The 1,153,433-nt window shown below is 39.2% G+C and overlaps 8 protein-coding genes, 2 long non-coding RNA genes and 3 pseudogenes across 50 annotated transcripts in view; 6 read left to right on the plus strand and 7 right to left on the minus strand.

The window, feature by feature from the left end:
* Nucleotides 1–1,053: 1,053 nt before the first annotated feature.
* On the minus strand, nucleotides 1,054–305,463 carry ZRANB3 (zinc finger RANBP2-type containing 3). Of its 6 annotated transcripts, XM_045479592.1 has the most exons (22): nucleotides 305,183–305,463; nucleotides 287,484–287,565; nucleotides 282,963–283,130; nucleotides 175,287–175,305; nucleotides 126,370–126,548; nucleotides 117,856–118,087; nucleotides 113,900–113,985; nucleotides 87,676–87,847; nucleotides 85,743–85,859; nucleotides 64,039–64,158; nucleotides 61,284–61,403; nucleotides 58,284–58,463; nucleotides 57,344–57,496; nucleotides 27,877–28,264; nucleotides 24,967–25,164; nucleotides 20,924–21,015; nucleotides 17,652–17,753; nucleotides 16,328–16,470; nucleotides 8,288–8,398; nucleotides 6,805–7,207; nucleotides 3,136–3,267; nucleotides 1,054–1,369 (listed from the first exon to the last, which is right to left on the minus strand). In XM_045479592.1, the coding sequence occupies exons 3-22, from the start codon at nucleotides 283,124–283,126 to the stop codon at nucleotides 1,271–1,273; spliced, it is 3,210 nt and encodes a 1,069-aa protein (XP_045335548.1). In that variant the 5' UTR covers nucleotides 283,127–283,130; nucleotides 287,484–287,565; nucleotides 305,183–305,463; the 3' UTR covers nucleotides 1,054–1,270. The 6 variants fall into 6 exon arrangements, with proteins under 6 accessions (XP_045335548.1, XP_045335547.1, XP_045335549.1 ...); XM_045479591.1 differs by lacking the exon at nucleotides 287,484–287,565 and having other exon boundaries at nucleotides 305,183–305,427; XM_045479593.1 differs by lacking the exons at nucleotides 287,484–287,565; nucleotides 305,183–305,463 and adding an exon at nucleotides 260,124–260,236 and having other exon boundaries at nucleotides 282,963–283,066.
* On the plus strand, nucleotides 7,201–9,864 carry LOC123598856. The gene is made up of 2 exons (XR_006712830.1): nucleotides 7,201–8,098; nucleotides 8,295–9,864. It is a non-coding gene; the product is annotated as an uncharacterized LOC123598856 (long non-coding RNA).
* On the minus strand, nucleotides 123,307–123,729 carry LOC123598854 (annotated as a pseudogene).
* LOC123600143 lies at nucleotides 298,444–298,556 on the plus strand (annotated as a pseudogene).
* A 658-nt stretch (nucleotides 305,464–306,121) lies between the features above and the next one.
* On the plus strand, nucleotides 306,122–512,557 carry R3HDM1 (R3H domain containing 1). 33 transcript variants are annotated; one of them, XM_045479626.1, is made up of 28 exons: nucleotides 306,125–306,304; nucleotides 382,389–382,597; nucleotides 383,602–383,632; nucleotides 384,195–384,408; nucleotides 396,054–396,095; nucleotides 396,559–396,648; nucleotides 400,787–400,901; nucleotides 401,958–402,036; nucleotides 409,259–409,318; nucleotides 409,402–409,542; nucleotides 415,145–415,253; nucleotides 415,344–415,439; nucleotides 417,594–417,631; nucleotides 417,714–417,764; nucleotides 417,872–418,098; nucleotides 420,153–420,407; nucleotides 423,596–423,747; nucleotides 427,561–427,662; nucleotides 429,906–430,196; nucleotides 437,648–437,771; nucleotides 458,641–458,795; nucleotides 463,837–463,988; nucleotides 494,920–495,023; nucleotides 497,284–497,456; nucleotides 506,100–506,244; nucleotides 509,869–509,951; nucleotides 510,410–510,494; nucleotides 511,209–512,557. In XM_045479626.1, the coding sequence occupies exons 4-28, from the start codon at nucleotides 384,238–384,240 to the stop codon at nucleotides 511,568–511,570; spliced, it is 3,402 nt and encodes a 1,133-aa protein (XP_045335582.1). In that variant the 5' UTR covers nucleotides 306,125–306,304; nucleotides 382,389–382,597; nucleotides 383,602–383,632; nucleotides 384,195–384,237; the 3' UTR covers nucleotides 511,571–512,557. The 33 variants fall into 33 exon arrangements, with proteins under 33 accessions (XP_045335591.1, XP_045335607.1, XP_045335608.1 ...); XM_045479627.1 differs by lacking the exon at nucleotides 306,125–306,304 and adding an exon at nucleotides 339,346–339,368; XM_045479630.1 differs by lacking the exon at nucleotides 306,125–306,304 and adding an exon at nucleotides 360,892–361,064 and having other exon boundaries at nucleotides 429,909–430,196.
* Nucleotides 321,587–322,930, plus strand: LOC123598859 (annotated as a pseudogene).
* Nucleotides 512,558–526,563: 14,006 nt separating the features above from the next.
* UBXN4 (UBX domain protein 4) lies at nucleotides 526,564–570,715 on the plus strand. Its single transcript, XM_045479664.1, has 13 exons — nucleotides 526,564–526,937; nucleotides 535,638–535,740; nucleotides 539,223–539,251; nucleotides 539,991–540,109; nucleotides 540,709–540,883; nucleotides 549,336–549,429; nucleotides 555,658–555,712; nucleotides 556,481–556,645; nucleotides 558,683–558,810; nucleotides 563,243–563,345; nucleotides 566,301–566,432; nucleotides 567,761–567,960; nucleotides 570,055–570,715. Exons 1-13 carry the CDS (start codon nucleotides 526,856–526,858, stop codon nucleotides 570,191–570,193), a joined length of 1,524 nt encoding a protein of 507 aa, XP_045335620.1. The 5' UTR covers nucleotides 526,564–526,855; the 3' UTR covers nucleotides 570,194–570,715.
* Nucleotides 570,716–575,584: 4,869 nt separating this feature from the next.
* Nucleotides 575,585–626,717, minus strand: LCT (lactase). 2 transcript variants are annotated; one of them, XM_045479663.1, is made up of 17 exons: nucleotides 626,054–626,717; nucleotides 618,278–618,357; nucleotides 614,961–615,044; nucleotides 610,407–610,509; nucleotides 609,063–609,138; nucleotides 604,274–605,003; nucleotides 599,983–600,628; nucleotides 594,260–595,810; nucleotides 593,319–593,587; nucleotides 589,120–589,410; nucleotides 585,876–586,074; nucleotides 584,372–584,574; nucleotides 582,185–582,294; nucleotides 579,447–579,581; nucleotides 577,617–577,840; nucleotides 576,581–576,808; nucleotides 575,585–575,973 (listed from the first exon to the last, which is right to left on the minus strand). In XM_045479663.1, exons 1-17 carry the CDS (start codon nucleotides 626,691–626,693, stop codon nucleotides 575,753–575,755), a joined length of 5,790 nt encoding a protein of 1,929 aa, XP_045335619.1. In that variant the 5' UTR covers nucleotides 626,694–626,717; the 3' UTR covers nucleotides 575,585–575,752. The 2 variants fall into 2 exon arrangements, with proteins under 2 accessions (XP_045335619.1, XP_045335618.1); XM_045479662.1 differs by having other exon boundaries at nucleotides 576,581–576,811.
* Nucleotides 626,718–633,065: 6,348 nt separating this feature from the next.
* Nucleotides 633,066–673,159, minus strand: MCM6 (minichromosome maintenance complex component 6). Its single transcript, XM_045479665.1, has 17 exons — nucleotides 672,936–673,159; nucleotides 669,053–669,199; nucleotides 664,470–664,580; nucleotides 663,067–663,316; nucleotides 659,529–659,694; nucleotides 659,101–659,246; nucleotides 658,044–658,194; nucleotides 654,770–654,911; nucleotides 650,401–650,542; nucleotides 648,927–649,034; nucleotides 647,731–647,886; nucleotides 645,661–645,789; nucleotides 643,327–643,488; nucleotides 641,539–641,674; nucleotides 640,027–640,182; nucleotides 638,062–638,201; nucleotides 633,066–633,562 (listed from the first exon to the last, which is right to left on the minus strand). Exons 1-17 carry the CDS (start codon nucleotides 673,040–673,042, stop codon nucleotides 633,446–633,448), a joined length of 2,466 nt encoding a protein of 821 aa, XP_045335621.1. The 5' UTR covers nucleotides 673,043–673,159; the 3' UTR covers nucleotides 633,066–633,445.
* Nucleotides 673,160–697,539: 24,380 nt separating this feature from the next.
* On the minus strand, nucleotides 697,540–761,473 carry DARS1 (aspartyl-tRNA synthetase 1). Of its 3 annotated transcripts, XM_045479671.1 has the most exons (18): nucleotides 761,173–761,275; nucleotides 760,739–760,953; nucleotides 758,926–758,983; nucleotides 755,819–755,911; nucleotides 745,284–745,386; nucleotides 719,594–719,651; nucleotides 719,308–719,352; nucleotides 715,449–715,529; nucleotides 714,401–714,460; nucleotides 712,806–712,917; nucleotides 711,810–711,944; nucleotides 709,137–709,284; nucleotides 705,683–705,829; nucleotides 704,138–704,180; nucleotides 702,739–702,819; nucleotides 701,539–701,650; nucleotides 701,266–701,337; nucleotides 697,540–698,208 (listed from the first exon to the last, which is right to left on the minus strand). In XM_045479671.1, exons 2-18 carry the CDS (start codon nucleotides 760,793–760,795, stop codon nucleotides 698,117–698,119), a joined length of 1,497 nt encoding a protein of 498 aa, XP_045335627.1. In that variant the 5' UTR covers nucleotides 760,796–760,953; nucleotides 761,173–761,275; the 3' UTR covers nucleotides 697,540–698,116. The 3 variants fall into 3 exon arrangements, with proteins under 3 accessions (XP_045335627.1, XP_045335625.1, XP_045335626.1); XM_045479669.1 differs by lacking the exon at nucleotides 760,739–760,953 and having other exon boundaries at nucleotides 761,102–761,473; XM_045479670.1 differs by lacking the exon at nucleotides 760,739–760,953 and having other exon boundaries at nucleotides 761,173–761,352.
* Nucleotides 761,474–761,485: 12 nt separating this feature from the next.
* THSD7B (thrombospondin type 1 domain containing 7B) overlaps nucleotides 761,486–1,153,433 on the plus strand; it is a 1,583,569-nt gene continuing 1,191,621 nt past the window's right edge. Inside the window, exons 1-8 of the mRNA XM_045479666.1 lie at nucleotides 761,486–761,845; nucleotides 776,469–776,648; nucleotides 800,382–800,495; nucleotides 931,830–931,970; nucleotides 1,019,396–1,019,502; nucleotides 1,030,135–1,030,174; nucleotides 1,031,514–1,031,565; nucleotides 1,152,865–1,152,973. The gene's annotated coding sequence lies outside the window, so the exon portion shown is untranslated. The remainder of the gene's footprint in view (nucleotides 761,846–776,468; nucleotides 776,649–800,381; nucleotides 800,496–931,829; nucleotides 931,971–1,019,395; nucleotides 1,019,503–1,030,134; nucleotides 1,030,175–1,031,513; nucleotides 1,031,566–1,152,864; nucleotides 1,152,974–1,153,433) is intronic.
* Nucleotides 853,120–855,952, minus strand: LOC123598866. The gene is made up of 2 exons (XR_006712832.1): nucleotides 855,842–855,952; nucleotides 853,120–853,333 (listed from the first exon to the last, which is right to left on the minus strand). It is a non-coding gene; the product is annotated as an uncharacterized LOC123598866 (long non-coding RNA).
* On the minus strand, nucleotides 883,145–886,987 carry CXCR4 (C-X-C motif chemokine receptor 4). Its single transcript, XM_045479672.1, has 2 exons — nucleotides 886,861–886,987; nucleotides 883,145–884,733 (listed from the first exon to the last, which is right to left on the minus strand). Exons 1-2 carry the CDS (start codon nucleotides 886,873–886,875, stop codon nucleotides 883,687–883,689), a joined length of 1,062 nt encoding a protein of 353 aa, XP_045335628.1. The 5' UTR covers nucleotides 886,876–886,987; the 3' UTR covers nucleotides 883,145–883,686.

A 1,153,433-nucleotide genomic window follows, 5' to 3' on the forward strand; every position in this document is an offset into this window, starting at 1 on the left:
ATGTTTATTTTTGAGAGAGAGCGCATGAGCGGGGAAGGGGCAGAGAGAGAGGGAGACACAGAATCTGAAGCAGACTCCAGGCTCTGAGCTGTCAGCACAGAGCCCGACGCGGGGCTCGAACCTGAGAACTGTGAGATCGTGACCATGAGCTGGTCATTTAACTGAGTCACCTAGGTGCCCCACCATAGTATTTTTTTAAAGTTCATTTATTTGAGAGAGAGAGAGAGATGAAGCATGTGAGTGGGGGAGGGGCAGACAGGGAGAGAGAAAGAATCCCAAGCAGGCTCTGCACTGCCAGCGAGGAGCCTGACATGGAGCTTGAACCCACAAAACCTGAGATCATGACCTGAGCCACAGTCAAGAGCCCGATGCTTTACCGACTGAGCCACCCACTGTATTTTTGAAACTTATATCTCCATCTGATCATGCTTTCGAATGAAGTGTTTTATCCTCATTCCTTTTAAAAGAGGTACCATGAATATACTTTTAATAAGATAGGATTTTAAAAACAAAATGATAACCAGGAGACAAAGGGTGCTTTGGTAGCCTAGTTTTATGCATTAATTTAAACTTCATGTTTCGGTTTAAGTGGAATTTTACATTTTATGTTTTCAAGTTTTTAAATGTTTTTAAAAATTACCTGATTTGTCTACCAACACCATAGGTCCAATTAACTTTTTCTCAGAAGCATCTTTTCAAAAAAGACAATTAGCTAAGAAATACAACAAACAGGGCAACACTCCAAATGTGTACCCCAAGCCCATTTTGGAGGCAGTTAGTGAACAAGGGTCTCTCTTGCATGCTAACCAGGATGCTCATGCTTGACCCAGAATTCCTGAATGATCTGCCTCCGAAATTTCCCTTACAGTTTCCCAATGTTCCATTTATACACACAGCAGTTCGGAGCCAACACTAATCCAGCAGCATTTTTCAAGTAATTGAGAGTATATTTTTCAAATACAATCTAGACATAATACCATGATTAAAGTACTGTAGGGGGAAATGAAAGCTTAACAAAACCTTCCTGAAACATAATTGAGAGTCTGCATGAAATCAAGGCCACAGAAATATTTATTATTGTATCTCAGTTTGTGTTAAGTACTTTCAGAAGGTAGTGAACACTAAAAGCATATAATATGAAAAGGAAAGTTGAATTCTTGAGTTTTGCTCTGAAAATTTTCACTCTTTAAATGAGAAACATGACAAAACTTTTCGTGTTAAATTCCTCCACATGCAAACCATTTGTCATTCATTGAAAAATTTTTCTACTTCATTTCTTTACCAAAAATCTTGTGATATCTGATCCATGCTTTGATGCTAGAGATTGTCTTCTTCCCTGGCTTCTTTCCTTAGCTTGTCTGGCAGTTCTCTAAAAGTTAAAAAATATACAAGTGTACACTTGTTAGGAAAAAAGTACTGGCCTCAGAAACTCAAAAATTCTTCGCATTTCGTTATTCTGGAAGAATCTACATTATCAACACACGCACTAGCAGAGGACCGCAGTAGCTCTGGTACGTGCCCCGAGGTCCTGGGTTCACTTAGGATCAGATGCTTTACTCCCCATTGAGACTGTGAATACCTCATTTGGGGACTACAGGAAGCCCTGTTTCTCCTCACCCAAGGGAGACCATCTAGAAGGCATCCTATAGTTTCTCACGGTGCAGTCATTCAAGGCCTGTTTCCTATTCTATGGGCTCAGAAGCCACTCCCAACCCCAAGCCAGTGCAGAAAAACAAAATGACGTAGATCAGAACTAGATTCTCCTGCTATCTCCACAAATAAAATTTTTCACGAGAATCTAAAAAAAGTGATCGCATAACTCTTGAATGAGCTAATAATTTTCACAGCTGAGAAGTAAATCCGATGACTTTTCCCCCAGTTGAAGCTCACGTATGTGTGAAGTTATCCAGGTGGAAGGGGTGCGGAGAGAAGAAAGGGTTAAGAGATGAAAATAAAACAACCCTACTTACAAGATCCTATTTATGTAAAAATTATATTTGTGAAGGAATGGAAGAATCTAAAATATTAAAAGAAAGCTAAGAAAGTGCTTATACATTATGAACACTGGCAAAGGATCTGAACAGTTTTCAGGAGTGTAAATACAATTGATCAGCATTTTTAAAAACATCAGTGTCTTTGGTCCACAAGACCATTCTTTTCCCACCACGTACGCCCCGATGAGTGCAGTTATGTGAGCACTGCCTCCACTGACAGGGCGGGAGGAGCATAACGGAGCACTGTCCTTTGGAAAACAGCTTGGAAATAAACTCCTACTGTCTCAGAAATATCCAAACACTGGACTCAGTGATTTTACATTTCAGAATCTACATTTTGAGGTTGTTCCTTCAGATAAAGAACAGTGTGTAAACAGAAGAATGAACTTCCAAGTTCACCAATATGGGCAGAGCTAAATCAAGTTCAGTAGACATGTACCCAACAGAGTGATGTTAGCCTTTTTGGAGGACAGACATTATGAATGCTCATCATGGATGTGGGCAAATGCTTAAATCTTGCCATAACTAGAAAAAAAGTTGGATACAAAGTTGCATGTGGAATGTATGCTTCCAAGAAAATTTTAATCAGATCCTTTTGCTAGACTGCCTGTTAAAAATTCATCCTAGTTATTAAATACAACTGTTATATTTTTCCCTCCTGTTTTAAGCAACAGGTAATTGCTCAGAGAGGTGCCAAGGTGAACAGGTTTTACACTTGGGCCAGGAGTATAATGTTTGCATGTTGAGCTGGGTTGGCCCTAGAGATAATTTATTAATGTTCTCTGACATTTCGGGACATCCTTAGCTGCGAATGCAAATATATGTTGCTGCCCCAATTCACCAAACTTTTGGTTGATGGTCTGGGTCTCTTCGAGACTGTGTTAAGTTATATTTATTTTCTTCTAGGCAGTGGTGACAATTTTCTGTTCTAGAATGAATTACAAGGGAAGAAGCTTCTATCTGTGACAGAGAACCTACATAGGTCTCAAGAGGAAACTCAGGTGATGAAAGGGATAAGTGCATCTCGGGTCCCAGATAAGGGATACAGATTCCTCCATATGACCTTCCACAGGACTGTATACCCAATTCTCCATTTGATGTTCCAGGATGAAGTCAAACAGGTGTGCAGAGCTTCACCTACCTCTTTGTGACAGACTGTGCAGAGGGTCTGCAGGTTGTCCAGGGAGCACTGTCCTCCGCCACTGGACACAGGCTTGATGTGGTCCACCTGCCAGAAATGCCCTTCTTCTGGGTTTCTTATCATTTCATTAAGCTACAATGAGAACAGAAGATCAGCACTTTTCAACATACACTGTGGGAACGGTTGGTTTTGCCTTGTGCAATCATGTTTACACAGCAAAATCACAGCAAAAAATACATTAGGATGGCTTTTTATAGCTTTTATTGTGAATAGGAAAAAGCCTCTAGGTTAGCAATTTGAAAGCAATAAAATACATTTCTGAAAAAGTTCTTTTTCCCTTACCTAACCCATTTTGAAAAAATTACAAACAAGTATAAAATACCACAACTCCTGACAGATTGGGAAAAATTACTTGCTTCTGCACCTTTGAGCTAGTTTATATAGTCAATAAAACAAATTGTGAAAAGAATAAGAACACATTGGAAATCAAAAACTTCTGAATATTATTGAGTCACATAATCTTTAATCACTGACCCAAGTTCATTTGTTCCTGTCATAGTGAGAGTTTAATATTAATGGCTATCACTTGGAACCTTTTTTGCCATTCATCTGGGAACCTCTAAAAATTAACATGGACTGGGACAAAGTTTCTACAACAGACCTCTATCACTTGCATATATGTCCACTTAAAGCAGCAGTATTTAGGCCAACTTAGACATACACACTTTATATATTATTGGTGATGACCTACATTAAGATGTATTTTAACATTCTACCTGAGGTAGGAAAACCAGCTCACAGAATTGTAGTTTTTTAAATATGATAAAGATGAATGCAAAGATTGTTTTTATTTCCATGGTTTTGGACAAGGACAACATTAAAATCAGCTTCATGCTGCCGGCCCTGGGAACCTATGTCTCAAGTACTTTTAAGGAAGCTTGTCTGACATGTGGAGGCAGAGGAACCCTGACCCCCAGTGCCCAGCCCAAAAGGAGCCCCAAGAGGCAGCAAGCAGGAGTAACCTCCGTCTAGCAGAGGCCAGCACTGTTAGAAGGAGTTAGACATGGCCATCTTGTGCATCAAGCAAATGACTCATTCTTAGGAAAAAAAATCCATTTTGTCTGCTCTTTGTAACCAATTCTTTTACTCTGAATAGTCTCTCTTCTGACAGACTCTTTAATCCAGATGTGGTTCTGTATTCCTCCTAGTAATGCCCTGGCAAACAAATCACTTGCAGTCAGTCTTCAACATCCTAGACTGAACTCTTAAAACAATCACTCCCTCTCTGACTGGCCCTCCCCAGTATGAACCCTATGGTGCTGCTGCGCGTGGGAGCACTTTTGTTTTAGAAGTAGACTATGTTACTTCCACAGTCCCGGACAGGCTGTTTTCAAGATGTCCTGAGTCTTCTCATTGTGTGTCTTCTGGAAGCCTCCACTCTGAGGCAGCAGACAGTGACTGCAGTCTGGCTGACACCCCTGGGGTGGGTGCAGTGTGTGCCTCACCAATTAGACAAAAGGATATTTCAGGAACTCTGGGTATCATGAAGGAAGTAATTCCCTAGCTCTCAAAGTCATGGTAATTCATTTTTGCAGAAATGCTTACTTAATTAATTCTGTCATAATTTGGTGATACAAAATAAATAAAAATGTGTGATTTGACCAACTGGCAGAAATTTATCCAATATTTTTGTGGGCACAGAATGGCTCAGGAGTGATTTTTTAAAATTAAGCACACTACAAAATTACACATTTTGCTCTAGTTTGAAACTTAGGGCTGATTAGATCAAATTAGAAACCAGCTGAGATTTGGAAATAAAAGTGAATATTGATGATTGTTTTCTAAGAATATTTTTTTCATAAACTGTTCTGCTAAAATTACATTTTACGGTGGAATGAACATAAATGTTTTCTTCTCATTGTAATGAACTATATTTTGGGGGCTATCTGTTTGCCCCTGGTCATTCAATACTAACATCATGAAAAGGGACAACCAGACCATAGGTACTTCTCCATGGAATGTATCCTCTGTTAAGATCTCTCCCCAGTATAATTTAATCAGAATCTAATTAAGCTGCTATATCTTATAACTATAATTCTGGAATCAGGGGGATAGAGAAACATGTCAAATAATACCATGAGGATACAGGAAGACAAACCCATAATGTAGGAAATCCTACAGGCAAATGATCCAGTTTCTTGAATAATCAATGGTGTAAAAATGAGATGGGGTGATATAGATTAAATGGAGCATAAGAGGCATAATGAACAAATACAATGTGTGGGTCATATTTTGATCCTAATTTGAACAAAGCAACTGCAAAAAGACATTTTTGAGACAATCTGGGAAACCAAGCCTGGACTTAAAATGAAGGAATCATAACTGTTGGTATAATAATGAGTACTGGGGTATGGGAATTTTTAAAATTTATGTATGAATTTATTGAGAGTATGAGCAGGGAAGAGGCAGGAGGGGGCAGTGGGGGGGGGGTGGTGGTGGAGAGAGACAGAGACAGAGAGAGAGAGAGAAAGAGAATGAATGAATGAATCCCAAGCAGGCTCCATGCTCAGCACAAAACCCGATGTGGGGCTTGGTCCCACAACCCTGGGACCATAACCTGAGCTGAAATCAAGAGTCAGACACTCAACTGACTGAGCACCCAGGTACCCAGGTATGGGATTATATTTAAGACAGACAGAAAGAAAGAAGGAGGGAGGGAGAAAGTCTTTGTGGGAGATACATAATGAAAGGATTTAAAGAGGAAATGAGGGGCACCTGGCTAGCTCAGTCAGTAGAGCATGTGACTTGATCTCAGGGTCATGAGTTCAAGCCTCACGATGGACACAGAGATCACCTAAAAAAAAAAAATAAAAGAGGAAATGAAATGTTGTCTGGAATTTGCTTTAAAATAATTCCAGGAGACTCTCTCTGCCCCTCCCCTGCTCATACTTTCTCTGTCTCAAAAATAAATATAAACATTAAAAAAAAATTTAAGGGGCGCCTGGGTGGCGCAGTCGGTTAAGCGTCTGACTTCAGCCAGGTCACGATCTCGTGGTCCGTGAGTTCGAGCCCCGCGTCAGGCTCTGGGCTGATGGCTCGGAGCCTGGAGCCTGTTTCCGATTCTGTGTCTCCCTCTCTCTCTGCCCCTCCCCCATTCATGCTCTGTCTCTCTCTGTCCCAAAAATAAATAAACATTGAAAAAAAAAATTAAAAAAAAAAAATTTAAAAGGGGGGAGCGCCTGGGTGGCTCAGTTGGTTGAGCGTCAGACTTTGGCTCAGGTCATGATCTCGCAGTTTGTGGGTTTGAGCCCCACGTCAGGCTCTGTGCTGACAGTTCAAAGCCTGGAGCCTGCTTCAGATTCTGTGTCTCTCTCTCTGCCCCTCCCCTGCTCATGCTCTGTCTCTGTCTCAAAAATAAATACAAAAATTAAAAAAAAATTTTTTTTAATAATTCCAGGAGAAAAAAAGAACTGAGGTGAGGGACAGATGAAGGCAAAATGTTGATAACTGTTCAAGGTGGGTAATGGGTATACAAGTTGATTATTCTCTCTACTTTTGCTTAAGTATTTTCAAAAGCTGCTGTATTATAAAGTTGAAAAAAAGAAAATGAATCAATATTCATCACTCAATACAATGCTGCCTTCTCTCTGCCAAAGGATTATAATTTACCTGTTCTAATGGGAGCTTTGAGATCCAGGTAATATCCAGTAGAGTCTTCCTCTGACTTTTGGGAGCATCTCTCAGACGTAGAAAGAGTTCTTGTGCATTTAGGTTACATAGCTGACACACACCGTGTTCAATTTCAAATACTTTGGCTCGCAGGTAATTGTTATTAGATCGAATCCAAAACTCTTCCTGACATTTCAGAGAGCAAAACCGTGACTCCCAAGCGTTCACTTTGCACTCTTGCTTAGTTTGGCAGGTGGGTTGCTGACAGCGAAGGCAAAGCGGATTTCCTGCATTATCCACAGCTTGCAGATAGCCTTTGGATATAGAAGGCTTCACAGCGAGATCAGCTTGGGCTATGCAGGGATTTAGAAATGGGACAGAGACTCCATCATCAAGGAACTTTCTGGAAGTGAACAAAACATTGACTAAGTAATGAACACGTACACTAGTCTAAATAGTCACTACTTCATGTAACAGCCTTTAAAGTTTCAATACTGATAACCAGTAAATGTAGGACTCATGGATTCTGTGACTGAGTGTGGAAATGAAACAGCCATAGTCAGCACTCGATGCTCCATGCCAAATGAAGGAAAGAATGATGTGTTAAAAAAATTCATTTGAATATAAATATGCTGCCTCTCTTGGGAGTTTATATATCTTCAAGTTAAACAACCAGACTTTGAAACATCTGGAGAAGTTGGAAAATGAGAAGTTAAAAAATGCTTCTTCAATCTGGGAAAGGACGGGCTAATGTAAAACCCCACTTGGAGTTGGGGCTACTGTACTCTACATGTGTTGGGCCACACACCTCACTAGGACACAGAGACCATTATGAAGGCTTCCACGACACTCTCGGGGAGCCTCTGTGGGCCTACCGGCAACAGTCACATCTGTAAAGTGACAGAGCCAAGAAGCTAATGGTGTTGACAGGAACTATCAACATTAGACTTACTAAATATGTGCCTCCTCCAGGTAAACTCTTATTTGATTTGATTCAAAGTTAGAAATGACACAGGACATGCACTCTATTTATTAATTATAATTAAAAATTTGTTAAGATAAAAGGAAAAGGAACATTACTCAATTATGCTGAAAAGTCCTACATGGAATTACAACAGCTGCTTGCCTTTTTTTCAGGACTGTTTGTTAGAAATGTTAAAAGAAAAACTCTTTGTGATAGAAAAAGCTCATGACTGGGAAGCAGAGCCCAGATTAGACCTCGGGTCTCCTAGCATCTAATGGCTTTGGGCAGGTCACTTGGTCCACCTGGTCTCAGGATCCTTCTAATTTCAAGGTGAGGACATCCTATCCCTCATAGGGTTGTTACGAGGGTGGAGGAGCTACCTGTTGTGAAATATTGGGAAAGCTTTTTCTAACCGGTAAGGTGGCCACATCAGGGTAAAGTATTATTACAAATATGCATACACAAATTTAAAGGAGTACACACGGTACTATTATGTCCTATTAGTCAATGAAACCTTACTTTGTAGAAGGGTCCTGCGGCCTGGACTCCTTTGTGATCAGACGAACATGGCCCCCATTATTCTTGACCTTGTCCAGTGAGGCTACAGCAACATCTTCTTTGGTGATGTATCTAAAACAATTACATGGTGAGTAGATTTCCTCTCTCTTCTGAGTTTCTCTATTTCATGATCACATTACTCTTTGTAAAAGCAATAGGAGAAAAAGCAAGATGGGGTCTTTATTGTGCTAATACTAAAATTAGGGCATAGCATTTTCTATCCTAACATTGGTCTCCACGTGTGGGAAAGACACCTCTGTTCCAAATTAGTTTCTTAAGATTTATTCTTCTAAGACATTCAGAGTCACTCAATATCCTTTGGACCAATTTTCACTTAGGGGATAAGAGGAGTGGGTGTAGGAATAAAAAGTGATCAAATACATGCACAACTGACATCCTTGCGTAAATACCTTGTTGAGCTGTGCGGATAATCTCTCACTGCATTTTTACCTCCCTTTTGGCCTTTTCTTCAAGGTCCCTCAAATCATCTCAATCATTTATAATGGTGTATCAGCATACTCGGGTAAAGAGATTCTCTTTTTAGTTAACCAGGTTCAATAACAACTTCTATAATCCCAAGGTTGTTTCCATTATTGTCAGCCATACAGAGTTTATGGAATCTTCCACTGAAATAAAGCCACTCTTGATGTGGGATTCAGAACCTTATTACACAACACTATCAATACCACACAATGGTTTAGGGACTGGAAGTAAAGAGGAAAGTTATTCCAATTAAAGGTGACGGGGGAATTTAAGTAGGTAAAATGCAATTACCCAATTAATTCCTTCTAATTAGCATGGCCCACTTTCTCCGGTAGTTTACACTTTTGTAGTTTTTTTTTCCTTTTTAATTAGTTTGAACATGAATTTCTTCATATTTCCAAGTACTTCCTAGTTTGCTAACTTGACAATAAAAGTTAAATCACAATGGAATGGCGCAATATTAGGTAAAATCTTAGAAATTTGCTTTTATGTTAAAGTAGATTTAAAAATCAACAGATTTTCTTGTTTTTATAAGCTATTAATGTTTTGACTAGATGATACCTGCACATATATCAAAACTCAAAAGGCATGCAATGGTGCTTATGGTGAAGAGTAAGTTTACCTTCCAGTCCCATCTCCTCCCCGAAAGCTATCTCTGTGACCAATTTCTTTTGGAGAGATTTTTTTTTTCTGCGCATAGGTTATACCTTTTATGATCTCTGTATTTTTATTGACATATAACTCACATACCATAAAAGTTACCATTTTAAAGTGTACAATTCAGTTCATTTTAGTATACTTACAAAGTTGTCCAACCAGCACCACTAATTCCAGAAATTTCATCACCCCCAGAAGAAACCTGTACTCATTAGCAGTCCTCATTATGCTTTTTACTTTTAAAAACAAATGGTAGCACACTAACCTTTACCTTGCTTTTTTTGCCTACACATATATCTCCAAGCTCTTTCCATATCAGTACACAAGGGTTGCCCTATTTCTTTGATGACTGCATGTTACTGCATTATTTGAATAAACAATATAATATGTCTAACCAACTTCTGATTAATGGCATTTAGGTTGTTCTAGTCTCTGTTATCACAATGTTATAATATCCCTACACATTACATACATGTAGAATAAGTTGTCAGAAGCAGAATTGCTGGGTCAAAGGTCTTGGGTGCTTTAAATGTGGACAGGTTTTGACACATTGCTCTCTCCTTTGGGTTTGTACCAATCAATATACAAGTCCACTGTCAATGCAGGAAAGTGCCTGTTTCCTCACACTTATACTAGCACAATGGTGAGGGAGTGTGGGGCAAGCTGAGGGCAAAGTACAGACTAACAGCAATGCCCCACCCCCCGCCTGGTGGGATATGTGTGATGTTCCTCGGACACTGCTGGCTGCCCAAGAATAGGGGAAAGGAAAGAGCAAATGGTTGACAGACAGAGGTCACAGTCATGCAGGACAGGAGTCTCCTTCAGTTTACAGATAACTTAGTAAACTGCAAGAAAAGCTCTAATATCACCCTCCTCAAGATATTAGGGGTGATATTAGATTAAGGGGTTTATGTGCTTGCCATGGCAATGTGGGAAACAAAGCCAAATGAAAAATTAAATTCCCTTACTGCCTACAAGTCCTTGAAATAGGCAGAGTCCCTCTAGGGGCTCAGCTGCCTCAGTGATGACACTTTGCTAGGGGCAAAAGGGAGCCTAGGCCTAACATTATCCTGCCCCCAAGATCCTGTAAGTCTACTTTAACACATAAAAATCCCTTTGGAAACTTCCTTTATCTCAACTCCCCCAAGATATACGCTGGCAATCATACTCCAAGCTTATGGCCCCTGATATACATCTGAAGGGTCTCATGACTGAGGTTTTACTAAACAGTAATAAATGGCATTTTCATAATTGCAGTTCGCCCCTAAAGGTCCTGGAAACCTTGCCTCCAAAATTCCTTGGAGTCTTACATTGTCTATAACCCCCTCCCAACCTGGGGGTATATAATGAGTTGCCCGTCACAACCCCAGTGCAGCTCTTTGTGCCCACAGGCCCTGTCACCTTTTTGCACCAAAAGTCTTTTTTTTTTTTTAATTTTTGTTTATGTTTATTCATTTTTGAAAGACAGAGAGAGACAGAGCATAAGCAGGGGTGGGATGGAGAGAGAGGGGGACAAAGATTCTGAAACAGGCTCCAGGCTCTGAGCTGTCAGCACAGGGTTCGATGCGGGGCTCGAACCCACAAACTGCGAGATCATGACCTGAGCCGAAGTCGGACGCTCAACTGACTGACCCACCCAGGAGCCCCACCAAAAGTCTTTTTTTGCATCAAAGACATCTTCAAGAATTCTTGGCCATCAGCTCCAAACCCCACCATCAACCCAAAACCCCACCAACAAATATGTCCATTAAAAACATCTCTGCTAATGGTGATACTTATCTCATTTTGGCTTTAAATTTACATTTCTCCTATTAAAAGTAAGAGTGACTCTCTTTTCATATATTTCCATTTCTACTGGTGTGTTGTTTTTAAAGCAAAAGAAAAAAGAACCAAAGTGAATTCTTTTAGAATTCTCTAACTTGCCCTTTTGGTTTTGAAACTTCCCAGGTTCCTCCATCCCCCAATTCTTCAACCATTTTATCTCCTTGACAAAAGCACTTTCACTAAAGTATTTCAGTGGATTCTAATGAACTCAAACACTTCCTAGCTTTGAGGGGCAAGGGGATATTAAGCCTTGCCTCAGGTATTATTCAATGTTTAAAAGCTTAGAATCCTAATTCAGTAAATTTAAAAGATGCTGAGAAATCTATTCAGAGATTTAAGAACTAAAAATAACCTTTCCTACAAGAGATTTAAGCACAAAATTCTGGAAACCACAAGAAATAGATCAATCAACCCCAAAGCAGGAAGTTGGCAGCTTTTCAAACATGGTTGTGAGTTACCAACATTTAATTTTCCACTGAGGTTTGCTAGGAAGTTGATGTAAGTATACCACCTCTCAAAAGGATTATGGTAAATCTCAGTTTTGAAAAACAGGGAAAGGCGAATGTTGTCTACTAATTAGTAATTCCCAGACGGGGATGGCAGTGGCGGATGGCAAGTTTTGCAATAGAAGTATGTTGGGAAGTGGCCCTCAACAGTGAAAACGGTGCTGGGTTCTGGGTTGCTGACCTGCTTTGGGGGTCAAAATAAATAGGTGGCATCCTAAACCTAACAGGGCTCCCAGAAAGGCAGGCCTACCTCTGACAAATGGGAACTCACAAGCAGTGGCTGGTGGTCCTGGCTTCATTCACAATTAAGACTGAGCTATTCAAAAGCTAAGTGTAAACTCTGAGCTTGGACGGGTCCTGTGCACTGGTGGAAGTCAATGCAGGATAATCTGGCTGGAGATATGGCCACTGCTTAAAATCAGTATCTATTTGTCTTTATTCTAAGGCCATTCCATTTTTTCATAGAAGAATCATCTAATTTTCCGCTAGGAAGTAAAATATGCCTCCTAGAATTCTAGAAGTGAAGAATGGGGTCTGGGGAGTGCCGGTTTTCAATATAATGCCTCTCCCTTTATCTCCACTAAGCTTGGTGTTTCCAAGGCTGGTGTGTCTCTGGTTCAGTTTCTCTAGAAAGTAAACTGGTAGGACAGGGGGAGGTCAAGGCATCCAGTGTCTACCTGCTCCTCATACAGATTTCCAATCAGTGCTGCTGTGCAGCCCCATCTTTGACACTTGCTTTCAGAGAGAGACAGTTCCTCCAAGTCACTGGGACTTGCCGGGGTTCTCCACAAGAACCGGCAAGCTTGCCCAAAGTGCACTCCTCTGCAGGTGCACAGGCTTCATTTTCATGGCTCTGCGAAGTCCATTTCCCTGAAGTCTTCCCTCTCTTCCTCTCTCTGATCAGTGACCAAAGTGTCTAGATCTACCTCTTAACACCTCTCTTCATCTTCCTTCCTCCATTCCCATTGTTCCTGCCTTACTTAATAAAAGTGTTCAGGGGTACCAGGCTGGCTCAGTCAGTAGAGAATGCAACTCTTGGGACTGTAAGTTTGAGCCCCATGTTGGGTGTAGAGATTACTTAAAAATAAAATCTTAAAAAAAAAGCCTTCATCTTTCCCCCTAGCTCTACCATAGTAGTCTTTTAACTTGTGTAGAAGGCAGTATCTTTAACAACCTTTCTCTAGGATTCTTGTCTCTGGTATTCAGTCCATCACTCATCTAGGTAATGTTGTAAAGGGACTTTGCAGATATAATTAAGGTTACTCATCAGCTGACCTTAAGAAAGGAAGCAATTCCAAGCATGAGAAGGATTTGACATACCACTGCTGGCCTTGAGATGTAGAACCCATGTGTTACAACTAGAAAGAAGCCTCTAGAAGCTAAGGATGCCCCCCCCCCACCCTTCCAGCTAGCAAGAAAATCCAAGTCCTATAATCACAAGGAACTAAATTCTGTCAACAACCCAAATGAACATGGAAATGGAGTCTTCCCAGACTATCAGTTAAGAGTCCATCCAGGCGACACCTTGAATTCAGTCTTACAAATTCCAGAGCAGAGAAACCAGTAGAGCCATCTCAGATTTCTGACTTACAGGACTGTGAGACAATACATGTCTGTTGCTTTCAGCTGCTAAGTTTGTGGTAATTTGTTAAGGCAACAATAGAAAAATAATGCACCTTGTCTCCCCACTTCAAGCCTGCTCTTTAAAAGAAAAAAAAGTTTATTTTTGAGAGACAGAGAGAGAGAGAGAGAGAGAGAGAAGACAGGATCTGAACCAGGCTCTGTGCTGCCATTAGAGAGCCCAATGCAGGGCTCAAACTCACGAATCATGGGATCAAGACCTGAGCTGAAGTCAGATGCTTAACTGACTGAGCCACCTAGGTGCTCCTCAGGTCTGCTTTTTTTTTTTTTTTTTTTTAAACGTTTATTCATTTTTGAGAGGCAGAGAGAGGCAGAGTGCAAGTGGGGGAGGGGCAGAGAGAAAGGGAGACACAGAATCTGAAGAGGCTCCAGGTTCTGAGCTGTCAGCACAGAACCGATGTGGGGCTCAAACCACCAACCATGAGATCATGACCTAAGCCGAAGTCGGACGCTCAACTGACTGAGCCACTCAGAAGCTTGCAGGTCTGCTCTTCTGATCTCATCTCTCAAATGCTGCCAGAGCAAGCTCTTAAAAACACAAATCCGATTACTGACCATGCTGCTTAACACAAGTTTTAACTTCACTGTATCATCTACATAAAATGTTATAGATAATACCATGTGTCTGACTTTGGTTTGTATTGATTTCATGACTTTTGCTTTTATACCTGATTGGCTTTCTCAGGTAGTTCTTTAAGTGGCCATCCATGTCTGATGGGGAGGAAACAATGCGACATGTCTAGAAATGGCTGGAGTGGGTTGTAAATTCAGTTAAGAAGGAAACTATGGTAATGTAAAGAGAAGACCAATACTTCAACTAAGATGGTGGCTATGACAATGAGAATATGGAGAGGACCACAAGAAGTTCTGAGAAAAGTAACAGGCATCATGCTTTTTGTTACATACTGAGTGGGTATCTGTATGAGGGGTGTGTGCATGTGTGTGTATATATATATTATCAATGCACACATGTATTTTAAATGTATTTTTTATATAAAGTAATACACATTTGTGGGAACAATTTAAGCAGTACAGAAGAGTTTAGGTGAGTCTGAAACTGGCAGCTCATGGACAAATCGAACTAGTCAAAGGACCTTAATCGACTAATACAGCATTTTATTTTATTTTATTTTATTTTATTTCATTTTATTTTATTTCATTTCTTTTCTTTTTTTTCTTTTCTTGTATTATTTTTTTAACGTTTATTTATTTTTGAGACAGAGAGAGACAGAGCATGAATGGGGGAGGGCCAGAGACAGAGAGAGGGAGACACAGAATCTGAAGCAGGCTCCAGGCTCTGAGCTGTCAGCACAGAGCCCGACAACGCGGGGCTCGAACTCACCAAACGTGAGATCATGACCTGAGCCAAAGTCGGACACTTAACCGACTGAGCCCCCCCAGGTGCCCCTGCAGCATTTTATTTTTTAATCTGAATTTGAATGACTTTAAATGGGTTATGCACTTTCCAATTTGCTATACTTCGACATCCTACCTCAACCTTTTCTGGTTTTACGCTTGATCCCATTTGTTCATATATGGTTCCTGCTTAGCTTTTAGTCATAGTAGTTTGTGATCCAGGCATAAAGTATAAAGTCCCTATCATCTCCACAAATCCCCTATCATATGGTCTAGAGCAAGATCCCTCAACAAGGGCACTAATGACATTTGAAACAGATAATTGTTTAAGTGCAGTTCTGTTCACTGTAGGTTACTTTGCAGTGTCCCAGGCCTCCAGCCTCTAGATTCTCCCCATTTGTATCCCCTAATCCTAACAAACTAAAATGCTTCCTAACACTGCCACCCTGGGGGGTAAAACTGCTCCCAGCTAAGAACTACTGTCTTAGAGAAAACTCTGGTAAGGGTTTCTATGATACCCTTGCAGACACTTTCTATGTCCGAACAGCAATTACATATAACTGTGTCTCCATTCTTTGTTATACTTATTTTTCCCCTTCATAATTTATCACAAGTACCACTCCTTATTCTCACCTATGAATATACCATAGGCCACATTTGGAAACAGCTGAAGAGAGTTTTCACTGTATAGAGTTACAAGTTGTTTGACTAACTGCACCCTCTCACATATCATGGATGGATGTTTTTCACCTGTGTGCATGGAAAAGGCTATAGACGGTAACTGACGGGATGTGAGGATGAAGGCAGATTATAGGTGTATGGAGATGGCAAGAGCTACAGGGGCTTCTGCCATGTGGCTGCTTGGTGAGGGGCTCTGAGATCTCTTCCCACGCGGGAGCTGGGCAACAGAACCCTTGACCGAGAATCATTCCTCCACACCGAGGGAAGAGTCTACAGGTGGTGGGGACTGAGCTCACACAAGAGGATACCTGAGTGGGGCAGAGAGGATTCTGATGCCAAGAAAGTAAGTGTACAGAGATTAGAAAGAAACCTGTAATGATAAAGGGCAAAATAATTACACAGACATGAGACACTAAACCTTTCCTTTTACTTTGCCCCCCCACTGTAATCATCACCTCCCAGCCTTTGGGCGGGAGTGCGTCAACCAGAAGCAGCTTCCCTGCCGCACGGCACCCAGACCGGTGCCCTCTTCTACCAGGGGATGTCTTTCTGTTGTTCAATAGTGTCCCAGGCTTAATGGGCCACAGGACACACTGGCCTGTGACTCTGGCCTCTCTCCTGATGAGTGGGACTCATGGTGACCAATATCCTACAAACCTGATCTTTTTGAGCAGATTTGATCAGATTCACAAAACATCTAATTCTATTCCTATAAAATAAGCTACTGTTTTATGTATAATTTTCTCTTAACTCATCAGGATTTCATGAGTGGTTATATAAAATGTGTCAGACCCCCCTGTAGAAGTAACCGTGACAAAATAATATAATACAAAATAAAAAAGACAACGCATACCTTTTAGTACTGTTTTGTTTGGTTTGTTGCTTTGTGATCTCCTCCAAAGCAAGAATTGGGCTACAGAATAGCTGCCCACTTTTCCTGATTATCTTTTGCTTCATGGCAGTCAGACTACTCCATTCTCGAACAAACCTCAAAATCTGGCAGAAAATGAGATAATGAAAAGCTCTAATGGCTCACCAGGCATCTTCCTTTGAAAGTAAAGCCACTTATAACATTAGAAAACTGAGGTTTTATTATATCCTCCAAATAGGCTTCTGAATGTCACAATTTAAGGCTTTCTTCAGATTGATGCCGTCTTCCTATCTTTATTGTAAAATACTGATGGCCAGTTCTCTTTCAACCCAAAGGCTCCCTAAAGACACATTTCAGGATGCCCCAGCGTATGTCCTTAATGCACATAGGGACCAACAGCAATAATGTGCCCAGTGCGACCGAAAGGGGCCCGGCTGTCAGAAGCACAAACCCAGCAGTGCCCGAGGCAGAGCTGGTCGTGCGAGCGGGGGTCTTACAGCGGTGGCAGGTTTCAGTGCAACATCTGAGAACTGCCTTGTTACCCAACTACCTAAGTTATTACAGGAAAACAGCCACCAATAAATCTGGAACATTTTTTACCAGGGTCACTATTAATCTTACTTATTAGTCATTTATATGTAACCGGCCACTTTTTGTGAATCTGAGAACCAGGATGAAATGATACCAAAGAAAATAACTCACTGCTACCTTTTCCTTTAAGCCAAGTGCAGTGGACCCACAGGGAATGTTTGATTTCCACTCAAAGGGCAAACACAGAATCACTATTTTCTCCTAAAAAGTGGCACACTGCATGCTGTCAGCCCCTGCACGTGCTGATCCTTCCAAGCACTGAAGATAAATCGGCCACAGATCAGAATTAAGGCCTCCTGAGCAGGTGCTTGACTTACAGCTGTATGCTGGTGCTTCTGACGAAGCAGGAGTCACCCACCACGGCACCATCCCTGCTCTCAGAATTTGTCATTGTTAGAACTGTCAGAGATAAACGGAGACTCTGTCAGATATAGATATATAACGGTTGCTAATCCTGTGAAGGAGAAATCCAACAATGTGAGGATGACTCTATCCACAGAAACAGCAAGCCTAGGTGTGATCGCTCACTCAGGAAACCAATTTCACATTTCTTCTTAGCACCAAGGTAATTCAGAGGCAGTGCCTGGACCGATGACAACGTGCCCAGTGTGATCTGGCTCTGCGACAGGCCACAAGGTGCTTTCGTGAAACTCAGAATGGTCTTACAGTACTCAATACATTTTAACTGAAAACAAATGCAGAGGACTATTCTTACCAGGGAGCGATTGTGTTTCAGCTGAAAGCTTGCTGGTAAATCTTCCCAAAGGTCTAATTTTATATCCAAAGGAATGAAGTTACAGTTCATCTGGTTTCCATCCTGATTATAGATTAGGAAGGCATGATTAGTCCATTTTGTCTGTAGGCACTGCTGATTATTTTAAAAGTAAAGAATTATATGATGGCACAATATTCCCTGTCTCCTAAAAGATAAACTGGGGGGAGGGGGGCGCGTTCTGACAAGATTCCACCCACACACAGCTCCCCGCAAGCATGCTGAGTGGAGAGAAGGGCCGGGCTCTCCAGTGCCCTCTGAATGCCTCCACTGCTTTCTCTCTAAGGGTAAAAAATACCATGGAGAGGGCTTAGTCAGTTAAACATGAGGTTTAAACATGAGTATTTCTTTTAAAAAGGGGAAGAAAAACCCCTGCATATGAAAATCTATTGTATCAACAACAGCTCGACTCCTATTCCAATTCTCTCAGCTAAAAAGAAAGTTATAGTTTCCACAATCACTTTGGAAAAAACACACAAAAAGTACTTAACACACTGATTCAAAGTTTAGACATGTAATGGTTACTCTGAACTCTGAATTAGACTTGGGGTTCTGGCCAAAACCCACAGCTCTGTAGAGGGATGCTGTTACTACAACATAGGATGCTAAACATCCGTTACTGATCTTCCTTTTAAGAGGTGTGCTTTTAGGCAGTGCGCTAGGGTTTTAATCCAGATTCCTACCTCCAGATTCACCTCAGCTCACCTTATAGCTGTGAAAAGACCTGTTAATGTTCCCTCTGCTTAGTGTCTCATGTTTAGAAGATTACTTGAATAATATTTTATGGTAAAGGGACATATAGGCATGTAGCACAGTCATAAACATGCACTCGAGACTATTAGAGATGTCAAAAGGTGAGGTGGCCCATGTGATACAGGGTGGGTGCTGGAGACAGAAGGTCAGCGAGGCTGTCACTGCAGGACTTTGCAGTTTCTCTCCTGTCTCCACCCAAAGAGGGGAAAAACATTGATCAGGTGATCCATGATGCAGAGTTTCCACTGTATAGAACAGAAAGTTTAAGGAGTTTAAGGGCTTCTGAATTCCAGTGTTTTATTCTGCCTGGTGTCTGCCTTTTGGTTTCTTGACCTTCCATCCCTTCTGGGGACCAGTTCTGTGTTATCCTCGTGTGATGGTCTGAGAAGCATGGCCAGGAGCTCTCCTCACACCGGGGCGAAGGGTGCCTCAGTCACTGGGACTTGCCTCCAGAGGAGCAGGGGGTGCTTAGGTGCTCCCTCCACGCTCAGAAGTTCCACATGGTGGGCAGGGGTCCAAGCCTTAAAGAGGAGCCCTATTCACTCCCTGGCTTCATTCCTGGTGTCTCTCTCTTGGCTGTGGTCCCACGACAGAGGTTGCATGAGGCTTCTGGCATTCATGATCCTACTCATCTCCTAATATTCTAGCAATCCCTTCTAATTATTACTTAGCTCTGGAGATTGTGACACGGCCTGCCATCTCTGTATATCTATTGGGTTTAGTATAAAACCTGTAACCTAAGTAATCTTGAAAAAGGCATTCTTTTGATAGGCTGGCCCATGAATTGAGAAAGGTACAACTATTATTTTATTATACTTAAATGGTTAGAAATTTGATACTGTAGACCAAACGGAAGTATTCATAATCTCAGCAAGTATTTCCTCAAATACTCACACTAGTTTACCTAAGCCAAAGATTCTCACAGGGACCCTGAGATCACTTCAGGGTATCCACAAAGGCAAACTGTCTTCATAAGAACAGTAAAACAATATTTGCCCTTTTCACCCCCATTCTGTCACAAATGTATGGTGAAGTTTCCCCGGGATAGGCAGAGATGAGAATCCCAATGTCTTCTATTAAGACCCTAGAGAAACTGCTAAAAATGTAAAACAATGCCAACTCTCCTCACTAAATGTTATCTTTGTCTCAGAAAATATAATGATGTTTCATAAAAATAAGCTATTGACATGAATATCAATAATGGGTTTATTATTACTACCCTTAATTAATAAATATTTTAAGTGTTTCCACTCTAATTTCAAGTGTAGTAAATGTCAATGGATATAACCCACATAAACAAAAGCTCCTTGGGGTTCTCGACAACTTTTAAAAGTACAAAGAGGTCCTGAGACTGAAAAGCTTGAGTACCACTAACCTAGGGCATGGCATGAATCAGAGCAATCATATTTTTAAAGCATCCTAGAATCTACTCAACATAGATGGGCAGAGCCCGGCTTCTGCAAAGATGCTGCTGCTGCTACAAATGATTTGTGAAGGACAGAACTTTGTCTCTTTTGAAGTATAGTTGACACACGATGTTACATCAATTTCAGGTGTGCAACATGGTGATTTGACAAGTCTATACATCATGCTGTGCTCACCAATCCCTTCCTGCCCTTTTGGCTAAGATCTAGTATGCTGTGTTCACCACAAGTGCAGCTAGTGTCTGTCACCACACAGCACTATCACTACAGTCATAGTGACTATATTCCATGTGCTGTACCTTCCATCCCTGTGACTTATTCATTCCATAGCTGGAAGCCTGTACCTCCCAGTCCCCTTCACCCGCTTTGCCTATCCCCCATCCCTCTCCCCTCAGGCAACCACCAGTTTGTTCTCTGATTTGTGGGTCTGTTTTTGCTTTGTTTTTTCCTTTGTTTTGTTTAAGATTCCACATGTAAGTGAAATCATGCGGTATCTCTTTCTCTGACTTATTTCACTTAGCATTACATGCTCTAGGTCCATCCATGTTGTTGCAAATGGCAAGATCTCATTCTTTTTTATGGCTGCATAGTATGCCCTTGTGTAGATGTGGTGTGCGTGCGTGCGTGTGTGTGTGTGCCAAACCTAGCAGCTAACTCTTACTGAGAGTTCCTTATGGCTAGGCACAGCGCTAAGTGATTTATAGGAATTAGCTTATGTTACCCTTGTAACAACTCCTTTCCATGTTTTCCAGTTGCAAAAACTGAGGCACAGAGTAGTTAAGTAATGTGTTCAAGAGCCCATACTCAGTAACAGATGTGATTTGAGGCAATTCAGCCCTGAAGTCTGTGCTTTTAACTACTATGCTGTTTTGCCTTTCACTGTCTTTAGATTTAACAAAGAAATTTTCGAATTAGCTTTAAGGAGGAAAAGAACTCGATGCCTATCTCATTGTTAATAACAGTAAATATATCCACTGAAAAATGAAAAAAAGGAAGGCTTCTGTACATTTTAAGCTGTAGAATCCCCATGATGCTTACCTTAGTATAGAGGTGAATCCGGTCAGTATTCTTACTTGCACAGAACATTAAGGTATCGTACACTGGCAAACTGTCTGGGATCTTCAACTGTTCTAATAAAGAAGATAAAAAAGAACCTGAAGGCTTACCTCCTCTCTATCCAAAATAGCTTATTTTAATCTTCTGTGGGTTAGAATGGAAGAGCTATATAAAATATATCATCGTATTTCACAAAGGACACATGTCTGGGCTTGAAATAAAAATACCATGATAGGCCATCTAAGACCATACTGGCCTATATGGGAACCAGTTGCTTTGCACTTTTGCTAATGACCCCACAAGAGAGAAACAAATCCACAATTAGCTGAGAAGACAGGAGTTAGGTATGAGGGAGAATTTCCTGCCACCGAGAGTTGTTATTAGTCTTAAGAAGTCTAGAATCTAGACATTTTGCTAGAGCGGTTTTGAGACAGAAGGAGCACCATTTTGGTTTGACAGCAATTCAGCTTTGTGAGAGGCCACCTGCATGCCAGATTCTCTACGGCCCGGTGCTTCACATTCACAAAAGAAGATGAATGTGCATGAGCTCTTTTTCTGATAATCTCCTTTTATTTATCACTTCTGGGTCTCACTGACCAATATATTCTGTAGAACAGGGTTATCAAAATGGATCTAAATAATTATAGTTAACACTTATCAAGTCCTTACAATGTGCCAGGCATTGTTCTAACTATATATCTTAACACCTCTCAGAAATAAGTAGTGCATTTTACAGAGGAGAAAACTGAGGCACATTAACTTGCCCAAGGTCATACTGCCAGTAAGAGGACTTACGGCCAGTCATGTGGCTAGGGAGCCTGTGCCCTTAACCTCTGCCACAGTTCCTAAATGACTTTTATTATTATTATTATTATTATTATTATTATTATTATTATCATTATCATTAATTTTATTTTATTTTTCCCTCAGTGACCTTTTAAAGTGTTTCCCCAGATCTGGAAGTCTATGCTTTGTCATTCTGCTTGGCAATGTCATCATATTTTAATTTTTCTACTCAAGGCACTGGTTACTTTACAAACTTGGAGTATTCCTGTATTTCATGAATTCAAAAATGTCCATTCTTCCCACACATTAACATCTCTGAAACTGGCACATCTTACAGGCCAATAAGTGTGGCATTTTACAATCATTGCTGGCCAGGTGGCAGATGTGAAGTAGCTGGCAAGGCCCAAGCACGCATGGGCTTAGTCGTGACTACTGTGGTGTTGTTACTTCAACACCACGCTCAAGTCAAGTGCCTTGTTGTTACTACATGAGTTGAGTTTAATTACTTCTAAAAGGTTTTCAAAATGCTTCTCTCTGATTTGGTATTGAAATGAGAAGCTATCATGTATATGAAAAAAATTTTAGATATAAAGCAGGAGAGCATAAATTTGATATTTAAGGAAGTAAATATGTATCACTGGAGGAACAGCCAACATTTTTTATATTCTTGCAAATGAGTAAGCCAGTGCTTTATGGGACTTCAGAAAAGGAGATCCCTGCAGATAGCGGGCACTCTCTCACATCTGGATACTGCGATGTGCAAAAGGGCTGCCTATCACCTGCCAAGCACAGCAAATGAAGGCAGGAGAAACCGCCACATCCCTCAGGGCAAATGAAAGAAATAGCAAAGCAATGGAGGGAGCTATGACCTGGTCTGGGCTATCATTAAGATATTAAGTCATAGTTAATTAGATTTTCTTTCTTAACGTACATAAAACAAGTGCAATGTATAATCACTGCCTTCAGATCTTTTGAAGAACCATGGCTAATGCATTCATGTTTAAAGATCAGAAGTCATTCTTTGATAAAAAGTATTAGAGGATTGATTCTGAATCAGCTGATATTCTTGGTAACCAGAGGCTACATGGGGGAACGTCTTTCTCTTTTCATTGTTTCCCTGAAATGTAATTTAATGGCTTGGGACTACCGAGGACACATCTTGTAAAGACCCAGCCATCCTTCCAGATCCCTGGAGTTCCAGTTAGAACAAAACCTCAGTCCCCGCAAAGCACATACCACTCCAGTTCTAAGAGCTTATGTGGATTGAATGAACACTTCAACATAGTGTGCCTCCTTTTTCTTCTGTTTGTTTTTCATGGAAATCCATGTTAGCAGGGAGATGTGAAGCTTATTGCTTGTATGAAATTCTCAGCCCAGTGATCTGATAAGTCAAAAAAAAACCCAAAACAAAACAAAAGGAAGGGGGCAGGTATGGGGAAAAAGCTGGCATTGTCTGGAGTAGATGAGGTCAGTGGAATTTTCACTGGCAGACTTTCAAAAGGTCTAGCTAGTGATTTCTGAAAGGTATGTGTAAGTAGAGCTAACATATGCCTTCATCAAGGGACCAATTTACAACTAACAAGCCAGAATATCCCTGCCACAGACGAAGAGACTCATGGCCCAGGAGGTGATAACAATTGCCAGTTGTTTGTTCTGGGTCTGATGTTTAGTCCAGTGAGCCACATGCTGTCCTACAACAAGAACATCATCAGCACTTGAGGCAAGACGTGCTGGAAGGAAAGAAGGAAACCAGAGTTATGAAAGAAATACCCTGCCTCAGACCACACCTAAAGACTGTTAAAATTAACACACCTAAACCAGGGGCCATCCCAAGATATTCTCTGAGAAGACCCTGAGGAATCAGAGGGAAGGAAGGCTGAGGGAAGAAGACAGGAGGATGCCCTGAGCTCAGAAATTCTTAAATGAACTTTTCATTTTAAAGCTATGAATCTGATTCTGAATTGTATCTGTGTTTAACAGGAACTGATTTAGAAAAAAAAGTTCAACTGTCCATTCCCAGTCGCTTTGGGGTTGTTATAATGAGAACCTCAATCTGTGGGTTACTATGGTCACTAACCGATTAGCAACCCCAGGGGCACCTGGGTGTCTCGGTTGGTTAAGCATCTGACTCTTGATTTGGGCTCAGGTCCTGATCTCACATTTCATGAGACTGAGCCCTGTGTCAGGCTTGCACTGGGTATGGGGCCTGCTTGGGATTCTCTCTCTCTCCCTCCCTCTCTGCTCCTCCCCCGCTTAGGTTTTCTCTTTCTCTCTCAAAGTAAATAAATAAGCAAGCAAACAAACAAAAACAACAAAATGTTCCTACTAAAGAAAAGAAAAGGAAAGAACCCCAAAGTACCCACAAACTCTGGCCAGCCGGCCCGTAAAGATAGTGATGTCTGACATACGGGCTGGTAGGTGCCAACCATCATAGCTCTACGTAATGAGTGGAAGCAACCAAAAAGTAAATAAATCCAAACACTACATGGCTGGCTCCAAGTGTAGTCATGAGTCATACTGTCTTGACATTATGTGCCTTAAAAACATTTTCTTAAAAAAAAAACCAAAACCCTACATTTAAAAAATACCAATGAATTGTAGACATTTAAAAGAAATTTCATGTGCAAACGATCATTATCTGTCAAGTGGCTGTTAATAATCTGTCAATCTTGGGGCGCCTGGGTGGCGCAGTCGGTTGGGCGTCCGACTTCAGCCAGGTCACGATCTCATGGTCCGTGAGTTTGAGCCCCGCGTCGGGCTCTGGGCTGATGGCTCAGAGCCTGGAGCCTGTTTCCGATTCTGTGTCTCCCTCTCTCTCTGCCCCTCCCCCGTTCATGCTCTGTCTCTCTCTGTCCCAAAAATAAATAAACGTTGGAAAAAAAATTAAAAAAAATAAATAAATAAATAAAAAAAAAATAATCTGTCAATCTTTACTGTTTTGTCCAAAGAACCTCCTAAATACCAGAACGACTGCCTCTTGCGTGGACGGGCCTGGCTCGGATGAGGCTGGGCCACGGGCTGGGGGCAGCATGTGAAGCGACAGGTCGGCTTTGCTTTCTGTGTCGTATGTGAGTGCCCATAGCTCTGTTCCTCCAGCCATCTGCTGTTTAAGGATTGGTTCCAAATGGCTGTATTTTTAATATAAATGGGAATACAAAGACTCTGCAACATGGTAGTAGTCACAAATCTACTCACAGTATTCTCTAAGTGAGAACACTGGAAATGGAAATGAGACTTACCATCACCTGGCTGCGGTGTGAGTCCGTCCTTTTTCTCAATTTTTGCTATTTCTTCTTTGCTCTCAGCCAACGGTTTAGGTTCTGAGGGTGTAAGGCCTTGTTTTTCACAGTCAGAACTAGTCCCAGCTTTGTTGTATGTGTCTTTCTGAGGATCACCTTTCCCATTTTCATCTGTATCCTGGGTATCGCCAAGGCTATCTATTTGTAGAATTATGAAAATCAAACAACTTACACATAAATTTAGATACAATCGTTATTTACTCTAAGACCAGTTTTTAAAAAGTCATAGCTAGGTCTTATAAAAAGAAAGAAAGTGAACAATGTTTGTTCATTCTCTGGAGACATTTATTGGGACTCACTAAATGCCAAGTACAACTCTACATGCTGGACAGACAGTGAGGAATGAGATAGACAGGTCCTTGCTTCCTAGAGATTCCATTTGAAGTGTCAGATAGAAATGAAGCCAGTAAGGGTTTTAGGCAAAGGAATATAACCATCTGGGTTTTTAAAGGATCACTCTGGCTGCTGTGTACTGAAGGGCCACGGGGAATCTAGCAGGGATGCCACTGAGGTCTGGGAGAGAAAATGGTGGCTTCCAGTAGGATGGTAGCAATAAAGAAAAAGTGGCCAGAATCAAGATACACTTTAGAAGTTATGCCAGCAAAACCTGACAAATCGAGTGTGGGAGGAGAGAGAGGAATCAAGGATGCTGCATCATGTAAGGATGATGAGGGAAGAGAAGATTTAGGTGTTAGGTGTGGTGGTGGTGAATCAAGAATTCCACCTTGGAAATATTAACCTTGAAGAACCTGTAAGACACCCAGGGTGGAGATGTTACATAGGCATGTGTACAAGCTACAGTTCAAGTGAGAGAAAGAAGTATGGGCCTATGAGCTGTAAGATGTCAAGTGTAAGCTATGGATGTTAAGAACAAAGCACAAGAGGGGCACCTGGCTGGCTCAGTACAGCATGCGATTCTAGATCTTAGGGTTGTGAGTTCAAGCCCCACGTTGGGCATAGGGATTACTTTAAAAAAAAAAAAGCAGAAGAAAAGTGTTACTTACTGACAAATATTAGTGTTCAATATATACTATTGCCAAAATTTACCAAATGTAATGGAGATTGAATTAGCAACCTTTATAGGACTGTAATTCCCTAATATTGCTCCTTTAGTTTTTTAGATTCCACCATTTCCTCAAAGCGTTGTATGGCAAACGCTGATTAAAAAATGTAGATGAATTCGGGGCACCTGAGTGGTGCAGCTGGTTAAGCATCCAACTTAGCTCAGGTCATAATCTCACATTTCATGAGCTCAAGCCCCACTTCAGATTCCACACTCTTTCCCTTTCTCTCTCTCTCCCTCTTTCTGTGCCCCTTGGGGGATTCTCTCTCCTTCCCTTTCTCTCTGCACCTCGCTCACTCACGCTCATTCTCTCAAAACAAAAAAATTTACATCAATTAGAATTCTGCCTTTCAGTACTTTTGGGGGTCCTTCCACATCAAGGTTAGAAATCATTATGCCAAGTATAGTAATACTAATCTAATAATTACAACTTTTATATACAGTAGTATCACTGTTACTTAGAATATGTACTTCTGTACTTCAGACTTTAACAGTCACAAAAGGAGTTTCTTTAGGTTCCTTTAGAGTTATCTTATTAAACCATGGGTCTTGAAACTTTCACTGTTGATCTTGGTATCACAAAGAAAAATCAGAATATAAAATCACTCAACTTATACTTAATGTGAACTGACATTATTCTGTAGTCATGAGATACTTTATTTTTATGGCCTAGAGTAGTTGGAAATTGAATGAGATAATGCAGATTGTGAGAGAGATTATATGGAATAAGCTTGTGGTTCCAATTTAGTTCATAGACAACAGGTGTTGACGTTACAAATATAACCACCCAGATGGCAGACTTGTCATTTTTGTAGGAACACCCAGAATTGAAAGAGGAGAGACTCAGCTACTGATTACATTTTCTTTCAGATTAAAACTAAGATGCAGAAAAAGCAAGAAAGGCAGGCGGGATCTGCAGTACTGCCTGTGTCTCAGCTAACTCTTGGTTCATGTCACTTCTCTAAAGAATTCACCTATGATGGAAAAGGAGATGTGTACAATGATCACTGCTGATAAAACAACTCCTTGCAGTTTCCAAAACTGTCAACTTGGCATTTTGAGTTACCATGAACATGGTCTCTAACACTGGAAACCAAAGAAATACTAATGATCTTTTTTCTTAAGACAGCCTCAGTATTAATAATCATTTCAAAAACAAAACATCAGAAAAAGGCATATCATGCTATAAAAACATATTCTGAGGTATGTTTATAATTTCTACTTTTAAAATAGCAGGACTTGGAAAAGAATAAACTCATAAAACCTACAAATTGGTTCTTAAAAGAAGATCTGTAGAGGAATTTTTATGATTTGTCATGCATGAAACAGGACACCATATATATCATAGTAGGCAAAGAAGCTACACCGGATTATTTTGCTATTTAAACAAAAACAATCTGTAATTTCTTTTAAAACAAGTATTATCTACAGGAGAAAGAAAACAGCAGGTCTATGACTATAAGGCATATTTGCTGCCATAGCAACCGAGCTTCTATTCCTGCCCATTGAATTCACATCCTGCTGGCATTAATGAGAAATGTCCATTTGTGCCAAATTAATGCCATGTCACAGACGCTCCGGGATATACATTCTTGACAGACCTGGAAGTTTTGCATGTTCCACAAGGGGATAAATTCAGTCTTCATTGTATAAAGTTCTTACTCCAGCTTAAAAGCTGAAGTCAGTGCCGAGTCACACTAAACCGATACAGCAGTTGCCTCTAAAAACACTGGCTAGGTGAAGACAACACCACCAGCCCCCTCCAGGGCCACACTCCATCTACTCACCAGCACCGCCTCGAGGATTCTCACACATTTCACAATACGGTAACGTGGAGTTATTGATATAGGTGCAGAGGCCACACGGCCAGCCCTTTCCAGGAAGAGGTGGGGTGGTTGCCTGGGCAGGAGCCGTGGTTTGCCTGAGCCAGGATGGCTTCTCCTCTGGGGCACTGTGGTGGTCATTGGCGGTAACCAACTTTAATCTTTTACCTTCAGGCTCAAAATTGCTTTCATAATCCATGATATGTCTCGTGGCTATTTTTCCAGGGTTTGCCGAAACGACAGTATTTTTCTCCTGGAATATCCCCGATTCATCGCAGGAGGTCACCAACTGCCTTTTCTTAGGTTTTGGTGAAAAGAATGATCGAATATCATGCTGTTTTTCTTTTTCAAACTGGGAAAAACAAACAGCAAATTAAGAAGCAATCTAATATGTTTTTCCTAAATAAAGCAGTTGAACCAACTATTTTCAGTAACCATATTCCTTTCTCTTTTGAACACCTTGTTGGAAATGAATTCAATTATGCTGACTCTTCATATATACATATATGTAGAATAACATGAACAAATCTATAGACTTTCTGTGTCTAACTTTTTTTTAGCACTTACAATGTGCCTAGCACTTAACATATATTAACTCATGTGATCCTCATGCCAGCTCTGTGAGACAGGTATTAATATTCTTCCTACATTTTAGATGAGGACACTAAAGGTTTAGAGATGTTAGGTAACGTGGCTATGGAATTTATGTAATAAAATTATACTTCATAAACTATCTGCTCTAGAGGTATGTCAGGGACCAGAGAACTATGTATTAAAATACTTCAAGTTGGGAAAGGAGAATTGTATATTTAAGTATTTCAAGTCAATCAAGAACCTACAAAAATGTTTTCTTAACCAAACTATAAATACAATGTTCATAAACAATGTTTTTCATATTAAAGTGGTTTTTTTTTTTTTTGATTAGGGAGCATTTTTTTTCAAATAGAATTAAAGCTACTAATTAGAACTGCTTCTTTAATAGACACATCTTAATAATTATCTTGTTTTCAAGAAATATATTTCTCTTTTCTAAGAAAAGCTCCATCATTATCTTGTTTTTCATCTTCTTTTCTATGTGTAAATCTTAACCTCCTCATTAGAGAAAGTAGAATGCATATCACCACAATTGATTAGCTAGCAGTAAAGGAAAATTAGAGTCCGTTTTAGAGAATTCCCGCTGGAGGTACTATAGTAGACACACAATACATTTCCAAAGACGGCCACACCCATTCTTATTCTATTTGACATGTTCTTCTCACAGTGTGACAATGACACACCTACATTTAGAGGTGGGGTCTGTGTTTTTCTCCCTTGAACCTGGGTGGGACTTTGTAACTGTCTTGATCAACAGAATACAGTGAAAGTGACAGCATGTGTGACTTCTATGGCTTCCACTTGGTTGCTGAATCCATTTTATGTCTTGGGTTGCTTGTGTTTGGAGTGTAGCCACCATGTTGTGGGGAAGCCCAGGCCACATGGAGAAACCATGTGTGGATGTTCAAGTTGACAACTCCAAGCAGGCCCCTAGGTTACAGACATCGTCAATTGCCAGACGTGAGTGCATGAGCCTTGAGATGTTTCCAGATCTCAGACTTGGGGTCCTCCATTAAAGGCCCTAGTCATCATGGAGCAGAGGCACATACATCATCTCCATAAGCCTAGGTTGAATTCCTCACCCACAGAAACCATAATAAATAATATATGACTATTTGAAGAATAGTTTGAAGACAAACTGTTGTTTGAAGACATTGGGTTTTGAGGTAATTCGTTATGCAGCAATAAATTAACATTGACAGACACTACAGATAATGATAGCAAAATACCATATATTGTAAAGATATTTTACAGAATAAAACTTACCTGCACTTCTTAGCAGTGCTGTATAAGAAAGCAAGATATAGTAAATACATAGAAAGAAGGATTAGTGGTTAAGAGGGAAAAGGACATGGGGAGTTATGGTAAATGGTTAGAGTCTCTGAGGTGATGAAAACTTTTGAAAATAGTGATGACAACTGCACAGCATTGCCAATGTAATATTACGTAGCATTACCATTCAACTGTACACTTAGAAGTGGTTAAAATGACAAGATTTGGGATTATATAGTTACAAATATAATCACACATTTTTGTCATTTTTCTGGTTCTCCAGGAGGGAGTCCTCTAATCACCTTCCTGAAGGATACAATGCTGGCTACCAGTAATCTGGGGGCAGATTAGGAGAACGGTGCTAAGGATTCCATCATTACTTAAGGAGTCTTTCACTTAATACATTTAGAGTTACATCTTTTTAAAGATTTTATTTTTAAGTAATCTCTACACCCAACGTGGGGCTCGAACTCACAACCTGGAGATCCAGAGCTCCATGCTCCACATACTGAACCAGCTAGGCACCCTTGAAATATATTTGTTAAGAAGAGCAAATAAATAAATAAACAAATAAATAAAATATACAGTAACAGGCCACTGTCACTTACATGGAATAATGTTTAGATAATATTAGAATCTTTTGTCCCATTCTACCTTGTAAGGAATTTGTTTAAAAACATTTTAATCTCTCCATCTTCCCACAAAGAACCAAACCAAAATTGTTTTAGATTTGCTTATAAAAAAAGCAACCCTCCCAATAATACAAAACAAAAACCTAAGAAATCTTAAAAAAAAAAAAAAAAGAATTCTCAGGGCCTTAAAATAATCAGCTTTTATAGTTGATCTCTTTAATTAAGATAGTTAATTAAGCTGTTTTTTAAAGAACCTCTTTTACTATTTAAGTAATGACTAATTTTAGAATTAACATTTGAGAAATTCTCATTATGTGCCAGAGGCAAGTCACAGTAAAGATTAGCGGTGACTGACAGTAATCAGAAACTGATGGCTGCATCTGCCACTTACAAGGGCCGGTACACAGGAGTAATCAGTATTGGTGTTATTTGGAAAGCTCAGGTGCTCGGGTAATCATAAATTGAGACTTGAGTGCATAAAACCCAGAAAAGGGTATAATGGGAATCATTTTACAGTTTTGGGAACTGAAGGATCCACTAAGAGCATAATTTTAGAAAAAGGAGAGGGCAAGATTAATCAGTGGCAATGACTTTAGTTAATGTTATGACGGCTACATTGGACAATGGTGAACATGGTTATAGGCAGTGAACTTGCAAATTAGTGCCATGGCCATGGGGCTGCCAGAAGCTGTAAGGCCTAACAGAAATAAAGGCTTCCTCTGAGGTAATCAATTACAAGCCTGATCTATATCATCAGTTATGTTTTCTGAGGGCAACCTCTGAGCAATCGGCAGGAGGGAGGTTGATAAGGTTTCTTTGACACTTAGCAGCTGGGAGTGACAGAAACACGGGCGAGAAAATCTCTCTGACACATCCTTAACGATAATCATACATGTTGGATGGAAACAGAGAAGGGCTGCAGGTTTACTGAACAGGTGTTCTTGGGACCCATGGGCCTTTCACAAGACCTTGGATAGCCTCATGTGAGCCTAAGAAACCCTTGAAATTGTCTATAAAATGTTTTGTGTTGTATGTACATTTTAAAAAAAATGTTTATTTTTGAGACAGAGAGAGAGAGACAGAGCATGAATGGGGGAAGGTCAGAGAGGGAGGGAGACACAGAATCCGAAGCAGGCTCCAGGCTCTGAGCTGTCAGCACAGGGCCCGACGTGGGGCTCAAACTCGAACAGACCACAAGATCGTGACCTGAGCTGAAGTCAGACGCTTAACCGACTGAGCCACCCAGGTGCCCCGTATGTACAGTTTTGGAGCATACTTCTTTACTTTCTCCATGGTTTCAGAGGGATGGATTCAGGACCCAACAAAGATTAAGAGCCACTGGACTAGAATAAAATATCTGAACATGCACCTGTGGTTTGAGCAGCTCCATTTCTTTCCTTAATTGTCCAGAAGTAAAGACAGATTGAAAGTTCATATGTGAGTGTACAAATGAGTGGTGAATTAACTCTTTTCAAGGAGAAACAAAGAAATACATTCTCCTAAATACTGAGAATCCCTCTAGCTTCTCTCAAATAATAATTTTTCCATACTGAGTAGTACCAACACAGAGTAACTTGGGTGCAGGCATGAAACATTCTCCTTTGGTTCATCTGTCATGGTAACTGGATTCTGAGCAGCTTCTTACAGGAGAGCAAATGACACGGGAGTGCCCACATGGCCAGAGAGAGGGAAACGCTGATGAGGTGAGCAGAGGACAGGGCAGGAACCGTGACGGCTGGAGTTGTAGGAGACACTGCTGTGTGGGCAGGACTCACAAGTCTAAGGTCAGGTAGGTCAGCTCAAAGCAAAATACACTTTCCTTAATGTTTTGAGACAGGGACATATCACCATTAGCTCTGCAAGGAGACTCTAGCAGGTTCTTGGGACATGTCGAGATTAATCAAAGAAGTGAACATTAGTGCTTTTTAAATTAATTTTTTATAAAGTGAATGTGGATCCACCAATGAAAGCATCTGAGAAAAAGGCAGTAAGAAAAAATTATAAACAAAATGTTTCCCAAATGAACATGTTTTCTAAAAATATTAGATTTATTAATAACAAGATTCCCTGCAGGAGCAAGCTTTACTGGTCTTACCAGAACAGACCAGAATCTTTAAATTATAAGAGCCACACTGATAGTTAAATACTCAGTAGCCATACTGTTTTGGCAAGTCTGTATTTGAAAAATGACTGATCTTATTAATGTTATCAGCATTTCTCAGTGGTAATGGTAAGCAAAAATACAGGAAGACAAAACATTTTTTATGGCTTAGGAAAGCTTTTTTACTTAAATAGCACAATTAAGCTAAAACTTTTTTTTAAATTTATTTTGAGAGAGAGAAAAAGCATGTGCATGAGTGGGGGAGGTGCAGACAGAGAGAGTGAGAGAGGGAGAGGGAGAGGGAGAGGGAGAGGGAGGGAGGGAGGGAGAGAGGGAGAGGGAGAGAGAGAGAGAGAGAGAGAGAGAGAGAGAGAGAGAGAGAGAGAGAGAATCCCAACCAGGCTCCATATTCAGCTCAGAGCCCAACGTGGGGCTCAATCGCATGACTGTGAGATCATGACCTGAGCCAAAATCAAGAGCCAGATACTTAACTGACTGAGCCAGCCAGGTGCTCCAAGCTGAAAAATTTTGTCTTTTCTGACTACATTCTTGCATTTAGAAAAGACATTATACTAGCAAATTATTGACAAATATCCTAACTCATCATGACTGTTTGTCCTTGTAAAGAAATAACTACGTTAAGTGACCCTTTTAGTATATGATAAATAAAGAACTGAAATGTAGGTGTTTGTAAGTAGGAGGAGTGATCTAAACTTATAGTAATTTTTATCACAAGGCTTTGGGAAAAAATAGAGTTAAGCCAACATGCCCCTGTCATAAGATGTGGAAAACAGAAGAACACATTACTCTCTTCGGTTATATAGCAGACACTCGTTACTGTGTTCCTGTCTTTTGTTCAATCTTGCCTTTGAAAAACATAAAAAAAAATATTGCTTTTGGTGAGAAGCGCTGGGAATAAAAACTACAAAATGCTTAAGGTGGCAAAATGTGTGTTTTTATCTGAAAGGTTCAGGGACTTAATATATTTGCTCTGTTTTGCTGCATGGTAAACTAATGCTCTTTAGAGACAAATTTCTTGGCCATGATGATAGGATTAAAAGCCAGTTATTAGAAATGAAGCAGAGGAAAAGGAAATCTCATAAAACTCATAAAAAAACAATAAAGCACTTCAAAGTCTGGTGCTATCCCAGAGCAGCACACACCACCAACAAAAAGCACCAGTGTCGGGTCTCAAAGACTTTGATCAAAGGGCAGCTCTTGTAGGAATCATTACTGTCTCATGTCATTCGTCTCCTGTTCTTCAAAGAATTAATAAAACCGCTGTGACACAAATGGGTGATGGCCCTGAACGGCCCACGACTGGTGAGCAGAGCTGGAACTAAGGCGTCTGCCCTAACATTTGCAAACAAGCCAGAGGATACACAATGACAAGAGTGAGGGTTTAATCATCTAACTAAAAAAAAATAAATTTCAGTTCTCCTAAAAGTAGACGTTTTCTGGTTTTGTAAAATGTCCACTCTCATGTAGTTAAATAAAATGTTGACAGGGATCCACTCTTAGGCACAATGTTTTTCTCTGTGGGCATAAAGAAAACAAATCAAACAAAATAAAATAACACTGGTTTTAAAGGAACATAGTAAAAAAGAAAACATTATTTTTATCAAAAGCAGTGCAGGGGTGCCTGGGTGGCTCAGTTGGTTAAGTGTCCAACTTCGGCTCAGGTCATGATCTCATGGTTAGTGACTTTGAACCCTGCAGTGGGCTCTGTGCTGACAGCTCAGAGCTTGCTTCGGATCGTCTGTCTCCCCCATCCCTGCTCCTCCCCTGCTGGTTCTCTCTCTCTAAATAAATAAATAAACTTAAAAAACAATTATAGGGGCGCCTGGGTGGCGCAGTCGGTTAAGCGTCCGACTTCAGCTAGGTCACGATCTCGCGGTCCGTGAAGTTCGAGCCCCGCGTCGGGCTCTGGGCTGATGGCTCAGAGCCTGGAGCCTGTTTCCGATTCTGTGTCTCCCTCTCTCTCTGCCCCTCCCCCGTTCATGCTCTGTCTCTCTCTGTCCCAAAAATAAATAAACGTTGAAAAAAAAAAATTAAAAAAAAAAAAAAAAAAAAACAATTATATAGCAAAACACTGTATAATGCACAGATCTCTAGAATGGGAGTTAAATGTCACCTACTCGCACGCCTCTGGTGATGGCATCTCCCCCTCCTCCTGCACAAGCTGCTATTAGGCAGAATTCCTCCCGGGCCCTACTAGGTTGACCCTACCTCTGAAATGTCAGGAATTTTTCTCTTCCTATTACCACTACTACTGTTAAGAGTTCAGTGTGGTGTTTAGTGCTCCAAATTCCATCTGGGAATCTCTGACAAAGCAGCCTTTAAAAAAAAAAGTTCATTATTACTATTATTATTGTTATTATTATTTTAACTGAGAGAGAGACAGAGAGAGTATAAGCAGAGTAGGGGGAGAGAGAGAGAGAGAGAGAGAGAGAGAGAGAGAGAGAGAGAATCCCAACTAGGCTCCATACTGTCAGAACAGAGCCCACAACCTGGGCCTTGAACTCACCAACTGTGAGATCATGACCTGAGCTGAAATCAACAGCCAGCCACTTAACCAAATGAGCCACTCAAGCACCCCCAAAGCAGCCTTTTATATAGTAATAGCCCTAAGAATAAAAAGGAACTGGCTTTATTAATAGGCCTATACATATCTATTAATAAAAGTAAAGTTTTGGTAAAAGGTATATTAAAGAACCCAGCTAAAACCCAAGGCTATCATGGGACTTCGTATCTCTCAGCCAAAATCAAGACTTTAGGGCCTGCCAGGGCAAGGTGCTTTCTTTCACTCTGCTTATGGTGCAGACACAAGTGCAGGAGAGGCAGGCCTCTGGGGAGAAAGGCAACTCGTGGCCCAGCCAACATCTTAGGCTCTGAAAAATTCTCTCAGGGATAGGGGGAGAAAGCCCTGAGACAGAGTAGAGACAGAAAAATCTCTTTACCACAGGTTCAAATGGGATGGCAGACATAATCCCTTCTCCAGCTACCACTGTCTCCAAGAACTTCTGACCCTTCCCCCTCCCATTCATTTCCCACATTGCTACTAGGGTCATCTTCAGAAAACAGAAATCTCATCAGGTCATTCATGTCCTTAAAAGCCTCGGATGACATTACACTCTTTCCAGGATAAATCCAACTTCTTGGCATTACACGTGTGGGCTCCTCTCCATCTGGCTGAGGCCAGAGTTTTGGGGTTCTTCACATTTGAATCACGTCTTGTGTGCCCTATGCTCACACATTCACATGGAATACCCATTCCCAGAACATGTGGAGACTGTTCCTTCTTCTCACTGTGCTTTGTGGCATGCTTTGGGTGTTCCCTAGGGCTGGCTGAACTAGGATCCAACCCCTGTGAACTCATCCTTCACAATCCAGCTCAGGTGCTTCCAAAGGTAAACTTTCCCACATGCCTACAGTAGTTATTTATTCTGTCCTGTGATCCCAGAGCCTGGTTTACATATCTCTATTTTGACATATATTATATCTCATTAAAATGATTTGATTACAGTCATCTCTCCCAATTAAAGAGTAAGCTCCAAAGGAATGCTAGCTGTTTTCCTTATCTTTGCACCTAGCATGTAGTATTTTAAAACTAACTGCTTTATTGAGCTATAATCTATTTGTATACCATAAAATTCACTCTTTTCAAGTGTCCAATTAAGTGATTTTTGGAGTATTTCAGAATTCTACAACCATCACCACTGCTTAATTGTAAAACATTTTCCTCACCTTCAAAAAGAAATCCTTTACCAATTAAGCAGTCACTTCCTATCTCTCCCCCCTCCAAAGCCCTGGCAACCACTAATCTACTTTATTTTTCTATGGATTTGCCTATTTTGGCCAATTCATACAAATGGAACCAGACAATATGTGGCCTCTTGTGTCTGGCTTCTTTCATTTAGCATTAGGTTTTCAGGATTCCTCTATGTTGTACATGTATTGGAACTTCACTCCTGTTTATGAGTAAATACTATTCTGTTGTATGAATTATTCATCAATTGATCGATATTTGGACTATGACATTCATGCACAAGTTTTTGTGTGGACATATGTTTTGAATTTCTTTGAAAGTGAACCTGCTGGACCATATGGTGATTCTACGTTTAACATTGTAAGGAACCGCGAGAACTATTTCGCAAAATGGCTGTACCATTTTACATTCCTACCAGCAATGTATGAGTGTTCCAGTTTCTCTACATCTTTGGCCATACATGTTGTCTGTCTTTTTAATTTTAGACATCCTAGTGGGTGTGAAGTGGTATCTAATTGTGGTTTTAATCTAACCTTAATAAATATTTATACAATGGTCTTTAAATGCCCTGTACATAGTACATATCACATAAACACTGACTAAACCAAATTGAAGTGTTTCAATGCTCTATTCACTCCATAAATAACTGAGTGTCCACAGTGTGCTAACTCTAATGCATCTGGTATAGCCTGGCAAGGTCATGAAGGTAGACTGTGGAAAAGAAAGGTCTGGGTTCAAATCCCTGCTCTGTCACTCATTGGCTGTATATACTTAGGCGGATTATTTAACCTTTCTGAGCTTTAGTGGGGCATGGTAGTAGTATCTGCCTTGTGATATAGCTATGAAGGTTAAATAAAATTATGTGTTTAAGGGCTTTGCACAGGGGCTGCATGGAATAGCCACTCAATACATGTTAATTATTACTACTGAGTGAATTGTTATCACTGAGTAGATTGAAGTAATAAAGACAAAGGCCGATGCCTAATAATAGCACTATGTGATATAGGCCATGATGAAGATATTTATATGTCTCTGTCCATAACAACGAGGTCGCCCTCTTGTCCTTATTATTAGGCTATTATACAGACTAATTATATAATGTTTATAGAGTTTACAGAGTGGTTTGAGTGGTTTACAGAGTGGTTTGAGTTCTAAAATATATATAAATGAATAGTCTAATTTAAGATGTGTTAAATTCAAGAAACCAGTACATTTGCATATTCAGAAACAAGACATTTTGGATAAGAAAAACTTAGACTTCACAAATGCGACAGCTCCTACGGTCAACGTTATTTTGCTGTTACCCTTTTCTCAACAGACAATATGTGGGAAACAAGGTTATTTTTCATTTGTATGAGACAATTCCTTATTGCACTGCTTAGCCCACAACAAAAAACCATTTCATACAATGTTAGCATTTAATAAAAAACGCAAGGTTTGTTTTTGAATTTTGAGGGCATATTTTTAAATTTCATAGTTGTGCTAAAGAGCTTTTCTTCCCAACTACACAATTTTTTTTTTTTTCAGACCAGCAACCATCCTACATATTTTTAATGCAAGTGTAGGTGTTTGAAATAGAAATCTGCTTTGAGTTAAGAGTGTTCCAGAAGGACTTGAGGACAGCAGACCAGGGGGCTTGAGGATGGTTTTGATAGAAAAAAGGCAGTGGTGTGAGCCAGGTGAAAGATTGAAGTACTAAAGAGGGGTAAGAAAGGTAGGCAACCAGGAAGAGTCTAATGAGGAGAAAGTTAAACTGTGAGCTGTTGAACTATGAACTCATAAAATGAAAACAACTGGTAAGGTTAAACACAGACCTCAAAATCAGAGACTGAATTTGGGATGTGGAGATCTGTTCCAAAATGGAAAGAGATCTACTGTGTGAAATTAGAAAATGGAAGCAACTCTAGCTTACTGAGGCTTGAAGAAGAGAAACCAAGCAGAAAGAAGACCTGCCCTAGGCAGAAGTTGCACTTGTTACCCACACTAAATTAGAATCCTTTCTTTTGCTCACGAATGAATCACTTACTGAATATTTTAACAACCAGTACTCATATATCCATATATACTGGTAAAGTACCAGCCTTGGTGCCATATATTTTTTTTATCCCAAGTTTCTCTTTGGATACTTTACAGTATATATAATATGGATGAAGGGGACCTCAGTCATCTAGTGATCTAGGGACTCAAATGGCTGGAAAATGATGTTACTGTTTATTTATTAAGAGCCAAAAGAAAGAAAGGGCTCTGTAGGCATTAAGGGAAGGGCCCAATTCCTACAGCTAATGCTAAAGAAAGGGATACCCCTCAGATGATAGAGCATAAATGAAAATCAGAGAGAGGGGGAGGCTTCCTATTGAAATACTCCACTGAGTGTATTTTATTCAGAAACAGCCTTTAATCACTAGGAAATGACATTATAGAATAATTAACTCCATACCATTCTCTCTTTCCATCGGTAAGTGACCAACTTCATCACTCAGTGTAAGCCATTGTGGGAAAATCAAAACACCTCAAAACCAAAACAGCAGTTAGATGTCATATACTTTCAGAGGCAGAAAAAAAGGAAGAAGCCTGAGAAATAGGATTGCATCTGAGGCAGTGACCTTGGTGACGGACTCCTGGACAACACTTGTTACTTAAGGGACAGTCAACTGGGCTGTGCAGAACTATCTTTCCTCATGGTGGTAGGATGTTTTCATTGAGTTGGACTTCCATTTGAGTTACATTTGGATTAATGTTTTCCTTTAAAAAATGTAAATATATTTAGGAGGGGTAAAGAACTGTGACTCATTCAATTGTGTGGATTAATTCCATGCAGGGTATTATGCACATACTTAATAACAGCTACAGCAGCAGCATTAACCAGTATTGTGCTGAAGCAAAGTCCTAGAATCCCATGCTATGCCAGATCACAGGAATGTCCAGAAGGCCCTATTGGTGGGGTGAGGGAGTACAATGAGGAGACTGAAGAAGAGGCTATTTACCAAACATTACCCAAAGAAATTGACTATTTTAACAACCAGTACTCTTATATCCATATATACTGGTAAAGTACCCACCCTGGTACCATATATTTTTTTATCCCAATAATTAGCTGAATTATGTGACAGAAGAGAATTCTGATTAAGAGAGGAAGGAGATAAAGATAATGCCAATGCCATGCCCTCATTTTATCCTCTCTTTGCCCTTTGAGCTCACTCTCTGCTCCTTGGTCTCCTCCTCTCTGAGCCTCTCAGTTCCCTGTTCACTACGGCTGATGGGCTGCACTGAGACATGTGATAACACATACTATCTGTTCTTCCTGCAAGGGAACGTCCCTCTTCTTGGCCTTAGCTCAAAGTTCCAGCTGCAGCCACAGGGCACAGGGACAGATAGAAAATGAACATCTCTTAAAATGCTGACACTACAGAAATGTTCACAAGCTGTGAAAAACCATCCAATTAGAACCATTATAAACTTTTTAGTTAAACAAGTTTTTGATGACAATGGGCAAATCTGGTTAATTTGGCAAAGATTAATTGACAAAACGGGAAATATCTGAAAAATGTTAAATGTAGGAAATTTTAAAAAAAGACTTTAAAAAAGGATCAGAAAGAAATTAGTATAAATAGAAAGATTTCCATAGGAAATGCTCAAAGTTTGGCAACATTCAGAAGAAAAATATTTTATCAGTAGATTAAATTTGCTTAGGACTTGTCAAAAAATTGAATATTTCTTAAAATGCATGAAACTGGAGGGTATAAACTTAGGTGAGTAGCATGTGCACCTAAAGTTCACATTTCACGTCCTGGCCCCAAACCACCAAATAAAAACAAAGCAAAAACACATCAAAACAATGGTCTCCACATTACAGAACTCCAACTTATAGAAAACCATGTGTGTATAACAACACGTAGTCAGGCCAGGATGGTTCAAGATGGTGGAAAAGAAAGATCCTTAACTTATCTCTTCCCATGTATACAAAAATATACAGCTATATATAGATTAATACCCTCTTAAGAAGACTGGAAAACTAGCTGAAGAGTTTATCCACAATAGTCGACATAAAGGCCACAGTGAGATGGGAGAAGCAGAGACATGGTTTTGCCAAAATCTGTCCTTGGCATGGGGAGGGATCTTAGCAGTTCAGTGCTTCTCCTAAAGAAGCAAGGTGCTGGTGCCCCACATGAGACACTCCAGTCCTTGCGATTTACACTGGGAAGATAAATCCCCTAAAAGTCTGGCTCTAAAAACCAACGGGCTTATGTCTAGGAGACCCAAGAGGCTACAGGTAATTAAAAGTCTGTTCTTAAAGGGCTCCTGCACAGATTCACTCATCGTGGGATGGAGGGCAAAAGCAGAAATTTGAAAAGTGCGTAGGCCATATGCAAAGGAGATTCATTAGTTATTCTTTAAGCATCTGCTGGAGATAAGCATCCACTGGCAGGACTTTCTCTGGGGAAGGAGGTATTGGTGCCATTTTTGAGTTCTTCACTCTACCTTGTCATGCTGGCAGTCACCACTTTTGTATTCCCCCAGCCTTGGTAGCACCAATAGGCTTCCCCTGCTCCAATGTTCTCTCATGATCATGCTGAAAGCTGGCAGGCCTGCCCTGGACGCAGGCTCCCATGCAGGTTTCTGAAGCCAGTGGGCTTCGCCTGGTCCCAAAAGCTCCTACAATGCTACTGTACCCAGTGGTATAGTCCAGTCTATATACCTGCCTGTGGCCCTGCTATAGCCAACAAGATTCCTGCAGCTCTGCTAAAGCTGGCAGACATGTGCAGTCAACATAGAAGACATTCCCCGAACAGCTGGCTTTGGTGACCAGGGTGGCCTGTGTTGCTGGGCCCCATGAGACTAAAACATCAGAAAGAGTTCCTGGCAGGTGATAAACACCAGGGCACAGCACAAAAAGCACATTGAAACAAATCCTAGTCTTCCTACAAAAAAGACCTTGTTATGTGTCCTGTGGGACAGACTACAGGTTTACCACACAACCAGAGGCAACCAAGGAACTCTCAGGGAATGTAGGGTAAGGGACACTAGCTTTACTCTCCCTTGGCCTCACTACAACTTGCTGGCCTCTCCCAGCAAGGAGCTTATCCACTTGTCTGGAGCCCTAGGGGGTAAATGGCACCAGGGCACACCTCCAAATCACCTGGCTAGGAGGCCAGCAGGGGTTATTAGTGCAGTCCCAAAAGACCATATATATTTGTATACTTTAGAAGCAGCTGCCTGAGGGCCTGGCTTCCACTCAGCTTGAAATTAGGTGCTGACTGAGTTCTCTCCCTTTCACACACTGACAGGACTTGGCAAACCCTCAACATACTCAAGTGGGACCCATCAAGAATAACTCAGGCTGCTTAGACAATCACAAAGGTGCAAGAGAAAAGCAAAATTTAGTGTAAGACTGAACAATAAGGTTCATCAGTCTATACAAGGCCACTCCTTCAAGACTGGGAGAGGAGGCTGTTATACCTAATATACACAGAAACAAAGAAATAAAATCACAATGAGGAAATGGAGGAATATGTGCTAAATCAAAGAACAAGATAAAGCTCCAGAAAAAAATCTTAATGAAACAAATAGTAGTGATTTATCAGATAAAGAGTTCAAACTGATGGTCATAAAGATGCTCATCAAACTCAGGAGAAGAACGGATGAGCAAAATGAGATTTTTAACAAAGAGAGAGAAAACACAAGAAAGGATCAAACAGAAGTCACAGAAAGAAGAATACAGTAACTGAACTGAAAATACAAGAAGGGGTTCAATAGCTGACTAGATGATGCAGAAGAACAGAACAGCAACCTAAACCAAGGAAGTGGAGCTCAACCAAAGAAAGGAGCAAAAATAAGAAAGTATTTTAAAAAAGTGAAGATAGCCTAAGGGATTCATGGTACAACACCAGGGGAATAATGTTTTTATTACAGGAGTCAAGAAGAAAGAAAGGGGGAGAAAACTTTTTTGAAGAAATAATAGCTGGAAACTTCCCTAATGTAAGAGAAGGGACAGACATCAAGGTACAGAGAGTTCTAAGTAAGGTGAACCCAAAGAGACACACTCTAAGACACATTATAATTAAAATGTCAAAAGTTAAAGATGAAGAGAGAATCTTAAAAAGCAGCAAGAGATCACTTGTTACATACAAGGGAACCCCCATCAGAGTATCAGCTGATTTTTCAGCTGAAGCTTTGCAGGCCAGAAGGGAGTGGCACACATATTCAAAGTGCAGAAAGGAAAAAACTTCCGACCAAAAATACTCTACCCAACAAGGCTATTATTTAGATATGAAGGAGAAAGAAAGAGTTTTTCAGAATAGCTAAAGGGGTTCATCACCACTAAATGAGTTACAAGAAATGTTAAAGGGACTTCTTTAAGCTGAAAAGAAAAGGCATGAATTAGTAACAAAAAAAAATGACCTAGAAATCTCAACAGTAAGGCAAATATATAGTAAAGCTGGTGAATTAACCCCTTATAAAGCTAGTATGAAGGTTAAAAGACAACAATAGTAAAATCAACTGTAACTATGATAATTAGAGGATACACAAAAGAAAAAGATGTAAACGTGACATCAAAAACATAAAACACTGGGTGAGGGTGATGTGGAGAGGACACCAAGAATGCAGAATTTTTAGAATGCATTCAAGTTTAAATTGCTATCAACTTAAATTATATATACATATATATATGTATGTATATATGTGTGTGTGTGTGTGTATATATATATATATATATATATATATCAGCTGTTGTATATAAACTACATGCTAACCACAAAGCAAAAACCTATAGTAGATACACCAAAGATAATGAGAAAGGAACCTAAACATAAATTAAAGAAAGTTATCAAACCACCAGGAAAAAGCAAGAGAACAAAGGAAGAGAGGAACTATGATACAAGTCAGAAAAGAATTAACAGAATGGAAAGAAGTACATACATATCAATAATTACTATAAATAAATGGACTAAATTCTCCAAAAGACTCATACACACACACACACACACACACACACACACACACACACACACAAGATATAGAGTGGCTGAATGGATGAAAAACCAAGACCCATCTATATGTTGTCTACAGGAGACTCATTAAAGATCTAGGGACACGCACGACTGGAAGTAAAAGAATAGAAAAATATATTCCACAAACACGGAAACTAAAAGAATGCTGGTTTAGCTACCCTCATATCAGACAAAATAGACTTAGTTTTTAAAAGTTTACTTATTCATTTTGAGACAGAAAGACAGATACAGAGAGAGCACGCAAGTGGGGGAGTGGCAGAGAGAGAGAATCCCAAGCAGGCTCCGTGATGTCAGCACAGAGCCTGACATGGGGCTCAATCTCACAAACTGTGAAATTATGACCTGAGCTGAAATCAAGAGTCAGGTGCTCGATCAATTGAGCCACCCAGGTGCCGTGTAAAATAGGCTTTAAAAACAAAGACTATAATAAAAGAAAAAGAAGGCATTACACAATGATAAATTAGTCAATTCTACAAGAAGATATTAACATTTCTGGGTATTTATGCATCCAACAGAGGAGGACCAATATATATAAAGCTGTTATTAACAAACCAAAAGGAAGAAATTGACAGCAATACAATAATAGTAGGAGACTTTATACCACACTTATACCAATGGATAGATCATCCAGACAGGAAATCAATAAGGGAACATTGGTCTTAAGTGACACACTAGATCAGCTGGTCTTTAAAGATGTATACAGAACATTTCATCCAAAAGCAGCAAAATACATTCTTCTCAAATACACATGGAACATTCTTTGATAAAGATCACATGTTAGGACACAAAACAAGTCTCAATAAATTTAAGAAGACTGAAATTATACCAAATATCTTTTCCAACCAAAATGGTATGAAACTAGCCATCAATTACAAAAAGAAAACTTGAAAAAATCACAAATGGGTGGAGATTAAACACATGCTACTAAACAACCAAAGGCCAATGAAGAAATCAAAGAGTAAAAAGAAAAAAAAAGCAAACACATAAGACAAATGAAAACAGAAATACGATATATCTATATGTCAATACATCTATATATACAACAAAATCTATTGAATGAAGCATAGGAGGTGCTAAGAGGGAAGAGTATAGCAATAGAGGCCTACCTCAGGAAACAAGAAAAATCTCAAACAATCTAAAGAAGCACTTAAAGGAACTAGAAAAAGAAAAACAATCAAAGCCCAAAAGAAGGAAGAAAATAATATCAGAAGGAAGGAAATAAGAGAGATCAGAATGAAATAATAAATGAAATACAGACTTTAAAAAAACCAATAGGAAAGATCAGTGAAACAAAGAGCGGCTTTCTTAAAAAGGTATACAAAACTGACAAACTTCTAGCTAGACTCAAGAAAAAAAGAGGATTCAAATAAAATCAGAAATGAAAGAGGAGAAGTTACAATTATTACCAGAGAAAGACAAATGATCATAAGAGACTCGTATGAACAATTACAGGCCAACATATTGTACAACCTAAAAAAAGTGGATAAATTCCTAGAAATATAAAATTTTGCAAGACTGAATTATGAAGAAATAGAAAATCTGAATACATCAATTACTAATAATGAGGAGATTGAATCAGAAATCACAAAATTTCCAACACACAAAAGTCTACAAGAGATGGCTTCACTTGTTAATTATACCAAACATTCAAGAAGATTTAATAACACACTTCACAAAATCTTTAAAAAAACAGAAGAGAAAGAAATGCTCCCAAACTGATTTTATGAGGCCTGCATCACCTTGATACTAAAATCAGACAAGTACACCACAGAAAAAGAAAATTACACACCAATATCCCTGAGAAACACAGATGAAAAATCCTCATTAAAATATTAGCAAACAGAATTCAACAATACATTAGAAGGATCATACATGATGATCAAGTGGGATTTATTCCAGGGAAGCAGGAGTGATTCAACATGTACAAATCAGTTAATGTGTTACATTACATTAAGAAAAAGGAATGATAAAGATAATCTCAAAAGATGTAGAAAAAAGCATTTGACGCTATCCAATATTCATTTATGATAAAATCTCTCAACAAAGAAGATAAGGAGGGAAAGTTCCTCAATATAATCAAGGCCATGTATGACAAACCCACAGCTAACATCATACTCAATGGGGAAGAGCTGAAAGTTCTTCTTCAGAATAGGAACAAGACAAGAATGCTGACTTTCACTTTTATTTAACATAGTATTATAATGCCTAGCTGCAGCCATCAGACAAGAAAAAGAAGTCATCTAAACGACAAAGGAAAAATAAAACTCTCACTATTTGTAGATGACATACTATACACAAAAAACCCTAGACTCCATCAAAAAGGGTTAAAACTAATAAATGAATTCAGTAAAGTAGAAGAATACAAAACTAATATACATAAACTTATTGCAATTCTTTCCATTACTAATGAACTATCAGAAAGAAAAAATAAGAAAAAATCCCATTACAATTACAATAAAATAGAATAAAATGCTAAAGAATAAATTTATCCATGGAGAGGAAAGACCTACACACTGAAAACTATAAGAAAGAAACTAAGAAAACACAAATAAATTAAAAGATATTCTGTGCTCATGGGTTGAAAGATTAATATTGTTAAAAAGTCCATACTATGAAAAACAATTTAGAGGTTTAATGCATCTGTATCAGATCCCAATGGGATTTTTCACAGAACTAGAACAAATAATCCTAAAATTTGTATAGAATCACAAAAGACTTTAAATAGCTAAAGCAATCTTGAGACAGAAGAACTAAGTTGGATGTATCAGGCACCTTGATTTCAAACTATACTGTGAAACTACTGTAATCAAGACAGTATGGTATTGGCATAAATGAAGACACATAGATCAATAGAATAGAACAGAGCACAGAAATAAATCCACAAATCTATGGCCAACTGATTTGACAATGAAGCTAAGAAGGTACTATGGGGAGAGTACAGTATCCCCAATAAATGCTGTTAGGAAAACTGCACAACCAAATGTAAAAGAATGCAAGTGGACTACTATCTTACGCCATACATTAAAATTAACTCAAAATTGATTAAGACTTGGATGTAAGAACTGAAACCATAAAACTATAAGAAAATATAAGGAGTAAGCTCTTTGACACTAGTCTTGGAGTTGAATTTTTAGATCTGACTCCAAAGCAAAGGTAACAAAAGCAAAAATAAGTAAGTGAGGCTACATCAAACTGAAAAGCTTATGCACAGTGAAGAAAATTGTCAACAAAATGAAAAGGTAACCTACGGAATAGGAGACTATATTTGTAAACCATATACCTGAGAAGGGGTTAATATCCAAAATATATAAAGAACTCAAACATTAATAGCAGAGAAACAAACAATACAATTAAAAAATGGGCAGAAAATTTAGAAGCATTTTTCCAAAGAAAACATACAGACAGCCAAGAGGCACAGAACAAGATGTTCAGTACCACTAATTATCAGAGAAATACAAATCAAAATCACAATGAGGTATCACCTCACACTAGTTAGAAAGGCTATAATCATTCTGGGAAGATGGTGGCATAGGAAGACGCTGAGCTCACCGCCTCCCGCGGATCACGTAGATTCCATCCACACCTGCCTAAATAACCCAGAAAATCACCAGAAGACTAGCAGAACAAATTCTCCGGAGCCAAGCGTAGAAGAGAGGTCCACGGAAGAGGGTAGGAAGGGCAGAGAGGCAGTGTGTGCTACACGGACTGGCAGGAGGGAGCCGGGGTGGAGGGGCAGCCCGCCAGCAAAGCAGAGCCCCCGAGTCTGGCTTGCAAAAGCGGAGGGGCCGGGCGGAGTGTGTTCGGACAGCGAGTGGGTGTTCGGACAGCGAGCGGGACTTAACATCTGGAAGGTTATAAGTTAACAGCTCTGCTCAGAGAGCGGGAGGGCTGGAGGACAACGGGAGGGAGAGTTGTTGAGTCCCTGACGAGGAGTGCAGCTTGGCAGGGAACAAAGGTGCTCACCAGCGCCATCTCCCTCGCCCATCCCCCAGCCAAAATCCCAAAGGGAACCAGTTCCTGCCAGGGAACTTGCTTGCACCACGCAAAAACCCAACGCTGTGCTTCTGCGGATCCATCCCTCCGGTGGGTCTGACTCCCTCCTGGTGCTGCAGGGCCCCTCCCGAAGCAGACCTCCGAAGGAAAAGAGCTGAGCCTGCCCCTCCCACCCTTGTGCACCTTGCCGATCCACCTCAGCTAATATGCCAGATCCCCAGCACCACAAGTCTGGCAATGTGCAAGTAGCCCAGACGGGCCACACCACCCCACAGTGAATCCCGCCCCAGGAGAGGGGAAGAGAAAGCACACACCAGTCTGACTGTGGCCCCAGAGGTGGGCTGGGGGCAGACATCAGGTCTCACTGCGGCCCTGCCCACCAACGCAAGTTATTCAAGACAGCACAGGGGAAGTGCCCTGCAGTTCCACACGACTGCAGGGACTATCCAAAATGATGAAACGGAAGAATTCCCCTCAAAATAACCTCCAGGAAATAACTACAGGTAACGAACTGATCAAAAACGATTTAAACAATATAACAGAAAGTGAATTTAGAATAATAGTCATAAAATTAATCGCTGGGCTTGAAAACTTATAAAGGACAGCAGAGAATCTATTGCTACAGAGATCAAGGGACTAAGGAACAGCCAGGACGAGCTAAAAAATGTTATTAACGAGCTGCAAAATAAAATGGAGACGACCACAGCTCGGATTGAAGAGGCAGAGAAGAGAATAGGTGAACTAGAAGATAAAATTATGGAAAAAGAAGAAGCTGAGAAAAAGATTAAAAAATTCAAGAGTATGAGGGGAAAATTAGAGAACTAAGTGATGCACTAAAGAGAAATAATCTACGCATAATTGGTATTCCAGAGGAGGAAGAGAGAGGGAAAGGTGCTGAAGGTGTACTTGAAGAAATAATAGCTGAGAACTTCCCTGATTTGGGGAAGGAAAAAGGCATTGAAATCCAAGAGGCACAGAGAACTCCCTTCAGACGTAACTTGAATCGATCTTCTGCACGACATATCATAGTGAAACTGGCAAAATACAAGGATAAAGAGAAAATTCTGAAAGCAGCTAGGGATAAACGTGCTCTAACATATAAAGGGAGACCTATAAGACTCGTGATCGATCTCTCTACTGAAATTTGTCAGGCCAGAAAGGAATGGCAGGAAATCTTCAATGTGATAAACAGAAAAAATATGCAGCCGAGAATCCTTTATCCAGCAAGTCTGTCATTTAGAATAGAAGGAGAGATAAAGGTCTTCCCAAACAAAAACTGAAGGAATTCGTCACCACTAAACCAGCCCTACAAGAGATCCTAAGGGGGATCCTGTGAGACAAAGTACCAGAGACATCGCTACAAGCATGAAACCTACAGACATCACAATGACTCTAAACCCATATCGTTCTATAATAACACTGAATGTAAATGGACTACATGTGCCAACCAAAAGACATAGGGTATCAGAATGGATAAAAAACCAAGACCTATCTATTTGCTGTCTACAAGAGACTCATTTTAGACCTGAGGACACCTTCAGATTGAAAGTGAGGGGATGGAGAATTATTTATCATGCTACTGGAAGTCAAAAGAAAGCTGGAGTAGCCATACTTATATCAGACAAACTAGACTTTAAATTAAAGGCTGTAACAAGAGATGAAGAAGGGCATTATATAATAATTACAGGGTCTATCCATCAAGAAGAACTAACAATTTTAAATGTCTATGCGCCAAATATATAAAACAATTACTCATAAACCTAAGCAACTTTATTGATAAGAATGTGGTAATTGTAGGGGATGTTAATACCCCACTTACAACAATGGATAGATCATCTAGACACATGGTCAGTAAAGAAACAAGGGCCCTGAATGATACATTGGATCAGATGGACTTGACAGATATATTTAGAACTCTGCATCCCAAAAAACAGAATATACTTTCTTCTCGAGTGCACATGGAACATTCTCCAAGATAGATCACATACTTGGTCACAAAACAGCCCTTCATAACTATACAAGAATTGAGATCATACCATGCATACTTTCGGACCACAATGCTATGAAGCTTGAAATCAACCACAGGAAAAAGTCTGGAAAACCTCCAAAAGCAGGAGGATAAAGAACACCCTACTAAAGAATGAATGGGTCAACCAGGCAATTAGAGAAGACATTAAAAAATATATGGAAACAAACGAAAATGAAAATACAACATTCCAAATACTTTGGGATGCAACGAAGGAAGTCCTGAGAGGAAAATACATTGCAATCCATGCCTATCTCAAGAAACAAGAAAATCCCAAATACAGAATCTAACAGCACACCTAAAGGAAATACAAGCAGAGCAGCAAAGACACCCCAAACCCAGCAGAAGAGAAATAATGAAGATCAGAGCAGAAATAAACAATATAGAATCTAAAAAAACTGTAGAGCAGATCCATGAAACCAAGAGTTGGTTTTTTGAAAAAATAAACAAAATTGATAAACCTCTAGCCAGGCTTCTCAAAAAGAAAAGGGAGAGGACCCAGAGAGATAAAATCATGAATGAAAATGGAATTATTACAACCAATCCCTCAGAAATACAAGCAATTATCAGGGAATACTATGAAAATTATATGCCAACAAACTGGACAACGTGGAAGAAATGGACAAATTCCTAAACACCCACACACTTCCAAAACTCAAACAGGAGGAAATAGAAAGCTTGAACAGACCCATAACCAGCGAAGAATTTGAATCAGTTATCAAAAATCTCCCAACAAATAAGAATCCAGGACCAGATGGCTTCCCTGGGGAATTCTACCAGACATTTAAAGCAGAGATAATACCTATCCTTCTCAAGCTATTCCAAAAAATAGAAAGGGAAGGAAAACTTCCAGACTCATTCTATGAAGCCAGTATTACTTTGATTCCTAAACCAGACAGAGACCCAGTAAAAAAAGAGAACTACAGGCCAATATCCCTGATGAATATGGATGCAAAAATTCTCAATAAGATACTAGCAAATCAAATTCAACAGCATATAAAAAGAATTATATACCATGATCAAGTGGGATTCATTCCTGGGATGCAGGGCTGGTTCAACATTTGCAAATCAATCAACGTGATACATCACATTAATAAAAGAAAAGATAAGAACCATATGATCCTGTCAATCGAGGCAGAAAAGGTCTTTGACAAAATTCAGCACCATTTCTTAATAAAAACCCTCGAGAAAGTCGGGGTAGAAGGAACATACTTAAACCTCATAAAAGCCATTTATGAAAAGCCCAAAGCGAATATCATCCTCAATGGGGAAAAACTGAGAGCTTTCCCCTGAGATCAGGAACACGACAGGGATGTCCACTCTCACGGCTGTTGTTTAACATAGTGTTGGAAGTGCTAGCATCGGCAATCAGACAACAAAAGGAAATCAAAGGCATCAAAATTGGCAAAGATGAAGTCAAGCTTTCACTTTTTGCAGATGACATGATATTATACATGGAAAATCCGATAGACTCCACCAAAAGTCTGCTACAACTGATACATGAATTCAGCAAAGTCACAGGATACAAAATCAATGTACAGAAATCAGTTGCATTCTTATACACTAATAATGAAGCAACAGAAAGACAAATAAAGAAACTGATCCCATTCACAATTGCCCCCAAAATCATAAAATACCTAGGAATAAATCTAACCAAAGATGTAAAAGATCTGTATGCTGTAAACTATAGAAAGCTTATGAAGGAAATTGAGGACGATATAAAGAAATGGAAAAACATTCCATGCTCATGGGTTGGGAGAATAAATATTGTTAAAATGTCAATACTACCCAAATCAATCTACACATTCAATGCAATCCCAATCAAAATTGCACCAGCATTCTTCTCGAAGCTAGAACAAGCAATCCTAAAATTCATATGGAACCACAAAAGGCCCCGAATAGCCAAAGCAATTTTGAAGAAGAAGACCAAAGCAGGAGGCATCACAATCCCAGACTTTAGCCTCTACTACAAAGCTGTCATCATCAAGACAGCATGGTATTGGCACAAAAGCAGACACATAGACCAATGGAATAGAATAGAAACCCCAGAACTAGACCCACAAAAGTATGGCCAACTAGTCTTTGAAAAAGCAGAAAAGAATATCCAATGGAAAAAAGACAGTCTCTTTAACAAATGGTGCTGGGAGAAGTAGACAGCAACATGCAGAAGGTTGAAACTACACCACTTTCTTACACAATTCACAAAAATTAACTCAAAATGGATAAAGGACTTGAATGTGAGACAGCAAACCATCAAAACCCTAGAGGAGAAAGCAGGAAAAGACCTCTGTGACCTCAGCCACAGCAATTTTTTACTTGACACATCCCCAAAGGCAAGGGAATTAAAAGCAAAAATGAACTATTGGGACCTCATGAAGATAAAAAGCTTCTGCACTGCAAAGGAAACAGTCAACAAAACTAAAAGGCAACCAACGGAATGGGAAAAGATATTTGCAAATGACATATCGGACAAAGGGCTAGTATCCAAAATCTATAAGGAGCTCACCAAACTCCACACCCGAAAAACAAATAATCCAGTGAAGAAATGGGCAGAAAACATGAATAAACACTTCTCTAAAGAAGACATCCAGATGGCCAACAGGCACATGAAAAGATGCTCAATGTCGCTCCTCATCTGAGAAATACAAATCAAAACCACACTCAGATACCACCTCACGCCAGAGTGGCCAAAATGAACAAATAGGGAGACTATAGATGCTGGAGAGGATGTGCAGAAACGGGAACCCTCTTGCACTGTTGGTGGGAATGCAAATTGGTGCAGCCACTCTGGAAAACAGTGTGGAGGTTCCTCAAAAAATTAAAAATAGACCTACCCTATGACCCAGCAGTAGCACTGCTAGGAATTTACCCAAGGGATACAGGAGTACTGATGCATAGGGGCACTTGTACCCCAATGTTTATAGTAGCACTCTCAACAATAGCCAACTTGTGGAAAGAGCCTCAATGTCCATCAACTGATGAATGGATAAAGAAACTGTGGTTTATATACACAATGGAGTACTACATGGCAATGAGAAAGAATGAAATATGGCCCTCTGTAGCAACGTGGATGGAACTGGAGAGTGTGATGCTAAGTGAAATAAGCCATACCGAGAAAGACAGATACCATATGTTTTCCTCTTATGTGGATCCTGAGAAACTTAACAGAAACCCATGGGGGAGGGGATGGAGATAAAAGAAAAAAAAGAGGTTAGAGTGGGAGAGAGAGCCAAATCATAAGAGACTCTTAAAAACTGAGAACAAACTGAGGGTTGATGGGGGATGGGAGGGAGGGGAGGGCAGGTGACGGGCACTGAAGAGGGCATCTTTTGGGATGAGCACTGGGTGTTGTATGGAAACCAATTTGACAATAAATTTCATATAATAAAAAAAGGAAAAGAAAGGTTATTATCAAAAGCATAAGAAACAGTAAGTGTTGGTAAGGATGTGGAAAAAAAAGGGAACAATGTGTGGGAATGTAAATTGGTGGAGCCACTATGGAAGACAGTATGGAGGGTCCTCAAAAAATTAAAAACAGAACTACCACATGATCCAAATATTCCATCTCTGGGCATTTATCCAAAGAAACAAAAACAGTAATTTGAGAAGATATATGCACCTCTTAATTCATTGCAGCATTATTTACAATAGCCAAGATATGGAAGCAACCTAATGAATGAATGTATAAGGAAAATGTGGGGTGTGTGTGTGTGTGTGTGTGTGTGTGTACTACTCAGCTATAAGGAACTCCTCCCGTTTTCAACATGAATGGACCTTGAGGGTATTATGCTAGGTGAAATAATTCAGAGAAAGACATATACCATATGATTTCACTTATGTATGGAATCTAAAAAGACCAAACCAACCAAACTAAGCCAAACTCGTAAATATAGAGAACACATTGGTGGTTATCAGGCAGAGAAGGGAGTTGAGGCATGACTGAAATGGAGAAAGGAGGCTAAGAGTTTACAAAAATTGAATTATGATGCTGTACACCTGAAACTAAAATGTTATATACCATTTTTACCTCAGTAAAAAATAAAAAAATAAATAAATATATGCTATTAAAAAAAATGACATACGCTGAAAAATCTGTGTGAGGTAACACTAAACTGTAAAAGAAAAACACCTGGCTCAGGGGAGTAAGATTTGGTAAAGGTGACTGGGTGATTTTTTAAAAACTTAATACGTAGATGTATATTTTTCTTCAAATACAGTTAAAAACAATAAGCATGTATATACATGGGAAAATGCATTTTAAATTCTTAATTCTTATCTTAAAAATGAACACTTAGGGGCGCCTGGGTGGCGCAGTCAGTTAAGCGTCCGACTTCAGCCAGGTCACGATCTTGCGGTCCGTGAGTTCGAGCCCCGCGTCGGGCTCTGGGCTGATGGCTCAGAGCCTGGAGCCTTCCGATTCTGTGTCTCCCTCTCTCTCTGCCCCTCCCCCGTTCATGCTCTGTCTCTCTCTGTCCCCAAAATAAATAAACGTTGAAAAATTAAAAAAAAAAAAAATGAACACTTAAACATAATTCAATAGTTAGGAAATCTTAGAGAACAAACAGCTACAAATCATAATTTTAGTTACATGTTTTTAAAATACCTAGGATTTTAAGTATTTATTGATTTTTTATAGACCAAAATATATAAACACTACCAAAAGGAAAGTCGTTTTTTAAGCAAAAGAAAAATGTCTTAGAAGTGATCCTTTGATTTTTTTTAAGCTATATTTGATAGAATGGCATTCTATATCCTAAGAAAAAAAAAAAAAAGTACCAGCCCTATAAATAAAATGCATACAAAATTTAATAAGATTCCACATAAAAAACATTGTTTCTTCCTATGGAACTAAACTTTACAGACTTTAATTTTATTCCTATAATATCTTTCAAAAATTAAAATTCATTCTTTCAAAACACTATTTTGCACACCTGAAACTAGTGTAACATTGTGTGTCAACTGTACTCAAATAAAAAATGTTAAGCTCCCAAATTTCACACCACATGGCACCAAAGGGGCTAGGAAGAAGCAGACAGTTTGAATGATTATAAGCTTCTCTAATGTTCTCTGATAGTATTTATTATTATACAGAAACGTACCTGCCATCCAAAATTTACAAATAGTAATACTGTACTGTTTAATTCCTATTTTTTTTTTAAGTTTTTTTTTTATTTTGAGAGAGAGAGAGAAAGTGCACGTGAGGAGAGGAAGGGCAGAGAGAGAGAGGGAGAGAGAGAGAATCTCAAGCGAGGCTTGAACCCACGAACCATGGGATCATGACCTGAGCTGAAACCAAGAGGTGGACGCTGAACTGACTGAGCCACCCAGGTCTCCAAATTCCTATTCTTCTTTAAAATTAAATATTTCTGTTAAACTTGCTATTACATTTTTTACTCTTTCCCAGACTCATTCTCCTCCTTCCAGATAAAATCAATATTACAAGTTTAATATGGGTTATTCCAATGTCTGTATATTTCATTATGTATACATATGTATTCATAAATACACAATATCATTTGTGTGTATGGGCTATGCAGTTTAAAAATAACATGTTTTCAAAATCTGGTCACGTTAAGACATAAATGTAATTCATTCATGTTAATTTCTAAATACCCATCAGGGCATTTTGGTTATTTCTAATCTTTAACAATGCAAAAACTGATTCAATAAACATTCTTCTACATGTATCCTTCTACCCACGGGTGAGAAGACATTCCTAATGGAATGGTTTGGTTTAAGGGCATTTCCAACTTTACCAGATATTACCTAAATGCTCTCCCAAGGGGTTACAACAATTTGTACTCCTACCCAGCAGTATATGAAGCGTTTGGTATATAACATGTTCCTGACATTTTTGGTATGTTAAGTATTTCCATTGTTGCCAATCTAATAGGTGTAAAGTATGGTATTAGTGTAGTAGTTATTTTAAAAGTGTGTTGCATGTATGGAAGGACAGAGCCACAGAGCACATACACTGATGATATCAAGAAACAGAGATCTTCCTGCTGGATAAGGGAAAAACATAAATGCTTATGTCTGCACAGATGGGAGGAGAAAAAGAACCCGGTGGTGCTGGATTTGAACTGGAGTCTCAGAGTGAACTTATGAACTAAATATGCACATATACATACATACATACATATTAACCTATCTCTGACAAAATGTATGTATGTGCATGTAAATCGCTGTATACACTGAAAAGAGCCTAGAAATAATGACATCCCAGAGCAATACAAACAAAACAAAACAAAACAAAAAACAACACCCTGATTTCTAAATATCACTTCCCAGCAAAGGGAATCAAGGCTCCTTAAAGAAATGTCCAGTTCCAGGTCTGGGGCAAAGATAATAAAAGGTCAATCTTAAACTGTTTGTCAAAAAGCAAGGAAGCAATCAAAGAAATGCAGGGACTTGTTTAAAAAATGAAAGAAAAGAGAGAAAGGAGCTTCCATAAACCTTATCTTAAGAAAAACAAAGAAAAAAAGTAAAGGATTATAACACATTAATAGTAACAGAATTCCCAAGCTCACAGTGATATTTTTTAAATGAGGAAAAATAGTTTGTCTTTACAGAAAAATGCCAGCTAATAAATACAGAAGCAAAGACAGAATTAGAAAAACCACTATTTAGGGGCACCTGGGTGGCTCAGTCAGTTAAGCATCTGACTTCGGCTCGGGTCATGATCTCACAGCTTGTGAGTTCGAGCCCCGCATTGGGCTCTGTGCTGACAGCTCGGAGCCTGGAGCCTGCTTCAGATTCTGGGTCTCCCTCTCTCTCTCTCTGCCCCTCCCCCACTCACACTCTGTCTCTCTCTCTCTCTCTCTCTCAAAAAATAAACATTAAAGGGGCGCCTGGGTGGCGCAGTCGGTTAAGCGTCCGACTTCAGCCAGGTCACGATCTTGCGGTCCGTGAGTTCGAGCCCCGCGTCGGGCTCTGGGCTGATGGCTCAGAGCCTGGAGCCTGTTTCCGATTCTGTGTCTCCCTCTCTCTCTGCCCCTCCCCCGTTCATGCTCTGTCTCTCTCTGTCCCAAAAATAAATAAACGTTGACAAAAAAAATTAAAAAAAAAAAAAAAACATTAAAAAGATAATAAAAAAAAGAAAAAAAAAAAAGAAAAACCACTATTTAAAAACTGATTCAGACAAAGATCATAGTGAATGCTAAGACTACCAGATGAAAGGTTCTGGAAACAGGACAGTCATATAATCTCAAAGAGCCACACCACAGATTACTTATTAACTGTAAAGGGAAAATGCGCCTGTACAATTTGCCTTATCTTGGTGAGGCAGAGTTTCTTTCCACGTTTACTGGCTACTCAAGGGTCCTCGTAATGCTCACATTCTTCACCTGTTTTTCTGTTGGCTCATTTGTGTTTTACTAATTAACTTGTATAAATTGTTAGATACTTTGGACACTGTAATGCAAATATCTCTACTGAGTCTGTGACCTGTTTGTGTTACACTCTGTGGAAAAATTAATACATCTTTCCATATCCTCAGGATCATAAATACAGCCACCGATATTTTCTTGTGAACACTGGATTCTACTGAGCATGTATTTCTAAGGGGCTAAACAGAGAGCACTGGTATGTAACTGCTAGAAGATACGAGCCACTGGTGCAGCCTCCTTGCAATGTCATCTTGTGGTTCTAAGAGGTTTTCCAGCTTTTATGGGGAAGCTCCTTTCAACAGCATAAACAATGAATCGTGGCTACTTAAGAAATAAATGACAGGGGCGCCTGGGTGGCGCAGTCGGTTAAGCGTCCGACTTCAGCCAGGTCACGATCTCGCGGTCCGGGAGTTCGAGCCCCGTGTCAGGCTCTGGGCTGATGGCTCAGAGCCTGGAGCCTGTTTCCAATTCTGTGTCTCCCTCTCTCTCTGCCCCTCCCCCGTTCATGCTCTGTCTCTCTCTGTCCCAAAAATAAATAAACGTTGAAAAAAAAATTAGAAATAATAAGAAATAAATGACAAAGTTATAGTTTCAGTATATTAAAAAATTAAAAAAATAGAGAAAAGAATTTGTTATATGCTCTTACATGAGTGAACAAAATTTCATTCCTGAGCTCTTCACAACTTTCATTTGGAGTCCAAGCTTCAGCAAACTGCAGGAAATCCCATTTTTCCTTATCACCTTCCTCAGCCTGAAGTTGTTCCTTCCGACCATTCAGTGTGCTCCCTGTAACTTGTGTCTGTAAGAGGAAAAGGCATGTGAATTTTACAAAAGTTCTCTCATAGCAGACCCTTGCTAAGCCGTAATGTGATTTTGCATTTAAACCACAAGTAATCCATAAGAATAAATTCTTATCGTTTCAACCTATCATTGGATTTTAGTAACATAATATTTCAAAATTACAACAGTCAATGATTCCTATGCTTAATGAGGAAAATGTCCAACTACAGAAGTTTTTCTCAAAAAAAATTTTATTATGATATTTATAAACTTTGAAATTGAACCTACATATGATTGGCCATTTTGAATATCTAGTCAGTGCTTGAAAAACATGCTCTAATAACTAGTCAAATCCTTTCTGTACAATACCCCTGCAAGCTGGGGAGGAAAAAGACAGGTGAGTGGAAAGAGCAAGCAACATCCCTCCTACCCTTTCTGGAGTCCAGGTACAGGCTGTCTTCTGTCCAAAATTAGCTGGGAACTCAATCCTTGAGTAACGGTTTATTCTTAGCTTACAAAAAGGACTTGAGGTTTGAAAATGTTATGCTTCCTTGCTAGCTCTTCCTCTTCTGGCCTCCAAAACGGTAGATGAAGGCCTTGGAAGGCAGTAGGAAAACTTCATGTCTCTTCCTTATCACAGAGGAGAGGTAAGGTACTACCAATTGAAGCCTTTCTAAACTTGGTCCTTATCACTACCTTAGTGTACCTGGATATCCTTTGCCTGAAAACACTACAACTCAGCCTCTTAACTTACGTAGGCTCTGCATAATAATGAGTACAATGGTAACCCTGAATTCAAGCTTTACCTTTCGATTCAACATTCCCCACATAAGGGTGTCTAGGGTCCCATTTGCAACAAGGTAGTGAATATTCACAGAACTGCACTGTCCAATTCGGTGAGCACGGTCTTCTGCTTGTTTTATATGACCAGGGTCCCAATACAACTCAGCAAATACAACATGAGTTGCAGCAGTAAATGTCAAACCCTAAGCAAAATAAAGAAATTGAGATGCAAATAAACTGAGAATGTAACATAGAGCCGTATATAATGAAGTCTTTCTGAACACGTTAAATGAACAAGAAGAGAAAGCTGAAGGACTTAAAAATAAATCAGTCTTTCATTTTAAGCCAAATTAAGAAAATTTAATTCATGAAAGGCAAATGAAGACTGCTTATTGCAAATGGCCAGGTAAACTACAAAAAACACATTTAAAAGGTATTTCAGTAATTTCAAAAGTCAGTTTGATGGATATATATATAAACAAAATCATTTTATCCTCTGATGAGGACTGGATTCACATTACCACTGGAAAATCTAATAAAATGAATTATAAACGAGAATATAATTTCTAACACATGGTATCCATAGCAACTAGGCAGACAGCAATGACTTCCTCTATTCATTTAGTTCAGTGTTGTTCTATAAAGCAAGAAAATCATGTCTCCAGTCACAATGTTCTCTTCCTATGAAATTTCTCCCACATCTCAAAACCCTCGTTTACTGGTTTGTATCTCAGTATGTAACACAACTGAATTTTTTGTGCAATTGCATGTTACATCAGTCTGAAACAGTGTGACATGAATAAGTATTAAGTCTTGTTTTATAATCAATATATGAGAAATAATACAAATATCCTCAAAGAATGTGTCCAAAAATACATGATCTTAAAGTTGAAAGGCTGAGTGAAATGTGAACGGTGCTTAAGTTGTTGCCACACAGTAGTAAAGGATGTTATGAGGTTGACAGAAATACCTACCATCCGTTGACAGAATCATCTAATCCACACTGTTGTTCACATGCACTGGAACTTCCATTGGAGAATGACTTTGGCAACTGCTGTGCTGCTATTTTTTGTTACCTTCAAATATTTTTATATCACATAACAATGTCAAACTAGCATTCATTAGATGGGGGCATGAGTTCTCACTAAAGATGTATCACTTTGGAACAGAAGTTAGAAGTGATAAAAACATGGTGAACCAAATAGCCATCAAGCTAAACTGTGCTGCTATTTAGGACAGGAAACACCACAAAATGTTAGAGATGATGCTGAAGAATAAGAAGGAGTATTTAAAGAGGGATGGACACTTTTAAGCATCATATGACCATACAAGAATAAATGGGAAATACGCTGGCAAGACCCACGTCCCTCTGAGATACTACTAAACTATAATGGAAGATTCACATGCCCTAAGAACACAGCCCTTTCTACTTTCCTTTATGCCTATGGACATACAAGGATTCAGGTATACAAATTTTGAATTACAGCAGGTGTTCAGGAATAAAGCCTTGAATAAAATACTGGTGCCCTATACAATCTTAATTTCAAAAAGTCTTTTTATCAAGCAGATCCTTCTGTGTGGCTTCCTCCAACCTTTCTTCTCCCATGCTACGAGCACTCCATTTTTAAAGATCTTTGTGAGGATACTCTCTCTGGCTAGAATATTTTTTTTTTTTTCAACGTTTATTTATCTTTGGGACAGAGAGAGACAGAGCATGAACGGGGGAGGGGCAGAGAGAGAGGGAGACACAGAATCGGTAACAGGCTCCAGGCTCTGAGCCATCAGCCCAGAGCCCGACGCGGGGCTCGAACTCACGGACCGCGAGATCGTGACCTGGCTGAAGTCGGACGCTTAACCGACTGCGCCACCCAGGCGCCCCTCTCTGGCTAGAATATTTTAACAGACATAAAACTCAGATGACCAGAAGTTTCATCCAACACGGGGGAAATGCTGAGACACTCCTCCTTTTGGTTAGAACTCCTAGTGAGTTCTGGAACTTCTTCATCGTCATGGAGTTTCTCTGTACAATTTTATAGATGTCAATTAGCTTGCTAAAAGCAGGTCTCTGGCCCTGGTTTAGATTCCACAGTCTAGAGAAGATGCCAGATATGCTCTTTACCAGGTTGGACGCACCTCAATATGCTCAACTCCTTTTCCCTATGTTACGTTTCCTGGCTTAGACATTTACATCAAGATATTGTGGAATGTTAGTAGAAAAAAAGTCCAGAAGGATCTCCCTTACATGGCGTGGTGTGGTCTTCCACAAGAGCCATTTGGTTTTATTTCTTTGTAACAGAACACCTGATTTTTAGTGTGACTAGACAAAACAAAGGCTACTTTCTCCTGCTTTCCTTGAAATTAGTTGTAACCATGGGGCTAACTGCAGGTGAATGGGCTGCAGCGTGCCTTTCTCCAGTCAGCTGCCTGGATCACAGGTATGTGGAAGAACTCCAGCTGCTCTCTTAAGTAAGAGATAACCTGCTAGGAGTGGTAGAGCAGAAAGACAGGAGAAGCTTAAGACCTAAGGACTTTGTGGAACCACCATGCAAACCTTGGACTGTCTACGTAAGAGAATAAACTGTGTATTTGAGTCATTCTTAATTTGGGTTCTCATTTACTTCTAGCCAAACCCAATCTTAAGGGTCAAACCAGGGACACTCCATAAAAAGTTCTCAGACAGAAGAGTTCTTTTCCCTCAGGCCACCTTGCCTCAGAAGCTCTGGTAAAACCAACTAAGATGTGTGCTATAGGAAATGAAAGGATATTCTATGCAAATTAAAAGTAAGAAAAAAAAAAGGTCATGGAAAAGCATTACAATCAAATTAGCTATACTCATCTAGGCAATTCTTTCCTTGAAAATTTAGGAAGCTTTGAGTCAAAAGTGTTGAGGTCTCTCTCAAATATTCTCCAAAGTAGAATATTTATTACACTTTTATCTTGATATAAAGCTATAATTATGGTTAATGACCTTTTTATTATCTTAATGACATTTCATTATCAAATTAACACCTGAAATTTCTTACCTGGCCAGCAGCCTGAATGCTTAGGATAGCCACACGAGTATCAGGATCTTTTTGAAACTGATTAACTAGATGTATTCTTTCTGAAGACGGAACACTTCCATCTATCCTAATGTAGCGTGTCTAGTATCAACAAGGGAGATGGCAACATTAGCACAAACCCCGATGCACCTATCTCATTTTATATAGTTTATACCTGATTTTTATGCTCACATAACAAAACAGAAATGGGTTAAGATGAAAGGTTAGTAAATGTTATATAAGAAGAATCTTAACCAAATTTCTTAATGCTTCTTATAACAATTCAATATTTTTAAATCTTTTAATCTACTTGAGGGTAGGATCTGTGTCTAATTCATCTTCATACCATCAATGCCAAGTGAATGCCGTGTATAAAACAGGGCTCCATAAATCATCACTGAACCAATGTCTTCAGTAAAATTCTATGAAAATTCACATGCAAACTTTAAATGACAGATCAGGCTAACTTCAAAGTTACAGGTTCACTAATTCTAAAATAAATATAAAGCCAGACAGGGGAGAAGGGAGAAAGAGGATTTTACCCCCATTATTAAGGATTCATGAAGAATAGTGCATTTATTTCTGAAGTATTTCAATATTAATTGGGAAAACAGCTTTTTTAGAGTACCATTTGAATTCATTTTTTTCACATTTCTAAATTTAAAAGAAATATGTGATAAGGTCCCATTGAGTTGGGGAACCAAGACACTCACACACATTTTTTAAAAGTAGGGAAACATTAAGTGCTAAATTGAACAGTGCTGCCTTTTAGGGATGATTTGGGCTGGGTAAAGGGGAGCAATCAGTGTGTGTGAGAGTAGTTAAAAATGACTCATTACTCAACTTTCTAAAATTCAGTAGAAGTCCTGAATTTCAAATAGTAGTCTCATTTTATAAGCACTTTTATGGAAAACACAGCCTTAAATAGTCAAGACATATAAATATTCACTTTCAAAAGGAAATGTTTAAGTTAATCATTAAATAGAATGTATCATATTAACTTTGTATGTCTTCACAAACATATAAATTCATCAGTGATCAATTTAAAATCCAATGAGAGAGATTATAAGATCTTCTGACAGTCTTTCTAAAGAAAATACACACAGTCAGGCTAGACAGAGTTTGGGAGAAATTCACCTCCAACCCATGACTACCTATCATTTTTAAATGTTAGTGATGTTAAATGGGATTCTAAACACATCAGTAAAGCAGAAGTGGGGAGAAGAGACAGACTGCCATACTTAGAATAGATCCCAGTAATTTTAAGGATTTAAGTTTAATGGAATCAGAATAAGAAAATATTATGAATTTAATTTTATTCCCCAATCATTTAAAAATATTTCTAAGATTAATTAACTCTTTCTCAAAAGGTGTTTTAAAAATACTGTACGATAATTAGGGGCACCTGGGTGGCTCAGTCAGTTAAGTGTCTGACTTAAGCTCAGGCCATGATCTCATGGTTACTGAGTTTGAGCCCCATATCAGGCTCTGATGTCAGGGTGAGCCCACTTCAGATCCTCTCTCTCTCTGCCCCTTCCCCATTTGCACACTCTCTCAAAAATAAATAAACATTTAAAAAAATACTATATGAGGGGCGCCTGAGTGGCTCAGTTGTTTAAGCGTCTGACTTTGGCTCAGGTCATGATCTTGGTTGGTGAGTTTGACCCCCATGTGGGGCTCAGTGCTGACAGCTCAGAGCCTGGAGGCTGCTTCAGATTCTGCGTCTCCCTCCCTCCCTCCCTCTCTCTCTCTCTCTCAAAAATAATTATTAAAAAAATTTTTTTTAAAAAGGAATCAATATTTAAAAAAATACTACGATAATCAATGTGAGAACACCTTTTCACAGATAGCACTTTATTATGTTATCATAAATCTGTCTGTGAAAGAAACATGAGAATTACTTCTTTGGTAATGTTAATAAACAGACTGCCAAATGCTCATAATATGTATACAAAGTTTTAAAAAACATGGCTTAATTCCTCCATGTAAAAAATCTACCTACACAGGCAAGTGGTTCTGCCACTCCATGTATATTAAGCTCACACAATTTGTCAGGAAATTTCTTCGCAGTTTCTGAGCATCTCCAAAAGCCCTCAGCACATAAAGAGAGATGACAGATTTAAACTCTGAAAGAAAAAATGGCAGATGCTGTCTCTGATAAGACTGTTGGGGAATTAGGTGAACCTAAGAAAATGCAGTTAAGGCCAGCAGATTTGGAGAGCTTACCTGATACTGTACCTGGGCCCTATGTTTCACATTCCCCTGTACTAAATCTTCCAGGCAACATACTCTGTTTAAAGTTTAAAAGGTATGACTGCAGTTGGGCACTAAAATTGGTTGAATTCATTCTCTGTTTCCCCTCAACATCACCCATGTCCTAAGGCTGCCTTGAGGGTAAATAAGAATTTTAATTTTAACTGTCTACATCAGTCTCAAATGGTGTATCCAGTAACAATACTGAAATTCACAATATAGGCTATCGAGTCAGCATATTTTAGTCAACACAGATAATTAGATTAGTGGAAAATTATAAGCCTGGAAGAAAAGAAAAAATTTAATAGTGTATCATCAACATAATAGTAATATATAATATTAGTGTAATTTGCAAGAAGAAAATCTAATAATAATATACCATCATTTAAACAAGGCCAAAAAACCTCAATTACAAGACTACAATTGATGTTTATTATATTAAAAATCTGCATCCTAAAAAGTATTTCATAGAAAAATAACATACCTTGTTTTCTATGACTGCTTCTGTGCAAGCTTGGAGCATGCTTAAATGATGAGCAAACACCAGAAATTTAAGTGAATCGTTCTGAAGCATCATCTTAATATAGTCCTTTACAGCACCTGCCTAGATATTAAAAGTTAAACCTCCATTAATGTCATATAAATCTTTATTTGAAAAATCATGTCACTTACGTCACTTTCTTTTCATAAAGCATGAAAAACTTTTCAGAAGTCAGTAAGTTCCTATGAACTAAGTGCTTTGCTCTCGAGGTAGCCTAAGGAAATAGAGGCCCACATTTAAGGGGAAAAGGGAAAAAGAGACACAAAGGAAGGAATAAAAACAAACGAACAAACAAAAACACCTTGAGAAGTAAAACAAGAACAAGTCAAGAATGAGAAGAAAAAGTTCCAATGGAAAAGAGGTAGTCAATTAGGCTATGGCCAAAAAGGGGTTGGTGGTTTTGTTTAGAAGCTCATTTTCAAAAAAGCTCATATAAAAGACTACGTGGAATAGTGTTAAGGAGGAAATGAATGAACAGCACTTTTTTTTTTTTTTTTTTTTTTTAAGAGAAGACTATAAATTAAGAAAGCTGGGACTGGAGCATAAGGGTTAAGGAAAGTTGATTCATTTGTTTTTTTAACTAAGAAGCTTAGGTAGGTTAAGAAATAGGGCATTTAAAGTGTAGATAGGCTAATGGAAATGGACAATGAGGGGATCTAAGCTTGTCTCCAAGAAGCAGAAGGTTATAGAAGAGGCTGAAGTGACAGGATGAAGGAAACAGGAGGGAGGTCAAGAGCACAGAAGGACATATGGAGAAACTGTGAAGGAGAAAGGAGAAAATCAAGATAGCTCAGATTAAAAAGACTTTTCTCTCTCTCTTTTTTTAAAAGTTTATTCATTTATTTTGAGAGAGAAGACAGTGAGTGAAAGCATGCCAGCAGGAGGGAAGGTGAAGTGTGCAGAGAGAGAGCAGATGAGAGAAAATCCCAAGTAGGCTCCATACTATCAGCAAGGAGCCCGATGTTGGGGCTCAAACATATGAACAGTGAGATCATGACCTGAGCCAAGATCAAGAGATGAGTAACAGACTGAGCCACCCAGGTGCCCCTAAAAATGCTTTTCTTAGTTAACTTGAGGACAAGTTATCTATTAAGAATGAGTAATCAATGTGAGATGAATTAAATAGGAATCAAATTTAAAGCATCAATTTAATCTAAAACACAAAAGTAGTCTCTTAACTATTAAAAGCTAGTTAGATCACTCAGTCGGTTGGGTGAACAACTCTTGACTTTGGCCCAGGGCATGATCTCACAATTTGTGAGTTCAATCAAGCCTTTCGTCTGGCTCTGTGCTGACAAGGCGGAGTCTGCTTGGGATTCTCTCTCTCTCTCTTTGCCCCTCCCCTACTCAAGCATGTACTCTCACTCTCTCTCTCCCTCAAAATAAATAAACTTAAAAAAACTAGTTAGAAATTTTGGGAAAAGAGAGCAGGCTGAACACGTTTAACCTAGACTCCCTCTAAATGCTGTATGTATGTATGTATGTATGTATGTATTATATATTTACTGTTTATTTATTTAGAGAGAGACAGAATGTGAGCAGGAGAGGGGCAGAGAGAGAGGGAGTGAGAGAATCCCAAACAGGCCCTGAGCTATCAGTGCAGAGCCTGGACATGGGGCTCGATCTCATGAAGTGCAATATCATAACCTGAAGTGAAATCAAGAGTCTGACGCTCAATCAACTAAGCCACCCAGGCACCCCTCAATGTTGTATTTAAAAGACAGCAAAGCATACAGAGAACTCAAGAGGAATTAATAGTGACAAAACTTTGGAAATTAGAAAGTAGACAGATGGTTAGTAACTAATTAGCCAACCTGACAGCTCCTAAGGTGGAAGTATGGAAAGTTGACAAGCAAGAGGTTTAGAATAGAGGTAATGTAAAAAAGGCTTAGGAAATGGTGCTAAGGGAAGTGAGGTTGGGGGTGTGGCTACAACAGGAGGATTGGTCAAAATAATATTTGAGGAGTTGATCATGTACCAACACTGATCTAGATATTCTCCTATTCCTATTCCACACAATAGAGTACTTCTCCAACCTACTCTGGCAGAAAGCAAGAGATTTATTTTCTAGAGAGCATAAAACAGAAGGTATATGGATAAAGGAATCCTACAATGATGGTAGGCTATTCTACAAAAATCACAGGGATTAAATAAAAGTTACATAATAAATGTGGAGATCTGCCCTTCTCTCTCAGCCTTCTTATCCTTCCACGTCTCCAAAAAGACAAAGAGGCCCATGCCTTGTACACAGGAGAGGAGAATCATATAAATTGATTATATTCTAGGGAAAGTGACAAGCCAAAAAGAAAAGACTAAAGAGTCTAATATTGAGGGTTCCTCAACAAGACATCCAGTCAGATCATCCTTTATTGAAGGCCAAAGTCTGTAAGTCATAACCATGTACAGTTTCCAGTCAGTGTAACTAGAAGAGATTACATTTGTAAGACAACAGGATGCTCTAAAAAAGGAGTGACTAAGAGGGAAAGGGGCGGAAATACTCTTGGAAGTTAAAAATCTAACAGTAGAAATTAAAAATTCACTGGTTATGAAGCCAAGAAAATCTTCTAGGAAGTAGATGAAAAATTATAATAGAGTAAATATAAAAGTATAAGAAAATTAGAGAACCAAACCAAGACGGCAATACATGAATAATAAAATTTCTAGATACAACAGAGAAAACAGAGGAAAGAAAATAATCAGAGAAATTAAAAAAAAAGTTTTATAAAACTTAAGGGCAGGAGTTTTCAAAATGGAAAATGGAATAGGTCCTCTGAGGATCCATGGATGAAAATGGACCTAGAGTGTGGTCCATCATCATGAAACTTTAGAACACTGGGAACAAAGAAATAATTCTTTAAGCATCCAGGGAAGGGAGGAAAATAATTAAAACAAAAGACTTGAAGTGCATTGGATTTCTCAATATCTGTAGTAATTCTGAGAAAATGATTCCTTCCTTCCTTCCTATCTTTCTTTTCTTCCTTCCTTTCTTTTTCTTTCTTTCTCTTTTCTTTTCTTTTCTTTTCTTTTCTTTTCTTTTCTTTTCTTTTCTTTCAAGAGGGCATGAGTGGGAGAGGGGCATAGGAAGAGGGAAAGAGAGAATCCGAAGTTTCTCTCAAGATGTGGGGCTTGATCTCATGACCATGAGGTCATGATCTGAACCAAAATCAAGCGGCTCAGTCAGTTAAGCGTCCGACTTCGGATCAGGTCATGATCTCACAGTTTGTGGGTTTGAGCCCTGTGTCGGGCTCTGTGCTGACAGAGCCTGGAGCCTGCTTCAGATTCTGTGTTTCCCTCTCTGCCCCTACCCTGCTCACACTCTGTCTCTCTTTCTCAAGAATAAATAAAACATTAAAAAAAAAACGTTAGATGCTTAACTGACTGAACCACCCAGGCACCCTGAGAAAATGATTTATAATTAAGAATTATACCCAGCTAAAGTAAAAATCAGGAATAAAAGTAGAATAAAGCTATTTTCAAGTACACAGAAACTCAAATAATTGATGACAGCTAAAGACACAAAGCAAGCAGTAATACAAACCAAGAAGCAATATAAACATGTTGCTGAGGGATTTGAAGTAAATATTAAAAGAAAACCAAAAAACAGCTAAAAGAACAGAAAGTGGTTGCCTCTGGGGAATAAGTTCAGAAGACATATTTTTTGAAATAGCTGTTTTTCTTCATTAAACTAGGATCGTATGTAGCTTTGGCAATAATAAAAAAAATTTTTAGGGGCGCCTGGGTGGCGCAGTCGGTTAAACGTCCGACTTCAGCCAGGTCACGATCTCGCGGTCTGTGAGTTCGAGCCCCGCATCAGGCTCTGGGCTGATGGCTCAGAGCCTGGAGCCTGTTTCTGATTCTGTGTCTCCCTCTCTCTCTGCCCCTCCCCCGTTCATGCTCTGTCTCTCTCTGTCCCAAAAAAATAAATAAAAGTTGAAAAAAAAAAAAAATTAAAAAAAAAAAAAATTTTTAACAGGGACATTTCCAAATTGAAAAGTACCTATTTAAAATTAATGCACACAACTATAAACTCATAGGACTGATTTTGCACGCTACATTTTGTGTGTATACATTTTCCAAACAATAGAAATTCATCATACAATGAGACTTAATGGAGGCCATTAAGAACTTTAGCCTTGGATTTCAGTGCCTCAGAGAGTGAAATGAAGTACTCTCAAACTAAAGAGCTATAAATTCCAGATACGTTGCCATGGTAACTGAACCACTTTAATAAACCGCTTGTTTGGCTAAAGAGCTGTATTTACTGTGATAAGTCTTTCAAAAAAAAACACGTCAAGTTGGAGTATTTTTTAGGTACATTCATTTACCATCCATTGCAGACTTAGAAATTATACAACCACTGTATCCCCAGTTTCAGATGCATTCCCTGCCTGAGCAAGCTATTTCTGCCAGAGTCCCCTCCACTGATATCACCCCTTCCTCATTACAATCAGAAACTGCTGATGCCAAAGCCCAAGTGTCCTGTTTCCCACTCCTTCTAATCACTGGTTTAGAAAGGCTTATGGTTAATATTAATATTGCAAGTTCAATTCTATAATGGGCTAAACAGTCTATTGGGACTAGCCTAGTAACTTAAAAATCATTGTGACCTTGCTTCCTAGAGAAAGAGAACCAAAATATCTATGTAACAACCTTTAGGATTTCCATTAGGTTCTTACAAGGGGACTGCAAATGACTGCATTTTAAAATGTACCATACAAGCATGTTAACTGTTCTGATTTTATTCTAATTAAAACTGTCACTGCATTGTCATATTTTACATTATCTGGGCAGGAAGTTGCTTTCAACCTATCTTAAGTGTGAATTATGTAGAATGGCAGGTCCCAATCAGTATTTTGGTTATGGAAGTTCAGGTTTTGCAGAAGTTGCAAAAAATTTATGTATTCACAATCTTACTTTGCTGAAACTGTCTGTTAGTCCAAGCTCTAGTTTAAATAATGAAGACCATACATCTCATTTAAAGAAATTCAGAAATGAAGAGAATATAATATATGCTAATATTTGTTTCTTAAATTGTTTTTAGTGAATAGGTAGGTGTACATCATAATTTTTGAAGTAAAAGTAGTTAAAGAAAAGCCTCAAGCACATTAAAGACCTGATGAAATTTACTTGATTTTAAATTGTCAGCTTTTAATCAAATGATAAAAGGGAGAAACAAAGAATGAAAAAAACCATCAAATCTGCATTATGACAGAGACTCTGTCCATGACCAAATAGTTTGGCTTCCCTCGTCCCTCTTCTTGACTAGGCCTCAGCCTGTCCTGGCCAGGTCTACACAGAAGGCTCAGCAAGAATCCTGCTGAGTCAGTTTATCAAGAAAGCCCCTACCCTTGCTACCTGATCAACCCTTGATATCTGATTAAGTTCCTCATCCCCCACTTATGATGTTTAAGCCCTTGGCCTTCTTGAGCAAGAATCTCCCTAGCCTTAATGTCTCTTTTAGTAATTTTGCATCCACTGACCCCCTTCATGTTGCAGGGTGGCTAAATCCCCACTGGTTCCTTGTTGAATTCAGAGTTGAGCAGTCTCTCTCCACAACTGTAAGAGGGTTGACTCCTTTGTAATGATCTTGAATGAAGTCTTCCTTACCATTTTAATAAGTATCAGAATGATTTTTTTATTTAGCTGCTACAAATTCCAGCTAAAGGAGTATGAGCATAAAAGAAGCTCCTCCTTAAATTCTTAAGTCCTTAGGCCCCAGAGCAAATGCAGTTTTATTTAGATATAGGGTGGCCATGTGCTTTAAGGAAAGTTCTTCGAGCTCTTTTAAATCAACACAGGGTGAATTGTGATTGGTCTACGCAAGCCTAGCACTTCCATTCTCTCTGCAAGTGACTCTAATAAGAAATGGGAGAAGTCTGCATGGGCCTTCCAAAAAAATCCTCACTGACAAAGGGACTCTTAGGAAGGCTTTTTCTTGCTTTGGGCATTATGGTCTGTACATGGTATAAGGAAGTGCAGCAGCCATCTTGGGGCCTAAGGAAGCCATTAAGAACAAGCAGCAACCTAGCATAAACAAAGCAGAAAGAAGAAGCTGGGTTCTTTCAACAAACAAATAAACAAAAACACAAAAACCCACAATACCTTTATTGGGATATAATTCACATACCATTAACTTCATCCATTTGAAGTGTGTAGTTCAATGGCTTTTAGTTTTATCCACAGAGATGTGCATCCATCACCATAGTCAGTTTTAGAATATTTTCATTATCCTACAAAGAAACCCTTCATCTCTTAGCCATGAAATCCCCACCATGGTCTCTGCCTCACCCCCTAGCTCTAGACAAACACTAATCTACTTTCTGTCTCTATGAATTGGACTATTTTGGACATTTCACATAAAATAAATAATACAATGCAATCTTTTATGACTGGCATCTTTATTAGCATAAGGTTTTCAATCCATGTTGCACCACATGTTGGTATTTAATTTCATTTTATTGCCATATAACATTCCATTGTATGGATATATCACATTTTATTTGCCCATTCACCAGTTGATATCCTCTCTGCTTCTTTTGTTTTTATACATTTGTCTTGTTTACTTCATAGTATTTATTAATTTATCTGTGATAGTTGATTTAACCTTTACTCTTTAAAATTATCTTATAAGAGGAAAGTATGAAAGTAAAAGCGAATATGCATTGCTTATTCACCCCGAACCCACCCTGTCCCGCCCCACAGACCACCACAAAAGAAAGGCTAGAAATGTGTCTTCTGCTATCCCTTCCATTGGCCCATGACTCTTAATTTAGAAACAACTTTATCAGCCTGAAAAGATATTTTCAAATCTGTAGTAAATATTTTCAAATCCAGTAGAAGACAGCCTTCAGGAGAAGAATGGTAGTTCCATATTATGATATCAGTATTTTGGACATTTCACTGAGCCCCATGCCAAAAAAAAATAATAGTTTCACTTCCAAAGAAGGTTTGAGTGAACTACTGTTAAGTGTTTTCTTATTTCTAGCCATGTTTCTTTCTTTTTTATCATTTAATTTTTTTCATCATAAGTGTAGTCTTTAATCCCTATTCCAAATGTCTCCCATCCCTCCACCCACCTCCCCTCTACTAACCATCAGTTTTGTTCACTATAGTTGAGAGTCTGTTTCTTGGTTTGTCTTTTTTTCTTCTTCTATTTATTTTAAAAAAATTATTTATTTATCTATTTATTTATTTAATGTTTTCATTTCTTTTTGAAGGAGAGAGAGACAGAGCATGAGTGGGGGAGGAGCAGAGAGAGAGGGAGACATAGAATCTGAAGTAGGCTCCAGGCTCTAAGCTGTCACCACAAAGCCCGATGAGGGGCTCAAACTCATGAACTGTGAGATCATGACCTGAGCCGAAGTCTGATGTTTAACTGACTGAGCCACCCAGGCACCCCTAAATTTATTTTTTTAATTTACATCCAAGTTAGCATATAGTGCAACAATGATTTTGAGTAGACTCCTTAATACCCCTTACCCATTTAGCCCATCCCCCCTCCTACAACTCCTCCAGTAACCCTCTGTTTATTCTCCATATTTAAGAGTCTCTTATGTTTTGTCCCTCTCCCTGCTTTTATATTATTTTTGCTTCCCAGCCCTTATGTTCAACTGTTTTGTCTTAAATTCCTCATATGAGTGAGGTCATCTGATTTTGTCTTTCTCTAATTTCACTTAGGATAACCCTCTAGTTCCATTCACGTCATTGCAAATGGCAAGATTTCATTCTTTTTGATTGCAGAGTAATACTCCATTGTATATATATACACGACATCTTCTTTATCTATTCATCCATCGATGGACATTTGGGCTCTTTCCATACTTGGGCTATTGTTGACAGTGCTGCTATAAACATTGGGGTGCATGTGTCCCTTCAAAACAGAATACCTGTATCCCTTGGATAAATACCTAGTAGTGCAACTGCTGGGTCATAGGTAGTTCTATTTTTAATTTTCTGAGGAACCTCAATACTATTTTCCAGAGTGGCTCCACCAGTTTGCATTCCCATCAGCAGTGCAAAAGAGATTCTCTTTCTCTGCATCTTTGCCAACATCTTTTGTTGCCTGAGTTGTTAATGTTAGCCATTCTGACAGGTTTAAAGTGATATCTCATTGTGGTTTTGATTTGTATTTCCCTGATGATGAGTGAAGTTGAGCATTTTTTCATATGTCAGTTGGCCATCGGGATGTCTTCTTTGGAGAAGTGTCTATTCATGTCTTTTGCCCATTTCTTCACTGGATTATTTGTTTTTTGGGTGTTGAGTTCAATAAACTCTTGGTTTGTCTCTCCTTTTATTCCTTTGCTTGTTTGTTTTGTTTCTTCAATTCCACATATGAATGAGATCATATGGTAATTTTCTTTCTCTGAATGACTTATATCACTTAGCATTATATTCTCTAACTCTATCCATGTCATTGCAAATGGCAAGGTTTCATTTTTTTATGGTTGAATCATATTCTGTGTGTATGCGTGTGTGTGTATGTGTGTGTGTGTATGTGTACCACATCTTCTTTATCCATTCATCTATTGATGGACACTTGGGCTGCTTCCATAATTTCGCTATTGTAAATAATGCTGCAAGAAACATAGGGGTGTTTGAGTTAGTGTTTTTGTATTTTGGGGGTAAATACCCAGTAATGTGATTATTGGATCACAGGATAATTCTATTCTTAACTTTTTAAGAGAAACCTCCTTACTGTTTTCCAGAGAGGCTGTACCAGTTTGTATTCCTGCCGACAGTGCAAGAAGTTTCCTTTTACTTTACATCCTCACTGACACTTGTTTCTTGTGTTTTTTATTTCAGCCATTTTTTTTTTAATTTTTTTTTTTCAACGTTTATTTATTTTTGGGACAGAGAGAGACAGAGCATGAACGGGGGAGGGGCAGAGAGAGAGGGAGACACAGAATCGGAAACAGGCTCCAGGCTCTGAGCCATCAGCCCAGAGCCCGACGCGGGGCTCGAACTCACGGACCGCGAGATCGTGACCTGGCTGAAGTCGGACGCTTAACCAACTGCGCCACCCAGGCGCCCCTCAGCCATTTTAATAGGTACATTTCCCTGATGATGAGTGATGTTGAGCATCTTTTCATGTGTCTTTTGGCCATCTGTAGGTCTTCTTTGCAGAAATGCCTGTTTATGTCTTCTGCCCATTTTTAATTGGATTAGTTTTTTGGGTATTGAGTTGTATCCGTTCCTTATATATTTTGGATAGTAACCCTTTATTGGATATGTCATTTACAAATATCTTCTCCCATTCAGTAGATTGCCTTTGAGTTTTGTTTATGGTTCCATTTTCTTTCCCTTGCCTCAGGAGACATCTAGAAAAATGCTGCTAAGACTAATGTCAAAGAAATTACTGCTTGTGCTCTCTAAGGATTTTTATGGTTACAGGTCTCACATTTAGGTCCATTTTGAGTTTATTTTTGTGTATGGGGTAAGAAACTAGTCCAGTTTCATTCTTTTACATGTAGCTGTTCAGTTTTCCAACACCATTTGTTGAAGACATTGTCTTTTCCTGTTGTATATTCATCCCTTCTTTGCAGAAGATTAACTGACCATATAATTGTGGGTTTATTTCTGGGTTTTCTGTTCCATTCCATTGATCTATGTGTCTATTTTTATCAAGTACCATATTATTTTAATTACTACTGCTTCGTAATATAACTTGAAGTCTGGAACTGTGATACCCCCACTTTTGTTTTTCTTTCTCAAGCTTGCTTTGGCTATTTGAGGTCTTTTGTGGTTCCATACAAATTTTAGGAGTTTGTTACAGTTCTATGAAAAATGTTATTGGTATTTTGAAAGGAACTGCATTAAATATGTAGTGGCTTTGGGCAGTATAGACGTTTTAACAATATTTGTTCTTCTAACCCATGAGCATGTAATGTTTGTTTCTTGGAGTGGTCTTGAATCTCTTTCATTAGTGTTTTACAGTTTTCAGAATACAAGTCTTTCACCTCTTTGGTTAAGTTTATTCTCGGATATTTTATTGTTTTTGGTGTAACTGTAAATGAGATTGTTTTCTTAATTTCACTTTCTGCTGCTTCATTATTAGTGTATAGGAATGCAACAGATTTCTGTACATTGATTTTATATCCTGCAACTTTTATCCTTTATGAATATACCTGTAGATAGAAATCTAGTACTTCTAATACATCTAATCTTTTAACACTGAGTTCTATAAGCAGTCCATTTCACAGTGAAGCAGATGGGCTACAATACCAGGAAAAGAGGGCAACTTCAATTTAATACTTTAGCCAATACAATTTTACAAAAGAACCTGGGATCCTAAGCCTTTCCATACAACTTTTTGGAACAAGATATAATAAAGCAATCATTTTATCCAACCATTCTTTCTTTTCTGCCTTTCTTCCCTTTCCTTCCTCCCTTCTCCCTCCTCTCCTCTCCTCTCCTCTCCTCTCCTCTCCTCTCCTCTCCTCCCTATGATAGGTGAGAGCTGACATTCCCTTAAATGACATATTCTGTAACTGAACTAACATTACTTTACTTGTTAGTGAGTCACAGATAGAAACTACACCAGGTGGAGCTGATGCACAAAGGTAACTTTATTTGTAGCAAATAAGGAGATCACAGGGAATAACTTCCAAAGCCATGAGTCCCTGAGCAAGGGTGAGTGGGTTCCTTTTATTTAGGGTTAGGATGAATATTTAAAAGGGGAGACTTGTTATTGTATGGAGAGGCAAGCATAAAGTCATGCATGTGCCTTAAGGAAACATAAGTATACATACATTGTACGTTATGTAAATGAGGTTTGTGTTCCTCCTAGGGAAGAGATTTTAGAATGATAATGACGTAAAGGTAGTAACTGTCCACCACTCCATGAGTCACTCCATGGTCCATCTGTGCAAGTTTCAGTTGGAGGTTAAGCTCAAACTGGTCTAAGTGGTCTGGACCAGTGGGAGCTCTCTGTCTGGGCAGGCGTTATTGCTTGAGGGGAGTTTCAGTTCCCACCACCAGATACCCATTGGGTTTTTTGTCTAAGTTAAGAGATAGCTGGAAAAAAGAGTTCAATTAAAAACTTGTTCTCATGAAAGTTGATCTCAGGGAAGTTTGATCATAAAAATACTGATCAAAACAGCTCATCTAATTCTTTTAAAATTAAACTCAATTTTCGGGGCGCCTGGGTGGCGCAGTCGGTTAAGCGTCTGACTTCAGCCAGGTCACAATCTCGCGGTCCGTGAGTTCGAGCCCCGCGTCGGGCTCTGGGCTGATGGCTCAGAGCCTGGAGCCTGTTTCCGATTCTGTGTCTCCCTCTCTCTCTGCCCCTCCCCCGTTCATGCTCTGTCTCTCTCTGTCCCAAAAATAAACGTTGAAAAAAAAAAAATTAAAAAAAAAAAATAAAATTAAATTAAACTCAATTTTCAAAAATATTTCTAAACTCTAAACTCTATCTACTGTTTCTAAACTGTATCTACCAGTCATGTCAGTAAAGTCATCAAATTTGTACTACTATAGCATAAGCATGAATAAACCTTATTTGTGTGTTAAAAATTTCTATACATAGAATGTACAGAAATTTCAATTCTGAATTTTCTCCATGTTTGCACAGGGATGCTTAACAATCATGAATAGGAAAACAGACACCATTTTAAATCCATGGTCACTAACAAATATTAAATTTTTCAGCTATCCTACTGCACTGATGGCCAAGTGCATGTACTCTGGAACCAGACTGTCCAGGTTCAAATCCTGTCTCTCTATCATTTACAATCTGAGTCCTTGAGCAAGTCACTTAAACTCTGTGCTTTAGTTTCTCCATCTATAGAAGGGATAAAAGTACCTACTCCTCATGGAGCGGTGGTGGAAGTTAAAGACTTAGTGCATAAAATATGTAGGGAGTAGTGCTTGGCCCATGATGCCCATGGTACTCAAGGTAGAAGTGCTAGCTCTTATTGCTGTATTTCCCCAGCAAACTGTAAAAACAACTTCAACCTTTACTATTTTCTTCGAAATCACAGCCCATGCCTTTTGGCTTTCAAATACCCCACCACAAAGGGAAAAAAGAATTCATCATCTGAACATTTTTACCTTTTGTTGCTTTCATTCATCCTCATTTCCTTTCTTTTTGTCATGAGAGGTATTTCTTCTTTTCTCTAAGGCAAATCTCTCCATCTGTGATTCCAAACTTAACCATTCCTGCCACCTCAAAATTCCTGCATGACTCCTCCCTCTCAAATGGAAATGTCTCCACCATTTTTAAAGCCTTCCTCCAGACCACATGGCCATAGAGCTAATATACTATCTCTCTCTTCCTCTACAAGGATAACATTATTGTTTTATTTGCACTTTATTATTACCAACCATATCCTTACTAAAGAACAAGAGGCCAAATGTGCCTGGTTTAGAGCCAGAGTTCCTTTCTTACACAAAAGAACTGGCACAGGACAAGGTTCTCTTCAGTCTCACAACGCCCTGATCCCTATGCAGCAGGGAATACTGCAGTGGCCTCATTATACCTCGCTGCATATTATAAATAGGATCCTACCTGTGTGAAGCTGCTGAGGCAAGACAGCAAAGAGGAAATGCACTCTGCGCATAATGGACAAGTGTTTAGAGCAGTTTGCCTTCTAAAAAGTTTTTAAGGCACTAAGGAATGCTCTCATCCCCAAAGTGACAAGAAATTTTAAATTATGAGTTGGTTTAATCATTTTTATAGAAAAGGTACTGGCATTTCTCTTAAAAGGTTTTCGGTAAAATGAGGTATTGCAATATACCAGAAAAACACTGAGAGTTGGCCAAACCATACCACTTACATCTGTCCTTTTTTCCTAGGAAAGTACTATGCTGATCCTAAATCTAAAGAATTTGTTCATTTTAACCCATTGTATTCTCAACAAATATTACAAAGCAATAAAAGTAATGATACAGAAGAAGAAAAGTAATTGTCATGATTTGGGATCATTCACTAATTGACTTTTTACCAGTAACATTATTTTACCTTCATTTCCTTTGTTTAGTGTCACTGCTGTTAGCCTGGACTACCAGTGTGACATCCCAACTGAATTCCCTGCTTACAGGCTTGTTCCTTCCAGTGCATTCTCCACATAGCTATGGTTCTTTTCCCAAGGCACAAATCCAATCATTTTACTCTATTTTACTCTCTACCTCATTGCTCAGAACCCTTAGGACAAACTATAAACTATGATCTTTATGATAGGGTTACTGCTCTCTCTGATCTTCAACTAGTCTCAGAATTCCTCCCTGACACTTCATGTTTTGGCTATGATGACCTACTTTTGATTCCCTAAATATGCCTTTTCTGGCCAATCTTTGTGAGTTTGCACAAACTATTCATCTGTCTTGACATACACTCTATCAACCCCAACCGATTCCCATTTCACTTCCCCTCTACTCTAGTTGGCTAAATCACACTTGATTCCTTGGGATATCTTTTCTGAACTCTCAAGACTGGGATACACGTCTTATCTAAAGTGCTCCCAACATATCTTGTTTTTAATTTAAACATTAAATATACTGCGCTGTAGTTGAACATTTATTTTACTGTCTTCTCCAACAGACTGCAAATTCCTTCAAAGATAGACAATGTATCTAGTTCAACATTCCTTCCTTCCTATCACCAAGCATGATCCTTGCTAGATAGCAAGCACTCAATAAATATTTGTTGAATAAGTCATGAAAACACATAACCAAAAAAAGGAAGTCTCAACACTAGTATGTATATAACATAGTAGCCAATTTATAATCTGTGGTATTCCAAAAGTCCATTTGTAAATTGGTTTGGTAGCACTCTGAAACACATTTTTTCATAGAAACATTATTACATGTAGTCTAAAACTAGCTACTTCCTCCAAAGTCTATTTCATCTATAATGTAGACAAACTGTATTATTTACAGTTACTACAGACCCTGACTGTTGGATATCACTAATGCTGGGGAAAATGTATTAAGAATTCCAACTCAACAATGCCATGAATTATTTCTGGCTGCTGTCCAGAAATAGAAATACAGAGTTCCAGTTTACATAGGTAGTTGAGGACAAAGGTCCTAACAGGAAGGAATGAAAAAGGACTAAACACCGGGAATTAGGGTAGCAAGGACTGGTCTTCTGCTGCCATTAATCTTTGGGAACATTTCCAGTCTGGGGAAAACTGACTTTTCCTCGCCTTTCTCTCCTTTCAAGGATCCTAGGAATCAGGTGCCAATTTTCTACTGATTGCTGATACTTGTCTGACATCCAACTAGGATTTTTCACCACAGATTTTAAATTATCTAAAAGGTTCTCATATATACTCTTTCTACAGAAGCAAGCATTCTGTACTCAATATCAAGTACTTAGAAAGCTAAGCAAGCAAGCAAACAAGAAAAAAAACAGCTATTAAATCTTGGAAAAACAACAGTTGTCAAACAAAAGAAATGTAATTATAGCTCAACTGTGAAATGTTTAACAAAGTCATTATATTGTAAACAATGAACACTGATCAAACCAAAAATTTTAACATGGCAAAATGGAGCAGGGGAAATGTATTGCAAATATTTTCTTCCCATCTGTATTTTACATTTTCATTTTCCTAACAAAACAGGTAGAGGAAGAATCCCAAGCAGGCTCTCGCTGTCAGTGCAAAGCCCGATGCAGAGCTCAATCTCACAAACCCCAAGATCATGACCTGAGCTGAAATCAGAGTCCCGTGCTTAACCGACTCAGCCATTCAAGCGCCCCTCAGGTAACTTTTTATCTATGGTGCAAAATAATGGTCCAAGGCTCATTTTCCCCCTATGGATATTCAATTGTCTCAACAGTATTCTTTGAAAAGACTATCATTTCCCTATTGAGTTATCTTATCTCATTCCCTAACATCAATTGACAATCTATATGAAGGTCTATTTCTGGACTCTCTTTTTTGGTTCACTAATCTAAATGGCTATCCTTATGCCAATTATCACAAAGTCTTAATTACTGTAACTTTATTCTAAGTATTTATATCATGCAGTATGCATCTTTCAACTTTGTTCAGGATTAATTTGGCTAAAGTTAAGTCCTTTGTGCTGCCTCATAAATTTTACATGCAGCTTGTTAATTTCTACAAAAGACTACAGGGATTTTGATTAGCATTGCAGTGAAAATATAAGTTAATTTACAGAGAAACGGGATCTTAACAATATTGAATCCTCTAATTCATGAACATGATCTACCTTGCCATTTATTTAAGCTTGCTTTGTATTCTCTAGACCATGTTTTGTAGTTTTCAGTTATATTTTGTTGAATTTATCTCAAAGTAGGTCATGTTCATTGATGTTATTGCAAATTGTATTTTTTAAATTTGAACTTGCAATTTTTTATTGCTAGTATATAACACTACAAATGATTTTTGTATTTGAACATGAATCCTGCAACCTTGATAAATTCACTCAGTTCTAGTGGCTTCAAGTGTTCTTGGATTTTCCATGCAGACAATCATGTTGTCTGCATACTTCTTCCTTTTCAATCTGTGTACCTTTTATTTGTTTTTCTAGCCTTATTACACAGTTATAAGAACAATGTTAAACCAAACAATGTTGGACAGAAGTGGTGAGAACAGATTCTCTTGTAATGTTCTAGATTTTAAGGGAATAGCATTCTGTCTTTGAGCATGAAGTATGATGTTAATTGTAAGTTTTTCACAAATGCCTTTTATTCAGATGATAAAGTCCTTTTCTATTCCTTGTTTGCTGAGAGATTTTATTATAAATGAATGTGGCAAGGCAACTGTTTGAGCTCTGAGGCTGAGGCTAAGGAGATATGCTACTGGCTGAGAAGGGTTGGATAGGACTGCTGGCTTGGTTCTGTACCCAAGTGAGGCTGGAGAATGGGCTCCACATTTGCCTGGATTTTCTGGTCAGGCTTACTAGATGATCAGGTCTGGGTGCTATGTTTGGTTATAGATGGAGTAATGAATTCGATTCCCTGCCCTGGCAGGGCAGCAAGACAGGACCCAGAGACTGTAAGGCTCATGGTTTGGGGACCCAAATCAGGCAAGACTATATACTGGCCAGGTGAAGCCACCAGTTTTGCTGTACAGATGAGGGAAGCCATAGGCCATATTCTCTGTTCAAAAGTCACTATGCATGGGCTGTTAGATGGGCTATGCAGATACCATATGCTCTGGTAAGGTTTTCTGATCGGGTAGACTGGAGGCTGTATTCACTAATGAGTGGGGCCATAAATTGTTTCCCTGCCCGAGTGCAGTGGGAGAAGCAGCTACGATGCTAGTAAAGCTCTTTGTTGTCTTAAACTCAAGCTGACCTGTACCCCAAATTCCCTAGCTGAACAGGTGTCTGGCTTTGCTCTGCAAACTATCAACTCTGCCTGCCCTTCTACTGGCTCAGGTGCTTCTGGGCTACATAGCTTTCAGGTATTCTCACTAGCCCCTCTGGTCAGATGAGGCCAGGAATCAGAGTGGGTAGGTACAGTTATGTCTCACCCTTGCCTCAGCTGGAAAGAGGACTGCTCTAGGTTACTCTCAATTTCCCGAATAGGCTCTCTGTTTGGGAGCTACTGTCAGCCTTGGATATGAATTAAGGCCTGTGCTTAGCACAGGAATCCTCATTCCTGGAACTGGCTTTGCTCTGGGGGCAATCAGCTTGGCCCACTTGCCCCTTGGCTTGAGTGTTACTATGCTGCACAACTTCCGGATGTTTTCACTAGCCCCTCTGATCAAATGTAGCCAGGAGACATTCTCTGTAGCAGGTGGGGCTATGACTAACCTCGCTACCTGGGCATGGGCAAACTGGCCTCTACGGTGGGTGAAAATCCTCATATGATATGAATTAAGCAGATATGCACCCTGCTGTGCTCGTTGGTCAGAGTGTGTCACTGATGTGGTTCTGCACATGAGCAAAGTCACCCGTTGGGATAATAACAATGATGTTGCAGGTATTGTGCCAAGGTTTAGTTGCTGGTTATTGCAAGCTCCTCCCTGCTTCTCCGTCACTGTCAAATTCCCACTGATTGAGCCTCACAAGCTTCCCTGCAATCCCCATGGATAAAGATCAAAGTAATGGCTCTGGCAGGGCAACCCATAATACTGGGGTGGGGGGTAGGGTGGTGCTGCTGGTGCTGGTTTTTGCCATGGATTTTCTTTTTCTGCTGGAGGAGCCAGAGGCTCAGGGGGAATATCCTCGAATTGTGCTGCACTGACTTCGGGGTACGGCTATGCAGTCAACATGTAGCCACTTCTCTTACCCTTATAATGTGGTCTGTCTTGGTCTTTAGGGTGTGGGGGAGAGGGGGGAGGGAAGGGATGTTTCAGCCTTACCCCTGTGTGCTAAGATTCTCTTAGGGGTATCTTCTTCCTGAATACTTGTTATTGTTCTTGTGAGGAGTAGCAAATTCAGGAACAACCTATGTTGTCAACTTAGTGACCTATCAATTTCTTCTTTAATCCTGGACATAATCTTTGTTCTGAAGTCTCTATTATCTGATATTACAGTATTTACACATCAGCTTTCCTTTGATTATGTTTGCATGATATAACTTTTTTCATCCATTTATTTTTAACGTTTAGCCTTCATACACAAAAATAACTTTTTTGCAGATATCATGATTTATGCGATGTGACACTTCCTACCATTTAACTTGGTGGGTTTAGATCATTTACATTCTATGTAATTATTGATAAAACTAGATTAAACCCCAACATCTTATTAGTTATGTTCTGATTGAGCCAGTTGTTCTTTTTCCTTTCTTTTCTGCCTTTTTTTGGATTAATTTAGATTTCTTTTTTGTCATTAGATTATTGTGTCCATTATATGTACATTTTAAAACATTTTATCTTGAAATAATTTTAGACACACCAGAGGTTGCAAAAAAAAATAATAGTTTCTGTGTAACCTTAATCTAGCTTCCCTAATGATAATTTCTTATATAATCATAGTACCATAGGACCAGGAAAATGGCATTGGTATAATAACACTTTCTACAATCATAATTCCATTGTTTTGAAAATGTTATAAAAAATGGTGTCACATATGTAAACTTTTGAGACTGGCTTCTTTCCATCAGTATGAGACCTCTGGATTCATCCAGTTTGTTGTGTTTATCAATAGTTCATTCCTTCTTTTTTTTTTTTAAGTTTATTTATTTTTGAGAGAGAGAGAATGAGAGATAGCAGGGGAGGGGCAGAGAGAGAAGGAGAGAGAGAGAATCCCAAGCAGGCTCCACACCATCAGTGCAGAGGCTGATGCAGGGCTCGAACTCACAAATCTTGAGATCATGACCTGAGCCAAAATCAAGGGTCGGACACTTAACTGACTCAGTGACCCAGGCACCCCAATAGTTCAATTCCTTTTAACTGAGTATTCCATTGTATGGATATACTACAATTTGTTTGAAGGACATTTGGACTCATAAAGGGGTCTGTGTAAACCAAAGTTTTCATTGCTCTAGGATAAACATCCAGGACATTTAAGATTTTTTTATGATTATATTTTATCTCCTGTATTGGTTTATAAACTGAAAAACTTTTCTTTTTCTTCAATTCTGTTTTTTATTTCTAGCACTTCCATTTTACTGTTGTTAAATTGTTCATATTGCTGTGGCACCTGGGGACTCAGTTGGTTGAGGGTCCAACTCTTGATCTTGGCTCAGGTCATAATCTTATGGTCATGAGATTGAGCCCAACATGGGGCTCCGTGCTGAGCATGGAGATGGCTTAAGATTTTCTCTCGCCTCCCCTGCTCACACATGCATGCTGTCTCTTTCTCAAAAAAACTAAAAATATATAAAATATTCATATTTATTCTGAAATTCTCCACCTTTTCATGTATACTGTTTACCTTTGCCACTAGATCATTTAACATATTATTCGTAGCTTTCTACAAGACATTGTCTAATAGTTCTACAGTCTAAGTCATTTATCAATTTGACTTTATTATTTGCTTTATCTCTTGAGAATGGATTATTTTTTTAAAAAATTACTTTTGTTTATTTCATAATTTCTATTATGTGTGAGAACTTATATGTAGAAGAATAGAACAGTCTGAGATAATTGATACTTATACCCAGAAATGGGCATGCTTTTTTTTTTTTTTTGAGGGGGGGTGGTCAGGATGATAGTGTGGGAAGGAGTGAGACAATCTCGTCAGTAATGAGTTTTATTTAGGTTCCCTTATATTTAGGTTCTTTTTTTGTTACATTTGCCTTCAATACACAACAAACTTTGAACTCCCCCAGCAATAGGATGCTTCTACCTTGTGCTAGTATGTGCCAAGGTTTTTTGTTTTGTTTTTTTTTTTTTAGGTATTCCAGCTGCATACTCCAGTTGTCCCTACATGCCTGCACTGAAGACTCATGTCTCTCTCCTTTGACAGACTGATCTTCATGGTTTCTCAGTGTTAAGTTCCTGGTAGGGGGCAGGGGACCTCTTAAGTCTCCTAGTACCAACTCAATGTAAGGCAGGCCCCTTGATCCAGCTGAGCCTTACAGGTGGGACTTCCCTGGAGTTTCTGCCTCTCCCCCAGCTATAATGGATCTCTGTCTCATAACAGTGCAAGTTCCTGATTTCGATAGGGTTTTCTGCCTAGCCTGCATGGGTAAATAGCTTTTGTTACGAACCAGCACCCAGAAGCAATTTTGCTTAATATAAGGTTCTGGAAGTAGGTACTGGACTTAGTAGTCCACTAATGGGGGTGCTCTATGATCTTCTAGTCAGCACCTGGTAGAGGCCAATGGAAATAAAGCTTCTGAGTGAGTGTGGACTTGCTGTGTCAAGACACCCTTATTCTGAATAGTCAGGATAGCCCATGCCGAGTCTTTATAATTTTCTTAAAATTTTAGCCATTTTCTTTTTATCCACTTTTATGGTAACTACCCTCATGCTAACCTTGCTCTGTCAGGTAATAAATTTTCATGTTTCATCTTTCCTCTCAACAAACTCAATAAAAGAAGAAAGTTTTCTGAACCTAAGAAAGCATATCTATGAAAAACTTAAAGATAACATCATAATTAATGGTGAAAGGCTGAATGCTTTCCCCCTATGGATGACAGCAAGGCAAAGTTGTTCAATCGTATTGCTTCTACTCAAAACTATATTTGCATTCCTTCAATGTAATAGTCAAGAAAAATAAAAGATTACACCCATGTCTTTATGTGCAGACAAAATGATGTTCTATACAGAAAATCCCACAGAATTTACCAAAAATCCATAAGCATTAATAAGTGAGCTCAGCAAAATCAAAGGACAAAAGTTCAATAAATAAAAAGAGACAATAATTCTGCATTTAGCAATAAAAAGTAGAAATTTAAATTTAAAAATACTATTTACAAGTGCCTAAAAAGACGTGAAATCACTAGAATAAATCTAGCAAAATGTATTCACTGAGACTAGAAAACAAGGCTAGGAAAAATTAAAGAAGACACTCTTTCCATAGATCAGGAAATTCAGTAGTATTATGAAGTCAGTTCTTCCAAATGAATTTATAATTCAAAATAATCCCAATCAAAATTGTATATACTTAACAAACTATTTGTAAAACTCATCAGTCTTTTTATAAAATTTAACCTGTGTCTTCCATATGACCCAACAGTTCTATTCCTGGTTATTTACTCAAGGGAAATGAAAATCTGTCCATATAAAGATCTGTACATGAATGATCACAGCAATTTTACTCACAGTGGCCCAAACTCATAAGACACACCAAATGGTCATTAGCTGGTGAAGGAATAAATCCATACACTAGAATATTATTCAGAAATAAAAATGGAAAAAACGAAATGACATAGGCAAAAACATGGATCAGTATTCAGAAGCTTTATGCTAAGTGAAAGAAGCCAGACACAAGACTATATACTATATGATTCTATTTTTGTAACATTCAGGAAAACACAAACCTACAGTGATAGAAAGCAGATGTGTGAATGCTGAGGTGCAGAGGGCGGGTGTGAGGCAAAGGACTACAAAGGTGCATGAAAGAACTTTTTGTGGTAATGGAAATATTCTTTATCTTGATGGTGCTGGTGATTGACTCTATGTATTGGACAAGTCTCATCAGGCTATACATTTTAAAAGGATGAATTTCACTGAATGTAAATTATACCTTAATATACCTTACTTAAAAAATTATCTTATAAAAAAATCTCAGAATTGGAAAGGAATGACACTCATTAGCATGTCTAAGTTATCCATGCTAGTAAAAACAACAATGTGTGATGAATCTACTTTATATTCATACTGAGATTTAAAACTCTAACACCTCTAATTTGCACTTTTAGACAAATAGAATATGAGCACATCTATCTCTGTAGGGAACAAGAAACATAATACCAATTAAAAATGATTGACTTAAATAAAAAAAACATTATTTGTAGCACTTATGTAGCAAAAGCCACAGAAAAATCTGATGACAAAGATGAATATATTTATGTCCTTTAAATGAAAAAGTATAAAGCGTATTATACTCCCTCATCAAAGTGTACCCATATATTGGAAAGGATCAGTATATGGACCAATATAACGGTGTTTATTATACCATTGTTTATGTTGAATATGTCTGAATTTTTCCATAAAAGAGAGTTAAAAAATTAAATGGCAAAGACATGCTGTAGTATGCAAATAAGCTGTTGAAATATAAGCATTAAAATACATTAAATAATTTGTATCAAGACAAATATATGATGTCCCAGCAATGAGTACCTTGGCAATAGCAGTTTGTTTAAATATGCAAGTAATCAACCCCATGACAGTCTCGGTGGCACCTGAATTTGGAGCTCTCATTAATTTTTCCCACTCCTCAAAACTGGTATTCAATTCCTGTGTGGGAGAAAATAATAATGTTTAGAAATACAACATAAAGAACAGAAAAGCAACTAATGCAATAATGAATTATGTCCTACTCTTTTTTCTTTTTTCTTTGGAAAGATATAAAAAGAAAGTCTCAAAGATACCAATGTGTTCATTTAAAAACATCAATATGGGGCGCCTGGGTGGCTCAGTCGGTTGAGTGTCCAACTTCGGCTCAGATCATGATCTCATGGTTTGTGGGTTGGAGCCCACCGTGTTGGGCTCTGTGTTGACAGCTCACAGCCTGGAGCCTGCTTCAGATTCTGTGTCTCCCTCTCTCTGTCCCTCCCCTGCTCGTGCTCTGTCTCTCAAAAATAAATAAACGTTAAAAAAAAAACCTTTTTTTAAAACATCAATATGGAGACAGGTCAGTCACATGTTTACACCAATGATAAAAACCAATGAAAAGCTGTGGGTGAAAGCCAAGCCCTTTGCTAATACCGTAAATCAAACAATGGGAGCTTCCCCATATGGAAAAACATTTTGTAAAGTAAAAATAAAAGTCTGCATACATAAGAAAGGAAAATAGTGAAAATATACAGCAGCAGGTATTTTGATAAAGAAATCGGATTTCATTTAAGTAAGCATAAAGACTTGAGGAATATTAGCAAAATAAAAATGTAACATAGTCACATATTGACTCTTATTTTTCTTTCTTTTTTTTAATGTCTATTTATTTATTTTGAGAGAGAGAGAGAGAGTGTGTGCGTGTGAGGAGGGGAGGGGCAGAGAGAGGGAGAGAGACAGAATCCCTAGCAGGCTCCATGTTGACAGCATACAGCCCAATACATGACTGTATCCCATGAACCGTGAGATCATTACCTGAGCTAAAATCAAGAGTGTGATGCCTAACTGACTGAGTCAAGCAGGTACCCCTGTTTTTCTTTCTAATGCTAACATAATGGGTAAAGAAAATCAGATCATTTTATTTTACCAATAACATATTGCTCAGTGTTTACAAAATGTCTACCTTAAGCTTTCAAGATAAAACAACGTAATGAATAGTCTTTGTCGACAAAGTCTTGTCCAGATTTAAAGCAATTTCAGATAATATATAAGCATTGCACTCCCTAAAAGTAAATGTAGGTCAGGATTTCTAAGGACCTTCACATCTTCCATCATGATCACAGTTTTAAGATCTCAAGAAGCCTACCTCCAATTTACTCTAGAAGATAGCTCAAACTTGAAAAAAATCCTAGAGCAAGAAACACAACTCCCTTCCTAATTATTGGGCTTCACACCCTACAGATCCTTAGAATTCTTAATACTAAATTTTTGTTGCAATTGAAGTGCTTTTTTTCTATAGTGAGCAGAAATTTTTTTCAATCAGTAGGATACTGAATCTTTTCACATTGATGACTGAAGTTAATTACTTCCTGTTCTTGTCTTAAAATGATACAAAGTCAGTTCATATGTTCTATTAATTAAACCTATTTTAAGAAAGCAGACTTTTCCTTCTATGAAATATAAATATGCACAATCTTTCATAGTATAATTTAAAATGACTTAAAGTAAGACTTCCAATTGGGGCACTTGAGTTGGTCAGTTGGTTAAGTGTCCGACTCTTAGGTTTCAGCTCAGGTCATGATCTCATGGATCATGAGTTCAAGACCCGCATCAGGCTCTGCACTGACAGTGCAGAACCTGCTTGGGATTCTCTCTCTTTCCCTCTCTCTCTGCCCCTCCCCTGCTCACACACACACACTCTCTCTCTCTCTCAAAATAAATAAACTTTAAAAAAAAATTAAAAAAGAAAAAAGACTTCCAATCAAACACATGTTCTTACCTTGGCAGCTGCTGATGGAAGATCAAAGGGAATCCGCTGCCTGACTTTAGGGGGCAGCTGGGTTAAAACATCAGTCTTCAATCTTCGAATCATTATGTCACTTAGTAGATGATGAAGTTCATTCAGATTTGATGCCCCTCTACAATCCCACTGAGGCCTTTTACCAAAAAATCTGTTAACATGCAGAAAAATTATGTTGCAAAGCTGACTATTAGAGCATGAAAACAATTTTTCCAGGTTTTTTTTTTTCCTTTTAATGATAAGGAGCCATGACACTGTTTTTACTGTTATTTCTGAATGCAAATTAGTTTCTAAAAGCTCAGCTTGAGAAATAGTAATGAGTAAGATTACATATTACTCTCAGCCACAGAAAATGTTAATTGTCTAACATACTGCTTATGCTGAGTTAATGCAAGACTAGAATGAACTGATAACTTTAACTACCACTGGCATTTTGGGTGGGCTCACAAATGGCAGTGTGCCAAATAGATCTAGCCCCATGTAGGCACTACTTGCCAGTGTTCCAGCTAGTCTACATAACAATCAAACCACCTAGAACACTGCCATAATCTTTAAGAGAAGGTATCTCCCACTCTGCTGTTAAGCATAACAGATTCATCACTTGGTGATCTCTTCTTCCTTTGAAACCACTGGACAGACAGTAAAGGAAATTAAAAAAAAAAAAAAAAAAGACACAAACCCACTATGAAGAGAGGAGGGGAGAGAAAAAATCATAGGATAAAAAAAATCTCAACATATATTTGTAAGTCAATGCTGACAGACCAATGGTAGCTAATTTGACAAAAGCAAAGAAACCACAACTTAAAGTGCTTGCAAAAGTGAACACATCCTCTAGACCTTTGAGAAGATCAGAAGTTAGAAGAACCAAGCATTGAGGATGTAAAGAAAAGAGTTGGAATCTACTGGATCTACTGAACCTAGGGATCAAGAGAGCTGGCCTAATAATATCCCCCTATCATGACAACCTAAAAACTACCCACAAAATTCCCAATCATCTTCTAGGGCCCATACTATTGAAGATAGCTGGTAGAGAATAATTAACAACAGGAAAACTCTTGTTAGGTTGTATCATGATTACTGACATTAATATTTAAATGATTATTCATTTTAATGGCATTGTGGTGGTATTTTAGGACAACAGTGTCAATTTGAGAAACTTGAAACTTGTTAACTTTATTTTTTTAATTAAATGTATTTTGATAACAAACATACAAGATTAGTATAGACAACATTAAAAACATGCATTTGCATGTAGAATCAACTAGAAAAGTAGAGTGAATGGATGCAACTACTGTATGATAAAATGAGAGATATTATTTGGTTGTGATCAATAGGAAATTCACTTCTTGTTTATTATTTTTTAATTTTTATTTTGAGGCAGGGGAAGGGCAGAGGGAGAGGGAGATGGAGAATCTTAAGCAGGCTCCCTTGATCTAATGACCTGTGAAATCATGACCTGAATCAAAATCAAGAGTTGGAGGCTTAATCAACTAAGCAACCCAGAAACCCCTCAAATTCACTTGTTATTTAAAAGAAAAACTAAGTACTGGCATTGTAAAAGAAGAAAAAAAAAGCTTTACTAGATTTATTTATAATTGCTATAAATTATATTATTGAAGTTGACTTCCTTTAATGTCTTATGTCCCCCAAATTTATATTAAAAATTTATATACTAATGAAATTGGAAGAATAACTTGCCAATACCCAATTATGTCACCATTTTTTCCATTCACAATCATATAATTAGGTACATTTTGACCTCCTGGTAAAAAAAATATATGTATATATATACACATATATATATTTAATTATTAAAATATTTTTAAATTTTTAAAAATAATTTAAATTAATATTTTAATTATTAAAATAATAATTAAAATAAAATATACCTATATATCTATATCCAATGTTCAGATATATATATATCCAATGTTCAGAACTACCAATGATAGGAAAAACAGGTTGAATCTTTTGTTTTTTGAGAATGAAATGTTTACAATTAAAATGAATTCTGCACACTCTCCATCTATGCAATACAGTGTGCAGGTATACAACATGCTAGGTGGAGGTCTTCTGGCACAAGTGTTCCACAATGGCAGGGACAGCACACAGATGTCTTCACACAGGCCAACCACATGGGCCTCACTTGCCTCATCCAGAGCACCAATATTTGTGCTCTGAAAGGGCAAGTCTATTTAGAAGTCAGAGCAATCTAATTTCAGATGGAACTGTATCATAACAGGCAAAGGTTTCCTCACTCCTCCAGGAAAGGATGCACTATGGAGAGAAGCTTTTATAGCCAGTTGCCTCTGGGGTGCTTTATCACTGATTGATTGCAAGCCCTGTGCCTGGTATGAGCTGTGGTTTAGAGAAATCCTTTCTCCCAACACCCTTTCTCTTTAGGCTGGAGTCAGACTGCTAGAGGTGGCCCTCTTTAGAGTGTTGGCAGGCCACATGCTGCAGAACACCCTGCCTCAAGTTTGGGGTATAAAGGGGAAATGAGATGGGGACGGGAGGCTAAAAGATATGTCACCTATAAATGTCTGGTCTCTTCCTGCTAAATTTGATGGTAAATACATATACTTTTATTTTATTTTATTTATTTATTTATTTATTTTTTTAATATATGAAATTTATTGTCAAATTGGTTTCCATACAACACCCAGTGCTCATCCCAAAAGGTGCCCTCCTCAATACCCATCACCCACCCTCTCCTCCCTCCCACCCCCCATCAACCCTCAGTTTGTTCTCAGTTTTTAACAGTCTCTTATGCTTTGGCTCTCTCCCACTCTAACCTCTTTACATATACTTTTAGAATAGCCTGTTCTTTTCTTGAAGCAGCTTTACTGAGATGTAATTCATAATGCCATATAATTCACCCACTTAAAGTACACAATTCAATGATTTCTCATGTCCTCTCAGTTATGACCAACCATCACCACAGTAAATGTTAGAACGTTTTCAACATCTCAAGAAGGAACCCCATAATCTTTAGCTATCAATCCCTTAACCACTGTCCTGCCCCCAAAACCTAAGCAACCGTTAATCCATTTTCTATCTCAAAGGATTTCCCTAAACTTTCATAGACAGAGAATTAATAGTGTATAGTCTCTTGTGACTGTACCCCTCACTTTACTAATTTTGTAATGTTTTCAAGGTTCACCCATGCTGTAGCATATATTCATTTTTTAGGGCTAAATAATATTCCATTATATGGATATACCATCCCATTTATCTGTTGACAGACATTTCGGTTGTTTCCAACTTTTGGCTTTTATAAATAATGTTCCTGAAAGCATTCACGTACAAGTATTTGTTTGGACGTATATTTTTCATTACTCTTGGGTATATACCTAGGTGTTGAAAAGCTGAGTCATATGGTACTACATTTAACCATTTGAGAAAGCGCCAGATAGTTTTCCAAAGCAGCTATATCAGATTACATTACCACTAACAGTGTTCAAGGGATCCAATTTTTCCAAAACCTTACCAATACTTGTAATCTGACTTTTTTTTTAATGTTTATTTTTGAGAGAGAGAGAGAGAGAGACAGAGAGAGAGAGACAGAGAGAGAGAGCACAAGTGAGGGAGCAGCAGACAGAGAAGGAGACACAGAATCTGAAGCAGGCTCCAGGCTCTGAGCTGTCAGCACAGAGCCTGACACAGGGTTTGAACTCATGAACCATGAGATCATGACCTGAGCCAAAGTTGGACCCTCAATCAACAGAAACACCCAGGCAACCCTAACAAAATGGTCATTTGACTTTTTGATTCCAGCCATCCTAGTGGGAATGAAATGGTAGCTCACTGAGGTTTTGATTTGCATTTTCTGACGATTAATGATGCCATTTTTTTTTTTCATGTGCTTTTGGCCATTTGCAGGTCTTTTGTGGAGAAATGTCTATGCAAACCCTTTGCCATTAAAAAAAATTTTTTTTAAATGTTTATTTTTGAGAGAGAGAGAGAGAGAGAGAGAGAGAGAGAGAGAGAGAGAAAGCGAGCGGAGAGGGGCAGAGAGAGATGGAGAGAATACCAAGCAGACTCTGCCCTAACAGTACAAAGCCACATGTGGGGCTCGAATGCATGAACTGTGAGATCATAACCTAAGCCAAAATTGGGTGCTCAACCAATGAAGCCTGTATTCAAGAAACAGTATTTTACCAGAGAATAATCTGTTAGGATTTTATCAGAGCCTACTGCTCTAGAAGAGAAATAGCCACCTCCATTCTCCTGTAGCCATACTTTCTTGCCTAAGTGGGGAAAAGCGACTGAGAAGCACTGGTTTATTTCACAGTCTAGGCATATGAGTTCAACAAAAGATTGAGACCTATGGACTATAGAAAGCTTCCCCTCCCTCCACAACTTATACCACTACATTACCAGAAGTCACTTACTAAAGTTCTTTTCACTTGGTTAACCATGTCCACCTTTCAATAAAAAAAACTATTATAAGGCATATTGAAAGGTAAAAAAACAGTCTGAAGAGACGGAGCAAGCATCAGAATCAGAGTTATATATGTCAGGAATGCTGTAATTTTCTTAAAAATATGATAAATATGATAAGGCTATTAATGGGAAAGGTAAACAAGCAAGAATAAATGGATAATATATGCAGAGATAAGGAAATGCTAAGAAAGAATAAAAATGAAATGCAGGGGCACCTGGGTGGCTCAGTCAGTTGAGCTTTTGACTTCAGCTCAGGTCATGATCTCATGGTCCGTGAGTTTGAGCCCCGCGTTGGGCTCTGTGCTGACAGCTCGGAGCCTGGAGCCTGCTTCGGATTCTGTGTCTCCCTCTCTCTCTGCCCCTCTCCTGTTCATGTGCAGTATGAAGAATGCCTTTAATGGTCCCATTAATAGACTGGACATGGCTGAGAAGAGACTCTCTAAGCTTCAGGATATAATAGAAAATCCCCAAACTGAAAAGCTTAAGGAAAAAAGACTTGGAGCACTGGGGTGGTTCAGTTGGTCAAGTGACTGAGTCCTGATTTCAGCTCAGGTCATAATCTCACAGTTCATGAGATTGAGCCCCGTGTCGGGCTCCATGCTGACAGCACAGTGCCTGCTTGATACTCTCTCTCTCTCTCTCTCTCTACTCCTCCCCTGCTCTCTCTCTCTCTCTCTCTCTCTCTCAAAATAAATAAATTTTAAAAAGACTGAAAGCAACATAATACAGCATCCAAAAACTATGGGAAAAACTATAAAAAGTGTAACATACAAATAATGGGAACACCAGAAGAAGAAGAAAGAGAGAATGTAAGAGAAGAAATATTTGAAATAATAATGACAGAACTATTCTATTTAATGTCAAGACACCAAAACACTGAACCAGAAAGTTCAAGGAACACCTAGCAGGATAAATACCCCAAACACTGTACCTACGCACATCATATTCAAAGTTCAGAAGATCAAAGATAAAATCTTGAGAGAAAGTCAAAATTTTAGGAAAAAACATAGTGCCTATATAGGAGCAAAAGTAAGAATTACATACAACTTCACCTCTTTAACACAACAAGAGAGCGAAGAGAAATATTTCAAGTGGTGAAAGAAAAAATTCACCAACCTAGAATTCTGTATTCTATGAAATTATTTTTGAAAAGTCAAGGAGAAATGAAGACTTTGCCAAACAAAAATTAATAAAATTTGTTGCTAGAAGACTGGCTTTGCAAGAAATACTAAAAGAAGTTCTTCAGAGAGAAGGAAAATGATAAAGGTCCGAAAATCAGATCTATATAAAGAAGGGAAGAGTGTTAGGGAATGAATAAGTGAAGATAAAATAAAAACTTTTATTTTTCTTATTCTTAATTCTCTAACAACAGTATGATCAAAACAATAATAGCAAAAATGCATTCTTTTTATCTGTTGAACTATGCTTTACACATTAAGTGACATGATTGACAGCAATCTATCTATCTATGCTTATTCATAAGTGAAATGAAGGACAGTGAGGATACAAGGGACTACAGGGAGGAATCGGGATTATTTAAAATTTTTTTTTTTCAACGTTTATTTATTTTTGGGACAGAGAGAGACAGAGCATGAACGAGGGAGGGGAGAGAGAGAGGGAGACACAGAATCGGAAAGGATTATTTTAATATTATAAGGTACTTGCAATGACCATGGTATGGCAATGACATTTTAGATACAATACCAAAGGCACAATCTAATCAAGAAATAATTGATGAGTGGGACTTCATTAACATAAAAACATTCTGCTCTATGAAGGACAATGTCAAGAGAATGAAACAATAGTCAGATTGGGGGAAACAGTTGCAAAAGATAGATCTATGAAAGACTATTTTCCAAAATATAAAAAGAACTCTTAATAAGAAAAATGAACAACCTGATTAAAAAATGGCAAAAGATGTAAAAACAGGCATCTCACCAAAGACACACAGATTCCAAGAAAGCATAGGAAATGATGTACAACATTGTAAGTCATTAGGAAATTGCAATGTAAAACAACAAGAAACTCATATATACTTATTAGAATGGCTAAAGTCTCCAATACTAACAATACCAAATGCTGACAAGGATGTGGAACAACAAGAAATCTCAGTCACTGCTCTGGGAATGCAAAATGGTAAAGACACTTTGGAAGAGTATTTGACAGTCTTACCATACGATACAGAAATCACGCTTCTTGATATTTATCCAGAGGATTTGAGAACTAATGTCTAAACAAAAATCTGCACATGAATGCTTACAGCCAAACTGCCACAACTTGGAAGCAACCAAGATATTCTGGAACAGGTGAATGGATAAGCAGTGGTACATGCCAGCAGTGGAATACCACTAGGCACTAAACAAGAATGAGCTATCAAGCCATGAAAAGACATAGAGGCACCTTAAATGTATATTAATAAATCAAAGAAGCTTATCTTAAAAAGTTACCTACTATGTGATTCCAACTATTAAATAGTCTCAAAAAGGCAAAACTATGGAAACAGTAAGATGGTTCCCAGAAGTTACAGAGAAAGGAGCGATGAAGAAGCAAAGCACAGAAAAATTTTAAGGCAGTAAAACTATTCCACATGATACTACAATGGTAATGAACCAAAATGTAAACTATGGACATAAGGTAATAGTGATGTGTCAATGTAGGTTCATTGATTATAACATACGTGCCATTATGGTGCAGAATTTCAGAGTCAGGGAGGTTTTACTTTTGTAAGTGCAGGGGGTATATGGAAGCTCCCTGTACTTTCCACTCAATTTTGCTGTGACATGTGCTCTTAGAAAATCGCTTATTAATTAGTTAAGCACCTGACTCTTGATTTTGGCTCAGGTCCTGAACTCATGGTTTGTGAGACTGAGCCCCACATCTGACAGCACAGAGCCTTCCTCGGATTCTCTCTCTGCCTCTCCCCTGCTTGCATGTCTCAAAATAAATGAATAAACTTAAAAAAAAGTTGTTTATTTATTAAAAAAGAAGTGGTGAGGGAAGGTTGCTTATACCAATCTCTGCCCTCCATATTCCCCAAATTCCCCTAATAAAGCCCACCAAGTCTATAAATCTTTTTTTTTTTTAAGTTTATTTATTTTTTTGAGGGGGGGTGTGGAGGCAGAGAGAGAGAGAAAATCCCAAGTGGGCTCCACACTGTCAGTGCAGAGCCTAACGCAGGGCTCAAACTGGCAAACCCTGAGATCATGATGTGAGCCAAACCAAAAGTTGAACACTTAACTGACTGAGCCACCTAGGCGCCTGAAGTCTATGGATCTTCTTAGCTAAGAGTACCTGTGCTGATGTCATATTGCTTAGGATCTTGAGCTGGAGGCCTTTTAAGTGCCCAGGGCCTAAGAATTTTCAAAGTTCTATGAGGATTTTTAAAAACAGGAGAAATAAAGTAAAACACAAAACAAAACGACCCCCCAAAACAAATTACTAGCTCCAAATGTCAATAATATCAATTCCAATGATAATAGTATAATCAAGTATTCTCTATGAAGTAATTCATTACATCCTCACAACTCTCTGTGATAGGTAAAGTACCAGTATCATCCTGTCTTGTGAACAAGGAAACAAAAGCATAGAAAGGTTGATGAATTTGTCCAAGGTCTCAAAGGTGGTTAACAGTAGTACTAGGATTCAAACTCGGCAGTTAGACTCCAAAGTCCTGCTTGACTAAAACCCATATTTGACATAAGGTAAAAATTATATTTAATGTGGAACTTGGGATTCTTTTGCTATGTCTGAGTTCATGTGTGTGTGTATGTGTGTGTGTGTGTCTGTGTGTTGGAGGTGAAGGTGTACAAAACGAGATTCTGAGACCTAAGAAGCATTCTTAACTTCAGGTCTTGCCCCTTTCTTTCCCGACTCTCAGTTTCCACAGTGTGAAACAGGAAGGGCCACTATTTCAGACAAATGATTGAATAAAATGTAGGTTGTACCAAATACGGACTATTAAGCAACTACTCATAAGAACCAAGCAACCAACTGAGGGAGATTTTTGCAAATCCTATCTCTGATAAGGAATTAATATCCAAAGAATTCATACAACTTAGTAACAACAAAACAACCTGATTAAAAAAAAATGGGCAAAGGATCTAAGTAGACATTTTTCCAAAGAATACATACAAATGGCCAATAGGCATATGAAATGATGTTCAACATAACTAATTATTAGGGAAATGCAAATCAAAACCACAATGAGATAGCATCTGATACCTGTTGGAATGGCTATTATCATAAAGACAAGAAGTAGTAAATGTTAAAGAAGATGTGGGGAAAAGAGAACCCTTGTACTCTGCTGGTGGCAATGTACACTGAGTGTAGCTGCTATGGGATACACTATGGAGATTCCTCAAAAGATTAAGAAAAGAACCACCATACGATCAAGCTATTCTATTTCTGGGTATTTATGCCAACCAAAAATGCTGATTTGAAAATATATATACATTTCTGTGTTCACTGCAGCATTATTTACAACAGTCAAGACATGGATATGTCCACTGACGGAAGAATGGATAAAAATGTGGTATGCACGCGCACACACACACACACACACACACACACACACACACACAGTGGAATACTACTCAGCCACAAAAAAATAATGAAATCTTGCCATTTGCAACAACATGGATTGATCTCCAAGGTATTATGCTAAGTGAAATAAGTCATTCAAGGAAGGGCCATGGCGGGGTGGGGAAAATAGTTGAAGGGGATCAACTATAAGGTGATGGATGGTAACTAGACTTTTAGTGGTGATCCCTGCATAAAGATGTCTAATAATAATGTACACTTGAAACTATATAATGTTATATACCAATTTTATCTCAATTTAAAAAAATTTGTAAATAATTCCATGTGTCTCCAAAACCAGGAAAATAATACATTTTCATTAATTAACCACTGGATACACATCTATAATGCCTTTTCTACATTTTCTACTGCTTATACTTTGTCTCTTCACATGACCCCTTTGTATTATTTTCTACAAAGAAATAGGGTGATTCAGATTTGAACCAAGCATGGATGAGCAAACTTTGTTTTTTATAATTGTTATTTTTTCAAAGTTTCTTTCAGGCTTGCAACTTATCAGCACGTTGGGCAAAATTATTTCCGAATTATCCAATTTGAAAAATCTTTTATCAAGTTTCTACCACATATGAGCTCTAAGAATTCAAACAACTATTCACAGATTAATCCTTTGGCTGCATACGTTTCAACCTTGCTTCTCCTCCACTATTCATATCCTTCCAGCACCAGGTACCAAGGACAAGTTCACAAAGCAATGCATCTGCCATTCCTGCCCTAGGAGTGTTCCTGGAAGTCATTCCCACAGTGAGTTGACTATAACTTAACTATACATGGAAATTACTGAGTACTATATAAATACAGATCACTAAACTCATGCTCAAATATAATGTGGTAACCTTATAAGTCAGACTCTCCCCCTCCTCCATGTTTTACTGGTTTTTGTTGTTGTTGTTATTCTTTTTGATCATTTATTCATTTATTTTTTAACTTTTGTAAGCTGTCTGTGTGCTAAGGATAAGCCTGAGGTATAAACCTGAGGTCTTCTCAGTTCTCTTCTGAGCCTGTGTCTTTTCCTGGGCATGCAGTCACTTTAAAATTTATGCACTTGTGTCTGGATATCTTAGTCCTAAATGTCTGGTTCCTAAATGGAGAAAAAAAAAATGAAATATTAGGGGTATGGCATCAGTCCCTTAAATCCTAGAAGTTGCTTCAGTCAAAAGGTGGGGGAGGAGAATGCAACGGGGAATAGGTGCAACAACAATGGATGCCCCCACTTCATCTGTACCTCTATGATGAAAAGTACCTATCAGTTATCAGAGATTTTTTTTTTAAGTGTATTTTGAGAGAGCAAGAATGGGGGAGGTGCCAAGAGAGGGGAAGAGAGAGAATCCCAAGCAGGCTCTATACTGTCATCACAGAACCAGATGCAGGGCCTAAATCTGTGAACTGTGAGATCATGACCTGAGACGAAATCAAGTGCTGGATGCATAACCGACTGAGACATCCAGGTGCCCCCAGAGAAGAGGTCTTTGATATGTGGAGAAAAGAGTTCTTTTTGCTTATCCCCAAGTCATGTACAACTTGCTCCAGGAGCATGTATGAAGCTGTCTGCCATGGGGCTGGAGGCAGAAGATGGTAGTTGTTACTTTGGTAACAGTTGCAACTGACTGAAATTAACCAAAATTTACTGTCCAGTAAATTTTCACCAAAATTTTTACCACAATTTACTGTCCAACTTCCTGTGGAAGTTGCAAGTCTTCAATATAATTCAGTTACAAAATTATGACATTGGACAGATTCTGTGAGTGCCAATTAATGTCTCGGTGGAAAGACAGATTCCTGATGATTCCTACTCGGCCATTTTCCCAGAATCCTCTACAATCCATTTTTAGTTAAGTTTTACACACAGTGAGAGATATGAATTGAGCTGCTGTTTTTGCTTTTCCTCTCTCTCTCTCTTTCCCTCTCCCTCTGTCTGTTTTTGCATAAGGATATCTAATTGTTCCAGGAACATTTGGTGAAAAGACACCTTTGTACATAGAAGTGCTTTGCATCTTTCTAAAAAATCAGTTGACTACACAGATCCCTGACTGGTGAACATATGGGACATTTGGGGGAGAGTGGAGTGATTAGAGAGGGCATGGAAACTCCCTTTCCCCATACCTTGCCCTACACATTTCTTTGATGTGGCTATTCCTGAGCACTGAGGACAAAACTGGAATTTCTGGCAAGGCTAAGAAGCACCAGGAAAGAAAATTAATGACAAAGGGTTAAGGGCCCAGAGAGGAGTCTGATCCTTGAGACTCCATGCATCCTGACCAGACCCTGACATCTGCCCCGAAGTAGATGTTAAGGTTAACCTCACAATATAAATCCTAACATGGATGACCAATCCTAGAAAAAATTTTAAAAGGCCTAGAAGGAAACAATTAGAGGAAAGAAACAAATTTAACAAAATCTGGCAGTAGAATTTAAGGACTACCAGAAAGTAAGATTTAATGTGCAACCTTCAGTTCACCATCTCTTTTTTCACAAGTTCCAAAAAGATGCTACATAAAGAAAACATTGTATGTCTCCCAAGAAAAAGCTTATGAGGTATTGAAGAGAAAATCTCTTCTCCTTAGAGCTTACTCTTAAGACAACTTAATTCCAATAAATCGGACCATAAATGCAAACTGGGACCCAGGTAACCACACAAAGGACAATTTGAGACAACGTGGATGACTCTCATGAGGCAGTTGGTGGTTTTCAATATCTAGAAAAAATATTCTGTCTTTGCAAACAGGGCTCAACAGACATAGTATAGAAGAGTTCAAATTATCAGTCAACTAAGGGAAAGGTTAAGGCTGTAAAAAGGAGTGACAGTGGGGAAAAAAAGGAGAAAATGAAAAACAGCAGGAAAAAGGAGATGAAGTAGAGGCACCAAAACTGGAATCACAGTCCTGGTTGGAGGTAGGATGCATCGTATAGTAAAAAGATCCTGGGATAGAAGTCAGATGACCAACGTTTGAATTCTGAGTTCTGCACCTTTTAGTTACATAATGTTGGACCCATTGCTTAATATTTTAATCCTTATTATTCCCATCTGTAAAATGGGAAAATTACACCTTTTACAAAGGATTATGTAAAGAATGAAATATGAACATATGTGAATCAAACATACAAAGAAATTATTCAAATACATTTGCCATATATGTGAGGCTCTACTTCTAGATTTTCTGTCCTATTCCACTGACCTACATGCCTCCACTTTGTTGATGACTATACACAAAACTAGTGTGAATTTCCCAACTTCTTTCTTTTTCAAAGATGTGTTAGCTATCTTTTGCCTTTGCATATGGATTTTACACTTAAAATGCAAATTTCTAGAAAAATCCTTCTGGAAATTGTATTATTTGCATTGAATCAATACAACAATTTGAGAAGAATGGTCATTTCAAAAATGTGGCTCTTCTAGTCCATGAACATGGTATTCTACTTCACTTATTTGGATCTTTCTTTTATTCCTTCTTTAACATTTTGTAGTTTTTATATGTTTAACTTTATTTAAAAAATAGCCAAACTGTTTTTATAAAGATGGTTATAGCATTTTGCTTTTCCACTACAATATATGAGCACTTAACAACAAACAACTTTGACAAATGATAGAAATGGGCAAAATTTAGAAAACTCCATTCTTATATTAAATAATGATACACAATAAGCATAATCCAATGTGTAGTTCTGGCTGTGTCAACTAACAAGAATATACAGGCTACAAAGGGGAACCAATCTAATGTAAACACACCAGAAAAAGAAAGTACAGTGGGGAAGATCTATTATAGGAATACAGACTGAAAAAACTGGAAATATTCAGAGTATAAAGAGATAATGACTATGAGAGATTACAGAAATGGTAAAGAATAACAGACCAGGTAAACAGAACATAAACTTGTTCCACAAATCCTGCAATATTATGTTGCTCTGAGACTCAAGTAAGGTATCATCACAAAAAGAGCAGAATGTATATTACAAAGTAAGTAATCAAGCTGCAGATAAAAGGAATCATCAAACTGTAATTTTTTCCCACCCTAACCATAGTCAGTTGATGGGATGAAAGATATGGAAAATCCTTCAGGAAGATATGGAGAATTTATTTCTTCAATCCAGTCAGACAGTTGGGTATGGGGATGTTTCCCATTCAATGAACTGACTTTTGAGATAAAAAAACTTTGGGAACCCAGTGTTCTGAGACATAATATCCTGCTCAGAAGACCATACATGCTCATCAGTGTAACTGGATACCTGAGTGCTCTAAACTTCAAACTGTAGGAAAAAGTAAGAAGTTGCTGTTTCATTTAAGGGAATATAAGAATTCAGATGCAGTGAGCCATGTGCATGGGACAGATGGCTTCTCAGGAGTATACTCATCTCCTGTTAGTAGAGTTCTTTGAGCTCTGTAAAATAGCAGATTCTGAAGCACTAGGAACCAGTTCAGTGAAAAGAAGCCCAAATGTGCATAAGAAAATCACAGAGATGGAAATAATGTCTCATGTTTCTATAGCAGAGCAAATATTAAGATGTATTTGAATTATCAAATAGTGGTCAGGACCAAAAGAAGCCGAATTAACTGAGGCAAACTATTCACCTAAACAAGGTACACCTATAACTCAGTTATAGAGATAAGCCAACATATGAATCCAAGAACTATTTTTCTTGCTATTTAGATACATTTGAGAGCAAATTAAAAATCTATCCAGATCTATGAAAATGTATTACTTCATGAAATATCTCAAAGTTGTAATATGACTTCACAGCTCTTATGTAACCCTGAGTTAGAATTGTGAATATCCTAAGTGTAAGCTTCTTTTTAATTTTAATTTTATTTTTGAGAGAGAGAGAGAGAGAGAGAGAGAGACAGAGACAGAGTGTGAGCAGGGGAAGGGCAGAGAGAGGGGGAGATACAGAATCCAAAGCAGGCTCCAGGCTCCAAATTGTCAGCACAGAGCCCGATGCAGGGCTTGAACTCACAAACCGCGAGATCATGACCTGAGCTGAAGTCAGACGCTTAACCGACTGAGCCACCCAGGGGCACCATCCTAAGTGTAAGCTTCTTGATGGCAAGGACAATGTGTTTGTATTCCTGTCACCTAGTATAATGTCTGACATACAACAAGTAGTTTATAAATTAATGAAGAAGTGAATAATGAATATCCCACGGTTTTTTTTTTCCATACCTTTTTTAAAAAATTCAAAGTTGATTTATCTATTTTTGAGGGGAAGGAGGGGCAGAGAGGGAGAGAGATAGAAAATCCCAAGCAGGGTCCACACTGTCAGCACTGAGCCCAATGTGGGGACTCAAACTCACAAAACCTGAGGTCATTCCTGAGCTGAAATCAACAGTTGGTTGCTTCACCGACTTAGCCACACAGGCGCCCCCCACTCCCCAAGTCTTGAGAATAAATATGCATGAGCAAGCAAAAACTAAAGCAATAACTGGAGCTTGTGGAGGGACACATAATTAAGCTTGGCAAATTAATTATATTTATCAATTCTTTCTACGGAAAACCTTCTAACACGAGAAGAAAGGAATTTAAGCTATTAAACAACACGACCAAAGAGAATGAGAGAAAAGAAAGTAATGGGTAAGGAATTTCAAACAATTTTTGGAAAAGAGAAAGTATGTAGAGGGTACATTCTCGTTAAAAGATGGTGAGTGAACATCTACATTTATCCTCAATCAAAATGAGTACAAAACAATATGAATATGCTAACTCATCAGGGCAAAGATAATGCCAACAAAACAAAATAAAACAAAAAACAAAAAACGAAAAAACCCAAACCACAACAGTCAACAATGTGAACATATTCTAGAAGTAGAAAAATAGATGAAGATGCTAACAAGACTGAGAAAACAAAATATTAACAACTTAAAAAAGGCTGTCCACAATTAAAAGCATCAGATACCTTAGGAGTGGAAGTATGAGATAGTAGCTAAAACCAGAACAATGGTTGAAAGTCTGTATAAGGAATGCTTAAATGTCCAGATCCTCTAGTCATTCTCATCCCAACCCACAAGACCATAGTTTTATTGTATAAAGAAACTGAATCAGGGTTCAAACCTAAAAAAAAAAAAAAACAATAATAGAAGGTGGGGAGAGGTGCCATATGAAAACAAGACAGGCTGAGATAAAGTCTACATACTGAGGATTAAGAATATTATTCTGCTTCCCTTGTTTATGACACAAAGATGGTAGCTAAGTTTAAACCTCCACAGACAGCAGAAGAGTGGAGGATACCTTTTTCCCTTAAAAAGTTTAAAAGGTCATGGGGTGCCTGGGTGGCTCAGTTGGTTAAGCATCTGACTTCAGCTCAGGTCATGATCTCGCGGTCTATGGGTTTGAGCCCCACATCAGCCTCTGTGCTGACAGCTCAGAGCCTGGAGCCTGCTTCAGATTCTGTGTCTTCTTCTCTCTCTGCCCCTCCCACACTCACATCCTGTTTCGCTCTGTCTTTCAAAAATAAATAAACGTTAAAAAAATTTTTTTTTAAAAAGTTTAAAAGGTCACAGAAAGACACATATCAACATATTAATGTCCACATATTAACATTTGGGGATTTCCCAGTGAAAAGCTCATACTTTTCTAGTCAAAAAGCTCTTCTAATCAACTAGTCAACTTTTTACATTTTCTTTTTTTTTTTAATTTATTTTGAGAGAGGGAGCATGTGTGTGCACATGTGTATGAGTGGGGGAGGGGCAGAAAGACGGAAAGAGAAAATCCCAAGCAGCCTCTGTGCTGTCAGTGCAGATCCCAACGTGGGGTTCAAACTCACAAACCCTGAGATCAAGACCTGACTTGAAATCAAGAGTCGACTGAATCTTAACTGACTGAGCCCCCAGGGTGCCCTAACTTTTTACATTTTCAATCTTAAATATGAATGGACTTTCAAATATCGACAGACACTGAAGAAAGCATCCAATATGAACAACAGAGAGGAAAACAAAATGAAAAAGAAATTCAGAGTAAACATACAATGCAGCAAACAGAATAAAAGTTAAAAACAAAAAATAAAATAAAACCAAAAAACCTCAGCAGCAACAAGCACCCTAAAACAGTAAATTCCTTTCACATGAACATTTAGAGGCCATGGTAGGGTTGATATTTTCCTTGTTTCAATGTTGTTGTGTTTCAGGAAATAGAGGCCCAAGGAGATAGAGAAAGGTGGGGGGGACAGCGGGTTGGTGGAATAGTCAGAACACACAGAGTATTTATCAATTAAGTTTGTCATCTTCTATGATGTGGTTTGTGGCACCCCCAAACAATGACAACAGTAACATCAAGGATCTCTGATCAAAGATCACCATAATCAAATATGATTATAATGAAACATTTTGAAATATTGTAGGAATTACCAAAATGTGACACAGAGACATGAAGTGAGCAAGTGCTGGTAAAAAATGGCACTGATACATTTACATGACATAGGTTGCCCAAAATCTTCAATTTGTAAAAAATATACTGTGAAGCACAAAAAAGCAAAGCACAATAAAATGAGGCTAGAACAATAGTGGCTATGAGTTGGTAAATACTGAAGCTGATAAAAGAGTACATGGGGATTCATTATACTATTGTCTACTTTTGTACATATTGAATTTTTTCCATAATAAAATATTAAAAAGAAGACCAGAAAATAAGGAAAAAACAAAAGCTGGGGAATCAGGAACTTGAGAATGCAATAGAGCAGAATGGATGACAGGTGTGCACCATATCCAAAGAAAAAGCAGTTGAAATTAAAGTAAAACAGAGGTCTGTGGAAAGGGGACCTCCAGGAATATGAAAAAAATACATACATATATATTTTATGTGCTTGTATGACATTTTGGAAGTTGACAGATCTGTTGGAATCTTTGAATACAAATTATGATGGTTTTATTGAAAAACAAAAGATTGAAAAAAGGAAATAATTATAATATAAAAAGTTGACCAAGAAAGAAGCAGTCTACTACTTAATCTTTTAGAGAACAATATTTAATTTATTTAGCCCATGGTGAATCCTAGAGACACAGATAGTGAATTACCAGATAATTCAAACACTGGAAAGAGAGTGGAAGAAAAATGGTGACAAGAGGTGTTTAAATTACTGCTCTTTTACTTTTTAGTTTTGTGATTTGGACAAGGGACTTCTTCCAAATCTGTTTACTCATCTATGAAATGGAATCATTTTAGTATCATCATTCTTAAGAGAACTGTTGAAAGATTTAAAGCTAATATATCTAAAATATATGCCTTATATATAAAATGTAATATGCAGCTAATAAAAATGACATATTTTAGTTACTGATTGGAGAGATATTCTAACAATAATGTTCAATAAAAAATCATAGTACAGAAGACTATATATAATATGGCCCTAATTAAATAAAATTGCCTACCTATTCATCTCCATTTCTCACTCTTTCTCCTTCTGTCTCGACCTCTGACCTCTTATTGACCTAAGTAAAGAAGTTATCTAAAGAGAAAGTTATCAAAACACACTTAGTAATGGTTATTTCTACATAGTGAGAATTTAGTTAATTTTTACTTATTTAAAAATTTTTTCTGGGGCGCCTGGGTGGCGCAGTCGGTTAGGCTTCCGACTTCAGCCAGGTCACGATCTCGCGGTCCGTGAGTTCGAGCCCCGCATCAGGCTCTGGGCTGATGGCTCAGAGCCTGGAGCCTGTTTCCGATTCTGTGTCTCCCTCTCTCTGCCCCTCCCCCGTTCGTGCTCTGTCTCTCTCTGTCCCAAAAATAAATAAACGTTGAAAAAAAAAAATTAAAAAAAAAAAAAATTTTTTTTCTTGTTTGATTTGTTACAATGATCATTTTTCCAAAGCAATACAAGATCTTTAAATTAGTAAAAGCAAAGGAAAATAAAACAACTTAAAAAGACAAGATTAAAGCATGGGGTAAAGTGATGCTGATTGAAATTAGCAGATGACAGCATTACATGTAGGCTATAGAGAAAAATGAAAACAATTTACTTGTTAGTATACTTGGATTATAGCATTTTTCTTTCTGGTTTTATTTTATAGTATTATACTTTTTTTCATATATATGTATGTCTATTTTATAAGTTCTTACTCATATTAAGCCAAAATCTACCTCCCTTTTAAGTTTCATTTCTTGATAATAGTTTTGCCCCCTGAGGCCACAAAGACAAAAGTCTAATTCCTTTCAAACATGACAGATCTTTAAATATTTAAAGACTTGTTCCCCCTAAGCCTTCTCTTTTTCAAATTCCTATAGGCTTCATAAGATCAAGCACTATGTCTTATTCATCTTTGTATTGCCGGCAGGTCTGAAATAATGTCTTAAATATAGTAGGCAATCAATAACACAGGCATTTGTAGAGATGAATATGAAATACTCTCACTATTCTGGTCACCCTTTCCCAGCTATGTTTTCATTTGTTAACATACTTCCTATAATATAACTTTTAGTCCCCTCTCAGTTCCTCATGCTCCTTATCTCCAATGACCTTTCTAAAACTCTACTCCAACCATTCCAGTTCTACCTGGTAAATTCAGACATTCCACTCTGTAATGCCCCACTTTCTGGTCCAGTTGTTCACTTATACCCACTGTATCTTCACTATCACATCAGGACCTTTCCGACAATTGACCACACTACTTTCACTATATCCACAACATCCTTCCTGTCTTCATGCCTTTCCTCACCTTGCATGGATTTCCCAGTCCATACATCAACTTTGCTCTTATTAACATCACATAATTTCCTTGTCCCACAGTCCACCTGTCACAAGCTGGTTAAAAAAAAAAAAAAAAATCTTGGATAGATCCAACCAAAAGACTTTTCTAAGACTGTACCCACACTACTAGGTGTTGCTGGGGAAATTGTACCTTTGCCAGAATACCAGTTCCACAACAAATCTAAAATTGCTGTTCTCAAATGGATACTCAGTGTGCTGCAGTCAATTATGCCACACTAATCTCATTATCTCACTCCCCTTTCAGCAATATTTCACACTGTGTAGACATCCATCAACATTCGCCCCTCTATTTTTCCATTTCTCTAAGCACATAACTGTCTTTCCCGTTTCCAAAAAAACTAAACTCATCATCTTCTTGCCACCCTAAAAAACATAGATATTCTCAATAATACCATGTAGCCATAAAAAAGGACGAAGTTATTTACACATACGAAGAAAAAGAACAAATAAGTGAACCTCTGCTTAGGTCCATAAGGACAAAATAAAAAACAATGCAGATGTTTATACTGTGTAGCATCTGTGTAAAAAATACGTATCTGTTGGATGCCTGGGTGGTTCAGTCGGTTGAGCATTTGACTTCAGCTCAGGTTATAATCTTGAGGTTTGTGGGTTCAAGCCCCACATCAGGCTCTGTGCTGACAGTGCAGAGCCTGCTTGGAGCTCTCTCTCTCTCTGCTCCTCCCCCCCTCAAAATAAATAAACTTAAAAAATATGAATTTGCTTGAAAATGCACACAAGTTCTATGAAAAAATTAAAAACAACGTATAGTTTCCAGAAAAAAGTGAGTGAAAATATTTTTCAAAATACATACTCTTATATAGATTTAGAAGTTTGAACAATGTGAAAGTGTGGTCTTAAAGTGATGTCCAAACCAGACTTGTACATCTTGTCATGTATGTGCCTTTCATGCTTTAAAACCCCACACTGAGGAGGCTAGCAGGCAGAGGGAATGGGGAGTTATTGTTTAATGTTTGGGATGATGAGTGAGTTCTGGAGATAGATGGTGGTGATGTACGCACAACATGAATGTACTTAATATAACTGAACTATAAACTTAAAAATGGTTAAAATGGTAAATTTTCTCATGTATATTTCACTGTAATAAAAAAAAACTCTTGCAATACTAACAAATAAAAAACATAAAACACCTTCCAGTGCCTTCTTACTGCTATTCTGATGAAGAAGACCCCATATAATACACCCGTAACTAACTCCATTCTGTCTTGAGACTCTATTTTATTAGCTTAAAAATATTCATATGACCTGGCCTACTTTTAGTTCCTCAAAGGCTTAGTAGTCTCTTTTGCTCTCAGACTTAGCACATAAAATTTCTCTTCCTGGAATGCAAATAATATCACTTACTCACAGGATGCCCTTTCTGTCCTTTGTGACGTGAATGTTCACTCTGTTAAACTTTGCCATAATATCCTTTACTTCCCTTTTATGACACTCACCACAACTGTTATTATCTGGTTAGTGTTTGTTTGACTTGAGACCTCAGTGAAGGTTGGAACCATGTAGGTGTTGTTCTGTAATGCATATCTGATGCCTAACACATAGCATTGCAAATAACAGATACCCTATAAATATTTTTTGAATGAATGGGTTAATTCAAAATTAAACCCACTCCAGATATAGTCTAATCAATGAGTGGAGTAGAACCATCCCTTACCCGGAATGTTAATCTGAATAGTATGTCTCAGTATTACCTTATTTTTACCAGTTATGACAGACCGGTGGCTTCAGCTTAGCCTATGTTTATTCAAAACCAGAAGTCTTTTTGAACTAAACTAGTGATAACAGGTGAGGATTTCTCAAATCCTTTCCACACAAAGCAGACTTTCTAAGCATAAGTGCAAAATTTGTCCTATTAATTTTTATCTAATTATTTTTCAAACTTATCTCTGCCATCCAGTATATTCACCATTTCTCTCAGATTTTAGCCATTTGCAAATGGAATAAACCTGACCTCTATTTAGCTCATAGATAAGAACATTAAATGTGACAGTGCTGAGGACAAAATACAGTGCAATTCCATATGAGACATTTCTTGAAGCTGGCAAGACCTATTAATTAACACTTGTGGAAAATGGCTACAAATACCTTTAATATGTATTGACATCCAGCATTTTCTCTCTCATAAAAATTTAGGCAACTATTTCTCCTAAGAGGTAGAAATGGCACAAAATATCAGCAGTAATGAAAGTTTAGAAAATTTGATAGATTTTCATAAAAATATGCTGAGATATTCTTAACCTTTAAGCATGACATCAGGGAGGACAAATTTGTCTTCCCATAGTGTGCCTTTTGAAGGTGGCTGCAGATAACAGAATGCTTCGCTGGATTATATATGTGTCCCCTTTTTCTGTGTAAAAGAACATTTATTAAAGTTGCCATTTCTGAGGTCTTTCTTACTGCCAGGAAAAGTGAAAAAAAAAAAAGCAAGATGAAGTCAGATACAGCGCAAGCCATTTAATGTTGCCAGGTGCCTAGAAAGTGACAGAGTGTGACTGGGTGATCTGTTAAAGTCTTTCCTAGCTCTAATGTGCTAATGGTTGATGACTGAATGTGCCGCCTATCCAAATCATATTTGTATTTATAGCTTCCCTTAACTATAATGCAGTACAGTGAATGATGTAAGAGATTGTGCATATGGGATGTTCTGGTTGAGTAATACTTTCTCTGTGCCTCTCAAGTCAAACCAGGTAGCTAGACTTCTCATCTCCAAACCACATTTGCATTAGTATACTTCTGTTTGTGATCTCATATGTATCTAATAAACTTTATCAAGATTAAGTTGTATTTTTGCTCAAGCTTCATTTAACTTAATTTGAATACAGCCATGATATTTCAAATATAAAATATGGGTCTAGAACTGAATATCTAACCATAATGTGCTTTCTGCACAATTATAGTGTGAAAATGACATCTTTATGAAATCGAAACATTATGGACAAAATTTAACATTCCAAACTAACTTAAAATGCCAGGAAATGCCTTGATCTGAATCATAGTTTATGATACCATACTGGTTTCAAGGTAAAGAAGTAAAGGAATAACATAAAATTTTTGAAATGGAATCTGGAAGAAAATGTCTTTTGAGAAGCAGAGTAATAATCTTGAAGTGGCTTTCTCTAGTAAATAGGAAATAGAACAAAATCTCCCCAATCATAAAGCATTTCCAAAATGTCATTTTTTCTTTGCAACATCATATATATTAATAATCAAGAAAGGGCCAGTTATACACTTCTGTTCTCATATGACAAATCCTAATCAGAAAAGATGAAATTCTCTGACTCTAGGATTTCTTGGTCCCCTAAAGATAAATCCAATTAATATGTTTGTTTTATGTAAGCAAACTTTTGGCATTTATAGTCTGCAATAATTGTGACTAATAGCTTCCTAACAATATGTAGCATCATGTCTATTTGGCATTATATCTTAAAATTATTTATTATTATTTATGTATAGAAAGACATGATGACATGTTCTAGTCACAGGACTAGAATAATCTTGAAATTCATATGGAACCACAAAGGACCTCGAATAGCCAAAGGAGTCTGGAGAAAAAAGAACCAAATTTCAAGATACAGTACAAAGATATAGTATTCAAAGAGTATGGCAGTGGCACAAAAATAGACACTTAGATTAACGGAACAGAGTAGAGAGCTCAGAAATAAACCCACACTTATACAGTCAATTAGTTTACAACAAAGGGGGCAAGAATATATGAGAGGGCTAAAGACAGTCTTTTCAATAAATGGTATTGTGAAAACTGGACAGCTACAAGCCAAAAAAAAAAAAAAAAAAAAAAAGAAACTGGACCACTTCCTTATACAATATACAAAAATAAAATCAAAATGGATTAAAGACCTAAATGTGAGACCTGAAACCATACAACTCCTAGAAGAAACATAAACAGTAATCTCTGAGACATCACCCTTAGCAATGTATTCATGGATGTGACTCCTAAGGGCAAGGGGAAAAAAAGCAAAAATGAACTATTCAGACTACACCAAAATAAAAACCTTTTGGAAAGCAAAGGAAACCATTAACAAAACAAAAAAGCAACCTATGAACAGAGAAAGATATTTGCAAATGATATATCTGATAAGGAGTTAATATACAAGACATAGAAAGGACTTAAAAAACTCAACACTGGAAAAGCAAACAATCTGATTAAAAAATGGGTGGAGGATCTGAATAGACATTTTCCCAAAGAAGACATACAGATGGCCAATAGACAGATGAAAAGATGCTCAATTAACACTGCTAATCATCAGGGAAATGCAATTCTCCAAATCATATTTGTATGATTCTCCAAATGATTTGATTCTCCAAATCCTATTTGTATTTACAGCTTCCTCTAAATATAACCCAATCAGAATGGCTAGTAGCAAAAGATAAGTGTTGGCGAGGATGTGGATAAAAGGAATCCCTTGTGCACTGTGACTGGGAATGTAAAATAGTGTAATCACTATGGAAAATAATATGGAGCCTCCTAAAAAAATTAACAAGAGAAATACCATATGATCCAGTAATTCCACTACTGGGTATTTACCCAAAGAAAACAAAAACACTAATTCAGAAGATATATGTATCCCTATGTTTATAGTAGCATTATTTACAATAGCCAAATTGGAAGCAACCCAAGTGTCCACTGATAGATGAAAGGATAAAGAAGATATGGTATATAAACACAAAAAAATAATCATCAGTCATAAAAAGGAATGCTATTTTGGCATTTATGGCAACATGGATGAACCTAAAGGGTATTATGCTTAGTGAAATAAGTCAGACAGACAAAGACAAATGCCATATGGTTTAACTTATATGTGGAATCTAAAAAACAAAACAAATGAACAAACAAACAGACAAAGCAAGTTCTTAAATACAGGGAATAGACCAGTAGTTGCCAGAGGGGGAGTGGGTGGGGATCTGGGTGAAATAAGTGAAGGGGATTAAGAAGTACAATATTCCAGTTACAGAATAAAACATGGAGATGAAAAGTACAGTACAGGGAATATAGTCAATAACATAATAATATTGTATGGTGACAGATGGTGACTACACCTCTTGTGGTGAACACTGTACAGAATTGTTAAATTACTATGCTGTACAACTAAAATTAATATATCACTGTATGTCAACTATACTTCAATAATTAAAAATTAATTATCATAATCAATGATTTATGCTGAATTTTATCAAGTTACATCTCAGCATAAATGGAGATGATATAATGAAGTTTTTCCTTTTCATTATTAACATGACTATATTAATACATTTTCTAAAATTAAACTATATTTGCTGATATGAATCCCATTTGCATATGGCTAACATACTAGGTATTTTAAGAAATTTCTGGTTTATACTAATATTGAAGATTCCTACATTTACAATCTTAAGTAAAAATAGGTGTGTGTGTGTGTGTGTGTATGATACTGTGTGACAGTATCAGTGTTCATCTGACTTCATACAGTTTGGAAGGGCTCTTTCTATCTCTGTTCTCTACAGTCCTTTAAAAAGCACCAGAACACCATGACTACATAGGGTTATTTAAAAAACTTGTAGAAGGATAAAGGAAAACACACACACACACACACACACACACACACACAGAAAAAATGTACAGGACTAAGGGACTTGTATCACAAAGAGCTGATTTCTATAACATATAAGATTTCCAGTATATCAGTAAAAAAAAAAAAAAACCCAGCCAGTAAGTTTAGTAGAATAAAAGGTAAAAAACATAAACACAACAAAAAGGAAAAAAGTACAAATGACTCTTACGTGTATGAAAAAATGCTCAATTGCATTTAGTAACATGAGAAGACAAATGTGTATAACAACTACCATCACATTTCATCAGCAATATGAAATAATTTCTATTTGAACATGGTGGCAAGGTGTGGGGAAACAGACAATCTTACTGCTGGTGGGAATATAAATTGGTATAACTATGGTGGAGCATAGTTTGAAAAAATGTAAAAAATATACAAATACATTGTACCAGCAACTCCTCCTCTATAAATTTATCTTGCAGACTTACTGCTATGTGTGTGACATGAAATATTAAAATAGCTTATAATTATTGAGTACTCACTACATGCCACTCACTGTTCAAGCCTTATAAATATTAGCTAATGTAAGTCTCCTAATAACTCTTTGAGCCAGGAATAATTATTTTCTCTTTTTAGAGCTAAAGATGCTAAGGTATGGGGAGGTAAAGTTACTTTTGTAAAATGAAACATGGTAAGTACTGGATAGGAATATAAAAGACAGGTGGCCCAGTTCTAGTTTTGCATGCTCTTTGCCAATACAAAGAGAGGCTCTTTGCCTCTCAAAATGTGCAAGGGTATTCACTGCTGTATTGGACCCAACAGCTATTTACCACAAAGGACTATTAATGGTAGACTAAATAAATTATAGTGCATTTAACAAAAAGAGGGGCACCTGGGTGGCTCAGTTGCTTAAGTGTCAGACTTCAGCTCAGGTCATGATCTCATGTCACGTGGGTTCAGGCTCTGCAACGGCCTCTGTGCTGACACCTCAGAGCCTGGAGCCTGCTTTGGATTTTGTGTCGCCCTCTCTGCCCCTCCCCAACTCGTGTTCTGTCTCTCTCTCTCAAAAATAAATAAACTAAAAAAATAAACTAAAAACAAAAGAGAGCAAAAAGAATGTCAAAGCCCTTTTAAGAACTCATATAGAAAGCTCTCTAACACATACTAGGTGAAAACAGCAAACAGCACACAATGTGTACATTATACTACTATATATTTATATATATACTTATATATTTATATATATGCATATAAATGACATGAAATGATATTATACATACAGAATCATAAGTACTTTTTTTTTTTTAATGTTTATTTATTTTTGAGACAGAGAGAGACAGAGCATGAGTGGGGGGAGGGTCAGAGAGAGAAGGAGACACAGAATCGGAAGCAGGCTCCAGGCTCCGAGCTGTCAGCACAGAGCCTGATGCAGGGCTTGAACTTGTGAACCACAAGATCATGACATGAGCCGAAGTCGGACACTTAACCGACTGAGCCACCCAGGTGCCCCAATCATATGTACTTTTTAATGCATGGAGTATTTCCAGAAGGATACACAATAAATCGCCAACAGTGGTTACCTGGGAACGGAAATGGTTGGCTGGGGCATGAGTGGAATGGGAACTTACTTTTCACTTTTGTAGACTGTATACACTTATCCAGTCAATACAAATAAATAATTTCAAAAATAAAATAAATGGGAGGTAAATTAGAATAAAGAAAAACTGTCATTACCTACTTCTTTTATTTATTTTATACATAGGTCTTCCACAAAAGATTTTACTTGAAGAAATTATTCCATAACCACAAAAGTTCGAAAAACACTGGAATAAAGAATGACTAATGAAACCTTAATGTTCACAGTAAGTATATGAGGATTAAAATTAATAGGAAGTAGTTTTTCATACCTCATATGGGCATTACAGTATCTTTTGGCATACTCGGTCCATGTTCCAAATTTTTGTGGAAAGAGAGCTTCAATCTGCATGAAAAGCTGTAACAACACAAGTGCTCTCAATATGTTGCAACATTTTGAAGTAAATATTATTACTATGATAAATCCAGTTAACAAAATAATAAAAAAAAGAGAAGAGAAAATCTACCTCTTCTTTCTCAAGCCTCCTCCTCCCCCTTCACCCACCCATCTCTGCCATCCTATTCTTCAGGGATAAAACTGCTATCCTTTTCTCTAACGTACATTTATATATTTTGTATGCCTACATAAGGATATGTATACAATAAAACCTTGATTGTGAGTAACTTGTGCTGCGAATGTTCTGCAAGATGAGCAAATATTTCTAATAAATTTTAACTTGATAAATGAGCAATTTCTTGCAATACCAATAGTATATGATGCTGAACGTCACATGATCACAACTGAGCCAATGGTTCTTCTCTCTCTCCCTGAGAGATTGTGGGTGATCGTCTCCCATGCTAGGATGCTTGGTCTCAGGCCATGGTGTTTGGCAGAAATCAACGATTTTTCAGAACACTGGAAGGCGCTAGTATATTTTTGTCACTTCAAAGCACCTATGGACAGTCCTTTGCTTTTCCATACAAGAGTAAGCTTAGGAATCCTTTGCTTCATTCTAGGTCATACTGCCTGCAGATACAGACCCTTTTCTCTGCTGCCTTCTTGCCAGTTATATTAAATACAGTATATGACAAGAGTTTACTAACACTGTACTGTAGTCAACATCCATCAGTAATAGTGAAAGTCATCCTACACAATAACCCTCATCTCTTGTCTCCCTCACACCAGCCACGAAGGTTTTCAAAGGTAAACGCAAGTTCATTTGTTTATTTTTCTTTATATTTTGCATTTTAAAATTATTCTGTTATATTACATTATTGTAATAATTTTTATATGAATATTCTTATGTCTTGGAATGTATCATCTGAATTTCCATTATTTCTTATAGGGAAACTCACTTTGAAATACAAGTGCTTTGGATTACAAACATGTTTCTGGAATGAATTATGCTGGCAAACCAAGGTTTTACTGTATATTCTCTTTTATTCACACGAAGCTCATCATATTATACATACACAACTAGAATTTTGTCCCCTAAAACATGTCTTAGACTTTATCAAAGTACATATACATCTATTTGTGCTTAGTTTTAAAAATTAACTAAACAAAGTATTACCATAATAAAGCATTGTTTAAAGGCCCATGGCACTCATTCCTACGTAGAAGTACTGTAAAATATTTAAACAGTCTCCTGATCATGGACATATAGGCTGTTTCTAGCTTTTATACAGTTATAAAAGTTAATAACATCATGTAAGTCTATGTATGTGTATGTGTGCATATATAAACATATGCAGGTGTAGGTATACGTATCTACAACATCTATCAATAATTTATCTATTCACTTACCTATCTATCTATCCATCCATCTACCCAACCATCCACTATCCACCAATCTGCATCTCCATTAGATGAGACTGTAGAATATATTTTTAGAAATGCAATAGGTGGGTTTAAGGTATGTGCTTTTTAAAGTTTGACGGATGTTACTGTGTTACACTGTAAAATGCAGGTCCCAATTTATATTCTCATCAATAATATGACATCTTTCATTTTTATAACTTTGATAGGCTACACATAGTAATGTCTTTTATTTTAGTATGTTTTTTAAAATTAGCAGCTTCATTGAGAAATAATTCATATATCACTTTTATTGTTCATACTTTTACAGTGTATAATTCACTGGCTCTTCATATATTCACAAAATGCCTCAATGACCACTATCTAATTCTGTAATATTTTTATCACTATAGAAAGGAAGCCCATACCCATTACTAGTCATTTTCTATTCTCCCTCTCCCTAATCCTGGCAATCACCAATCTGATTCCTATTTCCATTAATTCGCCTTTCTTGATATTTCACATAAATAGAATCATACAGTATGTAGCCTCTGTGTCTGACTTCGTTCACTTAGCATAGTGCTTTCAAGGCTCACCCATGTTGTAGAATGTATCAGTACTTCATCCTCTTTATGGCTGCATTTTCATTATCCATTCATCAGTTATGGACACTGGCTTCTTACTACTTTCTGGATATTACAAATAATGCTACTATGAACATCTGTATCTATATAATTTTTTGTGAATATATGTTTTCAGTTTTCTTGTGTATATACTTAAAAATGGAATTGCTAGGTCTCATGGTAACTCTGGTTTTAACTTTCTAAGTAATTGACAACAAGTTTCCCAAGGAGTAAAATTTATAGCAGTATATGTCTACGTTAAAAAAGAAGAACAATCTCAAATCAATAACCTAATTTTCTACCTTAAGACATTGGGAAAGAAAGAGTAAACTAAACAGAAAACAGCAGGAATATATAATAAAGACTAGAATGCAAATAAACAAGATAGAGAATGGAAAAACAACAGAAAAAAAAAATCAATGAAACCAAATACTGGTTTTTGGAAAGACTGAGATATTGAGAAAATTTTAGCTAGACTACCCAAATTAAAAAAAGAGAGAGAAGACTCAAGTTACTAAAATCCAAAATAAAAGAGGGGACATTACTACCAACCTCATAAGGAAGAAAGGGAATACTACGAACAAATGTACACTAATAAGTTAGATTACTCAGATAAAATGCAAAAATGCCTAGAAAGACAAAGAGTATCAAACTGACTCAAGAAGAAATACACAATCTAAACAGACATATATTCAGTGAAGAGAATGAATCATTAATTTAAGAAATACCCACAAAGGAAAACTCAAGCTCAGATGGCTTCACTGCTAAACTCTACCAAATATTTAAAAACAAATACCAATGGTTCATAAACAACTCTAAAAAACAGAAAAGGAGAGAATACTTCCCAACTCATTCAATGAAACCAGTATTGCTTTGATAACAAAACTAAAGATATAACAGGAAAACTATAGATCAATATCTCTTCTGAATAAACACACAAAAATCATTAACAAAATAAAGCAAACTGAATCCAGCAACAAATAAAAGGATGATAACACAGTCAAGTGAGATTTATCATGGAATGCAAGGTTGGTTTAACATCTGAAATCAATTAACATAATACACCTTACCAATAGCTATCTCCCAGTCTTGGCTTACTAATCAGATCACAATTGCTACTTATGTTAAGTGCTTACCATGTGCCAGGACACACAGCAAGATACTTTCAAACTAGTATTTCCTTTAATTCTTACAACTACAAGACAAAAAGCACATTGTTTTCTATGACTCAGTGTTCATTAATAGAAAGGACTTCTCTAGGTTACAGTGACCCTTACAGACTCATAAGAATTTCATCCATCATTTCTTTTTTAATTACTCCATGCTCTACTTGGCTCTAAGAATAGTAAGGCTAAATGGGGTATCAAACAAATACCTTATTCCTCCATTCTAAGTAATTACCCTATCTAATCTGAACATAAGTACTAGTTTCTCTCTATCTTTCCAACCATGGATTTTGAAGTAAAAGAGAAATAGAAAGAAGTTCTGTAATGCAATACAAAAGATATAAAATAGATTAAAATCCAATCCCAAGGAGCTTAAAATGTAAAACAACAAACTGGATAAGTAAAGATTAAAACCATATCAGAACCACAATAAATGTGGTGACTATTACAACTTTACACTAAATATGAAAACCTTATGCCAAAAGTAAAAACTATTTTTTTATATACATGTGCAAGCACAGGAAAGGTTCACATATAAATAGAGAAGACAGTCATAGTAAAAGATGTATTTAATCATTAATAGCCATCTAGAAGTTCCCAAAGTATTCTTCTAGCATTTGAAGCAACTAATTTAAAATTAAACACTGCAAAATAGGTGAATGATACATATTTTTAAAGCCAAAGTATAAGGATTCTAATACCTCTTCAGGCCTTCCCAAGGCTGGAGTTCCTGTAAGAAGAATGGCTCGTTTGGCTGTCTGTACTATTGGCAGTAAAATCTTGCTGCGGGTTGCATTCCTGGACTTCATGTAGTGTGATTCATCCACTATAACAACTTTGAAATTCTGATTATTCAATGCACATATCAAAGTCTCTGCATCTGTGGTTAAAAGACCATAACCTAGAATTGTCACTTTGCTTGTAGATATTCTCCTAGGGAAAAAAAAATCCATATATTTAAAAATATTTCAGTAACCAATTTATCATAAACAATACAACTCTTTGGGAAGAAATTCAGAGGAAATAAAGAAAAATACTGCTGAAACTCAATTTCTCTTAAGATTTTAGAGTTTTCAGATATGACAAGCGAGAATGCAAAATTTAAAATTTTGGTTAACCAAAACCAAATTTTTGGGTAAATTGTCTTTGGAAGATTTTGACATCTACCAAGCCACATGTTACTAGGATTAGGACATTACTTCTGAGAATATTTGCTTCCAGACATCTAGAATCGTGGATAAAGTGGATACTCAAATATTAGTTGAATCTTTATTGAAGCCTTCCCACAGAGAAGACAGCAAGCAGCATTTTTCAGCCCAGGTGGTAGTGGGATTTTGAAGACACTACTTAGTATTGAAGGGCTGTCCAGTGCACAGCAGGGCATTTCATATTCCTAGACTGTCCCACTAAGACCAGCAGAGTCCTTGAAACCATGACAACAAAAATTCCCAGCCATGGGGTGATGAAGTATGGGAAAGGAGAGAGGGTACCACTTTATACAGAGTAACACGGGGCTCAAGAGATCTCTAACTTTTGGACTATGTAATTATTCATACATCTATATTATTATTCACCACACTATAACGAAATTTTTCATTTACATATTTATCTCCTTTGCTAATTAATGAGGACAAAGAAATATGTCTTATTCATCTTTGTATATGCAGTGTTATGCTCCTAGTGAGTTTGGAGAATTAAATAGTTAGACAAATAAATGAAAAAACAATAAAATACATTACTTTAGCATTTTCTATAACATCAGTGAAAAAATACAGGACAGTCAGTCTTCTGCAGTTCTCTACCCTCTAAGAGAAAAGGCAGAGCTCCTAAATATTACAATAAAACAATACAACAATTGCATTTAAAAAATGTTTTATTTTTAAAATTTTAATTCCAGTGTAGTTAACATATAGTGTTATATTAGTTGTATTCAGTTGTGTACAATATAGTGATTCAACAATTCCTAGTGAGTACTCACCTAGTGAGTATCAAGATAAGTTCTACTCTTCTTTTTAATTTTTTTTTTTTACATTTATTTTTGAGAGACAGCGCGAGCAGGAGAGGGGCAGAGAGAGAGGGAGGCACAGAATCAGAAGCAGGCTCCAGGCTCTGAGCTGTGAGCACAGAGCCCGACGTGGGGCTCGAACCCACGAACCGTGAGATCATGACCTGAGCCGAAGTCGGATGCTCAACCAACTGAGCCACCCAGGCGCCCCGATAAGTTCTACTCTTAATCCCCTTCACCTATTTTACCCACCCACCCTATCTACCTCCCCTCTGGTAACCATCTGTTCATTGTCTATAGTTAAGAGTCAGTTTCTTGGTTTGTCTCTCTTTTTTTTTTTTTATTCCTTTGTTCATCTGTTTCCACATATGAGTGAGATGGTATGTTTTTTGTGTTCTGACTGGCTTATATCACTTAATATTATACTAACTATATACAGGTTGGTGCAAATGCCAAGATTTCATTCTTTTTTAAGTTTTTTAAAATTTATTTTGAGAGAGAGACAGAGAGAGAGAGAGAGAGAGAGAGACAGAGAGAGAGAGAGAGAAAGTACAAGTAGGGGAGTAACAGAGAGAGGGAGAGAGAATCCGAAGAAGACGGATGCATAGCTCAATCTCACAACCATGAGATCATAATCTGAGCCCACATAAAGAGTCAGATGCTTAACTGAGCCACTCAAGCACCCCTTCATTCTTTTGTTATGGCTGAATAGTATCCCATTCATCAATGGGATATCCATCCATCAATGGACAATAGGCTGATTCCATAATTTGGCTATTGTAAAAAAATGCTGCAATAAACATAGATACATATATCCTTTTGAATCAGTGTTTTCATATTCTTACAGTAAATACCCAGTAGTGTGATTACCAGATCATATGGTAGTTTTATTTTTAATTTTGGTGGAACATCCATACCGGTTTCCTCAGTGGCTACACCAGTTTCCATTCCCTCCAACAGGGCATGAGTGTTCCTTTCTCCCCACATCCTCGCCAACACTTGTTTCTTGAGTTTTTGATTTTAGCCATTCTAACAGGTATGAAGTGACATTGTGATTTTGATTTGTATTTCTCTGATGATGGATGATGCTGAGAATCTTCTTATGTGACTGGTGGATATCTGTTTGTCTTATTTGGAGAAATGTCTGTTTATGTCTTATTCCCCTTTTGTAGTTGGGTTGTTTGCTTTTTTGGATGTTGTGTTAAGTTCTTCTTATATTTTGGATTCTAACCCTTGATCACATATGTTGTTTGCAAATATCTTCTCCCATTCAGTAGGTTGCCTTTTAGTTTTGTTGATGGTTTCCTTCACTGTGCAGAAGCTTTTTTTTTTTGCAATATAGTCCCAATAGTTGATTTTTGCTTTCATCTCCCTTGCCTTAGGAGACATATGTAGAAAAAAGTTGCTACAACCAATGTTAGAGAAATTACTGACTGTGCGCTCTTCTAGAATTTTTATGATTTCAGGTCTCACATTTAGGTCCTCAATCCATTTTGAGTAAATTTTTTTGTATGATGTAAGAAAGTAGTCCATTAACATGCTGCTGTCCAGTTTTCCCAATTTGTCTATGATTTGTTGAACAGATTGTATGTTCTTGCATCCTTTGTCAAAGATTAATTGACATATAATTGTGGGTTTATTTCTGGATTTTCTATTCTGTTACATTGATCTATGTTTTCTATTTTTGTGCCAGTACCACACTATTTTTATTACTACAGCTTTGTATTGTAACTTGGAGTATGAAATTTTGATCCCTCCAGTTTTGTTTTTCCTTTTCAAGACTGTTTTGGCTATTCAGGATCTTTTGTGGTTCCACAGAAATTTTAGGATTGTTTGTTCCTGTTCTGTGAAAAATACTGTTGGTATTTTGATAGGGACAGCATTAAATGTGTAGACTGCTTTGGGTAGTACAGACATTTTAACAATATTTGTTCTTCCAATCCATGAGCACGGAATGTCTATTTCTTTGTGTTGTCCTTGATTTCTTTCATCATTGTTTTATAATTTTCAGAGTACAGGTCTTTCACCTCTTTGGTTAAGTTTATTCCTAAGTGTCATACTATTTTTGGTGCAATTGTAAATGAGATTATTTTTTTTTAATTTTTTTTAACGTTTATTTATTTTTGAGACACAGAGAGACAGAGCATGAACAAGGGAGGGGCAGAGAGAGAGGGAGACACAGAATCTGAAACGGGCTCCAGGCTCTGAGCTGTCAGCACAGAGCCCGATGCGGGGCTCGAACCCACGGACCATGAGATCATGACCTGAGCTGAAGTCGGAGGCTTAACCGACTGAGCCACCCAGGCGCCCCTGGGATCATTTTCTTAATTTCTCTTTCTGCTGCTTCATTATTAGTGTGTAGAAGTGCATTTTCTATCTTGTGATGTTACTGAATTCATTTATCAGATTGGTGGAATCTTTAATGGTTTTCTATATAGCATATCATGTCATCTGCAAACAGTGAAAGTTTTACCTCTTATCAATTTGGATGCCTTTTCTTTTTCTTGTCTGACTGCTGTGGCTAAGATTTCCAGTACTATATTGAACAAAAATGGTGAGAGTAGACATCCCTGTCTTGTTCCTGACCTTTAGGGAAAACCTCTCAGTTTTTTCCTCATTAAGGATGATGTTAGCTGTGAGTTTTTCATATAAGGTCTTTATTATGGTGAGATATGTTCCCTCTAAACCTTCTTTGTTGAGGATTTTTATCATGAATGTATCTTGTAGTTTGTCAAATGCTTTTTTTTTTTTCATCTATTGAAATGATAATATGGTTCTTATCCTTTTATTTATTTATTTTTAAAGATTATTTGAGAGAGAGAACATGAGTGGAGGGAGGGAGGGAGGGAGGGAGGGAGAGAGAGAAAGAGAAGGAGGGAGAGAGAATCCCAAGCAGGATTCGTGCTGTCAGCACAGAGCCCCATGTGGGGTTTGAACTCACGAACTGTGAGATCATGACCTGAGCCAAAGTCAGACGCTCAACCAACTGAACCACCCAGGTGCCCCAATCCTTTATTGATGTAATGTAACAAGTTGATTGATTTGTGAATACTGAACTACCCTTGGCTCCTGGAAATGAATTCTGATGGATCCTGGTGAACGATTTTTTAACATACATTGTTGGGTTTGGTTTGCTAGTATTTTGTTGAGGATTTTTGCAACTATGCGCATAAGGAATCTTGGCCTGTAGTTCTCTTTTTTGGTGGTGTCGTTGTCTGGTTTGGTATCAAGGTAATGGTGGCCTCATAGAATGATCTGGAAATTTTCCTTCCTTTTTTATTCTTTGGAATAGTTTGAGAGGAATAGGTATTAACTCTTTAAATGTTTGGTAGAATTCTCCTGTGAAGCTATGTGGTCCTGGACTTTTGTTTCACTTTTTTGAATATTGATTTGATTACACTGCTGGTAATCAGTCATTTCAAATTTTCTATTTCTTCCTGACTCAGTGTTGGGAGATTATATGTTTCTAGGAATTAGTCCATTTCTTCTAGGTTGTTCAATTTGTGGGCATACAATTTTTCATAATAATCTCCCATAATCTTTTGTATTTCTGTGGTGTTGGTTATTATTTCTCCTTTCCCATTTCTTTTTTTTTTTTTTAAGTCTGGCTAGAGGGTTATCATCAATATTGTTCATTTTTTCAAAGAACAAGCTGCTGGTTTCACAGACTTGTTCTATTGTGTTGTTGTTATTATTTAGTTTCTATTTCTTTTATTTTTGTTCTAATATTTATTATTATCTTTCTGCTGGCTATGGATTTTGTTCTTTTTAGCTCGTTTAGGTGTAAAGTTAGATTGTTTATTGGAGTTTTTTTTGTTTTTTTTTTTTGTGTTTTTTTTTTGCTTCTTGAGGTAGAATTGTATTGCTGTAAGCTTCCCTCTTAGGACTGGTTTTGCCGCATCCCAAAGGTTTTGGATGATTGTGTTTTCTTTTCTTTTTAAATATAATCTCCATTTTATTTTTTTCCAGAAAACAGTTTTCACAAATTTTTAATATTTATTTATTATCAAGAGACAGAGAGACACAGAGCGTGAGCAGAAGAGGGGTGGACACAGAATCTGAAGCAGGCTCCAGGCTCTGAGCTGTCAGCACAGCGCCCGACATGGGGCTCGAATGCACAAACCACAAGATCATGACCTGAGCCAAAGTCATATGCTTAACTGACTGAGCCACCCAGGTGCCCCTCTAGAAAACAGTTTTTCTTCACTCCTTAAGGACCTGGCCCCTCACATGGGCTTTGGTAGTGGTTGCGAGGTAGCACCTGCAGGTCTAAATCAGGGTGAGGGTGTTCATTCCATCTATGCATCACCAGAGCAATTCCTGACCACCTTGCTGTGTATGGCACAGCTCACACAGTAATGTAGTTTCATGTATAGCTTGGGAAGCACACAGTCATTGAAGATACTCACTTTGGAAACGTCCTCAACAGTGGTGGCCTCTACTATGTGCTGAATAATGAACTTCTTGATGGCCTTGTCCTTGGGAACGCAACAGGCACAGGTGATGCAACAAACAGGCTGCATGCGGCTGTGGCCCCTTTTGGCCTATTATTCCTTCTTTCCTTGGTCATCTTGGAAGTGAGGACCTGAGACAGGATGAACCACTGTGTTTTCATTTTTTCTCTCCAAGTAAATTTTGATTTCTTCTTTGATTTGGTTACCGCATTCATTATTTAGTAGCATGTTATTTAACCACCATGTATTTGTGTTGTTGCCAGACTGCTGTGGTGGATTTCTAGTTTTATAACATGGTGGTCAGAAAAGATACAAGATATAATTTGGATCTTTTTCAATTTGTTGAGATTTGTTTTGTGGCCTAATATGTGATCTATTTTGAGAATTTTCCAAATACACTTGAAAACAAATGTGTATTAAGCTGTTTTAGGATGGAATGTTCTGAATGTATCTGTTAAATCCATCTAGTCCAGTGTGTCATTCAAAGCCACTGTTTTCTTGTTGATTTTCTGTTTGGATGATCTATTCACTGATGTAAGTGAGGTGTTAAACTCCTCTACTATAGTCATATTACTATCGAGTACTTCCTTTAAATTTGTTAATAATTGCTTTATATATTTGGGTATTCTCATGTTGGATGCATAAATATTTACAACACTTACATTTTTTTCTTAATGTAAACTACGTTTTAAGCCCTGGGTAAATCTAGTTAATATAGAGACTTAGGATTTTCTTGTTATAATCAAACACCAGAAAAGCTGACAGAAGAAAAGCATAGGGTTAATATTACTAACTAACTTAGGCAGACTGAGAACCATATACAAAAAACAAGAGCTTGAAAGTCCACTGCAGAACATTTCAGGCATAATTGGCATATGCCCAAAGGAGTTACATGTATTTGTGGTAAATGCATGTTGCCAGATGTTCGTATACATTTAAAGCTATTTCTTTAAGTACTTGGAAGACAATGGTAAGTTTTTCTTTTCCTAAACTGAGATCCTCCAGAAAAGTTATACTCTGGGTTGTAATACATTCTAACAGATACCAAATGTTATCCAAATAAAAATATTGGCCTCTATTTAATAGCTAAACAGTATTTCCTAAATAATAAGCAAAACTAGATGACCTAAATATTATAAAAGATGAGAGAAGATATATATTTTAAGAATATTAAATGTAAACTTTTAAATAAACTATAGCTAACAAAATGTGCATACAAAGGCCTACATTCTCTAAATCCTTAAGTTGTAAATTTTATGCAGTTTTATTGGACAAGAGGAAATTTAAAATTATTACCAAAATTTTACTTTCACCATGAAAATACTGTCCAAATTTCCTTAGGTCCATAAAGACATATTTTATAGACTTAATAGTTCAAAGGTCAAAAGAGAAAAAGCCTCCAACTATTTTGTTAGGACATTCACAAAGGCCAACTTCATTGTTACAAATAGTCTTTATATTAACAATCCTAGAGAAAACAACACAGTACAATAATACCATAATTTTAAAAAATCTAAGTATTAACAGACATTTATTTCTTTTTTTTTTTTTTAACATTTATTTATTTTTGAGACAGAGAGAGACAGAGCATGAACGGGGGAGGGTCAGAGAGAGAGGGAGACACAGAATCGGAAACAGGCTCCAGGCTCTGAGCAGTCAGCACAGAGCCTGACGCGGGGCTCGAACTCACGGATCGTGAGATGGTGACCTGAGCCGAAGTCGGACGCTTAACCGACTGAGCCACCCAGGCGCCCCAACAGACATTTATTTCAAATATGTATACTACCTGTTATTTGAGGGTCAGAAATTGGTTATTTTGAACTTTTAGAAACGTGATAATTTGTGTAATTCACTTATAAATACAATGTAATAAATCATCAATATACAAATAGATTGGTTTATCCCCATGGCTAGAAAACAAATGAAAAAAAAAAAAAGAAAAAACCTAAGTAGTTACATTATGATTTATTTTCGAGGAGAAACTTGAAATAATCTCAAAACAAATATTTTCAATTAGAAAGTATTAAAATTATAAATTAATGTAATAAAGAAAATAAAACTGGTAAATACTCATTTTGAGTGACATATAAAACTTGCATATCAACCAAGAATTTGGAAAGCAAAATCTACCATTGCTGCAGACAATAAAAGCTCATAAACTTCAAATTAATCATTGAAAAGTTGTGAAATGTATTTTTGAACCCCAAAATAGTGAGTTTTAAGTATATTTAAAGTATATATAAAGTAGATATATTACATAAATCTTTCAAAGTACACCTATTTACATTTACTTTAAAAATACACCAAAAAGGAATTTATTTATTTATTTAAAAAAAATTTTTTTTTTTAATGTTTATTTATTTTTGAGACAGAGAGAGACAGAGCATGAACGGGGGAGGGGCAGAGAAAGAGGGAGACACAGAATCTGAAACAGGCTCCAGGCTCTGAGCTGTCAGCACAGAGCCCGACGCGGGGCTCGAACTCACGGACCGTGAGATCATGACCTGAGCCGAAGTCAGACGCTCAACCGACTGAGCCACCCAGGCGCCCCCCAAAAAGGAATTTAAAGCATTAAGTATACTGCTGGGTTTTAGATAAATAATACAGATTTTAAAATGTAAAGTAAAATTCTCCACTCTACTCTCTTAGTTCTAAATTATGGCTAATAGGTTATACATCATTCTAAACATTAGCATTTACTAATTACATGTGAGAAGGCTTTTTTTCCCCCTTAAAGATTAAAAAGTTGTTCTTACCCAATATCAGTTTTATTCTGAATAACATTGATATCCTCTGGACTTAGCTCTGGGATCCATTTCTCCATTTCTTCTGTCCAAGGGTATCTCAGAGATGAAGGGACCACTATTAAAAGCGGCCATTCCTCCTTATAGAAGTAAGCAATTGCAATTGCCTGGATTGTCTTTCCTAGACCCATCTACATTAAAAATAAATAAAAAATACATAAACACATAAGTACATAAATAAATGCTGACATATTTTAAATGAAAATACTTATCAAATATTTACTTAAGAGTCATCAAAATAATTTTCTGGTGTAAAATCAATTGGATTACATGGTTAAAAGCTCATGATTATGATGACCTTTAAAATTCATTAAGCAAACTATTATTTTCCAGTCATTTGTGACTGGACTTACAGGCAAAATAACCTGTAATTTAAAATATTAGTTATACTTAATTCATATAACTTAATTTTAGAAATATTTATGTGAGCATTTATAAGTTCTCTTGGCACAAGAGTAAATGCCTTACTATACATCACAATACCATGCTATTTTAAAGCTAGAAGAAGGCATAAAATATGCACATTTTACAAAAAAAGTAAGAACAGAGAGGTTAAATTATCTATCTGTTCAACTTAACAGGTAGTTAACTGGATGCAAAATAGTATGAGAACCCAGGTCTCCGGTGTCTTTGCACTTGTGTTTTCACACTTACATTATAATGTCCCGTTTTTAAGCAGTAGTCATTTAAAAAGAAGTTACTAAATGAATGTTTTTAGTGGTTTTGTTCATAATACCCAGAATATGAAGACAACCCAAATGTACTTAAATGGGTGCATGGATGAAAATCATGGTATATCCATGTAATAGAATACCATTTATCAACAAAAAAGGAGCAAACTATTGCTATACACAACAACATGAGTGAAACCCAAACACATTTTGCTAAATGAAAGAAGCCAAGCCCAAAAGCCACAAACCGTGTGATTCCATGTTTAGGTCATCCAGAGAAACACAAAACAATAGAGACAGAAAACACATCAGAGTCTAGGGATGGAAGGAGGAGGGCAGCATGAAGGAATCTTGGGGGATGATGTTCTGTGTTTTTTTTTAATTTTTTTTTTTTAATCTTTATTTTTGAGAGAGAGACAGAGCAGGGGAGGAACAAAGAGAGAGGGAGACGCAGAATCCAAAGCAGGCTCCAGGCTCTGAGCTGTCAGCACAGAGCCCGATGCGGGGCTCGAACCCATGAACCGTGAGATCAAGACCTCAGCCGAAGTCGGACGCTTAACCCACTGAGCCACCCAGGCGCCCCAATGTTCTGTACTGGTTGTGGGAGCACTTATATGTCTGTATGCACTTGTCAACTTAAAGAATTATACGTGTAAAAAGGATGAATTTACCTAACAGTGTGAATTATACCACAACAACACTGCCTTTTTAGAAAAAGTAGTTATTATTGTGAACCATAAGAGAAGGACAAAAAGGCCTAAGTCCTTCTGACGTGACTATTCAAAGAGAAAAAAGACACAAATACCTAAAACAGTTAACTTATACTACTAAGTTTTAAATGCTGAGCAAAATTAAAGAGGAAAAGATAAAAAGGAAGTTTGGACTTTTATCAAGTCTCCACTAAGAAAATCTTGTTTTGTTTATGTATTTTTCGCTTAACTACTGCTATTAACAACAACAAAAAAGAAATCCTAGAATATTCAAGCAAGTTTATATTTATATCAATCACACTCGAAAAGAAAACTAGTGTGAATTACTTAGGAAAATGTTCTTGTGACTGGAATAAAGACTGTCAAAGGGAGGGGCGCCTGGGTGGCGCAGTCGGTTAAGCGTCCGACTTCAGCCAGGTCACGATCTCGCGGTCCGTGAGTTCGAGCCCCGCATCAGGCTCTGGGCTGATGGCTCAGAGCCTAGAGCCTGTTTCCGATTCTGTGTCTCCCTCTCTCTCTGCCCCTCCCCCGTTCATGCTCTCTCTCTGTCCCAAAAATAAATAAACGTTGAAAAAAAAAAAAATTAAAAAAAAAAAAAAAAAGACTGTCAAAGGGAGACAAGGTAAATGAAACATAGGAAGTGACTTTGTTTCTGTCCTGGTGTTCAGATATTTGAACGTAAAAGCAAATTAATGAAAAATAAATATCAAGATTGTTCAATTCTGTGGGACAAGCAAAACCCAGGTAGAGAAAAATTAGGAAAGAAGGTTAATGAAAAGATTTTAGTGCAAGAGCAATAATATTAGCTAACATTTCAAAGTTCTGAGGCAAATAACATTCAAGAATAGATCCAAAGCTAAGTCTAAAAGCTTTTAATGTACACAAATAACCTAAGTGTCCATCAGTGGTTGAACTGAAAAGTTGTGGTATTTATATACAATGGAATATTATTCAGTCTTGAGAAAGAAGAAAACTCTGCCATTTGACACAACCTGGGTGGAATGCAAGGACATTATGCTAACTGAAATAATCCAGACAGAGAACGATAAATAAAGCATGGTAACACTTATACATAGAATCTTTGGGGGGAAAAAAAAGAAAAGAAAAAAAAAAGAAAGCACCAAACTCATAGTAACAGAGTAAAAAAAGTGGTTGCGAGGGCTAAGGGACAGGGAAGATAGGGAGAGGCTGGCAAAAGGGTACAAACTTTCAGCTAGAAGATGAATAAGTTCTGAGAACCTGAGGTAAAGCACTGTGACAACGGTTGATAATACAGTGTTTGTGACTGAGGGTTGGTGGGACGGTGGAACTCAGATGTTGTCACAAAACAAAACAAAACAAAACAAAACAAAACACCAGAAAAGTGTAGATATGTAAGATGCTGATGTGTTAAATATATGCGGGGGAATCCTTTTACAATGTATACATCTGTCAGGTTACCATAATGTAATTTACATGTCTTGAAACTTGTTTTTCTGTTATACTTCAATAAATCTAAAATTTTTAAAGAATACTGGATATATAAGCTTTTAATATTGAAACAAAATCCAGTTGCAGATAAAAATTCTTTCTTATCTACTGTTTGAAGAATAAAATTCATGTTAAGGTAGGCAGGGTTTGGTAACAGGTTAAAATAACGTAGGAATGTAGACACACTCACAAAGATATATATTACAAAATTAGGGGTGACGGGGTGACTGGGTGGCTCAGTTCGTTAAGCGTTTGACTTCAGCTCAGGTCATGATCTTGTGGTTGGTGAGTTCAAGCCCTGCATAGGGCTCTGTGCTGCTAGCTCAGAGCCTGCAGCCTGCTTTGGATTCTGTGTCTTCCTTTCTCTCTACCCCTCCCCTGCTTGTTCTGTCTCTCAAAAAATGAATAAACATCAAGAAAAAAATTTTTTAACAAAATTAAAGCATTTTACAAGCTAATATTCTATATCTCTTTCTAAGGAATAGCATACAATCCCAACCTTTAGGCCTACATAGACAAATTTAAGATTTATCCGACGGTAGCAGACCTAATCCTAAGAGAAATAAATAACTTTTATATTACTTAGTTTTATAAACCCAAACCAAAGAGCAATTATGCACCAACATCTGGTATAATGACTGGTATGTTTTCTTGTTCTCAAAGGCCCTCCAATACTCATAGCTGAACCAACTTAAACATCCCTGGATTCTGAGATCAGTATGGCTTCAAGGCTGCAGTAATTTACAAATTACTGATGTTTCCTGGCTTGGGGTCATTGGTATTGCTGCTTATACCTAACGATGACAAAGGCATACATTTCCAGGAAATGAGCCATGGCCAATTCTGTGTGTATGGACCATACCACTAGGTAACTCTATGCTACAGCTATGGTTACCTGGTTTTGCTTTCTACAGTGGGTTCACGGACCATTTTCTTAATTTAAACTTCTTTGGAAGTAAGGCTCTGTTTGCTACAGTAACTTTCTGGGAAGTAGGATTCTTTGGGACTCCAGATTTTATACTGGATCTTTACCTTCTACTTGCTGATTAATTTCCTTGGTGCCTTTCTACGTGGACCTTTTCACACTTCATGTAGTGTGACTTTGCCTATGTTAGCCTTCAAGGCACCTATTAATGAGTCACTTAACTAAATTTCCTAATATTGTCTGCTACTAACATAGGGACATAGATCTTCAATAGGGATATGTGGGGAAAAAATTGAAACAATAGATAGAAAAAAACACAGTTGGGGAGAGAGAAGTTATGAACTGAGAAAGGGGAAGAGAGAGGAAACTAGCATAAATACAGGAAAGGGTAAGAATACTTCTGATGTATGGAAAAGCTAATCTAATTAGAAGTATGAATTTTTTTTAATCTCCTGGTTCCCTAATCTTGCTTTCTTGTATATTTGCTATTATATTACACCAACTGAATAAATTCTTAATTCCAGATATGTCATTTTTCAGCTCTAAAGTGGTCAGCAGACTCTTTTAAAATTTAGTATTTTTAGATTCTTTTTAATAGATTAAATTCTCCATTGAAAATTGTCATCTTTTCATTTCTGTTGTCCACCACTTCCTTGATTTTCTTGAATAAAATAGTCAATGCTATTTTAAAATCTCCTTCTGATAACATCAACATATGATCACCTGTGGATTGTATTCCTAATTTTTTTTTGGTACTGTTTTCTCAGCACTCCTTTTATTTTTTGTTGGATTCCAGAAATTAATTGTGAAGAAGCTATAGAAGCTTTAGATGATAACTTCACACAGGTGGAAATTAGGTTAAGTTTTCTTTAGCCAAGGCACATTGAGTACCAGCAGATACCTCATTCCCTTTAAGTCTTGGTTTTAGGTTTTGTAAGAACAAGTTTATTTCGGTTTTGTTCTTATTACTAGGGTATGGTCTTTACTACTAGGGGGTGTACTTCTGGAGGTCACCATAAGCCCAGGCAGTGTATTTACCAAGATTCTTCCACCTTGACAAGGCACAACTCTGATCTGTCTCCTGAGTACCACAATAATGCTGAAATTTCTGCCTTATTCTTTCTCCTCCAACTACAAATTTCTGCTGGGTATTCTGGAGTGGCATCCTGTGGAAGTACACTTTAGGGGATGGCTAGTGTGTGAGGGTAGCATGTATGCAGATTTCTCGGGTCTTTCTCTCAAGTTACCTCCTCTCTGGGATTTTTCTCTTCATGTCCCAATGGTTCAATGCATACTGAGACCTAGAAAGAGCTAGACCGAGTAGTCTCTGATAGAAAACAGGTGTAAGCAGCCTGTTTCAACTATGTGGCATCTGGCTTTAAGAAGAGAAAGAACTGAACATACCTCTAGTGATAGATCTAGGCAGCTGAAGAATAGAAAACCAGTTTGGGGAGCTATGAGTGTACTATTTCATCAAGTTTAGGAAATTCTAAATATTTTCTTACTGTTCCCAGCTATCTTATCACATGATTTCTTAATAAAGAATTATGACTGCCTTTTAAGAACTATTAAATTTTAAGAAAGTATCAATTAAGAAATAAGGAGCCATTTTAAAAAGAAAGGCTCCCAAACCAACGAGTCTTAAGTATAAGAAATGATGGGGCACATGGGTGTCTCAGTCAGTTAAGCATCCCACTCTTGATTTCACTCAGGTCATGATCTCATAGTTCGTGGAATCGAGCCCTGCATCAGACTCTGCACTGACAACATGGAACATGCTTGGGATTCTCTATCCCTCCCCATTCATGATCTCTCTCTCTCTCTCTCTCTCTCTCAAAATAAACAAATAAACATTAAAAAAAAAAATGGAAGGATTAATTTAGCTAAGGAGATAATGTGCTGAATACAAAAATAAACAATGGGAGCAAAGTAAGGTGTATAATAAAGAGTCTGATTCCATTTTTAATGTTTGAATGCTGGCATCATCATTCTTAATATCCAAAACAAATTTTGAATAGAAGAGTCCATCCTGCCTCCTTAGGGTGACCACAAGAACAGGAAAGCGATTTCTCAATACATATTAATAAACTGACATTTTAATTTACAGGAAAAATTTTCCTTGAGCTTTATTGCCTTGAGTAAAATATCTTAGGTTCTGATCAACTTGGAATCACTGAAAAGAATGTATTTCTGAATCTGCATAGTTAGAGATGGCATACCTATGCCATTAGATGATTTACCTAAAAAATGAGGCTCTAAATAGTTTTTATCTGGTTACTTTTCTAGGTTAAAATCTCAAATCTTCTACTGAGCATCTCTTTACTTTAAAGAGAGTGTAGTTGGGGTGCCTGGATGGCTCAGTTGGTTGAGCGTCCGACTTCATCTCAGGTCATGATCTCACAGTTTGTGAGTTCAAGCCCTGCGTTGGGTTCTGTGCTGACAGCTTGGAGCCAGGAGTCTTCTTTGGATTCTGTGTTTCTCTCCCTCTCTGTCCCTCTTCTGCTCACATTCTTTCTTTCTCTCAAAATAAATAAACATAAAAACAAATAAAGATCATATAGTTAAATAACTAAAGGTGATTTCTGGAAATTGGGATATTTATCAACATGGATGAAATTAGATAGTTGCTAATGTTATTCCATAGGTTTTTGCTATTGGTTGTTCCTCTTATAGACACAATCCAGTAGAAAATAAAATTTGATGGCACGTCCTCAAATAAAACACAATTCAAACTAAAAAGTATAAGTATATTACCATAATCTCATGCTCCCATTAAGAAAAGAGTGGATCTCATAGTCTAGGAAAACAGCTCTAGATAAAATTTGTACATAGGAAAATAATTGTTGGAACAATTTTTTGCTATATATATATATATATATAAATTTTTTTAATGTACTTACATTTCAAGCATTTTCCAAAGAATGTATAGTAGTGTAACATTCCATTATAAAACCAATAACACACTCAAAGAATTTGGATATACAGAAGTAACTATACTCAGTAAGTGGTTCAAACCCTTTGGCTCTCACTACAAAAGAATCTGTTAGGGTGAATGGTCCAATGTTTCAAGAAAATTAAGTCTAAATCATCTATTAAGAATCAAAGCCATAACTCAATAATGGTATAACTGTCTAGGTACTACCTAAGAAGAATTAAATTGAATATTTTAACTTCAAAAGTACATTTTATCATTGTATTCAAAATAATAAAACAATATTTTATTTAGGAGAATAATTCTAGATTTTCTAAATGTAATATGCCACAAAATTATTAAGAGCAATTAAATAATTATGATCCTGTCACAAAGAATTTCATTTTCAATTTTTTGTGATTGCATTTATATAGCAATTGCATACAGAGGATGTCTCTTGATTGAGAATTTGTGTGACTAAAAGTTTTCAGTTAAAAAAAATTTTTTTTGGAAGTTTCCAGTTTTAAAGTTAAAAGCAGTTTGTATATTTAGAGTAAGGATGTAGGTTTATCTTTAGAGTAGGTAACCAATTTGTTCTAGAACAGACTCCTTTAAAGAACACTTTTAGATACATAGACTTTAAATCTTAATGAGAAACTAAATTCAGTAAAGAAACCCACATATACAAATGTCAGACTGAAATCCTATGTTCAATTATTTATTTCTTTTAAAGAGATGTGTGTTTTAGCAGAACTATTTCCTTATCCTTGTAGATTAAGTTATACAGGCATACCTCATTGTATTGCTCTTCATTTATGTGGTTTGCTAAGTGTTTTTTTTTTTTTAATTAAAGGTTTGTGGAAACTCTGTAACAAGCAAGTCTATTGATGCCATTTTTCTAATAGCATTTGCTCACTTTATGTCTCTGTGCCACATTTTGATAATTCCTGCAATATTTCAAACTTTTTCATTATAATTATATTTGATTATGGTGATCAATGATGAGGCATCTTTTGATGTTACTATCATTAACTGTGTTGGGGTACCACAAACCATGCCCATAGAAGATGTAAAACTTAATTGACAAATATTGTGTGTTCTGACTATTCCACCAACCAGCTGTCCACCCATCCTTCTCTCTCTCCCTCCTTGGGCCTCTCTATTCCCTGAGTCACAACAATATTGAAATTACGCCAGTTAACAATCCTACCATGGCCTCTAATGGTTCCTGTGAAAGGAAGAGTCTCACATCTCTCACTTCAAATCAAAAGCTAGCTAAAAATGATTAAGCTTAGTGAGGAAGGAAGGTTGAAGGCCGAGAAAGGTCGAAAGCTGGGCCTCTTGCACAAAACAGTTAGCCAAGTTGTGAATGCAAAGGAAACGTTCTTGAAAGAAATTAGAAGTGCTACTCCAGGAAACACATGAATGATAAAGAAAGCAAAACAGCCTTATTACTGATATGGAGACAGTTTTAGTCATCTGGTTATGAGATCTGCTTCAGATTCTATGTCTCCCTCTCTCTCTCTGCCCCTTTGCAGTTCATGCTCTTTCTCAAAAATAAACAAACATTTAAAAAATTAAAAAAAAAAAAAAAAGCTTCAAAGGATAAGCTCTGGTAGGGGCTAACCCAATTGTTGACTTGAAGTTGAAGTCAATGCTCACTTATATTCCAAAAATCCTAGGGGCTTTAAGAATTATACTCAATCTACTCTGCCTATATTCTACAAATGGAACAACAAAGGCTGGATGACAGCACATCTGATCACCACATGGTTTAGACTGTTTTAAGTCCACTGCTGAGACCTACTGCTTGGAGAAAAAGATGCCTCTCAAACTATTACTGCTAATTGACAATGAACCTGGTCCCTCAAGAGCTCTGGTGGAAAGAAATGTAAAATGAGATGTAAGGCATGTTGTTTTCTTGCCTAATATAATATGTTGTTTTCTTGCCTAATATAACATCCATTCTGCAGCCCTTGGATCATGGAGTAATTCTGACGTTCAAATCTTATTATTTAAGAAATACATTTCATGAGGTTACAGCTGTCATGATGACTCCTTTGATGAATCTGAGCAGTCAACTGAAAACATTCTGGAGAGGATTCACCATTCTAGATGCCATTAAGAACATTCATTGTGATTCCTGGTAAGTGGTAAAAGTATCAACATGAACAGGAGTTTGGAAAAAGTTGATACAACCCTCCTTGATGACTTTGAAAGATTCAAGATGTTACTGGAGGCAGTAACTGCAGATGTGGTGAAAATAGCAAGAGAACTAGAATTAGAAGTACAGTCTGAAGACGTGATGAATTGCTATAATCTCATAACACTTTAACAGATGAGGACTTTCTTCTTATGGATATGGAAAGAAAGTGGTTTTTTGAGATGGAATCTACTTCTAGTGAAGATGCTGTGAAGGTTGTTGAAATGAGAGAAAGAGAAAGGCAGAGAAAGAAAGACAGAGACAGAGAGAGACTGTGTGTGTTGCGGGGGGCGGGGGGCAGAGAGACAGCGGGAGATGGAGAATCCCAAGCAGGCTCCGAAATGTCAGCACAGACACAGAGCTTGATTCCATAACTGCAAGAACATGACCCAAGTCAAAATCAAGAGTCGGATGCCTAAATGACCAAGCCACTCAGGTGCCTCTGAGGTGATTATTTTTGACAATCAGCAGACACAGAAAAGGTTGTGAAAATGGAGTACAAGTTATAATTCTTTTGGGAAAATTTACATGTATAAAGGAAATTTCTTTGTGTGTCTCCGCTCTGTACCTACAAGGGAGGGATGACTGAAAAACACAACTTGTATGAATAGAGAAGACAATGACCTAAATTTGCATTAACCACCTATTCTTGTTTACAATGCTTTTCCTGATAACTTCCTATTACTGTTCCAACCTCTCTTTCTTTCTTTCTTTTGTTTAGCTGAAGATAGTATTTAAGATGGTGGATTAGGCCATTTCAAGGAGTTTAATCATTTTTCTTGGGTATCTCCACTCTGTACATGAAGTATTCATTTTAATAAGCTTCTATTTATATTTCTCTTCTCTTTTATACAGAATGTCTCAGCCAAGAACTCAGAAGTATAGAGAGAAAATTTTATCTCCTCCCTTACATTCATAATTAGGTTTAAAGAGTCATAAGGCATGGTAAAAAATGAGATACTTAACTGTAATGTGAAATGATATGTATTATTCATTCAAACAGTACCACTCCTAAGGTAAAATAAATATCAGGATAGAATAACATAGATTAGGAGTTGCTTTTCCATATATTTTTCATATCTTTTTAAAAATCTGTTTTGTAAAGTTAAAATCAGATGAACAAGCTGTAGTAAGATTCTATTCTCCATATGTATTATGGGATTAGTGCCTAGAGGATTTCTTGAAAATGAACACCCAACACAAAAAGAACATAATTATACATGCTGAGTAAATAAAGAAAGAAAAGGAAAGAAAAAAAGTAGTCCAAACTTTGGTTTTGACCTCGGTTCTTAAAATCTAACATACTTATGAGTGTTTGCTAGATGAAAATTCAGGCTTCCAGGCACCAACTTGACAAATTGTAATTTAAAGAAACTGGGCTTTCAAAAGAACGTCTACACATTTTTCTTTCTTTCTTTCTTTCTTTCTTTCTTTCTTTCTTTCTTTCTTTCTTTTCTCTCTGGAGCAAGAAAGAGAGGGGGAGAGCATGAGTAGGGGAGAGGGGCAGAGAGACAGCAAGAGAGAATCTTAAGCAGAGTCCCACACAGGGCTCTATTCCACAACCCTTGGGATCATGACCTGAGCTGAAATCAAGAGTCAGATGCTCAACAGACTAAGCCACCGAGGTGCCCTATTTTTTTAAAATATTTATGTATTTTTTTTGAAACTAGACTTTTAAAATAATGGCTCCTAAAGTGATTCTCAGGTGGATGTCTCTCAGGCTGCATTTTGGGAATAACTACTTTAAAGACTACATTTTATGGGGAAAAAATCTTAAGAGTATTTTGCCCCAAATTTGGACATTTATTATCAAGATTTTTTTTTAACAGTGAAACCAGAATTGATACTTTCAGCGTTTTGTTTTTGAACTATTAAATTCTATGTAACTTTGTTACTTAAATGATCTTCAATTAAAATTCCAAGGCAGTACCATAAACAGTGCTTCCTACTATTAGAAAGACAACAATAAGCCCAAAATGATGTCACTTAGAATAAGACACCAAGCCAGTGAAACAAAGCTTAATACCTAATCTAATAGCAGTTTCAATTCCCCCCATAAGTCTTAACAGGTCAGGAAGGAATCTTCTGATGGACACACTGATGAGTCTCCACAAAGGCACTCTCCATTCCCCAAAGGAAGATGAGGTAGTCTGCAAGATAAAATCCACAGTTCTTCCCCCTAAGGAAAAGAGACTCTACTTGGAACAATCTATTCTTTTCTTTTGTTTATAATTTTTGAGCACCCACCTTTTCTATAAAAACTTTCCATTTTATACAACTCTTGGCGTTCCCCTCTACTTGCTAAATGGCATATTGTCCGATTCATGAATTGTTAAATAAAGCCAATTAGATCTTCAAGTTAACTCTGTTGAATTATGTTTTTCTAACACTACTTTGCTATATAGTATATAGAATAACTTCAACAAAAACAGAATTTTGCTTCTAACTTCACAATCTGTTTAGATGAACTAACAATTTAATATAAAAAGACATTTCAGAAATTTAATAAAGATTCTAAAAGGGAATCTAATTTGTACAATGCTTTATCTGTTATTTCATACTGTCAATTAAAGAGCTTGATTAAAGGGGCTATGATAAAAAATTAAGTAAATCCCTTCTTTTTATTTTTTATTTTTTAAGTAGGGATCATGCTCAGTGTGGAGCCCAATGCAGGGCTTGAACTCACAATCCTGAGACCAAGAACTGAACTGAGATTAAGAGTTGGATGCCTACCTGATTGAGCCACTCTGGTGGATCAAGTATTTAAAAATTGGAAGAATAAATAACTCACATCACTAAAATATCTAGTTATGATACAAAGAAACAAAACATAATGGAAGCAAAATGTGTGGAAAAATACAAAATTACCCATGTTGTATAGTAGCGTTGTAAATACGCTGTTCACAAACGTAAATAAAAGAGTCTCTCAAAAGCAAATGAAAACAAGGACTAAGAAACAAAGGGCGGGAGCTTGGGACAATAGTGGAGTAGGAGGATCCTAAGATCACCTCTTCCCATGTTTACAACTAGATTATCATCCACTTTCAAGTCAATAAATCCAAGAGTAATTCAAAGACTGGCAGAACAAACTCCACACCTAAATATGGAGAAGAAGCTACATCTGAAAGGTTTGGAAGGTCGCAACGGCGGAGGGAGGCTGCCCACAGGAGGGAAGGAATTATGTGTGGAGAGAGGGCAGAAAAAAGATCCCTCTCACTAGGGAGCTCACACGGGGAAGACTAATCCCCATAACATTTGGCTTCAAAAACTAGAGGGGTTGAAATCCATGACTCTGTAAAACCAATGTGACTTGGAGCCTGGTACTAAAAAAGTTACCTGACTCACTATTGGACAAGTTGGGAGGGTGACATATCTGTCACCTGGTCAGTGCCCTTAAAGAGACAACAGCCTACACTGAGAGACAACATAAAAACAGTTTACACAACACGAGGGAGCCAAAGGGAGATAGACCTGTTCATAGTGACCTCAGAGCATGTGGGAGACTTCTCTGAAAACAAGGGAGCTGGCAGGAGCTATTTTTCATCTCCCACCACCCCCCCAGCATAAACACAGAGCCACCTGCAAAAAGTGGCGTTGCACAGACCCTTGCTACCTAACCTGATATCATATCCTGAACTCATATCCATGAGTTCTCCATGAGGATTCACCTGCCTCAAACTTGCTAGCCTCAGCCCTGGGATGAGGGAAATTTTTGTTAATGTCATGTATTTGACCCACTCACCCATCAGGTGCACAGCACCTCCCTTGCTCCACACTCATCTGCTGCACTGTGTGCCCCAGCCACCATAACACAGGACCCAGCCATGCCCAAATTCATACCTTGGCCATCCTGGTGCACATTCCCCAGCATCCCCATTGTTTAGGGGATTCAGCACAGGACTATTGACCCAATGCAATTTTGCTAACACTGCCACTCCACTATCAAGTTATCAGGTGGGCACACCCCCATAAGCTGAGTCCCACTAACACCACAGAGACCAAACACAGCTCCAAACAGGCAGAGAGTCAGTGCAGTTATCTGCACTGCAAGGAAAAATAACTCAGACACAGTAATAGGGTGTAAGCAACACAGATAGGATACTCTTCTGACCTGCCATGTTACGCTGAACAGGGAACACTGCATTGAAGGACAATCCAGGAGCTTTTCTTCATAAAGTCACTAGTCTCAAGAGCAGAAGACGCAGAAACAGACACAGATAGACAGACAAAACAAGGAGACAGAGACGTTTATCCCAAATGAAAGAACAGGAAAAGGCCACAGCTAGAGATCTAAGCAAAACAGATATAAATAACATGGCTGATAGAGAATTTAAAGCAATGGTCGTAAGGATACCCATTGGACTTGAGAAAAGAGTGGAAGACATGAGTCAGACTTGTAACACAGATAAGAAATAATATAGCAGAGATAAAGGACACAATAAACTAAATGAGAAACATACCTGATGGAATGAACAGCAGCATGGAAGAAGCAGAGAAATGAATTAGCAACCTAGAAGACAGAGTAATGGAAAGTAACCAAGTTGAGGGGCATTGTGTGGTTCAGTTGGGTAAACACCTGACTCTTGATTTTGGCTCAGGTCATGATCTCACTGTTCATGGGATCCAGCACTGTGTCGGGCTCTGTGATGACAGTGTGGAGCCTGCTTAGGATTTTCTCCCTCTCTTTGCCCTGACCCTGCTTGAACTCATTCCCTTTCTCAAAAATAAATTAAAAAACTTAAAAAAAAAAAAAAGTAAGCAAGCTGAACAAAACAGAGAAAAGAATTATGCAAAACAAGAATAAACGTAGAGAACTCAGTGAGTCGATCAAATGTTATAACATTTGTATTCTAGGAGAGCTACAAAAAGAAGAGAGAAAAGGGGATAGAGAATGTATTTGAAGAAAAATAATAGCTGAAAAATTTCCTAATATGGGAAGGAAACATATATTTAGGTCCAGAAGGCACAACTCTCATCAAAATCAACAAATGCAGGATGGCTCAGTTGGTTAAGCGTCCAACGTCAGCTCAGGTCATGATCTCAGACATTCCATGCTCATTGACTGGAGGAACAAAGATTCTTAAAATGTCTATACTACCCAAAGCAATCTATATATTTAATGCAATGTCTATCAAAATACCAATAGCATTCTTCATACAAGTAGAATAAACAATCCTAAAATTTGTATGGAATTACAGAAGACCATGAATAGCCAAAGCAATCTTGAAAAAGAAAAGCAAAACTGGAGTCATCACAATTATGGATCTCAAGTTATATTACAAAACTGTAGTAATCAAGAATGTGGTACTGGCACAAAAATAGACACACAGATCAACAGAATAATAGAAAATCCAGAAATAAATTCAGCATCATAAGGTCAATTAATCTTTGACAAAGCAGGGAAGAATATCCAATGGGAAAAAGACAGCCTCCTCAAAAATGGAGCTGGGAAAACTGGACAGCAACATGCAAAGGAATGAAAGCAAACCACTCTCTTACACCATATACAAAAATAAATTCAAAATAGATTAAAATACCTAAATGTGAGACCTGAAACCATAAAAATCCTAGAAAAGAACACAGGCAGTTAACTTTCTTTGACAACAGCATAGTAATTTCTTTCATGCTATTTCTCCTGAGGTAAAGGAAACAAAAGCAAAAACACACTACCAGGACCACATCAAAATAAAAAGCTTTTGCACAGCAAAGGAAACAGTCAACAAAACTAAAATGCAACCTTGTGGAATGGGAGAAGTTATTTACAAATGATACATCAGATAATGGGTTAGTATCCAAAGTATATAAAAATCTTACACAATTCAACACCGATAAAACAAATAATCCAATTAAAAATTGGGCAGAAGTCATGAATAGACAGTTTTCTAAAGAAGACATCCAGATGGCCAAGAGACACATGAATAGATGCTCAATATCACTCATCATCAGGGAAATGTAAATCAAAATTACAGGGAGATATCACTTCACACCTGTCAGAAGGGCTAAATCAAAAAGACAAAAGGGGCACCTGGTGGCTCTCAGTTGGTTGAACGTCTGACTTCGGCTCAGGTCATGATCTCACGATTCATGAGTTCAAGCCCCACATCGGGCTCCGTGCTGACAGCTCAGAGCATGGAGCCTGCTTGGGATTCTGTGTCTCACTCTCTCTCTGCCCCTCCCCTGCTCACACTCTTTCTCTCTCTCTCCAATAAATAACCATTAAAAAATTTTTTTTAAAAAGACAAAAAACAAGTGTTGGCAAGGATGGAGAGAAAAAGGCACCTTCTTACACTGTTCTTGGGAATGAAAACTGGTGCAGTCACTGTGGAAAATGGTATGGAGGTTCCTCAAAAAGTTCAAAATAGAATTACTTCATTATCTAGCAATTGCACACTATGTTTTTACACCCAAAATACAAAAACACTAATTCAGTGGGATGCATGTACCCCTATGTATATTGCAGCATTATTTATAATAGCCAAACTATGAAAGCAGTCCAAGTGTTCATACACACACACATACACAATGGAATATTATTCAGCCAAAAAAAGAATGAAATCTTCCCATTTGCAACAATATGGATGGAGCTAGACAGTATAATGTTAAGCAAAATAAGTCAATCAGAGAAAGACAAATACCTTATGATTTCACTCATATGTGGAATTTAAGAAACAGAACAAACAAGCAAAGGGAAAAAATAAGAGACAAAGAGACCAATCAAGAAGAAACAGACTCTTTTTTTTATGACTTTTTTAAGTTTATTTTTTTATTATTTCAGAGAGAGAGAGAGAGAGCGCGCACAAGCAAGGGAAAGGCAGAGAGAAAGAGGGAGACACAGAATCCAAAGCAGGCTCCAGGCTCTGAGCTATGAGCACAGAGCCCAATGTGGGACTCGAACTCACAAACAGTGAGATTATGACCTGAGCCAAAGTCGGAGGACCAACCCATTCAGCCACCCAGGAGCCCAGTCTCTTAATTATAGAGAACAAACTGATGGTTAACAGAGAGGAGGGGATGGAGGGATAGGTTAAATAGGTGATGGGGATTCAGGAGTGCACTTGTGATGAGCACTGGATATGGAAGTGCTTAATTACTACATTGTATACCTGTAACCAATATAACACTGTATGTTATCTAACTGGAATTAAAATAAAAACTTAAAAAAAAAAGAAAAGAAGGACAGTAAACATTTGTACTTGGCAAGTCTGATTATTGACATTGATGATCATAGATCAAATCACATAAGATTTTATAAGAGATAAGATGAATAAATCCCTTGCTTAGCACTGTGAATAATTACAGTGGGGTGCTCTATATCCTTTTTTATGTGGCAACACTATAATTAATCTTAAGACAACATCAGAATTAAGAATGAATAATTTCATCTTGAAACTTAGATCAGAATAATAAAATAATATTTTCTTCAGTTATATGATGACACATAAAAATTGTGGTAGAAGTAAACAGTGACTCCATTTATTTGTGACATGAAGAAAACTCTTTCAAAATAAGGAATCAAGTGTAAGTCAATAAAAAGCAAATCAATCATAGCTTCAGAAAGAAATTTTTCACAAGGTTATTACAACACTGTTTAAAAAGTACTTGCATGAATCTGTCAATTCATGTGTCGACATGTAGCAATCACTTTAGAATCATAAGAAAGAACTTGAAATCTCAATCCAGTAATTTTTGAAGATGTTAATTAAGCAATGTCAGAGATTGAGTACTCAGATTCTGAACTAAGAACCTTTCAAGATAAGTTTTATATATGTAACAAAGGAAGTAAAAAGGAAGCCTTCCTAAGAAAAGTTTTTTTAAAAGAAAAGTAAGAACTCACTAAAATGGCCATATAAAATGAAAAGGAAACAAGCAAAAAGAAACAAAATGCTAATCACATCTTCTACCAGTTGCCAAAATGCCACTATTGACTAAAAATGGAACCTTAATGAGTTGGGTAGATAGCTTTCAACAGTTACAAAGTAAAAGATGGCCAACAAAGACTCAGATTACCCTGGAGAATTGTAGCTGAGATGGAACCAAGAATGTGAATAAAATGAGGCTGCAAAATGAATTTGACATCTTACCAAAAATTAAAATTGCTGTTTAAATTTGCTTAAGTTGTAAAGAAAAATCCAGGGCTACTAAGGAATAAAAAAGAGAAAATCATCAATACTTTATTACTTAAAAATAATTATTTATATGTTTAGAGAATATTTAGAGAGGGTTGTTTTGTGTGTGTGTGTGTGTGTGTGTGTGTGTGTGTGTCCCCAACCACCCCATATCACAGTAGAGTTCCCTGAGTCCACACTATAGAATTTTCTTGCTTAAAGCATAATCTGTACAGACTGCTTCTGTATTAGACAAAGTTACAGACCATTTCTCCTACAGTGCAATGTCACGTGAACCCCAGGGAAGTATTATAGCAAGGTGAAATATATTTAGTTTCTGACATGTTTATTGCATAGGGATGCCCTTTGCTTTCCCAATATAAGTAAATATGTTATTGAATATCTTCTCTTTTCTTTCTCTTTGTCCTCTACTAGAACTAATAATGGCTCCAAATTTCTTAAAGGAATGTATGTACAAAAAAGGCTCAAAAGTGCACAGTCCGTCAATTATTACTTAAGGAATTCAATTTTAATCCATGAAAAGAAATGAGATATGTCAAAATTATGATAATGGCATCATATGCTAGGCAAAAGTCCTCATTTATTAAATATTATCCATGTCAAAATAAAAAATTGACTCTTCTTTTGTAGGACCAGTGAGTAGAGAAAATGTAATATATCTTCCTAAAAAATAAATTCAAATTGGGTTTAGAATCGAAATAAATGTTACCTGCAAAATATTAATGACTAAAACAATAAACACAAATAATAAAAGTCAATTTATATGAGGAAGAAGCATATGTTAAGTCCTAACTGAGGTTGATTTTAAATTACTGATATTAAAAATAAAGTAGTTCATTGAATTCATCATTAACATGCAATAAATTTTTAAGTTAAAGAAAATAACAAAATATGAAAATGTTGGGATAAAAAAGTAGTAAGTTTTAGGAATTAACATTAGAATTAAAATAAGATAACCAACCCTATAAGTAAATTAATGATATATTTTGAAATAAACTAAAATACAGATTTTACGTAAAAATGTATTGAAAGGTGACAAAATATTAAGCTAATGGTATTCATTTATTTATGCTTTTTAGTATAATTTACCATTAATAACCTCAGTACTAATATATTATTTTAGTATAATTTACCATTAATAACCTCAGTACTAATATTAATGAAAAAAGGAAAGTCATTTCGTTTTATGTGGGTAACTACAAACCCCACATAGCTTCATTTAGGTTAAGGTCCCAAGTCAATAAACTAACATTTACTACCTAAACAAAGATTTAAAACCTAAAGTTTCATCTCACCATTAAAAGTCACTTTTAACCAGTCAACATGGGAATTTCCTGGTCAGCACTAGGAAATTTATTGAAAGACCCCTCTTATTCCACGTAGGAGGTTGACTACTACTAAATAATAGATTCTTCTTCTCTTTTTAATGTTTATTTGTTTTTGAGAGAGAGAGAGCATGAGAGGGAGACACAAAATCCAAAGCAGGTTCCCAACTCTGAGCTGTGAGCACAGAGCCTGATGCAGAGCTCGAACTCACGAACCATGAGATCATGACCTGAGTGAAGTTGGACACTTAACTCACTAAGCCAACCAGGCACCCCAATAATAGATTCTTTACTAACAATTTTCTTCTTTCCACTCCCTTTTTACCTTTAAACACTGTTTCTTTTCTGTAGTCCTTTGGAGCCCCCCTCTACTTGCTAGATGGGATGCTGCTGGATTCATCAATCAATTAATAAAGACAAAATTTACTCAGTTGAATTTTCATTATTTAACAGATTTGGGGGCAGCAATGGGATCTGAAGTGAAGTACAGGGCATTTGGAGACAATGAGAAACACAGACATTGTAACCTGCAAACCCTCTGAGTATACTGTCTTTGAGAGCATGGTCTTTGCTGTCATTTGCAAGGGCTGTGGGTAAGCTCTCTTGGCTGGGAGCTCTGCTTTTTGTTTTTGTTTATTTTGCATTCAGTCAAGTCACCTGATCTAATTGGATTTCCTTGGAGGGACAGGTCTGCTTGAGCTGGCAGATCAGGTTGCCTGGAGCCCAAATAAACTGGCATATTTGCCAACAGCCCAGCTGAGCTGGCATATTTGCCCAGATCCAAGCCTCTACCTTTTTAGACCACAGCCCTTGAGGTAGAAAACCCTTGCAAAGTTTCACATGATTTTTTTCGTGTGCATAAGGTTCTTGTGGCCAGGATAGAGTAACTTCTCTTGGTTACTACCAATACACTAAGGTGTGCAAGTTTGTTGGTCTTGCTTTGTGTAGATAAAGGTTATTGCTAACAGGGATCTCAAAGGCCAACAAGCTGAAAAAATTGGTGAGCACAGGTCAAGCCTTTAAAGACTGTTAGACTGCATGAGATCTCAAGATTCCCATGATTAAATAAGTTGGTTATAGAAAAGATTAAATTAACACTAGTTCACCCACCAACCCCAAGAAAACTGTGCAACGAGGTACACTGTAAAACATGCACAATTCCCAACCCAGCAGCACATCCCTTTTAGGTTTTAGTTAGACTGTGAGAAACCCAAAGTCTTAGGGAATGGGATCCTTACATTCTAAACAGTCAAGCATGCCACCTTCCAGCACATGTACTTATTCTATGTCTAAGAACTTTCATCCTGGAAGTTGTAGATATCTAACAGAAACAGCAAACTTTTACTAAGCTGGTCTTCTGCCCTGAGGAACTTGGGTTGGTAACTGTCAGGTTGGGGGCCCCAATTAAAGCCAGACAGAAATGTGAGCTGTGCCCCATTTGCAACTAGATATGGCTGGACAGAAATGTGGGTTAACCCCATTTGCAGCCAGGGTCCTACCAAATTGATGCCAGCCTATGGGAGAATTACAAGTTAGAAAATCAATGACCATAATGTATTTGAAGTGTATTTGAAACTGAGGGTCCCCAAATTAAGCAGAATGGGATACCTGTTTTAATTGGCAAGGAGAAGCCTCCAAAATGTTCCAAAATTCCAAAGTAGTTTCATTTATAGATTCATTGCAAAAGGCTAAAAGTAAGAGGTACCTAAAAGACTGATATAAACTCCTATTGCTCTCCTCTTTCCTCCTTTGAGTATTCATTCTACTAATCCTGTCTCAATTGTTTTTCCACTCTGCAAAGACCATACAACTATAAACAAAATGTGGAAAGTTAATGCAATTACAGACAACCTTACAACCACCTTAAAATTGGGGACCCTATATGGCCCCTCCCAGAGTTGATGAAACTGAGGAATTTTCTGGTTAACTGCTGTATTTTTACCTTAAACAACCAATGGGAAACTCTGGTAGGTACCTGAGCCTGCAGAGGGGATCCTGGAAAAACTGGCAAAAGCCAGCAAATGGTGGAAATTCTTAACAGTATCACCTCTTTCCCAATCTCTGTAGTTTCCAGTTGAGAAAGGAAAAGAAAATTTCAAATTGCCCCATCCTTTCCAAGTTCAAACCCACTGATCACTGATCCTTTCTCTTCCAAAGACAGAAAGCTATTGCCTCCTCCTTGTTTCGATTTGTGTCACTGGGTTTGACTTTCTGTCTTCCTGGCACATTTAGGTTGTTTGTTCGTTCTTTGGCTATCACTGGGAGTAACTCTGGATCAAGTGAAGCTAATAACATCCTTTCAATCGCTTTGAGGACCCCTCTGACACTAAAGGAGCAGTTACTAAATACTGCCAGAAATATTTAAAATTAGAACTATGCATCCAGAAGGAAAGAAGTAAATTTGAGGATAAAGTGGTCAGAAAGGTGGATCAACCCATGGTGTCACTTAAGTTACCACCCAATTCTTTGAGAGATTGAAAGTAACTGTTCTTATCTTACAAAGCTTTACACAACTAGACATGTAGCTTTAGAGGCAATTCAAAGTTCACTTATTCCTTTACCAATCCTAAAACTTCTCCTATTTATCTTAAAGTGCTAATAAATTATTGGTTTTAGGAAAACAAAGTCTTTCTTGGAGGAACTTGCATTCTTTCCTTGTTACTTAAAGTTATACATCTTATCATATTTTTAAAATGTAAACATAGCCCACAAACACCTAAGAATGAGGAAACAAAAAAAAAAAGAGGCCTTTTAAAAATACAAACTGCTAAAAGGCCTTTGTGACCAAACTCTAGCACAGCCTCCTTAAGATTAATTCCAGGGACAAATTTAAATTTTAAAAATCTTCTCCACAAATATCAGTAACTGTAGGGTCCTTACATCGGTCTGTGTGTGTGACCAAATATATAGGTTGCAAATGTGAGATATTATCTCCATCTGCAGATAATATTGCCAAATAATCTGCAAAAAGCTGTAGTTTGTTGGTTTGAAGACAAGCACTTGTAGGCATGGGCATTCTAAAACTCTCAGAAACTAACTAAAATGTTTTTCTTTTTTTTTTTAATGTTTATTTATTTTTAAAAGACAGAGAATGAGCAGGGGAGGGGCAGAGAGAGAGGGAAACACAGAATCTGAAGCAGTCTCCAAGCTCTGAGCTGTCAGCACAGAGCTTGACATGGGGCTCAAATCCATGAACTGTTGAGATCATGACCTGAGCCGAAGTTGGACGCTTAACTGACTGAGCCACCCAGGCACCCTCAAATGTTTTTGAAGTTCATGTGATCTTGGAAAATACTCAGTTGTTGGTTTAATTTTAGAATAGACATATCTTTATAGTAATCAGCATTAAAAGTAAAATTTTTATTCTGCCTGGGTTTACTTGAAGTTCAATAAGTTGATGTGATCTCTGTTACAAACTTAAAAAGAAAAAAATATTCAGAGAATGACTTTGTTGTCTCATAAGGTTTTTATGGGTAATCCGAACATAATTAAGTAGAGGTAAACTGAATATGCGTAAATAAAATTTAAAATTTCGGGTAAACTTTTAAGTAGTCTCACAAATCTTTTGTTTTAATTGAATTAAATTAAATTAACTAAAACCTTGAAACTTTGTTGAGTTAGGCTAAGTGATGAGTAAAGTTAAAATTAAATATTTAGATTATTTTCAAATAAAATACTAAAACATTAATTACTGAACATAGGTTTATCTAATTTTGGCTTCCTTATTGCAGAGACATTAAAGATAGATTTGGGTCTGTTAGTAAATATGCTTTTTTTTTTTTAATGTTTATCTATTTTTGAGAGAGAGAGACAGAGAGAGAGACAGAGTGTGAGTGAGGAAGGGACAGAGAGAGAGGGAGACACAGAATCCGAAGCAGGTTCCAGGTTCTGAGCTGTCAGCACAGAGCCTGATGTGGGGCTTGAACTCACCAGCCATGAGATCATGACCTGAGCAGAAGTCGGAAGTTTAACCAACTGAGCCACCCAGGCAACCTAATGTGTTTATGCTTTATTCAAAGACTGTATTTATTTACTGAAGAAGCACATGTTTATACAAATTATGATATGTATTCATAAATTTGCAAATCCAAACAATGTTAGTTTAATAGTTGACAATTGTTTACTTATTAGTGTTAACTAGAAATTAAAATTTCTAAGAGTTCAGAAATCCAATAAATGTAAATAAGCACTGGAAATAATAAGGGAAACAACTCTGTACACAATGAAAGTAGGATGTGTGTTTTTGATAAAAAAAAAAAAAAGTATGAGGAGTACAGATGAATTTTTTTGTTATAGTTGTTGAGGGAAAGGAAAGTAATTTTGTCCTAAAGTGGTCCTGGTTGTTTAAGAAGCAAAATATAGGGCAAAATCTAAATGTAAAAAAGAAAGTTGCAGGTTTGTGGAAAAGGAATCTTTGAAAAGGAATTTTAATGTGTGGTCAGGCTAGCTAAGACTGGAATAAATTTAATTAAAAATAAGTTTTAAAGTAAGTTGGTCCAAAATTAGAATTTGGTTTTCTCTCTGTTATAAAGACAAAGTTTTCTTGGATTACTGGTCTGCTCTTTATAAGAAATTATAAAAGGGCTTTTTTTTTTCCTTAACCTTTTAACTAATCTGTCTAGAAAATAAGATTTTGGGTTTTGTCAAAATAATTTTCTATATCTTCATCAGGTCTTTGATTGCGTAAGAAAGCTAAACTCTCTACTAAGAAAGGCTAATTTTTGTTTGTTTTATTTTACATCTGTTTAACTTTCTGTACTTGCCTATGGTCTTTCACTGTCACCATGGGTAAGTGGATAATTAAGTATTGTTTTATAGTGACCTGGTCATATTTGACCAAGTTCTGTGTTGTTTTTTGTTTGTTTGTTTAGTTTTGTTTTTGTTTTGTTTTTTTTTGAGAGAGAGAGAGAGAGAGAGACAGCGTGAGTGAGCATGAGTGGGCGAGAGGGGCAGAGGAACTGAGAGAGACAATCTTAAGCAGGCTCCACACTCAGCACAGAGCCTGACATGGGGCTCAATCCCAGAACCCTGGGATCATGACCTGAGCTGAAATGAAGAATCAGAGGCTCAACTTACTGAGCCACCCAGGTGCCCTTAAAACCCTTTCATTTTTTGATAAACTACCCAAATCAAATTCTAAGTGATGTCTTTCTGACCTGAAAGAAACTTTGGGATTTTTTTCCAGAGGGCCTCTGGGGCATTCTAAAGGATATATTAAATTGATTAGGCTTATTTGCTAGGTTAAATTACATGGGAAGCACTGTCAAATCAGAAGTAATACTAAGTTTATGTTGTATTTGTAAAACTGTGGCACCCATGGAAAAAGCCCATTCTGCATCTGCAAAAAACCTGCCCTTCATTGCCAGACTTGTGACATGGCAGCAGTCTGTTCTAATCAGAGAAATTAAAGGGGGGTAAACAATGGCTGTAAAATAATAAACAGGGCTATAGGAAAACCAATTCAACTACTTGGTTCTTCTTGGCTCCCTGGCAAGCCCCACTTTTTGGTTTTTGTATTCCTTCACCCACCACAGTGCATTTAAGAGGACTCAAATTATTGGGGCACCTGGGTGGCTCGCTCAGTTGGTTGAACGTCCGACCTTGGCTCAGGTCATGATCTCACAGTTTGTGGGTATGAGCCCTGCATCAGGCTCTGTGCTGACAGCTCAGAGCCTGGAGTCTGCTTTGGATTCTGTGTCTCATTCTCTCCCTGCCCCTCCCCCACTTGTGCTCTGTCTCTCCCTGTCTCTCAAAAAAATGTAAAAAAAAAAAATTTGTAAGAGGACTCAAATTATAAACAGACATTGATGGGAAAACTTCTACAATAATGCAAAAACAGTCTACTAGCAATATCTGGCTTATCAGGGCCACCATTATAGAAAAACTATTTTTGTTTCCAAAGGCTTCAGATCTATTCCTCTGTAGCCTTTAAGCACCTGTAGCTGGACTTCATTCTGCTGCCACTTAGTATGGTTATCAATATGTTCTTGTTATTATATATATATATGTGTGTATATATATATATATATATATATATATATATGTTTTCTAGACGGGTTGAAGCCTTCGCCTACAGCAAGGCTAATGCCCTCACATTGGCAAAGAAACGACTAGAAAATGTATTTTCCACTGGGGTATAACTTTATATAATCTCCAGTGACTGAGGCACCTACTTCACGAAGGGCAAATCATAAGACCTTTAATGAAAACCTTACAAACTTCATGGAATTTATCAGTACACAACCTTCTGATGATCCCTTGTTATCTCATGATAGTAGTATGACAACCTACTGTTAAGTCTCTAATGTCTTATATTTAAGCCTGTCAGCAACAGCTTTAAAAAAGCCCTCCTGGGGGTGACTGGGCGGCTCAGTTGGTTAAGTGTCTAACTTTGGCTCATATCATGATTTCATGTTTTTGAGTTTGGATCCACATCGGGCTCTGTGCTGACAGCTAAGAGCCTGAAGCCTGCTTCAGATTCTGAGTCTCCCCCTCTCTCTGCCCCTCCCGCTCACTCTCTCTTTCTCTCAAAAATAAACATTAAAAAATAAATAAATAAATAAATCTCTCCTGGATCCCAATTCAAAGCAATGTGTTTGTTAGCCACAGTCTAGAGACTGGTGACTGGGTATTCTAGAAACATCATAAGAGGAAGACAGTGCTCACACCCTATTGGAAGCAACCTTACCAAGTGCTTCTGACCATTAATAATGTTCTAAAACTAAAAGGTATTAAGCCTAGGATACACAGCTAAAGAAGGCTCCACCTGACACCTGCTCCTATACAGATGTTAGAAATCTCTGAATAAAACTGATGTAGAAGAGAAGTAGCTGACATCAAGGTAGACTGCTTTTGCCCAAGATGACAGATCAAGACTTCATACTTTAACTAAACATGAAATTATTTCTCCTTCTTTTCCTTTCCTTTACTCTGGCATTGGCCTAGAAAGATAACATCCTCAACTGTATCTCCCAGGCCACTGCTAAGGGGGCAACCTCTGGAATTTACAGCAAACTTTTATTTCAGGGTGGGAAAAAGGAAAAATGATTAATGTCATTGGCTGACTCCCCTAAATTTTCATCATGAGTCAAACAGGACCTGCCAGGAGGGTTTCATGATTCAAGATTCACTCCTTTTGGCAGGTCCCGGCTTCCCTGGTGAGTGATAAATGTAAATGAGACTTTGATCAGGAATTTTCCGTTAATTCTTGAAATCATTGCACAATCTACTGCTAAAATAGTAGCTGCCAATAAAGAACCCTAGATCCACTAGCCAAAAGAGTTCTTGATTAATAGGATAGCTCTTAATTATTTTTTAGCTGAGCGAGGAGATGTGTGCTGTAGCCAACACCACATGCTATACCTGGATTAACACTTCCATGGAAGTTCAAACTTGATTACATAAAACCACTAAGCAAGTTACTTTAAAGAAAGACTCCTTCAGGAGGGTCTTATATGCTTATATGACTTGTGTGATTTTGATTTGGGTCTTAGGGACCATGGCTTCGAAGTACACGCTGAACATTGGGAATCTTCCTGTTTATAGTAATCATAATAATGTCCCTGCTTTACATGCTTTCAAAAGCTTTACATGCATGTGCACAGCCACTAACCACCAATTAGATGATCTCCCTAAAACCGAAATGGCAAAAGAACTAAGAAACGACCAACTTAAAAATTGTGAATCCGAGAATATCAGAGGTTAAGAAAAAGTCATGACCTATGAATACCACACAAAGGAACAATGGTGAGAGCTTCAGAGCAGTAGCTAAAAGTGGCACTAATGACTTAAATTTTGGTCACATCTTAGTTAAGTTCAGAGTCTGATCAAAAGGGGATAATTGTTCAAAAAAGCCCCACAGGCCCCCAAATGTCATCATGTAATATAAGGCCTGAACTCAGTAAACCAAGACTCAATACCTAACAGAACTACAGTTTCAACCCGCCATTAAATGTAACCTTTAATCAGTCAACAAGGGAATTTCCCAGACAGCATTAGGAAATTTACTGATAGACCCTTTTTGATCCTTTTACGGGGGTGACCTTGCCTGAAATAATAAGTTCTTTACCAATAATTTCCTTCTTTCTCACCTTTCTTTTTCTGTAGCTCTTTGGAGCTCCCCTCTACTTGCTGGATGGAATGCTGGGTGATTCATGAACCAATTAATAAAGCCAATTAGATTTTTAACATTTACTCAGTTAAATATTTCTTAACAGTTGAAACTTAAGACAAGGAAGCAAAAGGCCTTGGAGTAGCAAAAATGAGGAGTTGGAAGCAGACACATAACTTAAAATAGTCTAAGATTTAAGTAAAGGGCCTAACTCATCTCAGTAGTTGATGACCTTGAGTAATTGAAAAAAGGTTAAATTATCCTTAGTATACAATGTTTGAAGACACAGAAATATATAGCAAGCATTTGAAACAAAAATCTTCCTTTCAAAATTGCTATGATAAAAAAAAATTGGATGCTTGGCTGTCCTACAAACTTTGACTCTTAAGAAACATCTCCTTTCCTACAGACTTAAACACATAAAATTTTAAAACAACATGAAAATATTATCATTAAAAAGTATATTCTACTTTAACTTTATAAATTAGCATTAGCGCTTGAGAGAAGGAGAATGAGAATGAGATTAGAACTTGGGGGAAAAAATGCCAAAGACTGAATCATTCTGAAAACTTTTTGGATCACTTATGAGTAAAATTAGGTTAAGGTTAAGAAAGATAACATACTTCACATGACTATAATATACAAGAAGAGGACACTAAGAATCTACAAAACATTTTTTAAACTTTTTAAAAGCAATATAAGCCTTTTTGAATAAATATCACACAGAAACTCTACATTTGCAAAGCACAAAAGTGAGACAGCCATGGCGGAGGTAAAGGAAGGAACTTAGAGCCCCACACTATGGATCTCAACCTCAACCACTAAACATATATCAGTGAAATAAACTATATTTTCCTTTTTCAATGCTGTTTTTCTACTTACTTCTACAAGGCTTACTTCAAATCTGTTTCCTCCAGAAAGCCTTTGAACTTAATCAAGCTAAAATGGTTCCATCCACAAAAGTGCTGTAGAATTTATATTTGTAGAGGCACCTGGGTGGCTCAGTTGGTTAAGTGTCTGACTCTTGATTTCAGCTCAGGTCATGATCTCATGATTCATGGGTTCGAGCCCTGCATCGGGCTCTGTGCTGACAGCTCACAGCCTTGAGCTTGCTTCAGATTCTGTGTCTCCTGCTCTCTCTCTGTCCCCCACTCCCCCGGCTCCAGGCCCTTGCTCTGTTTCTGTCTCAAAAATAAATAAACATAAAAAATGTTTTAAAAATAAATGAATAAAAATGTTTTTTGCTCCAGCAGCCAGGAACACAGCAGTCAGTGTGCACCACACCCAACCACAGCACTGGGCCCAGCAGCCACACTGTGGCCAACTGCATCCCACCAGTCACACTTGTGCACCTGGAGCCCTTGCAGTGCTTCAGAGAATCCAGCACAGGACTAGAGGCTCAGCGCAAATTGTGCTAACACTGCAGCCCTGCTTCCAAGTCCCCAGCAGGCATGCACCCTCAGAGCTGGCCTGCCTGGGTCCCACCCGCACCGCAGAGACCAAGCACAGCCCACGACAGACAGAGTCAAAGCAGATTATTAAAGGAAAAGTGACACACACAAAACAGCAGGGCATAAGAAATACACATAGGACGCTCTCCTGGGGTGCCAGGTTCTGGTGAAAAGGGGAACACTGCACTGCAGGGCACTCAAGGACTTTTCTTCAGTCACTACTAATCAACAGCAGAAGACAGAAACAGACACAATGAGGCAGGCAGACAAAATGAGGAGACAGAGAAATTTATCCCAAATGAAAGAACAGGACAAAGCCACAGTCAGAGATCGAAGCAAAACAGATCTAAGTAATAGTGACTAACAGAGAACTTAAAGCAAATGATCAGAAGGATATTCACTGGATCAACTGGGAATTATTCCCTGGGTTGCAAAGGTGGTCCAAAATTTATAAATCAATTAACATGATTCATCATATCAATGCAGAAAAAGCATTTGACAAAGTACAGCATCCGTTCATGATAAAAGAAAGAACAAAAAACCCTTCACAGGGTGTCTGGGTGGCTCAGTTGCTGATGAGCCCGACTTTGGTTAAGGTTATGATCTTGCAGTTCATGGGTTCGAGCCCCCATCAGGCTCTGAGCTTGGAGCTTGCTTCAGATTCTGTGTCTCCGTCTCTCTCTGCCCCACCCCACCCCCTTCCTCTAGCTCTCAAAAATAAAACATTAAAAAAATTTTTTAAAAACCTTCACAAATAAAGTTTAGAGGGAACATACCTCAACATAATAAAAGCCACATATGAAAAACCCACAGCTAACATCATCCTCAATGGGGAAGAACTAAGAGGTTTTGCCTAAGGTCAGTAACAAGACTGATATCCACTCTCCCTACTATTCAACATAGTAGCAGAAGTCTTACTCACAGCAATTGGATAACAGAAAGAAACACAAGGCATCCAAATTGGTAAGAAAGAAGTAAAACCTTCACTATTTCACAGATGACATGATTTGCAGATGGCATGACATGATGAAGAAAACCCAGAACACTCCACTAAAAAAATGCTAAAATTAATAAACAAATTCAGTAAAGTCACAGGATACAAAGTTACCACACAGAAATCTCTTGCATTTCTGTATACTAATGATGAAGCAGCAGAATGATAAATTGAGACAAAAAATTTCCATTTACAACTGCACCAAAAATAATAAGATACTTAGGAATAAACCTAACTAAACAGGTTAAAGACCTGTACTCTGAAAACTATAAATCCCTGATGAAAAAAATTAAAGACTATGCAAAGAAATGGAAAGAAATTCCATGCTCATGGAATGGATGAACAAAGATTCTTAAAATGCGTACACTACCCAAAGCAATGCATACATTTATTTAATGGAATGCCTATCAAAATACCAATAGCATTATTCACATAACTAAAATAAAGAATTCTAAAATTTGTATGGAACCACAAAAGATCCCAAATAGCCAAAGCAATCTTGAAAATGAAAAGCAAAGCTGAAGGCATCATAATTCTGAACTTCAACTTATGTTATAAAGCTATAGTAATCACGAGTATGATACTGGCACAAAAATAGGCACACAGATCAACAGAATAGCAAATCCAGAAATAAACCCACAATCATATGGTCAATTAATCTTCAACAAAGCAGGAAAGAATATCCACTGGTTAAAGAAAGTTACTTCAACAAATGGTGTCGGGAGAACTAAATAGCAACATGCAAAATAATGAAAGTAAACTACTTTCTTACACCATACACAAAAATAAACTCAAGGGCACCTGGGTGGCTCAGTTGGTTAAGCTCCCGACTTTGGCTCAGGTATGATCTCAGAGCTCGTGAGTTTGAGCCCTGCATCAGGCTCTGTGCTGACAGCTCAGAGCCTGGAACCTGCTTCAAATTCTCTGTCTCCCTCTCTCTGTCCCTCTCCTGCTTGCACTCTGTCCCTCTCTCTCTCTCTCTCTCTCAAAAATAAACATTAAAAAAAAAAACCTCAAAATGGATTAAAGATCTGAATGTGAGACCTGAAACCATAAAAATCATAGAGGAGAGCACAGGCAGTAATTTTTTTGACCCTGACCATAGCAACTTTTTTCTAGGTATGTCTCTTGAGGCAAGGGAAACAAAAGCAAAAATACGTTATTGGGACAACATGAAAATAAAAAGCTTTTACACAGGGAAGAAAACAATCAACAAAACTAAAATGCAACCTACAGAATGGGAGAAGATATGTGCAAATGATATACTGGATAAGGAGTTAGTATCCAAAGTATATAAACTTAACACCCCGAAAACAATCCAATTAAAAACTGGGCACAAGACACAAAAAGACATTTCTCCAAAGAAGACACAGAGATGGCCAACAGACACATGAAAAGATGCTCATCATCTCTTATCATCAGGGAAACCCAAATCGAAACTACAATGAGGTATCATCTCACTCACATGTGTCAGAATGGCCAAAATCAACAACACAAGAAACAGGAGGTGTTGGCAACAATGTGGAGAAAAAGCACCCTCTTGTACTGCTGTTGGGAATGAAAGCTGGTGCAGTCACTGTGGAAATCAGTATGGAGGTTCCTCAAAAAGTTAAAAATAGAACTACCTTATGATCCAGCAATTGCACTACTAAGTATTTACTCAAAGAATAGAAGAACACTAATTCAAAGGGATGCATGCACCCCTATGTACATGCATTATTTACAACAGCCAAATTATGCAAGCAGCTTGAGCATCTATTAATTGATGAATGGATAAAGAAGATGTAGTATATGTGTATGCATATATGTATGTAAAAATAATTATATATAAATGTAACAGAGTATTACTCAGCCATAAATATGAATGAAATCTTCCCATTTGCAACAACATGGATAGAGCTATAGAACATAATGCTAAGTGAAAGCAGTCAGAGAAAGGCAAATACCATATAATTTCACTCATAAGTGGAATTTAAGAAATCAAGCAAACAAGTAAAGGGATAAAAATAAGAGAAAGAGAAATCAAGAAACAGACTCTTAAGTATAGAGAACAAACTGATAGTTATAAGAGGGGAGGGGTTATTAGGTGATGGGGATTTAGGAGTGCACTTGTGATGAGCATAGGGTAACGTCTGGAAGTGTTGAAGTATTACATCATATACCTGAAACAATATAATACTCCATATTAACTAAAAAGAATTAAACTAAAAACTTAAAAACATTTTTTAAATAAAAAATAAATAATTTTGGAGCTTTTATGTATATTCAGAATTATTGTTCAATTCCCCATGCAGCTGTAGCCCCTTTGGGCTCTAAAAATCTGTGGAACTTAACCCATTATTAGAAAAGGAAAAGCAGATTATGGTGTGATAATTTTAACCACTTGTCCTGATTTTAAATATTTTCTATTCATTAAGAACATTCCATTTAGTAAAAAATGGTGAGGCAGAAATGTTTGCAACGTGTTCTTTGCAATGAATACAGTTGGAAGTGTTGATGTACAATAATGATGCCTTAAGGTTAGATAATGGAAGCAGTGCCTTTCAAATGCTTATGTTAATTGTAAACATTAAATTCCGAAAGAGAATTTGTGTATGATTCTATTTCACCATTGCTGTCACCTCTGCTTTTCAATTTGAATTTTTACAAGATGATTGAGAGAACATTGTAATAACCCAGCTGTATGAAACAGCAAGAGGCCTGAACAAAATTACATCAGGTTCCAAAGAAATCAGGGTAAACTTCTTTAAAACTAAAAATGCAACCAATTGCATTCATACTTTGCTAGTGTTCTAGACAAAAAATTTCAGACTAACGGATGACTTAAAGGAAAGCAAAAAGACTGTATGCTAGATATTTTAATAAAGTGTTTTAAAAGACCTCCAAACCCAAAACCCACTCTAAGTTACTAAGTTACCTCCGTGCCTAGAATAAGGGAAAGTGGATAGCAGTAGGCTGTGGACCTGATTTCAAGTAGTGGTGACTGGTAGACAAGATATCTCTCTTGTCCAAATGAAAAGCTATTTCTTGATGAGTTCTAATGGTTTTAAGTCAATGACAACAAAAACATTAATAAGACAAAAGAAGTTATCTTTCTCATTCATTCATTCATTCATTCAGCATTAATAAGAAATCTATTCCTCAGATACTATTAGGTAAACATGGCTTGAATACTAGGAGTTCCCATCTACGGGCAAGAAATAGACAAGTACAGAACATAATTCAAACCACAGTAGAAGTGGGGCACCTGGGTGGCTTGGTTAAGTGTAGGACTTCAGCTCATGTCATGATCTCAGGTTCGGGGGTTTGAGCCCCATGTGAGGCTTTGTGCTAACAGGTCAGAGCTTGGATCCTGCTTTAGATTCTGTGTTTCCTTCTCTCTCTATCCCCCCTACTTGGCCTCTGTCTCTCAAAAATAAAAAAAATGATAAAAATTTCAAACCACAGAAGTAAAAGCAAAGATGAAACAAGAGGCAACAAGGATGGATACAAAAGAAAAGATATCTGAATAGTGCTTTGAATAGTGATTTTATTAGATGATGTTGGGGAGAGAGTGGAATACAGAAGGAAAGGCATTCATCCGAAAAATAACAACATAGGGGCACCTGGGTGGCTCAGTCGGTTGAGCATCTGATTTCAAATGAGGTCATGATCTTCCAGTTCATGAGATCAAGCCCTGCATGGGGTTTGCTGCTGTCAGTGCAGAGCCCACATCAGATCTTCTGTCCCCCTCTCTGTCTGCCCCTCCCCCATTCTCTCTCTCTCTCAAAAATAAACAAACATTGAAAAACTAAATAAAAAGAACAACATATATAGAGATATCACAGCATAAAAAGTTATAGTGTTTAGGAATAGGAGAAAACGATAAAGGAATATCTGAGAGATATTCTTCTGTTTCTTACATAAGTAAGATTACATAAATAATCTCATGGGAAAAGTATTATTCCCTACTTTATATAAGAAAACTGAGACTCAGAGAGATCATCCTGTCCAATATGATATATATATATGAATATATATATTCATCAAATGAATATATATAAAGATATATATATGTATATATATATGTATCTTATATGTATGACTTCTTTATATATATATATATATATATATATATAAAGAAGTCATACAACATAATAGCAAATAAACAAACCACTTAAAATCTAGGCAGAGGATCTGAACATTTTCCCAGAGAAGACATATAGATGGGCAAGAGGTACATGAAAAGGCACACATCACTAATCATCAGGAAAATGCAAATCAAACCTACAATGAGATATCACCTCACACCTGTAATAATGGCTATTATCAAAAAGATAAGAAATAGTACTGGTGAAGACATAGGAAAAAAGAGAACGCTGTGCCCTGCTGGTGGGAATGTATACTGATGCAGCCTCCATGGAAAACAGCATGAAGCTTCTTCCTCAAAAGACTAAAAACTGAACTACTACAGGATCTAGCAATTCAACTTCTGTTTATTTATGCAAAGGGAACATAAACACTAACTCTAAAAGATATATGCACTTCCTTGTTCACTGGAGCATTAATTACAATAGTCAAGACATGAAAGCAAAGTATACATCAATGAATAAAGAAAATATGGTATACACACACACGCACACGTGCGCGCGCACACACACACACACACACACACACACACACACACACACACAGTGGAACATTATTCAGCCATAAAAAAGAAGGAAAACTTGCATTACCAATATGGACAGATCTGGAGGGAATTATGCAAAGTGAAATAAGTTAGGCAGAGGAAAGCAAAAACCATATGATCTCACTTAATATGTGGATTCTAAATAAAACAAAACAAAACAAAAAAAACCCAACTAAGGTCATACATACAAAGAAGAGATTAGTGGATGCCAGAGGTGAGGGTGTTGGGGGTTGACAAATGGGTAAAGGGAATCAAAAGTACAAAATTCCAGTTATCAAATACATAAGTAATGGGGATATAATTTATAGCATGGTGACTATAGTTAATAATACTATATTACATTTTAGAAAGTTGCCAAGAGAGTAGATCTTAAAAGTTCTCATCACAAGAAAAAAAAATTTTAATTATGTATGGTGATAGATGTTAACGTATTGTGGTGATGTTTTTCAATATAGCTAAATAACGAATATTATGTTATATGCCTGGAACTAATATAATGTTATATATCAATTATATATCAATTAAAAAAACAGTGACAAAATCAAAAACATTCTAAATTAATGGAGAGATATTCTGTGTTCAGAGACTGAAGACTCAACATTGTTAAGGTTTTTTCCAAATTTGATCTATAGATCTATAGTTTCTTGAAACTGGATCTATAAATTTATGCAATTCTAATCAAAATCCTAATAAGCTATTTCATAGAGAATGACAAACTGATTCAAAAGTTTATTGGAAAGGCAAAGGACCCAGAAGAGCCAACAGAGTACTCAAAATGATAGATAAAATTTGGGGATTCATATTACCTGATTTCAAGAATTATTATAAGGTTACAGTAATCAAGACGCCGTGGTGTGGTTTAAGAACAGACACTTATCAGTGGAACAAGAGAGAGCCCAGAAATAGACCCATACAAATAAAGTCAACTGATCTTTGGCAAAGAAGCAAAGGCAATCCAATGGAGAAAGGATAGTCTTCTTTTCAAGAAATGGTGCTGGGGGGCGCCTGGGTGGCGCAGTCGGTTAAGTGTCCGACTTCAGCCAGGTCACGATCTCGCGGTCTGTGAGTTCGAGCCCCGCGTCAGGCTCTGGGCTGATGGCTCAGAGCCTGGAGCCTGTTTCCGATTCTGTGTCTCCCTCTCTCTCTGCCCCTCGCCCGTTCATACTCTGTCTCTCTCTGTCCCAAAAATAAATAAACGTTCAAAAAAAAAAAAAAAAAAGAAATGGTGCTGGAACACTGGACACCCATAGTCAAATGAACAACAACAAAAAAGAATCTAAGACTCAGACCTTAAACCCTTCACAAATATTAACTCAAAATGAATCACAGACCTAAGTGTGATTCTCAAGTATTAAACCCCTAGAAGGTAAAATAGGAGAACATCTAGGGGATGTTGGATTTGGCAATGAGATAAAAAACCAAAAGGACAATCAATGAGAAAAAATTGACAAGTTAGACTTAAAGTTACAAGCTTATGCTCAGTGAAAGACATTTTTAAGAGAATGAAAAGACAAGTCACAAATTGGGGGAAAATATTTGCAAAACACAAATCTGATAAGGGATTTGGACTTAAAATAGACAAAGAAATTTTAAAACTCAGTAACAGAAAAGAAACAATCCAGTTTTTAAAAAAATGAGGAGGGGCGCCCGGGGGGCTCAGTCGGTTAGGCATCTGACTTCAGCTCAGGTCATAATCTCACAGTTGTGAGTTTGAGCCCCACGTTGGGCTATGTGCTGACAGCTCAGAGAATGGAGCCTGCTTCAGATGCTGTGCCTCTCTCTGCCCCTCCCCTGCTTGTGCTCTGTCTCTCTCTCAAAAATAAAATAAACATTAAAAACAGTTTTTTAATTGGGAAAAGAACTGAACGGAGATTGCACAAAAAATATAGAGATGGCATGTAGATATATGAAAGGATGCTTAACATCATGTCATTAGAGAATCACAAGTTAAAACAAAAAGGAGACACTACTACACCCAACAGAATGGCTAAAATTAAAAAAAAAATTTTTTTTTAACTTGACAATACTTTTAGAATGCTCTTGTTAGGCATTCTACTGCTAGCATTCTACTAGCATTCATTCCTAGTAGAAATACAAAATGGGGGGCGCTTGGGTGGCTCACCTGATTAAGTGTTTGACTCTTGATATTGACTCAGGATGTGATCTTGTGATCATCAGACTGAGCCCCATGTCAGCCTCTGCCCTGAGAATGAAGCCTGCTTGGGATTCATTCTCTCTCTCTCTCTCTCTCTCTCTCTCCTTTTCTGTGTTTCCCACAAAAGATACATTGAAGTCCTAACACCCCAGTACATCTGGATGTGACATTTGAATATAGGGTCATTGGACATGCAATCAGATAAGATGATGTCATATTGGAGTATGGTGAGCCTTTAATCCAATCCAATCTGACCAGTATCCTTATAAAAGGAAAAGAGACACAAACAGGAAGAACAGCATAGGTAGGAATTGAAGTGATGGATCTATAGGCCCAGAAACACCAAGGATTGTGGACCATCATCTGAAGCTAGAAAAGAGGCACCACACATATTCTCCCTCACAGCCCTCAGAAAGAACCAAGCCCCCTGACATATTGATTTCAGAACTGTGAGAAGAATAAATTTCTGTTGTATTAAGCCAATGAGCTTGTGATACTTCCTTATGGCAGCTCTAGGAAACTAACATACTATATAATCCAACACGTGCACCCCTAGATAACTACCTAACTGATTTAAAAACTTATCTAAACAAAAACCTGTATGTTAACAGTAACAGCAGCTTTATTCATCATTGTCAAAGACTGGAGGCAGCTAAGATATCTCTTTATCTTGGTGATAAAACTGTGTACATCCATATAATGAAATATTACTATCATAAAAAGAAAAACCTATCAAGCCACAAAAAGACATGGATGAATCTTAAATGCATATGGCTAAGTGAGAAAGGCAGTCTGAAAAAGCAGAACTGTGTCCTTCCAATTATATGACATTCTTAAAGGCAAAACAATAGTCGTTAAACATATACGTGGTTGTCTGAGGTATTGGCTTGGGGGGATTAAGTAAATGAAGTGCAGGGTACTAAGGCAGTACAACTATTCTGTATGGTACTGTAATGGTGAATACAAGCCATCAAACATTTGTGAAAAACCACAGAACTTTATATTACAAAGGGTAAACTTCAATGTCCACAAATAATTAAAATATAAGTTAGGTGGTCACGAGATACCATGATGGAATGTAGAATGTGATCAAAGAATTTAAAATGTATTATAAATATATGAAACAATCCTCCCTGAAGAAAGAGGAATAAGATGTTAAGTAATATTAGAAGTGAGTGGAATCTGTAAGAATAAATGCAAAATGAACTGTACATAAGCATTGTACTCTAGTTGACAATTTTCTTTCTCACAGTGTACAGGTTAATGATACTGAAATCACCATACCTATGTACTGGAATTGAACGATTAAGTAAATGGATGACACATGGGAGGAGCCAAGATACTCACTGATGGAGTTGGGCGTTACACAAGGTCAAGGGGCAGAGGTTAGAATGATCCATGTGGTCATCAGTTAGAGGTGGAGACGTAAGTGTGACCTGGTGTTTAGCTTAATTACAGGTACGGATGGTTACATATACATATATTTATAAATATGTGTATGTATGTATGTATACACATACATACACACACTTCTCCTTGCTCTATCAGCTAAGAGGATCCAGAAGAAATGACACCCTGTAGATATGAATACACCAGTCCCTAGATCCTGGATATAACATCAATAACAAGAAACCAGGATTTCTTGGAGAAATGGCTGATATGGGGACTAGGGCAAGAAATATATGAGATGAGCCTGGAGTATCTTGTAGTACTAGAAAGTAAGAAAATATTCAAAATATAAAAGAAAACCCTCCAAGAATATGCAACCCCAAACAAAACATCCCACAACGAAGGAGGTTTGTCAAAAGGACATAGGAGTGAATTAAAGAGCTCCCTCTGACCAAAAAACAAATTGAGCAACAAGAAAAACATAAAATAGTATTGGGTAATAACCCAAAACAAAAATGAATATCTAGGAGTCCATACTGATGTAAAAAATGATAAAATGAAGGCATGAATGAATGAATTCCAAATTTACTCTGCCTTTAAGGAAATTAAGTATAACTCCCTATTCCTTAATCATGGGCTGCATATCATTACTTTCTTTGAAAAAATATAGTATGGAAAGGGAGGAAAAAAATCATAACTTTACAGTGGAGAAATATGACAAACTGTATGAAGACAGGTGATCTATAGTGAAAATTCATATTGAAGGTATGTACCCTTGAGCTAACATGATGACAATAGCCCTATCTCTGTGGTCGTTCTCCCCAAAACACATTACCCTAGTGTGATCATGAGGAAAATAGCAGACAAATGCCAATTACGGGTCATTCCATAAAATACTGCACCATTAATTCTAAAACTGCAAAGGACTTCAAAAACAAGAAAAGTCTGAGTAACTGACACAAACAACAGATGCCTAAAGAGACATGACTACTAAATGCAATGTGTATCTGGATGAAATCCGGGAACAGAAAAAGAACATTAGAGAAAAACTGAAGAAACCTAAGTATGGTCTTTTTTTTTTTTTATAAATACAAAATTTATTGTCAAATTGGTTTCCATACAACACCCAGTGCTCATCCCAACAGGTACCCCCCTCAAAACCCATCACCCACCCTCACCTTCCTGCCACCCCCCATCAACCCTTAGTTTGTTCTCAGATATTAAGAGTCCCTTATGTTTTGGCTCCCTCCCTCTCTAAACTCTTTTTTTTTTTTTCCCTTCCCCTCCCCCATGGTCTTCTGTTAAGTTTCTCAGGATCCACCTAACAGTAAAAACATATGCTATCTCTCTTTGTACGACTTATTTCACTTAGCATAACACTCTCCAGTTCCAACCACGTTGCTTCAAAAGGCCATATTTCATTCTTTCTCATTGCTACATAGTATTCCATTGTGTATATAAACACAATTTCTTTATCCATTCAACAGTTGATGGACATTTAGGCTCTTTCCATAATTTGGCTATTGTTGAAAGTGCTGCTATAAACATTGGGATACAAGTGCCCCTACGCATCAGCACTCCTATATCCCTTGGGTAAATTCCTAGCAGTGCTATTGCTGGGTCGTAGGGTAGATCTATTTTTAATTTTGTGAGGAACCTCACCACTGTTTTCCAGAGCGGCTGCACCAGTTTGCATTCCCACCAACAGTGAAACAGGGTTCCCATTTCTCCACATCCTTGCCAGCATCTATAGTCTCCTGATTGATCATTTTGGCCACTCTGACTGGTGTGAGGTGATATCTGAGTGTGGTTTTGATTTGTATTTCCCTGATGAGGAGTGACGTTGAGCATCTTTTCGTGTGCCTGTTGGCCACCTGGATGTCTTCTTTAGAGAAGTGTCTACGCATGTTTTCTGCCCATTTCTTCACTGGATTATTTGTTTTTCGGGTGTGGAGTTTGGTGCATTCTTTACAGATTTTGGAGACTAGCCCTTTGTCTGATATGTCTTTTGCAAATATCTTTTCCCATTCTGTTGGTTGCTTTTAGTTTTGTTGATTGTTTCCTTTGCAGTGCAGAAGCTTTTTATCTTCATGAGGTCCCAATAGTTCATTTTTGCTTTTAATTCCCTTGCCTTTGGGGATGTGTCAAGTAAGAAATTGCTGCGGATGAGGTCAGAGAGGTCTTTCCCTGCTTTCTCCTCTAGGGTTTTGATGGTTTCCTGTCTCACATTCAGGTCCTTTATTCATTTTGAGTTTATTTTTGTGAATGGTGTAAGAAAGTGGTCTAGTTTCATTCTTCTGCCTGTTGCTGTCCAGTTCTGCCAGCACCATTTGTTAAAGAGACTGTCTTTTTTCCATTGGATGTTCTTTCCTGCTTTGTCAAAGATTAGTTGGCCATACGTTTGTGGGTCTAGTCCTGGGGTTTCTATTCTATTCCATTGGTCTATGTGTCTGTTTTTGTGCCAATACCATGCTGTCTTGATGATGACAACTTTGTAGTAGAGGCTAAAGTCTGGGATTGTGATGCCTCCTGCTTTGGTCTTCTTCTTCAAAATTACTTTGGCTATTCGGGGCCTTTTGTGGTTCCATGTGAATTTTAGGATTGCTTGTTCTAGCTTCGAGAAGAATGCTGGCGCAATTTTGATTGGGATTGCATTGAATGTGTAGATTGCTTTGGGTAGTATTGACATTTTATCAATATTACTCTTCCAATCCATGAGCACGGAATGTTTTTCCATTTCTTTATATCTTCTTCAATTTCCTTCATAAGCTTTCTAGAGTTTTCAGCATACAGATCTCTTACATCTTTGGTTAGGTTTATTCCTTGGTATTTCATGCTTCTTGGTGCAATTGTGAATGGGATCAGTTTCTTTATTTGTCTTTCTGTTGCTTCATTATTAGTGTATGAGAATGCAACTGATTTCTGTACATTGATTTTGTATCCTGCGACTTTGCTGAATTCATGTATCAGTTGTAGCAGACTTTTGGTGGAGTCTATCGGGTTTTCCAGGTATAATATCACGTCATCTGCAAAAAGTGAAAACTTGACTTCATCATTGCCAATTTTGATGCCTTTGATTTCCTTTTGTTGTCTGATTGCTGATGCTGGCACTTCCAACACTATGTTAAACAACAGCCGTGAGAGTGGACATCCCTGTCATGTTCCTGATCTCAGGGGGAAAGCTCTCAGTTTTTCCCCATTGAGGATGATATTCACTGTGGGCTTTTCATAAATGGCTTTTATGATGTTTAAGTATATTCCTTCTATCCTGACTTTCCCGGGGGTTTTTTATTAAGAAAGTATGCTGAATTTTATCAAATGCTGTTTCTGCCTCGGTTGACAGGATCATATGGTTCTTATCTTTTCTTTTATTAATGTGATGTATCACATTGATTGATTTGTGAATGTTGAACCAGCCCTGCAGCCCAGGAATGAATCCCACTTGATCATGGTATATAATTCTTTTTATATGCTGTTGAATTCCATTTGGTAGTATCTTATTGAGAATTTTTGCATCCATATTCATCAGGGATATTGGCCTGTAGTTCTCTTGTTTTTACTGGGTCTCTGTCTGGTTTAGGAATCAAAGTAATGCTGGCTTCATAGAATGAGTCTGGAAGTTTTCCTTCCCTTTCTATTTTTTGGAATAGCTTGAGAAGGATAGGTATTATCTCTGCTTTAAATGTCTGCTAGAATTCCCCTGGGAAGCCATCTGGTCCTGGACTCATTTGTTGGGAGATTTTTGATAACTGATTCAATTTCTTCACTGGTTATGGGTCTGTTCAAGCTTTCTATTTCTTCCTGTTTGAGTTTTGGAAGGGTGTGGGTGCTTAGGAATTTGTCCATTTCTTCCACGTTGTCCAGTTTGTTGGCATATAATTTTTCATATATTCCCTGATAATTGCTTGTATTTCTGAGGGACTGGTTGTAATAATTCCATTTTCATTCATGATTTTGTCTATTTGGGTCCTCTCCCTTTTCTTTTCGAGAAGCCTGGCTAGAGGTTTATCAATTTTGTTTATTTTTTCAAAAAACCAACTCTTGGTTTCATGGATCTGCTCTACAGTTTTTTTAGATTCTATATTGTTTTTTTCTGCTCTCATCTTTATTATTTGTCTTCTTCTGCTGGGTTTGGGGTGTCTTTGCTGTTCTGCTTCTATTTCCTTTAGGTGTGCTGTTAGATTCTGTATTTGGGATTTTCTTGTTTCTTGAGATAGGCCTGGATTGCAATGTATTTTCCTCTCAGGACTTCCTTCGTTGCATCCCAAAGTATTTGGAATGTTGTATTTTCATTTTCGTTTGTTTCCATATATTTTTTAATGTCTTCTCTAATTGCCTGGTTGACCCATTCATTCTTTAGTAGGGTGTTCTTTATCCTCCTGCTTTTGGAGGTTTTCCAGACTTTTTCCTGTGGTTGTTTTCAAGTTTCATAGCATTGTGGTCTCAGTGTGCATGGTATGATCTCAATTCTTTTATACCTATGAAGGGCTGTTTTGTGACCCAGTATGTGATCTATCTTGGAGAATGTTCCATGTGCACTCGAGAAGAAAGTATATTCTGTTGCTTTGGGATGCAGAGTTCTAAATATATCTGTCAAGTCCATCTGATCCAATGTATAATTCAGGGCCCTTGTTTCTTTCTTGATCATGTGTCTAGATGATCTATCCATTGTTGTAAGTGGGTATTAACGTCCCCTGCAATTACCACATTCTTATTAATAAGGTTGCTTACATTTGTGATTGTTTTATATATTTGGGGGCTCCTGTATTTGGCACATAGACATTTAGAATTGTTAGCTCTTCCTGATGGATAGTCCCTGTAATTATTATATAATGCCCTTCTTCATCTCTGGTTACAGCCTTTAATTTAAAAGTCTAGTTTGTCTGATATAAGTATGGCTACTCCAGCTTTCTTTTGACTTCCAGTAGCATGATAGATAGTTCTCCATCCCTTCACTCTCAATCTGAAGGTGTCCTCAGGTCTAAAATGAATCTCTTGTAGACAGCAAATAGATGGGTCTTGTTTTGTTTTGTTTTGTTTCCATTCTGATTCCCTATGTCTTTTGGTTGGAGCATTTAGTCCATTTACATTCAGTGTTATCATAGAAAGATATGGGTTTAGAGTCACTGTAATGTCTGTAGGTTTCAGGCTTGTAGTGATGTCTCTTGTACTTTGTGGTCCTTGCAACATTTCACTCACAGAATCCCCCTTAAGATCTCTTGTAGGGTTGGTTTAGCGGTGATGAATTCTTTCAGTTTTTGTTTGTTTCGAAAGACCTTTATCTCTCCTTCTCTTCTGAATGACAGATTTGCTGGATAAAGGATTCTTGACTGCATATTTTTTCTGTTCATCACACTGAAGATTTCCTGCCATTCCGTTCTGGCTTGCCAAGTTTCAGTAGATAGATCTGCCACTAGTCTTATTGGTCTCCCTCTATATGTTAGAGCGTGTTTATCCCTACCTGCCTTCAGAATTTTCTCTTTATCCTTGTATTTTGCCAGTTTCACTATGAGATGTCGTGCAGAAGGTCGATTCAAGTTACGTCTGAAGGGAGTTCTCTGTGCCTCTTGGATTTCAATGCCTTTTTCCTTCCCCAGATCAGGGAAGGTCTCAGCTATCATTTCTTCAAGTACACCTTCAGCCCCTTTCTCTCTTCCTCTTCTGGAATTCCTATGATATGGATATTGTTACGTTTCATTGCATCACTTAGTTCTCTAATTCTCCCCTCATACTTCTGATTTTTTTTATCTCTTTTTCTCAGCTTCCTCTTTTTCCATAATTTTATCTTCTAATTCACCTATTCTCTCCTCTGCCTCTTGAATCCAATCTGTGGTCATCTCCATTTGACTTTGCACCTCATTTATAGCATTTTTTAGCTCCTCTTGACTGTTTCTTAGTCCCCTCATCTCTGTAGCAATAGATTCTCTGCTGCTGTCCTCTATACTTTTTTCAAGCCCAGCGATTAATTTTATGACTATTATTCTAAATTCTTGTTCCGTTATATTGCTTAAATCGTTTTTGATCAATTTGTTAGCTGTCGCTACTTCCTGGAGTTTCTTTTGAGGAGAATTCTTCTGTTTCGTCATTTTGGATAGTCACTGGAGTGGCGCCGAACTGCAGGGCACTTCCCCTGTGCTGTCTGGAATAACTTGTTTTGGTGGGTGGGGCTGCACTCAGACCTGATGTCTGCCCCCAGCCCACCGCTGGGGCCACAGTCAGACTGGTGTGTACCTTATCTTCCCCTCTCCCAGGGGCAGGACTCACTGTGGAGTGGTGTGGCCCCTGTCTGGGCTACTTGCACACTCTCAGGCTTGTGGTGCTGCTTTGATGGGATCTGGCGTATTAGTGAGGGTGCAGGGGTGGATCCACAAGGTGCACAGGGGCGGGAAGGGAAGGCTTACCTCACTTTGCCGTCAGTGGTCCCCTGAGGGAGGGGCCCTGCAGCACCGGGAGGGAGGCAGGCAGACCCTTCGGAGGGATGGATCCACAGAAGCACAGCGTTGGGTGTTTGTGTGGTGCAAGCAAGTTTGGTGACGGGAACTGGTTTCTTTTGGGATTTTGGCTGAGGGATAGGAGAGGGTTATGGTGCTTGAGAGGGTTATGGTGCTTGCCAACACCTTTGTTCCCCTGCTGAGCTCTGTCTTCCAGGTCTCAGCAATTCTCCCTCCTGGTTTCCTCTTGCCCTCTCCTCTCTACAAGAGCAGAACTGTTGACTTGTAACATTCCAGATGTTAAGTCCTGCTGACTGCCAGAACTCACACAGTCCAGCCCCTCCACTTTTGCAAGCCAGACTCGGGGGCTCTTCATTGCCAGGCAGGGTACCCCTCCACTGCCTGGCTCCCTCCCTCCAGTCCGTGTAGCACGCACAGCCTCTCCGCCCTTCCTACCCTCTTCCGTGGGCCTCTCGTCTACACTTGGCTCCAGAGACTCTGTTCTGCTAGTCTTTGGTGGTTTTCTGGGTTATTTAGGCAGATGTGGGTGGATTCTAAGTGATCAGCAGGACGAGGTGAGCCCAGCATCCTCTGACGCCACCATATTCTCTCCAAACTTACTTTTTAAAGAGAAGTATAGTCTTTAGTTAATCATAACACATGAATATCGGTTCATTAACTAAGATACATATACCACACTAATCTAAGACAATAATAGGGGATTGGATATGGGGTATAGAAGAACTCTCTGTACTATCTTTATAATAATTCTGTATTTAAAACCTAAACAATTCTAAAAATCTAAAATAAAAAATTATTTTCAAAAAAGGACATAAAAAAATAATAAGGTAGCCTTAGAAATAAGGAAGCAAACAGGCAAATAATACCTTTTTAAAGGAATACATACAGTCTCACCAGCACAAAATTTTTAGGCTATCACCATCATTCTAATATTCAATTTCATTCACTTGAGCCCTTGTATTCTGAAGATTCTTCTGACCTCAAGAATCCTGTTTCTAAATATACAAAGTCTGGCACCTAGACATTCTGTACAGAATAGTAATTGATAGACTTGGTGGCTGGATTACTTAAGGTCAAATATTTCAGGTCCTAGCACATACTGGCTGCAAATTCTTGGGCAATTTGCTTAACTTCTCTGTGCCTCAGCTTTCTCATCTATATAAGGAGAATAATAATAGTAATAGTAATAATACTAATACCATTACCCCACCCCATAGGGTTGTTGTGAGGATGAACTAAATTAATATACGTAAAGCACTAGAACACAACCTGGTACATAGAGTTAGTTAAGTGCTAACTCTTTAACCAGTTCATTCATTCAACAAAAATGCATCAACAATACAGGAAGAGCTCAAGGAGACAGTGTAATTCAGCTTGGAACTGGTAAATGAAAACTAAGATTTATAGATACCAATGGAATCAAAACTGCCATCTCAGCTTACTTCGTCAAATGTAGGTAGGCTTATAGAAAAGGAAAACTAAAATTCTTCATGTCTATTTTGATTTCTTAGTCCTCAAACCTATAAAGTTAATATTGGCAGAGTGCATATCATAACACCAATTTTAAGGTCTTCTGAGCTAAAATAACCTTCCAAAGGGGTCCTTCACTGTTTCCACACACCAACACATTTCTGCCTGAAGAGAAACAGACAAGGGTTTTCAAACTTCAGCCAGCAGAAATACTTCTACCTTTGGAACAACAGGTCCCAAAGCCTCTCCCCACTCCTCTTGCAGAGAAGCACCTTGGCCAAAAGAAAAGCATTGATAATGATGATTACAGGGCCCTTGTTCCAAGTATTTATTTATTAATATGCTCCAGAGTAGCCACAAAGTAAGGTAAAACAAGTAGTTCAGCCTTAACAAATGGTTTCCTTTTCTTTTGAAAAGGAAGAAAATGATACTTTATTTGGTATACATCCTCCCAAATGTTTTCTGAAGTAACAGGAAGAAGGAAATCTTTAAAAAGCATGTGTGTGTGTGTGTGTGTGTGTGTGTGTGTACGTGCACTCTGGGGATGCGGGACTGAAATAGAGTTCCAACAACAAAAAAATATTACCAAAATAAGTAGGAATTTTCTGGCTTTGATAATAGATACTGTAGACAAGTAAAGACAGAATCTATGTACTGAAACTTTTGCCCATTATGAAACACTTTTAGGCTATTCTATAAATCCAGGATATTAATCCCATCTTAAGTGAAATGAACGTTGTAAAAATTTCGAGTTACTAAATTTCTATAGAGAACAGTCTTTAAATACTTGACAAATAGGGTAGGAAATGTGTAGGTTGAATATTTTTCTGCATGTATATCCTATTTTTTAAAAATTATTATTTTTTTTAATGTTTTATTTATTCCTGAGAGAGAGAGAGAGAGAGAGAGAGAGAGAGAGAGAGATGGCATGGGTGAGGGAGGGACAGAGTAAGAGAGGGACACAGAATCTAAAGCAGACTTCAGGCTCTGAGCTGTCAGCACAGAGTCCAACACGGGGCTCAAACTCACAAGCCATGAGATCATGACCTGAGCCGAAGTCAGACGCTCAACTGACTGAGCCACCCAGGTGCCCCTGCATGTACATCCTATTAAGTTACCTGCTTTGTGTTAATGTGCAACTATTTTTCACATTTACAATTTTTTCATAAATGAAGACTTTCAATAATTTTCAACTTAAGAATAAGGACAAAGTGGTTCACAAGAAATTATTTAAAAAAAGATAGATAACAGTGCACCAGCCTGATTGTAGACTATGGCCTGAGTTCCATTATTTATGGAATACAAATTCACAAGAGTTTCTGTATATTCACTACATAGTTCTTGAAACAATATTTAATTGCATTAAACTAAGAGGTGGGGAAATGGGAAGTAATTAAAATACCTTAAGCTAGATTTGTAAAGTTAATTTTATCAAATAGTGCAGCTGTGTTATCTAAAATATATTCTTATAATTGAAATACACAATGATCACTTAGTATTAAACAGAACTTATCATTCCAATTTGAAGTTAATGATTACCTTATATACAGTAGATAGATTATACAAGTCCACAAGAAATGAATACATTAGAAAAAAGATAATAGTGGAAAAATACTAGAAGGGGGAGTAATGCCAGTTGAAGAAAGTCATTTGTTTCTAAAGCTAGGAAGGAAAGATCACAGTAGACAGCTAAATTACACAATACTCCAAGTGGGTATTCAAGTATCTAAACAAAAGTAGGTTCGATAACAGAGATGTAAAATTGCCTTCCTAAAGCTTTTAGCTATTTGAGGAGTCAAATATTCATCATTTCAAAACATACTTTTTAATTTAAAAGTCAGAAAAGGTGGTTGACCTCCAAATTATAAACTATATTTCCTTCTGTGACTTCACTACCATTTTGTGATAAGAGCAAGAAAAGGAGAACAGCATTAGGAAATAGAATGAAGGTCAAAGCAGAGTTCATGTAATTTACATATATACAAGTTCTTTCTACTTCAACACTTTTAACTTACTAAGTTTCATCCACACTAGCTTAGTAAGATCCCATAAAAATGGCATTTCAACTCTACTGCTAACACAGGATATTAGAGGTTGTGAGCTGTGATCTTACACATGCACATCACACTGAGGATTCTTTTTTTATAATCAACTTCATTGATAGGATTTAACATAATAACCTTGTAAAGTCAAATAGGTGTAAAAGAAGAGAAGTAATTATGACGGACACAAAAGTGGAGTCCTTTTTTAAGCGTTGAGGAAATATTAAATACTTCTTTTAAATGCATTAAATTAAGAAATAAGAATGCTGCTGCAAAAGTGTCGAAGTCACTCAACATGTGACAAGAGCTATGGAACTATAAATAGTAAGAGATGAGGAAAAGCAGATGGCGTAATGAAAAATTCTTGCTGGCTGAAGGTTCACCAAGAACTCGATCAAGTGTTTATATCAATCCATGAACAATTTCATACATTTAAGGCCCATTCAAACATCTCTATGATGTCTCTATGACATCAAAATGAAGAAGGTAGCAATGACAACATAAAGGCTGAGATTTTCCCTCTGAATCACTGGTGGAGATTATCAAGACGGTGTTACCTGATATAATATAATCTCTACGGACATAAAACTGGTTTATTTAAAAAGTGAGAGACACACATACACATACATACATATATCGTACATATATTTTATACATATTGTGCAAAATGGTTATGGCTAGTTTTCAGGTTTTCAAGTTTATATTCTTGTTTGATGAAAACATACTCAGGGACTAAAAACATGAGCCTCTGTCAGTCATTTTGGATGCTCAAATTTATTAATTTATGAAGACGCTTTTGGAATTCATCTTATTCCAAAATAGAAATTTCTGTTGTTTCCCAAATGTCTATGTACTGTCCCTTCATTTACATTGTTGAAATTCTTCACAGGCAATGACTATGCTTCTAACTATAACATCTAATCTAAACAAATGCCCAAAGAATAAAGAGTTCAAACTAAAAACTTAGGTAGTTATAAATCGGCATATACCATGAAACCTGTATCATAGTATTCATGTTCACGTTACACTGTAATTCATTTTTTACTAAAGAAGACAATGTGGAGATAAGCCATTGGTGAGTCTATATGTAACTAAAGCTAAGACAGTTAATTGGCAGAATCTTTTATATTTCCACTTATATTTTTTAAAAATTCAGTATGTTTTCTTCATTATTATCTTTAAAATGTTTACGTTTTGCTATTACTCTTAAGGGCATCATGAAAACAGCAACACATTTTTCAAATTGAATAAAAATTAGAATTTTAATGATAATAAAATACTACTTTAATATTTTTTAGGTTTTTGCTTATTTATTTTGAGAGAGAGAGAGAGAAAGAGAAAGCAAGCAGGGAATGGGCAGAGAGAGAGAGTGAGAATCCCAAGCAGGCTCCATGCTGTCAGCCCAGAATCTGATGAGGAACCTGAACTCACAAACGGTGAGACCATGACATAAGCTGAAATCAAGAGTTGGACGCTTAACAGACTAAGCCACCCAGGTGCTCCTTGGGGCTGAATTTTATAGCACACTCATGGTTTCTCTGCCAACAACATAAAATTTTGGATCACTGATTTTAATACTAATGTTTCAAGCATGCACCTAACATGCTTCAAGTGTGTGCACACACACACATACACAACACATTCATTCTCATTACTTCTGTATCTGTTCCCTCTCCTCTCTACAGATAAGACATAGAATCATAAGGAAAGACAGAGAGCACATTGTAAATAGTAGACACTAAAAATAGGTTGTGGAATTTTACAAAAGACATAAAAATCATGAAAACACTTACTTCATCAGCCACCATACACCTGGAAAAAAATCAAAATAAAACCAAGTTAATATCTTCATTAACAAAGCCAACCATTTAAAAAGTTTTGATAAAGTAGCTTGCCACAGAACAGTTTTAAAGAGTTACAAATTTTAAAGTACTAAGCCAGAGAGAGGTGTTTATAAGACTCTCCAGCTGCCAATGGCATATGGTTATGTGGGAGGATCAGAGATTCAGAAATGTTGTTCCCCACTGCCCACCCAGGGAAACAGCTATAATGACCCTTCAAAAATGAGAACAAAATGGCAAGTGATTGTACCAACGACTTCCCTTCTTACCAATAAATCTCTAGAGATTAGAAGAATGCTGTATTAAAGTACAAGAAAATAAATTTCAACCACATATTAGCATGTTATACCTATGATTCTATATGCTATATTATATAGGCTCAGCCTATTTTCAAGCTGAATTTTGGTTTCTACTATCATTTGGTTAAAGTTTTTCTATTCTTTTTTATTCATCTATAGAAGTAAATTCTATACACTGAAAATTAAGGATAGGGGGCATAAGCTGAGATCTTAAGCAGAAGAAAAAGCAGAGCAAAAAGCAGGCATGGTCAGGATCATGAGGGGCCCTTAGAAACAGAGAGTATACCGTATGGGGAAAAGCCAATCTCTTAACTGAGAGGATTTACAGGCAACCTAAAAACACTGGAGTATTCTAATTAGAAAGGAATAAAGTCCCTATTTCTATTCTTTCCTTTCTTTATTCCCAGTGGTCTTAACATTATGCAATTTTATAAGATTTCTTTTAACTTAAAAAAAACAAATTAGGAATTTGTTAATGAATATACTATCAAAAAATAAGTCACAGGCAAAATAGAATTTTGATCATAGAAAAAAAGTCAGGTTACATAATAAGTATTTTTAGAGAAAGATTAAATACAAATACTTGAACTGAAATTTAAAACATACTTAAAAGTAAAGTTTATTACATGTTTCGCAAATAAGTCTAAAAAGTAAAGAACTAAAAAACAATAACTTGAAAAACATGATTTATTTCCAGAAAGATTCACATGTATGCCTACTTTTTCATTTTAAAATGAAACTGGGGGTACCTGGGTAGCTCAATCAGTAAGGTGTCTGACTTCGGCTTAGGTCATGATCTTGCCTTTCCTGAGTTTAAGCCCTGTGTCAGGCTGTATGCTGACAGCTCAGAGCCTGGAGACTGCTTCGGATTCTGTGTCTCCCTCTCTCTTTGCCCCTCCCCCCATTCACACTCTGTCTCTCTCTCTCTCTCAAAAATAAACATTAAAAAAATTTAGAAAAAATTAAATGAAACTCAAATTTGGTAAAGATGTCACTTGAAGTATGTATTATTTATGAAGTATCTACTACCTACCTAGTAAGTGCTAGGGATAGGTAGTGAATTATAAAGTCATTTCTTCATAGATGGTGACTGGAAGAAGACAATGAAATACACATATGGCTCAAGTGGTGAGAGGTGCTAGGAAAAAAAAAAAAACTGAAACAGGGTAAGAAGGAACAGGCATGTAGGAAAGGATCTATTCTATAGAATGGTAGGGAACAGTCTCTATAATAAGACAGTATGAAGACAGATTTAAGTAAGACAAATTTAACAAGTAAGGGAATCATGAGAAAATCTGTTTGAGAAACAATGTGATCAGCAAGTACAAAGTGAGCAGCAAGTACAAGGGCCTTGAGATAAGATGGTTATGATGTAATTAAAGAACATGGAAGGTAATCTGCCTAATGTGCGCTAAATTAGGAAAATGGTGAAGATAAGGTTGGAAGGCAGTTGGGGGAGCCTTCTGGCATGCAGAGCCACCTAAGCAATTACATGGCATTTGGATTTTCTTAGAATCCTTTAGACGGAAGCACTGTTTTACCTTTTTAAAAGATTACTCTGGCTTATAGAGAATAAACTGTAGAGGGCACGAGCGGAAGAATGGAGAGCAGTCAGGAGGCAACAGCAAAAGACCAGGAGAGACACAACAATGTATAGATGAGTGGTAGAGGTGGAAGTGGTGAGAAGTTTGGTTCATTTTGAAAGTACAGCCAATACAATTTGTGGATTAATGGGATGGGGATGTAAAAATAAGAGAGAAAAGTCAAGAATGAATCTTAAGATACTGACTTGAGAATTAACTGTAAAAAATGGTGGCAATGCTATTCACCGAGGTAAGAAAGACTTGGAAAAATTAGGTTTCACAATGACAGTCGTGTGATCAATTTGGACATGCAACCTTTGTGATATACATTAGACTGCCAAGTCAAACAGCTGAGTAGGCAACTGGACATGTGCATCAGGAGAACAGTAGGGGAGTGGAAATACAATAAATTTGAGAATCATCAGAATGTAAATGGCACTGGAATGAGTGAGGATACAAAGTATTCTGAAACATGACAACTTGACTGTGGCCTGTACTTCCCTATGTCCAACACCAAGTTCCTGAACTTTCTAAAGTTAAGCATCTTGCTGAGACGTCTTAAGGCCCTAGTGGAGTAACATCAGCTTAAACTGGTTTGCAGTTACATTGTTCCGTTGGGGGCTAACTGAAAAGGAACATCACTGAAATAACTTTGCATGTAGGTATCTGAAGACCCCAATGCTAAGATTACTTCCAATCTCTTGGAATATGCTATATTTTCCTATCATGAGACAGAAGAGTATTTCCTACTTTGGAACTAGGGCAGTTGAGTACATTAGAGAACATCAGGCTTCCTTTAGGTATCTCTAGAAGGCTAACCATCCTTAAACTTTAGGCACTATATCTACTCTGACTGCTGGGATTCCTGCTGTTAAGAACAGTTCAGCAAGCAAACATGATTTCCAGACATGATTTCTATGATTTTCCATCATATAAAAACAACTGATAACATGAGAGGCCCAAACATTTGAAAGAGCAGAGTAAGGCTGAATAATTAGAACATGTATCTACTGAAAGAAGAAGTGCCAGAAAAGATAAACACCTGTACAACAACTGTTACTGCACTTAAGTAAATTCTACTGTATCACACACACACACACCATAAAACTTAAGGTCACAATTTTCAAATTAAAATGAGCACATGCATAAAAAAAGAAAAATCATTACTGACACCTATTTAAGTAGACTGGGAGATGAAGTGCAAAGATTATCTCAAAACACAGAGCAAAGAACTAAGTAAATGTACAGGCACAGAAAAGAGAAAATACTTGAAGGATAAATCCAGAAAAATGTGAAAATATGTGAAAAATAGGTGTTCAAAAGTAAAAAAGACACCATGCGAAGTAGAGGCAACTATCAAGTAAATAATAAAAGAAACTTTATTCAGGTTGACAAAACACCTCTGGTGGATAACTGGAAAGGGTAACTAAGTTTCACATTGGATAGAAAAGACAAATATCTACTGATCATACCCTTATAAAATGCAGTAATCTAAAAAATAAGAAAAAAAAAAAACCCTTGTAAGTGTTCAGACAGAAAGAACAATTATTCATAAATGGAAAAGCCAGGACCAGCAATGGACTTATCATCATCAACACCAGAAGCTAAAAAACCATGGAGGAGAATCCAGGCTATTTGAACAGAAAGGAGAATTAATGCATCTTATATCTAGTCAAGATACCCATTATTTGTAAGAGATGGCAAAGAGATATTTGAAGCCAGCCAATCTCTCCAAGATAACAAAACACAAGTAAACCCTAGGAGGAAAAATACTTAAGAAAATAATCAAACAATAAACACACCTCAACATAAATTGAAGACACAAGAAGATGAAAAGATGAAAAGACAGAAAAGACAGAAAAGATCTGGTAAGCAATGATGCCTGATATGCATGAATTTAATGGGTGATGTGTATCCTATATGGCAACTCCAGTGAAAAATTAGAGAGGTAACAAGGCAGAAGAGCACTAGAAAGTATTCTAAAGCAGAATACCAAACAGATGACGTTTAAAAATCAGGAGATTAAATGAAATCACCTAGGGAGTAAAAATATAGGGAGGAGAGAACTAAGGGTGACCCCTGGAGCATTCCAACATATAGGGGTACAAAGAGGAGAAGGATCCAGAAAAAGGACTGAGAAGGAGTGTCTAGTAATGTAAAAAGATACAAGAGGAATATGGTACCCTAGAAGGCAGATAAAGAAATTGTCTCACGAAGGAAGGAATGAACAACTATAGTAAATCTACTAAAAAGGTCTAATAAAACGAAATCTGAGAATTGACCATTTGATTTGGCAAGAGATCACTGATTTCACAAGAGCAACTCTGATAAAATGGTAGGAGACCAAAGCCTCCCTTAAGTGGGTTCAAGAGAGAACAGAAGGAGAGGAAGCAAAGAGAGTAAATAGAGACTACAATCTCAAGTAATTACCCTGTAGAGGGGAACAGAGAAACATGGTAGTAGTTGCCAAGAAAACTAAGGTCCACAAAAGTTGTTTTGTTTTGTTTTAAGATAAAATAGTACAAATAACTCATTAAATATCTTACTGATCCTATGAGTAATATCTAGCAGGCAGGTAGAAGTATGGATGAGGAACTTGAGAATCAAGTCAAGAGAATAAATAAAAATGAGTACGGGGGCGCCTGGGTGGCTCAGTCAGTTAAACATATGACCCTTGATTTCAGCTAAGGTCATGATGTCACAGTTCATGAGATGGAACCCCACGCGGGGCTCTGTTCTCACAGTGTGGAGCCTGTTTGGGATTCTCTCTCTCCTTCTACTTCTGTTCCTCCCCTCCTTGTGTGCACCCTCCCCTTTCAAAATAAATAAATAAACATTTAAAAAATGAGAAAGTAGTACATGAAGATGATCATAAAGCAAAAAGAAGTGAATTGGGTTCTCATGTGTAAATTGTAAAAATATGGAGATGAGTTTTTCATGGCTAGAATCTTGGGAAACATTCTCATTTAGAAAAAAATAAATAAATAAAGTGAAGTAAGAGAAGTACTCAAAGAGTTGGAGAATAAGGATCAGGGTCTAAGAAGCCCAGGAAAACATTCAGAAGAGTAAATGGTTAACAGTGTCCAAATGTCACAGAGATGTTGCAAAGGATAAGGGCTAAAAGGCCATCATTAAAAGTTACCAGGAGCTCACTTGTAAGCATTATGTAAAAGTGGTAAAGAAGATGGTGGGCAGTAAACAATGGACGCAACAGATACAGAGTAATCAAAAACTCTGGTATCAAAAATAACAATAAAAATAAAAATAGGGTAGTACCTACAGAACATGTTGGAAACCTGAACAGTGGGCAAAAAGTCAATAGTGCAAAAGAAAACAAGAAAGCTGACTAATGGAACTTCAATGTGCTACCATAATTTAAAAAGGGAAAATATGGCTAATAAAATTTCTCACTTTGTAGAAATTTTACACATTTGATTGAAACGAAAGTCTACCTTGTAATCGAAAGGCTACCCATCACCACAGTTACCCATTGAAATAAAAATAGCTCTTTCTCCCAATGGGAAATGTCAAACACAATCCAAGTAACAGGGACTTTAACCTACAACTAAAAAGAAAATTTCCTTCTTTAAAGAATATCTATTGTATTCGCCAAGATTGGTTTGATGTGCCAACAGCTATATAATTCTAACTGAATTTTATAAACAGTTCAGTTTGCCAATGTTACAAAAAAATAAATAATATTTTGTTCCAAATTCATGTTAATTGCTTGAATTATAATTTATTAAGCTTGGCTACAGACATCAAAAAGCAACTTTTCATTTCACTGAGTTGTTTCCAAAACCTTCAGGCTCCTTACATTAATCATCCACTTACAGTATCAAGACATATATATTCCAGTGTTTGCAGCAACTATATCTTTGGATGCACATGCTCAGTGTTTGCTATTTTTAACCCAAATTTTTATACAGCTAGAAAAGAGAAAGCTGAACAGCTTTATACTTTTCTGAGGATCATTTTACGCACCAGCTAAATTTCTAATCTAAGACTCACAGAACTGAACAATTTGTGTTTAAGCGTTTCTCCAACTTCTTTATATTAAAAAAATCCACCTTTCTTTTTGTAACACCCATATTTCTTGAATATATCATGTCTGTAAAAAGAAAACAGCAAAAGAATATTTTGGTAACACTGCAGCAAGAGAACAGTAAGAGAATATTTTGATAACACTGACAATTCAGTGAGGTGAACATATGTAAGATGAACATATGTAAGATGTTTGGAATTATAAGTACAGAATTCAAGACTTCGTACCTGAACACAAGAGCTGCTTAGTCAACTACCATGCATACTTCAACCTCAGAAGTGGGCTATTTCCTCTGGGAAAATATTGACCTTCCGGATATTTATATGCAATCTGTCCTTTAACAGGTATCAACCATTTACATACTAAACCATATTATATATACCATATAATGCTTTAGTATGTATACTTGACCAGTGTTAACTTAATGTAACTTGAACCCAAACTCCACCCACTCTCCCCAGAGACAAAGCTACAGGGACAACGGATTCAGATCAAGTCATAATACTTTATCTAGCCACAGCAATGTCTTAAAATACTTTTCCCGTAACTGTAAAAGTTCAACATAATAAAATGGCCTTTATTTTGTTTAGCTTTAATATTATTTATTTTTTGAACAGGGGATACATTCATATGTACATGATTCAAGAGGTATAGAAGTGGAAAGTCTCTCTCCAATACCTATTCCTCAAGGATGTCCCAGGTATTAGCTGCTCTGAAGGAAACAAAGTTATCAATTTATTGTGAGCCTTTTAGAAATATTCTGTTTACGTATGGGTATATATGTATGTATGTGTGTGTGTGTGTGTGTGTGTGTGTGTGTGTGTGTCACAAATAATAACATAAGATTTAACCTATCTTAACCTCATGTAAAATCCCAAAAGTGCACAATATACCACTATAACATGATGAAAAAGAAAAGGAAAAATTTAGGTTGAATTTTTTTTTTTTTTAAATCCTGGTTTTCCATTGCTTTGGCAAATGACAAGTGTGTATAGTCAGAAAATCTTCCAGTTCAGCTCTCATCTAGCTTGGCCTCTTTATACATGTCTGGAATAAACAACCACTGACTGAAAAAACTCTCCTGGGCTTCCCAGCTGCTCCTGACTCTCCTCCCAGCTCTCATGTCGCTTTTCTCTGTGCCTCCACCTCTCTCACCCTGTTCAGTGTTCAACCTTTATAGTCATTTTCTCTTTATGCTCTACTTCTATTCCAAAGCTATCATCCATTCTCCTAGTTGTAGGTGCCACCCATATGAGTCTTAAATCTGTACCTATGGCTTTTAGCATACATTCCAGATTCACATTTAAAATCTCTATTTGGACATTTTTTCCCCCTGGATATCGTGAAGTTATTACGACATACTATGCATGTTGATATCTGAAACTAAAGCTAAGTAAGCTCTAAATATAATAAAATAAAGTAAACTAAGATAAAATAAAATAAAATAAAATTTCTAAAGGAGTTATTTAAACAATTGATCTGAGTCTGTGATTCTTATCCTTGGGTCAGATTTTTCTGTTTAAAATTATAACTATAAAACAACAGAATTTATTTTGGTTGCATGTCACATCAGTCTGCCGAATTTCTGTAAAAGCTTAAAGCAGTGCTTTTATTTGCAAGTACATGATTAAATATATCCTAGATCTCTATATCCAGCTTCTTAGTCTCATCTGTTTTAGGAAATGACTAAGGCATGTAAGCTGAGCTGTGATCAAATGAGGTAAGAGAGTACAAAAATTTTATTACTGTTTTGCTGGTGATAAGTTCAACAAATAACTACATTCAACAAATAACTATGTTTATTGTCAGTAACTAAATACTGACAATGGATACAGGGTGTGGGGAATAAGCTGAGAAATTCCCTGGGCTTATACCAATGCATTAGTTACCAAGGCATAAAGAATTACAAAGCCATAGAGCGACAGTGCAGAGCCTACCTACTTGGGGTTCTGTCTCCCAAGCTTGGGTAAACAGGATAAGACCCCCAAAATAAAGTAGGGAGGGGCAAAATCCCCTAGGATAGAGAGGGAGGGGAAAAGGCCCTCAATACAATATATGAGGTAAGCAAGATTAGGTATTCAAGGCAAAAACACCCCCTAATTTAGTACTAGAGCAGAAAGCTGCTGCTTTCACAGGAAGAAGGTCCAAATTAGGTGAACAAGTATTTGGGGCTATAGACTGCACTGCAGGTGAAGCTGTCCAGAACTGATTAGCAAAAGAAAAGGTGCCTTGTTAACCCTGAGGTTATTTGCCCTATCTGTTTTATCCCCTAGGCTAGCTAGCTAAGATAAACAAACACAGCGCCTCCTGTCTGCCATTAACAACCATCGGCCCATCTACCCAGCTCCAGGATTTTGTTTTATACTGACCCAAACCCCAAACACTGTGTATCTTCAAAGCCCCCTTTCCCTCATGCCATGAATTAATGTTCACAGATACATTGTCTCTTTGTGCACACCTGTCATGTTTGTAAGTCTTCTGACCTTAATAAATATGGGGCAAGAACGCTTATTCAAGGCTCTTGTCTTTTCCCAGACATTAGCCATCTCTCCCATTTTAATCCTGCGTCCCACTTTCTTGCTGGCCAAGAAAGAACTTTAGACTTAGAGTCTATGGCAATAGGGGAGTTACAGAGGACAATAGCTTCAAATTTCACCATTAAAAATGGAAGAAAATGTGATTGACTTTAAAAACTGGTTTCATAAATAGTTTCCTTTAGGATGCAATGCAAGAACAGAAACTGAACTCAAAATGGCTTAATCACTAAAAATAATTAAAAGATCACATAATACATAACACGAAATCCAGGAATGGGATGGTTCCAGGGTACTTAATTCCATAGCCCACTCATGTCATCTCTCTATTCTGTTATCCTATATAAATAGCTCCAATTTGTCCTTACCCACTGATGTTCAGAAGCACGTGGAAAGTTGGCAGTCTGGGTGGCTCAGTCAGGTAAGCCTCCAACTCCTGATTTCAGCTCAGTTCATGACCTCATGGTTTAGGAGTTCAAGCCCAGCATTGGGCTCTGAGCTGACAGTGTAGAGCCTACCTACTTGGGTTCTCTCTCCCCATCCCCCTCTTCTGTTTGTGCCCTTTCCTTGTCACAAAATAAATAAAAACTTAAAAAAAAAAAAAAGAATATGGAAACTATACTTAAAGAATTCTACAGCCTTGGGGTGCCTGCATGGCTCACTCGGTTAAGCCCCTGACTTTGGCTCAGGACATGATCTCACAATTCATGAGTTCAAGCCCTGGGTCAGGCTCTGTGCTGACAGCTTGGAGCCTGCTTCAGATTCTGTGTCTCCCTCTTTCTCTGCCCCTCAGCTGCTGGCTCTCTGTCACTTTTTCTCTCAAAACTAAATAAACATTTAAAAAAATTTAAAAAGAAAAAGAATTCTAGAGTCTGCTGGTAGGGAAGGAAGAGGAGAAAAAGTTCAGGTGAAGCAACCCACATCTGCTGCATATGTTATGACTTTGAAAACCAAGGTAAAATGACATTCAGTGTCTTGTTTTCTTATAGTTCTTTTTACCCATTATGAAATACCAGTCATACAGAAAGGGTATAAAAGATACCTAAAAGATGTGGGGTAATATGAACAAATCCTTTGTGTATACCAAAAGCCAAGTGTGTTTTTAAAAAGAAATGCTTTTTCTGTTCATGAACATTAAAAAGAAAAATTAAACTAGTCCCTAATGCTTGATAATATCTTGAAAATATTATGCTTCATTAGTCTGACTTCATTAGCATAAAATAGTCCCATAACTTTTACTAATAAGAGCAAAACTGGAAAAATTTTCTGCATCCTCTTAGGTGGTTTAAAAAAGAAAAGGTGTGTATCAGCTGTTTTGAGAGAATTATTTTTGTTTCAGGATGTATAATAACTCCCACTGGGCCATTATGTCACATATTAGCTTTTACAAATTATTTTATTTTTATTTATAAAATTTCAGGTCAAAAAAGTTCATTATTCCTAAGCAATTAGTGAAAAAATTTTAGGGCTTAATTAGACATTCATTAGAATATATTAGAGTTATAAACAAAAATATACAAAGGAGCTAAGGAGTAAGTCAGTTCTGCTTGATCTAGTCTAAAGTGATTTTATAAGTAGTAAAAATGATTCATAGTACCAAAATTGCTTTGTTAGTAAAGACATGTGCATCAGTGATATTTAAATGTTGACAGGAAGATAGAGAAATAAGTTAAACACTTTATTACAAATTGAGAGCCTCTCTCACAGTATAATAGAACATTAACCTTTATTTATGAATTCATTTTTTTTTGCCTGGTTTTGGATTTATTGAATTTTATGCTAATAAAACCTGAAAATATTTCATAGACGAGAACATATTTACCAAAACTAAGAATAGATCACAAAATAGAAAGAACCCATTATCTATTATATTGTTTCAATTTACTTTTTTAAGGATAGAGAATTGAGTCCACATATGTGAATCTTGAGAAACTTAACAGAAGACCATGGGGGAAGGGAAGGGGGAAATACAGTTACAAACAGAGAGGGAGAGAGGCAAACTGCAAGACTCTTAAATACAGAGAACAAACTGGGGTTGATGGGGGGAGGGGGAGAGGGGAAAATGGGTGATGAGCATTGAGGAGGGCACCTATTGGGATGAGCACTGGGTGTTGTACGTAAGCCAATTTGACAATAAATTATATTAAGAAAGAAAGAAAGAAAGAAAGAAAGAAAGAAAGAAAGAAAGAAAGAGACAGAATTGAGTCCAGCTGAACATAGTAAAAAACCAAATACTAATAGCTAAAATAGGACTATTTTCCTTCTCACCCACCACCACACCCCTTCCTGAACAGGAAGGTTAGAGTTAGGTGAGTCCACACTGAAGCAAGAGCCAAGATGAAAGTGTCCCACCTCTACAATCTTCTTGTCTTTTCCTTTAGGGTAGGTCAAAAGATAGCTGGTACAGTTCCAGATTGGGGAGCAATGTTTAAGGCAGAAAGAAAGGAAGAGGACAAAAGGGCACTTACCAAATGAATTGACAGTATTTTAACAAGCTTTCCCAAAATCACCACCCAGTGACTTCTAAATGGAGTTTGGAAAAGAGTGCTTTAGCTGGTCACATAGACCACTCCACACACCCTCCCTCTTATATGAGGGAAAAGGGAAAAAGAGACTGGGGAAAGCAACATCAGGCTTTGTCACAAAATCGAAGGTCAATTTTAAGTAAGAGTGATTTCGAAACACTGTAGGCTCTATTGCATAAAGATCAAGTCAGCTCTGAGGTTTTATTGACATCTGTATTAAATAGCTATATGACTGTGGCTATGATTAAGAAGAAAAGAAATTCTTTACTTCATATTGACTATCATAATTACTAATTACACTTTTCTCTATTCCAACTATTGTAAAAAGCTTTTACTCATTCACCATTTCACAATAACAAGTATTTGTCGTGTGTGCAGAGGAAAGATGCCCATTCAATCCTAAATGCAAAACACAACACCAAATATACACATAACTGATGTAAAGTAGTTATTCAGATAATCCAGAAATTCTTTGAGTACTATTTTCTGGATTATAATCCACATGAAAACTCAGTTCTTCACCATTAAAATGAGAATTTTCTTTTTTTAATGCTTATTTATTTTTGAGAGAAATAGAGAGCGTGAGTAGAGGAGGGGCAGAGAGAGAGGGAGACACAGTATCTGAAACAGGCTCCAGGCTCTGAGCTGTCAGCATAGAGTCGGACGCAGGGCTCGAAATCACCGACCCTTCGATCAAGACCTGAGCCGAAGACGCACGCTTAAGTGACTGAGCCACTCAGACGTCCCTTGAATTTTTTTTAAACTTTATTTATTTTTGAGAGAGAGGCAGAGTTCTAGTGTGGAAGGGGCAGAAAGAGAGGGAGACACAGAAGCTGAAGCAGGCTCCAGGCTCCAAGCTGTCAGCAGAGAGTCCAATGCGGAACTTGAACTCACGAATCCCAAGATGATAACCTGGGTCAAAGACGCTTAACTGACTGGGCCACCCAGACATCCCTAAAATGAGAATTGTGACTTCTTTAAAACTAGAGTTTGTCCATTGGCCATATTTGGCTTATCAATGATTTCCATAAAAGAAGTTTTACTGGAATACAGTCCAGCTCATTCATTTGCATATTATTAATGGCTACTTTTGTGTGACGAAGACTGAGTTAAGTAGTAGAAAAAGAGACTGTATGGCATGGAAAGTCTAAAATATTTACAATCTGGCCCTTAATAGAAAAAGTTGGCCAACTCTATCTTTTTTCTTTTAAATATGAAATTTATTTTCAAATTGGTTTCCATACAACACCCAGTGCTCATCCCAACAGGTGCCCTCCTCAATACCCATCACCCACCCTCCCCTCCCTCCCAACCCCCATCAACCCTCAGTTTGTTCTCAGTTTTAAAGAATCTCTTATGTTTTGGCTCCCCCCCTCTCCAACCTCTTTTTTTTTTTTTTCTCCTTCCCTTCCCCATGGTCTTCTGGTAAGTTTCTCAGGATCCACCTAACAGTGAAAACATATGCTATCTCTCTTTCTCCGTATGACTTAACTTCACTAAGCATAACAATCTCCAGTTCCATCCACGTTGCTACAAAAGGCCAGATTTCATTCGCTCTCATTGCCACATACTATTCCATTGTGTATATAAACCACAATTTCTTTATCCATTCAACAGTTGATGGACATTTAGGCTCTTTCCATAATTTGGCTATTGTTGAAAGTGCTGCTATAAACAAACATTGGGATACAAGTGCCACTATGCATCAGCACTCCTGTATCCCTTGGGTAAATTCCTAGCAGTGCTATTGCTGGGTCGTAGGGTAGATCTATTTTTAATTTTGTGAGGAACCTCACCACTATTTTCCAGGGTGGCTGCACCAGTTTGCACTCCCACCAACAGTGCAAGAGGGTTCCCGTTTATCCACATCCTTGCCAGCATCTATAGTCTCCTGATTTGTTCATTTTGGCCACTCTGATTGGCATGAGGTGGTAGATATCTGAGTGTGGTTTTGATTTGTATTTCCCTGATGAGGAGAGACGTTGAGCATCTTTTCGTGTGCCTGTTGGTCATCTGGATGTCTTCTTTAGAGAAGTGTCTACGCATGTTTTCTGCCCATTTCTTCACTGGATTATTTGTTTTTCGGGTGTGGAGTTTGGTGCATTCTTTACAGATTTTGGAGACTAGCCCTTTGTCTGATATGTCTTTTGCAAATATCTTTTCCCATTCTGTTGGTTGCTTTTAGTTTTGTTGATTGTTTCCTTTGCAGTGCAGAAGCTTTTTATCTTCATGAGGTCCCAATAGTTCATTTTTGCTTTTAATTCCCTTGCCTTTGGGGATGTGTCAAGTAAGAAATTGCTGCGGATGAGGTCAGAGAGGTCTTTCCCTGCTTTCTCCTCTAGGGTTTTGATGGTTTCCTGTCTCACATTCAGGTCCTTTATTCATTTTGAGTTTATTTTTGTGAATGGTGTAAGAAAGTGGTCTAGTTTCATTCTTCTGCCTGTTGCTGTCCAGTTCTGCCAGCACCATTTGTTAAAGAGACTGTCTTTTTTCCATTGGATGTTCTTTCCTGCTTTGTCAAAGATTAGTTGGCCATACGTTTGTGGGTCTAGTCCTGGGGTCTCTATTCTATTCCATTGGTCTATGTGTCTGTTTTTGTGTCAATACCATGCTGTCTTGGTGATGACAACTTTGTAGTAGAGGCTAAAGTCTGGGATTGTGATGCCTCCTGCTTTGGTCTTCTTCTTCAAAATTACTTTGGCTATTTGGGGCCTTTTGTGGTTCCATGTGAATTTTAGGATTGCTTGTTCTAGCTTCGAGAAGAATGCTGGCGCAATTTTGATTGGGATTGCATTGAATGTGTAGATTGCTTTGGGTAGTATTGACATTTTATCAATATTACTCTTCCAATCCATGAGCACGGAATGTTTTTCCATTTCTTTATATCTTCTTCAATTTCCTTCATAAGCTTTCTAGAGTTTTCAGCATACAGATCTCTTACATCTTTGGTTAGGTTTATTCCTTGGTATTTCATGCTTCTTGGTGCAATTGTGAATGGGATCAGTTTCTTTATTTGTCTTTCTGTTGCTTCATTATTAGTGTATGAGAATGCAACTGATTTCTGTACATTGATTTTGTATCCTGCGACTTTGCTGAATTCATGTATCAGTTGTAGCAGACTTTTGGTGGAGTCTATCGGGTTTTCCAGGTATAATATCACGTCATCTGCAAAAAGTGAAAACTTGACTTCATCATTGCCAATTTTGATGCCTTTGATTTCCTTTTGTTGTCTGATTGCTGATGCTGGCACTTCCAACACTATGTTAAACAACAGCCGTGAGAGTGGACATCCCTGTCATGTTCCTGATCTCAGGGGGAAAGCTCTCAGTTTTTCCCCATTGAGGATGATATTCACTGTGGGCTTTTCATAAATGGCTTTTATGATGTTTAAGTATATTCCTTCTATCCTGACTTTCCCGGGGGTTTTTTATTAAGAAAGTATGCTGAATTTTATCAAATGCTGTTTCTGCCTCGGTTGACAGGATCATATGGTTCTTATCTTTTCTTTTATTAATGTGATGTATCACATTGATTGATTTGTGAATGTTGAACCAGCCCTGCAGCCCAGGAATGAATCCCACTTGATCATGGTATATAATTCTTTTTATATGCTGTTGAATTCCATTTGGTAGTATCTTATTGAGAATTTTTGCATCCATATTCATCAGGGATATTGGCCTGTAGTTCTCTTGTTTTTACTGGGTCTCTGTCTGGTTTAGGAATCAAAGTAATGCTGGCTTCATAGAATGAGTCTGGAAGTTTTCCTTCCCTTTCTATTTTTTGGAATAGCTTGAGAAGGATAGGTATTATCTCTGCTTTAAATGTCTGCTAGAATTCCCCTGGGAAGCCATCTGGTCCTGGACTCATTTGTTGGGAGATTTTTGATAACTGATTCAATTTCTTCACTGGTTATGGGTCTGTTCAAGCTTTCTATTTCTTCCTGTTTGAATTTTGGAAGGGTGTGGGTGCTTAGGAATTCGTCCATTTCTTCCACGTTGTCCAGTTTGTTGGCATATAATTTTTCATATATTCCCTGATAATTGCTTGTATTTCTGAGGGACTGGTTGTAATAATTCCATTTTCATTCATGATTTTGTCTATTTGGGTCCTCTCCCTTTTCTTTTCGAGAAGCCTGGCTAGAGGTTTATCAATTTTGTTTATTTTTTCACAAAACCAACTCTTGGTTTCATGGATCTGCTCTACAGTTTTTTTAGATTCTATATTGTTTTTTTCTGCTCTCATCTTTATTATTTGTCTTCTTCTGCTAGGTTTGGGGTGTCTTTGCTGTTCTGCTTCTATTTCCTTTAGGTGTGCTGTTAGATTCTGTATTTGGGATTTTCTTGTTTCTTGAGATAGGCCTGGATTGCAATGTATTTTCCTCTCAGGACTGCCTTTGCTGCATCCCAAACCGTTTGGATTGTTGTTATTTTCATTTTCGTTTGTTTCCATATATTTTTTAATGTCTTCTCTAATTGCCTGGTTGACCCATTCATTCTTTACTAGGGTGTTCTTTAACCTCCATGCTTTTGGAGGTTTTCCAGACATTTTCCTGTGGTTGATTTCAAGTTTCATAGCATTGTGGTCTCAAAGTGTGCATGGTATGATCTCAATTCTTTTATACCTATGAAGGGCTGTTTTGTGACCCAGTATGTGATCTATCTTGGAGAATGTTCCATGTGCACTCGAGAAGAAAGTATATTCTGTTGCTTTGGGATGCAGAGTTCTAAATATATCTGTCAACTCCATCTGATCCAATGTATAATTCAGGGCCCTTGTTTCTTTCTTGATCATGTGTCTAGATGATCTATCCATGCTTTAGTGGGGTATTAAAGTCCCCTGCAATTACCACATTCTTATTAATAAGGTTGCTTACATTTGTGATTGTTTTATATATTTGGGGCTCCCGTATTTGGTACATAGACATTTATAATTGTTAGCTCTTCCTGATGGATAGTCCCTGTAATTATTATATAATGCCCTTCTTCATCTCTGGTTACAGCCTTTAATTTAAAAGTCTTGTTTGTCTGATATAAGTATGGCTACTCCAGCTTTCTTTTGACTTCCAGTAGCATGATAGATAGTTCTCCATCCCTTCACTCTCAATCTGAAGGTGTCCTCAGGTCTAAAATGAATCTCTTGTAGACAGCAAATAGATGGGTCTTGTTTTGTTTTGTTTCCATTCTGATTCCCTATGTCTTTTGGTTGGAGCATTTAGTCCATTTACATTCAATGTTATCATAGAAAGATATGGGTTTAGAGTCACTGTAATGTCTGTAGGTTTCAGGCTTGTAGTGATGTCTCTTGTACTTTGTGGTCCTTGCAACATTTCACTCACAGAATCCCCCTTAAGATCTCTTGTAGGGCTGGTTTAGCGGTGATGAATTCTTTCAGTTTTTGTTTGTTTCGAAAGACCTTTCTCTCTCCTTCTCTTCTGAATGACAGACTTGTTGGATAAAGGATTCTCGGCTGCATATTTTTTTCTGTTCATCACACTGAAGATTTCCTGCCATTCCGTTCTGGCTTGCCAAGTTTCAGTAGATAGATCTGCCACTAGTCTTATTGGTCTCCCTCTATATGTTAGAGCGTGTTTATCCCTAGCTGCCTTCAGAATTTTCTCTTTATCCTTGTATTTTGCCAGTTTCACTATGAGATGTCGTGCAGAAGGTCGATTCAAGTTACGTCTGAAGGGAGTTCTCTGTGCCTCTTGGATTTCAATGCCTTTTTCCTTCCCCAGATCAGGGAAGGTCTCAGCTATCATTTCTTCAAGTACACCTTCAACCCCTTTCTCTCTTCCTCTTCTGGAATTCCTATGATACGGATATTGTTACGTTTCATTGCATCACTTAGTTCTCTAATTCTCCCCTCATACTTCTGATTTTTTTTATCTCTTTTTCTCAGCTTCCTCTTTTTCCATAATTTTATCTTCTAATTCACCTATTCTCTCCTCTGCCTCTTGAATCCAAGCGGTGGTCGCCTCCATTTGACTTTGCACCTCATTTATAGCATTTTTTAGCTCCTCATTACTGTTTCTTAGCCCCTTCATCTCTGTAGCAATAGATCTCTGCTGCTGTCCTCTATACTATTTTCAAGCCCAGGGATTAATTTTATGACTATTATTCTAAATTCTTGTTCCATTATATTGCTTAAATCGTTTTTGATCAATTCGTTTGCTGTCGCTACTTCCTGGAGTTTCTTTTGAGGAGAATTCTTCCATTTCGTCATTTTGGATAGCCCCTGGAGTGACGCCGAACTGCAGGGCACTTCCCCTGTGCTGTCTGGAATAACTTGTGTTGGTGGGTGGGGCCGCACTCAGACCTGATGTCTGCCCCCAGCCCACCGCTGGGGCCACAGTCAGACTGGTGCCTACCTTACTTTCCCCTCTCCCAGGAGCAGGACTACTGTGGAGTGGTGTGGCCCCCGTCTGGGCTACTTGCACACTGTCAGGCTTGTGGTGCTGCTTTGATGGGATCTGGTGTATTAGCGAGGGTGCAGGGGTGGATCTGCAAGGTACACAGGGGCAGGAGGGGCCCTGCAGCACTGGGAGGGAGGCAGGCAGACCCTTTGGAGGGATGGATCCACAGAAGCACAGCATTGGGTGTTTGCGTGGTGCAAGCAAGTTTGGTGACCAGAACTGGTTCCTCTTGGGATTCTGGCTGGGAGGATGGGCGAGGGAGATGGCGCTGGCGAGTGCCCTTGTTCCCCTGCTGAGCTGAGCTCTGTCTTCCAGGGCTCAACAACTCTCCCTCCTGGTATCCTCTTGCCCTCCCTGCTCTCTGAGAGCAAAGCTGTTGACTTATTACATTCCAGATGTTAAGTCCCGCTGACTGCCAGAACTCACACAGTCCGGCCCCTCTGCTCTTGCAAGCCAGACTCGAGGGTTCTGCCTTGCTGGGCGGGCAGCCCCTCCACCGCCCCGCCTCCCTCCCACCAGTCCATGTAGTGTGCACTGCCTCTCCACCTTTCCTACCCTCTTCCATGGGCCTCTTGTTTACACTTGGCAGTTCTCTGGGTTATTTAGGCAGATGTGAGTGGAATCTAAGTGATCAGCACGACAAGTTGAGCCCAGCATTCTCCTACACCGCCATCTTCTCTCAATCTCCGGCCAATCTCTATCTTAGAATATATTCATGAACTAGATAGACATCCACATGCAAAAGAAGGAAATTAGATCCTTGTCTTACTTCACACATAGAAATCAACCCAAAATGGATTAAAGACTCAAATATAAGATCTGAAACTACAAAACCTCTAGAAGAAAATATAGGACATAAGCTCCTGGACATTAGTCATGGTGATGATTTTTTTTTGTATTTGGCAACAAAAATAACTGAATGGGACTATATCAAACTAATTTATTTCTGCACAGCAAAGGAAATAAAATGAAAAGATAGCCTATGGAATGGGAGAAAATATTTGCAAACTGTATACCTATTAAAGGAAAGAAGATATGAAGAATTTTAAGGATTTATGACCTAGGAGTGCCTACGTGGCTCAGCTTACTCGGTTAAGCATCTGACTCTTAATTTTGGCTCAGGTCATGACATCAGGGTTGTAAGATTGAGCCCTACGAGTGCTGGGCATGGTGCCTGCTTACGATTCTCTCTCTCCCTCTGCCCCTCCCTCCTTCTCTCTCTCTCTCTGATAAATAAACAAATGAATGAATAAATAAATAATAAAAAGAATTAATTACCTAAAGGAAGCTTCTGCTACAGTGCCAAAGGATTATGAATTTAGCTTGATAAATAAAACCTTTCTGTTAACATTGGATGAAGAATCAAAATGTGGATTTATGAGAAGACTGAATAAAGCCTGTACCAATAGATGTAATTTTATAGGCCTAAGTTCAAAGAACTCTGCTTGAGTATAAAAACAGAACTGTTATAAATTCAGAAATGAGAAAACACAAAATAATAGGTGGAGAAGAATTCACATCCCATAGATATAAGAGCTATAATGTCACAGAGGCAGCCAATTAAAGAAAAAATAGGCTCAAATTGAAAAAAATTTGTGCTTCAATTCCTCTGGCCAAATACTGAGATCTTTCTCTTTCAAAAGCCTATTATCAGCATTCTTTACAAATAGCACTCAAAGCACAACTCAATTATAAGTGAACAACATAGAATATTAAGCAATATAACATTTCTTACAACATTTTGACATCATTATCTTGTGACTTCATGTGCCTAGAAAAAGATTTGCTGCCTTATCTTGTATGCTTTTCTTCTAAGAATATAAATTGAATGTCTATGAAATACCAATTTAGAAATTGAGGTGAGGTATAGTTTATATGTCCTCATCCCTATTAATCTTCCTGGATGCCAACTTAGTAAGTGCTACTCTAACCCTTGAGTCTATGGTCTTATTTGCCCCAACACGGTACGTATTTTTAAAATTTGTGAATCTTAGTTGATAGCTTATGTAATATGTTACCTGTTGAATGCACCCTTAAAAATCTAATATTATCTGAGGTTGTAGTTTAAAAATGCTATATTTCTTGGGGTGCCTGGGTGGCTCAACTGGTTAAGCATCTGACTTCGGCTCAGGTCATGATCTCACGGTCCTGAGTTCGAGCCTTGCATCAGGCTCTGGTCTGACAGCTCAGAGTGTGGAGACTGCTTTGTATTCTGTATCTCACCTTCTCTCTTACTCTCCCCCACTTATGCCCTTTCTCTCTCTCAAAAATGAATAAACATTAAAAAAAAAACACTATATTTTTTCTAGCCTTACTAAGGTATGATTTACAAAAATTACTCATATTTAAGGTATATAATGGGATGTTTTGATATATATACACTGGGAATGATTACCATAAATGAAGTTAATTAACATATCCATCATTTTGTACAATTATCATTTTTGTGTATGTGGTGAGAACACTTGAAATCCACTCTCTTAACGTTTCAAGCATACAAGATCTTATTAACTATAGTCACCATGCTGCATTTTAGGTCTTCAGAACTCATTCATTCATTTTATAACTGAAAGTTTCTACCCTGACAAACATCTCATCTTTTCTGCCACCATTCTACTGTTACTCTGAGTTTGACATTTTCTTAGATTTCACACAAATTTGAGATAAAGCAGTATTTCTCTTTTCATGTCTAGCTTATTTCACTTGGCATAATATCCTCCTTCCATCTGTGTTGTCACAAATGGCAGGACTAACTTCTTTTTTAAGGTTGAATAATACTCCAGTGTGTGTGTGTGTGTGTGTGTGCGCGCGCGGGTATAAACTACCAACGTTCTCTCTTTTCAGTCATCCATTGACAATGGCTATCTCATCTTTGTTACTATAAATAGTGTTGCAACGAAGATGGGAGTGCAAATATCTCTTCCAAATAGTAATTTCATTTCCTTTGGATATATAATCAGAACTGTGATTCCTGAGTTACATTTTTGGTAGTTCTCTTTTTAATATTTTAATAATTTCCATAATGGCTACACCAGTTTACAATGCTATCAACAGTACACAAAGGTTCCCTTTTCTCACGCTGTCACAAATACTTATTAAATCTTTTAACTTTTTAATAATAACTTTCCCAGCAGGTATGAGGCGATATCTCATTATGATTTTGATTTGTATTTCCCTGAAGATTAATGATGTTGAGAATGTGTTCATGTACCTATTGGCTATTTGTATATCTTTTTTAAAAATGTCTATTCAAGTTCTTAGCTCGTTTTTTCCCAGTTAAAGCATTTTTAATTTAAATTTTGATTGGTTAATATACAGGGCAATACTGCTTTCATAAATAGAATTCAGTGATTCATCACTTACATACAACACTCAGTGCTCATCACAAGTGCCCTCCTTATTACTCATCACCCATCTAACCCATCTCCCACCTACCTCCCTCTATCAACCCTCAGTGTATTCTCTATCATTAAGAATTTCTTGTGGTTACTTTCCCTTTCTTCTCTTCCCCCCGCCTTCCCATAAGTTCATCTGTTTTGTTTCTCAAATTTCACCTATCAGTGAAATCATAGGATATTTGTCTTTGTCTGACTACTTATTTCATGTAATGTAATACATTCTAGCTGCATCCAAGTCATTGCAAATGGCAACATTTCATTCTTTTAATGGCTGATTAATATTCCATTGTGTATATATATACCACATCTTCTGATTAGGCTGTATGTTTGTTTGTTTGTTTGTTTGCTATTCAGTTGTAGGTCTCGATTATATACTGTGGCTATAACCCCTTTATATCTTCTTTTCTTTAATAGATATACAGTTTGAAAATATTTTCTCCCATTCCATAGGCTGTCTTTTCATTTTGTTTCCTTTGCCTTGCAGAAATAGTTTAGTTTAATATAGTACCATTCATTTATTTTTGTTGCAAAATACAAAAAACAAACAAAAACTCATCACCATGACCAATGTCTAGGAGCTTACCTCCTGTATTTTCTTCTAGGAGTTTTATAGTTTTAGATCTTATATTTGAGTGTTTAATCTATTTTCGGTTGATTTCTATGTATGAAGTAAGACAAGGATCCAATTTCATTCTTTTGCATGTGGATTTCCAGTTTTCCCAATGCCATTTATTAAAGACATTATTTTTCATCTATTGTGTATTTTTGGTGATCTTGACGAGTATTAGTTGTCTGGATATGCAGTATATTTCTGGGCTCTCTATTCTGTTACTCTATTACATTGGTCTATTCTGTTTTTATGTCTGTTTTGATAAAAATAGCTTTAAGGTTTTAATTTTTACTTTTGAGAGAGTGAGAGTACACGTGCAGAGGAAGGGGAAACAGACAGAGAAAATTCTAAGCATTTTGGGCAAGGAGCCCAACAAGAGGCTCAAACTCACAACCATGAGATCATGACCTGAGTTGAAATCAAGAGTCAGGCACTTAACCAACTGAGCCCCCCAGGCTCCCCAATAACAATAGCTTTGTAGTATAATTTAAAATAAAGAAGTGTGAATTAGTTCCCCCAGCTTTGTTCTACTTTCTCAAGGCTGCTTTGGCTTCTCAAAGGCTTCTGAATTTTAGGATTTTTTTTTTTTCATTTCTGTGAAAAATGTCATTGGAATTTTGAGAGGTTGCACTGAATCTGTAGATTGCTTTGGATAGTATGGGCATTTTAACAATGTTAATTCTTCCAATCCATGAACAGAAGATATATTGTCATTTATTTGTGTCTTCTTCAATTTCTTTCATCAATGTATCTTATAGTTCTGTGTATATATCTTTCATGTCCTTAAATTTATTCCTAAGTATCTTACCCTTTTTGATACTATTATATAAATGGGATTATTTCCTTACTTTCTCTTTCTAATCGTTCATTGTTAGTTGTATATAAATGCAACTGATTTTTGTATACTGATTTTGTATGCTACATCTTTACTGATTTTGTTTTTCAGTTCTAATAGTTTTACTGTGGAGTCTTTCAGGGCTTTAAAAAAATTTTTTTTTTAATTTTTTTGAAATATTTTGTTGAAATAACCAACCAATGCAACAATGACAACTACAGATTCAATAAGTACACCCAATGCATTAAACTGTTTCTCACCACTGTAGGGGAAATACTTTAATTGGTTGGTTAGATCCATGACAATCAGCCATTATACATTAAAAAAGAAATCCAAGGAAAAATGATCAATAAAGGAAGCAACAAATTAAGAGAGAATTTCTTTTTAAAAGGAAGAGAGAAGAATACAGGTAAAAGAAAGCAGTAAGATGTGTACCACAGAACTTGATACCCTTAGCAGCAGAAAACAAGAATCCGAAACCAAGAGATGAAAATTAAGAATAAGCATGGCCATGATGCTTAATATAGTGCAGTTCTCAAAGGAAACCAAAGGTATGTATGTGCAAGATACAAGCAAAAAGCCACTTCTGCTCAGATGAAAACAATGACTGTAAGTGTGCATGTATGTCTTCTCTATACAATATTTGGGTGGGGGTGGCAGGAGGAGGTAGGGAAAAAGGTTAAATAGTAACTTCAGCCTCACTCTTTTTCTAGATCTTTATGGCAGCAGAATATCATATTGAAAGTATAGCCACCAGCACATTACAAGAATGCAGCGGCAGACAGGCAAGAGAAGCCCATTGTATTCCACATATATAATCAAAGTTACTAATGAAAACAAAGATTTACAGCATAAAAAAAACAACAAAAAACACCCATCTCATATCAGAGTTAGGTTTTTGGCTGAAGACATCAAGAAAGATTTCTGATTATAGAGAAATTTTAAGAAGGAGCAAAGCTACATAAGTATGTTCAAATGCTGTATTTAACTAGAAAGTTTTCTTATTTGTTCATCACAACGAATCCATCTTAACATGACAATAAATGGATTTTCTTTAAAAAACATAAACTGATAGAACAGAAGGAGAAAACAGCAAGCAAATTCATATATAAGCTCAGGGCACCATGTCATCTGGTGAAACCAGATGAACAATTGAAAAGTACCTTAGCAGACCTAAGAGTTGAAATCCTACTTCAGCAGAAAATAAAGCTAAGAAGCAATTTGAATGGCTTTGAAGAACTCCCAAAGAGCTCAGAAAGTGGCATAATCAGGTCCTTTTACAAGTAGGGTAAAAATAGGAAAGAATACAGGATGATTAGATAAAAGTTTATGGAACAGTTAAACTCCCAGATCCCCTACTTGATACAATATCCACCCACACCCTATCAAAAGTTTAAGTTTATCCTCTGGAGAGAGTGAAGCAGAGTGTATCACTAGACAGAGAAACATCACTGGACCTTTAAGAACAACCAATAATATCATAGGCAGATAATACTTAAAACTTTACTGAAAGAAAGCAAGTTGAAGGAAGTAGTAACTATTTAAAGAAAAAATAATACAGGAAAAGTCACCATTAACATCTTCAGAGAGGAGATATCACATATGAAGCAAAAATGGAAGGCTAGTAAGAAGAAATACTCAGAGAACAAAAAATAGCTCTTGAAAATTAAAAAAAATATGGGGCGCCTGGGTGGCGCAGTCGGTTAAAGCGTCCGACTTCAGCCAGGTCACGATCTCGCGGTCCGTGAGTTCGAGCCCCGCGTCAGGCTCTGGGCTGATGGCTCAGAGCCTGGAGCCTGTTTCCGATTCTGTGTCTCCCTCTCTCTCTGCCCCTCCCCCGTTCATGCTCTGTCTCTCTCTGTCCCAAAAATAAATAAACGTTGAAAAAAAAAATTAAAAAAAAATAATAATAATAATACCAGAAGCCAAAAGGTTAACAGAAGAGGAAGAGAGAGTTGAGGAAAATCCTCACAAAGAAGGGCAAAAAGATGATGAGTCCAAAACAGAAAGAAAAAAAAAAAAAAGAAAAAATATTAGAGGAGCAACTCAAGACATCCAATTCCTGAATAATGTATAAAGAATGAAAAGAGAAAACAGGGAGGAAATACATAATATAAATGTTAACAATCCTTTTTAAGTCCCCTAACTAAAGGAAGCTGAGCTTTCATATTGAATTGGTCCAACCAATGTCAAGCACAAAATATGAAAATGACCTAATAGACAATGTCTAAAACTGAAAAATAAAAATGTTGCAAAACCAGTTACAATGCAATTGTCCAGAAAGATTTATTTCTTGATTAAGAGAACCAGTTTTCTAATGAAATTAACGTCACAATAACTATGCTTTTTTGACTATGTTGATTTCAAGTAACCTGCTTTAAAGACACTAATGAACAATTATTTAAGAGAGAGTTCAATGCAATTCAACAATTATTTACTGAGCTCCTCATTTGTGGTAAGCTCTTTTGATAAAAAGACCAAGTGTCCTAATTTTAAAAGATCTCGAGCCCATGGAGGCTTAGTCCAAATTACAATGTGTGAACATTTATTTATTCAAATAGATAAAGGACTGTCATATAAAATAGGAGGTAATCTTATTCTAGAGGACATCTAGAATAAAAGGACCAACAGGCTCACAGGACCAACGGGAAGAAACTATAGATGGAAAAGTTTTCCCATGGTAAGAATAAACCAACTTCAAGACTTATATAGAGCTACAATAATCAAAACAGTGTGATATTTGTCTAAAGATAGATATATGACTCAATAGTACAGAATAGAGTCGAGAAATACACCCACATATACATGGTCAATTGTTTTTCAACAGAGGTACCAGAGTAATTCGGTGGAGAAAGAGTCTTCTCAACAAATGGTGCTAAAATAACTGGACATGGAAAACACAACAAAACAAAACCCTCAACCTCTATCTTATGCCATATACAGAGATACACAAAATTTAAGTTGAAATGTATTATAGAACTATATGTAAGAGATAAAACTATAAATCTGTGGAAGAAAACAAAAAAAATCTTTGTGATGTTCAATTAGTCTTTTTCTTAGATAAGACACAGAAAGCACAAACTATTGAAAAATTGATAAATTGGACTTCATCAAAATTAACATCTGTTCTTCAAAAGACACTGCTAAGGTAAGTCACAGGCTAGAAGAATATGTACTAGCTAGCAAAAGACTTGTATCCAGAACACATAAATAACACAATTTAATAAGAAGATAATACAATTATTAAAATGGGCAAAAGACCTGAATAGATACTTCATCAAAAAGATGTACAGATGGCCAATAGGCACACAAAAATGTGCTCAACCTCATTAGTCATCTGAGAACTATAAATTAAAACCACTATAAGATACCATTATACAACTATAGAATGGCTAAAATTAAAAAGATTCAAAAGGCCAAATCTTGGCAAGGATGCAGAGTGATTGGAGCCCTCGTATATTTGTTGGTGAAAATAAAAAATATACACCCACGTTAAAAAACAGCACAGTCTCCTATGAAGTTAAAGATAAATCTGCCATATGTTGTACCAATTCCACCTACTCCTAAGTATTTACAGAAGACAAATAAAAATATACCCACACAAAAATCTGTATGTGAACATTTATAGTAGCTTTACTCAAAGCCATGAAAAAGTGTAAACAATCCAAAGTATCCATCAACAGGCAAATGGCTAGATAAATTTTGGTACACCCATATAATGGAATACTACTCACTAATAAAAGGGAAAGGCATATTCAACAAATGGATCAATCTCAAAAGTACTGTTAGTGAAAGAAGCCAGCTACAAAATTCTACATACTGTATGATTCCATCTATATGGCAATCTATAATAAACAAAATTATAGCGATATAAATCAGTTGTTGTGAAAGTTTAGATTTGCAGGAAATCAATGTTCACAAAGTGGCACAAAGGAACTTCCTGGAATAATGGACGTCTTCTCTATCTTGACTTTGGTAGTGGCCACAGAATTGTATACATTTATCTAAACACACTGAACTGCATACTTTACAAGGTGAATTTCACTATATGTAAATTATAGTTCAGTAAACTTGTCCTTAAATTTTTTTTAATAAATAAACCATTTCTGTACTAGAAATAAAGATGTCAACATGATTCAAATTACTGAGATTAGTTATAAAGCTATGAAAAGACAACAGTCAAGTAATTTTGAAGATCAGAGAGTTTTCTTCCTTGAAATTAAAAAAGTAACAGGAGAATATTAGAATAAGAATATGAAGGTAGCAGGAAATTGAAGATACAAAAATACTACCTATAAACATCTCTCAGTTACACCACTGGGATCTTAACTGTCAAAATAATCCCCAATAGGCCATAAATAAAAAATAAGAATTCAAGCATTTCTAAAGGAATTTAAAAAATAAACAGTAATTCAAATATATGAAATAATATACAAAATGGGGACTTTTAATGTTCTTAAAAGGTTGTAAAAATTAAAATGCTTTTTTGTACTCTAAAATTTCAAGTCAAATGGTCAGGAACCAAACCCCCTTCACAGTGACCCAGAAGCAGGAAAGATATCATAAGCACAGAGGTCCTCCCTGAGGAGCAAGGGCTTCAAGCACCCTCTCAGGCACTGTCCCTTCTGGGCCTGGAAATCTGCACCAGGAAGAGGAGCCCCCACAACATCTGGCCATGAAAATCAGCAGGGCTTACAGGAGAGCCAGAAGGCTACTGGGAATTAACATCACTTTTAAAGGACCACGACACAATACTACTCATTCTGAGACACAGCATAGAAGGAGTTATTTGAAAAGTGCCTGGGCTACAACTGAGAGAGATTTATTAACTAATTTTAGGGAGTATTCCAGAGGGGCAGGGATTTGTAGGGATGGCTAGCAAGTGCCACTTTTCTTCCCTCATTCAGCCTACCTAGCCCAATGCAGAAGCTACCTATCTTGCTAATACCACTGGCCCCATGCTGAACTTCCCCTGTGAACCCACCCAGCTTATGAACCTGCCCTTGCAGGCGCCCTCCTGAAGAACTCCTGCCTCATCAAACCTGGTGGGGGCACCCTCAGTGGGGATCACGAAACCCCCAAAACCACAATGCTCAAAATGGCTACCACCCTGCCCCTGGCAAAGCAACTCCTGGGGAGGTGGGGGGGGGGGGCACATCCACTAACACAACAATAATAGCTGCAGCAAGGCCTCTCAGCCAGCTGTATGGGGGGGACCAAACCCACACAATACCCAGCCTTCGGCAGCTACAGCAAGCCGCTGCAGCTAGCCCCAACCATCAGTGCAACTGCAGCAGTCAGCAGCCCACACAGGGGACAACCCTGGAGTGCTTGGTTCTGGTGACCAGGGGAGATTGAGCTTCTGGGCCCTGTGGGATGCCTCCTACATAAGGCCACTAACTTCAAGATAGGGAGATGAAGCTGACCTATGTCATAAACAGAGAGTTAGACAAAAAAGAAAAGACAGAGTATCATGTTGCAGTGAAAGAATAATACTAAACCTCAGAAACCAACTAAATAAAATGGAGATAAGCAATCTATTTGATAAAGAATTCAAATGATCATGAAGATGCTCCCTGGACTTGAGAGAAGAGGGGCTGACCTCACCAAGGACATCAACAAAGAAAGTGAAAATATGGGAAAGACCCACTTAGAGCTGAAGAACTCCATAACTGAAATAAAAAATATACTAGAGAGCTCAAAAAGAGATTAAATGATGTAGAACAGATCAGCAAATGGAAGATACATTAGTGGAGATCATCCAAGCTAAACAACAAAAAGAAAAAAAAAAACACATTGAAAATGCTAATAAGGATAGGTTAAAGGACCACTGAAACAACAGCAAGCATACTAACATTTACGTTAAAGGGTTCCCAGAAGAGGAAGAAAGAGAAAGAGGCAGAAAAGTTGTTTGAAAAAATAATGGCTGAGTATTTCCCTAATCTGAAGAAGGAACCAGGCAGCAAACAAGATGAACCCAAAGAGATCCACACCAAGATACATAACAATTAAAATGTGAAAAAGTTATGGGGCGTCTGGGTGGCCCAGTTGGTTAAGCCTCTGACTCTTCATTTCAGTTCAGGTCATGATCTCACAGGCATGAAATCAAGCCCTGTTTGGGGCTCTGCATTGGGCGTGGAGCCTGCTTAAGATTCTCCCTCTCCTCTCCCCAGCTCATGCTTGTGCCCTTTTTCTATTAAAAAAATAAATAAAATTTGAAAATATGAAAAACTAAAATAAAGAGAGGATCTTTAAGAGCAGCAAGAGAAAAGCAACTAATTTTGTACAGAAGACTCTCTGTCCCATTAGGCTATAACTTGATTTTTCACAGAAATTTTGCAGGCTACAAGGGAATGGTATGACATATTCAAAGTGCTGATGGGCAAAAACATATAACCAAGAATCATCTACCCAGTAAGGCTATCATTGAGAAGTAAAGAAAAGATAAAAAGTCTTCCAGAGAAAGGAAGGTTAAAGGGATTCATCACACTAATCCAACCTTAAAATAAATGTTAAAAGGACTTCTTTAAGCAGAAAAGAAAAAAAACAACACATGAGTAGAAGTATATGAAACTTATGCAAGAAACATACACTAAAGATAATAGATTGATTATTTAAAAAGATAGTATGAAGGTAAAAAGACAAAAGTAGTAAGTTCAATTATATCAATATTACTAGCTTTACCTACAATAATTAGTTAAAGAGACAGGCAAATAAAAAAGCCATAAATTATAACATTAAATACATATACCAAGGAAGGGGGAGGTAAAAATGTAGTACTTTCAGAATGTGGTCAAACTTAAGCATACATAAACTGATAACAGATAGCTATATATATGTATAAGGTGGTTACATTGAACATTAAGCTAATCACAAATCAAAATCTACAACAGATACACTTGCAAAAAAGAAAAAGTATTCCAAATATAACACTAAAGAAAGTCATCAAATCGCAAAAGAAGCGTACAAGAAGAAAGTTACAGAGAACTACAAAAAAGAGTCAGGAAGCAATTAACAAAATAGCAGTAAGTATATACCTATTAATTGAAATGTAAATGAACTGAATGATTCAATCAAAAGACACACGAATGAATGGACAAAAAGAAAAAAAAAAAAAAACCCAAAAAACCTAAGACCCATGTACATGCTCCTACAAGAGACTCACTGCAGACCTAAACATGCATAAAGACTGAAAGTGAAAGGATGGAAAATGATATTCTATGTAAAGGACAATAAAAGAAAACCTGGATAGCAATACTTGTATCAGACAAAATAGACTTTAAAACAAAGACTGTAGTAAGAGACAAAGAAGGGCATTACATAATGATAAAGGGATAAATCCAACAAGGGGATATAACAATTGTAAATATCCCTGCACCCAACGTAACAGCATCTAAATATATAATGCATAAATTAACAGAAAGGGAGAAACTGACAGTAATACAACAGTACTAGCAAAGTTATATCCTTACATCAATGGATAGATTATCCAGACAGAAAATATGAAAACAGTGGCTTTGAATGTCATGTGACATCAGATGAACTTAACAGACTTATACAGAACATCCTATCAAAAACAGCAGAATACACATTCTTTTCAAGTGAGCATGTAACATTCTCCAGGACAGATCACAGGTTAGGCAACAAAACAAGTCTCAATAAATTTAAGAAGATTGGAATCATATGAAGCATCTTTTCTGACCACAATGGTATGAAAGTAATAATCAGTTAACTATATCAGAATTTAACTAAAAAGAAAACAAACAAAAACCAGAAACACATAGAAGCTGAACAACATGCTACTAAACAATGAGTCAACAAAGAAATCAAAGAGTAAATAATAGGATAATTGGAGACAAATGAACATGGAAATAAAATTTTCTGAAATTGTTGGGATGCAGAAAAAGCAGTTCTCAGAGGTAAGTTTATACTGATGCAGGCTTACCTTAAGAAACAACTAAAATCTCAAATAAACAATCTAATCTACACCTCAAGGAAGGAAAAACAAACAAACAAATAAAAAACAAAGCCCACAGTTAGTAAAAGGAATGAAATCGTCAAGATCAGAGTGAAAACAAATGAAATAGACTCTGAAAAAAAAAAAAAAGAACTAGAAAAGAAAAGATGAATACAACAAAGAGCTTGTTATTTGAAAACATAAAACTGATAAACTTTTAGCCAGATCTTAAGGGAAAAGCTTTTAGCTTTTCATCACTGAGTATGATATTAGCTCTGGCTAGGACTTCCAATATTATGTTGAATAAAAGTGGCAAGAGTGGGAAATCTTGTTTCCTTCCTAATCTTAGAGGAAAGGCTTTCAGCTTGTCACCACTGAGTGTAAGGTTTGCTGTGGGCCTGTCATATATGGCCTTTATGTTGTGGTATGTTCCTCTATACCCACTTTTTTGAGTTTCTGTTATGACTCAATATTGAATTTTGTTAAGTGCTCTTTCTCCATACACTGAGACAATCACTTAACTTTCAGTTTCATTTTACTAATGTGGTTTATCTTGTTGATTGATTGATGGATATTGAACTGTCTTACATGCTTGAATACATCCCACTGAATTGTGATGCATGATCTTTTTAAGGTATTGTTGAATTCAGTTTGATAGTATTTTGTTTTGGAATTTCCTGTCCATGCTCATTAGGGATATTGACCTGTAATTTACTTTTCTTTCTTTGTTCTTTTTTTTTTTTTTTGTATTATCTTTTCTGATATTTGCAACAGAGTAATGCTGGCCTTGTAGAATTAATTTGGAAGAATCCCTTCCACTTCTTAAAGGTTTTTTTAAGCTTTAATTTATTTATTTTGAGAGAGAGAGAGAGAGAGAGAGAGAAGGGCAGAGAGAGGGAGAGAGAATCCCAAACAGGCTCTGCAGTGACAAAGCATGGTATATATTTTCATTTATATGTCATCTTCAATTTCTTTTATCAGTGTTTTACAATTTTCAGAGTAAAAGGCTTTGACCTTCTTGGTTAAATTCATTTTTAGGGTTTTTTCTTTTTTTGTTTTTAATGTAGTTGTAACTGGGATTAACTTCTTTCTGCTGGTTTGTTATCAGTTATAGAAATGCAACATATTTCTGTATATTAATTTTGTATCCTGGAACTTTACTGAATGTATTTATTAAGTCTAATAGTTTTTTGGTGATTCTTTAGGGTTTCTTATATGTAGTATCATGTCACCTGCCAAGAAGGACAGTTTTACTTCTCCCTTATCAATTTGGATGTCTTTTATTTCTTTTTGTTGTGTGATTTCTGTGCCTAGGACTTCCAGTACTATATTGCATGTAAGTGGTAAGATTCAGGGCGCCTGGGTGGCTCAGTTGGCTGAGCATCTGACTCTTGATATTGGCTCAGATCATGATCCCAGGGTCTTGGGATTGAGCCCCATGCTGTGCTCCACTGCATGTGGAGCCTGCTTAAGATTCTATCTCTTTCTCCCCCCTCCCCTCCCTATTCTCCCTCTTCAAAAAAAAAACTAAAAAATATATATATACAATGGGGAAAAAGAGAGACCCTTCAATAAATGATGTTGGGAAAAGTGGACAGCTATATTAAAAAAAAAAATGAAACTGGATCACTTTCTTATACCATACACAAAAATAAACTCAAAACGGATTTAAAATTTAAATGTAAGAGCTGAAACCATAAAACTCCTAAAAGTAAACATAGGCAGTAAAATCTTAGACATGGGTCTTAATATTTTTTGGATCTGTCTCCTTAGGTAAGGACAAAAAACCCAAAAATGAACAAACGGGGCTACATTAAACTAAAAAGTTTCTGCACAGCAAAGGAAATCATCAACAAAAATGAAAATCTACTGACAAGGAGAAAATATTTGCAAATCATATATCTGATACAAGGTTAATATCCAAAATATATTTTTAAAAAAACACATACAACTCCACACCTAAAATAAAAGAATCCAATTAAAAAGTTGGCAGACGTTTTTCCATATAAATAGACATTTTTCCAAAAAGACATACAGATGGTCAACAGACACACAGAAAGATGCTCAACATCACTACTCATCAAGGAAATACAAACCAAAACTGCAATGAAATGTTACCTCAGAGCAGTCAGAATTGGTAGTCTCAATACTTCAAGAAAAAACAAGATGTGGAGAAAAGGGAACCTTCATGTACTGCTGGTGAGTATATAAATTGGCACAGTCATTAGGGAAAACTGTATGGAAGATAACTTAAAAAATTAAAAACAAAAATACCATATGAACTAGTAATTCCACCACAGGGTATTTACCTAATGTAAACAAAAACACTAATTTGTAAACATATATACACCCCTATTTTTATGACAGCATTATGTACCATGGCCAAGGTATGGAAGCACCTTGTGTCCATCAATAGATGAATGGATAAAGAAGTTATGGCACAGCAGAATACTACTCAGCCATAAAAAAGAATGAGATCTTGTCATTTGCAACAATATATATAGGCCTAAAGACCATTATGCTAAGTGAAATAAGTTAATAAATAAGGAAAGAAAAGTACAGCATTGGGAATATAATCAATAATACCATAATGTTACATGATGACAAATGATAACCACACTTATGGTGAGCACAGTGTGCAGAATTATTGAATCACTATGTTGTATACCTAAAACTACTATAACATTGTATGTCAATGATACTTTGAGCAAAATAAAAAAACTAAGTAAATAAATAAAGATAATAAAGTATTCTGTGATATAATCAGTAAAAAAAAGAAAAAAGAATGAAATCTTGCCACTTGCAACAAAATGGGTGTACCTAGAGGGTATCATGCTAAGTGAAATAAGTCAGAAAAATACAAATACCATATAATTTCACAAATATGTGGAATGTAAAAAACAAAATAAATATAACAAAGAAAATAGAAACCAGAATCATAAATACAAGGAACAAACTGGTGGCTGCCAAAAGGGAGTGGTTGGGGGAATGTGCAAAATAAGGAAAGGAGTTTGGGGGAGATCGTATCAAGTGTCAGGGTTCGTGATCTAACCTGTATACCATGGGCTGGGACTCTGGCAGGTCTAGGTAAACTGAGACAAATCACTGGGTATTCTATGTGGCTAAGGAAGAATGAATCCTCTGAGATAAAGGACCTTGACATAAATCAGAGTTAAATGAGCAGATGATCAAAAATGGGACACAAAGTCTTTCTCCTATTAGCACACAAGACAGGCTCACACTGCGGTGGAAGTTTGAAATTGTTAAGTTTAAATTTTAAAAACGATATGAATTTGTCAAGCACAGACAATTTGGGATGGAAACTGATCCAGGGTAACTTCAGTCAAAGGTGACCATAAAAAATCGTATATTGGATGCCTCAAATATTGACAGGCAGATGGGAGTCCTTTGCCTGTTTATTTATCTGTGTGGATAGTTTGGCAAGGGGAACAGCATCGACTAGCTACCTGTAAGATGAAATAGGAAAGTTATGAATAAACAAAGATAGATTAAATGATGCAAAGGCTGAAGAGATGAATTAGAACTAGGAATAAAGGGTAAAGCCAGACAAAGATGGCATGTCCGGAGATACTGGCTTGTGGACAAGTGGACAGATAGGGAGTGGAGGAGCTAACCGGGGCGATACAGTCAGTCCATCAGCAAAAATGGGGGCAGGACACATCTCAGAAAACAGGGTTAGATGTGAATATTTAAAGGAATAGAGTACGCCTTAACAGCTCAGGTATCAGAATCAAAACCTGTTACTCTTTACCCTTTGATTATTAGGTCCCAGGCTATTCACAAATCGGAGGAGACACAGGTCAATGTATGCATCCCCGGAACTATACTATCTGCAATCCTGCTTTACCATTTCACATCAAGTGTACTTCACAGACCAAACTATGTATTTGTTGAAAAGGTAAAATACGAACTAGTCCAAGCCTCACTACCCATAAAGAAATTGAACAGAGGATGAATATGCATTCTTAAAACCACACACAAGTCTAGGGGTGCCTGGCTGGCTCAGACAGTGGAGTGTGCGACTCTTGATTCCGGGGCTTTGAGTTCAAGCCATATGCTGCGTTTAGAGATTACTTAAAAAACTAATGTCTTAGGGGTGCCTGGGTGGCTCAGTTGGTTAAGCCTCTGACTCTTGATTTTGGCTCAGGTCATGATCTTTCAGTTTGTGAGGATGAGCCCCGAGTATGGCTCTGCACTGGCAGAACGGAGCCTGCCTTGAATTCTGTCTCAAAATAAATAAATAAACTTAAAAAAAATAATAACATCCTAAAAAGAAGCTACACATTAAGTCTTTTGTGAAGAAAAGCTAATTGTATGCTTATTTTCAAAATCATTTATTATCTCATTGCAATTTCCTTGGCAATAGCTCCTAAAATTAAGTTTGATGAAAATCTACTAAGAGAAAAACTATACAAAAGAATATTCACAGTAGTACTCTTCATATACTAAAACTGGAAACATAAATATTGAGCAACAGTACAATGGATAAATAAATTGTAGCATATCCTTAAGACAGAATTCTATACAGCAATGAGAAGGAACAAACTACAACTACCCAATATGACAAAATAAATTTCACAAATATACTGTTAAATGAATTAAGACAGAGACAAATGAGTGCATAGTATATTATTCCATAATGCAGAAAGAAAAAACTATCCAGTGGTGTTCAAAGATAGAATTTCGGTTGGAGGGAACAGTGGAGGAAGGAACAGTGACTGGAACATAGCACACTCTGGAGTTCTTGGGTTCAGGAAATATACAATTCTCTCTCTCTCTGTCTCTCTCTCTCTTTTTTTTTTTTAACATTTATTTATTTTTGAGAGAGAGAGACAGAGCACAAGCAGGGGAGGGACAGAGAGAGAGGGAAACACAGAATCCGAAGCAGGCTCCAGGCCCAGGGCTGTCAGCACAGCCTGATGCAGGGCTCAAACTCACAGACCATGAGATCATAAACTGGATCCAAGTCAGACATTCAACCGACTGAGCCACCCAGGCATCCAGGGAATATATAATTCTTGACCTGAATGCTGGTTATATAGGAGTGTTCTCTGTGAAAAACAGCTGTTCACTTATGGTGAGGGCACTTATCAAACATACCATATACTTGAGTAAAAAGTTTACTTTAAAAAATAAATTCAGGGCACCTGGCTGGTTCAGTCAGTAGAGCATCTGACTCTTGATCTCAGGGTCATGAGTTCAAGCCCCACATTGGGCATGGAGTCTACTTAAAAAAAAAAAAAAAAAAAATTAGAAACTTCTTAAAAGCTATTTTTAAATTTCAAATTATTTTTAATTTTTTTTTTCAACGTTTATTTATTTTTGGGACAGAGAGAGACAGAGCATGAACGGGGGAGGGGCAGAGAGAGAGGGAGACACAGAATCGGAAACAGGCCCCAGGCTCTGAGCCATCAGGCCAGAGCCTGATGCGGGGCTCGAACTCACAGACCGTGAGATCGTGACCTGGCTGAAGTCGGACGCTTAACCGACTGCGCCACCCAGGCGCCCCTCAAATTATTTTTAATACAAACTAATGGCATCTTAACTTACTGATTTTATATATTTTGGTTCACATAAAGAACATTTTATTATTTTAAATTATGAAGGAATAATACTTTTACAACCATTAATTTCTTAAATTAATGTAGGTTATATGCATAGTTTTTATTTTTAAAAAGCATAGTACAAAAGAACTTATACTGAAAAGCAACTGTCCCCACTTTTATCTGTCCTCACCCCCAGCCCTAATTCTATTACTGAAAGGCAACCTTGATAATATTAATATGATTATTTGCAGTCTCATCATTCATCAGCTTCAGATATTAATCTGTTGACTTCTGCAAAACCTGAAAATCATAAACTCAAAATCTTTAATTCTAGTCTAGACTAGAAAAATATCTCTGAAGTCCAAGCACTAGGTTCCAGTTGACAATTTTAATGAATAACTTTTAAAAACAGGAGACTTTTTTTTTTTTTCTTTAACTCCTCAGGGGATTCCAGTGCATGTCCAAGGTTGATGCAATGCTGAGGTAATTAGAGAAGAAAAAGCCTGTACTATATTTACATTCCTATTACTAGAAAAGTTAAAAGCCATAATCATTTGGTGCCTTCCATTAAAAGAGTTGAGTTTCTGCCCATGGTGTTTGCTAAGAAAGATAAATGACTTCAATAATTTGAGGTATTAACATGTAAATTTGTTTCTACAATGTTTGTCAGAGGAAACTATGTTTGTTAAAGTGTCTTTTATACAAAATTGTATCTATTCACTAAAAAATGTATCTGAGGTTGATTTAAACATCCAGGTAATAATTTCTTCATAATGACTTCACTGATCTAGCTCTAATTCACAGAAAAAGATGGTACAGATATTCATAAAATTAGGAACATGACTAAAGGGGCATTTCCTTTTTGAAAGTAAAATAAAATGCCTAACAGATGAACTTAAAGATTAACAAAATATAGACTCTTGGTTGGTCACCATATCTCACTATGAAAGAAGATGTGGCCTCCCACTAAGGAAAATTTGGCTCACTTCTAACTTCCTACCTCACCAACTCCTTTTACCAATGATGGCAATTATTAGAATGATTCTACTAATACTCACATTTGTAACTTTTGAGCATATCTTTCAGATTCTAGTTCTTCCAGTTCATGAACTAAGACCATAGCTCTCAATTTGACTAAGGCAACAACTGGCAAATGTAAAACAAAAAAACAAACAAATTGATGCCTAAGTTCTACACTCAAAAATTTTAATTGTTAAGATGTGGTTTGATACAGTTTGGGCATCAAGATTTTGAAAGCTCCCAGGTGATTTTAAAATGTAACAAAATTTGAAAGCTGCTATACAGAATACACATTTTAGTAGTAGCATTCACACCTGTCCTTCCCAACTTGTCACATCTACTTTTTAAAAATATTTTTTTAGATTAGTAAAATTTAGGCTATTTTCTATAATCATAACTAAGACTTACATACTTTAGAAATAAAGCTAATTCTTTTTTAAAAAAATTAAACACACAATGTTCAATATCGGAGTTTATATGAATAACATTCAGAACAGAACCAAGAAGTGTACTCAGGTTGTATTTCCTTCTCTATAAGCTACTTCAGGAGTCTCTTTTCTTATATCCTATTAATTTATCAAAATCATATTATTTAAGGACACTAATTTTCCTATCTACTTTGTATTTCCTAAACTTTTCTGACCATCTTTGTTGTCTTAATAAGAAAAATATATATTTAATATATTAAATATTAAATATATATTAAATATAATATAAATATATTATAATATATATTATATATTATTTATTATATATATTATATGTTATAATATATTTATATATTATAAATATAATATAATTATATTAAATATATATTAAATATATTAAATATATATTTAACCACAGTCTGCCTGTTATTATTTCTCATTTATCAATTTCTATTCCAATTTTCTTGGACATAACTGAATTCTTACTGTAATATGATATCATTGTTTCTATTGCCTGCTGTACAAATGTCATCTGGAGTTTGTACGCATTGGACTTTTGGGTAAGTTGCACTAGTTGTATCCTCTCTTGGCTTTCATGCTTTTTTTGACAAAAAACATCCTCAATATCTGAGAGATAAATGTCATTGATCTCTTCATTTCCCTTCACACATGAAAATGACTTTATTTTGACCTCACATTGTTTAGTTTGCTGGGATACAGAATTTTAAGTTAAAATTCATTTTTCTTCAAACCTTTGATCAAATTGTTCCCATGTCTTATAGTATCCATGTTCTACTGCCTTATGGCATCCATATTTCCTAATTTGTAGACTTTTGTTTCTTTCTTCTAGAAATTTTTTACCCCTTTATTTATAATCTTGATATTCTGAAATTTCACAAGATTGTAATTCCTTCATTTTACTTGCTACTTAGGGAGACTACCTAATCTGAAAATAGATGCCTTTTTTTTTTTTCTTTTTACCTTTCACTATAAACATCCTACCTTTATGGTAAACATCTAAGTGCCAGTCACTGTTCTAGATTCTAGGGTAGTGGTATAATACAAAAAGAACAAAAATTCTGCCTTATGGGGTGAAACTTTTAGTGAAGGAAACCGTAAACAGAATAAGTTAAATGTATATTAAATGCCAGGCTTAGTTTAAAAATAAAGCAAGAAAGTGGAATTGAAATATTGGGGAAGAAGGCATGAAAATTTGGATGGGATGGCCGAAGAAGACCTCACACAGAAAGTGATTTCTAGATAAAGATCTGAAGCAAGTAAGGAAGTCAAAACATGAAGATGAATGTGGCTGGGGCAAGAGACATTCCAGGCAAAGGGAAAATAATTGAAAAGGTTCTGAGACAAATCCATGTTTAGAGTTCTGGAGAAGCAAAGTGAGCTGAGTGAGGGAGAATAGGAGGTTAGGAGGTTAGGGAAGTAATGGGAAGCAAGATTCTGTAGGATCTAGGGAGTCTTGGTAAGGATGTCAACTTTTATTAGGAGTGCAGGGAGAAGTTGTCCATTGGGAGAATCTGAGCAAAGGAGTGACAGGATCCCACTAATGTTAAACAGGATCATTCTGACTGCTTTACCGAGAATATATTGAATGAGAAAAGGACAGTAAGAACAAGAAAGTTGGAAGCCTACTTAATCAGGTACAGATGGTGGTGGCTTGAAGATGGTGGCAGTAGTGAGGATACTGAAAACAGGATAGAATTCCATGTATATTTTTAAGGTAAAATTGACAGGATATTCTGATGTGATGGAATTATGGTATGAATGAAAAGAGTCAAGAATTACTCGCCTGCAAAAGTGGAAGAATGAAGACATCATTAACTGGGATGAAATAGGCTGAGAAAAAAAAAATCCATTTTCTGGCAGCATATATCAGGAGTTTGACTTTAGCCTTATTAAATTTGATATCTATTAAACATTTAAATATGAGGTCAAACAGGCAGATAGATGCAAGGATTTGGAGGGTAGGGAAGAAGTCTGGCCTACACTTGTAAGTTGGGAGGCATCAGCATACACATAATATTTTAAATGTTGAGATTTGATGAAATCTCCTAGGGAAGACATAGAAGGAAAAGAAATAGTTCAAGGACTACACTCTAGGACATTCTATAATTTACAAGAAGGAATCATGAGTAAGAACCTGCAGAAAACACTAAGAGGGAGTAGCCACGAAAGCGACAGACAGTAATGAATGATAGTATGAAGAAGTCAGTGATTCTCTTCCATAAAAACCAAACATTAAACTATACAGAATTTTTAAAAACACCATATTAGGGCATTAGATTGATGAAGAAAATGAACTGATAACATTTATTCTTAAAATCACACTAAAGTTTCAGGTAAGAACAGCAGAAATCTGCAGACTATTTGTCTGTGGTTACTGTCATCCACACTACCTTCCACTCCCCGAGTTCTGCTGCCAAGAACTGTAGTTTCTTTCTCTTTAATTTTTTAAAAATTTTTCCTAAAAAAAATTTTTTTTAACACTTATTCATTTTTGAGATACAGAGAGAGACAGAGCATGAGTGGGGAGGAGCAGAGAGAGAGGGAGACACAGAATCCAAAGGCTCTAGGCTCTGAGCTGTCAGTACAGAGCCTGATGCGGGGATCGAACTCACTGACTTCAAGATTGTGACCTGAGCTGAAGTCAGACGCTTAACTGACTGAGCCACCAAGGCACCCTTCTCTTTAATATTTTAATGTGGTAAAATACACGTAAGATTTGTCAACAAAAGTATACATACCACTTTGTTTACAGCTCAGTAGTGTAAAGTATATTCTTACTGCAGTGCAAACAACTTCTAGAACTCTTCATCTTGCAAAACTGAAACTCTACACCCATTAAACAATAATTCTCCATTACTTCTTTCTCCCCTACAGTCCCTGGCAACCACCATTTTCTGTTGCTATGAATTTGACTACTCTGAGAACATTAGTTTTACCATCACAGAGCTGGCAGTGAAAACCAGCAGCAATGCTGCCAGGAGACTGGACTCAAAAGAGAGGTGGAGGACAAAAAATTAGGGCTTACAGAAATTTTAAAGTTTGACAAGTAAGAACCATAACATACCAGAATAACATTTTAAAACTTTTCACTGTATAACAAATATATTGGAATTACCATTAAATGGAAGCCTTGGTAATACTTATATAAGAACATGCTGGCATTCTGCCTTAAAAATGTATTAATCCAGTAATAAAATAAAAGTTAAAGAAAATGGTAAGCTTAGATAAAAATGAACAGAGGAACTCCATAGCCCTACTTATCCCAGGTTGTGGTCCCAAATTAAACAAGCAGTGGACAAATCAGAAATTTAATGGGGAATCCTAAAAATGAGACAGTCATAAAAGCACTGAGAGAAGTTCTCCAGCTAGTTTTTGCTCACTAGGAAATAAAGACATGCACTGGGGAGACTTGAGAGAGCCGGGTAAGAAGTGAAAGCTAAGGAAGTCTTGAGAAATGACTGCAATTTTTAATGAGTACCTCAAACCACATACAAATTCATAGGTAGAAGGTGGAAGACTTATGGGCTCAAGATATTTAAACAAAATTTCTATCCTAATCATTGGCTGACAACTATGCTGTTTAGAGACAATGCTTAGGAATTAGGAATCTAGACTAAAAACAAAAATAGTAAAAATAAAAATATTGAACAGAGACATTACTGGCAGCACACTATGGAAAACAAAGAACAAAAACAAAATCCGTATCTTCTATATTACCTAAAATGTACAGTTTTCAACCAGAAATTACTAGACATACAAATAAACAGGGAGAAAAAAATCAGTTCATAAAAACTAAGTGAGCCCAGATACTGAATTTAGCAGACTAAGAAACTGATGTAGCTTTTATAAGTATGTTCAAAGAACTGAAGGAAAACATGAGTATTATTCCATTAGGAAGTCTTCATAAACATATACACAATAACCAAAAAAAAATTCTAGAATTGAAAAGTACCATAATTTAAGTGAATAAAATGAAGGAACTTGTGGCAGGCACAATTCTAAGATGGTCCCACAAGACCCACTCTCTCTCATGTATACACCCTTGCAAACACAGAGGAATAAACAAAGCGTTCATAAAGAATAGCAGTGAAAAGGAATTAATGGCGATAGCCACAAAAGATGGAGTTTGCATTCCAAAAAAAGAGCTAATGATGTATATATCTCAACTGGAAACGAGAATGCTAACAATACTTTTTGGCCATAAGCTACTTTATATGTGGACAAAAAAGCATTCAGGTTGGAGCGGAAGATGGTGGCAAAGCAGAAAGTCCCTAAGCTCATCTAGTTCTACTAGTACAAATAGGTAACTATCAAATCATTGTATATACCACAGAAATTAACCTGAAGACAGGCAGAACAAACTCCATAACTATAGGTGTGGAGACAAAGTTTGTGAGGGAAACAGATCACAGTCACTGAGGTGGTGAGGAAGCCATGGTTGCAGAAAAGGGTGAGAGACACTCTAGCACACAGAGGAGCACACAGGGAGCATACGAATCCCAATAGCAAATGGCTTGGAAAGCAAGACGGGTGACCAGCGGGACTTAAAGCCTGGAGTTTTAAAGGTCAGCAGGCTTGGCTCAAAGGCCATGGGGCTGCTCTTGAAGAAAAGGCAGGACAAACAGTCCACAGACATGGAGTGGAAACAGCAATCTGAAGAGCACCTGGGCACACAGTAGGGAGGTTATTTACTCATCTTGGAGTATGTCCCAGAGAGAGGCATTATTCACGGAGAGACTACTCCAGCAACAGAGGAACTGGCAGGCGCCATTTTCCTCCCCTTGCCCTCAACATACGCACAATTCCACAGCTGCAGGAAACAGTGCAATCAATGCCCACACTCACTACCTAATTTGCTTACACCAGGCCCACAACCCACACTTCAGTGAAACTGTCCTTCCCAGTCACGCTTGCCTCAGTCACAGAGTGGCAGGCCCCATTTCCAAAAGATGAGCCCAAACACCTGCCAACACTATGTCTCACCACCTAGGAGTTGTGCAGGGCCTCGGTTCTGGCGGCAGTGGTGAAAGGTCTCATTTCACAAGCAGACTAGAAGCACACCTAGTTAAAACTCACCACATTCAGGCCAGGGACCAAACACTGCTGACAACAGGCAAAGAGAATGTCTGCAGATGAGTGACCTACAGTACAAAGGAGCCAGGACACAACAGAAGAGTGTAAACAGCACACACTGGAGACGCTCCCATAAGTGCCAGGCTTTGCAGATCAGGTAACACTACACTACAAGGCACTGTAAGACCTCTTCTTCTTCATGAGGCCATTGCCCTCAACAACAGGAGAAGTAACTGGTGTTCCTAACCCACAGAGGCAGACAAAGAGACTTAGACAAAATGAGAAAACAGAGGAAATTTTCCCAAATGAAAGAAAAGGACATGGCCATGGCCAGATATTTAAGTGAGACAAATATAAGTAACATGACTAAAAGAGAATTTAAAGTAAAGTGTCATGAAGATACTCACTAGACTTGAGAAAAGAGTAGCAGACTTGAGTGAGACCCTTAACACAGAGCTAAGGAATAACATAGCAAAGATAAAGGGTTTAATAAACAAAATAAGGCACACAATTGATGGAATGAACAACAGGCTGGAAGAAGAAAAGGAATAAATTAATGACCTAGAAAAGAAAGGAAAGGAAAGTAATCAAACTGAACAAAAGACAGAAAAAATAATTATGCAAAATAAGAATAAACTTAGGGAACTCAGTGACTCCATCAAATGTAAAAACTTCTGTATTATAAGAATCTCAGAAGAGAAAGAGAAAAAGGGGCAGTAAATTTATTTGAAGTAATAATAGCTGAAAACTTCCCTACTCTGGGGAAGGAAACATATTTCTGGATTCAGGGGGCACAGAGAACTTCAAACAAAATCAACAAAAGCAAACCCACAACAAGACACATTGTAATTAAATTGGCAACATTTAGTTACAGTCAAAAAATTTTAGAAGCAGCAAGACAAAAGAAGTCAGTAACATACAAGAGAAACCCCATAAGATTATTAGAAGCATTTTAAGCACAAACTTCCCAAGCTAGAAGGGAGTGGCATGATGTATTCAAAGTGATTAGTGGGAAAAATCTGCAGCAAGAATGTTATATTCAGCAAGACTATCATTCAGCATAGAAAAAGAGAGAAAGAGTTTCCCAGGCAAACAAAAGTAAAAGTGTTCATGACCACTAAACCAACTCCGCAGGGAATATTAAAGGGGACTCTGAGTGGGAAGGAAAGACCAAAAGTGACAACATTAAGAAAACAGGAAACACAAAAGCAATAAAAATTACTATTTCAATAAAAAAAAATCAGTCAAGAAACTCACAAAATAAAAGGCTGTAAATTATGACACTATACCTAAAATGCAGTAGGAATGGAGAAAAGAATGGGTTCAAAATTAAATGACCATCAACTTAATATAGATTACTATTTACAGAAGGTTTATATACAAACCTAATGGTAACCACAAATCAAAAACCTGTAAGAGATATGCAAAGAATAAAGAGAAACAAATCTAACTATGTCATTAAGGAAAACAAGCAAAGCATGAAAGAAGGAAAGCAAACAAAGGATCAGAGAAAATCTTCAAAAATGACCACAAAATTAGTAATAAAATGGTAATAAACACATATCTATCAATAATTACTTTGAATGTAAATGGACTAAACACTCCAGTGAAAAGACATTGGATCATAAGGGGCATGTGGGTGGCTTAGTCAGGTGAGTGTCCGACTCTTGATTTCAGCTCAGGTCATTATCCCTGGATTAGGGGATTGAGCCCTGCATCAGACTCCACACTAAGAGTCTAGCCTGCCTAAGATATTCTCTCTCTTCCTCTACCCCTCTCCACTGCTCATGCACTCTCTAAAATAAAATATATATATTTGCATATATATATATATATATGTAAAAGACATAGGGTAACAAAACGGATGACAAAACAAGATGCATATATATGCTTCCTACAAGGGATTCATTTTAGACCTAAAGCCACCTGCAGGTTGAAAGTAGAGATAGATGGAGAAACATCTATCATATAAATGGATGTCAAAAGAAAGCTGGAATAGCAATTCTTATCTCGAACAAAACAGACTTTAAAAGAAAATGGAAGTGAGAGACAAAGAAAGATGCTATAATAATAAAAAGTCCAACAAGAGGTTGTGACAACTGTAAATATGTATGCACCCAACAAGTGAAAATCCGAATACATAAAATAGTTCATAACAAACATAAAGGAACTAATCAATAATAATACGAAAACAGTAGGGGACTTTAAAACCCCACTTGCATCAACAGACACATCATCTAAACAGAAATCAATAAGGAAACAATTGTTTTGAATGATACACTAGACCTGATGGATTTAACAAATATATTCAGGACATTCTATCCTAAAATAGCATAATATACATTCTTTTCAAGTGCACATGGAACATTCTCCAGAAAAGATCACTTTTTAGACTACAAAACAAGACTCAATAAATTCAAGAAGACTGAAGTCATAACATATATCTTTTCCAACCACAATGCTATGAAACTGGACGTCAACCACAGGAAAAACTTTGGAAAGAACGAAAATACATGGAAGTTAAATAACATGCTGCGAAACAATAAACAGGTCAACCAGGAAATCAAAGAAGAAATTAAAAAGTACATGGAAACAAATGAAAATAAAAACACAATGGACAAAAAATCTTTGGGATTCAGCAAAAATGGTTCTAAGAGGGAAGTTTGTAGCAATAAAGGCCTGCCTCAAACACCCAGAAAAATCTCAAATAACTACCTAACCTAACACCTAAAGGAGGTAGAAAAAGAAGTCTTCTGCCACTCTTGGTGGTGCTTGTATGCTCATTCAGTGTGGAACTGGTACCTCTTTTGTGAAACGGCAGCTGAGGAGACTCCAGGACTCACCATGGGGGACGAAAAGCCCATGGAAGGAATCAAGACTGAGAGCAATGATTATAGTAATTTGAAGATGGTAGGGCAGAATGCTTCTGTGGGGCAGTTTAGTATTAAGACGCATATATCACTTAGTAAGATAATGGAAGCTTATTGTGAACAATAAGATTTGTCAATGAGGCAGATCAGATTCCAATCTGATGGACAGCCAATCAATGAAACAGATACACCTGCACAACTGGACATGGAGGATGAAGATACAATAATGGGTTCCAGAATCTGATAGGAGGTGCCTACTAAAAAGGGAATCTGCTACTTTACTCCAGAACTCTGCTCCTCCAGACCAAGAAGACATTCTCAGTTAGAAAACCACAGTTTGGTTCCACCATATCCTGACTACAATAGTATAATTTTCTCTATTTCTTCATTTCTCCTTTCCCCATTCCTTTATTGTATATAAAGTAACTGTGTATATGCACAAGCATTTTGCATTGTTTTAAACTAAATGGCCAATGGTATGTTGTGACCGGCATCAAATGGAGATGGGATGGGCAAAAATACTGGTTCCGTAAAAATACCCCCATCCTCCATTAGTGGCATGCTCATTCATCTCTATATTCCAGTAAGTTATTTTGCTCTCACTGTTTAACAAACAACAACAACAACAACAAAAAAAAACATAAAAATCCTTGCATACTTGTTTGATTGAAGAATTTTAATGTTTTTCATTTATCACTGTGAAACCAAGAACAGTTTTATAACTTTCTTATATATAGCTGTTGCATGTAGGGCAATCTGTCTTTAAATAGGGATAAATTACTCTAAAAGAAATGAATTGTAGCTAGTTTTCCTTTCAAATCAAGTGTCTTTTTGTTAAGTAAACTTCTTGTAAAAAAAAAAAACATAAAACCAGCAAAAGGAGGGAAATAATAAAGATTACAGCAGAAATAAATGAAATAGAAACAAAACAATACAACAGATCAATGAAACCAAGAGCTGGTTCTCTGAATAGGTCAACAAAACTGATAAACCATTACCCAGATTGATCTACAAAAGAGAGAGACAGAAAGGACTTAAATAAGTAAAATCAGAAATTATGGAGAAGAAATAACCAACACCACAAAAATACAAACAATCATAAGAGACTACTAGGAAAAACTATATGCCCAAAAATTGGACAACCTAGATAAAATGGATAAATTCTTAGCAACATATAAAATAGTAAAACTGAAACACACACAAAAAATAGAAAATTTGAACAAACCAATAACTAGCAAAGATATTGAATCAGTAATCAAAAAACTCCCAATAAACAAAAGCCCTGGACCTGATAGCTTCAAAGGAAATTCTACCAAATGTTTATAGAAGACATAATACTTATTCTCCTCGAACTATTTCAAAAAATATAAGAGGAAGGAAAACTTCCATTCTATGAGGTCAGCATTACCCTGATACCAAAACCACACAGAGACATCACTAAAAAAGAGAACTATAGACCAATATCCCTGAGGCATATAGATGAAAAAATCCTCAACAAAATACAGAATTCAACAATACTTTAAAAAAATCATTCATGAGTGCTGGCTTGAAGATGGCGGCAAAGGAGGACGCTGGGCTCACCGCGTCCTGCGGATGACTTAGAGTCCACCCACACCTGCCTAAATAACCCAGAAAACCACCAGAAGACTATCAGAACGGATTCTCTGGAGACAAGAGTAGACGAAAGGCCCACGGAAGAGGGTAGGAAGAGTGGAGAGGCGGTGCGGGCTACACGGACTGGCAGGAGGGAGCCCAGGCGGAGGGGCAGCCCGCCGGCCAAGCAGAGCCCCCAAGTCTGGCTTGCAAAAGTGGAGGGGCCAGACGGAGTGTGTTCTGACAGCAAGCAGGACTTAATATCTGGAAGGTTACAAGTTAACAGCTCTGCTCAGAGAGCGGGAAGGCTGGAGGACAATGGGAGGGAGAGTTGTTGAGCCCTGGACAACAGAGTGCAGCTTGGCAGGGAACAAAGGTGCTCGCCAGCGCCATCTCCCTCGCCCGTCCCCCAGTTGAAACCCAAAGGGAACCGGTTCCTGTCAGGGAACTTGCTTGCACCTTGCAAACAACCAACGCTGTGCTTCTGCGGATCCAGCCCTCCAGTGGCAGGTCTGAATCCCTCCGGGTGCCACAGGGCCCCTCTTGAAGCGGATCACTGAAGGAAAAGCGAGCTGAGCGTGCCCTCCCACCCCCATGGACCTTGCCAATCCACCCCAGCTAATACGCCAGATCTCCAGCACCACAAGCTTGGCAATGTGCAAGTAGCCGAGAAGGGCGACACCACCCCACAGTGAATCCCACCCCTAGGAGAGGGGAAGAGAAGGCACACACCAGTCTGACTGTGGCCCCAGCGGTGGGCTGGGGGCAGACATCAGGTCTCACTGCGGCCCTGCCCACCCACGCAAGTTATTCAAGACAGCACAGGGGAAGTGTCTGACAGTTCCACACCATTCCAGGGACTATCCAGAATGACGAAACGGAAGAATTCCCCTCAAAAAACCTCCAGGAAATAAAAACAGCTAACGAACTGATCAAAAACGATTTAAACAATATAACAGAAAGTGAATTTAGAATAATAGTCATAAAATTAATCGCTGGGGTTGAAAACAGTATAAAGGACAGCAGAGAATCTGTTGCTACAGAGATCAAGGGACTAAGGAACAGCCAGGACAAGCTAAAAAATGCTATTAATGAGCTGCAAAATAAAATGGAGACGACCACAGCTCGGATTGAAGAGACAGAGGAGAAAATAGGTGACCTAGAAGATAAAATTATGGAAAAAGAAGAAGCTGAGAAAAAGAGAGATAAAAAAATCCAGGAGTATGAGGGGAAAATTAGAGAACTAAGTGATGCACTAAAGAGAAATAATCTACGCATAATTGGTATTCCAGAGGAGGAAGCGAGAGGGAAAGGTGTTGAAGGTGTACTTGAAGAAATAATAGCTGAGAACTTCCCTGATCTGGGAAAGGAAAAAGGCACTGCAATCCAAGAGGCACAGAGAACTCCCTTCAGACGTAACTTGAATCGATCTTCTGCACGACATATCATAGTAAAACTGGCAAAATACAAGGATAAAGAGAAAATTCTGAAAGCAGCTAGGGATAAACGTGCTCTAACATATAAAGGGAGACCAGTAAGACTCGTGACAGATCTCTCCACTGAAACTTGGAAGGCCAGAAAGGAATGGCAGGAAATCTTCAGTGAGATGAACAGAAAAAAAATATGCAGACGAGAATCCTTTATCCAGCAAATCTGTCATTTAGAATAGAAGGAGAGATAAAGGTCTTCCCCCCCAAAAAACTGAAGGAATTCATCACCACTAAACCAGCCCTACAAGAGATCCTAAGGGGGATCCTGTGAGACAAAGTACCAGAGACATCGCTACAAGCATGAAACCTACAGACATCACAATGACTCTAAACCCATATCTTTCTATGATAACACTGAATGTTAATGGACTAAATGCGCCAACCAAAAGACAAAGGGTATCAGAATGGATAAAAAACCAAGACCCATCTATTTGCTGTCTACAAGAGACTCATTTTAGACCTGAGGACACCTTCAGATTGAAAGTGAGGGGATGGGGAACTATTTATCATGCTACTGGAAGTCAAAAGAAAGCTGGAGTAGCCATACTTAAATCAGACAAACTAGACTTTTAAATTAAAGGCTGTAACCAGAGATGAAGAAGGGCATTATATAATAATTACAGGGTCTATCCATCAAGAAGAACTAACAATTTTAAATGTCTATGCACGGAATATGGGAGCCCCCAAATATATAAAACAATTACTCACAAACATAAGCAACCTTATTGACAAGAATGTGGTAATTGCAGGGGACTTTAATATCCCACTTACAGCAATGGATAGATCATCTAGACACATGATCAATAAAGAAACAAGGGCCCTGAATGATACACTGGATCAGATGGACTTGACAGATATATTTAGAACTCTGCATCCCAAAGCAACAGAATATACTTTCTTCTCGAGTGCACATGGAACATTTTCCAAGATAGATCACATACTGGGTAACAAAACAGCCCTTCATAGGTATAAAAGAATTGAGATCATACCATGCATACTTTGAGACCACAATGCTATGACACTTGAAATCAACCACAGGAAAAAGTCTGGAAAACCTCCAAAAGCATGGAGGTTAAAGAACACCTTAGTAAAGAATGAATGGGTCAACCAGGCAATTAGAGAAGACATTAAAAAATATATGGAAACAAACGAAAATGAAAATACAACACTCCAAATGCTTTGTGATGCAGTGAAGGCAGTCCTGAGAGGAAAATACGTTGCCATCCAGGCCTATCTCAAAAAACAAGAAAATCCCAAATACAGAATCTAACAGCACACCTAAAGGAAATAGAAGCAGAGCAGCAAAGACACCCCAAACCCAGCAGAAGAGAAATAATAAACATCAGAGCAGAAAAAAACAATATAGAATCTAAAAAAACTGTAGAGCAGATCCATGAAACCATGGATGAAATCATGAATGAAAATGGAATTATTACAACCAATCCCCCAGAAATACAAGCAATTATCAGGGAATACTATGAAAAATTATATGCCAACAAACTGGACAACCTGCAATAAATGGACAAATTCCTAAACACCCACACCCTTCCAAAACTCAAACAGAGGAAATAGAAAGCTTGAACAGACCCATAACCAGCGAAGAATTTGAATCAGTTATCAAAAATCTCCCAACAAATAAGAGTCCAGGACCAGATGGCTTCCCAGGGGAATTCTAGTAGACATTTAAAGCAGAGATAATACCTATCCTTCTCAACCTATTCTGAAAAATAGAAAGGGAAAGAAAACTTCCAGACTCATTCTATGAACCCAGCATTACTTTGATTCCTAAACCAGACAGAGACCCAGTAAAAAACAAAAGAGAACTACAGGCCAATATCTCTGATGAATATGGATTTAAAAATTCTCAATAAGATACTACCAAATGGAATTCAACAGCATATAAAAAGAATTATTCACCATGATCAAGTGGGATTCATTCCTGGGATGCAGGGCTGGTTCAACATTCGCAAATCAATCAACGTGATACATCACATTAATAAAAGAAAAGATAAGAACCATATGATCCTGTCAATCGAGAAAGAAACAGCATTTGACAAAATTCGCATCGTTTCTTAATAAAAACCCTCGGGAAAGTCGGGATAGAAGGAACATACTTAAACATCATAAAAGCCATTTATGAAAAGCCCACAGCGAATATCATCCTCAACAGGGAAAAACTGAGAGCTTTCTCCCTGAGATCAGGAACACGACAGGGATGTCCACTCTCACTGTTGTTGTTTAACATAATGTTGGAAGTGCTAACATCGGCAATCAGACAACAAAAGGAAATCAAAGGCATCAAAATTGGCAAAGATGAAGTTAAGCTTTCACTCTTTGCAGATGACATGATACTATACATGGAAAATCCAACAGACTGCACCAAAAGTCTGCTACAATGGATACGTGAATTCAGCAACGTTGCAGGATACAAAATCAATGTACAGAAATCTGTTGCATTCTCATACACTAATAATGAAGCAACAGAAAGACAAATAAAGAAACTGATCCCATTCACAATTGCACCAAGAAGCATAAAATACCTAGGAATAAATCTAACCAAAGATGTAAAAGATCTGTATGCTGTAAACTATAGGAAGCTTATGAAGGAAATTGAAGAAGATATAAAGAAATGGAAAAACATTCCGTGCTCATGGGTTGGAAGAATACATATTGTTATAATGTCAATACTACCCAAAGATACTTACACATTCAATGCAATCCCAATCAAAATTGCACCAGCATACTTCTCAAAGCTAGAACAAGCAATCCCAAAATTCATATGGAACCACAAAAGGCCCCGAATAGCCAAAGTAATTTTGAAGAAGACCACCAAAGCAGGAGGCATCACAATCCCAGACTTATTCTCTACTACCAAGCTGTCATCATCAAGACAGCATGGTATTGGCACAAAAACAGACACATAGACCAATGGAATAGAATAGAAACCCCAGAATTAGACCCACAAAAGTATGGCCAACTAATCTTTGACAAAGCAGGAAAGAATATCCAATGGAATAAAGACAGTCTCTTTAACAAATGGTGCTGGCAGAACTGGACAGCAACAGGCAGAAGAATGAAACTAGACCACTTTCTTACACCATTCACAAAAATAAACTCAAAATGGATAAAGGACCTGAATGTGAGACAGGAAACCATCAAAACCCTAGAGGAGAAAGCAGGAAAAGACCTCTCTGACCTCAGCTGCAGAAATTTCTTACTTGACACATCCCCAAAGGCAAGGGAATTGAAAGCAAAAATGAACTATTGGGACCTCTTGAAGATAAAAAGCTTTTGCACTGCAAAGGAAACAATCAACAAAACTAAAAGGCAACCAACGGAATGGGAAAAGATATTTGCAAATGACATATCAGACAAAGGGCTAGTATCCAAAATCCATATAAAAAGCTCACCAAACTCCACACCCAAAAAACAAATAATCCAGTGAAGAAATGGGCAGAAAACATGAATAGACACTTCTCTAAAGAAGACATCCAGATGGCCAACAGGCACATGAAAAGATGCTCAACATCACTCCTCATCAGGGAAATACAAATCAAAACCACACTCAGATAACACCTCACGCCAGTCAGAGTGGCCAAAATGAACAAATCAGGAGACTATAGATGCTGGAGAGGATGTGGAGAATCGGGAACCCTCTTACACTGTTGGTGGGAATGAAACTGGTGTGGCTGCTCTGGAAAACAGTGTGGAAGTTCCTCAAAAAATTAAAAATAGATCTACCCTATGATCCAGCAGTAGCACTGCTAGGAATTTACCCAAGGGATACAGGAGTACTGATGCATAGGGGCACTTGTACCCCAATGTACAGCAGCATTCTCAACAATAGCCAAATTGTGGAAAGAGCCTCAATGTCCATCAACTGATGAATGGATAAAGAAACTGTGGTTTATATACACAATGGAGTACTACGTGGCAATGAGAAAGAATGAAATATGGCCCTTTGTAGCAACGTGGATGGAAGTGGAGAGTGTGATGCTAAGTGAAATAAGCCATACAGAGAAAGACAGATACCACATGTTTTCACTCTTATGTGGATCCTGAGAAACTTAATAGAAACCCATGGGGGAGGGGAAGGAAAAAAGAAAAAAAGAGATGAGAGTGGGAGAGAGCCAAAGTATAAGAGACTCTTAAAAATGGAGATCAAACTGAGGGTTGATGGGGGGGTGGTTGGGAGGGGAGGATGGGTGATGAGCACTGAGTGTTGTATGGAAACCAATTTGACAATAAATTTCATATTAATAAAAAAAAGATCAAGACAAGAATGCCCAATCTCACCACTTTTATTCAATCTAGTACTAGAAGTCCTAGCCACAGCAATCAGACAACAAAAAGAAATCAAATGCATGCAAATCAGTAAAGTAAACCCAAGAGACTCCACCAAAAAACTGCTAGAATAAATGAATTCTATAAAGTCGTAGGATACAAAACCAATGTACAGAAATCTATTGCATTTCTACATACCAATAATTAAGCAGCAGAAAAGAAATTAAAACACAATCCCATTTACAATTGCACCAAAGATAATAAGATACCTGGATATAAACTTACCCAAAGAAATGAAAGACTAGTACTCTGAAACTATACAACACTGATTAAAGAAATTGAAGATAACAAATAAATGTAAAGACATGCCATGCCCATGGACTGGAAGAACAAATCATTAAAATATCTATACTACTCAAAGGAATCTTCACATTTAATGCAACCCCTATCAAAATACCAACAGCATTTTTTACAGACCTAGAACAAACAATCCCAAAATTTGTAAAGAACCACAAAAAATCCAAAATACACAAAGCAATCTTTGAAAAGAAAGCAAAGATGGAGGCATCACAACTCTGGACTTCAAGTTATATTACAAATCTGTAGTAACCAAAACAATATGGTACTGGCACAAAACAGACATATAGATCAATGTAACAGAATAATCCAGAAATAAACCTCCCACAATTTTATGGTCACTTAATCTTTGACAAAGAAGGCAAGAATATCCAATGAGACAAAGACAGTTTCTTCAACAAATGGTGTTGGGAAAACCGGACAGCAACATGAAAAAAATGAAAGTAAATCACTTTCTTACACTATATACAAATTTAGGTCTTTTGGATTAAATACCTAAATGTGAGACCTGACACTATAAAAATCTCAGAGGAGAACACAGGCAGTAACTTTTCTGACATTGGCCATAGCAACTTTGTCTAGATATGTCTCCTGAGACAAGGGAAAACAAAAGCAAAAGTAAACTTTAGGACTACATCAAAATAAAAAGCTTCTGTACAGCAAAGGAAAACAAAACAATCAATAAAACTTAAAGGCAATATATGGAATGAGAGAAGATATTTGCAAAAACGCATCTGATGAAGTGTTAGTATCCAAAATATATAAAGAACTTTTAAAACTCAAAACCCAAAAAACAAATAATCCAATTAAAAAATGGTAAGAAGACATGAATGGATATTTCTCCCAAGAAGACCTACAGATGGCCAACAGACACATGAAAAGATGCTCAACATCAATGATCATCAGGGAAATGTAAATCAAAACTACAATGAGATATCACCTCACACTTGTCTGAATGGCTAAAATCAACAATACAAGAAACAACAGGTGCTCGTGAGGATATGGAGAAAAAGGTACACCTATCATCTATCTTGTCTTGTTGGTGGGAATGTAAACTGGTACAGCCACTGTGGAAAACAGTATGGAGGTTCCTCAAAATTTTCAAAATAGAATTAAACCTATAATTCAGCAATTGCACTACAGGGTATTTACCAAAAGAACACTAATTCAAACCCTGATGTTTATAGCAGCGTAATTTACAATATCCAAGATATGGAAGTAGCCCATGTGTCCATCGACTGTTAAATGGATAAAGAAGATGTGATATTTATCTACAATAGAATACTAGTCATAAGAAAGAATAAAATCTTGTCATATGCAACAACATGGATTGATCTAGACAGTAAACAAAATAAGTCTGTGAGATAAAGACAAATACCATATGATTTCACTCATATGTGGGATTTAAGAAACAAAACAAATGAGCAAAGGGGACAAAAAGACAAACCAAGAAACAGACAGACTTTTACCTATAGAGAACAGACTAAGAGTTACCAGAGGGGAGGTGGGGGAGATGGAGGATGGGTTAAACTGGTGATGGGGATTAAGTTGTACACTTGTTGTGATGAGTACCTGGTGTTGTATGGAATTGTTGAAACACTATATTGTACACCTGAAATTAACATAACACTGTATGTTAAATACTGGAACTACAAGAAAAACGTTTTAAAAAAGCTTTAAAAAGTACATGGAAATTTTTATAAAGTGTGGTGTGGGTGGGCAAACTAAAATTTTACGTAAAATGTTTTCATATTTGTAAACATGGACATGAAAACCATAGCTAACCGTGGCAGATTGTATTATCTAAAAACGACTGCACCAATATTTCCCATTACACATATGGTCTTCTTGCAAGGTGATGTTGACTCTCCTCCTGAAGTTAGGTAGGCTTATAACTACAGCCAAAATAACACTAGGTGACTTTTGAGGCTATTATAAAAGGGGATACAGCTTCTGCCTATTCCTGTAGGAGTGCTTATTCTTACAATTCAGTCACCATGCTGTGAAGGTTTGAAGAAATCCTATCCAAGAGCCTGAATCAAGTGCAAGATATGTGACTAAGAAGTCCTCAAGATGACAACAGGCCAGGCACTGTCTGACTGCAACTATAGGAGAGACCTTGAATGGGAACTGCTTAGCTGAGCCTAGCCACACCTCTGAACCATTAGAGATAATAAAATAATAACTGCTGTTGTAAACCACTAAGCTTTGTGGCAATTTATCATGTAGCAATAGATAATCCAAATAATAAACAATCAGTTAGTACCTAATCTGTGCCCAGCAACTGTGCCAAGTGCTGTACTATTATCATTTTATTTCACCCACACAACTATTTAATGAGTAGGTGTTATCATTATTCATTTTGTAATGAGCAAAATGAGATTAAAAGAGGCTAAATAAGGCCACAGTAAATAGTAGAGCTGATACTGAAACAAAGGACTCCCTCACTCCAAAGTTTTTTTGCATTAGAAATTTTCTATGATTGGGGCGCCTGGGTGGCACAGTCAGTTAAGCGTCCGACTTCAGCCAGGTCACGATCTCGCGGTCTGTGAGTTCGAGCCCCGCGTCGGGCTCTGGGCTGATGGCTCAGAGCCTGGAGCCTGTTTGTGATTCTGTGTCTCCCTCTCTCTCTGACCCTCCCCCGTTCATGCTATGTCTCTCTCTGTCCCAAAAATAAAAATAAAACGTTGAAAAAAAAATTAAAAAAAAAAAGAAATTTTCTATGATTATAATAGTAATAGCAACTCATTTACTGAGAGCTTATATGCCCATCACTTTTTGTAGCACTTCACATGCACTATTTTCATTCTCACAAACATCCTATAGAATGTATTATTACTATTTTCCTTTTATAGATTAGCAAGTTGAAACAGAGAACTTAAGTAACTTGCCCAAAATTAAACAGCTGCTGAGTCTAAGGGCCACCGTTTAAAATGAAGCAATAAAGCTTCAGAGACTCTTCCTATTGCTTTTTATATTACTCTTACAATTATACAAAGAGTTGCAGCTAAAATGGAATAACAGAGACTAGATTTATCCCCCTCCTAAAACAATTAAAAACACACACAAAATAAATTAAAACAATGGTTTTTAAGATATTGCCTAGGGGCCAACACAGGGTAGTGATTTCTGAAACACCGATCAAAGGACATGAGCCATACAAGTGCCAAAGGCTACTGCCTGGAGAGTTTCCAAGAGGAACCCAGGTAGAGGCTGGTAGTCTACAAAGTCTCCTCGACCTGAGGAGAGGATACTGGGATTCCGGAGAGACCAAGATTAAATTTCACAGGGCTGAGGGGTACCTGGATGGCTCAGTCTGTTAAACAGCCAGCTCTTGATTTCGGCTCAGGTGGTGATCTCACAGCTCATGAGTTCAAGCCCTGCATCCAGCTTGGGATTCTCTGTCTCCCTCTCTCTCTGACCTTCGCACATGCACTCTCTCCCTCTCTCTCTCAAAAATAAATAAAGTTAAAAAAAAAATTCATACAGGTGAGTAAAGACAAAAGAGCTGCCCTGAGACTTCCAGGAATCTACAGAGGGTCCCCTCTTTGTCCAACTCCTGATCAGGCAATGCCTAAATCCAAGGAAACACTCACTTCAAATATCTGAGAGAAAAATCTCCAGACCAGGAATTCATGGAATACTGGGTACTCGGAAGGGTCTTGCTTTATAGTAAGGCAAAAATTAGCCCTAGGTTCATCACTCCTTTGGTCCTACTTGACTAAACTTTTTTAAAAGACCTAAAAAGATCAAATGATTTCTAAATAAACTTGCTATGTCCTAGAACAAGTTTCAAAAATATTCATAAGAATATAAAAATATCTAGTACCAATATGCTTCTATCTGTCAAAATACTTACTTTGGAGATTTTTCTTCTGTTTTGCCATTATTTTTTGTTAGAACTGCAGTCACCCATGTGTTAATTATGGTGAGCTTGGCTGTAGCAGCAAATAGACCCCAAAGTGTGTAAGTATTCAACCAAAAAGGAATTTATTTTCTAATCATACAGTAATACAGCAGGGGTGTTTCTAGTTGGTAAGCACCTCTTTTCCATGTGGTAACTCAGGGACACAGGCCCTTGGAGAATTTGCCATTACCTAGTCTTTCCATTTGACTGCCAGAAAGGGAAAGTGAAGGAGCACATTCGGAAAGTCTGTTTTGCTAGTATTTCATTGCCTAGAATTTAGTCACATGGTCTTACTTTTACCTATAACAAAGGTGAGGAAATGTATCCAGGTGTATACCCAAGAAGAAAAGGAAATGTATTTGGGGTGAAGAGCTATTGGTCTTGTCACAGCCATTGTGTTCAAACACTTTTTATAACAATCAATTTTTAGAGGAAAGATGGGAGGTGCTTTGTGGCAGATTTTGTCAATCTACTTAATTTTGTGGGTGAGGGAGTTCTCATTCATCCTGAACTGTTCCAGCCACCCAAAACTTTGTGACTTTTCCAAGGAATCTAGAAAGCCACACTTACTGATCTGAAATTAGACCACTTCATTATATGATTCGTGGCAAAGATTTTTGGGTAGGTTGGAAGTACAAAAGGGAGGTAAACAGTCAATTCCTGGAGAACTTCACACTTCTATTGTCTCTGAGTCTCTCCCTCCCTTTTTTAAAGGCGTAGGTTTTTTAGTTTTTTATGTTCATTTATTTATTTTTGAAAGAGACAGAGTGCAAGCAGGGGTAGGGCAGACAGAGGAAACATAGAATTCCAACCAGGCTCCACACTGTTAACAGAGAGCCTGACAAGGGGCTTGATCCCACCAAATGTGAGGTTACAACCTGAGCTGATATCAGAAGTCAGACGCTCAACCAGTTGAGCCACCCAGGCGCACCTCTCCCTGAGTCTCTTTCCAATTCAATAATTTGCCACCTCTAATATTAGAACACCTTTCAAACGGTCCATAGCTTTTGAAACAGAAGACCAGAAGGGGCAGGTTTAGTGGGAAAAATCACTAAATCCAGTATTTTTAAATTGAGATACAATTCACATACCACAAAATTCAGTATTTTAAACTGTAAAATTCAGTGATTTTTAGTATATTCACAAAGTAGTGCAACTATCACCACTATGCAATTCCGGGAAATTTTATATAAATACAATCATTTAATATGTTACCTTTCATCTAGATTCATTAACTCAGTTATGTTTCCAAGATTCATCCATGTTGTATCCGTACTTCATTCCATTCTGCAGATGAATGATATTCCATTGTATGGATACATAACTTCCATTCATGAATTCATCAGTTGATGGGTATTTGGCTTGTTGCAATAAACAGGGCAGCACATGTATCTTTTCAAATTCGTGTTTTCATTTCCTTTGAATAAATACTCACAAGTGGAATTGCTTGAATATATGGTAGTTCTATTTTTAATTTTTTGAGGAACTTCCATACTGTTTTTCATACTGGTGGTACCAATTTACATTCCCACCAACAGTGCACATGGTTCTCTTTCTCCACATCCTCATCAATACTAGTTATTTCTTACCATTTTGATTACAGATTCCAAATGTGAGGTAGTATCTCATTGTAGTTTTGATTTGCATTACTGTGATGATCAGTGATTTTCATGTGTCTGTTGGCCATGTGTCTGTCTTCTTTGAAAAAAAATGTCTATTTAGCTATTCCACCCATTTTTTAATCAGACTGTTTATTTTTGATATTGAGTTTTATGAATTCATTATATGTTTTGGATATTAACCCCTTATCAGGTACATAATGTGAAAATATTTTCTCCCATTTGGTAGGTTACCTTTTCATTTAGTTGATGGTTTCCTTTGTTGTGCAGAAGGTTTTTTTTTTTTTTTTTTTTTTTTTAATGTTTATTATGTTGTGTGACAGAGAGAGAGAGAGACAGAGTGTAAGCAAGCGGGGAAGGGGCAGAGAGACAGGGAGACACAGAATCTGAAGCAGGCTCCAGGCTTCAAGCTGTTAGCACAGAGCCCAACATGGGGCTTGAACCCACAAACTGTGAGATTGTGACCTGAGCTGAAGTTGGACACTTAACCAATTGAGCCACCCAGGCACACCTTAGAGTTTAAATTTTATATAGTCCCAATTATTTACTTTTGCTTTTGTCGCCTATGTTTTTGGTGTCAGATCCAAAAAAATCAATGTCAAGACCAAGGTCATGGAGTTTACTGCCTGAGTTTTCTTCTAGGAGTTTTATGTCTTGTGTTCAAATATTTTATTTTTTACATTTCTTTATTTTTGATAGAGAGACAGAACACAAGTGGGGGAGGGGCAGAGAGAGAAGGAGACACAGAATCCGAAGCAGGCTCCAGGCTTTCAGCACAGAGCCTGACGTGGGGCTCGAACTCACAAACCACGAGATCATGAACTGAGCTGAAGTCGGACGCTTAACCAACTGAGCCACCCAGGTGCCCCTTATGTTCAAATATTTAATCCATTTTAAGATGATTTTTTCATGTGGTATAATATATTGATCCAGTTTTCCCAATACCAATAAAGACTCTCATTTTCCCAATGTATATACTTGGTTCTTTTATAGTAGATTAATTGACCATATATGTTTGTAGGTTTATTTCTGGTCTCTGTTCTGTTCCATTGGTCTATGTGGCTGTTTCTTATGCAAGTATTATACTGGTTTGATTACTATAGCTTTGAAATACAGTTTGAAATCAAGGAGTGTGATGCCTCCAGCTTTGTTCTTCTTTCTCAAGATTGCTTTGGCTATTCAGAATCTTTTGTAGTTTCATATGAATTTTAGATTTGTTTTATTTCCATGAAAAATTCCATTGTAATTTTGATAGGAACTGCACTGAATCTATAGATTGCTTTGGGGAGTATGGACATTTTAACAATATTGATTCTTCTAATACATGAGCATGAAATATCTTTCTATTGGTTTGCATCTTCAATTTCTTTCATTAATGTCTTATAAGTTTTCAGCATAAAGGTCCTTCACCTCCTTGGTTAAAGTTATTCCTAGGTATTTTATTCTTTTTGATGCAATTGTAAATAGAATTGTTTTTGTAATTTATCTCAGATTTCACTTTTAATATATAGAAAGGCAACAGATTTTTGTATACTGATTTTGTATCCTGTTATTTTACTGAATTCATTGATTGGTTCTAACACTGTCTTGTAGGCTTTAGAGTTTTCTATATACAATATCATGTCACCTGTAAATAGCAACAATTTTATTTCTTCCTCATTAATTTGCAGGCCTTTTATTTCTTCTTATCTAATTGTTGTAGCTAAGACTTCCAATACTATGTTGAATAAAATGGCAAGAATAGGCATCCTTCTAATGTTCCTGATATTACAGAGAAAGGTTTCACCTTTTCATCAATGAGAAAGATATTAGCTCTTGACTTGTCATATATGGCCTTTATTATGTTCATGCATGTTCCCTTTATACGCACTTTATTGGCTTTTTTTTCCTTTTCAAATTTTTATTTAAATTCTAATTAGTTAATATAAAGTACAATATTGGTTTCAGGAGTAGAATTCAGTGATTCATCACTTACATAAAACACCCAGTGCTCATCATAACAAGTGCCCTCCTTAATACCCATCACTTATCTGGCCCATACCCCACCCACCTGCCTCCATCAACCCTCTGTTTTGTTCTCTTTTATTTTTATTTTTTTAATGTTGATTTATTTTTTAGAGACACAGAGACAGAGCATGAGTAGGGGAGGAGCAGAGAGAGAGGGAGACACAGCATCTGAAGCAGGCTCCAGGCCCTGAGCTGTCAGCACAGAGCCCAACCGGGGCTTGAACTCACAAACCATGAGATCATGACCTGAGCCAAAACCAAGAGTTGGATGTTCAACCAACTGAGCAACCCAGGCACCCTGAATTAGTTTTGAAATAGGGAAATGTGAGCTTTTCTTTTTCAAAATTGTTTCGGCTCTTCTGGGTACTTTGCATTTCCACATAAATTTTATGATCAGCTTGTCGATTCTACAAAAATAAAAAGGTTGCTAGAATCTTGATTGGGATTGCACTGAATCTGTAATATAGAGTGGTTTTAGAAGTATTGTTTTGACATATCTATTAGACATGCAAATGGAGATGTTAAGTCTAGAGTTCAAAGAATAATCACTTTTATTATATACTAAATTAATCGCTCAATAACTTATGAGATTGATACTACAGGGATACTGAGCTCTATTGATGATAAAAAAAAAGTGATGCAAATTTAAATAAATATTACTTAAATCAGAAAAGTTTATGACAAAAAATAGAAATCTATCGTAATACTTTAATATTTCAAAAATTAAAAAACACCCTGAATTAAATTCAGTAGTATCACTTGATGTGATGTTGGAGTCCAGGAGTGAATGGTCAAGAAAGAATTCTTAAAGACGTTTTCAGTGCAAACATGTGGGTTTATTAAAGCACAGGGACAGAACCTGTGTGCAGACAGGGCTGCACTGGGATAGTGAGAAGTGATATACTTTTTAGTCAGTCTGGGTTAAGGATAGCTTAACTCTCTAAGGAATTTGGAAGCAAGACTTCTAGGACCTTAAGGGGCTAGCTGCTGTTAAGATAATGTTATTTACTGGGGTGGCTGGGTGCTCAATCAGTTGAACATCTGACTTCAGCTCAGGTCATGATCTCGCAGTCCGTGAGTTTGAGCCCCGCGTCGGGCTCTGTGCTGACAGCTCAGAGCCTGGAGTCTGTTTCAGATTCTGTGTGTCCTTCTGTCTCTGACCCTCCCCCGTTCATGCTCTGTCTCTGTCTCAAAAATAAATGTTAAAAAAAAATTGTTTTTAAAGATAAAGTTATTTACTACTATCTAGTAAAACATGAGTCATGAGACCCTTCAGATGTATATCAGTGGGCCATAAGTTTAAAGGATGATTCCTAACATATATTTTGGGGACGGCAGAGATAAAGGAAGCTTCCAAAGTAATTTTCATATGTTAAAAAAGACAGGATCCTGGAGGTCTGGCTATTGTCAAGCTAAGGTTGCTTTTTGCCTGTAGCAAAGTATTAACATTAAGGCAGCTGTTAAGTTCCTTGAGGAAGGTCACTCCTGGGGCCTCAAGTACTTGTCAAATGGATGCAAGTTGTAAGGAGATTTAATTTTATCTACATTTCTTTTGCCTTTGTTCTCCACATTATCACTAATGTTCTATTTTTTAAGTTGGGCTGTAGGTTGACAATACTAATTTTATTACTTTGCTTTATTAGGAACAATACCTCATACGTAATATTTTGAATATACTAAAGTATTTCCTAGCCTTCAAAGAGCAGGGAGGGGGAGGGCAACATTATGATGGTTAACTTATGGCTCAATTTAACTGAGTCTTGGGTTACCTAGACATTTGGGCAAACATTCAGGATATGTCTGGGAGGGTGTTTCTGAATGAGATTAACATTTGAATCAGAAGACAAAGTAAAGCATATTGTCCTCCCTAACCAGAGTAAATCCTATTCACTCAGTTAAAAACCTGAATAAAGCAAAAAGGCTAACCCTTCTATAAGTAAAGGGGAACTTCTACTGCCCCTGCTATCTTCAAGCAGAGACAACAGTTTTTTCCTGTCTTGGACTGAAACATCAGCTCTTCTTAAGTCTCAAGCCTATATCTTCTGGACTAGAACTTATGTCTGGCTCTCCTGGTTCTATGGTCTTCACATGTAGCCTGGAACTACACGAACGACTCTCCTGCATCTCTAGCTTCCCAACTGCAGATCTTAGAACTTTTCAGCCCCCACAATCATGTGAGCCAATTCCTCATAATAATTCTTGAAACACACACACACACACATGCATAGACATGTGTGTGTTATACATGTATATATGTATGTACATATGTATATGCATGTATATATGTGTATATATATGTGTATGTATGTATGTATGTATGTATGTACATATATGTATGTGGTTGGTTTTGTTTCTCTGGAAAACCCTAATAAAGATTTGAAGGGAAAAATAAAACACTAACCAAGGGAAGTTAAGTACGTTGATCAAGGTCAGAAACATAATTAACATTAGGATAAAACTAGAACTCAGGGCTCTTAGCAGCTAGTCCAGCAGACAAACATTGTGGGTGCGAAATTCTAATCTAGGTTTATTGAACTTCTTTTACCCAACCATGTTACTCCTGAATAACTGAATATGGGAAAAAAAGAGTGATTATGACATTTCTCACATGTATGACAGATTGCCAGATTCTCATAATTCACAGCATCATAATAATCTAATGATCAAATTGATAATTATGCATAAATATAATCATTCCACTCTGTTAACCCCTGCCCCATTCTTCTCTCAATTAAAACATAAGATTATTCTCATACACATGAGAATCTTAATTTCTCATACACATGAGATATTTTGGGATGCAGTGCCATCAATATGCTAATAGAACTCATCTCATCTCAATACATTTTCAGCTTATTCTGACAGTGTTAGTGCCCCAATCTGTCCATTGTAATGTCTGAAGTTCAAATCAAAGGAAAAAGAGAAGGATGCCCTGCCCAGAGAAGAATGGATATTACTACAAATTCCTATTATAAATGTCCTATTATTATTCTGTTGAAGAAAGGCCCTGAGAGAAGAAACCAGAGTCCTTTGCTCCACTGAAAACTTATGATGCTTTGATTAAAAAAAAAAAAAAAAGTTACTTAAATTTCTACCTATCTTTGAAAATTAAAAAAAAAAATTAAGATTTGAAAAAGAAGTGAATAAAGAAAAGAAGTTTCATCCATTAATTTAGAAATTTTCCTTATGAAGAAAACTTTAACAATGTAGTCATCTTTAGCGGAATCTATTCAGAATTACAACAAAATCTTCTGGAATACTAACAATGAAAAGAAAGGAGAAAAAGAATTTGGCCACCTGATTTAATTACACTAATTTGACAGTGGTATTAATAAAACTTTTTGAATTAAAAACAGGAAGAATTTAAAGTAACAAATCTTTAGTTGATTTATCCCAAACGATAAAGTTTAAAACTTGGGCTGTGAAGTCTTCCCCCCCCTCCACCCCCCATTATCTTCATCATGTTCATAGGCATGTATACCACCACCACTGACATTTCTCACTACACAAAATCAGTTGAAACAGAAAGGGAAAAATATCAGAATATTCACAGGGTGGGAAGGTGCTCACTATGGGGTGGGAGAGGCAGTGTATTTTAAAACATCTCTTCCTGATCTGGCTGAGATTTGCTATTTCAAAGTTTTGTTTGTTTGTTTTTGTTTGTGTTATTTAAATAAATGCAGCCACAAGAATTCCCTGCTGCAACTATAATTTTTATTTTCCTGTCTACTGCTTAAATAGAAAATTGACCAAATGGCTCTCAACTTTTGATCTTAAAATTTTCCACCGATTCAAAAACGTTATCAATTAGCTAATATTTTCAACTTCCTATTTAATAATTTTTGCATAAAATAAACTGAAGTAAATTTAGTTCATAAGGTCTCCGCTATCTGAGTAAAGCAATTTCTTATTTCCTGTATAAGTATTAAGTGTTCAATTTAATAAACTATACTCCTTGCTCCAATAAGATTTCTTAAGGCAAAATTCATTTAAGTACTTTATTTTTGCCTTAAAATAAACATATAACATGTATAATTCATACCTAACATCAACTCTAATCCTATGGAATTATTATAGTGCTGTGCTATCCATTATGGTAGCTACTAGACAAATTAAATCTAAATTAATTAAAATAAAATAAAATAAGCCCCTCACCAATGTGATATCAATACTTGTTACCTAAATTGCTAACAGCACACCGACATGCGCCCTCCAGCCAAGCCTTAGTTCCACATCTCCTCCTACAGAAGACCTGGGCAAACCGTGCTAACACTACACTCTCCCACACGTGTTTCTGTGAATCCACCACCTCCAACTGCCTGCAAGATCATGGCAGCTGCAGGTCCCCTAATGTAGCAAACTGGTGCAAACCTTGCCGGCACTGGGTACTTCAACCCTGCATTCTCCTGCAGATCTGCCCCTTCCACAGGCCTTGGCCAGAGCCCATTCTAAGTGGTATTACAAACCTGGAAGAATGCAAGCAGTCCTGACAAGGGCTAGCACCACTCCAAACCTACTCCTGCCCCAGGTAGAGGGGAATATAACCACAGTAGGCCTGAGGCCCCAGCAGTAGATTAGGGGGTAGACATGTGGCCTGATTGCAGGCCTGCCCACCAACGAAAGCTTTTCAGGGGACAACACAGGGAAAGTGCCCTGTAGTTCAGTGCTACTGCATCTCTGGCAAATGCCTGTTATGACCCAACATAAGCCCAAGAAGGACCCAGACTGGCCCATTATCAACACAGAGACCAAACCCTATCCACAACAGGCAAAGAGAGCCATAGCAGACAACTGCTCTGAAGGCAAAAGCAACTCAGCCACAACAGCAGGGTGTACAAATAGAGATATCCCTGAAATGTCCCTTGGTGAACAAGGGACCCTGGCACAGCAGGGGACTACAGGACTCCATCTTCATAAGGCCACTGCTTTCAAGACCAGGAAACATAGATGACTTTCCTAATACATAGAAAAGGACACAGAGGCTAAAATTAACAACTCAGGAAACAACAGATGCTGGCGAGGATGTGGACAAACGGGAACCCTCTTGCACTGTTGGTGGGAATGCAAACTGGTGCAGCCACTCTGAAAAAACAGTGTAAAGGTTCCTCAAAAAATTAAAACTAGAACTACCCTACGAGCCAGCAATAGCACTACTAAGAATTTATCCAAAGGATACAGGAGCTCTGATTCACAGGGGCACATGTACCCCAATGTTTATAGCAGCACTTTCAACAATAACCAAATAATGGAAAGAGACTAAATGTCCATCAACTGATGAATGGATAAATGAGATGTGGTTTATATATACAATGGAATACTACTTGGCAATGAGAAAGAATGAAATCATGCCATTTGCAGCAATGTGGATGGAACTGGAAGGTACTATGCTGGGTGAAATGAGTCAGTCAGAGAAAGACAGATATATGTTTTCACTCATATGTGAATCTTGAAAAACTTAACAGAAGACCATGGGGGAAGGAAGGGGAAAAAAATAGTTACAGAAAAGAAGGGAGGCAAACCATAAGAGACTCTTAAATACAGAGAACAAACTGAGGGTGGATGGGGAGGTGGGGGAGAGGGGAAAATGGGTGATGGACTTGTTGGGATGAGCACTGGGTGTTACATGGAAGCGATGAATCATGGGAACCTACCCCAAAAACCGAGATCACACTTTACACACTGTATGTTAGCCAATTTGACAATAAATTACATTAAAGAGAAAAAAAAAAAAAGGACACAGAAAGGTAGATAAAATTGAGGAGACAGAGAAATATGTCCCAAAAGAAAGAACAAGACAAAAATCACAGAAGAGACCTAAACAAAATAGAGATAGTAATATGATTGATAGAGAAGTTAAAGTAATGGATATAAAAATACTCACTGGACTTGAGAAAAGAGTGGAAAACCTCAGTGAGACCCTTAACAAAGAGATAGGAAATATAAAAAAGAACGAATCAGAGATGAAGAACTCAATAAATAAAATTAAAAATAAACTAAATGGAAAACATAATATAGTAGAGGAAGCAGAAGAATGGATTAGTGACCTGGAGGATAGAATAATGGAAAGCAATCAAGATGAACAGGATAAAAATAATAATAATAATAATAATAATAATAATAATAATAAATGAAAATAAGGAAGGTGGTGACAGCATCAACCATAATTATATTCACATTATAAGGATCTCAGAAGGAGAACAGAGAGAAAAGGGGTCCGAAAATTTATCTGAAAAACAGCTGAAAACTTCTGGAATCTGGAGAAGGAAACAAATCAAGATCTAGACAGAGAACTCCAATAAAATCAACCCAAGAAGTTCTACACCAATACACATAGTAATTAAAATGTTAAAAAGTAGTGATAATGATGGGGCACCTGGGTGGCGCAGTCGGTTAAGCGTCCGACTTCAGCCAGGTCACGATCTCGCGGTCTGTGAGTTCGAGCCCCACGTCAGGCTCTGGGCTGATGGCTCAGAGCCTGGCGCCTGTTTCTGATTCTGTGTCTCCCTCCCTCTCTGCCCGTCCCCCGTTCATGCTCTGTCTCTCTCTGTCCCAAAGATAAATAAACGTTGAAAAAAAAAAAAAAAAAAGTAGTGATAATGAGTTAATTATAAAACAGCAAAGAAAGAAAACAGTTACATACACGGAAAACCCCCTAAGACTATGAGCTGACTTTTCAGCAGAAGCTTTGTAGGCCAGAAGGGAGTGGCATGATACATTCAGGGTGCTGAAAGAGACAAACCTGCAGCCAAGAATACCCTATTCAGCAAGGCTATTATTCAGAATAGAAGAGATAGAGTTTCCCAGACAAATAAGTTAAAAGAATTCATGACCACTAAACCAGCCTTACAAGAAATATTCAAGGGGCTCTTTGAGTGGAAAGGAAAGACCATAAGTAGGAGTAAAAACTGTAAAAATAAGTGTATTTATGAAAATCAGTCAAGGGATGCACAAAATACAAAAATGTAAAGTATGATACCATATACCTAAAATGTTGGAAGAAAAGGGTAAAGAATGGCTTAAAACTAAATCAACCATCAACTTAATATAGACTACTATATGCAAAAGATGTTATACACAAGCCAAATAGTAACCACATACCAAAAAACACTACAAGGTATGTAAAAAGAGAAAAAAAGAGAAGAGTCCAAGAATATCACTAAATAAAGTCTGCAAATCATGAGACAATAGAGTAAGAGAAGAAAGGAACAGAAAAAAAGTACAAAAACAACAATCCAAAAAGTAATACAACATCAACAAGTACATACTATTAATAATGACTGTAAATGTAATTGAACTAAATGCTCCAATCAAAAGACAAAGGGTGAATAAATGGATAAAAAAGCAAGACCCATCTACATGCTGTCTAGAGGACACTTATTTCAGACCTAAAGACACATGCAAATTGAAGGTGAAGGGATAGGAAAGCATTTTTCATACAAATGGAAGTGAAAAGCCAGAGAAGCAATACTTACATGGGACAAAGTAGACTTTAAAACAAAGACTGTACAAAAGACAAAAAAGTATACTATATAATCATAAAGGGAACAATCCAAGAAGAAAATATAACAATTGTAAATATTTATGCACCCAACATGGAAACACTCAAATACATAAAACAGTTAATAACAAACATAAAGGAGCTAATCAACAGTAATACAATAATAGTGGAGTACTTTAACACCACACTTTAAAGAACAGATCATTCACAGACTTCAAGCTGTATTACAAAGCTGTAATCATCAAGACAGTATGGTACTGGCACAAAAACAGACACTCAGATCAATGAAACAGAATAGAGAACCCAGAAATGGACCTATAAGCATATGGCCAACTAATCTTTGACAAAGCAGAAAAGAACTACGTGGATGGAATTAGAGGGTATTATGCTAAGCGAAATTAGTCAGAGAAAGACAAATATCATATGACTTAACTCATATGAGAAATTTAAGACACAAAACAGGGAAGGGAAGCAAAAATAATATAAAAACAGGGAGGGGGACAAAACATGAGAGACTCTTAAATATGGAGAACAAACAGAGGGTTACTGGAGGGGTTGTGGGAAGGGGGATGGGCTAAATGGGTAAAGGGCATTAAGGAACCTACTCCTGAAATCATTGTTGCACTATATGCTAACTAACTTGGATGTAAATTTAAAAAAATAATTAAAAAAAAAAAATAAAGGACAGATCATTCAAACAGAAAATCAACAAGGAAATAGAGGCTTTGAATGACACACTGGACTCAAGGGATTTAGCAAATATATCCAGGACATTCCATCCATGAACAGTAGAATATACATTCCTTTCAAGTGCACATGGAACATTCTCTAGATCACATATTATGCCACAAAACAAGTCTCAACAAACTCAAAAAGATTGAAATCATAAGACATAACTTTTCTGACTACATGCTATAAAACTAGAAATCAACCAAAAGAAAAAATATGGAAAGAGCACAAATACATGGAGGTTAAATAGCATGCTACTAAATAATTAATGGGTCAACCAAGAAAACAAAGAAATAAAAAAAAAACACAGGGAGACAAATGAAAATGAAAACACAATGTTCCAAAATCTGTGGGATGCCACAAAAACTGTTCTAAGAGAGAAGTTTATTACAATACAGGCCTACCTCAAGAAGCCAGAAAGATCTGAAAAAAACCAATCTCATCTTATGCCTAAAGGAGCTAAAATAAGAAGTACAAACAAAACCCAAAACTAGAAGAAGGAAGGAATAATAAAGATAAGAACGGGGCGCCTGGGTGGTGCAGTCTGTTGAGCGTCCGACTTCGGCTCAGGTCATGATCTCCCACTCCATGAGTTCGAGCCCCGCATCAGGCTCTGTGCTGACAGCTCAGAGCCTGGAGCCTGTTTCAGATTCTGTGTCTCTTTCTCTCTCTGACCCTCCCCCATTCATGCTCTGTCTCTCTCTGTCTCAAAAATAAAATAAAAACAAAAAATTAGAGATTAGAGCAAAAATAAAAGGAATAGAAACTAAAAACCACTAGAAAAGATCAAGAAAACCAGGAGCTGGTTTTTGAAAAGATCAACAGCATTGAAAAACCTTTAACCAAATACAAAAAAAAAAAAAAAAGAAAAAGAAAAAGAAAGGAAAAAAAGAAAGAGGACTCAAGTAAACAAAATCAAAGCAAAAATAAGAAACAAAATAAAAGAAATAACAACCAATAGCACAGAAATACAAATTTTAAGAGACTACTATAAAAAAAGTATATGCTAATAGACAACCGAAAATAAGTGGATAAATTCCTAGAAACATATGACCTCCTAAAACTGAATCAAGAAGAAACAGAAAATTTGAATATACTGATTACCAGAAATGAAATTGAATCAGTATTCAAAAAACTCCCAACAAACAAAAGTCTAGGACCAGATGGCTTCACAGGTGAATTCAAGCAAACATTTAAAGAAGAGTTAATACATATTCTTATCAAACTATTCCAAAATGTAGAAGATGAAGGAAAGCTTCATAGAATGAATTTGGTATCAGCATTACTCTGATACCAAAACCAGGTAAGACACTACAAAAAAAACAGAGAACTATAGGCCAATACCTCCCATAAACATAGATGCAATAAACTGCAACAAAATGCTGGCAATCTGTATCCAACAATACATTTAAAAAAAATCATTCACCATGATCAAGTGGCATTTATTCCTGAAACACAAGTGTGGTTCAATATTTGCCAAGCAATTGATGTGATATACCATATCAAGAAAAAGAAAAGATAAAAACCATATGATCATTTCAGTAGATGCAGAAAAAATATTTGACAAAGTACAACATCCATTCATGGTAAAAAAAAACTTTCAACAAAGCCGATCAGAAGGAAACATACCACAACATAATAAGGTCATATATGAAAACCCCATAGTTAACATCATGCTCAATGGGGGAAAACTGAGAGCTTTTCCACTAAGATCAGGAACAAGAAAAGGATGTTTATTCTACTTTTATTCAAGATACTACTGGAAGTCCTAACCACAGCAATCAAACAAGAAAAAGGAATAAAAGACATTCAAATTGATAAGGAAGAAGTGAAACTTTAATTATTTGTGGATGACATAATATTACAAATAGAAAACCCTAAAGACTGCACCAAAAAACTACTGGAATTGGTAAATAAATTGAGTAAGGTCACAGGGTACAAAACCAACATATAGAAATCTGTTACACTTCTATACACTAATAATAAAGCAGTAGAAAGTGAAATTAAGAAAACAATCCCATTTATAATTGCACCAAGAATAATAAGACAAGGAAGAATTAACTTAAACAAGGAGGTGAAAGAGCTGCCCTGTGAAAACTATAAAATACTGATTAAAGAACTGAAGATTACACAAATGGAAAGACATCCCATGCTCATGGACTGGAAGAACAAACACTGTTAAAATGCTATATATCCCAAAGCAATCTACACATTTAATGCAGTCCCTATCAAAATACCAACAGCATTTTTCACAGACCTGGAATAAACAATCCTAAAATCTGTATGGAACGACAAAAGACCCAAACAGCCAAAGCAATCTTGAAAAAGAAAAACAAAATAGGAAGTATCACGATCCCAGATTTCAAGATATACTACAAAGCTATAGTGATTAAAACAGTATGGTACTAGCACAAAAAAAACCCACAAAGATCAAAGGAACAGAAGAGAGTCCAGAAATAAATCCACAACTAATTAATTAATCTTTGACAAAGAAGGAAAGACTATACAACAGAAAAAAAGATAGTCTCTTCAACAAATGAACCTGGGAAAACTAGACAGCTACATGGAAAAGAATGAAACTGGGCCACTTTCTTACACCATACACAAAAATAACTTCAAAATGGTTGGAGGACCTTGGGGTACCTGGGTGGCTATGTTGGTTGAGTGTCCCACTTCAGCTCAGGTCATGATCTCACATTTTGTGAGTTCAAGCCCTGCATCCTGATCCTTTGTCTCTCTCTGCCCCTCCCTGGCTCATGCATACATGTGTTCGCTCGTTCTCTCTCTCTCTCTCTCTCTTTCTCTCTCTCTCAGAAATTTAAAAAAAAAAAATGGTTTAAGGACCTAAATGTGAGACCTAAAACCATAAAAATCCTGGAAGGTAGCATATAGGCAGTAATTTCTCTGACACTGGCAGTAGCAACATTTTCCTAGATGTGTCTCCACAGACAAAGGAAACAGAAGGAAAAATAAACTACTGGGACTACATCAAAACAAAAACTTCTACATAGTGAAAGAAACAATCAACAAAAGTAAAAGACAACCTACTGAATGGGGGAAGATATTTGCAAAGGACATACCCGATAAAGGATAAGTATCCAAAATATATTAAGAAGTTACAGAATGCAACACACACACAAAAAAACAAATAACCCAATTGAAAAATGGGCAGAAGACATGAATAGACAATTTCCCACACAAAACATACGGATGGCCAACAGACACATGAAAAGTTGGTCAACATCACTATCATAGGGAAATGCATATCGAAATCACAATGAGGTATCACCTCACACCATGAGAAGGGCTAAAATCAACAATACAAGAAACAAATGTTGGAGAGGATGTAGAGAAAAAGGAACCCTTGTGCACTGCTGCTGCGAATGAAAACTGGTGCAGCCACTGTGGAAAACAGTATAGACATTCGTCAAGAAATTAAAAACAGAATTACCATATGATCCAGTAATTCCACTACTGGGTAGGTACCCAAAGAATGTGAAAACACTAATTCAAAAAGATATATATGGACCCCTATATTTACTGCAGCATAATGTATAATAGCCAGTTATGGAAGCAGCCCAAGTGTCCATCAACAGATAAATGGATAAAGATGACACACACACACACACACAATGAAATATTACTCAGCCATTAAAAAGAATGAAATCTTGCCATTTGCAGCGACATGAATGGATCTAGAGAATATAATGCTAAGTGAAATAAGTCAATCAGAGGAAGAGAAATACCATATGATTTCACCCATATGTGGAATTTAAGAAACAACACAAATGAACAATGAAAAAGAGACAAACCAAGAAACAAACACATAGCTGTAGAGAATTAACAGATAGTTACCAGAGGGGAAGTGAGCAGGGGGATGGGTGAAACAGATAAAGGGGTTTAAGAGTACACTTATCATGGTAAGCACTGAGTAATGTATAGAACTGTTGTATCACTATATTATGTATCTGAAACTGACACTGTATGTTAACTATACTGGAATTAAAATTAAAACAAAAATAAAACAAAAAAGCAACCAAAAAACCTTTTAACTTCTCAATTCATGATAAGTCATATACATTTCTAGGAATGTTGCCTAATTTAGGAAAACTTCAATGAAGTTTCTTTCATATAAAATTAATACATCACTGTGTTGTACACCTGAAACTAACGTAACACTGTGTGTCACCTATACTTCAATAAAAATGTAATGAAACAAAAGAAACAAAATTCAGCCCCTCAATCACACTAGCTAGCCACATTTAAGTTCTCAATAGCCATAGGAGCTGGTAGGTATTAGAGTCACAGCCATAGAGTTGGTAGCCATAGGAGCTGGTTAGAGTGTTAGGCTGAGATTTCCACTGAGGATAAGTGTAAAAAATTTATATGCTCACCTTCATCACTCCTGGATAGTTGATGCATACATTATTCATAAATTACACTATGAATAAGAATGGCAGGTTTGACCTTCACAGCCAAGTAAGTGGTAAACAAAATGCCTGCAAATTAGGTCTAGTGACAGGTTCATGAAGCAGGTTTTTGCTATAGATAAATATAATCAACATTAATATTATAGTAGATTATGGTATTATAGTTTAATACTATAGGTAGGAGAGTGAATCTGTGAGCTTATAAACTGAACATACTGCACTTATACTGACCAGATGGCTCTGAATAGGCTCTTTAGCATTAAGGTCTGATGTTAAAACAGTAGTTCAATAATCAAACTATTCAAATAAGGATTCTGCCATTTTCTGCCCAAGAAACATTAAATGCATTGAGCCTGGTTCATTCATTAGCAAAACCTAGACAATAGTATATGCCTCAAAAGACTGCTACAAGGATTAAATGATTTAAAACATATAAATCATTTAGCAGAGTCTCTAGGCAAGTTAAGAATTCAATAAACATTCTTAGCTTGAAAGAGACTAAATTGGATGTGAATTCAAATTAAAAGACAAATGTAACTTAAACTAGGATAAAAACATTAATTACCTTAGTTTATTCAATCTTCAGATAGACAACACTTACACATACATATGAATAAACTGCTGCCCCACTAATAAACACTTTATGGACTAGATAATGACATAATGGCACCGACAGACACTTCCCCTGACAAATCTACCAGCATTGGAGTCTTCTTTACTTTGGTTGATCACAAGTACTACAAAGCTCCTACTTCCTTACAACTAAGACCCCAAGAGTCACTTTAAAACTTATTCCCAATGGCTGCATCCAGTTATAGAAAAAAACCTATGGTGACAATTCCATATAACCAAGAGGAGTACACACAAAGAAGCATAATATTTACAAGTCTGCGAACTGCTTTAACAAAAAAATCCAGCAGGGGTATGAAGCTTAGAGGATCTATGTGGGTTGGTAACTTGTTGAAGCTGATGGGTACACGAAAGTTCATTATATTATTATTATTCTGTTACATATACATCTGAAATGATCTACATTAAACATTTAAAAAATGTTATGGGAGGATGACATAAAATTTTTATTGGGTCACTTGTAATATTCCCTTTCCAGTAAATGTATTTGGTCTTGCTTACAAAGGCCAATTGCACCTGCTTTTCCACAAAAGTGTATCAGAAACTTTCTCCTGACTGACATAAACATTGGCCACAGAAGTTGGTTTCAGAGTTCAAGTTTGGGAACTGTTTAATTCAGAGAAAGATCAAGTACTTTGACCAAGTGCCAAACCCAAATTCATTAATCTCTAAAACCATAAGCTTGTATCTGTTCATGTTTGCTGCAAATATCCACAATTCTCATAATTTTAGGAAGCAAAAAGGACAAGAAAAGGCTGAATTATAAAATCCCAAAGATGTACTGTAGTCAATTTCAACAGCTAGGGAAGGTCAATTCTTGAGGTGAAATTCAATGGCTGTCATTTTGACATAAAATTACCCAAAACAGTTTCTCAGAGGAAAACAGGTTAATGCTTTAATGCTTCATGCTTTTTAAATGCTTTTCCTCTTCAAAAATTTTAAGAGATTAAGTAAGGCAACTAGGCCAAATAAGTTCTCACTTGCTTTTGTTATTCTTCTACCTCTTCACCAGTCTCAGAGCCAGGATAAAAACGGCAGTGGTAGCAAGTGGGGGTAATGGAGAAAGGTCCATGGTTCTGTGTCACCCTGCTCTCCTTGGAGTAGAGGCTGCAAACTGACAATCAGACTCACAGGAGGCTTTGTTTTGGCCCCAGGTAGCTTTTTGGAAATCGTATTTGTTGCTAACATTTAAAAATCAGAATATTTCATTTAAAAATCCCTGAAAAACTGAGAAATCTGGCAATGTTGGAATGGTCCTCTGGCATGAAAATAATTGGCTCAACCCAAGCAGCAGTTATCCCCTGAGACAGGAAGTATGTGCTACTTTGCAATCAGCCTGCCACACTGGTATGCATTACCTACCTGACCCCTGCAAGTTAGTTTCAAGAAGAGTTGAGCGGTGGTTCTGAAGAGGATCTACCATAAAAAAGTTAACTAGTACATATGCTTATTTCACAGCATGCACAAGCCAGTTATCTAACTCGTAAGGCATAAGGATCTATCACTTACTGTTGTAATAGGCGCCAAATGGGAGTCTATTTAGAGGTATTAGGACACTGACTCTGCCTCAAAAGTACACTATATTGACTACTCCAGTACCGTTTAGTTAAAAGGTTTTGTTAATTAGGGCAGGCAGAATGAATTCAGAAACAGTCTCAGCTTGACTGCACACTAACATGAAAAGGAACTAAAAACTGGGTGGAAGAAGGCATTTCGGTCCACAGGAAAGCTGAAGGAGAACAGAAGGTTAGAATTAGAATGGTATCCCTCAGTTCCTGGTGCATAGTAGGTATGATGTAAATTATTCCTGCATGCATGGAGAAAGCCTCTTCCTTCTACTGATGAAGAATATAAATCCTGAGCAGACATATCAAAGGACACTCATGCAAAATATCGTAGATTCAGAAATTCTTAGCTCTTGTTGTATTTTAAAGTTCAGGGAAACAATTCCCCCTTAACTGGTAGTTACCTAATTCTGTCATCACCCTACCCAATGGTCCCTATAAAAACTTAATGAAATATATATCCACGAGTCCAAGGCTGAGTTATTAAACATTTATTTTCAACTTCGCATACATATTCAGTTTCATGTTCTGCAAATTAATTTAATCCACCAAAAGGAAAAAAAAAAAGGATTTCAGAAAAATATGAAATGTCATTGCTGTGTTTGTTCACCAAACTCCCTCTGGAATAGCCAGTCTGATTACATCCTGAGAATGATAATGAACTGTAACTTGACCTGAATTTTTAAACTTTCAAAGATTTACCTGAAAAAATTAGGTAACTGCCAATTAAGGAGAAGAAGAAATTAAAGACAAAATTAAAATTTAAAAAGGATGCTCTGGTATAATTTTTAAATAAAATAATTAAAATGTAAATTAATAAGAAAATAGCATATTCACTGAGAGTATTTATTCTACCACACCACAAATATTTAATGAGTAGCAAAATAAAGTTGATGGTTTCATCTAACATATTATGCAGACCAAGTAGCTGACAATCTAAATTAGATACTTGAAAAGAAAAATCAATTAAATGCTAACAACTCAGAGGAGAGTCACCAGGAGAGTGAAGAATCTAAAAAACACAACATACAAAGAATGAATGAATAAATTATTATAAGAGGAAAAAAGTCTGGAGAGGTGAGGATGAGGCATTATGGAATCTTCAAATACATAGAAGGGCCTTGCTAAAACAATTTTAGTTAAGTTGCTGAAATGGGAGGCAGCACTGTGTGATGGCAAGAACAGTAAACTACGAGTTAAAAACCTGCAGTTTGAGTTTGGACCTTGCTACCACAGCTGTATTTCAGATCTTTGATGAATCACTTCACCTCTACAGGTCTCAGTTCTCTCTTCCATTATATGGACAGTAATAGTACATAAGTATCCTTCAGTTTTAGAATTCTATGATTCATTGATCTGAAAAGTTATTGCATGTTTTCATTTCCTTTAAGGTAGAGTTGTAGGAGGTATTTCTCTCTCAGCCCAGCACCTCTTCCTATGAATTAGTTCTATTTCTTGCTATACCCAAGCTTAATTCAGACTGTGCTAAGTGTCTTCCATTCAAACTGAGCAGAGTATTACCTCATTTCCCCCCTTGTGCTATGCAGTCACTGCTTTCTCCCTCAAGACCCCCAAATACCAAGACTCCTGTTCTATCCTTTTCAGTTACTACACACCCAAATGAATTCCACAAGCATTTCTAAACTGAATGTGGTTATTCTTGCAGGCATACCACAGAGATCAGTTACAGATCATGTACACAAACGAAGCAGCCCAATAGGCTGGTACACGTGATATATTAACAACCCCTAACTTCCCAACACCAACGCTAACCCACCTGCCTCAGTACCATACTCCCCTCCTTCCTCTTGGGAGGTGTCCCACCCCATATCACATTCTCAGACGTTTCAGGAGTGATTATCACTTCTGTCACCTGTATCATCTGATTGTCCATCCTTGCTGGGTCATTTTTTTAGCATTTACATAGGCTGAGCATTACTTACCGTAAAAACAAACTAGAATGCCTCCCTTGTCCTTACTTTGCCTCTCTAGCTTCTTTCTCTCTCCCACCTCAGCCCAGCCAAGCTTCCAGCCTCATTTTGTGTGCCCTGTCTGAAACACACCACTCCAGACATACTGACCTTTTTAAAATTTCCTTAAGCACTGTCTCTGGAATCAAATTGTATGTTGGCTCCTATATTTATACCAGTACACATAGGAAAACTTCTTACCGCTGTACCTTAGTTTTCTGGCTTGTAAAGTGGGGATACAAGCTTAATATATGTATGTTGAATAAATAAATCCAGCATAGAATTTATACTTTAAACAACATATAAAATTTTCACTCTACTATAATACAGTTGTATATAAAAAGTTAGCAGATAATCCAGGCATCTTATCCATTTCCCTCTATTACCTGCTGTTAAAGGCCACCATTAATATCTAGCAATGATCAGAGATGGTTGAAAACTTAGGTCAATGCAAGTGTTCTTGATAAATGCTCTAGTTACTGCAATATTTTACCTAAAAAGCAAGTAGAAACTTGTTTAAAATAATCTTTTGGAATAAAGATGAATGCTTTATATGATATTTCCCTAAACTCTGTATTCATTTTATCTGAAAAGACCCCATGAAAACTCCCTAACTATATTCCAGCCTATTAGTAAGTGCATATTTACCCTTCAAAACCAGCTTAGATTTAGTCCCCTGAGAAGCATTCTCATACTACCTTTGTTCTATGTTTCTATCTTCAATCAGTATGCATTCTTCTGTACCTTGAACATCCTTCCAACAGTAACATCCATCACACCATAATAAAATTTCTTTATATATGTTCTATTAGGCAGTGTATTTCTTGAAGACAAGACATTGTCTTAGTCACTTCTGCACTCCAAGGGCCTCTGTGTCTAACATATAGCCATTCCGTGGATATTTATTTGAAATGACTTCAGAAAACAAACAAGGTATTTGGACCCCGATGTGAGGAACACTGGTTTAAAAACAAAGCTCAGGGGTCCTGGGGTGGCTCAGTTGGTTAAGTGTCTGGCTCTTGATTTCAGCTCAGGTCATGGTATTCCGGTTCATGGGATCGAGCCCTGTGTCAGGCTCTGCACTGACAGTGGGGAGCCTGCTTGGGATTTTCTGTCTCCCTCACTCTGTGTCCCTCCCCAAGCATATGTGCTCGCTGGCTCGCTCTCTCTCTCTCTCTCACTCTCTCAAAATAAACCAATAAATTTTTTTTTTTTTTTTTAAGTCCAACTCGAGGTGCTTGGGTGGCTCAGTCAGTTAAGCATCTGACTTCATCTCAGGTCATGATCTCACGGGTCTGTGAGTTCGAGCCCTGCGTCGGGTTCTGTGCTGACAGCTCGGAGCCTGGAGCCTGCTTCAGATTCTGTGTCTCCCTCTCTCTCTGCCCCTCCCCTGCTCATGCTCTGTCTTTCTCTGTGTCAAAAGTAAATAAACATTAAAAAAAAAAATCCAACTCTATGAAAATGTTATTACAAGTTATCACAAGTTATGTTATTACAAGTGGGAGTTATTTTTGGAAACTAGTTTTTAACCTATAGAGCTTTTATCACTAAGATAAAGAGACAAAATTAAAAATTCCCATAGATCTAACAGACATATTTGAAAACAATGATTTAGTGACTAGAACTAAGAATCAATTGCCATAAACAGCTTAAATTCTCCTTCTACCTGACACTGTACAACACTGAGAAAATCGTCAAGAATTATTTACTCAACACATCTATCGGTATACAGTAGGAGGAACATCTAAGATGAATCATAGAAATTAGAGTGTAAATGATAAAAAATTAACTTTTCATTAACTAAGAAAAGGCTCAAGGAAAATGGCAAATCAATAGTTTTCTACATGGGCAACACACCTTATTTAAAATTTTATGATACACACATATGCAAATACTCAAAGATAAAAACACACATACATACATATGTTTGTGTGTGTGTGTATATACACACACAAATATCACAGAAATTAGGATTTACCTAATATGCTTTCATGCTTCCACTTCACTAAAGCAAATAAGCAATTCATAAAAATAATACTGGTAATTTGATCACAGCTCTAGTTACATGATGAGGTATGAAAATTATAACAAAAATAACTATTGGGTCACAGTGGAGTTATTTTAATGATCATATTGAACTAATTTTTAAAAATATAACCATAATAATAATAGAAATCAGTATGAATAGAATATCATTTGATGAAGGGGACAAATTGCTCATTAGATTTTTTTTTTTTAACGTTTATTTATTTTTGAGACAGAGAGAGGCAGAGCATGAACGGGGGAGGGTCAGAGAGAGAGGGAGACACAGAATCTGAAGCAGGCTCCAGGCTCTGAGTTGTCAGTACAGAGCTCGATGCAGGGCTCGAACCCACGAACCGCGAGATCATGACATGAGCCAAAATCAGACACTTAACCGACTGAGCTACCCAGGCGCCCCAGATTCTTTTTTAAATTTTTTTTTTTTTCAACGTTTATTTATTTTTGGGACAGAGAGAGACAGAGCATGAACGGGGGAGGGGCAGAGAGAGAGGGAGACACAGAATCAGAAACAGGCTCCAGGCTCTGAGGCATCAGCCCAGAGCCTGACGCGGGGCTCGAACTCACAGACCGCGAGATCGTGACCTGGCTGAAGTCGGACGCTTAACCGACTGCGCCACCCAGGCGCCCCCCCAGATTCTTTTTTAAACAAGACTTCAACACAGGGGCACCTGGGTGGCTCAGTCGGTTGAGCATCCAACTTTGGCTCAGGTCATGATCTCGCATTCCATGGGACACAGCCCTCATCGGGCTCTGTGCTGACAGCTCAGAGTTTAGAGCCTGCTTAGGATTCTGTGTCTCCCTCTTTGTCTGCCCCTCCCCGACTTGTGCTCTGTCTCTCTCTCTCTCTCTCAAAAATAAAAACATAAAAAAAAATATTTAAAAAAAAAACACAAGAGTTCAAGACAGGCATGCAATGCAACAGAAAATATATATATGCTGTGTCTGTAAACAGCAGCAAAATCCTCAAAAGAAGATTTATGTACAAATGCAGATATACTTTGGTTATACCACAATAAAAATAAAAGATTAGAGGTTTTGTCTAGGTTCAAATCTCAACTATGCTATTAAATAAGCAAGTTATTTTACCTCTCAAAGCTACAGCTTTCTCATCAAAAAAGTTGGGATAACACCACTACTGTCAGAGAGATCTTATAATAATTAAATAACATAAATGAAAGGGTTTATTGGAGGGCCTGTTTCACAGCAAGAGCTGTCCTTTTTACTATTTTCAAATGAAGTTTACATTCTTCTCAATCACTAGGAACTTTTCTTTTTTGGTACAATTGAGATTCTTAGTTTGCACAAAGAACATTGGTAAAAAGAGGAACGAGAATTCCAATAAAACAATATAGCTTAGATACTGGAACAATGTGGTGAAAGAACCAAGGAATCATTCTTTAAACATCAAACAAGGGATGCCTGGGTGGCTCAGTTGATTAGGCATCTGACCAGCTCAGGTCACTACCTCATGGTCTGTGAGTTCGAGACCTGTGTTGGGCTCTGTGCTGACAGCTCAGAGCCTGGAGCCTGCCTCGTATTCTGTGTCTCCCTCTCTCTCTGTTCCTCCCCACTCACGCTCTGTCTCTGTCTCTGGAAAATGAGTAAACCTTAAAAAAAAAAAAAAAAAATTTAAAAAAGCAAACTAAAAAATCTCCATAGAAAATCTAATTTGTGAAATCCAACCGAAACATTTTAGATAATATAACAAATATATAATGCATAATGCTACTATGCAAAGGAATACCTTGATTAAAGTTTAATCAGACTGAATATGAGATAACATTCCCATACAATATACTATTTTCATTCAGTTAAACAGTATGAGGTGTTTATCAAGACCTGGAATACAACTTGCTAAAAGAGAATTTAATTGTATTTATAGGACTTAAAAATATTCTACAATACTCCAAAATTAGGCATGTCTGATTCTCTCGATTTAACTAATATAAAAAAAAAAAAACTGCAGCATAGAGATGTGAATTACTTCAAATGCTGAATCAAACTTTTTGTCCTATGAACAATGATTTTTTTAAATAACAAAAAATGTTACTTCACTTTTTTTAACAGGAGGATATTCATGAAGGCAATGAAAGGAATTATAAAGCCTTCTTTAATGAATGCAGCTCCATTAATAAGCCTGCTGGAACATGGTGTAAAGAGAAATGACACATATTGGCTTTTTCAAGTGTGGGTGTCTGGTATTCTTGGGATTTTTCACCCACTCATATGAGTCAGTTTTATATAACACTATAATATATAATTTGCCTCCCACTCACAAGCCAACACTTCAGAGATAACATCTCACCCCAAGTTATTTAAAGACTATGAAAACTCAGAACATTTTAATATTTTAAAGAAATGTGCAAACAACCAAATTATTACTATGTCAGCAGCTAACTCCTTGGCTCCAAAGAGGCATTCTAGTTATGTTCCAGTACTATAAGAGTTTGGGGAACATGTTAACAAAATATGTGAATTGTTTTACTGTAATCAAATATCATAACTTTATTTAAAAACCTAGCTGTTTTACAAATATTATTTTTGTACATAGAGAAAATCAAGTAATTAGGCAGTGATTTAGCAACTACATTCTTACTGAGGAATTATTCCCAGGAATACTAACGATGGTCAAACCAATTCCAAGGCTAATTGAACAGCTATATATGTAAGATCAAATAACCACAAATATAAAGGGAATATCCAGATCTTTTTTGTTGTTTATGCCTAAATTCCTTTGCTTGGAGCATCACTGGAAGACAGTGGTTTCATGACTAGAGTTTAAAAATCATTACACTGAGACTTCTTTATTAAATTATTTATCATGAGATAACTTTAGTTTTCTCACACTGGAAGGAAGGAGTCTCCCAAAGGAGGCAAGAGAAGCATATAGGAATGAAGAATGCAATTTAAAATAGCACATCCAAGAATGAACCTCTTCCCTTAGAGACTCGTACTATTATGAAAAGAAGCACCAACCTTATGTCTGATGGAAAACTAATTTAAATTAAAAAAAAATACTATATTAGATGACCTCTTGGTGCATGAGTCATATCCACCATATATAGTCTATTCAAATTACACATGACCTGTTTAAAGCTCACAGATGTTACACACAGCTTGGGGTTATTTCAGGATGCTCACTTTGCTCTTGCAGACTGTTTTCTAGTCTTGAACCATGACATGTCAGAATCTACAGTACAACAGAATGCCATGTCAGCATTTCCCTGTAAGGCAAACCTGCAATACTTCCATGGAGGGTAGAAAGAATAGAATATAAAGAGCACATGATGTAGAGTCGAGCAGAAATAGGTCCAAATCCCAGCTACATTTCTTCTCTGCCTACAGATCAGATACTCCTGACAAATTAACCTGAGAGCTGGGCAAACAGTTAAGCTGTTGGTAAATCTGTTATAAAAGACCCTCTTTGACCTTTAGCTTCTTAAGGGGTTAAAGAAAGCTAATAAGTATATTCCACATAGGGTTATAGCCTTATTTATACATATGAAGCTTCTAGCACCTCATATGTGCTTTTTAAAATTAAATTCAGCTGCCTACTCATTCCTAGACCTTAAGAAAGTATACCACTCAGTAATACTAGTAAAGTAATACATTTTTTAATGTGGTAAAATATATTTAACAGAAAACTTACCATTTTACCATGTTTAAGTGTACACTTCAGAGGTATTAAGTACATTCACATTGCTGTGTAACTATCACCACTGCCCATCTCCTGAACTTTTTTATCATTCCAAACTGAAACTCCACACCCATTAAACAATAAATCCCCATTACCTCCCTCCTATCTCTAGCCTTTGGCCATTACTATTCTACTTTCTGTGAATTTGACTGTTGTAGGTACCTCATATAAGTGGAAACACAATTTTTGTCCTTCAGTTATACATTTTAAAGTGTCAAAGAATACATAGTAACAAAAATCATCTTTCATTAAAAATTTTTTTTAATGTTTATTTATTTTTGAGAGAGAAGAGACAGAGTATGAGCCGGGGAGGAGCAGAGAAAGGGAGACACAGATCCGACGGAGGCTCCAGGCTCTGAGCTGTCAGCACAGAGCCCGATGTGGAGCTCAAACTCACGAACTGTGAGATCATGACCTGAGCTGAAGTCGGAAACTTAACCGACTGAGCACCCAGGCGCCCCTAAAAAAAGTAAAGAGAGGGGCGCCTGGGTGGCGCAGTCGGTTAAGCGTCCGACTTCAGCCAGGTCACGATCTCGCGGTCCGGGAGTTCGAGCCCCGCGTCAGGCTCTGGGCTGATGGCTCAGAGCCTGGAGCCTGTTTCCGATTCTGTGTCTCCCTCTCTCTCTGCCCCTACCCCGTTCATGCTCTGTCTCTCTCTGTCCCAAAAATAAATAAACATTGAAAAAAAAAATTTAAAAAAAAAAAAAGTAAAGAGATACATATCAATAGTACAAAAATGTTTATATATGTTCAAAATATTTCTCCTAGGAGAAAGACATTCATTAATCAATTTTATGGTATAAATAAGAAACCATTAGCAGTACTCACATAATACTCTATGTAAGTACTAAGCTGCAGGATACACAAAAAAGGACTTACAAAACATACATTAGCTTTGTCTCAAGAGAGCTGGTAACACCCTATAATATAGGGGAAAAGTGAAAGACAGAAAAAGAATATGGGAGTATGACATTAACTTTTTTTTTAAGTTTATGTATTTATTTTGAGAGAAACAGCGAGAATCCGAAGCAGGCTCTACATGCTGTCAGTAGACCCTGACACAGGGCTCAAACCCATGAAACCATGAGATTCTGACCTGAGCCGAAACCAAGAGCCACTCAACCAACTAACTGAGCCACGTAGGCACCCCCACATTAAATTTTTAAATATGTTTTTATAACATTGTATCAGACCACACCACTAGGTAAACCAACTGCATTATTTTGGTACCTACTAATACATAATGGTGTCTTGGTATCTGTCTTAATAAAATCAAGGTCAATGTCAAAGATTTCTGGTACTGGCTAGGACAATACCATGAGATCTTTCCTCTTGGCCCCCAGGTGGCAGTGTGGCCCAGAGGAGTAGAAATGATTCTCAGGTCCAGAATTCCCCGCCAAAATTTCTTTATAAAAAATCCCCCTCTTATAAGAAAAACGTACTTTGCCTGATAGACAAATGTACTTACTGAAATCTATGACACTAAAATCAAGAATTAGTTATGTGCCAGTTGGAATAACGAATATGAATTCACTGGAATCTGCCACGTTTGACCCCAATTCTTGCCCTGAATCTCCTTGTACAAAAGAATGGATGTTGAAATATTTTTAACAATACCTGTGGTTTGATTTCTACACAGTTCAGTGATCATGACAGGATGAAGGTTAAATATTCTTAAAGGGGGAAAGTGTATATAAATACCAGAGAGGCATCACAGACTCAGAACTAAGAGGAAACTCAAAAGGTTGTGACCCCAACAGAGACCACCCACACCATTCACATACAGAACTTACTGCAAGGTATTGGCCATCTGCCTCTGCCTTCTGGAGCAGGCAGGAATGGTCGCATTTTTCTTCTGCAGACCAAAAGGCTGTTTCACTTTGTGTTCCATTTGGTTCCTCTCTTTCTAATGACAGAAACAACCATTCACTCTCCCAGTGACTACTTTTAACTGATGTCAGAAACAGTAACTACTGATCAGTAACATGCTCCTTATTTTTGTCACTATTCCCATAAGTCTAGTTTCTGAATAAAAAAGCAGACTTGTTACTGATGAAAGTCTGACCTTCCATATGCAATAGTCTAATCAGGTCTAGTCACTAAGTCTACACTTACACATGAATTAATCACTTAACATTGGGGTCTCAGTTACTGTGTCTTTACTGCTAAACAGTATGTTCTTTCTGTCCTCCATCTACTTCTCTGACTGAAGTCATTCTGAAACCCTGGATGTTCCTAGATATATTTCATCTACCGATAAATACTTAAATTACTAATCCACAATAATTAAATCTGATATTTTGGGGGTATCGCTCTTGAACTGAGCATCATGTTATCATTCCCCACTTCTCAAGGTTCTGAGAATATGCCCATAATTGTAATGGTAGAATAAATGGAACAGACAGACATAAGGCCAGCTATAGCCAAAACACAACCTCCTTTTTTGTTTCACGTCAGTGTTATCAAGTGCAGGGCACCAGAGTAGGCACTATGCAGAGACTTTCTGGAAAGACCAGTCATTAAACTATTAATTTATTCCTTTAGATTATTTTGAGGATTCATGAAAAATGCAAAGCGCTACTGGATATTTAAATTCATCACAGAGGGGTGCCTGGGTGGCTTGGTCGGTTAAGCGTCCGACTTCGGCTCAGGTCATGATCTCACGGTCCGTGAGTTCGAGCCCCGCGTCTGGCTCTGTGCTGACAGCTCGGAGCCTGGAGCCTGTTTCAGATTCTGTGTCTCCCTCTCTCTCTGCCCCTCCTCTGTTCATGCTCTGTCTCTCTCTGTCTCAAAAATAAATAAACATCGGGGCGCCTGGGTGGCGCAGTCGGTTAAGCGTCCGACTTCAGCCAGGTCACGATCTCGCGGTCCGTGAGTTCGAGCCCCGCGTCAGGCTCTGGGCTGATGGCTCAGAGCCTGGAGCCTGTTTCCGATTCTGTGTCTCCCTCTCTCTCTGCCCCTTCCCCGTTCATGCTCTGTCTCTCTCTGTCCCAAAAAAATAAATAAATAAATAAATAAATAAACATTAAAAAAAATTAAAAAAATAAATTCATCACAGAATGTTCCCTTATATTAAAAACAATGCAGTTGAAACAAGGAAAAATTTTAAAATAAGGCCAATTTGTTTTGTTTTATTCTGAGAGAAAGAGAGAGAGCGAGCATGTGAGCAGTGAAGAGTGGCAGAGGGAGAGAGAGAATCTTAAGCAGGTTCCACGCTCAGAGAGAAGTGTGATGCAGAGCTTGATCTCACAACTGTGAGATCCTGACCTGAGCCAAAATCAAGAGTCGGACACTTAATAGAATGAGCCACGCAGGTAAACCAAAATAAGGCAAATATGTAAGCAAAAATATAATATTCCTAAAAAATTGCTGATATGTAAGTTAAAGAGCTAACCAAATGCAATGTGTGGACTTTGTTTTGATCTGATATGAAAAAAACCAACAGTACAAAGACACTTTGAGATAAGTGGGGAAATTTTAATATGGACCACATAATATATGTAATGAATTAATTACCTTGAATTTATTAGCTGTGATAATTACATTGTAATTATTTTTTAAATCTCTGTTTTTTGAGATTAATGCTAAAGTGCTCATGGTTAAGATATAATTTCTTTAATTTACTTTAAAACATGCCAGCTAAAGAAAAGTATGTTTGTATGGGGGAAATACAGAATAGAACAAAAAATGACTTGAAATACTCACAATTATTAAAGTTGGGTAATAACTACATGACTTCTCCATATACTCTTCTAGTTTTGAATACACTTAAAAATTTCCATGATATAAATTCTTTTACATAAAACAAAGGCCAGTATTGCACTTAAAAAAAAAATTTTCTTTCTAGTATAAAACTTTGGGTAATTGTATTGCAAAACTCTGTTGAGGGATAACCTGTAAATCCAACAAGTATTCAGCTCTCCACGTTTCTAATGACTTAAATTTCCTTTATTATTTTAAACTCTTATACCATCATATTTGTTTATAACCCATCAGTGTTTTCAGTGATTTTAAATTTAGTCTTAATTTTAATTTTACTTGTGAAGTGTGTGTGTGTACACACATACATATACATAACATACATACATGTGTCTACATATAAAGAGAACTCCTACTTTTACTGCAACATTATTTATAATAACCAAGATATGGAAGCAACCAAAAAGCGTCCATTGAAAGATGAATGGATAAAGAAGATGTGGCATATATATATACGATGGAACATTACTCAGCCATGAAAGAGAATGAGACCTTACCATTTGCAAAACATGGATGGACCTAGAGCATATTATGTCAAATAAATTAAGTCAGAAAAAGACAAGTATCATATGACTTCATTTATATGTGGAATCTAAAAGAGAAAAGAACAAGCAGGCAAGAAGAAACATATCCACAAATACAGAGAACAAACCAATAGTTGGCAAAGGGGAAGGGGGTGGGGGCAAAATGGGTGAAGTGGAATGGGAGATGTAGGCTGCCAGTAATGGACTGAATAACTGAGGGGGATGAAAGGTACAGCATAGGGAATATAGTCAGTGGTATTGTAATAGGGTTGTATGGTGACAGATGATAGCTACACCTCTGGTGAGCACAGCATAACAGCTGTCAAATCACTATGCTGTACACCTGAAATGAATATAACAAGGGTCAACTACTTCAATACAAATGAGAGAGAAATGGGTGGATAGCTAGGTACATGTAACATGAAAATCACCCAAAATGGACGATGATGACTACTATTTACTGCTGGTTTCTTAGTGCTCAAACTAAATGCTGGCTCTTCTCACCCACCCATACCTCCTAATAGTCTCTCATTAAAAACATCATAAATTGAACCATCTGAATATAATTCTAATCCTTATCAAAACTGACTGATAAGGTAGTATAAGAAAACAGGATTTTTCTTAAGTTTATTTATTTATTTTGAGAGAGAGAGAGAGAGAAAGAGAGAGAGAGAGCAGGAGAGGGGCAGAGAAAGAGGGAAACAAAGAGAGAGAATCCCAAGCAGGCCTGGCCCTGCTAGTGAGAAGCTTAACACAGGGCTCAAACTCACAAACTCAAGAGTTGGACACTCACCTAACTTAGCCACCCAGGGACTTGAAGAGAGAGAAGGGGACAGAGGATCCAAAGTGGGCTCTGTGCTGACAGGCCAACAGCAGCAAGCCCAATATGGGACTTGAACTCACAAACTCTGAGATCAGGACCTGAGCTAGAGTTGGATATTCAACTGACTGAGCCACCCAGGTGCCTCCAGAAAACAGAGTATTAACAAGTTTAGGTTACATATATAAAAACCATATGTGTGTGTATTATTAAGAATCTGTTAAGAAATATTAACAAATATTATTAAGAATCCTTACAACATAGGAATATAAAGAAGTTGAAAGTAAAAGAAAAGATATGGCTGGAAATTACTAACAGAAAGAATGCTGGTGTTACTATAGCAATATTAAAACAGACTTTCAGTCAGAAAACATTACTAGGTATCATAACGAAAAAGTAACAGGAAATATTCTCTAAGAAGATGCAGCAATTATAAAGTTGCTTACAATGAATAACATAACCTCAGAATATGGAAAGCAAAAAGCAACAGAAGTACAAGAGTTAAACTGGCAAACACAGAAGAGCATTTTAACAAATGCCTCTCTCTAAGTGGTGGATTAAGAGAGCATAAAATTCAAGAGTATAAAATAACAAAATTAACAAATTTTATATAATATAAATAAATGATATATATCCAACAATTAGAGGGTACATTTGTCTTAGTGCTCAGAGCACTTACAAAAAGTTTTGAACTAGACTACAAATCATTAACCTATCTGATTGTCTCTAGAGATTAATTTGCATTTTCCAGAGTTTTATACAAATGGAATCATATGGTACATACTCTTTATGGGAGGGGAGAGCTGGCTTCCTTCACTCAAGTTTAATTATTTTTGTATTTTTCCATATTGATGCATGTATTAATAGTTGATATCTTTTACTGAACAGTAGTGTGTCATAACTTATCAATTCAACAGTTAGTGGACATTGAATTTTTCCAGTTTTTGCCTATTATCAATCAAGCTATTATGAACGACCATGTCCAAAAAAAATTTTTTTTGCATACGTTTTGATAAAGTAGAGAAACACAAATATTTCTGTAGTGCTCTAGGCTTAAAATACATATGTACATATATGTGTGTATATATATATGTATATATGTATTTAAAAGCAAAGTGCATTTAATATTTTTGGTAAATTTGTTATTAAAGTGTAAAAAATATAGGCATGCCTAGGTGGCTCAGTCAATTAAGCATCCCACTTCGGGTCAGGTCATGATCTCATAGCTTGTGACTTCGAGCCCCGTGTCAGGCTCTGCACTGACAGCTCAGAGCCTGGAGCCTGCTTCAGATTGTGTCTCCCCCTCTCTGTCCCTCCCTTGCTTGTACTCTGTTTCTCTCTCTCAAAAATGCATAAACATTAAAAAAAATTAAAAAATAATAATATAGAAAATTACACAAATCTTAAGAGCTTGATGAATTTTCATAAAATGAAGATACCCATATAACAGCACCAAGAGCAAGGAACAGAATACTATCAACACCCCCAGAAGGCCCACCCCCCTTGTGATTGATCCTCTTCCTTTCACAATGCTCTCCCATTTAAGGGTGACCATTGCCTGAGTTCTAATACCATAAATTAGTACGTTATATTTATTTTACATAAGTTATCATAAAAAAATTAGTATCTTACATATATAATTTATATAAATGGACATATACAGTTAATGTATGTACTCTTTTATGTGTAGCTTCTTTCACTCAACACCATGTCTGTAAGACTCATCTAGTTGTTATAGTAGCCATAATTTGTTTGTTCTCATTGTTTTAAGTTTTCCATTGTATGAATATACTACAATTACTTCCCATTCTGCTGTTGAGGGACAATTGAGTGTTAGCTATTACGGATAATGCTATCAAGAGCATTCCTATAGTGAACATATATATATGAACATATATCCCTATCCTAGGGATAGGATTACTAGGTCTCAGAATATGCATATGCGCATCCATAGAAGGTAATGCCAAATAGTTTTCCAAAGTAGCTATGCCAATTTTCTTTGCTAACAATAGTATAAGATAATTACAGATGTTTCACATCTCTGATTTTTTTTTTTTTAATCACGCCATTCTGGTGGGTGAGTAGTGGTACTACAGTTTTGCTTTTAAATATATCTTCATCAGGAATTAGTATATATGCTGATCAAAGCACACAACTTTATTCCTCAAACGAAAGGATACCTTCAAATAAAAAAGTTTGATTTTAAGTGGGTTTACCTAAAATGAGAGCAGCAGTTAAGCTCATCTATTAAAATGTATACCTACTTTTTCCAGCTTTATTGAGAAAGAATCAGCTTATAATGTTGCTTAAGTTTAATGTGTACAATGTGATGATTTGATATATGTGTATGTTTTGAAATGACTCCACAATAAAGTTACCTAGCATATCCATCAGCATATATAGTTAGTTATCAATTTTTGTTGCAGTGAGAACAATTAAGATCTACTCTCTTAGTAACCTTCAAGTAAAAAGTATATAGTCAAGTATACTATAGTCATCACACTATACATTAGATTTTCATAACTTATTTATCTTACAACTGAAAATTTGTACTCTTTAACCACCATGTCCCAAATTCCCCCATACCCCAGCCCCTGGCAACCACTAATCTACTCTTCGTTTCTATGAATTCAGTGTTTTTACACTCCATGTAGGAGTGAGATCATACAGCATTCGTCTTTCTCTGACACATCATTTAGCATAATGCTGACAAGGTACATCCATATTGTCACAAAGGATAGAATTTCCTTCTTTTTATGGCTGAATAATATTCCACTGTTAAAAAAAAAAACATATTTATATAGACAACATACACACATATATGCACATACCACATTTTCTTTACTCATTCACCCATAAATGAACACTTAGGTTGTTTCTATGTCTTGGCTACTGTGACTAACACTAAAATGAACATGGTGTTACGGATCTCTCTTCAAGATACTGATTTTATTTCCTTCAGATATATACCCAGAAATAGGGTTGTTGGACCACATGGTACATCTACTTTTTATTTGCTGAGAAAACTCTATACTGTTTTCCGTAACGGCTTTACCAATTTACATTCCCACCAACAGTGCATAAGGGTTCCCATTTCTACACATCCTCACCAGAATTTGTTATCTCTTGTCTTTTTGATAATAGCCTTTCTAAAAGGTATGAGCTAGTATCTCATTATGATTTTAATTTGCAACTCCCTGATGATTAGTAATGTTGGACACCTTTTCATGTACCTGTAGACTATTTATATGTCTTCTTTGGAAAAATGTCTATTCAGGTCCTTTGCTCATTTTTAAAATTGCATTACTTGAGGTATTTTGCTATGGAGTTACACATTTTGGATATTAAACCCTTAATAGATATAACGGATATATGGTTTGCAAATATTTTCTCCCATTCAATAGGCTGCTTTTTCATTTTGTTGACATAATCTTTGGCTGTGCAGAAGCTTTTTATTTTAATGTACTCCCACTTATTATTTTTGCTTTTCTTCTAGCTTGTGCAAAATGTATATGTGTTGATGTATGTATGCATCAACAACTCTTTTCGACACAGCCAAGTCTCTCTCTAGACACCATAGGCTCCTAGCTGCCTGGGAAGGGGGCAAAATAATGACGTTACTCTAAAACTCAAATTAATACTACTAACGGGCGCCTGGGTGGCTCAGCCTGTTGAGCATCCGACTTTGGCTCAGGTCATAATCTCTCATTCATGGGTTTGAGCCCTGCATCAGGCTCTGTGCTGACAGCTCAGAGCTTGGTACCTGCTTTGGAATTTGTGTCTCCCTGTCTCTCTGCCCCTTCCTGGCTCATGCTCTGTCTCTCAAAAAATAAAATAAAACATGTAAAAAAATGTTTTTTCATTAATACTACTTAGAATAGCAAGATTTTGTGTTTCATAAATCAGATTACTCAGACTGTATAAAATTATTAAGTAATATTGTGTAACTTATTTCTTCTGGTTTTTTTACATCCATACTTCAAGGTTCATTCATACTTTCACCTAATTAACCTCATCTTAAGTTGGGATGATAAGCATGGTGATTTACACCCTAATATTAAAATAGTTTAACAAAGAAATTTCCAATGGCAAAACCATCAGGTGTTTCAATATATTTGTTCACTGATGCAAAAATTCAATCTACATTCAGCCAAACAAGAAGGACTGTAATACTACAAAAGCAGTATATCTAAATGGGTAATAGAACAGAAAACTATTCAATTTTAGGAGAGAAAAGAAAACAATGGAAGCAATTAGGCTGTCATCAAGTGATACCTTTAAAGAATACAAATTACTACAAAATCATCTCTTATACTTTTTTCCAAAAGCTTTAAATACCACAAAGTCTTTTCCTCCATGCAGTCACATAATTAAAACAAACTGTTCTGCCAGGATTTTCAGAAGAAATGAAATACAGTTTATTTCAGAATACTACCCATACAAAGAGTATTAACTAATGATAAAGGTAACAGTGACAAGCCTAATAATTCATTCAATAACAGGCTTCTTCCACCTTATCAGATGTGAATAAGCAAATGCCATACAGCAAACCTTCTTCTAGTTCAACTATATACTGAAAATTTCATATATTATTATGTATGTCCATTATTTCTAACTATGTAAATCCACGGGTACACATAACAAGACATAAATACATGTATTTAAATAATCATTTAATAAATACCTAAGTAAAGGATCCAATACTCCGTGGAGCATAGATTCAAAAATTTAATGCATGGTTACTTATCATGTTTGAAAACTAGACAAAAAAGAGAATGGGTTACTAAAAATATGAAATATTAAAAACAACAACAATAACAATTGAAGTGGTCTATCTAGAAAGAACACGTGGCCACACATCTCAGGGAAACAAAACAAAACAGCAAGGCATACTTCCAAAGTGAGGGGGATACTTGTATTACAATCAAGAATCCTTTCTTTGTATCAGCACGAGAGGATAAATAGACTGGTGACCAGAGTATCCCCGGGTCCAGCCTGGCTATAAGGAGAAGCAGACAAGGCAAGGCCTTCAGTGAAAAATCCCAGATAGGGGAAAGCAGTGTAAGGGCAGGAGTGACAGACTTTGCACCATTAGCTACTCTGCTGTGTTGATTTCTTTTAGCTCAGGAAATATAATAAAAGAAATAAGTACATATAAAAATAGTGTCGTAAAGAGAATAGTTGTGTTAGTCTAAAACATTATTCTAGCCCTCTCTCAAGTGATCTTTTGCAAACAGGGTCAGGAAAAAAATGTTCCTCAATGAATAAAGAGCAATAACTAAAAAAAAAAAAAAAAAAAAAAGGAAAAGAAAGAAAGAAAAAAATCAATTCTATGAATATAAAATGGGGAAAAAAGGAAAATCAAATGGAAAAACACATAAGAAAAAAGTACCTATGAAGCAGATGAAAATCATAGTCACATTTTGCCACAAATTTAAACTTAAAGAAGCAAGCACTTTAAAACACAAGAAACACAGGGTCATCTGGGTGGCTCAGTCGGTTAAGCGTCCGACTTCAGCTCAGGTCATGATCTCAGGGTTCGTGAATTTGAGCCCCACATCAGGCTCTGTGCTGACAGCTCAGAGTCTGGAGCCTGCTTCGGATTCTGTGTCTCCCTGTGTCTCTGCCCCTCCCCAGCTTGCTCTCTCTCTCTCTCTCTCTCTCAAAAATAAATAAACATTACAAAATTAAAAATAAAAATATAAAATACAAGAAACACAAAGCAGAGGTACAGGATTTGGGGAAGCTGTGGCAAGAAATATGAAGAACTTAAATGTGACCTGAAAGAGAAGTAAAATAAAAATAAACACCACTGAAATGGAAACGGGAGAGAGAATAGGTACTGCTAAATAAATAAATAAATATGTATATAAATACATATGAAAGTACACATAAGACAAGAATGAAAGGACATTTTCAAAGGAAATAAAGAAAGCAAAGGGATTTTAGAGAAAAAATAAATTAAAAAAGAAAAGGACAAAAATACAAATGACAGGGATGACAGGTAAAGACAAATCAATATGGGCATACCTGGTGTCTTCAAAGAAGAAAATCTTCTTCAAAGAAGAAAAATAAAAGAACTGAAAAACAGTTTTCAATATAATTCAAGAAAAGTTTCCAGAAATTAAAAAATATATATAAAATACGGATAAAATAATATAGCACAAATGTAAGTGTCAACACCAAGATACACCCTAGTACTAGACTGCCAAAATAAGTAGTAAGAAAAACAAAAAAAATCAACCATCTGTAAGAAGAAAAAAACCAGGCAGCTCTCAGGCTTGACTACAACAAATAGTACAGCAATAACTACATAAGCCAGCAATGAAACTGAGACTGAGAAATTTCTTACTCAATTTGTCATTTGGTAGAAACGCGGTGAAAAGACATTTTTTAAATGCAAGAACCTGGGTAATTGACTTCGTATTAGCCCTGCTACAAGAACTTTGAGAAGATTATCCCAACCAAAGAACACTGCAGAAACAAAAAGGACTGGAGGGAAGCAATTGAACCACTTGGCTGTTTAAATAATCTGGGTACAAAAAAAGAATTTAACAGTTACAGACAATGACAACACAGAAATTACATACCTAACAAGAACTAAACAGAAGAAAAAGGCAAAGATCATTTAAAGTTGACAAAAATATGTAAGTATTTATAGGAAAAAATTGTAAGTACTTTTAAAAATACAAAGGTGAATAACAAGAAACATGATTTAACCAATTAATATGATGTGCTAGGAAAGAGGGACATAAAGGTTTAAAAGAAGGGTAAAACACCAAAATGTCACTATACACAATTGGAAATAAGAAAATACCAGCTAATAAAATAGAGAATCAACTATATTATGCAAAGCTGTAGTTATAAAGATTATCAACGGATTCACGCTCCAAACTTTCAAATTACTAAAAGTGCATACTAAACATGAAGAAAACTTTGATGCTACTATAGTAATATATTTAGTGGATCATATAGTGATTATATAGTAACATTTTTAGGAACAGAAATAATAACAAATGCTATGATGATAGAATTAAGACCAAATACAGCTCTAATGTCAAAGAACAAAAGTGAACTTAATACTATTTAAAAGAAAAGACAAACTGAATCACTAAGTGAAATCCTGGAACATAAAAACTCATCTGAAAAAAGTGTCTCAAAAATGTTGAAAAATAGAAAGATGGTTAAAGGTATGCAAGGAAAATAAGGTCAGAAAGAAATCGTGGGAAATGAATTACACAAAATTAAATTCAGAATACAACAGAAAAGAACTAAGTAATTTTATAATAAGGGTACTTTTCCAATGATAACAAGTATAATCTCTAATGAATGAAGACGTAACAGTAAGATTTCTGTTCCCAGTGCTATGATGGTTTAGAAAGTCTCAGATCCTTCCCTTTGCAAACACCTAGAAACGCTAAATTAGATAAATTACTGTCTTTCAAAACGCAGAGCTTACCTGAAGAAAAGTTAAAAAAATCTATAATGTTCAGAAATAAAAAAGAAAATCAAAACCAGAGTGATAGGTTAGTGGTAAAGCTACAGGGAACAAGGAAGGTGTCTGAAAACACCAACAGGGAATCTTTTTTTTTTTTTTTTATATGAAATTTATTGTCAAATTAGTTTCCATACAACACCGAGTGCTCATCCCAAAAAATGCCCTCTTCAATGCCCATCACTTACCCTACCTTCCTTCCCACCCCCCATCAACCCTCAGTTTGTTCTCAGTTTTTAAGAGTCTCTTATGCTTTGGCTCTCTCTCCCACTCTCACCTCTTTTTTTCTTTTTTTTTCCTTCCCCTCCCCCATGGGTTTCTGTTAAGTTTCTCAGGATCCACATAAGAGTGAAAACATATGGTATCTGTCTTTCTCTGTATGGCTTATTTCACTTAGCATCACACTCTCCAGTTCCATCCATGTTGCTACAGAGGGCCGTATTTCATTCTTTCTCATTGCCACGTAGTACTCCATTGTGTATATAAACAACAATTTCTTTATCCATTCATCAGTTGATGGACATTTAGGCTCTTTCCACAATTTGGCTATTGTTGAGAGTGCTGCTATAAATATTGGGGTACAAGTGCCCCTATGCATCAGTACTCCTGTATCCCTTGGGTAAATTCCTAGCAGTGCTACTGCTGGGTCATAGGGTAGGTCTATTTTTAATTTTTTGAGGAACCTCCACACTGGTTTCCATAGTGGCTGCACCAGTTCACCAACAGGGAATCTTAAAACTTAACAGCTAAGCACAGCAATGGTAATAGTGCCTTAGATCTATACAAAGTACACAGTGGAAATGAGTCTTCTAAACAAAACCTGAGCCAAACAAAGCTACAGCTGAAGTAAAAATGGAAAAGAAGTGACAATTTAAAAAAAAAAAAACCACACACACACACACACACACACACACACACGGCAAAAAACAACAACAAAAAAACCCTGAGGATAGATTTTTACATATATGTGGTAAAGTGCCTTTTCACAAGGGCATCAAGGTAATATATGGGAGAAAAGGGTCTTTTCTAAAAATGGTGCCAAAATAAATGAATATAAATATGAAAGAAAACTGAACCTAGAACTATTATTTCACTCCACAGACAAAAATTAAGAAAGAGGAGTCATATCAAAACATAAAAGCTAAAACTAGAAAGCTTCCAATTCACAACATAAGAACCGTATTTGTGATCCTAGGGTAGGAAAAGACTTATTTGTGACAATATAAAAAGCACTAACTGTATAAGAAAAACTTGATAAATTAGATACTACTAAAATTAAAAATTTCTGTTCATAAAGAATACTATAAAGAAAATTAAAAAGCAAACCATACACTGGGAGCAAATATTACAATACATCTGTCTGGTAAAGGTCCACTATGCAGAATAAAAGAACTCCTTCAAAACAGTAATAAAAAGACAAACAGTAACTAAAATATATGCAAAACATTAATATATGTTGAACTATGCCAACATTATTAGTCATTTGGAAAATACAAATTAAAAAACAATGAGCTACCACCTGAAGATTCATTCACTCATTTTGAATGGCTAAACTGAAAAAGACTGACAACACCAAATGCAAAGACATGGAGCACCTAGAATTCTTATATTGCTAATGAAATGAATAAAAGGTGAGTTTTTTTGACAAAGTAAAACAGACACCTACCCTAAAAAATAGAAAGAAAATTCAAAATATGTCCACAAAAGGACTTGTCCATGAATGTTAATACCATCTTCTTCGTAAAGACTCCCAAACTGGAACCAACCCAAATGTCCATCAGTAAGTGAACAAACAAAATAGCTGTCTAATATTCAGAGATCAAAACAATATATATGAATCTAAAAAACATGTTGAGCAAGAGAAGTCAGACAGAGGCCCATATAACCTGCATGATTCTATGTGTAACAAGTTCCAAAACAGACAAAAGTAAGCTAAAGTACATTAAGGGATTATAACCCACTGAATACTACAGGAATCCATGAGTCCATCCTGAGAATGGATGAATGAGTAGATGGATGGATAGGCAGAGATAGAAAGAGAAGGAGAGAGAGATTGTTGAAACAGAAAGGAGGGCTCTTCCTTACAGTAGAATCCTAATTAATACATCACCATTTCACAACTATCAGGGCAAAAATTATTTGGAGCAAGAATATGTAATGAAGCTAAATCCAAGAGAGAAAATTGGGTAAGAGAAGCATATTTACATAGTCTGAACATCTCACGTTAGTTGTTTGTTAAATAGACAACAATTTTGAGAGGGAAAAATAGTAACTAGATGGGAGAGAGTGATAGACTATTGTAGTTACAACACTGAGTAGCAGTCAAAATTAATACTGCCAGGGAGACGCTGACAGATAGTGCATGCCTTCAAAAGCAATAACCTGAGAAGGACAGGACTTGTATCTCCCTTATGTACTAATCTAGAATGGGCTGCACAGTCCAAATCCTATCATGAGAAAATGTTTTAAAAATTGAGATATACTCTATAAAATAAGCTGGCCTATATTCTTAAAAAAAAATAAGCGAGTTTCATGAAAATCTGGGAAACTGTTCTACATTAGAGGAAAGAAAGAGATATCACAAAATGCAATAAGTGATCCTAGACTAGATCTTGTACCAAAAAAAAAAAAAATTGTTATAAAGGATTGATAATTGACAACATATACGGAGATTAAAGATTACATACCTTGAATTCGATGACTATACAGTGGCTATGTTAGAGAATATTTTTGTTCTTAAAATACAAATTATTCTTTTTTAAAAATTTTTATTATTTTTTTAAATGTTTATTTATTCTTGAGAGAGAGCACGAGCAGAGGAGGGGCACAGAAGAGGGAGACACAGAATTTGAGGCAGGCTGAAGGCTGCAAGCTGTCAGCACAGGGCCCAATGTGGGGCTTGAACTCATGAACTGTGAGATCATGACCTGAGCCAAAATCAGACACTTAACCAACTGAGCCACCCTATTCTTTTTTTTTTTTTTTTTAAGTTTATTTATTTATTTTGAGATAGAGAGTGTGAGCAGGGGTGGGGCAGAGAGAGAGGCAGAGAAGGAGAATCCCAAGCAGGCTCTGCACTGTCAGCACAGAGCCCAACACAGGGCTTGAAATCACAATCCATGAGATGATGACCTGAGCTGAAATCAAGTCAGACGCTTAACCAACTAAGCCACCTGGGAACACCAAAATATTTATTTATTCTCAAATACCATAGGTTAAAGGAGCAAGATGTATGCAGCCTAATCTCAAATGGCTTTGAAAAAAATAAATACGAATGTGTGCGCACATGCTGTGCATGTGTATGTGTGTGTGGGCTTGTGTGTATGTGCATATGTGTAGGAAGAAGAGAAAGAATGAAATAGTAAAGGAAAATTGGTAAAATGTTAGAAATTAGTGAGTCTAGGTAAAAGGTATATAAAAGTTATTTCTATACTTTTTTCTCCAAATTTAAATTATTTCAAAATAAAAAGTTAAAAAATAGAGCATCAAGTAACCATAAAAAAATATTCTGGTAACAAAAGTCAGATAACTGATTGCCTAATTCATGAGGATGAGGTTGATAAAGAAAATAAAGAGGCCTATTCTGGGTGATAGAAGTGTTCTATATCTTGACAGAGGTATTCAAAAACACAGGGGTAGACATCTATCAGAATCCACTCAAATGTACACCTAAAACCTGTGCATTTTATTAAATTTAACTACATCTCAATTTTCTAAAGCCAATAAAGAAACTTAATGTTTGGCACGAGACAATAATTAACCACAAATTCATAATCACAAGCCTACCTGAAGATGACATTGAGGTTTTGAATTTATACTGCCTCTGAAATGTGGGAAACCCTAAACCAAGAACTTAATTTTGTAAATCCTCCCTAAAAATCTTTATCCATTATTTAGGTCTCTCAAGATTCACAGAGATTAAGATTATCTAATTATAAAAACAAAAAATTTAAAAATTAAATACATTGGGAAACAGACAGTCATGAATAACAAGAACAAAAGCAAAATTAGCCTCCAAAGATATCAGATATATAAAATAAGTATGTTCTCAATATCTACAGAAAGAAGCGATGGAATTAAAACATGGGAAGAAACAAGATACTATCAACATAACCAGCAGATAGGAATTGGATATTCTAGAGCTTAAAAATACACTACTGACCTCAAGAACAGAAAACAAAATGTTCCTATTCTCCAATTTCAAGATAGGAAAGGACTGAATGTTCTTTGACGTTTGTCAGCTAAAGCTTAAAGTATATTCTGCTATTGAACAAACACTTAAACACTCCTGCTTTTTAAAGACTCCAAACTTCCCCAAAGTCTGATTCAATATCAACTCTTTGCTATGTTTGCCGTCTTTAAGGAGCACAGTTCTCCCTTGCTTACCAAGTAGTAAATTCAACGTTTTTGTTTCAGCCATATTGAATGAGTTTTGGTTTCAAGTATTTTGAGCGATGGTCTTTTCTTTTAGAAAATCCAATAAATTAATTTAATAGCAAGAGATGGGATTAGTAAACAACAGTATGGGTAAACAACAAATATCCAAATAAAGCACAGAAATTTTTAAAAAATAAGTAAATACAAAAGATAAGCACTATATAGGACACAGAGAAAAGGTCTAATATAACTGGAGACCAAGAAAGGAAAAGAATGGGGCAAAAATAAAATTTGAAGAGATTTGAAGAGACTGAGAATATTCCTAGTGCAAATAAATGACATCAACCCAAAAATGAAGAAGTTTAAATGGAAACTTAGACATATCACACATAGCAAAACTTTTGAGTGACCAAAGAGAAAATCTTCAAAACAGCCAGAGGGGGGAAATAACATTTGATAGCAACATCAAAAATACTACAGATCTAGGAATAAGTATAATGATACATGAGAAAGAATTATATATTAAAAATATAAAATCTTATTGAAAAAAATTAAATAAGGGAAACAATAATTGAGATGAAAATAAATGAAGGGCAATTAAATAAACAGAAGAATAATGCATAATAATGGATTAAAATACCCCATCCTATAAAGATATCAACTCTCCCCCAAACTGATATACAGATGCAAAATATTCCCATTTACAACCCCAACATTTTTTGGTGAAAAGTGATAAATGATTTTTTTAAAGTTTATTTATTTATTTTGAGAGAGAGCATGTGAGCATGGGAGGGTAGGGGCAAAGAGAGAGAGAGAGGGAGAGCGAGAAAATCCCAAGCAGGGTCTGTGCTGAGAGCCCTGATGTAGGGCTTGATTTCATAAACCATGAGATCATAACCTGGGCCAGAAACCAAGAGTCTGACACTTAACCAACTGAGACACCCAGATGTCCCTGATTTCTACAACTTAAAGGCAATACAAAGAATCAACAACAGCTGCGGCAACTTGGAAAAAATAATAAAGCTGTAAGACTTATACTATCTTAGATCAGATGTCTATTATTAAATTACAATAATTAAGATTGGCAATCAGATAAATAAAGAATCTATACCTGTACTGTCCTATCCAGTAGCCACCAGATATATGGCTGTTTAAATTTAAATTAATTGAAATTAGTTAAAATATGAAATTCCATCCTTAGTTACACTAGCCATATTTCAAGAGCTCAGTAATCACATGTGGCTAATAACTACTGAATTAAATAGCACACATATGAACACTTGCATAATGGGAGAAAGTCCCATTAGACAGCACTTACCTAGAAAGATCCACATAAAGTTATGTAATTTATGACAAAATTCTAATATAGCAGGAGAAAGTTAAGTCTTTCCAATAAATTGTAATGGATCAATCAGACATTTAAATACAAAATTAAATAATAAATAAATAATCAACCCAGATCCCTACCTGATACCACATACAAAAATCAACTCTAAGTGTAATGGAGAACTGAATGTAAAAAATAAAACAATGAACTTTTTAGAAGACAGAAAATTAACTTCACAACCTTGTAGCAAAGGTTTGCAAAACAAGATGCAAAAAGTGTCAGGTGTAAAATACAATACTGATAATGAGTATTTAAGATGACATTAAAATTGAGAACTTGTGGTTATTAAAAGATATCAGTAAGAGAGGGTTGATGGGGGGGTGGGAGGGAGAGGAGGGTGGGTGATGGGTATTGAGGGGGGCACCTTTTGGGATGAGCACTGGGTGTTGTATGGAAACCAATTTGACAATAAATTTCATATTTACAACAACAAAAAAAGATATCAGTAAGAAAGAGAAAAGGCAAAACATAGCCTGAGAACATTTATTTGCAACATATATATCTGACAAAAGACTCCTAGAAAATGCTAAGAAATAGGCAAACAGCCCAGAAGAAAAATAGGTAACACATGAACAGGCACTTAATAAAAGGACAACCAAATGGCTAATAAGCATATGAAAAAGTGTTAAATTTCATTTGTTATCAGAAAAGTATAAATGAAAACCTAAATGGATATCACTATGCACTTGCCAGGATACCTAAGGTGCAATTAAAGACACGCAGTAAGAACCGTTGGTGAGGATGTAATACAACTGGGACTCTTACACACTAATAAGTAAACGTTGGTACACTTTGAAAAATGTTTGGCTGAGATATGGATTGAATTATGCCCCCCACAAAATTCGCATGTTAAAGTTCTAACATCCAGTGCCTCAATATGTGACCTGATTTGGAAATAGAGTCAGTGCAGATGTAATTAGTTAAAATTAGATCATTAGCATGGGCCTTAATCCAATATGACTTGTGTCCTTAAAGAAAGGGAAGAGGGGCACCTGGGTGGCTCTGTAGGTTGAGCGTTCAACTTCAGCTCAGGTCATGATCTTGTGGTTTGTGAGTTCGAGCCCCACGTTGGGCTCTGTGCTGATAGCTCAGAGCCTGTAGCCTGCTTCAGATTCTGTGTCTCCTCCTCTCTCTGCCCCTCCCCTGCTCATGCACTCTCTGTCTCTCAATAATAAACATTAAAAAAAAAAAAGTTAAAAAAAAAAAAAGAAAGGGAATAGATACAAACAGGGAGAGGATGACATGAAAAGAAGACAGCCATCTTTCCCTCAGAACCCTAAAATGGAATCAACTCTTTTAACACCTTGATTCTGTTGTTTAAGTCGCCCAGTTGTGGTATTTCATTATGACAGCCCTGGCAAACTGATATGGACAGTTTTTTACTTGTAATATACACAAATGTTATAACCCAACAATTATACTTCTTGGTATACACATGACAGAAATGTGTGTGTATGTATGTATTTACCAAGAGATTTCTATACAAATGTTCATAGCATTATTATTTGTAAGAGCCTCAAACTAGTAACAACTCAAATATTCATCGACAGTGAATGAATAAATGAATTATGGTTTATTTACATATGGCAATGAGAATGAACCAACTACAACCATATGCAACAATAAGGAACATTATCACAATGATGTTGATTGAAAGAAGTCAGATACAAAAGAGTATATACAGATGATTACAATGATAAGTCGAACATATTAATGTAATCTGTGGTTTGAGTAGTCAGGATAAATGGTTGGTTACCTTTGGAGAGGAGGGAGGCAATAGTGATTGGGAAGGGGCAAGAGAAAGGTTTCTGGGATACAGGTAATGTACTATTTTTTTATCTTTCTGATGGCAATACTGTGAAAATTCTTCAAGTCGTATACTTATAATCTGTACACTTTGCCCCATGTATTTTCTACATCATGTCAAAAAATTCATTAAAAACTGAAAAGGTGATGGGTGGCTCCATCGGTTAAGCATCTGACTTCAGCTCAGGTCATAATCTCACGTCTCATGAGTTCGAGCTCCACATTGGGCTCTGTGCTGACAGCTCAGAGCCTGGAGCCTGCTTTGGATCCTGTGTCTCCCTCTCTATCTAATATTCTCTCTCTCTCTCTCTCTCTCTCTCTCAAAAATAGATAAACATTAAAAAAAGTTAAAAACTGAATAGGAGATAGAGGAGAACACAGACAACAACCTCTTTGACCTCGGACAGAGCAACTTCTTGCTACACACGTCACCAAAGGCAAGGGAAACAGAAGCAAACATGAACTATTGGGACTTCATCAAAATAAAAAGCTTCTGCACAGTGAAGGAAACAATGAACAAAACTAACAGGCAGGCTACAGAATGGGAGAAGATATTTGCAAATGACGTCTGATAAAGGGTTAGTATCCAAAATATAGACTTTGAAACTTATCAACCTCAACACCCAAAAAACAAATAACCCAAGTAAGAAATGGGCAGAAGACATGAATAGACCCTTTTCCAAAGACATCCAGATGGCTAACGGACACATGAAAAAATGCTCAACATCATCACTCATCATCAGGGAAATACAAATCAAACCACGATGAGACACAACTTCACACCTGTCAAAATGGCTAAAATTAACAACACAAGAAAGAACAGGCATTGGCAAGGATGTGGAGAAAAGGGAACCCTCTGGTACTGTTCATGGGAATGCAAACTGGCACAATCGCTCTGGAGAACAGTTTGGAGGTTCCTCAGAAAACTAAAAATAGAACTAAGCTATGATCCAGCAATTACATTATTAGGTATTTACACAAAGAATACAAAACTACAGTCTCATAGGGGTACATGCACCCCAATGTTTACAGCAGCATTATCAACAATATACAAACTATGGAGAGAGCCCAAATGTCCATCAACTAATCAATGGACAAAAAAAAATGTGGCATGTATATATGTGTGTGTGTGTGTGTGTGTGTGTGTGTGTGTTTGCATACACACACACACACACACACACACACACACACACACACACACAGGAATATTACTTAGTCATCAAAAAGAATGAAATCTTGCCATTTGCAATGACATGGATGGAGCTAGGACATATCAACCTAAGCGAAATGAGTCAGTCAGAGAAAGACAAATACGATATGATTTCACTCATGTGGAATTTAAGAAACAGATAGATAAATGGGAAAGGGGAAAGAGGAGACAGGGGAACAAACCATAAGAGATTCTTAAAAAAAATTTTTTTTAATATTTGTTTATTTTTGAGAGAGACAGACAGAGCATGAAGGGGGGAGGGGCAGAGAGAGAGAGAGAGGGAGAAACAGAATCCGAAGCAGGCTCCAGGCTCTGAGCTGTCAGCACAGAGCCCAACAAGAGGCTCGAACTCACGAACTGTGTGATCATGACCTGAGCTGAAGTCGGATGCTTAACTGACTAAGCCACCCAGATGCTTAGCAATAGAGAATTCTTAACAATAGAGATTCTTAACAATAGAGAATAAACAGAAGGTTGATGGAGGGAGGGGGGTGGGAGATGGGCTACAAGAGTGATGGGTATTAAACAAGACACTTGTGAGGAGTACTGGATGTTATATGTAAGTGATGAATCACTGAATTCTATCCTGAAACTAATATTGCACTGTATGTTAAATAACTAAAATTTAAATACTGAAAAATAAGATAAAAATAAAAAATTAAAATTAAAAATAACAACTGAGTAGGTAAGTTAAACAGACTAGAAAAACTGAATCATGATCTCTTATTAATAAAAAGACCTTTAAAAGTAGCCATCATGTCACACAGATAGACACAAAAAATATGAGACATTAATGGAAGAGAAAAAGGTTAAGTCTAATAGACACTGCAGAAAAAGAAAAGAAACAGATTGGGTGAGAATCAATATTTAAAGAAGTAACAGCTGAGAATTTTCCAGAATCAACATGACACAAATCCCAGATTAAAAATGCACAATAATCTCAGGGAGAATATATAAAAAGAAAACCAGAATGAATAAATTATAATGAAACTGCAGAACTCTGAAGACCAAGAGAGAATCCTAATAACAGATACAGATAGCTCGGATCTAATCAGAAAAGATAGTTGACCTACAAAGGAATGAAAATTAGACTGATTTTTTTTTTTCCTTTTCTTTTTTTTTTTTAATTTTCAAACTGACAGAAAAGCCAAAAAGAATACTACAGTGAACACTCTTGTACCACTCACCAGATTCAGTGTTAACATTTTGGCTGACTCAAAGTCTCTGTAAACATATATATGTCCTTTCCTTTTGGGAAAATGTAGAAAGTAGGCTGTTCTCAAGATTCTACATCCCAAATTCTTTATCATGCATTTTCCAAGAACAAGAACATTCTTTCAACTACAACATCATTACCTCATCCATGATAATTGACATTATTCATCACTCTTAATACAGTACAGATGAAATTTTCCTATTTATCTTAAATATGTGCTCTAAAACTTTTCTTTTTACTTATCCAGGATCTAATCAAGATTTATATATTGCTGGGGCACCTGGGTGGCTCGGTCAGTTAAGTGTCTGACCTCAGCTCAGGTCATGATCTCACAGTTCATGGGTTCGAACCCCCACCCCCACCCCCCGCATCGGGCTCTGTGCTGACAGCTCAGAGTGTGGAGTCTGCTTCAGATTCTGTGTCTCCCTCTTTCTCTGCCTCTTCCCTGCTCATGCTCTCTCTCTCTCAAAAATGAATAAATGTTAAAAAAAAATTTTTTTTAAAGATTTATGTATTACTTTCAGATATTTTAACTCTTAGGTCTCTCTCAACTTAGGACATTCTCATCACTTCCCTTGGTTGTTTCATGCCATTGTATCACTTGAAGAGTTCAGGTCAATTTTCCAACAAAAATCCCACATTCTGAACAGGTTACACTGTTTCCTCATGATTAAAGGACAGGTAATTTGCAGGAAGAACACCAGTTAGGAATGTTGTATAATTCCTGTGCAGCACATTATGTCTGTAGCTACACCACTATAGGCTATACTAAAGGACCTTTTTGTAGTTTTTCTCCTTGTAATCAATAAGTCACCTGTAAAGTAAATTTTTCAGACTCGAGCATACTTTTTAATGGTAACTATGAAAGACATAAGTCAATAGAATACAACCTTCAAAGTGCTAAGAAAAAAAAAGGCTATTAAAGTAGAGCTGTAGGGGAGCCTGGGTGGCTTAGTCAGTCAAGCGTCCGACTTTTGATTTTAGCTCAGATCATGATCTCAGGGTTGGTGAGATCAAGCCCCACAGTGGGCTCTGCACTGACAGTGCAGTGCCTGCTTGGGATTCTCTCTCTCCCTCTTTCTGCTCCTCATCCGTGCATGCACACATGCTCTCTCTCTCTCTCAAAATAAATAAATAAACTTTAAAAAATAGTAGAGCTGGAAGAAAAAAAACTAGTAGAGCTATATTGTCAATCGAAGTATCACTCAAGAATGAAGGCATGGGAATGCAAGCTGATGCAGCCACTCTGGAAAACAGTATGGAGGTTCCTCAAAAAACTAAAAATAGAATTACCTTACAACCCAGCAATTGCACTACTAAGCATTTATCCAAGGGATACAGGTGTGCTGTTTCGAAGGGAGACATGCACCCCATGTTTATAGCAGCACTATCAACAGTAGCCAAAGTATGGAAAGAACCCAAATGTCCATCGATGGGATGAATGGATAAAGAAGATGTGGTATATATATACAATGGGGTATTACTCGGCAATCAAAAAGAATGAAATCTTGCCATTCACAACTACATGGATGGAACTGGAGGGTATTATGCTAAGTGAAATTAGTCAGAGAAAAGACAAAAATCATATAACTTCATTCACATGAGTGCTTTAAGAGACAAAACAGATGAACATACAGGAAGGGAAACAAAAATAATATAAAAACAGGGAGGGGGACAAAACATAAGAGACTCTTAAATACGGAGAACAAATTGAGGGTTACTGGAGGGTTTGTGGGAGGGGGGATGGGCTAAATGGGTAAGGGGCACTAAGGAATCTACTCCTGAAATCATTGTTGCACGATATGCTAACTAATTTGGATGTAAATTTAAAAAAATAAAAAATAAAACAAGTTAAAAAAAAAAAAGAATGAAGGCAAAATACGATATATACTAAAATTATTATTTTAAGATATAATAAAAAAATAAATGGGAATACTAGGTATATAGAAAAAGAATGGTTTGCACAGACCTTTGCTTTTATATATATATACTTGCCAGAACTTAACATTTTTAGTATGTCTTGAAAAAAGTACTTTACCTGCCATCTCTTCTGAGGGCAAAAGCAATGCCATCTTTCTGGAAAGGAAGCAGCTTTGCTCTTAGTTTGTCAGGCAAAAAATCCAACTGTTTATAAGATTCATTTGTCAAACAAGAATTCTGAGGTGGAAGAGACTTTTTTATCTTATGAACTCTAGGCATCATGCTCCTAAAAAAAAAAAAGAAAAGAAAAGAAAAAGAAATCACCAAAGAGGAGGGATGGGGAAAATGGTTATTACTACATGTATTAGAGAATTAAACATAAATAATAATATTAAAGTACTTATATCAGTAGCCTTGATATACTATCTACATAAATTGGTTAAATAACTTTCACAAAATGAGCTCTTAAGACAATTCAAAGCACTGAGTCCAAAAGCAATTACTCAATGCACAATCTAGGAACCAGCATCCTTTATTTCATTTGTATTTCAAACTGAACCATAATATAACCATAACCCTGTGTTAAGCAATAAATGTTTTACTGAAAAGTTATAAATCAACCGGATTTTTAAAAACTAAATAATTTTTTTTTGAGAGAGAGAGAGAGAGGGCACAAGTGAGCAGAGGCCAGAGAGAGAGAGCGAGAGAGAGCGAGAGAGAGAGAGAGAGAGAGAAGCGGGGTTCACCCAAAGCGGGCTCGTGTTTTACCCAAAGCAGGGCTCAAGTTCACCCCAAGCAGGGCCCAGAGCTCATCCCAAGTGGGGCTCGAGCTCACCCTATAAGGGACTGGAACTCATGAACCGTGCTTAATGATGACCCCTTTGGCACCTAAAAACTAAATAATTTTTAAAATAAGAAATGATTTCCTATAGAAAGTGGAAGTCTTTTAAAATTAATCCTTTTATAGATATACATTTTCATATCACACCAAATTTTCTAAGAATGGGGTAAAACTGCATTTTAAAAATTATAAAATACAAAGACATCAACTCCAAATTTATAATTATATTAACTCAACATTATTAAATGAGATTCGTTTTTAAACATTAAAATGAATTCTTTTAAATCAAATGAATCCACAGAATCAATCACTGCCTGATTGGCACTTTCCTCACCACTGGGTTTCCACAAATGTCATTTTAATTTTTTTATATAAAAATTTCATATATCTGTAAATTCTCAGATCTATGCAAGAAAAAGTCTTACTAAGTCACTAAACTAGAAAACTTCTCTAATAATATTTTGTATTTAGATTGCTTACATGGTTATATATTTTGTATTTTTAAAATAAGTTTTTTTAAAATTTTTTATTTATTTTTGGGAGACAGAGAGAGAACGTGAGCGGAGGAGGGGCAGAGAGAGAAGGAGACGAAGAATCCAAAGCAGGCTCCAGGTTCCGAACTGTCAACACACAGCTCAACACAGGGCTGGAACTCACAGACCGTGAGATCATGACCTGAGCCACAGTCGGACGCCTAACTGACTGAGCCACCCAGGCGTCCCAATTGTTATGTTTATACAGAATGTCACTCCATCTTCAAAGTAAATTTGCTTTTCTCTCAATTACTTGCAGATTTATAAAACTTTACACCCCACCCAAAAGAAGTCATCAACCTCTGTATCCAATGTTTAAGAATCTCAAGACTTCAACAAATATTTACTAATAACAAATAGTTATAACCTGTCAGAATCCAGAGAAGCAAAGACCACTTTCACAAAGCTTACATTTTTGAGGGGGAGACTAAAAATAAATAAATAATTACAAATAAATAATTACAAATAATATGAAGGAACTTAAGAGAGTAATGACCGCTTTAGGTAGGCTGACCAGGTAAGGACTCTCCTAGGATGAGCTTAGTCTATAGTGTGAAGGGGGTAAAAGAGCCAACCAAGTTCAAAATTGAGAGAAGAGCACTTCACACAGACAGGATCAATGGAAAGCCTCCACGCTGAGAAAGGGCTGAGTGATTTTAGAAACAGAAAGGAGGCTGATGTGGCTGAACCAAAGTAGAGAATGGTAGAAGATAAAGCTATTGAGATAATCAACCTCAAAATATCCATAAGCCTTAAATGACCAATGGGCTACTTACACCCAGGCACAGTTACCAAAAAAAGGGAAAATTCCATATGTTCCCATACCTCTTCACCTTCTACCATTAAAAACTGCCTCATTGGGGGCGCCTGGGTGGCGCAGTCGGTTAAGCGTCCGACTTCAGCCAGGTCACGATCTAGCGGTCCGTGAGTTCGAGCCCCGCGTCAGGCTCTGGGCTGATGGCTCAGAGCCTGGAGCCTGATTCCGATTCTGTGTCTCCCTCTCTCTTTGCCCCTCCCCCGTTCATGCTCTGTCTCTCTCTGTCCCAAAAATAAATAAACGTTGAAAAAAAAAAAAAAAAAACTGCCTCATTGCAGACAATCTCTCTTCTGCCATCCTGCCCACTGCTCCCTTGCAGTGTATTCAATAAACTTCTATCTACTTTGTTCAGCCTCAGGTGAATTCTTTCACTGCCCATGCCACCAGCCTCTCCCCTACTGTCACCTCACATATAAGAAGAGCCCCCATTCAATCGGGAGAGACACCACGTTGATCTGACAAACACAATACAAAAAAATATGTATATAAGACATTTTCCCTTATTCATGGGTAAACAACATATTAGCAAACCAAGACAGCAATAAATTAAAAGCCTAAAATATTAAGACATTTAAAATGGGCTTATTTTAGGCACCTGGGTGGCTCAGTCAGTTGAACATCAGACTGGATTTTGGCTCAGGTCATGATCTTACTGTTCATGTGATTGAGTCCTGGATCTGGTTCCATGCTGACTGAGCTTGGAGCCTGCCAGTATTCTCTCTCCCTATCCCTCTGTCCCCCGACTCAAAATAAACAAACTTTTAAAAAATAAACAAAATGGGCTTATTTTAGGAATTCAGTGCTAAACTTTTAAAACTCAATCAAACGCCAAATAATCTTGAAAAAGAATGAAGTTAGCTTATACTTCCTGCTTGTAAAACATACCACAAAGCTACCAAAGACAGTGTAGTACTAGATTGATGACAGACAGATCAGTGGAACAGATTTGAGATTCCGAAATAAACTCTTACATTCAGGGTTAGTTGATTTTTCACGGGGTGCCAAAATACTTCAACAGGAAAAGAACAGTCAAAAGGGACCAAAAACTAAAATGTAGTAGCCAGAATGGTAAAACTCTTAAAAAAAAAAAAAAAAAAAAAAAAAAAGCAGAAGAGTAAATCTTCATGCCCTTGGGTTATGTGATGATTTCTTAAATACAAAGCCAAAAATAAAAGCAACAACAGCAAAAAATAAACTGGACTTCACCAAAATTAAAACCTTTACAGCTGCAAATAACACCATCAAGGAAGTGAAGACAACCCAAAGAAGGGTAGAAAATATTTTCAAATTATATCTGACAAAAATGGATACCCAGAATATATAAGGAAGATAACCCTATCTAAAAATGGGCAAATATCTGAATAGACATTTCTCCAAATAATGTATATAAATGGCCAATAAGCACACACAAAAAAATGTTCAACATCATTAGTAATAAGGAAACTGCAAATCAAAACCAAAATGAGATGCTTCACACTCATTAGGATGGCAAAAAAGAAAAAGATAAGACCTGGAAATTCTACTTCTAGGTATACACCCAAAACAAATGTAAAACATACAAGCACACAAAAACTTGCATAAAAATGTTCATAGTAGAATTATTCATAGTAGTTAAAAAGAGAAACAAACAAAATGTCCATAAACTGATGACATGATAAAGAAAGTGTAGTATATCCATACAATGGAGTACAAAATCAATGAAATCATTGAGAATAAAATCAATGAAATCCTGATACATGCTATAACATGAATGAACCCTGAAAATATTAAACTCAGGGACAGAAGTCAAGGTCCAGAGTAGGCAAATACCTTCAGATAGAAAGTAAATGAGTAGCTGCCTAAGTCTAGAGTCTGGACAGTGGGTGGGAAGAGTATGGTGGCAGAGAACAGAGAGCAACCGCTAACAAGCACTGGGTTTCTTTTTAGAGTGATGAAACTGTTCTAAAATTAGATTGTGATGATGGTTCCCAAACTCTATGAATATATCAAAACTCACAGAATTGCAAAACGAGTGAATTTTACGGTATGAGAATTATATCTCAATTAAGCTGTTAAAAAATGCACTGTAAAAAAAGCTCAATCACTGTAATTCTCAAAAATTACAAAGAAGTTGCACAGTCATCTCAACAGTAGGGAAAAAAGCATCTGATAAAATTCAAAATTCATTTAGAACAAAAGCTACCTAACATAGGAAAAATAGGAGAACTTACTTCATATGATACAAGTTTTTACCAAAAACCTTCAGCAAACATCAGACTTAAGGTAAAATGTTGAAACCTTTCCCTGCAAGATCAGAAAAGACACAAATAGATCTATTATTGCCATTTTTTTTTAACAGTGTAAATCACCTCACTTGAATTAAAAAAAAAAAAAAGGGAAAGGAGAAATAAAAAAAATCAAAATTTGGTTCCAGTCCAAGACAGCAACATGGGAAAACCCTAAACTCACCTTCTCCATGAACACACCAATTCTATGCCTATGTACAGAATAATTCCTCCTGAAGAAGAACTGAGGGCTGGCCGAACAACTTCTACAAAACAAAAGATAAGCCACTTAGAGAAAGGTAATAGAGATGAAGACATGCTAACAAAGGAAACCCCACCTCTGATGCTGCCAACTGCATAAGGGATGGACTGACCTCGAGCAGATTCATCTACCCTAGGGCACGGAGAAAAAAAAAAAAAGCCACGGTTTAAAAGGGCAACTAGAATATACAGGAACCAGCCGAACAGAATCCTGCTGAATGGCAGTGAGCTACTGCAACTACCTTCAAGTGGGAGAGTCTGGCAAGCCCAACATTTATGCACATCCCCCACCTTGAGAGTGCAATAGAAGCAGGGTTCAGGTGCCAGAGCCGGCCTACCACATCAGCAAGCACCGCGTCCCTGGCCCATACCAGCCTGGGATGCCCTGGGTCACAGAAGAAAATATCAGGGTTTGAAAGAGAAGCTAGTATATAAAATATCCAGCCATAGAACTCCATCAAACAGCAAGGGAGCTGCTGGAACTCTCCAGGTCGGAGAGGTTGGACAGCACCAGTTTACATTCAGTTTCCACCCTGATGGTGCGGATGGGAGTAGGGTGTGGGCACCTTAGGTGGCCTATTCCTTCAGTGAGCTATGGGCCCCTAGCCCACACCAGCCCCAGCCATCCCACCAAAACAGCCTCAGAGCAGCATACACAAGGACAATCCGTGTCACCACTTGTTTACAACTCCATCCATACTGCCAAGGTGATACACGCATAAAGCACCCCAGAGCATTCCGGGCCTGCACCACTTTGGCTCCAGGAAGCTTGCTAGGGCACCCCAGGGCACAGTGCTCTAAGACCTCCTGGCTCACACCTACTTAAGGCTCCAGCCACCCATCCAAGGTGCCCCCCTCCATAGAGTGTCCCAGGAATCCCCAGCCCATGCCCATATCAGCCACCTTGCCAGGGCAGCCCCTGCATGAGCACACCAGGACACTCTAGCCTCTACAAGCCTCAGCTCCTGTCAACCCTACCTGGGAATCCTCGGTGCTGAGCATCCCGAGACATCCTGATTTGCATCCACTCCAGCTTCAACCACCTCCCTCCTACGTGGAGACCCCTGGGAAATGCCCCAGCCTGTGTGCACTTCAGCTACAGCTATCATGCCAGGGTACCCCTGCATGCAGCACAATGGGACACCGTGGCCTGGACCCTGCCTTAGCTCTGGCTGCCCCAGCGGGGTGCACTCTATGCAGCAAGTCCTGAGACACTGTGGTGGTTTCCACCCACTTCAGCTTCAGCTATCCTGCCAGAGTGCCCTCTGTGCAGAGAACCCAGGGACTGTACTGACCCACATCCACTTCAGCTTTAGCTCTCCTACCAAGGCATCCTCTACACAGAGTCCCAGGACACTCTGGCTAACATACACTTCACCTTTAGCTGTCCTGCCAGGGTGCCTTGAGACAAAGAGTCCTGAGACCACCCCGACATATGCCCACTTCAGCTGAGGCCATCATATCATGTTGGCCCCAATACAGAGTGCCCCAGACACAGCTCCAGCCATCCAACCAAAGTCACTAGGCACACACAGTCTACACAGGGGATGATTATATACAAGACCATTGCTTAAAATTTAGGAGAATCAGCTGTTCCACCTAATTCATACAAACAAGTGAAGAAAATGAGGAGACAGAGGAACATCCTTCAAATGAAAGAACAAAACAAAACCTCAGAAAAAGAACTAAATGAAACAGACAAGCAATATGCTTGATAAAGGATTCAAGTAACGATCATAAAAATGCTTGTTGGACAGAAAAGAAGAATGGAAAAACTTAGTGAGAATTTTGACAAACAAAATATAAAAGAATAATCAGAGTTGAGAAATACAGTAAGTGAAATGGAAATTACACTAGAGGGAATCAACAATACATTAGAAGATGTAGAAGAACAGATTTGTGATCTGTGTAATGAAAGAACCTGTGCTAAACAAAAAATATAATAATAATTTTAATAAATAAGGATAGGTTAGGGGATCTCTTATACAAAACCAAACGAACATTCACATTATACAGGTACTAGAAGGAAAAGAGAGAAAAAGGCATAGAACTTATTTAAAAAAGAACAGATGAAAAATTCCCTAGCCTATGGAAGAACAGACATCCAGGTTCATGAAGCATAGAGAATTCCAAAAAAGATGGCCCAAGAAGGTGCACACCATAACACATAATAATTAATATGCCAAAGGTTAAAGATAAAGGAAACATTTTTAAATCAGTAAGAAAGAAGTAAAAAGTTACATATAGGGGAAACACCATAAGGCCGTCAGCCAATTTCTCAGCAGAACCTTTGTGGGTCAGAAATGAGTGGTATGATACATTCAAAGTGCTGAAAGGAAAAAAAACAAAAACAAAAATAGGCTACCTGTCATAATTTTCATTCAGAATTGATGGAAAGATAGAGTTCCCAGAATAACAAATGTTAAAGAAAGGTATTACCACTAAAGCAGCCTTACAAGAAATCTTAAAGGGAATTCTTTAAGTGGAAAAGAGAGGCTCATAATTAGAAGTACGAAAATTACAAATAAAAATAGGTAATAAATGACATCATATAAATAAAGTATGGAAGGCATGAGTAAAAAAAGTTCTTTCAGAACTTCCAATGTGTTCAAACTTAAGTGACCATCAACTTAATACAGCCTGATATATAATTAGGACACCATATATGAACCTCATGGTAACCAGAAACACAACACCTATAATACACAAACAATAAAAAGAAAGCCAAGCATAATACTACAGAAAGTAATTAATAACTAGGAAAGAAAGCAAAAGAAAAAAAAAAAAAGACTAACAAAAACAACTAGACACAATTAACAAAATGGCAAGACACACATCTATCAATAATTAACTTTAAATGTGAATGGACTAAATGATCCAATCAAAAAGATATGGGGAACAGAAAAAGTTACACACACACACACACACACACACACACATCTACATATTGCCTATAAGAGACTCCTTTCAGACTTAAAAAGACACAAAAACTGAAAACTAAAGGAAGGAAAAAGATATTCCATGAAAATGGAAGGGAGAAAAAAGCCAAGGTAGCAATACCTATATCAGACAAAACAGAGTTTAAAACTAACAATGTAATGAAAGACAAAGACACTACATAACGATAAAGAAGATAATTCAACAAGGGGATACAACAATTGTAAATATCTATGTACCCAATGGTGAATCACCAAAACACGTAACACAAATGTTAATAGAAACAAAGGGAGAAATTGCAGTAATACAATAATAGTAGGAGACTTTAACACCTCAGTTATATCAAAGGATATTCATCCAGGCAGAACCAATAAAGAAAACACCACCTTTTTTCTAAATTTTTTTTAAGGTTTATTTATTTTTGAGAGAGAGAAAGAGACACAGAGCACAAGCAGGATAGGGGCAGAGAGAGACACAAAATCTGAAGCAGGCTCCAGGCTCCGAGCTATCAGCAAAGAGCCCAATGCAGGGCTCGAACCCACGAATTGTGAGATCATGAACTGAGCCAAAGTTGGCCACTTAACCGACTGAGCCACCCAGGCACCCAGGAAACACCACCTTTGAATGACACATTAGACAAGAAGGACCTAACATATATATAGAACATCTGGTCACAAGACAGCAAAATACACATTCTTTTCAAGTGCACAAGGAGCATTCTCCAGGATAGATCACATCTTAGGCCACAAAGTAAGCCTCAATAAATTTCAGAAGACTGAAATCATATCATGCATTTTTTATGACCACAATATTATGAAACTAGAAATCAATCACAAGAAAAAGCTGGAAAAAACACAAATATGTGGAAGCTAAGACATGCCAACGGGTCAACAAAGAAATCAAAGAGGAAACTGAAAAACACATGAAGGGGCGCCTGGGTGGCTCAGTCAGTTGAGCATCCAACTATTGATTTCAGCTCAGGTCATGACCCCAGGGTCATGGGATGGAGCCTTGCGTTGGGCACTGTGTGGAGCCTGCTTAAGATTCTCTCTCTGCCCCTCTCCCCAGTTCACTCTATATCAAAAATAATAAAAATAAAATAAACTTTAGAAAAACACATGGAAACAAATGAAAATGAAAAAGAGGAAAAGTTTTAGTGATACAGACCTATCTCAAGAATCAAGATAAATCTTAACTAAGCAATCTAACTTTACAACTAAAGGAACTAGAAAAAGAAGAACAAAGCCCACAGCAGAAGAAAGGAAATAATAAAGATCAGGACAGAAATTAATGAAATAGAGACTAAAAGCAAAGCAAAACAAAAAGAATAGGAAAGATCAATGAAACAAGGAGCTGGCTTGTAGGAAAGATTAACAAAATTGATAAAACTTTTAGCCAGACTCCTCAAAAAACGAAAACAAAACTCAAACCGGAGAAAAATAAAATTAGAAATGAAAGAGAAGTAACATTCAACACCACAGAACCATAAAGAATCGTAAGACAATACGACAAAAAATTATATGCCAACAAAGGGGACAGCCTACAAGAAATGGATAAACTCCTAGAAACACAATCTTCCAAAACTGAATCAGGAAGAAATAGAAAAATCTGAACAGACTAATTACTAATAAGAAAATTAAATTGGTGAGGCACCTGGGTGGCTCAGTCAGTTAAGCATCTGACTTCAGTCATGATCTCATGGTTTGTGGGTTTGAGCCCTGCATCAGGCTTTGTGCTGACAGCTCAGAGCCTGGATTCTGCCACAGATTCTGTGTCTCCCTCTTTCTGTCTCTCCCCTGCTTGCATTCTGTCTCTCAATAAATAAAATACATAAGTGCTAAAAATAAATTAGTTAAAATTAAAAAAAAAAAGAAAATTAAATTGGTAATCAAAAAACTCCTGACAAACCAAAGTCCAGCACCAAATGGCTTCACAGGCAAATTCTACCAAACATTTAAAGAAGAATTAATACCTATTGTTAGGGCACCTTGGTGACTCAATTGGTTGAGCGTCCAACTCTTGGTTTCAGCTCAGGTCATGATCTCACAGTTTGTGAGTTTGAGCCCTATGTCAGACATTGAGCTGGCAGTGAGGAGCCTACTTGGGATTCTCTCTCTCTCCCTGTCTCGCTGCCCCTCTTGTGTGCTGTCTTTCTCAAAATAAATAAACTTTTAAAAAATAATTTAAAAAAGTGTAAATACCTATTATCCTCAAGCTAGTCCAAAAAATAGAAGAGGGAAAAAAACCTTACATTCTGTTAGGCCAGGATTACTCTGATACCAAAGAAACTACCAAAAAAAGAAACCCACAGGCCAACATCTCTGAACATAGGATCTTCAAGAAAATATCAGTAAACTACATTCAACAATACATTAAAAATCTTCAAGAAAATATCATCAAACTATATTCAACAATACATTAAAAAGATCATTCACCATGATCAAGTAGGATTTATTCCAAGGACACAATGGCTCAATATTAGAAAATCAATCAACATGATATGCCACAAGCAACAAAATTAAGGATAAAAATCATATGATCATCTCAATAGATGCAAAAAAAGGATTTGGCAAAATTCAACATCTGTTCATGATATATTTTGAAAAAAACCTCTCAAACTAGGTTTATAGGGAACATACCTAAACATAATAAATGCTATTTATGAAAAACCCAGAGCTGATACCATACTCAATGGTGAAACTATTGAGTTTGAGACAAGAATGTCCACTCTTGCCACTTTTAATCAACCCAGTATTGGAAATCCTAGCCATAGCAATCAGACAAGAAAAAGAAATAAAAGGTATCCAAATTGCTAATATAGTAGTTTTGACTTTTTGCAGATGGTGTGATACTATACACAGAAAACTCTAAAGATTTGACATAAAACTACTAAAAGTAATACATGAAATCAGTAAAGTTGAAGGATACAAAATTAGTAAACATACACCAGCTGCATTTCTATATACTAATAACAAAGTAGCAAAAAGAGAAAATAAATTCATTTATAGCTGCAGCATAAAGAATACCTAGAAATAAACTTAACACAGAGGTGAAAGACTTACTCTGAAAACTATAAAATATTGATGAAGAAACTGAAGATGACAGAAACAAACGGGAAGATATTCCACAATTATGCACTGGAAGAATACTGTTAAATGTCCCCCCTGCCCAAAGCAGTCTACAGATGCAATGCAATCCCTATGAAAATATCAATAGCATTTTTCACAGAATTCCAACAAATAATCCTAAAAATTATATGGACCCACAAAAGACCCTGAACAACCAAAGCAATCTTAAGAAAGAACAAAGCTGGAGGTATCATGGTCATATATTTCAAGATATACTACAAAGCTATAGAAATCAAAACAGTGTGGCACTGGCAGAAAGACCCACAGATCAACACAACATAATAGAGAGCCCAGAAATAAACCCATGCTTACCTCGTCAACTAATCTATGACAAAGGAGGGAAGAATATACAATAAGGAAAAAACAGTCTCTTCAAGGAATGGTGCTGGGAATTCTGGACAGCTACATGCAAAAAAAAAATGAAACCCTTTCTCACATCATCCAAAAAACAATCAAAAACCTCAAAATGGTTTAAAGACCTAAATGTGAGACACGAAACCATAAAACCCCCAGAGGAGTTTATGCCTCCTAGAGGCAGTAATTTGACTTTGGCCTTTGTAACATTTTTCTAGATACGTCTCCTCAGGCAAGGGGAAAAAAAGCAAAAATAAACTATTGGGACTACACCAAAATCAAAAGCTTTTGCACATGGGGCGCCTGGGTGGCGCAGTCAGTTAAGCGTCCGACTTCAGCCAGGTCACGATCTCGCGGTCCGGGAGTTCGAGCCCCGCGTCGGGCTCTGGGCTGATGGCTCAGAGCCTGGAGCCTGTTTCCGATTCTGTGTCTCCCTCTCTCTCTGCCCCTCCCCCGTTCATGCTCTGTCTCTCTCTGTCCCAAAAATAAATAAACATTGAAAAAAAAATTAAAAAAAAAAAAAAAAAAAGCTTTTGCACAGGGAAGGAAATCATCCACAAAACAAAAAGGCAATCTAGTGGGGAGCCTGGGTGGCTCAGTTGGTTAAGCATCTGACTTTGGAGGTCATGATCTCGCAGTTCATGAGTTCAAGCCCTGCATGGGCTCTGTGCTGACAGCTTAGAGCCTGAAGCCTACTTTGTATTCTGTGCCTTCCTCTCTTTCTCTGCCCCTCCCTGACTTGCACTCTGTCTCTCTCTCTCTCTCTTAAAAATAAAAAACATTAAAAATATATATTAAATAAAAAATAAAAATCTAACAGATGACAGAGCAGGATTATGTGCATAGAATTAAAATAATTTATACATAATTAGATTTGTAAGCAAATTTAGTAAGGTTGATGAATACATAATCAATATACACAGTCATTTTCCTCTACACAGGCAAAAAGAAAATAAAATTTTAAACTGATACCATTCTCAAGAGTATCAAAAACTACACATTTTAGAAACGAATCTAATAAAAATAAGTGTAAGACCTGTGAGCAGAAAAACTGTAAGAGATTTTTTAGTAAAATGAAACAACACATAAAACAAAGAAGTGATAACCCTGTTAATAGATTGGAACTGATTATAATATAAACTCTTTTGAGATGATATGACAGGTCACTGAAACAACATGAACATCAGCAAAAACAGGCCCAGTTATTAGTTCCAAAGGTGGGGGACGAACTGATGTTTTTTGGGGATGCCTATCATATAATAGTGTCTTCTTTGTGTCAAGAACTTGAACATATACTGGCTAATTTAATCCTGAGAACTGTATGACAAGTACTATATTCTTCTTCACTAATGAGGAAACTATGACATTGGATAAGAAAGCCAGGATTCAAATGCAAGCTTGTATGGCTACAAAGCCTAAACAGAAGTAAATCTTCATCCAAAGAATTTACACACATTAAAAAATCATGGGGATTTTGGGTGGCTCAGTCGGTTAAGTGTCCAATTCCTGATTTTGGCCCAGGTCATGTTCTTATGGTTCATGAGATCAAGCCACGTGTTGGGCTCTGCAATGATGGTCCGGAGTCTGCTTAGTATTGTCTTTCTCTCTCTCTCTCTCAAAATAAATAAACATTAAAAATAAATAAATAAAACACAATCAGAAACCAAACAAATAAACCAAAAAGAACTTCAAATCCTATCTTGATGTATGCTTTTAGGAAGATGGGGTATACAATCACTGGGAAACACATTTTGACAATTTCTTAAATAACTAAATATCCAACTGCCATCTGACTCAGCAATGGTACTCCTGGGCATTTATCCTAGAGAAATCAAAACTTCTGTCTAAAAAAAATTAAAAAATTAAAAAAAAACACTATTCATGAATATTTACAGTTTTATTCACAACAGCCAAAAACTAATAAGAACTCAGACATACTTCAGTGGGTGAATGGTCAAACTGTGGTACATCCAAATCATGAAACACTACTCAGCAATAAAGAGGCGCAACTGATATACACAACAATCTGGATGAATCTCCAGAGAATTATGCTGAGGTTAAAAAAAAAAAAAAAAAAAAAAAAAAAAAAAAAAAAAGCCAAACTTCAAAGGTTACACAGTTGTTGATTCCATTTCTATAACATCACTGCAACATCAAAATTATAAAAATAGAGAACAGATTAGTAGTTGCCAGGGGTGAAGGTGGAAAGTGATGGATGCTATAAGGCAACATGAGGTATCCCTGTGGGATGCAATTGTTCTTTTTCTTGATATGGCAATAGCCTGGTTGTGATACATACTGTAGTTTTGTAAGCTGCTACCATTGAGGAAAACTGAGTAAGCATATGCAGGATCTTTTTGCATTATTTCTCACAACAGTAAACAAATTTACAATGATTTCAAAATATAAAGTTTAACTTTAAAAAATGGGGGAAACACTCTGGCTTAACACATACCAATGGATCTCAAAGTTTTAGATAATGAGGTCCATAAAGATAAAACTCCAAGATCATGTAGCTTGTGACAGAGGTAAAACATATCTGGGTCATTGCTTTCTTTTCAACACAGGAGTGTACCTCCTTAGCTTCAGAACTAAACCACAGTGAAAATATATATTTTAAACTGTCAAAACAATTACAGTTAAAAAATAAGTAATCATCTAATAAATTTTATTCCTGAATTTCATTCCTTCATGCATTCAACAAAAATATATTTGGATGTTTACATGGAGCAGACACTGCACAAGGTTCTGGATACACAGTAACAAATAGCTGTAGTTTTGAAGAAGTACTATAGGGAAAGTACAAGGTGTTAAGGGAGCATATAACAAAAACTCAGGAGGTTTGGAAGGCTTTCTAAAAGATACATACATCAAAGCTGAGACATAAAGAATACACAATAACCACACAAGAAACACACCCAAAGGCCCTGATTTGGAAACAAAAGGAAGAGGGCAGGTAGGAATTCTCAGACTTCATCTTACTGGACCTATCCATAAATCATTCCCTCCTCATTAAATCATGTTTTTCACTTAGACTCTAGAATACCACACCTCTTGGTTTCTATCTTATCTCAGTTTTCACTCTTGCTCAGCCTAAATCATACTGGTTCTTTCTCATTTCCCTGCCCATATAAGGTTTGAAAGTACAGGGCTCATTTCTTTTCTTTTTTTTTTAATTTTTTTTTTAATGTTTATTTATTTTTGAGACCGAGAGAGACAGAGCATGAACGGGGGAGGGTCAGAGAGAGAGAGGGAGACACAGAATCTGAAACAGGCTCCAGGCTCTGAGCTGCCAGCACAGAGCCCGAAGCGGGGCTCGAACTCACGGACCGTGAGATCATGACCTGAGCCGAAGTCGGACGCTTAACCGACTGAGCCACCCAGGCGCCCCAGGGCTCATTTCTTAGTAATGCTTGCTCTATCGTTTAGAGATACCATTAGTATATCAGTTTTAAATATTACCTCTATTCCAATGACTCCCACATTTATACATATATTTTTTAATATTTATTTATTTTGGAGAGAGAGACAGAGAGAGACAGAGTGCAAGCAGGGGAGGGGCAGAGAGAGAGAGGGAAACAAAATCTGAAGCAGGCTCAAGGCTCTGAGCTGTCAGCAGAGCAGGGTCTGGGGCTGTAACTCCCGAACTTCAAGATCATGATCTGAGTTGAAGTCAGAAGTTTAGTGAACTGAGCCACCCAGGTGTCCCTGACTCCCACATTTATACACAGAGATCAGACCTCTCCTGAACTTCAGACTCCTGTTACCTAACCAAACATCTCTACATAGCAAGTCTAATGGGTATCTCAAACTTAACACAACTAAAGCTGAACTCTAGATCTTTTTCTCAAACCCTATTCCATCCTCCATCTTCCCCATCCAATCTTTCCATTTGTTCATACCAATTCCTTGACTCCTCTCAGTGTCTCATCCTGCATATCCAATCAATCCATCAACAACCCGTTAGATTCAAAATATACCCAGAATCCCACCATTCATTTCCTACCACCTCCAAATCTGCTCACGTGATCTGAGCCACTTTATTTCTAGCCTGAATTCCTGCAAGAATCTGATATCCCAACTTCCACCTCCTCCCCTACATTCTCCTCGCAATGGAGCAGTCAGTAAGATACTTTGAAAAATTAAGTCTGATCATAACATTCCTCAGAATTGCTCAGTGGTTCCCAGTTTTACTCAGATAAAAGTTCTATTAATGCAGAAATAGCCCTTCTACGATATGCTCCTACTCCTATTACCATTCCACCTTACTTTCTCTTCTCTGTCACAGTGATATCTTTACATGTTTCTGCTTTGGACTCTGCACTAGCTGGTCCATCTGCTTATACCACTCTCCATCAATTACATACATGGCTACTTTTCTTGATTCCTTCAAGGGTCTTTTCTGAAATGTCAATTTTTCAATGTAAACTTGACTTGCCTACCTTATGTAAAATTTCAACTTCCATGCTAGCTTCAGCAGCACATATACTAAAATTGGAATGATACAGAGAAGATTAGCATGGCCTCTGCATCTGCACAAGGACGACATGCAAATTCAAGAAGTGTTAACATATTTTTGAAAGAAGGAATTTTAGGGGCGCCTGGGTGGCTCAGTCGGTTAAGCGTCTGGCTTCTGCTCAGGTCATGATCTCACGGTCCGTGAGTTCGAGCCCCGCTTCGGGCTCTGTGCTGACAGCTTGGAGCCTGGAGACTGCTCTGGATTCTGTGTCTCCCTCTCTCTCTGACCCTCCCCCGTTCATGCTCTGTCTCCCTCTGTCTCAAAAATAAGTAAACATTAAAAAAAAAAGAAAAAAGAAAAAGAAAGAAGGAATTTTTTAATTGTGGCAAAATGTTAATATGTGATTCTGGGTCTTGGCACTATTCTTGTGACTTTTAGTATGTCTTACATTATTTCAGAATACAAATTTAAATTTTTAAAAACAAGAAACAAACAAGAATTACAACTCCCTATTATCTCTTCTGTACCTTACATTTTCTTTCTTGACAGCACTTAACACCTTGTAAAACACTGTATGATTTAGTTACCTGCTAAAGTTTTTGCTTATTGTCTGTCTTTCTACACTAGGTTATAAGCTCCATAACAACAGAGATTCGTATCTGTTTTGTTTCCTGGTGTATTCCATGCACCTTGAGCAGTTAGTACCTGGCACTAAGCACTCATCATTTGTTCTATTAAAGTTTCAAAGGAAGGGGGGCCATGATTAGAGAGACTAAGAGGTTGAATAGTTCCTAGAGATGAGAAAGTATAAAGTGGGTCTGTAGGAGTGCATGGCTGAACTAGTGTGGAAATAAAATTCACAGAAGACACAGCATTCCAGGAACTAGAAACTAGCATGTTGTATCAGTTGGGCTATAGATTTAAACATAGAAGTCACCCTGTGGTGCGTGGGTGGCTCAGTCAGTTAAGCCTCCCACTTCAGCTCAGGTAATGATCTCGTGGTTCGTGGGTTCGAGTCCTGCGTCAGGTTCTGAGCTGACAACTGAGCCTGGAGCCTGTTTCAGATTCTGTGTCTCCCTCTATCTGCCCCTTCCCCTGCTCAAGACCTGTCTCTCTCTCTCTCTCTCAAAAATAAATAAATATTAAAAAATTTTAAACAATTAAATAAAGATAGAAGTCACTCAAAGAAGAAAGACAGTAAGCCAAATTCAAGTCACAGTAGGGAAACGGGGGACATAGTTTGCAGAGTGATTAAGATTAGAGGGGAGTTGTTTAATGAGTATAGATTAGGGCTCCCTGTTAGGATATTAGGGTATTAGAACACCTGAGAAAGTTCTTAGATAGAAAGGATGCCTACATACGGAAAATTCTGCCTCATACAAAGAATCAATCAAACCTTCTGTTCAATTTAATATCAAATTCAGTTAAAGTAGGTAACTAAATTTCAAAAATTCATCCTAGACAAAAATTATCAGTGGAAATGGTTCCAAGAACTACAGCAATTTGGCTACATACAGTGTAGCTAAAAAATAAGATGATTGGGGGGCACCTGGGTGGCTCAGTTGGTTAAGCGGCCGACTTAGGCTCAGGTCATGATCTCACGGTCCATGAGGTCCAGCCCCGCGTCGGGCTCTGTGCTGACAGCTCAGAGCCTGGAGCCTGTTTCAGACTCTGTGTCTCCCTCTCTCTGACCCTCCCCCATTCATGCTCTGTCTCTCTCTGTCTCAAAAATAAATAAACGTTAAAAAAAAAAAAAAAAGATGATTGGGAAAAGTGGCAAAGAAATAATAACAGGCCAGATCAGGGAGGTTCTCAAATGCCATGCTAAAAAAAAGTCTGGATTTTATTCTGTAAGAAACTGAGGGCCTTTCCTAGAGTTGAATCAGGCAATTAGTTTACAAAGATTACCTTGTCAAATTTGGAAGACTAGATGTGGGGGCAGGGAAAACCTTTAGAAGCCTACCACAAATAGCCCAGGTAATAAAATTTATAATTTCTTGGCTTCAGACTCCTGTATTTAATTACTTACCTGACATTTTGGACATCTGATAGACATTTCTAACCTAACTGTCCAAAACCAAAGTCTTATTTCTCTTGTGTGTTCCCTACCTAATCTCTCAGTAGTAGTACAACTGTGCAAGTTAACTCAAATCAGCAACTTGGGTTCACTCTTGATTTCTCCCTCTCCTTTAGCCAAATTAAATCCATTTATAATTAATTATTCCTAAGGCATATCTCAAATGCATCCAATTCTTTCCAGTTGCAATGCCATCCCAAACTATCACTGCTCCACTGGAATACTGCACTAGCTCCCAAATGGACTCTCCCACATTTTCCTTAATATCAGTTGGTTTCCTTAAAGCACTTGCTATAATTAGCAACTCTTTTTACCTGTTTACTTGAATTTTGTCTTTCTCTCTTACTGAAATGCCTTCATAAAGTCAAGAACTATAAACTGTCTTATTTATCATTTTACTTCAGCACTCTAGTATCAGCCAGGTCAATAAACAACAATATTTATAAAACTAACACATATTTACTATAAGCCAGGCACTATTTTATATACTTTACATTTATTAAGTCATTTAAACCTCACAATAATCTGTGGTGTAGGTATTGTATTATCTCAATTTTATAGATTAAAAAAAAAAAAAAATTAAGGCACAGATTATCAACTAATCTGCACAAGGTCATCCAACAAGTACCTGGCCAAACCCAGAATCAAACCAAGGGAGCCTGGAGCCCATCCTCTTGACTATTCACCAGCACTTCTCTTATCAGATGTTCAATAGATATTTCTTGACCAAATAAACAAATGAGAGGACAATGAGAAGAACAGGTTTAGGGCACATGTTGAATTCGAAGGACTTGGAAAAGGCTATGAGGTACAGTGGGATGTTGTAATTACCATACAGAAGTCATCAGATTCTACTGGAAACCACCTATAAAATGCAAGCCTCTTAAAAAAAAAAAAAAAAAGTGATTACAGGGGCACCTGGGTGGCACAGTCAGTAAAACATTAGACTTCAGCTCAGGTCATGATCTCACAGTTCATGAGTTCCAGCCCCACACCAGGCTCTCTGCTGTCAGTGCAGAGTCTGCTTCAGATACTGTATCCCTCTCTCTCTGCCCCTCCCCCACTTGTCTCTCTCAAAATAAATAAGCTTAATTATATATTTTTTAAAAATTGGACATGCTTTTAAACTGTAAGCTTTTATACCCAAATCCGTAATAAAAACATGTTCTGACAAAGCACCGAGAGACCCATTAAGCCTTGACTGTATCTATAAAAATTTCTGTATTAATATAAAATGAAATATTTATCTTTAAGTAGCAATCAGTATCTATATGAATGTCACACATGTATTTTACTCAAATATAAAATTGCAGAGATGGACTTTAAATTTGACAAAATGATACCAAAATCTATCTTAAAAAAAAAATAAACAGGGGGCACCTGGGTGGTTCAGTCAGTTAAGCAACTGACTCTTGATTTCATCTCAGGTCATGATCTCACAGGTTTTAAGTTCGAGCCCCACGTCAGGCTCTATGCTGACAGCACAGAGCCTGCTTGGGTTCTCTCTCTCTGTCTCTCTCTCTCTCTCTCTCTGTCTCTCTCAGAGAGACAGAAATGTGAGAATAGAACAGAAAATGTGAGAATAGAACAGAAAATGTGAGAATAGCAAGAAAATATCTAAAGGAGAAGAATGGAAGCACACTTTACCTACTTGATAACAAAACATATTATAAAGTTACAGAAATTAAGATAATGGGTATGGTACAGGTCAAAGACAGAACAATGAAAAAGAACAGGGTCCAAACAAAATCAAGTATATATAAATTGCAAAATTAAATGTAAGAACAAATTTAAAATTATGTATACATATTATTTTTTATTACCTAATTTCTAAGCATCACAAATGCTTTCCTATGCATCACTAACTAGAAACTATAATGGAAAAAAGATATTTTTCAAGAGTAAAATAATTAAAACTATGTCATGGAAAAACAGCATTAGAAGTTAAAAAGACAAATCTAAAAATGGGAGTCAAGGGTTTGCAAAATATATGACAAAGAGTTAAAAACCTAAGTAGTAATTTCTTTAAAATTAAGAGACTAAGGGTGCCTGGGTGGTTCAATTGGTTAAATGTCCAATTCTTGGTTTCAGTTCAGGTCACAATCTCAGGGTTCGTAGGTTCAAGCCCCAAGTCAGGCTCTGCACTGACAGCATGGAGCCTGCTTGGAATATTCTCTCTCTCGGGTAGAGCATTTGACTGGAATATTCTCTCTCTCTCTGCCCTCTCCCCTGCTCACGGGTACTCTCTCTCTCTCTCTCTCAAAACAAACAAAAAAACTATTAAGAGACTATGATAACAACAGGCTATTCATGAGATTAAACAATGGACAATAAAAGATGCTCAATATCAACTGAATTCAATTACAAACAAAGCAATGAAGAACCACTTTTTGAAATCAGATGGGATAGACTACAAGATGGCAACTGGGTGCTTTCAAACACAGTAAGAAAGATAATGGGCACATTTCTGAAGAGCAATTTAGGAATTATGGAGTATTTGTGGTTAAATAATCTACTTCTAAAAAGTTAGATTTACAGGATAATCAGGCAAGCATATAAAGATGTTGCTCACCACAGGATTCCTTTTAAAAGTTAATAATTGAGGGGCGCCTGGGTGGCGCAGTCGGTTAAGCGTCCGACTTCAGCCAGGTCACGATCTCGCGGTCCGTGAGTTCGAGCCCCGCGTCGGGCTCTGGGCTGATGGCTCAGAGCCTGGAGCCTGTTTCCGATTCTGTGTCTCCCTCTCTCTCTGCCCCTCCCCCGTTCATGCTCTGTCTCTCTCTGTCCCAAAAATAAAAAATAAAAAAAAATAAAAAAATAAAAAAAAGTTAATAATTGACCCAGCAATCCCACTTCTGGGCATATATCCAAAAGAAATGAAAACAGTATCTCGAAGAGATATGTGCACACCCACGTCAAAAGGCAGAAGCAACCTAAATGTTTATTGGCAGATGAATAGATAAACAAAATGCAGTATATACATACATATGGGAATATTATTCGACCACGAAAAAGGAAATCCTGTCCTATGCTACAACATGGATGAACCTTGAGGACGCGATGTATAAGTCAAATAAGGCAAAGGACACCATACTGTGTGATTTCACTTTTAAGAGGTATCTAAAGTAGCCAAATGCTTAGAAACAAAGTAGAATGGTGAGTGCCAAGGGCTGTGGGAGGAGGAAAAGAGAGTTGTTGGTACAAAAAGTACAGTTTCAGTTTTGCAAGATGAAAAAGTTCCAGGTATCTATTAAATAACAAGGTGCATATACTTAACACTACTTAAAAACAGTTAAGGTGGTAAGTTTTAGGTTTTTTACCACAATCAAAGTTAATAAAAAATAATGTAAATATCCATCAGGTAGGACTTGGTTATGTTAGAGACACACAATTTAATACTAGATAGCAATAAAAAATGATAATATTAATATATATCTAGTCATCCACAGCCTACTGTTGAACTAAAAAAAAAAAAGTTTACAAGAAAGCAAGGTAGTGTGAGAACATGCAAGCAAATGTCTGTACTTACAATAGAGAGATATGTAAAGATAGTCACCAAAATTTTACGGTGGTATCTCTGGATAATAGTATCACAGATGACCTTCTTTTCAATATTTGCCTGTCTTTTTAAATACAATAAGCACATATTACGTACTTAACAAAGGATACTTGAAAAAAAAGAAGTGATTGCCACCACTGGTTTCAGAATTCTAGAATGGAATTCTACATTTCTCACCCCCTATGTGTCTATAGCACATCTTGGGGAATCAATAAATACTTGAGAAACAGGATTAGTGATTAAGAGATCAGGAATGAGACAGACTTGGATACAAATCTCAGCTCCAAAGTTAACTGATCAAGGCCTTAAAGTCTTAAAGAATGTCATTCGACACCAATTTCTTCAAATATAAACGTCATATAACAATACCTGCAGGAAAAACTTAAAGCACTTAATATCATTCCTGGCTGAGGAAACACCCAATAAAATGGCCATAATTACTAGGTCTTAACTTGATTTATACTGGAAAAACTCATCACAAAACGAAAAAACGAAACTAAGCATCTATAGAAGCCTATACTGAAAATCTCAACTGTATTAAAAAACAAGAGCTCTATATTATGCACCTGAAAGTAATACTGTGTGTTAACTCAAATTAAGATTAAAAACTCAACCAAAAAAACAAGAGATCACGCTCTGTTGGACCCACAACACTGATGCTTAACTCAAAAAAAAAAAAAAAAAAAAAAAAGAATGTAATGTACCATTTTTGAGTATCAATCCTGTGCCCTTCTGTAGTTTATCTCCTTCCAACCAGCGTTTAGAAGTGTGTTTGTAAAAGTGGGAGTTGTTAGCTCAGAACTTCTGAGCCCGTCTTCAGTCAAAAGGAAGACCTGAAGCCATGCTTCATGCATGCAAAGCGGCTAAAAACCTTAGAGGCACCCTCCACAAACACATGTGTGCAATCTAATAGTGAGCAATCAAAAGATAAGCAAATTGGGACTCTGGGATTGAAGATTAGGGGAGCATTATGGCATTATGAACCTCGGAACTACCGCCATCCCATATTACCCACTCTTTCCTAAAATACAATTACATGTCGTTCAACTTCCTATCTCCCTAGCAAAAAACTACCGACTTGCCCGCCACGCCACTCCGAAAGCCACACCTGGTGTATTCGCTGCAGAATCTCCAACTCCCGCCACAGGTTTGGCTCGCGTCCGCCCCAAAGCGGAAGTGACTTCAAAGGGCCAAACTGAAACTAAGAAAGTTAAAATACTAGGAATCTAAAAGCCCTACGGCATTCTGAGAAAACTCTTCTCTCACTACCGTTTTCTGCCTTCCCTCTTCTGTTAGGGTGGCGAAAAGGATTCGCCACAGACTTGAAACTGGTTCCCCGCCCCAAACTCCAAACCTTTTACATTTTATTCCCTCTCATTGGCCAACAAGATGCCATTCGTACCTCCCAGGAACTACAATTCCCGTCAGGCCCCAGGAGAAGTAAAAGTAGGAGAGGACAGAGGTGGGGGCAAAGCGCATTGGGAAGTGTAGTCGCCTGCAGACCGAACACAGCAGTAACCCCGCCTTCTCCCACTGAAGCTGGAGAAACCAGGTGTTCAACTTAAAACCCGTTACCGCTAAAGGGAGGAGCCAAGCCCTTAAACAGCTTTCCTCACTTCCCTCCACATGGAAGATGATAATGTTTATTTATTCCTACAAAGCTCTATAAATATTCCTTGAAGAAATACGGTTGTCCTTCCAATATCTTCAGGTCAGTAAAACTCCCAGAACTCCTCCACCTCAGGCTCCCAACTCGTGGGAAAAGGTGGCTTTTTTTACAAGTGGGCAAAATGGCTGTCCTCTTAGTTTTACCATTGGTTGTCCTTCGCGTCCTTCAAGGGCGGTTACTTACCACTGATTGGTTCTTTTTCCCTTGAGGGTGGAGGAAGACTTGGCACGGCTCTCCCGCGGCCCGGGAGGAGATAAAGGGGCGGAGAGAAGGCAGTTTTTTCAGGCCTGATTGGATGATCCTCATGTCACTCGGAGGATGTATAACCTATGATTTGTCGGCTGCTCCTCAAAGAGAACGAAGAGGCGGGGCTAGTGCGTGGTGGGAAGGGGCGGGATTCTGCCAGCCGCGGCTGCCGCTGGAGCCGGTGTCCGGGCTGGTGATGGGGTTAATTCCCTTTCGTAAGACTCTTACTTGCACCCACCCAGCCCCGCCGTCGCCCCGCCGCGCCGCGCTCCAACCGCCTCCTCCTCCTCCTCCTCCTCCTCCTCAGTAACGCGGGTAAGAGATGCCCTCCCCTCCCCCCTCCAGCTCCCCGGGAATAACGCGCCTCGCTCCCCTCCCCCGCCCGCCAACCGGTAGCGCTAACGGAGAAGGAGGCAGGCAGGGGAGAGATGTGTGTGAGAAGGTGGCCTTCCCCGCCGAGCCATCGCTTTTCCAGCCAGGGCCCCGCCGAGGTGCTGCTGCTGCCAGCCCGCCGGGAGGTCGGGTTCCGAGGGAGCTCGGCTCGCCTGGCCCGCCGCTGCGGCTGCAGCTGCATCCACTACCTTGTGCCCACCGCCCCCACCCGGGGGCCATGTGAAAAGCAAACCCCTCGAGGCCTAGCGGAGGAGGCAGGGGGAAGGTTCCTGAGTCCCTGCCATGGCTGCTGCTTGCTGCCCTTGCAGCCCCAGGGACTCAGGAACCAGCCACAGCAGGCCTGCCAGGAGCGGGTGCCGTGCGTGGTTCTGCTCTCTCGGGTGACTGGCGCCGGTGCCTCCGGCTCCCCGGCCCACACCACGCCTCGGCCCCCGGCCTGGCACTGGGAGAATTTTTAGAAAGAAAATCAGGCGTTCCGACCAGTTGGTGAAAAATGTAGGCACATCTTGCCTGTGGTACCAGAAAAAGCACAATGGGAATATTGAAAAGAAAGTTGAATGACTGTCAGTGTCACGGACCCCGGGGGTCGGATTTACACACATTATGGTTGAGCCCAAGGCTCAAACCTGTGTTTTTGAAGTTTTTTGTTCTCTTTTTTTGTTACTAGGTGCAGAGGAGAGTGCCTCTGCTTTTTAAGCTTGCTTTTATGTGGGAGCAAATTGTTGAGGCTGTCTTGTCCCGTGTGTAATTGTCCTGGGATAGCAAGAAAGTTAAGTGAAAGGTGAAGAGGTGCTTGCTCAAGTAGTCTTAGTAAACAGCAGGTGATTTTTCTGGTAAGATTTTCCAGGAAATATGTGCATGTAGATTTAAACCTCCATGGTTTTAGTTTACCTAGTTGTAATTCTGAAGAAACCATTTGCTTTTGGCTTAGATGTCATTGATAACAAAAACTTTTGAGTAATGAAAAGGTGGTTAAAGTCTAACTGGAAGCTAACCTGTTTGTAATATTGGAAAGAGTAAGATCTATGTAATATTTAATATGGTTGAATACCAGTGTAACTGGAGTAATTGAACACATTGTAATAAAATTTGGTATATTGGGCTATTTTTGAGAGCAAATGTTTCTTCCTCACATACTGATTAGGTGCTCATCTTTTCACACCTTTTTTGTTGTTGTTGTTGGGTGGTTTTTTTTTTGTTGTTGTTGTTGTTGTTTTTTGGCTTGGGTGAATATGTCCTTAAATAACGGATTCTGTAATTTGTAGCAGACCTGCCTGTGTCAAGGATAACATTTTAGGCACACTTATGAGGCTCAACTTGTTACCAGAGTAAACTTGGTTCTGAAGAATAATCAGAGTTTTGACAGACCATTTCTTTGGGGTGTAGGGACACCCTACTGGCTTAACGATCTTACCTGTTCCATAACTAAATCGCTTGCATACAGAATTACATAGATCCATAGATTCAGGATATGCTAAAAAAATATGTATATATATGAGAACACGTAACCCTGAAAGGTAAGTTCCCTCCGTTCCCCCACATAGTACCCATTGCTTAACTTAGTCTTTTCTAAAACTTGGTTAATTGATAAATTATAGAATTGATGCTTTCGGGTTTCATATACTTCATATACAGAAAGAACTGATGAAAATATAGGAGGCTTGTGCATTCTCTGATTAGCTGTGGGATCCTTTTGTGAGTTTCAGTTCAATCTCCTCATCTATATAATTGGGATGATAGCACTTAACTCTTGGAGTTGCCAGGATTAGAGATGAGTATATAAAGGCCCTACCATCGATTGTGTTTAACACATAGTATGTATTATTAAATATTAACATATTTTCATGCTTAAAAGAATGAGTTTGTTATTTACACGCACAAGATGTTGCAGCCTGAAAACTTGCTCTGTGAGGCAGAGGAGCACGATGGGAGTTTTCATTTATGTAGGGGCTTAAATCGGTAAAGTTTGCAGCTAGCCATTTTTAAATTAAAAGGTATGTGGGAAATTGGTTACCAGATACCGAAGAGTTGTTTATTTTATAGAAGGTTTTTACTTATGCATTAAAGTCCACATGTTTGTGGAATATATTTCAAGTGAATTATTTTGGGGAGAAAGTATGTGGTAAATTGTTGTAGTGATAAATTCTCCTAGTATCTTTTAAATTTTAGTTAGTTGATACATGTTTCAAGGTCTGGTTTATATACCTGATATCCATATTCAGTGTGCTATCAGGCTGCTGACAAGCAACTCTTGCAGAGTTAAGATTAGGTAAGTCATTTGAATTCATTCAGCCACAGGCGGACTGCAGTTTTGTTGTTGTTTTTAATTCTCAATATTTATCCATACTTGGGTTTTTCTTTTCTGTGAAATAATATACCAGACACATTGTTCTTTAGCTTTTCAGGCACTTTTGAAAATGTATTGGTCTTCATACATACTAGTGTCTTTGCAGTTTGTACCTGTAGACAGATTTGAGTTTAGCATGAAAAGTTGTATTATGAAGTCCTCGGACACTAATGCCTGGCCAGGGTTCAAGGCAGCCATACCTTATGCTGAATAGTGAACGAACACAGTATGATTGGATGCTCCTTTGGGGAGTCTTATATGGCAGCAGCAGAATATTTTACAAAATTGAAAAAACTTTTCCTTAAATTGTGCAGAAGAAATGCACTTCCATGCCTTGCCAAGTAATAAAAGATTTTCTGGTACTGGCACTTTAGAATACCCAATTATACCCATTTGAGTTAATGTTAAGTTTTAATTCTTCAGAAATAGAGAAGCGCTGAGAGTTGATAATACTTTTATTTTCTCCATTCTTGAAAATGTTACAATAATGAGTTGATGAGTTTGTAATGTATCATTGCTGTTTGAATCAGAAAATTTCACTGTTAACACTTGATGATCTATTGCAAATACTCTTTGACAGTTCCTGTGTCTAAAAGGTATGGTTACAAAAGGCAATGAACTTTTCAAATGGCTATTGTAGTTCCAAACCACAGAATCAGTACTCTGTCTTTGTATTCACACACGTATACAATGATGATAAGTTATTATTTGTAACTGAACTAAACTGGGATAAAGAAGCATGTCAGTTTTTCTCAGTATAATAGTCATTTTTTCCAAAGTAAAATAATCTTGCATTTAATCCTTGTGAAATCTCATGTTTACTAGTAATACAGACATGCAAAGAATCAAATCATAAAATCAAACAAAATTTTATTAAGTTAACTTTGCTTCTCAAGTAAGTATATGTTATATAATTAAGCAAATTTGTTTATACCTGATAAGATGTAAGAATGGAAGCATAATTCAATTCAGTTAGTTGTTGGGTGATGGTTGAAATAAGAGATGAGTTATTCAATCCTAACTGAAAGCTAGTTCTTTACCTTATTTTCCAACAGTTTGGTTTTTTTCCCAGATTTTATCCTTGAATATTTTGCCTATACTTACCATCTTAGTCTCTACACATGCCTATTAATTTTTTATTCCCATGAGTTTTGAAAGCCTGTACTTTATGAACTTTTCTGTTTGTTTGCCTTCTTAAAGATTTCTTTTGTAAGCTCACTTCTCTAAGCAAATCATGAAGTTTTTGTGCCTTATTTCATAAGTATTAAAGTTTATGTTTAAATGATTGTTTTTATACCCTACTTGACTAGTGTTTTCATCTACAGCTCCCTGAAAGTACATTCTCTACAAAAGAAATTAAGTATGCAAAATAAATTACATTACATTTGTTTTTATTCTTTTTTTTTTTTTTTTAAGTTTATTTTGAGAGAGAGAGCATGCACGCTCACACAAGGGAGCATGAGTGGGGGATGGACAGGGAGAGGGGGAGAGAAACCCAAGCAGGCTCCTCCCTGTCGGCCTGGAGCCCTCGAGGGGCTTCATCTCACAAACCGTGAAATCATGACCTGAACTGAAACCAAGAGTTAAACACTTGACTGACTGAGCCACTCAGGCGCTGCTATTTGTTTTTATTCTCGACCTTTCTTCTTGAAAGGCAATAATTTGATATTGCCTTGCCTTAGAGTTTAAAGTACTATAAATTGACTTCTCCCAGCTTTAGTTTGATCAATGACAGATAAAAATTAATTTTGTGGGCTAGTTGTGTAATTAGCTTCACTAACAGGTCTTCTGTGCGAAAGAAATTCCATAACTGGTATAAGATACCACCTTATAGTCTGAGTTAGAGGTTTAACTGTAGATTTACCTTGATGCTTTGTTTCTTAATAGAGAAGCTATGGAATTTAATTAAAAAAAAAAAGGTTTGGGGCGCCTGGGTGGCTCAGTCGGTTGGGCGTCCAACTTCAACTCAGGTCATGATCTCGCAGTTTGTGAGTTCAAGCCCCACATCGGGCTCTGTGCTGACAGCTCAGAGCCTGGACCATGCTTCGGATTCTGTGTCTCCTCCTCTCTCTGCCCCTCCCCTGCTCATGCTCTGTCTCTCTCTGTCTCAATAATAAATAAACGTTAAAAAAAAAAAAAAAAAGGTTTAATGTGGGGAAAAAACTGTAAATGTTTGCAAAGCAATGACTTAAATGAACAAAAGGCCCTCATTTTTAAGGTGCTTTTGGGGAAATTGCTTATTACAGAATTGCTATGTTTAAAAATACGTTAGTATCTTTTTACTGGAACCAACCCAAATGCCCTTCATTGAGTGAATGGTTAAACAAACTGCTGCGTGCATACCATAGAATACTACACAGCAGTAAAAAGAAAGAAACATTGATAAAGCAACCTAGGTGGATCTAGGTGAATGAAACAATGAATAAAACAATGTTTTTAATAATTAATTTTATTTATTTTGGAGAGAGAGCACAGACAGGGGAGGAGCAGAGAGAGACAGGGACAGAGAGGATCAGAAGCGGGCTCTGCGCTGACATCCATGAACCCAACGTGGGTCTCAAACTCACCAAATATGAGATCATGACCTAAGCCAAAGTCCGATGTTCAAATGACAAAGCCACCCAGGCACCCCATGAATAAAAGTTTTAAAATAGAGCAACCATGTGGTCCCATTTACATACTCAAAATGGCAGATTATAGAGATGGAGCACAGATTAGTGGTTGCCAGGCATTAAGAGATGGGGTTTGAGGGAGCAGAATGGTTGTGATTATAAAGGGGTAGCATGAAGAATCTTTGAAGTAATGGAACAGTTCTGTATGTTGATTGTATGGTGGTTACCTAAATCTACATGTGATAAAATTGCATAGAAACACAGAACAAATGAGTGCATGCAAAACTGGCAAAATCTGAATAAGGTTGTATATCAATATCTATCTCTGGTTTTGATGTTGAACTGTACTTATATAACATTATCATCGAGGGAAACTGAAGAGTACATGGGAGCTTTCTGTACTATTTTTTGCAACTCCCTGTGAATGTACTATTATTTAAAAAATACAAAGTCAAGCACAAAAAAAAAACCCATTCTTTATGTATATGTTCCTGTATAATATTGAAGAAAGTATATTTTTAAGCAAATACCCTCTGCAAAATGCCATTCATACATTTTATATTGTTGATTTGTGTTGGTTTTACTAAGTCATGTTCACATGCATTGGAGCACAATAGAATTACTGATAGTCAAATATCTCCAAGATGCAGTTTCTGTTTTCATTATATTTGCCTTGTTTTCCCTAAATGCCAGTTCTTTCTTCATCATCCTTTTATAAAGGCTTGCTGCCCTTTCACTTTCCAAGTCTTCATAGAAATTAAAGAATCTGACATTAGTTATCTATATTGTTCATTTCCAGTTGCTAAAAGGATTTTGTCAAGAGGCTATATATTCATTATTTAACCAGATACTTACATTTTAAGCATATTGAATATCTGTAAGACAAAATAAAAGAATTTATCTTGTAAAGATATATAGAACCAGCAAATGAGGAATCACTTGGGGAAAGAAAGTGATGTAAGTGCTTGTTAAGTAACACTGTAGTTACTGTATGACCCTCCACTTTTTAATGCAAAAGTACTAAATGTTTTAATGCAAAAGTACTAAATGTTTTGAAGCAGTGTGAGGAGGTCAGAAGTAAAAGTGTAGACCACCAACTTGGGGAGGATACACTTTTTGTGATATGGATGATGACCTTGATCCATTTGGAGTTATTTTTTGGTTATGGTGTGAGATAGGGGGTTCAAATTCATTTTATCTGTGGATATCATTTTTATCTCCACACCATTTGTTGAAAATACTGTTCTTTCCCAGTTAAATTGTCTTGGCTCCTTTCTTGACTATAAATGTGCAAGGTTATTTCTCAATTCTAAATTCTACCACATTGATTTTGTGTCTATCACTAGGCCAGTGGTACCACTGGCTACACTGTTTGATTATGAAACTTTGTAACAAGTTTTGAAATTAGGACTTTTTTTTTTTTGAAATTAGGGTTTGCCTCCAACTTTGCTGTTTTTCAATATTATTTTGGCTATTTATCTGTTTTCATATGTAGTTTAAGATCAGCTTGCCAATTTCTGCAGAGAAGTCAGCTTGGATTTTTGATATGAATTCTGTCAAACAGGTCAATTGGGCAATTTGGAGAATATTACCATTTTAACAGTACTAAATGAAAATGTCTTTAACGTGTAGTGATTCACTTAAAAAGAATAATAAACTCATTGCATGTTAATATAAATAATCACTCCTATGAAAAATAACATTTCAAAATAAAAAAATAGCAAGAAGAATGGGATTGTTTTACAGTTTTACAAATCTTCTTAACATTTGGCTTATCAGGAGAAGTTGGGTTGTTATATCTATTTTACTATTCACTCTCATTGGACATGTGATTTTGGCTGAAATCTAAGAAGATAATTTGGCCACACACAGATAGAAGAAAAGTGAGGGACCTCATGGACCCTTTGACAGGATCTTGATCCACAGTGGTCCTTGGACCACATTGTGAAAACAGCTTGTCCAGTGCTTGGAAGAAATAAATGTTTGGAAACTCAAAGACTTGGTTAAAAATCACAAGTCGCCACTGAACAGTTTATGTGATTTTGAGCAAGTAATTTAGCCTCTCAGGTTTCTTCATCTGTAAACTGGAGGTAATGACACTATACTTTGAAAGGAGGAAACAAGATCATGCCTGTGAAGTTTGGGGTATATAGAAACCACCAAAGAACTGATTCTTGTCTTTAATTTAGACTTGTCAACCCTTCTCTATTGTATGGGATTAGCTAATTTCCACCCCCCCCCCAAAAGTTTACATATCACAGCATGGTAACCTTCATGTAAACTTGGTTTATTGTGGTGGTGTTTACTTAAGAGTTGAGTTTTATTCATTTAGCCTTTTATTATCAGCCCTTATAGCTACAAATCATGATAGTGAAGAAGGGAAGGGAAGAAGGGTCAACAAAGAAGGTAGAAATTTATCAGAAATGAGGGAGTAAAAGGGGGCCTGTGTGGCTCAATTGGTGGAGTGTGGGACTCTTGATCTCGGGATTGTGAGTTCAAGCCCCACGTTGGGTTTAAAGGTTACTGAGAAATGAAATCTTTTTAAAAAAAAAAGGGGGGGGGGTGGAAGAAATGAAGTAAAATTGATGCCTCCTTTAGATCATTTGTTATCTTACTCATCCTGCTATTAATGTTGAAGAATGAAGGAAACCAAAAAAAACTCTGCCTTAAATTAGAGAATGGTTCCTTTAGCATTTTCCCCCCTGTTAAAATTAATAAAATTAAATCATAAATGACTCCAATTTTTTAATGATTCTATAAATACTGGACCAAGTCATGTATAAAGTTCTAAAAAAAATAATTCTTGCCACTAGAACTCTATGTCATTACAGTAGTAACTTTAACTTGGCATTTGTATGCAAAGCTAAAGTGATACGATTATTACTATGCAAAATAATGAAAAGTGTGAATTCACTCATTCAGCAGGTATTTATTGAAAACTTACTTTGTATTGGTTTTGTAAAACAGAGAATGCCCTTGCCCTCCTGGATCTCATTTTCTTATGGGTGAGACAAAGAAATGGAATATATATAAAATATAATGTCAGATAGAAATACAGAAATTATTGTAATGAATACAAAAGGTTGAGAGCTTAAAGATTGACAGAATGAGGTATACAGTCTATTTGAGACAGGGTGATCAGGGAAGACCTCTTGACATTTGAAAATGCAAACACTTGAATGAAGAGAACAAGCCATGAGATATATGAGTGAAGAACATTCTGGGTAGAAGGAACAAAGTACAAAGGCCATGAAATGGAGGAGATGGAAATGGAAATTATACTTGTTTACTGATGTTCAGTGTCCTCCCGAAGACAGCATTTAAAGGAATAAGTACATTAAGAACACTTTGAGGTGTGGCTCTGGGACTGTCGGCTATGCATATTTTTAGCCAAATGAATCCTTTCCACTGTAGAGCCTGTTAATTCCAAATGTACTGGATTTTAAAGGACATTAGCAAAGTCTAAACCTAAATCTTTAATCTTCACTTGTCTTTTTAATGCTAAACCAAAAGGATTTCTTGTTTTTTCAATACTAAACCAAAAGATGCATTTATATAGAGTGGTAGGTAAATCTTTGTGTTGAAATGTGAGAATTTCTGGTCCAACCTCAGTAGTTCTCAAGATCAGTCCAGTGGCAGCTTGTCCTAAAGTTATCTACTTTTCATTTCTTCTTCCAGTGAGTTGAAATGAGGACAAGGGGAGATACCTGGCTTGGGCCTTTCCAGCCAGCTATTATAAGGATCTGACAGGACAGCAATCAAGCAAAAGTCATTTAGCCTTTGCTTGAACTACTCTGGTGACAGGAGTGCATTCCTAAGGGACTTCTTGTCTCTTATTTCTTTGTTTCCAGGTTTTCAGGTATATAGCTATAAATGTGAATATGTATAGATATGTACATATCTGTATAGCTGTGTATGTTTATGTTTGTGTATATATACGTGTATGTATGTGTGTGTATGTGTATATACGTATATAGTATTTGATGTAGAGGAGGGTATAGTCAAAGGAGAGAAGATCCAGTTGGAGGAGGAGAGCATAATTGAAATGTTATCATAAATGTACATCAATATCAGTGTCATCTATAGGCTCTCCTTCTCCCTCCTTGCCCCAGAGAGTAGAAAATAAGGTATGGGCAGAGATGGGAGACTTTACCTGCGCAGGCCTAAGACCCACTTGCTTGGCCCAGTTGTCCTAAAAAGAGGGAAAAGGGATAGGAAGAGTAACCCTGTAGATGCCCTCAGTAGGTATGTGTCTCCCAATTTTACTCCCCCTGGCTGTTTAGCACCACCTTAGGCTTACCAGGTTGTATTCCATATTATTGCTGGTGAGAAACTCGATCTAATCCTCAAAGCAAATTAGATCTTGTCACAGAACCAGGCAGCTAGACCATAATGGTATCTTTGTGGTTTTAGGTTTTTATCTTTTATAAGGTGGTACAATCATAGGAAAGAAATGTCTTGAAGGATAGTTTTATAAAAGCTATTTTTAGATCATTTTGATAAGCTGATTTCAGAAATGTGCTCAGGTTGTTTTTTTTTTTTTAATTTGGATAATTTTGCCACCTTGTGTGTCTTTTGAAATCAAAAATATTTATTATTCAATACATCAACGGATGGTAAACTTTTCTTTTTGACTGAGATGAAAACTGAACCAGTGTAAAACTTACTACATTTCGGGGCGCCTGGGTGGCGCAGTCGGTTAAGCGTCCGACTTCAGCCAGGTCACGATCTCGCGGTCCGTGAGTTCGAGCCCCGCGTCAGGCTCTGGGCTGATGGCTCAGAGCCTGGAGCCTGTTTCCGATTCTGTGTCTCCCTCTCTCTCTGCCCCTCCCCCGTTCATGCTCTGTCTCTCTCTGTCCCAAAAATAAAAATAAAAACGCTGAAAAAAAAAAATTAAAAAAAAAAAAAAAACTTACTACATTTCTAAAATGAACTTTTTGGTTTGCACTTTTAAAAGCTTTTTTAAAACAGTGCATTACATATAAAAATCAAACAGTACAGTGGATCAGTAGTTGATTATCATTCCCTTATCTGCTGTCTTATTATCAGGATTCATGAGTCTCTTGAGCTAGAATGTTCTTAGCACCAAATGTCAAATGGATTCTTTTTCATGCTTCCATCAATTTATCAATATCATGTCAAATTGTTTTGTTACACATTAGAAGCATGGGTTTTCTGTAACTTTTTAATTCTGGAGTTTCTAACAGCCTTTTTTTCTGATTGGCAAGCAATAGTGTACCATCACCATACCCTCAAAGTTATTCAGTCTCTATTTCATGGATACTTCTTTCTTTTTTTTTTTTTTAATTTAATTTTTTATTTTTTTAAATTTACATCCAAATTAGTTAGCATATAGTGCAACAGTGATTTCAGGAGTAGATTCCTTAGTGCCCCTTACCCATTTAGCCCATCCCCCCCTCCCAGAACCCCTCCAGTAAACCCTCAGTTTGTTCTCCATATTTATGAGTCTTTAGCTATTGTTAATAGTGCTGCTATAAACGTGGGGGTGTATGTGTCCCTTCGAAACAGCACACCTGTATCCCTTGGATAAATGCCTAGTAGTGCAATTGCTGGGTTGTAAGGTAGTTCTATTTTTAGTTTTTTGAGGAACCTCCATACTGTTTTCCAGAGTGGCTGTACCAGCTTGCATTCCCATCATGGATACTTCTTTACCTCAGAGATTTTCTCTTTGATTCTTGTGTCCTGCCCTCATCCTGGGACTTCCCTTCTGCCCTCCAAGGTTGAATCAACTGTTTGCTGGATTCTATGGATCCTTCCTCTTTCTTGGTTTTTAAAATACTCATTTTGCTAGATAATAGCCTGAGGTATTTTCCTTAAAAAGTTTGCTTGAGAAGTAAACCTTTTCAGACTTTACATGCCTGAAGTCTTTATTCTGCCATCATACCTGAATGATGTTTTAGAATGCTAAATTCAAAATCATTTTAACCTTGTACTTAAATTTGTCTTCTAGTATCTGGGTTGCTTTTAGAGATCTACTGCTGAAATTTTCCAAACATAAAGTTTGATAGAGAACTCATTTCAGCAGTTACTAACATTTTGTACTGTTTGTTTGATCATATATCTGTCAATCCATCTCATTTTTTTCAGTTTATTTTTGAGAGAGACAGAAAGCAGAAGCTGGAGGGGGCAGAGACGGAGTGAGGGAGAGAGAATACCAAGCAAGCTCCACACTGTTAGCACAGATCCAGTACAGGGCTCGAACCCACGAACTGAGAGATTGTGACCTGAGCCAAAACCAAGAGTGAGCCACTTAGGCCCCCCTCATCTCATTTTTTTAAATGTTTATTTATTTATTTTTGAGGGAGAGAGAGAGAATTCCAAGCAGACTCTGTGCTGTGAGCCTGGAGCCCAGCACAGGACTCGATCTCACAAACTGTAAGATCATGACCTGAGCCTAAATCAAGAGCCAGACACTTAACCGACTGAGCCACCCAGGTACCCCAATCCATCTCATTTTTTTTTTGACACATTTCAAAATAAATTTCAGGGATCACTTCACTCCTGAACACTTTGGCATTCATGTAATTAACTAGAGTTCAGTCAGTATTTGATTTTTTTTTTATGGGTAAATATACACATAGAAATGCATAAATCAAGAACTTAACCATTTAGTGAAATTTCAATAAATTGTATACATAGACCCAGGTGCCTGTCAAGGTATAGAACATTACCATCATGCCAATAAACAACAACCAAAAGTTTTGATTCTTTTTCATCATATGTTTTCTAGTGCTGGGCCTTATATAAATGAATTCATACAATATGTACACTTTTGTGTAAGTCTTCTTTAACTCAACATGTTTTTCACATTTATCTACGTTGTTACATGTGTGAATGTTTCCGTTTTTACTATAGAATAGAATTTTATTGCATAAATATACAATTCGTTTTTCTCTTCTACTGATTGCCACCCCTGTGCTGTTCCTGGTTTTTAGCTTTTATAAATAAAGCTCTTTGACTCATGAGAGTATTTGAGAATAAGTTTTGTTTTGCTTTGTTTTTTGTTTTAAAGTTTATTTATTTATTTAGAGAGAGAGTGAGAGCAAGCAAGGGATGAAGAGAGAGAATCCCAAGCAGGCTCTGCACTATCAACATGGAGCCTGACTCAGGGCTCAGTCTCACAAACCATGAGATCATGACCAGAGCCAAGATCACGACTCAGATGCTTGACTGACTGAACCACCCAGGCACCCCAAGAAGTTTTAAATCTTCAAATTAGAAACACCTACTAACATGGAATATTATAGCACAAAAATCCATTCATTTATTTCTTTATTCCATTTTTTCCTAGTTCTTGAATTTTTGTCAATATAATATTAAGTCACAATTTAGCTGAGAATACTGTCAAACTTTTTCATTTCTTGCTATTCTTAGTAATACAAAGAGCAGGTAGGAAGATTATTTAAAATCATCTCCGTTTTGTAAAAAATAATCTCTGTACCCAACATGGGGCTTAAACTCACAACCCTGAGATCAAGAGTCACATGCTGTGCTGACCCAACCATAAAATCATTCCCCTTTTTTAAAGTTTTGAATATTCTTATTGAAATTTTAAGATTAACCTGTGTTTCCTAGTCCATTGACTGACTTTAGGTAATTGGGTATTTATGTTAATTAGATGTAATTAAGTGTAGGTTTTTCCTAGAAGTTAGCATTTCAGCATATGCACTGATTTTAGAGGTAGTCATTTTTTTTTTTTTTTTTCAACGTTTATTTATTTTTGGGACAGAGAGAGACAGAGCATGAACGGGGGAGGGGCAGAGAGAGGGAGACACAGAATCGGAAACAGGCTCCAGGCTCTGAGCCATCAGCCCAGAGCCTGACGCGGGGCTCGAACTCATGGACCGCGAGATCGTGACCTGGCTGAAGTCGGACGCTTAACCGACTGCGCCACCCAGGCGCCCCAGAGGTAGTCATTTTTAAAGAATATATTAGTTTGACATTAACTTTCATATGAATCATTCTTTAATCCAGAGAGACATGATGTTTTGTGTTGTGTTTTGTGTCTATTATGCAAGAGTACTGTGTGTTTTGTTTATTTTTAAACAAAGAATGTTGCTTCTACTTGTAATTGTTTTGGAATTTTAAAGACCCAAGTTTAAACTCTTAAATTCATGATCTAGAAGGCCTTTTCCAACTCTAAAGTTTTATTAAAATTTTAAGGTAAATAAAGAATGAAATTTTCTGGTTGCCATATTACATTACCAGAAAGGGTTAACCTGGTATAAGGTCCAGTGTATACATTCCATGGCTTTTTGTGAGTGTTAATTTTATACCTAATGAATGCTGATTCTGAAATTTAAAATTTAAAAAGTGTAAAGTGTCTTTTGTAGTCTAGTTTTTAAGCTGTGTTTGTGGCACATGAAAATTGCTTGATGGCTTTTCTGAAAGCTACCTGCAGCTGCTACACAACTTTTCAGTTGAGTCTACCTAACTACTGAAATGGAAAGTCCAGTAATAAGATAGGCGACAGTTTAAGAGGATTGATTTAAATGTTAAATACAGTTCATATCCACTTGGACTCTATTAGCATCTAACACCTGTACTTTAATTTTAGAAAGGAAATTATTCATCTTTTCTCATGTTGTTCTCTCTTGGTTTATGTGGCATTTGTGAAAATGCTTACAGAAATGCTGGTACTAAGATAAGGGATAATTGATGTTCTTGTTTGTAAAACAAACAAGTTCCACTAAGATCACAGAAATGGCTACTAATTAAATTGCTTCTGTCCTTAAAGACATACCTCTGCCTTCAAGAAGCTCATGACTTAGTAGAAATCCATTTGAGTCAAAATTTCCATATTCTAAATGGCTGCAGCTTCCATTTCCTTTTCTTGCTTTCTCTACTTCCTACTTGCTCTCTCCTTTCCTCTCATCATTGAACAAATTAGCTTAAAGGTAGGGCAGCTTAAAGAATGAGCTATGAAAAAGGAGTCAGGGATGCCCAGCTGGCTCAGTCAGTAGAGCATGCCACTCTTCATCTTGGGGTTTTAAGTTCAAGCCCCACATTCGATGTAGAAATTACTTAAAAATAAAATTTTTTGAAAAGAAAAAGAAGAGTCTCACTTGGTGGTTTTTAATGAAATATATCAATATATGCATTTCCAAGGATAACGTGGGGTTTACACTTTCTAAATGCAAAATACAGAACCAAGTGAAAGTTGGTGGTCAGGTAACATTAACTGAATTGCTTTTACATATCCTATCATAAAGTCTTGTTATAAAGAATACAAGCATTCTTGTCTTGATCTCATTTCTCTCACAGCTTTTCATCTGACATCCTGTGCTTCAAAGATACTAAGTTAATGGCCTGGCCAGGACTTCAAGAATCATCTCTAAACTACAAGTCCAACTTTGTACTATACCAAGTATAAAGGAATTAATCAGATCAATTAATGTACCCCTTTTTTTTTTGGCCCCAGAACTTAATGGAGGCAAGTTTATTGGGGAATATTTCAAGATAGATTGCTTATCATGCTTACTACAGACTCAGTACTTTATTCTTCTAGACATTCTAATGTTACTTGCTCGAAACTACTTATGTACTTAGAAGACCTTCCTTCCTTCCTGATTCAAATGCTAGTGTTTATGACCAAGTTATAAATGAGCCTACACCACTCAGTGAGCTAATTAAGAAATTGAAAAGTCAGCATACATTGCCTATGATATAACTGAAAAATAATTTCAGTTTATTTAGTAAAGAGTTTGTTTTATGTCTACTGTGCAAGAGTTTGTGTGTGTCTACTGGTGAGAAAATGTGCATTGTGATAGTATGGAAAACATAGTACATTCTTTTTAACTCACTGACTTGATCTAATCCAAAATTTAAATTCCGCGTAAAGTCACTGAGAAGCTATAGAATGACATTTGCTTGTTGGTCTGGTGTTTTTTTCATGACAAAGATACTGTGTTTATTTAGGTTGTGTATTAAGAGTGGCTTTTAGGGAGGATGCCTGGGTGGCTAAGTCAGTTAAGCTTCCGACTCCTGATTTGGGCTCAGGTCATGATCTCAGGGTTCCTGAGTTGAGTTTGAGCCCTGTGTCAGGCTCTACACTGACAGGGCAGAGCCTGCTTGGGATTCTCTCTCTTTCCCTCTCTCTCTGCCTCTCCCCTGCTTACTCTCTCTCTCCCAAAATAATAATAATAATAATAATAATAATAATAATAATAATAAACTTTTTAAAAAAGTGGCTTTTAGGGAAGTTGTTACAGAAAAAAACATAATGTCTTATTTTGTAAACCAGGATGTATTTTTTTAATGTAGTACATTTTGTGAAGTAGAACATTTTAAAATTAATTGCTAGTTTGTTGTTAAAAGTGCTTGACAGAGGCTTGTATGGCATCCAGGCCCAAGTGGCATGCCTTGGGTAGTGGGGCTCCACAGGTTCCAGGTGTTCTGGTCCCATGAGATGAGGAAGAAGAGGAAGATGAAGTGGAGGATGAGGATGAAGACGATAAAGACAGTGACGAAGAAGAGGATGAAGACAAGAGCGTCGATGAGGAAGTGAATGTTGAATTTGAAGCATATTCCATCTCAGATAATGATTATGACAGAATTAAGAAGTTAACTGCAGCAGCTTTTCCTGAAGGCTCCTGTGAACATTGCAGAACTAACTGATTTCTTAATTCAACAAAAACCACATCGGGAGTGTGATTAAGGAAACAGATGTTTCAGAAGACAGTGATGACGATGTGGATGAAGATGAGATTTTTGGATTCATAAGTCTTTTAAATTTAACTGAAAGAAAGGGTACGCAGTGTGCTGAACAAATTAAAGAGTTGATCCTGAGCTCCTGTGAGAAGAGCTGTGGAAAGATCTCGGTTGAACAGCTGGACGCACTTTTCAATGACGCCTCCTAGCCTGTGGGCTTTCTCCTCAGCGAGAGGTTCATTAACTTAGTTCCTCCTCAGATCGCGCTGCCCATGCACCAGCAGCTCCAGAAAGAACTGGCAGAGGCACACGGAACGAACAAGCTGTGTGGAGAGTGTTCCTTCTACCTTCTGATTAGCAAGACGTTTGTGGAAGCTGGAAAAAACAATCCCAAAAAGAAATGGAGCAGCCAAGAAAAAGATGAGTTAATGTTCACAAGTGCAGAGGAAGAAATTTTCTATGAGAAGGCAATCTTGAAGTTCAACTACTCGGTGCAGGAAGAGAGCGACACCTGTCTGGGAGGCAGGTGGTCCTTTGACGACGTCCCAATGAAGCCCTTGCAAACTGTGATGTTGATTCCAGGTGACAAGATGGATGAAATCATGGGTAAACTGAAAGAGCATCTCTCTCTCTGACCCATTTCCCATGGGCAGCAGGGGGCTGGTTTTCATTTTTGTAAAATTACCAGAAAACAGCTCAGATTTACTGAAAAACTCATCACTTTATTCAGATTAAGGCCCTCTACAAAAAAGTAGGGTTGTCACCTGTGTCTGTGACACATTTACAAAATAGCTTTTAAAAAAAAAAAATTTGGTCAAATTATGAATGGTTGATGAAGAGCTTTTCCAGTAAGAAGGAAAACGTGGAGTAGTAATTTAGAACTCAATAAAAACTTCCATTTTTTATTTTTAAATAATGGGAAAAAAAGTGCTTGACATCTATTACATGAATAGTTTTCCTGGTTATCTGGAATATTTTTCTTTATATCTGGAATGGTCTTTCTGACTAAAGTTTATCCAACCTGGAGGAAATTCAGTATATTTCACACTGAAATGAATTACAGAATTTGATTACTTTTTTTTTGGAAGGTAAGATTTATCCAATTCAAGATCTCAATAAATGTGTTCTGGCGAAAGCAAACAGCAGTGATTTACATAAGTTTTCAACAATACAGGTTCACAAGAATGTTTATAAATTATTGCCATGAAAGAAGGGAGTAGGCAGAAATTGAGATGTGCAGTGTTGCAGAAATTGGGGATTGAGGAGCACCAGAATACAACTCAGGTGTATTAAGATCCTAAAGGTACTAAGGAGTTGGACTTGGTTTTCATGAATATGCATTTGAGTATGAGTAGGTCAGATGCTCTCAATCAAGCACTGTTAAAAATTTCCATAAGATTTCAAGGTGTGGCATGGGTGTTTTTGTTTGTTTCTATATAATCTGACATATAAACCGTGTTGAAATTTATTGGCCAGTCTTGGGTTTTTTCCTACCGATATTTTTATACAGCCTAATTGAGATATAACAGACATACCATAAAATTCACCCATGTAAAGTTTACAGTTCATTGGGTTTTAGTATATTCACAGAATTATGCAGTCACCACCATAATCTTATTGTAGAACATGAACATCGCTTCAAAAAGAGGGGCACCTGAGTGTCTTAGTCGGTTAAGTGTTCAACACTTGATCCAGCTCAGGTCTTGCTCTCAGGGTCATGAGTTCAAGCCCCATATTGGGCTCCATGCTGGACATGAAGCCTATTTAGTGAATATGGGGGTTTTTTGTTTTTGTTTTTGTTTTTTTAACAGTCATGCTCCGTGGTCCTTTCTTCCTCCCCCAGACCTAGAGAACCATTAACCTACATTCAGTCTTTGTAGATTTGCATCATACAGTATGTCACTTTTTGTGACTTTCTTTTAAGCATAGTTTTTAAAGGATCATCCACGTTGTAGCATGAATCAGTTCTTCATTCCTTTTTTGTGGCTGAATAATATGCCACTGTATGGACGACATTTTTTTTATCCCTCAACTGAGGGGCATTGGAGTTATTTCTACTTCTTGGCAATTGTGAATAACGCTGCTGTAATTATAAGCAAACAAGTTTTTGTGTGGATGTATGTTTTCGTTTCTCTTGGGTATATACCCAGGAATGGAATTGCTGGGTCATATCATGACTCTGTGTTTAATCATTTGAGGAACTGATAAACTGTTTTCTGGGGTAGCTGCACCATTTTGCATTCCTGGTAGCAATATGAGGGGGGTTAGTCTCTCCACATACTCCCCAGTGCTTGTCATTGTCTGTCTTTGATTATAACCATTTTAGTGGTTGTGTAGTAATATCTTGTGGTTTTGATCTGCATGTCTCTAATGATTAAAGATGGTGAACATCTTTTCATGTATTTATTATTGGCTCCTGTTGATTTTATGTAGACCTTGATATCTAGATGTTGTTTGTATACCTTTTATGAACTCTATAATTACTCAGTATTTAGGCTCTGTTTGTCACATAAAATGCCATTGTATGTTTGAACACATTATGTATGTTATATTGGAGAATTGGAGAGAGACTAATTCATCAGTGTTTTCCAAACTTACCTGATAAATAGGATAGTCACCAGTTTGCCTAGGACAGTCCCTGTTGATGCCTGTTGTTTTGGCATACTTATAAAAGTAGCCTCTTTCACTCTGAAGTGCCCTGCTTTGGACAATAAATTACATGGCTATGCTACTGACAATTAACTTAGAGTATTTAAATACACACTTGCTATCTGCTAGATCAGAATCTCCAAGAAAAAGGCCTGGAAATACGCTTTTAACAATTTCAAGGTCAAGCACATTTATGTTATCCTAGCAGAATGCTGGTGTTTCTCTGTAACCCAGAACCCATTATCATTGTTTTAATGGGACAGTGAGTTGCAAGTTAAAATAGGAGAGGAATAATTTCTTTTGATAGGCTAACACCATCCTTCTCCTTAAAGTAATGATAGAGGAGTATTTTATGACATGCATGTTAGGTTCTTAGGAGCAAGGGAGTATGGGATAGCAAAGTGAAATAAGTTTCTGGAAGTTGGGTGGTCTCAGGATGGAGGGCAGTGAGCAAAACTGAGCTTCCCTTTGAGTTTGATGACAGGAGAGGAGAAACTCTTGAACATGTTCTTCATACTTGAGAACTAGGAGCAAGAACTAATGGCAGAGTAGGGGGTGGGGGTGGAAGAAGTACTTTCAAATTCCAAGGCTATGTTACAGAAGAAGGATAGAATGTGATACCATTAGTTCTTATTTATTTGGGGTCAGGGGGATTTGAGAATATTTTTAAGTCAGGCATTTGTAAGAATTCTGTATTTAAAAAATTTTTTTTAATGTTTGTTTATTTTTGAGAGAGAGACAGAGTGCAAGCCAGGGAGGGGCAGAGGGAGAGGGGGACAGAATCCAAAGCAGGCTTCAGGCTCTGAGCTGTCACCACAGAGCCCGATGCAGGGCTCAAACCCGCGAACTGTAATGTCATGACCTGAGCCCAGCCCAAGTCGGATGCATAACCTACTGAGCCACCCCAGGCATCCTGAGAAATGTACTTTTATACCAGTATCAGAGATGCCCATTCAAGTTTTAGAATTTTTTAATTTGCTAATTATGTGACTGCCTTTAAGATGAAAGCAACATATCTGACTCAGTATAAAGTAAAGAATGTGCACTAATTATTTGTAGAGGGTGATTTGATCACCTTTTACCACCAATGGTACATAATTAAGAAATTAGTTAAGAAATGGCTGGAAAGTTAGCAATTTATGTGTATCCCAACATAACTGTAGCCTCATGGTATTTCCATTAGCCAGAAACTCAAGCCAACTCTTGTATACTATCAAGCAATACAGTCTTCAGTATAATTATCCACACCATAATATTTCATCCAAAAATTCTTTGGATGGAGAGCAAAGTCCTTACTATTTTTTTTTTTTTTTTTTAGCTTTATTGAGGTATAATGCATGTACGGTAAACTGCATGTATTCAAAATATATATTTGGAAGAGATGCTGGATATTTTTTTAATTGATACTGTGGCAAGTCTGCCATTATAATTTGTCTTCTAAGCATACAATAACAGTGGAGAAATAAAACAGCTTGTTAATTTAACTTGGGGAAACTCATGAATTATTCATAGTAAGATGTTTTACAAGGGATTATTAAGACTTGTCCATAGTTATGGAGTAACTACTCTTGTCTCCAAAACTAGTTACTTTTTATCTGTACATATTTATCTGAGGGAATGAGAGCAAATAATAATGTGCCAAATGAAGGACTGAATAATAAATGCTTGAGAAGTTCAAAAGAATAAGAAATGGCTGGACTGAAGAAGTTAGGAAAAGTTGTGAGGAAGAAAGTAGATCATGTAACAGATAAAGACAACATAAGAAAGGGTCCATTGGAGTTTGAGCTAGACCTTAGAGAACAGATTTGATTCATTAGGCAGACATGGATGAAAGAGCATTCTAAAGAAAGAGAACCATGGGGCACCTGGATGGCTCAGTCAATTAAGTGTCAGACTTTGGCTCAGGTCATGATCTCACGGTCCATGAGTTCAAGCCCTACATTGGGCTCTGTGCTGACGGCTCAGAGCCTGGATCTGCTTCGGATTCTTTGTCTCCCTCTCTCTACCCTTCCCCTGCTCGCACTCTGTCTCTCTCTCAAAAATGAATAAACATTAAAAAAATAATAAAATAAAAGAGAACCAGTGAGTATAGGTAATGAAAGGTGAGTGTTCTGGCTTGGCTGCAGTTGAGGATGACTGAGGAGAAATAAAAATGGAAAGTTAAGTTTGGGCAAAGATCTGAAACTAAAGGATTTTAAGTTGTGTCCTCTTAAGGCAAACTACTGAACATTTTTTTGGGCAAGATAGTTGATTTCAGATTTCATTGTCTTACTGTTTTTTGATGCATTTAATACTTCACTTGTGGTTATCAGGAAGTTGATTTTTAATTTGTCTTCTATAGTCAACTTGTCACTTTTTTTTGGTACTATCAAATATCTTATAAAGTAATAATATCTGGAAGAGAGGGAGAGAAAAATTATAATTACTCATGTAGTATTAGGTTATGGCTTAATTCAGAAAATAGGAATTTTTAAGAATTGAGAATTCAAGAATGTGAATTTTAGGCAACATACGGAGTCCTGAAAGATTCAAAGATATTGGGCCCTTCTTGTATGTGAAGATTTAAGAGTATATTGTCTCATTCTTTTCTTTTTTAATGTTTATTTATTTTGAGAGAGGGAGAGCAAGTACAGGAGAGGGGCACAGAGAGAGGGGGAGAGAGAATCCCTGGCAGGCTCTGCACTGTCAGCACACAGCCCAACACAGGGATGGATCCCGCGAACCATGGGATCATGACCTAAGCCAGAATCAAGAGTCAAATGCTCAACTGACTGAGCCACCCAGGCACCTCATGTCTTGTTATTTTCTTGACCTCTCTTTTAAAATATATATTTAGAGAAGCAAAGCAAGTTCAGCTTAAGAAAATTATCTTTTTTTTTTTTTTTCTGGAATGTCATAAAGGATCCCCAGAGGTTATGAATGTAGACTTGAGGGGGAAATGAGAAGGTCCCGAGAATACTTTTCATGTTGTCATTTGTTAATTTCTTAACTTCAAATATACAGATGAAAACTGTTTAAAATATGAAGAAGTACACAAAGCAGTTCAGCTGTTTATATCTTAAAGCCAAATTCATAACCTTAAGTGGTAGAAATACCCTACTTTTAATAGGTTGTGAGAATTTAATAATACAATTTCATTCAGCCCATGTTGGATTATGTATACTTTTAACACTTTTAGGGCTTTTAGATTAGTTTTTTGTTTTAATTTTCTAATTAATTTTGTTTAATTTTTTTATTTCCTAGGAATTAACTGTCCCTTAAATGTGACATTGCATAAATTATTTTCATTTAATCTCCTACTGAATAAAATGATAAGCATTTAAGACTCTCTGATCTCGTCCTACTATACTGTTCATTCATTTGTTCAGTCAGCAATTACTTGAAAAAAAAAAAAACATTTAGTGAATACCTGGCATGTGCCAAGCCTTGGCTTTGAGAATACAAAAATCAGTGATTTGGACTCTTGCCCTGGAGGAGCTCATCCTCGTAAGAGAGGCACTCTATATAAGTAATTACAAATCCACTTGATAATTTGTTTTTTGTTTTTTGTTTTTTTAAAAGGTGTGTTAAGGTACATACAGGGTACAGTGGAACAACATTCTGCCTTAATTCTTACCTCACCATTTGCTTTTTGTTTTTCACTGATGTAACTTTATTCATAATACATTCTAAAGCAAAAAAAATATTACTGGATATAAAAACCAAGACTTGATGAAGGTAGAAAGCTCAGTTCAAAAGGAAAACATAGCAATTTCAAATTATATATGTACTTAATAATTGATAGAACGATAAGAAAATAGATAAGCAACAATAACAGGGGATGCCACAAACACTGATGAGCACAGGAATAATAAAATTTCATTTAATCTCCTACATGTTTAATCCCCTGTGTGTGCCAAAAAGAACCTTTAAAGATGAAATGGATAAAGCTTTTCCTATTTTACCTCACCATTTCTTAACACACAGGATTAACCCTACTCAAACAACTGAGTGTTCCCTAAAATTTTCATCAAGTTTCTCACTTCCAAGTCTTTGCTTATAATATTTCTTCGAACAGGAATAACCATTTACTATTCCTTTCTCCCTTATTACGTATGACACATGTTTCAAGAACCTGTTGTTAAATTCAAGTTTCATTTTGAAACATAAACCAGAAGTGTTCTCTCCCATATGTTCTTTTGAGGCACTATGTATGTGTTATTTTTAACTTTTATTACTCTGAATCTTGTGTTATATGTAGTTCAACATGCACATAGCTTCCTCTCCATTACTACCTGCCTTCCACCTACACCCAGTCAAAGAAGCACTGCTCCGTTTAAAAATTACCTGAGGTGAAGGGCTTTGTCAGCTTGATAATTATACCTTGTATACCACCATATTTAATTGATGTGTATTTAAATATAGTTAGATATCTGGTATTGATTTCAGGGAAAAGTAGAGCTCAGCCTCACTGCTGTAGGAGATTTTAGGAACAGATTTAGAAAAAGAAACTTCTTTTTCCTAAATTCAGACAGATTGTACTTCAGGGTAAAATTTTGTCAAAACCTTGACTTGAGTAAAATTTCTCTCCCTTGGTTTAAGTGCAACTTTGATAAGAAATGATTACAATCTGATAGCTGGTAGATACCCTTTGTTAAATGAACTGATGACTCATGTCCTATAAATTAGCCTAATACCTATACTCCAGTTAATGCCATATTCTAGTCCTAATACTGTGTTAGGTTGATTTGGCCATGAACACAGAACTGTGCTTATCCTTCCTGATATTCTCATGTTTCCTTCCTCTCTAGGCCAAAGCATGTCTTCATGGCTGATTGAGGAACTTCTATTTCTGTCTAGTTCAGAGAATTGATTTTCAAAACCACTAATTAATAGTGTCTTATTTTGAACACTGCCATATAAGAAACTGGTAGTATAATTGCTGAGGATAAGTACTAACCTGAAAAAAAATGCTTTGTAGTATGCCATATTAAGCCATATTAAAATTACCTTTTGTAGAAACCATTTCAGAGAGATAGCTAGCCACGTGTTCACCCATTTTGTGTCACAGTAAACTCTCATTTTTCTGTCTGTCTTCACTGAGGCTAGGGTCCTGACCTTCATTTCTAGATTACCCATGTGGTCTCCTTTCTATGCTTTTTCCGATATGTGGGTGATGGTAAAAAAAGATACAGAAATAAGCAGATTTGCCCTTTTCTTTAATCAATGTCTGCTTGGACTTGGATTGTAATACTTTTAATTATCTCTTTTGTAATATGATCTCCATTTACAGTTTTCTTCTGTATCTTTAAACCCCCTTGCCTCCTCTACTCTTATTTTCATAAATGAATTTCTTTCCTATTTTACTCAAGACATTGAGGCTATTTATTATAATATAGGATCACTGAATTAGCTATGGATACTTTAAAAGTATCTGTCTAAAGGTGCCTGGGTGACTCAGTCAGTTGAGCGTCCCCCTCTTGATTTCAGCTCAGGTCATGATCCCAGAATTGTGCAATTGAGCTCTGGGTCAGGCTCAACACAGAGCCATCTTGGGATTCTCTTTCTCTCCTCTCTCTCTGACCCTACCCTTCTCATGCTCTCCATCTCTCAAAATAAACAAAAAAGATTCTCTCTCTCTCCCTCTGCCCCTCCCTGCTTACACACTCTCCAAAATAAAAAAAATAAAAGTTTTCTCTCTCAATACCCATACTCTTTTTTTCTTCTGTGACTGTCAAGTGAAGAAATGGCCTCTCCTTCAGGCCTACTCTTCTTTCTTTACAATGCGTTGATCCTTAACTATGTGCCAGGGAGTGTAATAGGGTTTCTAGGAAACACAGTAATGAGTAAAATAAAATTCTTAAAAGAAGCTTACTGGCTTATGTTTGTACTGTTTGCAGTATTCTCATCCTTGTCATTTGTTCATTTTGTTTACATTCTAGGAATTAGAGAATTTTTAAATAGGAAGGAGAAAGGTTGTTTTCCCTCAAAGAGATATGAGGAGGGAGCCTCTTTTATATTAAACCTTCTCCTCCCCATTTGAGATTTCTGAAAGGAGTATATTATATCTCTAAAGTGTGTGGTAGCAGAAAAAAAAAAAGCTGAAATCTCTGCTGTGGTAAAGATTACCATATCTATTAATCGCAACCTTTCAAAAAGTTTAAATCAAGTAATTTATTTCATATGTATGATTTTTCCATATGAAATATGTAAGATATATATATGAAATTATGTATCCAGTTAACCCTTAAGCAATATGGATTTGAACTGCGTGGGTTTACTTATATGTAGTTTGCTTTTTCTTTTTTTTTTTTTTTTTTACAATAAATACGTTATAGTACTGTAAATGTATTTTCTCATGATTTTCTTTCTTTTTTTTTAATATAAATTTTAGTTAACATACAGTGCAATATTGGTTTCAGGAGTAGAATTCAGTGATTCATCACTTAAATACAGTAATACCCAGTGCTCATCACAAGTGCCCTCTTAGTACCCATCCCCTACCTAGCCCTTCTGTCACCCACCTCCCTCCACCAACCCACAGTTTGTTCTCTGTCATTAAGAGTCTCTTATGGTTTGTTTCCCCTCTTTTTTTTTCTCTCCCTTCCCATATTTCATCTGTTTTCTTTTATTTCACTTAATACATTCTAGTTCCATCCATGTCATTGCAAATGGCAATATTTCATTCTTCTTGTTGACTAATATTCCATTGCATTTATAAATCACATCTTCTTTATCCATTCATCAATCAGTGGACATTTGGGCTCCATGGTTTGGCTGTTGTTGATAATGCTGCTATAAACATCAGGGTGTGTGTGCGCCCCTTTGAATCTGTATTTTTGTATCCTTTGGGTAAATACCTGGTAGTGCAATTGCTGGATCATAGGGCAGTTCTAGTTTTAGTTTTTTGAGGAAACTTGATACTTTTCTCCAGAGTGGCTGTACCAGTTTGCATTCCCAGCAACAGTGCAAGAGAGTTCCCTTTGCGTCCTCACCAACACCTGTTGTTGTGTTATTTTAGCCACTCTGACAGGTGTGAGGTGGTTTTGGTTTGTATTTCCCTGATGATGCGTAATGTTTAGCATCTTTTCATGTGTCCATTAGCATTCTGGATGTCTTTGGAAAAGTTTCTATTCATGTCTTCTGCCCATTTCTTACCTGTGTTACTTGTTTTTTGGGTGTTGAGGTTGATAAGTTCCAAAATCTATATTATGAATACTAACCCTTTATCAGATAGGTCGTTTGCAAATATCTTCTCCCATTCCATAGGCATCCTTTTAGTTTTGGTTTTTTCCTTTGCTGTGCAGAAGCTTTTTATCTTGATGAAGTCCCAGTATTTCATGTTTGCTTTTGTTTCCCTTGCCTTCGGCGACATGTCTAGTAAGAAGTTGGTCCAGCCAAGGTCAAAGAGGTTGCTGCCTGTGTTCTTTAGGATTTTGATCGTTTCCTGTCTCATATTAGGTCTTTCAACCATTTTGAATTTGTTTTTGTGTATGGGGTAAGAAAGTGGTCCAGTCTTGTGCAGTTTTGTGCATGTCTGTGTCCAGTTTTCCCAACACCATTTGTTGAAGAGACTATCGTTTTTCCAGGGGATAATCTTTCCTGCTTTGTCAAAGATGTGTTGACCATATAGTTTTTCTGATCCATTTCTGGGTTTTCTGTTCTGTTCTGTTCATCTGTGTGTCTCTTTTTGTGACAGTACCATATTGTCTTGATGACTACAGCTTTGTATATACCTTAAAATTTGGAATTGTGATGCCTCCAGTTTTGTTTTTTCTTTTCAAGATTGCTTTGGCTATTCAGGGTCTTTTGTGGTTCCATACAAATTTTAGGATTGTTCTAGCTCTGTGAAAAATGCTGGTGGTATTTTGATAGGGATTGTATTAAATATCTAGATTGTTTTGGCTAGTGTAGACATTTTAACAATGTTTGCTCTTCAGTTCCATGAACATGGAATGCTTTTCCGTTTCTTTGTATCCTCTTCAGTTTCCTTCATAAGTGTTCTATGGTTTTCAGAGTACAGATGTTTTATTTCTTCAGTTAGGTTTATTCCTAGGTATCTTAATTGTTTTTTATGCATTTACAAATAGGATGGATACCTTGATTTCCTTTTCTGATGCTTTGTTATTGGTGCATAGAAATGCAACAGATTTCTGCACATTGAGTTTATATCCTTTGACTTTGCTCAGTCCATTTATTAGCTCTCACAGTTTTTTGGTGGTCTTTTGGATTTTCTACATAGAGTATCATGTCATCGGCAAATAGTGAAAGTTTGACCTCTTTCTTGATCATTTGGATGCCTTTCATTTCTTTTTATTGTCTGATTGCTGAGGCTAAGACTTCAGTACTGTGTTGAATAGTATGGTAGGACTGGACATCCTTGCCTTGCTCCTGACTGTAGGGGAAAGGCTCTCAGTTTTTCCCCATTAAAGGTGAGCTGCAGGTCGTCTGTATATGGCCTTTGTGATGTTGAGGTGTGTTCCATCTATCCCTACTTTGTTGAGTGTTTTTATCAAGAATGGATGCTGTATTTTGTCAAATGCGTTTTCTTCATCTATTGACGGGATCATATGGTTCTTATACTTTATTTTATTAATGTGGTGTATCACATTGATTGATTTGCGAATATTGAACCAGTCCTGCAGCCCAGGAATAAATCCTATTTGATTATGGTAAGTAATTCTTTTGATGTATTGTTGGATTTGATTTGCTAGTATCTTGTTGACAATTTTTGCATCCGTGTTCATCAGGGATATTGGCCCATAATTCTCATTTTTGGTGGGATCTTTGTCTCGTTTTGGAATCAAGGTAATGCTGGCTTTGTCAAATGAGTTAGGAAATTTTCCTTCTGGTTCTGTTTTTTGGAACAGTTTGAGAAAAATAGGCTTTAACTCATGTTTAAATGCCTGGTAGAATTCCCCTGGGAAGCCTTCTGGCCCAGGACTCTTGTTGGGAGATGTTTGATTACTGATTCCATTTATTTGCTGGTTATAGGTGTCTCACAATTAAGAACATTTTTCTCTAGTTTACTTTATTATTATAAGAATACAGTATATAATACATATAATGTACAAAATATGTGTTAATGGACTGTTTATGTCATTGGTAATGCTTTCAGTCAGCAGTAGGTTATTAGTAGTTCAGTTTTGAGGGAGTTAAAAGTTAATGTGTGGATTTTCAATTGTGCAAGGGTCAGTATCCCTAACCTGTGTTGTTCAAGGTTCAGTGTGTGTGTGTAAAATTACACTCTCTAGTCATACACCAATACAGTATCTCATTGGAATATGGCGTGTGTGTATGTTTGTGTGTAATGTATGTGTGTATTTAATGTGTGCTCTCTTCATGAGTTTGTATGCAATCCTAAACCTGCAACAGAAATATCTTGAAACTGTGAGTGGTTGGCAGGTTTTTGGTTTTGTTTTTTATTGTAGTAAAATACATGTAACATAAAATTTCCATCTTATCTAATTTTAAGTGTATAGTTCAGTAATGTTCAGTAACGTGTATTCATGTAGTGCAGCCAACACAAGAACTGTTCATCTTGCAGAATTGAAACTCATACCCGTTATACAATAATTCCCCATTCCCCAACTCCTGGCAGCCAGCCTTCTACTTTCTATGTCTATGAATTTGACTGCTGTAGGTACCTTGAGTGAAATCATAACAGTATTTGTCTTTTTGTGACTGGCTTATTTCATTTAGCCTAATATCCTCAAGGTTTATCCACATGTCAGAATTTCCTTTTTTTTTTTAAGTTTTTATTTTAATTTGAGTATAGTTAACATACATTGTTCTATGGGTTGTAGGTATACAATATTGTGATTCAGCAATTCTATATGTTACTCAAGGCTCATCATGATAAGTGTACTCTTTAATCCCCACCTATTTCACCCATCCCCCACCTCCCCTCTGGTAACCAACAGTTTGTTCTCTCTAGAGAAGAGTCTTTTCTTTCTTTCTTTCTTTCTTTCTTTCTTTCTTTCTTTCTTTCTTTCTTTTCTTTCTTTCTCTCTCTCTTTCTTTCTTTCTTTCTTTTGTTTGTTTCTTTCTTTCTTTCTTTCTTTCTTTTTTAAAGATACTATTTTTAAGTAATCTCTACACCCAACATGAGGCTCGAACTCACAATGCCAAGATCAAGAGTCGCATGAAGAGTCTTTTTCTTGGTTTGTCTATCTTCTCTTTTTTTAAACTTTATTTGTTTCTTAAGTTCCACGTATGAGTGAAATCATATGGTATTTTTCTTTCTCTGATTTATTTTGCTTAGCATTATACTAGCTCCATCCATGTTACTGCAAATGGCACAATTTCATTGTTTTAATTTTTTTTAATTTTTTAATGTTTTTTATTTATTCTTGAAAGAGAGACAAAGCATGAGCCGGGGGGGGGGGGGGGGGGACAGAGAGAGAGAGTGAGACACACAATCCAAAACAGGCTCCAAGCTCTCAGCTGTCAGCACAGAGCCCGACATGGGGCTTGAACTCACAAACCATGAAATCATGACCTGAATCGAAGTCAGAGGCTCAACCCGCTGAGCCATCCAGGCATCCCCAACAGTTTTATTTTTGCTTTTGTCTCCCTTGCCTCAGGATACATATCTGGAAAATTGTTGCTGTGGCCAATGTCAGAGAAATTACCACCTGGGCTTGTCTTGGACTTTAATTGTTTCAGCTCATATTTAGGTCTTTAACCCTTTGCATTTATTTTTGTATGTGGTATAAGAAAGTCGTCCAGTTTCATTCTTCTGCATGTAGTTCTCCTGTTTCCCCAACACCATTTGTTGAAGAGACTGTCTTTTTCCCATTGCTTATTCTTTCCTCCTTTGTCACAGACTAACTGACCATATAAATGTGGGCTTATTGCTGAATTTTCCATTCTTTTCTATTGATTTATATGTCTGGTTTTGTACCAATACCATACTGTTTTGATTACTACAGGTTTATAATACAACATGAACTCTGGAATTGATGAAATAAATTGAAGATGATGCAAAGAAGTGGATAGATATTCTGTGCTCATGGATCAGGAGAACAAATATTGTTAAAATCTATACTACCTAAAGTAATCTGCTGATTTAATGTAATCCCTATCAAAATACCAACAGCATTTTTCACAGAACTCAAATAATCCTAAATTTTGTATCGAACCACAAAAGACACTGAATAGCCAAAGTAGTCTTGAAAAAGAAAAACAAAATTGTAGGTAATTTCCTTCTTTAAGTCTGAGTAATACTCTGTTGATGTATATATTACATTTTGTGTGTTTGTTCATCTGTTGCTGGACATTTGGGTTGTTTCCAGCTTTTGGCTACTACAAATGGTGCTGCAGTGAACATGAGTATATAGATACCTCTTTTAGAACCCACTTTCAAGTTTTTTTAGGTATATACTCAGAAGTGGAATTACAAGATCATATAATAATTCTGTTTTTATGTTTTTGTGGATTCACCTTGCTGTTTTTCACAGTGCCTGCACCGTCTTACGTTTCTACTAACAATTCGCAGGAGTTCTAGTTTCCCCACATTCTCACAAAACTTGTTATTTTCTGATCTTTCAATAGTAGATACCCTAATAGGTGTGAAGTGGTATCTCTTTGTGACTTTTCTTTGCATTTCCCTAGTTTGTGATGGTGAGCATCTTTTCACGGCTTATCTTTTGTATACCTTCTTTGGAGAAATTTCTATTTAAGTCCTTTGACCATTTTTTAGTGGCATTTTCTTGTTGAGTTGGAGGTGTTTTTTGTTTATATCATGGATTTGTTGGGCTTTGTTTTAAGCACTGCTTTTAAAAAATCAGATGCCGTTATTATTTAATGATACTTAACTGTGTTAAAATGTGCTGTACATGTACCTGGAAGCCTAAATATAGATGCTTCACAAAGTAATAATATAATGAGGAGTACTGGTATTTTTTTCCTCAGCAACAATTGAAGCTGTATATCAGAAATATAATTAGATACTATTCCGTTTCACATTTTCAGAGGACTGAGTTAGACATTGGAAAATATATGTTGTATGTGTTTTTTAAGATATTAACTTTACTCTTCAGTCAATAAACCAATCTAAGAGTATATTATAATTACACATTTTTAGTCTAAATTAGTATTCTGTCTTAATTGGTAAAGTTGTTTTTAAGATGCATTATAAACTTTTAGGATTTCCCAAGTTTACAGTTAAATCATATTAAGGTTGAAAGTATCGGTCATCTAAGGAGTACTGATACTACAATTCTGATGTCCTTATCAGTCGACTATTTCATAAATATTTTAAGCTTCACATCTGGAAGAAGTTCAATATTTGTTTAAAAACGTTTTCATTTTTGTTTCTAGTCTTCAAAACTTAACAGTGTTGTATGAAAGACATTTGTATTTCAGATGAAATTAACATTCACCAAGGTACAAATGAAAATAAAACAATAGATGAAAAAGTTGAAAGCCAATGTACTGCCAGAAACTTCTGAAATGTAGAGGTTCCTGGGCGTGCCTGGGTGGCTCAGTTGGTTATGCCTCTGACTCTCCATTTTGGCTCAGGTCATGATACCAGGATCATGGGATCAAGACCCATGTCTGGTTGTGTGCTGAGTGTAGAGCCTGCTTAAGATTCTTTCTCTCTTCCTCCGGCCCTCTCCCCCACTTGCGCTCTCTCTCTCTCTCTCTCTCTCTCAAATAAACAAAAAATAAATAAATTGGAATATATCCTTTTTTAAGAATAACATTTCTTTAAGAAAACCTCCACTTATATTAGCTTCTTTACAATTCCATGAAGAGGAACAGTTTATGAGCCAAGCCATCTGATAACAGTAAAGATCTGAGGCTTTTGTTTTACTGGAAAATGTTCCTAGCTGTATCAGTAGGAATCGTGGTCCATGGAAAAGGCATTTTGACAGAGCAAAATCTAATTTTAAAGGGAAAGCTAAGACACAGCTATGTCCTTTCCTTCCATATCACCTTTTGTAAATCATAATTTTTTTTTAACATTATTATGGGTAGAATCGTAACCCCACACACAATGTAAAACTCCTATGTTGACGTGCTAACCCCCAGTACATCAGAACATAACCTTGCTTGGAATTAGAGTCATTGCAGAAATAGTTAAGATGAAGTCCTACTGGAGTATGATGAGCTTCTAATCCAATATAACTGATATCCTTACAAAAGGTAAAATTTGGAGATAGAGGTTATACAGGGAGACCACCATGTAAACAGGAAGACTGCCATCAAAAGTCAAGGAGAGACTCCTGGAATAGACCCCTCATAAGGAACCAACCTGCCAGCAACCTTGAATTTGGACTTCTAGCCTCTAGAACTATGAGACAATATATTTCTGTTGTTTAAGCTACCCAGTTACAGTAGTTTGTTGCAGCAGCCTTAGCAAATTAATGCAAATGTGAAATGATCCATATCCTCCTTTGTGCTGATGACATAACCCTGCTGTTGCATTCAGGAGTGAATTTGAAAAGCAAATAGACAACCTCAGCCATCAAGGAAATGCAAATCAAAACCACAGTGAGGTACCACTTCATACTTAACTGTCTATAATCAAAACATCAGATAATAACAAGTGTTATTGAGGATGTGGAGAAACTAGAATCTTCTACCACCGTAGTTATCGAAATGGCCCAGCCGCTTTGAAAAACTTCCAGTTCCTCAAATGGGTAAACATTTAAATGATTGAACATGAGTTACCATAGACCCAGGAATTCTACTGTTAGGTATATAACCAAAAGGAAAAAATGTAAGTTCACGGAAAACTTATACATGAGTGTTCACAACATTATTATTTGAAATAGTGAAAAAGTGGAAACAACATGTCTATCAACTGATGAATGAACAAAATGTGGTGTATCCATACAGTGGAGGATTATATGATAGCAAAAATGAAATTCTTGCTACAACATAAATTAATCTTGAAAACATTCTAAGTAAAAGAAAACAGCCACAAAAAAACACATATTAATGTGATTCCATGTATATGAAATGTATAGGTAAACTCTGGAGACATAGAGTAAATTAGTAGTTCCTAATTAGGGAATGATGGCTAAGGAAAATGGAGTTGCTTTTTCAGGTAATGAAAATGTTCTGAAATTGATTGTGGTAAAGGTGGTACAACTCTTTAAATATACTAAGAGCCTTGAATTAGACACTTTAAATGAGTAAACTGTATGGTATGTGAATTATATCTCAATAAAGCAGTTTTTTAAAAGATAGGACACATAAATCATAGTAATTTGTGGTCAGGAGGAACAGTTGAATAATCATTTATTATACATACTGTATTTCAGGTTCTTTGTAAAACACTAGGTATGAAAAAACAAGAAACTTAAGTTCCTTCTTAGTTGCAGAGACAGAATCATTAACAACTTCTTTAATAAAACAAAAATCAAAATTGTCATGTTGGAGCAACTCACTAGATTTCAGAGGGAAAAAACTATTAAAATTCCTCTACTTAGGTTCTCTGGATCTTATGATTTTATCAGTTACCTATATAACTAGATCATATTGCTGTAGCTTTATATAGAAATGTATTTTACCATTGTAGAAAAGGTGCCACAGTTTAAAGATTGAGTAACATAAAACACAGACTAAAACCTAGGCTTATTCCGCCTTTTTTCTTTCCTAATCAGGGATTTAAACCCAACTTGGCTCTAGCTCAAAGACCCAGAACTCGGAGTCTAAGAAAAGTGTCTTGTCCCACTTGTTCTGCAATGTCAATGAGCAACATAGTTACCCTAAGGTAGTATTTTTTTGTTGGTTTACTTCTGGGTTTTTTTTTTGGTTGGGGGGGGGGGGTGCCTTTTATTTTACTTTTGCTTTATTAATTTGGAACTTAGTTTATTTATTTTAGTAGTTACCCTTTTTTAATATGCATATTTACTTTTTTAAGCGAGACTGTGTGAGCAGGGTAGGGGCAAAGGAAGTGGGAGTAAGAGAATTCCCAGTAGACTCCATGCCCAGCATGGAGCCCAACCTGGGGCTTGATCCCATGACCATGAGATCACATGACTGTGAGATCATGAACTGAGCTGAAATCAAGATTTGGTCACTTAACTGACTAAATTACCCAGGCACGCAACTGTGCATATTTAACATAAATATATCATTTTGTCTAATTCTACTTCCCAAACAATACCAAGGGTCTTTGAACTCTATCTCTGATTAGTCTTCTGCTTCTTTAATTTTAAGCTTTAGAAATCCAAAGCATACCAGCTCAACAAAAAGAGAGTTCTGTGGGGTTTCTTTTATAATAGCACTAATCCCATTCATGAAACCTCCATGAATTATGACTTCATGACCTAAGCTCTTCCCAAAGACCCTACCTCTTAATACCATCACACTGGGCATTAGGATTTTCAAACCAGAGTCCATGAACATACTTTATGGTGATTTGGTCAGTATTTTCTATTTTTAAGGTGGCTAAATGTATTTTAAAAGCCTTTAAAATGATAGTCACATTTTTAAAAATATTTTGAATTCTTTTTATGTACTATGACCTTCTTAATTGACATCTTTAGCAGAGCTTTTCGTTACAGATTTATTTCTCTGAAAGTCAAAATACAGCTAAACAAAACTTAAGAGATCACTACATTTTAATCTCCTTCCATTTTCAAAGTGTTTGCCTAATGTAATCTTAAAACTAAGATCCCTTTATCACTGCTGTTCAAGATTTCACAAAATATGTTACTTGTCATTCTTTTTTTCATTCCTTAATATATTTGATATTTTTTTCCTTGAAATGTTTTTGAAATGTTAGAAAAATCACCGGGTTCCTCTTGTATTTCTTCTGAATTCTTTGATTTCTGTATTTTTTTCCATAAGATTTTGACTACACGTATATTTATTATCTTAATTGCTACCTTGTTAGATACTTAAGTAGTGCTGAGTCCTTTTGACCTTTCCATTTCCCTACCTTTGAAAACTACAATCTGCCTGTTTACTATCTGCAATTTAATATTTTAGACAGTTGTGTAGTAGTTGATTGTCTCTTATCACTAGTTGGTTGCAAGATCTGTCCCAATGAATGTTTGAAGTATTCCTGACAGCATTTTATCTTTTTGAAATGTGGAACTAAAATTTATTTCAAGATTTTAGCTTTCTCATAATAATGTTAGTGAGCTTTGTTTAGAAGTTTATATGTTTTAGTTCGTCTTATTTAATTTCTCTACCTTATTCCTCATTATGTATATTGATAATTGATTATTAATATCTTATAAAAAGGCAGTCTTAGTTGTTTTAATTTCCTTGTGAGATATAGACTGTTAGAATTATTTTTCAGTCTTCCTAATGTGGTAACATATTCTGATATAATTAATTTTCTTTCTTTTCCTGTCATTTGATCTTTAATGTAAGCTTTAAAATTTTTTCAACGTATTTATATAGTTTGCTATAATGCAGGTATGCTGACTTATCTGGATTTTTTTAAAACCTATTTTGAACTATGAGCTAAGTTTTTAAAGCTTGATATGTTTGTGTAAATGAGTCTTCATACCAAGTAATGAAATACTCACTTGCTAAATGAAAGGAAAAAAAAAAGATACTGCAATTTACATCGTTTAATATGCCCAGTAGATATGGCTGAACAATCTATAAAATATTTTGCTATCATCATGTGTAATTCAGCTTGCAGCTGTTCCATAACTTATTAAATCAATTCAGTGGAAAGTGTTGAGATTTTGAAATGACCAAATTACCACGTTTTCCCTGCAGTGATGGCATAGGACTTACTTTATTTTTATTTACAAAGTCAGTACATGTACATATTTTTCTGCAAGACCTATCAATTCTTCTGCTCCAAGTAATTTAATGTTTAAAATTTCAAGTTTTTGTGAATCATTGGTAACATTGTGGGCATACTAAAAATTGAAGGCTGTGTAAACTAAAGAATTTAATCCAGACATGCTGCAGAAGTTATTTAGGTTTCTTTGTCTTAGTTCTAACTCACACAGAAAGCATTTTTACTTTACCACCAGCTGTGATATTATGATACATTTCTTTCTAAATCAATTTTAAAACCATTTCATTAAGATTTATACTAGAAATGAAAATTATAGTTGAAATATTTAGAACCATGGAATCTTTGAGTTAGAATAAAATAAGTGAGTTGTGGTGGAGATGTGTGGTGCTTTCCCATACCAATATTATTCTACTTCCTTGGATGTCAGGAACAGAACACTTCCCAGCCCCGTTGTAGTTAAGTGGTGCCACATGAATCATTTAGGAGGGTGGGCAGAAGAGACTGTCACGGAGGGTAGGTGTTGAGATGGCCGAGACACTTGGGGAAGGAAGCAAGCCACAAGGTGGAAGTAGCATGAATCTCTTGAGTCACTACATGGAGGGCAGATAGTGTGTATTTTAGGATTTGCAGGCTACATACCATTGCTGTCACGCATTCTTTTTGGTTGTTTTATGTAGTTTTCATAAATCTTGAAAAATGAAGAAGCCACATTGGGTCAAAGGACATACAAAATGGGCAGCGGGCCCTAACATCTGTTCTAGAGAGTCACCTAACTGATATGAAATGGGTACTGCAAGTGAAACAGAAGTTTTTGTGTTAATCCTGTGAGTTATAGGTGTTGTTACAGCATAGCCTGACTAATACACAAGTGATCTCCTCAGGTGATCACCCCCCACCAGATTATTGAAGAATGCTTCTGATATCAGGAATCTCCGTACTTTATACACTGTGAAGTGGCCTGTTCCATTACAGGGCAACTCTAGATGTAAGAAATTTTTCTCTTTTGTAAGCCAAATCCTTGATTCCATTTATCTTTTGGTTCTACTTCTGCCTCTAGATAAAGTTTGCTTTAAAGTTGTTTGGGGTGCCTGGGTGGCTCAGTCCGTTAAGCATCCAACTCTTGGTTTCAGCTCAGGTCGTGATCTCACGGTTTCATGAATTCGAGCCCTGCGTTGGGCTCAGCACTGACAACAGGAGCCTGCTTGGAATTCTCTCTCCCTCACTGCCCTTCCCCTACTCATGCTGTCTCTGTCTCTGTCAAAAATAAGTAAATAAACTTTAAAAAAAAAAAAAAGGAAAAAATCAGTTGCTTAAGTGGTAAGATGATTAGATTCAGTTCATGAGAAAAAACTGTCAACTTAGTATAAAACAGTAAAGTGATAATTGATAAATTAACCCAGTTATAGCCATTGCTTTTGTTTAGTGCAGGTATCTTTCTAGTATTGACAACCATTGTGGACGCATCTATTCAGTTAAAGGTAACCAAGTTCTAAAAGAAAAATTGACAAAGTTAGCTTAGAAGAATGGTCACCAGGATGGCTAGACCAAAAGTCTAGAAACCATATCAGAGAAAATGATTAAAGAAATTGAGGATATTTCATTTTAAAGAGGAATGGGCCATCAGACATCATATGGTAAAGTGTTTATAATGAAATTCGTCTTTTATCGATTTTCTTTCTTTATCTTCACAGAGGATGCCTAGTAGCTGTTTGTGGGAATAAGGCATCCAGGGTTTGGGAGAGTCTGAAATAACAGATTTTTAAGGTTTGTGGACTTTAAACAATTCGTCCAAAAGTGAATATTAGCTTTTATATTTGATCTTTCTAGCTATCTTGGACCATCATCCCCAAAGCGTCCATAGCATATTTGGTCATTAACTTATTTGAAATCCTAAAGCATATAGTCTACTATAGTATTCTAGCAAAAAACGTGGTTATTATTATATGATTTACTCTGTCCTTGCCAGTTCTTAGTAATTAGAGATCGTGTGGTATTTTCTTCTTCTGTTTTTTTTTTAGTTGATTTTCTTCTAATAATTCAGTTTATAATTTTGCTGGAGATTGACCTCACATTTACCAGTTTTTATACGATTTGTTGAAAATTGGGAGACCACTTAGAATATCTAGACTTTTGAAAAAATTCATCTCCTTAGTTTCATAAAACTTTCTATTTAAGGTTTATTTACACCTTCAGGTTCCTGAAGATGACCTGAACAGTTGAACAGTTGAGATTCTAAGTGGCTAGGTGTTTTGACCTTTTTGTCTCAACCTTAGTGCTGTATTTTAGCGTCTATCTTTTCAAAGCCAAGAATGTTTAATAAACTAACCTTGTATGGCTGGGGCAAATTCAGCTTAAGAAAAGTAAACTTCCTATTTCAACTGCAGTAAGTGTTCACTATTCATTTTATTTAATTTCTTGTGGAAATGAGCTCTTCCTTCCTTTTACCTCTTCTCTTACCGCTTGCTGTTAGGTTGGTAACTAGGGTGACCATATGTACCAGTTTACATATTGCCTTATTAAAAAAATAATATGCCCCCTTTCACTCTTTCTAGTTTGGACAGAAAATTATATGGTCATCTTCTCTGTCATTCTCTTATGGCAGTGATTGGTAGAAATATCTTGTATTCAATTGTTTTGGCTGTTTTGGCTGATAACAACCTGATTCCTTCATTTATCCCTTACAACAGCAAGTAGTCTACAGGACGATACTTGGCTACCCTGAATCCTTAGCAAGGAGAATAATTCGTGAATGTGTCATAGTTGTGTAGGGGTCATGTAATCTAATTTTTCTTTATGCTCTGCCAAAGGAAGTATTCGAATTGCCTTTTAATTTAAAGAAAGAAAACTTCGGTCTGTTCTGAAGGATTTGGTACATTTTCTCATTTTCTGAGAATGAGAACTACATGTCTGTCTTGTTCTCCTTTTGCCCCCGCTGCTTTAACACTCAGACTCAATCCTCAATGAGGTATCTGTATTAGCTGTTTTGATAGTTAACATATGTCTTCCTTTCCATGAGAGCGATTTTATGGTACACTCTTTGGCACTTTGTTAGCTATCTTAAATTGGGGGCAAGGTAATTGATATAAAATCATAACAGTTACTTTTTCAGCACTCAATAAATATTAGCCATAACTATCTTTTTTTTTTTTTTTCAACGTTTATTTATTTTTGGGACAGAGAGAGACAGAGCATGAATGGGGGAGGGGCAGAGAGAGAGGGAGACACAGAATCGGAAACAGGCTCCAGGCTCTGAGCCATCAGCCCAGAGCCTGACGCGGGGCTCGAACTCACAGACCACGAGATCGTGACCTGGCTGAAGTCGGATGCTCAACCGACTGCGCCACCCAGGCGCCCCATCCATAACTATCTTTAAAATAAACTGAGGCTGGGTGGAGAAAGTACCCATAGCCAAGTGGAATACTTTTATAACTCTGGTACAGAGAACAAAGACCAATCACTAAAAATAAGCTAGCTACGTAGTACTGGTGTTAAAATAATTGTTAATGCTTACCATTTGGCTCTTTAGTGTGTGTTTCCCTTTATATTTTGTATTTCTACCTCAGCAGTAAGGTAGTTGTGGACAGTTGCTTACTAACTATGTGCAGTGTATTTTTTTTTTTTTTTTAATTTTTTTTCAACGTTTTTATTTATTTTTGGGACAGAGAGAGACAGAGCATGAACGGGGGAGGGGCAGAGAGAGAGGGAGACACAGAATCGGAAACAGGCTCCAGGCTCTGAGCCATCAGCCCAGAGCCTGACGCGGGGCTCGAACTCACGGACCGCGAGATCGTGACCTGGCTGAAGTCGGACGCTTAACCGACTGCGCCACCCAGGCGCCCCTGTGCAGTGTATTTTTGAGGGGACAATAAGGTGAGTCTGAAAGAGTCACATTTCCCACAAGTATAGATAATAGCATATAGGTTTTTATTAATATTTTTTATAAACAAATATCTAATATACATTTTAGAAGACCAGTAGGGAAATACAAATAAGAAGAATGAAAACTAGCCACTAAAAACTATTATAATCCAGAGAAAACCATTGTTAACATTTGGTATGTATCCTTCCCGGCTTTAGAAAATGTATTTTTTGCAATTCTTGGCCAAATGGTTATCACTAAATTAATAACTAATTCCTTGTTTTATTTTAACAAAGAATCAGATCATTTTGTACATACTGTTTTTTGGTCTGGTTTTTTATATCACCGTCATCAAGGCTGCCAGTAAAGGAATTTCTGCAGCTTATTGAGTGTATTTACATTTGCCCAGCCAGTCCTGCAGTGTGCACAGTTTTTCACTTTTTTAAATTGTACTATGATATATGTTGTAGTTTTTTCTTTAGGATAAAATTCCTCTAAGTAGTCTTCCTGGATCAAACAATATGTTCATGTACGGTTTTTGATATATACTGCTGAATTTGACCTCCAAAGCTTTTGGACCATTTTTCACTCACACCAACAGTGTATGAAAGTCCCCATTTTTCTGGGCCCTCCCTGCACTTGGCAGAGTTCTTTTCTGTCCTTGCCAGTGAAAGTGCTGCTATTTTCTGAAACTGGTTTTCTTTAATCAAAAATCTTTAATTTCTTTGCTGTGAAATACCTATTTATTTCCTTGCTTATTTTTCATGGGTATGACCATTTTTTTCTTTGTTTTTTTGCAAAATTAAAAATATCCTTTAATAGTATTTAACTTATGTTATCACAAATTATCACACAGGACTAACTGAAGATTCTTTGCAGGTTCAACAATAAGAATAAATTAGTTTCTTGGCCCATGAAATTTAATTGCAAATATACAAATAGTGAAATTGAACACTTTCTTAAATAATTTATGATTCAGGTATCACTCTTGAATTTCATTTTATCTGAAAGGTTCTCCTCAACATCCACTCTCCCTGAGCTGGAAACACTATTTAAGGAAGTAGAATACTAGATTTCTTTTTTCTGTTGTTGTAAACTGGGCAGTTGTTTTTGAATACTGTCCTAGGATATGTGTAAAGCTCTTGATAATATTTTGCCTGTTGCCTCTATAGAAAGAGCAGAAGTCAGGAGTATGAGTGGTACTCCCCAGACCTCACAAGATGCCAGTGCTAGTGTTGGGACCTCAACTTTGGAAACTCATCAATTTGTTTTTGCTTTTGCTTTACTCACTTAAAGTAAAGCAAGTACTCAGGTCATATATGTTAATAAAGTATACAGAGAATGAATAAATCCAGGTGTCAGATTATTAATTGATTAAAGTTGAGTTCTGCTTCAGTCAGCATTACCCACACATTCTCTCCAGGCTAACCTGAATGAACTAGCCAAATTCTAATTAGAAGGTTGTTTGGTAAGCAGGGTGGTTGGTTGGATGGTCTCATAGGAATATACCTGTTGTAGGGAAGGAAACAATCAAATATGTAAGCCTGAGCAAAATGGTTTCTCCCTTGTTGGTATTGGCACTCCTGGCTCTAGTACTTACTTTTAAGATGATGTTCTCAACTTTTGCAAGTATAAAAGAATCTATTTTTAATTTCAGAAAAGTCAGTAGTGACATGCTTGGGATATAGATCTTGCTGTAACTCAGCAGTGTCTCAGTGATCTGCAGCCCATTGTCTGGTAATCCCTGCTATAGTTTAGCAATCCTGCTTCTCTTTACAGACTTGGTCCAGCTATGGCCCAGTATACTCACTCATAGACTTTGGGTGCTGTTAAACTCTGGAGTCATATTTACAGTGGCTTGATTTATTCCCAGAGATAGATAATTATATTGTGTGTAGGCATGCACATACACAAGCTTTTCTCGTGACCCATACAATGTAATCTTTCTATTACTGCAGGCAGGGGTTAGGGGCTCACTGTCGCCTGAAGTACTGCCAAGAATGGTAAACCTGATGACACCAGCAGGGCAATGTCCCTGAGTATATCAGGATGCAGCTATTATATCTTCCCTTTAAAAAAATAAAAATTTTTTTTAATTAAATGTCTAAACTGATATGGTATTCATAACAGCTCCTTCTCATTGAAAGGCTAAACCATGCCTAAGAATCATTTACTGGTCTCAATTCAGAGTTTATTTCTGGGTATAGTTTTTTTGTCTCTCTTTTTTTTTTTTTCACTCTCTTTTTAAATTTATATTTTCACTGTTTAAAAGAGCCCCCTATTCAACGGGAATATTGGTGACCTGTTAGAAGAAAGAGATGAGGGAATAAGGAGTTACCTACCTCCTTGTTGCTAAGAGAACAGTTTCCACATAGGGAACCAGCTCAGGTAGGTAAGAGGTCTGACAGTTCAGTTCTGGGATTTCCCTGCCATGAAAGCCAAAGAATGTGCAAAGGGACAGCAAATCATGATCATAACAAACCTCAACTCTATAAAACCAGGGAATCATGATCATAACAAACCTCAACTTTATAAAACCAGTTGCTTAAGCCAGAAACTTGAACATCACATTTATTTTCTCTGTCTCCCCCAATCTAGTCACTTACCAAGTTCTGCAGATTTTACCATGGATGCTGTGTTGTGGGGTTTTGTTTGTTTGTTTGTTTGTTTGTTTGAATTTTTACTGGCTTTATATTCTAGAGTATATGAACCAGACTTGACCTACTCTGTTCGACAAGAAAGAAATAAGAATAGATGGTAATGTTTGCCAGTTAAACCAATTATGAATGTAGAAGACTATTTAAAAATTACACTATCACAGAGAAATAGGTGATCTACCAAAGTGATTAAGCACATAGACTGTACAGCCAGACTACTCATTTAAAATCCTTGCTTTACCACTCACTAGTTGTGTGTCCTTGGGCAAACCTAAACCTACTTACCTAAACTTTTCTCAACTCTAAAATAAGGATACTTCTATTACTTGCCTCATAGGGAATGCTTAGAACCTACCTGTTACATAGTAAACCCTTTTTAAGCCTTAATTCATGGTCCTTTTCTTGTTTTTGTCCAAGAATTAGAAGAATCTGTTCTTCAGCTGATAAATTTGAATCTATTGATTATCAATAGCTCTTCCATTTAGTAGGGTATTTGAGATGAGTCATTTTAAAATGTAAGCAACTAAATTATCCTTATTCTCTGCCACTTAAGTTTGTGCTCCACCAATTGATCTCTGGATTAATTCTTTGTTATTTGGTATACAAGTTAAGTGATCTGAATGGTGAATGTGGTGTCCAGTCATAAAGCATTTTCTAAAGTGTCTCTATAATTTAGGAATACATAAGCAAATAGTACTAGGGCCCATATGCTTGGCAAAAAAAAATGATCTTTTATTTGTTTGTGGTTAAGTGATTAGATGGCTGCATTTTAACCAGCCTCTCGGAAATTTATTGTGTTTAACTTAATTTTGTTAGTTAAGAAGGGGATGATAAACACTAGGAAAACTGGTTCATATACCCAAATGGACAGAAAACTTCTTTGCAGAATAAAACTTTTATTGATTATAGTGTATATCCCACACCCAGGGCAAGAATCATTTTCCCCTTACAGCTGTCTGGCTCTCCCAAAGTTGCAGAAATGAGCATGAGAAAATGAGAAAAAGAAGTAATTCTCAGACATTGCTGTTGAGATCAACAATAAAGCTTTTCACTAGTATTACCAGAAGTCTTGTTGCTCTTGCATGACATCAGATGTACATTTTCATTATCCTAGGTCCTTTGGTCTTTGATTAGGCTTTGCTGTCTCATTTTCAAAACTGTTTTTGATGTGTGTGTCTTTTGGGGCCAAATTTACTTCTGGAAGACTCGTTTACGCAATGAGTTTATCAAAAACTGCCTTTCTACCCCTCAGAAAAGTCAATATAACCTTATTAGCCTTCTTTGACTTATTTCTCTTGAGCCCAAAGATGACCATACATTGTTCCTTAACACATGTCCATACTACCAGAATTGCTAGAATTAACACATATTTTTAGTTAATGAGGAGTGTAAAATGTTTGTTGATAATTGTTTTTCAAATGTGTCAAATACAGATAAATTGGATTTTGTCAGAAAGTTTTGTATTTTATAGGACACCATTAAGAAAGTGAAAAGAAAACCCATAGAAAAGGATAAAATATTTGAAAATATTTACCTAATAAGGGACTTATATGTGGAAAATGCATATAAAGAATTCTTACAACTCAGTATTAGACACATAACCTGATTTTTAAATGGGCAAATGATCTGAATAGACATTTTTCCAAAGGGGATATACCTGTGGCCAATAAATACATGGCAAAGTACCCAACGTCATTAGCCATGAAGGGAAATTCACATTAAAACCACAGTGAGATAGCGCTTTATACCCACTGAGATGGCTCTAATCAAAAAGATGATAAATGTTGGCTAGGACAGAAACAAATTGGAACCCTCCTACACTGCTAGTGGGAATGTAAAACTGTACAGCCATTTGGGAAAGTAGAGTTGCCGTTTGACCCAACAATTAGACTCCTAGGTATATAGCCGATAGAAATGAAAACCTGTGTCTACACAAAAAAACTTGTACGTGACTGTTCATTAGCAGCATGTTCGTGATAGCCAAAAGATGGAAACAACCAAAATGTCTATCAACTACAAATAACAATTCATATGAAATGTGCAGAATAGGGAAATCTATGGACAGTAGATTAGTGATTATTTAGTCTGGGTGGGGGTTGCATGGATTAGGAGATAATAGTTAAACTGTACAGGATTTCTTTATGAAGTGATGAAAATGTTCTAAAATTGACTGTGGTGGTAGTTACACAATTCTGTGACTATACTAAAAATTATTGAAATGTACACTTTAAATGGGCAAATAATATGGTATGTGAATTCTGTCTCAGTAAAGTTTTTAGAAAAAATAAAGGTCAGGAGGGCTTCCCCTGAAGACATTGGTGGCCATCTAACTACTGTCTCCCAATTTTCCTTGGAAAAAATATAAGGAGAAAAATATACAAAACTTGAAACATAGCATAATTTGAGAGATTTAAGCCTGAAAATAACTTTAAGTAAAAAGAAAAAATACCAAATCAAGCATATGAACTCTCCTACTCACTCCTTTTCTGCCTGCTACACAACTTTTGTGGCAAGCAAAGGCCGAAAAAAAGGATGAGGGGCAAAATGGAGAGAGACCTAACTTGATCTAAACAGTCAGCCAGAAAGAAGACTAAGTGCACTCTAAAAATTCTAAAAGAAAAAAAAAGGATTCACATTGGAGTAGAGAAGGATTTAAAAATACATACAATTTGGAGTGGCAGCTTTCAAAATGTCTACCTTCAGTGGAGGAAAAAGGCACATAAGGAAGGGAGATGTCTTCTTTGGCATTTTGGTGGTGAAGAAATGATAGAAGCACAAGTAGGAAGTTCAGAATCCAGCAAGAACAGAGAACCACAGAACTTCAGGATTCATGATAACTTCTCCCCCCAGAACAACAACAAAAAAAAAAAAACAGTTGGCTGAAATATCTGGAATTTGCAATATTGACAGAAGAGAGCATCATTAAAATAGGTATCTGTAAATAATCCTAATAAAATAGTGTTCAGATGAAAATTCATAGCAGTAGACAGATTCATCTGTAAAAATAGGAGTAAGTAAATTCACTTTCCGCCTCAAAACAGAATCTGAAAAAACAATAGCAGAGTAAACCTGAAGAGAGCACAGGAAGGAAATGACAAAGATAAAAGAAATTAATGAGGTAGAGAATAGAAAAACAGTGGACCTAATTAATCTATATTGTGAATTTTTTAATTGCTAAAATAGACATTACTAGCTAACTTGATTGTGTAGAAGAATAAAGCAAAAATATGCAAAATAAGGGTGAAAATAACCATTGAAAACCATTTTTTTTAAATTTTGAAATTCATAAGAGACTACTTAAACCTCATATCAATTAATTTGAAAGCCTAAATGAATAATATTCTGGGGAAATACAAATTACCAAAATTAAGTGAGAAATTTTAAACAGACTAGTTTCCACAGAAGAAATAAAGAATGTTATTAAGAAATTATCCCAAAAAAGCATCAGCCAAGTTTCATAGAGAAATTCTACTGAACCTTCAAACCTTTATATACTGCTGTATAAATTGTTCCGGAGCACTGAAAATTATAGATAACTTCCTAATTCCTTTTATGGAGCAAATGGATTGGTTCTTAACCTGATGAGAACAGTAAAAAATAAAAAGAAAAGTACTACAAATCAATACCCCTTATGAATATTGAAACAAAAGTACTAAATAATATCATTGTTATTATTAGGTAATATGTCATGATCCTATGAGATTTATTTCAGGAATGCAGAGATGGTTCAGTATTAGGATCTATCAATATGATACTCCATTTTAATAATTTGAGGAGAAAAATCTTGTATCTTCATTGATACTGAAAAAGCTTCCAAAAAAAAGTTCACAGAGTGCTTGGGTGGCTCAGTCGGTTAAGCCTCTGACTCTTGGTTTTAGCTCAGTTTATGATCCCAGGGTCATGGGATTGAGCCCCATGTCGGGCTCAGTGCTGAGCATGGAGCCTGCTGAAGATTCTAAAAAAATGAAAATAAGCAAAAATTGTTTTAAAAAATTCACCTATTCATGATAAAAATAAAACAAACATACCCACTCAAAGAAATACAAATTACAGGACTCTTTTCTAAATAATAAAAAAATCCTTAGTCCTAAAGCCGGAAAGTTTAATGCGAAATACTAGTGGTATTTCCACAATACATGAAAACAAGGTGAGTGCCTACTATCTCCAGTAATATTCAACATTGTGATGGAAATATTAACAAATATAATTAGTTAAGAAATTTATCAGAGGCATGAGAATGAGTAAAGAAGCAAAATTCTATTTGCATTTTAAATGGTAGTAATAGCTAGAAAACCCTTGGGGATCACAGGTAAAACTAAAACAGTAAACAATTCAGTAAGATAGCAGTATATAAAATTAACTTGGCCTCGTATACACAAACAATAACCAATTAATGTTCTTTTTCAATAACAACAAAGAAGATTACATACTTAGGAATAAACTTTTTAAAAATTGTGCAAAACCTATATGAGAATAATTTCCTAACATTTTTGAAGGTTACAGTGGTAGACTTGAATAGGACAACTCTACATTATAAAGATGTCAATTCTTCTTACTTAGTTTCTAAATTCAATGCAGCCCCAGGGAAAGTACCAAGAAATTATTTTAAAATGAAGATAGACAATTGCTACTCAGTTATATGGAAAAACAAAGAATAGCCAGGAAGAGACTGAAAAAAGGAGGAAAAAAAAAAACTGCTAGGAGGGACTTCCCCTATCAGTCATTAAAACATGTACTATTATAAAACTTCTATAATTAAAAAGTGTCCTACTGCCACATGAATAAAACGGAGCAATCGAATAGGAAGCCCAGAAACAAACCAAGATACAAGTGGAAATAATAAAGGGGACATTTCATATCACTCGGGTAGAAAAGGACTTCTTAATAAGTGGTATTAGGATACCTGGGTAGCTGTTTGGAAAGAGATAAAATTAAATCATTTTGCACAAGAATAAATTCAATGTAAAAGTGTTTATACAGATGAACATAGCATTATTCATAATATCCAAAAAGTACAAACAACACAAATGTCTCGGTTGATAAATGGGTAAACAAAATGTGATCTATTCCATACAATGAAATGTTATGGCAATAGAAAGTGTTGATACTTACATGGTATCACATGGAAGAATCTTGAAAACATTCCAAGTGAAAGAAGGCAGTTAGAAAAGGCCACAGATTGTATTATTAGTCTATTTATGTGAAATGTCCATAACAGAGTGAGTGGTTGCCAGAGGTTGAGAGAATTTGGGGTAAAGGGGAGTGCCTGTTAAAAGGTACGGTGTTTGTCTTTAAGGTGATGAAAATGTTATAAAGCTGGTAATGGTGGTGGTTGTACAACTCTGAATATACTGAAAACCATATGAATTGGATACTTTAAATGGATGAACTGTATGGTATATGATTTATATATCATTAAAGCTGTTACCAAAATAATAATAAAATTCAAATTGATAACTTTTCAAAAGAGAGAAAGACCAAGACAGATTATACAAGTACTAGAAGAAACATGGGATTTTCTTGTTTAACTATGGTGTATGGAAAGACTTGCTTGCTATGACTCAAAAGTCCAGAAGCAGTAAAATTTGACTTCATAAAAATAAGAAAATTTTGCATGTCAAAAACCACTATGAGAAAACTTGAAAAACAGCTGAAAAACTAGTAGGAGAAAATACTGTCAACATATACCACAGGCAAAAGGCTAGAAAAGAACTCTTAATAATTAAAGGAAAAAATATATATATCTGCATATGTTGAGAGACACAGGATCAAACACATGATAGAAAAATGGGGAAAAGACTTGAAAGACAGCTTACAAACAATATAAATCTGATCCTTAAATTAAAAAAAAAAGTTTGGGGCGCCTGGGTGGCTCAGTTGGTTGAGTGTCTGGCTTCAGCTCAGGTCATGATCTCACAGTTTGTGGGCTCGAGCCCCGCATTGGGCTTTGTGCTGACGGCTCGGAGCCTGGAGCCTGCTTCAAATTCTGTGTGTCTGTCTCTCTGCTCCTCCCCCGCTCATGCTCTCTCTCTTTCCTTCAAAAATAAATAAAAACATTAAAAAAATAAATTTAAAAAAGTTTAATCTCACTAAAATTAGAAAAATACAAATGAAAACAGCATTGAGATAACATTTCTTATTGATCAGATTGATGAAAATTTAAAAGAATGACAGCACATTCTCTTGCAAGACTGTTGGGAAATGGGCACCCTTATTATAGACTCCTGGCGGAAATGCAGACTGGCATAGCGCTTCTCCTGGAAGGCGACTGACAATCCCTAATAAATACATATACACTTTTAAACCAACAATCCCACATGTAGGAATCTCTGAAAATAACTCCTCCATATGCACAAATTTACTCATTTTAGGAGTGTTTATAGTTGCAAAATATTGAAATGTCCATACAGGAGAATGACTGCATCATTTATGGTACACAATAGAGTACTGTGCAGCTGTAAGAAAGAATGAGGAGTATCTGTGAACTGTTATGCTGCAATTAAGTGGGGAAAAAAAAGAAAGTACAAAAGTATCTGTAAACTGTGCTACTCTCTGTGTAAGGAGAGAGATGTATATACATGTATCTGCTTATTTGTGCAAAGAGAAATACAAGAATGATAAATCAAAAACTAACGAAATTGGTTTCCTATAGGGAATGTGTGGGAATGAGGTAGAAAGATTTTTATAACTCTGACTCTTAGGACTCTGTTAATTTTTCACATGCACTCCAAAAAATAAATAAATAATCAACTCAGTGTGTGTTTTTGGGCAGCTAGGGAAGTAGGTATTCCAGAATGGAATACAAATCCTAGCAATGAACCTTACTGTATTAGAAATGAATAAAACAAGTACATTGACATGAGTAGGGAAGAAACGAACTAAGTAACTTGGAAAAGAGTACTTTGATTATGTACTCTAAAGACAAAAAGAACAAAGTGCTGTTTAGTAAATGTGTTTCTTACAGAGGTATTGGTTAGGAGTTCTGAAACTATCTTTTGTGTATACTGAGTTTCAACAACTAAGTGAATATATCATAGATAATGAAAAGTATGATTTCTGACTGTTGGATAAAGCACTTAGAAATAGTGCAAGGAATAGTGTAGAATGAACCTTGGTTTTCACTGGAGTTGGACGTATCCGTGTGAACCCATGATATAATATATATACAGATGCAGAAATACAGAAGTAAACATAGATGTATGAATCTGTATGTCCTAGCTCTCTCTTGAGAGGGACAAAGAGCCCTGAGACACTAGTCACAGTGAGCAAATGAGTGCCCAGACCTTCTCTAAATACCATTTCCAGAAAAAGGAAAACATGGATCCTTGGAGAAATGGTTTTGTCTGAGGCTGGGACCCAGGAAATAAAAGATGAACCTGGAACATCATGTGGTACCAGAAAGTAATTTTTAAAATGCAGGTATTGGATTATAACCCACAGAATAAAATAATATTCAGATATTCATACATAAAAATAAATATATAAGTAAAGGCGGAGAAGGGACAGTGCTTTCTTACCATGGAATTCCAGTAAGCCTTAGAAGAGGGAAATGAAAATCACACTTAGGTAAACAGCATTGTAATAATTATTGCATGCAAGAAGTATCAATGGATGTTAAAATTAGCAAAATTATGATGAGAAACAAGATGTTTTCAAAGTCAGAATGCCTCCCCATAGGATACTTATTAATTACAAAGGGGAAAATAGTAACTGTATAGGAAAAACATGACAGACACGACCTTAATCAAGTATTCAAAATAAAAATCACTGGTTATAAAACATAGCAATATTATGTGTACCCTGATAGGATGCACTGAAAAGGGTATAATTTCACTACAGAGGTATTCTTGCAAAAAAAAAAATGCATAATCTTAATCTAATTTCTAATGAGAAAACACGGCAAACCTAAATTGGCATTCTATAAAAGAACTGACTAGGGTGCTTCAAAGTAGTTCAAGGTCATGAAAGACAATGCCCTTTACCATGCCCTTTACTTTCTGGTATCCAGACTTGTGTAAGAAGCAAAAATCAAGTTCTAGCCTGAGTATTCCAAAACAAATATCCAAGTTCCTGACTTTGCCATAAATGGTTACTGCTTTTATCAAAGGATACAAATGATTTTTTCTCAGATAAAATCTTTGTTACTTATGAGAAACATAGATTCGAGGCAGCTTTTCTTAAAAACTGTAATAAAGGCTCTTGTTATGAAACAGATGGACAAACTAAAATGCAGAATAATGAAGGAACCCACTTTAACTGTGGCTAAAAAATTAAAATGAGTATTTCTACTAGTCAGAAAGATAGGGATAAATCCATTTGTAAACATGGATGATAATGTTTCACATGATTCTATTTGTCTTTGAGCTTGGAAAATTTTAGGACATAAATTCAAGTAATTCTGAATTAGTGAAAAATCATAATTAAAAATATTTTAAACTGTATAGTTTAAAAAAAAAAAATGTATGTTTATTTATGTTGAAAGAGAGAGAGAGAGAGCACACACAAGCGGAGGAGGGGTGGAGAGGAGAGAAAGAATCCCAAGCAGGCTCTGCACCATCTGCGCAGAGCCTGACACAGGGCTCAAACTCACAAACTGTGAGATCATGGCCTGAGCTGAGATCAAGAGTAGGATGCTTAAATGACTGCACCACCCAGGCACCACTAAACTATATAGTTTTATTACCATTAAGTAGGTTCTGAAGGGAAAAAACATACACAGAAAATGAACCTTTCATTTAGGAACAAACTACAACTAGCTAATTAGACACAGAACCTTCAATATTTCTTTTGGATACTACACCATTAATTGCCATTAATGATACTATTATCATTAATTAGTAAGTCAGCTTTGTATCCTGTAAGTGTTCAACACAAATAAATAGTGAAACAGATTTAGAAAGGTTTCTTACAATGTCTTGAAAATGTGCTTAAAATAGGCCAACAAGGTCAGGTAACAAAGGAAACTTTCAAGAATAAATCCTCAGTAAAAGAAATGAATTAATGAATTTAATTTTTTGCTTGCAACTCAAGTTTCATACTGTACTTCTTAGAATGCTCGACATCCTCTGCAAAGACTGAAGCACAGTGACTCTACTAACATCTTGTTTAACTGTAGTTAGAAGGTAAAAACCTAATTCCCAACTGAATTATAGGAACTAGGGCAACTATGGGACTAATAACAGAAATTTAATTGTCTAGATCTAATCACTGACATTCCTGATAAACTTTAACTTTTTGTTGCCTTAGCTCTTACATGCCTTTTTAAATACTTGACCTTTAAAGGTGAAAACATTTGAGCCTAATTCTCTTACATACTTCCTAAAACATTCTAAAGAAGAAGAGCAAATGATTACCATAAACAAGAGACATCTTAGGGGTAACTAATCTTTTATAAAGTTAACATTTTCTTGAAAGTATAAAATCAGTATTTGCAACCAGTAATGTAATAACAGATTCTTCTAAAGATCAAGAATACATGACAAAATCCTATTGGATAAAGGCTGCTACTGAGCAAGTTATTCTTCAATTTCTGATAATCTTTAATTATAAAGAGGAAAGGTATGTTTACAACCTGCAGACTCTACCTTAACTAAGTGACCAAATTTAACATCACCAGTAACAGGACAAGCTAACATTATATTCCTCCTGATGTATTGTAATAGGGGACAAGACAAACAAACCAAAAAACCAGAAAAACAAAAAACACCTATGCAATATTCCTCTGAAAATATTTCATCTGAATCTAATCGTGAGGAAACAATCAGACAAATTTACACTGTGAATCACTCTACAAGACAGCCAACTTGAACCCTTCATATATCAGTATTAGGAAAAAAAATTGGCAAAATTATGTAAGACTAGAGGGATGTGATAACAAATATAAGTGTTATATTTGATTAGATTCTGGATTTTCTTTTTAAGATTAAAAAAAAATTTTTTTTTAATTTAGAGAGAGAGCATGGGGGAGAGGGACAGAGAATCTCAAGCAGGTTCCATGCTCAGTGCTGAGCCCAGTGTGGGGTTCGATCCCACGACCCTGGGTGGGTCATGACCTGAGCCGAAATCAAGAGTCAGACACTCAACCGCCTAAGCCACCCAGGCACTGATGAATTCTGGACTTTCCAAAAAACTATGGAGGATATTCACAAACAACAGGGCGGGGTGGGGGGAGTCAACTGTACGGTTAGTACATGAGATAAAATTTTATCAACATTATAATTTGGGGGTATGATAAAAATACATTAGCCAGAGAGATAGGAGCAAGAAAATGTGGCAAAATATTAAGAACCAGTAAAGCCAGAAATCTATTTGGACATTCATCATACTATCTTTAAATTTTTTGGTGTAACCTTTTCCAGCAGTCTTCCTCCCTTTTTCCTTTTTGAGGTAAAGTCTTAATCTACTGTTAATTTCTTTTTTTATATGGAATTTGACACATCTTCTAAACTGTGAAAGTACATTTATTAGGATTATATATATTTTCACAATGTTACAAAAGGGAGGCAGGGAGACTATCATAAGGCTATAGCCTATTAACAAATATAGCACAGTTTCCTTTTGAAAACTCTGTAATTTGAAGTAAAAATACCTCACTTTGAAGTATTAAAAAAATAAGATGCAGAAGACATTATCCTACTAAGGGAGGGTTCTTTCCACGATTCCATGCTAAAGAATGTGGGTTTCTACACCTCTCCACTCTCCAACACACTCCTTGTGCTGAGTAAGCTAGCCTTTCCAAGTCGTATTCTGTGATAGCCCAGGTGACCACAAGATGACCTAGATATTTGAACCCTGGAAATTTCCTCATTTTCTTAAGATTCTGCTACTTTTACTGAAAATGAAACCACAGCAACATGAAAAGAAATTCATTTCCTGTGATCTATTTTTCTTTTTTAGCCAGAAGAGCCCCTGTAGTAAAAACACTTATTTCCAATAATTGTCAGTAAACAACAAAAGTACAAAATTCCTGAATCTTGGCTTGGTTAAGACACTTCTATTTATATTACACATCTTTAGTAAAATGTTTCTTTGATTTATGAAATAATTAATAGAATTTTACAATTGGAACAGACCTCAGGAGCACTCTTACCTAGTCCACACCTCATGTTATAGTTCAGGAAACTAAAGCTCAGAAATGAAGTGACATTATGACTGCCTGTCTTACTGTTAACTGGACAGTAGTCAGCATAAACTAATTAGTTAGATGCTATAATAAGTTTCTATCATATATTACTTACAAATGGCCCAACATTAATGTGGCCTAACTTGGTGCCTTGTTTGCTCTCAGTGGTCCTGATAAACTGCAAAGGTGGATAATATAAACACAAAGGGATTATGTCCCTCATGGGATGGATTCCTTTCATTTTGTGAACCATGAAGTTCACTCCTTGAATACTTTTCTGTGTCTTGTCTTAACGAGGCTTCAGTTGTCTTATTACTTACATTTAGATGCCATGTAGCATTTTTAACAATGCTAAACCTGAGATTTCCTCCCCCAAAGTGAAACTACTTTATGACTTAAGTGTTTCCTGTTCAATTAATACATATATGCAGTTACATTATAAAAATATGTAATATATAACATATATTGAGTGTTTCAGTAATGATCACCTAAGATTAAAGTTAATACACTTTTATTTGCTACCATTATCAGAAAAATATGGGAAATGTAGTATGCCAGGTAGTAAGCAGTGTGTAAATATTAATTTAATTAAACCTTATGACAATAACCCTAAAGGAGGATGTTATCCCTATTTTCAAGTTGAAAAGTCATGGTAAGAATTGTGCACTGGGGAAATAGGTATTTTGAGAAACTTTTAGTAAATTAACATGAAACTTCTCAGTCAAGAATCACTGATAAATTAGCTGCTTTTATCACCTTTGTCATTTGAATAGTCAGGGAAGGTTTTGTGGACTTAAATCTATTATTAAGTCTATTTATAGGGCTGAAATAGAGCCTATTTTTGAAAAAGCAATAACATTTTCAAGTTAAAAAGTCAGTGACTTTTGTTTTGCTGTTTGCTAAGCTGATAAATAGTGCAACTGCTGATCTCTTAGGCTGTAGGGCATATCAACTCTTGAAGACTTTTAACCTTTTGGTATGCAGTTTTTCTTCCGATAGTAAAGGTAATAAGCCTTGTCTCATAGGATCTGTACAACATTCCTGTATATTGCATAGGATGGAAAACAGCCATGTGCTTCATACTGGGTATGAATCATAGAAATAAGTGGTTAGAATTTTAAAAACACACTTGTCTACTTATTTGATGTTTTAACCAGCAGACACAATTGCTTTTATGTTTTCTTCATTTTATTTTGTGTGTCTGCTCCTAGTTATTGACTGTTAAGATTTTTTTTTTTTATTTGGTTTCAGTTGATTCCTTTTCTTGTAAGTCTGCCACTTGAGCTCATCTAGACAGCAAGCATCTGACACAAGGCAGGATTGTTCTCTGATCTCTGTTCTTTGCTGTCTCCATCTGTTGGTGTGAAGAAGTAATGCTCTTGCCAGAATAAGCAAGCTCATTTCAATTTTAGCAAAAACAAATGAACAAATAAGGAATTATGCTCTTAATGCATTTTCTTTGTGACAATTAAGTCAGCTTGAAGATGTAAAACTATCATGGCATGTCAGCTTTTGTAGGCAGATTGTATTTTATACACTTGGTGTTAGTGATACTAAAAGTGTCAAAGAGAGTTATTAAAAAGCTGATATATTAACTATGCATAGATTCTTTACATTTTGTTTTTAGGGAAACAAATACGGTTATCTAAACTTGTTTCATCTGTGAGGTCAGGAATCTGCAAAAAATTTTCAGAGCGAGAAATCTCAAAAATCCTGACAGTCTTTGCACATTCACAGTTTCATGGGCTTTTGCATCATTGCTTCTGAATTGCTAATGAAGAGCTCAATATAGCTTCTGATGCATTTCAGATACTCTGGGTGGTGACTGGCTAGAGTGTTACTGACATCACAACATACAGCTGTTGACTTTCTATTGTCTCTGAGTCCTCGGCAAGTGCTTTAGACTGCACTAGCAGCGCTCTCCCAATGCCTGGCTAATCAGCTGGCTGTGTGTGCGGTGAGCTCTGTAGAGGAGCAATGCAGAGCGTCAGTTTACAGATACTATGGAAAGTATATCTTCATTCACTCTGTATGATGAAGCAAACACCAGTACAATGAAGGTATGTATGTGACTCTTCATTTATTTGCTAAATGTGTACAAAAGGTAATCAAATATATGAAGAATTTTTCATGTTCACTTAGTACCATAATTTTGCTAGAGGCATGTGTGATAAAATCCTTATTACCATGTCCAAAATGAGAGCATGTCTTAAAATGATTTTTGCTTATTTTTGCAAAGATAGATTTGTGTAGGTTGATAGAGTGAGTTATAGGAATCATTTACTTCTTAGCTGTCGTACAAGTTTCTCCTCCCCTACCCCTAAAATTTGTGATAACTCTTTGTACTGTATTGATTGAACACTTTACCTGTGTGCTTCTTGTTATTAGTGTATAGCAGAACAAATTGTCAGTTGGAGAAATGATTTCTCTTTCAGGTTCATCTTAAATAGACATGCTGTGTGGCTTGTTGAATCTTAAAAATTTCATTGTGGAACAAATGCAGTGTAGATGAGACTCTTTTGGAAATTAAGAAACTAAGAACCTTAACTTTCAGAGCTGATGTTAATTATTTGTACCCTTTTTGGAGGGAAGAGGTAGAATAATTTTTAAAGTACTAAGAGCAAAATCTAGATCTGGTCATTGCTGTGATTAGCATAATCGTATCATTGCAAAAGCAAATGCTAATAAAACTAATTTTTAAGAGTGATCTTATTTTTCATCATACTGTCTAAAAGATTTTGACATTTACCTTGGTATTTTATGATTCTTTGAAACAAGATCTCATCACATAGGTGATACTGAATTACTAAAATATGTCTATTAGTGTGTAAAACTGGAACGTTTGAAAGGTTTTTCAGAGTTTGGCTTGCTTTCAACCTGAAATTAGCCACATTTTACCAGTATATGGATGGAATTGCTGTGATATTTTCAGCACCCCCATAGTATGAAAATTATTTTGATCTTGAGAAACAATTCTTCTCTTTTAAGAGGAAACAGAAGGAAAATCACTAAATAGCTTATTATCCAGTGCTGAATATCATTACTTTCTTTCTTTGGTTTCTTTCTCATTCCCAACTGTCAGTAATTAGTATGTTGAAAATATTAATAGCTGTTATTAAAATTAGGGTCTTTTATCAGATACATTATTTCAACCTAATGTCAGGAGAATTTCATCATTTTCTCTTTTAAGCTTCAGGTTTTCTTTTAAGTTTTATGTTGAAAAATAGAAAAAAAATTAAATAGCACTTACTCTGAATTCTTGCCTACAACTGCTTTTATCCATCTTTTGTTACATTCCACTTTTCTTTCATATCTTACCTCTTTATTATTTTTTTTTTCTTTAGGTTTCTGGTTGCATCTCTCTGTCTCCCCCTGCCACCCCACCCGTGTGTGTGTGTGTGTGTGTGTGTGTGTGTGTGTGTGTGTGTGTGACTTTCTGAATGTTTGTCTCTTCTTTTCTTCCTCTTTCCTTCCCCCAGCCTGTTGGTCTCTTCCACTTTGTCTCTGTCTCTTACCATTTCTGTCCATCTCTGTCTGGTGTCTCCGGGTCTCTCTCCCTCTGACTCAGTCAGTCTCTCTGCCTCTCTCTTTCCTTTTCCATTCATCTGACTCTCCCTTTCCCTGGTGTCTCGCTCTCTGTTTTTGTCTCCTTCTCCCTGTCTGTGTATCTCCCTCTCTGTCTTTCTCTGTCTATCCCTTCTCCCTTTCTGTTGGTCTCTCTGTCCGTCTTTTCCTCTCCCTTTGTCTCAGGTTCTCAACGTGCCCCTTCCAGTATCTTCCTATCTATCCTGTCCTCTACCCCTTCCTTCTTCCTCTCTTACCTTCCTTTTACTCTTCTGTGCCTTGCCTTCTCCCTGCCTCTCTGACCCTATTTGTGTTTCTCCTGGTCTCCCTGACTGCCCTGCTCTCTTGTCTTTTTGCCTCCCTCCCCTTTCTCTCTCCACATTTTGCTCATTTTTCCATCCTATCCTCAGGTCTTTCTGTGTTTCCTGTCCAAGCTTTATTCACACACATACACTCCAAATTTTCATTGTCAAACAGTTTTTCAGTTTTCAGTGGAACCAGATCTGCACTTGACTTTATTTTTTATTTTTTGGTTAATTCATGGCAGTTACTAGTTGGAATTTAATTAGTTGAATTAAACTCTTTGCTTTCTCAAAGATATTAATGGGTAAATAATTAAATGTATTTTAAGTAAACAGATTTTACCATTTGCTCAATTTGTTTTAATTTTTAGAAACTTATGTTTTAGGCCTTATACGTAGATTGAAATGATCACATGTTGAAATTATCATTTAAAATGTTTTGTCTTCCAAAGATACACATTTACACTGTCAAAGGGAATTCTTTTTTTCTTAAGTGGTTTTTCTTTTAATTTTTCAAGATTTTTGGAAAGCAGATTTAAAATTTTTACTTTTTAAAATAAGATAATATTTCACTTCATAGCTGTGTTTCAGGTTATGATAAACTTGTATTTTTTTTATACCTGTATGGCTTTTGATACCATTCTGCATTTTCCAAATGTGTTAAATTGGACATATGTTGGGATTTCTTTTTCATTTTTTTAACTTTTTACTTTGAAATAATTATAGATTTATAGGAAGCAGCAAAAATAGTACAGAGAGGTCCCATGTGTGTTTTAAAGATTTGATGTTTTCCTCAATTTTTTTATATCTCATGTCTCAGTTATTTAAAATAATCTGGGTGGTGGGGTGCCTAGTTGTCTCAGTTGGTTAAGCATCTGACTTCAGCCTCAGTCATGATCTCAGTGTTCCTGAGTTGAAGCCCCATGTTGGGCTCTGTGCCGACACCTCAGAGCCTGGAGCCTGTTTCATATTCTGTGTCTCCCTCTCTTTCTCTGCCCCTCCCCCACTCATGCTTTGTCTCTCTCTCTCTCTCTCTCTCTCTCTCTCTCTCTCTCTCTCTCTCAAAAATAAATAAACATTTTAAAAATTTTTAAATATTCGGGGGGCACCTCGGTGACTCATTTAAGCATCAGACTTCAGCTCAGTTCATGATCTCACAGATTGTGGATTCGGGCCCCATCTTGGGCTGTGCTGACAGCTCAGAGCCTGCTTTGGATTCTGTGTCTCCCTCTGTCTCTCCCCCTCCCCCTCCCCCACTCATGCTCGGTCTCTTTCTCTCTCTCTCTGTCTCTCTCTCTCAAATAAAACATTAAAAAAAAATTTTTTTAATATTCTGAAGAACAGAAATTCACTTAACGTTTACCTAAGTTTACATAGTCACAAACCTAGCAACTGTCATCATATTGTGTTTACTTTGTTTTGTAAAGCAAATTAAAAAAGCAATTTGATGAAGGCATTATGTATCTTAAAACAGCACTGTAGTTTTGTGATAACTAGCATAGAACTATCAGGGAAGAAAATGAAATTCACAGTTAACAAGTTATATATGTTTAAGAAGCCAAGAAAGATACGTAAGATGAAAATCTTTTCAGAGCAGAGTTAAATGTCATTTTCACATATATCCCTCCTATGAAATTACGTTGCACTTGTTGTTTATACATTCTTTGATTCCTGCCCTACTGTATAATTGTCTCTGCTGTATAATCAGACTCCTGGTCCCGTGGGCCATGGGGTGGTGGTGAAATAGGACCAAAAAGTCATTGTCTCTGTAAACCTTCTCATCACACCTTTCTGGCTGACCAACTTTTTTTCTGCCTGATACAGATTATCTTTAATGGAATTAATACAGTGGTTTTTAATTTTTCAGACTAAGTTCCTCTAAGCCATAGAATTCCACACATGAGCTTTAGTAACTAGGGGAAAGCATGAAGCCCAGTTGATGTATCTTGATGTAACCTCACCTCACTTGACCAAAGCAGGTTTGGGGGGGAGGGGAAGTGTGTGTGTGTGCGTGAGCACATGCGCGCGCGCGCACACACACACACACACACACACATATATATATATACATATTTCATACTTTATGTACAACATGCATATAAAAATGTTACATTTAAAATACAAAACAAGAGTTGCTAACTAGGATTCACGTATATGCTTCTGAGAACCAAGAAATCCTGAAAACCACAAGCAAAAATGTCTGTGAACATACACATGTATGAGTGCTGCATTTCTGCTGAAAAGATCCTTAGATTTAATGGGATTTTCAAGAGGATCCTTTCATGGTTAAAAATAATTAAGAATTGCTGCTTTATGGTGTCTATAAATTTACTCAGTCTATTCTGTGGATTTAACATTTTCTCTTTTTCCCTTTATTTTCAAATGCTTAGGAGGGTGTATGTTTTCCTCCTTTAACATCAGGTACTTCCATAAAAACATAGTAGTTTTATAAAGTAGTTTGAACATATGCAGTGACTGATTACCAAGCACACCTGATGCCAGACTGTTACATGGGATCACCAGAGAGAGAGCTTCTTTTCATAGGTAGAAAATGAACACCAAAATAATTGAGGACTGCATGCCCCCACTGAGCTTCCAATGAGATAGTTGTAAAGAAAGCGAGAGATGTATTAAGAATTAATAACTACTAAAACAATTCAGCGTGGTAGACATAGCTAGGAAATAATGAAAGTCATTAAAAAATCAGATCTGAAATTTTATTAGACTCAAAATTTCTTCACTTTGTGCAAAGCCATAGGCATTTGAACCAATTAAATTGGACAGAACCTTAGGTGTTTTAAAGAGAAGTTTTGTCTGCTCATTCTCCTAGTTCAGTGTATAGTGTTGGATTCTGGAGACCATGAAGGTCTCAGCGGTGTTCACTCATGCCTCATAGCATCCTCAAGCTGTAAAAGTGTTTGCACTTTGTTGTACACATCCTTTTGTAGAGTATGAAGGTGGATGAGGGCAACTGAAAGACAACACCTGTTCTACCTCCAGCTGTTTTTAAGCTATTTTTACTTAGCATGAAATGCTCTTTGACCAAAAGAAATAAAAGATTTTTGAGCTTCCTTCTGCCACCCCCTCCCCAACATAATCCCTAGGTGCTTTCTTGAAAGAGGCTTGTGATCCTTTGTTAGAAAGAATGTGGTTGGCAATTCAAGAAGTGAAGGGTGGCACATTAGTGGTTATAAAGCAGAATGTCTGCCAATTGTAACCTAAATTAAAATCCTATAAAGGAAATATTTTTGTCATTAAGAAAGAAATGGGTTATGTTAGACCTACTGATTCAAATGCTAGAAACAATATGAAGTTTCACATGTGGACAAAATACATTACACCATCGAAGAACCTTTGGGTGGATTAGAAAAATGTGCCAGAAGCCCAGCATGTGTTTTACTAAGACTCTTTGATGACAGAGTTTAATGCTTTAAAGGCCTTCAAAGAAGTTTCACTGTGATCCTATGATAACAAATGCTAGTCAGGGGTAAAAAGTACATGGAGGTAAATTAGTTATATTAGTGATACAGAGAAAAAAAAAAATCAAGTAAAATAGCATTTTGAAGGAGTAAAGGGAACACCACATCAGAGTTTAGCTACAATACCACAAAGACTAAAGGTTTCTTACAGTATACCCTAGCACTTGCCATAGTCTATGTAAAGTATATACCTTCTCAGTGATGGCATTAAGAATGATTGAATAAAGATAAACTGGGCTTGTGCTCAAGATGATGTTCACTTTTATTCATGAACTATAAACTACAAATATGCTATGAACCCAGCACAAAATACATTAGTAAGGAATGTAGTAAATGGGACTAGACATTGCAAAAGGTTGGTAATGGCAGTGACTTCTAATACCAGCTAACCCAGAGTTAGGCCTAACTTCACCGATTAAGGGCACAATCCCCCACAAATCTACTCTCACTTCAGACACGAGGCCACCCTCACTTCTGACCAGCTGGCTACAAATTTGAAGGTTCCTGTTACCCCCTCGGGATTAATAATTGACTATAACATTTTACAGAACTCAGGAAAGTGCTGTACTTAAAATTAGTTTTATTATAAAGGATACAGTCTGTGCCAAACAAAGGAAAGACACATAACACAAGATCTAGGAGGGTCCCAGATGCAAAGCTTCCCTTGCCCTCTCTCTGTGGAGTTAGGATGTGTTATCCTCCCGTACAGTGATATGTGACAATATGCAGAAGCTCACGCAAGCTTCAGCATTCAGAGTTTTCATTGCAGTTGGCGTTACATAGGCATGACAGATTGAACCATTGGTCATGCAGTTAAACTCAAACTCCAACCCCATTCTTCCCTTCTAAGAGGTCATATGATATCACATAGCTCAAAATCCCAACTTGCTAATAACCTGGTTGGCTAGTCTTTCTGTTGTGACCTGTCCTCATCCTGGGTCATTCATTAGCATAAACTACTTAGGGGCCTACCAGGAGTCACCTCATTAGCATAAACTATCAGAACTATCTCATCCTCATTATCTATGCCCAGTTTTCAGGAATCTAAACCTTTAAATGTTGTTTATTTCCCAAAGTATGATCAGATGGTAAGACCAGTCTTTTTTTCTCTGTAGTCTTTAGAAGAGATTTTATGTGCCAAGAGGAGAGGTTATTACAACCTGATCTATTTCGATCCTACATTTAACAAAACACATAAGTAGGGAGCTCCCAGTTTAATCCTGGACTGTGTGATAGGTTTAGAATTCAGGCAAAATACATTTTATCCTTGCTAGTAAGTTAATAAAGCCTTCAGGTATAGAGTTACATTAATGGCCCTCACTTTATTGCATTGTCTCTTGCCTTTCTCTCCTAATGTCTAAATGCCTTTAGAATCTCACCTGGTTACCCCATGATTCTCCAGGGTAGCTTCTGGGAGCTCATGAACAGCCCTTTTACACTCTTCAAATTTTGCCCTCCTCTGGCCCACTGCCACTTTTGCTGGTGCTTGCTGTAAACTTGCTCATGTCCCTGCCCAAGATTCCATCTCTTAGAGCATCCAACATTAGTCTTCAAGGTACCATATTCCCTAGAATCTTCTGTGCTGGGCTTCATCACCGGGGCACTGTAAGCTGTTTGTCTCCCACTTCTCTGCTGCTTTGGTTCACTAATGAAAACGTTCTCTTCAGCTTCTGTTTTGGCTCAAACTAGGACCCCTGCTATGTAAAGATATGTGTAGAGTTCTTTTAGTATGCCAGCTTTCCTAATTTCTAACTTTCTATGTTTTGATTTGGCATTATTAGGCTTCTTAAGCACTGTGCCACACAGTGATGCAAAGTTAGAGCTGGAATGGCTGAGAAAGGACATTTAGCCTGGACTGTAGCCAGGGTGCACCTGAGCTATCTCGTTTAAATCACAGGACACCTGGGTGGCTCAGTTGGTTAAGCATCTGACTTCAGGTCAGATCACAATCTCACTGTTCGTGAGTTTGAGCCCCCGAAGGGCTCTGGGCACGTAGCTCAGAGCCTGGAGCCTGCTTCAGATTCTGTGTCTCTTTCTCTCTGCCCAACCCCCATGCTCTCTCACTCGCTCGCTCGCTCTCGCTCTCTCTCTCTCTCTCTCTTTCTTTCTCTCAAAAATAAGTAAACATTAAAACAAAATTTTTTTAATTTTTTAAAAATCACTCCCTTTACACTGACCTCAGTTACAGAATTATAGAAACCCTCCAGTCTTGTAGTCTCCCCAAGAACTGTGCCCAAACAGTTCTGGATATTGGTGTTAGCCTTAAAATGAGCCTCCAGTTAGGGACTCACTCCAGTATTTGTCCTCACCCACTCTTCTGCCCAGCTCCCACAGCCATCCCAACTTCCTGACTTCTAGCAAGTAATGTTCTTTGAATTAGAAAAAGGGTTTATTAGATATGAATTCCCTCAGTTTCCTGTCCCATTCCATTCTGGTTCTGAGGACAGTGAATACTTTCAGGGTTTATCCCTCTACTTGTGCTTCTGACTCCATGTCTTCATTTCTTTCCACTTTAGATTTTCCTTCTCATTCTTAACCTTTATTTTCCTCTTAAACCTCCAGCTTCTCCCCCTCCCTTCTTTCCTAGCTACTCTTTGGCCTATGCACTCTCCATCCTGACAGTGTTGTACTAACTTTGTGTCTTTTGCTAACTTTCTTGCCAAATCTGGTAGAATTTTTTTTTTTTTAGTTTATTTATTCTGACAGTTTATTTATTTATCCTGTGGGAGGAGAGGCAGAGAGAGAGAGAGAGAGAGAAAGAGAGAGAGAGAGAGAGAGAGAGAGAATCTTAAGCAGGCTCATGCCATCAGCACAGAGCCTGATGCAGGACTCAATCCCACAAATCGTGAGATCATGACCTGAGCTGAAGTTGGACGCTTAACCAAATGAGCCACCCAGGTGCCCCCAAATCTGGTAGACTTTTTGTTACTCTGCCTCCCTGCTCCTCTCTCTAGGGTTTGTTGTTCCCTAGGGATTCTTTCCCAAGCCCACTTCTTACCCTGCTTGATGGATTCTTAGCATCTTCATCTATAATGATAATTCAAAGCCTCCATCTATACAGTGATTCTACTTAAATAGCATCAGCCCTGCCTCCTCTCCTTAGCTCCAGGTCAGCCAACTTCCTGTTAGATTTTTCCACCTAAATGTCCCAAAGGCACCCTAAACTTACTGCATGCATAACTGAAATTGTTCTGCACCAAATCCTTTTTTCCCCCTTATTTTTTGCCTGTGTTTGGGTAGCGAGCACCACCTACATCTTCATTGTGTCATGACTATTCCAGCTATCACAGCCCTAATCTTTTTTCTGACCATCTCTGTATCTAGTTTACTTCCCCCAAGTAGTTACTTTCTGTTATAGTAATTTCTTCATTTCTAGAGGTAGTATATATAGGTAATGTCTAATAGCAAGGTCTCTGGAACCAGACTATCTGATTTGAAATTCTAACTCTGCCACTTACAAGTCTTATAACCTTGGACAAGCTGATTATTCTTTCTCGGCTTCAGTTTCCTCACTTGTAAAATTGGGATAATAAGAGCACCAATCTGATAGGGTTATGAGAGTTAAATTAATTAATACATTGAAAGCTTTGGGAATAGTGCTTTGTAAATAATAATAGGTATTTAAGAGTTTGCTGTTAATACTGATTTTAAAGTATATATCACAATCAGTAATGATCTTATTGACTTTGTCCCTGCAGTAGCACATAAGCATGTCTGCCAAGTTCACTGCTATATCCTTATCAATCAGAGCGCTTTGCATATAGTGTCTAATCAAAAGATGAGAATCAATGGATGAAATCTTTTTCTCATTTTCAGCCTTCATCTCTCAATCTTTTGTCTATGCTCTAGTCACTTCCCACCACAATTTATACAACATTTTACATGCTAGAACAGAGTCCATCTACAATTGTAACTGAAATAGTTCTCTGTGGCTTCTCTTAAAATGAGTTCCTCTATTATTCAGGCTTTCTTTCCCTCATGAGATGAAGAGTAAACTTCTAATCTTGACTTCAAATATATCCATCCTTTGATGGTATTCTCCTGTTTGTTTTTACAACATGTTTTAATGAAAAATGTCAAGACCAAAAAAAGGAGCATTATAGCAAACATTGAGGACTTCTCAAAATTAGCAATGCTAACCTTTTGTTGTATTTTCTACAGATTTTTTTTTAAGAACTAGAATCATAAAGACACGATTGAAGGGGCGCCTGGGTGGCGCAGTCGGTTAAGCGTCCGACTTCAGCCAGGTCACGATCTCGCGGTCCGTGAGTTCGAGCCCCGCGTCGGGCTCTGGGCTGATGGCTCAGAGCCTGGAGCCTGTTTCCGATTCTGTGTCTCCCTCTCTCTCTGCCCCTCCCCCATTCATGCTCTGTCTCTCTCTGTCCCAAAAATAAATAAACGTTGAAAAAAAAAAAATTTAAAAAAAAAAAAAAAGACACGATTGAAGTCCTTTTTCTGTCTCACCTAAAACCTTTTTTCCTTTCCCTCCCCAGAGAAAATTACTAACTTGAAATAAATGAGTACCTTTGCCATCAATGCTTGTGTGATTTTTAAATTTTTACATAAGTTGCATTGTATTGTAGAGATCATCCTGCTTTTTCACTAAACGTTCTAACATTCATTCTTAGAGACTTATGTTGATAGAGCTTTATTTACTTCATTTTAATTGTTGATCATATTGTGCAGTAGGGGTGTACTACAGTTCGTATGCTTTTAAAAGTCAGTTTGTCTGTTGGCACACATTTGGTTTTTCCCATTCTTTGCTTTTAAAATTTTTAAAAATTTTTTTGTTTATTTATTTTGGACACGGAGAGAGAGACAGAGAGCATGAGTGGGGGAGGGGCAGAGAGAGACTGAGAGAGAGAGAGAGAGAGACAGAATCTGAAGCAGGCTCTAGGCTCTGAACTGTTAGCACAGAGCCTGACGTGGGGCTTGAACTCAAAGACCGCGAGATCATGACCTGAGCCCAAGTTGGACGCTCAACTGGCTGAGCCACCCAGGCGCCCCTGTTCTTTGCTTTTAAATGAAACAATTCAGTGGGTGTTTTTGTACATGGCTACTTACATAAGTGTATGCATTTCCTTAGTGTGTAGATCTAGAAGTGTTAGGCTGTAAGATATGAAGAATTTAAACTTCATTTAAGATCACACATTGTGTCATGCCCTTACCACCTCTACATATATTTTTTTGTTTTCTTCAACCTCAGTTTATGTACTCTGTTGTCATTAAATGGGCTTCTTTTTCCTGTCTTCTCCATTTCTCCGCTCAGAATGCAACATGTTCATGTAACACCTTAATTCTCTGTATCACATCTTCTCTAAAAGTAAGTTGTCGAAATAGAGATTGGAAGATGGCGACGTAGGAGGACACTGGGATCACGGCGTCCTGCTGATCGCTTAGATTCCACCCACATCTGCCTAAATAACCCAGAAAACAGCCAGAAGATGAGCAGAACGGACTCTCCAGAGCCAAGCGTAGACAAGAGGCCCACGGAGGAGGGTAGGAAGGGCAGAAAGGCAGTGTGCGCTACACAGACTGGCAGGAAGGAGCCGGGGCGGTGGAGGGGCAGCCCGTCCAGCAAGGCAGAGCCCCCGACCCCGAGTCTCGCTTGCAAAAGCAGAGGAGCCGGACTACGTGAGCTCCGACAGCCAACGGGACTTAACATCTAGAATGTTATAAGTAAACAGCTCTGCTCAGAGAGCGGGAGGGCGAGAGGACACTGGGAGGGAGAGGTGTTGAGCCCCAGAAGACAGAGCTCAGCTCAGCGTGGAACAAAGGCACTGGCCAGCGCCATCTCCCTCTCCCATCCCCCAGCCGAAATCCCAAAGGGAACCAGTTCCCATCACTGAACTTGCTTGCACCGTGCAAACACCCAGTGCTGTGCTTCTGTGGATCCATCCCTCCAACGGACTACCTGCCTCCCTCCCGGTGCTGCAGGACTCCTTCCACAGGGAACCACCAATGGCAAAGCGAGCTAAGCCTGCCCCTCCCGCCCCTGTGCACCTTGCAGATCCACCCCAGCTAATTCGCCCTTGGCCGCATCCCATCAAAGCAGCACCACAAGCCTGGCAGTGTGCAAGTAGCCCAGACAGGGACCACACCACTCCACAGTGAGTCCTGCCCCTAGGAGAGGGGACGATAAGGTACACACCAGTCTGACCGTGGCCCCAGCGGTGAGCTGGGGACAGACATCAGCTCTGAGTGCAGCCCCATCCACCAACACAAGTTACTCTGGACAGCACAAGGGAAGTGCCCTGCAGTTTGGAGCCACCCCAGGGACTACCCTAAATGACAAAACGGAAGAATTCTCCTCAAAAGAAACTCCAGGAAGTAGCGACAGCTAACAAATTGATCAAAAACGATTTAGGCAGTATAATGGAACAAGAATTTAGAATAATAGTCATAAAATTAATCACTGGGCTTAAAAAAGTATAGAGGACAGCAGAGAATCTATTTCTACAGATATCAAGGGACCAAGAAACAGTCAAGAGGAGCTAAAAATGCTATAAATGAGGTGCAAAATAAAATGGAGGCAACCACAGCACGGATTGAAGAGGCAGAGGAGAGAATAGGTGAATTAGAAGATGAAATTATGGAAAAAGAGGAAGCTGAGAAAAAAACAAAATCCAGGAGTATGAGGGGAGAATTAGAGAACTAAGTGATGCAATCAAACGTAACAATATTTGTATCATAGGAATTCCAGAAGAGGAAGAGAGAGACAAAGGGGCTGAAGGTGTACTTGAAGAAATAATAGCTGAGACCTTCCCTGATCTGGGGAAGGAAAAAGGCACTGAAATCCAAGAGGCACAGAAACTCCCTTCAGACGGAAGTTGAATCGATCTTCTGCACGAAATATCATAGTGAAACTGGCAAAATACAAGGATAAAGAGAAAATTCTGAAGGCAGCTAGGGATAAACAGGCTCTAACCTACAAAGGGAGACCTGTAAGACTAGTGGCAGACCTATCTGCTGAAACTTGACAGGCTCGAAAGGAATGGCAGGAAATCTTCAATGTGATAAACAGAAAAAATATGCAGCCGAGAATTCTTTATCCAGCAAGTCTGTCATTCAGAATAGAAGGAGAGATAAAGGTCTTCCCAAACAAAAACTGAAAGAATTCATCACCACTAAACCAGCCCTGCAAGAGATCCTAAGGGGAATCCTGTGAGACAAAGTACCAGAGACACCACTGCAAGCATGAAACCTACAGACATCCAATGACTCTAAACCCATATCTTTCAATAATAACACTGAATGTAAATGGACTCAATGCTCCAACCAAAAGACATAGGGTATCAGAATGGATAAAAAAAACAAGACCCATCTATTTGCTGTCTACAAGAGATTCATTTTAGACCTGAGAACACCTTCAGATTGAAAATGAGGGGATGGAGAACTATCTATCATGCTACTGGAAGTCAAAAGAAAGCTGGAGTAGCCATACTAATATCAAACAAACTAGACTTTAAAGGCTGTAACAACAGATGAAGAAGGGCATCATATAATAATTACAGGGTCTATCCATCAGGAAGAGCTAACAATTATGTGCTGAATATGGGAGTCCCCAAATATATAAAACAGTCACAAACATAAGCAACCTTATTGATAAGAATGTGGTAATTGCAGGGGACTTTAACACCCCACTCACAGCAATGGATAGATCATCTAGACACACGGTCAATAAAGAAACAAGGGCCCTGAATGATACATTGGATCAGATGGACTTGACAGATATATTTAGAACTCTGCATCCCAAAGCAACAGAATATACTTTCTTCTCGAGTGCACATGGAACATTCTCCAAGATAGATCACATACTGGGTCACAAAACAGCCCTTCATAAGTATACAAGAATTGAGATCATACCATGCATCCTTTGAGACCACAATGCTATGAAACTTGAAATCGACCACAGGAAAAAGTCTGGAAAACCTCCAAAAGCACGGGGGTTAAAGAACACCCTACTAAGGAAACAATGGGTCAACCAGGCAATTAGAAAAGACATTTAAAAATATATGGAAACAAACGAAAATGAAAATACAACAATCCAAACACTCTGGGATGCAGTGAAGGCAGTCCTGAGAGGAAAATACGTTGCCATCCAGGCCTATCTCAATAAACAAGAAAAATCCCAAATACAGAATCTATCAGCACACCTAAAGGAAATAGAAGCAGAGCAGCAAAGACACCCCAAACCCAGCAGAAGAAGAGAAATAATAAAGATCAGAGCAGAAATAAACAATATAGAATCTAAAAAAACTGTAAAGCAGATCCATGAAACCAAGAGTTGGTTTTTTGAAAAGATAAACAAAATTGATAAACCTCTAGCCAGGCTTCTCAAAAAGAAAAGGAAGAGGACCCAAATAGATAAAATCATGAATGAAAATGGAACTATTGCAACCAATCCCTCAGAAATACAAGCAATTATCAGCAATTATAAAAAACTATATGCCAACAAACTGGACAACCTGGAAGAAATGGACAAATTCCTAAGCACCCACACCCTTCCAAAACTCAAACAGGAAGAAATAGAAAACTTGAACAGACTCATAACCGGTGAAGAAATTGTTCCACAAATAAAAGTCCAGGACTAGATGGCTTCCCTGGGGAATTCTAGCAGACATTTAAAGCAGAGATAATACCTATCCTTCTCAAGCTGTTCCAAGAAATAGAAAGGGAAGGAAAACTTCCAGACTCATTACTTTGATTCCTAAACCAGACAGAGACCCAGCAAAAAAAGAGAACTACAGGCCAATATCCCTGATGTATATGGATGCAAAAATTCTCAATAAGATACTAGCAAATCGACTTCAACAGCATATAAAAAGAATTATTCACCATGATCAAGTGAGATTCATTCCTGGGCTGCAGGGCTGTTTCAACATTTGCAAATCAATCAACATGATACATCACATTAATAAAAGAAAAGATAAGAACCATATGATCCTGTTAATCGATGCAGAAAAAGCATTTGACAAAATTCAGTATCCTTTCTTAATAAAAACCCTCAAGAAAGTCAGGATAGAAGGAACATACTTAAACATCATAAAAGCCATTTATGAAAAGCCCATAGTGAAATGGATGAGGAAAAACTGAGAGCTTTCTCCCTGAGATCAGGAACACAACAGGGATGTCCACTCTCACCGCTGTTGTTTAACATAGTGTTGGAAGTGCTAGCATCAGCAATCAGACAACAAAAGGAAATCAAAGACATCAAAATTGGCAAAGATGAAATCAAGCTTTCATTTTTTGCAGATGACATGATATTATACCTGGAAAACCCAAGAGACTCCACCAAAAGTCTGCTACAACTGATACATGAATTCAGCAAAGTCGCAGGATGCAAAATCAATGTACAGAAATCAGTTGCATTCTTATACACTAATAATGAAGCAACAGAAAGACAAATAAAGAAACTGATCCCATTCACAATTGCCCCCAAAATCATAAAATACCTAGGAATAAACCTAACCAAAGATGTAAAAGATCTGTATGCTGAAAACTATAGAAAGCTTATGAAGAAAATTGAAGAAGATATAAAGAAATGGAAAAACATTCCGTGCTCATGGATTGGAAGAATAAATATTGTTAAAATGTCACTACTACCCAAAGCTACCTACACATTCAATGCAATCCCAATCAAAATTGCACCAGCATTCTTCTCGAAGCTAGAACAAGCAATCCTAAAATTTGTATGGAACCACAAAAGACCCTGCATAGCCAAAGTAATATTGAAGAAGACCAAAGCAGGAGGCATTACAACCCCAGACTTTAATCTCTCCTACAAAGCTGTATTCATGAAGACAGCATGCTGTTGGCACAAAAACAGACACATAGACCTTTGGGATAGAATAGAAACTCCAGAATTGGACCCACAAAAGTATGGCCAACTAATCTTTGACAAGGAGGAAAGAATATCCAATGGAAAAAGACAGTCTCTTTAACAAATGGTGCTGGCAGAACTAGACAGCAACATGCAGAAGAATGAAACTAGACCACTTTCTTACACCATTCACAAAAATAAACTCAAAATGGATAAAGGACCTGAATGTGAGACAGGAAACCATCAAAACCCTAGAGGAGAAAGCAGGAAAAAAAACTCTCTGACCTCAGCCGCAGCAGTTTCTTACTTGACCCATCTCCAAAGGCAAGGGAATTAAAAGCGAAAATGAACTCTTGGGACCTCATGAAGATAAAAAGCTTCTGCACTGCAAAGGAAACAATCAACAAAACTAAAAGCAACCAATAGAATGGGAAAAGATATTTGTAAATGACATATCGGACAAAGGGCTAGTATCCAAAATGTATAAAGAACTCACCAAACTCCACACCTGAAAAACAAATAATCCAGTGAAGAAACGGGCAGAAAACATGAGTAGACACTTCTCTAAAGAAGACATCCAGATGGCCAACAGGCACATGAAAAGATGCTCGACGTCACTTCTCATCAGGGAAATACAAATCAAAACCACACTCAGATACCACCTCATGCCAGTCAGAGTGGCTAAAATGAGCAAATCAAGAGACTGTAAAATGCTGGCAAGGATGTGGAGAAATGGGAACCCTCTTGCACTGTTGGTGGGAATGCACACTGGTGCGGCCACCCTGGAAAACAGTGTGGAGTTTCCTCAAAAAATTAAAAATAAATCTACCATATGACCCAGCAATAGCACTGTTAGGAATTTACTCAAGGGGTACAAGAGTGCTGATGCATAGGGGCACTTGTACCCAAATGTTTACAGCAGCACTTTCAACAATAGCCAAATTATGGAAAGAGCCTAAATGTCCATCAACTGATGAATGGATAAAGAAGTTGTGGTTTATATATACGATAGAATACTACTTGACAATGAGAAAGAATGAAATATGGCCTTCTGTAGCAATGTGGATGGACCTGGAGAGTGTTATGCTAAGCGAAAGAAGTCATACAGAGAAAGACAAATACCATGTTTTCACTGTTATGTGGATCCTGAGAAACTAAGCAGAAGACCATGGGGGAGGGGAAGGAAAAAAAAAGAGAGGGAGGGAGCCCAACCATGGGAGACTCTTAAAAAACTGAGAACAATCAGGGTTGATGGGGGGTGGGAGGGAGGGAAGGTGGGTGGTGGGTATTGAGGAAGGCACCTGTTGGGATGAGCGCTGGGTGTTGTATGGATATCAATTTCACAATAAATTTCATATTAAAAAATAAAAGTAATTTGTCTCATAGTCTTGTAGCACTCAACTGATAAGTTATTTGTGCCCATTCTTCCACTTACCAAAAGTCTCTTCCCCTCCTAAATACCATCTTAAAATCATTTTATGTATTTGTTGATAAATGTCATTGCTAACCACCTCTCTTGGGTTTCACAGACTCCTTTAGGTCAAGGTAGTTCTTCTCCTTTGTTCTTTTAAAACGTAGCTAATACTTACTGCAGCTTTGTTGCCTTTTGTGGTTCCTCACTAAATTTTTGTATGCTAGTAACTGTTTATAAATCACTTAGACATTTAGCATTTTGAAATGTTGGTGCTTATATTCTTGTTCAAGTGACTATGAGAATGTGAATTTACATTCTTTCCAAGTACAGCATAAACTGTTTTCCTTGTCTTTCTCACTAGAGGCCTTTAAGCAATTGGTTGTGTTGATTGCTAACCTTAGGAGAAGCTGATGTGTATTGGTCTTGTTTTCATAAATGTGCCTCCCTGGTTACATGTTTTACCCTACAGGAAGAAATACAGCATTGTGTTCATCTAATGAAATGACAATTAATAACCAGGTAGTCATAACGGAGGGAAGATGCAGTGTACTTTGCCAAATTCTATTTCAGATAACTTCAGTAATGTTATTCTTTTTTTCCCTCAGTATTCAAGGGGAGAGTACTTAATTTTTACCTGTAGGAGCCAGATTTCTTCAACACAAAAACAATTGATTTTTTGATATTTTGTTAACCTAGAATAAACTGATTTTCGTTGCGTAAAAGTAAAGTTTTTTGGGTTTTTTTTTTATGCCTAACTTTTCAGTTCTTTTGTGCTGTCAAACCAAACGTTAGGGCCTAGGCATAATAAAGTATGCTTTGAATTAACAGTATCAGTTTTGCATTTTGTTGCTGAAAATTCTATCTGAAATTTTCACTAGAGAAACTCCACTTTCATGGATTGCATAGTCTGTATTTACGAATGTTGATCCTAATTCCGCCCTGCATTGTCTCCTTGGAGAAGAAGACAAACATAACTGTGCTTATTTATCATTTGGAAACTACTAGGCTTCACATTGTTCCTTAACCACAAACTGAATCCTTATTGCCAACCAGGTTTGCATGGCTTGATACTTAAGTTTACAAGAGATAGAGAAATGAAGAAAAACTGGATGAATACTTGGCAGTTATGATAATTCAGTCTTGATTAGCTTTACTGACCATTAATATGAAGTTAATAGTGCTGTCTTCCTGTGCACCAAAGGACAATACATATCCTATCCATGTGAAAAGAATTTTTACTTTTTGCATTGAACACAATATTGAGGAGTTAGTACATAAGTATTCTTGAAATATAGGTGCTCTAAAAACGCAAATTGTCATTCCTCTTGGTACATATGTATGATAATAGAGCATTGTGGGTAAGAGCCTGGAGTGGTGCACCTGTCTGATTCATATCCTTGTCCCCATGCTTACTAGCTGGGTGACCTTGGACAAATCCCTTAATCCTCTCTGTGCCTTAGTTTTCTAACCTGTAAAACAGAGATAATAATAGGACCTACTTGGAATTGTTGTGAGCTCAAAATTTACTAAAAATGAGAGGTAGTAGAATAGTACCTGGCATATAGTAAGCTATATATTAGTGTTTGTTATGGGTGGTAATTATTTGTGTTTCTTTTGTAGATTGCCTGTTCCCCATTTCTCTTTTTTTCCTTTTGATTTATAAAAACATCTTTACTTTGTAGACTTTGATCCTTTTGTGTTAGAAATAGTTATTTTATCATTTGTCTTTTAGTCTTTGTTATACTTTGTCATACCAAAATATTAAAACTTTATTGTAAGTTTGTTAATATTTCTTTGATAGCTTCTAGATTTTTTATGTCGTGCTTGGTAAGCGCTTCCCTTCCCAATAATTATAAAAATAGTTCTTATTTTTCCTTGTACTTTATGGTTTATTTTATTAGGTTACAATCTTTAATTTTACCTTTGATTCCCTTTTGCTTATGGTGCCAGGTAGGTGCCAACCTTTGTATATGCTTCTGAAGATTTTATATATACAGACATTTATCTTTTTTGGCTACCTGGGAGCACAGAAATTGTATAGAATCAGATCTCTGACTTGGTTCTAATAACGTGTTAGCAATTGCTGTAATGTTTATTCAAAGTTGAATATGAATTTAGAGTACATATATCCATCTCTTAGATTGAAACAGATTCTTGAGACATTCAATTTGCAAATATCAGTAACAGTAGATACTCAGATGTATGTGCTTAATAAATACCAACATTTTGCTAACTTTCTGTAAGTTGCCTTTCAGTTGGAGAAACTTAACAAATTCATGTATGTTTTTAAGTCACTTTCACTTACTGTATAACAATGTATTACATTAAGGTGGTACATTTAATTGACTGCTAATTGCATTGGCAGAGATACCATATCCCTATCTTGTAGGTCCTATACTTGACCTTCCCACATGCCCATACAGACTCCAGAAGCCATACAGCCCTGCAGAAGTGTAGGTATTGTGCCAAGATAAAACAGTTTTGGTTTTAGTGAATACCAGAAAGCTGGAATATCTCTTTTATCTGAAGATTTGGAGAAGAAAAACATTTTATTTAAAACAAAAGCATTAGTATTCAGAGAAGAATGGAGAATTTTATAATTTTTTTTTAATGTTTATTTATTTTAGAGAGAGAGACAGAGTACAAGCGGGGGAGGGGCAGAGAGAAAGGGAAACACAGAATCCAAAGCAGGCTCCAGGCTCTGAGCTGTCACCACAGAGCCTGACACAGGGCTCGAACCCACGAGCTGTTAGCTCACGACCTGAGCTGAAGTCTGAAGCTTAACCAACAGCACCCGAAGAATTTTGTGAGTTTTTAATGTTAAATTAGAAGGCTAAGAATGAGAGCCCCTTGAGGCTATGTATCCAGGCAAGCACTTCCTTTCTCAGGTATACCCACATCCACACAAACTAGTGTTCTCCTCTTTTGACCTTTGTAGGGTATATTCATAGGAAAACTTGAGGTATACAAAGCCACTAATGGGCCTCCTTTCAATCTGCTATCATGCAGGGTACAGCCAGCACACAGCAAACTCAGCCTCAGCCAACTGCTGACTTAGAATGATTCTAACCATGGAAAAGAGCTGATATTTTTGAGTGCCCACCTGTTGGAGAGGGTGTAGTAGATGCTTTACGTTTACATTTATTCTTCCCAATAAGTTTATGAGCTAAATACACTGTTTCCTACTTTATAGCTCAGAAAATTATGGCTCACAAAGATTAGTAATTTACCAAAGTCATAACTGGCAGATCTGGGATTTAAACTCTGGTGTAATGCTACTGCACTTGATAATTATCTCTTTCCCAGGAAATAGTAACTGGTCATTTTGGTTCAGAATCATTTATGTAATTTATCAAGGGGTGTGGAATATTGACAATTATTGGTCACACACATTTGTTGTGTGACTTTGGACAAGTCACTTCACCTCTAAGTGCTAATAGCTTGTGTGGTAAATTAGATTGGACTGGGTGTCTTTAAGGTTCATTGGGGTTCTTCAGAACTAAGTATTTGCCTCTTCACATTGTGCCTCTTCTTCATTAGCCCTTGCACTGTTGCTTTTTTTTTAATTTCTTATATGGATTACAGCCTTTGCTTTTTTAGAATTTCAAATTTCAAGGCTTCATGATTGAATCACGAATCACTTTGCAAAAAAACGTAGTAATTTAGCTGTTTAGTGAGTGCTGCCATCTTGTGTCTACCATTTTATGAGAGAAAAAGTTAGAACTTAGAAAAATCATACTGAAGTATTTTTTGTTGTGTTTGTTTTTTGCAGGGGGAAAAAAACACATTTCATTTGATTTAGTGGGCCAAAAACCTCAGTCAAATAGAGAGGACAATGTCATTTAGCAAACAACTTTGACATTTGCTTATGTTGCCTCCTTTTTGTTATCCCTTAGTCAGACAGTGAAATTGAGATGTGAAAACTAATGTGAATTTATATATCAGGGTTCTAAATTATTCTATTTCAAGATAGTTTTTGAAGAGCTAGTATAAGATGTTAATGGTTCTATGATGCATGGTTGGTAATACTAGCATCCTTTCTCTTGGTGCTTACACCTTACTTGTTCTGTTGTTTCACCTTAAAATTGTACTTTTCAGTTTATTAATAGACAACAAAACTATCAAAGGAAAATGGAAGAGCAATATAGGATTTTTAGAGCGATTTGTTTAGTATGATGTATTCATTTATAGCATAAATACATAAAATGAAACTGACTTTAAAAACAGATGACACTTAAAGAATTTTGGCATTTCAGATGTCTTTAAAAATAATCTTTCTACCCTTTAGACATTTACTTTTAACAGACCATGTGGGTTTCTTTGAAAATGTTAAATGGCTTATTATAGCCTTTTGTTCTTTTGTGCTCTTAAAAATCTAGAGTGTGATCATTATTCAAAATTATAGTCTTCCATTAAATCCATAGAGTTGGAGCTCTGGAAGAAAACTCTTTGGAGTTAAACATTCTTGGTTGCAATCTTAGACAAACTTTTTTTCCTTTATAAAATAAATAAATATCTCTCTTACAACACTGACCACATACTAAATTCTTGTTATGAATTAGTTCCCTAGCTTTCTTCTCCCCTCTGCTTTTACTGCTAAACTCTGTAGGTGGCCTCAGTGACTTATTTAGGCTCACAAACTAATACATGTCAAAATTAGTTGTAAGTATGCATTCTGACTTTTGTTTAAGACAAGAAACTAGTAAATTCACCAACAGTAACATTTTTAATTTCCAAATTACTATGTAGTGTTCCTCCCCTTGGCTCTTTTGTTAAAATGTTTTTTCTTATTTTAATTTTAGGCCACTGAAAGGTATGATATATTTGATTCACGACAGTCCATTTCAGGCCAGGAATCTACAGTGGTGACAAGGACATGGGACTCCTCCTGCCAGATTCCAGATGGTTCAATACACTTGACATCCTGGCTGACAACTGTGAAAAAGAACCTTGGATTACTTTATTTTATTTTTGTGGGACACCACAATCCCAATTCCATAGGACACATCAGGTAAACTGTCTTATCACTCAAGAAAAACATACCCCTTTTTCTTTTAAAATCTTACATATGAAAAGCAGGGAGCCAGAGTATTTTAAGAAATGCCCTACCCTTTAATAACCTTGTTGTTTTGAAAATAAGTCAGTTAACTCTGGTATGGAATATAATTAAGGAAGACTTTTTTTTTTTTTTTTTTTTTTTTTTTTTTTTTTTTTTTTGAGAGAGAATCCCAGGTGCTGTAAGCCCGACCTAGGTCTCAATCTCAGGAGGAACTGTGAAATCATGACCTTAACTAAAATCAAGAGTTGGACGCTTAATCAACTGAGCTATCTAGGTGCCCTAAGGAAAACTTTTTAAAATCAGTTTAGTCTACCTGTGACTTTAGAATCTATTTCTCCCTCTTTTTTTTGTTTGTTTTTTTTTGTGTGGGTTTTTTTTTTAACCTTTTCAGATGTGTTTATGGATTTCTGAAATTTGTTTAGGTATTTGTTTATGATTATGTGAGGTGATACATTGTGGTAACCATTTCACAATATATACGTATCATATCATCATGTCATGCACCTTAAACTTACACATTGTTTTATGTCAATAATATCTCGATAAAGCTAGAAAAAAAATAGAAGTTGTTTACATCAAGTTTTGTTCTATAAGGCCACATTTCTCACAGGTTCAAAAATGACAGCTGTCCCTGATGCACTGCTATTTGGTATCAGCATAAAGTGTTTTCTTAAACTCACTAAAGGTATGAAATATATTGGCATCTTACGCATTTGATTTTCTGAGGAATCTGTATACTAAAATGTCTGATAATAGGTGTTGTTTGTCACTGAATCACATGTCAGGAGAGTTTTCAATGCTTGATTCATAATGCAGATTATTAATGCAGATTACCAACTGTGTTTTGTATAGAATGTTGCTGGTTTTTTTTTTTTTTTTTTAATTATTTCCTTTTAAAAATTTGGAACTTTAGGCATCTAAATGAAGGCTATAATAGAAATATATTTTTCTTACAGGAAGATACTCCTGAAATCCTTTTTAGAAAAAGGTAAATCTCTATTTACCTTTATAACTACAACCATTACTTTAATATGGATCACTCCTTAATGTTTCTTAAGACCCTTTAAAAGTTGTGTGTGTGGGGCCCCTGGGTGGCTCAGTCGGTTAAGCATCTGACTTTGGCTCAGGTCATGATCTCGCGGTGAGTTCGAGCGCCACGTCCTGATCTGTGCTGACAGCTCAGAGCCTGGAGCCTGCTTCACATTCTGTGTCTGTCTCTCTCTCAGGCCCTCCCCACTCATGCTCTGCCTCCCTCTCTCTCTCTCTGCCCACCCCCAAAAATAAGTGAACTTTAGAAAAATAATTTTTAAAAGTGGCATGTATTTCAGAATCACCTCATACCCTTACTGTAGCTCTTATCTCATTGTATACCTTTTTTAGTGTATATGTCTGCCACTAAATTCTATAGTTTTTGAAAGTAGGAATGTTGCTTCTATCTTGTTTAAAGCCAACATTATTCCTGGACCATAGAAGGCATCAGTCAATATTGTATAGTAACTGAATTTAAGAGATGTTTCAAACTGAATTTAAATTTTTTTTCTTTCTTGCTAAGGCTTCAAGTTCCCTGTAGAATTCTAAAATAACCTTTGCTGATGAGGATGTCTGATACTGTTACTGTAAAAAATGAAACTGAAACAATGAAGGATTTGGAGGCAGAAGTGAAAGATAAAACCAGAGTTGAAAATCTTATCAAATCAGAAAACTATGGGAAGATTTTGGCAGAGAAGAATGAACGTTGTATTGACAACAATATTGATTTGCAGGTAAACAGGATTTTCTCTCTGACTACAAATACTAATTCTCAAGATACAATTATACTCTTTATACCAATCTCACGCTCAAAATTCTAAAAGGGTAAGTTGACCCTTTGGGATGTGTTTACTAACTGTTTTTTGAGCTATCTGGATCAGATTGTTGAGTGTAGCTCTTTGAATTGCTTGTATCTTTGATTTGCTTTGTATTTACTTATAATTGCTTTCATTTGTATGTGTCCAATTCATTTTTTATTGGGTTTCTACTTTTTTGTACTCCTCTGCACCTATTAGCATCATGAGAGTTCAGGATCTAACCTAAGAACCCTTAAAGGAGAGAAGAATAAGTAAGATTGCAAACTGTAGAAGTTTTCTTGGCAAAAACAACCCTTAAGGGAAGCAGTCACCCATGACTGAGAACAGAGGTCGCTGGGAAAAACGAATTCATGTGAGGCTTTTGCTGCTACACATATATGATTTAGAATTAACTACTGAGAAGGCTTTTAATTCCAGGCATAGATGGAAATTGATGAATTGGTCAACAGATTCAAGATAGGTAAAAATTATTTCAGGTAGTACTTACAGTATTCACTTCTGAATGTTCTAGTAATGTCCCATGATTTGTGAGTCAGGAAGATGGCATAAGGGCTTGGTTTACTGAATTTTTAGTGAATTTGTTGCCTAAGGCAACAAAAGTGGTTTTTTGCCAGTATTTAACTGATAGATGGACTGGCCTGGAAAGTCCAAAACTATTTCGCTCACATATCTGACACCATGGTGGGAACGGCTGAGATGTCTTCTCACCTGGAACTGGGAGCATCTCCCTGCGGCCCCTCCAGCATGGCTGACCAGGGTAGTAGTCACACTTACTATGTGATGACTCAGGGGTCACAGAAAGAATGTTCCAGGAACCAACCACAGCTGCAAGCATTCTTTTGACTAGGCTTAGAAGTCCCAGAATGTCTCTTCTGTCATCTTTTGATGACATATGTGAATAAAGTTAGCCCAGATTCAAGGGAGGAGCAATTAGAGTCTCCATCTCAGTAGGAAAGAAAGACCTTTAATCTACCACAAAACTTTAAAATATTATTTCTAACTCATTTGTTTTAGTTTAGCCCTATGAATAAAGAATTCTAGGTTGGAGAAAATATTTTACCGTTATTCTGTCATTCTTATTACATCCTGAAGATCTCGAGGGCTACTTTTTTATAAGCATAAAGGGCTATTTTTTTAATATACTTTTCTTATAAGTAAAGAAGTTTCTTTTAAGGGTTATTTCATTCATTCAGTCAGAAACTTTGTTTATTCCCCATTATATGCCAGAAATGTGTTAGAAAATGAAAGCAACTCACATAGCTATAAAAAGGCATTTAGGCCCCACTGATTAAGTATAGTCAAGTGGTAATTACCTAAGAAATTGGCAGAAATACTTTTCCTAGTGATTTTTAGTAATAGCACTTTTTAAAACAAATTGCCAAGCTTGCCGTCACTACACTGTGATGGCAGCATGCCAGTATCCTGATTGAATCAGAGAAAATCTGCTAAAATTCTACTGCACTTATTATTGAAATAGTAGAAGATTTCCTTTTAGTCCCTTTTTTATACCTAATACTCCCTTTTCCAGGTCATGCTTATAAACAAGCGATCAGTTTGGATTATTGCATTTCTTACTGTGTGTGTTGTGTTGCCCTTGGCAGTAAGCACTGTTGAATCATGGCACAGTTCATACTATAGGAATATAGGAAAATTGCATGCATTCCCCAAACACTTATTGAAAGCCTATTCTATGCAAAGGAAATACTATAGTAAGCAAAAATGAACATGGTCTCTGACATACTGCATTCAGCATCATGACTATAAAGATTGGGAAGAGAAACAAAGAGAACATGAGAATTCATCTTATATTAATCTGTTGAATGCTATATTCACAGTTTGTTCAGATGTGTGTTAAGAGTTTACTGTATGTGAGAATATTTACTCTGCTTGGAACTTTTTGAGATCCAACATGCCTCCATGCAAGGTGTCTGGCAAGAGGCTTACAGTCAAAACAACTTACATGGAAGAGATTTAAGTAGTGGAAATTAGAAATGGAAGTAGATTAATAAATATAAAAGTTTTTTCCTATATTTTTACCTATTATAATGTAAAAAAAAGTCAACTGTGTTAAGCATCAGTAGAATAGTCTTGTTACGAAAAATCTGGCTAATAAAAAATTATCTTTTAACTTACTATGGAGTTACCTTGTGACATACTAGTAGACATTTCATCTTTCTTGGGTACCTTTAAGATGCTGGCTAAAGGTTTAATTTTAATAGCCACTGTATTTACTTAAATTTAGATGTGTATATCAACTTATATATGTTTCCTATTAAGAATTTTGAATAAACCAATATATTGCCTATTTCCTTGTCTATCATTCTGAATAAACTTATATCTGTTGTCTTGCTTCAACCCAGTAATACTTGAAGTGACTTAGAAAAATGAAAATGTTTCCTCAAGAAGCATATATTTCATCCATTCCCAAGTCTTAATTTCCTGACCACCCCCTTAGTGCTTTATTTAGAAAAAGTCATTTTTGAACGAAGGGATGTAGTAGCTTCTATAATACTGTGAAGACATCTTACAGTTTTCTACTATGTTAAAGTGTTAAAGATAGCATTTATATAAAAAATTTTATCAAACTGGAGAGAGGACAGCAGACATTGGACATTACCTTCGATGATTACAAGTGGACTATCTCATAGAGCTCCTTAACCATTGCATTTATATGTAATTCTGCTGGCGTGACTCTCTTTTTTAAAAATGTTAGTTGTGTTCTTCATTCAGAGTTATATTTCGGGTTATAATCTTTTATAGAAGTTTTAGAATTACTTCCTTAAGAATACTTCAGTGCTAATTTGAGCGATCTGTGTACATTAATGTCAAGAAGTTAACTTACCTACATAATTACTGTGGGGTTGGTTCTGAACTGTTGATTATGGTCCCAGATAATTGTGCAAAGAGTTTTTGCTGAGTAATTTTTCTACTGCCACACGCTATTCCTATTACAGATATTAAGTTGTATATTGGACTTTTTATGATTGTATAATAATTAGAAGATTGGAGTGATGAGGAGTCAAGCTTCTAAATCCAGAAAAATGTTCGACTACAACTAATCTTTAATGAATGGTGGGGGAAGGGGAGAAGTGTTTGCTTTGGTTTTCTTTGTATAACTGATTAATATGCCCTCTGGTGTTCGATTTTTCTCAGGGATAGAATTTTCAGATTAAATTTAGGGTGAATTACTTGTCTTGATTTTTTGTAGTCATTTATTTCAAATGTAGAATTAGAAATCTTGTGCTCTGCTTACTATATATTCAACTTCCCCATTCTTTTTTAATTGTATTGTTGTACAGGACAAATGCTTTGTGTAGGGGTACTCATCTGTGTACATGTGTATATAAACACAATCCAAACCTATTTTAGAGCAGATTAAACAATGATCCCTCTCCCAACAAACTATTTATTGAACAATAGGATGGCCAGTCCAGATTGTGTTGGTAACCTTTGTTGTGGAGGAAATGAGAACTGATTTTTGTTTACAACTAGACCTTTATGTGCCAAAGAGCATGAACAGCTTCTGATCTATATGAGTGAATTTACCAGACAAAATCAGTTGAAGTAGGTGCTTAGTATACTCTGTTTCTGTAGCAGGCCTTTTGATAGTCAAGACAAAATACCTACATCTTGTATCCCCAGGTGAGCTCCAATGCCTTTCTTTAAAAAAAGGGAAGATGGGCCATGCAAGAGACAAGAAAACAATGGCAATCTAATAGGGTTATCAGAAAAACTCAAGGTACAGACCACATTGACCAACAGGAGGTTAACAGGCATTAAATTATTTAATTGATGAAACATGTAAAGAAGTTTTTGTTTAAATTTTTTTCTTTTTTTTTTTTCTCAACGTTTTTATTTATTTTGGGGACAGAGAGAGACAGAGCATGAACGGGGGAGGGGCAGAGAGAGAGGGAGACACAGAATCGGAAACAGGCTCCAGGCTCTGAGCCACCAGCCCAGAGCCCGATGCGGGGCTCGAACCCACGGACCGCGAGATCGTGACCTGGCTGAAGTCGGACGCTTAACCGACTGCGCCACCCAGGCGCCCCAAGAAGTTTTTGTTTAAAGGATTGAATGAGGGGTGCCTGGGTGGCGCAGTCGGTTGAGCGTCCGACTTCAGCTCAGGTCACGATCTCGCGGTCCGTGAGTTCAAGCCCCGTGTTGGGCTCTGTGCTTACAGCTCAGAGCCTGGAGCCTGTTTTGGATTCTGTGTCTCCCTCTCTCTCTGACCTTCCCCCATTCATGCTCTGTCTGTCGCTGTCTGTATAAAATCATACAGATCTTAACTGTTTTCCTTTTTCTCCAACAAAGATATAAAGGATGTATCTAACATACCCGGTATATAGTGAGAGCCTAGCTAGTGGTAGGTATAGAATCTAGGTAGATTCTCTATCTATAGAATAAATATTCTATAATAGTTATTATCATCAGCACGTTACTAATTATTTATTACTAATAGCACAACAACATGGCTTGTTAGAATAGTCCCTTTATTCTCACACAGCATTCTTTTTTTTAGTAGTAAAACACAAAATAAAACTTATTTCTTGACATAAGCTCCCCAGAATTGCAGTGAAGTACTCTGTTTCTTTGCATTAAGTTCCAGATTTGTGTATTATACTTTTATTGTCTTTTATTAATATTTAATGAATTCAACTTTTTTTTTTTAATGTTTATTTTTGAGAGAGGCAGAGAGAGCGTGAGCAGGGGAGGGGCAGAGAGAGAGGGAGACACAGAATCCGAAGCAGGCTTCAGGCTCTGAGCTGTAAGCAGAGCCTGATGCGGGGTCAGACTCACAAACCATGAGATCATGACCTGAGCCGAAGTCGGACGCCTAACCAACTGAGCCACCCAGTTGCTCCAGTCAAATGATTTTTGAAAAGGGTGCCAATACCGTGGAGAATGATAGTCTTTTCAACAAATGGTGTTGGAACAGCTGGATATCCACATGCAAAAGAAGGAAGTTGGAGCTTTACTTAATGCCATATATAAAAATTAACACAAAATCTATGAAAGACTTAAATGCAAGAGCTAAAACTATGAAGCTCTTAAAAGAATACAGGGAGGAAACATCATGACATTGGATTTGCACTGATTTCTTAGGACACCAAGGGGATTTTTTCAGTCCCCAGCCCCACCACCTCCAAGACATCTCCAGTTCCCAGGGATACCTGCTGCGATCTGCACACCCAAGACAGAAAGGGCCATGGAGCTGGAGCTGCCAGACCTATTAAAAGTTGACGACTTTAAGGAAGTCAGAGGGTGAACACTGCATAGCCACAAAACAGACTGAAGGAGGTGTGGGGTAATACCCCCAAGATTCTGAATCTCAACACCCTCCCAGCTGGTACCAGTATTGGACTATACTTTGAACAGTGAGGATGTTGGATACCTAAGACAAAAGCAACAATGCTAATAAAGGAAAACAACCATTAACCTGTGGAAGCTACCCCAACCAAATGATTAGTGAAGCCAGACTCCCTGAACATTGGGTATTTCCAGCAGAAACACACATAGCCCAGAGCAGCAATACACTGATGATGGCCCCACAGACAATGGGAGGAAAGCCACTGGCCTGGTTCAGTATTACCAGAGAGAATGTGACATTTTCAAGAAAGGAGTTGATGCTGAGATCCGAGACAAGACTATATTAGTCTTCTGGTGCCAGACCCAGACAATGTGTGTTTGGGTTCAGGCTGGATGCGTTTCCATTTGAATATCATGGACATCAGTGGAGGTATTCATCACCACCATCACCCTTTAAGAACCTGAGGAAGAAATGCCTTGGAAGAGACGTGCCCTCTGTTAATCCCATTGACATTTCTTCCAAAGAAGATCCTGAGTCCGCAAGAGATGCTCAAGGTAGTAACTTACCATTTTGTAGTTAAATTCATAAAACTCAAACAGTCACAGCTAAAGTTCCCAGAGTTTATCTGAGCACCCCTTCCGTTTTCCAGATATCCATGCCCAGGTCACTTGGAGAGCCAGTGGATAACCAAGAGTCACCTCCAGCCTTCTACCTCCATGTGGTTTTTCCAGAGCAGTGATAGTCATCTTTCCCAAGCTTATTTTTGCCCAACTACCCTAAAAGCAGCATCTGTGTTTCTGTGCATTTTATAGTGAACCCAAGCTCTTTTTGTTGAGTCTTGTAAATGCTACAACATTTGCAAAACTGAGGACACTCCAAGAGGCATCCCTGACCACAGCTGGAGTTTGCTTCCTAATTAGTGAGACTTGGCTAATGAGAGTCAGATAAGATAGCCAAAGTGTTCTCAAGATGGATGGGTTTTGGAAGGGGAAAATAAAATGCTAAGCTCATATGCATACATACTACCAATTGGCTCAGGAAGATATTCAGCATCTCTATCAAGCAGGTGAGAGGAGACTAGGGACAGATGAATCTTGCTTTAATATGACTCTTGCCATTAGTATCTTCTCTCAGCTAAAAACTACCATGGAGGGGTATTCCAGGATGGCTAATCAAGATTTGTTAAGCTGTGTTGGCCGTGAATTAAAAGTGGTCTGAAGACCCATCTTCCACTATACCCTGAACCGCCTTGCTTTTTTTACTGAGAGGCTCTGCTATTCCATGAAATGTGCCAACACATGTCTCCACCCTGATCAGGATCATGGTCACTGGAGAGATCGATCTTTTATAGATAAAACAGGTGTTCAGTCAGGTGTATCAGAAGATTGTAGGCACAGTGATTGCAAGTGACACCGGTGGAGATTAGCAGAGGCTTCCTTTGGCCATGGTGGGCCAGTAGGAGGTACTTTTTTAAATGAATGAAGCCATTCAAAGCTTATCCTTCAACTCAGTGACTGACCTGCTTGCAGCAATATCAGTTATCACTTAATCAAAAGAGCTTTTTACTAAGGGCTGTGTCAGAGTAATGTGCTTGGTTTGCATATGTAGTTATTGCCTTAATTCCAGTGTTATTTTTTTCTCGTATACAATCCATTTAAAGCCATATCACGATATTGCAATAATGCAGTGTTTGTAAAGCATAATTCTCACTGCTTTTACTCTAATCAGGATACCAAATGGAATGTGAATCAAAATCTCAAACGGGGGGAGGGTGATTACTTTTATGACATTAGATTTGGCAATCATTTCTTGGCTATGACACCAAAGGCACAGGTAACAAAAGAAGAAAAGACAAGTTAGATTTCATGAAAAAAACTTCTTAATTGTGCATTACAAGACACTGTCAACAGAGTAGACAGACAACCCATAGAATAGGAGAAAATATTGTAAATCATGTATCTGATAAGTGATTAATAACCAGAATATATAGAGAATTCCTAAAAACACAAGTACAAAACAACCCTATTCAAAAATGGGCAAAGGACTTAAATAGACATTTCTCCAAATATCTATGAATGGCCAGTAAGTGCATGAAAAGATACACATCATCATTAAACATTAGGGAAAAGCAAATCAAAACCACAATGAGATACTACCTCATACCCATTTGGATGGATATCAAAAACCAGAAAGCACGTTTTGGCAAGATGTAGGGGAATTAAAACCTTGTACAATCTTGGTGGGAACTTAAAATGGGACAGCCACTAGTGGAAAGCGGCATAACAGTTAATAAAAAACTTAAAAATAGAACTACTATGTGATCCAGCAATTCCACTTTTAAGTCCCCTCCCCCCCCAAAAAAAATTAAAAGGATTTTGAAGAGATATTTGTACACCCACGTTCATAGCAACATTATTCACAATAACTGAAACATTGAATCACCTCAAATGGATCCATCAACAGATGAATGAATGGGTAAGCGTGTTTTGGTATATACATAAAATTGAATATTACTCAGCCTTAGGAAGGAAATTCTGCAACATGCTACAACCTTGAGGTCATTATGCTAAGTGAAATAATCCAGTCACAAAAGGCAAATACTATGTGCTTTCACCTTTATGAGGTACTTAAAGTAGTCAGAATCATTAAGACAAAGTAGAATGGTTGTTGCCAGGGGCTGGGGAAAGGAGAATGAGGAGTTAAATTTAATAGAGTAACTTTCAGTTTTACAAGATGAAGAGTTATGGATGTGGATGGTAGTGATGGTTGCACAACATTATGAATGCATTTAATACTACTGATCTGTACACCTAACCGCTAATATGGTAAATTTTATGTGTATTTTTCACTAATTTAAAAAAAAAATGAGGAAAAAGTAAAAATTATTCCTTAAAAAGATACATTTTTAAAATAATTTTATTCCTATTTAAAGTCAAATCTGGCTGCCAAAATGATACCAAAATGTAAAACAAAGGCTGTTTGTTTTAATACACACAACATGTTTTCTCTGCTTTGTTGTTATGTATATATTATGTAATTTCAGTTCTTTGCTATTTGAAGTGAAGTTATAACTGATTTTTATTGAATAATGGCCCTTTGGCATTTTATAATCTATTTAATGTAGTAGTGTATTAGTTTTCTATTGCAGCATAGCGTATTACTGTAAACTTAGATGCTTAAAAGTAGCATCCACTTGCCAACTCAGAGTTCTGTTGAAGCTAAGTTGGGTTCAGCTGAGTTCTTTGTTTAGGGTTTCACAAAGCCAAACTCAAAGGTGTTGGCCAGCCTAGGCCCTTATCTGGAGACTCAGGGAAGAATTTGCTTCCAAGCTCATTCCAGTTGCTAGTGTAATTTAGTTCCTTGCAGCTAGCTTTAAGTTTGAGGTCCACGTTTCCTTGCTGACTTCTCAGCCACGGGCTGCTTACTCTCTGCTCCTTAGAGCCTGCCTGCAATCCTCCCATGGCCTCTCCATCTTCGAAGCCAACACTGGTGTGTCATGTCCTTCTCACCCGTTGTTTTCTGACTTGCCCTTCTCCCAACCAAAGAAAACTTTCAGCTTTAAAAGAGCTCTCATGAATGTGTCAAACCCTGCTGGATTATCTGTATCTTATGATGGACTGAATTGGGACTTTAATTACGTCTCCAAAACCCCCTCACAGCTTTACTTAGGTTAGAGTTTGATTAAATTATCAGGGGATTGGAATATGGGGAGACCATCTTTAGTATTCTGTCACAGGTAGTAGTCTGAAGGTTTTGGGTTCTGGTGGACTGTTTAGTAATCCTGAACTTGGACTCTAAGGTTCCTGAGACCAGAAATAGTCTTATTCATCTGTGTAGCCCAGTGTGTGGCAGTGTCATGTATACAAGCAGGAATTCAGAACATGTTAAATGAAATCACATTGAGATTTTACCTCTTTTTTTATCTTTATTGTTATCAAAAGTTCCTTATGAATTAAAACTGAGATGGTGAATGCATGTATGAGTCTATAAAAACTCTAAACAATTACTGTAGGGGTAATATACAGTATCCCCACTTAATTTTTTTTTAAGTTAAATCTTAGGTCTAGTGATTAGAAATAGGACATAGGTTTTCTGACATGCTAGGTTCCTAACTTTTAATAATCTATTATATATAGTGCTTTAGGTTTTATAGAGCACCTTTTTTACTCTGCTGTTTAATTGAAGCTATTCAGGAGCCTTGAAAATTAGTACAAATCATATGAACTTTTATACAGATGAGAATAAACCGAAAAAAATTTGACCAGGATCACCTACTAATAAGCAAAGCTAGAAATTTAAAGTCAACCCTTCTACTTGGGAAATACAGTTTGTACTTGCCATTTAATCATCTCTTTTAAAATTTTTCAATAGACTGGGGTGCCTGGGTGGCTCAGTCAGCTAAGCTGACTTCGGCTCAGGTCATGATCTCATGGTTTGTGAGTTTAAGCCCTGCGCCGGGCTCTGTGCTGACAGCTCAGAGTGTGGAGCCTGGTTCGGATTCTGTTGTCTCCCTCTCTCTCTTCCCCTCCTCTGCTCATGCTCTGTCTCTCTCTGTCTCAAAAATAAGTAAAACATTAAAAAAAAATTTTTTTTTAATTTTTCAATAGAAAGTTTTGTACTCTTGATGCTTAAAATTGTAAGGGTTTAAGAGAAGGGGAGTAAGTCACAAATTCTTTTCCCTTCTAGTGCCTTGGACCTCATTTAGTTATGTGGATTTTCTGGTGTTCATCTATTGATTTTCTCCCACTTTTTGGCCTGTAAGTCCTTACTGCATTATGTAGCATAACTTTTTTAATTCTGCTTTTAGATATCAGTACAGACTTAGAAATCCTCTTGAACAAATTAAAGAGGAAAGTAAATAGAAACAGAAGACAGTACCGACATGCAGAAGGTCTCATAGGCAGGAAGCACTGACATATGCATCTGTGTGCACTTCCATGCCGTTTTCTTCTTTATTTTTTCTACTTTTCTTTTGTTATTGCTAAATGACTCTGGTAATCCAGAGTCAAAACTCCCCAAAATATAGTGCCTCTTATATTTCAAGAACTTTGGATACAAAATGGGTACCAGGACACACTCGTACTGCAGATTCTCATTTTTTCTTCTTCTTCCTCTTCGAGAGAGAGAAAGACAGAAAGTGAGAGTGAGTGAGTAGGACAGAATCTTAAGCAGGCTCTTTGCCCGGCATGGGGCCCGATGCGGGGTTCAGTCTCACCACAGTGAGATCATGACGTGAGCCGAAATCAAGAGTCAGATGCTCAACCAACTGAGCCACCCAGGAATCCCCAGATTCCCATTTCTGTTGGTTTTACATAAGGCTTTTTTGGGTGGAAGAATGAAATAGTGGCTTTTTTTTTTCATATGCAAAGCATACTAATCTAGGTATTAAGAAGGACTTTTTCACCTGTTTTATGTTTGGTACCAAACTAGCTTCCTGGTTTTAATGTGTATGAATGATAGATACCTATTGGGGATTGGGGTTGAGAGGTAGATTGAAAGGAGGTGGGAAGAAGTAAAGTGTTTAAAACCTGTCTGGCTTCATTTCATAGGCACTTCAGCTGCTTTCCCAAACCAGAGCCTGGTATCACAAACTAGAGCTGGTTGTCCCAGCGGGTGTCCAGGTCGTGTGATCTTCCAGTCATGCTGAATGAAATGCATATTGTAACTGCCCTCTTTTCTTTCTGCTTCTTTGCCTTACCCTAGACCAGGCAAATAGGATTCCATCATTAATAAACTGGTGGTGTACCTCTTTATAGTGTTAAAAAGACTCAGTAGATATGTGATGGTACTCTGACTCAGTGTGCATTTAAAGCATTCTTAGTAAGTTTGGAAACTTTTCTAAGCATAGCTACTTAAAATCACTCAGGTGTGTGTGCATGTGTATGTGTGTGTGTGTGTATGTTTTCCTCACCTTAGCTAAAATGTAATATGTTATAAAATTCTTAAGAAGTATATTTTATTTTAGTGTATCTAATTAGTTACTTTATAAGTTCCATTTAACTCAGTTAACATGGAAATTTTGGCCATTTGCTGACTTAAAGAAAATACCAAAATACCCACAGAAGGATTTTAGAGAATCTTCTATAAGTGTGATTCTGGGAGGAATCAATACTTTTTTACTTAAAACCAACTTTGATTTCCTCATTTCCAGTACTTTGTGCAGGTAGTTTCTCTGTGGTTTAGGATTATGAATTAAGCAACAAACATTTTGTTTCAGTGTGAAATTTAATACGAATCTTTCTTGTGTGTTCAGCGGCCATTGCAATCCTTTGGACAGACAGGAAAAAGGTCTAAGGTATAGTAAATATATTTTGTGCTGGCATGCCAAGGGCCTTCCTTCATGCTTGATGAATCCTTGTTTTCATACAGCGCTGCATTCAGTTTAGTTTTGTCATATTTTGTTTGGGGCAGAAAGCTTATTTTGTTTTATTTGGGGTTTTTGTCTTGCCTAGTCGCTTTTGTGCATTGCTTTTATATCTTTAATGGTTCTCTATCTTTAGAGAAAATGGCTTTCTCACCATTCTTTGGTTTTTGAAATTGGAATTAGTCCCATTCTTGCTATTGCTGTAGTTTTCAAAACTATATTTGTTTTCCCTCTTAACAAAGGGTTTTAGTGGTATTTAATGATATATTTAACTTGCGCATTTCACCTACTTTTATACATGGCAGAAGCTATAAAGAAACTTTAACTCTAGGGGGCTTTTGGATATGCCCTAGATTTGTGAAATGTAGTGTTAATTTTAAATACTTCTCTTTAGTCGAGCTCAAAGTTAAAGCTAGTTCGGAGCCTTGCAGTGTGTGAAGAATCTCCACCACCCCCTACAGCAGAGATATCACAGGAGAACCAGGTAAAAAAAAAAAAAAAAAAAAAAGAAAAGAAAAAAGAAAAACAAAAGCAAAAAATTGTTATTTAAAGGCATGGTACAATAACCTGCTTCCTGGAGAGTATTTTTTCATAAGGTTAAATAAAAGTTGTATATGCATGTGTGTGCATTATGTATGTGTTTTCATTTGTTTGCTTTATTTTAAATGAGTGAAGCTAATTTCATAATACCACCAAAGATACAGATAAAAGTCGGGAAAACCTCATTGCTTCAATCTGAGGCTTGGTGCAGTGGTTTCTCTCTGGAGAAATTTAGGGATTATATAATTAACTGGGAAGATGACTTTAAGGGATTATAAATAATTATTGAAAAGTTATAAAATATTAAGTAGTACTTCTGAGCATAACTGTGATGAAATTTGCCCTTTTTATTTTGGCTTTTATAAATTTGTTAAACACTGCTTGTGTGTGAAGAGGAGACTACCCAAGACTTTGGCTTGATATATTATTTTACTTATTAACCTGAATGCATGCTGAAGCCAGTTTTCTAGTTAGGTTGGCCATAATAGTTTAATACTTCTCATTTCTCTTCTGCCTGTGCCTGTAAAATATTAAACAACTGAGGTTCAAGCAAATGGTTCAGTTTGCCTTTTATATATTCTTTTTAATGCTATGACTTTACTTTTCTGATAATCTTAGCCATGCATTGATCTTTGTCTCATGTTACCTTTGGACATTTATCCCTAAATAATTTAGGATGCTTTACCAATGTTTTTATCAGTGTGATAACTTTGCCTGTTGGTGATTTGTTCTACTTCTTAAGAGTTTGAGCAGCCTGATATCCCGTTCTGCATCAATAATAATTTTCAAAGAATTGAAGCAACTTTGGTTATTTAAGAAACTGTGACTAAAACAAGGGAAGGGGGGAAAAAGGCCATGATAGGTTGTACAACCTTTTTTTTTTTTTTAAATAAATGCCAGTTGTACATTAATTCAAAAGAAAAAAAAAAGATTGTTATACTTTGCCTTGATTTAGAAGCTGATGCCCTCAAAAGCCTATTATAGATGTGAAAGATAGTTGTCACATATTTAGAACATGTTGGGTTTTTTAAAACCACTTCACTTCTTTGTTTCCAAAATAAAAGAAAAGGAAGGTTTTGAAAATAAATTCTTTATTGTCAACGAAGAATGTATAAAAATTAGTTTCCTTTGAAATTTGTTCAAGTGTCAGGAACATAGTGTTCAAATTGTATGATTTTTATTGAATATTTAACTACATAGATAAAAGATAGCTCTATGTATTCTGTAACATAGATATGCTTTAGTAATAATGAACTTTCTAGCAAGAAGCAGAAACACAATGAAATGTTTTCTTAAGAACTATTGCCTAGACAACATGTTTTAAATGTTAACCTTTGGCTTTTACATGGTTGTTAATAAGGCTAGAGAGTTATGGTATACTTTGGAAGAAATCAATGAAATTGTTTTTGAAATAGCAATTTTAAAAGTTATTTTGTACAAGTAAGAGTGAAGAATACACCTGTACAAGGTGGAGCGGTGGATATTGTAATTTTTTTGAAAATTCATTTTTTCATTCTGTTGGCCAAAATGTTACACCATCTTAGCCTCCTGGAATTAGTCCAAGGATATTGAGGAAATGAAAAGGGTCATTCATAATTAGACTGTTAATACAGAAAAAGTGCATACTTGATGAGAAAAAGGATAAGGTGATCTTTGTACGTTTTAACCTGATCTGAAAAATAGTGAAGGGAAAATTCTCATAGTGCTACATAAATATATCTAGTGAAAATTCATCTGAAAAAATTAATATCAAGAGTGTACATTATATATTAATGTATACATTTTTTATCACAATTTTTCTGTTTATATAAAGTTCAGAAACTAAGTTATAGCATATGAATGATGAATAAAGTATTTATGCCAGAGTTCAGTATTCCACTTACTAGATTCTTTCTCAGTTTCTCTTGGATACAATAAATTCTTTATTTTCAGGTAATAACCCATTATTGTTCTCTCAGAGCAAAAGATATTCCTTTTAGTAGAAAGTCATCTTTTTCCAAGCCTTGACTTAACAATTGCACCTGAACGAGAATTAGAAAATAAACTATTTCCCATGAAATGTGCTGGTATCCAATTCTTGGTAGTAGAGACACTTTCCAACTAATAATGCCTGCTTCAGAATGTGATTTTTGAGGAATTAATCTGGAATAAAACTCATTAGTCAAAAGGTTGAGAGGCAATTAAAAAAGAGATGTCACTTGTGTCTGATGAGAGCTTATGAGAGGGAAGTGACCTCAATAACAGATGTCAATGACAGAATGAAGAGTAAAGGCATTACAGCTTCCTGTGGAGATGTTGCTATCCTTCCAATTATTTATAGTCAGAAGAGTTCGTTTAAAAGGACTACTGGGTTTTTGAATATGTCTCGTTGATTTGCTACTAAAAACAAGGCCTTGGTACCAACTGAAAGCAAGGCCTTGGTGTATGAAGCCTACCATATTTTTAAATACAGTTCATCGTGACAAAATAGTTTAATATCTGTAATTAAAATGTAGGGCTTTGGGAAGGGAATTTAGAAATGAAATCTGATACTCAGTGGAAGCTGCTTTTAGTGAAGGCCTAAATGTGAAATCTTCCAACTGGATTCTATAGGTTATTCTTGAGTTAGGAGTAAAATCTATAAGTCAGGAAAACTTCTGTAATATTCTACTTCTGAAACATAGCTCTGGGATTCATTTTTAAATATCTGTTTTACATTTAGGAATAGAATAAGGAAAGTGGATAAGAAAATGAATCATAGTGAGAGGAATGACTTTTACCAATTGATGAATGTATGAAGTTGATTAATACATGAAGTTTGGTAAGCAAGACAAAGGAGGGCATAAAGCAGATGTTCATCATTCTACTAAAAATTGCTAGTCCAGAGCTTGTGCCCTATATTCTAAGCCCAAATTTGAAGTGAGATGAAATAGGAAGCAGAAGAACAAAGATAAAAATAACAGTCAGCAGCCCTATAGGAAAAAGTACATATATATATTTGACCAGAAATTCTGTCAAATATTCTTTCCAAAAAAAATTACATGGGTAAAAAAAGGTTAATAAAATTCTTGTGACTGCAAATTCAACTCCTGAAATTTATATCCTTTTTGATGTTGATTTATTACACCTATTTCCATGGCAACCATCACCCAGAAAAGTGAAGTAATTGATCAGTGTTTTTCATCAATAAATAATAGTATCATTTAGTCTACAAAAAGGTCATACCTCTGTCTTTAGTAGAAATGGTCTGGAAATTATTCTACCTTTATGACTTGGCTTGAATAAACAGAGATTTGTGACTTTTTTTTTTTTTTTTTTTTTTTTTTTTGCCTTTTTAGGCTATGTGAATTAATTTCCAGTAATTTCTTTGGGCTCTGAAATTACATTTAATGTTATTATTTTTGAAGTGGAATGTAGAATTCCTTTTTCTATTTTATAGAATATGATTACTTCACAGGGTTAAATATTACATATCCAGAAGGAAAACAATCTTGTTTGAAACCTTTCTAAAACATGGTGGTGATTGAAAGAGGAACAGTAATATGTCAGTCAAAAATAGAAAATAATCAGATGTGTGGATTTGGTTTTGGAAAATCTGTACTTACATTTTTATATGGCAAGAGAATGGAAGAGTGTGAGATTATAAAGGATACTCAAAAAACTATTTTTTTGTTAAGTGTTGGCTTGATGCTCACTTGTTCTTATTGTCATGATTGATGATCATTATTCTTTTGTTTGGCAGTGGCGTCTCCAGTACAAAAATAGGCTAAGAAGACCTTGCTTCTGACCCTCCAAGGGTTTTACAAGTAGATATATTCAGAGTAACATAGAAAATATCTTATGTTCTGTAAAGTAATTTTGAGGACATGTTTAAATTGATACATTCAACTCAAAACATTAATTTTAACATTTTCTATCAAGACTTTGATATAAGTGGTAAAATATTAAGTTGTATTCCAGTATGAAGAATCTAATTAGTTAACATAAAAATCTTTATCCTTTTTCTCCTCCATACAGTTTTGTGTTACTCAAAAAATATAAATGTGTGGTATTAGCTGAATTGCTTTATATTTTCATTTATAACTGATTTTGCCTTCCAACAGGAGAAAATTCAGATCCAGTTAACGCAATCATTTGAAAAAGAGGAGAAGCCCTCAAAAGATGAAGCAGAAAAAGAAAAAGCCAGTGATAAGTTACCCAGAAAAATGTTATCAAGAGGTTTGCAATTTATTTGTTTTCAAACAAAATTTTAATTTTATTGTCAATAATTCCATCCTTTATCCCTTGAAACTTTATGTATAATATATCTCTAGTAAAAATGATAACAGACTTAAGGGATGTTAAAATAATTTGCTCATCTGGGCAAAATGGCATAACACAAATCTGAACATCAGTAAGATGCTTCAGCCAAAGAAACTGCAACATATGCCAAAATCACTGAGGCAGATAACTATCTTGACCTCTTATTGGTCTCTCTTAATGAAATACTGGAATCACTATGATTTGAATACTTGAGTCTGTTAAAAATAATATTACTCTTTAATTCTATATGATACAACAAGCTGATGCCAAAATATGCAGTATCCGGTAAGAATATTCTTGGAAACCCAGAATGTTTATCTTTCATAACAAATTTCAAGGAACTTCATCATCTAGCATTACAAGTCAATGACCATACTTCTTTAATTTATAAAACCAGTTACATTGGCCAGTATTATAAACAGTGTAAGTATATTATATTTAAGGGGAAGAATGTAAACATGAATATCTGAAAAACTATTTTGAAAGCAAGCCTTTGGTGATAGACCTGATCAAATCTAAATACTTTTTCAGAACTAGAATTCCTACCTACTTCCAAACTATTGCCTCTACTTATGTTCTTAACTGAACTAAACTGTCTTAATTTGCGCTAAATATGGATAACTATTTAATTCATTCAAATTTTTCACTTGAGGCATTTTTGATCATGAGAATTGTGGTGAGTATATAAAAGGATCTTTAAAGACTTTAGAGTAAATTAAACAGGCATGTGTGAGAGAAAAAAAATTAAGAATATGCATGTACATGCAGTTATATAAATCTTTGTCATGCTCATTATTTGGGAGTAGAAAGCTTGTGGTCATTTGAGTTCATCGTAAATTCCCTTTTCCTTCCTTGTTAGTTTTTTCCCATGTGGGGCATCTCATTTTGTTTAAAATATGCATCATGTGTAAAAGGGAAAGGGATTTGTTTTCAGACAACTTTATACTGGGTTTTTGTGTTGTTGTTTTTTAGATTCCAGTCAAGAATACACTGATTCAACTGGCATAGATCTACATGAATTTTTAGTAAATACATTAAAAAACAATCCCAGGTAAAAATTAAATTTATAAGGTTTACATTGCTTGGAGTGCCATAATTTTGCTATGTTTGTTTTCATTACTGAGTTAGAATATTAGAATAAGATTGCAGTGTTTGAAGTACACCAGAAACATTTTAGTTTCCTAGGGCTAAGATGTTGTTGGTCTACTGTATGCACATGTATAAATATTTTTTTTGCATTTTTCATGTCCCATGATATAAAAATAATTCATTCTTTTTGTAGGAATTTTTGGAAATACAGAATCACCAAGATATTTTGACTCTTAATTGAGGTAGAGAGGTAATCATGAATCGTGGAAAAGAAAAAAAAAAATCCCTTACAATAATACACTCACCCAAATAAGAACTTAGTGTATTCATTTTGAGTTTTTGAACTTGATTAAATGCAGAATTTTTGTTCACTCTTGTGTATTAACCTTCAACCTAAAGATTTTTAAGGTCCTTTTGTGGGTCACTGTGAAACCCTTTGTGTTGCCAGGGTACTAATGAATACACTCTAACTTTCTGGCAGATCATTGACCCCTTTGTGGCCTTCTCCCCACAAAAAGCCTTATCTACAAAATATCTGTCTAACACTTTCATGGGGTAGAAGACTCCAAGGCTAAGAATCCCTCCTCTAGATATTAGCTTTACATGGTGGTAGTTCTTTAACGTCCATTAAAATGAAAGTAAAACACTTTCTCTGGGTATATGCATATGGAAGATAATAGGAATAACTCTCTCTAGTCTCTTTGAGGCTTATCTCGTGTCATGCTTCAAGATAATCTTTATTTTCATTCAGGATTTATTGTATTCAATATCATCTTGGTTTTCTGTTGTATATTTAACATAAACCCCAAAAAGAGAACCACCAAAATGAAAAGTGGTCTCCTTGTAAATGGGGTTGAAGGAGTATAGTATGGAGTGAGGAAGAAAATAAGACAAGTCTGCATGACTTTTTTTTTTCTTCAGTTTAGGTTTATTCCTCACTGGTCACAACAGAATGATTAATCCATTAGTTCATTGAACAGGCATTTACTGAACATCGGTCATATTCCAAGCTTTGTGCTAAAAACACTGTAAATAGAAAGATAGAGATATAATCCCTACCCTAAAGTATTCACCATGTCTGAGCTAGGAAAAAACATAGGATATATAATTAAAATTAAATTTTGATGTTGTAAAAGAAGTTTTTGGATGTGCTATAAAAACACAGGGAGGGGGCCCCAACCTCTTTTTGAAAGGATATCGGAAGACTTCACTGAAAAAATAAGCCTGGGCTGAGCCATGAATTCATAGTGTTTTAAGTGGAAGCCAGCTGGCCATATAGAGAAGCATGAGAAAGGCATTCTAGGATAGATATAAGTGCACTGACAAGGCACAGTAGTGTGAGAGAGGAAGTGGTATATCCAAGGAAAGTCTAGCAGGGAGGCATGTGGTAAGTGATTCCAGAAAGTGATGGGGAAGATGTTGGTGAGGTATGAAGACAGACCATATCCAGTTGTTCTCGACCTAGGATTGTACCAACACTGTGGGGTGGTGAGCCCATTGAGTGTGCAGTGCTGCTGGGATGCCAGGGATCCTAAAGAGATCTTTAAGACAGTAATGAACAATGAAAAATAGTGAGTAGTGCATCATTTAAGAAGTACTGAGTATGGCATGCTAAGTTGAGGAGTAACTAAAGAATTTTGAATAGGGTAATGCCATAATAGGTATAGGTATTTTAGAAAGATTACTTTGGCACTGAGGGGCCAACAAAGAATGTGGATAGGACACCGTAGAGAGGAATAGAGAGGAAAGGACATGTTTGAAAGATACTTAGGAAGCATCAAGGCAGGACATAGTGATGATTTGGATATAGAATGGTTATGATGTAGAATAGCTACTAGGTTTCTGGCTAGCCCCATTAACTGAGTCCCATTAACAGTCCCATTAACTGAGAAAGTGGGTAAGGGGCAAGCCTGAGTGGAATAGGGCATGTTCTGTTTTAAGTATAGTTTGAGGTGCTAGATGAAAAAGCAGGAGATGTGATCTCTCAGCAGTTAAAATGCTCTGGTTTTCAAGTATATGAAACTTGAGTAATAGGTTTGGGAGTCACTAGTAGAGATGAAGCTTGAGAAGGATTAAAATGACAAGGACAAAATTCTGTGGGAAGACAGGATAGAAAAGGTAGATGAGAAAGGAAGAGACCAAGTCCTAAAAACGGAAGAATCATGAGAACATTTATCTTAGAAGTTTGACAGGGAGTTGAATGGGGGGAGCTGTTTCATGGAAGATAAAATAACACAGGGACATGAAAATAGAAGTACCAAAACCAGTCCATTAGATTAAGAAATTAGGAAATTCTTGGCTATTTTAATAAATTGTTTCATTTGGGGTGGGATGGTGGAAACCAGAACTCATTGGGTTGGGGAATGAGGAGGAAGGTAGAAAACACATAGCTAATTTCTTTAAAACAAGATAGGGTGCTAAACAGGCAGAATTTTTCTTTCCTCTGAACCCGTAGGAGAGACCTCAGTAAGAATGACAATAAGGAATCTATTTTTATACATCCTCAAATATTTTTCTGTTGTACAGTTCTCTGCTTTCTTCTACAAATGTAAAAGTTTTAAATATATCTACACATGTATTTTTATGTACCATTTAATGGTTTTTAATATATTCACAGATACGTAGAGCCACCACTACAGGCAATTTTACAACTTTTTCATCACCCCAAAAAGAAACTGCATATTTTTAGCTATCACCTTTCTGTTCTCTGAGCTCTAATCTACTTTATATCTCTACAGATTTTCCTGTTTTGGACATCTCCTATGAATGAAATCATGTATATGTCTTTTATGGACTGGCTTCATTCACTTAGCATAATATTTTCAAGTTTCATTCATGTTGTAGCATGTATCAGTACTTCTATTTTTTTTCCTATGTATGCATTTGTATTTGAATAAACATAAGTAAATAATTCATGTAATGGCCAACATATAAGTAATTACTAATGTCGATATGGTTTAGAAAGTTGTAGCTAATGTTAAATTTTGTGAGAAGATTTTTGTTAGGAATAACTAATGACTTTGTGTTCTCTCAGTGAAACACACAATCAGTTGCCAGATCTACATGGTACAAAAGTAGTATAAGTATGGCAAGTTTCCACTAAAACTGTGAAGATTGGATATTGTTCAGAGAAATCTTCTAGATTTTAAACAGATTTATTTTTAGTGTTAGAAAAATTTAGTCAACCTTTCATTTCAAGATTTTTCTTGGGGCGCCTGGGTGGCTCAGTCGGTTAAGTGTCCTACTTCAGCTCAGGTCATGATCTCACAGTCCGTGAGTTCAAGCCCCGCGTGGGGCTCTGTGCTGACCGCTCAGAGCCTGGAGCCTGCTTTGGATTCTGTGTCTCCCTCTCTCTCTCTGCCCCTCCCCTGCTCATGCTCTGTCTCTCTCTATCTCAAAAATAAATTTAAAAAAAAAAAAGGATTTTTCTTATGATCATTAAATCTTTATCTTATTCTCAGCCAAATAAATAAACTCCAGATGTTAAGTAATAATTTATCTGGAATTCCTATTTGCAAGAAATATTTGCAGAGGCTATACTTACTAGTCATTATCTGTTACAGATATTTGACCAAGCTCATATGGAATATTGGGAAGGAGGGGTGGTCAAATGGAAGCATTATTGTTTTCTGCTTTTTTATTTGCCACTGGTCTGCTAGCTGCATACAGTTTCTCAAGTTATTTCTGGTATAATGACTGGAACACTAAAAGATTGTTGCCTCTTCATTTTAGATAGTAGCTGATTGATCAGTGTGATTGAGATCCCTGTTCTTATTATTTTTTAAATAATAGCATACATTGGTTCCCTTTAAAAGATTATATAATAATTTCAGTAAGTATGCCCACTTTTAGGTTCATGTGCTAAACCTTATGCCTTAAGAAATTTGTGGATTTGTTAGTTTGAGTGCTATATGCAGTGCTTCTATAAAGGATTATTATCTTTTAAGTTAATGATCATCACCAAATATCTAACCTTGAATACAGATTTTAGGAAGCTTGGACTAAACTATAGTAGATAAAGGGCAGGAAGTGTAAATCTTGAGAATTTAAGGAAATGACCTGTCTTATTTTTCTAACAAGTTATATTTCTTAGTAACTGAAAATATAGTAAACCAGGCAGAAGCGTTTATTTTATTTTGTAAGTGGTCCAGATAATGATAAAAGTCCTCTGCAATCCGTAGATCTGCATGTGAAAGGGGAAAAAAGACTGAATTTATATCAATGGCTAGTAAAAGTGTTAGATTTTTCTCTCATGGAGATAACAAATTTATTTTTAGTGGCAATACATTTGCTGAAACACATTTCACAGATCTTTTGCCTACTGTTCAAAAACAGAAAATAAATTTTTTTTTCCTATCTTTTCTGATATAAGTACTCCTACCCTGGCTTTTTTTTTTAAATATTTTCCCCTGTTTCCATTTGCATGGTAAATGTTTTTCCACCCCTTCACTTTCAGTATACATGTGTCTTTAGGTCTGAAATTAGACAGTAGATAGATGGATCCTGTTTTTTAGTACAGCCACCCACCCTGTGTGTTTTATTTGAAGTATTTAGTCTACTTACATTAAAAGTAATTATTGATAGGGATATATTTAAAGGCTTTTTTTTTCTGTTACTTGTTTTGTTGTGGTTGTTTTTGTAGTTCAGCGTTCCTTTCTTTTTCTCTTGCTCTCTTCCCTTGTGGTTTGATGACTTTCATTAGTGGAATGCTTGGATTCCTTTCTCTTTTTTGTGTGTGCATTTATTGTAGGTTTTTGATTTGCGGTTACTGTTATGCCTATATATAACATTCATATAGCAATGTATATGAAGTTGATGGTCACTTAAGTTTGAACACATTCTAAAAGCACTAAATTTTTACTACCCCCCCCCATGTTTTTGTATGTGATATCACATTTTACATCCTTCTATTTTGTGTATCCCTTGATTGATTTTTGTAGATATAATTGCTTTTACTACTTGTGTGTTTTAACCTCTATACTGGCTTTAAAAGCAACTGATCTACTACCTTTATTACATGTTTGCATTTACCTATGAAACAGACCAACTTAAAAGTACTGTTTCATGGATGCTTAATAAATTGTCTGCCTCGGATTCCTTTTTTTTAAAACAATAAGTGTATAAAATATGTAAGGAAAGTTACTGAGAATTAGATCATCTCAAGACAAATTGCATTCAAAAGGTTAGATGAAAAGAGGGTCTTGGAGTTATGTAAATAAGTCCTTTTCAGGGAGAAGTAAAAATATCCCAACCTCCCAAAAAACTTTCAGGGGAAAAAAAATTAAAAGACTTTATGGGTAAAATAATTTGATTAATTGATTCCGTGCAGATACATTTGTTGAGCTCTTCTATATAGTCCAAATAACTATACAAAGATAATTGTAGCTTTTAAAGAAAAGTATGAAAGAAACAAGTTCTAAGAAATAGGAAGTTGTTCAAGGCAAAGGAAACATCATGTTCAAGTAACCTGAAACAGGAAGGAGCTTGGCAAGTACAAAGATAAGCCAAAATGATAAGAGTTTGTGATTGAGGAGTCTGAAGAGGTAAAGACCAAATCATGACTACCTTGTAGGCCCCGTTATAGATGTTTGTTTCTTAAATCAGAGCAGTGGGAATCCTGTGATAAATATTTAACCAAGGCAATAACATGTGGTCACACATGTGTTTTTAAAAAGTCATTAGGGCTGTTCCAGGTAGAATAGATAAGGAGGAAATGAGGGAAGACACAAAGACACGATAGACTACTGCTACAGTAGTCAAGCCAGAGATCCTGCTTGCTTGGATCCAGGGTAGCAGCAGTGGAAATAAAAGAAAAGTAGATAGAAGGTAGGTAAAACTTGCAGTAGTAATTAACTGCATGGGAGAATTAGAAAATGGATTGTAGCAAGCCAGAATTCTTCTATAGTATGCTGGGTAAGAGATAGTGCCACTTACTGAATTCAGGAATTTTAAAGGAGAACCAGGTTTGGGGGCAGAATTGAATATTGCTAGAATTTGTGTGAAAATGTAATCCCATTTTCACCTTTGGGTTCGCAGTCGCCAGGTAGGCAAAAAAAAATGTATGGTCAGATATCACTTGGTTTTATGAGACTTCTTTGCAATGAAAGAGGAAGGGTCAAACTCAGGGCTGATGTATAGTTAGACTTTCAGACAGTTTAAGCAAAGGCACTACATTCTCTGCTCTGTTAGAGTCTAAGAGGGATCTACTATGTATTACTTATTTGAGAGGGAAATATTAACCTTCGGCCTAGTTTTCTTGATCAGGGATAGAACTGAATGATCTGTGAAGCTACTTCTGGTTTTAAGGTTCTCTGGGTGTGTTTGTTTATTTCACAAGCACATGAAATTTCCAGTGAGCACAAGAATACTCTTTTGAGCCATGTTCTTGGTATGTGAGCAAGGAGGTCCTTTGGGTAGTGATACCATTTATTGTTATAGCATATGTGCGTTAAATAGGACCCTAGTGGTCTAAAGGAGCACATGCAGGTACTCCCTAGAGCCCTTATTTATTTTTCAAGTTGAAGGCCTTGGGTTCATTTTTATTTTTATGGCAAAAGTTTCCAAAGTCTTAAAAATACATAATACAAGTTTACAGAATGATTTCAAAAGACTTCTTTTTCTGAGTCAGAATTAATGATGTAATTCATACTTCTGTGCTATAGTTCCATCTGTATACTAGCATTAGATTCCCTTAGGAGTATTCCTGTTGTTACTGGCATTGCATGTTCTTTAGAGTACTGTTTCTATGGAGCTCAACATAACAGTCATGAACCTAACTAAAATTGTCTGTTTTCTTGCTATTTCTCAGCTTTATTAAGGAAGTAAAAGATTAATATGCTCTTATTATGTATATATCTACAGAACAGACTCCCATATACATATACCTAGCAGATCAAAATACCTGTTTTAAGAATGGCCATGTGTTAATAATTGTTAAAATTGAATAAAGGCTACGTTGAGATTCATTACACAGCTCTCTTAACATTTGTATGTGTCTGAAATTTTCCATAATAAAAAATTAAACTAAAAAAAGTCATCTTTAATTTTTTTTAAACATTACTTTTTTTAGAAATCATCTACATATTCTAGCATCATGCTTATGATATACAGTTTTTAGGAGAAAAATGAGCCATAATAATTCAGTGTTAAGTTTTATATATAAGAGTCTTCATATTTTGTTTCAGGGACAGAATGATGCTGTTGAAATTGGAACAAGAAATTTTAGATTTCATTGGTAATAATGAGTAAGTCCTGACATTTAACAAGAAAACAAATTGTCATCATAGTTCTCCTTGACTTACTAAATTAGTTTTTCTTCTACTTCTAGGTCTCCACGTAAAAAATTTCCCCCAATGACATCTTACCATAGGATGCTATTACACAGAGTAGCTGCTTACTTTGGATTAGACCACAATGTTGATCAGAGCGGGAAGTCTGTCATAGTAAACAAAACTAGCAATACAAGAATGTAAGTATCAACAAATGTAGGCATTTGTTAAGTATGTGTGTGATTATAGTTTATCTTTCTACAGCACTTTTCATCTGAGGTTTTCCATAGGTTTTAGCAGCAGCTTTATGACAACCTTATGTAACAGGGCCAAAAATACCTTTAGCATACCAGATACAAAATGCACCAGTCTAGACTAAAATAAGGCAGATGAATGAGGACTGGTTTAAAAAAGCAAAACCAAAAAAACTTCAGAAATCATAGTAACAGTGCTGTTTCAAAACTATTCACTTGGATTTTTTTTTAATTTATGTAATTTAGATAGCTGTGGCCAACCTTAGGCAAATTTGTTTTGTTTTGTTTTGTTTTGTTTTGTTTTGTTTTGTTTTGTTTTGTTTTGTTTTAAGGCAGATTTTGACACCCTCACATTTAATTTATCTTCCATCACTTTACAATCCTTTCAATCTCTGGTTTTGCTTCTTTCTCCCACAAATCTCGAGAAGGTGGGACTGTTGGTTAATAATATAGTATTATCCATAATGTTGTATTCCCCCTTCTGAGCTATGTACAATTGATCAAGGAAAAGATTTAAAGGAGTTAAGAGGAGCCATTTGCTTAAAAAGTGATAGCTTTATAGTGTTAGTGAATTGCAGCATCAGTACTGGTATTTGGGACCAAAAGGCCCAGTGCAGAGGCACCTAAAATTTTAACATGTACCACAGTATCTCCCCTGCTTCTCTCTCTCTCTCTTTCTTTCTTTTTCTTTCTTTCTTTCTTTCTTCCTTTCTTCCTTTCTTCCTTCCTTCCTTCTTCCTTCCTTCTTCCTTCTTCCTTCTTCCTTCTTCCTTTCCTTTCCTTTCCTTTCCTTTCCCTTCCCTTCCCTTCCCTTCCCTCCCCTCCCCTCCCCTCCCCTTCCTTTCCTTTCCTTTCTTCAGCGTGAGGCGGGGGGCGGAGGGGGGGTGGGGAGAATCCTAAGCAGATTCCATGCTAAATGCAGAGCCAGACACAGGCCTGGATCTCATGACCCTGGAATCATGACCTGAGCCAAAACTCAAGAGTTGGATGCTCAGCCAACTGAGCCACCCAGACACCCCTCTTCTGCCTATTTCTAAAACTAGTCCTAAAGCAACTTAAGTTGCTTGTTAAGTTCAGCTGAAATTTATACTTTGATGGTTAATCTGCCTATTGGAATTTTCTGTATCAATTTCATATGTGGCAGCAGTGGGTCTGTGGTAATGAGCGTCAGCTTCAGATGATATAGATAATGCTGAAATTAATTATTTTTCTGCTTTTCTTAAAGCTATACTTCTCTTAGGGTCTATTTTTATTTAAATCCAAGTTATTTAACGTAAAATTTAGTAATAATTTCAGAAATAGAAATTAGTGATTCATCACTTACATGTAATACCCAGTGCTCATCCCAAGTGTCTTCCTTATTGCCCCTCGCCCCTTTAGCCCATCCAACACCCTGCCAGAAACCCTCAGTTTGTTCTCTGTATTTATGTCTTTTATGGTTTGTCTCCCTCTCTATTTTTATATTATTTTTGCTTCCCTTGCCTTATAATCATCTGTTTTGTATCTTAAATTACACATGACTGAAATCAATATATTTGTCTTTCTCTGACTTATTTTGCTTAGCATAATACACTCTATTTCCATCCACATTGTTGCAAATGGCAAGATTTCATTTTTTTTTTTTTTTGATCTGTGAGAAATATTCCATTGTGTATATATATATACCACATATTCTTTATCCATTTATAAGTCCATGGACATTTGGGCTATTTCTATGCTTTAGCTATTGCCGATAGTGCTGCTATAAACATCAGGGTACATGTGCCCCTTCAAATCAGCACTCCTGTATCTTTTGGATAAATACCTAGTATTGGAATTGCTGGGTCATAGGGTAGTTCTATTTTTAATTTTTTGAGGAACACCCATACTGTTTTCCAAGGCGGCTGCACCGCCACCAGCATTCCCACCAGCAGAACAAAAGAGTTCATCTTTCTCTACATCCACACCAACACCTGAGTTGTTAATTTTAGCCATTCTGACAGTTGTGAGGTGGTATCTCATTGTGGTTTTGATCTGTATTTCCTTGATGAGTGATGTTGAACATCTTTTCATGTGTTGGTTAGCTATCTGGATGTCTTCTTTGGAAAAGTGTTCATGTCTTTTGTCCATTTCTTCACTGAATGATTTGGTTTTTGGGTGTTGAATGTGATAAATTCTTTGTAGATTTTGGATAACCCTTTATCTGTTATGTCATTTGTAAATATCTTCTCCCATTCTATCGGTTGCCTTTTAGTTTTGCCGATTGTTTACTTCACTGTGCAGAAGCTTTCTATCTTGATGAGGTCCCAATAGTTCATTTTTGCTTTTGTTTCCCTTGTCTCTGGAGACATGTCAAGTAAGAAGTTGCTGTAGCCGAGGTCAAAGAGGTTGTTGCCTGTTTTCTCCTCTAGGATTTTGATGGCTTCCTGTCTTATGTTGAAGTCTTTCATCCATTTTGAGTTTATTTTTGTGTATGGTGTAAGAAAGTGGTCCAGGTTCATTCTTTGGCATGTCGCTGTCCAGTTTTCCCAGCACCACTTGCTGAAGAGACTGTCTTTGTGCCATTGGAGATTCTTTCCTGCTTTGTCAAAGATTAGTTGACCATACATTTGTGGGTCCATTTCTGTGTTCTCTATTCTGGTCCATTGATCTGAGTGTCTGTTTTTGTGCCAGTACCATACTGTCTTGATGATTACAGCTTTGTAATACAGCTTCAAATCTGGATTTGTGATGCCTCCAGCTTTGGTTTTCTTTTTCAGGATTGCTTTGGCTGTTCAAGGTCTTTTCTGGGTCCATACAAATACAGGATTGTTGTTCTAGCTTTGAAGAATTCTGGTGTTATTTTGATAGGGATTGCTCTTAGGAGCTCATCTATGAACTATTCATTTTTCATGGTTGTATTTATTCACTTATGTCCCTTGTATTACAATGGCCTTTACTCTGATAGCTGCCATATTGTTTACTGAAATAAAGTTGATTTTCATCCATTTCTTACAGTATTTTGTCAACTAAATACATTGGTGGAACCTAGTATTTTTAAATGTTTGTTCCTACAATTAAATTAATGACAATAGATACCTTTAAAAAGGACCTTATCTTCCTTTAGGGATTATTTTACCCACAAATGTGAATGGTACTTAATTTTTTTCTGCTTGTTCCTTACTCTTTTAATAATATCCTCATCAGTTAGTTGTTTCCCAAGGACAGTAACCGTAAGATAGGAACTGAACTGAAGGTGAATAGAACTCAAAATCATTTAACCAGTACCTTTCAACATTACTCAGAGCTGCTGGATACCCAAGCACATGTACATTAGCAGGCATTTTGTCTAACATTTCGACTGGTGACTCTCTAAGGTTTTCAATACAGTGTAACCTCAGTTATTTGAATGCTATGAATGATGTCAGAAAGCTTTAGGGTTCTCTTTATCAATATAATCAAAAGTTTGGCTAAATATAATGTTTATGATGTACTTAAAGAAGAATGGATTGATAACATAATTACAACTAGACATTCAGATCATTGAAGTTACACTGTATTCTTATTTTATATCTTCTGGAATATGAAGAAGGTTGTAAATCAGAAAACCTTAGAGATCTGCTCCACATTGAATAAATGCAAACTTACCTTTTCCTCATAGGCAAATTACCCGCTCCAGCCTTGAACCAGTGGTGTTGTGGATGTCAACAACCCGGTGTCCACTGGGGTGTCTCAATGGAGCGGGAAGTTGGCGATTGCAGGGCAGTAAATTCAGGCATCTATAAAAGAAAGAGGTAAGACAGTCTTAAGGTTAGCTGAAATGCCTGCCAATGCTATTTGGTGTGGGAATCCAGCTGCTCTTAGAAAAGTTGCCAGGCCCTTGGTTAAACCTTAGAGTTGACCTTGGAATAACTCTTGCGCCCAAGTACAGACACCTTCAATAAAGAAAAATGACTTTGAACAGCTACAAAAAAAGTTGATATAAGTAAACGGTAATCCTGTGACAGAAATAACATACTACCATCTTCAGAACTAAATAGACAACCTTGCAAATTCCTACTAAAGAAAGCATTTTTTTTCTCATCAGTTTGGTCATGATGTTGTTTTTACTCTCGTTTTTGTTCTTCTTAGTTCTGTATACATATAGCTCTGTGTGGAGATCTGCCCTTCGTTTCACCTAAGTACGTTGTAAAATAAAGATTTCTTCAACTTACTTAGATAAGTTTTATTTTTAAATCTTGTTTTGCATAATTTGACAGGATATAGAAACAGTACTTTATTAAAAATTCACTAGGTTAAAACAAATATTCAGAAGCATTCCTTAAATATTCTACATAATGATATATATGGTCATGTTTGCTGAAGATGTTATTACTTAGGTTTATTTGGTTCAGAAATGTACTTGGTATTCACAGTATATTACATCACTATATAATACATATTTAAGCTATATTTAAAAACTACTCAGGGCTTCAGTTAACCTTTCTTTGTACCTCTAAATATATTTTTATGTACCATGTATTTCAAAAGAGTAATTCCAGTTTTATAACAGGATGTTATTAAGTCACAAGAGTATTAAATAAATTAATTTGTTGAAGCTGACAATATATTTTAGAAAGGGAAGTTTTACGTAATTTTGATTTTCCACGGACTACAACCTCATATATGTCTTCAGGATGTCATTAGAACTTGGCAACACTTCAGTAGAGGAAAGACCAATCAGCCATAAAATGTATTGTTATAATTTTATAATTATTACTTTAGGTTACAACTTTAACCTCCAAAAAAGAATTATTTCTTTTTTAACCTGTTTCAATTAATATAAATCAAAGATGTACCCTGTTATAATTAAAAATTCTTGGTTGCATTTGAAATTAACCTCTTAAGTTTTAGTTAAAGCAGCCACAAAAAATTTTATTACTTTCAGTTATATCACACCAAATGTAAGAATGTAATATAAGATACAACACTATACTTTATTCTTTTTCCCAGAATTTTTCCTTAGATTTAGAGGAGGCAATGCAAAGAGGATAAATAGGCTTTGAGTCTGCCATACCAATGCGCCAGCTGTGGCTCAGTCATCCACTTGCCCTTGACCTTGGACAGTTGCCTAAGCCATTTGAACCTCAGCTTTTTTCAGTAATATTTATAGTAATAACAAACTTCTACTGAGTGTTTACTTTTTAAGTGCTATTCATTTATTAATTCACTTCATTTTCAGAACAACCCTGTGAAGTAGGTATCCTGTAATTCAATTTACAAATGAGGAAACTAGGGAACAGAAAGGTTAAGTAACTTGCACAAGTCCTGAAGCAACTAAAGTGGTAAAGCTGAATATTTGAACCCAAGCAGTCTGATTCCAGAGCCCACAGTGTATTTTTCATATGGCCTTTCAGTCATAACATAGAGCAGTTAATACCTTCTCATAAGATTATTATGAAGAGTAAATGAGATAACATAAATATTAATTATTAGTGGCACTAATGAGTGGTAATTTGCATTGCTTTGATTACTTTTCATAACATGTTGTATTTAACTTTTCTGTAAATATTGTGTACTATCTTTCCTGTTCCCTTTGTGGTTTTTTTAGACCTGATCAGAAATTCAATGAACATATTAAGGATGATAAAGGTGAAGACTTTCAGAAACGATATATCCTCAAGAGAGACAACTCCAGCTTTGACAAAGATGATAACCAGGTAATCTGTCACAACTGCAGCTTTTTTCTAGGTGCAGGACTTATCCCAACTGATCATTTTCCCAAGAATTAATTGTTTTCGTTCCTTTAGATGAGAATACGTTTGAAAGATGACAGAAGGAGCAAATCTATAGAAGAAAGAGAAGAGGAGTACCAGAGAGCCAGAGACCGAATATTTTCCCAAGATGTATGTACTGATTTATATTTAGATCTCACTGTTAAAATATATGCTAATTGCATTAGAGGGGGGGGTCACTCCTTTTATAATCTATTGATCATTTATTTGTAACCGTATCTGTTATATTTAAAGTCACTTGTTAGAAATACTGAGATCCATCTTGTTCATGTTAATAATTTAATAGTTTATAAAATGCTACATTGCAGCAGTTATATAAATATTTCAAAAACTGCATGCTTATAGACTACAGAGTGGCAGTGTTGAACTGAATATATAGTTAGTATAATTTTTTTTCCTTCCAAACTTCTCACAGATTTGAGATTTTTAGAACATTCATCATAGTCTACAAAATCATGGACTCTAAGTTCTACTTGGTAGTAGATTTTTCTCAATAAATAACTTGTTTCTTTTAAAGTAAAACTAATTTTTAGATTAATATTGTCTACTTTTTTAAGTGATTATGTGAAAGAAATCTTTAAAGTGGGTAATTATTTTATACATATATTTGAGAAGAGATTTAGTTTGGTCTGACCAGTGTCTGTTAAGCACCCATTCTGTTTAGTACTAGGTTTTATTCATGGATATATGAATGTATGTAATTTGTGTTAACATTGCCAGAGATGGAAATTTCAATGGTAAAAAAACAAAGAGTAACACTAAAATCCAAACTATCAGTTAATATTCGTACAAATCTTATTGACCACCTATAGTAGGTGCTGTGCTGGGCACTGGAGGACACATCCGTTTACACTTAAAATAAGTTATCCCCCAAACAGTGCTATATATACATATGGTAGATATTATCATTGTTTTTATCTTACGGATAAGGAAACTGAGGTTCGAGGAGGCTAAGTAAAGTAGCAAAAGATCATATAGCTAGAAAATGACAGAGATTGGGATTTCAGCCCAGGTCTGCTGTCCTCAGAGCCTGATAAACTAGATGTAATTCTCTCTGTAGCTTCTAAGATTGATGAGGCCTCTACCCCGATGAATAGCCAGGTAATGACAATACGATATGTGATGTAGGTGGAGACATGAAGGTAAAATAAGGGACATGGCAGAAAAGCATCACAAAACAGAACTCAGGAGTGAGAGGAAGAGTTAGCTTCCAAACAGAGACTCCAAGGGAGTGAAATGTTCCAAGTAGAGGGTCAGTATTTGCAGAGGCCCAGAGTTAAAGGAGAAGTTGACACATGAAGACTAAAAAATTCAGAGGAGCTGGACTATAGCCTACGTGACACAGAAAGTGAGGAAAGTTTAGATTAGAGAAATAAGCAGGAAGATGACTTGACCCAGGAAGCAGATGACCTGTCCCTGAAAGCTGGTTAAGGTGGTTGGGCCTTTAGTTAGAGCAGGAGGCAGCAAACTTTTTCTGTAAAGAGCCAGATAATTAATATTTTAGGCTTTTAGAGTCATGTGGTATTTTATTGCAACAACTCAAATCTACCTTTTTAATGTGAAAGCAGATGTAGAAAATACATAAATAAATGGGCACGGCTGTGTTCGAATAAAACTTTATTTCCAAAAACAGGTGGCTGACCATAGTTTGCTGACCTCTATGCAAACAGCGGAGAGCTGTTAAAGGAGGGAAGAGATGTGATAAGATTGACATTTTAGAAAGACTTTTGTGGCTTCTATTGTTTAAATTGGATTAAAAGGGCAAAACTAGTAGCTGGAAAACCAGTTAGAAGACTGTTATAATAATACAAGCAAAAATGGTGGTTGCCCGAGCTAAGTTCATAGCATTAGAACAGTTTGGTTCTGAGCTGCATTGAGGTATAGCTGCTTGCTTGTTCACTGCTACAGTCACAACCAAAGCACAGGTGATCAAAATGTTGAGTGAATGAGGTGGAATCTATAGATTGGTGTACACCTTCAGTATATAATAGTGAAAAGGGGTTCACTTTTTGGAAGAGATTATTTGAATTTCAGATTAATTTGTGCCCCAGAAATGAATGGCTTCTGTTAAAAGTAAGCATAGTGTGTCCAAGCCAAAAATAATTTCATTGTTATTTATTTATGTCCCCCTATCACTATTTTGGATTTTTTTCGCAGGGCTAAATGATAACTTATTAAATATTACTGCATGTGTTTTTTTGTTGTCATCACCAGTTTATGTATTTGACAAAAGCTCAACTTCTTATATCTCTTCTTTCTTTCTAGTCCCTGTGTTCCCAAGAGAATTATATTATTGACAAAAGGTGAGGGAATTTTTAACATTCATTTGTTAACTCTCTGATTGATGCTAATAAAAATAAAAATGTCTCATTAAAATGCCAACAGAATCCAAGACGAGGATGCTAGTAGTACCCAGCAGAGGCGTCAGATATTTAGGTATTGAAAGCATGTTTTCATGCAGTATTAAAAACTCAAAGCATTTTTTCTCTATTCTTTCCCCTTTTGTCCTATTAGCTTTTCAAAGTTTTCTTTCTAAATTACAGAGTTAATAAAGATGCTTCAGGGAGATCAACAAATAGCCATCAAAGCAGCACTGAGAATGAACTGAAGTATTCTGAACCACGACCCTGGAGCAGTACAGATTCAGACAGTTCCCTCCGAAACTTCAAGCCTGCTGTTACCAAAGCCAGCAGCTTCAGTGGAATCTCGGTCCTGACAAGAGGTGATAGTTCTGGGAGCAGCAAAAGCATAGGCAGGCTTTCAAAAACAGGTATAAATATTTGTCTAGAACTGTGCAGTCATAACATTCGTTTCCCTATTGCTGCCTTAGCTCTTTATTTATCAGATGGCTTCTGCAGTTATCCTAACATCTAAAATTCCTACCAGCAGTGCATTGAGCAGCTCCACAGTACTTCAGAGGTAATGGGTGTATTGACATTAGGATTCATTCTCTGCTCAAGAGAGATTTACAAACATCAGTTAAAGTAAAAATCCTCTCTTGTGACATAAACTGAATCAAGTTAGTTCAGTGAAATGTCATCTGTTGTTTGAGTCCCCAGAGGTGGTTGGAAATTCTCCATTGCTTATTTATAATTAGAAGGCCTGGTTTCTTACCTAGGATTATTTAACATTGGTTGCATTTTCAGCTAATACTATCAGTTATTGATTGTATTTTTCATGATAAAGTCCTTCATTTGCCATTCAAAGAATCAGTAAAATTGCTGAGAAGTTTCTGAGGATATTTCAAGAAAAACAATGTGATATAATTATTCTGAATGAGTGAAAATTTTAGTAACATCCTCATTGTCTTAGTTTCTTTGCTTTTAGGGTACCTTACATTTAGGCTCATAGATTTTCTCTTCACCTTTACTAACTGGGTTTAATACTAAAGACCCTCACATCTCTCTTAGGATCCTTGCAGATCTTTATTTGTATTCCAAAATTAGCTTTAAAAGTTAGCAGAAATGGCTATCTTTAGCCTATCTGGGTTATTGTAGACATAATGGTATTGTACAGGTAACATGGGAGAGATTTAGAGGTGGCCAAGTATTTTTTTATTAATCCTTTAAATTAAGGCTTATGAATTGCACTCATCACCCTTTCTTATTATAATGTGCATATTAAAAATATCTTAGTGTATATCATAGAATATTGCTAAAGATAGGTAAATTTTGTTAATATAAGAAATATGTATATGCACAAGATATGCATTTATTTGGGAAACAAGTCATCATAACAATAACTATGAGAAGATCATTTAGGAACACTGCTGAATTAAAACATTTTAAGATCGTGTCCTATTTATAATCTATATTCTCTTCAGAGATGAACCATTATTTAACTCTTAATAGGGAAAAATTATTTTTGGTAGAGTTTTTATCAGGGGTCATTTGGCACAACTTAAAATAGAAGAAGGCAGTCTGTATAAGTGTATCATATTTGTTTATTTCATTCATTAAAGAGTAATTCTCCATCCCAGAGTCAACTCTTACTTAAAACCTAGTTAACCATATACAGTTTAAAAATCTTTTTCTTTCTTTGATTGTCTTATTATCCAGTTTTAGCCATTTTACTGAAAGTCAGTAACATTTTCAGTCTCTGGGTGATAGAAAACGAAATAGATTGCAGGGATAAAAACAGCTAAAAATAAATTATCACATTTATTAAGTTTAGCAAGAAATAAATTTTAAAACTAATGCTAATATGAATACTCGGAATATTTTTCATGCTGTCTTTGTCCCTTGATATGATAAACAATTAAATGTTGACTCTATAGGAAGATGCTATGATTCTGAGCTTAAAATGGAATTCTGCAATGAAACTTCCCAATTGTGTCTCTTGATAGAGAATTTATCATTTTTGTTATCTCCTATACTACTCTTAATCTTTCTGTGTTCTTATAGATAAGGGGTTTCTGGTATAAGAGATTTGGGGCATTTGGCTGTGCTATGTTCTTTTTCCTGGGGAAAATTATAATCTGTGTATTCCTAAGTGTTAATCTAAAAGGTAAAATGTACATAAGTTTGTGCTTTGGGGAATGTGGGTAATGTGCTTTTTGTGGCTGTCTGTGGCTGTTGTTATTATAATCTTGCTTAAGTTGCATGCTTTGGCTATGACTTCTCTGACAACTTATGTGATCAGTTTGCTGTATTAAACTTGTTGATGATGGGGAGGGGAAGCAAAATTATATAGTAAATCAAAAATAGCCATTGCTTTTATGTGGTAACTGCATGTTATGTAATGTGGATTTTATTGTTACATATTTAAAGCCTTCGTTTTTATATGAGGTTTAAAAAATCCATATTTTTCATTACTCCTCCCTAGGTTCTGAGTCTTCTGGTAGTGTAGGGTCATCTACGGGCTCTCTTTCTCACATCCAGCAGCCTCTTCCAGGTACAGCTCTCAGCCAGTCTTCTCATGGCGCACCTGTCGTCTATCCAACTGTCAGCACTCATAGCTCTCTTTCCTTTGATGGTGGCCTAAATGGGCAAGTCGCATCTCCTAGCACTAGCTTCTTTTTGCTTCCCTTGGAAGCGGCAGGCATACCACCTGGCAGTATTCTGATCAACCCACAAACAGGTTGGTATCGAGAAAAAGGTGTTTATTTCAGTTGAGATATCAGGAGTTACTGAAAAATAAAAACTGTGTATTAAATGTATTATTTGTATATGTGTTAATTTTTTATTTTTCATGAGTAATTAGCATTTTCCCTAGAACTTTAATAAAACATTTCTGCTAGAAAATGTTACAAGATATATTTATATCAGGAAGTATTTTCCTCTTTGTGACATCCAGACATCACCTTTAAGGCTAACCATAATTGAAAAATGGTTCATTTCTTAGAAATGAGACAATGACCATTGAAAGAGCTTTATTTGATTTAAAAAAGTAAAAATTATCCTGGGGAAAATAGTATGCATTTCATGAGGAAGGAGAAAGTAAGCAGCTCTTATTCATTATAGAATGAAGGAGAAAGAACATATAAGTTATTGTCCTTCTGAATATAGTAATTGTTTTCTCCTAAGGAAAAGGTAAGGCACATTTTATTATTAGAAAAAGGAAATAGGTAGTCCTTATGAATTAATATTGAAGACACATATTCTTTGCAGTTAGGTAATAATTCTCATCTTTTCAGCATGTATTATGTATCATGTACTGTGTTAGGTGCTTGAAACACATTACTTATCATCATTACAATCTTGGTAGGTGAAGTCCCCATTTACGTGTAAGGAAACTAAACTTCAGAGAGATTAAGAAACTGCAGTCATGGGGCGCCTGGGTGGCGCAGTCGGTTAAGCGTCCGACTTCAGCCAGGTCACGATCTCGCGGTCCGTGAGTTCGAGCCCCGCGTCGGGCTCTGGGCTGATGGCTCAGAGCCTGGAGCCTGTTTCCAATTCTGTGTCTCCCGCTCTCTCTGCCCCTCCCCCATTCATGCTCTGTCTCTCTCTGTCCCAAAAATAAATAAAAAACGTTGAAAAAAAAAAAATTAAAAAAAAAAAAAAAAGAAACTGCAGTCATAATACATTTCATTATGCATGTTGTATGGGCAAATATAGAAAACATCTTTTAAAAGATCACATGAAGTCTGGTCTCTATTCAAAATGTTATGGCGCAGTAATTTTGTGAGAATGAGAACAACCTTATAAATCATTTGATAACCTTTCTTAGAAATTCGTACACTTAACTCATGTGGTCACATCAGCACGGCAGTAGTTGGGCAAGATAGGTACAGGCGAGAGTGTCTCTGTGTGCTCCTGAACCTTTTCTTTTGTTTGTTGTAGAGAAGACCATGGCTTGGAACTCATTACCTTCAGATTTCTTTGCATCTGTTTTTTAAGATAAAGTATTGGAACATTTGTTTCTATTAGAAGAAATGAATAACTGACTATTCAGAAATTCCGTTTTTGCTTAATAACCATTATCTTCTTCTCCTTGAGATTTATTATATTACTAAACTTCTTGTTTTTCTGGAGCAGGATATAAGATGACTTAATATACTATTTACTATTACTTTTCATTCAAAACATTTTAATGATTTTTCAATGATATGAAAGATTCTACTGAATAGGAAATTATAGAATGAGCAACAGATCAACCTGTAATTGAATTGTATTCTTAATTTTAAATGAGTCCAAAAGTGATCTCTCTGCTTTTTGAGGACAGCATTACAACACATCCAACGTTTTCAAACGGACCTTAAGTTACTTTTAAGCATGCTTCCAATCATATCTTCTCTACCATTTTTGTCCAAAATTACATAACAATCAACAAATACCCAGCATTACTTGTTTTCATATAACTAAATTATCAAGAAACTTAATGAAAATTATTTGAATTTGAAGGACTTTTCCCACTTGATATCAGTGGAACAATGTATTCTTCTCTCCCCACAATTATTTTATTATGTCATAAGTTTCAGAAAGCAAATAGGGGGTTTTACCATGGAAGAAAGGATATTATTAAGACAATTTTTAACAATTGTTCAGTCAGATTTCTCTTAACTTCTCTATTCTTCCCATTCTAAATGGGTATCATAGTATATTTCACATAGTCCCTTTTTTTCTGTTCTTTTTTTTTTAAATAATGTAGTGTATAGTGTAAGGAAAAATACTAATCTGTGTATCTGTTTACCTCTGCTTTGAAAAAAAAAAAATTCTGGAAGAAGGGTATCCAAATTGTTAACTACAGGATTATGGGGGGATTTATTTTCTTTCGATCCCTATTTATTGGTTATTTTCCCACAATAAAAATATTTTCATAATAAGAAAAAGTTGTTCAGAATGTATGTGTAGAAAAGAGTAAAATTCATTTACTTAGGCACTCCAGATATCCCCCCAGTAATTAGTAAGCAATAACAATAAGCCTCTAAATCAATATTAAAGGTTTTTTTCATACCTGTGAATCAAGCTCACTAGAATTAAAAAATTATTTTACAAAATTCTTCAGAGTTCACAACTTACAACTTTAGAAGTTATAAAATAAGGACTCTGCCATCAAGTCCATGATTTGAAATTTGAAGCTGGCAAGCATTTTTAATTTTCATCCAGTGTTAATTTCACTAATTAAGCATATGCATTGTGGTCTATAAATTAGCTCTTTCTCACTACGTAATAGAGACTAATTAATAACGTTCCAGTATCCCAAAGTCAAGAATTTTTTCTTAAAACTGAAACCATTAAAGCACTACAGGACCACAGTCCTATAACTGAATCCCAGAGTTTTTCGAAAAATGCTGTGTATTACAAAATAACTCCAGGAGGTTTTAGAGCAGCACCTACATAGTAAAACACTGCAGCAGAATTTTCAAATATTTACTCTGTGAGAAACTTAACAGAAGACCATGGGGGAAGGGAAGGGGAAATAATAGTTACAAACAGGGAGGGAGGTAAACTACAAGAAACTTAAATACAGAGAACAAACTGGCAGGGGAGGGGGTGGCGGGGAGGGAAAATAGGTGATAGACATCGAGGAGGGCACTTGTTGGGATGAGCACTGGGTGTTGTATGTAAGCCAGTTTGACAATAAATTATATTTTTAAAAAATGAAAAAAAAATTTACTCTAAGTGAGAAAAATAAAGACTATTAAAATAGGCTCAGGTAAGGTCACACTTTGTTTCCTCTGCTAAGAAAATCTTTTGGTCTTCAGAAACTTGGCTTTGGGATTTTGAGTAAGGATTATAGACCTGTGTTACAGATTGTTCATAGAAATGACCTGTGTTCGGTCTCAATTGTAAATGGTTTTTTTCCCTCCTCTTATAATTTTTCAGGTCAGCCCTTCATAAACCCAGATGGAAGTCCAGTTGTGTATAATCCTCCTATGACTCAACAACCTGTTAGAACCCAAGTGCCTGGACCTCCACAGCCACCTCTGCCACCCCCACCACCTCAACAACAAGCAGCTAATCACATTTTCTCACAGGTGCACATATCCATGATTACATAATGCTAAGTTCACCTCCCTTTATATATTTGGGTTTAAACTCACTAATTATAATTATAATTGGGCTAGCCCAAGTATCTCTTAGAACTTTAATATTCTGCACCAGTGATGTCCCGCTCCGTTTGTAGGAAGAGAGGTTAACTTCACAGGATTTTCAGCTAATAAATACAGAATATATATTGGAAAGAAGGAAATTTCGTATCTCATGAGCCTATGTGGTGAGTATGTTCTCCGTATTCTACAACAGCAAGAGATGGACAAAAGGAATAAAAAGAAAACTAAGATTATCCCAGTGAGCTAATACGTAAGTTGTTCTAAGGTTCAACAGATCAAGAAGATAGAAGAAACTTAAGTTGCTCAAGTTCGGCAAGGTACTTTGCATCCCACCTATTCTACGAAAGAGGGAGGCAAAAACATTCTGAATTAGAATTCACAGAAGCACTCTTAATAGTATCTTGAATTTGTAGAAATGTTTAAAGTTTGCACATACACTTTCACATTCTGGCTATTCCCATATAGATGTATTATTCATCCTTGGGGAACTTGATTATCCCAGTGTAAACTCATTTACTTTTGTTCTTTTAAAGGTTGTATAACATATCAAAGACAGCTTGTACAGTTAGTTACACCTCTTTTTCTCCATAAGACTATCTAAATATTCCATTGGTGAGAACTTGTAGAATACTTTCTTATGAAAGAAGTATGGAGATGAACTAGGGAAATTTCGTTAATTTTATTGGCAAGTTATATTGTTGGTGTAGTGCAAGGGTAAAGAATATATGAGCAGTGGTAATGTCATCAAATACTTTCAAAGTTTTGCAAATAATTGTGCCTCTGGCAATTAAGACTCCTAATATTGGGCAAGGTAGTTGATATAAAGTAGGATTTCTAGGTTTTTGATGTGCTTTTAAGACATACAAATCTGTGGGGGCGCCTGGGTGGCTCAGTCGGTTGGGCGACCGACTTCGGCTCAGGTCATGATCTCACAGTCCGTGAGTTCGAGCCCCGCATCGGGCTCTATGCTGACAGCTCAGAGCCTGGAGCCTGTTTCAGATTCTGTGTCTCCCTCTCTCTCTCACCCTCCCCCGTTCATGCTCTCTCGCTGTCTCAAAAATAAATAAACGTATAAAAGAATTTTTTTTAAAAACCAAACATACAAATGTGTGAAGAGGAAGTTGCCTAAAAACTGTTTCCAAAGACTCCCATATCCACTTCCCAACCCCATTTGATTAAAAATGCACAGGTCCACATTGGAGTACATAAAACGCCCTCCCTGGCCTTCTCTGCCTTGCCTTCATTCAGTTAGGTCCTGAAGTATTTCTCTTTCATCTTGTTGTCAGTTGCCTATGCCTTGCTACGTATTTCACCAGGAGCTTTATAAGACTGATTTTCATTTCATTCAGTGGAAATAGTATTTGTCTGGTGGCTTCAAAAAAGTCTAAGGATTCATCTATGATTATAAATTTCAGATTATTATCTCTTAGAAATAATTTTGTATGATTTAGATATGAGACTATCCTAAATAAAGGTGTAGATAGCTTAGTTTAGAAATAGAGCCTAGGGGTACCTGGGTGGCTCAGCTGGTTGAGGGTCTGACTTTGGCTCATGTCAGTGATCTCATGGTTTGTGAGTTCGAGCCCGACATCGGGCTCTCTGCTGTCAGCAAGGAACCCGCTACAGATCCTGTCCCCCTCTCCCTGTCCTCCCACCTCATTTGCTCTCTTTCTCTCAAAAAAAATAAACATTTTAAAAAAGGAATAGAGCTTTAATGGACTATAATTTGAAATCTCAGGATATGCATCAAACTTTGTGGTTGATTGTCCTGGTGTTGCTTCAGGTGTTTCAGGTAATTCATCATCAGATACCAAAATAGAGAATTGATGAACAAATGATACTCAGTAACTACTTTCTTTCTGCACTGAGATAATCCATCCATGAAGTTTCAAATAACCAAACAAAATAATAGTATGATTTCCAAAGCCTTCAGATGGGCTGCATTTCTCAAAACCAGTCACTTTTAAGTGGATATTGTTTTGCCACCATTTGCAATTTAAGTAGGAAAAGGAAGAGCTAAGGCTTTTCCTTTTCTAAGTGGTGTCAGAATTTCACTTTGAACGAGTCTTCCTGCCCACATTTGTCTCATTACCACTTGACACTCTCGGAGACATTAATTCATACCACTGATGCTCATCGGACTCCTCTTTCTTTTATCTTACAGCCGACTAAAGCTTTTGTTTCATCTGACACTTACATAGTAGGTCAAGATGTCTGGAAGAAAGTTATGTCTTAATGGTTGTCTGACTTAATAACACATTGAATAGCCTGTGCTTGGAAGTTCTAAAACCACTGCACCTCATTTAGTGTGATATGTGCTGTCATCTGCTAGGAAGCTTGCTAATTTCTAGTCAAGAGGTTAGTGAGGAACCAGTGGCTCTATAGATCCTTCAGTGTTTACCTTGTTTAGTACTTTTGCTTTAGTTCTAGATTTTTTGTGAGATTCTATTTTTTTCATTTTTTAGAAACTATTGTGTTGATTTTGTGGGGTAAGTGTAACTCACCATACACATCTGAGTTGTCATAAGACTTTCCCCTTATTTAGATTATTTCCTTGGGAAGCTTATTCAGTTCGCTTATTTTGCATTTTCAAAGTATTCTTTTAGGAAATACTGTCCAGACAGAGATTCGTGTGTATACATTTTAAGCAAAAGTGAGAGTTTTCGTTAGATAAAATGACCTGGGTTCCTCCAGTGCTTGCTTACATGGCTGTCTACAGGTCACTTATCTTAGTCTGACTGTCACCCATATAACATGGATTATGAGAGTCTTTAAGCCAGTATGTGTATTACCCTTTTGTAATAAACTATCTAATATAATATAAGACTGGGAAACTAAGTCAGATGCCACTATTAGCCTACAGATGGCCAGCTGTACTCCTTAAGCTTCAAAATGATTAAAACATTGTTCATTTTCTATAATGTCTGTTTTTGAGTGTCCCTGGGAAACATAAAACTTATCCTTTTTTTTCTGAAATGCAGAGTATATCATTAGTGAAAAAATTTCAGGTCACTAGTTTTTCAGCTCCACATGGCATCTACTCTCTCAACCAAAATTTGTAGTTTCAAGACAAATGTGTTTATCTTCCTTGTGTAAAAGAGATAAGTTTATGTGTGTACATGTGCCTGTATGTATGTGTGTGCTGTTCTTTAGGCTGTTACTCTTAGTGGCACCCACAACATATTGTACTTTAAAAACTGCTAAAATTAAAAAAGTAAATAAATTTTTTAAAGTGAAAATTGTTAGAATTCAGGCCCTATGGTCCCAAAAGAGTATTTAATCATGCCTTATCAGATAGTAAGTGGCATAGATACTATGTTAAGTTTTCATTGTCTGATAATGAATGAAGTTTTTCTTTTATTTAGTTTTATAATGCTAAATAAAACAGCCCCTCCATCAAACCAGGAAGTAAGAATGAGTGGTTTTGTTTTTACTGACTTAACCTAGGGGTTTTGGTTAGATAATAGGATTTGAAATGTCTAAATTACCTGTTTCTATGAATCTAATATTTTTATGAAAAAAATTATATATTAAAACATAGGTATGTTTTTTTAAATTTTTACTGTGTAGAGTTTCTTCATTTAGCATTGTTTTTGTTGTTTCCTATTATCGTTGTTTAAGATCACTTTATAAATATAGTTTAAGCTGTTGCCAAAAAAGTGTAACTTTCCATTTTATGCAATTCTTGTAACATTTTATTCTGACATTAACATTGTTTGCCAACCTGTTATTCCTTAGCCTGTTCGTCCTCTGCAGTCCTCTTCACAGCCTGTTCAGTACTCTACAGCCCCTTACCCATCCCCGCTCCTGCCAGTCTCACCCACCCAGCAATACTCCGTGGTACTATATCTCTATTCACCTCCTGCATTGTTTCTGTGGGTGGATGTGTGATGGATGCTCATGAATGTGATTAATGTGATATGATCTTTTGTGACTATTTAAAGTCCTAGACACATATACTGAAAAAGTGTTTCTAACTTGTATTAGAAATAATTTACTGTCTACTGTAGAATATTTGTTATATTGACTTATTACAGTGATTATAATAAATCCCAATTTTTTCCTGCTTTTCCACAATGAAATGATTTTCAGGTTGACAATTCTAGTCCTAAGATGGTTTAGCTACTTTTCTCCTTGAGATCAGTGCGATCTGTGCAATCTTGGAGTGGCACCCTTCATCTGGGTTTAAGGCTTTCTGTTCTTTCCCCAGTACATAGGTCCCGTAGACTTATCCCAGTTATTAGGGTGAATTGGAGCTTATGATTACATAAGACATTCTTCTAAGTATATTCCCAAGAAGATCTCTAGATATTTAATCTGTGACTGTAATGAATGGTACCTTCTTCAATCCAAAGTATGCCCTAAGTTCTACCTCTCAGAGTTTACAAGCACCAGGGCCATGTGTTCTCTCTGTGACCTTCTATAGTTACTAAGTATATGAGACAACAATGTAAAAGTTGGAATGGAATTCCTGCCTAGGGCCTAACATGAAATGAGTATTCAATAAATGTTACTTCCCTTCCCTTAAAATGAGTCTCCCTAAACAGCCTAATAGACTTTTCCCAGTGGTGCTGTTATTTTTTTTAATATATGGCATCATATTTTGACACTACTTTTTAGGTTAAATTACAAGCTATGTCTTAAAATCACTTGACATTTTGTAGAAACGTTTTCTTATATTGAGAGTGTTTTTGCGTTGAGCTGGGGGCAACCTTATTTACCAGCATTGGCTGTGAATGATTTTCAAAAATAACTTCCAATCTGAAAAAATAAAATTTTGCCAACATTGAGAAGATCAAAAGTATCAATGAACATAACAAAAGCCTCAAAAATGTTTTGAAAAATGGCAGATTGTTGGAATAAGAAAATGACTTTTTTTCAAGACAACTCTGATGGTAGTGTATAGTTAAAATATTTGGCCAGATTACTGTGTAATTACAACTAATAGGTATATTTTAGTACATTTTTCCCTTTTGAAAGTATTCATTGAATTAGGCTAATAATGCTAGAGTGTGTCAGAGCAAGCATAAAACCAGGTATTTACAGTCATTAAATCAGGTACCCCTTTTCAGTTCCCTGTCTTTTCCATAGCTGTAATGTACTTTGCAAAAACCAGCAGACTAGAAATTGCAGATGTGCGACTTTGATCTGACAACTCAGTTGCCACAATTTTTTTTAAGTAACTTTTTCCAAAATTCTCCTCTTAACAAAATGTGGTATATATTGTTGCCAATCTCTGGCTCTTTGGGAGCAAGGGGATGCCATTTTAACCCCATTTTTGTCATTTCAATGATATTATCTAGACTAGTCAGAACTGGTCCTTAGGCTGTTGAGTGAGAGAAAACATTTGTCAGATGGCATGTACATTATAAACCTCTCTTGGCTGGACACGATTGCCTGCTCACCAAGTAGCAAAAGCAATAGGAAACTCATCTCGATTACATTTGTCAACATCTGACTTTAGGAAGAGACTGAAAAACCCTAGAGAAGAATAGAATTTATGGCCAAATTATTTTTGAGAGATTAGAAGACTGGGGTGGATTTTATGCATTTTTTTTTTTTCATTTGTGCTAGTATATTCAACAGGTGTGATAAGATAAACAGAAGTGCCTAGAACCAGAATCTTGCCTTTTAGGAAAAGGGGTAGAATAATTAGTACTGTGCCTTGTTAGTTACCCGGTCCTTGAAGTCCTTTGAGAAGATGTTAATTATATAATATAAGTATGTCCAGTTTTCACTTCACACATCCTTATGTGTCTTTAATCATCATTTAAATAAGTGTCTTTTCATTTTTTTGTGTGAAATGTTTTTATACCCTACTCTTCTGCATGCTTTGCAATCCATTAGATCTACTTTAAAAGTAATTTATTAATGACAGCATTATAATACTCCTACTTTCCTGCCTTAGAGTTCTAATTTTATTGAAGCTGTTCTATTAAATCAAATCTGTTATAGATACATGATACCCATACTAGTGCAGTTCATCTTCAAATACATGAAGTTTTTTTTTTTTTTTTAGAAGTTTGGTTTACGTGTGTATGGAAGGCTTACTGATTTCTGACTTTTCCCTTTTTTTTTTTTAGCAGGACAACCTTGGGTCTCAGTTTAGCCACATGAGTCTTGCCCGCCAGCCATCTGCAGATGGTTCTGACCCTCATGCCACCATGTTCCAGTCCACTGTTGTTCTTCAGTCCCCACAGCAGTCTGGTTATATCATGACGGCAGCCCCTCCACCACAACCGCCGCCACCACCTCCTCCCCCTCCTCTGCCACCTGGGCAGCCAGTCCCTTCTGCTGGCTATGCTGCCTCTGGCCATCCTGTCAGCCAGCCTGTGCTTCAGCAGCAGGGATATATTCAGCAGCCCTCACCACAGGTACGTCGCTTTCTCACCTTTTAACCTTAGAGAGCTTACTTTTTATTTCACATGGAGAGAATCTGTGAGAATGTGTATATAAACAAAGCTGGCCATCATCTTCCCTTCTCAACCACATAACTAGTAGATACTTCAGTTGGATAAAGTATGTCACTTCTGAGTTTCCTTTTGACTGATAGATTTGTTTTAATTAGCTTACAAGAAACACAATAAGGTAGGTACACCATAAAAATAAACTGATGTGTTCAGGTCGGTTTAGGGAGAATTAACATCATAATACTATCAAAGCTTTCAATGCAGGAACATGTTATCTGTCTACATTTACATGAATATTCCTTAATTTTTCCCAACAGTATTTTGTAGTTTTAATTATACAAGTACTGCATATATTTTATTAAATATATCTCTAAGTATGTAATGTTTTTTAATGATATTTTAAAGGAGATTATTTTAAGATTTCATTTTCTGTTCATCATGCTAGTATGTAGAAATAAAGTTGATTTTTGTGCATTTATCTTAAATCCTATGGACTTTCTAAATTTAATTATTCTAGTACTTTTTTACAGACTGCTTAGGATTTTCTATATTGAAGACCATTTCTACATATATTATCCTTTCCAATATATATGCCTTTTATTCCTCTTTCTTGCCTTATTGTATTGTCTATGAGCTCTGATGTTGAATATACACACAACATAACAGGGGGAAGTAAATTCCCTAGAATTCATTTATTAACTTAGGGCTAAGTTTTGAAAGTATATATTCTTCCTTGTTCCCAGTCTTAGGGGAAAGCATTCTGTCTTTCATCATTAATAACTGTGATATTATCTGTGGGGTTTTTGCCCTCTATGAGGTTGAGGAAATTCTCTTAGTTTGTTGAGAGTTTTTACCCTGAATTGAGTATTAAGTCTTATAAAATGTCTTTTTCTTTGTTGAAATGATCATGTGATTTTTTTTTCTCCACTTCACTCTCTTATTACAGTGAATTATTCTGACTGACTTCTGAATGTTAAGTTAACCTTTTATTTCAGGAACATACTCCCACTTGGTCATGATATAACATCTTTTTATATATCACTGGATTCATTCGACTTTTCTTATGGATTTTTGCATGAATGTTCATAATGGATATGGGTCTATGGTTTGCTTATAATGTCTTTTTCAGGTTGTAGTATCAGGGTGGCACTGATACTGGCCTCAAAATGAATTAGATATTATTGCCTCCTTAATTTCCTAAAGCACTTTGTGTAGGACTCTTCTCTTCTTAAATGTTTGCTAGAATTCACTGATGCATCCCATCTGGATCTGGAGTTATTTTGTGGAGAAGATTCTAAAATTACAAATTCAGTTTTTTAGTAGATACAGAGCTAATCCAATTTTCTATTTCTTTTTGGATCAGATTTCATAGTTTGTATAATTTAATTATATTGTCAAATTTATTGGCAAACAGTTGCTCATAATATCCACCTTATAATTTTAGTATCTTGAAGATCTTTAATGGTATCACCTATGTAATTCTTAATGTTGGTAATTTCATTCTTCTCTCTTCTTTGTGTCTTATTTACTTAAGAGATTTATCAGTTCCATCAATGTTTTTAGAAAACCAATTTAGAGTTTCAGGGCACCTGGGTGGCTCAGTCAGTTAAGCGTTCTCTTGATTTCAGTTCAGGTCATGATCTCTCTCCAGCTCAGGCATGCATATTCATATTCTCTCTCTCTCTCTCTCTCTCTCTCTCTCTCTCTCTCTCTCTCTTTCTTTCTCTTTCTTTCTCTCTCCCCCTCTCCCCCTCCTCCTCTCCCTCTCTCCCTCTCCCTCTCCCTCCCTCCCCACCTTCCTTAAATAATTAAAAAAATTAAAAAACCAATTTAGGGTTTCATTAATTTTATTATCCATTTTCTGTTTGAGCTACTTCTGCCTTTACCATTATTTTCTTCCTTCCACTTATTTTGGGTTTATTTGCTCTTTTGTTTCTGGCTTTTTAAGGTGGAAGCATAGATCACTGACTATTGATTGTTCTTCCTTTCTAAGTTTTATAATGTTATAAATTTCCCTCTAAAGCACCATTTTAGCTGCAATTCATAAAACTGGATATGTTGTGTTTTTGTTATTTCATTCAAAATCTCTCTCTCTTTTTTGTATGTGACTTTTTTGACCCATGATTTGTCTAGAAGTGTGTTATTTAATGTCCAAATATTTGGGGCTTTCTAAATAACTTACTGTTTTGATTTCTGTTTTAATTTCATGTGGTCAGAGAACCTACTCTAAGATTTGTTTTGGAATCTCTTGAGTCTTTTTTTATTTCCCAGTATGTAGTCTTTTGGGGGCAAGATCCATGTGCACTTGAAAGCATTTGTATTCTATCATTTTAGTGTTTATGATTTTTTTGGTTTGTTTTGAGGTAAAGTTCACATAATATAAAATTAACTATTTTAAAGTGAACACTTCACTGACATTTAGTGCATATACAGTGTTTTGCAACTATCACCTCTCTCTAGTTCCAAAACATTTTTATTTTCATCACCCCAAAAGAAAACTCTGTATTCATTAAGCAGTTATTACCCATTTGCCCTATCCCCCAGCCCTTGGAACCACCAATCTGCATTCTGTCTCTAAGGATTTACCTATTCTGGATACTTCATATTAATGGAATCATGCCATATTGTTACCTTTTGTGTCTGGCTTTTTTTTTTTTTATTTTTTTTTTTATTTTTTTTTTTCAACGTTTATTTATTTTTGGGACAGAGAGAGACAGAGCATAAACGGGGGAGGGGCAGAGAGAGAGGGAGACACAGAATCGGAAACAGGCTCCAGCCTCTGAGCCATCAGCCCAGAGCCTGACGTGGGGCTCGAACTCACGGACCGCGAGATCGTGACCTGGCTGAAGTCGGACGCTTAACCGACTGCGCCACCCAGGCGCCCCTGTGTCTGGCTTTTTTAACTTAACACAGTGTTTGAGGGTTAATCCATGTTGTAGCATATATCAGTACCTCATTCCTTCTTAGGTCTGGATAATATGCCATTGTTTGTATATACCACCGTTTGTTCATTTTTCAACCATTAATGGGTTTGGGATGTTTCTACCCTGTGCACATTGTGAATAGTGCTGTTATGAACATGGAGGTACATGTATTTGTTCAAGTATCTGTTCTCATTTATTTGGGTATATACCTAGGAATAAAATTGCTGAATTATATGGTAATTCTGTGTTTAATTTTTTGAGGAATCACCAGGCTTTCTATGGTGTCATTTTATATTCCTATCTGCAGTGTATTGAGGTTCCAGTTTTTCCACATTTTGGCAGTAACACTTATTATTTACCTTTTTAAAAATTATTATTATCCTAGCCATCCTTTGGGTGTGAAATAGGTATCTCATTGTGGTTTTGACTTGTATTTCCCTAATGATTGGTTAATCATTTGTTCATATGCTTGTTGGCCATTATCTGTCTCCTTTGGAGAAATGTCTGTTGTAAGTCCTTTGCCATTTTTTTCAGGAGATTGTCTTTTTGTTGAGTTGTGAGAGTTCCTTATATATTCTGTATACTAGACCCTTATCAGGTGTGTGATTTGCAAAGATGTTCACCATTCTATAGTTGTCCTTTGACTTTTTGATAACGTCCTTAATTAGTCATCAAAACTTTAATTTTAATGAAATCCACTTGATCCTTTTTTTTTTTTTTTTTTTTTTTTTCCATTTTACTGCTGATACTTTTAGTATCATATCTAAGAATCCATTGCCAAATCCAAGGTCATGAAGATTTTATCCCTGTTTTCTTTTAAGAGTTTCATGGTCTTGGGCACCTGAGTGGCTCAGTGGGTTTAGTGTCCGAGTTCAGCTCAGGCCATGATCTCACACTTTGTGAGTTTGAGTCCTGTGTCAGGCTTTCTGCTGTCGCTGTCAGAGCCTGCCTTGGATCCTCTGTCCCCATCTCTGCCTCTCCCCTGCTCACACACACACTCTTTCTCTCTCTCTGTCTCTCAAAAATAAACATTAAAAAAAAAAAAAAGTTTTATGGTCTTTAGCTCCAATAGGTAGATCTTTTATCCATTAGAGTTAATTTTTGCATATGATAATGAGGTGTAAGAGTCCCAACGTCATTCTTTTGTGTGTATTTATTTGTTCTGGTATCATTTATTGAAGACCCTATTCTTTTCCCATTGAATGGTGTTGGTACTCTGGTTTATTGTTATCAAATAAACTCTTACTTTTGCTATTCTGTGTTTCTACCTTTATGCCAGTACTGCACTATTTTATTACTATACCTTTGTGGTAAGTTTTAAAATCAGGAAATGTGAGTCCTCCATCTTTCTTTCTTTCTTTCTTTCTTTCTTTCTTTCTTTCTTTCTTTCTTTCTTTCTTTCAAAGAGACAGAAAGAGCAAGCGGGAGAGAGGCAGAGAGGGAGAGAAAGAACCCCAAGCAGGCTTCCTGCTGTCAACGCGAAGCCGGATGCAGGGCCTGAATTCACAAACCGCTAGATCATGACCTGAGCCAAAACCGAGAGTTGGACATTTAACCAACTGAGCCACCCAGGCACCCCAACTTTGTCCTTTTTTAAGATTGCTTTGGCTACTGAGCTATGTGGCTTATGGTTCCATATAAATATGATGTTTGGCTTTTTCACTTCTGCAAAAGACACCATTGGAATTTTGATAGAGATTGCATTGAATCTGTGGATTGCTTTGGATATTGTTGTAGCTTAATACTAAATCTTCCGATCTTAATGAACATGGGGTAACTTTCCATTAATTTAGCTTGTCTTAATCTCTTTCATTTTTTACTTTTTTTTTTTTTTTGCATTTATTATTCTCTAAGTATCAGTTGAGTCAGTGTTGTTGGTTAGATTCTTTTAGATCTTTTGTCCAGTTCTGTCAATAAGTGATAGTGGTTGGGGTACCTGGGCGGCTCAGTCAGTTAAGTATCTGACTTTGGCGCCCTGCATGGGGCTCTGTGCTGACAGCTCAGAGCCTGGAGCCTGCTTTAGATTCTGTGTGTCTCTCTTTCTCTGCCCTCCCCCACTCACACTCTGTCTGTGTCTCTGTCTCTCAAAAACAAATGAACATTAAAAAAAAAAATTTTTTTAATTAAGTGATAGTGGATTGGTCTATGTCTCCCTTAAATTCTGCCAGTTTTGTATAGTTTTGGAACCTATAGTAAGCAATGAAATGTTTTTCTCTCTTAAAACCTATTTTATCTGACAAATCTAGTGACTTCAGCATTCTTTTGTTGAGCATTTAAATGGTATCTTTTTTTATCTTATTTGCACACTCGATATTTTTTTTTAATTTTTTTAATGTTTATTTATTTTTGAGAGGCAGAGAGACTGAGCACAAGCAGGGGAGGAACAGAGAGAGATGGAGACACAGAATCCAAAGCAGGCTCCAGGCTCTGAGCTGTCAGCCCAGAGCCCAATCTGGGGCTCGAATTCATGAACTGTGAGATCATGACCTGAGCCAAAATGGGACGCTCAACTGACTGAGCCACCTAGGCACCCTTGAATGATCAGTATTTAAAGTCTATCTTTTGCATATAGTGTATAGTTCATCTTTTCTGTCCTATCCAGTCTCATTGGAGTGTCTGGTCCTTTTATCTTTAGTATGTCTATTGACATGGCTAAATGCAGGGATACCACAATGCTATTTGTTTTCCATTTGTTTTATCTCTGTTTTATTCCTATATCCTTCCTTTCCTGCCTTTCGTATTATTTGAATTCTTTTAGTATTACATTTGATTTTTCCTTTGTCCTTTTTTTTCTTTTGCCTTAAACAATGTCTTTTTTTTTAAGTTTATATACTTATTTTGAGAGAGAGAGAGAGCACGCGCGTATGCATGCACGTTCACTCATACAAGCAGGGTAGGGGCAGAAAGAGAGGGAGAATCCCAAGCAGGATCCACTCTCTTAGTACAGAGCCTGACACGGGCTCACACTCACAAAACCATGAGATCGTGACCTGAGCTGAAATCAAGAGTCAGGTGCTTAACCAACTGAGTCACCCAGGCACCCCAATGACATCCTTTTTAATTAAGGGGGAGAAAAGAATATAGTGTTATTTATATACATACATATACTGAAAAGTATAATAATGGATTAAGATCTGAAATCAGGAAAACCTATTGTTTGCTGATAACCTCCAGGAACAGTTAAGGGACCACATGTGTATTGTATCTAATGTTTCAGAATCAGAAGAATGTTACAGTAAATTTAGGAGATTCTTGGCTTATAACTGATATAGAAATTATGTACTCCAGCTGGTTTCCAGATGAAATGGGCATTCTTTAAGATGTCTACAGGTGTCTCTTTGAGAAGTAATCCAATTGGAAGAGCAGAATCTGAAAGAGCTTATGAAGCTCCTAAAGTTAATTTACCACATATTTCTATATCACTGAATTAATTGTTTATTCCTTATTCCAAACTAGGTCAGATCAAGGGAAATGCACAACTAGTATAAAAAGCTCCAGAAGGAGGTGCACCTAGTTGGCTCAGTTGGTTAAGTGTCCACCTTTGGCTCAGGTCGTGATCTTATGGTTCATGGGTTCGAGCCGCCCATCAGGCTCTGTGCTGACAGCTCAGAGCCTGGAGCCTGCTTTGGATTCTGTGTCTCCCTCTCTCTCTCTGCCCCTTCCCTGTCTGCATGCACATGCTCTCTCTCTTTCTCTCTCTCCCAAAAATAAATAAAGATTAAAAAAAAATTTTTAAATAGCACCAGAAGTAAATATAATCAAGCTAGTCTTACTGTTTTTACCCCCAGCTTTATTAAGGTATAATTGACAAATAGGATTTGTATTGGCATTTTAATTTACATTAGAAATATGATAAAAATTAAAAAATGGAACCAGCGCAACTGTGTATTAGTGTGGGAATAAACTGACTAATTTATACAATGATTGCAGTTCATATATCAAATTGGATGAGCTAGCAGTATATATGTTTCAACCAAGAGAAGTCTCAAAAAAGAATGTTAATTGCAAAATAATTTGCATGGAGTTGTATATAGTACAGTACTATAATGTAAATTTTTTAGATCCTCAACAATTTTCTGTATGGATAACAGATATACATATATAGTAGAGATTCCAAAACATTTATAACAAAGATACACACCAACTATGGGATAATGGTTTTTCTGTTGAATATAGGACAAAAGAATGCTAGAGTAAGCCTTTAGCTATTTTAATAGTGTTTGGTTTTATAAAAGAGAGAGAGAAATCGGAAACAAATATGACCAAAAAATTTAAACCTACTAAATGTAATTGCCAGGTATATTGGTAGGTGTCTTTTGTTATGTATCCTGTATGCTTGAAATTTTTAAAAATTTTTTCACATAAATGTAAAGCTAAGAAAATGTATTTTTGGGTAGTAATAGAATTATTACTCATTACATTCTGTTGTTCCTCAGAGAAAACATTTCTTTGCAAGTGAAACTGATTTTTCTTCCTCAACACTTATCCTAGATGCCAGCCTGTTATTGTGCTCCAGGCCACTATCACTCTGGTCAACCTCAGTATCGCCCAGTCCCTTCTGTCCATTACAATTCACATCTAAACCAACCACTGCCACAGCCTGCACAGCAGACAGGTGAGTAATATTTCTGAGGCCATGATTTCTTAGCTATGGATGTTGCTTTTTTCATTCTGCTTTATTTCAGTGTTACTATTATGATGTTAACCACACTCCATCTATCAAGGGTCTCAGACATGGGCATATGAATATGCAAACCAGTGAGATTAAGAGTGGGTCACGTCAGGTTTATATGCTGTACATGTCAGGTTTATATGCTGACGTGTACAGAACCACAAACCATAATGTGAAGACTGTACCATGCCAAGCAAAGTGGTGAGCTGCTTCCTGTTACTCACTGCCATTGTAGTGAAGCCTCCTTTGCAGCCTGATAATCCACCTCTGTTAACAACAAAAGACAGACAGGGCAAGCTAAGATACCTCCTGAACAGCTAACTAGAAGCAAGAATCAAAGTGACTTAACTGTGAGAATCTAGCCTGGTGAAAATATTTTGATGTCTTGGACTCACTGTGCCTTTAAAAGGAATGATGTTCTAAAACATCTTTTTTGTGTTTTGTTTTTCAGTATGCCGGTTGTATAGTGAAAGGTATTTTTAAACCAAATGCAATCTAATACTAAGAATATCAAATATATTAAAACTGAAAAGATCCTTTTCCTTTTGCCCCTCTCAAATTTTCTTTAAGCTTTCTGTGAAAACAACTGTGACTTCAGTATAAAAAACTATCTTTACTGAATTCATTTCTTACTGAATTCATTTCTTTCTGTGCTTCCCACCTAGATTTGTGATTCTGCCCCAGATGTGTAATAAGGTAGTTTTTAGCCTTTTATCACTCTAGTGTAGAAGTGGTATGTTTCTTGGCATCTTTGAGACTGTATTAGCTGGTTGTCACTGTTGGAGGCTCTCAGGCTACATCAGCGTGACTCACTGAGGCCACATAACCCTCCGCTTAGGCAGTTTCTTGCTCTTGATATTATGTGCCACTCTTAAGGGGAGCCGCAGTTTTAGGAGAAGGACGCCTACACAGGGTAATCTGATGAGAAGTGTCTGTGCTTCTCCTTATTCATGCACTCTTCAGTGATCATTGTGACTCACCAACTTCCTTAACCAGATAGGATTGTTACTTATCATTCCTGTGGGGGAGCTGCCAGGTTTTTAATCGTTTGCTCCTAGGAGTTGTCTTAGACTTAGTGTTAGGTCTTTCCTTTTTTGTTTTACTAGCCCTGTATTGTATGTGTGACAAATGTTCTTCCGAAGGATGTTGAATGCAAGCATTGGTCATTTTAGCCAACTTCTGTCTTAATTATGACTCCGTTTAATTCAAGTTTTCCTGAAGTTTATAGTACAATCCACTTCAAATAATATAAACTAATACATGCCCTAATTTTGAAAGTCATCAAAAGTTATTCTTTATAGATGGGAGCACTCATCGTGACACCATTCATTCGTTAGTTTTAAATACATTGTTGTTCTAATGGAAATTATTTTGTGAGTTTTCCTGGGCTACAGTGACTAACTTTTTATATTGTTTCTCTTTTGATTCTTTTCTTCCAAAATTATAATACAGATTACAGCTAATGTCATAACAAAAAAGAAATTTACCTTCAGTCTCCGCATTCCAATATCTTGTGTGTGACTAATTCGTTTCATACAGCCTATTAATGAGGCATGCAAAGATTCTTTACTCCATGTTTATATGAATTTACAAGTTTCGTTCTTTTCCATGGCTAAATTTTTATTCCTCTCCATTGTCAAACTGCCTACAGAATTGAAACTTTTAATCACAGGTTGGACCAATGTGCTTTTACAAATGCATCTCAGGAAAAATATTCCCACTAAATGGAGAACAGCTGAATATGCCACTCCTCGCAATTGAGGGCCAAAATATCTATGTGACAGACAGTACGTGTTTTATAATCAGTGATATTTTCATTGTGGATTTTTCCTAATGCTAGTTAAGGTGAGAAGGAGGGAAACAGAGTACATCTGTATAGTACAGGCACAGAAAAACAGTTTTTGTGAACAGTTTTTAAATGCTGTGTTTGACTCTTAAAGTTACCATAATGTAACATGTTATAGAATCTGTTCTTCCAATTATTTTATGTACTGTCATCTCAGTTTATACCTTAAGTTAGTTGAATATCATTCAGTTTGAAGAAAAAAAGAGAAATCCTCAAATCATCCTTATCTGAAAGGGAAGGAAATTTGTTATGCTAATCAGTACAAGAACAAATCCCTCTTTAAAGAAAAGTTCAGTAGTGCCAGTGGCAAGTATTGTATTGGTAATTATAACCTTTTTGTGGAATTAGTAGGATTTGAACTACTAAAAAACTCAAAATCGAAAGATTTTTTTTGTGGTTAATTAATGGTTATTTTTTGTTAAAGCTTACAGAAAAGTGTGCATGTATGTTTGTGTGTGTCCCAATAGAAAAGTAAAATGCATTGGGAAATGAACAAGGCAATTTTTTCTGTGTTTTTTTAACAAATTTACAGCAATTTATGTCTCAGTAATTAACATTTTTTTATATACACATTATACTTTCTGGATTTCATTCTTTTATTCTTTTCCTTATATTTCCCTATGTACATTCCACCATCCCAATCTGATTAAAATTAGAAATAATTTATTACATCTCTTACCTTTTTGTTTCTTGCCAAACAACATTTAGTCAAGCAGCATATTATTTTCTTGTATTACATAAAAGGGTAAAACTATTCAACCAAATAATGAAAACATTAATAAATTAGTAACAGTTTTTCTTCACTGGAGCACAATAAATAAGTAATTTTTAAATTAAATATTCATAAACCAGGGGATATGGCAAGAAAAAATGTAAAACTTTCTGCTCTTTTCCCTTTTGGGGGCAGGAAGGTGGTTGGGGAGATATCTCAAGGATAAAATGCTTTGGTCTTCCATCCATGGGAGTGCCAGAGGTCCACAATAGTTGTTAATCTCCTTAACAACAAACCTCCCATCTATTATGAGACTTGAATTGAAAATAGTACTATCATTATTGTTGGGGAATGAATAAATATATATTTTGTGTTATGAATCTGAAACTGTCACGGTCATTCAAAACAAGGTTAAGTCAACCCCAATCAGCAGAAGCAGAAGAAATTCTGGCTACATAAGGCATTTCAGACAGTGCATTGTATAGTATGAAAGAAAACAAAATAGGAATAAAATCCTGTTAGCCTCATTCATTTTTAACTGGTATTAGGTCTATCACTTAAAGCTTCTGGGTTTCATTTTACTTACTGGCAAAGTAAGGGAGTTTTGCTGTATTGTCTGTTGAAGCCTCTGTGAACTCTAAAATTCCATGATACTGTGTTTCTAGCTTATGTGAGTCATTTCTAGTTGAGGAAGGTGAAATATTGGAGGATTGGTTTGTAGTAGCTTAGTGACTTACTGTCAAAAACTGGAGTCACATAAGCAACTATTTCAAAAGAAATGGTTACTTGCCAGTTGTAATAATAAAGATTCATTATCTTAACTCTTTATCTAAAGTTTACAGTTCGAGTACTATAAAGTATACTGCATATAAGGAACTTGATATAAAGAAACTGTTCCTGCACATAGTAGTTATAGCAAAGATTTTGGGTTTATGGATCCCTGGCTGTTTTCTGTGTAGCTGCTTTCATTCTTATGACTCATTTGAAAAGTTTGCAGCTTTACCATATATGTTTAATATTTTGCAATAATTGGCCTTGTTCCTGAGCTGTTGGATTCGGGGCCGTAGCACTGTCTGAGAGGTTTACATTTCTCACAGTGAACCGGTCTCTTTTTCAGCTGCTTCCTGGCTTCTTTTTACTCAGGTTTCCACTGCTCTTTTCTTTTTTCTTTTTTTAATGCTGTATTAAGGTATTAATATTTGCTTATATTTTCCATTATGCCTTTTAATCATGCATCATACTTAGAAATAGGGATTTAAATTTAAATGACAACCTTGACTTAATGTAATTTACTTTTTAAAAATTTGTGAAAGCTATTGCTTTAATTTCTTTTCCAAAGCAGATTTGAATGGCAGATTCAGTTTGCTTTATAGCTTTTCTTAAAAGGCTAATGTCTTGAGCATGCCAAACTCTTTAGCAATAGTCGAGTACATCTCTTTCTCTACTGCTACATAACTTTTAAGGAATATTAGTGTGCATTAATGCATGCCATCTAATGGACCTAAGACACCTAAAAGCATCTAAAACTACATGTGGGTGCTGACCAGGGATATAATTCAATTTTTTTCCAAACTGTGATATCGCATGCATGTGGAAAACAGAATAACTCTGTAAAATGAAATGTCATTTTAGTTTTGTAGCCAGTTGATAAATTCAAAGAATATCAATGCATTATATTGTCAGTGTTAGCTTTTCAAGTAACGCAGAACCATGTGGTTTCAATTAAGCTTCATTACCAGTAGACTATGGTAGGGTCCTGATGAACCACACCGTAGAAGGAACATTTTAGGATAAACAGTCTGTAACATGCAGAGAATATTGGCAGCATTGCAGAGTACAGATTTAAAAGTAACTTGGTGTAAAAAGCAGGCAAGGAAGAAATGGACATATTGGATAAGCACAGGAGGGCTGATATTAACAAGGGATTTCTCTGTGTAAAATAGGGACTTTGGTACAAAGTTAGTTTCTTTTTTGGCATCTTTTGACTCACATAATAGGAATTTTATATATTGTTGCTTTTTGATGGCCCTGGTTATCCTTGTTTTTTCATTGATTCTATGAGCATTTCTTAGTATTGTGTGACCAACACAGATTCAGACAATTGTATAATACCTACAAATCCACCTATTTCCCTTTTCCCTTCTCCATTAACCTGCCGCCACTGAAATCTGGAGCCAAAAGTATCTGGTAAGTACCCATAGATTTCCTTGAGTTGTACAGACTCTTTCATAGGATCGTCATTTAAATAGCCATGAGCTATAACCTATGGGGCTGTTTTTATTAGATTCTTTTTTGTGTGTTCGTATTTGTGTTTATTTAATCACAGAAATAGTGGAGCAGAAGGTGGTAGAGGAAAAAGAATAGTGAAGGTGTGCTGGCAATTGTGTCTTCTTCTAAATTCACCTAAGAGGCTTTCAGTTGAAGACCCACCAACCAAGCGTAAGACAGACCAAGATCACAAACTTGAGGTTTTGATGATTTGGAAACAGTTCATCTAAATTATATTGTGGATATCTAGTTACAGATTAGAGTTGGCAAAATGGCTTATCAAAAAAAAAAAAAAAAACCTAAATCTACTCTCTCAGTGCTTCTGCCGTATGGGGTTATTAGTCTTGAAAAACTTAAGTGAAATGACCTTAGATTTAGGGCTATTGTGAATAACCAGTTCTTCGGTTCTTTTTATTATCTTTCCCATTATGTCTGATTCATATTACTAAGAATGCTTTCCTTTAATGCAAATACTGTTCACGTCACCTGCACAAAATAAAACTAGCCTGTTAAAGCCTGTGCAATACTTTTCTGCTGAGCACTGTGTTTCCTTCTTGCTCTCTTCTCTGTTGAAGTGAAAGAGAGTTAAAAATAGAATATTCTTTGGAGCCCTCCAGGGAAGTGCCTAAGCCATCAATTTATATTGTCCTAGTTCTCTTTGCTTGCAAAATTGATTGTGCTTTCCTCTGAAAGTGCTAGAAGAAATGGGATAATATTGCAGCAGTGCAGTCCTTTAACAAAGGAGAATGACAGTGTTAAATAACACCTATGTTGAGATCTGGTTGTTTATTCTGTTGTTGGTTATCACTTATATTGGCATTGCTTGCTTTACAAAATACATGCTTTCCCACAATATTGACACAAATTTCTATAGATGATATATAGATCCTGTTTTCCTCTGACTTCCACGTTAAACATAGAAAAATCACAGGAAAAATTTTTTTTTAATTTTTGATACATTGAAACACTTCATTAAAGAATAATTTAGGTGTAGCCAAGTTGGTGATATATTGAGTGTTAGAATACTAGAAACACTCTTCTCTTAGACTTTTTTTTTTCTTCCAAGGTTTTAAGTTACAGCTAATTAATATACAGTGCAATATTAGTTTCAGGTGTAGATTTTAGTGATTCACCACTTACATCCAACACTCAGTGCTCATCACAACCAGTGCCCTCCTTAATACCCATCACCTATTTTTTTTTTTAAGTTTATTTATTTATCTCTACATCTAATGTGGGACTTGAACTCATGATGCCAAGATCAAGAATCTCGTGTTCTTCCTACTGAGCCAGCTGTGTGCCCCTACCCATCATCTGTTTAACCCATCTCCCCTACCACCTCCCCTCCAGTAACCTAATGGTACTTTTCATTCTCAAAGAAGCTACTTCCTCTTTCCCAGTCTTCAATTTTCTCCCTCTTTTCAAGATCATTGCATTTTTTTCCTCATACTTGACAGTCTTCAAACTATATACTATTGAAACTATCAGAACTATGTCCTTTCCCTTCCTTTTGTCTGAATAATTAGATGATGAACCTAAACCACAGTGCCACTTCTCTACTAAGTGCCACCCTGTAACTGTTGATGCTCAGCAGCCTGAGATTCCTTTGTTTAAACACAAGTTCAGAGGAATTTGTGAGCAACTTGAACAGTTCTTTTAGATGTAAATTTTATTTACCAAGTGTGCATAAAGTGAGGCATACCTGTGATTAGATGATTCTTTATGTTATATTGCTAATAAAATAGTAATGATTTTGTCTTGCATAGACAATGGTAACATTCTTTAATTTGATTAGTAGAATGATGTGGATTTTTGTTTATTTGTTTTCTGTGCTTTCCAACTGACTATGTCTAGTTTTCCTTGTGGTTGTAGTAACTTCATCCATCATAGATTCCATGGTCTTTGGCCATCCATAAAGTCAAGTCATCTTTTTGCAACTTCTGATTTCCTCGTCTTTAGAGAGTATACTCAAGGATTTTATACAACCAGCTGCCAGGTTGTGGTTTGTGGTTTGTCATTACTGGAATGAATGGTCAAACATCTCACTGTGACTTCTAGAAAAACCTTCAGGGGCCTGTCCAGATTACCAGTACAATTCCCCTCCTTTTAACATGAAATGTTAAATGATGCCCTCCCCCCCCCCCCCTTTTTTTTAAGTGATGCTAGACTTCAATTCCTCAGGTCCTGGCAACTTCCTATCCAGTGTGGTTCACACCTGCTAGCTTTTCCTACCTCAAATATAAAAATGAATGTAAAGCTACTGAGTGTATAGAAGAGAATCATTGCTTCACAATAACTTAAGACTTCACCCATGATACAGCACATGCCTCTTTGTACACAGGTGTCCGAAGTTAGAGCTCCCTTTGCCCCACTGGGTGTAAAGTCTGACTTCTTGGCAAAGCAACTCAACTTTGCAGAGAAGAGCCAGATTATGAAATTTCTACTAAAAAAATCTTAAGTGGCTTCATCTGGGATATGGGAACAGAGTAGTACATTTTGAGCAAAGTCAGCCTTTGAAGCAAAATAGCAAAGCTAAACCCCAACAAGGAATATTGAAGACTGGCCTGAAAAATACTCAGGTTGAGAGACACAAACCAAGGGACATGAGCCTGAAATATTTGAGCCTCCTTTTCCTCTTCTCAGCTGTTTCTTATATGTGTGGGATCTAATTATAATAAGGCAAGGAAGTGTTATCTTGAAATATAAGAGGTCACAAACCACACCCCTTGAAAGTAATGGGCAAAACAAGTGAAGGAGACCCCCTCCCAGGGGAGAGGCCATTATGGGCTAATTGTATAAACTCTTTAAGATACGGTCTTTTTTAACCCCAAGTTCCTATAACTGCCATCTGGACTAACTGTTCAACAACTTTTCACTCTGATTCCTGTTTTGGATAACCACATTTATACTTAAAAATAATCTTCAATTCAAATGAAAAAGTCCTAGTTAATTGACTATTTGCAATCATTCTTTTTTTTCCTATAATTAAATTTATCTTGAGACTTAAGTATCTTAACCTATAGTAAAAGTCTTCATTAACCAAAATTCTCAGAAAATGGAAGGAGCCTAGGTGTTCAGTGTTCTGCTTATTGTAATACTCTTTCTATCTCAGCGTTTGTCCCTGAGAAAAGGAAAGTTTAGAATCAGAATAGTATGTGCAAACCCCGTTTGGCAAGGTGTGAACCTCTCTGTGCTTTTGTTTCTTCATCTAAAAAAATAAGGGTAATAATTATACCTATTCATGAGATTGTGAGCACTAAATGAGTTAGCAAGTATAAAGTATTTAGAACAGTGCCCAAAACCTAATAAATGTCATGTCAGTGTTAGCTACTGATGTTACTTTGTGGTGTCATCCAAAAAAATGACAATTATGCAGTATTCTAAATGAGGAGGCATAGGAATTTTGGGCTAAATTTGTGTTTGGTCTGAATTTCAGAATGGCCATGGGAAACTAACATAGTTTGTTCTGACATATTGAGGTCTTTTTGTTTTGTTGACTTAACACATGCCTTTTCCTTAAAGTATGATAGAGAGTTCAGATCAGTTGATTTCTTTTCTAATCCTCTGATTGTTAACTTGAGGTCTAAGTGTCTTGTAAGAACATTTACTTAGATACTTCCTTCCCATAGTTTTTTAGAAATTTCTGTTGACCTTATCCATAGCTATGGAAAAGCTTTTGAAACAGTATGTGCCATTTCTATATCTAATGTAAGTGGATATGTGTATTTATATCTGTGCACAGAAATAAGGCTACCTTTACATACAAGTAAATGGTAATTATCTATGAGTAATTGTTTTATGAAAATGATGTTTTTCCATAGTGGCTTTTTCCTTTTTCGTATTTTCCAAATATTCTACCATGAAAACCTATTGCATAATCAAATAAGGCTTTTTTTAGATATGTTTTAAGTGTGCAGATTTATTCAGAAATATTCAAATGAAACCTTCATTTCAAGCTTTACATATTAAATATAAACTAAAACATTTCTGTGTTCTTCCTTATCAAGTAAGCACCTTGAGGTTAATGACATGAAATCTGCATTTCAGCTGCAGTACAGTTTCTAAGGAGAGGATTAATGAGTGACCCATGAATTCGTGAATCCGCTGAGGTGATTTGTAATCACAGAGTCCAATTTCATTTTAATGAAATGGCAGTTAAATACGTTTAACCTTATTTTAAACGCATTACCTTAAAATTTAAGTTCAGCTTTTGCTTTCAGAGCCATTTGATAGATGTGGACAGTGAAAAACGCTATTCTCAGTCAGCCTGTCAGCACACACAGTAAGCCTCTGGTTTCATGTAGAAGCATATATTTTGATTCTATTATGTTAAGAATATGTTTTCCTCTGTTGTCTATTCAGTAAGTATAAATATTGAGTGCCCATTTACTGGCTTAGCTGTGTGATAGCTGATATGGGTTTTCTTTGTTTTTAAATTTTTTTTTTTTCAACGTTTATTTATTTTTTTGGGGACAGAGAGAGACAGAGCATGAATGGGGGAGGGGCAGAGAGAGAGGGAGACACAGAATCGGAAACAGGCTCCAGGCTCTGAGCCATCAGCCCAGAGCCCGACGCGGGGCTCGAACTCACGGACCGCGAGATCGTGACCTGGCTGAAGTCGGACGCTTAACCGACTGCGCCACCCAGGCGCCCCTCTTTGTTTTTAATACGGAAGAGTGTTAAAGTTTCTAACCTTATAAAAAAGTACACCATTTTATTGTTTTTTAAGGCATGCACAAACAATGAGAGAACAATTAAAAAGAACAATTTTAGATACCACCTGTGGATTTTTTTTTTTAAGTATAATTAGCATTCAATGTTACTGGTGTTGGGTATGTAATATAATTCAACAATTCTGTTCATCAAAATACCTATACTCCTAATCCCCTACACTTATTTCATCCATCCCAGCAGCCACCTCCCTCTCATAACCATGTATTTATTCTATTTAAGTCTGTTTTTTTGTATTAATCTTTTTTCCTGTGTGTTCCTTTGTTTTGTTTCCTAAGTTCCATTAGGAAAATCATAATAGTATCTGTCTTTCTCTCACTGACTTATTTCACTTAGCATTATACCCTCTAGGTATATCCATGTTATAGCAAATAGCAAGATTTCATTATTTTTGTATGGCTGAGTAATATTCCATTGTGTATATATATGATCCCACATTTTCTTTATCCATTTATCAGTCATTGGACACTTGAATTGTGTCCATATCTTGGCTATTGTAAATAATTCAGCTGTAAACCTAGGGGTGCATATATCTTTTTGAATTAGTGTTTTCCTTTTCTTTGGGTAAGTAGTATAATTGCTGGATCATACGATAGTTCTGTTTTTAATTTTTTGAAGAACCTCCATACCGTTTTCCACAGTGGCTGCACCAGTTAGCATTCCTCCCAACAGTGCACAAGGGTTCCTTTCTCTCTACATTCTCATCAACGCTTATTATTTCCTGTGTTTTTGATTTTAGCCATTCTGACAGGTGTAAGGTGATATCTCATTGTGGTTTTGATTTGCATTTCCCCGATGATAAGTGATGATGAGCATCTTTTCATGTGTCTGTTGGCCGTCTGGATATCTTCTTTGGAGAAATGTCTGTTCACATCCTCTGCCATTTTTTAATTGGATTATTTGAGGGGGTTTGTTGTTGACTTGTATAAGTTCTTTATATATTTTGGGTATTAACTCCTTATCAGATATATCATTTGCAAAATATCTTCTCCCACTCAGTAAGTTGCCTTGTTTCATTGATGGTTTCCTTTACTCTGCAGATTTTTATTTTGGTGTAGTCCCGGTAGTTTAATTTTGCTATTGTTTGTCTTGCCCAAAGAGACATATCTAAAAAAATGTTTCTTTTTTTTTTTTTCAATTATTTTATTTTATTTTATTTTAGAGAGGGAGTGCAAGCACGAACAGGAGAGTGGCAGAAGGGGAGAGAGAAACCCAATCGAGCTCCATACTCAGCATAGAACCTGACATAGGGCTCAATCCCACAACCATGAGACCATGACCTGACCAGAATCAAGAATCAGACACTAAATCCACTTAACCACCCAGACACCCCTAAAAAAATGTTTCTAAGATCTGTATCAGAGAAATTACTGCTTGTGGGAGTGATTGGCTGGCTCAGTAGAGCATGTGACTCTTGATCTTGGGATTATGAATTTGAGCCCCACGTTGAGGGTAATTTACTTTTTTAAAATAAATTTATTTTTTAAATAAATAATTTAAAAAATTATTTAATTTTTTTAATTTAATATTTAAAATTAATAGTTAAATATTAAATTTAAAAATATTTAATATTTAAAATTTTAATATTTAAAAATAATTTAAAATAAATTTATTTAAAAAAATAAATTACTGCATACATATTTATTTTCCTAGGATTCTTATTTCAGGTCACACATTTAGGTCTCTAATTCATTTGCAGTTTATTTTTATATGTGGTGTAAGAAAATGGTCCTGTTTCATTCTTTTGCATGTAGTTGCCCTGTTTTCCCAGGACCATTTGTTGAAGAGACTGTCTTTTTCTTATTGTATGTTCTTGTCTCTGTCATACATTAACTGACCATATAAATATGGGTTTATTTCTGGGCTTTCTATTGTGCTATTGATCCATGTGTCTGTTTTTGTGCCAGTACCATTCTGTTTTGATTACTACAAGTTTGTACTGTAGTTTGAAATCTAGGAATGTTCTGTTTCAAGATTGCTTTGGCTGTTTGGGGACTTTTGTGGTTCTATACACATTTTAGGATTTTTTTTGTTCTAGTTCTGTAAAGTATATTGGTATTTTGATAGAGATTGCATTAAAGCTATAGATTGCTTTAGGTAATATGGACATTTTAGCAATATTGGTTCTTCCAATCCATGAACATGGAATATCTTTTCATTTGTTTATGTCATCTTTGATTTCTTTCATTAATAGTAGTTTCATAGTACAAGACTTTCACCTTATTGATTAAGTTTACTCCTAGGTATTTTACCTTTTTGGTTGTAATTGTAAATGAGATTGTTTTCTCAGTTTCTCTTTCTGCTACTTCAGTATTGGTGGATAGTAATTAACAGATCTCTGTATATTTATTTTGTATCCTGTGACCTTACTAAATTCATTTATCAGTTCTAGTAGCTTTTTGGTGGAATTTCTAGGAGTTTCTATTTATAGTATCATGTCATCTGCAATAGTGATAATTTTACTTCATCCTTTCCAATTTGGATGCCTTTTATTTATTTTTCTTGTCTGACTGCTGGAGCTAGGTCTTCCAGTACTTTGTTGAATAAGACTGTTGAGAGTGGACATCCTTGTCTTGTGCCTGATCTTACAGGTAAAGCTATGTTCTTCACCATAGAGAATGATGTTATCTGTGGGTTTTTCATATATTGGCTTTATTGTGTCAGGGTATGTTCCCTCTAAACCTACTTTGTTGACAGTTTTTATCACGAATGGATGTTGTCTTTTGTCACATGTTTTTTCTGCATCTGTTGAGCTGATGATGTGGTTTTTATTCTTTCTCTTATTAATGTGATGTATCATATTGATTGATTTGCAAATACTGAACCACCCTTGCATCCCTGGAATAAATTTCTCTCTACACTGGTGAATGATTTTCTTTTTATAGTATATTATTGGATTTGGTTTGCTGACATTTTGTTGAGAATTTTTGCATCTGTGTTCATCAGATATAATGGCCCGTAGTTTTCTTTTTGTGTGTGGTGTATCTGGTTTTGGTATCAGAGTAGTTCGAGCTCATACAATGAACTTGGAAGCTTTCCTTCCTTTTCTGTTTTTTGGAATTGTTTGAGAAGAATAGGTATTAAATTTTCATTAAATGTTTGAAAGAATTCCCCTTTGAAGCTATCTGGTCCTGGACTTGTATTTGGGGGGAGTTTTTTGATTACTGGTTCAATTTCATTGCTGGTAATCGGTATGTTCAAATTTTCTGTTTCTTCCTGATTCCATTTTAGAAGATTATATATTTCTAAGAATGTATCTATTTCTTCTAGATTGTCCAGTTTGTCGCATATAGTTTTTATAATATAATCCTTTTAATTTCCATGGTTGTCAGTTATTATTTCTCCTCCTTCGTTTCTGATTTTCTTTTAAATTTTTTTTAATGTTTATTTATTTTTGAGAGAGAGACAAAGCACAAGCAGGGGAGAGGCAGAGAGAGAGACGGAGACACAGAATCCGAAGCAGGCTCCAGGCTCTGAGCTGTCAGTACAGGGACTGACCTGGGACTGCGAGATCATGACCTGAACCAAAGTCAACCACGGCCACTTAACCGACTGAGCCACCCAGGCGCCCACTTCATTTCTGATTTTGTTTATTTAAGTCCTCTCACTCTCTTTCTTTCTCTCTCTCTCTCTCTCTCTCTCTCTCTCTCTTTTTAGTGAGTCTGGGTAATGGTTTATCACTTGTGTTGATCTGTTCAGAGAATCAGCTCCTGGTTTCATTGATCTATTCTTTTGTGTTTTTAGTATCTGTTTCATTATTTCTGCTTTGATCTTTATTATTTCCTTCCTTCTACTGACTTTGTGCCTTGTTCTTTTCCTAGCTCCTTTAGATGTAAAGTTAGATTGATAATTTGAAGTTTTTCTTGCTTTTGAGATAGACCTGTATTGCTGTAAATTTCCCTGTTAGAACAGCTTTGCTGCATCCCAAATATTTTGGCCCATTGTGTTTTCATTTTCATCTGTCTCCATGTATTTTTTTAATTCCTCTTTGATTTCTTGGTTGAGCCATTTTAGTAGCATGTTATTTAGCCCCCATGTATTCATGTTTTCAAATCTTTTCTTGTGGTTGATTTCTAGTTTCATACCATTGTGGTCAGAAAAAATACTGTTTTTTTTTTTAATTTATTGAAATTTGTTTTGTGGTATAACACATGATCTGTTCTGAAGGCTGTCTCGTGCACTTGAATGTGTAAGCTCCTGGTTTTGGATAGAATGTCCTGAATATATCCGATCGGTCCGTCTGATCCAGTGTGTCATTCAGAGCTCCTGCTTCCTTGTTTTCTATCTGGAGGATGTATCCATTGATGTAAATGGGGTATTACCATCCCCTACTGTTACTGTATTACTATCATTTCTTCTTTGATGTCTTTTAATAGTTACTTTATATATGTAGGAATTTCAAAGTTAGGTACATAAGTACTTATTATTGTTACAACCTCTTGTTGGATTGTTCCCTTTAGGATTACGCAGTGTCCTTCTTTGTTTCTTGTTACAATCTTCGTTTTAAAGACTGTTTTGTGCAATACGAGTTTCGCTACCCTAGCTTGCTTTTCACTTCTGTTTTCACAGTGCATTTATTTGTATTCCTTAACTTTCAGTCTGCATGTGTATTTAGGTCTGAAGTGAGTCACTTGTAGGCAGCATATTGATGGGTCTTGCTTTCTTATCCATGCATTCACCCTGTGTCTTTTGATTGGTGCCTTTAGTCTATTTACATTCAGAGTAGTTATTGATGGGTATATATTTACAGCCATTTTGTTATTTGTTTTATGGTTGTTTTTGTAAGTTCTTCTCTGCTCTCTGTTCCTTTCTTCTTTTGCTCTCCTCTTTTGTGGTTTGATGGCTTTCTTCAGTGAAATACTTAGATTCCTTTCTCTTTATTTTTTGTGTATCTATTACAGGTTTTTGTTTTGTGGTTACCATTAGTCTCACATATAATATACATATAGAAGTCTATATTACATTGATAGTTGATTTAAGTTTGAACCTATTGTAAAAGCAATAAATTTTTACTCCCCTCCACGTCACATTCTATGTATATGATGTCATATTTACATCCTTTTTTAACTTTTTTTTAAAGTTTATCTATTTTGAGAGAGAGCAGGAGAGGGGCAGAGAGAGGGAGAGAGAGAATCCCAGGCAGGCTCCATGCTTAGTGAGGAGGTCAACTCAGGGCTTGATCCCATGACCATGAGTTCATGAGCTGAGGCTAAATCAAGATCTGGCCGCTTAACCAGCTGAGCCACCCAGGCACCCCTACTTCACATCCTTTTATTTTGTGGATCCCTTAACTGATTTTCATAGATATATTTATTTTACTGGTTTTGTGCTTTACCCTCAGTGATTAATCTACCACTTTGATTGTGTTTGTATTTACATATGAATTTTTTTTCTTTCATAATTTTGTTACTCCTGATTATGGCCTTTTCTTTCCACTCAAAGAATGTCCTTTAGGGGTGCCTGGATGGTTTAGTCAGTTAAGCATCTGACTCTTGATCTCACCTCAGGTCTTGATCTCAGGGTCATGAGTTCAGGTCCTGCATTGGACTCCACACTGGGGGTGGAGCCTCCTTAAAAAAATAAAATGGATTTCTCTCTTCTTGACACTACTTTCAATTACTAAGGTGTGAACCTCGTTGGGTTTAATTTATTGGGGGCCTTCTGTGTCTTCTGAATCTGAATGTCTTGTTTCCTTCCTCAAATTCAAGAAGTTATCAGCTATTATTTCTTCAAATAAATTTTCTGCCTCCTTTTCTCTCTCATCTCTTTCTAGCATCCCAATACTGCAAATGTTACTACACCTGATGATGTCACTGAACAACCTTAACCTATTCTCATTTTCTTTTTGCTGTTCAGTTTGTTGCCTTTTCATTACCTGCCTTCCAAATCACTGATCTGTTCGTCTGTATCCTCTAATCTGCTAATTCTCTCTAGTATATTATTCATTTCGGTTATTGAATTCTTCATCTGTTTCTTTTTTATATTTTCTCTTTGTTGAAATTCTCATTGAGTTTGTCCATTTTTTCTTTCTCAAGTCCAGTTAGTATCATTATGACCATTGCTTTGAGTTCTTTATCCTGACATATCGCTGATCTCAGGTTCATTTTGCCCTTTTGCTGCAGTTTTGTCCTTTCATTTGGAATATATTCTTGTCTCCTCATTTTGTCTAACTCTCCACGTTTGTTCCTGTGTATTAAGAAGATCAACTCTGTCTACTGATCTTGAAAGTAGTGGCCTTAAGAAAAAGAGGTCCAGTGGTGCTCAGTAGCACAGTATCCCCTTTTTACCAGAACCAGGTGCTTCGTGGTGGCTCCTCTGGGTTGCTTGTGCTCTGCTTTTGTGGCGGAGCCACTTTTGCCTTCAGTCCTCTTGGCCGTAGTGGCCCACTTTGCATGTTGTAGGTAGGATTTGGTCTCTGTGCCATTTAGGGCCCAGACTGGCCCAGGATCACTGTGGGCTTGTAGTTAGGCAGTATCAGCTGTCAGACCACAGGCCTGCCCTCGGCAGATCACCATACAGACCTGCATGTTGCATTCCCTGCCTTGTCCCCTGAGAGTCTTGTGTTGGTAGGCAGGACCAGTAGCAGACCAGATGCCTGCCCCCACTTTGTCTGCCATGGCTGCAGCGCTCCCAAAATGGCGGGCTCTCTTCCTGTCCTGCCCCCTGAGAGCTTTTTATTGGTGCGTGTGGCTGGCAGTGAGATCAGATGTCTGCTCCTAGGCCATCTGCTGGGGCTGCAGTGGAACTCGTTGTGGCTCTCATCCTTGTCCAGGCTGCTTGTAAAATGTGACACAGCAGGAGCCACTTAGGATTGTTATCTGTAGCATTTAAAACATCTGGAATAAGGCAAAGAACAAAATTAGAAGAAGATTAATGTGGGCTTCTTAGGAAAGATACTTTCTTTTAAAGTGTTTGATGGGGCGCCTGGGTGGCTCAGTCGGTTAAGCGTCTGACTTCGGCTCAGGTCATGATCTCGCAGTCCGTGGGTTCGAGCCCCATGTCGGGCTCTGTGCTGACAGCTCAGAGCCTGGAGCCTGTTTCAGATCCTGCATCTCCCTCTTTCTCTGACCCTCCCCTGTTCATGCTCTCTCTCTCTCTCTCTCTGTCTCAAAAATAAATGTTAAAAAATTTTTTTTTTTTTTTTAAATAAAGTGTTTTGACGTTCTGGGGCGCCTGGGTGGCTCAGTCGGTTAAGCATCCGACTTCAGCTCAGGTCATGATCTCACAGTTCATGGGTTCAAGCCCCGTGTCAGGCTCTGTGCTGATAGCTCAGAGCCTGGAGCCTGATTCAGATTCTGTGTCTCCCTCTCTCTCTACCCCTCCCCTGCTCACGCTCTGTCTCTCAAAAATAAATAAATGTAAAAAAAATTTTTTTTAAGTGTTTGACGTGTTGTTTTTTGTTTTTTGGGGGGTTTTTTGGTGAGAGAGGGAAAGACAGGGAGGGCAAGCTCCAGGCTCAGCACAAAGCCTGGCACAGGGCTCTGTCCCATGACCCTGGGATCATGACCTGAGCCAAAATCAAGAGTCAGATACTCAACTGACTGAGCCACCTAGGCACCCCTACATTCTTATTTTTAATAGCTCTATTCTTATTTAAGAATATGTTCCCAGTTTGTTTATGCTACTTTTTTTTTTTTAATTTGTTTTTAATGTTTATTTTTGAGAGAGACACGGGCAGGGGAGGGGCAGAGAGAGAGAGGGACACAGAATCTGAAGTGGGCTGCAGGCTCCGAGCTGTCAGCACAGAACCCGATGCAGGGCTCGAACTCATAAGCCACAAGATCATGACCTGAGCCGAACTTGGACGCTCAAACAACTGAGCCACCCAGGTGCCCCTATACTTTTTCCTGACATTTTTCTTTTTCCTTAAGTCCAAGCTCAAATGGTATTACTTCTTTCAGGATTAATTTCACCCTCCTATTTTTGTAAGTGTTTTTTATACTGTTATTCTAATATAGTATCAGGGCTAAGAATACCTAATTCAAAGAAACGGGACTATGTCTTATTTTCTTTATATCCCCACCAGTAACATCCTGGGTTCACAGCTTAATACCCTATGTAACAAATGATGAGGTGATGGAGTCGGATGTTTTAGACTTCATATTATGTTGTCACATTGTCAAAACGTGCATGACGTTTGTGTGGAGATACACTGTGGCATGGATATTGATGGGGATTAGGTTGCATTAGGGAATCTAAAATAGCATTAGAAATTTACTGATGCACATTCCATGATGTAGTGTCCTATGACATGGAATCTATAGCTATTTATTGAAAGTGTTCTCTGTCAGATGTTTTTTTCATAAAATTTTAGGCTGGGGGCGCCTGGGTGGCTCAGTCGATTGAGCATCCGGCTTCGGCTCAGGTCATGAGCTCACGGTTGGTGAGTTCGAGCCCCACGTCGAGCTCCACGTCGGGCCCTGTGCTGACAGCTCAGAGCCTGGAGCCTGCTGTGGATTCTGTGTCTCTCTCTCTCTGCCCCTCCCCTGCTCATGCTCTTCCCTATCTCTCAAAAGTAAATAAACATTAAAAAAAAATTTTTTTTTAATGAAAATTTTAGGCTGGAAGGCTCCAGTGTGAATCTCCAGAAATTAGTAAATTTAAATAAATAAAGGAAATCAGAACACTTGCACATAAATTGGCTTTTCTTTTTCAAAGTTTTATTTCAAGGTAACCTATAACTTCAAATGTATTTTGAATAAACTATAAAAGTAGTATGAGAAACAGTTGTGAAGTTCCCTGGGAGGATGTGACTGTTTTAAGTCGAGGTATTTTAAGTCAGATTACATTACAGTGAATTCTGCCAGGTATCTACATTTTTCTTTTCAGTTGTATAGGACTGTAGGTCTGACAAGTCTGTCGTAAGTTACTTTCCCAGTCTGTAAAGAGCTGAGCCCAAATTCTGACACTGCAGTATATGCTTGTGTATGTGTATGTTCTGAGATGGTATTTCCAACACAAGAAAAGATCATATCTTCACATCCCATTTCCATTCCTGCCCTTTACGTTCCTAGGTGTGGAAATGTGTCAGCGTATGGTTTGATGGTGTCCGGCATTTAGAGCATGAATTTGAAATACATATGATTTGATAAACTGTAAAGAGGGTTGAATGTTAACTGTTAGACTAAAGAACAAGAAGTAAGTTTCTTCTCCCCTTTTCCTTTTTCTGCCTGTGAGTTTAAGTATTATAGAAAATTCACTCACAGAAAGTTTTAGGAAATAGCATATTATCCATCACTTCATTACTGTCTAGGATTAGAATATAAATTTTCTGTACAAAGTTAGAATAGTCAAGTCATTTATAACGTGGCCATAAAGCATTATTGCCATAGACCTAGCATAATTTTACAAAACCGTTCACTGTTAAACAGTTCACTGTAATTGGATTTTTACTTTGTTGTTGTTAATATGTTTTTTAGTTAACAAATAATGCTTTGCATTTCTTTCTTTGTAAAAGGTTGATGTCAGATTGTATTTAGCTATTTAATCATTGAGCAGAATCATAGAGGCTCCCAGACAACTACATTGATAGTGTTCTCTACAGTCGGTACCTGAGATGGGATCTTTGCCATGTCTGTTGCTTAAGAGATTAATAAGCATAGAAATGAAAACTGGTATTTATAATATAGCAAAATATATTTATAGTATTACCAGAGGGGCGCCTGGATGGCGCAGTCGGTTGAGCGTCCGACTTCAGCCAGGTCACGATCTCGCGGTCCGGGAGTTCGAGCCCCGCGTCGGGCTCTGGGCTGATGGCTCAGAGCCTGGAGCCTGTTTGTGATTCTGTGTCTCCCTCTCTCTCTGCCCCTCCCCCGTTCATGCTCTGTCTCTCTCTGTACCAAAAATAAATAAAAACGTTGAAAAAAAAAAAAATTTTATAGTATTACCAGAGAAATCATTTCACTGACCTTTAGTTGTAGAAATTTGCATGGGCAGTACTATAGTTTGGTTCATCTTTGTAGAAACTTTTCAAATACCCTGAAGCTGGATGGTTATTTTTATCTGGTTTCTTAAAAAAGAAAGAGAGAGGGGCGCCTGGGTGGCTCAGTCGGTTGAGCGTCCGACTTCGGCTGAGGTCATGATCTTGCGGTCCGTGAGTTTGAGCCCCGCGTCAGGCTCTGGGCTGATGGCTCAGAGCCTGGAGCCTGCTTCAGATTCTGTGTCTCCCTCTCTCTCTGCCCCTCCCCCGTTCATGCTCTGTCTTTCTCTGTCTCAAATATAAATAAACATTAAAAAAAAATTAAAAAAGAAAGAGAGAGAGAAAGAAAGAAAGAAAGAAAGAAAGAAAGAAAGATTGATTTATGGTAGCTTCTAGTAATTTACTTAACTTTGAGATAATGGGTTTACCTAAAGGAATGGTGTCAAGAGACAAAAGATGATTCTTTTTTTTTTTTAATGCATTTCTTACTACTCAGAGATTATCATTGTGGAGATCCTTGTTTAAATAACTCATGAATTCACTTGATAAAAATAAACTTATACTTTTAATTTACTACTTAAGTTACTAATAGTGCCTTCAATTCAGAGAAGAGTTGTCCCTTAGGTGTTTCATGTGTGACTTCAGGTAAATTACTTAATCTCTTTAAGGACCTGTTTCTCTGTCAAGTGGCCTTAATAATACATTAAGGAAATGATCTAAAAACTTGCTAAATAACTCCATTTTTCTTGTGCCCTTTACATATTCCTAATATAAGGATGCCTGTCTTAGTGTGACAACCATTCTATAAAAGTGGTTCTCTTTCCTACTTTTGGTTTTCAGAAGAGCCAGATTCATGGGCATGCAACCTCTGATGTTACACAGGGCCCTGTGTTTGATTTGATGTTCTGCTGTTACCAACTAAAATTCTTAATAATTTTTCAACAAGCAGCCCTACATTTTCCTCTTGCACAGGGACCAGAAATTATATAGCCAGTACTGGTCCTCAGAAATCAGTTGTTATATATAGTTGTCATAATATACATTGGATAGTAATTTTCTATGTAAACCATATAAATTTCCTTAACTACAAAGGAAATCTTTGTACACAAATTTTATCTGAATGTATTTTAAGTGGGGAAAAATACAGCTGGGAGTTACCTATACAGTAAATCCTTTAAATGTTAATTCTCATAATGAGGGTTTTTTAAATTTGCTATTTTAACAGTTATGTTGTTTTATTTTTATTTATCTTTTTGTCATCTTAAAACACAAAAACATTATGTTAGATGAAAAAAATTAAATTCAAAGCAAGGTTTAACTCCTTATGCCATTACAGGTTATCAAGTTATACCCAACCACCAGCAAAACTACCAAGGACTAGTTGGAGTTCAGCAACCCCAGAGTCAGAGTCTAGTTGGTGGCCAGCCCAACAGCATTGGAAATCAGATCCAAGGAGTAGTCATCCCATATCCTTCAGTGCCATCATACCAGGTATGTTGTCACTATTAGCATCTTTGGGTAGAGGTAAATACATAAAATATATAGCTACAGTGCATCTTCTTTCTTTTCTTATTATAGGGGAAATGATTCTGTGATACATAATTTATAGTCATAAGAGTTGTATTAGTTATAGCAATTTTGTTTTACCTCATTGTATTGCTTTATTCATTCAGTTCTTTAATTTTTATAAATAATTAAATGTGTACTACCACGTGAACCACATTGGTATTGGCAAGAAAATTTTCTTTGGCGTTGTCTATGTTTCCAATGATAGAAACATATAACAACCTAGTATCTGATTCTTCTTCAGCTCCTTAGAAAGTCTTGTTGAGAGGGGGATGACAGGGAAAATAGAGGGAGAGGTAGGTATTTAAAAGAGTGAGGCAGAATACAAACTATAAATCAGTGTTGATAGAATAGAAAAGAATGTCAAGTTTTCCATGGAACTGATCTTTTTCCCTACCACCAGTCCTGGAAAGGAATGGCATATCATGTATTAAAAATGTTGTGGACTTTTGGTCACTACATAAAATGAGTTATGAAGTGTATCTTGTCTTTATATTCCCCAGAACAATTTACACAAGCACAGAATAACTGTTGTACAGAATACTGAATATAGTTTAACAGAGAACTACTACACTTTAAAAATTTTTTTATTATTGGGGCGCCTGGGTGGCGCAGTCGGTTAAGCGTCCAACTTCAGCCAGGTCACGGTCTCGCGGTCCAGGAGTTCGAGCCCCACGTCAGGCTCTGGGCTGATGGCTCAGAGCCTGGAGCCTGTTTCCGATTCTGTGTCTCCCTCTCTCTCTGCCCCTCCCCCGTTCATGCTCTGTCTCTCTCTGTCCAAAAAATAAATAAACGTTGAAAAAAAAATTAAAAAAAAAAAAAATTTTTTTTTATTATTGGTTCTATTTATTTAAAAGTCATAAAACTGGGGCACCTGGTGGCTAAGTTGGTTCACTGTCTGACTTTGGCTCAGGTCATGATCTCCCAGATCATGAGTCCAAGCCCTGCATTGGGTGCTCTACTGACATTGCAGAGCCCACTTCAGACCCTCTGTCTCCTCTCTGCCCCTTCTGCACCCGCTCCGGAAAGTAAACTTTAAAAAAGTAAATAAATAAAAGTCATGAAACTATTTGAGTTTTCTATGTAAAAAGTGCGTTGGGGGGCGCCTTGTGACTCATTCGGTTGAGCGTCCAACTTCGGCTCAGGTCATGGTCTCATGGTTTGTGAGTTCAAGCCCTGCATCAGGCTCTGTGCTGACAGCTCAGAGTCTTGAGGCTCCTTCAGATTCTGTGTCTCCCTCTCTCTCTGCCTCTGAGACAGTGCTCTGTCTCACTCTCTCTCAAAAAAATAAGTAAACATTTTTTTTTAAAAAGTATTGTGGATTTTAATTTATAGTTGTAAAGTAGAAATACCTATTGTTTCATGTATAGGTCAGGTATATTTAGTGTAATATGACACATTCTCAGAAATTTGTTTTACCTTTCCTTCATCCTTCTGGAATAACTTGCAAGTGAGTTTGTTTTATTAGCCTAATGGCTTTCCATACCTGAGTCTATTGTTAAGAAATCCAAAGACCATTTCATTCATCTCAATGAGGTAAAGGTAAGACTACTTAGTAAGATACATGTACATGTAAACAAGTTGGTGATGTATACAGTCCCATAACAGGATTATGAAATAAAACCATGAACCGATTAGGAACTTAAATACAGAAGTTCTCTGGAAAGATAAAAACCTTTAACTAGCTCTTAAAAGAAAATTATGGGCATAAGTTCGTTATGAAGAAATCCTGGGGGTGGGGAAGGATATGAGCAAAGGTGCTAGCATATTCCATATAATTCCAGAAATTTTAAATTGAAATTAAATGTAAACTACAGAATTGTCAAGGAAGGGCTAGTGAGCACTAACAGTATGTCTAGTTTTCTAGCTTCCTGATAATAGAAAGCAACTAAGGAAGAAAGAAAACTAGGTTTTACATTTTTGTTTTCTTTCCAATCTCTCATGCTTTTTACTCCTTATCCTCTGTACTTGAGCCCAGGCACATGAGACTGCCCATCCCCTACTTCTCCATAGACATTAGACAGGATCAGTACCAGAGCAGGAACTCTCCCTTGTCAAGGACCTTGATCATGCTTCCTAACCCAGTACCCAGGCACTGTGAAAATAAGATCTGCCCTTCACCTTTAGGGGGTTCACAGTCTGGTGTGACTAATACAATTTTTAAATAAATTACAGACTTGTTAGTATAGTTCTTTAAAAAGAGCTAGATATTGAAAATGTTTCAGTGCTAAGACAGTAATTATAATTTCTATAGCATGCTTGTTTTTACAAGTTATAAATCATTTCTCAAGGTATTTTATATAATTTTCAAACTGGGTAAAAGACTATGAGAAGGATGGCTCTATAGAGCATTAAGAACTTGCCTTATAATTCCTACTACCTCTCATAGACAGGCTAGGTGGTGATAAAATGCCATCTAAAAAATAAGCCAGAAAAATCATCTGTCCTTAGTAGATTGTATTTGGTGGCCATAGGTCTCAAGTACTGTTCCCTCTCTCTTTTTTGGTACTTCAGTTTTTTCTTTACCACTAGTTGTAGATTATTCTATAGCTTAAATCATCTAGATTGAGCTGTGTCATTTTCCCTGGATCTGTCTTCCATATATATTAACTTAGATACTATCATAAATAATAATTTTAGAATATTGCGCTCCCTCAGTAGACAAAAAGGGTTATTCAGGATTGGATAAATCAAACCAGTAACTTTCTCTTTGCAATAATTGAGCCAAATTGAAAGTAATAAAGGATTACTGTGTTTTTTAAAAAGACTGGTTTGCATTTCAGTAACATGTTATATAGGCAAGACTTAGAAGTTAATCAATTTCCAGTGGTGCTTGGGTGGCTCAGTCGGCTAAGTGTCTGACTCTTGATTTCAGCTCAGGTCATGATCTCAGGGTTTGTGAGTTCAAGTCCTGAATCAGACTTTGGGATGCTGACGATGGATCCTCTCTGGTGCCCTCTTTCTCTGCCCCTCCCCCACTTGCACACTCTCTCTTTCTCTGTGAAAATAAATTAATTAAGTTAAAAAAAAGTTAATCAACTTCTAAATCACAGAGGCCAGATAGAATAGTGAGATGATTGGGGCGCCTGGGTGGCACAGTCGGTTAAGCGTCCGACTTCAGCCAGGTCACGATCTCGCGGTCCGGGAGTTCGAGCCCCGCGTCGGGCTCTGGGCTGATGGCTCAGAGCCTGGAGCCTGTTTCCGATTCTGTGTCTCCCTCTCTCTCTGCCCCTCCCTCGTTCATGCTCTGTCTCTCTCTGTCCCAAAAATAAATAAACATTGAAAAAAAAATTAAAAAAAAAAAAAAAAAGAATAGTGAGATGATTAAGGAGCTGACACTGTGGAGCCAGAGGGCATAGGTTCAAATCTTTTTTTTTTTTTTTTTAATTTTTTGTTTTTAATGTTTATCTTTATTTTTGAGACAGAGAGAGACAGAGCATGCATGGGGGAGAGGCAGAGAGAAGGAGACACAGAATTGAAAGCAGGCTCCAGGCTCCGAGCTGTCAGCACAGAGCCAGACGCGGGGCTCGAACTCGTCAACTGTGAGATCATGACTCGAGCCAAAGTTGGATGCTCAACTGACTGAGCCACCCAGGCGCCCCCATAGGTTCAAATCTTAACTTCCCTGCTTGCTAGCTGTACAACCTTGGGCAAGTTACTTAACCTCAGTTTTCCCATCTATAAAACGGATAATAAAAGTACCTTTTTCAGGTTATTAGGAAGACTTAATATTATAACACACATAAAGTTCTTAGAATGGAACCTGATGTGTGATGGTAACTAGTCAGTAATATTAACTTCCATTGTCATCACTATCCTACTATTACTACTATTGATACTACCATTGCTAACATCATCATCATCATCATCATAACCTTCAGAAGCTTTTACATTGGCCCTGTTTACCAAAATCACTATAATCCACCCGTAATGTTGTGGCACATTTATGAATTAAAAACCCATTAGAACAACAACATCAGAAGAGCCAATTGTGTCCGTGGTTTCTATTTTAGAAAGAGAAACCAGTGTACTGAAAAACCCATTCTGATCATGTGGTTTCTATGTAGATAATATAGAAAACAGAACTGAAAGATCTGCTATTCACCAGATGCCTACTGTGCTAGATCCTGTAAATAGAGACTACAGTGGAGATAATGCCTCCCATGAGATGGAGGTAGTATCCCATTTTTTCAGATACGAAGCTGATGATCCTCAGAATAGTTAAGTCATTTGCCCAAAGTCTCATAGATAGCCAAGGAATGGAGTCTATACCATGTCTGTTTATCTTAAGCTCCCAAACTCACACTCTATGATGCAGTGTATCTCCCTGGTGCCCTACCTGAGTTTTACTTAGCTCTGCCTGAGACAAACTGTATTGTATTACTTTTTCCACATCAAATCATCATCCATATTTGGAAATGTCATCAGTGTTTGGAAACCGTTTCTTTTTTTTTTTTTTTTTTTTTTTAGTTTATTTATTTTGAGAGAGAGAGAGAGAGTGCATGTGAGTGGGAAAGAAGCAGAGAAAAAGGGAGAGAGAGAATCCCAAGCAGGCTCCGCACTGTCAGAACAGAGCCCGACCCGAGGCTTGTACCCACAAACTGAGATAATGACCTAAGCTGAAATCAAGAGTCAGACACTTACCTGACTGCAACACTCAGGTGCCTCTGGAAACCATTTCTTTTTTAAAACAAGTTTTGCTTAAGGACATAAGTCACATTTTATGTTTATAACCTAATACATCTAGCCTACTATACAACTGATAACGGCTAGCCAAAAATAATAGCTGGCTGAAAAGAACAGAAATAAAGTTGTGGTACTGTATCTAATTTATCATGGCAGCCGATTGGCAGTTTTAGCTTATTCCTAAATGTTGATACTGGAAAAGTTTATGGAGGCTGGAGACATTAACATTTGCCAGATTTTGAAGAACCTTTTTCCCTTTAAATTGTCTTTCAAATTTTAGGTTTCACTGCCTCAAAGTTCTCAAGGAATTGCCCATCAGACTTATCAGCAGCCTGTTATGTTCCCTAATCAGTCTAATCAAGGATCTATGCCCACAACAGGAATGCCAGTTTATTATAGTGTCATTCCTCCTGGTCAACAAAGTAATTTAAGGTGAGTATGACCAAGAAACCTAATCCTATAGCTTTCATTGTTTATCATGATTATGGTCTGTTGCTAATTTTAAAATTGAGTAAAGAGCATGACCTGAAGTGATTGTCTAATATAGAATAGAAAAACTATGATACAGTCTACTTTTCTAATAGTTCTTTTAACAGAATCAGTATATGCAAAACATTTCATATGTAAACTGAACAAGAGTCAAATCGTCTCTCATGTGCCTAAAAGTAGGCAATTCTCCTCTTAACCAGTAGTTGGCCATAGACCTTGGAGTTTGGAGCATTTAATATTTAAGGTTTTTGTAAGGAGTCGGGAGAATATTTCTTGTGTATAACCTTAGCAGCAAAATTTCTTAACTGAAATTTTTCAGGCTACAGGGAACTCATTTTTCATCAGTAAGAGGAGACAGGCATAGAGAAGAAGCAAATGATAATAGCTCTGTGTAAAAGCAAGTTATGAAACTACTTCTTTAGCTGCTTCAACTTGGAAGAACAGAAGCTTCTCTGATAAGCCTAATGTGATATAAATAGTAATCTTCCTTTGAATTGGGTAACTTTAGTCCATTATTCAGAAAGTACTACAGTCTTTGATTTATTCTCATGACATCCCTGTAAGGTTGCCAGAGGGACTGCATTGCTCTTTTCAAGAAGGAAGACCTAAGTTTTCATTGCTGGTAAGAGGTTGGCACCGGTTATGGTTACTGGTGATGATATTTAGGGGTGAGAAAAGGATTGACAGACTTGTTTCATTGAATCTACTTGGGAGAATGGAGACTTGGCTCTCGTATTTGTTACCAGACACAACACACACACATAGGACACGCACACACACACACAGAGGATTCGCTTATTTCCTTGCCCTTTCCAGCTCTGTGACTGTCACAGATTGAAGAGGCCCAGGATTTTTAATCAGCAAGTTGGTTGTGTCTTTGAGGTAGAGCAGCTACACACTGAAAATAGAAATGTGTACTGTGTTTGGGGTGCCTGGGTGGCTCAGTTGGTTGAGCATCCAGCTTCGGCTCAGGTCACGATCTTGCTGTCCCTGCATGTTCAAGCCCCACACCGGGCTCTGTGCTGACAGCTCGAAGCTTGGAGCCTGTTTCGGATTCTGTGTCTCCCTCTCTCTCTGCCCCTCCCCCACTCATGCTCTGTCTCTCTCTCTCTCTCTGTCAAAAATAAAATAAACGTTAAAAAATTAAAAAAAGAAATGTATACTGTGTTAAATTTCCCATTTGTTGTGTAAGTTTAAATTCTGTAAATAAGGAGAAATGCTCCCAATCTGAACTTCTTTTTCTGATGTATGTAAATTTGGGGTCTGTAATGCCAGTTCAGGATTTCAGTTGTCAGAAGCAGAATTTTGTGCTAACACAAGTGAAATGGATGGTGTGAGAATGGCTGTGAATTATCTGCTTTTTGAACCAAAGTGTAACGTTTTGTTGACCTGAGAGAAAATTACCAAAGAAATCATTCCAATGTAGAGCAGAAGCTGAGAGAAGGCGATATTACTTAATACAGTGACTTATTTGAGATCAAAAGACCCCTGCTTTTGTAAGTTTTATAGGCTTGCATGCTGGGTAGAGGGGCTTTCTTGAAAGAAGATCAAGTCTAAAAGGACCTATAAAGATGGCTTAGACTTTATAAAAACTTTCCCATGTTTGTTATATTTATCATTCCTTTGAAACAAAAGCAATCTTGTCTCTACTTCCAAGGGAGCTGGCCCTGGGAGTGTCTATAGGTGGGAAAGAGCACAGCTCTGTACTACCCACCCCTAAATTCAACCTTATTTTAAGAATGATGGCAGGATGGGGCGCCTGGGTGGCTCAATCGGTTGAGCGTCTGACTTTGGCTCAGGTCATGATCTTGCGTTTTGTGAGTTTGAGTCCCGCATCGGGCTCTGTGCTGACAGCTCAGAGTCTGGAGCCTGCTTCGGATTCTGTGTCTCCCTCTCTCTCTGCTCCTCTCCCACTCATACTCTCGCGCGCTCTCTCTCTCTGTCAAAAATAAAAATAAACTTTAAAAAAAAATGGTGGCAGGATCTAAAAACCGTCAAGTAGAATGCTAATAACTACACTTTGGAAAGAACCATACGAACTTTTAGTTCCTGGTCCTGCTTCCACAAGAAAATAAAAATATGGGGAGCTGGCCTTGGCCTGAGGAATAGTTTGGAAGCCCAGCAATTAAAAGAGAAGTGAGATTCCCCTCCAACTTTAATCTTGAGAAAAACTTTTGGGAATTACTCAGTTTAGTGCGTAGACCTAGAAGAGAAGAGTAAGATAAGTTTGAAATAAGCTAGCTGTAAATTGACAGTAGTGATTGGTTACTATGTAACAAACTACATTGATCTCTTCCAACTACAGATTACCAATGTGAGAAATGGAATAGATGGCACATAAAGCAAGAATGTGTATCCTGTCACACTTTTATCCTGATACCTTTTATGCTAGTTATTAGGTAGGAGTATAAGTTGTACACAGAATTGATTAAGGATACCTTTGAGTGGAAAACATCTGTAACTAATGTTATTTTTTTTTTAATTTTTAAATTAAAAAATTTAACTATAACAGCATTTTAAAAAATGTAACAGCGTTCTTTACTGAAATTTTATTGGTGATTCTGGGCAATATTTAATAAGCAAATTGCTGTAATATTTCAGATTTCCAATGTAAAGATCAACTGTTGGCATTTATTAATTAGATCATTGTATTACAATCCAAGGGCTAATATTATAGAGACCATTCCTTCATAAATCTAGATTTGTTCTATAAATTATATTTTATTTACATATTCCAGTGTGTTTACATGCAGAGCAGAGGTTTATCTGAATATTTCAGCACCTAGAGCAGGGCCTAGCCCAGGGTAGAAGCTCGGTAAATGCATAGTGAATTGAATACACTTCTTTAATGACAGAGGCCAACTTACACATATGTATTGGTACATATATATTATTCTCAATTATGTACAGTTATTGGCCTTAATGTTACTATTTTGTGTCTGCAACCTCTATATGCTCTTAAATTTTTCGTTAATATTTTTACTACAAAATAAATTATGCTTGCTGACACAAGTTAAACGATCAATACAAAGGTGTGTAAAATGAAGGCTAATCATTAGGCCCCACTCTGCCCTCACCTCCAGGTGACAAGTGTTCACGTTCTAGAGTGTGCGTTCTGTCACATTAGCCTCCTGCCCAAATAAATACATACACGTCTAAAATACACAGGTATTGAAATTAGGTTAGGTGGTAGGTTCTAATGAAATAGACAGTATCTTGTGAATACAAGATTGTATTAACAATGTATTGTGAAGATCAGATTAGTAAGATTCAGTGTAAGACATTCTTGTTTAACAGTGTAAGACATTCTTGTATTAATGTATTGTGAAGATCAGATTAGTAAGATTCAGTGTAAGACATTCTTGTTTTGTGTGTTTGTTTTTTCCTTATTTCATCACAAACATAATTTTACGTAAATGAAATCATATGCAGGCAGTATTTTGTTGTTCTGATTGCCTTCTCTCCCCTGACCCTGTCAACGAGATCATTTTCCATATACACACATGTTGGATAACCCATGTTTCTCTCCTGGTTTGTATCCTTCCTCACTCCCTCCTTGTACCTAATCATATGGTAACACAGATAATGGGTATGGAGACACAAGTAAGATAGATTAACACAGACATAAAATGGAATTTATAAATAGTTTAAAATATAAAATGTCTACAACTTGCGTTTTTTTTTTAAATATACAACCATATCATGTTTGAAATATGAGAGAATTAAATCTTTCAAATTTAGTAATATGACTGATAACAGATTTTTTTTTCAGCTAGCTTCATTTCTTTATTTTAAGATACTGCTTATAACTTCTGCCATTTTCTCAGGAGTCCAAATGTATGCCCTGTTCCTTAAGGCTCTTGATCATGGAATCTACCTGATTTGATATCAGGTTATGAAGAGGTCTAACTTAGGTACTTTTTATAGATAACTGAATCTTGTGCCATGAGGCTTTAATTGATTGGGGGGGGGGGGGGGGTTGGCATTATATGGTTAGAAAAAGATAAGCTAAGGGGAGCCTGGGTGGCTCAGTCGGTTAAGTGTCTGACTCTTGATTTCGGTTCAGGTCACGATCTCACGGTTTGTGAGATCAAGCCCTACATCTGTGCTAACTGCACCAAACCTGCTTAGAATTCTCTCTCCCTTTCTCTCTGCCCCTCCCCTGCTCTCTCTTTCTCTTTCTCTCTCAAAATAAAGAAACATTTAGAAAAAAATTTAGAAAGAAGTTGAGCTTTGGAGTCAAAACCTGTCTTCAAGCATGTGTGACTTTAGGCAAGTTTTTTAGTCTTTTTGCACTTTGGTTTTCTCATGTGTAAAATAAGAATAATTACCTCACAGGATTGGTGTGCAGAATTCCATGTGTAGGACTTTGTGTATGAAAATTATTCTAAAATATAGTATATACTGCCTATGTTCTTAGGTAGAAGACACTGAAAATTGTTAATAAAACTTTTTATTGCTTATTCAGAGCCATAATCCTGAGCATCGGTAATTATGCTCAGTAATTGTGCCCCCACAGAAGTTTGAAGCATGTTGGAGATATTTTCACTTACTTTCTAATATCAGGCTCTTTCTTTGTCACTTATAGTCAGTGTAGGTGCTTTAAATCTGCAGTGGAGTTACTAGAACTAGGTTTTTAAAAAGAAAGGCTGTGAGTCAGATCCTGGAGGGCTCTGCTTTGAAAAAAGGTTTTGATATCTTTGAGGAATTTGTGACTTCTGTTTTAATAGTTCACATGCCTTTACCTCATACCTGGATCTGAGCTGTGTTCCAGATTATTGTGCTTGCTGGTCAGACACTTACCCGAAAAGTATTAGGAACAATGAAAGAAACCATAGAGTATCATTAGTTTGTCCTTGAAGCAGAAAACATTATCGAATGTTATTCCCAAGTAGACTAAATATAATAAAATGTTAGTTTAGTTTCTAAATGACTTGTGTTTTCTATGTGACCAGAATTTACATATTCTTTTCTTGTATGCCAAGCATACTTCTTAAAAGACATTCACTTTGTAGATTTAAGAACATTTATCTTGGGGTGCCTGGGTTGCTCAGTCAGTTAGGCATCCAACTCTTGGTTTCAGCTCAGGTCATGATCTCTTAGTTCGTGGGTTCGAGCCTCATGTTGGTCTCTGTGCTAATACCAAGGAGCCTGGTTGAGATTCTTTCTCTCTGCCCCTCCCCTACTTGTGCTCACTCGCTCTCTCTCAAAATAAATAAACTTTAAAAAAAAAGAAAAATTTATCCTCATTTACTTCAGTGAATTTGAAATCTGCATTTTTACCAAAACACTAAGCTGAGGAATGAAAAAGTATACTACATTATCCCTTCAGAATAACTTACATAAAGGAAATATATACAGTTGAACATTGTTGTCAATTTGTATTTGCAAAATTGCCTATTCCCTATAATTTATTTATAATCCAAAAATAGATATTTGCAGGCTTTCTCAGCCATTTGAACATACGCACAGAGCAGTGAAAAATTTGAGTCACCCAACGTACACATTCTCAGCTGAGGTCAAACAGGTTAAGTCTTCCACCTTATTTCAGCTCTCATACTGGAAATTTCCTTTTCAGTCTATTTAGTGCTACAGTTTTGGCATTTTTGTGCTATTTGGTAATTTCGCTGTTTAAAATGGCCCCCAGTCATAATGCTGAAGTTCTGTCTAGTGTTCCTAAGCACAAGAAGGGTGTAATGTGTCTTATGGAGTAAATATGTTTGTTCTGGAATGAATTATATTGTTGGCCATCAGCTCAATGTTAAGGAATCAGCAATGTGGCACATCCAGAAAAACAAAGAAATCCACCCATCTGTAGGTGAGACCACTCCAGAAAGTACTAAGGTAACCTCTAAAATATGTGATGAAGCTATATAAAGATAGAAAAGCAGATAAATTTGTGGATTCATGGGATGACAACCAGTAAGAAAAGCATAATGACAGCATTGTGAGGCCAAAAGCCAAGGAAATTTGTGGTCAAATTACTCTGGGTCAGGAAAGTGTTAAAGCCCTCTCAAATAATGTTTAATAAAGAAATACTGCACACAATTAGTTATTGTAAGAAGTCTACATTAAAGGTCTTTAAACAGATACACATAAAATTAAGGTTACACGTTGATCAGTTGATGAGGATATTGTGACCAGAGAGGCTCTTAGTAACCCTGTATTTCCTGTAGAGACAATGGCTCGGTAGTTGCTAATTCAGTGTTCATGTGACTTTTAGAACATAATTATCATGAATAACAAGAATCAACTGAATTTTATGCCTCATACTGTGTTAGACACCATAAAGGCATGCAGAATGCAGTAATAATGTAGAGTTTATATTATCAGTGAGTTTTAATCATTTCTACTGCTAAAGCTTACTAAATCTTAATAAAGCTTTGACCTAATAGTCAAGTAAAGACTATAAAATTTGATAAATCTGTAGCCTTTATTTTTCAGAAGACTATAAAAGGTTTGCTTTCCTCTCTGATGCTAAAGATTCAATCCAGCAAGAATTTACATATTTAAATATGTTTAGATATGGAAGAAAGATAAGACATAGTCCTTGTCCTTAGGGAGCTACAATTTTTTTTTATGGAGAGCTAAACTTACACATAAGAAACAAGTAGGAAGTCCTGCAAAATGAATATAAGGAAGGATCATTTAAGAGCATTAAGGAACACAATATGTATAGCTACTAAGCATTTTGCTAACCAAATGGTATATATAACCTTAGCATTATTACTGTTTGAGCCCTGCCTACCTGGTCAGCATTTCTCCACCTTCTGTTTCAGTCCTTCTAAAATGGGGTTTTGGAGGTGCCTGGGTGGCTCTGTCAGTTAAGCATCCGACTCTTGATTTCGCTTCAGGTCATGATCTCCCAGTGGGTCGTGCTCCACACTGAGCATGGAGTCTGCTTAAGATTCTCTCCCTCCCTCCTTCTGCCCCTCGCCCACTGTGGTGCATACATGCGCTCTCCCACTTTCAAAACATGAATTTTTTTTTAAATTGGGATTTTATTACAGAAAGCTTAGAAATGCAGATAAAACCTTTCATCCAGAATGTCTTCTTGTCTATACTTTTTACATTTCTAGGAGCTTGTCTTTAAAGTGTCCTTTGAAAAGGATAAGAATGTGTGTTTGTTTTTATTTTACATATAGACAATGAAACATGGGAAAAGTTAACCATAGAATTTAACCTGAAGGTCTAAACTTTTCTACCCTGATTTCTAGAACCCTACCTTATTAACATATCTACCAGTGATTTCTAATCTCATCAGCTTGTTAGAATAACCTGTAGAGCCCTTTAAAAATACTGGTAATAGGGACTCCTTGGTGGCTCAGTCAGTTAAGCACATCCAACTCTTGATTTCTGCTCAAATCATGATTCCAGGGTTATGAGATTGAGCCCCACATTGGATTCCACAATGACAATACAGAGCCTACTTGGGATTCTCTCTCTCTCTCTCTCTCTCTCTCTCTCTCCCCCCCCACCCCTGCTCGCTCTCACATGCATGCGCGCGTGCTCGTGCGCTCTCTCGCGCTCTCTCTCTCTCAAATAAATAAATAAACTTTAAAAAAAAAAAAAAAACCACTGGTCATAACCCCTAGCTGTCTCCATTCTCATTTCACTGTCATGGGCCCGATCTAGATGATTCTTCTGACAACAAGAGTTAAGACCCTTCACCTGCATTAAGCCCTTCTCATCTTGTTTTTATCCACAGAGTTGAGCTGTGTGTAGCCATAACCCAGTAATATTTTACACGTCTGCAAGAAAATTATGTCTGTTTATCACTGTTTATTGGTAAACTTTCATCCAAGACACAATGTTTAAAGATAAAACTGTGTAAATTAACCCCATTCCAACAAGTGTACTCAGTTTTAGATCGAAAATATATGTTAAACTCTGACCTTAAAGAGTCCTCATCCATGCACTCTTTATGTTTTTTATTAATGGACTGTAATGAGCTCCATTCTGTTAACAAAGAAGAGGTAAGATTTCTGTAAGAACAGTGAGACTTTGTTTTGAAAAATGTCTTCCTTAGCTTGAGAGTTGCTTAGCAACCTCTTTTTCTTTTTTTGGCAGAGGCTTCTTATGCAGAAAAATAGAATTTGAATTGTTAATTTTATTTTTCAGCTCAACCTTTCACTTATCACTGAGACAACTTTTTGTTTGGATTAGATTATGTTGTTATGTATACTGTGAAGATTATCATTTTCAGCAAGCCATGTAGTGGTCAGAGAAGCTTAGTTTCACAACTAATCATGGGATTTCTCTCAGTTTTTTGTATGGAGAGAAAATTAATTCCATTCCTACAATGTCTTCAAAAGTGGCAAGCTAGTTGGATAATATCTTTAAAATGCCCTCATTTTGATGGATTTTTTCTTCCTGTTTTACCTTTCATTTCTCATTTTTGTCTTGAAACTCAAAAGGAGAATATACTTTTGTTTTTGATCTGTCATCTCAAAGAGCTAGCATACACAGAGAGAAACTTGAAGAGACTATAACCTTTATTTTTCAGAACTTGCTAAAAAATGCTTCACAGTATCTTTATGAAATGATGAAAAAGAAAGCCTACTTTTAAGTCCTTTCCTTTTTCCTCCCCACAGTCTGTTTTTCCCCATTTTTATATCCTACTATTCCGGTGGTATCCTCTTTGTCCTACTTCTGAAACCTGTCTTGGATTCATTTTATTTCTCCTAAACTTCTGATTTTGCATTTTAAGTTTTTCGTTTGCCTCAGCCATCCTTTGACATAATTGTTGATAACAAAGTCTCAGTTTGAACCATATCTTTTCATGAAGTTTTGTTTTTGTTATTAACTAAGAAGTTAACTCCTAGCCTAGAGAAACAAAACGTAATAAGAAAATTATTTGGGGGCCTAAAACATTGCCTTTCCACAACATTCATTTTCTCTTCACTGAATGTAAAATCAAAGCTTTCTACTATTTTTGTAGGCATGTATTTATCAGCAAAATGTATTAGTAAATCAAGTTTCATTGATAGAATGTTAAATGGGAAGGAAAGAAGATGCTATAGCTATTTCATTTTTTGTGAGTTCAAAATGACTCTTAGTAGTAATATTTTGGATTAAAATAATAGTATTTAGTAGGTACTCTTAACGAATGGAGAGGAAAGCTAACCTTTCATGCAAAACCTCTCCATTTTACACATAAGTAAACTGATCATATTTGTGGCTCATCTTCATTCTCTCTCAGTGGGTTTCTGTTGACAAATATCCAAAATATTTCTCCTACATCTGTATTTTGTCTATTTGAAACAGTCTTTTCTCTATCTCTGATTTTGTGTGTGTGTGTGTGTGTGTGTGTGTGTGTGTGTGTGTGTATGAGTGAGATACATAGTCATTGTAGAAAATGTGAAAATATAAAATGCTTCAAAACGTAAAAGTGTGAAAAATCAAGGGTACCTGGATGGCTCAATCGGGTAAGCGTCCAGCTTCGGCTCAGGTCATGATCTCAGAGTTGATGAGTTTGAGCCCCGTGTCGGGCTCTGTGCTGACAGCTCAGAGCCTGGATCCTGCTTCGGATTCTGTGTTTCCCTGTCTCTCTGTCCCTGCCCCGCTCATGTTCTGTGTCTTTCTCTCAAAAATAAATATAAAAAAAAAAATTTTTTTTTAAGTGTGAAAAAGCAGATCAACTACAGTCTCACCACCGAGAGATAATTACTGTTAAATTTTGGTACACTTCTCAAGTCATTTCTCAGTACATACCTAATAGGTAAACTTTGGTAGGAATTATGTGTTTTAAACAGTGTATTTTCTGTAGTTTTAATTGCATTATTCATCAACTTTGGCTTACAAATTAAACCATATAAAAATACATGCTATAAACTTTTTAGTTTCTACCTTATCCATTGCCCTTTGTGCAAACAGTTATTATTCACCAAAATAATCACTGTTTAGACTTTGGTATGAACCTTTCTAACACTTCTACTTCTTTTAAATAGTTATGTGAAAGACTTGTGGTTTAGCAAGAAAGCATCGTTGTTTTTGTTTTCATGTAGAGAGGTTAGGAATGTTTTTATTTGTGTTACTGTGAATTTTTTTGCACATGTGGAATTATTTTCATAAATCTCTTATTCTTCAGCTTGCTTTTTTTCATTAAATATTACTTTTGAATATCTTTCCACAGATTATTTGCATCATTTCTTTTAGGTTAGAATAGAGAGAAGCCACCTTGTAAGAGATCAGGCTAAGGAATTTGTGTTTAATAAGCTGTTGTTTTTAATTAGGGTAGTAAAGTTGCTGAGATATATTTGAATTAAGCTGAAAACACAAGTGGAAGGATCCCCTAATACAAGCAAGCATCAGGTGGCAGGGTCCTTACCTGTGGTGGTCACAGTCAGAAGGGGATACATCTAGGAGGCCTTTTGAAAGAAAATACAAATATTTGGTGATATTATAAGTGAGGATTAACAATTTCAAATATCTTGATGGAAAATGTTTCACTAGCAACAATAGAATGTCAGGGTTGGAGAGTCACCTGGATGGCTCAGTCAGTTGAGTGTCCGACTTCGGCTCAGGTTATGATCTCGCAGTTTGTGAGTTCAAGTCCCACATTGGTCTTGCTGCTGTCAGCCTGTCAGCGCAGAGCCCACTTCAGATTCTCTGTCCCACTCTCTCTTCCCTTCCCTTGCTTGTGATCTCCCAAAAATAATTATATTTTTTTAATTTTTTAAACATTGGGGTTGGAGATTGGTGTAATTATTATTGGGATATCATTTACTTAAAAATACCTACTAGAGGGGTGCCTGGGTGGCTCAGTTGGTTAGGCGACCGACTTCAGCTCAGGTCATCATCTCACAGTTTGTGAGTTCGAGCCCCGCATCAGGCTCTGTGCTGACAGCTCAGAGCCTGGAGCCTGCTTCAGATTCTGTGTCTCCCCCTCTCTCTGCCCCTCCCCTGCTCACACTCTGTGTCTCTCTGTCTCTCAATAATAAATAAACGTTAAAAAAAAAATTTTTTTTTAAATACCTACTAGATCTAGAGTCAACAAAGTTATCAATAACAGGCTAGAGAGGAAATATTTTAGGCTTTAAAGACAAAAATATAAAATTGTTGATACTATTTTAGGTATTTATTTGAGAGAAAATAGATTTCCAAAGAAATTTTGTTGACAATATTCAAAATATAATAATAATTGAGGACATTTTTTATTTAATACAGGCCTACTAATGCAGTGAATAGAATTACTTTAGGTAGGGAGATAACATTTCATTTAATTAAGGGGCTCAAAATGAGTGTTTTCTATCAAACTGACTGCAAATGTTTATCAGTAAAATTCATTCTTGGCTTGCAGGCTATTCAGAAGCAGACACTGAGTCATACTTGACCCAATGGCCATAGTTTGCCAATACTTACACTAGATGATTAATAGCCAGCAGTAGGAAAGACCGATAGGAAACAGTCTGAAATGAAGGCTGACTGCACAGGAAAAGAGGAGTAGAGAAGCCAACATACAAGGAGATTTCAAAGATTAACAGATATTGCTAGGAAAGATGAAAACCATTAGAGGGAGAAGACATTGGATGTAACAAGAAGAGGTCATTTGCAACATTGCAGACAGTATGTAGTAAATTAGAGAACTCTGAGAAGGAAATGACAAGTTTAGATAGTTCATGAAGTCTTGTGTATAAAAGGTCCAGAGTATTTATCCAAAAATAAGTAGTACTTTTTTAAAGGATAGAAAAGAAAGAACTTGTATGAAGGAAAAATTCAGATAAAAAAAGTGTATTTTTTTTTTTTATTTTTTTTTTTAAATTTTTTTTTTTTCAACGTTTATTTATTTTTGGGACAGAGAGAGACAGAGCATGAACGGGGGAGGGGCAGAGAGAGAGGGAGACACAGAATCGGAAACAGGCTCCAGGCTCTGAGCCATCAGCCCAGAGCCCGACGCGGGGCTCGAACTCACGGACCGCGAGATCGTGACCTGGCTGAAGTCGGACGCTTAACCGACTGCGCCACCCAGGCGCCCCAAAAAAGTGTATTTTTTAAACTGTAAGGGAAAAGTAAATCTCTTAATTTTCCCTGCCTACATTTTGAATTGTTAGATTTTCACTGTTTTCTTCCCCGTGTAAATTTTAAGCTTTTCCAAATTGTTTTTAAAAATCCAGTGATGTTCTGCACAGCCCAAGATTTGGAAGGGCTTTCAATTTTATTTGGTATTCCTCCAGGCCATAGGTAACCTAGATAACATGCAGTCCCCTGAGATAGGCCAAGTTTAGGAAGTGGAAAAGGTTTGACTTGGAAATACCCCTTTGGCATATCCCGTGTATTTTATTTTGTGAATAATTTCTGTGGCTTGGAAGTGTGCTGACTTTGTATTTTGCTTACTGGTGTTGCGAGCAGTATGAGGCAAGTTGATGAAAGGATCTTAAAAATCTTCATCCTCATGTCTTCCATTTCTAGCCAAGATGGGTGTTGGGGACTGAATTTATCCTCCTGCCTTAACTTAAAAACCAGAAAAATTGGGGCACCTGGGTGGCTCAGTCAGTTACCCACCCGACTCTTGGTTTGAGCTCAGGTCATGATCTCGCAGTTTATGACTTGGAGCCCTCTGCACTGGCAGTGTGGAGCCTGTTTAGGGGGTTCTCTCTCTCTCTCTCTCCTCTCTCTGCCCCTCCCCGACTCGCTCACTCTCTCTCAAAATAAGTAAATAAACTTAAAATATTTATATATACAAAGCAAGTTTTCTTCAGACAGTGAGGGACAATAAATCCGGAAAGAAGGAAAATAAAATGAGTCTCATCAGTGCCCCAGCTTGCTGCCTTGAGAGAGTTTCCTAGCCACTACTCAAGGAGGGGGGCCCAAGCAGTCTCTCTCTAAATTAAAGAGATGGGAGGTAGGAGTGCAAGGTGGCTAAAGTTTACAGGGCAGAGTGCTGAAGAGAAGAGACTACCAAGAGAAGTCTGTGGAGATCTACAGAGGGACCCTTGGGAGTCTAATAGATTCCTGCCTAGTGCTTGTATGTACAAAATCCATCCAAGGCCAAGAGCAGGCAGGACAATCCCTGGAGCTCACACAAGGATGGGAATAGTTTATATTCCTACCAGCCGGAATGTCAAAACCTTATTATATATGAGACATCGAGTAGAGGATCTAAAAGGACACTGTCTCACTAGTGGGGGAACATTAGCCCTAGATTAAAGGCTGCTCTGGTCATGCCTAAAGAAAAGCAAGACTCAAAAGGATTAAATGATTTCTGAGTAACTTAACTGTGACTCAGGGCAAAGCTCAAAAATACTGTTTAAAAAATAGAAGAATATCCAACACTCAACAAGATTAAAGTTAACAATGCCTGCCATCAAAAAAAAAAATTACCAAGTATGGGAAGAGGTAGGAATCTAAGGCCAATAATGAAGAGAAATATCAGCTAATTGAAACCGATTGCAAAACAATGTCAATATAAAAATCAGAGAGAGAAAAAAATGAATAGAACATCAGTGCTCCTAAAGGGGCCTAATACATATGTAATTGGCATCCTCAAAAGAGAGAAAAGGCTAGAACAAAAATATATTTGAATATGTAATGGCTGAAAATTTTTTTAATCTAATGAAAATTATAAACCCACAGTTTCAAAAGAAAGTTCAGTGATCCCCAAGCAAAAGAAACATGAAAGAAAAAAACTTCTAAAATAAGTGGTAAAGAGAAAATCATAAGAGGAGCCAGAGAAAAAAAGACATTACATAAAAGGAAACAAAGGTAAGAATGGCAGCAGACTTCTTGCTAGAAACCATACAAGCCAGAAGACAGTAACACAACATCTGTATTTGAAGTAGTGAAAGAAAAAAAATCTAGAATTATACCAGTAAATTTATCTTTTAGAAACAAAGCTGAAATGAAGACAATTTCAAATGTACAAAAACTGAATTAATCACCAACTGACCTGCACCACAAGAATTGTTAAAGGAAGTCTTTCAGACAGAAAGAAAATTATGTCTGATGGAAACTGGCCCCTGTACAAAAGAATAAAAATTAAAAGTCAAGCAGTATACTGGCTCAAAAAGTTGAGTATCTTAGAACCATGTAGAGAATATATCAAGAATTCTCAAACCCTGGTTAAAACAAAAACACACCTTGGGAAAGTTTGTTTAAAAAGTTAAACTTAAACCTACTCTGTGACCCAACTATTCCACTTCTAGGTATTTAACCAAGAGAAATGAAAACTGGAACCAACCCAAATGTCCAGCAACAACTGAATGGATAAACAATTTGTGTTACATTCATCAATGGCATATTACTTAGCAATAAAAAGAATGAACTATTGATATATACAACATGGATGAATTTCATAATTATCCTGAGTGGAGAAAAGCCAGACAAAGGTATATACCATATGATTCCCTATATATGAAACTCTGGAAAATGCAGCCTAATCTCTTGCGCGAAAGCATGTCAGTGTTTGCGCAGGGTACAGTTAAGGGGGAGTTAGTTGATGGGGAAGAAAGGAAGGAGGAACTACAAATGGGCAGAATGCAACTTCTGGGGTTAGTGATGGTTTCAGGGTATACATATGTCACAACTCTTCAAATAATACCCATAATGCACAGTTTATTTTCCATCAGTTATATCTCCTTAAAGCTGTAAAAAATGATCTTCGTCTCCTTTGCTAATAGTTTGAGCAAAGACCAGTTTTATTTAAAATGAAGAGAAAAGCTGCAAAACTAACAAACCTTTAAAAACAAGTATTTTTAAGGAAAAATGTATACCACAGGGCATTTAACAGAGGCATAAAAGTCATTTTAAAAAGCTTTTAAAGAGGTAAATGCCTGAAAATAATTCCAACAATATAGGTGCAAAACCTTTGTGCAGAAAAGAAACATGGTGAGAAACTAAACATCTTTGATGTTGAAGATGTGCACACCCTGTGGTTTAGCAGTTTTGCTACCAGGTTGATAACCTTAAAAAAGAAGTCAGTAGTATCCCAGAACCCAAATATGATTCACAAGCTAAGAATGGTTTTTAAATTTTTAAAGGATCATTTTAAAAAACAAGAATAAGCAATGGAGGCCACATATCCCACAGAGCCTAAATATGTATACTAGCTGTTCCTTTACAGAAAAAAATTTCCAGCCTCTACCTTAAAACCTTAACAGTTGTGTATCAGAGACCTGTACATGAATGTTTGTAGCAGCCACCCCCAAATAGAATGGATAAATGTTTTATTGTGTATCCATTCAGAGCACAACTATGCAATAATTTGAGGTGTATGTGGGGCTAAGGTATGGGGACTTCTAAGATATTAAGTGATATTTTGTATCTGTATTCGAATGGTGGTTAATTTTACAATTCTTTGAACTGTGTAACATATTTTTGGACACTCTTATATATATATTTCAAACCCCCTAAAAAGTAAGAAAAGCAGTTGAAGATAGATTTAACTATGGGGGAAGGCTTTAAGAGATAAAAGCCAAATGAATGAGAGGAGAGGAAATCGAGACTACTTTTGAGGAGAATTGCTTTCATAAAAGGGAACATTGAATTGAGATAGTACATGGGAGGGGAAAGGAGGTCAAGAGAGAATGTCTTTTCTTGGTTGGAAAAAGAAGTGTTTGTATATTGAAGGGAAAGACAGTAGAAAGATATGCCTCTGCAGGATGAAGAGGGGGAGTTGTAAGGTCCCCAAGGAGGGGGAGAGCCAGCGTTCAAAGGGAAGTGCGTTAGCCTTAGGTAAGGGTGCAGAGGATTCGCGTATGGTAAATAGAGGAAAAGCAAAGTACATAAGTTAGATTTTTGGTAGAGGGATAGGTGCGGAAATGGATTTATGGAAATTCTTTTCACATAGCTTTTTTTTTTTTCTACTGACTTAGGATTTAAGGTAAGAAGTACATTATCAAAACATAGATGAATATTGGAAAGTTTTTTAATGTAAAGATCCAATACAGTTACATTAAGACAGATTTCAGAAGGAAAGCAGCAAGATGTGGGGAAATGTTACAAGTATGTCTGATAGAAGCTTATTATATAAGATGTTTTTACCGCTTCTATACTAGAGTAAGAACAGTGAGACTCAACAAACAATTCATGGAGATAAATAGTTTACTCATTTCACAGAAACTAATAGTAAATTACCACATGAGAATATGTTTACTCACCAGCAATCTAAGAAATGAGAATTAAAGCAACTTTAACAAAAATGGAAGATAAGACAGTTAAAGTATTCTGCAAAGAGACAGACTTTTCTGGTTGCTAGGCATATGAAAAGCCCACTTTTCTATAAATCAGTCTGATGACATTTAGCAGAACACAAAAATGCTGTACTTTTTTATTCTGTAATTATATCTCTAAAAGTCTACCACATATTTAATCCACTCCCAAAATTAAAATTGCTGCAAAACAAGTTTACAACAGTGCTGTTAATAGGAAAATCTAACCAAAAAGATCCAGAAGAGTATGTGGAGCATAGAGAGCATAGTCAGTGGTATTTTAACGTCATATGCTCACAGGTAGCTACACTTATGGTGAACATAGCATAACATATAGAGAAGGTATATATCTGAAACTAATGTAACATTGTGAAGTATACCTCAGTTTTAAAAGTTTTTTTTTTAAGTCCACAGAAATATTGAATAACCTTTGAATAGTTTTTAATTTTAATTTTTTTTCAATATATGAGATTTATTGTCAAATTGGTTTCCATACAACACCCAGTGCTCATCCCAAAAGGTGCCCTCCTCAATACCCATCACCTACCCTCCTCTCCCTCCCACCCCCCATCAACCCTCAGTTTGTTCTCAGTTTTTTTCAACGTTTATTTTTATTTTTGGGACAGAGGGAGACAGAGCATGAACGGGGGAGGGGCAGAGAGAGAGGGAGACACAGAATCGGAAACAGGCTCCAGGCTCTGAGCCATCAGCCCAGAGCCTGACGCGGGGCTCGAACTCACGGACCGCGAGATCGTGACCTGGCTGAAGTCGGACGCTTAACCGACTGCGCCACCCAGGCGCCCCTGTTCTCAGTTTTTAACAGTCTCTTATGCTTTGGCTCTCTCCCACTCTAACCTCTTTTTTTTTTTTTTTTTTTTTTTCCTTCCCCTCCTCCATGGGTTTCTGTTAAGTTTCTCAGGATCCACATAAGAGTGAAACCATATGGTATCTGTCTTTCTCTGTATGGCTTATTTCACTTAGCATCACACTCTCCAGTTCCATCCACGTTGCTACAAAGGGCCATATTTCATTCTTTCTCATTGCCACGTAGTACTCCATTGTGTATATAAACAACAATTTCTTTATCATCAGTTGATGGACATTGAGGCTCTTTCCACAATTTGGCTATTGTTGAGAGTGCTACTATAAACATTGGGGTACAAGTGCCCCTATGCATCAGTACTCCTGTATCCCTTGGGTAAATTCCTAGCAGTGCTATTGCTGGGTCATAGGGTAGGCAAAGATGAAGTCAAGCTTTCGCTTTTTTTTAATTTTTAAATGTTTATTTTTGAAAGAGAGAGAGAGAGAGAGAGAGAGCATGGGCAGGGGAGGGAGAGAGAGGGAGACACAAAATCCGAAGCAGGCTCCAGGCTCTGAGCTGTCAGCACAGAGCCTGATGCAGGACTCAACCTCACAAGCCATGAGATCATGACCTGAGCCAAAGTCGGACACTTAACCAACTGAGCCACCCAGGTGCCCCAACTTTTGAATAAAATATCACTTTCCTGTATTTATGCTGGGCTAATTAAGTTTGGTTTACATTTATAATGAAATTTGCTTAGTTTGGCACACATGTTAAGTCAGACATTGGGACCAAAGGGTTTCAAAGTGTTCTGTGTTAACCACTTCAGTTTTTTTAATTCCGAAACATTAAATGTGTGATACTCAGGCTATCACAGTCCCCAAATGGATTATGTTGATTAATTACAGCATCTTTGGGGAACACAGCCATGCATACTAAGTAATAAGTTCAGGCAGTTTTCTTAACTACATTGGCAATAAGACATCAGATAGTTTAAAAAGGCAGAAAACCAAATGACTTCCTAGCACACCTTGCCAACTGTTCATAAATTTTCAAAGATAGCATTTTTAGTAGCCCCTAAAAGCTGTACCATATGTGGGGCTTGCTTTTCAAATGAGCTAATTACTGCTTGAGAAGAATACACTTAGTCTTTGTCTCCCATCAAAAAAGTAGTAATATGAAATAAATCATGATGTTTGCAAAATCATAAAGATAAGATGATGACAATAACATTTTTGTTTAGAATTTCCAGGGTTATTTTAAGTCATCAACCTTCTTGTGGGCAACTTCATGTGATACACCTTCTTTGTGAATACCTTTTATATATACACCATTTTTGTTCATTCTGCCATTTCCTTTATCTTATTTGCAACAGTATTATTGAGATAAAATTCACCTACTATACAATTCACCTACTCAAAGTGTACTTTTTAGTATATTCACAAATATGCAACTGTCACCACAATCAATTTTAGAACATTTTCATCTCCTCAGAAAGAAACCCTAAGGTGGAAAAAAAGCAATTTTTATCAACAAATCAATGGATAAACAAAATGTGGGTTGTATAGGATATCACCCTTAAAAGGAGGTAAATTATGACATGCTACATCATGGATGAAATTTTAAAGACCTTATGCTGTATGAAATAAGCCAGTTACAAAGGGACAAGTGTTGTATGATTCCACTTATATGAGGTGCCTAGAGTAGTCATATTCATAGAAACAGAAAGTAGAATGGTGGTTGCCAGGGGCTGGGGAAAGAAAGAGTGGGGAGCTGGTATTTATAGAATACAGTTTGGATTTTGCAAGATGAAAAGAGTTCTGGAGATGGACAGTGGTAATGATTGTACAATAATGTGAATGTACTTAATGGCACTGAACTCTACACTAAAAAATGATTAAAATGGTGAACTGTAAGTCACGTGTATTTTACCAAAATTAAATGTTTTAATGTGAATAGACTGATGAAAATAACAAGGAAAGAAACCATACTCTTTAGCTGTCACCTTCTGACTCCATCACCACCATCATCTCCCAGCCGCTAATTTACTTTCTATCTCTATAGATTTCCCTGTTATAGATATTTCATATGAATGGCATCATAGGTAGTCTTTTGTGACAAGCTGCTTTCACTCAGCGTAATGTTTTTAAGGCTCATCCATGTTAGCATTGTATCAGTAGTTCACTACTTTTACAGCTGAATAATAAGACTCCTGTTCCAGTGTATAGATCTCCCACATTGTGTTATCCATTTGTCAACTGATGGACATTTGGTTGGTTCCACACAGTACTGCTGTAAGCATTAGTTGGTACATTTTGTTAAGTTTATTTAAGTAATCTCTACACCCATCCAGGGGCTCGAACTCACAACCCCAAGATCAAGAGTTGCATGTTCTACCAACTGAGTTGGCCACATGCCCCTAGTTAGTAAGTTTTATGTGAGCATATGTTTCGTTTCTCCTAGGTGTATACCTAGGAATGGAATCACTGGATCATATGGTGACTTTGTTTAATCATTTGAAGAACTGTCAGACTTTTCTAAAGCAGCCACACCATTTTACATTCCCATAAGCATTGTCTGGGTGATTTAATTTCCCTGCATCCTTGCCAACACTTGTTAATTATTTGACTTGTTTATTATAGCCATTCTAGTAATGTCTCATTGTGATTTGGGATTTTGATATCCCTGATGACTAATGATATTGAATATCTTTTCATGTGCTTATTAGCCATTTGTATATCTTCCTTGGAAAATGTCTATTAAGATCCTTTGCCCAATATAATTGTGTTATGTGTCTTTTTATTATTGAATTATAAGAGTTCTTCCTGTATTCTGATACAAGGTCCCTTAATATATCTATGACTTGGAAGTATTTTCTCCCATTTTGTGAGGTGTGTATTCATTTTATTTTTACAGCCCTTTCAAATACAAAAGTTTATTTTGATGAAGTTCAGTTTATTTTATTTTGTTGTTCATGCTTTTGGTGTCATATCAAATAATTCATTACCAACTCCAAGATCTCAAAGATTCATGTCTGGATTTTCTTCTAAAAATTTTATAGCTTTAGCTCTAACGTTTAAATCATTGATCCATTTTTAGTTAATTTTTTTATTACAGTCTTTTTGCACATGGTGAGTAAGTTGCCCCAGTACCATTTGTTGAAAAGACCATTCTCCCATTGAATGGTTTTGACACCCTTATCAACAATCAGATGATCATTGGTGCTTCTGGATGGCTCATTCACTTGAGCTGACTCTTGATTTCAGCTCAGGTTATGAGATCAGGCTCTGTGCTAAGCATAGAGCCTGCTTGGGAATCTCTCTGCTCCCTCCCCCCACTCATGTGCGCACTAAATAAATAATCAAGTGATCGTAGGTGTCTGAGCATATTTCTCAATACTAGTCTATTAATCTATATGTCTGTCCTGTGCCAGTGTTTTGATGGAAGTTTGAAATTGAGATATGTAAGTCCTCCAACTTTGATCTTTTATCAGGATTGTTTTGGCTTCTCTGGGTCTTTTGCAATTTTATATGAATTTTACAGTTTGTCAGCGTTCACAAAGAAGTCAATTAGGATTCTGATGTGAATTGTGTTAAATCTGTAGATTAATTTGGAGTATTGGCATCTTAAGTATGTTGTCTTCCATTCCATGAACATGGGATGTTTTCCAATTATTTAGATATTTTATTTCTTTCAACACTTTCTGTAGTTTTCAGAGTTAATGCTATATTTCTTTTATTAAATTTATACCTAAGTATTTCATCTTTTTTAATGATACTGTAAATAGAATTGTTTTAATTTTATTTAGATATTCATTGGAAATGTATAGAAATACAGTTTATTTTAGTATATGTTGTATTTTGTATATATTTGTATTTTGTATTTATGTTGTATCCTATAGCATTGTTGAACTCATTTTACTAATTATTATACTTCTTTAGTGAATTTTTTAGGATTTTCCATATACAAGATCATGCCATCTTTGATGATTTAGTTTTGCTTCTTTTTCAATCTGGATACCTTTTGTTTTATTTTCTTACCTGATTTCTCTGGCTAGAACCTCAGTACAACATATAGTGAGAGCAGACATCCTTGTTCATGGTTTTAGCAGGAGAGCACCCAGTCTTCCACCTTAAGTATGATGTTAGCTGTGGGTTTTTCATAAATACTCTATATCAAGTTGAGAAAATTCTTTTCTATTCCTAGTCTGTTGAATATTTTTATTATGTAAGAGTATTAGATTTTGTCATATGTTTTCTGCACCTATTGAGATGATCATGTGATTCTTGGTTTTTATTCTGTTGATAGGATATATTACATTAATGGATTTTACTGAGTCTTGGTGTATAATTATTTTCATGGGTTGCTGGGTTCACTCTGCTAGTATATTAAGGACTTTGGCATCTATATTCACAAGAAATACTGGTCTGTTGTTTTCGATACCTTTGTCTGATTTTAGTATTGGGGTAATATTAGCTTCATAGAGTGAGTTGGGAAATAGTCTCTTCTATTTTTTGGAAGATTTTATGAAGAGTTGTTGTTAATTCTTTATATGTTTGAGAGAACTCATTGATGGAGGCTTCTGTGCTGAAGTTTTTGTGTGTGAGGTTTTTTTGATTACTACTTTGGTCTCTTCATTTGTTTTAGGTCTAGTGCAGAATTGGTGGTATAGTGGTGAGCATAGCTGCCTTCCTTTTGTTTTAGGTCTATTTGGGTTATATCTCCTTGAATCCATTTTGGTAGTTCTCTCTTTCTGGGAAGTTGATCTAATCTGTTGGTATACAGTTTTTCATAGTGTTCCTTTATTACCCTTTTGATTCTTGTAGATTCAGTAGTAATCTCCCCTATTTATTTCTGATCCTAATAATTTGAGTTTTCTCTTTCTTATTTTCTTGGTCAATCTAACAAAAAGTTTGTCAGTTTTTGTAGGTCTTTTTAGTGAACCATATTTAGGGTTTGATTTTTTTTCCTGTTTTTCTATTCTGTATTTTATTTATTTACATTGCAATCTTTATTACTTACTTTCTTCCATTTGCTTTAGGTTTGGTTTGCTCTTCCTTTCCCACCCCTGTGTCTTAAGATGGAAATGAAGGTTTCTGATTTGAGAACATTCTTCTTTCTTGAAATAGGCATTTATAGCTCTGAGTTTCCCTCAGGCACTGCTTTAGTTGCCTCTTTTACTATGTTGTGTCTTCATTGTCACGTATCTTATGGTTACCCTTTTGATTTCTTCTTTGACCCATTGATAATTTAGGATTGTGTTGTTTAATTTTCACTTAATTTGTATATGTCCCAAATGTTTTCTTATTGATTTCTAATCTCATTCCATTATGGTTAGAGAACATACTTGTATTATTTCTGTCCTTTTAAATTTACTGAGTAAATTTAAATTTTCATACCCTAGCATATGGTATTCTAAATTTTCATACCCTAGCATATGGTCTGTCCTACAGAATGTTCCATATGCACTTTAAAATTATTGTGTATTCTATTGTTATTTAAAATTTTAATGTTTACTTATTTTTGAGAGACAGAGCGTGAGTGGGGGAGGGGCAGAAAGAGAGGGAGACACAGAATCTGAAGCATGCTCCAGGTTCTGAGCTGTCAGCACAGAGCCCAACAAGGGGCTCGAACCCACAAACCACGGGATCATGACCTAAGCCAAAGTCAGATGCTTAACGACTGAGCCACCTAGGCACCTTTCTATTACTATTGAATTGAGGGTTCTATAGATGTCTTTTAGGGCTGGTTAGTTTATAGTGTGGTCAAAGTCTTCTATTTTCTTGTTAATCTTCTTTGTTATCATTTTATCCATTATTGAAAGTGGATGTTACAGTCTTTACCTGTTACTATGGAGTGTCTATTTCTCCCTTCATTTCTATCAGTGTTTGTTTCATATATTTTGTGCTTCTTTATTAGGGGCTGATATGTTTATAACTTATATTTTCCTGACTTGCACTTTTTCATTATGAAATACTTTATCTCTCAAAACATTTTTTATTAATGCAAAGTCACTTTAGCTTTCTCATGGTCACTGTTTGCATGATGTATCTTTTCCCATCCTTTTATTCCTGTATGTCTCCTATAGACAGTGTATATTTGAATCAGCTTTTTAGTCTTCTGACACTCTGTCTTTTGATTGAATTGTGTAATCTGTTCACATGTAATGTTACTGATATAGTTGGCTTATGTCTACCATTTTGTGCTTTTTTCTTTCTTATGTGTTTTTCTATTTTATTTTCTTTATTTCTGCTCTTTCTGCTTTTTTTTTTTTTTTTAATTTTTTTTAAACGTTTATTCATTTTTGAGAGACAGAGTATGAGTGGGGAAGGGGCAGAGAGAGAGGGAGACCCAGAATCCGAAGCAAGCTCCAGGCTCTGAGCTGTCAGCACAGAGCTCGACGCAAGGCTCGAACCCATGAACTGCGAGATCATGACCTGAGCAGAAGTCGGATGCTCAACCGACTGAGCCACGCAGGCGCCCCTGCTCTTTCTGCTTTCTGTTACATTAAGTGAATATTTCCTATGTGGCATTTTAATTTCTTCAGTGTTTTTTACTTTTTTTGAGTATTTTTAGTCAGTTTTATAGGATTTACCATACACATCTTGATGAATCCAAATGTACTTCTTACTTACAGTAGCTTAATTGTAGCATCATATAGAAAAAAGTACCTGTTATAATTAGTACCTTACCATCTATAGGCAGTACAGCTTTGCTCCCACCTATTTCCTTTGTGCTATTTTTGGCAAATATATTACATTTATATATGCTATGGGCCAAACATTACATTATATATATATTGTTTTATATAGTTGATTTTTAAATCAATTAGAAGAAAGGAGGTCAAGCATGCTACTCTTGGTTTCGGGATTGTAAGTTTGAGCCCCACATTGGTTGTAAGAGATTACTTAAAAATAGAATCTTTTTTAAAAAATAAGAAATTATGCTATTCTAGCATCCCATCTTTTGAAATTATACTTAAAGATTTTATGAAGCTATTTGGAGAACAGAATGCATGTTCTTTAGTTATCCCATAGGTGTATCAGCATCATCCTCGGTGTCAATGGCAACATTATGGTGTCAGTCTAGGAGCAGACTTAATAAGTAGCTAAATTACTACCAGAAAGAGCAGCTTACAGTCAATATCATAAAGCTAAAATTATTGTTTGGCAGATGTTTTCTGCCACTTCACTGAGCTTCTAAAGTGATGTATCCAACAGGTCCGGTAACACAGCTGCTTAATTGATAGCTAGTTCATCCTAGTGGGTCAGTCAAAATATCGTCCTTCTCAAAACCAGTCATTCTCCCAAGAGCACCAGAGATATATTTATGGTTGATTGTGTTTGATAATAGCTGCCCTTACAGTGCTCAAGCCAGAGGCATCTTTTATCTGAAATATGATAGTGGATTTTGGCTCTCCTACCAGTACTTGGAAAATTCAAAGTTCATATTTGAGGAAAATGTTAGCCCTTAACTGCAGGCACATTTGCAGCTTACCTGTTTATCTAATGGGAAATAATCCTCTCTTAAGGCCAGTTTTTCACCCAAGGCTCTCAGTTTCCAAGTAAAATATGAACTGTATCTCATATCAAGACTGGATTCTTCTATAATTAACTACATGCTTTAAATTCATCATAGAATATAGTTATGATATGTGTGTAATCCAGTACCTTCCAGAGGCTTAAATGCTTCCTTCTTTTATCAGCCTGATAGAGTTGTATGGTCCTCTGGGATCCCATTTTGTCTTAGCTACCAGGAAGCACAAAGCTAGATTCAGTGCTCAGTGAAAGCCACAATTTTATCTCAGGTGGCATTATCCCATCTTTGTTTTGTCTTTTAAGTATTTTCTTTATTTCTTAGTCTATTGAGTTTTTAGAAATATTTTACATTTGGGAATAGGTGAGCTATAAACGAGTATTTGTATAAATATGAACATTTAACCAGAAAGCTAAGGAAAATTGGCCATTTGTATTTAAGGAAAAACCTAAAATATTATACAGTAAGTATTTTTATTTTACATTTATTTTTATTAATTGAGCATATAGTTTGGTCAGATTCTAATTAGTTGAGAGTTTTATTTATATTGTCCTAAATAGGTAGTATCATCACAAAAGTATGTAAGCTAGAAATCACCTTGACTTGCAGAAAGGTTGTAAGGCAGAAAGCTAATAGTTTCTTCTAGAGACAACAAGTTCAGCTGAGTAGCTGACCCTCAAATGAATTGAAGGTTTGTGTTGCACAGGATCAGTATAACTACCTCCAGATGGCTGTGCTCTGACATCTGCTGAGGAGTTCTGAAGGAGATTCAGATCATTCATTGAAATTAAATCCCAAAAACAACATTTAAAAGTCAAACTTTTCAGGCAGTTTTCATAGGATATTTTTAGTGTTTATTTTTTATACTTGCAAAATGTACTCATATTCATGCCTTTTTGGAAAATACCAAATAATATAAATTGTCAAGAATCAGCTATATTCCCACAACCCTAAGCTGTCCATTGTTGTCATGTTCATGTTTTCCTCTCAGTCTCTTTTTTCTTTTTCTTTTCCTATATTTTGAAAAGAACATTTAGGTCGTATTCATTTGTTTTGGTGTATTGAACCATTTAGTGAGCATTTTGAATTTCTTTTCTTGGCATAGAGTCCTTAGAGAGGAATTAATAGGTCAAAAGATCTATCTTTTCTTACGAACCTTAGTACATTTTGACAAAATCTTCCTTTGATTTACAATCCTTGTAGGTACTAACTTGTTTTTGTTGTTTTCGTGTTTCATAAGAAGAGACCTATCTCATTTTAATTTGGTTCTTTGATCGTTAGTAAAATGTACATTTTTTACATTTCACTGTATTTTGAATTATTTGGCCAAGTCTTTCATCATAGTTTGGTAAGGTAAGTATTAATCACACATTTATTAATGAGAGAGCTGAAGTTCAAAGACATACTACAAGTAAATGGAATTTGAACTCAAACTCATCCTGCCTTCTGACACCCAAATCCATGGTTCTTTTCACTGTATCAAGTATTAAATGTTAAAAGCCATTAAATAGATAGCAGTGTGAGGCACCTGGGTGGCTCAGTCAGTTGAGTGTCCGTCTGACTCTTGATTTTGTCTCAGGTCGTGATCCCAGGGTCGTGGGATTGAGTGCCTCAGGCAGGCTGTACACTGAGCATGGAGCCTGCTTAAGATTCTCTCTCTCCCTTTCTCCCTCTGCACCTCCCCCACTCATGCACATGCTCGCTCTCTCTCTCTCTCTCTCTCTCTCTCTCTTTCAAATAAAAAAAATAAGGTGCGCCTGGGTGGCTCAGTCGGTTAAACGTCCGACTTCGGCTCAGGTCATGATCTCACAGTCCGTAAGTTTGAGCCCCGCGTCGGGCTCTGTGCTGACAGCTCAGAGCCTGGAGCCTGCTTCAGATTCTGTGTCTCCCTCTCTCTCTGACCCTCCCCTGTTCATGCTCTGTCTCTCTCTGTCTCAAAAATAAATAAACGTTAAAAAAAAAAAATTTTTTTTTTTTTAAATAAAAAGATAAAGGGGTTCCTGGGTGGTCAGTAGGTTAAGCGTCTGACTTCGGCTCAGGTCATGATCTCACAGTTTGTGAGTTGGAGCCCTGCATTGGACTCTGTGCTGGCAGCTCGGAGCCTGAAGCCGGCTTCGGATTCTGTGTCTCCCTCTGTGTCTGCTCTTCTTGTGCTCATGCTCTGTCTCTCTCTCCTTCAAAAATAAACATTAAAGGGCGCCTGGGTGGCGCAGTCGGTTAAGCGTCCAACTTCAGCCAGGTCACGATCTTGCAGTCCGTGAGTTTGAGCCCCGCGTCAGGCTCTGGGCTGATGGCTCAGAGCCTGGAGCCTGTTTCCGATTCTGTGTCCCCTCTCTCTCTCTGCCCCTCCCCCGTTCATGCTCTGTCTCTCTCTGTCCCAAAAATAAATAAACGTTAAAAAAATAATAATAAAGTTAAAAAAAAAATAAAAAAATAAACATTAAAAAAAAAGTTTTTTAAGATAGTAATGTAACATCACTTGAATTTTCACGAATATGTAGTGAGTATATCTTAATAACAAGTATTAGTTTCCACTCACAGTGTATCAAATAGATTACCATGATCTAATCAAAAGCATCAGGGGTAACCCCTTAAAGGGCCATTTTCACCAATTTATAAAGGGTTTTATGACATTCTTAAAAATTCTTCACACTTTGGTAGACTACAGTAGGTTTTGGGTTTTAAAATATATATGATGTGTTTATCATTTTTTCCATCAAAGCTTTGACTCCAAACTATAGTAAGAATGCAAAAACAAATGACTAGAAGAAAGAGGAATTTTTACCTCTTTCCATAGAGGTCTTACCTCAGTGGAATAACCATAGAACATTGTAGGAATAAGATGAACATTATAGAAAACCCACAAAAAAGAAACTTTTTGGATCCTTGTGTCATTTATCAGTCTCCACTGATCCTGTAGAGCCAGTTTTGCAGCCGTTTGACTTGACTGTACCATAAAGTGGGAAGGGGCAGCTCCTTAAAAGTACAGCAAAGCAGTTGCTATAAGTGGTAAGGCCAGTTTTCATTGCAGTGAACTCTAGTACCTTTGAAAGTTGATGTTATGTTTTAATTTACATTCATGGTGTTCAGGAAGTTTGGGACCAGATGGATTCATGGGATTGATGCTTTATTTTCCTATTCAGTGGTAGAGTATGAAGTTCTGTAAGGACTAGACCTCATGTTTTACTTTGTCTTCCAAAGGAGAAATTTTTTGAAGTTGCTACAAAATGACTTTTCCTTTTTGATTATGTATCAATATTTATATGTTTTAATGTTTTTTTTTTTATTTTTGAGAGAGAGAGAAAGCACGAGCACGAGTGGGAGAGGGGCAGAGAGAGAGGGAGACATAGAATCTGAAGCAAGCTCCAGGCTCTGACCCGTCAGCACAGAGCCCAGTGCGGGGCTCAAACCCACAAATGGTTAAAATCATGACCTGAGCCGAAGTCGGACGCTTAACCAGACTGAGCCACCCCAGAGCCCCATAAATATTTGTTTGTATTTTTTTTTTCAAGAGGATGAAGAGAAGGTGGCGTCCCTTCCTTTTTTTTTTTTTTTTTTTTTTTTAATGTTTATTTATTTTTGAGAGAGAGAGAGAGAGAGAGAGAGAGAGAGACAGAATCTGAAGCAGCCTCCAGGCTCTGAGCTGTGAGCACAAAGCCTGATCTGGGGCTCGAGCTCAGGAGCCGCGAGGTCATGCCCTGAGCCAGAGTCGGACACCTAACCGACTGAGCCACCCAGGCGCCCCAATATTTGTTTGTATTTTTTTTAATGTTTATTTTTGAGACAGAGAGAGATAAAGTGTGAGCGAGGGAGGGGCAGAAAGAGAGGGAGACACAGAATCCGAAGCAGGCTCCAGGCTCTGAGCTGTCAGCACAGAGCCTGACTCGGGGCTTGAACTAATGAACCATGAGATCATGACCTTAGCGGAAGTTGGATGCTTAACCATCTAAGCCACCCAGGCGCCCCTGTTTGTATTTTTAATGTGAGAATGGTGTTTAAAAAGCTGACTCCCCTTTTTTTCTTTTTTTTTTTTAACGTGTTCTAGTTCTGCCTTTGTAGAAGACAAATTAGATGGTAATTGAAAATAGAGCATTTAAGAAATTTAAGAAAGCTACTCATTGCCCAGTCTTTGTCCCTTAAAGTATCTTCATGTCTTTTGGGGGAGATTAGTCTTGGAACTCATTTTTATAATTCATTTACCTAAGGACCCACTATAGTGGCACTATAGTGCCCACAGAATGGCAATCTGTGGTTTGGTAGTATGGGATGTATTGCTCGTCTCCATGACTTGAATATTCTCATCCCTGTTCTGGGTGGCTTCTTGTCATTCATGTGCCTCAGAACTTGGGTAAGCCATTAGAAGGTGCTTAGTGAACAAGATCAGGGTGAAGGATACTGCAAAGCCCAAGAGAATATTTATCCCAATTAGAACAGAATATAAAAAATCTTTCCACCTTTTGGTGAAACTTTCTATTCTCCCAGTAGCAGCATGTTTACAAACCATGTCTTAAGCTATGTTACTTCCACAGCTTAGCTAATACTCATATAATGCATCCCAATCATAGTTAACATCAGTTTCAGGAAGTACTGTTTTTACATTTTGTCATATGGTCCAGAATCACCTTTTGTGAAATCCTCTCTTTATATCCCTTTCTTTTTCCCTTTTTGTGAACCACAATGAGTTACTGCCACTAAAAAAAAAAAAAAAAAAAAAAAAAAAAAAAACTTTTATGAAATTTTAGTAATTGGAGAATTAGAGAATCATTTTTAACTTTTTCTTACAGAAAATTTTAAATGCATATAAATATAAACTAAAGTGCACTGAACCCCATGTACCCATAACTTCTATAGTACTCACCTGTTTTCATCTAAAGCTCTACTTCCTCTTTTTCCCTTATGATTTTGAAGTAAATTCAGGTATTACACCATTTCATTCATGATTATTTCAGTATAGGAATCCCTAAAAGATTTTTTTTTTTTTTTAACCCACAGAACTACAATACGGATTCACATTAAAAATCTTAATAGTTAAGAAGGTGCTTCAGCAGCTCAGTCAGTTAAGTGTCTGACTCTTGATTTCGGCTCAGGTCATGATCTCATGGTTCGTGAGGTCAAGCCCCACATGGAGCCTGCTTGAGATTCTCCCTCTTTCTCTGCCCCTCCCCTGCTCGCTCACTCACTCACTTTCTCTTTCTCTCTCTCTCTCTCTCTCAAATAAGTAAAGTTTTAAAAATTTTTTTTTGATTTTTAATAGTTAACTTCTTAATTGTATCAAATATCTAGTTGGTAATTATAATTCTAACTACCCTACAAATATTGCTTATGTTTTTACACATTTGTCTTTCTGAATGTCCCATAGTCTGGATTTTACTGATTGTGTCATCATGGTGTTTAACACGTCTCCCTATAGTCTTTATAATTCAGTAGTTGGATCTAACATATTTTTAATGCAAAAAATTGTTAAAGCTAGATTAAGAAATTATACTCTCTAAGGAAAGTTTATTGAGTGATTTAAAAAGCCTGGTAACTAATAGGGTTTTATATATAAATTAAGATTCTGATTACGTGGGGGGCACCTAATTGGCTCAGTCAGTGTGCAAACTCAGAGCATACAACTCTTGATATCGAGTCATGAATTTGAGCCCCACACTGAGTGTAGAGATTACTTTAAAAAAAAAAAAGATTCTGATTACTTGAGAATTCTCAGAAAGAATTAATAGTATCACTTTACAATTTGAAATTATTTTCCTGAAAGAATTTGCCAAACAGAAAACTTATTTAAAGACATTTTGTGACAAATCCCATATTAGTTTGAGTCTCAAAAATTAACTTGAGAATTGCAGCAATAACTGAATAGTTTTATATCAACAGCCTCTATTTTTAATCAGTATTTATGTTAGAATATGTCAGAATTACTCTTTACTATTTCCTTTATTCTTAGTACATATTTTGAGCAATAAAACATTTTTTTCTGAGTCTCATAATTGTCAAACTGCATATTCTCTTTTCTAAAATACAGCTTAGGGAGATCCAAATAAATTACTTTTTCATTTTGTAAAAGTTATTTTTCTTCTTTTTTAAATAATTATTTGAACAAAAAAATCATATTTAGAATAAGTTGTAAAAGAATAAGAGCATTGAAATTTGGAGTGGTTTTAAAAAAAATCAGTATTATTGTCATAAACATAAAGAGATTTTTGTATCCAAAAAGTACTTGTTTATGATTCATAGAGAATAGAAGTAGATTACACTTTTACCCCTAACCAATTTGAGGGGAAAAAAAAAAAACTTAAATAAATGTATAGGATTGTTTCATTCAAAGAATCTTTACAACCATCTCCATCTCACTGTGCTGTGTTTTTGTGTTTGTTCAATTTTTCCCCCGTAGTTCATCAGTAGGTTACTTGCAACATCCAGGATCAGAACAAGTACAGTTTCCTCGAACTACTTCACCATGCAATTCCCAGCAGCTTCAAAGCCACCAGTGTGCAGGTATGAATATAATTGAAAGAAAAGGTAATGATTTGTCCATCTGAGAAATAATTAAATTAAGTTCCTGAGGCACTTCTGGAACAGGATTTCCAACTTCTGTGCTGTGATGTACCCAAAATATTAGGATGCCATGCAAACTCAGAGTTAATGGTTTCCATCCGCTTCTTCCTTTTCTAGTGTTACTACTACAACATTGCTGGCCTGTTTGTCTTCTTCAGATTCTCCTTCCTTCCCTGCCTCATAAATATTGGTGTTCTCTGGAATTGTCTCCTTACTCTTGATACTCTTCCTAGGTGATTCACCCATCTCCTAGGGTTCAACAACTGCTTTTTTGCCAGCAACTCCCACATCTTATTTTGGCTGAGAAGAGGCCATATAGCCAACTGCCTACTGGACATCCCTATCCTGTTGTATCAAAGGCACTTTAGATTTACTAGTTCTCCCTCTTCCTGAATTCCTTATCTCACCTTCTCTCTAGGGACCAGATTAGTTTTCAAAGTCGTAATCAACTCTCTTCTATGCCCTCTTTTCACATTCATGCTGTTACCATTTCCTCAAATCTCCTACCGTCTTTCCGTCCTTCTTTCCTTCCCCACTGCTGCCATTCTCGATCAGTTCTTTTCACATCTTATTTGCAACAATCTCTTCAGTGTGTTGCTGATTTCATGTTTCCCCCACACCCAACTTACCTCCTCCCCAACACATAGCAACACACATGCACACTCACACATACACACACTGTTCAAGAAATATTTTCCTGCAGGGCGCCTGGGTGGCTCAGTCGGTTAAGCGGCCAACTTAGGCTCAGGTCATGATCTCACGGTCCGTGAGTTCGAGCCCCACGTCGAGCTCTGTGCTGACAGCTCAGAGCCTGGAGCCTGTTTCAGATTCTGTGTCTCCCTCTCTCTGACCCTCCCCCGTTCATGCTCTGTCTTTCTCTGTCTCAAAAATAAATAAACATTTAAAAAAAAATTTTTTTTTAAAAAAGAAATATTTTCCTGAAACAAAACGTCCCTTTATGTCATTCCTCTGAATCAGAAATGTGCATGGATGGATTCTCCATCTAAACTCCCTACCAAGTAAGCCTCCTATTTATACTTACATGTTCAGGTCATACAAAACTATGCTTCCAGAATGCACCATACTATTTCATGGCAAAGATATTTTTTTATCAGTTCCTCCCTTTGCTTGGAATGCCCGTCTACTGTCTGTTTGCGAGAATCCTGCTTGTCCTTAAAGTTTGACTCAAAAATCACATCTTCTACAAAGTCTTGTCTAGTACTCACAACACGGTTTGTTGCTTTTTTCTGCTTCTATAGTGTCTTAAACTATCCTTTGTCATGACACCATCTTTTATTATAATGATTTCTTAACATATGTAATCTCTGAGAAAGAGAGAAAACCATAAATGGTTATCAAATAAATAATAGTGTGCATCCAAGATGGTTGCTGTGGTTGAGGAGAACTTGGAGGTGTCCCTAAGCAGTCAGCCCTCTCTAGTTTGCTTAGCCAGTCAGGTTGGTTCTCTTTCTGGGGAACTGGAAACTACCATTTTGGTTACTGCAGTGCAAGTTGTGGCCCTGGGGGCATAAGAATCCTGCCCCCCTTACCTTACGCTGAATGGGTGCATGCCTAATACTAGCTGTGCTGCAGACTAGTACACGAGAGAAATAAGTCAAACAAAGAGACATACAGTAATCTGCTTATCTCTACTGTATAATTAACTGTTCATACATACATGTGATCATCACGGCTTTTTAAAGTTAGCCAAGGAGGTCTTCCTAGCTGCCTTTTTCAGATAAGAACATATAATAAAAGAGTTAAGTAACTTCCCCAGAGTCAAGCATTTCAGAGTACAAAAATTGGGCTTTCTGATTCCCACATGGCAAACTTTTTCTTTTCTGCGTATTTAAAGTAATGCCAGTTTTAAAATTAATCCATTTTAGCAATCAGTCACTTTTATAGATATCTCATTTATGCTATACTCTACTAGGTTCTGTAGTAGGTAATTGGACTTTCCTAAGTGTGGACCTGTTATTTTTAGAATAACTAAGATGTTTAGGCCTACAGAATCCCATTTTAATGCCTTTTTAAACACACAACACTTGTGGCATGAAGTTCCAGGGCTTAAATATGACTTGTATATATGATAATAAAGTTTTGCTCAGAAATGTAAAATTATTGGCATTTTCTTAGTGTTTAAAGCTACCAGCTAGTTGGTACAGTCTACTGATTGCAGTGTCCCAACTCTGATTTCCAGCTGTGCCACCTCCGCCCCCTGGTGGAGGAATGGTGATGATGCAGCTCAATGTACCAAACAATCCACAATCTCGGGCCCACTCACCCCCACAGTGGAAACAAAACAAATATTACTGTGATCACCAGAGAGGACAGAAGTGTGTGGAATTTAGCAATGTAGACAATATTGTTCAGGTAAGGTACTTCTTTTGTTTATTATAATTTTAAAACTTTCAACATTTGGGGCACCTGGGTGACTCAGTCATTTAAGTGTCTGACTCTTGGTTTCGACTCAGGTCCTTGTCTTAACGTTTGTGGGTTCGAGCCTTGCGTCAGACTCTGCACGGCTTGGAGTCTCTCTCTCTGCCCATTCACTGCTCACCTACGTGCGTGCACACACTCTCAAATAAACTAAAAAAAAAAAAAAAAAAGCATTTGGGGTGCCTGGGTGGCTCAATCAGTTGAGCGTCAGACTTCAGCTCAGCTCATGATCTTATAGTTCATGAGTTTGAGCCCCCCATTAGGCTCTCTACTGTCAGCACAGAGCCTGCTTTGGATCCTCTGCCCTCCTCTTTCTGTGCCCCTTCCCCATTTGTGCTCTTTCAAAAATAAGTAAACATTAACAAAACATAAAATAAAAATCTTTAAACAATTTAGTCACATAAGATTGACCTTACAAGGCTTTGCTTTGAATTTGACATCTTCTCAAATGGGTAAAGAAGTTTGAACATTCTGTGTAGCCACACTGTTGCTTTCAATATGGAAATACTATTTTTCAACTTCTGCATATTTAAAATGTTTTAATTTTAAAAATCAGAAGATATACTAGATATAAAATTTGGTAAAGAAAGTTAAGTCCTTTTCCTACCTTTTCCATTGAACTGTTAGTGTAATCAGAAGGTAGATGCAGAACGCTCTAATTTTTTTTTTAATTTTTTTAATGTTTATGTTTGAGAGAGAGAGACAGACAGACAGTGTGAGCAGGGGAGGGGCAGAGAGAGAGAGACACACACAAAATCTGAAGCAAGCTCCAGGCTCTGAGCTGTCAGCACAGAGCCCGGTACGGGGCTCAAACCCACAAACTGTGAGATCATTACCTGAGCTGAAGTCGGACACTCAACCAACTGAACCACCCAGGCACCCCAGAACACTCTTTATTGTAGAAGAAATTCAGTTAATGTAAAAGCAATAGAATTTAAAAATCACCATTTTGAAATCTCACTGAAATAATGGATCATAAAGAAAATCATCAGCAAATGTCAAGAACATTATGAAAAGCTTTATGGGAGAATTTAAAATGGGTAGATTAGGGACACCTGGGTGGCTCAGTCAGTTAATCATCTGGCTCTTGATTTCTGCTCAGGTCATGATCTTAATGTTTGTGAAATGGAGTCCCTGGTCAGGCTCTGTGCTGACAGGGAAGCTTTTCTCTCTTTCTCTCTGCCCCTCTCCCATGTGCACACACCCTCTCTCTCAGACTCTACAGAATTCTCTCTCTCCCTCTCTCTCTGCCACTTCCCATGTGCATGCTCTCTCATGCTCTCTCTCTCTCTCTCAAAATAAACATTAAAAAAAATTTTAGGGGCGCCTGGGTGGCGCAGTCGGTTAAGCGTCCGACTTCAGCCAGGTCACGATCTCGCGGTCCGGGAGTTCGAGCCCCGCGTCGGGCTCTGGGCTGATGGCTCAGAGCCTGGAGCCTGTTTCCGATTCTGTGTCTCCCTCTCTCTCTGCCCCTCCCCCGTTCATGCTCTGTCTCTCTCTGTCCCAAAAATAAATAAACGTTAAAAAAAAAAAAAAAAATTTTAAAGATAAACTGAAATATTTCAAGGCACATGATTAAATCATGGCAGAATAAAAAGGGCAAAGGTCATTTATAGGCTAATTCACAAACTGTAAATGCCCAATGACCATTAATCAGAGGAGAATACAAAAATATTTTTTTATTTATGTAATTAGGAAAATTTAGGAAGACTCATAATTTGCAGTATGGGCAGAGATTTCCAGTTACAAACTCTCTTGTTCATTCTCAGTGGTACTACAAATTCATAGACTCTTTTTGGAGTGCAGTTTAGTGACAAAAATAATCCAATTAAAAATTGGGTAGAAGACTTCATATAGCATTTTTCCAAAGAAGACATACAGATAGCCAACAAACAAATGAAAAGATGCTCAACATCACTCATCAAGGAAATTAAAACCACAATGGGATATCCCTTTACACCTGTCAGAATGGCTAAAACCAAATGACAAGAAATAGCAAGTATTGGTGAGAATGTGGAGAAAAAAGAACCCACGTGCACTATAGGTACAATGCACACTGGTGCAGCCACTGTGGAAAACAGTATGGAGTTTCCTCGAAATATTAAAAATAGAAATACCATGTGATCCAGTCATTGTACTGGATATTTATCCAAGGAAAATTAAAACACTAATTCAAAAAAAATTAAGTGGCCCTATGTTTATTGCAGCATTATTTACAATAGCCAAGATATGGAAGCAACCTAAGTGTACACTGATAGATGAAAGAAAGATAAGGAGAATGTGGTATGTATAAATAATGAAATATTACTCAACCATAAAAAAGGATGAGATCTTACCATTTGCAACAACATGGATGGACCTAGAGGGTATTATGCTAGGTGAAATAAATCAGACTGAGAAAGACAAATACCATATGATTTCATTCATACACAGAATCTAAAAAACAAAAACAAAAAAATGATGAACAAAAAGCAGAATCAGACCTATAAATACAAAGAACAAACTGACGGTTGCCAGAGGGAAGGGAAATGGGGAAATGGACAAAATAGATGAAAGAGAGTGGGGGATACAGGTTTCCACCTATGCAATGAACAATTCATGGGGATCAAGGTCACAGCATAAGGAATATAGTCAGTGATACTGTAATAGCATCATATGCTGACAGATGGTAGCTGTACTTATGGTGAGAATAGCATGACGTATAGACAAGTTGCGTCACTGGGTTGTACACCTGAAACTGCCAACTATACTCAAATTTTTAAAAATTTTAATGTTGAACAAATCCATGAGTTATACTGATTTAAATGAATAAATGGGAGGAAAAATGAAGTTCTTTTTTTACAGTGTAATATGAACTAGTAAATATGATGGAATTAGAAGATCACCACCTGGAAACCAGGAAGTAAGAATCATCACTAGAGCAGAGAGGATTCTAGGAAAGTGGCAGAGTAGGAAGCATCAGGAGTCCATCTCTCCACCTAAAAATAATTACACTGGCAGAATCTGATGTAACAGTTTTGTTGCTTTAGAATCTATTGAAGGCTTGCAACTGCCAGGGGAAAGCTTGGGTGATAAATTGAACTTAATTTCAGTCGGTTTCAGCTTTTAGCACAGTAGCAACTACCCATCCTTACCCCCAACCCCTAGGAGGCAACTGTGCATGTTTTTTACTAGAGCAGCTGACAGGAGCCAGGGTGGGCAAAAAAGGACCCTGTCCTCCAAATGCAAGGCATTTATATTCTGATCATGGGTTTCTGCTTCTGATCACAGAGGTGCAGACAAAGAGGCAATAACCATTGTTGTACCTTCCCACATTGCTGCAAATCTCTCCCCCGACACTTCTAAGGGACTTAAAGTGCTGGTACCCTGTCTTTCCTCCTTTTGTTTTTCTCTTTGAATCGTTTTTGGGAGCCAAACAGTAAGGACTAAGACATTCAAAAGCAACTGAATATAGGGGGTACATGCCCAGGAAAAGGCACAGGCCAAACACTGAGAAGTCCTTAAGGTTATACCTCAGACTGATCTTTGACACAAAGACAGCCTGCAACAGTCAATAAACAAAAACCATAAAAACAACAAAACGCAATAAACCCTGGGAAGGGGGTTGAATCTGATTTCCAGTTACCATACTATCAGACTCAAACGTCCAGTTTTCAACAAAGAGTCACAAGGCATGCAGAGAAACAGGTCAGTATTGCCCATTCAGAGGAAGAAAATCAACATAAACTGTCTTTGAAAAAGACCTGATGACAGATAATTTTAAAAAAAAAATTTTTTTTTGAAATTTAAGGGGCGCCTGGGTGACTCAGTCAGTTAAGCATCCAACTTCAGCCCAGGTCATGATCTCATGGTTCGTGAGTTCAAGCCCCACGTCAGGCTCTGTGCTGACAGCTAGGAGCCTGGAGCCTGCTTGGATTCTGTGTCTACCTCTCTCTCTGCCCCTCCCCAGCTCATGTTCGCACTCTGTCTCTGTCAAAAATAAATAAACCTAATAAAAAAATAAATAAAAATTAAAAAAAAAAGACCTGATGGCAGATCTCCCAGACAAAAGCCTTAAAACAACTGTCTTCAGGCTGCTCAAAGAACTGCAGGAAGATGTGGAGAAAGACAAGAAAACAATGAACAAAATGGAAATATCAATAAAGAGATAGAAAACCTAGAAAACGCCAGAAATTCTAGAGCTGAAAATATAATAACTGAAATGAAAGTTCCCTGGAGGAATTCAGTGGCAGATGTGAGGAGGCAGAAGAAAGAATCCAAGAACTTGAAGAAAGGACAGTGGAAATTGTCAAGTCTGAGGAACAGAGAAACCAGAATGAAGAAAAGTGAACAAAGCCTAAGGGACCTGTGATACACCATCAAGTTGACCAACAAACATATTGTGGTTGTCATGGAGGGAAAAGAGAATATTTGAAGAAATAATGGTTGAAAACTTACCACATTTGATTAAAGACATGAATATAAACATCAAGCATTGTGATGAACTCTAGGTAAGAACTCCAAAATACCCATTCTGAGACACAATATAGTCAGTCTTTCAGAGGACAAAGAGTATTAAAAGCAGCAGGAAAGGCACAACTCGTCACATACAAGGAATCCTCAAAAAGATTATCACCAGAGTTCTCATCAGAAACTGGAGGCTAGGACAGCTGGCCAATATATTCAAAGTGCTAAAAGAAAAAAAAAATGTTAATGAATCCAGTATCTGGTAAAAACTGCCTTTCAGGGGCGCCTGGGTGGCGCAGTCGGTTAAGCGTCCGACTTCAGCCAGGTCACGATCTCGCGGTCCGGGAGTTCGAGCCCCGCGTCGGGCTCTGGGCTGATGGCTCAGAGCCTGGAGACTGTTTCCGATTCTGTGTCTCCCTCTCTCTCTGCCCCTCCCCCGTTCATGCTCTGTCTCTCTCTGTCCCAAAAATAAATAAACGTTGAAAAAAAAAATTAAAAAAAAAAAAAAAAACTGCCTTTCAAAAGTGAGGTAGAGGGCTCCTGGGTGGCTCAGTCAGTTAAGCAGCCGACTTGATTTTGGCGCAGGTCATGATCTCACAGTTAGTGACACTGAGCCCCACGATGGGGTCTGTGCTGACAGCTCATAGCCTGCTTGGGATTCTCTCCCTCTGTCTCTCTGCCCCTCCCCCACTCAATCTTGCTCACTCAGCTCTCTCTCAAAATAAATAAATAAATAAATTTTAAAAACAAAATAAAAGTCAGGTAGAAATTAAAATTCCCAGATAAACAAAAAACAGAGATGGGCCCTGCAAGAAATTCTCAAAAGAGTCCTGCAGGGTAAAGTAGAAAGAACATTGGACAGCAAGACAAAGCTATATGAAGAAATAAAGTTCTCAAGTTAAATACATGAGCAATTATAAAAGCTAGTAGTATTTGCCAGTGGTCCATAACTCTACTTTTTACTTTCTACGTGATTTGAGAGGCGAATGCACTTAAGTATTTTTTTATAAACAGTATCTAAAAGGTAGTGTTCTAGCTTTGATTTGTAACTCCAAATTTTGTTTTCTATATAATTTAAAATTCTCATGCACTTAAAAGAATTACTAGTGGGGCACCTGGGTGGCTCAGTCAGTTAAGCATCCCACTTTGACTCAGGTCATGATCTTGCAGTCTGTGAGTTTGAGCCCCGTGTCAGGCTCTGTACTGACAGTTCAGAGCCAGGAGCCTGCTTCAGATTCTACATCTCCCTCTCTCTGCTCCTCTCCTGCTTGCATGCATGTGCACACTCTCTCTGTCTTGTGCACGCGCACTCTCTCTCTCTCTCTCTCGCTCTCTCCCAAAGATAAATAAACATTGAAAAAAAAAGGAATTAGTACTTTATGTTTTGGGGCACACAGTATATAAAGATGTACTTTTATGTCATAAGCAACCAAAAGAGGTGGGGACAGAGATATAAAGAAGCAGAGTTTTTGTATACAATTGAAGTTAAGCTAAGACAAATTCAAAGTAGAGTGTTATAACTTTAGGATGTTAGGTATAATGCCTAAGGTAAACACAAAGGAAAATGCTAGGGAATATATACAAAAGGAAATGAGAAAGAAATTTAAACATTTAACTACAAAAAAAAAGAGTATGCAGGGGGGCACCTGGGTGACTCAGTTGGTTAAGCGTCCAACTTTGGCTCAGGTCATGATCTCACGGATCGTGGGTTCGAGCCCCATGTCAGGCTCTGTGCAGACACGCTCAGTGGAGCCTGCTTCCGATTCTCTGTCTCCCTCTGTCTCTGCCCTCCCCTGCTCATGCTCTGTCTCTCTCGAAAACAAAATAAAACACTAAAAAAAAATTTTTTTTTTTAAAATGGAGTATGCAGGAAATGAGGGGTAAGAAGGAAGCTATAAGGCATATAGAAAATGGCAAAATGACATTGGCAAGTCCCTCTTTATCAGTTATTTTAACTATAAAGACAGATTGGCAGAATGGATAAAAACACTTGATCTAACTAAGAGATCTAAGAGACTCCCTTTAGGTCCAAAGACACAAATGAAAGTGACAAGATGCAAAAATACAGTCCATGAAAATAGCAAGCAAAAGAGAGTAGGTAGGGGTAGTTATGTTAATATTAGATAAAATAAGACTTTAGATCCAAAAAATTTTCTAGATACAAAAGTTCAATACAGTAAGAAGATATAATAATTATAAACCTGATTGTATAAACCTAATAATTACTTACCTGATAACAGACCATCAAGTAATAGTTGGAAACTTTAACACTCCACTCTCAATAATGGATACAACAACCAGGCAAGAGTTAAGTAAGGAAATAGAGAACTTAAACACAAAAAAACAACTAGATCTAACAGACATACAAAGAGCATTCTACCTACACATCTGGTCACTTGTGAACAGTGTATACATTCTTCTTGTGCACATGGGACATATTCTTGGATAGACCATATCCAAGGCCAAAGTTCAATCTCAGTAGATTTTAAAAGGTAGATATGAGCCAACATTGTACTGGACGTTCTACCTGGAGCTGTTAGGCAAGAAAAAGATACAAAAGGCATCCAAATTGGAAGAGGAAGTAGTAAAATTCTGTTTACAGATAATATGCTTTCCCCCTAATACTATAACTAGAAAGGAAAAAATAGTAATTTAACATTGAAGAAACCTGGCAGACACCACCTTACAAGTGATGGAAGTAAGCATCACCAGTACTGTGTCAACACATGGACCTCAGGTTCTCTCTTACATGATGCATTGAGAAGGACACAGCATCACTTTCCTAGTACTCCTTCCCCAAATGTATCTTGTGAATTTGGGGATGAGGAAGTAGCAGGCAAAGCCAAATTGAGGGACATTTTACAAAATAACTGATCTTCAAAATGACCATCAGAAACTGATCTTCAAAAATGTCAAAGTCATGAAAGAGAAAAAAGACTGAGGCTCTGCTCCAGATTTAAAAAGATGAAAGAGACGTGACAACTAAATGCAACATTTGATTCTGGACTAGAAGAGGAAATGTTTTCTTTTTTCTTTCTTTTTTTTTTTTTTTTTTTCTGTAAACTATGTTAGTAGGACAATTGGTGAAATTTGAATAAACTATAGATTACATAATCTTACTGTCTTATTAATTGCCTGATTTTGATAATTCTTTTTTTTCAAGGGCTTTTCTTAGAAACTACTTTATTTCAATTGTTAGAAACCTCTTTATTTCAAGTGTTCTTAAACACTCTACTACATATATTACAGAATAGGATCACTTTTATATAGATTTGATGATTCTACTGTGGCTATGTATGTAAGAAAATATCCTTGTTTTTAGGAAAAAGACACTAAATTAGTTATTTTGGGATGAAGTATCGTGAACAACTCATTCTCAAATAGTTTGGGAAAAAATAACAGTATATACAGAGAAAGAGATAAAGATTTAAAAAACATGCAGGGAGAGATTTATATAAAAACATAAGAATATGGGAAATCCGAGAATTCTTTGTATTATTTTTGGTAACTGTTCTTTAGGGATGAATTGTTTAAAAAGGAAATGCTAAACAGTTAACATGAAAAAAAGAATGAGATAGGGGCACCTGGGTGGCTCCGTTGATTAAGCTGCTGACTTCAGCTCAGGTCATGATATTGCACTCCGTGAGTTCAATCCCCATATCAGGCTCTGTGCTGACAGCTCAGAGCCTGGAGCCTGCTTCAGATTCTGTGTCTCCTCCTCTCTCTGCCCCTCTGCCTCTCATGCTGTCTCTCTGTCTCTGTCAAAAATAAATAAATATTTTTTAAAAATTAAAAAAAAAAAAAAGAATGAGATAAATGTGTATTTTTTCTCATGGAAAAGTATCTCCAATATGATTGTCCAGGTACAAAAACAAGATTAAAAAATAGGACGTGTAGTCTACTTCCATTTTTATAAAACATAGATAGACATATGGATGCATACGTTTGGGCGTAGAAACAATCTGTTACTGGTACTTACCTTTGGGCGTTGAAAACTATAAATTTTCATGTTTTAACTCTTACAATAACAAGTATATATTTGTAATCAGAAAAAAATTAAAAATTTTGTTCAAAAGCTAATTTGCCAAATTGTGACTAAAATGCTGACCAGTTTTTTTGATGTGATTACAGCACAGCCCTCAACTCAGTAGTCCCATTGTTTCACCAGCTCAGTCGCCAGCACCAGCGCAGCTGACCACCCTGAAAACTGTCCGTCCTTCTGGACCACCCCTTTCCATCATACCTCAGTTTTCTAGACCTTTTGTTCCAGGGCAAGGTAAGTGCTTGAAACTAGTCACAGCCTCAGAGTTGTAGGACATCCCTTCCCCTGGATGATGTATGGAATTGTCGAATCACTGTATTATACACCTGACACTGATGTAACACTGTATGTTAACTATACTGGAATTATTTTTTTTTTTTTTAATTAAAAATAAGACATCCCTTCTCAATCACTTTGTGATTTCCCTTGGTACTGCTTTCAGTTCTCCACAGGACTCCATTTTGACCTCCACCCAGGCATATTTATTACCATATATTCTCCTAACCTTAATGTTTCATCACTAGTTAATAATTACTAACTTAGTAATGCTTTCCATTCAGTAATTCTTTATGTGATATAGTTAAAGTGACCTTAACTTATTATCCTTAGACTCCATTTCTCTGTAGTAGTAATATGCAATGCTATAAACTTGTTCTTTATTTCTAATACCTATATTACAGTAGCATATATCAAGAGTTTATTCAAAAATGTATTCAACAGTTTTTGAGGCCTTATTGTGACCCTGACATACAAAAACAAGTAAGGTGAAGTCCTCTTCCTCACCGACCCTCTGTCTAATTAGAGGAACAGACCGCAAATGGATGATTATAGAATAATATTTTTGGAATTTATCCTAAGCATAATGCACACAATGATTTATCCACAGAAGAGTTTGGTCTATAGCAGAAAAAATGCAAAACAACCTAAATGTCTTATCAGTAAGGATTAGAGTATATCTATATAGGGAATACTAAGTAGTTATCCAAAAAATGTGTTTTAAAGAATCATTGAAAGAAGAAATACAGTACAGTGAATGATTTTAAAAAACATGTTACATAAAGAGGAGTGGTGGTAGATACACACTTCAAGTTATGGAATGAGTAAGTCACAGGCATGGGGAGTATAATATAGGGAATATATTCAATGGTATTATAATGGCATCGTATGGTGACAGATGGTAGGTACACTTGTGGTGAGCATAGCATAACATCTAACTTGTCCAGTCACTGTGTTGTACATCTGAAACTAATGTAACATTGTATATCAACTGTACTTCCATCTATTTATTTTGCAGGAGAGTGCAAGCAAGGGAGGGGGTTACTGGAGACATGTCTAGTAAGCCTTTGAAAAGGTGCTCAACGTCATCCATTAATTATTAGGGAAAGGAATATTAAAATCTGAATGAAATATCACTTTGACCCCACTAGAATGGCTATAATCAAAAAGATTAACACCACTGAATGTAGGTGAAGTTACAGAATTCTTGCACATTGGTGTGGAGGGGTAAAATGATAAAACCATTTTGGAAAAAAGATTTGAGTTTCTTACAAAATTAATCACTTACCTTGCAATGCAGCATTTCCACTCCTAGGTAGTTACCCAAGAGAAATGAAAACATATTTATGTAGACTTGTACAGCAAATTATATAACAACTTTATTTTATTATAATCACCCAAACTGGACATAACCCAAATGTCCACCAACAAGAGACTAGATATACAGATTGTAATGGATCCTTACAATGGAATACTATTGAACAACATGAATGAACAAGGCAGACTGATCTGAAACAACATGGATTAATTTCAGAGTCATTATGTTAAGCAAAAAACAAGCCAGACACAAAGGCATACTATATTATTCTAATTAAATGAAACCCAGTTATAGGCTAACTAAGGTGTGATGTTAGAAATCACATAGTCATGTGGATGGGATATGGACTTGACTGGTAAGGAGCTTGAGGGCACTTTTCAGGGGATGGAAATGTTCATTGTCTTTTTGGGTTTTGATTACATGAACTTTACAATTGTTGGAATTCATCAAACACTAAAGATGTGCATTTTATTTTATATAAATTATATCTAAATTTTTTTACATATTTATAAAACACACAGAACAAAGACTGAAAAGATACACACCAAAATGTTAGAAGTGATGGAATTACTAGAATGGTTTTTATTTTCTCTTTTGTAATTGTTTCCAGGTTTTCTACAAAGCCACGTACTTTAATAATCTAGAAAAATAAAACATAAAAAGTGAATTGAAAGGGCGACTGGGTGGCTCAGTTGGTTAATCGTCTGACTTCGGCTCAGGTCGTTATCTCACGGATCCTGAGTTAAAGCCCCACATCGGTTCTGTGCTGACAGCTCAGAGCCTGGAGCCTGCTTCCAATTAATTCTGTGTCTCCCTCTCTCTCTGCCCCTCCCCCACACACACTCTGTTTCTCTTCTCTCTTTCTCTCAAAAATAAATAAACATTTGAAAAAAATTTTTTTAAGTTCTTTGAAATAGTGTGTGGCAATAGTGTGATACTGGGATGCCTGTTCTAGGAGGAACATACAGCATGGCCTATATGGAGGAGTCTTTGATTATTGCTGTCTACAGCTCATCTCCATAATGGAAAAGAATACTGCTCCACCGGCCTAAACTTAACTCTGACTTTCTTGCAACTGTTCTTTATACATCTTCGTGCTTTGCATTGTATCTCTGATCTCAGTGCTAAGCCTCCATGCCATATCTGCCCTTCACATGGTGCTTGGGAAGGAGCAAGTGTGTCATGGGTGTGTCCTGCAGGGAGCTGCCCTCGCACCTTCACACTGTTCGTCAGATTAGAGCTCTGTGGAGTAGGGAGAAGTCCACAATGTGCTTTTCTCTGTTATCAAGCTTTCAGGAGAAGGGATGTATGATTCCCTGAAGTGCTTTCCTGGCACCTGTGCATAATCCCCCTCCAAACCCAGAATGTGCTGAATTGGGGAACTTATGGGTAAAATAAAGTGAGGATATTAACAAATGAAAACATTATTCTCCAGGAGAATGTCTTTGCAGTCAGCATTTATTAAGCCCTTTAAAGAGTGTTTAAGAGCAGACCCAAGACCTAAAATGTAAATATACCCTTTGGTTAACACCGTAAAAATGTTTGTAATGGGTGCCTGGCTGGCTCAGTCAAAAGAGCATGCAACTCTTGATCTCAGGGTCATGAGATTACAATGGGTGTAGAGAAAAGTTTGCAGTGAGAATATATAAATGTATATATGCATATATTTATAGTAATTAATAGTGATTTGGGGAGGGGTGCCTAGCTGGCTCAGTCAGTAGAGCATGTGACTCTTGATGTCGGAGTTGTGGGTTCCAGCCCCACAATGAGTGCAGAGATTACTTAAAAAATTAAAAATCTTTAAAAAAAAAAAAAATAGTGACTTTGGGAAGATAAACTTAATGTTTTTCCTTCTCCTCAAATGTAAGTCATATTAATTTTTAATCATCATAGAAAACGTGCATTTTAGCATCTCACGTGGGTGGAAATGGGTATTACAGTTCTTCTGGAATGTTAAGGTATAAATAGGTTAAGGTAAATGAAGCTTCCCTCCTTCCTATCCCCCGTCTTCCCAGTTCCTACCTCCTACTTTCTTCATAACCACTGTTACTAGTCCTTACTCCTTTCAGAAGTTTACCCTTCCTCTTGAAAGGGAAGATGGAAACTTAAATTCTTTTTTAAAATGTCAGTACCTACACTTTTTTAATCTACCAAATGTGTTTTCCCTACTCATGTTAACTATTTTGGACAATTTAGAAAACTTAGGGAAGTACTTTTAGAACTGAGCAGAAAATAATGTAAAAGTTTTTTTAATTGACTTTCAGGAGATGCCAGATATCCATTACTTGGCCAGCCTCTGCAGTACAACCCTCCTGCTGTTCTGCACGGACACATTCCAACCCAACAGGTATGAAAGCTGTCTGGTGGCCTAGGCTTTGTTGGCAGGATGTCATAGCTCCTTTGCACAGAGTGTGGGGGGTCCTGGGCCCACCTGCTGGCAGTTCACAAGAAGTCCTCTGTACCACAGCCAGCTGACTTATCGATGTTGTCCCATTGAGTCTGGCCACACAGAGAGCAGACAAGGAAGAAGGTGGTTTGCTGTTTGGCTAAGCGATCAGTGCTATCCCAAAGTGGGAGGGGCGGGGGGGCTGGGGCCACAGGCTGGGGCCTTGCTTATGAAAGACAGCAAATGACTGGTTATAGTGAGGAACAGAAGTGCCATTGCCACCCGGTCTTTGGATTGGATTTTTTTCTGCTAAAGTACAGAGCCCAGACTGGGTATGTTTAAGGGTTAAGTGTTTAAACATTACAGACCTATTTTTCAGCACTATTAACCTTATTTCTCATCTGTTTGTGGGTTTTCAGGGTCAGTCTGGCAACAGGCATGGAAATCGAGGAAGGAAACAAGCTAAAAAAGCTGCATCCACTGACCTTGGTGCAGGAGAGCCAGGTGTGTCCTTGAGAGGCAATTAGATGTGGTTCTACAAACTGTCAACCAGTTCAACACTCTTTAGACAAAAATGGGTTTTCCTCTCCTAAAGTCCTGCACATTACAGGAAATTATGTCATCTGTAATGTAGGGCTCTTAAGTATATTCTTGTAATTGTCTCATTTCACAGTGCAGCTATAGGTGGATTTAGTAGGGATGAAGGAACCAAAGGGAAAAGTTATGTGTGAAAGGAACAGATAGAATGATACTCTTTGCCTGTGTGTTTTTGGAAAAAGGAAGTAGTCCTTACACCCATGCAGAGATAGTCTGATGAACAAAAACTGCCTTTCTGTGGCAGAGTGCTTTCAATATGTACTCAATAGCCTTGGGTCATTACGACAAGGGCTGTTATCTTTATTTTACAGTGGGGCCATGAGGTTCAGGAGACCGCTCAAGATAACACACCTAACTTAGAGAAGCCACTATACAATGGTGTGTTTTCTATGCATAGCTTTCAGTGAAGACCGAGATGAGTAGTTTAGTACCATTAGCTCTGCACCCCTTGCCTAAGGGGTAAGTAGGAATGATTTTTTAAATGGTCATAATTACAGTTTTGTGGGTTTGAATGGTTTTACAAAATCCCGTTCATTTCTTATGTCATATTTGGGTCTTCGGTACTTTCTGCCCACCATTTTGGTAGCAGGGATTATTAATTCTATACCTTTTCCATTCTAGTTGTTGGGAAGGTCTTGGAAATTACTGAACTCCCTGATGGAATAACTCGCATGGAAGCTGAGAAGCTTTTTGGGGAACTCTTTAAAATTGGTGCCAAGATCCGGTGGCTCCGAGACCCTCAATCCCAGCCCCAGCTGCGTCGTCACCCCCTCTGCTGTGGCAGCGGGGACAACACTGTCAATCCTGAACGTTCTAAACCCAGTGACTTGGCCTCCACTTACACCGTCTTAGCCACATTCCCCTCCATTTCAGCTGCACAGAATGCATTGAAGAAACAAATTAACTCAGTTAACAAGTTTAAGCTGAGAACGAGCAAGAAGCACTATGACTTCCACATTCTGGAAAGGGCGAGTTCTCAGTAACAGAGCCACCTTGGACCCTTGGCCTTTATGATTCCCCTGTCCTCACCCATCTTTAATTGGCTTGGTTTTTGGAGCTTCTGTTAACATGATAGAGACTCCTAGGACGTGTGGTCATGGCGTTATAGCTTTTGAAGACAGGCCAGTGATCCAGCAAAGGGGGGAAATTACACATTTCACTCCAAATGACTGTAGGAATCCACATCGGAATGATACAGAGTTAGCAGCTTTTTCCGAGGAAATGCTGTTCAAATGCCTCCTAACTTTTATAGTTATTTTGTTTTATATTTCTGAATTCTTGTATCAGATCCAGAGCTCTATTGTACAGCACATTATTCTTCAAAATGATTACAACCAGTTGCAACCTGTATTTCTTTTTTGCAGCCAGCACAATGTGACCCAACAGAGAATTTGGGGGAAAAAGAATGCAGGAATGGAATAACCAAGTCAAAACCATGTACTATCTTCTTGGGGGGCTGGACGGTGACTAAGGAGAGCCCACAAATAGACCATTACTCTTTCCCTGTATCTCTAAACACAGAAACAATTTCCAAAAAATACAGAACTCCCTCATAGGGTCCTTTCCTTATTCATTTAGGTAGTATGAACATTAAGTGTAAAGCAAATTATGTTCTTAACACTTCTTAATCAAACCACTTAGATTCAAGGGGGAATGGGAATCATTTTAGGCAGGAAAATACTTCCACTTTTTTTTTTTTTAAGTGTCCCTCTGATAACTAAATGCCACTTATTTGCATTCCCCTTGTGAATATTTTGTCACCTAAGGAAATGCATTTGATGAGTGCTGGAAACTTCTTAAGTGGTTTAAAATCTGTTTTCATTGTTTGCAGCGGATCACTGGACATCAAAGATTCATTGCACTTATGAACAAGGAACCTTTTTTTCATTTTCTGTGTAATTTGCAAGGCTGTACAATGTGTGCTGATGCAAGCCTTTTTCAGTTCAAGAGAATAAATGTTTACAAATACAGACCCATTTTGTCTTTTGTAAATTAAAAACACCTTTTTCAATGAGTATTAGTATGGAAGACCTCCCCCATCTTGAAGACTTCTATTTTAGATTGACAGAAGACAGTAATCCTAATCATTTTACAAAAGTCCTACAAAGCATTGCTTTCTCTGTGGGAGTGATGCCTGTGGGTATGACTCCCGTCATTTTGTTCTCTCATAAAGTTAATACCAGTCAATGAAAGATAGTCTTTAGTATGAATACACTTACAGTCAGGCAGCTAAAAATCAAACATTATGTTTGGTTAGATAAAGAATTTGTGGTTTTAGCCAACATATTGAGCACCCAGTTGTCCAGTTTACCTCAAATGCTTTATAGAAAACTTTTCCCGTTTGCTAGCCGAGCAAAGTCAAACTGTTTGTGAAACCCAAAAGGTGGGAATGTCTGCTGTCTGCAACTTGGCTAGAACCCGGTTTGCTTCCAGCCTAGACTACAGGTTTACTTGGCAACTCAAGAGCAACAGGTGTTACCAGACTGGTGCAGATGTTCACTCGCTCTAAAGCTTCTGCAAAGTCCCCCTTGGTCTCAGGGCACCCGAGGCCTCCCTACAAGCTGGTACGGCCTGATGTTGAATATTGTACTCCTGGGAAAAGTTGGAGCTGCCTTTGAACCATGTCAGATTCAGGAGCCATACCAGAGGGAAAAGTAAGAGTGAGAACTGTGAAAGTCCCTCACTTCCAAGGCCTGTCAAATTTTTATTATTTTTGACTGTAGAGAGTCAAAGAAGGATAGAATACACAATTAGGGCCAGAATAGCAAGAATTGTTAATCATACATGGAGATGGAGATTTTAAAAACACCATCTACTCGTTCTCTATTTAACTCCTGCAGTAGGCCTCCTGGTAAACCTAAGTGTTTTGGGGGTTTTTTTTGTTTGTTTACAAAAATAAAAATTGACCTAATTGACAAAGCATATTAGTTTCAGGTGTACAACATAATGATTTGATATTTGTATGTACTGCAAAATGACTAGCTAATATCCATCACCTCATATAGTTACCAATTTTGTGTGAGGAGACTTAAAAATTTTTTTTATTTATTACATTTATTTATTTTTGAGAGAGAGACCACAAATGGGGAGGGACAGAGAGAGAAGGAGACAGAATCCAAAGCAGGCTCCAGGCTCTGAGCTGTCAGCACAGAGCCCTACGCGGGGCTCGAACTCACAAACTGTGAGATCATGACATGAGCCGAAGTTGGACACTCAACCAACTGAGCCACCCAGGCGCCCCTGAGAACTTTTTTTTTTTTTTTAACGTTTATTTATTTTTGAGACAGAGAGAGACAGAGCATGAACGAGGGAGGGTCAGAGAGAGAGGGAGACACAGAATCTGAAACAGGCTCCAGGCTCTGAGTTGTCAGTACAGAGCCCGATGCAGGGCTCGAACCCACGAACCGCGAGATTGTGACCTGAGCCGGAGTCGGACGCTTAACTGACTGAGCCACCCCGGCGCCCCGAGAACTTTTAAAATCTACTCTGTTAGCAACTTTCAAATACACAATACAGTGTTACTAACTGTAGTCACCATGCTGTACATTAAAACCTGTGTTCACTTTCGACCCTGGGTTTACCCTGCCCAGAGAAAATAGGTAAGAAACCAGAGCAAGGCTATTATGAAGTTAGATCCCACCCACCCCACCACCACCCCCGCAATTCCCTGACAATCACATGGGAATACTAAGAAATTGCCAACCCCCCCACTTTATAAAAATATGCTCACATTCCCTAGGGTATATTCTATTTTTGATCCTCTAGAATCTGATTTCACCTACAGAAAAATGGAGGAAGAACCACACACAGGAAGCATGTAAGATGTGATTTGTCCCAGACTTTTAACCTTCATAAAGACAGCTTCAAATGATCCACAGCCTTGGCTGTGGGTTTTCCATAAGTACTGACTGTATTTAGGGACAGGGTGGTACTTTTGCCATTAAAACTATTGCTATTCTTGCAGTGCCTGGGTGGCCCAATCGGTTAAACGTCCAACTTCAGCTCAGGTCATGATCTCGCGGTTTGTGGATTTGAGCCCCATGTCAGGCTCCGCTGTCAGTGCAGAGCCTGCTTCAGATCCTCTGTCTCCGTCTCTCTCTGCCCCTTCCCGATTTGAGCTCTGTCTCTCAAAAATAAACGTTTTAAAAAATGAATAAAATAAAATGGGCTATTCTTACCTATGACAATAATAGCTCCAGCAGCCCTTTCTTTGGGAATGATAGAGGTCACTATAACTTTTTGTCCACTTTTGCTACTTTATGTATTAGAAGACTGAGAATATGGCTTAATATTTTTAAGCCCTTGGTCCATGAAGAACATGGATCCATTGGGAATGTGTTTGTGAATCTAGAGCACAAAGTGTGTTTGCCATAATGCCAGCAGTAATTAATAATTAACTTGTCATCTGAGCTGACAACAAAATAGGCATCTGAATCCTCACCCAGGCTAAGCCATTGTTTTTCTGATCCCACCAGGGAGTGATCTGTGACCTGTGAATAGTGTGGGAACACAGGTCTCAGTAGAACCCATAGTGCCAGAGTGGCTTGAGAAGAATCAAAGCCAGTACATCCACAGCTACCCCAGGAGGTAGCAAAAGTTGGGTTCTCCATGTGTCCTCATCAACAGGAAAAATGTAAATGGAAGACTTCAGCAAAGGCCAGCCCCAGGGCCTTTGTGAAGGCGACCGGATCCCCTATCCGCCTACTACTTGCTGAGCATCATGAGATGTGATAGTATAGTCCCCTAAGCAGAAAGCACAGACTTGCGTATCCTGCTAGTGTCCAGTGTGGTGGTAGCATGAAGGTGTTCTATGCTGGTATGATTCAAAGCTAGCCTCGTGTTGCTTGAAATTCTAGAAGCCTTGAGTTGATGCTAAAAGAAAACCAGGCATTCACATGCACACATTCAGCCTGTAGGCCTTTACCAGCCTGGAAACAGGCAGGTATGGCTGCCCTTTAATCTACCCCATGCCTATATATGCTCACGCTGCATATTGCATACTAGTTCTTTTCCCCCTTAGTGTCTACACTTGGATTCATTTTGATTTGATTTTACCAGCCTAAGAATGTTGGAAGTGTATAAGTGTACAAGAAAAAGACAGTAGGAACTTCTAAATCAGAAACCCGAAAACTGATAAAAGTTGATTCTTTGCCAGGGAAGGGGGAAGCAATGAAATAGATAAATCATTGGGGCGCCAGGGTGGCTCAGTCGGTTAAGTGGCTGACTCTTGACTTCAACTCCGATCATAATCTCACAGTTCGTGAGTATGAGCCCTGCATTGGGCTCTGGAATCACAGCACAGAGCCTGCTTCAAATCCTTGGACTCCCTCTCTGCCCCTCCCTCACTTGTGCTCTCTTGCTCTCTCTCTCAGAAGTAAATGTTTAAAAAAAAAAAAAAAAAGAAAAGAAAAAGGAAAGGATGAAAAGAAAAAAAGGAAGGAAGGAAGGAGAAAGAAAGGAAAGAAAGAGAAATAGATAAGTCATTAGCTACATAATCTCCCCTCAAAAAACCCTGGCCTGTTTCAGGTATCTCTTGCTGTTTAACACACCACCCAGAATTGAGTGTTTTATTATTATTTTTTTAATGTTTATTGATTTTTGAGAGAGAGAGAAACGGGGGTGGGGGGAGGGGCAGAGAGCAAGGAAGACACAGAATCCAAAACAGCCTCCAGGTTCCAAGCTGTCAGCACAGAGCCAGACACAGGGCTCAAACTCACAAACTGTGAGATCATGACCTGAGCCAAAGTCAGACACTTGACTAACTGAGCCACCCAGATGCCCCTGGAATTGAGTGCTTTAAAGGAATAATCCCATGGGTTAGGAATTTGGGCGGGCGTCCAAAAGGATGGCTTGGCTCCCCTCTACTTGAAATTAGCTGCCTCAGCTCAGGGTGGGCTGGGCTAGAAGTTCCAAAATGGATTCATTCACATCGGGGGTTCCAGGGCTGACATCCCCCACACCCCCAGCTATGATACCTCAATTTTCTTTTTTCTTTTTTTCTTTTTTCTTCCTTATGCCTCAGTTTTCTACATGGACACTCTCGAGGTATTTCATCCTCCAAGGAAGCTCTGTTCGTGCAGCTCCTCCAACAGCATAGCCTGTTTATAGACTTATTTATAGTCACCATGCTGTACATTAGATCTCCAGAACTTATTCATCTTATGACTGGAAGTTTATAGTCTTCAACCACCTTTACCCATTGCCCCCCACCACAGGGTGCCCTGTTTCTGTAAGTAGAGGGTATTTTAGACTCTACATATAAGTGAGATCATACAATATTTGTCTTTCCCTGACTTACTTTATTTAGCATAATGCCCTCAAGGTGCATCCATGTTGTTGCAAATGGCAGGACTTCCTTCTTTTTTTTTTTCCTTTTTTTTTTTTTAATAGCTGATTAATTAAAGTCCTCCTAAAACCAGATCTTGGAATCCCAGAATGTCATTTCTTTTGCATTCTACCAGTGAAACAAAGTCATGGAGCCAGCTCAGAGCAGAGGAAATAAACCCCACTTCTTGAGAGAGAGGTGGCAAAAAGGCATATAGGGTGAAAGATGTGGCTGCAGCCATCTTTGGAAACAATTTACCACAGACACAAATACACAATAAAAAGTCCCATTGACTTTGCGTCCAAAACAAATCCTGAAGCTGACCTCTTCATATCCACTACCCTCTCCACCCAATCCAAGCTATCATCATCCAGTGTTTGGATTACTGGAATGGCCTTCCTCACCAGTCTCCCAGCCTCCACTCCTGCTCCCATGTACTCACATAGCCAGAATGATCTAAAAGATAATTCCCTTGCCCAAATCCCTTGATGGCTTTCTATTATTAAATAGCAAATACTTATCTTGGTTTATAAAACTCTACGCGATCCAGCCCTGCCTAGTCTCTGATCTTATACCATTCAGGATATGGGTATTTGCTGTACCTTCTTTCTGGAATGCTCTTCCCCTGAACTCTGCCAAGCTGTCTCTTTTATCTTCTGTGTAAGTGTCCCCAGCAGGAAGGTCTTTATTAGCCACCCAATCACAATCTTCTGTATCACTTTATCTCAGTTTTCTGCATATCACTTATCACTATTAGGTCTTTTTTTTTTTTTTTCTACCACTAGAATATAAATTCCATGAGATCAGAGATCTTGCCTATCTTACTTGTGGCTGTATTCCCAAGCACTTACTAGTTGTTCAACAAATATTTGTTAACTAGTTAATGACAAAGAGAGGATCCTAAGAATTCTGTTTTTGCTGGTCTGGAGCTCTCCTAAGTGATGTCAGGAGATGGCAGGGAGCTGGAATTGAAGGATGATTCACATACCATGCTCTGGCTGTCTTGGCACTTAGGGTAGTTCCTTAAAGACAGGGACTGCAGCAACACTGGCCGGTCACAAGAGGAAATTGAATGGAAATTGAATAAAGTGTGCGTATAAATCCCCTGAGTAATTTCTCTCCCCTCTGGGTAATCTTTTAAAATGTAGATCCTAATTCAGTAGGTCTGGAGTAGGTCTTAAGAGTCCCACATTTCTAACAAACATCCAAGTTGATGATCCTGTTGGTTCTCAGACCACTACCTGGAGTAGCAAAGCACTGAGGAATCCCTGTTTTCAGAGAAATAACTCAAAACACATGGCTAGAGCTGAGACTTGCCTCTCATCCTGAGAGGAATGGGAAAACACATAAATACGTGAGAATCACACAGCTCTGACACATCATTAGTTTCATTAACCCTACATGTAAGCAGAAGAAATAAGCTCTTCAACTAATGTAGACCAAAGCCAATGAAGTACTCATTTTATAGTTTGGCCCCCCACAATATCACCTCGGTACAAATATCCATGAGTTACTTCTCTTTAATTGTGGTCTACATTATCCTATATTCCACTGTCACCAAAACATAATTCTTGGTGGAGGACATCTGTCAGATTTGGACACCTTTTATTTTAGAGAGAGAGAAAGTGCACAAGCTGGAGAGAGAGGCAGAGGAAGAGAGAGAAAGCGAGAGAGGGAATCTCAAGCAGGCTTCATGCTCAGTGCAGAGCCCCACGCGGGGATCCCTGGGATCATGACCTGAGCCAAAATCAAGTCAGATGCTCAGTTGACTGAGCCATCCAGGCACCCCAAATTTGGACACCTTTTAAATAACCTTTCTATATTTGGGGAAACTCCCACATTACAAGTCCTTCTTTCCCAAAAGAGTGGCCAGGATAACTCAATTCTCAGCTTCCCTTTTGCTCAGAAGACCATGGCTGTGATAGGGCTTATGATCTGAGGCTCCACCAGCCGCGATCACACCCAGGAGAACAGGATCAGGAGAAGAACAAGGAGAGAAAGCACTCACTGCACCGAATTCTATGTAGTCTTATTGTGTGTGTGTGTGTGTGTGTGTGTGTGTGTGTGTGTGTGTGTGTGTCTATACTACATACATGATCTCGTTTCATTCTTAAAATAATCCATTGAGGTCAGTATGACTAGCTACATTTTAGTGAAGCTTGGAAAGATTAAACAACAAGCCAGTATGTCATTTCATCAGTTTTAGGACTGAGACTGTGCCCTAAACTGTATCCCTTTCTTGATTGTATGTAACAGTTTATACTGCACTATGTGACTTATTTGGTTTTGATCATGTCCTGCCAAGAATTGCTGGTTATCCTCTCATTTTATTCCAACTCCTGAAGCTCTGTTATCCAGAATGGTAGCTACTATACACATGTAGCTAGTAAATGAATTACATTTACATTAAATATAAATTCAGTTTCGCAATTGCACTAGCCACATTTAAAATGCTTAATAGCCACATGTGGTTAGTGGCTACCATCCTGACCAGAGAAGACACAAAACATTTCCTCCATTGCAGAAAATTCTATCAGACAACACTGTCCTAGGAAAGTGGGATAAAGTCTCATTTATCTTTAATATCCAGTAGAATTTTGTATACAGTAGACTCAATAAATGTTGATTAGCCAAAGACTCCAAACACAGTGAAAATCTAGTTTGGGTTGGACAGGGGTGCCTGGCTGGCTCAGTCAGGAGAGCATGTGACTCTTGATTTGGGGGACATGAGTTTGAGCCCCACGTTGGGTGCAGACTTTACTTTAAAAAAAAATATGAAATTTATGATTTGAGAGTATAAGCTCAAAAATATGCAGAGATATGGGGTAGAATAATCAGCATGTCCTCTGTCTTCAGTAGCATAGCAGAGCAGTGCAGTGTCTAGAGTCCCCTGCCATTTCATAGCTGGACAACTGCAAAGGTTCTGGGTGCTCTCTCCACATACCCTCCCTCATTCCCCTCACCATCTACTCTCCATTCTGCAGTCAGGGTGAATTTTTAAAGTACAAATTGGATCATGTGATCTTTCCACTGTCCAAAATCCTTAACATCACCTCCTAGGTCTTGCATGCTATGACCCTTGACTACCTACCCATCTAGACTTACCTGACACTGGCCCTCTCCAGTCCTAGGTTCTGGTCACACTAGACCTGTGTAAGCTATTCAAACGTGCCATGTTGTCTTGTCACCAGAATTCTATACAATAGTGATGTTCTGCCAGAAAGTGGGGTTCTTCCCCATCTATGGCAGAGATTGGTTAGTTTTTCAGCAAACTGTGAGGAGGTGGGGGTGTCTTTCCTCCACAGCACATTGCGAGATTATGTTTTCCAGCCTTCTGCACCTAGAAGGCCATGTGTCTAAGTTTTAGACAACTAAATGTGAGCAGAAATGCATGCCTGGCCCCTACAACCTTCTGAGAGACTCTCTCTGTCCTTGTTAATCATAGAGGGGGAGGCTAGAAGCTAGCTGTTATCAGTATCACCAGAGGGCTTGAGACAGATGCAGAATCTCAGGTCCGACCCCAGACCTACTTCAATCGGAATCTGTGTTTTTAAAAAAACTTTTTTTTTAAACGTTTATTCAGTTTTGAGAGACAGAGTGCAAGCGGGGGGAGGAGAGGCTAGAGAGAGAGACACACACAGAATCTGAAGCAGACTCCAGGCTCTGAGCTGTCAGCACAGAGCCCAACACGGGGCTTCAACTCATGAACCGTGAGATCATGTCTTGAGCGAAAGTCGGACGCTTTACGGACTGAGCCACCCAGGTGTCCCAGAATCTGCATTTTTAACAAAGATCTCCAGGGATCTGTGTACATTGAGATTTGCTTGTTGGCTGCATGTAGAGGATCTAATGAAGATCACCAGGGTGTCAAGAAAAGGAACAGCCACTGGCTGGGAAGATTCAAGAGTTCTCAACTGTATGGAGAAGAGCCCCATGCACCAACTCCCCATTACACCTCTGACTGGCATAGTCTATGAAGTAAATGAGAAATAAGCCTTTCTTGTGTTAAGCCACTGAGATTTGAGGATTTTTTCCACATGTTACTTACCCTTTGTCTGGAACACTGATTCTTGCCCCCTTACCTCCAACTTCTGGTTAATTTGTGCTCATACTTCAGATCTTACCTCAAATATCACTTCCTTCAGGTAGTCTGCTCTTCCTCTACAGTTCCCAGTTTCAGGCCTCCAGACTAAGTCATTTCTGACAGTATTAACTCTAATAATATCCTGTACTTTCTCTTTGAAACATTAATCACAATGGTAATTATATGAGTAATTGGCCAATTAGTTGCTTAATGTTTTACTATCCATTACTGTGTAATTTTCAGAGCAGGAGAAATGACTACTGCTTTTGTTTACTAATACATTCTCAGATCCTACCAGGGCCTTTCTCAATAAACATTTGTCCAATAATTAAATGAAGAAATAATCTGGCTGAGTCAAATGCTTTGAATCCTGAAAGGCACACATTTATTTTTCTTAAGCACGGTTTTGGCAGTCAGAAGTAATAGCTAACATGTGTAAAGCATTTAATTACTACGTGCCTAACACTTGCTCAGCACTTATAAAAGTCCCTATTTTATGACAATAGCCCAAAAAGAGAGTTTCTATTTTTATCCCAGTTTACTAGTGAGGCAACTGAAGTGTGAGAGACATGAAGAACTTTGCCCAAGATCACACAGTAAGTACTGGCTGCATAAATGAACCAGGAAAGCCTGACTCCAGAGTTCATGAGCTTAACTACCTAAGTTACTATCTTAGGCCTTGCTGATGAGTAACTGCTATTTTTTATTTGTCTTATTCACCTGGATCTCTGTGAGAAGCCAGAAAAGAATGCCATCCCATCTTTTTTTTTAAATTTTTTTAACGTTTATTTATTATTGAGAGACACAGAGAGACAGAGCATGAGCATGGGAGGGGCAGAGAGAGGAGGAGACACAGAATCCGAAGCAGGCTCCAGGCTCTGAGCCATCAGCACAGAGCCCAACATGGGGCTTGAACTCACAGACCGTGAGATCATGACCTAAGCTGAAGTTGGACACTTAACCGACTGAGCCACCCAGGTGCCCCGCCATCCCATCTTTACTCATGAAAATTCGATTGTTGTGAGCAAAGGTTGGAATATATTCAAATGTTCCTTCTCTCTTTTTTAAATGTATATGCCTCCACGAGCCTTGTATTATAACCAAACCATTCTCATACTGGTCTATGTATAGGCAGGTGATCATGCTTTGTATAATCATTTTACTTTTTTTTTTTACACTTTTCTCTCTTTCATGCAAGAAAAAACAAAAATAGAGAATATCATTTTCCCTTTACATATTTTTTTATATAAATGGCTTTGCAATATATAAGTAAACAGCCTCCTCTGGTGGCAAACAGGTGCAAGTTTCTATGGAACAAAAAACAAAAAAAATTTTTTATTTTTATTTTTTTATTTAAAAAAATTTTTATAATGTTTATTTATTTTTGAGATGGGGGAGACAGAGCACGAGTGGGGGAGGGGCAGAGAGAGAGGGAGACACAGAATCTGAAACAGGCTCCAGGCTCTGAGCTGTCAGCACAGAGCCCAATGCGGGGCTCGAACCCATGAACCATGAGATCATGACCTGAGTCGAAGTCGGACGCTTAACCGACAGAGCCACCCAGGTGCCCCAGAAAAAAAATTTTTTAAGCAGAGATTTTAAAGGTGATTTAAAGGTATTAAGGTGATATTTCAAGGTGATATTACCAATCCAGCTGCAGTAAGAAATGCACTTTGGCTTCTTTCTCAAGCAATGGTAAAGGGCGGGCACTGGATCATTCACCTTCTTATGAATTTTGGAATATATCTGAGCGACCACAGTTAAGAATTCCGTTTGTGATGGATTTTTACCTGTGCAAATTGAAATAGAACCTTTGTGGTGGGGAACCTTTGGCTTCACGACACCAACAACCCATTCGATCCACATAAGTCATAAGGCATTGTGGGGGATAGAAAGAAGATGAAATAGAGTTGCTGCTTTTTATCTTCTGGAGGAAAGAAGACATAAACCGAGACATTTCAATAACTATATATCATAAAATACTCCCAGGAGAAAATAACCATGAGAAACTGCAGTCTTCCTTTAGATGTGCCACTTTACCTGACCCATTGTCTTTCGGGTTGTTAAATGGAAGCTGGTACTGAGCAGGTTAGTGAAACACCAGCCAATGTTGTTTGTACACTTACTGCCTATCTGATGCCAAATGAGCATGTACAGCAGGGTTGGCAAACTCAAATACTTGATACTGCCAGAGAGTAAATAAAAAAAGCAAAGGTTATAAGTAGGATGGGCTGTTGCAAACTGGCACACACCTGAACTTTCTAAAACTTTGTGTCAATAAGAGCGTCAGGAGACCAGATGCAGTCCGTGGGCTCCAGCTCAAGTACAGGACCAAGACGTTCAAAGATCCTACACTGCCCAGACTCAAAGAGGGTTAGGGGTCCTGTCCTGGGTAAACATCTGCAGGACCTCTGTTGAACAAATCTGAAGCAGTCCCTAGTGATGGTCACAGAGGAGAACTCAGAGATTCCAAGAGTTGGAAGCCCTGAGAATTTGGTCAGCCAAATGGAACAGTTCCCCATCTTGGCCTCTCTCTCTTTTTTTTTTATGACAAGAAGCCAAACTTGTGAATTCATAGTGGGCTCAAGCATGTAGGTCAAGCTGTTATGGTGGGGGTTCTACCAGTAGTCATAGACACACCAAGTAAAACCTGACTTTCCTCTCCAGTGCCTCTAGACCTGGTAACAAGCCTGATATCAAAGATCCCTCAAAGAAGCCCTCATTGCAATGAAGCCATTTTTTTTTTTTTTTTGTATCAAAAAGCCCATAAATCCTTGAAGCCTAGCTCACAGGAAGTCTTTTATGTCTAAAACCCAGGGTGTTAGTGGGAAGGAAAATGACAGGATATAACTATTAAGACTGTATAACTGTATCTATTTCATAGTTTTCCTGCTGCACATCAATAAGCAAGCCTTTCTTTAAGGGTCTGAGTGTAAAATGGAACTTAAGTTTTTATCATTGATTCAAGTCCATGCGAAAAATAGAATTGATGCCACTTACTCCAGGAGACCATCCGGGTCCTTCCCTTTCTCTCTGCCACGCCCTATACCTGGCTCTTTGGTTTTACCCAAACCAATATGTTATGGTCATCTATCTATCTATCCATCTATTTATTTTTATTTGAGAGAGAGAGAGAGAGAGAGAGAGAGAGAGAGAGAGAGCACACATGTGTGCAAGCAGGGGAGAGGGACAGAGGGAGAGAGAGAATCCCAAGCAGGCTCCACACTCAGTGCAGAGCCAGATGCGGGGCTTGATCCCACAGCCCCGGGATCATGACCTGAGATGAAATCAAGAGTCAGGTGCTCAACCAACTGAGCCACCAAGGCTCCCCTATGGTCACCCATTTTTATATTAGTCTTTCCCACTGACTGGAGTGTAAGCTTTCTAAGGGCTTTTCTTAATCCCGGTATCCACGTTTGGCCACGTCATCACACACTTCTGAAGCACTTAGAATTTCCCCTTTTGTGACATTCATCCTTACTCACAATCACTTGTTCAGTATCTGCCTTCCTCTTTAGATTGTGTAGTCACAAAGACAGAGTTCATGTCTCATTGCCTCACTGTATCAATGCCAGGTATATATGCCTAGCTCATAGTAGATGAGCAATAAACATTTGATAAAGGCTATGAATCATTCTCACATTGTTTAATCCTAACATTAGAAATTAGATTGTGTAGTCACAAAGACAGGGTTCTTGTCTCATTGCCTCACTGTATCAATGCCAGGTATGTATGCCTAGCTCATAGTAGATGAGCAATAAACATTTGATAAAGGCTATGAATCATTCTCACATTGTTTAATCCTAACATTAGAAATAAAGACATCACTCTACTGAAATAATTTACATTGACTGAATTTTTAAAATGTTTTTTATTTATTTTAGAGAGAGAGAGAACATGTGCACATGCACACGTGGGGAAAGGGTAGAGAGAGAGGGGAACAGAGGATTCGAAGTGGGCTCCTCAGACAGCAGTGAGCCCGATGCAGGGCTTGAACCCACAAACTGTGAGATCATGACCCAAGCCAAAGTTGGCAGTTCAACTGACTGAGCCACCCAGGCACCCCTAGGTTGATTGAATTTTAAGAAACCCACTTAAAGTTGATGTTGAAGATCAACTCTAATTCTTCTTTTTTTTTTTTTTTTAATTTTTTTTTTCAACGTTTATTTATTTTTGGGACAGAGAGAGACAGAGCATGAACGGGGGAGGGGCAGAGAGAGAGGGAGACACAGAATCGGAAACAGGCTCCAGGCTCTGAGCCATCAGCCCAGAGCCCGACGCGGGACTCGAATTCACGGACCGGGAGATCGTGACCTGGCTGAAGTCGGACGCTTAACCGACTGCACCACCCAGGCGCCCCTAACTCTAATTCTTCTTGAGAAATGGTGTCCTATGTAAGCAGCAATGGTCTGTAATCAGCATTATGTTTCAGTTTATTATAACACTATATGAGAGGCCTGATTGGAAAAAAGTAAATACAAATTGGAGTTCAATGTTAACTATTTTCAGATAAAATATTTATAGGAAAGAGGTATTTTCAGATGTACCACCTTAATCCTGCAAAGACTGTCAGTTGCTGAGGGGGAAACTCAATTGATGTAGAATGTGTATTATAATAACATATGCAACTTAAAAAAAAAAGTATAAGCCTTTAGCTAACAGTTATCAGAGACTGTGCAACTCCAGAAAGTATTAAATATGGATCGTTTTTCTTTATTTTTTTAAAAAAAGATTTCATTTTTAAGTAATCTCTACACACAAGGTGGGGCTCAAGCTCACCACCCCAACATCAAGAATCACATGCTCCACGGACTGAGCCAGGCAGGTGCTTTGGATCAGTTTTCATTTTATTGGCAAACAACCACAAGACGCCATATCTTGATTATAGAACATTCTCACATAAAATTGTAAACAAAAGCATTATCTATCCTCTTTTGTATTACCATGGAAAGTAGCTGGAAAATGAATCATATATTCTGTGCTTTTAAGTTACTTTAGAAAGCAGCTGTGGCAATAGCACAGCCAGTGTTCTGAGGTTTTGGAACGCTCTCTGGCCAACGACTAAGAAATTGCGGGACGCCTGCATTCTACCAGCACCTCCCCTCAGGTACAACTGCCGTATGGCCGTTGGGGTTTTTACCCTGTCTCTTCAGGGTTGGGCTGATAAGTTCAGCAGAAGTCAAAGCCTTGCTGTAAATCCCTACAAAGTCCACGTAGGTCCATACAGAAAAACACCTTCCCGTATCACACAATGACCTCTAATTATAAAAATTACATCGTCCACAATTAGGGTTCCACTCGAGGGGGGGACGACTTCCTCCATATTTAAGGTCTCAATGAGGTGGCGATTAGCATCTTCACGACAGTGAGCACCACTTCTTCTCCTCCCCTTTCCCAGATTGGAAAAAGGCTCTCACTGCTGTCCCCTTTAGCCGTCCCCGGAAACCACCGTTACATTTTCCAATTATGAAGAAAAACAAGCCTATGAAGACTACAATTCCCGTCATGCCTCTTGTAGGCGCCGTCAACGCGCCGTAGCGGTTAGTCATCTTTCCCACTTCCGGAATTGCAGGGTCTGAGGCCTAGCGGTAGCGCGCACGCACCTTTTTGCCAACAAGACAAGGCACTCGGGCCCTGTGCCGACGGCGACGTGTGGCGTCACGTGGCGCAGGGTGCGCCTGGTCCGCGCGCTTGCGCGCGTCCCAGGGGACCGCTGACGGGCTAGCGTGCCTGCGCGGAGGCGGGGGACAGAGCAGCTGGGGCTGCGGGGGCCGCGGGGCCAGACGAAAGAGAGGGCGGGGCCAGCTCCCGGACCGCGGCGACAACACACCGAACAAGCGCCTGGGCCCGAGGAGAGCGATGTTGTGGTTCCAGGGCGCCATTCCGGCCGCCATCGCGTCGGCCAAGAGGAGCGGAGCGGTCTTCGTGGTATTCGTGGCAGGTGAAGGGGGCGGGGGCCCGAGTTGTGGCCGGACACCCCACCGGCCTACCTCCAATCCTAGGGTTCCCCAGCCTTTCCTCCGTGCTCTCGACAGGCCCTGGCTGCCGTGCCTGTTTTCTCAGCGCCTCCCCCTTCCGTTTGGGGCACGCCGGGCCTGGCTAGGCCTCCAGCTCCTGCTTCTCCCGGCACCCCGGCCGGAGGCACCGTCCCCGCCTCACCCCCAAAACGCGCTGAGCCCCGCCCACAGCTCTGCGCGGGTCTCTGCAGCCCACCCTCGCTGCGCCTCTCGCCGCGCCTCCTGACGAGTTGGCGCCGATAGACCCCAGCACCTCCCTCTCGGGCACCCTGGGACCCCTCTCTGTCACCTAGGACCCACTTCGGGATGCTTCAACGCTTGTGTAGTTCCTAAGTGTTCAGGTGGGAATAGAGAGACAGGCCTTTCGACAGGCATTTAGGTTCGTAAATAATTGTGGACTGTCAGGAAGAAAGCTGTGTCATCGGTAAGCAACAAAGAGAAGCCACCTGATGTTTTCGGTTACTGGCGGTCGTACGCTCCTGAGACGCAAACTTTTGAGCTTTACATAGGTTGGATTTTTTTTTTTTTTTTAATGATAATAGGGGGAGAGAGTCTAATGTGGAATATTTGGTTTGTTGCAAGTTGATTTTTTTTGTACCATTTGTTTAGAATAAGTAGATGTTCGGTGCTTGGTTCGTCTAATATCCACAGTTTCGAGAACGTGAGCTAACTCATTTATCATGTGTTAGTCTGGGTTATTTTGCTCAGTATATTATTACTACCCTATTTTATTACAGAAATCTTCTAGATTTACAGTAAACCTATGCCTTTGTGGTTTTGCTGATTCTCATTACATGAACCAAGTTAGTGTTTGTGACCATTTGAACTATATTATTTTAACTATTTATGTTTAATAACGGTATGCTCAAATTATTAACTTATGACTTGGAGAGACTAGATAATAGCTCTATCACTTTATGCAGCACAATAAAGAACAAAGGCTAAAATATGAATTTCACTTAACATTAAATTTGAAATTTATAATTGTTTTAAATTATGCCAGATTTTTAGCTTAGTGTTGTTAATTAGAAGATTTTGAGTAGTTTAGATCCTCTTAGGCAGTTTTAGAGTTTATAGTCCACATACATAAGTGCTGTGATACTGTAAGGAAAAAAAGTGGATTAAAAAGGAAAGAAGAATTAAATGATACTTAGCTGTGCTTATTAAGAGTACAGTAATAGTTTTGGGGTGCCTGGGTGGCTCAGTCACTTAAGCGTCAGACTCTTGATTTTGGCCCAAGTGGTGATCTCAGGGTCTGTGGGATCCAGCCCCAAGTCAGGGTCTGTGCTGACAGCACCGGGATTCTGTCTGTCTGTCTGTCTGTCTGTCTCTCTCTCTCTCTCTCTCTCTCTCTCTCTCTCCCTCCCCCTCCCTCCCCTTCCCTCCCTCCCTCTCTCCCCCTCCCCCACTCATGCTCTTTTTCTCTCTGTCAAAATAAACTTGTTTTAAAAAGTGTACGTTAATAGTTTTATGACATTTAAGTTGTGTTTTTCACATAAAATCTCGGTTGATTTTTGTGATAAGTAGAATAGGTTTTATTTTACCCATTTTATAGATGAGGAAATTTATGTCCACAGTGGTTAAGTGACATGGGTCACATAGCAGGGTCACAAAAAAATATTTCTATCTTGTCCTGACAAATTTTTTTAGCAGCTTCAAAAAAAGTCTTATTTTTTTTTAAGTTTATTTATTTATTTTGAGAGAGGGAGCAGGGGAGGACCAGAGAGAGAAGGGGAAAGAGAGAATCCTAAGTGGGCTCCAACTCCCAAATCTCGGGATCATGACCTGAGCTGAAGTCAGTCCCTTAACCGACTGAGCCATCCCGGTGCCCCCAAAATCTTTTATTTCTTGAGAAAAACTGAACAACTGTACACTTCATGTATTATTGAAATTGGTGTCATAGTCAGGAAATTTAGGATTATGGTAGTCATTTTTTAAACAAAAAACACAATTGAAGATGTCTAAATGTTCCTAGGAGACACTTTTGGGCTAATCAGTTAATTTGAAATAAATGCTAGATTTAATTAACAAACATATGGAAACAGTAGTGCTAATTATTACAATAGTAAAATAAAGTTAGAGATCTTTGGGGCTTTGTGTGTAAATATACATTCTTCAATTAACTTTTTACTGATGAGCATGTGTTACATACTTTTAGGATATCAACGACTCTGATGAATGTTTGTTGAATGTTTTCAGAAAGACCATTAGTCTGTCAAAGGAGTTTGTCCCTTGACCCGTTCAAAATACTGTTGGCTTTTGTAGAGTTTTAGAAAGTTAATCTCCAACACTAGGCAGAATTAGTTTCACTCCAGGAATACATAGACAGGGGTCATGAAACTCCCAACACTTACGTGTTGCCTAGAGCTTTGTTCATAACATCGAAGGATATAACCAGAACTCATGATTTTCTTAGGTGAGAGACCTCAACAAAAATAAACCAACTTAGTAGAAAATTAAAAAGATGTCTTTATGGCTGAAAGAAGTGGTCTTAAGGGTATACTTTGGTTCATGTAAACCCCTCAAGTGGGAAGCACTTTAGGCAAGTTCTTTATATTTAGTGAAATTTTCATGGATGAATTAAAGAAAATTGTGGGATTGAGACTGGAGAGATTACTACCAGTTCAGACAAGAGCAAGTATTTTCAAAGTATTATGACTATGCAAATTGAAAGTAATAAAACTGAAAAAGATTTTGATTCTATTCTTGGGAAGGTAGAATATTCTGACAAGGATCCTGAAGCAAAGGTGTCAGTTCACAGAGTAGTGTTGCTAGTGGGCTAAAATTTTCATGATAGACGCTATTTACTGCCTTTTTTGGTTAAAATAGACCACAAAAACTTTTAGATTTTGACTAGTTGATGTTTTCTGGGTTGGAATTCCTGGCTGTACTAGGAAAACACACAATTGAAGATGTCTAAATGTTCCTAGGAGGCACTTTTGGGCTAATCAGTTAATTTCAAGTAAATGCTAGATTTAATTAACAAACATATAGAAACAGTAGTACTAATTATTACAATAGTAAGAGATCTCTTTGTTTCTGAGATTGTCTTTTTTTTTTTAGATTTTTTTATTTTTAAGTAATCTCTACACCCAGATGGGACTTGAATTCACAACCTCAAGATCAAGAGCCACATGCCCTACCAACTGAGCCAGCCAGGCACCCTTGTATTGTTCTTTTCGAGTGCTTTTATTTTGGATACTGCTGAATACTACCATGGATACAGCGTTTTTTGCTAAAATTTTAGGCTGATCTAACTCCATAGCATGGTTTATATACTTCTTAATAATAAGAAACTAAAGTTACTGAAGTTGGCAATTAATAATCTTGCTCTGTAGAGTTAATATAGTTCTTAGTTAAGTAATTCCATTCATCCTTACATCTCTGTTGGTCAAGCAGCTGTTGCAGCCACTAGGCTGAATTATGGACAGACATTGCTAGTGGGGATGTGATATTTGGGACCCTACCTACATGGTACAACATAATGACAAGTACCAATCTCAGAAGTAGCAAGCGAATCTATACTTGTAGCTACCCACTTGACATCCCCACTTAGATGCCTTACAGGATTCTCAAGCTTAAAAGTATATTTACTGCCTGAACCTGTTTTTCTCCCAGTTTTCTACATTTTAGTAAATGACACCACTTTTACATCCAGGTGGATAAACCGAAGTGTGGAGTCACCTTTGACTCTCAATTCTTTAGTCTCCTGTCTGGCTTTCCCTTTTGTTCATGACATTCCCAGTCACACAGACCTTTTTCTACACATAAAATCCGGCTTAGTGAACTCTGCATGGCTTAATTTTTTCATCCTTTAGGTCTTACCTTAAATGTTGCCCCAGAGAAGCCTTCCCTGACCAATCTAAAAGGGTCTTACTATTTTCTTTCCTAGATCTGTTCTCTTTTTAACAGTATTTATTACTATAATTATAATTGTTTACTAAACAAGTACTTTTTTTAATTTAAATTTTTTTCAGTTTATTTATTTTGAGAGAGAGACAGCATGAGTGGGGGAGGGGCAGAGAGAGAAGAAAACAGAATCTCGAGCAGGCTTCACACTGTCAGCACAGAGCCTGATGCAGGGCTCGAACTCATGAAGCTGTGAGATCATGACCCGAGCCGAAACTGAGTGGGATGCTTAACCGACTCAGCCACCCAGGCGCGCCAACAAGTACATTTTTTGTACTGTTAGATTTTTAAGCTCCAGGGCAAACAATGTTTCCTTTGTTTCACATTTAGATTATAGCCAATGCCTAGGACAATAAGAATGGAATAAAATAGTGAACGTATGAAAGAATGAATGAAAAGGATCTCTCATGCCTCACAGCCTTCTCTAAGACATGTTTGTAGTAAGAATGTTGCCATATAGTTATTTTCTAGGTTGATAATTTTGTCATTTACTTGGAATTTTACATTTCCTCACCCCATAGTGTTTGAAGATGTGCTCTGAACGATGTCACTACAAATGATAATTTTCCCAGTTTGCTTCCTCAATATCTGGAAGACTGTTACTGGCATTCTTTTTGGTCCTAGTCTGTAGATGCATTCTAGTCCCTGTTTACTTTTCCATGACCAGATTTCTCAAGCTCCTGTTCCTAGATCCCATTTCACATAGAATATACTCAAATCTGCAGCATTAGTCAATTATTGTAGGTATGCCAAGATACTTACTGTACCAGAAATTTAGCTGTTTGTTCCACAAAACACTTATTGAGGCCCTGCTGTATCCCAAGTACTTGACATATGCCAAGTTGTATTGTAGGCATTTGAATTATGTTAGTAAATAAAAGGAAAACAATCCTTGCCCTCTTGGAACCTGCATTCTAGTTGAGGGAAACAGACAGTAAACATAATAAGTAAAACACATAGTTTATCAGAAGGTGATAAGTATTACAGGGAAAAAGAGACCAGGAAATTAGGGAGCTTTGGGAATGTTTGAAGGCTGTCATTTTATTTAATTTATTATTAATATTTTATTTATTTATTTTTTAAAAAATTTTTTAACGTTTTATTTATTTTTGAGACAGGGAGAGACAGAGCATGAACAGGGGAGGGTCAGAGAGAGGGCAACACAGAATCTGAAACAGGCTCCAGGCTCTGAGCTGTCAGCACAGAGCCTGACATGGGGCTCGAACTCACGGACTGAGAGATCATGATCTGAGCAGAAGTCGGCTGCTTAACCGACTAAGCCACCCAGGCGCCCCGTTATTATTATTTTAAAGTAAACTCTAGGCCCAGTGTGGGGCTTGAACTCATGACCCTGAGATCAAGAGTTGCATGCTATATTGACTGAGCCAACCAGGAGCCCATAAAAGCTGTCATGTTTTGTTTTGTTTTGTCTGTTTTTTTAAAGTAGGCTCTATGCCCAATGTGGGGCTTGAACTCATGACCGTGAGATCAAGAGTCATGTGCTCCACCAGCTAAACCAGTCAGGCACCCCTAAAAGCTGTCATTTTATTATTTTGTACTTTATTTTATTTTATTTTATTTTATTTTTTTAATGTTTATTTTTGAGAGAGAGAGAGAGACAGAACACGAGCAGGGGAGGGGCAGAGAGAGGAAGACACAGAATCTGAAGCACACTCCAGGCTCTGAGCTGTCAGCACAGAGCCCGACATGGGGCTTGAACTTACGGACCACGAGATCATGACCTGGGCTGAAGTCGGACATTTTACTGACTGAGCCACCCAGGGGCCCCTATTATTTTTTATTTAAAATTTTTTTAAATTTATTTTGAGAGAGAGCATGAGCTGGGGAGGGGCAGAGAGCAAGAGGGAGAGAGAGAATCCCAAGCAGGCTTAACTCTCAGTGCAGAGCTGGACACAGGGCTCCATCTCACGACCAAAAGGTCATGACCTGAGCCAGTATCAAGAGTTGGACACTTAACCATATGAGCCATCCAGATACCCTAAGGCTGTCATTTTAAAGTATGAGTAGGGAAAGCTTTATTGAGAAGATAATATTTGAACAGAGACTTAAGAGGGTTGAGCATTAACCATGTAAATATCTGAGAGAAGAACATTCTAGGGAGAGGAAACAAGTAGTACAAAGACCTTAGAGTGTTTTTTATATTAGCAGAATAGGAAGAAAGTGAAGACAAATGAGGTCACAGAGGTAACTGGAGGCATGAGGCCATTTGCAGGGACTTTGGCTTTTTTACTTGGAGGGAAATTGGGAGCCATTATAGGATTTTGAGCAGAGGATTGATATGATCTGAAATTTTTAACAAAAGTTTCTGTGTTAAGAATAGACTGAGCAGCTTTGCCACATCTACTGCAGTCAGCAGACTGTCGACATTCCAGAAAATGTCGGCATCCACTCTGAAAGGATGCACAGTTATTGTGAAAGGCCCCAGAGGAACCCTGCGAAGGGACTTCAGTCACATCAGTGTAGAACTCTGTCTCTTTGGAAAGAAAAAGAAGAGGGTCCATGTTGACAAATGGTGGGGAAATAGAAAAAATCTGGCTACTGTTTGCGCTCTCTGTAGTCATTTACAGAACATGGTCCGGGGGACGGGAGTGGGGTGCCTGGCTGGCTCAGTTGGTAGAGCAGGTGACGGGGTCGTAAGTTCAAGCCCCATGTTGGGCATAGAAATTACTTCAAAAAGAAAAAAAAAAAAAAAAACAAAAACATGATGAAGGAGGCTACACTGGGCTTCTGTTACCAGTTCTGTATATGCTCACTTCCCTATCAGTGTTGTTTTTCAGGAGAATTGTTATCTTTTTGAAATCTGTAATTTCTTGGGTGAAAAATAAATCTGTAGGATTTGGCTGAGGCTGGCATTGCTTGTTCAGTATCTCAGGTTCAGAAAGGTGAGTTAATTCTCAAAGGAAATGACATTGAACTTGTGTCAAACTAGCTGCTTTGATTCAGCAAGTCACAACAGTTAAAAAACAAGGATATCAGAAAATTTTTGGAGGTTATCTACATTTATGAAAAAGGAACAGTTCAGGCTGATGAATAAGATCTCAGTTGTCCAGCTATAGAAACAGAAAGATGCCAGATGATTTTTCAGGCTTATTTGTGATATTTTAAAGGTGCAGTAAAGGTTGTATTGATTTTTTTGGGGGAAAAAAAAGGAATAGATTGAACAGGGAGATCAGTTTGGAGGCTGTTGTAATCATCTAGGTGATATGTATAGCTTAAATCAGGGTGGTAGCAGTGAAAGTGGAAAGAAATAGTTACATTCTGGATATATTTTGGAGATAGTCAACTGAAGTCAAGGATAAGTAAAATTTTGGGCCTAAAAACTGAAGGGATGGAGATACCTTAAATAGTTAACTGACATGAGGAATGCTGAGGGTGGATTAAATTGGGGAAAGGCTGCACTTGGGAAGAAAACAGCTTACAGAAGAATAGATAGAGAATTACCTCATTTTTGTAAAACAAAAAAAAAAATGTGGCCTGGGAACTTTTTAAATCTGTAAGTTGGCAGAGGTTGTTCACCTGAAAGTGCTTGAGAAAGCACTTTGCTTAATCTCAGAAAGATTTCATCTGACTTAGGTAAGTTTTCCTCTGCCCACCACTAAGTGGTTATGTCAAAATCTAGATATTACAAGTCTAAAATGGAAGCAGCTGCTTGACAGGTATAGCAAAACATTTTGTCACTGAAGTGTGACGTACGGTATATTAAGTAAGATTAAGTGAGCAGCTCAGTGCATTTTTACTATTAAAACACTTGTAACTCTCATCCAGATAAGATGTATTTCCAGCACCCCCAGAAGGCTTCTTCATGCTCTTTCCCAGTCAGTAGCACCGCCATCCAGGTAGCCACTGTGCTGAATTCTGTCACTATAGATTAGTTTTGGGTCAGCATAACTTTTATAATTACCATACCTAAAATAAAAGGCAAGTCCCAAACCGCAAATAGAATTGCATCAGCATCTATCTAACTTGGGGAAATTCTGGAGAGTAATGCTGTGCTGTTGGGGGACATTGAGCTTGACAGAAAAGTCCTCCATGAAGGAAGAGTGTTGTGCTTTTATTTTCTAAAATCACATGTACAGGGGCACCTGGGTGGCTCAGTTGTTAAAGTGTCTAACTCTTGATTTTGGCTCAGGTCATGATCCCAGGGTCATGGGATCAAGAGCCCTGTGTAGGGGTCCATGCTGAGTGTCAAGCCTGCTTAAGATTCATTCTCTCTCTCTCTCTCCCTCCCTCTCCCTTTCTCCCTCCCTCCCTCCCTCCCCTTCCCTCTACCCCTCTCCTGCCCCTCACCAATGCATACACACTCTTTGTCTCTCTCTCAAAAAAAATTACGTGTACAAAAGGCAAAATAGCCCCTGTACGTTTCTATTATGACTTCCAATTATTGTGATACTATGTGCATCATACTTTGAATGTCTTCTTTTAGAAAATACAGTACTTTGTAAAATCTAGATAGTGTCATTCTTTTTCATTATGTCTTATTACTTTTTTTTTTCTTAGCAGCCTGAGCTGTTTTTCATTACTTTTATAATGTTAGCAATGCCATAGTCATGCTCTTCATTTTATGGGAAAGTTTTTGTTCTTAAATTTGATAGAAAATAGTACTTGTGCAATTATATTTTATTTGAAATTCCACATTCTGGGGGAAAAGAATCAGCTGATACTGGCCTTATAAATATCCTTGAAATGTGTTACAGGTGATGATGAGCAGTCAACACAGATGGCTGCAAGTTGGGAAGATGAGAAAGTAACAGAAGCATCTTCGGACAGTTTTGTTGCTATTAAAATCGATACCAAAAGGTTTGCTTATGTGTTAATTTTTTTAAGTATTATAACCATTGTCTTTTGTTGTGATTTATGGTGATACTCTTAGACTATAAGAATGTTGACTTTTCTCTAAGGCGTATTGGGACCTTAAATTCTGATTGCTGTTTTCCAAATACATCATGTATCTTACTGAAAAACTCTGAAGTTCTGGTTTACCAAGCAGCTATGTGACATGCACCAGGAATGCAAAAGAACTTGTAAGAACATGGAAGTAACTGTAAATTATATATTGATTATCTCTGAACGGTTGACCACTCTTTTGGGTCCTGTTTTTGGGAATAAAGCTGTTTAATTCAATAGGAATAGTACTTTTTTTTTAATATGAAATTTATTGTCAAATTGGTTTCCATACAACACCCAGTGCTCATCCCAACAGGTGCCTTCCTGAATGCCCATCACCCACTTTCCCCTCCCTCCCACCCCCCATCAACCCTCAGTTTATTCTCAGTTTTTTGTTTTTTTTTTTTTTTCAACGTTTATTTATTTTTGGGACAGAGAGAGACAGAGCATGAACGGGGGAGGGGCAGAGAGAGAGGGAGACACAGAATCGGAAACAGGCTCCAGGCTCTGAGCCATCAGCCCAGAGCCCGACGCGGGGCTCCAACTCACGGACCGCGAGATCGTGACCTGGCTGAAGTCGGACGCTTAACCGACTGCGCCACCCAGGCGCCCCTATTCTCAGTTTTTAAGAGTCTCTTACGGTTTTCCTCCCTCCCTCTCCTTTTTTTTTTTTTTTCCTTCCCCTTCCCCATGGGTTCCTGTTAAGTTTCTCAGGATCCACATAAGAGTGAAAACATGTGGTATGTGTCTTTCTCTGTATGACTTATTTCACTTAGCATAACACTCTCCATTTCCATCCACGTTGCTACAAAAATGCCATGTTTCATTCTTTCTCATTGCCACGTAGTATTCCATTGTATATATAAACCACAGCTTCTTTATCCATTCATCAGTTGATGGACATTTAGGCTCTTTCCATAATTTGGCTATTGTTGAAAGTGCTGCTGTAAACATTGGGGTACAAGTGCCCCTATGCATCAACACTCCTATATCCCTTGGGTAAATTCCTAGCAGTGCTATTGCTGGGTCATAGGGTAGATCTATTTTTAATTTTTTGAAGAACCTCCACACTGTTTTCCAGAGTGGCTGCACCAATTTGCATAGGAGTAAGTACTTTTTAGGTCCTTCAGAGTACCTAGTATCCACAAGTATTTTTTGTTAATCCATTCCATCTCCTCCCTTTAAAAATGTTTTGTAGAAAATTTCAGACATACAAAAGTAAGTGAGTAGTGCAGTGAAGTCCCACATACTTGTCAACTACTTTGGTGATTAACTTATAGTCAGTCTTGTTTCAGTCACCCGTTACCACTCATCCCATATAATTTTGAAGCAAATCTGTCATCACATCACTTCATCTATATTTTAGTGTGTCTTTAAAAAATAAGTTTTTTAACATGAATTAACAAATTTAGCATGTGAAAAACTAAATATTTTAACATAACTGTAATACTTCAAAGCAAATAAGTGATAGTTTCTTAATAGCAAATATCCAGCTATTTTTCACATTTTCACTTGTCTCATCTATGCCATAGTTGTATTCTTAATTTATTACAGTTTGTTTGGTTCAGGATCTGTCAAGGTCCACACATTGTGATGTGTTGATCTTTTTCAAGGCTCTCCCCCGCGCGCCACCCCCCCCTTCTCTGTATGTTTTTTCTTTGCAATTTAGTTTTTGGAGAAACAGGTCATTCGTTCTTTAGTTTCCTGCCATGTGGATTATTGTTGACTGCATCCCTGTTAGTCTCATGTAGTTCATTTCTCTGTCCTCTGTTGCTTGTAAATCAACAGTTGGATTCAAGTTAGATTTTTTTTTCCATCAAGACTACTTCATAAATGGTGGTATGTCTTCCGTTCTTCCATTATGAAAGCACATAATGACCTCTTGTCTTTATGATGTTAGCAGTAGGCATCAATGATCAGCGCCTAGAAACATTAATTTGTTACCAACTACAAAGTGGTATTCCTTTCATTTTGATATTGATAATATCAGAATGAATGATGTTTGAAAATTACTGCCAAGATTAAAATATTTGGAAATTTACCTGTAAGTTTGCAAATTTTTTAGTAAAAATTTTCCAATATTAAAAATTTCATGAAACAAATCATAGTGGTTTGCCTCAGAGCAGCAGTTATTCAACTATATATTTATTGAGCTATATAATACTTTAAAAAAAAGAATCTTACCATTTTAATGTATATCCTGTCATTTATGTTTTCCATTATCTTCCAGTAGCACCAGAAATAGTAGGAGGAATGTAGGGGTATTGGAAATGTGGAAGAAATGAGAAAATCAGAATTCTTGAGGTTATATACAGACTGATGTATCTGGTATTTTTAAAAACCAAAAAAAAAAATTTTTTTAAACAAATTTCTAAAAGTAGATGCAGGGATACCTGTGTATAGTGATGGTTAATTTTTGTTTCATTATAGACTGCCTGCTAATAGAATCTAATGTGTCTTTTAAATTATGAATAGTAAATTTTATGTATTGTACAATAATAATGAAATTAATGTTGTAGTAACATTTTAGTGTCTATGAGTTTATGGAGATAAGCCTGCATTGAAAATAGATTGGTAGGAAATACATCAAAATTTACATTGGTTATTTCTGGGAAGGTAGGACTTGGTAATTTTTTTCTTTATACTTTTTTATTATATTTTCAGATGTTTTTGTGGTAATCATGCTTTATATTCAGAAAATGGGTGTAAATTTTTGGAAAGATTAATTTGATTCTTGGTATTATTCATTTGCATTGATCAGTATCTCTTATTTGTATCATAACGTAAAGACTCTCCTGTCCCTGTCCCTAACCACCCAGTTTCCTTCTCTGGAGTAACCAAATCAAGAAAATGCATTTTCCTCACTTTTTTAAATTCTTGTTTATTTACTTTTTTTTTTTTTTTTTACAAAAGTGGTAGCATTTTGACATACTTTTTTGTACCTTTTTAATGATTGCATAATTAGTTTTTACTGGTAGATATTTAGGTTGTTTTGAATCCTTTATTTTTACAAAGTATTATATTATCATTTGCAGAAGTAAATCATAAGCATTAATATCTTTTGTTACAAGGCAAGATGCTGTATTCAGATACACTTGCTGCTGAGAAAGCAACATGGCAGATACCAGCTTGATTTTTAGCCATCAGATCCAGCCACCAGTTTGTGTGTTGCAAGAATAAGTGGCTCTTTAATCTGAAAATTATAAAACATACCGGGAAAGGTCTGTAAGACAAGAATTGCACTTTTCTCCTTCCAGCTGGTGACTATGAAAGGAACTAGTAGTTTCAGAGAAATACTTTTAATTGGTGGAGTAAATTCCTGTAAAAACAACTGGATATTTGGGGGGAAATATTTTAATGCATCTAGTGATTTTCTGTTTGATTTTGTTTTACAGTGAAGCCTGCTTACAATTTTCACAAATCTGTATCCTTTCAATGAAGAATTGGTTTGATAAATATTTTGCTTGAGGATTTACCTTTCTTTTGGTTAATTCACGACATTTAGAAATTACTCATTTCTATTTAGGAGCTCATGCATTCTTGCTTTGAGGAACTTTATACTACTAAGTGTCCTTTGAGATAATACGTTGTAGCAAATGGGATTATAGGGAGTCTTATTGTCAATATCTGGAAAGCAATATGGAGCAGTTTGGTTGGAATGTTAGAAATAATTGTCAAGGGGCGCCTGGGTGGCGCAGTCGGTTGAGCGTCCGACTTCAGCCAGGTCACGATCTCGCGGTCCGTGAGTTCGAGCCCCGCGTCGGGCTCTGGGCTGATGGCTCAGAGCCTGGAGCCTGTTTCCGATTCTGTGTCTCCCTCTCTCTCTGCCCCTCCCCCGTTCATGCTCTGTCTCTCTCTGTACCAAAAATAAATAAAAACTTTGAAAAAAAAAAAAAAAAAAATAATTGTCAAGAGGCAAGATGTAAAATTTACAATAGATGGAATGTAATGGATGTTTCAGATAGGCAGTGCAGATAAATCATAAATCAGTTTACTTATCACATGCATGACAAGCATAGTAATACTGTAGTTGAAATTATTTGGTAAACATGTTAGCTGATTACACGGTGAAATTCACAAAGATTTGCTTTGTTATCAGTAGCATTTCATAAAATTATCCCCTTGTTTTTTCACGAATCATTAGACTTAATTAAATTGTACAGATCCTGTAGTGTGTGTTCCATCCAGTTTCTTTATTGGAGACAGTGGAATTCCCTTGGAAGTAATAGCAGGAAGTGTTTCTGCAGATGAACTTGTTACCAGAATTCACAAAGTCCGGCAGGTGAGAAGGAAGATAATTTATTTATATAAACATGGGAAAATGATATGTCAGAAATTTGACATTAGAATATTTTTGGAGTTGCTCTGTATATTCAGGAACCTGCTATGCCATTAAACTTGAAAGGTAGAAAATACTGCTTTCCTGGATTGGTTTGAAAATAGCATTGTGAAGTTATAGGTACCTATGCCTAATGAGTGACTTCTTACTCTCCCTTTTCTTTACACTATTACTTTGTTGCAAAAGAGAGATTGAACATTAAGGTCCCAAACTGTACTGCTTGACACATTTTAAGGAACTTAGTCAATTTGGGCAAATGGCTAATATAGCTTGAAACTTTTTTCCTTCAGTTCTAATTGGAAGAAAAATCAACAGTGTTTAAAAACCTTTTTATGCTCTTCTCACATTGTAGTTGAATTCCACAGTGTGATCAGTGTGATTATGCCATGTTTAGGATTATACAATCTGGATCCATCTACTTAGAAAATTTAGTACTTTTCCCTCCTATAGAGACAGTTGACTTACTCATATTTTGGTCTAATCTGCCTTGGTAAATTTAGATTCTTATCTGTTTATTAAATTACAATGTGGTTTCTCCCTAGATGCACTCATTAAAAGGTGAAACATCAGTGGCAAATGGCAGCCCGTCAGAAAGTTCAGTCTCTACTCCATCCACATCATTGGAACCTAACAACACTTCTGAAAACTCTCAGTCCAGAAATGTAGAGCCTTGTGAGATACCACCCACTTCTGATACAAAGTCAGATTCTGCAACAGGTAATTTTTAGTGTACCCTTTTGGGTACAGTAGAAGTATTCCTTCACTTCATTTTAAAGGCCTGGAATTAATATCCTTAAAAATAAAAATACTGTGTTTCTTCCCTGTCACATTCATTTAACTTAAAATTTAAAGATTGTCTTAAATATAGGTATTGGTCATACAGTGGCATTTTTTTTTTTTTTTTACTTTTTTCTGTCCCTGTGTTCTTAGCAGTTTTACACATAACTTTCCAGCTAGAGTATTTTGAAAGGTTCAAATGAACTGATGTATTTAGAATTGTTTTTATAACCTATAAGATATGTATACATTTAAAGAATAGTATTTGCATTTTAGAATTAGAATTAAAAGATCATTGTAAAATAGAGCTTGTGGAAATAAGAGATGTGACTACAGTGGGGTTGATAGAGGCAAAAGAGAGATTTTATACTATATAATGGGGATTGTGTTCAGAGTTGTTTGGTGTAATATGGCTTGTATTAGACAGCATAGCGTTAGATAAATCAAGAAGATAACAGATAGTATCCTAAGAGATGATCCTACTCTAGCATCCCAAATATCCTCTATTTGATATTTAATGACAGGAAGCTCATTTCCTTGCAAGGAAGCTTATTGTCAAAGCCCTGGTTTTTAGAAAAATTCTTCTTCATATTGAGATGAAATTTGATGCCCTGTAATTTCTCATTAACTTTAGTGCGACTTATGAAGTTAAACATTAACAGGTTTTGAATATTTGAAGAAGAGCTACCAGGTTCTCTATCAGTAGCCACATTTTGAGGTTTTACATCTATAGATCACGCAAATTCTGGATGCCTACAGAACTAGGGGACACTATTGTGAATGTAGCCTGGTTAGCTCTACAGTAGGATACTTACCTTTACATTTACCTGGATATTTATCATTGCCAAATTCTTCATTCCTTTTTGAATATGTTTTCCTCTGGTATCATTTTCTTTCAGCCTGAAAAATTTCCCTTAGCATTTCCTGTTTTACAGGTCTTTTGGCAAAATACTTCTCTTCCTCTCTGAAAAATGAAAGTGTCTGCTTTATCTTCATTCTGGAAGGATATTTTTGCTAGATACAAAATTTGGAGTTTACAGTTGTGGTTTTTTTTTGTTTTTTTTTTTTTTCAGCACTTTAAAGATCTTCTGGTCTCCATAGTTTTCTGATGAGAAGTTTCTGTCAGCATTGTTTCCCCATATATGGAATGTATTGCTTTTCTCTCTGCCTTCAGACTTTTCTCTTTGATTTTCATCCATTTGACTATAAAATGCCTAGATGTGTTTTTCTTTGTATTTATTCTGCTTGGGTTTTGCTAAGCTTAGATCTCTAAATGTATAACTTTCACTAAATTTGGGGAATTTGGAGCCATTATTTATTCAGATATTTTTCTCTTTTTCTCTTGCTAGAAATATTTACATGTATGTTAGACTTCTTGATACTATCCCACAGGTTTATTTTTTCTTTTTTTTTTTCTTTTTTATTCCTCTATTTAGATCGGATAATTTTGTTGATCTCTAACTTCACTGGCTTCTTTATCATCTCTTTCTGCTCTTGAGCACATCTAGTGAATTTTTATTCTATTCTATATTTATTTTTAAGTAATCTCTACACCCATTGTGGGGCTTAACCATAGAACCCTGATATCAAGAGTCATAAGTGAGCCAGGCAGGTGCCCTAGTAAATTTTTATTTTATATAAAATTAGGTAATATATTTATACTCTTTTCTTTAAGTTAACCATTTTTTAGTAGATTTTTTTTAGAGCAGTTTTAGGTTTACAGGAAAATTAAGAGGAAGGTACAGGGGCGCCTGGGTGGCGCAGTCGGTTAGGCGTCCGACTTCAGCCAGGTCACGATCTCGCGGTCCGTGAGTTCGAGCCCCGCGTCGGGCTCTGTGCTGGCAGCTCAGAGCCTGGAGCCTGCTTCCGGTTCTGTGTCTCCCTCTCTCTGACCCTCCCCCGTTCATGCTCTATCTCTCTCTGTCCCAAAAATAAATAAACGTTGAAAAAAAAAATTAAAAAAAAAAAAAAAAAAAAGAGGAAGGTACAGATTTTGTGTATACCTCCTGCCCCACTGTCTACATCCCCCACCAAAGTGGTACATTTGTTAGAACTAATGAACCCACATTTGACATATCATAATCAGGCAAAGTCCATAGTTTACAATACAGTTTTCTCTTGGTGGTGTACATTCCATGAGTTTGGGCAAGTGTATAATGACGTGTATCCATAAGTATAGCACAAAGTATTTTTCCTGCACTAAATGTCCTCTGTGTTCCACCTTTTCATCCTCAGTGATATTTTTACTGTCTCCATGGTTTTGCTTTTTCCAGAATGTCATATAGTAGTCTTTTCAGATTGGCTTCCTTTACTTAGTAATATACATTTAATCTTCCTTCATGTCTTTTCATCACTTGATAGCTCATTTCTTTTTAGAGCTGAATAATATTCCATTGTCTAGATATACCACAGTTTATTAATCCATTCACCTACTGAAGGACATTTTGGTTTCACAAGTTTTAGCAATTATGAATAAAGCTTCTGTAAGCATCTCTGTGTAGGTTTCTGTGTGAGCATAATTTTTTTTTTTACTTTTTTTGGCTATTTACAGCAAGGTTGTGGTTGCTGGGTTGTGTGGTAAGAGTTAATGTTTAGTTTTGTAAGAAGCCACCAAGCCCTCTTCCAAAGTGGCTGTATCATTTTGTAGATAAAATCGTTCTGGAGTTTCTTACTCTTCCTTACGTCTCCTCCTCTTCCTTTAACTTTTTATTTTGAAACAGTGTGATTCAAAGTTACAGAAATTATACTCAATCCCTCAGTACCCTTTCCAACATTTTATTCAACTTATCTTTTAATTCATTTCATTTTCCTTTACCTCATTGAGTTACAATGGCTGCTTTCAAGTCCTTGTCTGATAATGCCAGTATCTAGTTCATCTCTGGGTTGAGATAACAGACAGGCCTTTGTTGATTGTCTTTTCCCCTGAGAATGAGTCACATTTTCCTGTTAGATTGTGTGTCTAGAAATTTTGGATTGTATCTTGTACATTGTTGTAGACACTCAGGATTCTTATATTCCTGTAAAGAATATTGATGCTTTTGTTTCAGCAGGCACTTAACTTCTCAGACTGTAAACTCTGTCTTACCTGAGGTATGAGTAGCACCTCTAATCTCAGTTCTTTGTAGCTTTTTTTTTTAACTTCATTATGGAAAGTTTCAGACTTACTACAAAAGTCTCGAGAAAATAGTGTAATAAATTCCATGAACCCACTGCCTGTCTTCACCTGTTACCAACTCATGGCCAAAATTGTTTCATCTGTGTCCCCTACTCCTCTTTTCCTTTTCATTTATTATTTAGAACAAATCTTAGGCACTATATCATTTCATTTTTAAAATAGGAGTATCTAAAAGATGAGAACTTAAAAAAAAATAACTACAATATCATTATCTCTTGTGAAACCTACACAGTTTAACAGTAATCCTTTTTTACCATTAATTATCTAGGCAATATTTACATTATACTAAGTTTTTCAGTTTGTTTGGAGTCCAGTATATTGCTACTGATAGTTGAGTCCTTTTTTTTGTTTGTTTCATTTCATAAATAGATTCCCACTCTCATTTTTTTCTGTAGTTTCCTACAGTCTGGATTTTGCTGTATTTTTTTAATTTATTTATATTTGGAGAGAAAGTGTGAGTGGGGGAGGGCCAAAGGAAGAAGGAGAGAGAATCCCAAGCAGGCTTCACACCCAGTGTAATCCCACCACCGCGAGATCATGACTAGAACTGAAATCAGGAGTTGGATGCTCAACCAGCTGAGCCATCTAGGTGCCCCTATTTTTGTAAATTTTTATTTTAATCACCTGGTGCTCTTCACAAATGCATTTCTTTTTTCAACGTTTTTTTTTTTTTTTTATTTTATTTTTGGGACAGAGAGAGACAGAGTATGAACGGGGGAGGGGCAGAGAGAGAGGGAGACACAGAATCGGAAACAGGCTCCAGGCTCTGAGCCATCAGCCCAGAGCCTGACGCGGGGCTCGAACTCACGGACCGCGAGATCGTGACCTGGCTGAAGTCGGACGCTTAACCGACTGCGCCACCCAGGCGCCCCTACAAATGCATTTCTTAATCCCTATGATCTATTTTATCCATCCCCCCAACCCACCTCCCCTCTGGTAACCATGTTTGTTCTCTTTACTTAAGAGTGTCTTTCTTGGTGCATGTATCTTTTTGATTTAGTGTTTTTGTATTCTTTGAGTGAATACCCAGTAGCACAATTGCTGGATCATAGGATAGTTCTGTTTTTAACTTTTTTTTTTTAAGGTTATTTATTTATTTTGAGAGAGAGAGAGCACGTGGGGCAGAGAGAGAGAGAGAGAATGCCAAACAAGCTCTGTACCGATTGTGCAGAGGACTCGAACTCATGAACCGTGAGATCATGACCTGAGCTGAAACCAAGAGTCGGACACCCAACTGAGCCACCAGGCGCCCCTATTTTAACTTTTTTTTTTTTTTTTTTTTTCCTCAACGTTTATTTATTTTTGGGACAGAGAGCATGAACGGGGGAGGGGCAGAGAGAGAGGGAGACACAGAATCGGAAACAGGCTCCAGGCTCTGAGCCATCAGCCCAGAGCCCGACGCGGGGCTCGAACTCACGGACCGCGAGATCGTGACCTGGCTGAAGTCGGACGCTTAACCGACTGCGCCACCCAGGCGCCCCTATTTTAACTTTTTGAGTAACTTCCAACTGTTTACCACAGTGGCTGCAGCAGTTTGCATTCCCACCAACAGTGCACAAGGGTTTCCCTTTCTCTGCATCCTTGCCAACACTTGTTTCTTTTTGATTTTGGCCATTCTGACTGATACTTCATTGTAGTTTTGATTTGCATTTTCCTGATGATGCGTGATGATGAGCATCTTTTCATGTGTCTGTTGGCCGTCCTGATAACTTCTTTGGAGAAATGTTTGTTTATATGTTTTGCCCACTTTTTAAGTGGATTATTCATTTTTGGGGTGTTGAGTTTTATGAGTGCTTTATATATTTTGGTTACTAGTCCTTTATCAGATATATCAGATATGTCATTTGCAAATCTCTTATCCCATTCTGGAGATTGTTTAGTTTTGTTGATTGTTTATTTGGCTCTGCAGAAGCTTTTTATTTAGATGTAGTCCCAGCAGTTTATTTTTTTTGCTTTTGTTTCCCTTGCCTCAGGACACACATCTAGAAAGATGTTACAGCTGATGTCAGAGAAACTACTTCCTGTGCTCCCTTCCAGGATTTTTATGGTTTCAGGTCTCATATTTGAGTCTTTAATCTGTTTTGAGTTTATTTTTTTTTGTATGGTATAATAAAGTGGTCCGGTTTCATTCTTTCGCATGTTTACTGTTCAGTTTTCTGAGTTTTGTTGAAGACACTGTCTTTTTCCCATTGGATATTCTTCCTACTTTGTTGAAGATTAATTGACCAGAAAGTTGTGGGTTTATTTCTGGGTTTTGTAATTTGTTTCATTGGTCTGTATGTCTGTTTTTGTGCCAGTACCATACTGTTTTGATTATTACAGCTTTGTAATATTGAAATCCAGAATTGTGATGCCTCCAGCTTTGCTTTTCTTTTTCAAGATTGTTTTGGCTATTTGAGGTCTCTTGTGTTTGCATAAAAATTTTAAGATTGTTTCACAGGATTCTGTGAAAAATGCTGTTGGTATTTTGATAGGGACTGCATTAAATATGTCAGTTGCTTTGGGTAGTGTAGACATTTTAACAATTTTTGTTCTTCCCACTCCATGAGCATGGAATGCCCTCCCATTTCTTTGTGTCTTTTTCTATTTCTTTCATCAGTGTTTTACAGTTTTCAGAGTACTCATCTTTTACCTCTTTGGGTAGCTTTATTCCTAGATGTCTTGTTAGTTTTTGTGTAGTTGTAAAAGGGATTGTGTTCTTAATTTCTCTTCCTGCTGCTTCATTATTGGTGCACAGAAATGCAGCACATTTCTGTACAGTGATCTTATTTCCTCAGAATTTACTGAATTAATTTATCAGTTCTAGCAGTTTTTTGGTGGAGTGCTTTGGGTTTTATCTATTTAGTGTCATATCATCTGCAAATAGTGAAAGTGTTACTGCTTCCTTACTGATTTGGATGCCTTTGATTTCTTTTTGTTGTCTGATTGCTGTGGGTAGGATTTGGAATACAAAAAAGTGGTGAGAGTGACATCCTCTTGTTCCTGACCTTAGGGGAAAAGCTTTTTCCCCATTAAGGATGATGTTAGCTGTGGGTTTTTTTCTATATGGCCTTTATTATGTTGAAGTATGTTCCTTTTAGACCTACTTTGTTGAGGGTTTTTATTATGAATGGATATACTTTGTCACATGCTCTTTCTGTGTCTGTTGAAATGATCATATTGTTCTTGTACTTACTGACGTGGTGTATCACATTGATTGATTTGCAGTATTGAACCACCCTTACAACCCATGAATAACGTGGCCTTTATTATGTTGAAGTATGTTTCTTTTAGACCTACTTTGTTGAGGGTTTTTATTATGAATGGATATACTTTGTCACATGCTTTTTCTGTGTCTGTTGAAATGATCATATCGTTCTTGTACTTACTGATGTGGTGTATCATGTTGATTGATTTGCAATATTGAACCACCCTTACAACCCATGAATAAATGTGACCGTGATGATGGTGAATGATTCTTTTTTTTTTTTAATGTAAACTTTATCACCATGTGGGGCTTGAACTCATTACTCCAAGATCAAGAGTCACATGCTCTACCGACTGAGCCAGCCAGGTGTCCACTGGTGAATGATACGTTTTTTGTTTTTTGTTTTTTAGTGTGTTGTTGAATTCAGTTTGCTAGTATTTTGTTGAGGATATTTGCATCTGTGTTCATCAGAGATAGTTGCCTATAGTTCTCTTTTTTTGTGTGTTGTCTTTATTTCGTTTTGGTATCAGGTAATGCTAGCCTCATAGAAAGAATTTGGAAGTTTTCCTTCCTTTTCTAGTTTTTAGAATAGTTTGAGAATAGGTATGAACTCTTCTTTAAACGTTTGGTAGAATTTGCCTGTTAAGTCATCTGGTTCTGGACTTTTGTTTCTTGGGAAAGTTTTGATTACTGATTCAATTTCTTTGCTGGTCATCAGTCTGATCAAATTTTCTGTTTCTTCCTGTTTCTGTTTTAGTGGTTTATGTGTTTCTGGAAATTTATCCACTTCTTCTAGATTGTCCAATTAGTTGGCATATAATTTTTTATAATATTCTCTTATAATTGTTTGTATTTATATGATGTTGGTTGTTATTTCTCTTTTCTCATTTTGTGATTTTGAGTCCTTTCTCTTTTTTTTTTTTTAATTTTTTTAATGTTTATTCATATTTGAGAGACAAAGACAGAGTACAAGTGGTGGAGGGGAAGAGAGAGAGGGAATCACAGAATCCAAATCTGTGTCGGCACAGAACCCAATGTGGGGCTCAAACCCATGAACTGTGAGATCATGACCTGAGCCAAAGTCAGACACTCAGTCTTTTGAGCCACCCAGGTGCCTGCCCCTCTCTCTCTCTCTCTCTCTCTCTCTTTTCTTTTCTTTTCTTTTCTTTTATGTTTATTTATTTATTTTGAGCAAGAGTGAGAGAGCATGAGCAGGGGAGGGACAGTGACAGAGGGAGAGAGAGAATCCAAAGCAGGCTCCATGCTGTCAGTGTAGAGCCCGATGTGGGGCTCCGTTCCATGAACCCTTAAGTAAGATCATAACCTGAGCCAAAATCAGGAGTCGGATGCTTAACTGACTGAGGCAGTCAGGCACCCCAGAGTTCTTGCTCTTTTTTTGTTAAGTCTGGCTAGAAGTTAATCAGTTGTATTGGGTTTTGTTTTTGTTTTTGTTTTTTCAAAGAACCAGCTCCTGATTTCATTTATCTGTTCTATTGGTATTTTCAGTTTCTATTTCATTTATTTTTGTTCTCATATTTATTATTTCCTTCTTCTTGACCTTGGTGGCCCTCAACTGTCTTGTTTCCCACTTATATTCTATTATATGTGGACCCAAATGTCAGAATTAGAGAGAGAGAATTCCAAGCAGGCTCCAAGCTGTCAGCACAGAGCTTGACATGGGGCTTGAACAAATGAACCGTGAGATCATGACCTGAGCCAAAACCAAGAGTCTGATGCTTAACCAAGTGAGCCATCCAGGCCCCTCTTTTTTTTTTTTTTTTTTTTTTTAAAGTAAACCCTGCACCCAACGTGGGGCTCAAACTCATGACCCTGAGATCAAGAGTTGCATGCTCTACTGACTGAGCAAGCCAGGTGCCCTAGTAATCACTCATTTCTTATCTTCTCCAACTCTTAGGGAAAATTTGTAATGTTTAAGAAGATTATTAACAAATGTAACCCAAATGTTTATGTTTCTTAAAAATCGGCATTAAATGCAATATTTTCTTATTTCTTTTTATTAAATAACTAAGGAGGAGAGAGTTCAGGCCATGCCAGTCCATCTCAGGAGCCTGGTGGATGTTCAAATCAGAGACCTCCAGAGGACCTGACTGTCAGAGTGGAAAGGTTTGCTTTTATTTTTGCAAATAGTATTTTGAAAAGACAGTGGTTTTCAGTTATTTCATTAATTTGAATAAAAGCTAAAATTTCACAAATGAAGTTTCAGAATCCTGGGTTGAAATTTTTTATTACCTGACCACCTTAATTGTATCCATAAAGACTACATTCTAGAAGTAAAGTTGAGTATCTCTTAAGTCATCAGTCAGCTTTAGGTCTGATCAGCCCAAGAATCTTTTTTGCTGGTTTTTGGTACATGTAGGTTTCCGTCTGTCACTTCTGCTTTGATCTCTCTCTACCATCGGATAGTAAGTTCCAGATGGGAAGAACTTCACTTGCTTTTATGACTGTATACTGAGTCTGGGTTCTGCATAAGTGCATGTCTATTAAACGTCATGTGTTATTACTTGGTCTAATAATCAGATACAGATTTATAACTTTTGTGGCTTGTAGTTTTGTATTTTTAATAATACAGAAATTACCAAATTAGAGTCCTGTATACTATGGTTCTTAAGTTACATGAATTAATGGTAAATGGATAAAGCAAGAATATTTTTTAATCCTGACCTAACACCATTTAGTGTTATATGGAAGTTAAGAAAATGCCTTAGACTTGACAGTTTCTTGTTCACATAGATTCTACGGGAAAACAAGTTTCAAGATGATTACGAATACTGGGTATTTGGGTTTGCTCATGACTAAGAATCAGCTTCATTTCAGCAAAACCTAGATTCTGATGGTTCTTTCTAGGAGTCCCAGCAGGGCCAAGATCTTGAGCTAAAAAGGATAGATCTGGTCATAGTGGTGAGAAGTGGTAGAAGGCTCAAAGAACAGCTGCAGGGAACCAAAGTTCCCAGTGGCTCATCCTCTCTGTTTCTTTCTGTTTTGCTAACACCAAATCTACCTCTGTGCATCTGTCCTTGCATCACGTTGGGGTGATGTGACAGTAAAAGATGAGAAAAGAATTTGGAGATTTGAGGGGAATGAGAAGAAACACAGCAGATAGCCCTTAATTGTAGGGTAGACTTAGGTGCTATTTAATTGCAGTAGATAAGGGGAGTTTCTGTTGTTTCTTAATAGCTTCCATTCTTATGTTAAGAGAGTGTCTGCCCATGTCTGCCTGCATGGTTCTGCAAAGAGGATATAATACACCATCTTTAATTAAAAAATACTTACCATATGTATTTACACTAGTGTATGTGTGTTATATATAGTATAATGAGCCAGTAAAGATAGTTTAAGACACACAACAAAATGTTTGTATTAATATCTTTGAAAGGGGAATTAGGGATTTTTTTTTTTCTTCTGAGGTTGCCAAACTGTCTTCATTGAGCATTTTTACTCTTATAATTAAAATATCAGGACAGAATGGGTTTACAAGTCGAGATCCTTAAACTGAAAAAAAAAACAAAAAAACAAAAAAAAAACAACTTCACTCTTGGAGATACATACATTTATGTGTTTTTAAACCGTATGCTTTTAGGACCGTTATATGAAATGTATGTGGGCTAGGGCCTTTTAAAAAAGGATACTAGGGGTGCCTGGGTGGCTCAAGTTGGTTAAGCATCTGACTTCATCTCAGGTCATGATCTCGCAGTCTGTGAGTTTGAGCCTGCATTGGGCTTCTGTGCTGACGACTCAGAGCCTGGAGCCTCCTTCAGATTGTGTCTCCCCCTATCTCTCTGTCCCTCCCCAGCTCATGCTCTGTCTCTGTCTCTCAAAAATGAAAAAACATTTTAAAAAAAATCTTTTTTAAAAGGATACTAAATGTTGAAATTGGATGAAATGTTGGCATACTTACCATTGAAACAGTTTTCATTGGGAAGTGACTGTTCTTGGTTTAAACACCTTTTGAAAAATCTAGGTCATATAATTAAAATCATATATACACTTCAAATTATTGCTGAGATTAATTTATCAGGTCAGTTAACCAATAAAGCCTAGGCCCTAATACTGACTGATTCATGCCCTGGGGTCCTATATTCTATTCATCTGAGTTATATCCAGTTAGGAATTTTGTTTGTTTTATGGAATCTAATTTGTTAATCAACAACTAAAAACAATAGCATATAATACTCCTATCCCAAATGACCTCTTAGCTCATCATTTATATCCTTCAAATTGCCTTCATCTTTACCATGCCTTGTCATGGACTGTAGTGCTCTTATGCCTTTGACTCACCCATGCTCTGCAGGTTATTGAACTCTAAAACCCTAATGTGCTGCTAGTTTCCCTGTCTTATAGAACTGATCTGTGGTGCCTTTTCATAGCCCAGAAAAATTGTACACATCAAATACCTGTGGTGTAATCTGATTTTTATAGAATTTTGTAATACCAAACTCTATAAAGCAAAATACATGTATTCTTCCTCTAACTTTGATATTTAAAAAAAATTTTTTTTAATGTTTGTTTATTTTTGAGAGGAGGAGAGGGGCAGAGAGAGGGAGAGACAGAATCTGAAGCAGCTCCAGGCTCTGAGCTGTCAGCACAGAGCCCGATGCAGGGCTCAAACCTAAAAACTGTGAGATCATGACCTGAGCCGAAGTCAGACACTTAGCTGACTGAGCCACCCAGGTGCCCCTAACTTTGATATTTTAAAATCTAAGTCCTACAAATTAAAAACTCAGCCTTAAAATTTGGCAGGAGAGATTAGTAAATGTAGGATTCTTATTTTCCTCTTAAGCTATATCTGTTTTCTGAGACCAAGTTTCTGGAAAGCTAAGTAGTTCCCACTAGATCTTGGGTTTTTTCTTATCTGACTTCAGGGAAAAGTAATTTTGTTAGGGGGCAAGGTGATTAAACCAAATTGATGTCAACTCAGAAACTCTCATCCTATTGCATACATATTGAGAAAAAAATCCATCTAAACCATCTTAAGGAAGTAAACTTGATTTTTTAAAAAACAGATCGAGAGGTGCCTGGGTGGCTCAGTCGGTTAAGCGTTTTGGCTCAGGTCATGATCTCATGGCTTGTGAGTTCGAGCTCTGGGTTGGGCTCTGTGCTGACAGCTAGGAACCTGGAGTCTGCTTCGGATTGTTTCTCCCTCTCTCTCTGCCCCTCTCCCGCTCACACTCTACCTCTCTCGCCTTCAAAAATAAACATTAAAAAAAATTTTTAAAAAACAACACAGATTGAGGAGCACCTGGATGGCTCAGTTGGTTGAGCATCCAACTTTGGCTCAAGTCATAATCTCACAGTTTGAGTTTGAGCCTTGCATCAGGCTCACTGCTGTCAGCACAGAGCCTGCTTTGGATCCTTTGTCTCCCTGACTCTGCTCCTCCCCAACTTGTGCCCTCTCTCTCAAAAATAAATAAACCTTAAAAAAAAAAAAAGGTTGGGGGCACCTCGGTGGCTCAGTTGGTTAAGCGTCTGACTCTTGGTTTCAGCTCAGGTCATGAACTCATGGTTTGTGAGTTTGAGCCCCACCTCGGGCTCTGTGCTAACAGTGTGGAGCCTGCTTGGAATTCTCTCTCTCCCTGTTTGCCCCTCCCTTACACGCTCTCTGTCAAAATACACAAATAAACTTTAAAAAAACAACAACAGGTTGATGATTTGGAATTGGCAGGTACCAATTTTTCTTCTTAATATTAAAATATATATAGTGTTTTCAAAGCTAAAAGATGTGAAATTTGCATCTTTCTTTTAAACTAGTATCTGTGCCCAATGTGGGGCTTGAACTCATGACGCTGAGATCAACAGTCACATAGTCTACTGACTGATCTAGCCAGATGCCCCTGAAATTTGAATCTTTTAGTGACTCATGTGAAAAAATAAGCCTGTTAGTTAAATTTTGATTATTTTTTTAAATGTCATTATGTTTAAAAATTGACATAATTCTTTGGGAAAGATAATATGTAGTACCATCACTTCCAACCTTTTTTTTTTTTCTTTTTTGGTTAAGATTTCAAGCCTCAAAAAGTTAAAAGCATAATGACTTTTTTGCTGGTTCATTTGAAAGTTGCAGGCACCATTTCATTTTAACCTAAATACTTGAGTATGTATCTCTATCTGTTAAGAATAAAAATATTGACTGTGGTTTTACAGGCTCTCAGTAGGGGCTCCAGCCTAGGAGGGGGCCTGAGGGTCTGTACCCACTGACTTATGCCCTTCCCCATGCCTCAGGCCAACAAACATCCTTTAGCAGTAGATTCCTAGATGCAGGAGTGATGAAACAGTCAATTTGTCATTAGGATGCAGTGGACTTTTCAACTAGATTAGAACAAAATAATATCTGTTTTTCTCTGAAGAGAATTGTGCAAAATATATGCAATTAAAGACATTTTCAGATGTTAGTATACCATTGTCACACCCAAATTGTGAATTTATACAGTAAGATTATCTGATAATCACATTCATATTTGCCCATTATTTTAATAATGTCCTTTATAACTTTTTTTCCCTGATACAGGATCCAATCAAGGGTCATTCATTGAATTTAGTTTAGTCTCTTCTAATTCAGAGTATTTCGTTTGTTTTGCTTGTATTTGTTTTTATTTTTCACAGCTTGGACATTCTTTAAAAGAGTCTAGGCTGTTTCTAGAATGTCCTTTGATCCAGTCCTTGTTTCATCATTCTAAGTTAGAGAACATTACCTAGGTAATGATTTGTCTTTCTCATTACATCAGGAGGCACCTGATATCAGATGTATGCATTTTTGGTGATACTAAATTTAACTGTTAAGATGGTGTCTCTTGGATTCTCAGTTAGAAAGATATCCTTTTCACTAATTAAAAAGTATTTATAGGGTGTTTCTTTGAAACAGTGAATATATGCTGTTCCTCAGAAACTTTCAACCAGTGATTTTGGCATCTTTTGATTTTTGCTTGTATCAGTTATTTCATTGGTACTTGGAAATGGTGATTTTTCTAATTTCATACCTTCTAATTTCTTTCTTACCTTACATATTTCTTAGCTAGCGTTCTTCTTTAGAGAAGTGCTTTGATCCACCTCCTCTTGCTTTTTATCCCCTTTTTTTTTTTTCCAGTAAACTTACTTTAGTTACCAAATAGTGTACTACATGCACTAGGGGCCTAATAACCCTTTCTCGATGACGACTTCCCTCCCCCAAATAAACACTGTCCTGAATCTAACACTATAGATGAGTTTTGCCTGTTTGTAAACTTCATTATGGAATCACCTCATTTGCTCAGACTCTTCTGAGCTGCTGCATGTGGCAATAATTGGTACATTCTCATTGCCATTCTGTTGATGGATTTTTTAAAACTGTTTTCATTTTGGGGGCTTTTATGAATTGGACTGCTATATGAACATTCTTTTACATGTCTCAGTGGATGTATCTTTTGGGTGTATTTGCAGGAGTGGGGAAAGGGTCGTAGATACATGCCAAATAGTTCTCCAAAGTGGTTATACATAACCAGTTTATAACTCCCCTTAGCGGTAAAATGTTTTATGGATCTTTTTCTTTTTTTTTCCCCCATTGTTTTTTTTTTTTACAGTTCATTTCTCTTATGATTATTTTTGGTGCACACACTGCCCTAGATTTGGCTAGTGACATCCTCTGCATGCTTGGTTTTCTGTCCTTTAATGTATGTCCCTATCATTCTTTGAGCACTCCCTTGATTTCTGGCACAGGTTGTTCAACTGACCTTTAACAAATGCTTATATCTTTGTAACTAAAATCCCTCTGAGAAAGTACCATTAATTTGTTAAAATTGAGGTAATTTACATACCACAAAATTTAAAGTGTATAATTCAGTGGGTTATAATGTATTCACCAGGTTGTGCAACCATTACTATTGCCTGTTTTCATAATTGTTAGTTTTTACTTATGAACTTATAGTTGGGAATCAATTTTGGTATTACTAGTTTTTATAAATGCTAGCCTTTGGTTTTTTGCTTTTACTTTTAATTTTGTGCTATCTTGCTGTTTACTTCTATGTAAGGGGGAAAAAGCATTTGTAAGTCATTGACTTATGTACTTATTTGAAGACATGTATGTGTATTTTCAAATCTGTATCAGATACCTTGCGGGGAAGGGGTACTAATGGTTAAGAAGTAGAAGGCGGAATAGGCTTCTGATAGGCTGGCTCCCACTGACTGTTCATAGATGTCTCTTGGGGCCAGAGGCCAGGGAGATGACTTGTTGCTTTGCCTTCAGGATCTTTTTTGTTTGTCACTACATTTCCCCAGTTTTAGTTAAATGAATTTCCCAAATGTATATCATATTAATATGATGGCTTTCCATTAATGTATTTTTTAAAAACGTTTTACATACAGACTCACTAAAAAACTTGAAGAAAGGAGAGAAGAAAAAAGGAAAGAGGAGGAACAGGTAAAGTTCATGTACCTAGCATCATTTTACTCTCCTATTAGGTGAGGGAATGTTTGACTTCCTGCTCGATTTGGCAGACTTAGGACGGCTTTCTGGTTAAAGTTTAGTGTTGAAGCACAGTGAAGGAAATTACCTGGCGTCTGTAGTAGGATAATAGTGTATACTTTTTTGTGCTTTTGTTGTAAATTGCTAGGAATAAGTTGGACAATCTTCTTTCCCTCTACAGTGAGTCTTTTACGCTAAGAATAGATGGACTTGAACTAAAATTGTTTGACGTTGATGCAGACCAAAGTCTTAGTTCCCTTTTATGGAAAAGAAATTTGTAGGTATTTTGCTGAATTTTTCCTCTGGTATTGCTACATTCTGGTGCACCATTGTTTTCCCATCATGTGCACCTAAACTGCATCATCTCTTTGAGGGTCTAATATCAGTTCTTTATGCCAAACAAAGGGCAACCTTGGTGTCCTTATATGGTAACATATTTACTTTACAAACCAGAGACCTGTAATTCTGTTTGTTTTCAAATTACATTACAAACTACATTTTATAACCTTAACAGAACTGCTGGCTAAGATTTACAAATTGACAGACATTTGACCATTAACCCATACTGTTAGCAAATTCTTCTAGACCCTTACATTTTATGAAGTTATTTTATTCCTTTAGCTATACCCTACAACCAGCTCTCCCTGTATATAAAATAATACCTAAGGCAGATTATTAAATTATCTTTTTGGTTCATAAAGCTTAACTTCCTTTTTAATGCAGAGAGAAATTAAGAAGGAAATTGAGAGGAGAAAAACTGGAAAAGAAATGTTGGATTATAAAAGAAAGCAAGAGGAAGAATTAACAAAAAGAATGTTAGAGGAAAGAAACAGAGAAAAGGCAGAAGATAGGGCAGCTCGAGAGCGTATAAAACAGCAAATTGCCTTGGTGAGTAGTAAGTTTATTTTTAATGCTTGACTCTAGTACATTTGTGAAATTGTTCTGTGCACAGTGGTTTTGATTTACTACCAGACTGTGCACACAAAAAGAATAGATTTTAGTGACTCCCAGGAGTTCCAATTTCAGCTTCCTTTTAGTAGAAACTGTATATTGGATTAAAATACAGTTAAGATTAAAATTGGTATTGGATAAAGTAGATGTGATATATGTATACAGTGGAATATTATTCACCTATAAGATTAACGAAATCTTGCTATTGGCAACAACTTAGATGGAGCTGGAGAGTAACAGTGCTAAGCAAAATAAGTCAGAAAGACATGCACCATATTATTTCACTTGTGGAATTTAAGAAACAAAACATGCAAAGGAAAAAGAAATCAAGAAGCAGACTCTTAATTATAGAGACAGACAGTTACAGGGGTGGTGGGTGGGGGATAGATGAAACAGGTGATGGGGATTCAGGAGTGCACCTGTTGGATGAGCACTGGAGTTGTTGAATCACTATATTGTACACTGGAAAGTAATATAACTGTGTTAACTATACTGAAATTAAAATAACAACCGAATAAAAAGAGATTAAAAATTGAGGTGATTTTTTTCAAAGTAATTTTTCTCCGTGTTACGTTATAAATTTTATCCATTGTCAGAGGTAGTTTTCCAAGATTCCTTAGCAATGTGAGGGCGATCTGGCTGCAACATCTGTCACCCTGTAGATTGCCAGGGTTGATTTGGCTGACCTGGCTGGCTAGGTGGGTGTCCCCTTCCTCACCGTTCCCTCCTGAAGCTGTGCCCTTGGTTGAAGACGATGGACCTTCCCTGATAGAGGAAGACTGTTCTTAGATCAGGGGTAGCTGTGCTCCCCTGCTGGAACCTCCAGACAGGCTCTCAAGATCCATTTGTAGGAGAAGCAGTCCAAGTAGGTAGTAGGTAGTGGTGCTGCCTGTGGCAGTCTGCCTTTAAAAAAAACCAATTCCCTGGAAAAGAAACTTAGAACTGGTTACCTAGCAGTCTCCTGTAGTCACAGCCATTCCATTTTTGGGACATTCAGAAGATTTAGACACATCAAGTAGGAGGTTAGGATGGTTTTGCTATAACTTTTTTTTTTATTTTTTTTTTTAGCGTTTATTTATTTTTGAGACAGAGTGAGAATTGTGGGGGGTGGGCAGAGAGGGAGACACAGAATCTGAAGCAGGCTTTGATAGCACAGAGCCCAATGTGGGGCTCGAACCCACAAACCATGAGATCATGACCTGAGCCAAAGTCGGATGCTTAACTGACTGAGCCACCCAGGTGCCCCACAACTGCTTTTAAAATTAAGCAGTTGTAATACATATGAAAGCCAATTCTACCTTAATATTGTTGTTCATTTGTTTACTCAGCAAATATTTATTGATTATGTACTGTGTGCCTGGCCTTTTTCCAGGCTCTGTCAATAGAGTAGTGAACAGAAGCACGTTTGTTTAATAAACAACTCTGGTCCCTGACAGTTAATAAAACTAAAAAATACCAGATCCAGAGTGATAAAAGTCTGCAGTTGACTTTAAGGAATCTCACACATATTTGTATTTGTTCGTTGTGTTTAGAAACATGTGAATAGGGCTCTGGGTGGCTCAGTTAAATGTCCGACTCTTGATCTCGGCTCAGGTCTTGATCTCAGGGTCATGAGTGCAAGCCCCACCTTGGACTCCATGCTGGGTGTGGAACCTACTTAAAAAAAAATTGAGGGGCACCTGGGTGGCTCAGTTAAGTGTCCGGCTTCGGCTCAGGTCATTATCTCACGGTTGATGCGTTTGAGCCCCACATCAGGCTCTGTACTGACAGTTCGGAGCCTGGAACCTGCTTTGGATTCTCTGTCTCCCTCTCTCTCTCTGCCTACCCCTTCCCACCCCTCATGCTCTGTCTCTCTCTCTCTCTCTCTCTCAAAAATAAATAACCATTAAAAAAATCTTTTTAAATTTAAAAAATAGAAACGTGTGAATACATCACTCTAGCAGTGAAAGATAGTGTCTGACACTTGTTTTAAAGGACCGTGCAGAGAGAGCTGCTCGTTTTGCAAAGACAAAGGAAGAAGTAGAAGCTGCTAAAGCTGCTGCTTTGTTGGCCAAACAGGCAGAAATGGAAGTCAAGAGGGACTCTTCTGCAAGAGAAAGAAGGTACTTTATTTCCTGCTGAATTATCTATGTGTATGTGGCTGCTGAGGAGAATAGCAATTGTGGCCAGCTTTTTAACACTTATGTGTGCTGTGGCTGTTGTAAGTAGTTCCAGAAGGATATATTAACCAGTATTATAGTTGCCATTGGTATTTGTCACTTAGTGTGAATGTACAGTGTAACAGTACTAACTAAGTCACTTCTAAAAGAAGGCTCAGGGATGGGGCGCCTGGGTGGCTCAGTCAGTTAAGCGTCTGACGTTGGCTCGGGTCATGATCTCGCGGTTTGTGGGTTCGAGCCCTGTGTCGAGCTCCGTGCTGACAGCTCAGGGCCTGGAGCCTGGTTCGAATTCTGTGTCTCCCTTTCCCCCTGCCTCTCCCCAACTTGTGCTCTGTCTCTCTCTCTCTCTCTCTCTCTCTCAAAAATAAATAAAATGTAAAAAAAAAAAAAAAAAGTTGTTTAAAAGAGGGCTAGGGGCACCTGAGTGGCATAGTCAGTTAAGTATCTGGCTCTTGGTTTGGGCTCAGGTCATGATCTCATGGTTCATGAGATTGAGCCCTAAGTTGAGCTCTGTGCTGGCAGCACGCAGTCTGCTTGGGATTCTCTCTCTTCCTGTCTCTCTGCCTCTCCCTCTCTCGTTTTCTCCCCCTCAAAATAATAAATAAACTGGAAAAAAACCTAAAAGAAGGCTCAAGAAATCTGTTTTCAAAAGACAGACAAAGCACATACATTGAAATGATTATAGTGGTTATCTTATTATATGTATTAGGACTCTTTAGTTTTGAGAATCTCAGATGAAATAGAATTAAGCAAAAGAGGGAATCCATTGGTTCTGCAGTTGGGGTTTCCACTGATGGATTTGTTTAGGCGTAGCTAGATCCAGGAATTTAAAAGATACTTTCTCTCTTTTTAATCTCATTTTTTTTCCTTAATTTTTTTTAACGTTTATTCATTTTTTTCTTATGAGACAGAGAAAGAGCACAAGCAGGGGTGGGGCAGAGAGAGAGAGGGAGACACAGAATCCGAAGCAGGTGCTAGGCTCTGAGCTGTCAGCACAGAGCCCAAGGCAGGGCTCGAACTCACGAACCGTGAGATCATGTCCTGAGCCGAAGTCAGATGCTTAACCGACTGAGCCACCCAGGGGCCCCATCTCTTGTTTTTTTTCTGTTTTAGCTTTATTCTTAGAAAAACTTTTATGACGATGTCTGGAGAACCCAGGGTTTCTTGGCACCTTCAGGATCTTGAGTTCCTGATCCCAGAGAGAAAAAACTCTTTTTCTCAAAAAGCCCATATCATTCACTGAGGAGAATTCTGATTGACCCTATTTGGCTGATGTGGCCACCACTGTGTTTGCTTATATTGGCTGTCTGGTTGGGAAAGTTGACATGCCTACTTCCTTGGTGAGGAGGTTGGGGAAATGTTACTGATAACCATACCAGAATGAATGACAGGTAGCAGGGATAAGGCAGTTCCCAAAACAAAAATATGTTGTGAAGACAAAAATACACATTTCCAGTACATCCTACATTTTGGTTAATATTTGTTTTCTTTTCTGTATTTTCTATATTGGAAAATTAACAAGCATTACCTTTGTAATCAGAAAAACTACTTTTTAAAAACTGTTTTCTAAAAGTAATGAAATACATGGGGCACCTGGGTGGTTCAGTCAGTTAAGCATCCAGCTTTAGCTCAGGTCATGGTCTCACAGTTTGTGGGTTCGAGCTCCATATCAGGCTCTATGCTAACAGCTCAGAGCCTGGAGCCTGCTTTGGATTCTGTGTCGCCCTCTCTGTCTCTCAAAGGTAAAGAAATAAACATTAAAAACTGAAAAAAAAAAAAAAAAAACAACAACACAAAAAACTAAGGGTACTTGGGTAGCTCAGTTGGTTAACTGTCCTGACTTCGGCTCAGGTCATGATCTCACCATTCCCGAGTTCGAGCCCCATGTCGGGCTCTGTGCTGACAGCTTAGAGCCTGGAGCCTGCTTCAGATTCTCTGTCTCCGTCTCTCTGCCCCTCCCCTACTTGTGTTCTGTCTCTCAAAAATAAACATTAAAAAAAGTTTAACAAATAAATAAAATAAAAGTAATAAAATATTTAAGAATATATGTAATGAAAGTGTGAAACTTATACACTGAGAACCAGAAAACATTTTTGAAAGAAGTAAAGCAGACCTACATACATGGAGGAACATTCTGTATTCATAGATCAGAGGACTTAATATTGTTAAGATGGCAGTAGAAAAGGAGCTTAAAGAGTGAAAAGAAAAAGGGGAAAAAAATAATGGCAGTACTCCCCAAACTGATATGTGGATTCAAAATAATCCCTATGAGAATTCCAGTAGGTTTTTTTTTTTTTTTTTTTTTGCCAAGAGTTTTGGAGGAACCTGATCCCTAAAATTCATATGGAAATGCAAGGGACCCAGAAGGCCAAAATAATCTAGAAAAAGAACATAGTTGGAAGATGCAGATTTTTAAATTTTAAAACAAAGCTACAGTAACCGAGACAATGTGATATTGGCATAAGGATGGTTGTATGGATCTGTGTATTAGAATTGAGTCCCCAAAGCATTTATGGTCAGTTGATTTTTTTAAATGGTACCAGGACCATTCAGTGGGGAAAGAATAGACTCTTTAACAAATGGTGCTTGGACACATCCAAAAGAATGAATTGGTACCCTTACCTCACACCATATTAAAAATTAATTCAGAGGGAAACCTGGGTGGCTCAGTCGGTTAAGTGTCCAACGTCGGCTCAGGTCACAATCTCATGTGTCATGAGTTCAAGCCCTGCATTGGGCTCTATGCTGTCAGTGCAGAGCCTGCTTTGGATTCTCTCTCCCCCTCATTCTCTGCCCTTCCCCTACTTGCTCATTTGCTCTCTCAAAGAGAAATATTAAAATTAACTCAGAAAAAAAATTAATTCAAAATGGATCATCTACCTCAAATGTAAAAATTGCAAGTATAGGGTCACCTAGGTAGCTTGGTGAAGTGTCTGACTCTTGATTTTGGCTCAGGTCATTATCTCACGGTTTGTGGGATTGAGCCCCACATCAGGCTCTGCACTGATACTGCAGAGCCTGCTTGGGATTCTCTCTTTGCCCCTCCCTTCTCTCAAAAATAAATAAATAAGCATTTTTAAATAGTCATAGGTATAAACTCTTAGAAAAAGAGAAAATCTTGTGATCTTGGAGAAAGCAATGATTTTTAGACATGACACAAAAAGCACAAGCAGCAAAAAAAAGCAATAGATAAGTTAGACTTCATCAAAATGTAAAACTTTGTGTTTCAAGGGACATCATCAAGAAAGTGAAAAAATAGCTCTCAAAATTGGAGAAAATATTTGCAAACCATATATCTGATAAGAGACTTGATCTAGAATACAAAAAGAAGTCTTTAATAACTCAACAGTAAAGAGCAAACCACCCAGTTTAAATATGGGAAAAGGATTTGAATAGACATTTCTCCTGAGAAGATGTACAAATGGTCAGTAAGCCATATAAAAAGATGCTCAACATTATTAGTCATTAGGAAATTCAGATTAAAACTACAGTGAGATACTGTTTTATATCCTCCAGGATGCCTAAGCTTATTTATTTATTTTTTTAATGTTTATTTATTTTTGAGAGAGCGAGAGAGAGAGAGAGAGAGAGAGAGAGAGAGAGGAGAGCATGAATGGGGGAGGGGCGGGGAGAGAGGGAGACAGAGAATCCAAAGTAGGCTCCAGGCTCTGAGCTGTCAGCACAGAGCCTGATGCGGGGCTCGAACTCACAAACTACGACAGCATGACCTGAGCCGAAGGTAGACGCTTAACCAACTGAGCCACCCAGGCACCCCTGGATGCATAAATTTAAAGAAACAACCAATGCAGCTTTTGAGTATGTGGACACTTTGGAAGCCTTCTATACCACTGATAGTATTATAAATATTATTCAGCAGTCAAAAGGAATGAAGTAGCTGACACATGCTACGACATGGGTGAACCTTGAGAAAACAATGGTACGTGAAAGCCAGTTACCAAAAGTCACACATTCTATGTTCCCTTATATGAATTGCCTGAAATAGGCAAATTCATAGAGACAGAAAGTAGCGCAGTGCTTCTCGCCAAAGGGCTAGGTGAAGAAATAGGGAGTAATTGCTGATAGGTTTAGTTTCTTTTTGGGGTGATGAGAATGTTTTGGAGCTAAATAGTGGTGATGGTTGCCCAACTATAACTATAATAAAAACTACTAAATTAATTGTATGTTTTAAAAGGGTAAATTTTATGTGAATTGTATCTTGATAAAGCTGTTACTGAAAAGAATAAATGAAGAGGTCTGACACAGAGGAAAAAAAACCTGTTTTCATTTTGTACATCTTCATTTCCATTTTCTCACAATGATCTTGTTTGAAAATAAGGTGAGGTAAGATACTGATTTTAATTTTCTTTTTTCATAGCACTATTGCACGAATTCAGTTTCGTCTGCCTGATGGTTCTTCTTTTACAAATCAGTTCCCTTCTGATGCTCCTCTAGAAGAAGCAAGGCAGTTTGCTGCCCAGGTAAATTTATGTCTTGTCTTGAGTTGTAGTAAAGGTAGATGAATAGGTTATTAAAATGTAGGAGGGGAAAATCTCCACGTCTGATTTGTAGAGTGTGAATAAGTCATGATTTATCCCCAGGAGGGAAGCACCAAGCCCCTCTGGGGCTTGGGGGGCTTCCATCATGTATTAGTGCCATATAGGAAAAGCATATCTGTTGCACAGAAGTAGGGATTTGCTGATATGGTACGCTTTGGAAACTTTTCTCACTGCTTCATACACTCAGCTGGAGGAATGAAAAGCAAATGATTTTCCAAAGGTCTAATCTGAGGTAGTTGTTTCCTGTAAAAAGATGCAATTTTTCTTCCTCTCTCTCCACATTCTCTACAGGTCACTTTGGGGCTTGCCGTTTTCCTGCAAAGGCCAAGCCTAAAGATCAGTAATCTTTATTTGGTTACAAGTATCTTTTTCAGGAATTTACTTCCAGAATGTGGCCTTACTCAAAAGCTGAAAGAGTGTGAAATTATATTTCTCAGAAAATGAGATATGAGTAATTTCAAATTACAGTTGACCCTTGAACAGTGTATTAAGGGGTGCCAGCTCCCTGCACAGTCAGATCCACGTGTAACTTCCAATTCTGTGAAAACTGAACTACTCATAGCCTACTGTTGACCAGAATCCTTACCAATAGCAGTTGATGAACACATTTTGTTGTTTTGTTTTGTTTAGAGAGCGAGAGCATGTGAGTGAGGGTGAAGGGTAAAGGGAGAGAGAGAAAATTGTAAGCAGGTTCCACACTTAGTGCAGAGCCTCACACAGGGCTTGATCCCACGACCCTGGGATCGTGACCTGAGCCAAAATCAAGAGTTGGATGCTCAACTGACTGAGCCACCCTGGTGCCCCATATTTTTTATCATATGTATTCTTTACTGTTTTCTTACAATAAAGTTAGCTAGAGAAAGGAAAATGTTAAGAAAATCATAAGGAGGAAAGCATACATTTACAGTTCTGTATTGTAAAAATCCTTGAATAGGTGCGCCCACACAGTTCAAACCTATGTTGTTCAAGGTTCAACTGTAGTTTTTATTCTCTGATTGAGCCCTTATTCAAAATGGATTCTAGGCATCAGATGTCCTTCAGGTTCTAGGCTTATCATATATCCCGCTGTTTGTCTCATGTATCTTTTTAAGGTCAAAATTAGGGTTCAGATCTTTCCCTTAGACCACCTCTCCCCATTTAGTCTGCTGTCTCACTTACGAATCCTGAGAGGATACCTAAAAGCTGTCTGCCTTCCTCCACTGTGGAGCTGGGCTGTGCAGTATAAAAACATTTTTAAGAAGTCTTTTTCCTTAAGCTTAAATTGGAAGCAACCCCCAATAGTTCTTTTATTCTTTTACCTTGGAGCTTCACTTGGGCCCTCACAAAAGGGAGTGCTTACTCCTGGTCTGAGTCTTAACCACCTCTGTCACAGGTAAGTAAAGAGGAAGCCACATGAGAAAAAAAAGTCTTTACATCAGTCCTATTAGAAATTTGTCTCAGTACAGTAACCTAATTTTGTATTTTTGCATGACCTCATGTTAAGAGTGACAAGAGCGAGAGGTATGTATATGACCTCTAGTAAAAAAAAAAAAAAAAAAAAAAAAAAAAAAAGAAGAATTACAGAAACATAAGTGTTAGTCTCTTTCTTTGGAATCTTCTAGGGAGAGAGATTTTACAAGTACAGATTTTACAAGTAGAGGTGACTTAAAATTATGAAGGTGATTGCAGTGCTGCCCAGCGTAGGTTCCTGGTTCTGGGAATGTATGTGTAGCATGAATTGACTATAGACCATTTACTTTTTGAGATAAGGAAGAGGTGAAACTCGTGTTCTGTATATGAGGAAAGTTCTGGACTATTCCAAATTTTTAATAGGGAATGCAGATGTATATTGGAGAGAGTAATAGAAGTTTGCCAAAGTATAGTGAAAACTAATGGCAAACTGCAGCAGTATTTAAAAGAGATATATAATTGTCCATTTTTATTCACTTTATTTAGGTGGGGTTTTTTTTATTTATTTTTAAATGTTTGTTTTTTTGTTTTGTTTTGTTTTTGTTTTTTTTTTTTTAATTTTTTTTTTTTTTCAACGCTTATTCATCTTTGGGACAGAGAGAGACACAGCATGAACGGGGGAGGGGCAGAGAGAGAGGGAGACACAGAATCGGAAACAGGCTCCAGGCTCTGAGCCATCAGCCCAGAGCCCGACGCGGGGCTCGAACTCACGGACCGCGAGATCGTGACCTGGCTGAAGTCGGACGCTTAACCGACTGTGCCACCCAGGCGCCCCTAAATGTTTGTTTTTTGGCAGAGCGAACAAGGTCATGAGTGGGGAAGGGGCAGAGAGAGAGGGAGACACAAGCAGGCTCCACACTGTCAGCTCAGAGCCCAATGATGGGCTTGAACCCATGAACCATGAGATTGTGACCTGAGCCGAAATCAAGTCAGAAGCATAACTGACTGAGCCACCCAGGTGCCCCTATTTTATTTATTTTGAGAGAGAGAGAGAGAGAGAGAGCAGGCATACATAGGCAGTTGGGGGAGGGACAAAGAATCCCAAGCAGGCACCAAGCCACCAGTGCGGAACCTGATGCAGGGCTGAACTCAAGAGCTGTGAGATCGTGACCTGAGCTGAAATCAAGAATTGGACACTTAACCAACCAACTGAACCACCCAGGCACCCCTATTTTAGGAACTATATTCTTGCTATTTTGTGGTCATTTTTGAGTTGTAAAAGCTTTTAGGTACTATTAGGATTTGCTGGCTTTCAGCTACTTGTTAAAGCACAAAGTTCTTATAAAGTTTTTTTGAGTTTACATTTGAATGAACTTTAAAATTAAGGTAATTTGAATTATAGCGGTCATTTTGGATGCATATGGCTATGTAATATCTTACTTTAAAAGGGCACCTTTGTAAGGTTTTAAACTTATTGTTATGTTACAGACTGTCGGCAACACTTATGGTAATTTTTCACTAGCAACTATGTTTCCCAGGAGGGAATTTACCAAAGAAGATTATAAAAAGAAATTACTGGATTTGGAACTTGCCCCAAGTGCTTCAGTGGTACTGTTGCCAGTATGTATATACATACATATTTTTTCTATCTTTAAATCCCATTTGTCCTACTTTTGATCATTTCTTATAATTAACAGAAGGGAACATGAAAGATGTACTATGGATAATTAAATTCACATTATCCAAAAATGTTAGGTCAATTTATTGTTCTGTTAACCTGTGCATTTTATATTTGTATTGCTAGTGAGACACTAAATAAATAAATTTTAGTTTTCAACTTTTTCTTCATCTGTTTTTCATGTATATAAATGAAATGACCAGTAGGAGAAGAAAATGCAGCGTATCTGTCTAATGAATAGAGTTAGTGGTGCTTTTTTTTAAGTTTATTTAAGTAATCTCTGCACCCAATATAGAGCCCAAAGTCATGACCCCAAGATCAAGAGTCACTCCTCTGACTGAGCCAGCCAGGCGCCCCAGATTTAGTGTCTTTTATTTATGTGTGATTTGGCTGTTTACCAAGTTTTTTAAAAAAGATTTTATTTTGACATAAAAATAACATTAATTTTTTAAACATATAAATCACATTTGATCCTCATAACAGTGTTTTAATCTCTGATGAAGCAAAGAGGCTCAGAAAGTTCTTTTTTTTAATTTTTAAAAAATGTTTCTTTTCAGAGAGAGAGTGAGGGAGGGACAGAGAGGGAGGGAGGGAGGGGGAGAGAGAGAGAGAGAGAGAATGAATGAGAATCCCAAGCAGGCTGCATGCTGTCAGCGCAGAGCTGGAGGTGGGGCTCGATCCCATGAACCATGAGATCATGATCTGAGCGGAAATCAAGAGTCAGATGCCCAACCAGCTGAGCCACCCAGGCACCCCGAGACTCCGAAAGTTTAAATGATTTTGCCAAGACATCCCCTAAGTGCCAGAGATGGTATCAGAGCCTGGGTCTTCTATATTTTGATTAGGATAGTTTTCCTGGTTCTGAACCAGAACTCCACACCTAAAACAACCTTCCAGTAATCAGGATTTATTGTATTCACTGAGGTTTTGTTGAAGGCTTTCCCTCTTTTTTTAATCATCAAGGAAGACTTTTTCCTTCCAAAGTTGTTAATTTCATTACAAAGTTTAGTTCTTATAAAAATAATTGCTTCAAGAACTACTTTCTAGTTGCACTGTAGTGATTACTCCTTTAAAAAACAGCTCTTGGAGTTCCCAGTAGTTTATATAAAATATATACCTGAAAAACAGCAGAAGATAGTAATTTTACCTGTTTACAGTAAACTAAAATCAATGAGACTTTCCTTTTCCAGATAAAGATTCATCTAGAACCTTGAGTGTGACGTGATGGGGCTCATGTAGCCTTTATTGAGATTGATTCATTAATTTTTAGGCAGGAAGACCAACTACATCCATGGTACATTCTTCCAGTGGAGACTTTTGGACATTGTTGGGGACAGTCCTTTACCCATTCCTTGCCATCTGGAGATTGATTAGCAACTTCTTATTTAGTAACCCTCCTGCACAGACTTCTGTGAGAGCGGCGGCATCAGAACCCTCAAACCTTGCTTCATCTAGCAACTCAGAGAAAAGGTATCTGTGTTTACCCCGTTTGCTAAATGTGTTAGTAATGCCCAGTACCTTATTCAAAATGAACACTTTTGTTATGGGTAATCGGCCATCTTTCTACTTAGAGAAAAAACCCTAAATGTTCTGAAGTTTTACTCTGTCATCTTTCCTGGGAAGCTCACTACCTGAGTTTCTCAGCTGTATTTCTTTTTTTTTTTTTTTTTTTTTGTATATAATTTATTGTCAAATTGGTTTCCGTACAACACCCAATGCTCATCCCAACAGGTGCCCTCCTCAGTGCCCATCACCCACTTTCCCCTCCCCTTCCACTCCCCATCAACCCTCAGTTTGTTCTCAGTATTTAAGAGTCTCTTATGGTTTGCCTCCTTCCCTCTCTGTAACTTCCCCCCTCCCTTCCCTTCCCCCATGGTCTTCTGTTAAGTTTCTCAGGATCCACATATGAGTGAAAACATACAGCATCTGTCTTTCTCTTCTTGACTTATTTCACTTAGCTTAATACTCTCCGGTTCCATCCACATTGCTGCAAATGGCCAGATTTCATTCTTCCTCATTACCAGGTAGTATTCCATTGTATATATAAACTACATCTTCTTTATCCATTCGTCAGTTGATGGACATTTAGGCTCTTTCCATAGTTTGGCTATTGTTGAAAGTGCTGCTGTAAACATTGGAGTACAAGTGCCCCTATACATCAGCACTCCTATATCCCTTGGGTAAATTCCTAGCAGTGCTATTGCTGGGTCATAGGGTAGATCTATTTTTAATTTTTTGAGGAACCTCCACACTTTTCCAGAGCGGCTGCACCAGTTTGCGTTCCCACCAATAGTGCAAGAGGGTTTCCATTTCTCCACATCCTCTCTGGCATCTGTGGTCTCCTGATTTGTTCATTTTAGCCACTCTGACCGTCAGCTGTCTTTCTAAAGCCTACTCCACCGAAATCAATTCCACCTCTGTTGGTTTTAGTATTTCATTTATTCAGTTCCTTTTTTTTTTTTTTTTTTTTTTTTTTTTGAGAGAGAAAGAGAGAGACAGCACGAACGGGGAAGGGGCAGAGGGGGAGAGAATCCATACCCAACACAGAGCCCAATGCAGGGTTCATTCTCACCACCACGAAATCATGACCTGAGCCAAAATCAAGAGTTGGAAGCTTAACTGACTGAGCCACTCTGGTGCTCCTCATACATTGTTTTTTTAGAGGTGTCATTGTGCTTCAGATAATTTTAAGCCCTGGTGGTTCTTTGATCTGCTCCCTGTCTTCTCTGGGTCATTCAGAGAAAAATCAAACTGAGGAAATGATATTCACTTGAAAACAATCCCTTCTTCAGAGAATTATTTTCAACTAGTCCCTTAACCAAGAGGCCTTACTTTTTATTGCTGATGGCCAGGGTTAGAGTGGTAATTCTAACCACTAATGGTTTTAGCTTATATCTCTGTTAAAGATTCTGCATATTTGAAACAGGTTAACAGGAAATATTTTCCTAGAAGTTGGGATTATAGCTTTTCTAGTAAGTTATAGCATGATTTATTATGATTACTATCTCTTGTTCTTAAACACTATACTGTTAAGCCATTAATAGGCATTATAGCAAATGCGCCAATCCTCTGTAATTAGTAATGAAAATCCTTGCCTCTGTGTGCCATCAGTAAGGAGAATCCTTAGTCTTATGTCCTATGTCTTATGTTGACTCTCTAGATGAAGATTTATGTAAATAACTGGCATTGGGCTGATTCAGCCTTTATCTTAGTTTCTGTTATAACTATTAGAAAGACCAGTTATATCCTTAATACATCACTCAAATGCGGATACCGGGAAGTCCTTCTCTAGACTGGGAACAGCATTCAGACTAGGTCTTATTAGTCCTGACTTTTAGAACTCTTACTGAGCAATGGGTAGAACCATTTAATCCTGAATTACTATTATGTAGCACAGCTTGCTGTGTGGGCTTTTATTTTTGTTCTTTAAAATTATTTTTTCAGCTCCCATGGACTTTCCTTAAAATACAGCTGCCTGTACTAATGGAAGTTTAAAGGAAACACTTTTGTATTACTGTTGTTTTCACTTTCATTTTGCCTTCTCTTTTGTCCCTCTTACATTAGGGAACCAGTCAGGAAAAGAGTGCTGGAGAAACGGGGAGAAGATTTTAAAAAGGAGGGGAAGATCTACAGATTGAGGACTCAAGATGATGGTGAAGATGAAAACAACACTTGGAATGGAAACTCTACTCAACAGATGTAGTGTGACAAGTACTGTATGTGCAATAATCATTGTTTCTCTTATGATTTAATTCAACTAAAATTCTACTGGAGAAGTGGACTGCTTTTTCCTTTTCCAACTGGTCTATAAAGTGTCTCTCTATCCCTGCTTAGTGGGTTAAAGTTGTTTAACTCCTCAGACAAGTCAGGAGATGAAATAACTGTCCTTGCATATGGTAACCAACTGCTAGAAGCCTAAAAGAATCAAAAGGTCTGCCACAGCCTCCCTTTATCAGCTTTCTTACTCAGTATTTCATATACCCATTAGCCCTATGCTGTCAGATGATGCGTTTTGTTTAAAGCTGTTTTGCTCCAGAACTTCTAAGTCCACACCAAGTAACTGGTATGTCACTGAGTAATTTGACTCTGGGTCAGAGCATTTTAACTAGTCAATCAGATGATAATTTATGTTTAATTTTTCTCTTTTTGCTCATCAGCTGCAAGCAAAATCTTGTAGTTTTTAATCTTAAACACTGAATAAAAAAATCTTTTCCAAAAATCGAAATGATTTTAGTTTTGCTTTAAGTTTTGGTATCTTAGCATCTTTTTGTCATGTAGGGATTTCTTGAGGTCACGTGTGTGAGTTTTTCCCTCCAGTACTGCCCTGGAGCTAAGTCGGGAAAGTAGCTGTGACCACCCTACTTTAATTATCAGTGAAGGAAGAAATTTTCTGATAAATGTTGATGCCGTGTTAGTGTCCATCCTGTCAGTGAGGCATCACGTTGTTTGCCTAATGTTACCTTCCATGTTCTCATCAGATGCAAAACAGCTCTTAAATTACAACTAGTCTCTCACCTTTATTGTGAAGTTTTGCTCTGGACAGATTTCACAGATCTAAAGTACCTCTGTAGGACAAGAAGTATGGAATAAAGATAGGCCTTTTCCTCATTTTTTTTTTTAAGTTTATTTATTTTGAGAGAGAATGAGCATGATTGGGGGAGTGGCAGAGAGAAAGAGAGAGGATCCCAAACAGGCTCTGTGGTGTCATCACAGACACCCCCCATGAGGCTCCATCCAACAAACCATGAGATCATGACCTGAGCTGAAATTGAGAGGTCCAGCTGAGCCAACCACCCAGGCACCCCTCATTTAGTTATTCTTAAGAATTTTTAAAAATATTTTTTTACGTTTATTTGTAAGTGTACACACAAGTGAGTGGGGGAGTAGCAGAGAGAGGGAGACAGAGAATTCCCAAGCAGACACAGGCTCCATGCTATCAATGCAGAGCCTGACATGGGAGCTTGAACCCATGAATTGTGAGAACATGACCTGAGCCAAAATCAAGAGGTGGAAGTTCAACCGAAATGAGCCACACAGGCACCCCTGGTTATTCTTAAGAATTTTAAAGAGATTCTTTTTTTGTTTGTTTGTTTAATGTTTATTTTTGAGGGAGAGAGTGAGCCGGGGAAGGGTGGAAAGAGGGAGACACAGCATCCAAAGCAGGCTCCAGGCTCCAAGCTGTCAGTACAGAGCCTGACACGGGGCTCAAACTCACGAACTGCAAGATTATGACCTGAGCCAACGTTGGACACTTAACTGACTGAGCCACCGAGGCGCCCCAGAATTTTAAAGAGATTTTTAACCTGACTTATACTTCATCCCTATGTTTTTGGTATTAGAGAGCACTAAATTCATGATATTTGAAAAAGAGAGTAAACTTGACAGTTCTTTTTTTAACCTTCCATTTTTAGACTAGAAGGCAGTGCTTTTGAGTGACGATACAGACTAACTTAATTTTGTAATGGGAGGAAGAAATATTCTTAGAAAATTTTGTTTTTTACCTATGAAATACAGTGAGTTGTAAAAATGGTAATACTGTTGTCAAGGAAACAGCCAGGCAGTCATGTTGGGAAGAATGAAGACTAGTTATACGTTTTCTGGAAAACATCGGCACCTTAAATGTTTCAAATTCCTTGATCAGTTTTTCTAAGGAATGATCATAAATGTAGACAAAGTTTAGGTAGAAACATACTCATTAAGTCTTATACCAACTAAATGCCCTGTGCAGAAATAATTAACTTTTGATAAGGATAAATGGTACAATATTTATCAATTCAGTGTAACATCTGTATAGTCATTGAGTACCTGTTATGTGTTAGGAGAAAACAGCAGAATACAGAGTTGTAGGTATGTTGTGATCTCAGCTTTGAAATAGACAGTACGCGTATTAACATAATGTAAAGAAAACAGCCAAACATTAACAATAGTAGGAGTGTTCTATGTGCTTTTAATTCTTTTTGCACCCTAGTAGGTTTTCATGATTTTCTGATTTTCTGCAATGATCGTATTACTTGCATAATTTAAAAAGTGAGTTTGAAAAAAGAAAAATTTCCACTAAGCACCCCATTGGAGTAAAGGTTTGTAATCTTAATATATAGCAATACGTGGTTTTAGAAAACCAAAATCTTTCAAATGGGTGTGACCCTGCTAGTAACTATTAGGAATATACTTGTAGAAACTTGGAGTATCTCAGGTCAGTTTGCCTTGAAAAAAGTTCAATATAGATCTCAGAGAAACACATAAAAGAATGGTTCATTATCTTTGAGTAGGAGGATCCCTCCTCAGTTTTATATTTTAAAAAGTGTATTTGGTAAAAAAATTCAAAACAGTATATAGAAGGCTGTAAGATGAAAATGTAGTATCTTTCCTTGCATCTTACCCCCAGTCCTATTCCCCAGAGGTAACCTCTAGTCACATTTTGTAATCTACAGAAAAACTTTATGCATATACAAGCAAATAATGTGATCTTTATTTTGTAACAATATTATATGTTCTGTATCTTGCTCCTTTACTTACACAGTCTTGAAGATCTTTTCCCTGTCAACACATAACTACCTCATTCTCATTATTAATGGCTGCGTAGCAGCTTACTTATAAATATACGCTAACTTAACCATCCATTTTCTGGTGGCATCCATTGGTTATTACAGGGTTTTGTTTTTGTTTTTCTACTAGAAATATTGCTATAGTGAGCATCTTTGGGACGGTATCTGTCTTCTTAGCTGTGAAAATATATCTGTAGGATATGTTTGGATAATTGAGTCATTGAGTGTTTGCAGTTTTGAATTGTAAGTGATGCTGCCAGATTGCCTCCTTTAAAGGTTCTTGGAATTTAGCCTCCCACCAGCAGTGACTGAGAATGTTGATTTCCCCACATTCTTACCAACACTGTTCCACTTTTTCATCTTTATCCATGGTAGATGAAAAATTATATGCATTGTGTTGATCACAAATGAGGTGGAACATCTTTTAATATTGGTTACTTCAATTTTCTGAGAAATGCCTGTATTTGCCAATTTTTATTTTTTCATCTTCATTGATTTTTAAAAATTCCGTGTATATAAGGAAAAATAGCCGTTTGTCTAGCATATGCTATAAAATTCCCTCTTTTATCTTTTGACGAGTATGTTGGTTGTTAAGTTTTTGCCACAATATTCATGTGATCAGATTTATCGGTGTTTTTCTTGATGGTCTCTGGGTCCTAAGTCTTGCTTATCAATACCTTTCTTTAAAAATTAATTTAAAAAAAATCACCCAGCTGTCCTAGTATTCTCCTAGCCTTCCCTGTGGCTAACATCCTCAGGAGCTAACCTCTTGACCCCACCACCATTTATGAACTACTCCCATTTCCCCCCCTAATGTGGCATGCCATCTTTGTCATGTACTTTATGCTCACATGTAGTTGGTTTATTATATACTCTCTTCTTTTGTTGCTCTTTTCTTTTCTCCCTCTGCTACCAAGCTGTTTTTGACAACTAACTTCATAATGTTTTAGTATTCTTTTTTTGCCCAGATTATTCTGGCTCTTTATACATTTTTTGTCCCCAAAAAAGTAACACTGAATTTAAGATTTAGATATAATTGACCACTTATAATACTGAGTCTTTCTGCCTAAGAAGTATTTTTAATATCAGTTTTAGAACCGTCTTTACCCTCGGAGAAAAATGCTTGTATACCACAAATTGTCAGGTTGGGGCCCCTGGCAGTGAAATATTGGATAGGAATTTGCTACGGATACACCAAATTCAGGGAAAGAATGCCTACAAGAAACAAAATTTCAGGTATGATCACTTATTTATTTATTCATTCATTCATTCATTATTTATTTATTTAAAGTAGACCCCACCCCACATGTGGGGCTCAACTCATGACCCTGAGATCAAGAGTTGCATGCTCTACCGACCGAGCCAGCCAGGCCATCCCGTAATCACTTTTTAAAATCTAGTTGAAAACCACACTTTATTTTTAAATAGCATTCTCCAAGATAATCTAGAAAGAATGTATAGACCAAATAGGTTTTAAAGTATTCTATACTGAGATTATCTTATTATTATTAGCATATTTGAGGGGAACTGATAAAGACCACATCTTCCTGTACTCCCACCACTACTCTGGGTGTGTTTTGTAAATAAACACACAAAAGGATCAGGTGTGCTTTCTATGCCTGATCTCCAAAATGTGCTTGCTAGAGACAGTGAGACATGGTCCTTTATCCTCAAGAAGCTGAGAGTAGAGAAATATGCATCTCCAGCATAACATGGACTAGCTGTAATAGGGGGTATTTACAAGCCAAGTAAAGGGAGAAGTGTTTTGGGGATTCAGGGAAGCTGTGCTGAGGGAAAAATGCATTATTTGCACTGAGACTTGAAGGCATTTCAGGAGAAAGGGCATCCTAGGGAGAAGAATGCTATTTGCAAATACACAAAGGAAGATGAGCTAGTCAAGGACTTACACGAGGTTCAGAATTATCACAGATTGAGAGAGGAAGAAAGGAAACAGGCTAAGTGAACTGAGGGCAGATCACCTGGGCCTTGTAAGCCATACTTGGGTCCTTAGAAGTCGTCCTGGACAGGGGAGAGACAGGAAAGACAAAAAGGTGGCTATGATGGGGATAAAGGATCATTCAGAGGTCATCTTTTTTTGTATGTTAGGGTCTCTGCCAATGGAATATATAATGTAAGCAGAAAGCCTTGATCTGGTGGAAAAGCTTAGAAGCCCCAGAGAGCTTGTGTGACTGCATACCTTCTGTGGAACCTCCCCTCTCAAGGAGAAGCAGCCATAGGACCTAGGACACAGCTCACAGTACCATTTTTCTTTGCTGAGCAACACAAGGTATGAGGCTGAGAGGGAGTCTGAAGACAGGGCAGGAGATGACATTGCAGTCCATCTACACAGTAGAGTTGATTTCTTGTTTAAAGGACTGCTCTAGTTTTTACTCATATTTCCACCTTTAAAGTTTCTGAACCTTAAAACAGCCCAATTAAATTAAGTGGCTCACAGACCCACCAGATGAGTTCAGTGCCTGCACCTCTGCATGGCTCAGGGTCTTCAATACCTTAATGAATTCCTGATACTGGGACAGGATGCAGATATTTCCATTTTCATTAGGGACTGGAGAGCCTTCAAGATTAGTCTCCAACAGTGCAGAAGGCCTTCATGAAGAAGTCTGCTATGGGCAGAAGATCCTAGGGAGTTTTGTGGGCAGCGAAGGCATACAAACTAGATTTGTTTTGCAGAACTGGAGTAGGTGGGAACTCATGGGTCAGAATGCAGAAAGAGTGTTCAATTCCTGTTGGCCTGGTTGTGTTTTCCCTTGCTTGGAGCGCTTACAGTACTTGTATGACAGAAATGTCACACAGCAGACGCCAAGAATCACAAGAGAAAAGAGTACATACAAAGCTGTTTGGGCTTCCGTCACACCTAGTGTTAACCCCAGGAACTGAACTTCCTCCTCCTGCATGGGGCTGACGGTAGGTCCAGCATCTAGGAGAGGACAACAAAGGGCAGATGATGTAGTCATCAGATCAGTGTTAACCTTTATTAAGCACAAGCTAGATCCTTGGAATAGATAAGTCACACAGGTATCCAGAGTGAGCACATTGCTGAGGTGATGGGATGCGTCCCTTTCACTGAGTTACTGAACCTCTGAATGAAGTACTTGTATTTTTTAAAAATCTGTGAACAATTAAAATGGATACTTATCTCTTTCTTTTCTATAGTAATTTATGCTTTTTCAGTCATCAAATATTGGGCCTCTACATCATGCCAGGCACTGTTTGCAGTCATTGTATTAGATTCTCATGTCAACCTGGTGGCATGTGCCTCGTTTCTTGCCTAAGGTCTCGACACAGTTAGTGGTAGGGCTGGGACAAGAATCTAGACCTGCTCTTCCCAGACCAGGGCATACTTTCTAGGTAACATTAACCCTGAGTTCCTTTGTTCCATCCTAAGAATGTCTGAAGCATTAAAAAAAAAAAAAACTGGTCGAATGAATGAGGGAAATGGAAAGGCAGAGAGGAGGGTAGAAGAAAATAGACCAAAAAGCCCCACTAACCCTCTGGCTTTAGTCCCTCCCCGAGCCACATCTCACCTTCTGGCTGGAGACAAGGGTGTGGCCCCGCTGCAGGGTTAGGGAAGCCGTTGCACCGGACTATAGAGGCGAAGAGCTTGGCTGATACTTTTGGGATCCTTGGCAGAGAAGGGTCCGTGTAGTTCACAAAATGCAGACCAAACCTCTCTGCGAAGCCTGTGGCCCACTCAAAATTGTCCATCACACTCCAAACCGTGTATCCTCGAAGGTCCACCTTATCCTGCACAGCTGCTTAAATGCAGAGGCCACGGCATGAGCTTCCTTCCTTTTGTATTACAGGACACCATTCCGCCCGGCCTACAAAAGCCATGCCTGCCCGTGACTCGCCCACAGTCCCCACTTGCAGGTGCAGGTCCTCTGTGGATGGACCTACAGAGCCATCAGCATGTTTCTAGAAAGGCTCAGCCCTGAACGGGAGTCAGGAACATGGGTAGACTACATTAATCCTGCTGAGTCCTCTGTGATCCTCTCTCTGCATGTGGGGATACCAGTCTTGGGCAGTGCCTTAGAGTGTTAATACTTCTTCCTAAAGAAAGTAAGTGGCTCTTGGAAAAGATTTTCACTGGAATAGGACTTTCTGTTTGTTTCTATTGCTGCAGTGCTCAGTGTCTTTGACTCAGGGTTAAATAGTCCCTTGTCCTAGTCCCATCCCAGGTGGTTCTGCTGAGCTGAGGGTCTCAAACTTCTGCTTGGGGAACAGACCCGACAGACACCCTGCCCGCCCCCAGCCTACTCCTCCTAGCCCCTGTCCTCATCAGAGCGCTGCTGTTCAGGGACGATCCAGCAGGGAAATGACCCTGGCCAGGAATTCAGGCCTCACTGTATCTGGCTACTGGGTTTGCTTGCTGAGCTTAAATCTAGGAAGGAAAAGACTCGGAGTGTAGCCTCAGAGAAAAGTTTAAACCCAGCAGGAGTGAGAAGCTGCCTCTCTGTCATGACAGGGTCTCATGAGTGCAGTACTCCTCTCACTGCAGACGTTAGCAGGTGTTTCCAACAGTGAAAGGTGCACATGGAGGAAGGGATAGGCCTGCCCTACCTTTGAGCGCCTCATTGATGTAACTGCGGAGGTAGGAGATCCGTAGAGTGTCGTTGAGGTCAGTTTCTCCACGTTGAGACACTCCATTCTCTGTTACGTAAATTACGGGGTTGTTGTACTCCTCCTTTATCCAGTTCAGTATCTTCCTAAAGCCAAAAGGTGTCACCTTCAACCAGAAGGAGCCAGAGTCTGGCCAAGAACGATCTGTGATGGAGGCAACTCCTCTATAGGTTCAAACATGAGAGATTTGGTGTCAATTTGTAAATTCCAAGAGACCTTTGGCACAAAACACAAAACAGGATTTATACTAAGAAAAGCCTTAGGTTTAGTCTAGACTTGAAAATCATAACTAAACCTAGAATAGTCAAATTGCCTCATATTCTCCTAGTTGTACTGCTCAATGCCCGTGTGGCTTTGACAGGCCATGTCGGCTCTGTTTCCACCTGTTCAGAGAATGGTCTCTACTCATGGACTAGACCCTCTGTAGGCGCTCTGTTAATAGACCATACTTCACAACAGATGTGAAAGGTCTCTGGGGTTCCCTGATCACAATCTCCAGTGGGATGTGAATGCTGTGTCAGGAGAGAGAATGGGCTCCCCTGAGTCAACTACATCTAGTCAACACCACAGGTGTGGCCACAAGCAACAACAGTGTGTGTGACGTGACAACAGGGAGCAGACAGGCTGGGACCTGCTTCTGATGCCCAAGACCCTGCCTCTTTTCAGTGATGAGCCAGGTGAGGGCAACAGATTGTGCTAAAGGAGCATTTGCTGGGGGAAACACAAACTTGAACGTCTCCAGAGTCATACATTTCAAATAAGGACCAATTATTTGGATCTTCGTGTCCAAATTCTTCAGAAAAAAAACACAAAAACATAGCCTTAATCAGTAACTGAATTTATCTTGCTCAGCCAAACTGGACCCGGGACATTTCATCCTGGGTCAAGTGCAAGGCCTGATGAGGCAGCAAGAGTCCAGTGGGTGCTCAGACAGGGACCAGCAGGGGAGTGTTCTCAGCCCCCTCAGCAAGTGACTCTGGGGGTTGCAGGATGCAATGGGGCTGTAGCTGTTTGTTTTCAAAGAACCTGGATGGATTCACAGCTGATGGAAACATGCTTGTTATAAAAGGAATAAAATAGGGGCACCTGGCTGGCTCAGTTGGTGGAATGTGCAACTGTTGATCTCAGGGTTGTGGGTTCGAGCCCCGTGTTGGGTGGATATTAAAAATAAAATCTTTAAAAAAAAAAAAAAAAGGAACAAAAGAGTATATACATATAATCCTGGCTTTTGGTAATATATTTTTGTGTATAAATACTACCAAACTATATATTACTCATGGTTTATAATATATATACTTACATATTATATTTATAAAGAGAAAAAGAGGTCATATACCTCTACACATACACCTCTCCTTGCTTTCTAATGTTTCCACTGTGACTGTATAAGGCAAAAATAACCCTTTTGACCTTTACCCCGAAAAGGGAAAAAAACAACACCTTACTATTATTTTGACTTAAATACATCTGGCAAGGGAAACAAACTTGACAATAGAAGCAAACCAAGGGAAAGAAAATCGCAAAATCTTGATAACGTTTGAAAGAAACTCCAAGCATGTCTGTCTCCATGGGAAGCACCCTGGAAATCCTAGCTGGTATTACTAGCAGACTGACAGGTTTCATTAAGTGTCACAGGAGTGGACTCCTCTTTAAACCCCAGGGTGTATGGCACCAGGAGGCGGCTTTCTGAGGCTGTGCAATAAGGCTGGGCAAAGGGGCACCTGCTGTTGTCTCCAAAGATAGTTCTGTGTGCCCTGTTGGCCAACTTACCTGTCTGCATCAAAGGAAGAGATCCAAGAGGCATAGTCAAGGTTGTAGGCCAGGACGGTGGTGTAGTGATTGAATCCAAAAAAGTCATAAGTGCCATTGATCCTCCTCTTCTCACTTTCCGTGAACTCTGGGAGCCTGGTGGGAAGGAGACATTGAGAGTGTGGGGCTGGAGCATCATGCTTTGGGAAGAGAACGTCCTGGGGCAGGGTTGGGGGAGCACTCTGAACTACAGGCCTGGTGGTGATGAGGGGAGCAGCTGTTCAGGAGCAAGGAGAGGTCCTTCCAGCCGCTGCTGAAAGCACCTGAGGCTCCTCCCTCCAGACCATAAACCTGCAAGACCCTCCTCTTCCTGTTGGCCAAATGAAAATACGCATGACTGGGGCACCTGGGTGGCTCAGTCGGTTGAGCATTTGACTTTCAGCTCAGGTCATGATTTCACAGTTCATGACTTCAAGCACTGCATCAGGCTCTGTGCTGTCAGCAGAGATCCGCTGTCCCCTTTGTCTCTGCCCATACCCTATTTGTGCTCTTTCTCTCAAAAAAAAAAAAAACAAAACAACTACCAGTGACCATTTTACAAACCTTCCTTTCAGGGTCAACCCCCTCTCCCCCATGGACATTATGTACGTACATGTACACATACATGGATACATTTTAATTTACTTCAGAAATTAACATGCAACTTTGATATTTGCCATCTGAGATAAAATACCATCTAAGATATTTACTATCTTTGAAATCAAGAACATGTCTGAGATAACACCCCTTGAGACTAATCCTTGATGTTCTCAAGGTTATAGTATCTTTTGTAATTTGTGTTTCCATAATCTGCCCTGAGTTTCTCTGTTGTTTTTGTTATGGTTTGTTTAGGCATGCCTCTTTTCTCCAAAGTCCATCCTTATTAGCAGGGGAAATATTTTTTAAAATTTATTGAACTTTTGAGAGTTAGACTTTTATGCTCACATGATTTTACTATTTTTTTTTTTTTAACATCTGGTGGAGCATTTTCCACACGTACTGTAGGTACTCAGAGACTTTTTACAAGATGTGACTAACATGCATTTGGGTGCAGCACCGATAGATTCCTCTCAGCCGTATCTGATTACTTACGTGCTCTGACAGGGTAACACTGGGGCTGCTAATTTAGGATGCTAGCTTAGCGATGACCCTTCTTGGGCACCTGACACTTTCATCCTAAGATTTGTGCTACCTTGTTAACCTAGTAGATCAAAACCTTCCCTCCCTGGGGTTTCTGAAACACTGGGAGAAAATTAAAGCCCAAATCCCTCACCCCCCTCACTCTCTTGCCCAGGAGCCAGTAGTGACTCCTTAGGGTTTGTGACATCAGCGCTGAGCCCCTGTGTCTGGCCTCTAGGCCCTCTGTTCTGTGGCCTTGCCCCCCACCCCCACTGCCACTGGGGCCAGTCCCCCCAACTCTCAGCTGCAGATACCGCACTCATTCCCTCTGGGCCAGTTCTCACACCCTTCCCCTCGGATGGAATGCCCTTTGCTCTCCCACACGCTATTCGTTGTTGAGGCCCAGCTTAACTGATGTCCCCCCTTGTCCACAAAGTCTCCTTATCCTACTCGGCCTGCCCAATCTCCTCTTCTGAGTTTTCTTTGCATGAAGAAATTAGGGAAGAGAACTCCTTGGAGTGGTCAAGTCACCGTCTTCCCAGCTGGCTTGTCGGAAGCTTGAGGAGCCAGACTGAGAAGCCTCTCCTCACGTGGATCTTGCTGGGCCTGACCCTGACCTGGGCACACAGTAAGTGCCCAGCAGAGTCGTGTTGATGGACTGGAGGGCTGACCTGCTTGTTACAGACCAGAGTTGGCAGATCAGACCTTTAGGCACAGCCTGCTCAGCAGGCTTGCCCCCACCAGGGCAGGAGTGCATTGTGTGGATGGGGACTGGGTTGTGTAACCTGCACAGCTGGGCTACATAAGGGAAAGATGAACACGCTAGGTTAGGAATTCATGCTTCTTGAATTGCTTCTAGCCTCCCCTGCTCACGGTCACATGAGTTCCCTTGGAGTTTGAGGGTACATTCCCATAAAGCCAGGTCACTCCGTTCCTCTCCACACACACCTCTAATCCCAGCCAGATGACTCTCAAACCTGGAGGGTGGGCCCTGGAGTCAGCCTGGTTTCAAATCCCAACTCCATCACTTCAATAGCTGGGTAATCTTGCTATGATCTTTGTGCCTCAGTTTATTCCTCCTTAAGTAGGACTAAGAGCACCAACAGAAGGATAAATGTTAGGTGTTGATATTGCTCTTACTCCCTTGACAGAGGAGTGGTCCAGAAGGAGCACATCTTTAGTGCAACCATCGCAACCTACTGGCCAAATGACAAAAAGCACATGCCTGGCCATCACTCACTGCTGCTCACATTCACTGGTAACATGATGATCTAGTAAACAGAGAAATTCATCCTTGCAGTGAGGGAGAGGGTAAGCAGTGGGGGCCCCTGGGACACATTTCCTGGCTGTTCTGCAGAATAATAATCACATCTACCTTTTGTCAAACACGTAGCAAAGCCCTGTCCTTGGCTGAAAGCTTCACATACACGATCGTGTTCAGTCTTGCCAGCAATCAGGGAAACTTAGAGATACAGTAGCTCTCCGACCCCAACAGCCACACTCTCAACACTGAGCTGCCCACCTGGAGCCTCAGTTCAGCATCCCAGACCAGACTTCCTCCTGACCCTTCCCCAGCTGAGCGTGTGGGCACCAGGACCTACCGAGACTTGCTGAGGCCTGCGGCCAAGCTCCTGTCACGGATCCGTGTCTTCATCACCTCGTTGTAATCGCCATTCTTGAAAATAGGATGTGCAAACCAGCCTCCCATGAACTGCAGGTGGGGTTGGGGTGACAGCCTGGCATTAATGGGGTGCGGGGGGCACACCTGGAGACAGCAGCTTCCCTGCCTATAAGTCACTGACCTTGGAACCACCCTCCTATCTCCCCAATGCCCAGTCTTAAACCCGCATCTCTGTGGCTGCATGCACGTTCCAGCTTAAATGCCCACACATCTTCTCACTTTGGGAGCAGGGCCGCATTCTCAACCCCTGCAGCTCGAAGGGCGACGCACTTCACTTAGCACTGCCTCAGGACTCGATAGATGCTGCCTGCCTGCCTGCCTGCCCTTAGCAAGGTGCTACAGAAGACCAGGGGAGACCAGAAGCCTCCAGGCTGTGGATGTCCTCTTACCACAAATCAGGTCCTTCCCCATCATCCTGCCTAAGGATCAACCAGAACTTTCTGGGGAGGGCTGAAATTCAAGGCTTTCTTGGCTGCCCAAGGCAAAGGATGATTCTTCATGAGCTTTGGATTCACAGTCAATCCAGCTTTTGGGGAACTTTTCAACCTATTTTCTTGAATGGGGTCTAGGTCATCCTTACCCTCAGGGAGGATACGGGACACGAATGCTATGATCCTGGGGTCCTGAGAGGCTTCTTTGACCTTTCCCCATCTCCCCCTCACCTGCTGGTTGATGCCTGAAATGTGGGGTGAGGGCAGGCTTCCATTTTCAGAGAGGACGCTTTGGAACACACACCCTGGCAAAAGAGGCTTCGCACACTCTAGGTAACAAGCCGTTCCTTTCTGTGGAAGCTGATTTTACTATGCTGTGTGTGTATCATGGTCCTGGGCTGTATCACAGTTCACCGACAAGTGGCTCAATCTAATGAGATTAGAGCCTAGTATTTCCTGAGGTTCAGGGTTTTGATTTCAGAAAAAATGATTGCTTTAATTTACCAGTTTTGTGACTCTAAAATGAGGGATGCATTAATTTTGTTCCAAGACTTTTTCCCCAGCTAACAAATGGGAAAATTAAGCTCATATTTGCATTCATTAATTTGATCTCTATTACCAAGTTCTCTTGTGAAAAGTCTGGCAAACCAAGACCCATATCGTCCCCTCAGAATGCTGTAGTCTGCAGGCGCCTCCACAGAGCTAAAAAGTGGGGACCAGGGGCGCCTGGGTGGCTCAGTCGGCTAAGCGTCTGACTTCGGCTCGGGTCATGATCTCGTGGTCCGTGGGTTCGAGCCCCGCTTCGGGCTCTGTGCTGACAGCTCAGAGCCTGGAGCCTGTTTCGGATTCTGTGTCTCCCTCTTTCTCTGACCCTCCCCTGTTCATGCTCTCTCTCTCTCTCTCTGTCTCAAAAAAATAAATAAACATTAAAAAAATTTTTTTAAAAAGTGGGGACCAGTGTGGAGAGAGAGAGAGACCCTTGTTTTTGATGCTGAAACATGGGAGAGGGTGCTTTCTAATCTTGTCAGAGACACTAGCAGGAACCAGGGAAAAGCTGTGCCCTGACAAATGCTATTCTTTTCTCTCATGTCAGGGGCTCACACTGAAATAAGGATGGTCCACTGCTTACGAGTGACTCTACTTCCTAGGAGCAAAATCTCATGACCAAAGGTGCATGTCCTTATGTTAAAATTCAGAATTGGAAGATCAGGGGCACTAATGAGTTTCACACCCTACTCAAGGAATTCTTAGGCCAAGTAAATAAAATTAAATGGTGACACCTAGAGGTGAAGTGTAACATTGCAGCCCTGCTCTATCAGCTACTACAGTCAAACCAGAGATTGAAGAGATGGCATTTCTGTTAGTTACCTTCAAGCCAGTGTTGCATGCAGCAAGGACGTGTACAAATCATTTTTAAGACTTAAAAGAAAACTCAATCCCAAAGAACTTTGATCACAGCAAACCTATGATATGGATAGGTCATCTCTACTTCATACATGAGGAAACTAAGGTATAAAAATGGCTAAGTGATCTTCTCAAGTTCACAAAATAAGGTAACAGAAAAACAGGGTCCTCAACCTAAATCTTTGTTTTGTAATCCAATTCTATTTCCATTAGCTCACGACAGGAGGGAAAAACAGACGAGAGTAATAACAATGACCAAAGGAAAAACAGACCTGAACGTATCTCCTGGCTGCCTCCACATCCTCCTGGTTGGAAGGGTCTCTGGGCTCAGCCCAGTCGCTGTTGATGGTGATGGAAATCACACCACCTTGACTGGCACGGTACACATCATTGTACAGATGCCAGGCCTCAGCATGAGCCTTTATTAGGTTGTGGCCAACAATGTAGGGGGCAGTGCCAGGCCTAAAGGAGATTCCTGGAAACACATACATGGATGTCAATGAAGAATGAACATGGCCAAGAATATCACTCTCTGCCTATAGACAGCCTCTATGTTTGGGGGAGTGTAGGTCTGGGTGTCAGGAGGAAGGAAATTCAAATCCTGGCTTCACTTCTTACTTGCTGGCTGTGTAACTTTGGGTAATTCAGTCTTTCAGGCTCCTCCTTGGCAAAGTGAGCACTAGAGAGTTCTTGTAAGAAGGAAATGAGGTCGTGTATGTGAAGCACCAAGCAGCACTGTGTCTGGTGAGCAGACACTTGGTAAATGTTGGTTTCTATAAGTCCCCCCAGAGAGTGGCTATGTCCCAAACTACCCAGCAAAGTATGTGCCTTGGGAGTTGACATCCTGGCGGATGGGGAACTAGAGTGGAAGGAGCATTGGACAGTGTAGCTGATGGAAGCAGATGACAGATTCCTTGGGAGCGAATGCTGTGAGAAAGGTCACCTCTCACGTGTTGAAGAAAGTTGAAGGAATGGTAAACCAAAGCACCAACCAAGGATCAAGGGGAGATAAATGTGGTAATGATTTGTGGCACTTTTCAGCTTTTACATGTGATCCCAAGGAATTGCATAAACACAAATTTATTTTCTTAAGCTCAGAACTAAAGAAAAGGTAAACTGGATGGTTCTAAAGGTACAAGGACAGGTCCACAATCCCTTATTCGAAACCCTTAGGGTCCATATGGTTTGGAAGTACAAGGTTTATGTGTCTTAGAAAAGTAATAAGTTGCCTATAACATGTTTACACATCACCCTAGCAGGGCCCAGGAGAGCGCTCTGTAATCAAGGAGCCAAATGTGTCTGTAGCAGAAATGTTGACACTAAGTGGGATAATGCCCATGATCTACCTTATATTGGTTCAAGTGAGGATGAGCTCAGGTCAGCCAAATCAATTCTTGGAAACTTTTGGATTTTGAAGTTGCAGAAAACACACTGTGGACCTGTACAGCCTGATGACTAGTCCTTCCCTACACCGATTAGACCATGTCCCTGATCTCGGGAAGCTTCCCATCTGAGGCAAGTCAAAAAAAAAAAAAGCACAAAGAAATGAAGCTATTTGGAGAGTACTGAGATGTAAAATCCGTATTTAGCAAAAAGTGGTGTCAGAAGGTGAAACCTGCTGCCTGTCAGGCAGCCTTGAACAAGAGGCAGCGATTGTAAAGCACCGCCACAGGGCTTTCTTGGCCTCCTCTTCCAGTGCCTCCAGGATTTCAAGTCTTGGTGAGACTAAGAACACCACACTCCAAAGAGCTGACAAGTTGAGCCTAGAACCTTTACCTGGAGCTGATGTCCCGTAGCCATAGCCCTGGTTAGCGATCACAAAGGGCTCATTCAGAGTGATCCAAAACTTCACCTTGTCTCCCAGCCTCCGGAAGAGCACATCTGCATACTCTTTAAACCGCTGCACAATGGTGTCATTCTCCCAGCCTCCAACGTCCTGGAGTGCCTGGGGCAGGTCCCAGTGGTAAATGGTCACCTGTGCAAAAGCAAGACTGGCAGTTCCATCGACCTACTTCCATGGGAAATCACTGGTGCTGTTGTGCACCAGCACAAATGCCAAGAAAGCGGAGAATGAATGAAAACATGAAATAGCTCACAGGTTCTTTGGTGGGGGGGGGGGGGGGGGCAGCTGTTTTGAAGTATGAGACTCCCATCTGGATCAGAGAAGCCTGGGTGTGAGTCCCGGCTCTGCCATCTACCAGCTCTGTGACCTTGGGCTCAGGCAATAAGACCTGCATGTCATGGAATCACTGTGAGGCCTATGTCATGTGGCCACCGCCCTGGCCACTCTTCAGTGTTGCTCTGGTTGCAGTCAGGAATCAGAAACACTGCTGCTTCAGAATCAGCCTGGATAGACTGTACTAAGCGAGGCTCTGAGGCTCCAGGAGGAGGATGAAAGCATTTCATTTATAATGGGATACCCCCCATGAAATTCATCCGGTGTATCTGGAAGTTCTTCCTGTGGAGCTGGGAACACTTTGCTGGAGATGGGCCTCCAGGCCATGTCCTTGTGGCCTTTGTTGTTCCCTGGCCTTCCCCTTGATGCCCTCACACACCCCATCTTGGCTAAGCCAGATGTCCACTGTCTTCAGTCTGCACTGGGCCACTAACCCTCTTTAGCCCAGACCCAGTCTCTCCCTTTGCATGGCATGCCCTTCCCCTGCCCACCCATCCATCCACATTCTCCTCTCTATTCAGGATCCACACCTCCCTGAAGCTTTCCATGCCCAGCGCTTTTCCTTTCTTCAGTGTCTCCATGCCTGCAAGGGCTATATGATTGTTTGAGCTTGAGTTACATGCTCTCTGATGTAGTTCTGAATCGTGTGTAATGAAGTTCATTGTCCTCTCAGGGCAGCCACCTGGCCATTTTCTCTCTCAGCATTCATGGTAGTAAGTGTTAGGTGGCTGGTTAGCTCCAACAATGTTAGCAGTATGAGGGAAAAAGTCCAGATAGTACTTTATTTGGAGGGGAAAAAAAGTGGTAATGTGGAGATCATGTTCTGGCTGCAGTATGTAATCCCAGCCAGTACAGCAGAGGAAACACACAGCTTCATAGAAGAGCGCCCTCCAGCGCTTTCTCACATAGGGCCCAGGTGAAGAGGAGACACGTTCTTAGGCTCCCAAGTAAAATTTAAAAATTTTGGTGACAGCAAAGTCAGCTCTCAAGTGAGCTTCTGTATTATTACTCATAATAACTCCTGCTGGGGGGCCTGGGTGGCTCAGTCGGTTGTGTGTCTGACTTAGCTCAGGTCATGATCTCATGGTTTGTGAGTCCGAGCCCTGCATCGGGCTCTGCTGTCAGCGCAGAACCTACTTCAGATCCTCTGTCCCCCTTTCTCTCTGCCCCTCCCCTGCTCATGCACTCTCTCTCTCAAAAATAATAAGTGAAAGGGGCGCCTGGGTGGTGCAGTCGGTTAAGCGTCCGACTTCAGCCAGGTCGCGATCTCGCGGTCTGTGAGTTCGAGCCCCGCGTCGGGCTCTGGGCTGATGGCTCGGAGCCTGGAGCCTGTTTCAGATTCTGTGTCTCCCTCTCTCTCTGCCCCTCCCCCGTTCATGCTCTGTCTCTCTCTGTCCCAAAAATAAACGTTGAGAAAAAAAAAATTAAAAAAAAAATAAAATAATAAGTGAAAATGTTAAAAAAAATAACTCCTGGCTGCAAAACACATGCACTTTTGCCCCAGCAATTCTGCTCCAAGGACTACAGCCTACAGATAAACTTACACCTACCCAAAATTATGTATGCCTGTGGTTACTCATTGCACCATTGGTTAAGATGGCAAATATTGGAAACACCACAGGGAAGAGTGTTAATTAACAGAAAAGTAATTCAAGAAGTAAGATATAAACAATTCCACATAACTTTTTTTAAAAAAAAAGAATAGGGGCGCCTGGGTGGCGCAGTCGGTTGGGCGTCCGACTTCAGCCAGGTCACGATCTCGCGGTCCGTGAGTTCGAGCCCCGCGTCAGGCTCTGGGCTGATGGCTCAGAGCCTGGAGCCTGTTTCCGATTCTGTGTCTCCCTCTCTCTCTGCCCCTCCCCCGTTCATGCTCTGTCTCTCTCTGTCCCCAAAATAAATAAACATTGAAAAAAAAAATTTAAAAAAAAAAAAAAAAAAGAATAAACAGGGAAGCTACATATGGTTGCAGAAATATGTGTAAAAAATACTGTTAAGGGCTCAGTTGGTTAAGCATTCCACTCTTGATCTTAGCTCAAGTCTTGATCTCAGGGTCATGAGCTCAAAGCCCAAACTTGGCTCCATGCTGGGCTTTGTGAAGCTTACTTAAAAAAAAAAAAATGAGGGGGCACCTGGGTGGCTCAATTAAGCATCCCACTCTTGATCTGAGCTCAGGTCTTGATCTCAGGGTCATGAGCTCAACCCTGATGTTGGGGTCCACAGTGGGCATGAAGCCTATTTAAAAAAAGGGGGGTACCTGGGTGGCTAAGTCAATTGAGCGTCTGACTCTTGATTTCAGTTCAGGTCATGATCTCACGGTTCGTGGGATTGAGCCCTGTATTGGGCTCTGCACTGACAATGGGGAGCCTGCTTGGGATTTTCTCTCTCCCTCTCTCTGTCCCTCCCCTGATCTCTCTCTCTCTCTCTCTCTCTCTCTCTCTCTCTCAAAATAAATATATAAACATTTTTTAAAAATAAATAAATACCATTAATTAAAAGCAAGCACCAAACTGCATGTACGTGACCGTTAGGAAAAAACAGGGGAAAGGATCAAACACGCACACATGTACAGGTCTCCTGACTGGCCTCTGCAAAAGGCAGACATGAGAACCTAGCAAACTTGACTGCCTGTAAGGAGGAGAACTGGATGGCTTGGGGTCAGAGACTGAAGGTAAATCTTCACTGTGGACTCTTAATGCTTTTTAAATTCTGCATCATGTGAATTTATTGATAGTTCAAAAACTGAATCTAAAAAACAGCATTTTGTTTACACAGTAAAGAGCTCCCTGGCCCATCTGGCTCCCCCAGGTGGACTTGACCAATGCCCTGGCTGGGGCTCAACCTCACCTGGGGCTTGATGTTGGCAGCCAGCAGCGCATCAATGAGCCGCACATAGTAGTTGAGGCCTGCTTCATTGATATATTTTGTGGTTCCATCCGGGAGGATACGAGACCAGGAGATGGAGAAGCGATAGTGGGAGACAGCCAAGTTCTGCAGGGCAACCACGTCCTCAGCAATCTTGTGATAACTGTCACAGGCCACATCTCCGGTGTCATCATTTCCAACCTTCAGCGGTGTGTGAGAAAATGTGTCCCAAATACTGAGTCCTTTGCCATCTGCTCTCCACGCACCTTCGATCTCAAGATGACAAGACATGGTCAAATTAAGTCATGCAGTCTAGCCTTCACAAGTTCCTTTCTGTCAGTGGGGGAGCTGCAAGTCAGGACCCATGTCAGTGTCACTTCCTCTGGGAAACTTCTCTGGCCACCCTCTGATTTTTGGACTCCTAGAGCTTTCTGTACACACTTTGTGTCCATCCTGGCAGCGTCACGCTGCATCTCACAGTTACGGGATTGCTGACTGACTTCCCATAAGACTCTGAGGCCCAGGCATCGTGACTTTCATCTTGGTGTCCCAGCACTTAATGTAGCAGTGTCTGGTATATGGCAGCTGTGCACTAAAAGTCTGAATGAACAATCACATGCCTCCAGCCCCAATCACAGTCAAACAAATACCACTGATGCCAGCTGCGGAGGCAGAATTTCAAATCAGGACCTGGGTCACAGTTTCTGTGCCTCCTTCTTCTCCCCCTGCCCTCCCCCCGCCCCCCACCTTATAGGGAAAGTGACCATAAGCCACTAGGCAAATGCCTACTTACAGGCTTAGGTAGTATGATAGGTACAAGTTCTGTAACTTACTTCTTTTTAGTGTTTATTTATTTATGAGAGAGAGAGCACAAGGGGAGGAGCAGAGAGAAAGAGGGAGACACAGAATCTGAAACAGGCTCCAGGCTCTGAGCTGTTAGCACAGAGCCCAACGCAGGGCTTGAACTCATGAATCGTGAGATCATGACCTGAGCCAAAGTCGGACGCTTAACATACTGAGCCACCCAGGTGCCCCTGTAATTTACTTTAAAGCACTATAGCACATACACCATGATGTTATGTGACTGGATGGAGCTAAGGTATTGCTGGCATCCTGACCAAGAACACGCACCCCAGCGTGGCCTGCACAGCCCCATGCAAGTGGGCTCAGGGCCAGCAGGAAGGTACCAGTGCAAGAGATCAGTTAATGCAGAGGGATCAAGGAAATAAGTAACCATGTTGAGGCTATTAGGAGCTAGATTTTTCACCACTGGAGAAAAGAGAGATAAATATGGGCAATGGGAAAGCTAGCATCGAGCCTGTGGATTGGATTTGGAGGTATCAGTATGAACTCATGTTTTAAAATCTACATAGAGATAGGGGGTGCCTGGGTGGTTCAGAGGGTTAAGTGTCCAACTTCAGCTCAGGTCATGGTCTTATGGTTCATGAGTTCAAGCCCTGCATTGGGCTCTGTGCTGACAGCTCAGAGCCTGGAGCCTGCTTTGGATTCTGTATCTCTCTCTCTGTCTCTGCCCCTTCCCCACTCACGCTCTGTCTCTCTCTCAAAAATAAATAAACATTAAAAAAATGTTGTTAATCCACATAGAGATGGGGTAGATATAGAAATAACATATGATGACACCCCAGTAGCAGTGAGCACATCCAGCACCTAGATCTTGGTTTCTAAATGCCCCTATCCAGTAAGAGAAAGGGCTCATTAGACAAAGGGATGATTACAGGGCTGGGACAGAAAAGGTATAAGCTGAGTCTGGAACATCTTGTACAAGAAAGAACTAAGCAAGTGCTCAAATAATGATGGGCCATGTGAAAAGGACACAGGATCTGGCTAAAAGGCACTCCCCATAGCAAAATGTGGAAAATGTGAACATCTGAATACATAATAATATGATAACTCACTGAATAAAAAAAGGACTGCATCAGGCCATACTGCTGATGCATATTTATATATTATGAATAAATATGAGAAAAGTCAAAGTTTGACCTTTCTGTTGAATGCCCCCTGATAAATATAAGAGGAATCATGAAATTAGAAAATCACCATTTGTCACCTATCACAGTAATGACTGATTCAGGCACAAATTATCAACAGCTGCTAAAACTAGCAGATGAAATTTGATGAGGAAAAGGCTATTTATATAGTCTCCAAGTAGATCCCCACAAAATAATGATTATTTATAACTAAGAAATACTTAATTTTATGGTAGAGAAACCTGGTAAACACTTTCTTATTCAAGTGATAAAATCAGTTTCATATATATACTATATATATGTGTGTGCACATACACACACACACAGAAAATATGGCAAATGGTAAAATTTTAACAGTCGAGAAATATGGGGAAAGGATATACAGGAGTCCTCTACTATTTCTTCAACTTTTCTCTGTGTTCAAAAGGATTTCCAAATAAAAGGTTTTAAAAAGAATGCATAATAGGGGCGCCTGGGTGGCTCAGTCGGTTAAGCGTCTGACTTCGGCTCAGGTCATGATCTCACGGTCCGTGAGTTTGAGCCCTGCGACGGGCTCTGTGCTGACAGCTCAGAGCCTGGATCCCGTTTTAGATTCTGTGTCTCCCTCTCTCTCTGCCCCTCCCCTGTTCATGCTCTGTCTCTCTCTGTCTCAAAAATAAATAAACATTAAAAAAAAAATTAAAAAAAAAAAAGAATGCACAATCAGGTAGTATCTAATCAGGAAGGCCACAGTATAAGCCCTTCTAATCAATTCTTGATTCACAGTTAACTCTTTGCTAATTAGACCACATAATGTTTCAAATGGTGACAATTGTGCCTGCTGTCTAATGAATAGAAATGGGTGCTTGCTAATGCCAGTTTAATCATTCAAGATGTGGGTTGGCTAAAAGCTTTTCAAGGACACTCCTTTTCCCTTGCATGGACAGTGTTTAAGAATCCTACAAGGTCTGCCACCTGTGCCCTAGAATGAATTCCTAACCCTTCCTGTGTCCAGCTGTAAACCTGTGGATAGTGGTTCTCACCCAGGAAATATTTTGTCCCTGAAGAGACATTTAGCAAATGTCTACAGGCATTTTTAGTTGTTACAACTTGGGGAGGAATCTGCTGACCTCTAGTGGGTACAAGTCACGGATGCTGCTTAACATCCTACAGTGCACAGGAAAGCCCCACAACAAAGAATTATCTATGTAAATGTCAATCAGGCCAAATTGGGGAAACCTTGCTACAGAGGACTCTGTTTGCCTGCAGTAACAGTAACAGAACACTGTCTCTGAAACCCTGGCATGTCCTCAAGTGTTTCTTTCAAGTGAAGTGTTGGCCAGAGCACCGAAGAGGACCAAGAATGGGGGTTTCCTCCAGTCTACAGAATAGGATACACGAACAGGTTTTGTGTTTGTACATGTAGTTAATAAATGTCTGGACGTAGCTTAATTTAGTCTGAGACTTCATTGTGACCTGGTAGTGCAGCCATCTGGGAGGAGCTCACCCTCACCCCCCTCAAAAACATCTTCAGCAGCTGTGGCTGACTAGAAGGAAACCCAAGGGACAAGCACACCCAGAGTCAGGTCAGCTCACAGCACTGACTCTGCCCAGGGTCCGCAGGGAACACAGAGCCTCCACTCCTTCTTCAAAGAAAATGAATGGAGGCAGAAGATGTAAAGCAGGGACCTCCACTAGCTGCCTGGGCAAGTGACTCTTTGCTTTTTATCTTTTTCTGTGAAAAAGGGAAACCCCTCGTATTTTCTGTATTATTGAGCTTATTTTGGCATGAATAAGGTTACAGTATGATGCTGCCAGGACATCAAAACAAGCCCAGGCCCACGTGACAGCCATTCTGAGCCAACTGCCTGCTTGGAAGAGACTAGGTGAGAAACAAACATATTCCAGCAGACAATCTTCTGGTTTGCGGGTCTCTGCCTAAGTGTTTGTGCCCAGGTCCACCTGCTCCATTTTGCCTGCCTACATCCCTCTCAGCATAGCCCAAGCAGCCACGAGTCTGCCTGAATTGGGGGATGTGAGGAAGCTGGTCTGTCCATGGAGAGGACCTCCCAGATTCCATATACAGCACCCATACTTTCCTGCTCCAGGTCTGTGGCAATCCCCTGTTCTTGCCTGCCCTCCTAGCACCAAGCCCACAGCCTGGCACATAGTAGGTCTGCAATAGCTGTCGTTGAACTGCCCCGAACTTCTCACCTGATATGCGGCGGAAGCTGCACTCCAGATGAAGCCCTCGGGAAACTGTCCATAGACAAACTCGTCTTCCCTGGGCAGCGGCATGCCATTGTTGGTGATGACCTCTGTGTAGTACCTGGCGGAGGCTCTTGCTGTGCGAGGCCTGTTCATGTTATTGAAATCAACATGGTACAGTCCAAACTTGACTGTGTAGCCATTCAGCCACTCAAAGTTGTCCATCAGAGACCATGCAGAATACCCTCGAAGGTCTACACCATCAAGTCGGTAGGCTGGGAACATTCCAAAGTGAGCAGAGAAGAGCTTTACACCTGGAGGGTGAGGTTCTCAAGAACCCTAGATAAGTACTGGCACATCACTTAAAACAGTAGTCCTAAACCATTAACTCGTACCCACAATTAATGTATGCCCAGATGGACAGAGCACCTTCTTTTTTTGCCAGCACTGATGCCCTCATAGCAAGTATTAATGACCAATCTTTGCAAAACCAAATTCTTTTGTTGGGGTAAAGGGACAGGCTTGAAATCAAGAGTCTCAGCCCACTGTAGAAGTTACACATAGAAATGTGTTTTAGAAAAGAGTTTCTTGCTCTGGGGTGCATGAAACTCACCAGAATATAACATATGCACCATGTTAACAGAAAGTTATCTTTCTGTTCACTGCACTTAAAATAGAACTTGCCACATAGTAGTTGCTCAATAATGAATAGATGGACCCATGAAAATACTTGTATGGGGACTCTGTATGTGTACATCTGGGTAGATGACCATGGCTTTTTTTCAGATTTCCAAAGGGATATGTAACCCCCGACAGGAAAAGAATTATGGAGTTAGAGCCTAAGAGAGACTTGTTTATGGTTTGTAATCCACTTTGCCAAACCATGTCAGGCACATGATATATGGATGCTGGAAGATTCTGTAAGGGGGACATGAATTCTCACATACCTTTCAAAGCTTCATTGATGTAGGTTTTGTGGTAAAATATCCTATCAGTATCTTCGACTTTTGGATTTGTCAGCCCCACTCCATTTTCAGTGATGTAAATGGGTATGTCACCATACTCTTCCTTGATCCAGTTAAGCAGTCTTCGTGTCCCCCAGGGTGCAGCTCTGTTTATTGCTGTGGAAGGCCATGAAGGGTCCTCCTCCTTGGTTGTCTCCTGGTCATCTTCATAGGAGGGTGGGTTTAACCTGGGTGTTTTGTGCTGCACAATTCTGGAGGAGTAGGTGTTGAGGCAGAACACGTCAGCTGTGGCCCTGATGTACCTCTTCTCTTCCTCAGTGAAGCTTGGCAGGCGGGAGGTGGCTAAGTGTTGAAGCTCACTCCTGTTCCCCACTTTCCACTTCATGGCATCGGGATAGTCTCCGTTTCGGAAAATGGGGTGGCCAAACCAGCCCAGTGAGAACTGCAGCATTCGGTCAGCTGCCTCCACATCCCTCGGGATCTCAGGGGACTTGGGCTCTGCCCAGTGTGCACTGAGGCTCAAAGAGATGACCCCCTTCTGTTCCCGCCTGTATTTCTCATCGTAAGTGTGATATACTCTGGCATGAGCTTTGATGATTGCATGGCCAATTCTGTAAGGTCCCCAGCCTGGGTCTTTCACCTTTGGAGGAAAATCCCCTGAGCCATAACCCAACCATGCCTGGTACGTGGGCTCATTAAAGGTCATCCAGAACTTGACTCTGTCCCCAAAGGTCTGGAAACAAAAGTCTGCATAGCTGTTAAACAAGTCAATCAAGGAAGGATTTTCCCAGCCTCCAATATCCTGGAGGGCCTGGGGCAGGTCCCAGTGGAACAGTGTCACCATGGGAGAGATGTTGCTTGCCACCAAGCCATTGATCAGCCTGTTGTAATAATCAACACCGTGTCTGTTGATAGAACTGTTTCTCCCTGTTGGGAAAATCCGAGACCAGGAGATAGAGAAGCGATAGGCCTTCACCTTCAAAGCTCGAAGCATATTCAGATCGGCATCCAGTTGGTTATAGCTGTCACAGGCGATGTCTCCAGTGGCATTGCCTTTCACATTGCTCCCTGGTGTGTGGGTGAAGTTATCCCAGATGCTGGGGCCTTTGCCATCAGCATTCCAAGCTCCTTCAATCTGATAGGCTGATGAGGACACGCCCCAGAGAAAGTCCTCTCTGAAAGTACCATGGTAGAACAAATCTCTTTCAAACTTGGGTTGGTTGGAGAACTTTTCCCAAACTACTTTAGCTTTGGAGGGCACATCAGACGGAAAAGTGAAGGCTCTGATTTTACGTGGGAAGTTTGCTATACTGGGTGGTGGCAGTCTCTTTACGGCCTTGGGGAGGAAACCGTTCTTTTCAATGATGCTGGTGAAAAAGTAGGCAGATTTCCTGGGAGTCCTTGGCTTGCTGCTGTCATTGAAGTTGACATGATACAGTCCAAACCTCTGGCTGTAACCAAAGGGGCCTTCAAAGCCATCCATGAGGGCACGAGCGATGTAAGATCGAACATCCACTAAGTCCTCCTTGATAGCTATGGAGAAAAACAAAACTTTGGATTATTTTCAAGTCTCTATGGGGCACCTGGGTGACTCAGTTGGTTAAGTGTCTGACTCCTGATTTTGGCTCAGGTCACAATCTCACAGTCGGTCAGGAGAGAGCCTCCTGAACCCCACCCTTGGGCTCTGTGCTGATGATGGAGCCTGCTCTGGCTTCTTTCCCTCTCTCCCTCTCCCCCTCTCCCTCTGCCCCTCCCCTGCTTGCACTCATGCTTTCTCTCCCTCTCTCAAAAAATAAAAAATAAAAATAAATAAAATTAAAAAAAAATAGTCTCTGTTACTGATGTTCCTATTTAAAGGTTTTCCTTTTCATATGCATGTTTTGGAGGGGATTTAGGTTACCCCAAAAATGTTAACCCTTTTTCCTCAGAACGAATAAAAGAGAATCCACAAGATGCCCACAAATCATCAGGCCACATCTATGGTCATAAACCTCAATCCAGAAGGCCATCCCTGCCTCAAAATGAATACAAGCATGTGTCCCATCTGTTACTATCAGGATTCCTTGTTTTTTTATAGAATGCATAAATCATTTAATATTTAAAATATACTTTTGTTTTTCCTTATGTCTAGCAATACTGACATAAAATGATCACACATCCCCTCTTAAAAAAGAGAAATAACGCCTACAGTAAGGTATTTCCTGGTACAGTGAGTTGAATGGTGGTCCCCAAAAAGATATGTCCAAATCTTAACTTGGTACCAGTTAATGTAATCTTATTTGGAAAAGAGGTTTTTGTAGATGTAATTCAGTTAAGGATCTTAAGATGAGATCATCCTGCATTAACTGGGTGAGTCCAAAATGCAATGACAAGCATCCTTAAAAGAGAAAGATAGAAGATGGAGGCAGAGATTGGGGCAATGCAGCCAACAGCCAAGAAATGCCTGGAGCCACCAGATGCTGAAAGAGGCAAGGAAGGAGTCTCCTCTGGAGACTTCAGAGGGAGAGTGGCCCTACCAGCATCTCCATTGTGGACTTCTGGCCTGCAGAACTGTGAGAGAATAAAAAAAAGCATCTAGTGAGTCAACCAAAAACCAGTGTCAAAGTAAAGCAATGGCTTTGGGCTCAAACTGGGAACCAGCAAAGTATTAAGCCCTATTTTTATCAGATTACACAGCCTCTCAACAAACATTGACTATATAAGAGGCTGGCAATTCATTTATTTTATATAATTCATTTATTCATTCAATGAATAATTTAGTAAACACCTACTTTGTCCCAGGCTGTAAAAGGCTCTAGAAACAAAAATGAATAGAAGCTTCATAGGTTAGTGGGTATTGATGAGCCAGTGATAGAAAGGCCTGTAGTTTCACTCACTGGCTGTTTGGGCACACCATGTAATCTCTCAGAGCATCAGTTTTCACAATGGTCCCATGAGGATGATCTCTGCTCCTATTTTCTGCACAAGGCTGTTTCAAAGATCTCTTGAGATAATGTCCTAGAGGGATTCCAAGATTGTGAAGATTACAGAATTGTACCCTTGATGCTGAGAACACAAGCAAAGTAAAAGAGAGGGTGTCTGGCCTCATGAACACTGAGGCCTCCACTCCCTAAGGTGTCTCCATTCCTAACTGCAGTGCCCAGGGTAGGTATTGCTAGTCAACTCTTTCTCTCTGAATCTACACAAGGCCTTGAAATCTTCTCAGAATAGCCCTCTAGGCAGGTGACTAGCCATATATCACTTGATTAGTGCTGATATAGGAGATGAAAATTATTTGCCATTCCTTTTTACTTGGAATAAAAAGACATGTGGGGAAAAGATAGTCTTCAACAAATGGTGTTGGGAAAATTGAACAGCTACATGCAAAAGAATGAAAGTGGACCAATTTTCTACACCATACACAAAAATAAACTCAAAATGGATTCAAGACCTAAATGTGAGATCTGAAACCGTAAAAATCCTACAAGAGAGCACGGGCAGTAACTTCTCTGACATCAGCCATATCAACATCTTTCTAGATATGTGTCCTGAGGCAAGGGAAACAAAAGCAAAAATAAACTATTGGGACTACATAAAAATAAAAAGCTTTTTCACAATGAAGGAAACAATCAACAAAACTAAAAGACAACCTCTGGATGGGGCGCCTGGGTGGCGCAGTCGGTTAAGCGTCCGACTTCAGCCAGGTCACGATCTCGCGGTCCGTGGGTTCGAGCCCCGCGTCGGGCTCTGGGCTGATGGCTCAGAGCCTGGAGCCTGTTTCCGATTCTGTGTCTCCCTCTCTCTCTGCCCCTCTGCCCCTCCCCCCGTTCATGCTCTGTCTCTCTCTGTCCCAAAAATAAATAAACGTTGAAAAAAAAAAAAAAAAAAGAAAACCTCTGGAATGGGAGAAGATATTTGAAAATAACATATCGAATAAAGGATTAATATCCAAAACATATAAAGAACTGATACAACTCAACACCTAAAAAACAAATAAACCAAGTAAAAAATGGGCCAAAGACACAAGCAGACATTTCTCCAAAGATGACATCCAGATGGCCAAAGGACACATGAAAAGATGTTCAACATCACTAATCATCAGGGAAATGCAAATCAAAACTATAATGAAATATCACCTCATGCTTGTCAGAATAGCTAAAATCAAAACCATAAGAAATAATAAGTGCTGGTAAGGATGTGGAGAAAAAGGAGCCCTCATGCACCATTGGTAGGAATGCAACTTAGTGTAGTCACTGTGGAAAACAGTATGGAGGTTCCTCAAAAAAAAAAAAAAATTAAAAATAGAATTATGATGTGATCCAGTAATTCCACTACTGGGTATTTACAAAGAATACAAAAATACTAATTTGAAAAGATATAGGCACTCTGTTTACTGCAGCATTAATTACAATAGCCAAATTATGGAAGCAGCCCAAGTGTCCATCAGTAGATGAATGGATAAAGAAGATGTGGTATTTATATATAATAGAACATTACTCAGCCATAAAAAAGAATGATCTTGTCATTTGCAACAATATGGATGCATCTAGATGATAAAATGCTAAGTGAAGTCAGAGAAAGACAAATACCATATGATTTCATTCATGTGTGGAACAAACAAAACAAATGAACAAGGAATAAAAGAGATTAACCAAGAAGCCGACTCTTAACCATAGACAACAAACTGATGGTTACCAGAGATGAGGGGTGGAGGGGGGGGTTAAATAGGTAAAGGAAATTATGAGTACACTTATCATAATGAGCACTAAGCAATGTATAGAATTGTCAGATCACTATATTGTACACCTGAAACCAATATAACACTGTGTGTTAACTATACTAGAATTAAAATAAAAAAAATTTAGGTGTGCTTGGGTGGCTCAGTTGGTTATGATCTCACAGCTTTGTGTCACGTCATGATCTCATGATTCATGAGTTCGAGCCCCACATTGGGCTCTGTGCTGACAGCTCGGAGCCTAAAGCCTGCTTCGGATTCTGTGTCTCCCTCTCTCTCTGCCTCTCCCCTGCTCGTGCTCTGTCTCTCTCTCTCAAAAATAAACATTAAAAAATATTAAACTCTCTTTCTCTCTCAAAAATAAATATTAAAAAAATCTTTAAAAAAATTTTAAAAGACGTATGAAACTATGTTAGGTAAGACTGGTGCAGTCGATATGAATTAATGGGATCAAAGTGAATGATGTGGAATGTAGATTTTATAGCTGACTTAAGGAGATGGAGATGAATGTGGCCAGAACAACGAGGGAAGATTTAATGGATTGGAGTCCCCTCCTGTAATGCCACTGGCATCCTTTATTACAATTTTCTGTCTGTGACCCTCTGTAAACTCTGAGGGTCCTATGGGAAAAGATGATATTTGCTCAATATTTTACCCTGTCTTGTGCAATGTGCGGTACATAACAGGCACTGAATAAATATTTGTTAAATGGAATGTGTTAAAAGATGATGAGTGTTTGATCAATGGATAGGACTCAAATGGGCAGAGTGCAGGAAGCGGCATTATAGGGAATAAGAACATTGGAACAAACACTTGAGGCTTCTGGGGGAAACAGCTAGGAGGCTGATATGAAGGACTCATGCTATTACTACTAACACTACTTTTTGGCTTCATTTTCTTAGGAGACTGTCTTTGTCTCATTAAACAGAAATCTGAAGACTTGGAGAAGTACCACCCACCTTCCAATCACCAGCATATCCACCATTCTTACCTTTGAGTACCTCGTTGATATATTTATTGAAGTAGTCTACTCTCAAGGAATCCTCAAGGAGATCTTCAGTCTCCCCTATGGGCATGCCATTCCCAGCCAGGTAGATCGGAACTTTTCCTCTTGTGTATTCCAAAGATACAAACTGCAATAGCCTCCTTATACCCCAGGGCACCACATAAATCCAAGGGGATGAGGTCTGGGGCCATGCAGGGTCCACATGTTGGGAAAAGCCTCCAATGGTGTCATAGCTAGGGATGCAGGAATCTTGTTGGGCCGTGCTGATAAGGCGAGAAGTGTAATGAGACAGACCCAGAAAATCAGCAGAGCCTTTCAGGAGTTGCTTCTCTGCCTTGGTGAACTCAGGGAGCTGGGCCACAAGACTGGGGCACTGTTGGTTCATCTGTTGGATTTGGGCCTTCAGGGCAGCAGGGTAGTCTCCATCCACAAAGATGGGGTGTGCAAACCAGCCCAGCATGAAGTGCAAGAAGCGTTCAGAGGCACTCAGGTCCTCAGGCCTCTCTGGGGACAGAGGTTCTGCCCAGTCTGAGTTCAACACAATGCCCACACGTCCCTGCTGCTGTGGACGATAGTAGCTATTATAGTGGTGCCAAACTCGGGCATGAGCCTTGAGGACCAAGTGAGCCACCTTGTGAGGAAAAAAAAGAAAGAAATACAGTGCTTAATAACAACTAATAGCAAAGCCAACAACAACCACAAGCCAATAACAAGTCTACAACAACAAGTTAATACGAATGTCAATAATGTTACCAATGTTAATAAAATAGCCACAATAAAAATGTCCACATCAATAACAGCACCAATGTCAACAACATCAGGAAGTCATCAGCAAGTCAATGCCAATATCAACAAGTCAACAATATCAAAAAGTAGTTAAAATTGATGCTAACAATGTCAGTAAATCAACAACATGGACAATGTTGACATCAACATCATCAACACCAATGCCAGCAATATCAACAGCCAATAACATCAACAAGTCAACATCACCATCAACAGGTCAATAGCAGTAGCATCAATAACCATATTTCACAGTAAAAAATTGTTAATGAATTCTCTCATAAACTCCTCCCAACAGTCTTGTGTGACAGTATAATTATTATTACCACTATACAGATGAGGGGAACAAGATCTAGAGAGGTGTAGAATGTAAGAAGCCTGACTCTAGGCCTGTATTGTCCCCCATGATGCTATTCTGACTTTGTTCTTAGTAAGTGCTTATTGAATAATTCATCAACAACGAATTTGGGACGGTCATTTTATTTGACACAGAAGGGATGGGACAATTCTTTCTAACCTACCTGCTCTTTCCACTTAATGAAATCTAGGAAGAAAACCCATGACCAGGAATCTCTTGGTAGACTTAACTCAAGGTCTTACAAAAGTTAACAGCTTTCCTTGGCAGAGTGCCATGGGAAAAAGGGCAAAAGCAGGGTGTCTGGAGTGTAACAAACCTAGACTTAAATCTTGACTTTGTCACTAACTTGCTTCTCATTCAGTTTCCTTGTATGCAAGAAGTGGTAATTATGCATTCATTTAGGAGGACTAAATAAGATCATGTATATAGAGCACCAAGCAGACACTTGGGGTGTAGGAGGGAGATTGCTATTGCTTATCATCCTTTCCTTTTTCATTTTTATCATCTGAAGATAATGACACTTACTCTTGAAGACTTTCAGATCAAAATATGCCTTAGGAAGTCAAACTCCTCACTGCTTCTCATGTTGCAAATGTTAATCCTTAACAGGGTCCTAAACTCCAATGGCAAACTGTGCTTCTTTCCAAAAGGCAGGAATGTGTGCCTTCTAACTAAGTCAGCATCAGGCAGGGGGCTCAGCAGAATATGAAACAACTAGCAAAACCAGTCATTGTGGCCATGTAAGAACATGGAAAGGTGTTAATGACATGTCAGATAAGAAATGGGCACTAGGGTGGTTATGACAGCCAGTGTGGGTTCAATCATCATAACAAATGTACCATGCTGGTGGGGGATGTCAAAATGTGCACGCGTGGGAGCAGAGAGTATATGGAAAAATCTACGTAACTTCTGTTCAATTTTGCTGTGGACTTAAAACCACTGTAAAAAATAAAGTCTACTTGGGGCGCCTGGGTGGCTCCATCAGTTAAACATCTGATGTCTTGATTTTGGCTCAGGTCATGATCTTATGGTTTGTGGGTTTGAGCCCTGCATCAGCACTGTCAGCATGGAGTCTGCTTGGGATTCCCTCTCTCTGCCCTTCCCCCATCTCTCTCTCTCTCTCTCTCCCTCTCAAAATAAATAAACATTAAAAAAATAAAGTCTACTTGAAAAAATGTACTAAGGGGTGCTTGGGTGGCTCGGTCGGTTGAACGTCCGACTTCGGCACAGGTCATGATCTCACGGTTTGTGAGTTCGAGCCCCGCGTCGGGCTCTGTGCTGACAGCTCAGAGCCTGGAGCCTCCTTCGGATTCTGTGTCTCCCTCTCTCTCTGACCCTCCCCTGTTCATGCTCTGTCTCTGTCTCAAAAATAAATAAATATTAAAAAAAAATTTTTAAAAGGCACTGAATTTAGTGCACTCTGTGAGTACACTGTGAATGCAAGGACTGGAAGGACATATGGGCAAAATTATGAGTGAACTGTTTTCTTTGCAATCTTCCCTTAATGGTATTATACTGTTTTAACTAATGAATCAAAGCAAGAATTGAAGGAGAAAGGTGGTGTGGACTTTCCAGGAGCCACAGTTGTAGGGATAAGAAGCCAGGAGAAGAGGTTGGGATGAGTTTTACAACAAGGAGACAAACAGAAAGGTTCAAACCTTCCATTTTGAGGAGTGTTCTCTCTTGGTGTGTATGCTCTTGTTGAACAAGAGCAGAGTGGAAGCTTTGACTTCACTCTAATTTTTGGCATTTCATCAAGTCATTGATTTTAGCTCATTCTGAGTGTGGACATTTTGGATTGTTCTCTAATTTTCTTATGTGTATTTATTTGTATCATCTCCAAAAAGTATTAAATCTTGAGGATATGGGTCATGCATCCTCCTTAACACCTAGCATAGGGCAAGGAAAAGACTCCTATTTCAGAACAGAACCCAAGATGTGGCAGGGGAAAGCCAGGCTAACATGTGCATCCTGAATATGGATGTCAGGGAAAGCTGGTGAGTTTTCTGGGAGATTTGAGCAAAAAAAGAAATGATGGAAAGGGCCCATATTAAGCTACTTAAAATTTTGTCCCCAGTATATACATCCCCTTCTTATGGAAATGATACCCTGCCTACCCTCTGGAAAGCCAAACCCTTTTTCCTTTTCCACCTCCCCACCTCTCAGCCAGTGTGTGGAGGGGTAGAGCTGAGACCCGGACCCAGACCAGTCACTGCACAACATTTTCCCAGCCTAAACTTAGTAATTGGTTCAGGGATGGGCATGCAACCCATGCAGCAAGCATAAGGCACAGGGACATGTTTGCTGGGAATGCCAGAAAAGAGGTAAGTTTTCTTTCCTGCTGGTCTTGAAATAGGAGAGCATGGCTGCTATCATCTGGTTACCAAGCAGCCCAAGTAGAAAACCAACAAGGAGGGGCAAGAAGAGAAATTGAGTACTAGTGGCATTGTTTGGGATCTGATCAAGCTCCACTCTGACCAGCTAAAACCCAGACTTTTCAGGGATGCCTGGGTGGCTCAGTTGGTTGAGCCTCCGACTCTTGATTTCAGCTCAGGTCATTATGTCACTGTTAGTTGGGTCGAGCCCCTCCTCCAGCTCTGTGCTGACAGCTTGGGGCCTGCTTGGGATTTTCTCTCTCTCTGCCCCTCCCCAACTCATGCTCTCTCTTACTCTCTCAAAATAAATAAACATTAAAAAAAATCATATTAAAGCCCAGACTTTTCAGTTTCCCAAGCTGATGGACTCCCACTTGGCTTAAGTCTGTCTGGGTTGGTTTTTTTGTCCCATGCAACTAAGAGTCCTGGATGACAAGAAAAATCTGCTGTAGACTCAAGCAGACTCGGGCTCAGATTCTGGCTTCAAACTGCTGACCCTGTAGCGATGCCATCAGGAAACAGTATCTCCTCTCTGAGCCCCAGTTCCCTCATCCACCAGCGCTGTTCCAAGGATGTAATAACTTATCAAAGTGCCAGCAGTATTTGGACAAAATAAGGTGATTAACGATTTATGGTGCCTTCCCTCCCTCTGGCTTCCTTTAAAGCACAAAAAGTAAACGCATTCTGACTGGAAGAGACAATGACTTTCTCCCAGCCAAATTCTCCTCCAGTGAGGCGGCACTGCAAGGACGAGAAGTACCTTGAAAGAGGCCACGCCCGGGTCGGAGATGCCCGGTGCGTGTCGGCCCGTGCCGTAGCCCGCGTAGCTCATCACCCACGGCTCATGGAAGGTCACCCACAGCTTCACGCGGTCCCCGAAGGTGGCGAAGCAAAAAGCCGCGTAGTCCAGGAAGGCGTCCACCACACTGTCGTCCTGCCACCCGCCGCGCTCCTGCAGGGCCTGGGGCAGGTCCCAGTGGAAGAGCGTGGCCATGGGCTGGATGTGCGCGTCCAGCAGGCTGTCGATGAGCCTGCTGTAGTAGGCGACGCCCTGGCGGCTGGGTCCGGGCCCGAGCCCCGTGGGGAAGATGCGGGACCAGGAGATGGAGAACTTGTAGACGTGAGCTTGGAGGCCACGAAGCAGGGCCACATCGGTGTCCACCTTGTGGTAGCTGTCACTGGCCACCTCCGGTGTTGCTGCGCCCTCGGAGGCGTGCCGGCGACCCAGGTGGTCCCAGACGCTCGGCCCTCTTCCGCCCTCGGCCCAGCCTCCTTCCACGTTAAAGGCTCCCGTGGAGACGCCCCAGAGGAAGCCTTCGGGGAAATCCTCCCGCAGGAAAGCGTCCCTTTCGGCCGTGGATTGGTTGGCAAATGTTCCCCAGACTCTCCGGTAGGCGGAGCCCCGCGGCGAGGAGGAACCTGCTGCGGTCCCTAGGGCAGGCTGCGCGGCGGTCTGGAGGGGCGCGCTGTCTGTCCGAGAGCAGGGCCCGCTGCGGGATCCGAAAGACGGAAAGGACACGGTGAGTAATGACCCTGCGGGTTACCTGCGCCCCCAGACTGATGGATGGCGGCAATGTGTGTAATTAGTAAAGGTTCGAGAAGCACTGAGTCAAAAGCCACACAAGTGCCTGGTAGATGGGAAAATTACTATTATTGCCTCTTCTTAGGTGAGTTATTATTGCTTCTGCAGGACTCCAAACACTGTGCCAAGCCTACCGTTCTGTGTATTAGCTTGTCCTCAAATAATGTCTTTAGTTCTGATGCCATGCTTTTTCTTCTTACTGTTTATAAAACATAGTTAATCATAATGATGGCTTTAGCTCATTATGCCTTGATTCTGTGCTGGCCACTGTGATATGAATGTAGGTCTCTCCATTAATTTTCACGAATTTATTAGATAAGGATTACAGCTATTTAACCGTATCCTATAGAGAAGGAGATTGAGAGTCAAAGAAATGAGTATATTCTGGGCATCAGGGGACCAGCACCTGTTTGTCAGCTGGTATGGAAGAAAGTATTTCAATAACTGAATTACTGGTGTAGCTCTACTGATGTGCATCAGCTAAATATTAACACCAGCTACAACCTCCTTTCTCCTTCATGCTGCCTGGATTATGGACACAATGGCAGGAGCTCATGCAGTCATGCTGGACAGTAAGGTGGAAGCCTTGTTAAGGATGAAGAAAATTAAGGCAGAAGACTGGATTCCGGATGATTGTACCTACTGTAGATCATCCATCTCCAGCCTTTGTAATGTAAATGAACCCACATCTTGTTTTTTTTAATGAGAACTTCTCCTTAATCACATAGTTTACAAACTGTAGAATACAGTCTGTGCTTTTAACCACATATCACTGCATTTGTAGATGTGTAGACATTTATATATTTTTAAATATTTCATATATATAAATTCATATAAATATATATATTTGAAATAAAACATACTGTAAAAGTGCTATCCTTACATGAATGCACTCTATTTTCTATTTTATTCTAGTCCATTTCTCTCCTTCTGTCTTTCCTTCCTTCCTTTTTTGTTTTTAATTTTCTTTTAACATTTATTTATTTTTGAGAGGCAGAGAGAGACAGAGCATAAGCAGGGGAGGGGCAGAGAGAGAGGGAGACACAGAATCAGAAGCAGGCTCCAAGCTGTCAGCACAGAGCTTGATGCGGGTCTTGAACTCACAAACCGCAAGTTCATGATCTGAGCTGAAGTCGGACGCTTAACCGACTGAACCACCCAGGCGCCCCTCTTCCTTTTTTTTTTTAATAAAACATTTTCTTCTCATGTTTCAAAACAAACCCTAAATTGGTTTACCAATCTCCAAGTCCTGGCCTGCAGGCTGGAAGGCACTGTAAGAGAGCATGTGGCAGTTACACCAGCAGAGGGCAATGTTGAGGAAGGGTTGGTGTAGGTGGATGTGTTTGGTCTGGAGGGGGAATCGCAGGGGGATGGCGGAAGGGGGTGCAGTACAAGGGCATCTCCTGTCCAATGGCCATCATGTGGAGGGAGGATGTCATTTGTACGTGGTTAGCCCAGAGCACAAAATTGGTAGAAGTGGCAGGGACATTGCAGAGGGACCTCTGTCCAATGGAGAGAAATCTGGGTCTTCCAAACTTAAGTACCTCCTATTTTACGAAGCGTCAACGAACTCACATTTGCTAAAACAGCAGTGGGGGTGGGGGGTTATCTATAGTTATGGATTATCCATGATATATACAGGTCTCTGGAGCACAACCAGGGACACAGGTGACACCCACTCAATGAACAGACTCAGCTACTCTGACCTAAAACTCCTGATCCTGATTGTCCTCCTGGCTTGGAAGAAATGAAGTCTTGAGGAAAGAAACAAACAGTCCCTGGATAAAATACAATTTGCTCTAAAGGACTGCTTAATTATTCATTTGCTTTTTTATTTGCTTATGTATGTATATATAATCTCTTCACCCAGCATGGATCTAGAACTCACAACCTTGAGATCAAGAGTTACATGTTCTTCTGACTGAGCCAGCCAACCACCCCTCAATTTGCTCTAAAAGCTTTAATGCTGGAAGTTCAGGTTTACCTAACTTGGGAGGAGATTTAACATACTCAGTATGAGTATACTGAGTATCTCTCAAGAGATTTAGCATAGCCTCAGTTTCTATGCCCAGGCCTTGCAGGTAGCCCTCCTTCAGCTATCCCTCCCCTGCCCCCAGCCACCTCAGAGCATCCCAGATAATGCTCTTTCTCCCCCTTCTGGGGAGCAATGCTTTGTCTTCTGCCACAATCTGGTATTAGAGTCATTTGTGGGCCACTCTGCTTCCCCTCCAAGGTCTAAGATTCTCAAAGAGAAAAGGATGTTACTCCTGTTGGAACCCCCCTCAATCTGCCCTGGCCCCCAGCAGACTCTCCACCAACATCCCCCTGAATGAGGATCCCCGGCTGTTAGTTTAATGTCAGCCAGTGTTGGACCTTTGCCTCAGGCCAAGTTTAGAGGCAGAACCTTGGAGCTGATATCATATGGCATCTTGTGGCTTTATAATTACTGAGCTTTCTGGGTAACCCTTTCATTATGGCCTCTTGAGTTCTATTTTCTGAAAAGACATAGCCCAGTAATCCTCAGCTGACTCCGAGTGTGGTCAGGGAGCACTTTTGACCTATCTGCTCTTTCTACCATTCATACTCCCAGCACAAAGCCTGACAGTAGCAGCCACTCGGGGTCTATTGGTTTAACCGGCAGAGCTTGAAGTGAGTTGAGAGGACTGAACAACAGATTGAGATACGCAAGTGCTAGGAGAGGAAAAGCACAAGAAGATGGTAGCAACTGAGTGAGTGACCCTGGACAGAGCTTTTCTAGCAGTCTGAGGTAGGGTAAGGAGAGCTCTAGCTCAAAGTCTGGGAAGCCAAATGATTCTTTCCAGTCTTTGTCTTTTGTCAATGCATGGTGCATGAAGCTCACATGTGTAACATACCCATGGAAGGCTGACGTTTCTGGGGAACAACCATCTCCTGGTTTCCACACCATCCTTTTCGGTTTTTGTCTTTTAAGTTTGTCATGTGGAGAGAGGATGTCATTTGTACGTGGTTGGCCCACGTCTTTTTTGTCTTTTAGGTTTTTATTTTATTTTTTAAATTTTATTTTTAATTTTTTTTAAATTTACATCCAAATTAGTTAGCATATAGTGCAACAATGATTTCAGGAGTCCACACCATCCTTTTCATGCTCACTTGGGAAGCACATCGGATTTTGAGTGTTGTGAGAGGGTCATTATGGGGGTAACCTACAACCTGCTCTAATTTTCTTTTAAAGTATGCCATTTACAAATTTTGGTATTTTAGCCATAATTTCGGTAAGAAATTATTTGCAACCCCACATAAATTAAAACCTCTCTTCTTAGGGTATGCCTGGCTGTCTCAGTTGGTAGAGCATGTGACTGTTTATCTTTAGGGTCATGAATTCAAGCCCCACATTGGGTATAGAGATTACTTAAGGAAATAAAAAACAAAGTAAAAAAAAAAACCCACGAAAACCAAAAACAACCTCTTCTTAGAACACCACTGAGTTAGGTTTCTGCCCCACTGCAACAGTTCAATCTCCTACCTATGCTATCTCCTCAAGGGGAAGATGTTTTACAAATCACATGAGGAAACAGGTATACAGAACTAACCTCACTTACTCAGAACATGTAACTTCAGTGGGGTGGTCAGATATATCTTTAACCCAGGCTGCTGTTCCACAAACTCAGGTTGTCTCCAACAAGATCTTAAATTAGAAGACAGGGGTTCAGATACCAGCTCTACTCATTGTGTACACTTGGACAAACTGCAGAGGTCACCAGTGCAGAATGACAAGAGAGGATGCAGGACCATGTGGGCCCCGGGTAAGATGCAATGGGAGACAGGCTTTCTCTGCCATCCCCTCTGAGCCTTTATCTCTCGCCTACAGAACAGCCATGATAAAATCACTGGCGAGAGGCAGATGGCAACAGTCCCATGAGATCACACATAAGAAAGAATATTCTGCAAATATCAGCTATTGATACTTCAGTAGGAAATCTAACATTACCTTTTCTTGGAACTTGAACAGCTCAGGAAAGTATTGAGATCAAACCCAATGGTGATCACTTGGCTTTTATTTATGGCTGTAAAAGAAGAAGTTTAATTAATTCTCCCTAAAGTCCAGCCAACAATATGCATGATTGCCATCAATCGTTTTCCTTATATATACAACACACCCAAACTCCAAGCAATTGTTCTAAGCTCCCTGGAAAATGCCATGGACTAAAGAACTAAGGAGGTCAGAAGTGATTTCCACCTACTTAGAACAGTGGTTCTCAAACTTCCGTGTGCATCAGAATCACCTGCAGAGCTTGTAAAGCACAAATTGCTGGGCCCACCTCACAGTTTCTGATCCAGTGCATCTGACATAGGGCTCAAGGATTTGAATGTCTAACAAGGTCCCAGGTGAGGCTGATGCTGCTGGTCTGGAGACCACACATGGAGAACAATTGATTTAGAAGAACTCAGACATCAGAAAAGGATGGAATTTTTTTAAATTGTAGTAAACTATGCATCAACATAAAATTGACCGTTTTAGCCATTTAGAAAGGGATGGAACTTAAGAATAGAGATCGGTATGCCATCAAAAAATGAGTTAGGGTGAGGGCTATTAAGTGGTATCTATGGATGAGTGTCAGGAGGTCTGTGAAGTCAGCTCAGTACTGGTTACAGGTAGTAAAAAGGGCACTACTGACTTATACCATACTCTGCCTTATAGGGTGACTGGGATGGATGTCAGGACACCCAGGAATGTGGCCCTCAGACCCTTCCTGCAGAGTCTCTAGTAGATCCTCAGCCCCTGATGCCTTAACAGAATCCACCTTTCCCTTGACCCAACTGGACCAGGAGTGATCTCCTGATCCATGGGCCCCCAGTCAGATTCACTCTCAAGAATTTGAACTAAGAGGCACAGAGAAGATGGTCTATGAGCTGTGGGTCTTAGACATGAAGGTTTTGGTGAGGTGCCCACTAGGGCCATGTGCAAGCTGAAGTGAAATGGGGACGTGAATAAGAGGAAGCAGAGTGAGGCAAAGGTGAGATATCGGAGGGATGGGTAATGGAAGGGGACACGCCAGCACAGAGCAGTTCCCCTCCTTACACCTGATACCTGAGGCCTGATGGCCTTTATTTACACAAGACCGAGGCATCCTTGTCATCTTTATACAGAACCCCTTGTCTTTCTTGGGTCAGTGGGAGCTAAGGGACAGGGTACAAAGGCGTCTGGGGTGGGCTCTCAGACCAGCCCTCCTCTGGTCCTTCCTCTTATTGGAACCCCAGACTTTCAGGACTGCTACTGCCAAGCCAGTGCACCAAATGTGACTCAAAGCCTCGCCAGCAATGGTCCACTCACCCTCGAGAAGGCTGAAGAGCAGTCTGGCTGACTTCTTCCTGGTGGAGGGGCAGTCCTGGAATCTTAGATTGAAGATGAAAATTTTTACTTTTGGCTCAACAGTCTGAAAAAGATAAAGGCCAACAAGTGAATTGAAGTTGCCTAGCATAAGTCTTTTGATAACAAGGATAGATTTTCAAGATGAGAAGTTACAAACCTCACTCCAGTTTGGGAAATGACCTCCAGACATCTTAATTAGGAAAGGAAGCAGACTCTAGACTCTGAAGGAGAATGAGCTACACTTTTCAGTAACAGCGGCCACACCCTCCCCATCAACCCACACCAAAGAGATAGGCTTAGCATGCTTACAAGGCTTACAGTGCCCAACCAGGCACTGTGTTAGGACCAGGGACAAGGCCATCCACTCATGTTAGGGGCCTTAAGAGGCTTAATCAGGTGCCACCATCACAGTATTTATGGATGTCTGGGGTTTGCTTCAAAACAACCTGACTTGAGAAGGGGAAGATGGGGCATAGATGAAACAAGATCAGCCATGAGTCGATAGCTTTTGAAGTTGGGGATGGCTTCGTTATACTTTTCTTGTAAACATATTTCACATTTTCCATAATAATAATGATGATAAAGCAGCCCTCATTCAAATGGAACAGGTGTGACTTTTCTCCCATTTCTAAGCCATTTCACTGTCAAAGGAAACATGTTGTTTGACTTCACTTTAAATTACCTTTTCTGGGGGGGAGGTTGGGTTTGGTCATTTTCCCCACATCAAGTTTTTCCTCTTTGGAGGAGTTAAAAGCCACTGAGAGATACTGGTAACAACTACTTCCAAAGAAGGCAGGCTCATTCTTTATTTTCTCAGAGTCACCTGCAACAATGCCCCTTCTTTACAGATAAAGTGCCTTCAGCCTCGAGAAGCTAAGTTGTCCAAGACCACAGTTAAAGGAGGTGCAGCTCACACAGTCCTCATTCTTTCCCTTGCTGGGTGGATGCAGGGGAACCCAACAGCTAAAGGGACTGAGGATTTTCTCTCTCCTGAAAGATCAACACATAATGGGGGCCAGGAGGGCTGAAGGAGCCTTCAGCTGAGTGGGGAATTTCCTGGGTGAGCAGAGCCTTTACCTGCTCAGAGGACAGGGGCACTGCTCATGCACCTCCTGCAGAATTTAGATGTGCTGGGCATGAGGATGTCTTCTAGCCCTAAAACACCTGTGTGCTGGTGAGAAGAGCAGCATCTCAGGGTCCCTGAGGCTGGGAGAAGGATGTGCAGGTGCTCTGGGGAGAGTGGAGGGAAACGGGAATGGGACAGCGCGGGACCTGCTCCTCCAGGCCTTCAAGCCTCCAGGAGCAGGGTGAGAGGACCCCAGATGAGGAGGAAGGGTACACTCCGAAGGAAGCAGTGGGCAGAATGATCCGGGTTCTTGGGGACACAAGTCAGCCCCTCGCCTGGGGAGAAAGCTGTTCTTCCTCTCCTGGGCGTGCTGTGTGGGAAATGATACATGCCTGTAAACCAACGAGCCCAGAGAGGGACAGTCTCCTCTCCAGCTCAGTTCTCTCCTCATAGCTGGTGATGAAAGTGGTCATCCTGAATCTTTAGAGCTACATCTGAAGTGTCAAATGCAGCATCTGGAACCTAATCCCTACCTAAGGAAATAATAGGAATAAAGAATTCCTAATAAAAGCCTGCCAAGTTTGTCCAGGAGGGTTTTACTATTCGGCTGGCCAGCTCTCAACTGAGAGTTCACAGCTTTATCCAGACACTGGGGGGAACAGGCCTTCTTGAAAACGTTTTGATGTCAAAAGAGAAACACTGTAAACCACATCCTCAAGCAGAAATTAAGCCAGTGCTCTGTTGATGGCCACTCTGAGGCATGCTCCATCTGCCTAATGTCAGACAGTGAACCCATTAGCTGAGGAACAAGCCCTGGTTGAAGTCCTTAAAGAAGACAAAAGACAGGTTTAGGTGTGACAGGCATCAGCAGGCCTTGAAGACACTACTTCAGCGCTGCTCACGGCCCAGAAATCTGGCCCACCAAGCCCACCAGTGCAGTCTCTGGGTCAAGCCAGTTTGGGTTCAGGTAAGAAGATATTTGCAAAAACAACTAAAATTATACATGATTTTCAAAAATGCCACCCTCATTATAATGTCCCCAACACCTTGGAATTATTTTTGTCTTGCAGAGGGAGTGTGGTGTCATGAGAAAGCCCTGGTTCCAATTCCAGCTCTGCTCACTACCTCATGTCTGACCTTGGTTAAGTTTCTTAAGTGTTGGGGTCTGCTGTAAGGGATAACATGAGGATAAAGTGCCCCACGCGGTGCGGGGCACAGAGCAGGCACTAAAGTCATAGCAGCTATTACTCAAATATCTTGTGAATGCATCTGCTGTCTTTGATTATTAGATCATAGTATTTGTAAACAATAAAAGCGGCAGTGCCTACAAGGTCAGCAGGAAACCCACAGACACAGGGATGGGACTGATGCTAATTAGTCCATTTCAAGCTTCCAGCCTCGGGTCAAATGGAGTTCCCACCTAGTTGCAGCACTGAGAGTTTGACACTGATGAGCTTGGCCTTTAAACAGGTAATTCCTCTAACAATCCACCCTGCCTGTGGTGGGGGTGCTGGGATTCAAAGCCAGGAGGCACAGGGCTGAAAGCAGAGGGGAGTGGCTTTATAACCCACACCTGCAGAGGCAAGAGGAAGACACGGGTGAATGCTGGTGGCCAGGTGTCCCTGGAGAGGGCTGTGAGAGGGCAGCTCTTCAGGGGTAAGTATGGAAATACTGCTAGGACCCAGGAAGGCCAGAGAGAAGCCACTGGGTGTGCAATCTGTTCTAACCTGTTAGGAGATGGGCTAACAGTCAGGACTCCAGGGAATTGGGGATTTGTCTTCCATGAGGAAGGTGCTCAGCAGTGACCAAGCATAGGACAGAAAGCTAATAGGTAGGTAGGTGGCATCCAACATACTTTCTCTAAATAGTCACAATCTTTAGACTTGAGGAAAACAATCCTGGGAACGGGAAGGAAGGGCCTAAGTTTACAGGAAGATCCCCATAGCTGGCATCTGATTCAGCAGACCTGGGTGTGAAATGTCTTTTTTTTTTTCAGTTGTGGTGAGACATACATAAAATTTGCCATCGTTAGAGAGGGAGAGAGCCAAAGCATAGGAGACTCTTAAAAACTGAGAACAAACTGAGGGTTGATGGGTGGGAGGGAGGGAAGGGTAGGTGATGGGTATTGAAGAGGGCATCTTTTGGGATGAGCACTGGGTGTTGTATGGAAACCAATTTGACAATAAATTTCATATATTAAAAAATAAATAAATAAATAAATAAACATTAAAAAATTAAAAAATAAAATAAAAATAAAAAAAAGAATTTGCATTTCCAAGGTGATGCTGCTGGTGTGTGCATTTCACCTGCAGAACCATTAATTCAAGTTATATGAACTATATAATATATGGAAGCCTTTAAATAGAGTAATGTATAATTAAAAAAAAAAAAAGATTTAGTATCGGGGCGCCTGGGTGGCTCAGTCGGTTGAGTGCCCAACTTCAGCTCAGGTCATGATCTCACAGTTGGTGAGTTCAAGCCCCGCGTCGGGCTCTGTGCTGACAGCTCAGAACCTGGAGCCTGCTCCGGATTCTTTGTCTCCCTCTCTCTCTGCTCCTCTCCCACTCCCACTCTGTCACTATCTCTCAAAAATAAATAAATGTAAAAAAAAATTAGTATTCGATTTTAGAGAAAAAAAGAGACTCTTAAAAACTGAGAACAAACTGAGGGTTGGTGGAAGGTGGGAGGGAGGGGAAAGTGGGTGACGGGCATTGAGGAGGGCACCTGTTGGGATGAGCACTGGGTGTTGTATGGAAACCAATTTGACAATAAATTTCATATTAAAATAAAAAAATAAAAAAATAAAGATCAAAAATAAATAAATAAAATAAAAAATAAAAAAATAAAAAAATAAAAAATTGCCATCATAACCATTTTTACAGTTCAGTGGCATTAAGTACATTCACGTTGTTGTGCAACCACAACCACCATCCATGAAAAGCCCTTTTAAATCTTAGGATGAACACCGACTGGAATTTCAATTCTCAGATATCTACACAAGAGATCCATGTGGGATATTTACCTTAATAAGACAACCCTCATTACCTCTTCCAGGGAAGACTGCCTGACCCTGCAATGTTCTCCAGCAATGCATTCACTGGAGATCTGCCCAGATGCAGCTCTGCAGGTCTGCTGGCTCTGCATGGAATAGCTCAGTTTACACATCAGCCAGAGCATTAAATGTCTAATATGCTGGAGCACTCAATCAGTTAAACGTCCGAGTCTTGGTATCAGCTCAGATCATGATCTTATGGTTTATAGGATCAAGCCCCCATCTAGCTCTGTGCTGACAGCCCAGAGTCTGCTTGGGATTCTCTCTCTCCCTCTCTCTCTGCCCCTCCCCAGCTCACACACACTGTCTCTAAACAAAATAAACATTAAAAAAAAAATGTCTAATATGCTGTCAGGAAGCTTCACCGTTCATCAATATGGGAAATGGCTCAAATTACCTGCAATTTACTCAACTTCTGTGGCAAACTTGCCTCACTTTGGCATTCATAAAACAAATCAAGAGAGAGGAAATCGACGGTGCCCTAGAAATAAGTAAATAGGATCGTTAGAACATAAGCAATTTCAAGATAAAGTACTGTTCAGAAGTATCCTTTTTTGTTTCTCCTCCTCCAACTAAATGGATACTCCAAAGTGAGATTTTCCAGGAAAAAGCAGGTAGAGGAGAAGCTGGGACAGAGTGAGAATGTGTGGAGGCCTTGTGCCTGCATGTTGCTGGGAATATATCACCACATACTCAGCAAAGTGCTCGGCACACAATAAGTGCTCAATAAATGTATATGATTAAATGAGGGAATGACGGGGAGCCTGGGTGGCTCAGTCGGTTGAGCATCCGACTTCGGCTCAGGTCATGATCTCACGGTCCGTGGGTTCGAGCCCCGCGTTGGGCTCTGTGCTGACAGCTCGGAGCCTGGAGCCTGCTTTGGATTCTGTGTCTTCCTCTCTCTCTGCCCCTCCCCTGCTCATGCTCTGTCTCTCTCTCTCTCAAAAATAAATAAACATTCAAAAAAAATTTTTTTTAAAGATTTAAATGAGGGAATGAAGTACTGGATGCCGGAAATGGTGGGTTTCCACCAAAGAAGTGAGCACTAATGGAGTCAGAGGCCAGAGCTGCCCTGGTCAGCCCCCTCCTCACAGCCGTTCCACTTTGCTGGGATGGAGATAGCGGAGCACTCAGACACCCACAGGATCTGCAGTGATCTCTGCAGACCTACAGGGGTTTGGGGCTTTAATTGTAGGCTATCGTCACTGGCCTACTGTCAGGCCACAGTTTTCAAGTCCACCCTAGTTGACCCTAGCTTGACCCACTGTATTATCCGAGAGCACAGCTCTTATGGTCCTGGACATATCTATCCCTCTGCACAGTCTCTGGCCTGCATATGTTCTAAGAACTTCAGATTCACAGTCTAAACACATAAAGATACCACTGTGATTCCATCCCTGCCTTTCTCAGAAGTCATTGTATCTTGTCATGACTAGATCAGAGCCTGTTATCTCTCCTTCATAGATCATCTGTTCCCTCAGGACACAGACCCTTGATAATGGCATCCGATGACAACCAAGTGCACCGTGGACCTTTGATAATTGACTCATCACTAGCTCCCTATGGCTTTCCAGATCAAGTCTCATCCGTGTTTACCTAATAGCCTACATGCTTGCTCCACTTTGGTGAGTACCACCAAACCCCTTCCCCACCCCCTCTCAGCTCTTACTTTTGTTTGTCATTTCTGTACAACACATAGTCACTTAGTTCCCACCCTTGAAAGTCATTTCAGTGGAGGAAGATGTAAAGAGTAGAACCACTGAAGCGTACAACTTAACACAGAGTGTAAATGCACCAATTACATGAAAAATTGCAGAAAGTTAGAAGTGCTATAAGGAAGTCTACATCAGTGGTCTTCAAACTTACCTGGGGCTCACCCGGAAACTATGAAGACCCAGGACAGTCCCTCCACATTAAGCCTTGGCTTATGCGCTTTACTAGCTCTCCAGGTGATTCTGGTACACAACAAGACTTGGAAAGTGCTGGTCTAAACAAGGGGCTATGTGTTCCCGGTGGAGAGAGAGAGCAAATCAAGTTGAGCAAGGGAGTATTGTTAAATGAGGCCTCCCGATGGAAAGTGTATGCACGTGTATGTCATAAATGGGTAGAATTTTGTTGGAAGAGATTTGGGCAAATCTAGGATAAGAAGCACACTGAATGGTGCATGCAAGACAGGGGGAAGAAAGCATAGCATATACACTGGGAAAAATAGGAGGGGAGACCCCAAGACAGCTTGAGTGAGCCACACCTGGAAGGCCCTGAGGGATTTGCACCAATTTCTCCCATCTGTGGCAACACATAACATAAAATTTACCAAGTTCACTGGCATTAGGTGCATTCACATTGTTGTGCAACCATCACCATAATCCATGCAACACATCTTTTTTTTTTTTTTAATGTTTAAATATTTTTGAGGGTGCGGGGAGAAGGAGGAAGACAGAGGATCTGAAGTGGGCTTTGTGCTGACAGCAGAGAGCCTGATGCAGGTCTCAAACTCACGGACCACAAGATCATGACCGGAGTCAAATGCCTTAACTAACTGAGCCACCCAGGCACGTCCATGCAATGCATCTTTGAATCTCAGAGTGAGCACTGAGTGTAGATTCCCAGTAAGGAATTAATAAAAACTGGGCTCATGGCAACTCCAGAAGCACTGCATGGCATGGACTGGGGCAAAGAGACCAGTCCAAAGGCTATTGCTTGACAAGCACTTTTCTGATCAGCACTTTGGTCTCCTGAGTTCATAACCGATAGCGGTTATCACCCCTTGTAAATTAATTTAGATGGCATTCTGGCCATATGGTCAGCCTTGAAACTATTTTTTCAGAATCTTATCACAACTGGATTTTAAGTTCCTGAGATGGTAAATCTGAGGACCGGACCCTGACCTATGGGGCCCCCATCGTAGCACAGGCACCAGTGTCTGTCACATGGCACTGTGATATCTATACAGCACCCTACAGAAATCTGCAAAACTACAGAAATCAGCTATTTTTCCAGATGATTTTCCACACTGCCCAGCAGCCAAGCTTACACAGGCCAAAGCTGTTTAATTCTCAGATGTTTTAACTTTTCTTATTAAAATTATAGTTAAAAAATTATAGTTAAAAAGTTATGTTCAGAGGAGGCAGAAAACAAGATGAAACTCTAGGGAGTTTTGTTATTTAAAAAAAACAAAATAAGGGGCACCTGGGTGGCTCAGTTGGTTAAGCATCTGACTCTTGATCGTGGCTCAGGTTATGGTCTCATGGTTTTTGGGTCAAGTCCCACAGTGAGTTCTGGGCTGACAGCATGGAGCCTTCTTGGGATTCTCTTTCTTCTCTATCTCTCTCTCTTTCTCTCTCTCTTTCTCAAAATAGATAAACTTAAAGAAACAAACAACCTTTACCTGTCCTTCTATCTCTTTTGCTATAAACACACCTCTCCTCTAATAAGCTATTTTGGACTCTTTTAGTTAAAAAAAAAATCAGAGCAAACAGAAGCATTTGACTTATTTACATAGGCAAAAGCTGACACTAGACCAAGCAAGAGCTGGGACGCAATAAATGAGATTTTGTTTGTAACGTAAACATGAATCTAGAGAATGGACAGCATTCAGAAGAGGCAGTTAATAAAAATGCCAGGCTAACAGATAAAAACTTCTCTAGTGTTCTAAAATGAAAATCACAACTTTCCTCAGATGTTGCAACTGCTATTTTGGGGTGCTGTCATCACCTTGGCAAGCGCACATGTGGACGGTTCCAGCAGGAGCTCCGAGACTGCTTCAGCTCGCAGGACCACAGAGAGTTTTCCGCCTAAAACCAACCAGAGAAACCAGCTGCAGGTGAGTGAGGCAGGATGCTGGGGCTGCAGAAGCTGCGTGGGGACTCATTTCCTGTTCCATGTTCACTGACTTTAAAAATGATTTCTGAAGAAATCACTTAACATGACTTTACCCTAGCTGAAAGATTGTAGATAACAAGGTGCCTTTAAAAACAAAACAAAGTCCCTTTAGAGAATGTTTCATCTAAATCAGGACTCAGAAATGCAGGACACTTGTCTTTTAGAAGAATAAAAGCAGGGCAGGCTGGGTGGCTCTTCTTGAAATTAAGAGTCTCTTGATTTCGTCTCAGGTCATGATCCTGGGGTGGTGGGATCCAGCCCTGTGTTGGGCTCCACACTGAGCATGGAGCCTGCTTGGGATTCTCTTTCTCTCTCCTTCTGCCCCTCTCCCTCACTCTTTCTCTTCTCTTTTAAAATAAAACAAAATAACACACACACACACACACACACACAAAGAATAAAAGCAATTACCCTGCCCTGCCCCTCCAGTGTAGAAGGTGGTGAGGTGAGAACTGCTTCCTCACTTTGTTTGTTTAACACTTTCTGCTGTTACCCGGTCCTTATTCATTGTCCTGAACATCAGTTCAGCCCCTCCTGTGAACGGAGGGGAAAACGAAGGAACTATAAACACCTGTAGCGTGTACCCACTTGATTTGATACTTGATTACCTGCAGTGGTGCTCAGCAGTTGTGTGCATCTAAATCCCCTGTGTGCTTGTCAGCAGACTGGGGCGGGCTCTGCAACAGTGCACTTTAACAAGCTTCCCAGGTGCTCCTGACCCTCGTCCTCAGACCACCACTTGAGAAACACGGCTGCGGAGGAGGGGTTCCTCAGCCATTTGTATTGCCAACTGACTCTTTCATGCGCCTGAGTCTTTATCTCCCCCTGGATTGTGTGCTCGCTGAGGAGCAAAATTTAAAACATTAATCACTCCAGATAGCAACTTCAGCACTGGGTGCATAGCAGACCTGTGGTTTGGAAACGCTAAACCAAAACCAAATAAAATCAGAGTTTGAGAGTTAAACTGTAAGGCTGTGTGCTGACAGTGAAACCACCACTAACAACTACAAAAGTGCTTTTTTTTTGTAGTTATCTTTATACCCAACGTGGGGCTTGAACTCATGACCCAGATATCAAGAGTCGCAAGTTCTTCCAACTGAGCCAGAAACAGGTGCCCCAAAAGGGGCTTATTTTGATAAACGTGGTAGAACTTTGAAATCTCCTAAGCAGGGAATTTCACTTAGAGACATTTAGTCCTCATTCTGATAAGATAACGCTATTTTCTAGTTACTCAAATGATTGTCCCTGATGGATCCATTTCACCTTTCACCGATTTCTATTCTTCATTCTATCGTCACATCAGCACACACGGAACATAAGTTCCCAGCTTGTGCTTAACATCTTAAAATGTACAATCATCTGTAGGCCAAAGAAATGAAATAAGAGTACAGTTAATCCCTAAATAGAATGAACTCACAGATTTTTTTTTAATTTTTTAATGTTTATTCATTTTGAGAGAGAGAGAAAGAGAGAGAAAGTGTGTGAGCATGAGTGGGAGAGGGGAAGATTGAGAAGGAGACACAGAATCCAAAGCAGGCTCCAGGCTCTGAGCTGTCAGCACAGAGCCCGATGTGGGGCTCAAACTCACAAACCGTGAGATCATGATCTGAGCCAAAGTTAGATGCCCAACCGACTGAACCAGCCAGGCACCCCATAGATAATTTCTAATTGACTCTGCAAGCTGCTTTTAGAATTAGAGTGAACAAATGTACTTGAAGTTCTAGAAATTCTCATGGTTCCCAACCTATTGCCAGTGCAAGCATAAACTATACTTTTTAACATACTGTCAAATGCAGATTACTCAAAACCAGATTCTTACGTGAAGCTTGCAGTTCATGTTTTCTATGGAACTGAAAGAGGGATAATTGCTCTGCTTTAGGAAAATTTATCTTGCATTTTTTTCTTGGACATAATTAAACAGGTGTTCATATGTCTATGAACTCAAAGACATGAACAGGTGTTCATGTGTCTAGCTCAAAACTGGTATTTGCTGTGGGTTGAGAATGAACTGTTGTAAACCTGTGTAGAAAACCACTGCACAGGGGCGCCTGGGTGGCGCAGTCGGTTAAGCGTCCGACTTCAGCCAGGTCACGATCTCGCGGTCCGTGAGTTCGAGCCCCGCGTCGGGCTCTGGGCTGATGGCTCAGAGCCTGGAGCCTGTTTCCGATTCTGTGTCTCCCTCTCTCTCTGCCCCTCCCCCGTTCATGCTCTGTCTCTCTCTGTCCCAAAAATAAATAAACGTTGAAAAAAAAAAAAAAAAAGAAAACCACTGCACAGCATTGTGTAAATTCCTGTCCCTCCTATGCGTTGCTGGACCTTGCTAAAGGATAAGCTCACCTGTTTCCACCATAAAGGGAAGTTGTTCCACTAAAAACCGTTGTGGCTGTTTATAAAAAAAAAAAAAATAGCCCCCTTTCCTCTCGCTCCTTCCCTTTTTGCCTCAAATACTCCAATAAAAGTAATCTGGCCAATATTGAACTGCCAATATCAATGCTTCCAGCTACTACTACTGCTTGGGCAGACAGGTAATACTGGTGTTACCCTGGGTTGTGTCTCAGTGTTGTGCAAGTGGGGGATGTTGTGTGCAATTCTCTCTTCCCACAAGAGGAATGTTCCCACTCTCCCAGCCTCCAACTCTCTGCCCGAATCCTCTCTTCTACTGAATCCTCCCCACTGGCAGCACATTGAACACATAAACAGGAGGTTTATAATAACAGATATAGAAAGATGAGAAAAGAAGAAAAGAATTTTTCAAAAATTTTGGTAAATATATATATATATATATATATATATATATATATATATATATATCAAAATTTACCCTTAAAAATTTTAGTGTACAGTTTAGGCATTAAGTACATTCACATTGTTGTGCAGCTGTCACCACCATCCATCTTCAGAACTTTTTCAACATCCTAAACTGAAACTCTATATTCACTGGGCAGGAATTCCCCATTCCCCAGACCTCCTAACCCCTGGTAACTACTATTCTACTTCCCGTCTCTGTGAATTTCATTATTGTAGGTCCTTCATGTAGGTGGAATCATACAATGTGTGTCCTTTTGTGACTGGCTTGTTTCACTTAGCATAATGTCTTCAGGGTTCATCTATGTTATAGCAGGTGTCAGAATTTCATTTCTTTTTAAGGCTGAATAATATTCCATTGTATAAATAGCACATTTTGTTTATCCATTCACCCATCCATGGACATTTGGGTTATTTCCACCTTTCAGCTATGTAAATAACACTGCTATGAACATAGGTATAGTATAGATACCTGTTCAAGTCCCTGCTTTCAATTCTTTTATGTATGTACACCCAAGCGCTAGATGATAGAGTAATTTTATGTTTAATTTCTTGAGGAACTGGCACACTCTTTTCCATAAGGGCTACACCATTTCACAGTCCTGCCTGCAATGCATAAAGATTACAATTTCTCTATATCTCTACCAACACCTGTGATTTTCTGCTTTTTAAAATAATAACTATTCTTATGGGTGTGAAGTGCTATCTTGTGGTTTTCATTTGCTCTACACAATGATTGAGCATCCTTAATAATTGAGTTAATCTTTGTATATGGTACAAGGTAAGAGTCTAACTTTGTTCCTTTGCATGCAGATATTCACTTCTCCCAGGAACACTTGTTGAAAAGACTCTTTTCCCCACTGAAAGGTCTTCACAGTCTTGTAGAAAATTATTTGACCATTTGGTAAGGGTTTATTTGTGGGCTTTCTATTTTATTCCATTGGTGTATATGTCCATCCTTAAGCTAGTACCACACACTATTTTGATTATTATAGCTTTGTAGTAAGTTTTGAAATCAGGAAGTGTGAGTCTGCCAACTTTGTTCTTCTTTTTCAAGAATGTTTTGGTTATTTGGGGTCCCTTGAGATTCCATATGTATTTAAGGATGGATTTTTCTATTTTTGCAAAAACTGTCACTAGGATTTTGATAGGGATTTCAATGAATCTGTAGACTGCTTTGGGTAGTACTGGAATTTCAACAATATTAAGTTTTCCGATCCATGAACAAAGGATGACTTTCCAGTTATTTTTGTTTCCTTTACCTTCTTTCAGCAATGTTCTAAAGTTTTCAGTGCACAAGTCTTTTGTGTCCTTGGTTAAGTTCAGAAAAGAACTTTTAAAAACTACTTATTAGAGTGAGCAGAACTCCCAGTCGTTAAGTGTGAGCTGTGTATGGTGACTTCTTTCCAAAGAGTGCAGTATGGAAAGGAGGAAAAAATAATAACTTTACAGTGGAGATACCTGAAAAACACAACCTCAACCAGGTGATCAAGGTCAATAGTAACAGTATAAATCACATTGATAGTCTGTATCCTTGATATATGATGAAAATAACACTTTATTCTGTAATCTTCCTCCCTAAAACCCATAATCTCAACCTATTCATGAGAGAAACATCAGACAAACCCCAATAGAATTGGCAGTCACAAAAGATGACATATTAAATTATTCCATTCATATGAAATGTTCAGAACAGGGAAATCTAGAGATACAGGAAGTTAATTAGCAGATGCTTAGGACTGAGATGGGAGAGGAGAATGGAGATAGTAAGATGATAGTTCCAGCCCCATGCTGGGTATAGAGACTACTTAAAAATAAAATCTTTATACATATTCACAAAGCTGTATGACCATATCTACTAATTTCAAAACATTTTCATCACCAAAAAAGAAATTCCTTGGGGCGCCTGGGTGGCTCAGTTGGTTGAGCGCCAGACTTCAGTTCAGGTCACAATCTCATGGTTCATGGGTTCAAGACCCTCATCGGGCTCTGTGCTGACAGCTCAGAGCCTGGAGTCTGCTTTGGATTCTGTGTCTCCCTCTCTCTGCCCCTCTACCACTCACACTCCGTCTCTCTCTCTCAAAAATAAATAAACATTAAAAAAATGTTTAAAATAAATTCATTATCCATTAGCTGTCACTTCCTGTTCTCTTTTCTAGCCCTAGATATAGCCTATCTACTGTAGTGTCTCTATGCCTCTTCTGGAGATTTAATATAAATGAAATCATATAATATGTGGTCTTTTCTGATTGGCTGCTTTCACTTAGTTTAATGTCTTCAAGGTACATTCATGTTGTGGCACGTATCGTTTCTTTTTGGGTAAATAATATTCCATTGTATGTATATGCCACATGTTGTTTATCCATCAACTGAGGGACATTAGGGTTGTTTCCACTTTGGGTTATTATAAAAAATGTTGCTATGAATGTTTGTGATAAGCTTTCTTCCAGACATTTGTTTTCATTTTTCTCAGACATACTCCTAGAAGAGAAATTGTTGAATCATAGGTAACTGTAAAGTTTATCTGTTTCAAGGGGTTCCTGACTAGCTCAGTTGGTAGAGCATGCAACTCTTGATCTGGGGGTAGTGAGTTCAAGCCCCATGCTGAGTATAGAGATTACTTAAAAATAAAATCTTAAAAAAATAAGTCAAAAAATAAAGTTTATCTGTTTGAGAAACTACTGGAGTGTTTCCCATAATGGCTTCACCATCATTCATTCCCACCAGTGGTATGGGTCCCAGTTTCTCTACATCATTGCCAACACTTGTTATTGTTTGTTTTGCTTTTATTACAGCCATCCTGGTTGACGTGAGGTGGTATTCTGTTTTAATTGTTGGATTCAGAGGTCACTCCCTGGGCATTTTTATAGAATTTTGTGCTTTTTTTAAAAAAAAGCAGTTCAGTAATTTTTTATAGTATTTTGCTTTTAACCAACTCATGTTATACAACTGTTTTGTGTATATTAGGTGATATATTTGAAAAAGAACAATAAGGCTATGGGATTGGACTAAAAAAGGAGTGGAAAATAAGAGAAAGAGAGAAAGAAGGAAAACCACCTTTTGGAATAAGAAGGAGACTGAAAAAATCGTTTACTTTGTGTGCTGCATTATATTGGGGTAGATAATCTAGTGATATTGATGAAACACAAAATGAAGGATGGGAGGAATGAGCAGAAAAGGAAAATATGAGCTCAAAAAAGAAAGTGTTTAGTAACCTGATGAAACTTAAGAATGGAATCTACAGACATTTTAATAAACATGTATATCTACTTTATAATCAAAATAATTCTAGGGAGTCTGTCCTCAAAACAAGATAGATTTTCCTTTGTTTGAGATGGACCAAGTTCAATCTTGCCTTCTTTCAAAGTTCATTTACCCAACACTTCTTCAGTAGAATTACAGCCAACAAATATTTACGTGCTCACTTGCCCCTAAGACGGGCTTTCCAAAGAATGCAGTTTCAAATTCAGCCTCTCCTCATCTCCTACCCTCTACGAGAGCTCACTAAACTGACTGTGGCTTCTCACTGTCTCCATGCAGGGGCTTTAACCTCTTCCTGGAATCCTCTTTTCTAATCCATTTGCTTGCTCCCTCCCTTGGCTTCCCTGAAGACAGTCTTCCTGACACCCCTATCTGAACCAGCTCCCTCCACACTCACACTCTTTCTTCCCTTGCCCTGCTTTCATTTTTAACATAGAAAAATGTTTAATCTTTCTATAATCAAATACGTGCCAGTGAGGCATATAAGGAGATGATAGTTTTCAGCTGTCAAATTACCAATAACAAAATGATTATATCATTGAAGACAGGCTGAGTAGGGTCAGAAAAATTTTATAACTGTTGGTATACACTATTACAGTGTTTCTGGAAAATAATTTAGCAACATGCTTTAAAGTCTTAAAGAATGCACATTTTTTGAACAAGTGATTTCAATTCTAAGAATCAAAGAATTTATTGAATGGAAGATAGACAAAGATTTATATATAGGAATGTTCATTGCAATGTATTTTGTAATGTGAAAATTAAACTTATATATATATGACATATATAAGTGAGAGAAATATTTAAAACTATGATCCGTTCATAGGTGGATTTTATATTTATTTTTAATAAAATGAGAATGTACTCATAAAATATCTAAAGTTTAAAAAGTAGAATATACAAGTATGCATTATGTTATATACTATGTGTACAAATATACATAGAGTATATAATAAAAAACAGAAAGCATATATAATCCAAAACTGGTTCTTAAAATTGGTATACCTCAGATTCGCCTAGGAATTTATTAAAATCACAAATGTACTCATCCTGCCTAAACCTACTGAATCAGAACCTCAATTACTTATGAAGCAGGAATATGGACAATTGCAATTATTCTCTCCTCACTACCCATCAGTGTATCGTTATTTTATCTTTGTAGTTGTCTTCTCTGCTGGAATGTAAACTTCAGCTAGAATGCATAACTTGCTTTGCATGAGAAAAGGGGGAGACTGAGGGAAGACTGGCAATCCTGAAGCCTTGGAGAGGCAGGGAGGCAGGAATGGAGTAGGAAGGACAGAAAGATACTCTCACAGACTCGAGACTGGAGAAGGGGTGCTTAAAAGACATTTTTCAAAGGAAATGCTGGAACTATGCAATATAAACTACCCCTGCTTCTCTCCACGGGAGTATCTTCAATACAGTATTAATTTCTCACCAATGAATACAAAAGACAAGACTACTAAAGAGGAAGAAATGCCAAGTCCTGCTTTAAGGAGGAAGGGAGAAGGTGAGTCAGCCATCAGGGTTGTGTGTACTTACCTTGAGAAGCATATTTTTCATGGTAAATCTCATAGGCTTTTCTGTGGGCATCAGTGAGGGTCTGGAGATGTGAAGGTCTTGATTCCTGGTGTGGAAACTCTTTAATCACCTCCTCCAAGTCACTAAACGTGAACCAGATCTTAACCAGGTCCCCAAAGGAGTGGAAGGCGAATGTGGCATAGTCCGCAAAGAGATCAGCAAAGACTTCTCTTCTCTGGACGGTGCTGGCAGGAAGGGTCTGGTGATGCAGAACGACCAGGGGCTGAAGCTGTGCGGTCTTGAGAGTCTCAAGGAGTTGCCGGTAGCACTGCACTGTTTTGCTGTCTGGGTTCTTGGAGCTTCCTGTTGGGAGAAGTTGTGCCCATGGAAGAAATACTTTGTAATGGGTGATCTTACTGGCACGAACACTATTAAAGAACTTCGGCAGGAAAGCGGGCAGTGGTTGGCGACAAACATAAATGCTTCTGTCCTCTGCTGCAAAATTAGAATGCTGGTTTCCCAGTGGATCACTCAGGTTGTATAGCAAGTCATTGGTGAGAGGACCAGCAGCTGAAATGAATTTTCTATCAGATTCCCAATCTAACCCCCAGCACGAAAAGCTCAGGAGGACAATAAAGACTGAATTCCAGGCCAGCTCCATTTTCAAGGACCTGTTAGGAAGTACATGGAATCGTTACTTTATAACAACAGCCAGGTTGTAAAATGCTAAGTGATTATTAACAGTTAATATTTAACTGCGTTATCTGTGATAATGACATCAGTACATGGCTTACCAGTGTAATATCAAAAATTTAAAGACCATAAGAGATAACACGAAGACCTCAAACATTTCGCACAATTTAAGCAGATGAACCTGGAAAGTGTCTGAAGGAAAAAGTTCTCCGTGTTTTTTTTATTAATTACAATTTATTTTAAAATTTGTTTCACACAAAAAACTCATTTACATAACAGAACAAAGATTGCATCCCTTGCCAAACCTTTTTCCCCCTTAAAAATATATAAGTAAATGATGAACACATTGTGTAAAAGATTCAAATGTAAAAACGTAAAAGACAAACCTGCAAATTCCTCTTCCCCAACTCCCCTCACCTTCCTTGGGTAAGCACTCTAAACACTGTGTTTCCTTCCAGTTTTCTTTTTTTATGTAGCTGAATGGTTATGCAGGTTTAAATCTTGTGAAAGTTACTTAATTTCTCTGTGCCTCTGTTTCCTCATTGGTAACAATGGTGAGTAGATAAATTGTGAGAATTAAAAGAGATCATTCTTCAGTGTGTTTGGAACAGTGCAACTCAAGGAACGCTACATATACACAAATGCCAACATACATAAGAGTATAACATTTTAAACATATAATTTAACATATATGGGATTATACCTTATGTATTGTTCCTCAGATTTCTTTTTTCCACTTAACAGTTCTCAGAGTTCTGTCTATATCAGAAAATATAGACCCGCTTCTTTTTAACAGATGCATAATACTCCCCATAAGGATGTACCCTAATTGAACCTCTCATAGATTGAGTACTGGTTGATTCTTAATTGTAATGTGTTGTAAATGAATCTTTGTCTACACGTATGACCATTTCTTTAAGACAGAGTCTTGGAAATTAAGTTCCTGACTCAGTGTTATACTACTATTTAGAATTTTGATTGAAACCCAAATAGTTATCCAAAATAGGCTTCATCAAATTTAAATCCTACCTAAAGTTTAGAGGTGTGCCTAAATCTGTGTTTTGCTAATACCTGTCATAAAACTTCACATTTTTGACACTTTGAAAAATGAAAATATTATCTCCTTGTCAATTTTTCATTTTTCTGCTTAAAGGGGGTAGTTAGCTATTCATGTTATATCATATATGTGTGGTTTATTTCTGAGCTATTTTGTTCCATTGATCTATGTGTCTGTTTTTATACCAATGCCATACTATTTTGCTTGCTACAGCTTTATAATATAGTCTGAAATCAGGGAGTGTGATACCTTGGGCTTTGTTTTTCCCTCAAGATTGCTTTAGCTATTCAGGGCCTTTTGTGGTTGCATACACATTTTAGAATTGTTCGTTCTATTTCTATGGAAAATGCCATTGGAATTTTGATAGGGATTACATTAAATCCATAGATTGCTTTGGGTAGTATGGACATTTTAACAATGTTAATTCTTCCAATTCATGAGCGTGGAATATCTTCCCATTTATTTGTATCTTCTTCAATTTACTTCATCAGTGTCTTATGGTTGTCAGTGTACACATCCCTGATTATATTTATTCCCTAGGTATTTTAATCTAGGTATTGCATTTGATACAATTGTAAATAGATTGTTTTCTTAATTTCTCTGATAGCTCATTATTAGTGTATAGAAATGCAACACATTTTTGTATATTGATTTTGTATCCTGCAAGTTTGCTGAATTTGTGGATTCCTTCCAACAGTTTTTTGGTGGAGTCTTTAGAGTTTTCTATATATGATATATCATCTGCTAATAGTGACAGTTTTATACTTTTCTTTCTGATTTGGATGCCTTTTGTTTCTTTTTCTTGACTAGTTGCTCTGGCCAAAGCTTCTAATACTGTTATTGAATAAAAGTGGTGAAAGTATACATTCTTGTCTTGTTGCTGACATTAGAGGAAAAGCTTCCAGCTTCTCACCATTTGAGTATGATGTTATCTGTGGGCTTGTTGTGTATGGTCTCTATTTGTTGAGGTATGTTCCCTTTGTACCCACTTTTGTTGGGTTTTAGTCATAAATGGATGTTGAATTTTGTCAAATGTTTTTTTTTTTTTTTCCTACATCTACTGAGGTGATCATATGATTTTTGTCCTTCATTTTGTTAATGTGGTATATCACATCGATTTGCAGATGTTGAACTATCCTTGCATCCCTGGAACAAATCCCAGTTGATCATGGTGTATGATCCTTTTAATGTATTGTTGAATTTGGTATACTAATATTAAGGATTTTCATATCAATGTTCATAAGAGACATTGGCCTATAATTTTTTCTTTTAGTGACTTTGTCTTATATTGGTATTAGGTTAATGCTGGCCTTATAAAACAAGTTGATAAGTGTTCCCTCCTCTTCCATTTTTTGGAAGAATTGGAGGGTTGGTATTAATCTTCTTTAAATGGTTGGTAGAATTCATCATTGAAGCCATTTAATCCTGGACTTTTGTTTTTTGGGAGGTTTTTGATTATTGATTCAGATCCCTTACTAGTAATTGGTCTGTTCAGACTTTTCCTTTATGACTCAGTCTTGGTAAGTTGTATATTTCTAGGAATTTATTTCTTCTAGGTTGTTCTACTTGTGTACAATTGCTCATAGTAGTCTCTTATGACGCTTTGTATTTCTGTGGTATCTGTGGTAACATCACCTCTTTCCTTTGGATTTGAATTCCTCTTTTTTTCTTGGTGGGTCTAGTTAAAGGTTTGTCATTTTTTTCTCTTTTCAAAAAAACAGCTCTGTTTCTTTGAGCTTTTTTTCTACTGTCATTTTAGTCTTTATTTTATGTCCTCTGTTATTTTCTTCCTTCTACTAACATTTGTTCTTTTCTAGTTCTTTGAGATGTAAAGTTAGGTTTTCCTTTTTTTGTTTTTTGAGAGAGCACGTGTGAGCAGCGAGGGGGAGAGAAAGAATCCCAAGCAGGCTCCACACTGTCAGCGTGGAGCCCTATGTGAAGCTCAAACTCACTAACCGTGAGATCATGACTTGGGCCCAAATCAAGAGTCAGACACTTAAACTATTGAGCCACCCAGGCGCCCCTAAAGTTAGCTTGTTTTTCCTGAGATGTTTGTTTCTTAATGTAGCTATTTATCCCTTTATTTTTTTTTTTAATTTTTTTTTTCAACGTTTATTTATTTTTGGGACAGAGAGAGACAGAGCATGAACGGGGGAGGGGCAGAGAGAGAGGGAGACACAGAATCGGAAACAGCCTCCAGGCTCTGAGCCATCAGCCCAGAGCCTGATGCGGGGCTCGAACTCACGGACCGCAAGATCGTGACCTGGCTGAAGTCGGACGCTTAACCGACTGTGCCACCCAGGCGCCCCACTATTTATCCCTTTAAAGTTCCCTCTTAGGGAGCACCTGGCTGGCTCAACTGGAAGTACGGGCCACTTTTGATTTCAGGGTCATGAGTTCAAGCCCCACATTGGGTGTAGAGATTACTTATATAAATAAAACTTAAAAAGTTCCCTCCAAGAACTGCTTTTGCTGGGGTGCTTGGGTGGCTCAGTTGGTTAAGCACTGAACCCCTGTTTTTGGCTCAGGTCATGATCTCACAGTTCATGAGTTCAAGTTCCACGTAGGGGTCTGAACTGACAGTGTGGAGCCTGCTTGGGATCTCTGTCTCCCTCTCTCTGCCCCTCTCCTGCTCACGCTCTTGTTCAAAAATAAACATTAAAAAAAAAAACAAACCTGCTTTTGCTGCATCCCATAAATTTTTGTATGTTGTATTGCCGTTTTCATTTGTCTCAAGATACTTTAGAATTTATTTCTTCTTTGAAACTAGTTGTTTGGTAGCAATCTCCATATACTTGTTGATTTCCCAGTTCTCTTTTGTAACTGATTTCTAGTTTCACACCATATTATGGTCGGAAAAGATACTTATTTCAATCTCAAATTTATTAAGACTTATTTTGTGGTGTAACATATGATCTACCCTGGAGAATGTTCCCTGTGTGCTTAAGAATGTGTTCTGTTACTTTTAGATAGAATGTCCTGTCCTGTATATGCTTGGTAAGTCCATTTGGTCTAATGTTATAGTCAATGCTTCCTGGGGTGCCTGGGTGGCTCAGTTTGCAAAGCATCAGACTCTTAATTTTGGCTCAGGACATGATCTCACGATTTGTGAGATTGAGCCCTGCATTGGGCTCTGTGTTGATAGCGCAGAGACCTGCTTGGGATTCTCTCTGCCCCTCCCCTGCTCATATCCTCTCTCTCAAAATAAATATACTTAAAAATATCGTAAAGTCATTGTTTCCTTATTGATATTTTGTCTGGATTATCTATTCATTGATCACAATAGGTACTGAAGTCTCCTACTATTATTGTACTTCTATTTCTCCCTGTAGGGATGTTAATACTGTCTTTATATATTTAGGTATTCTTATAGCTGTTATTTGCACATTTTCCTCTCCATGTGTCCTATAGATATTTCCATTTCAAACATACAGGTTTAGTTTTGTTTGTATATCCTACAATATAGTTGTACAACAACTTATGTAGTCATTTCCTTATTGATGGACATCTGTTGGAATTTTGTGGAAAACACATTAAGTTTATAGATAAGCTAACAAATGACAACATTCAAGTCTTCCCATTCAGAAACATGTTACATCTATCCACTTACTAAACACTTGTCTAATTTTCTTCATGAGGATCTTATACATGCTCCATCATCCATTAGCCACTTCATCACCTCCCTGACAAGTAACATGTAGAAGAAAAGGGCATGTGGAATGTGTGGAAATAGAAACACACTTATTCAGATATGCAAAAACTTAGGACTTCATTTGCAGTAAGGCCCTCCCTCACCTTGCTCTGGAGCCCCTACTCAACTGGCAAAATTGGGAAGAGGAGAGCAGATGAACCAAAAAAGAACTCCTCTTTCCTAGGCTTCGAATTTCCCTTTGGGTAAATATTGATAAAATTAGGGGCACCTGGGTGGCGCAGTCGGTTAAGCGGCCGACTTCAGCCAGGTCACGATCTCACGGTCCGTGAGTTCGAGCCCCGCGTCGGGCTCTGGGCTGATGGCTCGGAGCCTGGAGCCTGTTTCCGATTCTGTGTCTCCCTCTCTCTCTGCCCCTCCCCCGTTCATGCTCTGTCTCTCTCTGTCCCAAAAATAGATAAACGTTGAAAAAAAAAAAAAATTAAAAAAAAAAAAATTAAAGTTCAAATTCCTGTCAGGCTATTTCTTTCAGGTCCTCTCCATCCCATTTTATCATGTTGGGAGTCAGTGCAGAGGGGCTTGCTGTCTCCTGGGTTTTCACTAGAATATTCTTCCTATCGCCTATTACTGAATGTCCTATTTGTGCCTTACACTAGCATCTCCTAACTGCCTCAACAGGGAGTTTGAGATCCTGTACCCTGAGGTTTCCTCTTCCCAATAGCTTCACCTACCCTCATTAATTAAAACATACTTTTGACAGAGGAATTTACAGTCTGCATCTGCTAATTATGCAACTTCTTCACTTGATCTTAGCCAAAAGGCCGAGAAGTGATAACTGTGCACTTCTTTATTCATTTCCAGTCCTCTTCACCCTGTTTTCAAGCCATTGGACAGTGAAGTTATTATTAATGAACTCACATACAAAATACAAACATTCCCTGACGCTAAAGGCCCTCAGATGCCCAACTGTTGTTAAAAGGTACAGCAGAAACTGCTACATCATGAACATACTGATGATGAAGACGTTTATAAAGTTTATTGTAGTATCTTAAAAAACAAAACAGAATTGGAATTAATCTTGGAAGGTAATTTCCAAAGCCCCTTAGCCTTTATATGAATTCTAATAGGACTCCTCATAGGAACCTAATCCTAGAGGCTTATAATGCCACACACTTCCACCCACCTGCCCCACAGTAAGCAAACTGGGAACAAGACTCATGTTAACAAGCATAGCTGCGCCCCCATAAATCAAGTTTGAACTGTGTGGGTACATTTATACGTGGATTTTTCCAATAAATATATTGGAAAAATTTCCAGAGATCTGCAAGAAATTTCAAAAAACTTGTAGACAAATCTTGTAGTCTAGAAATACTGAAAAAATTAAGAAAAAGGTATTAAGAATACAGTATATAATACATATAACATACAAAATATGTGTTAATCAACTGTATATTATCAGTAAGGCTTCCAGTCAACAGTAGGCAATGTTAGTGGTTAAGTTTTGGGGAAGCCAAAAGTTATACACAGATTTTTGACTGCATGGGGGAACTGGTGCCACCAACCTCCATGTTGTTCAAGGGTCAAATGCAGATGAAAGCAATAATTAGAGTAGGGTGGAAATAAAAATGGACAACTGCAGAACACATTATTTTATTTTGACAAAGAAAAGCAGTAGTTGGCAACTGTAAAAAGTTACCTCTCCAGTAAGATACTATATACCATAAAAATAACAGACCTTTTTCTATACATGAAAACAAGGCCTCAGTTACAGAAAGCACACATCATTGGGTTCCAACTTCATTTAGACAAGCACGCTAAACAATGTGCTAAAGCTTGTGTTAATATAAAAGCATATTACAGGAACGTGACATACAGGACCACCAACTAGGTTCTTATTCCTCAAAATAAATCTTCCTGAAGCCTTGTTCCCAGAAACATTTCTCTTGCTAGTAGAGCTACATCCAGACTCTAGGCCGGAAGGTAGGGGCCAGTTTTTCTGGTTACTTTCAATATCTTAATCTTCAAGCAAGTAATTAGGGTTAACTACTAAGTAGGGATCCTCTTCATAGCTCTCACTTCCTTCTGTAGAGCCTTTCAGTCCAGCTTGGGTGAGCTCAATCAGAACATGATCCTGCGAAACACAAAGATTTGTCCTGAGGTCTCCAGCAGTAGTGTAAAAATGCCCCATCCACTTAATTTGACCCTTCTGAGTATTTGCAACTAGCATTTTCTTCCATTTCTCCTTCATAAACTCTCAGAGAAAGGACTATACCTTAAAATCTTTACCAAGTTTTGCTACACCCCTTTCCCATTAGGATACAGATCTTTTATAACATAAATCTCTTTTGAAAAATTACAAAATACATAGGCAAGCTCAACGTTGTGATTTTAGTAAGGTTTCCTGGCATACTACATCTTGTAAATATGATTTCAAAAAAGACAAAATACATGAATTTTAAGGTTATGCAATTGTGTAAAATCCTGATAAATATGGTTATCATTCTGTTTATCACTCTGATAAGTGTTCTAATTTCATTTAGTATAAATTTTTAGTTACTAGCCACTAACTCTTTCATATACCACACGTTCATAATTCTGTTAGAGGTATAATCTAAAGATAATTAACATGGAAAAATTTTCACTCTGAGCTAATAAAAAAAAGTAGAACATGCCACATAGCTTAAATGTACCTGTAAGTTGATCTAAAATACCCACAAATGAAAGGAACTCCCTAGCCAAGCCCATATAGAACTCAGGAAATAGTATTTGATCTTACGAAGGTAGAAATGTCCTATAGTATGAGCACTACTGCCATCAAGAGGGACTGGACACTTTTAAGATCTCACTTTATGTACTAACAAGCCCTTACAGGAAGAACACTTGATCAGCACAGTGTAATTTCTCTCGTCTTTTGTAAATGAGCTAGCTAGCTCAGGTGGTGTCAAACTTAAAAAGGTAGCTCCAGTTTAGATCAGCTAATTTTACCAAATGTCCCAAAGTAGACTTGTGGTGTGGGTCAATTTATATTACACTGATCCCAGAAGGCATTAGGAAGGGAAGGGCTGGCCTGGTGCTAACACACTGCCCAGCACTAGAAAGACAACTGAAATGTTTACCACCCCAATTCAGATTTTCATAGATATTATACCACCTAATCATACACTCATCTACTCACACAAGTAAAGGGTTTTTCAGATGATACAATCCTGATAATGTGACACTCATAATATTTATAGAGTGAACACTGTAAAGTGAGCTACAGGGCAACTGAATCTGCCACTTAAACATAAAAATTCAATCACTCATCAAATATTTGATCTATGTGCCAGGCACCACTACAGGTCTTGGAGGTAGAATGACCAATAAAACAAAGTCCCTGGCCTCCTGGTGCTTGCATTCTAGTAAGTCAAACTGAAAACCTAGTGCCAGGCAATGATAAGCACTCTGAAGTAACACAAAGCAGGGTTAGGGAGTGATAGCAAGGAGGCTCTTATTATTTTTTTTTAATGTTTATTTATTTTAGAAGGGGTGGAGGGGGACAGGAGGGAGAGAGAGGGAGAAAGAAGATCTGAAGTGCTGATAGTGCAGAGCCTGACGTGAAGCTCGAACCCACGAACTGTGAGATCATGACCTGAGCTGAAGTCGGATACTTAACTGACTGAGCCACCCAGGTGCTCCAGGAGGCTCTTATTTTGACAGGTTAGGCAAGAACCACCTCACCTCTTTGAGAGGGTAACATTTGAGCAGACACCAGAATGAAAGAGGGAACCTAGGTAAAGAGACAAAGGACAAGTGCGAAGGTCCTCATGTTTGGTGTGTCTCTGGAATAGTGACAAGGCCAGTATCACTGAGTAGCAACATGAAGAGAGTCCTATGCAAGAAGGTGAAGAGGTATACACCTAAGGAGGGGTTTGGTTGTAGAGGTTCTGCAGGCCATGCTATGGAGACTGGATTTTATTGTAAATGTGAAGGAAGAACTGGAAGGTAGGGCATGAAAACGTTTTGATTTGTTAAAAGATCTGTCTGGCTGCTGGACAGAGAGCTAGTACAAAGGGGGACAGTTAGGAGGCTCCTGTCAAAGTTCAGGCATAGTAGCTTGAGTAAATGTGAAGGCGGTGAGAATAGAACACAGAATATATACACTGAAGGCAGGGCTCACAGGATTTGCTGCTTAAAGGAGAGGCTATGAGGGAAAACCGGCATCATGGATGATTCTAACGTGTTTGGCTTAGAACAACTGAGTAAATGGGAACACTGGGGGGGGGGGGGGGGGTGGGGAAAGAACTGTTTTGCACACATTAAGCATGAGATGCCTATAGTTCACAAGTAGGCAGCTGGTTACTGACATCTGGAGTTTAGAGGAGAGGTGACAGCTGAATCTGGGAGACATCAGTGGATGGATTTAAATTCATAGATCCCAATGAGATCACTTAGGTAATCAATGTAAATACAAAAGAGGTCTGAGGATTGAGTACAGCACTCCATTTAAAAAGTGACAAGACTCAGGAAAAGAGACTAAGAGGAAATAACCAAAGAGATAGGAGAAGACCCAGGAAAATATGGTGACTCAGAAGAGCAATCAACAGTGACAGATCAATAGGCCAAATATAGAGAATGACCAACTGATGTGAGTAGGGAGGAGGCATGCCTGTAATGATCCTGTTAGAGACTGTAAGAAGTCATAGCACTGGGCAGTGCCACTGTGAGGTAGGTAGGATCAGTAAAGAAGAATCCACTTGATGGGAATGCAAGCTGGTGCAGCCACTCTGGAAAACAGTATGACGGTTCCTCAAAAAACTAAAAACAGAACTACCCTATGACCCAGCAAATGCACTACTAGGGATTTGTCCATGGGATACAGGTGTGCTGTTTCGAAGGGACACATGCACCCCCATGTTTATAGCAGCACTATCAACAATAGCCAAAGTATGGAAAGAGCCCAAATGTCCATTGATGGATGAAGGGATAAAGAAGATGTATATACATACAATGGAGTATTACTCGGCGATCAACAAGAATGAAATCTTGTCATTTACAACAGATGAACGTAAGGGAAGGAAAACAAAAATAATATAAAAACAGGGAGGGGGACAAAATGACTCACAAATATGGAGAATAAACAGGGTTACTGGAGGGGTTGTGGGAGTGGGGGATGGGCTAAATGGGTAAGGAGCGTTAAGGAATCTACTCCTGAAATCATTGTTGTATTATATGCTAACTAATTTGGTGTAAATAAATAAATAAATAAAATAAAATAAAACAAAACAAAATAAAATAAAATTTTGGTCTCTATCCCAGACCTACTAAATTACAAATTCTGGGAGTGGTTCCAGTGATCTGCGTTTTAGTAAGTTTTTCAGATGATTCTGGTACATGCTAAAATTGAGAACCATTGGATTAAACTGAGTTACTCAAGTGAAACCTCCATCTTATTCATTTCCTCAAAATGGCCTCCCTCAGGGCTGTATGTTCCAGGCCCCTTGGAGGTTTATGTATGCCCTGCCCAGAATGCAGTAAAGCTTGTTCTTATTTTTCCTATAATGGCTAGATAACTAGTAGAGGTAACATAGTTTCTTCCCCTCCCTCTCCTGTGGCACACAGATGGAGCAACGAGTGTGTTAAATGTTAAACCCTTTGACCTCATCACAGTGACCTCTGCATATCCCCGCACCTCCTTGCTTTATAAAATCTGTGGATTAAGTTCTGGACTTTATAAGGGATATCTGCTTAGCACCTGGATCATCGTCCACGTGACTCCCCTTGTCATTAAGTTACCCTGAATAAAACTCTGTGTATATGGTAAAAAAAAAAAAAAAAAAAAAAAAAAGGAAAAGAAAAGAAAAAAGAAGAGTCCACTTGAGATTAGTGGCATGAATTTAAAGTAGGACATGGCACGCGGTTGTATGCCTTTCTCCAGATACTTTTAACTGCTTGGATATGGCACAGTAAAAAGATTTAGATTTAACCAAGGCTGGGTTTTTGCCAATCAAGTAGAACAGAGAAATTATAGTTTAAAGTGTGAGAAAATAGTGATCATTGAGACAGACCATAGACTGTAAGCTGGGTGACGGGGGAGGTGAGGATGTGGGGAAGAGGAAATATAGAAAACAGGCAATAGAGGTCAGAATGCTTGCAGGTTTATGGTAAAGGGAGTGGAGTGGAAAACAAAGATTAAAAATAGTCTGATAGTAAGACCCTAACCCTACCTTCCCAGATTTAACTTAGGTTCTGCTGATTCCAGCAGAGGAAGTAAGTCAATTAACTGCTGTAAATTCTCTTTTTTACAACTTATAATTCTTTTTTTCCTTTCAATGTTTCTTTTATTTTTGAGAGAGAGAGACAGACCACGAGCAGGGGAGGGCCAGAGAGAAAAGGAGACACAGAATCTGAAGCAGGCTCCAGGCTCTGAGCTGTCAGCACAGAGCCCTACGCAGGGCTCGAACCCATGAATTGCAGTATCATGACCTGAGCCTAAGTCAGGCACTTAACCAACTAAGCCACCCTGGCCCCCCACAACTCATAATTTTAACTAGATCCCAATGATTCAAAATAAATGAACATCTATGAACCTGCAGGTATGAAGCATGGACTCCCTCCCTCATTAATAAGCAAGAGTAGCTATGTACATACATAGTGGGTGAGTCGATGGATGACTTTCTCTATAATTCTCTTTTTATTTATAAGTTCCTCTTCAGAATCTATTTCTGATTCGATTTCCTTCAAATACCAGTTAACAAGCTCACTCCTCTTTAATGCAGACTCATCCTCTTCTGCAACAAAAAATACATTTCAACAGGATTAAATTTTCCTTCTAGCAAATTGTATTGCCAATCCTTGGGGTTTGCATACACAAGATAATGTACAGATTAGATAACCATCAACCTGTCAGAAAGAATACCTGCTAAAATAAGGTTTGCAATGTTCCAGTGTAAGCCTGAAATAACCTGTCATATTATTTGTATTAAAGTATGCCTCACTTTATCCTGAGGAAAAAAATCTAATAAAATAGAGATTATAAGAAACAAGTTTCTTGAAGCTATTAATATTTCAAAGTATGAAGCTGTTTCCTTCACCTTCTATGAGAATGTTTGCCAATAGTAATTGACAGCATAAATTAGCAACAGCAAGCAAAACTTCTTAAACATAACTTTTCCTCTTTGGAATAAGGAAGATTTTACACAGCTGAACCAAGAAGTGAAATCCAAGGGCATTCACTCAAAATAAAAAATTATCAACTTATTTCAGCAAGGTCTATCTATACTGAATGATTATCTACTTTGTCAGAGTCCAAAGCAGAAGTCCAAATTCACAAGAAAAGATGGAACCTGGATAATAGCGTAACTATCACAGAAGCAAAGTATTAATAAGAGAAAACTCTTAGTCTTGGTTCTGGCTACTGTTAATAAAATGAAAAATGAAAAATAGGAAAATTCTAGCTTTACTGACAATGGCTTTGAAAAGTTTTATTATGGGTGTACTGAAACTTCAGTGGTTGGTCTAAATGTTCTCGGTAAGTGACCTTCTTGGCTTAAAGTTGTATTCTCTGTGCTGGACTAGAGAACAGCTGTCCACATGAAGACTGAGAATTCATTACTACTAGGTGAACAGTATTTTTTTTCTAAGGAAAAGAAGATCTAGCAGAATTTATCTGTGGAATGTATACAGTGCCTGGGCGCTAACCATTATCTTTGCTCCATCAATGGTTCGCCATGTTTAAAATTTGACTACATGAGAAAAAGACAAATGAAATACAATGTGAACACAAGAACATGTGAGCTGCCAAAAGTTTTTATGTGAGAAGAGGGTGGGAGGGCTAAAACCTGTCTGTCATACTGGCCTCTTTACTGCCTTCTCTCCTCCCTCCCACTGGTCTACAACTCCCAAGGGGCAAAAACTACAGGATTCAAATCTTTAGTAAGCTAAGACAACCTCACTGTTCTCTTCCTTCCACAGACAGGACACTGTGATGAGAGTGTCCAGAAGCCAGCAATTTTGGACTTTTAAATAAGAATTATCTGATTGCTAACCAGCAAATTAAAGTTTAAGTTCAACACCTTGATTTCATCATTTTCTATGCCAACTACAGGCATGGTGGAATAGCATAGTAAAGCAGTTAATTAAGATAGGCAGGATACTAGTGTCCAGATATCACACTTTATATACAGAGAAATGAGGATTTTACTTCATTTTTAGGTATAGAATGTACCTGTGCCAATATGGTCTTTTCAGTTCAATTACTTGCCTACAAAAATAACCTAGAGTCATCCATTTGAAGTAAAGCCATTGTTAGGAACAGTGATTTTGCATCTGTAAAAACATTTAAGAGCTTCTTTATATATTATCAGATCCTAACTTCTGATTCTCAAAAATATTAAAATAGGTGAAGGACATTAAAAAATGACCTTTGTCTGACAATGAACTTGTGGGTGAAAGGTCCAGACTGTCAGATATACGGATAGATTTTCTTTGCCAAAGTGAGCCTCTATAACAATTTATGATCTCTTCCAACAAAAGTCTTTAGCAGTTAGAAGTGGCTTATACAAATACAACTTATATGAATGACTAAGCATGTGGCCATACTAGGTAAAGCCTTACCTTCCTCCATCTTTCTGAGGTGAAGCACAATAAGGTTAGAGATTCGGCAGTACTCAGAGAAGCCCAGCCTTAAAGAGGCTTTAGGAACAAAATCTTGGTTTATGTCTTCACTGTGGCCATTGATTCCATTCACAGGAGCAGGGCTGTCAACATGACCTAAGTGAAATATCAACCATCTGAATCTTGTTTTTGTGCCTCCAACACTCCCCCATCAAATGTTTATATAAGTATACTACTTCTATTTTAATACTAACTTCTACACAAGCATATAGTTACACTCAGTATTTAGTCATTTTACAAATAAATTAGAAACAAATTTGTAAATGCTAATAGTGAAAACAGAAACTAATTTGGAAGGAATGGGAAGGATGGCAGTTATGAAGATTCCCTGATCTAAAAGTTCATTTGCTGCTTCAGATTCGGTGTCTCCCTCTCTCTCTGTCTTTCCCCTACTTGTACTCTCTCACTCAAAAATAAACATTGAGGGGCGCCTGGGTGGCGCAGTCGGTTAGGCGTCCGACTTCAGCCAGGTCACGATCTCGCGGTCCGTGAGTTCGAGCCCCGCATCAGGCTCTGGGCTGATGGCTCAGAGCCTGGAGGCTGTTTCCGATTCTGTGTCTCCCTCTCTCTCTGCCCCTCCCCCATTCATGCTCTGTCTCTCTCTGTCCCAAAAATGAATAAACGTTGAAAAAAAAAAAAAAATTAAAACAAACAAACAAAAAAAAAAAAAACCGGGGTTGAGGGGGCACTGGGTGGCTCAGTTGGTTAAGCGTCTGACTACAGCTCAGGTCATGAGCTTGTGGTCCATGAGTTTGAGCCCCGTGCCAGGCTCTGTGTGGACAGCTCAGAGCCTGGAGCCTATTTCGGATTTTGTGTCTCCTTCTCTCTGTGTCCTTCCCCAACTTGCGCGCTCTCTCTCTCAAAACTAAATAAACATTAAAAAAAATTTTTTTAAGTTCATTTGCAATATTATACACAAAATGTGAAAATCTGTTATTTGTCTGTTTTTTGGTTTTTTTAAAGTTTATTTATTTTGAGAGAGAGAGCGAGAGCACAAATGGAGGAACAGAGACAGGGAGAGAGAAAGAATCCCAAGCAGTCTCTGCACTGTCAGCACAGAGTCTGACGTGGGGCTCAAACTCACAAACCATGAGATCATAACCTGAGCCAAAATCAAGAGTCGGATGCTTAATTGACGCCCCAGTATTTGTCTGTTTTAATGTAGTCAAGAACATGTTTTTACTTCAAAAGCAAAATAACAACAAATCAGGCCAGGGAATTAAGTTCACTGTCACCATTTTGGTGTATTTTCTTTCAATCTTTCACGCATAGATATTCTATATAAATTATTTAATTGTATTTTACCTTGTAAACAGTTAGTACAATTCAATATCCATTTTTTCCCTTTTGCTATACAGACTTCAAAACCATCAACAAGTGCACTTTTACCATAATATCTCAGAGAACACTTTAGTTCTTAACTCCAGAACAGTAAATGAACAAGTATCTCACCATTGATGCCATCTGGGCCCTCATCTACCTCCATCTGGGCCTCTTCTTCTTGATCTAGGTTGACATCAGGTGTTTCTACACGGATGATTGACTTATTCAGTAACCTGAAAGCTTCCTTCACATGTTTAGGCTGGACCTAAACCAATCAAGATGAAGTAAATCAGAAAGTCAGTCTTCTTGATATACCAAACAGATTCTCTCCTTACCAAATCATAGTGGCATTTTAATTTTTCTCACACTCTCCCTCTCTCACACACACATAAAATACGTGATAACACCGTAAGTTCACCAGAATGGCTTAAAAGGACCAACAATATATGGTATTGGAAATAATGTAGAACAACTTTCATTCACTGCTGGTGGGAATATAAATTGATACAACCACTAAAGGAAAACCATTTTGGCAGTCTTTACTGATCTGAACACACATATAACCTCTGACCCTTGAACAGAAATGTACACACACATATATGCCATACAGACCAAAAGACATGTATCATAAGAACCCAAACTGGAAACTATCCAAATGTCCATTAACAGAAGAATGGGTGAGTCATTGTGATTTATTGACAGAATATTACACAGCACAAAAATGGAAAAACTAGTATTACATAAAACTCAGATGATATTTTATAGTTTTAATTCTGTATGAAAAAAACAGACACAAGGGGGAACATATTCTAGGACTGCATTTATACAAAGTAATCCTTAGATCTTTAAGGTTATCATTAAACCCTCACTTCTGTGATCAAATAATCTTTGACAAAGGTGCCAAGCCCATACCTTGGGGAATGGATAGTCTCTTCAACAAATGTTACTGGGCAAACTGGATATCTTTTATGATAAAGAATGAAGTTAGACCCCTGCCTGACATCACATACAAAATTAACTCAAAATAGTTTGAAGACCTAAAACTATAAAACATTATGTAAGAAAACACAGGAAAAAAGCCTCAGGACACTGGATTTGATAATAGTGTCAAAAGCACAGGCAACAAACAAAAGCACAGGCAACAAAGCACAGGCAACAACAAAAACTTCTGAGCATCAAGGGAAACAATCAACAGAGTAAAAAAGGCAATCTACAGAATGGGAGAACTTATCTGCACATTATAAATTTGATAAGGGATTAATATTCAAAACACAGAGAATACCCATGTTTACCACAGCATTAATCACAACAGCCAAGAGGTGGAAGCAACCCAAATGCCCATTGATGGATCAATGGATAAACAAAATGTGGTACACAGCATCCCCCTTATTCTCAGGGATTATGTTCCAAGACCCCAGTGGATGCATAAACCATAGATAGTACTTAATCTTACATATACTGTTTTTCTTATTCATACATACGTCTGATAAAGTTTAATTTATAAATTAGGTACAGTAAGAACTTAACAATAATTAATAAAATAGAACAGTTACAGCAATGTACTTAATAAAAGTTATGTGAATGTGGTGTCTCTCAAAATAACACTGCATTGTACTCACCCTTCTTTTGATGAGATGATGTAGCTTTAGGCTACTATTGACTTTCTGACAATACTTCAGGAGAATCATCTACCTATTAATGGTAACTCACCTCTATATGTACTCCATAACCCGGGAGATGATTATTTCATTATATTAATCAAACTAAATTCAATAAATACTTCACAGCAACCTTCTTCAAGGGAGAAATCCCAGCACTGTGTATCTTATCTCAACAGTATATCAAAGATAAAAACATGCTTATAAACCAATAAATCAATTTCTCTTTCCTCCCATTATGTTAAAGTGACTTTGATACCTCATCACAGCAGTGCATTCGAGCCATTGCTTCAGAGAGACGGATCATGCTCTCAAGTTGTCGCACTGTAATCCTCCATGAAGACTTGATTACTCCAGACCCATCCCTCTGGCGGAGACGTTTATATTGTTCCACAATGAAGTCCTCTGACTCTTTAGAAATCTGTTTCAGAACATCACTGAAGTCAGGGCTTTTCTACTTGATGGGAGTGGCATTAAATGTAAGTTTAAGAGCCTTCCAGGTAGAGACACTTTGGGGAAGTGAGAGGGTCAAAACTTTGAAGTCAATGACAATTAATACTGAAATGCCTTTCAAAAGAAACTAAGGACACCTGTGAATTTCATATACTAATTTTATGAAGAGGAAGAGAACACGGTTAGTATTTAAGCAAATGCCATTTTTTGTTATTTTTTTTAATGTTTATTTTTGAGAGAGAGAGAGAGAGACAGAGTGTGAGCAGGGGAGGGGCAGAGAGAGGGAGACACAGAATCCAAAGCAGGCTCTAGGCTCTGAACTGTCAGCACAGAGCTCGACATGGGGCTCAAATCCATAAACCGCAAGATCATGACCTTAGTCGAAGTCGGATGCTTAACTGAGCCACCCAGGTGCCCCGCAAATGCCATTTCTAAGATACATAGCAAGCTGAAGCTATGTATCTATGTATCTATGTATGAAGCTAAGTGGAAAAGGATGTAATGTCTTTTAAATTTGTTGAATAATAACAACAAAGTAAGAATACTAAAAGAATACTCAGTTTTTCAGAGTAAGGAACTCAGCCTATTAAAGAAGCATGCCAAGGTCACAGAGGGATGAGTATACAGTCTAGAGAACAAAAGCCTCTTTACACATATGTATCCAATAACCCTTGGTTTTAAATTTTTTTTTTTTTTCAACGTTTATTTATTTTTGGGACAGAGAGAGAAAGAGCATGAACGGGGGAGGGGCAGAGAGAGAGGGAGACACAGAATCGGAAACAGGCTCCAGGCTCTGAGCCATCAGCCCAGAGCCTGACGTGGGGCTCGAACTCACGGACCACGAGATCGTGACCTGGCTGAAGTCGGACGCTTAACCGACTGTGCCACCCAGGCGCCCCAACCCTTGGTTTTAAATGCCTCATTAAGCTTTTTTTTTTTAAATTTTTTTTTTTAACATTTTTATTTATTTTTGAGACAGAGAGAGACAGAGCATGAATGGGGGAGGGGCAGAGAGAGAAGGAGACACAGAATCGGAAGCAGGCTCCAGGCTCTGAGCCATCAGCCCAGAGCCCGACACGGGGCTCGAACTCACGGACCGTGAGATCGTGACCTGAGCTGAAGTCAGACGCTCAACCGACTGAGCCACCCAGGCGCCCCTCATTAAGCTTTTTTAATGACAGTGAAAATCAATCTCAATATTATGGATAATCAGTGAAGTGACAGATAACTAAATCCTTTGGGTAAAGTCCCAAAAGTTGAGCCAGAAAATAGTGTAAAAATCTCATCCAGAATCAAATTTTTTTCTTTTTGTATTCTACTTTAGGAAAATGTCAAACAAAACAAATTTCGAAATTTACTTTAAAAATGAATGTCCTGGATCTAGTACAGATTCAACTCAATAAACATCAATTACTGTAAAATATTAATCCACATTAATCACAATGACCTAAAGGAATCCAAACTTTTCCTCAAAGAAAGATCCAAGTAGACTACTGACTTAAGCTCATACAATTTTAAGATACTTAGGAATAAGGGGGCACCTGGGTGGCTCAGTAGGTTAAGCACCGACTTCAGCTCAGGTCATGATCTCATAGTTCATGAGTTTGAGCCCCATGTCGGGCCCTGTGCTGACAGCTCAGAGCCTGGAGCCTGCTTCGGAGCCTGTGTCTCTTTCTCTCTCAAAAATAAAATAAAAACATTAAAAAAAAGATTCTTAGGAATAATGACTGAAATAAAAGTACATCCTATTTTATTTGGTTATTCAAAATTCTTCACCCATTAAAAATCCACGCACCGCCCCCCACCCCAACTTTCTAAGTAGGCTCAATGCCCAGCGTGGAGCCCAATGCAGGGCTTGAACTCACAACCTCAGATCAAGACCTGAGCCAAGATCAAGAGTTGGATGCTTAACCGACTGAGCCACCCAGGCGAATCCCCCCCCCCCATCAAAATCCTTTTATTAGCACTCAACAAAAGAAAATTTTTAGAAAATTCCCTCTTCTTAACTCTCTGAAGAAACATTGTTCTCAAAACAAAACCCTCAAAAAGAAAAAACCAAACAAGTATAGGTTAATTTCCATAGAACCCTATTATGCCCTATTAAATGCCGTACTCCAGTACAAAAGGACGAGTTAGTTACCTTGGGTTTAAACTGTCTTGCAAAGAGAAGATACCTCCTGATATCATCAAGGGAATAGACACGATCAATTGAATCCTCAATTCTTGAATGCAAGTCTACTATACGTCTGGCAATAGCATAATCTGTAACCTAATTCAAAAGAAGAAAATCACTTTGATCAGTCACAACGATATCCACTTCAGATTATCCCTGGCATTAATAATTTATAGCTAAAAACAAGCTCTAATATGCCACTGAAACATGTATTAACGGGTACCAAGTTTCTGAGCAAAGTTTGGTACAGTTTCATTTCAAATCTAGGAAGTTTAATGCGTACCTTTGCCCTACTCTAAGAATATTCCTGAAGGAATTGACTGACTTTAATAACAATAGCAGAATTAAGTTTTTAGGGTACCCGGTGTATGCCAGGCACTGTTGCCCTAAGTGTGCCTGGAAGCATTAATTCATGTAACCCTCACAAAAATCTTATTAATTGGTAATATTATCTCCATTTTACAGGTATGTAAATTGAGACCCAGAGAGGTAAAGTGCCTTGTCTGACATCACAGTAAGTAATGGAGCCATGATTTGAACAGTCTAGCTTCAGAGTCTGTGCTCTTAGTCACAGTATTATATTGCTGCTTGTGAACAGATAATCATTACAGGATTGTTATTAACATTGAAAAAAAAACACTAAAAATATGGAATTTACTCTCATACGGTACACAAAAAAAGGCAAAGATATATAAAAAAAAATGTTAATAAGTGCATAAAGGGTACATGGGTGTTACATGCACAATTCTATTTCTTAAAACTTCTGTAAGCTTGAAATTATTTCCAATTAAAAAACTTCAAAAACTATCTTAATGAACCATTCACAAACAAAAATATATGAAAATCAGACACTCCCTGGGAATGCAAGCTGATGCAGCCACTCTGGAAAACAGTATGGAAGTTCTTCAAAAAACTAAAAATAGAACTACCCTACAACCCAGCAATTGCACTACTAGGCATTTACTCAAGGGATACAGGTGTGCTGTTTCGAAGGGACACATGTACTCCCATGTTTATAGCAGCATTATCAACAATAGCCAAAATATGGCAAGAGCCCAAATGTCCATCAATAGATGAATGGATAAAGAAGATGTGGTATATATATACAATGGAGTATTACTCGGCAATCAAAAAGAATGAAATCTTGCCATTTGCAACTATGTGGATGGAACTGAAGGGTATAATGCTAAGTGAAATCAGTCAGGGAAGACAAAAATCCTATGACTTCACTCATATGAGGACTTTAAGAGGCAAAACAGATGAACGTAAGGGAAGGGAAACAAAAATAATATAAAAACAGGGAGGGGGACAAAACAGAAGAGACTCATAAATATGGAGAACAAACTAAGGGTTACTGGAGGGGTTGTGGGAGGGGGGATGGGCTAAAGGGTAAGGGGCACTAAGGAATCTACTCTTGAAATCATTGTTGCACTATATGCTAACTAATTTGGATGTAAATTAAAAAAAAATTAAATTAAAAAAAAAAAAAAAAAAAAAAAGAAAGAAAATCAGACACTCCCAGCTATGAGTGAGGGTAAAGACAGGGAAGGGGGAGGATTAGGTTAGAGAGAGAGAGGGAGAGAGAATCCCAAGCAGGCTACAAGCTCAGCACAGAGCCTGATGTGGGGCTTGAACTCAGAATCATGAGATCATGACCTGAGCCAAAATCAAGAGTTAGACGCTTAACCAATTGAGCCACCCAGGGCCTCCAGCAAAAAATTCTAATAAAAATCTTAAAGAGTGTGGCTGGGAGTTAGCTGTCAAGTTTTTTTTATTTCTTGATAATTAAAAAAATAGTAATGAAACAACAAAACTCCATATTCCTCAACATAATTAAGTGGAACTAACAACTCAAATGACTTTATTTTGATTTGCTCAATAAACCTTTTGCCCAACCCTGTAGCATTCTGAAAGAAATGAAAGTCAGTGCAAGTAAATGCACCAGCTGTTCAGAAGTACATGCTGCAGCCTAGTCTCCTTCAATTACTCAAACTGGAAATAACAAAGGAAGCCCACAGTGACACTTCACACGGTTACCTCATTACATTCATCCACAAGTATAAAGAAGAGATCAAATCGGGACATGATGGGAGCTGACAAATTTATATTTTGTTTCAACGATTTTGATCTGTCATAGTGTCCACTGATTGGGTTTGCTGCTGCCAAAATGGATGTCCTGGCATTCAGAGTAGCCTGAGCACAAAAGAAATCATTGTCACAGGTTTAAAAAGACATTTGGAATGGCTAATAAACATAGGACAAATGCTCAATCTTACTCATAATAAACTGAACGCAAACCAAAATACCTTAAGTAAGACATCATTTTTTACCTACTGAATCATCAAAATTAAAGCCTGATAATGTACAGCAAACAGGCACTCCCACATAAGGTGGTGGTATGACATACACACACTTTAAAGCCAGTAATTTCTTGTTAGGAATTTATCTTGCAGTTAGGTACAGGAAGATGTGTGTTCAAGGATATTTACTACAATATGGCTTGTAATCAAAGGCTGAAAATGACCAAATGTCACTCTATAGAAGGCTAATGAGCCAAAATGAGGAACAAAGACTTGAAAACCATGTGGTAATAAAAACACTAAAATGGATCTAATATATGCTGGCATAGACAGATTGCCAAAATAAAATTATGAAGTTAAATGAGCAAGGAAGTAAACTGTATGTATTATGCTTATTTATGTATGAAAAATTCCTGAAAGAACTTAACTTCAATATATACTCTGAATATTTACTGGTGATAGGAGTTGCAGGGGAAGATTTCGTCTTTTAATTTATATTTTACTGTAGCGCTTTAATTTTCCTTACCTACTTGGATGCATTACTTTTATTTACAAAGTTTAGTTTCTCTCTAATGTTGGTTACAATATTATGCTTATTATTTTCTTTTAAATAATCTATTGAGTTTGATTATTTTTGTTACAACTGGAAGCATGCACTGTCAAAAGAAAATAGAAGCTTTGTGGAAAATTTGAGGAGTAAAATGCTAAAAATTTCATCAGTACTTCCTCTACTTTCTGTGATAGTAAAACATTTTCAAAATACCCTAAAAAGCGCCTATAATTTGGATTAATAATCCTCAGGGCTATGTGTCCCATTTCAACGATCAGCATTTCATGTTGAATAATGCATTTTATTCTAGTGAACATCTCTAGAACTACACTAATATTTAAGGCTAAGGCATGATGCAGCACAACAGAGGTGGACACACATACCTTCACTCCTGCTTTAGTGATGGAGATGGTCTGCTGTTCCATAGCTTCGTGAATAGCAACTTGATCCCGCACATCCATCTTATCAAATTCATCAATACAACATACACCCTTGTAACCAAACAAATCTAGCATAAGAAACTGCCTTTGAGATGTTTTGAAATGGCAAGATATACTTGAAATGGCAAGTATAAATTTAAGTTTGTTACCAGAAACCTTTCCATTCTCTAAACAACTCTAAGATACGTAAGTAAGCAACTTTTTTTAAACTAATTTTTTAAACTTTTTATTTGAAAGAGAGAGAATACACATGAGCAGGGAGAGGAGCAGAGGGAGAGAGAGAGAATCTTAAGCAGGCTCCATGCTCAGCACAGAGTCTGAAGAGGGGCTCAATCCCCTGACACTGGGATCATGACCTGACCCGAAGTCAGGAGTTGGACACTCAACTGAATGAGTCACCCAGGTGCCCCAGTAAGTAAGCAATCTTAATTTCCTCTGCTAGAGTAGGATAGTTCAACAGATTACAGAGTTAGAAGGAATCATATACTTTGACCCATTTTAAACTATGAGCAAGATTAAAAACATAGTTACTGGGGTGCCTGGGAAGCTCAGTTGGTTGAGTGTCCAAGTCTTGATTTTGGCGTAGGTCATGATCTCCCGTTTTTTTAAGCTTGAGCCCCACACTGGGCTCCACACTATTAGGATTCTCTCTTTCTCCCTCTCTGCCCCTCCTCAACTTGTGTTTTTTTTATCTCTCTCTCAATAAATAAACTTAAAAAAAAACAACAACAAAAAAACCCTACAGTTACTTATTGCATTTTTATTCAACACCAAAATCTTGTGTAAACCTCTAGGTCAAATATTCTGGGTCCCCTCAGCATTGATTTTAGGCTGAGGAAATGAAGGGTAAAGTTGCAATTACAAATGTGTATCTACACCTTATATGCCTTCACAGATCTAACAGATCTATGTCAAATACACGTAAAAGGCAACAAACATACTCATAGAGGTGTCACTGTCTGGAAAGGAAAAAATGCTGGGAATTACTAATCACAGCAAACACACATGCTCAGGGCAGGCAACACATTCTAGAGAAGCTCAGAAAGTGATTAATGAGGAAAAGATCAATGAAATTCTAGATTAATAAAACTGATTTACTAAAAATGGCTTTTTAAAAGTTTATTTTGAGAGAGCCCATGCATGTGAGGGGAGAGGCAGAGAGAGAGAAAGGGAGAAGAGAATGCCAAGCAGGTTCCACACTGTCAGCCCAGAGCCCAATGCAGGGCTTGATCCCACAAACTGTGAGATAATGATCTGAGCTGAAATCAAGAGTTGGACCCTCACCGACTGAGCCACCCAGGCACCCTAAAAATAGCTTTTTAAAAGGCTATTTTCTTAATAGAAACTTACAGGCATTTAATGATAGGGTAGGGGCTATTCTGATTTCTTTATATCCAAAAGTATAAAATGTCCTTACATTATCAGCCAGCATCAAAGCTCCAGCTTCAATGACAAATTCATGAGATTCTTCATCTCTCACAACAGCTGCTGTTAAGCCAGCAGCACTGGATGCTTTGCCACTGGTGTAGACAGCTCTGGGGCTGAACTCCTCCACATGCCTGTTCAAGGTTATCATATTCATTAATACATACTACAAAGCATCCTTTCTAGAAATGTCAGCTGACAGGGTTTATGTCAATCAAGAATTTATTATTTCTTAACATTTGAGAAAGGCATTAGCATAAACAATTCATAAAGACATATATCACAGACTAAACAGAACGCCTTATCTCCTTTGGCCTTTTTAATCAATTTAAATCCATTCCTATCAAATTGGAAAATGAAGTTCATACATGACAAAAACACCATTTTAAAGGAAGCCTTTAATAATAAACAGTAAACATTTTGGCAACAATAATCTATTCGAAGGCTCTGCACTTAAGAAACAAAAAAAGACAAAACTAGATGTGAGACTTATTCCAAAAATGCAAGGCTGGTTTAATACCTAAAATCAGTAACATGCCGTATCAACAGAATAAAGAACTATCTTGACAGAAGCAGAAAAAGCATGTGACAAAATCTAATACCCTTTCATTATAAAAACTCAACAAACTAGAAATAGAAGAGAATTTCCCACAACTTAAAAAGGGTATCTCTGAAAACCCACAGCTAACATCATACTTGGTCAAAGGTGAATGCTTTCTCTCTAAAATCTAGAACAAGACACAGATGTTCACTCTTGCTGTATCTATTCAACATTATACTGAAAGGTCTAGCCAGGGCAACTGGGAAAGAAAAAAGGGCACCTAGATTTAAAAGGAAGAACAGCTATCACTATTTGCAGATAACATGAGCTTGTAGATACAAAATCCTAGGGAATCTACTAAAACAGAATGAGTTCTTGCAAGGCTGAAAGATAAGAGATCAACAGTCTATTGTATTTCTATACACTTATAGTGAACAACCCAAAAATGAAAATAAGAAAATAGTTTTCCATTTACGATAGCATCAAAAAGAATTAAAATACTTATGAACAAACTTAACAAGAGAAGCACAAGCTTATACCATGAAAACTAAAAAACACTGTTCAAAAAAATTAAAACCTAAATAAATGGAAAGACATCCGATGTTTACAGATGAGAAGACTTAATATTGTTAAAAAGATAATTTACCTCAAATTGATCTACAGTTTAATGCAATCTCTATTAATGTCACAACTAGCTTCTTTGTAGAAACTCACAAAGCTGATCCTAAAACTCTTGATCCTAAAACTCAAGGCACCCAGAATAGCCAAAACAATCTGAAAAAGAACAATTAGTTGGAGGACTCACACTTCCTGATTTTTATTATTTATTTATTTTTGAGAGAGAGAGAGAGAGAGAGACAGAGACAGAGACAGAGAGAGAGAACATGTACATGTGAGCAAGGGAGAGGGGCAGAGGGAGAGAGGGAGAATCCCAAGCAGGTTCTTCATTGAGCATGGAGCTCCAACGTGGGGCTCGATACCATGACTCTGAGATCATAACCTGAGTCAAAATCAAGAGTTGGAAACTCAAATGACTGAGACAGCCAGGCAGCCCTCATACTTCCTGATTTTATTTTTTTTAATGTTTATTTTTACTTTTATTTTTGAGAGAGAGAGAGAGAATGCATGTGAGCAGGGGAGGGGCAAAGAAGGGGTTGGGGGGGGCGGAACAGAGGATCTGAAACAGGCTTTGTGCTGACAGCACAGAACTCACAAACCTATGAGATCATGCCCTGAGGTGAAGTTGGACACTTAACTGACTGAGCCACTCAGGCACCCCACACTTTCTGATTTTAGGACTTACTACAAAACTACAGTAGTCAAGATAGTGTGGTATTGGCCTAAAGAGAGACATAGAGATTATGAAATATAACTGTGAGTCTAGAAATAAACCCTCATATTTATAGTCAACTGATTTTCAACAAGGGTCCCAAAACATTTCAGTAAGGCATAAGAATAGTCTTGGCGTTCAAATACCTGGATATCCACATGCAAAAGAATAAAGTTGAACCCCTGTCTCACATTATGTACAAAAACTAACTCAAAATGGATCAAGGACCTAAATTTTAAGAACTAAAATTATCCCCAAGAATTACAAGCAGGGACTTGAACAGTTAGTTGCACATCAATGTTCATAGCAGCATTATTCACAATAGCCCAAAGGTGGAAACAACAAAAGGTGATAAATACATCAATAAATTATTATTATTCAGTCTTAAAAAGGAAGGAAATTCTAAGACATTCTACAACATGGGTGACCCCTGAATATTATGCTCAGTGAAATAAACCAGTCACAAAAGGACAAATACTGTATGATTCCATGTATATGAGGGACCTAGAATAATCAAATTTAGAGACAGAAAGTAGAATGATGGGGTGCCTGGGTGGCTCAGCTGGTTGAGTGTCTGACTCAATTTTAGCTCAGGTCATGATCTCATGGTTCGTGGGTTTGAGTCCCACATCAGGCTTTGTGCTGACATCGAGGAGCCTGTTTGGGATTCTCGCTCTCCTTTTTTCTCTGCCCCTCCCCCACTTGCATGCACACACGTGCGCGTGCCCTCTCTCTCTCTCTCTCTCTCAATAAATAAACAAACTTAAAAAAAAATGGTGGGTTGCTAGGGGCTGGGACAGGGGGTAAATGTGGAATTACTGTTCAATGCAAACAGATTTTCAGTTTGGGAGATGAAAGAGTTCTACAGATGGATGGTAGTGATGACTGCACAACTTGAATGTACTTAATGCCACTGAAATGTACAAGTAAAAATGTTTAAGAATGGCCAATGTGATGCATATTTTGCAATAAAAAAAGGCGAAAACTTACATATAGCAGCATTGGCTTATAAAAGCCAAAGCAGAAACAATCCAAATGCCCATTAACTGATAAACAGATAATTAAATGTGGTACATACATATGATAGAACATTAGGCAATAAAAGGAAATTAAGTATTGGCATGCTCCAACATGGCTAAACCTTGAAAACATTATGCTAGGCAGAAGCAGCCAGTCACAATGAATCACACGGTATATGATTCCATTTACCGGAAATGTCCAGATAGAGACACTAAAGCAGATTAGTGATTGCCTATGCCTAGGGAGGAGAATGAAGACTGACTGCTAGAGGATATAAGATTTCTTTTTGGGTAATGAAAATGTTGTAAACTTAGTTTAGTAATGGTCATACAACTCTGTGAATATACTAAAACCACTGAATTAATTGTACACTTTAAAAGGGCAAATTTTATGATATGGAAATTATATTGCAATAAAGATACTTAAAAAATCCACTAGATATAAAGGCTATTTCTGTCTAAGATAATCATGTATAATACAATTCTGTTACCAGCAGCAACATTGTAGCACATCTTTTTATGGTGGTGGAGAGGAGATGGGAGCAGAGGAAATGAAAAGAATCCCTTTTAACATAAGACTATTATTTTCAAATCTAGAGCCCAGTCCTTGATACACATGAAGAAAATACTTAGTTATAAAATCCCAAACTAAAAATGGCCTATGTTCTAGAATAAATTACTGAAATAAATAAAGGAAAAGCAGCTTGATAACAGTATGAAGAGCACATGCTTTGCAGTCACATACATCCAAGTTCTAATACTCATGGCTCAGAAGTCTCTTGTTAGCTATGAGAAGTTGGGTGATTTATTAAGTTTCAGAGAACTTCTGTTTGCCTCCCTGAAAAAAGAGGATAATATCACATGCCTGTCTGGGTGCTGCTAGGATAAGAGAATGCATATATATGTATACAGCACCAAGAACACACCAGGTGTTTCAAAACTGGTTTGGTATTATTTTGACCTCTAAGTTTCTTAAAAGTTTGAAAGTAAGCAAGTATTTGCTATAGCTTCTAAAAATAAGCAAAAATTGCTAAAGCAGTACACATGCTGATACGGTTAGCATAACGGGTCTATCCTTGTTGCACTACTATTGGAAAGCGTGTCCTATTTAAGAACCTTAAAGATGTTTGTATTCTTAGTCTCGACAATCCTATGTCTAGGGATTTTCACAAAGGAAACAAACAAAATAAAAAATTTATATAAATCATGATGTTCATGGTATTAATATCCATAATTGTTAAATGAAGCAAACTAGGAAAATAATTTTCTAAGTTGCAGTACACCAACAAAAGACAACTGTGAAAATAAAGAAACATGGAAAAATATTTACAGTAAATTAAAAATACGTATGCTGTGATTTATAACCGTGAAAATACATATTCATGTATCTAAAGACTTAGAATTAAAAGAATTCTAAATAGAATTAAAATTACAGGCAATTTTTCCCTATTCTAAATAGGCAAACACTTACTTGAGAAACTGGCTCTTAGCTGTACTTGGGTCACCAACAATGCAAACATTTATGTCCCCTCGAAGGGAGGTTCCTTCCCCTGTTGTCTTTGGAACACCACCAAAGAGCATCAGGAGGACACCCCGTTTTACTTCATCGTTGCCTAAAACAAAAACACAAGGTATTTTTCAACATGAGATTAAACAATTTCATAACAAATTACAGGTTTACCAACCGAAAGAGCAGAAAAGAGCTGAAGTAAAGCCTAAGATGAACTAAAAATATTATGGCTTCTAACCTTGGTTCTCGCTTTATGAATTCAAAGTCACCTAACCACTGTCCAATGTCTCTGTACCAAAGATGTCACAGATGCTTATGCCTGCCACCATCCCAAGAGCCCTTGTTTGTTTGCAAGTCCTACTTCCTACACAGTCTTTCCTGATGTAGTACTTCTCAAATAACTATCTCCATAAACTATGTCCACCACAGCACACTGCACTTGCTAGATCTTGCCCCTTACCTATTTAGCCCATCCCACCTCCCATACCCCTCCAGTAACCCTCTGTTTGTTCTCCATATTTAAGAGTCTCTTCTGTTTTGTCCCCCTCCCTGTTTTTATATTATTTTTGCTTCCCTTCCCTTATGTTCATCTGTTTTGTCTCTTCAAGTCCTCATATGAGTGAAATCATGATTTTTGTCTTTCTCTAATTTCACTTAGCATAATACCCTTCAGTTCCATCCACATAGTTGCAAATGGCAAGATTTCATTCTTTTTGATTGCCGAGTAATACTCCATTGTATATACATATACACTACATCTTCTTTATCCATTCATCCATCGATGGACATTTGGGCTCTTTCCATACTTTGGCTATTGTCGATAGTGCTGCTATAAACATGGGAGTGCATGTGTCCCTTCGAAACAGCACACCTGTATCCCTTGGATGAATACAATACCTAGTAGTGCAATTGCTGGGTCACTGCACTTGCTAGATCTTTCTAATGGCAGGTCTTGCTATTCTATCAAGAGTTTGAGGAAATGGTCCATGATTTACTTCTTTTGTATCGCCAACACTGAACAGTGAATATAAATACATGCTAACTGGACTGCTATGGATGAGATAAGATGCTGAATGTGATTTATGGCCACTTCTACAAGCCATTTATGACTCCAATATAAGAAGGAAATGTATAGTAAAAAACCTGGATCTTCAGAAAAGTGCTTCAGAAAAGTGCTTCAAAAAATGGGTTAAAAGACCCATTTTTGTGTGCTAATTATTACGACTTTTTGTGAATTCTATCAACAAAGTGCTGGCACATTTACACAAATCACCCTTTAAAGGCAGAAAAAATCCATTCCACAAATAAAACTCTGACTTATGGTCTATGAAACAAGTGTGTTAGGAGGTGTTGTGGTTTTTAAATAGTCCACAAATTCTTTGATGCTTCTCATTTGAAAATGGAGCTTACTTCTCCTTTCCTTAGGAGTGGCTGGACTTAATAACTTGTTTCTAAAAAGATAGCATATAGTGAAGTAAAGGTGTGCAACTTCTGATACTAGGTCCCAAAAAGCATTTTTTTGTTTTAAATGTTTATTTATTTTTGAGAGAGAGACAGAGACAGGCAGAGAAGGACACAAAGAATCTGAAGCAGGGCTCGAACTCATGAACCGCAAGATCATGACCTGAGCCAAAGTCAGACGTTCAATTGACTGAGCTGTCCAGGCGCCCCCAGAGAAGCATCCTACTTCCTCCCTGCTTTGCCCTCGATGCACACTCTGGAAGAAGCCAGCTGCTGCGTGGTGAGAACAAACAGCCCCGTGGAAGAGATTCATGTAGCAAGGAATTACAGTTTCCAGTTAAAAACTAGCACTAACAGGTAAGACCTTCTAAGTGGATCTTTCAGTCAAGTTTTCAGATGACTACAGCCCTAGCTGATGTCTTAGCTGTATCCTTAGGAAAGACTGAGCCAGAAACACTCAACCAGAACCACCTAACTGACCCATAGACTGTATGAGAAACTGTTTCTTTTTTGAAGCCACTAACTTTTGGGGTAATTTGTAATGCAAAAATAGATTAACTTCTGGGGGGGGAGGAGTGGAGCTAAATAGAAATTTTGACACCTACTCAATTAAGGGAGGACACTCTAAAATCCATAGAGGATTATTAACATAGAGGGTATCAGTTCAATTTCATTGGTCAAATATTTAGATAGAAAAAAAAAGGTTACTTTTAAATAGTTAAAAATATATACCTAAGACAAATACCCATAATCTTTTATCAGTTCCTGCCCTAACTCCAATTCAGTATGAAAGGATGGAAAAAACATGGGTAAAGCACGAAGCTTAAAAATTAGTCATATCCTGGGATGCCTGGGTGGCTCAGTCAGTTAAGCGGCCGACTTTGGCTCAGGTCATGATCTCACGGTTTGTGAGTTCAAGCTCTGCATCGGGTTCTGTGCTGGCAGCTCAGAGCCTAGAGCCACTTCAGATTCTCTGTCTCCCTCTCTCTCTGCCCCTCCCCTACTCGACTCTGTGTCTCTGTCTCTCAAAAATAAACATTAAAAACAAAATTTTTTTTAATTTAGTCATATCCTTCAACATATAAAGGGAATTAAATGATGGTGAGCAATTAGCAACCAAGAGCCAAAAAAACACAAAGAAACCACCAAAGGTACAGACATAGTACATGTAACCAAGAAACATGAAATCTCCTCAAAAATTAAACAAACAAAAATCAGGATATTAATCTAGTATTTTGGAATATACTTAAGTACATTTCTGCCCTAAAGCCAGAAAAAGAAGCCTAAATGACCTTTTATTCTTTTTTAAAAATCATGCTAACACATACATACACAAAATTTACCATTCCAATAATTTTTTAAGTGTGTAATTCAGTGGAATGAAGTACACCCACTATGTTTTATAACCACCACCCTTATCCATTTCTAGAACTTGTCATCATCCCCAACAGAAACTTTATCCATGAAACACTAACTCCCCAATATCCTCCCCCAACAGGTAACCTCTTTCTACTTTGTATCTCTATGAACTTGCCTATTCTAGGCACCGCATTTTAAGTGGAATCATTTTGTCCTTTTGTAGATGACTTTTTAACATCCCTTGTAAGTCTACCAAAAAAACCTTTTGATCTGATTTATGTGCTGTAAGAAATCACTTATTGCTGTTTTTAAAAAAAATTTAAATTCCAGTAGAGTTAAACATACAGTAGTTATTGCTGCTTTTTAATCATCATCTTGATTTCAAGTTTATGTGACAAGTGGAAGGCACTCTTACCATGAATAGTAGGGAACAGGCTGGTACAGAGATTGTGGTACAGATTTTTATCCTGACTCATTTCAAACACTTTCTCCCACTCCTTCACTGTCATTTGGTTCTTAATGCTCTCAGCCGTCTGTTCCTCATCTCGGAGCTCTTTTCCTCCAAACTGAGAGGTGGAGAAAGGAAAAATACTTGCATGGAAACAAAGTAAAGTGAAAGAGCTTCACTACAAACAAAAAATAGCCTGGGAGGTCAACTTCAGGATCTGTTGACTATAAAAGTTTGCAGAAAAAATCCCCATATTATTAAGGCTTAAGTTAATCAAGATATTGAAGAGTTTGTCATTTGTCCAATGAATTACAAACAAAAAAGCTACCACTGTTTTGTATTGTTATCTAAATGAATTGGAATGCTCAAAAGATAAACCATAATAAAATGTTAATCACTGATATGAAGATGAAAATGAAGTAAGAGAGTATTATATTCACCCCTCTTGCAATGCTGTACTAGTTTCCAAACTTTTTCTCATTGTTTTCCCACTCAGGACATAGAATCAAGTTCTACAGAACTATAATACCAGGAATCCACACAAAGAGCAAGTTAAAACAAAATTATCCCATAGGTAATTCATATCAATGCTCTTAAAGCACAGAGCTCTTAAACATGAAAACAAAAAGACTTTTCCTCAAGATCAGAAAGACATGAAAAAATCTGGTTTTAAAACTAAAGAATCATGGGGTGCCTGGGTGGCTCAGTGGGTTAAGTGTCTGACTCTTGATTTTGGCACAGGACATGATCTCACGGTTCATGGGTTTGAGCCCTGAGTCGGGCTCCACACTGACCATGCAGAGCCTGCTTGGGATTCTCTCTCTCTGCTCCTCCCCAGTTCATGTGTGTGCATGCATGTGTGTGTTCTCTCTCAAGAGAAATAAATTTAATAAATAAATAAAACTAAAAAACCAAACCACCCTGCTCCCCTTTAACAGTGACTAGATAATTCAGTAGTTTCAGAAGCCTATACTGTGGCAGCCCCACGGGAGGTCTTTCTCAATCTTGCCATTGTAAGACTCACCCTTGGGTTGGTGGGTGCAACACAGCAGGCAAGAAAGACCAGCCTGTATGAAAGGTCCCTAACACCAAGAGCCCGGAGTCCTCGAATGCCTTCCGTTTCATATCCATCAACACCACTTACACGGGAATTAGTTTCAGCGCGTGCTCCTGAAAGAATGAATGATAGTTTGTTTTACAGCTCAAATACCAAAAGTGCTGAGAATCAAAATTGCTTAAAAAAACAAAACCTATAAATCCAAAGATTTCATTTAGGCTTTGAAATTTTTCAGAGCAGTGCTTTTTGTAGCAAAATTAATTTGTCTCTATTCTTATACTTCCTTGCTCACCCTCTGATTGGTAGCCAAAAATAAGAAAAGAAAGATTCGAGAAGCTAAATGTTCTGCAGTTTAGGTAATGAGAATTGTTAAATGTGAGCTAAAGATTACTGACCTGGTATGCTAAGCTTAGAGACATCAGGCACAACAATCAATGTCCCTGTAAAGTCACACTTGTCACCAGCTTGAGCTGACTCCACAGCTTCAGCTCTCAAGATCACTTCTAAACTTCGGGGGATACTCCCTCGAGGAAGCTCAGCTTGGGTCTCTTGAATACGAACCTATAACAAAACAAATAAATGGCTAAGAATGAGAAGAGATTATCTTTCAAATGTCATATAATCTAAATTAATGCCACAAATATTGACAAATAGTGATGTATTCCAAACTCTCACCGTTTGCAGACTTTTGACATTTGCCAAAATTCATCTTAAAAATTCTCTACCCCGGGGGAGAGAGGAAAATGGGTGATGGGCACTGAGGAGGGCACTTGTTGGGATGAGCACTGGGTGTTGAATGTAGATGAACCATGGGAATCTACCCCAAAAACCAAGAGCACACTTTACACACTGTACGTTAGCCAATTTGACAATAAACTATGTTAAAAAAAAAAAAACAAAAAAAAAAAAACCAACTCTATCCTGCAACTCCAATCCGAAGCAGGCTTCAGGCGGGTTCTGCCCCTAATGCGGGGCTCAAACTCACAAACTTCGTGATCATGACCTGAGCCGAAGTCAGATACTTAACCAATTGAGCCACCCAGGTGCTCCTAAAAACTTCACTTTTAGTACACTTATCATGATGAACTCTGAGTAATATGTGGAACTGCTCAATCACTATATTGTATACCTCAAACTAATATCACACTATATGTTAAATATACTGGAATTAAAATAATAAAAAATTAAAAAAATTAAAACTTCACTTTTACTTTCATTAAAAAAATTTTTCCAGGGGGTGCCTGGGTGGCTCAGTCAGTAAGCATCCGACTCTTGATTTCAGCTCAGGTCATGATCTCACGGTTTGTGAGTTTGAGCCCCACATTGGGCTCTGCGCACTGATCACAGGGCCTGCTTGGGATTCTGTCTCCCTCTTTCTCTGACCCTCCTCTGCTCTCTCTCTCTCAAGAAATAAACCGGGGCACCTGGGTGGCTCAGTCGGTTGAGCGTCCGACTTCGGCTCAGGTCATGATCTCGCGGTCCGTGAGTTTGAGCCCCGCGTCGGGCTCTGTGCTAACAGCTCAGAGACTGGAGCCTGTTTCAGATTCTGTGTCTCCTTCTCTCTCTGACCCTCCCCCATTCATGCTCTGTCTCTCTCTGTCTCAAAAATAAAAATAAAACGTTAAAAAAAAAAATTAAAAAAATTAAAAAAACATTTTTCTGAGGTGCCTTGGTGGCTCAGTCGGTTGAGTGTCAGCCTTTGGCTCAGGTCATGCGTGATTTCAGTTTGTGGGTTCAAGCCCCATGATGGGCTCTGCACAAACAACTCAGAGTGTGGAGCCTGCTTGTAATTTGGTGTCTCCCTCTCTCTCTGCCCTTCCACCACTTGAGCGCACATGCACTCTCTCACTCAAAAATAAACATTAAAAAAAAAAAAAAAAAAAAACTCTAAAAAATTTTTTGCTCCTCCTTGTCCTGACTATGTAGTTAAATATCTGCTCTGTTCCATCTTCCTCCAAATTTTCAGGGAAATATTATGAAAAATTTCACTTACTCAGGGCGCTTGGGTGGCTCAGTCAGTTGAGCGACTGACTTCAGGTCATTCATGATCTCATGGCTTGTGGGTTCGAGCCCCATATCGGGCTCTGTGCTAACAACTCACAGCCTGGAGCCTGCTTCTGATTCTCCCTCTCTCTCTCTGCCCCTTCCCTGCTCATGCTCTCTCTCCTTCAAAAGTAAACATTTAAAAAAATTAAAAAAAAAAAATTCACATACTCTATACACTCCACCTCAACACTACCTTTTTTTTTTTTTAAGTTTATTTGAGAGAGAGGGAGAGCACGCAGGCTCAAACGGAGGAGGGGCAGAGAGAGAAGAGAAAAAGGGAATTCCAAGCAGGCTCCAGACTCAGCTCAGATCATGACACAGGGCTTGATCGATCTCACAATCCTGAGATCATGACCTGAGCTGAAATCAAGAGTCAGTCACCCAACTGACTGAGTCACCCAGCCAGGCACCCCAACACTACTGTCAATATTACTTAGACACACACATATTTTTACCGTATTATTTGAAAAATGCATAAAAATCAAAATACTTCACCCCTATTTTAGCATTCATCTCCTAAGAGTAAAGACATCCTATATAACCACAGAATCTTTACCATACCAAGAAAATTAAGTAATATTTAATTCCATAAAATCTATTATCTAGACCATCCTTAAATTTCCTCAATTGTGAATAATGTCCTTTATTATAACTGTTTTTTGTTTTTTCTTTTTTTTTAAAAAAAAATTTTTTTTTTCAACGTTTATTTATTTTTGGGACAGAGAGAGACAGAGCATGAACAGGGGAGGGGCAGAGAGAGAGGGAGACACAGAACCGGAAACAGGCTCCAGGCTCTGAGCCATCAGCCCAGAGCCTGACGCGGGGCTCGAACTCACGGACCGCGAGATCGTGACCTGGCTGAAGTCGGACGCTTAACCGACTGTGCCACCCAGGCGCCCCTGTTTTTTGTTTTTCCAAACCAAGACCTAATCTAGATTTATACTTTATATTTGGCTATGTTCTTTTTCAAACACTAAACACCCCTTACCCAAAGTTGTTGGTGGAGTATGTGCTTCATATAAACTAAGTAACAGACTGATGCTACACTAAATAAGGGATAAAAACTGAAGTTAATATTAATTATTTTAGTGTGGTACTCATTCCCTCATGCTTGAGTGCTTGAGCAGCTGCACCTTTTCTTTTCCTTTGCCTATCACAGAGTTACTAAGTCCTGTACAGATCTGAGACATGCGCCCCCTGCAACCTCATTCGTATTGCTACCATCCAACTCTTGCCCAGGTAACTACAACTATCTCATTATTAGTTTGTTGTTATATGCCATACATCAATGTCCCATTAATCTACCTTTAAAAAAGAAAGGTTCACATATATTCCCCTTTTTTATCAAGAAAGGTCTGAACTTCCCAACCTGAGATTTTAAGGCTCTGCGTACCTACATGCTTCACACCAAATCATCCTTCAGATGATCTCCAATTTGGCTCCTCTATTTCAATCATGATAATCCTCACTGCCATCAATAAACATGTCCATTTTCGCCTGTCCTTTTATTCATGCCTCCCTCCCTCCTAACCATCAACTTGAGAGTGTATCTAACAAGTTTCCACTTCTTCAAAGTTTTAACACTAGCCCATCATCATCATCATCATCATCATCATCGTTTACTATTTATTCTCTCACAAAATATTCTGTCATAGTCTGAAGGAGCTTCCAATCCAAGTTATTAAAGTTTAAGACACATTTATACATTGATAATTGAAATCGGCATTAAGAGTTTTGGGTTTAAATCTGTAGTCACATATAATGATCTTCCACTTACGTAAAAACTGAATTTAACATTGCCTAAATAAGCTTGTAACAACTGCCATGTGCCTAGAAGTGAATTATTAGCATAGACTGAATCTGAAACAAACAGAAGTTAAAAAATACCTTTTGAAAATCAACAAATCTCGATTTATTTGTATCCAGCAAGAATCTCCTTCTGTTGGCACAAACTGGATTTCGGCAGATGTTCGGCTGTGTGTACTTGAACTGCTGTTCTACATCCTTGATCACTGTCTGACAGTCCAAGCACAAAAATGTTCCACTCACAAGCTCTGGGTGAACTGGATGAGTCCGTACCACCTGCCCACTGATGCGAGTGAGCAAACCAATTCTGGATGAGGTAAGTTCTCGAATTCTGTTTAAAGACAGATGTACCATTAGTAAATATTGTAAATATTCATTTTCAACCTAAGAAATATTTCCATTTTAATGACAGGGTATTCAATGATAATTATGATAAAAACAAAAAAACAAAAAATACTAAATAAACAAATAAATAAATGGAAAGAAGGAATTCTTTGCAGATTCTTCTCCAAGAATGATTTAGTCAATGTGCCTATTCCTAAATTACACAATGCTTATGTATTCACAGCAAAATACACAAATATGAAAAAGTAAATAAAGGACACCAAAGAAATGAAATTACAATTATAAAACAAGATGATCCCATTTTATATGCAAATATATTTTTTGCTTACCTACTATTTCTAAATAAGCTGTATTAGTCTCATAGTAATCATACAAAAGACCTCAGCAACTCAGTTCAGAAACACTTCCTTTACCTCACAAACTCATTTTATATTAAATAACTTGGCCACTTTACAAGTAATTTTCAGCAGTTTAAGTTTTCAAAATATCACTTCAATTTCTTCCACTGTATTTACTCTTTAAATAACTGCTAAAGGGGGGCGCCTGGGTGGCTCAGTTGGTTAAACATCCGACTTCAGCTCAGGTCATGATCTCGCGGTCCATGAGTTCAAGCCCCGCGTCGGGCTCTGGGCTGATGGCTCAGAGCCTGGAGCCTGCTTCCGATTCTGTGTCTCCCTCTCTCTCTGCCCCTCCCCCGTTCATGCTCTGTCTCTCTCTGTCTCAAAAATAAATAAAAACGTTAAAAAAAAAATTAAAAAAAAATAAAAAAATAAAAAAAATAAATCACTGCTAAAGGGAAAAAATGTTTTTAAAGTTACGCCATTTAAGCTCTGACAAAATTTTTCAAAGATTCATGAAATTCTCTAGACTATTTTCAGTTTTCTTATTTTCTCACTTGATTGATTTCCCCCCAAATGTCCCCTGCAAGATGTCCTGAAATATGACAATCCCCAGAAACTGCTTTAACTTACTTTCCATTTCATCTCCCTAGAAAAATGATTTCTCCAAAACCAAACTTTATAGATAACTGAACCTAACTCTTTACATATAGAAGACTACCACCTCCCTACTTTTCTAACCATTAAGTGATGTGTATACTGTTTGGTGAATTCCTTTCCTTTCAAAGAAGAGTCTCTTACTTGTGTCTGGTAGGTAGGTCTTGGAATGCAACATAAAAATCCTTGGCAAGAGGAATCTCTTTTCGGTCTTTGACAAAGGTTTTCAAGGCCCGACATAGGTAAGGGTAAACTCTGAAAAACAAACAAATAAAAATCACATGACATCTTCAAGAGGCCTACCAAGGCCCCCTTTACCTTTCATGCTTGCAAACAGCTAAGACTAAGCAATTTCACCTGGTTACAACCAAGCCTTAAAATTTAACTATGCAGGACACTTCTATCATCTACTCTAGGTCTATGAGTGTCTTCCAATCCTCTCCTAGCCCAACAAATAGATCTAAGACAACAGAAACACCAACGATAAAATCCTATACCCAAATACCTACTATCTTTATTTTATTTTGTTGTTGTTGTTTTGTTTGTTTTATTTTAAATCCAGTATAGTTTACATACAGTGTAATATTAGTTTCAGGTGTACAATACAGTGATTCAACACTTCCATACAACACCCGGTGCTCATCACAAGTGCACTCCTTAATCCCCATCACCTATTTCACCCGTTGCCCCATCCACCTCCCCTCTGATAGCCATCAGTTTGTTCAGTATAGTTAAGAGTGTGTTTCTTGGTTTGTATCTCTCTCTTTTTTCTTTGGTACAATTACATATTTAAAAAAAAATAAAGACAGCAAGGGCCAGCAACTTAAGAATAGAACAAACCAGACTAAAATTATTTCATATCCAATCCCAAAAAGTTCCTGAACTTAATTTCTTGTAGATTAAGAGATAAGGGAATTATAACAAATAAATTCAGCTTCATTATTCAATTGTGAACAGAGCTACAATATTTCATGCAATCTCTATTGACATGACTGACCCTAAGGAGGAAAATGATAAGGCATTATTATCACATTTCAACTGAATACATATTTATGTACACCAGCTTTTGTTTGTTTGTTTCATATATTAAAAAATTACAGTCCCTTAAGGAAGAAATGCCACAATAAATCAAAGACCTTTTAACCCACAGTAAGGAAACATAACAAAGCCATTATGAATGATGCAGCAGGTTTAGGAAAATGAAAGGTACTATTAAATATGACAGGCTGTCACAAGAGAAATAGTAATCAATGTAATCATAGCAATAAAATAATATTTGTATTTTGTTTCTTTCAAGGAGTTAAAATAACGGACATCTTTTCTAAGTTAACAATTTCAAATAATATGACAAAAATAATAAAAACGAAGATAAAAATCTCTAAATCTGAAGCATATTAAAATTATTTAGGGGCGCCTGGGTGGCGCAGTCGGTTAAGCGTCCGACTTCAGCCAGGTCACGATCTCGCAGTCCGTGAGTTCGAGCCCCGCGTCAGGCTCTGGGCTGATGGCTCAGAGCCTGGAGCCTGTTTCCGATTCTGTGTCTCCCTCTCTCTCTGCCCCTCCCCCGTTCATGCTCTGTCTCTCTCTGTCCCCAAAATAAATAAACGTTGAAAAAAAAAAATTAAAAAAAAAAATTATTTAAAGTCTGCTCTACATGCTTTTGTCTTTCTTAAAATTCTGAGATAATTGCATTTGTATTCTTTTTTCTTTCCTGTGCATGATTATGTTCTTTCTTTTTATAATCTACTATTCTTTTTTTTCCCTTAACTTGCTTTATTTTTTATTTTCTTAAATTTACATCCAAATTAGTTAGCATATAGTGCAACAATGATTTCAGGAGTAGATTCCTTAGTGCCCCTTACCCATTTAGCTCATCCCCCACTCCCACAACCCCTCCAGTAACCCTCAGTTTGTTCTCCATATTTATGAGTCTCTTCTGTTTTGTCCCCCTCCCTGTTTTTATATTATTTTTGTTTCCCTTCCCTTATGTTCATCTGTTTTGTCTCTTAAAGTCCTTATATGAGTGAAGTCATAGGATTTGTCTTTCTCTGAATAATTTCACTTAGCATAATACCCTCTAGTATCCACGTAGAGGATCCACATGGATCCACGTTCCATCCACGTAGTTGCAAATGGCAAGATTTCACTCTTTTTGATTGCCGACTAATACTCCATTGTATATATATATAACACATCTTCTTTATCCATTCATCCATCAGTGGACATTTGGGCTCTTTCCATACTTTGGCTATTGTTGATAGTGCTGCTATAAACATGGGGGTGCATGTGTCCCTTCGAAACAACACACCTATATCCCTTGGATAAATGCCTAGTAGAGCAATTGCTAGGTCGTAGGGTAGTTCTATTTTTAGTTTTTTGAGGAACTTCCATACTGTTTTCCAGAGTGGCTGCACCAGCTTGCATTCCCATCTACTATCTTTAAATAATCATTTGGCACCCACAGTACAGGCCACTCCTCTGTCCAAGATGACTATACCTAAACAATCTTGGTGGTTTACAATCTAGCAACACGGCCTCCCGTTTGGTGTCAAGGCCTAGTATATTTTTCTAGGTTTAATTCTTGATTGAAAAATGGACGAGAGGAGCAATATGTGTATGGACATGAGAGCAAACTGGCACTAACAATCCACTTGACTGGTTAGACTGAAGTGTGTATGTCCTCTTGAGGTAGGTTCCCAGTAGCTGTTGCAGCTTGGTTTGTTTCAATAGTGGGATCTGAAGTCCTCTGAAAAATAAGCTTCTTCCTTTCTTTTTCCTTCCTTCCTTCCTCCTTTCCTTCCCCCTTTCCCTTTCCTTTCCTTTCCTTCATTCCTTTCTTTCATGTTTATTTATTTTGAGAGAGAGAGAGAGAGAGAGTTGTACATGTGCGCAAACAAGGGAGGGGCAAAGAGAATTCCAAGCAGGCTCCACACTGTCAGCACAGAGCCCAATGTGGGGCTCAATCTCGCAAATGGTGAGATAATGACCTGAGCCAAGATCAAGAATTGGATGCTTCTGGGAACCTGGGTGGCTCAGTTGGTTAAGGGGCTCACTTTGGCTCAGGTCATGATCTCATGGTTCATAAGTTTGAGCCCCATATCAGGTGCTCTGCTGTCAGCAGAGTCCACTTAAAATTCTGTCTTCCTCTCTCTGTCTGTCCCCAGCTCATGCTCGCTCTCAAAAATAAACAAACATAAAATAAATAAAAAATTTTTAAAAAGCGTTGCATGTTTAACCAAATGAGCTATGCAGGCACCCCTGAAAAATGAGCTACTTTTAGGAGACAGAACTGCTGCATAGCCTATGTATGAGGTATGAGTAGAGGTGTTTCTACTACCAGCCTGGACTTTCTACCTCCCTCACAACTTTTTCTGCTGTGTATTCTCACAATAAACTCTGCTGCTTATCACCCCCAACCATTCTTGATGATTGGATATGATTAGAAACATTGAAACAGGTATTCCATCTCCCAGCCTACCATGTAAAGGAATGGGGCTGTCTCTCCTTATTCCTGGGTCTTAATTTTCTTTCACAACTGTCCACAATGTTTATTTTAACCTGGTTTTATTTATATATATTCGCATCTGTTTGATCTAAATGCTGACAAAGATTTATGTAAAAAGATGTTTCTTGCTTTATACAGCAATTAAAAATAGGGGCATCTGGGTGGCTCAGTCAGTTGGGCATCCAACTTTGGCTCAGGCCATCATCTCATGGTTTGTGAGTTCGAGCCCTGCATCGGGCTCTGTGCTGACAGCTCAGAGCCTGGAGCCTACTTCAAATTCTGTGTCTCCCTCTCTCTCTGCCCCTCCCCTACTCACGCTCTGTCTCTCCCTCCCTCTCTCAAAAATAAATAAACAAAAAAAAAAATTTTTTTTTTAATGTTTTCAAGTGGCACCTAGGTGGCTCAGTAAGTTAAGCGTCGAACTTAAGCTCAGGTCATGATCTCAGTTTGTGAGTTCAAGCCCCAATCTCTGTGCTGTCAGCACAGAGCCTGCTGTGGATCCTCTGTCCCCCCACTCTCTGCCTCTGCCCCTCCCCGTCTCGTGCTCTATCAAAAATAAACATTCAAAAAAATGTTTTCAAAAGATTTTATATGACATGGAAAAATGTTATACTGTTATGTGAAATGGCAGGAGACTGTGTCTACAATATGATCTCAATAGTTACATACACCTAGAAATACAACAAAACGTGCCAGAAGATCCTTAGGAAATTCCACATTTGCAGACCTGCTCATGATGGTTATCTATGGATGGTGGAATTACATATGTATTCCCTCTACTCATCTCTACTTTATTTCCTACAACATACACATTACTTTTATAATCAGAAGAAAATTAACCTTTAAGAACAACAATGTCATTTCTTTAAAGACACCCCTGATCAAGAACAGGATCCACACACTTTCTCAAAATACCTACTCCTAGGGGCAAGGGAAAGGATTAAATGAATGACAGACCAAGAGCACTGAATGCCTGACAGAAAGTAAGCGATCCTCTGAAAACTTAGGAAAACTACATAGAAAGCAAAGGTTTTCAACATTTGGACATGTAAAATATTCAGCTCCACAAAGGCCTAAATTTGTTCAGAGCAATACTAAAATGACCACTGGCTGTATCAAAGGGCCTCACCTTCTGCCTCACAAATGAGTACTTCCAGTCCTAGAAGAGCTGGCTTCACAGGTTCCATGCCTATTTAAAGTAAAGAAGATTAATATAACATACCTATAGAACTCCTCTTGAATGGTGGTAGAAAGTTGTTGATTAAATTGCTCCAGGTCCACAAAACTCACAACCAATGTGTTTCTCTCAGGACGAATGAGCTCCTCTGCTAATTGCAAGTACTTAATTTCTCCATCACTGTTCTGGAACCTGTAGATACACACAAGTCCTATTAAATTGAAGAATTATGCAGTAAAAAGAAGAATCCAAATGCCTGATAAGTTGGTGTATCGGTTAAAATGACCATCAGCTTTAGGGTCAGACAGGCTCATTTCACTAAGTGCATAACATGGGCAAGTACTTATCCCACCTTTTTGAAAAAAAAAATTAAGACATCATTTATCTCATAAGATTACTATGAAGTTTAAAGGAGAGAAAGCCTGTAAATGCTTTGCACAGAGCCCAGAACAGAGAAAAACTAGGCCTAAACTGCATTTCTTCATTTAATATTTTCTAATAAAAAATGCCAACTATCCTTTTATTATTGTTGTATATAGTTAAGATTGGAAAATATTAAATGAAGAAATGCAGTTTGAAATCCAAAGATTCAATTTCTGTAGAGAAAACTGACAGACTAGTTGTTGATTTAAGAACATGAATAAAAATAAATACAGAAATGAGGTGCTTCAATGCCCAAGTCCTCAGAAAAACAGAAACATATACACACAAAATTAAGGATTACCACCACCATTTTTGCTTTTTGTCCTTTTAACATAAATGCAGATTCACTTGGAACCAAAAATCAATTCCTTCTTCAAATACAGCATACCTAGCTGTCCCATATTTACTGAACATCTACCTGCAAAGCATTACACCAGAGATACTTAAAGCTAAAAATGACAGTGTTGTTCCTGCCCTAGGACTGACATGATCATAGGATCATACCCTCCTATTAAAGAGGTAGCAAGAGAACCTAAATGTCCATGACAAATGAGTAAAGAAAATGTATACATATACAACGGAACACTACTCAGTCTTAAAAAGTAAATTCTGGGGGCGCCTGGGTGGCGCAGTCGGTTGAGCGTCCGACTTCAGCCAGGTCATGATCTCGTGGTCCGTGAGTTCAAGCCCCGCGTCAGGCTCTGGGATGATGGCTCAGAGCCTGGAGCCTGTTTCCGATTCTGTGTCTCCCTCTCTCTCTGCCCCTCCCCCGTTCATGCTGTGTCTCTCTCTGTCCCAAAAATAAATAAACGTTGAAAAAAAAAAAAAAAGTAAAAAAAAAAAAAAGTAAATTCTGCTATACGTGTCAACATTGATAAACCCTGAGGACATTACACAAAATGAAATACGCCAATCATAGAAAGATAAATACTGCATGATCCTACCTATATGAAATAACTAAATAGTCAAATTTATAGAATCAAAGTGGAATGAGGGTGGCTGGTGGGCTCAGTTGGTAGAGCATGTGACTCTTGATCTCAGGGCAGGGAGCTCAAGCCCCAGGTTGGTGCAGAGCTTACTTTAATTAATTAATTAAATAGTGGAATGATGGCTGCCAGAAGCTAGAGCAAGGGAGGGAAATGTGGAGTTACTAAGCAACAGTCAAGTGAGACTGAATAAGCTTTAAGAGATCTACTGTATAACACTGTATTTACAGTCAATGATAATGTATTGCATAGTTAAAAATTTGTTAAGAGGGTAGATCTCATGTTAAGCGTTCCTTTAACAACAAAAGAAAAAAAGGAGATACAAAAAATGTGCTGTGGGATTATAAATAATTCTGCCCAACAAGAACATCCAGAAAGGCTTCAAGCATTTAAAAGATGACATTGGAGGGGCACCTGGGTGGCTCAGTTGGTTAAGCATCTGACTTTGGCTCAGGTCATGATCCCATGGTTTGTGGGTTTGAGCCCCACGTCGGGCCCTGTGCTGACAGCTCAGAGCCTGGAGCCTGCTTTGGATTCTGTGTCTTCCTTTCTCTGCCCCTCACCCACTCACGCTTTGTCTCTCTTGATCTCTCATAAATAAATAAACGTTAAAAAAAAATAAAAAAAAAGAGGACACTGGAATTCAGCCTTGAAAGATGTTTAGAATTTGAAAGAAAACAAAGCAAACACAAACACCAAAAAAACTCCAGTAGTGGTTAGACTCACTATAGATGTTTTCAAGTGGCAATGTCAGAAAAGGTAGAGGAATACAGAGATGACAGGCTGGTTGTGGAAGATGAAACTGGGAAGAGGAGCTGTGAAGAATTTGAGACTTTACTCCATAAACAAGGGCAAATCAAAGTTGGAATTCTGAGGGGGAGTTAACCCCCCCCCCCACCCAAACAGAGTGATTTATTTCTCTCATTCATCATTATCCCCAGCATCCAGCTGTATGGTAAACTGCAAGGCAGTTAAGGCAATCATATTCTTCATTAAAATGAAACATTAATTGAGGACTTTTGTAATGTGGTGTGGTGGCTAGGTGGGGTTAAGGATGGGATTTACATTCAAGATGGAAGTGGCTGACAGGTAAAGACACGGTAAGTTTCATTACCAGAGATAATGGAAAATGGCACCTTAGGAGCATAAGGGAAGAAAGGACTGGTGCTGCCTGAAAGATTTACAGAGTTTCACAAAGGAGGTGTGAGTCTTTAGCTGCGCTTTGAAAGATGAATAGCTGTCAGGCAGAGAATAACAATGCCAAAGACGGGGGATATAAATTATGGTTTCAAATGTATCAGAATTTCATGAGATGGCAGAATTATGCACAATAATAAAAGTGTGGAAACAACCCAAATGTCCATGGATGGATGAATGGACAAAAAGTGGTATATGCATACAGTGAAGTATTATTCAGCCTTAAAAAGAAATCCCGACACAATGTTGTACACGTGAATGAACCTTGAAGACATTATGGTAAGTGAAATAAATTGGTCACAAAAGGCCAAATACTCCAAGTATAGCTCCAAGTACACGAGGTAACTAGAACAGTGAAAGTCATGGTTAAGTAGAATGGTGGCTGCCAGGTGCTGGGGGGGGGGGGTGGGAATGGGGAGTTACTGTTTAGTTGATGCAGAGTTTCAGTTCGGGAAGACCAGAGTTCAGTCGTTGGATGGTGGGGGCAGTTGCTTAACAAAGTGCATATACATACTTAATGACACCGAACTCTACACTTAAACAAGGTTAAATGGTAAGTTTTATGTATATTTTACAATTAAAAAAAATTTCACAAGACATTCCAAAGTCCATCCTCTTAGGGAAAGAAGTAATACATCTGCACGAAGTAACTGGCGGCAGAGGCGGAAACCCAGGCAGTGGGGGATTACGAGAGGCCAGGAGCCTAGAAGGCAACTTAAAAAAAAAAAGTGTGTGCGTGTCGGGGGGCTTACGGTGGAAGGAAACGGAAGGATGGAGGGAAGGAGGGGAATACGCTCAGACACTTTGAAGCAGATCAGGGCTCACCCGAGCATCTGTCTGCCCTCAGGGTTCACACGAGTGCCTCCATGGCTCCAAAGGCAGCCCGGGCCCTCGGCGCCCCCAACACCAGAGGCCTGGGTGCCCGGTCCCATCAGGACTTTGCAGGGGCCCCCACTCGGTCTTGCTACTACTTATGCTCCCCGAGCCTCCGTTTCCGCTCAGGTAACCAGGGGCGACGGGATCACCAGCCTTACAGGTTGTGAGGACGGAACGACGGGACCAAAGCGCTGCGCATACCCACGGTACTGGCAGTTTGAGGGACTCAAGATGGGATTTTACCGCTCGCGGCGACCTGGCTAAGCCCCGAGTGGGAAATAGGACGCTCTGCAAGGCGCGCGGGCCCCCGGTTCCCCCCCCAACATGCGCCGGCCCTAGGGCCCAGCCCGGCCCTGGGAGCCGCGAGTCGGCGGGCTCCCGGGCTCCGGAAGCGGACAGGGGCAGCTCGGGGAAGTTCCGCGAGGAAGGGGCGCCCGCGGACTTACTCCTCCAAGAAATCCAGGAACAATTTCTGGCATTTCTCCGCCACCTCGTCGCGGACTTCCAGGTGCTGGCTGCCGGCGCCCGGCTCCGCTGCCGCCGCGAGGTCCATGGCTGTTCAGTGCTAAGGGGCCGCCACCGCCACGCTCCACCACTACCAATCACTTCACCACAGACGCCACCACTTTGCGCGCGCCGCCGCCGCTACCGCCCGCCCCCTCGCCCACAGGGATTGCCGGAACCAATCGTGGCGCAGGAACTGGAGGATTTCGCGCCAAACCTGCCCAATGAGCGTGGCTTCTGCATTAGTCCAGCCCACGGAGCCAGGATTTCGCGCCAAATGCAAAGACCGGGAGGAAGCCAGTGGGTTCTGCCTTTGCGCCTGCGTAGTGTGGTCTTGTCGCTGGCAACTTGGTTTCTGCAACAGGTTTACGAGTGGGATCCGTGTCCCGGTGGCTTTTCACATGTTTTTCATATCATTTCACTGATATTAATTGAGCAGTAGACATAAAGCTCTATGGAGGAGAAAAATGAGTAAGATTCAGACCTGCTTGATACGTTGTAAGTGGAGGAAATATAACTGTGCAAGAGCCCAAAGAGATATAGACGTAGTACCAGGGACGGAGTTTGGCAGTTACTGTGGTTAATTCCCCTCTTAAACAGAACTGTTGGCTTGCACCCTCTTGATTTTCTTTACTCCCTCTCAGGCCGTCTTTACCCCACTTCCTTCCACTTGCTTTTTTCCCATCTCTTTGGCTATTCTTGGTTAGCCGTCTATTGTTGGTGCCTCTTCTTTAGTGAGTTCCTGAAATGGTCTGGTCCCAGAGCCTTCATTTCTCCTGAAGCTCTGTTGGGCGACCCTCTTCACTCCTGTTGTGGGATTGTTGAGCGAGCCCTGTCAAGAAGGAATTCTTGAGAGGTTTTACAGTGCAACTTAGCAATTTTAAGGACAGGACCTGTGGGTAGAAAGACCTGCACCTTTGCTGTATGAAAGCTGGTGGTTATATAGTGTTCAAGGGGGAGGAGGGGACGTGCAGGGAGTATTAGATCATTACTGTTTTCTTCGAATTTCTACTTGTAAAACTACTTTCACAAGATTTCTCTCTTTCTATATTAAAAATGTAGCAACCAGCTAGATCCTTATCTGATAGATAAGGATCTGATAGATCCTTATCAGAACTATACAGGATATAGGTCAGCCTTCTAGACTAAAGGTGAGCATTTTTCTGCTTCTATCCCTCATCATCATAGCTTCTGGGTGCTGATGACTTCTACCTTGTGTATCACCAACTGGGACTCTTTGGCCTGTAAGAGATTAAGAGAAGCCTGGACCATTTCCTTTTTGAGGTTTCCACACATGAAAAATTTTTTTCTTAAAGCCAAACAGGGTGACGGAAGTTATAGTAATTACTTTAACACCAGCCCCCCCCCCCCCCACACACACAGATACACTCTTCACATACCAGATTTAACAAAACTGCTCATTGCTGATGTACTGCAGTGTATCTGACACCGTATGTATTACCTCATTTGAAGGGGTTGGGAACCATTGTGGCCCTGTATCCCTCAGCTCTTCACAAGCTCCAGATTCTGGACATCACCACTTGCATGCATTTTAGGAGCCTCAGACTCACTGTGCTACGGGACAATCATAACCCTCATGCACTAAGAATGGATTCAGGAGATAACTAGAGCAGTTTGCCGACCCAACCGTGCCTCTTCCTCTCCAAAGTTCTCATCTTTCTTTACCATTTTTCCTTTCTGCCCTTCTTTCTCTTCTATCCTCAGCGTCAATTTCTCAGAGCTTTAGTCTCATGTACAGAAGGAAAAAAGCAAGGAAAAAGAGTGCAGAGTTCCAGGCTAATTTGGAACGAGGCTCGCTCAGAGAATTGGGATTTCCTCTTCTCAGCATTCCACAACTCACAGATCCTCCCTTCTTCCCTCAGACATGCACGTCTGACCCAGAATAGTAGCTCAGGTCTCCAAGTGAGGGTTGTGGGGACACCTTCCATAGCCGGAGGAGGGTGTGGGTTATGAAACATCTCTGTGCTATATCTCAGAGAGTTGTATGCCCGTGGGTGTGTGTGTGTGGGTGTGGGTGTGGGTGTGTGTGTTTAGGTCTGAGACTGCTATCCTTAGAAAGGCGTGCTTGCAAGGTTAGCCTTTGGCTGGCATTTGGGAACTTGACTGGTAAAAGTGTCCTACACTGATAAGACACTTTCCCTAAATGAAAAGGATGGCTCACTAGCCTAAAATGTTTGTGCAAACAATTTGGTTTGTGCTGAATTTGTTCTAAGAACTGGAATCTTGATATGTGCTAGGTAGAGGGTGCCTGTGTGCCCTGCTCCCAGTAAAAACTCTGAGATTCTTTAATGAGCTTCCCTGGTAGACAGTGTGACATGCATTGTCACAGTTTGATGCTGGGGCAGAATTAAATGCATTCTATATGACTCCATAGGAAGAGGACTCTGGGATGTTTGTGTTTGGTCTCCTTTGGACTGCTCCATGTGCATTTTCTCTTTGCTGATTTTATTTTCTATCCTTTTGCTGCAATAAATGGTAGCTGTGAGTATAATCATATGCTGAGTCCTGTGAGCATTCCTAGCAAATTATCAAAACTGAGGATGCTTTTGTGGACCCCCAGTACAACATACATATCTATTTTTACCTTCTTACTAAAGAGAATTTTAAACATAAACAAATGTAGACAGAATAGTATAATGGACTTCCATTATAAGCTGCAATAACCATCAACATGTGGCCATTCCTGCTCCAATCACACACCTCTCTGCTTTTCCTTCTTCATTATTACTCTTATATATTTTTTAAAAATCTGTTTTAGAATGGTCTTAGATTTACTAAAAATTGCAAAAGATAGTACTGGGTTCTTACATATTCAATGCCCATTTTTCCCTATTGGTAACATCTTACTTTAAAGAACCAACTTTTTAAAGAACTTTTTAAAGAACCAACTTTGGCACAGTACTAGTAGCTAAACTACATACTTTTTATGGATTTTGCTAGTTTCCCCCTAATGTCCTTTTTCTCTTCTGGGATTCCATCCAGGATACCACATTACATGGAGTTATCATGTCTCCTTAGTCTCCTCTCGTCTGTGACAATTTCTTTAAAAAAAATTTTTTTTTAACATTTATTTATTTTTGAGACAGAGAATGAATGAGGGAAAGTCAGAGTGAGGGAGACACATAATCTGAAACAGGCTCTGGGCTGTGAGCTGTCAGCACAGAGCCCGACGCGGGGCTCGAACTCACGGGCCGCGAGATCATGACCTGAGACGAAGTCGGACACTTAACTGACTGAGCGCCCCTCGTCTGTGACAATTTCTTAGACTTTCCTTGGTTTTGATGGCTTTGATAGTTTTGAGGTATACTGCTCAGATATTTTGCAAAACATTCCTTAGGTGGGATTTGTCTGATACGTTTGGCATGGTTAAACTGTGGTTATGGGTTTCGGAAGGAAGACCACAGAGGTAAAGTATGGTTCTCACCACTCTTTTATAATTTTACAAATCCTAGATATAATATCATTTCATATGTAGATATTTCAGAATGAATCTCTAAAAGATACAGGCTATTGGAATATTACTCAGTAATAAAAAAGAATGAGATCTTGCCATTTGTGACAACATGAATGGACCCAGAGGTTATTATGTGAAGTGAAATAAGTCAGGTAAAGACAAATACCAGATGCTTTTACTTATAAGTGGAATCCAAAAAACAAAACAAATGAACAAACAGAAACAGAATCATAAATACAAAGAACTGATGATTGCCAGAGGGGAAGGAGGTGGGGGGGGGGGGATGGGTGAAACAGGTGAAGGGGATCAAGAGGTACAAACTACCAGTTATAAATAAATCATTGAGATGAGAGTACAGCATAGGAAATATAGTCAATAAAATTGTAATAACAGATGGTGACAAATGGTGACTGTACTTATGGTGGTGAGCACTGAGTAATGTATACAATTGTTGAATCACTATGTTGTACACTTGAAACTAATATAACATTGGATGGCAACTATATTTCAATTAAAAAGGGCTATTTTTCCTGAGACATACCTTTGGCTGGGAAGGAATCTTCCTTCAAACAGCTGTAGCAGAACAGATTAATGATGCTGATTCTTTTAAATCTAACTGTAATATTTTCCTGGTTTACCAGTACTTTAATTTACTATGAATAAAACTAGCAGATTAAATTTTTATGTGATTTATTTTAGCCGATGTGCATTATTCAATAAGATATTTATCAAACATATGAAAATATCAAACATAAATTTTCTTTCAAACATAGTCAATCCCCATCTTATAAAATATGTAATATATCCAGGGGTGCCTGGGTGGCTCAGTCGGTTAAGCATCTGACTTCAGCTCAGGTCATGATCTCACAGTTCGTGGGTTCGAGCTCCGTGTTGGGCTCTGTGCTGACAAGCTTGGAGCCTGAAGTCTGCTTCAGATTCTGTGTCTCTATCTCTCTCTGCCCCTCCCCCACTTGTGCTCTATGTCTCTCTCTCTCTCAAGAATAAACATTAAAAAATTTTAAAAAATATATAATATATCCTACTTCTTACTAATAAAATAAAAAAAATTTTATGCTAGCTACTGACCAATTAGGTTTCAGCAGTACTTGATGAAATGTCTTTTTAGTCATTTGCCTTTCTCTTTAGTTACTTACATATGAGAAGTTTGAACATGATGTCTATCAAAAGTAGCAGTGTGAATGATGGCAGTTTTAGCTATTTTTATGTAATACTTATTTAATTTTTCCCCAAAGCTAAAAGTCAGAATTATACACACACAAAGAGTTACTGAAAAAATATTTAAAACTGTCATCATACTTCTCATTTCATAATTTATTTAAACTATGCCTTACATTGTATTATTATAAATTAAAAGAATGAGAAACTGCATACAAATTTATTGTTGTTTTTATAGCTTTTATAAAAATGGGTATGTTAGTGACATTGTATCTATGTTATTTTAATATTGATTTGACTGCTTTTAATCATAAGTTTTATAAATTGTATTCCATATTTTGTTTCCCAGTGGTTTTTAGACTATTTCTTGAAACAAGTACTAACATGTCTGAATTGAAAAACGAAGTTGTAGGGGCGCCTGGGTGGCGCAGTCGGTTGAGCGTCCGACTTCAGCCAGGTCACGATCTCGCGGTCTGTGAGGTCGGGCTCTGGGCTGATGGCTCAGAGCCTGGAGCCTGTTTCTGATTCTGTGTCTCCCTCTCTCTCTGCCCCTCACCCGTTCATGCTCTCTCTCTGTCCCAAAAATAAATAAACGTTGAAAAAAAAAATTAAAAGAAAAACGAAGTTGTATTTTTTCTAACAAACAGTAAGTATGATTAAGCTGACTTATTATTTTTTTACTTTTTAATTTTTTTTAATATTTATTTTGAGAGAGAGACAGCGTGTGAGCAGGGGAGGGGCAAAGACAGAGCAGGAGACACAGAATATGAAGCAGGCTCCAGGCTCTGAGCTGTCAGCACAGAGCCCAATACTGGGCTCAAACCCACAGACCATGAGATCATGACCTGAGCCAAAGTTTGACAGTTAACCGACTGAGCCACCCAGGCGCCCCATATTAAGCTGATGTAAAATGAGGATGGGCTTTGCTTAGTGGGTTAAATGGTGGACATTTCCCAGACTTTGAATGACCTAAATCTTCAGCTCCCAGATTTTGATGAAAACATATTTTTAAAAGATTATAAAATGAAAGCACTTCATTAAAAAATGAACACACATATATATGCCTAGCTTAAAGATACATACTGGACTATTTACAAAAGAAATTATATGATGTCAGAAATTTGTTCCTGAATAATTTGGCATCAGGAGAGATGGATGGTGGGCTTATAGGTCCAAGATAGGACTAGGTGATGGATACATGGGGATGCATGGAGCTGAGCTGTCAAGTGTCTGAATAGCTGATTCAAGCAGCTAGCCCAAAATGAAAGTCTTAAATCCCTTACTGCTTTTAGCAAGTTACTAAAAATGGAAAAAGCAAAGACTTCTCTGTTGCACTTCCCCCATGGACTAATGAGTAGTGGAGGGTTAGGTGGATCAGTGCAGATGTGGGGGTCATCTCACTGTTGAGGGAGCCTTGAACAAAAGGCTACAGTGGTTTTATGGACACTGAGGTGGAGGGTAGAATGAAGGGGAAAGTACTGAGGTGGTGTGGGAAAAAAATGTCTTCAAGGTTTCACCTTCCTCTCTTCTATAAGGAGATCTCAGCAGACCTGAAGAAGACTTCTGCCCAAGGCTTCAGATAGAAAAACCTAAGAATGAAGTTTAGGAATGTAAATATGTGAAGAGTATGGCCAGCCAAATGGGTCTGAGTCCTTGACTGCATCTCTCTTCTGAGATTGTGATGCATTGGCTGTGTACCAGTCTGGTGTGGGGAGGGCACCTTTCCCCTATGAGGCCTTCCAGGTAAAGCCTTCATACTTACCTATGGCCAGGCCTGAAAGATCACAAATAGACTTTTAACCCGGAGCTGGACTCCTCAATCAGTAGACCCCATGGTAATTTGCCTACTGCTGTGCTATAAAGTGGGAATATTAGTATGAGTTGTAGTATAGAATTCCATGTTGGTAGATCAAAATTTGTAAGCTGCTGGATATTGCTACTAGATGAGGCTTTATGGAAAGGAAAAGGAAGGGGAGGGGAGGGGAGGGAAAGCGGGGCAGGGGGGAAGAGGAGGGGAGGGGAGAGAAGGAAAACCTATACCATAAGTATGTGTTGAGTCAAGTCAAGATGAATTGCTGACCTTTCTAGGGTAGAAGGGTCCAGTGTAATCAACGTGCTAAAAAGTGAATGGTTGGTTTCCTCAAGAGATGGTGCCATACTGGGGCTCAGCACTGATTTCTGTCACTGACAGATATGACATTTAGCAGTGAGAGTAATTAGATCAGCTTTGATGTGTGGAAACTCATACTGGGGCAACATACACTATCTCTGTCACCTGACTACTCTTTCAAGAGCCTATTGTGCCAGTCTTGCAGTGGCTGATGACAGAAGCTGGCTTACATCAACTGGCCCAGTCACTCTGTATACCAATGCCTCTTCCATGGTGATTTTTCTCTGACGGGCATTAACTTATGACACTAAGGTCTTTACATTTTGTGCATATGCCTTTTCTATAAATCTCCTTATTCCCAATTTCCAATCTTCCTCTTTCCCAGCCTCCAACTAATCAGCATAGCCATTTCCTTTGCCTGTAAATGAATGCATAGCTTTACCTGGGACCACTTCTTTTTCTACACAAAACAGATAGCCAGAGGCACTGTCCACTGGGAGGATCTCAAATCCTTCAAGTCTACCCTTGAGTGGTAGTAGTGTACAACAGTAGTCACCTGTCAAGTCAGCCCAACCATTAACTAAGATGTTCCTTTTCTCCTCTGCCAACTGGTCTTAATCTTCTTTCCCCATCTACCCCATCAGATTATCCTGATTATCTGACTTACTTGCGCCTTTTTCTATTCATGTCCAGTCCCAGATGCCAATCACTATCTTATGATGGATTGCTTTTTTTTAATTTAACTTTATTTTTTATTTTTTAAAATTTACATCCAAATTAGTTAGTATATAGTGAAGCAATGATTTCAGTAGATTCCTTAATGCCCCTTACCCATTTAGCCCATCCCGCCTCCCACACCCCTCCAGTTACCCTCTGTTTGTTCTCCATATTTAAGAGTCTCTTCTGTTTTGTCCCCCTCCCTGTTTTTATATTATTTTTGTCTCCCTTCCCTATGTTCATCTGTTTTGTCTCTTAAAGTCCTCATATGAGTGAAGTCATATGATTTTTGTCTTTCTCTGACTAATTTCACTTAGCATAATACCCTCCAGTTCCATCCACGTAGTTGCAAATGACAAGATTTCATTCTTTTTGATTGCTGAGTAATACTCCATTGTATATATATATATATATATATATATATATATATATATATATATACCACATTTTCTTTATCCATCCATCCATCGATGGACATTTGGGCTCTTTCGACACTTTGGCTATTGTTGATAGTGCTGCTATAAACATTGGGGTGCATGTGTCACTTCGAAACAGCACACCTGTATCCCTTGGATAAATGCCTAGTAGTGCAATTGCTGGGTCATAGGGTAGTTCTATTTTTAGTTTTTTGAGAAACCTCCATACTGTTTTCCAGAGTGGCTGCACCAGCTTGCATTCCCACCAAAAATGCAAAAGAGATCCTCTTTCTCCATATCCTTGCCAACATCTGTTGTTGCCTGAGTTGTTAATGTTAGCCATTCTGACAGGTGTAAGGTGGTATCTCATTGTGGTTTTGATTTGTAGTTTCCTGATGATGAGTGATGTTGAGCATTTTTTCATGTGTTGGTTGGCTATCTCGATGTCTTCTTTGGAGAAGTGTCTATTCATGTCTTTTGCCCATTTCTTCACTGGATTATTTGTTTTTTGGGTGTTGAGTTTGTGATGGATTGCTTTTGACCCTTATAATTTGGTGGATCTGACAGAGCCCAGCACATAATGGGAAGGTCTAGCCACATGTTACTTAATGTCCTATAGCCAGGTGCCCTATCTCCACCAGGGCCCTGTAGCAAGCCAGGGGCTATTTACTGAATGGTGTATAGTTTTTGCTGCAGATGGCATAGTATTGCTCCAGAAGCTATGGGGATTATGTTTGACTCTCCTATTGAGACCTCCTATAAAATACTCAGGCAACTTTTCCCATCACTGATACTATTAGAACCATACATTCTGCTACTTGAACCACAGCCTGGACCTAGTGAAGAGACTCTCCTGTTGTAAGCACTACTCACACCTGACAGCATTCCATGTAGATGGGTCAGAAAAGTATTCTGTGAAGTAGTCTGTTAAGAGTTATTTAAAAAAAAAAAAGTTATTAGTTCCATGTATTTTGGACTTAGAAAGTAAAAATAAACTAGGATATTATTATTACTATTACTACTATTATTACAATTTTCGATGTCTTATAAAAAGTGGGGCAATTATAAAAATGTTACGGAGGAAATCTCTCTTTAATCCACAGTCGTGAATGTAGCACAGTGCCTTCTGCAAGTACTGCTGTAGTAACTGTCAGGGCAAAAGGAAGGAATCCCAGTGAGCAGATCTTTTAGGATGCTCTTCAATGATAGGTTTCTTTCTTTTTTTTTTTTTTTTAAAGTTTATTTATCTTTGGGACAGAGAGAGACAGAGCATGAACGGGGGAGGGGCAGAGAGAGAGGGAGACACAGAATCGGAAACAGGCTCCAGGCTCTGAGCCATCAGCCCAGAGCCCGACACAGGGCTCGAACTCACGGACCGCGAGATCGTGACCTGGCTGAAGTCGGACGCTTAACCGACTGCGCCACCCAGGCGCCCCGATAGGTTTCTTTAAAAACATTCAAGAGGGTCAGCTGGCTGGCTCAGTTTGTTGGGCATCCAACTTTAGTTCAGGTCATGATCTTGCAGTTCGTGAGTTCAAGCCCCGCATCGGGCTCTGTGCTGACAGCTCGGAGCCTGGAACCTGCTTCAGATTCTGTGTCTTTCTCTCTCTCTGCCCCTCCCCTGCTCATGCTCTGTTTCTCTCTCTCTCTCAAAAATAAATATTAAAAAGAAATTAAAAAATGAAAAAATTCAAGAAGTGCTTTTCTTTCCTATCACCTTAAAATAAAAATGAAAAAAAAAACACACAAAAAAACAGAACCTTTAGTATTTGAAATGACAGTCACATGCGCATTTTCAAAATCCACTTTGTATATATGTTTAACCTCACCATGTCTGCTTGCCTTGTTATGGCAAAAAAAACAACAACAGAATTTTGAAATTAGTATTTTAACCTTTTTCATTATTGTTATATTTGTGGTGGTGATCTGTGATCAGTGATCTTTGATGTTATTATAATTGTAATTGTTTTGTGGCACCACAAACCATGCCCATACGATGGTGAACTTAATTGACAAATGTGTGTGTTCTGACTGTTCCATCTACCAGCCATTCCCCCATCTCTCTACCTCTCCTTGGGCCTCCCTATTCCCTGAAACACAACAATATTGAAATTAGGCCAATTAATAACCCTACAATGGCATCCAAGTGTTCAAGTGAAAGGAAGAGTCACACATCTCTCACTCTAAATCCAATGCTGGAATGATTAAGCTTAGTGAGGATGGCATGTTAAAAGCTGAGATAGGCTGAAAGTTGGGCCTCTTGTGCCAAAGAGTTAGCCAAGTTGTAAATGTGAAGGAAAAGTTCTTGAAAGAAATTAAGAGTGCTACCCCAGTGAACAATACCTAAATGACAAGAAAGCGAAACAGCCTTATTGCTGATATGCATAAAGTTCTAGTGGTCTGGATAGATCAAAGCAACCACAACACTTCCTTAACCAAAGCTTAAACCAGGGCAAGGCTCTAGCTCTCTTTAATACTTTTCCCCCCTAACGTTTATTTATTTTTGAGAGCAGGGGGGAAGGGCAGAGCGGGGGCGGGGAGGGGGATAGAGGATCTGAAGCAGGCTCCGTGCTGACAGCAATGAGCCCAATATGGGGCTTGAACCCATGAACCATGAGATCATGACCTGAGCATGACCTGATGCTCAACCGACTGAGCCACCCAGGTGCCCGCTCCTAGCTCTCTTCAATTCTGAGAGTTGAGGAAGCTGCAGAAGAGAAATTGGAAGCTAGCAGAGGTTGGCTCATGAGGTGTAAGAAAAGAAGCCATCTGTGTAACATAAAAGTGCAAGGTGAAGCAGTGAGTACTGATGTAGAAGCAGCAGCAACTTATGTAGGACATCAGCCTAAAGTAACTACTAACGTGGATTACACTAAACAGATTTTCAATGTAGACAAAATAGTCTTCTATTGAAAGAATATGCCACCCAGGACTTTCATAGCTAAAGAGAAGTCAATGCCTGATTCCAAAGCTTCAGAGGACAGGCTGATGTTAGCAGCTAATGTAGCTGGTGATGTGAAGTTTAAGCCAGTGCTTACTTACCATTCTGAATATCCTAGGGCCCTTACGAATTATGCTCAAGCTACTCTGTCTGTGGTCTATAAACAACAAAGCCTGGATGAAAACACGTCTATTTACAACATGGTTTATTGATTATTTTAAGCCCACTGTTTGAGACCAACTTCTCAGATAAAAGATTTCTTTAAAATTATTACTGCTCAGTGACAATGCAGCTGGTCACCCAAGAGCTCTGATGGAGATGTGCAATGAGATGAATGTTTTCATGTCTGCTAACACAACATCCAGTCTATAAACCATGGATCAAGGAGTAATTTTGACTTTCAAGTCTTATTATTTAAGAAATACCTTTCAGGTATTGGCTGTGGCTCCCATGGATGATGATTCCTCTGATGGAGCTGGGCAAAGACAATTGAAAACCTGAAAAGGATTCACCATTCCAGATGCCATTAAGAACATTCATGATTCATGGGAAGTGGTCAAAATATCATCACAAACAGGACTTTGGAAGTTGATTCCAACTCTCATGGATGACTTTGAGAGGTTCAAACTTCACTGGAGGAAATAGCAGGAGAACTAGAATTAGAAGTGGAGCCTGAAGGTGACTAAATTGCTGCTATTTTTTTTTTTTAATTTTTATTTCCAATGCATCAGAAAAAACACTGGTTAATGGTTCAGTTAGATCAACAAAGTTAATATGACTGAGGGGAAACTTATGTCATCAACTGCAGAATTGCTTCTATCTTAAGATAGAAATGTAATGGATGAGGAATTCCTTCTTATGGATGAACAAAGAATGTAGTTTCTTGAGATGGAATCTCCTCCTGATGAAGGTTGTTGAAATGACAACAAAGGACTTAGGATATTATATTAATTTAGTTGATAAAGTGGTGGCAGGGTTTAAGAGGATTAATTCTAATTTTGAAAGAAGTTCTACTGTGGGTAAAATATTATCAAACAGTGTTGCATGCTACAGAGAAATTGTTCATGAAGGAGTCAACTGATGCAGCAAGCTTCATTGTTGTCTTATTTTAGGAAGTTGCCACAGCCAACCCAACCTTTAGCAACCGTCACCCTGATCAGTCAGCAGGCATCAACATGGAGACAAGACCCTCTACAAGACAAAAAGACTACAACTGGCTGAAACCTGGGATGATGGTTAGTTAGCACTTTTTACCAACAAAATATATATATATATATATTTTATTAGACAACAGAAATGTATTTCCCCCCAAATCTGGAGTCTAGAAACCTGACATAGGGTGTCAGCGGGCTTAGTTTCTTCTCAGGCTTCTCTCTTTGGCTTGTAGATGGAGATTTCCTTGTCTTCACATGATCATCCTTCTGTGCCCATATCCTTATCTCCTCTTCTTATAAGGGCCCCAGTCATGCTGTGTAAGAGTCCATACTGATAACCTCATTTTAACTTCATTATCTCTTTAAACATACTATATCTAACTACAGTCACATTGTGAAGTACGGGGCAGGGATCGCAAAGTCAACATATGAATTTCGCATACACAATTCAGCCCATGACAAAGGTCTTGGGTCATAATGCAAATTAAGGCCCAAGCTGGAGAGTATATATGTACATATGTATTTATGTACATATATATTATTTACTTGCAATTATTTTTTTTGAGACACAGTAAGTTTGAGATGCATTGAAATCTGTTCACCACTTTGTGCTGGCAGAGCCCAATCCTTCTTATGAGCCACCCCTTAGAGTAAATACAACACCTAGGATTAAAGGGGTCCTCACATGATCTATAGAGGAGGCAAGCTTTCTCAGAACTCTTCTGAGGACAATAATCCCATTCATGAGGGCTCCACACTCATGACCCATTGTAATTCAAATTACCTCCCAAAGACCTCACCTAATCCTATTGCATTAGAGGATAGGAATTCAATATACTAATTTTAGTGAACATAAACATTTATTTCATAATATCACTCACAAGAACTTGATCTACTGTATACTTTCTGTTGTTGAATGAGCCTGGAGCTTTTGCTGAAAGATTTCCCACGTTCACAGCACTCCTAAGGCCTTTGTCCAGCCTGAACTCTGTGATGATAACTAAGGTCAGTGTGACTGATAAAAGATTTCCCACATTCACTGCACTCATAACACTCTTTTCCTGTGTGAATTCTCTGGTGTTGAATGAATGTTGCCTTCCACTTAAAAGATTTCCCACATTCATGACACAAAGCTGTTCACCTGAGTGAAACTTTATGTGTACATTGAGGCTATTTTTCTCAGATAAATGGCCTTCCACATTCACTGCACTCATCAGGCCAACAAAGTGCTTTTAAGTGAAGGGATGTACATTGGTATTTTAGACATAATGCTATTACACACTTAACAGACTACAGTATAGTGTAAACATAACTTTTATATGCACTGAAAAACCAAAATAATTCATTTGACTTGCTTTATTGAGATATTCACTTTATTGTGGTGGTCTGGAACGGATGCACAGTATCTCCAAGGTATGCCAGATGTTAATTTGAAAATTATTTCTTTTTTTTTTTTTTTTTTTTTTAATTTTTTTTTTTAATGTTTTTATTTATTTTTGCGACAGAGAGAGACAGAACATGAGCAGGGGAGGGCCAGAGAGAGAGGGAGACACAGAATCGGAAGCAGGCTCCAGGCTCTGAGCTGTCGGCACAGAGCCCGATGCGGGGCTCGAACCCACAGACTGTGAGATCATGACCTGAGCCGAAGTCGGACGCTCAACCGACGAGCCACCCAGGCGCCCCTGAAAATTATTTCTATAAAGATGTGACTAAATTAGAAAAATGGATAACTATTTTGAAGCTGAAATAATATATATAGTGTGTGTATCTATATCTATATCTATACCTATATCTATATATCTGTATACATACATATGTATGTATATAGAGAGATTTTTTAAAGTTTATTTATTTGAGACAGAGAGAGAGAGAGCGAGCAAGCAGGGGAGGGGCAAAGAGAGAGAGAGAGAGAGAGAGAGAGAGAGAGAATCCCAAGCAGGCTCTGTACTGTCAGCATGGAGCCTGATGTGGGGCTCAAACTGAGGAACCGTGAAATCATGACCTGAGCTGAAACCAAGAGTCAGACTGAGCTACCCAGGCGTCCCCTACTTATTATTTTTTTTAATGCTTATTTATTTTTGCCAGAGTACAAGCAGGGAAGGGGCAGAGAAAGGGGGACAGAGGATCTGAAGTGGGCTTTGTGCTGACAGCAGTCAGACTGATGTGGGGTTCGAACTCATGAACCTCTAGATCATGACCTGAGCTGAAGTTGGACGCTCAATCAACTGAGCCACCCAGGTGTCTTCCCCCCTACTTAAAAAGCAGATAGGAAAAAGGCAAAGGGTTAAAAATGATGTTACCGTTTATATCTTTTCAGACCTCTGTCAGTGCATGCACATATTTGGATATGTACATATAATTTTCCATACACAGTGTGAAATGGTATCTAGGTTAAGGTCCTGGTGGGAAACATACGGCACACTCAGGAGTGATATGCTCAAAGACAGCTTTGCGAAGTGGTCAAAAACAAAGGTTTGGGAAGTTTAAAGAAAACAGAAAGGGATGGTGATGCACCCTGGAACCAGCAACTATTGAAAGCTATTGCTGCCTCTGTGTCTGAAGGGGTAAAGAGAGACAGCACTAACTGGAACCTGAGAAGAAGCTGTGGCTATACACAGGGTGCTGTAACCTTCTGCTCAGTGCAAGCTGTGTCCTTCGGGGAGGAGAGCAGCCATGGCCAAAATGTGGCCCAGCAGAGAAGGAAAATAAATATCCTGGCCTTTCTCTTCTCCTTCCTTCTAATCTCCTATTGATGCCTTCCAAAGACCAAATCCAATTAGAAGCCTTTGAGAAGGGTACCTGGTTGACACTGTCCATAGAAGCTGGACTCCCAGGGTACACAGCATGAGCGAAGAAGGGCAGTGAGTGGGATAAGGGGAAAATAGAGAATGCCCAGCTTACATAAAGAGACTGAAATAACAATGAATATATATATGTAGTCCTAGCTTGGCATGGCTCTGATACAGACAGCTTTCAGGTACCACTCTTCCATTAAATTACACCAGACTTCTAACAACTTGGTTCAAATTCCAGTTATTATGGTGTATTAACTGAGTAACTGCATAAACACTGCTAGCTCTCCAGTCCACAAATCACTCTGCAAATAACAGAGTTCATCATGTTCAGTGACCAATCATATCACTTATGGAGAGCAAAGTGTGTAGTTGTGTTTCCTCCTTGTCTTCCTCTAATGAAGTAATGTGACATTTTATAAAGGCAGATAATTGAAAGAGGGAATTGGCCAACAAAGATGAAAGTAATGCAAAGAAAAAGAGAACTCCATAAGTGAAATCTGAATCGAATGTACATGGAGTTATAGGAAAAATAGCTGGCTGGGGGCACCTGGGTGGCTCAGTCAGTTGTGTCAGACTCTTGGTTTTGGCTTAGGTCATGATCTCATGGTTTGTGAGTTCGATTCCCGTGTCGGACTCTGCACTGATGGTGTGGAGCCTACTTGGGATTCTCTCTCTCTCCCTCTCTCTCTGCCCCTCCCCAACTGGCACTGTCTCTGTCTCTCTCAAAAATAAATAAATAGACTTCAAAAAAATAGCTGGCCATGGTGACATTGCCCTATTTGAGAAACTCCAGATATGCAGCTAGAGGAACTTAGCAAAGATGAACTTACTGAGATAAACAAGGATTGTGATGGAAAGGATGAAGATGTCTCAGAGGAAGTGACCACAGCAAAATGTTTCACATTACAGCAATTCTTGCAGATATTTCATGACACTGAAAGTACAAAGGATAAAGTGCTGGAGGCTTATCTGAATGTAGGAAGGAGTGTGGTAATTCATCAAAGCATAGGAGAGTTGGTCACTCCATGCGGAAAGTTATATGACTAGAAGAAGACCAGCACTGTTCAAATTACTCTTGCTAAATATTTTTTACAGAAGAATGAAACACCTGAATTCTCAATGTTTTAATATTTTTAAATTATAAGGTACTAAATAAATGTTAGTTTTCTCATTTTTAAATGTTTGACCAATTTTAAAGGTCTTAAAACAATCCTATTTCCCTCCCTTTTTACATTGCTTTGCAATTTAGTTTGTATGATTAACATTCTATAACATGGAAGAAAACATTATTTAATGGAAATTTGGGTTGTTTGCATTTTTTTCATGCTGTAATAAATATCCTTATGATGTTTTTTTTTTTTTTTTTTTTTGGTGTGCATCTGTATTGTGCATCTTAGAAAAAAAGATGGTGTGCATCTTAGAAAAATTCTAAGAATGACAGGTCAAAGGCTTATGCATATTCACATTTTGTTTAGGGTTAGGATGAAAAAAAAATTTTTTTTTAAGTAGGCTTTACGCCCAGGATGTGGAGCCCAACCCAGGGCCTGAACTCATGACCCTGAGATCAAGACCTGAACTGAGATCAAGAGTCAGACACTCACGGGACTGAGCCACCCAGGTGGCCCTCACAATCACATTTTGCTGCTAATCTGCCTTCCATATAGGCTGGCTGATTGCCAGTTTACACTCCACCAACAGTGCCTCAAAGTTTCCAATTCTCCATCCTGTTGCAAATAATAAGTATGTCTTATCATCACCAGTTTGGTATCTCATTGATGTTTCAATTTGATTGTCAGAGAAGCTGAAAACCTTGAAGAGATAAGGTTTTATTTGTTTATTTATTTATTTTTAAAGAGCTAATATTTATTTATTTTTTATTTTTTGGAGAAAGAGAGCGTGCAAAGGGAGAAAGAGAGGGAGAGAGAAAGAATCTTAAGCAGGCTCCATGCTCAGCATGGAGACCTGTGCAGGGCTTGTTACCATGACCCTGGGATCATGACCTGAGCTGAAATCAAAAGTCAGACTGAGCCACCCAGGTGTCCTGAAGAGATAAGGTTTTAAAAAGTTATTTGGAAAATCGTGGGAGTAATCCCTACGATTACTCATGTTGTAAGTAGAGCGTTTACTTGCTCTAGGGACATAATGATGTCTTGATCTATTAAAAACAGCGGCAGCCACCAGTCCATCTCTCTGAGCAGCATTTAAGAGTCTGGTGGCTTGTTTTAATTAAGCAAAGTAGGAACAAGCAAGGATTTGAAGAAAGAGTGTACAAAAAAGTGGTAAGACTTTGCAAACTGGTGGCCACCACTCTTAGCCAGATGGCTTGTTTTTAAAAGCCTCTGGGTCACACTTTGGTCTTTCAATTAAATATATACACACATGGTTAGATTTAGTGAATTTAAAAATAAACTCCTGTGTAAAAACATCTTATTCTGGGCTTATTATTAATAGTTTCATCCCTGAACTACCAAAATTAACCAATCAATTTATAAGTAGTATCAGACACAAACCATGTACTCAACATTTTGCTATGAATATGAGGCTACAAAAACTTTAAGATGTGGTCCCTGTCCTTAGAATATCTGTTCAGAGAATATATTTTATATGCCTAGAACTATAAATGAGCTTCCTCTCTTTTAGTCCTCACAATCCTGCAAGGTAGGCATTAAATCTACACATGAGGAGAGCTGAGACTTGATTACACTCCTATATCAGGTCTGACTCCTCATTACTACACCAAATTGGTTTTTTTTAAAACGTTTATTTATTTTTGAAAGAGATAGCATAGGAGCGGGGGAGGAGCACAGAGAGAGACAGCCAAGAATCCCAAGCAGGCTATGCACTGTCTTTGCAGAGCCCAATGTGGTATTTTACACCATGAACTGTGAGATCATGACCTGAGCTGAAACCAAGAGTTGGATGCTTAATAAACTGGGCCATCCAGGCACCTCACTACACTAAATTGTTTAAACAATTCAGTTGAAGAGGCACCAGGGTGGGCTCAGTTGGTTGAGTCTGACTCTAGATTTCAGCTCAGGTCATGATCTTGAGGTTTGTGAGATGTAGCCCTGCATCTGGCTCTGTGCTGACAGAGCAGAGCCTGCTTGGGATCTTCTCTCTCCCTCTCTCTCTCTGTTAAATAAATTAAAAAACTTAAAAAAAAAATCCAGTTGAGGGGGACTGGGTGGCTCAGTCAGTTAAGTGTTTGGCCTCGGCTCAGGTCATATTTGTGCGTTCAAACCCCTTGTTTGGCCCTGTGCTGACAGCTCAGAGTCTGGAGCCTGCTTCAGATTCTGTGTATCCCTCTCCTGCTCGCACTGTCTCTCTCGCTAAACATTAAAAAAATTAAGAAAAATCCAGCTGAAGAAACAATAGGAATGAAGAGTAACAAGAAATTTTAACTTATATTTTTAAAAGTTTATTTTTGAGAGAGAGAGAGAGAGAGAGAGAGAGAGAAAACACAAGTGGGGGAGGGGCAGATAGAGATGGGAGGGAGAGAATACCAAGTAGGCTCCACACTGTCAGCACAGAGCCTGATGTGGGGTTCGAACTCACAAACCATGAGATCATGACCTGAGTTGAAGTTGGATGCTTAACTGACTGAGCCACCCAGGCACACCAAGAGTAACAAAAATTTTAGACAAAAATTAAGGTGGAAACCCTGTGGTCTTAATAGTAAGGTGGTAGTTTTCTATGGGTTGAATAGCCTGGGGTATATTCAATTGGATAGATCAATTATTTGGAAGATCCTGAGCAGCTTTGGGAGCAGAAGAGCCATTCTTGAAAGTGTGTAGGATCTTGGAAGACAGACGCAGGTGTTGGAAGAGTTGAAGGAACTTTGCCAAGGTCCCATGAATAAAAAGAAAACACACTGCGGCTGAGCAAAGGGAAGGAATGACAGATGCAGCTCATCTGAAGGGTCAGACATCAAGGGGCAGGTGGTGTGGGTTCTGCTGTACTGATGAGGTAGAGGTAATGTATCACACAGCGGAACAAAGGGCTACTCCGGCTGGTGGAGTTAACCATAGTCCTTTGTGCAGGGTGTTGACATTGGACGAAGTGGCAAAACAAAAATGTTTGTTTTAAACAGGGTCCATCGGACTTTTGAGAAACTGAAGCCACCAGATAACAAATACAACTCAAATTCTAGAGAAATCCTCAAATGCCAGCAGGGTGAATTAGAACAGAAATTAGTAGAATGTTGTATTTTCTCTACAATTAGTGCCAAAGCCACTATCACTAAGGTGTTTGTAACTGCGGCCTTAAAAAAACCAGGCTGGCCCATGGGAAAGAATATTTTAATGGTCTCAATACTTGTAGATATGTCAGTTAGATCTCAATAGATCTGGAAAAAATAAAAGAACTCCACCCCTTTAAAAAACCACCTTCCAGAGCTTGTAGGAGCTGTTTGCTGAAAAATATATTTTTATATGACCCATCTGTAATGTTCTTCAAGGAAAAAAAAAAAAAATTTAAGTCTTAAACATGTTTCAGCTTTAGTTAACAAAGTTTTATTTCATAAAGTGCTCTTAACTATAAATAAGCTAAAGAGAAAAAATAAATCTGAAATAGTTACTTATGCAATGCAAGAAATGGTCCATGGCAAAAGCTTCAGAACAAATTTGACTCTACCCCAGTGGAATCCTTTGTTGCTCCATGCAACTGCCAGAGAACTTCCTGTGGAGCCTGCTACCCTCACAGCCCCTGCAAAAGCCAACTGGGCAACAACTCAGTGTGAAAACTACTGTGCTAAGAGATAGCATGTACTCATTGTTCATATGTTATTTTCTTCCTTCATATTATAATCATGTTCCTGAAGAGGGTCCACAGGGTTTACATGTGATAACTCTATGTGAACACATGCCAAGAACAAAACCAACAGAAAACCAGGCAAAAATGTTTTGTAGGACAGTATGATAAAGAATTTATTGAAAGCATAAATGATGGCCTAATTCCCACCAAATATATGAACAAAAATAGGCATAAATGAGGTAAGAACTAATTAAACATTTTAGAAATGAAAAATATAGTCACTGAAATAAAAAAATGCAATAAATGGGGTTAATTTTAGACTAGGCATATTTGAAGAGTAATTAAATCAATTAGAAGACAGCACTCATGGAGTTCATGGAGAAGAACTCATCCAGAACACAGAACAAAGATGAAAAACGTGAGAAGAGAGACCCAACAGAGTAGTTAGTGGTCCAAATTTAGCCAACTGGAGTTTTGAGAAAAGAAAAAAGGGAGACAATAGTAAAGCAGTATTTGAAGAGACACTTGCTGAGAATTTTTCATAACTGAAAATAGATGTGGGTCTTAGACAAAAAGCACATTCATTCCTGAGCAAGATAACTATTGAATAGATCAAAATTGGTAGCAGTTCAAAGATAAAGACACAACTTAAAAGCTGCCAAGGAAAGAAGCCAGGTTATCTGCAAAGGAAAACAACCGTACTGATAGTAAACTGTTCATAGACAATAAGAGAATTTAATGGTGTAATATTTCAAAGTGCTAAGGGAAAAATAACTGCCAACCTAGAATTTTATACTGAGCCAAATTATCATTCAAGAGGACAAGATACTTTGAGTTTATAATCAACAGGCTCTAACTTAAAGACATAAGAAAAGAGGTACTTTAGTAAGAAGAAAAGTGAACCCTGATGAAATGTACAGATATAAAAAAAAGGCACAAACTTGATAAAAATAAAGGTCAGTATATTAACTATGGTCTATAAAAAATAAAACTGAAACTTAGCAAACTAGGGGGAAAAAAACCTTAAAGAAAGTAGAAGGAAGGAAAATGATATAAAAGCATAAATTAATGAACAAAAAACCAAAGCACAGACAGGATCCATAGGACCAAAGCTAAAGACATTAGGTGAAGAGATTTAAAAAACAGATAAATGTCTAAAAAAAAAAAGTACAAGATTAAAACATTTTAAAACTATAAGAGAATTCTATGAGCCTTATCCTATTAAACATAAAAGTTTCTATCTCAAACAAACTTTCCAAAAATGAGAGGCTGATATGGCATAGATATACAAACTGGAAAAGAAAAATATAAAAAAACAATGGCTATAAACAGAAACATAAAATCCTTAAACATGAAATTAGTAACTATAAATAGACTATAAACGTTAAGAATATATATTATAGTCTCTGGAGCAATCACTAAAAAACAATACAAAGAAGTTCAATTAAAATATCAATAGGAAAATGAAATGCTAAAAAATATTTAAAGTCATTAAAAAAAGTCAAGAAAGGAAAAACAAAAAACAGGAGACAAAGTAGGAAACATTAAATGGTAGATACAAATCTAACCATATAAATAACTACATTAAATCTTTTGGGAAAATTTTCCAATTAAAATGTAGAGATTGTCAGAATGTATAAACAAGATCCAACTATATGCTGTCTATAAGAAATCCACTAAACACAAACATAGGTGGGCTGAAAGTAAATGACGGAAAAAGATATGTGCTAACAATAAGCACAAGATGGAAATGGCTATATTAAGTTAGATAAAACAGATTTTAAGTGAGAGCATTACTAGAGTTGTAAAAAGGCATTTCATCAGATTAAAAGTCCAATTCATCAGAAAGATGTAAAAATCGTTAACAGTATATATGGCTAATAACATAAAGAATGTGTCAAAATACCCGAATCAAAATTTTACAGAAAAGGAGAAAAATTCCAAAGTCGTCTGTCAAATTTCTTTTTTTTTTTTTTTACAATATTTTTTTAATGCTTATTTATTTTTGAGAGAGAGATATAGGGCATGAGAGAGCACGAGCAGGGGAGCGGCAGAGAGAGAGAGGGAGACAGAGGATCCGAAACAGGCTCTGTGCTGACAGCAGAGTCTGACACAGGGCTCAACTCATGAGTTGTGAGGTCATGACCTGAGCTGAAGTCAGACACTCAACTGACTGAGCCACCCAGGAGCCCCTCATTTGTCAAATTTCAGTGATTGATGGACCTAGACAAAAAACACAGTAAAAGAGTTCCTTTTTTTTTTGTAATTTTTAAAAAATGTATTATTTATTTTTCAGAGAGTGAGAGGACACAGCACGAGTGGAGAGGGGCAAAGAGAGGGAGACACAAAATTCGAAGTAGGCTCCAGGTTCTGAGCTGTTAGCACAAAGCCCAACACAGGGCTTGAAACCACAAACTGAGATCATGACCTGGGCCAAAGTCAGACATCTAACTGACTGAGCCACCCAGGCACCCCAAAATGGATTAGTTCTGAACAACACTATCAACACTATTTCTATCAGTACACTCAACAGGGACAGAATATACATTCTTTCCAGAAGCACACGGTTAGATTTACAAAGAGATGTGAAGAATTAGTACACGGAACACCAAACAGTACAAAACATTGCAAGGTGAAACTGAAGAAGACCTAAAAGTCATTCATAACAGAAACTCTTAACAAATGGAATCTCATTAACCTGACAAATGGCATCTATTCAAAAACCTATAGAAAACATCACACTTAATCCTGAGACTTCAGAAGTATTTAAATAGAAACCAAAAAAAAAAAAAAAAAAGCATGGTCCCATCACTGCTTTCATTCAACATTCTACTTAAGGGCTCAACTAATGCAATAAGGAAATATGATGTAAGAATTAGGCAGGAAGCGATGAAACTCCTTATCTGCCAGACACTATTCTACCTGCTAGGCACTGTTCTAAGGGTTTTTCACTTTTTAATCCCCACAATAGTCCATGAGATAAGATTATGCAAATGAGGAAAGTTGAGGATAAGCAAGTTACCCAAGTTTATACAGCTAATGAACAACAAAATCAGGATTTGAATCCAGGCGGTAGAGCCACAGAATCTATACCATTTACTACTGTGTTATCCTCCTTCCTATCTATCTACTTTGAAAATTAAGTCAATACAAACTATAGAACTAAGAGTTCAGGTATGCTGCTGCAAAAAAAAAAAAAAAAAAAAAAAAGTAACATAAAAAACTGGTAAGTGTTCTTATGCCTTCATAACAAACAAAAAAAATTTTTTAATGTTTATTTTTGAGAGAGAGTGAGAGTGCTAGCAGGGGAGGGGCAAAAAGAGAGGGAGACACAGAATCTGAAGCAGTCTCCAGGTTATGAGCTGAAAGCACAGAGCCCGATGAGGGGGCTCAAATGCATGAATGGTGAGATTATGACCTGAGACAAAGTCAGACGCTTAACTGACTGAGCCACCCAAGTGCCCCAGTAACTATTAAAAAATGTAATAGGAAGAAGATCCCATTCCCAATAGAAAAAAATAGTAAGATACTCTAGCATAAACTAAAAATTAAAAAAAAAAATTCAAAAGATGGTAAAGAGTACCAACATATTTTACAGTTAAAGAAAAAAATACCAAAAAATTAAAGGATAGACTAAAGAGAAGAAAATTCCAAGTCTTTCCAAATTATTCTACAGGCTTAAGGTAATTCCAATCAAAATCTCAGAATATACATACCAAATAAATCTGCAAAACGATACTAGACAATGTTAATGAGAACTATTTAGCTAAAATATGAAACCATGAAAATTAAAAAAACACTGAATTCATGTAATAGTTCTAGCAGGATAGGATCAGAGTGGGTACACAGGACACCTTAACTGTCTCCACATCTTTTCCCCTGAAAAAGGAAATAAAGTATTTGAAAGCAAATATGACAATGCTAAGATTTGATAAAGCTGGGTGGCAAGTACAGGGGGCGTCCTTTTTATCATATCTAATCTGGTTGGCATATTTGGAATACTTCATAATAAATAAAAAAGATCATATCATTTTAGGACTTTACAGACTGTTTACTTTGAAAGAAGCTATAATTCTATGAATTTGAGAACAGCTTTAGGCCAGTATTAGTTTAGGGCCTGGGAATTAATATACAAAAAGATGGTTAGTAGTCCATTTGTTCTTGGTGTGGCTTAAATTTCTTGAATACTTTCGGAGTGCCAACTGTACTCAAGATAGTCTAGTAGAATATGAAGGAAAGACATAAAAATTGAGTCTGTACTTTCACAGAGGCTTATAATCTAGGTGGTGAAATAAATGAACTTTCAACAGTAACAGGCAGATGTTTATGTTCCAGGAGTAATGTCCTAACTTTCTGACCTCCCTCTTTTTCTGTATTGGTTTTTCTCTTCCTGTAGGAAAATATTTGTTTTGTTCCTGCCCATTAATGTGGTTCACTGTAGAATTAACATCAACATATTTAATAGAGAGAAAGTGTTCTAATTGTAATTCTTACACAAAAATTTATTTTTGGTAGGAAAAATTAGAGTGCATTAATTTAGTGACATTCACTAAATATTAGTACCAGTTAAAAATGAAATAGAGGGGTGTCTGGGTGGCTCAGTCAGTTAAGCATCTGACTCTTGAAGTGGGCACCGAGCTGTGCGTCAGGCTCTGTGCTGATGGCGTGGAGACTGCTTGCGATTCTCTCTCTTCCTCTGCTCCTCCCCTGTTCATGCTCTCTCTCTCACAAATAAATAAACTTAAAAAAAAAATGGAAAATTCGGCAATACTTTTTAATCTATATGAAATAGGCTATTAAGCAACCCAAGCTTTCAGCTTTAAGAATGCTATCCTCCTATAATCCATCTGAACTTGTATCTTGATATGAATACATGTTGCGAATATATCAGCATTCATTTGTTTTTAGGTATTTACATAAATCAGTTGTGTACTTTTTCTTTTCCCAAATTACAAATGCCAAGAACCAGTTACAAAATCAGACTGCCATGAAATCACACAAAGACAAATGTAATGAGTTTTAAAATTTTATTGAAATTCAATTTAGAATTTAACAATTTAAGACAGCATTATTTTGAATATTTTCTAACCAGTATTTTCACCTGCTTTACATGACTTCTGGGAACAACTTTAAAGAACTGATACTTTCTGCTTAATTTTCCATAATATGTCAATTATACATTCATTAAAATCTCAGGTAGTTCCCTGAAACTGTTATTTCAATGTCAGAATTTAAAAAAATAAGCCCAAATATTGAAAATTTAAGACATTAATATAGCCACTGTAAAATAGAAAAGAAAAAAAAAACCTTACACAATCTGAACTGTTTAAAATCGTTAACATTTATTGTAGTAATGCAATATGAATTTTTTAACATAACCATATGAATTTTTCATTAAAATGTTCAACCATTTCCTACTGAAGCATGTCCAAAGTTATAAAAATCTTCTCTTTTAAAGTAACCTATATTGAATTAATCCAAAGTAACTGTGGCACTTTAGATAAAACATATACTCCATTGTAGTAGCTTAAGGAATAGCCTGATCAATAGCAGGTTACTGGAAAGAATAAAAACAGCACAGCTTTCTTTAAGGAGTGAGTCGTTTGGGATCACGGGGGAACATTGAGGTCTGGCGAACATTGTGCAATCCCAAAAAAAGCATAGTGACTCGTTCCAATCCTAGGGAAAAAAGTAATCATTAATTCCTTTTCTGAAAACCTTTCAGGGTCTTACTTATTGAAAATACCAACATAGTATCGTCGATTAACAAAATACTTCTATTATTTTGAGTTTATTTAAAATGAACTGTTTTGGGTCTGATACAGAAATAGAAATGATGCTGTATGTGGGAAGGACTAAATGAGATATCCTTAAGTTGTATGGATTCTGTGAACTACAAATCTTGTAAATATACAAAACTTACGATTTAAGCAAACACAAAAAAGTCATTTTATAAGCCTGTATGTTTTCAAATGGGACCAGAATCTTAATTATGTAGTCTAGACCATCAGTATAAGACGAGAGCCATAAACTTCTTCAGGAAAGTTTATTAATGGAAGCACCAGAAATTTACTGTAATTCAATAGATGTGTAATGTAGTGGTTCCTAGTATAAGACTCTAGGATACATTATTATAAATGTTCTGAGTGCAGAAGAGACTGATTTTGATATGTGACTTAAATACTGTATCACTGTCAGAATTAAGACCAAGTACCACCTAAGAAACCGAAAAGAACTAGCAAATGAAAGTCTGTGTGTGTAATTTATTTCACCAAAGTTGTAGAAGACATTATAGAAAAAATGCAAAGAATATTTTTATACAGCAATAACTTTTAATTTTAAAGGAATGTATTTAACTTCTTTTTTTTCTTTAAGTTTTTATTTAAGTAATCTCCACACCCAATGTGGGGCTCAAACTCATGATCCCAAGGTCTAGAGTCACAGGCTCTTCCAACTGAGCCACCCAGGTGCCCCAGGAATGTATTTAACTTCTAAAACAGAAATATAAATAAGAGAATTGACATTTTTAAAATGTTTACTTATTTTTGAAAGAGGAAGAGAGCACATGAGTGAGTGGGAGGAGGGCAAAGAGGAGAGAATCCCAAGGAGGCTCTATGCTGCCAGTGCAGAGCCTGATGAGATCATGACTTGAGCTGAAATCAAAGAGTCAGACACTTAACCAACTGAGCCACCAGGCGCCCCTGAGAATTAACATTTTTATTGCTATTCCTTACCAAAAAATCTGCAGCTGTAAATTCGAACTTTGTATTAATCTAATACCAATCTAAAAACCCGACTATATCCCATCTTCCCTTTAATCATTAATTACCAAAAAATGAGTGGTATTTGATAACAATTCAAATGTCCACAAGTTTGATTAAAATTTACATTGTCAATCAGTCACAAAAATATGTGAATTAAACAAAATGCACATTACTGCATACTCTGAGAGAAAATAGTTGTGCATTTCGCATTTGAACTTAAATTCTAGGGGCGCCTGGGTGGCTCAGTTGGTTAAGCATCTGACTTGAGCTCAGGTCAAGATCTCATGGTTTTGTGAGTCTGAGCCCATGTTGGGCTCTGTGCTGACAGCTCAGAGACTGGAGCCTGCTTCAAATTCTGTGTCTCCCTCTTTCCCTGCCCCTACCCTGCTCACACTCTCTCTCTCAAAGATAAATAAACATGAAAACAAACGAACAAAAACAACTAAATTCTGTATCCAGTGGAGCACTGTTTGTAATAACAAAAGGCTGGTATCAACCTACATGTCTACCAAATTTTGATGTACCCTTTCAATGGATTGATTCTATGTAGTGTTAAAAAAATACTGAAAACGTCTAAGTACTGATAAGGAACAAATGAGAAAATACAGTAAGTGACAAATGCAAGGTACTGGATGATTTATATTGTATGCTACAATTTGTGTAAAAATGTATTTTTAAAAGTGTCTACTTTTGCATATGCAAAGATTATCTTTGCAAAGGTAAAAATAAAACTAGCAACAATAGTTTCTTACAGGGAGATGAATACATACTCTTCTATACCCTTTTAATTTGAAAAATTTTACAGTACTATATTATTCATTCACCAACCCTCCCACCCAAACAAACATCAAACAAAAATTTCAAGGAAACTATACATTCAGAATTCTTTTAAGAGTCTCTGATAGGGACATCTAGGGGGTGCCTGGGTGGCTCAGTTGGTTGAGATCTGACTCTTGATTTCAGCTCATGATCTCACAATACATGAGCTAGAGCCCTGGGTCGGTCTCTGTGCTGACAGTGTGGATCCTGCTTGGGATTCTATCTCTCTCTCAAAATAAATAAATATTTTAAGAAAAGTTCTGATAGGGACACCTAAAAATTGAGCTAAATTTTTACTTATTCATTTACTTTTAAAAGGTTTATTTTTCATAAATTTATTTTTTTTAAGTTTATTTATTCATTTTGAGAGAGAGAGAGACAGACAGCATGTGTTCTCATGGGAAGGAGGGGCAGAGAGAGAGGGAGACAGAATCCCAAGCAGGCTCTGGCACTGTCAGCACAAAGCCTGATGTGGGGCTGGAACTCAAGAACCATGAGATCATGATCTGAGCTGAAGAGTCGGACATTTAACTGACTGAGCCACCCAAGTGCCCAGATTTCTTTATTTTTTAAAAGTAATTTCTACACCCAACGTTGGGCTTGAATTCACAACCCTGAAATCAAGAGTTGCATGCTTCTGTGACTGAGCCAGCCAGGTGCCCCTTACACTTTGTAAATCAGAGTGGTCTCTTACATTTACTCTAGAAGTGGTCCTAAAAGCCAATGAACCATTACATTACAACAAAATATTTAGCAATAATCCAAGCTAACTCGAGGGAGAGCTTCAATTTGGGCTACTGTGAATGAACTCATGGATGCAGAAAACAGGATACTCAATTTAAAAGACATTTTGCTTCTCAACTCTTCAGAGAAAAAAATGGCTAGAAATTTATTACAATATTTTGCACACAAATTAGCTGTTCATTTTGTTCCTTGGAAGTCACATTTTCATTTAGTCATAACTCGCAAAATTTGTTATAATTCAAATTTGTACCATACTTAGCACTTATGGACCTATTTGTAAACAATAACAATATAGAAAATTTACTTTTTGAAGTCTCATGTTGAAGAAATCTAGTTAGAAATGAATGAACACTTTGCCAAATGAAATCTGGATTGGAACTATATTCTCATAATATTAAAATAATATTACCAATGCCTCCACCAGCATGAGGAGGGGCTCCAAAGCGGAAGGAATCAATGTATGCCTTAATTTTCTCCAAATCTAGGAAAAAAAACAAACAAACTCAAAAGCCCAACATAATTTATTATTTTATTTAGTAACTCAAAAAAAAGTACTAAGCAATAATTATTGTTCAGTAAAGATTAAAACAAATAACTATGTTTCTGAGAAGTCTTTAAAAGGTTTAAAATGTGCTTTTTTCACAATATACATTACTCTCCCAAATATATTTAAGTTGTTTACCAATTCCATGATGTAAGGCTCTCTCTGTTAGCAGCTGAGGATCATGTATTCTCTGAGCTCCTGACAGTATTTCTTCTCCCCTCATGAACATATCGTAAGAGTTGGACTGCTTCTGCAGGGCAAAGCAAACACACAAGAAAACACCACTCTTCTAGTGGCTATCATTCTATTTCCATTACTCATGTGAGAGAAAAAAAAAAAATCTCTGTTCAAAGAGCAAGGCCATTTCCCCCTACAATTAATGATGCAATCTGCTCCAATGAACACAATTTGTTTCTCCAAAACAAGATTAAACTAGTGAGAGCTGAATAATAACTTCTTCCTTCCCTCTATCAGATGTTATAGTCCCCTCCTCTAACACGTTCCAATAACAAATCAGAGCACCATATCTAACTGGTAAGAAGTAGTGCCGATTCTCATTTCGCTTTATCATCTGAAATGTTTTTAAGTATGATATAATTTTGAGACATTTTTGGAACTTCAAATTATCAACAGGTGTAGTCTTTTTAATTTAGATTTTTAAAAATTTTAACAAAAGTAAATTGAACATCAGTTTACCATAGCTTAACCTATTCTCTTATCATGTTTTAACTTACTTTCCCTGTCTTCCAGTAAACCAATGGTTCTCAAAGTATGATTCCTGGATCAGGAGCCTCAGTATTACCCAGAACTTGTTAGAAATACAAATTATTAAGCTCCTTCAAGACTAACTAATCAGAAAGTCTGGCGATGGGGCCCAGTTATCTGTGTTTTAAAAAGCCCCCCAAGTGATTCTGATGCACACTGAAGTTTGGGAAGCACTGTAATGGAAAAACAGTAAAAGGTCAAAAGACAATACAAATTAAATGAACTCCCAGGACAAAATGTTGTTTTTTTAGTTCAAAGTCAATGATAATAATATGCACTATAGTCTACAAATCTAATGATACTATTTATTATTTATATGGCATTTCTTCCTCATAAATCTTCAAAAAATGAACATGAAAATGATTTTTAATGTAGGCTTTGGGACTAATTTTCTGGAATATTCAAATTTCATAATATCATTCTGACCTGAATTGGCAGAAACTAGTAGTAATATATATAGTGGCCCATCAAAATTGCAAATTACTGATGAAAACCATTATTCCCATTGTACAATTTAACAAAGTTACAATAAAGCTCCCCCCCCCCCCCATTATTTAAAATAAAATTACTTACGGGATTTCTTGGGTCAGGCATGGTATAGAAAGGTCTGACAGCCAATGGATATTTATCAAGAATATAAAAATCTGTATCATACTATAAAAAAATGATTAAAATAAATTAAAAAAGTTTTTAACCAAAGTAAAAAGAAGGCTAACATTTTGGTAATTGTCTTTTTAAAAATAAGTTTTGTCTTCAAAATTACTATAATTACACTGTATATACAATAAATATTCTTTCAAGGAACATCTGTATCCTATGGTATTTTGCCATCATGTTATAAATTCCTCTAATAATTAATTTTTGGAAGCTTTTATTATTCAATAATAGTTCAAATATTGCTTTCTTTCTTTCTTTTTTTTTTGGATATGTAATCTCTTTGTAATTTCTTCCCCATTAAAAATTATGCTGCAATAAAGTGATTTTCATTCCTTTCCTTTGTTAATCTAATTTCAGATACAATTTAACTTTTGTTAAATTATTCTAAATCTCTTTGGGTTTTACAAAAACTATATTAAATCTATAAATTATACTAGGAAAAACTGGCATCTTTTACAATATTCATCTTCAAAAAACCTCGATTATTTTCCCAATAATTTAAAATTTTGTATAGATATCTAAAAGAAATCTGGTAGTTTTCTTCAAATGAAAACTATAATTGAAATAAATCAGTAACATTAACATGAAGTTATGACATTTTTGTTAGAAAGAATAATTATTGTATGATCCAGATTTAATGAAAAACAATCACATTTCAACGGTTTTGATGCTAACCATTTTGCTACAACTCAAGCACAGAGGGAAAGTCAATAGAGCTGACAAACCGGAACCAGCTCTGCTGAAACAGCACTTTAAAGGTGTAAACTCAATACTGCAGTTTCAGAAAGAAGTGAGCTCCCCAGTCAGTCTTGAGTACAACCAGCAGGAGGAGCTCAAGGTCTGTCTTCATTCACACACAATTCTTTGTATTTCTTGGAAGATCACACTAAATTCAGCTTTTATCTTCTTTCGAGTTTTAAAAAATGAGATAGGAAAGCAGCAGAGGCAGAAAAGAAAACTCATTCACCTTCAAGTCCCATTAATCGGTGAGGGTACTCAGAAAAGATTGTTTCTAAATAATTTCAAATCATCTTGAGGTCCTTTCTCACTAACCTGACAGTCTGATACAGATACTACTTTTAGGGATACCTCAGTACAACTTAGAACAAAAATCAAATAATGAGCTAATCAAACTTACTCAGCAAAGCTTGTCTGAATATTTTTTATTTCTCCAAGAATTAAAAAAAATCTATCAGCCTCCTTGGTTTTTTAATTTATTCTGGAATCTTAACATTCTGGAAGACTGTCCACTGTCCCCCCTGCAACTGTTCTTTAGTACCAGATTTAGAAAAAGAAATCCAGCATGTAGTCCTACCTTTTCCTTCACCAAACGACCCAACAGTTTTTCATTTGGTGTACTGAAGAAAAAAACAAAACCAAAAAAACTCCATGAAATTAGATATTTGAAGATCAAATAGCAACTTTAAATAGTTTTAAGTTAATAAGGCACCTCTTCTATTTGAGGTTCTCAAAGGATAAAAAATGTGGACAAAATACATAATTGTCTATCCTGCTCTTTTTTAAAAAGGCAATTACAGTGACTTAACATTTAGTAGGTGCTACTCAAAAATATTTAAATAAAATGATAAACAGATTTAGTAATTCAGATTCAGAAATAACATGGATGAATAATTTCCCACAATTATACATAATAAAAGTTCACTATAGCAACATAGGCTACATTCTTGCCATTAAGTAGTTCTACTTTAAAATGATCTCTTTTTTGTTACTCTTTAAGTTTATTTGTTTTGAGAGAGAGAAGGGGCAGGGAGAGAGCAGGGAAGCAGGGAAGGGGCAGAGAGAGGAGAGAACGAATCCCAAGCAGGCTACATGCTCAGTGCAGAGTGACGTGGGGCTCGATCTCACAACCGTGAGATCATGACCTAAGCTGAAATCAAGGTCAGATGCTTAATTGAATAAGCTGCCCAGGTGCCCCTAAGTTACTCTTTATCAAAGGTTTATAAAACAAAAATCAGTATTTCCAAGTCTTTAAAATTTAATAGTGTTATATAAACCTATTAAATTTCTATACCTAAGAGGCTGTTACTTTAGCTTCTATCCTATGTAAGAACAATTGCCAAAATAAACAAGAAAATATTGCTCAGCTTAAAATAATTACAGAATTTATAGTTTGCTTTAAAATGCAATCTAGCAACGAAGGAGATGCTTAAAACCATAAGTGCATATTACTGTTAAAGAAACAAAAATAAAGAGTTTTGAGCAAAATACGCTTAAAAAAAGCCCTAAAAAAGACAACAACCACCCCTTGCACTCCTACATCCACACAAATTATTGTGAGGGGTTAAATATTTTAACTTAAGAACTTTTGAACAAAATATAAGTACCGTAGATAGTAACTGCTTTATTAAACCACATAATTTGCTTCAAAATTATAAGATATATGATGTGAATTTAGATAGCATAATACCATATACCAAATAAAGAACAGATATTTTTATAAGTTTGGAGATTGTAATTTTATGCCCTAATCCTGTGTGGTGATGGATTTAGACTGCTGTCTACCCTCTCTAACACAAATGACTTAGAAAGAGAACTAACATATTAGATGACAAAATCATAGGCAGTAGTCACTATCTTTAAAGTGTTACAAATATGGGGTAGGTGGGGACAAAAAAATGGTCTTTATAAACAAAACTATCGAAGCTCAGGCAAACCACATCAAACAACATTTTATTTCAGATCACACATTAAACAAACCAGGATCATGCTCTATACCAAAGTTAATAAAACTGAGGTTTATTACCTGGGTGAAAAAAAGATCATCATTCATTAATATACTCATTCTTTCATATCTTAAATCTAATTTACTAAAAAATTTTAAAAAATCACAAAGTCAAACCTCAGATCTTCTTCATCTCCCATTTCGATTCCAGCTTCCCTAAGCATAGCCAATGCTTCACAATACTCCAGTCTTAAAGTTGGCTCCAAAAATTTGAATGGCTCACATGGGAATTGTTTATTCACTGTCCGAATTTCAGTTTGAAACCTATTTGTACAATGATGCAGAGTTAATAAAAAAAATATATGAAGTGTTTTCTCCACAAGAGGTCACTGTGGCAACACATAAAAATTTTACTGATACTGATGAAATAAGGAGCATATAGTTCTATTCTTCTACACACTCGATATATATATTTTTTAAAACAAAGAAACATTTTTAACATTTCACAGGAGTCATTATATGTGCAACAATGAGGAAAGGGCAATCTGAGTAGGTTCAGTGGTGGTAGCAGTAGCAGCTCCATGGTCAGCCAAGTGCCTTCTTCAGGTGAACCACTCAGCCCCACAGACGCTTCTAGCTGTCCGGGGAGCCCATTCCCTAATGGCCGGCTGATGTAGACCCAAGAGTCTACTGCACATACTCTTAGTTCTATGTGTTCTACTGATAACAAATTTTTAAATTCAGAGGTTACTCAAAAGAAAATGCTTTTAGAGTAATGTTGTTTTGTGTAACATCAGCCTCAATACAAAAATTGCCCTGGGGACTTTTAGGCTCTTCTGTAGTAGTGGCAACAGCTAAGAAAAAAACACCTGGTAGGTGTTAAGTACCTATGTCATACAAAATCATCCTTTGAATCAGCGTATGCACCAGGAAACAGTGTTATCAACAAATTCTTTAAGTTAAAGACAAAATTTAAATACTCAAAATATTTAACACCTTTCTCAGTCTCATCTTGTTTTGCCACCCCAGTGGTATTAAAGGATTAAAAACCATAACTTACACCAGTTAACACTGTTAGTAATATAAAATACCCATTTTATGAGGCATTAAAAGTAGCTTTTTAATCCTTTAACACTTGTTATCATCAAGGTAGACCAAATTAATGAATACTTATCTTCCCCCATCCCCATTATACTGTAAGTTTGTAAGTGCCAATGTCCCATTTTAATAACCACTACAGTATAGGTGTAGCCTTTAAACAATAGGCACAAGACAAATATTTACTGCAATTAATTGTGGAAGATCCTATTTTAGTAAGATTTAAAAAGCATATCTTTGCTATTTATGGATGAAATGATAGCTGGGATTTGCTTCAAAATAACAGGGGGTGGGAGAAATGGGTAAACAAAATTGGTCATGGGTTAACAATAGTTGAAACTGGGTGATGAGTACATGGGGTTCATTAGGCCAATCTTTCTATTTTGTATGTGTCTTGAAATTTTATGTAATTAATAGGATTGAAAAGTATGTTTATATTCCATGAAAGCAGTAGAAATTAAAACATTATCATCTCCTTAGTCTTAAGACTTTCATGGGAGCAATAAAGCTTAGCCATTGATTTATTCAAATCTTTTTTTTTTTTTTAATGTTTTATTTATTTTTGAGAGAGAAAGAGAGTACAAGCTGGGGAGAGGCAGAGAGACAGGGAGACACAGAATCCAAGGTGGGCTCGGAGCTGTCAGCACAGAGCCCGATGTGGGGTTCGAACTTGTGAACTGCGATCATGACCTGAGCCAAAGTTGGACGCTTAACTGACTGAAGCTACCTGTGCACCCGATTTATTCAAATCGTGATGTAATAAGAAGGGTTAAGAAGATCCCAATAATTGATCTTTAATTTTTAAAAAAATTTTTTATTTTTGAGAGAGAGAGAGAGCACAAGTGGAGAAGGAGCAGAGAGAGGTGGAAACACAGAATCCGAAGTAGGCTCCAAGCTCTGAGCTGTCAGGACAGAGCCTGATGTGGGGCTTGAACTCATGAACTGTGAGATCATGACCTGAGCCGAAGTCTGATGCTTAACCAACTGAGCTACCCAGGTGCCCCCCCAAAATTGATTTTTAAATTGCCTTTCTTTGCCTTGGATATTAATCCCCATTCGTTTCTATTAATGGTAATACAAAAATATAACTACCAATATTTTAAAATACATTTGTATATTATTCTTCTATGAGAAATAAGTACTAAGGATAAACATGAGAGGGACATGACACAAGCTAGGTAATCCAACTTAAAACTGACACAGAAACTTAAAATTACTAAATGACTTAAAGAATATAAAAAGGCTTTTCTTTCTAGGTTGCCACCTTAAGTCTACTTGAAAAAGTCTAGTGATGATGGTGTCTGAGTCTCTAATTTGTAAACAAAGATTTGGTTAAACCCAAGGGCCCAATTCATGCTTGATCTGTTATTACAAAAACCAAAGTGGAAATTTTATATTCTAGTATTAAAGAGAGAAGATATCAAAACCCAAAATAAACAGACGTCAGAAACTTTCTTGAGTTATAAATGTGAAAAGAAAATGAGAAAAGCTCTGTTCCTTCACTGTAGTTTCAAATGGTATTTTATTTTATAAGGAAACATTAGTTGTCCCATAGATTATCTGAATGAAAATTGCTTTAAATAAACTGTACTGAAATGTTTCAGACAACTAAGGTTAAAAAAAAAAGGCTGTCTACAATTACGTAGTCATCAAAGTAACAATGCAATGCAGAGAACACCTGGAAAATATTGGTGCTTATGCTACAAGATTTTTGTAAGATCAATGATTAATTTAGACTTGCAATGGAGTAAATAAGATTCACAGTACTTTCTGAATCCCTTTTAAGTATCAATGAAGCATATCCAAATACATCAACAATTAACAGTTAAATCAGTACTCTTCAAATAAAAACTTCATATACAGTCCTTTGTCAGTTATCAAAGCATTAAATAAGTCTACTCTAGCCTAATATTTAAGTACTGTTTCAAATATGGAGAAAGTAAAAAAAAGACTCTTGAACTTACTAAACTTATTTTCCATTTTCTTTTCCTATTTTCTCTGTGTTAAACATCATCACAAGTAAACAACTTTCAATGACCTTTAAGGGAGAAACTATTTGCCACTTTAGAGGGTATACCTAATGCGAACATTTTACATAATTCAATTTTTTGAACACCCTGAACATGTTTATTAACTTTCTACAAGATTCTTATCAGCACATTATTATTATTACCACTACCAGTTTGATAATAAACTGTTATAAAGGTAATATAGGCTGCATTTCTTTCAGACATTCAGGATGTAACATAAAGGGAAAAATACAGTTAGGTTGGTTCACAATCTGGTAAACTTCCCCACCAAAATGAGGTTAACTAGCTGAAGTCCAAGCTGACTTGGATCTAGAAGTACTAGTTTGAAGTATACATTTTTTCACTAATTAACTACTGATCATCTAAGTGGCAAGTACTCTCCTCCGTATATATTTATGTTTATATATATAGCTTTACACTTTCAATTCATAAATTGCTTTATTTTGAAGAACTCAAACTGATTAGACATTAAGTCCACATAGGGATATAAAATATGTTTTTACCTTTCTTGGAGTCCTTTGAATATTTGTACTAAGGTGTCAGCAATTTCTTCCACAACTTCATGGTAATGGTAATTAAAAGCCATTTCAATGTCCAGACCAACAAATTCAGTTAGATGTCTGTGGGTATTTGAGTCTTCAGCTCTGAATACTGTAACATTAATAAAAGAAACAAACAGTAAATGGAAATTTTGGAAATTTGGGGACTTAAACATAAAATTTTATTTACTAGTACTCAAATGGTATTATTTTCATTATCATTATAGGGTTTTGGAAAGACTTTTGATAAGCCATCTGTTTCAGCATTCTCTTGGACAGCAAGTTCATTATCAACTCTTAAAATCATGTAGTAAAAGCTTTAACAAATGTAAATTAATAAATGAGGCTCAGGAGAATCCCGAGGGAGTGCAAGATCCTGAAGAGCCTTTTCAGTAATTAAAAATAGGTCCAACAGTGAGTTCTTCTCAATTTTATTAAAACTTGACTCAAGCTAAATGAAATTTGTAAAAATGAAATAACATTATATATATTCTAGCCATTACCTCAGTCCAGCTCTTATTGTCCACACTGTACTGTCCTCCTTTCCCAGTCTTCCTGACTCTAGCTCTGCTCCATCTTTTCTACAAGATTAATATTCCTATAACACATCCTTGCTCAGTAATTAACTAATTAACTACTGATCATCAATGGTTCCCAAATGGTGACTGAATGACAAAAAATCTAAAACCTTTATGTTTTTGTAATTTAATCTTACCCTATATTTTCCATTTCTTCTTAACACTAACTAGTCTTATTTTTTATTTTCTCCCATGCTCTTTACTCATTCTGCTTCTGCTAACTAGAAAATGTAGTCTGTCCTTAAAGCCCACTTCAGTTTGCATTCTCTTTTCTGGTAACTCTAGCAAATTCCATCTTCTCCCTCTTTTTACACTATCTATACTACATAATTAACACCAATCTGCTGATTGTACACAGCACAATCTGATTATTCACTGTGAAAATCAGTTGATTATTCCCTGAGACTGCAATATGTATGCATGTCTTATTCTGTCTGGGGAGCAGGGACAATGTTTATTCCCTTGTCACTCAAAACATGGTCTGCAAATCAGCAGCATCAGCAGTACCTGGGAGCTTGTGAGAACTGCAGAATCTCAAGCCTCCCTCTAGACCTAACGGTCAGAATCTGTATTTTAACAAGATCTTCAAGTGATTCATGTGCACATTAACATTTGAGAAGTGCTGGTTGATTTTTTTTTTTATGTACATGTTATCTAGCACAAGGCTATGTATGCAGCATACATTAAAAAAATTAGTTAATAGATCCAGAAATTAACACAATTAATGCTCTTGCCAGTTTCTAACAGCAGGTATTTAATTTTTATTTAGCTACCAAAAAACTTACATATATAAAATAACTTGGTAAGTTTTATAGAATGAAGCAAAGCTGGTTTTTGCTTATAACCCACTTTATTAAATAATCTGCCACATGATTATGTGTCCATGCTTAACTTTAAACCAATATTTCTTAAAAACCATGTCAACATAACCAAGTAAATATCAGATATTTCTTGTTAATAAATTCTAATGGACTTTACAGCACATTCTCAATGCTAAGAACAGTACAAACAATAATACTAAAATAGAACAGCTCTGAAATAAAATTGGTAGCAGAGTATACAGAGGTACATTTGTAAGCTTACAACAGTAGTAAGGGGCTATCAAGGACAACAAATTACATTTTTCGAAAGATTGCAACTACTTGTTCTTTAGTGTTCATGGAGAGTTGAGAGTCCAAACAGGAGCTAATTACACCTAAATAATAATAAATAATATATTCAGGTATATTTCAGAGGGCATATATTATCAAAGCATGCATTTTCAAAATGAGATCTTCCCTAGGCAAACATTTTCTTCAGCAAACTTCTGTAGGGATATCAAATGGTTATGCATCTATTCACATAAGCGATGTTCAACTACTTAAAGAACTATTGAGCATACAATTTGGGGGGGGGGGTGGGGAATTTCTACCTAAGCACATTGTCTTTTTTCCCTAAAAGTCTAGTGGCTCCCCCCTCCAAAAAAAATTGTTTTAAAGTTTATTTCTTTCGAGAGAGAACAAGATAGAGTGAGTGTGAGAGAGCTCACCAGCAAGCATGGGGGAGAGACATGAGACAAGAGACAGAGACAAAGAATCACCAGCAAGTTCTGGCTGGCTGTGAAGCCCAACCTGGGGACTCAAACTCAGGAACTATGAGATCATGACCTGAGCCATAATCAAGAGTCAGATGCTTAACCCACTAAGTCACCCAGATGCCCCAAGTTTTTAAAGTCTAGTGTTTACATAGCCAACATATAAAAGGATTTAAGCTTTCAAAATGTCTGTACCTAGAGGCACCTGAGTGGCTTAGTCGGTTGAGTGTCCAACTTCGGCTCAGGTCATGAGCTGATGGTTTGTGGGTTTGAGCCGTGCATCGGGCTCACGGCCATCTGTGCAAAGCCTGCTTCAGATCTTCTTTCCCCCTCTCTCCCCATCCCCCACTTGCATGCTCTCTCAAAAATAAAATAAACATTAAAAAACAACAACAATAAAATATCTGTATGTAAAATGTGTTCCTAAAACCATAACTACAGTACAATTAATAAATTTTGAGAAAACCATAACCACCAACACCTTACCCGGTCCAATACAGAAAACCTTCTCAAAATCAGCACAAATACACATTTGCTTGTACAGCTGTGGGGACTGGGCCAGGTATGCATTATTTTTAAAATAGGACACAGTAAATACATTGGCTCCTCCTTCACTGGCAGCTGAAATGTAAACATTTTTGTTATTATAAATAGCTGTGAACTTATCAATGCAAAGTTCTAGTAAAAACAGTTTACATACTTTTGGTTTCAGTACTTCACTTAAAAAAAAAAAAAAACTGGAAAATCAAAAATTGCAGAGAAACCATAGTCTATGTAAGTCTTATACCTGATTCTGAACAGTTCATATTTAGATCAGATTTACTTCTTTGGCTATCCCTTCATTTTACTTTTTCGGATATATACACTCCCTTTCTGCATCAATTTCAAATCTATTAAAGCTACTGTAGAAGGCCAAAATATTTTTTTAAAAAAGGAGAAGATATTCTTAATGATTCTATCTTAATGATTGTATTCTATCAAGAATACAATGTTCAATTCTTGATTTATAACTAAATGCCATTTGTAATACACTTTTTAGTGTTATTTAAGCAGCTTAAAAAGAGTTAAATGATTAAAATAAAGTTCTCATATAAGAATGAGAATTAATGAGATTTTCTAACTTGTAGTATTTAGTAGTATTACAATGCAGTTTATACAAAACAAAATTGCAATACCAATTTAGAAAGAAACCTACATAATGAAAGTAGTTTCTAGTGCAACGTATGTGACAACAATCTTGTTTCATGTGCTACTGCCTAATTTTATAATCACTACCACATAATGACTTCTGAAAGGAGATGTTGTATTATTGGTGTCAGTGATATGTGACTGCTGCTATATAGCAGTCTTCAAAATAAAAAGTCTCATGGCAATAAACCTTAAGGGATAGTTGGGATTCTCAAATTAAAAAAAATTAATATTAAACAGCTTGGGGAGAGCAAATTTATTTTTAAAAATTAAGAGAAATCTCTTAAAGCATACCTGAGATAATTTTAGGAGTTTGGATCTCCACAAAACCCTTGTTAATTAAAGTTTCTCGGAAAAGCTGGCAGATACCAGACTGGAGACGGAAGACTGCCTGACTAGTTGATGTCTAAAAGACAATAATAAAATCTAATGAAATCAATTCCACACATTAACTGAGATGGAATTATTTTCTAATCAGGCCACCTGCCTGGAAAGTTCACAGAGGAAACACTTAATTGTATGAGAGAAAAGTTAGGTCAGATGACAATTAGTATAAGGATATATTTTTCATATTACAGGAGAATGGCAATTTTGCCTTTTAAAATCTCCAATGTCTCCAACTCGACTTTGCTGAGAGTCTATAAGAGATTAGAGAGTAGTTTAGACATAAACTAAGACGCTCAAAAGATTTCAAGTACACAATACTTTCCAAAACGTGAAGTCAAAGTAGGGGTTAAAAATGTGAATGCTTACAAGGGCCAGACAAATAACATAAATGGAATAAATGAATGACACTTCCTGAGTGGTACAGGGCATAGTAGAGGACATAATGCCCCGTCTGGAGTGCTAGGTAATGTTGCCATGCCACAGTATTGCCAGACTTACTTCCCACTTTTTAAGAAAAGCCATCTACATTTAATGTGCAAATCCCTACTTTACAACAGTAGCAGTGAATTTAAATGAAACAAACAAACAAAAAAAAGATACCCAAGAAAAATACTACTGGGGCCAAATTCTATAGGCACAACCAAAAACTTGTGGGAATACATAGCATGGACAAATAGAGTATGATGTCTAACTACTGTGGCCAAAATTATGAAAAACCTGAGGTTTCTAAGCAGTATCAAGGACTTTTGATTATTGTTACAGCCTCTTCTATAGAGACTACAGATGAAAATAAAAAAGGAAGTGGGACAAAAAAGCAAATACTCAGGGGAAACGTTAAGAGTGTACAATAAAGGTAGACCCATATGATTGCAGAAAAGTTGGAAAGAACTCTTAAGGTGACAAAGAATTTAAGCTTTAGGTAGAATATTTAAGGAGGAAGATGTGGTCAAAACATACAGAAAGATGACACTGGTTTTACTACAATAATGAAACCATTGAACTCTTTCACTTGCAACCAAACCAGAAAGGGAAACAGAAGACCTATGAGATTACTAAATAAACCACAAGGGCCAACTACTTCTTTTATTAATTCTGTGCTCAGATCAAATTCAAAGGATTGAGGCATTAATTACTAATCTCTACCTGGTCATTCTAAAATGTGCATATAATTTCTTGCACAATTTTGTAGTGATATTAATGGTTATGTTCTTACTTACTAACTTGTCAAAAACAGGTATCACTTGGGAGCAAACCCATTTATTGGCTTCATGTTCCTTTGTCATTTTAAAATAATGCAAGTCAATATCCCATGAATTACTGCTCCACGGTCCTCGTGCCTGCAATTCTTTTTAGGGGAAGGGTCAGTCAGTCAGTAAGGTACATTGCTTTCTGTATTGTCATATGTATAGGCAATGAGTTCTATAAACTTGAGACATGTATGGTATCCCTGCCCACCTTGATTTTGGCACAATCATGTCACTTAATAAATAAATGAGGCATACCCTGAGATCAATAACTCTGTTGTCTAATCTTGTATCCTGGTTAACAGTAGCTCTTCCTTCCTAAAAAAAAGATGAAAAAACAGATTTTACTAATTTTTTTAATAACACAAAAACACTTTAAGAAGCCATGCTTACTTTTAAGTGAGAATAGGTGTGCTTATGTGTGTTAATATTATACCCCCAAATCAGAATTCTGAGAAACAAGAAGCAGGGCCAGAGAGAAGCTACTGTTAAAAGAGACACGGAAAGAAGAGAAATGTGAATGAACAGAGGTCAATGCTTTCTTTACATCTCGCATCGCCTCAAAGCCTTGCCTCATTACTGGGACATGAGAAGAACTAACCACCTGTGCCTTTATTGATTCCTGGATATTACCTGCTAGTTAAAGACTGAAGGAACAGATAAAAGCTGATGGAGTAGTGGGTCTCAAAGTACGTTCTGGGCACCACTAAATGTCCCAAAGACACTTTCAGGAGTCCATGAAATCAAACCTATTTTTCACAATGACACATTTTCACTCTGTACTGAGTTTTTCCAAAGTTTCATGATGTGTGCTTTCACAACAGAATAAATGCAGAGGCAGGTAAGAGAATTTAATTGTTGCCTATTAAGTCAGACATTATAAAGATGTGTAGACACGTAAGACAATGTCACTCTTGCCACAAAATTATTTTTTGTTTTTGAAAATATTTTCCAAAAAGTTATTTTTGTCATTCATATAAGATTATTATACATAAATACATGATATTACTGTTATTTTTAAAGAATTAATACTGAAAAATTTCCTGTTTTAACTTCTAATACTGCAAAATATTGACAGATATACCTATGAATATAAAAGTTTGTGGGGGCAATTATTTTTAGGAGTGTAAAGGGATCTTGAGATTAAGAAGTTTGAGAATTGTTGATGTAAAAGTAAATTTAGATAAAAAATGAAGCTCAAATCAAATCACAGATATCTTCACACAAAAGTAGGACATCAAGTTTTCAATGTTTTGTAAACTAAACATACAGAGGAAGCACAGTATTTCAAAAATATAGTTTTAACCTCTTCTCCTTCCACCTCAGGCCGAACAGCATCATCCAGCTGCAAGGGCAGGCGGGGTTCAGCCAAACTGATCACATAAATCTGAAAGTGAGAGATTACCAAAAATATCATGAAGCACACAAAACCTGTTATCTTTGCTTTAAAAAAATCTGCAGTTGACTTAAATATGAAGGTATGTTTGCATACATCTTAACTGAAACTACTTGCTAAAAATCAAAGATGTATACGTTTTTTCACCTATAAAATGGGAATAATATTTCTTGTTAACATCCCTATGTTGTTGGAACAATGAGATAACACATATATTAACACTTTGTAACACTAATATGCCTACCAATATGACAAATAAGTACTAACTGGAGTCAAGGGGCCTCAACTTAAGGCTTTGCTTTGTCACATAAAAGCTGTTGTTAGGCAAATCATTTAACCTCAGAGCTTCAATATCCTACTCTGTAAAATAAGGTCTGCAATGAGAATCAAATGGAGTAATGAATATGAAAACATTCCGCTCTTTTGTGGGAGCCATTAAACAAATGTGTTATTATCACTGTTAATAGCATTTGGCATTTCTACCACTAGGACCAAAGTCAACCCAACCCTGCTGTACATCTCCTCCCTTTTCTCATTCTTTTCCCAAATATCCCTTCTTTACTTTATATCTCATTTCTTGCTGCTCTTCTGGATTGGAAGCCACCACAGAAGGTATTCTTTTATGGTGTTAAAATTCCTTTTTATTTGTTAAATTCATTCACATTAATTGTACATTTTAGCACTAAAAAGCAGTTAGGTCATAAAGAATGAGCTAGGGTTTTTTTTTGGCTACTCTTAAAAACATGTTACCCTATTAGTTACTCCCAATTAAGCCTGGAAAACCTGTTAAAGCACAAAAGGGAAAGAGACCTTATTTAGTTAATTCAGGGAAGGAAATCATATTCTTCCAGGCAGTAGATCGCATTTAGCACTCAGCTCAGCTCTTCAAGAAAAAGTGTCAGAAGGATACTCCAGTCCTCCTTATAGTAAAATAGATTTGTCACCACCTCTATACTCAAGTTATAGTGTTTCCCTTTGATGAGTTAACAGAAACGTGATTTCCCATGCAAAGCTGGAGAATGGAACAGCTACTCCTTCTACTTTTATAACTAGTAGAAATTCACTTCATCAGGTTTTGAGTACTCTGATCCCCATAACTTCACAGTGCTGGAAGAAAGTATGTACTCACTAACTGCTGGCTGAATAAATAAATAAATGATAGGAAAGAATCAGTGCTTCTTATAAGTTCCTTTTTAGGATATGATACTTTATACTTTGTGAGATACTTTATAATTATTTCCATTAAAACAAAATTTGTAAGCTTTTTAGGCTTTATATTTCTCATTAACATTTATTAAGTATTGAATGCTAAATATTAGAGTATTTTAGTTTTTTAAGTTTATATTTTGAGAGAGTGAGTGCATGCATACACACAAGTAGGAGAGGGACAGAGAGAGGGAGAGACAGAATCCCAAGCAGGCTGTGTGCTGTCAGCACAGAGCCTGATGCAGGGTTCAATCCCACAAATCCCATGATCCCTCAGATCATGACCTGAGCTGAAATCAAGAGTCAGAAGCTTAACCAGCTGAGCCACCCAGGAACCCCAGGTAACTAGAATATTTTGGAAGTACATTTACTTGCTGTATCCACTAAAAATTTTTAATTAAAATATTGAAAAAGAAGTGTTACTTGGAAGATAGGAGGTTGTTTTACTTGGTCAGCATACCCTTAGGTTGGTTTGCTTTTACTAGGTTACCTACTTCTTGGTGGGCTTAGTATGAAATGAAGCTTACACAAAGAGAACATAGTAATCTGACAAGTCAGTAATAAATATAAGATTTTTTAAGTCTTGAAGTGTTCCCATGACGACTCCAGTTAAATACAACCTAGTACTCCCAAATTAGTGTGCATGTATGAGTCTTTCTGCATCTGTCAGTCTCCCTGACTGCTCTCTTACACATGCTCACACACATACAAATACACATACAGGGGTGAGGATGGGAAGGATCTACTCCTTAAGAAAAATTTAATGATGCATATTGTAGATACAAACTAGGCCTGGTCCTGAGAACTGCAGGTTCAAAACTGCAAGGTTATTTCAAAAGCACTAAATATTTTTGAGTTCACTTACAGTATTTTAGAAGTCAATGGTAATGAACACTTCTAGTTTTTTTGTCCAAGAACAAAATGAATGTGGGGTAAATCTTGTATGAAAGAAGTTACTGCTAGAATGTAAAACCAACACAGTTTTGCCTCTTTTGATTTCTCTATACTGTATATTATCAGAAATATGATGACAATAAGGAAATATAATCATTAAGAGTTAGCGTAATTAGGGGCGCCTGGGTGGCACAGTCGGTTAAGCGTCCGATTTCACCCAGGTCACGATCTTGCGGTCCGTGAGTTCGAGCCCCGCGTCGGGCTCTGGGCTGATGGCTCAGAGCCTGGAGCCTGTTTCCGATTCTGTGTCTCCCTTTCTCTCTGCCCCTCCCCCGTTCATGCTCTGTCTCTCTCTGTCCCAAAAATAAATAAACGTTGAAAAAAAAAAAAAAGATTTTAAAAAATGTATTCTCATTTTAAGTTATTGTTCCATGATCCCACCCAACCTCTTTGATTTTATACATTTATATGACTAGATTATAGGACTCTATAGTCATATATAATTGACTAGAATCGTGTAGTTTATATAATTGAATTATAGGATTATCTTACTTTTCTAAAGAAGTCCAGAAAGTGTTCTAGATTTACTTAGAACTAGTTGGTGAATTCTAAAACATAGATGTCCTTGTTATTTTGTATTGTGTAGGAATTTTAGTACTGATGGTTCTGGTTAAACACTAATTTTTTGTACAAACATCTTACTGCAGCTTTTTAGAAAATATCAAATCTAGGGGCGCCTGGTGGCGCAGTCGGTTAAGCAGCCGACTTCGGCTCAGGTCATGATCTCACGGTCCATGAGTTCCAGCCCCACGTCGGGCTCTGTGCTGATGGCTCAGAGCCTGGAGCCTGTTTCCGATTCTGTGTCTCCCTCTCTCTCTGCCCCTCCCCTGTTCATGCTCTGTCTCTCTCCCAAAAATAAATAAACGTAGAAAAAAAAAAAAATTAAAAAAAAAAAGAGTGTAATTAATCAACCATTAGAAGTTATTATCAGAAGAAAGTTCACAGTAAAGTAAATGCATAATAGCTTTTCAGACATGTTTTATATATTTTATATTTTTTAATATTTTTCCCCACGTGACTGTGGCAGATTGCAAAAATGGCTCCAATAATTCCTCAGGCTCCTGATTACATACCTTTTTTCAAAGATCTTGCCTTTCTTCCCATCAAGAGGTGGCATCTACTTCTCCGTCCCTTAAATCTAAGTTTTTTCATGTGACTTGCTTTGACCAATGACATATTTAGCAAATGTGATATAAGGAGAGGCTTGAAAAGTGCTTACACACTAGGGCTTTCCTCTCTTGCTGCTGGGAACCCTTCTGGCACCATGCCAAGAAGACTGAGCTAGTCTGCTGGATGAAAAAAGGCCACAGGAAGAGATGTCCCAGAAATATCAGTAGGCCCCGTTGTTGTCATGCAGAGCAGATGAGCCATCTCAGATCGATGACCCTAACTGCCAGACGTACAGAATCATGAGCAAATAAATACTTTTAAGTACGTAAATACTGGGATGTGGTTTGTCATATAATAAAAGCTAACTGATTCAGTAATCAATGTATAAAACTCAGTATTTTACACATCAACTCTAATTAAGAACATATAGATTTGACATGATTGTAAGAACCATCTAAATCTATTTCTGTACACAATTTTATATTTTGAAAAAAGTTACCTTTTGAACATGTAACTCTACATCTTGCTGTGTACAGCTTCCAATTTTTTTTTTTAAAAATTTTTTTTTTTTCAATGTTTATTTATTTTGGGGACAGAGAGAGACAGAGCATGAACGGGGGAGGGGCAGAGAGAGAGGGAGACACAGAATCGGAAACAGGCTCCAGGCTCTGAGCCATCAGCCCAGAGCCCGACGCGGGGCTCGAACTCACGGACCGCGAGATCGTGACCTGGCTGAAGTCGGACGCTTAACCGACTGCGCCACCCAGGCGCCCCCAGCTTCCAATTTTTTGATTCACTTTTCTCACAACACCTTCTACGTCTACAATACTCTCTTTGTTGATGCTGTCAAAAGAAAAAAATTTTCAACTTTAATCATCTCATCAGAGGTGTCAGAATTCATTTGGTGTTTCAACAGTAAAGCTGAATATATTAAACTCTTCTTTAATACAGTAAGCCACTTGAGATAAAGTCAGTCTATTTAACCTACTTACAATGTTATTATGTAGCACACCTTGTGAGATTCCTTGAAGAGATGATTTTCTAGATGCCATAATTTAGTTACCATTCGTAAAATACTCTGAACATAAATGGCAACAGGACTAGCACTGAATTATGAAAAGTAAAAAAAAGTCTTTCAATTATTCATTAAAGAACATTTCCCTTCCTATAGTTGAAATTTACAAACATCAGCATTTCCTATAAGGAGAGGCATGGGCTTCAATTAATGCAATTATTGGTATGGAATGGAATTAAATAATAAAAGAAGGTAAACTGAAAGTATTTCAAGGTAATAAAAAGAAGTTAGGTTGCAGCAATTAAGCCCTCATTGCCTATAGTTTCTGAGTACACACTGTCATTGGAATTATGGCAGACAGCCTATAGGATTGTGCAATCCCATTTAAGGATGTCTATATGAAGCTCAATATACATTAAATGGGTCTCCTATGCAGTTTAATTTTATAACAAACTTGAATTCTGAACATAAGACACTCAAATTCTGAAATATAAAATAGATGAGGTAGATTATTGAACTCACCAATTGATTATTTTTTGATCTCTAGTACATAACAAAGGAAGAAAGGGTATAATCCCAAATGGTGGTTCCTGTACAAAATGTACCAGTTTTACTTTTGTGTATATTATTGTGCTGACAGAATGTATCATAATACATTTGTGGAAAAGGATTAAGATTTAACTTTCAGTTCTTGGACAGTGATGTGGAGAACATCATGGCGGCTCCACTGGCCAAAACTATCAATGTAAAACTACCAATTAAAACTCTTGGGCGGGGGGGGTAACTGGAGCTGCTGAAGTAAGGTGAAAAGAGAAGGAAGGAAGAAAAATGCAAGATAACTGGGAAAGAGTGGAGTTCCTGACACAGCTGGCATAATACAAAGGGCAAACATGTATCAGGAAAATCTGTTCTGGACTCAACTGTTTATCTGCTATGTCATAAGCCCCAGTTACCTTTTATATTAACCTTTCATGGCTCAAGTTCCAACCTAGAATCCTGCAGAACAAATGACAAGAATCTAAACAAAACAAAAGAAAAAAAAAAAAAGAGAGAGAAAGAAAAAAAAAAGACAAGATTTAACTTTCACAGGAAAACTCTATTTATTCTAAGGAATTGGGTCCTTAGTAGTTGTAGTGCCATTTGACAAGATTCCAGAAATCCAACAATCCTTATTTTACCCACGAGAACACCACAATCCGTTTCAATGAATGTTTGCTCAGGGTTGGAAAGGATCAAAATGAGGATAATAGGAGCAAAGTGGTGAAGAAAGGAAGAAAAATTTTCCTTTTTTCACTTTACCATACTGCTTAGAATCCTATTGTGTCTGATACCAACTTTAAAAAAACAAACCAACAGCATAGATATTTATTGCACTCTCTTAAGTCTCCTGCACTAGAACTAGTACCTAATTACTAGCTAAAATCTTGTGCATTGAAGAAACTCAGATTTTATTGTGGCATACTGTTAAAGGGTTTTCTAACACTGGCAATCTAGGGTCACTGAATCTTCCTTCAGTGTGATTTCCACCTACCAGTCACTTCTGTTTGCATGAGTAAACTTGATACAGGCTTCGTGAGAATTCTGTTGCTTATCTTACATATCTCCATGAGGAAGGCTTTTCGTTACTGATCACATTGTGCTTCATTGAGTAACCTGTCCGGCCCCAACTAGAGCTCCACTCTGCCACATTCCTGTTATGATCCTGGCCCTTTTGGGTCATCCCCTTGACTCCTTAGTCAGAAAATCTTCTTCAAGCTTACTCAAGTTAAACTACTCTCAAGATTGAGCACTAAGCTAATATCCTTTCAGAAAAAAGGCTGGGGTGTGATCAGACACTCTGCCCTACCTAACGGTCCAATTAAAGAAAATCAAAATGTTCTTTCTCCCTCAAAAGTACCAGATGGCTTCTTCTATCCAGGACCTGAGACTTGTAACTAAGTCTAAGTCTACCTTTAGTACTTTATTTAATTCAGCAATATTATATGATAAAATACTTGAAGAGCTAGAGAAAAAAATAACCACCATTTTAAGCATCATTTCTAGTACCAAACAACTCACAAAAAGGATTTCTGAAAACCTAACTTAATTCTTAAACTAGGGCCAAAGATAAACTTCTATCACAAATTAGTCTACTGAACCAATCAGAAAGAAGGTAGAATTAACCAGATACAGAGGATGCTTATAATTTTTCTTTGCCTTTCCAATCTCAGTATTATCTTCTTATTATACCTAGCAGCTATACACTGTTAACAGATACTCTTTAAATACTCTTTATTATTACTCTTTTGATACTAGTAACACCATTCCATGATTTTTTAAAACCTTGGATAATTTAGCCCTACTACAGCTACATCCATACCTATATCCATCTAACCTTATTTATTTGTAGACACGAATGAATTCAGTGTAAAATACATTAAAACAAAACAAAGAGTCAAATTTGTAGAAAACAATCAGACCAGAACTTTCTAGTCAGCATTAATAAAGGGTTATAGAGGGTTTTACGTGTATGTATGTGTATAACTAGAGTCAATGGAAGAGGGATAGGAATCTTTGAATAAGCTACTGCTAGTAGAAGGATGATATTCTACTTTTAGAAAAAATCTAATTTATATGATTTTAACTGATATTGTATGTTAAGATGGCTTAATACTTTATAGTATATACAGTATAGTTTGCTGTCATATAGAGACCCTATTAAGATTTCAGCTTTACATTTTGAAACTAATATACCACTGTATCTTATTTTGAAAGAGGAGTATGTCTAACAGACAACTAAAAGCCTTGGGTTTTTAGAGGATATGGCAGGAAAAAAATCCATGGTGGAAAGCAGAGGAACTCCTGGGAACTATTTGATTGTAGAAGAAATGGATGAAGTAAATTAAACACATCTTTCGAAGAGCTAAGTCAGCTATTTTTATTATTATCACCACCTCCCAACACACATTACTACTGTGCTGTGTTCTGTACCTCTTCCATTTTCCAACCACCCTTCTGACCCTGCTTATAAATAGTCACTCTACAAATAAGTTAAATTAGTTATAGCCTTGATATTAAAAATACCCTAATAAGGCTATCCTGTTCATGTTATCCACTAGAAACTGCCAACAATCAATTTAATAGTTTACTTCTTTTTAAAAAAAATTTTTTTTTTAATGTTTTATTTTTTATATTTGAGAGAGAGACAGAGAGCGAGTAGGGGAGGGGCAGAGAGACAGAGACAGAATCTGAAGCAGGCTCCAAGCTGTCCGCACAGAGCCCAACGTGGGCTCAAACTCACAAACCGTGAGATCATGACCTGAGCCGAAGTCGGACACTCAACCGACTGAGCCACCCAGGCACCCCTAATAGTTTACTTCTAACTTAAATTGTTTTTAGAAAATAAAATTTTAAAGAGCATCATTCTTTATATCAAGTATTTTATAAAAATATTTTGATTGGCTATCAAGTTTTTATTTATTTTTTTTTTTAAACTTTTTTTTTTTTTTTTAACGTTTATCTATTTTTGAGACAGAGAGAGACAGAGCATGAATGGGAGAGGGTCAGAGAGAGAGGGAGACACAGAATCCAAAACAGGCTCCAGGCTCTGAGCGGTCAGCACAGAGCCCGACGCGGGGTTCGAACTTACGGACCGCAAGATCCTGACCTGAGCCGAAGTCGGACGCTTAACCGACTGAGCCACCCAGGCGCCCCTCAAGTTTTTTTTTAAACAAATGATACAATGTATGAATAACTCAATTATAAAACATGCAACTTCGGAGAAAAACAAACAGTACTCAGGTATCTGAAGGAATAAAATCCCATCTTTCTACCAAGACTGCCATATAGTTTACTACTTAGGGCCTCACCAATAACCTCAGGGGCACTTTTATTATCTGTAGTTGTTATCAATCTTGAGTTGTTATCAATTTTCATAACTATGTTATCTAAAAAGCAACAAACTAAAATAGATGCTCATAGTAATGGCCCTGTCATTAAAAAAAACTCAAAACTGGGGGTGCCTGGGTAGCTCAGTCAGTTAAGCGTCTGACTCTTGATTTCAGCTCAGGTGATGATCTCACAGTTCATGAGATTGAGCCCCATGTCGGGCTCTGTGCTGACAGATTCTCTCTCCCTGGGGTTCTCTCTCCCTCTCTCTCTGCCCCTCCCCCCCCCCAAAACCTTAAAAAGGAAGAATGTGTAAAAAAGACTTCAAAGATTCTGTTAAAAAATTGTTAGAACAGTTTCAGTACTTGAAGGAGGTAAGCTTCATAGTCTAAAATAATGTACTAATGAGTAATGGCTTAGTCTTCAATGTTGCCAAAACATTTTTAAAGTTCTTAGCTTATCTCTGTAGTGCACTGAATTCTTACTCTCAAGTCTTTGCTCCCCTATGGTAAGTATTCATCCACACCTTTGCCATGGCTTCAAAGTATACAGAAAGTACTTCTTTGTCTTGTGGCTTTGGGTTTGGCCATATGAGTTGGTTTATATGTCAGTAGATATGATGCCGGTAAAGGTTTGAAATGCACTCGTGTGGCTGAACTTGCCCTTTAGCATTCCTGCTTTTCTCCATAAGATCATCCCTAAAGATCATTCCTAAAAGGAAACTGAGAAACACAAGGAGCAGACCAGGACACAAACCACAGCTTCAAAACAAGCCTAGATGAGCTGAGCTTTAGCTCAAATATAAGAGCAAGAAATCAAGGTTTATTGTTGTATGCTGCCAAGTTTTTTAAAAGGTTTTTTTTTTAATGTTTATTTTGAGAGACAGGGAGAGAGTGAGAGCATGCAAGTGGGGGAGGGGCCGGAGGGGGTGCAGAGGATCCAAAGACGGCTCTGCGCTGACAGCAGAGAGCCCCAAGTGGGGCTTGAACTTGTGAACCACGAGATCATGACCTGAGTCAGAGTTGGACACTCAACTGACTGAGCCACCCAGGTGCCCCTAAAAAAATTTTTACTGTTGGTAAAGTATACAGTACATAAAACTTACCATTGTAACTACTGTTAGGTGTTTAATTCAGTGGCACCACCACCACTATCCATTTCTAGAACTTTTTATTATCATATAACTCTATACTCATTTAAATAATTAACTCCCCATTTACTCCACCCCTCCCCCCAAGCATAGCTACTGGTAACCTCTATTCTACTTTCTGTCTGTATACACTTAACTACTCTAGGTACCTCAGGTATGTGGAACCATGATATCTGTCCTTTTGCGTCTGACTTCTTCCACCCAGCACAGTGTTTTCAAGGTTCATCTATGTTATAGCTTGTATCAGAATTTCATTCTTTTTAAAGGCTGAATAAAATTTCATTATATGCACATAAAACATTTTATTCATACATTCCTGTGCTGATGGACATTTAGGTTGTTTTCCATTTGGGTTATTGTGAATAATGCTGTTATGAATAATAGCATACAAGTATCTGTTTGAGGCCTTGCTTTCAATTCTTTTGGGTATCTGTCTAGAAGTGGAATTGCTGGATCATATGATAATTTTATGTTTAACTTTTTGAGGAACCACCATAGTTTCCACAGCAGCAGTGCCATTTTACACTTCTACCAGCAATGCATGAGGGTTCCAATTTCTCTACATCCTCACCAACACTCATTATTTTTCTTTTTCTTTTTTTTTTGATAACAGTCTTCTCAATGGGTATGAAGTGATATCATTGTGGTTTTGGTTTGCATTTCCCTGATGACTAGTGATACTGGGCATCTTTTCATGTGCTTACTGGCCATATGTATATCTTCTTTAGAGAAATGTCTATTCAAGTCCTTTGTCCATTTTGGAACTGAGCTGTTGTTATAAGTTATTGGAGTTTTTATATATTCTGGATATTAATTCTTTATTAGATATATGATTTACAAATATTTTTTCCCATTCTGTGGGTTATCTTTTCACTCTCTTGATAGTGCCCTTGGATGCACAAAATGTCTTAATTCTGATGATGTCCAATTAATCTAGCTTTTTTGTTACCTCTGCTTTTGGTGTTATACCTAAGAAATCACTGCTAAATCCGATGTCATACAGATTTTTGGCCTATGTTTTCTTCTAAGAGTTTTCTAGTTTCAGCTCTTGTATTTAGGCAGTTGATCCATTTTGAATTATTTTTATTTCTGGTGTACAGTATATATCCAGTTTGGCATATGGATATCCAGTTTTCTCAGCACCATTTGTTGAAAAGATGGTCTCTTTCCCATTAAGAAGTCTTGGTATACTTGATGAAAATCAATGGGCCATATATACCATGGTTGATTTATGGGGTCTCTCTCCTATACCATTGGGTTATGTGTCTAGCCTTATGTTAGTACTACATACGTTTGATTACTATAGTTTTGTAATAAGTTTTAAAATCAGGAAATATAAGTCCTCCAAATTTGTTCCTTTTCAAAACTGTTTTGGCTATTCAGGGCCCTCTGAGATTCCACATGAATTTTAAGATGAATTTTTCTATTTCTGCAAACAATGTCATTGAGATTTTGACAGGGATTGCACAGAATCTGTAGATGGTTTTGGGTAGTGATATCATGCTACAAAGTTTAAGGTGGTTTGTTACATAGGAGTTTTTTTTCCAACAGCTGACTAATAATACAATCTGAAGTTTAAAAACTTATAAAATTAAAAAATATGCTTGAGGGGCGCTTGGGTGGCTCAGTGAGTTAAGCGTCCGACTTTGGCCCAGGTCACAATCTCACAGTTTGAGAGTTCAAGCCCCGCGTCAGGCTCTGTGCTGACAGCTTGGAGCCTGGAGCCTCATAGAATTCAGATTCTGTGTCTCCCTCTCTCTCTGCCCCTCCCCAGCTCATGCTTACAGTCTGTCTCTGTCAAAAATAAATAAACTTAAAAAAAAAAAAAAAGCTTGAGTTCAAAGCTCTCATCTGATCCTAAAAAAGGGTTCTGAAGTAAGTGAAAGTTTATTTGTATTTATCACATACACACTGCAAATCTCCACTGTGTAGTATGCATTGTAAAGGGATTTAAGGGGCACCTGGATAGTTTGGTTGATTGAGCATCTGACTCTTGATTTTGGCTCAGGTCATGATCTCGTGGTTTGTTGAGATCAAGCCCTGTGTTGGGCTCCTCACTGGTGGCATGGAGCCTGCTTGGGATTCTCTCTCTCCTTCTCTCTCTGCCCCTCCCCTACTTGTGCTCTCATTCTCTCAAAATAAATAAATAAACTTAAAAAAAAAAAAAGAAATTTAAAGGAAGATATACAAAATTTGACTATGAAATATTAGGGTTGATTTAATATCAAACACAGCAGAATTTATCCATTCAAATGAATATTAAAAAAATTTGTTTTTAAATGTTAATTTTTGAGAGAGAGACAGAGTGCAAGTGGGGGAGGGACAGACAGAGAGGGAGACACAGAATTTGAAGCAGGCTCCAGGCTCTGAGCTGTCAGCACAGAGCCGGACGCAGGGCTCAAATCCACAAACCGTGAGACCATGACCTGAGCCAAAGTTGGACGCTTAACTGACTGGGCCACCCAAGTGCTCCCATTCAAGTGAATACTGAATTCTTCTTCAAAGTGACTGTTCAGGGAAAGGTTGTAGGGACTATAAACACATCTCAAAAACAGCACTGCCTACAACAATCTTAAAACAACTTATCTGGAATTACTTCTTGGTTTTGTCACATAAGTTGTTTTTTTTTTGGGGGGGGTGGCAATCTCATTTATACCTATTGTTTACTACCTGTCAGAAATGCCAAAGATCATGATAGAACTCTGGATGGGGGAAATAAGCAGACAAAATAATAATAATAATAATAATAAGTAAATAAAAGAGAGTGGCATTAGAGATGCAAGGAATAACATGTTTCAAAAAGGAGAGAGTAATATATCAACTATGGGGTTAATACAGATAGAGATTAACCTTACATACAGGATTAATACAGACAGATATAATTAATATATCAACTATTGGTTAAGTCGTTGTCTCCAAACATTTTTGGTAATTTGATGTCCTCTATCAATAAAAAAAATCTAAGGGTACATACCCCAATATGTATATATTTTATCTATCTTAAAATTATATACATGAAATCCTAAATGTAGGTTATTATACTTATACAAACGTAAATTCAGGGTAAGCTTCATAATTAGCTACAGTGAATGCAGATCCATACTTTACACAGTCTTCCCAATAATTCCCAATTTTGGAGCACGGACATCTTGCCCAATATGATTAGATTATCATTAAAAAAAACAAACTGCAGAATGCAGCTGATACAAGGATCTCACTCTAAGAGTACATGTGTTAGCGTTAACATTTTCTCATTTGTGCTTATGTTTAAATTTTATCCTCAATCTGTGGTCTCCTTGGTTGAATGTTTTTTAAGCCACATGTCCTTTTTCTGGGAGTCAGTCTATCATTTTAATACATATAAATAAATACATATAATGCCCCAAACCAAAATGAAGCACAATAAACTGCAATTGGTTACAATACGCCAAAGTGAACCAGAGTTAGGGTACCAGTGTTAGCTCCTTTTTGTTATTGGAATCCTGCAGTCTTGCTTCAGGGACCTCACATACTATATGCGACATGTGACCTTCTGAGATGCTACCCAAGTGACAGGCCCAGGGTTTATCTATAAATGAACTATTAGAAAAACTCAAACTCTTTCTTACTTTTTAGATAATAGAAGGAAGGAAGGGAAATAAATAGCAGCTTAATTATTTTCTTTCTCTCAATGGATAATCTTGAGCAAATCATACTGTGAAGACCACTGAGATAAGAGAACAAGAATCATAAACACTGAGAAAGGCTGTTGGGTAGATGATTTACTGTCCATCAGTGAAAGTTTCATTTCTGTACAGTCCACAGGTGAAAAAGTATTTAACAGCACATGACTTTAGTTAAACAGATCACCATTGTGCATTTCAACCATAGAGAAATAGATCTGGGAAAGAAGTACTTTGTGTACCTCTTGTTGCTGGGTCCCAGTGTGAGGTGCTGACTCCATAAAGTTGTCTTGGAAGAACAAAGAAGAATCACCTCCAATTCACCCTCACCAACTGCCCCTCACCAGTGAAGGATGGGAAATGGCAGGGTTTGCTCTTATGTTTTAAAGTTATTTTTGAAACGCTTTTTTATACATTGCTTCAAAAACTTTTTTATTATAAAAGAATATACTTATTTATTGTTACAAATTCTAATGTTAAATAATCATTAAAATTAAGTTTAACTTTCCCATCATATACCCAACCTCTTCTTATAATCATGGTTTACTACTTGGTCTATACACCTCCAAATTTTTTCTCCTTTGCAAAAAATATGCAATGCTTCATGAATTTTGTGTTGTCCTTCTATGGTAGTTTTGTTCACTTTCCTCTGTATTTTTTTTAATGCTGAAGAAATAAGAGTTTCATTTTTACAGCTCAAACAAAACTGATTTATATATATATATAAACACCTAAAGTATTATTATTCCCACATCACTGACCAATTTCCTTTTATGTTCCAGTTCCTGTGTGAAGTGCTTTACACATATACCACTTCACTTAAACTTCCCAAAGACCTACAAGATAGGCATTACCACCGTTTTATAGTTGAGAAAACTTATTAGACTCTGTAAGAGGTCAAGTAAGTAGCCTAAGATCACACAACAGTAAGATCATGTACTGATTACTGCACTAGAGTATTCTGTTCTGTTACAGACTCAACGAATTACACCAAATTCTAAATACTCCGAATACATCATCAGCTCACTCTGAAACAATACATTCTCATTTGTAGAAGCTCACGAGCTGCCAGATTCCTTTACAGTTTATGTGAAGTCAACTGGAAATAACAGGCCCTTCATAAATAGTTTTCATATTGCCCAAGAATTGTACTATCCACTTGTAACACTGATGCATCTTAATGTCCTGCTATTATTGCCAGCCTCAAGAGAGGTTCATCAGAATCTTTGTATAAAACAATATGATGTTATTACTTAAAATTATATTTAACTTAGAAATTAATCCTATAAACTGAGAATTTTGGTTTTAGACCTACTTTAATTTTAAAGCACTTCATTAAAGTTTTCAAAACAAATGTTGAACTAGACAAAAACAAATGTGAAAGTTCTGTTTCTCCTTCAATAGATAAGTATCTCAATCCAACAAAGAAGTATAAACCATCTATATGCAGTTTTTCAAAGAGTTGCAATCAGGGGCGCCTGGGTGGCTCAGTTGGTTAAGCATCCAACTCTTGGTTTCGGCTCAGGTCATAATCTCATGGTTGTGAAACTGAGCCCCATGTTGGACTCTGTTCTGGGTGTGGAGACTGCTTAAGATTCTCTCTCTCTTCCTCTTCCTCTGCCCCTACCCCACGTATGCTCTCTCTCTCTCTCTCCAAAAATAAACATAGAGTTGCAATCTACAGCAGTGTAATGACCTAGCCTACCTCCACCAACTTATCTATATGAAACTCAAGGAGTACTCACATGCCCACCTCTCTCTGGGCCTCAACTATAAATGATATATTCACAAACTTCCACCACAGCACCTATAGCATATCTCTGTATGCAGTTGTTAATCTATTTTTGCCATCTCCCCAAATTAAGTTCCTTATGTGATAATGTGCCATTGTATACCCAAGCCCAGTAGGATGCCTGGACCAGAGGAGGTACTAAATAAGTTTTCTAAACCAGTAAGATTTCCTCTCAACATTACTTGATATTTTACAGTTACAAAAGCTAATGTAACAAACTGAAATTTCAACTTAGCAACTAAATAAAATACCTATTTTTAGATGAAAGATCTAGAAAGGAAAGAAAATGCACAAACTTGTATGCAGTGAGGTGACTCACAGAATGAAAAACACACTTGTGACTCACCAGCTACGAATAAATCACTTAACCACAATGACTAATATGAAGAAAAAGAAAATAAAACACCTATATGTACAACTAGCAGTCTGAAAAAGTCTTTTTTTCAGAATCCAAATATCTCTAGGCTGGGTGGGAAGAGGGGTTTTATATAAGCACAAATACCAAAATTCAATTTTTAACTTTAACCCTGCCATTCAAAATAACCATAGCCCTTTACAGTAGTTACTATAACTTCAGCTTGAAACTTTAAACACTGTTTTACATTCACTGTAGTACTTAATAGCAGTCAATACAAAAAGGCCTCTAGGGCAACCTTTACAAACATTTTGTCTTTACAAAACTCAACCATAACTAATACAAGACTACTCTGTTCATTACTTTAAGATGGTACTAAATAAAATATAATCTTTTAAGAAAAAAAGGGATGACTTCTTGCTTCAACTTAAACACCAGCTACTAATACTAAGGTTAGAAGAGTAATGTCAACCTAAGATGGAGATCCACAAACACAGGCCTGGATAGGTATCCCATCTTCCTGCTCCAGACAAATTCATTTAAGGAACACAAACCATTTTGGATACACAATTAAGAACCTCTTCTTAAAGATCTCTAGGGAATAAGATGTGCCAAATGTAGCTCATTTAGTTGCTTCATTTTTATATGCATTCAACCATGAGAAAATTGATCCTTCCAACAAATTGATTAAAATAATGTGCTGAGGAGTCCTGTGGCACTTAAATCCAATTAGTGAGTCAACTTTTCAGATTAGTATATTGATGAATTGGATATTCCTAAGAAAAGATAAGTGGGGAAAGCAACTGACCTCATATTAAGTGCCAATGTTGCTCTTAAGGAATATATTCAAAAGCTAAAAACTGCTAGTGGTATAATCTAGTTAGTAAGGGAAAGATAAGCACTTCAGATTTAATATCTAAAGTAAATGCTAAGATAGTTACCTACTTAAGATATTAAAAGTGACCTCATATTCTGCCTTTTAAATGACTGGGAAACCCCAGCTGGAACTATCTGATTTGATATTTTTAATAGTGGACTCCTTGCTTTTTTCCACCTGGTATATGGCCAGAGGGAATAGAGTTAAATGTAGGGCCTCATGGAATTAACATATAAATACCATTATTTCTGCCACTTTGTTGTGTAGGAGTTCACATGTTTTAAATGTCCAGTCTCTCAGGGTAGCACACTATTCAAAATGGAAACACCTTGAGAATAAATAAACAGTCCTTAGGCACTCCTCTAGTACTAAAGATAATTGCAAGCATTTCACATATAAGATCTGATCTAAGACAGTATGAAAATTAACCAAGGATTAGAAATGGCTTTTATCTTATGGCCATATTTCTAAGCATGCTATTTTCCAAACCAAAGATTCTAGCAGAATGGGTGGTTGGCTGACTCACTAAGCTGCTACCTTTCTAAAGTGAACGTATTAGTAAAATAAGGATTTTTGCTTTATTTACGTAAGAGTCCACCAGAATTTATTTGTTGCTGTCCATGTGCTGTTTTTAAGCATAATACGAGGCTGACAATATATTAAGCAATGGAACTCCTAGTGTTCTCCAAATTTTTCTTTTTTCATTATACTTAGAAACCAAGGGATAAAGAGGAATAAGATACTGAAGAGTTCAACAAAACAAGGAAAATAGGCAGCCTACAAACTTCTATTTTCATTATAAAGTAGAATACATTCCATTAGGCCCAGCTGAGGAATAAAAATCAACTGTTGTGCCACAAATACACAATCTACTCCTTAACCTTTGTGTTAGATTATGGGATCAGCAATCTATGGGGGGGCAGGTCAAAAGAAACAAAGAGAAGGGGGAACAGTGGATAAGGATGCAGTGAGGGCAGTTCTGGGAATGGAAATGGCTCGCATGAGATCAGAAGAGGACAGAAGAAGTAGGAGAAAACAGGGAGACTGGTAAAAAGATCAGAAGTCTTGATGAGGTCCAACAGAAGATTAAGAGACATGGGACAGGTAAAAAGATGAAAATTATGGTTAGAGAGAATGGCCACTGGAGTTTAAAATTAAGTTCTAAGGGGCAAAATCCAAGCGGCAGCCACAGAAGTGAGCTTTTGAAATAAAGCAATGATAAACTAGTGGAAGAAAAGGAATTTTAAGGCCAACGTATTCCAAACGGACACCTAAAAACATTTAGAATGAGTTGACTTAAAATGGGAGGGACAGGATACCGTCAGCCAGAAAAACAAAATGGCTTTGAGTAAAACCACCTTCAGTCTTTGGACTCTTCATGAACTCAAAAGGCTGGAACTTCTCTCCAATTTACTCAACAAAGACAAACTTAGGTGATACTGCCAGCTGCCTATCCAAACCCACTCTCCTTTTCTTCATGGCAAACAGAGCCCCACCCCTGTTCAGTATCTACTCTATCTGGCAAAGTGCTCTCAGAGAAGGTGAGCGCATCACAGCTCCAGACAGTGGGTCGTGTTTAGTCCCAGCCCATCCTGGGAATTTAGTCCAGATTGATGGTGTCATTTCCACATAGTGTTTCAAACTGGAAACTCTGAAGTAATTTTCCACTTCTTTCTTTTCCTCACCCCACACATCAGCAGCCATTAAACAGATAAGACCCATGTTTTTACCCACTCACTGGGCAAACATAGTTATCTCAAACTTTAAAGAGTACCATCATGTTAGCTGTAATACTTGTTTTGAAATGTGAATTAATCCCAACACAACTGATATATTAGGTATCAATTTGAGCATAATGAGAAGTCTGTGCTTGCCTATGTCAGATTTAATGAGTGAAAACACAAGGTCAGTATGGACAACTGTACTCAGGTGAACTCAAAACACATACACCTCAAACATCTATGTTATAAGCCACGTTTGGTGGTATAATGTGCCTTCAGGTTTCAGACAGCCTTCCTTCTACCACTTCAAAATGATTTATAAACTGCAACTCTCTGACACCCATTTCCACAAAGAACAGTATATTTTTTGTAAGACAAAGTGCTGATAACAAGTCAGAGAAATCAAATACTATATGACTTCTCTTCTATGCAAAATCTAAAAACCAAAACAAATGAACAAACAGTAAATCAGACCTATAAATACAGAGAACACACTGATGGCTGCCAGAGGGGAGAGGGTGGAGGGATGGGTAAAATAAGTGAAGGAGAATGGGAGGTACAAGCTTCCAGTTACAGAATGAATAAGTCACAAGGATGAAAGAGCATAGGGAATAAAGTCAATGGTATTGTGACAGCATTGCATGGTGACAGACAATAGCTACACTGTGGTGAGCATAGCATAGAGGTGTCCAATTTCTATGCTGCATACCTGAAACTAATGCAACATCTGTGTGTCCACTATACTTCAATTAAAAAATACAATGTGACACTTATTATAGTATTATTTATGTACTTCTCAACTATTTGACATGTATCAAGCTATTCTACCTACATGTAAAAAAAATTAGGTTCTTTTTTTAATGTCACTGATGAAGTTTTTGACCTTTGTGCTATTAACCCATTTTCTGCAAAACCTTGAGGTTTTTATTGCATAATTTTGCAAAGCATGGTGATTTTTAGGAAAGTATCTGTTATATCAGCAGAACAGCAGAACTGAATATTAGCACTATCTTTATAAAAAGTTAACCCTGAAGGACAACCACATGCAAATGTCCCAATATCTCCTATCCGCTGACAACAGAGCAATTTTACAAGAGGATTTTTGTTCGTACAACTGTGTAATAAAGAGCCCAGTGTGTCAAGGAACAGCATCAGTTATCCAGCCAAACTTTTCCATTTCCTTCCTGTGTTCAGAATCTCAGTAAAGGATAAATTCTTATTTTAAATTCAGAATTTATCAGGGCGCCTGGGTGGCTCAGTTGGTTGAGCGACTGACTTCGGCTCAGGTCATGATCTCACAGTTTGTGAGTTTGAGCCCCGCGTTGGGCTCTGTGCAGACAACACAGAGCCTGGAGCCTGCTTCTGGTTCTGTGTCTCCCTCTCTCTCTGCCCCTCCCCCACTCATGCTCTGTCTCTGTCTCAGAAATAAATAAACATAAAAAATAATTAAAAAAAATAAATTCAGAATTTACGGTTTTATTTTCCACATCAGTTGCATTCACCACACAGTTGCTTTGTTGAGTGACTGTTTTACTTCTCACAGTAAGAGTAAGATGCTAAGAATGTGTAAGATGCACTGTGTGGCAGTGCTGATGATAAAAAAGACAAATGATTAAGCAAAAGTAGATGCAGTTATTAAATATGCCTAGTGGATTTTAGATTTCATGTTTATAATTATAGCTATCAAATATTTTCATATTGAAATTATTCAAGAAAAATAATTCTTTGCAAACATTAAACTCTTTAGTTTCTAACTACCACCCTCCCCTGCACTGTTTTTATAGCATGCTTTTTAACAATGGGGTGACTCCTTAGGAAGGCAGCTACTGCTTTATGGCAGAAGAGACAAGTTCATTAGTATTAATGATGACTAGAAAAAAATTTAATTGCTCCTTTGGAACTATTTTTAGCATTAACTTATGACTCAACATAAAAATACTTTTTTATTACTCAGTTATACTTTTAAAACCAAAATTATTATTTTTCACCAGTTTTGGTTTTCAATAACTCAGGGGCAGTATCTAAAAGTCACTGTCACCCTCAAGAAACAAAATAGTTATCTATTCTTTTATTTTTTATTAAAAAAATTTTTTTTTAAGTTTACGTGAGAGAGAAAGAGAGGGTGGGGGAGGGGCAGACAAAGAGGGAGAAAGAATACCAAGCAGGCTCTGCACTCTCAGCGCAGATTCCAATGTGGGGCTTGAACTCCCCAATTGTGAGATCATGACCTGAGCCAAATGCTTAACCAAATGAGCCACTCAGGGACCCTAACAGGTATCCACTCCTTGAGAATATACCAGAATAAACTGCATACTCTAGAAAAGACTGTTAAGGGGCACCTGGGTGGCTCAGTCAGTTAAGCATCCGACTTCAGCTCAGGTCATGATCTCACAGTTTGTGAGTTCGAGCCCCACATCAGGCTCTGCACTGACAGCACAGAGTCGGCTTGGGATTCTTTCTCTCCCACTGTCTCTCTGCCCCTCTCCCACACACACTCTCTCTCTCAAAATAAATAAGCTTAAAAAAAAAAAAATAGAGAAGATATTGTTGAGGAAAAAGCAATACTTTGAAACACATAGCATTTCCCAGTCATCAACACATTTCAGTGACATTAAGGTTGTATTCTAAGTGTATTAAGGTTGTATTCTAAGTGAGCTATTCTAAGCTTTAGACTGGTATCATTAGGTTATCTCCGAGAAGCATGAAGACATAGGAGGAGCGTGAGCCCTAGAGTCAAGAGACCTTAGCCAAAACACCTGGTACTTTAAATTTCAATTTCCTCAACTGTAAAAATGAACAGACATAAAGAAAAAGTGTCTATACCTCATAGGGCTGCTGTGAGGATCAAGAGACAAAGTGCAAGTATGGCATTTTGCAGCTCAGAAGATAGTAATAGTTAACTATTACTGCTGCTATTGTTATATTATAAGGAATACTATTAATATTGCTGTTATTTCCCTGTACATCAGACTCTGATGTATTGCATCCCAATGAGAATAAAAATTCACGATTGCCACCGAAAAGCTTGGCAAGATAAAGAAAGGACAGTCACTATACTGAATTTTAATTACAGATTGTTTCTTAAATATTAAAAATAATATTTCACGTGCAATGAAAGTCTAGGAGTGTGTATTAGGGTCGGGGGGGGGGCGTGGCGACTTCCTTCCATGGCCTTTCATCTAAGAAATATACGATACCAGTTAACAGAGGTAACTGAAGAGTATACTTCTCATCATTACTCATACAACCTATTCAATATATCCAAGATAATGATGGAATGTTAACAGCATAACCTTTGTATGAACAGTGGTTTTTACCTTTTATTTCACATTATTTTAGGGACCACATATTTAACACCCTCAAAGTGCTTTTACTAGGGCGCCTGGTTGGCTTAGTAGGCTAAGCATCCAACTCTTGATTTCGGCTCAGGTCATGATCTCGTGATTCTTGAGTTCCAGCCCTGCATGGGGCTCTGCTGCTGACAGCAGGGAGGCTGCTTGGGGTTCTCTCTCTTTCTCCTTCTCTCTGCTCCTCCTCTGCTTGTGCTCTCTCTCAAAATAAATAAACTTGAAAAAAAAAGTGCTTTTACCAAACCAGCCTGTCATATTAAAGGTTTAAAATATGTTAAGAATTCCTATATCTTAATATATGCTGATTGTTACTTAATAGTAATAGGGATAAACCTGGGAGTTGGTGAGCGCTAGGTGATGATCACAATTATAATTTTAGATAGTTATCAGCTCATCTTTCAAAACTATTCCCATCTTATTCCTATTACTCCCTTCTCCTCTCCCCCCAAAATCAATAATGGTGAAAAAACCCACTATTTTAAACTTTTCTTTTTGCATATTTACATATTCTTATATCAACAAACCTAAAAATCTGAATATGAAAGGCTTATAGCAAAACTGGCAACAAATTTGTTAGCTTTCTGGTTGTCAGAAATAATTTGTTGAATCTTACTATTATATTACTCAATGAGAAGTGTGCCCCACAAGATCTACATAACTACCCATATTCAAATTAATAATTTTTAAATCTTGGGAAAGGTGTAATAAAAGATTAGTTAAAAAAAAAAAAGGACATATAAAGTAGCTACACACTAGTTCTTTAAGTAATGCACCAACATAAAGTGCATCAATGATGTAAATTAAATATACAATTCATTGAGGCAAAGAATTCAAAATTCCCAAACATGAGAAACCATATATTTACTAGTTAACTCAAAATAGCACCCCCAAAGCATAAATTATCTAGGTAGTTTTAAGAATAATGAACTACCTTTTGATAATAAAAATCTGTATTCCAATTCTGGGGTAGGTACAACTTGGTTTATATGTCGAGTAACTTCAATTTTAATGAATTAGTACTATCACTCAGTCTCAGACTTTTATATTTCCCAGGCAAGTGGAAATAAAGATGTTTATTAAAGAAGGGTCTGAGCTGTAAAGAATGGAGTAAGACTAGCATACAGAAAACAATTTATGAAATCATGTGGCTAGTTAGTGGGGAGCCAAGTTTCTGCACTCTCTGGCTCTCTATTACACCCAGCTGCCCATAGGTGCTTTGTAAAAGTTAATGGTTTAAATTATTTACTTTGTGAACACATTTGTCTTCACTAAAACCCCAACAATAAGTTCAAAATATACATGGTAAAAAATTAAGCCACTACTCAACAAGGCACAGACCAATGGTTCTCAAACTACTACGTGGGCTCTCTTTCATGGTATAAACAATGTCAGGGACTCACTTTAATCGCTTTTATCATATTACTTAAAAAACTTCAAATATAAAAGTAGTATGAATGCTATATGCTTATTGCCCTTAACTATTTTAAGTTTAGTTTAAATTCCAGGTAGTTAACATACAGTGTAATATTAGTTTCAGGTGTACAATATAGTAATTCAACACTTCCCTACATCATTCAGTGCTCATCACAAGTACACTCCTTAATCCCCATCATCTACTTAACACACCCCCCCCACCCCCATCCCCTTGGGTAACTATCAGTTTTCTATAGTTAAGAGTCTGTTTCTTGTGGGGCACCTGGCTGGCTTAGTCGGTACAGGAACTCTTGATCTCAAGGTTGTGAGTTCAAGCTCCCTGTTGGGCACTGGGCCTACTTAAAAAAAAAAAAAAAAAAAAAAAAAAAAAAAAAAGTCTGTTTCTTGGTTTGCTCCCCCTTCTCCTTTGCTTATTTATTTTGTTTCTTAAATTCCACATATGAGTGAAATTGTATGGTATCTGTCTTTCTCTGACTTTTTTCCCTCTAGTTCCATCCATGTCATTGCAAATGGTGAGATTTCATTCTTTTTTTAATGGCTGAGTAATATTCCATTGTCTGTATAATATGTGTGTGTGTGTGTGTGTGTGTGTACACACACATACAATACACACACACACATACCACATCTTCTCTATCCACTCATTAATTGATGGACAATTGGGCTGCTTCCATATCTTGGCTATTGTAGATAATGCTGCTATAAACATCGGAGTACATATATCCTTTGAAATAGTATTTTGTATTCTTTGGGTCAATACCTACTAATGTGATTGCCGAATCCTAGGGTAGTTCTATTTTTAACTTTCCGATGAACCTCCACACTGTTTTCCACTGTGTATAGACCTTAACTTTATTTTTATTTATTTGCGGGGAGGGGGGGGGTACCAAATTACAGTCTTTGAAAGAATGGTACAAATGAAAAATGTTAAGTAGATGTTAAGTAAGATATACAACTTATAGGTAATTGCAACATGGATGTACTGCCTCAGTGACCAGGGAAGTCACCTTTGCAGCTATGAGATATAGCCCTTAACTTTAAATCAAAATGAACTTTAAAACAAAATGAAAACAAATACTAAAAATAACAAAATTCAGATAACAATATTAAAGTCTGCTAAAACTAAATTACTGACATTTGGTTTACTGTGTAGAGCTATAGTCTCAGATCCAGTTCTATATTTAATCTGTTTCTATACTTTTACTTTATTATCAGTAATGTCAAAAATGTCTGCTCACCATTACATAAAATGGGAAGTTTGAGGTTGGTTCTGGACAATTAGACCCCATAATTAACCCAAAACCTGCAAACAGGAATCCAAGAATGACAATTTAGATAAAGTATTAGTTGATAATTTTATGAAACTATCTTATTCATGTGAAAGTTAATAATGCAGCATTGTTAACTGAAATCTGAATCAAACAGGTATCTAGTATGGTAATTACCAGAACTGGAAATAGAAACATTTTTCCTTGCAATGGGAACTATTATACTGTTAGTGATCTGCTGCTCCTATATAGACAAAAATAGGATTCCATAAATCTGCTTGAATGGCATAGGCTTTTTTAATTTTAAGAAAGTTTTTAAATTTATTTTTGAGAGACAGAGCGTGAGCAGGGGAGGGGCAGAGGGAGAGAGAAACACAAAATCTGAAGCAGACTCCAGGCTCTGAGCTGTCAGCACAGAGCCTGATGTGGGTCTCGAACTCACGAACCATGAGATCATGACTTGAGCGGAAATTGGACGCTTAACCAACTGAGTCACCCAGGCACCCCAAGTCCACAACAGAAAAGTTCAGGATGCCTCTTAACTATCAAGTACCACCTAGTAATCCAACTTGTTCTCAGCATATGTAGCTATTCAAAACTACAGTGAAATCATCATTAGTAAAGAACACGGATATCATCTGGCTTCAGCTGGCATGAACACAACTGTAAATATGACAGTAAATGCTACATGAAAAGTTCTGAATTCACACAGCAGTTCTGCTATAAGTTAGCCTTTAAAATGATATGGAAAAATACCCTTATATAACTTTAAGATAATCATCAAAATTAAAAAAACTGAAGTTAAAAAAAATAAAAAATCTTCCAGCCTTCTAAGAGCATATCTATGGACCTTAAAGAAAAGAAAAACCAATCAATGAGGACCATGAAGGACACGGGCTTAAGCTAAGTGACAAAGATGGAGGATTTAATGAATAAAAGCGAAACTTTAAAATATGAGAAAGAGAGGCCATCACAGATACAGAGAATCTGCCCAATATGAAGAGTGTATATGGGGAAGTAGTGGGAAGTAACATTGTAGTGAGGGAATCAACAGGCAGAATTAACATAGCATATGGTTGGAAACAGGAAGCCATTTAATATTTTAGATAAAAATACCACTGGAAAATAAACCTCTGGCAAGTATAGATTTCAGGAAAGAGCAAAAAGAATTTGTATGTCTCAATAAAAACTAGTTTAGGGGCACCTGGATGGCTCAGTCCGTTAAGCGTCCAACTTCAGCTCAGGTCATGATCTCGTGGTTCACGAGTTCGAGTTCGCGTTGGGCTCTGTGCTGACAGCTCAGAGCCTGGAGGCTGCTTTGGATTCTCTGTCTCCCTCTCTCTCTGCCCCTCCCCAGCTCGTACTCTGTCTCTTCTCTCTCTTAAAAAAAATGAAACATTAAAAAATTTTTTTAATAAAAAAACTAATTTAATAAATTATTGGACTTTTGTTCCAACCCAATTAACATGTGGCAGAAATTACAAAGAACAACACTAAAAAGATGCCCCCCCCCAAAAAAAGGCCAAATGCCTTGGAAAATTCATTCAGAGAGACAAAAAGAAGACTTTCCTCTCAAAACAATTTTATTTTTTGAAGTTTAGTTATTTATTTTGAGAGAGAGAGACAAAAACAGGGGAGGGGCAGAGAGAGAGAGAGAGAGAGAGAATCCCAAGGAAGCTCTGCACTGTCATCAAGAGCCCAATGTGGGGCTCGAACTCACAAACTGTGAGATCGTGACCTGAGCTGAAACCAAGAATCAGATGCTTAACCAACTAAGTCACTCAGGTGCTCCATCCTCCCAAAAAAATTTTAGTAAAATTTTGGACAGAAAGTCCACGGGACCTTAAGGTTTTTGGAGTATGGTATAACAATAATATGTGAGTATAATTAGACCACAGCAAGTTATAAAAATTATCTTATGTTAATGTCAAATAGAGTAATTTCTTTTTATTGTTATTTAATAAAAACCACACTATAGATTCTTGTTTTACAGAAGTGCCAGCTCACCAAAGATCTCAAAGACAAGTGCATGAGAGCTACCTTAATCTTTGCTTTCACAATGGAGCCAATGAATACTTATTTCACTTATTTGTATTTTTAAAAAAAGTTTATTTACTTATTTTTTCTTTTTTTTTTTAAGTCTATTGCCAATTCTTTTTGTTTTTTTTTAATTTTTTTTTTTTTAACATTTATTTATTTTTGAGACAGAGAGAGACAGAGCATGAACGGGGGAGGGTCAGAGAGAGGGAGACACAGAATCTGAAATAGGCTCCAGGCTCTGAGCTGTCAGCACAGAGTCCAACGCGGGGCTCGAACTCACAGACCGCGAGATCATGACCTGAGCTGAAGTCAGACGCTTAACCGACCGAGCCACCCAGGCGCCCCTATTTATTTATTTTGAGAGAGACAGAGCACGGATGGGGGATGGGCAGAAAGAGAGAGAGAAAGAGAGAATCCCAAGCAGGCTCCACATTGTCAGTGCAGAGCCCGACAAGGAGCTCAAACTCATGAGCTGTGAGATCATGACCTGAGACAAAGTTGGACACTTAACCAACTGAGCCACCCAGGTGCCCCTACATACTCATTTTATTTTTTTTGAATACTCATTTTAAATGAAATAGTTTGTATAAGTCTAACAAGTACACATAATTTTTAGGAAAAGGATTTTGAAGGATGAAGAACAAAACCAACACATCTTTTTCCTAAAAAAGTTCTGAAAGTTCTTTAGAATTCATATTACAACTTCACTTGATTTATTATTCATGTAAAGAGCAGGTAATTTTCAAAGTAAAATTTTTCTGTTTGTGATTTTCTTCTTTAAAAATTAGCACTTTTGATTGTAAGATCATATTGGCTGTCTTTCAAAAATGACACGTGACTTAGGGGTGCCCAGGGTGGCTCAGTAGGTTGAACATCCGACTTCGAATCAGGTCATGATCTCATGGTCCATGGGTTTGAGCCCAGTGTCGGGTTCTGTGCTGACAGCTTGAAGCCTGAAACTTGCTTCGAATTCTGGGTCTCCCTCTCTCTCTGTCCCTCCCTGACTCACGTTCTGTCTCTCTTGCTCTCAAAAATAAACATTAAAAAAAATTAGAAATGACATGCTGTCTTAGACTTCTATTACTAAGAAAGATCAGAATTTCTGTACTGAGAAGTACAATCTATAGTCACATAAAAAAAGCTGACTGACCTATCAGGGACATGAAATCATGTTCCTAAAAAAAATGATCAATCAACCACACAAATTAAAAACTTATCATTTTTACATGGATGGACCTAGTGGAGTATTATGCTAAGTGAAAAAAGTCATGTAAAGACAAATACCATGATTGTACTTCTATGTGGAATCTAAAAAAAAAACCCCAAATGAACAAATAAATGAACAAAAGAAGCAGAAAAAGACCCATAGACACAGAGAACAAACTGGTAGCTGTCAGAGTGGGTGGAGAGATGGGAGGATGGGTAAAAAATGGTGAAGGGCAGAAGAAGATACAGGCTCCCAGTTATGGAATGAGTAAGGGACGGAGATGAAAGCCACAGTGTAAGGAATATAGTCAATGATACTGTCAGCATAGCGTTCTGTATAGAGATGTTGAGTCACCATGTTGTACACCTGAAACTAATGTAACATTGTGTGTCAACTATACTTCAATAAAAAAAAAAAAACTCATCATTTTTTACCACACAGAGTCTTAGTCATGAGAATTTTCCTCTTTCACGAGGTAGCAAAAGTTATTAACACATTTACTCTTAATTACTCAGGCTAGACACCTTAACATAAGAGTAGTGCCAAAAGCTAAATAATTATAACCAAAGTACCACATGTTAAGCCTATTGTATAAAATTGGCTCCATTTACTTGCCTATAACCAGCCAAAGGCTTTATAATTTGCAATAGCTCTATTATGAAATCATTTTTTCCCACACATTACTAATTATATAAAGCCTATTTTTTAGGGGGCAGGAAAGTAAAAATAGATACTGTGCTTTGCTTAAAAAAAAAAATCCAAGTCACAACTGAACTGTTAAGCTGAATTACATCTAGATCGACTGAGTTCCACTTTAGGATTATGAAATCCAGACTACGTTATCTAAATTCTTGCCTTGTCTAAAAAAAAGATCACCCTTACACTATATCATTTAAATGAAAGTCTTTCTTTAATTTATATGAGGACATAGTAGCTCTGCTAGCTATTAGGCTTTGGTTGACCTCTGATATGGTTAACTGCTGTTCATCAAGTCCCAGAAGTTTGAAAAGATCCAAAATAATAAGAAATAACTATTCATGGACTATTTGAATGTGTTTACTTCTAAAGACATCAATCAAATGAATCCATTGTCCTTTTGTCATTATAACATCTCTTAGTGAATACTAAGGGTAAATGGGATTTTCAAAAGATTTTCAGACTAGAATATTTTCTTCAGGAATGTAACACTAAGGTTATTAATGCAATTTAGTGGAAACACATATTCTATATAAAACTGTCAGCTCCATTTATTAGTTTTCAGAAACCAATTTAATATGTAAAAGACAAAAGCCATAAAGGTTATCTGTTGATTTTAAGTTGACTTTTTCCCAGTATTTTCCAGTGTATTAAATATAATTTAGCATATATGTCTACGGTTTGCAGGGTCTCTATTCAGAGAAGATTCTCTGTGTAAAATTCATTTCTAGGGACTAAGCTTACTTATGTCCCACTTCATAGGATACAGTCTGACCTTAAAAAGCTAGCTGAATATGTACCCCACAAGCATACACTCTTACAGTCTATGAGATGAAATCAGCAAACCTAATCACCAAAAGATACAGATAGAAGAGATGGAAGTCTCTAGGGAGCAGGACTGGGAGACAGGGTGAGGTGGGGCTACTGTACCAGTACTATAAATACTACTGAGTTCCTCAGTGAATTGATGTAATTAACAGCACTGGAGTTTTTAAAGCAGACTGCAGATATTGCTGATATAATAAAATTAAATTTGGTAAATAAATCGCTAAACCGACACCAGTTACTGAACATCCAGTACATGTAAAACACTATGCCAGAGGAGTCAGGGAGGGCCCAAGCATAAATTAGGATGTTAAATTAGGTTGTTTTTTAGTTTCTTTCTAGTTCTAAAATTATGGATAATTCTATCTATATTCACTCATCTTTGAAAGTTTACATCTAAAGAACAGAGATAAAAAATCAATAGAAAAATATAACATTTGTGCCTATACTCTGTCACTGAAAATATGCCCATTTTCCAAGTCTTCTTTAATCATTATCATGCAAATAAAATTCTGATTGATCAAAACATACAAACAAAACGAGGCACATTACCAGCTATTATTACTTTAGAACTATAGCATGTACAACCCCTACACTATCTCTATATCCTGCCTCTTGCAAACTGAACAAAACAATGCATTTCTACAGGAACTCTGAGCCAGACAGCAAGAGCTGGGGGGTTGGGAGTTGGCGGGGTGTGGGTTGATTTTACTTTTTTTTTTTTAACCGTTTTGGTGTCAAAATTAAAAGTTGTAACATGTTATGACATTTGAATTACTTCCTTTGGGGGAATCATTTGCAAAACTACATTCTTTTATTTTATATGCTTTTATTTTTCAGTTAGGAAACTTGTTGCTTAATATGCAAATCTCAAACTGGGGGAGGGAGGGAGGAAAAGAAGCTCAACAAACACAACAAAATAAAGTTGCTTTGCTATGTTGAGGCTGCCAGGCTTTTTGTTACTCCACTTGAAAGTAAATGTGACTTGTCTGTAGAGAGTGCTGCTTCAGCAGTTCCAAATGAATTTCAAGCCTGTGCTCCATATTTTCTCTTTTGTAAGTTTAATGTATTCAGCAATACTGAACTGACAATTTAAATAACTACATTTTTAAACAAACGAAGCATTGATGTTAATGTATGAAAATGGTCCAAACCCCTGGGAGTCTTGGTTCCCACCATTGTTTATTCTGACAACAGGATATAATTGCTTACTTACTTGGCAGCAAATTTAACCATCTGCTTGCTTGCATGGTCTCCCACCGCCACGAGCGCCTGGACGTTAAACTGCTGCTGACGTAGGACTAAGAAACATTGCTTCCCTGAATAAGACAGAAAGAACACAAGTGTATTAAGGACATGCTACTTCAGGTTTTACAAAGAAGAAAAATGTTTTACTTTAAAATTGAGCTAAAATTTACCACACACATTAGACACAAACACACATATCCGGCTTCCACAGCCAAAATACTCATACTGTTGACAAGCTTTAAAGAAACCCAAGTTCCCACTAGAGTAACAAAAATGCTTTAACATGTTTGTTATAAGAATGTAGGCAAATCACCAATTTCAAAAAAATTGTATAATTAGAAAATTACTTTATCATGGCACTGATTAAACAAATTTGAAGTAACTTCAGATCACTCAACATTCATTCAATGAGTGTATTCTACAGGCAAAGGCACTCTGCTAACCTCTATAGGATCTTCAACGATGCAGCCACAGAAGTGCTAATCAAGTGCTTAGTAAAGAGAACACAAGCACTCTGTGGGGGTGGTCCATTTTACTTCCTACCAAGCATTTAGGATGACAGGCTAGTTTCTTCCATGTTCTATTTTCCTTTATCATCTTCCTTATCCTTCATCCTTTATAAATATTTCCACATTTTCTTCACAGCAAGTAACTTACTTTGTCTATAAAAGATCATTCTCTTTATGCTCTATAACCAGTTTTATTTTCACCTATTCTGGGCTTGTGATCCCCCCTCCTTTCATAAGAAACAGCCTTTCCTTATTCTTAACTTTTTGAAAAACATTACTCATAATAGATTCAACAACTATTTATCCTGGTGACATCTCTTTCCTCCAAAGCAGATTCTTTGATCAAGTTTTGGGAAATTGCTTCCTCATAGAACAAGTCTTTTCAAGATCACTTTTCTCATCAGGTTGTTTTATAAAAACATCAGAAGAATTCAGTTTTTAAACTAAGAATGATCCTTGCAAAAAAAAAAAAAAAAAGAAAAAAAAGAAAAGCAGGCTTATAGTTATTACTTTCAACATTCAACATACTGTATTTTGAAATGCATATTAGATAGCAATCATGAGTCTAAAACAAAACAAAACAGAACTAGACAGGTTGCAAACAAAGTGCAAACATAGACATAATCTATGGACTTCCGAGTAATATATGACTGACATGTTTTACCACTAAATAGACCCTCATTCTCCCTTTCTTTTGGAGTATGATCCAGTCATAAAGTAAAACCTTAAGAAGAAAGTTACACATACTAAACACATTCAAGAAGATTTTAAGATGCTGAATGGATAAAGATTGTTACCATAGAGAAATCTGCAGATGGACCAAAAATGACATTATCCAGGAACTACTGGAACAGAATGTCTGTGAAATTCTCAACAGAGTATATTGTGAAATGGAAGGGAATGTGATTTAATAAGTTTTTTAGCTGCTCTCATGGTACAGACAGGCAGCACAGTCCTAGCTGCACTACAAAGCCAAGCTGCAATGAACTCCAATGCTACACAAAGGACCTTGAGAGAGAATAGAGCTCTACAGGACTTACAAAGAGTTAGCACATGAAAATGTCTCAGGGTCAGCACTAGGGGGTAACACTTAGTGTAAGGGCTGGTAAAGCGTAAAAGCTTGGAAATCAAAAGACTTAGGATGGTATCCTATCACTTCCTGTGAAGGGGCCTGTGGGAAAATTATTAAACTACTTTATGCCTGTTTTTCATCTGCAAAATGGAGAAAATAATATATTACTCACGGGGTTTTCTCAAGTATTCTCCTGTAATATTGAGGATTACATAAGTAATATGTTTAGAGTTGTGACACAACCAATTAATGTTAAGTATGAATAAATGTAATTAATGTTAATTATTATTACAGCACCACTGCACTGGCTCCTTATTTGAGGATTGATTACCATATCCTATTTTGAATCTGGATTATAATGTGTAACAACCATGCCAGGTACTGGGAACACAAAATAATTACTTGTGTAACAAGTAAAAAACATTATTTGTAAAAAACAAAATAATGACAATCATGATAGACTATCATGTAAAGAAAGTTATAAAACCATATAAAGTATAATCCCAATTCTGTTTGTCAAAGAAGTATATTAAAATCGACTGCGTAGGGAAGAAAACACCAAAATATGAAATTGATTGAATACAGAAAAAACACCAGAATGGGGCTACTAACAGATGTGAAATTGTAAGAAATTATGCTGTCCTTTATATTTTTTTTCCTGAACTTTCTACAATAAGCATGTACTACTTTTCCAATGAGAAAAAATACTTTTTAAGAGAATAATACAATCAGAGAGGTAGCTAAAAAGAAAGGTAAAGGATGAAAGGAAATCTTTAATACAAATACTTCGTAGAACCTGGGAGTTTTAGCAGGCTAAGTATAGAAGCAAATGCACTCCCTGAGATTTGACATGATTGCTAGGGAAAACAAATCAAGAAATGAATGATTATGAGGGCAGTGAAGATTGTTCACTGTCTTCTTTTAATGTTTAATGTGTTTATTGTATGTATTTCTAAGAATTAAACTTCTTATTTAAAAAGGAAACAGATGGAAAGGAGACGTGAAGTAGTAAGACCTGCACCATGAACATATTATACAAACCTACAAGTAAAAATGTACCAGCACAAAAACAGCCAGATCAATGAAGCAGAACAAACCCAAAATATACCGTATTAGAGAAATTTTAATTCCAGATGGAATTGAGGAAATAAAAATAAATGAATAAACACGGAGTAAAAAATGAAATTGAATATCAAACTGTACAAAGGAGGAGGGGAAACTTTTCTAAGTTTAAAAATTACAGAATATCTATACACAAAAATTGAAACACTGGGAAAAATTATTTGCTGACTTATAGCCTATATGAATTAACATCATTACTAAAGATCATAAAGATTTATGAGTAAAGGACATTGAAATTCCAACAAGAAAATGGGCAATAAACTAGAACAAATCATTTGAAAGAAAAAGAGAAAAATCTTAGTAAACGTGAGGAAAAAATGAAATGAAGGTAATGCAAGTGGAAGCAAACAATGACGACACATAATTTACCTCTCAAAGTAGGAGAGATTTAAAAATATGTAATATCTAATGCTTCGGAGAATTAAATGAAAACCTTTCCTTCATAATTTGCTCATGGCAAGGCAAACTTGCACATGCTTTTGGAGAACCATCTGGCAGTGGGCATTAAAAGGCTTAAAAACATCTCTTTGCTTCAAGAAATGTATTTCTTAGAATATATGATAAGAAAATTGGGTATGTAAAGGCTTGTAGTGACAAAGATGTTCATAGCAATATTATTTCTATAAAAGCACTGAAACTCTATTATCACTCACTTCATATTTATGCAGTCTTTACTAGTGGAATGATCTACATGCAACTCTAATGCTATCTATGGTTTCCAGGTTTTCAGTTTTCTAAGCACCTTCAAATACCAGAACCTTGATTATCCACTCAAAAAAATTATTAAGACTCAAAAAATACTGGCTATCTGGTAAGTAGACCTGTCTGCTCAGACTACTTCCACCAAGTACTTTTGAGAACAAGTTCTCGCCAGTGAGTAAACAAAATTGTTCCTTCTTTAGCTCTGATTGGTGACACACTACATGGCATGCTTTGCTCCACGTTTTGCAAGGCACTATCTTATAGACACTGGTGAGTGGCAACAGGAGCAGCATGTGAATTGACATCCCTTTTATGTAATTTAAAAAAACAAAGAATACACCTATGCTTATAAATGCATTTTTTCCCTGGAAGGATATACAAGAAATAACAGTGGACATTTCTGGGGGAAGAGATTGTAATGAGATGGAGAAGCTAGAATTGTGAATTCTAATTTTTCTTTTATATCTTTCTGTACTTTTGGAATTTTAATTTTTACTATACCCATATATTACTTTTTATTCTAAGAAGCAAGTATGTGACTTCTCACTTCAGCAAAAAGTTCTAAGTTAGCATTGGAACTTTATAGGTTAAAGTTAATCTAGGTTAATCAACTGCTAAATATTATTCATCTTTCTTCTTGGAACCCTTCAACCAAGAAACAGTTTATAGAAAGGAAAATAAAGACTATGATCAAAATAGCTGAATGAATGCACTACTTATAGATACCTTAAATTTAGCTCCGTAACAGTTAAGAATTTGTGTTGCAATTTGATTAAGTTTTTAGAAGAGGCAGTTTATTTCTTAAGTTTACACAAATGTAAAGTTTGATATCCTTTATGGCACCAGTTGCATTTTTTAGTTCTAAGCTGAACAATAAACATGGTCACAGTCAGGACAAAAAGGCTTACTCTCATCTCCATTACAGTGATGGCTCAGTAATAGAGAGTGCTTTTTTTTTTTAAGTTAAAAAATTTTTTAAATGTTTTATTTTTGAGAGAGACAGATCGACAGAGGGTGAGTGGGGGGAGGGGCACAGAGACAGAGTTCGAAGCAGGCTCTAAGCTCCATGCTATCAGCACACAGGCCAACTCAGGACTTGAACTCACTAACTGTGAGATCATGACGTGAGCTGAAATCAGATGTTTAACCGACTGAGCCACCCAATAAAATGTGTTACTGTGGAAGAACTAGGTGTAAACCAATCTTCTGTTTTCATCTCTTCCTACTGTCTTTCAGCTTGCCAAGCTCCTGAACTCATTATCTAGATAATTAACTAATACCCAACAGTAATTATTTTCCTTCATCATTTATGTTGATCTGTTACTGAATAAAACAGCAAAGACCTAAATGTTTTAAAGTACTTTCCATTTGTTATTTCCTCTGAAATATTCTTGTATGAAGAGAAGCTGAGGTTCTAAACTAATTACCAAAATAAACTCGCTATTTTGGAAGTATAAGCAAGTTTTTAGGAAGAAAAGTATTGAAAGAGAATTATTTTGTGCTAAATGACTTAAATGTAGTATATTTAAAATTTGAAAGGAGCCACAGATACTTCAGTTACTCTTTCAAGATGCAGGCTTAAGCTCATAAGCTTTCACAATCAAAAGAAACAAATTTTTATCATATCATTAAGAGTTAAAAATTTCTCCTTGCTCCTATATAAACCACTTGATTTTAGGGATGTGATACATAAACCTACTATAAGAAATCTGATTTAACTTTTTAAAATGTATGAAACATTATCCTTAAATTTAAGGATATTTGTTGTTAACCGTTTTTGTTTTGTTGTTTTTTTGCATAACAGGATTCTAGTTGTCATACTTCTGACACTATGATTTTGACACTTCCATTTCCTTATTTGTGGTTTTACAGAGCTTTGCTCTACTTGAAACTGCCAGCATGCGTTGTTTCTCCAAGTCCAGTTTTAATGTGTTACTACTCCTGGAGTTATAGCACTTGAATGCTTTCAAGTAAAAATCATATTTACTGACAATTTTTCCTATAAAAGGAAGAAGGGAGTAGAGGCAATCAGGGTTTTGCAAATTCAAAACATAAGATTTTGTTTCTTTAGATAATCTACTTTGGCAGAAATAAAAAACATTGACAATCACTACTGGCAACAATATACAGAAAGTGGTACTGTCACATACTCGTGGGGAGTATAACTGAGCACAGCTTTTTTGGGTGTAATCTGGTATAAGAAAATTTAAGTATGCATAAATATACCCTTCAACCCAGCAATTTCACTTCTAGATACCTATAATGGATAAATACTGCCTTATGTAGATCTGTAACTAGTATCAAGGGAAGATCTTCAAGAAACACTGTTAACTGAAAACAAAAATGTTGCAAAATAACATGTAAAATATGTCTTCTGTGTAAAACAAGACAAGTTAAAAGTCACACATAAAAAAACAAATAAAAACCTGTATATATGTATGTGTACATATGTGCATTAAAAAAGATTTTTAGAAAGACAATGAACAATAAGAATTAATAGAAAAGGCTGGGGCAGAGGATAGCATATAGAGAAGACAAAAGGGAATATTATTGCTGTATTCTCTGAAAAATTCAAGTGAACATATGTATGTATTATTTAGGTAATTTCTAATTTAAACACGGACACACACACACACCCATATATATATACATATACTTAAAAACAAAATAATAGGGTTTTCTAATAACAAATTATGAAAACTAGATTAATGTAAAATTCCAAGGAAAAAAAAAACCCACGAAAATTAACCCAGTACTATACTGAAAGAATACTACCCACACCTTTGCCAAATTCCATTTATTCCAAGAATCCAAAAATGGTTCAACATTAAGAAATCCACTACTGTAAATCATTACAATTACAAAGAACTGATTCTTGTTAATTGTGGCAGTTATGTTCTATAAAGTCACCAGGAACAACGAATTTGCAAATATTGAACCACCACTGCTCCTAGGGGAAATATAAGGTTAGGTTCCCGTGAGACTCTGGTCACAATATTTTCATCAGTCCATCAATACATAACCTTGTGTGTGTTTCTGTTTAAAGACACACTACTTAATATACACTGTTGATTCATTAATATTGAACTCAAGGCCAACAGCACTATAACTCATGCTTGAATGAAGCTTCTCTAACACTTATATTTTCTCAGTAAGGCACAAGCCTTCTTGCACTTAGGAACACTGGAAAACACTTTAGCACTATGCTTGGTGGCCACTGTAAATAGCCATATCACCAACAAAAAGCACAAAACTGTGAAGAACATGGCCTTAAATAGATTGTGAAGAGAGCTGATACAAGAAGGCAGAGCTTCACTGTTTGACCTCAGCTGGGAACATGTGCGTTGGGTGACTCAAGTTTTTTGCCTCTCTGCACATGAGTATGTCTGACATGTCTGTGAATGACAGTGAAAGTGCTGCAGGTATTGATTTTGGGGGTTACAAATACATTTTAGCAAGCAGAATTTGCAAATACACAATCCATGAATAAAGAGGATCAGCTGCATTTTAATTTTTTATTATATGGAAAATTTCAAACAAATACAAAAGCAGAGAGAATATTATATGAACCTCTACATAAATACACTCAACACAATTATATTTTGAGGGAAAAAAAAGATCAAAAAAGGCCTAATAAAATTTAATATGTATTCCTGGTAACAGAAAATTTGGACTAGAAGAAAATTTCTTTTAATCTAGTCTTTAAACTTTGGCATTGTTTTCTAATGACATTTTATGTAGAACACCCAAAGGCATGAAATAACTCATCAGGAGTTAAATCTCTGCTGTCTGAAAAATTCTTCATTGAGGGAATCCCCGTAGTACTGGAGAATCTACTAATCATTACAAAGAGAAACAAGAAATGAGATAAACATTTGAAAGAGAAGGACAAAAGATCATAATTTGTAAATGATACCAATGTCTACCTACAATCTCCATGTACTTCAATAATTAACAACTCAGGGCCATTCTTGTTTTAGCTTTATTCCAATCCACATATCCCTTGACTCTTGTACAGTATACTGTGAAGCAAACTATTTTGCTGTTATTTCACTTGTACAAAGTTCTTAAGTACATTATTCCTAAAGGATAAGATCTTTTTAAAAATAATATTACCATAGTACTATTATTCCAACTAAAAAAAGTTATTTAACGTCAAACATCCAGCCAATGTTCAAATTTCCAAGTCTCAAGTATCCTCCATTTTCATTTACTCATTCATTCATTCACCTTTGGATCCAAATAAGTGACTGGTTGAGAGATAAAAAAAAATTTTTTTTAAACATTTATTTATTTTTTAGAGACGGAAAGAGAGCATGAGCGGGGAGAGTAGAGAGAGAGAGGGAGACAGAATCCGAAGCAGGGTCTAGGCTCTGAGCTATCAACAGAGATCCCACGAACTGTGAGATCATGACCTGAGCCAAAGTCGGATGCCTACTCAACTGAGCCACTCAGGTGCTCCGAGAGATAAAATTCTTAAGTCTATTTTAATCATATGTTTCTCCTTGGGGTGCCTGGGTGGCTCAGTTGGTTGGGCATACGACTTCGGCCCAGGTCATGATCTCACGGTTTGTGGGTTCGAGCCCTGTGTCGGGCTCTGTGCTGACAGCATGGAGCCTGGAGCCTGCTTAGGATTCTGTGTCTCCCTCTCTCTCTGCCCCTCCCCCAGCTCATGCTCGCACCCTGTCTCTGTCAAAAATAAATAAACTTAAAAAAAAATCGTATGTTTCTCCCTCCCTTTTCTAGTTATTTGTTGAAGAGATCACATCATTTTTGCCTAGTAGTTTCCTATAATCTAGATTTTGCTGACTGCATCCTCATTGTCACTTAACATAGTCATTTGTCCTATGTTTTTCCTATAAATTGGTAGTTAGCTCTAAAGGCTACATTGAGATTTAGGTACAATTTTTTGGGCAAGACAGTAGCATTGGGTGGTGTTGGGTTCTTTCATGAAGAGACATAAAATATTTCTGATTGTCTCTCTATTGTATCATTAGCAATCACTGGTGATGAATGCCTGGATAATCTACTAGGGACAAAATGATGAAGCTCTAACACGCTTTTTTTTTCATTTTATTCACTGCAATACTTCTCCAGCAACTTTCCTCTATCTACCATTTGGTTAGCCAGGGATATAGAATTCATACAGAAACGATACTTTAATCAGTTTTCAAAATAATGAGTCTGTTTCACCAGTGACCAACTAGGTTTTGTTTGCCTGCCTTAGCGTTATTATAAATTTATGGATTAAAAAATATCTGCTGTGTTTCAATTCATTACATTTACCCTTATTGATACACATATTGTTCCACTTGGGGGATGGGTGCGAAGGGAAGTATTCTTGGTTCAGACCTACATGTAGCATGCATTCTTTTAATTTGCTAAATAACTATGTTTAAGAGACACAGTGGCCAGTTGGACAGAACAAAGGCTCCCAGTCTAATGTGAAAAAGACAACTAAATGAAGGAATACAAAACAATGTGATTATCTTTTGGCAGAATAAATGGCCGGAACTTTCAGAAAGACAAATCAACATTTAAAAAAAAATTAAAACTCCACCAATATTCCTCTCAAAGTCTAATGGTATTCAGCTGTTTGGGGGGAGTATACTGGAAGAACAGACAAACTTTTAGTAGTAGTGATACTGAGAGTGAGATATAAATCTAAAATGTCAGAATTTTAAAAATAATGGGCCCACATTAATTCTATAATAAACACTGAAAAGCACTGTAAGAAATGATGTAACACAGCATGTATTAAATATTATAGAAGTAATCAGCTCCGCCAGGGAGACTAAGTGTCTTAGAAAACTACCACATTCTGTTCATATTCTACCAATTACTATGAGAACTTGGGTGAGTAGCTTTCTCATTTGAAGCCTCAGTGTTCTCATTTATAAGGTAGAATACCAAAGCCTGTTCTGCCTACTTCAAAAATTTGTAGGGATGATCAAATGTGAAAAAGTGTATGAAAAGTATAAAATTATAAACTAATGTTAAGTGTCATTAATACTTTTATACAATTCTGAACACTAGGCTAGGACAAGTTTCTATAAGGAACAGGCCTGTCTAAACTACCTTAATCTTTCTTTGTTATTATTGCTAAATTCTTAGTACCATCCAATAGAACTTCCTACAATGATAAAAGTATTCTGTATTTGTGCTGTATTTTGGGAGCCGCTAGCCATTGTGGCTATTAAGCACTCATAATACAGCTAGTGACTTGAACTATTAAATTTTAATTTGGTTACATGTAGCCAGTGGCCACTGTATTGGATAACCTGATCTTAGCCTTATTTCTCTATCACCTATCTTGCTATCTAAATATTAAAATACAAGAATATTAACAAATGAAAAGCTTCTCAACCACACTCTTCACTTAAAACTAAACTTTTAGGGTGCCTGGGTGGCTCAGTACGTTAAGCATCTGACTTCAGCTCAGGTCATGATCTTGGGGTTCATGAGCTTGAGCCCTGCATTAGGCTCTGTGCTGACAGCTCAGAGCCCAGAGCCTGCTTTGGATTCTGTGTCTCCCTGTCTCTCTGCTCCCTGCCTGCTCACACACTCTCTCTCTCTCTTTCTCAAAAATAAATAAAAATTAAAAAAAAAAAATCAAACTTTTGAGAGATGCTAGAAAAGTACCTTAAAGTCTTAGATTTAATCTGAATTTTTAAGGTCAAAAAATTTTTTTTTAATTTTTTTTTTTTTTTAACGTTTATTTATTTTTGAGACAGGGAGAGACAGCATGAATGGGGGAGGGTCAGAGAGAGAGGGAAACACAGAATCTGAAACAGGCTCCAGGCTCTGAGCTGTCAGCACAGAGCCTGACGCGGGGCTCAAACTCACGGACTGCGAGATCATGACCTGAGCCAAAGTCGGATGCTTAACCGACTGAGCCACCCAGGTGCCCCAGGTCAAATTTTTTTTTAAGGATGTCTTATAAGAACCTAAAACTAATTAACCATGAACTAATATTTCACAGTGATTTAAGAAAGAAAATAGATGTTTTGAAAGATTTACTTTGGTCTGTGAGGAATTTGCAAAACAAAAAACTTAGAATCCTTACCAAAAGGACCATAATCATTAAATCAATCTTACCTTTAGCTCTACTTGTATGAACCCTTGCACGCACCCAAACAACTTCATCAGCTCTGTGTACTGTCAAGTCGCTAACCCGAACCAAAACTCGATCTGCAGCAGATAAGTGAAACAATTTTGTAATTCAGAATTTACAAAGTCATAATTATTTTGGTTTGGCAGCTAGCATAAGTACTTGGTATTATCTTAAATAATTTCCAATCTCTGATAACATCTTCTTTTCTATCACTGTTCATATGCAATTTGCTTCAAGTTTTATGAACTGTACTAAGTACATCTCTAAAATCTATCCAATTCTCATTCATCTTCATTGCCACCATCTCAAACCAAAGTACCATTTCTTTTGTCTAAACTATAGCAACAGCCTTAAACTGGTATTCCCCTGATCCCCTAACTCAGTCTACACTGGAGTCAAAGAGATAGTTTCAAAACGCAAATCTCTTGAATACTTCAATGGTTAAAAAAATAGAGCTTGTCTTTACCTGCCTTTGCCTAGGTGGACATGGTATTTTCCTTTGCCTGCCATGGTATACAAGTCAACTATGCACAGGGGAGGACTTTCTGCCAGGCCTGGATAGTCATAGTACCAGGACACGGAGAATGATCCAGGGAGGGCATGTAACTCAAAATAAATAAAGTCCTTCTGTGGGACTTACTATAGACAACATGGGAATGAAGCTCTCTTTCCCGAGGTTGCTGAGCTGAGATAGTGTAGGCCTGGGCTGCAGCCACCACCTTTCCCAGTACCTGAGATGTATGGACAAGAGAATGTGGCCAGTAACCTAAAGGAAGCAGAGCCAAAAAAGTGTAGACAGAAAGCCCTGCAGATGCTGCTTGAGCCTCTAGATCCGATCATGCTGTATGCTATCTCATACTTTGTTTCCTATAGTTATGTGAGCCAATAAATTCCCTTTTAGGCTGTGAGTCCTCCAATGCTAATGACAAAACACTACACCCATCCAGAGTCTCCCAAACAGGAAAAATGTGACAAAACAACTATTATGTCAAGATAGTGATATAAGGCAATCATGATCCAGAAGTCATTTTATTCTAAATATGCAGTAATTTGAATATTAAAGAAAAATTTAAGTATTAATTAAAAACACAGTAATAGACATGACATCATAACAACAGAGTAATATAAGATCTCTATTCCCAAGAGTTTTATTGCCTAAGTGTAACCAAATTTGTCAATATCACATGCAGCAAAACCTAGTTACTACATTACTAAAAATACCTTTGGGAGGATATTATAATAAAATCAAATTATAAATCTATTTTACCTACTTTGCTAAATGTATTTATAACTTGTCTCTTGAAGCAAAGACACAGCTTAGAGATAATTCAATTGACAGGAGTATACCATGGTTCTCATTGCCAGAAACAACGAGAAAGAATGACGAATTTTTAAGCCATGAGGTAGCACAAGAAAACTTCTGCAAAACATTGCTGACAGACCTTATGAATTAAGCCAACTTCCAAAACTGCTGGGTAAACTCAGGCAAAATAAAGTGTGAAAGAGAAAAGACAAAGCAGCATAAAATTTTAAAAGACAATTCTGAAAATGCCAAGATTGACAAAACAAAATGACTCACTAACTAGGCAGTCAAAACTCAAAACCAAATGAAACAGAGTAACATAAATCTAAAAGAATAAAGTTCTAAATAAACAGCATGATTAGGGTAATTCTAATAGTACTTTTGAAAACAAAGAGCAACATCCCTTGTTTCGTGTGGCATTCCAACTAAGTAGCATAAGGCTTCCCAACCTTCAACATATCCACACATCCTTGAAGGACATGCCACACTCTCACCAGTAAGACTGGTTGAGACAATGATCAGGGGCAGGAGGGTTTCAGTTTGAAAATTTACTGCCTCTTCCACACGTCTAAGTCACTAGCATTAGAATGAAGGAATTTGGAGAAATGGAAACAGATCAGAAGGAAACTTGGTGTTGAACTAGGTATTAGGATTTTAGCAGAGATAAAACCAAAGGCAGTATTCTCCTGTTATAGTAATGTAACCAGGTGACATATAGTTTATTTTTCCCTCCTGTGAGAAGAAATTTTAAGTGGAAGACAGCAGTCCGAATTTGCCAGCCAAATGGGAACAGTAATTATGTCAACAGGTGACTGGGGCTCATGTTAAGAGATTGAAACACCAGTGAGATTCATTGTTACAGCTCAAGGAAGTCCAGTTTAGGAAGATACCTGAGCTGAAAAAAAGTCTCAAATCACCTCTCCTGCTTGTCCGGGCAAGAGAATGTCATCTCCTATACTATATTGCTTACATTTCATTTTATACTAAATTCTTTTATTCTATTGTTTCTTTCTTTCTTTTTTTTTTTCTTTTGGAAATGGTTTATTTTTAGCAAACTATTTAGGTCTTTTAATGCATACTTTGTCAACAAAGTTGGGAAGTAAAGTGATTTTATGATGGTACAATTAATCAAATCCAAAATAACATTAAAACTGATCTGGAGATTTATTATTTCCAAAAATTAAATTTAAAGGCAGGCTTCTAAATCAGAAGTACTTAAAAATAATTTGAGGGTGTCTACCAAAAGAAAAGAGATTGTTAAATAGTTAAGAGTAAGATAAATCTGCTGAAATTACATGCATACAAATATACAAAAATGCAAACAAAGGAAGGCAAATGCTTATAAATAGAAAACCTACAGGTCTGAGAGAAACAGAATGTGACAAGTCAATTTCAAAGAAATATAATAATGCAAGGGGGAAAAGGAGGTGGTTTCATGAAACATGTAAAAAAGTTGTATTTAATGAAGGCAGTTAATATTACCCATTCTTGTTTTATCTCGTAAGCCAGAACTTAATCTCAGTTAAATCTTTTACCTTATCGTTTTAACATAATTTACCATTTAAAGTATACTCCTTTAACATATTTTCTTCCCTTCCTAGATTCGTAGCCTCAAATTGACAATGTTTCTGCAGGGTTATGGTGTCTGGTCGGGTTATTTATTCACTTAACCTTTTCAGAGTTATGCCTTCAGAGTTATTATGCCAAACTTACTTAAAACTTTATGAAGTGCTTTCCTGGAATTAGAAAGAAAGAAAAAAAAGGCTTTATTATCATATAGCTACTAACCTGGTTTTTCTTGTGACTGTATCATTGAAGATACTCCATATCTTTCTTTAGCATAATCCTACAAAGAAATGTTTTTGGATTATGACTTTTTATTTAAACGTTAATAGCATAGTATACACGTAAATACAAATAACAGAATATAAAAATGAATTCATTTTAACTTTCAGAACCAGTTTATTAATTAGAGAGTCAGTAGTTTTAAAGTGTGGAAATCTATCATTTACCTATATATAGAAAGTTTGTGGTTAATTTTTGAAGATCACCACTCCTGGATGGATATACCATATGCAACAGCTTTCTCAGATAAAATTTACATACATGTATAACACATCTTACTACCTTCTTCAAAAAGAAGATTAAATGACTTCAAAGCAGGGATATAAATTTCCTCTGTGAAGGGAGTAGGATGAAGTACAGTTTTATTAACTTCCTATTACAGGAAGAGATGTTCAAAGAGAACCAACATTTTGGAGTAACCTTTCTGAGCACCAGATGTCCTCAGTTTTTAAAAATGGAAAATGTTGGACATAAGCTACTACAACTTTGTAAAATAGCAAAAAAAATTCACCAGCTTCCTGTTTCTACAAACTACCCTTAGGGGCGCCTGGGTGGCTCAGTTGGTTAAGCGTCCGACTTCGGCTCATGTCATGATCTCACGGTCCGTGAGTTTGAGCCTCACGTCGGGCTCTGTGCTGACCGCTCAGAGCTTGGAGCCTGTTTCGGATTCTGTGTCTCCCTCTCTCTCTGCCCCTCCCCTGTTCATGCTCTGTCTCTCTGTCTCAAAAATAAATAAACGTTTAAAAAAAAAATTTTAAAAACTACCCTCAGTACACAGGGTTGTAAGCAGTTGGAAATGGCCAATATCTAATTTCTAGTTACACATAAAGTTAGCAACAGGAAACAGGCGATATAGGGTACAGACTATTAACAACAAACTATACTTACAGAATAGACAAGTGGTCTTTTATTTTAATCTCCCTTTACTTCTAAAATGGTACCTTAAGATCCTTCTAGCTATAAAATGACATAATAGCACCACAATGCCTACCTTATATCTAGACCTATGCAATCTGCAAGGGAGCACAGTTTATATAATTAATCAGATCAAAAATAAGCAAAAATAATTTCCCTAGGTTTTACAAGGTAATTTAAAACATACATGAAACAATTAGTTTCTGTCAGTCTATAGCTACTTGGTGGAATGCTCTCCTGTAGATCTGATGGATATTGCAGTTTGTGTTTATACCAAAATAAACCAGATATGTTAAGGTGCATACTGAACAAGTTTTTTTTTTAAATAAAAAAAAAAAAAATACACCTAAAAACAAAGATAACCCAGCCCTAATAGAGAAATACAGTCACACAAGATAGCATGAGGCCAGCATTTGTAGATTACATGGTGTGAGTAAAGGGTCATTTATCAGTACTGTTCATATTTAGGCAACTTTTATTCCATCTAATGTTGTTAAGATGACCTATTCCTTACGTAGCTTATCACAAATTCATAATTACTCAAGAGAAAAATTAGGAGCTGGGTAGGGATTAAGGCCCAGTTATCCTACAATGCACATAAGTTGTAGGATGTCTTCAAAATTTCATTTTTGAAAAGCATTTAAGGACCACTAGGTATTAGGAACTACCCATATGATTTTGAATCACTTCATCTCAAACGCTTGCTCTGCAAACTTCCCTGGGTCACTGGGTCACTAGAAGGGAGAAAATAAATAAAAATGGCAAGCGTTCTTTAAAGCTGTCACACGGTAAATGGTCATTAAACACGTCGACAGATCGCTTTACTAAGTACTGTCATTACCTGTAAAAACATTAGGAACATGATTGCTGAGAAGAGAAATCGACTACAAGTGGACATTACAATTTTACGAGACGAGGTGTAGGGGCAGATTACGTGAAGGACGTGCCTAACCCAGACACGTGTGACCCCAGCCGCTCCTACTTCCGGGACAGTTGTTGCTCCACGTCCACCCCACCCTGGGACACGTTTCTGTTACAATAGGCCTCCAAGCGCCCCTCTGAAAAATGAGATCCTAAGTAGGTCTAGCCACGATGCTCGCGCAAGGGCCCTGGAAGCCCAGAGAGCGCTCTGGGCGCCCGGACACCAGGCCTGCGGCCCGCAAGCAAAGTGCGGACAGGGAGCTGGAAGCAGGGCCCCGCTCACCCTACTCCCTCCCTCAGCGCGATGTGGCCCATGGGTCTGTCGTCCCAGTCCCGGGGAAGGAGAACACCCACTTCCGCCGCGTCCATGATCTCCCGCGGCTTCTCCTGACTCCTGCGGCTTGCGCTGGCGCTGGGCATCGGGACAATTGGACGGGGCAGCGGTCACCACCCTCCCTCGCAGGCTTCCGTAGGGCAGGCCAAAAGGGCTTCTCCCTCCCATACAGTCTCCGCCCTCGCGACACTCAAGCCACAGCAACGCACTCGGACTCCCCGTGGTGGGTCGGCTCCGGAAAGATCGCGAGAACTGAGATTCCTTAGCGCTGTAAGGCGAGCGACCCGCGCCGCCGCCCTCCTCTTGCCCCACCCCTACGGGTGTTTACCTGGAGTTTGAGGGAGCTCCTGGGAATTCGTTGTAGTCTCGCGGGACTGGCTCTGTTCAGCTACAAGCGCCAGGGCTCCGGAAGGTGTGCTGCGGGGCTTGGTCTTTGTTCACTCTTATCCAAACTGCAGCTTGTGCTAGGTTCTCTTTTTCAGCCTTATTTACCCCTCCCGGCTTTAGCTGCAGACTATTCACTAAAAAACCCACCCAAGCACAGGCCTCGGCTTTTCCTTCCCCGGACTGTCCCGCCTTCACACTCCTCAGAGGCTTTGTGGCCGCCTGGGGTTACGGGTGACCTCTTCGCAAACTCCTCTCTGTGTACTGGGGACACAGGAGTGCTGGGTTAAAAGCAGTTGGCTTGCCAAGGTAGGATTGGGTACCAGTACCCAAGTGATAAGTAAAGTGTAAACACAATGGTAGAAATCCCACACAATTGCATCGGTTACCCGGACCCATAGCGTTATTACAGGATGTGCATAGTGTTGGTTGTTCAAGGGACAAATCACCTTAGGCTTAAAAAAAAAAAAAAAAAAAGTGATCAATGATCCTTTTTTCGCAATTCAAAGTAATTTGGGGGGATAGATTAAATATTGTCTCCCCTGCTAGACAGCTTTGCACTCTGTCAAATTTTAACTATTTTAGTAGTGCCTTAGCCTGGCACCAAGGGCACACAGTTAATACTGGTTAAAGAATGCAGTAGACCCCAATGCAAATGAAAATGCCCTGGAGGCTACCTCATTCAGGTCCTGGACTATAGTAGTGAGAAGACAGACATGATCCCTGCCCTTGTGAAGCTTGCCTTCTAATTGTAGGTGTGAAGTAGAGAGGTGCTATGGAAGTTTCTTTGAGGGCATTGATCTGAGGGTTACCTGAGAAAGTGATGCTTAACTAAAATCTAAAGTAAGTGTAGGGGTCAGCCAGGTGAAGAGGGGCTTGAAAAAATGGAATATTCAAAGACAAGTGGGTAGGGAGAGAAAGATCATGGCTCAAGTTTGGAGACAGTGCATATGAGATGCTTTTGAGACATCCGAGGGGAGATGTCCAGGTAACCACTGGCCTGTGGGGCCTGGAGCATAGAAGAGAGGTTTAGGTTACAGATAAAGGTGGGTAAGACCCTGGTGGGTAGGTGGTAATTGAAGTCTTGGACTAGGAAAGAGAATGTGATAAGAAGAGAGTGTTAACATTGATTATCAACTGCTGCATAGACCTCAAGTAAGATGATGACTAAAACATATGTTGGATTTAGCAACACAGAGGCCATTGATATTCTTAGTAAACATTGTTTATGGTAAAGTGATGGGATCAGAATGAGTGAGTGACAGTGAAGAAATGAAAGTACTGTAAAAGTGATTTTAACAAATTTTTATATGGTGCTTACTGTGTGCCAAGCACTGTTGTCAGTGTTGTACATATACTTACTTAATTCTTAATTTTTTTAAATTTGAGGTATAGATGAAACAATATTATATTAATTTGAAGTGTACAGTATAGTGATTCAATCTATATACATTTTGAAATGCTCACCACATTAACTGTACTTACCATCTATCACCATATAATTTTATTACTCTCTCTCTCTCTATATATATATATTTACGTTTATTTATTTATTTTGAGAGAGAGAGAGAGAGACCACAAGAGTGCAGGCAGAGAGGCAGAGGGAGAGAGAGAATTCTAAGCAGGCTCTGCAACGTAGAGCCTGATGCAGGGCTCTTTCCCATGAACTGTGAGATCATTACCTGAAGGGAAATCAAGAGTCCCACGCTCAACCAACTGAGCCTCCCAGGTGCCCCACAATATTATTGATTACATTTGTTATGCTGTACTTTATATCCCCATGACTTAATTTATAACTGAAATTTGTATCTTTTAATCCTCTTTACCTATTTCACGCATTCCCTCATCCCCTTCCCTCTGGCAACCACTACTTTGTTTTCTGTATTTATGACTCTGTTGTTTTGTTGCTTTCTTTTTTTAGATTTTATACGTAAGTAAAATCATATTTTGTATTTGTCTTCCTCTATCTTTACTTATTTCACTTAGTATAATGCCTTCTAGGTCCATGTATGTCCTAGATGGCAAAATTTTATTCTTTTTTATGGCTGAGAAATATTCTATTGCATGTATACCACATCTTTATCCACTCATCTATCAATGGATACTTAGGTTGCTTCCATGTCTTGGCTGTGGTAAATAATGCTGCAATGAACATAGAGGTACATATATATTTTTAAATTAGGGTTTTCATTTTCTTTGTGTCAATATCTAAAAGTGGATTTATTGGATCATAGAGTAGTTCTATTTTTTATTTTTTGAGGAACCTCCATACTGTCTTCCATAGTGCTTGCACCAACTTACATTCCCTTTTTTTCCAGTGCATGGAGGTTCCCTTTTTTCTACATCCTTGATAACACTTGTTATTTCTTGTCTTTTCAATACTAGCCATTATGACAGATGTTAAGATGATGCCTCTCTGTAGTTTTGATTTGCATTTCCCTGATGATTAGTGATGTTGAACATCTTTTTGTATGTCTGTTGGTCACTTGTATGTCTTTGGGAAAATGTCTGTTCAGGTCCTCTGCCGTTTTAATCAGATTTTTGGGGGGTGTTGGGTTATATAAATTTTTTATTTTGGACATTAACCCATTATCAAATATGTCATTTACAAATATCTTCTCCTATTCAGTAGGCTGCCTTTTTATTTTGTTGATGCTTTCCTTTGCTGTTTTAAAGCTTTTTATTTTGGTGTAGTCCCAATAGTTTATTTTTGCTTTTGTTTCCCTTGTCTGAGGAGAAATATCTAGAAAATGTTAAGGCTGATGTCAAAGAGATTACTGCCTATGTTTTCTTTCTTTTTTAAAAAAATGTGTTTTTTTGAGGTGGGGGAGGGACAGAGATAAAGGGAGACAGAATCCCAGGCAGGTTCTATGCTGTCAGTGCAGATCCTGATGTGGGGCTCAAACTCATCAACTGTGAGATCATGACCTGAACTGAAATCAAGAGTTGGACACTTAACCAATTGAGCCACCCAGGCACCCCACCTATGGCTTTTTTTTAGGATTTCTGTGGTTTCAGGTCCCACATGTAGGTCTTTGATCCATTTTGAGTTTATTTTTGCCTATGGTATAAGACAGCAGTCTAGTTCCATTCTTTTTCCTGTAGCTTTCCAGTTTTCCCAGCACCATTTATTAAAGAGATTGTCTTTTCCCCATTGAATATTGTTGCCTCCTTTGTTGTAGATTAATTGACCATATAAGTGTGGGTTTATTTCTGGGATCTCTGTTCTGTTCCATTGATATATGTGTCTGTTTTTGTGCCAGTGCCATACTCTTTGATTACTATAGCTTTGTATTATAGTTTGAAATCTAGGAATGTGAAACCTCCAGCTTTGTTTTTCTCAGATTGCTTCAGCTGTTTGGCTGAAGATTTTGTGGTACTATACAGATTTTAGGATTATTCATTTTAGTTCTGTGAAAAGTGCTATTGGTATATTGATAGGGATTGCACTGAATCTGTAGGTTGCTTTGGATAGTATGGATATTTTAACAATATCACTTATTCCAGTCTGTGAGCAGCTTTCCATTTATTTGTGTTATCTCCAATTTGTTTTATCTTATAGTTTTCAAAGTACAGGTCTTTCACCTACTTGGTTAAATTTATTTCTAGGTATTTTTTTTTTTTTATATAATTATAAATGGGATTTTTAAAAAATTTCTCTTTCTGCTAGTTTGTTATTGCTGTATAGAAGCACAATATGTTTCTATATGTTAATTTTGTATCCTGCAACTTTACTGAGTCCATTTATCAGTTCTAATAGTTCTTTGGTGGAATCTTTAGGGTTTTCTATATATAGTATGGCATCTGCAGAATGAAAGTTTTACTTCTTTCTTACCAAATTGGATGCCTTCTATTTCTTTTTGTTGTGGGATTGCTGTGGCTGATTGCTTTTTGTTGTGTGATTGAATAAAAGTGGTGACCGTGGGCATCCTTTTCTTGTTTCTTTTTTTTTTTTTTTAATGTTTATTTTGAGAGAGAGAGAGTGTGTGTGTGAGTGGGAGAGGGGCAGAGAGAGAGAGAGAGAGAGAGGGAGTGAGAGAATCCCAAGCAGGATCCACACTGTCAGCACAGAGCCCGCCACAGGGCTCGATCTCACAAACCATGAGATCATGACCTGAGTCGAAATCAAGAATCAGACACTTAATTGACTGAACCACTCAGGTGCCCAATCTTGTTTCCGATCTTGGAAGAAAGTGTTTAGTTTTTCACCATTGAGTATGATGTTAGCTGTGAGTTTGTCATAAACAACCTTTATCATGTTGAGGTATATTCCCTCTATGCTCAATTTATTAAAAGTTTTATCATGAATAGATGTTCAATTTTTGTCAAATGCTTTTTCTGTAACTACTGAGATGATCATATGATTTTTATCCTTAATTTTTTTTGATGTGGTGTATCACATTGATTGGTGGATGTTGAACCATCCTTGTGTCCTTAGAGAAAATCCTACTTGATTATAGTATATAGTCTTTTAATTAAAGACTATATTGTATTATTGAATTAGGTTTGCCAATATTTGTTGAAGATTTTTGCATCTATGTTCATCAGGGATTTGGCCTGTAATTTTCTTGTTTTGTGGTGTCTATGTTTGGTTTTGGTGTCAAGTAATGCTGACCTCATAGAATGAATTTGGAAGTATTCTTTCCTCTTCTGTTTTTTGGAATAGTTTGAGAATAGGTATTAACTTTTAAAATATTTGGTAGAATTCACTTGTTAAGCCATCTAGTTCCGGACTTCTCTTTGTTGGGAGTTTTTGTATTGATTCAATTTCATTACTAGTAATCAGTCTGTTCAGATTTATTTCTTTATAATTCAGTCTTGGAAGATTGTGTGTTTCTAGGAATTTATTTCTTTTCAGTTGTCCAATTTGTTGGCATAATTTTCTAGTAGTCTCTTATAATTGTATTTCTGTGGTGTTGTAACTTATTTTTCATCTGATTTCTTTGATTTCTTTGAATTCTCGCTTTTATTTCTTGAGAGTCTGGCTAAAGGTTTATCAATTTTGTTTATCTTTTCAAAGAACAGCTCTTAGTTTCATTCATCTTTTCTATTGTTTTGTTTGTTTTATTTGTTTGCACTCTCATCTTTATTATTTCCTTTCTTTTACTAACTTTGGGCTTGGCTTATTCTTACCTTTCTAGTTCCTTTAGTTGTAAGGTTAGATTGTTTATTTGAGATTTTTCTTGGTTCTTGAGGTGGGCCTGAATTGATATAAACTTCCTTCTTCGAATTGCTTTTGCTGTATCCCAGAGATTTTGGACTATGTTGTTTCTATTTTCATTTGTCTCAAAGTATTTTTTAATTTTCTCTTTAATTTCTTTATCGACCCATGGTGGTTTAGTAGTACGGTGTTTATTCTCCATGTTTGTGTATTCTCCATGTTTGTGGGTTGTTTTTTTTTCTAGCTTTTTTCTTGTAACTTATTTCTATCTAATTTCATATCTTTCATACCTTTCCATGGTTGGAAAGGATGTTTGATATGATTTCAGTCTTCTTAAATTGACTGAGACTTATTTAGTGGCCTAACATGTGACCTATGCTGGAGATTGTTAAATGTGCATTTGAAAAGAATGTGGGGGCACCTGTGTGGCTCAGTCAGTTAAGTGTCTGACTTTAGTTCAGGTCATGATCTTGCGGTCCATAACTTTGAGCCCTGCGTGGGGCTCTGTGCTGACAGCTCAGAGCCTGGAGCCTGCTTCAGATTCTGTGTCTCCCTCTCTCTGAATCTCTCTCCCTCTTAAATATAAATAAACATTAAAAAAAATGTTTAAGAAAAGAATGTGTCTGGGACACCTGGGTGGCTCAGTCAGTTATGTGTCTGACTTTGGGTCAGGTCATGATCTCATGGTCCTTGGGTTCAAGCCCCATGTCGGACTCTATGCTGACAGCTCAGAGCCTGGAGCCTGCTTTGGATTCTGTGTCTCACTCTTTCTGCCCACCCCCCCCCCTCCTTGTGCTCTGTCTCTCTCTGTCTCAAATAATGAATAAACACTAAAAAAAAAAAATTTTTTTTTAAAGAAAAGAATGTGTCTTTTGCTGCTTTGGGATGAAATGTTCCATATATATCTGTTAAGTCCATCTGGTCTAATGTGTCCTTTAAAGCCAATATTTCCGTGTCGATTTTCTGTTTGGATGATGTATCCATTAATATAAGTGGGGTATTAAAGCTTCCTACTATTATACACAAAAATAAATTCAAAATGTATGAAAGACCTCAGTGTGAGACAGAAAACCATCAGAATCATAGAGGAGAACAGCAACCTCTTTGACCTTGGCCATAGCAACTTCTTACTAGACATGTCTTGGGGGCAAGGGAAACAAAAGCAAAAATGAACTATTGGGACTTCATCAAGGTAAAAAGCTTCTGCATAGGGAAGGAAACAATCAACAAAACTAAAAGGCAACCAATGGACTCAGAGAAGATATTTGCAAATGCCATATCAGATAAAGGGATAGTATCCAAAATTAATGAAGAACTTATCAAACTCAACACCCAAAAGCAAATAATGCATTTAAGAAATGGGCAGAAGACATGAATAGACATTTTTCCAAAGAAAACATCCAGATAGCTAACAGACACATGAAAAGATGCTCAACATCACTCATCATCAAGGAAATACAAATCAAAACCACAATGAGATACCACCTCACACCTGTCAGAATGGCTAAAATTAATAATACAGTAAACAACAGCTGTTGGCAAGGATGCGGAGAAAGGGGAGCCCTCTGGCACTGTTGGTGGGAATGCAAACTGGTGCAGCTACTCTGGAAAATAGTATGGAGGTTCCTCAAAAAGTTAAAAATCAAACTACCCTACAATTCAGCATCACATTACGAGGTATTTACCCAAAGGATAAAAAAATACAGAATCAAAGGGGTATGTGCACCCTGATGTTTATAGCAGAATTATCAACAATAGCCAAACTATGGAACTATAGAAAGAGCCCAAATGTCCATTGACTGATGAATGGATAAGGCAGATGTGGCATGCATATATATACATATATACATATAATATTCTATTGTATATTCCAATATGCATTTTATTTTATTTTATTACTTTTTTAGCATTTATTTTTGAGAGAGCATGAGTGGGGGAGGGACAGAGAGGAGACACAGAATCCCAAGCAGGCTCCAGGCTCTGAGCTGTGGGGCTTGAACCCATGAACCTTGAGATCATGACCTGAGCCAAAGTTGTATGCTTAACTGACTGAGCCACACAAGTGCCCCCCAATATACATTTTATTTTATTTAAAAAAAAATTTTTTTTTTTACGTTTATTTATTTTTGAGACAGAGAGAGACAGAGCATGAACGGGGGAGGGGCAGAGAGAGAGGGAGACACAGAATCGGAAGCCGGCTCCAGGCTCCGAGCCATCAGCCCAGAGCCCGACGCGGGGCTCGAACTCACGGACCGCGAGATCGTGACCTGAGCTGAAGTCGGACGCTCAACCGACTGAGCCACCCAGGCGCCCCACCAATATACATTTTATATACATATATGTACATATATTTTATGTACATTTTAATGTAATACATTATGCTAAGTGAAAAAAGAGAAAGACAAATACCATGTGATTTCACTTGTATGTGGAATTTAAGAAAACAAATGAACATATGGGAACAGGGAAAAAGAGAGAGATAGGGAAACAAAACATAAGAGACTCTTTACAATAGAGAACAAACTGAGGGTTGATGGAGGGAAGTGGGTGGGGAATGGGCTAAAAGGGTGTTGGGTATTAAGGAGGGCACACGTGAGGAGCACTGGGTGTTATATGTAAGTGATTAATCTCTTAATCCTGAAAACAACACCATATGTTAACTAAGTAGAATTTAAATAAAAATTTGAATAAAAAATACATTAGAATAGAAAAGAAAAACAAAAGTCTCCTACTATTACTGTATTGCTGTCAATTTCTTCCTTTAAGTCTGTCAATATTACTTTATATTTAGATGCCTTTTGTTGGGTGCATAAATATTCACAAATGTTGGATTGATCCCTTTATTATGTGATACACTTGTTTCTTGTTATAGTCTTGTTTTAAAGTCTATTTTGTCTGGGGATGCCTGGGTGGCTCAGTTGGTTGACTGCCTATTGATTTTGGCTCAGGTCATGATCCCAGGGTCATGGGATCAAGCCCAGCATCAGGCTCCACACTATGCATAGAGCCTGCTTAAGATTCTCTCTTTCTTTCTCTCCCTCCCTCTGCTTTTCTCTCTCACTCACATGTGTGCTCTCTCTCTCTTAAAAAAAAAAAAAAGTTTAAGGTATATTTTATGTGATTTAAGTATTGCTTTCCCAGTTTTTTCTTCACTAATGTTTATATGGAATATCTATTTCCATTTCTTCACTTTTGGTCTGTGACTTGAGGTCTAAAGTAGGTCTCTTATAGGCAGCATATAGATGGGTCTTGTTCTTTATTTATTTAGTCACCCTTGTCTTTTGATTGGACTATTTAGTCCCTTTTAGTCCAATTAAAGTTATTGTTAGGTGTATACTTAAAGCCATTTTGTCAAATGTCTAATTGTTTTTGTAGTTCTTCTCTGTTTCTTTCTTCTTCTCTTGCTCTCTTCCCTGGTCATTTAATGAATTTCTTTAGTGTTGTGCTTGGAGTACTTTTTCTTTATTTTTTGTGTATCTGTTATAGATTTTTGATTTGTGGTTACCATGTGGTTCACATATATCACCCTACATATATTGGAGTCTATTTTAAGTTGATTGTTGCTTAAGTTCAAACACATTCTTTTTTTAATTTTTTTTTAACGTTTATTTATTTTTGAGACAGAGACAGAGCAGGAACGGGGGAGGGGCAGAGAGAGAGGGAGACACAGAATCGGAAGCAGGCTCCAGGCTCTGAGCCATCAGCCCAGAGCCCGACGCGGGGCTCAAACTCACGGACCGTGAGATCGTGACCTGAGCTGAAGTCAGACACTTAACTGACTGAGCCACCCAGGTGCCCCAAGTTCAAACACATTCTAAAAGCACTACAATTTTACTCCCTCCTTCCATGTTTATGTTTTTGATGTCATATTTTACATCATTTCATTTTGTGTATCCTTTAGCTAATTATTTTAGATGTAGTTGGTGTTTACTACTTTTGTCTTTTAAACTTCATAATAGCTATATGAATGATTGCTCTATTATCTTTACTATATGTTTGTAAATTTACCAATGAAATTTTTCTTTCATAATTTTTTTACTTCTAGTTTATGATTTTTTTCTTTTCCACTTAAATAAGTCCCTTTAACATTTCTTGTAAGGCCGGTCTAGTGGTGATGAACTCTTTTGGAAATTCTTTGTCTCTCCTTCAATTCTGAATAATAACTTTGTCAGGTAGAGTATTCTTGGTTGTTGGTTTTTTTCCTTTCAGCATTTAGAATATATCATGCCACTCCCTTCTGGCCTGCAAAGTTTCTGCTGAAAAATTAGCTGATAGCTTTATGGATTTTTTCCTATATGTAACTAGTTGCTTCTCTCTTGCTGCTTTTAAAATTCTATCTTTATCTTTAATTTAAAACAATTTATTTATTTTGGGAGAGAGAGCACACATGGGGCAGAGAAGTTTCTGCACTGTCAGCGGGGAGCCTCCCCTGGGGCTCGAGCTCATGAACCATGGGATGATCTGAGCCTAAATCAAGAGTTGGATACTTAACCAACTGAGCCACCCAGGTGCCCCTCTAATTTTTAACATTTTAGTTATTATGTGCCTTGATGTGGCCTCCTTGAGTTCATCTTGTCTGGGAATTTGCGTGCTTCCTGGATCTTCTTGTTTTCTTCCTCAGTTTAAGCAAGTTTTCAGCTTTTATTTCTTCAAGTAAGTTTTCTTTCTCTTTCTCTCTCTTCTCTTTATGGGACCCCTATAATATGAATGTTAGTATGCTTGATATTTTCCCCAGAGTTCCCTTAACTGACCCTCATTTTTAAAATTCTTTTTTTCTGTTCAGCATGAGTGATTTTCACTACCTCATCTTCTAGATTGCTGATCAGTTCTTCTCCATCTTCTCATCTGCTGTTGATTCCCTCTGCTGTATTTTTCATTTCAGTTGTAGTTTTTAGATCTGATTGGTTCTTTTTTATATTTTGTATATCTTTGTTGAAGTTCTTGTTGAATTCATCTACTCTTCTCCCAACTTTGTTGAGCATCCTTATGATCATTACTTTGACCTTTATATCAGGTAGATTGCTTATTTCTGTTTCATTTAGTTCTTTTTTTTGAAGTGTTTTTTTTTTTTTTCTGAGTAATTTTTATTCTGAGTAATTTCTATATCCCATGTGGGGCCCAAACTCATAACCTCAGGATCAAGAGTTATGTGCTCTTCCGACTAAGCCAGCCAGGTACCCCTCATTTAGTTTTTTCTGAGGTTTTGTCTTGTTCTTTCATTTAGCACTGTCTCCTCATTTTGTCTGACTCTGTGTTTGTTTCTATGTGATAGGATGGTCAGTTATGTCCTTGTCTTGTAGGTAGTAGCCTTATATAGATGGTGTCTTACAGGGCTCAGAAGCACAATTTTCCCTGGTCACCAGAACCTTGCACTCCACAGGTGTTCCCTGTGTGGGCTGTGTGTACTGTGACTGGGCTATGACTGTTGTAGATGTGCTGGTGGGTGGGGGTGGCCTTCCTCCTTTCCCCTGAGCAGAAGTCATTTTGGAGGAGCACTGGTCCTGGCCAAGGCTGCCTGTTGGGTGTGGCAGGGTGGTAGCCACTTTGGGGAGGTGGTGCCTGCTGGAGCATGTGGGTTGGGTGGGGCAGGTCTGCAGGGCAACATTGGTAAGTTGAGTGGTGCAGCAAAGTAGATGGAGAGTGTCAGAATTGATTGGCACCTGCCACTGTTGGGCCAGCTAAGGTAAAGGAGGGGAAGAGAAATGGTGCCCACCAGCACCTCTCTTCCTGGACAAAGTTCTTACACATCCCTGCCTCTCTATACATGCCAGAAAAGTAATCAATAAATCACACATAGCCCAGGTGCTTTACAAACTGCTGCATCTGTTCTGGATCTCAGAGCAAATGAGATTGTGTGTGGGACCTTCATGTCTTGGTTTTTTCTTGCCCTCCAGTTTTTCCAAAGTTAAGCCCCACTGATTTTCAAAGCCAGATGTTGTGGAGGCTCATCTTCCTAGTCCAGATCCCTGTGACAGGGGTTGCCCAGTGTGGGGCTTGAACCCCTTGCTCCTCAGAGAGGACCTCTGTGCCTGTGATACTGCTTTTGCTGTGGGTCACACCAGGGTTTGGTGCCTGACAAGACTGCATCTCTCTCTCTCTCTCCTGCCCTTCTGGATGTGGCTTACTCTTTATATTTTTAGATGTGGAAGAGCTGTTATTCTAGTCTTCAGGTCATTTTCAGAAAGTTGCTGTATATTTAGTTGCATCCTTAGTGTGTCCATGGAAGGTGGTAAGTTCAGTACTTCCTACTCTGCCATTTTCCCCTTGCCTCTGTAACCCACTAAATTGTTACACGAATATTTTCAGAAGGACAATATTACAACCTTTTTACATATGGGGATATTGAGGCAAAGAGATGTGAAGTGACTTGACCATGATTGTAGAGCCGTTAGTTAAATGATGTATTTCAATTCAGGTAGTGTGGTGCCAGACTCCATGTTCTTTTTTTTTTTTAATTTTTAAGTTTTTATTTATTTATTTTCAGAGAGAGAGAGACAGAATGCACAGAGGAGGGGCAGAGAGTGAGGGAGAGAGAGAGAGAATTCAAAGCAGGGTCCTCCTTGTGCTGAGCATGGAGCCTGCTTGGGATTCTCTCTCTCTCCCTCTGTGCGTCTCCACTGCCCATGCACTCTTGCTCTCTTTCTCTCTCTCTCTCTCTCTCTCTCTCTCTCTCTCAAAAAAAAAAAAAAAAGGCCCTTTAGATTACTTTGATGCACACTCAAGTTTAAGAAAAGCTGGCGTGGTTATTAGGGATGTAGGAACTTGACTAGCTTGGGTTCATATCCCAACTGTACCACTTACCAGCTGTGTGATTTGGGGTTCTTTTAAAAGCCTTTTTGTGTTCCAATCTCCTCTTCTGTAAAATGAGGATAATCCTAGTTCTTATCTGTAGTTTTCTCTGGTGATAAATGAGTCCATCCGTATGGAATTTAGAACAGTGCTTGGTGCATAGTTAACACTCAACAAAAGTGAACTATGACTGTTATAGATAACATGTAAATGTTGAATCTGAATCTCATTTTAAATGATTGGGTTTAGAAAAAGAGATAGTAGCCAAGTGTATTAGAATTATTTGTAGAGTGAAGACCTGGGGACTCTCTTGAATAAGGTTGAATACTCCAATCCGTATTTTGGCTGCTTAAAACCCTTTTCCCCCCCTTACTTCCTGGTTTATGATTGTGATGTGGAAAATGTAGAAGGTGCCAAGTTCTTTGGAGTTTATGCAAATAATACATAGTGCACATTGTTATGTGGCTCTTCATTTTCTATGAAGGCTCCACTGTCATCAATTTTATATCCTGTTCCCACGAGAACTTCACCTTTTTCTTCCCTGCATTCCTTTCTTTTTTTTTTTTTTTTTTTTTCAACGTTTATTTATTTTTGGGACAGAGAGAGACAGAGCATGAACGGGGGAGGGGCAGAGAGAGAGGGAGACACAGAATCGGAAACAGGCTCCAGGCTCCGAGCCATCAGCCCAGAGCCCGACGCGGGGCTCGAACTCACGGACCGCGAGATGGTGACCCGGCTGAAGTCGGACGCCCAACCGACTGCGCCACCCAGGCGCCCCCCTGCATTCCTTTCTTGATTGATTGTCTAGTTTCTCATTTAGACAACTTACCCTCTTTCTCCATTGGCCCATTCAGAACCACCTTCTATTTAAAAAAAAAAAAAAAAAGAAAGAAAGTTTTCCATTGAGGCATCTGTATACTCATTTCCCTTGTTTTTCACGTGCCTTCTATCTGAGGCGATTCCAATTGTTTTACAGTGTGCAGCTGCTACTAGATACTAATGACATTTTCACTGGGTGAGTTGCATTTCCCAGCCTTGTTTCTGTATATTTGATTGTCTTCAGTATTTTATGTGAGTTGTAAACACACTGGGTAGAAACAACTCAATAAATGACAAACAGTAAAATGAATAATAAAAAGTTATAGTCTCATAAAAGGAGAATGAGTGGGGCCCCTCTCCCAAATAGAAGTGAGCCAGGGATATCAGTATGTTCAGAAAACTACCGGCTAGTTGCTACTTTGCTTTAAAAATATTCTTTTAGTCACAAACTTGTTTTCCCCTGCAGTGCACAGTTAATTTTCCCTTCTGCTTAGCTTCTTAATCACTCCAGGAAACACAGCCATTTATTTATCATCCACATCCCAAATCTTGGTGTCATTTCTTATTACTTATTTCTCTTCTCTCCAACATTGAAAAATCTACCAAAGTTTTTCTGCTATTGCCTTTTTAACATTATCCATCTCTAACTTATCTCAAAGACCAGACTTTATACAATTGTGGGGAACTGGAGAGTCAGGGTAAATAATAATTCATTTAGTTAGATTATCTCTAGTCTTACTTTGTAATTCCATACATGACTATAGCCATATCCAGAAATTCTATGAAGACTTGTAGACCTACATCCCCCAATAAATTGAAATGGAAAACACAAAGTGTAAAGTATATCACACTTTTAAAAGAACTGTATATGAGCCAGGAGATGTATATGAGCCACAAGACTCTGTGGGCCTCTTCTTTGACTTTTCCTATTTATTGTTCAGATGCTCTTCGTTATCTTCTGCTTTGCTCACTTTAACATAACACCTTTCAGTTTTTCATGATAAGTTCACCATTGTCACTATTTGGGGAGTATGTGGTTTTACTGTCTACCATTTCTTTAAGAAAAAGCTTTTACTTTTAGAAATGCTCTTTACTGAAAATTATTTTCTCCAACATAATGTCCTTTATCTATTCTCATTTATGCTTCTAAATATGACTTTGAGCCAAAGGAACTGTTTTCCGTATTGTGAAGAATAACCCTATGTAAATCATATATAAACAAGTTATGCTGAATCAAAACATTTAATTCCATTTATTTCTTCATTTTAGTAACTTTAGTGATCCAAACTCAGATTGGTCTTCCTCATTGAGTCACTCAATACAAACACTGTTAAGAAAATCTAATTTCTTACCATTCTCTGAGCTGTGGTAGATCATGTTTCTAAAGATGGCTACAACAATATCTCCCATCCCATATGTTCTTTTGCAGTGTGCTCCCTCATCAAGAATAGAGTTTATTGTCATTCCCTTTGAATCTAGACTGGTCAATGACCTATTTTGATCAATAGGATGGATCAGAAATGATGCTGTCTAAAATCCAAGGCTGGGCCTTAAGAAATCTGTACCTTCTGCCTTAATGTCTTGGAATGTTCTTTCTTAGAACCAGCTGCCATAGTGGGAGGGAGTCCTAGAAGCCATGTGAACAGATCTCATCAAGGAAAATCAAAGACCTTGGCCAACAACTCCAGCTGAACTTCCAGCTGGGATGTGAATCAGGCCATTTTGGTTGTTCCAGCCAACTCAGGACCCTAGCCAACACTCTATAAACTAGAGCTGCCTGATTAACCCATAGAAACATGGAATATAATAAATTGCTTCTGTTTTAAGCCACTACATTTTGAGGTGGTTTGTAATGCAACAGTACCTTACTGGACCACTGGGACTCTGCTGATCTTCTTTTTGAGGCCTTGTGCCAAGTTTACCAGCTTATGTCACCACCCTCAGACTTCTGCAAGGAAATATAACTTATTTTCTGGGTCTTCACCATCTCCTTTTAGCTTTGTGGACAAAATAGCCCATGCTTCAGTGAAATGGCCAAATGATAATACTAATGAACACTTTTTGAATGCTTATGATGTGCCAGGCACTGTTTTAGCTATAATATCTTTATTAATATATCTAATCTTTGGAACAATTTTTTGAGCTCTTATCTCCATTTTGCAGATAAGAAAACCAAGGCACAGAGAGGTGAAGTAACTTATCCTGTACAAAGTCCAACAGCAAGTGGAGTCACCATCAGAACTCAAGTATCAGGTTCCAGAGCCACATGCTTAGCCACTGTGATGTACTGCCTCCCATAAAAAAATGTCTCATGTTCATCAGGTTAATCCTAAAGTGCCTGAAGTAAGTGGAGTTTCTTTGACTTATGTTACCTGATCCTCTTACGTTGGTTAAGAAAGTCCTTTACTCTCCCTCTCTCTCTGCTCTCCCCCACTCATGCTCTCTCTCTCTCTCAAAAAAATAAAAATAAAAAATAAAAAATAAAATAAAAATAAATAAACAAACAAACAAACATACATTAAAAAAAAAAGTCCTTTAAGGTTTTGATTGCTTCATTCATGTATACTAGATTCTAGGCTGTGTCCTGTGCTGCCACTTATATTTAGAAAAGGTTAACGTTAGAAAAGTGTAAACCCTTGACTGTTTTTATGTTCACAGTTCAGGGCAGGATTGAGTGCCTGCATGGTTTCCCCAAGTTCCTCATCCCCACTGGGCCTCCTCCACAGAGGGCAGCAGAGTGACAAGCAGGCAGCAACCTGGAGGAGAGAGCAGAGAAGCAGTGCTGCTCTGGGCCAGAGCTCTTTACTCATTCTCCAGACCACAAGAGCCAGGCTGGAGCGCTGCACAGAGCCTCTCGGCACCTGTCAGACTGAAGGAAGGAATGACCTCCGCTTCTAATAACAGGGGCCAGAGACAGCCAAAGCCATGCTAGTTAGACTTAACAGTGGAGGGAGGCCTCTGTGCTTGTTAGGCAGTTGCGGCCCTAAGACAGGCTCCCAGGGCCACTTTCCAACTGGACTGCTGCCTTCCAGTCTCTCCTAGGCAGCCGTTTCAATGCAAAGGTGTGTGATTTTGCTTCAAGTAGTCTTGAAGCCCTTTTGCCTCCTATTCTTCCTGGTAACTGCCTCAGGAACTCTGAGGGAAGTAAAAAAAGCTAATTCCAGTATTCAATAGGTCTGCATTGTCATGCTGTATTCAGAGCAGGGGCTTTGGAGACAGATAGTTTTGGGGTCAGAGCCCCATTTTTGCTGCTGAATCACTATGTGATTTTGGGAAAATTGCTTTCTTCTTTCAGCCTCAATGACCTTAGCTGTAGAACAGGTTAGTGATATTTACCTTGTTTGGCTGTTGTGAGGAATAAGTCCTATGGGCAGAGCTCTTGGCCCCATACAAACCAAGCAACCATCAGGGTACCTATGAGTACATAGACAGTATATATTGTACATGTGTATAACCACGGGATACCATTTAGCCTTAGAGTGTAAGCTGGTGTTTCAGACTCTACTATATAATGGTTGCTCAGGAAAAAGGCAACTGCCACAATCTATTTTAGAAAAGTACTATCTTTTAGGCCCTTCCCTTTTACTTTCATCCCCTAGATGCTTTGGAAATGTGTAGTATAAAACTGACTTCTCTAATTTTAAAAGGTATCTAAGTCTTGATCGCATGTTAAAACAATTTTTTTTAACATTTATTTATTTTTGAAAGAGGCAGAGCATGTGTACGGGACAGGTAGAGAGAGGGAGATACAGAATCCGAAGCAGGTTCCAGGCTGTGAGCTGTCAGCACAGAGCCTGACGTGGGGCTCAAACCACAAACCACGAGATCATGATCTGAGCAGAAGTTGCATGCTTAACCGACTGAGCCCCCCAGGTGCCCCTTGATTGCATGTTCTTAATCTGAGGTTTACTGGTCTCCAGGAGTCCATGACCTCCTTGAAATGGTATGCAATATTTTGTGTGTCTACATGTATGTGCATTTTGGGGGAGGGGAGATGATTTATAATTACCAACAGGCTCTCAAAATGGTCCATGTTTGGACAAAAGACTGAAAACTCTAATATAGAAAGAGCCTTTTAAATCTTCTACTGAAAGTAACTTGGAGGCCTTCCCTGACTTAAGACAAAGCAGGCATAACTTTGGAAAACACTGGAAATGGATCCTGTCTTTCAGCCAAGGCCCAGTCTCTTTTCCCCAGTGTGTCTTTAACAGAGTAGGAGGCTGGCTGTTGCCACTGGCACAGGTAATGCCATAAAGACAGGACTCTGTGGATGAAGAGGTGTTGCCTTCTCTAATTACACCTCACAAAGACCAGAGCCTAACTTCAGCTGTACCTTCTGTCTCTGGGAAGTCATTTATGGAGCAAACCTATAATTAGGATTTGCTGCTTGAAATATAATTCTCAGGATGATGAATATCTAAATTATGTCCCCAGACACATACCTGAGGCAGAGCCCTAAGGGCTGATGGCCATAAGGGGTGCATGTGGTATTCATTCAGTGGAGATTAATAAATGAGGATGATATCACTCAGAATCTCTGAAGGGGCAGGTGTCCAAGAGGCCCTTTTGGCTTCTGCAGTGGGGCCTAACAGCCTGTGCACTGGGCTCCATAATTTATGCCTCTGGCACAGAATTTGCACAAAGCAGGAATAGCCACATCAGCATTTTGGGATTTAAGGCCAGCTTCTCTCTTCCACAGATCCTTTCTCCCAAATTGTAAGGATGATTCGGCTAATTAATTCTACTTTATTTCTAAAGAAAATGGTTGTTGGTATACCAAATAAATGAAAATACAGTTTTGGGGGAAGGGTTTTAAAATAATTTAAAAGTTCAATGGATGATGACTAAGTTTGTAGTTGTTATTGTTATATCTCTTTAATGGACAGATAATCTGTGAATTATGGAGTATACAATATAAGGTATATGGACTATATTAGGGAAATATTTTGACCCATATAAATACATTGAGATAAATGGTGGGTGCACCTGTTCCTAGCCTGTCTCAGGAATATACGAAACTCTGGCACAGGATGAACGTCTGTTGGTGTCATTGTGACAATAAGAAAACAAAGCTGGCACTGGGGTCAGGAAGTCTTTGGTGGGCGGGGAGCCACCGTCTGCAGCCAGAGCCCAGCCGGCTGTGTGTTCTGATGTCCATCAACCAGGAAAGGGAATCTAAGGTTTCCAAATGATTTTACCCCTTCACAAAGCTGCTGTAAAATAAAATACAAATCCTTCCTGAATGTTCCTAGCTTTCCTTCCTTTAGGAAGTTTTCGGTCAATGGGAAACAAAGTCTTATTCAAAGGATTAAAGCCATAGTCATTCTATTGTTTATAGCTTCAGTAATGTGGCTTTCCTTCCACAGACAAAATTTCCAATTCACAGATCATCTAAAAAACAGGAAATTTGGGGGAAACACGTGCTTATGATAACAAACAAGGGATCTAGCATGAGGTATAGAAGTTTATGCAAGGTTTTTTAAGGTTTTAAGGTTTTGTTTTTTTTTTACTACAGTGTTTCTGGATGCATTCTAGGAAGATTTTTCCTTAAAGGAGAAAGCCATATGGTCTATAACATAAAACTACTCCATTCCCGCTTCCACCCCCAGAGAGAGGAGGGGCAGGGAAGAGGGGAGGCAGATTCTGGCTGTATTTCCTTTCTTTCTTTCTCTTTCTTTCTTTCTTTCTTTCTTTCTTTCTTTCTTTCTTTCTTTCTTTCTTTCTTTCTTTCTTTCTTTCTTTCTTTCTTTCTTTCTTTCTTTCTCTCTCTCTCTCTTTCTTTCTTTCTTTCTTTCTTTCTTTCTTTCTTTCTTTCTTTCTTTCTTTCTTTCTTTCTTTCTTAAAGTTTATTTTGAGAGGGAAAGAGTGCTCGAGGGGGAGGGCCAGAGAGAGGAATTCAGAGAGAGAGAGAAAGAGAGAGGGAGAGAGAGAGAGACAGAGAGGGAAAGAATCCCAAGCAGGCTCCACACTGTCAGCGAGGGTTGGGGGGATTCCAACTTACTAACTGCGAGATCATGACCTGAGCCGAAGTCAAGAGTCAGACACTTAACTGACTGAACCACCCAGGTGCCCTGGCTGTATTTTCAAGTTTGTGCTCCAGGCAGTGCTGCAGAGCCAAAGACTTCTCCCTGGTCTGCCTGCGGGTTGTTAGTCCTTCATTTCTCTTCTTTTTCCAGCCAAGCCCCAGGCCTTTACCTGGGGAATGGAGGGAGAAGGGCCAACAACTTTTGTTAGCGGGGCTGGAGTGAATACGTAAGAGAGGGAGGGGCAGGCATCTTTGAGCTCTGGCTGTGGGCACTAGCCACAGGGAGCCATAGGAGGTTAAAGAGGTTGTGGAAACAGTCACTACTTTTTTTTTTTTTTTTTTTAAGTTTATTTCCTTTTTTTTTTTTTAAGTTTATTTATTTTGAGAGTGAAAGAGAGAGAGCGGGACAGGGGCAGAAGGAGAGAGAGAATCTTAAATCTTAATCTCTCAGTGCAGAGCCCAATGCAGGGCTGGAACCCATGAACTTTGAGATGGGCTGCTTAACTGACTGAGCCATCCAGGCGCTCCAACAGTCACTACTTTTGCAAGCAGAGGGAAAGCAGAGCTGGTGGGACCAGGAGGAAGCAGCAGCACTAAACCGTGAGAACAGACTAACTCTGGAAATCTATTCCAGCTGCTTCTAAATAAACTACCAAGAGAATTCTTTTTTTTAATTCAGATTCTTTATTTTGGTGACAATGTTTTAGTCTCTGTATCTGTATCCTAGAAGGAGGACCATAGTTCCTCCTGAATAATAATTTTTAGTGTCTGGAATTCCCCAACATCATGATTTTTCCCTAGTTCCCCATCTTCCACCATTCTCTTTAGCTTTTATCCACCCTTCAGGGAAGATGGCACTTTTCCCTGATTGAGGGATGACAGAACCTATTTTCTTCTATGCTTTTGCTACTCAAGGTGTGCTCTGGTTCCCAGCAGCATCTAGCTTAGTAGAAATTCAGACTGCCTGTCCCTTTCCTATGACCACCGAGTCAGAGTCTGCATTTAAGGGGATTCCTGGTGATTTGCATACACATTAAAATTAGGGAAGGGCTGGTCTATACCCTACTACAGACCTGACTAATAATTTACAACCACCAACGCCTACAGGATCCTATATTCACTGACCCTGACCACTAGTCCAGTCTGATCTCACACCACTCTATGCTCATTTGCTAATCCCAGCCTCCAAGCTTTTGCATTCCCTGTTCCCTCTGCCTGGAGTGCTCTTATCCCCTCAGTACAGCTAACTCCTTTATTTCATTACTTCATATAGAGACCACTCTGTATGAAGAATCACCCACAACCCAGCCACTGTCTATCCCATTGCTCTGTTTCATACTTTTTTTTTTTAATTTTTTTTTCAACGTTTATTTATTTTTGGGACAGAGAGAGACAGAGCATGAACGGGGGAGGGGCAGAGAGAGAGGGAGACACAGAATCGGAAACAGGCTCCAGGCTCTGAGCCATCAGCCCAGAGCCCGACGCGGGGCTCGAACTCACGGACCGCGAGATCGTGACCTGGCTGAATTCGGACGCTTAACTGACTGCGCCACCCAGGCACCCCTCTGTTTCATACTTTTTAATGGCACTTGTTATCTGGAATCATTTTATTAATTCCTTTTTGGGTATGTTTTGTGGAGAGTTTTATTTTCAGTGCCCAAGGCACTGGCACATTGAGGTGCTTAGAAAATACTTATTGGATCAGGAATGAGATTTTGGGGATCATGAACAGTGAAGAGCTGTGCCCAGAGAATTATATGGTAAGATCAGGAATCCTCTGAACCAACTCAACAGCTATCAGTCAATTGGCCTAAGATCAATACTTTTGAGTCCCAGAAAGAAAGTTCACAAAGCCTAGTCTTCACACCAGTAGCATTCCCACAGGGAAATTCCTACAGGGAACTTGGTAGAAAGGCAAATTCTTGGGCCCCACCCCAGACATACTCACAAACTGATTCATAAACTTAAAGATTACCTTAAATTGTTAAGTCCAGCAACCTGTGTCTTAACAAGGCCTTTAGATGTTTCTGATGCATTGCCCTAGACAATATCAACATCTTACCTGTGTGGAGAACCCATAGTGTTCAGAGCCCTTTCACATACATCACTATGCTTCTAGACTTTAAAAAAAAAGCCCTGGGAAGTAGGCAAGGCAGGTGTCATTCCCATTTCACAGATGAGGAAACTGAGCCCTAAGAAATGATTCCATTTGCTTATGGTCATATAGTTTTATCAGAGTCACCTGGGATACCTAGGCCTATTTCAGACCTATGGGAATGAGAATCAGTGAAGGTAGGGCTCTGAAATCTGGATTTAAAAAAGAAATAAGCTTTCTAGGAGATTATGAAGCTCCTAAAAGTTTGAGAACTAATTATGCTAGAGAATAGACAAATGAGAATTAGAACTCATAGCCCCTTGTTGCTGATATACTTCTCTTACAGGGTCTTGAGAAGAATAAGCACAAATGATACTGAACTTCACTGAAAAGAGTTAAACCAAAGTCCCAATAATTCCATAACTTTTATTAGACTCTGACTCTATTTATTACTCTTATGGATTATGAGATAAAGCCCATGCTGTCAGCTCAGAGCTTGCTTGGGATTCTCTCTCTCTCTCTCTCTCTCTCTCTCTCTCTCTCTCTCTCTCCTCCACCCCCCCCCCCCATGAAATAAATAAATAAACAAGCATTTTTTAAAAATACTTTACCTGTTTGGTGTACTCCTGTAGTCCTTTACCAACTGTTGTACTTAATTTCCTTTGCTTACATCTTCTAGTTAAGAAGAAAATTTTAGAAAAATAAAGTCTTTAAAGCTAAAAGCTACAGTTGTTAAAGCAATCATTACAACCTCAGACATCATTTATTTACCTGGCTAGCCTGGAAAAGATTAACTTTTAAAAGGACTTCTCCAAACTGTCAGATAACTCCCAAGTGTCTCCTGCTCAACCAACTCCCACAAACTCGAGACTCATAAATTCAACTGTATGTGGAACAGTTCTCTTCTGAATGTCCTGCAGATATCTTAAGTATATCCAAAACCAAATTCATTACTAAGCCACCCATTCTTCCTCCTGGATACACTCTATAAGCTAATAACTATACCATTCACTGCATCATACTGGCTAGAAATCTAGGCATTGTCTCTGGATTCCTTCCTTCCTCACTCTGCATAGCCAATCACTCCTTTCATTTTACTCCTTAGATTTCTCTCTAGTCCCTGTCTTCCTCTTCATCTCTACCACAGCTCTACCTCAGACCTTCATCATCTCTTGCTGAGGCCCCTTTGATTAAGCTTCTACCTGACTTCATTTCCCACCGTTCCTTTCTTCAGTGCTGCTGAACTGCTTTCACTACTCAGTGAGGTTTTGTGCTTAGGTGCCTTTGCAAGTGCTACTGCTGCTCCACTGATTTTTCTTTCCTCATTTCTTGTGTATGGCAAGCATGTTTTTCATGGTACTTCTCGATGTTCTCTTCTATATGAAGTCTTCCCTGTGAACTCTTGTAAAGTGGACCATTCCCTACTTTGTGCTCCCAATCTAACATCTAGTCTGCCTTCATTATAGTACCTCACTCACTAGGTTGCATGACTGCTTATACTTTTTTCTCCCTCAGCAGAGCATTAGCTCCTTGAAGGAAGGGAACATGTCTTATTAATGTTTGAATCCCCATCTCCTAGCACAGAACAGGGTCCATCAGATATACTCAAAAATGCGTTCAGTGAAGACCTGGCTAGATTTCTGAATTCTAGAGATGGTTGAGGATAAGAGGAACTGAAATGTATTGACAACTATTATGTGTGAAGAGCTTAACACCCATTATGTATCTAATTTTTACCAATACTAGTTTGAAGTAAATATTATCTTAATAATATACGTGTTGAAACTTACACTCAAAGTAATTAAATCACTTGCTTGAAGTCTCAGTTCGTAAGTAATAGTGCTTGGAGTTGAATTCAGGCTTTTCTAGTTCCAAACTCCATGCCCCTCCAGCCATCTCATGTCACCTCTAGTCGTGCCTTAACATAAGCCATAGGTTTTAAAATGACTTCATGCTCTGTTTGCAAAATGTTAAAACATATTATCTCAAAGAATAGTGGTGGGGCACCTGGGTGGCTTGGTTGGTTAAGTGTCCAACTCTTGATTTCAGCTCAAGTCATGATCTCATGGTTTGTGAGATTGAGCCCTGCGGTAGGCTCAAAGCATGGAGCCTGCTTGGGGTTCTCGCTCCCTTCTTTGCCCCTCCCCAGAGATGCATTCTCTCTCTCTCTCTCTCTCTCTCTCTCTGTGTCTGTCTCTCTCGAAATAAATAAATAAAAGTTAAAAAAAAAAAAAGAGTAGTGGTGGGGCACCTGGGTGGCTCAGCTGATTGAGTGTCCAACTTCAGCTCAGGTCATGATCTCATAGTTTGTGGGTTCAAGCCCCACATTGGGCTCACTGCTGTTCATGTGGAGCCGGCTTTGGATCCTCTGTCCCCTCCCCTCTCTGCCCCTCCCCTGCTCTGTCTCTCTCTCTCTCAAAAAAAAAAAAAAAAAAAAAAAAAAAGAGTGGTGGTGATATTATGTGTAATAGGTAGTCTCCAAAGATGATCCCTAATGAGCCCTGTCCCCTGATATTCATGCCCTTTTATAGTTCTCCTCCCATGTATCTAGGCTTATTCTGTGTAGACAGTAGAATCAAACAGAAGTTGGGGCATAAGAATCCTTGCAGTGTGCACTGAAATGCTTGTTTCAGGGAAAGGCAGCTGCCATGTAACAGATCTGACTCCCTGGAACCACCATGTTGTAAGAAGTCCATCTTGTCCACATAGAAAGAGACCTTTGACCAGCCCCCAACTTTGCCAGCCCACCTCAGGTCCCAGACATGTGAATAAAGAGGCCCTCTTAGATGTTCAGCCCCAGCCACCATCTGATTACACCTGCATGAGGAGCCAAATATTATTCTCTCTCACAGAATCATGACAAATAATAATACATTGTTCTCTGAAGCCACTCAGTCTTGTGGCGGTTTGTTAGGCAGCAATAGGAAACTAAAACATCATGGCTTTTTTTTTTTTTTAAGAAAATGAACCTAATATTTATAAGCACAGCTTATTAAGCTTCTTTTTGTTTCCTTTTATATAAGTACAGTCTGCAATATAAGTAGATTTCTAGCTCAGTCCTTAACAAGGTTTATGACCTTGAGCAGAGCAAGTCTCTATAAAACTGTCACTGAGCTTCTCTTGCCTCAGTTCTAAAATGAAGGGCTTTACTAGTTAATCACTAAAGTCCATTCTAGTTCCACAGTTGTATCGTTCTCTTCAAACTATCAGAGAAAAACTGAATCCTTGTCTGACAAGTTTTAACTTGCAGTAAAATTTTACAGGCACAAGAGTTTTCAGCAAAGCAACCAATGCCAGAGAAGTGCTGACTCAGCACAATGCTGTCTGTTAGCAGGAGAAAAACCCACTCAGGAGCAACTGTAAATCTGATCCTTTCAGCTCCTTCTCCCTGAAGCAAAATTCAAAGAGATGATTATCTGTAACAAAACACTTGAAAGAGGATTCTCAACTTCTTAAAAATCTGTCACTGAAGTCTGTGGGTGACTTCAGATCTTTTGGCGGACTATTCAGCACTGCATGGTTGAATCAGTCTCCGGAAGATCCCTACACACAAATGCTAAGTTTAGGGCAAGTGGACTGAGTGATTCCTAGAGGAAATAAACTCTCGCCTGAGAACAACAGCTGAAGTAAAATCCCATAAGCCAGGAAAACAGTCACACAATCACAGTAACAGGTGGTCAGTTTCAAAACAAATTTCAAGGTCTGACTTGTGTGGCACCTGCTCTAGAACCACAGACAGCAGTGTAACTCTGTCTGGGTTTGAGTTAGGTCATCCCTGCCACACTAAAGGAAGATTAACTACCTTTATTAGCTGAGCTAAGGCATGGTAGGTTAGGTGACCGTCTCTGTAGTAACCCTTGGGTTCCCTGTCAGAAAGGACGAGGGAATGAGAGAATTTGGGAATCAGAAGGGAATGTGGCGATTGGCTGGTTTGATGCCCTTGATAGCTGAGCGAAGTGAAGCCCAGACAGGTACAGATTTGCTCAAGGTCACATGACCTATGGAAGCAGACCCCTCCACCCCCAATTTTATTAGGAAAAATTTCAAATACACAGCAAAGAATATTCGCAGGGAACACCATCACCTAGATTATACTGTTACCATTTCATTAAACTTGTTTATCACATATCTATCTGTCTAACCATCCTTTGATCCTTCTACCTTATTTTTTGGATGCATTTCAAAGTGAACTGCAGACATCTATACTCTTTCCCTTAAAGCAGCATTATGTTTTATCATTATTTGTCTAATTGTTTGATACTTCAGTTTTCTTTATGTTATGAAACCAGCCAAAATTAGAAAAAAAAAATCACTGGACACAATGTAAGTTAGCATTAGCTAGCTTGAAACGCAACCCAACATCCTAACTCCAGGGCCCTTCAGGATTCTTCCTAAGAGCAAATTCTAGAGAAGGCAGAAATACTGATCAGTATACAACACTGCATATGCTGCTGCTCCTACCTAGAATCCTGCTTTTGCCTGTTCCCCCAGGAATGACCTCACATGTCTGCAAGTAACAGAGGCTACTGTTACAAATGTAGTCCTGTTTTAGGAGGAAACAGTTATTTAAAAAAATCTGAAATGCCACCTCATTCCCAATGCCTTTCCTGAACCCTGAGTTTTGAGCTTTCTCATTTGAACCCTCACACACCTCCCTTGCCACTTTTCCTGCTTCATTCAACCCTTTTACAATTTAGTATGTCTTTGTTTATCACTGGTACTGCTACTGCTACTGCTATTACTATGGTTAATTCCTCTATGTGAGGGACCATACCTTAAGACATATTTCTGTATCTCCTGAAGCTCCTTACATAGAGTCAATGTTGAACATTAACTGACTTCAAACTTCAAATCAGGGGCGCCTAAGTGGCTTAGTCAGTTAAGCACCTGACTCTTGATTTTGGCTCAGGTCATGATCTCCAGGTTTATGAGATTAAGCCCTGGTGGGGCTCTGCACTAATGGCACAGAGCCTGCTTGGGATTCTCTCTCTCCCTCTCTCTCTCTGCCCCTCCTGTGCTCATTCTCTCTCTCTCAAAATAAAATTCAAATCAATGTTTGGGCAGTTTTGTGAAAATTAGATCTTAAGGACCTGAGGGATTTGTTTAAGTGCAGATTTTTGGACCTCCTACTCTCAGAAATGCTGACTCAGTAGGTTTGAGGTGGGGTCCAGGAAGCTGCAAGCAGCTTTAGCAAGTACCCCTGGTGATTTCAATGCAGGTAGCACAGAGATTATTCTTGGAGAAATCTGCTCACAGGTATGAATTACCACTGGCTTTATCCATTTTTAAACCAACAGGCCCAATCTACCCGTTCCTTTGCTGGATCCGGGAATAAAGGTGTGGCTGTCACCGTGGGATGTGACAGTCATGGCATCATCCCTCACCACATCATGTGCTGTCAGTCACCACTTCTGCTGTTGCCACCAGCCCCCGAGTTTCCCTTTGTCACTTCCCCCTTGCCACCACCAACTGCCACTACCTCTCTTGCCCCTCACCCTCCAAGGCTGAGTCAGATCCACTGCGGAGCACTTGAGGAAACACATTTTTGAAGACAGGATGAGGGTGTTCACATTCTACATTCACAGCCTCATGTCAGGGAGAAAAGGAACACCTATTTCTGACCATGGCTTCTTCAGAAGTTCTGCAAACCTGGTTAGAAAGTTGGGCCCGTGGTTTGGAGTTCCTGCTGCCTTTGATTTTACAATGAGTGGAAACCGAAATTGAGTAACAGACCTCTTGCCCAAGCATTAAGGGCCACCACAAAGCATAGAGCAATCAATGGAACAGGAGCTCATAAGATGCAGTCACTCCCTCCTCCAGGCCCAGTGTTTCTGTGCAGGGAATGCCAATTGCACTTATCTCCAGTGTCTGGTATTAACAGTACTTTTTATATATGCTGAAATTTACTTTTTAGGTGCCCAAAGGATAGTAGTAAGAAAAACTATGGACCAGAGAGTTGTTTCATGAAGCATAAACTGAAATATGTTTTGAGTTGAATATACTTGAAATCATTTTCTTCACAGCATTGTCTTTTTTAGTTCAACGTATTTCTTTATTGTGGTAGTTCCCAAACTTCAACAGGCATCAGATTCATCTGAAGGGCTGGATCTCACTCAGACTTTCTGATTCTCTAGGTTTGGGAGGGGCCAAGAATTTGCATTTCTAACAACTTGCTAGATGATGCCAACTCTGCTGATCTGGAGATCATGCTTTGGGAAGCACTGCTCTAAGAGAAAGTAAAATGGTGCTACTTAGGCTATTTGCTGATCTGCCTGCCTTGTCTTCTTATATCACAATGGCTCATAGCAGTGATTCTTAGCCCTAGCTGCCCATTAGAATTACCTGTGAAGCCTTTTAAACAAAAAGTCTGGGTAGCATGCTCAGACCCTACCTTAGACCCAAATAAATCTGTAGCTCTGGGATTGGGCCTGACAATTTTTGAGAAAGATCCCTGGATAATTCAAATGGGCATCCATGATTGAGAACCACAGGCGTATAGCAAATTCTGACCTTGTTCTGTGTTAACATACGATTCTCATTTGACAAATATTTATTGACCACTCAATACATGTGGTAAAAAATGACAAAGTATCTAAGAAATGGTCCCTGACCTCAAGCAGAGATAGATCACATACCCAAACATTTAAACAAAAAGCTGGTGTGTGGTGAGTGCCAATTAGAAAAATAAACCTTTACTGAAAACCGAAGGCTAGATGATCCAAGGTAAATCAATGCTGTACTAGAGCCTCACATTGTTTGCGATAAGTTATGTATGCCTTTGCCACACAGGAAACATATTCCTTTGGTGGGGGAAATTGCTCATTTATTGGTTCATTGAGGATGCTCCAACTGATTCACCATGGTAGGTGTGATTGAACCATGGAATTGATAGAACATTAAATCAATAGCTAGTCAGCTGGCAACTATTCCTCTGCTAAGTATGCTATTAAGGTTCCATTTCACAAACCCTGTGCTCAACAGAAGTGAAGATTTTCAGTGGAGAAATAAAACAAGAATTATGTTTAGAAACCACTTCAATCTGGAATTTTAAGTAAACATTTCTTAAATATGTAGAAAAAATACTTGAATTTATTTGTGAATTAAAAGCTAAGGATCTTAAAAAATGTGCACTTATTTACATCCACTGGAATACAAAATAATTTAATGATTCAGTGATAGCTGGCCCATGAAGGGAGAGTTTATAGAAATGAGAAAATATCCTCTTCGGATATTACTTATGTATTAATGGCATTATTTAATTCATTGTGCTCTTTAATTCAGTTACTTTTTTTGAAATCTTCTTTTCATGTGGGGGACTTTTCCCAAGAATAAGAGATCCCAAGGACAACAAAAAGATAATTGTTTTCAAGAAAAGGAAATACTTTTTAAACTGTTACATTTATTTCCATTAAAAAACACTGGAGGCAGCATTTTAGGCATTGTGGGAGATAACATGAATATGACAAAATAACTGGCTCTCAAGGAAACTTATAACCTAGTAGAAGGGAAAGATAAGTACCTATTTGAAGCAAAATATGATACATGCCTTCAGAGAAGAATAAATTTTAATGAGGCTTCAAAGAGCTGGAAGAAAAGGAGGTCAGGGTTCAAAGAGCCTAAGATAAGGCGTAGAACTGGGCTGCTGGTGCAATGCATTACTGCACGGCCAATTTTCAAAGGCCAGCTGTTCCCAGTCAAACGAAGACAGAAGATGAGGGTGGATGCAATCAATGGAAAAATCAGGCCACCCTCCCTTATTTTCCTGGCAATGTAGTTTCAAGATCAATAGTTTTACAATCTCATTTCAGGAAGCAGATGAAAATGAATCTGATGCATTTTCTTTAGTTCACTTCTTACTAACAAAATCCAATTTAAAGGATTTTATATGTTGGCTATATGGCCACTAATATTTAATAAAAATGTCTAACCTCATTAGTATAATCAAAGAAATGACAATTAGAATAACAATACAATGGCTGTTTTTGGCTGATCAAATTGACAAAGGTTTTATTTATTTTTTATTATTTTTTAACGTTTATTTATTTTGAAAGGGAAAGAGAGTGCTTGTGTGCAGGAGGGGCAGAGAGAGAGGGAGAGAGAATCCCAAAGGGCTCTGCACTGATAGCAGGGAGCCTGATGTGGGGATCAAACTCACAAACTACGAGATCATGACCTGAGTTGAAATCAAGAGTCAGATGCTTAACCAATTGAGCCACCAGGTGCCCCTCAAATTGACATAGATTTTAGATGACTACCAAATGTTGGGGCCTCCTCCTCCTGCCTGTAGAGTGCTCTTGGTTCTGCCTTGTTTGCCATAGCTGGAGGACAACCCATATTCTACAGTTATCAATTCTAGGAATATATTCTAAGGAAATAGTATATATATGTGCAAATACTCATGTATGAAAATATTCCTCAGTGCTTTGTTGATTATTGGGAAAAATCAGTAAAGCAATAGGCCCAACAATAGGTTAATAAATATAAAATGTATTAGGCTAGGAAAGGAACAGTAGTGGTGCACTCACCTGGAAATCTAGAAACCGTGGTCTATAAAAAAAAATCTTCCTGAGTGTTTTAGGTAAGTCAGTCCCTTCTACCCAAGATCAATCCCCTTCCCTTCATTATCCCCTCTTCAGATATTCTGTATTCCTCCAAATAAGACCAGGTGCTTTATGTGCCCTGATTTGTCCTCTACATTTTTTCTGCCTCCTTGCCATTGCTCATGCCTTTCTCTGTGTCTGAATGCCTTTCTTTAATCTCTGAGGTCTCACATCTTCAAGACCCAGTTTTGTAAGCCCCCTACGTGATGCGATAATGATATTCCTCTACATCAGCTAGACAGAAGGGTTTATTCTCTTCTTGTACCATCAGAGCAATTTGGTTATCTTCTATGGCCCTTTTCACCCTCTGTACTATATTAGAATGATCTGAATATATATACTTTATTTTCTCTATTAGATTTTGAACTAACTGAAGATAAGGGCCAATCTTGCTCAGATTTATATCCCCTCATAGTTATAAAGCATGTTGGGTATGGTTGTTGAATGAGGGAATGATTGAGTAAATGCTACAAAAATGCACTTGAAGCCAAATTCTAATGTTCTCCATAGACATAGGATGAACTTGACTAGTGCTGAAGATGCTCTTTGGTGCCTCCATTTTGTATGGTACGGGGCCTGAAACCTTCCATCTGAGCCATGGTGATGAGAACAGTGAAGACCAGGACTGAGGAGGAGTGGTCTGAGGGGGGAGGCCAGGATGATGAACCAAAACTACAATTGTCCCCCATCCTTACTTCCTCCCCTACCCAATTATTGGAAGAGCAATAGGTTAGAATTTTAACAAGGAGGGAAAACTGATGAAGACTTTTGCAAAGGAAAGTAAGCACTTCTGATCAGTTATCAGTTCTTTGACCATCCCAATAACATATGTGGTTTAATCAGTAGGTCTTAAAAACAGAACATTTGTCAACAAAATGAAGAGACGAGATTAGCAGATAATTGAGGGGCAAAATACAAATGAAATGTTTTCAATGGGGAAGAACGGACTTTGAAAGAGTTTTAATGATGCACATTGATTTATACATTCCCAGATTCAATAGGCAGCATAAATGCCATTCATGTTGATGGTGCAAATGCCTTGATGCTATCAGTAAGGAAGTTAATAAGCTGAGCAGCTGAACTACTATTCAAAATAGTGAAGCTTAAGTCTTGCTAAGGCATTTTCTATCCCCACCTGGTATAACCTACATGTCCTATTATACTTAGCAATACACCTGCTGGCTTTTGTGGGCCTTCAGGAAATGCCTTTACTTCCTGAAGAATGCAACAAACTACAACACAAACACCACCATGGCCAGCTGACACTAGACTGTAAACTGTAGTTACCTCTCTAAAAGGGTTAGGTGCTTGGGTGATTAGTATTTGTAGGCTGTGCAATGGCCAAATTCACAAAGGAAGTTCTTACGTTAAAAAAAAAAAAAAAAAAATATATATATATATATATATATGCTAATCCACATAGTATGGATTCTATATATGTCTTATGAATCCATGTATATGTGTATGTATGCATTTATAATTTTGGTGAGGGGCGTTACTTGTTTTCTCATAAAGCTCCCTAGCGTGACAAAATTAAACCTCACTGGAATGGATTATTTTTATCAGTAAACAAAAACAAAAACTGCTTTTCACCAGACAAAGCTTCAGTCCCTCTGTCAAGCAACAGTGATTTACCGAGCTAACATGTGAGCAAATGGGAAATACTATATTTCCAGACTTGGGTAATGAATAACCTCTGAGGGCTTGAACTTTTCTCCGTTCCCACAGACTGCATCCACAGAGCGGTGCTCTTGCCCTGAAAGGAAGGATTTACTCCGGTTTGGAAGGAAGTGGAATAAATAGAACTGGAAGTGGCAAGGTCACCTTTAATATCATATGAACTGCCTCTTAACAAGCTTCACAATTGCTTTGTTTCTTCCTCCCTGGGTTCTATAAACAGGCAAAGTCAAAGCAAACTCCTAGAGCACACAGTGCGTGGAGGAAGCTCCCAGAGTGGTGAGGAAGGGGAGGCTGCAGGCTCCATGGGGCCCATCCCGCACGCCAGGGTTACAATTGTGTTATGGTGTGGTGGCCAGAAGGGAAAACTGCTTGTTTTTAAAGGAAGGAGTTATATTGTCCTAAATTCCTGTGTATAAAATATAGGACAAACAAGTTAGAGTGGGCATATCGGAGTATGTGGAATATGTGGCATATTTGCCTTTCACTGGTCTTTTCCCTATTAACTTTAATTATCACATGGTGAGTGCATAAATACAAAAATGTTATTTTAAAAATGCTCTTCTCTAGGGCCCTGTTCAGTTGGTATTCCAAACACCATGCAAGCTCTTTACTGGCATTCTGCTTCATAGAGTTTTCTTCTTTTCCAAGGTCCTTCAGCCACATGCAGTTGGGCTTCCCTCTATCTCTCTGTAGTTTTTCATTTCTTTTTAATGTCTCCTTGCCAAGGAAAGGAAAGAATATCTAGTATGGAAAAGGCACTAACCATGTTGGGATGCCAGAGGGTTGGGCAACAGACAGGACTGGAATTTTGGTGTCCTGACTCTTAGTAATTCTTAGGTAGTCCAATGTATAAGTCATCTTGGAAGACAATGTGAATGAGTAGTACTGTCATTATCAAAGCAAAACAATAAATCAGATTGGGCTTTGAGTCTAAGGTAACTTGGCATGGCTTAAATACAGATTGTCAACGAAAGCATGAACCAAACAAAACTGAGTTGGTACTTTGTAAATTGTTACTTACTCCCTGTATGGACTCCCCACATTTGGCGAAGGTGTGTAGGAAAATCTCCCTTATATTTCGAAAGTGCAGTAAAGCTATGGAGTGGTGTAACTTCAAAAAAGTGTGATTAAAAGAATATAAGAAAGATACAATAAGAGTCTCTAAGGGGTAGAAAGAGGGCAGTCTCTGTCTAATCTGAATTTTGGCCATTTCTTTACACTTTCAAGATAATACGAGTTCTTGGCATTACAGATAACGGGTCAGAGCTGAGCTGTTGTGGAAACTACTAGATGGAGCTAGAGCTGTTATGTGGCCAAATATTTTGATCTGTGGATAACATGCAATATTGAGAGATTCTGATCTCTGTTAAGTGTCCTAAATTGTCTACAGAGCAGAGCAAACATTGAGGCATCAGCCTAGACATTCTAACAAATGTGCTCTACTAAAATGCTATGCTCGAATGGACTTGACCAGGCTAATCAACCTCTAAGGTGCCTCCTGCATTATAATAGCTATAAGACAATCCCCGCTCCCAGCGCCACCCCCCACCCCCCTACCCCCCACCGCGTGCTTGTAAGAGGGGTGGGGTGGGGAAAGGGCGAGCTCTTCCTTTGTCCTCTGACCACCTAGAACAGCATGGTTAATTGCTTTGTCTATCATTAAAAATCTTCAGTATATAGTGAGGTTGGATGTGTGCACATGCATACATGCATGCTCACACTTACCTCATATCTTCACGTTTTTCACCTTTTCTAAAATATAACAGCAATGAATCCAGACTGAAACTTGCCACACCTTTCAATCCAACAACTCTTTTCCCTGAGAAGAGTAGGGCATCATCCAAATGTGGCAGCTGGGGAGTTGTGCTGTTATTTCTTTTCAGATGACAAAATAGCAACACACTTTAATGATGATGAAACCCAGTTCTATTTTTTCTTTTCCCTTGTAGTTCTTTTCGTAGCAGGAATCTGACACCGTTTACTCTTTGGGCAGTAAGTCCCCCAAGTCTGAACTATGTGATTGCATGAGCCCTGCACCTTATTCATTAAGACTGCCCCCTTTGAAACGGAATTGATGAGTTTTCAGTGACCATTCGTAGCATTTGAGATCCATAGGCATCAGGGCTTGATGCATGGCCCTCATCTCCGTGAGCTTCTGTGCAATGATTCTCATCTGTCTTGGTTAGAAAGTGAATTAATCTTGACCTTGGCCTCTGGGGTGTGGTTCTCTGTCCTCTCACACATCTTCAACTCACTTTTTTATCAGAAGCACTTCTTGTTTCAGGCCCAGGCTCCCCCAATTTCAATTTTAGCCTTTTTGTCTTTAAACTACATTGCTTTGATTTTAACCAAAATCTCTATTTCTGGTATTGTATATTATATTTCTAGAAAGTTCTCATTCTTTATAACTTAATTATGTGGATCATTGAAGCTTTGAAGGATACTAAAGGGCAGAAAGAGATTGACAAAATACAAGTTATTATTAGGAATTACAAATCACTTAGCATTTCAACATCACTCGTCGGATGTGGGCATTTTGTTGAAAGAGACCTTGTTTTGAACAATGACAGTGCAGAAGACCTTTGGAAGAAACAGACTTCCAACCAGATTTCTATTGTTACAGCATGCATAGGAAATATCAATTATATTTTGTATCAATAAGATAATAGATTTAGAAATACTACCAGCAGAAAACTTGATGTATTAGTGCTGTACCACCCCAGTCCAACGACTCAACTGTACTTATTTCCATCCATACTTTCTGTGGATGTAAATGATATTTCTATTTCACAATGGAAGTAAAATTGCTAGATATTCTTGTTTATGCCTTCAGTGGGCTGAAGAGTTGAAACATGGTGAAGCTCTGTTGGTTAGGAAGGTAATGAAAACTTAAGGTAGTTTTTGGATTCTTCTTTTTTTAATTTAATAGATTTTATTTACTTATTTTTATTATTTTTAATTTTTATTGAAGTATAGTTGATACAAGATTATTTATTAGCAAGCATTAGTTAAAAGTTAAATATAGGAAGACATCACACAAGTATTAAAAGTATTTAAACCATACCATCTGCATAAGGTTAATAATGAAACAATGTATGGCTACATTTATATTTTTACCAAATTTCATGGAGTTTTCATATTCAATTTTTGTGCCTCAGGCAGTGGCACATTGAAAGTAATGCTTGTCTGAAATGAGGAGCAGAACAATAATATTTCAGGTACACAGACAGTAGACATGGTTGGAAAATCACAGTTAAATTGTTAGTTATTCATGTCAAGTTTAAAGCTCTCAGGTTCTGCTGATAGGCCATGCAGAGAAAATGAAAGGGACAGAATGGTCTCTAATAAGAACATTTACTACCATTGTGTCCCCAGCCCATTCCCACTCAGTGTGCTCTAACTTAATTGGCTCCTTTCATCCAGGCCACTTCAGGGAGGGTGCTAAGTAGTAAGTGCACTCTCCAGTATCTGGCCTTCACTCTGGCCATCAGTTCCATTTTATACCGCTACAAATAGAAATGCGACACATTTTATTTATTTATTTATTTATTTATTTATTTATTTATTTATTTATTTAAAATGTTTATTGTTTTGAAGGAGAGACAGAGCGTGAGCGGGGGAGGAGCAGAGAGACAGGGAGACACAGAATCCGAAGCAGGCTCCAGGTTCTAAACTGTCAGCACAGAGCCGGATGTGGGGCTCAAACTTGTGAACCGCGAGACCACGATCTGAGCGGAGGTCGGACGGTTAACCGACTAAGCCGCCCAGGTGCCCGTATTTATTTATTTTTTAAAATATTTTTTAATGTTTATTATTGAGAGACAGAGAGAGCATGAGCGGGGGAGGGACAGGAGAGAGGGAGACACAAAATCTGAAGTAGTCCAGGCTCCGAGCTGTCAGCACTGAGCTGATGCAGGGCTGGACCTCATGAACCTCGAGATCATGACCTGAGCCGAATTCGAATGGTTAACCGACAGAGCCACCCAGGAGCCCCTAGATATGCTCTATTTTGAAAACAATGGGATCATGGAGATTGTTAATATTGAGTTGGAAGTCAATGGTTGTATTCTCCAAGGAGAATGACCAAATTCTGTGACAACACATCCATAGAGAGGAATGAATGGAGATAGGTATAATGGCACATAGAAAAATACTCTCACCACATACCATTGGTTTTGTACTATTCAGGTAAACAGGAGGGGGAGTAACAAGACACATTTTGGTGGTGGGAAAAGAATACAAATAGGGAGAAATAGAGAAAGGAAAGAATTTTGGAGGGACTGGTATGAAAGAAGGGAAGAGGGAATGCAACCAAACCCCATGGAGTAAGTGGAATTGCTATTAGAAAAGATTTTCTTTTGAATAAAAAAAACCTCAGGTACCTTCTAAGTATAAAAGTAATAAGAAAAGACAAACAAAAGAAAACATGGAAAGGCATAGTTATCCAAAAGCGGAAGGAAGAAGTAGAAAAAGGCAAACTGTACCAAGACTATACCAGGTAACTTTTAATGTAGTAGAAGTTTTCTTAATTTTACTTTTTATGACTTATCCCTTGGAGAAAGGTCCCTGCTTTATTGAGTCAGTGACAAAGGAGCTAATTAATAGATAGCTGCCTCACAGGAGACTTGAACCAAATGGCATTTTCCCTTTTAGAACTTAACTGATCTAATCAACTTATTTAAAAATTGCGCCAAAGTGCAAAATTTCCCCTAAGTCTCAAATTCTGTTAAACTACTTCGAGGAACTGAGAGTTATATTTTTATGTAATCTGTACATCAGAGTAATTTGTGAAGCCCTGGGAGGGAAATGTGAGTTGTGGTGGTATCTCAGCTTGAAACACATGAAGAGGAACCTGAGGTCACACTCAAAACCTATCGGGAATTAAAGGAAGTGATTCCACTTGAAAGACCCTAATGCATGTCAAGACTGGAGAAAATAGGTCCCTCCCCAGAGTGCAGAGAAAGGGAGAATTAAGACAGGTGAGCAAGAGGGAAAACAGTTAAATGTATTGTCCCTGAGTGAGTGAATGACTATCCTGTTTTGCTGTAAGTTCTGAATTTGGATGTCATTGATCTCCCATTCAAACTTCCTTTAAATTCATTACACCACTGAAGCCACGGCTTGATTCCTTCATCAAGTTCACAGTGTAGGTTAATATGTGTTTTTATTGGACTGGGATTTCTGCTGCTACCAAGGTAGAAAGGAGCAAGCTGAGGGAAGATGAGCCTGACTTGGCTGAGTCCAACCCCTCAGGAACACTAGGCTGCACCCTGCACTCGCCACACAGACCTTCCCAGGGAATCCTTCACCAGGCAGCAAAGGAAACCAGAAAAGCACAAAAGAGCTTGTCTGAAGAGCATAGGCTGGGTTTGGAACTGACTGGCCTTCCTCTGCTTCCTTAAATTCTGTGTATTACTCTCTGATCACTTCTCATGGCTTAACAAAAGATAGGTTTCCAAATGGCTTATTAAGAATGTGGCCATAGTGTGCCTGGGTGACTCGGTTGAGCATCCAACTCCTGATTTCAGCTCAGGTCATGATCTCATGGTTTGTGAGATCAAGCCTCATGTCAGGCTCTGTGCTGACAGTGCAGAGCCTGCTTGGGATCCTCTCTCTCTCTCTTCCCCTTCCTCTGCTTGCACTTCTTCTCTCTCTCTCTCTAAACAAACAAACAAACAAACAAACAAACATTAAAAAAAAAAAAGGAATCTGGCTAAGGGCTACCTGGGTGGCTCAGTCGGTTGCGTGTCTGATTCTTGGTTTCAGCTCAGGTCATGATCTCATGGTTGCTGGGTTCAAGCCCCACTTGGGATTCCCTGTCTTTGCCCTCTCTCCTAGCTCTCTCTCTCTCTTTCTCAAAAATAAATAAATATATTTTTTTAAAGGATGTGACCAGGGGCACCTAGGTGGCTCAGTTGGTTGAGTGTCTGACTTCAGCTCAGGTCATGATCTCTGGTTTGTGAGTTTGAGCCCTGTGTCAGGCTCTTTGCTGATGGCTCGGCTCAGAGCCTGGAGCCTGCTTTGGATTCTGTGTCTCCCTGTCTCTCTGCCCCTCCTCTGCTCTCTCTATCTCTCTCTCAAAAATAAACAAACATTTTAAAAAATAAAATAAAATAAAATAAAATAAAATTAAAGAATGTGACTAAGAGCGAGACTGCCTGTGTTCACTTACAGGTGCACCTTGAATTAGATGTATGAATTTGGGCAAGTTACTTAACCTCTCTGAGCCTCAGTTTTCACATCTGCAGAATGGAGATAATCGTAACATCTACCTCCTAGATGGATTTTGTTGATTGATTCCTAGATTGATTTGTTGGGATCAATGTGTTAATATGTGTAACATCCTTGGAACACTGAAAGAAATATTAGCCATTAATGTTATTATAGATCTGTCTTTTCCACTGGAATATCAGGTTCTAGCAGTCAGGGAAATTTTGAAGTTTATTTATTTATTTTTGAGAGAGACAGACAGACAGACAAACAGATAGACAGACTCAGGCTCTCTAACAGCGTGGAGCCTGACAAGGGGCTAGATCTCATGAACCCTGAGGTCATGACCTGAGCTGAAATCAGGAGTCAGATGTTTAACCAACTGAGCCACTCAAGCACTCCCATTCAGGGAAAATTTGTATGTCTAACACTTAGCATAATAGAATATTCAGTATGTATTGAATGTTACAAGGTAGTATAAGTAGGTTTGGTTTTAGGGAGATGATCCACATTCACTCTTCATTTACTTAGTCACTCAACAAATGTTTCTTGAACCTCCTAGTAAGCGCCAGGGATTCTGCTAAATATTGGGTGAACCAAAGGAAGAAGATCTCTGCCCTTGGAATTTAGTGGTAGAAATTATAAAGGAATAAACATAAAAATAAATTTATAATTATAATTTGTCTTAAGCGCTTTGAAGGGAAAGACCAGAAACCTATGAAAGAGAAGAACCTTTGTTGTCCTCAAGTCTGTGATCAGCAATACCATGGGGAAAAGATACTAGAAGATGGAAGAGAATTTGTATATGTGCTCCCCATATTATGTTAAGAAATATGGGTAATCAAGGTAGAAACATCTCAATAACTGATTTTTTGCTGGTTTTTCTTATGCTTTGACTTAATCAACATATAATGCTCTCTGATGTCCATGGCTGGTTAGCTCATTTGATTAGCTAATGAGGTCAAGGTCAGAGGCCAGCATGGGTCAGTGAGCTTTTCTCCTTTCTGCGGCCAGATTGCACTCTTAACCTCAGTCATCTTTCAAAAGTGTGCGTTTGGTCACAGGAAGGCTGTGTCAAGAGAATGTGGATGGGGAGCCCCCAAATTACCCTCATTGATAGTTGCTCTCCACTGGCATTTTCTAATACTTATGATAGTATGCTATAATTTATTATTCTCTGCCACTAGTTAGGGTCTAGTTCTATTTTTTTTTTTTTTTTTGACAGAGTTAGCCAATAATTTCTACAGCCAATAATTCCGCCCCCCCCCACCCAGGAAAGAAAACTGCCTTTCAAAATATTCAAACCACTTGTAAACATTATGTCTACTGGATGGAAGCTATAGACTAGAGCAGGGCTTCTCCAATAGTAATGTGCATAAAAACACCTGAGGTATTGTTAAAATGTAGATTCTGGCTCAGTAGGTCTGAGTGGGATTCACGATTCTGCACTTCTTCCTTACTCCCAGGTCATGCTGTTGCCGCTGATCCATGGAACATACTCTAAAGAACATGGGACTAAGCATACAGTAATGAATCAAAGCTAAGTCTAGATTTTAGAAATACAGCAAATACAAAGCATGGTGAGTTTGACCACTGGTGCAACTTGCTGAAACTGTTTACTGTGTAAGGCACTTCACTGTTTATAGACAAGCTCTCTCCAAATGTTTTCTTTTAACTTTTTTTAAAGTGTTCTATTTTTCTCGGGAGGGTAAGTCTAAGAAAGAGTTCAATATACTTTAATTTTAGACAATGTATTATATACAGTATACATGAAGCTCAAAGGGCTGGAGCTAGAGCTAATTCCATGTTATGCAACATAAAATGCCTTTGAAACACACAAAGCCTTTTGTTTTATGGTGGAGATTTTAGTTTCATCTTCAACTTACTTCACTGTATGTGACAAGTATAGTAAAAATCTTTTGTGTCTTCTGTATTTATTTTTGGTAATAAAAGGAGACAGCTCCTTTTTCCCACTGCCCAGAAGAGGCCTATTCCCCTGCTGACATGTCTGTGTAGCTCCTATTCATACTAAGATGATCGTGAGCATGAAGTTGCCAAAGAAACTGCTTCTCTGAGGAAATTTCCATGAGTGTGAAATCATGGGAATCAAAACTGATGGGAAAGTCCCTTTGAACTTGTGAAAATTGCCAGCATTCTTATAGGAAAAGAGTCTAGAAATGCCATGATTATCTCCTTTACTATTTTAGTGAGATGCATTTCTATTGTCTTTGGAGAAAATGGTCAAGTTCTGCTCAGTACAAAATGCTTTATTTATTTTGCCTCAAATTCTTTAGGTGGATATATATTTGTGAAATTTGGATTTTCGTACTTTAGATTATTTGGTCTAAGTATTGGTCTATCTTAGCATTTTCCAGGCAAAGACACCTAAATGCAGAGGATCTAAATGATCTTTAAGGTGTCACATCCAAGCTAGAGGCAGAACCCAAGTCTCCTGGTCCTTGCTATTGCACCTCTATGTTGTGGGTGCCTCCAGACAGTCAGAAGTGCAGAAATTTCAAAACACATTGATTTGAGGAAAAGTTTAAGAGTTACATATATCTTGGTTCTCAATTTATTTAAGCAGTCAATCAATGAATATTCAATTAGCCTCTATGATGTGCCCAGCACTGTTTTACATAATGTAAAATAATTTAATATTTATTTATTGGTTCAGATTTTCTGGCAGTAAACTACTTTGGGGTGAGTTAGGCACTTTGGGTTGCTGAGTTAACTCCTGGAGCCCACTTGAGAGCTATTTATTGTAACCAACTTCTGCAAATTTGAAACCTCCATCACTTTTTACTCCTTTGTCTCATATCCCCCCCGTAAATCAGTGGCTGAGGTTCTTTCCCAAGTGTGTCTTACATCACTTTTTCCTTTCTTCATCTGCTTGTCTTGAAGGCCCTGTTACACAACTGCCATCTCTAGCCTGTGGTTGAAGCTTGGGGCCCCTTCTTCCAGAGATCCCCCATACTCCTGACATCCCTATTCTCTTTTCCTTCATAATATATGTATCCTGTATTTGCGTCCCTGAATTTGCCAGTTAACTGAAGCTGGTTTACTACCATCACCTCAATTTCCTTTCTACAGTCTTTGGCGTAGACCCTTCCAAACTTTCTCCTAGTCAATGTCCTTGATTGCAGCATTTTCTTTCTCCTGTTTGTCCTGCTCATACAGCTACTAAATCCATGTTTCTAAAGTGTAGTCATCAAGATAGTATGCATGACCTATCTTGCCTGTAACCATCCCTGAAACACTGCAGGCAATTAATAAGTGTCTTCTTGGGGCGCCTGGGTGGCGCAGTCGGTTAAGCGTCCGACTTCAGCCAGGTCACGATCTCGCGGTCCGTGAGTTCGAGCCCCACGTCGGGCTCTGGGCTGATGGCTCAGAGCCTGGAGCCTGTTTCCGATTCTGTGTCTCCCTCTCTCTCTGCCCCTCCCCCGTTCATGCTCTGTCTCTCTCTCTGTCCCCAAAATAAATAAACGTTGAAAAAAAAATTAAAAAAAAAAAATAAATAAGTGTCTTCTTCTTTTTCTGCCTGTCTTATATATACAAAAGCTGGAAGAAGTCCCTAATGATTCTTTGTTTCCACATATGTAAAGTGGGGATAATAATAGTACCAATATTTTCATACAGTTGTTGTGAAAGTTTAGCTATTACTATTACTGAGAAAAATTCCAAGCTATGAATAATTTTATCTTATTCTCATCTGTCATTTGGTATCATTTGATGTATGCTAGCTTCACTCTATTAAAAACCAAGTAATAAATACCTTGAGGAAAAGACAGTGCTTTGCATTTTGGAAGTCGCTAAGCTCTCCACTCTGCTGCCTAGCACAGAGCTGTGAGCCCAGTGGGTGTCAGCAGTAGTGCTCAGCTGGTTCACACCCATGCAGGGTACCCATGCAGGGTGCATGCTCATTGCTAGGCGGTCTGTTCTGATGGCTCAGTGCTTGTGCCACATCGGTTGACAAATATTTGCACATCATCCCCTGCTTGATTGATTTGAGGTAATTGGAGTTTGACATTAGCCAACTGAAAAAGTTAAAATAGATTCAAGGCATACAGGCTTTTGCTCTCTCCCTTCCACCCCCGTAATATGAGTTCTGTAATAAACATAAGTTATTACTGTATATTTGGATCCCCCTCATGGCCTCCTGTTATGGGGAGAGAGAGCCGGAATAATGTGAGAAACACAAAGAGTGGCAGGAGGCTGCACCTGCAAGTTACACCCGCATTCAGACCTGGGCATAACCAGTGTGCTGACTTGTGGGACAAGTGCCTGTGCCTCTGCCCCTGGCCTGCTGATGGCGCTGTGGGTGGAGCCCATACTTGGGAACCCTGCTGAACAACAGGCATTTCACACTGATAACAATATAAAAAAAAGCCAGGTAGCTTACTGTTACCTTAACGCACTTCTCCCTGAGCAAGTAAGAATTTTTATCAAAGAGCTGATGTAGCTAGCGCTCTTTGTCCAGGTTATACTGTAGCAGGAAAAACACTCATATCTTGGTTTGTTTTTCCTTTGGAGAGAGACCCCTTCCAGCTTTCACATGCAATTGCTCTTAAGTGTGACTTAACATTTCTCTTCCCAATTCACCACCGAATTTCCCCGAATCCGAACGCACTGCTGAACAGTGAGTCAGGGTATAAAGGGTGGTGAATTGAACGTAACTCTCTTCAGACTGGAGGAAGGGGGAGCGCTGGGAAATCCCAAGGACTCTGCGCTGACTTCAGTCTCTGAAGTTTGGGGAGTTCGGCAGACACCATAGAAAAGCTCCCTTCATCGCTTAAATTGTTTGAGTTCCATGGCAACAGCAGCCTTAGAAACTTGAGAGAGAGAGGGATGGGGGAGCGGGGGATGATTGAGGAAGAGATAAGAAAAGATGACCGAATAGGCCTGGGATTTTATATTCGGCGCTTAACTTGAGAGAGAAGGAAGCGATTGGGGAGGAATGCCCAAGACCGCCGCCTGAGTGATCTCATACCAGCCAAAAGGCAAACGACGGCCTGGCCGGCAGCTGAAAGGAACAAAAGCGGTAGGTGGGTGGATGAGGCAGGGGGATGGAGGGGGGGGGGGCACAACTCGCCCACGCTTGCGAAGCGCTTCAGCTAGCGTGTGACAGGCCCGGAGTTCTGGCACCGAGAGGGGAGCAACCCATCCCACAAAGGCTCTGGCCCAGAGAATGGCCTGGCGCGTAATTCAATGCAGGACCCGTGACCACACTGGAGTTGTAGCCTTTTGTGTGAGCCACAACAATGGAGGGGAAGAAATCAGGCCACAGGCTCGCGGCGCAGACGGGCTGGTGCGGATGTGTCTCGGCTCTGGCGGCAACGTGTGCTGCCTTTCAGGCCGTTGCCCGGCAACCGGACGCCGCCCGCCTATGCCTGCGGAGCCCATTGAAAGGCACTGCAGCCTGGTGAAAGGGAGAGCCGCGCGGTTCACAGGCCAGGCTGGGAGAGGAGGAAACAAAGGACAGGGAGCTGGGGCAGGGATCGCATGGGACCGGGGGAAGGCCTCCCTCCGTACAAGGGGGAGCACTGGAAGTCCCTTCTTCTGAAGGCCTGAACTGGTGCTCTGCTTTGGCCTAGCGTGTGGACTGCTTGAACAAATATAGCTCTTCCTCCATCTTCAAGTTCACAGCTTTCCTGGCCCAGATGTATTAAATTGTTTGGCTGTTGTGTAAAACACATAGACAACAAAAACAAACCCTGTTCAAGTGGCCAGCAGAAAGTCATTTGTTAGGCAGGAATATTTTCCAAAGTAGAACCATGCACCTGGTGGGTGAATTGATGTTCACCATATGAAAGTGCTTGCTAAATGCAATTTGGTATCCCGGATTGCATCGTGAAACATTAGTGGAAAAACTAGTAATATAAAGTGTGTAGTTAATAGTAATATTACAATGCTAATTTCTTGGCTTAGACAAGTAGTCTGCAAACTTTTTCTGTAAAAGACGAGAAAGTAAAGACTTCAAGCTTTGTAGCTCTATGGTCTTTGCTGCAGCTACTCAACTGTGCTGTAATACTGGCCAAGCCTCGACAGACAATATGTAAGGGAATGGGCTGTGTTCCAATAAAATTTTATTTATGGACACTGAATGTTTAATTTCATATTCTTTACACATGTCATGAAATATTCTTCTTTAGATTTTTTCAACTATTTAAAAATGTAAAAACTCAGGAGCCTGGGTGGTTCAGTCAGTTGAGCATCACACTTTGGCTCAGATCATGATCTCCCAGTTAGTGAGTTCCAACCCCACAACTGGCTTGCTGCTGTCAGTGCAGAGCCCACTTCACATCTTCTCTGTCCCTCTCTCTGTGCCCCTCCCCTGCTTGCGCTGTCTCAAAAATAAATAAAAAAATTTTTAAAAAATCACACGAAAACTCTTATTTGCTTGCAGGCCCTACAAAAACAGGCAACAGGCAGGATTTGGCCAGTAAGCTGCTGCCATTTGTCATCCTCTGGTTTAGACAAATGGAACAAGGCTATGTAAGATGTTAACATTAGGAGAAATTGATCAAGGGTGTATGAGAGCTCTCTGTGCTTTCTTTGCAACTTATCTGTAAATCTAAGATTATTCCAAAATAAAATGTCTATTAAAAATATTTAAATGGAAAGCTTTTTGGATAGAATGTTTGGAAAGGGGTTTGTGGTGAGGAGAGGGGTAAATTAGAGTTTGTAGTGTGTGTGTGTGTGCGTGTGTGTGCATGCACATGCGTGTGCTAGAGACATAAAGGAATGATTTTCCTTAGTATTTATTGACATATGTTACTGAGACCTCCCAAAATGTAACTCCTTGTTACATCACTATATGGGTAATCAAGCCATTAACATCAAACAGCCTGAAAACAAAATAACATTCCAATAATACAGAACTCTTTGACCCTGAGGGTTGGATGAAGACTATTTTCAGCTCCCACTGAACCAGGATGATGGACACCAGAACAAGGAATAAAATCCATTTTGCTCTAATAGGAAACTAGAAAATTCTCAGCAAGCTCATTTTTAACCACACACCCACATATGTGCACACACACTCCTTTTTTTTTTTTCCCCAATCTGGTTAACATCTATACCAAATAAAGCACATACAAGACTTTTCCTTACAAACCAGGATCTGTATCCCTGTCCTGATATTATTAGTTGTACAAATACAGACTCTTCTCCATATTTGCCTGAAAATGGTATGATATTATGAGACCCTCTTTTTGCCTTCTTTCAGATTGAATTCTGTAACATCCTATCTCAGGCTGAACCCTACTGATTAAGAATGGTGAGGAAGTACAGGAGGGCATTTAACAGAAAGCACACCTTCTTTCTGACTGCAATTCTAGAAGGGTGTGGGATGTAGTATAAAGACGATATAAAAGTCCACAAGTAGTAGACTATTGTAACGCCAGGCATGGTGGGCAGAGGGAAGCTTGGTAATGAGAGTTGATACTGGGCCTGGTGGGCAGAGGGAAGCTCAGTAATGAGAGTTGATACTGGGAGTGAGGGAGAGACTTGCATAATGTTTCTTGGTAAAATGTGAAGCACCTGGAAATTTGGTGTCAGGGATTTTCTATCGCTCCTGTCCTCTGGTCTCACACTCTCAATTGCTCCACACTAAGACTATTTGATGTTTGTTTTTTCAGCCAGAGATATTTCAGGACAACTTTTTTCAAACGTGAACTTTCCCTATGCTATGGATTGGTCCTGGATTGGGGTGGGAGGTATAAAGATGAATTAGAGATGGCTTCTAGCCTTGAGTGTCAAGGGGTTCTGGGTGCAGATAAGGCCGAGTTTTCCAGTATTGTTGGTGGAGACCAGCATCAGAATCCCTAGGGAGGGTTTTACTTACAAATGCAATCTCCTGAGCCTGTTCCACACTCTGACTTTAATTCTCTGCACAAAGCAATGGGAATCTATATTTTTAGCAAATTCTTCAAGTGACTATTTGACATCCCTAAACATTTGACATCCACTGAAAACGTGAATAGATGTGAAAATGCCTTAAGTATGCTGCTGCTGCTATGAACTGGCTATTACAGAAGCATAGAAAAGGGGTGAGGGTGAAGTCAAAAGGGAAGTTCCCTAAAAATGACATCTGAGCCTAATCTTAAAGAGAAGACAAGAGCAGGGATGAGGGTGACGGATAGCATGATAAAGGGAATGAACGCAGGAAGTGAAATCCTGAAGTGGGAGAAAACCACACGTTCTTATGTAGCTGGAGTATAAGCAGCAAAGAGGAATGAATGTCTAATGGTGGACTTTTGATAGACAGTGGAAAATTCATTTTGAGCAAGGGATCCTCCTTTATGTCACTCTGCCTAATTATAAGTTCAAGTCCACTCCCCAAATATGAGTATATAGTTTTTGGTAAAGGCTTGGATTTTTTCCTCATAGTATATTCTCTGTACAGGTACCTAGAGTGCTCATGTGCTCAGTGTCAAAGGGTGATAGCAGATAAGGGCGTATTAGGTCATTTATGCTACTCTGCTTCCAGACTTGAACATTCCTGGAAATAGAGCTATCTTCCTTTTGATTAGAGTTGGGCTGTCAGCTCTGTGACGTGTAACTGAGGGAGGATGTGTGTTATCCTTTGGTGCTGTTAAAAGAAGTCAGGCAATGCTTCTCTTTGGGGGGGATGATTATGAGGGAGTTATGGGAAAAGAATGTGATCTCCCCTGGCTCCCCAACCTTCATTTCTAGTTTGGTCTGTCATTGCATCCTCATCAGTATTTCTATCCTCTTCCATTGTTTCTTTTCCTGGACTTTAGCAGGTGGCCTTGGCATTGCAAGACTTTGATTCCTCTGAAAATGAGATGATTGGGTAGTCAGCCTTATCTTCTTTCCCACGGTTTTATGTTTCCTTCCAGGTTGATCTGGTTTCTTTGACTGTCCTATTTTAAGAATGAGGCATTTTGCTTGGTCAAGTGCGTGAATTAATGTAGCCAGGGCAGCTAATCTAGACAGAAAAATACACAACACACAAACCTCCCAACAGCTGCAGAGACCATTATCTATGCTGTTTTTCTTCACCAGCTAGAGAACCTCAATTCATCAAAATAGTTGAAGGCACTTGAAAAGTTAGCACTGACCATTTGGCTCCTGGAAGAGAGAAACATTTGTTTTGTGCTAAAAGTAACCCTTTGTGTCTTGTGGTAAGAGGCCATAGATTTAGGTGAAAGCGAACGGTGACCAGTTATACTAAGTTAGAGAAGAGGGTATTGAGGTGGAGGGGGTGGTGGAAATTAAGGAGCAAAAAAAAATACATTTCTATCTCATCCTTACACAGCCACATCTGCACCCAGTTGCACAGAGCACTTGTGAAAAAACAAACAAAACTCTAGTTCAGAGAATCTGAACCTAGGTACTATTGACATTTTGGGCAAGACAATGTTTTGCTCTAGAGGGCTTTTCTAGGCCTTGTAGGATGTTTAGCAGCATCTTTGGCCTCTACGCACTGGATGCCGGTAGCAACACCCCCTTTCATCCCCCCCAGCGGTGACCATCACAAATGTTTCCAGACATTGCTGAATATCCCCTGGGAGGTAAAACCAGCCCCTGTTGAGAATCACTGCTCTAGTAGAATCACTTACCATTTTAATAAATCAAGCAGTATCCAAAGTGTTTATGGTTGTGATGGAAAGGCAGGATGCTCCAGTGGCTGCATATTTGTGGTTGGCAGCTTTCATGGGCAGATCAGGCTTAAGTGGACATGGAGCATAGCTTCACCTCAAGAATGTGACAGTCACAGCTGTGAGTTGCAGGACGGTTGAAAGAAGTAAATCCTTTTGGATAGGGTATCCTGTGAGCATAATATGTGATATTCATCGGTTTTCAAAAGTAGCTTTAAAGTTTTTTTTCTTCTGAGGGTTTATGCCATTGCTTGTGTCTTCAAGCATATAATTTCAATTCTTCACAGTTCATGGGAGTTGCAGGAGAAACATTTTTTTTTTCTCCCTTCATGTAGCCTGTGGGTCTCCTTGACAATATACTAGTATCCATAAAAAAGAGAAATTCACCTGAATTTCTAACTTGTGGTATTTGATTTCACCCAGAGTTGGAGAATGTTCCATACCCCAGATCCCATTAATCTTATGGTAAAAATTAAGCTATAGACTGGTACATCCTTCAGTAGGAAATTCCCATGGTTCCAGGCCCCTAGGGTGGGTCCCTGAGCTGATTCTAGAGGAAGTCCATGCTGCCTTCTCCAAACTGTGTTAAGCCTTTCCTTTGCTCTTATCAGGCTTGCCCTGCCTTTTAATACAATAAGACCTAAACAATGAAAAAGTAGTGCTGAGATTTAGACCAAAAAATCACAAAGGAAGGAAATTTTGAATTACTGCTTTCACTCAGGCTCTCATTCAACAAGTTCCAGTGTTATCAAAAGATCAGGGAATCATATTATACATCCACAGCATATAATTATCTGCAAATATACTATTATAGGATTAGAATCTTAAAATATCTCAATCCTTGAACTGTTAGGTAAAAATTCCAGAGTACTAGCCAGGATGTCTTGGAGAACCTGGATATAAATTATGGGTACCATCGTAATTCAACTTAACAGAATGTGGTTAAGATTAGTAGTTACCGTATCTTTGGTCTTTAATCAAATTTAATTTGGTCTAGATCTTAATGCCATGCCTAGATATCCTGACCTCCCATATTTATATTGTCATCACAGTAGGATATGCACTGACATATTGACATTAATATGCAGGGATCAAATTGCTTTCATCTTTCCAATACTGACATTAGTTATGTCTCCTTTAAAGTAGCAGTTTAAGTCTGTGGGTTTTTTGTTGTAAGTCGGCCGAAAGTGAGTGATTGTAGTTTCACTTTATTCTCGTGGGTGTAACTGAGCGCTGTTGGGTTTACCTTGGCATGTGAGATAGTCATAATAACATTAAACTTTAAAATCTCTAGGACAAAATCTAGGATTTGAGTTTCCCTAACTCTTTGCAGAGCTGTTACTTAGCTGGAAAATTACATTTCAATCGAACATTCTATAATTCTCTGAGGTATTGCAGTAAATGAGTGTGAAAATGCCGAGCACATCCCATCCTGGCACTTCTTATTAAGCATATAACATTCTTGAGTGAAAATAACATCACAGAGTAATTTGGTTATTAAGGCAGTAACAGCATATCTTGTCCTGGTGATAAAGTTACCTTTTATTAACAGTTTCTTCCTCATTTTAATAGCTGCATTAAGAAAGATGCATACTTTTCTTTCACCACTATGTCTAAGGCTGGATGACAAAGATAACTATCCATAGGACTAGTAAATCTAAAGATTTCACATAAATGATTAATAAATTAAAGACTTTATAAGTCAGACCTAGAAGGATATATTAGTTTTTTTTTTTAACATTTTATTTTTAAGTAATCTCTACACCCAATGTGGGGCTTGAACTTATAACCCCAAGATCAAGAGTCGCATGCTCTACTGACTGAGCCAGCCAGGTGCCCCTAAAGGAATATATTACAGGTGGGTTGGTAGATGGTAGGGTTACAGGTGATTTGTTAAAGAATTTTTTTACTTGTGCTTATCTGTGTTATCAAAATTTCTGCAATTCACATGTATTATTGTGTATTTCAAAAGCTTTATTTTGAGAGGGTTAATGGATCTTTCTAGCTATTTTACCACAGAAATTCACATTATATTAAACCACAGAAATTCAGTAAAATTTTTTTCATCCCATGAAGATATTTTGATTGCTTAAAATGCATGAAGGCAATATTTTCACTCCTACAGCTTGCTTAACAAAGAAAGAAGTAAGTCATTCTTAGCTTTTGGTTTAGGATATTCCTAGGGAGATGTGAGTATATTATGTATTCATTTAAGCATCTCAGGTGGATCAAACTGAAACAAATGAAAGAGTTCATTATGAATTCAATTGACTTGCTTTTTAAGGATAAGTGGTGTTTGGAATGTATTCAGATACATTCTTGGTAAATGTTTTTAATTTGGTTAAATATGATTTGAGGAGATCATAGCTACACAAGAGCAGCCTTGTAATATAAAGGTATGAGGAAATAAGCACAGCTACCTGCCACTCAATTTGCTCCAAACTTTCATGTTCTTTCTATGCATCTATTATTACGCAGTGGAAAAAAGAAAGAGAAAAAAAAAAACATTAAGTAGGAAGCAAAAATGCATATCAATAGCCAATTAGTCAAGAATGTATGTTGAGTACATATTCCATGCAAGTCATTTGACTGGGTGCTGTGGGGAACTCAAAGCCTTAGCAATTTTCTACCATTATAGAACTTGACACATAATAGGTGCTTAACAAATATTTGTTTTGAGTGAACACAAGAAGTCATGAAAGATGAGTTGTGATAATGAATAAATAAATGTAGAAATTCAGAGAAAGGAACCTTGACTATGGTCTGGGTAGTTTTTACCAAGAAGATGGAACTTGAGTTTGGCCTTGAAATATGGGTACTTCTTTTTTTTTTTTTTAACGTTTATTTGTTTTTGAGACAGAGAGAGAGCATGAACAGGGGAGGGGCAGAGAGAGAGGGAGACAGAATCTGAAACAGGCTCCAGGCTCTGAGCGGTCAGCTTGACGCGGGGCTCGAACTCACGGACCGTGAGATCATGACCTGAGCCGAAGTCGGACGCTTAACCGACCAAGCCACCCAGGCGCCCCGAAATATGGGTACTTCTTAATGGAGAAGGCAGGGATAGATGGATTCACAAAGATCAGATCTTTTCTGAGTAGGAGGGAAGGTTGTACTTAGGAAGAGAAAGAGAAAGTGGTCAGGCAGAAAAATTGTTCAGATATAGAGATAAACCCAGACCTGCTCATTCCACCTGTGTGTGGAATTGTCTTGAGGGGACTCTTGGGTCCATTTTCATGGAGTTCATTGAGATCTCTGGCATTCTGTTTAGTTTCCAGTTCTAACTTCTCACCTTCTCACTAATATTACTCACTTATGCTCCAGCAAGGCTGACGGTTTAGGATACCTGACGCCTACTTTGCTATTCTTACGGGTATGAGTTTAGACCATTGCTGCTCAGAGTTTAAGGAGAACTGACTGGAGAAACCAATCTAAAGGGAAGGTTGTTTGAAGAATTCCTGTAGCTAGTGGTTTTCATGGGAAAAATACATAGTGACGATAAGATATATATTTATATGTGTCATGAGGTCATATATATATCATACTGTGCTTTATATATATGTGCACACACAAAAAACATGTTTTATTTATTATGTTAAATTATATGTATTTCATATAATAATAATATGTATGTATTCACAATGAAAGAATACTCTAGGGGTGCCTGGGTGGCTCAGTCGGTTAAGCATCAGACTCTTGATTTCAGCTCAGGTCATGGTCTCATGGTTGGTGGGTTTGAGCCCCACGTTGGGCCCCGTGCTGGCAGCATGGAGCCTGCTTGGGATTCTCTCTCTGCCGCTCCCCAACTTGTGCATGTGGACTCTCTCTCTCAAAAATAAATGAATAAACATTAGAAAAAATAAAAAAAATAAATAAAGAATAATTCTGTATCTTGCAGCTTGGATGATATATATTCTAGTCTGTTCTAGATATATTCTATTTTATTCTATTCTGTTTTGTATTTCATTTCTTAAAATGCTCATCATGCCTCACTGAATTCATTTCACACCCCGTAATGAGTCTACCCATAGACTGAAAAACTTGACTCTAGTCAAAGTTTCTCAAACATCAGTGTGCATCAGAATTACTTGGGAAACTTTTAAAGAAGAAACCTAAGTTTCTGAAGCCCTTTACTTAAAGATTTGGATTCATTACATTTTAGGGAAGTTCTAGGAATCTACATTTAAAAATCAAGTATCCTAGTTTGTATTGATGATTTATAGATCACATCTTGAGGAACATGACATCTAGATATTTAAAAAAAAAAAAAATCCATTCCAAATTAAGCCAGGCCAGCTAAAACTAGATCCTGTTGCTCTGGAGCCCCTCATTTCTAGTATGCTCACTGATTTTCACTCCCCCTCACCCTTGGTATTATACCAACTGCCTACATTACAGGATGTATTTACTCTAAGAATATTATTGAGGACAGTTATTGTTCACCAAAGAGCACAATATTCTGTGTGCAGACCTTAGAAATTTCTGTCTGTTCTTGGTATCAGAAACTATTGGGCTTATCCTGAGAAGTTAGTTTGTGTTTATCTTATTTACACAATGATTTCAAGTGTCAGATTGTGTACTTCTCACAACATGCATTTTGTATAACAACCTTACTCTTGGTTTTATCTTATTTTCTAACCATAATTATTCCTTTGTTCTAATTTAGTGACCAACTTATTTTAAATTTTATGTTATCTTGTGAGAAGTTTTGTAAACTCCCTGAAATTTTATTTTGGAAGAAGGGAGATATATAAGTAAAGGATAAAAATGATAGGGAAAAATATTTAGGACTCATCTAATAGATGTGGCCATTATCAAGCCTTCCACTCATTGTTGTCTGTCTTTTCCCCTGAGCTACCTAGCCATTCCTTTCTGCCTTAAGTCCACAGCTGAACAACTTTAATCCTTAACTATTCTATTTAGTTTTTTTGTCTCTAGTTTGCCCTGAATTTATCCATCCTGTATAATTCTATCAGACCAATCCTCTTAAAACTGTCTTTCATTGTGTCCTCCTCCTACTTAAAGACCTTTAATGGTTCTCTTGGTCTTGCAGAGGGGGTTCTCTTCAGTCTGATCTCTTTTGACTTCTTTGCCTACTTGACATATCCTTGTACTTCCTGCAGGTCTACCATAGTACTAAGCTTAAAGGGTAGTGTTTCCTACATGTTGATGGAAGGTGATGTAATCTGCTCAAATCCTACTGCCCTTTTTATATTTAGCTTCTGAAGAAGAAAAAGTAACAGTATTAAAAGTTAGATATTTAAAAAATGTTTATTTGTTATGAGAGCGAGACAGAGAGTGTGAGCAGAGGAGGGACATACACAGAATCTGAAACAGGCTCCAGGCTCAGAGCCCGACGCTGGGCTCAAACCCATGAGCTATGAGATAATGACCTGAGCTGAAACCAAGAGTCAGATGCTCAACTGACTGAGCCACCTAGGTGCCCCCAAAGTTAGATATGTTTAATATCAAGACTCAAAGAGGCAGATACAGTCTCTGTCTTCAGTTAACTCACAAATTTTGTTGAGGAAAAAGAATCTATACACTGAAAATAAAAAATAATGATGCCGAGTGCACTCTGCTAAGGTCCATATGAAAGGTTCTGACAATATATTAAATCCATGTTCAGAGTGAAAAGTATTTAAAGTCCTAGACAGAGTCTACAATGCTCTAATTGTACCTCTCAATGGACACTTGTATCAAAGGTGCCAAGAAAGAAAAGCCAACTTATGGAAGAGAGAAATGAAGAAGCTTATTCATTGGAGAAAAGCTATTTGTCTTATCTGTAAAACTAGAAATGTTTAGAAGCATTACTTTACTTAATATCTTCACCTAACCTAGTATTTATAAAATTATAAATGATATTGATCTTCCTCTCTTCCTTCTCAGTACAGTAGAATAGGCTTGTATGTATGTAATGCAATCAATGTAAGGTATGATTGCCTTGATGATATCTAGCAAGTTAAATATTGCATAAACCGCCCATTGGTTGAGAATCACATAACTAAAGAGGTCATCAACAAATCTCTAGGGAAAGTCTGCAAGGGTACTTAAATCTGCCATGAAAACAAATAAAGGTCCACATTCCTAGAATCTAAAATATAGTAACACAAAGTGAACCTCATGATATTCAGATTGTGTCTAAGAGAATGAGTAATATTTGCTCATTTGCTTTTTTTAGAGTCCTAGAAGGCCGCAGTTGTTTTAAGCAACTGCAAAATAACCAAACAGAAATTTGGAACAAAATTAAGATTTGGTTGGAGCATTCTAAATTTTCATTAAATAGTATGTTTAAGTCCCAGATGCTCTATGAAGCACTCATAAATAATGTGATTTCTGTCTTTAAGAGCAGACATTTGCAAGGAGCTTCTCAGTTAAAGTGTAGATATAAAATACTTTCTTGTAGAAATATAGTGTGATGTCTTTTGTATAAGAAGATAATGTTTCTGACCTACTGTCATTTATTTTGAGGTTTTTTTTTTCTCTCCATATTCTCTCACTTTGCTACCTTCACAACCAAGCACATATTTACTGAAAGAACAATTCATGGAATGAAACAAAATGATATGAGCTGCATGAAGTTAGTTTATCACTCCTGCTTTTAGAATTTCAGTGGTCTGTGATAGCTAACTGAACTAACCAGCAAAAGACACTTAGATTGGAAAGGGCCTTAATCTGGTTCAGGGCAAAAGAAATATTCATTATATAAATCAACTTTTTTCTGAATTTTTGCATTATACATATTAAAATTTTTTTTAATGTTTTTATGTTATTTTTGAGAGAGAGGGAGACAGAGCGTGAGTTGGGTAGGGGCAGAGAGAGAGAGAGGGAGACACAGAATGTGAAGCAAGCTCCAGGCTCTGAGCTGTCAGCACAGAGCAGGGCTCGAACCCACAAACTGTGAGATCATGACCTGAGCCAAAGTCAGATGCTTAACTGATTGAGCCATGCAGGTGCCTCACATTATATACATTTTAAAAATAGCTTTCTTTTTTTTTTTTATAATTTTTTTAATGTTTATTTATTTTTGAAAGAGAGAGACAGAGTGCGAATGGGGGAGGGGCAGAGAGAGAGAGGGAGACACAGAATGTGAAGCAGGCTCCAGGCTCTGAGCTGTCAGCACAGGGCCCGACGCAGGGCTCAAACTCACAAACTGTGAGATCATGACCTGAACCGAAGTCAGACACTCAACTGACTGAGCCACCCAGGTGCCCCTAAAAATAGCTTTCTTGAGGTGTAATTGGTATACAGTAAATTGCCCATATATAAGTATACAATTTAATAAATTTTGACATATGTGTACACCCATGTGACCACTGCCACAAATCAAGATAACGAACATATTCTGTATTCATTACTCCCCAAAGTTTCCTAATGTGATTGCCTCTCCCCAACCTATTCCTTCCAATACCCCCAGGCAACTACTCTTTTGCTTTCTGTCACTATAGATTAATTTGCATTTTCTGGAATGTTATATAAAGTAACCATACAATATGTGGTCTTGTCTGGCTTCTTTTACCCAGAGGTTATTTTGAGATTCTCCCAGATTGTAGCATCAATCAACAGTTCATTCCTCTTTATTGCTGAGGAATATTCCATTGCATGAATATACTGCAATTGTTGATCCATACACCTGTTGAAGGATATTTGACTCATTTCCAGCTTTGGACAATTACAACTAAAGCTGCTATGAATATTCATGTATCAGTCTTTATATAAATATATTCTTTCATTTCTCTTGGGTAAATATGTAGGAGTAGAATGGCTGGATTATGGGGTAGGTCTATGTCTAATTTTTTAAGAAAAAAACTATTTTCAAAGATAGTTGTATTATTTTACATTCCCATCAGCATTGTATGTTCCAGTTCTGCACATCACAAACATGTGGCATGATTAGTCTTTTCAGAAATTTCTTGTTTAGTCTGCAAATATTTAGGATTTTTCAGGATTTTAGGATTTCTTGTTTAATTTCATTGTGGTCTGAGAACATACTTTATATGTTTTCTATTTAAAAATTTTTGTTAAGGTGTGTTTTATGGCCCATAATATGGTCTATCTTGGTGAAGATTACATATAAATTGAGAAGAATGTATATTCTGCTATTGTTGGTTGTAATATTCTGTAAATGTTAATTAGATCCAGTCAATGATGGTATTGTTTAATCCAACTGTATTCTTACAGATTTTTCTGCTTGTTGGATCTATCAGTTACTAAAAGATGGATGCTGAAGTCTATAGCTATAATATTTGCCTATTTCTTCTTGCAGTTCTACCAGTTTTTGCCTTATGTATAAGATGCTTTGTTGTTAGGTGTATCCATGTTAAGGATTATTATATCTTTTTGGAGAATTGACCCATTTATCATTATTCCTGAAAATTCCTGAAAATCTTCCTTGTTCTGAAGTCGACTTTGTCTGAAATTAACATAGCTACTCCATGTTTCTTGTGGATATACCATTAGCATGGCATATACATATATATACATATGTATATTTATTTATTTATTTATTTATTTTTAGCATGGTATCTTTTTCCATCCCATCCCATCCCATGATATATCCTTTTCTATCCATGCACTATACATTTAAAACTAATCTAAGTTTACTTTCAGATAACACTATAACACTTTATGGGTAATTGGTAACAAATTTTTTTCAGTGTTTTTATGTTTGGAAAAAAATTTATTTTGCCTTTGTTTAGAATGATATTTTCTTTGGTATAGAATGCTAGGTTGACAGTTTTTCTTTCAGTGCATTAAAGATGTTGCTCCACTGTCTTCTCACTTACACTGTTTCTTAATGAAAAATTGGCTGTCATCATTATCTTTGTTCCTCTGTCTGTAATGTGCCTTCTTTGGTCTGATTTTTTTTTTTTTTAAGGATTTGTCTCTTCCTCACTGGATTCGAGCGATTTGATTATCATGTGTTTTGGTATAGTTCTCTTCTTTCTTGTGCTTGAAGTTTGTTGTGTCTTGGATCTGTGGTTTTATAGTTTTTCATCAAATTCGGGAAAATGTTGTCTATAAGTTCTTCAAATATTTTGTCTATCCCTGTAAACCATTTCAAGGACTCCAATTACTTTTATATTATGCTCCTTGAAGTTGTCCCAGAGCTCACTGGTTTTCTTTCCCTTTTTTTTTCTTTTAAGATTCTTTCCCACTTTGCATTTTATTTTGTATACTTTCTATTGCTGTCTTTAAGTTGACTATTTTTTTTTTTTGAAAAAGAGAAAGAGAACAAGAATTGGGGGAGAAGGGCGGAGGGAGAGAGAGAGAATCCTAAGCAGGCTCCATGCTTAGCACAGAGCCAGACATGGGGCTTAATCCCACAACTCTGAGATCATGACCTGAGCCAAAATCAGGAGTTGGTCACTCAACTGACTGAGTCCTCCAGGCACCCCAAGTTGACTAATCTTTTCTTCTTTAATTTTTTTTTAATGTTTATTTATTTTTGAGAGAAAGAGCATGAGTGGGGAGGGGCAGAGAGAGAGGGAGACATAGAATCCCAAGCAGGCTCCAGGCTCTGAGCTGTCAGCACAGAGCCCGACATGGGCCTCAAACTCACGGACAGCGCGATCATGACCCAAGCTGAAGTTGGCCGCTTAACTAACTGAGCCACCCAGGCACCCCAGCTAATCTTTTCTTCTGCTATGTCTCCTCAGCTGTTAATACCATCCATTATATTTTCATTTTAAAACATTGTACTTTTCATCTCCAGAAGTTTTATTTTTTTAACGTATATCTCATGAGTCTACTTAACTTTTTGCAATATCGAATATTTGTTTTAATATCATTGTCTGCTAATTCTAACATCTGTTTTTCAATTGACTGATTTTTTCCCCCTTCTCATTATGAGTTGTATTTTCCTGCTTCTTTATATGTGTGGTAATTTTTGACTGGATGCCAGACATTGTGAATTTTACCTTGTTGGGTGGGAATAATGTGAATCATGAGGTTTTCCAATCTGGCTGGTGGTAACAGACCCTCTTCTCTACCCTATGTAAATACTAGACATTGTTCCCTCTTATCCTTTCAGGTAGCTCTTTCCCCTGGCTGGAGCTTTGGGGAGCTTCCCACATGTGTATTGTTATTAGTACTCAGCTGAATTCTCAATGGGGACCTGCTACACATCTCTCGAATTCTCTCTCTGTGCAATTCTTTCCTTTTCTGTATTCTGTATTATGCGATCTAGCTATCTTTATCTCCCTAGAGTTTCAGCTCCATCTCCTTAACTCAGTAGGGATTGGAGAGTCACTAGACTCAGCCTGGGGCCAGCCCCTGTGCTACAGCATGAAAATTCTCTCAGAGTGATAAGTTGGGATAATCATAGGGCTCACCTCAGCACTATTGACATTTCGAACCAGTAATTCTTTGCCATAGTGGGCCGGAGTACATTGCAGAATGTTTATCACCAGAAGTGTATGAAAGTTCCAATTTCTCTACATCTTTGTCAATACGTGTTTTATCTATTTATTATTATTATTATAGTTATCCTAGTGTGTATGAAGTGATACCTCATGGTCATTTAAAAAATATTTTTTTTAATGTTTATTTGTTTTTGAGACAGACAGTGTGTGAGCAGGGAGGGGCAGAGAGAGAGGGAGACACAGAATCTGAAGCAGTCTCCAGGCTCTGAGCTGTCAGCACAGAGCTGGTGATAGGGCCGAACCCACAAACCATGAGATCATGACCCGGGCTGAAAACAGATGTTTAGCCATTTTAAGGTTGTTTTATTTTTTTTAATGTTTATTTATTTTTGAGAGTAAGAGAGAGAGAGAGAGAGAGCATGAGTGGGGGAGAAGCAAAAAGAGGGGGAGACACAGAATTCAAACCAGGCTCCAGGCTCTGAGCTGTCAGCACAGAGCCTGATTGGGGGCTAGAACTCACAAACCACAAGATCATGACCTGAGCCACCAGCTGCCCTGTACCTCATGGTCATTTTGATTTGCATTTTCCTAATGACAGATTATGTTGAACATTTTTTTTTAATGTGCTTATTATCATTTGTAAGTACCTCTGGCCTCTACCCACTAATAGTGCCACTAGTTATAACAACCAAAAACATCTCCAGACATTGCCAAAAATCCCTTGGGAGCCAACATTACTTCTGGTTGAGAAACACTTATTTAGGGATTTGAACACAGACCCCTCAACCTGTTATTTAAGTCTCCAAGATATATTCCCATCTAACCTCTCCCAGCCTCATCATCCACCATTTTACTTATTCCACTCTCTAGTCCAACAACTATGTGCTGTTCCCCTATCAGGCCTTGAATATCAGTGCCCCTCTGACCTCTCTTGTGCTGTTCTGTTTGCCTGAAATCCTTCTCTATCTCTCTGTCTTCCAAAACTCTCCCTGCTTTAAAAGACTTACTACAAACACCTAACTTTTCCATAAACCCCTTTCTGATTTTCTAATCTGATAAGATTTTCTTCTACTAGTGGGTGTTTCTCACTCCATTAGTAATTGTAAGCATCTTGATGCATCTTTCCCTTACGTTCTGCACACTTAGGGCCCTGCCCTAAACTGTACATAGCAAGTAATCCATATGTATTTATTGAATTGTTAGTTTGTGTTTTTACATATTTAAGGTTCTTTTAAAAATATATATGTCTGTTACAACTCAATAATAAAAGGGTAATGCAATAATAAATGTGCAAAGGATCTAAGTAGAGATTTCTTGAAATAGGAGATACAAATGGTCAGTAAGCACATGAAAAAATGTTCAACATAATTAGTCATTAAAGAAATGCATATCAAAATGACCATGAGATACCACTTCATACTCACTAGGATGGCTATAATCAAAAAGACAGATAAAACATGTATTGACAAAGATGTAGAGAAGTTGGAACCTTTATGCACTTCTGGTGGGAATGTAAAATGGCATAGTTATTTTGGTGATTAATCTGGTAGTTTCTCAAATGGTTTAAACACACAGTTACCATATAATCTAGTAATTCCACTTCTAGCTATAGACAGATCCAAGAGAAATTGAACATAGGTCCTCACAAGAACTTGTATTCAGGTGTTTGTAGCAGCATTATTCATAATATCCCCAAAGTGAAAACAACCCAAATGCCACCAACTGATGAGTGGAAATATAAAACGTGGTATATCCATACAATGGATTGTTATTATTCAATTAAAAGAAATGAAGTACTAATACCTACTGCAATGTGAATGATCCTTAAAAACATATAAAAGAAGCTGGTCACAAAAGGCCACGTATCATGTGATTACATTTATAGGCGTGCATGACCCTGAATATGCTTATAAAGCAATTGAATTTTACGCTTTAAAGGAGTGAATTGTATGGTGTGTGAATTAGATCTCAATGAAAAATTTAAAAAGGCATATCTGTAATTAATGTTCAAAAGAGAGATATGTTACATGTGAAATATCAGTATATATATATAAACTATCTTGATAAAAAACAGTCCTTTTCTATGAGAAAACAATTGGACAGCAAAGCCAGTTTTTCTTGGCGAGAAGAGAATTGCTCACGCTTTCACAAATCTGCCTGTGGACTAAACAGATGAATTCTGCTAGGATGGATGCCACTTTTTTTTTTTTTTTAAGACATCATCCTTTTTGGTACATTGTTATTAAATTTTAGCTTGTTATCACTTCTCACAGATTTGATAAAGTCCCACCTGAGCACGTTTACTGTATTTTATATTGTATTATTAGAATATGCACCCAAGGCTTGTCTTTGGCCTTTGCAAAAGGCAAGAGTAGCCATTACTTTCTATATTCATAATATGACCACCCTGAGTTAAATAAGATGGGCTTTACTAGCATAAGGAGCAAGTACTTAAAGCAGAATAATTAAGAAGCAGGTTTGAAGATCAGATCTGATATATTCCCCTCTTATCAGATCTGATACATTCCCTTCTGCTTTCTGGACAGACTCTCCAGAATATGCTTGTACTCCTTCAGGTACCCAGTTGTATGTTAGATGTTCTTCGTGCAAACTGTTGTAGATTTATGTCTTGAGTTTCACTGGTGCAAGCACTCAGAGAAAAAGGAACACATTTTCAGAGCACTCCAAACCAACTTTCAAAATAATTTTGTTAGATGCTGAGAAAGCTTTATAAGCCCAAAGAATGATAGATTGATTGGGCATTTAAAATATTATAAATCTATACTTTTGATATTATTATGAACTGGGTTAGTACAAAAAACTAGGCACTTAATGTATTTTCTTCTTTTGTTGTGATAGGTAGAATGAAAACATTAATTACTTTAACTCTTCTTACTAGGAGTATTTTAGGTTATTACTTGGGATATTTTTCAGATACAAAAATAAATAATATGTTATACACATTCATTGTTAAGACGGGCATTTTAAAGGCCCCTTGTTAATAAACTACTGAAAAAAAAATTATGTTAATTTTAAGGTGTTTCAGGAAAAAAAATATTCCTTGCTGGAAATCCATCCTGTGTGTATGTGTTTCAGTGCAGGCTGTAGAATTAATTGTACCCCTCTGATGGTTAATTAGTTTTGGATAATCTGTTTTACTGGAAGAGCCAAAAATGTAATGAAAAGAGCTTTTTGGGGGCTCCTGGGTGGCTTAGTCGGTTGAGCGTCCAACTTCGACTCAGGTCATGATCTCAGGTTTGTGAATTCAAGCCCCGCATCGGGCTCTGTGCTGACAGCTCGGAGCCTGGAGCCTGCTTTGGATTCTGTGTCTCCCTTTCTCTCTGCTCCTCCCCTGCTCATGCTCTGTCTCTCTCTCTCCTTCAAAAATAAATAAAAACAGGGGCGCCTGGGTGGCGCAGTCGGTTAAGCGTCCGACTTCAGCCAGGTCACGATCTCGCGGTCCGTGAGTTCGAGCCCCGCGTCAGGCTCTGGGCTGATGGCTCAGAGCCTGGAGCCTGTTTCCCATTCTGTGTCTCCCTCTCTCTCTGCCCCTCCCCCGTTCATGCTCTGTCTCTCTCTGTCCCAAAAATAAATAAACGTTGAAAAAAAAAAAATAAAAAATAAATAAAAACATTAAAAAAAAAGAGCTTTTTGAATTTTGTTTTTTAACCAACTTTATCTTAGTGTGTAAGTAGTAAAAGCAAATCAAAGGGCTGCTTGGCTGGGAACCTCTTGGTAAAGTAATCAGCTTTGATGTTTGTCTTTTGATAACCCACATAATTTTGGGTAGAGGAAAGGCCAGATCTTCAAGATTTGCCTCCATTGACCAGGATCTGACAAGCTTGCAAATTCTAACTTTAAATGGCAGCACCTGGAGTTCTGGGCTTCATGAGGAGGCAAATAATAAGCAATAGGAAAAACATACACTACTCAGTGGAAACCATGAAAACTAGAAAAGGCACAAAGACCAAAACCTTTGAGAATAGGACATATTTGAATTTTGAATCGGAAAAGAGTTTCGAGGTTTTGATTTTAATTTGGATCATGGAGAAAAGTGGGGCCCGAAGAGGTTAAATGAAATATCCATGATCAATAGAAAGTTAATGCTAGAACCAGAACTGAAACCCAACACCTTGGCATGTTTTTACTCCTATACCAATCATTTATACTCTTGGTCATTCACTCACTTCACAAGTATTTATTAAGTGCATACGATGTTCCAAGTTCTGTGGTGGACACTGGGCTTTTAATAGTGAATACATAAAATGATTCCCACCCTCATGGATCTTACATTTGGTAATAGAGATTGATATTAATCTGTCCTGTGTACACACATAACCGTGAACTCTGGAGACAGGGTGCTATAAGAACACATCATAGGGAAGCCTGGCTAGTGAGGGCAGTCAGAGATGGGGCCCCACCTATTCATAAATCCACACCCAATTTTTCTTGTCCCTCAAGTCTACTGTCCTATTTTGACTTCCAGACCTGATTGTGTCTATGTTCACATCTCTCTGCCTGAAATGAAGTCTCTTTACTTTTTTACATGGCAAATATCCACTTGTCCTTCTGGGCCTTTAAATGTCATTTCCATAGAGAAGCCTTCCTTGACCCCACCGATTAGGTTATGTGTGGCCATGATACAATCTCCTAGCACTATATACTTTTTCATAGTAACACTTCTCACTATTAATTGTGCAATTGTTTATTTAAGATCTGGCCTCCTCACTAGACTGGAAGCTCCTCGAAGGCAGAGACCATGACTGTCCTGCTCCGTCCTGTGAACAGTCCTGCCACATAATAGATTACTCAACAAATATTGACCAAACAATTGGTTAAGTGAATGATCCTGTCTCTGAGCTGTCATTAATAATGTTGACCATCTTTCTCCTTGAAGCCTCTAAAGTCCATGAAGCTAGAAGCAACTTGATTTATGTAAGGGACACCTTCCCTGTTGCCCTTTTTTCTTGCTCTTTCTTCTATCTTGAATTTTTGTAGTTTTTGACATAAAACAATCCTCTCCCTAGACCTTACTTTCCTCTTTTTACTCTTTGGGGAAATTAGCCAAAATTAATGCAGGGATCTAATTAGTTTTGGTTTCAAATGGAAAGCTCCTCATTTGGGGTTTGTCTGTTCACATGCCTCTCGTATAGCTGGCATAAATGCTCTGTAATAAAGAAATCTACTCTGATGGTCTTGTGAATTCTCTTTCAAAATATACATTTCCTTGACATGTCTGGGCAGGGGCATGTTCTGATAAGAAAATTCTGTTAGTGTATACTGGCCCACCAGTGTATATAGGTCCTGAAGTGGCCTGACTTCCTGGTAGAGATAGAGACACAGAGGAAGAATAACTCAGAACAAAAATAAATTTAAAAAAGGAGAAATATCAAGAATTACAGAAGTCTGTAGGGGAAGCCCATGGAAAAAGCAATGTGCTGATATAGAAAGCAACAAAAGATACTAAAAAAAGAATAAATAAATTTTTATAGACTATTCAGACTTTCCATGTTGGCTATGCTTATTTAAGGAGAACATGTTCATGTATCTTGTTTATCCTTCAACTCAGTCCTGTGCATTAATGAACATGTGTTGAATACCTACTCCATGTAAATCTAGCAGGACTATGGAAATGAAGAAGGTCATGATTTCCTTCAGAAAAACAACCATCTAGTAGGAGCTGTAGATAGATTTATGAATATAATGCCAGGTATAAACAGTGTCCACCAAATAAGAGGCATAAACAAAATGTAATAGGAGCCCAGAAGAATGCACGGCAATTGGACCAAGCGGAATCAATGCTGTTTTTTATGGAGGTTTTAGCATTTAATCAGGGTAAAAAAAAATGGGCTTCAGCAGTCATATGTGGTACAGCAGAAGGAGTGGTGGCAGGGAGAATGGGGACAAGAAGGGAAGATATTCTAGGCTGAGGGGATAGCTTGACTGAAACCATGGAGTTACAGTACATTTGAAAAACTGTTGAGTTGACCCTAAAGTATATGGTATGAGGCTGGAGAGGTTTGGTAGGGCATAAGAACAGAAAAATATTTGAGGCCAAATTGTAGAAGGTCTTCAGTTCTGTGCTAAGGAGGTTGGATTGGATTCAAGCAGGCTAGGGCTTTACAAAGTTCATGAAACTCAAAGTGCTTAATCATCTTCCAAACCCAGAAACTCTATGGACATCTATTTTAATTTATTTTCAGTTTATAATTTTTAGATCCATTTCATGGAATAGTTTGGTTAGATGTTTATGTTTTTTGTTTCTGTGTTCCTGGCACTTTGCATGCAGCCTTGCTCATATAGGCATTTGATAAATTTGTTGAGTGTTGTTCACTCCCCCTTGGGCCTTGTTTATACACAAATTAGAAACTTCTATCACAACTTACCAACTCAGTTCCATACAAGTGACCAATCTGGACCATTCAGGCTAAACGAAACTTTCCCACTGGTTTCCCCCTGTATTCTAACCTGTCTGTATAATCAAGCCAAGATTTCTAATTTGTCTTGCTTTTGTGCGCATAGCCAACTTAAGCTCTTTTTTGATTTTCCTTTGGATTGCCAACATTCTATTTGGTAAGAAGACAGCCAACTTAGATAATTGGAGACAAAAAAGAAAAAAAGTGTTTTTCCATGATGAGCAGTCAGTCCTTCAGTTCCTCTTAATTTTCCTGATAATTGCTTTAACCCAGCACTCCAAGCTGCCTAGCTTAGTTTCTACATTTCAGGGTCTGATGCACAATTCCTTGGAATCAGTTGACATGTTAACTCTGAACCTTCAAAGAAGAAAAGCTTTCACTCCTGCACAGTCACATATGCCTGAACGGCTTGCCTCTTTACATACCGAACAGGCTTGGTTGCCTTTGCAGAAAATTAAATAACTCATCCTTTTTATACCAGTGCCAAACATCAAAAGGGCCAACTACCTACTGAGTAGTGTTCAAAGACCAGCTTAAAAAAATCAAGACAGGAATGAAAGCCAAGGTTTTCTGCAAAGCAAATGCTTGCAAGAAACCTCTGGTAGTCATGGAGTAAAATCCCATTTTCGTAGTTTCACTTTGTGCTTTTAGATACATTGGGCTGGTGTTCCCCTCCCACCCTTGCCTGTCTTATTCCCAGGGGTAAGTTGGGTATTTTTTCCCTTTTTGGAATGGGATTAATTTAGGTCTGTTTGATGAAACGTGCAGTAAAAATGTATTATAAATGTTGATATCAGGGAAAGGAGATGATACGCCTGTGGGAAGAATGGTAGGACCCATAGTATGGCTGAGTCCATGGAATGCTTTCTATTGGGGCAGGATTGTACCACAGGAGCCTGTTGGATTAGTCTAGTTTATGTCACCCATTAAAACCTCTGTCTTGCATGAAACCGCCTCTGTTTCCTATTGGTTCTGGGCTACGTTGGGAGGTGGTTTGGACCTCACTCCTCCATGGCTTTGCTTTCTGTCTCCCTCTCTTGCTAATGTGCCAAGTCTTTGTCATCAACACCTGTCTGTGCCTCATCAACACCTGTCTGTGCCTGTCAAAGACAATAGCCTCTTGCCCTTGCCCTGTTCTTTCTTCCTTCCTTCCTCTCTCCCTCCATCCATTCTTCCTTCCCTCCCACTCTCCTTCCTCCCTCCCTTCTTCCCTCCTCCTCCCTCTCTCTCTCTCTCTCTCTCTCTTCCTTCTTTCCTTCCTTCCTTCCTTTGCTTCTTCCTTTTTTCTTTTCCAGTAGCAGCAACCAATGTTTACTTGGTGACAACTTGTCTTTTATTTGTATGAGACAGGAATAACAAACAGTAATAACAAACAGATAAAAAGTCTTAGAACCAGACTAATTTGGCTGGAGAGGGACAGAGATAAAGGATAAGAGCACAGGGCATTGGTATCTCCACCTTTCTGCTCCCAAGTGCTACTGTGCTAGACCCTATGTGTCCCTGTGCCTGACCAACCCACTGTCCCAGAAATCTTGTTGAAGGGGAAGCTCTCTATGGCTCAGTTTTATATCATGTAACCTTGTTGCTCAGATCATAGTTGATTGGACCAAGGTAGGATACTTGTGCCAAAGATAATCTGTAAACTGGCCAGTGACTTGTGGTGTGGCCTGGCAGAAAAATTGTGCTTGGTCAATTGTATTTTCTCCCTGAAGGATTTCAGCAGAGATATATTGAGAATTTCTAGGGGGAGCTGTAGCTAAAAGATCATTAAATTAAGAGAGACTTGAGATGCCCTAAGTGAGCTGTATTTGTATGCAAACAGAAGATATGAAGCAGAGAAAAGATACAGAGTCAAGCACCTGAGTGAAGATCTCTAAAATGTCAAGTGAAGATGCTTGCCTTTGATTTAGAACTACTGTTCAGTTCATGCTCTGTGAGGTCTGACCCTGTTACTAAAGTGTTATGAGATTCGATGTCCCCATTAGCCATGTGAATCCTTGTAATAAACCCCTTTCTTGTGCTAACCTGAGTGAGTGCGTGTTAGAAATGCTTTCAGCTCCAAGGAACAGAAAACTCAACTGGTAGTGTCTTAACCAAAGGGCATTTATTATTTATGTGACATGAATTCTAGTTCAGTATTGCTTTAGTGGCTTGATGATGTTGTGAAAGATCCAGGAGCATTTACCCCTCTGCATTGCCTTGTGTCTGTGGTTGCTGCAGTTCTAAGTATCACAAGACAGTGTCTTCAGCAGACAGGGAGAGAAGTGGGTGAAAAAGTCTTTTCTCCTTGAACCTTTATGATAATTTTTTTTATCAGGGAGAAAAATCTGCCCATAAATCCATAGAGATGATGCAAGACTTTCCAAGAACTGGACTATAGGGTTCACAATCTTAGGCTATTTATAAGCTGTCTTTATTCCAAAATTGCATGAGCAAGTAGACTATTTAGAATGCTAAATAAATTTTTTCCATAGAAATAGTAATAATTAGGTTTCCTAGTAAGCCCACAAAATACCGTAACATACCTAAAGTATAGCATGATTTCACCTTTACCAATTGTTATTTTAAAACTGTTTCTTTATGGGGTGCCTGGGTGGCTCAGTCAGTTAAACGTTTGACTTCAGCTCAGGTCATGATCTCACGGTTTGTAGGTTTGAGCCTTGTGTTGGGCTCTGTGCTGACAGTTCAGAGCCTGAAACCTGCTTTGGATTCTGTCTGTCTGTCTGTCTGTGCTCCTCCCCTGCTCAAACTCTGTCTGTCTGTCTCTCTTTCAAAACTAAATAAACATTAACACAAAATTTAAAACTGTTTCTTCACAGTAGGATCTATTCTGGATTCCAGGAAGGGAGATGTCTCCCATGATAGGTAACTGGAAATAGAACCACAGAAGAGAAGGCAGAGCTTTATTTCTTCCATAAGAGAATCAAAGAAGTTTGTACTGGGAGTTAGGAGCTCTGGATTGCATTTCTGGCTTGGTTCCTTTATTAGAACTTTCAGGATGTCTTTTTCTGTTCTGTCAAAGGAACTAAGAGTCTGAAGGGTCTAAGTAGATCATCTCTAGAGCTTCTCTGTCTCTAGCATTCCGTATCTCTTTAGAACACATAATCTGAATTAGGGAACAAAAGATTTTGTATACAATAGGTTAAGAACATAGTTACAAATTCATATTTTTCTGAGGCTTGTTCATATGCACAGAATTACACGGTGACATAATTACTAAAAATGGGCCTTCATGCTAAATCTAATGTGGGTTTCCCCTGCATATAACAAAGAGGTCTCCGTCTTTCTCCAAAGGAGTGAGGTTAGTTAAAACCAGAACAATGTCTTAGGGAACAGGGTGAAAACAGTGAAATCCCCCTTCCTTTCAAGCCCTGTCTTTCCATAGAATAGAAGGCCATTCATTCTTCAATGCCTTTGCTACTATAGTTGCTTGTAGTCCCAAGATATCTTGGGAACTGCCTGAGGTCTGAGCAGAGGTAGAGACCCACCCATACATATGTCACTGTGCCAGTCTGGTCTGGCCTGGACTTGGTCCTCTTTAGTTCCCAACCCTGCAGCCTGATGACACTATCCCCACCCCTCCCTTGGAATATGTAAGGACACTCATTGTCCATGGGACTTGTGTCAGTGCCCTTGATGGATAGGCTTATTGTGACCATTTATTTAGGGCAAAGCTTGTGTTGGTAATTTGGAGTTGTTTCTATTCAGACCAGAATATAATTTTGAAATTCTCATTTCCATATGTCAGCTACCAATTAAACTATTTACAGTTGTCATTAGAAGTCTCCATGCAAAGTTATCTGTAGGACCATAGTGGATAGGACCAGAGCTACAGTTATCTAGGTCATTTGGGAAATAGTCTCAACTTTGGGATGAATTCCAAAGGTGATTCAAGTTAATGTCCCTGCCTTTGCTTGAGCTGTCTGGGATATTAGACAGAGCTGACACGCTTCAGAAAAATAAATTATATACTCTACTTAGATGTATGCCTTAAGCTCTGCTGCCTAATATCATACAAAAATTTTATTGATCACTGATCTGCACTATGACACTGAGTCTCCTTGAGACTTAATACAAGTCATTGAAACTTGTTTAGCTTCAACTTCTTCATTCATGAAATTGGGGATGATAAAAAAAGGTTTAAAATAGTGGAGTGTTTTTATATTTTTATTTTTTAGTCTTTTAGATGGTAGATTCTCAATTCCTTATGGCTACCCTATACAGAAGAAATTTATATCCAACCCACCCCCCCCCACCTCAAATCTCAAGGATGCATCACTTTTGACAGTGGTGATTGATATTCAGGGATCATAGATCCCCATATATTACCAGTAGCCAGTTTCAAAATTTCTTCCCTGATGCATCTTATTTACCAATGCTAATATCTAGTAGAAAAGTGTTTTTGTCTATATTATTTAAGAAGAATCAAATAATAGTTTTTTTATTTTTGGTAATTTCTAACAGAAAGCTTGTTTGCTTCTCTCCCCAGTGTGCACCATGCTCTCTTCTGTTACTGACCAGACTACAGGGCAATCTGATACACATGCAGGTCAAGCTGACCCAGCTTTTAGCTTTGGCTTTTTCACCAGCTAGTATGTGGGTCCAGTATATACTGGGTTCCCAACAAATGTTAAATGTAAGCTTCCTAAGTTCTCTTGGCCTCAGTTGTCTTATTTGACAACTAAGACAGTTCTTGCTTGTGGCAGGTGCTATTCGTTGGCTAGCCCTCTAGTTCAACCCTCCTTTTCTGTCTACTTCTCAGGATATAGACTAGAGCCTGAAAAATGAAATAGGACTTTGGGCAGCCTCCCTGGAAGCTAGGCCTGGCTCATGTAACCAAAGGGGTAGTCTGCTGGAGGGTTTGTGAAAAGAGTTATTTTCCTAGATAAAGTGTCAGAGACATGGGAAGAATACCTCTTCTTTGCCTTCTGCTTCCTTCCTTGAAAGCGGTTGTGTGGGGAAGGGATAACTGGAATTGTGACAGCCATCTTTCTTCCATTTGTAAACAGGCATGAGGATGAAAAGCCAATAGTCTGAAGATGGGGGTGCCTAGAGACGGAAAGAGGCTAGGCCCTTGGCCACACTGCTGAGCCACTGCAACAACCTTTGAACTGTTTATCCATAGACTTATTATATAATCATATATCTTTAACTCTTAAACAAAGTCAGGTTTCTTTCTTCCTTGTAGCCCATGTCACATCTAGAGACATTTTACTCACTACAAAGTGATGATCTCTAAAGTCACTTAATTCTATGTTTCTTTTTCTTCCAGTACTGACTGAAGCAAATGTTTTCTTGGTATTGTCTCATTACAGATGAGTTTCATTTCCTTTCTTATGTTGTCTAGTAGAGGTGCTAATGAGCACTGAAATAACAATAAAGTTAATTAATAGGATGAGAAAGAGTAGGGAATTAAGATTTCAGAATAACTCACATTACATACTTAGAAAATAATCATGAGGAAAATACACCGAGGAAGCTGGAATGCCTGGGAGAGATGATCTCCATTTCCCTTGCCTATTCCCAGAAGACTCAGGATGCTCTGTGAGCAGGAATATAACAAGAATTTTAGCAAGTCACTTTCTCCATCCTATGAAAGGATTTTAACTTCAACAACTCCCCTCCCCAAATAATCCAAGGAGAAGGGTGGCTTCCTTATATAGGATGGAATAGCCAGTGAAGTCACACCAGAACAGTGGGGAAAACAATCTGGTTTTGTATTTGCATTCTGTCTCTAATTGTTGTATCTGATAGCCCTTTACAAAGTCCAGGAAAATGGAATTGAAAAGCAACTGTGGAAGCACCTGTTCAAAGCCATTTTTGAACTGCCCATGTGGGGTTTTTGTTAGTTTCCTCGGGGAGGCAGAGCGCCCAATTGCGTCAAGGCAGATGGTGTAGGTCTGCTTGAGGACAGAATTTGTACCCCAGCATCTGTGAAGGTTTTGCTCTATTTGAGTCGCTGTGAATAATGGGGCTTTCCATAAACATACATTATAACCATGTAGATCAGTTTGACTAAAAACGCTGCTCTGGGTGTTCTTCCTGTAACCCACCTGACCTAAGGCGAATACTCAGTGTGTGCCTTCTGGTGAGAGTGGTCAAAGCCTTTTAGGCCTCATCAAAAAATGTGGTTTTGACTAGATAATTTTTAGATAACAATTTTTTAAGTGGATGAAATAGTCAAAGTCATTGATAAAACAAAATTATATTAAGAGAATATTCCCCAATCATGCCACCCTTTTATTTTTTTCTTACTAACCTCACATACACACAGAGGTGTAAATTCTCTCCCTTTAGGTGCATATATATCAGTTCTCACGTTTATCTAAGTTTACAGTCAAGAAATGCATAGTTTGTGAGGTTAGTGTAAATGTAAAAATTCTGGCCCAGGGAGATGACTGGTCGTGGGAAAGGTGATGAACAACTGATCCTGAGCTACTTTTATCACCTCTCTGGGCTTGAGTTCCTAATCTGGAGAGTGGAGCAAGTACCCTGAAATTACCTTTGGGATAATTTCCCATAGGTCTAATGTGCCACGGTTCTACTCAGCCTTCTGAATAAGGGTAAGGCTAGTCATTACTTTTCTTCTAAAATGTTCTTCTTAAACTCTGAAAATGATTTCAAAGGGACAAATCCTTTGCAATTTCAAAAGGAGTTTGAGTAATTACTTTTTCACCACAACATTTTCTATAGGCAACTTACATCTGGAACGAGCGCTCACAATGTTCTTTTGGCACTTGGTTTCCCTTTTAAAATAGTGATGCCTGCCACTGCCTATAGTATGATATCCATTTTTTTTCAGTACTACTGAAGCCAAGCCTTTCTTTTTTAAAAAAAAATTTTTAACATTTATTTATTTTTCAGAGACAGATGGAGACAGAGCTCAAGCAGGGGAGGGACAGAGAGAGAGAGGGAGACACAGAATCTGAAGCAGGCTCCAGGCTCCGAGCTGTCAGCACAGAGACCAATGCACAAACTGTGAGATCATGACCTGAGCTAAAGTTGGATGCTTAACCAACTGAGCCACCTAGCACCCCAAGCCTTTCTTTTTTGAAAGTACCTTTAAATACACATTTCAATGCATAGTGTAATGAAACCTAAGGATTTGTTAAAAATATAAACAGGTTGTGAGGTGCCTAGGTGGCTCAGTTGGTTAAGCGTATGACTCTTGATTTTGGCTCAGGCCATGATCACACAGTTTGTAAGTTCAAGCCCCCCATCAGACTCTGTGCTGACAGTGCAGAGCCTGCTTGGGATTCTGTCTCTCCCACTCTTTCTGCCCCTCCCTAACTCATAATCTCTCTGTCTCTCTCAAAATAAATAAGTAAACTTAAAAAATATACAAACAGTTTGCAAATATTATTTCTGGAGGGGATAGGAGGAAATGTTGGGAGGTAATGATTATGTTTATGGCATAGATTGTGGTGATGGTTTCACATGTGTATACTTATCCCTGAACTCATCAAGTTGTATACATTAAGTATATACAACTTTTTATATGTCAATAATGCCTCAAAAAAGTGGTTAAAATTTATTTTTTAGTTTTCTCTAGCATCTCTTTTAACTGGTAGGAAGTATTAGAATTACAGAGCTTTCATATGTGTTAGCTTTCATAATAGAAGCTGTGAACTTTTGTACAAAATTTATAAGCCTCAAGAATATAACTATCTTTTAAAAACAAGTTTTAACAGTATGTAAAATTACTCTATGAAACATGAGGGAAATCCAATTCATGATACTGACAATGATGAAAGTTGCTATCATTAATTTTGTGCCTACTGTTTGCCAGCTGATTATTATATCCAGCATTATTTCTAATTTTTATAACAATATGAGGAAAGTATTATTAAATTTACTATACACATAAATATATTAAGATTCAGAAATGCCATGGAGTAGCACTGGTGCTTGAACTTGGGTCTGCCACACTCCTTCCATTATGCCAGGCTGAAAGGCATTTCTTCTGATTGCTTCTGCAAAAAATTTTTATATATAGTGAGGAGATCTGTTGGGCCCAATCCATGGTATGTAAAGCTATAATAAGATAAACAGTCTGAATGGAAGCTTTATTTTAGTAGAAAATAAAATGTTAGAAGAGAGTAGAGACATGAAAAGTGGCAGCAAACGTGTATAATGCTGCTTTGTACAAGGCACTGTTCTAAGTGCTTTATGACTATCAGCACATATAAAACTCATAAAGTCTTATGGGATAGGTGCTATTATTATTACGCTGGTTTTCCAGATTAAGAAACGGGCATAGAGAGGTGAAGTAGCTCACTCAAGTTAGTAAATAGTAGAGCTAGGATTTGATCCAAAGCAATCTGGTTGTAGAGTCCATGTTCTTAACCTCCTCACTCTGCTACATTTATGTTGTATTTAATTCCTCTTATAAGATACAGTCTAATAATCCAGTTGTGCCTCCTAGAAACCAAGGTAAGACATTTGAAGATGCCTTAGATGTCCATATTATTTTTTGCTTGCAGTAGAAGGAGAGAATATTGCCCCTTCTATGGCTGGAGGATTTCCTTCTTTTTAAAAAAATTATTTTAAATGTTTATTTATTTTTGAGAGAGAGACAGAGAGACAGAGAGACAGAGTGCGAGCAGGAGAAGGGCAGAGAGACAGGGAGACACAGAATCTGAAGCAGGCTCCAGGCTCTGAGCATACAGTCTCATGTGATGTGGGGCTTGAACCCACAGACTGTGAGATCATGACCTGAGCCAAAGCCGGATGCTTAACTAACTGAGTCACTCAGGTGCCCCTTGGAAGATGTCTGTGTAGTTGTACAATGTCCAAGCAATACCATCTATCTCCTAGGGACTGGGTAGAATCCCTATGATGATAACCTCCCTGTCTCCATCCAGTCTCCTCCACACTCTCCCCGTGTCCTTAAAACAGGAAATAGCACCCCAATGAGTTTTGTAGTGGTTGCCATTAAATATACATAAGTATACGGTACTATTTATGCCATTTGGAAGTTCATTGGGCAGTCAGAGATAGATAGATAGATAGATAGATAGATAGATAGATAGTTAGATAGGTAGGTAGGTAGGTAGAGAGAGAGAGAAAGCAATTACACCATATTAAAGGCCAACATGATGAGGAAACAGTGTGGGCTGCAGTTGTCTAGGAGGGCTTCACTGGAGATATAGGATTACTCTGGGCCTTGAAGATGTTGTATTTGGCCAGGAAGGGGGAAAAGGAAGAATGGTCAGAGGTATAGTGAAAGAAAGAGGGTAGAAAGCCTCTGTGGCTGAAGGGGAACCATCTTTCCCACTCCCACTGCATCTGTTTGTCTGTGGTGTCTGTCTTGCTGCTGCAGAGTCCCTCTGATTTACCCTCTCTGGAGTCCCAGACCTTTCTTAGGCTCAAGAAGATGGATGGCTAACATATTCCTATGTGCAAAATGGGCGACTTGGGTCCAATGAGACATTCATCTTCTAGTGAGTTTTTTATGAAGAAATGAAAATTCTGTATTTGAAAAAAGTCAAGGGAGTAGCTACAATACATAGGCATTGGCACAAATGACTCGATGGATTGAAGCCTTAGGCTATTAAAGACCTGGGAATTACATATTGCAATAACATAAAATTGGACACGGGCTACTCTGTGGCTGAAGGGGCACCATCTTTCCCACTCTCACTGTATCTGTTTGTGGTGTGTGTCTGGCTGCTGCTGAGTAGCTCTGATTTACCCTCTGCACTCAAGAGTTCATGGCAGCTACATTATTCCTTCACAGAAGTATACAGAGACCAGTACATTTTGCATATAAGTTTTCTCATCTGTGAGATGGGGATAATACCTGTATCTAACTCATTGAGTTGTTGTGAAGATTAACTGAGTTAATATATATAAAGTGCTGAGACCATTCCCTGTTGATTTATATTACACACATGGAGAAATGTTCTTAGGAAGATGTGCTAGCTAGCTACAGAAATGATACAGGCTACATGTGAAAAATGTATGTTGGAAGAGGTGAATTTCAGAAATGGGGCCCAGAGGGACAGACTCTTTCCCAGGGCTTAATGGGGGATATTTAGGAGCAGATATGCTAAGTCTCCATTTCTTTCAGGCTATACAATAAGTGGCTTTCTTAAGAAATGTCATGTGAACCAGGTCTGATTTATTTGAGCACAGTGAGGTATATAAGAAATAGAATTTGCTTTGTTTTACACACATTTTTAACAAACTGGTAGTTGTTTAACCAAACTTTCTTATATTTAATGTGAAGCAAATATCAATGAAATGATGTAAAAAAACAATCCCAATATGATGACTCAGTAGCTCTCATTCTCTGAAAATTATCTGCATTTTGGGGAGGGAGGGAAGATATGATCAGAAGGATTACAAAGGAGGCTTCAATTAGATCTGTGTTTCAATTAGATGTTATTAGAAACAACATCTTACTTCTTAAAGCAGTTGAAGCAAAAAGGCATAATGTTAACATTTGTTTAATCTGGGCACTATTTAGATTATTTTCTCTACCATTCTGCATGTTTGAAGACTTTCATCTTTCATCTATAAAGAAATAGCCCCCTGCCCATCTTCTCTTGCCATATGACTGACTTTGTGCCCCATTCCCGCCCCCACTCCCACTTTGGTTCCACAAATCTCTCCATCCCTACTAGAAACAGTAGAGTGTTTTGCATCTTTCTCTGTGGGGATTTCCACTTCAGCCTGACCAGTTTCGGTAAATACTAACCCCATTTTTCCTTTCACCGCAGCCAGCCCACTTCATAGCAACTTTTTTGCAGGTCTTCATTCTTAAGGTAAGATGTCTGCACCCACTCCCCAGTGATGCAGCAGACATAAGAAACCTACTAAAAATGAAACTTCAAAGGCAGCCTTGATGAGTGTGAGCGTCAACACCATGGACAACTGTGGGTAGAGTTGTGGGGGAAGCAAGGCAGTCAAGGGGTGATATGAGGGATATGTCACCCAAGGGCCAGAGGGGCTGGTGGGGGTGGGGGGAGGTGGGAAGGGCTTTGGCAGATAGTTCCAGGCTTACCCCTGTTGCCTTGGTGATAGAAGGTAAGCAAGAAGGCAACCTGCTGATTGGATAAGAACTGGTCAGATGACTTGTTAGCTCTGCCTGCCCTCTAACTGATGCTTACTTGAGTCAACATGCAACTTGAGCTTGTTGGTTTCTGAAGAGAAAAGAGGTCTCTTGAGTTGCATGGACCCTAGGGACAACTCTCTATGATGGCAAGCCTATAACTAGCATTGAGCCCAGTGCATAGTGGGTTCTCCCAAATGCTTGTTGACTGAGTGACCATGTCAACACTGATGCACCCTTAATTATAAATATTGTTAAAAGCAATAGTAACCTTTCAGTGCATAAAGACTTTTTGGTGTCCCTGTTTCCTCCTTGTTGTACAGAGTGGCAAGGGACTGTGCTCCCTGGTGAAACTGGTAGGGTGTGTGAAAGCATGCTCTACTGCTTGTCCTGTCACTCTTGCCAGGTCAGTTTTCCCTTGAATTCTCATGGTAAACCCTTTTTCAAATGTAAGGCCCTGAAAAAGACAGCCCATGTCTTCTGCAGGCTCTTGTATGCTCTGCCAGGACTTTGTGGGCTTTCAATAAGTCATTTGAGGAGTTCCAGTTGGTTGGCAGATACAAAAACAATTGTGATTTCCAGAGAGAGAAATAACTGCTGCAATTGTTGTCCTTGACTCTGCATTGTCTCTTACCTCCTGCTTTAGACAACAAGCTTCACTGGTTTGCATTTTACAGTCAAATAAACTAATTAAAGATTACCCTTTGACTGTTTTGCTATCTTAATGCACTCGCTTTGAGTTGCGTCCTTCAAATAGTTTGCTTCCATACTTCCAATATGAATTCCAAATGGCATCTTAAACGTGCTTGAGAAAGAAAGTTGAAAGGATATTTAGAAAATGTACACATTGCTTCTCATTGATTTACTCTTTTATTCAATAAAAATGTATGGATCCACTCTCTAACTGTGTCATCTGGATTAGTTGCTTACTCATCTCTCTCTCCACCTCACTTTCCTCCTATGCAAAATAGAGCCCGTAATAGCACTTATCTCATAGGTAGCCCTGGTGATTAAGTGCTTAACATAAAAAACTTGCCCTCAAGAATATGATCATATAGTTGGGGAGATACTGACTATAAATGTTAAATAACTGACCATAAATGTTAAATAACACCACAAAGTTGAGTTGCTAAGTGAATGTATGTATGACAAACACTCTGGAGCAGTAAGCCCTTCTCTCTAGCTCTGCAATGATTTTCTCCATTCAGACCGTGTCCTTGGTCTACTTTCAGGTCAGAGCCTCCTGCAGAAGCCCCACTGGCTGAACTCCCATCTCATCCAAAGAGCTCTTCTGTTCCAATTCTGCCTCCTAGCTCTGCCTGAGCAAGCAGCATTTGTGGCCAAGCCCTGAGCTTCAAGGCTGGTGGTGTCTGCCTTCTCTCAACCAGAGATTTCTCCTTCTCTAAGAAACCCCTCTCTTCCTTCCACTCTGACATAGCCTGACCTAGTGTGAAAGTCTCTCCTTGGGTTGCCAAAGCAAAATTCTTCCTTGTTCTTTACTAAAAACTTGTAAGCAGCTCCAGTCATTAATAGATGTCAGCCTGAGGGGCGCCTGAGTGGCTCAGTCCGTTGAGCATCTGACTTCGGCTCAGGTCATGGTCTCACAGTTCATGAGTTTGAGCCCCGCATCGGGCTCTGTGCTGACAGCTTGGAGCCTGGAGCCTGCTTCAGATTCTGTGTCTCCCTCTCTCTGCCCCTTCTCCGCTCATACTCTGTCTCTCAAAAATGAATAAACGTTGAAAAAAATTAAAAAAAAAAATAGATGTCAGCCTGAGGACACCAATTAGAAAAGGTGGTGCTAAGCAAAGTGGGCGCTATTTGTCCACTTGTGGCAGAGGACAATCAGTTCTTGATGTTAGTCAGGAAATAAGTCCCTATAGTCTAAATTTGTCTATAGTCTATAAATTAGTCTATAGTCTAAATTTGTTTAAGTTTATTTTTGTCTTTTCTGTTGCTCTTTGTCTTCAAGGTTGCCAATTTTAAATATTCCTGCAGTTGGCCCTTTAAGCTCAAACTACACCAATGTTAAATACTTTTCTTAGCTATTTTATTCCCTATGATATTCCTAAAGTTATTTTCAGTAATCTCTAATGCTCACCCCAGGGCACTTTGTACCAATATTTTCATTGCTTGCTATAATGCAGTTTCTGCCACCTCTTTAAGGTTACAAAATGAACAAGCCTTGTTTAGGATCTTTGAAAGGACAGGTGTTAGGTGAGTTTCTTACCACTCTGAGGCAACAGAAAGGTATTGTGAGTGACAGGTACAATCTAAAATTTGAATGGTTTGTGGCACGTGTCTTTCCATCAGAGTTCAGCAAGAATCCATGGTGTTTCCCATGGGCCTCTGCATCAGGCAAAGGCATAGATCTACCATTCAACCACACGATGGCCATGAAAGAAATCAGAACTCTTTCAGCTTATTAATTTAAATAGGCAAAATAAGCTAATTCCTGTCCCAAACATAGCCATCCAGAATAGAGATGATGTGCACATCCCAGTCTCCCAGGAACTAGAAGGAGGCCATCCTGGGAGGGTGAGACTCTATTTCTTCATTGATGTCCCTGCACCCTCAAATATGGATAAGTTCTGATCAAAACAAACATAGAGGGTAAAAACATCTTGAAAAGGAAATGAACTGAGAAGTATGGGCAAAGGCTCCTAGTTGCCTGGGAGGGAGGGAGGGAGGTGGTGGCAACCAACATGTGAGTACTTCTCTCTTCCCTTCAGATTCTCCATGGGAGGTCTGGACCTAGGGTACCCAATTTCCACATATTTTGACAGGGTGTGTCAGTTCAAAGGCTTGGAGCAGAGCTTCAGTGCTAAGGGAAATTGAGCTTGTTGGTGTATTCCAGTGCACATGGTGGAAAGCTCAGGAAAATTATTTGCATGCCTAATATCTGTGTTTAAGTCCTATTGCTCCAGTAGATGCTTCTCCTGATGTCCATCCCTTTCCGTTCTCTCAAATTTCTGATCCCCTCTGGTATCTGATCTGAATCATGTACCCCTATCTAGTAACCTGCAGTTTCCACTGTGGGAGTTCTCACAGTCAGGTGGGTTTAGCTATTGTACATAGGTGCTGGTGTACAAATCTGTGCCTCCCAACCAGATTATACATTCATTGAGTGCAGGCAGGATCCCTACTAGTCTTTGTATCCCCGAAGCACCAATCATGGTGCCTAGGGGAGTAAAAATGAAGAATAGAGCGACTCTAAACAACAGTTCTTTTAGGGGGACAACCTTCCCAGTGGCACCCTGCCTGAAACACATCCTTTCCTAAGCCATGGTGCTAGGAAAATGACCTCTCAATATGCCAAGAGAGGAAAGCAGAGGGATGGGTGCTTCCCAAGGGTCGGGGCATACTGAAGACAGGACAGAGAGCCTTATATGAGGATTGCTCAGACCAGAAGGGTATATAGTCAGAGTTCACTGGTCAGTGTGACCACACACCTCAAGGGGACATTTAGTGCTCCCCAGTAATACATTTCTGGTTGACACACTTTTTGTTCTCTTAGATGTCTATTTTACACCTTCTCTCTCCTAAACTATCAACACTTCGTCCCTCTTTCTTACCCTCAGTTGATGACTTTGCTTCTTATTTCTTACTGAGAAAATAGAAGCATTCAGAGGAGAACTTCCACAAACCTCCACCACCATAACTCCTTGCCCATCTCTGTGTCCATCTTCCCTGTCTTCCCTCTTGTAACTCAGAATGAACTGACTTTGCTCCTGTTTAAGGTCTGCTGCTTGATTGGCCTCTTTCTCTTTCCCACATTATTATTTTTTCCCTCTACTGGATCATTCCCAGCAGCTTACAAGTCAAAATAAAATAAAGCCTTCCTTGACCCCATATCCCTTCCTCAGTTTTCTGCTTCTTATTATAGCAAAATATTCAAGAGTTAGGGAAGATACTTGTTGGGATGAGCATTGGGTGTTATACATAGGGGACAAATCCCTGGATTCTACTCCTGAAATTATTATTGCACTATATGCTAACTAACTTGGATGGGATGAGCATTGGGTGTTATACATAGGGGACAAATCCCTGGATTCTACTCCTGAAATTATTATTGCACTATATGCTAACTAACTTGGATGTAAATTAAAAAGAAAAAGAGTTATATTTCACCTTGACTCCATTTGCTTTCCTCCTATTCCTTCTCTTGGACCTATTTAAACCAGGTTTCACTTACACTGCCCTAGCGAAACAACTCTCCTCGGAGTCACCTATGAGTGCTACATTGCTAAATTCAGTGATCAATTCTCAGCCCTATCTGATGTCAACACAGTTGATTACTCCTTTTTTGGAAACACTTTCTTCACTTAGCCAATGGGATCACTCTCTGAATCCCCCCCTACATCATTCAGTTGCTTTTCCTGGATTCTCTGAACTCTAAAGGATGGTGGGCCTCTGTGCTTATTATTATTAGCCCTTGGACCTCTTCATCTGCACCAACACTCACTCACAAGATGATGTCACCCAGGTCCATGACTTTAAATACTGCATATAGACTGATAATTCCTTAATGTATAATTCTAGTCCTGACCTCTCCTCCAAACTCAAGAGCTAAAAACCCATTGCCTACTTGTTATCTATACTTGCATATAGGACACGCATCTCAAATTCACGTTTCCAAAAACAAACTTCTGACATCTTACTGCCTTCATATTTTAGTCAAAGCTGCTATAATTCCTTGCCTAGACAATTAGAAATGCCCATTAATGGTTTTCCCTGCTTTCATTTTTGCCCCTCTGCAACGTATTCTCCACATAGCAATTAGAGTGACCCTCTTAAAACAAAAGTCAGATCATGTTATTTTTCTGCTCAAACTCTCCAGTGGCTTCCCATTTTTTTTTTTTTTTTTCAGAATAAATTCTAAAGTCCTTACCATGGTCTATAAGGCTGTCTTAGTCTGTTTGGGTAGCTGTAAGAAAGTACCATAGACTAGGTGGCTTGCAAACAACAGAAATTTATCTTTCATGGTTCTGGAGCTTGGAAATCTGAGATCAGAGTGCCAGCAGGGTCAGGTTCTGGTGAGGGCCCTCTCCTGCGTTGCAGACTGCTGGCTGCTCACATGGAGGAAAGGGTGGGGGAGATTCTTGGGATCTCTTTTATAAGAGCACTACTCCCACTTAGGAGGCCTCCACCCTCATCACCTACTCACCTACCAAAGGTCTCACCTCCTGTAACCACCATCAGCAATGACAACATCAGGCACTTACAGAACATGTGGGCCAACTCCATCCGGCTGTGGAAGGAGGCTGAGAACCTCTTTAAGACCTTGTCAGACCAGATGTGGAAGCAGTTTACTAACACCAACCTGGCCTTCAGCGCCTGCATCTCCGAGGTGACAGACTTGAAGAATAAGCTCCAGACACAGCTGGCTAAGACGCTGCAGGAGATCTTCCAGGCAGAGAATACCATCATGCTTCTGGAAAGGTCCATCATGGCCAAGGAGGGCCCACTGAACGTGGCACAGATGAGGCTGGAGTGCCGGACCTGGCGCCCCAACATGGAGCTGTGCAGGGACATCCCACAGTTCAAGCTCATGAACAAGGTATTCACCATCGACGGCACCTTGCAGACCCTGAGGCTGAGGCTGTGGGAGACACAGGACATGCTGCAGCTGCTGGTAATGACCAAGTGCCAGTTGGAGCATGAGCTGGCCGTCAAGGCCAACACACTCTGCATCGACACGGAGAAGTGCATGAACATGCACAAGACCTTCCCCTGCACCCTGCGCCTGGTGGGTTACACCTGAGGGGCTGCCGCCGGCCCCTGGCATCCTGTTCAGTGCGGGTTCCCTGCTCAGCATGAAAATGGAAAAGGCAGAATGATAAAATAAAGTGTCGTTTCCTCCCTTTCCTCCTATCATGGAAAAGACCCCAAACTGTATATGTGTGTGTATGTATATATATACATATATATGTGTGTGTGTGTGTGTGTATATATATATATATATATATATATATATATATGAAGAGCCCAAATAAATGTGCCCAAACCAAAAACAAAACAAAAAAAAAAAAACAAAAACAAAAATAAAATAATAATAATAATAAAAAACACACCCACAAACATTCAGTCCATAAGAAATGCCCTAACTGATTTGGCCTTCTCCCACCTCTTGTGATCTCTTCTTATCTCTGCCTTCATCTTCACTGCACCCAGACACCCTGGACCTCTTGTAGCCCTTTAAACTCTCTATGAAAACCCTTCCTCAGGACTTGCATTTGCTATTCTCTCTGCCAGGAGTGCTCTTCCCCGGACATGCATATGCCTTACTCCCTACTTCGTGTCTCTGCTTAAACATCATCTTTTCAGGCATGGCTTCCCTGACTACCATCCACTTTGTACTAATTAGCCCTCCTCCACTTGTTCCCTCTCACTCTCTATCCCTTAACCTGCTTTATTTATATATACATTTTATAACTCTTATCATTTGACATTTGTATGGAGAAGGATCTTTGTAGGAAACAGATGACACATTCATTGGGGGTAATTTAATGAAAGAACTGTTTCCAAGGATGTGGGTAGAGTTAAGAGAACCAACCAGGGAAGGTTTAGCATCCAAGCTTTGGCCATAGTGGGAAGCTGTTTTAAGGAAAGCTTGGTGACCCTGAAGGACAAGGGAAGGAAGCTGATACTGTAACTCAGAGAGAGCTGTTGCCATGGAAGAGAGGCCTTCTATTGGAATTGGCCTTTGGTAGAGGAACAAGTGACCACCTGGTAGAGAGAGGGCCAGGAGAATAAATACCTTTTTTTCTTGTTTTGACCTCCCAGCCCTTGCTGGTACCCCACATTGGCCAAACCCGACCAGGAGCCAGAGGTCAAGGAAGCTCAAGTGACACAATAGATAGAGGTCAGCTTCTTGGTGTAAAGTGGAAAAGGGCAAAGAGTTGACCTGGAGTAGTAAATAGAGACTGTTTAGCACATACTATTTATCTGTTTATTTGTTGATGGTGTTTTTCTTTCATTAGATTGTAAGCCCCATAGAAGCAGGAACTAAAACAATGCCAGGCACAAAGAAGGTGCTCAATAAACATTTTTAAAGTGAATGAGTGGGTGACATATGGCATGTAGCAAGGTGGGCAGCAAGGTGTTATCTGTGAGGTCAGGACCTTGTGACCGTGTCTGAGGGTGGGAGGTTACTTGGAGAACCAGGAAATCTGACAGCCATCTGCAGGGGCAAATGGTCAAAACTGGACACAACAGCCCAGAGTAGGTACCCCCAAATTAAGCCAACAATGGGATTATGGAGGACACACAAATGTGCTGACTATGAGAAGTTGCCAGCTGCAGCAGCAACAGCAGCTATAGCAGAGAAAATTTGCTGGCAAAAGGAGGAAGTTCTTACATTAAAATCACTAGAAATCAAAAAACAGAAAGAGACTCCTAGAGCCTTGTAGTCATCAGGAAGATTAGCATAAAAAGCAAGAAGCAGATAAACTGGATCGATTCCCTTCGTGACATATTCATGCTTGGGGCATATGGTGCTGCCCTCTTACCTGGGCTTGGCACTGTAGCATTGGTTGGCAGACCTTGTGCCTTTGACATTTCTACACTAAAAAGAAATTGATCATATTCATGTTTTGTGATTTTTAAAAAGAGTCTATGGAAGATTTTCATAGAGAAAACAGAAGGTAATTTCTATTGCACACTACATAGCAAACAACAGCAAAGGTGGTCACCAGAGAAGTTTATTTGCTCCAATTCCTTTCTCTTTCTCCATCTCTTCCACCTTTCCCATCTGACAGCTCAGTTCAGTCCCCAGTTTGTATGCCCATTCAGTCTACAAAGCAAGGTCCTCTTTGGAGGACAGCTCAGACAAGATCTGTTGCTGCCGGAGAAGGCCCCTTAGGGGTCTCACCCCCAACTCAAAGGAGAAAATAAAATATTTCTCCTGTATCCACAGTCTTCCTGATAAGAAGACCATAAATGGAATTTTCTCCAACTCATTACATGTACATAAAGAAGTTATCCAGTAGGTCATTCATGTTCTTCCTTCTCATCTCATTCATTTCATTGCCTCTTAAATCTCAAGTTAAAGAAGCCCCTCAAGTACTGTCAACCAGACATCCCAAGCCAGAGAGACTCACCAGTCAGCACTGATGTATGTGCTGAGGCAGAACAGTCCTGTCTGAGGTCTCCGGGCTGCCTGTTCCACAGATGCCCGGTACAGCTCAGGCACCAGCTGTGTTACACTGGAACTGGCTGGGGGTGGACACCAGAGCAAGAAACAATGCTCTGTAAGACTCTTTAGCCTCTCTGCAATACCAGAGTGGAAGCAAAAGATTGTGTTAAAATGCATAGTGGGGACATAACTGGTCATACTGGGAGACAGCACATGAATAAGAAGAATCAGCTTGGAAAAGTCTTCTGGAATATGTGGGTACCCAGGGATACAAGACGCAGTTTACATGAAAAGCTGTAGTATAAGGCTGAGGTGCATTTCACCTGGTGAGGAGACATCTGAAGCCTCCAAGTTACTGAAGAACTTGTTGTGCTCACAGAGCAGAGGGACGTATTTGAGATTTCTGAAGTTATCTCAGCAGACGTCAATAAAGAGACAGAGGGAAGGCCAGTCTGTCTGAAGCCATGAGCAGGGGAAGTGTAGCTGAGGGCCAGATGCTGGGGAGGAGACAGGTGAAGAGAAGGCTAGGGAAGCACACTAATTGGAAAGAAGTTTGTCATCCTACCCTTGTGTGGCCTTGACAGTGGTGTTTGATCTGGCATGACAGCCATGATCCAGAGTTGCAGTATTAACACAAATTTGGGTAAAGTCATACTTTCTCTGGAAATTCCCTGAAAAATCCAGTCATTCTCAAAATTTGTGATATTTTAAAAATAACTTAGTGCAGAGTTCATGCACTTATTTATCCCCTGTGTTATGAAGGTAACTTCTTTCAACAAATTTACCATATTCACTTTTCTCTGCAAAGTTAATATAGATGTGCTCCATTTTCTGTGCTCTGGAGTGTATGACCAACCTTCAAAATCCTTATACCTGGCTTTCTCTTTGGGTCCATGTTGAATCAAAATAACCTTAGAATTGTATCAGTGAGGGTGAGATGGGCAGAGAAGCTGTGGCTAGGTCTGTATTCCCAGGGGAATCCACAGGGTTGGTTTATGCCAGTTGGCTGATATTCCCTAGCACTGAATCCTCCAGATTCAGAAATGGAGGATGGAGAAAGGCTCACATCTGCACTGAACTTAGACTGCTTTGAGCTCCAGGAGCTGGCACAATCCAGGGAGCTAGCCTGTGGAGGGAGGCAGAAGAACCGGCCTGCAGTTGAGTGGACCTCCTTAAACAGAGACATAATCCAGATCCACACGGGCCATGCAGTGAAATGGCAGAGCTGGACAGAGCATGGCACAGACTGTAGATGGGTGAATTCCAGGAAGCCAAATTCCATTAGTATGCCACCCTGCTTTATACTTCTAAAAAGCACTGAACAACCTGAATTTGGGCCTGGGAGACAGACTCTCACTGACAAAGTTTCAGCAGACTACTTTGAACTATTGGGAGTGTCCAAGGCAGCGAGCAAGGGGCAGCTGGTGGGCACTCAGTAGACTAACTTGACCGTGGGAAGCTTCCACACTCTGCCCTGAACACAACTGCTCAGCCCAGAGCAGCTGCTCAGAAAGGAAAAAAAAAAATAATTAAACACCACAAGGCTCCCTTATGGTTTAAGAGTCTCTTTACTTCCTGGTCTCACACAGCCCCCACTGGTATGTGGTGCTTTGGGCTATGATTCTTTGAGTTTCTGTCTCATTCAAGATGTCTTTGAAGCTAGACTCAGTGTAAGCCAGGCTGGGATAATAGAGGGCAGGTTGTAGCTTGATCTCCATTCATATTTACAAAGGTTGCTTAAAAAAAGAAAGCTAATTGTGGTGTCCCAATACCCAGGTGACATAAATGCTGTTACAAATTCCCTCCTTGGGCATGGTAGTTCTGGGTGGTCCTCTGTCCTCTGTCCTTGTTTCACCTTACCTTCTGCCCTCCCTTCTTTCCTCCCTTCCTTTCTGTTTTTCCTTTTTCTTATTCACATATTTTACATAGGGCCTGACCCTGTCACTACCCTAGGTTTGATTAACTTAGGCAAACCCTTCATCGTACCCAGCTGCTGATTTCAGATGCAGACCGGGGAGATAAAAAACTGTCAAGAGGGGAAAATGGATGAGCAGCAGATAAATGGGGAGAACCGCAATTTGCTCAGGCACGGCTTGCCACTTGCCTGGCTTATAATTAGAGGCGTAAGAAATGTGTTTTTCCCCCTGGTTTTGGACTCTGTTTTCCTTTTTCAGAAAAACATCTGAATCCTGTCTTTAGTATGGTCTTGTGCTATTTTGCTGGCAGTTCCACAATAGCCACCAACTTAGGGACTGCCGAGAGAAGGCAGATATCTCTGCCAGAGAAAATGCATTCCTGAACCTGACATCTGGGTCTTGCAGCTGGAGGGAAGGAGGAGACAAAAAAGAAATAGTCCTGAGTGTCATCAAAGGCAGTTGATGGTGCCAAGTGAGGATGGAAATTACATACAGTACAGATGCCATTTTCAACATCAGACAAATAATGTAGCTATTTAGTAAAAACAAAGATGTGCTTAGAAATTGATCATCCGTGTACGTGCAAATGAAAATGTTTGCAGAGTGATAGGAACGGGCTGAGTGCTCATTTCCAAGTGACTCACATTTTTTCTGACTGCATTCTGAAAGGGTAAGGCTGAAAGTAGTCAGATTCCCCGCCACCCTTTTTTTTTGAAAAGGAAGAAAAAAAATAACCTCACAGACACTTGCTACATGGATATTTAAGTTTTTCAGATTTATGCCCACTTTTCTTGTAGGTAGCACACCAGATTGCTTTGTGTAATAGACAAGGGAATATGAAAGCAAGAAAGTACAGCCTGTTATCTACAGGCCATGATCAATCACAAAGAATTAGTTCATTGTGCCAGATTTGAGGGAGGAGGAGGAGGGTGAAAGAGGAAATTGGAAATGCTAATGAGCATGAAAACACCTTACTCCTCTTTCCTTTCTTTCCTCTTTTGAGTTAGATCTGTTCAAGATTAGAGGCTCCAGGATGCTAAGTGCCACCAATATTCAGGTTAGAGGCACAGTAAAGAATCACTTTTGGTGTATGCAGAGTGAGTATTGAGGGAAGTATGGGGCAAATACCAGCACCAGGCTCACCAGCAAACATTTTAGAAAAGGGCTCTATTATCTCTTCAAAATTAGCATTATTTGTAAAACACACATCTTCAGGGAAGAGGTCTTTTCTTTCAAAAGTGCCTTGCCAAGGAGAAGCCTGGCAGAAGACGGGAACTTTCTAGTCTAAGAGAGGACTTGAAACTGGGAATCTTATGTTTCTGTTCTAACAGGAAATAAGTTTAAGTGAAGTGGTTCTTATTTTTAACTGCTCCTTTAAAAATCTTATGTTTGTTGATGTTTAAGGTGAAATCACAGCTTGGCAGTCAAAACAACGTTCTAGAACTTCTGGGTATTGAGTTCTGAGCATGCTCAGTGGTATCTCTAGAATTTCTTTATAAGGGGGCTTAGAGGTGGAGGTTGGTTAGAATAGGGGTGGCCCGGGGACTTGGCTTCAAACTGCATTTGTGTAGCAAGCACACCATTGTCACTTAGATCTACAGTTATTTATAGTGGCTTGGAGAACTTTTGAAGCTGAAACCCCTAAGCCTCTCCCTTGACATCACCACTGATCTTGTCCTGAGCTTGTGTTTCTCAAAGTAGGTACAAGAGGCATTTTGGAATGGACCATTCTTCTTTATGTGGGATGTCTCATGCTACAAAACTTTCAGTGTCCCCAGCCCTGCTCACTAAATGCCAAGCAACAGGAGGTGGCCATTGTGACAACAAAATAAAAAAATCATTTCCACATTTCCAAATGCCCTCATTGAAAATCATTAGGTTTATTTCAATCCTCAGGCAGCTACTTTTTTTTTTCCAGAGGAGAATTTGGATGAGAAATGAATAAACATAGGCATCAATAAGGCAGAGTCATGGGGAGTCTGTGTTACCTCCAACAGCGGTTCCATATCTTTTCCCCACTTCAATACATGCTCATCAGTAACAGCTCTCATTAAAAGGAAACATTAAAGATGTTTTCCATCTACAAGATGAGGATAGTAATTCACATTCTACCTACTTCATAGAGGGATGTAAGGACAAACCTATAAATATAAAACCACTTTGAGGAATTTAAACCATAGTAGATAAAATGGTGTGACCACTATGGAAGAAAGATGGAGTTTTCTCAAAAAATAAAAAATAGAACTACTATATGAACCACCAACCCACTTCTGGATATTTATCCAAACAAACTGAAGGCAAGGTCTTGGGGAGATATTTGCACACCCATGTTCAGAGCAGCATTATTCATAATAACTAAGAGGTGGGAGTAATCCAAATGTTCATTAAGAGATGTATGGATAAATAAAATGTGGACAGAATACTTTTCTGAATATTATTCTGCCTTTAAAAGGAAGGGAATCCTGTCACATGCTACGATATGGATGAAACTTGAGGACATTATGCCAAGTGAAATAAAGCCACAATGCCTCTAGGCCTGATGCTGCTGAATTCTAAACCCACTCTCTGTCACTTGTTTCAGATCCACAGTCCTGGGTAGGAATATCCAGTGGACTGAGCTGAGTTCATGCACCATGGCTAATAGGGTTAAGATAGTGAGCACCTGGCATTTTCAGCTTTGTGGTGGGAGACAGGCCCTACTTGCCATTAAGACACACAATGGGGAATTTCCCCAGCAGAGGAAGGGGACTCAGACGTTGAACAAATGACAGAGGTCCATTATGTATATTTACATTCCCAATCCAAAGCAATGTAAGAATAGACAAAAATCTCTCCCAAGTGATTCTAAGTCACTTTCCTTTCACCTCTACTGCTATCATTGTATATCTTGCTGTTTTAGAAACAATGATTTTGACAATCATTATATTCTATTGTCTTAAGTCCTAATGGCAATGAAACCATCATCGGGGCTGTGGCTAACAGTGAGAAAAGCTGCCTAAATTCTGACTGCATCTACAGGTCTCCCCATGGGTTGGACTAGAATGAGGATGCTCCCAGATCCAAGAATCTGAGACCATATCTTAATCAATTTAGTGGGAGTATATCAGGGCTTATACAACCAACAGAAGGCCAGAAATGTGGACTTGGGGGTGGGCAGCAAATAAAGTAGCCCCTGAGGGTTGAGAAGCTGGTGTTTCAGCGAGAATGGTTTGGCCATTATCACCTCTGGGGCTGCTGGACTCTGCCAGGATTCCACTACCATTAGAAGATTTTAGCCACCTCTTAGTCAAGATTTAAAGGTCATGAGCCTTCCCAGGCCACTTGTCTGTACCTTGATTCCTGAGGGTAGCAAGAGGGAAGATCTGGCTTCAGCCTCTCTCTTTTCCTAAGATTTAGGAGAAACTTCCCCTAAATAGGAAGGGAAGCCAGATCCTGTACAGTAAAAAACAAACGAAAACAAAATCACATAACACACACACACACACACACACACACACACACACACACACACACTCATGTACAATACTACTTTTCTACCAAGCAAAGCAGTGAGTAGTCCCGTTTATATTTTGCTTTGGCCTTTTTGATCCTACATTGCCCTGTTTCAGGTTCTGTCTCTAAAATTTGGAGTCCAAATGATCTATCCCTGTCTCTTCTACTGGTTCCTGTTCTTCCTCTTATCTCCTGTAGTTGTCATCAATGCTCACCAAATATTTCCATTTCTATTCCCTTGGGGGTACATGATTGTATTATACTTTCTCAATCCCCTTGAGATTGAATGTGGACATGTTTTATTTTGGCCAATAGAAGGGAAATGGAAGTGGCTTCCATGAGGAAGCTTTCAGAACCTGTACCTGATTTGCCACACTGTCTTCTCCTTGACATGGTTGGTGATCACTGAAGCACTTGTCCAGATGGAACCTCTGTCAGTCTGGGTCCTTAAGGGATTATGGTGAGTGAAGCCACCAGCCAACTCAGTGGACATGAAATAAATCTTAATTGCCTTTACGATTTTAGGGTTGTTTGTTACTGGAGCATAACTTAGACCATCCTAACTGATGTAGCTGACACTACATCCATCTCCCTCCATCTCCAGCTGAGCTTCTCTGAAGATTGTAGATCTCCCCCCCCTCTCTCTAACAGCTTCAGCTTTTACCTCCACACACTAAAGTTGCATTTCCTGCTTCCTACTCCCACTTCCAATTTCCACTTGGATACCTCTAAATTTGCAAAACATGCAGGGGTGAACTCCTCCCAGAGCCAATTCTTTGTATAACTTCTCTATCTGTGTAGGTCATTATCAATTTTCTAGCTACTGAGTTCTAAATCTGAGGGATCTCTTTGACTCACTCTCTGCCTTCATCCTTGCTTCTCATTAGTCACCGAATCGTCTCTCATCTTCATGTGTGAGGTCTCTTGAGTTTAACTTTAGTGCCACTTACTATCTACCTCATAGACTCTCTTGCATGTAGTGAAAGGCATATGAATCAGTGCACTATATTCATTTGCTAGGGCCGTCTTAACTAAATGCAATGAACTTGGGGTCTTAACTCACAGAAATTTATTTTCTCACAGTTCTGGAGGCTGGGATTCCACAATCAAGGTGCTGACAGTTTGGTTTTTCCTGAAGCCCTTCTCCTTGGTTTGCAGACAGCCGCCTTCTCACTGTGCACATATCACTGGTATGTCTCTCTCTTCTTATGAGGACACCAGTCATTTTGGACCTTATGACCTCATTTAACCTCAGTTACCTCTTTAAAGGCCTTATCTCCAAATACGTCACAGTAGGGGTTAAACTTCAACATCTGAATTTGGGGAGTAGAATACAACTGAGTCCATAAGAGTTCACCAATCAGTCATATTGGGATCAGGCTTTGACTCAGCAACTAGTGAGAGAAAGATACCATGCCAGAAATAGTGGTACAAGCCAAGGCCATTATGAGCTCCTGGTTTAGAAGTTACAGCAGGGCTGGCAGCAGTGGAGATTGGTCTGAATCAGAGTTCCGAGCCCAAACATTGCTCAGAAGGTGCACAGAAATGGCTGTGCAAACTGACATGCCTGATGCTTGGTGGTAGCAGCTTGTGGTTATCACATCAGACCAGTTCTGCAATGAGGAGGCATTATTTCCAAAGTTCAGCTTCAATGGTGATTCTCCAGTCCTCTTAACAATTCCATTTTGCCTTATGTATATGATGTTTATGGTATGTAGTAAAATAATAAGGCCCTTGTAGCTTATTTATTATAAATATTCAGTATGACTTATATGTCCATAGAAAGTGTTTTGTTCAAATGTTTTCTAAAATACTCATTGAAATAATAGTGATTTGGCCACTTTCAAGAATAAGAAAACATCTTTGTGATTGAGATAATCTACATATTAGAATGGCTTGGCCAATTCTAGATCTGGGTCTCCTGTATCTATTACAAAAACTTCCTTTCTATTTAATCACTTAGAATTGACTTCCACTGCTTGGAATAAAAAATCCTGATGCCTAGATTATGGTAACAAGCTCCCAACCTGCTCCTTTACTCTAATTTATCTTAAAAATCATTGTCAAGCAAATATTCCTAAAACACTGCTTTCATAATGACTATCTCTGTCTACAAATTTTTAGGGAGACCTGAAAGTTGTTATGTTAGCTTTTTGTCCTCTCAGTTGCAAGTGTCAACACGAATTCAAATTGACATAGCAAAAAAAGATCATTTATTGGCTAACATAGCTGTCAAGTCCAAAGGGATAGATAAAAGTTAAGGCATTCAGGCATAGCAGCATTTAGGGCCTCCAATTAAGTTTTGAGGGCTGTGTCTTTCTTCATTCCCAATTCTCTCCCTCCCTCCCTCCCTCCCTCCCTCCCTCCCTCCCTCCTTCCTTCCTTCTTTCCTTCCTTCCTTCCTTCCTTCCTTCCTTCCTTCCTTCCTTCCTTCTTCTCTTCCTTTCTTTCCCTCTCTTCCTTTCTTTCCCTCTCTTTCTTTCCTTCCTTCCTTCCTTCCTTCCTTCCTTCCTTCCTTCCTTCTCTTTGTCTCAACAAAACTCTGATGGGTTTTTCTTGAGTCATGTGTTCTTCACTGGGGCAATCAACGTCCAGAGGATGGGATTCCAGTGGGCCAGCCTGGGCTGTGCACTAGCTGCTAATGTGGGAGAGGTGGCCACAGTTCAGTCCCTCTAGGTCAGGGAATGCCAGTTTCCCCAAAGGAAAAAAAATATCACAACAATAATTTCAGAAACACACCAGGTTTTGTGGGCATCATATTCTCTAGCCCTCCAAATCACACTGGCATTTTTCCTGTTCTGCCAGGGGGAGGTCAGTGCTTGTGTTCTGGACACTAGTGATGACCTTGGGCTTTCTTAGGAAGAAGCTGCCTGTGTCTGAGGTAAATAAGCTTTCTCTGGAAGTGAGTAGAGATTGTCCTCCTGGGTGAGACAGCCATGTGCCGTGTTTTTGCTTTCCACCCTATCTCACTGCTTTTGAAGCTAACTGAATTCACTTTTTGCTAGTTCTGGCAGCATCACCAGCCCCTTTTTCTGCTCACAGCCCTGAAGGAGGCCTTATGTGGTCTTTTGACAGCCCACTCCTTGCACCCAGGGAGAATTGGACCCATTGTTTCATGGGGTTTCCTTTAGGCTAATCTGAGGAGTGTGAAAGAACCCATTTAGAGGGGTCTGATGAAAAAGGACAAAATAAAGATCAAACCCAGACACAATCAAAAGCTGTTTGTTAACAGGCAAGATGTTCTTCAAAGCGTTTATCAGGAGCCAGGGGAGACTTATCTTGCAGCATTATGTGGAGAAAGTAGGCGGGTCTGAGGGCATTCATTTGAAGTTCTAAACAGATGACTGCTGGCCTGGCAGCTGGGTTGGGAATTATCGGCAAGTCTCTTGGGTTAAGTGGGCAGCACTCGTAGATAAGTGTCTGGGAAAAATAACAAGTCATGTAATAAGTAATGTTTATTGGGAAAGTCCCCCAAACCTCCTGTCCTTGCACCCACTTCCAGGAAGGAGCTACATGCTGAAAGTTTCCTTATCCTGAATCCCTGGTTTAGGAAATTGAGCTATTCTGGTGTCATATAAGCCTTGTACCTATTTTTGAGATGATAAACAAATGCATGGAAGCATTACCTTCCTCAAACTAGCACTAGACTGGGACAAAATGGTACTTGCAGGGCTAGCCTCTATAATGCCTGCTATTAATGGTGATAGGTAACATTTATTGAATGCCTACCACATGCCAGGTATGCATTGTGCCCACATGATCTCATTTGATTCTCACCACACCCTAAACTCTTATTATCCCCATTTTATAGATGTAGGAACTGAGACCCTGTGAAATTCATGTAATTCACTTAAAGTTGCACAGCTAATACATAGTAGAACTGGGGGCTAAAACTCTATGGCTTGCTATATCCAGAGCCTGTGCTCTTAATTGCTTATCCTACTGCCATTTTAATGAGACCCACCAAGGACTTCATCTCCCTTTTTCCTTAGAAAATGGGAACTGAGTTTTTCATTTGAAACTTCAGTCCCAGATGGAGAGACTGAGGCACATAGAAGTTTAATTAACTCAACCGGAACTGTAATGGTTCACAGGATTGACCGTAAGAGATAGATTTTTTTTCTTATTGTAAAAGACAAGCTATGAGTCAAACACCAACAGATTTAAGGACATGGGGTGGTGGCAGAAAGGATACCCAAAATGCAGAGTTACTCAGATACCCATTTGAGTTAATGTTTGTAATGATTCCTATTAGCATACACGTGTTTTAATATCACTCCTTAAAAGAGCAACTACAAATTGTGTTTCCCCAAACAGTAGCCATTGTAACATGTAGCTATTTAAATTTAAAGTAGTTAAATAAAATTTAAAATGCAGTATTTCAGTTCTGTCAGCCACTTCTCAAGTGCCCAATAACAGATACAGAACATTCCCATCATTGCAGAAAGTTCTGTTGGACGGCAGTGCTACAAAACCTCCTTTGACCCATGCTCCACACTACTTACCACACCATTTCTTGCTGTTCTCTGCAAAACTCCTTGAAGAGTCAGCTCTACTGTTATCTCCCCTTTCCCCCCTCCCTTTTTCTCCACAGTCTACTGCATATCAACCACTTCACTGAACATTGTCTTTCCAGGGTCATTAATAATCCACATTTGCCCAACCCAGAGGACAATGTCCTCACCTAGTCTGTCCTCTCAGTGTGGGATGCTGCTGGTTACACTCTCCCTCTTCATACACTGCCTTCTCTGAGCTTCTGGAAGACCATACTGTCTTGGTTCTCCTCCTACCTGAATGGGACACCTGGCAGTCTTCTTTACTCCCTTATCCTCCCCAGCAAGACCTGTCATTACAGGGTCCCTGGGGCTTGGTCCTCAGACCTCCTGTCTTACATATCTACACTCTCTCCATGGGTGATCTCAACAACCAAAAGCAGAAAGCACAGCACTCATCTCCTGGGCTTAAAGCCCTACAATAGCTTTCATTTGCAACCAGAATAAAATCCAGAGTCCCTACTGTGGCCTTCAAGGTCCTGCATGAGACAGTTTCTGCCTTCCTCTCCCCCTGTTCTATCTGTGTTGGTTTTCTCTCTGTCCTTTGGCTAGGTTATTTGCTCTTGGCTTGGAGCCATAGGATTAAACTGCTTTCCTCCAGATCTTCCAATGGCTGATGCTTGTCATCTTTTTTTTTTTTAGTTCATTTATTTATTTTTGTGAGAGAGAATGAGCAGAAGAGAGTCAGAGAGAGAGAGAGAGAGGGAGAGAGAGAGAGAGAGAGAGAGAATCCCAGGCAGGCTCCACCCTGTCTGTGCAGAGCCTGATGTTCCCATGAACCGTGAGATCATGACCTGAACCAAAATCCAGAGTTGAATGCTCAACCCACTGAGCCACACAGCTGTCCCATCATTTGGATCTTAATTCAAGTATCACCTCAGAAAAGTCATCCTTGACCACTCAAGGATCCAGCAGCTGTCCTCTTCACACACTAATATACCTTGTCCTATTTTATTTTATTCATGGCATTTATTAGTAATTGAACTTTCCTCATTTATTTATGTTTTATGGTCTGTTTTTTGACATTGGCATATAAGCTCCTTGAGGGGTAGTTCCTCTATTTCTCTTACCTCAGTAAGAGAACTCAGTACCTACTACAAAGTTTGGCACATAGTAGGTGCTCAATTAAGGCTTCTTGACCTGAAAAGTTACTTGACTAACAATTTTGCCAGGAGTCAGAATGGGGATACTAGGACTATAACAGACTCCCTTGAGAGTCAATCAGAGGCAGAGGAAGGACATTAGTGGGATGTACATTAGTGGGATGTACAGCTAGGAGTAGAAAACTTTGTTGAAGGAGCTTTTTGCTTCTAGCCAGCTGGACATGGCTCATGTTTTAAACCAATTTCCTTATATTTTATAACGCTACATGTACCTTAAGAATGTCAATTTCTCTTAATCTTTTTGCTGATTTCCTCTGAAAGATGCTAACCCAACATCAGTATGCCTTTGGACAAAACATTCATGGACCTTGGTTTCTCCATCCATAAAGCAGTTTGGCTTTGGTAGAGAATTCCTACTTTCTCTCAGCATTCTATTTCTAATTGCCTGATGTCACTTTAAGGAACCTTAGATTATACTCTTTCAGAAAAGCAATTTCACAATAATTTATAAAAGACTTTAAAAATAATTTCACTTCTAGAATATATCCTAAAGAAATAGTCATAAATTTGAACAGAGAGTAATTCACAATTATGTTTATCTTTGATTTATTAATAATAATTAAAAAGTCAGAAACAATTTAATTAATCAACAGTAAGAAAAACTAAATAAATTCAAATACTTGTGTGTTTGAATATTAAAATATTAGAATATTAGAATGAAAATTCTAAGAATTGTTAGAAATGAAGATTTCCCCCAAAAATATGATAATGAGGAAAAACTTTACAATTCTTGTTAAATTATTTATAGTTTTGATCTATAAAATACCTGTGTTTATGAAAAGAAACCCTGGAGAAAATCAAAACGTAACTTGCAGTTATCTCTGGACATGAGATTAGTCTTCTTTTAATATTTGTTATTATTTTCTTAGGCAATGAGCATGTAGTTCTTCTTACAGCCAGCGAATTACATTTTTAGGCAGGAGGAATGGATTCCAGTGTTAGGAATTTGGAGTTGGAAGTCTCAGGTTCAGTACAGTTTAGCTCAACACATATTTACTGAATGCCTTTTATGAGTCAGGCACTGTTTCATGAGCTGGGGATAAAACACGGAGAAGGCAGAGTCTGGCCTATGAGACAGACTGAAAATTGAACATTTGCCTGGAAGATTATCACAGTGTGCTATGGGAACAGGGGGAAGCAGGAGAGAGTGTTTGGAGAGAGTGGTGAAGGAGACACAGTGCTTCAGGAACAGTGTCCTGAAAGTTCTGGGTCATGGTTCTGGTCCTACTTACTTGTTCCTGACTTTGGGCCAGTCATTCAAACAGTCAGCCTCTCAGTTCCCCATCGTAAAATGCAAATAACACTACCAACCCTCTCTACTAAAGTAGGTTGTGATTTTTTTCAGATCATATGGAGACAGAGAATAGGAATGCTTTTGGCACCTGAGAAGAGCTATCAGGGGCTTATGGATTTAACGTAAAGACAGCAGGAAGTAGAAGCCTTGATTTAATGATTAACAGCTCAGTAAGGCCTGAGGCCAGTTGGATGACAATTCTCTTGTGTCTTGAGTGAGGTTGCCACTTCTCCCTTCCTCTGAGCCTAGCAGCTATTTTGTGGTATGTTATCACTCCAAAAAAAAAAAAAAAAAAAAAAAGAAGTGCAATAAAGCTAATAGGGGTCTAAAATGGGTCTGTGTAGGAGAGTCTGTGCTTCCGCATTGTAATGTCCTCTCCTTCTCTTTCCTGGCTTTAGCTCTGGGGGTGACCTTCTTAAATCATCATGTTTTATGACCCAGAGGAAATTGTGCTGCAGTTAAGGACCCCCATCCCTATTATTTTGAAATTCACAAGCCTGAGTACTGTCTGGAATTAGACTGGAGGACATGTGGAGCTGGTAGCATTGATGTTCAGTTTGCAGCTGTTGAAGCTGGATTCTTTTGTGTCAGTGGCATCTCCCATTGGCCCCAGTCCCTGGGTCACCACATGTTTCAGAACAAAAGGGAAAGGCTGAAGCTCCTCCTGGCATGGCCAGATCTCAAATCTGCTTACTCAGGAAGGCAAAGCCACCAGAGATGGGATTTGGTAGTTCCCTAAGATAGTCAGTGAGTCTGCTTTTTCTGCTCTTCTTTTGGGGTGGTCTGGCTCTTTCCTAGGGATGCTTGCACAGAATAATTGGTTCATTCTCTCTCAGTTTCCCTCTCTTCCTCTGATCTTTCTCCTTTTTATTTCCCCTCTCCTCTTCCCTCCCTTTCATTTTCAACAAATATTTATTGAGAATCTATTATGCTTCTGGCATTGTGTTATGCACTGCAGGGAAAACAAATGGAAAATGCTGCCCAAAATTTTATTTTATTTTGTTTTTAAGTTTATTTATTTATTTTGAGAGAGAGAGGGAGGGAGGGGCAGAGAGAATCCCAAGCAGGCTCCATGCTGTGAGCACACAGCCCGATGTGGGGCTAGAACCTATGAACCATGAGATCATGACCTGAGCTGAAACCAAGAATTGGATGCCCAACTGACTGAGCCACTCAGGCACCCTGCCCCCAATTTTAGATGAATACTCTGGAACTTTCAGAGAGCTGTCACTACCAGGCAAGATGATCAGGTTAGACTTCATGGGGTTCTGTCAGTAAGTTTCCATGGGAAAGGTTTTTTTTTCTCCTGAGCTTTATAGTAGAGCTAGAGTCTGGATGTGCAGAGAGGAAGTGGAGAGAATGGCCCAAACAAGGCATGGAAGTGGGGACCAAGTGCAGTGGAGGTTAAGGTGCCAAGATGGACAGCCTGCCTTTGTCTCTCCTGTCTCTCACAGGGGCTGGATAAAATCTCACTCAGCCATGAGAATTCCATTTCTTAGCATAAAACCTTCCCTTCCTCTCCTGGTTCTGAAGAAGTAATTCTGTATGGTTGGGCTCTTCCAAAACTTTTAACCCACTTGCTGAAGAATCTTGGCATAAAAAGATGACAGTGGAAACATTAATACCTACAGTGCAAAAAAGGTCTTCCCTTTTAAGTTACAGAAAGTATTAGCATCATACTTAGCAACACCCGTTTTTTATAAGTCTGCTCTTTATAAGTCTGGACACTAAATAAAACCATTTTATAATTTCTGCCCCGGACCTTAAGAAGTTTCATTGTACACTTCTACAGACCAACAAGTACTTTGAGGACAGGCACTGGGTCCTTATACGCTTGTAACCTAATACGGTGCTTCATAAAAGTTTGTTGACTGACAGCACTAATGTGAACAGACACATAAGGGCATGTATTCTGAAAAATCTAGATAAGAATAAAGTGGTAGCAGCCCTATTTCCCAGGAAGACAAATTGAGGCAAAGTACATGAAGAGCTTTGCTTAGTCTTTCTGCCAGAATGACAGAAATTCTCTTCTGAATTTCGGCCCTGTGGCGAGCTCGGCATGGCCTTGGCAGAGTGAGGCCTGTCATGTCTACCACATGGTTGCTTCCCTGCAGTGCCAAAGGATGAGGCCATTTGGAGACAATCACCTTCTGTCTCTGGGCTCTGACATCTGGAAGGTGGACGACCAACAGGCCTTGGACGGGCCTCCTGGCCCTCCAGCTTGCCGCATGTTTGTTGGAAGCCGCTTCTCAGGAGAAGAGTGTGGCGGTGAAGGTCACCTTCTGGACAAATAATTCCGGTCCAGGGGCACCAGATGCAATAGGGAGTGTGAGGCAATGAACAAATGAGCAAATGACTTTGTCTTAAAAGAAAATAAGATTTCAACAGAGCTGTGAGTGTCCTTTGCTCAACAGGATTGGCACTCTGTAGAGAAATGACTGAGGGTGGCTTGGTTAGAATCCAATTTTAGTAATTAGTTCTATTCACAGTAAGGCATGTTAATAGGTCCCATGTTGAGCAGGCAGAATCCCCTGCCTCAGGTGCCAAGTGCCAATTAATGAAATCAACTTTCAGGTCCCACAGGTAAACAACCATTCTCTATCCATTCTCTTGGAGCTGTACTCATTTCCCTGAGTAGCATAGATCATGGATAAATAGACTGTAAGCTCCAAGAAGACAGGAGTCATTCTTGTTTTGTTCACTGCCATATTCTCAGTTGCCAGGCTTATCCCTAGCATTTGTATCAGAATGCAGAAAAACCAAGTAATTTTTCCTCTCCCTGTATTCTTGCCTTTTGCAATAGGACTTTGCAGTTCCTGGCCTTGAGACTTGATTTGGCTACACAATATGAAAGAAGCTACATGGTCTCAGTTCTGAGCCTAGACTTTAAAAGCCCTTGCACACTTCTTCTCTCCTTGAACCCTGCAGAGCCTCCGTGTGAACAAGGTAGGGCTGGCCTGCTGAACAAAGGACATATAGGCCCATTCATTCGCTCATCACCCCAGCTAACAACTAGCCAACCCCTACAAATATAGTGACCTTGATGATCAGTAGCTGACCATGGATGCATGAGTGAGTCTAACTGAGACCAGAAGAATTTTCCAACTGGGTCCAACCCAAAAGGTCACCCAGGAAATATGAACTAAGGAAATGGTGATTGTTTCAAGCCACGAAGTTTAAGGTGGTTTGTTATCCTATAAAAACTAATTAGATATCCAGTATATATTTGCTGAGAGATAAATGGATTATTGATTAAATGCCAACCAGCCTTAGCTTGCCCAGATACTATCTTTTATAGTATTGTTTTCCTTTTTTCCTAACACTTACCACAAGCAGAGTTACCTTGTGCCCTTATTGGTCTACTTATTTATTTACTATCTTCTTTTAAAGTATGTAAGTTCCATGCAGACAGGAGGATATCATGTCTATCTTACTCATCTTTCAGTTCCTATGGTCTGGAGCAGTTCTTGACACATTGTGGGCTGTCCAAATATTTACTGAATGAAAGGGTGGGGCACCTAATGGGCTATCAATAAATATTTATTGAATGAAGAGTGAATAGATTTCATTAATATCAATTATAGTGAGCCTAGATGAGCAAAGAGCTTGGGAAGTGGGTATCACATGTATTGGCTAAGGTATCCTTCACTCTGTATGTTTTCCTTGACCCTCTTAGTGTCCCTGACTGGGTCTGAAAATTAAACTGACAAAGACAAATTAACAGGAGAGAAGCAAGTTTATTTAATATAAGTTTTATATTCACAATAGCCTTCATAAAGAAATGAAGATCTGGAGGAATGGTTCAACCTGAGTATTTTCATGCTAGGTTTGATGAAGGGTGGACAGTCATGTAGAAAGGATGGGGCAAAAAGCACGAGGTAAATGTAGTAAGCTTGGAGAAGCTTAGCAAGGCCTGTTCTGATTCTTCTCTGCATCCCGTTGTTTTCAGAGGTAAGGATGCTGCTTTTTTCTGGGTACAGGGAAGGCACCTCCTCCATAAGGGTTTTATGACTTGTTTCAGGGGAAAAAAGGGAGGGGGGAGCAACCTTCTTTCTTCTACTTTTTTTTCACAATCCTTCAGCTTAGAATATTCAGTATACCAAGATGCAGTGTGTTGTGAACCCCATCATCCTTAATTTTTTTTCTTTGTAAAGCACTTATTGAAGTGTTTATTGACGCCTGGCAGGTGAAAGTAAAGAACTGTGCTTTTGAGGAGATATTGCTATATTTCCTTTCTTGTACCTCAATTTTTAGGCCCCTATTTCCCTTCCCCACTAATTTTTAATTATTTGTGTTTAGATGATTGGCTTGGATTTTCTCCATTGAAAATACCACCAGTGGAAAGTTGCTATTCAACAGGTTATAGTTTCAGTTAAGCAAAAGAATAAGTTTTAGAGATCTGTTGTATAAAACTATGCCTGTATGTAGCAATATCATGTTGTACATTAAAAATGTATTAAGAGAGTAGATCTCATGTTAAGTGTTCTTACTAGAGTTTTTTCAAAAATAAATATAACATGGCTGTAATTTATTGGGAGTGAGAGTTCAGAACATCCCTATCTCCAAAGACAATGGTACACCAAGAGGAAGCTGAACAAACAGGTCTTGCTAAGTTTTCCCCAGTTTACTGCACTTACTTTATACCCTTTTGAAAGGTGTTTTGAAAGTCACACCTCCATGACTTTCCACTTTTCATCAAAACTAGTATTAAAAAATGCTCAAGTGGAACTGTTTCTTCAGGTCTTCATTTCTCTTATAAAGGCTCCAGTGTTACGTAAAACTTACATTAAATGAATGTGTTAGCTTGTCTCTTGTTAATCTGTCTTTGATCAGCCTAATTTATAGGGGCCCCAGCCAGAGAAGCTGAGAGGGAAGTAGGAAAAAGATGATATTTGGAAGAGAATAGTGGCAGTTTTTGTGATTCTAAGGATCAGTTCTTTGGCTATGCTCAGAGTCTGAGAGTGGAAACATCACGCATGGTATTAAAAATACACCCTTAGTGGGGCGCCAGGGGGGCTCAGTCAGTTAAGTGTCCAACTTCAGCTCAGGTATGATCTCATGGTCTGTGGGGTTGAGCCCTCCGTCAGGCTCTGTGCTGACAGCTCGGAGCCTGGATCCTACTTCAGATTCTGTGTCTCCCTCTCTCTGCCCCTCTTCCACTCACGCTCTGTCTGTCTCTCTCTCAAAAATAAAAACAAACATTAAAAAAATACATCCTTAGCAATTAAAAAAGGAAAACCATTTAAAAAAGCACTGCCACCACACCATCAGTAGTAGCATCAACGACAGAAACAACAACAGCAGCAGAACTTTGTTTCTAAGATTTCCTATCTCTTCTTTCCCCTGCTCCTACCTCAGATATTTATCTTGGCCTCTTCGCATTTACCTTCCTAGAGGCAGTAAAGATATCCTTTATTTACTCATATTTGTTTTCTGCCTTAGGTCTAAGTGGACAGAGAAATGACACAGAAGACAATGCAGACAAGATCTGCATTTTAAAATCTGAATTATATTTATTCACTTGTTAATAATAAAATTACAATGCACTCTTAACATGCAACCAAATGAAGTCTTTCTCTTATTTCTTATCAACTGTTGTTAGCAAAATGTATAATTAGTATTCTATTATACAGCTTCATTTTGAAAAAAGGATAGCACAATAAATGAGTACATTTGGACTCAGTTTGGAGTCTTACTACAAAGTGGCCAAACACATGGTAGATTTCCTTTTGCCTTTACAGTTAGGAGCTCCAGCATCTAAACATCATTTAGAACAAAGAGATGGACCTTGATTTTCCCAGAAAGGCTTTGTGCTGTTTAAATCTGCCATCTTCTGATTCTAGGGTTGAAAAGAGTCTAGGGTTCCTGAAGAGTCAAGGAACAGATTACTTTGTAGTGCAGCATAGGGGAGGAAAAGTTTTCCTTGATCCTCTTAGGGTTCTTGGCTACATGACAATTAAACGGACAAAGACAGATTAATAGGAGAAAAGCATACAGACTTATTTAGTAGAAGTTTTACATGATGTAGGAGCCTTCATAAAGAAATTAAGACCCAAAGAAGCATTTAAACCTGAGTATTTTTATGTTAGATTTGATGAAGAGTGGACAGTGATCAGAACATTACAGGTTAGAGTGTGAGGTAAGAGAAATAAACTGGGGAAACTTAGCAAGACCAGTGTCCCTGGGGATAGGAAAGGCAGCTCTCACATGAGGGTTTTTTGTTTTTTTATGTTTATTTATTTTTTCGAGGGAGAGAGAAAAACAGAGCGAGTGTTGGAGGGGCAGAGAGAGAGGGAGACAGAGGATCCGAAGTGGGCTCTGCACTGACAGCAGAGAGACATGGGGCTTGAACTCGTGAACTATGTATGAGATCATGACCTGAGCTGAAGTTGGAGGCTTAACCCACTGAGCCACCTAGGCACCCCTCATATGAGGGTTTTAAGACCTGCTTCAGGGGAGAAGGGGAAGTGGAGTCAGAGTGACCTTCCTGCTTCCGCTGTTTTTGCAAACACCTTCAGCTTAAAATATTTGATATGCCCACCTACCATATTTTGGGGTATTGTGTATTGAACCCCATCATTAGACATCTGAGACACTTTGGGCATTGTCACAGATTATAGTTATTTTTACTTTAGGAGTAGGGAAAGGGAGGTGGGGAAGAAACTTCCTTTTGCTACTCCGATTACCCCTCCCAGATAACTGCCAACATTGCTTCTCTTCAAGCCTGGCTCAGACCATGAGCCACACATGTCAAATGTGGTATGAAATATGTGACTGGCTGAGTGCCCAGTACTCATAAAACATCTTATGGAGGGGTTCAACTGGGTCGGTTAAATTTCTTAATTTTTCAAAGACAGTGTATGCCAGTTCCCTTTCCAGTTCCAAACGTATGATTTGTTAGGATCTTTCCTTTCACTCCTCTTTTCCACGTGGCTCTTTCACATCATTCTTTTTTCCTTAGTCTGTTTTCGGAGCCATTTATTTGGATTTCAAATCAGCCCATCAGGGCGTTGACTTCAGGGGGTGAGTGAAAAGAAAGGAATCCAGAGGAAGGCCCACCTGCACCTCTGCCTGTCATTGACATCGTCAAAAGGGATTTATTAGGCACTGACTTGTGCCTAATCTCCCTTGGAGTCTAAATTTATTGTTGAGAAATCTCAGACCTTAATGGGTATCCAAGTGTTTCAGATTCAATTGCAGATGAATCTTAATGGCAATTCAAATGTTTGAAGACAAAGTTCCACAAATCCTTCTCATGCTTTTATTCAATAACTACTTGTTATTATGGGTTTATAAATTGATTGCACTAGACTTACACTTGCTGAGCAAATTTTTATAAAGATCTTAATCCAGAAAGTCAATGTAGGTGGCATTTTTAAGCTAATTCTTTCGCTCTGGACAGCACACCCAGCCGATGCTTCCCGTTTTCCCCTCGGTGCCCTGACCCTTGCTTGCAAGTAGCCAAGATATCAGATCATGAAAAGCCCAAGGACGGGGATCAAAATGTGGATGACAGGAAGCTCAGCAGGAGGATATTAACACTAATTAGAATACTTTTTTCTGACCACAGATAATGATGGCTTTCTTTGTTCAGCATCATGAGTAAATCCTCTCACTACAGATTTCCATACTCCAAACCAATCTGGGCATCTGGATGGAACTGCTGTTATGGCTGAATTAGCCATTCCAATTAGAGAAAGTAGGGAGTTGCCTCCGTGTTTCGATTCCCCAATCATCTGTAATAACTGGATTTAAGGGGGGGTTATGAAGCTGTTCTTAGAAGGAAGATGCATTAGCTATGACATGACCTATTAAGCATGTGCAGAAGTTATGAGCTGAGAAAGGGTAGGGACACACATAAGTATTTTGAATTGACACTTAATTTTTTTTTCCCCCTCACTGTGCTGGCTCTGTGCTGAATTAATTCCATTTTTATCTTGCTTTTAAATAAAAATTTATGGATGGCAGCTGAGGTCCTTCTTAGGGTCTTTATGATTTGGGATTAAGATCCTTAAGTGTCTGGGCAACTCATTAGCATGTGCACTCTAGCCACTTGTATGGAGTCAGTGGAGGAAAGGAAATGAAGGAGAAGGATGGGGAAAGAACAAAGAAAAAGTAGGCAGCCATTTTTAGATAATAATAGTTTTAATCATAATAGCCATTATTATTAAAATTATTATTATTATTTCACTGGAGCAGTTAGAAGGCTTCCTTTAAGGGCTAAAGATCACATGCTACCCCCAACTATAGCAGAATAAGCATCTTGGCCAGAATTTACATTCATTTTGAAAGTAAGGGTTTAAATGCCTAATTTAAATTCTAAAACATGAATTTTTAAAAATGTTGGGAAAACAAACATGCAAACAACATTCTACCACACAAAAATCTGAAGGCAGTGTTGAGATGAGAAGCAGTGAGGTTGTATCCTTTCCAGATACACACCATGGCTCTTTCAACATGTGCATCTTTGACTGGCCCACTGGGAGGCTTTTTTTGCCAGTGGATTTGTGTTTGTTGGGCAGGGCTGATGTGTAATACAAAGACTAACGTGTAACCTTGAGCCTGCAACCAAGACCCACATCCCAAGTGCTTCCAAGCCGGATAGTCTCCTTTCCACTCCACTAATGATGAGGTAGTGAGGTGGTGAATCTCAAGATGCCCTTTCCTTGGCAGACTCTCTGCTGTGGCTGTTACCTGCTGGAGCCACCCCATGGGGAATTAGTCATGCAGAGTCCTACGTCACGGAACACGAGGAGTTTTTATAACTCAGTTCCTTTTACAGGGTTTGAGCTGGCCTACCCTTGGCCTTTGGGGTCTAGGTAAAAGTGCCTCCTGTCTACTTTCTGTGAACTGCACGGCCAGGTCAGCATAAACCGGCACTACCCAGGGTTCGAATAGCTTCATAAAGTGTTCATAAGGATCTCCCTGAAAGGAGATTCCTTGAACTTTTCTTGGCACCTTTTCAGTGTTCAATAAATTTTCTCTCATCCTACCCTTCAGTGGCCTTTCCACAGTTGCTGAAAACAAATACTGAGAGGTTAAAAGCTGGTTAAGAACTTCTCTGGTTCACAACAAACATTTATTGTGTAAGTCATCATAGGGATGATTGACATATCTCACTAAGATTCATGGAGGGCTTTTTGCATTAGATAAGAGCTTGATACCTCCAAATATTAAATATATTTATTTACCCAATATAGTTTACACAGCACAGTTTGAAGCATATGAATGGAGGGATTGTAGTGAGGTAAGTAAAATTCAGCTCATGCAAGTGAACTTGTTTTTGTTAACTGAAACAGTCAAGATGGGGCTTTACTCTATGTCTATGCCTATGCTTCACTGTTCCTTGGAAAACTGGAGCATAGCTGGACATCAAGAAGAGAGAAATCAATGCAGACTCCAGCTTCTATATCTACAGAGTCCCCAAGGGCAAGACTTCATCTTGTTCATAATCACAGAGGCTGACACTTACCAGGTGCTTAATAGATGCTGGATAGGGAATTATAGAAGGAACTGAAGCAAAGGGATGTTGGTGAAAAGTGCAATTAGTGGGGCCTGGTGTTTCAGTGGTGCTCATCGATGAGGAAGGTGATTAAATATTAACTTGTATCCTGTTTTAAATACAGAGAAAACATTTTCATGTTTCTTTGACTTTAGATTTTTCATGTGTGAGTTGGAGAGTTGGAGAGTTGGATCAGATAATACCAAAGGTCCTACCACATCTAGCATGCCAAGAATCTATTCCCAATTACTGTACCCAGAGAGTACTATATTTGTACCTTAGTCAATAAATACTGAGTACCCATTAGCTTGGCTCACTCTATTAGCTTGTTGGGGATATGGAATAAATGTACTATGGTCTCTACCCTTAGGAGTTAGAAAGAAAAAAATATCACATAAAATGCAATGAGAAAACAGTTTATTGTTCAACTGTGGCCTCTAAAGATGGCTTCATGAGTGAGGAGTCTTGGAGAATGAGGCTAACTTGGGTAACTAGATAATGGGGAGAAATATCAATCCATGTTGAAGGAAGAGTATGATCAAAGGTGAGAACCAATGGACATGTTTGGAGACTCCGAGAATATGGACATAATTTTAGAATGGGAAGTAGAGAGAAATACATTCGGATAGATAGAATAAAAGCATATTCTAAAGACTGAAGGAAAGTAGAAGGTAGCAAAGGTATTAGAGATACATTATCATTGTCCTCATCTTACCAGGCTTCTGATTAAGCTTCTGATTAAGTTATATAATGGGTCATCCTTCTGGAAATGCTCTCTACTCTTAGCTTCCATAGACCACACATTTTTTTACTTTCCTTCTATCTCACTGGTCTCCTCAGTCTCCTTTGCAAGCTCATCTTCCTCTATCCAATCTCTAAGTATTGGAGGCCCTCGGGGTCCAGTCCTTGGCTCTCTTCTCTATCTACTGTACTTGAGTTAATCTAGCTTCATAACTTTAAATGCCATCTGCATGGAGGTAACTAACTCCCCAATACATATCTCTAACCTCATCTTACCCCTTGGGCTCCTCAGACTCATATTTCCAGCTGCATACTTGACATCTCCACTTAGATACCCCACAGGACCCCCCCTTACATATTAATCACTCCTGCTTCCATATTGATCACTCCCCATTGTGGCTGAGGCTGCTGGTGTCTACCACCATCCTTTTGACTCTTTTTCCTTTAGTAAAATAACTTTCCAATTTTAGCTTAACATACAGCTGTCCAGCCAAAGGCTCTATTTTATGTTCTCCATTTCAGTTAGGTGTGGTCATGTCACTGGCTCTCACCAATGAGATGTCAACAGAAGTGAGGTGTGCCACTTCCAGTTGGTGGCTCCAAAACTGTGCTTTCCTGGTGGGCTGGCAGGCAGTTGGGAAAGCTGAAGGCAGAACAGCTAACTTAGATCCAGAAACAGAAACATTGCATTTAGGATAGCTAAGCTATGCTACCAACCATGGACTCTCTACCTATGGCTTATTATGTGAGAGAGAAATTATTCCATATTCTTTCAGCCACTATGCTCAGGAACCATTTTGTATAGCAGCTTACATTTTATCCCTAACCAATCTACCCAATTTTCCCCATCTCAACAAGTGCTATCTTCATGTACCTAATTTCCTGAGCCAGAAACCTGTTGATGCCTCATTTTTCTTCAAATCCAATTTATCAGTAAATCCTATTGATTGTACCTAAAAAATTATATCTCAGATCCATCCACAACCCAAATTCATTCATAGCTACTACCTTACCTCCAAAGTGATCACCTCGTTTTGGGTTTGGCCCCATATAGCCTGAAGCCAAGGTGTCAGCAGAACCAAATCTCTAGGGGTGGATCCTTCCTTGCCTCTTCCAGCTTCTAGTGGTTGCCAGAAATCCTAGGAGTTCTGTGGTTTGTGGCAGCATCACTTGAATCCTGCCTCTGTTGCCCCCTGGCACCCTCCCTGCATGTCTTCTCTGTGTCTCTTTCTTCCTCCTCCTCCTCCTCCTCCTTCTTCTTTTTCTGCTGCTGCTGCTTCTGCTTCTTCTCTTCCTCCTCCTCCTCCTTCTCCTCCTTTTAATATTTATTTACTTATTTTGTGATAAAGCAAGAGAGAGAGACAGAGAACTCCAAGCAGACTCCGCACTGTCAGCGTAGAGCCCAACTCGGAACTCAGACTCACAAGCCGTGATATCATGACTTGAGCGGAAATCAAGAGTTACACGCTTAACCGACTGAGCCACCCAAGCGCCCCTCTGTGTTTCTCTTCTTATAAGGACAGCAGTCATATTACATTTATGGCTTACCTAATTCCAGTATGGCTTCACCTTAACTAATTATGTCCACAAAGACTCTGTTTTCAAATAAGATCACACTCTGAGGATCCAGTTAGACACGAGGTTTTTTTGGAGGGGTGCGGGGCACTATTCAACCCAGTGTTCTGGAGGTTTAAGGAAACCAGTTTGCAATATTTCAGGTAGGAGGTAAAAAAAGGCCTGACCTATGTTGCATTGAGAATCAAGTGGAAAGTATAACGCCGAATGACAATTGGTCATGATTAAGAAATGATAGACCATAGAATTTTAGGCATGGAAGAGACCTTAGAGGCCTCAAATCTAGTGATTTTCAAGTTAAGCTTCTTATATCCTTCAAATAAGGTACCTCAAGGGTAGCTAGAAAGTCGGGCAAAGGGGCGTAAGTAAGGTTTTCCAGGCCAACCACCCCTTGTATAATCAGAACAATTACAGCTTTATGTTTTAGATGTTTCTCCACAGAAGATTTTGTTTGAAGATTGATTTTGTTATAAATCTCTTCTAAATCTCTCATTTCACTGATCGGGAAATTGCAGCCAATTAAAGAACAAGACAGTGATTCAGAAGTAAATTGCATAGTGTGGACTGTTGGATTTAAGAATGTGGGGAGAAGCCAACCAGAGCGGTACAGGAAATTTACATGAAAGAGAAGAGGTTTAAACCTATTCACCACATTTGTGAAATGCAATGAGAAAACAAAGTTCAATTGTCTTTGTTCCTATAAACTATAGTTCTTTTGGACAGAGATGTGGAATTGGCCCTGTTCCTGGAGCAGGGACACAGGACATAGTAGAAGGAGCCAGGAGATCTGAGTATAATTCTGTCCTGACCACATCAGTGAGCAACAGACTGGACACAGGGATGAAGGGGAGGGAAGTGACATCCAGATTTCACAAGTAAATAATAAGGAGATAGGATGGTATGCAAATGGGGAAAGGTGGTTTGGACAGAGATCTAGTTTATAGAGGACCATTTTTTTTTTTTTTAATTTTTTGGACATATTAGGTTTGAAGTGACACCGGAAAACTAAAATTTTGGCAAGTAAACCTGTGTCTATTTGTAGTGCCCATGACTTTCATTTCGATGATGGACAAGGTAGTGTCTCCTATTCCATGCTGTGGAATAGTGCCTTCCCAAGGGGCCTGTTTTGGGATGCACATTGTAGAGGTTAAAGAAATGGTAACCTGTGACTAGGACCATCATCTCTCACCTGGACCGTGTACATACTCTCTGGCTAAGTGGTCTTCCCAAATCAATTCAGTCTTATTTTAATTTTTTTTCCACATTGCTGTCAGTTATTTCAAAACACAAAGCTGAATGTGTTATCTATTCCTGCTTTAAAACACTTTTCATTGCTCTTAGAGCAAAGATCAAAGTCCTTGATGTGCCTTATGACATGTGCTTATTCAGGTGGGTCTGACCTCTGCCTTGACTTCCTAGCCTCATGTGGCACCACCTCTCCCCCTGGCCTTGGAAATCTAGCCACACTTAGTTTTGCTGACTTCTTCCTGCCCCAGGGCCCTTGTATTTGTCCTTCATGCTGTCCTTTCCTGTACCTTAAACTCTCTCCAAACACACATTCATCGTTAAGATGCCAGCAAAGTCAACATGTCTTAGGGATTTTTCCCCTGACCTAAGTCTAAGTCAGTTTAGATCAGATTCCTTTGTTTCTTTCAGAGCACTAAGCTCAGTTCATAAATATGCACTTTTTGCCTTTGGATATTTGTTTACTGTTTACTTCTCCTACTCTAGGTCCATAGAGCAGGGGCTATGTATGCCTTGCTATGCTTAGCACCTAGCATAGCACCTGGCATGTAATAATGGAATGAATGAATGAATGAATGAATGAATAAAAGCCATAATCCAAATATTTGACTTTTTTAGATTCCAGACTCTAATGTTGAATTCTAAAGCACAACTTTTTTGGGAAGGGGGGTGGCAAATATTGCTTTTGGCTATAGGATTATATCACACTTTAACAAAAATTTAAAATTTAGATCTTCCCACTATATAAGTATTTGGCAAGTTATATTGAGTATTAAAAATACATTTCCTTAAAGACCTTGATTTGGGTTATTAAAGCACTTGCTGAGAGATATTCTTATGTTTTAAGAGTAAAGAAATTGCTTGACTTCAAAAAAAAACAAAAACCTCTCTAGAAAACCAGGTTACTGCTTTGCCTTTTGAGAGCTGCAGTAGCCATGGAGGTGCTGCTCAGAACTCCCTTGAAGAAAGAACTTGCCTAGAGCCTGATGAGTTGACAGTCTCTAGCTGTGAGTGCCTTCAGGCCACAACCAAGCTCCCTAGCAGAGGCCACTATGCTGGCTCTTCCCAGGCAGCCCCCAGGAAATTATTGAGCTTGGTTGGAATGCCAGGACCTGGCCATTTCTGCCCTTTTTTGCTTCTCTACTGGTGCCCTTTCCCCTGGAACTCCCAGTTGGGTTGGCCAAATGGGTTGGCAAACTGGTTTGCTGAGTCTGCATTGTGGTTGGAGGCTCTCTTTTCCCAATACTGCTTCCTCTCTAAGATTACAGTCTGAAGGCTTTCTCTTCCCCATTTCCTTCCTTTCCCTTTGATGTTTCCTGAGCTATCCCCTCCAATAGACCTGTTGCGTTCCTAACACTCTCAGCATCTTCTTCCCAAAACATCCATCCATCATAGGAGGCTTCTAGTAATTTAATGATATAAGATGAAAATTTTAGGATTTCATTTATCTTCATTTTTAAATTTTCTTTTCCTAGCTATTCTCTCTGAAGATTTTTAGTAGCTCAATGTATAAGGCCTACTTCCGAAATGAAGAATAATTCCAGAAGAAAGATAATTCTTGTTTCTAGTCTGTAAACTCCATGAGACCTGAGATTTGTTTGTTTCTGTCATATCCCAACACTTGACATGTAGGAGATGCTCTATGAATATTTGTTGAATGATTGAATGTATACCTTAAGAACCACTTTTTGTTTATATTAAATGGAAGAGACAAGAATAAGATATACTGTAATAGCATTTTAGATACAGGTTGTATTAGTTGGGTAGAGCTGCCCTAACAAAGAGCCACAGACTGGGTGGCTAAAGCAACAGAATAATTTTCTTACAGTTCTGGAGGCTAGAAGTCTGAAATCAAGGTGTCAGCAGGATTAGTTTCTTCTGAGGTCTCTCTTGTTAACTGTAAATGGCCATCTTCTTTCTGTGTTTTTAGATGGCCTTCCCTCTGTGAGGATCTGTGTCTTAATTTCTTCATAAAGATGCCAGTCATGGATTAGGGCCCACAAAGACCTGATTTTAACTCAGTTACCTCTTTTTTTTTTTTTTTAATGTCTATTTATTTTTGAGAGAAAGAGAGAGAGAGAAAGTGCCAGTGGGGGGGGGGGGGTGGGGGGGGGCAGAGAGTGGGAGACAGAGAATCCCAAGCAGGCTCTGTGCTGACCGCAGACAGCCCAATGTGGGCCTCGAATTTATGAATTGTGAGATCATAACCTGAGCCGAAGTCAGATGCTCCGCTGACTGAGCCACCCAGCCGCCCCTAACTCAGTTACCTCTGTAAAGACCCCATTTCCAAATACAGCCACATTCTTTTTTTTTTTTTTTTTCAACGTTTATTTATTTTTGGAACAGAGAGAGACAGAGTATGAACGGGGGAGGGGCAGAGAGAGAGGGAGACACAGAATCGGAAACAGGCTCCAGGCTCTGAGCCATCAGCCCAGAGCCCGACGCGGGGCTCGAACTCACGGACCGCGAGATCGTGACCTGGCTGAAGTCGGACGCTTAACCGACTGCGCCACCCAGGCGCCCCCAAATACAGCCACATTCTGAGGTACTGAGAGTTAGCACTTCAACATTTGAATTTTGAGGGATACAATTTAGCCCATAACAGAGGCCCATAAAAACATGCCAATAAAGAACTCTGGTTTAAGATGTTTTACTTTGTACGGCGCCTGGGAGGCTCAGTTGGTTAAGTGTCCGACTTCGGGTCAGGTCATGATCTCACGGTTGGTGAGTTCGAGCCCCGAATCAGGCTCTGTGCTGACAGCTCGGAGCCTGGAGCCTGCTTCGGATTCTGTGTCTCCTTCTATCTCTGCCCCTCCCCAACTTGTGCTCTGTCTCTCTCTGTCTCTCAAAAATAAATGTCAAAAAAAATTTTTTTAAGATGTTTTACTTTGTATTGGGTGCAGATAGAAATAGAAATAAAATACAATAAAATAATACGAAAAATAAAAATTATATGAAACAAAGCAAATGTCTGATTTACAACCAAAGAGTTATATAGGTATATCTAAAAATCAGACAATAAAGTATGTTTCATAAAAAAGAAACAAATTACAATTCGTAAATGACCATATGATTGAAACTACCAATGGAAATTTCTTTACTGTGTGGACTTAAAATCTAAATCTAATCAGATAGTATTTTTCTCACTAAAACACATATTTTTTGAAGAGAGTTTATATTCATGGTAGGACAGTTTGTTTCCCAGAATAATACAAATTATGAGATTATTACTTATTAAAACATTAATTTGATTTTAACCACACTAAAAATGTTAATTTTTCCTTTCCAGTCCCTGTTATCCGCCTGATTCCTGAGCCTATCAAAGTAATAAAATAACGGACCTGGGGTATGCCCTCCACAAAAGTGAACATTGGTCTTTTTCTGCTGGCATTTCTTACCTCTGAAACTTGCATTATGTTACATGCTGTAAACCACCATTGTTGTGTGCTGCTATATTTTGGGGACTTATTAGAATGAAGGAAGTTCTTCCCTAACATGACATTTCCTTTCTAATACAATACAAAAATGGAGTATTTAGGGTTGACCACTTATACATTGTTCCCATTTCAGGCCCCACGGTACTGCCGTCATGTATGAATGCCTAACCCTTTTAGAGATTTCCTTTAAGGTTTTCTGGTATGTTTACTTTCCTGTGGGTTATAAAAGACCTGACCTCTCTGGGAGAAGTCTTTTGAGAAACCCCAGATGCATATCACCTCTATGAGGTCCTTAACTGGCCAGCCTTGTAAAGATGGTGCCATGACTGTGTATTGATTTGAGACTGTTTCACTCATCATAAACCCAGTCTGGCCTGTGACTACCATTCTCCTCTATTTGTGGAATTCTCTAGAACCCTTCCATGGATCATGACTGTCAGTTCAGGAACACTGGATTATATCCAATTCTCTATCAGGAATATAATATTAAGATTTCTACTACTAGTGAATTCTACTACCAGAATCTAAATACCTTGAGGGTAATGTACATGTCTGATTTGTTAAAAAATGTAAAACTGTTAAAAGATAAACTGAGGCATAGTAAAAAGTTCTAAGAGTTTCTTTGAGCAAAAATTGATCAGAATATGGTAGCATCAAACCAGAAGTGGTTAGGGGTGCTCCTTGATAGAAGCTGGGAGAAAGACTTACATAGAAAAGATGCAGAAGTAAAGAAAGGAAGTTATTTGATTGACTATACCCTAAAGCCTGTTGGCTATTTGTGATTGCTTGTCCTTAGCATTTTGATTTTGTAACTTTAAGCATTTACTCAGGCTTAGATTTTGATTTGCTTAAGTAGGCTAGCTACCCTGGTGGCTTAGAGCCACCTCAGTATACCAGCCTTCTCCTTTAATTAGTTTGACACTAAAAATGCCAAGTTCACTTCAGGTCAACAATCATTTATTTAGCACCTACGTGGGCCCTGAGCTGATTAAAAAAAAAAAAAAGGAACAGACTGGGTTCCTATCTTGGAGTGTTTATAGCCTAGGAAGGAGCTTGTACACTTCCTTCTTCCCTGCCCTATACCTTTTAAAACAAACTGATTGTCTTTTCATTATTCATTACAGTAAGTTTGGAAAATACAGAGAAACCAAGATTTAAAAATCAACAAAAAAGCCTATGACTTAACTACTGCTAATGACATTTTAATTTATCTTTTTTTAATGTGCATAGACTTTTCAAAATGTTTATAATCAGACATCATGCACAATTTTACTTCTTTCATTTCACACATCATAAACATTTTCCAGTGGCCTGTGTAAACGTGATTTAAGAAGCTACATTATATTCCAGTGAGTGGATTCACCATAGCTTCCTTAATCCTCATTTTGCTGCCAGATATTTATTCAATCTCCTGCCTTTTTTAAAATTCTAAGTGCAAAACTCAACTTTGTGCACAAAATATTTTTAATATTTAGGATTGTTTCCTAAAATTAAGTGTCCAGAAGTGGCCTCTCTGTGTCAGAGGGAATGAGCAGCACAGCTTCTGGAGCATGTGGCAGTGACTTTGGGAGGGTCTGGTCCATTTGCACCTGACCAGTAGCACTTTATGATGCCTGACTCACAGCATCCTTACACTTGAGACACTGTTACTCTGAAAATGTTTGCTAGTGTGATAAGTGAAAAGTATTGTGTTGTTTTGATTTTTATTTATTTGGTTGCCAGTGAGGTTGAACATTTCCTCATATTTTTGTTTATCTGTTTTATTTCCTCTTTCATAAATTGGCACTTTATGTCCTTTCTCATTTTATTTATTATTTCTCACACATCTCTCTCTCTCTCTGTCTCTCACTTTTCAGTCCATACTGATAGAATTTTGGCTTAGCAGGGATTTTTCCCCCCGAGGCCACTTTAGCCAGTTTAGCTTGTCTTCTTTCACTCTGGACCATGGTGACTGACCAGTCATTTTTGTATTGTCATGCACATAGAACCCACTTTAAAACAGAAAGTACTTTAAAGTTGCTTCAGCTTCTTGGAGTCTTCTGAGGCAGAAGTTGGGCTTCTCATCTTGGAAAGAATGTTCTATAAAGTAAGGAAGTTCAATTGGGGACATGTTTAGTAAGCGACATAATAGTGGCAGCCACTTGGAGATTCGTTCTGACATTCCCACAAGGCACCTGAAGGCTAAAAGGGAATAACAGAATTATCCTCACTTCCCCAAAAGCTGGGGTGAGGTCCAAAAATGCTTTCTGCACCATTGATTTTTCTTGGGCTTTTGTGGCTCAGCTTGTGGCTATGAAACACTATTCATTGCTGTGGATTATGGCTTTTTCTTTTGTTCTATTTACTGACTGGCAAGCTGCTGCCAAAAGTTGTGACTGGTAATTATCATTTTTGGAGGAGCACAGCCTGTGCTCACGAGAAAGGTTAGTCAGCACCCCACTAGGTTTTATTGGTGGGATGTCGTCGTTCTAACTATGGGGAGCTCTAAAAGGAGATGCCACCTTCACCTGCACTCTGGGAGATGAGAGTGGTAGAGGACAAAAGTGGATACAAAGGCAATTCTGCTCTCACAGACCTTTCTTTCCTAAATAATAGACCTAGTAAGATAGCAGAATCTTGCCAACCAATATGGCACAAAGCAGCACACAGACCCATTTGAGGTCCCACCTATGAAAGCATTTTGTGAATGGTAAAGAGCTTTACAAGTGGTAGGTGTCTTATTTTTGCAAATAGGTGAACCTCACTGGTTCATTGGGTTTCTTCCTGGTTCCTTAAACTTAAAAAGTAAACTTTCCTATATTCAGAGTTTCACTTATTCATTCATGTTTATTGAATTTCTACTATATTTTAAGCGTTGTTTAGACCAGGGGTCAGCAAACTGTAACCCTCAGGTCAAATTTGACCTGCCACCTATTTTTCATAGCCTGAGATCAAAGAATGGTTTTTACATTTTTATAAAATTATAAAGGAAGAATAATATTTTATGATACTTAAAAATCATATGAAATTCAAATTTCAGTGTCCACAAGTAAAGTTTTATTGGAACACAGCTACACCCATTCATTTATGTATTGTTTCTGGATGCTTTCCTGCTACAATGGCAGAGTTGGGTAATTATGACAGAAACTGTATGGCCTGCTGAAGCTAATATATTTACTACCTGGCCCTTTACAGAAAAAGCTTTCCACTTCTGCTCTAGACACTGGAGTTACAGCTATAAACAAGATAGACATTATTCTTGCATCTATGTATATATCATTACCTTAAAGATGGTCCCAGTGGGACTCACCCTTGATCCTGGCTTTAGAAACATCAGTTCTTTTTTTTTTTTAATTTATTTTTTAATTTATTTTGAGAAAGATAGAGAGCAAGTGGGGGAGGGGCAGAGAGAGAAGGAGACAAAATCTCAAGCAGGCTCCACACTGCCAGTGCAGAGCCCGATGCAAGGCTTGAACTCATGAACCATGAGATCATGACCTGAGGCAAAACCAAGGGTTGGATGCCCAACCAACTGAGCCACCCAGGCACCCCTATAAATATTGGTTCTCACCAACTGAGCTAACCTTATATAATTTTAGCCAACATTGGCACAACCTTATGGAATCTGATTATTTTTTCATCAAATCAAATGAAATCTATGAATTAACTCTGTTAGACTGCAAAGGTCTCTGCACTTAAGACATTAAAGTAGTTAAGAAGCAAAATTTATTTTAAAAATGAAACAAGAATAATGGCAATGACACACAATAGCTGCTTTTAACTTTTCAAAAGCCTTTTATTTGTGCTAGCTTATATGCGACAGACTTCATGTGCTAAGAATTTGGGATGGAAAAGCTCACTTTGGACTGATAGAGACTGAGTAGGCTTGCCAGAGGAAGTAGGATGTGGCCCAGAATGATGGTCTTGATTTCCTTCTTCAATTCCAGCGCCTAACAAGTTGTCTCCTGTGGACAGATGGCCAAGAAACTGCCTTTAGGGCTCTTTCCCATATCCGATGGTTTGGCAGAATTTCTGCTCTTATCTTCATGACGTGAACAGACAGCCACCATTGAACTGGTGAAACAGGAAGACCAGGATTGGAAGCTTCTCAACTAGCTTTCGAGGTGGGCAGGGGTCTGCTTTTCCCTAAATGGGGAATCAGTGGAAGCAAAACTGGGAGTGAGAGGGTATTAAGTAATAGAAAAATTGGGTGGGTGGGTGGAAACTTTGAGATCTTAAAATGTAAGGCAGTTTGGAAAGTCTGAAAGTCCTTTAGCTAACTTAGCAGTGTATCTAGAACACGAAAGGATTACATTGTCTACTATACTGTGAGCAGCTTTCATACCTGCCTGGCCCAGGGTGTTGTTCAATAAATTATTCAATTAAAGAATGTCTGGGGCGCCTGGGTGGCTCAGTCAGTTAAGCATCCTACTTTGGGTCAGGTCATGATCTCACGGTTCGTGGATTTGAGCCCCACATCAGCCTCTGTGCTGACAGCTCAGAGCCTGGAGCCTGCTTCACATTCTGTGTCTCCCTCTCTCTCTGCCCCCCCCCCCCCCCCGCTCATGCTCTCTGTCTCTTAAAAATAAACATTAAAAAAAATTAAAAAAAAAAAAAAGGAGAAGAATGCCTGGAAGGGGCTCCTGGGTAGCTGAGCCCCCTAAGTGTCCAAGTCTTGATTTTGGCTTAGGTCATGATTTCATGGTTTGTGAGATCGAGCCCTGTATTAGGCTGTTCTTTGACAGCATGGAGCCTGCTTGGGATTCTCTCTCTCCCTCTCTCTCTACCCCTCCCCTGCTTGCGCATGCACATGCGTTTTCTCTCTCTTTTTAAAAAAATTTTTTTTAACATTTATTCATTTTTGAGAGACAGAGAGAGACAGAGTGCAAGCAGGGGAGGGGCAGAGAGAGAGGAAGACACAGAATCAGAAGCAGGCTCCAGGCTCTGAGCTGTCAGCACAGAGCCTGACAGGGGGCTCGAACTCACGAACCACGAGATCATGACCTGAGCTGAAGTCAGATGCCCAACCAACTGAGCCACCCAGGCGCCCCTCTCTCTCTCTTAAAATAAGTGCATAAACTTAAAAAAAAAATGCTTAATTTGTAAAAAAAAAAAAAAAAAAAAAACCTGAAAAAATGAGCGAAGGAGGTCAAGTCATATGCAAGCATTAATCAGAATGCTTACAGTGTGGTGTGCTCTTAGGAATAGAAATTCATGGCTGTTCATTCATTTGTTCATTCAATAAATATTTATTGAGCTCCTATTTATTGCCAGGCACTTAACCCCATTTTACTTCAGTGTCTAATAGTGAAAATCTTTGTAAAATATCAGTGTCTGCTTTGTTGCTCTACAAAGTACAATCACGCAAGTGTCTGTGATTGAACCCTGAAGAGGATTGAAGAGCATAGAATATATTTTTGACCTCATGGTTATTCTCCTGGCTAACATGATAGAAAATGACAAAGTTACTGTAGTGCTTAAGAAGGTACACTGTGGTGTCAGACTGCCTGTGTACAAATTTAGGCTTTCCCACTCATACATTTGTGATGTTGGATAAATTTTGCCTTGGTTTCTCCATCTGTAAATAGTCAAATAATAATACCTACTGCATAGGGCGGTTGTGAAGATCAAATAATCAAAGTACCTTGGCGTATAGGAAGCCCTCAAGATGTATGGTGACTGTTTTTGTTATTACACAGAAGTCAACCTAGAAAAGATAGCGACATTTGGATTGAATATGTTGAGTACTTGAGGATGTGCCCCAGAACGTGGTGGTTCTGCTTCAGTGACATTGATAGTATACATAGGAGAAAGGACATAACTCCTTTCTTGTAGCTTAACTTCTTTGAGGGTGTTCTTGCCTGAAAATGGAGAGAGTAATATCTAACCGGAAGGCCCTTCTGAGGAGCACATGGATGAGGGTGCCTGGAATTCAGTTAGCTCTCAATAAACATTACTTTCCTTCTGACAGAGTCAAATAGGAGGAAGTAATTCCCTTTAATTAAGAGTGTTGATGAGGTGGGTTCTAGTTAATTGAACTGTAATATGTAAATCAATTTAATCATGCACTGGCTCTACCAGATAAACATCCAGCACCTGGCTATGGTTTGGTTGAGCACCTCTATTTGTTTGATTTTGAAAAATTCTTCCCCCCTTCTGTGGCTTCTTAACACTGCGGAACCCTCCACTCAAGCTGCAAACAGTTTGCATTTTCAGTTGAGAGAAGGATTTTCGGAAGGTTTCAGATTTTAATTGTTGGACTTAATAGGATTGATTTAAATTAATCCAAGTCATTTGCAGACAATGAAACAATGGCCTGGTACCTCATCACTCCTTGTTTATTTTCTAAGTAAAAGGAGAAAAGTGGGAAGTGTTCCAAATGGAGTCACGGGCTGTGGTGAGGATTGAGTAAACACTGTGGTCTTTGGGGAGACAGATATTGGGTGCAAGCTGGAGAATCTGCAGCAGTCACCCTCTGCCATTTATTGCCCTTTGTGGGATAACTTCCTAGCATAGCATGAGAGAAGAAGACCAACAGAAGTAAAGGTGGAAGAGAATGGTGTGTGTGGAGTAAGGGGGAATGAGAATGCACTGAAGGGAGACCCAGTAGAGGGGCTGAAGGGAGGCTCTGGAACTCTGCCCATTGATAATTTCATGGGATTACACTGCTTGGATATATCCTTTTTTTCATAATTATTATCATCCCATGGCCCTCATCTTGAAAAAGCATTCTCAGTCTTGAGCACTATTGGACACTTTGGGCTGAAAAACTGTAGAATGTTTTGCAGCATCCCTGGCCCTTACCCACTAGATGCCAGTAGCAATTTACCTACCCACCTGCCCACCCATCCCAGTATAATAACTCAAAATGTTTCCAGAGTTTACCAAATATTTCCTGGGGGGAGGGGGGGTGGGGAATCCCCCCCCCCCCCCCAGGTGAGAGCTACTGCTTTGAAAGGATTCATTTCAACATTTCTCATAGTCTGTGCTCATAGAAAGGTCATTTCTCTGGCTAACTTTTGGATCTCCAGCACTGACTGGCTAAGCTACATTGACAGCCAAGTAGAGACCTCCTCAAAGTGGGTTGGGTATGAGACCGTACAATGCCAGGCTGCAATGGCATGTTTTTAAGGGTTAGGGGATGCCTAGATTATTTTCTAAAATAATGTGAATTTTTCCTTTCAGTGGTCCTTGCCCCTCCTAAGTAAGTATTACATGGAAATAATGACAACTCACTTCTCGTTGTGGAGCCTTTACTATCTGACAATAAGCTTGGAGAAAGTCAAGTTTGTTAAATTGTTAAAATAAAACCTGTAGGTTATCCTCCTAAAAGAGTACTCCAGAATTATTATTTTAACATAGGCATAACCACAAAAGGAGGCTGAGAAGCCCACAGTAGGGGGAGGTGAATTGCCGACTGGCATTTTGGGAAAACAAAGGCTTTGCAAGATAAAAACATCTTCTTTCCTCCCCAGTTAAAGGCTTACTGTTATTAATAGCTCAGATGTCATATTTATGCCATTAGTGGCAGCATGCATACAATTTAAATATTTTAGCTTCCATTATACAACTGGATCTACATTACTGACCTTCAAGGGCCCCATTCATAAGGGATGAGGAGAGGGAACAATCAGCTACTTCATGTGAGGGCTGACTAGCAGACTGGGTTTCCCAGCATTGTCGAACAAACCACGACACAGGGAACGCTTTGGAGCAGCTCAGAACGTGGCAGGGTGGGGACAGAGAATGATGGGGAGGTGGGGCTTTCAGGGCTGGGTGAGAGCCAAAGCTTTTTTTTCTTTTTTAAAAAGAGTTATCCCACCTTTGTTCTAAGGGAGAATGAAATATCCATTAAGACTGGTGACACTGGGAATTTTGTTTCAGCTCGGTTCCTTTTGTTGTGACTCCAGGGTAAAGGAGAGGAATCTGGGGTGACTAGGTTTCAAGCCAAGATGAGAAAGAAAACGAATTCCTTCCAAGGATTTCTTCTATTGTCTCAAGAATAAATATTTATAGAGAAAGTTCAAGTGAAGTCTTTTACAATGGTCGTGGTTTTAAGAGTAACCCTTTGAAAGAGTACATGTAAAACTATGCTTAAATGAAGGGTGATCCAATTAGGCTTCCCAGGGAAAACGAAGAAACCTCAAGATAATTTCCTATATAAAATCTAATTGTGTTCTCAAGTGGCATAAGAATACCACTCTGAATTATTCCAGATCCATATACTGCAGCAGAAATGTACAGCCAAATTGGATTCTATTTTAAGTAATTAAGTTATTTCCCTTCAAAGGATCTATAATTTGCCTTCAACAAATGTGATTTGCCTCAGAAAGATAATACATTGCAATTTTTCCTCCAAAATAGATTTTCTGTGCCGGAAACAATTACGAAAAGTAGACCAAATATTGCCTTAATTATATCCTGGATATTATCTTTGAGTGCATGCCTGGAGTGCCCTGTTTGTGATCCAAAATGAGATAGGTATGGCTGCTATATAGTTTAGAAATTATCTTTAAGCAGAGACTGGAGCTGAAATTTACTCAAGAGCCTGGGGCTTGCACAATGGTATTGTCAATAGCTATGGGTGTTGTTACATAAGACTCCAAACTCTTGTGCAAAATGTGGGCAATCAGGAGCTTGCTTCAGTGTACCTTTTTTTTCCGAGCTCTGAAAGCATGAATTTAACTTTTATCTGCTTGGCTAATCCCTTCAGGTGCTAGGTGTTACAATAGATTAAGTGTGGAGATTTGCATAGAAGATATTGCAAGAGGGGTATTTTGGGTATTTTGGGCATGGTTAATTTTATGAAGAAAACATTCACTTTTGGCTTTATTTTCAACAGTTCAGTTGACTTACGACCAGGTGTTCTGGGGGACAATAGTGGGTGCAGTGAAGAACAAGTGCTGGAATGATGAATGGAATCAACCCCTGGTTTGTCCCCTTGAAAGTGCAAGTTGTGGAAAGTCTCTGAATCTCAGTTCCTTTGTGTGAAAAAGGAGTGATGGTATCTAGGTTGAGATGATCAGAGGAGAAAAGCTTGCAATCCTTGGCACAGCCCAGACCTAGATTATACAAGGGGTCAGTTGTTGTAAAATCTAAAACATGGTAACACATACTTTTTTTCCTTTGCACACGTTTATCCTTCAGAAAGATTATTTTTCATAGGAACAGGAACTGGCTGGATGTTTCTAAATGTCTAGGAGTTGAAAGTGGTTAAATCTTAAGATTTCGAAGACAGATTCCCTGGTTTGGAATACTAGCTGTGCTACTTGTCACATGCCTTTAACCAAGTCACTTAGGACTTCTGTGCCTCAGTTCCCTGCTCTACAAGATGTAGTTCTATTGGGGCACTTGGGTGGCTCACTCGGTAGAGCATTAGACTCTTGGTTTTGGCTCAGATGATCTCACAGGTCCATGAGTTTGAGTCCTGCTTTGGGCTCTTTGCTGACAGCCTAGAGCCTGAAGGTTCTCTGTCTCCCTTTCTCTCTGCCCCTCCCCTGCCTGCACGCTCTCTCAAAGTAAATAAATAAACTTTAAACTTAAAAAAAAAAAGAACTATAGTTCTATTAATAGTAATGTTATTATTATTAATTGAGCCAGAGTTCCTATCAGAGATTTGTGATAAGGGTTAAATAAAATATTACAACTAGGATAGGACCTGACATGCCATAAATGTATTATTATTTTTGCCTTCTGTCAGCCAAAGGAATGTCAACAGAAATCAGAACATAACAGCGAGTAAGTTTATCATGAACTTTTTATTAACAACTTGATACAAAGACTGTACATTGTAGGTGCTGCAATCAATCCACTTCAGAAAACTAAAAAAACCAGCATTTCTATATCACTTCAGGCTTTGGTTATTAAGTGCCACCTTCTACAGCAAAATCACATAGTGTAACCAAACAATTTAAGAACAGGAAAAAGAAAATGTTCCATTGGAATGGAGAGATTATTTATGTACAAACAGCTGAGGATCATTTCTAGCTTAAGTGATTCACTACACACTCTGGAATGTTTAGTTCTCTTTTCTACAGTTTTACAACCAGACATACAGCAACTAAGAACTTGGCCACAGGTCCTGCCTAGACACTCATCAACATGAAACAAAAAAATATTTATATAAATAAGTCAATTAAACCTCATAAAAACTAAAGAAACACAAGGAAAAAAATCCAACAGTCAATAAAAACTGTACAGTATCAGTCAGTCTTTTATATCTGAAAAATGTGTAACTTAAAAAAAAGAAAGTTCTTTAATGTATACAAGTCTTTTAGATCAGTGTTAGCTGGAGTGAAAACTGGAAGACTCGGACTCAGTTGAAACAGAAGAATGTCCTCCCCGCTTCCCTTTGGAAAGGATCTTGAGGCTAGACCCTCTGCTCACAGAGGTGAGTGCATGCTGGGCAGAGGTTTTAAATTTGGCTCCAAGGAAGGCATAGAGGATGGGGTTCAGGCAACAGTGGAAAAAGGCTAGGGCCTCGGTGATGGAAATCCACTTGTGCACAGTGCTCTCAAACTCACATCCTTGCTTGATGATTTCCAGGAGGATGAAGGAATCGATGCTGATCCCTATGTAGTAGGGCAGCCAGCAGGCAAAGAAAGCCAGAATGAGGATAACTGTGGTCTTGAGGGCCTTGCGCTTCTGGTAGCCCTTGGAGTGGGAGAGCTTGGAGATGATAATGCAATAGCAGGACAGGATGACAATACCTGGCAGGATAAGGCCAACCATGATGTGCTGAAACTGGAATACCACCAACCACGAGTCATTGGGATAGAAGCGGTCACAGATATACCTCCCATCTGCCTCTCTGACATTAGCAAAGATGAAATCAGGAATAGTCAACAGGAGGGCAGGTATCCAGACACCAACATAGACCACCTTTTCAGCCAACAGCTTCCTTGGCCTCTGACTGTTGGTGGCATGGACAATAGCCAAGTACCGATCCAGACTGATGAAGGCCAGGATGAGGACACTGCTGTAGAGGTTGACTGTGTAGATGACATGGACTGCCTTGCACAGAAACTTTCCAAAATACCAGTTTGCCACAGCATCAACTGCCCAGAAGGGAAGTGTGAGGACAAAGAGGAGGTCTGCCACAGATAGATGCAATCTGTACTTGTCTGTCATGCTTCTCAGTTTCTTCTGGTAACCCATGACCAGGATGACCAATCCATTGCCCACTATGCCAGTCAAGAAGATGATGGAGTAGACAGTGGGCAGAAAGATACGGTTGAAATGTGCATTTTCCTCCCGGAAGCAGGGTTCCTTCATGGAGTCATAGTCGCCTGAACCCAAGTCATCTTCGGTGTAGTTATCTGAAGGGTATATCTGCAAAAGAAGCAAGGGAATGGATATTAACTTTCAAGTACAGTTGGCATTCTCCAAGTTCAAAAACATGTCTCTGGAATTTTTAAAAAGCAATTAACAAAACCCAACTCAGCCCAGGCTTCTTCAGGACATTCTCCTCCCACTGAAGTAGTGAGGGAAGGGCACAAGAGAATTATTACAGACTGCTCCAGCCCTCTTCCCCATGTTCCCCCAAGTCCCTTCATTATATCACTCTTTAGTAGAATCAGTTACAAAATTCTTTGTTTAGAACAAAAGGGCGCTGAGATTCAGAAGGTTTCAAAGTCACATCTTTTCTAACTCTTCTACCCCGCCCACTAGGGGGAAGAAAAAAACCTTGGGAGGGAAAAAAACCAAAACAAAACACAAAGAGGCCACTCCTAGACGGAGGGGGTGGGGGTGTGTGGACAGACGGGGAGTGGGGGCCAAATCTCCAGTTCTGAGGAGCTGGGATTAACTTTTGGTATGAAGATTCGCCAGGACAGGGAAGATATAAGGAGGAAGGAGCACTGGGGCGGGGGAGGGGGGGGGTCCCAAAGACTTTCCCCTGAGGCACAAAACATTGCCTTCCCCACGCTCATCTAAACACAAAACCATTCTGCCATTCTGTACTTCAGGCAACATGTAGTGGGGAAGGAGAAACTGGCCTGAAGCGCAGGGCCTTTGGAGCTTGGGGTACTGAACAGGGGTTTTAGTAAAAGATACCCCACACACACCCCTGCAGCTGGCATTCCCCAGGGGCCTGAGTCTTTCTGCCCTATGTTTATCTATTGACGCGTTTGGGAAGCTAGGGAGTGCAGCATTTTCCTGGGAGGGGAAGGTCACGGGGTCTGCACTCATGGTCCTCGCCCCAAGTTTCATTTCCTCACTGCCCGGGTCGCTTCCCACCCCGCCACTGACCCAGTAAATGGGGTCGGAGGTCTGCAGCTGGAAGCCTCCAGGCGGAGGGCGCACTGAGGGCCGGGTGGTCCAACTCCGGACCTCCGCGGCTGCCCACCACGCCCACGCCACTGCCAGCAGCTACAGCTCCCTGGGTTCCGTCCGGCAGCACACCAAGTTCAGTCCCACAGGGTGCTGGGGAGAAAATGGGCGGCTCCTCCGTAAGCGCCTTTGAATTGCGCGCCGCTGGGGGGAAACGAAAAGCCTTCCTGGTAAGGGGTTTTCAAAAGTCTCCAGGAAACCACCAACGGTTAAACAGAGCAATTGGGATCGGTGAGAGCCAAACGGTCTCCCCACATGCACCTGCCCGTCTACGCCGCAACTACCGGCAGCCCAGGTGCCCTCCCAAGCCCTTAACTCCACCCTTAGTCCCCGCCGCGCACACCTCGGGGGTGCTGCTCCGCAGTGACTGTTTAATACCGCTTCCTCTGTACGATCTCAAATTACCGAACCCTGGGGTTCACTCGCGGAGCTTCCATTGCCAGCGAGGTCTCCCCCTCAATCCCTAGGCGCGGGGGCTGTTCCAGGTCACCTCCCTGCTGCGGCCAATTCTCAGACCTCTCTGGCGAGTAACATCTTGGGTGCGCTCGCCTTTCCCGCCCTCTGCTCACTGTGCGGGGGTACTGACACAGCTCCGCCGACTGTGCAGAGTTCAGCGAACACGCGCCCAACCGTAAGACTGGTCACCAGGAGCCTCTGCCTTAAATTAAACAGGGGCACGGTCTCTCTCTGGGAACGCGGCCCGAGCGCACCGCCTTCCACCTCTAAATTCAGATCATGTAATACACTGCAAATAAACTCCCGCGCTCCTGCGGGAGACCCTTAGTCTGAGTCCGGGAGCAGTGCGCACGCCTTCTCTGCACTTGTGCACAGAATGTTCTTATGTTTGCAAACAGCATGTAAGCCTAACGCGCACCGCAGGACTCAAGGGGGAGACACACGCAGCTACCAAACCGTCGTTCCAATATTTTCTCCTCTACTTACAGAGAAAAAGATGCCAATCCTAACCCACCCCCCTGCCCCTCCAGTGGAACCATGCTCACGAAAACTCCTTTCCATGCATCTCTGGGGTACCCACATTCTGGTCGCTTCTGCCCTCTCGGAAAGAGGTTGCGCTCTAAGTTTACGAGTTTGTACATTTAAGAAAAAGCAGGTTGAAACTGGACTTACACGAAACCCGTCCATGGTAACTACTCGCTCTCCAGCCGCAGTGGTTACCGGGGCACCCAAGTCGTCTGGGTCACTTTGCTACTTGCTGCCGCAGCCAACAGACTGAAGTTTCTGCGCGAAGCTGGACTTTTATAAAAACACGCTCGGCTGGCAGCGCATGCGCCGCGCGGGTGGGCGGGCGGGGCAGGGAGGAGAAAGGCGGGGTGGGGGAGAGACGTATGGGAGGAGGGCGTGAGGGAAGGGTGCTGGCACTCGGGCAGTTCCAGTGAAGTTAATTAGGGTAAACCTGGGTAGACCTCGAGGGGCTGCTGTTAGCTGGAGGTCACCTTGTGAGTCTTGAGCTGTGGAGAGCATCCCGGAGGCGTTCCCCAACCCGGGAAAGCAGGATGCGCACGGGCGACCTGTGAGTCCCTGTGTGGGGCATCCATCCTTGCTCACGTGGATGGGATTCCAGACCCGGGAATGCTACAAATGGAGACACTGAGGCCCAGAGGAGGGAAGTGACATGCCAGAATAACTCAATCAGTAGGCGGCAATGCTGGAAGTAGGTCCAGCATCTGACTCCATTCCCAGCGCATTCAGCAGATGCAACACATTCGGAAAATAAGCAAAGATTCTTCAGAGCACCACTATACAGAGCATAACCATACATGCACACCCACAGTACTAGTACTAGCATCAGGTACACATAATCAGGAAACACTTTCAGAAGAGGGTAGGATTCTTTGGCATAATTAAGGAGGAAGACTGTGATGGAGAAGTAGATGTGTATTTCCGGGCAACTAATTCGTGAGTAGTATTAAAAAAAAATATGGAAGTGTGTGTGTAACAGATCACAAGATAAACTTGCACGGAATCACTCATTCATTTTCTCAATACTCTGTGGGTGTTACCATTACATCGATGTATTTAGTCAACAGATTATTTATGAGTGCCAATGCGTGCGACGCACTTTTCCCGACACTGGGAATAAAGCAGTGAACCAGAGGATAAGGCCCCCACGCGGAGGAAACAGAAAGCGGACTGGCAGAAATGAAATGCCAGGGTTGGCTCCGGATTCAAAGCCGGGCTTGCACTGAGATCTTCTGCCCGCTCGGAGAGGGGTTGCGCTCTAAGTTTACGAGTTTGTATATTTAAGAAAAAGCAGGTTGAAACTGGTCTTGCATAGAACCCGTTCATGATAACTGCTCGCTTTCCAGCCGCAGTGGCTACTGGGGCACCCAAGTTTCTTTTAATTCTACATAATGTAATGTTATGATTAATTTTATCTAGTCATTATTGTGTCTTCTGACACCACGTCCAGCGTCTTCCACAACTCAGTGTGGAGGACAAGCGTCCTCAGGGATAAAGAATTAGGTCGAAGAACTGGGCGGGGTGGAGTGGGGGTGGGGCGGGGCGTTTAAAAGAGTCCACGACTGGCTAGAGTTTGCAGTGGGCGCCGAGACACTGTTTTCTATCCTCGAGCTGCTTCCCGCCGGCGCGGAGCCTGGGTGGGGCAGGGGAACGATTGAGGGGCGGGGCCGACAACTAGTGCGACTGCTGGCAGGGTGACAGCACCAGTGACAGCGGGGGACGGAGATGTGAGCGTTAGCCGGCACCGAGCACCGGAGGAAGGTCCTAAAAAGAGGACTTGGGGGCGCCTGGGTGGCGCAGTCGGTTAAGCGTCCGACTTCAGCCAGGTCACGATCTCGCGGTCCGTGAGTTCGAGCCCCGCTTCGGGCTCTGGGCTGATGGCTCAGAGCCTGGAGCCTGTTTCCGATTCTGTGTCTCCCTCTCTCTCTGCCCCTCCCCCGTTTATGCTCTGTCTCTCTCTGTCCCAAAAATAAATAAACGTTGAAAAAAAAAAATTTAAAGAGGACTTGCCCAGACTGGACCCTAAACACCAACCCCCTTTACTTCAGATAAAACATTTCAGTCTGGAGGTGTTTCAGAGATAGTCTGGTGTCTGGGAACCTTTTCTCTACAGAGCATAATTTTCCTCTTTTGTCTGCACCCTTTCCCTAATGTTTATTGGTGAAGGTACTCATCTACTGAAAACTGATGTTGGGGTCAGGAAGTGGGACTCTCAGAAACTTCCAATTTAAGACACAATAATGACTAGATAAAATTAATCATAATATTACATTATGTAGAATTAAAAGAAACGTTTAAAAGCACTTTTATTTTGTCATTGACTAAAACTTGGGATCCTAGCCCATGTACCATAGGATGCCATTTTGAAGGACCAGAATTTTAGACAGGTTCCATGACTTGCTTTTCACGAAGCTCAGTAGTGAGCGGCTCAGTACATTTTGACCCAGAATGTCAGCTGCATTGTACCTCAAAACTCTTCTCTTCATAATGGCTGAAACCTAAGAGGTGGAATCTTCCAAACCCACCCAAAAAGGGGACAGAGGATAAGTCCAGAGTAAAACGATTTGCACAATAAATTTTGGTTGATTGCAGACAAAAGAAAGCTCTTCCTTTATCTGTGGACTCCTTTAGATCCTTTTAGGTATATCTGCCAAAAGGAAGCAGTTAATTAAGAAAACAATGAGATGCTATTCACTGACTGTCAAATTAGGCAAATTTTTTTCTTTCCAAAGATAATCTTTGGATATTAGGATATTAGGATAAGACCAGGTGTGTCTCCCGAGTGGCTGGTGGGAATGTGGATTGGACATCCTTTCTGGAGAGCACTTTGTCTGCAGTCAGCAGGAACCTTAGAATACTAATTCCACCCATAGAATCTTATCCTGAGGAAATAGAATTTTGCCACAAGGGGATTCATGGAAGCATTATTTCTAACAGGAAAATGTCTGAACAGCCCTAAATGTCCACCGTTAGTGGAGCAGTTGAGAAATTATCCATATGTGGAATTCCATATGGCCACTGCCAGTGATGTTTGTGAAGAGGAATCTTTAGTGACATAGGAAAATGCTTATAAAACATTAGGTGCAAAAAGTAGGACTCAAAATTATCTATATAGTGTAGTCTCAGTTATGTTAAAATGTGTACTAGAAAAAGATCAGAAGGAAAACCAAAATGTTTATAGGAGTTTTCCCTGGGTGAGGAATTATATTTGATTTTTTACTTTCTTCCTCGCATTTTTCTGTGCTTTCCAAATTTTCTGTAATCAGCCTGAAACATTTTCATATTCAGAAAAAAAGTCAACGTGAAAAAAATAAACAGAATGCCTCCCTTCTCATACCTTTCCGCTTCTTAAAGTGTTCACTAGATAGGATGACTTTTTCCTTAATAGTCCTCCTTTCCTCTAAGGAATGGTCTCTTCTTATTTTCCCCTGAGCCAAACCTACCTAAACTACTTTTTCAACTACTCTACGATGTTCTTAAAAAGAAAACAGAACAAGGGCACCTGGGTGGCTCAGTTGGTTAAGTGGCCGACCGGCAGGTCATGCTCTCATGGTTCGTGAGTTCAAGCCCCACATTGGGCTCTGTGCTGACAGCTCAGAGCCTGGAGCCTGCTTCAGATTCTGTGTCTCCCTCTCTCTCTGCCCCTGCCATGCTCACACTGTGTCTCAAAAAGTTAATGAACGTTAAAAAAAAAAAAAAAAAAAAAAAGAAAACAGAACAAAAAGCTCAAACATTTGTTGAGTGCTTGTGATGTGCACCTGACCTCATATAATCAATCCCCTTGACCACTCTGCAAGGAATGTGCCACCTCTATTCTGCCAGTAATGAAACTGACTTCCAGACAGGGCAAGGAACTTGGCGGAGATCACACAGTGAGGATCTGCACTCAGTCTGTCTGGCTCCAAAGCCCAGGCTCTCTTCAGTACATCACAATGTCTTCTTTCTCTGATGGCTGCTATTCACCCTCTGAAAGCTCCCTCCTCTGAAAGGTCATTTGGTATCTACTTAGGTACTGCTTTGAGTGGCATCTCTTGTGATGTTATTCAATTTTTAAATGAGTGTATGTCTTTTCTCTTCTTCCTTAAATTTTCTGGGTTCCTTAAAGTGAATGCTCAGATATCCTCTATGCAGCTAGCCCACTGATGAACAAATAATGGGCTCCCTAATCGTTTACTGAAGCTGTATTTAATGAATTAATGACTTTCCTGTGTGGCTCTGGCAACAGAGCTAGGCTTAGGGTCTGTCTGGGCTTTGGCAGGATCCCCAAGTTCTCAATCTGGCTTTAGCCCAGGGAATAACTAGCTTTGGCTATGGTTTGGAGGGGATGCTTACAAATCCAGTGTCACAGTGGCAAGTGTTCTGCCACCTCCTGTTGCTCGTTCTGCAGCTGGTTGATTTGTGTGTGAGTGTGTTTGCATGTGTGTGTATGACAGAAGGCTGTACTCTGTCCCCAGATAGGTTCAAAGCCAGTCAGACAGAAAACTTAGGAACAGACCTCTTCCTGACGGTGGGTGGTAGGAGGCAACAGCGTTAAAGATCTTCTGAATGCACCAGGTACCCGCCCCCCCCCCCCACACACACCCTCATCCTGTCCCCTCACTGACTTATCCCTTGTCTGTTAAAAGAAAAATTGCTACTTTAGCTTCTGAAAGAGAAAAAACACAAACTTCATTGACGGCAGTAGGGAATACTCAAAGGGACAAAGTTAATGTTTCCCAAGATAAAAAAAAAAAAAAAAAAGGAAGCTATTTCCCAAGGGGCATATAATTCTACCAGAGGATTACAAATCTCAGAGACAATGCTATCAAATGTCAACTATTTCCAAGCTGGTGTTAGGTGGAAGAAATGGTCCCCCACCCCACTGCACCCAGTCCCCTCCTCCTTTCTCAAGGCCTTATGTCTCTACACCTACAAGTGAGAAATGATTTTGGGAAATAAACCAAATTTAGGAAAATTATTACTGATTTTCTGGGTACCATTTTTATCTTAAGTCTAAGCCATATCTTGAATTTCTAAAAGGTCTGATTTCCCTAAAATGAGATTATTAGTCATTTCCATTGAAGCTTTGTAGCAGTCAAGACGAGTCAACAAAATTTCCTGTACAAAGAGAAAAGCTCCACTGGTAAACAAATACAATTTAGCGTCACCCTGGTAAGTCATTTTAACAAAGCAGCCACTTAATTAACAATGCAATGATCATTGCTTAACTAACTCCACTGCCAGAGAATGCATCGCTCTCAAAGTCTGCTGTGCTCATGTGGCAGGTTCAGTGTGGCTTTGTGGATCTGCAGAACAACAGACTCAGTGCTGTTGCCTCAAAAATTATGGTGTCAAGCTGGGAAAGAGGGCACGACTTTAGGAAATAATTGAGTGAGCAAACTCTGTTCTCCATGGAAAAGGCTTGTCATTGTTTTCCTTAAACTAGTAATTTACTGGCGGTGACCTCAGGCAGCTCTATAGCAAGAGGAAGTGCCTAGAGAGCCCTGTGGACAGTCTGCTCTCTAAAGAGAGCTGTGCATCCCATGGCAGAGTCAGGGTATGGCCAGAAATGCAGTGATTTGATCACGCATACAGATGGGCTTTGCGATCTTGCTGAGATCATTCTACCAAGAGTTTTATATTAGCAGAATAACAGGGTGGGAATTGTGTGTGTGTGTGTGTGTGTGTGTGTGTGTGTGTAGGGGATCCATGCAATGCTTGTGCAAGAGCAACTTTCTAAATCCAGAGCCACGATTAGCCTTTGGAGCTACTTGTAGGCATAAGGCACAAGTGACAAACCCAAAAAACCTGAAGATACTGTAAATAAAATGAGGCCATAGGGTGTGGTGGGGACTGTGGAGAACTGGAGAGGCATGCCCTGTCCAAAAGGGGTAGCCACCACCCTTGATTGCCCTATATAGGAATTTGGGCCATATCTTCCAATTTTCATGTGAAGTCTCTTGACTTTAAGATGTTGATTCAAGGGGCTCCTGGGTGGCTCAGTTGGTTAAATGTCTGATTTTGGCTCAGGTCATGATCTTGCATTTCAAGAGTTGGAGTCCTGCAATGCGCTCTCTGCTGTCAGTGCAAAGCCTGCTTCAGATCCTCTGTCTCCCTCTCTCTCTCTGCCCCTCCCCAACTTGTTTCTTTCTCTCTGTCTCCTTCTCTCTCAAAAATAAATAAACATTAAATAAATAAATAAATAAATACATCTTGATTAAAAACAAACAAATAAAAACTCTATGAGATTGCCGTTTACACTGGCCTAAGGTGTTGATACTAGGAATCAAAAGAAAGATTGGGGGTGTGGGGGACTTGGATGGAAGAGATACATAAAAGGCAGCAATGGAAACAGACTGGCTGCAGAATTCTTTTAGGATGGTACTGTACCATAATTTGTCCATCACTCAGAGGTTGAAATGTATCACTTTGGATTTCCTGCGTTGGTCCCTTGGCTCCCAACTGCACTCAGGTTAATATTTGGGACCCTGAAGACAACTAACTCAGCCCCATTATGGCTCTATTACATTCTCTCAACCTTTTCCCCAGCCTCAGACTCTCAGCCTTCTCAGTTACCTCAATGCAAGAGCCGCAGGCTGTTATTTCTTTTAGTTTTGTAAGACAACATCTTTCAAGAGGAGCATTCCTTTCTCTTCTCTTTAAACAGGAGGGCTGATAGTAGAGAGAAGGATAGCTCGCTGAATAGAACAGCTTTAGTGGTTCAGATCATGGGACTTTGAGCTGGCTCATATAGGTGCTTGAGTGCTGACTCTACATGTGTCTTCCAGCTCCACATTCAGGGACATCACATTGGTAGCTGGGCAGTATATCTCTACTATGTTTCTTTAGCTGTAATATCCAGGTAATAATAACATCTCACTTTTGGGATTGTTGATTGGATTAAATATGATAATGCATGTAAACTCTGTAGCACAGTGTGAGACTTATTGTAGTGCTCAATAAACATTGCCTGTTATTAATATAGGCTCATATCTCAACTGCTAAAAAGTCTTCCTTGCAGTGGAGGGCTCTGATTAACCAGGCAAATGGATTTCTCCCCCATTACCCACAGAAGTGAGGTAAAGGGAAATGGAGCTTTAAATAAAGTGTGAAATATTCTAATTGTGGGGCAGAAGACATATGTGATGGGGGAAGGAAAGAGAAGTAATTAAGTTTCTCATACATGCCTTGAAAGCTCTCTTCTGTAGTTATGAGGACTCAGATTCAAGGTTGGAAGGGACCTTTGAACCCATTTGGTCTCCATTCCAAGGAGCTCCTTCTGCAACCATATGGGATGCTCCCACCTCTTAACACTCCCAGGGATGAGCAGCCCATTCCTCAGAAAGGGAGCTTATCCATGGCTGAGTGAACCTGAGCACTACACACCCCTTTTCTCCAGGCACCTGCCTCCCCTATTTTCTATCCTTTGGGTCTAATTTAACTAGAGCTTGGCTGGATGAGATGCCATGAGAGGAAGCCAAAGACAGCTGCAGCAAAAACCATCCCCAGGCTAAAGCAAAACCTGCCCTTTTAGAGACATGTGTTTCTGCAGCCACAAGGATGAGCCCAATGAGAGCCCTCTTTGTTCCATTAGCAAATTTGAGAGGGGAATTGGACCAGGTTAGAGTTTCTTTTCATAGAGGAAATTATCTCCAAACATGGAAGATTTGGGGATTAAATGACTCAAAAGATTTAGTGCTAGACTTTTTAAGGCCTCCTGAGACTTTTGGATGTACTTGCCTGGAAAGAAAATGTGAGGAGGCAGCAGCTTTGGAAGCAGGCTAATAAAGAGCGAGATTAACCCCATCTTTGCTTGGCATTACATTAGGGGAAACCAGGTTAAAATGAATCCCTAAAAAATTGTCTGAAGATTCATTCCTAAATGGGATTCTTTTTAGCAGGTGCTGAGGAGTACCTGGAGAAAACATTGCTTTATTATCCAGTTGCCCTCCAACTCTTTCCAATCAAAAACATACAACATTTCCTGGAATCGGGGATGGCTTTGTGTTGGAGCAGTTTCTTTTCAAACAGAGGAAATGAATCCATTTTCAGAGTCATTTAAATATACGAAGGTGGTGTGTTTCAGGTTTTCTTCTTTGTTTTTCTACTCCTTTATTCCTGTGATTAACAAATTGTGGGATTATCCTCTGGGATACAATTGTTTACTTGGGTCCAATTTGCTGAGTGCTGCCTGCCATTGCCCTTCTTGACTTTGAAAGTTAAGATGGGGCAGCCCCTCAGAGGGAGTAAGTATTCAATAGCTCACGTCTGCCCCTGTTGTCCCTTTACGGTTTGGAAACTGGCTCATGTGCTGATATTTTATTGCGTGTTTGGGGGCAGAAGGTAATGACCTCCACAGCAGTATTTTGAACCACATGGAGCAACTTGGATGAATCCTTTCCACAAGCAGGTCCCCATTTGCAAGTCCAGATTGCTAAAAACTTTATCTTTGATGGTAGATGGGAGGGCATCCAGCTCCATCTTCAAGCTTCTCCCCAAATTGATTTAAATTAAGCTTCTCAAGACTGAATAGGATTTGTTCTCTGCCAAGTAAATTTTCACTTCGGGGTTAGGGTCCTGGCAGCCGGTTATTTTTTTGAGAGGGATTTTTCTGTCTTTCATGCCACTCCATATGGTGCATGCTCAGGTTTTTATCATAAATTGGCCATTTGGCACCCAGGGGTTCCTGGGTGGCTCAGTCTATTGAGTGTCCGACTCTTGGTTTTGGCTTGGGTCATGATCTTGCAATTTGTGGGATGGAGCCCTCTGTTGGGCTCTGCACTGATAGAATAGAGCCCACTTGGGATTCTCTCTCTCCCTTTCTCTTTGCGTGCTCTCTCTCTGTCTCTCAAAATAAAGAAATAAACACTTAAAAATAAATTATTAAAGAACAACCCTCTGCCCTTCAACTAAAGCCCTTCCCCCAACTTCTCTCTCTTTTTCACACCCACACCAACACACGCACCCATGCAGCCAGCTACACACACACACACACGCGCGCGCGCACACATACACACACATCCTCATAACCAACCATCCCACAAACCCAAGTTCTCTAGTGTTTCTGGATTCTTTGATGTCCCAGCAACCTCTGTTCTCTGTCATATGTCTTGCTCTGTGCCCTGCAGCCTCAGTTCTAGTAAGGAGAAGGCCCACTCCAGCATTGCCATGAATTTCTTTTTAGGCTTCTATTTAAGAGTTTGTGTGTGGAGGGTCAGCAGACTGGCCTAGAAACTGAGAAGACCTCCCTGGTTCCTGGTAGGCAAAGGCCTCCTCTGCCCTTTTATGCTAAACATAAACATTTAATTGGCCCTCATTTCTGTAGGTTCCATGAGAAATCTCTGGCCTCTTCCTCGAAGGTATGAATATACACAAGATATTTCTTCTGTCCATTCTCCACCAGCCAAGAGTTTTGTTGAACTTTACTTATTTTCTGTCATTTGTATTGTGAAAACAAACTTGTTATCCAAATCTGAAAAAAATACATAATTAGGTATATTTTTTCAAACTGTACACAGGTTTTTTTTTCCTTGAAAATCATTGCTTTACCCCCACCTTGAGTCACAGAGAACCACTTAGAATGCTTGGGTCTTCTGACCTGTCGTCTGCAGTCTCTGGTCCCTTACCTTGTGTCCCCTGTGAATAGAATGAGCTGTTTTGAATAAATGCTACAGAAGAAACAGCTGAAAATGGGGGCTTGTGAGGCCTCCACAAGAATCAGAAACCGGCAAAAATAAACCAATAGAAAATCAGAGTTTCTCCCCCCACAACTGCTGTCCCACTTTGTTGTAAGTATAAACAGTTCTCCTCTTTTCTCCTGAGTGCAAGGGAAGTGGGTTTTATTATGTAGCTCTCCCTTCTCTGTGTTGCCAGGGGCAGATGTGTATATATGAATGTCTGTTTCATCACTGGCAAGAGGCAGTGTTGTGGGTCCCATAATCTCCCTAGGCCTGAGTCTTCTTCTAGAACTTCCATAGAAGCTGAGGCAGCCACGGAATGCCTGGTGTGCCTTTTGGGTGATGGATATCTCCACCTCCCCAGAGAGGAATCTGGAGAGTCCTTTGGGTGTTGCTACCCTGGTCTCCCCCACCACCCCTGAGACCTGGCTTCTAGAGATGAAGATTGTGAAGAGCAAGAAGAATTCTACCCAGAAAACCATATGTGCAAAGACATGGAGGCTGTGTCCTGGAAACTGTAGTAGAAGGTCTTCCCTGAGTGTGACTTGGCATTAAGGCCAAGGGAGTGAATGTGAGTGAATACCAAATGAGGTGACCGGGTAAGTTGAGGAGCTTTGCACACTCTAAAGTGCCAGACACCTATGAAGGAATTCTATTAACTATCTTTCAGGATTGCAAACTAATCTATAGGACAGCTTTGTAAACAGGAGTAATATTAATTAAAAGTTAACTATTGTAGAGATAAGATGTTTTGAGTAAATCTAGATGAAGTGTAAGACAAAGGTGAATTTCTATTCATAAATCACAGGAACTGGGGTTTGACCTGAAGACCCCAGCCCTGCTGTGAGAGGTGGAGAGATAAGGAAATGTTGGAATCTGCCACTGGGATCAAATCAAGGTTGATGTAAGTCCACTCATGGTGCAGGCAAATGTTCTTCGTTCTTCTCCCCTGCAAATCTGGAACACACAATCTCTCCACTACCCAGGATCTGTTCCATTGCATTTTATTTTTTTCCATTTCTCTTTAGGACCTGCCTTCTCCTTTAGTGAATTCTCTTCCAGTTCTTCCTGCCCCCTTCTGAGCACCTTCTCTTTTACTTCTGAGACCTTTTCATTCCCTTCCTCTCTCCCTAACCACCCCAACCCCCTTCCTTCCTCCTGTAAACTATTTTGAATGCCTGCAATGTGCAGAGCTCTGCCAGGCACTGGAATAGATGAATAACATATAGTCCTTAGTCTCAAGACACAAGTGCAGCACGGGAGATGATTATAGGAACATAGATAACTATAATACAAGCTAGAGCAGGATGGATCATGTAAGCAGAGTAGAAACAAGGTGCAGCAGGAAAGGAGGAGATCTTTCACACAGGCAGATGTATATGAAGAATGAGTAGGATTTTGATGTGGTGAGAACTGGGCCAGAAGGAGAACATTCTGAGCGAAATAAGAAAGCACAGATAAAAGGTTGGAGCCAACAACAGGGATCAGCCAGTTTGATTGGAATATAGTTGAAGTTCTGTCTGGGAAGGTACGTTGAAGCTAGAACAGAGATGTTTTATAGGCAAGGCTAGGTCTCAACTGCATTCTGTAAAATAGCAGGAAATCTGTGAAGATTCTGAGTTGGAATATAATATGGTCAAAGCTATGCTTTAGAATAACTAATATTAGGTAGAGTGTAGAAAGGGTTGGAAGGAGGAAGCTGAGCTGGAGGGAACGGACAGAAACCTATGTGGGTAGCTCGGGCAGGGGATTGTAAAGGTCTGAGCTAGCTGGGGGAGTAGTGGGAGGCTGATAAATAGAAGAGATCTTGGAACTAGCATCTGGTGCTCACTGACATGGCTTGAGGAAAAAGGAGGAGGTCAGGTGACTGGAATTTCAGTTAGGATATGATGAAGAGGTCAAGGGGAGAAGCTATTTGGGAGGGGAGGTGATGCTGTTTAGAGAAAGTCTGAAGGCTCTCCTTTTATTTTTCAAAGTCTGGGTGTTGATTTCTTACCAATACCCACGTCTAGCTTGTGGGCTTTTGTGCAACACAGGGAAGCCAATGATATCCTGTTACTGATGTCATTGGGGTGACTTCATCTATTTGCACCTCTTCAAAAGATAACCATCAGAGGCAGCCAAACTTGGCAGACAAAAAAAATAAGGGTAGATTTCAAGGTCCTCCCCTTATGCTTCTCAGTTCTCTGCCTGGGTATGATCTGGAGTGGATTTTCTGGGGTAGGATACTATGTCAGATCAAAGCAAATTGATATGCGGTTTGTTAAATACCAGTTAGAGGTGGCTACTGTGCTAAGAAGTATAGGAGAAGAGGCAGAAGGAAAGGATGCAGCTGTCTGACGAGACTTAACAGTTCACATACAGATGTCTGTAACTTTTATGGTCACAGATGAGTTCTACAGAAAACAAAGAGCCGATGGCACCCACCCTCCTTGCAACTGCAGAATCAGACTCACTGTGCCCAGTGTTGGGGCAGAGGAGTTCAGAGGAAAGAGCCATTTCAAGCCAATGTGCCTGGGGAAAAGCTTTGCAGAAGGGATGGAACCTTACAGGGAGTCCACAATGCCAGTATGCATTCACCTCCTGGTGGGGCACATAGTTGGAATGTCCTACCCAAGGCACCTACAGTTAAAATCATTTCAGGGATCCTTAGCTACAAACATAAACTTTAGCAGGACATTGAAAATAATTTTCTCTAGCAGTGACTGGGTGGCTTAGTCAGTTAAAAGTCTGACTTTGGCTCAGGTCATGATTTCACAGTTCGTGGTGTTCGTGCCCTGCGTTAGGCTCTGTGCTGACAGCTTGGAGCCTGGAGCCTGCTTTAGATTCTGTGTCTCCCTCTCTCTCAGCCCCACCCCCCCCCAAATGAATAAACATTAAGAATAAACATTCTTTTTTAAAAAAAAAAAAGAAAATAACTTGCTCTATATTTGTGCCTTCATTTGTGAATTGTGCCACAGTCATTTTTGAGGAAAATAGGCAACCTTTTGCTTCTAGTCCTTTACTTCATTGCAATAGTTGCTTTGCCAAGTGTTCTGGTCTACTTTTGGGTGTCCAACTTTGGTTCTCAGAGTGTGGCTGACAGCTATAGGAAGAATTTATTCTTAGATTCATCTTTTCCTTCCTTTTTGACCTTAGATCACATTTCTGGCCCCTTGATTACTCACTGGTGGCTCATTTCAAACACTGCTATTCCAGAATTGAATTCTTTGAGTGATATTTACTGTGCAGGAGCAAGTGAGTGCAGATGGATGGGCCACTGGACTTTGATCCTGACAGTGTGGCACATGCTGCTTCCCACCCTTTGGGCAGTGGACCCCCAGGGAAGTTATTGTGAAGTGTATACATAGTCTCAAGTCCCAAATTTTACTTTAGACTGAATAAACAATGCACTACAACTTTTCAGGTGCATATGGATGCTTTGTGATTAATAAAATACCAAATTTATTTGAAAGTGTCTTGAATTTATACTTTTGTTAGTTTGTGTCTGTGTGTGTGTGTGTGTGTGCGTGTGTGTGTGTGTGTGTGTTGATGAATGTTCTTCGTTAACAGACCCTAACAGCATGACCAGCTTTCGTATGGTGATTCATGAAACTTTGTGGTTGTTAAAAGTGATCTTGTTTGGTAGAAGAAAGGCAGCCCTGGAACAAGCGTAGTTTTTGTCTGATGCCCAAAGCCTACCCATACCGGAGCTACCAGAGAGAGAGATGGGGAGATAACCAATATGGAATGGGACAGAAGGAACATTTCTCTGTACACCACTTACTACTCAGCTTGTAGGAGGGAGCTACCAATAAGAAGGTTGTTATTTGGAAGACAGCTTCTAAGTCCTCTAAACCTACCTCCCACCCTGGGAAGGAATCCCTTATAGGACCTTCTGGAAAGGTTCCAGAACCTTATATAAACATCTAGCCCAGTCCTCCCCTCCCCCATCCCCCTGCACAACAGGGAACTTACTATTAGGCAAAGTTCAGATCCCTGGACCTCAACCTTGGGGTTTCTGATGGGGTAGGATTGAGGTGGGCCTTTTGACATTTGTATTTTTAAAAAATGGTCCAGATGATTCTGATATCAGCCAGAATTGAGACACGAGGCTGCCACGAAAGGACAAAAATACTCCAGTATAATGGTTTTTGTTTGTTAAGTGCTCACTAATGCATGAACAGCGTCATGGTGAGGCCCCTGCGGGCTTTATGTTTACACCCCTTTTCTTACTTCTCACACCCACCCTGGTAGATAGATCCCTATTTAAAAAAAAAACAAACAAAAAAAAAACGAATGAATTAAGGCCCGGGGAAGTGAAACCAACATGCAGGCTGAGGAGTGACAGTTGGAACCCCAATGTACAAATGAAACCAGGGAACACTGGGTGTGACGAGCTCTTGAGGAGGGACAAACACTTGTGATCTTGAACCCACAACTGAGATTGGCAAACATAAAATAGATACTGGCTTATTAGTAGGAGACTGATGGAGCTGAAATCAGGGGAGGGGAAGTGCTCTACAAGAAGCTTCTGACGCACCCAATTCCTTTGTGTATCCAGTCTACCTTTGGCACAGGAGCAGAATCAGTTTACAGCTTGGATTCTGGAGCTAAGAGACCTGGGTTCACTAACCGAGGGGCTTTGGCAAGTTACCTGATGTTTTTAGGGTCTTAGTTTCCTCATCAAAATAGAAATAATGCAAAGTGGTACCTACCTCTTGCCATGAGTTTAGCCATCAACATCAACATTTATGGCACACCTGCTCTGTGCCAGTCCTATGCTGAGGATACCACTCTTTAAGAGCTAATAGAAGCCCATGTGAAGGATTCAGGGAAAGGAGGAGGACAAGGGCATCAGAAGCTCACATCATTCTTTATGCAAAGGAGAGTAAGGCCAGGGAAGCTAGATGTTTGCGTGCTCTCTCCTGCACTACCTAGTAGATGGATGCCTCACTGGGTTCCCCCAGAGGCTGGTGGTGAGCAGGAAGAGGGTAGCCATTATTTCTTATGTCTGCTGCAGTGTATGACAAAGGGTTGCTTCCAGTGCAGTGGTGCACCTCCCGCATTGCCTGCCTGGTCCCTGAGGAGTGGACTTCTCATTAGGAGAGACTCTTCTTTTGGTCACAGGGATCCCAAAGATCACTGGGATTTGGGTTGTTTCAGATGCCCCATAGCAGTTTAAGTCCACTCCCAAATGGGCCCAGAGAAAGGGATGGCTCCTACAGTGAGGACAATCACATGATATATCCTCATCTATATGGGGCTTTGCTGCCTTGTGTGCAATGCCATCTCCGCCCATGGGACTACCGAGGTCTCTAAACCTATCCTCTTCCCCTAACCTCTGGGGAGTAGCAGAACAATCATAAGCCTGTTCAGGATTCTTATTTAGAAAAAAGTCATACCTTTCTACTAAGTCTGCTCCAGGTTGGAGTTGAATGCCGCCAGAAACAGTCCAGGATTGCCTTGCGGCTAGACATTCCTAAGAGTATGCCCCCTCTCTCTTCCAGCCTCTCATTTTCTTGGCTATTCCTCCACGATAATGTCTTATGATAATGGTATGAGGTGACATTAGATGGCTGCTATGTTTTACTTCAATGTAACACCTTCTGCCTTGAACGTGGGGGAGGGGCATATTTTATAGCCCCAATTCTATTGATCTTTTGATTCTGTTCCTCCTTCACACCCCTTTCTCAGACAAATCATTTTGCTCCTTGATTTTGATAATCCTGTGGATGAGCTTTAACATAGCAGAAACTGAGCACTCGCTGCTGTTGATAATTATAGTTCTTTTTCTCGGAACTCCTTTCTTTTTTGTAAATGCCTACCAGGTGCCCCCAAGTGAAAGATGATACTTGTTTGTTTGGTAAAGTCATCCAGATAAGAAGAGTCAGAACCAACAGCTCCCCCAAGAAAAGTAGTTTCCTTGGTCACTGAGTCACCACATTAAATGTTCACCTTGGCTTACTGGTGAAATGAGTCAATGGTCCTTTTAGAATTCCCTTTGCACAGTATTTCAAAGAAATCTGTGATTGAGATTGCAATTCATTTTTTCTTCACTGCAGCTGACTATTTTGCATTTTCCCAAGGTGGAACTCAGCCTCTTTTCCGGTGTTGAGAAGAGTCTTCAATGTTGAGAAGGAGTGAAAAAAGCCCAGCTATCAAAGGGAAATCCCAAAGATTTCTTTGCAAGTGTAGGAAAATGTTTCTCAAAATCAGATTCTAAAACTGAGTGAGTGATTTGCTGTGTGCAGCTTTCTTGTGGTTTGGAGTTTTAAATTCGTATTTATTTATTTACTTACTTATTTGAATTGTTTTTAACGTGTATTTATTTTAGAGAGAGAGAGAGAGAGGAAACACAAGCAGGGGAGGGGCAGAGAGGGAGACACAGTCCGAAGTAGGTTCCAGGCTCTGAGCTGTCAGCAGAGAGCCTGACGTGGGTCTTGAGCTCACAAACCATGAGATCATGACCTGAGCTGAAGTATGACACTTAACCAACTGAGCCACCCAGGCACCCCTAAATTCTCTTCTTTTTAAAGGGTGATACATCTTCCTTCTGTTTGTCATCATCTTATTTGTAGCCCCAGCCTCCCAGAGTCTGGCCTCACTGGTCTACTCAGTAGCATCTTCCTGATCCTCTTCATCACAGGTGACTTCCATCCATGGGAATGGACCTTTCACTGGCACAGATTGTGGTGGTTTTTCTATGGAGAAGGGGTGTTATCCACCTCTTTCTGGGCCACCTTCTGCATTGATACAAATCCTTCCAATCTTAGAGCTCATCTTCAATCCCACTTGCTGGCTAAAATGTTCCCAATGGACATGCAGCTCCTTCCGTCCCCAGACATTAGTGAGCACCAACTATGTTCCAGGCACTACACATGGGAATACAGCTGTGCACAAAAGGCTGGCCAGGAACCTGTCCTCATAGAGCTTATAGGGACCTAGACAAGTGCACAGGTCCTTACAGTCCAACCTAAACTAAATCCAGGAAGGCTTCCCAAAAGAGATGAGCTCAAAACTAAGATAAAACAAGTAACTTAACCAGGTGAAGGACATAAAGGGGGAAGAGTGTTTCATTTTTCATTACACTCATACTTACAGCATCTTCTTATACCCTGTATGCCTAATGTGTACCTGTTGTTGCTTTCAAAATATTGTGGCTTCTTGAGGACAAGAGTCTTCGGTACTTTCCCACTCATCCTTCTCCGGGCTTAGTGCAGTGCTAAATACTTTGCAAGGAAGGATAGTAGCATGTATTCTGCCTACTCTGTGCCCATCAGGTTGTGTGCAAGTGGTTGTTTAAGTTGCCATGTCATTGAAAGAAATTGGAGGTAGTATGACTAGGGCAGTAATACCCACAGCCTGGAAATCAGGTTGCTGAATGGTTGTGTGACTTTGGTGAATCTCTAAACTTCTTCCAGTCCTTGATTTCTTTATCTGTGGAATGAAGGAATTCCACTCCAGTGTCTCCCGGCTCTGTAATTCGCTTTCTCCTGTGGCCGCACGGGGCCATCTGTTTGTCATTGAACCGGTAGAAAGATAACTGCAAAAAGCGGTTCAGGGGTTAAGTCAGGAAACCCAACATGGAAATGAAACCACAGCCCAAATGCTCAAGCTCTAGGCCAGTTGGAGATCAAGGAAGGGATGTCCCTAAGAAATGACCCCAGCGTGAGCCCCAGCACCTCTATCCTGTTCTCTGTGTCCGGTGCCAGGCATGCACGACGCAAGCTGCCAGCTAGGGAGGAACAGTGCTCGCTGGGGCTTTGTTCTGAGGGGCCAGTGGAGCTTTCACTCCACAGCATCAACACCTGCGGTCTTGTAACCTAGGCTACAGAAATAGCAAGTGGGTGCGCAGAAGGCAAGTTGATGAGATAGACAGTGCTGGGTACTGACGCTCCCAGCAGAGCTCAATACTGAAAACACCTCGTTCAGGACATCATGTACCAATTCAAGGGTGGCCCCCCCTTTTCTCTCTCAAATTTTTCAAAACAGGAAGAAAGTTTTGTTGAACTGCAGACACCAATAACCTCCGTCCTTCTAGAGAGATCTTTTTGGAAGCCATCCAAGAAAGCTACCTTCGCTGAGGGATGCTAATCACTTTTCTTTCTTTCTTTCTTCTTCTTCTTCTTCTTCTTCTTCTTCTTTTTTTTTTTTTTTTTTTTTTTTTTCACTCTGAGCTTCTGGTAGCATTTTGGAAGGTTGGCACAAGGCCATCTGAAACCACAGTGGGGTGTTAGGTAATCATGTTCTCATTAAAATGCTGTTCTGTGGTTTAATTTTCAACGGTTTCTTTACAGCTTGGAAACACACATAGTATATTTTTGGGGCAAAGAGAGACTGTTACACAGGCAAAAAGGCGGGAAGATCGGCTGCCCATAAGACACTTCCTTGTGTGTTTCCAGAAAAACAAAAAACAGCTGTTTTCATTCTAAAGAAGGCAAATTGAGTGGAGGGTAGCATTCATGGGCTTCCTAGAAATTGGTGATACGTAATTGACCTGGGAACAAATGCCTCCAAAATATCGCAAGACTGTCTAGGTTGAAAGTATCAACTAGTGTCTATCCATGACCATCTGTCCACTTAGTCATTGAGTTGAACACTTTTATTGAATGTCTACCAAATGCCAGGCACTGGACTAAGCCCTACGGAAAGAGAGATAGAAGCCAATGCTCACAAGAAAATTGCCACCATTTGAGGTAGTGGAGGAAGTGGGCAATGCAGCATGGGGTAAGTGGGCCCTGTTTCTCCTCGTCTTCACCTCTGAGGAATTCCTACTTGGGGGCCTTTGAATTTTATCAGTGAAGACAGCAAAAACTAAAGCCCAAGGTTATCATTTCCTTTTTAAAAGAGAGGATGTGAAGCCTCCAAGTGTTCCCATAAGATAGTCTTCTAGAACTGCCCCTGACTTCTTCCTACTTCATTCCAGACAACCCGTTCCCACCTGACCAGCTCTGAGTCTGTGACCGTGACAGGTCCTTGACTTGGCCGCTCCTGCTTTGCTGTTTGTACATTCCCAGTAGTAGGATCTTGGCTTCCTTCCTAGTTCTTCAATTAGGCTTTCAGCTCCCCTGAGGCTTCACAGAAACCAGACTGGACCCTGTCCTATACTTTCAGAGGGATGTATAGAAAAGTACCCAGAAATGCTGTCCAGTATGATGAAGATGGCCCAGGTAAAAGGAACTGAATAAATTCAGCAGCAGACAAATTTGTACCTAGGACTAATTTGAGTATTTCAAATCAGATGAGCATTACCAATCAGACCTAGTTTAGTAATAGGTGTAATTCTACCTGTTCCAGAAATGGGTGAAAAAGAAATCCATTTTTGGATTTTTTTTCCCTCCATTGTCTTTTCTCTTTCCTCTCATTCTGCCCGCACTCATTGAGCTGTTTCTCTTTTTCTCTTTTGTTTGACGTTGTCATTATATGCATATTAATGGAGAAATTTGCATAGTTATTTTTGGCCTTTGTTTTGGGGGATTCTGGTTTTCACAAAGCACCTATAATAGGTTGAAATTTAGAAGTGCCTGGTTTTTCCTCTCTCAACCCTTAAATACTTGACTGAAATGAGACATCCTTGCAGACATCTTTAAAAACATTTTTAAATCAATGTGAAGTCTTTGGATTTAATTAAAAACCCTCTCACTGGTGAACGTTTTTGAGGCAAGTCAAATTTGCTGACACTTCACTGGAGGTTGGTATATAAACCAAAAGGTGAATGTGGAGTGAAGTGGACTGATTTAATGCTAGTTTCTGAAAACACTGACATTAAAGCAGGTAAAAATCAGTGTGGTTTTCTTCATGGGGGGTTTCGCTTTGACTTTCAATATTGAATCTGAGGGTTTGATGAACCCAGAAACGCAAAGTGAAACTTGGGAGTGTGAGTGCGTTTCAAGCCAAACAGACTTCTATGAATGGAAGCTGAGTCCCAGTTAGTTTCTTATCACCATTTGTTAGATGTCACGCTCTACTCTTCATAAAAAATATAGTCTCTTGTCTTTGAGGAATTACATTTAAAAATAAGATATATGTCAATCAGCCATATGGCAAGGCATTTTCTAGTTCTTCTCCTCAAAGTTCCACATTCATACGGATTACTTTACATAGGCCAGAAGTACCATCCTTGGAGAGTGGATTGAAAGGCCTTTCTGACCCTCTCCTCCCTGTCTTCTGGAAGGTTGGAGGAAAGGGAGTAGTAAAAGGGGAGAACTCTGCCTAACTTTGATTGTTATCCTGTCTGGGCAAGGTCCTTCCCTCCCCATCAGCCCCCTTCCCTAGCCCCTTCCGCCTCCTTTGGCTGTGGCAGCTCTGGAAAGTAATGGAAGGGCCAGAGAATATGGAAGGGAAGCCTTGGACCACAGAAAATGCATTTTTCTGTCTTCCCACTTTTGACTTGTTGGGCTGAAGTAAATCAATAAAGTAGCATAATGAAATCCTAACCAGCATATTGCTCTTTAGTATACATTCGACACCTTCAATGCTGAATTCACTCAGACTCCTGAAAGTAAAAAGTAGAAAAGGTACAGAAGAACCTTTTGTTTTCATAATAGTTTAAATGGATTTAGTGTTCAAAGTGACTGTCTGGGTGTTTGCCTGTGCAAAACGCTTGGGTCCTAAAATCCCATGAGTCAGGGTATCTGAATTGGAAAGGCGCTCTTTCCCCACACTTCCCCCTGCCAATTGCTTGCTTACAGTTGTTCAAGGTTAGCTGAGGATGGATCAAAATCAGTGATCGAATAGCAAGGTGCTATTGTATGGCTCTATGAGAGAGTTTACACAAGCTCAGAATTTCAGACGTGATTGACAGAGGAGTCTGTGAATCAAGTCTCTTGTTCTGTTTTACAGTCACAAAGAACTCTTTCCCTTTGAAACCCAAGAAGGCCCCCTTCTCTGGACCTGTGGAGGAAATTAGGCAGCAAATAACCATGAATTTTCAAAAAAAAAATCCATTAAAACTTTAATTGATGCAGCATTTATGAAGCAGTTAGGAATTTTAGGATGGCTTTCTTAACCTACCTCTCGAATGCAGCTACCTATAAAAAATGCTAATACTAATAGGTATTCATCTTCTCTAAATCATGTAATCTGACCTTAGTTATTATTTAAACTTTACATAAATTGATTTTTATCTAATTAGATAATATTAAGAGAAAACTGACTCAATGATCAAAGGCTCTGTCTCTCTCTCTCTTTTCCTGATAATAATTCAGATCAGAATCCTACATAGAGATTAGTGACTCTTTGGCACAAAGATTTTGTGTTTGGCTTTCAGAAATGGTTGTGCAAATATTCGGTCTGAAAGCCGTCTTAATGACCGAAGATGGAAGAGTTGACAATCCGGGAAAGGCCAGGTGGACCTGAGCTGGGATGAGTGGTTTCTTGGCAGGGAGCCCATTCTCATGATGAAAGCTGGGAAAATTTCCTTAGCGAGAGTAATCCAATGATATGAAAGGATTAGGCAGGTTTACATTTAGCAAACTGTAAACTATGAATCTGAATGGCGCACCTCTTCTCCACACAGGCAGCTGCTTTGCTTGTAAAATAGAGCAACCAAAATTAAATGAGAGAAGAAAATAAAGAGAGAGGGTGGGCAGAAGCGTGTTTCAAAATGATACTGCACACATAGCAACCAAGTTTGCCAGCAGTAATTCCTAATCAGTGCTAACAGAAGAGTTATCTCAGCAAAGAGAACAACAGCTCCCTAACACCACCCCAGAGACAGGTGGAAACTTCTACCACCTCAAACCTGCACAGACTTCAAGTTCACCTTCCATCCTCTGCTCCTATTGGTCTAGACACCTAATTATTTCACCTTGGAATACTTAGCTATTAGTGACACTAATTAAAACCTGCCTTGCCCTTAGATATATTATGAAGCTGTTTGTAAAATGCTGTGAAGGCGAATTGTTCCAAGAGCTATCAATTCTGGTAAAGGCCATGTCAGCTTCAGTTATGTGCTCATAAATGTAAATCCAACCCAGTCGATAATCTCTAGGGATGGTCTGAATTGCACAGCTGGCTGTTTAGAAAATGTGTGTGGAGAAACATGAAAAGATTACTGAAAATGCCTACGTGAGGTTAGATAATAAATGGAACTCTATGGGCAGAGGGAAGGCAAAACAAAGAAGATATTATTGGACATCACATATGTACTGTATTGTACAAAGGAGTGATTTAGGCTGGGTTAGCAAAGTATTGGGGAGGAGGTTATTAAAATAAGAAGTCAGCACAAAGCATAGTAAGGTTGATGAAACAAGTTCTGGGCAGTGCCTGCTCCAGGTCATTTTCCTTGTTTCTTTTGCTGGCTGCCCTCCTGTCATTACCCCTGGCAGAACTGGGGAAATGCAGGTATAAGATGACTCCTCCTGCCACCATGTTGTTGGGTCTATGGACTTTCATCTTAGGACTCCTTCTCCAGAATGGTATTTCACATGATATAAATATAACATTTATTCAGCCCTTCAAGTAGATGGCAAAACCAACTCACTAGTATGCATGGCTTTCTCATATGATGGATGCATAAGTACATGATGGATAAATGGATGGATGGATGGATGGATGGATAAGTAAAAGCATCATTCATTTAGTTATTCAGCAAATATTTAGTAAGTATGTGCTTCGTGCCTGACATTTTTCTAGGTGAAGGGGATACAGAGGTGGAAAGACAAGGTCTCTGTACTCAGTGAGCTTATATTTTAATCAGGAAGACATGTAACAAACAAGTAGACAATTGTACATGATGATGACAGTGAAGATAATAAAGAAGGGTAAAATTTGCAGCATCATGGATGGACCTAGAGGGTATCATGCTAAGTGAAATAAGACAGAGAAAGACAAATACCATATGATTTCACTTATATGTGGAATCTAAAAAAACCAAAACAAATGAATAAGCAAATAAAAAGCATAATCAGGTCTGTAGGTAAAGAGAACAAACTGATGGTTGCCAGAGGGAAGAAAAAGGGGGGCTGGAGAAAATAGATGAATGGGAGTGACAGATATAGGCTTCTAGTTATGGAATGAAAAAGTCACAGGAATAAAAGGTACAGCATAGAGAATATTGTCAATGGTATTATAATAGTGTTGTATGGTGACAGGTGGTAGCTACACTTGTGGTGAGCATAGCATAACGTATAGAATTGTCAAGTCACTGTGTTATACACTTGAGACTAATGTAACATCGTGTATCAACTATGCTCAGATTTTTTTAAAAAATTATTAAAAAAAGAAATAATAAAACAGGGTAATATAATAAAAACAGAATAATTAAATTATAGCCCAAAAAAGGGGTTCCAGATAATTTAGTGTTGTGGTTTTTAAACTTGATTTTAACAACCGTATCTATATCTTTTCAATTGAAGATACATGTGCTGTGGGGAAACCTTAATATTTAATAAGGTAAAAGCATATCTTTTTCTGGTTGAAGGGTGTGTGTGTGTGTGTATATATATATATATATATATATATATATATATATATATGGGGGTGTCAGACCCCTATCTATCAAATCTATCAATTTAGGTAAATTATAACAAATTGATTACAAAATTACATTCATCACAAAATAAAATAAGATGCAGTGTTAAAAATCAAATGATAATTGTCTCATTACAATGAGATGGGTGATGTTGCTGGTAATCTTTGATTAAGACATTCATAATCTATTTATATCAACCACTTGAGTATTGATCTGGGCTAAACCAGGTCACTTTCTTTACTCTTTGCTTCTTTTGTCTTTTCTTATTTCTTTAAAAAAATTTTTTTTAATGTTTATTTATTTTTGAGAGAGAGACAGAATGCGAGTGGGTTGGGGCAGAGAGAGAGGGAGGCACAGAATCTGAAGCAAGCTGCAGGCTCTGAGCTATCAGCACACGAACTCACGAGCTGTGAGATCATGACCTGAGTCGAAGTCGGCTGCTCAACCGACTGAGCCACCCAGGCGCCCCTATCTTTTCTTATTTCTTTTTTGTATTTTCCTTTCTTTCCTATTTTATTAAATTAGGAAATGATGTCTCACAATTAGAAGGTTTGGGGAAAAGCACATATATTTGCTTCTGGATATTTCAATCATACATAGATCCAGAAATTATGGTGAGAGGCTCTCTGAAGACTGCATCTGATGTTTGTCAGATGCTTAGTAGGTTTATCACAGTCGAACATGGGACAGTTGGATGCTGCAAATCAGGAGATAATGGCAAACAGATTCCTAGTCTATTCTTGGGTTGCATTTGGCTCAGGAAAGTATTTAGTTCTGTCCTATTGCCACAGTCAGGTGTGTGTGTGTGTGTGTGTGTGTGTGTGTGTGTGTGTGTGTGTTATTTTATTATTTTTTAAAGTTTATTTATTTATTTTGAGAGAAAGAGCACAAGTGGGGGAGGGGCAGAGAAGGAGAGGGAGAGGGAGAGAGAGAATACCAAGCAGGCTCTGCACTGCCAGTGCAGAGCCCGATGCGGGGCTAGAACTCACAAACTGCAAGATTATGACCTGGGCCTAAGTGGGATGCTTCACCAACTGAGCCACCCAGGTGCCCCAGGTGTGTGTTTAAATATATAAAATGATATGTAATAGGGTTTGCTTTCCAACAAGTGAGGAGAGCTGTTGAATCCTGGCAACAAACCAAAAAAAAAAATTTTTTTTTTTGTATTTTTGAGCTGTTTATACCATGATGGTTTTTTTTTTTTAAATCCTGATATCTTATCCTTCATATGTCCATATAGGTTGAGGCTATTGATGATGGTGAATATACCAGTGATGTATATATGCTTTATGGCAAGCTACTGGAAATCATAATGATCATGAAGAAATTATTATTTTTTATTTTTATATATGTTTTTACTTTTGCTTTATTTAAATGACTCCTACCTCCACCTCTGGAAACCACCAATCTGTTCTCAGTATCTATGAGCTTGGTTTGTTTATTTATAAAATTCCAAGTATAAGAGAAACCATACAGTATTTGTCTTTTTTGTTTCACTTATTTCACTTAGCATAATGCCCATGAGGAAATTATTTTTATCTCATCTTTTGTTTCAAAACCTCCTTCCTCGTGAGTAGCCAACATATGTCATTATCTATTGGTGACTGCAATTTCATCTTGTTTCCACTTTTCACCATTTCCTCTGTGGTGGGTGCTGTGATGTCCACTGCCCAGATCTCCCTCCAGAAATGAAAGACTTGTTCACTGTCCCCCACACCTCCCAGTTGCTGGGAGAGCGATCGAAGGTGGTTCTCAGTGGTCAGCCCTCATCAGCCCTGTTGAGGATGCTGATGATGAAGAAAAATGCCTCACCCAAAGTCATGTCTGCTTCCAGGGACAGACTGATCAGTGTGGGGGCAGAGAGGCTCCATCCCTTGTTCCACCTGGGGACAATTCTGAAGGGTTGTCTCAGTTTCAGAACTCTATGTGGGGTTGATTTAGGAGATCACAGCCCAAGTTCTCCCTTTGCCCAATCCTGCTTCCTTCCTCTCTTTTTTGTAAGTGTTGATCCTAAGAGTAAGTCCTAAAAAATGCCCTGCATGTTAACGTCTCTCAAATCTGCATCCCAGGAAATCCAACCTGTAATAGCTGGCACCAGAAGAGATAGGAGAAAGTGGTCACTGGAATGGGAGTTTGGGTCCAGGTCACAAGCTGCCTGGCGGTAACAAGGACCCCATAACTGGTGTAGGTGGGGCACAGATAGCCTCTAATTTAATGTGGCAGCACGACTCAGACTCTTACCAGTGGTGGACTGGGATGCTACACAGATGGAAGACAGTGTGATAGCTCAGGCGATGTATTAGGCTTTTGAGAAATAAGGTGGAAATGGTGACCTTAAGGACAATGGAATTTGGTAGCTCTAACTAAACTTCACTCTGATATTATAAGGTTAAAGCCTTGGTTGGGGAAAAATAGGACACTGAGACATGGGCTTGGGACACCTGGGTTGATATATTCAAATATTTTGAATCCTGAGATTCACCTGAACATCTGAACCTGCCCAGGTGACCTAAATCTCCCTATTAAGGGCTTGTGCTTCCCATTCACCTGAAGATAACACAGAGACTTCTCCCTGTAAGACAACACACAATTTCTTCCATCCCTTCCTATTCTGTCCATTAAATCAATGACTAGGGCTAAGTCACACCATAACCCTGCTGAGGACATGGGAAGGAAGTGCAGGACCTAGCCAACTTGTACCAACAGGACCCAGAAAAGCATTGGATTCTGAGGATGCAGGACTGAGAAGGGCAGAACATACATTTGATAAAAGAGAGTTTACTCACATGGGAACACTCTCCTGAAATATAGGATTTAACACCTTGGTACACACCCTCAGGAAATGGTATAAACATGGGGCTAGAATGGCTCTTAGAAGCTTGGAAAAGGTGACAGTGTATACTAATTGGAGCAGAAATGACAGAATTTCTGTGGTAGATGGTGGAAGAAGGAATTAAAAGGCTCAGAGAAGTGAGCACATGAGAGTGGACATCCTAGGTAAGGGTATAAAACCTACATGATGATTATGTTCTATGGAAGGGCCAGGAGGACACACTGTTGACCAAAGCAATGAGGAATATTGGTGGGTCACCAAGAGGCTCAATGGTGCTTGCATTCTGTATCCCAGGTCCTAAAATAGGAGATGCTATTACAGAACTGGGTTCACAGTTATCATCAGTGATCAAAAGAATCTAAAACAGTAGAGGCTGTTGGCAGTGCTTTACTGTCAGAATCCAGGTGGGGACAATTATTGTAATAGGCAGCAAGGTCAGATGGCATCCAAGGAAGCCTGACCCACAGGTGGTTGTAGAGATACTTAATAGAACTCAGTGGTGTCCTTAGGTGCAAAATAATTGGGCAGCCCCTAAGTGTACTACTCTAAAAGAATCATGGATGGATGATCAGAAGCCATCATTTCAATAAAAATTCATGATAGCTTGCCCAATTTCTAGACATGAATCATTTTTTGAACCAGGAACCCATCTACTGAAGGAAGTCCCCAGGAGGAAGGATCCCAAAGCACCTCAATGTGTTCAAAATGAGTCCCTTAGTCCTTCCCCAAAGGGGCTGTGGCCACTTACTCTGGTAACTTTACGTTGGGAAAAGGGGAGTAGTCAAACATTTTCAAAGATTGTTCAACACAGAGCCAGAGTTGACATTGATACCTGGAGACCTAAAGCACCATCATGGGCTATAAGATATAAGATATAGCTATAAGATATAGCTATAAGATATAGCAAGGGATATAAGAAAGCTAGGTAATAAATGGAGTTCTGGATCAGTTATGGCTCACAGTGAATTCACTGGGTCTGTGGACTCACCTGATGATTATTTCTCCAGTCCCAAATGTATAATTGGAGTAGATATACTTAGTAGTTGGCACAACCCCCACACTGGATTCTTGGCCTATGAAGTAAGAGATATAGTAATGGGAAAGTAATGGGAAAGTCAAATGGAAGCTCCTGGAATGGTCTTTCTCCATCATGTCTGCTGACAAGAGAGAAAATCAGAAATAATATTACATTCTGAGTGTAATAGCAGATATTAGTACCACTCTTAAATATGCCAGATGGTGGTCCAAATCACGTCACACCTAACATACCAGCATGGCACTTGAACACAGCAGATAAATCCTGAAAGATGACAGTGGACCACTGTAAACTTAACCAACTAGTAGCTCCAACTGCAACTTTGTGGAACAAATTAGCATGGCCTGAAGTACATGATATGGAGTCGTTCCTTTGGATACTGCTTTCTTTTTCAACCCTATTGGAAAAGAGGACCAGAAACCTCATGTATTGACTTGGAAAGGACAAGAATATCCATTTATGGTTTTGTCTTAAGGCCATGTTAATTCTCCTGTCCTCTGTCATAAAATAGTCACAATTATCTGGGTGCCTGGGTGGCTCAGTCGTTTAAGCATCTGACTTCAGCTCAGGTCATGATCTCACAGTTCGTGAGTTCGAGCCCTGCATGGGGCTTCGTGCTGACAGCTCAGAGCCTAGAGCCTGCTTTGGATTCTGTGTTTCCTTCTCTCTCTGCCCCTCCCCCATTCATGCTCTGTCTCTCTCTCTCTCTCTCAAAAATAAATAAACATTTGAAAAACAATAGAATTATCTGGATGTGCCACAGAATATTACTTTAGTTCACCATATCAATGATATCATGCTAATCAGATTGGGTAAGTCTTACTTTGGTAAAATGCATATACTTCAGAGAGTGGGAGGTAAGTTCTATAGAGATTCAGGGACCCACCATATCAATAATATATTTAGGGGCTCCTACTCTGGAGAATTCCAGGATTTCCCCCCAAAAATAAGGAACAAATTATTGCATCATATACCTCCCACTACAAAGAAGAAAGCATAACACACAACTCTTGGTAGGCTTCTTCTGGTTGTGGAGGCAGTATATTCCATATATGGGTGTACTGTTCTAGTTCATAAAGTGGATGACATGGAAGGCTGCCAGCTTTGGATGCCAAGAGCAGGTACAGTCTTAGGCCATGTGACCAGGTAGGCCCTATGGTATTGGAGATATCAGTTGTGGTAAGAGATGCCTTATGGAGTTTATGGTAAACCTAGTGGGAGAATTACAATACAGACCTCTTAGGTTTCTGGAACAAGGCAATGCCATCTGCAGTGAGAATTACATACCTTCTGAAAAATAGCCTGTGGGGTCTAGTAGAGACTTTGTGTTTGACCATGATGGTACATCAAGTAACCATATGGCCAGAAGTGTCCATAATGAGCTGAATTCTGTCAGACTCCTAAGGATGAGAAGGCCCAATAATAGTCCATAGTAAAATAAAATTGGTATATCCAGGATTGAGCATGAATAGGACCAGAGGGCATAAGCAAACTTCAGAGAAAGGAAGTCCAGAGCCCTGTGTCATTTATCATGGGTGCACCAGTGCCCTTCCCTCAGCTCACTCCTATGACTACATAGGATTTTCCATGACCAGCTGATAGAAGAGGAAAAACTCTGATCTTGGTTTGTGCATGGCTTGACTTGGTATATTTAAGCTGAAAATAATAGTGGTTGCACTACAGCCCTCCTCAGGGTGGCCTTAAAAGAAATGGTGATGGAATAGGGCTGCTAGTCGTGCACCTTTGTGTAGAAGTAGAAGTGGCCTTGAGGTTAGAATATATTCAGACTCTAGATCAGTGGTAAGTGGGTTGTTTAGGAGCCTGGAAGGAGAAAGATTGGAAACAAGGACATCTGGGGTAGATTCATGTGGATGGACATATGGAGGTAGGAAACAAGGGAAGAAATTGTTGTTTTTCATGATAAAGCTCACAGAGAGCGTCCAGTGTGGAAGAGGCACTAAACAACCAAATAGAGCAACTTGGCCAAATAACATTAGCCAGCCTCTGTCATCAACTGCTCCAGTGCTGGCCCAGTGGGGCATGAATAAAGTAGCCATGGGGGACAGGATGGAGGCTATGCATTGGCCCAACAGCATAGATATTTGTGCTTCTCATCCCCAGAACTCTGGGCTTTAAGGTTGAGAGATCCTAGCCCCTAAAGGGGACCATGAACACTTTCATCAAGGGACAGAGCAATAATCCCATTGAACTATAAGCTATGGTTGCTACCTATTCAGCAGGTAAGAAGAGGAATCACCATCTTGGCAGGGGCAATTGGTTCTAATCATGAGGAAGAGATAGGGCTGCTGTTATACATTGAGACCAAGGAGGAATATGACATTCAGGTGATCCACTTGAATACCTCTCTGAACTCCCTTACCCAACTTTGACGGTAACAGGACAAGTTCAGCCACCCTAGCCTGAGAAGGGCATGGTGACCAGGAGCTCAGGCCTTTCACATGTGGGGGCTGTGTCATGCCACCAGGAAAGCCAGTGAGACTAACTGATGTGCTAGCTAAGGGGGGAAAAGAATCCAGAACCAGTAGCAGAGATGGGAAATGACGAGTATCAGTGATAGCCCCGAGACCAGCTGCAGTGAGAGGGGCTATAGTTCAGCTCACTAAACTTCCTCTCCTAAGTTTCCCTCAGAAATATGTAGGAGCTGCTGCCATGACCATGTGAAGAGATGGATCTGAGCGGAGCAAGGCATGGCGTTTCCTGGATACCAGGATGCACTTCCTAGATCTTCCCTTAAGGCTGAAGGACAAATTCCTCTTCTTGCTGGGAATGTGGCTGGAAGTTGGCTCTCAGCTTTTAGCCCATTTAGGTGATTGCCTTGGCTAAAGAAACTTCTCTGCCCAAGGGACAGCCTATATCTAATGACTGATCCATGAGGGAGTATGAACTTTCAGTCCCATCTCCTCAATTTAGTTAAGCCCTGAAGAGCTGGCTCCTAGATTCATAGCTCCCTGGGGGATGGCTGAGGACTTTCTTGGTGTATGGCAGCTCATTTTCTCCCTCTGGTCAGTCTTGTATCTTTTCTTTCCCCTCAACAGGTGTCCATCCCATGCATATGCCTTAATACATATTCTGTATGCTAATGTCTACCTCAGAGCCTGTTTTCTGGAGGAACACCTTCAAAACTGAATTGAGACTATCAAGGCATATTGCCGACGGCCAAATGATCTCTTTGACAGAAGCAGTGAATAGATTGGTGTTCAGACATACCCTCTTCAACTCCTTCCTTGAAGCACAGACATGGAACTTTGCCAAAACTGATGCTAATGTGCTTTCCCAGTTTTACATCATGACTCACAAAATAAGTGTTGAAAATCATCTTTACATAGAGCATGGATTCTTTAGTGGTAAACCATCATCAGATAGACTATATCTCAGTGAAGAGTCTTGTAGATAGTGGTGATGATTGCACAACATTGTAAATGTATTTAATGCCACTGAATCGTATGCCTAAAAATGGCTAAAGTGGCTAATTTTATGTATGTATTTTTACCACAATTAAAAAAGATCAATAATGTAATATACTCCAAACCACTGCCTTGTGTAAGTGGGTGAATGGTATGGTACATAAATTACATCTCAGTAAAGTTGTTTTTTTTTTTTAAAGAGTCTTGGGGGAGTACTTCTCTTTCATATATGTGCCCTCTTGCTGAACTGAATTTTATTCATATAGAAAGTGAAATGTCTGCACGGACATGACACCAGCTTCCCCCCACAGTACATACTACTGACATTATGCAACAAATATCAATGTTCTTTGATAAAGAAATCTAGCTGATGTTCTGCTTCTTCCCCGACATAATATTATCATTACCTTTGTAGCTGGTTTTACAAACTTCTTTGCAATAGCACAACATATCCTTGTTTTTCTGTGAAGAGTGCATCCTTTATGACACCTCTGTAGTTTTGGTTTCTCCATCACTTTTAGCAATAAAATTAATCAATTTTGTGTTGGGAAGCACTTACAATGTTTGCAGTTGTTCTGGAAAAACTTTATTGTTCTATCAAAGGAGTCATTTTACTTTGTTGGAAAATACCACTGAAGTTTCATGGCTTCCTGCTATTATTGGAAATCATTTTTATAATGAATGTTACCCTGGAGGGCTAGGGGCAAATTCATTGCCAGTCTACTACCATCCAGTTTTCTGATTTTTCTGGTCATACTTCTTATTCTTATAGACTTACATTTTTGTTAGCTTATCACAGTCATATTCTCACTTCTGTCAGCACATATTGCTTTACCTCCCTTTATTTGTCCTTGAATCTGTTCTTTATAAAGATGTTATCTTGAGTTATGGTATTTACATTACTATTTTCATCATTACCAATTTTGAGCCATTGATCTGTTTTTGTCAATTAGGGATAATCATAATATTAATAACTAAAAGTACAAACTCAACAAGCAAGAACAATGATACATGTTAGCTGAGACAAAATCTACTGACACCATGTAGTTGAGTTGAACTGATGGGATGCCGGGATAACCCAGGGGTTCAAGGATCTTACTTTGAGCAACCACACCTGATTTTTCTCTCTTTCCCTCTTTTTTTCCCTTGTTGGTTCTAGCTGGTTTCCTCATTCATCTCCTTCATATTCTTACTCTTCTCTCCTTTTCCCATTCCTCTGTTTCTTTTTTTGAGAGTTATGACATTAAAATGGAAAGAGACCTTGTGATCATTAAGTCCGATGACTTCATTTTACAGGTAAGGAAACTGAAGTCCAGAGAGGATCAATGAACTAATCCAAGTCAGAAGGATCAGACCTGATCTTCTGGCTCCCTTGGCTTATAGCCAGGGTATTTCCAGGGTATTTGCCAGGAAGCCTTCTCCTTCAGCTCTTCTTCCTGGTCCTTTCTTGGTGCTGAGAGTGGCTGGACCCCTAGTGATTAAGGTTGTTTGTTATCAGGGCTAAGAAAGTAGGGTGTTAAGGGAGTCAAAACTTCCCTCTTCTGTCTCCTGTCATCCCTGCCCCTATAGAACATTCAGTCACTCATAGTCTTTGTGCATTCTCCCTTCAAACATATGTCAAACTTATACACCTTGCTGGTACCATTGTCCTAGTTCATGTTGTTATCATCTTTCTCTATTTCAACAACCTCTCTTCTGGTTGCTCTACTTTTAAGAACTACTTCTACCCTGCAAGCCCTAAATCCAAGTATCCATCCATCCATCCATCCATTTCACCGTGGCCAGAATGGTCTCATGTGATTCCCATTTCTTCTCTTTGATGATTCTTTAAATCCCTACAAGATAAAGTCCAGGCTTTGAGCAAGGCATCTGACCACTAAGTCTCTCTGTGATCTGGCCCCTCCCCTCCTGTCTAGTCTTATCCCCATCACCCTGTATATTAGTCAGGATAAGTTATACTAAAAAAACAACTCCAAAATCATAGTGACTTAACACAACAAAAGTTCATTCTTGTTTATGCAAAGTGTGCTGGAATTTTGGGTGACTCTCCAGAGGACCTGTTTTCTATGCACTGACTCAGAGATCTAGCTGCCATGACAATGTGACATTTCCATTTCACTAGTTTTCCTCCACAATTGCCATGGAGGAGAGAGAGCTGGAAGGTGAGCATGAGTTCTGTGCTTCAGCCTGAAAGTGACACCCACAGCCCATTGGCCAGTTTATCACTTAATTGCAAGGGGATTGAGAAATGTGGGGACTACTGTTTCTACTATGGTTCCCTCCTTGCAGCGGGATCTCTGGAAATATCTGACTACTTGTTTCTTGAGTACAGACTCTTCTAAATCCTGCATGTCTTTCTAGCAAGGCATTCCACCCAGCCTCGAATATCCTTCTTGCTGATCTCACAAATATTTACAAACTCAAGTCTGTTTTTTCTACGCCATCACTGACTTTCTCTGACTAACTTGGTGCTTATTCTCCAATGTTCCCATGCATCTTATAGTTACCTCCACCACAGCTCTTTTTCATGTTATAGTCATTTGCCTGGCTGTTCACCTATAAATGGAAATTTCTTTGTGGATAGAGAACATGTATTTTCATCTTTAGGTCTTCAGTTTTAATACAGTGCTATACAGAGACTTTTCATACTTGTGGTTGAACAAGTAAAGGAAAGAAATGACTCTTAAAAAGTATACAGTTTATTGTTTTTTTTTTTTTAATGTTTATTTATTTATTTTGAGAGACAGAGACAGAGCATGAGCAGGGGAAGAGCAGAGAGAAAGACACAGAATCCGAAACAGGCTCCAGGCTCCGAGCTGTCAGCACAGAGACCGACGCAGGGCTCGAACTCACAAACCGTGAGATCATGACCTGAGCCGAAGCTGGATGCTCAGCCGACTGAGCCACCCAGGCGCCCCTACAGTTTATTGTTATATCCCATCCCCACCACTACCACCTTAACCCAAGTAGCCACCTTTACTTGCCTGGACAACCACATAGACCTTTTGTGATATTCGTCTTCCATTCTTGTCCATGTCCAATCCACTCTCCACTCAGCAACCACGTCATTATGAAACATAAATCTGAGTGGGGGTTCCTGTTTCCTTAGAATAAAATCCAAACATCTGAATTTCTTCCCACGACCCCCTGCCTGCCAATCTGGCCTGAGCTCACACTCTATCCTGTGGCTCCCACACTAGCCTCCTCTTAGTTTCCTGAACACACTAAGATTTTTCTTTCCCTAGGGCTTTCTCAGGGCTGCTTCCTATCCCCGGAATGCTCCTACTTCCTCTTCTCTCTTGATTAGTTCTTTCTTAGCCTTTAGCTTAAATGTCACTTCTCTAGTTATGATTATTTTGTTTTGATTGCAAATGAGAAAATCCCACTCAAAACTACCCTAAATAATAAAGGGAATCTATTGGTTCTTGTATCTAACTAGTCCAGAAATAGTGCTTGACTTCAAGAAAAGCTTGATGTATGTCACTGAGGACCCTGTTTCTCTCATTTACTACTATACAGCTATAGCTCTTTCCTCATGGCTGCAAAATGGTTGTCATTGTTCTAGAATCACATCCTCACACCATAATCTCCAGGAGAAGAGAGAGGGTCTTTTCCAGTAACTCCTGTTCAACTCCAGGGGTCCTGTTTATTTCATTGGCCTAAACTGTATCACATGCCAGTGTCTAAACCATTCACCTTGGGAGGGAAATGAAGACAGTGGGGAGGAATCCGACTTACTTAAACCAACAGGACCCTTCTTTGAAGCTGAGGATGGGGTCACATATAACCTAACAACATATCTGCATATAAGGAAGAGTTTAAATTTCTAAAGGATAAAGAGTAACTTGGGTGAGAAAAGTGGAAACTAAATGACTGGAATTCAACAACAACAACAACAACAACAAAATGTTCATCGCTCTTTGTCAGAGGAGCCTTCGTTGTCCACCCCCATCTAAGGAAGTCCTCTCTGTTACTTTCTGTTACTGAATCCTACTCACTTCCCTCAAAGCAACTGCTACTGAGTATACTGTGTATTTTATTTGTTTACCTGTTTGTAGTCTGAATCTCCCACTAGGCTCTAATTTCATAAGAGCAGACACCACACATGATTTCTTCACCAAATGCTGAAACATAATAGAAAATTCAATAAATACTTTCTTAAAGAAAAAAATGAGTAATTTTCTTCCCTTTCAATTTAGCCGTGGTTTTTACCAAGAGACAAGGAGAGGAGGGGTTGGCAGGATAAGGGTGAATGTGAACACTCTGAGTGTTAATTTGGCTTTTCTTTGTCTAGAAGCTTAGTCCTCTTTCCCTCCCAATAATCCCTCAAATTCCCCATCCCCAAATCTTTTCTTATTAACCCATCTGCTCCTGGCTCTCTGGTAATTTGATGTTCCTTTGGGTTTTTCTTTTTAAAACCTAGCTTGAATTAGAGTCTCAAAGGAATCTTGATTTTTAAAAGAGAGTTAGTTAAATTATGTTTATTCATAGAAGGTAGGAACCAAGTCTTCTCTCTTTGTATTTCCCCACAAATGTAGCAGGTGTGCTTTACTGAGTGAAAATTCAATCTCCCTCACAGAAATTGACGCTGAAATTGATGCCAGGTAGTAGCAAGAGAGAGGAGAGGTAGGAGTGAGCCAAGAAAAAAAGACTGCCAGGAAGGAGTAAAGGTTGGTAAACAGTGAAGTGGGAGGTCTTTGGGTTAAAGGGACAGGGCTCAAGAGAAGGAAAGTTAGAATAAATTTGGGAAATGGAGTCAAAACTTACAGAATAGAAATAGAGCTGGAGGAATCTTCTTTCCTTCTTACTTTTTATCCATTTATTCATCAAATGGTGAGCGTCTAGTATGTGCCACACACTCTTAGGAGCTGAGGATGTAGGGGTGACTAAAACATACCAGTTCTTTCCATCATGGAGCTCATATTCTAGTGAGGGAAGATGGGCAATCAGCAAATAAAGAGATAGAGATAGGTGATGGGCTGTTAGATATAGATGTCAGATTGAAAATATGTCTGCTTTTACTCCCTCTGAGACCCCCTAGAATGAAATAAAGGCACTTTTAAAGGCGCAGATACTCATAGATAAGGCGAAAGGAGGGGGCGATGACAGGGATGAGGGTGGGAGCTAGAAGGCAAACTTGAGAAATTTGCATACTTGGTGGGCAGAGGAGAAAGCTGTGAACCAACCCCATTTACATGTATACCTCCCAAAGTGCAGGAAGTGGTGTATCAGGTGAATCTGGAATAGTGTGTGTGTGTGGGTGGGTGTGGGTGTAAGGAACTGAAGATAAAATAAAGATCACCAGTTCACAGTTAGCTCTCCACACCCTCTACTCTTCTCCATAGAGAAGAGCTGGGCACCTCTGGCAGGATGCTGGAGACTTATTCTCTGGAGAAGACTTCCTGCCCAGTTGAGGATGGCAGACTGGACACAAATCTGGGGATTAATTGAGTGTATGTATACTGGATGCTGAGGCTTTCTTTCTCCAAGGATGATGGCAACCAGGCCTATACTCTCCAGAAGAGTATGGAGAAATAACTCTTTGGAGAGCCTGACCACCTCAAGAGATAAAGACCTAAAGATACTGATATTGGAGTTTTCCAATCAGATAGTGCAAACCGTTCACACTACATAGTGAAACTCTGCAGTCAGCAAGCCACACCTGTCTATTCAGAGCTATCAATCAGCATTTTGTTCCCTGTTCCTCAGAGGACCAGATGGCCAAGGATTACCAGACATCTGAAGACAGGTTCTCATAAGAAAGACCAAACGAAAAACAAATGCATGGGAAAAAGCAACCTGGGAGGAAACAGACTACATGGGAAAAAGAAAACTTATAAGAGGGAGGGAGAGGAAGGGAGAGAATTCATTAAATATTTAAAGAGATAAAAATATTGCAACTCAGAAATAAGAACAGAATGCTACATATGAAAGTAATATTCAGAGGACAAAAAGGAGGAGTGGTTGGAAATTAAAAATGTGATGGCAAAAATGAAAAATGCAGCAGAATTGGAAAGTTGAAGAAACCTCTCCAAAAGTAGAATAAAAAAACAAAGAGGTGGGTAAGTAGGGGAGAAAAGGTGAGAAAATTAGAAGAGTAGCCCAGGAGGTCCAAATAATAGGGATTTGAGAAAGAGAAGAGGGATAACAAAGGAGAGGGAGGGCTGTCAGAGAAAGAATTCAATACAAATTCACAGAATTGAAAAATGTGAGTTTCCATATATGGAAAAGGCCACCAAGTGCCCATCACAATTGCACAACGGGTGAAAATAGTCCCACACTCACATCATTGTGAAGTTTCAGAACACTAAGCAGAAAAAAGGGCTTAAAACCTTCCAGACAGCAAAAACATGTCACTTACAAAGGATCATTAATTAGAATGGTTTCTATTGAGAAAATTCGGGAGCTGGAAGACAATGGAATAATGCTTTCCAAATTCTGAAGGCAAATGATTTCAGACCTACGATTCAATTATCAATGAGCTGTAAGGACAGAACAAAGGCAATTTCAGATGAGCAAGGTCTCAAAAAAAAAAAAAAAAAAAAAAAAAGAAAAGGAAAAGAAAAAGAAAAAGAAAAAGAAAAAGAAAAAGAAAAGAAAGGAGTCTTCCAGGCAGCCTTGTTTGGAAAGCTTTTAGAGCATACGCTCCACTAAAACAATAGAGTAAACCAAGAGAAGAGAAAGATGTTGGAGTTGGGAAACAAAGGGTGCCTAGGATGATGGTGAAGAGAAATTCCAGAAGTCAGCAATGTCCCACATGTACAGGGAAACCACTTTAGTTTGGATCGTGTCAGAAGGTGAAGGGAGGAGAGTATGCAAGAAATTAAAACACACATTGATATGTAGTGTGCCTGAATGCCTGTTGAGAACATTTAGGCAACTGGTGAAATTTGTTGTTGTTGTTGTTTTTTACTGATAAGGACACAGAACTAAGGAAACCATGAAAAAGGAAATTATAAAATTAGTAACTCCAGGCAAACAAATAATCGAAAGAAAAAGTAATATAATATTACATGATTCATTGTGTTTGCTTAGTCATCATTAGGTAACACTGAATGCTATCTGATACTAAAGTTCTGTATATTAAGAGGACAGAAGGAAGGAAAGTGTGTGCTTATGTGTGAGAGCAGAGGGAAGAAAGAGTCAAAATCTTCACCTTCCATAGTGGAAAATCAAGTGGCAATGCCTAAAAGTATTTTGGTTCTGTTTTGTTTTGTTGTGGATTTGGAAGCAATAACCAAAAATAAAAAATCAGTTATAGTTGTTGAAAGTCGTTGGCTTGGGGAGGAGACATGGAAGAGGTAGGAAATTGCTGCTTTTCATAATGGATCTAGTTGACTATTTAACTTTGTATACAATGAACACTGAAGAAGAACCAGACCAAAAGAGGAGAAAGGAAAATACTAGAAAGAAATATAGCAAAACGTTAGTTTTTATCTCTGGGTTTATGGTATTTTCAGATTTTCTCCAGTTTCTAAAATAAACATGATCTAGTTTTTTAATCATGAAACACATATTTTAGGTTAAGGAGAGGGAGGAAGAGCCATAGTGAAAATAAGCTGTTTTGACAAGAGGATTTGGGAAGGCTTCACTGATTGTGAAATTTGGCCATATCTTTAAGGGAACAAAGTATGTGGGCACTGAGAGGAAGAGCATTCTAGAAAGCTATGCAAAGATCCTGGGGTGGGAATGTGCTTGAACCATGACTGGCACCTGTGAAGAAGGGCACAGAGGCCAGGTGTGTGGTAAGTGTGGTGAGTGAAGATGAGGTCAGAGGGAGAGCTTGGGGCCAGACCCTTATGGTACAATCTTATGGTGCATGTTAAAGACTTTAGATTTGGGGTGCCTGGATGGCTCAGTCAGTTAAGCATCTGACTTCGGCTCAGGTCAATGATCTCACTGGGTTTGTGAGTTCGAGTCCCACATTGGGCTCTGTGCTGACAGCTCAGAGCCTGGAGCTTCTTTCAGATTCTGTGTCTACTCCTCTTTCTGTCCCTCCCATGCTCATGCTCTGTTCTCTCTTTGTCTCTCAATAATAAACGTTAAAAAAAAATTTTTTTTAAAGAAAAAACAATAAAGACTTTAGATTTATCCTGACTGCTATGGGAAAATGGCAAAATCTTGAGGAGAAAAGTGAAATGATTTGATTTGCATTTTAACCGGATCACAGTGGCTGCTGCTGTGTGTTGGGGGGTGGGGAGGGGAGAAGGGGAGGTGCTAGAGTGGAAACTGGAAGACCATTTAAGAGCTTCTTGCTGTAGTTCCAATGAGGGATTTTTTTTTAGGGTTAAACACTTGTGTTCAAAGAGTTTTTACTTTCTTTTAGTAGCAGAAACCCCTTTTCAAAGGAAATCTTACATTGACCCCTCATCTATAAAACATTAAAGTGAAGCATAAAAGTGAAGGGGCTTTAGTTGAAGTAGGAGGTGGAGGGTCCAGATCCACCCCCACCCCACATCCTCTTGTCCCAGCCTCTGCATCCTGGTGATCCCTGGGAGGTGTGCCTTTGAACTTTGGGTTTTGCAAACTCTGATTCCACCTAGCTTCCTCCTTTCACTGAGGAGGTTCGGTGGCAGGAGGAGTTGGATGAGGAGTAGGTTTGTGTAGGAGCACTTCCCAGGTGAGGTTCATGCTGTGGGAAAAGTTGGGGAGGTAGGAAAAAAGAATTATGCTCCATGCCCCTGTGAGGCAGAGCAATAACCAGGCATCTTCACTCCAGCTCAGGGCACTTCTACTGAACATACTGTTGGGAAGTGCAGTTTGTCAGGCTTTTACCATGTTTAGTGTCCCCATCTCCCCATCCTTTCCCCAGGGGATGATACACTTTGACCCAACTAGAATCTATAAGAAAAGCTGGGGCACAGTGTGCAGTAGGGAGGGAACCAGTGAGGACAATGGGTGAAGCGTCTGCTGTAGAGAGGATCTAGGCTCTTTCAAACTTTTCCCACCCCACAGTGTGCTAGTAAATGTTTGATAACTGCTGTCTAGAAGAAGGAAGGAAGGAAGGAAGGAAGGAAGGAAGGAAGGAAGGAAGGAATCAGGCACCTGATTTGTAGCATTTGCAGATTTCCATGGTGTAAATAGTCATCATGACGGATTTAATGGCAGCAATGTGAAGCCGCTGAACACAAATTTGGAAAGTTGCCCGTCATTATACAGTACTCCCACCATACAGATGCAATAGATGAAATAACCTCATGATCTTTGATAATAGTAGAATCTAGTAATTCTAGTAATAATTTTCAGTGATGAATTTTGAGTAGTTAGTTCTTTTACATTTAATTTAACTGTTTAATGGCTGTGTTTAGCAACCAGCTGGCATAGTTTCTGAAAAGTTAACAATCAACTGTCACCAGCCAGTTTCAAGCAGCACCCCACTGCCCCACCTCTCAAAAAATCTCTCTGAATTTGAATCAAGAATTTCAGTCTGCAGAAAAACCGTGTTATATCTATACAGAGGAACACCACACAGTAATAAACAGGAATGAACTACTGGTTTACCAAAACCTCAAGTGATTCAAACATTATGGAAGCCTGCATTAAAAGGTTACATAATGTATGATTTCACTTTTCTCATAGGCTTTAAAGGCAAAACTATTGTGATGGAGAACAGATCAGTGGTTGCTGAGGGGTAGTGATGGCAGGAGGGAGTGGCAATAAAGGGGCAGCCTGACACAGTTTCTTGGGGGTGATGGACTGTCTTATTTCCTGATTGTGGTGGAGATCACATGAATTTATACATGTGTTAAAATTCATAGAACTATATACAAAAACAGTTTTACTGTATAATAATTTTTCAAAAAGGAGGAAAAGTCAGCATATTGTTAAAAATAACAACAAACAGAATTTCAGTCTGAATTGAGCAAGCCATTCCGCCGTTTTGGGCCTCCTTGGAAATCTGCTGTCACAAGAGAGGTGTAGATAGTCGGGAGCTGCAGAATTAAATGCCTATGAGGGGTGCAGTAGGTAATGCAAATGGGAGACAATAGGGAATGGTAAAGACTGTGGAGAACTAGTGAACTTTCACCTGCCTAAATGGAGCAGCTACAGCTTCTGCCTCTGCTGATGGCTACCATGCTGGATTGTGGGCCTAGCTTGTCTGATCTTTTGAATTTTATGATAAATAAGGACTCCGGATTTTTAAAAAAATATTATTTATTTATTTTGAGAGAGGGAGAAAGTATGAATGGGGAAGGGTCAGAGAGAGAGAGGGAGAGAGAGAATCCCAAGCAAGCTCTGCACTATCAGTGCAGAGCCCTATGCGGGGCTTGAACTCATGAACCATGACATCATGACCTGAGCCGAAGTTGGATGCTTAAGTGACTGAGCCACTAGGCGCCCCAGGACTCTGGATTTTTTAGAGGTGAAATTTCCTTATTGGTAAGTACTCCCAGAACCCCGCAAAACATGTATATGAATCATAATCAGCCTAAGGGCTGCCAGTTTGCAGCTGCTGGATAGGATGCTTTGTACTATTTTTTTTTTTTTTTTATAACTCTTTGGGCCAGGATTATAAGTCCTGATAAGCAGTTTCTTCATCAGAGGGTGCATCAGATATTTGGAAGTAACCCTGAAGGTTCTTGCACCACTGAAAGTAAAATTAAGCCCTGCGTTACCCCATGATTTAAAAATTGTGCAGTTGAAGTACTGTGAACAACACTGTGCCTTTGTGACTGTCAGAATCCACGCATGGGCAAGAGGACCCAGGCCTGAAGTGGACTCAGTGGTGCTGCTCCTCTTACTGGAGGCCCTGCAGCAGCACTTGAAAATGTGTCATTTGGTCCGTCACAGATCATAGCCTCTCATAAATGGGCCTGACTTCTCTGCACACATTACTGATTTTGTGATGATGAGTGAGAATTGAGGCCATCTTTCATCCCCATTGCCAGACCATGACTGATGCTCTTGCACACTTAGATATGCACTTGGCATGTAACAGGGGAAGGCCCATTATAAAGGACTGAAAAATGGCATCAGAGTAGGAAACAACATGTATCCGGAGCAGAAAGCTGGGGAATGCAGTGTAAATGTGAGTAGGACAAATGAGTCATGAGTTGGAGGGCCTGGATGGCTCCTCTTCCCTGTCCAATACAATTACATTATATACCAACATTGTACACCAGAGGAAGACCCTGTTTAGGATTTTGTGGGGGTGGGCCTGGGGCTGAGAGGGGACTAGAAAGTGACTTGCCTGAAGGTGCTTTAATCCTCAGGAATGCATCTCCAGGAAGCCCAGATCCAGGCTGAAGGAAAGTAATAGGAAGAAATCTGTAGATTTGGGAGTCTCACTCTTGGGGCCAGAACCCATGAGGGAAAGTCATGGGTTTTCTTGCCAATATGGCAGCCAGAGCTTTTGCCCAACATGGTTCCCCTTTCCCATTTTATCTAAAAACCAAAACTTGTTTTAAAACTTTTTTAATGTTTATTTTTGAGAGAGCATGAGAGAGAGCGCGCGCGCGCAATGGGGGAGGGGCAGAGAGAGAGGGAGAAGCAGAATCTGAGGTAGGCTCCAGGCTCTGAGCTGTCAGTACAGAGCCCCACATGGGGCTTAAACTCATGAACTGCAAGATCATGACCTGAGCTAATGTCAGACACTTAACTAAGCCACCCAGGTGCCCCCCAAAACTTGTTTTTCAGAAGGAACCTATTCCACATAGCTTGGGAAGGAAAGTGGCCTTTCTCTCTCTTCCAGAGGAGAGAGTCCTCTCTAATCAGAACACCATTTCCCTAGCTTCAGTGATTAGTTCAAGGATGGACTTGTGACTCCAGCTGGTGTAATCTGAGTTCTTTATGGAACTTGTGCTGGAACTAAATGGAAAGAGGCACTTTTCTCTGTCAGCATTAGCTTTAAGGATGATGTGACCAGCAGGGTCTTGCCACCATGTGGAAGAGTCTGTGAAAGGAAAATTGAACTATTAAGTGGTTTTGATGGAGCTCCTGGATACAGTCTTACCTGAAGTCCAGCTCTGAACTTTGTAGTTCCATGTGCCAATTTCTTCCTTCTTTCCTTACTTTGTCTTTTTTTTTTTTCTCTTATCGTAGTTTGTAATGATTTCTGTCATTTGCAACCAGAAAGTCCTGACTAATACATCACCCTATATAGGTACCTAATACTAAACAGGTTGATGTCACATATTCAATATATTAATAGTAAATTTAATATTATGTGAATATAAGATTTAGTTTATTCATTCAACTAATGTACCAAAACTATGGTAGATACTAGTGATCAAATTATGAACAAGATAAACAAAATGGTTGATCTACCCCCATTTCCCTCATTAATATTCAGTTAGGTATTTTGTAACTATAACATTCAATTAATTCACTCAACCATTGCCTACTATATGCCAGGATAATATTATGATAAAAGAATGAACAAGATAGATGTGGTTCCTTTCCTCATAAACTGTTAACTCTCTGCCTCAGTTTCTTCACCTACAAAGTGAGTATAATAGTCCCTAATTCCAAAAGTTGTTGTGACTATATGAGATATATAAAATGCTTAAAATAATTTCTAGCACATGGTCAGTGCTCAATAAATTGTAGATTGTAATTTTTAATACTGAAATTTTTGGATATTCAAGATTTTCATTTATTTCTTTTGAAAGTTTGGTCATTTTCTTTTGTACTGCAATAAGAAGTAGTTTTGAGGACCAGATAATACAAGTTCGTATCCTGCTTCTTTCAGTTACTGATTAAAAGACTTTGGGCAAATCATTTAATTTCTCTGGGTTTTAGTTTGCTCATCTGTAAAATGTCAAATGGAATAACAATACCTTCTTTGAGATGGCACACAGCAGAAACTTAATTATTATTATTAATCCATGCACAGAAATATAATGATAACATTGCTTGAGAAAAAATCATCTCAGAGAAAGCAGTAATAACTATTATTATTTTTGTAAATAGCATTCAGAATCTCCACCTAGCCCAATTCTCATACTTTTCACCAAAATACTTCTGGGAACAGAAGAGGGGAAATTATCCTGAGGGTGGGAGTCTAGGGGAGGATGGTGACCCACAGTGGCCTCCTGCAAATGAGAAATCAATTTGTCTAAACTTACCAAGTTTTTGCTTTCCAGTGTATGCTAAATTCAGGCTATTTTAATATGAAGATGTTTTGAATTACCTATCCGTTAAATTACTTTCAGCCCTCTTCTCTCTACCTGACATGCCAGTAGGAAATGGCTGGTTTATTCTGGGGCTTGATGTGGGTCCACCCATCCTATGCATCCCTCACAGCTGCCCATTGGGGGGATTCTGGGCCCCCACTTTGAGAAACACAACCTAAGAGCATTCTGAGTGGCAGTGGGCTTGGAAGTGATGCCCTACTCAATGCCGTGTCACAAAGGGGTGGCCTCCCAAGACACCCACAGCACCAGAGTGAGAACAGGGGTAAGTGGACCCAGGTCAGCCTCTCCCTGCCTAATTTGGCAAATTAGTACTAGAGGCAACATACATTACATAATTCTGTCACCAAGATGATGAAAAGGCAGGATAAAGATGTAGAGAAGTACATCAGTCAGGGCAATAAATCCTAAAGGAATATTATTCCCCCTACCAGCCTGCCCTGGAAAGATGCTGGCTGAGGGAGAACCAGATACCAGCAGCTAAGCATAAGTCAGCCAGTAGGCTGAGAAGGGGGAGAACAGAGCAAGAAAAGAAGGCAGCTCGGTCATTGAGAGTGAATTGCATGCATTTGGAGAGTAGGGGTGATGGAAAACTTTAGGATTGGGCACCCCACAGTCTTTTAATATGATCAGGGTGAGACAAATGAGCATCGAATTTGCTGGAGTTGACCTGGAGCTGGCTGCATGGGCCATATGGTTTCCCTGACCCATAAAAGTCACTAAGTGAGGAAGTAATTTATTGCTGGAGATCGCTGTCTGCCCCAGAATATCCTGGTGTGTTCGCTTCATTGTTTCCTTAATATGGGAATGGGAGAGGAACCGGGCTGTGAGAGGGCTGGGGGTTGTGGGGAGCAAGCAGCTTTGGGTTATTTGCTCTAACAGTTAGACCTCGTTTATTGGAGAGGAGGAAGTTTGGGAAGTCTGATGCCTCTGCCGATTGCGCTGGGTTCACTGGAGTTTTTCCTGCCCGGCCGCTGAGTGACTTGTGGGAGAGGGAGAGAGCTGGGAACATAAAGAGGGAAAAGGGGCCATGAACTTCAAATGAATAACTTGGCATTTGCACAGTTGGAAGAGAGGACATTTCATAAATGGCAAATCATTCCGGAGCCCAGGGAAAGAAGCCAGCCAATATGTCTAATGAATTGTGCCATAAACGTGAGGGCTGTTTCCTCCCCTGAACATTGCAAATGAAACATCAAAACAATAGCTGCTGATAACCTCTCAATGGAAGCTGAATTCCGACAGAGGTTCCTTTGCTCTGGTAGCTGTCCTGTTTAACAATGAGCCTCCTAACAAAGCCTCCAAACCAGGCAGCAGGAGCCTTGAAAGTTTGCTGGTGCAATTGAGAGTCTTTTCTTTCTTCTTCCTCTTCTCTTTTTAATAGCCCCAGGCTTCGCAGTAGCAATTATTTCAGAGAAGGTATCCTAGGTTTCTTACCTCCATGTTATCTGAAGATGTTATCTGTATGAACTTGAAATAGGAGCTTTTGCTCCAACACCTGTCAGATCTGCCTCTGCTTTTAGCGTAAAAAACCCATGTACTGACGCTAAGAACATTTTTGATTTTCTGTTTTTCAGGCTGCATGAAAACAGATTCTGCTGAATTGCTACCTGGACATTTAAAAAGAGCTTCCTTAGAGGATTCCTGACTTAGCTCTAGCAATCTTAACCATCACATGGGCTAAATGAACCCTGGATCATTTGTTTGCCCTTTGGCAGGTAGGATTTTCAAAAGTTAGACCCATGTAAAAATGTGCTCAAATAGTCCCTCAGAACAAACATTTTTCATGGGCTTCTATAGCCCGCACAACACGTAAGGCATCTGTCTTCTCTCAGACTGAATCATACTAGCCACATTCTTTTAGGTCCTTGGCCACGGGCCTTTCTAGCTTCCAGTAATTAAAGAACTAGCTACCACCTAGAAGGGTTGGTATCTGGGAAGGAAGATAGAAATCTGGAGGAGAATACAAACTCCAGTCATACCCTTAAATGGCAGTCATTTGTCCTCTGAGGCTGGTCTGGGAAGGAGGGGATGCTAGGAGTCACGTGGAAAACTTAGAAGAGAGGGGTGTAGTGCTCTGTCCTGTGTGTCTGTTTTAGCATTTGCAATTGTACAACCTTGACCTTCTTGTCTTATGAAAAGATCAGGGACTGGGGAGTCAGGTGACCCAGATTTAAATCCCAGCTATATTAGGCTACTGGCCTGTGTGACTTTGGGCAAGTTTCTTAACCTCTCTGGCCCTTACTTTCCTAAGCTGAAAAGAAGGGCTCATAATACTTATTTCAAATAGGTTGTTGTGAGGATCAAATTCTGAGGCATGTTGGGAAGAAACTGGGATGAGTCCTTTATGTGTGGTCCAGCGGGGCTTCCCCCCCCCCTCTCATACAAGAGGTGCCATGGTCCCACTCATTTAGTCTATTATCTCTTAACTCAAAAATCATATCCTTAAACTTTCCTTCTCCTAAAATTGTTCTTTCTGTGGGTAAACTTTCAACGGCTTCTATTCCAGTTTTTAGAAGGGATAACATCCATTAACACTTTGGCTTGAATTAGTTTAGGAACTGGCTAGATTGATGATGACATTGAAGGAGAAACATAGCAGAGAAGGGTGTGGAAATAAGTGAAGGCTTTTCAGGGACATGGAGCTCCATTCCTGGCTGTGACAAAGGGGAAGTATATAGTGGGGAGGGACTTAGGGCAGTGTTGTGGAGAGAGGAAGAAATTGAAAAATCCAAGAACCATTAGAAGATGGAAAGGGAGTACAGAAGAGGCAATTATGGGCATAGAGTGGCTGCTAGCTCCAGGTAGGAGGGACCACTCTTCCTCTGAGATACAAGGGAAGGGAGAAATCATGTGGGCTGAGAGAGACAATCCAGGGAAGAGAGAAGGAGACTGGCAGAATTAGTTCAGTGGGTTAAAGGGTAAAGGGTGAGGCTTTGGAGCCAAGTAGCATAGATGTGTTCCTTTCTGAGAAACTAGCCATCTTAGGCAATCTGTGTATTCCCAATGATATGACAGTTACTACATCTATAAATGGGGATGGTATCTAATTTGAAGAGCTGACTCAATGACATATTGCAAAATACCCAGAACATGCAGGTTCTTAATAAAGAACCCACTGCATATCATTGTCATTGTCATTATCTGCTGACAGTGGGGATTTTGAATAGCCTGACTACTCAGTGAGAGGGACACAATGTTTGGAGGGGCCACTGTGGAATAGTAGTAGTAACAAAAGGTAAGGGCTCAGTGGAAAGTAAGACAGAATGGATTAATAGTGGACCAAGTCCATGGTGTCTGGTGATGTCCAGCAACATCCTCAGCCCAGGATCAGAACTAGAGAACACAGAACTGGATGAGGGGATCCAGGGCTGGGGTCTGGTGTTTGGAACCAGGAGGTGGTTACAGAAGGATGGGGAATAGGTTTTTCCTGTGGTCTGCACTGCTGACAGCTGCACAAGGGGAAGGCAGAGGGGTCAAGTCCAGAAAGGTCTTGGTGATGGCGAAGAGCTGATGCCACAGTGGAGTGGAAGAGTGCGGTCAGAAGGGAAAGGCCTCAGCTGTGTACTCACCAGGGAAACAGCCCAGAAATACCAATGTGAAATGAGGCTGTGATGCAGGGACTATGGGGTCAAGAGGTCTGATGTGTTGTCAACAGGGATGGTGAAGTCCTGAGAATTCCTTGGTGGCCAGAAAGAATATGGACTGCAGTTATCCAAGAATGAAGAATTGGGTCATGGGGAGGGTCAGTAGTCAAGAAAAGCCATAATGTGAAGAGATGGCTTTGCCAGACCTAGCAAGTCCAGTAGGGAGAAAGATGCTTTGATGGAAGAATGGAGGGCAAGTTCTTAAACGGAGATGTGCATATTGTGTTTGGCTTGCACATTATTAAAAAAAAAAAACTGAGCCAACATTTATATATTTTTGTAAAAAATAATCTTGATTTCTGACTTCTGTAGAAAAGCAGGATTATCTGGCAATCCTATGTCTGTATTCCTATATGTTGACATTTTACTATCTTCATTAGAAGGGGATGTGATTTGTCTGTTCATTACCCCCCCCCACCCCCACCATTCCCTGTTGATCCCCAACACTGAGGTTAAATGTCATTTGTTATTTATTCTTGAACTTCCCCCCCCCTTTTTTTTTTTTTAATTTTTTTTTTTCAACGTTTATTTATTTTTGGGACAGAGAGAGACAGAGCATGAACGGGGGAGGGGCAGAGAGAGAGGGAGACACAGAATCGGAAACAGGCTCCAGGCTCTGAGCCATCAGCCCAGAGCCTGATGCGGGGCTCGAACTCATGGACCGCGAGATCGTGACCTGGTTGAAGTCGGACGCTTAACCGACTGCGCCACCCAGGTGCCCTCCCCTTTTTTTTATGGTAAGAAAATATATGTGTATAGAATCTGCATATGGAGGCATTTGAGTTTGTGACCTTGATTTGGAACAAAGCCTGTACCAATGAAACTAGGCCTAGATCCAGTGGCAGATGAGGGAACCCTAGTTGTTCTAGGAACTTTGTGACCATAGTGCTAGGCAGAGAAGGGGTACAGGAAGATAGAAGTAGTGGGTCAGAAAGGACTGAAAGAAGGGAATAAAATGCTATAAAAATAAGAAAACCACAGTTCCTAGGGCTACTTGCCTGGGTCCCTTGAAAGTCTTCTTCATTCAAAGTGGTTGTACCTAGCTCCCTTCCCCATCATGAGGACTGGGCCAATGGGATCAGGGCTCTGTGGTAGATCCTTTGGGTTGCCTGTCCAGTGGGGAGTTATGAGGCCCCTACTTCATCTACTTCCTTGCTGGCCAAAGTTACCTTTTACTATAAGCTTTTGACAATGTCAGATTTTCCATTTTCCAGTCTTCCTTACAACTAAGGTTTAGGCACTATCTTAGTCTATTCGGGCTACTGTAACAGATTACCATAGACTGGGTGGCTTATAAACAACAGACATTTATTTCTCACAGTCCTAGAAGCTGGCAAGTTTAAGATCATGGCACTGGCAGATCTGACATATGGTGAGAGCTCGCTTCCTCAGAGATGGTGCCTTCTCACTGTATGCTCCCATGGTGAATGGGGTTGATGGTGGGGATGCAGCTTTCTTAGGCCACTTTTACAAGATCAGTAATCCCATTCATGAGGGCTGTGCCTTAACCCAATCATGTCCCAAAGGCCCCACCTCCTAGTACCATCACTGTGGGGGTTAGAATTTCAACAAAGGAGTTTTGGGGGTTCATAAACATTCAACCTATAGTAGGCATGTGGTTCAATTATGGCCAATGGGGCTTGAGGCAAAGTTTCTTGGGGGAACTTTGGGGAACATTTCTTCCTTAATCAAGCATGAATCATGAGAGGAAGCACTCATTTTCTTCAGTCAGTTGCTGGGGTGTTCATTTAGATTGCCATCACCATGACACCCATCTTGTGCCCATGATGGGACAAGCCAAAGGATCTAGCCAGCATGCCAATCCTGGGGGGCATGGAAAGCTGCCAGGAACCTGGGTCCTTGATGACATTTTTGAGGCACTGAAACAACCTCCTACCATCCACCTCCAGAATATTTTATGTACAGTAATACATTTTCATCACTGTTTAGGCTGCTTTAAATTAGATGTGTTGTTCCTTGCAGCCAAAACCATTGTAAAGAATAGAGACCTTATTCAGAGCTGGGTTTATTTTTTTTTTATTTTTTAATTTTTTTAAAAATGTTTTTATTTATTTTTGAGACGAGAGAGACAGAGCATGAGCAGGGGAGAGGCAGAGAGAGAGAGGGAGACACAGAATCCGAAGCAGGCTCCAGGCTCCGAGCTGTCAGCCCAGAGCCTGACGCGGGGCTTGAACTCACGGACTGTGAGATCGTGACCTGAGCCGAAGTCGGACGCTCAACCGACTGAGCCACCCAGGCGCCCCAGAGCTGGGTTTATTAATGGGGATGCAGGCCGGTGAGCTGGGTGTCCTCCCAGCAATTGGATAAACACAGTGTTATTTTCCTAGTGGATCCATTTAATTTGATGACAGCTCAAATAGTACTTTCACATGAAAACAAACATGGATAACACTGGTATGGCATATACAATTCATAAGATAAAACATGAGTCTTGGGGCTACTTCCAGGCAAGTTTCCCAGAAGCTTGGGAGATGGTAAGATGTATATACCTAGTGCTTCTCTTTCTATTGAGAGCAAGACATAAGACAATTCAAATTAAACTGCAGTTAGAAAGATTAAGTTAGACACAGGGAAGGATTTTTTCTATTATGATTATTAAAGGGACTCTACACGGAAAATGGTACAGGGCAGTGGAATATCAGAGCTTTGGGAGTTTGAAAGAGAAGAGTATTGTGGTTTCAAATGCAGTTTTGCCTGAACTAGTTTTCTCCACTTTCTAGATCCTTGTCAATATCTTGTCATTGTTTTCTATTTGTGAAGAATAATGGTTTTGGGTTTTTGTTTTGTTTTGTTTTGTTTTCTCTCAGAGGAAGATTGTGTTCCAGACCCTCCAATGTTTCTTTGGTGATTTATCCTTTGTTTTAATTTAATGTGCTACTCTAATGCTGCCCTGGGGTTTTCCTTTAAGTAGTTAATGTGAATGAAGGGAGAAAATCGCCAGGAGTCAGCCAAATGTTGAGACAGATTGTAAATACCTGTAGGGAAAGTATTTAAGCATTTCCGATAGGAAGGATACTGTAAATTTTACATGCGAGGGCTCTGCATCAAAGCCCAGATCCCAGCTTTTCTCCCCACTTTGTGACTTCATAGACAAGATCAGCACAAAGAACCCACTGTTTCCACAGGCATTTACATCACTGCTCTATCTTGTTATTCCTGACTTCTTGCCAATCATATTGAGAATTTCTTAAGGGGAGTAGAAAAAAGAATAACCAAACCAGATTTGCCTCCTTGACAGTGGAGAATAGAAAGAAAAGGCTCCCAGAGACAGGCTTTTCTTCTCTTTTCCCTCTTTATTTTAGCTGTATGTTTTAACTTGACACTCTGCCTTTGAGAGCCCCTGGAGTCCAAGCTGATGAAAAGCAGAGTTATTTTCTTCCACGGCTCAAACTCACATTAATTTTTTTTTTTTTTTTTTAACAGGAAATTTGGAGAAGCATTGGTTTAGGGAATAGGCCCATCACACTTCTTCTCCGGGTTATAAACCCATATTCCAGGCCCCTAGACTGAGGATGTGGTTGCTCCTTTTGGCTCTGTCAGCAATGGCAGGCACAGAGGGCAGCAATAGGAGGGTGGAAGGAGAGGTGGAAAAGTCTCCTCCAATCTGCATTCCAGGGGCATCTGCTCCTCCTTTTGAAAAAGGTTTCTCCTGTGCTAGCTTGTTTATCCAGGCTAGACCTGCTCTAGCAGTTCTCTACTTCAGCCGTTAGCCTCTTAGCAAGCTAGACTAGGTCCTCTTCCTTTGTCTACTCATTCAGTCTTGCAGCAAGTTGAGTAAGCACCTAATCATTGTTGCAAAAGCTGACATTGTGTGTGTGTGTGTCTGCCATTTCTCAGAAGGAGGAGTGGAGGGGAGGGTTAAGAGTGTGGAGTCTGAAGCTCAACTGTTTAAGGGTGAATCTTGGCTAACCAAATGACCTTGGCCAAGTTCCCAAACCTCTGTAGGTCCTGGATAATAGCATCCCACCAGCTTCTTGTGAGGATTGAATGAGGTATTTTATTCTTAAAGCTTAGCCCATCTACCTGGGAGGACATAGCTGTGTTGGGATCATTGTCAATAGTGTTCAGGAACCCACAAACATGGTGGCCCTTCCCATGGAGCTCTTCTCCTTTTCTGGGCATTTTCAATGTTTATTTATTTATCTTGAAAGAAAGAGAGAGAGAGAGAGAGAGAGAGAGCATGCACACATATGGGTGCAAATGGGGGAGGGGTAGAGAGAGAGGGAGACAGAGAATCCCAAGCAGGTTCTGCACTGTCAGCACAGAGCCCCATGCAGGGCTTGAACTCACAAAGTGTGAGATCATGACCCGAGCCAAAACCAAGAGTTGGACGCTTAACCAACTGAGCCACCAGGTACCTCTCCAGGGCATTTTCTTACCATTTTTATTCCCTGAGCCATCTTCTGCCCACCTCAGTGATTCACCAAGCGAATATTCAATACCTACCAGGAGCTCTGCACTGTACTCAGTGCTGTGGGGTGACAAAAAGACTTGGTGCTACTGGGCCCTTAAGGGGAATTCTGCCTGAGTTGTGTGCTGACCAGTGGGAGGGTGCTGGGAGGGAGTCAGTGTGTTAGGGAGGGAATGGAGAAGGACTGGATCCCACCCTGGTCTGCAGCAGAACCCTGGGTAAGTCATTTTTCCCTCCTGGGGCCTCATCTTCCCCATCTGTAAAAGCAGAAGATTGGTCAACGGTGTTCAAACTTTTTAGGCCAGGAATCATAGTAAGAAATGTCGGGGTGCCTGAATGGTTCAGTCAGTTAAGCGTCCAACTCTTGATTTCAGGTCAAGTCATGATTTCACTGTTTTTGAGTTTGAGTCCCACACGGGGCTCTGTGCTAACAGTGGGGAGCCTGCTTGAGATTCTCTCTCTTCCTCTCTCTACTCCTCCCCTGCTTGCTCTCTCTTAAGAAAAAGAAAAAAGTCCACAGTTTTATGTCGTGACCCTCAGACCTATGTATATAACTGAGATAATACTTTTATGAAAAAATAATTACCCTTACTATGTGAAATTCTCTGTGTTTTCTATTTTTAAAGAATGCTGATCATAACCCTTTATATTGACTTCCTGACCCCTAAAGGTTCAGTTTGAAAACCCTGGACTAGATGATCCCCAAGGAGCATTTTAGCGTAAACTTTCCATAATTTTAGATCTACATGGGCTGCTTGGATTTAAGAGAAGAAGGAATAATTAATCTCCCAGAGTAGTGACTGGCTAGAGCTCGCTAGATTAATTTTAAAACAATTATATGTATATATAGATGGTTGGCTCTCATACTAGCTTTCTGGAATTCAAGGACATGGTCTAATGGAAAAGAAGAGGCTAATTGTTGGGATTCATTTGCTGGAGCATGATGAGGCTGCAAATAGTTACAATGTGCATTGCTCATCTGAATTGGGTTTTCATTTGTGGAAAGAGAAGAAAGAATCCTGTCATTAAAGTTTGTTCCTGCTCTCTAAAGTATGGGAATTCTGGAAAGAATCCACTCTCCTCAAGGAAAAAAAAAAAAAAAAAAAAAAGCCAGCTTGTTTTAATCCCTAAATGGATACAGTCCTGTGAATTAAGACTTGGGAGAAAGAACTTCCCTGCCTATGTAAATGTTTGTTTTTGCTCTAATGTGTTTGTCCATTTGCTTGACTGCTCAGGAGATAGTCATCTAGAAACACAAACTTCAGGAGAAATTTAAAATCCAGAACAAACAAAACCCACCACCCCAACCCCCACAGACAGAAAATCAACCTGTGACCACCTAATGTGACGTCCTTAGGCTGTCCTTTCACATTTCAGAGAGAAAACTTACATCGCAGTGGGCCTTTCAAGACTAGGCTCTGTACTAGGGCTTACAAACACCCAGGGATTTCGGGGAAGCCCCTTCATGCTATCCTGAGTCAAATAAAATCAAAGACTTTTCTACTTTTTTTTTTTTTTTTTTTTAAACAGAGGGCTCTCTCTTGCTCTTTGCACCCAAAGGAAACTTCTGGAATTTTCAGTGACTTTCTGGAATCAATGGCTTTTTTTTAACATCTTGAGATTTTCTAAGTGCTTCCCTTAGTTTGGAACAAAGCCTGATCAACACCTGCAGACTGACAGGCCCTTTGGGAAAAATGTCAGCCTGAACTTTCATGGATACAGACTTTGCCTTAAAGAAGTCAAGGCAGGCTTTCTGTTCTTTCAAACTGTTGTCTGGCCTAGACTTTGCTCAAGAACACAGGATTCTGGGGGCACCTGGGTGGCTCGGTCGGTTGGGCGTCTGACTCTTGATCTGGCCTCAGGTCATGATCTCATGGTTTCGTGGGGTTTGGGCTCCGTGCCTGGCTGCATGCTGTCAGTGTGGGGCCTGGTTGGGATTCTCTCTTTCCCTCTCTTTCTGTCCCTGCCCCGCTAGCATTCTCTCTCTGAATAAATAAATAAACTTAAGAGAAAAAAAAAAAAAAAGAACACAGGATTCTGAGTCAATGGGTTAGGCAAGTTTGTTAACCTCCCATGCCTCTGTAAAATACAGCTAATAATAGTATTGAATTTATAGGATTAAATTATATAACACATATACAGTGTGTAGAATCAGTGGTAGGTTAGTCAGTAAAGAGCAGCTTCTAGTGTTCCTGTTGATTTACACATTATCCCAGGAAGAAGGTGGAAAATTCAGAGGCAGAGATGGAAAGAATGACGCTAAAGGAGGTACCACTTGCCTAAAGCTATGTTATAAGTCCAGAAGAATGGAACCAAGATAGTATTATTGGCCCATCCGTCTAACTGGGGCACGGGAGGGAGGTGGCTATGCAGTCTTGGTGAAAACGGGTCAAGAGAGAGCACTTCAAGAAATGGGGATAGAGATACCAACCCTGAAGGGTTGCTAAAAAGACAAATTTAGCGGATGAAGCTTTTGATTGGAACTTGGCACATGGCAGAGCTGGATAAATGGTGACTATAATAATAGCTTTCTTTTACTACAGCTCAGCCCCTTCATTGGAGCTTCAGGCTTTCTGAATTCAGAGCCTTCCTCTAGGTAAGGAAATGGCAGTTTGCCTGAACACAATGGTCTTTTTAAGGCAGCCGAGATGCTTATCTTATTCCAATATTTACCCTATTGAATAGGATTTGGGTGGCTTACTTTTCTATTCCTCTGGGGAGTAAGGTTTCACTGTGTTAAGTTGAATATCAACTTTTAAATGAAAAATGGATAAACCTGAGAGAAAAACCCTTTTTTGACCCAGGGAAGAAAAATGCTCTGCTGAAATCTGGCTGGGATTCTTCCCCACCCCACAACCTTAGGGCCAGGGAGCCCAGGGGAAAGCTGGAAGGGGTTTGGATTGGCTGAAATAACCACAGACGTTTAGCAGGAACCCTATCCAGGCTCATGGTGAACATCTGGAATGTTCTAGCATTTGATTGCATATCACTGGATGGTAACTTGTCCTGAGTGCAGAGCAGCTGTTGACTGAGCCAGAGCTCTCACCTTCGCCACCCCACCCCCCACCAGGTGGCCCTAGGTCTGGTCAGCCTTCCTGGTTTAGGCTAGGTTAAATCCTACACCATTTATTTTGTTCCAGTTTGTCTCAAATCAGCCCCAGGAAATAGAATCAATGATAACAACTTCTTTAAGAAGAACAATGGCCAAATTAGCCCTGTGGGTATAGGTGTGTGTTCAGCTATCAGCACTTCTCCTTAGAATGGAAGACTTCATAATCACTACCAAAAGTTTTCCCTTCAGGTAAGACTCAAGACAACTGTGTGTATTTGGAATATCCAAAAGTTTCAAGTGTTTTTTCTTTGCCAGGACTGTCAAGGACTAGATATATTTGTACTCAGATAATCTTCTCAATATAACTCTGTAAAACAGGGTTTTACAGTTGAAGAAACTGAGGCATAGTGCAGTTGGGTCACTTCAGGATTCAATAGCTGGTGAAGGACAGAGCCAGTGTTTAAAAGTGTGTGCATACAATTCTTAGCATGATACTCTTGCTGGAGCCGTTTTTGGAAACTGAGCAAGCTGTGGGTGTGTAAAGGTGGTGGCTTTTATTTCCCTCAGTAAGCTTCCATCAGGTTAGAGGATAGGACCGGCCAGAGGAAGTGAAAGAAAAATGAGAGAAATGAAGATATTGCTTGTGAAATTAAGATTCAGGTTCCAGCGTGTGTTTATGTGGTACCAACTAAAATTCTTTAGATTTCCAAGATACTGGGAGGCAGGGAGGACACTCAGCCTCTTCTACCCCACCTGAGTAATTTCATTTGTTCTATTTTTTTTTAATTTTTTTTTTTTAACATTTATTTATTTTTGAGACAGAGAGAGGCAGAGCATGAACGGGTGGAGAGCCAGAGAGAGAGGGAGACACAGAATCTGAAGCAGGCTCCAGGCTCTGAGCTGTCAGCACAGAGCCTGATGCGGGGCTCGAACTCATGGACGGTGAGATCGTGACCTGAGCGAAGTCAGACGCTCAACTGACTGAGCCACCCAGGCGCCCCTCATTTGTTCTATTTAGTTGATGGAGGAATCATGGACAAGTTGTCCAGGGAGAAAAGACTGGAGTTGTGACAGACAGTGGGCATTCTAGTCTGCACCTTTCCTGGAAGCTGAGGCTGTGTGAAAAGAGAAGATGGGCAGTAGCTGCCCATGAGCTCATGAGAAAAAAAATCTCAAAGCAATGCTTAAATGTTACACTAGCAAGGCCCTCCTCCCCCAGACTTCTACTTTCAAACATGAGAATTTCTCCAATGATGTTTTGAAGTCTCCCATCAGCACAGAATTGCTTATTCACTTTGTTCAATCCATACATAGGTGTTTATTGAGAATTGTCTGTGTGCCAGGCACTTTTATAGAATCTAGAGATATAAGGAGAAAAGATGGACAGGTTTGATGGCATTAGCAACAATAACAAAAACTGTAATATAATGAACAATGGTACAAACAACATTAAAATTAATAAACAGAGTAGGATAAAATAGCACTGTATATGCCAATTATCAAGTGAGTATCCATAATATGTAAAGAGCACTTATAAATCAACAAGAAAAAGACAGACCCAGTAGAAAAAAGAGCAGAGAATAGAAACAAGTTATTTCCAGAGGATTGGGGGGAAGGTCCTTGCCTTGGATTCAGGGTTTAGCAAAGGAGGAAAATTCATTTATAAGTGATAAATGCTGTGAACAGAAATAAGTACAGAGGAGTTACATCACCTGTGTTAGTTTCTGAAGTTCAAAGGTAGCAAAAATCAACTGAGTAAAAATTACCCTTAATAGATCTCTTTTTTTTTTTTTTAATTTTTTTTTTTCAACGTTTATTTATTTTTGGGACAGAGAGAGACAGAGCATGAACGGGGGAGGGGCAGAGAGAGAGGGAGACACAGAATCGGAAACAGCCTCCAGGCTCTGAGCCATCAGCCCAGAGCCTGATGCGGGGCTCGAACTCACGGACCGCAAGATCGTGACCTGGCTGAAGTCGGACGCTTAACCGACTGCGCCACCCAGGTGCCCCAAGATCTCTTAAATCCCCAATGTACTGTTTACCTGATTTTGTGTATACAAACCTTTACCTCTTGGCATTTAAGAAGCACTGGTAGAGACTAAGTGAAGGAACAGAAAGAATACAGAGGTCTGGAGATTCAATCAGTTCTGTTCTTCCAGTGGAGGGATATAGGCAGGTTGGGCCTGTTGGGTTTGAGGTGTCCTGGGGACCTCTGGTTGGAGCTTTCCAGCGCAGTTGTACACATGGGTTTAGGCTTAGCTCAAAGCTGGGAAGAGAGTACTGGGACTTTGCATTGAGAATCAGCTGCTGCTGGGGAGCCTGCATGGCTCAGTCAGTTAAGTGTCTGACTCAGGTCATGATCTTAGTTCTTGAGTTTGAGCCTCACATCGGGCTCACTGCTGTCAGTGCAGAGCCTGTTTTGGATCCTCCGTCTCCCTCTCTTTCTGCCCTTCCCCCGCTCATGCTCACTCTTTCTCTCTCTCTCAAAATAAATAAATAAACATTAAAAAAATGTGGTTTGCACATGTTACAGTCGCTACTCTAACTCCCAGGTTCCATATTAATCTCTTGCCTTTTGTTTTCTCTTATGCTTCATTAGTATTCAAAAAAAATTTTTGGAAGTAAAATTCACACAACACAAAATTTACCATTTTATTTATTTATTTATTTATTTATTTATTTATTCATTCATTCATTTATTTATTTATTTAGAGATAAAGAGCTAGTGTGAGTTGGGGGGGCAGGGGGGAGAAAGACAGGGAGAGAGGATCCCAAGCAGGCTCTGTACTGTAAGTGCAGAGCCAGAAGTGGGGCTCAAACTCATGAAACTGTGAGATCATGACCTGAGCTGAAGTCAAGAGTCAGATACTTAACCACTGAGCCACCCAGGTGCCCCTTAACTGTTCTAAAGTGTTCAACTCAGTGGCTTTTGGTACATTCACAATGTTATGCAACCATCACTGCTATCTAATTCCAGAACAGTTTTGTCACCCTGAAAAGAAACCCTTTATACATTAAGTGGTCACTTCCCCTTTCCCTTTCCCCACAACCACTGGCAACCACTAATCTGCTTTCTGTCTGTATGGATTTTCCTATTCTGGAAATTTGCTATAAATGGAAACATATATGTGGCCATTTATGCCTCATCACATGGCACAATGCTTTCAAGGCTCATCCATGTTGTAGCATGTATCAAGTGCTTCATTCCTTTTTATGGCTAAACAATATTCCATTTTAATAGATAACACCAATTAAAAAAATCTGTTTATCAGTGGATGGACATTTGGGTTGTTTCATTACTCTTTTTAAAAATATTCTTGGGGTGCCTGGATGGCTCAGTTGATTTAGTGTCCGACTTTGGTTCTGCAAATAATCTTGCAGTTTGTGGGTTTGAGCGCCCCCCCCCATCGGGTTTGCCTCTGTTAGTGCAGACCCCTATTCAGATCCTCTGTCTCTTTCTCTCTGCTCTTCCCCCACTTGCACTCGTTCAAAAATATACTAAACATTCAAAAAATATTCTTTGATATTGTATATAGCTTATAGCCACCTCAAATTCTTTTTTTTAATAAAGCACAAGACAGATAGGCAATTAAAATTTATATATGTGTCTATGTATGTATATAGCTGCATGTAAGATTCTGTACAGTGACCAATACAAATAAAGTATTGTCATCATTTCTGAGCTCAGATAATAAAGTGTGGTCTCTAATTATTCAGTGAGGTATTCATCCATTATTTGTGACCAGTTCTGAGTCTCTCCTGGGTCCCTACATTTCGCTTAGAGGTTAAGGTGTGTCTGGAGATGTGATCCATTTGTCCTGGTGATAACTGCTCACCTGACCCACTGCCCCTCACCAGCACAGACACCTCTTTCTCCTTGGAGTCAGGAACAAGAAAAGGGAGCAGGATTGGACGGCTTTTCCCAAGTCCTTTTTGTTCTTTTTTTTTTTTTTTTTTTTAGGTTTATTTATTTTTGAGAGAGAGAGGGAGAGAGAGAGAGACAGAGCATGAACAGGGCAGAGAGAGAGGGAGACACAGAATCCAAAGCACAGAGCTGTCAGCACAGAGCCCAACTTGGAGCCCAAACTCACAAGTGGTGAGATCATGACCTGAGCTCAAGTTGGAGGCTCAACCGACTGAGCCACCCAGGGGCCCCTCCAAGTCCCTTTTGCTGTTTACATCCATGGATGGATTTGAATTAAAATGAGGTCATGGGCTATTAAGATGACAGTGCAGTCGGTGGGGTGTGTGAATCACCTGTGTGTGTGAAATGCCCATGGCTGTTTGGTAGAATTCAGGCTCCAGGCTCTGTTTTCTTCTGTGGGTGCGTTTAGGAGTGGATAGCAGACGTGTCATTGGAAATGAATGTGCTCCGTGGGCATCCAAGATAACCTCTCTGCCTCTACCCTCCCCCTTATCTGGACTCACAGAACAAAACTGCATGAAAAGCCTTCCTGAACAGGAAAAAGTGGCCAAACTTCAGTTGGTTATGTTTTTGGAGAACTTAGTTATGTGCAGCAGCCTGAGCCGTACCTTGATGGTGGGAAATAAGGATAGGATCAAGGCAAGGATGTGCAGCGGGTGTCTTTAGGGCCACTCTGCCTCGTCAGTAGTTCTGGAGGGCAGCTGAGGAGGCCAGGAGAGATTCTTCCTGGCTGTCCTTGGCTATTATTGATGGCTGTTCTACTGTCTTAAGAACATGCCAAGAGAGAGTCAGAGTGCTGGGCTGGTCTCTGGGAACAACGACAACAACAACACAGTGTCTGAAATCAGTTCAAGACATTCAAGGATGGGCCAATTCCTATGGCTTTTTTTTTTTTTTTTTTTTTTTTTGGTGGGGGTGATGAGCCTGTCTGGGGGCATAAATTCCTAACCTTTGAATTCTTACCAGAAAGTGTGGCTGTGTAGTCCTGTGATGAGGTCACTCAGAGCCACTTTGTAGATGCAGAATTCCAGGCTAATTGAATGGAGCAGCTGGCTCCGGTGGGCATGTTTTATGTTCTGATGATCTCCAGAACTGTCCTGTGTGGTAAAATGTACTCCCCACCCCCCACCCCACCCTCCCATAGGCAACTTGGTGAGCAAGGTGGCAGCAGCAGAAGACACTGGGCTGGTTGGGTTGGTTAGGTTGGGTCTCTGACCAGGTGAGAAATGTCAGACTTTGGGTTCTTTAGAAGTTTAAGTTAGACCATGGTTTCAGATCTGGGTTGCAGATCTCATGAGAAGTAAGAGAAATTGAGTGCATTAGAGACATAAGATCACTAGAGACAGCCCATGTTCCAGTTCCAGAGGGCCCAGGAGGGGGACAGTGGGCCAGAAGCAGGATCACATACAATGCAGACTCATGCACACATGTGATGTTCCTGTGTGAGCACATGTGCACTCTGAATGTGGTGTGTATATGTGCATCTAGGGTTTGTGTGTGCAGAGGGTGCTGGATGTGTTTATGTGTTTGAGACCAGTGTGCAGATGTGAATGTGAGCAGGGGGCCCTAAGCACTTGCAAGAACTTTGGTATGTGAATTTAGAGGTTGGCAGGTGTGCAGTGGTGTTTGGGTTGTGGGTTGGGCTGCTTGTGAATTTAAACCTCACATGTGGTCAAGGCCAACTGTGCTAAGTAACTTGTCTTCTGAGGGTTGCTGTTCTTAAAGGCTGTCAGGAGTCGAGAATCTGGGGTTGCACTTAGGTCTTTTTAGGGTTTCATTTACTGAAATTAATGGAGCTGTGAAACCTACTGCGAGAGGTAAGTAGAATTACTGGGATCTTAATAATAAATGCGTGCTGACCATTCTCAGGAAAAACTTTCTCCTGCAAACCTCTGACTTCTAGTTTCTGGTTCTAGCTTCTGAGTTCAGATGCCTTCCACAGGCTATAAACTCAAAGACAACTCATAGGTTTAAATTGCATCTTGAGCTGTCAGCAACTCGGATGGACCATACCTGGGGGGAGAGAGAGGAGAATCAGAGTCACCTTAGAGTTGGAGAGACCTGCAGAGCTGTTGACGAACTCCTGGGTGAGTTAGGTGTGCTGAGTTCTGGATTGGGTTATGCTGGCTGACCATGGATGAAGAGATGCTTCTGGACATAGTGGCTCATGTGCAAGACCACGGTGTTGTTGGGCATGGACTTTCCACACCCCCTTCATGTGCGACAGTGTTAGGATTTCAGGCCACCAGCTGCCTGCCCATGGTTTCAGGCCACAGTAGTGGATCTCCAGTAGTGTTTCTGCACCTTTGTACCACTTTGGGAAGGTAGCAGTGCAGGTTTCTGGAAAAATGATCAATTGTTCCTAATGCACAAAGCCCTTTAGTTTGCAACTAGTCGATACGTGTTCACAAAATCAATATTTTCCCACAAAACTATGTGTTTTCTGGTGTTTCAGTCAGTGTTAAAAGGTAGCAAAATCCACTGGTGCCTTCCATGCACCAAATAGATGCTGAGCTGCCTGCCCTTCACGGACCCAGGATTGCTCTCCGCACCCTGTGAGGCAGGCACTATTATCCACCTTTCAGGAATGAGGAACAGAGGCACTGAAAAGTTAAGTAGTGGAAGCTTGTGTGCTTCACCACTCTGCTAGTCTCTTGTCTCACATTCTTAAGATCTTGGCTACATAGAATCCCTTTCTTCATCTAAGAATTCGCTGATAGGAAAATGCATTGTGTTTGAAGGGAGAAGCACAATCCCAACAGATTCCACATAGTGACAAAACCCAGTCCCTCTACTGAGCAGGAGAAAGCCTAGGCTGGAAGCAGCAGACTGGAGCATCCCAATCCAGGAACCAGCTTCCTGCAGCCCACAGCCTCCTGGTGGAGGGAGGGGGAGAAGCTTGAGGCGTGGGGGTGGGTACAAGGTGGGGGGCTGGGGGATAGGCTTGTGGGGCCAGCCTAGTGAACCTTTGGTTTCAGGCCCTTCTAGTAAAATTAGCCCAGTGCTCTGTTTCCAGTGATAAGTGGTGGGATTTCATCCCTCCAACAAAGACCCTTTGACACATTTATTAATGAATTATTAAACATGATGTTTGGAGACATTTTCCTGTTAAAGAATAATCCTCAAGTCCTTGAAAATGGATCAGTGCCCCTCCTAACTCCCTTTCAAAATCTTCCTCCCCACCAGCATAGCTGCTGGGTTTTGTGCCCCGAGACTGACTGAGGTGCCTTGCACAGGCCGCCACTCTTTGTTTTTCCCTCCTCACAAGTTAATTTTCCCAGGGTCATGCGGCAGCAGCTCACTATGGACACAGCATTTTCCTGCAAGATATTTTCTGAAGCCACCAACAGCCTTTTGGTTTTCAGCATCCTCATTTAAAGAAATTTGCATTAACAGCTCTTTGGGCCCCCTCATTTACATACATGTTTGAAAGGGCAGGAACTTGGGGAATGCGATGAAAAAAACGTGAATGTGCTGGTATTGCATGCTCCACAGGGATGCCCACAGCTTTCAAAAAGTAGACGTTTAACTTCCAGTTATCTCACTATGTTTCTGTGCAGTGATGGAGTCTGGGAAGAAAATAAATGCTGCTTGTTCATTTTTTCCTACCTTTGCCTCTTATGACAGAGAACAATGAGAGAACAAAGTTTTTTTTTGTGTGGAACGGCTTTTCTGGGGGTGGGGGAAACAGGGCATTAATTAAGACCCATTAGGGAATGAAATGGAATGTGTCCTAAAGGAGCCGAAAATGTTTTGCAGTGACTACCGGATCTGATTTGGTGCAGTACCCTACAGGCAAGATTTCTTTGAGTTTATGATTCTGAGAATCATTTTGACCTGTGGGTCAAAATACGATTATTTTGAATCAGTGATGTTGTATATTGTTTTATTTTTTATTTTATTTTTTTTAATTTTTTTTGTTAACATTTATTTATTTTTGAGATAGAGAGAGAGCATGAACAGGGGAGGGTCAGAGAAAGAGGGAGACACAGAATCTGAAACAGGCTCCAGGCTCTGAGCTGTCAGCACAGAGCCTGACGCGGGGCACGAACCCACAGACCGGGAGATCATGACCCTAGACGAAGTCGGACGCTTAACTGACTGAGCTACTCAGGCGCCCCAATGATGTTGTATATTGTTTAGAAATTAGGTTGGATCTGTGACATTTGCCAAGTCCTGTTGAGACATGAATGTAAGTGTTTTGTGCTTCATATGGTAGATCCTAGCTAGGGTAATTACCGAACCACAAGTATAACTCCTTCCAAGTTTTACAATGGAAAAAAAAAAAAAAAAAAAAAAAAAAAGGCAAGGAAAGCCTTGCGTGCAGCCATATTTTAAAAAAGAATATGAAAAATAAGATGTAAATTTGAGTGGCATGAAGTTTTATTTAGACCTGTTGAATCTGACTTAAACTGGGATCCATGGATCCCCTGCAAAGGAGTTTATGTTTAGAATTCTGAATTTCTCTAATTGAAAATTGGCATGTCCTTTAATTATGAATGTAGGTGACAAACCACATAGCATTAGCAGACCTATGACTATAAATAGTAGAAATGACAGCTATTTCCATAGCACACTGAAATTATTTCAGATATGTCAAAAGATGATTTGCTTCACTGCTTTACAATTATGGCAGTGACTAGGCTACCCCCTAAATTTTGTGTTAAGTGTTTTTAAAAAAATTGTTTTTAATGTTTATTTTTTTTGTCCCTGTGATCTGTTTACCAAGAGCCTCAGGTGATTCTAATATTCCGTAAAGTGTGGTACCCCATGCTTAAACCATCCCTTATCTCTGGGATTGAATAAAATTGGAGGCAGCTGTTCTCCACCACATGCTCGACTCTGCTGTTTGCTCTTAGCCGTAGCGGGATGATTTCGGCTTTTGACCCATTTAGGCTTGCCTTGGCTTTGGGAGCTTCTAGCGCTTTGAGATTTATCTTTGGGACTGAACATGTCTTACTCTTAGGCTAGTTTACTTTATCAAGGCTACAGGCAAAAGTGATCCTCATCAGCTGGATTCCAACAATGGAAGGGGAAGCTTGGAAGTAGGGGTATGGGTGTGGGTTGGCTGATGTGCTTAGAGTAAGTAACTCGTTCTCAATTCCTCTTAGCTTCACCTTTGCCCTTTGTGTTTGTCCACCTCTTCCCTGCCCCAGTCCACCTATGTGAGGCAGGCTTTTTATAGCTTGACTTTGGTCACATTGGGAATATTTACACCATGGGAATCGCAAATGCTTCAAATCAAGGTATTTTTTATTTGTTTTTTTCTGTTCTGTTTTGGTTTTTAAAGAGTTCGTTTATGAGCACACCTCTGAACTCATGATTTAAATAAAAATTGGCACTAGTTTGTGTGAACTTGAGAATGTGATTCAACCTGTTAACTATCACTGTACACAACTGAGAAAACATAATAGGTCTAGATAAGAGAATGGAAATTATACATAATTCAAAGAAAATTATATTTAACATTTTGAGTCATTTCTTCCATGCTATGCATTTTGTTTAAATATTTGAGATTATACAATTTGGTATTCTTTTTATCAACCACCATTATACCATAAGCATTTTCCTATGTTTTTATTAAAATTATTTGAAAACATGTTTTTTAATAGCTGTGTTAATATCTCACTCTTGCGATTAAACACTACCTGATCTGCATTATACGTGATGCTGCAAGGTCTCTCTTTTTCTGCATTTTAATTGTTTTCTTAGATTATATTCCCAGGAGAAAAATTACTGGATCAGCTTTTGAGGTTTAAAAACATAATTCCAAATTGTTTTAGAAAATGTTTATACTAGTTTATATTCCGCCCCAAGTGGAGAGGGAGTAACTCCTTTTAGTTGCTATGTTGACCACACTGAGAGTTCTGTTTTAACATAGAAACCAGCATTTTGGCACATTGCATTTGGATGTCTGTTTGTTGTCTGATAGCTTTAGAAGGAGACAACCAAATTTGGAGTATTACTAAAAAAAAATGTTGGTATCATGACAATTCCTTAGGCTCTACTGGGGGAAGGAGGTTGGCTAACATGAATAGAAATGATAGTCATACTCTTTTTATGTGCCAATCTTTAGGAATTTGAATGCATTGCAATGAAAGCTGAAATATGAAGAGAGGTTTTGCATATGGCCATATTGAGTGAGGGTGACAGTGACACATGGTTTATCCCAGAGCAGTGGTGGCTGGGAAGTTAACCACTATACTTTATTCTTCTGTTGCTGGAGACAGTGTAGTCCTCTTCCATCTAGGTGGTGGTAGGGTGGGGAGTGAGAAGCAGGAGTGAGTGAGGGGGATGTAGCCAAGATTGTACCACTCCTTTTATTAATTAAACATTTAAAACAGCAGCAGCAACTTTTATTGTTTTATTCTTATTACAAAAGGAATGTATGCTCAACATAAGTTAATTTGAAAAATATAGACAATCTAGAATAAATATTACTCAGAAAAAAAACCACTACTTACCAGTTGCATTCTTCCAGTCTTTTTTCCTGTGCACCTGTATGTACATATAGTTTTTATCTTTTGCATATGCAATTTTATTTATCTATTTATTTTTAATGTTTATTTGTTTTCGAGACAGAGAGAGACAGAGCATGAGCAGAGGAGGGGTAGAAAGAGGGGGAGACACAGAATCAGAAGCAGGCTCCAGGCTCTGAGCTGTCAGCACAGAGCCCGACGCGGGGCTTGAACTCATGAGCTGTGACATCATGACCTAAGCTGAAGTCAGTTGCTTAACTGGCTGAGCCACTCAGGCGCCCCTGCACATGCAATTTTAGACAAAAAAGGCATGGTGTACAAGCTGTTGTATGATTTCCTTTTTTCTTCCTTTTACTCCCTTTAAACTGAATAGACTGTAAATACCTCTCTCTGTCATTTAATAGCCTTCTAAGCATCCTCTTAAATGTCTGCCTGATATTCTATATATGGATATACTATTTTTATTTAAGCCATCCCTTATGATTGGACACTTTTGCATCATGTGTTTTACATTATTGTCAATAATCCTTTTTATCCACTGAACCCTGGGTTTTATAGCTAGCAGCTTTGTTTGGGAACAGTTCAGAGAGAAGCTGACTCAGTCCTAGAAGGTCCCAGCTGACCAACTCCAAGACGGATTCTTGTGCCTGTGCTTTGCACTTCTTTCCTCTCTGACCATTCCCCTCTCTTGCTCTCACAGATCTATGACACAGGGAGGTACAGGACTCTCCATCTTCCCTGCTCAATCTGACTTGTACTTCATCTCAGGAGCCCACAGAGCCTCCAACTGAGATAATTCTAACTATACCATGCTGCCTCTGCTGCTTTTGTGCTTAAAATAATTACGGGCACTGTTAAACAGTAAGGTGGTAATGTGAGGATTAGGAGAGAAATGACAGTCTCTTGCCTGACCCCTGCCAACCTCTAATAACCTATCACTCCTCAGAGGTAACCAGTTATAATTTTTTAACTTGTTTCCATATTTTTAAAAATGTTTATTTATTTATTTTTGAAAGAGGGAGAGACAGAGAGAGTGCAAGCAGGGGAAGAGAGCAGAGAGAGAGAGAGAGACAGAGGATCCAAAGCAGGCTCTGTGCTGATAGCAGAGAACCCCACATGGGGCTCAAACTCACAAACCGAACCATGAGATCATGACCTGAGCTGAAGTTGGATTCTTAACTATCTGAGCTACCTAGGCCCCCCGTTTCCTTATTTTTGTATAACATGCTTACATAGCATTTCCTCCATTTTCCATTTTATCTATTGTTTTCCTACTATAAATTTAGAGTATTCTGCTTAGAGTCTCCAATTCCACACCCAATTACATTCTATTGTTTTAATTTTTTTTAATGTTTATTTATTTTTGAAAGGCAGACAGATCATGAGTGGGAGAGCGGCAGAGAGAGAGAGAGGAAGACACAGAATCCTAAGCAGGCTCCAGGCTCTGAGCTGTCAGCAGAGAGCCTGACATGGGATGAACTGTGAGATCATGACCTGGGCTGAAGTCAGACCCTTATCTGACTGAGCCACCCAGGTATCTGCTAATTATATTCTATTGATAGAGCTATATAACAGTTTGAATTAGATCAATATTTGGCATTTACATCACTATGAGTAGATAGACATTGTTCACACCTGAGCCAAGTAGTGTACTAGAATTATATTTCCTTTTTTTGTGTAACATTTCACTTTCCCTGCAGTCAATAATTGCATTTGGGGGGGGGGGGGATCTTCATTTGCACCTGTTACTAATATATCCCTAAAGTCTCTACCAGAGTTTAAAAATTCCTCTCCACATGGTCAAAACTATCAGATAATTTTTTAGTCTTCCCACTCCCCTTTTTGGGAGACATTTTTCCTAGAACGCTTTATCCATTTTCTCCTCAGCTGTCCTAGGACTTCTTTTCATCATTATCTTTGGAATTCACTTAGCTTTTCTCTTAAGTGGGATTCCTGTTTCCAGGATCTCTTGTCTTTCTCTTTCCTAGTTTATTCCATTGGTGTGCTGGTAAATGTTTAACAACCATCTGGGGAGGGGCAAAGAGAGAGGAAGTCATAATTTGTACTGTTGCTTATTTCTGTGGTATTCCCACCTTGGCCAATTTTAAGCCACAAATGTGATGTTACTAAATTTGGTGTATTAGAGTTCTCCAGAGAAACACAATGAGTAGAAGATACATATTTAGCTCCTCAAAAAAAAATATGTATATTCACATTGATAGATAAATAGAAATCTCTATCTGTCTGTCTCTATCTGGAGACATTTGTAATGAGGAATTGGCTCATGTGATTATGGTGGCTGAGAATTCCCACCATCTGCCTTCAGCAAGCTGGAAGACCAGGAAAGCTGGTGGGATAAATCTAGTCTGAGTCCTAAGACCTGAGAACCAGGGGAGCCATGGGTGTAAATCCAGGAGAAGATCAATGCCCTGGTTAGCAGGCAGCTAGGAAGTGAAAGAGGCAAATTCTTCCTTCCTCTGCCTTTTTGTTCTCAGACTTTTACTGGATTGAATAATGCCCACCCACAGTGAGGAGGGCAAGATACCTTACTGAGTCCACCAATTCAGATGGTAACCTTATCCAGAAAAACACTTACAGACACACCAGTGATATTATTTAATCTTGGCACTCTTTGGCCCAGTCAAGTTGACATAAGGGTAATCATCACACTCAGAATTGGGAAGAGATGCTCTTGTGGGCTGGTAAGAGCCAGCTACAGCATGCCACTGGGTTACCACCTTAATTTTGATGGAGCACATCTTCTAATAGCTTTCTGAGAAAAGGTGTGTGGAAGTAATTGTTTTGAAAACTTTCATATTTTTTGAAATGGCTATTTAACTCACACTTGATTGACATCTTGATATTAAAATCTGGGTGGGGAATGGTTTTCACTCAGAACTTTGGGGGTGTTGCTCCATATTTTTTTTCCTGTTTCCTTTGTTGCTGGGGAGAACCCCAGTGCCATCCAGGGTCTAGTCCTTTGTGTGTATCTTACTTGTCTTTTTTTGGAAGCCTCTAGAATCTTTTCTTTATCCCTGATGATTGTAAATTTCATGATGATGCATCCTGCCTCCCAGTTGTTCAGAATCCTTAGCAGATGTTTTTCAATCAGGATGCTCATCCTTTTCAGTTCTGAGAAACTTTCTTATAATTCTTTGATTTCCACTCTTCCATTCTCTTTTCCTAGAACTCTTGCTTGTTGAATATTAGATCTCTTGTTTTGATCTTCTATTCTTTCTTTCTCTCTTTCTCTTGCTTCTTTCTTTCTTTGTCTCTCTCTCTCTTTCTCTCTCTCCCTCCCTCCCTCTCTCCTTCCTTCCCTCTTTTAGATTGCCAGAAGTTTTTCTCAACTATGTTGTAGCCCTTCTATGTAACATTAGGTATTCCTGTCAGGTTGATGACACTTGGGTGTGGGGCCATGTCCTATATGGGGATGGGGAGGGAGGCCAGAAAGCCTGAGAGGTAGTCTACCAGGTCTGGTGAAAGGAGAGCATGGCCCTCCCATCCTCCCAGCCTCCCCTCAGCCTGCATTCTAAATGACACATCTTGATCTTAAAAATGTAGAATCTCATGAAAGATTACTTTACATTTTATGGTGCCCAGTGTCACAGTTAAATAATTCCATCTTAATATCAAGGAGCATTAAAAAAAATTTTTTTTACATTTGTTTATTTTTGAGAGACAGAGAAAGACAGAGCATAAGCAAGGAAGGGGCAGAGAGAGAATGAGACACAGAATCTGAAGCAGGTTCCAGGCTCTGAGCTGTCAGCACAGAGCCTGATGTGGGGCTTGAACTCACAAACCATGAGATCATGACGTGAGCTGAAGTTGGACGCTTAACCAACTGAGCCACCCAGGCCCCCCAATAAGAAGGAGCATTTTGATACTTAAATAGGACTATTACTATTCAATGATGGATTTGAATTGTCTTCTTCCAGCTGCCTTTCATCCACCCTCCCTTGACCAAAGTAATGATAATAAAAATGGCTAAGGTTTATTGAGCATTTACCATATCCCAGGCCCTGTTCTAAGTACTTAACATGTATTTATTTCAGTCTTACAAAACCCAATGAAGTAGATGTTTTCATTATTCCCATTTACAGTTGAGGAAACAAAGGCTCAGATAGGCCTAGGGATACACAGCTAGTAAATGTAATGTTGAGACTTAAACCCTGCAATTAACTATGGATTGTGCACTACTATGAAATCTTCACGGAGTGGGTTCTGTATGTGGATCCTTCACTTGAGGAAAGCCAGGAGCCCAGGGAAGTTCTCCCCAGAGGGGAGGCTGAGTATCCCAGGACTCAGCTCTGAAGCTGGGTGAGAATGCACAACAGGCTTAGCAGATGACCCAACCCACAAGGGAGGTGGTTCCTTGGGGCTGAACACCCTTTACAGCTGTCCCCAAGAGCAGCCTTGACAGGCCTGGCCAACAGTGGCACCTCTCCTGTGCGAGCAGCCTTAACCACTAACACTGTTTTGCCTCAGCGGCCAGGCTCAACTCCCGACAGGCCTTGTTTAAACAGGCGGCTCATAACAGCTGGGGCTGGCTCAGCAGAGCGTGCGGGCAGCCAAGGATGTTCCGAGTGCAGGTGCCTGTCTCTGAATGTGCAATCATGCAAATCCGAGCACCCAGACTGATGTGAATTGAAAGCCTGGTGTTCAGTTCCAATAAACTCAACTGTCTATTGCCAGAGCAGCCTGGACTGGCAGTCTTCTACTCATCAATTCAAATGAGCATGTGTGGTAATAGAGGACAGAAGTGTGGGGTGAATCCCAATCAGGGCTTTCTCCCTTTGGGTAGGCAGCATCTGAGAAAGGCTTCAGACACCTTTCAGGGAGTAATTCTTATAGGAACTGGTCATGAGACAGAAGGTGTTGCTGGAGAAGGAGGTGAGGGAAATCACACTCTCTACTCATAGGATCTTGGAAATCACTGGATCTTCCCTCCACTGTTTTACAGTGAGGTGTAAAGGTGAAAGCCAGCAAGATAAGGAGGTCCCAAGGGCACACAGCTCACCCACAGGCTAGAACCCTGGTTCCCGAGTTTTGGTTTTCCTTTTAGCCATTCCACCCATCAGATTGTCCCTTCTAGCTCACTGCTTTGAGCACCAGGTCACAAGTGAGTTTAACACCAAACAACAGCTCTCTCCCCAAAGTCACTCAAGGAGACTAGTGATAGCAAACTTGGTATAATGTGAAGAACTGAAAGGGTTGCTTGAAACAGAAAAGGGGAAGCTGAAGGCAGGTTGTGGCGCAAATATCTGGGCATTGTCTCAGGGACAAAGCAGCTTGAGGGGCCTCAAGTCTTGTTATCCTCTCTCCTGACACTGTTCTCATGGACTCTCAAAGAGCCTTCAGACTGGATCTTAACTGTTAAATGTCTGCTGTGTGAGGGTCCTCACGTTGCCATTAATAGTAAGCAACTCCAGCGAATAAAAAGCAAACCTGGGGCGTCCGTTCTCTACCAGTAGAACAACATTCTCTTTGGTCCATCTGGCCAACCAGGACTGCCCTACAGCCCATGGGCCCTGTCACATAGACCTTTGACAACTCCCTCTGCCATTCACTGCACAGCCCTGCCCTCCCCTGGCCTCCAAAGTCCATGTAAATGCTCTAGAGATGAATCTCATTAGTCTCCTAATTTGCAATAAGCACCAGGATTGTATTATTTAAATGCCACAGAGGCCAGTGCAAGGGGCATGAATTAAATGGTGTAAGCTTCTTACCTCTCAATCACCAATTCAGGAAATCACCTTCAACAGCATCTTTAAGCTCACCTGCCAAGCTGGTCTATATGCTTAAGCCCCCACACCATCCCTCCAGGCCAGGTTTGGAGCAAAGAGGCTATTTTGGCTTCAAATGGTGGTTATATAATTTCTATTTTTTCACCGTACCCCCACCTGGTATAGCACATCCCAGGAGAAATGGCAAAAATTAAGGTGGATACACCTAGTTACTTGTAGCTAAAAATGAACACCTCAGATTTTAAAGTTCAAAAAAAGTTCTAGAAAGCATGGATGGAGGATGGACATACATCTTCTATGTTAACTCAGGCAGCATGCAAACATCGTTACAATCCCAGTCTTAGATGGAAGCTGACTTGTAGTTTCACACCCAAATTCTGAATTCCTGGGAGAGAGAATCTGATTGGCTTTTCATGGGTCAGGGTGTCTGTGGTTGGTCCAGTCATCAGAAGGCAGGGTCACCAACACTGGAAGCCTACCCTCATAAGATGCTTGGGGGAAATTTCTCAAGAGAAAAGGGGTTTCTGGTGAGCTGAGCAGTCACCGAAAAGATGTCTGCTCCCATTTCCTAATTGAATATCCAGGTTAAATTGCCTATCTGTCACCAAGTAGTCTATTTAAGTTTGGGGACTGCTAGCCAATTTCCCCAAGGCCAGACAGCCCTGTAGTAAATCAGCTTCTCAGGTGTGTGGAATCCAGGCTCTCTGGAATGTCAAAGGGAGCAGTGCCCTTGAAACCATCTTCTTACAACTCAGACGTATAGCATTGGTTTAATCCCTTTCTTTTTACAGATGAGGAAACAGGTTTGGGGAAGAGACAAGCCCTGCTCAAGGGCAGCCCATCCCCAGCAGATATTTCATCATGTAGGGAGGCTGGAAGAAGCACCTTGCTAAATCCTACACCAGCCATCAGCACCGCGGTGGAAATGCTGACTGGATAAATACTGTATCTCAGGGCAAGATTTGTGGCCCTCGGAGGCCTTCCTGTAACAATGCCTAAGGAGGTTTTAATGATCTGCCTACCGGGCATTTCTGAAACATTCATTTCAGAGAACGCCAAGGTGCTCAGACTATAATTCTGAAGCTAATTTCTCCCTGGACTCTCATGCCCTGGCAGTAAGAGAGAGCGAACAAGGAGAATGACTAGGATTGCACCGTCCTTGATTCTTGTCCTTTTGACCTTGTGCTGCTGAAAGAAGATGGGCTTGGTGTGCCTTTTTACACCTGCTTCAAAATGTTGTTACAGAGGGCATACAAGGAGGGGAGGAGGGAGCCATTGCCCAGTGCCTCTGCCTGCAATATATCTTCTTGTAGGTCTTATGCTCTTAACCCCAAGATCACTGGGAACCAGTAGAGTGCAGGATTGAGCTGGGGGTGGAGGTGGGAGTGGGCTGATGTGAAGAGAGGGCATTGTCACAGCTTCTTTGAGCACACTGTATCCCAGATCATGAGCAAGCGGAAGGATTAGGGAGGAGAAGATGAAAGGTAAGCCAGGGAAAATAGGTGAAGGAAGTAGGTATTAAAGTAAGAAGTGAAATTCGTGGGAAGCATATCCAATGTTTTGTCCATGCTCAACTGGATTAGGAACATATAATGAAAGCAAACAGATGTAATGGTGTGGGGATGATTAATGCGGTCTTGCGATACGTCAGGAAATGACTTTGTTCAGGAGTGCTACGAGAGGAAATTGAACTTAATTCTTTTAGTTTTAGTCACTTAACTTCTTAGTACACACCTGTAAAACCAGAAAGGAAGAGAGGGCTGAGGTTTAATATGTTGTTTGCAAAGTAACTTGAGATATGAATGTCTTGAGAATGTGCTTCAGCTTTATCAAGGACTAGGTTTTTCCTACACGATTACTGTGGTAAGTGGATGTCCCCAGTGGTGACTGGTTAAAAGTCACCTTCCAATGAAACGAAAGTACAGCTTCTCTCCAACTACTCACTCCAGAATGGATTTACTGGCTTTGCAGAGGCCCAGTGAAGGTTTATCTGTACCATAAACCCCATGACACATCTTTCCTCCTTGGAGTTCTTGTACTGCTTAGTTTCCTTCACTCATCGTTGCATTGCATCACTTATGGTTTTGTACTACTAGTGCACTGTAGTGGGATCTGCATCTTTCAGACTACTCTAACATGGGGCTTATGGCAAGATTGTCCTGCCCCCTTGTAGAAGGCAATGACTACCCAGCTAGAGTCTCCATTTCTCAGTCTTCCTTGGAGCTAAGTATGGCTGATGATGGAATGTGAAAAGACATCCACAGTTGTTCCTTGCAAAGAAATTGCCTGCCCTTTCTTTTCTCCCTCCTTTCTTTCCAAGTGGCTAGACTATCAACTACCTATGCAATAATGAAAGAAGAGGAGGAATGTGAGACATGGGTTGGCTTTGCAAAATTGAGTTGCGTACCTGCTTTGGACTGTCCATCTGCCCCTTGATTTGAAGTAAGAGAGAAAGACATTGATATCTTGTTTTAGCCTCTGTGGTACTGATATCATGGTAGCAGCTTATCCTGTATCTAAGCTAATAAAGAAGTTAAATGCTTTGTGTTTCTTTCTTTCCTTGTTGGTATACAGATGTTTTCTCGCAACCTCCTGGGAAGATATGAGGGTTCTGTTCTTCTTGCTCCTCAGGAAAGGGGATTGATTTTTCTCTTGATTTCTGGGTCTGATGGGTACCATGTTATGAAAAAACAAAAGAGGGTTTGAAGAGGAGGTAGAGGGAAGGAGATAGGGATTTCATTAGTGCTAAAAAGGATATGGTGGTAGGTGGACAGAGAAGAAGCAAGGAATCTTCTCCTGGGTGGTCCCAGGAGCTGAGACTGAGCCCAGAAGTTATTAAGGGGGGAGAGGGTCTGCTGTGTGGATAGAGATGTGAGTTCAGAGCTAGCAAAAGACTAGCAAGAGGAGTACTGTTCAAGTCCTGTATGGAAATTGAGTCATGACATTTGGGATGAGCCCAGGTACTATGCTGGCAGAACTTTGTGTAGGTATCTGGTGAGGCCTTCCCTTCAACATTTGGTAGCTTGACATCCTACTATGCTCCAGGACTGCGCCCAGCCCCATTGATTACCCTGTGTCAGCTCTTCCCTGCATCCTCCACCTTAGGGTACTGCCGGATGCAGGAATAGGCCTGGGAGAGTGAAAGTTCCCCCAGCATCTGAACTTAGCAGTGAAATTTCCAGATTTAGGGGAAAAAAACCCAGGACGCTAATTAAATTTGAATTTTGGGCAACAACATACACTTTTTTTGTATAAGTATACTCCATGCAGTAATGCATGTGTTTTATCTGGCTACCTTATCTGGCAGGAGGGTGTCTCTAGAAGTCTCCTGAGCTGGGCCAATGGTAGTAACACCTGTGTCACATTGTTCTTTCAGGAGTGTGGATGTACAAACCCAAAGTAGAAAGATTAATTCCAGTGCCACCCATGGCATGAGGATGAAGTGAGGGTCCCCACTGACTGTAAACTACCTGGAGGGCAGGCACTAATCAGATGTATCTGATGATTCCATTCAGCACAAGCAGAGGGCTGGGCACAGGCTTGACACTCAGTAAAGCCTTGCTGCCAACTTGAGTTGAAAGGTCCTGTGCTGAACTGAAGGGAGCAGTGGATTGGGAGTCAGGAGCCTGGGTGCTGTTCCTGGTGTTTTCAATTTGGCATGTGCTCATCAGCAATTTTCTCTACTTCTCTGGTTCCTGTAGATATAAAATAAGGGGTTTGGATTAGAACTTATGGTTTTAACTTGTGTCCTTTAGCAAAGTGGGAGAGGTAAGAAGAGGGAGGATCCAAATAGGGAGGACCAGATCTGCGTTGCCTACTGGAAGCTAATTACCAGCAGCAGCTTGGTATACGACACACAGCATCTATTAAGAGTCAGTTAACAAGATTGACCTCATTTTCCCCTTTTCCTCCATTCAATAGATTTGGGGAAGTCCATTCTCCTGTGATTCTTCTCCCAAGATGCTCTCAGGGAGCTCCAGAGTGGCTCCCTGGCCCAGAACATCAGCTTGGTAACTGTGGTCAGAAAGTCTGGCCAGTCTGCCCAAGGGCTTGCCACCCACTACCATTAGGGCTGTCATGGGGACACCTGGGCCATCAAGCTCAGCCGCAGGCTTCTCTGCTCATTGCTGCCCTGCTACCCTGGCACCAGAACTCCAGGAAGAACCAGACCCTCTCAGTTAGCCTCAATCCCAGTCACAGGCCCCTCCCTCCCTTCCTCAAGTCTAACTTGGGATGGACTCCATGATTCATAATCCACAGCACATTTCTTGTTTCTCAGGCATTTGCTCGTAGCCTCTTGGGCTGGGAGATGAGGAGGACTGATGGTTCAGTATGAATTTCTCTCTAGGAAAAGCCATTTTTCTTCTGCTTTTAGGTGCACAGTGTGGCTTGAGAGATCACTTCCCATCCCTTTCTGTGGCAGGTACATGCAACTATAAGAAACCCTCATGGTTGACTTGTCTTTTGTTGATGGAACTGAAAGGCTTAGGCACTTCCCCAAATAAAGGGAGTGGGCTCCAAAGGAAATGAGAACCTCTGCTTCTAGAAATCAAAACTAAAAGCCACCCCTCCAAATAATTATTCCCTCACTGAAATTTAAAAAAATAATTAAAAAAAATCTCTCTTTACAAGGTTCTCTACTATATAGCCAATGTCCTTCTGTGTTAGGTTTCATTAGAGGACTACAGCCTTGCAGAGAAGGTGAGAGTAATATGAAACAAAACCAGAGGGCATAGAACAGGGCACCACCGAATGGCATCAGACATCAGTCCTGGGAAACGTGAGGAGTGGGAGATGAGGCAGGGCTTGGGGCATCCTAGAGGCTTCCTGGGAGGAGACGGAATGTGAGCCAAGCCTCAAAGGATGACTCTGCTTTGAAAAATCAGAAGGAAGAACATTCAAGATCAAAGTCCTGACATCATGATGAGGTATAAATGAGCATTATTGTGTTTATGGGAAGGTGAGGAAACACAGGGAGTGGCACTGGGTATCCTCACTGCCTTTCACTAAGTAGGATAGAAAGAGGATTCATCTAGGTGGCAACTATGATCAACTGGGAATGGCTTCCTGGGGTGCTGTGCTGAGAACAGAATTAAGGCCACAGCACTAAGTAAAGAGGAGTGCTGTCATTGATTAGTGATGTTTGCCATAGGTACAGGAGGAGAGAGGAGTGATGTATGTTTCAAGAATATGTCACTGTATTGGGGCGCCTGGGTGGCGCAGTCGGTTAAGCGTCCGACTTCAGCCAGGTCACGATCTCACGGTCCGTGAGTTCGAGCCCCGCGTCAGGCTCTGGGCTGATGGCTCAGAGCCTGGAGCCTGTTTCCGATTCTGTGTCTCCCTCTCTCTCTGCCCCTCCCCCGTTCATGCTCTGTCTCTCTCTGTCTCAAAAATAAATAAAAACGTTGAAAAAAAAAAAAAAGAATATGTCACTGTGTCCTAGAAACTGTTGGATGCAAGTTCAAAAGAACCTCCAGTGTGGGGACTTTATTCCTCTTTCCTGTCCTGAGTTTAAGTCAAGTAGACACTGGGAATAAAGTCTGTGACTTTGAACAATATCTTACTACCTTTCGCCAAGCACCCAAGCCTAACTGTACCAATTCCCCACTCTTGCTTTTCTTTTCTTTTTTTTTTTTTTTAACGTTTATTTATTTTTGAGACAGAGAGAGACAGAGCATGAACGGGGGAGGGTCAGAGAGAGGGAGACACAGAATCTGAAACAGGCTCCAGGCTCTGAGCTCTCAGCACAGAGCCCGACGTGGGGCTCGAACTCACTGACCGTGAGATCATGACCTGAGCCGAAGTTGGCCGCTTAACCGACTGAGCCACCCAGGCGCCCCATCCCCACTCTTGCTTTTCATGCTGGTCTGAGAAGCCAGGGTTCTTGTCTCTGCTCCCTGGTTATAAAAGAGAACAGTGTTTTCAACTGTGACAAATAACTTTGGTTCAAGGGAAGACGATGAAGGCACCAAGAGTGGAAGAGAACGGGAAATTCTGCCTGTGGATACTTGCTGATACTCATGTGAGTGTGTTATTTCCTAATATGTGGCACTGGGCTTGTATTGCTTCATGTACCCAAGTCTTATCTCCCTATCACGGTTTTAAGTTCCTTGAGGTCAGGGACTGTGATGTCTTTATCTTAGGGGTTAAAGAGACAGGAACTGGGTCTGTGCTCTTTGCGTGTCTATCATGCTTTGCATATGGTGGATGTTTGTGTCCTTCAGAGTGTTAGATGCTTATAAGACGACTGTTGGGTTGCATGAGAGTCCTGCTGATGGCTTGTCTGCTTTAAAGAAAAAAAACTGAGCTGTGATCCTTGAGTCTAAGCAATTGGCAGAACATAACAATGTGCCATTCATTCTACCTCCTGTTTCGACTTTTTTCTTAGAGCCTGAGTCTTCTCTTAATTCACAGGATCCTCCCTTGAGGGTGGAGGTGGACTGTGTGGGGACAAAGAGAGGACCGGCTGGATAGTGTATCTTTATAAATATTCTCCCTGGAGCCTGCAGAGTGGCATTTTTCTGTCTGTGCTGAAGTTGTCCAACTTGTATTTTCAAAGGATGCCTTTCTGCAAAATTGGAGCCTGGAGGGTGACTTTTCAGGAAACAGTCTCTGGTCTCTGATCCATTAAAAAAACTGTACGCTGGTAGGCAGATTGTGCCACTCCAGCAACAAAGTAACCTGGCCTGCATGATAAGAAGTGGCTGGGGTGATTCTGCATCATGGCATTAATGATGAAATAACACAGTAGGATTGTGGAAGGATCAGGGGACGGCTGAGGGCCACATTGAGTTGTGGAGAGCCAGTCAGCTAGACTTACAGAGCATAAAATGGAAGGCCAGCTTAGCCCAGCTGGAAATGCTTTGTAAAAGTAGAAAACAGTTTTAAGAGTACATACACCTTACAGATAGATAGGAGGTGACATCTATAGACTATCTATAGATATTGGGGTGCCTGGTTTTGTCAGTTGGTCAAGTGTCTGACTCTTGATTTTGGCTCAGGTCATGATCTCACAATTCCTGGGATTGAGGGCTCTGCACTGACAGCATGGAGCCTGCGTGGGATTCTCTCCCTCTCTCTCTGCCCCTCCCCAATTTAAACATGCACATGTGCACGCACACTTTCTCTCTCTCAAAATACATAAACAAACTTAAAAAAAGAGTATCTATACATATCATTTTGTGGGTTTTGAGTTTGCCTGCAGCTTCTTAAACTATCTTTGATGGGAGAGCTTTCTGGCAAGCAAGACTAAGTAAAATCTCCTTACTTTCAGATTTTGCATCATGGTTGTTTTTTCTAGGATGGTAGACAATTGACTAGAGAGTTTACGCTGAACATCTCGCTGCAGGAGTTTAGAGCTAAAAGAGAGCACTAGTGTATGAGCTACCCTGCCCACTTTGGGTTCTAGCTGAGAACAATGAGACCTACATGGGTACCTGTACCTGGCCTGTTCACATGCTTTAGTTAGTGGCCAGCCCAGGCTCAGGACTCAGCATTCCTGCTTCCAGATCTGGGCATAGTCCACCCCACCTACCTGGCCTTTTGGAGGACAGGAGCTCAGCTGGCTCTGGCTCCTCTGAGGTCTAGAGAGGACCCCTTGCCACCACTCTGATCTGAAATTGTTGCCCCACCAAACTCCAGCTGCCACACCATCTATACAACATGGACAGCATCAGGCACCTTGCTCAACGTAAAGGAGAGTTACACTTTGAAAAAAGGAATATACCAAAAATCACAGCCTGGGCTGGTAAAAACCTACAGCTCACTGTAGAAAAGATGCTGAATAATGTGGATCTCTAATAAGTGTTAGTAGCCGTATCGAGTTAGTAGCAGTTAAGGGTATGACCTCAGGGCAAGTCACATAACCTCTTTGTGCCTCAGTTTCCTCATTTGTAAAGTGGTGCTAATGACAATATCTACCTTACTGACTTCTTGAACACACACACACACACACACACACACACACACACACACACACACACTTTGTAGTCCTTATAATGATGCCTAGTACATAGTAAGCAACATAAGGACAGTTGCTAATACTTATGTGTGTTATTACCTAATAGTGGCCCTGGTCTTATATTGCTTCATGTACCCAGCCTTATCTCCTTATCAAGGTATAAATCCTTTGAGGTCAGGGACTGTGCTCTTTTTATCTTAGAAAGTTACAGTGACAGGAATCAGGTTGGCTATTATTATACTAGTTTTAATATGTCTCCAAATGGTTTTGGTTGTTGTAGCTGTTTACAACAGCAATTGAGCAACTACCCTGTTGTATAAAGTAGCTCACTCAACTTTTCCACTGTCCATATGAACAAGGGATTAAAACCACATGCTGCAGGGGTGTTGTTGGGGCTCCATGCCTCATGCCCTCAGCCTGGATCATCAGCTTCCCTCTTACCAGCTTCCTGCTTTGAATACTCGCTGACTGTCCCAGCTTTTCTTCCTCAGGGTTTTCTCCTGAGCTGTTGGAGGTCCGTTAAACCTGGGAATGCGGGAGTGAATGCTCCCTTGACCAATGAAGGACAAGACCCTCCTGCCTTTCTGATGTTCTGCAGTGAAGTACTTTCTACACTAAGACCTGTCACACTTGAATGTGAACCAGAATCACCCAGGGCTCTAATTAAAATGCAAATTCTGATTCAGGAGGTCTGAGGTGGGACAGGATTCTGCTTTTCTTCTTTTTTAAAAATGCTTGCTTATTTATTTATTTATTCACTTATTTGTTTATGGGAGAGAGAGAGAGAGGGAACACAAGTTGGGGAGGGACAGAGACAGAGGGAGATACAGAATCTGAAGCAGGCTCCAGGTTCTGTGCTATCAGCACAGAGCCCCATGGGGGGCTTGAACCCATCATGAGATCATGACCTGAGCCAAAGTCGGACGCTTAACCAACTGAGCCACCCAGGTGCCCCCGATGATTCTGCTTTTCTAATCTGCCCCCAGGTGATGCTGGTGCCGATGGTCCATGGACCATACTCATAGTAAAAAGCTCTACGGGGTTTCCTCAGTAATTTCCTCAGGAGATAGAACAAGAGTTGCCCTGCAGTGGTACCCAGCGCAATAACATGCTCGTATTACTCTTCTCTCCTTTCCTGTCTCACCTCTCCCTGGCTTCCTGGGATCACCTCCCAAATAAACCACCTGTTCTGCATCCAAATCTTTGCTTGGACTCTAGAGCATCTACAGTAAGACACCCCCACTGATGTCGGTCACACACACATATAGAGATGGGACACCAGCCTGGGTCTGATCTCTGTGTTCTTTGTACTACACCTTTATACCTTTGTGCTGTACTCCCTCTCTAGTAGACTACGACCACTTTAGATTTTGAGTTTAGCTGCAGATAACCGAAAACCCAAGTAACAATGGCCTAAGCACAATAGGAACTCATTTTCCTTGTGTAAAGGCAAATCCCTAGGTATTGAGTTGATGATGTTGATTTGGTGGCTCAGGGATTTTTAGCTGAGTGGCCTCTGAATCTCTTGGCATTTTTGTCATGGTTGGAAAAACATCGCCACATCTCCTGTCATCATGTCTGCATTTCAGGGAGGAGGATGAGAAAGACTGAAGGGCAAAAGGGTACATGCCAGTTGAGAAGGCTCTTTCCCTCCTTCTATAAACTTTCTTTGAAGCACTACCTAGAAACTCCCCCCAAGTATTTCAAAGGCTGAAACTTTCACGTGGCCACTGCAATTTATAAACACTTTGGAAAAATGTAGTTTTTTTCTGAAAAATTGGCGTGTTGCTGTCCCAACACAATAGACTGTAGCCAATCACTCCTGTAGGAGATTAACTGGGGTTTCAGGAGAGTTCTTTTTGAAGGGCTTTACCTGAGTTTTCCAAAGCTCTCTTGTGTCAAACTGGGGGGTGGGCAGGGAGGGAAGTATTGGGGGCAGAGGAAGTAGAGTGTTGTATTCCTGTTCTAGACACCTTCCTAGGCACCTCCCTGGTACCATTCAAGGGCTGACCCTTGGCCTGCAGGATTTGACTGGTCAGGTGGGGACACAGCAGGGCTTTAACTTCAGGCTAGGTTGACTTTCTTCCAAAGTACAAGAACTCAAAAACAGTTTTACAACTTCTGGGACTAATTTTTCCCAAGGACCTCCATTCAACCAACAGGAGAAATTAATATTATTCCTATTAACATAAACTTAATCCCATTTCTAGTGGACCAATGACACTTATTATAACCCTGGTCTCATACAAGGAGGAATCTGCCTCTTCCCTGCCTGGGTTATGCTTCAAAGCTTGATAACATTGGCTCCCCAAGATAGATAATGACCTCAAATAATTTCTGCTTGATCTGTAGTTTCTGGTGTCCCCACTCCTCCCAGTACATCATTCTATTGTGCTCCACATCTCAGCCAGGTAAGTACTGGGTTATTTAGACAGGTATCTTACCCACTCACTGTGAGCATCTGCAGTTTCATGTTTTTATTCTTATTCTTTCAAATGCCTGGAGCAGTCAGTTAATTAATACAGCAATGATATAACCGAGAAAGATCCCTTTTCTCCTGGAACTTGGAGTCTTCTTCTCAAAGTAGGTCGGGACTTTAAGTGTGTGTTGATTGATTTGATTATTCAAAGAATGGTAAAAACTTAAATATAGAAATGTTCTTGAAGATGTTTCCTCTGTATTTTGAAGTCAGGTAGCTCAGCTCTACTCTTAAATTCACTGTGTAAATTTAGGCATATCAACCCACTTGTTTGTCCTATTTCACCACCTATACAATGGAGCTAGTAATAATAATGTATATTTGAGTACTTATTATGTGCCAGGTGCATGCATTAACTCGGTTAAGTTCTTAGCATTGAATTCTTATAAGGTGTAAGTAAATTAATATGTGGAAAATTCTTGGCATGGTATCTGGCACATTGCAAGCTTCCAAATGTAGTTATTATAATCTGTTCTCAGTTCTTTCCTAATATTAATGTTGGGTTGGAGATCTGTTTGCAGTGTCTGTTTCTTCTTTTTTAACTCAAGGTAATATGGGACCATTCTCAAGTCCTCCAGAATCTTCATGCTTGTCTCTGTGTTTCAACACGCACATTGATTCCTCTGGGCTACTTGCTTCAAATTGGTCTGTTACTCCTCACCCCGCTTCTTCTCTGAAAGCATTTCCTTCTCTTGGTGGTGGAGGTGAAAAAGGAGTGTATATTTCAGGCTTTCCAATGCTTTCTAAATTTCAAAGTCTATCTACATAGCCTTACTGACAACTTTTTTTCTTTTCATATGATAACCAAAAAAAAAAAAAAAAAAAATTGTAAGTGGTAAGAGTTGGGTCAAAGGACGCCATCATTATAATACATTCTCTCTATAAGGTGTTTTATAGTTTATAAAGCCCTTTCACCTACATCTTACTGAAGTCTCACAGCAACTCCACGTTGTCTTCATTGCTATCTTCATGACACAATTGCCCATTAAGTTTGAAAGCAGGTTTTAAGGGAGAGGAGAGCTGCCTCATGTGATCATCTGGTGGATCCTTACTTTAGAATTAGCTAAGCTCTTACTTAGTTAAGCTCTTTGTGACAAGCTTAAAAATGGGCACTGTAGGTAGGGAAGGAAGACTGAATTATTATTATTATTAATTACTATTATTTTTAAATGTTTATTTATTTATTTATTTAGAGAGAGAAAGAGAGAGCACGCGTGCACGCGCATGAGCTGGGGAGGGGCAGAGAAAGAGGGAGATGGAGTATCCAAAGAGGGCTCTGTGCTGACAGCTGAAAGCATTGACGTGGGGTTTGAACTCATGACCGTGAGATCATGCCCTGAGACGAAGTTAGCTGACTGAGCCACCTAGGTGCCCCAAGGAAGACTGTATTTTTAATGATGAGCTTCCTGAGGAAAGGGATCATGTCTGTCAGGGAGCGTCCCCAGGGCTCAGGTGAGTAAATGCTTGTTCAATGAGTAAGTGAATGAATGGTGATGAAGAGCTTAAATGCTTCATTATTTGAATGATCACAACCGAAATTATTCAAATTTAAACCTGTTTAGTTCTCAATGAGTGGTCTGTGGTAGTGATAATTAATTGCAGACTTGGGGACTCTTAAGTCTTCTTCAGGGGCTTGAGGTGTATACGGGGAAGCAGGAAGAGATGGTTTTAGGTGAGGGAAGTCCTTGGACAAAGTCTTTGAAAATCTGGATGCACTTTCAAAATGTACTTACAAAGGATTTACCAAGAAGGAGTTCCTGACCATGAGACTTGGGTGGGGAGAAATAAAGGAGATAAATGAAGCAACAGAGCCAAGAATCTCTGTACACTTGTGCTTGAAGTCTGGGGATGGACCTCTGTTTGTTTGACTTTGAAATTCTTTCATTGTGTATTGTTTCATATTTGACCTCATTTCCTGGGCAGTCTCCTTAATGGTTCTTACTTTTTTATGGGGGTGGTGGTGGTGGTGGTGGTCTTGAGGAAGGTTCTGGAACCCTTTTTGAGATTCTGGTGACAGTTATGCAATCCCTGTAGAAAAATGCACACATGCACACATATAGACGGCTCAGCTCCCCAAATCAGAGGACCTGGTTAAACACCTCCTGTCTCTCACCATACTTCCCAGAAGGAGGGTTAGTTATCCTTACTTAGAAATGTTCTTAATGTGCCCCATTGTTCCCAACTTTGTCCTCTTTTTGAGAGCAATTATCACCCCACTATCCAAATCACACTTTGTGCTATCTTGGGCTGTCTTCAGCTCAGCACTTTTGTAGTGCTTTGTAGTGAGCTGAGACAGCTGCTGGGAAAAGGAGGGATTATCCTATCTCCAGTGGTCCATTATCTAGGAACCACCAATTGATTGCCTGCTTTCCACAGAATTGAGCATAGTCCTTAGCTTTGACTATGTCTCTGGAAGCATAAAGAAAGAAGGTGAGGTTGATGTTGGTAAAATTTGCTGAGGGAATTAAAAAAAGCCAGCTGTGATTTATATATTTTGGTTGTGGGGGGCAGGAATGGGGCCGGAAGAGAGGGACAAGAGAGATGAATATATGATTGATGGCTGATGACATTATCATGGTTTTCCTCAAATTGTACTTGTAGAAGATGATTAATCAAAGGTACTTGAGTTTGACCAAACTGTTCCCTCTCCTGACCCTCATTTTACTTATGATCTATCTATCTATCTATCTATCTATCTATCTATCTATTTATTTTGAGAGAGAGAGAGAGAGCGAGCATGAGAGTGCATGTGCATGAGCAGGGGAAAGGAAGAGAAAGAGGCTCTGAGCTGTCAGCACAGAGCCCAATGCACGGCTCCGTTCCATGAACTGTGAGATTGTGACCTGAGCCGAAATCAAGAGACTGAACAACTCACTGAATCACCCAGGCACCCTCACCCTCATTTTAATTTTTCTGTGGTGACCTACCAGGTTATTTTGCTTATACTCATTCCCAAAGCTGAGCTTTTTTGGCCAGTAGAGACAAGGCATGAAGCAAATTTTTATTACTTCCCTTCTGCTGGGTCTCTTGTATAAGTTTCCCCAGATGGGCTTTTTCCTTCCTGAGCTATTGATTGGTTGCCTTTGTCACAGGCTCAGTGATTTCGGATTTCCTGTTGCTGAAAAAAAAAGAGAAAGAAATGAAGAAGAGTTGTTGGTTGAGGTCTTCCTCAGAGACACTTGGGGCCGTCCCCTTAGTTCACTGTTCTTACTCTTTTGTTTACCTTTATAAAAATAACACGAAGACATATAGGACACATCAATAGACCCACCCACATTTGCAGTGAAAGCTTATTTTTAGTGAAAATATTATGCTAGAATAGGATCCATCATTACCAAGGTGCTGTACCTATTTTAAGGAAATAAACTGTTGAAGATGTTCACTGTTAGTTTTGGTGTTACTGGTATGTGAGGAACACTTGATAAACCCAGCAAATGTTCCCATGTTTCTTCCTACTCCTCTTCCAGATGATTGAAGATCCAGACCCTCTTTGTTTTATGTATAACCTCTAAACTTGAACTGCCACCTGTGTTGGTGGATCTATTTGGAAACCATACCTTTTTGCATCTCAGGAGCATTTTACTTTTTCTGGGATGTTTTTCAGTTTGCGTGCTTGACTCACAGATAGCCCTTAGACACTTTAAATTTTACTTTGCTATCATGCAGTAGTAGAAATATCACATTTCCAGCTTTTTTTTTTTTTTTTTTTTTTTTGGTGTCACCTCAATACCAAGAATGGTCTCTAAAGTTTATTGAACCACCCAGGGTCAGAAATATGAGCTCGGCTTTTTGTTGGGCTTGACCTATTGACCCAGGAGAGCAGCTGGTGTGGTTCCTACAGCTGCCCTGGCTTGTGGAGCTTTTTACCCAAAGGAGCTCCCTTTTATGGACTTCTCTGGGAGGAGGGCTATTCCTGAATGGATTTCTCTCTGAAGGCTCTATGAGGCCTGGCAGGGAAAACAATGATAAGGAGAAGACAAACAGAGAGCCGAAGGATTACCTCACAAGAACAACACATCAACAATGAGGAAAACTGCTTTGAAGTGAAGTGAACCCCTGATCTTTATTGGTTGTTCTACCACAACTGGAGGGAAAAGATGGAGGAGCATAGACCCTTTGGGTTGTGAGGGAGCACAGAGCAGAGCAATGCTTCCCTGAAGGTGGTACTGTGGCAAGGGAGAGGTTAGGGCATGGCTGACAGAGGGCCTGTTAGGAATTATTCAGTGATGCCAATTGTCCAGCAATTCAGACTTCCCCCACACACATACACACTCTGAGCTCCTCTGAGCTCTATTCAAATGTCCACTAAGGCCCTTATCTGCTGATCACATTATGCTGAGTTAATCTGCTTCCCCTGACTACAGAGCTCTTCCAAGATAAGGACCAATTCCTATTCTCTTGGAATCCCCAGGGCCTGGCCTAATGTAGGGCCCAATAAACACCAATTAAATACTGCCATTGCATCTTGCACCCACTGCCATCCAGTACTCCTACACAATGTGGTTAATTCTCTCTACTTCCTCCCCTGCTCTATTGAAAGCTTAGGCGACCAGGGACCATTTCTAAGTGCTTTGTCTTCACAAGACCTACAGGAGTGCCCAGGGCCTAGGAGGCTAACTACTATGTCGTGTTTGTAGTGTACATATGAAGCAGAGAGTAAATAGGGTGGTAGCCTTGGCTCTGTCACCACCATAGCTGACCTCTCAAGAGAGTCACCCTACCTTGCTGGGCCTGTAAAACCACCTTTACTGCTCAGAAAGATTCTGTAAAAAGCTGAAATCCAGGCAGCTATGATGGATATCCCTGGTGGAGTGAGCTGCATAAATCATTAAGAGGTAGAAGGTCTGGGTTCTAGTTCTCAACTAATTGGCTGATGGTCTTGGGTAAGCCCCAGAACATGTTGGCAATAATATTCATGATATTTGCCTCATAGAGTTTTTATTTTTTATATTTATGTTGACTATTTTAAAGAAATATAAAAATAATATGTGCTTGTGATAAGAAGTACTGTATTATAGGGTGCCTCATTGGTTCAGGTGGAAGAGTGTGGGACTCTTGATTTTGGGTCATGAGTTCAAGCCCCATGTCAGGTGTAGAGACTACTTAAGAAAAAAACCTACAAAATGCTGTATTATGGAAGAAAATAGGGTGAAAGATCAAAGTTCCAGCCTCCTACTTCCAATCAATATTTCTCACACTGGGTCTACCTGCCACTCACCTGGGTCTTTGGGGGATCTGGTGAGATCACACAACTTAACCTAGAAATGAAGCAGTGTATAAACATATGGTACTCCACACAGATGCCAAGTATTGTTATTATTACTACTGTTAGTAGTAGTGGTGGTAGTTGGAGATACAGAATCCATATTGGAGAATTCCAAAATGAACTAGTAGGGAGGTAGGAGAATGTTAATAGCAATGCCACCTATGACAGTAATAATGTTATCCTGTGAATCCCTAGATGGCTTAAAAATGTCCACTGCTGAACTCTTTTAGGTTAGGAGGCAAGAGGAACGTTTGGTGATTCAGAGTGTGGGGGTCAGAATGTCTGTGGCAGAACCTGCTGCACCACTCCACACCACAGGCCCTCTGGAAAGTGCCGTGACCTCTGAGCCCAACTTTATTCCTCTGTAAAATGGAGGCAAAGGAAGTATTCTCTTCACAGGGTTGAGTGAGTATACATGAAGCACTTAGCACAGGGCCTGATATACAATGAGTGCTCAATAAATTGTACCTTATGATTGGTGAACCCCTGGGCAGATGGCCATAAGAGAACTGCCCAGAAAGATATTTGCCAGCCACATCTACTTTGAAACAAACTGTGTGGGATTTAGTGCCTTCTGATGGTTCAGTAAATATTCAGAAGAAGAGATTCTAGGTTTCTTGCATTTAAAAACAGCTTTCTCTGAATCTATAAGGATTCTCTTGGGATTTCCCATATTCATACTTGAATATCTCACCCTCCTGCCTAAGATATCACCATCTATAATGGCAATTGTGAAATCCAATCTATGAGTGTGAAACCCAATGAGAATTCACTCCTTCAGCAAATGTACCCAAAACTTGCTTTGGAGAAAATCAAAGGCCACCTTGCAAGATGACTTCTTCTATTTTTATTTTTTCATAAAAGAATACATTAAATTGACAAATGGATAGTACCATATATCAGTATGATGGCATTCCTAATTAATGTATTGGCCTTGATGCCTACAACATGGGTTTTCTCATTAAAAACATTCAGCTGGAGGCATATCTTCTGCTCCTTGGATTTCCCACTAGGTTTAGAAATGAAACTGTTGCCTTGACACTTTCTGGGGAGTCTCTCTGCCTTTTAAATGTTCTCCATCAATCTCCCTGCTATTCAAACTGGTTCTTAAAGTCTCAACTTTCCCCCTGAAGTTTCTTTCCCTTACGGTTTAATTGTCAGGGAGAGTGGCCTTTGCTTAGAGTTTGGGGTGGGGGAGAAGGTGTTCAGAAAGATGACAGGGGAGGGGCAGGTTCTGTACCCCTTCAGCATTTCCTGGCAAGATTCCTGTGATGTGACATCCCAAGGACACTAGGTGTTTAATTATTCTTGGTTTCTAGGTTTCATTGGGGTTATTATCACATTGTTTCTTAGGGGCTCTGGTTGGCCTCACATCAATTCTGCCTGATGCCCACACCTTTGAGGTCTGTTTTGACACACAGTATGTGTCTAGGAACCCCACAATATCCTGAAAACATTTGCTTGACCTGGAAGGGCCATCTTTCTCTTTTCTGGTGAAATGAGGCCTGCCAGAATGTAAGAGCTTGAAGCCTTTGGACCTTCTTAGACCTGTCAAAGTTTAGATTCCAAATGTAAGTCTTGCTGTGGCTTCTTCCCCAATTTCTGTTTCTTGAGAATCTATGCTCTTTGGCTAACAGTGAAGGGCTGGTTGGTTGCCTGCCTTTATAGTTTGGTCCTAAGGTCCACGGAAATCTGAAATCAGCTATGAAGGATGCTCCTTGGAGGAAGCAGAGCCCTGAAAACCAACTTTGCCACCATTGTGGCTTGTGGTGAAGTGTCTTGGGCATGCTGGACAGGGACACAGGCCAGAGTTTGGAGAGGGGATGCTGATCTGCATTTCCTGGAAGGCCAAGCCTGGAAGCCGCAGGAGACAGCCTGGCCTTAGCTCTGAATGCCAAATAGGCACCGACTTCACACCTTCCCCACAGCTGCCCTGGGACAACACCCAAAGGAATTGGCCATTAAAATGAATAGCTTAGCCAATGCTCCCCATTTTTTGCCTCCCTTTTGGGAAATGTGTGAAAGCTGTGGACAGGGTTCCCTGAAATGTGCGTCAACATGCTCAACACTCTGCACTGGAGATTTATTTCTATCTCACAGGGACCTGCTGGACTGAAATGTCTAGGGCCATCACATCTTGAATGCAAAATGCATCATAGAGGTCATTTCCTTGCCTCTGACACGGTATCCGCTTTCCTGTGAGCCATGTTTATGCACTTTGAGCAGTGTTGGTTAAATCCCAAAGCCAAATGGTCATCAGATGCAGGAAGCACCCGGTCACTTGGCACTGAGGAAAACTTAATACGGCCATAAACATTTTATGTGGGTCTTTACCACTGTTATTTAATTAAGTCTCACATTACAGTGCTGCAGGAGGGCGGCACTGTGCAGCTGGGTGACAGATGGGTGGACTAGGAACAGAAAGCAACCATTAGGAGTTCAGTGTGTCTAAAAGAGAACCAGCTTGGGAATCGGACAGACGAGGGCTTGAATGTTGGCTCTGTCCTATAGGTGAGTGTCTGGACCTCTCAGAGCCTTGCTTTCCTCATCTGCAAAATGGGGTCAGTACAATAGAAACTCCTGAAAGGTGAGGATTTATTAAATCATGTGTATAAGGCTCAGGTCGTGATCTCATGGTTCATGGGTTTGAGCCCCGTGTCAGGCTCTGTGCTGACAGCTCGGAGCCTGGAGCAGCTTCAGATTCTGTGTCTCCCTATCTGCCTGTCCCCCACTCACACTCTGTCTGTCTGTCTCAAAAATAAATAAGCATTAAATAGCGTGTATAAGGCAATTTCTAGGAGCTCACCACTAGAGTTTGTAGGAGAACTCCTGGCGTGTATTGCGCCTGTGACTTGAGGTACGTGTGTTGCCCCAGTTCGGGTCTCCATCCTGGCATAGGACTGGCATTTGTGCTTTGTGAAGCTCGTTTGCAGGTTTGTTTCTCCTTATTTGAGTTTCCTGGCTTCATATTCAGGGTTTGGCAATGCTGATGAAATACTGGTCTCACTATACAAAGAAGATTTTGCAGATCCTCACGGGACACACAGGTTGTTAGATAACAGGTGTGGGCCTGTGGATCCATCCCCTATTTTGTTCCTAGAGGTTTCTGTGATCAGACCTCTCCTGTCTGAGAGAGGGAGCTGGCTGTGCTGCACAATTCTGTATGATAAGAACTGGTGAACCCCACAGAGCTGTGTAAGGAGTGAACCCTGGTCTTGCTATTTTCATGTGTTTAACAATTAAGCTTAGGGTATAAAGGCACAATTCAAGAAATTCCCATTTCCAAATACTTCTTCCTATCGTGTGGATTCAGATAGAAAGGGTAAAGGAAATTAAGAAAGGAAAACTAAATTCATGAAACACAATTAAAGGGTTTTGACTATTATCTATTTATCTGTCTATCATTAATTATCTACCTATCATCTATTTAGATAATAATGGAGACTCACAGTGTCTAGAAGGATGTTTTTTATATGCACCCCTTATCATGGAGAGAAAAACCACTCTTTGTTAAGTCTTCTCCTTAAGTCAGGTTTGAGGCTCCCTTTGTCTTTATCCATCTGTTGTTCATTTGTTTATCGTCTGTCCTTTGTCCATCCATCCATGCGTCCATCCATCTGCACCTATTACATTCAAGGTACAGGTGAAGGCTGCGAGGCTGTAAGTACCACACTTATCTTTTGTATGGGGCCAGGTTAGGGTAGTGCTTAAGTTCTTTGATTTAGGAGTTCGACAGACAGCCTTGGGTTTATAGTCTTACTCTTCATTTACTCATTAAGGAAACCTCGGTAGGTTGTTTACATATTGAGGCACCAGTTCCCTCATCAGAAAAATGATGATAAGAATATCCCCTTGTGAAGAACAAAGGAAATAATATATGTGAAGTGTTTTGCCTTGGGTTGGGCATGCGCTAAATCTTCATAAAAGTGAGTGATGCAATGTGTAACTATAGTAAATGCTCACTAAATAGAGTACAGTTGCATAAGTAGTCCAGCAGTGAAGACAAAGCACCTCTGAAATGCTTAAATATTGTTTAGCTTGCAAAAATTCAACAGAGGTACAAGTTTTAGGCACATACTCAATGTACATGCATGTGTGTGTCCATGCTTTGTGACTATGCATGTATGTGTGTGCACATGTGTAGTGAAGGAATGCCGTCTGTGGAGCAAACTTTCCCTACATACTTATGGGGAAAAATTCTATGTGCACTTAGATTCTCAAGTGAGAACGTTAGAAGGTATTACCTTTGTCCCCAACATCAACTTTGTAAAATATAAGGCCTTTGGGAATAATATATTTCAGTTGTATGCCTTATATGGTCTTTGTTATTAGTAGTTCCTTATGTTGTCTTGGTTAATACCATTTTTTTGTGATGAAACTTATCTTCTGTGCCTAGAGTGCTACTGACTGTAGCTATTAACAACTTGTTGCACGTAGTTATTAATTGGGTATTCTTTCCTAATATCTTCATTTTTCAATATCATTATTCTTATCATGGTTTTATTCAGACTCTTCACATGCATCTTATAAATCAACTTAACAAACCCTTGGGATTCAGACAAATGTTCAGGATTCAGGTAAGTGTTTCTCAGGAAATTTGACTTTCAGGAAGTAGGGGGCAATTTTCCTGTCCTGATATAGGAGACTCTAGAAGAGGCTCTGTCATCAGTTGGAAACTGATTAGTCCTGGTGTAATCATTGCTGGAGTGTAGGTCCTGACTCTCATACCAAATATTTCCCACTTATTTTTACCAGGTTGGTTGTGTCAGATAGTTTACATCAAGAGTCCTTGAAGAAAATCTTAATGGCATATCTAGAAAGCTATTTAATAACATCTGGAAGCACAGACCAAAGATATGATACAGGAAATACAACAAACCCAGAGAATGAAACAAGCCTGGGCATGGCATTTTAGACCCTGATGAGGAGTGGATAATGGTGCTTCTAGCCCAACTGTGGTGATAGGGGATTAGTAAAAATAAGCTAGGGAAACAGACCACCCAAGTTGAGATGTGTATGTGTTCATTCTTGTTTTACAATTTGAAGTGTAATGGAAATTAATTTCTCAGGAGAGCATTAATTCCTTTGTGTAAGGGAGTAACAGCAGGTCGGATGTGTCACATAAAACCCAATAGCAACGACTTGGTTCTATGCTGAGGTTCACAGCATGGGGATAGGCCACCTCCCTGGCTCTACAGCATGTTGACAAGAGACAGAGCCAAAGACCAGGGAGCCTGGGGGTGGCATCTACTGCAGTTTGTGTTTTAGGCCTCACTGATCAAAGTAGCCGGGCCGTATCCTTTTAAGTCATGGACGAGATGGAAAAGGGCCAGAGTTCAGGCTGAGGCAAACATGGCTGAGTCAGAAGAAATTGTATTGACAATTTCAGCAATAGCAATTCCTCTGATACTCAATGTGCAGGCGAGGAGAAAGAGGATATTGGGGATGTATGCAGGGAGCCATATATAAGAATGTTCACAGCAGCACTGTGTGTAATAACAAAAACTGAAGAATTAAATATCTGTCAAGAAGAGTCTGGACAAGTGAATTGGGCTACATTTATGCAGTGGAATAATAGACAGTGATGACAAGGGAATGAACTTGAGCTAAAGTATTAACATGGATGACTTTCAACTATACAATGCTGAACAAAAAAGCATACTGAAGAAAATATGTGGTATAAAACCCTTTATATAAATTTCATGAAAATGTAAAATAATACTATATATTATGTTTGGATATTTATACATATATATGTATGTATGTAGAAAAGTATTTAGAGTATTTAAAGATGCATGGAAATAGTAAAACCCAAATTTAGTTTAGTGAGTTATCTTTGGGACGTTAGGGATGGGGATGTCACCAGGAAGGTGGGGGCACATGAGATATCAATTATATGGATGTTTTATCTTTTAAGGTGGGCAGTGGATACCCGTGTTTTTTTGTTTTTGTTTTTTAATGTTTATTTTTGAGAGAGTGAGAGGCAATGAGGGGAGAGAGAGAGGGAGACACAGAATCTGGAGCTGGCTCCAGGCTCCGAGCTATCAACACAGAGCTTGACCCAGGGCTTGATCTCCCAAACTACAAGATCATGACCTGAGCCAAAGTCGGTCACTCAACCTGCTTAGTCACCTGAGCAACCCCCTGCCATGTGTTTTATAGTATTACTCTTTATAGTTTTTTGTAAGTCTGAAATATTTCATGATAGCTTATGCACATCCTTTTATGCACAGAGAATGTGTTGAGAATCAAGAGGGAAGCTTTGCTTGGGGAGGAGTACTGAAAGGTTACAGAGAAGCATAAAGTAATGCTGTATTTTGCAAGAGTAGGTGCTTAATATATATGTCCTGAGTTCATGAAGGCTGGGAAGGTAAGAATACAGAGTCAGAAAGTAATAGGGAAGGCGAATGAGATGAAAGCGTCTGGGGAGGAGAAAGTTTGGAGCCGGTGATGTGTGGAAAGTAGCAGCACAGGCAATCAAGCAAAGCAGGAAGATCTGTGAGCCGGATGGGTACTGAGCCACTGCTGTGAAAACTAACCAAATGCCCCACTTCCTCGGCTTCCAGAGGTTGGGGAAGATTTTTCACTGTGCTTGGAATTCCTGGTGCCAGAAGGTCATCTTCTAGGTCCTGCCTGTCATAATGCCTTAAATGATTTCTTAAGAAATTATTCTTGGGGCGCCTGGGTGGCGCAGTCGGTTAAGCGTCCGACTTCAGCCAGGTCACGATCTCGCGGTCCGTGAGTTCGAGCCCCGCATCAGGCTGTGGGCTGATGGCTCAGAGCCTGGAGCCTGTTTCCGATTCTGTGTCTCCCTCTCTCTCTGCCCCTCGTCCGTTCATGCTCTGTCTCTCTCTGTCCCAAAAATAAATAAACGTTGAAAAAAAAAAAAATTAAAAAAAAAAAAAAAAAAAGAAATTATTCTTGCAAGAGAAAGGGAGAAAGAAAATGCATTTGAGTTTGTTTGTCCCTACAAGAAAGTAATCAAAAGATGGTGATCAGCGTTATGATTAATGAACTGCTGTATATTAACCATGATGGGTTTTTGGGAGTCATACCATATGTCTTCATTATTATTATTTCTTTGCTTGAGTGATTTATTCTCCTGGACTCTGCGAACACGAGTTAGGCTTTTAGAGTTAGCAGGCAGGAAAATGTCCATTTTTTACCCTACTTAAAACCGGTTTCTCAACAAAGCCCACTGTGCCCTGAGCTCCTTTGATGTTGCTCAGTAGACGTTGTGAACATATCAGACAAATTCATTTTTAACTGCTCACTGAAGGCTTTGTGATTATCATCTAGTTGTTGTTCTAACCATTTGGACAGACCCTTACTGAACAATGTTGAATTAATCAGGCAGAACGGAGCCTGGCTTTCTCCATTCCTTTTGTCACAATGGAGTGAGCCCTGGGCTCAAAGCAAGTGGAATTCTAGGGCCAAGGAGGTTTCTGCCTGTGCTCACTTTTGTTATTTGGTTTGATTTAAACATCACTTTTAGTTTGCCTTCTTCCTCTTCCCTTGCCTTGAGCCTCCATGGCTCAAACTATTAAAGATCGTTTCGAGGAAAGAAATGCAAAATAGCAAGAGACAGCACTGCTTGCTTTCTAGGTGAAAAAGACTGTTTGGGGGAAATGAAGTTCTGTCTCTCTCTAATGACACTGTTTAGTTTTGCATCCTAGTTTTGTTGGATGGTGAAGCAAACCAGATCTCTTTCCAGCCATTCTTCACTCTTTATTTCCAGGTGGGGGCATCCTCAACAGAGCTTTACGTCCTGTCAGAATCTAAGGCTATTTTAGGAAATCCTTGCTGGATTGAGAAAAGACATGTAGTATAATTATGGTGACCAAGCCATGTGCCCCAGATTTTCCACGATGGTCTCTAATTCATGTTGTTTGAGGCTTTTCAATAAAGGCAGTTTATTTTACGTGTATCAACACAGTCTGATAAAGGGTATATGTGTGTGTTTATAATATATATATAACTCCCCCCCAACACACACACTTATGATTTGTGGGTTTATTTGCATGAAGTCTTCTTTAGGATCTTGTGGCTTTAGAACATGTGATCTAGCCAGTTTTGTAGAAATAGCTAAGTAACTGAGCAGCCTAGAACAAGTCACTTCCTGTTGCTGGGACTTCTCAGTTCCCCGCTGCCCTCACACAGCAAGATCTCAGTAACTGTGCTGGACAGAACCAAGTGTGAAGCTCTTTGGGAATTCTCTCTGGATCTTCATCCTTTCTTCTTGTCCTCTGTACTTGTCTCAGTCTCCACGTTGTATGACAGCTCACTGTTGTCCTGTGTGGTTCCCCTATGGGTCTGCAAGAGACTAGGGGCTGGAACAGTCTTTACATTTGTTATTTCCATTGTTTAGCACAGTGCCAGGCAAATATACAATTAAACAATGACTAGAAGGAAATACACCAAAAAGATAACAATGCTGAGAAAATGGAGGATAATGTTGTTCTTGATAGTTTTTCATATTTTCCTCTTTTTTTTTTAAACCATTATAGGTATTACCTAAAGAATCAGAAAAAGAAAAACAATAAATGTTTTTGTTTTGTTTTTTCCCTTTGAGCACTCAGGATCAGAGAGGGATCTAAGGAGTGTGATGAACAGATTTCCATGCTGAAGACTGTTGCAGCATCCTCTGCCTCAGCTCCTGAAACATGGGAGCAGCTGACTCCTCCTTCTGCTCTTCCACAAACTGGGCCATGCCACTGTGATGGGCGGCCATGTAGGTGTCAGAGCTGAGGACTCAGTCTACTGTGGGCTGTCTCCTTCCAGGAATTGATTTGAGCTGTGTCATGATAATCAAACACAAACCAACATGGACACTGAATGCTTCATATACTCAATGTCCCAGCAGCTGGCAGTCCCTCAGGATTCTGGACCCCAGCCGTGGCTTCACTGGGAGCTGAGCTGAGTGATGAGCCATGCCCTAGGTGCGCTAGGTTGAAGAGGTGATTGGAAGGAGCCAGGTTTTAGTTCTTGCTCTCTAGGAGGCTGATCTAGTTGGGCTAATAATCTGTATGCATTAGAAGCTAACCATCACAAAGCACTGTTTAAGCTTCAAATAAATGTTGAAGAAGACCAAATGGGTCACAGGAGTTCCTAGGAGGGAGTAATAGTGGAAAGGCTACGTAAGAATGTGTTTTGAGATGGGATTTGGAGTATCTCCAAGTGTGGGGAGAAGAAGCCCTTCCAGGGAAGGAAACAACTTGTAGAAAGGCATGGGAATGGAAGTAAGGTGTTTAGTTTTAGGGTGTGGCAGGGAAGTGGATGATGGGTGGGAACAGGGAAGAAAATATGCAGTCTGGAATGGAAGGTGCTAATTTGGGGAGACTGGGAAATTAGAACAGAGAGCTAGGGATGGGTCAGGTATGGGAGGGCCGTGAGAATAGGAGAAAGGCATAGACTTTAATTGGTTGCTGGTAAGGACCCGTTGTGAGGCTCTCAGGGGAGGAGGTAATGTAATGTATCTGCTCAGGGCCACAGATTCTTCCCATAGATGAGAATGAGTCATGAAAATGGTTAAGAACATGGGCTCTGGGTAATGCTTCCTGGTTGATTCCTGGTTTCACATTGTATTACCCATCTGCAGAATGGGGATAATGATAGCCTCTTCTCACAGAATTGCTTTGGGGACAAAGGAAATAATTCATGTAAAATATTTAACACAATGCCTGGCCCATTGAATGAGCCTAATGAATAGCTATTATGTACAAATTAATACTAAAACTCATTCTATCAGTATGGTAAAAATGGTTATAAGTTTGAAAAACCAGCTGTTAAAAACAACTAGAAATGATTTCATTAAAGGAGTGAGCTTGAGAATACTTCAGAATCTTTGTTGGAAAGTCCCATCCTGTCTCACAGTTTAGCTTTATTTATTGTCACTTAGCTTTTGTGAAATATTTACGTTGGCAAATATAGTTACTCAACTATAATTTTTGTTCGTTATCCCCCTAAGCTTGGTGAGGAAGATTAGTTTGTTTATCTTATATTGCAGAAGACATACATAGATATAAACACAGTGATATTTAGTTACAACATCTCTTCCGTTAGCATTTACCACAGTTATCAGAGCTTCTGTGGTGGAACAAAGCGAGGTATAGGGATGATGGCAGCCAGCTTCTTCTGTGCTGTGAAGAAGGTAGTGAACAATTCAAAGAGACCAGGGTGATTCCTTCTCAGCCAAAGATAAGTCCCAAAGATAAGAAGGTTAAGAATGACCAGAATTGCTAAAATAGGACTTGCAAAGCAAATGAAGTACTTCACACTCTTCTGAACCATAGTTATTCTTTTAGATGCTGTAGGTTAAATTATCCCTAATTGAAATGTAACTACTTTTGGGAGGGATGCTATTTTTGTGCCATTATCTGTGGACTTCTTAGTGGAGAATTATATTCAAAGCCAGAGAAAGATGTTCCTAAACTCAGCTGCCCCTTTGACATTCCTTTGTCCCAGGCAGGCATACGTGACTCTTTTTAATTGATAACAATGGTGCGCTGAGAAGATCCCCTGGGGAATATGACTCATGGTGAGTCAGGTGCACATGGAAGCTTGATCCAGCTCTATTGTCTTTTGCCAACAAGTCTCTACCCTGCTCCACCTGGAGTATCAGTGGAATTGCGTTATGTGGATATGATAGAAGAAAAGACATCCAACACCAGTGTTCTTTCGGGCTACCTGGCAGCATTTTTTTCATATTTTCCTCTTTTTTTTAATGTTTACTTATTTTTGAGAGAGAGAGAGAGAGAGAGAGAAAGAGAGAGAGAGAGAGAGAGAGACAGGAGCGTGAGTGGGGAGGGGCAGAGAGAGAGAGGGAGACACAGAATCCGAAGCAGGCTCTGGGCTCAGAGCTGTCAGCACAGAGCCTGACGTGGGGCTCATACTCACAAACTGTGAGATCATGACCTGAGCCGAAGTCAGACGCTCAACTGACTGAGCCACCTAGGCACCCCTTCCCTCTTTTTTTTTTTTTTTTTTAACATTAGTAGGTATTACCTAAAGAATCAGAAAAAGAAAAACAATAAATGTTTTTGTTTTGTTTTTTCCCTTTGAGCACTCAGGATCAGAGAGGGATCTAAGGAGTGTGATGAACAGATTTCCATGCTGAAGACTGTTGCAGCATCCTCTGCCTCAGCTCCTGAAACATGGGAGCAGCTGACTCCTCCTTCTGCTCTTCCACAAACTGGGCCATGCCACTGTGATGGGCAGCCATGTAGGTGTCAGAGCTGAGGACTCAGTCTATTGTGGGCTGTCTCCTTCCAGGAATTGATTTGAGCTGTGTCATGATAATCAAGCACAAACCAACATGGACACTGAATGCTTCATATACTCAATGTCCCAGCAGCTGGCAGTCCCTCAGGATTCTGGACCCCAGCCATGGCTTCACTGGGGCCTGAGCTGAGTGATGAGGTATAGGGATGATGGGGCCAGCACCAGTTACCACTGTAGAGGGTGGCCCAAGTTCATGTGTGCTGGTTAACCAGACAGATGATCATGGTAGCCCAGGTAGGCTCTGATCTGGGGTTGCTATTTGGTCTGTGGATCCCAGAGAAGAAGGTAGGGAAGAGTGGTCTAAAAGAGAAGGAGAAGGGCACTGAACATAGTCCTGTACCCTTCACGGTTTTGTGCAGGGCACAACCTTAATATAGGATGCCTCCTAGGTCCCAGGTTCTCCCACATGATGGCTGGTCCTTTCCAGAGATGATGAGCTAAGTGCCTACGCTGGGCTTCAAACCCCAGCCCATGGAACTGCATCCTGTGTCCTCCTCTCTACCCCACACTATTTCCTTTCAGGGACAGAGGCCCTCTGTAGGAGGAAAAGATTGACTTCCTCTCCTTTTGCTTCTAGAAATATGTTGCACCCCAGGGCCAAGCCCTTTGCAATTTGCCCCCAAGATGGGTAGTATGTGTTGGTTGTTTTCCCTGCTATGCATCCATTTCCCCTTCCTCTAGAAACAGTATTCCAGTTTTCCTCGGGGTCAGCATCCCTTCCTCAGTCTTACCCCATGTGGGCCAGATGGGGCTGCATCCATCTCCTAAACCCTCATGCACATGCATGTGGACCAGTGGGTATTAGTTCTGGGGTTTTTAACATTACTATCATCAAAGTAATGCTTTTTTTTTTTTTTTTTTTTCTTCTCCTGGGTTTGCTAACTTGGTAAGTGGATGTAAACTTGGAATTTTCTGGTAGAAATCTAAGGGAATAGGTAAGAAAATCTTTCCCAGAAAATACAGTAACTAAGAGACAGAGAAATATTCCTGAAGACATCATTTGAGTGTCTGGATCCAACTGTGCCTGAAGACACAATATAGATTTTTTTCTCAGTTACGTGAGCCGAGTAAATTATCTTTGTTGTTTGAGTTGTTTTGACCTGCTTCATTGTTACTTACAGCCTAAAAATCTTGGATAATATAGGTCACATTCTACACTATCAAAAGTTGTACAATTACATTTATAAACATATTTTCCTGATTTCTGTACCTTTACGTATTATCTCTGATATGCCAGCAGCCAGCCACACATCCCGGGACCACAACAATCCTGAGTGGCAGGGAAGGGTGGTCCTTTCACATCTCCAATATGTGGTGGCTGCTGGCCACTTGGGCTAGAGGAGAGAGTCTGAGGGAACATTTAGTTGAAGAGCTTTCCTGAACCAAGATTTTCCAGATACCTTACATTTTTTTTCTGTTTGTATTGTGTAACAGTGAAAAATCCCCGGGCAAATATTGGCACTCTGGGATCTGTAGAAAGGGTATAAAAATCATCTGCTGAAATAAAAGTCAAGTGTATCCTGAGTGGTGCTTTCAGGGATCTGAAATATTTCAGGAGACTATTACAAGGTTCTGAAATCACAATTTTAGCACTTGCCTGGACCCTAGAATGCTCCTCATCCAACTCCCTCATTTCAGAGGAGAAATGATTCAACGAGACCAGGAAATTATGATAAGACCTCATAGCTAATATAATTGTAGACTGCTATCATTGAGAAAATGTCCCTTTAATAACCTCATAGAGACCAGGGACTAGATCCTTTCCTTACTGTATGAGGACTCTTCAGTTGCAAGTGACAGATAAGAACTGAATCTCACAAAAGGGGACTTTACTGCAGTCACAGCTGAAGAGTCTGGGATCATGGTCTAACTTCAGGTAAGGATGGATCCAGGCATTCATAATTACATCATAAAGACAAAGTGATTTTGCTTTGTATTAATGACACTACTTTCCTCTGTGTTGGCTTTAATTCTCCAGCAGATTCTGTCCACATAGTGGCTTCTGGTAGCAGGAAGATTTTATTCTATCATATTAGTAATTCCAGTTGGTAAAGAGGTTCTATTTTCCAATAGTTCCAGCAGATTCCCAGGGCTCATGCTCATTGGCTCAAAGAGAGTCACCCTGGATCAGTCAATGTGGCCAGGGATTGACGGTGCTGTTAGCATCATGGGGCCATTCCAGACTTCAGTAGCTCAGGGAGGGCTGGGCGCCGCTCAAACCAGCTAGACAATACAGGACGGGGGAGAGGTGGCAAAAGCGAACGTGCTCTTGTTACCCGGAGGAGGAATAATAGTTGCCAGAAACAACAGATGCCCGCTACTCTTACCTTGAGCAAGGAGGGGGTCTGGGGAAGGCCGGAGCTTTTCTGTGGGGGCTAAGTCCCAGGGCTCAGTAATGGCATCTGGCCTTAGGCCAGTTGCCCTTTCAACTTAGCAATGTAACCTCTGAGGTTTTACTCAACTGTGGAGATGAGGTTTCACAGGAGGAGTATCAGTTTGGCCATTTCCAGTGGGCTGGCCTCTGATAAATATCCCCGTCTTGGCTGTGCTCCTCCATTTTCTAGCCACGATAGGGCACCACGCCAAGCATATCTCAGACGAATATCTGTATTGTTTGTGGCGTGATTGTGACTTCCTGTCTTCCAATTTAGTTTTCTGCCTTGCTTTTCACTGTCTGGGTCATTTGATATTACATCTGGTGCTTCCTGTTTTTTAAGTCTCCGACTCTAGTCATCCGACTAAAGAAACCAGGGGTCAACTTCTTCATAAGTGATGCCTGCTTTAGTCACTTGTTTTGGTATACCAATTGACATTTGCGTAAGGAAAGCTGTCAGGTGTCTGCTGGTTTTCTCAGCCTCACACACTTCCCTATTTATGAGTTTTTGTTTTTCAGACATTGGGACTTTCTCTCCCTTGTGTGGACGTGGTGGTGGGAGGAGGGGTGGCCACCTCCTATTACCACTCCCCCCCCACTCCCACCCATTCAGTAATGGCTCTCTCTGTGTGAAAGAGCTCCCTGCCCCCTTAGGGTCCTGAGTCTCATGGGTCCACCTCTCAGAACAAGGCTGCTTCAGGTGTGACAGGCTTAGCCACGCTCCTGGTACCTCCCCTCTCTTGTTTCCCAGCCCTGGGGTTCCCTGGTCTCCCTTTCCTTTCAGCCTCAAAGGGGTCAGCTCTGATGGAAAGCCTTTAGTCAGGCCAGCAAAAAAGCTACTAAATGCAGCTTTTTTATTCTTGCCAAAGAGAGAAATGCTACAAAGTGCTACAATGTGCACTTCACTTAACCTTTGTTTCCACAGAATGGCCGGACTTGGGAGGAAGGGGATAAAGCCCCAAGACATTTATATGGAGGAATAGACTATTTAGGATATCACTTGCACAGCTTCCTGGCCCTCTTGGGAGGGGAGCTTTGCTGGCCTGAGCTGTCCCAGACTTGCTTTATTTCCTTTTTGGTCGAGGTGGAGGGATGCATTCAGTGAATTTTCTGAGCTAATGGGGGGAGCGGAGATTTATTCCATCTTAAAGGTAATGGCAGCTTTTGGGGAGGGTGTGCTGGGGAATCTGTAAAAACATTGGAACCTGCACTTGGAACTTGACACTCTGCTCCTTCTCTGTATGACGCCTTTGCTGAACAAGGGAACTGGGTGGACATGGCCGCTGTGAAACATCAGTGCATCATCGTGAGCAGTTCTGCTGATGTCTCCTGAGGCAGTAGTTGGACTCACAAAGGCTCAGAGCACAGAGGAAGGATTCTGACTCTGACCCCCTCTGCTTCACAGGGCCTTGAGGGGCAGAGGCCATATGTCCCCTCACTCTACCTCACCTCAGTGAGGTGAGGGACCTCAGCGGCCTCACCTCTACCTCAGTGGCCTAGGGACCACTGGGACCTGGAAAACTTGAGGGCCTCCGGTATTTCTGGAAAGCTTGGCGCAAGACTGAGGAAAATCCCTTCCTGTGTCTGAACTCTCCCTTTGCTGTCCTTTCTCTGAGTGACTGTAGAGGAGTGTGCAACCATCTGGCCAATTCTGTACTTCTGCATGTGTGACATGTACATAATCAACCACATAGTGAACTCAGCCCTTTATATTCATTCCTCAGTCAAAACCAAATGCTTCCATGAGCTCCCTGGCAAAGGCAGTACTGCTAAGTGGCATGACTTAAAACAGGAAAACAACCCAGTAAAATCCCAAACCAAAAACCCCCCTATTTCTCTGTAATGTTTTAAATGATCTTATTTCTTCTCTGAAGCTACCTCATGAGGTCAGGAGTACAGGCATCACTGGTGGGTGGGACAGCATAGATGGAAAGGGAAGGGACCTGTCCAAGGTCAGTGGGCTTCCAAGTCCAAATCCAAAAATGCTTGCATTTCAGTTTTAGTGGACAAGTGAAACAAAACCAAACAATAAAAAAACAGGTGTTCACCCAGACAGACAAAAGATTCGTAAGTGACAAGTTGCTGGAGAAGCCATCCAAAGCAGATGGGGCCATCACAAAGTTATCATTGCCTCTAGAAAGGCGCAGGCAGATATCTGGGGTGTAACATATTTCTAGAGTCTCCCTACTTTCTGCTTCCATTTGGGAAGGGGTCCTGCCATACCCTGTCCCTGTAGATCTGACACATGTCAACCAGGGCTTTGGGTGTTTCCTCGGTGCCTACAGGAAGGTAGCAGCTCTCCCTGGGCTGGACTCCACCTCTGTTCCCCCTCTATTTCTTTTTTTTTCTTTTTAAAAAATTTTTAATGTTTATTTATTTTTGAGAAAGAAAGAGAGAGAGAGAGAAAGAGAGAGAGAGACAAAGCACGAGTGGGGGAGGGGCAGAGAGAGACAGAGACAGAGTCTGAAGCAGGCTCCATCCAGGCTCTGAGTTGCCAGCACAGAGAGCCCAATGCGGGGCTTGAACTCACGGACCAACTGAGCCACCAGGCGCCCCCCTCTATTTCTACTTTCTTGCTCCCAGCTCAAACCGGGTCTTATTTCAGCCCCTGAGAAATACCTGTGTCTAACAAGTCTTGTTTTCTGGACATTCTGTTCAGTGCTTCCTGTGGGAATCCACAGGAATCCACAGGAATGCAAAGGCATAATGATTTGGAGTCATGGGTTCAAGTCTTCACTCAGCCGTTCTTACTGAGTGATCTCAGGCTAGGCACTTAATCCTTTTAAATCTCACTTGCTTAATTTAATCTGTAAAACAGGTGGTTTTATATGGATTTCTAAGAGTGCTTTATACAATGCCTGACACCTGGCAAGTACCCAATACAAGGAGGCTATTATTAGCATCCTGCTGATAAATGCAGCTGTGATTTTCCTAATCCTATGTAAAATTCTAATGAACGGCTACTTTTGATTATTATGATTATCAGGGGTACTTTGATTTTTAACCGTCTTCCCTTTCAAACATATATCTGTGTATAGCTTCGTATTGCAGTAAAGTCTCTAGAATTAGTCAGACAAGGGCATCTTCAGGTTTCATGGTTTATCTGCTACGTGACACTTCACTTCCTTTAGTCTGTTTACTCATCTGAAAGCTAAGGCCAAGGGCAGCTTCTTCAGATCATACTGCGTTCATGAGAATTGCATGAAAAAAGCTCATTCTTAGTTGTCATCTTTGTTATGTTTTATTGAGTATCTACTGCATGCTCAATGTTCTTACACTTGCTTTGTTATTTTGTCAACTCAATGATTGTGTGGCATTGGTATTATTATTATTCCCATTTTTTGGATGAGGAATATGAGGCTGAGTGAGGCCAAGTAACTTATCTGAAGTCACACTGCCAGTAAGTGGTAGAAACTGAATCCCTCCACACCGCTCTTCCCCTAAGCCCTAAACAAACACACATTTTACCCCAATCCTGGGGGCAATATCTACTTTCTCTTTAGCTTTTGGTGTTTCCAAGATTTGTTCTCTGAGCATGGCTCTGTCCTCAGCCAGGATGTCTAGAGGCTTCCCCTCCTCCCCTCTATCACCTCTGTCTCTTTCCATGTATATCTCCCTCACCAGCCTCCGCCATCTCTGAGGCCAGGGGGTTGGCCCAGTCCCTCCTTCCTCAGTGCTGGTGGCTGGCCTGGCCCATGGCAGACCTTCACCCAGTTTATGTCAAATTAGTAACTGATGAATGTAAGGCAGTGACAGTGGGGACTTCAGGGTACCAGGCTACCCCCCAACTTCTGCCTGTCTCCATCTCTGTATTACCTAGCAGAGACAGGCTGCTTGAGATGTCCTGACCATTTTTGTGGCCTGTGGACTCCACTTCCCCCAGAGTCATCAGCTCCCTGCCCATGCTGAGCTCATCTGCCTCTCTCTGGCAGGATGGTCCAGGCCCAGTGGCTGGCATAGGGTCCCCCATCCTGCCCCCAACTTGTACCACCCTTCAGGTGCTACTCATTCACCCAGAGATTCCGGGCCACACCAATTCCCCAGACCTCCGGGCCTGGGCCTCTACTGCTGACCATAGTCACCTGTAGGCTTCCAGACATGCATGCTTCCATTCAGTCAGTCAGTCAGTCAGTCAGTCAGTCAGTCAGTCTCCAACTAATCTAGATCCTACAGATACCTAGGCAAATAAAGAACTCACAGTTAAGGGGCCTCTCAGACCTGGATTTGCCTTAGAAACACCTGGAACAGTTTTTACAAATACGGACTGCCAGCCCCTACTTGAGACCTACAGAAGCTGAATCAACTAAGAGCAGGGTTCTGGGAATCTATTTAAGGAGCTCTCAGAGTAACTCTGAGGCACGGCGGTTTGGAGAACCTAGTCTGGGAATTCACTCTGTAGTAAATGCCCTGAAAAGGCATAGAAACCAAGAGAGAGGGCTGTAGAGGGGAATATTGCCCTGCCTCACCCCTTATCATTTGCATTTGGGCTTGATGGCCTCTGACAATCCTGCAGGGCTTATTTCTTCCTGAGGGCCACTCTGTATAAAACTGCTGCCTAACAGTCCTCCCCTGGGGACAGGGACAATATCTGCTTTCCTCCCTGCTGTGTCCCAGTGCTTACAGCAGGGACTGCTATCCAGTAAGGACCCGGTTAAGTGTCTATGAATGAATGAATGAATGACTGAATGAATGAATGAACTCCCAATTGCCTTTAGGTGCAGGATGGGCCCTCAGCTTGTCAGATCCATGATACTGCGTGTGTATGTGAGTCTAGGGAGCTGACGGAGAGCCCTCCAGCTTTGCAGTCTAGGGGCCTCTCTCTAGGCCCTGGCCTCTAAGGAGAATGAGGGCTCAACGCCGAGTCTGTGATCCTGCCAGGACAAAGGAGAGTATGGAGCAGGCCTAACCCTCTGGGAAGTGTGGAGTTTGCCAAAGACAGAAATTGGCCTGTGCTGAGCTTTTGAGCAAGTGAGAGATGGCTGGCATGGGGTAGTCATTAAAACGGCAGTTGACCTCCTGGCAGCTCGAGTGAGACCCTGTAGACCTCGGCCCTCCCCAGCTGGCCCACTGGGACTCTCAGAGAGAGGCCCATCCATCACGGGGGTCCTCTGGGAGGGCCACTGGCGTTTTTCTGTGAGTCAGTTATGGGGCTCTGTTTTCAACACAGATCTTGTCAAATTCAAGCTGTCAACTGCACAGACCCTGAAAGCCTGTCACTGCCCCCTGGGGACACTCGTGTGGCGGGCAACTTTGAGGGGGGCTTGGCTGAGTGTGGGACTGTGGTGATAAGAAGGACAAATGAGAAGAAGCCACCTGGGCCGATAGCCCATTGTGCTAGTCTACACCACCCCCACTATGTTTGTCCTTGAGGGACATCTGGGCAGCTGCACTGAGCATGTGTCCTCCCTTACCCCCCTCAGTTACCTCTCTCCCCCTGTGCCATCTCTCACAGGAAACATGGGAGAAGCTGGTGCACAGAGGGGGTTGAGGATACTGACTGGCTCTGTCACCTAGAAGCTGTGTGACCTTGGGCAAGTTACTCAACCTCTCTGAATCAGTTTCCTCAGGGTGGTGAAGATGACATGAGATGGTACACTGCTAAGACAGGGCCTGCATTGTGTTTGCTCAATGATTACCAGCTATTATTAGTATGTTTATAGAGGTGAGGCATAAAGCAGCTTGGATTCCTTGTTGGTTTTCTCTCATTTAAACTCTGCTTGGCCACACAACATCCTAGTACACATTTATTTTTATTTTCTTCAGTGTTTGTTTATTTATTCTGAGAGAGAGGGAAAGCAAGCAGGGAAGAGGCAGAGAGAGAGGGAGAGAGAGAATCCCAAGCAGGCTCCCTACTGCCAGCACAAAGGGCTGACATGGGGCTCGAACTCATGAAATGTGAGATCATGACCTGAGCCAAAAGCAAGAGCTGGATGCTTAACCGATGGAGCCACCAAGGTGCCCCCATATTAGTACTCATTTAGAGATGAGTAAGTGGAGGCCAAGCTGGGATTTGAGGCCAGGTCTCCCACTTGTGCTGACACCCATCTGGCCTTCAGCTAGTCTGATGAGGGACCAGGCAGTCCCTCCAGTCCTGAGTGTGGGCATAGCCATCCAGGTGTTCTTCAGAGGGGCAGAAGCTGGACTCTGTGTGGGCTTTCTCCTGTCCTGTGGTGGAGGGAAGACACTGGTCTGATTGGCGGGTTCTCCCCAGACCATCTCCGGGGCAGGGGGTATCTTATCTGAGGCCAGGGAAAACTCTAAATCTGGACCAATGAGTTGAACATTGAAATCACTTCAGATAGAAAGAGCCATCTGAACAGGTTGTGAAATATGAAGAAGGCCAAGAGCAAATCCAAATTTTGAAGAATCTGGATGCTCTGGAGGTGAGAGGAGAGGCAGCAAGACTGAGGAAAAGGAAAGCTTCCCAAGACAATGCCTGGTGCATTCACTGATGTCTGTGAGAAGGTTGTTTTGGACCTCCTGCAGTAGCCTATTTAAAGGGCCCAGAATGTTCTAGAAAGCTCTTCTGAGGGAAAGCCAGAGTCCTCCCACCTTGCATCTGTGGTGAATATTGGCTGGTAGGACTGACCCCAAACCTTCTCCTCCTCGGGAGAAAACATTCCTGGTTGGAGATTATTGATAGAAATTGCAAGACCTTCATACCCACAGGCTAACTCTTCACCAGCATGTATGAAGCACCTGCTGAGTTAGGGTGAGATATAAAAAATTATAGGACAAGGACTGTTAGCCTGGCCTTCCCACTGTACTGGAGGGTCCCTACCTCTTGCCATCCTAAGGGGCTTGCTAATGCCCCTCTGGAGGGGAATTGTCCTTTGCTCCTCCCTTGCAATTGGGGCAGATGGATGCAATTGGGGCAGTCACCAGGCTGTGACCCTTGAATTATGGCAATAGCAACTTCTATGTGGCAGCAGGGCTGGTGGGTGGAGGGATGAAGGGAGAGGTCAGTGGTGGCCAGGCAGTGAGTGGGTTGGCATGGGTTACTAAAGGGCACTGCCCGCTTCCACAATTACTCAAAGGCACAAGCTGCATTTCCTACTGGCCCTTTAAGAAAGGCACCTGTCTTGTGAAATGCCAGGGCAGAGTGGAAACCAAGAGTGTGTGACCAGACACCACTCCCTCTTTGCTTATAGTCATGGTCATGGTCACGCAATCACCAGTCCAGGCCTTTGAGGGATGTGGGAACTTGCTTGTGCAGGCATCCCAGGTTACCTGCCCCTACCCCAACACACACACACACACACACACACACACACACAGCTTACTAAACAACACTGGGCTGCCAATGTCTCTGATCACGTTAGTGGCTGCAGACCAGTCGTTTTCTCTCTTTCTGGGTATCAAAGAGTTTGAACTAGATTTGTTTCCCGAAATGTTGTTTTGTGTATCACTGGCAAAATACAAGCTGAATTTAGGTAGTGTGTGAGTGAACTATTTTATACATTTATTTTAATGATTATGAGAGAAAATTTAAGTGACATATCAAACTTATGACTCCATGGTTATTATTGGCTGGGGTAAATTTAAGTGCATGTAAGTAAAAAAGGTGAGTCAAATGCAAAAAAAAAAAAAAAGTAAATAATAATAGTTAGTGCTGTCCACTGAACTACAATGGGAGCCAAAAAATGAAAACAACATATGTACTTTGAAATTTTATATTAGTCACATTTTTAAAAAAAGGAACAGATGAAAGTAATTTTTAAAATAGATATTTTCTTTAGATATATCTGAAATATTTTGACATGTAATCAGAAATTATCAGAAGATATTATATATATATATATTTTGTAATAGTTCTTCAAAATCTGATGTGTGTTTTACACTTATGTCACATCTCAGTTTGGCCTAGCCATACTTCAGGGGGTCAGTGGCCGCACGAGGGCTTTGGCTACCATGCTGGAAGTGTAGGTCTCGGTGGTATGCAGACATGGCAACATTACAGAGGTGGGATATAAATTTCTGCATTCTGGAGCCTTCCAACTCCGCTGTAACATCTGTGCTTCTCCCACACGCTCATTCTCTGCCTCACCCTGCATCAACTCTCCCTAAGTCTCCAAAGTGAAGCCCCCTTCCTGCCCATACTCTCTTCTCTTTTCCTCTCTGACCAAACAATGTACTCCATCAGTTGCCCACTGGAAATTTTATGTTGGGAAGTTTGTATGACATGTATCTGGCAAATCTTTTGCAAGAAATAAATCAGAAGCCCCTTCTGAAAGCCAGATAGAAATGCCTTTTGGGTCCTCCCTGCTGCTGTCTCTTAATCATCAGCCAGTGGCAACTTGCATGCATGTATTCACCAGTGATGGATCTACCTTCTCTAATTCATTTGGCAGGTGGCCTGAGGGGATGTGACAAGCTCTTCTGCAAGTCCCTTAACATCATTTGTTATCAATGTTTTATATTCATCAGAATCATCTGGGGAACTTCTTAAGTATGCAAGGGTGATTTTGACACCATTGGATGGGGCATATGATTATGATTCTGGGCATGTGATTCTGATACACATGGAAGTTTGAGAACCACTGCCTCAAATCTGTTCCTAGAGTATTTAGGCTGGTCATGGCTTGTTGGAAAACTCCAAGTTGGAATTTGTAGGCTTTGTCATTTCAGATGTAAGCTCTAGAATAGGAAGCATAGACTCTTTCCACCCCAGTCATGACTAAACTAATTGGAAATGCTCCTGAATTTTCCACAGAGGACTGACAATCAACCCAAAATTGCCTCAGAAGAAATACCTATTAAACTCTAACCCAGCCAGGCATCAGCTCCTTGGACCCTTAACAATTATTATTTTCAAAAAGGGTTCTCGCTCTCATCCCACATTTGTTATCCCTGCCATTTTATCCCCTGTAATGCTCTCCGGGGACCAATTAATATTATCTGAATGGAAGCATGAGTCAGAAGTGGAAATGAGCTTGTCTTGGCTCAGATTTCAGTGTGTGTGTGCAACACACACACACAGCATTATATCAGAAGGAAATTGTGTGCGTGTGTGTGTGTGTGTGTGTGTGCATGTGCGCACGCACAGGAAAACTACCTATACCCAGAATCTCAGGTCTCATCAAGAAAACCATCCTGCCATCCACTCCAGAAATAAAGCCCCTGTGACTCACAAGTTTAGACGTGGGGGTAAAGTGAACTCAATTCATGTGAAGGTAGCAAACAAGAGAAGGATTCTCAAGCCCAAATACGATGGAATTAAGACAAAGACCCAAGAGAAAACAGAAGGATCCTTAAAGTAAAGCAGGGGGCAGATTTAGATTCATGAGAGATATTCTCTGTACCAGGTATTTAACATTTGTTACCTTTTAATGACCCTGTAGAGGAGATATTTTCAGACTCATTTAGCAGACCAAGATGTTGAAGCCCAGAGAGTGACTTGCCCTGTGTCACGTGGTAGGTGGGTAGTGGAGCTGGGTCTAAATGATTAGAGGGTTGACTCTAAAGCTAGTGTTTTTCTCTGAATGCCAAGTGCTTTCTCAGGACAGCAATTGCTCAGCCCGTATCAGGGTTGACTATAAACTGCCTGACCTACTCCTTGTGAAGAAAAAAGCAAGCAAGAAGATGAAGTTAAACTGTGTCTTTGTCGAAGACAGATCCCTATGTCCCTAGAGAGCCTGGCCTCTCTCCCTGCCAGCATCTGTTCCTATGGTGCACTTGTGAAGGTGACTGTCTCAGTCTGGGAGCTGCAGCATCATTAACTGGGTCCATGTGTCTTGTACCAGCCAGGGAACCGCTTGGACGCAGATGGAACACTCAAAGGGATAATGGAGGAGACTTTAATGAAAAAACAATTGAGATGTGCGGGTAGAGTTCAGGAACCAAGTACGGAAGAAGAAACACCCAAGGGAAGCTGTTACCACTCTGGGCCTGGAGGTGCAAGCAGAGGGAGAGTCTTCTCAAACCTGGGGACGGGTAGAGGGACCCCCAGATGGGAACCCCAGATGCCAACCTATGAGGCATAGGTAGAGGCATGCAGCTCCTGCCAAAACAGCAGAGGGATCAGGGGAATCAGTCCCTCAGCCTCTCTCCTCTCACCCACTGATCCTGTGCCCTGGCAAATAGGACTAACCAGTGCATACCCAAAGCCTGTGGAATGCTGCCTGGCATGCAGTTATGGCTAAGTAAGTGCTGGCCATTATTCCCATCATTGGTAACTGGATCCTCTGGCCTGGGGCCTTCCTGAGGCTGTTTCTCCAGAGGATGAATAGAGAGCTCTGGTCTCTGCTGAAAATCAGTAGCAGAGGAAACGTGGGATTGGCTGCTTGAGCCTAGTATGATCTTCTCTCATGTAGTTGGCTATGACCACATTCAAGTTATAAGGGAAACTCCTGTTTGGTTAACTCCAGAGTTAAATGACTCTGAATTAGACTATCTTTCTGCTGAGAAATGTGAAGACTGACCCTGGATCAGGAGGATCTGTGATTTGCTTGATCAAGAAATCAGGACAGGATTCGTGCTGAATTTTCCATGTATGCCTTCTGTCAGAGTGACCTAACCAATTCAAATAGGAAGCACCTTGTGATGGAAGGAGAGCCACTGTGCGGATTATTTTCCATTGGCACCTCCACCTCCCTCTAGCCCCTGAGCCTGTCTCCTCTCTTCTACACCTTGCTCTGAGCTCAGTGGGGGCCAATTCCTGAGGACTGAATCACTCAGGTACCCTTACTAGCCGGCTTCCAGTTGGGTTTAGCAAAGAGGGGAACACAGCAGGAGACCCTACAGTGGGGATGCAGAGAGGTGGGTTATTTCTCTGTCCTGAGTCTCTGGCAGCGGCCATATCCCTCCTTTATTACAATTTGCACTGAGCAGCTATCCTTCAATCTCTAGCTTCCACTGGGCTCTAGTAATATTGCTTCCTCCTTGAGTCCCTTCAGTACTAGGTTGGTTATAGCTTCCCACTGGTGGCTGGTCCCTGGGCACCTTGCCTTCCTTGGTTTGTTCCCTCAACCTGGCCCACACTTCTGTCAGGAATCCTTCCATTAGAACTCCTGTGATGGTTTGTGAACTGTATTAGCTGCTGACCCTGACTTACTCAGCCTCTTTTAACCAATTCCTACCTAGCAGATGCTCAACTAAGAATCCCGAATGGAATGGATCTGTGGTATGTGGGTATCTTAGAGGGCATGCTTATGTTCTTATGCAAATACAACATGTGTGTGTGTGTGTGTGTGTGTGTGTGTGTGTGTGTGTGTGAGATGCATAAGTAAATGGACTCTAAAACATACTTCTATTTTATTTCAAAGATTTGAAATGAAACAGTAGAATTTCAAAGATTTGAAATAAAATAGTAGATTTCAAAGCCAATAGACATTAGAAATGACCAACAGTATGCCTGGCCTTGTCATTCACAAGTCATCAGAAATGTGCTATATCTTGGTCATATTTAATTAAATCCTGTCCATTTTGGACTGAGGACTTTATTCCATTTGATACCCCTTTGGTGTCAAATAAGGAAAAGGAGATAATAGGGTTCTATTTTCTTAGCCCCTCCACATGCCATTGTGGGGCCATGACATACTATTCCATGCCTGTCTCTCTGGAGGCTTCCTTGGCCGTTGTCCTTAGCATTTGGCCATACTTGAAGCAAAGTGAGCCGAAGAGAAAGTTGGCTTTGAAACTGTGGACCCAATGAGGTTAGAGTGGTTTCCTGTCCCCATTAAGAAGAACCATATCTGTCACACACGTTGATAGATGACTGTGCTTCTCAGAGTTCTGCCTGATAAAAGGACATGGAGATATATGGGATTCCCACACCCTCCAGTGCCCCCCAAGGAAATAAGTTATTCCCAGAAAGTTCCAGCATCTTTAATATGGGAGACATATTTTGGCACACATGCCTTGAAGTCAGTCCATCAATCTGGCATTGTTTAACTTCCCTGAGAAGCAGTGCTATGGGAAGAACTGTTAAATGTTTCCAAAACATGTTTTGAAAAGAAGCCACCAGAAGGAGAAACAATTTGCCAAAAATAAGTCCTTCACCCACTGAAGCACTTTTGTTGTTGTTTGCTCCAATGAAATGAAAACCCCAAACCCTCAAACTGAAGCGTGTCCCACATTTTATGGCCTGACCTGAGGAGTTTCATTTAGAAGGACGTACACAGGGTTATTTAGGGCTCTCGGGGTTCACAATGGAGACTAAGGCAGCCACGGGTATGATGGTGGTAGGCTGAGTTGCTGGAGACTTGGTGCACATTTCTCTCCCTTTCTGCTCAATGGCCTCAACCTCAGTCTTGCTCTCTCCCCTGTCTGCTGCAAACAACTGCCCTTTTCCTCAGGAAATAGCTTGGACCTTTACCATTGATTTCAGTGTGTTCATCTCTCTGATCTTGGAGTTTGGAATCTATCCCTTCTCTGGTCCCTTCTTTTTGGCAACTTCTTGATCTGTCTTTTTGGAATTCAGCCTTCCATTCTGCTGCTCATTTGTGCTTGACCCTTAAGTGCAAAATCCCTGCTCCAGCCCTGAGTCTCCGGAACCTCACCATCTGGGCTCATCCCCAGCCCCCATGCTTCCTCCTGTCTCCACCAAGTGTGTGTGTAGGGTGGGGAGGGGTTAGATTCTATTCTTGGCCTCGAAAACTATAACTGGTTCTCCATGATAAGAGAAATGCAAATTGAAACAATGAAATACCATTCACATTTACCAGATTAGCAAAAATTAATTAAGTCTGATGACAACAGGGATGGTGAGATGTGGACACAAAGGAACTCTGATGTGAGTGCAAATTGGTATAGTCGCTTTGGAGAATGATTTGGCAATGTCTATTGAAGCCAAAGACATGTTCCTGCTATAAAATATCAATTCCGCTCCTTGGTATATAGCCCAGAGAAATTGTTGTGTAAGTGTACGGATTTGTGTTTGTGTGTATACATGCCTACATACTTGCATGTAGATACACACACACACACACACACACACACACACACACACATGCACATGAACAAAAGAATTCTGATTACATAGCCCACAAGCTATGGTTTATGGAATGTGTTAACAGAATTGAATACTACAACATGTAGCAGTTAATATAAATGTACTGGATCAACTTTTCATCAACATGTATGAATTCTAAAACAATGATGAGTGAAAAAACAAGTTGTAAAAGGATATATGTGTGTGTTACATACACATACATAATATATAGAGATGCGATTTGTATTAAAATATAAACAATATGATTAAAATTTTTTTAATGTTTTTTTTTTTTGAGAGAAAGAGACAGTGAGTGGGGAAGGGGCAGAGAGAGAGGAAGACACAGAATCTGAGGCAGACTCCAGGCTCAGAGCTGTCAGCATAGAGCCCGATGTGGGGCTCGAACTCACGAGCCATGAGATCATGACCTGAGCCAAAATTTGATGCTTAACTGACTGAGCCACCCAGGCGCCCCAAAACAGTATGATTTTTATTAACACATTCGTGTTCATTAAAAGGCAAAAACACGCATGGGAATGGTATAGGCTAAATTCAGGTTAATGGTTACCGTTGAGAAAGGTGAGGGAAGGATGAAGAAACAGGAAGAAACAACTGTATCTGGACATTTTTACTGTTTTGAAAGGAGAGAAAGGGAGACAGAGAGTGGGCTGAGGCAAGTATGGTAAAATACGTTTAATGTTGGTGATGGGCTTCTAAAGGTGTAGTTTATTCTTTTTTCTACTCAGTATAATTAAAATGTTCATATTTATAAATTTAAAACAGTAAGAATATTATTTCTCAGACATACTTTTGTCTTGTGTAGCTGAACTAACTCAAGAATTCATAGAAATCTATTTTGGGGTGGGGTGGGGGTACAAGGCCTTGGAGAACATCTGGCCAGCAGCTTCCGTCTGGTTCCAGAATGTCTTCTATGACTTGCCTGTGGCCCTGTGTGAATACATGCCCTACCATGGATCTCTAATGACTGGGGCTTCCCCCAACTGGAACACTCTTGGAAAGTTACTGCCTTGCATTGAAATCAGCCTCCTGGTAGCTTCAGGCCATTGGTCCCAGTTCTCAGCTTCCATGTGTAAGATCTTACCACAATGGCCCTTGGAACTGCCGGGAATCATAGACTTTGGGGCCAGCCTAGCCGGACAACTAGAGAAGAGAGAGGAAGCCAAGGGCCTGGAGTCAACCCTCAGGCGTTCCTCTTTGGAAAGGCTGGCTTGTGAAGGGACTTGCCAGGATGAGAGCCCTGAGAGGGGGAAGCCTGGCCCTCAGGGCAAGACTCCGTTGATGGGAAGCAAACTCTGCCCCTGCATTGCTGCTTTCCCAGGCCTCACTTCCCCAAACACAGCACGTGAACAGCTGCAGTGCCTGCTGGGATCTCTAGGGCCAGGCCAGCAGAAGGGAGGGATCTGAGCCAGTGACTCATAGGGACCCTCCGCAGGACCCTCCTCTTCCCTGTCTTTTGTGAAGTCAGCTAGAAAAGGAGGTCACATGCCTAATTCCCCTTTGCACTGGTCCGCCTTAAAAAGAAAGCCTGGCACCAAAAACAAAGAAACAAAACAACCTTCCTCTGATTCTTTTGTATCTTGTTAAAATGTAGCCAAACTTGGAAAAAAAAAAAATTTGTAGGCAGAAGTGAGAACCTATTTTCCACATTGCAGACAAAACAGTGACTACTTTAATTTTTCAGGACCATCATCTCTGCACTTTTGGTGATTTAGGTTTTCTTAACATTCATTTTTTTTAGGTGTGTTTGTTTTAGGAGAAAATGGTAAATGATTTGGTAAAAAAAAAAAAAAAAAATCAGCTGCCACAGCAAGATCTGAAATTTGTTCAACTTTAGCCTAATCTTTGTTTCATTCAGATTGTTTGGAATGAGAAGCTTGAAATCACTAAGAACGAGGTGCCTCAGCTCTCTAGGTTCTTTTTCAGTGGTGATCTCAATGAAGCGGGGAGATGAACTGATGTTGCTTGATGGCCCTGGCCTTACCTGTTCTCTGGTTGTAGGGACTGTCCCAGCTTGTTTGCATCAGAATCTCCTGAGAGCTTTATGCAGTGGGAGCCATGCCCCAGGTGCACCTAGACCAATTGAACCAGAATCTTTGCGAGTGGGACCCAGGCATCTGTACTTGTAAAAACTCTCCAGGAGATTCTAAACAAGCCACGTGTGGTGCCTTGAAACATCAGGAAGGTGTTCTTAGGGACTTGTGGAAAAGAACAAACACTAAAGATTTTGTTATGTTCAAAATAACATTCAGAACACTGGAGGGCTTGCCATTGGTGGGGCACTGTCCCAAATGTTTTCTCTAGGTTATCTAACTAAAACTTTAGAACAGCCTGCTGAGGTAGGTTATTTATATCACAGAAGAGGAAACTGACCTTCAAATAGGTTAAGGAACTTGCCCAAGGTGATGCAGCAAAAATGTAATTCCAGAACCCCCCCCTCCCCCCCGCCCTGCCTTTCACAGGCTGTGCTAGGCCCTGATGATATTTACTAGGGTGGAAACTCCCTTTCTCTCCCCTCCCACACACACACAAACACACACACACTCTCTCTCTCTCTCTCTCTCTCTCTCTCTGAATTCTCAGGGCACCACATCTCTCTCTCTCTCTCTCTCTCTCTCTGAATTCTCAGGGCACCACAGTTCTTGAGCTTTCTTATTAGTGTTTCACTGCGTATGACTTTAAAGCAAGTGAGGCATCGCATCTGGTATTTGGGTACAAAGGGTCAGCAGTTACTTTCGTTATTTCCCTCAACTGAAAGGCAGAAAAGATAGTGTTTGCTTCTAGAAGACCTGGGAAATTGATGGAATTTCTTATTTTTCAAAAGGTGTGATGACGTAATGTAAAGGATCCATGAGATCTGGGTTTGTCTTAGTTTTTCCATCCATGTGCTGGGTAATGCTGACCAAGAGACTTCCTCTTCCTGGGCTTCCTCATCTGAAAAAGAAGGAATTGAACCAAGTGTTTGTTAAAAGGCCTTCCAGCTCCATGATCCAAAGGATAGCTATCATCATAGCAGACCAGCATCAGCAGCCTGGTCTGTGGCCATATGTCCATGGATTCCTGCCTTAGCATCATATTTACAAAACCTATTTCCCAGGCTTACGGTCAGGGATGTAATAAGGAGCAGTCATCTTTGGACAATGGACAAGTCACTAGAGTAGCAAAATGTGATACAGGAATAGTTGGAAAAGACACACTTTATTATGTATTGAAGAATTTGCAGATTTTAATTGAATATGGATGAAAGTAGAAATAAAAAAATAACATGTTCAAAGAAAGACAGCCTCACTCCAGATTTCTGGATCGAACCAGATATGTGAGACTGGACACTGCCACACCTTGGAGGGATGTGCTGCTAGGTGGAACTCATGAGAGAGGCCAGCTATCTGTCAGAATCTGGCATTCAATCTTGCGTGTCCCGAGACCCAATTCAGAGATCTGCCTTGAGATAAACACAATTGTAAGCTACTGATGATCTTGTTAACTTACAGTGAGGGACATTTTTTCCCTTGGAAAGAAGTTTGCAACTGCCATCAGGGAATAACCCTGTGCCTGAGATTGGGGAAAGTGGTTTGGAACTGGAAAGGTGGCTAGGTGAGCTTGGGGTCAAGTAAAGGCAGAGAGACAACCACAGAGGACATTTCCTCAGATGTATTGTAGATATTGACTGCCCAGTGACCATTCCCACTTCCCAACAGCACCCCACTTCCCTTCTTGGGATTTTTCTCTTCTCCATTGTGTTTAGAACTTGGAACTGGTTAATCCAATACATACCCTCCTATGTTAAAAGGGAAAGTCTCCTCTTAATGGAGACTTCTGCTGAGAAGCAGGCATGTGGCCTCAGCTTGCTCCATTGTATTCTCTCTCCCAGGACTTTGTTTCTTGAATGGGAGTAATGGTTGGAGTTTATTTATACTGGAGACCCACCCAGGTAAGGTTGTGCAGTAGCTTCTATGACTAAGACCTTCAGGATTGACCTGGGTGTAATCTGTTCTAAGCCTGGTTTGCCCTCCTCTGTGTTGGTCCTCTGTGCTTTTCTATATATTTTCCCTTTCAGTAACACATACCCCCTAAGCCCCCCTTTTTTCCTGGAAATAGTCCAGTGTCAGTTGCTATATTTGAACTCAAAAACCCTCACTGACGCAAGTGCTGGTGAGACCCTCCTTTGCCTGACACAGGATACACTCTTCTTATGATGAAACTTAGTCCAGCTCACTGTTTCTCTTTCTCCTGGAAGTCATGGGTAAACACTGCCAACCTCTGACCCTGTGGTTTTCCTTTCTCCACAAACTCGCCCTCCTTCTGTTTATACAGACTTCTCCAGGCAGTACACAAAACAGCTGATTATTTCTCCATTTGCTAAAACCCGTTCTAGTTCAATCCTGTCACCTTAAAGGGAGTCTTAGGTGTTCCCAAACTCTTTGGGCACACACTTGGAGAAACTTTTCTACGTTATTCCCTGCCATTTCTTTTAGTATAATAACTAACCTTATCCATTGTGTGTGGATTTCACCAAACTAACTTTCCAAGGACAACTGCATTTCTTTCTAAGTTCTTGGAAGTCACTTCATTTCTACTCTTCATTTACCATCTAGATGTTTAAATTCATCTTGAAATAATTAATAACCCTTTGAAAATTCTGACTTCCATGCCTCTTGACTGTGGATAGCCTCTTTTGTTCAAGCTCATGTATTAACTCTTTATTGTACTTTATCTCCTAGATAACAACCTATAGGGTGCAAAGAAGTAGGAGACTGGTTTCTTGCCTATAAGGGTTTATAAACCTATTGGAAGTGAGGGTTTATAAACCTATCATGTACATGAAATAATTCTAGAACAGCCTATACCTTTGAGGCCCCCCCCTCCAGGGGCCTGTGATAATGGTTTTAAAACTGTGTTTCTGAAGCCCTAGCTGTGTGGTGCCACTTGGGGTTACCTGGGGTGTCTGGAGGTGAGGAGGGGCCCATCTGTTCTGTAGGGTGTCATTGGAACAGTTATCAAGGCAGACTTATCTGCCTTGAGAAAAACCACAAGCCACTGACAGACAACCTTGCTGACTACAGTGAGGGATCTTTCTTCCCTTCGAAAGTAAAGACTACATCTGCCATAGGGGAAGAACCCTCTTCCCCAGCCCAGGAAGGATGGATTGCAACTGGAAAGGTGGCTAGGTGAGCATGGAGTCAGGTCAAATGCAGAAGGATATTTCCTCAAAAGAGGGTCTGAAGACCACGGGAGCTGATCTTAAGCTGGTGTGCAAGGTGCTTCTTGATCTTTCCATGGACTACAGATTCAGATGCATGTCCTGCTGCCAGAACCTCTGATGTTTTTCTCCTGCTGGGCCTCTGTACTGCCCTGCCCTTCAATGTGTGGCTTTCTCTGCTTTGCGTGCATCACCAGCACCCCCAAAACCATACCCCACCTTGATAATAAACCCATTGAAAGCAGAGGCCTCATTTCATCTGCATGGACCCTGGTAACTAAGCAAGGGCCTGGCATGGTTGTTGAATTAGAGACTAGGTTTCTTGGTGTTTCTGTAAGCATTATAGAATCTGGAGATAGGGAAGATCATTTCTAGCTGGAGTGGTCTGAGAAGACTTCCCCAAAAAAGTCAGGTTTGCATTCAGCCTTTGAGATACGTGGCATATTTAGTTCATGGAAAGGAAGGAAGACAATTTAAGGCATAGAAACATTGCCGAGTAAAGGCTCAAAGCATGGTTTCTGAGTATCCCATAGACTGGTAAGGTGCCACTGGAGAGAGTCATTAGGGGAATGTTTAAAATATACCCATGCCTGGATCCCACTGCAGACCAAATGAATCAGTCTCTGGAATGGGCCCGGGCCTTGGTTCTGTACAGCTTCCCTGATGAATCTAATGTGCATTAGGGCTGATGATGGTCTTGGGACCCTCAGGTTTCATAGGAGGGGTGGAAAAAGGGACTGGGTTTGAAGAATGGAGACTCCTGATGGAATCTCTTCCATTTTTGGCCAGGAATTTGGGACTTGAGCCAATGCATATTAGGGTGCTTTTCATGTTTTGCAAACTAGGTTTTATGGCAGGTTAATCTGGTTCAGATTCAAATTGAGGGAAGGGGGTGAGAGGCTGGGAAACCTGAGAGTAGGATGACACAAGGTTCCAGGAGAGGCCTGCTCTCAGGTGGAGGACCAGAAAAGAGAAGATGAATCCAAAGAGACTCTGAAAAGGAAGAATTAATAGAACAAAGTGGGATGAAAAGTAAGGACACGTTTTCTAATCAGATGAAGCAGCAACAGTAGAAATCTTTCTGTACATAAACAGTCCCCAAATCATGCAGATGAGGAAGTAGGGAATGGTGTTCAATCTCTATATCCTCTCCCCTGGCCATTGTTGCTGGTCATTAGGAGCCCAGTCCTTTTTTTGATTCAACATCTCCTAAACTATCAGTGCATTCTATTCCCCCCTTTCCTTCCTCGAGAAACTTTCTGGAAGGAGAATCTACGCTGATATCCTTATTTCCCTACCACCTACACTCCCTCTAACCCCCTGCAATCTGTCATCTACCCTCAGTCTCTCTTGACAGCCTCCAGTGGCCTCCACTCTTTAACCTTGACTTCTTTCCAAGCTTCTCTCCTCTCCACCTCATGGCGGCACTTAACTGTCTTTCTTAAAGCGTGACACTCTTGGCTTCTGGGCTGGCTCCGAAGTCTCCTTCCACTGCTCAGCTGCTCTTTCTCTAACTTGCACTTTTCTTTCCATCCATGCCAGATTCACCCGGATCCATCCCCAGGTTCTTTCTTCATTTTCATTTCCAACAGTCAGGAGGATATTGTCCACCTGGTTGTCCCATCTATGCCCTATACTCTCTGTCATTATGGTCACCAGTATTTGCAAAGTCCTTTGTTGCATAGAAGGTGCTTTACCTCCAGTGTTTCATGTGAGCTTCATTGTCCTCCAACCCTGCTTCTTTTATTCTGCTCTTCCCTCAGACTGAATTTTGGCTCCGTTGCCTGCTAACTGAAACCCCAGTTTCTCAGTCTAAAATGGGGATAATTACACTTGCATTATAGGGGCACTGTGAGCATTAAACTAGAAAATGTATGAGAAAATGGCAAGCTCACAATGACTTTTTTATTCCTTGAAGGCAGGATCTAGGTTTGGTTTGGTTTGGTTTTGTTTCTTGCTAACTCCTGAAGGAAATGCTCCTAAAATAATGGAATGAACAAATTCCAAACACTACAAAGAGAAGTTGCCTAAGTGATGATTTTGAGTAAATTTTGAGGAAGTGGCAAATGTCAACCGAACTAGGACTGAACTTATTTTTCCTTTTGAATACCTTCTCAGGGGGGCTGAGTAGGCTACAGGTGTTTGGGGCAAGGTTTGCATGGAAGGGCCTGAATTTTGACAAGGTTGGCTCCGTGTGATGCACAAAGACGGCGTACAAAGACAGCAGTGTGAGTGCTTTTGCTACTCGTGACCTTGCGTGTCAAGGCAAGATTCTATCTTATTGAGGGGTATCAAGTGTTTGTCAGCATCTGAGCTGGAAGATTTGATCGCAAGATTTTCACTGTCTGAGCTAGTCTGCTAATTTCTTGTCAATTTTGATTTATGAGTTGTTTCAGATCTATGAACTGCTGAGTAACCCGATCCCTGACTTGCTATTTGGATTACTGCCTACAAATATTTGGGTGGCTGTAAAGTGATAACATCTAAGCAATAAGGACAATAATCAGATGGTCCCCATGACAGGGCTGCAGGTGACTTACTGGTAATACGATGTTCTGGTATAACTGTGAAAAATTACTTGGCCTTGAGGCCTGAAATGCATCTAGGATTGTTCAGGAACTATGAATGCCAGATGGCCTTGCTTTAATGCATCGTTCTTAATTCACCTTTTTCAACTACCAGTGATTTGGAACACTGTAGTCAAAGCTTTTCGGACTTGGTTCTAGAATTGCAAGGAAAGTGTCTGTTATGTTTGAAATGCTTTGGTAGACATTGTGAAGGTATTGGATCAAGTGTGGTAAAAAGTGAGGAAGTGGACTGTATTTAATTTTTTTTTTGCTTCATGTATGGGAAAACAAAAAGGTAGTTTTCCAAAAACATCTTCACTAAGCTTAATCGCATTCTGTGATAGTATTTAAAACATCTTATTTTTGTTATGTAGGTAGATTTCCAATGAGAACATGAATACTTGTTTTGGTGGCTAATGGGTTATGGAGATAAGTGGGCAGATAATGTCAGGATAAGCTGCAAACAAATGAAGTTCAGTTTCAGTGACCTTTGTTACTCCTTGCATCAAGAGGTTAAATCTATTATCTCATCCCTGAAGCTGTGTGGTCCCATGACTTGCTTTTCCCCATAGAATGCAGTGGAAGTTGTACAACTTTGGAGCCTAATTCTTGAGAAGCCTTGTCTTCTGGGAATGCTGCCCTGGGTCTGTGAAGAAGCCACATGGAGCAGAGATGAGCCTAGCCAGCCAAGCCCCCCTGGATTCATCAGCTGAGAACCAGCATCAACCTGTAGACATGGGGATGAGGTTGTCTCGGGTTATCTGACTCTGTCCAGCCCCAGTTGGGTTCCAGTTGATTGCAGTCATATGAGTGACCCCAAGAGATAGAGGAAGACTCCACCCAGCTGAGCCCAGCTCAGATTGCTCACCCAGAGAATCATGAGCATTCAAAATCATTGTAAAGATTGTTTTAAGCCACACAACTTTGGGATTATTTGTCATGTAGCAATAGATAAGTGATCTAGAGGAGAAAACGAGAACATGGGCAAATACTATTAAATGTTAACTTTATTGAGAAATAAAACAAATAAATTGGACAGTGATTTGTTAGATCCTAGAAGTTTAAAGTGGGAAGGGACTTCAGAGGTCATCTCTGATTCTTCTGGTTCCTGACGCTAGTTTCATAGATGCGTGTTCACCATTGCTGTGAGACTAGCTGCTCTGTGAGAGCTGGGGCCAGGCTTCACGCTTCTTGGTATCCCTCCAGAGAGCTCAGAGCCCAGCACTTATACAAGTCCTCAGTGAATTTTTGTTGCTTGCTGGGTTACATAAGAAGTGGCATGAAGGTCCTGGAGTCATGAGTTTCCAAGGGAGTGTGACCCTGGGCCTGACAGCTGCTTAGCTTAGTCACGTATCTTACATACTCTTGCAGTGGTGCATTTTGAATACAGTGGGTTTGAGTTGCCAAGGATGGCATGATTCTGCATGTCTGCAGGTTAGTGCCCAAGAGGTCAGAGAAGGCAATCTTCAGCACTTTAGAACCACATTTTATGTACCATTAATTTTTGACACTGGACCAAGGCATCCCTGTCATCTGTATCCAAGGGGCTCCTGGGTGGCCCAGTCAGTTAAGTGTCCAACTCTTGGTTTTGGCTCAGGTCATGATCTCACAGTTCATGAGTTCGAGCCTCACATGAGGCTCAGCACTGACAGTGTGGAGACTGCTTAGGATTCTCTCTCTCTCTCTCTCTCTCTCTCTGCCCCTCCTCAACTCATGCTTGCTCTCTGTCAAAATAAATAAACTTAAAAAAAGGAAAATAAAATTTTGCCAGAAATAAATGCATTTCTTGGTGTACCCTTAAGTTAATAGCTGACCCCTCAAGCCAAAGGAACAGAATAGCCAGTAACTCCTCAAAGAGAGCCACCCCCCTTTCTCTCATTACCAATACTCTCTAGCCAGCTGTCCAAGGCTGCAGAATGTCCCTTTGCCAGCCAAGTCTGATCCCACCCTCAAAAATACAAATTGCTGCTGCTTCTTCAGGGGGGTTGTAATTATAAGAGACTCAATTATGTAACAAATTATATGTATTATAAATATAAAAGGCTCAATTATATAACAAATTGCTTAGAAATTATTATTTAAATTGTATATTGGCAGGAATTGGATATTTGAATATAATGAGTGTCATTGATTATAAAAGCGTCTTCTCTAAGCTGATACAATAACCGCCTCTGTTGGTTTGCTGCTCAAAATACCAGCCAGCTGGAAGACTCCAAAAATTTAGGTTTGTTTGAATCACGTTTGGAATATGTAAGGAAATTGGCTCCCTTTGTAGTTTCTGTTTTTGGGTGATAAGGCTCCCTAGAATAGACGTGGGGCGGTCGCTCTGGTAGGGCTTTCTGCCGGGGCAAGTGGGGCTGGTGCCCAAAGAACCAGGACAGTGCAGGGCTGGGAAGCCTATAGCCTGCAAGCCAGAAGACGGTGCCCTACACCCCCCCCCCCCACCGCCACCTGCTCAGCCCACATGGGGAAGGAAAAGCATGCATCTGTTTGGCGGGCTGTGTTCTGTGCTAAACCCTCCATGGCTTTCTTGAAGGCTTGACACTTAGGGGTGGTGGATGCCAGGAGTGCGATAGAATGTTTGTCCTGTGTGAATCATTACTGTAGGGAGTTGTGGCAGGTCGGAAGAGACTGCCTGATTTAATGCAGAGGAGAATTAGGAAGAGCTCAAAGCTCTCAGCCCATCAACTGGCTGCTCTCACACCCAGAGCTCCTGATTGAACCAGGAGAGGAGTTTAGCAGCTAAGGGCATTCAGGTTTTTCCAGAAGGACTTCAAGGAAACCTTGTCAAATAAGGGTCATGCTTTTGGCCACTGTGGACCTTATAGTCCAAGCATTGGCACACTTTTTCTGTAAAGGACAAGATGGTAAATGTTTTAAGCTTTGTAGGCCATAGACTTCTGTTTCTTCTCTTTTTCTTTCTCCTTCTCCTTCATTGTTGTTGTTGTTTAAACAACATGTTAAAAATGTAAAAGTCATTCTGCGCTTTTGGGTAATTAAAAAAAAAGTGGTTGCTGAGTGGATGCCTCATATTGCACACTGGTTTCCCATCTTGTTTCCTTTCCTCCCTGGTGAATCCCAGCAGTTGGAGAAATTGAAGATATTTTTTGCTTTGTGGAGCCCTTGGCAACATATGGCCACTTGAGTGTTTTCTAAGGCTACTCTCTTGGTTCTGAGTGTTACTCTGCCAAGCCCTGTAGCAACCTTTGTGATCTGCTCCCAAAGGAATGTCTGCCCCTTGGTTGGGAGAAAAACTCCTGAACCAGGGATTGCTCTCACCTGGACTGATTCTGAACATCTGCTGCTCCTCAAGTTTCTGTGTTTTTGGTCAAGAGGCCAGGATTGCATGGGGCACCTGGGTGGCTTAAGCATCTGACTTTAGCCCAAGTCATGATCTCACAGTTCATCAGTTTGAGCCCTGCATTGGGTGAGCACAAGCCCTGCTTCTGGTGAGCATTAGACCTGCTTCGGGTGAGCCTCGCTTCTCTTTCTCTCTCTTTCTCTCTCTCTGCTCCTTGTGTGATCCTTTCTCTTTCTGCCCTTTGCTCACTTGTGCCCCCGCCCCCGCAAAAAAAAAAAAAAAAAAAAAAAGCAAACACACACACACAAAGAAGAAGAAGCCAGGATTGCAGCGAGATCAGAAGCCTTGACTGCTCTTTCCCAAAACCATGGTTACCTTTTTAGACTCAGATATCTTGTGATTGGCTTCACCCTGTGCTTGCAGAAGGGTTTGTATTTGAGCCTCAGTCTAGGGGTTCCCATTCAACTCAAGATGTTTGGTTCTCTCCCAAGGTAATTTAAGGGTTACTTCCTTTCAGAGATTATATATTTTTTTTTAATTTTTTTTTAACCTTTATTTATTTTTGAGACAGAGAGAGACAGAGCACGAACGGGGGAGGGTCAGAGAGAGAGGGAGACACAGAATCCGAAACAGGCTCCAGGCTCTGAGCCGTCAGCACAGAGCCCGACGCGGGGCTTGAACTCACGAACTGCAAGATCATGACCTGAGCCGAAGTCGGACGCTTAACTGACTGAGCCACCCAGGCGCCCCACAGAGATTATATTTTTAAGATGGCAAGTTTGTCAGAGTACTCTTGGGCATCAGCTATAGAAATCACAGACTCTACTGGCTTGAATAGTAAGAAACATCATTATCTTGTATAACAAGAAGTCTTGAGGTAGGGTGCAGAGTTGGTTAATTTGGTAGTTCTCACTTGTCATTAAGGACCAAGTTCTTTCTTCTCTTCTCTGCCGCATTCAGTGTGTTGTCTTTGTCTTTATATCAGCTTTGCTCATGAATGCAGGATGGCTGCCATAGATCCAGTTGTCACATCTCCATGACAATATCCAAGAGGAGAAAAGAAACTACATGGATCCCTTTCGTCCACAAGGAAAATTCTTCCTAGAGGCTTCTTACTTTCTTTCATCTTTCATTAGCTATGACTGTGTCCTATAGGTTTAGATCGATTATGTCTCATCTTCTGGGGCTAGGACCACATATCCTGGGAGAATAAGGTTGTATTGAGGAGTTTAGCCACCTATATGACATCGGGGTTCTGTTGGGAGAAAAGAGAGGGAGAACATCCATTCAATGTATGTTATACAAAAACAATTCCTCAGAATCTTCCCTCCTTGAGATGCTGAAGGACTCAGAGCCTTCTGAAGTTTTAAAAGGGAACTTTTAGAGAAGGCTACTTAAAAAAAAATCATGGGAATACCTTGAGCTATGTTGTCTTGCCCTATCCTGCTGTTAGTCAAGAAGTATGGGTCTGTCTCAACTCATCCTTGACCCTTGGCATCATGGCTTTGAAGATAGCTAATTATAGTTTATTGAGCACCGACTATGCAGTGGTCCTAGTGGGAAGGACTTTACACATATGGTTCCTAATATGGCTATACTGGAAGGGCTACATTATTATCTGCATTTTACAGATTGGGAATCTGCAACTAGACAAGTTTAATAGCTTGCCTTTGACCACTAGGCAAGGAGCCAGCAAGAATTTTTTGAGTATCCAGGCACTGCACTAGGTGCTGAGGATATAAAAAAGAATCAAGCCTGGTCCCTGTCCTTAGGGAGCACACAACATGCCCCTTTCTGGGAGGTTGCCCTAGATAATGTATGCCCCTTGTCTTGCCTGGAAAACAACTTTGAGTGGGTGAGAAAATTAGGCACTGCCATATGCCTGCCACCTAAAGCCCTCCTACCTTCTGCCATGAAGCCCAAAAGGACTAACTACGCTGAATAGTCTGGTAAACGGAGTCAAAGCATAGACTTTTGTGTCATACTGCCTGGGTTCAAATCCCATCTCTAGCATTTTCTGGGTGGATGATCACTGGCATGATATTCAACCTCTCAGTGGGCTTCTGTGAGTCTAGATGAAGGAGACCCTCTAAAAGCACAGAAGACCTCAGTAAAAATCGTCAGTTATTATTACCAATGTACATTGCTTTTAAATGCACTTGTCTTATCATGTAAAGATTATCAGAGGTCTGGCTTCCCTACCCGCCTTAGTCTCACAGCATCTCACATCCTCCCCCAGGCTCGGACACCAGTGTCACAGGCTGTAGCTTGCAGGCTGTTCAGGATAGCACCTGGCTCTTTGAAGTGCTTGATACAAGCTCGGTAGTGTGAATGGTGGTGTGAATGGCAAGCTCTGGCAGCCAACTCTTCCTGAAGCTTTGACCTGCTTCTGCATGCTGGCTGCAGAGGGAGTCTGTGGAACAGAAAACAAGCTCTTAGCTGCCTCTTTGGGGGCACTGGCCCACTCTTGGCTTTCTTATGCTGTTTATAAATACAGCCCACTATGCCAAGTGTCCTCAGATGGAGACGTGACAGAACGTGGGCAGGGGAATCCTCACGTGGGGCTCTTGTCTCATTGCAGGTTCAGACTGGGCCATCAGGAAGTCGCCTAGCCTTGGTTTCCTCTCCTCTGAACTGGGAGGGCCTTATCAAGCCTGCAGTCTCATTGAAAAATCCCCTGGGGAGCGGAAACGGAGATGGGTGCCTGTGAGAAATAGGGCAGCCTGGATCTGCCTCATAGGCGGCTGGCATTGAGGAGTGTGCTCCATAGCCAGGGACATAGCTCATCCATCTGGAAAAGCTGCTGTTGGGGGTGCCTGCTGCCCACGAGGCCAAGCAGCCTAATCGATCTTTGGGAGATAATTAAGGCCCACAAAGCCTTGCCGGGCTCTATCGGTGCAAGGTGCTATTAAGAACAAGATAAAAGCTTAGAGCCTTGATTGAATCTTGAAAACAAGGCCCTTGTGGGCATTTTTCTTTGTCATTGTGTCATGGGAGAAAGGAGAGTCCCAGGGAAGGGGGAGGAAGATGAAGGAGCAGAGGGAAAAGCAGTGTTTGAGACCATGAAAAAGAGCGAAACTTCTAGGGTGCCCTGCGCTTTTTTGTTTTCTTTTTTGTAGTAAAGAGGAACACTGTGAGGGACAGGTGGCACGTCTGGGGGTGACACCACACAGCACCCTTTCCTTTGGTTGCCATTGTCTCATCCTGACCATCATGCCTGCAGCAGGAGCTTGCTCCTTCAGAGGGGACTCTACTGTCACGCTCTCCTGGGGATGGCTTTGCAGTAACCCCGGGCCACGGTCTGCCTTTCTTTCTCCTTCTGCAGGGCTTTGCTTCCATGTTTGTAAGGGGGGTGGGCCTGCTTAGGAAAGCCTTGGATGGACCGGCCTCCCCTCTGGCCCTCAGAACTTTATTGAGCATTTGCTCTCCTTTTACTGCTTTGCCTTTGGGAAAGCCTACTCTCAAGGCTGAAATCCAGCTGAAGAGATCTGATTTCTCAGAAGCCATTTTGATCTTTTCACTTCAAAGGGAGTCCTTTTCACGCCTGAGCCCCAGTTTGGTGGCACCAGACCTGCCCCTTTGGGCTGCGGGTCTGGATGAGGCCCTTGGTCTCTTCCTTACTTCCTGCACATGGAGCCCAGGATCCCAGCACTGGGGCTGCCTGGGAAAGCTTGAAGAAGTGGGATTTTTCCCCCCTGTCCCTGGTCTCTGGCCCCTTCAGATGTGCTGTGTTTTTGTCTGAGTCTACTCCATTTATGTTTCTATTCCCAAAGTCTTCCTGCCACCGTCCTCATTCATTTCATCAAAACATGGTCTGGAAGCTGGGGCTGACCTTAACTTTGGGGGTCTTCTCCTTCAAAGAGGCTTCCCTGCTAGGTCCTACCCTCCCTTGCCCTCACCTAGGGTGAGATGCCCTTCCTCCGGGCTTGCACTGTGTTCTGTAATGCTCTGCAACTTCCCCGATTCAGTTCCTATCACATTTTGCATAGTTACCCCTTTCTTGTCTGTGACCCTCAAGAGATGGTGAGGTCCTTGAAGAAAGTGGCTGTTACTCTTTTATTCTTCCACCTTGATCCTAACATCAAGCACAATGCTAACACAGTAGGCTCTCAACCTGCAATGCATGTCCAGTGAACTAATGAATTCTTTCCTGCAGTTCTTTCAAGCTGTCCTAGGATTTGGCTGAGGTGGGTCAGGGGCAATCCAGCTTGGTGGAAGGGAGAGACGGTGGGCAGGGGGAGCAGGGAGGGGCATTCTCCTCTCGCACCACCTCCCACTCACCAGACCCAGCTCCTGCTTTGTCTACAGCAAGTTTACTTTGATCCGTCTTATATTTATATAGACATATATTAAATTACGTATTATGCATATCACATGTAACACACATAATATATATATATAGTATATATGTAACATATCATGTATAGTATAATGTGACATATATATGATGTACACACATACATATAAAGATATTTTATCAAAAGGGTTCTGTTTTTAAAAAGTTTGAAAACCAAGAACTTGAACTTTTTTGTTGATGTTCATTATTTTTTTTGAGAGAGAGACAGAGCACGAGCAGGGGAGGGGCAGAGAGAGAGGGAGACACAGAATCCAAAGCAGGCTCCAGGCTCTGAGCTGTCAGCATAGAGCCCACCATGGGGCTTGAACCTATGAACTGTGAGATCAATGACCTGAACCAAAGTTGGACACTTAATTGACTTAGCCACCCAGGTGCCCCAGGACCTTGAACTTTTAAATTGGAGGTTTCTCTCTTAGGGCATTTGCTTTTGAAGCCATTACTAATTACCACTTGGAGAATGGAAAGCTTTGTCACTGCTGAAAGCATTTTAGGATTTTACTGAGCTGATGGAGGCATTCCTTTTGCGATAGTGATTTTCTTCTGGCATACGGACTCCCTCCACCACCACCACTGCCCCCCACATCAACAGTCCTGGCCGGTGTTAAGGAATGAAGAAGGAGTTGGATTATTGGAAGCCACAAAGCCATTAATGTCATTTGTCCCAGAGGGTTTTGCTTATTGTTGTTTTGTTCAGCCTCAGGCCAGCTGGGAGGCCAGTGTTGACCAGGTTGATGTGTGAGGGATGGGAATCCTCACAGACATAGGCAAAGTGCCTGTTTCTCTTGCTGACCTGTGAGGGGGCAGCTGGTTGTCAGCTCTTGACCTCCTTTCTCTGAACTGCTTCCCCCTCTCCTCTGAATTCCTCCACCTCTTTCCTTCTTCTTAGATGCTGAGTCCTTCTATCACAAGGTTCCCTGTGGGCTTGCCCTTCCTAGTACAAGAGCCTAAGCTCTGGCTTAGGGAACTTGACTCCTTACCAAAATCGGACCAGCTTCTTTCCCATGGTGCAATAGTGGCCAAGCACTGAACTGGGAGTCCTAGAACCTGGTCTTGAGTCTTGATTACTCACCAGCCATGGGACCTCAGGTTAGTCACACATTCTCCAGAGTCTTGGTAAATGGGAATAATCACCATGGTCTTCCTACCATGAGGTGAGCTTCATCTGAAACCCTCGGTCAGTCTTTCTCAGCTTTTCCTGCAATTTGATTCCTCTGTGGAGATTTTAGTATTCCAATTCCCAGGTCAAGCCCCCAAACCAATTAAACCAGACTTTTTGTTACTGAGACCCAGAAATTAGTATTTTTTAAAACTCTAGAGGTAATTCTAAAATGCAGCTAAGGCTGAGAACCACTGTTTAAGGTTCACTCAAAATACAAGCAGATTCTGAACTTCCATCTGAAACGAATTGCTTTCCATCTGAAAGCAGAAAATGTCTGAAAACTAATCTGTGGTAGTTCTCAGTCCTGATTTGATTCAGAATCTCTTTAAGAATCTCCTGAAAGTTGTATATCCATTTCCTCAGGAATGAACATACTCACAAAAGATTGCACGTAATTTCAGCATATAACGTCACCTTCTTAGTGACATTGCCTGCTACAACATAGCACCTCTCCACACCCACGTGCATTTCCTATCCTCCTGCCACATTTCATGCTTTCTCTGTAACCTTTATCATGGTTTGCATGAATATCTTCAAGTCCCTCACTATGTCAAAGTTTCTCAAGGTGTGGTTCCGGGACCACCTTTATTTAATCAAGATATGCAGGATGGGATCCGGGAATCTGCGTTTGCAGAAGCCCCCTGAGTTTCTCCTGAACACTGAAGCTTGAGAGCCACTAGGCTGGAGCCCAGAATTCTTGAGTCAGTATGTACAGGGGAAAATTTGTTGCTATCTCTTTTAGGCCACATACTTGTTCCTCCAGACCCTGCCCTTCAGTTGGGAATCCCATCTCCCTCAGCATATCAATGATCTTGGGTCGATTTTCTGATGTTCCAGAGAGATCCTAGGTATTTTCCAGTTTACCTTAGAAGCTTGTGGGAATGTGGCTGTCTCACTTGTATGATTTGAGGGGATTGGATTAAGGTCCTCTATCTGATGGGAAAGTTATCCACTTATTTCACCAATCATGGTACTTGGAATTCCATCACTGTCCAGTCATTCTTCTTAAACTCCAGCATCCACCTCTAGTACAATGGGTAACAAAAACCATGAACAACAGGTATATTTGATTCCATCTCTCTGATCCAAGTTTTCCATTGGCTTCTTATCACCTACAGGGGGAAGCATATCCCTATTTTTTGTTACCAAGAGGCTCTTCAATATCTGGCTCACCTCTCCAGCCTCTGTGCCCACTGCCCTCACTACGCACTCCAGTGGGACTTAACTGCATGTTGTTCTTGGAGCATCACATACCCGTTCCTTCCCTGGGTATCCTCTGAGGTTGTTCTTATATCTCTTTATACATGTCGCTCCACTCCCCAGACTCTCAGATGACTCGGAATGCAAGCCAAGTCCTCTTGTGGCCTCCAAGGCCCTGCAGGATCTGTCCATCACCCTCCTTACCTCTCTGCCCTCATGTTCTGCTACTCCCCTGGGTTAGTTTCCCAGTGTAACAAAGGTCTGCAAACTGGGCGGCTTAAAACAATGGAAATTTATTCTCTCATGGTTTTGGGGGCTAGAAGTCCCAAACCAACGTGTTGACAGGGACACCGTCCCTCTGTTACTTGAAGGGAAGGATCCTTCTATGCCTCTTTCTAGCTTCTGATGGTTTTCATGTGCCATTCATTGCTTTGCAGGGGCAGTGCTCTAATCTCTGCCTCTGTCATCACATTGCTTTCTCCCTGCTTGTCCCTGTGTCTTCATATGGCCATCTTTTTATAAGAACAGCAGTCACATTGGAGCAGAGACCACCCTGCTCCTGTATGACCTCATTGTAACTAATTATGTCTGCAATGACCCTGTTTCCAAGTAAGGTCCCATTCTGAGTTTACTGGAGGTTAGGACTTCAAAACATCATTTTTGGGGGGACATAATTCAATATGTGACACCACCATCTTCTTCATTCTGTTTTAGTCCCACTGGCCTGAAAATGTCAGATTTAGCAAACAGAAATTACAGGATACCTTGTATGTCCCAAATGTTGCCTGGAATTTTTTTTTTTTTTTTTTTTTTGGTATAAATATGTCCTATTTGATATCTGGGACATACTTATGCTAAAAAAATGTATATGCTGTTTATCTGAAATTCAAATTTAACTGGGCATTCCATATTTTATCTGGCAGCCTGTATTCCTTGTTCCTTGAACACAGCAAGCATGCTCCCACCTCAAGGTATTTGTTCTGGCTATTCCCTCTGGTCTGGGATGCTCATTCTCTCATTGCCTTTCTGAATACCTGTCCCTCATATACATACTTCCTGTCCTCCTTTCTTGCTTTAATTCTTTCCTTTAATCCCTTGTCACTATCTATATGTTTTACCTGCTGATTGTGTTTATTGTTGTTACCCCCAGTAGAATTTAAGACTGATGCTTCTGTTCACTGCCATCTCCCCAGGGCCAAGAACAGTCTCTGGCACATAGTTCAGGAAATGTTTATGGAATGGATGAGGAAATGAATCCTTTCACTTTTGCTCAAGCACTGGAGAGTGGGCGTCTGTGGGCTTTGCTTACCTAGGGTGAACCTTCTGGTAGAAGTGCCCCTCCCTTGCTCTCAGTAGAAGTGGTTTAGAAAAGTCCCGGCCCAAACTCCAGATTCATAGGTATAGCATGATGCAGGCCAACCTGTCAATTCCATCCACTTGGCTGTGGCCATTGGTTCAGGGATGGGAACAGGACCCAAGTTAGACTCATTGGAGCCAGTCCTAGAATTTCTGCTGGAACTACTGAGATAGAGCCCTCTCTTCCTACCGGTGTTTCTGAGAGGAACAGGATGTCAGGTGCAGCTGCTGATAGCCATCTTATCACCATAGAGGAAAAGCGAGGGTCAGATCCTGGCCAAGTGCCTTTGTGTGATCTTTCAGGCCTGACCATAGGCAATTACAAAGGTGTTATGTCAGCTTGGGTTGTTATAACACAATACCATAGACTGGGTGGCTTCAACAACATACATTTATTTCTCATGTTTCTACAGGCTTGGAAGTTTAAGATCAAAGTGCTGGTGAATTCTGTTTCTGGTGAAGACCTGCTTCCTGGCTTACAGACAGCTACCATCTCCCTGTGTGCTCACATGACCTCTTTGTGAGTATGTACACATAGAAAGAGAACTCTGGTTTCTTTTCCTCTTCTTATAAGGACACTAATCCCATCACGGGGAGCCCCACACCCACATTCTGATTTAACTCTACCTTCCAAAGAAAGGCTCTACTGCCAAAGGCCATCACATTGAGGGTTAGAGCTTCAGCATATGAATGGGGGCAGGGCACACAAACATTACTCCATAACACCTTATCTGGCAGGTCTCATAGGATAAGGCTGCCCTTCCTACACCAGATTTGGTGCACAGCCAGTGCGTGGTAGGCTATGAAGAGAGTTGCAGTCAAGGACTAGGCCCCTGTGGCCAGCTAGTCTCTTATGCTTGCTTGCATTTCTGGTCCAGGCACCTGCATCAAAGGCTTCCCTTGTGGGGAGGAGGTTACGATTAGGCTGAAGCCTTGTTGTGGGAAGGGGAAACTTGAAGACACTTTTTTCCACTCTGAACTTGGTACTCGGGACTTTCCTACTAGGTATCCCTGTTCCCCTTGGCCCCAGATCCATAGAAAAGCAGGAACCTATTGTTTGGGGCTCTCTAAGCAGTGAGCCAATTCCTCCCAGGTGTACTGATGCAGCTGGCCTTCCCCAGGTACTGTTACATGGGGAAAAATGGAACACTGGGGAGCCAGCTCTTTAGCTTCTTCCTTACACTGTGGCAGTAAATAAATAAAGCCTTGATTGTTCCTTTCATTTTGACTTGTCTTAATTGACTGCTTTGCCACCTGGCAGATCAGCTCAGCCCTTGGCAGTCTGCTTGAGAATGGAACCAACACAGAGGAAACACAGCTGAGAGACAAAGAGGGGTAACTGGGCCTCTATCACATCACCTCAGTGCCCCTAAATCTAGCTGTACTGGAAGCCATTGTGACTCTTAGACCTTTTAGTTTTTGAGCATAAGCCAATTAGATGTGTTTTTGTGTCAGTGAATCCTGAGTCAAGTACATCCCGTCAGTGTCCCATCCCCAATAGAACTCAGGAACTCCTGTTCTCTGTGTACTTGTCTTCACCATGGTCCAGATCAGCCTGTCCTATTCTGCTTCATGTGCTTGCCTCTTCAAGAGATATCTTCTCTTAGAAGCTAGGGGCGTGGCTTCTCTTTCTCTGTCTCTTTTTAAATCCCCATAGAATCAGACAAAAAAACTGTAAGAATGAGGACTTATGAAGAATGAAACTCCAGTGGGCTGTTTATAATCAATTAGGTGATTATAAATAGGATGAAAACTCTTCTTAATATTGAAAAAATTTACATTAAAAACTTTTTTTTTAATCCACTTAGGAAATCAAATCAGTGTCAGGGGATAAAATCTGTATTAGTCATTTTTGCTGCATAATAAGTTATCCAAAATCTCATAGGCTTAGAACAACCAACATTTATCATCTCAGTTTCTCAGAGCCGGGAGTCAGATACAGCTTAGCTGGGTCCCCTGTTTCTGGATTTCTGACAAGGCTATGATTATTGTATCACTGAAGCTGCAGTCATCTCAAGGCTCAACGGGGAAAGGATCCACCTGTAAGCTCACTTATGTGGTTGTTTGCAAACCTCAGGTCCTCAGTGTCTTTTGGCTAGAGACATCAGTACCTTGCCACACGGGCCTCTCCATAGGGCTGCTCACAACATGGCACTTGGCTTCCTTCAGAGTAATGAAAGAACAAAAGAGAGAGAGATCCAAGATGGTGGTCACAGTCTTTTTATGATCTAATCTCAGAAACAATATCACAACATTATCCCCATATTCTGTTTGTCAGAAATTAGTCACTAGGTCCACCCCACACTCAAGGAGAGATTATTATATAAGGGCCTGAATACCAGGAGGCAGGGATAATTGGGAGTTATCATAGAGGTTGCCTACCCCAAGATTCACATTCCTTCCACATGCAAAATACCTACCATATCCTACCAAGGTCCCTAAAATCTCATATTATCACATCACTTCAAAGTCCAAAACAGCATCTAAATTAAGTTCCGGTGTGGATGAGACCCAGCTGTGGTGTCTTAAATACAGATCTTCTTTATCTGCAGACCAGTGGAACTAATGAAGTAAGTTATCTGGCCCCCATCTATAGTTGTTGGGCTGGAAGACATTCCTGTCCAACATGGTGGAAAATTGGAGACATAAGAGTTCATTGGTCATGGAAATTCTGAAAGCCAGCCACACAAGTGCTGGACATTTCTTAATTAGATCCCAAGGCCTAGGATTAATTCTCCATGGCTCTTGGCTTCACTCTCTAGGCAATTGACTCTGCCCTCACAGTCGTCTTTTCTTTTTTATGGAATGTAGCACATTTTTTTTTTGTAGCTGAGCAGCAATCTCAGCCTGCTTCTTGCCAGTAGAACTCTGGAAGTTGAAAACGTCTCCTCATTCTGTACTGTCTCTTTCTCCTGCAGTCCAAGTTGGCAATGTTTCTAAAAATATAAGGCTTTAAAGACACTTGGAGGTCTCTTGTGAATCTCTTTGGGGTTCACTCCATTAGGCAAAAGCCATACGTACAAATTTCTTTGACATAAGCCCCATCTGCTTTTGATGAGATGGCTGAGGTCCAACACCCTTAACTTTCTAGAGATCTTATAGTTTGATTGAGAGGATTTGTGAGGCAAACCCTTAATCCCTTGAGATATTATAAGAAATATGTGTTTGGTCTCCATCCCTAGCTCCTGGGCAGAACTCCTTAGGATATTATCTTTATAATGTCCTAAGGGATAATAGCAGTAGGAACATATTTTGTTATAATATTTGGTTTTTGTTCCTAGCTTCTGAAACAGCTCCAGACTGATAAAGCTGAAAGGAGCACCTTATGTTAATGAGGTGAATTTTGGAAAGTCCCTAAGGATAAGTGGCTGGTTGCCAGGGGAAACAACCACATGATTAGAGAGTTGGAACTTTCAGCCCCACCTCCTGAATTCCAGGGGCCACCAAAGGCCAATGGTTTAATCAATCGTGCCTATGCAATGAAGCCTCCATAAAAATCCTGACCAAAGGGGTTCAGACAGCTTCTGGGTTGGTGAACACATGGTGGTGCTGGGAGGTGGTACCCTTGGAGAGGACATGGAAACTCTTGTCCCTTCCCACATTCCTTATCCCATGTGTCTCTTCTAGTTGGCTGTTTCTGAGTTGTATTCTTTATAATAAAAGGGCGATACTAAGTAAAGTGCTTCCTTGAGTTCTGTGAACCATTCTGGTGAATTATTGAGCCTGAGAAAGAGGTTGTGGGAACCCCCCCATTTACAGTTGGTTGGTCAGAAGTATAGGTGACAGCCAGGACTTGAGATTGGTGTCTAAAGTGGGAGGGGGAAGTTTTGTGGGACTGAGCCCTTGATGTGTGGGGTCTGCACTAATTCCAGGCTGTTAGTGTCAGAATCTGGTTAAATTGTAGGACACCCAGTTGGTGTCCTATGAGAACTGGAGAGTTGCTTGGTGTGGAAAACCCACACATCTGGCGTCAGCAGTGTTATAAGTAGATGGAAACAGGACTATTTCTTCTTCTTTAAGGGGGACTTCGTAGACTGTGAGGCACTATATTTGATCTTTCTGAGGTCTTAAAAAGTTTTACTTTTATATATGCTCAGTTTCATCTTTAGACACTGTTTTCCTGGTAGTGTCTTTGGATTTGACATTTGCTTGGATGCTGTCTGGAGAGGCTGAAAATTTTCAAAACCCCTTTTTTTTTTTTTGATGAGTGGTGGGAACTATAACAGTTTATTTCTTTCCTCCTTCATTTGGCTATAAGTAGCAAAAAGACATCAAGTGGTACCTCCATCACTTTGGAAACACCGCTTAACTTGATGACCCAGTTCATTAGGAATATTTCTACTTTCAATGTAACTGCAGGTAAGTGTTGCTAAACTTCCTGCTGTTACATTATGGGTCTGTCTTCCTGTAGTTTACAATAATATCTCATTTCCTCCTGAGACCTCACCAGCAGTATCTCCAATACCAAGATTTCTACTAACAGTCTATTCAAGAAATTTAGGTTTTCTTTAATATGCTCCCCAAATTCCTTTTAGCCTCTGTGCACTGCTGGGTTCCAAAGCCTCTCTCACACATATTTGTTCCAAGAACCAAACATCTGTATTAATCCCTTTTCTCATCTTACCTTCACAGTCAACTATTCTCACGTACATGAAGCATCATTTTGTTTGTGAAGATTTCTCACAAAATTATACTCTTGTTGCATGAGCATACATTTTTACTCTCTTAAATGGTATTGTTTTAGATATCTCATTCTGTTTCTCATTCTTTTCAATCATCACCATGCTTTCAAGCTCCATCCATGATGCGATGTGGACATCTCGTCAGTGGCTTCCAACTGTGGGTAATACGCGATGGGTTACTCCTCCCCTACCCCATGTTTTATATGTCGAGTGCCCTAGGGATGAGCATCCAGATTATCTCCACTTGCATGCCATCCTCACAAATAATGTGGTCATGAGCATCCTAATCCGGAGACTCTTATGAATCTGTGTGAGGATTTCTTTGTGACATATGCATACCCAGAAGTGAAATTAATGACACTTAGGATATAGGTAGGCTTACTTTGACTAGGAAGTGCCATATTACCCACAATCTTCATGTGCTAGTCTTCATTCCCATCAGCTATGCATCAAGGAACTCATTATGCCACATGTAGGCTGACACTCAGTATCATCATCCAGTTTAAAAATTTTTTCCAGTCTATTTGGTATGAAATCGTATCTCATTTTGATTGGCATTTTTCCTGACAATTGATGAGTTTGAGCATCTCTTCAGATACTTTGGGCTTTCATCTTCCACACACTGCCTGCTCATATCCTTGTTTGTATCCTTGATCTTTAAGATCAGAGAGCAGGTATGATTTCTTCTGCATTCTCCGTTGCTCCCAGCAGCACTGGTGGGTATTGATTGATGATTGATGAGCAGGTCAGTGTGGCTGTGTAATTTGAGCTTCTGGATTTTTGAGGCCTACTTTTCCTCCACAGAGCCTGAGGTGTTTGCCTGTATTCATTCAGAACACATTCATCAAATGGCTACCCCATGCCAAGTCTTCCTGTGCAACTCTCCCTCCCGGCAAAGCCCAAATGACTTGTCAGTCACTCTATCAAATGAACAGAAGAATGAAACTTGTCACACTAGTCATCTGGCATCGGACAGATTCTAGTAACATTTTAGGGGTCCTTTTATAGGCTCTAATACTCTATGATCATCTGATTCTAACTTACTGACTAGTTGATTTTTTTCTTTTATTGTTATTTTTTTGTAAGATTTTTTTTTTAAAGGTTTATTTGTTTTTGAGAGAGAGAGAGAGAGAGAGCATGAGCTGGGGAGGGACAGAGAGAGATGGGAACAGAGGATCCAAAGTGGGCTCCAACAGCAAGCCTGATGTGTGGCTCGAACTCAGGAACCATGAGATCATGACCTGAGCTGAAGTCAGAGGCTCAACTGACTGAGCCACCCAAGTGCACCTCTTTTATTGTTATTTATTTACTTATTTATTTATCTTTCATATGGAACTTTTTTTTTTAATTTTTATTTAATTTATTTTTTAAATTTACATCCGAGTTACTTAGCATATAGTGCAACAATGATTTCAGGAGTAGATTCCTTAATGTTCCTTACCCATTTAGCCCATCCCTTCTCCCACAACTCCTCCAGCAACCCTCTGTTTGTTCTTCATATTTAAGAGTCTCTTATGTATTTGTCCCCCTTCCTGTTTTTATATTATTTTTTCTTCCCTTCCCTTATGTTCATCTGTTTTGTATCTTAAGGTCCTTATATGGGTGAAGTCATACGATATTTGTCTTTCTCTGACTGACTGATTTTGCTTAGCATAATATCCTCTAGTTCCATCCATGGCATTGCAAGGGGCAAGATTTCATTCTTTTTGATTGCTGAGTAATACTCCATTGTATACATATATACCACATCTTCTTTATACATTCATCATCGATGGACACTTGGGCTCATTCCATACTTTGGCTATTGTTGATAGTGCTGCTATAAACATTGGAGTGCATGTGTCCCTTTGAAACAGCACACCTGTATCCCTTGGATAAATACCTAGTAGTGCAATTGCTGGGTCATAGGGTAGTTCTATTTTTAATTTTTTGAGGAACCTCCATACTGGTTTCCAGAGTGGCTGCACCAGTTTGCATTCCCACCAGCAGTGCAAAAGAGATCCTCTTTCTCCACATCCTCGCCAACATCTGTTGTTGCCCAAGTTGTTAATGTTAGCCATTCTGCCAGGTGTGAGGTGATATCTCATTGTGGTTTTGATTTGTATTTCCCTGATGATGAGTGATGTTGAGCTTTTTTTCATGTGTCGGTTGGCCATCTGGATGTCTTCTTTGGAGAAGTGTCTATTCATGTCTTTTGCTCATTTCTTCACTGGATATTGTTTTTTGGGTGTTGAGTTTGATAAGTTCTTTATAGATTTTGGATACTTTTATCTGATACGTCGTTGGCAAATGTCTTCTCCCATTCCATCGGTTGCCTTTTAGTTTTGCTGATTGTTTCCTTCACTGTGCAGAAGATTTTATTTTGATGAGATCCCAATAGTTCATTTTTGCTTTTGTTTCTCTTGCCTCTGGAGATGTGTTGAGTAAGAAGTTGCTATGGCCAAGGTCAAAGAGGTTTTAGCCTGCTTTCTCCTTGAGGATTTTGATGGCTTCCTGTCTTACATTTAGGTCTTTCATCCATTTTGAGTTTATTTTTGTGTATGGTGTAAGAAAGTGGTCCAGATTCATTCTTCTGCATGTTGCTGTCCAGTTTTCCTAGCACCACTTGGTGAAGAGACTGTGTTTATTCCATTGGATATTCTTTCCTGCTTTGTCAAAGATTAGTTGGCCCTATGTTTGTGGGTCCATTTCTGGGTTCTCTATTCTGTTCTATTGATCTGAGTGTCTGTTCTTGTGCCAGTACCATACTGTCTTGATGATTACAGCTTTGTAGTATACCTTGAAGTCCAGGATTGTGATGCCTCCAGCTTTGGTTTTCTTTTTCAAGATTGCTTTGGCTATTCAGGGTCTTTTCTGGTTCCATACAAATTTTAGAATTGTTTGTTCTAGCTCTGTGAAGAATGCTGGTGTTATTTTGATAGGGATTGCATTGAATATGTAGACTGTTTTGGGTAATATCAACATTTTAACAATACTTGTTCTTCCTCTCCAGGAGTGCGGAATATTTTTCCATTTTTTTGTGTGTTTTATTGTTATTTTTAACTGCCATGTGCCTAAAGCAAGGCAAGATCCAAGGAATCTTGGCTATATGTTTGCAAATCAACAGCCTTTTGTTAAGGGTCTCTGCTTGTGAGGCACAATCCCACCTCTTTTGAAATATGACTGCTGAAAACTGTCACGGACTTCATAGTCAAAAAGTAAACTCTCCTTACTGTACTTGCTACAAAGTTCACAAGCCTCAGTGTGACAACATTTATCTGCTTTTCCAGAGAGAATAAGTGTTCTGAGCCTAACCTAACTACTCTCACACCACCCACTCCAGGTAGGCTTAGGATCCCAAATCTGTAAGTTACCTCTATCTCATATTGTAATTGTCTGTTTATTTGTTCTTCTTCCTCTAGATCTGGGACACATTGAGGACACAGACTGTGTCTTATTCATTTGTTTACTTTACTGTACTTACCAAGGCATTTGTCACAGAGCAAGTGTTCAATAAACATTTATTGATTGAACAAATGGACACATGAAAAACTGTTTATTGAGCACCTACATGCCACACGCTGTGTAAGGTTCTGGGAATTCATTGATGAGTAACACAGTTTAATTATAAAATAGTGTGGAAAAGGTACAGAGGAGGGGCACCACATCTTATGGGGAGGTGAACTTCAAACAAAAAAGGAATGCCATTTGTAACACTCATCTTCTCCATCTCCAAAAGAGTTCTTCTGCCTTAAATTCTGGATATGGCTTGTACTGGACTTGGAGGAAATATGCTTTCTCTGTGTGCAGATGTGTGAGAGGTGTGGATGTGGATGCTGCCTGTCCAAGTGTGCCTGCTCCACCGTAGCCTGAAGTTAGTACAGGGAGGCCAAAGGCTATTTTCCCACTTTCCAAAGGGGCTTGATCAAATGGCTGGGCTATCTATAGAGCCGTCTGGGGCTGGAGTGCGGACAAACAAGTGAGCATCACAACATTGGACCCTTAATTCCTTTGGTATGTGATCCAACAATTGGGAAAACCTGAGTTGGCCTAGGAGTGAGCTTTCCCAGCTCCATCTCAAATCCATGTCAATTTTCAACACTTTAGTCAAGTGAAAGGGACTTGGGTCAAGGTCTGTCTAAAAGATTGGGCTTTGAGGGAAAGTTAGATAAGTAAGTTTGGTGAAAGGTCTAGTTATATACCTCTTGGAAAACGTGCTAGCCAGACCTCTGCAGGGACCTCATCCCACTTCACATCAGCTCAGCGAGAGGATTTAAAAAATATATATATATATATTTTTTAATGTTTATTTATTTGAGACAGAGAGAAACAGAGCATGAATGGGGGAGGGTCAGAGAGAGGGAGACACAGAATCTGAAGCAGGCTCCAGGCTCTGAGCTGTCAGCACAGAGCCCGACGCGGGGCTCGAACTCACAGACCGCGAGATCATGACCTGAGCCGAAGTCGGACGCTCAACCAACTGAGCCACCCAGGCACCCCTCAGTGAGAGGATTTTTAACAGTGACTCCTAAAATGGACAATAGATGTAGGGCAGAGTCGGAAAGCATGCTACATTTGGCATTATGTATTCCACAGAAAAACAAAAACTAATTTCTTTGTTCTCACTTTAAAAGATACTTCTTATATAAAAGGTTTCTTTGCAAAGAATCACTTAAGAGTTGGTAGTTGATCAAGCGAAACAAATTTGGGCTCTCTTGAGCAAATCCCTAAAGAGATTTCCTTCATTTTCATATCTGTGGATTTTGGAGAGTGGAATCTAATGTGAAATGATCTTCAATAATTTTTTTTCATTGATATTCTACAGGGCAGAGTTCTTTTATCTTTATTTGCTCCATAATCTTGAGGCATTTGCTCAATAACCACAGCGTGGGCTTCAGTTAAGTATGCAATTCCTGCCTCTGCCATTCTTTTTTTAAAAATTGAACTAGTTTCCTTGTGTGCAGTTAATTCTATTTTTTATGTACTTAACCACTGATAACTAGGATCTAGTGCACATGAGTTTCCCTTTTTTGTTTGTTTGCTTGGGTTCCGTGAGCTTTTCCATCATAACCCAAAATAGCCAATAGCAGATGAATTGATGAATGCTACCACTAACAATAACTGGGCAATGTGAGGACAACCAATAGAGCAGGGGTTGGCAAATATCTTCTGTAAAGGGTCAGACAGTAAATATTTTAGGCCTTGTGAGTCATTATAGTCTCTGTCATTACTATTTACACCTGCCTTTGTAGTGCCAACTCAGCTGTAGACATATGTAAATGAATGAGCACTGCCATATTTCAATAAAATTTTATTTACAAAAACAGGCACTATGGGGCGCCTGGGTGGCTCAGTCGGTTAAGCGTCCGACTTCGGCTCAGGTCACGATCTCACAGTCCGTGAGTTTGAGCCCCGCGTCGGGCTCTGGGCTGATGGCTCAGAGCCTGGAGCCTGTTTCCGATTCTGTGTCTCCCTCTCTCTCTGCCCCTCCCCCGTTCATGCTCTGTCTCTCTCTGTCTCAAAAATAATAAAATAAACATTAAAAAAAAAATTAAAAAAAAAAAAAAAAAACAGGCACTAGGCCAGATTTAGCCTGTGGCTATACTTTGTTGATCCCTAATCCAGAGCAAGTGATAGAGACAAATAACTTTAGCTATGAAAAATATCATAAGGGCCCACCCTTCGAAACTCTAATTTTGCACTATATCTTAGCATACAGCATCTGCGACTCCAGTTTTGTTTCTTGAACGTTAGGTTTATCGGGGGAGTGAGGGATTAGAACGACAGTGTTTACAGAGGTGTTTAGTGATGAGAAGCTCTAAGAGGTGCCCTTCCCTCTCCTCTCTCATTTTTAAGGTGAAGCCTCTTCTCTTAGCCGGGCCATGGTAATGGGCTGAAATAGAGAAGGGTCTGGGATGGAAACCAGCCACTTTGTAGAGGATCTGTGTCTCTCAGGGGAGCTGGGGTTTGGTACTTAGGGAGAAAGAAGGGACATACTTCTAGGAGTCTACTCTAGCAGCCCAGAGATGAACAAGAAAAGAGACCAAATTCCCCAAGTCTCTTGGGTGCAAGGTTTGTTGGGGTTTTGGAGAGGTCAATTCCAGAGCACAGCTTCCAGGCACAGAATCCCAGATTTTGACTGGCAATTTGTATTTCACCGGTAAAGAAGATCCTGTGGCAGTTCTGGTGTGCTCTTTGCAGCCGTTGACAGATGTGAGCAATCCATTGCCATGTGGACTCCTTATAATATTTCAGTGTTTGCTGAGGCAATGATTCCACTGTCTGCATGTGATTTCAGAGGGTAGCAAAAGACCTAGAAAGAGGCGAGAAACTAAAGCTCAGGTGTCTTACTTGGAAGGGGGCCAATAAGTACGTTAGTGCATGGAGTGGATGTTGCAGCTGAGACCAAATTCTAAGGTTGATTCTGCCTGGAGTAGATCTGTAATCTTGTTTTTTTGCTCCATCATTTTTTTTTTTTTTTTTTTTTCCAGGTCTGAGCAAACACAAGCCATCCTTGAGTTCCTGGTTCTGGTAGGTTCCCAAGCGAGCAGCATCTGTTGGATGGAGGAGCAGTTCATGCTTGGATGTTTTTAGAGGGCTGACCCAGCACTGGTGTCAGGGCCATCAGTTAGACAGTGGGAGAGGGGAGCAATGAAGTTGGTAATTACACACCACAGCACCGTTGACCTCCAAGAGCAGGTGGCGGGAGCAAGTGAAATTCCAGGCTCTGTCACTCAAGATTCATTTTCGCTCTTGTGTTTAGGCCTGAGGGGATGCTCACTGATCTGGAAGAGATTGTCTACACTGTTTTGTTAATAATAAGGACAATAAGAAAATGATGTATTTAATACAGAAGGATATTTTTCCTTTCCTTAGTTATTTCAAAGTTGCTATTATATTTTTAAAACCTGTCTCTTTATTGCTCTCTGTCTCTTATGTACATGTATGTATATATATATATATATATATATATATATATATATATGCAACATTGGGAAGATCAGGATCTGTAGCTGTAGTAAGAGTTCAATATTTACTGCTTCTCTTTTTATTATTCATTATTATTTTAAGTTTATTTTGAGAGAGAGAGTGTGAGCAAGGGAGGGGCAGAGAGAGAGAGAGAGAGAGAGAGAGAGAGAAAGAGAGAGAGAGAAAGAGAATCCCAAGCAGACTCCACACTGTCAGCACAGAGCCTGACATGGGGCTTGAACTCAAGACCATGAGATCATGACCTGAGCTGAAACCAAGAGTCAGACGCTGAACCAACTGAGCCACTCAGGCACCCCCAATATTCACTGCCTCTATAGAACTGGTCCTTTGGTAAGGCCTTTGCAGCCCTGATATTTCCATTTCTTCACAATTGCCTCCTTTTACAGAGCCACCATTATTCCTGTGTCACAGGTCTAGAGAGGAGGGCTGACAAAGTGACACCCAAGCCCGGGCAACAGATTGGGTGAATATCCTTCAGGCTACCCAGTTGTGCTTGCAGTTTTCAACTTCTCTCTGAGCTGTGGTTCCCAGTTCTGTTCCCCCTTGGTCTCCAGCATCTCTCCCTACCAGTGATGCAGCTTCGCTTCTGGCCTTCAGTGGGGTGCAGAGCCAAGTGAACTGTCTTGGATGACTTCCTCAGTCCTGAGCAGCCCACAGTCGAGGGGGATGTGGACAGCGGGACATAACAGCTTTGGTTTCCCTAGCTCTTGAGCCTCTTAAGATAACAGACCCCAGTGTGCAATTGATGTTCGGAACAGATAGAGGTCTTGGCAGAAGCTGAGATCACTTTCCAATTTCACTGAGATTATGAAAACAACGTTTGTGAACTTGGAATCCTAGCACTCCTGACCCTGAGCATTTTCTTTTTCTTTTGTCACAGACTTCTTTGAAGACCAAGTCACTGTTTCCTTCAGCTTGAGACAATGTTTCAGGTGATAAGAAAAGACAAACTATCAGAAACCCCAGAGGTGCCAATTACCCACTTTTTTCATGCTAACAACTTGCATTTCTACTCATTGGTTTATACAAGAGTAACCATCTCTTTCTCTTAACATGCTGGAGGTGGGGTGGGGGTGGTGGTTGTTCCAAAGCAGCCATCAGACTTTTTAATGAGCAAGAGTTGGAGGGGGAAAAAAAAGGTAAATTGACTTTTTACAGGAAACACAGCATTCCTCAAAAACGATTAAACATTCTGTCATCCAGAATATCCCTATCCTGTTGACCTTATTTACAGATTTCATGAAAAATACATCATCATAACATTGATATATGGACCCTGTAGCATCCAATTTCTTGGAGGCATCTGTACCTGATAAGGATGCTGGTCATGCACTCATAAACGTGGGGGCAATATAAATGAGATGATGCCCCATGGAATATAATACACATAGATGCTTTTCTAAAATACGCTCATATCTGTTGGAAATAAGGCAATTTGGCTCTCCACCTTGGCTCTGAATGAAATAATGTTCTGGGTTGGGGAGGCAGGTAATAAAAGCCACAATTGTGAAGTGTTACTGGCAGTCCTTTCATTGTTACTGCAAGCTGGGCATACATTTGTCTTCATTGTCAAAGTGCTGGTGTTGTTTACAAGTTAAAGACAAGGAAGCCAGGAAAGCTTATTCAGGTCTCTTGGCTGGGAAAACACCGTTTCCTCATCACGAATCCCAAATTACATTTTGATCTGGAATTAGGCGACACATCGCTTTAGATTTGGTCAGATTTTCCTTGGTGCTTTCCTCATACCTGCCTCTGGAGTTTGGAGGACCTGGAAATAGTTGTGATTAGAGGGTGATGTGAAAACAAACAGAGCCATTTCTGCCCCCACCAGGTTTCAGCTGACTGGATACTGAGAATAGCCTTGGCTTCTAGCCTTTGCCTATTTGCAAAACCTTTACCAACTTTCCTCATCCCTCAGGGGAAACAAAAGGTGGGTGCAGTAATTTTGGAGGTGGAGTGAGGGTTGTTAAACTCCTTCACTGCAGACAGTGATGCAGGTAGAAAAGCTTTATTCTGCATCCAGGCCTCCATCTATTTACAATCAATCTTGATTATCAGGACAAAGCTCAAAACCAGCAGGCACCTGACTCTCAAAGCAGCTCTCACACCTACTGGATGAAGAACAAGAAGGAAATTGTAATCCTTCCTTGTACTTTGGAGAAAAAGCAGCCCAACCCTCTCAATCGGAGGTATTTATGGGAGGGGGTTTGGCATAGCTGGAAGGGAAATGCACACACACACACACACACACACACACACACACTTCAAAACAAATCTAAAATGCAAGGGACTTCAGCGATGGGAACAGGGACTGAAATCCCAGCTAGAGCTTGCAAATCCTCAGTAAGCAAAAAGCAACCCTCTGTGTGCCCCATCCTCATTTATGACCGGTCAACAAAGCAACTGCAGGTGATCTCAACTGCTGATGCTGCTGAGGAGGCCTCTCAGATGGCCGGGCTCCTGCAAACTTATTCACTGCCTCATTAAAGCAATTTCGAAATCAATTCCAGATTTGACAAGCCGTCAGTACATTGTTGCTTCTCGGTGATGGGAGTGACATGTTAACAGCAATTAGACTTTTGCACACGCACGTTGAAGCCTGTTCAGCATATTCTTTATTAGAAGAGCCTAAAAAGCGTTATTATAATCATCTAACCTGGGGTCATGGACACATGCTCTATGATCTCCGCCTCTGTCAGCAGTCCCCTTGGTGAAATTTTGCCTATTGTCCATAGAGATTAAAAGGAAGTGCTTACCCCAGATGCGATATTGGAAAATCAAAGGTCAGAGCAAAGCTTGTGGTAACCTCCATGTTTTTTAATACAAGTTATAGGAGCAATCAGATTAGCATGAACAGATACTGCTCCTTCTAACAGATGGAGCAGGATTCTTATGCAAACGAGGGAGGACAGGCTTCAGTCGTTTGGTGGCCACATGAGTGGCGATGTTGTTATCTCGACTGTGGTTGGCCAGCACTTGGATAGTGAAGATGGCAAAGCCTTCACTCCAGTTCAGCAGAGGCTTATCAGTCCTTTTTGTCATGGAAAACTACTCTCTTCTGTAAAAAATCATCCTGTCCTGTTTGGAATGGCGCTCTTTGTAGACAGTTCTCTTGGTCAGCTGAAGTTATCAGCGGGAGCTGTGTTCCTCTCTGCTTTGGGAGCCCAGTGGAACCTACTGAAAACGAATATTGTAACCTGATTTTCCCAAGACTCTACCAGCCAAATGAGATCCAGATAAGTCTCAAATCTCATCGGACCCTATTTATTTCTGGGGAGTCTCAAGACAGAGTCTGTCACATGCCCACAAACAATTCTCTCCTGGTCTTCTCTTCTGATTTCTGCTTGGATGGCTACCATTTGAGAGTAGTTTTATGCCCAGTATTCAGTGTGAATAACATCCCCTCAGGTAAGTACTTGTATTATAACCACTTTGAAGACGAGAAAACAGGAGAGTAGCAAGGTTCAGCCAGTGGCTCAGTGTCTCATGGCTACAACACCGGATGCAAGCTCAGGCAGTCTGGCTTCCAGTCTCCCACGGTGAGTCATTACCCTACTGGCCTCTTGAGCCAAAGCTGGTGCCCACCCAAGGGGACCACCTCCCCAAACTCCCAACGTTGCAAAATAGTCACTGTTCCAAGTAAATATTTATTGACTGACTGATTTACTGAAAATGAATGAATTCTGATTGACTTCATGATGGCCAAATTCATGCAGTTATATGATATTTCAAATTCCCAGGCTTCCCAAGCACACCCAGTTTGCTTACAACTGACCTATTTAAAATTGCAAACAACTCTCAACTCTTGTAGTCCTTATCCCCTTTCCCCACTTTAAGTGGTGATGCTCATTACCACTGACATATGGTGTATTTTGTTTGCTTATCTCTCCCACTACAATATAAAGGCAAGAATTTTTCAATGTTTTGTTCACTGCTGTTTCAGTGCTAGAACAGTGCCAGCAACAAACTAGGGTCTTGATAATTGTTGAGTGAATGAAAGGGTTAGTATTTCAGGTATAAATAGGGTGGGGAATGTATCCTATCTTTGGTTGGGAAATATATTCAGAAATATATTCGCAGACCCATTGATGAGAAATACAGCACAAAAAGCTGGGAGGAATTTAGCACTCTTCTTACCATCTTTGTCACTTTTAGAGAGTCATTTGCTTTTGGTAACACCAAGCCTTTGGTAACACTAAGTAGAAATAGAACTAAAGGTCCTTAAAAGTCCTTGTCTGGAAGACTTCCCACCCCACATTCTACCCACTTAGTGTGACCAGATCTAGAGATTTCCTTTTCCACATCGCTCATTATTAAAGATCTTCCCAGAAAGTACCCCCCTGATCTGATGTTGCCCCCTGCCCCTTTGGGTTGCTTCCTGGTTGGCTGACTGCAGGGGCTTTAGAGGGTCCCTGTTGTTTTGTTGGATCAGGGGGTTGCTTAGCTTTTGAAGCAGGCCTCCTCATTGCTCATTTCCCCCAGGCACTTGTTTTTAAAGCCAAAGCTTCAAAGGCAAGCAACATTTGAAATTCCTCAGCTATTCATCCAGTTGGTAAAACTAGATGCACACCCTCAAGAAGCCATTTGTTACTTTCATCAGGTTCAGCAGATAATCAGGAAGCCACCATTTGGAGGATGAGCTGACAGTTTATCATTAGAATCAGTAGGTCTGCAGAGGGTGTGCTTGGGGTTAATACTTTAATGTTAAGTTTTCCAAAGAGAGGTTTTAGGAAAATTGAGTGTGGAAATTTGCACATGTGTGTGCGTATTTGATGATGATGATGATGATGATGATGATGGTGGTGGTGGTGGTGGTGATGGTGATGATTTTGGATGGTGGGTAGGCAAAAGGCTGAGAAGAAATCATAGCATTTCCATCAAGAAGTTTTCAAAGTGTGGTCCAGGCATCTCTGGGGGTCCAGAAAACTTTTTAACCTTTTTAGGGGTTCTGTAAAGTCAAAACTATTTTCATAATAACACAAAGATGTTATTTGCCCTTTTCACTGCCATTCCCTCACCAGTGTACTGAGAAGTTTCCAGAAGCTACCTGTCATGTGATATGGCAATAGAATGAATGCAAACGCTAGTATCAGAAACTAGCTGTCCCCTGTTAAGCCAAACACTAAAGAGATTTGCAAAAAACCATAAAATAATGGTTTAGTTATAAAAATATAGCTACCTTCCACAAGGTAGCTCTTCCCCTTTAGTTATAAAAATATAACTTCTCCCTTTAGTTATAAAAATATAGCTACCTTCCATAAATTATATATATATATATATATTTTTTCAACGTTTATTTATTTTTGGGACAGAGAGAGACAGAGCATGAACGGGGGAGGGGCAGAGAGAGAGGGAGACACAGAATCGGAAACAGGCTCCAGGCTCTGAGCCATCAGCCCAGAGCCCGACGCGGGGCTCGAACTCACGGACCGCGAGATCGTGACCTGGCTGAAGTCGGACGCTTAACCGACTGCGCCACCCAGGCGCCCCCATAAATTATATTTTTATGTTAACATATAATAGGCTTATTATTTTTAAATGATTTAATAAATTTAAACAAATTCTCAGTTTTAATTTTTAACACAGTAAAGACTGGAATGAATATATATATACATATATATATATACATATACATATATATATACACACATATATACATACACATATATATGTGTGTGTGTGTATATATATATGTAATATATTGTGTGTGTATATATATATATATACATATATATATATATATATATATATATATATATTCCACTATATAAAAACACTTTCAGATCCTCAAAATTTTTAAAAGAGTAAAGAGGTTGAGACCAAAAAGTTTGAGAACCACAGTATAGGGCAGTCAAAACTTGGTCTGAATAAAGCCGCAGAGAATTATACATTTCAGAACAAGAAAAGGATCCTTGAAGGATGATCTGGTCCAGTCCCCTTGCTTGCTCAAGCAGGCTAGTATTACTCTTTTTTACATATGGGATTACTGAGACCCAGAATGTTCACAGGCTTCTCCCAAACTCCACAGCTGTTGAGTGCAGAATTAGGGAAAAGAATGAGGCTATGGCAAGACTGGCACACAGGTCTTATTCCTTTTTCTGCAGACAACTCTACCCACTACCCCACTCTTCCAGGAACATGAATGGTCCTTATTAAGAAAACATAAACAACAAGCATACCAATTTATCTTCTTCTTTTCTCTTTTTCTTTGGCTGTTAAATTTATCTTTGTTAATTTTTCTGGTGGTGGATCTGAATGTGCTAAATAGAACCATTTATTTGCTTAGCTTATTGGGTTTAAAGGCCGTGGTTCTGAAGTTGGTGATGTTGGCCATGCTGACTGCAGTCCTCACAGGGGTCAGCTTGTGAGGGATCCACCTCCATGCTCACGAGGCTGTTGGCAAGCCTCAGGTTCTGGCTGGCTGTTCACTAGAGACTTTAGTTCCTTGCCACATGGATCACTCCACAGGGCAGCTCACAACATGGCAGCTGGTTTCCCTCAGAGTGAGAGTGAGAGGAGCTACCCAAGATGGAACCCATAGTCTTCTTGTCTCCCAATCTCGGTAATGACACCTCAGCACTTTTGCTATATTCTTATTTTTAGACGTGAGTCACTAGGTCCAGTCCACATTCAAGCGGAGGGGATTATGCATAGGTATGAATACCAGGAGGCAGGGGTCATTGGGAGCCATCTTAAAGGTTGACTACTACAACCTCTAACCTAACATTTGATCCTCTCACTCATCCAGTGACCTCATCACACAGTGCCTTTTAAGTGTAAATAACCTGTGCTCACTATCTATGGGAAGTCTGATACAAAGGTTAAAAACATGAACTCTGTAGCCTATCTTCCTGGATTGACCTCATCTCTACCGTTTTGATAGCTGCTGACCTCAGGCAAGTAACGCTGTGTCTCAGTTTCCCACCCATAAGATAGGGCTGATAACGTTGCTCCGTCATGGGACCTGGTGTGAAAATTGAGTTAATACATATTACAGAGCTGTTAAAACTGTGGCTGGCATGGAGTAAGCATCAAATAGGTACTTACGGTTATAGGTTTCCCCCGCTATCTGAAAGCAGATATTAGGCTTTTCTGATATCTTAGGGCACGTCTTGCTAACCAATGCCCGGAATAAATTGAGCTAAAGCATAGATGCTCACAGGCACAGTTCAAAGCTATGGTGGCTTGATACTGTGTGAAGTTCCCAGGGAAGGAGGCTGGTGGCATGAGTCTCACGGCTCGAGGTGTACACTGCCTCTATCATGGCTCACGGCAAAACCAGTGCTGAACACTGGTTTGCTTTTCACCTTTTTTCATAAAAGAAAAAATAATTTTGGATTCCTTTTGGTTAGCACAAACAAATACTAATGTAGGGCTTTCATGAAAGTGAAGTGGCATAACGTGAAGGTTTGAAAAGTACGGATAGGGGCACCTGGGTGGCTCAGTCGGTTAAGCGTCCGACTTCAGCTCAGGTCAAGATCTCGTGGTCCGTGAGTCCGTGAGTTTGAGCCCCGTGTCGGGCTCTGGGCTGACGGCTCAGAGCCTGGAGCCTGCTTCCGATTCTGTGTCTCCCTCTCTCTCTGCCCCTCCCCTGTTCATGCTCTGTCTCTCGCTGTCTCAAAAATAAATAAACGTTAAAAAAAAAATAAAAAAAAAAATAAAAAAAGAAAAGGACGTATACCTGTATCACTATTATGTGCCAGGAACGTTTTACAACTTACTTATTGCCAGCAATATCCCCATGAGGTAGGTATTTTCACACCATCTGACTAATGAAAAACTAATGCTTAGAGAGTTTAAGCATCTTGCCCAACCAAGGTATATCATCACTGGAAAATAATGGGACCGGGATTCTTTATTGGGGTTGTATAATCCTAGTTCTGGCCTTCTACTCTTTTACTTTGGGGAATACACCGTGGAAAGAAAATGGTCAGGGAGAGTAAACTAAGAATACACTTAATCTGGGGCACCTGGATGGCTCAGTTGGTTAAATGTCCAACTCTTTATTTCGGCTCAGGTCATGATCTCACAGTTTGTGGGATTGAGCCCATGTTGGGCTCTGCACTGACAGTGCAGAGCCTGCTTGGGATTCTCTCTCTTTCTCTCTCTCTCTCTCTCTGTCTCTCTTTCTCTCCCCCTTCCCTGCTTGTGTGCTGTGTCTCTCTGTTTCAAAAAAAATAAATAAAAACGTTAAAGAAAAGAATATACTTAATGTGCTACTGATGTAATTATGAATTAAAAGGAAGACACTTTTTGATCATGCCTATGTACACCATTGAGCGTTTTCTAGGACTAAATTAAACTTTGAGAATAATGACTGGCAGCCACACAGACTCAAAAATAACCAAGTACTTAAGCTATAATTGCTTACCATGTGATTTTCCCATCCTTTCTATGGTACTTACCTTGCAATTAAATGATCAATAGTTATCCTGTAAGTAGCAAGTATGCCCATGAAATTTGTGACCTGGAAAATCAGCCATTATAAGAGTGGAAGTGTTTAATGGTCTGGAAATGATCAGTGAGAAGGTAAGGATGCCTCCTCCTTTTGACATATCTACTGAGGCACTAAATTCAGAGACACCCAAACAAGTTCCCAGGCTTTGAGTTGACAGCATCTGCAGCCCCTTCCACACAGGAGCTGGAGCTGCCTATGGTGGTGTCTCCGTCCAGGCTGGAGCGTCTCCTTGTACATCTAGGTGGGGAGGTGCGGCTCTCTAGACCTAGCCAATAAACACTCCATCATCAGTTTTCAGGCCAGTGCATGACTAAGCATGGCCAAGTGTGGCCCGGTGGCCTGCTGCGTTGGTTGCTCTTAGCAGACCTGGGCGTGTTTCCTGTGACTTCCTTGTGGAGAGAAACTTCAGGGAAGGCAAATGTGTGTCGATGGGCCATGGGAGATTGGGGGAGCAACCACTCCTTCCAAGTTCGGTGCAGGCAGACTATATTGGGGTGAAGGCAGCACTGCTGGTCTGTGTATCCTCTCCAGAAAGAGATAGTTCCTGAATTACTCATTCAGGAGTAAGGAAGAAGGGCAAGACCAGTTATTTTCCCTGAAGAACTTACGTCTCTACTGGGCATTTGTGATGGATTCACATTAGCCAATAAAGCGTGTTGCAGGGCAGTGGGAATATCAGAGTAACTGAGAATATCAGAGACTCTGGAACATTCGGAAAAGGTCTAGTGGGACGGGTAGGGTTTGAGCCAGGCCTGCAAAGCTTTAACTAGGCAAAAAGGAAGGAAAAACCCAAGCTCTTTGGCTTCCTAAGATATGGCCATGATCTTCTTTTTCAAGCCTTGGATCCAGGAAAGCAGCTTAGTGTAGAAAAAGGCTTTGGAATTGGGCAGGCTTGACTTAGAGTCCTGGATCTCCAATCACTAGCTGTTGGGACCTAAAGTAAGTCAGTTTATTTCTTTGAAGTTCTTTTCTCCACCTACAAAACAGGAATAATAAAGCCTACTGAGAGTAATGCTAAAGACATATGTACTTATGAAAACATATGTGCTTGACATAATAGGTGCTCAAGTAACATTAGTTCCCTTCCTTTTCACTTCAGGGACTCTCCTGGACCCTGTCAGGCCTGCATGCCCAGCCAAGCAAATTCCTATCTCCACATCATCTTATACCAGTCTTAGTGTCTTGAAACCCTCCATCAAAGCTGTCATCAAATGCCACCTCCTCCCTGACCTTCCTCAGCCCTTCAGCCATAAGAGATCTTTCTTCAAATTCTCCTAGTCACTCTGCCAGACATTCATCTGAGTCTCACTAGGTTTTTTCTACTAGATTACATGAGTATACTCCCATCTCTTTTGCCAGGGAATAAGCTCCTTGGGAGCATTGATCAGATCAGGTTTATCTTTCTAGAGCCACAGCAAGAGCAAAGACCACAGGGGTGGGCATGGCCGTGCTGTGTTCAGGGGCACAACATCAGCATGGCTAAGAGGGATGGTTTGGGTCAGGGCAGTGAAAACCTGGAAGCTCAGGAGCTTCAAGGTATTTGTCCCAATTCTTCTTCCCTGCTTGAGCACGGCACCCTTTCCACAGCTTTGAGGTTGACTTGATATGAATCTGAGTCTGGTTCTCTTTAATGTACTTAACACACAAACTGGAAACTGTCTTTCCCACAGAGCTAGTTATATCAGTTCTCTGGAGGAGAGGTGACTATATCTGGGTCACAGTTTTAATTGGGACAGTCAGCTCTAACGGACATGCTCTAAAAGACGGGTTGGGTGTGCCCATCTCTGCCAATTAGGAAGCTGGCTGGGGTTGCCCCAGTGGATGTGTAGTATTTGTTAAACCTCCCGTATAGTTCACATTGTAGGCCATTCTGTCCTCACTTGTTCACAGAATTAAAACTCAAGAGAGAGGAATGTAGCTGCCTGACCCTCCACCAAAGAGTCTCTCCTCTCCAAAGCCAGGATGCTTTGAGGGAAAAATTCTGAAGTAGATCTGAGACCACTTAAATTAGAACTAAAGAAAAACCAATGCCAGGTGATGGGGTATGGAGAACACATTTGAGCTGAGTGTCACATTAGCCAGATGGAAAGCGCCTGGCTATTTAAAATTTCTCTGATTTTTCACAGGTTTAGTGCATTTTCAGAAGGGTCTGTAGTGATTATATTCATAATTCCGAAGGTCACACAACTAGTTGTTACCAGAGCTGAGCCTAGTGATGCTATCTTCTATTTACTTTGTGCTTTTTACACTTTTAAAGTCCTTTTGCATACTTTTGTTTCTCAAAACCAGTTGTACGGGGATTACTGTCCCCATTTTAAAGATGAGGCAGTTGAGGTTCAGAGTCAGAGTCAGCTGAATGGTAAAATTTCTAGTGAAGAGCTGCTTTCTCTGTTCATCTCTCCTTGTCCCCTCCTGTCTCGACAGAGAGTTTGTAATTAGCACTGGAACCAAGTGTGGGTGTCTGCAGAGACGGTGTGCTGGGGTTCTGTGTATGTGACAGAAGGAGAACCCTCAAGGACATGACCACCTCGGGAGACTGCGGGAGCGTCATTTATCCACCACTGAACCTTGGAAATCCCCGGGCTGTGGAGCCCGGGACCGCTGTGCCTTCCCCAAGAAGTTCAATGGCAACACTGCTGGCATGCTATGTAAACCTCAGGCACACATTTTCAGACAACCGTTAGCAGGCCACAGAAGTTCCCCAAGACACTTGGTAAACCTTCGTCAAATCTGTTCTGACTTTGTGTGGGCGGCTGGGTTTCATCAAGAGGGTGCCGAAAACAGCAACCCCAGTAGGGCTGAATCTGGACAGAGCAGGGCCTCCGCTCTTGCCTTCCTGCCTCCCGTGCTCTATAATCCCCCTTTCTGAAATGCAAACCCTGACCCAATGCTCACATATTACACATGCTCTTTTAGGTGCAAGCTTTGCTGGAATGAGATATTATGAGATCGTTTCTCTAAATTTATTCTCAGATTCTGCAGAATTATCTGTGAGGAAATCGGCTGTGGGCTCTGTTGGTTCTTTAAAATTTTTTTTTTTTTTTCAACATTTATTTATTTTTGGGACAGAGAGAGACAGAGTATGAACGGGGGAGGGGCAGAGAGAGAGGGAGACACAGAATCGGAAACAGGCTCCAGGCTCTGAGCCATCAGCCCAGAGCCCGACGCGGGGCTCGAACTCACGGACCGCGAGATCGTGACCTGGCTGAAGTCGGACGTTTAACCGACTGCGCCACCCAGGCGCCCCCCTGTTGGTTCTTAAAACACACTTAAGAGACGCTATCCACTTGGCATTGCCACTGGGCTCAGTCACTTTTCCTAGTGATTTCTGCAGTTAGTACTGAAAGGCAGACAGATTGTAGTTTTAAAAACTTGATGGTGAAGTTTGGAAAAAAAAATCTTTACTTGTCTTCAATTTTCATTTGTCGAGTCCCACCTTTCCCAAAAAGTTACTAGACTTTGCTGGTTTCATCACAGCAAACAACAAACAAACAAACAATAAAACAAAAAACAACCACAAGAAGCTGCTTTTGTCCACAGAGTGAGTTGCTGGTAGCTAGGGTCAGGGCCGCCCGCACCATGAGTTTCAGAGACAAGCCAGATGGCTTCATAAACAGATTCCCTGGGTGGCTGGGGCAGAGGTGAGGACAGACGATGAAGATGGGGGTGTAGGAGTGAAGCTGGAAATCTTTCGTAAAGACAGGAATGGGAAACAGGGAAGCAAAACATCTGTGTTGGTGTTTAAGAAAGGCTAAGTAACGGGGCTGCTGGTATCAGACTGTTAGTATCTGTAGGGGACCTCAAAAGACACGTGTCTAAAGTTCCCATAAACCTCAGATAGATAAATCCTCTGGTCTTTCTTCCCAACTTTCAAAAACAGTGTGTATTACTCAAGAAAAACCACAAAGCTTTGAGCTGGCACTGGTTAGCCCAATATAAGGTCAGATTTTGCATAGGAGATTCAGAGACAGGAAATACACTGGCGTAAAAGCAGTCAAGAGGGCACTGAAATAATACCACCATTTCCAGTCTTCACACCAAGACATGCTGTCATCTGTGTCATCTGTGGGCTTTTTTTTTTTTTTTTTTTTTTTCTGATGGTTTGTTTGCAAAATGACTACAGCACATTAGTATTGCCAGGGAGCCTCTGTTGTGAATTTCTGCAGGATGGAAGGAGGGGCAATTTTGCCATGCAACCTGGAATCTATTCTCAGGAGGGAGGTGGAGGAAGGAGATGCTGGTCTGACCAATGAGTCTGTGTAACGACTCCCACACTTAAACAGAATAGAACATTGGGATCTTCTCTCATCAAGAGTGGTGTCAAAGTTGCCCCAAAGAAAATACTGCCATCTCTGCACATACTTACCAAACAGGTCTTTGGGACAGCGTCTTCACTGTGTGCCTTTTAAAACTGTATGCCTTTAGAGCATCATTCATCTCTGACAATTCTGCCAGATTGGCCTGTTAAATTTTCAACTATTGAATTTTCATAATCCTTTTGTAAATGAATATGCTCCCAGCTGGCTATTACTCCCGAGAAAACTAGGAAGTGATCTGAAAAAGATGATAATTTATGATAATATAAAGCAAGACCAATTGTTCCTTTTGGATTAAACAGTTCAGAGTTGAACTGAAGTCCAGGGACTTGAATTTCTAATCAGTATTATCCAGTGCTAAAACTTTCTGGGCCAGTTTGACCATCAGTAAAATTACTATTTAATAGATAATCAAGTGTATTTCCTGAGAAGGGTTAATCTAAATATATTAGCTGACCATGTCTTACAAGATTATTAATTAAACTTTTAAATTATAATACTCTCTATTAATAGGTATGTTCTGATTTTAGGTTGAAGAGTCAGATATTTCCACATTAATTCAACATATCTACAAATTAGATTTAATGCCAATATCACAGGAATGGTAACATCAAGGTGATGTTTATAAACAAGGCTTATTTAAGAATTTTGTGGACTAAACTACTACTCCCAGAGATCCCCAGTCTATACATATCGAATCATACACATTACAAGGCACCCACATTTCACATTAAATACCACATACACATGCAATCGTATGGATTTTTTATAAACCAGATTTAAAAATCATGCAGTTACTTATAACTTATTTATTTGTAATTGGCTATGGTTTCATGGCTATGATTGATGTATACTTAGAAATTCTTTTGAAGTGGAAAAATCTGACTTATAAATTTTTTCAAATGTAATTACATTTTTATAAATATTGAATTTAACAATTAGTGACATCACCATGTTTTTTATATTTGTAGGTATTAAAGCATTTATTTAGATTTTGTGATTTCATTTTTTTTTTTTGTATTTTGAAACCAATACATTTTTTGCCCTCTAGTTTCTTTTTTTTTTTTTTTTTTTTTTTTAAATTTTTTTTTTTCAACGTTTATTTATTTTTTTGGGACAGAGAGAGACAGAGCATGAACGGGGGAGGGGCAGAGAGAGAGGGAGACACAGAATCGGAAACAGGCTCCAGGCTCTGAGCCATCAGCCCAGAGCCCGATGCGGGGCTCGAACCCACGGACCGCGGGATCGTGACCTGGCTGAAGTCGGACGCTTAACCGACTGCGCCACCCAGGCGCCCCTGCCCTCTAGTTTCTAACATTTCTATAGCTTCTTGAAAAGCTATAGTGCCTGATATTTATAGTGGCCCTGTTTATAAAATCATTTATAAAGTCATAAAATATCTCAGATATTCATAAGACATCGAGCAAGCATCATTGTACCATTGTCACATTTTGTGTCTTGTGCTCAGCAGCTGGATTACATGGGTCCAGGAATCCAGAGGGATAAATCGGGTTGGCCCCTCAGACTAACAATCCTAGTCCTAGGACCTAGTCCTAGATCACCTGGTCCTAGTGATCTACTTGTGGAGTTCAGACTTAACATCTGCTGGGGTACAAGTCCTGGCTTTGGTGAGAGGGGCTAGAGAACTACCAGCACAGGATCAAGTATAGCTTCTGCTAAAGCACTCTAGGCTCCTTTTGCTGATGGACCATATTTGCAGGAATGACTGACTATGATTGTCATTAAGAACTAGGATTGCTGCTACACAGTAGGGACAGGAAGCAGTATGTTGTGAATGAAGGGGATTTGCTGGGGTGTCTCTAACAGCTTCCAAAGCCTGGTGTTAACTGTAAATGAGCAAGTGCAACAGCTGCAGTCCAAGAACAGTAAAGCAACTGGGATGGGTGGTTGAGGAGGGAATGGAAGGCTCAAGAACATGGAAATGTTAAAGTAGATTTGTTGTATAAAACCAGAGGACCCACCACTAGGCTGAATTCTCCTCAAGGGCTTTACAGAGCACACCCTTCACAAAAACACTATGGAGAACACTAGTGAGGGAGGCACCAGCTTCATTTTCACAGACCTTGTAAATGCCAGGGCCTTGGCACTGTTTCTATGGTGCCTAGTGGATAAACAGCCTTGTTGATAAAATTGTCTGAGGGGCACGCAGGTGGCTGAGTTGGTTAAGCATCCGACTCTTGGTTTTGGCTCAGGTCATGATCCCACAGTTCGTGAGTTCAAGCCCCGCATCAGGCTGCATGCTGACAGTGCAGTGCCTGCTTGGGATTCTCTCTCTCGCTCCCTCTTTCTCTCCTCGTGCCCTGCTTGTATGCTCTCCTTCTTTCAAAATAAATAAACTTGAAAAAATTCTCTGAGGGCTTCTTTTAGGAAGATCAATAGAGACCATCTCTTGTGCTTCTTAGGCTGATACTCTTAGAGAAAGAGTTCTCAGTATCATGGAATTTACACAATAAAAAACATAAAAAGTACCATAAGGATGGTAAATCCAGATTCACGGCATATGAGATCATGAGTCTGATTTCAGTAGAATTCTTTCTTACCCAGCCTTATAGTCAACTTTCAAGATCCGCTCTCATCTGCTGCCTTAGTCCCTTCCAGCACATATAACCAAGTCTTGCAATACTTTGGTTATATATGCTGTTTCCTCCCATAGCAGGGACTGCATGTTCTCACTTGGATTGTGTTACAACCTGAATTCAGGTTTTAGTCTGAAGGCAGTGACGGGAAGCAAGGTGGTCTTGAGGAGGACAACCTACAAGGCACTTACCCCTGGTGAGGCCCTTTTGCTGTTTGTAGGTGAAGAGAGGCTGGTTTCATCTAGCAAGGGAGAGGGAGCTTTGTGGTAGTCTGAAGATTAAGAAGATTCTGAGCGTTCCAGTTTGGCAGCTCACCTACCCGAGTGTTCCCGTCCTGAGTTTTTCTATCCCACAATTTCTATATTAGGATTTTGACTTTGTCTGAGAGACCTGTTGAGGCTGTGTATTCAGTCTTCTTTGTAGCTCTGCTGCTCTTATTATTAAATTCTGGGCATGATTTTCAGCACAGCCTGCCCTCTGGCTGCAGGAAATAAGCCATATCTCCTAGCTCAAACACTGCAAAGGAGGCATTTCTTCACAGGATGTCCCAAAGTTGGTAGTTGACTGACTAGAATGTCTCTTTTTCTTTTTCTCAAAGTATCTAAAGCCATTGACAAGATCTGTATAACTCCATAATTCTTAAAATTACTATTGCCCCTACCATTCAAAGGTCACCACTACCACATAAGCCAGTGCTTCACCTTCTACCCATGTTTCATCCAAATTGACCACCAGTGAGAGTGTTGGTAATTGTGATGGTACAGCACACCAGGACTTACTTCATTACTATCAGCAGTGGAATCTTTCTGACCCATGAATCAGAATTCCAAACCCCATAATAAGGGTCTTCTTTCTAAGGCCACTTCTGGTGTCCATTGTCTTAACCTAGATTTTCACCAAAAGTGTGACCCTGAGACAAGAGTTTACATCCAGATTATTTTATTTTATTTTTTTAACTTTCTAAATGTTTATTTATTCTTTGAGAGAGAGAGAGAGAGAGAGAGAGAGAGCGAGAGCGCATGAGTAGGGGAGGGGCAGAGAGAGGAAGACACAGAATCAGAAGCAGGCTCCAGGCTCTGAGTTGTCAGCACAGAGCCTGATGCGGGGCTTGAACTCATGAACTGCAAGATTATGACGTGAGCTGAAGTCGGATGCTTAACTGACTGAGCCACCCAGGTGCTCCCAGATTATTTTAGGAAGTGACCCCAAGGTACTAGGAAGAGTGTGATAGCCAAAGAGGGAAAGTGAATTTGAGACAGCATTGTTAAGTTAATGAGTTGGTCATTCCTCTGGGAGACTGGCACTTGATTCCAATGGGGGTCCTTCTGAGGGGTTGTGTAGCATGTGCCTCAGGAATGTCTGCTTAGGAGACACAAGACAGGAGTATTTATTCAGTGTATCCACTATCTCCTTTTCTTCATTAGTCAAGGTTTAGCTTATGGGGTGTTAACTCCTTACACTTCCAGGCATATGCACCTGTTAGAAATGCATGGTGTCCCACATGGCAATGCAGAGAAGTTCTGGGGCAGCTGAGACAGGGTATTATCAGGCTATTCCTGCCCATACTGGTGTCTTGTCATTGGCTAAGATGTAAAGGTGAGCCAGGAGGACATGAGGCAGAGCACACATCATGTCCCCTCAGGACCCATCCAAGACCTCATCTGTTAAGCTGAGACCAGAATAGAATGTAGAAAATGTATCTCATGGAGTGTGTGCTATTCTCTCTCTCTTTTTTAAATGTATGTGTAGAAAAAGGCCACATTTTGTTTTCTTTCTTTTTGTGGTTTTTTAAACAATTAAACCATGGAGATAATAAAATACTCATATAAGAAAGTCATTTGTATATTTCAAAGGAAAAGAATAGTAAAGAAATGAAAGGAAAACAAAGGAAAGGCCAGTTGCCCAAAGGACTTAGAAGTAAAATCTGACCTTGAATGACTTGTATTGAAGATACTCTACCCTTCTATTCTGTGGGAGCTCTTCCTCATTGTGCACGTCCCAGTTCCTCTCTCCTCTGTGTTTTCTCCAGCTCCTTCCACTTTCCCTGACTCTGCAGGTCCTGACTCTCCCCCCAGGGTCACTCGATCTCTCACTTGTGCTTCCAAAGCTTTTGACACAAACTTCTGTTCCAGCATCTGCCACATTGCACAGCAACTTTGACCTTCCAATAGACTGGGGCCTTCTATCATTTTTTTCCCTTGATGCCTTTTCTAGCACCTCCTATGAACTCAATTTCTGAATTTTAGTTATTGTATTATTTAGCAGATGAGCTTTCAGGGTCTGCTATGTGCTGGATACAGTGGAAGAGACCCCATGTTGTAAGACCCAGGTCCTGCCCTCCAGTGGGTAGGCCAGGAGTTGGCTGATTAAAAGTCCAACCCCATTATAAAGCCTGAAATCCTAATTTCAGCTGTTAGACTGATGGTCCTGAGGGGAATAAACTCTCGAGGTGAGCCAGGGAGATAATGGTTCCATCAGAAGTGAAGACACTTCTTCACTTTTGGAGCTAGGAGCTTGGTAACATTCCCATAGGGGTCTGAACACACATGTCCCATCTCATGCAGGAATGTGTTGGGAAGGTCCCAGAGCAATGCCCTTGCCTGAGTCAAAGTGAGCCTGGGAGGGGAAAGACAGGGATGCAGAGTATGGACCAAATCAGACTGCTACAACCTGTCCAGTTGTATTCAGAAATGAGGAATTGTTGGTGTCTTCCTTAGAACAATAGTTCCTCAGAATGAGAAACAATTTAAACATGATCTGCACTGCCTGGCTCAACCCAAGTTCCTTCCCCAAACCTCTACTCGATCCACACCTGTTGGCCTTCTATCCAGGTCAGGCTTCTCTCCCAGAAGCAAAGTCACCTGGTGCCATTAGGACTTTTCTCTTTTAAGTGGCACTAATCAGGACTTCTAGGCTGGGCTGGCACTCAAATCAGACTGCAAGCCTTCAGAAAGAAACACCCTGGAGGAAAGGATGATTCAAAGATGCTGCTCGCACTCTGAGTATCAACTCAGTTTCAGTTCTAGGTCAAGAGTTCAAACAGCCCAGACAAATGATCCCCTGCTCCTTCAAAGTCACATCCCTTTGTGCCAGTCTGAGGTTTCTGGTCAGGTATTTGTGAAAGCTTGTCTAGACCTCACTTTACATATGGTGGTGTGTTCTGTTCACCTGGAAGAAATTCCTGAATTATTTTGTAAGCATCCAGATGGTCCAACTTGTCTGTGGGGAGAGAAGTGGCTGTCTGATTTGTCACTTTTATTCTTTTCTTAAATTGAGGCAAGTTTACATAACACAAAATTAACCATTTTAAGGTATACTATTCAGTGGCCTTTTGTACTGTCACAATATTAGATAACTACCCCCTATATCTAGGTTCGAAACATTTTTATCACCACAAAAGGAAATCCCATATCCACGAAGCAGCCCCTTCTCCCTCCCTCACATAGGTGCTGGCAACCACCACTCTACTTTCTGTCTTTCTGGATTTATCTATTTGGATATGTCATCAAAATGTCATCATACAGATGGAAACTTGTGTGTCTGGTTTCTTTCTTTCAGCACATTTTCAAGGTCCATCCATGTTGTGGCATGTATCAGAGCTTTATTCCTTTTTATGGCTGAGTCCATTGTATGTTTATACCACATTTTATTTATCCATCCTTCACTTCTATTTTTTTGCCACGTCTTAAGATCCTGGACGTTGGGGAGTCTGAAACTGGGTGACTGGGGCTATTCTTTGTTCTTCAAAAGGAGTAGCAAGTTGCAAAGGAAATGAAGACAGCCCAAGGTGTAATTCTCTACAGTCGACACCTTCAGATGAAACACACATTTAGCTGGTCACAAATGCTTCCTTCTTCTGACTTTGTTGTCAAAGAAATGTAGGAAGGATTGTTGCTGTATTTTATTTTTTTCTTGTTCAAGATAAAGTACCAAGTTTGCATTCCCTAAAGTGGGGCTGCCTTTATCCAATTAGATAGCTTCTTAATGCTCTTAAAGTGGACTTTTTCAGCACGATAGAAACACAGTTCTTCAAATCTCTCAATATAAATACAGCAGGGCTCAGACAGTGAGATGGGACAGATACCTGCCGAGGGTAGGGTTTGGTGTCTGGATCTGGCTTGTCTCCCACTCTTGGGGGCCTAGCCTCCACATTATCTCTAGCCCACCATTTGTACCAATAGGACCAAAGACCAATGAAGACCAAGAGAGCTGTTCTTTCTGTGACGCATTTCCTCACCCTGCCACAAATTGCAACAGGGGAGATGAGATAAAGAAGAGGAACCTCAACAGAAAGGACTAAGTTGGGGATGGATGTAAACAGCAGGTTGGCCACACAGTGACAAGAAGGCAGCTCATGTAGTTAGGGCTGGCTGGGAGGAGGGAAAAGCATCCTTGCGGGGGGGGGGGGGGGGGGGGGGGGGAGCGGGGAGTTGCTGTGTGACCCTGGGAGGCCATTGGAGCTGAGGAATCAGCCAGGCGGAGTGTCCCCTTGACTTTATCCCCAGAGGATGGATTCCCGGATATCAAGGCAGAATTTTTACTGGCAGATGTTTCTAGAAGAATCTTCCCCAGAGTCCATTTACCTGAATGAAGTACTTACAGTGAAGCTGGAGTCTGAACCTGTTATTAAGTGTGATTAGTAGGAACAGCAGCATTTGGGGTTATTTGTGTTACAGCTGAATCAGCATCACTTTCTCCATTTTAAATATCACTCTGGGTTTAATGTGCTGATGCCATTCCTAACTTTGAGCTTGGGGTCTTAGCCCTTTCCTGGGACAGATGTGAAGCCCTCCAGCATTGCTTTATCTGTACCCCACTCCCCCCCCCCCCCCAACAATGCCTTGTGCCTGGAAAAAAGAGAAGCAAAAGGCTGGAATGTGAGTTTTAAGTTAGTTCTTGCCTTGGGCAAGTCATTTACCACCTAAATACTGTGATCTCTGAAATGAAGGGAGCCGGAGAGTGTTTCCCAAGGTATACTCTGTGTATACCAACTTCTGTAAGTCACTGGCTGATAGAGGATTCAAAGATTCAAAGGAGGCTTTGATTCCCCCACATTTCCAGCCTGCCCTCAGGAAGTCCTCGGGCGAAGAAATGCAGATAAGTGAAGGCTCTGAAGTGGTAATAAGGCCTGAGGGTTTAGGTGCTGTACTGGTCCTGTAAATTTCCCTGGTGTTATGTATTTAGGATGTTGTCAGTTTTTATATCAAAAGTAATGGTCCGATTGAACCGAAGTTTAATTTATTATTGTTGCTGATGTTATTTGATATTTAGTGTTATTTCCACACCATGTGTCCTGAAGTGGAATTATCTGGCCAAAGAATACTTTAAAACTTGTAATGGTTAGGACACTGGTTAAGCTGTTGAAAGATAAGCCTGAAATACAGCGATATTCCAAAAATACAGTGACTTAACAAAGAAGGAAGTTTACTTCTCTTACGTACAAGAGACCAGAGGTAAGGGGTCCAGGGTTCAGGGTCCAAGGGGCAACCCTGCCATGTCCTCACCAACTTCCACTGCTGGGCCTGGATGGCTGCTGTGGCTGTACTCACGAACCAGCCCACAAAGGGAGGAAAATGTCAAGAGGGTACATGTGCCTTCTTTAGTAGGGCATGACCCAGAAATGCCACACATTCTTCTACTCACATCTCACTGGTAGAACTTAGTCACATGCCTACATATTAAGCTGCAAGACTGTAAAATGTAGTCTGTGGCTTGGCTATATGTCTAATTAAAATTCAGGGGTTTGTTTTAAAGACGGAGAGAATGATTGTTGGTGGGTAGCCACAGTCTCTGCCAGAGGACTCATGCCAAATTATTTTCCAAAATGATTTGTGCTAAAGTTCAGTTTCACCAAAATTGCAAGGGCATGCCAGTTTAAGAAGTGTTTACTAAGGATCTTTTTTTGTTGCAAAACATCCAGAAACCATGGGGATATTGATGGAGAAGATGCAGGAGACCATTTTTTGCACACAGAAAACAGCTAGAGAGAGGGATTGATTTAAGTGCTGAACCATTTGGTTCAGACCCTGCCTTTCATAGAAAGGATTAGTGGAAGTTGGAGCATGCAAGGGTTCCCCTGCAGGAGGCAAATTCGGGTGGGGTTTGCAGGAAGGATGATTTTGCTTATCAGCTCTTGATTGTTTCAGCTTATAGGTCCAGGGGTCACTAAACTTAGTCCTCACTCAACCTTCAATGCCTAGTAGCCCACTCTAATGTTTTATTAAATCTTTCCACTGCCACCAAGTAGCAAAATGGTAGGGTTTTGAAATGTATTTCCTTTTCCTGGTCTTCGATGGTGTATTGAGTGGAGTAAAGGAATCACAGGGAAAGAGAACTCAGGGATGCCAGGAGGTGAAGCCCGTTTATAGATTCAGGGAAGGCAGGTCTTCCAGCTGCTGAGGGTGTGTGGTTCCACCAGGCCACACGGCACCCCCTGTGGACAGGGAGCTCTCTAAAGATTGATTCAACGGCCCAGTTACTAAATATCTTTAAGTAGAAATATTCCCTTTGGGTCCTTTTCCTTCATGCTCCATGAGTTGGAGAAGGGAAGGAACTAGTGTGGTAGTTGGATGAATGGCTGGAATGAAATAATATTAACTGATGGTATGGGCAGTTGAGGTTCTAACTATAAACAAACTTTGTCAAAATTGGGAAGAAGAAGATACTCATTTGTGCCCCACCTCTCCTAGGATTTCCATCTCTGCATTCTCCATCAGAATTCCCATAGTGTTCACACCCTCTTCTCCAAAATGTGTTGTTTGGTAGTATCTCATGTTCTCCATTTTTCTCTTCTCACTTTCTTATCCTACTGTGAATGATGCGTGTTCTACTTTCTTATTCTACATTTCTGGAGTCTAAGCCTATCTTCTCATCACTCTTTCTTCCACCCCTCCATCTATCCTGTCATCCACCCATCCATCCACCTATCCCTCCATCCCTCCATCCGACTAGCCAGCCATTCAGGCAAGCTAATTTAGTCTACAGTGTTAGCAGTTTTAAAAGTCTTAACTTTAAGCCTTCCTCACTTGAGTAGGTTTCTGGCATAACAGGCTAATGGCATAGTTATTTGCAAAGGAACATATGGTAAATTTAACTATCTCATATTCTTTGTTTAATCATAGAACTAGTTAGCTTAAATCTGTTACGTCAGGGTAAAAGCAAATTTGAGGATGATTCTGCTCAGTTCATAGTCACCTCTGCCTAATTGTCATTATAGAATGTGAAATAAACCTGCAGCCATGGCCATAAAGGCTCTGTTGCTTGGAAGGCTCAGGCAGGTTTGTGGTAGGTGAGGAGCCTTTGCAAGACACCTGCCCTGGGTTTTGCTGCTGACCTCCTTGGAGAGTTTCAGGGGTGGGGTTTCTTCTGTGGTCAGGGCACTGGGATTGTGGGTATGATCTGTCCTGTCATCACTTTCACTCTGATTAGCTTCATTCGGAAGAACTTTAGACAGCCTTTCACAAACACAGGTCAACGTGGGAAAACCAGTTCCACTCTATGGGACTGATTTAATCTCTTTGTGTAGAGGCGGATCTTGGGAAATAATACACTTCTCACGTCAAGCATGCAGGACATGACAGCCCACAGCCGCTCCCGATGCATGTTGGGTTTTCTATCGGGGGCCCCTTGGCATCTTGGGACAGCCAGCTAAAGGTGTCTGTCTGGCTGAGGCCCTAATGCGTCAGTTACCGCGGGGCTTGGTGCCACTCAGCTTTGGGTGTGATTAAATAATCTGTAGCTTTTTGGGATATCCTGCTTGCTGTGGGTGACTCAGAGCTCCCTGGCAGCTGGTTGAAGCTCCCTGGCAGCTGGTTTTGTTTATAGCAGGGTTGCCCACTCACTCTATACCCCCAACTCCCTATAAACCACTCCACAGGTGGCCCAACTTTTGATGCAAATAAAAGTTTGTCAACTGTCACTTTCTTTCTCCTGTGTGTGTGTGTGTGTGTGTGTGTGTGTTAAAACTTATCTAAACAAAATTAAGCTGTGGGGAGTCCATTAATAAAAGGTTTCCATTACAAAATTATTGGCACTCTGCAAGGCGCTTTGTAGGAGAGCAGAAAGATCAATATTACCTAGAATAAAATAGCCACGCAGACATTACTCAGGGGAAATAGGTTCTTAAGTATGAGAGGGAATATAGATTTCTACCCAAGCAGTCAATGTTTGAATATGATGAAACAGCATGTTAGAGTTGGTGGTCTGGCAATTATTTGAGAAGTGTTGGGAGACTAAATGTGCTTAAAAAAAAAAAAAAGAGGAAAAATGAACAAACAACTCAGCTAATTCTTCTCAGAAATAAAGAGCAAGTATTTAAACATAAGAACAAAACTAAAAAAATGCAGCATTTGATTAATTTGTGGAGATATCTAAGGCCACAGAAGTGGTGTGGTAACTGTTAGCTTTGGAAAGGGAGGAAGAGGACAGGGAGACCATGCAGGCTTCTAGACCAGGGAGGCTAATGAGTAACCATTCCTCATCTCTAAGCTCGGTTCTTTTACTTGTCTCTTGGAAGCTTTGTGAAAACAGGGGGTGGGGGTTGGAGAACAATAGATTTTTACCCAGGTCAGGATCAATTTAATGGGGTGCAGTTTACTTTCCATCTTTGTCATGTGAACCAATTAAACCTGCAGGCTGGTGAAATGCAATGGGCAGATAATTGGGTCATTGTTAGAGCACTGCACCCCTTGGTACCATTTGCAAATTGCTGAGATAGTGATCTCTAGATGGCTCCAGGGATGAGCTGCGACCAGTTAGTTGCAGCTATGGTGGGACATCAGCTTCCAGGCCCAAGGAATGGCTGTGTATTGTCAGGGAAGGTGAGCAAGGGGAAGAGGGAAATAAAAGGGCAATTCCAGATTTGCAAAGAGGAAGGGGAGGCCAGGAAGGGGAGAAGGAAAAAGGGAATGAGAGAGGTAGAGAGAGGGAGGAAATGAGGAAAATGAAGGAGGAAGGGAGAGAATATAATACTTTTATGTGCTGCCCTTGACAATAAATAGTTGAAGGGGTCATGGACTCAGGCCACCTTTCCCCAAAGTATATTCAGGGGAGGACTCATGTCCTGTATGGTGTTAATCGGTGTTTTATGGGGGATTTTTTTTTTAATGGAGGAGAGATATCCTATTATTTCATCCATTTGGGAAATGTTTGGTTCGGCAGGTTTCTTTAGTGCTTCCCTTAGAGCTTCCGATGAACTAAAATGCATAATGGGTCTCCAGTATGGGGTCATAGTATGTAGCTTCTTCTCAAATTATTTTATTGGGCAATTATTTTTTCGAGGACCATATCCTGGGACAACAAGCATCCTGAGAAATAGGGTTTTTGAAATAATGATCCAGGCCGTTGCCCTGCTTCAAGGCAACACTGAGCCATTTCCATGCTGGCTCTACCTTTAAGCTGGACAAAGTCCTGTCGTCATCCTTTGGCAGGAGCACAAAAGCTACCTGCCAGGGTATGTTCCAGAGCCAGTTCTCATGACATCATTCATTCATTCATTCATTGGTGTACTCATTCATTCAAAGCCTATCCTCTGTTGCTTTTGTGCTGCAGCTTCTGGCTCTGAGCACTTACTCCTTCCTGACTTAGATGTCCATGCCTAGCTCCCATCCCTGCAGAGATGGAAACACTGATTTCTCTTTTGGTGTTTTGACATTCAGTTCTGCTGTATAGTCTTGGATATCTTCTTTGGTTCTGTCTTCTCTGAACTCAGTGTCTCCAATTGTCTGCAAGGTCAAGACCATTGGCTAGTGCAGCCCCTTGGCTTTGTACCCAACTCTTGCTCAGTTTTCTCAGCAAGGATAAGCTGAAACCCTCATCTCTTCTTTCTGCTCTTAAGAGTGTGGATTTGAGTACTATCCATCTTCCAGTCCTCTTCCAGCATCTCAGCTGCTCTAGGAGTCAGGAAGATTTTCTTGTAGTGACCAGATGTTTCTGCCAGCAGACGAGTAAGTTACTTCCTCTTGTTTTTCCATAAGAGCAATGGACAGTGAAGGGACTTTGAGCAGCTCCCTTGGCAGCTTGCTAACTCTGCATTCTTATTCCTGGAAGGGAACAGCTCCTACCCAGGTGAAGCCCCTCAGGTGCCCTCTGAGGACCTTTACTAGGGGTATAAGGGAGCCGGCAAAATTCTCTCTGGTTCTATTCTAACCTCCTCCAAAGGTGTTACTTAAATGATGGCATCATGAGAATGTGTCCAGTGGAGATAATCTTATTGTGCAGGTCTATGAGATGCTGGCCAAAATGTCATACTTCTGTGCTGCTTCATTGCTTCCTTTAGAGGCCCGCCGGGTCTATCTCTCCCTAATGAAGGTATTTATTCCACCTGTTTTATGGGAGATACATGAGTGCATGGTAGGAAAATTACTCCTATCTTGAAGCCCAGGGTAAACAAATAAATGAACTAAAGCACTTAAGATTCCCTTATACCCATCCATGAAGTCTGGGAGGGATTATATAGAGTAATTAACCACTATTAGCAGCTTTTTAGATTTATTTTCTTTCACTGTCTATAAATGGGCTTCCTTACCCCACCTCTCAGCAGGACCAGTCAAGAGCATATCAGGAGCAGGACCAATGTAGGGGAACACATACATCTCCCAACCCCAAAATTTATAGGAAAAATAGGCAGTGGGGAAAGGAGGACATGAAGAAATTATTATTTTAGAAGGTTAACTTCTAAAATGCAGTTGCTGTCTGTTCATTATAGACATTTTGGAAAGTAGAGAAAGGTAGAAAGATGGAAAATCTGTCTATGAAGATAAATGGGGAAATTTACACTCTGGTGTCAGCAACTGCAAGGTTAGTATTTTTTTGAACTTGGTTTTTACCCACAAAATAGGATATCTTGTGTCTAATCATCTCTCCAACTTTGTACTGGTTTCTAGAAAACTGCAATGTTTATTCATGTAGTAACTAATTATTAATTCAACAATGTTCACTGAATGCCTTCCATGTGCCAGGGACTCTGCTAGGCCTTGAGGATACATCAGTGAGCAAAACAGATGTGGGGCTGCCTATATACACACACCATTCTAAGTGGTGTGAGCGGATGGATGTTGACAGGTTATTAACATGACTCATTGAGTTTGTAGCTAGCACTGTGTTAGCACTTTGCATATGTGTCAGGAAAATTTAATTCTTACAATGTATGTATATTTTCTTAGAATTTTTCCTTCTCCCCATTCCAAAGGGGCTAAGCCTTACTGATATGCTCTTGCTTGTGGGTGAGGTTTGTGTTGCTGGAGGACACCTTCTCTCTTCATCTTTTATGAAGGCCTTTGGCATCATGTCTTGCAAAAAGACTGTGGCTGGGGTCCCAGAGGAGGAGGGGAGGGAAAGAAGTGTGGCTGGAGAAGAGAGAGGTGTTGGCTAAGAATGCCAACAGCTCTGCATAACTGCAAAGGGGACAGATAAGGCTGGCCGAGAGTGGTGGGGATCTGTGTCCTTCTCCCTGGAGGTTGTTAGAGAGGAAAGGCTGGTGGTGCACCGAGGAGGAAGACTCCAGGTACCTGTGCTCCGAGCAACTGCCACCGTTGTCACACCCCACCTCTGTGCCAGAGAGCAGCTGAGGTGCTTGATTCAAGGGACCATGAAGCATTGACAGAGTGCTGGCTGTGGGTGCCTCAATGTTTCATGAGTCATGAGGTCTTTGGGGCCTCTGTAGAACTGATCTTAGCTGCTTTTTAAAAAATTTTTTTTTAATGTTTATTTATTTTTGAGAGAGAGAGGGAGACAGAGCATGAGTGGGGGAGGGGCAGAGAGAGAGGGAGACACAGAATCCGAAGCAGGTTCCAGGCTCTGAGCTGTCAGCCCAGAGCCCAACGTGGGGCTCGAACTCACAAACCGTGAGATCATGACCTGAGCCAAAGTTGGACACTTAACCGACTGAGCCACCCAGGCGCCCCTGATCTTAGCTACTTTGAATCACACACCAGCCTCAAATTCTCTTTGCAACATAACATAATCCAGCAGATTACTACAAAATCAAATCCAGATCAAATGTCACACAGCAATCACTGAACTAGCATTTATTAGCATGAAGACCACATAATTTTCCTACCACTTGCTCTTACATACTAAGTGATACACTGGTTCTCTGTACTTTGAGGTGCTTTGATCATCACTACCTTACATGCATGATTCACTTGATCCAGATGTAATAGTACACCAGAGATAGGATTCTAGTTCCTTTATAGTTGACATTAGACACTGAGAATTTTCCAAATAGTTCAACACAGGATTGTTTGTAGGTCAAGTTTAGCACCATCCCTCTATTTCCAGGCTAAAGGTCTTAACTGGGTTCTTCTACTCAGTTCATAAGTTCATACTTGACCAATGAGAACCTCTTTCTATCATCTTTATGCAGACTAACAAGCCGCTAGTATTATCAATTGTATTAGTTTCTTGTGGCTGCTGTAAGAAATTACCACAAACATGGTAACCTAAAACAACAGAAAGTTACTCTTAAAATTCTGGAGGCCAGAAGTCTGAAATCACAGTGCTAGTAAGACTGCACTCCTTCCGGTGGCTCTAGAGGATAATCTGTTCCTTGCCTCTTCCACCTTCTGGTGGCTATTGGCATTCCTTGGCTTGTGACAGTGTTATTCCAATTTCTCGTTCTATCTCAACATTGATTCCTTTGCTTCTGTCTGCATACTCCCCCTCTCCCTCTCTTTTATAAGGACAGTTGGCATTGGCTTTTGGATCCATCTGGATAATCTAGGATAATCTCCTCATCTCAAGACCCTTAACTTAATTATATCTGCAAAGGCCATTTTTTCCAAATACAGTCACTTTTGGTGGCGTGGGGGGGATTTGGGGGTTTGGACATGAGGGTATGGGGTCATCATTCAACCCACTACATCAATGAAACCACTTTGCTATATAGCAAATTTGCTATTATCACAATGTGGTTAACAAGTGAACAAGCAGCAGCTACCTCTGGAGTGCGGCCTTTCTGATAAGTATTAGCTGACCACCCCTAGAGCGTGACTTCATGGGTAGAGCTAGTGGCGGCCCCTAGAGGGCAGTGACAGTAATGAACACATTTATATCACACCATCTAAAGAAGGAGTGTTTGAAGTAAATTATGGCATCAAACAGGAGGGTGCCCTAATGATGCTGATGATTGAATATACCACTAACCTCTAGGATGTGGCTTCAGAGTTAGACTTCATTTAAGAAAAGAAAGGAAATATTTCATGTATCCAGGGTTGTGCTGGGAAATTCCTGCCATATATGCAGTTTCATAGTTTATTCTCACAGCAACACCAAGGCAAAAATGATCATACACATTTTATAGGTGAGGAAACTGAGGCTGAGATACTGAAATGATCACACTGATGGAGAGGGTATGGCTAAGATTGGGCCACATTTCTGCCCGTCTCTAAAGTCAAATCGCCTTCCTGCATAGCTAGATTGTCTTCTCTAAGAAGGTTCAACCCCCCTGGAAATCTCTGCACCTGCCCATTTTCTGGTGGTACTTGCAATTTAGGAAAGTACCCAATGGGAGGGGTAACATTAAGTATGAGGGAGACAGAGAGAAAGGAGTGTAGAGATAAGAAAAGGGGCAGGAGAGAGGTGGGGGTTCAGGAGAAACCCTCTGGCTCTTTCACAGTTGTTACAGAAGGGAGTTGAAGGGTAGAGTGATGTTTTGGTCAGTTCAGGCTGTGAAAAGAAAGTAATGCAGACTGAGTACAGTTTCTGAACAACAGAAATTTATTTCTCACCATTCCAGAGGCTGAGATCAGGGTGCTGGCATGGTTGAGTTTTAGTGAGAGCCTTCTTCGGTGTTGCAGACATTGTATCCTCACATGGCAGAGTAGAGGGAGGAAGCAAACTCTCTCATGACTTGTTTTTTTTAATGTTTATTTATTTTGAGAGAGAGAGAGAGAGAGAGAGAGAGGAGTGGGAGGAGGGGCAGAGAGATAGAGGGAGACAGAGAATCCCAAGCAGGCTCCACGCTGTCAACTCAGAGCCTGACAAGGGGCTTGAACTCACAAACCATGAGATCATGACCTGAGCCAAAATCAAGAGTTGGGGGCTTAACCGATTAAGCCACCCTGGCCCCTCTCATGACTCTTATAAGGGCACTCATCCCACTTCTGAAGGTTCTTCCCCATAACCTCATCTAATCCCAGTTACTTCGTAAATGCTCCACCTCCAAATATGACCACATTGGTAGGTAGGGTTTCAACTTGTGAGTTTGGGCAGGTAGAGACCTAAAGATTCAGTACATAAAAAGTGACCAAGAGTTTTTCCAGAGCTTCCACCAGTCAATGTGATGGCAGACACAATAAGCCACCAGGGCATCAGAAGGATCAGGATAGGCAGTGCTGGGGTCCACAGTGGTCCCCTGCTGGGTGCATCCTGACTGCCCCTGAGTTTGGAGTGACTTTGCCCTGTTGGTCTCATAATTCTTCCCTGGCTCTTCTACCACTTTGTGGTCATACTTGTTGTTGCAAATTCTTAGTACCTTTGCTAGTTGACCTATAACATTTATGTGTTAGATTATATGATTGGGTTCAATTCTTCACTCTTGCCTGTTTTTATACCCATTGCCATGTAAACTTGCAGTGCCTTTCCCCAGAAGCAGAATATATCTGCATCCATTGATACTGAGCTTGCCTGTGTGACTTGCTTTAGCCAATGGGATATTGTCATATGTGATGTGAGCAAAGGCTTGAAATGTGCTCATACAGTTGAGTCTATGTTCCCTTACTTCAGCCATTGCCATGAGAAGAACATAATCAGGCTAGTCCATTCCTCTAAGATGGATTAGAGAGACATGGAGACGATAAGGATCCAACCTTCTAGCAGTCTGAAACCCAGTGGAGATGAGCTCAGCTTAGGTCAGCTGGTTCCTAAGTAATCCAGAGATATGTACACAAGAACAACTGTTCATTGTTTTAAAGTACTTTATTTTGAGCTGGTTTTTCATACAGCATTATTGTGGGAAAGGCTGCCTCATATATTCTGTCTCTGTCATTGTCATTTTGACCACTTTCTACCACTGTCTCCACCATCACTGTTACATTACTGTTTTGGGGTGCTGGCAGCACTGGTGGGAGTTAGAGCCCCAGGTGCTAAGGCAGTTTTCTCCACATAGAGCTGGATTCCTGAAGAGAACCATGCAGGATCCAGCTCTCCATAGCACATCCAGACCCTGGAAGGAGAGGGGATGGGCCCTCTTTTTATCTTGCACAATGCTGTAACCACTCCCTCTTATCATCCCTCTGGGGTGGGGGATCCCAGCCTCTGCCTGAAGCTAGGTTTCCGAAGGTGCACCTGCAGATCTAGAAAGCCCCCTTACTCCATCTGTAGATTCAGCATCTGCCCGGCTGGTTCTAGCCATGGATGTTTGCAGCTTGAATTGAACGAGACAGTGGGCACCTGGGTGGCTCAGTCGGTTGAGCATCTGACTATGGCTCAGGTCATGATCTCGTGGTTCGTGGGTTTGAGCCCCGCATTGGTCTCTGTGCTGATAGCTCAGAGCCTGGATCTTGTGTCTCCCTCTGTCTCTGCCCCTCCCCTGCTCATGCTTTGTCTCTCTTTCTCTCTCTCAAAAATAAAAATAAAAAAAATAAACATTTTGAATTGAAGCAGCCAGTATAAGTTGAAGTCCATCCTTTTTTCCTCTCTAACTGCCCACATCCAAATATCCAATCTCGAAGCATCCTTTGCTTCAAGCATTCTTGAAGAGAATAGCATCATGGCAGAGGAGCTTTCTGGAGACAGAAAAGAGGACTGAATCTCTACAGTTTCAAGAAGAGCAGCCAGCCAGCCGGGCCGGATAACAGTGGTTTTCTCTGGATAATGGGATTAGGGATGTTTTTTACAAAACGATTCTTCATTCTCCAATGTGTTTTCTAAGTCCTCCATTGTTTTTGACCTGAAAAACAATAAATGCGAATAAAAACAATGAAAAGACCACCACAGCTCTGAATGAAGCCCTGCAGTGTGGGGTGAGGTGGGGGATGGGCAGAGGGGCGATAACAGTAGCTATGGCAGCAGTCAGGGGTTGGTGCCCAGAGCTTTTAGCAATAGCCTGTGACTGTACTGTGGAGTCTGACCCAGTCTGTCACTTGGTGCTGGCTTCTACCGAGGGTCAGTGCTCCCAACCTTAGCTGGGCAGCTGGCAAAGGACACGCTTAAAGAAGTTGTGGGCGAACCAGAAGACCCGGTGAGGGAGTGTGGCTGGATCAGCATAAATCCATCCGCACTATAGAGGTTCCTTGCTTTGTGTAGTAAATGGGTTTCCAAAAAGTGGTGAGAATCACAATTCTAAATCAAAAAGTCATTTTACAAGTGCCAGGGGAGTTTCCTGAATAAAAGGCTCCTATCGTGAAGGCCTGGGTAAAGCAAATAATCCCTCTCCATTTTATCTTTGGCATAAATTTGGATTTTCACTTGGGATGTTTTGTGTTTCCATGAAAATCCAGATGACAGGTGTTCTGGAAAAGCATCTCTTGTAATTTCTGCCAAGAGTTAATGGCCAGCGGCATCACCTCTAGTTGGAAGGACAGCCCAGCCCCGGTTTAAGTCCCAGTCCTGGTGCTAACATGCTGTGTCCTTTGCAGGTTCTCTTCCTCCTGCCCAGAATGCTCTCCCCAAGAGTTGCACATAGCTAGCTCCCTCTCTCCCATGCTTCGAGCTTGTGCCCAAATGACACTTACCTCACAGAAACCTTTCTCATCATTCCATTTAAAATTGTGACTCTCTGCCACTCCTTCTCCCCTTTGCTTGCCTGATTTGTCTCCATAGTCCTCATCATCATTTGTCACACTGTATATTTTCCTGATTTTGTCTTTGTCCCTCACTGCAATGTCAACCCCATGGGGCCAGGATTGCATGTTGCTTTGTCGACTGCTGTATCCTTCGTGCCTGGAATAGTGCCTGGCACAGATACTGTGCTTTGATAAATATTTGCTCAATAACTTGGATGCATGGTCTTAATTAAGCATGTTATTTAAATTTTCTGTCTGTCTAAAACATAAATGAGTAGTAGGTGGTCACTGCCCATCAGCCCTGGAGTGGGAGAGTCAGGCAGGGTTGCTGGGGCTGGGACAACCCTTCAGAGAAGTGTTCCTCTGTCTGAGGGGTAGCCATTCCATGCTTCAGCCAATTCTTGTCTCAAAGAAGCTGGCCCAGTATTGTCATATTTTAAAATGTTTTTTTTTTTTAATGTTTATTTATTTATTTTGAGAGAGAAAGGGAGGTGAGTTGGGGAGGGGCAGAGATAGAGAGAGAGAGAGACAGAGATAGAGAGAGACAGAGAATCCTAAGCAGGCTCTGTGCTGTCAGCATAGAGCCTGACATGGGGCTTGAACTCATGAACCTTTAGATCAGGACCTGAGCCGAAATCAAGATTTGGATGCTTAACTGACTGACTCACCCAGGTGCCCCTAAAATAATTTTTTAAAGAAAAGCCAGAAAATAAATGGTTTTTAAAAAAGTGAAATCACCTGATTTTTAAATATTGGTGACCAAGTCATATTTTTACAAAAACCTTGTGCAGTTCAGACAAAATACATAATGTATTTTGTCTGCAAGTTGGGTACCAGGATGGGATCTCTGGACTAGATACTCTCTCTTTAATATTCTATCTATCCTTTTCTATTCTATTAAAATTCCATACATTAAATTGTTTCCATCTTCCCCTGTGGAAGGAAACATATAGACTAATCAGACTCAAACCAAATTATTTGAGTTAAACGGTAAAGATAAGCCATCATATTTGTTTCCTCAATCTCATGGAAAAGTTTGCTCCCTACTAAACCACTGGCTGCCTCTTCAATGACATAGAGAAAATCAACACACAATGTGGAAAGACTGGTTCAAGTTGCAAAGGCAACGGGACTCTCATCACGTTATTTTTCAGGTTTATAGGATGCGGAAGATTTCCTCCGTGCAAGATAGTAACTCCATCAGACCCCAGCACTAGGCTTCTTGGGTCACTTGGAGGGAAAAAAAAAAAGCATTCCTTTTCCACTCTGTCTCTCCAAAATTTCATTTTATGCGACACATTTTATTCTCACATAATGATTTCTGCTCCTTGGCTGTTATTAACAATCCTTAATGCATGTATTTGATAACTTGTGAAATGTCCCAGTGAGTCCCTTGGGATATGTAAAGGACTGTGATGAAGGAATGGCTGAAACAAACAGGAGAATGTCCAACAAATGGAATTGCTCTGATGACCTCCAGTCCCAGGGCCACTGTGATAAATGACTCTCTGTTGCCAATTATATGAGTTGTAACCAGACCCTTTCCTGCTGCAGAACAAGTTATTTTATGACTGTGATATGGTGTGTGATATGGAAATATGGGCTTTGGGACCAATAGGGAACTGTAAGTAGCTAGACAGGGTCAGAGAATAAGAGGTGAGAGAGAGAGGAGCCAGGAAATGTTGGTAATGTGCTAATGCAGATGTGGAAAGGGTGTTGGGGGAAAGGGATGTAAGAAAGGGTAGAAAGCAAGAAAAAGTAGTCCTCATGGGGGTCAAGAATCACTGTGGAATGATTACAAAGAGCTTGGTTTTAGATCCATAAAGACCTGGACTTGAGTATCAGCTCTGTTTCTTACCCAGCTGTGTGTGCCAAGTTACTCAACTTCTTTGAGACTCAGTTTTATCATCTCTAAAATGGGCCTAGGAAAGCCTTCCTCCCGGAGTTGATATGAAAAGCAAATGATAATGTATGTGTGGTGCCAAGTACAGCATACAGACTTAACACCATCCATGCCACCCAAGATTCTGGGCCTCAGAATCTTCAATTATCAAGTGGTAGCTGGTATTGAACTAGATCAAGGGTAGAAACTCAAATGCTTACCAGACAGAGACAGATAATTAAAATAAGTGAAGACAACTAGGTATGAAAACTACCACAGACTGCAAAATGAATCCAGAACTGACTAGAGCCTATCAGCTCTGTTGCATGTTCTTAGTTCTTCTGATTCTAAGAGAAGGGATGCCCCAGTTCTGGTCTTGAGGTGGAACTCCTGATTTATAAATGTGGGCACCTAACCCCTCTCCCACTTCAAAAAATATATCATTTGGGCCACCGATGTGTATACAGGTCAAACAAAACTCGGGCCATTTCCAATCCATGGGCCACCATTTTGTAGCCTTTAAACAAAAGGATTTAGGATTGTAGAAGGATTGTTTATCAGGACCTAAGTAAGTAATTTTGGGTTCAGATGACCACAGAGAATGAAATTTCGGCTTGGAACCTAAGACATTCCTGGAACTCAGCAGAAAAGCCAGAAAACCTGGATGCTCCAAAGTCTGGGATTCAGAGAGTGTACATCCTCAGTGCACTGTGGCAGAACTGAAAAAGCTGGACATACTTCAAATAAATGATTTTTTCATCCTCAACCAATTGCATGGGAATCTCTAGGGGTTGAGGCCTTTCTGGGAGATCTGATGAGGCATCCAGATGGAGAACCACTCAACAAAACTTTCCAAAGGTAATCTCTGACTACGTAGAATAATAACTTGAAGTCACCTAGAAACACAAATTTTGTGAAAAAACAAGCAAATTTGTTTTCTAAGAACTTTTATATATTGTTTTGTAGTCTCATCCCTCAAATGGAAAAATAATAAAAATATCTGCCCTCCCTTGCCACCTAATTTTTTGGTCAACACCTTCATCTGCATAATCATATGCATATAACATATATGTAGCTGTGTGACCAATATGTACAACCAAAAAGTTGTTGTTGTTGGAGAATTGCATTTACCTTTTTTTTAAGTTTATTTATTTATTTTGAGAGAGAGAGACAGAGAGAGTGAATGGGTGAGGGGCAGAGAGAGAGAGGGTGAGAGAGAATCCCAAGCAGGCTCCACATTGTCAGCACAGAGCCCAATGCAGAACTTGATCCCATGAACTGTGAGACCATGACCTGAGCTGAAACCAAGAGTCAGATGCTTAACTGACTGAGCCATCCAGGTTCCCCGATTTCCAAAATTTTTGAAGATGGGCAGGCCTGTGACTTGCTTTGACCAATAGAATACCATAGAAGTGACGTGTGATTTTGGAGCTGAGGCCTCAACAGGCTTTGCAGCTTTCATTCTCAGACTTTTAACACAGCTGCTATGTGTGGAAACTGAGCTGTCCTGCTAAAAAAGCCATGGAGGAGAAATGAGTTATTCTCACTGACAGGCTAACTGTCAGACATGTAAGCAAGGCTATCCAGGACCAGTCAGCCTCCAGCTGACCTGCCAACTGAGATATGCCAACAAACTACGAATGCAAAAGGAGCCTGGGTGATGCCATATGGAGCAGGGATGGGCTGTCCCAGCTGAGCTCAGCCCAAATTACTGTGAGCAAAAAATAATTGTTCTAAGTTATTAAGGTTTTTGGTGGTTTGTTGCACAGCAATAGATAACTGATACACCTTGGCAATCTTTTAGACATCTCTTAATCACAGAGAAGCTTTCAGATAGTTGGGAAAATACATATTCATCATTTTCTGGGAGGCCTAGAAGCTGGTAAAGTATTTCAAAAGTAATTCTTAAGGCTGAGATATTATTTATGCTTTGAGTAATAGAAAGGCATCTCAAGGAGGGCCTCCCCTCCTGAGGCTCTGAGGTCTTGGGAGGATATAGGGCTCCCTGAGTAGAATTAGGTGGGATGTTTTCAGCTATAAATAGTAGAATATGTGAATGAAAGTTTTTTGAAAAAATACAGACACTTAATATCTCACTTAAGCAGTGAGGAAGTATATGAATACAGGGTTTAGTGCAATAGTTCAAGTTTCCAGGCTGTATCTCTTTTTCTACCCTGCCATCCATAGTGAGTCAACAGTGTTTCTCCTCATGGGCTCAAGAAGGCTGCTGCAGCTACAAATCATCTTACAATGATATCCTCAAAAGGAAGGGAAGGTGGTGGGGAAGAAAGCTCTTTTCCTGTGTGGCTTCCTTCATAAAATGAAGGAAGAAAATCTTTTACCAGGAGTTTCTCAGCAGAATTTCTCTTATGCTTCATTGGCCAAAATGCAATCACGTGGCCACCCTACTGCAAAGGAGGCTGGGAAAGCAGCTATCTGGTGTTTTCTGTCTCTGTTGTGGGAGGCAGGCTCTGCCTACAGGGAAGAAGGGTAATGATGGCAGCTGGGAGGCAACAAACAGAGGTAGAGCCAGCCTTTCCCCTCCCATGGAGGGCCAGCACAAAGAGGCTCAAGTGTTCCAGGATCTTGAGTTGTGCTCTCAAGCCAGGGACCATTTGGGCTACAGAACAAACAGGATATACAGAACACATGAATATGTTCCCTAACTATTCAAGATCTTAGATCTATGAAAAGTGATCTAAAAAGAGAAAAATTTCAGTGTTTCCCTCAAGACTTCAAGACATAGATATTTCAGGGGCGCCTGGGTGGCTCAGTCGGTTAAGCGTCCGACTTCAGCTCAGGTCACGATCTCGCGGTCCGTGGGTTCGAGCCCCGTGTCGGGCTCTGGGCTGATGGCTCGGAGCCTGGAGCCTGCTTCCGATTCTGTGTCTCCCTCTCTCTCTGCCCCTCCCCCGTTCATGCTCTGTCTCTGTCTCAAAAATAAAAATAAAAGGTTAAAAAAAAAAAAGACAGATATTTCATAGCTATTTGCTTTTTGTATGAGGTGTTTATTCTGAAATCACTCTAACCATAACACAGAAACATTCACTGTTGTGGTAAATAGGTATTGAGAGTTTGAAGAACTGGCTGACCACATTAGCAGAATGTGGGGTCGTGTCACAGTCTGAAGTGGAGACTTCCTCATAACCCTTTGTATCTCCGTGACAGAGGCAGTCAGAGACAATGGGAGCCTTCTATGTGGGATACTTTGAGAGCTTGTGTCAAAACCAAGATGGTAGCCAAAGTGATCACTATACTTTGAACTAGGTTAGAGAGGAAGTTAATTCTCCACATCTTTCAAAACAACATCCTGCTTCAGGTTGCCTGGTAATAAAGTTGAGACTGGGTTTGGAGCCGGAGACAGATAATTATTAGATTTCTGTTAGACTTGCTTTAGGCTACTAGGGTGGTAGTGGTTCTTCCAGACTGGCTTCAGATTTGACAGCTTCAGATCAAGGCACTTTACCTCCATCAGGCTATCTCCCTTATTTTTGAAAACAAGTTCATAAAACTTCACAAATCACCTGTTAAATTTGACTAGTTATCTTTTACATTGATGGCAATCTGTTTACCTTTTTCTTCCCTACTACTTTTTTTTTTTTTAAGTTTATTTATTTTGAGAGAGAGCGAGTGAGCAGGGGAGGGGCAGAGAGAGAGGGAGAGAGAGGAATCCCAAGCAGGCTCTGTACCAGCAGCACGGAGCCTGATGTGGGGCTGGAACTCATGAACTGTGAGATCACAACCTGAGCCGAAACCAGGAGTCAGATGCTTAACAGACTGAGTCACCCAGATGCCCCTCTTCCCTGCTACTTTTTAATCCTTTGAATTTATTTCTCTCTTTGGACTCTTTCTTGACAGTTTTGTACATGACAATACTTGGAATCATTCGAATGGCCTCCCCAGATAGCATGCAGCTAAGGATCTGAAAGTTCAGCCCTGTGGGATATTATTAGCAGCCAGCTAAGATCTGGCTGGGAACAGCAAACCTACAGCTTGACTATTAAACGGCCAACACAATAGTTTGCTTTAAAAAAATTCTCTCTTCTTAAAATTTAAGGCATATGGACTAGTGAGAATATAAAATAAAAATAATTTATAACTGTAGTTCTCAGAAATAACTGTCCTATTTTGGTGAATATTCTTCTAATCTTTTTTGGGAAAATATTTCATATATATGTGTGTACACATATATATACACACAAAAAACGGAGTCATACTGGACATACTATTGTATGAGTTTTTCCATTTAACATCTTATGAACAAATTCCATGAACATTTTCTCACAAACATTTAATTATTCTTTAATGGGTTTTTTACAATATTTCTGCCAAAATGTATTTAATGTACTTTTATTTTGAGACATTTACATTGTTTCCATTTTTTTCTATTGTAAGAAATGCTATGATTGATAGCCTTAGGGCTTAAATGTTTGGGTACGTTGGTGATCATATTTAAAAAAAATTTTTTTTAATGCTTATTTATTTGAGAGCGGGGGTGGGGGCAGAGAGAGGGAAACAGAATTTGAAGCAGGCTCCAGGTTCTGAGCTGTCAGCACAGAGCTGGACACGAAGCTCGAACCCATGAATGGTGACATGACCTGAGAGGTCAGACGCTTAACCGACTGAGCCACCCAGATGCCGTGGTTATCATATTTTTATTAATTTTTAGTTTTTTGGTGATTGTATTTTTTCTAAATATTTGTTTATTTTCGAGAGAAAGAGATAGAGTGTGAGTGGGGGAGGGGCAGAGACAGAGGGAGACACAGAATTTGAGACAGGCTCCAGGCTCTCCATAGCCTGATGCAGGGCTCGAACTCACGGGCAGCAAGACCATGACCCGAGCCCAGGTCCAATGCTTAATGGCCTCAGCCACCCAGCACCCCATGGTGATCATACTTTTCAACTGAATTCCCGGAAGTGGATTGATGATTTGCCAATACACTGCTGCTTGGTACTGGCATAGAAGTACAGCGTGGCAGTGTGTGAAACCTGGCCAAGCGCTTATCATTTAGGGGCATTCGTTATGGGGTATGCATTGGGTACGGTGGGCACAAGAAGCCCGCCTGGAATCCCCCAGTGAAGTGTATTTGAGACAGTCAACACTCGGCAAATAGGGGTTCTGTATGTATTTCAAGTAAATTCTGCAAAATTAATTTCTGTTTAGTGACGTATCTTTTTGGTCTTGGCTTTGGACTGTAGTGACTTGCAGAGAAACAGTCATATTACCAAGTCAAATATAGATTTTTTTCCTGATAGTCTCATAGGATGGCAGGAAGGAGGAAGCAGGAGAAGCCATCTGTCATAGGAGCCGGCGCTGGCAGATTTAATGTTGGGAAGGGTGACTTGGTCACAGTTTGGGTCACAGATCTAGCCTCTGTTTTCTGATTTCAGGATCATAATCTAGGATCCATGAATTTAAGAAGTCAGTAACTTAATAAAGTAAAACAGAAACTCAGCTGAAGTGGGGTGAATTCTGGTCTTAATTATTACTTTTTTGAAATGTTGTTCTTTGGCGTTTTCCCAACTTGAACCACTGTTTGCTTTTTATGCCTTTTTTTACTCTGCCATGTGTCGTATTGTAATACATAATTTAGTAAGAGAGTTGCTGGTTATACCCTTGAGACATTTAATAGAAATGGATAATTAAATTAATAATTGTCTCTGACTGGGAGGTTTTAAGCCTACAGAGGGAGGAGTGTGGGAGTTAGTAGTAACTTTAAATTTTCTTTTCATATTTTTCAAAGAGCATGTATGTTTTAAAAGTACACTTTCTCCTCCTCCTCTCACCTTTGGGAGCTCTCAGGAGAAATTCAGGGGAAATGAAATAATGTCAGGTGTTGTAAAGCCAGACAGGCCTGGTTGTGAGACCTGCTTTGCTGTCTCCTGGATGTGGGGTCCTTGACTCAGACATTTAAGTCCTCTGAGCCTCAGCTTCTCAATGTGTAAAATGAATATTTCATTAATTTTTTTACTGTAATAAATGAAACTGACTTTGACTAACTTAAGGCAAAAAAAGATTTATAGCAAGGCTACTGCATAGCTCATGAAATGGAAGAGAGAGTTAAACCATCAAGTCTTGGAACACGGGTCTCAGGGCCTCAGCCCGGGATAAGCACCCACACCTGTCCTGGGCAGAAACCTGTTTCCACTCAAGTCGGCGGCCCAGGAGAAGGAACCTGATTGGCTGGATGGAGTCACATGCCCTCCTGGCTCGCCTTCTCTCCCCACGGGGGCTGGTGCTGGGCAGTTTGATTGGCAGTTCCACTGGCGTCACATGAAATGGGGGGAAATGTACTTCTTCAACATAAAGTGGGAGGGGGAGAGCTCTTACCAGAGGGAAGAGTTTTCGGTGTATGTACACAAACCCGGACTACTACCTCATCGCCCTGAGGAAGATTCCGCATACTTGTACCTAAGATCCTGGTGTAAGGTATGTGTTCAATAAACAATAGCTGTTGTGGTTATTGATGTTGGAAGGCCAGGATTACCTATTGTTTTAGTATGAGGGCAAGGTTATGAAGTTAATTCTTTTTTCTTTTGAGTCCAGTGGATTTTCTTTACACCACATGTGACTGAATTGCAGGTTTCCTGAGACCCTTAGCGGACTGAGTGGATTAGAATTTCTATGGAAGTGGATCCCTGGTCTCTTCCTCTTTAACAAGTGACACATGTGATTCTCTTGCATCTTATGTTTTGAGACTAAGAGCCCTTAGTGATTAGGTTCGGAGGATTTGACTCTGCTCAGAAAGCCTTTTAAGAGAGATTTTTCTTTACCATCATAGCCGTGGAAGTTGTGTGTTTTGCTCAAGGAGTGAAACAACTAATCGGATGGGTTATGAGCTGTGTTTCTCAATTCTAGCTGCACACTGGAATCACCTGGGGAGCACTGACCACCCATCTCGGAGAGCCCAGGCATAGCTAGTTCCCGCCAGCACCCAGATGATTTCAGTGTATACCTAGGTTGGAAGCTGTAGAGATGTCCTTTTGCACACACTCTGGAAGCCCAGTGGTCTCACCCTTCTGTTGACGGCTCAGAGGATGCAGAATTCTGAACTTCCAGAGCATAGGCTCTTCAGTTGCCCCATTAGAGCCCCACAGTTACCCAGTCCTAAGGCAGGTGGGGGTAGGTAGTAATCTCCTGATTTTAGAGATGAAGGAACGGACCTCTCAGAAAGATTCCCTGACTAGTGATTCCACCAAAGTTGCATAGCTTAGAAAAGGCAGAACCAGAACCCAGGCTTGAACTTCTGGCTCCCAGCTCTGTACATTTCCCCCTCAGAGACTGGAACATTCAGATTTTCCAAGCTTTCTCTGAGTTACAGTTTCAGGGAAACCTAAGGGTGAGCCCTGAGCCCTTCACAAGAAAGCTTATGTGAAAAACATCCTTCGGGGCTTTCAGCCACTTTCTGGGAGGTCTTTAAGTCATTTCTGTCCCTGGAACTTTGATTTCGCTACCAGTTCTGAGTGTGGTGCCTTCGGGAGTGAGAGGGGTAGGGGCTGCGATTACAAACCACAGCACCCCTGCCAGCTTCCTGCGGGTGGGCTCATCCTCCGAAGGAACATTCCCAGATGAGCTGTCGGCTCTGCTACAAGAGTCTGCCTTAGATTTTCCCCTCCAGACAGCACAGAGCAGAGAACTAAACCCAGTAAATACTTGATGATTAGACAGTGATTTTCTCACCCTTCTGACTTCCTCAGCATCCGCTGCCTCTTGACTACCTTTTTAAGCTTATTTTTTTCAATAAGAAACCAATATATAATCACCAAAAGACAAAAAGGAGTACCAAAAAGGAGTCTCTTGTAATAGTGATGGGTGTTTATTATACACACTGTGAGTCTAATCAACTTTGTTTGATTTAATCTGCACTATACCCAATCTATACATGAGGACTTTCAGAACCTGAACCCTTGCCCACCATCCACAGCTGCCAGTAAAACACGCAGCCTCCTTCACACCTGGGGCTCTTCTGCCTTCTTCGTGTATCCACCCAAGTGAACTCTTGCTGTTCCTGACGGAGACAGGGAGACTGGTGCTGTATTTGATATCTCTGGGTCTTTGCTGTCCTGGGCTTGGTATCAAAAATGCTTCTCTGTTGTGCCCATCTGGCCAGTTTTGGCTCTGCTATTAACGCACAGCCAAAAGACAGCCTCTCTATTATGGGCCGGATTGTGTCTCCCCAAAATTCATATGTTGAAATGCCAGCCTCCGGTATCTTGGAATGTGACTGCATTTGGAGATAAGATCTTTAAAGAGGTGATTAAGTTAACATGAGGCCATTAGGGTGGCCCCTAATCCAATCTGACTGGTATCCTTGTAAGAGGAAATTTGGATATACATATAGACCTTGGGGAGTCCTATGTACAGAGGATAGGCCATGTGAGAGGACGGACACAGTAAGAAGACAGCCGTCCACAAGCCAGAGAGGGAGAGGCCTCTGGAGAAATCACCCCTTGCTGACACCTTGATCTTAGACTTCCAGTCTGCAGAATGCTAAGGAAATAAATTTCTGTTAAGACGACCCAGTCTGTGGCATTTTGATATGGTAACCTTAGCAAACTCACACACTCTCTAAAACCCTTCTTGATGTCCAGCTCCACCCCCAGAAAGACCTAACACTCCTTGCTTTCTCACCAGGCCCCTTTCACTAAACTGTTTTCTTGTCATCCCCTCTGGGCATGTTCTTTGAGAGCCACGTCTGGCTCATTCCTGCCTTTCTAGCATCTAGGACAGTGCTGAGTGCATCCTGGGCTTGGGAAAAGCTATAAGTGAAGGAATACATGAACAACCTGATGCTTGAAACTCTTGCCTGGTGTCCTGGCCTCTGAGTAGGGGTCCAACAACTGCTGGTGGTAGATTGATTTGGTTTATGTACACCGTGGACATTCACGGAAGGGTGAAGGGACTCCACAGATGGAGAGGGGTCAGGCAGACAAGCAGGGCCCAGGAGTGGTGGTTGTCCAACTCCCCTTCTCCCCGCAGCCACACTTCCTCCTGCTGACTCACATGCCTTGGAACAGTCCTGTGCTTTGCAGCCTTCTGGTCTGGGCCCCTGGCGCTCAGCCCTCCCTTCAGGCTGTCGGCCACTTGATCACAGGCAGAAGATGTGAATTCCCTGAGGGCCCATTGTGTGGTCCTCTTCTCAAAGTCTGTTTCCCCACCCCAATTTCTGGAAGTCCCTTTGGAAGGTCTGACAGTCTCTCTTTCCCACCCCTCCAGCTGGACAGGCTCAGGGAACAGAAGGAGCTTTTTGGGAACAGGCTGGGGAGGAGGAGCCAGAAGAGTGACAAAGGCACAAATGGGGGCTTTCTTTGCTCTGTACTTGTTGCCGGGGCAGGGCTCTGAGCTGCCTCCAAAGTGGTCCTCTGGTAACAGGGAAAGCAAAAGAGATTTGCTAACAGGATAGCATTTATACATAAGCCAACCCACCCCAGGTTTCAGCCCTGATGGTGGATAGCCTCTTTGCATAAGGAAACCCTCTGGAGGGAAGGGTTTTAAGTGAGAAAGAGGCCAGGCAGACAGGCCTGGCCCAGGATCAAAGCAGTGGGCCTCCGAGGGTGGGCTGAGAGCAGGACAGGCTGGATCTAACTTCTGGGTCAGCGCCATGAACCAGGCAGTGGGGAGCAGGGCAGGCTCGGATGATGCAAGGGGTGGGCAGCGTCCCCCTTGACCGCTCTCACCTGGGCTTCCCACAGTGACAAGAAGGTGTCAGAAACCTACGGTTAGCAATGGTGTGGTGGCCAGCAGAGTTGGAGGTGGCCTGGGGAGGATGGCTGTTGCCTTGGGAGGCTGGGCCAGCTTCTCCGGCAAGCTCAGTGCCTGGGGCCCATGCCACTTGAAGAGGCCACAGTGATGTTTTATTTTCTTTTAAAATCAGGAGAAAAGAAATGAACTTTTAAGATACAAGTCACATGTTCTATGATTCCTTTTAAAAGAAGGGTCCGGAATAGGCAAATCCATAGAGACAGAAAGTAGATTAGTGACTGCCAGGCTCTGGGAAGAAGGGGCAGTGGGGAGTAACTGCTCATGGGTTTGGGGGGTGGGGGAAGGTGCTATCTCTTTTCCGTGTGATAAAAAATGTTCTGGAATTAGGTAGTGCTGAAAGTTGCACAACCTGGTGAATATACAAAAAATGAATTGTGCACCATAAACGGGTGTGCTTTGTGGCATGGGGATTATATCTCAATAAAGCTGTTATTTTATTTTTTAAAAGCAAGGGGGTCAGGGAGAGAGGAAGAAACGAAGAAAATCTAGAACAGTAGCATAACATATAATCTTTGACCAAATGAACAAGAAATGTGGTTGTTGTTGTTTTGAACAAGAAATGTGTTTAAACAAAAAAATGAGATGAGGTTAGGCAAAACTAACCTAACAGGTTTCATCTGGGTGTAATAACTCTGTCGGGCTGCTTTGTGGAATGCTGAGCTAATGAGAATTTTTAAGGCTGCATTTAGACTGAAAAGAGTAGGCAGGGTGATCAATTAAGCAGAGGGGCCGGAGGAGAGGGTACCCGTGGTAAGTGTTTGCCATCCCTGCCCGTGTGACCTTTGAGGTCCTGTCCTCACTTTCACACTGTCCCTGACCTGAGACACTCCCATGAAACAGCAAGGGGAAATGTGGACCCCAGAAGTGGATTAGAGAGTGGAGGGAGGCCTTGTTACACCTAGCACAGACCCTGATCCATCCATGCCGGCCAGGGCTCCCCGCCATTTCTCCCCACACCGTTTCCTTCTTGTAACAGGCCATTCACCTGCTGCCCCCCAGTATGTAACAGTTCCTGAGGAGAGCTCTTAACCAGCTCTGTGCAGGTCAGCAGCCACGACACATCTCTCCTAAGTGTCCTCTGCGTTTCTCTATCAGAGAACTCTCCTTGGAGAAAGGGCAGTTGAGCAAAGGATTTAGACAAACCCTGTCTTGGTGCAGATCCTATCATTAAAATAAATGCATCGTTAGCACTCTTTTCTTTCCAGTGGGGCTCAGCATGTGACATCCCTCCCCCCCTTACTTTTCCAAGAGTGTGTCAAGAGACTAGCTTTGGGCAGCAGAGAAAAATACATTCATCATTGGAACGACAGCCACAGCAGGCAAAGCCATTTTTATCCGGTGGTGTTGGAGCTGGCCTCCCTTCTGGGATAAAGAATGCATATTAGAGGTCCTGTTTACAAATATGCACCTTTTGCTGATTTCTCTCACCGCCCAGCAATTTTTCAATAGGACAGCTTTTCTTGGAAAGACTATACCCTGCCACAAGATGATAAAATGTGGTATCCGGAGAGACGCCTGGGGCTCTGTTTGCTTAACCGGGTAATTGGACTAATTGGGCATAGACTCTGAAAGGTCATCTTCCTGCAGCCAAGTCACCCCAGGTGCTGGTCTGCACGGAGGCTCTCTGGTTGAATAATTGTCTAAAAGCTCCTCCCCCTCTTCACCTGCTTCTGTAGGTCAGGTTTTCAAGCCCTCTGCTCACTTTTATGCAAAACAAATTGTGAACTCCCTGAGCTGCATAAACCTTTCTAGAAAGAACCAAATGTGTGAGGCTCATTTCTTCCACCTCTTTGCTATTTGAAGCTAACCCTGTTTTCCCTCCCTGACTCACTAATACACTTAAGCCCTAGAACTGCTAATGAGATCAGAAAGTGATTAGCTGTCAGTCCACAAGAGAAATAGATCAGTGATGGTTTCAGGCAGAGAAAAGAATGCCCCCAATGAGAGTACACAGATTTTTCTGATCATATTTATGCTCCTTTTTTTTTTTTTTTTTTTATCATGTATGACATTCTTTTAGGGTCTGTTGTCTCTACAAGATCGTCTACAGAGCCTCCCAGCAGGTGCTATCCACATGTCTACTTTAAATTTTTTTTTTTTTCAACGTTTATTTATTTATTTTTGGGACAGAGAGAGACAGAGCATGAACGGGGGAGGGGCAGAGAGAGAGGGAGACACAGAATCGGAAACAGGCTCCAGGCTCTGAGCCATCAGCCCAGAGCCCGACGTGGGGCTTGAACTCACGGACCGCGAGATCGTGACCTGGCTGAAGTCGGACGCTTTACCGACTGCGCCACCCAGGCGCCCCCACATGTCTACTTTAGAAAGCCCAGAGTAACTATTCTTAGAAGCTGAGCTCAGGGTAAAGGCACAACAGTTAGAGTTTGTTACAGCCAAGATGCTTTTGTTTAAAAACCAAACACTCCCTTTGCAGGAGGCCACATGGGATGGTGGGAAAAGCCAGACACACGAATTTTGGTGTGATTCCTTGGCTGTTACTCTCCCATGTTGCATGACTTCGGTGAACTACTTGTCTTCTCTAAGGGCCTCAGTTCTCATAACTGTGAAACGGGGAAGCCTCCTTTGCAGGGAGAACATCTAGAAGTGCCCAGACAAATAAAGAAGGGAGGCTGAATAAAAAATTAGTAATTATTACTAATTTCATTTTTTTTTAAGAGAGAGGGGCAGAGGGAGAGAGGGGCAGAGGGAGAGAGAGAGAATATCTTAAGCAAGCTCCATGCTCAGTGGAGTCTGACATGGGGCTTGAACCCACACATGACCTGAGCCCAAATCAAGAGTCACAGCTCAACTGACTGAGCCACCCAGGCACTCCACTAATTGCATTTCTTTTTTTTTTTTTTTTTAATTTTTTTTTCAACGTTTATTTATTTTGGGGACAGAGAGAGACAGAGCATGAACGGGGGAGGGCCAGAGAGAGAGGGAGACACAGAATCAGAAACAGGCTCCAGGCTCTGAGCCATCAGCCCAGAGCCTGATGCGGGGCTCAAACTCACGGACCGCGAGATCGTGACCTGGCTGAAGTCGGACGCGTAACCGACTGCGCCACCCAGGCGCCCCTCCACTAATTGCATTTCTAAAGGCCACTCCAGCCTGGTGTTAAAATAAGGAATTGAATAACTGCTATGTTTATGGTCTCCCTTGCAGTGTGCCATTTCAGGACCCCATAGCCCAGCAAAGCCCTCTGGAATGGTTTTTGAAAATTCCTAGTAGGTACTGTTGTGTGTTCCCAAACAAGGCTGATCAGCCACCATTTCCCCTCAGTAAGTGGATGTGCTCTTCCAGGCCTGTGATGCTGGTAGGTCTGCTTCCAGGGAAATCCCCCATTGGGACAGTCAGCCCACACCCCCAGCAGGGCCACAGAAGGTTTTTGTGGGCCCCTTTTCTATGTGAAAATATATATTAAAAATTATATTTTATTACTCAGTTCCTAAAGGATAAGTACAATCCAGGATGGGTAAAAATTAAAATATCTCTTCAACTCTAAAAGTTCTTTTTTAAAAAAAAAAATTGAGGGGAATTCACACAACAAAAAATCAGCCATTTTAAAATGTAAACTTGTTGGGATGAGCACTGGGTGTAGTATGTAAGTGATGAATCACTGACTTCTACTCCTGAAACCAATATTGTGCCGTATGTTGACTAAAATTTAAATTAAAAAAAAAAATCAAGTATATAGTTCAGTAATATCTGCTATATCCATAATGCTGTATGGCCATTCTCTCTGGTTCCAAGACACTTTTATCATTCCCAAAGGAGACCTTGTGTCATGAAAAATCAGTCCCCATTGCTTCTTTCACTTAGCATAGTGTCTTCAACTTTCTTCCATGTTGTAGCCAATATTAATACTTCCTTCCTTTTCATGGCTGAGTAGGCTTCCATTGTGTGGATGTGCCACATTTTATTGATCCTTTTGTCACTTGATGGACTTTGGGTTGTTTCCATGTTTTGGCTGTTATGAACCATGCTTCTATGAGCATTCACGTACAAGTTTTTGTCTGGATATTTGTTTTCATTTCTCTTGGGTATGTACCTAGAAGTGGAATTGCTGAGTCCTATGGTGACTCTAAGCTTATTAACTTTTTGAGGAACTACCACTATTTTCCAAAGCAGCTGTCCTGTTTTTATATCCCACAAGCAGCATATGAAGGTTCTAATTTATCCACATCCTCTCCAGCACGTTATTACCTTTTTATGGTAGCCATCATAGTGAGTATGAAGTGGCATCCATCCATCTGATTTTAAGGACAAGCTGAAGACCAGAGAGGATATGAGCCATGTACAACCTCATAGGTTCAGAGTCAGGCTCTGGACAGCAAATCTTTTTAACTTCCAGCTTGATGCTTGTTCCCCCATCAGAGGAAATGTCCTTTCTCTTCAACATCAAGAGAAAGCAAAGTCAGCTACCAAAGTGATATGTGGAGCCGGGCTTCCCTCACTAGCTAGTATTATAGAACTCTAGGAGCTCACCACAAATGGAGAATAGCAGCAGGTGGGCTTCAGGGGAGGGAGCCTTCCTACCCAGCCAGCATTCTGGTTGGGAGTGGCCCAGGCTCTTGGCAATTTCTTTCTGAACTTTTTTTAGATGGGACAGAGCTTTAGCAATGACATGCGTCTGCTTTACCTACACAGCAGATTCTGTTGAGAACCTATTAGATGCTAATTACAGTTTTACACATTGGAGGTACAAAAATAAATAAGGTGTGGCTTGAATCCAACCTACTACCTCTGTATTATTCTGTTATGTTAACAGTACAGGTAGGTGCAGGGCACAAAGGGAGTCAGATAAGTGGCACGAGCCAGTTGGGAAGAGGGGAATGAGCGCTGAGCCTGGAAGGGCTCAGAGTGCTGGGGAGAAGTTTGCTTGCCAGGTCTGCCCTGTGCATGGAAGCAGGAACAGCATGCAAACAACATGTCTGGGTGGGTGGGTGGGTGAGAACAGTTTGAAGTCACATAGAACGTTCAACAGGCCAGGCTTGAAACCCCTGAGAACATTTTAACTCAGCTATACACAGCTGAGAAGCCATTTTTTAGGGGTGTGCTAATCAGCTTTATATAATCCAAGCCATGGATTTTTTTCACAAGTGGTCAAAAGTGGAGTGAGAAAGGCACCCATCGACTAGCTGAGCAAATAATGTTCGTAGCCACTGATCAGGTTCTGCATTTGAGCATATACAGTACAGAAAGTGCTGGGACATCAGGATGGCTTTGCTGGTCACATCCCCCACCCCCCAGTGTGACTATTATTTTCAGTTATGAAGGAAACATTAGGTCCCCAAACAATCATACAAACAAAAAAAACATGCATTGATTCATCTTTTCCATCTTGGTTTCTGTAAAGTACCTCTTTTTTTTACATTAGCCTTTGGCTATGTGGTTTCTGCCCAGGCAGGCCTCAGCAAAATTGTGAAACAGGTGAGGTTTCTTTCTTAGGCCCATCAAAAGCTACAGTAAATCCCCCTCCTAATGATCTAGACTGAACAGCGATGCATTAGGTGCAATATGCCTGAGGTGCTGTTTACTTGTAACATTGAACACATTCTTGATTTTAAATCTTCTCTTGGAAATCCTTTACTCTTCAAAGCTGTGTTTCTAGAGCTTTGGGTTGGTAGAAATATGTCATGTTAGTTTCAAGGGTCTTTTTTTTTTTTTAATGGAAAACCCAGAGATTGGGTGACCAGTGGTGATGGCACATGTAGTTTGGAGCACATTCCAGCTGCTATTCATAAATAGTCATTTCTGTGGTAAGAATCCTGGCAGGCTCTGGAATTCATACCCAGGAGCTGTGTGACATCAGTCTTACTGAACACTAATAGGGAGGGAGAATAGTAAACTTGTTGAAGCTTTTTCACAAAACTACTTAGAGTGTATAATACTGAACAATGAGGAGATGACATGTTTCTTAAGATAGGGGTAGTCACATTTAAAATAAAATTGATGAAATGGCAATTGTCTATCACAGAATGTTATCATTTTTAAAAATTGGGATGGCTGGGTGGGAGCTGGAAGCTTCTAAACCATCTGTAACATCACCATTGTGGAAGAAATGCTCTCTTTCCTTTGTAGAAGGAACATGACTTTCTTCTGGTTTGGAATAAGGTCTAACCTCCAGTGTGTTGGGTAATAGACACACTGTGTGAACCCAGTCTCCCTATTTGTTTTCCAGAGGAGAAGGAACAGTTTGTAGAAAGTTTCTAAGGAGGGTGCTAGCATCTTTGTTTCTCTCTCTCAATAGCACTGGCACGTGGACAGCAGTAGGCGGAAGGGCTGAGAGGAGACACAGGTCCGTTAGGGAGGAGGATGGGCTGGGCTGTGTCTCAAGGACTCTTGAAGTGGGAGAGGGGGTGGGGGTGGGCTCCTGGGGTGAGCACCAGAGTGAGGATGAGTAGTGGTACTAGAGGTACTAGGACACCAGAGACCATGTAAGGTAGGGATGTGTGAGCCAGGGATTCCCTCCATCAGAGCCTGCTGTAGGTCAAGATGGGCTTGTCCTAGAATAGCAGCGTTTGGCCTGGGGTGAGGATATGCAGAGCACAAGTCTTACCCGTGGTTTGGGGCAACGTGGGATGATTTATGGACGCTTGTCTTCACAAGAGCCCTGTGTTTGCTCACACCTCTCTCTTTTCTTGGAAAGTAGTTCACACCACACATACCTGCTAGTTTTTCCAAATTTAGCCAGAACATCACTTCACTGTGACAATTTCCTGACATCAGACATAGACCACAGCACTTCTCACTCATGTGTTTCTGTCCCTGCTTACTGTGTCTAGATGGTGAGGTACTAAGTGTGAGACCACGCCCTAGTCCTCCGGTGTTCCCACTGTCCAGCACAGCGGATGCTTAGCAGTTGTTCTTGAGTGAATGAGTAAATAAATTGGATTTTGTCTTCAGCACCAGTTGTTAGGGTCATTTTCTCTCCAGCCTGCAGCCTCCCTGTGTCCCCTCCACCCCCACCCTCCTCAGTCATCTAATTTAGCGAAGGGCACCCAGGGAGAGGGCCTAAAATGCTTCTGGCTATCTAAGTTTATGGCCTATGATTTTGTATTGCTACTGTTAACACAAACTCAAGATGGGCACCCCCAGCTGAAATCAACTGTCAGATACTACAAAGTCCCTGGAGATGTTTTGATACCATGCACTGACCCGCAGTGATGGATGGATGGAGATATATATATATATATGTATATACGTGTGTGTGTGTGTATATATATATATATATATATATACACACACACACATATATATTTAATGTTTTTTTATTTTTGAGGGAGAGAGCAGGGGAGAGGCAGAGAGAGAGAGAGAGAGAGACAGAATTTGAAGCTGACTCCAGGCTCTGAGGTGTCAGCACAAAGCCTGATGCGGGGCTCAAACTCATGAACCTTGAGATCATGACCTGAGCCAAAGTCAGAAGCTTAACCGACTGAGCCACCCACACACACCATAAGAAAAGACATAAAAAGAAAAAAAAAATTAAAATGGAAATGGAGGTTGGAAAAAAAACTTACCACAAACTTCGTGGCTTAAAGCAACACAAATTTATTATCTGACAATTTTAGAGGTCAGAAGTCTGATATGGGTCTCTATGGGCTACAGTCAAGGTATCAGCAGGGCTGTGTTCCTTCTGGAGGCTCTTGGGGAGATTCTGGTTCCCTTATTTTTCTAGCTTCTTGAGGCTACCCACACTGTTTCCTCATTGCAGCTTCTTCCTGTTGCTTCTTCTAACAGTGAGTCAAGTCCTTATGACACCATCTCCCTGGTTTGCTGTCTTCTGCCTCCCTCTTACATTGGGCCCACCCAAATACAGCACAGTCTCACCCTGTCAAGGGCGGCTGATTAGCAACCTTAATTCCATCTGCAACCTTATTTCTCTTCAGCATGTAACCTAACATATTCATGGATTCTGAGCAGTAGGATGTGGACACCTTTGGGGGGCAATTCTACCTGCCACAGCCTGTGATACATTTCAAATCTGAAATGGGGAGTCTTTTGGTTACTAACCTGTCTTAGCCCATTTAGGCTGCTGTAGCAAAATACCACTGACTGGGTAGGTTATAAACAACAGACACGTATTTCTCATAGTTCTGGAGGATGGACCAAGATCAAGGCCCTCAGAGATCCTATGTATGCCTGGTATAGGCCTGCTTCCTAGTTCACAGGCAGCCATCTTCTTTCTGTGTCCTCACACAATGGAAGGGGCAATGGAGCTTTCTGGGGGCTCTTTTATAAAGGTGCTGATCCCATTCATGAGGGCTCCACCCTCATGACGAAATTGCTTCCCAAATGTCCTATGTCCTAATACCATCATATTGGGGGTTAATTTACAACATGTGAATTTCGGGGGGGGGGGGCACAAACATTCAGTCTAGAGCACTACTCCTAGCTCTCTTCCATTGCTTTCAATAACAGAGTTAATTGCTTAAGGATTTGCCTTCAAGCCAAAGATCAGTGGTTGATCCAGAAAGAACCAGCTAGGCCCTGTGGTGATCACCTTCCTTCACAAACATGGGAGTGACAGACATTCAAGGCACTGGCTTCTTTTTGCTGCTGCTGCTGCTGCTGCTGCTGCTGCTGCTGCTGCTGCTTCTTCTTCTCCTTCTTCTTTTTGTTTATTTTTAAGAGCACACACGCGTGAGAGAGAGACAGAGAGAGAGAGAGACAGTGTAAGTGGGGGAGGAGCAGAGAGAGGGAGACACAGAATCTGAAGCAGGCTCCAGGCTCTGAGCTGTCAGCATAGAGCCCCACGCGGGACTCGAACCCAAGAACAATGGGATCATGACCTGTGCAGAAGTCGCATGTTTAACCAACTGAGCCACCCAGGCATCCTGGCATCTCTCTGGTTCTAAATCCTCACCACAATTGTGTGTGTATTTGACCACAGATGACTGTTAATAATGACAGCCAAGTGGCGAGCTCTATTTTGTCTGTATTATCCCAATTACTATCATCGCTGAAGAGTAGGTATTACTGTCCCCAGGTTCAAAGGAGAAAACTGAGGTTGGGTCAAACAGTAACTTGCCCCAGGTCACCTACTAAGTGGGAGAGCAGGGTTTAGAGTCTGGGCTTAGGAATCATTCCTCTTAAAACTCCTCTCAAATTATTTGTTAGTCCTTAGGAAGTAGGCTGTGCTTTAGAATTACTTGGTGAGCTTTTAAATAATACCAGTGGTTCTGCTTCAAACCATTTACATCAGAATCTTTGGGAGTAGGGCTTGGTCATCTGTATTTTTTGATTCCCTAGTTATTGTAAATTGTGGTTAGGGTTAAGAAATGCTGCCTCGGGGAAAGTTGTGTCTGCTCTCTCGAACCCAGCTTTGCATCATTCTGTGCCCTCAACCTCTGGGCCTAACTGACTCCCTCACGTTCTGTGGCCAAAGAGGAAGAGTTGAGCAGGCGGAGTTTCTCTGATTCTCTTGTGCTGGATGGCCCCCTTCTTTCTTGTTAGCAGGCCCCTTGCTTAGGGTCCCTGTTTATGGGGAGCTTGTCTAAGTGCGCTTTCACCCTGTCCTGACTTAGCGGCTGCAGATGATGCCCTTGGCTGTGCATCTGTCTCTACCCAGGTGAGCAGGGATGCAGAGAAACAGCCCCACTGAGCACATGGATGATGTCTGCACTTCACAGGAGTAGAGGTGCTTCATTCTCACGCCCTTAACCCCTTTTCCCCCATTGATTTTATGGTGGAGTAAAGTTCTCAGTAGTAGCAGAAAACATTCCTTTTCAAAGACCGTGATTTAAGTTTTTCCCCTGACTTCTTGTTGGTTTTAGTAAATCCACCTGATGCTTGAGAGTGGAAATACCTTGAATGCTTGCCCAGAATGGCGGACTTGTGCTGTTTCTAGAAGGAGCAGGCAATTGTGGTGTAGTGTAGCCAACGTTTAGCCCCACTTGGGGCACACGTTTGTGGAGTGACTTGAGGAAGATGATTAACAGTCTGTGCCTCCACCGCAAAAGTGGTGACCCTAGGAGGGTGGTGGGTGGTAGGATGTACTTGGGGGGTCTTCAGCTTTCTAGGCCAGACTGTATGTTAATATGTAAAACAATTTTTCTTCTTCTTTTTAATGTTTGTTTATCTTTGAGAGAAAGAATGAGAGAGAGAGAGCATGAATGGGGCAGGGGCAGAGAGAGAGGGAGACACGGAATCCGAAGCAGGCTTCAGGGACTGAGCTGTCAGCACAGAGCCTGATGTGGGGCTCGAACTCATGAACTAAGAGATCATGACCTGAGCTGAAGTCAGACACTTAACCAGCTGAGTCACCCAGGTGTCCCCTACAAAAAATTTTTCTTATTCATGAAACACTTCAAAGATACAGTAAATGAGAGGTAATGATATAGCAGAACCTTACGTGTCCATTAGGTAACCAGTGTTAACAATGGTTATTGTTTTGTTGCATTTGCTTTAAGAGGTCTTAAAACAGAGAAAGGATGAGGCACCTGGGTGGCTCAGTTGATTAAGCATCTAACTCTCCATCTTGGTTCAGGTCATGATCTCATGGTTCATAAGTTGGAGGCCCACATCAGGCTCTGAACTAACAGTGCAGAGCCTGTTTGGGATTCTTGGTATCCCTTTCTCTCTGCCCCTCCCCTGGTCATGCTGTCTTTGTCTCTCTCAAAATAAATAAATAAATTAAAAAAAAAAAAAAAGAAAGTTAATTCCTATATAGCTGTTGCCCCTACCCCATCTTTTTTCTCCATTCTCCTCCTTCCCCAAAGGTAACCACTCACTTGAACTTGATGTATGTTATTCTCATGAATGACTTTATATTTTAACTGCACTGGATATATTTATAAATGGTCATACTATGGTTGTTTTGTGTTTTTAAATTAATTATTATACAGACAGTCCCTGATTAGCAATTTTTCATCTTTATGATGGTACAAAGGTAGTCTGCATTCAGTAGCAACTGAACCTCGAATTTTGAGTGTTGATGTTTTCCAGCATAGCCATATGCTGTATGATGCTCTCTCCTGATGCTGGGCAGTGGCAGCTTGAGGTCAAAGAACTGACCCACTTATGACAGCTCTGTATCTGGACAACCATCCTGTTTCTGCCCTGCAGCGCAGAGGTCAATTAATTACACAAGAGAGTCAACACTTTATTATAAAATGGCTTTGTGTTATATGATTGTGCCCATCAGTAAGCTATTATAAATGTTCTGAGCACGTTTGGTAGATTAGGTGTATAAATGCATTTTCCACATACTATATTTTCAGCTTATGGTGGGTTTGTCAGGACCCCATCTTAAGTTGAGGAAGATCCATATTTCTTTTCCTTTTGTTTTCTTTTCATGACTTGAGAAATCCTTTTCTGTCCCAAATTCAGTAAAGATATTTTCCTATGTTTCCTTTAAGGGTTTTACAGTATTGTTTTTCACATACATGCTGTTAATCCATTTAAAATTTGAGTTTTTGTGAAGGTGTAAGGAACTTTATTTTTCTTTTATTTTTTTTCATCATTCCTTTAGTGCTCCATCCTTTCCCTGTTGATTTATAGGGTTACCTGTATCATATGTCTGACTTTTGTATATATGGATCCCTTTTATGCTTTGTATTCATTTCTATTGGTCAAGCTATGTAGTTCTATACCAATACCATGTTGTTTTAATTACTATAGCTTTGTAAGTTTTTAATTCATATATTTATATATTTTTAGGTGTTTATTTTTGAGAGAGAGAGAGGGAGGGAGGGAGGGAGGGAGAGTGTGCAAGTTGGAGAGAGGCAGACAGAAAGAGGGAGACAGAGGATCCGAAGCAGGCTCTGCTCTGAGAGTGGAGAGTCCGATGTGGGGCTTGAACTCATGAACTGTGAGATCATGACTTCAGCTGAAGCTAGATGCTTAACTGACTGAGCCCCTAATTAATATTTTTATTGAGATACAATACATGTCCCATAAAATTTGCCTTACCAGAATGTAAAATTTAGTGTGTTCCCAAAGTTGTATAATCAACTTCAGTACCTAACTCCTGAATACGTTTGTCACCCCCAAAAGAAACCCTGTACCCATTATCAGCCACTCCCATCCCATCTCCCCAGCCCCTGGCAACCACTAATCTACCTTCTGTCTCTATAGATTTGCATATTCTGGACATTTCATGGAAATGGAGTCATACAATATGTAGTCTTTTGAGTCTGGCTTCTTTCATGCAGCATTTTTCCAGTTTCATTGATGATGTAGCATGTTTCAGTATGCTATTCTTTTTATGGCTGAGTAATATCCCACTGTATGGATATACCACATTTTGTTTATCCACTTGTCAGTTGGTGAACATTTGGGTTGTTTCCACCTCTTGGCTCTTATAAATAATGCCACTATGAACATTCCTGTACAAGTTTTTATGTGGACATGTTTTATATACCTAAGAGTGCTATTGCCAGACAAAAGGAGAATTCTATGTTTAGCATTTTGAAGAACCACTGAACTATTTTCCAGAGTGGTTACACCATTTTACATTTCCACCAGTAATGTGTGAAGGTTTCAATTTCCCTCCATCCTCACCAACGCTTGTTATTATTGTTATCCTACAGAGCATGAAATTGTGTCTCATTGTGGTTTTGATTGGTATTTTCTAATGACTAATGATGCTGAGAAACTTTTCATGTGATTATTGGTCATATGCACATCTTCTTTGGAGAAATGTCTATTCAAATCCCTAGTTTCATCATGTGTTTCAATATTAGTTGCTGGTCCCTTCCATTTAATTCTTCAAAAGTCTTGCTATTCTTGGCCCTTCACTCTTTCGCATAAATTTTATCATGAGCTTATCCCACCCAAAAATTCATTGGGATATATAACAGAACTTGAGTTCATAGATTAATTTGGAAAAATTGATTCCTGAAAATATGGAAAATATCATTAATTTCCTCAGGTCTGAATTGCCTACCTCCAAATTATTACTGAGAGTGGAGCAGGGGTCGGGGACAGGAATGGGGTTGAGAGGGGTGGAAGGAAGAGGGTTTGAGGAGGGGGAGGGAGAAGTGGGGAGAGATGGGAGAGAGACCCGGAATGGGGAGAGCAGTTGCAGGAGAGAGAGAGGCTAATAGTTTAAACTACTGTTATTTTGCATTTCTGTTATGCTCATAATCCATATCCCAAATAATAAAGTGGTATATCTCTCCATTTACTTAGTGTCTTTAAATATATTCTTAAAATTTTAAAACATAATTTTGTCCATAAAAGTTTTCACGTCATGTGTTAAGTGTATTTCTATGTTCTTTATAATGTTTGTTGGTATTGGTATGTTTCTTAAAATCACATTTTTTATATGTTGGTTGCTAGTGTGTAAAAACTAGGTATTGTTTGTGTACCAGCAACTTTATTGAATGTTTTTATTAGTTCTGTCAGTTTGACTGTAGATGTTTTTGACTTCTCTGTGTTGGTAGCATTATCTATGAATTATTATTACTTTTTTCTTTCTTTCCAATTATTATATCATTTTTTTCTAGTCTCACTGCATTAACATTGACAATACAAGTTTGTATAGAAGCAGTAATAGCTGATATCCTTATATTTTCCTTATTTTAAGGGAGAAATTCCAATTTTTCACTATTTTTATTGTTTGCTGTATGTTTTTGATAGCCAATTCTTTATGTAGTTAAAAAGAAATCCCTTTTATTTCTACTAAGAATTTTACCTCATGAGAATTTATTTTATCATAGGTCTTTTTTGTTTCTATACACTTTTCTTTTTCTTATTTAGTTTATTAGGTGGATTATATGAATAGATTTTCTAACATTAGACCTTGCTAAGATGAAACCCACAGTGAAGAAATTGTGGTACATTGCTAAGCTTAATTTGTTAATCTGTTTATAAAAATTCTGTGTGCCTATATTTGTGAGGTTGCCCTATGGTTTTTAATTCTCACACTATCCTGTCTGGGTTATCTAAGGATATGTCACTCTCATAAAATGAGTGGGGAGCATTTCCTCTTTTTTTGTTTTCTGAAACAATTTCATTAAGATTGAAAATATCTGTTCCTGCAATGTTTGGTAGAACTTACCCAAGGAATAATTTGAGGTTGGGTTTTTTTGTGGGTATATTTGTGTATGTGTGTGACTGTGTGCAGATGTACTTGTGTGTGAATTAATTTTAAACTATTCATTTTATCTACTGATTATAGGGCTATTCAAATTTTATATTTTCTTGGGTGGTTTTGGTAAATTATATTTTTCTAAAATATTATAACTTTAATCTGAATATTCAAATATTGTTCATAGCATTGTTGTTCATAGTATTTTCTTATGATTCTGAAAATCTCCACTGCAATGTGATTAGCTTCCTTTCTCCATTTCTTTTTTGGTGGCTTATAGGCATGTATGTAATTAAAAAAAATGTTGGGGCGCCTGGGTGGCTTGGTCGGTTAAGCGTCCGACTTTGGGACTTCGGCTCAGGTCATGATCTCACGGTCCGTGAGTTCGAGCCCTGCGTCGGGCTCTGCGCTGACCGCTCAGAGCCTGCAGCCTGTTTCAGATTCTGTGTCTCCCTCTGTCTCTGCCCCTCCCCTGTTCATGCTCTGTCTCTCTGTCTCAAAAATAAATAAACATTGAAAAAAAATAAAAAAAAATGTTTATTTATTTTTGAGGGAGGGAGATGGGAGGGGCAGAGAGAGAGTGGGGACAGAGGATCCAAAGTGGGCTCTGTGCTGACAGCAGACAGCCTGATGCAGGACTCAAGCTCAGAACTATGAGATCATGACCTGAGTAGAAATCAAGAGTCAGAAGCCTAATGGACTCAGCCACCCAGGAGCCCTGGCATGTGTGTAATTTTTAAATCAATCAGTCTTGACAAGTTTTGTCAGAAGTTTATCTTACTTAGTCATTTTTTCAAGTAATAACTGTTGTTTTATTGATTTTTCTATTGTTTCTTTTTTATTTTATTTTTCTACTGATCTTAAAATTTTTTATTATCCAATCCAGCTTTTGGTGGGAGGGAGTTTATTCTGTCATTCTTTTCCCAACTTTGAGTTGGATGCTTAGCTTTTTTTTTTTTTTTTTTTTTTTTAATTTTTTTTTCAACGTTTATTCATTTTTGGGACAGAGAGAGACAGAGCATGAACGGGGGAGGGGCAGAGAGAGAGGGAGACACAGAATCGGAAACAGGCTCCAGGCTCTGAGCCATCAGCCCAGAGCCTGATGCGGGGCTCGAACTCACGGACCGCGAGATCGTGACCTGGCTGAAGTCGGACGCCTAACCGACTGCGCCACCCAGGCGCCCCATTGGATGCTTAGCTTTTTAAAATTCTAACATGTATGTTATATAAAATTTTCTTTAAGTACTTCCCGAATTGCATTCCCCACATTTTGGTATGTGGTATTTTCATTTACTTGCAGTGCAAAGTATTTTCTACTATTGATTAAAAATTTTTATTGACCTATGAATTATTTCCAAACACATAAAAGAGTTTCAAGGGTCATCTTTTTTGTTAGAGATTTTTATTTTTGTTGTATTATGAAATGAGAGCATGGTTATGTGATATTTATTGTTTATATATTTTTTAAGTGTATTCATTTATTTTGAGAGAGAGAGACAGAGACAGAGATATATATAGAGAGAGTGCATGCACAAGTGGGGGAGAGGCAGAGAGAGAGAGAGAGAGGGAGAGAGAATCCTAAGCAGGCTCCCCACCATCAGTGCAGAGCCTGACATGAGTATTGAACTCATGAATCATGGGTTCATGATCTGAGCTGACATCAAGAGTTGGACACTTAACTGAGTAAGCCACCCAGGTGCCCCTGTTGTTTGGCATTCTTAAGATGACTGTGAGTCCTAATACTGTGTATTCTTTAATTCTTAGGTACAGGGATTTATAGTTATCTATTAGATCAAGCTTGTCAGTCACACTCTTTAAAACTTCTATAGGCTGCCTCTTATACTTTCCTAAAGGTTCCTTTAAAAAATTAGTTATTTAATTATTTTAAATACTACATAGTTTTATTAAAAATTTTCAGGTTATAATTCTATTACCTCATGTTCTTAAAAGTCTGATCTTGTATTTATGGTGTTTTCTGCCTTTTGTTTATGGTAGACTTCTCCTTGTGGATTTTGAAATTTTTAATAGGGAGTTTATCTTCAGTTAACCTTTTCCCTTCCGTAAATTCCTTGTGGCATTAATGGTTATTGTTTTAGCAGGAGCCTCAGAGTTATCACTGGCCCAAGCACTGAGGAGTTCCTAGAAAAATGTGGATAAATTTGAACCCCAGGTCTGTGTGAGATTTCTAATTCCCAAAGGAGATGTTTATGCTCATCTAGAATTCAGAGGCAGGCAAGACTTCTTGTTTATCTATCCTGATAAATAATTTTGTTGTAGTTTATCTTTTTAGAGAGGATATTATTTTTTGAGAGTTCCAATTTGAGAATTCTTGCTTCTAACTCTTTACCTTGCATTGGATCCAACATTATGTCTCTTGTGTTAAAACTCAAGCCATTATGTAATAGTAATCATACCATTACCAGCTTCTAAGCTATCACACTGTTTCATGATCCTTTTTGGAACCTAGAAATTTCTACTTTTGTATGTCTTATCAGATCTTCAAACTATTTTAAAATTACGTTTTATCTGCAGTCCTTGGTTTTTGAAGCAAGAGGTTTTATTGTTGCTATTGTTGTTATCTTAGTCTTACATTTCTAGAACCAGACCACGTGCTTTGTCTTTAATTGTGAAAGATGGAAGTTTCAGGGCACCATGAGACAAATGCTTGTTAAAATGTTTCATCTGTTGTTTTCTCTTGAATTCAACATCCCAATAATATTTTCATAGATCCTTCATTGCTTTTAGCCTGAAAGAGCCAATGCCACAGCCAGGTTGGTGCTTGAGGGAGACCTTGGTTAGGGCTGACAGCCACTGTGGGACTGATGGAGGGAACCTCCAGGTTGTGGTTTTTATACATGGAGCATGTGTTTTATCACTTTCATAAAATTCTTCTCCTGGAGCAAAAGTAGCAGGTCCATGGTGAAATTGACTTGACCTGCTTTCCTGGTGAAGTCTCCTTTGACTTCTGCCCATTGGGAGACTGTTAGGAGATTTTTCTTTACTTATTCCAGAAACAAAGAGCTCTCCCAGATCAGAAGAGCATGCTAGCAGAATTCCCAAATGAAGGACCTTCAGGAGAGGAATTTTCTGTTATTCATTCTCATTATCTGTCATTCATTCCAGTAGACAGACGACATACATGGAAATGTACAGAGGCCTTACTAGGGCATTCCTTGCTTAGAAAAAATGGTCCTGTTGATTAAAACCTTCTATTTCTGTGAAAAGGAATAGTTGTTAAATATAGATGCCAGGAAGCTCAGAGGCTCTCCCATAATAGCCAGGAGCCATAATGTAGCCCTAAGAACTACGATTTCAGTGTCTCCTAAGTGGTAATCATTGTCATGGTGCTAGGAAGCTAGAGATAGAAGAAGTTAGTCTTTGCCCTCAAAGAATTTACAGATCATTGGAGATGAATAGATCACTGGAGGATTAAAGGAATGATGTAGTTAACTTTATAAATTTGTGAATTAGTCTTCATCAAAATTAAAACTTTTGCTCTTCAAAAGAACTGTTAAGAGAATAAGAAGACAAATCACAGACTGGGAGAAAATATTTTGTACCTGATAAAGGACTTGTGTCAAAAATATATAAAGAACACTCAAAACTAAAGAAACAAGTAACTCAATTTAAAAAATGGGTGGGGCACCTGGGTGGCTCAGTTGGTTAAGCATCCAACTCTTGATCTTGGCTCAGGTCATCATCTCACAGTTGGTGATTTTTAGCCCCTAATTAAGCTATTGATGACGGTGTGGATCCTGCTTGGATTCTCTCTCTGTCTCTCTCTGTCCCTCCAGCATGCTCATCCTCTCTCTCTCTTTCTCTCTCTCTCCAAAAATAAATAAACTTAAAAAAAAATGGCAGAAGATTTGAAGAGACGTTTCACCAGAGAAGATATATGAATGGCACAAAACCATCTCAAAAGATGCTTAATATCATTTGTTATTAGGAAAATCCAAACCAAAAGCACGATAAAGTATCACTGAAGACTTATTAGAATGGTTACAATGAAAAAGAATGACCCTATTAATGACACTGCTGGTAGGAATGTAAAATGGTACAACTATTTTGGAAAACATTTTAAAAGTTTCTTAAAAATTACACACATTCTTGGGGCGCCTGGGTGCCGCAGTCGGTTAAGCGTCCGACTTCAGCCAGGTCACGATCTCGCGGTCCGTGAGTTCGAGCCCCGCGTCGGGCTCTGGGCTGATGGCTCAGAGCCTGGAGCCTGTTTCCGATTCTGTGTCTCCCTCTCTCTCTGCCCCTCCCCCGTTCATGCTCTGTCTCTCTCTGTCCCAAAAATAAATAAACGTTGAAAAAAAAATTAAAAAAAAAATTACACACATTCCTACTATATACGTGGCCACTTTACTTCTAGGTATTTACCCAAGAGAAAAGGAAATATATGTACATAAAGAGATTTGTACATGAATGTTCATAGAAGATTTATTTGTAATAGTCTCAAAACTGGAAACAACCCAGCTATCCAATTAGCAGGTGAATGGATAAACCAACTGTGCCACATCCACACAATGGAATACTACTCTGCCATAAAAACGATTGCACTCCTGATGCACACAGGAAGAATGAATCTTGAATTATTATGCTGAGTATGAAAGAAGACAGACAAAAAAGAGTATGTGTTAAATGATTCCATTAAATAAAACTTTAGAAAATTCAGACTAATCTGTAGTGATAAAAAACAGTGATTGCAAGATCAGTGATTGCCTGGGGATGGAGTTGAGGGAGGTGAGGGGAAAAAAAACCTACAAAGTATCATTCAGAAACTTTTAGAGGTGATGAATTTGTTTATGGTCTTGATTATGGTGGTACTTTCATGGGTGTATATCTATGTCAAAACTTATCAAATTGTTCACTTTAAATATGTACAGTATATTCTGAGTGCCTTGGAAGTTCAGGCTGCTATCAGCAGATGGTACATGGGAGGGTCATTTAACTGATACTACCTGAAAATCGAGAAAAAGGGGTGCTTAGCCTGAGATTTGAATTTGAGTCTATGTTCTTAAGGGGTGAGGAAAGGCAGGGAAGTAGAGAGGTCTTCATGCTGAGGCTACACCAAATGTAAATGTTCTAAAGCAGGTAAGTGTGTGATATGTTTAGAGACCTGCAAGTAGAGTGTCATGACCGAAACATAAGATGCTCATGGAGAAGAAAGGAAGATAGTGGCTCAGATTCCATTCCAGCTCATGAGTTTATGGAATTCTCATTATCAGATACCACTGACTTGTGTAACCAGCTAGTCCAGGCATCCCCATCCTTGAATACAACAGGGGTTGGTGTCTCCATTTGTGTGAAAATTGCAATGGTATGACTCCCTGACCCCCCTACTTGCCCAAAGTGTCCCCCACTTATTTGGGGGGGAATCTCTAAATGGGCTTTCATATATATATGCTCATGAAATAGTCTGCCGTGTTCTTCTTTTCCTTCCCAAGATGCACTTTTGAACATCTACTCCCCAGCAAGCTGACCTAAGCAGCTGCATTCACTTTCCAGTACCTGTTTTGGAGTTATGTCCACTGGGAGGACCCAGAGTCCTCACTAAGCTTAACGAAATGCTAGATGTACCCAAAACTACCAGTCTCCGCTGCTGGAGCAGGGAGAAAATCTTGCCATGCATCTGCATTGTGTCAACTTATCTAAGCAAGAATTTCCTGTCAGAGTTCTCTTCTCTGTATAGGCACAGGTTAGCCTTGCTCACAAGAGCTATTTTGTGTGAGATCTGGAAGGCAGGAGTGAAGCAGCACCCCTGTTTTTTCACTCTGATGGTCTGTACAGCAGAGTGGCACTTTGCCCGCATTAGTCACTGATTTGCCAGTCCCACCAGATCTGCTGCTTCTGTAAGTCCTTGGCCAGGTACATAATGCATGTCTCCTGCACATCGCCCAGGGCATTGACATGGGTGGTGGTGGGAGACCAATGTAGATCCCAGTGGGCCCTTGTGGGTTCCAGTTTGTTCTTGCTCTTTTCCACCTCCAGTTTTCTTTCTTGACTGCTAGTCTAGCTGATCTATGGCAACATCAAGTTTAACACCAGGCATAGAGACACCATCCTGAATAGAATGCCCTACTCCCTCCCACAGCTGGGTAATATCTAACTCCTGTGGATTATTTCATATCACTGACAGTGGTCCTGCTTTTCTAATTGAACCTTAATATAAGACAGGTCTCCCACCCAACTTTGTGCTACCTGGACCCAAGAGCAGCTCCGTTTTGCCAAAACTTTAATAAAGACTTCTCCTTAAAGCCAGGTGTCCAGTGTCTGACCATCACCTCTGTAATCAGAGACTCAAACCACAGGGCTGAGCGGGGGCAAGGTGCCAACACAAACCTTCCATTTTCTTCTCTTCTCCTGAGCCCACCCCAACCAAATGCCTTCCTCCTCCCCCATTTAATAGAAATAAAAGCTCCCTGCAGTAGCATGGGTGTGAACAGATGTTCTATGTGGGCGTGAGTGCTGGTGGAGGGCTGCTTTGCTCTCAACCCCAGCTGCCTCGGGGCTCTGCTCAGACAATTCCAGTGCCCTCAGAGACAAGACGAACTCCTCCCCGAGTCTTTGATTCTCATGTTCAAAGAGTCCCAGCAACTTGACCCTTTCCTCATGTCTTTGTTTTCACTCATTTCCTTTCCATGGTGCTTTGCCAGAATTCTGGGATGGATTACAAGGCCTCCTCCCTGAGGACCTACTTTACTGAAGGAGCACGACAGGGAAGAGCAATTTCATGGCTTTTATAGGCCATGCAATACTAGATCTGGTAACCTTGAGTCTGCAAAGCCCATGGAAAGTGAGGAAATTCTGAGATAGAAGAGGATGAACTAGAAGTGGGTAATGAGAGGACCTGTCCCCTACCTGCCGGAAGCTTGAATCCTCCTGCAAGGGACTCACAGGCTCTGAGCAAGTCTCTTTCTGCTCTTCCTCTGAAAGAGGGTCCTGTAGATTTAACCTATTTCCTTCTCACTGGTCCCACAGGACACTGCCAATATTATGAGAAGAATAAGCTCTGAAGCCTGAAAAGCTGTGTTACCTAGTGCAGACTTTTCTGAACCTGACTGATCATTGAAACTTCCTCGTTTGGGTTACTATTCTTAGGTACATGTTAGACACCAGCACAACTTTTCAGCTCTCCACCTCCTCCCCAAGATTTTAACTCAGCAGACTGGGCTGTGACATGGAATCTGTACTTTAAAAATGAAGCAAAAAACAAACAAGACTCTGCAGATTATTCTTATGATAAGCCAAGTTTGTAAACCACTGTGAACAACCATATCTAGTGAACTGATCTATCTAGTAAACTGATCTAGTGAGGAAAAGAGCCTTCTAGAATTTACAAGTTGTGTCTCCAAGGCCAATGAAAATGGAAGGACTTATTTCCATTTCCAGGTATTTCCAGCACAAAAACACATTTTCATTAGAATTATGAGAAGCATGAGTGACTGTTTCTGAGACATTTGGGTGAAAAGCATACCGGTGAAGCAAAATCTTCCTCCCAAATAGGTTTAAATTTAGACCAAGCCTGTGGAAAAGGTGACAGTGGTGGGAGATTGAGCAGAGAAGAAAGAATTGCATTTTCTGAACAGTTTTACTCTCATTGTGACCACCATACATTCTGGATATGCTGGGAATCTCTTTGTTTTATAGATACTTATTACAAAGTAGCCTAATAGCTCACAAACCGTGAATCTCCATGTTTGACGTGGAAGAATAATGCTTGTTATTTATAATATACCACGCTTTAGCAAACCATGAGAGAATGGATTTGGGGATGGGGTTCTGTTTGTTTAAGGATTTAAAATTTTGAATGTATCTTTCAATGTTTATCTTCTTTTTTAAAACGTATAGTTGACATATTATATTAGTTTTAGGTGTGCCACATAGTGGTTCAGAATTTCTATATATTACGAAGTGATACGACAATAAGTCTAGTTATCATCTATCATTATACACAATTGTATTATTATTGACTGTATTCTCTCTGCTGTATTTTACATTCCTGTGACTTATTTATTATTTATCACTGGAAGTTTGTATCTCTTAATCTCCTTCACCTATTTCATATATCTCTGCTTCCCTCCCATCCCCTCTGGCTACCACCAGTTTGTTCTCTGTATTTATGAGTCTGTTTCTGTTTTGTTTGTTTTGATATTTTAGGTTCTACGTATAAGTGAAATCATATGGTATTTGTCTTTCTCTGTCTGACTTATTTCACTTGGCATAATACCCTCTAGGATCATCCATGTTGTTGCAAATGGCAAGATCTCATTTTTTAAATGGATGAGTAATATTCCTGTTTGTGTGTGTGTGTGTGTGCGCGCGCATGCACGTGTGCACACGCATGCACATGTTTGTTACATTGTCTTTATCTGTTCATCAGTACATAGATTGCTTCCATATCTTGGCTGTTATAAATAATGCTGCAACAAACATGGAGGTGCATATATCCTGTTGAATTAAGGTTTTTGTTTTCTTTGGATAAGTACCTAGAAGTGGAATTGCTGGATTGCATGGTAGTTCTATTTATTAAATGAGGAACCTCCATACTGGTTTCTATAGTGGCTGCACCAAGTTACATTCCCACCAACAGTACACGAGGGTTCCCTTTTCTCTTCATCCTCGCCAACACTTATTTCTTGTCTTTTTGATTCTAGCCATTCTGACAGGTGTAAAGTGATATCTCATTGTGGTTTTGTTTTGCATTTCCCTGATGATTAATGATGTTGAGCATCTTTCATGTGTCTGTTGACCATCTGTTTGTCTTCTTTGGAAAAATGTCTATTCAGGTTCTCTGCCCATGTTTTATTTGGATTTTTTTTTTTTTTGGTGTTGTATGAGTTTTTCAATATATTTTGGATATTAACCCTCTATTGGATGTATGATTTGCAGAAATATTCTCCCATTTAATAGGTTGCCTTTTCATTTTGTTGGTGATTTCCTTCACTGTGCAAAAACTTTTTAGTTTGATGTAGTCCCAATTATTTATTTTTGCTTTTTGTACTTGCTTCAGGAGACAGATCCCAAAATATCTTGCAAAGACTCATGTCTGAGAGTTTACTGCCCAAGTGTTCTTTTAGGAGTTTTATGTTTTTCAGATATCACATTTAGGTCTTTAATCTATATTGAGTTGATTTTTTGATTTCAGGTCACTATCAGTTGCCTTATAACTAAGATGGCTACATGTCCCAGACTTTATGGGGGGGGCGTGTCCACCGATTTATCATTCTACCCATTGTCTTCCATTGGTGCAGTATGATTGATTAACAACTCTGTGTTTCCTAATTTGAGTATGAGAAGCTGAGACTCCATCTTTAGGGACTGAGTGGAATGCATGCAAACCCATTTTGGATCTGTGTTCCATGGTCAGCATTTGCTGAACAAATTTCTTAAATGCTACGTTTCCTGGGAGGGAAAGCTATAGCCAATGTTTGTTCCATCAAACGTATTAATCCATTGCTTATTGCCTTGCTCTGGATAGTCAATCTGAGAGGAAGGACAGGCGCTCTGGGGGTCCAGCATTACATTTCATGCAAACACCAACTTAGTGCTGCCATCTCGTGGCTGGGCAAACTCTAAAGGCTACCAGCAACTTTGGAGCAACTTTCCTTTCTGAAAAGGAATTACACACTCAGAATGCATGTTCTCTACCTGCCTGGTAGAAAAATTGACCACTGGTTTCTAATAACTGTGCCAATCCCTGCTTTTCTGTTTCCTGAATGAAGAAAGTACCTGTTGTATTATTAAGGTAGATTGTTGCCTGTTCCTTTAAAGAGAAAGGAATTCATTGTTTTGGTTTTAGTTATTTTTGGACCAGCCCTTAGGCAGTATTTTGAGCGAAGGTTTGAGAAGTCTAGAGAAAAGGGTTTACAAAGAAGTGTACTACTCAAGGCCAGAAAGGGAGGCTGAAAATGGAGACAGGTAGGTCTTACTTCTGGGGCAGAGCTTCTCAAAGTGTGGTCCCTGTGCCAGCTGCATCAGCAACACTGGGGAAACTTGGTAACATTCATGTTCTTGGCCCCCTGCTGAATCAGAAGCTCTGGGGTGCAGCCCAGAAATCTGTGTTTTTAGATGATTCTGAGGCAGGCTCCATTTAGAACACCGCTGTCTTGGGGAATAGAAGCACCCTTGGACAGATGTGAAGTAGACGATACTCAGCAGCCACTTGGTTCTCCATTATACTCATTCCTCTCCATTTCCTCTCTCTGCATTATTTACCCAACAAACCACAAATATTTACTGAGTGACTATTATGGGCAAGCCCTGTTTCATGTGATGTTGATATAGGCGTTGGTTGTAAAGGGCCCAAGAATTTGCATTTCTAACAATTTCCTAGGTGCTGCTGGTGCTGCTGGTCTGGGGACTGGATTTTAGGAGCCCTGGTTTAGAGATAAGAGCAGCAGGCCCCAAAGCCTTGGTAGTTTTCAGATGGGGAGTGCATCTTAGGCTTTTCAGGATCTGTGTGGCCTTGAGACCTGCCTCTCAGCTCTTCCTGCCTCTTACCACCAGCACTCAGAAGACGTGGTTATTTGAATTGAACTCTAGTCCATTAGAAAGGGATTAAAATAACATGCTGTGATTTCACCACCCAAAGTTGGTGCAGTTGAAAAGCCAAAGCAGATAAACGATTATTAAAAGGCTTTCGCAAAAATTGTCAATAGTCTCGGAATTTGAGGCCATATATTAAAAGACCTGTTTGGTGCTCTACGTTGTCTCAGTCTGACCAATATTGCTTGCATTCAGCACATCCCTCTCTTGTTTAATTTGCCATTTATAAGTTTCGTTGGTCCAACGAATCCAAACAATTCTAATGCAAAGAATAAATAAGCAGAACAGCAAATCACACTGGATTTGTGGGCACAATTATGCAGTAAGACATGTCAGAGCTGGGAGCAGTACTCTAATGGCAGGTAAGAATACAAATGTCTGCTTGTATGTCATATGCCGTCTCTACTATCTGCTGACTACACACAGCTCCTCTGACTGATCTCTAGCAGGCATTGTCTGGGAAGGTAAGAGCTAGATTTTTGCTTTGTAAAATCTTAAGCCTTACAGGGAGGGTGGGTGAGGGAGCTGAGTGTGGTGGTAAATACTCAAAGCTTTGGGGTCAGGCAGAGCTGGCCCCTGAATCCTTTATACCTTGTGGGAAGTTATTTGATCTCTCTGTATCTCATTTTCTTCACTGGTAGATTTGGAGCAGTGAAACCTACTTCATACAGTGGTTTTAAGGATCAAATGAATAATGGTAGGGCCTCCTGGGTGGCTCAGTCTGTTAAGCTTCTGACTCTTGATTTCTGCTTGGGTCATGATCTCACCATTGAGCCCTATGTTGGACTTTGCACTGTTAGTGGAGCCTGCTTGGGATTCTCTTTCTCTCTCTTCCCCCTCCCTCTATCTCCCCCTCCCCTATGCGCGTGCTCTGTCTCTTAAATAAACTTATAAAAAAGGTAGGTAAGGCACACAGTGTGCACTCAGTATATAGTAGTCAACTCTCAGTTTCAGAGGGCTAGCGCTGGAAGAGGCAATGAGGAACACACCCACAGCCTATGTGCTCTGGGCTATCTTCTCCCTATCTTAAGTTGGTTGTGTTTAAATAGGAGTACTCAAGCCCCTATTGGAGGGCACCCCCAGGGCTATAAAAACTCTGTTAACTACCGGGGCAGCAGAAATGCTGGCCTAGAGCAGCTGCATCAGATGACCATCTCTGAGAACCAAACACAAGCCTTTATGGCAGAATTGATGAAACTGGGCCTGGATGATTTGGCTGAGATAGGATGTGCTTGAATTTTAAAGGTATTCCCCAATATGTGGTAGGTGCATGCTAGCCACAGTCACTGGGTTTGTTTGATGCACTCCTCCTGGGAAAGTTTGGTGGTGAAGTAACTGGGAGGAAGGAGGGGAGGCCTGGGTGGATGCTGTTGTGGAGGTATAGAGGGCCCCGCTTTGTTGAGGATTGGAAAGCAAGAAAGAAGGGGTACGTGGAGAAGTAGGGAGGTTGAGCGTGGGATACTGGAGACTGAGGTTTTAATTTTTCTGAAGAAAGATTGCTATGGGGGAGTCCTACTCTGAAATACTTTCACGAACCATGGGTCAGTTCTCCCACAGTATGGCCTGATTGCTGAGCAAGTTTATAATCGAGTGAGAGTATGGGAGAGGGAAAAATCCATCTCATTATCAGAGTGATGACTACATAGGGGAATGAGTTCAGGCCATGGGGTCCGATTTGGTCCTGAGTTAGAATCCGCATCTTCTTCCTTAAGCTGAAGGACTTTGGGCTATTTAGGTAACTAATCTGTGACTCAGGTCTGACTGTAAAATGGGAGTAATAATATACCTATCGCAAGCCAGACTCTTCAGAGGATTAACAGGGATAATGCAAGAAAGCATTTAGCAGAATTCCTGGTTTATGGCAAGCACTGAATATTCACTAGTGTTAGGATAAAGAGTTTTTCTCTTTAGATTCCCTTGCATGGATTCTTAGCTGTGTGACCTTCATGGAGTCACCTATTCTTTCTGAGTCTGAGTTCCTTCAGTTTTTTAAGAACAGAAATAGCCTGAGGGACCTGCAGGTGGGGGCATGGGTCAGATGACTCTGCTCTATAATAGCTTTAGATGTGGACAAAGTCATTTGTTATGAGACTGAGTCTGAGGCAAGATGCCTGAACTGGTGAGTTTGGGGAGGCTGGGAGGGGATCTGAAGTTCATCAGGAGAAGTGCATTTGGAAAGGAGTGTATCTTCCGTTTTGACTGAGAGGAAATGGGGAGGGGATGTGGTATAGCACACTAAAGGCGGGGCAGCTGATGAAACTAGGCAGTGATATTTCTCAAACCCAAGGCACAGGTCCAGATTTGCCGCCTGGGCCGCCTCTGCACCTGTCATGTATGTCCTCAGTTGACTTTGGGATCAGCTGCTGAGGCAGCACCAGCGACTGGGACCTGGAAAGTAGCCCTGACGTTACATGGAGCTGCTTTCCAAATTTTGCCGATTTTCATTTATGAATTCAGTGTACATTTACTGAACATGTATTGTAATCTAGGTGTGATGAATTCAGCAAAGCATACAAATCTTGCTCTCCAAGGCCTTGTGGTCTCGTAGGGGATAAATAATAGCCTGCATACATGTGTAATTAAGACTTTTGCCATGCAGTAAAAGTTCAGAATGCCATGAGACTGAACAGTAGGGTGAAGCCTAATTAGATTGGGGGGTTTGACAGCAAAAAGAGGTGAAATGGGCATGAGTTCCGATAAGACAGGAAGAGACACTGGCTGAAGTAGAGACAGGCTTATGTATTTATTTTTTAAACACAAACCTGTCTTTCACGAAGGGAAAGCCCCTCTCTTTGACCACGGGAAAAGCTGTTCCCCTGCTTCCTGATACTGTCCTCTGAATGCATACTTTGTGCTTCCCCCACGCCATTGCATTGGCCTCCCTCCTTCAATTACCCCTGCCTGTGTAAATTTCAGCTCTGGCCTCAGCTCTAGCCCCACTTTGGTAGAGCTTCTTACCTTTTCCACTCTCCAAGTGCTCTTCTCCAGACTTTTCTCAACATGCGCCTGAACTGTTCTCTCCACCTTGCCTCCACATGGCAATATGGCGTTTTTTTGTTACTCTCTTGTGACACATGTATGCTGGTTTGTATATCATACATCTCTGCAAAAGTATATGCAGTGTCTCCCCAGCGAGAGTATTGAGAAGGTAGTAGAGTGTTAGAGCTAAATGAGTCATTAGAGATATTATCCTCTAAACTGCTATAAGAAAGTGCAACTGAAACCCAGAGAAGTTAAAGGACCCCACCAGTCACTGGATGGGAATCTAGGAATGTGACCATGTCTTGTTATTTTATGTTTTGCATTTACTGGGGTGCTTGTTCCAGAGTCAGAATCCGACACACATTTCTTCACTGATTGTTTATTCCCCGAGTTGGACCATTCCATTACTCAGTCTGGGCAGTGGTGTCACTTAGCCCCTCTGGTTGACTTGATTACCTTATTTATCAAATGGGTATAGTAATTTAAATGAACAATTAACTAAATTCTTACTGTATGTCAAGAATTTTGCAAAGCTTTGGGTGGGGATATAAAGATGGTTAGATAGATCTGGTCCTTGCCTTAGGGGAGCACACAGTGGTAGAACTTGATAAAGGAGAAGTTCTAAAAGAGCAAAGATACTTAAAATAAAGGGCTATGCAACATATGGAAACATGGAGCAGACCAACAGATTTTGCTTGCCAGAATTGGAAAAGTTCATCAATACCTTCTCTCTTCACCTCAACCTTGTGTTACGAGATGCCAGTGAGATAATGCAGTGAAAATGTGGGAAAAATTAGAAAGGAGTACATATGAACACACTAAGTGGATGGTATTGTGATTTGGGGGGCTTTGGAGAGGGGTCAGAGAAGACAATGATGGCTGGGAAGTGAAGGGGAACAGTCACACTTTCTGATGATCCAGTACATTTTACACAGAGAAAATTCAGGTCCATGGCTATAGGCCGTATGAACTATAGCCATCCAGCTTGTAAATTTATCTTTTTGTCACAGGAATGGCCAAACCTGTTGATTCCGTTAATGCAGTTGATAGCTTTGTGTGTCCTAGGAAGTTAATCACCATTATCTGTCCATTGGAAGAAGGTGGCTGGGAAGGCCAGTGATAGAAGAGCAGATAAGGTATTGGTGGGAATTGGACCTTTGAAATGGGTTCCCCCGTTCCAAACCCGTATGGGAAACTCATAGCAATGGTGGGCCATGTCTTGTTAGACTGATGAACCCTGATAGGCTGGTGAGAGATTCTCTTTTCTCCCCTTGTGCCATGCATCCTGGAATCACAGATATTTAAATAGTGTATTGTTTTGAAATAAGTACTTTGGAAACATGAACAGCTGCTGTAATGAAAACACTGTGTTCAGAGAACTATTACTTGCTTAGGATTCATAATAGTGTGGGTCCAAGGACATTGCCCAGAACAGAATGACTGTGTATGGTGAAAGTCTGACTGACATCATCCTGGGAGGCATTCCTAGGAACAACAACAACAGGAGCAAAAAACCCTTTGTATTAATTTCTGTGATGTACTTGACACTTGGTTCTCCTCAAACTCAAGAGGGTCATCCAACCTAACCTAGCGCTGAGAGAGAGAGGAAAAAGTGACCACAGGGCACCCTCTGGTGGTAAGGCAGGCCCATGACTGTCCATGACCTGAGTCTAGGCCCCAGTGGGAAGGAAACCTGGACATCTCAGATTTTTAGTATCTCAGATGTGGAGGAACGTCTTCTGTCTGCTAAGAAATATTCTAAGAAATATTCTAAGGATCTTCTTGCTGTGTTGTGTAGCAATAAAACAGGCAGGCACTGTGGAGTCTTCCATAAATAAATCATTATTAGTGTGAAACTGATCCAAGAAGAGCTCCACTGTAAATCACTGTGACACATGGCTAATTCAGCCAGAGTCCTCCATCTTACACAACCATCTCTCCGGTTCCTTCTTTGCTTCCTCTGCTTCGCCAACATTAACCAGCAAGGGGTACTCTTTCTTTGAAGTTGAATCTGTATGATACTGCCGTGGAAACAGCAGTAATTGTGGTACCCCTAAACCATTAGTGGGCTCTCCTCTTTGTGGCACTCTGATGGGAAGAGGAAGGCTGGAAAGGAGATCATTCAAATGATCAGTTGTCGTCTCTCCCCAGGAGGGATGTCTTCACTATCCATCAATGCACAGATGTTGCATTGTTGTTGGCATAAGTGCCTTGAGTGACAAAGGGCCTGTGATCTCGGGGATCATGACTGGAGCTGTCCTCACCTCAATTTCACAGTAGTGCCATGTGATGCCTTAACTGCAGCACCTTAAGCATGAGGGGAGGTCATATAAATGGCAGCACCTCAGTACTGCCTAGTTTTGTCTCTGGCTAAAGCTGAGTGAGAACCCCAGGCCAGCTGGCAACATCGGCCATTCAGCAGGACAGACGTTCCCAGTCTGTGCCTGGATGTCGTTTTAGGCTGATCATTTGTGTGTCGTGTCCCAGGAGTAAAGCTGGACCAGATAATAAAGTATCTGGCATGCCCACTTTGCAAATGACTGGGACAGACTTGTTTTTATTGGAGCAGAAGTCTGAGACCACAAGCACTGGTTCACCCGCAGCTTGAATCTGTGGTGGTGGTGTGTGTGAGGGTTTCATGCCTGCGCTTTAGCCACGAGGTTCTTTGTCACCTCATGAGTCATTCAAAGTCATTCTTTTGTGATAACAAAGGGTAAATAGTGGCTAATAGTGGATTTACCCTCACACAAGTTTTGCTGTCAGAACCCCTAGATCCTCTGAGTAGCACTGGGTGAGTCAGGGAGATAGAGAGGACACAGCCATTCCTGATGGTGCAGTCCCCTGCAGCAGAAACAAGTAGAGAAACAACTCTGTGGACCCCAGAGGAAGACTCCACCTCACTTGAAGCAGAGTATTTGGTGTGTGCCTCCTCATAGGCAGCCTGGAAGGATCTACGCCAAGCCTGTTTTGCTCAGGCCCAATGATTTCTTTTGAGCCGTGAGGCAGGGGTGGACCTCATAGACAGATGGTGAGCTCCAGTTAGGAGATACCCCAGAGAGAATTAAATCAGCAGTTTTTTTTACTTTTTCTTTCTTTTCTTTTTTTTTTTTTTTTTAAAGAATCAATCCAAGTACTTTGAATATTTCATTAATGTATAGTACACACTTGTAAGTAAAATATATAACCCCAATGTCAGTGATTGTCACATTGCAAAACCATTCTATAACCAATTAAGTTTTAAATTTTCTATATTTTTCATATTCAAAGAGCTCCTGCCCAGTATGTACTGGAAATCACCATGTCAGAACACTTGTTTTCTTATTTTTATTTTTTGGGGTTGGGGGAGAAGGGCAGAAGGAGAGAGAGAGAAAATCCCAAGCAGGCTCCATGCTCAGTGCAGAACCTGTTGCAGGGCTCACTCCTACAACTCTGGGGTCGTGACCTGAGCTGAAATCAAGAGTCAGATGCTCAACCTACTGAGCCACCAGGCACCCCAGGACACTTGTTTATAAGTTAAAGGCCTCTCAGAGTCATCAAAGGGAAACATAAGGAGGTAACCTGTCAGGGGTGTACTAGTCTTCAAAGGGATTTTCCTGCTGTGCTTTTGAAGAACATTCCATCGCTTTTGAGAAAGTTCTTTCCCTGGAAACCCTCAGGAAAATCACTTATTGAAAAAATTCCTTTGTCAATGCCCATGGATGGGTGGGGGGCTTGTGCAGAGTATGTTGAGTGAGCTGCTCTACGTTGTAATCTATTGTAGACATTTGATTATCTCTAGGCATTAGACCCTCTGATAAAGTTGCTAGATAGCACTAGATGACAATGGTTTCTTTTGACTCCCCAATAAAGATCACCCTGTGCGTTGATTACTCATGTTGACAACTCTGAATGCTGCCATTCAGCTGGGTACCTGGTTTACACCCAGAGCAAAAAAATGGACTCACTCAATGGGATACTGTGAAAGTGAGGGACATGACCAGTAAGAAGAGATGTTCATTAGAGAGAGACAGAGAGAGAGAAAGATGCTCTTTGATGTTGAAATTTCAATTTGACAGACCATTCAATATTGCTCTTCTAGATTTGCACTAAGTGAGGCCCGAACTGAGAGTCTAGGGATGCTCGGGTAGGTGCTCCTGTACCGTCTCATCTGAGAAAGCCCAAGGGCAAAACTCAGCTTTGTAACATACTTAGCTGGGTGCTCATCAGTTGCTTTTATTTGGGACGTTGCATCAATTCATTCAACAAATAATTATTGAATACTTACTATGTGTCAGGCAGTGGGGATATGAGAGTGAACAATTATTTAAATTTATCTACCCAGATATTTTGTTTTAAATATTTATCAAAGTAATAAATAGTAAAGAAGATCTTAGTGATGGCAAGAAGCAGTCTTTTGTGTGATCATTACCCCTTCCCAGTTCCAGAATTGACCTGTTTATGGTTTAATGCTTCTGGTGATTATCTCTGTAGTATATATTATACCTCTATTTCTTGATTTATGAGCACTAGATTATATTTTTACATTTACACTATAAAAAATGAGTAATTGGGTCATTTATACCATGGTCACCTATTCTTACCTCTCTTCTTCCTGCTTTCCCTCAATATTTGATAAAAATTCTTACCAAATTATTATTATTCCTATTATTAGTTTCCTTCTCACCTCAAACCAAGGAGAAGGATCACCACTCAGAAAAAGTGGAGGTCTCTACCAGAAGGAGAGACTGGCAAAGGTTTTGTCCTTTAGGTACCAAATTTCTCTGAGTGTCCTTGTGAATGTTGTTTGTAGTCACTCTCTGAGGTCCTGGATTCTAGATCTGTGGCTCCTATTTCACCTTTCTTGTGTAAGCTGATGGCTGACTTAGAATCCTTACCTGAGGGTGTATATATTTACCTGAATTATTGCCAATAATATGGAACTACAGCTTCCCCTGAAATGCATCATATATACTGAAAACCTTTTCTTTCAAAGTTTGGATGGGTTGTTCCAGGTCTTTGGGGATAGGGGATGATGGAAACCTCCTCAACTCCAAAAACTCAAATTCTCAAACTCTTTTACAAACCAAATAATTTCCCCTCTGTTGCTCTCACTCCCTCACCCTTACTAAGCCATACCCTCTAGTTCCCCAATGGTTGACTCCTCTTCTCCCAGTCCAAGATGGCCAGGAGATTGATCTCTGGTGCCAATTTTGATCAGTAGTTAGTAGTGGGTTCCATGATGCTGTGAAGAATGAGATTTCCTTAGGGAATAACCCAATGATTGATTCCCTAACATCCATTCCAGTTAAGATGAATGAGTCTAAAGCATCTCCTTCCCTGGACAGTGAATAATTTAGGGAAGGGCAAGCAACCTACCTTTGAATACTGTGTTGTGAAAAGAAGCCTGCTGATGGTTTCAGGGAAAGCTAACTTTTCTCCTACAAGTGGGGAAGTATGATCTGTCTGTATCCTCTGGACCTTGTCATCCTGGATATGATTTCTGCTACAGCCATCTTGCAACTGGAATGAATATTAAGCCAACTTTGAGGATGGCAAAAGAGACAGATGGAGAGAAATGGGGTCCTTGACAACTCCATTGAGCTACTGAATCAACCAACCCTCAATCCACCCCCATTCTGGCCCTCTAGACTTTCTATTATGTGAGAGAATACATTTCCATATTGTTTAAGCCAGTTTGAGTCAAGGTTTCTGAAATCAGAGCAATTGATAGGATTTCTGAAGTCATTTCTGGAATCAGTGGGAAAGGGGCTGTGATTGATTAGCTGTGTCTGTCAATGATGCAGATGTAGACATTTATGAACTTATGCTCTTTAGCTCCTCCCTAGGACTTGTATAGGCTTCCTCTATTGTGTTTGTTTTGCTTTTATTACTACCCAGAATAGTATTTTTTAATTGAGATATAACTAACATGTAACATTCTATTTGTTTCTGGTGTACAATATAATGATTTGATACTTGTATATATTGAGAAATAGAACCATAATAAGTGTAATTAACATCCATTACCACATGTAGTTATTTCATTTTTTGTTTTGGAAACTTTTAAGATTTATTCTCTTAGCAACTTTCAAACATGCAATATAATATTATTGACTATAGTAACCTTGCTCTAGATTATATCCCCAGGGCTTATTTATTTATAACTGGAAGTTTATACCTTTTTCTAACCTTCACCCATTTTGCTCACCCCTACTCCCTGCCTCTGGTAGGGAGTAACCACCAACATGTTCTCTGTGCCTTTGAGTTCAGTTTTTATTTTAGATTTCACCTATAAGTGAGCTCATACAGTATTTGTCTTTCTTTGTCTGGCTTATTTCACTTAGTATAATGTTCTCACAGTCCATCCATGTTATTGCAAATGGCAAGATTTCCTTCTTTTTTTATGGCTGAATAATATTCCATTCATCTTTATCCATTAATGGACATTAATGGACACTTAGGTTGCTTCCATGTCTTGGCTGTTATAAATAATGCTGCAATGCACATGGGAGGGCAGTGCATCTGTTTCTTTAAGTTAGTGTTTTTGTTTCCTTCCATTAAATACCCAGAATTGGAATTGTTGGATCAAAGAGTAGTTCTTTATTCATTCACTCATTCATTCATTCATTTCACTCAGAAAACTCCATACTGTTTTCCATAGTGGCTGCACCAATTTACATTCCTACCAACAGTGCACAAGAATTCCCTTTTCTCCACATCCTCACCAATACTTGTTATTTCTTGTCTTTTTGATTAGAGCCATTATAACAGGTATGAAATGACATCTCATTGTGGATTTGATTTGTGTTTCCCTGATGATTAATGATATTGAGCATCTTGTCATACACCTGTTGGCCATCCATGTCTTCTGTGGAAAAAGGTCTATTCAGATCCTTTACCAATTTTTTAATAGGAATTTTTTTGGTGTTGAGTTATATAAATTCTTTATGTATTTTGGATATTAATTCTTTATCAGATATATGATTAATATATTTTCCCTTTTAGTAGGTTGCCTTTTCATTTTGTTGATCATTTCCTTTACTGTGCAGAAGCTTTTTAGTATAATGTAGTCTTATTTATTTATTTATGTAAAGCTATCTTTTAAATATGCCAGTGGTTTTATATTCTAATGTTTATTTATTTATTGAGAAAAAGAGCATGAGCAGGGGAGGAGCAGAAAGAGAGCAGGCAAGAGAGAATCCCAAGCAAGCTCCATGCTATCAGCACAGAGCCCAGTGCGGGGTTCAGTCTCCTGAACTGTGAGATCATGACCTGAGCCAAAATTAAAAGTCGGACACTTAATCTACTGACCCATCCAGGTGTCCCTCCACTTATTTATTTTTCCTTTGGTGTCAAATCTAAAAAATCATCACCAAGACTGACGTCTTGCATGACTGCCCATAATTTTTTCTAGGAGTTTTATGGTTTTAGGTCTTATGTTTAAGTCTTCAATCCATTTTGAGTTGATTTTTTTTTTTTTTGTCTATGTTGCAAGATAGTAGTCTAGTTTCATTCTTTTGCAGGTGGCTGCCCAGTTTTCCCAACACCATTGATTGAAGAGACTGTCCTTTTCCCAGTGTATATTCTTGGATTTTTTGTCACAAATTAGTTAACTATATATGTGACTTTCATTTTCGTTTGTTTGTTTTTTTCTGGGCTCTCTATTCTGTTGATCTGTGTGTTTATTTTTATGTCAACACCATACTGTTTTGATTACTATAGCTTTGTAGTGTAGTTTTATTTTTAAAATTTTTTTAATATGAAATTTATTGTCAAATTGGTTTCCATACAACACCCAGTGCTCATCCCAACAGGTGCCCTCTTTAATGCCCATCACCCACTTTCTCCTCCCCCCCCATCAACCCTCAGATTGTTCTCAGTTTTTAAGAGTCTCTTATGGTTTGCCTCCTTCCCTCTCTAACTTCCCCCCCCTTCCCCTCCCCAATGGTCTTCTGTCAAGTTTCTCAGGATCCACATAAAAGTGAAGACACATGGTACCTGTCTTTCTCTGTATGACTTATTTCACTTAGCATCACACTCTCCATTTCCATCCACGTTGTTACAAAAGGCCATGTTTCATTCTTTCTCATTGCCATGTAGTATTCCATTGTGTATATAAACCACAATTTCTTTTTTTTTTTTTAATTTTTAAAAAAAAAATTTTTTTTTTCAACGTTTATTTATTTTTGGGACAGAGAGAGACAGAGCATGAACAGGGGAGGGGCAGAGAGAGAGGGAGACACAGAATCGGAAACAGGCTCCAGGCTCTGAGCCATCAGCCCAGAGCCTGACGCGGGGCTTGAACTCACGGACCGCGAGATCGTGACCTGGCTGAAGTCGGCCGCTTAACCGACTGCGCCACCCAGGCGCCCCTAAACCACAATTTCTTTATCCATTTGTCAGTTGATGGACATTTAGGCTCTTTCCATAATTTGGCTATTGTTGAGAGTGCTGCTATAAACATTGGGGTACAAGTGCCCCTATGCATCAGCACTCCTGTATCCCTTGGGTAAATTCCTAGCAGTGCTATTGCTGGGTCATAGGGTAGGTCTATTTTTAATTTTGTGAGGAACCTCCACAATGTTTTCCAGAGCGGCTGCACCAGTTTGCATTCCCACCAACAGTGCAAGAGGGTTCCCATTTCTCCACATCCTTGCCAGCATCTATAGTCTCCTGATTTGTTCATTTTAGCCATTCTGACTGGTGTGAGGTGATATCTCAGTGTGGTTTTGATTTGTGTAGTGTAGTTTTAAATCTGGGGTCATGATACCTCTGTCTTTGTTCTTCTTTCTCAAGATTCCTTTGTCTATTCAGGCTTTTTGTAGCTCTAATACAAATTTTAGAATTATTTGTTCTAATTCTGTGAAAAATGCCATTGAGATTTTGATGGAGATTGCATTGAATCTGTAGATGGCTTTGGGTAGTATAGACATTTCAACAATATTAATGCTTCTAATCCATGAACAAAGAATGAATATATATATATATATATATATATATATATATATATATTTTTTTTTTTTTTTTTTTTTAATGTTTTTATTTATTTTTGAGACAGAGAGAGAGCATGAACGGGGGAGGGTCAGAGAGAGAGGGAGACACAGAATCGGAAGCAGGCTCCAGGCTCTGAGCCATCAGCCCAGAGCCCGACGCGGGGCTCGAACTCACGGACCGCGAGATCGTGACCTGGCTGAAGTCGGACGCTTAACCGACTGCGCCACCCAGGCGCCCCATGAATATATTTCCATTTATTTTTGTTTTCTTCAGTTTATTTCATCACTGTCTTATGGTTTTTAGGGTATAGGTTTTTCCCCTTCATGGTTATGTTTATTCCTAGGTGTATTATTTTTTTTCATGCAATTGCGAATGAGATTGTTTCCTTAATTTTTCTTTCTGATAGTTCATTATTAATGCATAGAAGCGCAAGAGATTTTTGTATGTTGATTTTATGTCCTGCAATTTTACTGAATTCCTTGATTAGCTCTAATAGCTTTTTGGTGGAATCTTTGAGGTTTTCTATATCTAAAATCATGTCATCTGCAAATAGTGGAAGTTTTATTTCTTCTTTCTAATTTGGATGCCTTTTATTACTTTTTCTTGCCTAAATGTTCTGTCTAGGACTTTCAATATTATATTGAATAAAAGTGGTGAGAGTGAATATCCTTGTCTTGTTCCTGATCTTAGGGGAAAAGCTGAAAGCTTTTCATTGTTGAGTATGGTGTTAGCTGTGGGCTTGTCATAAATGGCTTTGATTATGTTGAGAGTCTTTATCATAATTGGATGTTGAATTTTGTCAAATTCCTTTTCTGTGCCTTGAGATGATTATATGATCTTCACCTTTTATTTTGTTAATGTGGTATATCAGATTGATTTGTGGTTGTTGAACCATCTCCCCATCTCTGAAATAAATCTCAAACTTGGTGTATGATCCTTTTAATGAATTGTTGAATTCTGTTTGGTAATATTTTGTTGCAGATTTTTGCATCTATGTTCATCAGGGATATTGGCCTGCAATTTTGTTTTCTTGTGGTGTCCTTGTCTGGTTTTGATATCAGGGTAATGCTGGCCTTGTAAAATGAATTTGGAAGGGTTCTCTTTTCTTCTATATTTTAAGGTGGATACGGCAATTATTACATAAAATGAGTTTCCTGCCTTTGTGTCTCATTCTGTGCTTTAGCTTCCTGAAATGCCTAACCCATTCTACGCTTCACTTTTTCTGTTCCTTTCGACTTCCATGGGTACTGACCTTTTGCTTATTCCATTCTTATGATCTTCCTCTTCTCCAGTGTAGGAATTTAAAAATCCCCCTGGGAGATCAGACAGGCCCACAGCACGCTGCAATCTGTGGAAGCACCAGATGTGTGGTGTTGACAAGACCACATGGGGGGCAGATCCATCTGATTGCTCCAGGTGTGACTGCATCAGTTGCTAAGGCTGCACTGGCTGACCTGAGGGGCTGAGTCTCTCCCTGCTCTGGCCTCCACTGATCTGTGGGTAGCCCTCCAGAAGCTGTATGCTTGGTTAAAGAGGATACTCTTTGTGGAGAGGAAGAGCTTTCCTTTAGTCAAGGATACACAGTATACTGACCTGAAAAAACACAGCGTTTGAGCTCATCTACTGACATTACTATGAACCTTTCTTAATTCCTAGAGTCCTCAGTGCATTTTCTAGGTCCATAAACAAGAATGGTAAAAGGTTGAGTGGAAACAATGAGGCTCCTATTTCTCAGATTTCATTTTTCATTTAACTTGGAAACAAGTTGTAGGGACTCAACCTGTGTTGCTTGTAAATTCAACCAAGAATAAAATGGATAATACACAGAGGTGTAGCTTGTGGAAGAATTCATGGTGCCCTCAGCAACAGACTTATACTTTTTTTTTCCTCCTGTTTGCTAATTGATTAAAAAATATGTATGTATTGCAAAGTTCATTTATTGATTGAGAGAAGAGTGAAAAGGATAGCTTCTCTAATTAAAACCGATTGGAGCTGTGAAAGTTTAATTAATTGGATGCATGTCACTTCATTTCCATGTTATGTTGTGCACAGTGCTCTGTTTTCATAATTAACATGTTGTGTCAGGGTGGTAGGTGTCTTTCTAATTAACAGTCTGAAGGAAAAGTGATGTATGGGCCTGCTGAATAGGCAGAGTAGGTGGAAAGAGAAGTCCCGGCCAGAATCCACATTTTCTGTTCCCAGTGGTTGGTTTCTTGCCATTTTATCACCCTTTGTGCAGTAAATGAGGTTTTGGTGGATCTTCCTAGAGACTGCTCTTTGTTTACTTCCTGGGTGTTTCTCCATCAGAGGACAGGGAGGCTGGATGACACTTCCAGAGAGTGCAGGGTGAAGACTGTCACCAGGTGAGGAAGAGTGACTCCACCCATTCTCTCCTATGAACTCCCTCACCATTCACTGCAATTGTTCCTTGCTGGGCAACCCTCTTAGGCAGGACAAGCTTTCACTGAGTGTCCAGTCTGTGCAAGGTATTGTGATAGGTGAGTGGCTTTGAGCCCAGACTCCACCTTCTTACTAGACATGTGACCTTGGGGGAAATTACCTAAGTTCTCTGTGCCTCAGTTTCCCCATTTATAAAATGGGACTATTAAAACCTTCTTAGTCATGGTGTTGTGGGGCTTAAATGAAATAATGTAGATGGCATTTTTAGTACAGTATTGTCAGCCTGTTGTTATTGAACAATTCTGTCTCTTTCCTATATAGTTTTTTGTTCCTTATTTTTAAATCTTTATTTGAATGGTCCTTTTATAGACTGCAACTCCTAACTGACATCACCCGTGTCTTCTTCCTTAAATCCATACTCTTTTGGAAACAGAATTTTCTTTCCTAAAATGAAAAGTTGATTATATGGATATTTTGCTAAGACCTTAAAGGCACCCTCCTGCTCAGATGATGTTTCAACTCTGCGGTACAGGAATTCCAAGCCCAATAAGCTAGCCCAGACATCTACTTGGCCAACCTCACCTATAGCTCCTCATTTCCTCAGCCATCCATGCATTGCCCACACACACCAATCCTCAGTCTCCTTCATAGCTGAGCACAGCCTGCTCTTTTCCTCTTCTGTTTAGAAGTCTCCCTTTCTCGGGGCGCCTGGGTGGCGCAGTCGGTTAAGCGTCCGACTTCAGCCAGGTCACGATCTCGCGGTCCGTGAGTTCGAGCCCCGCGTCGGGCTCTGGGCTGATGGCTCAGAGCCTGGAGCCTGTTTCCGATTCTGTGTCTCCCTCTTTCTCTGCCCCTCCCCCGTTCATGCTCTGTCTCTCTCTGTCCCAAAAATAAATAAACGTTGAAAAAAAAAAAAAAAAAAGAAGTCTCCCTTTCTCAGAAAAGCAAACATCCTACTAGTTTTTTCACATTCAGCTCACATGTCTCCTTTTTGAAGTCCTCTCTCCTTCCACAGCATTATTTTTTTGTTTGAGTGTCTCTTCCTGCCTAGACAGGAAGTTCCTCTATTCTGGGGCTGTGTCTTAGTCATCCTTGCATTCTAGTGCCTACCAAGAGTGTAGTGTGGAGCAGGCTTTTAATGATTGTTCAATGACGGACACAAAGAGCAAAAGTTTTGCTTCATGTGGAATAACTGTTTAATATCTGCCTTCTGCAAGACTGTTGGCTTCATTCAGGCAGGGGACATTTCTGTTTTGTTCAACATTGTTCCCTGTTGCTTGGCACATGACAGGTGCTCAATAAATAAATAAAATTGGCATGTCACCTGGTCTATATGCCTCATAGGTTGTGAGGACAAATTGATGATGAGTATAAAAGTCCTTAAAGTTTAAAAATGATTGAAAATGAAGCAAAATTATTTACAACAGAACAATAATTGCTATTGATGTTATTGCCATGATACATGTTGTTATTGCTAAAAGATATGCCCTTCCCTTTTTGGAGTAGATTTCCTGAGTAGCATGGCCTCTGGATCCTTCTTTATGTTGTCATCACAACTGGGGGTGACCTTTTAATCATCGGAGAGGGATCCTGACAGCCAATACTACTCAGCCAATACTGCAACTTAGCTGCTTGTGAGACTCATCTTATCCCTTAAAAAAAAAAACAAACAACCCCTATAACCTTCTGTCTTTCCTATAATATGCTATTTTCCTACCTCAGTGACATGTATGATAAATAATGCATACTGGTAATTTTAGAAAATCATTTTATTTTCAGGCACTTTTTATATAGAATCTAATCAATATTTATACTTATTCAAGGGATTTTCTTTCTCTCTCTTTTTTTTTTTTTTCCATTACAAGGGTTTTCTCTTCTTATAAATGTTTGACCTTGTATCAATTCACAAGTCTTTCCTCTAGTGTAAAACCTAGAAAACAAAACCCAGCCATAAAGATTGTCTCCACATTCCTTCTCACTAATCAGGAAGTGCCTACAGGAAATGGGCCCAATCCCATGTTCCATTTTTGCTAGCTCTTCACATTTGGATGTAGTTTGGGAAATTGAATTACACCTCCAGCCCAATGCCAGTGTCATTCTTTCAGCAATATTTACGGTGCTGGGAGTGGGAGATTATAAAGACCCAAGGTGATTAAAAATAGCTTTGCATTGAAATGACTCTTCAGAGGCCCTATTCCTCCACTTGAAAATTTAGTATTAATTAAGAAATATTCAGGCCCTGAACTGTTTACCCAAGTATATCTTGAATCTCCTAGCAAAGCAAGGGATTCTGGTCATGGGGAGTTTAACTGGGGTGAAGGCCCTGGGGGTCTGAGGGTCCAGGTTCTAGGCTGGCTCCCACTGGTTGGCCATACGTTAAGGGGAAGTTGCTCAACCTTTCTGGGCTTTTGCTTCTGGGTCAGTTGAATGAAGAGGCTGCTTCAGTGAATCTAGTGAGTGTGCAGGCTGCCAGTCTACAAGGATACTTGTTGCATTCCTACCTTGTACCAGCACTGTGCTGGGTGCTGTAGACACAGCCATGAAGAAGACTCACCAGCCTAGGTGATGATGGAAGACACCAGTGTGCTGGTGCTCAGGCCCAAAGCACAGCTTGTGGACCTGTGTGACTGGCTTGGTTATAGTTTCCTGCCAACCTTTAGGCCTGTGCGTGAGTTGAGCCCTGGTCACCAGTTCAGTCTCTCACTCGGTTCCCCTTCCTGCTGACTGACTTCACCCCAAGGCAGGATATAGGGGAACTTGTGAAAACATTGCCTCAGAAGAAGAGGAAGTGGGCAGAGCTTAGCTGTCTCTCCTCCCTGAGGCTCCTTGACTCTGCTCTTCTGCCAGGGATGGTTTTTGCATTCCCAGGGCCTCCATGAGGAGGAAGTTGAAGCCAGTTCCACAAAAGACCCTTTCAGGGCAACGGATGCCGCCTCCTTTAAGTTGTAGACAAACAGGTGTCTCTAGCATTCAAGGGAGAGCCAAAGAAAATCTACTCGAATGATTAGATGCTATGCTCACTCAGAACATGGAGGCAACTTTTCTTATTAAAGAGTTCTGCTTTGCCTTAGCAGTCAAAAAGAATAGCAGTTAAGAAGTTCTCAAGACACATTGGAAGAGCAGAAAGAAGGCTGGGGAGGTGGGGTAGGGCTGGATGGTGCAGACCTGGAAGGCCATGTGGTTCAGACACCATCTGTTACTCTAAGGCAGGGGGTCTCAAACTCTAGCAGTGCCAGAATCACCTGTAGGGCTTGTTCAAATTCAAATTCATTGTTCCTGATTCAGGAGGTCTGGCTGGAGCCTGAGAATTTGCTTTTCTAACAAGTTTCCAGGTGACATTGATTCTGCTTTTTGCACCACCTGGCTAAGGGGAATGGCTTCAAGGGAGTACAGTCTTAATCAGTGTAATATTGGCTCAACCAACCTCATCCTTGGAATATTAATAAGCTGAGACAAAAGCCCTTGATGTGTTGGATACTTTAGAAAGCTCTTAGCAGTGAGACATTAGAAGGGTGTTTCTCAAGTGCAATTCACAAACCATTTCCATCAGAACCAGGTAGGACCCCAGTATTCAAAATGTGGTTCCCAGACCAGCAGCATGGGCATCACCTGTGTGTTGGTTAGAAATGCAGACTCTCGTTGCACTACTAGGTATTTATCCAAAGGATACAAAAATGCTGAATTGAAGGGGCACACGTACCCCAATATTTATAGCAGCACTATCAACAATAGCCAAATTATGGAAAGAGCCCAAATGTCCATCTACTGATGAATGGATAAAGAATATGTGACACACACACATAATGGAATATTACTTGGTGATCAGAAAGAATGAATTCTTGCCATTTGCAGCAATGTGGATGGAACTAGGGGATATTATGCTAAGTGAAATGAGTCAGTCAGAGAAAGATAGATATCATATGATTTCACTCTTATGTGGAACAGAGGGGAAGGGAAAGAAAAATAAGATAACAGAATTCCTCTGTTAGAGGGAGGCAAACCATAAGAGACTCTTAAATATAGATAACAAACTGAGGGCTGCTGGAGGGGAGGTGGGTAGGGGATGGGTTAAATGGGTGATGGGCATTAAGGAAGGCACTTTTTGAATGAGCAGTGGGTGTTGTATGTAAGAGATGAATCACTGGGTTCTACTCCTAAAGTCAAGACTACACTGTATGTTAACTAACTTGAATAAAAAAAAAAAAAAAAGAAAAAGAAATGCAGACTCTCAGGTTTCACATCTACTGAACCAGAACCTACTTTTAAATTAAGTAAGATCTCCAGTGACTTGTAGGCACATTATAGGTTGAGAAATACTATTCTAGGGTTTTTTCAGATATGCCTCTAGGGTGAGTAGTGTTGAGGGTAGGGCAGGGAAGGTGGAAAATGCTGCTATTATGATCTAGAATTGTTACATACTAGCTCAGCCTACCTGGATATTGAGGTGGGTGTGGTTCTGGGTGGGGACTTTGCCCGGGACCATGGCTTAAGCCTTTACAGAGTATATGTTCCTGGAAACAAAGCCTAGAGATGGTAGGGTGTCTTCAGTGTGTAGACTGTCAGTATTGACCGTGTATTTTTGAAGATCAACATGCAACGTATGCTAGTTTCCCTTTATCCAAGGGGAATAGGTTCCAAGACCCCCAAGGGATGCCTGAAACTGTGGGTAGTACCGAACCCTATACATATATTTTCCTATACATACACACCTGTGACAAAGTTTAATTTATGAGCTAGGCACAGGAAGAGATTAGCAACAACAATAATAAAATAGAACAATTATAACAATATACTGTAGCAGAAGTTATGTGAATGTGGTCTTTCCCACAATATCTTATTGTCCTGTGCCCACCCTTTTTGTGATGCTATGAGGTGATAAAATGCCTGCATGATGAGATGAAGTAGGTGAATGATGCAGGCACTGTGACCTAGAATCAGGTTACTGCTGACCTTATGGCCATATGTCAGAGGGAGGATCATCTGTTTCTGGACCGCAGTTAACCATGGGTAATTGAAATCACAAAAAACAAAGCTGTGGATAAGGGGGAGACCACTGTGTTTCTTTAGCTTCTACATGGCAGAGAATGTATGGAAGGGTTTGGAATAGGTCATGGCTAAAAGGGAGGAGCAAGGGAGGGAAGGAACAGTCTCAGGTCAGGTTCCTGGAACATATAACCCAAGCAGAATTGCCCACTTTGATATTTCTTAGGGTGTAGAGGGTGGGTGAAGTGAGAAAACATGGCGGGATCTTATTTCCTGCCAGGCATCACTAATAGTGTCTTCCAAAGGGCCTAGAAAAGGTTTTTATTTTTTTTTAATGGCTTTATTAAGATGCAGTTGACATACCATTTACCCATTAAGTGTACAATTCAGTTGTTTTTAATACCACCATCTAAGTTTAGAATATTGTCATCACCCCCAGAAGAAACCTCATACCCACTAGCAGTCATTCCCTATCACGCTCCTCCTCCCATTGCCCTACGCAGCCACTAAATCTTTCTGGCTCTGTAGATTTGCCTCTTCTGGACAATTCATATAAATGAAATCATACAATACGTGGTCTTTTATGACTGACTTCTTCCTTAGCACAGTGTTTTCAAGCTTCATCCATGCTGTGGCATGAATCAGTGTTTCATTTCTTTTTATTACTGAATAATATTCCATTGTATGGAAATGCTACATTTTGTTTATTCATTCATTAGGAGATGGGTATTTGGGTGGTTTCCACCATTTAGCTGTTGTGAATAAAGTTGTTAAAAATATTCACGTGCAGGGCGCCTGGGTATTTTCAGTGGAGCTTCTGACTCTTGATTTTGGCTCAGGTTATGATCGCATGGTTGCGAGATTGAGCCCTGCATTGTGCTCCGTGCTGTGTGTAGAGCCTGCTTAAGATTCTCTCTCTCCCTTTCCCTCTGCCCCTCCCCTGCTTGCACTATCTTTCTCTCAAAAAAGAAATATTCACGTGCAAGTTTTTGTGTGGACCTATGTTTTCATTTCTCTTGGGTATATGCCTAGGAGTGAAATTGCTGGGTCATGTGGTAACTCTACGTTGAACCTTTTGACAGACTGCCAGACTGTTTTCCAAAGCAGCTGTAACATTTTACATTCTCATTAGCATGTTCCAGGGCTCTGTTTTCTCCATATTCTTACAAACACTTGTAATTATCTGTCTTGTTGATCATAGTCATACTAATGGGTGTGGGTATCTCACTGTGGCTTTGATTTGCATTTCCCTCATGGCTAATGATGTTGAACATCTTCTCATGTGCATATTGGCCACTTGTATATGTTCCTTGGAGGAATACCTATTCAGATCCTTTACCTGTTAAATTTTTTTTGGTCTTTTTCTTATTGAATTGTAAAGGTTCTTTGTATATTCTAGATACAAGTCCCTTGTCAGATATATGGTTTGCAAATATTTTCTACCATCGTGTGGATTGTTTTTTTTCCACTTTCTTAATGGTGCCTTTGAAGCACAAAAGTTTTAAATTTTGATGAAGTCCCATTTATCTGTTTTATCTTTTGTTGCTTGTGTCTTGGTGACATATCTAACAAGGCTTTGCCTAACTCAGGGTCACAAAGATTTACTCCTCTTTTTTCTAAGGGTTTTTATAGTGTAGATCTTACACTTAGGTCTATGATCCATTTTGAGTTAATTTTTGCTTTTTTGTATAGGAAAGGGGTGCAACTTCATTCTTTTGCATGTGGCTATCCAGTTGTCCCAGCACCATTTGTTGAAAATACTAATCTCTCCCTATTGAATTAGTTTGAATCAATTAGTTGATTTTTTTAAGGCTAGCTTTATATTAGACTTACTTAGGGAATATTAGAAATATACTCATGCCTCTGCCCCTCCTTAGTCCAAGTAAATCAAAATCTCTGAGCGTGAGGATTCCCAGGTGATTCTAATGCACAGTCAGGGCTGAGAACCATGGGCTTAGGGTGTGGTTCTCAAAACATGGTCTTCATCCCAGTGGCATTGGCAAAGCCAGAAACTTGTTAGAAATGCAAATTCTCAGGCCCTTGTCCAGACTTGCTGGAATTAGAAACATCAGGAGTGAGGCCCAGCAATCTGTGTTTCAGCAAGGCCTGCAGGTGATTCCCCTGCACATTGAAGTTCAAGAACCCCTGACTCTGACCGGAGTTTAAGTGGCAGCAGGCTGCCTTCTGGCAGCAAACTTACTGTGAGTCATCTGCTCCTGTACTCACAGGGGGCCCAAACGAGGCAGAGCCCACCATCTCTGCCTTAGGGTCCTCTGGGGCCCAGTGTCTCCTGCCATCATTGCTGTTCATATGAATCCTGTTGTAGACTCTGGGTCTAGAGTTCTTTCTCCTCTAGCAAGAAAGCGGGACACAGGATTAAAACGTGAGAGATGGCTGATGTCTGGGAAAAGACAAGTGCCCGGATTAAGGGTCCTTGCTCCATTTTTATGAGGACCAGAAGGCTTACAAACATGGTGTTGGAGGTGCACAAAGTGATTATGAAACTGTGAACATTAACTCATGGACGTGTGGGAAAGGGAGTCTTGAAGATATTTGGGGTTGGGGGTTAATACAAAACAAAATCCTGGTGCTGGGCAGTCTGTTGAAAAGTTGTTTACAGCAGACGTGAGGCACCACTTCTGTTTACCTAAACTGGTCTAGGGGACAAGAAAGAGCAGTAACCTCAGGGTTAACAAGGCACCTTTCTTTTGTTAATTAGCTCCACTCTGGGCAACTGTGGCCTATAGCCCTATTTACCTGTTTACCTAACTTGGTCCTTCCTTCCTGTGAAAGCAGCTTTCTGCGTTTGTACTAAGTTGGGGGGCATATCCGCCCTGAATACCCAATCTTATTTACCTCATATACCTTTGTATTGGGGCCTTTGCCTTCCCTCTCTATCCTGGAGCCTTGGCTCCGCCCTCACGATGCTGGGGCCTTTGCCCCGCCCTCTGTATAGTGGGGACTTTGCCCCACCCTCTCTATACCTATTTACCTAATCTTCTTTAACCAAACTTGAGCATCCTATGGCTTCATAGTTTTTTATGCCTTGTTAACCCATCAGTGCAGGCTCAGGGAATTCCTAAGCTTATTCTCCACAGAATCCTTCTCTTCCTAGGCTGAAAGGCCTGTCTGCAGAAACAGCCTTTGCTCAGCTCTTACTGACTTCATTATGGGGCTGGTGACTGTGATGAAAATAAGGCACAGTTCTTGTGCTCAAGGGACTTCTATGACCAGTGTTCCTGAACTCATTGATCTGCCCAACATGCCCCGGTTCTCACAAATGGGCTATTTAATTCCTACCTCAAAATCTGAAGCAGGCTCCAGGCTCCGAGCTGTCAGTGCAGAGCTGGATGTGGGGCTTGAACCCATGAACTGCAAGGTCATGACCTGAACCGAAGTCGGGCCCTTAACTGACTGACACACCCAGGTGCCACCAGGATGATTCATTCTTATATTCTTCCTTATAGTAGCAAGAGATGGCTGCAGCAGTCCCAGATCTTATATCTTTTCAGCTTCATCCCCAATGGAGAAGCATGAAAATCTCTTCTTTTAGGGTCGTTGTAAATCTGATTGGGTCATGTGTTCATACCTGGACCAACCTCTGCAGGTATGGTGGGGATTTGATGCACTGATAGCGTTGTGCCTGGGTCTTATGCTCAACCTTTGGAATTGGAAGTGGGTAGGGCTCCACACTGACCCTAAACAGAAAATGGAGAAGCGGTTTGGTTAATATAAAATAAACACCTGGGTTTTGTCCTCAGTTCCTGGCATAGAATGCTTAAGACTCTTGGAATTTAGTCTTTTATATGCTGATGAGATGACTCCAGGCAGGGGTTCCTAGATAGCTTCAGGATGGGGGCTGGTTACCAGAAAGACCCAGCCATGATTATAGGGTTAGAACTTTCAGCCCCACCCCCAAACTCTATGTAGGGGAAGAAGAGGCTGTTGATGGAGTTCATTCACCAGCAGCCAATGATTTAATCACCTGTGCTTACAAAATGACATCTCTATTAAAACTCCCTCAATGATGGAGTTCAAAGAGCTACTAGGTTTGGTGAACACATCCAGGTGCTAGAGGGTGGTGTACCCAGAGAAAGCATGGAAACACCATGCAGCCCCCAATCTTACCCCACGTATCCCTTCCATTTGGTTGTTCCTGAATTGTGTTCTTACAATAAACCAGTAATACTAAGTATGGTGATCTCCAGAATTCTGTGAGTTGTTCTAGCAAATTACTGAATGTGAGGGGGAGATAGCCAGACAGTCAGAAGTTTGGGTGGCAACCTGGGCCTTGTGACTGGTGTATGAAGTGCGGTCAATCTTGTGGGACTGAGCCTGTGGGATCTTCACCAATTCTGGGTAGTTAGTGTCAGAATTGAATTGTTGAATGCCCACTTGGCATTAGAGAATCAGAGAACTGGTGTTGAAAAAGATAACACATATTTGGTGTCAAGGGAAAAAACCCTCAGGTGGATTCCTAGAAACAGGGTCAATGGAGACTGGTGTTTAAAAAGCACAATCCCATTATATTCTTCCTCCCAGGTTGGATTCCAGATCTGCTTCTGCTGATGGACTGGTGAATCCCATGGGCATCACACTCTGATAGGACACCATCTTCTTTCTAGTCCTGGGCACCACAGCTCAGCAGGGAAGTGGTTCAGAATTTGATAGAGTAAAAGTTAAAATCTGCAGTGGACTGGGGGGAGTATAAATGGATATAACTTTTCTTGTAGCTAGTTTGGCACTATGTGTTGACTTAAAAATATTTGTATACTTTGGCCTAGGAATCTTTTTTTTTTTTTTTTTTTTTTTTGAGAGAGAGCAGGGAGGCATAGGGTGAGGAGGAGAGAGAGAATCTTAAGCAGGCTCCACACTCAGCATGGAGCCTGATGTGGGGCTTGAACTCATGACCGAGAGATCAGGACCGGAGCTGAAATCAGGAGTCTGATCCTCAACTGACTGACGAAGCCACCCAGGAGCCCCTGGCCTAGTCATCTTAGTTTGGGAATTTTTCCTGGTGAATGATCTGATGTATGTGTTAAGCTTTAGGTAAAGCATTATCTATCAAACATTATTTATGTTAGGAAAAAAATAACAACCATGAAAAAAATGTCCAAAATTGTGGGATTGATTAAATAAATTTCAGCATATGAGCATATCCTTTGGATGGAATATTATATAACCACTAAAAATTATAAGTAATTTAAATCCATGAGCAAATGATAAATGTTAAGTAGCATATTCACTTATTAGATAATATCATCTGAATTATATCAGCCAGGCTTTAATAAAAAAGATTGGAAGCACGTACACTAATATGATAACAATAACTTGGTTAGTAGAATAATTGGTGTTTAAATTCTTTGTATTTTCCTTTTCTTTGGTATTCTTAATTTGTCTATAAGGATGCTGTCACTGTGTCTGATTGCTATGGTAAGACCCAGAAGGGCAAGAAATAGAGTTTTTCTTTTATAATCAGAAAAAAAGGTAAAACAGTTCCTCAGCAGTGCATTCCACATATGTTGACTTTTAGACTCGGCTCTTTGGAGCTGTTGTGGAGGCAAGGGAACGAGAGTTTATGGGCTACATTGATTTCGGACTGCTTTCTTGCTTGTAACTTAGCCACATGAGATGAGTCCTTTTGGGAGGTGTCAGTAGGAGGTACAAATCAAAGGCTGGGACAATAGGGACAAGGCCTGTCTGCTCTGGAGGAAGGTTCGTTCAGGGAAGGAGAAGGGCAGAGGACTGGCAATTCTCCTAGATAGGCTCAGCGGGGATGAAGGGCCCCATGTGTCTTCCAAGTCTGGGGGATGTACACTTTTACCATTTGGGCAATTGAAGCTAAATCACTACCGAGGACAATGGAAACTTGAGAGGTTTTTCTGAGATGGTTATATGTAACCTCCAGCTCTTTTGGAAGGCCTGTCTCTTGGAAGACCAAGGCCAGCTGAGGGTGAGCTTGGGGAAGTGCATCTCTGCGTTTCCTCTTTTCCCTGCCCTCTCTCAGTGAATGCTCAGTACTTCTTGTCTTTGGGATCCCCTGTGCTCCCTCTGCCCTGTTACTCTTCTGGCTTTCTTTGGGTCTGACAGCTTCAGCAGTTCCCCAGGCTCTGTGTCTGTTTCTCCAGGCAAACTTACATGTCAACCGTTAGTAGTTCTGATCTTTGCCAATCTGGCAAACACAACGGTGGTTCTGGGAAAACCTGCACATACGCTGTAGTCCCTTCCCAGATAGTGCTTGCACTTGCATTGAAGTCATGGTCCAATGTCCAGTGACAGTCAGGGACAACGAGAGAGACCTCCCAGTGCCCCAGTTCCCTTTTCTTGGTGCTGCACACCAGCCCTGACTGTTCCTGTGTTACTTAGCCTATTGTAAGGAGGGAGCACTACTTCCCAGAGAAATCAGCCCCATCTGTGGGATTCCAGGCTCTTCTGGACAATGTATCTGTCATTACTTCTGGAGAACTACAGATGTGCTTCTTCCCCCCCCCCCCCCCCTTTAACTTTTTAAAGTACATAATGCTTTTGAGTAGGTTTAACTTCAAAAGTTACAAAAGCATGGATAGTAAAAGTCTCTGGCTCTCCTCTGTTCCTCATCTGCCCACTTTTTCACGCCTTTCTCATCAAAGAGGATGCAGGGATAGAGCCAGGCTTTCCAGATGGCTGCCCAGTGGTCTCAACTTCACTTTCCCCGCTGATTTAAGAGGATATCATCATGTCCCATATATGTTTCAATCTGTTCCTGGGCTTTGTATTCTGTTCCACTGTCTGTCTATCTATATGCCAACACCACTGAGAACTGAGGACAGGTAGCAGCTTTCCAAGCCCAGGGGAAGGATGTAGGCTTTCTCTTCCTTGCCCTGTTCTTTAGTTCGTATTTCAGGCTTAATGCTGATACTAGTAATCATATTCTTCATAGTGAGGTCTGAGATAGATACTGCTCTCCCCATTTTATGGATAAGAAAATGGGGAACAGAGGGGTTGAAGTCACTTGCTCAAGGCCACATAGCTGGTAGGTAAAAGTGTTATGCCCAGAATTCGTGATCCCCAAAGACCACCAGGGAGCCAAGTCTGATGCAATAGCAAAAGAGCCTTTATTCGAGCTAGCTCGAGCTCAATCCCCTACCTGCACCGACACAGCGGTGAGATACCGAAATACCGGGGAGAGAGAGCGAGTTTCAAAAGCACAAAGGTTTTATTGGGGTCTAGGGGCAGTTGGTGAGGTAATGGCTGTGGCCTCAGCCGATTGGCTGGGGAAGGGTCGGAGTCTTGTTATGCAGGTCGCTGGGCGTGTTTTGATCAGGAAGTTTGATCAGGAAGTTTGATCAGGAAGGGTGAGCGGGAGGTTACTCAAGGGGAGGAGGCGTGGTCAAGGTGAAGGACACAGAACAAGATGGAGTCGGCCAGCGTAGGCCCGCCCTTTCAAAAGAGCATTAGGAGTCCTGAGACAGACATCTACCTACCATACTATGTATACCCTTTTGCAGATTTTATTATTATAATAAATGCTAATAACTACTATTTATGGAGAGCTATCTCTAGGCATTGTGCTAAGTGCTTTGAGTTCTGTGCATATAGTGTCTCATTTAACTGAATCTCTGTAATAACTCCAGAAGGTAGATATGACCACCAAATACGTATACATGGAAAATTGAGGCCCAGAGGGTTTATCTAAACTACAGAAGAGCACCTGGCTAGTATTTGTTGCTCTGAAGACCACACTCTTCACAATGATGCTTTACTGACTCTGGATTTTCACATTCATAATTTAGTATTCTTCTTTTTTTTCTTCAGTTTATTCATTTTTTGAGACAGAGAGATGGAGACACAGCATGACTGGGGGAGGAACAGAGAGAGAGGGAGACAGAATCTGAAGCAGGCTCCAGGTTCTGAGCAGTCAGCACAGAGCTGGATGTGGGGCTCTCATTCCTTCAATATCACTTGCTTTGTCAGTCACGAGGCCTCAGGCAGTTTCTGAAGGCACAGAGGCAGAGGTGTACAAGTGTGAGACATTCTTACAGCTCTCTTCTCTGAGCTCCTGAGGTGGGTCCACTCTCCTCATATTTTTGGACACTATTTTACTTTCCTAGGCTATGAAGTTCTCTCAAACAACCCATAAACTTTCAGTCCAGGGTCTTTGTGTTCTAAGGTAATCAACAAATGTATTGATGTTGAGAAGGCTGATATGGAAATCCATATTAGGTTGAAAGAAAGAGTGAGTCAGCTAATGGAGGATCTTAAAATCCCCAACAGTGAAGTTCAGATCTGATGGTACAAATAGTGGGGAGCCTTAGAAGATTCTGGAGTGAAGAAATAAGACACAAAAATGCTTTTTAAGGAAAATTAGTCATGGATCGTAAGCACTGTGTATAATCCCTGCAAAGAAAGGAAAGAACCAGGACAGCTAGACCCAGTTAACCTTTGATCTTCAGGGCACTTTGCTTTGCCCATCTGATCTAAACACATATTGTCTGAATGTCCCAATATCCTATTATTTTCCTCTATGGATCTGAAGGTCTTTGTGTTCTGACTCTAGGAGGACAGGGCAGGGCTTTTTGTAGGGCAGACTACAGAACCCTTAACTCAAATGACAGTATCCTTCGAGGTCTGGTGCCTGCCTTATCTATCTGGCCATAATCTGCCCCCGCCTTTTTTTTTTTTTTTTTTTCTGTGCCAGCATCCACATTGAGCACTGTTAGTACTGTTAGTACTCAAATGTGCCATGCCCCCATTTTGCTCCTAGGCAGTTCCCTGGTGTAGTTTTTGTCCCTTCTTGTATAACCCCTCCACTTCCTTAAGGCTTAGCCAAGATGCCACCTCCTTTAGGAAGCCTCCTTGGGCCCGGTAGGGTGGGTTGGGTGCTCCTTCTGTGTCTCTCCACTGCGTCCTGCCATTTCCCAGTCACTTCTGCTGCCTCTGTCGAGTAATTCCCTTGTTCCCCTGGATTCAGAGCTTCTAACGGGAAAGGGCCGCATCTCAGTTGTCCCTGGGCCTGGCACACAGCAGCTGTACAGAAAGTCTTGGCACATGAATAATGAAGGAACATTGCCACGGGCCAGCTGTCCCCATCTGTTGCACCAACTGACTGGTTGGTGGCTCTTAGCTCCATTAATCTCTTTCTTGTCATCCCAACAGGAAAACCTTTGCTCCCAACTCAGGGGCAAAGGAACTCTTTCCTTCCCAGGGAGACTTCTCTTTCTGGATTTCTGACCTCATGAGCTCCTAAGTGCTGGCTTTCCAAGAGCCCCCTTCTCCCCAGCACCACCACCAGTATCTCTCACAGCCTCCTTTCCGTGGGCCAGAAGATCAAAAAGCAATACTTTCATTGGGCATGTGACTTCCTGACGGTCCTAGGCTATTCTGAAAAGACTTTCTCTTTGAACAAACCTGAGTCAGGCTCCTCTGAGCTCTCCTCTTGTCTAAGCCTTGACCTTGGGCTGTGTCCTTGGCCTAGTTAATCCAGTTTTAACAAGAATCCTGCTGAGTCAGTTTATCAAAAATCCCCCTACCCTTGGTGTGTGATCACCCTCAATATCTGATCAAACTCTTCATCCCCCCTCTTTGATATCTGATTACCCTGGCCTGCCTTCAAGAATCCTGATAGGCCAGTTTAGCCAGAATTCCCCTCAGCCATGATATTTCCTCTTAGTGATCTTCTATCCACTGCCCCCTGACTCTGCTGCTTTGCTATAAATCCCCATTTGTCCTTGTGCTTGGTATTGAGCCCCGTCTCTCTCCCCTATGGCAAAACCCCTCGCAGTGGTCCCTCTTGAGTAAAGTGTTCCTTACTGTCTTTAACAAATGTCATGAATCAATTTTCCTCAAAGGCAACCTCACCCCCGCTGTGACTTTGTAAACCTTTGTCTTGAGCCTTTGTCTTCCCAGGCACCAAAAGTCACTCCTCTCTGGTGCCCACTGCCTTTCACTCCTTCTCCTTCTCTTCCTAATAGCACCTCAGACTTTATTCTCCCTCTGCATTAATTATTCCTTTCTTTAACCTCTGTGATCTCTCAGCATTTGGCTTTCCTCCCCTTTTATCTTCTCCCCAAGCTGGTACCTGTCTATCCACTTCTTAAATACAGATTTTCCCAAATTTGTGTTTTTAACCCTCTATTTTCCCCAAGACCTCAAAATGAATATTGTCTGAGGACAGTTGGAGCCTTTTAGAAAATGCTCACAGGTTATCTGGGAGTCCAAACACAGGAGGTGTTATCAGCACAGGCTGTGCCCCCGTCAGGATCCCTCATCCTTTGGGGTGGTAGGCTGGTCTCAGGTGTCTCTCAGAGGGCATCTGAATGAATGGAGGGGAGTCTGCGATAAGCCTACAGTCTTGCCATGAGCCGATCTACCACTTGTGCCACTCTGGATATCCACTTGGGTAGCCAGTTACAGGGACCACCACCTCCCATTGAAGATTAAGGCCCAAGTAGCAGTGAGAGAAGCTGGTATTCCACTTGCCCAGGTTACAGCTTGAGGAGTTAGTGTTCCAGGAGCCCAAGGAATAGGGCTTGCAATCCAAGGTCTACAACTCCAAATATCTTCACATATGCTGGATAATTATTTTTGCAGCTTCTACACCCTTTTGGTGATATCCAAGCCAGCTGTAAGCTGATTGTTCTAATAGTTCATGTATATTTTGAAAATCTACATATCATCATCAATTTGAAATCCTTGGCATGAAAAATTTGATTGAATTTGAAATTTGTTTACATTATCACAAAAATGTCACTGTTAGTTGTCAATGAAGGGAGAGTTACTAGATTTATTCCAACACAATTTTTCAATGTAGATTTTTGAATGATTATAAAAATGATTTAAAAATTTGTATTGCTTCCTTATGGAAACAAAGTTTTTTGTTGATGGCTATCATTGAACATTTGAAGAGATTATTATTAAAAAGTGTTATTTCAGAGTTAAATGTCACAATTTCCAAACTGTTACCCCAAGAGAATGGGAAGAGATTATGAAAAATTTGTTCATTGGCACAGATTTGAGTGTTTCACTTAAACACTTGAGAACATTTTATTTGGAAATTTTATATAAATTCAATATTTCATACCTTTCTGAAACTTGCATTTTATTTTATATTATACAATATACAAAGTATAATGACTTTTTCCCCATTAAAGTCTAAATTTCCTTCAGTTTACTCCAGGGTGTGATATAAATGCTATCATTTTCTCTCTATATTCTCACATGAAAAAATGTTGGGAATTTTTATTTTACTTTATTTATTTAAAAAAATGTTTATTTTTGAGAGTGGGAGAGACAGAGAGTGAGTGGGGGAGGGACAGAGAGAGAGAGAGGGAGACCCAGAATCCAAAGTAGGCACCAGACTCCGAGCTGTTAGCACAAAGCCTGATGCGGGGCTTGAACCCATGAACTTTGAGATCATGACCTAAGCCGAAGTCAGATGCTCAACCAATTGAGCCACCCAGGTACCCCAATGTTGGGAATTTTTAAAAACAACTTTATTGAAGTGTAATTTACATGTTAAGCTACTCACCCATTTTAAGTGTACAACCCAATGAGTTTTAGTAAATTTGCTGAGTTGTACAATCATTGGCATCCATTTTTAGAACATTTTTCTCATCCCCTAAGATGGGATGCTAGTTTTGAAGGATGGTGAGAGGGACCAAAAGGCATTCCTTGGGAGGAGAGACCTTTGGGTCCTGGGTGGCCAGTGGACAAGTGTGAAGGTGTCAAATTCCTAGGAGAAGTGTCCCCAAAGGGGGACAGGGAAGACCAAGAAAATGGCTGTTGTTCTGGGGGTGGGGGTGGGTGGGGATGGTTTGTGGCTCAGCTTAAATACCACAGCCTCCAGGGAGGTATTTCCAGCTCACATGGCAGACTGCTCCTTGCTTTCCCCAGCTCCAGTGTTCATCTTTCACAGCAGAACAATTACTGGTGGATTTTTGGTTCATAGATCTGCTGTCCCCGCTGGACTGTGAGTCCCCTCCCCCACTTTGTTTCCACTAAGATAACTTAGCCCCATCTATGGCAAAGAGCCTCACAGTCAGTGTTTTCCCAATGAATAAGTGATTTCCAGCTCTTTATCCTCCCCTCCAAAGTTGCCGGAGCTGAGCAGAGGCACAGGGACAACAGTGACCAGAGCAGAATCAGGCTGTTTCAGTGCCTGGGATGATAGGGAGTGTGCAGGCTGGGCCCTCCAGTCCTGGGCTCTTGTCTGGCTCTGCTTCTGACCATTTGTCTCTCTGTGCTGTCATTTGCACCTTTCAGTTGTCCCATCCTACCAAGTGAGGCTGCCGGGTGCCATGCTGTCTCAGTTGACTTCCAGCTATAAAGCCCCATGATTGAAATGGTGCATCTTTCCCCCAGTGTCTAATGGAACTGCCTGCATTCGAAGGGGCAATTTCTGGGCATTTGCAGAGAGAGAACTACAGGGGCTCTGGCCCCTGGCTCTGCCTGGGGACTTGGTGTCAGAGCATTTACCCAGACTGCTGCAGACATCCCCAGATATCAGTGACAGCAGCAAGCAGATAAATTGCCTTTGCCACCTCAAGAAGCAGGTAAACTGGCAGGATGGCATCTTTGGGTGTAAGAAAAATGAAGAGATGTAAACCAAGCACTTCACGTTGTTTTTGAGTGCACTTAACAGTTGCCCAGACCTGCAACTCCCTTTTAAAAGCCGAATTCCTTTACTAATAATAGAGCTCCATTATTCTTTATCACTAGACTCTCCACTCTGCTCCATATTTCCCCTTGGTGTTCTCCTGCTCACTAACCCATTTATCCTCCCTTATAAACCCACACTTAAAGTTGACATAAAATACAGCCGTGACACCATGGGAAAACTTTCTGGTGGTGGCCTGAGCTGGCAAAGTGGTTGTGGCTGTGACAGAGAACCCTCCCTAAATGATGCTTGTTCTCAGGTGCCTCAAGTGGGTTTCTGGGTTAGAAGTGGGAGCTGCTGCTTGGCACTGAGTGGAAGGAATTTGAGGGTTTCCGGTGTCTTCTCTGAGCTCCAGTGCTGACGCCTTGGTGTTGGGGCAGCAGAGGCAGCCCTGAGGGGAGGCAGTCAGTGTCCTCCATCCCCCCAACTCCCTGGGCATTACTGGACCAGTCTGGGCTTCCCAGGACTGATCAGACCTGACTATGGTTTTCCTGTCTGATCATGTTGTTAATTAACATCACAAATCTTTGCAGCTGGTGGCTGCCTTTTGCATCTCATCCCCCTCCTCCTCCCTTCTCCACACCAATTAGTGCAAAAGCAGGGAACAAATCTTCAAGCATTGATTTGCCTTTGTAGTAATGATTATTTTGGGAACAACCCAACCCCCTCCAAGCAGACAAACTCCCCCTACACCCAGAGCTTGAACCACATGCTTCCTTCCTCATAGATTTTTGGCTTTGCTAGGCCAGGACAGAGAACCCAATTATTGAAGAGAATAACACCACATTTGTCTCCTCTGGGTTTAAAAGACAAAAGGGATTGTAAGGAGAGAAGGGGAGAGAACACCTCCAGAGGATGTGACTCATTTAAAGGTGTTGGCTAGTCTTTTCAAAAAGTCAGCTCCTTGAAGGTGGAAACCTAGCCTAGCCAAATGTCAAATGGAATGGACGTGAAAAAGCCTTCACTAACACCTCTATTTACGGACTGGTTCCTGCCTCAGACAGCTCAGCCCTTTACTGGTACATGAAACCCTCAGGGGTCAGGGACCAATGTGCGTCTGTGCCACGGGAACTGTGTGTGGCCCCAGCTTAGAGAGGAATCCAAGGACAGAAGGGCGGTGCCCCTCCAATGGTCCAGGAACAGCCGGGTCTTGAACGCCGTCTCTGGGTCCACGTTGGGCACCTGCCAATAGACCTCTGTAGCTAGTTAATCCCCCTAGTGAGACTGTATGGTCACATGGCAAAAGAAAAGGAGTATTTGGCCTTGTGCTCACTAGGCAGTGTTTTGAAGAATAGACAGCGCATAGTGTGTTCGAGGGGACTTCATCTATTGTGTCTTTTTACCTTCCTAGTGTTCCCTTGCACCCTTGGGGGATCATCTCCTTATTTCTCCCTGACTCTCATTTCTTCTCCTAAACACCCTGTTCTCTCCTGTATGGGGGATTGTGAGGGCCTGGGTGCTGTGTGGCAACATAGAGTAATCAATTAGCAATGTCTCCCAGGGCAGGGGTGAGGGGTGCCAAGCAAGCTATGTATTTACCATCCCCATCCTTTTCGCTTTTTAAATTTTTTTTAAAATTTTTTTGAATAATTTTTTAAATGTTTATTTTTGAGAGAGAGACACACAGAATGTGAGTGGAGGAGCGGCAGAGAGAGAGAGGGAGACACAGAATCTGAAGCAGGCTCCAGGCTCTGAGCTGTCAGCACAGAGCCCAATGCGGGGCTTGAACCCATGAACTACAAGGTCATGACCTGAGCCGAAGTCAGATGCTTAACCGACTGAGCCGCCCAGGTGCCCCATGTTTTTTAATTTTTAATTGTGGTAAAGTACATGTAACAAAATCTATTATCTTAACCGTGTTTAAATAAGCGTAGAGTTCAGTCGTGTTAAGTGTATTCATACTGTTGTGCAGTCCTTTCTAGAACTTTTTCTCTTGCAAAACTGAAACTGTGTCTATTAAATAAGTCTGCTTCTGCCTTCTCCACCAGCCCCTGGTAACCACCATTCTACTTTCTTTTTCTACAAGCTTGCTACTCTAGACAAGTGGAATCATACGGTATTTGTCTTTTTTTTTTTTTTTTTGTCTAGCTTATTTTACTTCTTGTAATATTTTCAAGTTTCATCCGTGTTACAACTTGTGTTAGAATTTCCTTCCTTCTTAAGGCTTAATAATATTCCATTCTATGTATATGCTACATTTGTTGATCTGCTCATCTGTCAATGGATTACTTCTACCTTTTGGCTATTGTGAATAATGTTGCTATGAACATGGGTGTACAAATATCTGATCCTTTAAGAAATTTTTTTCCCAACAATTGAATGATATAAATCAGCGGTTTCCAGCTTTGGTTACATTTAGTTATCTGTAGATCTTTTAAAAAATACTCTTCTTTGAACCATTACCCTAATTAAATCAAATATCTAGGTATAGAGTGCATAGATCAAAAACCAAAGGTATTTGTTAAAGATATAGATTCTCTGGAGATTGTGATTTAGCTGGTCTGGGATGTGGCCCTGAAATCTGTACTTTTAGAAAAGGGCCTCATGATTGGGTATTTTAGAAATTACTGTCTAAGTCATCAATTAAAGGCTACGTTAACCTTCATGAAGCCTTATCCCTTGGTCATAAATGGTGTCAAACTGTTCTCTAGTTATCTTATGTATCTTGGTCCTATATCCCCACCTGGATTGTAAATTCATAAAAATGTAGGATTTCTGAACTCAAAGGGGCCATAGAGACCAGATAATGTGTTCAACCAAGGCTACACCTTAATTAATTTTACGGCTGGGTCTAGAGGCAGTTCACAATTCCTTCCACTCTGTAGTATTTTCAAGTTTTAGTTTTTTCCACAGTGCCAGTGCAGGCCAGCATGTTACTTTTAAGAAAGACAGGATGCGACTTCCATTGCTCTTGTGAATTTATCCTTTCTGCTGCTGTGAGAACCCAGTCAATCAATGATTGTTACAGCATCATGAAGTATCAGGGATTGAATGACAAAAGATCTAAGTTGTGCCTATCATAGCACATGGTGTCCACATAAATGACTTGATTTCTAGGCCAGGCTCAAGTCCACATCAGCTGTGAGACCCTGGACCAGTATGAATCATGAATCATAAGACCTTGCATTAATTGAACATTAACTATTCACCAGGTGCTCTTCTAGATGGATTACATGGATTATTTGATAGGCCTAGAAGGAAACTAGAGCTTGGAAATGTTCAGAGACTTGTGAGTAAGTGACACAACTTGGATTTGAAGTCTGATATCTCAGCCCATTCTCTTAATCACTGTGCTATTTCATGGTGACGATAAGAGATGAGGTAAGCCAAATGGTTAGCAGAGTGTCTAGTCCATTATAGAAGCTCAGGAAATTGGCCATCATCATCATTATGGCAAGCAACTAAACCTTGCATAGCTCTTGTTATGTGCCAGGCACTCTTTAACACACTTAAGACATATCTATTTGCAAAATAATCCTATTAAGCAGTACTATTATAACAGATTTTACAGATGAGGAAACTGGGGCACAACAAAAATTATGTAACCAAATGTTATACAGCTAGCAAGTGGCAGAGGTTAGATTGAACTAGGGAGTCTGGTTCCAAACTTAACGCCATAAACAGTACACTGTGCTGCCTTCCACATGGTAAGTGGGAAATACTACTACTAATGATTAGTAATAAAACCCTCAAATTTCTTTCAACACAGTATTTTTCTACCCTTTTTCCTTATAGGCATGCCCTGAAGCTAAAAATAAATATGATAATATATTCAGGTGGCCTTTTTATGTCTCCCATTTCTGCCCTCTCAAAATTCTTATGCAATTCAATCTGATATTATTTCATAGCATCTGATTTCTTAGTCATTTTGGAAGTAACTTCTGGGGAAGGGACTTTCATGGCATCATTACACTTTTTAAGTTGGAAGGAAGCCTTGGTTCCTCTAGGACAGAAGTCCCTAAAATAAAGTGTTTGCACCCTACAGGTGACGCAAGGTTATCCATTGTAGTTGGAGAAGAAGGTGTTAGTGAAAAACCAGAGAAACTAAGGGCCATTGTGATTTTCCTGTCGTGAAGTTTAGTGGGCACCTCGTAGACATTATCATAGTGACTCTGACTCCAGCTGTCCCTGCTGACCCTCCTTTTTTGAAGCATTCACCTCCCTTCACTGAGTGAATTCACACTCCTGTCCTCTCTGTCTCAGGCTGTTCTTTCCTATTTCAGGAATTTATTTTTTGCGGGTTTCCTATTTCAGGAATTTATTTTTTCCCCCCTTTTAAGATGTTTTGTTTAATTTTGGGAGAGAGAGAGAGAGAAAGCTGGGGGAGGGAGAGACAGATAGGGGGACAGAGGATTTGAAGTGGGCTCTGTGCTGACAGCAGTGAGCCTGATGTGGGACTCGAACTCATGAACTGTGAGATCATGACCTGAGCCGAAGTCAGATGTTCAGCTGATTGAGCCACCCAGACGTACCTGCCCATTTCAGAAATTGAAAAAAAAAAAAAATAAAATAAATTAACATATGGCTTGACATGGCATCCTTACTTGCTCCATGCATCAGAAGGTCATGGTCCTTGTATAGTACATCCCCTGTCTGAGAGGAAGATGGAGGTCCGTAGCACGGACAAAGCTGCTTTCCCTGTTTTATTTCTTTTCAGCATATTTATGTATGCTGCTATAGGTTAGATTGGGTCCCACAAGAATTGTTGAGGTCCTCACCCCCAGTGCCTCAGAATGTGATTTATTTTGAAATAGGGTCCTTGTAGATGCAATTAGTTAAGTTAGATGAGGTCGTACTGAACCAGGAGGGGCTCTAAATCCACTATGGCTGGTGTCTCTATAAGGAGAGAAGAGACACAGAGACACATGGAAAGAAGATGGCCAGCCACATGATGGCAGGGGCATGTATTGGAATGAAGCATCAACAAGCCAAGGAATGTCAGGATTGCTGACAAACCCCAGCAGCTAGGAGAGCTAAGGAAAGATTCTCCCCTTTAGGTTTCAGAGGGAGTGTGCCACTGCTGACACCTTGATTTCAGATTTCCAGCCTCTGGAACTGTGAAAGAATAAATTTCTGTTGTTTTAAGCCACCTAGTTTGTGGTACTTTGTCATGGCAGCCACAGGAAACAAATACATGTGCCTATGTAGGTAGATTTATGAATTCTATTTCCTCCTTTAAATGAAACTATCCCTCACCAAATGGACACTCTGCAAAGACACTGCCATTTGAAGGTAATACCTCTGATACAGTCCAGGCGGCCACAGGGACACAGCAGTGCTCCCTGATTCCATCAACCACCATCAGGAGGGAAAAATGAAAACTCTTCCACTTAACCTGGTAAGAAGTCAGTGAAAAGTGTCTTGAAATTATCAAGATATTTGGTCTGTAGATTACCACCTACTATTATGATGATAAATCAATCTTTTCCCCAATTCACATTTGCCTTGAGGTATTAGCTAATGATAGTATCAAGCCATCATGATCAATAGGACATTTAATATTCCTTATTTCGTCTTTATCTCATCCTTTTAAATATTTTATTTTTATGTCTTTTAATATGTACAATATTTCTTCATTAAGACACACATTTCTGCCTTATAAATGAGAGGATAAATAAAAGCATATATATTGGCAGTGTGTATTCAAATATCTTTTGTTATTGATGGTCAACACCATCAATGGTGGTCAACATCTGCCCCACTTTTATGCATGAACAAACAGGTCAAGGGAAATTATGTGAATAAGTCACCCAAGGTCAGAGTTTGAACTTGCTTCTTCTGACTCCAGGCCAGGATCAAGCCCCTATACAATTCTCTCTCCCTCAGAGATTTAATGAGTTGTACAGTTTGCCCTATTTTAGCATCAGGAGGCCTTGGGCAATTTTGAATAAAGGTGTAGCAAGACTTGTGGGGAGCAGAGGGGTTCCAGCAGGGTCAGACAAATGTGGGCTTGCATCCTGGCTCTGCCGTCCTATAGCTGTGTGACCTGGAGCAAGTACCTTAACCTCTCTGATCTTTACTTTCCTCAATTAGAAGATGTGGATAATTGTTTTTATGGCATAGGATTGTTTTTAAAGAATATATAGTGTTCTCCAAATGTAAACTATGTGCTTCTTAAAGTCTAGGTGCGTAGAAATAATTGATGTTACTGTTGAGATTATGAAGGTGCAGGAGATAACAGTTCTGTGTTATCTAAGGAGGGTTCCTGGGGACCAATGGACAAGACCCCTGTCCAGGCATGAATATGATTTGTCTGGCTGGGCCTGGGGCATGTGGTGTGGCTCTGCAGTGGCACCCCAGCCTGGGGAGCCCAGTGAGGATTTCTATGGGCTGATACTGTCTGGGCGGCAGACCATGGATTCTTGTGATTTTTTCGTTTAGACCAGGTCAGATTCCTCGTACTCAAAAATTCACATTGCTGTTTGGGAGCCACATTATTTCTCTTGTCTTGGCCACAGGCAGATGTCTTGATCGAGAGTTCTCTTTCTTACCTCTAATTACTCTTCAATCCATGGTAATCTGGCTTTTTGCCCATCAACTGCCTAGAAGGTGTCCAACTAAGGGCCATAGTGACCTCCTTGTTGTCAGGTCCAACGGACACCTCTTGGTTGTTACCGTGACATCTTGGTACTGTTGGTCACTCTTACAAGGGACCATTTGACCTCTTCCTCCTCCTTGAAGTATTCGCTCTTTTTTAATCGAGAAATGCCACGCTCTCTTGGCTTTCCTCTTTTCTCTGGACGCTCCTTCTCACTCTTTTTTGCTGGCTTACATTATTCTACTCTACATTACCTGCTGGATCTTTGCCCAGCTCTGCCCAAGACTCAGGAATATTTCCTGAACAATTCCATCTGTGGGCTGGGTGTCTACCACCCTTGGCATCACTGGTTCCCATACCCAGGGAGGGCTAGCAGCATACTTACTTGTCAGGAGAAAGGCTTTTTTACACTGCAGATGTCACTTCAGGGGTTCTGAATGCACCATCTGTCACTGTCACAGTGGTCCTTTCTAGAGGTGGTGCTTACATATGTGGTGTGTGTGTGTGTGTGTGTGTGTGTGTGTGTGTGCGCGCACACTGAGGAGTTCTTATTTAGTGCTGACACACACCAGTCTGTCACCTGTACAGGTAGGTGCTGCTGTATATGTCCACTTGAGTGTCCACGAGGCACCTCACACTCAGTGAGACCCAAGTGACACTTAGGTCTCCCATAAACTTGCTCCTTCTCATTCACCTCCAGTTTGAATGAGTGGCACCACCATTCAAACAATTGCCAAGCCAAAACGTGGTTATCATCCTTGACGACTTTTGTTCGGTTACCCTGGCCTGATGCCCACAACCAGTTACCAAACCCTCGTGAATCTACCTCCCAGAATCATTAGCATCAGGTCATTTCTCCTCTTTCCCACTGATGCTTCTCTCCTCACTTCCATTGGGTCTTCCACTCTTCAGTCCACTGGCCACACTTAGCCTTTTTCACATGCAGTCTCAAGGCACTCCCCTGCTCCAGCGCTTTCGTGGCTCCTCATTGCCCTCAGGATTCAGCTGGGCTCTTCCCACCTCTTCAACCTCATTTTTAGTCTCTTTTCACCATATTCCAACATTTCGGTCTTAGTTGGGGAGATCTCCAGTTGACTGTGTAGGCAATATACTTGGGATGAAAAAGGGTGCTGTTAGTCATTACTCTGGGAAGACTAGAACTCTGTCATGAAAACCAGGAGGTTCAGTCAGCCTGAGTCATACTGAACCTTCAACCTTTGTGTTCTTTCATCTGTAGACCTTTGTTTGGATGTCCCCTCTGCCTTTTTGAGAACTCCAGCCCCCAGTGTGTTCTTCTAGCAGTCTGTACCTCATCGATTTAGCGTGTAAAGCACTCCATTAAAATGTTTTAAATTTTTTATTTTTAATTGAAGTATAGTTGACATACAATATTATATTAGTTTCACGTGTACAACATAGTGATTTGACATTTATATACGTTACAGAATATGCTTATCAAAATAAGTGTGGTTACCATCTGTCACCATACAATGTTATTACCATATTATTGACTATATTCCCTATGCTGTACTTTTCATCCCTGTGAGTTATTTATTTTATAACTGGAAGTTCGTACCTCTTAGTCCCCTTCACCTATTTTGCCCTCCCACCCTGCCCAGTTCCTTACCCTCTGGCAACCATCAGTTTGTTCTTTGTGTCCCTGAGTCTGTTTCTGTTTTTTGTTTGCTGTCTTGTTTGTTCATTTGCTTAGGTTTTTAGATTCCACATGTAAGGGAAATCATATGGTATTTGTCTTTCTCTGTCTGACTTATTTCACTTAGCATAATACTCTCTAGGTCCATTCATGTTGTCGCAAATGGCAAGATTTCCTTCTCATCACTCCATTTTAATTGTCTTTGTTTTCAGCCTCATCTGAGAGAAAAAAATGAAGTTTGTTTGGATTTTGTTACATTAATCCTTCTACCACTCCCTAAACTGCTTTTTGCAGTACAATCCTGCCCCCTTTTTTAAATACAAGAGAGTAGGTTTTAGGCTTAGAGACATCGTGTAAGTGACAGAATCTAGCCATAAAGTTAAAATGTCCTCTATTTTCATTGTATCTGTTGATATTTATCTTCTTTTTATAACAAGTAATGCTGATTATCTATTTGTGCTAATGACATAACGTTTTCTTTCAAAGTGAGCTAATTTAAGTTAAAGAAAATGAACCAATTAAAATAAAAGTATTGAATTAATAGCGCAGTTGATATATGAATATGGAGAAATTTCATGACAGCTGATACATCTCAGAATATGGACGTTCTCCTATCATAAGACAAGAAGTACCACTATCACACCTAAGAGAATTATTATAATGAAAAGTATGTCACTTCTGGTATATTCTAAATATTGACATTTAAAAATCACTTACATTGAGGTGCCTGGGTGGCTCAGTCAGTTAAGCATCTGACTTTGGCTCAGGTCATGATCTCATGGCTCATGGGTTTGAAACAGCTCAGAGCCTGGAGCCTGCTTTGGATTCTGTGTCTCCCTCTCCCTCTGCCCACTTGCACACACACGTTCTCTCTCTCTCAATAAAATAAAATAAAATAAAATAAATAAAAAAAATCACTCATATTATACTTTTAAATTTATTCAATGGAATCTACTATAGGACTTTGATATCCATCATTATCTGTTTTTGAATACATAAACAACCTCTTCTGTAGCATTTGGACATTTTATATCTTTACTTTCTTTCTTTGAATTTGTGTTCTGCTTACTCCACAAAATCTGATCCTAATGTGTACTTTTTTATGCTTGAAAGTTTTTTATTGAGCATTCCAGTATGTTCTTCTAAAACCAAAATTTCACTGACTAAAACTGAATTCTTCCTTTATAGCCTGTGATCATAAAACCCTAAGTATTAACAAATTCTTCCTGATTGAGTAATCATTGTAATTATTAGTAGTACACAAGTACACTATTAGTATGCTATTGGCCATAATATAATAATACCACAATTCTGATACTAGTCATAAAATGTGAAAAAAAAATTTTTGGAAATATATCTGGTAAATGACATGATTAGGTCTTTAACAAATAGTTCATGTCTTCATAGTTGACTATCACTTATTGGCAGAAAGGAACTGGGGCAGCATCAATTCTATTCCTCTTTTTTATAGATGCAAATTAAAAAATTCATATGTAAACTAAATAGTTATGGAAGCAGATTTATTATACTAGTTTGAACTTTTTGTGTTTGTATAACAACAACCACATAATGATATATCACAACATTTATTCGATGCTTGTAGTAATGATATATCATTTGACAATGCAGTTAGGTTTCCTTTCAGTTTTATTAAAAGCAGAGAATTGGAGACAGCCTGAATTGCAAAAGATTTGTTATCCAGTTGTAAGACTTATTCACTGTCTTGATTTCTTAGAAGTATAGTGAAAAGTATATGTTAATCCTCATCAAATTATTATTAATTATACTTATTTTTTTCAATGAAAGGTATAATCTTTAACTTGGTATATTTGTAAATGAGAAAATAAAACATTGGTCAGTACAGTGCAACTTTGCCAATGTAATATTTTATATCAAATGAGAAAGCTTTGTATGTATTTATATGAAACCATCAATTTAATTTGTGGAAAGTGCCCCCCATGGTTAATGGTTAAGCCCATCAGCCAAATCTATTTGCTTCCTGTCAGAAAACATCTGACTTCATTTTCCAATTTGAGTAGACATCTCTGTGATAGCACCCTCACTTCTGGTTCTAATTCTTCTTCTTCTTCTTCTTCTTCTTCTTCTTCTTCTTCTTCTTCTTCTTCTTCTTCTTTTAATGCTTATTTATTTTTGAAAGAGAGAGAGTGCAAGTAGGGGTGGGGCAGAGAGAGAGAGAGGGATAGAGGATCTGAAATGGGCCTTGCGCTGACAGCAGCAAGCCTGATGCTAACAGGGGACTTGAACCCATGAACACCAAGATCAGGACCTGAGCCATGACCACGACCTGAGATGAAGTCTGTTGCTCAACAGACTGAGCCACCCGGGTGCCCCTGGTTCTAATTCTAAAAAGGAAACAGATGGGGCACCTTGGTGGCTCAGTTGGCTAAGCATCTAACTTTGGCTCAGGTCACGATCTCCCTGTTCATGAGTTCAGGACCTTCATCAGGCTCTTTGCTGATGGCTCGAAGCCTGGAACCTGCTTTGGATTCTGGGTCTCCCTCTCTCTCTCTCTCTGCCCCTCCCCTGCTCACACACTCTCTTTCTCTCTCTCTCGAAAATAAATGAACGTTTAAGAAAAAAAAAGAGAGAGAGAGATGAGTGGGACTGGAAGCCTTGCGAGGAATTTACTGCTTGGTGACATAAGGCCTGTGTGGGATTCTTTGCTTTGTTCCTGGTCTCAAGAGCATTGCTTCCGGGGCACCTGGGTGGCTCAGTCGGTTGCGGCTGACTTCGGCTCAGGTCATGATCTCGCGGTCTGTGAGTTCGAGCCCCGCGTCGGGCTCTGTGCTGACAGCTCGGAGCCTGGAGCCTGTTTCAGATTCTGTGTCTCCCTCTCTCTGACCCTCCCCCGTTCATGCTCTGTCTCTCTCTGTCTCAAAAATAAACGTTAAAAAAAATTAAAAAAAAAAAAAAGAGCATTGCTTCCTTTGATGCAAGTTGAGGATAGAGAAGACATTGTTAAGTAGGAGCTCTGAACAGTCAAATTCAGAACTTCCCAACATGGCCCAAATACCTTGTCTTTGATGCCACTGTTGGTCCTTCACAGAACATGCTTAATACCAGCCGAGACAAGTAGCCCTGCCACGAGCCTTGCACAGACATATTGCACGTTGCCTTTGTTTAGGGCCCAGCTTAGGGACAACTGGGCAAGTCCCGTGGGAAGAGTCAGGCTGGGTGAGAGGGGGGCTGTTCATAGAGAGCCATGGGTGACTGTAAGCAGGGAGGTGGCAGAGGGGACCAACAGACCGGCAGGAAGCCTCTACTATAGAAGTGGTCACAGGGAGTTCAGTGTTCCAAAGAGTGGAGATGGGAGTGGGTAACCCGGATTTTGATTTCCTTCAAAGTATCCATGGTTGTGGATACCTTGGAGAGGTTTCTAGTTGCCTCCAAGCTGGGGTGCCCTTACCCCTGTGATGTCTGTGGCATTGGCGAACTAACTTTGCTGGAGCCGGGGTTGAGGATGAAGTGGGGGATGGGAAAGAAGAATGGACGGGACACAATGAATGTCCTTGGAACCTACAGAAATGTCTGTGTCCCCAGCCATGGCTCTTAATATAGTATCTCAGGGCCTTTGCACTTGTTGTTCCTTTTGCATGTAATGCTGTTCCCAAGCCATATTTGCATGGCATCTTCCTGCACCTCCTTTAAGTTTTAACTTAAATGTCTTGGTGAGCCTTTCCCTGCCTATCCTATTTTTAAATTGTAACCCCCCCACACTTGGTATCTCCTTCTTTGTTGTATTTTCTTCAAAGAACAATCACTTTCTGGTATACTCTATAATTATTTGTTTGTTGCCTGTCATCCCATGCCAGAATATAAACTCCATGCTGTTAGGGTTTTTTATGGATTTAGTTAGATGTTTACAGGCAATTAATTAATGTTTTTTGGCACAATGAACAAGCTACCACAATAAATCTTCCTCTAGAGGTCATACGTCCAGTTTTCTAGGGGGAATAGGCAGGAGGTATCAGGGACGGAGTGGAGATTATGATATACCAGAGAGCTCATGTCACCGTCTAAAGAGGACAGCTATTCCTTGGCATTGCCATGTGACATGTTGGTTTTAATTTCGATTTTTCAGGCAAAACTGGAAATTGAAATTTTGGGATGGGAGGGTGAACTCTGGTTTTTATATATGAGAACAAATTCTTTTTAAAGTATTTATTTTCAAGAGAGAGGGAACACATGTGTGCATATGAGGGAGGGGGAGAGAGTGAGGGTCAGAGAGAGAAGAATCCCAAGCAGGCTCTGCATTGTCAGCACAGAGCCTGACATGGGGCTTTATCCCACAAACTGAGAGATCATGACCTGAGCTGAAATCAAGAGTCAGACACTCAACTGACTGAGCCACTCAGGTGCTCCAAAGGACAAAAAAAAATTTTAACCAAATAATGAGCATACTGTTTAAGCTGAACAAATGGTTCAAATGGCACCTGTTTTTGACCTCTTCTTGACCCAAAGTGGAAAATAGCAGGGGGAGGGTAGAGAAGGGGCACATCTCAAGAGTTCCTCCTTTTTCTTCCGTGTGTCCCTGCACAGCTGAGAGAGCTCCTTGGGGTTTACCTAGCCTAAAAAGCCAAGAGAGTAATTAAGGAGCTGGCTCAGGGAGGTTCAGAATAGATTATTACACACCAGAAGTTCCCCAAATATAACAGAAAGTCTTGCTCTCAGAAGGAAGAAACTGAAGAGGTTCCTCAATATGCGTTTTGTGAAAACCACACAGCCTTGGCCGACTCTCGATGAAGTGTTCATGGTTTGATTACAGACTTACACGTAAGACCCGAAACCATGAAACTCACAGAAGAAAACAGAAAAAAACCCTCCTTGACATGGTTCCTGGGAATGATTTTTTAGACATGACACCTAGAACATACGCAATAAAATAAAAATACAGGTGGGGGAGCACCTGGGTGTCTCAGTCGATTGAGGGTCCAACTTCAGCTCAGATCACCATCTCAGGGTTGGTGGGTTTGAGTTCTGCATCAGGCTTGCTGCTGTCAGTGCAGAGTCCACTTCAGATCCACTCCCCACCACCCCTCTCCGTGCCTCCCCTGCTCTGACTCTCAAAAATAAGTAAACATTAAAAAAAATACCAAACAGGTTGGACTACATCAAGCCAAAAGCTTCTACACAGCAAAAGAAACTATCAATGCAATGAAAAGACAATCTTATGGAATGGGAAAAAAATATTTGCAAACCATGTCTGATAAGGGGTTAGTGATCACCTGATCACTAACTGCCCAGAGCCTCAGTTCTTTGTATGAAAATGAAAGTTTGAACAGGGGGATTTCCAAGGTCCCACTCAGCTCTTTAACATTTGGTGACTCTAAAGCAAAGCCCTTCTCTTAGGAAAAGCAGGCCAATCGGGATGTGCTCATAGAAATACAGAATCTTTTATTATTTCTGTGAGGAGAATGGAATTTGAGAAAGTTGGCCTTCGCTCCAGACTTCTGGCAGAAGGGAAAGAAAGGTCATGCTGGGGTCTGACAGCTGAAGCATGCTCACTATTGCTTTCTGAGGGCTGAGTTTCCGATGTACCTGGGTGCAGATGGGTCGGAAATGAATGGAATTGGCAGAGTCGATTGCTGTCTTTTTTATTACTGTTCAGTGTTTCATTTTTGCTGTGACCCCAGCAGATGACAGCAGATCACTGGGCTTGACCAGGAGTAGATGATTTCTTATCTGATCATTCTTTGTGTGTATCTGGGGTGAGTGAAGGTCTTTAATATTGAAAAATCAAACAGCATGGACCGTTTCATCCACCGTCAGCTTTGTCTGTTATTTACAGGCCCATTCCCTTAACTTTCCAATTAAAAGAAAAAAATCAGCCATCAGCAGCTCAGCCTGATAACGTCAGAATGTGGAAGTTGGAGATAAAGACACATCCTCTCCATGGCTCTTGGGTCGCTTCTGGGCAGCATTGGGTTGGACACACAATCCCTTTTTTTTTTCTGCCTCATGTGGTTGAGTCCCGTGAGAAACATCCATCACCATGGGCAAGCGTGGTTTAACTACGTCATGCTGAGGGTTTGGCCATAGCAGGGACTATGTGCCAGGAGGGATGCATTCTACAACCAGAAAGCTCTTGACAGTATATACAGAGCACTATTTTGAGATTTCTGTGATTTAGTTGAAAATGTTAAAAATACTTCTATTTCCTGGGGGATGAATGGGAGCTAGGGACCCAGTGTTCACATTCAGGAGGTAGACTGGAGAAGCAGGGGAGGAGGAAGGTGGTGATGAAGAGGAAACATGTAAAGACTGGGTCTGAAATTTTCCCCCACTCACGACTTGCAAGCCAAGTAGTTAGACTGCTGCAGTTTTATGGGTGCTGATGGACTCCTGGTTCAGGGACAAAGAACTTTGTTACTTCACACAGTAGCAGTAGCATGAGAGTCAGTGTTTGTGCCAGTTCCCTGAACCCCATTCCCACAGGGTGATATGGAGAGGGCCGGGTGACACCCACAAATGCAGGGAGTTGTTACAGGAGACGTACCCTGAGTTTAGGGAGCCTGAATCTTTTTCTTTCTTTTTTTTGTAAGTTTATTTATTTTGAAAGAGCGACATCGTGAGTGGGGAGGGCAGAGAGAGGGAGGCAGAGAATCCCAAGCAGGGTCCATGCTGCTAGCACAGAGCCTGATGTGGGTCTTAAACTCATGAAACCACAAGATCATGACCTGAGCTGAAACCAAGAGTTGAACACTTAACCAACTGAGCGCCCAGGCACTCCCTGAATCTTTTATAGTGGGAAACAAGCCTTCTTGCCCTCAGCTCTGGAGGGAGATGTTATCTTCATCTATGGGCAAGCAAATTTATTCTTTGCTCTGGAGAGAGATACTGTCTCTGTCTTCTAAGGCTGTTCTCTATATAGATACCCTGGAAAAGATAGTTTGGGGGAAAAAAAAAAGCAATCCATGCCACCCCTTGCAACATGCGCAGAAACCCAAGGGATGCATGGACAGTTGTCTTCCAGCAGGAACAAACACACATGTTTTTGCCCTAAAGTTGCAATTTTTCCCTTCCTCCCTAGCTACCTCAGGTGAGTTCACCTCTGGCTTTGGAACCTAGCAGTTTTTCCTCTCTAGTTCCTAAGGAAATCCAGGCAGACAGATTCCTGCCTAAGCTTGAGGCACAATTCAAACTCTTCTTGGGGGCAAAGGCTGAGAACTATACAAGTCCTATTCACTTTAGGACCACTGTATCTTTTAAAAAATATTTTTGTGCTCTTTTCAGCACAACTGGACACTTGATCTATTGGAGATGTTGATTCCATATCATCTTGGAAGTAGATGGGATCGTGGGTTGTTATCTCAGCCGGTCCTCGTTCATTAAGGCAGATTTTACGTTTTAGGCAACTAAGTTTCTGAAGAATCAAGGGTCTGGTTCAAAGTCATTCAGTAAAGATGTGCTGTTACCATGATTCCGAGTCAGCTCTATAGAAATGGATAGTTTCCTGTTGTTTCCCTTATAATCAGAATTTAGACTGGGGTATGTTTTCAGAATGGCTTGGCCAAGAAAGGTTGAGAAAAGAAGCGTGAGAATCCTTAGAATATCCTTCTGAAGCTTCAGCAATTTTCAGGAAAGCAGTCTGTGGGGGCACCTGGGTGGCTCAGGTGGTTAAGTGTCTGACTTTGGCTCAAGTCATGATCTCATGGCTCATGAGTTCGAACCCCGTGTTGGGCTCTGTGCTGACAGCTAAGAGCCTGAGGCCTGCTTCAGATTCTGTGTCTCCCTGGCTCTCTTCCCCCTCCCCACTTGTGCTCTGTCTCTGTCTCAAAAAATAAATAAACATTAAAAAAAAAAAAAACATGTAAAAGAGACTGCTAGTTGCCTACTCAGTATCCATTTTCTCCTTTTGTAGGAGAGGGCTCCTGTATATTTGAATAGGCTGTTTGCCCATTAGAAAAACTTTCATTTGTTAGCTTTCCTTAAAGTTGGGGCAATCAATGACTTGTGGGTAGAAATAAGTTCCAGCACACTTAGCTTGCTGTCAGGAGACCTTTACCTTTTCCCTGTCCCTCTGTCCTAGGAAAGTGGCTGGGATGACTCAAGTCACAGTGCCAATCTAGGATCATGGAAACATGAGTTAAAGGTAGTAGAGCAGAAACCTAGGTGGAGCCTACATCACTGTGAACATCTTGGAGCCACCATACCAGCCCTGGAGTCCCTACCCGGGGACCTCTTCATTGTGAGAGAGAAGTAAGTCCCTGCCCCCTCCCTTTTTTTGCCATTGTGTTTTTGGAGAGCAGATGCATGTACCTCCTTGGAGGTACTAGGTGCTTGTTGATACCTAATTGTAATCTCTGAATGTTCACTGTATCTACTTGGGTTTTTTAGTTGCAAGTAACAGAAACATGGGCTAATTTTAGCATAAAAGGGCTCCAAAGAGTGAAGTGAGGGCTGAAGAACTAGGCTGGAGCATATGGGCACCAGATTGCTCTGGAAGATACTGGTAGCAGGCTCAGCTCATTGATCTCATCGGTGAACCCAATTTCTTACCAGACCTTGTGTCAATCAGCCAAGATTCAACATCTCAGGGAGGCAAGTATTTGATTGGCTGAGCCAAGGTGTCGTGACTGTCCCAGGCTAAGGTCACATAACCACCCTGCACCAAGTTGGTGAGAGGAAGAACAGAGTGGAAGGAACTTTCAGGGACCCCCTCCAGCTCCCACTATAGAGGGTAGACACCTGGATTTCTTCCTTCCTTCCTTCCTTCCTTCCTTCCTTCCTTCCTTCCTTCCTTCCTTCCTTCCTCTCTCTCTCTCTCTCTCTCTTTCCTTCCTCCCTCCCTCCGTCCCTCCCTCCCTTCCTTCCTTCCTTCCTTCCTATTTATTTTGAGAGAAAGAGCAAACAAGCAAGCGTGCGTGAGCAAGGGAGGGGCAGAGAAAGGGAGAGAGAGACCCCTAGTCAGGCTCCACACCGGGAGTGCAGAGTCCAATGCAGGGCTCAAAGCCACGCACCGAACCATGAGATCATGACCTGAGCTGAAACCAAGAGTCTGACGCTTAACCTGCTGAGCCACCCAGATGCTCCCTCCTGCATTTCTTGTCCCACAATGATTACATCCAGTAGGGGGCAGAGGGAAGTCCCTACAGGGCAATCAGAGCGCTGTTGGGAGGTGCAGAGGATTTAAACTTTTCTGTGATGAGGTGAATTGGTCGAGATAAAAGGCAAAGATTGTTATGCCATGAAAACTTCAGGGATGAGCAGTTCCTGACGGGTCTGCCCTCTTTGGGGACACAGGCTTACAATAATGGCACAGCCTCTGAGGAGGGCAAAAGTTTCACGTAAAAGAGCAAAAGAGCTCTTTTGATCTTCTCCAGTTTATGTAGCCGTAAGTGCTATTCCATGGTAAAAGTACTGACACATCTCTTTCCTCGGCTGCCTGTTCTTCCCTTAATCGGGCTGCAGTTCTAATTCACACTCATTAACCCACCCGCAGCAATTACTGGTCTCTGCAGATCTCCCTAAGTGGGGGTAAATAATCTTGTCCCCCTGTGGTGGGAAGTCAGAATTCTAAAAATGATCAAGTGCTGTTCCCAGGGCTGTGAGGTGTAATGATACTGCAGTGAGGTAAAAGCAAATTATAGTCTGCAGTTAAGGTGGACATAGGTCATCAGTTAAGTAATGGTTGCCTCGGAGAGCTGGCCTCAGTGTGAAGATGTTCATGGATGTGATGCTGTAGCCTTGGAGATTCCAACCATGCATAGAGTATTAGTGAAATATGTCCAAGAACGAAGAAACTCAGAAACTTGGACCTTTAAGGTCCCCACCAGACGTGCTTTCTTTTTGCAATCATATTTAATATATATCGATGAGGAAAGCTATCAGGAGGAAAGCAAAAGCTGGAGTCTTTGCCATGCTTAAAACTCCAGTGATTTCCCAGAGTCAGTAATATAAAATCCAACCTCCTCATTCTGGCTAATGAGACCTTTTATAATCTGACCCTGCCTTCCCATGTGCTCTCCCTTTTCCCTCTGATTCTACCTGTTACTTCAGTCATTTTGGTTTTCTTTCAGTACTGGAAGCTGGTTCTTGCCCCTTTGCATTTGCTGCCTGGAAATGCTCTATCCCACAACTGTTCTTGGCTGACTCCTCTTTGCCATTCATGTCTCAGCTCAGATGTTGCCTGCCTTCTGGGACTCCGGAGCCCTCCTGCCTGGCTTTCTTCTTGGCTCTATCATGTCCTGGTTGTGTAATATTCAGCAAGCACTGAACTGCTCCACGTTTCCTCTCTTGCTCAGCTGTAAATCAGGATTGTGATATCCTTATATCCTTATATCCTGCAGTTTATAGAAGTTGATATAAACGGTGCCCTTAGGACATTGTCTGGGGCACAATGTTACATTTAAGTATGACTGTCATTGTTGGGGCGCCTGGGTGGCTAAATCGGTTGAGTGTCCCACTTCGGCTCAGGTCATGATCTCACGGTTCGTGAGTTCGAGCCTCTCGTTGGGCTGTGTGCTGACAGCTCAGAGCCTGGAGGCTGCTTCGGATTCTTTGTCTCCCTCTCTCCCTGCCCCTCCCCTGCTCACAATCTTTCGGTTTCTCTCTCTCAAAAAAAAAAAAAAAAAAAAAAAAAAAATTAAAAAATTTAAAAAAGTATTACTGTCATTGTTATAGAAGCTGCCACTCTGAGTCACTCTGTCACTGAATCTGGTTGGTTCTCTTTGTAGCACTAGTGAGTGTTTGAAATTAGCAGGGTCTCAAGGCAATAGTTGCACACCCATATTCATAGCAGCGTTATTCACAATAGGCAAAAGCTGGAAGCATCCCAAATGTCCACTGACAGATGAGTGGACAAACGAACTGAGGTATGTCAGTCAGTCAGTGGAATGTCAGTCAGTCTCAACACGGAAAAAATCCTGTCACAGGCTACAACATAGATGGAACTTGAGGACATTATGCTAGGTGAAATAAGCCAGACACAAAAAGACAAATACCACATGACTGTGCCTATATGAGGCATCTAACGTAGTGAATATACTGAACACTGAACTATACACTTAAAAAGAGTTAAGGTGGTTCCTGCCTCGTCCCACGACCTGAGTCTTGAGCACGCACTGTAAAAAAGCTAAGAGGTAAATCCTCACCCAGCTCAGTCTTTGGAATGATTCTGTATGTGGGAGATAAACTTTCTAAGACATGATTATCTGGAAGGGACGCTGTCAACCTCTCTCCCTCCAGGACCGTAACTGTCATATCACCTGGAGAAGTACAACCAAATCAGGCTTTGGGGTTGCCAGAGGGGCCGCTGCTCTTGCCTAACTCCTAGAAAACAGCAGAGTAGGAAGAGCTGTGTTCCAAACTTCCCGCGTGAACATATTTTCCTAGCTCACCTTGGCCTGTGGGGTTTGTGTGGTCTCAGTCCTTGTCAACAAAACAGAAGGCTCTCAAAAATCCTAACTTCAAAATGACTAGAATGCCATGTCAGATTTCCCAGTGCCTTCCATTTGGTACAAGTGATTCCTGGTGGCGTTCACACACGTTCCCCATGGGTCTCTGGTTTTGCAGGTTACAAGGATATCCAGGATCTTTGTGAGAATTAGGAAATATCACCACTTTCAGATTTACTTGGGCTAAGTGAGTTTTCCTGTGGGGGATAGAGTCCTGAGTCAGGAGACCTGGGAAGGGAAGCAGAATGCAGGCTGCATTTCCCCTCTTCCACTTATTTGGCTGGTGCATTTTGGGGGAACAGAAAAAGTGCCTTCATTCCAGGCAGCCCAGAGGGGTCTAGTATGCACCTCACTGGATGTTAAAAAAAATAGTTAAGGTGGTACATTTTATATGATTTTTGTCACAATAAAAATATATAAATGCTAGACCTGGATTCTGAGTAAATAGATTGCAGTGGGTGGGGTATTTGCATTTAAAAACATCTCCCTGGAAGATAGTGACACCCACCAAATTTTAGTAACCACTGGGCCACACAGTCTTTAAAGAGGTCTCTGTGGTGTGGATTTAGAGCATTTAAAACTTGCACCGTCCCTGATGTAAAGCTCTAATTATGTGGAAGAAAAATGATCCACAAATCCTCCTCATGGGTTCTCTTTAATTTTGTCGAATTAATCTGCTCTTCATCTGGATTCCCATCCCTTGCTGCCCTCTCAAAGTGGAGGGTGATAATCCGCAGACAGAGGGCATTTGGAGCGGGCCCACGGGCGTGTTTTCCCCGTAGTGTCCACAAGGTGGCAGGCCAGGCACTTGGATTTGGGCAGCCAGGAGTGCGAACAGCAGCTAGCCCGCGGCACTCGGGGAGTTCGATCAAGGGGTGTGGGGACCCCATGCCTTTGCAGGGTTTGGGGGTGCCCGGAGGAGGTGGTGGGGTTCCCGATGATGCCCAGGCTAGAACTTAACCCGGCGGGTCAGTTTCCCAGAGCCTGCGTGCAGGGGAAGGTGAGCAAGCCCCGCCCCCCCTCGCCCCTCCCCCGCCCCTCCCCCGCCCCTCCATGACTGGAGTGGCCACAGCCACTTTCCCCTGGGGCTCTAGTGCATCTCTCCCAGGAAGGCGGGCGTTTGACTGTGTGCACGTGTCTTCAGGAGTAATTTTCGTGAGCTCTTCTATTTTTCTTTTTTCTTTTTTGGAGGGAGAGCAATGTTTTGGTGGTACTTTCTTTCGAATAATTGAGGCCTGAGGCATAACAGGAGATGTTCTGTGTTGTTTGAAAACTCCTAAGTGATGGGGGGAGGGTGACTCCAGTTAACAGGCACCAGCTGTTGGATATTTAACAGGCATCTTAAAATTACTGATTTGCTGAGCCTTGACCCAGCAAGGGGTCACAGTCCCCAACAGTAAATAACTCAGTGAGTGGCTTGGTGACACGCTGGGAAGGAAAGTGGAGGACTTTTGACGTGTGATTTTAACGTGCTGTTTGTATCTCAAGCCAGGACTGTGGTTTTCAGCAGGTACAAAATGCTTGCAAGTGCAAAGAAAAACGACAGGAGAGGAAGCAGTGCCCGTGGGGCATGGAGAGCACAGGCTTGGGGTTAGATTGGCATGAGTGGGGACTGGGGGTTTAGGACAAGTCCCTTGCCCTGTCTGAGGCTTGTTTCCTCATCTGTGTGATGGGGGATGAGAACACCAGCATCAGGGGCTGAAGAGTAAATGAAATGCGGATTCATTCATTCACTCCAGACCAATATGCTGGGCACAAGCTGGGTTCTGAGGGTGCCAAGACCATAAGTCCCTTACCATCCAGTGTGGGGACTGATATGTGCAGCAGGAGAAACACACTAACAAGTTTGCATGGGTACCCTGGGGCCAGGGGACTGGCTAAGGGGTGTTCAGGGAAGGAGCTTAGAGACACAATGTATCAAGCAGAAGTAGCAGATTTCAACCCAGGGGTGGGGGTAGGGGTGGTCCAGCCCAACCATGCTTGTAGTTTGGAATGTTTAGTGTTTGCCACCATGGTTTTTCTAAAAATGGAATTCTTTGCCTTCATTTAAAAATGGAATGATTTCACTTGGAATTCCATGTTTCCAGCTTCTCTGAAAAAATATATCTCCATCTGGCTACACTGAACCAATTGAAACACTGGTTTAAAACAAAGTAGTGGCTCCCTTCTTTAGACTGTACACCCCATTCAATTTGCTTTCTTGTTCGCTTTCCATCCCTAAACCTATGGACATTGGAATCGGGTGGGCAGTCTCTAATGCAAAGTGTCTACAGCAGTGGCACGTGATGGGTACTTAATACCTATTTCCTTTTCTTCTTCAGGGCTGAGATGGCCTCCCAGGTTGTTCCCCCAACAGTGACAGGTATTTCTGAAGGGCTCAATAAAGAAGAATGAAGGAAAGAGAACACTTGTTGGAGCCACAGATGTAAGGTCAGGATTTAGTTCACTGGGTTTTCTGTCAGGTCTTGGGGGTCCTCTCACCTTCAGAGAGAGGTTCTGGCCGTGACCACGGGCCCCTGGAACGTCTGGGAGTGTGGCTGAAGTTACAGGTTGTACGCAAGCCTTTGATTGTCAGCCACGCGTGGCTCTTTTTAGAGAACCACGTGCAAATCCTTCTCCAAAGTACCATTTCCCCACAAATAATAGAGGCCTATTGTTGGTAGGACTCAGCCTGCAGCTCTGTAATAATGGCATTTTCATGAAGGAAAATCACATCCCCACTGTGAGCACAGCCGAGAACATGAAACCTACTATTGAGACATTCTGGTTAAAATGAAGCACTCTCCAGCAGGATGTGCCTGTCCATGGGGGTGTGTGGGAAGCCAGGTGAGAGGGCTTTGCAGGTCCTGCTGGAAATGAGTAGGTAAAAAACATCCGTCCATCTGAGGAT

The sequence above is a fragment of the Leopardus geoffroyi genome, chromosome C1 (genome assembly GCF_018350155.1).
Source record: "Leopardus geoffroyi isolate Oge1 chromosome C1, O.geoffroyi_Oge1_pat1.0, whole genome shotgun sequence".
Classification (NCBI taxonomy): domain Eukaryota; kingdom Metazoa; phylum Chordata; class Mammalia; order Carnivora; family Felidae; genus Leopardus; species Leopardus geoffroyi.

Coding starts and splice junctions, on each gene's coding strand:
- ZRANB3 (XM_045479592.1), bottom strand. CDS start 283,126: ATGATGCCTAGAGTTCATAAGATAAAAAAGTCTCTTCCACCTCAGAAT. Junction 87,848..113,899: donor TACTGTAATGCCCATATGAG/GTATGAAAAACT, acceptor GCATGTTAACAG/ATTTTTTGGTAAAAGGCCTC. Junction 21,016..24,966: donor CACACCGCAGCCAGGTGATG/GTAAGTCTCATT, acceptor CTTCTTTATTAG/AACAGTTGAAGATCCCAGAC.
- R3HDM1 (XM_045479626.1), top strand. CDS start 384,238: ATGAGGATGTCTGATACTGTTACTGTAAAAAATGAAACTGAAACAATG. Junction 396,649..400,786: donor AGATATCACAGGAGAACCAG/GTAAAAAAAAAA, acceptor GCCTTCCAACAG/GAGAAAATTCAGATCCAGTT. Junction 402,037..409,258: donor ACATTAAAAAACAATCCCAG/GTAAAAATTAAA, acceptor ATTTTGTTTCAG/GGACAGAATGATGCTGTTGA.
- UBXN4 (XM_045479664.1), top strand. CDS start 526,856: ATGTTGTGGTTCCAGGGCGCCATTCCGGCCGCCATCGCGTCGGCCAAG. Junction 526,938..535,637: donor CTTCGTGGTATTCGTGGCAG/GTGAAGGGGGCG, acceptor AATGTGTTACAG/GTGATGATGAGCAGTCAACA. Junction 540,110..540,708: donor GAATTCACAAAGTCCGGCAG/GTGAGAAGGAAG, acceptor GTTTCTCCCTAG/ATGCACTCATTAAAAGGTGA.
- LCT (XM_045479662.1), bottom strand. CDS start 626,693: ATGGAGCTGGCCTGGAATTCAGTCTTTATTGTCCTCCTGAGCTTTTCG. Junction 605,004..609,062: donor TGTTCAAGTTCCAAGAAAAG/GTAATGTTAGAT, acceptor CGGATCCCGCAG/CGGGCCCTGCTCTCGGACAG. Junction 593,588..594,259: donor CATCAATGAAGCTTTGAAAG/GTATGTGAGAAT, acceptor GAATGTTCCCAG/CCTACCGACTTGATGGTGTA.
- MCM6 (XM_045479665.1), bottom strand. CDS start 673,042: ATGGACCTCGCGGCGGCAGCGGAGCCGGGCGCCGGCAGCCAGCACCTG. Junction 659,695..663,066: donor GATTTGTTGATTTTCAAAAG/GTATTTTTTAAC, acceptor GTTTTGTTATAG/GTTCGTATTCAAGAGACCCA. Junction 659,247..659,528: donor CTCTAAGCTTAGCATACCAG/GTCAGTAATCTT, acceptor TCATTCTTTCAG/GAGCACGCGCTGAAACTAAT.
- DARS1 (XM_045479669.1), bottom strand. CDS start 761,320: ATGGGAGGGAGAAGCCCTTTTGGCCTGCCCTACGGAAGCCTGCGAGGG. Junction 715,530..719,307: donor TAGAGTTACATGTTCAAAAG/GTAACTTTTTTC, acceptor TCTCACTTTCAG/ATTTATGTGATCAGTTTGGC. Junction 701,338..701,538: donor AGCCTTACATCATGGAATTG/GTAAACAACTTA, acceptor TTTTTTTCCTAG/ATTTGGAGAAAATTAAGGCA.